At 48.2% G+C, this 924395-nt stretch overlaps 50 protein-coding genes, 1 long non-coding RNA gene, 3 other non-coding genes and 1 pseudogene across 76 annotated transcripts; 12 read left to right on the top strand and 43 right to left on the bottom strand.

The window, feature by feature from the left end:
• Nucleotides 1–4818: 4818 nt before the first annotated feature.
• KRT23 (keratin 23) lies at nt 4819–18225 on the bottom strand. The gene is made up of 8 exons (XM_012765813.2): nt 17771–18225; nt 12631–12713; nt 11841–11997; nt 10594–10755; nt 10386–10508; nt 7475–7695; nt 6613–6644; nt 4819–5207 (listed from the first exon to the last, which is right to left on the bottom strand). The coding sequence occupies exons 1-8, from the start codon at nt 18164–18166 to the stop codon at nt 5113–5115; spliced, it is 1269 nt and encodes a 422-aa protein (XP_012621267.2). The 5' UTR covers nt 18167–18225; the 3' UTR covers nt 4819–5112.
• A 14620-nt stretch (nt 18226–32845) lies between these two features.
• Nucleotides 32846–39862, bottom strand: KRT39 (keratin 39). The gene is made up of 7 exons (XM_012765812.2): nt 39302–39862; nt 38231–38313; nt 37453–37609; nt 36603–36764; nt 36364–36489; nt 34821–35041; nt 32846–33284 (listed from the first exon to the last, which is right to left on the bottom strand). The coding sequence occupies exons 1-7, from the start codon at nt 39611–39613 to the stop codon at nt 33026–33028; spliced, it is 1320 nt and encodes a 439-aa protein (XP_012621266.2). The 5' UTR covers nt 39614–39862; the 3' UTR covers nt 32846–33025.
• A 13985-nt stretch (nt 39863–53847) lies between these two features.
• On the bottom strand, nt 53848–54055 carry LOC142862210 (uncharacterized; annotated as a pseudogene).
• Nucleotides 54056–54553: 498 nt separating this feature from the next.
• KRT40 (keratin 40) lies at nt 54554–59601 on the bottom strand. The gene is made up of 7 exons (XM_012765810.2): nt 59155–59601; nt 58374–58456; nt 57973–58129; nt 56994–57155; nt 56789–56914; nt 55146–55366; nt 54554–54653 (listed from the first exon to the last, which is right to left on the bottom strand). The coding sequence occupies exons 1-7, from the start codon at nt 59599–59601 to the stop codon at nt 54554–54556; spliced, it is 1296 nt and encodes a 431-aa protein (XP_012621264.2).
• Nucleotides 59602–66985: 7384 nt separating this feature from the next.
• On the bottom strand, nt 66986–67282 carry LOC105872060 (keratin-associated protein 3-3-like). The gene has a single exon (XM_012765809.2). It carries the CDS (start codon nt 67280–67282, stop codon nt 66986–66988), a length of 297 nt encoding a protein of 98 aa, XP_012621263.1.
• Nucleotides 67283–72822: 5540 nt separating this feature from the next.
• Nucleotides 72823–73119, bottom strand: LOC105872059 (keratin-associated protein 3-3). The gene has a single exon (XM_012765808.2). It carries the CDS (start codon nt 73117–73119, stop codon nt 72823–72825), a length of 297 nt encoding a protein of 98 aa, XP_012621262.2.
• Nucleotides 73120–82450: 9331 nt separating this feature from the next.
• Nucleotides 82451–82747, bottom strand: KRTAP3-1 (keratin associated protein 3-1). The gene has a single exon (XM_012765807.2). It carries the CDS (start codon nt 82745–82747, stop codon nt 82451–82453), a length of 297 nt encoding a protein of 98 aa, XP_012621261.1.
• Nucleotides 82748–107647: 24900 nt separating this feature from the next.
• LOC105872057 (keratin, high-sulfur matrix protein, B2A-like) lies at nt 107648–108091 on the bottom strand. The gene has a single exon (XM_012765806.2). The coding sequence runs from the start codon at nt 108089–108091 to the stop codon at nt 107648–107650; it is 444 nt and encodes a 147-aa protein (XP_012621260.2).
• A 3334-nt stretch (nt 108092–111425) lies between these two features.
• On the bottom strand, nt 111426–111815 carry LOC105872211 (keratin, high-sulfur matrix protein, IIIA3A-like). Its single transcript, XM_075993911.1, has one exon. The coding sequence runs from the start codon at nt 111813–111815 to the stop codon at nt 111426–111428; it is 390 nt and encodes a 129-aa protein (XP_075850026.1).
• A 3091-nt stretch (nt 111816–114906) lies between these two features.
• On the bottom strand, nt 114907–115314 carry LOC105872210 (keratin, high-sulfur matrix protein, IIIA3A-like). The gene has a single exon (XM_020281085.2). It carries the CDS (start codon nt 115294–115296, stop codon nt 114907–114909), a length of 390 nt encoding a protein of 129 aa, XP_020136674.1. The 5' UTR covers nt 115297–115314.
• A 4904-nt stretch (nt 115315–120218) lies between these two features.
• On the bottom strand, nt 120219–120608 carry LOC105872209 (keratin, high-sulfur matrix protein, IIIA3A-like). Its single transcript, XM_012766061.3, has one exon. It carries the CDS (start codon nt 120606–120608, stop codon nt 120219–120221), a length of 390 nt encoding a protein of 129 aa, XP_012621515.1.
• A 5304-nt stretch (nt 120609–125912) lies between these two features.
• Nucleotides 125913–604704, top strand: EIF1 (eukaryotic translation initiation factor 1). The gene is made up of 5 exons (XM_012765768.3): nt 125913–125916; nt 602135–602198; nt 602901–603064; nt 603214–603315; nt 603845–604704. The coding sequence occupies exons 2-5, from the start codon at nt 602168–602170 to the stop codon at nt 603887–603889; spliced, it is 342 nt and encodes a 113-aa protein (XP_012621222.1). The 5' UTR covers nt 125913–125916; nt 602135–602167; the 3' UTR covers nt 603890–604704.
• Nucleotides 126907–127296, bottom strand: LOC105872208 (keratin, high-sulfur matrix protein, IIIA3A-like). The gene has a single exon (XM_075993912.1). The coding sequence runs from the start codon at nt 127294–127296 to the stop codon at nt 126907–126909; it is 390 nt and encodes a 129-aa protein (XP_075850027.1).
• LOC105872051 (uncharacterized) lies at nt 138555–146271 on the bottom strand. Of its 2 annotated transcripts, none has more exons than XM_075993951.1 (2): nt 145783–146271; nt 138555–139013 (listed from the first exon to the last, which is right to left on the bottom strand). In XM_075993951.1, the coding sequence occupies exons 1-2, from the start codon at nt 146269–146271 to the stop codon at nt 138555–138557; spliced, it is 948 nt and encodes a 315-aa protein (XP_075850066.1). The 2 variants fall into 2 exon arrangements, with proteins under 2 accessions (XP_075850066.1, XP_075850067.1); XM_075993952.1 differs by lacking the exon at nt 138555–139013 and having other exon boundaries at nt 145684–145815; nt 145879–146271.
• Nucleotides 207546–208088, bottom strand: LOC105872050 (uncharacterized). 2 transcript variants are annotated; one of them, XM_075994561.1, is made up of 2 exons: nt 207946–208088; nt 207546–207900 (listed from the first exon to the last, which is right to left on the bottom strand). In XM_075994561.1, the coding sequence occupies exons 1-2, from the start codon at nt 208086–208088 to the stop codon at nt 207546–207548; spliced, it is 498 nt and encodes a 165-aa protein (XP_075850676.1). The 2 variants fall into 2 exon arrangements, with proteins under 2 accessions (XP_075850676.1, XP_075850677.1); XM_075994562.1 differs by having other exon boundaries at nt 207546–207756; nt 207817–208088.
• On the top strand, nt 213271–214413 carry LOC105872047 (uncharacterized). 8 transcript variants are annotated; one of them, XM_075993956.1, is made up of 3 exons: nt 213271–213726; nt 214012–214091; nt 214284–214413. In XM_075993956.1, exons 1-3 carry the CDS (start codon nt 213271–213273, stop codon nt 214411–214413), a joined length of 666 nt encoding a protein of 221 aa, XP_075850071.1. The 8 variants fall into 8 exon arrangements, with proteins under 8 accessions (XP_075850071.1, XP_075850070.1, XP_075850073.1 ...); XM_075993955.1 differs by lacking the exon at nt 214012–214091 and having other exon boundaries at nt 213271–213426; nt 213502–213880; nt 214283–214413; XM_075993958.1 differs by lacking the exon at nt 214012–214091 and having other exon boundaries at nt 213271–213426; nt 213547–213865; nt 214283–214413.
• Nucleotides 226543–227163, bottom strand: LOC109729485 (uncharacterized). The gene has a single exon (XM_020281086.2). The coding sequence runs from the start codon at nt 227161–227163 to the stop codon at nt 226543–226545; it is 621 nt and encodes a 206-aa protein (XP_020136675.2).
• On the top strand, nt 230160–230322 carry LOC142862199 (U1 spliceosomal RNA). The gene has a single exon (XR_012913286.1). It is a non-coding gene; the product is annotated as a U1 spliceosomal RNA (small nuclear RNA).
• On the top strand, nt 254604–255293 carry LOC105872199 (uncharacterized). Its single transcript, XM_075993914.1, has one exon. It carries the CDS (start codon nt 254604–254606, stop codon nt 255291–255293), a length of 690 nt encoding a protein of 229 aa, XP_075850029.1.
• KRTAP29-1 (keratin associated like protein 29-1) lies at nt 282746–283828 on the bottom strand. The gene has a single exon (XM_012766054.2). It carries the CDS (start codon nt 283826–283828, stop codon nt 282746–282748), a length of 1083 nt encoding a protein of 360 aa, XP_012621508.2.
• On the bottom strand, nt 289868–291486 carry KRTAP16-1 (keratin associated protein 16-1). The gene has a single exon (XM_012766053.2). The coding sequence runs from the start codon at nt 291425–291427 to the stop codon at nt 289868–289870; it is 1560 nt and encodes a 519-aa protein (XP_012621507.2). The 5' UTR covers nt 291428–291486.
• Nucleotides 312323–317232, bottom strand: LOC105872044 (keratin, type I cuticular Ha3-I). The gene is made up of 7 exons (XM_012765787.2): nt 316885–317232; nt 315762–315844; nt 315051–315207; nt 313632–313793; nt 313412–313537; nt 313018–313238; nt 312323–312820 (listed from the first exon to the last, which is right to left on the bottom strand). The coding sequence occupies exons 1-7, from the start codon at nt 317230–317232 to the stop codon at nt 312703–312705; spliced, it is 1215 nt and encodes a 404-aa protein (XP_012621241.2). The 3' UTR covers nt 312323–312702.
• LOC105872194 (keratin, type I cuticular Ha3-I-like) lies at nt 324096–329674 on the bottom strand. The gene is made up of 7 exons (XM_012766052.3): nt 329264–329674; nt 327813–327895; nt 326683–326839; nt 325530–325691; nt 325310–325435; nt 324925–325145; nt 324096–324516 (listed from the first exon to the last, which is right to left on the bottom strand). The coding sequence occupies exons 1-7, from the start codon at nt 329609–329611 to the stop codon at nt 324399–324401; spliced, it is 1215 nt and encodes a 404-aa protein (XP_012621506.2). The 5' UTR covers nt 329612–329674; the 3' UTR covers nt 324096–324398.
• Nucleotides 336277–340109, bottom strand: LOC105872043 (keratin, type I cuticular Ha4). The gene is made up of 7 exons (XM_020280826.2): nt 339709–340109; nt 339525–339607; nt 338879–339035; nt 337858–338019; nt 337637–337762; nt 337242–337462; nt 336277–336750 (listed from the first exon to the last, which is right to left on the bottom strand). The coding sequence occupies exons 1-7, from the start codon at nt 340054–340056 to the stop codon at nt 336663–336665; spliced, it is 1185 nt and encodes a 394-aa protein (XP_020136415.2). The 5' UTR covers nt 340057–340109; the 3' UTR covers nt 336277–336662.
• On the bottom strand, nt 349960–353545 carry LOC105872042 (keratin, type I cuticular Ha1). Its single transcript, XM_012765785.3, has 7 exons — nt 353133–353545; nt 352850–352932; nt 352352–352508; nt 351405–351566; nt 351183–351308; nt 350790–351010; nt 349960–350113 (listed from the first exon to the last, which is right to left on the bottom strand). Exons 1-7 carry the CDS (start codon nt 353478–353480, stop codon nt 349960–349962), a joined length of 1251 nt encoding a protein of 416 aa, XP_012621239.3. The 5' UTR covers nt 353481–353545.
• Nucleotides 360979–366015, bottom strand: LOC105872193 (keratin, type I cuticular Ha7-like). The gene is made up of 7 exons (XM_012766051.2): nt 365587–366015; nt 364560–364642; nt 363424–363580; nt 362968–363129; nt 362756–362881; nt 361786–362006; nt 360979–361093 (listed from the first exon to the last, which is right to left on the bottom strand). The coding sequence occupies exons 1-7, from the start codon at nt 366013–366015 to the stop codon at nt 360979–360981; spliced, it is 1293 nt and encodes a 430-aa protein (XP_012621505.2).
• On the bottom strand, nt 373891–377590 carry LOC105872192 (keratin, type I cuticular Ha7-like). Its single transcript, XM_075993915.1, has 7 exons — nt 377049–377590; nt 376779–376861; nt 375786–375942; nt 375284–375445; nt 375073–375198; nt 374387–374607; nt 373891–374005 (listed from the first exon to the last, which is right to left on the bottom strand). The coding sequence occupies exons 1-7, from the start codon at nt 377526–377528 to the stop codon at nt 373891–373893; spliced, it is 1344 nt and encodes a 447-aa protein (XP_075850030.1). The 5' UTR covers nt 377529–377590.
• LOC105872035 (keratin, type I cytoskeletal 14) lies at nt 386677–520670 on the bottom strand. Of its 2 annotated transcripts, XM_075994559.1 has the most exons (14): nt 520029–520670; nt 518747–518829; nt 518044–518200; nt 517617–517778; nt 517407–517532; nt 517080–517300; nt 516942–516988; nt 390010–390488; nt 389739–389821; nt 388797–388953; nt 388289–388450; nt 388078–388203; nt 387380–387600; nt 386677–386809 (listed from the first exon to the last, which is right to left on the bottom strand). In XM_075994559.1, exons 1-14 carry the CDS (start codon nt 520578–520580, stop codon nt 386677–386679), a joined length of 2709 nt encoding a protein of 902 aa, XP_075850674.1. In that variant the 5' UTR covers nt 520581–520670. The 2 variants fall into 2 exon arrangements, with proteins under 2 accessions (XP_075850674.1, XP_012621230.2); XM_012765776.3 differs by lacking the exons at nt 386677–386809; nt 387380–387600; nt 388078–388203; ... (2 more) ...; nt 389739–389821; nt 390010–390488 and adding an exon at nt 516167–516421 and having other exon boundaries at nt 520029–520666.
• On the bottom strand, nt 405457–412073 carry KRT32 (keratin 32). The gene is made up of 7 exons (XM_012765784.2): nt 411600–412073; nt 410889–410971; nt 410568–410724; nt 409056–409217; nt 408849–408974; nt 407923–408143; nt 405457–405856 (listed from the first exon to the last, which is right to left on the bottom strand). The coding sequence occupies exons 1-7, from the start codon at nt 412071–412073 to the stop codon at nt 405727–405729; spliced, it is 1353 nt and encodes a 450-aa protein (XP_012621238.2). The 3' UTR covers nt 405457–405726.
• LOC142862208 (U2 spliceosomal RNA) lies at nt 412790–412980 on the top strand. Its single transcript, XR_012913295.1, has one exon. It is a non-coding gene; the product is annotated as a U2 spliceosomal RNA (small nuclear RNA).
• Nucleotides 416490–421004, bottom strand: KRT35 (keratin 35). The gene is made up of 7 exons (XM_012765783.2): nt 420483–421004; nt 419587–419669; nt 419236–419392; nt 418429–418590; nt 418008–418133; nt 417298–417518; nt 416490–416980 (listed from the first exon to the last, which is right to left on the bottom strand). The coding sequence occupies exons 1-7, from the start codon at nt 420951–420953 to the stop codon at nt 416833–416835; spliced, it is 1368 nt and encodes a 455-aa protein (XP_012621237.2). The 5' UTR covers nt 420954–421004; the 3' UTR covers nt 416490–416832.
• Nucleotides 426899–430602, bottom strand: KRT36 (keratin 36). Its single transcript, XM_012765782.2, has 7 exons — nt 430098–430602; nt 429375–429457; nt 428960–429116; nt 428335–428496; nt 428109–428234; nt 427714–427934; nt 426899–427327 (listed from the first exon to the last, which is right to left on the bottom strand). Exons 1-7 carry the CDS (start codon nt 430554–430556, stop codon nt 427132–427134), a joined length of 1404 nt encoding a protein of 467 aa, XP_012621236.2. The 5' UTR covers nt 430557–430602; the 3' UTR covers nt 426899–427131.
• KRT13 (keratin 13) lies at nt 440309–444423 on the bottom strand. Its single transcript, XM_075994560.1, has 8 exons — nt 443874–444423; nt 442758–442840; nt 442409–442565; nt 442060–442221; nt 441824–441949; nt 441513–441733; nt 440951–440976; nt 440309–440619 (listed from the first exon to the last, which is right to left on the bottom strand). The coding sequence occupies exons 1-8, from the start codon at nt 444357–444359 to the stop codon at nt 440558–440560; spliced, it is 1323 nt and encodes a 440-aa protein (XP_075850675.1). The 5' UTR covers nt 444360–444423; the 3' UTR covers nt 440309–440557.
• On the bottom strand, nt 452778–457297 carry KRT15 (keratin 15). Its single transcript, XM_012765775.2, has 8 exons — nt 456673–457297; nt 455670–455752; nt 455393–455549; nt 454778–454939; nt 454563–454688; nt 454156–454376; nt 453631–453656; nt 452778–453148 (listed from the first exon to the last, which is right to left on the bottom strand). Exons 1-8 carry the CDS (start codon nt 457177–457179, stop codon nt 453054–453056), a joined length of 1377 nt encoding a protein of 458 aa, XP_012621229.2. The 5' UTR covers nt 457180–457297; the 3' UTR covers nt 452778–453053.
• Nucleotides 461677–465723, bottom strand: KRT19 (keratin 19). The gene is made up of 6 exons (XM_012765778.3): nt 465216–465723; nt 463268–463350; nt 462885–463041; nt 462429–462590; nt 462193–462318; nt 461677–462048 (listed from the first exon to the last, which is right to left on the bottom strand). The coding sequence occupies exons 1-6, from the start codon at nt 465642–465644 to the stop codon at nt 461794–461796; spliced, it is 1212 nt and encodes a 403-aa protein (XP_012621232.2). The 5' UTR covers nt 465645–465723; the 3' UTR covers nt 461677–461793.
• Nucleotides 500950–506815, bottom strand: KRT9 (keratin 9). The gene is made up of 9 exons (XM_075993980.1): nt 506437–506815; nt 506114–506361; nt 504905–504987; nt 504628–504784; nt 504207–504368; nt 503464–503589; nt 503116–503339; nt 502068–502711; nt 500950–500969 (listed from the first exon to the last, which is right to left on the bottom strand). The coding sequence occupies exons 1-9, from the start codon at nt 506813–506815 to the stop codon at nt 500950–500952; spliced, it is 2043 nt and encodes a 680-aa protein (XP_075850095.1).
• KRT16 (keratin 16) lies at nt 540288–543242 on the bottom strand. The gene is made up of 8 exons (XM_012765771.3): nt 542649–543242; nt 542115–542197; nt 541828–541984; nt 541562–541723; nt 541345–541470; nt 540818–541038; nt 540687–540733; nt 540288–540534 (listed from the first exon to the last, which is right to left on the bottom strand). The coding sequence occupies exons 1-8, from the start codon at nt 543165–543167 to the stop codon at nt 540431–540433; spliced, it is 1419 nt and encodes a 472-aa protein (XP_012621225.2). The 5' UTR covers nt 543168–543242; the 3' UTR covers nt 540288–540430.
• KRT17 (keratin 17) lies at nt 549619–554663 on the bottom strand. The gene is made up of 8 exons (XM_012765777.3): nt 554143–554663; nt 553069–553151; nt 552462–552618; nt 551684–551845; nt 551105–551230; nt 550791–551011; nt 550666–550691; nt 549619–549871 (listed from the first exon to the last, which is right to left on the bottom strand). Exons 1-8 carry the CDS (start codon nt 554572–554574, stop codon nt 549777–549779), a joined length of 1302 nt encoding a protein of 433 aa, XP_012621231.1. The 5' UTR covers nt 554575–554663; the 3' UTR covers nt 549619–549776.
• A 4000-nt stretch (nt 604705–608704) lies between the features above and the next one.
• On the top strand, nt 608705–626684 carry GAST (gastrin). 2 transcript variants are annotated; one of them, XM_075994558.1, is made up of 3 exons: nt 608705–611630; nt 626144–626371; nt 626483–626684. In XM_075994558.1, exons 2-3 carry the CDS (start codon nt 626149–626151, stop codon nt 626584–626586), a joined length of 327 nt encoding a protein of 108 aa, XP_075850673.1. In that variant the 5' UTR covers nt 608705–611630; nt 626144–626148; the 3' UTR covers nt 626587–626684. The 2 variants fall into 2 exon arrangements, 1 of the variants encoding a protein (XP_075850673.1); XR_012913086.1 differs by lacking the exons at nt 626144–626371; nt 626483–626684 and adding an exon at nt 611717–617939.
• An 8832-nt stretch (nt 626685–635516) lies between these two features.
• Nucleotides 635517–645340, bottom strand: HAP1 (huntingtin associated protein 1). 3 transcript variants are annotated; one of them, XM_012765765.2, is made up of 13 exons: nt 644798–645309; nt 643685–643764; nt 643172–643288; nt 642909–643075; nt 642610–642718; nt 642454–642520; nt 640257–640387; nt 639813–639887; nt 639341–639475; nt 639093–639184; nt 638819–638857; nt 637665–638053; nt 635517–636373 (listed from the first exon to the last, which is right to left on the bottom strand). In XM_012765765.2, exons 1-13 carry the CDS (start codon nt 645252–645254, stop codon nt 636327–636329), a joined length of 1905 nt encoding a protein of 634 aa, XP_012621219.2. In that variant the 5' UTR covers nt 645255–645309; the 3' UTR covers nt 635517–636326. The 3 variants fall into 3 exon arrangements, with proteins under 3 accessions (XP_012621219.2, XP_012621216.2, XP_020136857.2); XM_012765762.2 differs by having other exon boundaries at nt 637597–638053; nt 644798–645305; XM_020281268.2 differs by having other exon boundaries at nt 635517–638053; nt 639093–639181; nt 644798–645340.
• A 17121-nt stretch (nt 645341–662461) lies between these two features.
• Nucleotides 662462–686116, bottom strand: JUP (junction plakoglobin). Of its 4 annotated transcripts, none has more exons than XM_012765758.3 (15): nt 685971–686116; nt 675632–675847; nt 673102–673361; nt 672664–672902; nt 671709–671910; nt 670076–670220; nt 669880–669983; nt 668445–668783; nt 666596–666751; nt 666241–666360; nt 665522–665672; nt 665317–665438; nt 664006–664045; nt 663578–663744; nt 662462–663257 (listed from the first exon to the last, which is right to left on the bottom strand). In XM_012765758.3, exons 2-14 carry the CDS (start codon nt 675837–675839, stop codon nt 663593–663595), a joined length of 2238 nt encoding a protein of 745 aa, XP_012621212.2. In that variant the 5' UTR covers nt 675840–675847; nt 685971–686116; the 3' UTR covers nt 662462–663257; nt 663578–663592. The 4 variants fall into 4 exon arrangements, with proteins under 4 accessions (XP_012621212.2, XP_012621210.2, XP_012621211.2 ...); XM_012765756.2 differs by having other exon boundaries at nt 685967–686116; XM_012765757.3 differs by having other exon boundaries at nt 685946–686116.
• Nucleotides 686117–696879: 10763 nt separating this feature from the next.
• Nucleotides 696880–703710, bottom strand: P3H4 (prolyl 3-hydroxylase family member 4 (inactive)). Its single transcript, XM_012765755.3, has 8 exons — nt 703171–703710; nt 702848–703000; nt 702596–702767; nt 701858–701986; nt 700820–700965; nt 699790–699873; nt 697585–697729; nt 696880–697294 (listed from the first exon to the last, which is right to left on the bottom strand). The coding sequence occupies exons 1-8, from the start codon at nt 703648–703650 to the stop codon at nt 697272–697274; spliced, it is 1332 nt and encodes a 443-aa protein (XP_012621209.1). The 5' UTR covers nt 703651–703710; the 3' UTR covers nt 696880–697271.
• An 869-nt stretch (nt 703711–704579) lies between these two features.
• Nucleotides 704580–711948, top strand: FKBP10 (FKBP prolyl isomerase 10). Its single transcript, XM_012765754.2, has 10 exons — nt 704580–704961; nt 707046–707191; nt 707533–707722; nt 707842–707987; nt 708343–708532; nt 708714–708859; nt 709485–709677; nt 710140–710282; nt 710451–710614; nt 710984–711948. Exons 1-10 carry the CDS (start codon nt 704717–704719, stop codon nt 711167–711169), a joined length of 1749 nt encoding a protein of 582 aa, XP_012621208.2. The 5' UTR covers nt 704580–704716; the 3' UTR covers nt 711170–711948.
• Nucleotides 711949–714150: 2202 nt separating this feature from the next.
• On the bottom strand, nt 714151–725630 carry NT5C3B (5'-nucleotidase, cytosolic IIIB). The gene is made up of 9 exons (XM_012765752.3): nt 725533–725630; nt 725262–725360; nt 724603–724672; nt 724471–724517; nt 719337–719422; nt 718342–718431; nt 716589–716751; nt 715587–715787; nt 714151–714648 (listed from the first exon to the last, which is right to left on the bottom strand). The coding sequence occupies exons 1-9, from the start codon at nt 725620–725622 to the stop codon at nt 714514–714516; spliced, it is 981 nt and encodes a 326-aa protein (XP_012621206.1). The 5' UTR covers nt 725623–725630; the 3' UTR covers nt 714151–714513.
• An 862-nt stretch (nt 725631–726492) lies between these two features.
• Nucleotides 726493–732811, top strand: KLHL10 (kelch like family member 10). Its single transcript, XM_012765751.3, has 5 exons — nt 726493–726795; nt 729570–730059; nt 731114–731731; nt 732024–732173; nt 732397–732811. The coding sequence occupies exons 1-5, from the start codon at nt 726602–726604 to the stop codon at nt 732769–732771; spliced, it is 1827 nt and encodes a 608-aa protein (XP_012621205.1). The 5' UTR covers nt 726493–726601; the 3' UTR covers nt 732772–732811.
• A 175-nt stretch (nt 732812–732986) lies between these two features.
• KLHL11 (kelch like family member 11) lies at nt 732987–745587 on the bottom strand. The gene is made up of 2 exons (XM_012765749.3): nt 744251–745587; nt 732987–738736 (listed from the first exon to the last, which is right to left on the bottom strand). The coding sequence occupies exons 1-2, from the start codon at nt 744793–744795 to the stop codon at nt 737155–737157; spliced, it is 2127 nt and encodes a 708-aa protein (XP_012621203.1). The 5' UTR covers nt 744796–745587; the 3' UTR covers nt 732987–737154.
• Nucleotides 745101–748249, top strand: LOC109729499 (uncharacterized). Its single transcript, XR_002221550.2, has 2 exons — nt 745101–745188; nt 748070–748249. It is a non-coding gene; the product is annotated as an uncharacterized LOC109729499 (long non-coding RNA).
• On the bottom strand, nt 745761–788308 carry ACLY (ATP citrate lyase). 2 transcript variants are annotated; one of them, XM_012765747.2, is made up of 29 exons: nt 788179–788308; nt 783673–783854; nt 782191–782313; nt 780147–780209; nt 779474–779664; nt 778978–779057; nt 777706–777836; nt 776806–776924; nt 775181–775317; nt 774425–774486; nt 772856–772973; nt 771777–771931; nt 771013–771103; nt 769428–769457; nt 766120–766261; nt 765680–765848; nt 762990–763094; nt 761995–762191; nt 759156–759237; nt 758376–758486; nt 755498–755625; nt 754752–754845; nt 752505–752659; nt 750779–750929; nt 750435–750578; nt 749062–749175; nt 748131–748213; nt 747772–747848; nt 745761–746744 (listed from the first exon to the last, which is right to left on the bottom strand). In XM_012765747.2, the coding sequence occupies exons 2-29, from the start codon at nt 783829–783831 to the stop codon at nt 746650–746652; spliced, it is 3306 nt and encodes a 1101-aa protein (XP_012621201.2). In that variant the 5' UTR covers nt 783832–783854; nt 788179–788308; the 3' UTR covers nt 745761–746649. The 2 variants fall into 2 exon arrangements, with proteins under 2 accessions (XP_012621201.2, XP_012621202.2); XM_012765748.2 differs by lacking the exon at nt 769428–769457.
• Nucleotides 752149–752253, bottom strand: LOC142862251 (U6 spliceosomal RNA). Its single transcript, XR_012913327.1, has one exon. It is a non-coding gene; the product is annotated as a U6 spliceosomal RNA (small nuclear RNA).
• Nucleotides 788309–799210: 10902 nt separating the features above from the next.
• On the top strand, nt 799211–821731 carry ODAD4 (outer dynein arm docking complex subunit 4). Of its 3 annotated transcripts, none has more exons than XM_012765742.3 (12): nt 799211–799440; nt 801180–801311; nt 801567–801717; nt 802415–802476; nt 802790–802955; nt 804291–804515; nt 804693–804900; nt 810255–810341; nt 813221–813417; nt 815059–815159; nt 818586–818670; nt 821072–821731. In XM_012765742.3, the coding sequence occupies exons 1-12, from the start codon at nt 799327–799329 to the stop codon at nt 821542–821544; spliced, it is 2001 nt and encodes a 666-aa protein (XP_012621196.1). In that variant the 5' UTR covers nt 799211–799326; the 3' UTR covers nt 821545–821731. The 3 variants fall into 3 exon arrangements, with proteins under 3 accessions (XP_012621196.1, XP_012621198.1, XP_075850679.1); XM_075994564.1 differs by having other exon boundaries at nt 799329–799799; XM_012765744.3 differs by lacking the exon at nt 802415–802476 and having other exon boundaries at nt 799318–799440.
• Nucleotides 821732–823236: 1505 nt separating this feature from the next.
• On the top strand, nt 823237–830613 carry CNP (2',3'-cyclic nucleotide 3' phosphodiesterase). Of its 2 annotated transcripts, XM_012765735.3 has the most exons (5): nt 823238–823370; nt 824393–824549; nt 824633–825305; nt 827572–827711; nt 829112–830613. In XM_012765735.3, the coding sequence occupies exons 3-5, from the start codon at nt 824690–824692 to the stop codon at nt 829559–829561; spliced, it is 1206 nt and encodes a 401-aa protein (XP_012621189.1). In that variant the 5' UTR covers nt 823238–823370; nt 824393–824549; nt 824633–824689; the 3' UTR covers nt 829562–830613. The 2 variants fall into 2 exon arrangements, with proteins under 2 accessions (XP_012621188.1, XP_012621189.1); XM_012765734.2 differs by lacking the exon at nt 824393–824549 and having other exon boundaries at nt 823237–823370.
• Nucleotides 829645–865348, bottom strand: DNAJC7 (DnaJ heat shock protein family (Hsp40) member C7). Of its 2 annotated transcripts, none has more exons than XM_020281161.2 (14): nt 865097–865348; nt 851016–851104; nt 850177–850301; nt 849689–849802; nt 848410–848484; nt 842502–842620; nt 841265–841418; nt 840241–840405; nt 839354–839445; nt 835609–835682; nt 835072–835218; nt 834671–834823; nt 832661–832723; nt 829645–832232 (listed from the first exon to the last, which is right to left on the bottom strand). In XM_020281161.2, exons 3-14 carry the CDS (start codon nt 850297–850299, stop codon nt 832195–832197), a joined length of 1317 nt encoding a protein of 438 aa, XP_020136750.1. In that variant the 5' UTR covers nt 850300–850301; nt 851016–851104; nt 865097–865348; the 3' UTR covers nt 829645–832194. The 2 variants fall into 2 exon arrangements, with proteins under 2 accessions (XP_020136750.1, XP_020136747.1); XM_020281158.2 differs by lacking the exon at nt 865097–865348 and adding an exon at nt 862437–862733.
• NKIRAS2 (NFKB inhibitor interacting Ras like 2) lies at nt 863238–870068 on the top strand. 2 transcript variants are annotated; one of them, XM_012765739.3, is made up of 4 exons: nt 863238–863259; nt 866574–866681; nt 867413–867654; nt 868296–870068. In XM_012765739.3, the coding sequence occupies exons 2-4, from the start codon at nt 866588–866590 to the stop codon at nt 868533–868535; spliced, it is 576 nt and encodes a 191-aa protein (XP_012621193.1). In that variant the 5' UTR covers nt 863238–863259; nt 866574–866587; the 3' UTR covers nt 868536–870068. The 2 variants fall into 2 exon arrangements, with proteins under 2 accessions (XP_012621193.1, XP_012621192.1); XM_012765738.3 differs by lacking the exon at nt 863238–863259 and adding an exon at nt 865466–865668.
• On the bottom strand, nt 870004–897347 carry ZNF385C (zinc finger protein 385C). The gene is made up of 8 exons (XM_020281154.2): nt 897098–897347; nt 877822–877970; nt 876145–876255; nt 874552–874726; nt 873037–873330; nt 872368–872564; nt 871927–872037; nt 870004–871456 (listed from the first exon to the last, which is right to left on the bottom strand). Exons 1-8 carry the CDS (start codon nt 897345–897347, stop codon nt 871220–871222), a joined length of 1524 nt encoding a protein of 507 aa, XP_020136743.2. The 3' UTR covers nt 870004–871219.
• C18H17orf113 (chromosome 18 C17orf113 homolog) lies at nt 879474–886853 on the bottom strand. The gene is made up of 2 exons (XM_012765731.3): nt 882820–886853; nt 879474–880958 (listed from the first exon to the last, which is right to left on the bottom strand). The coding sequence occupies exons 1-2, from the start codon at nt 883360–883362 to the stop codon at nt 879474–879476; spliced, it is 2028 nt and encodes a 675-aa protein (XP_012621185.2). The 5' UTR covers nt 883363–886853.
• Nucleotides 897348–924395: the final 27048 nt, after the last annotated feature.

Raw genomic sequence — 924395 nt, forward strand, 5'->3', positions numbered from 1 at the left:
AGGCAATGGCTTTACTCTCTACTGTCTTTGAAGAGCGTAGACCTTGGATTTCTCTTGCAAGCTTTGATGCTTCATCTATGGTTATTGGGCCAGGATGTCTGTGGAGGTCCATTTCAATGTTAAAATAATTGAAATCCTGGCAGAAAGTTTGGTAGCATACAAATGGACTAGTTCACCTTAAATCAGTGGTTGTCACTGAGAAAATAGTGTGAAATACTCTGGTTCGCTTATCCATTGCTGCATGAAAAGCCACCTCAAAACGTACCAGTTTAAAACAACAACTATTTTGTCTATTTGCAATTCTGTCGGTCAGCATTTTGGATTCAGGCCTGTCTTAGCTCTGTGATGTCTGGGAACTGGCTGGAAAGGCTTCACCTGAGTCATATGTCTGGAGCCTCAGTTAAGGCTGTTGGCTGGTTTCCTCAGCTTTCCTTTCTGTGGCCTACCCATGAGGATAGCTTAGTCTTCCTCACAGCATGGTGGTCTCAGGGGAACTGAACTGCTTGCATGGTAGTTGGCTTTCTAGAGGGGGCATCCCAAGAAGATAAACCCCAACATGCAAGCGTTTACTAAGCTGCTGCTTGTGGCATGCTTGCTGATGTTCTATTGGTCAAATGGAATCACAAACCACATTCAGAGCGAACGTGGAAGGCACTGCAGAAGGGCATGAGTGCTGGTGGTATAGACTCACTGGGGCCACCAATATCTACGGGATGCTCAGAAAATGATACCATTATTCAGTATACATTTGCTCTTGTGAAAGACTAAATAGGTGCATGTGTAACTAGGGTACCATATTGCTTAATGTTCATAAAAGGTATTGTTGGAATTATGTTATTGTTATCCCAAAGAAATGGCATGCTATGTTATTTCATACAGGGTAAACTTTTAAAAATATCTATGCTAAATATAATCTGTGTTATATAATTTGTAAAGAGAACCAAAAAAATCCAATCTTTGGTACCTGCCTCTGGCTTATTTTTTCCTTGCAATTATTGGCATTTTTATATGTATATTGGTTCCAACTTAAGAGTGCATATCTTAATTTGGCTTTTCCATAGTTTATATACTTAGAATTGTTATTTTAAATTTGCTATGAGTTTTAAAAAATATATGATGTTTTCTTTAATTCTGATGTTTCTGTACATCAGAGATGCTGGAATGAATAGGAACAAGACCTAAATCCTGGGAGGGCTCAGCTGATTTTTCTTGTCTTCAGCTTCCTCATCTCTCAAACAAGAACGTTCAATCAATAGATTTCCATGTTTTCATCTAATACTAATATCTTTTGATTTGAATTTATATGTAATGCCTTGATTAACCATTCGAGAAATATAATATTTGCATTTGGGAAATATTAAATTAATTCAATATTTTTTAAGGAAAAACTTGCTTATGTGTTTCCTAAATTGATTTTTTGGCTGGGAGTGGTGGCTCATGCCTATAATCCTAGCATTCTGGGAAGCTGAGGCAGGAGGATCCCTTGAGCTCAGGAGTTCAGTACCAGCCTGAGCAAGAGTAAGACCCTGTCTATACTAAAAATAGAAAAAACTAGCCAGGTGCGCCTACAGTCCCAGTTACTTGGGAGGCTGGGGCAGGAGGAATGCTTGAGCCCAGGAGTTTGAGGTTGCACTGAGCTGTGATAATGTCACTGCACTCTACCCAGGGTGACAGAGTGAGACTCTGTCTCAGTTTAGTCACTTGGATTAGAGATGTTTTCCCGATGATTCCCTTATTTGCATACATTACTATTTTACTTGGCTGAGAAAAAAATCTAAGAGGTAAAGGAAATGAGGAGGCTAAAATAACACGGCAAAGTTTCATCATGGAAACTTATTACAGGGGCGTAATACTTTGCCAAAATATTTGATTAGGCACCTGGAAGATAGCTTACTGAACTTAGGTGGAAGTATTAAATACGTATGCAGAGTTGTGTGAAATACTTTTTGACGTGAAGTATTCATCTTACTTCCAAGTTTTTATTCAGCTGCAGTTCCTGGAAGCAGTTCTCTACAGTTCTGCAAAATGAAACTCTGATCACGAGCACTTGGGAGTGACATGAAGGAGGTTCTTATTTTTGTATTAGTTGTCATGAATTTCTATGGAATGTATAAAAAATTAGTAATATGGGGAACATACAAACAAATAATAAAGTGCTCACCTGAAGCTACTGAAACAGTAGGTTCTCAGACTTGGCTGGACATTGTAGTTGCTTGAGAATATTTAAAATATATTGATGCCTGAGTTTCAGCCTTCAAAAATCTTGATTTAATTGGTCCAGAATGTGGCCTGGACATTAGAATTTTCATATCTCCCCAGGTGATCCCAAGGTGAGCCAAGTTTGAAAACCCTCCATGCTAAGTATGCTTTCTTGAGTCCCTTTCTCTTACCCACATTTTGCTGCCATAATTCAAGTCCTTGCTCCCATCTTGGCTTTATGACTTCTCCCCCACTGTACAGTTGCTACAATCCTTAATAATGGATGTTTATAAAGTTTAGATCCAAATTCCACACATCATCAACAAGGTGGGTGTGTAAAAATAGTAGCAGGCAAATGAGTCTAGAAAGGCGTGTATTTGATCGGATTGAGCAATATTAGCTGTGTCTATCCACTCTGCCCTTTTATGATACTGTGGGCAAATATGTTGACATAAATCTTAAATTACAAATTAATACTTTATACTTCTCTGGAAGAGCAGACTGTTTGCTTGGATTTGGGGCAATAGAATGATGATTGCTATTTATTCAAAGTGTTTCTGGAATGAAAACAGTAGAATTTATTACCACCTCCTTTATGTGGGTTGGGTGTGCGCCGGTCAAAACCAAATACAAACAAAAACTGCTTTGGGTGGTTACTCACCTGAACACACTAATCGATTTGTAATTTTGAAAGATTTTTGGGCTGATTTAAATGCGAGAGAAAGGTTATTCTGTTACCTAGAGCCCCAAATCATGGAATTGTCTCTTTATTGAGGTGAATGGTTTAATTCTCCCTACTTGCCTCTTCTTAGTGAAACAGAGGCAATTCCTTATTTATAGGGTAACCAGCCACTCCAGTTTGTCTGGGACTGAGCAGTTTCCTGGGCCAACTGGGATGAGCTGGTCACCTTCATTGATACTGTGAAAATTAATAAGACTTTAGAAGATTTTAGGTCCTTGGATAAAAAATTATTCATATGTTATGATTTACTATTACCAAATCATATGCAATCTATGATTATAAATGGAAGGCTTAGTGATTGTTTTCTGGGTCTGATGTTATAATTTTCTCTTCAGTTGGTCATTTTCTTCTTGAACATTCTTGAAAAGATTTTCTAGCAGTGCTCAAACTTCACCTTGAGAAAAATGTGTATTTTATGCACATTTTCTAGATTTTAAGAAAGAGGTAATAATGTCCAAAATAGCAGAATGTATTGGTGCTAAAATAGAGAAAAAAAATCCATGTTTTACATCTGCTTTGAGATTATAGTACCCTATTAACATGTGATTCTCTTTAGTAGAATGAAAGAGAAAAAGAGAATTAATAAAGTCTAATATGGATCTATCTTTGCCCAAAATAACATCAAAAGGTGCCACACACAAATACTGTGCAAGGAAAACTCATTGAAGATGGTTGTGTATTAATTGTTTTTGAGCCTCTCTGAAATAATCACACAGTAAAGATAAATTTATAATTTTACACCAGGTGATTCATATATTTCAGTCAAATCAATAATATGTTTTTGCAATGATGTGGTTGTTATCTTGGATTCTTTTTGCCTGATTTCAGATTGTTAGGGTCTGGTTTTCTATTCTTTGGGCATTAATGATCAGAAACACCAATTGTTGCCTTAAAGAGAAGATGAATCCAGTTTTAACAGATGACCAGTTCAGAAAATATCAAAATCAGTACTTTCCAAGAGAGTGTTAAAACACAGAGGCAATATGTGTGTGTGTGTGCGTGTGTGTGGCATTGCCAATGTGTTAGATGACAAGGGAATGAAATTACACCCACTTTTAGTTAAGTGACTGTTACAGGAGTCAGTAGACCTGGATCTAGATGCTGCTGCACCCAGTCAGTGAGTGTTTGAATAAAGGCTTTTGCTGCTCTGGCCCTCAGTTTATTTGTTTGTGAAATGGGAGGTTTTGACTATCCTATGCCCTTGGTCTCTTAAGTTGTTAACATCTTATAATTCCATGTACATCATACTGATGATGTCTTAATGGATACGTGGAGATTACTGTCCCCTTCTCCGGGGCAGCTCCTCTGCACCAGCCCCAGAACAATGACCCACACTCCTAGGATGTGAGAAAATGGCATGTTCTTCAGAGGGCAGAGGGACAGAGAAGGTTTAGGCACTGATGATAGCTCAACATAACACTCTGGATCTTAATATTTGCAATTTGGATCTTGGATGAATCACTTCCTCTTTTAGGGTCTTAATATTCCTCTGTAGTGAGGATTTTCATTTTTCTGACTCTCATTTTCTAGCTTTAAATCTCTTTTAAGCCCTTAAACTTTTTGTCTTTTTTTAAAGTGAGATGGAATAATTTTGGGTCATCTCATATTCCCAGTGAGGCTTTCTGAGCTTCCTTTTTCTCTGTTTCTTTCCTTCTCTTCCCTCTGGCAGAAGAGGGACTGGAGAGCCCCATGGACCACATCTCATGCTAAGGTTGCATGGCTTCGGGGTGACAATGATGCCCCGTGTTTGGCTGCCGTGGGTGTGTTTGAAGCATTAAGATCCCTCTGGAGCTTTCACCGACAATGCCCTGAGGAATCCTTGTTGGGATGAGACATTGGGGTGCTGTCTTGCCTAATGATATAAGAAAAAGACATGATGCAGCTGGTCTGGAGTTTTATTGGCTACAAAACTGATGCACAATGATGAGAATCTGAAGATTATAGTAGGAAAGTAGAGCTTTAAACTCATAGGCTCATACTTAGATTCAAAAAGTGCAATATATTAAGAGCATTATGGGAAATCTGGTGAGATTGTTAAAGAGAAAAAAAATGAAAGTTTCTGAGTTTGATACCTCCAAGGATACCTTTTAGGACTCACTCATTAGTATCTGGGTGGGGACTTTCCATTGGGGGAAAATAGTTTTTATAACAGGCAGAAACCCTCCTTGTCCTCATGCACACTTTTGGATCTCGTTCACTTGGGAAAGGATTATTCTTCCGTTGACGCTCTCCTGTGTGATGGCCTTGATCGTTGGAGCTGCAGACGCTGAGGGAAGGAGCACCAGAGAGGTCACTGACACGCTCCCTCCACCACGCGAACCGTACTCATTTTGGGCTCCCTGCCCTCAGCCCCTGAAGGCTCTGTGCCTTCCAAAATGATCACCAAACAGTGTGGTGGGCTCTGCTGCAATGACAAGGAATCTCCCCAAGAAGGGTTTTTTTCCTCCCACTCTCCAGGAAATGAGGGTCTCTGAACAGTATCACCTTCTGGAGGTCGAGACCTTCATCCTTGGTGCACCAGATTCAGAATCTAGTCTCTGACCACAAGCACTGGAGGAGTCCCTTCTGCATGTGTGGGCTTCGTAGCACTTGCACCACAGAGCCTATGAGCTTACAGAACACTAAATGCCATTTGGGTACCTCATTTTAAAATCTAGAAAGCGTGCCATGTGAGGGGTAGGCAATAAGGGAGGATGTTTATCATGGCTGTGTTCAAAGATAAGACTTACGCGAATAAGTGCCTTGTTGCCACATCAATAAACCAATTCTAGACCATAGGGAAGGATTGAAACCATTAACAGAGATACAAGGGAGGACTTCATTAAAATTCGAACCTCTCTAACAGAAGACTGGGCCATCTCATAGAGGAATGGGTCCCCATCCTTGGGCATGTATAAGGAGAGGCTCAAAGACTTTTCCGTCATTCCCGCAGAGGGATGGAGTTAGACCAGCTGTGATGATTCCTCCAACTTTGATTATTTGGATCTCTAATGCCTTAGAACTGGTTTACCACAAACTAATCAGAAAGTAACACCTGTCCCAGACTCTGTTCTGCTGGAATTTTCCAGTGAGATATTAAGGGTAATCTGAGAAAATAAGTTTCCCAGGTCAAAGATGTTTGGAAGTACTGGGTTAAACAAAGTAAAACTTTTGCCATTGTTACTTTCTCTGTCTTGTTCCTTTTCTTCCTCAAAGCAGTATTTATTCCATCTTTAACACTGAAATGCAACACACCTGCTCAAGAAGAGGGTAATGGTACCCAGTATTTCCAACCCTTTGTGGCCATAGAACTCATCTTCCGTGATACTCTATTCGCATCTCATGGAACACTAGTGCTCAACAGAATAGAGTTGGGAAAATGATGTGAAATCATTTCCACTTAATTTCCTAGAGGGGTTTAGGTAATAAAGATATAATACTATTAATTATCATTTGAATCTTCTTTATTGCTTGTAAAGAGCTTTCATATATATTGAGGACAATAATGAGAGCTCACTTCATTCTGTATTACCTAATTTGTTAACTGAAAATTCCTGACCATTTGGGAGTGAAATAAATCTTGAACACAGGACAATTGGGAGCACACTAAGGATTATGACTACTATAGAATGGCTAAACATGCCCATTCATTAAAAAAATAGATTCAAACAATGAAAGAAATTTTTTTTTACCTTTCATGCACGTCTTAGATTCTTCCATTGTCCTATAAAAGTGATAAAGATTAAAGCACACTTAGTATTAGCAACAATCCTAAAGACTCAGAATGAACTAGCTTCGTTTCCCTGCTTGTAAATTCTCAGCTCTTTAATGAGGATGATTATCTGAGCTTAGCAGTCTCGAGGTCATGAGTTAATGGGAGAAGCTCCCGGATCCAGAAAGGCAGTGAGTACCTCCTCTCACTAACCCCGGGGTCAGGGGAGGTCCCACCTAACCATGACCTCCTTTCAAAGCTGCAGGCTTTGCCTCCACTGGGACCTCTTCCAGGGTCCAGGTCTCAAGCTTGGGAACCCTGAGCTTCTCAGATTGTTCAAGGTTTGGTCTGATGACATTTTATTTATGTATTTTTTTAAAAACTTCTAACTAACCGTTCCTCTTGGGCCATAGAATGTATGTGCCCTTTATGTGGCCAAGGATTGTAATTTCCTTGGGTTGTCAGAAATATCATACTGAAAATGTAGACATGTCAATGTCTTAGGAATATTTTCTGCCGTTAAGCTAAAACCTTCCTCATCTTCTTTTTTGGGAGCCAAAATTGTGCTCATTCCCACGGGGAAACACAATAGCCAAAACCTTCTTAGTTATTTTCTTCCAGAGATTTTAATATACTAATTTTAACTGTTTTGACTGCAAATCTCAGTGTCCTAGGAGTGTTAGCTGATTGATTCACATTTGTTGCTTAATTAATACCACCTGATATAGGTATCTTCTGGAGAAATTCAACATAAATCTTTCTTTATTGCTAACAGAACCTAGCAGGGACAGAAACACACACCCGGGAGCCCTTTGCCTACTCTCGTGCCGACTTCGCCTTACCCTTCGCGTTCTCCCTCCAGGAGCTGGCGGTAGGTGGTGATTTCCTTCTCCAGGTGGGTTTTGATGCCCAGGAGCACCTTGTGTTCGATGTTCTGGCGCTCAAGGTCATGGCGCAGCTGCCTCAGTTCCTCCTCATAGTGGGAGATGATCTCTTGCATGTCCTGGAGCTGGCAGGAGTACCGAGACTGGGTCTCCGACAGCGTGTTTTCCAAAGCAGATTTCTGAAAGAAGAAATGTTACTGCTTTCGTTAACTGACTGATGGCTTGATTGATTCAATAACACGTGCTTGTTGAATGCTTAGCACATGCCGAGTACTCTTCTAGGTGTCCTGGTGGCTGCTGGGAACACCAAGATGACAGGTAGGCTGACTTATAGCTTGGGACTTTGGAAGCCCATTTTCTGCGCATAAAACCGTTGTATCAGGGTGCTCTTGGCAAGTCTGTGGCACTCCTGGGAATGAGGAATCTGCTGCCTTGTTCTGAACCGTTCTTCACTTCCTATGCTTACATTTCCTCTCTGGCTAGATCAAAGACTCCCAGAAGGAGATAGCAACTGGGACTGCTGTCTTCCTATCTTCAGAGAAGGGTCTCAAGTAGGGATGCCAGATAAAATAGAGGACATCGAGTTAAATTTGAATTTCAGATGAGCAATGAGTAATTTTTTGGTGTTATGCATGTCCCAAATATTGTTCCAATATTGCATGGGACATACTTATACTAAAAGAAATCTTTTCTGTTTATTTGAAATTCAAACTAAACTGAGTGTCCTATATTTTAATTGGGGAAATCTGGCAGCCCTAGTCTCTGGCAATGCATTTTGATTATGACAATGGTAACACATTGTCATTTTAAAAGAAATTCTAAAAGTTGCTCAATGAAGTTTCTGGGCTAGGATACAGAGGTCTGGGTTCAAGTCCTGGTTCTGTTTGGATTTGGCACCTGCTTTTCTGGAGCATTTAACTTGAATCTTAAAGAGAAACTCTTAACTGTGTCAGACACTCTCACTTTATCATGGCTGCTAGTTCAGGGGGCCCCTGACGCATTTAAACTGGCAGTTAGACCACATTTCCTGGTCTAGTCACTCTCCCATTCTCCCAGAGGGCTAAGTTATGCCTTATTCTCTGAAAGCAGTTACGACAGGACTCCCCCTAGCTCCCCCATTACTTCCACCCACATACTCGAATCGTGTCCAGGTACTCACTTCCCTCTGGTTATTACACATGAGCTGTCTGTGTTCTGGCCATTTCAGCAATTGCTACCCTTCTTGCATCATCAGTGTTCTCCTCTCTACTACATCATTCCCACCAGATGTCAAATAGAATAATTCCTCCCATCTTACAACTGTTCCCTCCTGAAGCCATATCTACGTTTGGCTATTGTCCAAGTGCTCTGCTCCCTTTCACCTACAGCAAAGCTCCTCTGAGGCTCGTCCAGACCTGCTGTTTCGAGTTCCTCTTGACCTCCCTCCAAAGTAGGCTAGGAAGCCCCACACAATCTGGCTCCACTGTGACCCCATGACCTCACCCTCCTCTCCCTCCCTTCTCCCAGCCACGTTCCTCTTCTCTGCTTTCTTCCTCCCTTTCTTCACTCACTGCAGCCCCACTGGCTTCCCTGCCGTCCCTCCAACTCACTGGCCACACTGATGCCTTGTAGCTTTTGCACTTGTTGTTCCCTCCTCCTGGACCCATCCATAGCCACAGAAGCACCTTCCCATCTCTGTTAGGTCTTTGCTCACTGTCACCCTGACAGTAAAACCTTTCCTGAATCTGGCAGCTCTTCACTCTGGCACATCTTACCTCCTCCCATCCCTCATTTCTTTGTAGCAGTTTTCTCCATCTAACATATATTTGGATGATTTGCACATTTACGATCTGTCACTCCCACTAGAATATAGACTCCTTCATTACCGAATCCTCCGTGCTAAGAATACTACCAGATAGCAGCATGCATGAAAATGGGCATACATGCCTTGCCCACCTCACAGGGTCATTGTGAAATAGTGTTATGTTAAAATACTTTGAAAGCTGCAAAGCACTATAATTATTTCTGTGCTCATTATCATTGCCTCTATAATGTACATTTTTAAAATAGACTCACAGCCAAGACACAGTGCACATTTTTAATGACAGTTCACCATCATTGATTCATGAAACGTAACAGTAATTTGCCATGTGCATCTGCAACAAAAATGAACAAATTGTTTCCTCTCAAGACCAAGGGTAGAGTAGCACTCAGGAATTATATTGATGAATGATTAGAAGATTCAATAGGCTATAAAGGGAATCAATGATAGACCTTATTTAATACATTTTAAATGCTTATGACACTCATACAGAGCATTTTCCTAAACCATGAGGATGATAGAAATGACTTGGACATAAGAACTTACTCACATGCATAATGAATAGAGCAGTACTTTGGAGGTAGCCAGAACTGGACTTGCCACCTACCATGTTGATACCAGAATTTCTTTATTTGGGGGGATGCAGGGGCAGCCTGGTTGTAAGTGGAGAGGGCACTGACAGAGATTATGAGGGTTCAGAATCCTCCCCGCAAAACACCACTGGTTTCACCATTGATCACTTATTAGCTGTGTGACCTTGGCCAATTGACTGTTGAAGCTTCGGTCTCCTCATCCCTAAAATGGGGACACTAAGACTTACCTGGAAAGTCAGTGTGAGAATTAATGATATTTAATACAATGAACCACTTCATACGACATTTGGCACCATGTGGACACTCAATACGGAGTAGCTCTTATTATCATTCTCATCATGAACAATTTGGATGGAAAGTAGAAAATGAGAGATTGTCTCAAGGAATCTGGAGTGTTGTGGCCTGGGAGAGAAATCAAGGAAGGCTTGTTGGAGGAGGTGATGTGGGACCCAGGATTTTCCTAGCCCCGACTCACCCTGTGGTACTGTGCCTGCAGGTCAATCTCTAGGGCCTGGAAAGTGCGCTTTAGTTCATGGATGTCACTTTGGCTTCTCTGAACAACTGCTGGACTGGCCACCTCCTGGGATATGGCTGCTGACTGTGGGAACAAGAGAGACAGAGGGGTCAGCATTGGGGCCACATGGCAATGGAACCTTTGGGAAGTTGGGCAACCTGTCTTTTACCTGCTCTTTATACCAAGTGTCCAAGTCTTGGTGCTTCTTCTTTATTATAAGCTCATATTCTTGCCTCATATCCTCCAGGATCTTAATCAGATCTTCCCCCGGAGTTGTATCCACCTTCACATTGACCTTGAAGCCATTTGGCACATGATGCTCCTCCATTTCCTGTTTAATAACAGAGAAAGCAAACGAATCTGCTGTGACGATCACAAGGCTGGATTGTTGTGTTGATTGGCAGCAGTTAATGGATCTCTCAAAAATTCAGCTTATGTGGTTGATACACTTTTGCTAGTTTGGTTTGGTTTCTCGGTTATTACTTTTTGATGACAAAACATCATATGCATTTTTTCCTCTAATAATTTTACAAAATAAAGAATAGCACAAGACAGGTAATTGAGTAGACTCTGTGATTACTGACTTTGTCCCTGCTTGAAAATATTTCAGAAAGAATTATGCTTGCACAGTGTGCAAAGTCCTCTTCAGCAAATGTTCATTGGTGAAGTGACTACACAATTAAGCAGCTGAACATTTCAGGTTATACACCACAGCTTTTAGGAAACAGTTCAGTACACAAAAGCCAGAAAGTGTAGTGGCTTTCAAAATCTTGTCAATGCCTTATGACTCTGCAGGGCTGACGCCCATAGGATTTCACGAAAACCAAGCAGCCACAGGAAAGGTTTAATTAACAATCATTGTCTAACCAGCTATTCAGAAACTAGGCTCTTTGATGTTCAGAGGCAATTTTGTTTGCCTAAAATGGGAATTGTTTTTCTATCATTTAATCAGAGTCTCAGGGACTTGAGATGGATGTCAACTTTTTAAAAGTCAGTTAAATGCTTCTGGAAATCAGAATTCTTAATTTTTGCCATGAATCTTATTTATCTTGGTCTGTAGCAGACTCTGTTTATTCTATTGTTCCCCAATTTGCTGCATATTAGCTCAATGAGGGAAGTTCATTCTCGCACATTTATTCTTACAGTATCGTATTAACAAATACATCTAAGTAAACATTGTGTAACAAAATTGTAGACCAACTCATCATTAATTATAATCATATTTTGGTTGTCATATTTGACATGTGAATAAACTTGACATTGGAAAAATTAAATATTTATTTTTTTATGATTATTTAGGTTGAAGGACACTAAGACTGGTATGCAGGTGGTGGTTTCTTCTACAGCTATTGAATTGTCTTGAAACGTGCAGGTGAAGAGCTGTGCTCATTACCAGGTCCCTGGGGAGGGTCCTACCTGCTCGTGGTGCTTCTTCATGAGGATGAGCTCTTTCCTCATTCCCTCCACCTCCTGTTCCAGGTCTGTTGTGATGATGGTCAGATTGTCTAAGGTCTTTCGGAGGCCCTCAAGTTCAATTTCCAAGTCTTTCTTAAAAGAGTGCTCATTTTCATACCTTTGGTGAGAAGGAAGAGTGCACCTGTTGTTGGAAGGCCATTGTCTTTGAAAGGATTCACCTTGATTTAGAGGTGAATCTCTTACTTTTTAGTTTAATGAGAAAAAATGAATACCTACAGGACACCTTTTCTATGTCTTTTTCATGCTATGCTTTTTTATGATGGTGACTCCATGTCAATTTTTACATCACGTAGGAAGAATAGAATAATAAACAGCCATATACCCATCATCTGGGTTTAGCAACCTTTAGTATTTTGCCATATTTGCTTCCTCTATATTCATTGCTGTAGTATTTCAAAGCAAATTATAGCTATGATGACATTGCATCACTAAATATCTCAGAATGTATTATTTAGGAAAAAGACATTTTTTCTAAACAAATATTATATTTATCATACCTAAAATTAATAATAGATTGTTTATATCATCTAATTCTTGACTCATATTGAAATTTCCCCATGCTGTATGTTTCATATCTGGTTTGTTTAAACTAGGGTCCACTCAAGTACCACACATTGCATTTGTTGTTGCTTTGCCTTTTAATTATAAGATTTTAGATGTGGGTAATGGGAAGATAAGTTTTCTAAAGCAAACAATCAAAAACCTGCACAACACTGAAGAAGAGACATACTTGAGGCTGAAGTCATCCACGGCCATCCTGGCATTGTCAATGAGAAGAATCATCTGAGCATTGCTCATCTTACCATCCACTATCTGTAAAACAGGCATTGAGAGTTATTTCAGGTGGACACGCCCACACAAAATGACTGCATTTCTGTTCTCTAGTTTCCTGGGTATTTGACTTGTCAGTATAGACAATTTCTTTTTGTGGCAGTGGAATGATGAATAATAACCAAATCAATAAATATTTATTGAGCACATACTAGATACAAAGTGCAGAATGATTTTATAATAAGAATATGATGTGTAGTCAATTTCACTGTCTGTGTTTTTTTTTTTTACATTGAGTTTTGACAGTGTGAGATGGCTATAACTGCTGAAAGAATGATGTAGGAAGGATTTGTAATTGTTCAAAATGTCTTCTACCTTTTTAGTGTTATGGACATGGCATAGCATTTTGCTTAAGCTCATTCACATCTGACAATATTAGGACTTTGGGTCCTGACTCTTTGCTTATTGTGACTATTAGTTCAGCTCTCTGAAAGCACAATAATAATTATTTTAGATGAACATAATTCTTATTAGTGATAGCATTCACATTTCCAATCAGTGTTACTGAGCAAAATTGACAAGCTAATTTTAAATGTATTTTATAATAGTCGTCACATAGCACAATTATTATTTTTTGCCCAAAGTGACTATAGCCATACACATAGCTTGTAGGTATGTGTATGTGTTTGTAACTTATTCTTTGATGAGAAGGTTCCAACTGTAGCTATTAAAATATTACTGAAATATTTCTTTATCATCTAATGAAGCTACTTAATAAGATGTAATGGTGATAAAGCCTCCCGTTAAAGACTTTTACTAGATGGTTATATAATTTTTTATCCTAAAAAGAAAAATATTGTTGAAAGTATTTACCGAGCAATTGTGTGTGTGTGTGTGTGTGTGTGTATGATTTGTAAATACTTCTAGGTATGTTATATGCAGAGAAATAGTGCACATGTGATGCATGTCACTGTCTTTCGGAAAATGGGGTAGAAGATGTCTCATTGTCAAAAGTATAATAATATTTTTGCACCAAGTATTGAGCTGAACTAGAAACTGGGAGCTTTTCTCTGTCTGACTCTGTTCCTGACCATCTGTGTGGATTGGAGCCAGTCAGTCCACTCCCTGGGCTTCAGTTTCATCACTTGTTAAATAAGGAGTTTGTACTAGAAACAGGTGACCTTAGAGGTCTTCGCTCTAAACTGTGATCTGGAGTCAGAGAATCCTGTGACATTCCCATTGTATTTATACAGTTGATTCCTTTATTTAGAAAGGATTTTCTTAGGACAAAGCTATAACTCAACACAAAGGCACCTTTTAAAAATCTGGTCCTATTTAAAGCTCCACTAATCACATGGAATTTGGTATCATGAATGCACAATGGCAGGATGCAGAGACGGCAGGAGCACTGGCCTGGGGTCCTGCCGGAGTGCTCACTAGCTGAGTGAGGTCGGCTGTGTTGCAGCTTCCACATCTATAAACTGGCGATAGGGGCCCAGACTGGTGGCTCACGCCTGTAAACCTAGCACTCTGGGAGGCCGAGGCGAGAGGATCGTTTGAGCTCAGGAGTTCGAGACCAGCTTGAGCGAGAGCAAGACCCTGTCTCTAACTATAAATAGAAATTATTTGGACAGCTACAAATATATAGAAAAAATTAGCTGGGCATGGTGGCGCATGCCTGTAGTCCCAGCTACTCGGGAGGCTGAGGCAGGAGGATCGCTTGAGTCCAGGAGTTTGAGGTTGCTGTGAGCTAGGCTGACGCCACGGCACTCTAGCTAGCCTGGGCAACAGAGTAAGACTCTGTCTCAAAAAAAAAAAAAAAAAAAAAAAAAAAAAGAAAATGGCGATTGGAATAGCCATTTCATCAAAGAGTTATGAGAGTTAGAAGAGATTAAATGAAATAATGTAAAACAGCATATTCTTGGCATATTATGCTCTGAAACATTAGTTGAAACTGAATTATTGTAGAAAAGTGTACATTATACAATTTTCTTTTTAAAAATCTAGCACTTTTGTAATTAGAGCCAATGACTGCATTGGATACATCCCCAGGTTTTATATGTTGAGATGCATCCTCAAACTTTTGCTATTTGTGGTGAGAAATAGCTAGGTTGGCTGCTCCAATTCCTTTTTCTCCTTATGGGATTTTCCAGATGGTATTATAACTTCTTCCTTTGCTCTCAAAAAGGATACTGTAGGTATTTCCTTGTCTTCCTATAATGCTGCTGGTGGGAATCCTTACTAATACTTTCCCCTCCAAATCCATTATTATTTGTATTATATAAGTACATTCAAAATGAAAGTAGCTCCATCCCAAAATGCCCAGGGGCCCCTGGAGTAAGCCTTATTCTCTTGTGCACTGAGTTATTGTATTTGACACATACTATGAGGTATTGATTGACATCCAGAGAAGCCTTGCCATATATACTCCACAGAATCAGAAAATAAAAAATACCATCTGTGGGCTTATTTGGCATTTCTAAGTTAAAGTGAGTTAAATTCATTGCAAAGCCCATATTAAACCAATGGTTTGGTTGATAGCATGTGAATGTGAGTTCTGAAATGTGCTTGATACAGACCACATTTAAAACCATTTCCCACTGTTCAGACTTACTTGATAACAGTATTATGATATAACCACTATTTCTGAGATAATCTTCATGGTAATAAATGGATAAAGATGGATTGAAAAATAATATATGAGGCATAGCATTTGCATTGAATGTTGTAATTAATCACCTGAATGCTCCCCAAGGCCCCCGAGTTCCTTCTTTTAAAATCTAGTTGATATATTAGCACAGTATTGTTGCCTCAGAGTGTATGATCTCCTACCATGGAGAGGAAAATAGAATTTCTGACTGTAAACCAAAATGCCAAATACAGTTCTACTGAGACTCATTCAAGGAGTTTTATTAATGATGGCCCTATGGCTATGTATGAGTCTGGATTTCAGAAGATTGGATTAATTTTGAACTCAATTTCTTACTGTCTTTTTGAGTAACATTTACTATCTCTAGTGTAAGAGCGGAAGAGAGCTGTGTCTACTCGGAGCACTTCATCAAGACCCGGGAAGGGGCAGCCCCAGGCAACTGTAGGATCTCTTTGGGCCTCTGTTTTCTCATCTACAAATGGGGGAGGTTGGGATAGATGGAAAATCTCAACTTCAAAGGGTTGCTTTCTTCAAATGCAAAGAAAATGCAACATCTGAAGTAAAAATCCAGAAAGGAGTGGAATTTGAAACTGAAGAAGCTTCCTATTTAATGTCAGACCCCAGAATCCCTGGCCACCTGGAGAGTGGGCAAGCTGCACGGCGCCCACTTCCCTGAATTGCACCCACTCACTTTCCTCAATTCTTTTCCCAAGACTATGGACAACCACTTGGCTTCAGTCTCCTTATCTGTAAATTGGGGATAAAAATATCTGCTGTGAGGATTAAATGAGATAATATGTATGAAATATATGTTGCATGATTAATAATGAAGATGTAATGCATTATCTTTATTGATAATGAGTATCAAATATTTTTGTATGAGGTAGGCTGGTCAGCACCACACTGTAGTGGGATTTACATGGCCACTGGAAACAGAGCTGGGTTAGAATCCTGCCTCTGCCTCTCACTAGTGGCTTTGAATGGCTATTGCAAGTTCCTGAGCTCCAGTTTCCTTCCAGGGTTGTTGTGGGAATTAAATTAGATGATATAGAACACTTCCATCATTGCAGAAAGCTCTTGGACAGCGTTGCTATGTGTATTAAATACCCAATATGATTCCTGGGGATATAATAAGTGTTCAACAAATGTTTCCCTCCCTTTCTCCCTTTCTTTTTTTTTCTTCCTTTCTTCTGCTAGCTCCTAAATTCTTTGACCAGATCTAACCTCTTATTTCTTTTGGAAGTCATGTTCTCAGCTCTCATTTGTCAAAATCTTCTATTCTATCCATTCTAAAACCAAAGCAACTTTATTAAACAAAAAACACGATGAGGACTGTTGAGTCACCTTGTTTTTTTCCTAAAGACAACCATGCACTATATAGTTAAGGTAATTACACAGTCAGTTATTAGGTTGATTATTCAATAATTAGGGTTCATTACAAGGACAGATTTATATTATCTTGATTGGTCCTTCCTACATTCAAACAAGGATGACTGAGTGTTGTGAAATAATATGGTCCAAATATTGGAAACCTGCGATGCCCTTTCTAGGTTAGGTTAAATCATGATCTTACAAAGAATTTTCTGGGAGTGCTTAAAATAAGAGGAAAGTTAGGTAGCTTTAAAAAATAACCCATGAGAGGACTGGATTCCCTCTACTTCTAGCTAATGTTATGAGATGGCCCAGGAGGGATGTGCTTAGCTTTTTTTGATATTGGGTTAAAAAGTTATTTCTTTTATGAAGAAGATCTCCATAGCCCATCCCAACTCTAAAAGTCTAAAAATTATGCTCATTTTATTATTATTTGTTCTATCAATATATCATTGCCAGAACTCTGAGCAATTCTATCTTCTAGCAGCCCCCAGACAGAAATATACGGGGATGGCACAATGATCGACCTGCTGGTGGAGTGAAAACTTCTAGGTTTAATCTCCAGAATGGTATAACTCAGCCTTTTGTTGATGGACAACCTCCCTGTCGCCAGGACTTTGAGGTGGAGCAGAACTGATGTAATGAGAAAGTAAACAGTCTCTTGGCCTTGTGCATGGAGCATGCAACACAAATACCAACCCCTAGCACTACTCTGGCATTGTTGGGTCATAAGTGATACTGAACAGCAGCTGGTTGCCTCACATGTCTTGGATTTTTTTTTTTTGCTGTATGAAAAATCAGGCAGTCTCATTTTAAAAATAATCTATAGTACTTTTGTAATTTTTGCTGCCTTCTTTTTCTACATAATTCACATATAGGAGATTCATTATACAAAACAGATTTTCCCAAGTCCAAATTTAAGGTGTAATAAAAAAATATCCTTAAAAACCTTTATGCACAATTACTTTAAGCTCTTCTGCTATTTTCCTGGAAACTGTCTTTTGTACTGATTTTCCCTCCTGGGGGTCCTCTGGCAATGCAGCCCCATCTCGAGCGCCAGGGTCACCCAGCATCTTACCTGCTCCTGCAGGCGGCTGACGTTTTCCTCGTATTGGGAGTAATCTTTCCTACTGCCAGGGTCTCTCTGCTGATGCCACTGCAGGATGCGGCTTTCAAGCTTCACGTTGGCCTCCTCCAGGGCGCGCACCTTGTCCAGGTAGGAGGCCAGGCGGTCGTTGAGGTTCTGCATGGTGGTCTTCCCGTTCCCACCCAGGAGGGAACTGCCTCTTCCAGGCCCCCAAGCCCCTCCATGGGGCCGGCAGCTTGGCGTGGTGTAGGAAAGGGAGATGCGGACACCCCCCGCACCGCCATGGACGCTGGGAGCCCGAGGGAAGCACCTGGCCTGACCCGAGCCACTGCCGGTTCCATGGAAGGAGGCCAAGGTGGTCTGCCTGAAGCTGTGGCTGGAGTTCATGGTCCCATCTGTGTTTGGGGCAGGGCTGGGCTCTGCTCCACTCCCGGGCACCACAGAACTGAGCCGCCTCAGACTGCCCTGATGGTTTTATGCCCTTTGCTGTGGGAGTTCCCTGCTCTGACAATTGTACCAACAAGATCATATCATTGTGCAACATGTGTTTCCTCTTGGTCAATGCCGAAGTGCCCCTGGGCCTTTACACACATTGTTGTTGTTTAGAACCACATCAATGTGACAGTTTGCTTCCTCCCTCCCAGTTGTAACCCGGAGGTGTGGCCCACGACATCAGGTGGGTATTAGTCTCAGGTGTCTTTCTAATCTTTCCGTGGAGTTTTTCCATTGTATATTTATCCGAAAAGGGTCAGATCAAAGTCCACAAAAAGATTACTTGGTATAGCGTAGATTATATTTTGGAAAACAGATATTAAAACCATAAATACACACATCCTCTCCCCACCCCGAGTAAACAAGCCCCAGCTTTAAAGCGAGGGTTCGGGAGACTCCTAAAGGAAGAGCCAGCTCAGAACAGGACCCACGTCCCGGAATAAAACTACTTGTGCTGAGGAAACAGAAGATTCTGAATATCTGATGTCTTTGTGGCAGTTGCTGTTTAATGGAAAGTAATTTCAAAGGACTTGCTCTTAAGAACAAACCCTCAATTAGAGTTATAATTAATTAATGAATGGCCGAGCCTTCTGCTGCCAGGGTGCCTTTCATCCCAGCACGCCTCAAAACCAAACAACTCTGGTCTGTGCTCAGGGGACGTCCCTTGGCTAGGGAGGAATGCGGCCGTGGTCGGCAGCCCGTCCCTGGCTGAGCTCCGCGATGGCCGGGCTCTGTGTCTGTGACCTGCAGAGGAACGGCGGAAACAGGAAATGTGCCATGGGTTGTCAAACGTGCTTGATGATCTTCCACTTTGTCTGCCAAGGTAAAGGTTAGAAGGAATAAAGAAGTAGTCTGGGGGCGGGGGCCGCGTGCTGGTTACTGGCAGCTAGATTTAAAGGGGACTTGGAAATAAAATGTCAGCGTAAGTTAAATGGAGGTGTACACTATATTTATGGATTGGAAGACTCAGTATTTAAAGAGGTACCTTCAGTCATTTACATCTTGAGGATGTTGAGCATACATTTAATGACATACGGTAGGTTTCAAGGTGGGATTTGAGTGGCAATACTATGTTGTACAGTAGTTTAGCACTTTGGCTGCGAAGTCAAGGCCTTTAGCCTTCCTGGGTCCAAGCCATTAATTTGACAGATGAGGAAACTGAGGCCTGTGAGGGCTGGGTATGGTGAGGACAGACTATGGGTTGGAGGGAGAGCTGGGGCAGGATACTTTCTGCCACATAGCGCTGTTATCTTGAGTTGATCTTGACAGGGTCCTCTGTGGAGCTTCTCTCTCACAATGACAATGGGACTCACCACTTGATGTAGCTCTTTGGTTTCTCTTTTTAATCCCTCAACAACTTGGTGTCGCTGGGCAAGGTTGTTGTCCCCATTCGGCAGATAGAGTCAGCAGCTCCTAGGGGCGAACGATTCAGAGCTGGTTTGTGTGCACAGTGTACTTGAGCTCATGAATTCTTAGCTGTCACTGCATGAGTCTGTACTGTCCCCTCTGCCTGCAAAGTCACTCACCCCTGCTTCTCCTGTAGTTCGAGAGTGACCTCTACCAACAATCGTTTCTGAGTCCTCCAGCATGTGTTGGGTGCCCCTTGTAGGGGGAAACTGCCTCTTCTGGATCCCAAGACCCTCGAGAGGGCAGACAGCGTGGTATCCCCACCCCAAGGTGGAAGCTGGGAGCCGCCGGCCAGGCCCAGCCACCTCCTGAGACTGGGATGACGTCCACCCTGTGCTTTCACCCACCCCTGCATTTGTCACATGCCTCTGAGGCTGCAGGCTTCTTGAAAGCAGGGATTATGCCTTCCATCTTTCAAGCACCAAAGTCTGGCTTCTTGTCAGCATTTTGTAAATGTGTGTTAACTCAGTAATAAACTTCATAGAGTCAGGGTTTTAACTTAGGTCCTCTGATGCCATCATCTCCTGTTCCTTTTTAGGATTGAGTTATAGAACCAGAGAGTAGGAAAAAGCCTCTTCTGAGAGTGGGCCCGCCATCCACAAAGATAGAACTATTTCTAATTACAAATAAAACCACCCAAAGCACACCAGCCCTGCTATTCCTGCTCTTTTTTTTTTTTTTTTTTTTTTTTTTTGAGACAGTGTCTCGCTTTGTTGCCTAGGCTAGAGTGAGTGCCGTGGCGTCAGCCTAGCTCACAGCAACCTCAAACTCCCAAGTAGCTGGGACTACAGGCATGTGCCACCATGCCCGGCTAATTTTTTCTATATATATTAGTTGGCCAATTAATTTCTTTCTATTTATAGTAGAGACGGGGTCTCGCTCTTGCTCAGGCTGGTTTCGAACTCCTGACCTTGAGCAATCCGCCCGCCTCGGCCTCCCAGAGTGGTAGGATTACAGGCGTGAGCCACCGCGCCCGGCCATATTCCTGCTCTTATGACAAACCTATGACTCCTATCAAGGAGAATCCTCTGGATTATTTTCATCTCTTCATGCACAAGCTGGAAAAATTTAGCCAAGACTCAAGAAAGCTTGGGGGAGTGCTTAGGAGTGCCCATGGTCACGTACACCTCCAACATGAGAAAAAGACAAAATGGAGACATGATATAAGGAGAACAAATGAGGGAGCCATAGAGACTTAGTTGGACATGTTGGGGCAAGCAGTGTTCTGATGCATGTGGATGGTTCTTGGTCATCAAGGTCATGGTCGGTTTTTGTTCACATGGCCAGCCTCATAAAGGAAGACAGCATCCACTGCTAGCACAGGCAAGGGCTGGGCTGCACACCCTTTCCCTATATTCTCCTACGAAAGTCCACGATGGAATTGATGTTTCCCTGCTCATTTCAGGTGTGTCTGAATGGCAGTGACTTAGCCCCGTAAATTTGGCCCATGTCTCATTGTATGTCAGTGTGTGGGAGTTTGATTTATAGGGGTTAACCTTGAGCAAAATATTTCTTGTATCATAGCAGGACCAGGGTAGGGAAAAACTGGTGGTGAGATTTGAGAGGAGTGGGGAGAAACAGTCTCTCCTAGTACTATCACACAATGATTGTCCTTATAACTTCTAATGTATGGCGTTCTACCAGATTTTAAAAGAACACGAAAGTACAAGAAAAAAGATTAAAAGAACACACACCAATTCCACCACATAGACACAACCATTGGTGACATTTTGTGAACATTTCAGACACTCTTTGTGTACATGTTGGAAGACTAGACTAATTTTAGAAAAAGGAGCTCATACAATTTATTCTATTTTAGAAAGAATTAAGTCAATTAAAATTTTTAAATTGGCAAATAAGAAACTAAAATGAATTCACATTAGTCATATGCTTTTTACAGGATTTTTAAACTTTCATCACATTCTTTTAAATTTTACATTTTTAAGAAGAGTAAAATGACCAATATTTGTGGAATCTCAGAACTAGGAAGAGGGACAATAAGAAGTCATTTGTTGCAGCTTTCTGCTTCTAGGGAGGTCAACAGCAGATGGCTGAATTTACTTCTAAACTATTTTTAAAGAACTAGAGGGATGAAGGCTACCACTGCTTTCTTAGTAAATGTCCAAGATTTATTTATTTTTTTGGTTAATGAGCATTTCACCTGCAATATGGTTTCATGACTTTTTTTTTGTATTTCTGTTGAGTTCAAATTGTTCAGAATCAGAATTATTCTCTTTTGTATGACCTTCTGGCTAAAGGATTTTTAAATTTTCACATTATTCACATTTGGTTCATCTTTCTGATGAACTGAGATGTCATTAAAAGGCAGTAGGTATTTTGTAGGAGAGGTTGGGTGGTGAGTGAATGAATGAGGTTGCATGCAGGGACTTCAGAGGTCAAAAGGGAGCCCTGACAACAGTTCGTGTCATTAGCTGGGAGCACAGTCTGTTTGTGCCTTTTAAAGATAATCACTCCATCACTGGATTGTTTTATAGGCACCTCTTCTTTATAGAGAGAGAGGAATGGCCAAAATGACTCCCAAATATATTTTTACTGTGCATGACATTTCAGAACAGATGAGCATTAGGTCTGCAGGCAACATTGCTATGTCCTATCCTGTGATTTGGAGGGTTACATAAAAAGATTAGGCACTCATAGAAATAACACTGCCTCTGCAGTGCCACCAGATTTGACATTTTATAACGACCTCAGTTTATCAAACTGTGGCCAAATACAACAGAAAAAACCAATTTTCTCATATTTCTATTTTTTCAGGAAAAAGGGGCCAACAGATAGAAGATTTGCATTACAAAGTAGTCAGGACAGTATTTAGAACCAGGAGGAAAACAAGAATCAACTTAATGTTGCTTCCAAATAGTATCTGTGTATGACATACAAGGAAAAATAATTTTAAAAACCATACATGAATAAAAAAGGTTTTAAGATCACAGAAGGAAGTTTTCTCAAAGGGTAGGTAATGAAACAACCATGGTAGGTACCTTTCTTAATTTGATTTTTAAAAGCAGGAAAGAATTAGCAAAGGATGCTGAGTTGTACAGGGTCTTGTAAGTGACCACCAAGGAAGAGTATTTGGGACCCTAAGAGAAGAGTTAGGAAATTCGAAGAGGCAAAAATATCAGAGTAAAGAAAGAACAAGCAGATTTCAATTAAATACGGTCTGTATTTATAGAAGCCAGACCAGCAGGTATTTATTAAGGTCCTAATCTGTATTAATATAGTTCTAAGCGATTTGCACACATGCACGAATGAAAGACGTTTGCTGCCCATGGTGTGTGGTGAACGACTGCCTAGTTATCCCACCTCGTAGCTGTCAGAAAGCTTAAAGGCAAAGGCTGTGACTGAGTCACCTTTTAATTCCCCAGTATTTCCAAGTTATGGCAGGCCCTTGGTAAATGTTTGCTGAACTTGGTCTTGGGAGGAATAGAAAGCAGTAGTGGATTGTGGGGAATAGACTTAGTGAGATGGAAATGAGAAGAAAAGAAAGCTGATTTTTGAAAGCGATAAGCTCTCCAAAGGTGTGGGTAGGAAGGCCAAAGACTGAAACAGGATTCTCATCATCTACCCTCAAACTATGAATTTCTCTCTAATTCCGGCGTTGGTTAAATTCCATGTCCACAAAACATTTGGAGTAAGATCCTCTAATTTAGTTCATTTAATTATTAATTTTATTGATGGTTGACTGTGGAGGTGCTCTGGTTTTGTAAATAGACTAACGAGACACAATTCTTACTTTTAAGGATCCTCCAGTCTCTGAACCTGAGGGTTTGGTTTGGTTTCATTATTTTGTGGATCCAGTATTTCGCCAAATGACGCAACCTGTTAGTGAGGATCTGCTCTGGGGTGCTTAGGAGCAGTTACCGATCTTTATGTATTTTTTCCTTGAATTCAGAGTGGCCAGTGCTCACTCAGGGAGATGCAGCAATTCATCCTCATCACCAACAGAGAAAGCCTTTTTTCCTGGTTGTCAAGATCTTTTCACCTGGTTGAGATGAAGTCATCATCATTTGAGGGACATATTTGTCATTCAACACCGTGGTGTAAGCCTGGGAAGAATGGGTTGACCTAGCCCATGATACTGAGAGTTGAGCCTCATTTATCATTTTCACTTTCAGGAAAGAAGGCCCACCCCTCCCTCCTTCCAGCTTCCTGTTCCGGCTGACACCAAACCTTTCTGAGGAGGCAAGAGATGATGTTGCAACTAGATAACTTCTTTGAAAGGAGCTCCAGGACACTCTGACTTAAGCCTGGCTTTAGAAAGATCCTTAAGTCCTTTTGTGCTACCTTTGGCGTGCCACCAGGCCTGCTGGGGTGATTTCATTCATTTAAGGCCACAGAAGAAAAACAGATCCCCACTAATGGGTGGGAAGTGCTAGTGCAAGTGAAATGATTTCACTCTTCTTTTTCTTCCTGTTATCATCTTAATCCAGAACATGATAGGTAGTCAAATAAATCCTTTACACAAAGAGTGTTGTCATTCATAATCCTTGAACTAACCTCGGTGTTCACTGGGCGTTACTTTCTCTTGCCGTATAAGGAGACATTTGGAGCAACTGTGGTTTGCTGAGGCGTCATCTCATGCAATTTGCTGAAATCTTGTCCATGTGGGTTTCACTTTGAGCCCAGTGTGGGTCATGTTGTGGCAGGGCCAGTGTCCGGAGGGCTGTGGGAAGGTCCTTGTCTAGCAGGATTCTTCCCCACTTGACAATTGTTAGTGTCTGAAATTCAAACATGTATTTGTTTGCTTCACCACAATGTTGCTTCTTAATTCAAAACCAAATCTTAATTGCATTGCTTGCCTTTTCATTCACTCATTCAACAAAATCTATTGAGTGCCTGAGTGAGTGGAGTAGACAGGGCGAGATGAAGCTGGTGACACATGCAGATGCTGGGACGCTCCAGGATTTCTCAGCACTGCTAAGGGTCTTGAACTTCAACACAAGAGACGAGGAAAACCACAGAAAGGTTTTAAGCAGGAGAGCATGGAGTCGGGGTCATACTGGTAATTCAAAAAGATCACTCTGGCTGTCTTGTGGAGAATGAATGAAAGTCTTGACTTAGTCTTACTTTTCTGAGCAGGAGAAAGTCATACTGAATACTTTCCATTAGGTCTCGCTCCCATCTTTCCCTTCCATCCTTCCGTCTTCCTCCTTTCCCCTGTGGACCCAGAGCTTTCTCTCTCCGTTTGTTCTCTTCTTTCTGTTTCGGAGTTACAGTGGCCAAAATTGGCTGGAAGAACAGAATCATTCCATTTAGTTGTCTTTTTTCTTTTGCCCTTAGATTGTAACAAGTCAATAAGGCCATAAATTTTTGCAAAGTGTATATTGATTTAAAGGGGGGAAAAATAAAGAGGAAGAGGCAGCTTTGTGTGGTCTGCAGTTCCACAGTCCCAGGTTTGAATCCAGGCTCTGACACTATCTGTGTGACCCTCTCCTGCCTCACGTGTGTCAGCTGCACAATGAGAACACTTAACACTTTGGCACGTTGTAAGTGCTCAGTAAATGTTAATTGCTATTATTAAAAGGTGACCCCCAGAAGGTTATGGAGTATGTTTACACCTTCAAACTGTCAGTTAACGCATAGCCTTAAACATATATCATCAATTGTGTTCCCCGAGGCTGGAAGTACAGCATGGAAACTTGAGTGGTTGGTGAATTTAAACACTTATGACTTCATTACTGTATACATCAATCTCCAGTTTTGGTCTTGGTGTTTTATAGATATGGTACATGAGTCAGTCTCTCTCTCTCTTTCTCTCTCTCTCTCTCTCTCTCTCTCTCTCTCTCTCTCTCTCTCTCTCTCCCTCCCTCCCTCCCTCCCTCTTTCTCTCTCTCTCTCCCTCTTTCTCTCTCTCTCTCTCCCTCTTTCTCTCTCTCTCCCCCCCTCTCTCTCTCTCGTCCTCTCCCTTCCTCCCTCTCTTGATTTTCTTTGGTTTAATTGTAAGTAAGAGTGGTAGGCAGAATAATGGCACCCCAAAGGTTTCCACATCCTAATACCTAAATCCTTGGCTGGGCTGTTACATGGCAAAAAGGAATTAAAGTTGTGAATAGAGTTAAGGTTGCCAATCAGCTGGCCTTAAAATAGGGAGACTGTCTTGAATTATTCAGGGGGGGTCCAATATAGTCATGAGTGTCTTTGAAAGTGGAAGAAAGAAGTAGACGACTCGGTGAGTGTTGGAGAAGGAGATGTTAAGGGCAATGGTAAGAGCGATGAGACTGCTGACTTTGAAGATGGAAGGGGACACGAGCCAAAAATTGTGGGCAGCCCCTGGAAGCTGGAAAAGGCAAGGAAACAAATTCTCCCCTAGGGCCTCCAGGAAGGAACACAGCCCTGCCCACACTTTGATTTTAGCACACTGAGAGCTGAGTTAGACTTCTAACATAGAGAACAGCAAGGTAATACATTTGTGTAGTTTTGAGCCACTAATTTGGGAGTAATTTGTTACATGTAGTGAAAGTAGAAAGTTAATACGGCAAGTGTGAGTTTGTTGTGGGGGAAGAGAATCAGGACTCCGGGGGATTGATTTTTGCTGAGGATTGAATCAAGGTGAATGAAATATTTTTTCCACATCATTCATAAATATTTTTTCAATATACATACTTAGTATAGATCTAGTGACTTTATTTCGTAAACCCTGAATTAGCCAAACATAGGCAGATATTTTTCTTACTTGCAAATTAATTTATATGATATAGCTCACAAAATTATAGAATTTAAATCTCATGTAATTCAACATGTCACAAATAACCTTTATTGAAAAGTGTAAAATGACACAAAATCAAGGCTGTTCCTGAAGACCCAGGACACATGGGTACCATAATCAGGCCAGATGTGAATATGGGTCTTTTATTTTCAACCCAGGCCCATCTCCCTCCTGCTCTCTTTCTCTGTCCCCAGCTCTGCAGATCCTCTGTGCCCCTTCCACTCAGGCAGAGCTCTGAACCATGGGTTTCTTCATTGCTAATTGTTGTTTACTACACAGGCTTCAGATTGTTTGTATGAAGGGACGGTGCTGTAACTGGGACACAGGACACGGTCCCTGCAACCTAGTCCCCTGTACATTCTGTGCCACTTGGATGAGCACCAAATGGCCTCTTGGTTCTTCTCATTCCGCAGTCACAGAGCATCCTGTTTTGCTCCTTCCTCCTCCTTATTTTGCCTGTTTCTCCCAGCACCTCCCCTGAATTCACAGACATATAATAACATCTTCCACTTCTATCTAAACCTAATACGTTTGATTTCACTTCTGATTACTATCCTCCTCCCAGCAATTTTTAGCCTTTCTTTAAAGGGATCCTGGAGATGGACTTAGGATATCTCATCCTATCTGTTTTGTGTCCTGTTAATCTTGGGATGGGTCAAAACCAGAAAGTCCTCTGCATCTTTGGCAACCCACAGCTGCTGATGAAGCCACAGGCTGTTGGACACGTGGGCATCTGGCAGCTGTTGTTTTGATCTTGTGTTTACCATGAATACAAGCAGGCTTAGAAGGGAGACCTGTTCTTTCCTGATGCTTCTCCAATCAAGACCTCTTGGTTTTATATCTAGTGGAGCAGAGCTATACTGTGCCAGTCTTCAACCAACAAACTTCACATGATCCCAACAACCTAACTGGCCCATCTTCTTCCTACTGGCTGCAAAGAGTGTGAAGGTTGATAAGTTGTGAGGGGTCCTTTATGACTGAGGTCCATAATATTCTGGAAAATGGAAGAGTTGTACCTGCATGTGGTTTTTACTTTGGGTCATTGTGTGACTCAGCTTTCTATGAAAAAAGGAAGGTTTCATCCTTAATCTAGGACTGTCGTTAGTTATCAGGATGGCTGTGCATGACTATGCCGTTGTCGGTTAGTGCAAGTGAGATAACTCATTAGCTCTAGTGTGGTTGTTTTGCCAATTGGATGTAAGCTTCTCTAAGCAGCCTAATGCAACACCACTAATGATGTCACTGGGTGCTAGGTGTGCTCTAAGAGCTTTGCATACATTAATTAATGCCATCATCTCAACCCTGTGAAGTAGATGCTATTAATAGCCCCATTTTAAAGATGAGGAAGTAGAAGTTAAGTAACTTGCTCAAGATCTCACAGGAGGTGACAGGGCTGGGAATCAGAACCAACTGGTCTAGATTCATGTATCTGTTCTTTTTTTTTTGATACTTTTTAATACAACTTTTTTTAAATTTCAGAATATTACAGGGGTACAGATGTTTAGTTTACATATATTGCCTTTGCCCCACCAGAGTCAGAGCTACAAGCATGTCCATCCGCCAAACAGTGCACGCTGTGCCCATTAGGTGTGACTATACCCATCCCCACCTCCCCCCCATCTGCTCGACACCCAATGAATGTTACTACTATATGTGCACATAAGTGTTGATCAATTAATACTAATTTGATGCTCTTAATCAGAGTGTAATTCTGCTTTTTAAAGAGAGATGGCCAAAGTTCTCTTCTTGCTTTTTCTACTGCCTTTGTAGTGGCTACTTGTTCTGGCTTTTCATCCTCATCTCCTTTTCCTCCTCCACTTACAGAGTCCTCTTAAGTGGGTTGTGGTTTTATTTGCCCTCTACCGTGAGACTTCTCTCTGCAACCACAGCGCTGTGCCGAGAGCTGGGTGGGGGAATTGCTTGGACAGTGGCAGTGAGAGAGGAGGGCACAGCTATGTTTTTCTGGTAGGTAAGTGGAAAATGAGCTGACAAACACTTGTCTTCTACTGAAGTGCAGAGAGACAACCTTTTTACTCTTACATATGGCTGGGGATAGGTAGCCCTCTACACCCAACTACACCGATTTAAAGAAATTCAGCCCAAAGTGACCAAAGTGTGGTCTCTTTCTAGCTCTTCTGGGTTGGTACAGTTAAGTGACTTCTCCAAGGGCCACAAATATTAATACCAAGTAGGTAGGTACAACCCTCTCTGGGCTAACTCTCAGCCACCTGCTGGGCCCACTGGGCCTCCATAAGGAGCTGTGATAGCAAAGATTTTTGCTCCTGGATTAGGAGAAAGGAGTTCTTGATTTTTTTTTGTTTCTGATTTTTAGAGAAAGAAACAGAGAAGGGAGCCCCCAAACTGCTTTCCTCCTGGAACATAGTAAGAGAACTTATTGCCGGTATTGTTTTCTCCAGATGCCACTGGTCTGTCCCCTTTGATTGTTATGTCATTCCAGAGAGCAAGGGGAGGAAAGATCCAGAAAACACATCCAGAAACTTTGCTACTCTCACACTTCTTTGGGACGTTTAGAAACACTGGCATATTACATATTTTTCTTATATGCACATAAGTGGTAGTCTACGACTTAAAAGCTTTGCCTAGGAAATCTCTCTGAATATGCTGCTCTACCTGAAAGGATAATTCCAATTAAAATAAACCTTTTCAGTGTTGCCATTTAGGGTTGTTCCCAGTTGGCCTGGGTGCGTGGGTTGTTCCTATGAAGTTTGTGAATCAGGCATGAACACACTGACCAGATATTTCTAGCCAGCCAAATAGCCAAAGGATTCATTTCCTATAAAAGACATTTGATGACGGTGTTGGAACAATGCATTCCAGCCTTGCTCACCCTGAGGCTGACCCATGGCTCTGGGTCATGAATGCTGATTGCCTCAGCCTAGAAATGCTTCCTAACATGGGTGATGCTATTCTCTTCTCTTCTGGGACACTTTTCTTTTCTCCTAAATTTTAATCTTTCCCCCTCTCTCTCATTTAGAGAGGGCATTTGCTTCTAAGACACTTTTTATTATAAAAAGTTTAATTTTAAATGACAACGGACAGAATTAGGATGAAGGTACTCAGGTAACTAGTTCATTTCTGTCTAAAGTAAGATATTTTTCTCCATTGTTCTCCATTATCAAACAATAAATGGAAATTACAGGAATTAATGTTAGCAATATAGAGTAATTAGCTTCCAAAGTACATAAGGATCTCTTTGATACCCTCCAATTGCCTTTAAAAGACATGAATGGGTGGGGGACATTATTTCTGGTATCATTTCCTATTTACAGACATAGAAAACTAGACATGGTCAGGGGAATGATATCAGAGCTTGTAAAAGAAACTAAGGATATTAGACATCAAATCTGAAGAGTCCATGGTGAGTGCCCAGAGTCCAAGCACAAAGAAGCCAAATGATGCTTCTGAAACTGGAGCCCAAGGTCACGGTCTTGTGGTCCAGCGTTGTCTTCATTAGATGTCATGCCACTGCTGTGCACTGTGAATGTGGTGGGGGGGTGACAGGCAGAGGGAAGAACACCAGATTCTCTCACTGACCTGTCCATTATAAAGCAGTAGCTTTTAACGCAGTGCAGACACCTTGGTGAGACTCCTGTTAAAATTTGGATTCCCAGGTCCCACTCCTGGAGATGCTAATGCAGGAGGTTGGTGATAGAACCCAGGGATCTGAATTTTACAAGCTCCCCAGGGGGTTTAGGGTTACAGGTGGCTTCTGGGTCACACCGAGAAATCCTGGTGGAGAGTCATGTAAGGGGTTACCTAGCACTAAATGAACTTTTGAGGACAAGTTTCTGGACAGCCTTTTCTGAGCAGCAGTTGCTGGCATTGACCTTGGGAAGTAAGGGTAGGAAGGCTGGGGGCTGTGGGCTGGGGTGGGTGATGGGGGCAGTTGAGGGGTGAGAAGCTAAGGGCAGGGGAAGCATGGTTACTCTCATATCTGGAAGGGTATAAACCAGCTATGACATTAAGTGGAGCCATCAAGAAGAAATTTTCAAAATTTTGGAAATAGGTATCTCAGGTATCTTGTTTGTTTAGAAATATAATCATGGACCCTCACAGTGACAGGCAGAGGAAGGATTTGAACTCAGGCTCTAGAGACCATGATTTTTCCTGATTCACGGTTGTCTTTCAAACTATGCTAAAATTATGTGCTTTTATGGAATCCTTTCTTTCCCTCCCCACAAGCCCCTTTTCTATTCCAGCTGCGGACCTTTGCAGAACTAGGTAACAAAACCTTGAACTCCCTCCTGTGGCTGTAGAGGATACTTATTTAGCTTCCTAATAAAAATCCAGACTTCTTATTCTCTTTAAAAGATTTGCCCACATGCATACAAGGTTCAGCAGATGGTTTTACATTCTCTTACACAAAGAAGACACTTTAAAAAAACGATAAGCCTTTGAGTGGCTAAATCCCCTCTTTACTGTGTAGCTTATATTTGCTTATTTATTTATTTATTACCGTGAAAGGCATGGAGGATACTTTGCTCTGAGTGGGAGGAAGTTGTCTTATTTCTGGCATAAATTGAGAATGCATTTCTGCATCACCCCAAGGTTACCTTGAGTCCCGTGAGGTTCCTAAAGCCTAGTTTTGTCGGGATCAGAAGCTCAGAGCAGATTTTCATGTTGATGGTATGTATCAAGGTCCACTCAGGCCTAGCACTGAACCAGACGGGAAGAAAGAAGGCATTGATGGAAACGACATATGTCTGTTTTTCAATTTAGGGAATAAGAACCCCCTTCTGCAAAGCGCCTTATACTTTACAAGATCCTTTCGTCATCACTATCCCCTTTAATCCTTCCAGTGTGTGGTAGGCGGGGCCTATGTTCTATCCTTTGACTCAAGGTCACACACACAGGCTGGGTTGAGACTCCGTCCCAAGTTTTCTGAGTCCGGTTCCATGCTCTTTCCACACTTCATCCTGCAGTCTGAGATGCATGCCGTTAAGTACTGACCAGAGGTACTCTGCCCATTCAGAGAAGAGAGAAATTATTGACAGAAAAGAGATCCTTCTGGGAGTTCTGCATTCCATTTGCTTAATGTAAGTTGCTACTTGTCAGGAGGAAGTAAATTGCTGAGCTGTGAGTTAAACAACGCGTGTGTCTTTGATGTGGGCATCAGGCGTTGACTGATATCTGATACATACCCTAAGAATTAAGAAATGCTTTATTGAGTAGAATTGTGGGCTTGATTACAGGAGATCTTGTTCTTTTTTTTTTTTTTTCTTTTCCAAACATCAAACATTATTAAAACTCCAAAATCATGACTGGATAACTAAATTCATGGAGAAAGAATCTTAAAATGAGATAATAATGACAAAATTAGATCTAGGTCTATAGCTAAAAGCAAAGCTTATATAAAAGTAACATGTGTATAGTGCTTTTCAGCATTCAAAGACAATTCATAAACAATTTCATTTGATCTTCACAACAACCCTGTGAAGTAGGCATGATCCTTATTCAACAAACAAGGAAATTAAATTTGATGGAGGCTAAATGTTTCCTTCCCAGGATCACAGTTGGCAGATGGCAAGTTTAGGACTTCAGGGCTTTTGACTCCACACTCTGCATTTGATTTGAAATTATTTACTAAAACCCCTGGAAATGTCCAACAATTTTTGTAGAAAATGACTTACACATTCTGTAACTCTACTTGACTGCCTTATCCTTGCGAGCAGCAGATATTCACTATTGCTTTTTTGTAATATTTGTGGATAAGTCCATTTTTCTCTGGTGAATAGACTCAAGCAGGAGTCTAAGCTATTTTTTCCTTGTCACCCATCACAGGGAGGGAGAGAGGCAGTGCTTATATCTTGAGAATTCCAGCTACATGTCCCTTGTCAAACAGTCAGGACAAACTTCCATTCCCTAAAGAACAGAAAGAGAAATAGCACACATTTAATGAAAAGACCCATGCTATTTCTTCAAAGTGCTCCAAATTCACTCCCCACAACTATATCTGATTCCCAAAGAAAATATTTGGAGAGTCCAATGGTTCACAAAGTTTTGGAGAACATGGACATCTTTAAAAATATCTTAGAGGAGGCCAACTATGTTATAGTAGAGGTAACTAATAATTGGGACAGCAGAGTTTAGTAGGATCCAGACTGGTGACTGTCTTTTCGAGGAAACTAAATATTAAAGATCTTTTCCCCTGTTCATACTGTTCCATGTAAGCTTCTTCCTGTATCCAAAAGAGTTTAGAAGGGAAGGTGATAGCTTTTCACCTTCATGCGCCAATGGCCAAGGACAATCCTAAACTTGTCTGACTGGCTCTAAGGAGGAACGTAAGTAAACAAGGGAGAAACCTTCTCAACAGTCACCTGTGGAGTCAAGCAATGTAGGCCATCATCCTGGGCGATTACAGATTCATTCCCATCCCTCAGATAAATGCAAGATGTCTTTCCAGTGAAGTGTAATTTATTATCTTATTGGCAGCAGCCAGTTAGGGAAGGAGCAGAATCAAAGCCATTCTACTTGGCCATGGGGACCCACTGTAGTAGTAAGAAACTAAGTACCTTAAGGGACTGGGGAGTTCTTAAACCTCTCTGGCAGGAGCATGTATTGGCCTCTCTTTCATGAGTGTGGGTCATTTTCATCACCTTGGGGTGTTAGACTTTGGCAGGTCTGGTGATGTAGCAAGGCTGCACGTGTTCATGAGAAGAAATGACCTTCCCATCCTTAATCTCCTTGGTGATGGTGAGTATTTTAACCAGTATCCGGGACAGGGGATCATAGGTACTGCAGGGCTTGCGTGTACCACGGGGGGCTGAGGCTGTGCAAACTGGAGCCGTGCATTCCGTGGCCCTGGCCTTACAGGGTGTGCAAGTGGAAAGCTCACATTTGGTGGCACACGCGTTACAGGGAAGCCTAAGAAAAAAACAGAATTTTAGCTGTGATTGACGGAAAGCAATAGTGGTAGTAGAGAAAAATGGCAGTGGCTACTTTTTTCAATATGTGTGACTCAAATCAAGTACTTCCAAATCCTTATGCATGCACTTTATACTGTAGTTGGTAGAAGAAAAACGATCAGATCAGATCCATTGGAAAACAGTGTCCTAGGTTTAGAAGTATGAGATTCTGTAAGTTTCCACTGCAGTCAAGACCCTAGCATGGTGGAAAGTCACAGACTAGGGTGGAGCCCAGCTGTGTCGTTTACCAGCTGGTGACCTCAGATAAGTCAGTTAACCTGCCTGAACTTTAGTTTTTCATCTACAGCATGCATATAATGGGAATTAAATTGGCAGGATTAACAGTGATAAGGAACAAGTTGAGAGGCTTACTATCTGAGGAATGGAAACTAATGAGATTTTCTTTTTTTGTTGTTGTTGGGGAGTCACACCACTAGTGGTGGCCTGAACCCCATCTACAGAAGAGTCCTCAACATGCCATCAGGAAGCTTCAAAGTGCCTTCTGGGTGTCTACAAATAGTTTTCAGGGAATTGGAGTAAGAAGCCATTAACAGCAAACACTCTTTTTATAAATATAAGCTTTCTTTGATAATCTGAGATACGTTGGTATATTATCATAACTCCTAAGTCATAGTACTGATTCACATTGTTCTAGTGTAATGTGGGTTTGTCAATTAAGAGACTGCTATGAACAGAGATCACCAATTATTTGGGGGAAGGAGTTCTCCTTTGTAATTGTAACTAAGTCTGTGTCTGGAGTGTTATTTTAGATTGGGTTCCTTATGGGTTGGTTAGCATTATAATTTAAAAAATTACAACTTTTATTTAAAAACAGAGGCTAATGCACTCTTTGTTTTGTCTGACTTCTTTTGCTTGATATGTTTGTGAGATTCAAGCATGTTATAGTGTGTAACAGTATTTAATTCTTTTCTATTGCTGTGAAATATTCCATTGAATAAGTATAGCACAATTGGTTTAAAAAAAAAAAAACAGAGGCTAAAACACACAGGTGCACATGCTACTTTTGGCATCAAGGACTAGTGGCTAGAGAGGGTTAGGGTTTCTACTTGAGCAGAGTGTTCCTCCAAAGGAACCAGTGTTGTTCCGTTCAATGTCATGACAATGTCCTGAAAGTCATATTTCAGTTCATCTGAGTGGGGAAAAATTTGTCGCCAGCTTTGTTCATCTTTGGGGAAACCATTTTTTCTTTGGTAATTTAAATACTCTAAGAATCTAAATAACCTATAAGGAATTAACTTGGTGCATGGATTCTTCAAAACAGCTCAGCTCAGCTAACACCTTCAACCTGGACTCAGTTACAATTGTGGGTCTCCCAACAGCACAGCTTGAGAGAGCGTGTGGACGCCTCTGTCCAAAGATCCCCATCCCTGGCAAGAAGATCAAACAAAACACTTGTCCACTCATTGCCAGTGGCAGTACATACATGTGTGCATTTGTGTGTCTATGTCATACTGGTCATTTTCGTTTTACGTACTTGCAGTCCAAGCCCTCCAGGAGGCTGCGGTACGTGGCAATCTCACACTCCAGCCGGGACTTGATGTCCAGCAGACTCTCGTATTCTTGGTTCTGCCTTTCCAGGGCACACCGGATCTCTGCCAGCTGACCCTCCAGGTTGTCAATCAGACACTGGATCTGGGTCAGCAGGGCAGTGTAGTGGGCCTCGATCTCCGTCAGGAAGCATTCCTGGGAATCTCTCTACCATGGGGAGGAAAGTAGGATTTATAAGGATATCTCCTTTGAGTTCATTGTATCATTTTAAACAGTGGTTTCCTTGTGTCAGTACTAATGGATCACCAAGCCCTTTTATTACCTTCTAACCAAATAAATCCCAAAGCAAAATTATTGATTACGCCAAAGTTTGCATTCCTTAGTCCCCTCTTACTTCTTTTCCTCTTTCTTGATTACCTGATAATCTCCCACCATATTCTCCTACTTAAGAGAGAAACAAATATCTCAACTTACTGCATACCCAGACATTAAAAAACATTATCATGGCACCTCATTCAATGACTGTTCCTACCTTAAAAGGGAAGTGAGCAAAATTGAACCATAAACAAGTCTCTCACCAAATCAGTTGCTTTATGTATAAAATATAAGTGTTTAAACTTTGATTAATAAAGTTCTTTCCTGTTCTTGCATTCTGTAAGTCTATGGGTAATGGTAACATTTTAGGTTTTAATAACCTATGATTTGCATGATTATCCCAATTTTTTCAGATGAGAAAACTGAGGTTCAAGAGGTTCAATGAGTTGTCCAAGGTCACATGAGAAGCTGGTGACAAAACCAGTTTGGGGCAAGGTCTTCCTAATGCCCACCTTCCTAACACCTTTCTTCTCAAAGCATTTAAGTGACTTCCTACTTCAGAGAGGCAGTATCATGAGGCGGAAGCAGTATTGGCTTTGGAATCTGGATTCTGGCTGAAACTCTTACTGCTTCTGTGACTTTGGACAAGTTACTTAATGCCCCAGAATCTCCACATCTCTATCTATAAAATAGGTGAGATGAAACTTATTTTGGATTTGGCTTGGGAAAATCACCTTAGCTCTTGGAGCCTCATCTGTAAATTGGTTAATAACCATGCCACCTCCCTCATAAGATTGTTTTATAAATCTAATACGATAGCTTGTAAAAATGCTTTGCATATAATAAAATGCTCTCTTAGTATTTCCCAAAGTGTACTCCATGAATCATTATCGCCATGAGATGCTCTATTAAAAAAGGGAGTCCAGAGTCAAATAAGCTTTGGAATGCTAAATACCATGGATTCCCTTCCTGGAGATTCATGGTTTATATCAGCTTATGAAAGGCTCACAGGAAGGTGCCCTGTTTAACCTTTGTTTAATCCAGCATTTTCCAGACTTATTTGACCACGAAGTCCTTTTTTTTGTCCATAGACCATTTTAACAAACGGAGGAACTGTTGTTCTGGGAGACACAGTTTGGGAAATACTGCAACACACAGGGGTTAGGGGCTGTTGCCGTCATCGCCGAGCTAGGCTCGGTCAGTCTGCTGGGTACCATTCGGTGCTGGGCCTGCAGTTCAACCTCCAGAGCATTCACGGTGCGTCTCAGTTCTACAATCTCCTTCTGGCAGCATTGCTGCTGCTCAGAGCTGGTCACCACTTGCTGATTCAGCTCCTCCATCTGAAACACAGCCCAAGACCATGGGTATTATGGGAGGAAAGCGTGACTTTGATTAAAGGGCCCTGGAAATGCAACATCAGCTTCTTGTTTTTGACTCTTATAACTCTCCCCACCTGCGTGTTGAACCATTGTTCCACATCTTTACGGTTTGTCTCCATGATGGACTCATATTGACATCTTGTTTCTTGTAGAACCTGGTTTAGGTCAACAGAAGAGGCAGCCGTCACTTCGATGTGAAGCCTGTCCCCAAGTTGGCTCTGTAAGGAATTGATTTCCTATGGGAGAGAAAAGGAACCTGAAGTTAGTTGGTAGACAGATGACCCCCTTAGGTTCCTGTTTCAGTCTGGCAGTAATAATTGAGCTTACTTGTGTCTGAAATACAGCCCGCAGTAAAGGAACACATGATTGATTTACAGGTGTTACTGAAATGCTATAAAATGATTTAACGCTACTTCATGTGGGCTCGTATGTTCAAATTTGTGCAAAATCAAAAGGAATTGAGTAGCAAGATCAGAATTCCAAAGAATTTAGATCATCTCTAGAGATGGGTAATGGGTGACGCCATGTCGAGATGGAATTTATAATTCGAGACCATAGTTTCTATGATGCCAACGTGGGCTTGTGCCAGTATGGACTTGTACCAACAGGAGGTGGCAGAAGTCTGTGCAGTGATGTCCACTCACATGGGAGGCCTGCGAGGACAGAAAAATGGGGTTCCTTCCTTCTCACAGAAAAGCTGGAGGGGATTATGGGGGCTTTCCTACCCCAGGTGACTTCAGATACTATGTTGTAGCCAATGGGTTTAAAATACTACTTGGAACCAGAGGTAGCAGCAGGAGGTGTTACCAGGACTAAAACCAGAGTAGTATCTAGTGGGGACACCCTTTGCCAAGTACAACTCTAAGGAATTGATGCTATTTTTAGAGGCTTAGCTTGTGGTGACCCTCTTGGTCTTTCTCTAACCTCTCTGTGGCTGTTCTTGAGGCAAAGCAGCTCCTCCTTCAGAGACTCCACTTGCGCCTCCAGGTCAGCCTTGCCCAGGGTCAGTGCGTTCAGGATCTGCTTCAGGCTGTTGGCATCTGCCTCCACCAGCTGGCGTAGGGACACCTCAGCTTCATACCTTTAAAAATCAGATGTGAAAAGGAAGGCATTAGAAAGAAATGGTGCAAACCACCCAAGCAGAGCTCCCTTCTGCATTTTTCTCTGGGCAGCTCATTTAGTGTATTTCTATCGAGGGTTTTATTCTCTTTTAGAGGTGAAACCACTTGATAAATATCCTGACTTAATCATCATTCCTAAATTAGTCTTCCAGGGTGATGCTACATTGCTATTCTTTGAGATGAGAGAATTTATCCTCCTTCCTTTGTCCCTAGAGGCAATGCGGTATAAGTGGGAAAAGCACTGGGTCCAAGTTTTGGCTCTGTCCTGTGCTAGTTATATACCTTTGGATAAGTAACCTCATTGAAGAACAGTTTTCTCACCTTAAATGGGGTAACAATATGTTAGCCCTACCTGTGTTACTGAACTATTATGCAGGTAATCAGATGGGTTCATGTGCTAGAATCCATAGGTACTATAGTTATCAATCGTCATCATTTATTGAATTTGAAAGTCTCTATGGGGCTAGTGCCAACATGGTATGGGGCAGGAGGGTTAGTAGGCTCGAGGATACTATAAAAGGAGTGTCTGGGTCAGACTCAGGGTGAGTTCTATCGTCAATGACAGTGTTGGGCGAGCTTACTTGGCTCTCAAGTCATCTGCAGCCAGTTTGGTGTTGTCAATTTGTGAGACCATTCTGGAATTCTCAGCCTTGGTACACAAGATCTGGAATTAAGAAATTGTACACACAAATGAGACAAACACCAGGATCTCCTTCTTTAAGAACCACGGGGCTTGTGTGTGTTTCAGTTGACAGGGGAAGGCTAGTTGGACTTTTTATTAATCTTCATAGCTATGCTCAGGAAGCTTGGAAATCTTTAGAAAGTCAGAGTTCTTGTTATTGTCCCAAAAGACCAGCAACAATTTACTTAAATAGAAACTTTCGTATATGTCTTTCTGTTAAAAATATATAATCCATCCTAAATTTGCATAACATATCACTATCTATTAGAATGTAAACTCTATGAGGTCAGAGACTTTTTAAAGTTCACCAACATTTTCCTGGAACCTAGAACAATGTTTGACACATTGTTGTTGGTACTCAGTAAATATTTGTTGAAAAAATACAACTGAATAAATCCAGATGTGTAGCAGCAGCATCTAACTCTGAATAAGAAACTTAGGTTTGGAAACATTGTTGTTGGTGCTCAGTAAATATTTGTTGAAAAAATGCAACTGAATAAATCCAGATGTGCAGCAGCAGCATCTAACTCTGAATAAGAAACTTAGGTTTGGTATAGAAACAAACTAAACAATTCGGAGATGATAAAATAAGCATACAAAGAGAAAAAGGTGGTGATAGTTACAAAATGGATAGAAATGAAACTGGTTAGGAACTTATTAAAACAAAATTCATTTTCTCAGATCCCTGTTTTCTTATTTTTATTTAAGAAATGGTAGCAACTTGTTGTTAACATGTTTTCATCATGAGTTATCTAGTTGTAAGGGTAGAGTGTATCTTTGGAAACAGGAAAAACTACAAAACTCTGAATGTTGCCTCAAGATGACAGTTTCACTCAAGAGATTTTCTTATTCTTAAAAAATAAAAAGCTTTTCAGCATAAAATGAACTAAAAATATTAGAGTTTAGCAATTAACTTTTGCTTGGAGACCATCAATCACAACTTGATTAAACAGGTTCCTAAGACTCTTACCTTCTGCTGGAGCTCCTCAATGGCTCTGTAGTAGGACTGGTAATCAGGGCAGAGGACCGGCAGCTCTTTGGTACACTCTTCCTGGATTTTGCACTCTAGTTCGGCGTTCTCTTTTTCCAGCATTCGCACCTTTTCCAGGTAGCTTGCGAGGCGCTCATTCAAGATTTGCATGGTCTCCTTCTCATGACTGTTGATGCCTTCGCCATACCAGCTGCAGTCGTCCGGAGAGAGACAGGCGTTGAGGTTTCTTATTATGTAGGTGGGCATGCGACAAAAGCAAGGAGTGGGTTGGCAGCCCTGGTCCTGGGGCATTCTCAGAACGTGGCCAGGTGGTTGGCAGCTGTTGGCTTCAAGACCACCGCGATGGCAGCTGTTGTTAGAAGAGACGGTCCTAAAATTTGTAATCCTGGAGCAGTTTTGGCATGGGGTTGAAGAAGCAATAGTTGTCGTACAGCCCTTGGTGTCCGTCGTGCGTGTCTGGCTTTAGTTCGTTTCAAAGTCTGTGGTCACCAGGATGAAAAGCTCAAGCAACCTCAGCTGAGTCTAAATTCCAAGCCTCTTGGCTTTTTCCTCTTTGAAGTGCTTATATAGCCTTCCCTCTAGGTGGTGTCACAACAGGTGGGATGTTTTCCTTTCTAATGTTTATATCACATCCTATAGGAACATCTCATTAGTCTGCTTTTTACTTGCCTGAGAAGAGTTACTTGTCTCATAAAAGTGTGGATGCAGGCTGTTACTAAGGTATTACCCATCGCAACTACTACTTGTCATTGGACCCAGAGCTTCACATTATGTCTTCAAAAGGAACTGTCATCACAGTCCTAGCAGCATCCGTGATTAAGCAGGTGTGAGTATATCAAGTCCATTAAGTTCCTGTTGACACCTCTGCCTGGCATGGAGCTTGAACAGGAACGAGTCCATCCTTCTTTTCGTTTCTTCCCTAGAAAAGAGCAACTATTAATGTCTAATAATTATTGGTGAATTTAGAAATCAGTATTCTATTATGTTCTGTCCAACTGATTTTCCCATTTTATTAATATGTTAGAACATCGTGAGTATGGATTAAAGTGTTAGTCTAAAGTAAGGCTCTTTTTAAAGATAATTACTAGACTCATGATTTAGCTTTCCATGGAAGGTCTCCGATTGCTAACAAGAAATTTCTTGAAAAAGTGACTGGTTACGTGTTGGTTTTCCAAAGCCCACATTTTATATCATTTTCAGTGCCTAGTGTTTGCTTTTGGTACAACATTTGCTAGAAATTTGTCATGGTGTTGGCTTCTATTGGATATTTAGATATGATCTGTTGAAAAGTATGCATATTTATTCTGAGGAATACTTACTTAGTATTTCCCTAAGAAAAGTTACTACTTGTTCCTGATCCTTTAAAGAGTCTCTAGGGGAGAACCTTTCTCTGGCCTTTTCCAGTTTCTAGAGGCTGTCTACGTCCTTGTCTTGTGACCTCCTTCTGTATTCAAAGCCAGCAAGGGCCACTTGGTCTTTCCCACTTCATATCACTCTGACATAGACTCTTTTGCCTCTCTCTTCCACATTTAAGGACTCTTGTCATTGCATTGGTTCCACTCAGATCATCCAGGATTATCTTCCTATTTTAAGATCAGCTGATCAGCAACCTTTCTTTGCCTTTGCCATGTAACCTAACATATTCCAGCTTGTGGGATTAGGACGTGGTCATCTTTGGGGGCCCATTATTCTGTGTACTATAGAATGGAAGGGAAAAATCCTACAAGTTAGGATAGCACCAACAAATGTAAAATATGCAGGAATAAATTTAGTTAGAAAGGTATAAGGTCTACATGAATAAAATCTTAAAATATACTGAAGGACAGGAAATGAGAATACATGGAAAGATATACCATGTTCTTGGATAGAAAAATAATATTCATCATTATAAAAATATCAAATTTCTCTATGTAATTTAATTAGATCCCAATGAATTTACTGAAATACTTCTATTTTTAAAATAGATATTTTTTTTCCAACTAGGAGAGATAATTCTGAAGATGTATGAGAAAAATTAAACAAATTGGAATAGCCAGGAAAATTCTGAAAAATAGTCCTTCTGGATACTAACATCTATTTTAAAGCTTCAATAATTAAAATGGTGTGTTATGGATGCAGAATAGTCAGCCCAATAAATTCTAGAAATATAATCCCAAACAGATTGGGATTTAGTATATGATAAACATGACATTTAAAATCAATGGGAAAGGGACATGATGAAACTAAAAAGCTTCTGCACAGTCAAAGAAACAGTCATGAAAGTAAACAGACAACCTACAGAATGGGAGAAAATTTTTGCATCCTACGTATCTGATAAAGGGCTGATAACTAGAATATACTTAGAACTCATGAAAATCAGCAAGAAAAAAAATCAAATAACCCTATTAAAAAGTGGGCAAAGGACTTGAACACAAACTTTTCTAGAGAAGACAGAAGAATGGCCAACAAACATATGAAAAAATGCTCATCATCTCTAATCATCAGGGAAATGCAAATCAAAACTACAATGTGATATCACTTAACTCCAGTGAGAATGGCCTTTATCAAAAAGTCTCCAAATAACAAATGCTGGCGTGGATACAGAGAGAGAGGAACACTCCTACATTGCTGGTGGGACTGCAAACTAGTTCAACCTCTGTGGAAAGCAATATGGAGATACCTTAAAGTGATACAAGTGAATCTACCATTTGATCCAGCAATCCCATTGCTGGGCATCTACCCAAAAGATCCAATGACACTCTACCAAAAAGACACCTGCACTCGAATGTTCATAGCAGCACAATTCATAATTGCAAGGCTGTGGAAACAGCCCAAATGCCCATCAATCCAAGAATGGATTAATAAAATGTGGTATATGTATACCATGGAGTACTATTCAGCTCTAAGAAACAATGGTGATATAGCACATTTATATTTTCCTGGTTAGAGCTGGAACCCATACTACTAAGTGAAGTATCCCAAGAATGGAAAAACAAGCACCACATATACTCACCAGCAAACTGGTATTAACTGAGTAGCACCTAAGTGGACACATAGGTACTACAGTAATAGGGTATTGGGCAGGGGAGAGGGGGGCGGGTATATACATACATAATGAGTGAGATGTGCACCATCTGGGGGATTGTCATGCTGGAAACTCAGACTTGTGGGGGGAGGAGGGAAAGGGCATTTATTGAAACCTTAAAGTCTGCACCCCCATAATATGCCGAAATAAAAAAAATAAAAAGAAAAAAAATAAAATCAATGGGAAAAAGTAGACCATTATATGTACTTTGTGGACAATTCTATATCACTCCCGGAGGCAGGGGTGGGCAAGGAATGTTGAAACCACACCTCATGCCTTACAGTAAGACAAATTATAAGTGGACTAAAGATTCAAATGTGAAAAAATGAAATAATAAATGTGCTGAAAGAACACATAGGATAATTCTTTTATAAATTTGTAGTCAGAAGGCCTTTCCAATAATGACTCAAATCAAGAAACCATTAAAAAACTGATAAATGTGACTATATAAAATAACAGTGTTTGAAACTTGTGCTCTGAAAAAAAACACAACCTATGAAACCAGAAGACACAATGACAAATTAGGAAAGAGTATTAACAATTATACCACAGACAGTGACCAGGAAGAAAATATGAAAAGCGCTTAAAGGCTGGGTGCTGTGGCTCATGCCTATAATCCTAGGATTATACTCTGGGAGGCTGAGGCGGGAGGATCACTCAAGGTCAGGAGTTAGAAACCAGCCTGAGCAAGGGTGAGACTATATCTCTACTAAAAATAGAAAGAAATTAATTGGCTAACTAAAATATATAGAAAAAAATTATCCAGGCATGGTGGCGCATGCCTGTAGTCCCAGCTATTCAGGAGGCTGAGATAGGAGGATTGCTTGAGCCCAGGAGTTTGAGGTTGCTGTGAGCTAGGCTGATGCCATGGCACTCACTCTAGCCTGGGCAACAGAGTGAGACTTTCTCTCAAAAAAAAAAGGCACTTAATTATTAAACATATGCATGCACAATTAAAAAAAAAAGGCACTTAAAATTAAAAAAGTGTTCAATGTCTCCCATAAAATAGGAGATGCTAATTTAAACTACATTGAGATATCATTTTATTTTTCCACTTATCAGACTGAAAAAAATATAAAAGTTTGGTGACAAACACATTATACTGTGTATAGTACTCTCATTCATTGCTTGTGGCAGTGTAAATTCATACAGGTTACTATTATATAATGTTACTATAATTAAGACAGTGTGATATTGGCATAAGGATTGGTAAATTGATCAATGAGAAAGAATATAGACTATAGAAATTGCCTCACTTATATGCGGTCAATTGATTTTTGACAAAGATCCCAAAGCAAGTCAATGAGGAAGGGAAAGCCTTTTCAATAAATGTTCCTAAATGAAATAGATAATTATATAGCAACAATTAATACATTTTGGATCTCTACATCACCCTATATATAAAAATTAATTCAAGATGGATCAAGCACTTAACTGTGAAGGTTACAGTATAAAGTTTTTTAGAAGAAAACAGAGGGTTATATTTATAACCTTGTGCTAGGTGAAGACTTCTTAGCCCATGGAGGACACTATAATTAACAGCTTTATCAATTAAGCTTCATCAAAATTATTCTCTTTCTCTACCTGTAGTCCCAGCTACTCAGGAGGCTGAGGCAGGAGGATCACTTGAGCCCAGGAGTTTGAGGTTGCTGTGAGCTAGGCTGATGCCACGGCACTCTAGCCCAGGTGACAGAGTGAGACTCTGTCTCAGAAAAAAAAATCTGAGTTGATAGTTTTTTTCTTTTAGCACTTGAAAAATGTTGTGCCACTTTCTATTGGGTTTATGGTACAAATCTGCCATCAATTAAATTGTTTTCTTGTATTGGTCAGGTGTCATTTCTCTCTCACTGCTTTCATGATTTTTTTTTCCATTGCCATATTCTTTTTTTTTTTTATTTTGGCATATTATAGGGGTACAGATTTTAAGGTTTCAATAAATGCCCTTTCCCCCCTCCCCCCACAAGTCTGATTTCATGATTTTTTTTTTTTAATTTTTAGATTTAAGAAGTTTGACTATGATGTATCTTGGTATGAATTCCTTTGGATTTATCCTTTTTGGGCTTTTCTTAGCTTCTTGAGACTGTAGGTTTTTATATTTTTGTCAAGTTTGGAAAACTTGTAGCCTTTATTTCTTCAGATATGTTTTCAACCCTGTTTTCTTTTCTTCTCCCATTACAGGACTCTGATGACATGAATGTTAGGTCTTTTGATGTTGTCCCAAAGTCCCCTGAGACTCTATGTTTTACACTATTTTTTTCTATTTTTCAGATTAGGTGATACCTAGTATTGTATCATCAAATTTACTGATTTTTACAGCTTGCCTGTTCTGCTGTTGAGTCCTGCCATTGAGGTTTATATTTTGGTTTCATGGTATTTTTCAGTTCTGAAATTTCCACTCAATTCTTTATATATTCTACTTCTTTACTGAGACTTTTTAAATAGTTTTTCATTTGTTATGAGAGTTCATCAAAACATGCTTGTTAAAGTATCTTTATGATGGCTGTTTTAAAATCCTTGTTAGATAATTCTAACGTCTTTATCATATCAGTGTTGAACTCTGTTGACTGTCTTTTCTCATTTAAGTTGAGATTTTTTTGGTTCTTAGTATTAAGAGTGATTTTTGATTGAAACCTGGATGTTGGGGTACCACGCTAGGAGACTTGGGATGTCATCTCACCCTTCCATGTTAGCAGGTCTCCTCTGACACTGCTGTGATGGTGGAAGGGGGATGCTGCCTCCTTACCGCCAGGTGGGAGCGGGAGTCCAGTTCATTACCGCCAGGTGGGAGCGGGAGTCCAGTTCATTACCGCCAGGTGGGAGCGGGAGTCCAGGCTCATTACTGCCAGGTGGGAGCGGGAGTCCAGTTCTTTACCGCCAGGTGGGAGCGGGAGTCCAGTTCATTACTGCCAGGTGGGAGTGGGAGTCCAGGCTCATTACTGCCAGGTGGGAGCGGGAGTCCAGTTCATTACCGCCAGGTGGGAGCGGGAGTCCAGTTCATTACCGCCAGGTGGGAGCGGGAGTCCAGTTCATTACCGCCAGGTGGGAGCGGGAGTCCAGTTCATTACCGCCAGGTGGGAGCGGGAGTCCAGGCTCATTACCGCCAGGTGGGAGCGGGAGTCCAGTTCATTACCGCCAGGTGGGAGCGGGAGTCCAGTTCATTACCGCCAGGTGGGAGCGGGAGTCCAGGCTCATTACCGCCAGGTGGGAGCGGGAGTCCAGTTCATTACCGCCAGGTGGGAGCGGGAGTCCAGTTCATTACCGCCAGGTGGGAGCGGGAGTCCAGTTCATTACCGCCAGGTGGGAGCGGGAGTCCAGGCTCATTACTGCCAGGTGGGAGCGGGAGTCCAGGCTCATTACTGCCAGGTGGGAGCGGGAGTCCAGTTCATTACCGCCAGGTGGGAGCGGGAGTCCAGTTCATTACTGCCAGGTGGGAGCGGGAGTCCAGGCTCATTACTGCCAGGTGGGAGCGGGAGTCCAGTTCTTTACCGCCAGGTGGGAGCGGGAGTCCAGTTCATTACTGCCAGGTGGGAGTGGGAGTCCAGGCTCATTACTGCCAGGTGGGAGCGGGAGTCCAGTTCATTACCGCCAGGTGGGAGCGGGAGTCCAGTTCATTACCGCCAGGTGGGAGCGGGAGTCCAGGCTCATTACTGCCAGGTGGGAGCGGGAGTCCAGTTCATTACTGCCAGGTGGGAGCGGGAGTCCAGGCTCATTACCGCCAGGTGGGAGCGGGAGTCCAGTTCATTACCGCCAGGTGGGAGTGGGAGTCCAGGTTCTCCACTTCGCCTCCACTGACCCCAGGGCGGTGCTCCTCATTACTACCGGGAGGTGGGACTTTGGGGTCCTCACCTGGCCCTGCTGATCCCACCCTGGCTGGGTGGGGGAGGGGCATCTTGTTGCTGCTCCCCTTGTGGCTTTCAGTGACGCCACATGGTGGTGGCTTTGCTACTGTCACATTGGGGTAAGAGTCCTGACTCTCTGGTAGGCCTCCCCTGACACCACGGCAGAGGAGAGAGGGAGAAACGCCTCTTTGCTGCCAGACGGTCTCCACTGACGCTGGGGCAGCGGTGGGGGCGCTTCAGTGTCTCATGGTGGGAACGAAAGCCCTGCAGCCCCCACCGGGCCTTCCCTGGCTGCACCGCAGTGGGGGGCTTTGAGTGCCTCATTACAGCTGGCATAGGGAAGTCCAGACTTTCCACTTGCCTTTCATGGTGGGGATGGAGGTGGGCAGAACGTTTTTGCCTGTGGTGTCGGGCGGAGTTGAGTGGCTATTGTGGAAAGCTTTTCTGTCTTGCTGGGCTGCCCCTTGTCTGGTTCTAGAGGGAGCAAGATCTTTTTTTTTTCTTTTTCCTTTGTCTGCACCTGTTGGTGTTTTGGGTTGTCGGCTGCTTTAGCTCCCACTCTGGGATAGATGAGATAAGAAGAAAATCCAGCTGACCCACCACAGGTGTCGCGCCCGCCTCGCCAGCAAGGAAGACGCGGCAACAGGAGTTCTTCTGACAGTGCTTTAATGGGGTTCCCTTTAGACTTACATGATGCGGAAGACCCAGCCCGGCAGCGTGCAGGCCGCTATATACCCCAGAAGTACAACCCCTAAGCTGTGATAGGCCGTTCAGCTGTCGAGCCACCTAAGCATTAGTCCATAGCAGGACCCTTTGTTTGGATTCTCGCGCCACAGGGCAACCGACAATTGCGCATGCGCTGAACTTGTTAGCTGCTCTAGGCAAAGCCGGAAACAGGCGCCAGCTTGTAATGGCGTTGACACCGCGCCCCACATCTCCCCCTGTTTTATTAATTTAATGAGAGCTGAGCAACCGTTCAGCACCATCCTTTGACCGTGCGATCAAGGTTGCAGAGCCTCACTTTCACCAGCAACCACCTATCCTCGTGCAATGAGCACAACTCGGAGGTGTGCAAAGGCTGGCTGTGGGATAGGAGACATGCCTTATTTGGTGCAATGGGAGAGACCCCTCAGAGTACAAAGGCCATGTCTGCTAAAATACCTGGGGGTAGGAGCGGGTGCAACCCAAAACTAGGCTAACCTTTTAGCATGGTCAACCACACCTGTGCAGACTGTCTCAGTTCAAGCGCAGCAAATGTCTGTGCCAATACCACATGGTCCGTGGCTGCAAGACCGAAACAAAGTCATAGAGCTAGGAGCTTCAACAGAAACAGGAATGTATCTAGGCAAGCAAGTAACAATGGCAGAGGGGTGAGACATGGCATTCCAACACAATGTATAATTGCACGTATTAGAGGAACAGTTCACATGTGTACCAGAGGGTTTTTCCGTGGATACCACCCAGATAAACGGGGACCAAACCCAGACAGGTATAGGGGCAAAGGTCGAGTTTTGCCCTCCCGCAATCACCCTCACAGAACCTTTAAAAGAGTCGCTAAGATTCCATGCGAAACTAGCATTCCTTGCCATACCCCCAGCCACCAATGGACAGGGGGGCCAAGTCTGTGCAGCTTCCGTTAACCCCACACAAAACACAAAGTCCTCTTCAAGGAGAAGGATCTATTTCCCTCCAGATTACTACTCTGCGTGTCCAACGGCATGTACGTAGTGTCCAAGGAAACATTAGTAGAAAAGAAGCGAGGGAAAATTGGTGAGTTATGTGTCACAGGCATCGGCAGAGGAAGCACTGACAGGATCCTCCAGCGTGGCTCCGCTGCCATCCTCGCGATCATCCATGCTGTCGTCAGGAGGAGTAGCCACTGGGTCCCCATGCTGCTCTGGAGGCTGCTGCACCGTTCTAGTCAGCCGCGTGGGCACCCAGATGGGATTGTCCTGGTCCTGTGGAAAAATACAAATAGCTCCCCTGGATCTCATTAACACTGGATCCGGGCCTTTCCATAGATTAGACAACACATCTTTCCACTTCACTAATTCTTTCTGTGGCTGAGCAGGCGTGACATGCCTGTCTGCTGCCGAACGTCCCTTGACATCTAAATTTAAAAAATTTAAAGTAAAGAGAGCAAAGGAGAGGCGTCCTTTGGGTGATAGCCCTAGCTGTAGGGCATCTCCCCCTTTTTGTTTTTGTAAGTACATTTTGAGCGTGCCGTGAGCACGTTCCACGATGCCTTGCGCTTGAGGGTTGTAGGGAAGACCGGTACGGTGCTCCACACCCAAGCGAGTGCAAAACTGCTGAAAAGATTTTGAGGTATAAGCTGGGCCATTATCTGTCTTAATAACCCGGGGCTTGCCCCAGGCTGCCCAAGCTTCTAGGCAGTGAATGATAACGTAACTTGCCTTTTCTCCAGCCAGAGGCGTGGCATGAAGGACGCCTGAGCACGTGTCAACAGACACGTGAACATATTGAAGCTTCTCAAAGGATGGGACATGAGTTACATCCATTTGCCACATATGTAGAGGACGCAAACCCCTAGGATTCACGCCCGTATGAACAACAGTGCGATAAGGAGCACAACTTGGACATTGCAGTACAATCTCACGAGCATCTGCACGTGTGATGCTGAACTTAAGTCGTAAGGTTTCAGCTGGCACATGATAAAGTTTATGAAAGTCTATGGCGGCGGCGTGGCCATCAGACACCCAGAGGGCGCGAGTGGCGCGATCTGCCATAGCATTTCTCGCAGCCATAGGTCCAGGTAACAAGGAATGAGCTCTGATATGCTGAATGGAAAATGGGTTTTTCCTATTTTGAATAGTATTCTTAATTTCTGTAAATAGAGAAAAGACAGTACTCTTGGCAAGAATGTGAAAGGAGTTCTTTAACTGTTTAACTGCGTTGACCACATAAAAGGAGTCTGAGATGATGTTGATAGGTTCAGTGATGGTACTGAGAACCAGACCGACTACGGCACACTCTACTAGCTGAGGAGAAGAATAGTTAAACTGTTTTGTATACACCTTGTCCTGAATGACATAGCTCCCAATACCTGTCTTAGAGCCATCGGTATACACATCCAAGGCATTAACCAAAGGTAACAATGAAGTTACTCTTGGGAAAATAAGCTCGTTTCTCATTGCAAACTGCAATAAGGCATGTCTGGGATAATGGTTATCAATGCTCCCTGGGAAGGTGCATCTTAATATGGCCCATGCATCAAGATTGGCACATAAGGTGTTTACCTGATTGGCAGTATATGGACAAATCAGGCTATCAGGGTGACGCCCAAAATGGGACACAGCCAAACTAATACCTTTTAAAGCTATCTCGGCCACACAGGTAGGATAATGGCCAATCACCTTTCCTGGAGAGGCTTGAGGATGCACCCATAAAAGGGGACCATCCTGCCAAAGCACTGCCGTAGGGAGCGTGGGAGAAGGGAGTACACAGAGGGAGAAAGGATCATGGTGTTGAATGCGCACTAGTTGCGCCTTTTGAATGGCTTCTTCTACCTTATGAAGAGCCTTTAGGGCCTCAGGAGTCAAAGTTCTAGGAGACGTGATGTGTGAGTCTCCCTCTAGAATCTGAAATAATGGCTTCAGTTCTGCTGTGGTAAGACATAAAAAAGGTCGAAGCCAATTAATATCCCCTAGCAGTTTTTGAAAATCGTTTAATGTTTTTAAGGCATTTCTTCGGATGGACAGTCTTTGAGGCACAATTTTGTCAGGGAGAATGCTACTACCAAGAAACGCGCCTACTTCTCCCTCTTGCACCTTTTCTGGAGCGACCAGCAAGCCTTTTTCCTTTAAGTGAGCCTGAAGGGACGCATAAGCTTGGCGAAGCATGCCATTATCACAATGACACAAGAGAATATCATCCATATAATGTATAATTCTTACCTTTGAAAACTTCTGCCTAACCGGCTGGATAGCTGAGGCCACATAAAGTTGGCACATAGTGGGACTGTTAGCCATGCCCTGAGGCAAAACCTGCCATTGATATCTTGCATCAGGCTGTTCATGGTTTATGGAAGGAAGCGTGAATGCAAATCTGCTTTTATCTTGAGGGTGCAAGGGAATAGAGAAAAAACAGTCTTTAATGTCCAAGATAATTAGACTCCAATGTTTAGGCAAAGCTGAGAGAAGGGGCAGTCCTCTTTGAACAGGCCCCATAAGCTGCATCTGGGCATTAATCGCTCTAAGGTCATGCAACAGTCTCCATTTACCAGACCTTTTCTTAATCACAAAAATAGGAGTATTCCAAGGAGAATGAGAGGGTTCAAGATGCCCAAGAGTAAGCTGCTCTTGCACTAGATTATGGGCCGCAAGTAACTTTTCAGAGGGTAAAGGCCACTGAGGTACCCACACTGGCTCCTCTGTATTCCAGGGTATGGGCAGAGGATCCCCAGCGGCCCCTAAGAAAAACCCAGCCCTTGCTTAGAAGGTCGTGGCACAGGCTCTATAGGTTCAGTTCTTCCCTGCAAGTTCCTCCCAAGCCCTTTACCTGGGACACAGCCCATGCCCTTCATCAGCTTTTGACTTTGAACAGAATAGTCATTGGTCAATTTGAAGTCCAATTGCCGTAGCAAGTCTCTACCCCAAAGATTCACAGGCAAAGGCAGAACATAAGGTTGAAAACTACCCTCTCTACCCTCATTATCCTTCCATTTCAGTGTCTGGGCGCTGATCACTGGAGAGGATGCATATCCCAATCCCTGCAGAGTCTGAGCTGAGGGGGCCAATGGCCACGTTTTTGGCCACCAGCGTTCAGAAATTATACTAGTGTCAGCTCCTGTATCTAGGAGGCCTGTAAATGTCTTTCCTTGTATGGTTAAGTCCATAGTAGGACGTTCATCTAAATTCAATGACAAATATGCACAGTTTCCTCCAGAGGAGCCAAAACCTTTTTCTCCTCTGATTTTTTGTTTACTAGGGAATAAAGAATGGAGGCTAGGTAAAATTAGCAACTGTGCTATCCGGTCTCCTGGATATATGGAAACTATGCCTCTAGTGGAAGAGCAAAGAATTTTTACTTGCCCTTCAAAATCTGAATCAATAACTCCTGGGTGAATTATTAATCCCTGCAGAGTTGATGAAGACCTGCCGAGGATGAGTCCTACCGTATTATTAGGTAACGGTCCCTTAAAATCAGATGGGACCGGTTGGCACCCCATGAGGGGGGTTAATACTGTTGTAGTGGTGGCACAGAGGTCCAATCCTGCAGAACCTTTAGTGGCTCTCCTTGGCTCCCCGGAGGCGCTAGGAGCAACCTCTCCTGGGTATTCCCCTGCATGGCCCCATATATTTGCGGGCCCTGGGGTCGGGGGCCCCACCATCCGTTTTTTTGCTTAGGTACAGGCTTTCCATTTTGATCCCAAACTATGGGATTTCCATCCTTATCCTTCATCGAGTGACATTCAGAAGCCCAATGTCGCCCCTTGCCACAGGTAGGGCAGATGCCTGGCTGTTTGTTAGAGGAGCTCCCTTGCTTAGGAGGTGCTCTACATTGCCTTTTAAGGTGCCCAGGTTTGCCACAATTGTAGCAATTGCGTTCCTGCTTTGCTTGAGCTGCTAAAACAGCGGCCGCCAGGCCACTATTGGTCAGGGGACCCCCTATCTCTCTGCATGCTTTTAGCCAGGCATTAAGGCCTTTGTTCTTCCAAGGGGCAATTGCATTACGGCATTCCGTAGTGCACTGCTCAAAGGCAAGCTGCTCAATGAGTGGCATGGCTGTGTCTAGATCCCCAAATACCCTTCCTGCTGCCTCTACTAGCCTAGCTACAAAGTCTGAGAATGGTTCAGCAGGGGCCTGGATAATTTTTGTCAAGTTACCCCTGACCTCCCCACGATTGGGCAAGCTCTTCCACGCCTTAATGGCTATGGAGTTGATCTGGGCATATACCTCCTCTGGGTAGGCGACCTGATTGTTGACCCACTGCCCCTGCCCTGTGAGCATGTCAAAATTCCATGCTGGTTGCCCACGCTGGGCGTTTCTCCGGGATTGCTCCATGCACTCTTCCTGGTTAATGGACTTCCAATCTAAATACTGACCTGTAGTCAGTACTGCCTTGACGAGCTGACTCCAATCTCTGGGCGTCATTGCTGAATTGCCCAGTCTCTCTACCAAAGATAAGGTGTAGGAGGCCCCATGTCCCCAGTTTCGGACAGCCTCCGCCAGCTCTTTTAATTGCTTGGCGTTTACTGGCTCCCAGCCCCTTTGATTATCATTCTCAAAGACAGGAAAGGTAAGAAACAGCTCTTTTCGCTCTTCAGGGTGAATGAATGAAGCACCCTGCAGTGCGCCTCTCTGCCTGGGGCTAACGCTTATTTCCTCATAAGGCGGGGCAGACGGAGATAGGCTATACCGCTCATAACCTGCCGCTTCCTGTTCCAAAGTAGCTTCCTCCTCTGAATCTAGCTCCTCCCCCGCCTCCTCCCCTGAACTTGAGGAAGTAAGAGAAGAGGAAGAAGAGGAATCATCCTCAGAAATATTTAATTTTTTAAATTCTGACAGAAAAAGGCTATCTCCTCTGTCTTCTGTCCTGTCCTTTCCTTTGTTATTTTTATTCCTGGTACTTTTACATTTCTTTCTCTCCCTTTTCTTCTTTCTCTCCCTTTGCAGGTCGGGCTGCGCTATCCCTCCCTGCATTTTCCTTTTTTGAGCTCTATATTCCTTTTTTCCACCTTTTACCGCGGTACCTCCCTTATTGCTTCTCTCTGAGCTTGCTTCTTGCAAGTCACTCAGTGCACTTTGGCTAGCTGCTACGCGAGGGCCTGAAGTCTCATCATACAGGCATTTTATGATAATAGGCCACAAAAAGCGCCGCAGCAGAATATTACCCATTTTTTGGAAGCAGGGGAGTTTTGGCCGTCCCACACGTCAGTTCTGAACTCACCTCTGTCGAGGTCGTCTCCGCTGGTGCTTCAAAGTTGCACGAGGTCCCGGGTTTCGGCACCACTTGTCGCGCCCGCCTCGCCAGCAAGGAAGACGCGGCAACAGGAGTTCTTCTGACAGTGCTTTAATGGGGTTCCCTTTAGACTTACATGATGCGGAAGACCCAGCCCGGCAGCGTGCAGGCCGCTATATACCCCAGAAGTACAACCCCTAAGCTGTGATAGGCCGTTCAGCTGTCGAGCCACCCAAGCATTAGTCCATAGCAGGACCCTTTGTTTGCATTCTCGCGCCACAGGGCAACCGACAATTGCGCATGCGCTGAACTTGTTAGCTGCTCTAGGCAAAGCCGGAAACAGGCGCCAACTTGTAATGGCGTTGACACCGCGCCCCACACACAGGGTCATCCTTGGTGATCCAGACCTGTAGCTGGTCATCTTCTGTTTGCTTTGTTATGTAATTTCTAGAGTCTTAGCTATCCTTAGGAGGAGGAAGAGGGGAATGCACATCTGTTTCATCTTTCTGGAAGTGGAACTTCTCTATTTTGCTTTTTAAATGTATGAGAATAATTAGTCTTATAATCTAACTGTCCAATAACTGACGAATGTGTCCTATGGTATAGGATGCAGTCTCTAAAATGATGGCCACAGGACAGTCCTATGTTTTTATTAGAATTATAAATGCTTAGATGACACAAATAAAAATAAAATATCACACAACTGTATGCATATATAAGTATGATCATAACTATGTGGAAAAACCTATCATAAGAGAAAAAAACTGGAAGAATGTTCTCCAAAGTATTAACAATGGATGGTTGGTGGATGGAATTATCAGTGATTTTTTTTTCTCTTTAACGAGACAAATTTAAACTGATAAGAACAGATACTACACTTGATCTTAGCCAAAAGGCCAAGAAGTGATAATGAGACAAATTTAGAAAAGGAACACCTACTACTTTTATAATTAAAAATGAAATAAATACAATTATATTCCTGTTCCCTCTCCAAAAAATACATACAATGATCTCCTATGATATAAGGCATTTTTCATGAATTAATTCATTTATTTGTGTTTGAGGAGTTAAAAAACATTTTTAGTACGGTTTATGCAAATTCAAGCTATAGTCATCAAATGAATATTATATCAACAGTAATAAGCCACAAAGCTATATTTCTCATGCTGGAAGAATGAAATACATTTTATTTGGAGATTAGCAAGAATGCTCTATAAGCTCCTAGAATACCACGAATGAACTGGAAAGAGAGAAATGTTCGAGTGGATATAGACTGAGGGTGCCGGGAGGACATGAAACCCTCTAGACTTGTCTTTCCAGTTTGGATGTCCCTGGTGGAAGCCCCATCTCCTTTCTAGGACACTGCTGGCCTTGATTTCTCCATCCGCTGTGCTGGTGACTAACATTCACGAACAGCAATTTTCAACTGTGCAAATGACATAGGCTGAACACGGCTCACAAGTGTTGCTTGACGTGCACGTCGTAGAACACGGGTTACAGGGAAGCCTGGGGAAAATCAATTGTAAACTAAGCTTAACAAGGGAATCACGATCAAATGTCAACTCAGAAAAACCATGTCAAGCTTTGCCCTACAAATTATGTTCTGAAAAAAACTCTTTGCAGAATAGCATTTTGGAACCAGAATTGTCACTTCATGTTCACTGAAACAGTGGTAGTTAAATAATATTTTATATATTTTCTGTGTTTTGCAAATGTTATCTTAAGGCTGTTCCAGATTTCCATTTAGTGGATAAAGGAGCAAAGAGAGATGCCCAGTATGAAATGTTATGCGTGGTCATTCTGCTTTAGAACTTCGAAATGTTTTAGAGCATTTCTATTGTCACGTGCTCAGCCTCAGCCACCCTTCCTCTCTCTTTTTAAGAAGATCCCTCAACACACTAGGGAGGTTCGACCTGGGCCAGGCCTGGGGGAAACAGGATTCTCCTGCATCAGCCTGTCTGTGGTCCCAGAGGGTTCCTGAGCAGCTGTGGGACTTGCCTGCTGTCCTCGCTCTCCAGCAGCCCCCGGTACGTGTTGATCTCGCACTCCAGCCGGGCCTTCACGTCCAGCAGCACCTGGTACTCCTGGTTCTGCCGCTCCAGGTCGCAGCGGATCTCGGCCAGCTGGTTCTCCACACTGTCGATCAGGCACTGAATCTGGGCCAGCTGGGAGCTGTACTGGGCCTCGGTCTCCGCCGCGGTACATTCCAGAGATTCTGTCTGCAAGAGGAAAACAATGTCCAAAGGACCATGGGGCCAGATTGCCTGTTTTCATATCCTTGCTCTACCTTTCTCTAGCTGTGTGACCTTGGGGAAATTACTTAGCTTCTCTGAACCTCAGTTTTATTCTATATAAAGTTTTATTCTATATAAACCTATCTCATAGGAAGGTTGTAAAGATTAAATGAGTTAATATCTGTAAATCACTTAGAACAGTGCCTGGAAAAAAATTTAAGGGCTGTATAAATGTCAGCTATTTTTACTACCACCTTTGACTACTGCGACCTGTGACATACCTGTGTAGCTTAAGAACAATCAATAGCATTTTGGAGGAAACATTGAGTTTGGGCTCCTGGTGGGGAGGGTGGTGGGAGGAAGAGAGTTTGGTTAATGGGTGCAAACATACTTTGCATAGAAGGAATAAGTTCTGATGTTTGATAGCAGAGTAAGGTGACTATAGTTAACAACAATGTGTTGTGCATTTCAAATAGCTGTAAGAGATGACTTGAAATGTTCCCAACACATAGAAATGACAAACACCCAAGATGATAGGTGCCCTAAATACCCTGCCTTGATCATTATACATTCTATGCATGCAACAAAATATCACATGTACCCCATAAATATGTACAGATATTATGTATCAATAAAAATAAATCACTTTTTTTTTTTTTTAAAAAGACAAGAGGCTTTGGGATCCAACTACCTGGATTCAGCTTTTGCCTCTTAGAATTGTACGACTCCTTGCAAGTTACTCAATCTGAGTCTAAGTTTTCCTCATCTGTGAAATGGGGTAAAGGTATCTACGCTATAAAGTTATTGTGAGGCTTAAATCAGCACGGCACCCCTCACAAGATGAATGCTCAGCTATCATTCATCTAGGTATTTGGCATGGGACTTCATGTAATGCACGCAATGATGCTTAACTGGAACTGGTTAATGTAGTCTTGAATGCATGGTATTCTCATTGCTTGGGTGAGGTGGGGTGCAGTGAAGGGTCAGGTTGAGGTGTGGATCCTGGGAAACTTTAGGATAGTTGTAGGCTGAAAAGTTTGACAACTATTCTTTGTTTTGAATATCATGGTGAGCTTGGAACATTGGTCTGAATCAAAAGAGAATTAAAGCCTGTTGGCATGCTTAAGTGCCTTTGGCTCAGGGGTCCTGCTCTTGCGCTGCCCCGGCCTTTCCCTCTCTCCCTGACTCTGGAAGGTGCTGCAAGAGGGTGCTGGGGCCCAGAAGGGAAGGTTAGACATCCTAGTGGGGTGATGCAAGCTGTTCACCTGTCTCTCCTGCTTCTAGCCGGCTAAACGGCAGTGCTTGGGGAAGGCGAGGAAATGTAATCCCTGGGTTATGGAAGAGGACGTAGCAGCCCAGGGCCTGACTTATGAAGGACACAACTGTCACCGCCTTTGCCTTACGCACCAGGCTTTGCTGTGCCTGGAGCTCGATTTCCAGAGCATTGGCTGTGCGTTTCAGTTCCAAGATCTCCATCTGGCAGCCCTGCAGCTGCTCCGCGCTGGACAGCTGCTGCCGATTGAGCTCTTCTATCTGAAACACAGGCACCGTTAGAGAATTCACACGAGGTACAGGTCCGGGAGCCTGACAGTTGACCGCTCCGGGCGCTGACCTGGACAGCGAACCATTGTTCCGCGTCTCTGCGGTTGTTGGCGAGCACCGTTTCGTACTGACAGCGCATCTCATCCAGCGCCCGGGTGAGGTCGATGGTGGGGGCCGTGTCCAGCTCCACGCTGAGTCGGTCACCCAGCTGTCCACGAAGCGAGTTGACTTCCTGAAAGCAGAGATCGAGTAAAGAATGTCACAGCGTGGTGGAGGGGACAAACATCAATCTGACACTCAATAGCATCTCATTCCTGCTTTTCTGGAGCAGTGGGCAAGAGTGTGGGATTTTGACGCAGATTGCCTGGGCTGAAGCTCTTTTCACCACTTATATGGGTCTCGGTTTCTTCATCTGCCAAATCGGTATAATAATTGTACCCTTTCCAGAAATTTATTGTGAAATATAGAAGAGTTAATATACGTAAGGAACTTATAAAAGCCCAGGAACATAGTAAGGTCTCATTAAATGTTCACTGTTATTTTCATCAACAAATGTTCAAAGAGCAAATATACCTTATTTTACGCGATTCAGCCTTTCATTTTCCAGCTTCATCAATGTACCATAACCAATTGCTTCTATAAATGCAGAATATTTAAGAAGCTGGTACAAATATTGCATCAGTCTTTATTCCCTTTTTGAAATGGACTTTGTAGTCTGTGTTCATCAGCCAAGCTTTCACATCCTGTAGCCTAGAGTCGGGGTGGCACGAAGCCTCCAAGAAAAGCCATTTGTGGGGTCACTCGTCTCCTCCACAAAAGCAATAGCAGTAGAAGAGTTTTTGGTTCCTTCATCTGGCACTTGCTGGGACTAATTCCCATCTACATGCAGGCACACACTGGGACCATCAGGCTGAATAGTAATAGGGCCTCGAGTAGTTGTATTCCAGCTTAAGCAGCATCTGCCCAAGTTCGATTTACACAAACATCAAAATCTATCTGTTTACCTTTCTTACTGTCGGAGTCCTTCAGCGGCATTGCCCCTTCCTTACCTCTTCATGGTTTTTCTTCAGGCAAAAGAGATCGTCCTTCAGAGACTCCACGTGGGCCTCCAGGTCAGATTTGCACAGGGTCAGCTCGTCCAGGATCCCACGCAGGCCGCTGATGTCAGCCTCTAGCAGCTGGCGAAGGGACAGCTCACTGTCGTACCTTTCGCAGAAAAGACATAAAGCCAGCGCTTACTCTGCTGGACACCGTGAGAAGTGAGGGAGCTACGCGGATGATCGACACAGAGGCTCAAGGAAACCACACGCCATTTCTTTTACATCCTAAATAATGATTCATTCCAGCTTTTAAACCATTCTTAACTTTCAAAATATTACACAGAAAAATCTGGGGGTAGAGAGAGAGACCAGACAACTATAAATTATTTTCAAATTCAAATTAAGCTTACTTTGACCTAAAGTCATCAGTGGCCAGTTTGCAGTTGTCCAGCTGCACAGCAAGTCTAGAATTCTCTGCCTTCTTGCACAAGATCTGGGAAGGAAGTCATGTAATATGAATGAATCTTTCTTTGAGAGAAACCTAAATATCTATTCATTTAACATCTAGGCCATTAGCTGCTGAATCCTTTGAAAGTTTTGAAAGTCTTTATAAGAAAATACAAACTTGTTTTCAGCCTGCTTTTCTTACTAACCATGCCACTTCATGAAGAAAAAATGCAGTGCCAATTTAGAAACAAAATAGAGAAATAAAAATATTTACCTTTTTAATGACCTAAGATATTTTGCAATACTCCTTGGCAGTTGAACACCATTAAAATTTCCTCTATAAGTAGTTTGTATTATGACTATTTCCCCATCCATAATAATAGAAATTCATCAGGGAGAGAAGAAAATGATTACTAAGCGAAATAATATATGGTCAAAAAGATGATATTTCAAGATCTGTGCAAATAATAATATAAATGTTCAGAAGTGATTTTAGATAAGACACAGTTTTTCCCCATTCTATAGGTGAGAAAGGCAAGATCTACAGGTACGTGACTTTATTATGGTCACTCAGTAATTAGGGGCAGCTCTGGGGCTGGTGCTGAGGTTTCCTCTGTGTCACATTAGCTCTCGGAATTCCTGTTTCCCTTGGTTTCCTTCCACAGACTAGCCACTTCTAGGATAAAGAGAAGGCAGATCACATAGGTTTGGATGGTGGAGCATTAGGGGAATGAGACACCGAACCTTTTGTTGGAGATCTTCAATGGTGTCGAAGTAACACTGGTAATCAGGGCACGCCAGCGGGATGCCCTGTTCGCATTGTCCTCGGATCCTGCATTCCAGCTCTGCGTTGGTCTCCTCGAGGCTGCGCACCTTGTCCAGATAGTTGGCGAGTCTGTCATTCAGGAACTGCATGGTCTCCTTCTCGTTGCTGGTGAACACCCCATCCTCACACCAGGCACAGGTCCCCACCAAGCAGGTGCTATTACAGCCCCCAGCAAGGTAGCATGGCGCGAGGCAGCCGGGCAGCAGGCGAGACCTGCAGAGGAAGCTGGGGGTCTGGCATCTGGATGCGGCACAGGCGCTGGGGAGACAAGTGGTTTCCGTGGAACAGGTTGAAGCAGGTGCACAACGGGGAGCCCCCCCACAGGACTCAGGAGGGCAGGGCGTAGGGGAGCAGTCAGATGTCATCCTTTCGGAAGAGAAGGGCAGAAACTCGCTGCAAAACTCCAGTTGCCTTGACTCCAAAACTGTCTTTCCTTCCTGAGACTTTTATATAGCCTCCCAAATGGGTACTTACAGACTGCACCGGATGTTTCCTTTATCACTGTTGTGCCAGTTTCCATATAAACATTTCATTAGAGTTGTTTATTTACTGAGGAACAGTTTTATGCCTCATAAAAGAGGGATAACTTCAGGTTACTAAATCAGGACTTATCCCATGTCCATGTGTCAGTAAGATAGAATATTTAATCTAGAAAATAGTCATAGAAAGCATTGCCCTTTTGGCAGAATAAGAAAAGAAAGAGAAAATTTGGCCAATTGGTAATTATAGCTACAACTTGTTACAAATAAGAAAAATGATATTCCCATAGATTTTGATTCCGTGCATTGATTGCTTGTGTCTCTTCTTAAAATTAATTTTACAACTCATTAAATGACATTTAATGCCACACCATAAAAAGGGTTAGTGTGATTAGGAACTTTGCAATGCTTTTTGTGATCTCAGAGCATGTGCTTAGGTGGTAGAAGAGGGAGGTATGTTTAAGAGGGAGCTGGGTTTAAAGTATGTGTGTGTGTGTGTGTGTGTGTGTGTGTGTGTGTTTGTTTACCACATCTCCCTGTGTACAAATGAAAAAGTCACTTTACATATCTAATGGGAATAACTTGTGCCCTGGAGGCGAAAATGTACATTGCTTATCAATAGCTAGAGTTGTGATCTTTGATCTCCTGAAACTTATCTTCTCCATATTTCCTATGTCTTATTTTTAGATCAGTTATGCTATTTTTTACCTGCATTTTTAATAGGAGTGAAATATGAATTCTAAATTATAATCTTTTAGTCTCTTGGGAAACTCTCAGAAGAGGAGCAAGAAAACCACAGAAGTATTTTCTTGTGAGATCTGTTTTTGCTTGTTTATATATTTGTTTATTTATTTATGAATTCCATGAAAATTAAAAATACTGGAACTTGGGAAATAAAATTCCATAATGTAGGTTCCAAATCTGCAATGCCATTGGTTGAAATCTTGTGTAGTACCTGGCAGGTGGGAACTTAAGATGTACCTCTCTTTAATTTCATCTCTATTATGAAGCATAACCTATGTCACTTTGCTTGGTTTTAATTGTGGTATATATTTCATTTCCAAAGGTGCACAGAGAAAATTACCTCTATAAAGTTTAAGACTTACAGGGAGAAAAAGCCCCATTAATCTGCCAAAGTTAAAAATTTTATGATCCAGAATAAACTTATTTTTTCTCCCTAAATCTGATTTTAAGGATTCAAAAGCACATTTGAAAATCACAAATCTCTGAAAGAAAATTATGATTTCACAGTAACCTAATGAGTCAAAAGAAAAATATCTTTGAAGAGAACCCATGTCTTGGTTGTCCATCATAGGTTCTGGTTAATTAAAAGGCAGCAATGTAATCGCAGGTAAAATAAGAAATATTTCCTTTTGAGCTAATTTCTAATTATAAAATGTTGGTCACTGATTATTGTATATATACAGAAGGTATGGCTATTAATTTTGGTCTTAATGAATTATATAGTGTTGTATGGTGATCTATAGCTATAGTTCCCATCTTAGAATATGGAAATAGCCCAGAATTTATTTCTATAGTGTATCATCCTCAGAAGAAAGGAACATTGTGAATACAGGGAAATAGATGCCATGAAAGGCCACGATAAAAAGATATGGTTGTTTTATTTGATAATTATATAGTCATTTAATATGCTCTTATCTCAGAACATCCACCTACGGCTGCTATATCTTTTCTAAAATACAAGCCTATTTTTTGTTTCTCTCCACTTATGAAGTCCACCCGTCCTACCTTGCCAAAACTGACCTTCCTTTATCTGGCACCAATCTACTTTTCTAGGCTCATTTCATGATGTTCTTTCTCACAAACCCCGGCTCCAGCCACCCCCCTAAGCTTCGTAGGTACTGTTTTCAGTGCTTTGTTGCCACCCTTTTCCTGGATGAACTCACCTGTCAAGACTCAGCTGAAATGTCACTCAACTGCCTCATGATGAGGTGGGAACTCTTCCCAAGCACTCTGCACATACTTCACCTATAGGGATTGTTGTATTGCTTCTAAAATTTGTATGCATTTTTATGTTTCTTGATTTTTTTGATAATGTCCCCTTTAAGACAAGTGTATCTTACTTGTCTTCTTGGCCCCAGCACATTGGATATAATATAATGTGAGAGGTCCTTAATAAATGTTTGCTAAAAATATGTCCACTTCACTTAATAGAAGCTTCTGTTTGGATACATGATTCTTTTTATTTTATTAATTTTTATTTCAGGATATTGTGGGGATATAAACATTTTGGTTACTTATATTGCCTTTGCTTCACCCAAGCCAGGGCTACAAGTGTGCCTTTCCCTCATACAGTGTGCGCTGCATCCATTAGTTGTGAGTTTACCCCCCACCACCCATACCTGACCAGCACCCAGTGAATATTACTACCATGTGAGCACCTTAGTGTTGATCAGTTTTGATAAATGCCATTTTCACTGGAGTTAAGTGATATCTCATTGTGGTTTCGATTTGCATTTCCCTAATGATCAGAGATGTTGAGCATTTTTTCATGTTTGTTGGCCATTAGTCTGTCTTCTTTTGAAAAGTTTCTGTTCATGTCCTTTGCCCACTTTTTAAAAATGAGGTTGTTTTATTTTTTTCTTGCTGATTTTCTTGAGTTCTATATAGATTCTATTTATTAGCCCTTTATCGGATGTGTAGCATGCAAATATTTTCTCTCATTCTGTAGGTTGTCTATTCACTCTATGGATTATTTCCTTGGATGTGCAGAAGCTTTTTAATTTGATCAGCTCCCATTTATTTATTTTTGTTGTTGCTGTGATTGCTTTTGAGATCTTCTTCATAAATTCTTTCCCCAGGACAATGTCTGTAAGTTTTTCTAACATTTTATTTTAGAATTTTTATAGTTTTATGCCTTAGGTTTAAGTCTAGCATCCATTGTGAGTTGATTTTTGTGAGAGGTGAAAGGTGCTGGTCCTGTTTCAGTCTTCTACGTGTGGCTATCCAGTTTTCCCAGCACCAGTTATTGAATAAGGATTCTTTTCCTCAATGTATGTTTTTGTCTGCTTTGTCGAAGATTAGATAGCTATATGAGGATGGTTTTATATCTGGGTTGTCAGTTCTGTTCCATTGGTCTATGTCTCTGTTCTTGCGCCATTACTGTGCTATTTTAGTTACTATAGCTTTGTAGTATAGCTTGAAGTCTGGTAAATTGATGCCTCCCAATTTGGTAGTTTTGGTTCATTTCTTTGTTCTTTCTCATTTTCTTTTGGGCTAATAAAATATGCTTTATATTCTACACTAGCTTTATATCTTTTAATAGTTTTTCTTGGGGGCAGAGGGAGTTCCGTCTGGATTACAATATGCATCCTTAAATTATTACAGTCCACTTGGAATTAATATTGTACTACTTTATGTAAAATATGAGAAGCCCATAACAGTAGAATTCTATTTACCTCTTTCTGTTCTTTGTGCTATTATTGTCAAATAGCTTACCGCTATATACCCTAACAATTGTTTTTGCTTTTGTCTTTTAGGGTATTAAGAAAAGGGTTATTTGTCTTTTAGGGTATTAAGAAAAGAAAAAAGAGAAAGTCTCATACTTTACTCATATATTTACTATTTTTCAGTGTTCTTTTTTTCCTTCCTAAAAGTCTGAGATTTCATTTGGTATAATTATACCTTTAAATATATTATTTTTTATTGTGGTAAACCCCACATAACATAAAATTTATCATCTTAACAATTTTTAAGTGTACAATTCAGTGGTATTAAATATATTCAAGTGCTGTGCAACCATCACCACCATCTGTCTTCATAACTCTTTCCATCTTGTAAAACTGAAACTCTGTACTATTTAAATAACTCCCTATCCCCTCCATCTCTTGGAAAGCACTGTTCTTTTTTCTCTCTTTATGATTTTGACTATGCTTTACTACCTTATATAAGTGGAAACATATAGAATTTGCCTTTTTGTGACTGGTTTATTTCACTTAGCATAATTCCTCAAGGCTCATCCATGTTGGGCCATATGCAGAATTTTCTTCCTTTTTAAGGTTGAATAATATTCCATTGTATGGATATATCACATTTGTTTGTCCATTCATCTGTCTATGAATGCTTGGGTTGTTTCCACATTTTAGCTACTGCAAATAATGCTGCTGTGAATACAAGTGTACAAATATCTTTCAGACATCCTGCTTTTATTCTTTTGGATATGTACTCAGAAGTAGAATTGCTAGATCATATGGTAATTCTATTTCTAATTTTTTGAGGAATGGTCATACTGTTTTCCACAGTAATGGCACCATTTTACCTTCCCACAAGCAATGCATGAGGGCCCCTATTTATTCACATTTTTTTAATGGTAGACATCCTAATGGGTGTGAAATGGTATCTTATTGTAGTTTTGTTTTGCATTTATCTAATAAGTTATGTTGAGCATCTTTTCATGTACTTCTTGGCCATTTGAATATCTTTTTGAAATACCTTTTTCAAGTTCTTTGCTCATTTTTGAACTGTGTTGTTTGTTTTTTGTTGTTGAGGTATAATTACTCTTAAACCAACAGAACTTCCTTTAGTGTGTCTTATAGTATAGGTACTTGGACAACACTTTTAAAAATCAGCTTTATTTAATCTAAATATGTTTTAATTTTTTCTTCAGTTTCAAAGGTTATTTTGCTGGCTGTAGAATCCAGTTTGATGCCTTTTCCCCCTTCCCTTCAAAACTTTAAGACTGAGGTTTGATTGACCTCCATTTTATCTGAATAGATGTCAGACATCCATTTTATCTTTGCTGCCTTATATTTGATGATGTGTGTTTTTTCTTATTATTTCTTTTTAAGATACTCTACTGATTTGAGGTATTCAGCAGTTTGACTATGTGTGTTTGTCTATGTGTGGTGTGTGCATGTGTGTATGTGTGTGTTTAGGTTGCATTTACTCTGCTTAGAATTTCTGGAAATTCTTGAATCTGCAGGTTAATAAAATATGTCACCAAATTTGGAAAATTTTCAACTCCCCAATTTTTCTTCCTCATTTTCTCATTCCTCTCATTCTGAGATTCCAATTTCATGTATATTGGACTACTTGGTACTTTCCCAAAGGCCTTTCAGCTTCTTTTCATTTTTTTGCAATCTTTTTCCCCCTTCTCTATGCTTTAGCTTTGATAATTTTGATTTATCTTAACATCACTTTGATGTATCTTTATTCACTAACCTCTGCTATAATTTGCAGTATCTAATTTTCTATTAAGCCCATCTATTAAATTCTTTATTTCAGATATTATACAGGCTAGTTCTAGGATTTTTATTTGTTTATCTCTAATTTAAATAATTTAAATTTAATTTATTTTAAATAAAATAAAAGTTTAAAATTTCACTTTTCTGGTGAGATGCCTTATCTTTTCCACTCTTTTTCTTTCACATCTTCTTAATCTTTTCCTTCAAATTCATGAAAATATTTATAACAACTGTTTAAAGATCCTTGTTTACTGATTCCAACATCTGTGTACCTCTAGAACTATTTTTATTGGCTGCTTTTCCTCTTGGTTATGGATAACATTTTCCTGCTTCTTCACATGTCTGGTAATTTTTTATTATATGCTCTTCATCTTGGATGGTATGTTTTAGGAAATCTTGGATTAGCTATCAGAGCTTTCAGTGTTCAGTTTTGGTCTGACTGGAAGTCAATGAGGGGCTCTCTTTATCATCTCAGGCTTGGTTTCAAACTCTGATAGGGTGGGAATAATTTGATGTGCTCCTCACTCCAGGTTGTGATGCTTCTTGTTTTGGTGTACCCTTTCTGGAATATCAGTTGAATGTGTGAAGTGCTCAATGAACCTTTCCCACTCTGATTGGGCTGGAAATTCAATGTCTCTTATTAGCAAATTTTAACGTTTAGGGTTTCTGTTCAGCTTCTAATCACCCCAGCAGCCAATCTCCACTATGCCTCATGGAATTTCATCCTGCATGCTTGCAACTCAGCCCTCCACAAGTGCTTAAGAAGAATTTTACACAGACTTCTGTACCTACCCACATACATTTTCTTCCTCTCTGGAACAGCTCTCCTAACTCCATTTAGAGATGCCACTGGTGCCTCAAACTTGGCATGTCTAGAGCAGAACATAGCATTTCCATCTCAAATTCTCTCCTTCTGCTCTGCTCCTGTGTTCTGTTGGTGACAAAACCCCATTGTCTAGTCTCTCTTCCATACTTTCTTCTCCTCCACATCCCCTTGATGACAAGCTCAAGTCAATTTTGTCTTTCACTATGTTTTCCCAATTCATCCCTATGGCAACAATCTTAATTGTTTTCAACTTTATGGTTCCACATCACTTTACTAATGCTGCTAGTAGAACACTTATTGTGTTTTTTAAATTATAATATAGAAACTGGCATTAAATAAATAATTGTGAACTGTATGAAGGAATGAATGGCTATTGTGTTTGTATCTTCCTCACCTGTCAGGTGGTCAGCTCATTTTCAGCAGAGACAATAAAACACAGGACACATAATAGATATTTAATAAATGTTAGTTCAATAAAGAATGACATTATGTTATACATTTTTTCATAAGCAGATCATATCATATGGATTAGTTTATATGTTTTTGGTCTATATGTTTTGGTTTATATGATATTTGGTCTTTCAGATATGTTAAGTATTTCCCAACCTATCTTAAGCCATTTTTTGGAGAACAAATCAGAAAAAGTCTACTTCCAAGTATGCTGATATATTGGACCATCTTATATACAAGGCCATTTAGTTTTCTTAAAACAGCAAAATAAACAAAAGCAGGAAATATTTGTACTGCTACCCTTTTCAGTTTTACTGATGTTCCAAGTTTTTCTAAAAATACCAACATTGAGAGTTGTGAAGCACATTTAATGAATTAACAGAAATAAACATAAGTAATAGTAGACATTTGTGCTATGCCAGAGATATGAAATTTATTAGGATGATCATGAAGAACTTCTTCAATTTCCAGAAAGATACCACCCAAGACTGGAAACAAAATTTCCAAAGCACCCGAAGACAGATACACTTTAATATGAAGGAATCAAACAACTTTGGGAAGCCTGCAGGCATCCACCTATTCAAACCACACTTGGTTACAGGTAAGCTACATTGTCAATGAAAGTCTATAGGCTTTTTTTTTTTTTAATGGGTGAGGGTTGCCAGTGATACTGCCACCCCATTCCAACTTCTAAAGCATAGTAAATTAGTTGCAGGTGCTAGGACAGGCGAATGCTAAGGCTTCTGGGTTGACTCTTCCGTTGTCAGGTGCTAGGCAAAGCAGCCATGGATCAGCAGCAACTTGGGACGCAGGGCTCACCGCAGGGCTGAGTGCAGGTGGTGAGGTTGAGGGTCTCCAGGCCTGGGGTTGGCTGGCAGGAGTTGAGCAGGAAGCAGGAGGGCACACAGGGCTGAGGGATGTAGCAGGGTGGGGGGCAGTTGTCACAGCAGGTGGGCTCCAGTAACCAAACTGTGTGTGGGCAGGTGCTGGGCAGGCAGACTCCGCACCTGCAGCACTTCTCAGAGGAGCAGATGGTGGTGGCGGGCGCGGTGGGGACGCTGCAGCAGCGGGTGACACAGCAAGCCATGGCGTGGGGAGACTGTGGTTTGTATTGGTTTGGTTGAAAAGAAAGAGGAGTCTTCTGAAGTGTGAATGTCTCTCCTTGCTCTGGGCTCTTATATACCCTCTCCAGTGGGTGTTGGAGCAGCCTGAAGGCTTCTTTCCTGGTTCTTGTTTATGTTAGTGTACCCATTATCCTTAATTGTTTTGACATTTAGATGCCTGTAAAGAGTCTCTATTTTCCTAATTAACTTTTATTTGAGTTCATTGCTAAATCAGAACTGATTACTCTTGCCATTTGTCACTGAAGCACAAACTTCATGAGGTCCCACCAAAGCCTTCTGCTATTATAATTCCAGCACCAGCCCTGCTGGGCACTATTGCACAACAGCAAATCTGTCATATGTGGGACTTCTCCCCACTGCGGGTCAGTTTTTATTCTCTTTATCTTTATCTGTACCTGTTTGTCTGATGAAGTATTTTTGTTTTAAGGAGTTGAACTTAATTTTAGTGACTTACTTTGAGCTCCGAGGCTTTTGAAGATCAAAATTACATTAATGTGGAGAAACAATGTTTGAGAAATATGGGTAAACTTTTAAAAAACACTTATTATTCTTGTTTTTACTATAAGATATTATATATTTATATTAAACATTTAGAAAAGAAAGAAAAGAACTCATCTATAATCTTACCACCAAGATAAATTCCCTGTTAATATTATATATATATATTTCCCTCTAGTAATTTTTGTATGCATTCATTTATTGTTTTATTACATTACTGGAATAATATTTTATGTAAGTTCTGTAACATACATTTTAACTTACACATATATATTTTCATTATTTTATATTCTTAAGTATATTTGATAATGTTACTTTTAATATTTCCTACTATTTATATCATTGCACTCCTGAGTCACTTAAAAATTCCATATTATTAAGCATTTTGGTTATTTTCAACTTTTCTCTATGATCATTGTGACAATAGACAGCACTAGTGTATATAAATCTTTGTACACATTTCTGATTATTTCAGAAACAGATATAGTTATTAGGTATAATTATAAGGCAAATGTCAATGTCCAATATTTTTAAGGTCTTTGACATTTATGGACATACTGATCTCCAGAATGGTTTTATTTACCTATTTTTTCTAATTATCTATTTCCTCCAGCTGTGTTTGATTGAGAATTCCCGTTTTCCCATACCTTTGATGCATATTTTATTTAAAGTATTTTCCAATTTGATGGGTATAAAACAAAAAAATTTCATTATTGTGTTTGCTTTTCTTTTATAACTAGTTAGGTTAAAATATTCTCTCATATGTGTATTGGACAATTATGTTTTTACTGAGAACAGGCTTGCTTTGTTTCCTTCACTGCTAATTGTGTACAAATTGAATTTTTAGCTTAGGTCTACATAGACTGAGTAAAGGAATAACCTAAGGCCACAATACTAAAAATCAAGTAAAATTGCTACCAAGGGAAAGTAAACTTGTGGGCCTATGATAGATTTATCTGTTGACATTTGATTTTATTCTCTCTCTCTCTCTCTCTCTCTCTGTTTTTTTACACTGCATTGCATTTTCCCCCCGAAATCAAATGTAGCCATGGTAGAAAAGACCTGGATCCTAGTTCCAGTATACCATTTAGACTTCAGGCATAATTTAGCACTCAAGAAAGTGCGCAGCGTGGGCTCCTAGCTAATATCCTTATATCTCCAACCATTTCCACTCAGCATGGCCTCATTCAGCCTGCAAGACGTGGATCTTCTCACAGTTGTCCCAATTCCTCCTTTAAGTTACCTACCAGTGCGTGATGGTGGGTGCATCTATATGTTTTGGGATGGAATCAAAAGGACTCCTTGAAGAGTCATAAGAGCTCTTTACTGCTCCCAGGGGTGCTGGTTACTTCCCTTACTAAAACAAGTAAGTCCATTTTGGGAGTCTTATCCTTCTTCTCTGCAAAATAAAGGTTATAATGTCTATATTCTTCCATTCAGAAGACTATTGTGAAGTTCGTGATCAAAAGAGTTAAAGCCCATGGATAACCATAAAGTTCTGTGCAAATATAAATTACTATCATTATTGAAGTAAGTTGCAGATCAAACTCAAGGCAAGGTAAAGATCAGAGGAAGGTAGTGAAAAGAATTAAAAAAAAAAAGAGCTGAAGGGTAAGTAAGAGTGCAGCCTTTTAGGAAATAGCAAACATTGGTCTTAGACATTCAGACCAATAAATACATATTAAGTTTGTACCTATAATTAGAGAAAGTGGCTGGTGCATAAATTAATAAATTTAAAAATTTGAAAAAGTTCTCAATGGCTCTACTTGAAAAAACAGGATTCATAACATCTGTTGGTGTTCCTGGAGGTTCCCCAGACTTATCTTGGCATGAATACCTGCCAAATAGTGCTCCCTGTTAGTTTGGATTCATTGATATCTCTCTCGTTATTTTATTTTTATTTTTTGTTCCTTTTTAATTTTTTCCCCATTTATTTTAACTCTTTATCACTCATTATTTTAAAAAACAATTCGACAGACATTTACTGAGCAGTCACCATGTGCCAGACACTGTCCTAAATGTTGAATATACAGCAGCAAACAAAACAGGCATCATCCTGCCCTCACGGACTTTATAGTCTAGTGGAAGGGTTTATCACACGCATGATATATTATACATTGCTGCTATTATTTATTGTAATGGGAAGGACAAAGACTAGATTCTAAGAGAAATAAATAAATAAATGGACATTGTTTTTGACATTTTAAGGAAACATAACAAATAAAAAATAGCCTGCAGACCCTACCCTCACAATTAGAATTTCATGGCAGAAAGATATCAATCCCTTATTTAGAATGCAGTATTACTTTCTCCCAGTTCACCTCAAAAGTTTAAAGAAATTGTTACTGTGTATGCAGGACATCATGTTTCTGTAATTATAAATAAGACCTGAGGTTACAGATTAGAAACAGGTATAAAGTTTATGGTAGTAAACTTTTCTCTTTTATTGACAAGGCTTACAGTACTTTATTAAAAGACATTTTCTGTGCAGTGATCTAAGAGACTTGGCGATTACTCTCCTTTGTTTACAATTGAAGATAGTCCAAGAGAGGTGAGATAATTTGCCTTAGCCAGCCTGGGGACTGATGCGTTAACAACTAAATATAGGACCTATTGGGACTGAGCTACCTTTTATGTGGTTAAAAATGGAAGTTCAAACTATGTGTCAGAGATCTAAACATTTTATTTTTAAATGCAAAGGATATTTTTTTTCCTTTAAGCCAATGCAGGAAAAACATGGTGATTCTTGATGAGATGGTAGATTTTCAAAGTGCTAAAAATCTAGACTCACATACACACACATGCATCCAAGGACTTGCCTGGCTTTAATTGCACCTTTTGGTAGCCTATGGGGGTATCTGGACTGGTGAAGATGTAAATCAAAGATTGATAATGAAAAGAAACATAAGCAAAATATGATGATGTTAGTCTCTTGCTTCAAATCTTTCATTGCTTTGAGGTTTTAGGCCCTTTGCTTTGGGGAGCTCCCACTTCAGGGTCTTTGTACGTCTCTCTTTTTCCCCTCACTCTCTTCTCCCCATCTTCAACGCATCCTCCACTCCTCCACTCATTCCCAAGTACTTCCTGTGGCTGACACAGGCCAAGCACTCCATGACTATTTCTCACCCCCGACACTGACTCACCCAATCTGGGTTTTAGTTACTCTTCCTGTGTGCTGGCATGGCCTGCTGCCCAACCCCCAGGCATAGCAGGAATCATGCCGCACCATAATTATTTCATACAACACATGTAATACACATATGTGGTGATGATAATAACCTGTCTGCCTCATTTGCCAGATTTGAGAGAGACTTGAGGGCACTTGAGGTCAGAACATTTCTTTTATCTTCATATCTCTAGCACAAATATGGTGCCTGGCACAGGGGAAACAGTCAAAAAAAATACTGGCCACATGATGAGTAAATGGACTAAATCTCCTGTCGACCATGTCCTGGGTTGTGTCCCACCTACCCCATGGTTGCTAAGTTCTGTTCATGCAAAGCTGAACTGCTAATAAGCCTGTGGGATCCTCGGAGAAATTTCTTTCTGGAGAGACTGACAGGTACATCGAGGAAATTTAAAAACATGTTTGTTTAAAAGCATTTGCTCCCCTCCTTCCTTGTCCTACTTTTTTTTCTTCACATGCACTCTTTTGGTTTTATTTCAGTGCTTTTTCAGATTTAGACTTGTATCTTTATGCATGTATTGTATGTGTATATATTTATGTGTTATATATGTATTGCATGTATAACATATATTACATATAATATTCTCTCTAGGCTTGGAAAGTTAATCTGCATGAGATAAAATTAAGTAGGCTGATAAGATTAAGTAAAATTAAGTAATGAATTAAGATGTTTAATCAGAGTTTTAGCTCTAGCTGTCAACCTGTCACCTGAAAAGCATTAGCATTCTGTTGATTCCTGGGATGGAACTTCGTGCTGAGTATGGTTCCCAGTAGAGATATGTTCCTAGTGCTTTGTTACTTGAGTTGACTGCTTTGATTTCTCTCTCAGGGAAAGTGAAGTCAAATTAGGTAGGCCCATTAAATGACCCAGATCTTAGAATTAAATATTAACAGCTGCCAATTTTCATCTAGGAGCCAATATACCCTTTTTTCTATTATAATCAGATGTGGATTTTGTTAGAAAATCTTGCACTTCTTATCTCTCTTGCATATTTGAAGTGAATGTATTAACTATGTTCATTCAGCTGTGGCTCTATTAGTGTAGGAGGCCCTGTGATGTGGTGGAAAGAACTGGGCTTTAGAGTGAGACATACAAGAGACTCAATTCTGGTTTTCTTAGTAACTTTAGGACTTTGAGAATGTTGAATAACTCTCAAAGCTTCATTTCTGTTCGTGCTATTTTAAGGATTTAATGAATGATTCACCTACAAAGAGTAGGTAAAGAAATGTCGGCTTGCTCCAGAATTGTATTTGTCTAAGGAAGAGGAGAGAAGAGAACATGAACATAAAAGATAATCAATGAAATGTTAGCAAGCCATGTCGTTAGCAAGAATGTTAGTCATTCCTCCAATAGATTCTCTTTTAAAAAATTAAAATAATCATCTTGTCTGTATCTTTTTAAAATGGATGACATATACCAAGAATGCTAACATAAACAGAGAACACATCTTGCCAGAGAAATAAAGTTTATTGTTAAACCCATCAAAGAATTCTTTTGCCTCTATGAAAATATCCAATACAAGAAATGAGATCCGGGAAGTAACATGACCAAGAAAATATAGTCTGAGACCTTAAAGACTTCAATAGTATTTTGATAATAGAAGACATGCACCTGGCCAAATGAACCAAATGGTTATTCAGCCAAATAACCATACAAAATGTCTTAGTTATTTTTCTCCACTGAAGTTAAGGGTAAATTTTTCATATCTGGGCCATCTGGTCTACCTTAACAGCTGATAAACTACTGAGGCAAGAGAATACTGAATAGTCATCTTCTCGGCTCTTCCGTTGTCAGGCACTGGGCAAAGCAGCCAGGGATCAGCAGCAACTTGGGACGCAGGGCTCACCGCAGGGCTGAGTGTAGGTGGTGAGGTTGAGGGTCTCCAGGCCTGGGGTTGGCTGGCAGGAGTTGAGCAGGAAGCAGGAGGGCACGCAGGGCTGAGGGATGTAGCAGGGTGGGGGGCAGTTGTCACAGCAGGTGGGCTCCAGTAACCAAACTGTGTGTGGGCAGGTGCTGGGCAGGCAGACTCCGCACCTGCAGCACTTCTCAGAGGAGCAGATGGTGGTGGCGGGCGCGGTGGGGACGCTGCAGCAGCGGGTGACACAGCAAGCCATGGTGTGGAGAGACTGGTTTGCTTTTGGTCTCTTAGAAAGATGAGGTTTCTGAGGTACAAATGTCTTCTCTCTCTTTGGGGCTCTTATATACCCTCCCCAGCAGGTGTTGGCCCAACCAGAAGGCTTCCTGTCTTTTTTTTGTTTATGGCATTCCTTTTCCACTAAGATTCTCTAATCAGTCTGGCATTTACTTGTCCATTAAGAGTTCCTGCTCTTATTAAATTCATCATGTTTTTGACTCATCGACTTCTCATTTTTGTCATAAGATCATCACATTTTATCTTCACAGGGTTTTGGCATGCCAAACCTTACATGAATTATGGGTAATAAGCCTGAAGGACAATTCAGCTATAATTTCAGAGGCTAAAATTGTCTTGTTTTTCCCCCTTAATTTTAAGTAATATGGATAAAAGGACGTGATTTCTAATTATTAATTTCAGAGTAAGCAACTCAAATAATTAACTGGAGTATTTTTAACTCAATATAGTCAACAAGGATATAGCTATTTACAGATGAATGCTTCATATGACTGTATACCTCTCAGATGTATATGCATTATTTATTGATGGTATAATTCAGGTTCTATTGAGCAAGCAAGGTGATAGAAGGGTATAGGATGAAACTCCTTTTCAATATATTTAAAAAGTATATAGGGAATTTACAGAGTTTGTATTACTCTATGAGTTTTTTTTCCTAAAAAAGTGTATTCCCAAAGTTATGCCAATCTTATAGTGAGTCAAAGTATAAATTCACTGGATAGAAAGATCCACCCAGTTGCTGTCCTTTGTTGAATGTATCATTGAAAGAAAATCACTTCAGCCTTCATTCATTTGCACATCTATGATATACATATTTTAAAATAAGACAAAGCGGGCATCGAAAGGAGAAATGAGAAGATTCACAGAATAACTGGATTTTGGAAGGGGATATTGTCCAGTGTAATTTAGAACTATGGCCATTTGTAGAAATCAGTTTTTTACTGACTTACTCCCTACTTTGCATGTCCATTTATTTTCATATCTTGGATGTTCAGATGGTTTGTAACTTCCTCTGAGGAATGCCTTATACAACTGTCTTCGCCTCAGTTGGCCTTGATTTGTAGTATTGTAAGTTGGCAGATGAGGATATTGAACTCGATAATCTCCAATGTGTAATCTTCTGTGATTCCAACATCTCTCCATACCACCCCATGGTTGGCACAAATCCATTCAGATGGAATTTGTTGATTATTGAATAAACACAAAGTACAGATTCCTTAGTGGTTTATTTCTGAGGAGACATTACCAAAAACCAATATGATCTGTTCAAAAGAGAAGAAAGCTGACTAAAACAAATCAGTGGAAAATAGTAAATGTCATTGGTAAGTAAACCTCATATATTATATATAAAAAGAACCTTCCACTTAATAACCTTAAAATAGGATAGTTTAATTTTTGCTTAAGTATTGATATTTACTTATTACTAGTAGTATATTTTTACAAATAACCTTTAAGTCATTTTTATTAGCAGGAATTTACAACAAATGCCAAGCGAGTCGACATATACCTACACCTGAATGTTGAAGAACTGAAAGAAGTAAATTCAAGTGACCTTCCTGCTATATTGTAAAATTCAAAGTTAATGAGCTAGTATCAAAATCATCAAGGAAATGTTTAATGTTTACTTACTTTTGACTTACAAATCTTATTGTCTGTGAGCCAGAGGTTTGGGAGGTGGACTATATGAAGAAGACCCTCTATCACATTCTCTGTATTCTCTTTGACTTCTCTTTAAAATTTATCTTGAAATGTTATAGTTCAAGAGATCTATTGTACATCATGGTGACTATAGTGAATAACAACATATTGTGTTCTTGAAAAATTCTAAGAGAGTGGATTAAGTATTTTTGTCACAAAAAGCATACGTTTGTGAGGTAATGCATAGGTTAATCATAAAGCACATCAAACAAAAATGAAGGTTAGAGTCTCCTAGGTTCTTTATCCCTCACTCGTATTATTTCTTTGGCTTAAAATGTCCTTCACCAATTCCCTGCTTCTCAAATACTCCTGATCCCTCCAGCTTCAGCCAAATATCTCCTTCATAAAGAAACATTAGGTGATTCTTCTAGATGTTTTCATTCTTTGCTCCCATAAAATGTGCTACCCGTCCTTTCATTTCAACTTCATTTCTTTCTGTTCCATATTGTATTATAGTTGGGTACTTACATTTGTTTTCCTCACTCCTGGAAATCCTTGCACGTGGGAATTGCATTTTAACCTCATTTGCCTCTTTCAAGCACCTAGGACAATGCCTGAAACATACTAGGCATTTGACAAATGTTTATTGAATTGGATTAAATTATAGGTTAGAATTAAAAGGTATATTTATTTATTTTTATAATGGCCTCTTATAATAGTAACTCTTTACATAAGCTGAGTGATTCCTTTTATTCGTGAAGTGCTTTGCAGTTGTCAAAACAGGTTTACATTTAAAGCTTTAACCTAATGAGTCAATGAAAACATATGGCTCAGCTCAATCTTTGGGGTTCTTTCTGTGTGTTTATCTCTGACTGCCAGCATCTCTACCTCTTTAAGGACACATACTGAGTTTAGTTGGAGGCAGGAAAAAAAGAAAAATTAAAAGTAGGTGCTGACCTTGAAGTCTAAAAGAATTTTAAGCCGAGAGCCTAATGTATTTTAGTGTCCACATGGTTTTCTTTAGGTATCTACATCTCCCTGTGAGGTCTCTTTTTGGCTATGAGGTTTACGTTGATGTCATCAGAAAGTGTAATTCTGCTGGATATATTTATAGGTTCGTGATGCCTGTGTCAAGAGTCGTTGGGTAATTATAGCATTAAACACTGACACAGTACATGCTTTGGGGAGTGGTGGTGTTTGTTTAGTTTTAAAGTAAAGAGATCCACGAAAACATTTTCCCGCTTCTAATTTGAAATCATTGATCAAAATAGGGAAAGGCTTCTGCAAAACTGAAGGCACAGGGTAGGTTAAAAGATTTTTCCAGAGCACCTAATTAAAGGCCATTTGCTAAGCAGCCCTTAATGACTATTGAAGGTCCCTAGAGTAATGTGGGCAAGCTCTTTGGGATGTCTTTGGGTAGCAGCGAGGTGGTTCACATGCATAAGGCTGGACACAGGTCGTGACAGAGATTCTGCTCAGTCTGAGAGTCAGGTGGCAAGGGTTGAACAGCCAGTTGGCATATAGGCATCAGGAGGGCTGGGGGTGGGCAGGTGTTGCAGCAGGTGGGCTGAAGGAAGCTGAGCTCATGCGAGCAAGTGCTGGGCAGGCAGACTCCATCTTGACGGCACATGTCAGAGGAGTGGACGGTGGTGGCCTGGCCAGTGGGGACACTGCAGCATCCTTGGAAACAGGGATCATAGCAAGACATGGCAACAGTGGATCAGGTAGATGTTTTGTTGCAAAGGAAGGTTTTTTTTTTTTTTTTTTTACAAAGTTGTCTTTTGTGGGTCTTTTGTATCCACCTATCTCAGGAAACATGGCTTCCATCTGTCACAATGTTGGACAGAACATCCCTGTTGTTCCCATAATCCTACACAAATAACTCACTAACCTTTTGCGTATCAGCCATGGGATGGGTTTTATTTGATGTGTTGCTATGTTCAAACTTGCTTCCTGTTGCAGTTTCAAGATGGTGTTGGTGTAGTTCTCCATTTGATCCTATGTAAACACATCCATATCTACCCTGGATTTCCCCTTTTCTACCAACCAGAATTTCTTCTTACAAGTGATCACTGCTGAGTGTGAAGAATAAAGAGTGATTTCCCTAAGAACTAAGAAATGATCCTTCTCAAATTGTGTGCCCTTGAAATATTTGGGAAGTCAAAACTAGTGGGACTTTTTTTTCCCTACCATATTCACCTTTGCATGGGTTTGATGGAATAAATAAATATTGAAGTTATACAACATAATCATGTTGAAGAAGTGCAGAGCCTGCTAGATGATTCTCTATGCGATTAACTACATTATTTAGATGTGTATTTATATAGAAATATAAATAAGCTCTTAATCTTACAAATGACTGGTTGTTTTAACTGCAAGTTGTGACAAATTAAAACACAGGTTCATGAGACAATATATGGGCTGAAAAATGAGCTTGCATCTCTTTGCAAGACAGCATGAAAAATTTTTTCTTTTCAGAAAACCCAAACTGCTGACTTGCCTATTCTATTTTTCAAAACCATTCACAAAGCTGATAATTGCCTCTTGTCAAACAGATACTTTTTCAAAATTCCTCCCACTTTAATTCAGTTGTATTGTTGACATGTCATGGCTAAAGCTAGTATGTGACTATAGTGAAGAATACTCATCAGCAAATCTATTCATTGTAAGTCACATATTTATTGAATCTCTAGTATATGCTGAAGAGTGTGGTAGAAGCACAGAAAAATAGAAGACATCATCCCTGTCCTCTGGGAGTATATGGTCCGATAGGAGAGGCTATAAATACTTTTGCATTTGATTTAAACGACATATAATGAATACTTGGTAATATAAGGTGTTTCAGAGGTTGGTTTGAATCCTGATTATAACTTACAAGTTGTAAGACATAGATCAAGTCATTTAACCTCTTTGAGCTTTAGTTTTCTCAACTACAAATTTGGAGAAAGTACTAACTACCAATTATAGTCCCATTGCAAGAGTTAAATAAATATTAAATGAAAATTACTTATGTAAATCATTCAGCCTTTGTGTGGTATAATATAGTTATTTAATAAGTGGCAGGTTCTACGATGGGCACTATAAGGATTCCCATAAAAGAAAATGCTGTGATAGAGGGCTGAATGATTGAAACCTTCGTGGAAGGTTTGGATTAAGTCATTTTCCATCAGGAATGCTTAGAAGACAAGAATGTGTATTTCAGGCAAGAAAAACAAAGGTGTCTTCTATGACGCTGTCCTGCTCCCACTCTCAGACCTGTCCCTAGTAGAGCTGGCCACTTGCCCGTCTGTTGAACCCTATATCCACCCGTAATGCGTAATGCTTTGCTGCATTTCTCTGTGCACGTGTTGGTTCTCTTTACTCAATTGCAGTCTCCTGTATGGCAGGAACATTGCTTCACTCATCTTGGTATCTCCAGCACCTAGCATAGTGCTTGGATTATGGGTGGAATCTGGAAACACATAGAATATTTAAGGAAGAAAGTTTGGAAAATAATGATAACCAGCACTTACTGGATAATTTTTGTGTCAAGTTCACTCAGGAAAACAAACAAGATAAGCTTCATGCAAGGTATTTCAATAGAGAGAATCTTAATACAGGTAATTTGTTGAACAGTTATGGGAGGACTGAAATAGCAATAAAGGGAAACCGAAGCAACATAGGAAGCAACTACCAGCTTGAGGTCTGGAGAATGAAGAGAAGGAGTTGGGGTTATTTGAACTAGAAACTTGGAAGAGTGATCCTGTGGAACAGGGCTCACTGAGACTCGTGGATACTGCCCAGCTGGTGCTCTTATTTCAAAAGCTCAGAGAGGCCCTTGGAGCCCTGTGGGGAGGGATCACCACTCTGTGGAGGCTGGTGCTTGTGGGGGGTGCAATGATGCTGAATTTTCAGATTGCTAAAAGAAGCTGGAGACTAGAACCTTCTGTTACTGCCACATAAAGTTCTATTTCTGGGGTAACAAGACCCTTCTTCATTCCTCAGGACTTAGTTTTTTTCTAGCACCCTCTATTGGTAGAACCTCGTAGAAAACCAGCCCAAAGAACCACGCATGTAGAGTCCTCATCCCAGCGTCACAAAGCAGAGTATAAAAAGGTGGACTTGGAGGTTGACAATCAGCACACATCATTCTAAGGGCTGTGCATGTTTTAATTAATTGAGTCTTCATGGCAATTTTAGGAGGGACATACTGTTTTTAATCTTATTTAGCAGTTGGCCACGTAACTAATAAGTGGTAGAGGAAGGATTTAAAGCAAGGCAGTCTTTCAGAGACGACTGTCTTGGCCATTATATAGGAGGCATTGTTATGACTTGAGTGTGAGCTACATGTTTCCCCAAGATTGATAGCAAGTAAGATTTGGTGAGAAAGACTGAACCAAGTCATTGAGGGTCTTGAGAACTACACTGATGAGTTTAGCCTTAATTCAGTAAAAGCAAAACTCTCTAGTGCTAGTGTTTTGAACAACTCAACCAATATTTTTAAAGGGCCAGAGGCTTGGTGTGACACAGGTATAGTTTGGGTGGAGGGAGGGACACAGCATATTTAACTGAAGGTCAACTAGGAGGCTGTGGCTGTGATCAGGGTCTAGATTAGATTAGAGTCAGTAAGGATGGGAAAAAGGCCTAGCTGTCGGGGACAGTTTGAAGAAAAACATGAAATACCTTGGTTTTCTATTATCAAGGATAAGTAATCATTAACTTCAATGGTATTTGTTTTATCTTAATTATTAAAGCTCATCCAGAAAATTAAAAATGTATTTGAGTTGCCAACCATTCTGCATTTCAATTCAAGGATAATGACTCAGCCAATATCTCTCCTGTGCTGACATTGCTAGTCAGTATTTAAAGACTGACTTAAAGACTTTGTTCTCACCTTAGGAATGTAAATATGTTTTCCTATACTCATTGTATATACTCATTTTGTCTTACACTATAATTGCCACAGAAAAATCTGGGTTGCTGTTTATAACCAAATATACAATTTAGAGGGATAATAGAGAATGTGTTGTCAAGTAGCATATATCTTCTCCTGAACAAATATAGATGTGTGTAGCCATGTTTCTTTTTGACATATTGCTGTCTGCAGAGGAGGAGGTGAGTGCTTTGGTGTAGTGGAAAGAGAAGGAATTGGGGTTCAGACAGTTTAGGGTTTCATTTCTGCTATCATTTATGATTTGTGTAACTTTTACAAGTCCCTTAATCTTTCTCAGCCTGTTTCCTCACCTATAAAATAGGGAGAATAATGGTAGCTACCTCTTAGTATTTTTGTTAGAAATAAATGAGATAATGCACATAAAGTGCCTATTAATATGTTCAGTAGATATTCACCAAATGCTACTTACTACTAATAAAAGCAGTAGAAGTAGTAAGGTGGAGTAAGGTTGGTTAGTGGCTTGGTGCACTTGTTACTTAGAATGCTTCTGGACAGCCTAGAACCATAAAATGTTAAACCTGAAAGTGACTTTAGAGATGACCTGGGGGACCAATCCATTTTACTAATTTAAGGCCTGAGACTTAGAGAACTTAAATGGCTTGCTTAGGGGCACAGAGGTAGCCCCGGGCAGAGCCAGGACTAAAACACACAGCTACCAGTTTCCAGATGGGGCTATTTAACTAGCCAAGGGCCCTTGAACATTAAAAGCCCATAGTGGTAGTAATGGAACACTTAGAGTTATTTTCAGTATTAAAAATAAACTCTAATTTTTTTATCCTTTAGTAGCATGTATGAAAACATGAAACTTATTTGTTTTTGACTAGAAAAGGGGTAGATTGGCATGGTAACAGGGTGACTAAGGAGATGAATTTGTGGTTATCATAAAAGGTTTGTTTTAAGAGGAATTGTATGTTTTCTTTCCTCTCAGAATTATGTGACTATTTTTGGCATATAGAGAATACCGCACTGTGGTCTGATATTTTAAGTATATTTCAATGACATGACGTTTTATGTCACTCAAACTAGTAAACTTGTAGGTATAGTCATTACTAATGTAAATCAATGTAAGCCTCTTTTGAGGGAGCAAAGAATACTCAATAAATGTATTTACCATCAAACTGGTATTAATTGATCAACATTTAAATGTACATATAGTAGTAATATTCATCAGGTGTCGGGCAGGTGGGGGGATGGGTATATGCACACCTATTGGGTGCGGTGCACACCATCTGGAGAATGGACACACTTGTAGCTGTGACTTGAGCAGGGCAAAGGCAATATACGTAACCTAATCATTTGTACCCCCATAAAATTCTGAAATAAAATAAATAAATAAATGGTAATATTCATTTAAACTTGATTTTTCTGGAAAATTGCATATATCAAGAAATGGACACAAATATTTTCTCCCATTCTGTAGGTTGCCTAAGAGCTAAAAATAGAAATACCATTCGATCCAGCAATAGCATTATTAGGCATCTACCCTAAAGAGCATAAGACATTCTATAATAAAGACATCTGCACCTGAATGTTTATGGCAGCACAATTCACTATTGCAAGGACATGGAAACAACCCAAGTGCCCGTCAATTCATGAGTGGATTATTAAAATTTGGTATATGTTTACAATGGAACATTACTTAATTCTAAGAAATGACAGTGAGCTAGCACCGCTTATATTATCCTGGATTGAGCTTCAGCCTATTATCCAAAGTGAGGTGACACAAGATCAGAAGAATGGGCTCCTCATGTACTCGCCATCAAATTGGTACTGACTGATTAACACTATGGTGCTCAAATGGTGGTGGTGTTCACCAGGGATTCAGGGGTTGGAGGGGTAGACCCACATCTGAAGGATGTGTGAGCATTGGGGAGGGCATACCTCGAACTCTTCATAGGGAGAGGCAAAGATATAAAATGCAACCAAAGTGTTTGTGCTCTCATATTTTCTTGAAATAAATAAAAAATGGACACAAATACTTCCTAAAATTGCTTTGCATTGGGAGCTTGGAATTTCACTGATGGCTATGACTAAGAGAGTCACATGACACCAGCACAATGCTCAGTTTGTTCAGCCAATTAAGGAAGAAAGAAAAACTGATGTTAGAATCAATGAAAACTAAAATTAAATCAAATATTTTTAAAATATTATATTAATCTTTAGACTCTAGCATAGTATTTGGCACAGTGGATGTCTTAAAAAAATCTATTGACTAAAAAGTTCCTAGTGTCTCAAAAAAATAAAAAATAAAAAGATCCTAAAAGTGATCAACCAAATATTTCACTTGGTTACCTATCATAAAGAACCAGTATCTAATTTTTCAGTGAATTCCACCATGAGAACTCTTCTTCTGCTGGGGTAAATCTTGGGTAGTATGATAACTTGCTGGTCAGGGTTAGATAGCCATTCCACTTTCACCAAGAAGCAAAATGGAAATAAATAATCATGAGGCCATATTTGCTAAGCCAGAATGAAGTTTATTAATAAATAGCCAAAACGGTTATTTCTCAAAGAGTAATGAAATAGCCTAAAAGACAGAAAGGAGGTCTCCAGCTGCACCTAAAGGAGCAAAGAATTAAGAAGTTGAGCAAATTCATGAACACACGGCCCCGGGGACTGGGTCAACTTCATCCTGGACGTGGGCAGTAGCGAGTGTCGAAGGCCAGGTGATGCGGGGCGAGTTGAGCAACCACATCGCCCACCTGCGGGGAGACTTGGCTGGTTAACAGCAGGGCTCACAGGGACCTTCACAGCCAGGCTGCACGTAGGTCGTCAGGTTGATGCCACACAGTCCGGGCGTTGGGTGGCAAGAGTTGAGCAGCCAGCACGATGGCACGTAGGCGTCAGGCTCGCAGCAGGGTGGGGGGCAGGTGTCACAGCAGGTGGGCTGGAGGAGGCTGATCTCATGCGGGCAGGTGCTGGGCAGGCAGACTCCGCACCTGCAGCACTTCTCAGAGGAGCAGATGGTGGTGGCAGGGGCGGTGGGGACGCTGCAGCAGCGGGGGACACAGCAAGCCATGGCCTCGGGAGTTGGGTTTGGGTTGGGTTGAGAGGAGAAGTGTCTTTGTGTCTCGATGCTTCTCTCCTCTGCCCCGGCTCTTATATACCCGTCTCCCTGGGCGTTGGCCTATTACCAAGATTTTTTTTCCCCATTTTTCAGTTTATAGCTATCTCCATAAAAACCATCTAATTACTTAAGTGTTTCTGACCTACGGCACACTGCTCACTTCATAAAAGGGATTTAGGTTGTTTTGTTGTCAAATTAGGACTCTTCACACTGCCCGTGTGTCACTGCACAGAGAGCTTCATTTCAGCCTTCAAAGGCACCGAGCCATTATCTGCCAATCATTACACATCATTAGTGATGCCTTGGTATGCCAGGTATCTGCGAGTTTCTGCAAGTCTTCCCCGCTTTGTTTACTTTTCAGATGAAGTGATAGGTAGGCTTTTTTGATTGCTGTTCTACCAGGGACTGAACATTGCTATGTGATCATTTAGGCCCCCTTGCCTGGCTGAAAAGTGATACAATTTTTAGATTTACTCTTTGTGGCTCCAAGAAGCTGCATTAAGACGAATGGATGGGATCTAGAGAGAAATAGATTTATTTTGGTTCTGTGTAAAGAAGCACTTTACACAGAACCAAAATCTATCAATGCAGCTCCATAATATGCTAAAATAAAAAAATAAATAAATAAAATTTAAAAAAATTAAAAAAAGAAGCACTGTATAACAGAGCTGTTAAAATCATTTGTTCTCCATCACCTTCAGACACACTTTGAACCATAACTTGGCAGGGACATGCAGATGGTAGTCAAGACCTGCATGGGCAAGAAGGCTGGATGCCTTTTAAAACTCCATGCAACCGTGTTAGGAATTAAGATTATTTATGACCCCAAAACCTAGTTGTATTGGGCCATTCAGAAGCTAAATGGTGCAGTATTTTCCAGAGTAAGTTCCATGAAGACCTGTTCCAAGGGGCTTGAAAGGGTTTTCTAATAAACAAGTTGGGGAAATATTGAGTTCTTCACTGGTAACGCTTTAAGAGATCTTATTAATAATATGCTAAGGTGCTCTGTGATTTTTCTTTTTTTTTAAATTTCAGAGTATTATAGGGGTACAAATGTTCAGGTTACATATATTGCCTTTCCCTTGCCTAAGTCAGACCTACAGGTGTGCCCATCCCCCAGACAGTGCACACCACACCCATTAGGTGTGAATATATCCATCCCCCTGCCACCTGCCCAATACTTGATGAATCTTACTACTGTATGTGCACATAAGTGTTGATCAATTACTACCAATATGATGGTGAGTACATGTGGTATTTTTTTTTCCATTCTTGTGATATTTCACTTAGCAGGATGAACTCCAGCTATATCTAGGATAATCAAGAGGTGCTATTTCATCATTGTTTTTCGTGGCTGAGTAGTACTTCATGGTATACATGTACCACATTTTATTAATCCACTCATGTATTGATGGGCACTTGAGTTGTTCCCACATCTTTGCAATTGTGAATTATGCTGCTATAAGCATTTGAGTGCAGATGTCTTTTTTCCCTTTGGATAGATGCCCAGTAATGGGATTATTGGCTCAAATGGACTTTTTAATACAAAAATATGGCATGTATTTTTCCCCAAACTCACTTGACCATAGACTCCTTTTTGTATGTTCACTTTCATAGATTAGCTTTATAGATTACTGTTCTATGGAACATACTTGGGGAAATTTAGCAGTGTCTTATAGGTTATGTTGTCTAGGAGAACAGAGACATTTCCAAGCTACATCTAAACCACTAAAATCTTAATAATAAGATTTTTAAAATAAGCAAAGGCATATAATTGAGTATGATGTTTTAGAATTACTTTAGAGTAGGAAAAATATTAAACTGGTAAAACCTTTAGAAAAAACTTACTTTGAAAGGCTTAAAAACATGTATATATTTTCTTGACTCATTTTTCAGATAAAATGGCTCAAGCTCTAAAGATAAGTAGAAAGTTGCATAACCTACAGAATCAGAAGCCAAATGAGATGCAAATCAGCAAGATGATGGATCAAAAAATGCTTAGCATGAGACGATGTTTATTTTAGCCATTTTCTTAATAGGTTGACTTTGTGGTTTGGAATCTCTGTACTAGAATTAGTTCAGTCAAACACTCACTGACTGAACAGCTATGGTAAGTTGGGCATCATGCAAAAGGAAGCAAATGGGCTTCTGCCTTTAAGAGGGTCAAAGAGAATAAAAGACACAGAAATAAACTGGCAAATGAAACACAGGATTGTATACACAGTTCCAGGTTATAATGTGGAAGTTTAGAGATAGGAGCCACTGACTTTACCTGGAAGATTTAGGAAGCCCTTCACAAAAAAGTAACATTTGTTTGGGTCTTGGGGGGCAAATATGAGCTTTGCAGGTAGAAAGGAAAAGGAAAGGGATTTAAGCAAGTAAAATAGTTTGAGAAGCAAAATGCCGTGATGTGCTCACGGGATGGTAAAAAGTGTGACTGGCTAAAGCATAGATTCTCAATCTGGACGTAGGGAGACTTCCCAGGGGAACAATGAGAAATGGCATTGGAAAGGTGGGTTAGTGCCATAGTAGGAAGAAATGGTACTGTGCTTAGTATCCTACACTTAGGGTTTTGAACTTTATCTTATAGGCAATGGACATTAACCAAGGTTGTTAAGTAGATATGTGACATGACTGGATTTGTATTTTGGAAAGACACTATAGTTTTTGAGTAGAGGCTCATCCAAGTCACCATTGTCACTTGCTAAGTATTAGGTATTGTGCCGAATGCTTTACGTGCACTACCTCATACAATTCTCACAACAACCTTATGATGTATGTAATGCTATTATCCTTGCCATTTTACAGATGGGAAAGCTGAGGCACAGGGAGGATAACTAGTGAGTGAGTAGCTGGCATTCAAAGCCAAGCAGTGTGGCTCCAGATTTCATGCTCCAAACCACTGTGCCAGGTTCTCTTTTGTTCTGACTCGAGTGAGGAAGACCCTCTAGTTCAGTTGAGTGTGAGATTGGTAGGAAGGATGAAACCAGGTCATTGACAGTCTTGAGGCCATAGGGAGTTGATTTTAAGACCTAGTTTCTTGAGCAAAATACTATGCTGTATACATTTGAAAACATGGACAATGGTTGACAAGGTATTTGGATGTTCTGGGGCAATGCGAAGGAAGGTATTATTTCTGTCTTGGAGGGTATCAGAGTTTGGTGGGAAAGGAGAAGAGGGATTTATCTGGGATTTCCCCTCATGTCATTCAGTTTTTGGGGACTACTGTCTGAATGGTATATCATTTTCCATAATACAACTAATATTCTTGTTTCTAAGATAACTGGAACACTAATACTCCATTAATATGTGGCATTTATTGAATGTGTACCATGTGCCAGGCATAGTGCTAAGTATTTTATGTGCATCTTCTTCTTGTCTTATAACCCTGTAAGATCAGGATGATTACTATACCCATTTCCCAGATGATAAGACTGAGAGTAAGGATATTAAGCAATGATTCAAATGTTACACAGATAGTGAATGATGGCTCATCTAACAGCAGTAGTTCACACAAATAACATCAATATCTTTGTGGAATTGATTTATATATAATTGTAGATGATGTTAATTCACTTTTTTCATTTATTAGTTCATTCAACAAATGCCCATCATCATACTAGGTGCTAAACATATAGCAATAGACAGGTCGGGTAAGATCCTTGATGTCAAGGTGTTTATTCTAGCGGAGGAAATAGACAATGAGAAAGTAAACAAATGAACAAATAAGAACTTCAGACAGTGCCAAGTGCCAAGGAGTGTGCCTACTTTGGTTAGAGGACGTCTTTGCCAGGATGGCTGGAGTATAACGAAGAGGAGTGTGATAGGAGATGAGGTCAAAGAAGTAGGCAGGTGGCAGGCCATGTGGAATTTTCCAGGTTGTTCCACAGAGTTTGGATTTTGTGCTCAGGGCATTCAGGACCCACTGGATGACTTAAATCAGAGAGTGATAAGATGTGATTTATGCTTTAAGGAAAATGAACTGCAGCAGAGCCAAAGTGGAAACAGGCAGGACTAGTAAGTGGTCCAGGTGAGAGGCTGGACAGTTGATGCTAGCAATTGATGAATGGGGAAGAGATGATAGAGTTTGGAAGACATTTTTGGGAGATCATGCTGATTGAGAGGATGTGTGGAGAGACAGGCCAAGGATCATGTCTAGGTGTCAGATTTACTCAGAGGTGAAGGTGAGAGGATATCTGAGCAGAAAAGCTATGGTCTGGGGTGATAGGGAAGGATCTTACCCGACCTGTCTAAGCAGAGTTCTTAAGTCAGAGTTATGGTTTTGGGGAAAAGTCGGTAATTGGCAAAGGGCTGTCTGCAGTCAGTTCTGCCTGGCACAGCCCAATTTCCATGGAAGGCTTTGATAGACATGGTGGCACTTTCTTAATTACAAAGCTAAATGGTGCTGAGCAGTCTTTATAGTTTCTCAACCAGATTTTATTAGGCCTAAAATGTTGTAATTCCCTCACCTCCAAAGCTCAGAGACTAAATTTTCAGCTATGCTGATTAGGGAGTAAGTGAAAAGTCTGAACAAATGGTTCACTATATAACCTGAATTTTAACAAACAATAAGAGGCTAACAATTAGGGTCCAGCCAGGGGACATGAACCACAACCATTATTTGGATTGAATACATTTTATATTAAGAATTGTCAACTAAATTGTTAGCTAGATAACTGAAGGGGTTAACAGAGGACCCTAAGATACCACACACACACACACACACACACACACACACACACACACACACACACCTGCAGAAAGCCCTAGTTTTGAAGGGAAGAAGGAAGGAATTAAAATTTAGGAACCTAGAAAGGGGGCTGCCCTGTGGAGCTGAAATTCAGATGTTTTAGGAGAGGACTGGCTGGTGCTGGTAACCCTCAGGGGGGCACAAAAAAGCTGGTTCTTCGAGTGTTGAGAAAACTGCAAACTGAATTCAGTACTGCCGTGGTCGCGCTCTGCACCTGCTGCAGCGAAGCGGCGCTACTGGGGCGGTAACCCTGGCATCTGTGCGCATACAGGAAGCCCCAGGGAAGCAGGAGGAAGGAACAAGTCCCTTCCGCCTCGTCCAGTTTTGCCGTTTTCCTCTATCACCCCCTAGTGGCAAAGCCTAACAGAGCCTTGCAGAGCACCTGCGGGAGCATGCCAAAGCCCAGCACAGAAAGGAGGGCGTGGAGCGGAGAAAGAGTAGCTTAACAGCTGGCACAAAGACTAGGTTATTCTGAAGGCCATAGCTTCCAAAATAGCCGTCTTTAGATTTACTGACTCTCACCATGTCATTTTTATTTCCAGTTCCTTAATTTCACTGTTTCTTCATTAGTTTTGGAGTCACAGTTGGGTTCATATTTCAGCTTTTACTTATGGGCTGCGTGACTGTAAGCAAACTATTTAACCCACAAACCAAGATAACAATCTCTATTTCATGAGATTGATATAAGTATTCAATGAAATGAGGTTCAGGTGAAGTTTATTTAGCCCATGGTACAGCACATGGTACTGTGCTGGGAGAAAAGGGAGAAAAGAGAAGAAAAACAAGCAAGGAAAAAATAGGTGTAGTTTCTACAATTGGTCACAAGGCTATAGTTGGTATTTATCACACTCTCTTTCTGATATCCTTTTCATGTTTCCTTTGCCCTCAGCCAGGACCTCAACTGGTTGGAGTTCTTCACCTGGTGGGTTAAACCCTCATTCCTGAAGGATCTGAATCCACAGTTATCCTGCCTTTTTTTGTTTTAGTAGTTTTTCATTAACTTTTACCAAGTACCAAGATAATACCCTGGGTTCCAGATATAGTCTTTTTTTCCTCCCATTGCGTAGCAGCCGCCCAAATTTCCTTTTGGGATACAGGATCAATTACAAAATCTAGTAGAGTAATCTCCTTTTTCTATCTGTGGTTCAGTGACATGAGGAGCCCAAAAGAGCCAGATGGTGGTCTCAACTTCCAATCCATTGTTTCACCTCCAAGTGGAAACATTTTTTTTCCTTAGGAATAAAGACCTCTAAACCAGCAGCAGAGCTCAAAGCTGCTGGCATAAGAAGCAAGAAAAAAAAATCTGCCAGTCTACAACTATATTATGAGGTTTAATAGTGAGAGAAGTTACTCTCACTCCTACCTTTTAATTCTAGCTGTGGGAGACACAGTCTCATGTATAAGTCTTGGAGTCAAAGCATATTCTGCAGCCTGTAAAGAACCATATCCTTCAGTGTGTCATCTCCCAATTAGTGGCAAAACAGTCTTCAGGCGACCATTCAACCTCTTTGTATGACCAACTGCTTTTGGGCAAGGACGTATGCATGGTAACACCTGATAATTCCACAGGTATGGACTTACTGCTGCTTTTCTTTTGCTGTGCTGATCAGAATTGGTGGTGAAATACCATGATGGCAAATAAAACATTCCTTAAGCCCAGGCAGAGTGGTGCATGGAATGCATATCCATATCCAGAATGCCTCCTTTGGGTAACTCAAATCTCTGCCTGCTCCATAATGGAAAGGGTTGAATGTAATCAGTGTACCACCTGCTGTGTAGCTGAGTCCCCCCAGGAGATGGTGCCAAATCAGGAGCTCATTACTGAAGTCTGCTTTTGGCAGGTTAAATACTCGTTACTAGAGGTATCCAGGTCAATGCTGGGGAAGGGGAGGTTATGTTGTTGAGTCCATATACAGCCCCTATTGCTGCCACCATAGACACTTTGTACATGGGCCCATTGAGCAAGCAGTGATATGGCTGGGAAGAGGCTGAATGACATACCTAGGACATGCCACTTTGTCCACCTGATTATTGAGAGCCTCCTCTGTCATGGCTGCCTTATACTTCTTTGCCTCCAACATTCTAATCCTGATCTTCCCAAGTCTTTGTCTATCCAGCCAAAACATTAGCAAGTGCCTATGATTACTGTGGATATGTACTTCCAGCTTGTTTTAGTCCTGACATGGAGCAGCTAGCAAAGCAGCAAGGTGGTTTGCAGAGAGCCATCACCAGTATTGCAAAGCTGAGCACACAAACAAGAGTGCAGACTTGTGAGACCATAACTTACCTAGCACAGAGTAAGTTAGTCTAAAGCCCACAGCTTCCAAAATAGCCATCTCTAAATCCTACAAACGTACCCACACCTTCCTTTACTTCTAGTTCCTTAACTTAGTTCTCTCTTCATGAATTTTGGAGTCAGACAGAGTTTGGTTCAGATTTCAGTTTTTTTTTTTAAAGCTCATTAGCTGTGTGACTATAAGCAAGCTATTTAACCTCTTTAGACTTATTTTCCCCATCTACAAGCCAAGACAACAATATCTATTTCACAAGATTGATACAAGTGTTAAACAAAGTGAAATTCACATGCAGTATATTAGCATGTGGTACTAACAAGGTCACTGCTGGTTTGCTCTTTCCCTATCTTGTGTGTCTTCCCCATCATCTTCCTCCTTTTCTTTCCTGTCTCTTATCCCTTCTCTTTTTCATTGTGTCTTCTCTATGTCTTTTCTCCTCTGTTTTGTTCTTTTCTCCCCCTTTTCATTCTTTCTTCCATCCTTTTATACATCAATCCACCCTTATCACTTTTGTTATCCACCTACCTTCACATGATCAATGGTCCTCCACAAAATAAAGGCCCCCACTTTTACCCTGGAATTTGAATTTTATGTCTTTTTCCCATCACTGAACTATTCAGTGCACCTCAAGTCTACTTAGGTGTCATAGATAGGACGTTGCCATTTTGAGAGCTTTCCGCAGTCTGTTGCATAGTGTAATGATTAGGAATATTCCAGGTTTTAAGTTTTGAAAACGCTGACAGATTTTGGCTTGATCAAGTAGGGCTTATTCTTTTCACAGGTAGGAAGTTGCTAGTGTTCATTCAGATGCTCAACTACATCAGGATCAGTGTCTCTTTCATTCTCTTGGGATTTTGCTACTCTGGGAATTATATGTGTTTCAAGTAAGAAGAAGAGTTAGGGTGAAGAGGACATGAGAGCACCAGCAATGCATGTCACTTTTACCAAGAAAGGAAAGCTTTCTCAAAGTCCATTTTATTGTATAGATGTACCACAGTTTATCTGTTCACCTATTTGAAGCATCTTGGTTGCTCTCGATTTTTGGTAACTACAAATAAAGCTGCTCTAAACACTCATGTGCAGGCCTTTGTGTAGAATAAATTTTCAGCTAATTTGGGTAAATACCCAGGAACACGATTGTTGGATTGTACAGTAAGCCTCTATTTAGCTTTGTAAGAAAGTTCTAAACTGTCTTCCGAGGTGGCCGTACTCTTTTGTGTTCCCAGCAGCTATGAATAAGAGTTCCTGTTGCTCCATACATTCCTTGCCAGCATTTGATGTTGTCCTTGCTTTTGGATTGAGCCATTCTAATAGGTTGTAGGTTGGGCTCATTTTTACTCCTTTTTTTCTCTCCATTTGGAATGACCTCCCAGGACCTTTAAAGTCGCCTTCTTGTGAAACTCCCTGGTGTTGCCCCACTGCATAGCCCCTGCTGGTCCCAAAGTGAAGCGATCTCTTCCTGTTGGAAATCCTCTTTCTGTCCCTCTGTTGTCTTCTTTGCAGTGTACACAACCAAGATATTCCTTCCCATAGCAGTGACAACCCAAAGCCTCTGCACAATTTCTGGAAGTTCCTGAGGCATCACTTTCTTGTGGTCTCCCTGCTCTGTTTGGCTCCTCGGCTGTTTCCGTTTTCCCATGAATCAATTCTGATGCAAAACTCAGCTCCGTCTTAGGTTTTCAGAGGAGCGTTGACCCACCCTAAGAATTGTGTTCTCTTTTCTCCTCACTCCCTTATTGGAGTAAAACTACTTCTCTGTCTCATGTGTAATCACTTCACATCCATCTCTTATGCTTTTGGGGCTGCCCACACGCATGTCCCATGGGAATATATGTTGTGGTCAGTTGGCCTATCAAGGCATATTGGCACACAGAAATCTATACCCGTAAGAGGAATTCTACCAACTGCTAAGACAATACAACTCATCTCATTACATTTGATGTAACTATTTTCATAATATCTTTTTTTTTCTGTCTGAATAGTAAGACACTCAAGGATAAGAATTAACTATGCATTTTTCTGATCTCTGTTGTTCTGCTTTAGAAGTGGCAGTCAATACATTTTTATTGAATGAATGAATGAATTCACTCTATATGACTTCACTCTCTGTGAAAAAGAAACAAATGAACTTCTTTCAAGTAGACATTCTGGAATTATAAGCAGTTAAATCATGTGATGTACAAGTAGCAACAGACCATGGTTTGTTTTCCCAGTATATAACATTTATTAAGAAATGACAGAAGGTGTTGTATCACAGATATAAGTGAAGTAGCCAACAGGCAAAATCATTCTGCTCCAAAAACCAAGGGAGGGGTCAGATATTAAAATGTGGAAAATCTAGCCTACTTCTTGGTTTAGAAGCTGAATGTTGGCTGGAGAGCTTCTATTCTCTCTTTTGACATCTGAGGAATGCCACTTGGCTATATGTTGGTGCCTTTGATCTTGGGAAAAAATGTAGGTAAACAGAAGATAAAAATAGGCCATAAATCAGGGAAAAATTTAGACTGGACAGCTCTCATGGATAAATTCCAGAACATGTCAGTGATTTTTAATCTTGCAGAAATAGCAGAAATTGTTTATCCATAGTAACTTGATGATCAGCAAGTGAGTGTACAGCGTTTCTGCATCCCCAGTGAAGGCTCAAGGTATTCATTGTAGAATGGAATCAGATAGAACTGTGAGGCTTGTATACTTGGTAGTCCCCACAACAGAAAATGAAAGAGAATTCTAAGAACTTGGTCCAGTGGTCAAGAGAAGAATAGTTCAGAGATACTGTGTCCTGGGAAATTGAAAATCAGCCACCTGGCTTTTAACAGGTGGGCTCACAGCAGATGGGCCCATAGCAGGTGGGCTCACAGCAGCAGAGTGGGCGGCAGCAGGACTGTCCACAGTAGGATGGGCGGCAGCAGGCGGCCTGGGCATGGTGCAGCTGGCAGCAGGTTGGGGGTGTGCAGCTCACCACGCAGGAGGGGGGCAGGCAGGTGCCCTCCACGCGGCAGTCAGGGCGGCACCACCTGGTGCGGGAGCTCAGGGCTCCACAGCCAACCTCCTGGCCACAGCAGGTTGGCTGGGAGCAGGTGGTCTGGCAGCAGGTGGTCTGGCAGCAGGTTGGCTGGCAGCAGGTGGGCTGGCAGCAGGTTGGCTGGCAGCAGCTGGAGCCACAGGAGAAGCGGGGAAATCCGCAGAAGCTGGTGGAGCAGCAGGCCATGGTGTCAGGAGTTGGGCTGAGAGTTGGGTTGCTTGGAGGAGTTTCTGAGTTTTGGCAGTGGCTTCCACATCAGCCCTTTTATATACCTGAGCCAGCTGCTGTTTACAAAATTCTTAACATATTTTCCTTGTTTTTATTTCAATTTGTTGCTTAGTGGTCTTCCAATTGGCTTACACTGAAATACTTATGACACATTATGAGCAGCAATTTGGAAATTACTTTGTTTTATAGTTTCACTGGGACTCCTCATGCTAGTCCTTTGCTCTTTGGAATATGTTTGTGGTTTCCCATGTTCAAAGAGTCCTCCCATTTTAGCCCAAATAAACACCCTCATTTTTCATGATAATTATTCCACGTGATAATCTATCCAGAGCACTAAGGTTAAAGGTAATTGTGCTGTTATTTTTTACTATTATGTTTCCCTCCTGGAGGAATTCTATTGAATTTAGGGCATCGGGACATTCAGTGAACTGAAGAAGTACCTTTGGTCACACATAATTCAAAACTGCCGTCTCATTTACTCCAAGATTCTAGCAAATTACCATTATAGTTCCTTTAATTTCAATAAATTTAAAATGTGTAAATATTATTTATGTTCCAGGCCAAAAATCTTTTCTTGTGATCCAAATGATAGAGTAGACAGGAAGGTATCCAGCAGAGTGCTTAGCTTATGGTAGAATCTTAATAAATGTTTATTGAATCTGATTCAATGAATGCTGATTGACTGGGTGGAGTAAAGAGCATGATTCACGAATGTCAGCGCCAGTCATAAATGATTAAACAGAGCATTCAAGCTGTAGTACGTCTCATGAAGAAGCCTTGTGATTTGCTGTAAAAAGAGACTGGGAAATGTTGAATTATTTTTTTCTGGATTTAATAGTTGAATCAAGGATCAGAAAAAACACATTTGACTTACGACATTTTGAAGACTATACCACCTAGCATCTACTGTATTCTCTGAAATGCACAATCTTGTGTCTGATCCACCATTGCTACCCATTAAACGATAGAGGTAAGTGCTGGGAGCTTATAAATAACTTGGAAAATATGTTTCTTATGTGACCTATCTTTCTGCATTTTGTATATCATACTCAAATGCTTAATGAATAATTTAAAAATTGAATGGTAAAGCTATTTTTTGTTGTTGTTGTTCTAGGTTTGTGTTAACTTCTAAAAAGATCATCTTTCAAGTTGGGTTGCAAAGTGTAAAATATAATACAGTGGTTTTAGATTTCTAAAGCATCTATCTGACAAATGATCATGGTAGAACTCACTGGTTGCTTTTCACAGGTGTTTGTTCTACTCTCATTCAGACCAGAAATACACCTTATCCAGTAAGTGAAGGTGAATATTTGGAGTTGAAGCTTAGAGGACAATTTGGGATCAGTGGGAAGAATGTGATAGGCTAAGGTATGGGAATGAAGTCTAAATGTTCTTGGAAAATAGTATCTGGTGGACATTTTTAAATCTATTTAGTAGGTAATACAATTTCTTTAGATGTTGGGCTTGAATGAAGGAGAACATCCGGAATAGTAAAAGGAAGGAGACTAAAGATGGTATAAGCACCTCTTGGTAGGAATCTAGAGCTGTGGCCAACCTGAAAATTTTAGCTAAAAGTGGCTTTATTGATCTAGACCTAATCATAATACATTAGAGCATTTAAGTATTTGAATAATTATAAATATTATTTAATTCACAGAACATTTTGTTAACACACGGATCCAAGCATAATTTAATTTGTATTTAATCTTTCTGGTTTACTTTATGTGTATGTCTTAGAATTATCAGCAAAATGCAAACATACTCTTCTTGGATTCCAGCTGTAGGAGGACATGCTTAAAGGTAGAAGGAGGACATAACTCAGTTTATTTTGCACATTAAAACATTTTATTTGACATTAACAGGGGACATTAAGGAGAAAGCAGGTCTGAAGATGCATGGGGATCAAGAAATAGGGAGGGGAGCAGAGATGTCACTGAAATGAAGAACAATTCCATCATGGTCCCCTGCTCAAGCAGCCCAGGGTATCAGAACAGCCACCGGCGTCCTGACTACAGAGTTTCATTATCTCTGAGCGGCTTAGCAGCACCATGAAACTTGGCATCCAAGTAAAAATTGAACACTTCTTCAGAGATCAGTGTAGTTTTCTTGTGCTTCCTTTTTCATTCTTAAGTAATCAGTAACACGGCTTTTAACAGGTGGGCTCACAGCAGATGGGCCCATAGCAGGTGGGCTCACAGCAGCAGAGTGGGCGGCAGCAGGACTGTCCACAGTAGGATGGGCGGCAGCAGGCGGCCTGGGCATGGTGCAGCTGGCAGCAGGTTGGGGGTGTGCAGCTCACCACGCAGGAGGGGGGCAGGCAGGTGCCCTCCACGCGGCAGTCAGGGCGGCACCACCTGGTGCGGGAGCTCAGGGCTCCACAGCCAACCTCCTGGCCACAGCAGGTGGTCTGGCAGCAGGTTGGCTGGGAGCAGGTGGTCTGGCAGCAGGTTGGCTGGCAGCAGGTTGGCTGGGAGCAGGTGGTCTGGCAGCAGGTTGGCTGGCAGCAGCTGGAGCCACAGGAGAAGCGGGGAAATCCGCAGAAGCTGGTGGAGCAGCAGGCCATGGTGTCAGGAGGTGGGTTGAGAGTTGTACTGTTAAGAGAGGTTTCTGAGTTTGGACTGTACCTTCTGTATCTGTCCTTTTATATATTCCGTAGACCTGCATATTTACTTAATGTCTTTCTTTGATGTCAAATGCAAAGTCTGTCTCTGATTGGCTAACACCTGAGTTGTTTAGAAAATTAAAAATAGCATTTCAATAGCCTGATTCGGCCACTTGTCAATTAAGTCTCATCATGTTTCTTTTTTGCCCTCAGGAGGCAAATGAGGGCTCATCATGGAAGCCAATCACAGTAGTGCCTCTTTGTGCAAGTCACATGACAGCCTACACTTGAGCAAAGTGTTGCCCTGGCTCACTTTGTCATACTTGTCCTTTAATAACCTATGCAGAGTTTGCCTAAACTGATTTTCTTCCTAAGTGGTCACTCAATCATGATCATAATTTTATAAACAATTTGTCCATACTTGGAAAGACTCATGTTAGTGTCATCAAAACATAAGCTATAACCTGATTTATCAACTTCCAGACCAAGTATGCCTTTCTGTGATTAGTGTGTGTACGTTATATACAATCCTTAGAGTTTTAACCAATATTCTTGCCTTCAGTCATCAATGTATGTATTACAAAATAAAACCTTTAATTAAACTTTTGCTTGTAGATTGTTTTTTGACTCGATTAAATTAAAAATACATGCTAATAATGAATATGCTTGTAACAGGTCAAATAGCACAGAGATATACAAAGAAAAATTAATATCTTTCTCCCTTCACAAACATACATGCAAAACTAGCACTCCAGACATGATCAATATTAACAGTTTGGTGCATTTTCTTTGACACCTCTATCTCTGTTTTTGCAAATATAAACTAGCCTATTTCAGTAAAATTTGGGTCCCCTACACATATTTATAATTAAAAAATTTTTAATTGTGGTGAAATATAACAACATAAAATCTATGTTAGCCATTTACACCATTTATGTTAACCATCTTAGCAATTTTTAAATGGTCTTGTCACCCTTAAAAATCATTTGACCATATTCACATATAGAAGAATGAAATTAGACTCTTATCTCACACTATGTATAAAAATCAACACAAACTAGATTAAAGACTGAACCATAAGACCCAAAATGATAAAACTGCTAGAAGAAAACACAGAGGGAAAGCACCATGACATTTATCTGCGCAATGAATTTTTGGACATGAATTCAAAAGCACTGGCAAAAAAAGCAAAAGTAGACAAATGGGATTACAAGAAACTAAGAAGCTTTTGCACAGCCAATAAAACAATCAACAGAGTGAAGAGACAACCTACAGAATGGGAGAAAATATTTGCAAACTATATATCTGATAAGGAGTTAATATCTAAATCATATATGAAACTCAAAAATTCAAAACCTATAGTAAGAAAACAAATAACCTAATTCAAAAATGAGCAATGGATCTGAAGAGACATTTCTCAAGAGAAGACATACAAATGGCCAACAGGTATATGGAAAATGCTCAAAATCACTAATCAAAATGTAGATTAAAACTACAATGAGATATAATCTCATACCTGTTAGAGTGGTTATTATCAAAAAGGAAAAAAATAACAAGTGTTGGGGAGGATGTGGAGAAAAGGGAATCCTGGCACACTGTTAGTGAAAATGTAAATTAGTACAGCCTTTATGGAAAACAATATGAAGGTTCCTCAAAAAATTAAAAATAGAAATGCCCTATAATCCAGAAATCCTACTTCTGTGTATATATCTGAAGGAAACTAAAGCAGTATTCTAAAGAGACATTTGCACTTCCATGTTCATTGTAGCATTATTCCCAATAACCAAGATATGGAAACAACTGAGTGTTCATCACTGAATAAATGGATAAAGAAAATGTAATACACACACATACACATAAACACACACAGAGCAATATTATTAGCCATAAAAAGAAGGAAATTCTCTCATGTGGGGAAACATTGATGAACCTTGAGGACATTATGCTAAGTGAAATGAGCCAGACAGAGAAAGATGAATATTGCACTATCTCACTTACATGAGGAATCTAAAAAAGTTGAACCCATAGAAGTAGAAAGTGGAATGGCGTTTAACAGGGGTTGGGAATGGTGAGAGGTTTGGGGGAGATATTGGCCAAAGGATATAAAATTTCAGTTAGGAGGAATAAGTTCAAGATATCTGCTGTATAACACAGTTATAATATATAGTAATAATAATGTACTGTATTCTTGAAAATTGCTGAGAGTAGATTTTGTGTTTTCACTTCAAAAAATAAGTATATGACATAATGCATATGTTAATTAGCTATTGCAAAAGGTATACATATTTCAAAACAAAGTGTTGTATACAATAAATATATACAATTTTTATTTGTCAATTTAAATGAATAAATGAATGAATGAATGAGAAAATAATTTGACCATATATGTGAGGGTTTATTTCTGGGCTTTCTGTTCTATTCCATTGAGCTTTATGTCTCTCTTTATGTCAGTACCTCACTGTAATGATTATCGTAGCATTGTAATAAATTTTGAAATCAAGAAGTATAAAACCAACTTTGTTCTTTTTCGAGTTTGTTTTGGCTATTTGGAACCCCCTCCTGATTCCCTATGAATTTTAGGATAAATTTTTCTATTTCTGCAAAAAATATCATTGAGATTTTGATAAGGGTTGCATTAAATTTGTATATTCTTTGGGTAGTGTTGATGTCTTAACAATATTAAGTTTTCCAATTCATGAGCCAGGGATGTCTTCTCATTTATTTGCATCTTCTTTAATTTCTTTAGCAGCATTTTGTAGTTTCTGATGTAAAAGTCTTTCCTCTCTTTGGTTAAGGTTATTTCTACTCATTTTATTCTCTTTGATGCTATTATAAGTGGAATTTTTTAAAAAAATTATTTTCAGATTGTTCATTGTTAGTGTATAGAAATGCAACCAATTTTTGTGTGTTGATTTTATATCTGCAACTTTGCCGAATTTGTTTATTAATTCTAACTGGGTTTTTTTTTTTTGCATGTAATCTTTAGGGGTTTTACATATAAGGTCATATCTGTGAACAGATATATTAAATAATTTGATTTTTCCTTTCCAATTAAGTTGGCTTTTAATTTTATTTCTTGCCTAATTGTTCTGGCTAGGACTTCCAGTACTATGATAAATAGAATGGGCAAAAGTGGGCATATTTGGCTTGTTCCTAATCTGGAAAAGCTTTCAGTCTTTCACTGCTGATTATGTTAGTTATGGGCTTTTCATCTATGACTTTTATTATGTTGAGGTATCTTCCTTCTATCCCTAGTTTGTTAAGGTTTTTTTATTATTATTAAAGTGTTTTGAATTTTGTCAAATGCTTTTTCTGCACTAATTGAGATGACCATGTGGTTTTTTTTCCTTTATTCTGTTAATGTAGTGTATTACATAGATTGATTTTTGTATGTTGAAGCATCCTTGCATTCCAGGATAAAATCTCACTGGGTCAGAGCATTTAATCCTTTTAATGTGGTGTTGAATTCTGTTTGCTAGTACTTTTTGAAGATTTTTATATGACTATTCATCAGGAATATTGGTCTGTAGTTTTCTTTCTTTTTTTTTTTTTTTTTTTTATTTTGGCATATTATGGGGGTACAGATTTTAAGGCTTCAATAAATGCCCATTCCCCCCTCCCCCCAAGGTCTGTAGTTTTCTTACAGTGGCTTTGTCTGGCTTTGGTATTATGATAATGCTGGCCTCATAGGATGGGCTTGGAAGTGCTTCCTCCTCTTTAATTTTTTGAAAGAGTTTGAAGAGGATTGGTGTTAATTTTTCTTTAAATGTTTGGTGTAGTTCACCAATGCAGTCATCTGGTTCTGAGCTTTTCTTTGTTAGGAGGTTTTGGATTACTGATTCAATATCCTTGTTAGTTATAGGTATGTTCAGATATTTTATTTCTTCATGATTTAGTTTTGGTAGGTTGTGTATTTCTAGGAATTTATCCATTTCATCTAGATTATACAATTTGTAAGTATATCCTATACATATTACTCATTCTTTTAATAGCTATATAATATTCCAAAGTATGATCATACCATAATTTATTCAGTCATCCCCTTATTAATAAAACCTTGATCACTTTTAGTTTATGCTTTTGTACACAATAAATGCACACAATTTCTAGGAATTTATCCATTTCATCTATATCATACAATTTGTAGGTATATCCTACAATCACAGACTTTTAAGCTGAAAGGGACTTTAAATGGATCCAGCTTTAGGTACCAGGGATGGTCGTATGGTATATGACACCAAGCTCTTAACTGAGAATTAAATAATATTAATTAAACAAAATGGGCTTCTCAAACTGGTTCTACCACTAAGCGACTGTGTGACCTCAGAAAAATCACTTAATTCATCTGGATATTGGTGTATTCATCTGTAAAATGAGAGGATTTCTCAGACACATCCCAGGGCTGACACTGTAATTGCTCTACTAGATTGTTCATTCCTTAAGGGCACAATCCAACCATGTCTAATTCACTTAGGTATTCTATGTAGTGCCTTCTGCACCATTTTGCATGTGGATCTCAGTAAATGCTTATTGAATAAAAGAGGGGAGGAATGATTCACAGTGTATGGTAATGATGAAAAGCCAAATTTGCAATTCACCTAAGTCACCTGTCATTTTATTTTTTCTCTCACAGGGAGCTGTTCAGGTAGTAATAACTGAAAGTGATTGGTTGGTAGTTAGAACCCAAGGGTTCTAACCCAGAAGGATAGAGCATGTTTCATTTCTGTTCTGTTGTTCCAGGGTGTTTTCTGGATTGGATTAGGTCTCTAGATAATATGTCAGGAAAATCAATTTTTTGCTTACATGTTACCCTTTATTCATGCCTTCTAATTTCTAGATTTTCAGTAGCCCTTGAATAATAAAGCATTGTAATTTTAACCTAAGTAAAAAAATACCTTCAGTACTCTACAGTTCTAAGTCTGAGGAACCATGAATAAATCCTGATTCTTATCCAGAAAACCACCTAAACTTATAAAGCATTTCCTAGTATCAGTGTTTCAATGTGTATAAGTTTATTGTGTACATATATTACATGTAAATACCTATGTATATATAATATGTGTGTATTTCTGCAAGTGAACATGTTAATCCAAAGTAGATGTGTTGAGTCTAAAAATAGAGTAAAACCTTTGTTATTCTCGCTTCCTGTGTAGAAACTGGAAAAAAAGATTTTGGAGTAAAAAACTCCCTTTAATTGAGAACACATGTTTCCTCAGAGAGGCTTCCCTACCTTCTGTTTCTCTTGCTCCACCTTGCAAGGCTCCACGTGATTTATTAGCATACATTGCCATGTTTGAAGATTGCCCCAAAGAGCATTCCTCTAACAGGAAAAATCAGCAATATTCTGGCTCTAGAGTGAGAGATCCTGGCTTCTATAATTTTCTGGGTGTGAAAGCACTGTGTGAAGTCAAGATACGGTCACAGAACCTGTGCCATTTCTGAGGCCCTGAGTAACTAACTGCCTTTCCTATATCTTTTTATGGGACTTAACCTCCACTGGACTTCATCAAATTTCCTATCATGTATCAGAAGAGCAGTGGAGGCTATCAAAAACAGATTAAAATCTTCGGTATGACTTTCTATGACGTATACATCATGAATACACTCAGTGGGGGAAAAAAGATGTTTGCTGCACCAATAGACACAATTTATTAGACCTTGGCATATTATTCCCCTTTTATAGTTAAGTACAATTTGCAGAGGGATAGAATAGAGGAGGTGAATGTATCTGAGAAAGACAGATAGTTCTTCCATGGCCTCGGCAGCACTGAGGCTCAGTGTGGGGTGGAATGCGTGCTGAAGGTCAATCCCCCAGTAAATTCGTTTTCTCATTTCTTGGGTCAAATTTGTATTTTGGCACCCTCAAAGAGAAGATCAAGGTCTCTCCACCGTTGAATCCGATAGGTCTGAGGACTCAATACCCACCATTAACAAAAGCCAAATAGAAGTTCAAGAATTTGTCAGTGGTCCAGGAGCGCTTGAAGAGATAATTAGTTCATGGATTGAGTTGAAAGTTGAAACTTCAAGGTGAAAATCAGCAACTTGGCTTTTAACAGGTGGGCTCGCAGCAGGTGGGCCCATAGCAGGTGGGCTCACAGCAGCAGAGTGGGCGGCAGCAGGACTGTCCACAGTAGGATGGGCGGCAGCAGGCGGCCTGGGCATGGTGCAGCTGGCAGCAGGTTGGGGGTGTGCAGCTCACCACGCAGGAGGGGGGCAGGCAGGTGCCCTCCACGCGGCAGTCAGGGCGGCACCACCTGGTGCGGGAGCTCAGGGCTCCACAGCCAACCTCCTGGCCACAGCAGGTGGGCTGGCAGCAGGTGGGCTGGCAGCAGGTTGGCTGGCAGCAGGTTGGCTGGGAGCAGGTGGTCTGGCAGCAGGTTGGCTGGCAGCAGGTTGGCTGGGAGCAGGTGGTCTGGCAGCAGGTTGGCTGGCAGCAGCTGGAGCCACAGGTGCCACTGGTGGAGAAGCTGGGAAATCCGCAGAAGCTGGTGGAGCAGCAGGCCATGGTGTCAGGAGGTGGTCTGAAGATTGGGTTGCTTGGACAAGTTTTTGACTTTTGATGGAGATTTCCACATTGGGCCTTTTATAAGCCTTGACCAGCTACTATTTACATAATTCCCAAAGTTTCTTCCTTGTTTGTGTTTAAATAATTTGCTTCTGAATGATAATTGTTCTGTTCCTGAGTTACTTGTTCAACCTTCTGAAAGCCTTTAAAAGTTGATTTTATTTGGTCTTCAATTAGGCTTCTTTACCATGGCTAAGTAGTCATTAGCACTCATTGGGAATGTAGCCCCTAAACCCCTATATTTAAAATTTTCTTATTGCCATGTCCAACTAACACTTCAGCTTTAAGGAATGTCAGTATCACTCGATGCTGTCCCTTACAGTTAGGCTCTTGGATCTCACATGACAGTTTAATTCCAACAAGGTGGCCTCCAGTTTTGACTGTGACTCCTTCTCTACCCTTCTCATCTTCACTTTGACTGTGAAGCAAGACTAGATTCAGCTGGCTAGAAAGGGATGATTTTTTGGGAGCCTGGAAAATGTGGGTGAATTGTTGTTGGTAATATTTTTGGAGCACTCATTCCATGCCTAAGTGGCTCTGAGTACTCACATGGGTCAATTCACTGCATTTTCACAGCAGTCCTCTGGGGTAGGTACATTGTCACTACCATAATCCATGTGAAGAAACTGAGCTACAGATTTAAGTAACATGCCCAAGTTCACACTTAAATGGTGAATCTGAAATTTGAACCCACACCATCTGACTCCAGACCAAATTCTTTTAACACTATAGTCAATTCTCTTTCTCTCTCTCAATGTAAGCAGTTGTTTTAGGGAAAATTAAAGGGTGAAAGCAAAGATGTAAAAATTTGTTCCCTATCTTACAGACTTCTTTGAGTAAAGGGAAGGAGGGCAGAGCCTAGGGTATATAATAATATATTTATTGAGACTTTTCTAGAGATTTTATTTCTTTATTTTTTAACAGCATAATAAGCACACTTTGAGAAAATCTCAAGTGCTAAAGAAGTTAACCTACCTGACTTGTGACTTCATCTAATCTTTTATTTTAGGATATTCTAGAGATGTAAATGTTCTTAATCACATAAAAATCATACTTTTAACATATTAATGCTAGAGCATGCGACGTACTCTAGTGTTTCGCATCTGCAGTATGTGGTTTATTGCAGATGTTAGAGATGACTCCAATTTGCTGGAAAGAGTGTATGATTTGGATGAGGCAACAGATGAAACTCAAGATGAAGGTTTTGTTTAGGCACAATGCAAGATGACCTGGCCTCCAGGGAGCGTGGACTCTATTATAGTGAAATCTAAATTAAAATGCTCCCTACTCATGGGTTTTGAACCAGAACACCAAGTGTTAGTAGTTCTGCTTCTCCAGAAATGATAGTTTTGAGTTTAACTCTTTCCAAATCAGAATTAATACATATTTTCAAATCCCACATCAAATTTGAATTAAAAGATGTGGTTCTTTGTGAATTTCTTGTCCCTTTTTAAACAAAGCTATATCACAGGTTCTTTGATTAGCTAATTTTTCCACCTCAGATGCTTGAAATATATGGATTTGTCATGGTTACAAACTCAGGAGTTACTTAATTCATATCTAAATTCTTCAATCTAATTCAAGCAGAATCTTGGATACTATGAAGATTTATCTCCCCTTGCAAAAAGCTCAGATATTTGAGGATTTGAAATACATTATTGATTGAGGTACTGAAGACAGTGGCGTTGCATATCACATCTCTGTTTCTGGCACTGTTTTCAACATCTTCCTCAGTGCAAAATTTAAGTTATGACAAATTATTTGAGAATCCGACTCCTCTTCCACAGAATGAAGACTAATCTGAGCATCTTACCCACCCCACTGAAGTAAATTAAGAAAATAAAATTTATTTTATTTCACTCAACACGATGTCCTCCAAGTTTATTCATGTTGTGGTATGTGACAAAATTCACTTCTTTTTAAAGACTGAATAGTATCCCATTGTGTATATATATCACATTTTCTTGTTACTGTACTTATTCTCTTTGGTTTTTATTACTTCATTTAGGTTATGGGGTCCAGATCATTCCAGTGGCATAAGAAGAAGGAATGTGTTGGTCTGTTATTTTTCAACACTTGACTTTTGTTTAACATAGATGTTCAGAATTGTTTTTCTTTAAAATGCCATTGCTCTGATTTTCTAGTTAAAAGTTTTGGGGGTTCTCCCAATTCATTCATCTTGCTACTCCATTTTACCAGTTCTCCAATCCAGTTGCAACTGCCTCAACTAGATTCCTAAGAGCTAAGACATAATTGATGTCCCAGTCAAATGAACACACCATTCTTGCCTAGGGATTCTGTGCTTCTGTTCTGGGCTCCCATCCTAGTGACCTCGACTGGACAACACATAAACTTCAAGGACTTCTTCTCACCTCCAACTTTTATCCTAAACCAAGTAGCAAGATCTAAGATCTATCTCTTCTCTCCTGATTGCCAACTTGGCTTTTTTTTTTTTTTTTTTTTTTTTTGTGTGTGTGTGTGTGTGTGTTTCAGAGCCTAAGCCATTCTAAGAAAAAGGTACACCCAACCTAAACCTTCTCATCCTGGTGGGAGACAAGAGAGCTCTGTATGAGGGGAATAGAATGTTGACCACGTTGTAGGGCTGCTGAGTACAGATGTGTAGGTTGTGCCCTGATATGGGTCTCTGTCCACTCAGAGGAAGAAGCACATTGTTCTTCACACCAAGATACTGCAGGCTCAACAAGCTGTGCCTGCATTTGCCCAAAGGCAGAAACTTTTCTAATTCTAGTAAAGTTGTGCTAGTGGAGGCCTTGCTCTTTTGATTTTCTTAAATTGAGGTGAAATTCACATAAAATATAATTAACCATTTTAAAGTATACAATTGAGTGACATTTAATGTATTCATAATGTTGTGCAACCATCACCTCTCTGCAGTTTCAAAACTTTTTCAACACCCCAGAAGAGAACCCCATAATCTTTAGGCAATCATTTCCCATATCCCTCTACCCAACTCCTTGGCTCACCACTTTGATTTCTTGACCAAATATTTTATCCCTTGTGATGGAAGCCTCCTTATGTGTCTTTTATTTAATCTTTGCTTTATTCCAGAACTCTCTCTGGAGATGAGATTAAGAATGGTGGTAGTGTGTAGCCAATGCCATGTTCATTTGAATCCATCCCCATAGTGAACATTTATGTTCTGCTTCACAATACATAAGTGTGTTGTACAGGCATTACAAAAACATCAGTTGATATTCCATTTTACCACTTTTCAAAGTACTTTTTGAGGAGCATTAGTGTTACAGGATGTTAACAGGTAACATAAGAATGATGGATTTTTCTGGCTAAATCAGTTTGGGAGTGATGATTATAGAGGTTTCTTTATTGCAGTACATCTCAGTTCCTTTAATATTCTAACATGCTTTATAAACCTTCAGGATGGTAATAATGCATACAACATTATTTGCCCACTGATATTTTTCTCCCTGTGGGCATCTGGAGGTATTAATTGTCAGTGTGCTACTTGTTTGGGAAATTATCTACTCTTCTATGCCTGGAAGGGACATTGTAAGTAATAAAATTCAATTATTTCATTTTCTAGATGAGAAGTGGGTGCCCAGGTAAAGGAAAGGACTTGCTCAAGTATTCATGGATTGTTAGTTACAAAGCTGGGACTAGAACTCAAGATGATTTTATCACTTATGCTATTGAGTGGAAAAACACTCAAAGTACTTTTTGTGTTCTCTCACTCAACAACAATCAACATGGAAGACTTCTGTGACCAAAAGTATGGGGATTTCTTCACCCAAACAAGCAAGCAATCGATTCTGCAGTGCATGCTAGCCGAGCATCCTCCAATCCGATTTGATTATGACGGTATTTACCTGGAGACAGCATCAGGTCCCTCAAGGCTGTTCCCACTTCCAGTGCCATGCACAAGCCCCAGGTTGTTTTACCTGTGTTTCTGACAGAACAACTGTAAATCAGGGCTCTAACTCCCTCCTTGGATTTGATTAATTTGCTAGAACGGCTCACAGAACTCAGGGAAACACTTACATTTACTGGTTTATAATAAAGGGTATTACAAAGGATACAGAGGAAGAGATGCATAGGGCGCGGTGCGGGGGAAGGGGCTCAGAGCTTCCATGCCCTCTCTGGGTGCACCTCCCTCCAGGAACTTGCCCGTGTTCAGCTACAGGAAGCTCTCCGAGAACCCTGTCCTCTTTGGCTTTTTATGGAGACTTCGCTGGATAGGCATGATTGACGACTGTGTAGAACTGTGACTGGACAAAAAGGGTATGATTTACTACTAACAGACTGAGCGGGGAAACCCAGCAAGGCCTGTCTGTTCAAATTCATCCTGGCCTTTCTGGGCAGCATTCCTTCCTCCAGGGTATGGGGCAGGAGCTCTTCTGAAATGGGGGTTTTATGGCCTAGAATCAGACAAGGTAGGTAGGTCTGAGAATTGTTTTATGGCCAGCTCCAAGAAAAAAAGGTTGGGGAAGATTTCTGCCTTGGGGAGAAAAAAAAGGCGATAAAAGGAGGACAGGAGAAAGTCAGAGAGAGATTCTGTTTTCTGATGCCTAACATACCCCAACATTATTACAAGGACTGTGGTGGTTATGAGCCAGGAACCATGGACAAAAGGATTATATATATATGATATTTAATATATATAATATGTCAGCTATTATTCTATAATATTGTGTTTATTGTCTTTCCCATTTTTGTATTATGCTTTGTCTACCTTTGATGATTGAGAGAATTATACACAGACACATACATGAATGATTAAATAGATCAGGCAATACCTCAAGGAGCTGAATTACATGAAATTCCTTTTTGTAAAGTTGATCTTTTGAAACACCTAGCATACCACATTGCACATGTGAGCACCTTGGGAAATAGTTCCTAAATGTTGACCTGTTCTTGTGATCATATATTTTTGCCACTAAATATTGAACTATTTAATGGCAAAACAAAGGAAAACCACCATTAAATATCATTATTAAAAAATAAAGAAAAACCATAGTGTCATGCCATATTGAGATTTTGAAAAATCTCAGTACCCCAACATTCTTAGCAAATTCCAAAGAAAAGAAAATTCTAACAACTTCATCATTGAAGGGATAAAAAATTTTTTATTAAATCCAAGTCCTAATGAACTGTTGGAATATTTCAGATGATATTTATAGTAAAATATAACACAACTCTTTTCACATCATAGGACTTCCACTGGTATCCAGATCCATGAAATATTTTTGGTCTTTCTTTGTAAACAAAGTTATATCCTAGGGAAACTGTGTAGTTGTGTGACAAGATGCTTGTGCAAGCTGGGTTATAGGTATTGGAGTTGAGAAGTTTGTTGGGGCTCTACATTGGTTATGGTTGAGGTGCCATCTTCTCAGGATTCCCATCAGAAGGAGGTTTTCAGCAGGTGGGCTCACAGCAGATGGGCCCATAGCAGGTGGGCTCACAGCAGCAGAGTGGGCGGCAGCAGGACTGTCCACAGTAGGATGGGCGGCAGCAAGCAGCCTGGGCATGGTGCAGCTGGCAGCAGGTTGGGGGTGTGCAGCTCACCACGCAGGAGGGGGGCAAGCAGGTGCCCTCCACGCGGCAGTCAGGGCGGCACCACCTGGTGCGGGAGCTCAGGGCTCCACAGCCAACCTCCTGGCCACAGCAGGTGGGCTGGCAGCAGGTGTTCTGGCAGCAGGTTGGCTGGGAGCAGGTGGTCTGGCAGCAGGTTGGCTGGCAGCAGGTTGGCTGGCAGCAGGTTGGCTGGGAGCAGGTGGTCTGGCAGCAGGTTGGCTGGCAGCAGCTGGAGCCACAGGAGAAGCGGGGAAATCCGCAGAAGCTGGTGGAGCAGCAGGCCATGGTGTCAGGAGGTGGGTTGGGTTGCTTGGAGGAGTTTCTGAGTTATGACTGCTTGTTCTACTTTGGTTGGGCCTTTTATAAGCCTTGGCCAGTTCCTCTGTTTGTGATGAACAACATTTTTAACCTGTTACTCTTTAAACTAGCTTTTTTAGGGCCTTCTGATTGTACAAATGCTGACTTATTTTAAACGTATCTTCAAATTGGTTTTTCCTTATTGCTCAGCTAATACTCACTGATGTTTGACCTTGGTAGAAATGTTAATGCTTTGTTTCCAAACAATGCTGTAATTTCCACTTGAGCCTCAGCCTTAGTTTTGTGCTGTGGTTGTATCACCTGACAGTGACTCTCACCCATAAGATGATGTGATTTTGGGGGTCATAGCCACCAAACTTCAAGTCTCTAGAAAAGAATGATTAATCATGGCTGTCCTTCATATAAGACTATCTTTATATTTTTTAGATTAATAAGATGATAGTCTCTACAATAAGCCAGATAGAACCTCTAATAAACTTCATATTCACAGAAATTCATGGGTCTCTCCAGAAATTGAATATGTCCAATTTCTGATTTATCCTGAAATTGGATGATAATATGATATGATAAGTTTCTGATTTATCCTGAACTTCAGACATTTATACTTGAGGACACATTTATCACTAAGGAGTATATATGAAACAAAATCTGTTCTATTCCAATTTATCTTACAAGAGAGGCTAAAATTCATACCTAGTAATTGGAAAAAATAACAAAATATTTTAAGTGAAATTTACAGTTGTCTATGAAAGATAAAAATCACTGCTATATGAATTATCTAGATAGCATTTAATTCCTCAAAGGCAGGATTTACCTTTAATTTATGTCATTTTATGTTACTATACCATGTCTTCTGTGAACTATTACATCAAAGAGCATGATAACTGAATTTAGGAAGAGGAACCAATAAAAGAAAAAGCAGGAGTTAGAAAATACTTTTATCTGCTTTATGAAGCAGGTTAGGAAATGGGTGATCAAATATGGTTCAATAGTTATAGTAAATGCAAAGCAATTAGGATAAATTTTTGCAAAATAAAAGTTAAAACAATTCCTGGTGATTGCCAAAAGAAACAATGTTTTTCCAATGGGAGTTTAGGGTTATATGAGATGAAATGAAAAAAAGTAGTGATCAAAAAACATGTGATTGCCACTTGTGGTAGGTTTATTCTTCCTCTCCAATCATGAGTAGAAATACACGGCTAGCTTTTTATGAGGTGGTAGTATTTGTTGCTACCGCAATAGAATTACATTAGAATGTGATTCACACTAGTTTTAGTAAAGATGTTCACATCATATGGTAACCATGACTGTAGGTATGAAATTGAAAAATGGTTGCATGTAATCATTGAATATTAGAGATCAAAAACTTAGTAAATCATCTTGTTCAGCCACTTAATTTTATAGGTGTAGAAACTGACATCATTCTTATTATGAATAGCACATATTTATTAAATGGATCCTACTATGCACAGAGTATTAAAGGCTTATACAGAAAGTAAAGACCCAGCCTGTCTGTCTCATATCTTGCTTCAATGCACAAACCAATGTAGTACCAATAGGAGAGTTTATTCAGGGAAAAGAGTTGAATATAGACTCATTCAGCCTCAAAGTTCTAAATTGAAACATTGATGTTGTAGCATGGACCACTTTTAATTTGCCCTCAGGATCAATTGATGAAAAAGTGGGCCACACTGGCTGAAAGTGGTCCAAACTGGCTGAAACTGAACCAAATCAGCTGAAACCAACTTGCTGCCACAAGTTTAAACCAGTTCAAACCAGCTGGAACTGGACTAAACCAGCCAAAACTAAGGACAAAAACAGCTGAAACCAGTGTAAACTGACTGAAACTGGTTGAAAGAGGCTCTAATAGGCCAAATCCTATCTAGACCAATTGAAATTGGCTTGAACCAGTCAAAACTGGTTGAAGCTTGTTGTAATCAGCAGAAACCAGCTGAAACCAGCTCTGGCTAGCTGAAACTGGCTCAGACCAGCTGAAACCAGTTGAAGCTGGCAGAAACCTGTTGACATCCATTCAATTCCATTTACAATAGATACAAAGAAATATCTAGGAAGGAATAAACTTAACCAAAGAAAGGAAAGATAGGTCTACAAGGAGTCCTATGCAACACTAATGAAAATGGCCAAGTGCAGTGGCTCACACCTGTAATCCCAGAACTTTGGGAGGCCCAGGTGGGAGGAGAGCAGAGCTTTAGGCCGAGAATTCAAGACCAGTCTGGACAACATAGTGAGAACCCAACTCTACAAAAAAGTTTTTAAAAAGTGACTGTAGTCCCAGCTACTTGGGAGGCTAAATCAGGAGGATTGCTTGAGCCCAGGAGTTCCAGGGTGTAATGAACTATGACTGCACCACTGCACCACAGAACCAGACACTGTCTCCATAAGAACACTGTCTCTATATGGGACAACCTAAATGTCCATCAACAGATGAATAAAGGAAGTGTAGTGTATATATAAACACACACACATAATAGAATATTATTGAAAAAATGAAATGGAGGACACTATGTTAAGTAAAATGAGCCAGACACAGAAAGACAAATACCTCCTATGTGAAATCTAAAGAAGTTGATCTCATGGAAGCAGAGAGTAGAATAGTGGTTATCAGAGGCTGAGAATAGGAGGGAGGAGGGAATAGGGAGAGATTAGTCTGTGGGAACAAAGTTATAGTTAGGTAGCAAGACTAAGTTCTGGTGTTGCAATGCACAGGAGGGTGACTATGGTTAACTATGCATATATATATATATATATATATATATATATATATATATATATATATAGCATATTTCAAAATAGCTAGAGAGGATTTTAAATTCTCTTTCCATAAAGAAATGATAAATGTATGAGGTGATGGATGCACTAGATACTCTGATTTGAACATTACACAGTGTGTACATGTACTGAAACATCACACTGTACCCCATGACTGTGTGCATTTATGTGTCAATTTTTCAAAAAATTAATAAAAAATGAAATTAATAGACTTAATTTAAAAACTCAGAAGGAGTAAATAAAACCAAAACTGTATTTGCAAGACCAAAGAAGAGAAGTTTATTAGAAAATAAACATGCCGCAAGACCTAAGCTCGAAGATGGGAAGAAGGAAATTACTTCTGTTACAGGGACTTGGGAATAGCCCAAGTCTTAACAGCTGGGCCTGGGTCTCCGTCCACAGTCTAGGTGATTAGGGTCTTGATGGCTGGGGCAGGAGGTGTGGGAGGTAGAAAAATGAGAGTGTCACTTTCTCAGAGGGTTGGCTGCTTGCTGCTGCAGGGAGTCGGCACTCAGCAGCAGGGGGAGGTCCTGCAGGTGGTGCGGCAGGGGGCCGGCTGGCAGCAGGGGGGCCGGCAGCAGGGGGACTGCACCAGGACAGGCTGGCAGCTGCTGGTGGCCCAGCAGCAGGGGCGGCAGACCACGGCCGTGCATGACGTGGGGCAGCAGGCGATGGGCCTGCAGCAGCCCTCCTGCAGGCCACAGGGGTCACAGCAGATGGGGCGGCGGCAGGGCTCACAGATGGGGCGCGTGCAGCGAGGCAGGAGGCTCACTGGGCGGCACACGGTGGTCTGGCAGGACACTGGGTGGCAGCAGCAGGGGTCGCGCCAGCAGCAGGGCTGGCAGCAGCCTCCTCCGCAGCTCAGGGAGGTGAAGCTGGGGCCGCAGCAGGAGCTGGTCATGGTGGAGTGTGGGGCTGGGCTGGGCTGGGCTGTTGAGAGGAGCTGGGTGTGCTCAGGTGTGATGTCCTCCTCCTGCTCTGGGCCCTTTATATGCCCTGGCCGGGTGTGATGACCCTTCTTGTTTATCTGTTGGCCAATTAAATAGAATTTTGTTTTGACTAATGGTTGCTTGTGACATACTCATTATCTCATTAAAGAACTCTCCTTGCATCTCTACGTATGGATGTATTCAATGTGTTCATCCTGAAAATCTAAGAGCTCATGGTTGAGGTGATAGCAGCTTTTGATGTTTATTTTGAATAGATAGCACTGGATTAAATCTGGGCAAAGTGACCCTAAAAGAACTTCAGTGTTTAAAAGCAATTAAACATAGAGGAGTATGATATGTTATATTGCTATGACTAGAGCCTCTTCTGACCCTTCTCCTGCAAGCGGCTCGTGTGAATCAGACAGGTGTTAGACATGTCCTTCCATGTGGCTCCCTTGGGAATACATTTGTCACTTGAAATAGTAGAACATATCGCCTTGGGTAGGACAGCAGCTCATCTACTTGTGTAGGGAAAGCAAACATTTATTCTTGAAAACCAGGTAAGTACTGGAATAAAACATCCAAGACTGCCTTGCATTTTTTCTTTTCTTTAGTTCAGGTTAACTCTGGCCTTTGTGGTTGCTGAATGCTGATTTTCATCTCTAAAACATGACATCTTTTTACACTTGCCTTTCTTGTGTCTGTAATGGAGAGTTGTGTAATGGGAAGTTTTTCTTAATATACCTTGGCATACGTGCGATGACTATCCAGTGACAAGATGTAGGGTTTTTTCAATCACCATGGCAAACACATACAGTACACTGTGTGGGGGAGGTGCTTTGGGAGGCGGCACAGTGGTCCTGCTGTAGCCTGGCTAAAAAATGTCATGGACGTGCTTCTCCAGGAAGTGTTGCCAGGGGCAATTTAGAAACTGAACAAGGGTGGTGGGTAGGGAACAGCCTCATTACTTTCCAGCTTTGCCCTCTATTATTCACCCTGCAGTGTTTGGAATCACTGTAGGAGCATTCCCATCATGCAAAAGAATGTGCCTTGGGCCCCAAGATCTAAAGCTCCCCAAATGGAATTTCAAACATAATTTCAAAACTTTAAAAGGAACATAGATTGACTGAGCAGGTAGTCACAGTTAGAGAAATAGAGGAGAGAGAAATCAGGCACAGTTTCTTCTCTAAACACCTTTGACTTGCTCATGTTTCACATTCATTCGTTTGTTCATAAACATGGGATGTTTTTCAAAGTGGTAACCAGAGCCTAGATTTAAAAAAATCGTGTGTTCTGCTCTTTTCAGTACATATCATCTCATAATTGGTTTTCATGCTGCTGTGGAGTCTTTGTGATGACCACATTTTGTACAATGGAAACCTCTCCAGAAGACACGTAAAAGATATAAAGTTACCAGGATTAATTTCTCTACTGCACTTCTGGCCCAAAGTCATTCCAAAGAGATTTGTCTCTTCCCTTTGTAAAGGTCCACAAAGATAAGTCTGCGAGTCACTCAGCAAACTCTTCTTGTGTCCATTCACTGTAACCCTCCTTCATTTTTGGGCAGAGCACATATGAGTCAGGCTTCAGTTATTCCTGCCACAGAGGTGTGAGACCACAGGTCTGCGGTGTGACACTGGGGGAAGTCACATCCTAGTGAATGATTCCACTTATCTTGAAACTGGACAACACTCATTGAAAGCTCAGCCACATACTGGCTGTGTGTCCTTGGGCCATAATAATAGCACATAATAGTATGCATCAGGGTTGCCGAGAGGATTAAACGAGCTAATATTTCTTAAGCACCAAGATCAGTGTCTGGCTTTTAGTGTCTTGTGTTTGTTAAATAAACAAATATATTTTAAAAGGTTATGTTATGTGGGTGCCTTGTAAATTCTAAATTTTTAAATTTAGAACAAAGACCAACATGTTTGACAGGGCAAATGGCCAGTTTTCTGCTCAGTCACCAAAGAACACACATTAAATAAAATTATGCAGTGGTGTGTTTCATTAATAGCATGAAATAAAATAAAAACCCTGGAAGGGAGATATAGAACTCCTTCTCATTGAGCACCAACTTCTGTTAAGGGCAGTCAGGCTGTCATTGAGCCTGTGGGAGGTGTATCTGTCAGGATTGGGAGTCATGGCATGAGCCCTACTGAGAACCCCACAGCCAGTCTCAGGTATTTTGTTATATTAATAGCAGCGCAAAACGGATGAAGACAGGCACAAAAGACAAAAGAACACTGAAAGGAAGTGTTTTACTTAGGGATCTATTGTCAGGAAACTTGTATTCTCTGGGGGTCTTTTCTGAATATCTGTGATTATAATTACCTTATATTAGTAAGTAATTATTTGATTGTCACTTGTTTTTCTCTGACTTCAAAAACAAGGTGATTGGCCAGAAGACACCTAAAGCTCCTTCCACCTCTGATGGATGTGCTGGGCTTTCTGTGAGGTGCTGACGAGTGTCAGAGTGGCAGATCTGCAAACACACCATCAGCCTGGGAGCAAAAGGTTCAACCCAGGGGCAACCTCTAATGTGTTCCTTGCTGTGGGACATTTCTCAGGAGTCTGACCTGTGCCTGGAATTCTGGGCACGAGAGACTCTAAAGTGATGAAGATACTGTCATGCCCATCTTCCTCACTCAGCTACTGTGATCCACAAAGGCCACTTACCATGATTATAAGAAGCTACTTAGACTGAGGTTATTTCAGAGAATGATTTAAGAGGATAATTATGCATCTTGCTTTGAATATCTCTGAGTGACAGAGAGAGACCATCTATCAAGAGGAAAGACCACAAAGACGATGGTATCTATGCTAGGACTATTAAGTTTATTGGAAAATAGACAACATGATATAGGAGTTGGACTGGGAACTCAAGAGGAGAGAAGATTCTTTGCCAGTAGTTGGTCTGTCTTCAATGCACAGTGTGAGCCAGTTTGAAGAAATAGGAAATGGGCTTCTCAAGAAAACACATGTCGTTCTGCCATGAAGCCCTGCAGGGAAGCAGAAGGGACTCTGCCATCCACTGGGGTAGTCTCAATGATAACCAGTTGCTCAGCAACAGGGGGAGGTCCTGCAGGTGGTGCGGCAGGGGGCCGGCTGGCAGCAGGGGGGCCGGCAGCAGGGGGACTGCACCAGGACAGGCTGGCAGCTGCTGGTGGCCCAGCAGCAGGGGCGGCAGACCACGGCCGTGCACGACGTGGGGCAGCAGGCAATGGGCCTGCAGCAGCCCTCCTGCAGGCCACAGGGGTCACAGCAGATGGGGCGGCGGCAGGGCTCACAGATGGGGCGCGTGCAGCGGGGCAGGAGGCTCACTGGGCGGCACACGGTGGTCTGGCAGGACACTGGGCGGCAGCAGCAGGGGTCGCGCCAGCAGCAGGGCTGGCAGCAGCCTCCCCCACAGCTCAGGGAGGTGAAGCTGGGGCCGCAGCAGGAGCTGGTCATGGTGGAGTGTGGGGCTGGGCTGGGCTGGGCTGTTGAGAGGAGCTGGGTGTGCTCAGGTGTGATGTCCTCCTCCTGCTCTGGGCCCTTTATATACCCAGCCAGGTGCAATGACCCCAAGGACACATGATCATTTCCTTGCTTTTGTTTATTCCTGAAAGAACTGGCAGGTTAGTAAGTTCTCTAGATGTCTTTTAGGTGCTCAGATACTCATAAGAGACTGTTTCCTTACTTAATGGAGATCCATTATATTTTGCTATTTATGGCTCAAACATGAACTTAATGACCCTAACTTCAAAGCCTCCAATTATCATTATAATTCAATGATGCTTTTGCCAGTTGTTTTGATAGCAGAAAGTGGCTGTCAGGCTCTTAGCTTACTCACTAGCAGTGGAAATGAATGCCTCAAGTTGTTAGTATCCTTTTCCATTGCTAAGCTTCCTGGGCAAAACAAGTTGAGCATAATGCTACTGGAATATTTTTAAAATCAGGATTTGTCAGTAAAGGGATTTTCCGTCTTTTTTTTTTTTTTTTTTTTTTTGAGCCATAGGAATGGATTTTAGTAGGCCTTCACCACCAGTGGTTTTTGTCTTAGATACATGGTCATAGATTTTCTTGGTTATCTCTTTCCAAACCAAGGTGAATTTCATTATTTATAATCTTCATGATAACCAGTATCACTGAGTTCTAACCATATTCCAAGCATCATGATATATGCATTAATTTTTTCTTCATAGCATTCCTATAATGTAGATATTGTTTATTCCTCATTTTACAGATAAGGAGGAATAACTGAATAGGCTGTACCATGTTCACTAAAATATCAATCGGTTTGTTCCCCACTGCCAGCTATACTTGGGTCTCTTGTGAGGAAATCTTAATTGGATGTCAGGGCTGTGTCTTATATCTGTTGTAATATCATTATCTGAGTGTTTTTATCCATAGTTTTAGAGCATCACCTTAATCCTTGTCTCACATGGCCTTATGTTCTTTATATGGTCACAAAATGTCCATTTTATCAGTCTTATGATCTCTATTTTAATATTAATGCTAAACTCTAAAAGAGCGAGGTTATAACAAGGCCTGTCTGACGGACATGGCCAGGAACTCAGTTTTAAGGTTTTTTTTTTCAAGATGTCTTTTTGGCCAACAGAGGGTCCATTTAGTTGGTGAAGGAGGGAAGTTAGAATCTTTGTTTAGTTTACATTTTCCCTCTTGTGGCCAAGATTAGTCTGAGGCAGCATTAATGGCCAAAACTTTGTTTTGTCTTATTGCTGTTGGGGTGGTGAGGCTACCTGCCCTGAGTTTGTCAGGTCTCTCAGTGGGACCCCTATGGCCACGGGACTTAAAGTCAAAAAACTTACAGCCAATTAAATGTTTTAGATCAGATGGGAATGGAGGTGGACAGGCATTTATTAATGCTTTAATAAGTTTTTTAAGTTTTTAAGCCACATAAGAGCAAAAAAAAAAAAAAAAAAAAAAAACCAAACACTGAAAATAAGGTTATGAAAGTAACTTATCTATAAGCAGTGAGCTAGTATAATCTTGGTTTTAGTTGTAGACTTGCAGGAATTTGCTATATGAAACATATGCATTATGTTAAAACTATTTGAGCTAAGGAATTTAGAGACTGTTGTATTGAAAAATTTTTATGGTTTCTTTAATAATTTGTCCTAAGGTGGCTGATGAATTTTTATCATATTTTTACTTCTATAAACCCCATAATTGGGAACAATAATAAAGAAGGCTCTGTCATCAGGTATCTTGGTATTCTCTTGGTAATTTTCTTTTAAGTCTATGGGAAGCAGGAAATCTTTTATGGTTGGGATGGAAAGGGGCCACCTAATGGCCCAGGAGGCAAAGTCTCTTAATGTGCCAGTTGTTTAGGTATCCGTGTGTCTGTCCTTGATTTGGAAGATCTGAACAAAATTTATCCATTGAAACCGGCCCTTACAATCTCACATGCTAACCTCTTCTGCAATAGTCCTTGGGCCTAGAGGGAGGCAGATTGTATAATTTTTGCAGCAGGGCAATGGAGAACAGGTTGGGTTCAGTGGGATTGCATAGGTTTTAAATTCTGGACATATCAGCTAAACACAGTTATTTATTTAATTTTTATCTTGACTCTAGAAAACAAAACATAAAGAATCAGTAATGTTTTAAACAAAAAGTCATAAAACATTTCAGTCTTTTTTATTATTTTTCTTAAAGAAGAAGCAAATTTTGGACTATACATGGTTATAAACTGCTTTTTAAGAAGAATTAAAGTAAAGCAATAATTGTTTGTGGATGACAAAAGTCTTAAGACTACCCACAGTTAAAGACACAAAGGAATTTGGTTATTTCTGTGTCCTACAACAATTTAACATAATAATCATAATAATTACTGATGACATATACTAAGACATTAAAATCTTAGGAATTTTGTATAATTTTAGAACACATATTAGTAATATATTTATATAAATATAGCCCAAAGAAAGTTAAACACCAATCAATATTTGATAATGCTTTCTGTATAATTTTAACATACTAAATAAGCCTAATATGTTTCTTTTGGACTTTTAGGGGTCCTAAGATCAAAAAATTAGTTTGAGGTAATTTGAAATTTTGATTTTGGGAAGTTTGTCAAGTATCAAAAGTTTAAAACACTTGTTCAAAATAGAATCATAGGTCACTGTAAAATAATAGCCATTTATTTAACCAAGAATGTCCATCATCAAAAGACTTTTAAAGGCAGTACAGAAAGTGACATGGCTGTATAAACCTTAACTTTTTAAATGCTCAGTTTTCCTAGGTAAATGAAAACCTAATAAAGACAACATAAAAATTACCTTGATAAAACATAAAATCTTTGCTTCTTAGACCAGTTATTGTAGGGTAAAGAAAAACATTCTGTAATGCAATTTCTTCTCCGTATGGGAAGCCCATTTAGACAACTTGGAAGTCAAACCTGATGAAAAGTGTACCTGAAATAATTAGACATAAGAAGAGTGTGTCCAGGGTCATGAGTGAACATTATATTACAAAATAAACAAGAAACTAGAAAACTAGTATTTTGAGTAGGTAAATACTCAGTAATCACATAGGAAGTTTTTTGACCACATTGAATAATTTAGACATATCAAGAAGCTAACAATGTAGAACCAAGTTATACTAGAGAAAAACATTGTTTTTTTAGACCTTTAAGGTAAACATTTCAATGTCAGGCCTTAACAGCAGACTTAGTGGGAGGGAGGAGGAAGGGATGGGTGGATTCACACCTAACGGGTACAGTGCACACTATCTGGGGGATGGGCACACTTACAACTTTGGCTCAAGCAGTACAAAAGCAGTTCATGTAACCAAAACATTTGTATCCCCAGAATATTCTGAAATTAAAACAAAACAAAACAATAACAACAACAACAAGACCCCAGCAGACTTAGAACCAGACGGGAGAAAAAGTTATAGGAGCCAACGAAAAGGTTGAAGGAGAGAGTTATCATCTCAGGCCTTCTCAAGGGGAGAAAAAACTGAAAGTAGATCAACTTCTAGATATAAATATGAGAAGTTTCAAAAGAAGCAGATTATAGAATTAGAATCAAAACTTTTAATAATTTCATTAAGAGCAAATTAATATTTTAAGAAAACATTGCTTTAATACAAAATTTTTCTTTTTTGATTATAACTAACTTGATCACATATAAAAGTTTTTCATAAATTTTTTTTCAAACCTTATCACAACTTATATAGACTATCTACAACATGCTTGGACTTTCTGTTTTGTCCTACATTTTCCCTTTCCTAAATACCCAGTCATTTTATTTCAGGACAAAAATATACCATGTAAGATTTTTTTTATACCATATTCTTTTCTTTTCTTTTTAACCTTCCTTATCAAAAATATGGCAAATTTAAAAGCTTAACATTTTATTGAATTAAATAATAGATGCTCATTAAATGTCCCAAAGAATGATCTTAAGGTAGTATAAACTTTAGGCTCATTTTTATGTTAAGGGAAGGAGAAGGAGGAGGAAGGTTGCAGAGGGGGCTCCACACGACTCCACTGGAAGTAGAATTGGCCTAGGTGGTGCTGGTGGGAGCCATAGGATATGGGATAGTGGTTCTTCCAGCATAGGGCACTCAGTGGTCAGAGATTCCCAGGTATTATTTGACATCAATCATTACAAGTTTTCTGCATTGCAGAACAAATGGGGCTGTAACTTAAGCTTCCTCCTCCTTATCTTGTGTGTGGGATTATTCATGAGTCAAGTTCATAACCAGAGACACCTGCTATAGTCTCAGTATTTCCTCAGTATCACCACAAAACTGTGGCTAGAAATACGATGGTGCATTGCATGAGATGGCCTGAATTATTTGAATTGCTATTAATATTACAGACCTTGCACCTGAATTTGTTCCTATTTTAAAGCTCAAAAAATGGCCCTTAGAAAATTCTTCCTTTCCTTCTTCTGATTCTGCATACTGTAATGTGGCTAAAAACAAGCTTTGAAGATTAATAAACAGACACATATTTGCTTCCCCAGAAATAAGATTTTATTTGTTTTCATGCAAAAAACACAGCATAAAAATAATAGTATCTTGGAAAAAAATATCCCATCTGAGGACCCTGAAACAGTAGAAAAAGGATAATGAGTCCCTGGGACAGAGCTCTTTTCAAGAGGAACTTTGATCTTTGTTCACTCGTTTTTTTTTTTTCAAGCCAGGAATTCAAATGATGAAAGCTGGAATTTTTCTAAAGATCATCAAAGAGGGCCAGGATTAGCTGCATAATTATGTGGGAGGATAGATAGGATGTTATTGTTGAATTAGTTGTTTAAGAACCCGCAGGTTGCAAAGGTGGAGTCTCTCATTTGATCCGGAAGGGGAGGGAAGAGTTTGCACAAGATTAGAAGCAGCTGGGAATGTTTCCTGTTGGGGGCTCAGCAGCAGGGGGAGGTCCTGCAGGTGGTGCGGCAGGGGGCCGGCTGGCAGCAGGGGGGCCGGCAGCAGGGGGACTGCACCAGGACAGGCTGGCAGCTGCTGGTGGCCCAGCAGCAGGGGCGGCAGACCACGGCCGTGCACGACGTGGGGCAGCAGGCGATGGGCCTGCAGCAGCCCTCCTGCAGGCCACAGGGGTCACAGCAGATGGGGCGGCGGCAGGGCTCACAGATGGGGCGCGTGCAGCGGGGCAGGAGGCTCACTGGGCGGCACACGGTGGTCTGGCAGGACACTGGGCGGCAGCAGCAGGGGTCGCGCCAGCAGCAGGGCTGGCAGCAGCCTCCCCCACAGCTCAGGGAGGTGAAGCTGGGGCCGCAGCAGGAGCTGGTCATGGTGGAGTGTGGGGCTGGGCTGGGCTGGGCTGTTGAGAAGAGCTGGGTGTGCTCAGGTGTGATGTCCTCCTCCTGCTCTGGGCCCTTTATATACCCTGGCCGGGTGTGATGACCCTCTGGGACACAAGGTCATTTCCTGGAGTTGTGGTTGCCCATTGAAATGATAACTCTAGATTCAAATGCTGATGCAGCAATTCCCAAATCACTTAAGGATGCTTTCCTTTGTGTCTGCTTTCTCCCTTGAAATGAATACTTGATGGTTTAGATCATCTGAAAAATCACTCATCCATCAGCCAGTCTAGACCATGCCATGTGACACGTTGACGGTTTGAAGAATCCATTATTGCCACGTCACACTTTTCCTCTTGTTCCCCTTCGGTGACTAGGCATGAGACTGTGATGTTTGTGAGTCATAGGCCTGGTTTCTGATTGGCTTTGAGATGAAGCAAGAATTTCTAAAAACCCAAAATGGCTCGTAAAAGATGTGTATCTATTCTGCTATGGAAAGAATGGCCCAGTGCTTCTGTAAACCAACACATTGCTTCACTTTGTTTTTGAGAGAATAATCACCAAAGCCACTCGAGTGATTTTATTTTAGTAATCTGAGTTGGTTTATAACTCATAAACACTTGGGAGACACTTACTATGCAAATGGTGTTATACTATTTAGAGGTGGAGCAGGAAAGGAAAGAAAAATAAGGTAAATTCTGAATAGTTTCCTATCACAGTAATTTTAGGAAGGCAAGATAAAGGTAAATAAAGCAATTAAAGGGAAAGGACTTTTCGGGAACAATAAGGTCAAACTAAATGAGGATTTTATATGGTGCCTTTTGCAATGCCCTTCCCTGGTTATGGCGTTGGAAATAAAATGGATATTGGGATATTTCTTGCCTTCTAGATGTGACATAAATACTTGGCATTAAATTCTTCAGAATCTGTTGAGAATATTTATGAAGGAATCAGTCATCTTTCTTTAGTGCTGGGGTCCTCAAACTTTTTAAACAGGGGGTCAGTTCACTGTCCCTCAGACCATTGGAGAGCATGCACTGTGGGCCTGGGACTAGTCGGCTGCTAAGCAGGACAGGCAGCGGCAGCAAAAACACCTGGAGGGCAGGATAAATGTCCTAGGTGGCCTGCATGTGACCCGCGGGCCATAGTTTGAGGACGCCTGCTTTAGTGGATGCTTTGGTTTGTTGGCTGAGGGTTTTGATTGTTTATGAGATGTGAAGGTGGGATTATGAAAAAGAGGAATTGAGCAAGCTGGTAAGTGATAAAATAGTTCTGTATTTTTCAGCCACATCTAAGAGGAGTGGGGATATAGAAAATAAATTCAAGATCATGGAAACAACCCAAGTGTCTGTCAACTCATGAATGGATAATTAAAATTTGGTATATGCTCACAATGGAATACTACTCAATTCTAAGAAATGACAGTGAGCTAGCACCGTTTATGCTATCCTGCATTAAGCTTAAGCCCGTTATCCAAAGTGAGGTGACACAAGATCAAGAAAGTGGGCTCCACATCTACTCACCATCAAATTGGTACTGACTGATTAAAACTATGGTGCTCAAATGGTGATAGTGCTCACCAGGGTTTGGGGGAGGGGGCGATACACATCTTAGGGTTGTGGTGAGCATTGTGTGGGGAGGGAGATAATACCTTTAACCCTTCATAGGGAAAGGCAAAGATATACAATGTAACCCAAAGGTCAAAATAATAAAAAGTAAAAATAAAAAAACTTTTATCGGGTGGTGGGCAGATGGAGGGGAGAGGAGGGAAAGAATTTATACTTACAAAATAGGTGCGATGCACACCACCTGGGGGTAGGACATGCTTGGTGTTTTGGTAAGGTGGAGGGGGGGGAGGAATGGCAGGGGCAATATATGTAACCCTAACAATATTTGTACCCTCATAATATGATAAAATAAAAGGGGGGAAAAAGGAATGCTCAAAAAAAAAGAAAAGAAATTCAGAGTTGGAAGGTAGGTTAAAGATAACATTGTTCAAGCATTGATGAAGGCCTTCAGATCAAATTTGCCTCTGAGTTGTGTTGTGTGTTGTTCGTTTATTTATTTTTTTTATACACTCTTTGGTCCACCATAGTCCTGATCCTTGAAGGCCTTTGAGTTTATGATCCATTATAGTCCATTATAGTTTTTGGTAGACCAGATTTATGAAATGATTTCTGCAAAGTCATATGGATAAAAGAGTGGCAAGGCTTTAAGAATGCCCCTGGTCTTTGCTTGACTATAAACACTGGTGAGTGACTTCTAGTCTTTTTCCATCTCTGAGTCACTCAAAATAGAGAACATGTGGCAGTAATTATTAATAATTCTATTCCATCTAGTGAAATAAAATAAGAGCTTACTTGATATATAGTTTAATATACTCTTCTTTGTTTTAGAACATATACAGTATGTATATATACATAGAAAACATGCCAGTATTAGGAATAGAAATATGTCTGTAAACTCACGGCTTTTGTTAATTAACAAAAGGACATAGTACTAAGACATCTTTGTTTTCTAAAATTACAGACGGTCAGAAACCTGCTTTTCCAAGTCACATCAATAAGAAGGGAACATCTCACTCTTGCCTAGGCAGGATCTAAGTTACTTTGACACAGAGAAAGAAGCAGCCTCAGTACCCAATCCAGGTGCAGAGTTTCAGACAAGAGACTTTCAGAAAACACCCCTCATTTGCCGTAACCAGGCAGTTTCCAATGAAAGAGAACCCCAAGTCTATGTCACAGCCCTGTGTGCAAAAGTGTTAATTCTTTTGCACACAGCCCTGTTTTGCTTTGATTGTACCCAAACACTACTTCACAGAATTTTGCCAGAACTCTACCATTCCTCAAAATCCTATAATAACATTTGTCTTCCTTTTGGTAGGATGCCCATGGTCCTCTGCTGTGTGGGCTTCCTTGCTGCCACACATTAATAAACCTAAGCTTGTTGGACAAGGGCTGCGTCCCTGGTCTTAACCACATGGGCATTTTTTTAGTCATATTATTCAAGTTCCACACATTCTGCAAGTGTGTAATCACCAGAGTGGAAACATGTAAATCTTAAGCACGGTGATAATAAATCGTGAGATTTTTGTGGTGGATTAAAAAACAATGTAGTGATGGTGACCTTTTGTGCCAGTGGGCCACATCCTCATCTGAAGAGTTTCATTAATTGTATTTTCTTAGGAAGGGACTTGGGGGCCACTGAATGTTGGGAAACCTTTTAAAATTCTGAAAACAAGAATATACATTCCCTGGGGAATTCATTCTCAGAAATAATCTTTAAAATATCTCCCAGTTATAAGAATCAGAAATGGGATGGGGAAGATTGAAGGGCAAGGGGCAGGAGGAGGATGGGGAAGACAAACAAGGGTTCAAATCCTTCCACCACTGGTTAGCAGTTGTCTAATTTAGAACAGATGACTTACACTCAGCTCTGTTTCCCCATCTATAAATCAGGCAGAGTCTTTGGTGCCTGCTCTTCTTCATAGGCTGGTTTTTCATAAAATCCATACAAACATGGAAGACAGAGGTGGATATAAGTAATTGAAAAGAGAAAATATTTTAGTTGGAAAAGACAGAAAAACTAAATCATCTGGGAACTGGTGGAATTTGTTTCTGGCATTAAAAAAAATAATTATCTCTTCTGCATAGTTTAGAATTAGATATTCGTCCGCCTAAAGTCAGGGAACACTAAGCCAGGTAATCTTTTGGGGGTCTACTGCAGCTTTTAGTTGTTTAATTCCCTTGAATGGTTTAGTGTGAAAGAATCTAACTATCAGATACATATATTTTGCCCAGCCCTTCTTTTCTCCTGAATGCTAAACTCCTATTCATAAACCCCATAATCCAGGATGCATTCCTACGGACTTGCAGGACCAATTTTTTAAAGATCCCTTCCATTCCAAGACAGCCTTAATCTGATGCCAAGTTGTTGTGTTTTTTGCCTTCTTTATTATTTGTTTCTGCCAGTGGATGTGGACTATCCTGAGAAAAAATTGCAGTTTAAGTGTGGTTAGTAAAGCCTTCCCCCAAATTCTTTCCCACTCGGGATGACTTGATATGACTTGACAGCCTATTTTCATACAGTGATGTTCAAATGCACTACAAGGAAGATAAATGAATGGTACTGGGCACTTACTAGAAGCCAGGCACTTTATACACATCAAAAGTCATAAAAGTCATCTAACTTTCCCAGCAATCTACATTGAGAAGTGTTAATTTTCCCATTTTGTAGGGAGGTTAATTTACGCTGATACTGAAATTTTTGCTTTAAATATCTACCTTTTAGAATTCTTGTTGGAAAGGCAATTACCTTCCAATTTAGTTAGATTCAATAAATAGAAATCAAGTGCCAACTATGCACTAAATATTGAGCTCAATTTGGGAGCTGAAATATATTAACTGTGGTCGCTTCCTTGGAGGCAGAACAATAGATAATTTCAGTACAATGCCTTATGGGGAGGGAAGTAAACTCAAGATGCTATTGGAACATGCTAGGGACATCTAACTTAGCCTGGTCTGTGTGTGCATTTGCATACATACATGCACGTTTGCATGCGTGTTGCAGGGGTTAGGACAGGACTACTGGAGAAGACTGAGACGAGTCTTGGAAAGGAATCAGAGTTAGATAGGTGAAGGAGGTGGAGGGAAAGGGTGGGTGAAAGAGTATTCCAGATATATGAAAGAACATGAGCAAAGACAAAGACATTTGGAACTGCAAACGTTCAATAACTATGAGAAGTTTAGGATTGCTTGAAGCAAAATTTAGTGGGGAGCGTTAGACATGGATCTGGAGAGATGTGCCAAGGACAGGCATCAGCGGGCCCAATGTGAACACATGTCCTACCCCCGTGGGCAATCTGAGGACTAGTCTAGCCCTACAGTGCCACCTTCAAATACTCATACTAGGATTGACAGCGCCTCTCTCTTTCCCTCTCCTATCTCCCTCATCATCTCCATTATCTTCCTCTTTGCTTCCTATTCATCGCCCTGGCTCCCCCTCCACATTTTCTTTAGTTTCCTGTCTCTTTCTTCTCATCTCTTTTATGCCGTTGTAATTTTATTCCACTCACGACAAACTCAAGGTGCTTTCTTTTTGCGCTTTCACTTAAAGGCATTTCTCCTATAAATCAATCCAGTCTAGCAGGTGCTGTTTCAATTTTATTACAGTATTCCCTCCCCCCCCTTTTTTTTTAATTTTTAGTGTTTTCATTATGGCTTGTTATGGTGCATATTCTTGGAAGGTTCCCAGGGCCACCCTTCTTAACCCCTCAAGGAGCTCAAATTTGGGTCTTCCTCTAAGATGATGGTCCTGAAATTCTGATGTGCATGAGAATCATATGGAAGTGATAATATGCACATTCTTGGACCCCATTCCCAGAGATTTTGATTTATTAGGCTTAAGTTGAGGCCTAAGAATGTGCATTTTAATAGGTATCCCAGGAGATTCTAATATGGGTGGTGTGTGGACCGTATTTTGGAAAACAGTACTATAGGGACTATGGTAAGAAGATACAATGTGCTGTGCTGTTGTGCCTACCGCCAGTGGCCATTCTGGGCTTGGCATGTGCTATTCCCATTCCTTCTACTCTTCTTCACCAATATAGTGTTTATTTTGTCTATCCCATCCAGGAGTGGGGAACCTGAGCCTTGGGGTCACATGCGACCCGCTGGATCCTTGAGTGCGGCCTTTGGACCGAATCCAAATTTTACAGGACAAATCCTTTAAAAGGGTCTGTGAAGTGTGGATTCAGTTGAGGGGCCACACTTGGGGATCTGAGGGCGACATGTGGCCTTGAGGCCGCAGGTTCCCCACGCCAGCATGGGATTTGTATGGATGAGGTTTTGCTTAGGTCTGGTTCCCTTATGTAGATTCTGAAATCCTACTCATGTGTGTACACTAACAAACATGCACTAACGAATGAATCGTGGAGCAGGGAAGTTTGCTATGCCAGGAAAAAGTAGTTTATTGACAACAGTATGCAACACATTGGAAAAGATACTGGGGAGGGTTTGAGTAGCCAAACCCATCAGAGCTCAGGATGGGTTTGCAAAGTCCACTCTGGGAATTTTTAAAGGTCCCAGATTTGCTACCTGTGATGACTTCTGCTGACTAGGCTGAGGGTGATGATGGCCAGCCGCTCATATCAGACTGCATCCACATGGTCAGATGTAAAAGTAACTATTGTCACCTTGTGAAAAAGAAAATCTATCCTTCTTTCAACCTGACCAAAACATCACATAAGTGTTTAGGCTCCAGTGTGTCGCTCTGGGGGACAGCGGGGGGCTCAGCAGCAGGGGGAGGTCCTGCAGGTGGTGCGGCAGGGGGCCGGCTGGCACCAGGGGGGCCGGCAGCAGGGAGACTGCACCAGGACAGGCTGGCAGCTGCTGGTGGCCCAGCAGCAGGGGCGGCAGACCACGGCCGTGCACGACGTGGGGCAGCAGGCGATGGGCCTGCAGCAGCCCTCCTGCAGGCCACAGGGGTCACAGCAGATGGGGCGGCGGCAGGGCTCACAGATGGGGCGCGTGCAGCGGGGCAGGAGGCTCACTGGGCGGCACACGGTGGTCTGGCAGGACACTGGGCGGCAGCAGCAGGGGTCGCGCCAGCAGCAGGGCTGGCAGCAGCCTCCCCCGCAGCTCAGGGAGGTGAAGCTGGGGCCGCAGCAGGAGCTGGTCATGGTGGAGTGTGGGGCTGGGCTGGGCTGGGCTGTTGAGAGGAGCTGGGTGTGCTCAGGTGTGATGTCCTCCTCCTGCTCTGGGCCCTTTATATACCCTGGCCGGGTGTGATGACCCTCTGGGACACAAGGTCATTTCCTTGTTAGTCCTCTGGCTAATTAAGTGAGAATTTAGCAATGAGTAATGGTAGTTTTGGTCACCCCTCACCTCATATCTATCCATGTGTGTACACCACAAATATTCTTCATTTTCTTTCATTGTTCATTCTTACCAAATTTAGACCTTGGATTCAATTCTGATGAATTTGCCTTTGAACTAATCTTTGCCTTTGCCTAACCCACAGGGGAGAAAAGAATGTGTTTTCTAAATTACATTAGTATCTCATCACTCTAAAGTTAGCATTTTATTCCTTGTCTTCAAAGACACAATTATCACCCAAACAGTGACTTGCCTTGTTAACACCCATGGGCATGACAGCAGCAGGTTAATAGCATCATTCTAGCACAGACCAGTAGCCATCTGCTTCCCAGGTATCTCCGTCTGTGACTCACTATAGGCAGGTGTGTGGATTTGCATGTAAGGAGGGACCACATGGAGCCCTGGATCCTGGTCACACTGGTCTAGTCACTCTCCCCTGAGTAGGACCTGGGCTTTGATGTCTCTGTTCACCTGGAATGCCCTCCTCATCCTTCCCACCCACACTCAACTTCCACCTGGATTGTAAAACCCTCTTCAAGGATCCATTGCAGTTTTTATCTTTGTAATTTATTGGGGATTGGTCGTGGCATGTGTAGAATCTGGGAAGGAGTTATGGAGAATATATAGGTCTATGCCCTGGTTTTACAGCTGAGGTGGTGAGGGTTTACCAAGGTCACAGATGAGGTCACAGAATGAGGTCTGAGGTCCAAGTCTCCTCATTCATCCCTACGTGGCTTCTACTATGGGTTTTATGCTTATTGGGTTCAGTAAACTGTGGTCTATGGATGGGGGAGAGAAGATGTATTAAAGTAGCAACATCCTTTTCTCATTTCAGCAGCAGCTTTAGAAGTGATATTGGAAGAGAATTAGGGAAATATTTTATCTCAATGACAGATACCCTGAAAGGGTCTCAGGACTTCTAGATGACTGTCCGTTCTGTGTTCCAGCCCCGTGGTTTCTCTCTGAGGATTGATAGAATTCACTTCTTGTTGACCTGCTTGTTTCTTTGATGTGAAGGTCAAGGTGTAGTCTGGTTTCCCTTGGTAACACATTGTGGAACTGTGAGATATGCCCTTGTCTAATTCCTCTGTGGTTATTTATTTGTACCTTCAGCATTACACATTACTCTTTATGATGAGTTCCATAAATGTACTTCTTACTTTTGAAGTAGATCTACATTTTTCCTTTGGATCTGGAAAAAAAATACTGTCCAATGGACCTCCACTAATTTTCTATGATCACTAAATGAAAACAGAGGACAAAAAGCTAGCAAAATACTACTCAGATGCTTTTTAGCTTTGATTTGTCCTGAAATTACCCCTCTCAAGTTGCAAGGGGCAAGTTTTTTGTTGTTGTCATGAGGTAATTAGTCCTGTTTTTCTTCAGAGGTACCATAGAAGATAGCGTAGATATGAATCATACCAAGCTCATTCTCTCTCTTTCCTCATGTCTAAGATTCCCTCTTGGTTCCTTTATAATATTAGTTTATTTTTTTACTGTACAAACTGAGTAATTTTCTGAGATAATTGGCTAGCATTACTTGTAATATTCTAGGCAAAATAATATGATTTGGTAGAAGAAGAATATTTTCTGATCCATTTAGAAATAACCTTTTCATTTATGAGGAACTTATGAAATTATCATTTACTGAGTACTTGGGATTTTCCAGAGACTGTAGCTAACAGACACTTTACATAACTTATCTGATTAATCATAATGATCAATTAAAGTAGTTATTATTATACCCACCTTATAGATGAGGGATCCAATGGTTAAAGGTTAATGATTTGCCCAAAGTCACACAGCTCTTAAATAAGAGAGTCTCAATTCAAATCCATGTATGTCTAACTTGTAAGCCTGTGGTTTAACAAATATGCCTACAGAAACCAATGAGATTCTCCTTCAATTTAACACAAATAGGTTTACTTCGTACTACCCATTAGAGCTTAATTTTATCTATAAAGCTAAAGATTTATTAACCTATCCCCTCCAGAAATTTATTAATATTTAAAATAAAATTAACCCTGTCATAAATCCTTGAGTGCTCCATATTTTTAATTTTCTTTGTAGGAAACTATGTGCTCATCTTTGCATACTGATTGGTGTATCCAGCTAGTTTCTCATTGTTTCATGGTTGGGTTAGGCAGCTATTGCTGCATAACAGGCAATCATAAACCCTCATAGCATACAACAAAAAGTATGTATTTCTTGGTCACATACTTGCAGGTCAGTTGGGGTTTTGCTGACTAAGAGTGGGCTTTCCTACCACCACAGTCCGTCTGACAACCAAGATAGCTATTAAGTGATTAATGCGTGAATAGGGTATACAACCTGGATACACTGGACAAAGAGATGTTTCTGGTCTTGGGTGGGACAGGGGAATGTGGCATGAAATTTTATCACTACTCAGAATGGCATGCAATTTAAAGTATATGCATTTTTATTTTTATTTATTTTTTTTTAATTTTAGCGTATTATGGGGGTACAAGTGTTAAGGTTACATATATTGCCCATGTCCCCCTTCCCCCTCGAGTAAGAGCTTCAAGTGTGTCTTATTTCTGGAATTTTCCATTTAATATTTACAGACTGCAGTTGACTGTGGGTAACTGAAACTGCGGAAAGTGAATCTGCAGATGAGGGGGCGACTGTTAAGGCAGATTCCAAATAAGTTATATAATGAGAGTATTTTATTATTTCAAGAAGACCTCATGACTGTGTGATTACAATCTGGGCAACATTTCTCTAAAGTCATCTGAAGAAACATGAAGCTTTCCAGTGATGTCTGAACAAATAATCTTAAACCTGATTGGTTCAATAATTTAGGGCCATTTCAGAGGCTGGTCATAGGCTAATCTCAATATAGGTAAAAAGATCAAGAGCAAGTGCGCCTACCAAAGGGCCATGTCATTTAAATTCAAATGCAGACACCAGTCTGGGAGATTCTAATTAAGATCTAACCCCAGCTGAGAACTACTCAGGGCTATGAACTGATTCCAATTTAAAAAATCCTTAAAAAGAGAAAATCAGTTTTGAAATTTCAGCTTTCCAGGGGTAATATATGTTAGAATGTTAAATGTGGAGACATTCGAATTATAAGGAAAATCTCAAGAGACCATACTCAGAAATATACTGTACCATCCAGGTGAAATACAATTCAATATGCGTTTCTTCTCAGACAAACTCAATGGGAAATAAAACCCACTTAGCGATGATAAATCCCAAAGTAGTATTTATCGAATGAAATGAATTGAGTACATTATAATTTTTATAAAATTTTCATAGGATATTTTTCTAGTTTCATTGATGTGAGCTTTTTATTTTAGAAATTTGGTTTTACCCTTTTTATTCCAAATCAAGGGCAATGGTATCAAAAGGTATAATGTGTTAAGGGTATGATGTGTTTTAATGAAGACATGCATTAAATCTGTCCTAGTTTAGGATATTAAGACAAATACATATGCATATGTGTGCACGCACACACACTTTTGTCTAATATCTTAAAATTACCTATAGTTGATATAGCATTTATTTTCAAAGTGATTTCAACATGGATTGCTCTTTCCTGTCTTAGTGTAAAATATAGTTGCCTAGTTACTGAGTAGAATGATTGTGAAAACAATAGCAAACAAAGCCAACAAATTTTTATGTGCAGAAAAGTTTATTAAAAAGCAGAGAAGTAACAAAACTTAAGAAATTCACTCTAGGAGAAAATATAAGACATAACTGGACCCCTGGTCTGACGGTTGAAATCAGTGCGAATGCAAGCCCTGCAGACAGTATCTACCTCTCTGGGAAGGATGATCTAGAGCCCCAAAGTGATAAGGAGAATGAGAATTTAGAGGATTGGAATAATTTCTTAGCTAGTGGATTACAGATTAATTTATATTTGGTGCCATCATTGGAAGGGAAAGAAAGCAAGAGAGGGACGTTAAGATGAACCAGAATGTTCTCACAGAGCCAGTGGGATGGTGATGGGCTCGTTGGAAACATGAGTCCATCCCATGGAGTGACGTCAACCAGACTCCATGTGTCCTAATGGTCGGCACAAAAGAAGGGTCTATGTCTGTGGGGACGGAGGTGAAGGAAGAGGTGGGCCTGGGGCGGCGGGCTCAGCAGCAAGAGGAGGCGCAGCACAGGGGGCGGGGGCAGGTGGAGATGACGCAGGTTGGGCGATAGCAAGAGGTGTGGCAGGAGACTTGGCCACAGACTGGACGCAGGCAGCAGCAGGGGCGGCAGCAAGGCTGGCGGCAGGTGAGCTGGCAGCAGGTGGGCTGGCAGCAGGTGGGCTGGCAGCACTGGGGCTGGCAGCAGTTGGGCACACAGCAGCTGGGGCGGCAGCAGCTAGAAATGCAGCAGCTGGGGCGGCAGCAGGTGGGCTGGCAGCACTGGGGCCTGCAGCAGCTGGACACACAGCAGCTGGGGCGGCAGCAGCTGGAGATGCAGCAGCTGGGGCGGCAGCAGGTGGGCTGGCAGCACACAGACTGGCAGCACTGGGGCCTGCAGCAGCTGGAGATGCAGCAGCTGGGGCGGCAGCAGGTAGTCCTGCAGCAGGTGGTCTGGCAACAGCTGGGTTGGCAGCAGGTCTCCTGGCCACAGCCCTGGTCAGAGCAGACAGAGCCACAAGAGTTAACCATGGTGTCAGAGGGTGGAGGTTCTGGGTAGATTTCTAGAAGAGTGAAGATCTTGAATTTGGAAGTCTTCTTGGCCATACCCCCTTTTATACCCTACTGAAGGACTGTTGTCACCACGTCATGATTTCCTTGTTATTATTTACCCTACTTGAAAACTTAATCATTTAATTATATAATTGTGTGTTTCTAGTTAAATACTCCAAAATAGAGAAAACAACACATTTCCTTTTCCTGGTGTGCTTCTGTGTTTCCAAGTGACACACTGTTACATTTCTTCCCTAGTGGGAGGCACCTTTGTCTCTGGCCTATGCCTGGTCTTTGACAAAGCACTGGTCACATGACTCTGACATATTGTTTTTGAGTATGATGTTTCCTCCATCTGTATGTTGCTCCCTACAAACCATGGAACACAGTTTTCACAATGCTAATGTATCTTTTGTTGTCAAAGAATGTTCTGGTCAGGTGAAACATTGGAAAGGAATTAGAAGGAAAAACTCATTTGAGGGAGGGTGTCCCATCTCTAGTGGGGCTGACTGTGATCCTGTGTGGGCATCTTGGATGGCCAGGGAGGTGGTCAGACCTCAAGGAGGTTTTATATTCTGTGTCAGATCTTATTCCATGGTCTGACGCACTTAGCAATATCTGATTGTTTCTAAATAGCAAAAAACACATTTTTCTGTATATCTTCCAAGATAGGCATTAAGAGTAGGAAGTTTTGATTTATCTTTTGATCACCAAAATCACACAATGGATATTTCACTTAAAGAAGCATTTGTTATATATAAACAAGATTTAAAATTACTAAGCCTTTGATAACTAATATGTATCCAAGATATTCCGTTGGGTACTCTAAGTGTAGAACAAATAAACCCTCTTCTCTTTCCTATAGGTAATTGAACAAAACAAATTTATAGGAAACACAGTTTAGTGAAAATTAAAGAAATTGTAATTATTTTTATTAAACAACCAAAATCAAAATGTATAGTATGTAGATAAATTCCATACACCCTCAGTGTATATGGTATCATTTATTAAGTGTTCACTATGTAGGAGGCATTGCACTCTTATATTTATTTTGTTTTGTATCTTTAATATAACCCTATGAAGTAGTGTGTATTCTTACTACTCTTTTAATGGAAGACTCAAAAGAAGCATGAAGAGCTTGGAACAAACAAACAAGCAAATAAACAAACAGCTTGTCCAAGATTAAAGAGAAAGTAAGCTTAATATGTCTTAATGTAGCCAAAGAAAACCGGTGGAAAATATAATTAGCAAGCCTTACCAAAGCTGTTCCCTCTTCTTGGAATGTTTCTTCTTTCTTGTTGGTTCTGCAAACTCCTACTCATTTGTCAAAACTCACTTAAAATACTTCCTCCTCAATGATAAGCTTCCCTGATAAATGACCCCATTTATGTATAATTATTTCTTGCATTGTGCTTGTAATTTGTCACATTCTACTGTATCATAGTTATTTACTTCTGTCATCCCCACCTGTGCAATGTAAATACCCCACCACTACCAGGCTATGATATTTATTTTGTTACCATGGTGCTCAGTACAGAGCAGGAGACAGAGGACACTGGTGATAAATGTTTGTGGAGTGAATGAAGGCTTTTGATGACATGGGGCATGTAATTATTCTATAAAAATATATGTCTTTTGACTTCTGGAGAAAAGAGAGGAAAACATTCCAAACAACGGATCATAGTTCCATTTGAGGACAACGACCTTTATTTATGTAACATGTCACCCGATAAATAACATATGTGGAAAGTTGCAGAAATTAAGATTCAATTTATAGAATTAGACTTGTTTACACATGAATACTGTGCTTAACATACATGCCTATCCTCATGCATGAAAAAGATAGGAAGAAGGTGAACACCAAATGATAACCCTGACTCTTCTTTATTTCCTGACTTCCAAGCTTTATTCTTATTGCTAGAAATAATTACTGTTACCAGTTTGATATCAATAAGCCAAAAATATTTGCTGAACATCCATTGTCTTAGCTTGAACTCTCCCCAGTGCAGACCCTGAGACAAGGACCAGATGGAGTGCAAATAGTTTACTTGGGTGGGTTGGGGTGATCCAAGGAAGCACAGGAATGGAAGAAAAACCCAACTATTTTTGTATTAACCATGGTGTTAGCACTGTGGGCAACTGAGGAACAACCATGAGGACATACCTCAGGCTGGAGGCATTTGGCCACCGTGATTGTATGCTTAGAAAACCGTAGAAAATCAACTGAATATTAGTTCTAACTGTGAGGTCAGATAAAAGATGAATTTATAGAAATCAATAGGTTTCTTATACACTAGCAGTAATCCTCTATAAACATAATGGAAAAAATGTGCTCACAATTCTCAACAATAAATATAAAATTATGTAAGTAAATCTGCCAAGCAATATACTTGGCCTGTATGGAGGAAAGGATTAAAGACATAAAATGATGTTTGAATACATGTCAGAACAAGAAATGTACAACTAATGCCAGGTTTGTGAAAAAATATATACATGTGTTACATATGCATTTAACAAGGATGTATCTCGACTTGTAACAATCAGTCTTGAACGAGATTGATAAAGATGAGTGATGGGGAGGGGCTATAGGCCGGGTTGGCTGGTGGAGGGGTGATTGGTAGTGGAAAGTATGGATGAAGAAGTAGTTGGTTTACCGCCACTCGTGTCAGCTCTTGTAGGCGGCGCTGGAGGAACCAGGCCAATTGGTCGACTGGCGTCCGGTGGAGGTCCTGGTCCGAGGTCTGGAAGACTCGAGGGGACGGCGTGACCAAGGCCCTGAGGCAGGCCGGCGCAGCCAAGACTCCCCTCCCGGGTTTCGGCACCAAATGTAAGGTTTTTCGGCGGTGGCGAAAAGAAAAGAGACACAGAAAGAGAAAGAGTGGGGGCCAAACCACGTAGCTTTATTATACACTCGTGGATGAGGTTCTGGGGCCCCAAGAGCGGGGGGCCCCAGAAGTCGCCTCAATTAATCACTTTTGATGTCTTTGTAAACTTTTGAGTTAGAGGAACCCCTTCCAGAATTGTTAATCAAAGGAAAGTAACTGGATATTTGTGCTAAACTTCTAATTGCTCAGAGGGAACAGATGAGGGGGAGCAGCCAAGATGACCAACTAGAGACATCGCTTGTCAGATCATCCCACTGGAAGGTAGAATATTGCACTCAGGAGAGCAAAACGGAGTTGCAGCCCAGGTGTGGATTACAGGGGGAGGCAACAGAGAAGCCTGAGGACCCAACACAAAAAACGGTGAAGCTGAGAAAGAAGATAGAAGACAGTGGCTGGACCAAAGCCAGCGAGGCTCAGAGCCCAGCGAAAGGGAACTACTCGATGATTCAGAAGGCTTTGGGGGATGATGCAATGAAGGAAGCACAAATAAGAGTGCAGCACAAATGCTTCAAAGAGGGTCGAGAATCTGTTGAAAGTGATCCACGTTCTGGAAGGCCTGCAACAAGCAGAACACCTGAGAATGTCGCATGTGTACAGGTTAGGTTAAGAGATGCTGGAAGAACTGCGGGAGGTCCCAAGGTGCCTACTTTGAAGGGAACTGAGGCGTCATTGTCCTATATACAATGTTTCTTGTATCTTGTATCATCTTCAATAAATGTCCTTATTTTTCCTGTTATATGGCTGGATACCTTCTGGACAGATCTCTTATGTTCCCATAGGGTAGTGAAATCTGTTACATATACCCAAGCTATTTACAAATGCAAACCGCATCTATTTCAACATATCTTCTATTTATTCCATAACAATCCAATAATCCATTTTAAGGGTAAACTATACATACCCATCCTTGTATATAATCTAAATCCTTTTAGCTGAAGGAAAATTCTTTTTTGCCTCAAGATCTCACTTAGATCATCTGAGTACTGAACTTTATGCAAACACAATAGCTACTGTGGACAGTTAATGTTTTAAATAAATAGGTCACCTTTACAAATGTCAAAGTGTTATTAATCATTTTGAGGCTAGGAACAATGTAAGAAAAGGTGATTGCTGTTAAGAATGTTTGAGTTGTAGGAGATCTCTGCTACCATAGAATTTACCATTTTTTATGGTCCCCAGAAGCTAAAACCTTTCCTGTATTTGTGGATTTCCCCAATCATAAAAGCTGAAAATTCAAATCATCCTGCATTCTTTGTAATTAGGGCCTGGACATAAGACCTATGCCCTGCTAGTCACACCTGATGGTACTGGATTTTCGTTGGCAAGAAGATGACATGAACAGGTGGAGAACAGAAAGAACGGTCTTGCTGTAATATTCCTGCAAGCTGAAGTTCCCTGCTCAACTTTGACAAGGGTTCTGGTAGCTGATGTTCCAGTTCTTGGATACTGGCTGTGCTTTTTCCTACCTGACCACATTTTTCTGGCTGTGTAAGTCTACCCCAAGTTTTCTACCTCTCTTGGAGCATCTGCAAACTATCCAATCTGCTTTTAATAAATTCTTTTTCTGTAACTTGCAGCAATAAACTCTGATTAATAAAAAAAAAAAAAGATGAGTGACAAGGAACTTGCCATTTGTCCCATATTCTTTTGTACTGTTTAAATTTTTAAAGAGCATGAATTTATTTATGACTGGTATAAAAATCCTGAAAAAAGAATAAATGTGATTTATATAAAATTCAGAATTTTCTCTGTGGATTATGTTAAACGTGTTTTCTGCTATTCCATTCTGTTACTGCTGCAATTCTGTCATGCACCAAAAGATTAAAAGTACATTTCAGTCCATCATTGCAGCTTTAATATTAGCTATCATGAATTTCAAATTGGTTTGGGGGACAAGTTGGAATCCCCAGGAAGCAGACACTTCAGGAGGTTTATCAAGGCATGCCCTAGGGTTTAACACTTGTGGAAGGGACGAGAAGGAAGCAGGATTGGACACTGGGAAAAATGAAACTGGAGGCAGTCTCAGTGGAGGTCTCAGCTGAACCTATAGGGAGTTCTGAAGATGGGATGATTCATTAAGGGCAGCCCTGGTGGGAGAAAGAAATGTGCATCTTTGTAGTTCTATCCTGAAAAGAGGGCATTACCTTGGGGAAAAAAACAGTCTTGAGCAATACCTCTGCACTTTCACCAGTTCTTCCTTCATTTGCATCACCTGCCTGGCCTGAAGGTAGCCCCTCTACATGGCAGTACGAGCTCTCTACTGCAGCTCTGCCAGTCGGGGTAAAGGGAGATCCACTGCATGTGGGGAGAAGATTTATTGCACACAACTGAGCAGAAAATACATAGATTTTGCTAAGACATCTACTAGCTACTTTTATTGGTGAAAAATATGAAATATGGTATTTTATTTTATTTTTATTTCAGAATATTACAGGGGTACCAATCTTTTGCTTACATAAATTGCTTTTGTACCATTGAGTCAAAGTTATAAGGGTTCCCATCACTTAGATAATGTGCATTGCACCTGTTAGGTGTGAATTTACCATCTTCTCTCCCCTCCCACCTGCTTGATTTCCAATGAATGGTATTTCCATATGTGCACATAAGTATTGATCATTTAGTTCCAATTTAGTATTGAGTACCTGTGGTGTTTGTTTTTCCATTCTTGTGATACCTCACTTAGAAGAATGGTCTCCAGTTCCATTCATGTTAATATAAGAGGTATTAGTTCACCCTTTTTATGGCTGAATAGTACTCCATGGTATACATATACTACATTTTATTAAACCACTCATGTATTGATGGACACTTGGTTACTGTGAAAGATAATCAATTGTGTTCAACAAAATTTTCTTGTAATTATATTCACAAAAACTCCATGACTTTGGTTTTACTCTTTTTTTTTCTAATGACTACAAAATGGTTAGCTAATTTGCCTAAGACTAAAAAGACTGTTCTAGAGAAAACTTGGCAGTGATCAATCTCAGTTGACTTCTGTTGGAAGATTGACTAATGTGTGCTGTCTGCCCGACAAGTATAGGCAAAATACAATTACCCAGGACTCAAATACAAAACCTTTTAAAAAGAGAGCAAAAGTCACCTTCAGTTTTCAGTGCCAATAGAACAGAGGTTTATTTTGGTACATGGAAATAACAAGGTACAAAAAAACTTTGCAAAGGACTATAAGGGAGAGACTTCATTGGACTTCACTGCCATAGGGGTTAAAATCTGTGATCCTACAGGTGATGGAGGCAATCTTCAAATTGCTTAAGCATGATGAATGGACGTCCTGAAGACAAAGGGAGAAATGTTTGGGGGAAATTTGTTAGTTTATTATGATATTTTCAATGAATTCATTTGAAAGGAGTTTGGGCAGAAGTTATAATGTGGACACTGAATTACTAGGAATAAGATTTGCTTATAGGACTCAGACCAATTCTCTAGTGTTGCACATTTTTAAAGAGAAGGTCTTCATCTGTGTGAAAGGCGGCAATAACGAAGTGGTGTGTTCAAAGCAGGGATTCAGCAGCAAGAGGAGGCGCAGCACAGGGGGCGGGGGAAGGTGGAGATGACACAGGTTGGGCGATAGCAAGAGGTGTGGCAGGAGACTTGGCCACAGACTGGACGCAGGCAGCAGCAGGGGCGGCAGCAAGGCTGGCGGCAGGTGAGCTGGCAGCAGGTGGGCTGGCAGCAGGTGGGCTGGCAGCACTGGGGCTGGCAGCAGTTGGACACACAGCAGCTGGGGCGGCAGCAGCTGGAGATGCAGCAGCTGGGGCGGCAGCAGGTGGGCTGGCAGCACTGGGGCCTGCAGCAGCTGGACACACAGCAGCTGGGGCGGCAGCAGCTGGAGATGCAGCAGCTGGGGCGGCAGCAGGTGGGCTGGCAGCACACAGACTGGCAACACGTGGGCCTGCAGCAGTTGGGGCGGCAGCAGGTGGTCCTGCAGCAGGTGGTCTGGCAGCAGCTGGGTTGGCAGCAGGTCTCCTGGCCACAGCCCTGGTCAGAGCAGACAGAGCCACAACAGGAATTGACCATGGTGTTGGAGGGTGGAGGTTCTGGGTGGGTTTCCAGAAGAATGAGTTTCCTGAGTTTGATCTCAGCTTGCTCTCTTTTGCCTTTTATACCCTGTGGAGGGCTCCTATGACATGTGAAGAGTCCTCTTGTTTAGACAGTACTAATAGGAAATCAGTTAGTTTTAGTAAATTAGATAATTGTGTTTATCTGATAAATTTTTCTATATATAGAAAAGGCATCACTTCCTTTTCCTGATCTATTATGAGCTGTCCAGTTTGGTTAAGCCACATGAATCAGCTCCCATTCATCTTCCTTGGTTTAGTGTATCTTCTAAAGTAGACCTATTACATGACATTGTTTCATTGGACTTCAGAGGTGTTAATTCTTCATTTACATATCTAATCTCAGGATACTATATAGAGAATAGATTTTATGATGACTAAATCTCCTCTGCTGTCAAAGAGGTTAAAAGTAAGTCATATGGAATGCTGGTAGAGAAATAGAGTGACAGACCTATCTTCTGGTGGTAGAGGGAGCAGACTTTTGTGTAATGAGGAATACTGTGATTCCTTTGGATTTTCCGGATGGCCAGTGAGATGCGAAAGATCCCAACAAAGTTCCTATCTGTTTTGTTTTTATCGAATCCATTCAATTTGAATCAGTCATAATGCAATGATTCATTACTTTTAAATAGTAAAGACACATTGGCATGATGCGTCCTTTTAGAATAAAATTATTGAATTATTATTGGCATGTTCTTCAGAGATAGAGTATCATAAGGGAGCATTTTGACCTGTATTTTTGTTAAGTACACCTACCCAATGAATATGCATAACTGAAGTGTTATTAAAAGTATATTTTCTCATTTTCATAGCTATTGTCTCTCAACAATGTATGTTGGAGATATTTTGCTTAATATCCCAAGGAGAAATAAAGGGTTAAACTTTACTCTCTGTCCAACAGACACTTAAACAAGACAGACAAGACAGGGATATAGGAAAGAGTTTGGCAACTATTTAGAGTATGGTGTGATTAGTGAACAAAATAACAATTATGTATTTAAATCTGTACACTTGCCATGAAAGATGAGGTAATAGTAACAGTTACAACTTATTGAATACCAACTGTTCGTCATGAATTTTTCTAAGTTCTCTATAACTGTTACCTTGCTTATACTTTACAAGGACTCTGTGAGGTAGACAACAATTTTTCTGAAATCTTTACACATGAGGTACTTGGGGCTTACATAGACTGAAGTCACACAGTCAAAAGGGGAGGTGGTTCTCTCCCAGAATGTTCTGGAAGGTGTGAAAAATGATCATCCCATGCCATTTATCATGTCATTCCATTTGCCTAGAATATTGTTTTCTCCTTTGTCAGCTCAGCAAACTCTTGCTCATATGTAAATGTCAGTCCAGATACCAACTCATTTCTAATATCCTTCTTGACATCCACTACATTCAAAATGAATCTTTCCCTCTCCTTTGCTCCAAGAAATGCCTCCGACCCAGGGTATCATACTTTGCCATAATTGTTTTATATCTCTTTTTTCCACTCCTTTTGTAAACCCCATGAAGTCAGAGACTATGATTTATTCATGTTTATGTATATGGTGTCCAGCAAATGCCCTGAGCATAGGTCAGTTGAATGAGTGAATGTGGGATTTACTGAAAACAGAGGGCATTTACTCACCCTTTAACATACTGTCGATATCCCTAGATGGATAGCGAAGAAAAGAAAGAGCATTCTGACAATGGGGACGTGGTTGAATGAGGATACGTTTTTGATGGGATAAATGACTGGTCTAGATGGCATGTGTAGGAGAGTAAGGAAAGATAATACTCAATGGGTAGAATGAGGGGAATTTAAGGATATTCTTGAATTATATAAAGATCCTGATATATCATCATACATTGGAAAGAAAGGTATGAGCAAACATCTTGCAAATATTATTTGGCTGGTGGGGGGCAATGACAGGAAGCAGGAAAAATGTTTAGGTGGTGGCTGTAGTCTGGGGTGAAAGGTGGATGCTTGTCTAGGGTGGTGACAGTGAGTATAGAAAGGAAGGTATTGAAGTAATAAACATTTCAGAGAAGTTCATGGGAGCCAGTTACAACATGCACAATAGACGTAATAAGGGACCTCATCATTAAAGATGATTCTTACTTTAGTGCTTTTTAATTTTATACAAGTACACACACATTTTACAATTAAATTTCTCCTGAGAGTTAAAAGACAATTATTTGTCATTTAAAAGATACATTAAAAAGAAACCATCATGAACAAAGTAAAAACACAAATGACTAAATAAAGAAAATACTCAATTTATATCACAAAGTATGAATGGTATATAAAGGACTTCTAAAAGTAGATTAGAAAAGAAACTAATATCCTAATAGGAAAATAAAATGAAAATATTTCCTCAACATGCAAAGATACCCAATACCATGCATAATAAAAGAAATGAGATTACCTGGGATAATACTTCTGACCTGTTACATTGTCAAAAATTCAAAATTTGACAACATTCTCTGATAGTGAGATGATGTAGAAACAGACATGCTCACACTCGTGAGGTTGTGGCAATAACTATTAATAGCAGCATTATTCTTTGACCCAGTTATCCCAACTCTATAAATTACCCCAAAGATACTTAGGTAAAAATATAAAAAGATGTTGCACAGGATTATTCATAGTGGGCCTATTTGTAAAAACAAAGCAAAATATCAACAGAAAAACCCAGACACACCCCAAGTGTCCTTTAACAGGATGCTGGTGAATAAACTATGGTGCATCCCATAATGGAGTATCTCAGCTGTAGAGGAGAAGAGGGAGCATCTCTGTACGCTATCGTGAAGTAACCTCCAGAATTCATTGTTAAGAGATGATAAAGCAGGAGGAGAAAAATGTGTATTGTGTTCAATATTTCTAAAAAACCCACGATACAAATATAGAAAGTATATTTGCTCACATTTTGAAAATGATGGAAGAAGATGTGAAAACAGGAAAGAGGGACTTCTGCTTCCAGCCAAGATGGAGAAACAGGAACTTGGTTCACCCTCCTGCCTGAAATAACTAAAAAAATCCAGACAATAAATGAAATAATGGTTTTTAGACATTTGCTGCCAGGCAGGACAGGGTACTTGTGTCTTAGAGAGAGGAAGCAAATGAGGCGATGATTAGGGTTGCTTTGGTTTGTTTCTTGAGGAGTGTTTATAGGGTGCAGTGTAGGGAGGGAGAACCAAGTGGAGTCTGGTCATCATCCTGACTGAGGGGGTGGAGCTGGATGGGGGAGTGAGAGAGCCTGAACTCACTGGGTGGAGAACTAGACAGGAGAGTTGCACAGACAGTCCCAGGAACTGCAGAAGGTCTGCCTTGAGTCCTCACTAGGTACTAATTAGTGCCTTAGTGTGAAGAAATTACCCAAGACAGGGGAAGATCCCTCTACCCCATAAAAGGCAGAAGAAACAACCTTGAATCTGACATAGGATTCCAAATAGTTCATATTCCCTTGAGCCAGAGTGAAAAACCTTGAAATTCACGGGTCATTGGTAGAATATTCAGGAGAGCATTGTCTTAGAAATAGGACAAATTTTGCCCTAGAGTAAACATCGTTCTGGTCCCACCTCACAAGTTAGAGTACACATTGCATGATTCCATTTATAAAAAATTCTAAAAATTGCAAACAAATTTATAGTAACAGCATATTGGTAGTTGCCTGGGAGTGGGGAGTGGGAAGGAATTGCAAAGGGGGTGAAGGACGTTCATTATCTTGTGATAGCGTTGGTTTCATGAGTACATACATATAGCAAAGCATCAAATTGTGCACTTTAATTATATGCAGTTTATTATATGCCAATTGTACCTTAATGAAGCAGAAAAAAAAGAATTTGAACCATAATTTGTTTTAGAAAAGTTTATCCATGGAGGTGGACGGAATGCAGTAGAGAAGACAGAGACAGGTGCTAGATTTCTCTGAATATACCTTATTCTGTAGTTTTGACTTTGGGCCCATGTGAGTATTTTACATAACTATAAAACAAAATTAAACCTTAAAAATCTCTCAAAATCATTAAAATCACCACCATAACAATGGAACCTAACTGTATTTCCAGGCATAACTTCAGATAATGTCATTATTCCAAGACCAAAAAGTTTCGTCCAAAACCTCGTAAACAGTCTAAGTTTGCTTTCAGTAGCCATGCTGTTGTTGTTAGTGCTGGCAAAGTTATTCCAAGATTGTTGTACAAACATTGCGTAATAAAGAAAATGAGTAATTACATTGAAGAACTGTTATTTTTGGCATGGGAGCAAGGAGATTTATAAGTAAGGTATATGAGGTTAAGTAAAAACCCTGGAGTTCTCACTAGAAAATCTGATGTAGTTTATCTTTTAAATAAATACTTTTTAGCTGTAAACACTGAAAAAGCAGAGAGACAATAAATGACTTAGTAGTAATGAACATTCTTACATTTCATTTTATAGTCTCAAATACCATTTTTCACTAAGAGGAACTGGAGTTCCTTGGAGAAATGGCAGATTATATAAGTCTGGGGAAGGAAATGTACAAAGGTGTCTGGAATATCTAGTTATATTGAAAAGCAAGGAAACTTTTAGAGACTATTAGATTCACATCAAGAAGACTCAAAGGCTAACTTGAAGATGCTTATTTGAGTGTCAACAGAGATATAATTGGAATGGACTGATAAGTATATTGAAATCCATGAGTTCATATTGACAGGAACTTTTAAAAGGAAAAAAAAAACATTTTGTTCACCTTTGGATGATGCAAACTGGTAAACAAAGGGAAAGGACCAAGCATGTGTTTTTGCTTTTCCTGTAATACTATTCCCAGGGTAACCAAACATTGATGAGGGGAAGTTTCTCTATGGAATTATTCCAGCTAATACATAGCAAAGGAATAATAGAATTGCAGTATCACAATTTTCCATCACTAATGAATTAGTGGTTCTAAGCAATGATGATCAACATCTGCTGACATTACACAAAGAGAGACAACTCGATAGTATGTGCCTCCCAGCGGAAAAGCTCACCCCTGCCTATGAAGTCATCTTTGAGTCCTGCAGCTTCCTTGGGGTATAGCCTCCCATGAGCAGGTTCAGCCATTCTCTGGGTGAAGTGTGTCGTAACTGAACTCTAGTTGTTGGTGTATGGCAAACAAAAGTATCGGGAAAAGATACTGAAGGCAGTCTGCATTGTCTTTTAAGACTGGGGCCCCTATGTGGTCCCCAAACTTTTGGCACCAGGGATCAATTTAGGGAAGACAAGTTTTCCACGGACCAGGGGTAGGGGGATGGTTTCAGGATGATTCGAGCACATTACATTTATTGTGCACTTTATTCCTATTATTATTACATTGTAATATATGATGAAATAATTACACAACTCACCATAGGTTGGGGACCCCTGCTCTACATCATCTTCAAGAAAAGGGGGGGAAAGGTATTAGACCTCAAGAGTGAGGACTAGACCACCTCTGCAAGCCCCACTCACAAAAACTTGGGGATCCAAGATCTTCAATTGCTTCCATTCAGACATTCCCATCCCATATATCGGGGTCCCATTCTTTTGCAATTAGGGCCTTGACCTTGGCCTGGCAGAATGGCTGAGGCTGAGAACATCCATCTCTGGAGTTCTGCTACTCTATTCCTAAGGCCTGGCCTTGGTCCTCGACTTTCTATGCCCTTTGGCTGCAGGAGATGAGAGTTTACAGGTTAGGTTGTCTTGAAACCTCTAGCTTTCACATCTTTTAATTTTGACTTATCATCTTTTATCGTCTTTTAATTTTGACTTATCATCTTTAACCTTTCATTACATTTTCCCAAATCATCAATTTCCCCCAGCTATAGACATCTAATTCCATTATCCTTATAATTACTATACATTGCTCTTGCAGATATACAATAACAAAAGATGTTGTTCAATAGAACATTGTTGACAGTTTTTCCAAAAAGTTTTTTTCCTTGAATTCTTTCAATTTTGTCAAATAACTAAAGAGACTCCTAATAAAAGCTGGACTGTGATAAATGTGGATAGACTTTTACTATAAAATTGAAAAAACCATGTTGTCTATCCTACAAGTATAGGTAAAATGTAATTATCCAGACTAAATATAAAATATTTTTTAAAAGTACATCACACTGAATTTCCTACATGGGAAAGTGGTGGTTTATTTTAGCATAGAATTATAACATAAGAAAATTGGGGAATAAGAATTATAAAAGAACTTTCATTAGACAATTAAGAGAGAGATAGACTATAAAAATCCAAAATGCAGAAATACTGAAATCAACCTGTGGTCCCTTGAGCTTAATAACCTGGTGCCTAAACATTAAGAAGGAGAATTTGGGAAGAATTGGCCAGGTCATCACAACAGTTGGTATGTGACGAACAAATCTGTAGTTGGATGGGAGGACAAGATCCACATGGAGAAACTGCACTGAGGCAGGATGTGCTGACAGAGTTACTGCGCCTGTCGTGGGCTCAGTAACATCACAAGCCCCAACTCAGTGGAGCAACATCAGCCCACTCCATGTGTCCTAATGGTTGGCACAAAAGAAGGGTCTATGTCTGTGGGGACGGAGGTGAAGGAAGAGGTGGGCCTAGGGCAGTGGGCTCAGCAGCAAGAGGAGGCGCAGCACAGGGGGCGGGGGCAGGTGGAGATGACGCAGGTTGGGCGATAACAAGAGGTGTGGCAGGAGACTTGGCCACAGACTGGACGCAGGCAGCAGCAGGGGCGGCAGCAAGGCTGGCGGCAGGTGAGCTGGCAGCAGGTGGGCTGGCAGCACTGGGGCTGGCAGCAGTTGGACACACAGCAGCTGGGGCGGCAGCAGCTGGAGATGCAGCAGCTGGGGCGGCAGCAGGTGGGCTGGCAGCACTGGGGCTGGCAGCAGTTGGACACACAGCAGCTGGGGCGGCAGCAGCTGGAGATGCAGCAGCTGGGGCGGCAGCAGGTGGGCTGGCAGCAGCTGGAGATGCAGCAGCTGGGGCGGCAGCAGGTGGGCTGGCAGCAGCTGGAGATGCAGCAGCTGGGGCGGCAGCAGGTGGGCTGGCAGCAGCTGGGGTGGCAGCAGCTAGAGATGCAGCAGCTGGGACGGCAGCAGGTGGTCCTGCAGCAGGTGGTCTGGCAGCAGCTGGGTTGGCAGCAGGTCTCCTGGCCACAGCCCTGGTCAGAGCAGATGGAGCCACAACAGGAGCTGACCATGGTGTCAATGGAAAGAGTGGAGCTCCACAAAAGGGTTTGATTTGGCTTCTAAGAGAGTGAGTTCTTGAGATTGAAAGCCTCCTTTCTCCTGTCCCCTTTTATACTCTTTTGGTGTTCCCATGAGCAACATTTTCATCTTGTTTTTTCCTACTGGGAAGTTAATTAGTAGCACTATGTTATAATTATGTTTCTCAGGTTAAATATGCCAATATCTAAGAAAAGCATCATTTCCTTTTTCTACAGTTTTATGATTCATAGAGTCTTGTGAAGCCATGTAAACTACTTTCTTGTTTATACCTCTGTCCAAGGTGTCTTCTAAATAGATAATCTCATATGATATTTGATTACTGAGCTTTTACACATGTCACTCTTCTTTTTTTGTGTGTGTCTCCGTGATGATACTTTGAGGATGGCTCTCACAATCTAAGTCTCTTTTTGTGTCAAAGTGAGTAAATGCATACCATTGTCAGGTAGAGTGCTGATAAGGAAACGGGGAAGGATTCCTCACTGGAATTGCTTGTCTACGACAGAGGAAGACAGCAATATTACATGTGTTTCCTGGTTGATTAGATGTTGCTCCATAGATTAATATTGCTATAAAGAGACAGAAATGATTTCAGTTTTGCAGGGCTTTGCCCTGAAGGAATATGTGAATGTGTTAGTTCATATACCAAAAGCTGCCTCGCCTCAGGAGGGCTTCTCACATGTCAGTGGCAGCTGCTTTCCAAGGTGACGCTGCAGGCTCAAACCTGTGGCTTTCCCCTGTTTTGTACGACAAATAGGTTTTCATGGAGCCATGGGATGAGAGCTGATCAAAGAGTGCCTGCCCGACAGACAGACAGACATCTGGGGCTAAAAGCAATTAGCCCAAGGGACAGTTCCTGCTTCACTCCTGACTATGTATCTCAATCCACAATAACTAGATAAAGAAATATAGAGCCACTATATCTCTGTTTAGCCTTTCTGCTAAATGATAGCTTTATCTTAGAAGTTTGTCTTAGAAAGATTTTGTAACCATTTGCTCATGTAGATATAATTAATTAAGGGATCTCTAGAAGCCTTTTGGGAGAGTTTTAGCCTAAAACGAACTACCTGCTATTATGTAAATCTGTTACCCCTGGCAACCAATCACTGTACCCATAAATAGTGATGTGAAACTTTGCTTGGGGCCTCACAGCTCACAGGAATGCTGTGGGGGTCTCCTGAGCCCCCACCTTTCATAAAATCTATACTTTATAAAACTGTACTTTCATCTCTGTGACTTTTTTTATTTCTCTATTCTATTATTTTTTATTATTTCCTTATCCTTTGAGATGACACCTGCCTAAGGGACCTGATTTTTTGTTGGGAGTGCAGCTAACTGCCTGCAATTGGAGAGACTTGCATTTGCCAAAGACCATCCAATTGCATTATCATGATTCTATCTGAAGACTTAGCTTTGAATCATTCCTTTTCAATAGTAAAAACTCACAGCTATATTTAATTGTGATGTATTAAAATCATACATATGTTAAAAAACAGAAAATGAATTCCCCCCCCAAGAATTTTTCCCAAATTTATGTGAAAAGTCAGTGGTTTAATCTTTTTTATGACAGACTAATGTGTGCAATAAATTCTGTATTTCATTTAAAGCATCCTTTTCTTGTATTCTTTCAATAATATGAGTTCAAGATATTCTGCTTAGATAAAGAGGATATAAACAGATAAGCCTTGCTCTTAAGCACCTATAGCCACTTAAACATGGTATAGTAAAAGAAAAGATTTTTGGCAAAATTTCAAGATTAGGGTTCAAAACAAGCATTATATATTTAAGTTCCATGTAATTTCAGTAAAAACTGAGATATTAATAATATAGACAGCTACTGTTTGTGTTTGCCATGTTCCAGATCTTCTGTTGAATGTTGTGTAATTTTTGTCTTAGTTTATCTTCTCAAAGGACCCATGAGGTACTCATTATTCTCTATGTGTTCCCATAGAAGTGAGTTAAGGTTGTTATATCCAGTAATAGTGTACAAAGAGTGGACAATATTTATTCCACATCTTTGTGCTGTTACATTTCATTGCCTTGGAACGTTCTTTCTTCCATGTCAACTGGGGGAATGGGGATTGCAGGGGGTGGCGGGTACAGCTAATTGAAATGGGGGTGGGGTGTAAACACACAGCTAATGGAAATGGGGCACACTGTATGAGGGAAGGACACGCTTGTAGCCCTGGTGTGGGTGAGGCAAATGTGTTTCATGTAAGCAAAATATTTGTACCCCCATAATATCCTGAAGTAAAAAGAATAAAAAGAAAAGAAAATTCTTATTCTTCCTTTAAGTTCCAGCCCAGATGCCCCTCCTCACTGATGCTTTCCATGGCATATGATTTTATCAAAACCTCATTTTTCTCCTCCTTTGCACTTGACATTATGCTGGTGAGCACTCTAATTTAGTGCATTCAGCTATCACCTGAATGTGTTTATCTATCTGTCTCCAGGTGAATCCCTGAGGTGCATACTAGATCCATATGTTGCTATCATCATGCTTGGGACCAAACACTGCATCAATGTTTTCTTTTTATTTCTAGAAATGATTTTTTAAAATTTAATTTTGTTTTGTAATTATGTCAGTTATTTACGACTCCAAAATAAATTTTACAACATGAGGCATATTCAAGGAAGTTTTGCTTTTATTTCTGTTCCTTCCATGTATTCCTTCCCTTTTCCATAAATAATCTTTTTTAAAATTTAAGGTTTTATTTCACACTGTTATTTTAAATATAAGTCTATCTGTATTTACATATTCACATATTCTTTGTTTCTTAGGTGAATGTTTGCATAGTATAAACACTTTGTTCCAACTTGCTTTCTTTCACGTGTAGTGATATAATGTTCACTTCACAGAAGTATGTGCAGGTGTTTCTCATCCCATTTTCAGCCACAAGGTCTTCCATCTGTGGGTATAATATAGCTCAGTGTCACAGATACCTGTATCTAAAGAGGTGCACCAAAGCTCAACCTCATTTATATAAATAAAAGCACAAACAAAAGTACTGTGTACAAACCTGAGCATATAAACATATAGAAAAGTATTTAAAAGGAAACACATCAGTGATTTTTGTCAACGAACCCCACTAGAACGTAGTCTCCATTAGTGCAGAGAATTTTGTACGTGTTGGTTCCCGCTGTCACCCCAGTACCTATAACAGGATCTACCACATAATGAATGCTCAGTAAATACTTTTTGAATGAATGAATAAAGAGATTGGCGTCTGGGAGGATCAATGCAATCCAACATGCTTTTCAGTAAGTCCGTATTTTCACACGGAAAGAATTGACAGAGCTCAGTAGTATTTTCTGATGCGGTCTTGCAGCCCGCGGTTTGCCGCTGTTCCCACCAAACCACATTATCTTCCCTGGGACCTGCCTCACTCATTTAGGTTGCTGTCTGTCCCCTGAGTGTATTTGGATTTGAAATATTTCTATTGAAAAGTAAGTCAGGGCTGAGGTCCTGTTGGAATTAGGGGCAGAATCAGTGCACTCTTGCTGTGGACACCTTTATTGTTGACTACGAGTCTGAACACCAAAAATGCAAGCTGTCTGATACGGTGCATGAAGCATGGATTGTGCTCTTTTTGCTTTTGTATTCACGGAGCCCTCCAAGCATTTCGTTTTCACCCTTTAGTTCCTTTCCTAGGACAGATTCATAGGGTCAGGTGAGTTGCCCAGCTGGACACACAGCAGCTGAAGCCACAGCAGCAGGTGGTCCTGCAGCAGGTGGTCCTGCAGCAGGTGGTCTGGCAGCAGCTGGGTTGGCAGCAGATCTCCTGGCCACAGCCCTGGTCAGAGCAGACGGAGCCACAAAAGGAGCTGACCATGGTGTCGGAGGATGGAGGTTCCAGGTGGGTTTCCAGCCAAGGTAGGTTTGGAGGGTTTGGAAGTCTCTTTACCCCAGGTTGCCTTTTATCCCCTACTAAGGGGCTGCTGTCATTAGATGCAGCACTCTTTCCTTGTTATTGTTTTTCCTGATAAACAGGCAGTTATCAAATTAGGTAAGTTTGTTTTCCTCATTAAATTTTCAACATGGATGGAAAACATTTCCTTTCCTGATGTGTTAGGTTTCCTCTGATCAGTTCTTCCTGAATCACATCTTGTATCTTTCTTGCTTTAGCTTCCTCAAAGAGAGCCACACATGACATTCTGCCTCTAGGTGCCATGTGCTTCAGTCTCATACTGCTGGTACCTCATGCCAGCCTGTGAGTGATGATGCTTCTGATAGTCCCATAATTCTTTTGGGTGACTCAGGAGGACAGAACTGTGTTGTATTCTGATGGCTCTTTCATTACGGCTTAAGTGGGCAGTGAGGATTTGAATATGAAACAGGTGACCACTGACATGAGACTTAGGTTGTTTTCTTTTTTATCTCAAGTCACTTTTTAAAAATTAAATACCAAATCAAGTTGGGATTTTCCTGAAGGTGAGAGCGGGAATTGGAAAGCTTCATTCAGTTGTGTTTTGAATATAAGTTCCCAGCAACTGAAGACAATCATTACAAAGCAACAGACGCAAGATCATTGCATTTCTAGGCTAGGAAATTGGAGTTTTATTCAGAAGCAGCAACAATAAGATACAGAAATATCACCGTAAAAGGAAATAGAGAGGGTCACATCCTTGCCCCACAAACCCTGCAGGAATTTCCATGTTTGGGACAGGAGGATCTGGCACCCAGAAATCAAAAGTTAGGGTGTAAAATTTGGGCAATTCTATTACTTTTTAAAAATATAAATGACACTTAATTTCATACTTTGGGTCAACATGGGGAAAAGTCAACAGGAGAGAGTTTGACCTAAGGCCAGCATATCAACACATAATTGGTAGGAATAGCCTCTCCTGAGTCATCTATAAGGTGCATAAGACTGCTTCTCTGATGAGTAAGAGGAAGGGGTGAGGGTGGGTCCAGGTAAGAGGCTCAGCAGCAAGAGGAGGCGCAGCACAGGGGGCGGGGGCAAGTGGAGACGACACAGGTTGGGCGATAGCAAGAGGTGTGGCAGGAGACTTGGCCACAGACTGGACGCAGGCAGCAGCAGGGGCGGCAGCAAGGCTGGCGGCAGGTGAGCTGGCAGCAGGTGGGCTGGCAGCAGGTGGGCTGGCAGCACTGGGGCTGGCAGCAGCTGGGGCGGCAACAGCTAGAAATGCAGCAGCTGGGGCGGCAGCAGGTGGGTTGGCAGCACTGGGGTTGGCAACAGCTGGACACACAGCAGCTGGGGCGGCAGCACTGGGGCCTGCAGCAGCTGGAGATGCAGCAGCTGGGGCGGCAGCAGGTGGGCTGGCAGCACACAGACTGGCAGCACTGGGGCCTGCAGCAGCTGGAGATGCAGCAGCTGGGGCGGCAGCAGGTGGGCTGGCAGCACACAGACTGGCAGCACTGGGGCCTGCAGCAGCTGGACATGCAGCAGCTGGGGCGGCAGCAGGTGGTCTGGCAGCAGCTGGGTTGGCAGCAGGTTTCCTGACCACAACCCTGGTCAGAGCAGACAGAGCCACAACAGGAGTTGACCATGGTGTCAGAGGGTGGAGGTTCTGGGTGGGTTTCCAGGAGAGTGAGTTTCCTGAGTTTGGGACTCTCCTCGCCCCAGGTCCCCTTTTATACCCAGCTGAGGAGCTTTCATGATTATGAAAAGACTATTTCCTTGTTTTTGTTTATATGACATAATTGCAATTAGTTGGTTATATCATTGTCTTTCTAGTAAAAAGTCCCAATATATAATTATTTCCCTTTTGTCAAGTTCCCCAATATTCTCACATGAATCACTTTATGTGTTTCTTCCCTTGGTTTCGTGGACATATGACATCAGTCCCTGGGTATTATGTGATATGGGAGAGCCACTGTCTCTTGTCTGTTTCTCATCTTGAAATGATTTCAGGAGGCTTACCAGGGGGCTAGGATCCTTAGTGGAGAAATGTATGTCTCAATCAGATGGAATGCTGATAAAAAAAAAAAGGAAAGTAAACACCCATTTTTGAGTGTGAGAAATGAGGAAGTTTATGATTCATTGTGTATATTCTGGGTGGTCATTGAGCTAACAAAATTCCCGGGACGTTCCAAGCTGTGTTAACTCTCATCATCTTAGTACACCTTGAAACAATTAGTAGCAGCTCAATGTGTTTGAGGAGCAAAGAGTCATCTGGGATTGATCTGTGTCTATCTTTAGAAATGTCCTCCAGGCTAAGATAATTTTTGGATGATAATTTTTGATCTGACTTTTGAAATATCAAACTTTGTCGTAATTATGCTTTATTGACATTTTATTGAAATCTTTTTTATATACTCTGAACTAAAAATCTAGCAGTTTTTGTAGTATCACTTATGCCTAAGTTGTGTTTTAGAAGCACTGAGGGAAATATAAAAGACATACTCCTCATCTTATATGTATGTACACAGAAATTGCATCCATAAAGAGTTTTTTTTTTTTTTTTATCAAAGCTTCTTGTGATTATCATTTTAAATAAAGGGCCTTCTTTAGTGCCATAGACTTTTAGGGGGAAAAAGTTATTCAAGGAAAGAAAAAATGATCTTTGTGATATTCTCTCTGCCTGGGAGACAGTGTGTCTTTTAGCATTCTTTTAATCATCTTTTACTGGTGAGTTCAAATGCCATTTTTTCCCATATCTTTCTTGGCTTCACACAAAGCAAATTCCTTCTTCCATTGATCTTCTGTTGTGCCTTATGTATGCATGGGCTCTACCATCTCATGTTCCATCAGAAATACATTTGCCTATTAGCTCCTTCTAGGATGCAAGCTCCACTAGGGCAGGGACTATGCTTTATTCATCTTTGTATAATTACGCCTGAAACAGAATGAGTTTTTGATAAAGGAGATTGTCTGTTTAATGGACGAAGATTTCAGTAAGGCTTTCAAGAGGCACACACTGACCTTTGAGAAAACAAACCATTGGAATGGGTGGAGAGAAAGAGGATGCAAATGAAGGAGCACACAGTTGAGACTGGTGATAACCCTGGCTTGTGAGGAGGAAGGGTCTTGCTGGAAGGTGTGTTTTGAGAAGCAGTGAGAGAGAAGTTGAGATTGATAAAATGCGGGAGAGATTGCCAGTAGCCTTGAATCCTGGAAGAAATGGTGGAGAGCTATGAAAAGCCTTCGGAGAGGAATGGAAGGCAATTTCTATGCTATCTATAATTTATTTTAATTTTTGATCAGCCTTTAGAAATTCCAAAATACTCTTGGATTTCTGGGGAGAGATGGTGTTTAAAAGATTGAAACGAGGCAGGGTAAGAGATGAACTCCCAGAATCATGTGATGGCAATGAGCATAATAAAGATAAGTTGTTATCTTTATTATGAAATAACAAATTTATTTATTGTGAAATAATGAAATTCTTTCTTTCAAAAAAAAAAAAAAGAATCAGCAGAGAGTTGTAACAAGTTGAAAACAGAGGTATACGAAGGGTCCTTGGTAGAAGTTATAGACGATATTCCGATTTAACTGTTTACATATTCTTCTAGTTTCAATGTGTATAATTTATGCCCCCTGTCTCCTTAAAGCCAGTAATTTAAAATTTTAAAGGATAAATAAATCAGAAAAGGTAAGTTAAGTCTAATAAAGAAGACCCTAAAAAGAAGAAGCCATTTAGAAATAAGGAAGAAATGTTTTCATTAAGAAACTAGAATGAGATATTTGGCATAATGATGCACTACTTATATTCATTCTCCCAGGAACTTAAGCAAAATAAAACACAATGGGTCATGGCATTTCTGTTCTTTCTTACCTTCTCCAAGCCTTGAGTGTTGTATGCTGAGCACTTAGCTGGATGCTGGAATAACAACATAACAACTGGCATGTTTACAATGGTTCTAGTGCTTTACACATAAGCTCATTTACTAGTCCCAACAACCCACTGTGGACATTTCCATTACAATCTCCACTTTACAGATGAGGAAACTGAGGCACAGGGCGGTTTACAGCTGGTAAGTAGGGGAACCATGATTTGATCTCAGCTAGCCAGCACTAAATCCAGGTTTTAACCACACTGCTTCTCTGCAAAATCAGATGGGAAAGAAATTTTCTTTACCCTCATGTCGCTTGTGATGCTGTCAAATTTATTATTTTTTTTTGCTTTTATGGCTTCCGAGGTCTGTGTCATATTTTGAAAGGCCTTTCCAGTCACATATTTACATAAATATCATCCCATAATTTCAAAGTTTCATGTTTTTTATTTTTAAATATTTGATCCATTAGGAATTTATACAGATAAAGATATGGAGTTTAAATGTTTTTTAATCAGATATGACCATAGCTCAACACCATTTATTAAACTATACATCTTTCCCCTGCTCATTTAAAGCATCACCTTTTCATATATCAAATTCCTTTATTTTCAATTCACTAATGATTTTTAATGCACTAGTACCACCATCATCAATGTGTGGTATTAGCATACTCTTAATGGTTATCAAGTCTAAGTCTGCCTCACGAGATTATGGCAACATGTTAGTGGAGTCAAACACCTCTGCAGCAAAATGGTGTATGTACCCTGGGTTCCTTACCAGGAAATGTAAGTTACATCTGACCAGACTCTGCAACCGGCATTGGGAAGAATGTACTAGCTGAGTCTTTAATGGCACATCAGTCTTGCTAGGTTTGTTGAGCTTCCTGTAAAGTTCTAACATATTAGGTACGCACAGGTGAAGCAGTCAGAGGAATCACTTTGTTTAATCACTGAGTCCACTGTTAACCTCCAGGAACTGTCTTCCTGGTATACTAGTCAGACAGGACTGTTAAAAGGGAGTTGATGGGAATTACAACTCCTGCTTCAGCTATTTCCTTCATCAGAACAGTCATCTTTTGTTGTCCTTCTGGAATTCTGTAATGCTTAGTATTTACTACCAAGAAGAGGTTGTAGAATTCCAAAGGTATATTTAGCATGGCCAAATGCAACTGTGTGAAGGGTAGACTTAGTCAATGTTTCATTCACTTAAAATCCATCCCCACTATGCACTTAGGTAGCTGCTGTGATGGCAGAATAATCACTCCAGTGACACTTTCCCGTTTATAACTTTATCTCAGCCTTAGTTTTCTCTACCACAAGGTGTCCAGGATCACTTTTGGACCTTTCAGAGCACCACAACTCTCTGTGAAGGCAGTCACTGTACCTGACTGCCTGTGTGTACTAATCCTAAGAAGTTTCCCAGGCCACCCTCTGGCCACTTCATCCAAATCACTGTCACTGCGTAGGTCTTTAGACCTGGGATACCTAATCCTTGTTATGAGCCCCGAGCCCTGAGGTTTTCCTGGTTGATTTCCCTAAACTCTATCTACACCCTTGTAAATAGTCCTTTTATTAAATATTACATAGATGCAGTGTGCCATCTCATTCCTGCTGTGGCCCAGTTCTTGTAAAAACAGGAAATTATAAACCTCGTCTACTTTAATACTAAAAAAACCCCACATAAAATCTATACTCTTTGATTTACTCTAGTTAATAAAGCATAATCTTAAAATGAGAGCCTGTATCCTGTAATTAGCAGTTGTCAAAGAAGAAAATATGAGAGGATAGAAGATTTGTTAATTCCAAGGTATGAAATGACAAGTCTGCACTCTGTAGAACAATTGAGAGAAAGTGGAAAAGGATGACGCTGAAAGTTTTTGCGAGATATTTCTATGTACACTAAGAATATAGCACCCAACCTATGCTGGGGTGAAGCCCACTTTATGTTAACTTCTATTCATGTTGTCCCTTGGCAACTTAAAACTTCTCTTTTTTAATTTTAGAAATAATAGTCAACTCTTAGTTATACTTGTTATTTGGAAATATAACAGTGCTGATAAATAGAACTGATGTATAGAAATTTTGGATTTAAAATATTTCAATGTATTTTGGATTATAGGCCAAACTTATAAGCTCTCACATTTGTATAAATATGATATATTGTACCTATTGTGACACATTTTCATAGCTAAATAGGATCATAATTCTTTGAGTTTTGGTAATGAGAAAACTGAGCCTCAAAGAAATGTCCTGTTCATGTTCTCATAAAACCAAGCAAAGTGATGAAAGAGCCCAAAATGGGAGAGTAAAACTATCAAGAAGATGGAGAAATCTCAATAATATGACAGGCTAAAATTATGAAGACATTTCAGTTTAGAAAAACTAAGATTTTGAGCATCTATTAATTAAAAGATTTAAAATGTTTGTGGGAAATTTACCATGGATGTCATAAATTTGCAGACATATTAACTTAGAAGGTACAGTTTGTATTCAGAAAGAGAATTTTGTGTGTAGAGAGGAGGGAAGGAAGGTAGGTAGGCAGGCAGGCAAGTGGGTTAGAAGGCAGGGAGGGAGGAAGGAAGGGAAGGGCACTTAGGTAGAACACTTAAAATTGACACAAATAATGATGAAACATCTTGAAAGTAGAAATATAATGAGGTGAAATTTAGATGATTTCATGATACTCAACTCACTGAAGTTTTTAAGGGACATTTGAGGCATTTACCAAAACTTAATTTTGAGTTATAGAGGACAATGAAACCATCATACAAATTTTCTGGCTGTTCTGGCAAAGAGAGCACTAGGCTAAGATATTTTTCTAGCCCAGGGTAGTGTTTCAATAATGATAACAATAAAAATTATATTTACTGAGAGCCTATACTATATTATGTGCTGTGCCCTGAGATAAGTATATGACATGGATTATGTCTTAAAACCTTAGAAGAACATAATGTATTATCCCTATTCACAGAAAAAACCCTGAGGCCTGAAGAAGTTAAATAACTTGCCTCATGCTGCACAACAAATGCTTAGTAAAGTCTTGATTCCAATAGAGATAACGTGACTCAAGAGCCCGGGCTGCGGTGTGCCCACCTGCATTTGAAGAAAGAAAGGCCTGGGTGTGAAGTGACAGGTAAAGACACAAAAACACACACACATACGCACAATCAAATCATTAACAAATCAGACAATTTCTGTGTCAGGGGAAATGGCCGTTTATTAATAACATGGAAACAACATTATATAGGATCATAATAATTAGCGTTCATATAGAATGAACAGATTGCTTGTTTAAAAACGGATGCATTGGGTTCTGGGAAAACATATTTTAATGAATGCGTTTTCATCTGCCATTTCCTAGAAGAACTGAATGCCAACTCTGAATGCCCCACAAGAAGAGAAGCTGGTGGGTTAGAGTTCAAGTCTTCAGTCACTGGTTGCCTGCAATGTTTTGTATGTCTAGTGAAGACATCCATAATGTGATGAAGATTATAGGCAGAGATTCAGCAGCAAGAGGAGGTGCAGCACAGGGGGTGGGGGCAGGTGGAGACAGTGCAGTTTGGGCAATATGGCAAGATGTGGCAGGAGACTCAGCCACAGACTGGACACAGGCAGCAGCAGGGGTTGCAGCAGGTGGGCTGGCAGTAGGTTGGCTGGCAGCAGCTGGACACATAGGCGGTGGGGCAGCAGCAGCTGGAGATGGAGCAGCTGGGATGGCAGCAGGTGGGCTGGCAGCACACAGACTGGCAGCACTGGGGCCTGCAGCAGCTGGACACACAGCAGCAGGGGTGGCAGCAGGTGGTCCTGCAGCAGGTGGTCTGGTAGCAGCTGGGGTGGCAGCAGGTAGGCTAGCAGCACACAGACTGGCAGCACTGGGGCCTGCAGCAGCTGGACACACAGAAGCTGGGGTGGCAGCAGGTGGTCCTGCAGCAGCTGGGTTGGCAGCAGGTTTCCTGGCCACAGCCCTGGTTAGAGCAGACAGAGCCACAACAGGAGTTGACCATGGTGTCAGAGGATGGAGGTTCTGGGTGGGTTTCCAGGAGAATCAGGTTCTGGAGTTTGGAAGTCTCCTTGGGCCACTGCCTCTGATATATACTGCTGTGTTTTACAGTTGCCAACACATTTTCCTTGTTTTTGTCTACTTAACAGCTAAGTAATTATCAGATTACACAATAATGTTTGTCCATTTAATGGCTTAAACTTGTTGGAAAGAGAGTTTTCTTGTCCAGGTGTAGTAAGTTCTCTTCCATCTGCCTGTCGTCCTGATTCAAACCTTGATGGCATCTTCTAGACCACATTTCCTTCATCTTCCTCCACAGAGGGCTCTCAAGTGACCCTCTGCATTTGGAATTACATCTGTCACTCTTCCCTCCTGCACCCCTTAACAGGATGGCTTTCCCTGGATGTTTCAAACTTTGGGTCATGTTCTATATCTGAAACCCTGGCAGGCAACTTACCTGTATAGTTGGGGTAACTATAAGATCCCCAGTTTCTTATGTTGCTACTTTGCTATCTTGCATGTTTGTATCATGATTCTCCATCTGGTCACTTACATTCTGCAAGACATAACTTCATTTGTATTCCTTATCTTCTTCTTTTTTGTGAATGTCTAAAACTGTCCATTAGAATAAGGCAGCTGTGTGTCTTTATTTTATTTTATTTTTTAATTTTGAGATAGTTATTGGTTTTCAAATAGTTGTAACAAGCCCAGGAGAATCTGTCTATACTTCATCCAGTCTCTGCACTAGTATTAGTAACATCTGTGTAATAATTTTAAGAATATATCTACCCCCTACTCTATCTTGACCAATGTTCTGAAGTTAGTGAGGGCTCAAGTTCAGTGAAATGTTTTTAAAATTTATTTATTTTTTTAGATCAATATATAATACTGTATGTATTTACCATGTACAGCACAATGTTTTCAAGTACATAAACATGTTGGAATGGTTAAATCTAGCTAATTAAGAAATACATTATCTCACATAGTTAGAATTTTTGTGGTGAGAATACTTAATAGCCATTCTCTTAGCATTTTTTCAGAATGGAATATATCATCTTTAACTTGCTGTACAACAGACCTCTTGAACTTCTTCCTCCTATGTAATCATGTATCTTTTGACCAATGTCATCGATATTTTGAAAGGGATTATGTTAAATCTGTAGATTACTTTGGGTAGTCGGACATGTAACCATATTAATTCTTGCAATTCATGAACACAGGGTATCTTTCTATTTATTTTTATCTCCTTCAATTTCTTTCATTAATGTTTTAAAGTTTCCAGTGTAGAGATCTTCCTTGGTTAAATTTGTTTCTAAGTATTTTATTTCTGTAAATGGTATGGTTTTCTTGATATCTTTTTCAGATACTTTGATAGTAGTATAGAGGAATACTACTAATTTTTGTATGTTGATTTTGTGTCCTGCAACTTTACTGAATTCATTTATTAGTTCTCACATACTCTTGATAGAGTCTTTAGGGTTTTCTATATATGAAAGATCATAAAGTCTGCAAACAATTTATCTTTCCAATTTGGATGCCTTTTATTTGTTTCTCTTGCTTAATTGCCCTGGCTAGGGGCTCTCCTACAATGTTAAATACGAGTGGTGAGAGTGGGCATCCTTGTCTTGTTCCAGATATTAAAGGAAAAGCTTTCAGCTTTTCCCCATTCAGTCTCATGTTAGCTGTGGGTTTGTTATACATGGCCCTTATTGTGTTGAGATATATTCCTCCTACACCTAATTTGCTCCGAGATTTTTATCATGAGAAGAGGTTGAAATTTATCAAATGCTTTTATTGCATCTACTGAAATGATCATATGCTTTTTGTACTTCATTATGTTAATATGATGTATCATTTATGTATGTTGAACCACCATCCTTGCATCCCGGGATGAATCCCATTTGATCATGATGAATGATGTTTTTAATGTGTTGTTGAATGAGATTTGCTAGGATCTTGTTGAGTATTTTTCCATTTATTCATTTGGGATATTGACTGGTAATTTTCTTTTCTATCAGTGTCCTTATCTGACTTTGGTAAAGGGTAATACTGGCATCATAAAATGAAGTTTGGAAGTGTTGCCTCCTCTTCAATGTTTCTGGAAGGGTTTGATAAGAATTGACATTAATTCTTCTGTAAATGTTTGGTAGTTACACCTGTGACACCATCTACTATTGGGCTTTTCTCTGTTGGGACATTTTGTATTGCTGCTTCAATCTAACTCATTATTGGTCTGTTCATATTTTCTATTTTCATGAGTCAGTCTTAGTAGGTTGTACGTTTCTAGGAATGATTCCATTCCTTCTAAGTATGCCAAACACAAAACACAAAACACACACACACACACACACACACACACACAGAGACAGAAGTGTATGTAAACTGGTAAAATCTGAACAAGTACTGTGGATTCTACCAATGTCAATTTCTGAGGTTCGACTTCAACCTCTACAGTTATATAAGATGTGACCACTGGGGGAAGCTGGGGGAATGGCACATGGGACTTTACTGTACTTTTTTTTCAACCTCCTGTGAATCTATAGTCATTTTCAAAAATACAAATGAGGCTATTGGAAGGTAAAAGAGGGCATGCTTTAATTTTTCTAAAGGCATCTTTATCTCATTGAATTTTTATGACAACCTTAATATATGAGTATTGTAATTCTTACTTTAGAGAAAAGTAATCCTTAGTTGAGAGGATTAAATAATGTGTCCAGGATCATAGTCGCTATGAAGCACAGTGAGAAATCAGCACCACTTCTATCTATTTCCAAGTCTCTGAGCTACTCTTTATACTGAGCTTCCTCTATTTATATTAATTTAAAGCAATTCCTGGAATGTAGTCTATAGAGTACTTTCTTCCAAGTGCCTCTTGTAATCCGTAGTCTTTATGTTGCATGTGTTAGGTCCAGAGATGCCTCTCTTTAGACATTTTCCTATTTCTGCTGTGGGATTGAATTCAGGTTTTGGTAAATATCTCATTGGAAAATGGCAATGTAATTTTAAATTATATGGTCTCCTGAAAACATGTGCTCCAGTGTTGTGCAGAAAAAGAGACAGAAATATGCATAGCCCATTTCATTAATAAGAAATGATGAGAGATGAACAATTTTTGGTGCCTTTGAATGCTAAAAAGTTTTATTGGGGAACATCAAAGAATTTCACATGGAAATAGATTAGACAGAAAAACATTGGGAAGAAAAAATCAAGAAGGGGAACATTTAAAGACTCCTGCAATTTGAATCAGAATTAGGAATTCTAAACAATATGACACAGAGTCTGACTATAAATTCTGATTCATTAATAATAAAACATATATAGAGAAAAGAATAAATTATAATAGAGAGACTGGGGTTTTCCAAATCAGGCCATGGTTCTGTTGGTAAATCCACATGATCCGGGAATAGATGATCTCTTCCTGGACAGAGGAAGAGGAAAGAATGTCCATGGATCCATAGCAGGACACTCAGCAGCAAGAACTGCTAGAACAGCTGGGGCGGCAGCAGGTTGTTCTACAGCAGGTGGTCTGGCAGCAGGTGGGGCGGCAGCAGCTGGAGATGCAGCAGCTGGGGCGGCAGCAGGTGGGCTGGCAGCACACAGACTGGCAGCAGGTGGGCCTGCAGCAGCTGGACACACAGCAGATGGGGCGGCAGCAGGTGGGACGGCAGCAGCTGGACACACAGCAGGTGGGGCGGCAGCAGGTGGGGCGGCAGCAGCTGGAGATGCAGCAAGAAGGCCTGCAGCAACTAGAAATGCAGCAGCTGGGGCGGCAGCATGTGGGCTGGCAGCACTGGGGCCTGCAAGAGATGGACACACAGCAACTGGGGCGGCAGCAGCTGGGGCGGCAGCAGGTGGGCTGGCAGCACACAGACTGGCAGCACTGGGGCCTGCAGCAGCTGGACACACAGCAGCTGGGGCGGCAGCAGGTGGTCCTGCAGCAGGTGGTCTGGCAACAGCTGGGTTGGCAGCAGGTCTCCTGGCCACAGCCCTGCTCAGAGCAGACGGAACCACAACAGGAGTTGACCATGGTGTTAGTGGGTGGAGGTTCTGGGTGGGTTTCCAGGAGAATCAGGTTCTGGAGTTTGGAAGTCTCCTCGGGCCACAGCCTCTTATATACTGCCCTGTTTTCCTGTTGCCAACACATTTTCCTTGTTTTTGTTTACTTAACAGCTAAGTAATTATCAGATTACACAATAATGTTTGTCCACTTAATGGCTTAAACTTGTTAGAAAGAGAATTTTCTTGTCCAGGTGTAGTAAGTTCTCTCCCATGTGCCTGTCATCCTGATTCACACCTTCATGGCATCTTCTAAACCACATTTCCTCCATCTTCCTCCACAGAGGGCTCTCATGTGACCCTCTGCATGTGGAATTACACCTGTCACTCTTCCCTCCTGGGCCCCCTACCAGGATGCCATTGGTCAGTCACACTTCTGGTTCTGCATTTCTTCAATGAGCATGGAAGGAAAACCCCTCTGCTCAGTGGGGCATCTGGCCTGGGACAAGAGGAAAGGGCCTTATTCTGTGGCTCATGTTTGAGCAATGAGGAATGAGTCAGCTCTGTGTAAGACCACGGTGACCTCTACACTCTTGTAATGGCTTTCCCTGGATGTTTCAAACTTTGGATCATGTTTTATATCCTGAAACCCTGGCAGGCAACTTACCTGTATAGTTGGGGTAACTATAAGATCCACGGTTTCTTATGCTGCTATTTTGCTATCGTGTATGTTTGTATCATGTTTCTCCATCTGTTCGCTTAGATTCTGCAAGACATCGCTTCACTTGTATTCTTTATCTCCTTCTATTATGTAAATGTCTAAAACTGTCCATTAAAATAAGGCAGTTGTGTGTATTGATTTTATTTTTTAAATTTTGAGATAGTTGTTGATTTACATGCAGTTGTAACAACAATCCCGGGAGAACCTGTCTATACCTCATCCAGTCTCCCCACTAGTATTGGTAACATCTGTGTAATAATTTCAAGAATACATTACCCCCTACTCTATCTTGTATAATGTTCTGAATTTAATGAGGGCTCAAGTTCAGTGAAATATTTTTAAAATATATTTTTTTAGATCGATATGTAATATTATATGTGCTTACCATGTACAACATAATGTTTTCAATTATATAAACAGGTTGGAATGCTTAAAACCAGCTAATTAAGAAATACATTATCGCACATAGTTAGAATTTTTGTGGTGAGAATACTTAATAGCCATTCTCTTAGCATTTTTCCAGAATATAATATATACGATATATCATCTTTAACCTGCTGTACAACACATCTCTTGAACATTTTCCTCCTGTATAATCATGTATGTTTTGACCAATGTCTCCCCAAGCCCCTCCCCTCTAACCACTCCATCCTCTGGCAATTTTCATTCTATGCTTAACTTCTACGATATCAGCTTTTTTAGATTCCACATAGGAGTGAGACCATGTGGTGTTTGTCTTTCTGTGCCTGACTTACATTACTTACATAATGTCCTTCAGGTTCATCTATGTTGTCCTAGTTTTCCTTATTTTTTATGGCCGAGCAGTATTCCATTGTGTGTACATACATACTACATTTTCTTCATCTACTCATCCACTGATGAAAACTTAGATCGTTTTCTTATCTTGGCTAGTTTGAATAGTGCTGCAATAAACATGGGAGTGTAGATAATCTCTTCACTGATTTCCATTTCCTTCCAATATATGCTGTACCCAAAAGTCGATGGCAGGACCATATGATAATTCTATTTTTAATTTTGTGAAGAATTTCCCTTTTGTTTTCCCTGATAACTATACTAGTTTACATTCCTGCCAACTATAGGTAAACATTCCTTTTTTCCCCACATCCTCACCAATGTTTGTTATCTTTTGTCTTTTTGACAATAGACATTCAAATAGGAATGAGGTAATATCTCCTTGTAGTTTTGATTTCCATTTCTCTGACGATTAGTGATGTTGAGCATTTGTTTCATATACCATTTGGTCATTCATATGTTGATAAATATATATTTAGGTGTTTCACCCATTTTTAAAATTGGACTATTAGTTTTCTTGCCATTGAGCTGTTTGAGTTCCTTATATATTTTGGATATTAATCCCTTATGAGATTTATACATGATAAATATTTTTCCCATTCTTTAGGTTGTCTCTTCATTCTTGATTGTTTCCTTAGCTGTGCAGAAGATTTTTAGTTTGATGCCATCCCACTTGTCTAGTTCTCCTTTTGTTGCCTGAGTTTTCAACATCGTATTTAAAAAGTCATTGCCAAGATCAATGTCATGAAACTCTTCCCCTAGGTTTTCTTCCAGTAGTTTTGTTGTTTTGGGTCTTACATTTAAGTCTTTAATACATTTTGAGGTGATTTTGTTATATGGTTGGAGAAAAGGGTCCAATTTTATTCTCCTGCATGTGTTCCTAACACCATTTGTTGAAGACACTATCCTTTCCCCATTGTGCATTATCGGCCCCTTTGTTGAAAAGCAATTGGCTATGAATGTGTGAATTTATTTCTGGGTCTCTATTCTATTCCATTCATCTTTATGTCTGACATAAAAGCCAGTGCCATGCTATTTTTTTTACTATAGCTTTGTTGTCTATTTGGAAGTCAGGTAGTATGATGTCTCTAGCTTTATTCTTAGTGCCCAAGATTGCCTTGCCTATTTGGGGTCTTTTGTGGTTTCATATAAATTTTATGATTTTTAAAAATTTTCTTGTAAAGAATATTGTGGATATTTTCAAATGGATTATATTAAATCTTTAGATTATGTTGGGTAGTCAGGACAGTTTAACCATATTAATTCTTCTAATTCATGAACACAGGGTATCTTTCCATTTATTTTTATCTTCTTCAGTTTCTTTCATCAATGTTTTAAAGTTTCCAGTGTAGAGAACTTTCTTGGTTGAACTCGTTTGTAAGTATTTTATTTCTGTAACAATTGTAAATGGTATGGTTTTCTTGACATCCTTTTCAGATAGTTTGATATTAGAGAGGGGAACTACACTGTTTTTTGTATGTTGATTTTGTATCCTGCCACTTTACTGAATTCATTTATTAGTTCTCATTATCTCTTGATGGAGTCTTTAGGGCTTTATATATATAAGATCATATTGTCTGCAAACAATTTATCTTTTCTTCTTTCCAATTTGGATGCCTTTTATCTGTTTGTCTTGCTTAATTGCCCTGGCTAGGTCCTCCCATACAATGTTAAATACAAATGGTGAAAGTAGGCATCCTTGCCTTGTTCCAGATATTAAAGTAAAAGCTTTCAGCTTTTCCCCATTCAGTCTCATGTTAGCTGTGGGTTTGTCATATGTGATCCTTATGGTGTTGAGATATATTCCTCCTATACCTAATTTGCCCCGAGATTTTTATCATGAGTATATTTTGAAATTTGTCAAATGCCTTTTCTGCATCTACTGAAATGATCATATGCTTTTTTTACTTCACTGTGTTAATGTGATGTATCATTTATGTATGTTGAACTACCATCCTTGCATCCCGGGATGAATCCCATTTGATCATGATGAATGATGTTTTTAATGTGTTGTTGAATGAGATTTGCTAGGATCTTGTTGAGTATTTTTCCATTTGGATTCTTAAGGGATATTGACTGGTAATTTTCTTTTCTATCAGTGTCCTTATCTGGCTTTGGTGAAGGGTAATACTGGCATCATAAAATGGAGTTCAGAAGTGTTGCCTCCTCTTCAATGTTTATGGAAGGGTTTGATAAGAATTGACATTAATTCTTCTGTAAATGTTTGGTAGTTTCACCTGTGACATCATCTACTATTGGGCTTTTCTCTGTTGGGAGGTTTTTTATTGCTGCTTCAATCTTCTAACTCATTGTTGGTCTGTTCATATTTTCTATTTTTCTTTCTTTATTTATTATTTTCCTCCTTTTATTTCATCATATTATGGGGGTACAAATATTGTTAGGGTTACATATATTGGCCCTGCCACCCCTCACCTCCCCCAGCTGTGCCAGAGCTTCAAGCATGTCCAACTCCCAGGTGGTGTGCACCATACCCATTATGTAAGTATACATCCTTCCCCCTTCCCTCCTCCCACCTGCCCACCACCAAATAAAAATGGAGTTTTTCTGACATTTTGGTTACATTGTATATCTTTGCCTCTCCGTAAGAAGGGTTAGAGGTATTCTCTTCCCCTCCACAATGCTCGCCATATCCCTAAGATGTGGGTCCACCCACCCCCAAATCCCTGCTTAACACTACCACCATTTGAGCACCATAGTTTTAGTCAGTCAGTACCAATTTGATGGCGAGTAGATGTGGAGCCCATTTTCTAGATCTTGTGTCACCTCACTTTGGATAATGGGCTTAAGCGTAATCCAGGATAGCATAAACGGTGCTAGCTCACTGTCGTTTCTTAGAATTGAGAAATACTCCATTGTGAGCATATCCCAAATTTTAATTATCCACTCATGAGTTGACGGGCACTTGGGTTGTTTCCATGACCATGCAATTGTGAATTTTGCTGACATAGACATTTGGGTACAGATGTTTTTGTAATAGAACGTCTTATGCTCTTTTGGGTAGATGCCCAACAATGCTATTGCTGGGTCGAATGGTATTTCTATTTCTAGCTGTTTGAGGTATCTCCATATTCTTTTCCACAAAGGTTGCACTAATTTGCAGTCCCACCAGCAGTAAGAGTGTTCCTGTCTCTCCACATCCTCACCAGCATTTGTCATTTTGGGTTTTCTTGATACAGGCCATTCTCACTGGGGTTAGGTGGTATCTCATTGTGGTTTTGATTTGCATTTCTCTGATGATTAGAGATGTTGAGCATTTTTTTTTATATGTTTGCAGGCGATTATTCTGTCTTCTTTGGAGAAGAAGTTTCTGTTCATTTCCTTTGCCCATTTCTTGATGGGGTTGTTTGATTTTTTCTTGTTAAATCTTTTAAGTTCTATATAGATTCTTGTTATTAGGCCTTTATCAGAAATGTAGGGAGCAAATATTTTCTCCCACTCTGTGTGTTGTCTATTCACTAATGATAATTTCCTTGGCTGTGCAGAAACTCTTTATTTGATCAGATCCCATTAGTTTTTTTTGATGCTGCGGCGATTGCCTTGGGAGTCTTCCTCAAGAATTCTTTGCCTAGACCAATGTCTGATAGGGTTTTCTCAACATCTTCTTCTAGGATTCCTAAGGTTTCATGCCTTAGGTTTCAGTCTGTTATCCATCTTGAGTGTATTTTTGTGAGAGGTAGGGATCCTGATTCATTCTTCTGCAGGTAGCTAACCAGTGTTCCCAGCACCACTTATTAAAGAGAGATTCTTTTCCCCATTGTATATTTTTGTCTGCTTTATCAAAGATTAGATTACCATATACTGATGATTTCATCTCTGATATCTCAGATCTATTCCAGATATCGATGCTTCTGTTCTTGTGCCAGTACAAAGCTGATTTAACTATTATTGCTTTATAATACAGCTGGAAGTCAGGAAGACTGATGCCTCCCAGTCAGTCCTAGTATATTGTGTGTTTCTAGGAATTATTCCATTCCTTCTAAGTTTTCCAACACAAAACACATACACAGAAGTATATATAAACTGAAAAAATCTGAACAAGTACTGTGGATTCTACCAATGCCAATCACTCAGGTTCGACTTCAACCTCTACAGGTTGAACATGTATAAGATGTGACCACTGGGGGAATGGCAAGGGGACTTTGTTGTAAACTCCTATGAATCTATAGTTATTTTCAAAAATACAAATGAGGCTATTGGAAGGTAAGAGAGGGCATGCTTTTATTTTTCTTAAGGCATCTTTATCTCACTGAATATTTATGACAACCTTAACAAATGGGTATTGTAATTTTTACTTTAGAGAATAGTAATCCTTGGTTGAGAGGATTAAATAATGTGTCCAGGATCATAGTCGCCATGAAGCACAGTGAGAAATCAGCACCACTTCTATCTATTTCCAAGTCTCTGAGCTACTCTTTATACTGAGCTTCCTCTATTTATATTAATTTAAAGCAATTCCTGGAATGTACTCTATAGAGTGCTTTCTTCCAAGTGCCTCTTGTAATCCGTAGTGTTTATGTTGCATGTGTTAGGTCCAGAGATGCCTCTCTTTAGACATTTTCCTATTTCTGCTGTGGGATTGAATTCAGGTTTTGGTAAATATCTCATTGGAAAATGCAATGTAATTTTTCAATTATATGGTCTCCTGAAAATAGGTGCTCCAGTGTTCTGCAGAAAAGGAGACAGAAATATGCATAGCCCATTTAATCAATAAGAAATGATGAGAGATGAACAATTTTCGGTGCCTTTGAATGCTAAAAAGTTTTATTGGGGAACATCAAAGAATTTCACATGGAAATAGATTAGACAGAAAAACATTGGGAAGAAAAAATCAAGAAGGGGAACATTTAAAGACTCCTGCAATTTGAATCAGAATTAGGAATTCTAAACAATATGACACAGAGTCTGACTGTAAATTCTGATTCATTAATAATAAAACATATATAGAGAAAAGGATAAATTATAATAGAGAGACTGGGGTTTTCCAAATCAGGCCATGGTTCTGTTGGTAAGTCCACATGATCCGGGAATAGATGATCTCTTCCTGGACAGAAGAAGAGGAAAGAACGTCCATGGATCCATAGCAGGACACTCAGCAGCAAGAACTGCTAGAACAGCTGGGGCGGCAGCAGGTTGTTCTACAGCAGGTGGTCTGGCAGCAGGTGGGGCGGCAGCAGCTGGAGATGCAGCAGCTGGGGCGGCAGCAGGTGGGCTGGCAGCACACAGACTGGCAGCAGGTGGGCCTGCAGCAGCTGGACACACAGCAGATGGGGCGGCAGCAGGTGGGACGGCAGCAGCTGGACACACAGCAGGTGGGGCGGCAGCAGGTGGGGCGGCAGCAGCTGGAGATGCAGCAAGAAGGCCTGCAGCAACTAGAAATGCAGCAGCTGGGGCGGCAGCATGTGGGCTGGCAGCACTGGGGCCTGCAAGAGATGGACACACAGCAACTGGGGCGGCAGCAGCTGGGGCGGCAGCAGGTGGGCTGGCAGCACACAGACTGGCAGCACTGGGGCCTGCAGCAGCTGGACACACAGCAGCTGGGGCGGCAGCAGGTGGTCCTGCAGCAGGTGGTCTGGCAGCAGCTGGGTTGGCAGCAGGTTTCCTGGCCACAGCCCTGCTCAGAGCAGACGGAGCCACAACAGGAGTTGACCATGGTGTCAGAGGATGGAGGTTCTGGGTGGGTTTCCAGGAGAATCAGGTTCTGGAGTTTGGAAGTCTCCTCGGGCCACAGCCTCTTATATACTGCCCTGTTTTCCTGTTGCCAACACATTTTCCTTGTTTTTGTTTACTTAACAGCTAAGTAATTATCAGATTACACAATAATGTTTGTCCACTTAATGGCTTAAACTTGTTAGAAAGAGAATTTTCTTGTCCAGGTGTAGTAAGTTCTCTCCCATGTGCCTGTCCTCCTGATTCACACCTTCATGGCATCTTCTAAACCACATTTCCTCCATCTTCCTCCACAGAGGGCTCTCATGTGACCCTCTGCATGTGGAATTACACCTGTCACTCTTCCCTCCTGGGCCCCCTACCAGGATGCCATTGGTCAGTCACACTTCTGGTTCTGCATTTCTTCAATGAGCATGGAAGGAAAACCCCTCTGCTCAGTGGGGCATCTGGCCTGGGACAAGAGGAAAGGGCCTTATTCTGTGGGTCATGTTTGAGCAATGAGGAATGAGTCAGCTCTGTGTAAGACCACGGTGACCTCTACACTCTTGTAATGGCTTTCCCTGGATGTTTCAAACTTTGGGTCATGTTTTATATCCTGAAACCCTGGCAGGCAACTTACCTGTATAGTTGGGGTAACTATAAGATCCACGGTTTCTTATGCTGCTATTTTGCTATCGTGTATGTTTGTATCATGTTTCTCCATCTGTTCGCTTAGATTCTGCAAGACATCGCTTCACTTGTATTCTTTATCTCCTTCTATTATGTAAATGTCTAAAACTGTCCATTAAAATAAGGCAGTTGTGTGTATTGATTTTATTTTTTAAATTTTGAGATAGTTGTTGATTTACATGCAGTTGTAACAACAATCCCGGGAGAACCTGTCTATACCTCATCCAGTCTCCCCACTAGTATTGGTAACATCTGTGTAATAATTTCAAGAATATATTACCCCCTACTCTATCTTGTATAATGTTCTGAATTTAGTGAGGGCTCAAGTTCAGTGAAATATTTTTAAAGTTTATTTTTTTAGATCGATATATGATATTGTGTGTGTTTATCATGTATAACATAATGTTTTCAAGTATATAAACTATTTCAAATAGTTAAAACTAGCTAATTAAGAAATACATTACCTCACATAGTTAGAACTTTTGTGGTGAGGATACTTAATAGCCATTCTCTTAGCATTTTTCCAGAATACAATATATACAATATATACAATATATCATCTTTAACCTGCTGTACAACAGACCTCTTGAACTTCTTCCACCAGTGTAATCATGTATCTTTTGACCAATGTCCCTCCAAGTCTCCTCCAATCTAACCACTCCATTCTCTGGCAATTTTCATTCTATGCTTAACTTCTATGATATTATTTTTTTTTAGATGCTACATAAGTATGGGATTATGAGGTGTTTGCCTTTCTGTGTCTGGCTTAATTCACTTACATAACGTCCTTAAAGTTCAGCTATGGTGTCCTAGTTTTCCTCCTTTTTTATGATCAAGTAGTATTCCCTTGTGTGTACATACTACATTTTCTTCATCTACTCATCCATTGATGAACATTTAGGTCATTTCCTTATCTTGGCTAATTTGAATAGTGCTACAATAAACATGGGAGTGCAGATAATCTCTTCAACATACTGATTCCATTTCCTTCGAATATATGCTGTACCCAAAAGTTGATTACAGTACCATATGATAATTCTATTTTTAATTTTGTGCAAAATTTCCTTTTTGTTTTCCCTGATAACTATACTAGTTTACATTCCTGCCAACTATAGGTAAACATTCCTTTTTTCCCCACATCCTCACCAATGTTTGTTATTTTTTGTCTTTTTGACAATAGACATTCAAATAGGAATGAGGTAATATCTCCTTGTAGTTTTGATTTGCATTTCTCTGATGATTAGTGATTTTGAGCATTTGTTTCATATACCCTTGGGCATTTGTATGTTGATAAATATATATTTAGGTGTTTCACCCATTTTTAAAATTGGACTATTAGTTTTCTTGCCATTGAGCTGTTTGAGTTCCTTATATATTTTGGATATTAATCCCTTATAAGATTTATACTTGATAAATATTTCTCCCATTCTTTAGGTTGTCTCTTCATTCTTGATTGTTTCCTTAGCTGTGCAGAAGATTTTTAGTTTGATGTCATCCCACTTGTCTAGTTCTCCTTTTGTTGCCTGAGTTTTCAACATCGTATTTAAAAAGTCATTGCCAAGATCAATGTCATGAAACTCTTCCCCTAGGTTTTCTTCCAGTAGTTTTGTTGTTTTGGGTCTTACATTTAAGTCTTTAATCCATTTTGAGGTGATTTTGTTATATGGTTGGAGAAAAGGGTCCAATTTTATTCTCCTGCATGTTTTCCTAACACCATTTGTTGAAGACACTATCCTTTCCCCACTGTGCATTATCGGCCCCTTTGTTGAAAAGCAATTGGCTATGAATGTGTGAATTTATTTCTGGGTCTCTATTCTATTCCATTCATCTTTATGTCTGACATAAAAGCCAGTGCCATGCTATTTTTTTTACTATAGCTTTGTTGTCTATTTGGAAGTCAGGTAGTATGATGTCTCTAGCTTTATTCTTAGTGCCCAAGATTGCCTTGCCTATTTGGGGTCTTTTGTGGTTTCATATAAATTTTATGATTTTTAAAAATTTTCTTGTAAAGAATATTGTGGATATTTTCAAATGGATTATATTAAATCTTTAGATTATGTTGGGTAGTCAGGACAGTTTAACCATATTAATTCTTCTAATTCATGAACACAGGGTATCTTTCCATTTATTTTTATCTTCTTCAATTTCTTTCATCAATGTTTTAAAGTTTCCAGTGTAGAGAACTTTCTTGGTTGAACTTGTTTGTAAGTATTTTATTTCTGTAACAATTGTAAATGGTATGGTTTTCTTGACATCCTTTTCAGATAGTTTGATATTAGAGGAGCACCACTGATTTTTGTATGTTGGTTTTGTGTCCTGCAACTTTACTGAGTTCATTTATTAGTTCTCACTGACTCTTGATAGAGTCTTTAGGGTTTTCTTTATATATATATATATATATATATATATATATATATATATATATATATATTAGCATATTTAGCATATTATGGGGGTACAAGTGTTAAGGTTACATATATTGCCCATACCCCCCCCCCGAGTCAGAGCTTCAAGAGTGTCCATCCCCCAAACGTTGCACATCTTACTCATTGTGTTTCTGTATACCCATCTCCTCCTCCCCCTCTCACCTGCCCAACATCCAATAAATGTTATTCCTATATATCCACTTAGGTGTTGATCTGTTAACACCAGTTTGCTGGTGAGTACATGTGGTGCTTATTTTTCCATTCTTGAGATACTTCACTTAGTGGAATGGGTTCCAGCTCTATCCAGGAATATACAAGAGGTGCTATATCACCACTGTTTCTTAAAGCTGAGTAGTACTCCATGGTATACATATACCACATTTTATTAATCCACTCATGAATTGATGGGCACTTGGGTTGTTTCCACAGCTTTGCAATTGTGAAATGTGCTGCTATAAACATTTGAGTGCAGACGTCTTTTTCATAAGGTGATGCTTGATCTTTTGGGTAGATGCCCAGTAGTGGAATTGCTGAATCAAATGGTAGATCTACTTGTATCACTTAGAGGTATCTCCATATTGGTTTCCACAGAGGTTGAACTAGTTTGCAGTCCCATCAGCTGTATAGGAGTGTTCCTCTCTCTCCGCATCCACGCCAGCATTTATTGTTTGGGGACTTTTTGATAAAGGCCATTCTCACTGGAGTTAAGTGATATCTCATTGTGGTTTTGATTTGCATTTCCCTGATGATTAGAGATGTTGAGCATCTTTTCATGTGTTTGTCGGCCATTATTCTGTCTTCTTTTGAACAGTTTCTGTTCATGTCCTTTGCCCATTTTTTGAGGGGGTTATTTGATTTTTTCTCGCTGATTTTCCTGAGTTCTAAATAGATTCTAGTTATCAGCCCTTTATCAGATGTGTGGCTTGCAAAAATTTTCTCCCATTCTGTGGGTTGTCTGTTTGCTCTCTTGACAGTTTCTTTGGCTGCACAGAAACTTTTTAATTTGATCAGGTCCCATTTTTTAATTTTTGTTGCTGTTGTGATTGCCTTTGGGGTCTTCTTCATAAATTCTTTGCCTAGGCCAATGTCTAGAAGAGTATTTCCAACATTTTCCTCTAGAATTCTAATAGTTTCACACCTAAGGTTCAAGTCTGTTACTCAGCGTGAGTTGATTTTTCTGAGAGGTGAAAGGTATGGGTCTTGTTTCAGTCTTCTACCTGTGGCTATCAAGTTTTCCCAGCACCATTTATTGAATAACGATTCTTTTCCCCAGTGTATGTTTTTCTCTGCTTTGTTGAAGATTAGTTGGCTATATGAGGATGGTTTTATATCTGGGTTCTCAGTTCTGTTTCACTGTTCAATGTCCCTGTTCTTGTGCCAGTACAAAGCTGTTTTAATGACTGTAGCCTTGTAGTATAGTTTGAAGTCTGTTAGATTGATACCTCCTATTTTGTTTTTATTGGCTAGGATTGATTTTGCTATGCGGGGTCTTCTCTGGTCCATATGAAGCGTAAAATTATTTTTTCTATATCTGTGAAATATGATGATGGTATTTTGATAGGGATTGCATTCACTCTGCAGGTCACTTTGGGTAGTATAGATATTTCAACAATGTTGATTCTGCCAACCCATAAGCATGGTGTATTCTTCCATCTGTTTACGTCCTCTGCTATTTCCTTCTTCAGTGTTTCATAGTTCTCCCTGTAGAGGTCTTTTACCTCCTTAAATATATTCCAAGGTACTTTATTTTCTTTGTTGCTATTTTGAAGGGAATTGAGTCTTTGATTTGGTTCTCTCTTGTACTGTTGTTGGCGTATATGAATGCCTCTGATAAGAAAAGTCCTGGAACAGATGGTTTCACACCTGAATTTTACCACACCTACAAGGAAGAACTGGTGCCTATCCTGCAGAAATTATTCCACACCATCAAGAAGGATGGAATTCTCCCCAATGCATTTTATGAAGCGAACATAACCCTGATACCAAAACCAGGAAAGGATGTAACAAAAAAAGAAAACTATAGACCAATATCTCTTATGAATATAGATGCAAAAATTCTCAATAAAATCCTAATCCAATCGAATCCAGGTGCTTGTCAAGAAAATAATCTATCATAACCAAGTGGGCTTCATTCCAGGGATGCAGGGATGGTTCAACATATGCAAATCTATAAATGGAATTCACCATATAAACAGAAGCAAAAACAAAGACCATATGATCCTCTCTATAGACGCAGAAAAAGCATTTGACAAATTTCAACACCCTTTTATGATACGAACGCTCAACAAAATAGGCATAGATGAGGCTTACCTAAAAATGATACAAGCCATATATGACAAACCCACAGCCAATATCATACTGAATGGGGAAAAATTGAAAGCATTCCCACTTAGAACTGGAACAAGATAAGGTTGCCCACTATCTCCACTTCTATTCAACATAGTGCTGGAAGTCCTTGCTAGAGCAATCAGACAAAAGAGCGGAATTAACAGCATCCAAATAGGAGCAGAAGAGATCAAACTCTCACTCTTCACTGATGACATGGTATTATACCTAGAAAACTCTAAGGATTCAACCAAAAGACTCCTTGAATTGACAAATGAATTTGGTAAAGTCTTAGGGTTTTCTATATATAAGATAATATTGTCTGCAAACAATTTATCTTTTCTTCTTTCCAATTTGGGTGCCTTTTATCTGTTTGTCTTGCTTCATTACCCTGGATAGGACCTACCATACAATGTTAAATACAAGTGGTGAGAGTGGGCATCCTTGTCTTGTTCCAGATATTAAAGGAAAAGCTTTCAGCTTTCCCCCATTCAGTCTCATGTTAGCTGTGGGTTTGTCATATGTGGCCCTTATTGTGTTGAGATATATTCCTCCTATACCTAATTTGCCCTGAGATTTTTATCATGAATAGATGGTGAAATTTATAAAATGCTTTTCTGCATCTACTGAAATGATCATATGCTTTTTGTACTTCACTGTGTTAATGTGATGTATCATTTATGTATCTTGAATCTCCATCCTTGCATCCCGGAATGAATCCCACTTAATCATGGTGAATGATCTTTTAATGTGTTGTTGAATGAGATTTGCTAGGATCTTGTTGAGTATTTTTCCATTTGGATTCTTAAGGGATATTGACTGGTAATTTTCTTTCAGTGTCCTTATCTGGCTTTGGTAAAGGGTAATACTGGCATCGTAAAATGGAGTTCGGAAGTGTTGCCTCCTCTTCAATGTTTCTGGAAGGGTTTGATAAGAATTGACATTAATTCTTCTGTAAATGTTTGGTAGTTTCACCTGTGACGCCATCTACTATTGGGCTTTTCTCTGTTGTGAGGTTTTGTATTGCTGCTTCAATCTTCTAATTCATTATTGGTCTGTTCATATTTTCTATTTTCATGAGTCAGTCTTAGTAGGTTGTATATTTCTAGGAATTATTTAATTCCTTCTAAGTTTTCCAAACAGAAACATGAAACACACACACACACACACACACACACAGAGACAGAAGTGTATGTAAACTGGTAAAATCTGAACAAGTACTGTGGATTCTACCAATGTCAATTTCTGAGGTTGGACTTCAACCTCTACAGTTATATAAGATGTGACCACTGGGGGAAGCTGGGGGAATAGCACATGGGACTTTATTGTTCTTTTTCTTGAACTTCCTATGAATCTATACTTATTTTCAAAAATACAAATGAAGCTATGGGAAGGTAAAAGAGAGCATGCTTTATTTTTCTAATGGCATCTTTATCTCACTGAATTTTTATGACAACCTCAATACATGGTATTGTAATTCTTACTTTAGAGAAAAATAATCTTTGGTTGAGAGGATTAAATAATGTGTCCAGGATCATAGTTGCTATGAAGCACAGTGAGAAATCAGCACGACTTCTGTCTATTTCCAAGTCCCTGAGCTACTCTTTATACTGAGCTTCTTCTATTTATATTAATTTAAAGCAACTCCTGGAATGTAGTCTATAGAGTGCTTTCTTCTAAGTGCCTCTTGTATTCCATAGTTTTTATGTTGCATGTGTTAAGTCCAGAGATGCCTCTCTTTAGGCATTTTCCTATTTCTGCTGTGGGGTTGAATTCAGGTTTTGGTAAATATCTCATTGGAAAATGCAATGTAATTTTTTAATTATATGGTCTCCTGAAAACGTGTGCTCCAGTGTTGTGCAGAAAAAGAAACAGAAATATGCATACACCATTTCATTAATAAGATAATGAGAGATGAACAATTTTTGGTGCCTTTGAATGCTAAAAAGGTTTATTAGGGAACATCAAGCAATTCCACATGGAAATGGATTTGACAGAGAAACATCAGAAATAAAAAATCTAGAAGGAGAACATTTAAAGACTCCTGTATTTTGAAACAGAATTAAGAATTCTAAACAATATGATGCAGTGTCTGACTGTAAATTCTGATTCATTTAATAATAAAACGTATATAGAGAAAATAATAAATTATAATATAGAGACTGGGGTTTTCCAAATCAGGCCATGGTTCTGTTGGTAAGTCCACATGATCCGGTAATAGATGATCTCTTCCTGGACAGAGGAAGAGGCAAGAAAGTTCCTGGATCCAGAGCAGGACACTCAGCAGCAAGAACTGCTAGAATAGCTGGGGCGGCAGCAGGTTGTTCTACAGCAGGTGGTCTGGCAGCAGGTGGGGCGGCAGCAGCTGGAGATGCAGCAGCTGGGGCGGCAGCAGGCGGGCTGGCAGCACACAGACTGGCAGCAGGTGGGCCTGCAGCAGCTGGACACACAGCAGGTGGGGCGGCAGCAGGTGGTTCTGCAACAGGTGGTCTGGCAGCAGGTGGGGCGGCAGCAGCTGGAGATGCAGCAAGAAGGCCTGCAGCAACCAGAAATGCAGCAGCTGGGGCGGCAGCAGCTGGAGATGCAGCAGCTGGGGCGGCAGCAGGTGGGCTGGCAGCACACAGACTGGCAGCACTGGGGCCTGCAGCAGCTGGACACACAGCAGCTGGGGCGGCAGCAGGTGGTCCTGCAGCAGGTGGTCTGGCAACAGCTGGGTTGGCAGCAGGTCTCCTGGCCACAGCCCTGCTCAGAGCAGACGGAGCCACAACAGGAGTTGACCATGGTGTCAGAGGATGTAGGTTCTGGTTTGGTTTCCAGGAGAATCAGGTTCTGGAGTTTGGAAGTCTCCTCGGGCCACAGCCTCTTTTATATTGCCCTGTTTTCCTGTTGCCAACACATTTTCCTTGTTTTTGTTTACTTAACAGCTAAGTAATTATCAGATTACACAATAATGTTTGTCCATTTAATGCCTTAAAGTTGTTGGAAAGAAAATTTTCTTGTCCATATGTAATAAGTTCTCTCTCATCTGCCTGTCCTCCTGAATCACACCTTGATGGCATCTTCTAGACCACATTTCCTTCATCTTCCTCCACAGAGGGCTCTCATGTGACTCTCTGCATTTGGAAATACATCTGTCACTCTTACCCTGTGCACGCCTTACCAGGATGCCATTGGTCAGTCACACTTCTGGTTCTGCATTTCTTCATTCAGCATGGGAGGAAAACCCCTCTGCTCAGTGGGACATCTGGCCTGGGACAAGAGGAAAGGGCCCTATTCTGTGGCTCATGTTTGAGCAATGAGGAAGGAGTCAGCTCTTTGTAAGACCATGGTGACCTCTACATTGTTGTAATGGCTTTTCCTGAGTGTTTCAAACTTTGGGTCATGTTTTATATCCTGAAACCCTGGCAGGCAACTTACCTGTACAGTTGGGGTAACTATAAGACCCCTCATTTCTTTCATGGCTACTTTGCTGTCTTGCATGTTTGTAGTATGTCTTTCCAGGTGTTACTTAGTTTCTGGGTGACATGGCCCCATTTGTAATCTTTATTACATTTTTAATTAAAAATATTCCATCAATAGAGCAAAGAATTTTGAAAAATTAGATTTTGCGTCTCTACTCCTTCCTTCTCATATCCATTAAAAAATCAGAATTTGGAGGAGAGGAGAAAATGGCGGAGTAGGGGTGCCCTCCTGGCTCTCTGCTCCCAGAGCAAATAGTGAAGAAAGCGGATAGCCACACTCCAGCGATCCACACTTCCACGAGACCAGCTTTGCCAGACTGAAGACACTCAACAGGAAATAGAAGGATAAGATCATCTACAGCCTAAAGCAAAGGTGAACCGATCATTCTCCCGCAAAACTCGGGGTTTCGGAGGCACACATCAGGGAGGGAGCGAGGCCCGGCTTAAGCCGCTGCCGGCGGGCAGTGGCGCCAGCCTCTAACCGGCGCTGAGAAACACCCCTTCCCACACCGAGCTCCACTCCCACGTAGGCCGGGAGGTGCCTGAAGCTGGTGAGAAGTGGCAGCGCGGGATTAAGCTGTGTGGAGAAGAGACTAGAGTAGGGAACGCGCTGAGTTCGCCAGAGCACACAACGGCCGGCCGCGGTTTAAGGCGGGGGGAGGGTCCGCGCGCAGCAACCGCTCTCCGCGCAGCAGGAACCAGAGCCTGCTCGGGCATTTCCCTGCCGAACACTCCCAGGTCAAGAGTAAGGGGAGTTTACACAGCAGGAGGCTTTGACTTTGGATTTGGAGGAGGTTTGGGATAGCACTGAGAGGTCAGAGTGCACAAAGTTAGACTCCTTGATCCATTAGGACCCCCCTCCCTCTGCCCCTCCGGCACCACCGCTCCGCCCCTGCATTCCAGCGCTGACTCGGCATTCCAGCGCGGACTTGCGCTCGGGGTTTGGAGAGGCTGCGCAGAGAAAGCGCCGGTACGCGCTGCTGCTCCACCAATTTGATATTGGACCATCACTTGCTGCACAAGCGGCACTGACTCTGTGCTCAGAGAGTAGACCCTGCCTGGATGGGGCAGAGCTACAGGGGAGATTGATTGCCCTCGGCGAATTTAAGGCAGAGAAAGGGTGCCTTCCACACTCTCCTGCGACCCGGTGCCCCGCCCTGGGCTCCAAAGTCTCTGCCCCAGCCTTGGGGGCGGAGCTGAGATAGAAACTGTTCTCATTCCTGCCGCTTATCTCCACCTGGGTAATTCAAGAGACAAAAGGCAGGGACAGGTGGGTCCCATTGACTGCCTGCCAGCTTTTGGTCAGTCTCACCCTGCACAGGTCTCCTGCACGCTGCGCCCAGAGTGTGGAGCGCTGGGCCTTGCAGGAGGCAGCCGTCAGTGGCTATAAGGCAGAGATATTTTACGGACCCCCACACCCGGGGATTTGGGGCTAGGCCTTTGGCTCCAAAGTTTGTATCCCCGCCTTGGGGGTGGAGCCGAGATAGAAACTGCTCCCATTCCTGCCGCTTATCTCCACCTGTGGAATTAAAGAGACAGAACAAGGGGCCTGGTGGGTCTGGCTTCAGGACAATCTCTCACTGCACAGGTCTCCTGCGCTCTGTGTCCAGAGTGCAGAACCTGCCTGGCAGGAGACACCCACGAAGGAAGTTACCCTTAGCTGCTATAAGGCAGAGCGTCTTTACATCTACCACCGTCCTGTTTCTTGTGGCTGAGCCTTGGCTCTAAAGTTTCTGTCCCTGCCTTGGGGGCAAAGCTGAGATAGGAACTGTTCCCATTCCTACCGCTTATCTCCACCCGTGCAATTAAAGAGACAGAAGACGGGGTTCCCAGGGTTTGGCTACGGGCCTGCCGGCTTCTGGCCAATCTCTGTCTGCACAGGTCTTCTGTGCTCGGTGTCCAGGCCCTGGAGTTTGCCTGAGCAGAGCCGAGCCTTGTAGGAAGCAGGCTTCAGCGAATACAAGACAGAGAGACATTACTACCCACACACTCTGGTGACTTGGAGCTGGGCCTTCGGTTCCAAAGTCTCTAGCCCCACCTTGGGGGTGGAGCTGAGAGAGGAACTGCTCCAGTTCCTGCCATCTATTCCCACCTGTGTAATTAAGGAGACCAGCAGGAGGGGTAGGGTAATTAGCTGTTTCCCCTCCTCTACATCTCGGACTGCTGGATCCCCAGCGGGTTGAGAGACCTGCAGACACCACCCCAGCGAAGGCTGCTGACAGAGAGCAACTCCACCTACCGGCTCAGAAAATAAATAAGACGTGTGAATACCCAAACGAAAACCTAAAGGAAAGAAACAACAACTGAGCAAAATGGGAAGAAATCAGCGAAGGAACTCCGGAAATATGAAGAAACAAACGGAAAACACACCCCCAAAGAGGAGCACCAGCCCCTTAGAAACAGACAACAACCAAAACCTGGCAACTAAAATGACAGAAGAGGAATTTCGAATGTGGATCATAAGAACACTCACTGACCTGCAACAACAACTCAATAACCAACACCAAGAAAACAGAAAAAACCTCCAGGAAATGGAACAAAGGTACAACAAAGAGATTGACACAGTGAAGAAAACTTTAACCGAAGTCCTGGAGATGAAGAATCAACTCAGGGAACTACAAAATACTGTGGAAAGTCTCAAGAACAGGGTGGATCAAGCAGAAGAAAGAATCTCAGAGCTTGAAGATAACACCTTCCAATTAAATAAATCAGTCACAGAAATACAGCAGAGAAACAAGACAAAAGAGCAAAGTCTACAAGAGCTGTGGGATTATGTGAAAAAACCTAACGTGAGGGTCATAGGGTTGGCCGAAGGGGAGGAAGACAACACTCAGGGGCTGGACAAGCTTTTTGAAGATATAATAGAGGAAAATTTCCCAGGCCTTGCTCAAAATCTCGATATACAAGTTCAAGAAGCCCAGAGGACCCCTGGGAGATTCAATGCAAACAGGAGGACGTCTCGTCATGCAGTCATCAGACTGACCAAAGTATCAACTAAAGAGGCCCTTCTAAAAGCTGTAAGACAAAAGAAGCAAGTAACATATAAAGGAAAGCCAATTCGAATAACATCAGACTTCTCTAATGAGACTTTACAAGCAAGGAGAGACTGGGGCCCCATTCTCACTCTTCTGAAACAAAACAATGCCCAGCCTAGAATCCTATTCCCTGCAAAACTAAGCTTCATATATGAAGGAGAAATAAAGACATTCCCAGACAAGCAAAGCCTCAGAGAATTCACCAAGACAAGACCAGCCCTACAAGAAGTTCTCAAAACAGTGTTACACATCGAACACCATAATAGAAACTCACGAATATAAAAAAAAAAAAAAAACAAACAACAAAAAAAAAACCAACACCCAATGATTAAAGGCCAGATATCTCTATGGCTCAACAGAGAAATCAAAGCAACAACATCCAACCCAAGAGAATGAACAGTAATTTACCTTACCTATCAGTTCTCTCAATAAATGTGAATGGCTTAAACTCTCCACTCAAGAGACATAGGCTGGCTGAATGGATAAGAAAATACAGGCCAAGTATATGCTGTCTTCAGGAAACACATCTAACCTGCAAGGATGCATATAGACTAAAAGTAAAAGGGTGGAGATCAGTATTCCAGGCAAGTGGAAGCCAAAAGAAGGCTGGTGTGGCTGTTCTAATTTCAGACGATTTAGTTTTTAAACCAACAAAAGTAGTGAAAGACAAAGAGGGTCATTACATAATGGTGAAGGGCACAGTTCAACAAGAAGAGATAACAATTTTAAATATTTATGCACCCAACTTAGGTGCACCCAGTTTCATAAAGCAAACCTTACTAGATCTAAGCAAATGGATTAATACCAACTCCATAATCACTGGAGATTTCAATACCCCACTGACGGCTCAAAACAGATCCTCCAAACAGAAAATTAATAAAGAAATAATGGACTTAAACAAAACTCTAGAACAATTGGGTCTGACTGACATCTACAGGACATTCTACTCCAAATCCACTGAATACACGTTCTTCTCATCAGCTCACGGGACATTCTCTAAGATTGACCATATCCTAGGACACAAAGTAAATCTCAAGAAATTTAAAAAAATAGAAATCATACCATGTATCTTCTCAGATCACAATGGAATAAAACTAGAAATCAACCCTAACAGAAACTCACATTTCTACACAAAAACGTGGAAATTAAACAACCTCCTACTAAATGATTACTTCGTAAATGAAGAAATCAAGACGGAAATAAAAAACTTCTATGAAGAAAACGACAATGGAGAGACAAGTTATCAACTCCTCTGGGACACAGCTAAAGCTGTTCTGAGAGGAAAGTTTATCTCCATAAATGCCTATAATCAAAAGTCAAAAAGATCACAAATAGACAATCTAATGAAACGACTCAAAGAGCTGGAAAAAGAAGAACAGACCAGCCCCAAACCCAGCAGAAGGAGTGAAATCAACAAGATCAAATCAGAACTAAATGAAATTGAAAACAGGAAAGCTATTCAGGAGATTAACAAAACAAAAAGTTGGTTCTTTGAAAAAATAAACAAAATTGACACGCCACTGGCTAAGCTAACGAAAAGCAGAAAAGAGAAATCTCTAATAAGCTCCATCAGGAATAAAAAAGGAGATATCACAACCGATCCCAAAGAGATACAAGATATAATTTATGAGTACTACAAAGATATTTATTCACACAAACTGGAAAATGTGGAGGAAATGGACAAATTTCTAGAAACACACAGCCTCCCTAGGCTCAACCAGGAAGAAATAGATTCCCTGAACAGACCAATCTCAACAGCTGAAATAGAAACAGCAATTAAAAATCTCCCTAAAAAGAAAAGTCCCGGTCCAGATGGCTTCACACCCGAATTTTACCACACTTACAAAGAAGAACTAATACCTATCTTGCAGAAACTATTCCATGACATCGAGAAGAATGGAAACCTCCCTGACACCTTTTATGAAGCGAATATTACTCTGATACCAAAACCCGGAAAGAATCCAACAAAAAAAGAAAACTACAGACCAATATCCCTAATGAATATAGATGCAAAAATTTTCAACAAAATCTTAGCTAACCGAATCCAGACGCTTATCAAAAAAATAATCCATCATGACCAAGTGGGCTTCATCCCAGGAATGCAGGGATGGTTCAACATACGCAAATCTATAAATGCAATTCACCACATAAACAGAAGCAAAAACAAAGACCACATGATTCTCTCAATAGATGCAGAAAAAGCTTTTGACAAAATTCAACACCCTTTCATGATACGAACACTCAAGAAAATAGGCATAGAAGGGACATATCTAAAAATGATACAAGCCATTTATGACAGACCCATAGCTAACATCATACTGAATGGGGAAAAACTGAAAGCATTCCCACTTAGAACCGGAACCAGACAAGGCTGCCCACTATCTCCACTTCTATTCAACATAGTACTGGAAGTCCTGGCTACAGCAATCAGACAGGAAAGTGGAATTAAAGGTATCCAAATAGGGGCAGAAGAGATCAAACTTTCACTGTTTGCTGATGATATGATATTATATCTAGAAAACCCCAAAGATTCAACCAGGAAACTTCTGGAACTGATCAATGAATTTAGCAAAGTCTCAGGATACAAAATCAATACACAGAAATCAGAGGCATTCGTATATGCCAACAACAATCAAATCGAAAACCAAATTAAAGACTCAATACCCTTCACAATAGCAACAAAGAAATTAAAGTACCTAGGAGTATACTTAACCAAGGAGGTAAAAGACCTCTACAGGGAGAACTATGAAACACTGAGGAAGGAAATAGCAGAGGATGTAAACAGATGGAAATCCATTCCATGCTCGTGGATCGGCAGACTCAACATCATTAAAATGTCTATACTACCCAAACTGATCTACAGATTCAATGCAATACCTATTAAAATCCCATCAGCATTCTTCACAGATATAGAAAAAATAATTTTACGCTTTGTATGGAACCAAAGAAGACCCCGAATATCAAGAGCAATTCTAGGCAACAAAAACAAATTGGGAGGCATTAATATGCCAGATATCAAACTATACTACAAAGCTGTAGTAATTAAAACAATCTGGTATTGGCACAAAAATAGGATTATTGACCAGTGGAACAGATGTGAGAATCCTGATATAAAACCATCCTCATATAGCCATCTCATCTTTGACAAAGCAGACAAAAACATACGCTGGGGAAAAGAATCCCTCTTCAATAAATGGTGCTGGGAAAACTGGATAGCCACTTGTAGAAGGTTAAAACAGGACCCACACCTTTCACCTCTCACAAAAATCAACTCACGCTGGATAACAGACTTAAATCTCAGGTATGAAACCATTAGAATTCTAGAGGAAAATGTTGGAAACACTCTCCTAGACATCGGCCTAGGCAAAGAGTTTATGAAGAAATCCCCAAAGGCAATCAAAGCAGCAACAAAAATAAATAAATGGGACATGATGAAACTACAAAGCTTCTGTACAGCCAAAGAAACAGTCATGAAAGTAAACAGACAACCTACAGAATGGGAGAAAATTTTTGCATCCTATGTATCCGATAAAGGACTGATAACTAGAATATACTTAGAACTCACGAAAATCAGCAAGAAAAAATCAAATAACCCTATTAAAAAGTGGGCAAAGGACATGAACAGAAACTTTTCTAAAGAAGACAGAAGAATGGCCAACAAACATATGAAAAAATGCTCACCATCCCTAATCATCAGGGAAATGCAAATCAAAACTACAATGAGATATCACTTAACTCCAGTGAGAATGGCCTTTATCAAAAAGTCTCCAAATAACAAATGCTGGCGTGGTTGTGGAGAGAGAGGAACACTCCTACACTGCTGGTGGAACTGCAAACTAGTTCAACCTCTGTGGAAAGCAATATGGAGATACCTTAAAGCGATACAAGTGAATATACCATTTGATCCAGCAATCCCATTGCTGGGCATCTACCCAAATGATCCAGTGACACTCTTCAAAAAAGACACCTGCACTCGAATGTTTATAGCAGCACAATTCATAATCGCAAGGCTATGGAAACAGCCCAAGTGCCCATCAATCCAAGAATGGATTAATAAAATGTGGTATATGTATACCATGGAGTACTATTCAGCTCTAAGAAACAACGGTGATATAGCACATCTTATATTTTCATGGTTAGAGCTGGAACCCATACTACTAAGTGAAGTATCCCAAGAATGGAAAAACAAGCACCAGATATATTCTCCAGCAAACTGGTATTAACTGAGTAGCATCTAAGTGGACACACAGGTGCTACAGTAATAGGGTATTGGGGAGGTGGGAGGGGGGAGGGGGGCGGGTATATACATACATAATGAGTGAGATGTGCACCATCTGGGGGATGGTCATGATGGAGACTCAGACTTTTGGGGGGAGGGGGGGAAATGGGCATTTATTGAAACCTTAAAATCTGTACCCCCATAATATGCCAAAATAAAAAAAAAAAAACAAAAAAACAAAAATCAGAATTTGTTCTCATCAGAAGCTACTTCCAGAGCTCACATATCTATGGCATTTGAAATGTCAGTAGATCTTAGTAAATTCTACCTTCCTGAATTACTATTTCTACTTATCCTCTTATGCTCTGTGTAGTGGTGGTCTAACTTAAGCGTGCATCACAATCACCTGCAGAGCTTATTAAAACCCAGATTGCTTGTCTCCTCCCAGAGTTTCTTGATTGCTGGGTTGAACCTCAATTCTAACTAGAGCCCTGATGATGCTGGTGCTAAAAGCTCAATGATCCCACTTGGAGACCTTCTGCTTCATTCTGTTAATTCAAGTTTTTCAGAAGCACCTACATGAAGGTCCTGCCTTGTTTATGAAACAGATTTGTTGAATGGATGCTGTGAGAGACACAGGTTGCCAGCCATTGGGATTACAACTATGGTTTAGAGTCTCCCCTGGGGAGTCACAATTTCCTGGGAGGACCACACACATGGAGCTACCGCACACACATAATTGTGATATAACATGGTAAAGTGACATCAAAGGAGCTCATATTATGTCATGTAATTGAACTAAGAGAATTGTGCTTGGAGCAAATTAGCTAACATGTTACATTGGTAGATTTATTAATAAAATTTTATTCAGTTTTTATTTACTATTTATGATGTAGTAAAATTTACTTACATTGAAATGTGCAAGTTTTGATAACTGGATACCTCCAAGGAACCCCCACACCCATCAAGATGAGGAACATTTTCACTAAACCAGAAAGGTCCCAAATGTCACTTCAGTAACATGAGGCAGGCACTGTCCAAATATTTCTTCACCATAGATTTGTTTTGATCTAGAATTTCAAATAAATTACATAAAATGTAATTTTTTTTTCTGTGTTGCATCTTTAGCTTGGCCTATGTCTGTGAGAGTCACTGATGTTGGTGCATGTATCTCTAGTCCATTCCAAGATATACTAATGAATGCCAATGGTTCATTTCAACTGTTACCAACCATGTCATGGCAGGGTGACCAACTGTCCCTGTTTGCCCAGGACTGAGGAAGTTCCCAGAACTCAGGACATTCATGGCTAGAACCAGGGAAGTCCCAGACAAACAGACTAGTTGGTCACCTTATGATGGCATCCTTAAAGGTCTGAATTAAAGTCATTTAAAGACCAAGCTCCTTTTTAAATATGCTTATCACATTGGCATGCTTAACAAACATTTGATTTACATGTTTTTATTTTTTTAGGCTATGTGTTTTCAGAGGCTGGAGAACATGAAAGATTTAAAGTCTTCTTTGGTGAGTGGATATGGTGTCCTGAGAGGGGAGATTTTCACTTGATATGCTGTGTAGGAGAGGCTAAGGAGAAAATGAAAACATAAAAGAAGAAGATTTTGATTTTGAGGGGAGAGGTTTCTATATAAATTTATGGAGAGTAAGAGAACCCTATTGCTACAGCTGCAAAGGCAGGGTACATTCTCTAGAGAAATGTATAGAGCATCATAGCGTCTAAAGAAGGAATTCTCAAAATTGGCTGCATGTTGAAATCACACGGGGAGTGTTAGAAACTATTGATGTCTGGCTCTTGCCCAGAAAAAATTCTGACTTAACTGGTCTGGGGGATGGCCTGGGCACTGGAATGTTTTGAAGCTCTTCAGGTAATTCTGATGGCCAGCCAAACTGAAGACCCACCTCCTTAAGCTGTCTGTATGATATTCATTCGTATAACACTAAATTGGGAACAGAAGTAGCTAAAATGATTAAAATACAATTGGTAGTATCTATATAATATAGAAAATGATCCTGGATTGGAAACATTGAACTTTGAGCATTGCAGAGTGAGACACTGATAATTCTCTTTACTATTTTAGTTCACTCCAATACCACAGCCAACAGTTCCATATGGATGAGAATGGAACGTTAGGGCAGGAACCACATGAGAAATTACTATAGATAGCACACTGGGTTTTTAAAAAACAAAACTCAAAAACAAAGGAGGCATCAATCTATGTATTTCTTGCTAAGTTTTACTCATAGTTTGGTGAAGTAGAATTGATAGGAGGACTATACACACAATTTATATAAAGTCTACCTAAATTGTACCTCTTTTATGACACAGAGTAGTAGTGTTGTTTTTTTTTTATGTACTTTTTTCTTTTTAAACTAATTGTGTTTGGGGTTTTTTTAAATTCAATTATATAAGACCTCAGTCAGGTAAGCATCAAGGAAATTTTTAAGAAGTGAACTCAATTAATATTTTTAATCACTATTAAGGTAACCTGGACTCATCATATTAATATGCCCTTTAAAGAATGGCATGAGAAAAAGGTTTTCTTGTTAAGTATTACATATATTATGTTAGTGCTCAATCATTTTAAAAATTAATATCTAGTATGCATTTTGTCTGGAGTTAAAAATTGACTACCATTAGGTGAATTATAATGACATAGTTAATATATCATTATCTAAATATAGATGCCCTGAATAGGCATGTCTAAGTGATGGGGAAATTAACATATTTCCAATTCAATTAAGTTCCTATTTATAATAAAAATCAAACTCTATTATAGTATTTAAGAATAGGTTGAGTGTGATGGCTCACACCTGTACTCCCAACACTTTGGGATTCCAAAGTGGTCAGATTGCTTGAGGCCAGGAGTTTGAAACCAGCCTGGGCAAGATAGCAAGACCCCATCTCTACAAAAAATTTAAAAATTAGCTGGTGTGGTGGTGTGTGCCTATAGTCTTAGCTGCTTGTGAGGCTAAGGCAGGAGGATGATTTGAGCCCAGGAGTTTGAGGTTACAGTGAGCTATGATTGTGCCACTGTACTCCAAACTGGGCAACAGAGATCCTATCTCTAAAAATTTGTTTTGAATCTTTAAAAATTATTTAAGAATAAGCATTAAGCGATATTACCAGACTTGATATGAAATGGTATATGTAATCAGAGCGGCATTTAAAGTAATCTAAATACCCATATACCATTGATGAAATATCTCCTTGCTCTAAATTTTCTTCAATCATTGCTTGCTCTAATCTTGTTTTCCCCACTTCCAGCCATAGAGTTCCAGGATATAATCTCAATTTTTAAATCTTAAATAAAGTAAGCCTTTCAGGTCACCTTGAATTTAAAAAAGAATTTTTTATAAAGGACACATGTATACTATAAAGTATATGAAATACATAGGTACAATATAATTAATAATTATTAAGCCAATCTTAACAGCCACCTATGTACCTAAAGCCTTTGCCAAGAAACAGAAGACTGTCATCACCAAGAAGTGTTCCTACATGTTGTCTTTTTTTTTTTATTCTGGCATATGATGAGGGTACAGATTTTAAGGTTTCAATAAATGCCCTTCCTCCCTCCCCCCACAAGTCTAAGTCTCCAGCACGACCATCCCCCAGACAGTGCATATCTCACTCATCACCCTACATGTTGTCTTTTCCTGACTATATCCCCCTCCCTCCAGCCTAGAGGTAATCACGATTCTAATTTTAAAGTAATCTTTTCGCTGTATTCCATGATAGTTTTACCACCTAGATATGCATCCCTAAACAATGCAGTTTACTTTTACATATTTTTGAATTTTCTATAAATGGAATCCTACTACATGTATTTTGTATGTTGATTCTTTTGCCCAATATTGTGTAGTATCTGGGAAAGGCAGCCTCTAAGGTGCCCCTTATTATTCCCAGCTCCTAGTGTTCATGGTCTCATGTAGCTCACACCCCTTGAGTAATTTATTTCTTCCCAATACCATATGGCAACAGTGAGTGACTAAGTACACTCTCATCTTGTTAGCAAACACACACACTCTCTCTCTTTTTTCTCTGGGTTTGATGAAGCCAGTTGCTATGAGAAAAAGATCCACGTGGCAAAAAATTTGAGGACAGCCTCCATTTGACAGCCAACACAGAACTGAGGCTCTAACTCAGATGGACCTTGAGAAATTGAATCTTGTCCACAACCATATAAGTGGACTTGGATGCAGATCCTTTCTGATGGATACATTAGATAAGACTCCAATGACAGCTAACACCTAATTGCAGCCTTGTGAAAAACTCTGAAGTAGAAAAGGAAGCTAAGGCATATTTGAATTCCTGATCCTCAGAAGCTGTGATATAATAAATGTGTGTTGCTTCAGCTGCTAAACTATGAGGTAATATAACGTAACAGTAGATAACTAGTGTAGTTTACACAACCTGCAGTTGAGGAGGAAGAAGTGGAAATGCTGGAGCAGTTCCAGTCTTAAGGCCAGGAAACCCACATGGATGACTATGTCGCCTGGGGGGCTGGGAGACACCCTATTTACTAAGGTAGCAGGGAACCGACAGGTAAGAGGGGCAGGGAACTGACAGGTAAGAGGGCACTAGCATCACTAAGACATCCAGCAGCAACTACTCTATAAAAGTCGATGTTTTGGGTAAGGAATATTTTTACATCACTGAGTTCCCCAGAAGTAATGGGGATGAAAAGATCCTAGGACAGCAAGGTCTGGAGGCAGCATTTAACTGTAGGAATTGACATTGGTGTAATTATGTGCTACACATCAGGTACAGAATGGCACGCAAGGCAGAGTGGGCTCTATGGATGCAGATAACAAAACATCCTGCTCCTCAGAACAGGATAAAGGCAGCCAGTAAGGATAGAGCTGTAAGTGTAGGCTCTGTGGCTCTACATCTATGTCTATACCTGTGTCTGTATCTACCGCTGACCCTTGAACAACACAGGTTTCAACTACACGGGTCCATGTATGTGGATTTTCTTCTGCTTCTGCCTTTCCGGAGACAAAAAGACCAAACCCTCTTCTTCCTCCCCCTCCTCAGCCTGCTCTGTGTGAGGATGAACATGATGAAGACCTTTATGATGATCTGCTTCCATTTAATGAATAGTAAATATATTTTCTCTTCCTTGTGAAGTTCTTAATAACATTTTCATTGTCTCCAGCTTGCTTTATTGTAAGAATAAAGTATATAATATATATTACATGGAAATATGTGTTCATTGTGTATGTTATCAGTAAGGATTCCGATCAACACTGTTCAGTATTTAAGTGTTGGAGTAATCAAAAGTTATACTCGCATTTTTGACTCTGCAGGGCATTGGTGCCAGTAACACTCCTGTTGTACAAGGGTCAATTGTATATCTGCATCTCCATCTGTGTATATGTGTGTGTATATGTATAAGTATATTTAAAGAGCTTAAAATTAAATGAACAGAAAATGCTGAAATAAGTTGCTCCACTGGGAAGCCTAATCCCTCATCCAGTTCCAGACTTGAGAAAATTCTCAGATCTAGAACCAACCAAGTGAAGGAGAGGCCAGGTCTCTAGGAGAAAGGACCACAGCAAGTATACATAGTAGTGGAGTCACTGGTCCGTTTTTACTCAGAGGAAAGTGGAATATGCATATATTTGGATGCTGTTGGATACCAGATCAGAGTTGACACTGACAGTTGAATACCCAAAATGTGAAAATGGCCCCCATTTGAATATGGCAATGATGATCCAAGAATAAATGAAGTTTTGGCCCAGGTCAGTCTCACTGTGCATTCACAGGGCCACAGACCCACCTGTAAGTCTACGCAGTCCCCAAATGCAGAATTCACCAATATCATTCCTTGACCAGTGAAATAAGAGCCATTACAATAGAACAGGCCCAGTGGGAGCCCCTGAAACTGCCTGCCACCCTTACATTCTCCAGGCAAGCTAATAAATAAAAATTGGACATCACAGCCATATTCAAAGATTTAAGAAAAATACAGGAGAAGATGATACTTGCAGGGGTCATTTCTATAATTCTTTACTAGAGAACTTCCTCTGAGAAGGAAGGAAAGCACCACTTGCCCTCAAATCATGGTGGTTCACTCTGGAAATTTGTAGTCTTAATATTGCATCATTGTGCTGAGAAACATCTTGAATCTATTTTGCTTGCACCTTTTGTTGCACATCAGGCAGCTGCATTTTGTGTTCTTTGCGCTGTTTTAGTTATGAGAACCGTGAGCCATTTACAAGGTTAAATTGTTCTTAAGAAACATCTTTACTATTGGTATAAAAACAGAGATTTTAACAGCTTAGCCTCTAGAGAGTTACCAAACATTGTTGCCTTGAGAATGTAATAGAACTGCAAGTTAAAATCACTGGTTACTTCAATCCAGTGAGGGAAACAGCTGCTATAAAGCTTCGTGAATATATCTCCATCTTGAAAAAATGCAGGGGAGGTGAATATCGTCTTCATCTAATTAACTAGTTCAGACCCCATAAAACCCAGCTAGATCATGGCAGATGACAGTGCATGAATGCAAACCCTAGCAAATAATTGTGGTTGGTGTGATGGGCACAGAATCTTGCTGGAGCACACAAACACAGGCTCTGGTACAGGGTATGTAACAACTGAACTGGCGAATTCATCCTCTTCAATACCTATCAGGAAGGACAACCAGAAATGAACCCAGTTCCTTCAAGAAGGAAAAATAATGAGACATGATGCCCGTACATTTGTATGCCCAGAAATTAAGATTTATTGAAGATGTAGGTATATCTCCATATGAGAAATTACAGCAGAAAGCAAATATTTCAACTGGGGTGACATGGTAGTTGGCAGATTTCAGGAAAAAAACAAACTTGTGTTCATTTGGTAGAGTAATAGGAACAGGGTCAGTGGGGGGAGTATATTTGGAGGCCAAATTGAATCTAAAAATTAATTGGAACTGAAATTTTGCAATTGGCCTCACAGGATTTATCTCACAAATGCACTACATGAAGAGTGTTGGTTGATGAGGAATAGGTGAGTACAGGTCAGAGTCCTCAGCAGCAAGAACCACTAGAGCAGTTTGGGCAGCATTGGGTAGTCTAGCAGCAGCTGGGGCGGCAGCAGGTGGTCTGGCAGCAGCTGGGGCGGCAGCAGGTGGGCTGGCAGCACACAGACTGGCAGCACTGGGGCCTGCAGCAGTTGGACACACAGCAGCTGGGGCGGCAGCAGCTGGAGGTGCAGCAGCTGGGGCGGCAGCAGCTGGAGATGCAGCAGCTGGGGCGGCAGCAGGTGGGCTGGCAGCACACAGACTGGCAGCACTGGGGCCTGCAGCAGCTGGAGATGCAGCAGCTGGGGCGGCAGCAGGTGGTCCTGCAGCAGGTGGTCTGGCAGCAGCTGGGGCGGCAGCAGGTGGGCTGGCAGCACACAGACTGGCAGCACTGGGGCCTGCAGCAGCTGGACACACAGCAGCTGGGGCGGCAGCAGGTGGTCCTGCAGCAGGTGGTCTGGCAGCAGCTAGGTTGGCAGCAGCTGGGTTGGCAGCAGGTCTCCTGGCCACAGCCCTGGTCAGAGCAGACAGAGCCACAAGAGTTAACCATGGTGTCAGAGGGTGGAGGTTTCAGGTGGGTTTCCAGCAAGGTAGGTTTGGAAGGTTTGGAAGTCTCCTTACCCCAGGTTGCCTTTTATACCCTGCTAAGGGGCTGCTGTCATTAGTTGCAGCACTTTTTCCTTATTATTGTTTTTCTTGATAAATAGGCAATTATCAAATTAGGTAAGTTTGTTTTCCTCATTAAATTTTCAACATGGACGGAAAACATTTCCTTTTCTGATGTGTTAGTTTTCCTCTACACAGCTCTTCCTGAATCACATCTTGTGTCCTTCTTGCTTTTGCTTCCTCAAAGAGAGCCACACATGACATTCTGCCTCTAGGTGCCACGTGCATCTGTGGGTACCTAATGCCAGCCGTTGGGTGATGATGCTTCTGATAGTCCCATAATTCTTTCTGGTGACTCAGGAGAACAGAGCTGTGTTTTATTCTGATGGCTCTTTCATTATGGCTTAAGTGGGCAGGGAGGATTTGAATGTGAAAGAGGTGACTACTGGCATGAGACCAAGAAGACCCTTAGGGCGTACCCCCTTCTCTACTTTCTTCACTGTGAATCATGACCCATTTTTTAGACTTTTTAATGGGAGAAATGGGACTGTTTAAAGTTGGACAGCTAATCATGGAATTTTGATGTTTCTTTTTCTCCCGAGTCAAACTCCCAGCACTCAGTTTTAGGGCCTCGTGGGAATGTTGGCTGCAGAGATCAGGTGTTCTAAAAGGTTAAAATCCGTCAAATCTCTTCTCTGTGGGGCTGATTTTCCTTCTGACTTTGCCCTATTGTCTATCTGGTTTTAATAGGGCACGCTGACTCATCCTCTGTGTTTCGAAAATTTACTTTCCAACCTAAGGTAGATGACCCAGTGTCCTTGCCATATACATTTCCCTGAACCTGGAGGTTAAGAAAACCCATGGAAGGAGGTAGTAACATTCTGTGTTTGTGCCATTTTCTCCCAAATAGGCATCACTTTCCACTTTAGGATAGTCTTGGGGTAGCAGTTTCTGTGTAGACTCTTTAGCTGTCTGATAGCTGTGAACATGTCAACTTTGTTAAGAGTCTTTCCATAAAATATGTTCATCAAAATATTTAGGGCCATGAAGTCATGGAAGAGTGAATATGCTGAGTTGCAGAATCATGGTTCCATATGTTTTAGATGTGATTGCACAAGGAGACCAAATCTAACAGGATAAAATATTAGAGCCAATATTAGATCTATAGGAGTGGTTATCAACACAGCATGGCACATGAGATTGAACAGGAGTACATATATCTACATTTCTTGGGAGAATTTATATAAACTACTCATATTCCCTAAGCTTATATCCACTCTAAGTATTCCTTCACCAGGTATAATATTGCAGGTTGAGTATCCCTTATCTGAAAATCCAAAATCCCATACTTTTTGACTACTGACATGATACCCAAAGGAAATGTTCAATGGAGGATTTTGGGATTAGGATTAGGATTACTTAACCAGTATAATGTAAATATTCCAAAATCTGGGGGAAAAAATGAAATTTGAGACACTTCTGGTACCAAGCACTTCAGATAAGGGTTACTCAACCTGTGTCATCACCATGAGCCTGTTATTCTGGGTGTCTGGAAGAAAGACAGGTTGAGAACTGCTGGTCTACAAACAACCTGTGTATGTTTATAAGGAAAGATCAAAGCAGTTTGTAATGAAGAAGACTTAGGTGTGTCACACTCTAGTAACCTCAGTATTAGTCCACATTTACTGCCCTTACTCCTGAGTTAAGCTCTCCATGCAAATTTTGATGCATTAGTCAAAGTGTGCGGTATTTCCTAAGGAACAGGAGGCAGTTCTACTCCTTTCTGAATGTTCAGAGCACATTTGGAAAATGCAGTTCATGTCAGGCTACATAAAAAGAATAGAGATAAATTGGGTTTTGTGAAAAGCAAAGTGGCTATGATGGCTACATCATGATCAAGGAGAAAGAAACAAGTGGAAAAGCTTTGGAATTTTAGCCTAAAAAGGAGAAAACAGAAGCAAAGCAATGGTGGTGTAGCCTGAAGTGGCTCAGGGTGGGAGCTCAGACTTGCCCCGATGCTGCAATGGGTTAACACAGGATGCCTGGGCAGCTCACAGAGAGAAGCAAATCTGACTCACCATGGGGAAGGCGGTTTATGGAATGGGTCCCCTTCTGAGATGATCCAGGAAGTGTTTAAGTGTGAGCTGGTGTTGCTGAGGCACATTCAAGAAGCCTGTGGAGGGGACTGGCAGAAATGACTTTGAGACTCCCCTTCTGCTCTCAGACACTTGTAAGACTGATACATGGAATTATGGTGCTCTTATCATGCTCTTTGGTTCCTAGCCAATTTCTACTCCTTCCCTGGCCCAATTTCTAGGTTTATACACTCAGGATGACAACAACCTGGGCTCCTGACTGGGCCCCTGCTTGGAGCTTTGGCTGGTATTCTGAGCCTGCCTTATAGGCTGACTCTGATGTACTTAGATTTAGCATTTTGTTGAGTTCCCGAGTTTTTCCCTTAGTCAAAGGGAATGAAAGCAGCTTCCAAGTTGTTATGGGGCAAAGACCCTGGTGAAACCCATTATGGTGTATGAGAACAACTCTAAGATGTCTAGAAGACCTTGTATTCTGGGAAAAGAATGATGTCCATGAGGAGCCCTGATGGCTGGTGCCTACTGATGGCTCAGTAGAGATCACTTTTATTCATATTAATTGACTATTTTTTTCTTCTTGATGTGAGTGCATGTGTTTGTGTGTGTTGCCCAGGATATGTCTAGATTATGTTGATAAATTTCTCATAATTTCTTCTAGTATGTTAACACTTTTATTTCTTTCCAGATTTATTGAGGTATAATTGACAAATCAAATCACGTGTATCTTAGGCGTACAACATGATGCTTTGTTATATATTATGAAATGATTACCAGATTCAAGTTAGTTAACACCTCTATCACTTCACATAGTTACTATTTGTGTGTGTGTGTGGTGAGAACATTGAAGATCTACTCCTTTAGCAAATTTGAAGTATAAAATATAGTATTATTAACTACATCCTTCATGTTATGCATTGGATCCCTGGAACTTATTCATCTTAGAATTGAAAGTTTATACACTTTGACAAACTTCTCCCTGTTTCCTCTACCCTTGACCTTTGGCAACCATTATTATAACCCCTGTTTCTGTGTGTTCAACTTTTTTAGATTCCACATATAAGTGAGATATACAGTATTTTTTTTCTCTGCTTGACTTATTTCGCTTAGCATAATATCCTCAAGGTTTATCCATATTGTCCTAAATGACAAGAATGTCTTCATTTCATGGCTAATAATATTTCATTGTGTATTTGTGTGTGTGTATGTGTGTGTTTGCATGATCCTTGCAACCTTGCAATTTGTCTGTGTGTCTGTGGGGATGAAGTCACCTCCTTCTGACTTTACAGGTGTGCTTCATCAGGGAAAGACTTTCATGGGTCAGCCCAGCCTCTAGACAGGGTAGCTGGCAGCATCTGTGGATGGGTGGGTCTTATTGTTGGGGTCTCTAGCATGGGTAAAACGTCTGCCCATGCTCTGAAGCCAGTGGGGCTGCTGCCTGGGCTGTGTGTTCAGGTGTGGCTGGAATCCACAGTCCAGTACAGCAACTGAACAGTTTCATTTTTATATTGAAGTTTTTATGTAGATGAAATTTGGTTTGATTTAATGAAGTTCTCTCTCTCCTTTCTGTCCTTCCCTCCTTCCTTCTTTCATTTTATTCTTCCTTTTTATTTTCCTTTCTTTATTTCTGAAGTTAGCTAGCTGTACTATATCAATTTAAAACTAATCTTTCCTTTCCATACTACTTTTACACCAGCACTTTTATACTATAATTAATTCCTATAGGCTGTTAGGTCTATTTCTGGACTCTATCAGTGGAAAACTTTACTGTCTGAAAATCTCTGGGTTAGAAGTCTTAAATGAGTGATATAGAACTCTTAGAAATGTATTTTTCCCTACAGCTGTGCTCCCTGGTGAGTGCTAAATCCTCCAACATCCCCTAAGTATTGGAAATAATTAGTTGGGTCACAGATATAAATGCAACATGCAGTTTATATTTCTAGCAACGTGTTTTACCTTTTTTGTGCCTGTCTGCCTTTCAAAATTTAACTGAGATGTAAACTGATGAGTATCCCAAAAAGTGTTTTTAGATTCTCATAAGAAGAGTGATACCCTTGGAAGTAAAGACTAGAAGATTAGAACTCTTTAGTCCAGAAGAAAATAGTTAGGTTTGTTATGAAACTTTTAAAAGGCTTAAAACAAAGAGATAAAGAAAGTAAAGACAAATTCGCTAAACCCAAGAGTATTACAATTCAACAGTGTGCCTTGCAACTGAAAAGTGACAAATTTCACCTGCAAGTAGAAAGCTCTAATACATTTTAATAAATAAGTGAAGATATAAATCTGACTTGAAACAGCCAAGATGTCCTTCAAGAGGTGAATGGTGGAACAAACCAAACTGTGGGGCATCCACGTCACAGAATACTCAGCAAACTAATGATGCACTCATAACTTGCATGATATCAGCTTCTTTTTTTTTTTTTTTTTTTTTTTTTTGAGACAGAGTCTCGCTTTGTTGCCCAGGCTAGAGTGAGTGCCATGGCGTCAGCCTAGCTCACAGCAACCTCAAACTCCTGGCTCAAGCAATCCTCCTGCCTCAGCCTCCCGAGTAGCTGGGACTACAGGCATTCACCACCATGCCCGGCTAATTTTTTGTATATATATTAATTGGCCAATTAATTTCTTTCTATTTTATAGTAGAGACGGGGTCTCGCTCTTGCTCAGGCTGGTTTCGAACTCCTGACCTCGAGCAATCCGCCCGCCTCGGCCTCCCAGAGAGCTAGGATTACAGGCGTGAGCCACCGCGCCCGGCGATATCAGCTTCTTTATGCTGAGCATAAGAAGCCAATAACCAAAATGGCATAATATATGATTCCTTATATAGAACATTTTTGAAATAGAATTACAGAGGTGGAGAACATCTCTGGTTGCCAGACATTGGGGGTGACGAGTGGGAGGCAGTGGTGTGGCCTTTCAGAGACAGAATGGTTCTGTGTCTTGATCATGACGATGGTTACACAAATCTATGCACGTGAGAAAATTGTGTAGAACAACACACACACAAACACACACACACACACAAGCGCATGTGATGCTGGTAAAATCTGGACAGGTGTAGTGACTCACACCTGTAATCCTAGCACTTTGTGAAGTCATGGTAGAAGGATTGCTTGAGACCAGGAGTTCAAGACCAGCCTGAGCAACATACACTTCATCTCTCTCTCTCTCTCTACATATATATATATATATATATTTTTTTTTTTAACTGGCAAAATATGAACAAGTTCTATGGATTTTGCCAACGTCAATTTCTGGGATTTGACATGTATTATAGTTATGTAAGCTGTAACCATTGGAGGAAATTGAGTGAAGGGTACATGGGACTTTGTCATATTTTTTTTCAACTTTCTGTTAATCTATATTAAGTTCAAAATAAGGAGGAAAAAACTAAGGCTAATTGAAGGTAAAAGGGAGTATGCTTTTATTTGTCTACCAGGCACTTTTGTCTCACTGAATTTTTATGACCTTAACAGGTGGATATTATGATCCTTTCTTCAGCGCAAAGCCATCCTAGGTCAAGAGAGCTTAAGTGATGTGCCCTCGATCACAGCTAGTGTGCAGCACAGTCAGAATTCAGCCTGGACTCTGTCTAATTCCCAAGTCCATGTTCTATACTCTACACTGAGCTTCCTCTATCTAAATAGGTTTATCAGTTCAGGGAATATAGTTTATTGAGCACTTTTGTTTTAAAAAAAATTGGCAGTTAAAACAGGTGGCAGTTGCAATCTATAACTTTCATGTTACAGGTGTTAGGTTCAATGTTGCCTCTCCTTAGACATTTTCCTATATCTGCTAGGAGATAGAATTCGGGTTTTGATAAAAATCACATTGAAGAATGCCAATTTAATTTTTCAATTTCATGGTCCCCTGATAACGTCTACTTCAGTATTGTGCAGAAAAAGAGACAGAAATATGCATAGACAATTTCATTAATAAGAAATGATGAGAGATGAGCAATTTTGATGTCTTTGAATGCTAAGAAGTTTTATTGAGGAACATCAAGCAAAATCCACATGGAAATGGATTCCACAGAAAAATGTTATAAAGAAAAAATCTAGAAAGGGAACATTTGGAGACTCCTACGTATTGAATCAGAATTAGGAATTCTAAAGTAATTTGATGCAGAATCTGACTGCAAATGCTGACTCACTAATAATTAAATGTATCTATAGAAGAGAGTAAATAATAACACAGAGACTGGGGTTTTCCAAATCAGGCCATGGTTCTGTTGGTAAGTCCATAACTTCAGGAAGTTCACATATTCTGGGAATAGATGCTCTCTTCTTGGGCCGAGGAAGGAGCAAGAAGGTTCATGGACCCAGAGCAGGACACTCAGCAGCAAGAACTGCCACAGCAGCTGGGGCGGCAGCAGGTGGTTCTGCAGCAGGTGGTCTGGCAGCAAGTGGGGCGGCAGCAACTGGAGATACAGCAAGAAGGCCTGTAGCAGCTGGAGATGCAGCAGCTGGGGCGGCAGCAGGTGGGCTGGCAGCACACAGACTGGCAGCACTGGGGCCTGCAGCAGCTGGACGCACAGCAGCTGGGGCGGCAGCAGCTGGAACCACAGCAGGAGGGACGGCAGCAGCTGGAGATACAGCAAGAAGGCCTGCAGCAGTTGGACACACAACAGCTAGGGCGGCAGCAGGTGGTCCTGCAGCAGGTGGTCTGGCAGCAGGTGGGCTGGCAGCACTGGGGCCTGCAGCAGCTGGACACACAGCAGCTGGGTTGGCAACAAGCCTCCTGGCCACAGCCCTGGTCAGAGCAGACGGAGCCACAGCAGGAACTGACCATGGTGTTAGAGGGTGGAGGTTCTGAGTGGATTTCCAGGAGAATGAAGTTCTGGAGTTTGGAAGTCTCCTTGGGCCACAGCCTCTTATATACTGCCCTGTTTTCCTGATGTCAACACATTTTCCTTGTTTTTGTTTACTTAACAGCTAAATAATCATTAGATTACATAATAATGTTTGTCCATTTAGTCGTTTAAACTTGTTGGAAACAAAATGTACTTACCAAGTTGTAATAAGTTCTCTCCCATCTGCCTTTCCTCCTGATTCACACCTTGATGGCATCTTCTAGACCACATTTCCTTCATCCTCCTCCACAGAGGACTCTCATGTGACCCTCTGCATTTGGAATTACATCTGTCACTCTTCCCTCCTGTGCCCTTTACCACAATGGGGTTGGTTGGTCAGTTACATTTCTGGTTATATTAATACTTTTCTTCCAATGGGCATGGGAGGGGAACCCCTCTGCTCAGTGGGGCATCTGGCCTGAGACAAGAGGAAAGGGCCTCTTCTGCAGGTCCTTTTTGAGCAATGAGGAAGGACTCAGCTCTTTGTAGGACTGTGGTGACCTCTACACTGTTGTAATGGCTTTCCCTGGATGTTTCAAACTTTGGGTCATGTTTTATATCCTGAAATCAATTTATCTGTCTAGTTGGCATGACTAGATGGTCATAGTTTTTAAGTTGCTACTTTCCTGTTTTGTATGTTTGTGTCATGTCTCCCCAGGTTGTCTTTTAAGATTCTTGAAGACATAACCTCATTTTTACTCTTTATCTCATTCTTAACGAAAACCATTTCTTCACTTGCAACAACATGGATGGACCTGAAGGACATTATGTTAGGTGAATTAAACCAGGCACAGAAAGACAAATACCACCTGTTATCATTCATATGTGGAATCTAAAACAGTTGATCTCATAGAAGTGAAGTGCAGAGAGGTGGTACTAGAAGGTGGGGTGGGTAGGAGGGAGGCAGGGTGGGAAGACGTTGGTCAAAGGATACATAATTCCACTTAGAAGGAAGAAGTTCCAGAGATTTTTTTTACAGCATGATGAATGTAGCTAATGATGATACATCACATGCATTGTGTTCTTGAAAAGTGCTGAGAGAGTGAATATTAAATGTTTTCACCACAAAAAGTAATGCTGTGTGAGGTAATTCAATTATTAATTAGTTAGATTTAACCATTCCTTGATGTATATAGACTTCAAAACATTGTGTTGCACATGATAAACACATGTAATTTTATGTCGATTTAAAAAATTATTTTTAAATTTCTTCAGTGAAGCAAAAATTGTTGAATAATTAGAATTTGCTTCTCATCATAACCTACTTCCAGAGCTGGGATATCTATAGCATACCTTTTTTTTTTTTTTTTTTTTTTTTTTTTAATTATTTTTTTTTATTTTGGTATATTATGGGGGTACAGATTTTAAGGTTTCAATAAATGCCCATTTCCCCCCCCCCAAAAGTCTGAGTCTCCATCATGACCATCCCCCAGATGGTGCACATCTCACTCACTATGTATGTATATACCCGCCCCCCTCCTTTTTTTTTTTTTTTTTTTTTTTTTTTTTATTGGCACAAGTTTTTGGATGAGCTGAAATGTCAGCAGATCTTAGTAAATTCCACCTTACTGAACTATGTTTCTACTTATTCTCTGTGTGGTGGTCTAACTTAAGCGTGCATCAGAATCACCTGCAGGACTCACCAATTGCTACATCTACTCCCAGAGTTTCTGCTTGCTGGGTTGAATCTCAGTTCTAACTAGAGCCCTGATGATGTTGATGCTAAAGGTTCAATGGCCCCACTTAGAGACCTCCTGCTTCGTTCTGTTAATTCAAACTTTGCAGAAGCACCTACATGAAGGTCCTGCCTTATTTAAATAAAACAGATTTGTTGAATGGATGCTGTGAGAGACACAGGGTGCCAGCCACTGGGATTACAACTATGATTTAGAGTCTCCCCTGGGGAGTCACAGTTTCCTGGGAGGACCACACACATGGAGCTACCACACACACATAATTGTGATATAGCATGGTAAAGTGACATCAAAGGAGACCATACTATGTCATGTAATTGAGCTAAAAGAATTGTGCTCGGAGCAAATTAGCTAATATGACATGTTGGTGGATTTATTAATAAATATTTTAGTCAGTTTTAATTTACTTTTTATGATACAGTAAAATTTACATACATTAAGCTGTACAAATCTTACCTGTACTATTTGATGAACTTCCATAAATGGATACCTCTATGTAACTCCCACACCTATCAAGGAAGAGCACATTTTCATTATACCAGAAAGTTCCCGATTGTCATTTCAGTAAACTCCCCACTTCCATAAAGCAGCCTTGTTCTAATAATTTTCCACCATAGATTAATTTTGATCTGAAAATTCAAACAAATGGTATATAATATAACTTTCTTTTCTGTCTGGCATCTTTTTGGCTTGGCTTATGTCTGTGTGAGTCACTGACGTTGGTGCATGTATCCAGTTCATTCAGAGCTTTCCTAACAAACGCCAAGGCTCCATCTCAACTATTACACCAATGTCAGGGCAGGGTGACCAATAGTCCCTGTTTGCCAAGGACCAAGGGAGTTTCCAGAACTCAGAGTTGTCATCACAAGAACCAGGGAAGTCCCAGACAGAGGCGAGTTTGTCACTCCATCATGACATCCTGAAATGTCTTAAAAAAGGTCATTTAAAGATCAAGGCCCTGGGAATATTTTTATCATATTAATGGTACTAAGCAAACACTTGACTTACATGTTTTTATTTTATAGGCTCGTGTTTGCAGAGCTGGAGAACATGAAAGGCTTGGCAAAACCTATTGTGAGGCAATGTGGTGTCCTGAAGGGGGAGATTTTTACTTGATCTGCCGTATAGGAGAGGCCAAGAATAAAATAAAAACATTTAAGAGAAAGTTTCTGATTATGAGGGAAGAGGTTTCTATATAAATTTATGGAGATTAAGAAAACCCTATTGCCATAGCTACAAAGCAGGGTACATTCTCTTGTAGAGAAATGTACAGAGAATCACAGCTTCTAAACAAGGGGTTCTCAAAGATGGCTGAATACTGGAATCACCTGGGGAGTGTTAGAAACTACTGATGCCTGGCTCTTGCCTGGAAAACTTCTGACTTAACTGGTCTGGGGTATGGCCTGGGAACTGGGATTTATTAACACTCCTTCATTCATCCTAATGGGCAGCCAAGCTTGAGATCAACCTCCTTAAACTGTATTACATGCATTTGTATAATATTAATTTGGGAACAGAAGTAGCTAAAATATCTGAAGTACAATTGGTAGTATATATATAGAGGAGAAGATATCCTGAATTTTAAACACTGAAATATGAATATTGAAGACTGAAACACTGATAATTCTTTTTTTTTGAGATAATCAAAGTTTAATATTTTATTAGACTATAAGCATTTTAGGGACAGAAAAGGTGTCTTTTTTTTCTTTTTTTTTTCTTTTAGCATATTATGGGGGTACAAGTGTTAAGGTTGCTTATATTGCCCATGCCCCCCTCCCCCCTCGAGTAAGAGCTTCTAGCATATCCATCCCCCAAACATTGCACATCTTACTCGTTGTGGTTCCATATGGATGAGAATGGAACATTAGGGTAAGAACCACAATGGGAAATCACTACAGACAACACACTAGGTTTTTTAAGAAAATAAAACTCAAAAGCAGGAGAGATGTTGCTCTATGTACTCCCTGTTAAATTTTACCCATAGTCTGGTGAAGTATAATTGATAATTAACATGAGCACTATGTACCCAGGTTATAAATGGTTTACTTAAACTGTGCCTTTCTTATTACACAGAGTAATAGATGCAGTGTAAGTTATTTTTTTCTTTAATGTACTTTTAAACATTTTTATTATTTATTTCTCTCTCTCTCTCTTTGAGATAGAGTCTGGCTCTGTCATGCAGACTGGAGTGCAGTGAGCTCAGAGCTCACTTGTAGCCTTGAACTCCTGGGCTCAAGTAATCCTTGTGCCTCGGCTTCCCCAGTAGCTGAGACTACAGGCATACACAACCATGTGTGGGAGCTTTTAAAAAATTTTGAAACCAATCATTTTGTTGCCTCTTTAGAAGTCCATGATAAAGACCTTGTTAAGTAAACACAAAGAAATTTTAATGATTCAATCAACATTGAGGAAACTGTGTTGTCCCTCCTTTAAAGAATGGCATGGGAAAAGGTTTTTTTGGTCAAGTATCACACATATTATGTTAGTACTCAACCATTTTTTATAAATGCCTGTTATGTATTTTGTCTGTACCTGAAATGTACTACCATTGGGTGAATTACGGTGAATCAATTATAATATCATGATCTAAATAAAGAAAGGTACAATAGACATGTGTAATTAATAGGTAAGTTAATACATTTCCAGTTCAATTAAGTCCTTGTCTGATAAAAATCAAACCCCATTAAAATATTTAAGAATAAATACTAATAATTCTACCATTCTTGATATGAAATGGTATATATACTCAGAGCAATATTTAAAGTAATCTAAATCCCTACAGGCCATTGGTTGAATTTTTTTTTGTTCTTTAACTATCTTCAATCATTTCTTGCCTTCTTGATCTTAAATAGAATAAGCATTTTGTTCACCTTGAATTTCAAAAAACTTTTCTTATGAAGAGCACAGACACTGTGTACCTTAGACATATGCAATAAAATTTATTTAAAAACAAAAAAACAATTTCTGTGCTTGATATTGATCTGTTCAGGAATTCTATTTCCTCCTGGGTAAACTTAGGGAGGCTGTATGTTTCCAGGAATTTGTCCATTTCCTCCACGTTATGTAGTTTTTGAGTATATAAGTTTTTATAGTATTCAAAGATAATGTTTTGTATTTCCATGGTATCTGTTGTGACCTCTCCATTTTCATTTCTAATTGAGTTTATTAGAGTCCTTTCCCTTCAAGTTCTTGTCAATCTGGCAAGAAGGCTGTCAATTGTGTTTATCTTTTCGAAAAACCACCTTTTGGTTTTGTTGGATCTTCTGTATAGTTCTTTTATTATCAATTTCACTTAGTTCTGCTTTGATCTTTTTCTTTTCTTCTGCTAGGTTTGGAATTGATTTGCTCTTCCTTTTCCAATTCCTTGAAACTGTTTATTAGGTTGTTGATTTTTGAGCTTTCTGTTTTTTGGATGTGAGCATTTAATGCTATTAGTTTTCCTCTCAGGGATGCTTTTGCTGTATCCCACAGATTTCGATAACTTGTGTCCCTGTTATCATTTAGTTCAAAGAATCTTTTGATTTCTCTCTGTATTTCCTCATTGACCCAATAGTTATTCAACAATAGATTGTTTAATTTTCATGACATTGTGATATGGTGAATATTTCTGTTGGAATTGAACTCTAATTTTTACCACTATGATCTGAGAAGATACATGGTAAAATTTCTATTGTTTTAAATTTTTTGAGGTCTGATTTGTGGCCTACTATGTGATCAATTTTAGAGAAAGTTCCATGAGCTGATGAGAACAATGTTTATTCAGCTTTATCTGGGTGGAATGTTCTGTGGAGTTCTGTCAGATCCTTTTGTTCTAGAGCTCTGTTTAAGTCCATTATTTCTTTCCTTATTTTCTCTTTGGAAGATCTGTCCAGTTCATTCAGTGGGGTGCTGAAGTCCCCAGCTACTATGGCATTATTGTTTATCATGCTATTTAGATCAGACAGGGTTTGTTTTATGTATCTGGGTGCTCCTGAGTTGGGTGCATAAATATTAAGAATTATTAATTGTTCTTGTTATATCTTCCTTTTCACCATTATATAGTGGCCGTCTTTGTCCTATCTTACTTTTGCTATTTTAAAGCTTATTTTATCTGAGATAAGAATAGCTATCCCTGCTTTCTTTTGACTTCCATTTGCCCAGAGGATTGTTTTCCATCCCTTGACTTTGAGCCTGAAAGCATCTTTGTGGGTTAGATGTGTTTCCTGTAGACATCTGATACTAGGCTTGGGGATTTTTATCCACTCTGCCAGTCTATGTTTCTTCAGAGGACAATTTAAGATCCCTTTCACCAGAAAGGTGCCCCCACCCCACACTAGTGTGAGTACTGACTGCCAGTGGCTCACACTCTTCACCTGCACAGTATCCAGGTAGTTGTCCTCAGCTCATAGAAGCCACCACATCTGGAGCTTTCTACCCTCTCTACACCCTATTCTATTCCCACAGGGTAGCCCACACCTACTGATAACTGATGTTGGAGTACAAAGGTCCAAGCACCTTGCCTCCCAGAGTGGCAGGTACCATGTATACTCTAGAGCTTGCTGTGGAGTCAGATTAGCATAAAAGTCAACCGAAATCACATTTTGGCTTAGTTTCCCTATCACACTATACTGCTCCCCACAGTTTCTAACGGATTTCACCTGAAAGCATTATCTTATGAATCACTTATACAAAAATCCCTATTTCAGGACCTGATTTTTGTGGAGCCAACTTAGCACACATGGCTTAGGGTGCAACCTTTCTAATCACAGCCTCCACTAGGATGTGTTACTAACATGGCTATTTTACCCTATCCCTCAGGTATAATGCTGTGGAAGAAAAATGATTGAAGACAATTAGTAAAACAAACAAAAAGTACAAAAATTAAAAGGAAGAAATACCTAAATGTTCAGCAGATAGACCAGTTCAGTTGACAGTATACCCAAGAGTTGACCATAACACTGTGGTAACCGTTCATATTGTACAAAAAAATGTTTTGAATATTACTGAAACTGAAAATAGGGACTCTGGTGTCTTAAACTGGGTTCCCTCCAGAGCAGACCCAGAAACAGGAATTTGAGATCAAGTGTGTACATTTGGGAGATGAGCCCCAGAAGTGTTTCAAGGAAATTGGAAGACGGTCCGTGGAAGAAAGGAAAGTCAATATTGGGTGAGTTAATGAGCAGAATAGTCCTGTAGGCAGCTGCGGTTCACTCCCACTGAGCTCTGGAAGACAGGTATGATATAGCCCCCACTATCTGAAAAATAAGCTAGGCTGCTAGGGCATTTGCCCACGAACTCCATTCATTGGGTGAGTGCTATGCCTAGAGGCTTAAACTCTCCAGCCCAGAGGTTGCTCTGTTATCCAGAGAAAGTCCTCAGGCAGAGAGCTCCAGGTGCTTGCTCTAAGAAATCATCTTCCTATATCAGAATGAAGAGTGCTGGGGAATGGAGGTGGAGCCCCTGAACTTATCTGCTATACTCTTCTCCCTCTTCAGAGAAGAACAGAGAAATGGACAAGTGGGTGACAATTAAAGAAGGAAAAATAATGAGACATGATGCCCGTACATTTGTATGCCCAGAAAATTAAGATTTATTGAAGATGTAGGAATATCTCCACATAAGAAATTATAGCAGAAAGCAAATATTTAAATTGGGGTGACATGGTAGTTGGCAGATTTCAGAAAAGAATCAAACTGGTTTTCATCTGGTAGAGTAATAGTAAAACGGTGGGAGGGAAAGTATATTTGGAAGACAAATTGAATCTAAAAATTAGTTGGAACTGAACTTTTGGCCTCACAGGATTTATCTCACAAATGCACTACATCAAGAGTGTTGGTTGATGAGGAATAGGTGAGTGCAGGCCAGAGTCCTCAGCAGAAAGAACCACTAGAGCAGGTTGCCCAGCAGCAGGTGGTCTAGCAGCAGCTGGGGCGGCAGCAGGTGGTTCTGCAGCAGGTGGTCTGGCAGCAGGTTGGGCGGCAGCAACTGGAGATGCAGCAAGAAGGCCTGTTGCAACTGGAGATGCAGCAGCTGGGGCGGCAGCAGGTGGGCTGGCAGCACACAGACTGGCAGCACTGGGGTCTGCAGCAGCTGGAGATGCAGCAGCTAGGGCGGCAGCAGGTGGTCCTGCAGCAGGTGGTCTGGCAGCAGCTGGGGCGGCAGCAGGTGGGCTGGCAACACACAGACTGGCAGCACTGGGGTCTGCAGCAGCTGGAGATGCAGCAGCTGGGGCGGCAGCAGGTGGTCCTGCAGCAGGTGGTCTGGCAGCAGCTGGGGCGGCAGCAGGTGGGCTGGCAGCACACAGACTGGCAGCACTGGGGCCTGCAGCAGCTGGACGCACAGCAGCTGGGCCGGCAGCAGGTGGTCCTGCAGCAGGTGGTCTGGCAGCAGCTGGGTTGGCAGCAGGTCTCCTGGCCACAGCCCTGGTCAGAGCAGACAGAGCCACAAGAGTTAACCATGGTGTCAGAGGGTGGAGGTTTCAGGTGGGTTTCCAGCAAGGTAGGTTTGGAAGGTTTGGAAGTCTCCTTACCCCAGGTTGCCTTTTATACCCTGCTAAGGGGCTGCTGTCATTAGTTGCAGCACTTTTTCCTTGTTATTGTTTTTCATAATAAATAGGCAATTATCAAATTAGGCAAGTTTGTTTTCCTAGTTGAGTTTATTAACATGGATGGAAAACATTTCCTTTACTGATGTGTTAGAATTCTTCTGGTCAGCTCTTCCTGAATCACCTCTTGTATCTCTCTTGGCTTTGCTCCCTCAAAGAGAGCCGCCACATGACATTCTGTCTCTAGGTACTATGTGCTTCAGTCTCATACTGCTGGCACCTCATGTCAACCCTTAGGTGATGATGCTACTGATAGACCTATAATTCTTTCTGGTGACTCAGGAGGGTAAAGGTGTGTTGTATTCTGATGGCTCTTTCATTATGGGTCTGATAGTTAAATCTATTCCTCAGTATTTTATTCCTTTGGATACTATTGTAAATGGGATTGTTTTCTTTCCTGTTTTACCAAATAGTTTGCTGTTAGTGAAAATTTCCTGAATTTATTTATTACTTTTATGACTTTTAATTATAGTCTTTAAGGTTTTTGTTTCATATAATGAAGTCATCTGTAAATATAGACTATTTTACTTCTTCCTTTTTGGTTTGGATGCTTTTTTTCTTTTTCCTGTCTAGTTGCTTTGGCTAGGACATACAGTACTATGTTGAATAAAAGTTGTGAAAGTGGGAAGCTTCTTTCTTCTTGATTTTAGGGAAAATAGGACAACTGCTAAGAAGTTTTATTGGGGAACATCAAACAATTCCACACGAAAATTGATTCCACAGGAAAACATTAGAAAGAAAAAATCTAGAAGGAGAACATTTGAGGACTCCTCTATTTTGATTCCAAATCAAGAATTCTAAAACTATTTGAGACATAATATTGACTGTAAATTCTCATTCAATAGTAAAAAAAGTTTCTATAAAAGAGAATAAATAATATAGAGACTGGGGTTTCCAAATCAGGCCATGGGTCTATTTGTAAGTTCATGTCATCAGGAAGTCCACATGTTCTATGAAGAGATGCTCTCTGACTGAACCGAAGGATGAGAACAAGAAGGTTCATGGATCCAGAGCAGGACACTCAGCAGCAAGAACTGCCGCAGCAGCAGGGTGGCACCTATAGCAGGTGGTCTGCCAGCAGGCAGGGTGACAAGAGCTGAACACACAGCAGCTAGGGTGGCAGCAAGTGGTCTGGCAGCAGGTGGTCTGGCAATAGATGTAACTAATTGTTTTCAATGGATATATAATATAAGTAGGTATACATTGGGACATCAATAGCATATACAGTGGTAGAATAAGAGGTAAAAGCCAAGAGTTCTTGTATGCAAGTGAAGTTAAGTTGTTATGTTTAACATAGACTGTTATAACTATATTTTATGTGACCTCCCCAGGTAACTACAAAGAACATATCTAAGAAGTTATGTGAAAGTAAAAGAGGAACCAAAGCCTATGAAGACAAAAAGAAAAACAAGACAAAATATGAAACACAAAGGAATACATCAAGGAAAAAAAGAGGAAAATATAACTACAAGACAAACAGAAAACAATTAACAAAATGACAGTAGTAAATCCTTTCCTATCAATATTTATTTTAGAAAACCCCAGAGATTCTGCCAAGAGACTTCTGGAATTGATAAGTAAACTCAGCAAAGTCTCAGGTTACAAAATCAATGTACACAAATCAGTAACATTCCTATACACCAACAACAGTCAATCAGAGATTCAAATCAAAGACTCAATACCTTTCACAATAGCTACAAAGAGAATAAAATACCTAGGAATATATTTAATCAAGGAGGTGAAAGATTTCTATAAAGAGAACTACAAAGCACTAAGGAAAGAAACAGCAGATCAATTAAACAAATGGAGAAACATATTGTGTGCTCATGGATTGGCAGAAGAAACATTGTTAAAATGTCCATACTACCCAAAGTGATTTACAAATTCCCTGCAATTTCCATCAAAATACCAACATCATTTTTCACAGAATTAGAAAAAATAATTCTATGCTTAATTTGGAACCAGAAAAGAGCCCAAATAGCCAAAGCAAACTTAAGCAAAAGAACAAATCTAGAGGTATCAATTTATCAGACTTTAAACTATACTACAAAACTGTAGCAATGAAAATATCATGGTATTGGCACAATAACAGAGACATAGACCAATAGATCAGAACAGAGAACCCAGATATAAAACCATCCACATATTGCCATCTGATTTTTGACAAAGTAGACAGCAATATACATTGGGGAAAGGAACCTTATTCAATAAAAGGTGCTGGGAAAATTGAATAGCCACATGTAGAAGATCGAAACAGGACCCATATCTTTTACCATTCACAAAAATTAATTCAATATGGATAACAGACTTAATCTAAGACATGAAATCATAAGAATTCTAGAAGAAAATGTTGAGAAAACTCTTTTAGATATCGGCCTAGGCAAACAACTTATGAAGAAGACCCAAGGGCAATCATAGAACAACAAAAATAAATAAATGGGACTTGATTAAATTAAAAGGCTTCTGCACAGCCAAGGAAACAATCAATAGGGAAAATAGACAACCTAGAGAATGGGAGAAAATATTTACATGCTACACATCTGATACAGGGCTAATAACCAGAATCTACAAAGAACCCAAGCAAATCAGCAAGAAAACATCAAACAACCCCATTAAAAAAATGGGCAAAAGACATAAACGGAAGCTTTTCAAAAGAAGATAGGCTAATGGCCAATAAACATATGAAAAAATGCGCAACATTACTAATCATAAAAGAAATGCAAACCAAAACCAAAATGAGATATCACCTACCTCCAGTGAGAATGGCTTTTATCAAAAAGCCCCAAAATAAAAGATGCTGGTGTGGATGTGAAGAGAAAGAACACTTATACACTGTTGGTAGGACTGTAAACTAGTGTAACCTCTATGGAAAATAGTTTTAAGATTTTTCAAAGAACTAAAAGTAGACCTACCATTTAATCCAGCAACCCCACTACTGGGTATTTACCCAAAGGAAAAAAAAAAGTCATTTTATCAAAAAGACACTTGCACTACAATGTTTATTGCAGAACAATTTACAATTGCAAAGATGTGGAAACAACCCAAATGCCCACCAATACATGAGTAGATTAATAAAATGTGGTATATGTATACCATGAAATACTACTCAACTACAAACAATGGTGATCTAGCAACTCTTATATTATCCTGGATAGAGATTGAACCCATCCTTTGAAGTGTGGTGGAAAGTGTGATGGAAAAACATACACCACATGTACTCACCATCAAACTGGTACTAATTGATCAATACTATGGTGCTCACATGGTAGTAATACTCACTGGGTGCCCGTCAGGTGGGGTGTTGGGAGGTGGGGGTAGAGAAAGTAGGGTAGGTAAACCCACAGCTAATGGTGCACTGTATGGGGGAAGGACACGCTTGTAGCCCTGGCTTGAGCAAGGGAAATGCATTTCATGTAACAAAACTGTTTGTACCCTCATAATATCCTGAATTAAAACACACACACACACACACACACACACACACACACAATATTGGATACCTTTAAATATTAAATAATAATAATAAAAGATACTTGAGGGAAAAAAAAGAAAGAAAATGCAACCTAAAGCAGTCAAATACTATTTCCTCTGATGGGCAAAAATAAAAATTAATAAGACTGATCATTAGCCTGAGCTAATGACTATGTGTAGAAATTAGAAGGTTTATACTAGTGGAATGTATAGTGAGAGTATAAACTAATGGTACTCCTTGGGGGATGAGTTGACAGTAGTTAAGATTATAAAGGCAAATCTGTGACCCAGTAATCCTGCTGGCAGATTCTAAAGGCTGCTCTTACTCATTCTCCTTTGCTGCACCTTTTCCTCTCTTGATCTTTGTTTAAATGTTGAGGTAGCCCCATAACTCTACACATTGGCCTCTTTACCTACACACCCCTCTAGTGTGTTTCACCCAGCCCCATGATGACCAAGAATACCATGCTCATCACTCTGTTCCATCCCTGTTTTTTCCACTGAGCCACAGACTTTCTACTTGATATCTTCATTTAAAGTGAATAATATCCACCTTCAAGTTGACATGGTAAGAACAGAACTATTGGTCTCCCTCTTCCCCATATTTATTTCTTTATTTCTTTTTCATATCAGTAAATGGCACTACAATAGGCTCAGCTGTTAATCTAAAATTCTAAGTGACCCATGATCAATCACTTTCTCTACTGCTTCATGTCTAGGCCATGGATTAGGCTCCACTGTGTCTCCACTGCCTGCTATGTCTCCAAAAAATTTCTCAACACATTCACTTCTCTCTGTCTTCATTGACGCTATCTTTGTCTAGCAACTATGTTCTCTCACTTATACTAATGTGTTTTTTTTCTATTTAAAAGCAGTGAGTCATACTAATGTGTTTTTTTTCTATTTAAAAGCAGTGAGTCATTGCTAAGTGCTTCAGCTTGAGACCATGGAATGAGATCTGACACCAAGTTTAGAACCTCCTTGGGCTCTGTCCACCTCCCTGGCCATCCAAGATGCCCATACAGGATCAAGCCATCCCCATTATAGATGAGACATCCTCCCACATATAACTCTTTCCTTCTAATTCCTTTCCAATGTTTCACCGGACCAGAACATTCTTTGACAACAAAAGATACATTAGCATTGTGAAAACCATATCCCCTAAATGGCAGGGAGCAATGTACAGATAGGAGGAAATGTCATAATAAAAAACAATATGTCAGACACACATGTGACTGGTGTTTTGTCAAAGACCAGGCATAGGCCAGAGACAAAGGTGTTTCCCACTAAGGAAAAAATGTAACAGTGTGTCACTTGGAAACACAGGAGCACACCAGGAAAAGAAAATGTGTTGTTTTCTCTATTATGGAGTATTTAACTAGAAACAGACAATTATGTAATCAAATGATTAAATTTTCCAGTAGGATAAATAATAACAAGGAAATAATGATGTGGTGACAACAGTCCTTCAGCAGGGTATAAAAGGGGGTATGGTCAAGAAGACTTCCAAACCCAAGATCTACACTCTCCTAGAATTCCACCCAGAACCTCCACCCTCCAACACCATGGTCAGTTCCTGTTGTGGTTCCATCTGCTCTAACGAGGGCTGTGGCCAGGAGACCTGCTGCCAACCCAGCTGCTGCCAGACCACCTGCTGCAGGACCACCTGCTGCCGCCCCAGCTGCTGCATCTCCAGCTGCTGCCGCCCCAGCTGCTGCCAGCCCACCTGCTGCCGCCCCAGCTGCTGCATCTCCAGCTGCTGCCAGCCCACCTGCTGCCGCCCCAGCTGCTGCATCTCCAGCTGCTGCCAGCCCACCTGCTGCCGCCCCAGCTGCTGCATCTCCAGCTGCTGCCAGCCCACCTGCTGCCGCCCCAGCTGCTGCATTTCCAGCTGCTGCCGCCCCAGCTGCTGCCAGCCCACCTGCTGCCGCCCCAGCTGCTGCATCTCCAGCTGCTGCCAGCCCACCTGCTGCCGCCCCAGCTGCTGCATTTCCAGCTGCTGCCGCCCCAGCTGCTGCCAGCCCACCTGCTGCCGCCCCAGCTGCTGCATTTCCAGCTGCTGCCGCCCCAGCTGCTGCATCTCCAGCTGCTGCCAGCCCACCTGCTGCCACCCCAGCTGCTGCATTTCCAGCTGCTGCCGCCCCAGCTGCTGCCAGCCCACCTGCTGCCGCCCCAGCTGCTGCATTTCCAGCTGCTGCCGCCCCAGCTGCTGCATCTCCAGCTGCTGCCAGCCCACCTGCTGCCGCCCCAGCTGCTGCATCTCTAGCTGCTGCCAGCCCACCTGCTGCCGCCCCAGCTGCTGCATCTCTAGCTGCTGCCAGCCCACCTGCTGCCGCCCCAGCTGCTGCATCTCCAGCTGCTGCTGCCCCAGCTGCTGCATCTCTAGCTGCTGCCAGCCCACCTGCTGCCGCCCCAGCTGCTGCATCTCCAGCTGCTGCCAGCCCACCTGCTGCCGCCCCAGCTGCTGCATCTCCAGCTGCTGCCGCCCCAGCTGCTGTGTGTCCAACTGCTGCCAGCCCCAGTGCTGCCAGCCCACCTGCTGCCAGCCCACCTGCTGCCAGCTCACCTGCCGCCAGCCTTGCTGCCGCCCCTGCTGCTGCCTGCGTCCAGTCTGTGGCCAAGTCTCCTGCCACACCTCTTGCTATCGCCCAACCTGCGTCATCTCCACCTGCCCCCGCCCCCTGTGCTGCGCCTCCTCTTGCTGCTGAGCCCGCCGCCCCAGGCCCACCTCTTCCTTCACCTCTGTCCCCACAGACATAGACCCTTCTTTTGTGCCGACCATTAGGACACATGGAGTCTGGTTGACGTCACTCCATGGGATGGACTCATGTTTCCAATGAGCCCATCACCATCCCACTGGCTCTGTGAGAACATTCTGGTTCATCTTAACGTCCCTCTCTTGCTTTCTTTCCCTTCCAATGATGGCACCAAATATAAATTAATCTGTAATCCACTAGCTAAGAAATTATTCCAATCCTCTAAATTCTCATTCTCCTTATCACTTTGGGGCTCTAGATCATCCTTCCCAGAGAGGTAGATACTGTCTGCAGGGCTTGCATTCGCACTGATTTCAACCCTCAGACCAGGGGTCCAGTTATGTCTTATATTTTCTCCTAGAGTGAATTTCTTAAGTTTTATTATTTCTCTGCTTCTTAATAAACTTTTCTGCACATAAATATTTTTTGGCATTGTTCCCTATTGTTTTCACAATCATTCTACACAATAACTAGGCAATTATATTTTACACAAAGATAGGAAAAAGCAATCCATGTTGAAATCGCTTTGAAAATAAATGCTATGTCAAATATAGATAAGATATTAGAGCAAAAGTTCTTTGTGTGTGTGCATATGTATGTCTTAATATCTTAAATTTTAAAATATTTAATTCATTGTTAGCTCTTAATTAAAACACATTATACCCTTAACACATCATACATCTTAATACCATTGACTTTATTTTGGAGAAAAGGATAAACTGAATTTCTAACAATAAGTATATACCAATGAAAGACAAAAAAATCTCCTATAAAGAATTTAAGGCACTCTAGCCTGGACAACAAAGTGAGACTCTGTCTCAAAAAAAAAAAAAAAAAAAAAAAAAAAAAAGAATTTAAGGTACTCAATTCATTTAATTCAATAAGTAATATTTCAGAATTTAGCACCACAATGTAGGTTTTATTTCCTATTGAGTTCTACTGAGAAGAAAAACATATTGAATTGTATTTCACCTGAATGGTATGGTATATTTCTCAGTGTGGGCTCTTAGAATTTTCCTTATAATTCAAACATCTCCACATTTAACATTCTAACATATATAGACCCTGGAAGGCTGAAATTTCAAAACTCATTTTCTATTTTTAAGGATTTTAAAATTGAAATTAGTTCATAGCCTTGAGTAGTTCTCAGCTGGGGTGAATACCTTCATTAGAATCTCCAGGACTGATGGCTGCATTTGAATTTTAAAATATGCTACAATTGTGACATGGCACTTGCTCTTGATATTTTGACCTATATTGAGATTAGCCTTTTTCTAGACTCTAAAATAGCACTAAACCATTGAACCCATCAGGTTTAAGATTATTTGTGCTGACATCACTGATAGATAAGCTTCATGTTTCTTCAGATGCATTTAAAGAAATGTTGTCCAGATCTTAATCATAGATTATGATGCCTTCTTGAAATAATAATAAAATATCCTTATGATAACCATTTGGAATCTGCCTTAACCGATTTGAATCAAGACGGAACACAGTAACATGAAATATACTTTAAATTAGACATGGAAGAGTTAGGAGTATTATCATGATATCATAAGTTCTGAGTAGTGATCCTGGCAACTCGAATATGCTGAAGAGAAGCTGCAAAGTGCTTACTTTAAGTGAAAAGGTGAAAAGTTCTTGACATCATAAGAAAAAAACTGTATGCTGAGGTTGCTAATGTCCGTGGTAAGAAATAATCTTCTATCCTTGAAGTGTGAAGGAGGAAAAATAAATTCACTCGAGTTTTGCTGTCACACCTCAAACTTTACCATAGGTGCATATGTATAGGAAGAAAACATAGTATATATAGGTTTTGGTACTATTCATGGTTTCAGGCATCAGTTGGGGGTCTTGCAACACATCTCCTGCAAAAAAAGGGAGGACTACTGTATAAGAAGACTTCACAAATTCAAAAAACAAGAAGGCAGGCTAGACTCATTTGGTTGGCTAGAACCTTAAAAAATAACACCACTTGGCTTTTTCCCAATATATTTAAACATAATGAAGAATGGGAGCTGAAGAATGCTTCCCAGGGATGAGGTTCAAGGCTCAGGGACAGAATGACATGACTCGCTTGTGATTAGCACTAGGGAGATCCACGCTGAGTTAACTATATCTTCTGTAAGTGTATCTACCTTCTCAATTTGCCTTACAAACAACTATTTTTTCAAAGATGCTAAATTTCACATGGGTGCAGGCCAGAGAAAAGTAGCCTTCACATGTCCCTAATGCAATATGTTCAAATTAATGAGATTTTGTTGTATGGTTATCAATCATAACAAGAGGTTAGTAGGAAATAGTAGACATTCAAGACATTGTCCTAATCCTTTTCTGGTTACGAGCTTCCCTGATTATCAGAATTTCAGGTAATTTGTCATCCAAGTAATGAATTAATCCCCTGATAGCACTCCTAGGAATGCATAATGCTCTTAGAATAAAATCACTTTCCTGAGAGCCTAAGTGAGTCACTGATCCCACAGTCTTTAATGTTCAGGGTATTTCCAGGGTCATGTAAGGATAGAGTTGGGACCTAAAAGAGCCCAGTGACTCACAGTTGAGATCACAATAGAAGGCCCTTGTTTGCAGATGAGCTTTAGGTTGGTCAGAAACGTTCTTCTTGGAAGGTCTTTGTTGGGTTTGATATAATCATAAAATCAGAGTCCTGTGAAGCTGTAGATTATTATTCATTCATCTATTCTACAGTGGCTGAGACCTCCCTTGTTCTCTTCCAGACATTATGCATGAACCTCCCTACTGCTTGTTCTATAAGACTTAGATGTTAACACCTCCTCCACCAAACCCTTCCTGTTACTCTCCACCCAAAGTGTCCTCTTAAATCACCCTTTTCTAAGATCCTGCTAGTATGTTTCTTAAGTGTTTCATACTTTTGTTTCCTTTTTTAGCTTTTTTGGGTATAATTAACAAATACAAATTGTATAAATTCAAGATGTATAGCATTATGTTTTGATAGAGGTATACATTGTGAAATGATTACCATAATCAAGCTAATTACATATACATCACCTCACATAGCTACTTGTGTGTGTGTGTGTGTGTGTGTGTGTGTATAAGTGTGGTGAGAATACTTATTAGCAAATTTCAAATATGCTATACAATATTGCTAACTATAGTTGCATTACTGTACATTAGGTTTCCAGAATTTACTAATCTTGCATAACCGAAGGGATATACTCTTTGACCAGCATCTCCCTATTTGCCCCGGACTCCAGCCCCAGGCAACCACTGATCTATTCTCTTTCTGCTTCCATGAGTTTGATTATGTTAGATTGCACACACAAGTGAGATCCTGCAGTATTTATCTTTTAGTCAGACTTATTTCACTTACCATAATGTTCTCCATATCAATCCATGTTGTCACAAGTGACAGGATTTTAAGGCTGAATAATATTTCAACACACACACACACACACACACACACACGCACACACACACACTCACCACATTTTCTTTATTCATTCATCTTTAGATGGACACTTAGGCTGTTTCCATATCTTGGCTATTGTGAATAATGCTGCAACGACCATGGGAGTGCAGACATCTCTTCAAGATAGTGATTTCATTTACTTCAGATATATACCCAGAAGTGGTATTGGTGGATCATATAACAGTTCTATTTTTAATTTTTTAAGGAGCCTCCATACTGTTTTCCATGATAACTGCATTAGTTTATAATCTCACCAAAGTATAAGGGTTCTCTTTTCCCACTTCCTTCTCAACACATGTTATCTTTTGACCAGGTGTGAGGTAATGTCTTCCTGTGGTTTTGATTTGCATTTCCCTGATGATTAGTGATGTTGAGTACTTTTTCATGCACCTTGCTTGGCAGCAGTTTAGAATTCCCAGATCAATGGAGGGGTTGAAATGCAGGGGAGAGGAGGGAGGGATGGTGGCAGGTGGTGGGAGCGAGATGTAAGAGCTAAATTCTCATCTCACTTGACAGTGGGTGAGCAGATAACATCTAAGCTTTAGCAATCAAGGAGTGGTAGTATGAGCACATCATTTCAGAATATTTTCCTGGCGCTCTCCCTCCAAAGGCTCCATCTCCCTGCTCTCCTCTGCTCTGAGTGCTTTCTAGGTGTGCTGCACAGCTACCCCCTTGGACTTCCCTTCAATGCAGTTCCTATTTCCTGACATGAAATTCCTATTTCCTAATCTGTGTTCTCCTCTGTGTTGGTTCCTTCTTCGTTTTGCTGGTGCACATCCTCCAGATATTACTTTAGAAGGGTGCAAGGATAGTAGGTTATTTCAAGACTTAGCATATTTGAAAATGTTACTCTTTATTTTTATCTGTTTGATAGTATGGCATGGAATTCTAGGCTGAACAACGTTTTACTGAGAAATTTTAAGGCATTTCTCATTGTTTTCTGGCTTCTAGTGTTGATGAGAAGTCTGGTGCCATTGGCTTCTCATAGGACCCACTATAATTAGTCCCAGTTCCTGAATTAATATTGATATACCCCTCCTCCTGAAAAGGACTATAACAGTTTCTTGATACCTTTTTCATACAAATTCCCTTTATAAGAATATAAACATTCAGCTGTCATCAGACTCTCCTTCACTTTGTTTTGTCTTATGTGATTGTGAGCTATACATATTCCCCTGAATTTTTACACTTGACACATTTTGTTTCTATGAATCTATCCTTATGTATTTGTTACTCTTCTCTAATAGAATAGATTCCTCTTTCTCACTAATATTACCAACATACTCAACATGACATATGCCTTCCTGTTAAATCCAAGATTTCACTGTGAGTTACCTGAGGGACAGAAACTGGGTCTCATTCATTGTATGTGCTTCCCAGTGCTTGATGCTTGCTAGTTGGTCCTTAATTCAATTGTAGTAAAAAGGAAATTCCTGTTTTGTCTCAATGAACTTGGTCACAGGTAAGGTGGGCAATCTGGTTTGAGGGAAAATGGATTATTTAGGATTTTCTCTAACATAGGCTTTAATTGATGTATGCAAAATCAGTTTTCTTTGTCCACATGATAGAAACCCAAGCTTTTCTCCAAATAAATACTCAATATTAAAAAATATTTAAGGGCCTCAAATGGTTTTGATACCAAGAGAGTAAGTACTTACTAAGACATAGTCACTCTATCAGACATAATTCATTGCAAAGTGCAGACCATCAACAGCAATTATAAGATTAGGATTCTGTTTCAAGAAAGCAGTGTGAGACAGCTGGTCATCTAACATCAGCCACGGTAATAGGCATAGAACTTGGAGGTCTTGTGTGGTATGAGTTTAAATTGTTGCACTTTAAATAGCATCTTGGGGGCATGACCAATGGTATGCATCGATATAGTAGCAGATCAGAACAAGGCCAGGTGTGGTGGGCAAAGGAAATAGAAAGACTGATACACTGGCAACACGGTGGTTGACTCAAGGCTGATGGTCAGGAATGAAGTTCAATAGCAAGAGGATTCACAGGAGATTTGACAGCAGCAGGTGGGGTGGCGGTACACGGACTGCCAGCGATGGTGCCTGCAGCAGCTGGGGAGGCATCAGGTGGTCTGGAAGCAGCTGGGGTGGCAGCAGATCTACTGGCAGAGGCTTTGGCCACAGCCCTGGTCAGAGCAGGTGGAGCCACAACAGGAGCTGACCGTGGTGTCAGAGGCTGGAGATTCTGGGTGAGTTTCCAGAAGAATGAGTTTTCTGAATTTGGGAATCTCTTTGCCCCAACTTCTTTTTACACCCTGTTGAGAGAGTTTCTTCCTTGTTATTGCTTAACATAATAGATAAGCAATTATTAAATTAGAAAATTGTAGACATTTTTCCCTCACAGACATAATGCATTTTCCCCTTCTATAGTATATTTTAGTCTAATCTTTTTTCTTTCCAAATCAATTCTTGTGTTCCTTCCTTGTGTGTATCACCTAATTTTCAAGCCTCTAATTGGCTGTCCTGGGACTGACAACTTGTTACTAGGTGTCCATACATTCCTCTTTCAACTATGACTCAACCTAAGCCTATGCTGTAAGTCTCGTGAGTCTAGGACACACAGCACATAGGGCAGCAGCTGAGAGAAGTAAATGGAAATGAAATAGCTCCCACTTTACAATGCTGGCATGAGGGCTGATAAAGAGAAGGAGAAGGTCCCCCACTGTGAGTCACTTTGAACAATGAGGAAGAGTATGGCTCCAGGAGCACGCTGGAGATGAGCAAGTTGGGGAAAGGACTTCCAAGCAATGCATTTGGCATGTATCCTCATGCCATTAACTTGCTCTAATAGGCAGTACCACTCTATCTAGGAATCAAAGTTGCAAACAAAATTATCCTATGTTTTTTTCTGAAATAACCAAGTGGCACTAAATACCCAGTGGTGCAGCCTAGAACTCTATATTTTTAGAGAGCTGCCTGGAAAGTTCTGGGAAAAATGGTCGGGAGAGTCCAGGGCCATGGCCATCTCTTCAACTCCTTGCTGATGTAAATCTATCTATAAGAATATGGCCTAAAGTCAGGTACATCTAAGACTTTGTCTTCTCAAGAAGATGGATCAAGAATAGGGCTTTGTACAGCATGACATAAAAGACCATACTTTTCACAACAAGGTGAGAAAGACCAAGGACTTAGTGACTTCAGAGAAAAATCAGGATTTCTGTTGCAGCTTGTGTGGCTCAAAGACCACTTGCCTTGCTGTTGGTTGAGGATGGCTACGTCCCTAAGCCATATGGAGACCCAGCATGTGGGAGGAAGTGTCTCTGTCTACTTGTTATCCGCTGGAAAGCTCACTGATTAAGAGTACCCTTGAAGGGAGGTGCACTGCTTCCCTTCCACTCAATTAAATGACTAAGCCTCCCTGATCACACTAAGTCAAACTTTGTTGTTCTCTGTGGAGCAAAGTCTCATCACCTCTATCCCATCTTGCTCATAGAAAGGATGTTCCATATCACGAAGGGGCAAACTGAGAAGATAAGATCTGGGGACCCATCTGTGTGTCCACTAGTAGAGTTGAGGGGTCACTTTGGAATAAGTGGGTTCTCACCCTAGTGCCATTGCAGTAGCACAAGGACCTGCCCAGGGGGAAAGGCAGACCATAAACACTAAGGGGTTACTTCTTCCTGTAGAGATTGACTGTATTTGGAGCAGAGCAAGGAAAACACTATGTCTAGGGGCATTGTCAAAAACAATGGAGATTATGAGGCTGGTAGCTCTGTGATAGAAGCATGATATGAGCAGAGGATCCATAAACTTAATAGAGACAACCAGGGAATGGTAGCCACAGATCTTTTGTGGGATGGTAGTCAACTCTACCAAATATAAAATTGTATATATTTGCATATTTCTTCTCCTTTCTTCTCTTAACTGCTTTTAAAAGCTATTGCAGGCCGGGCGTGGTGGCTCACGCCTGTAATCCTAGCACTTTGGGAGGCCGAGGCGGGCGGATTGCTCAAGGTCAGGAGTTCGAAACCAGCCTGAGCGAGACCCTGTCTCTACCAAAAGTAGAAATAAATTAATTGACCAACTAAAAATATATATACAAAAAATTAGCCGGGCATGGTGGCGAATGCCTGTAGTCCCAGCTACTCGGGAGGCTGAGGCAGTAGGATCGCTGAGCCCTGGAGATTGAGGTTGCTGTGAGCCAGGCTGACGCCATGGCACTCACTCTAGCCTGGGCAACAAAGTGAGACTCTGTCTCAAAAAAAAAAAAAAAAAAAAAAAAGCTATTGCATAAAAACAATATGGTGGTATAGCACCTCTTGTGTTTTCCTGGGTAGAGCTGGAACCCATTCTACTAAGTATCTCAAGAATGGAAAAACAAGCACCACGTGTCCTCACCAGCCAATTGGTATTAACAGATCAACACCTCAGTGGACATATAGGAATGACATTTATCGGTGTCAGGCAGGTGGGAGTGGGGAGAAGGGGATGGGTATATACAAACACAATGAGCAAGATGTACAACGTTGGGAGGATGGTCACGCTTGAAGCTCTGACTCAAGGGGGGAAGGAGGCATGGGCAATATACATAACCTTAACACTTGGACCTTGTACCCCCATAATGCACTAAAATTTTTTTAAAAAGTATAGAAACAATTGTATCATTGGGTGTATAACACCTGGAGATGTAAACACAAAGGAAACAGGTGGGAACGAAACTATTGGGGTAAGGTGATTACATGAGGTAGCAATGAATGTATTGGAAGAAGTGAAGAAAACCAGAAAGGTTAAATCAAAGGTTGATATAACTCTACAATATATGCCTGTTCTTCATTCTTTGCTCAGCTTGTTTAAAAGACATATGATTACATAAAGTAATAATTACAATGTATTGTTAGATTTTTACATATATAGACATAATATATATGTGATAGTAGTAGCACAGAAATATGGAGGGACTGGAGCTACATAAGAGTAAAGTTTCTATATTTCACTGGAACTCAGTATAAATCTGAAATATATTCTGATAAATTAAGGTTTGTATCTTATGCCATATAATACACACACACACACACACACACACACACTCAAAGGAATTACTACATTACACTGTAAAATATCCATTTAATTCAATAGAAAGAAATAGAGAAGAAATAAGGATAAGGGACATATGTGCAGAATATGTAAAGAGCTCTTATGACTCAATAACAAAAGACAACCCCAAAGAAATTAAAGTATAAAGTTGTAGCAGATGTTCATAGCAGCATTATTATAATAGCCCAAAAGTCAAAACAATCCAAGTGCTCATCAGTTAATGAATGGATAAATAAAATTTGTTATATCCATATAATGGAATATTACATATTATTCATCAATAAAGAGGAATGAAGTACCACTACATGCAACAGTATGGATGAACCTTGAAAATAATATTCAAATGAAAGAAGTCAGACACAAAAACACATATATTGTGTGATTATGGCCTCATTTATGTGGAATGTCCAGAAAGGAAATTTATAGAGACAGAAAGTAGATTAGTGGTTACCTACAGCTGGGGTGGAGACAGGAGGGGCTGAGAGTGGGACTGCTAATGACTATGAAGTTTCTCGGGGGAAGATGAAAATGTTGTAACCTTCAGTTGCCCGCCACCCGATAAAAGATTTTTTTTGACATTTTGGTTACATTCCAACTGATATTTTGACAAATGTGAAAAAGAAATTCAATAAAGGAATACAATCTTTTCAACAAATGGTACTGGAGCAATTGGTCATTCATTGACCAAAAACCAAAAAAAAAGAAAGAAAAAAATAGAAGTTCTTGCCTTATTAAAAAAAAATTAACTGAAAATGCACCATGGACTTAAATGTAAAACATAAAACTATAGTTTTATAAAAACTTTTGAAACAAAACACGGAGGAGAACATCTTTGGGACATAGGGCTAGGCAAAGAGTTCTTACTCTTGACACTAGAAGTGTGTGTGGTTATAAACAGACAACATGAGAGATATTGGTTGTGATGAAAATGTTCTGTATTTTGATTGATTCAATAAGCATAAGGAGTAATGGAACAAAAATAAAAGTAAGCAAAACAAATGGGGACTTTTTTATATACTCCAAAACCATTAGTGATAAAGAAACAACATCACAACGTACTTGGTTTGCTTCCACAGATTTCTCAGTCCTTGCCACGTTACACAGATGTGTGTGCACTCATGTATGTATTAATGAGAGAAAAGTGCTGCAATGAGAATCACAATCTGACAGCAGTTACTATCTTAACTGACTAAAAATATTAGGTTTAAGGGCATGATTTTCTTTATCCTACGAATGCCATATTGCTCTACAGATAGCTGACGGTGTTGTTTACTTTTTGCTTTTTATTTTTCAACTAAATTTTGCTTCTAACTAAAGTCCTTGACTCTTAGGCGTATTGCTATTATTTGGCTATGGGATGGAAATTCTCTTAAAGACATGAGAAGTTATGATAAACTTGTACTTCCAAAACGAAAGGTAGCTGCTAAAGAACAGAGGCAAAGCAATCTGATGGCTGCCTTGGTGCCAGGCTGTGTTGGGTGAGACCATGAGTCTTAGATCCACTTGTCATTGTGAGAAGACCAGTCTAACCACTGCAGCACGAGCTGAGTGGAGCCAGAATGGATGATAGTTCTTGACTATGTGCATTGCTCATCACGAACAAATGTGGACAGTAATTAGTATTTAACCATAAATGCATTGCCATGGCAACCAAGTCCCTCAAAATGAAAAGGCTGTCAGTCTTCCTAGCTGTAACTTCCTACCACCCTATCCATAAACTCTGTGGCTCCCAGCCATTCTCAGCAGTTTTCTGCCACATCTGGGCTTCAACTTGAAATGCTAGCATCACTGCTTATGGCACTCCTATCAATATCTTATGATCCCTCATAATTATTATTATTGCTAAAAAAAAAAGGTAGGATTTCTTCATCTTAAAATATCTACAGGAAGAAGGCCGGGCGCTGTGGCTCACGCCTGTAATCCTAGCTCTTGGGAGGCCGAGGCGGGTGGATTGCTCAAGGTCAGGAGTTCAAAACCAGCCTGAGCAAGAGCGAGACCCCGTCTCTACTATAAATAGAAAGAAATTAATTGGCCAACTGATATATATATAAAAAAATTAGCTGGGCATAGTGGCGCATGCCTGTAGTCCCAGCTACTCGGGAGGCTGAGGCAGAAGGATCACTCGAGCCCAGGAGTTTGAGGTTGCTGTGAGCTAGGCTGACGCCACGGCACTCACTCTAGCCTGGACAACAAAGTGAGACTCTGTCTCAAAAAAAAAAAAAAAAAAAAAAAAAAAAATATCTACAGGAAGGACCAAGAAAACATAAAAGCAATTTCTTTGTTCTATTGACCGCTATATTTTGCTTGAGTAGCTGTCTTCATGTGTTAAGTGGCATCAAGCAGGACAAGTAAAGCCAAGTGGCTGCCGGAGACATTTGGTTTGCTTTCTGGAATATGTCCAAGTCTGTGCAGTATCTAGGGATACCCCAAGGATGCAGGCTCAGCATGCAGCTTACAAGCACAGCCTGAGTCCCTTCCCCTGTACAACCTCACCCTTGCCTACCATTCCAACCCTTCCCCAACTCCTTCCCGCACCTTCCCCAAAGGGAGTCTTTCCTTGCCTACGTTTGATTCCACCCGTGACTAAGAGCTTCCTCATTTGCTTATGGCTGTTTTAGTATAGTATCATTCACATGAAGGGCATGGGGTGAGGCCAGCAAGGTTTAGAGTCTGCCACAGTTGGTCGACAGCAACTGATTTCTCAGCTCATCTCACTCTTGTCACCACAAGAATGCAAACACTTCCCTATCTCCTCCTCCCCTTCATCTCATGCAGGTTTGGGACCTGCACATTTTTCCTAAATGTACTGACTTGACTTGTTCTATTATAAAAATTATTCCTTCTGTCTCACCTGTCTCCAAGACAAAAACTCTGCCCTCTGATCAATCCTACCTGATGTATTCCACCTACATTGATTGGTCCTTCCTCTTATCCCCAAGATTAGATTGTGAGCTCCCTGCAGGAAGCCCCTGCACCTCACATATCTTGATATCATCCCCAGAGCCCAACAGTGCAATGAACATGCCAGGTGATCAGTCATTGTATTGATTGAATAAGAAAACTATTGTTAGTTAAATAAAATGAGTTATCTTATTTTTAAAAAATATATTTCAAAAGTCCTTTCTATAACACAAGCATTAGATAATATTTGCAAAAATTAGTTTTCTTTTCTAGCCATGGAAACCCAAACTTTCTCTTCATTTTGAGAAAAAATATGCTAAAAAATAAACTGATAATCAACTCTCAAAAATAACTGAAGAATGACAAAGAATTTCTGATGTCAAGATAATATTTATTGAAGAACAGTTAACAGGTAATTTTGAAGGTCAAGGCAACCATAACAGAGACTCAGGGGTTTGGTCTAATTGCATCCTGTATCTGGGGTCTGAATGCAGGGAAGAGATCCATGGGAGATATGAGTGGTATTTAATGTAGACTGGTGCCCTTTCCCAGTTGCTTAGTGGGATAATTAGGATAATAAAGGTGGTGGCTATTTAACACATAGATAAGTTGATATGAATGACATTTTCACATTGATGTAATGGTGGATCGGTCGTAGTTGGTAGTCAGATATGAGGCTCAACAAGAGGTTTCACAGCAGCTTGGGCGACTGCAAGTTGTACCACAGCAGGTGGTCTGATAGACTGGGCAGCAGCAGCTGGACACATCACAGCTGGGGCGACAGGTGGTCTGACAGCAGACTGGGCGGCAGCAGCTGGACACACCACAGCTGGGGCGGCAGGTGGTCTGACAGCAGACTGGGCGGCAGCAGCTGGACACACCACAGCTGGGGCGGCAGGTGGTCTGACAGCAGACTGGACGGCAGCAGCTGGACACACCACAGCTGGGGCGGCAGGTGGTCTGACAGCAGACTGGGCGGCAGCAGCTGGACACACCACAGCTGGGGCGGCAGGTGGTCTGACAGCAGACTGGGCGGCAGCAGCTGGACACACCACAGCTGGGGCGGCAGGTGGTCTGACAGCAGACTGGGCGGCAGCAGCTGGACACACCACAGCTGGGGCGGCAGGTGGTCTGACAGCAGACTGGGCGGCAGCAGGTGGGGCGGCAGCAAGAGGTCTGGCAGCAGGTAGTCTGACAGCAGGATGGGGGGCAGCAGCTGGACGCAGAGCAGCTGGGTTGGCAGCAGGTCTCTTGGCCACAGCCCTGGTCAGAGCAGACGGAGCCACAAGAGTTGACCATGGTGTCAGAGGATGGAGGTTCTGGATGAGTTTCTAAGAGAGTGAGTTTCCCAAATGTGTGAGTCCCCTTATCCCATGCCCACTTTTATACCCAGCTTAGGAGCTGCTGTCACCATGTTAAGGACTATTTCCTTGTTATTGTTTATCTTAATTGATGAACAATTATCAAATTAGTTAATTGTGGGACAATCTGTGTAAAAGATAGAATGCATTTTTTCTTTCTTTTTGTTAGGGTTTATCCAATCCAGTCTTTCTTCCTGAGTCTCCTCTTGTCTTATTTCTTATGTGTATCATCAATTTCAAAGACTCTTAAGATTACTCATGCAATTGATTGTCATGTGATTGATCATTTGAAACTCAACATTCTATGTGTCATTCTGAAAGCTTGGTGTCTCATGCCAGTCCTCAAGTGGGACCGTGTTTCTTGTTTTCTAAAGACTCTTTAGGGAAAAATAAACTGTGAAAGTACTAGAAGAAAACTTGGAAGAAATTTTCTTAAAATATTTGAGGTGGAGTGGCTTTTCTAAGACAGGAAACTTAATAGCACTAAAGAAAAAGATTGAAAAAATTTACAACAGAAAAAATTTAAATGCTTGATTTAAAAAAAAGCCTTAAAAGCTAAAGGGGAATCTGGGGATATATAATAAACATATTAACCAATCTAACAAAGAGTAACTAATTTATTTAATATAAATGCTTCTTACAACCTAATAAGAAAAAAAAAGGCTAATAGCCAAATAGAAAATTGAGTAAAGGATAATAATGGTCATTTTGCTCAAAAAAACTTGCATGCCTTTTGAACTTTTTGAAGTGTTCAGTCTTATTCATAAATTAAAACATTTTAGTTGAACAATTTATTCATTCAGCAAACCATCTACTGAACACCTAATGTGTGCTCTGGAGATACACCAGTGAATAGTTGCTATTTATAATGACAAATATAAAATATTTAAAGACTTTAATAAATTAGTGAAGTTATAAGAAAACATATTTTCACATACAGATGGCAGAGTTTTACATTTAAGTAACTTCTTTAGATGGTAATTTAGCAGTATCTTAAATTTGATAATATTAATAGTATCAAATGAAATTTACTAATATCAAATTAATTTGTCAGCTGTGGAAAAATGCACATGCCTTTTCATTGAGCAATTTCACTTCTAGAAACATATTCAATGGAGACACATACACATGTGCTGCAAGGTGTAATTCCAGGATGTTCCTTGCAGCATTGTTTGCAAGAGTAAAAGCCTGGTTTTGAATGCCACTGTGGTTATGGAGGAGAATGCATGCCCTTCATGTAGGAAACACACACTGATGTTTAGAGGTGATGAAACATCATTTTGTCATAAAGGAAAAAAATTCTGTGAACCATTTTTTAATTTGTTCTATAAGTTTAAGATTATTTCAATTTTTTAAAAGAAGAAATGAAGTATGCTATTTCTTTAGACCACCCCTATCCCATGCACACATTCACTTTCTATTTAGGCTAAATCATTCAGAAAAGAGGGAAGAAGGGATGGAAAGAAGGCTACAAGAACATGTTTAGACCATATTTTTATTAAGATATTTTGTAAATATTCTGAGTTACATATGAAAATAATAGGAACAATTTTGGGGGCATAAGATGGCATATAAATGTAAATATAAATATCCATTGTTCTCTGCCAGGTTACTAAACTTTCCAACAGAGAATGTATGGGTGAATTGCTAACATTTACTGAGAGCCTGCTCTGTACTAAGTATTGAGCTCGTTGCCTCATCTACGCTCTCTCTCATTCTCATACAATCCTGAAAGGTGAATATTACTGCCCCATATTAGAGCTGAGGAAATCAGTGTTGAGGGAGGCAAAGTAAGTTGCATGAAGTTGCATGAATAGTACAACATTTTTCTGGCTTCAAAATCAAAGCTGTTTGGGGGAGTACTGGGGAAATGATAGAGATACAGACAAATGGGACAAAATTGAGAGTCTAGAAATAGATTCACACATGTATCATCCATTGATTTTTGAAAAAGATGTCAAATTAATATGCAGAGAAAGTGTGGTCTTTGGAACAAATGGTGCTGGAACAATTAAACACCCACGTGCAAAAAAAATGAACTTCAACTCCTACTTCACATCATATACAAAAATCAACTCAAAATGGATCATAGACCTACTAAATGTAAAACCTAAAGCTACAAAATTTCTAGAAGGAAACATAGGAGAAAGCTTTTGACCATAGGTTAGGCAAATATTTCTTAGAGGAATACAAAAGCCATGAATAACAAAATGCAAAAAAATGATAAAGTGAACTTATCAAAATTTTAAACTTTTGGTTTTTGAAAGACAGTGTTTAAAAAAATGAAAAGAAATGGCCCAGTCTGGGAGAAAATATTTGCAAAACACGTACCTGATAAAGATATTATATACAGAACATATAAAGAACCCTTGCAGGACAATAATAAGAAGACAGATAACCCAATTTTTTTAATGGACAAAAGAATTAATCAGAAATTTCACCTAAGAAATTACATGATATTATGAGGGTATAAACAGAACTGGCAAAAAATAAATTTCTCTTGTTTAAGGCAAGAAAAAAAAAGAAATTACATGAAAGGCAAATCACATGCAGACTGTGCTCGTCAGCTCTGTGTCACAGGTGCAAACCCACCCTCTACGCTCTGCCCTACGGTGCTGAGACTGGAATCCTGCAAACCACATCTCTCTTAGTCGACCGCTCACTGTTAGGCTCTGCCATGGGACGGGGGCTAGAAGACAACTGGGGCACTTCTCATTTGCTGCCTTTTGCTGCTACTTTCTCCCAGCAATAGTTCTTCATCAGCAGACCCAGTGACTGTTGGGTCCGGTAAGCAGAAGTGAGTCACAGTTTGCAGTTGTTTTTCATACTTGGAGCATCAATTTTGCCACGCCCTTCATTCATGAAGTATGTTTTCACTGGGGAAAGGATTCTGGGCTGACAGTTCTTTCTTTCATCACTTAAAAAATATTGTGCATACTCACCTGGCAGGGGAGATACCATGATCATGAAGGTGGTTTTGCCAGGGAGAGGATTGGCCATTGCACTCCAGATGTTCTGACCCTGTGATTTCCCCAAATGTGAGAAACTCAACTACATAATCTTTGGGAGTGGGGGACTGTGCTCGTGCTCTCCCCTGATACTATACACACACACACACACACACACACATACACACACGTATATACATACTGATATTATATTTATACTATATATAATATATATTTTATATATGAATTATATATATATATACTTTCTTCTTCTTGCCTCCATGGTTTATAATGAGAAATCCACTGTAATCTTAATTGTTTTCCCCTATGAGTAATGTATTGTTTTTCTCTGGCTGCACTCATAATTACTCATAATTTTTTCTCTGTCTTTAGTTTTCAGAAGTTTAGCTACTATGTGTCTTGGTAGAGATTTCTTGGCACAGATTTCTTTGAGTTTACCCTGATTGGGATTCATTCACTTTCTTGAATTTTTGTAGGTTTATTTCTCTTGCCAAATTGGGGGAATTTACAGCTATAATTTTTTTCGTACTTTTTCAGCCCTGCCCTCTTTATTCTCTCTTTAGGATTCTGTTAATAGGAATTTGAGATATTTTTGTTTTAGTCCACATGTCCCTTAAGCTCTGTTATTTTTATTTTTATTTATTTATTTATTTTTGAGACAGAGTCTCACTCTGTTTCCCAGGCTACAGTGCCATGGTGTCAGCCTAGCTCACAGCAACCTCAAACTCCTGGGCTCAAGCGATCCTTCTGCCTCAGCCTCCCAGGTAGCTGGAACTACAGGCATGTGCCACCATGCCCGGCTAATTTTTTCTATATATTTTTAGTTGTCCAGCTAATTTCTTTCCATTTTTTTTTTTTTTTTTTTTTTTTAGTAGAGACGGGGTCTCACTCTAGCTCAGGCTGGTCTCGGACTTCTGACCTCAAACGATCCTCCCACATTGGCCTCCCAGAGTGCTAAGATTACAGGCGTGAGCCACCACGCTCGACCAGTTATGTTTTTTTTCCCAGCCTATTTTCACTACCGTTCAGGCTGAGTAATTTCTACTCTTGTATCTTCCAGTTCACTGATACTTTCATTGTCACTTCAATTCTGCTTTTGAACCATCCACTGAGCTTTTTATTTTAGTTATTGTATTTTTCAGTTCCAAAATGTACATTTAGTTCTTTGTTATAGCTTCTATTTCTTCGCTGGTACTTTCTGTATTTTCATTTGTTTAAAGTGTATTTGTAATTGCTCACTGAATTATTATTATCATGACTGCTTCAAAATCTTTCTCAGGTAATTCTAACATCTCTAGCATCTTAGCACGGGCATTTATTGTCTTTTTTCATCCAGTTACAGATTTTCCTGGTTCTTGTATTTTGAGTGATTTTGTCATTGTCGTTGTTGTTGTTGTTAGTACCAGGACATGCTTGTATTATATTATGAGACTCTGGATCTTATATAAATCTTCTGTTTTGGATGGATTTCTCTGGCATTGTTCTAGCAGGAAAACGGGGCGGGGTGGGGGCTGCCCCATGACTGTCACGTGAAGGTAGAAGTCCAGTTCCCCTGTTCAGGCTGTGTTGACTCCCATGTGGGGAAACTCCTCGTCACTGCTGAGCAGAGGTGGGAGCTCTGGCTCCCACACCGTCTCCACTGACCCTGTGCAGGGTGGGGGCTTATTACTGGCTGGCAGAGGTGAGAGCTTCAAGGGTCTACTTGGCCTTCTCTGACACCATCCCAGTGGGGTGTTAGAGCAACTCCTTACCACTTCTCAGGGATAGAAGTCTAGGCTCCTTCCTTGACTTTTGCTGGTGCGGTTGGCAGCGAAGTCCCAGTTTTTTATGGAGCAGAGCAGTTATCACCTAAAATTTTTTTCTTCTTGCTATACCATCACTTCTCTGATTCTTCATGTAATGACAGAAAGCTTTTACTGAGACTTTTTGTGTGTGTGTTCATTCATTGGAGTTTCAGAGTTGCAGGATTCTTAGGCTCCAAGTCTGGCACTTAAGTCTGGGGCACATGCAGCAAAAAGAAAACTTAGGGAACTCCACCTTATTGTTCCTAACCTGCCAGCCTTCTGCTCTCCACCTTTCAGAGTCCTCTTGTGTCTGCTTTATATATAATATTCAGAGCTCTTGGTTATATTTAGCATGAAGAATATAGAAAATTATGTCCAATCCATCTTCTAGGAAGTATTCAACTGGATTTTAACTAAACATAATAAATACATATAAAGAGATAAGGGAAGCTATTAGCAACATGAACAAATACAAGAAAACATTAATAAGAACCAAGCAGAGATAATATCCTGTATAAGTGTTAATATCTTGGTTTCGATCATTGGGCTATTTGATTAAAGAAATACACACTGAAGTTCTTAGAGATAAAGGAGTATTTAGTAATAAAGGGAAATTAACACCTGCAACATAAGTTAAATGGTTCAAGAAAAACCAACAATAGTTTTATACACACACACACATATACATACAATCACACATTATATATGTATTTTTATAGGTATATAATGTTAAAGAAAACATAGTAAAGTGTTAACACATGCTGAAATAAATAAAAAAAATAAAGGAGAAAAAAAGAATTCAAGTGAAGGCATATGGGAAGCCTTTGTATCATTTTTGCAACTTTCTCTAAGTCTGAATTTATTTCAAAATGAAAAATTAATAAAAATAAGCATGTTTAATGGGGGGAGGTGATTGAACCAAGCATAACATTAGTTACAAAACAAACAATAGAACATATAGTCATTAAAGTACACAACAGATGAGATAAATTGCAGAAGATATACTGAGTTGGAAGAACAAAACTTAAGAATTTACAATGTAAGGGAAAGAATGTGTAACTGAGTTATAATGAAAGTATTACATATTAAAACTTGTGGGGTGCTGTAAAAATGGTGATTTAACCAATTTTATAGCCTTCAATGCTTGCATTAGACAAGAAGAAAACCTCAAAATAAATAAATTAAGTGTTCATCTTAGTGAATAAGAAAAAGAAAAATAGAATTAGCTTAAAAAGCATAAATTAAAATGTAAAGTCATAAAATTGGCCGGGCGCTGTGGCTCACGCCTGTAATCCTAGCTCTTGGGAGGCCGAGGCGGGCGGATTGCTCAAGGTCAGGAGTTCAAAACCAGCCTGAGCAAGAGCGAGACCCCGTCTCTACTATAAACAGAAAGAAATTAATTGGCCAACTGATATATATATATATATAAAATTAGCCGGGCATAGTGGCGCATGCCTGTAGTCCCAGCTACTCGGGAGGCTGAGACAGCAGGATTGCTTGAGCCCAGGAGTTTGAGGTTGCTGTGAGCTAGGCTGACGCCACGGCACTCACTCTAGCCTGGACAACAAAGTGAGACTCTGTCTCAAAAAAAAAAAAAAAAAAAAAAATGTAAAGTCATAAAATAGTTACCAAAGATACAATGGAGAAGATCAACAAAGCCAAAATTTGGTTTTTTTAAAAAAAATACTAAGAAATGATAAACCACTGTCAAGATTGATCAAGAAAAAGAAAGAAAACACTAATATAATATTCTTGATGAAAATGGGGACGTATTTAGCAATAAAACAGAGAATGTTCCTTAATTAAAGCTGGAAAAAAGTGTCTACATGGAAGAGATGAACTTGGATTCCAATCACTCATCATTTACCAAGAAAAAACAATTACAGGTATATTAATAGCTTGAAGCTCAAAAAATCTTAAAACCCTTCCTGCATAATTTATGTTAATAATTTTTGCATCATAAAGTAGATAATACCTCCTGAACAAGACAACAATAGTATTATTTTAAAAGAAATGATTGATAATTTCAACTAGATCAAACTTAGGAAAATTTAGTCATCAAAAATCACATTTCGAGCTGAGCGAATGAACTGTAATAAACCCCTCCAGCCCCTGTCTCTCTCTTCTCTACTCTCTGCTTGGACTCTATTGCTCCTGGCACTGCAGTTTGGGAAGAACATAAGGGGAGAAACCTGGGATAAATTGGGCCTCACACCATGTTTCTCTCCTTTAATATTATAGCCCAAAGTTGATTGCGGTTCAATATCTGCCAACAGTTGTTTTACATATTTACCTACCGCTTGTCATTGTTTACAGCAGGAAGATCAATCTTATACTAGCTTCTATGTTACAGGAGGTATCAGAGGCCTCCCTAAACTTCATTTTAACTCACCATGATGACTCAACATCACTCTTCCTTCAGAAATACTTGGCAAAATAAATATCACCCAGGAAAATAGAAGACTGGCAACTGTCCTGACCTCTCACCAGGCTAAGCTGGACCTGTTAGATGAGCAAATATTGTACTCAACTATAAAAATGAGGATTAGTGCTTAATTGATTTGGAGAATGATGACTTATTTCTCATTTCAGGAAAATAGCTCTGATTGTTTATTTGTCAATTAGAAGAGCAAACAAATCAACTACCCAAAGAAAATTCATAACATTTGAAAAACAGCTTCCTCACTAGGGCATTTCCCAATGGCCTAGAGAAATTAACATAAACAATGTCAAAGACAAGTTCTACTCATTGGTCCAAACTTTGAGGTACCAGGTATAAAAGATCCAGATTGGAAAGACTCATCAGATTCTAGGAAACTCACCTCTGAACAGGAGCCCACCCTCTACCCCCAAACCATGACCCACTGCTGCTCCTCATGCTGCCAGCCCACCTGCTGCAGGACCACCTGCTGCCAGCCCAGCTGCTGTGAGTCCAGCTGCTGCCAGCCTTGCTGCCGCCCAACCTGCTGTCCAACTACCTGCTGCAGGACCACTTGCTGGCAACCTACCTGTGAGACAACCTGCTGCAGCACACCCTGCTGCCAGCCCAGCTGCTGTGAGCCCAGCTGCTGCCAGCCTTGCTGCCGCCCAACCTGCTGTCCAACCACCTGCTGCCAGCCCAGCTGCTGTGAGTCCAGCTGCCGCCCAGCTTGCTGTCCAACCACCTGCTGCAGGACCACCTGCTGGAAACCCACCTCTATGACCACCTGCTGCACCACACCCTGCTGCCAGCCCAGCTGCTGTGTGTCCAGCTGCTGCCAGCCTTGCTGCCAACCCACTTGCTGCAGCACACCCTGCTGCCAGCCCAGCAGCTGTGCACCCGTCTACTGCACCAGGACCTGCTACCACCCCACCAGCGTCTGCCTGCCTGGTTGCCTAAACCAGAGCTGCGGATCCAGCTGCTGCCAGCCTTCCTGCTGCTGATCCTCTTGCCAAAGACCCACCACCTGTCACATTCCAACTTTGTATCAGCCAACCCAGATCCTGCAACGGAATCATTCTCCAGGCTTTGCCATCATCAAACTACCCATCGGTTGTCTTGTTATAAAGGGAGTTTATAAAAAGAGTGTCTGCTTGATGGAGTACAACCTACTTTATCCACTTTTCTCCTCTTAATCTGTTCAGGGGGAGCTCCAGCTCCTGGTCTACTTTATCTGTTCTTGCTCTTGTTCGAGTCATGTTCTCAAGATGTGGAAGAGTCATCCTCATCCTTTCATTCTAAGCAATCCAAAAAAATCAGCAAACAACCAAAAACCTATGTCTTTTTTCTTAACTCTTACCAATGATAAATGATATTTTCTCAATGTATTCCTTATTCTTGTGACCTATTCTTTCCCCTTTCATGCCCATTTTCTATCGTCTCCTAGTTATAGGGAGTCTCCCCTGGTTATTTCCTAATAAATCTGTATTTCCTTGCATATTTCTTGTATGTGTTTTTATTTCTATAGCATTTCCTTACATTCAGACTGCATTTCACTTCCATCATTCCTTCACAGCCTCACAAAAACCTCACAAGGCAGTCAGAGTCAAGAGCATCTTTGACAAACCATAGATGGGAAAAGTTACTTTCTTAACGTGAATTGTCCCAGTGCCTGCGCTCTCCTATCATATCTCATGGGTACTTTGATCACATCTCACTGCAGGTGGAAATAACTGAGCACTGGGGAGCTGGCTCTTGGCTTCTGTAGCAGGGAGTATCTTCACACTTACACATTCGGGCACTTTTCTGTGCACAAGTAATGTGAGCAACAAAACAAATGCAGAATCCATAATAGGTATGAGGATGACGGTAGAAAAGGAGGACATGGGTCTTTTGAAGAACTGAACACCAAAGAGCATACATGAGCATTTGGGCTTTTCTAGGCTGTTGCTGCCTCTAAGAGAAAACAAGGTTTCAGGACCAGAGTGTCCCCTCAGCCAAGCTAACAGAGGTGAGCAGACATGGAAAGCTCCAGGCCTCCGAAGAGCCTGCCAAGCAATCCAACTTGCTAACCACTAGCACTCCTGGTGTTTCATAGCACAGGAGCCCTTGAAGTTACTTATTAATATTTCCCAAGCATCTAGTAGATGCTGAGATGCATGCTCTCCATGCAGTGTCTCATTCTCACACAAGCCTGCAAAGGAAATCTCGCTGCACACATTTGAAAGCAGAGTACACGGAGCTCAGGGAGGTGATAGGACACGCACCAGCCTGCACAGCTGCTCAGCTGGAAAACAGCTTGATTGGCTTCTAAAAACAATCTGTTTCCACCAAACTGTCTTATTTCCAATGCACCAGAAGAGGTTAAAGTGGCTACTCTGTGTTCAAGAAAGTCTTGCACATGAAAATGAGTAACTTGGTGTTTTCACATTTATTTCATTTTATGAGGTTTGGAGATGGGGTGGGCAGTAAAAAGTGACAGGTTTGCAATCTATGGATTCAAAAGGCCCTTTTCCTTCCATAACTAGGTACTGTTCACCTACTGTGTGGCACTCACTGTGCTTATGCAGGGAGTAGAGAGGCCCTAGATTGCAAGATTCCAAGGCTCCAAGGAAGAGCATAAAAAGAAACGACAGTCTCCTGGGAGTGAAGAAGACAAACCAGGTTTGTGCTCATAGTATGATGCTGGAGAGAGGGCAAAAATGCAGAAAAATCTTCCAGATTAACCTCAGTGATCCAGTTATCATGCAAAACAGCCAGTATAAAATAAACAGAGGGAAGCCAAATATTTATTTAAAAAGCAACCGACTAGAAGAAGGGCTTGATATGTTAAATAATCTGCCCAAGAACTACCTGTGCAAGGCAGAACTGGAGGGGAATATTCAGCAACCAGACTCTGATTCCCAAGTCCCAGAGGCAGACACGACTGTCTGTCACCTCTGCAATGGACAGCACATGGGTGGAAATCAAAGCAGAGAGGACTAGGTGGGCTGTAACTGACCGAGGTTACTGGAGAAAATGGGTACTGACCTCGAAGCAGCAGACAAAATGATACAAATACAAATGAGAGGGGATGGGAATGAAAACACGGCATAGTCCATGGGATTTCATTCTGTTCAAACAGCACACAGGAAGGTCTGACACATTTAGGAAACTACTCTGAACTTGGTTATAACAAGAAGGATGAGGTGGTTGGCAAGGCCAGTGAAAAGGAACTTGGAGAAAGGTGACAATGACAGCCAGGCAGGGGCCTGCTGTGCGTGGGGCAGAAGAGAACACCCCACCCGGTGGGGAGGCAGGTGCCTGAGTTTAGAGGGCGATGAGTGTGATTTACTGTGGGTGGGCAGTGGGAATCAAATGGTTAATGAGGTGGGGAACCTAGCAAAAATGCCATTCTGACTGTATAATCACAAGTGAGCCCCACGAGGAAAAAAACATGGGAGGCTTAGAGTGGATGATATTTAGCATAAGAAAGTAATCTTTAATATACCTAAATAGAATAGGCTACTCTGAGGTTATGAATTCAGATATTCAAGGTAACTGGAGGACCCCCTCGCAGGATATTGCATCAAGGATCCACAACTTTAGGTAAATGATTATTATTGTTGGACATGTAGAGTTTCTTCTGTTCGGAGATAATTCTCCATGGGTTCTCACATTTCCGTGCTTCTGTTGAGTAGAGTTGGTTCTATGAAAAAAAAAATAACAAAATTAGTGAACTATGGGAATACTATTCAAGAAATAAAAAATTTAAAAATTAAAACAAAAAGAGAGAGTAGTATCTATAACTGACACCACAACTGATAATGAGGCATACCTATTGATTCTAAAATGTTGAAAGTGTAATAAAATGATATGAGAATTTTATGCCAAAATTTTAATTTACATAAAATAGGTAATTTCACAGAAAAAAAGTATTGAAACTGACATGAGAAGTAGAAACTCTAACATTTTATGTAAACTCAAGAAATTTAATAAATAATTATAAGTGTTATTCTTTTCCTTTACTCACCCCCAGCACACATCCACAAACAATAATGACTTCCACCAGAATATTTTACCAAACACAAACTATTCAAGGGAGAAATAATACAATCTTAAATGTTTCTAGAGACTACAAAAAGAGGGAATAATGTCCAGCTTGTTTTATGGGTCTGGTATAAATTTGATACCAAAACTCATCATGGATATGTCAAGAAAGGAATGTCAAAGGAAAACATACTTATGCAACATACAGAGATGCAAAATTTCTAAGCAAGATTTTAAAACGAAGAATCTTCATATATTTACAAAGATTAATACATGAAAACTATAAAAGAAAATAAATATTCCTCCAACTCCATATGCAAAAGGGAAAGTAAAGGCCTCAGGCATCTGCGCAGGACTGGTCCACAGGTAATTTGTTGCTGGCCTCCCATAAGTAAGGACATGTGAATTGTATCTGCAGGCTACTGTAGCTCCTAAAACTAAAGTCCCTTTGATTCCACACTTATAAGAAATTACAAATCTATCTTTACAGATGCATAACGGAAACATGACAGGATCAGATATTCTTCCACCTACCCAGAGACATCTACTCCCTTTTTCCCTTCTAACAGTCACCTTATCTTATGTAAACAGCAATAGCAAAAAGCCCAGGGAAGAATCCAATTCCCAGAGATCCACGTTATATGATTTTAAATGTCTAATTTTCAACTAAAAAAAAATAAGATATGCAAAGAAACAAGGGAGCAATAGGAACACACGGGGAACAATAGGATATCCACCCGGGAAAAAAATAAAGCATATAAAATCAATTAAAGCTGTATTTTTGGATGTAAATATTAAAGGTAAACAATAAAGCTTTTAGAAGATAATAGAGGAGAATGTCATAATATTGGGCTACTTAATGATTTGTTAAGTAAGACTCTAAATGCACCAAAGTAAGGAAAGGTCAATGTATTGGGCTATTACAAGTAAGGTAAGAACTTATCAAAAGACAACATAAAGAGAGCAAAAAGGCAGACATAACACAGAATGGGATAAAATATTTGAACATATATAATTGATAGATGATAGAGATAGAAATAGAGCTCACATATATCTTATGTATATATATATAAATTACTATGTATTAGAAAATATATATATTAACATTTAGTTATCTATACACACATATACACACACTATGCTGATTATATATTCAGAAAATATATTCACAATCTATAAAACAATAAGAAATTGACAACCAAAAAGAAATATAGGTAGAACACTTGGACAAGCCACTCATGAAAAAGAAAATAAAAAGCAACAAATGTCTAATATACATTAGTCATCAAAGAGATGCAAATCTAACATGTAAATACATACTAGTAAAACTCAAAAGGCTCACAATACTAAGGTCAAATAGGAGTCACTACTGGATGTAAAAAATTGAAACACTATTTTTTTCTTTCTACTAATGTTGATTATATGCTTTTCCCATGACATGGCAAATCCACTCCTACATTTATTCCCAGAGAGAAGAAAAAAATTTAAGAAATAGTGGCTGACAATTTCCCACATGGATTGAAACATAACTTTAAAGATTCAGACATATTTTGGGCATCACCTCTTCTACCTATTTCCCTCAATAAAAAAAGCAAGTATGTGCAAATTGAGAAAACTCACCTGAGGTCACTTACCCAATTAGAAATGGGGATGGGTATACTTACATAATGTGTGCGGTGCGCACCACCAGGGCATTGGACACACTTGAATCTCTGGCACATTGGGGGGAGGGAGGGAGGCAGAGGCAATATTTGTAACCCTAACAATATTTGTACCCCCATAATATGATGAAATAAAAGGAAGAAGAAAAAAAAAGAAATGGGGATGGAACATTAATGAATTGACACTTTCTGAATCCCAGCATTCTGCCTCTGCCTCTATCTTCCTGTTTTGGTGCTGATGTGCCTATAAAAAAATCTTGTGCTAATCTTGTGCTAATCTTGTGCCCAAGCATCTTTGATAGTACTAGAATATATGTACAGAGTAGGTTACCAGAGATACAGATACCTGTTGTAACCTTAGATCAAAATTATCTGCATGATCAGACTTGGACACAAGCAAGTTTTCAATTAAACAAGAATGAACGTATCAGAATTCTGAACTTCTCACTGTCACTTCCCAATGCACATACAGCAAAAGGAAAAGCCTTCAGGAAGGACAAGTGTTCTGACCCTCCAAAGCCAGCGAGAACTATCCCATAATCAGATGATATCACATGGGCACGTATTATACTAATGACCATTCCTGCATTTCTCAGTTCTGGAAAATGTTCTAAAAGAGTATTCCCAATTAAGAAAAAGATTAAAACCCCTATCTTCAGAAATTTCAAAACACAAAGGGAACAACTTCCTCCTTGACAATTCCCCAGTGACAACAAAAACAGTAACAACATAAAACCAAGGAAACATCCTGCTTATTGATCTCAGACACCAGGAGTCCAGTATATAAAAGCCTCAGTCGGAACAGATGATCTCAGAATCTGGGATACTCACCTCTGAAAAGACATCTACATTCTAGCCCTGACACAATGACTGACTGCTGCTCCCCTTGCTGCCAGCCCACCTGCTGCAGGACAACATGCTGTAGGACCACCTGCTGGCAACCCAGCTGTGAGACCACCTGCTGCAGCACACCCTGCTGCCAGCCCAGCTGCTGTGAGTCCAGCTGCTGCCAGCCCTGCTGCCAACCAGCTTGCTGTCCAACCACCTGCTGCAGGACCACCTGCTGGAAACCTACCTCTGTGACCACCTGCTGCACCACACCCTGCTGCCAGCCCAGCTGCTGTGTGTCCAGCTGCTGCCAGCCTTGCTGCCAACCCACTTGCTGCAGCACACCCTGCTGCCAGCCCAGCAGCTGTGCACCCGTCTACTGCACCAGGACCTGCTACCACCCCACCAGCGTCTGCCTGCCTGGTTGCCTAAACCAGAGCTGCGGACCCAGCTGCTGCCAGCCTTCCTGCTGCTGATCCTCTCCCCAAAGGACCATCATCATCACAAAACAGTTTTTCGTCAACTGACTTATCTTTTCAGGGACAATGTCACTTCCAAACTTTGCTGAAGACCATCATGCTCTAACCAAAATTTGTTACTTGTGTGCATTTCACAACCCTGTGAATCAGGTTGAGCAACTGCAGAGTACTCCACTTTGATGCTCTTCTTCCTTATGCCTATGTACAAGCTTCATGTACCCTTGGTTTGGAGTTATGGTCTTCATTTTGACTCTAACATCAATATTTTCACTCTCTCCCACTTTGGGACATAAAAAAAAAACAAATCCTCTCAGCTTTTCATAGGTTTCTGCAACTGATCAATAGTTGTCATAATCATGCTTTCCTTTCCAATTTAATCACATCTGTAGCACCCTGCTTTCCTCTGTCATGATCAGGAATTCTTACCTAAGTATTTCTTAATAAATTCTGAACTCTTATTCATCCAATGTTGTGTTTTGTTCTCTTGTGCAGAATTCCTTACACATGGACTTGTATACATATTGAACACCATATGTAATATCTAATTTTTTCTTAAAACAGACACCAGTGTATTACTACCTCCATTTTTCAAATGGGAAAACTTCATAGTATAATGTCATGTAGGTAGCTAATTATGGACACACTGACACCCAGGACTGGGTCTTCAGTGCCTGCCAAAGGGCACATGCATGTACATCCCAAGGCAGGTAGAAATGCTGTCGGAGACTGAGAATTACCAAGCTGTGCTCTTGGGCAAAATGGAGAAAATAGACTAGCGGGACTCCATTGAATTGAAAAGCTTCTGTTCAGCAAAGGAATCAATGAAGAAAATGGAAAGGATATGTGTGGAATGGGAGAAAATATTTGCAAAGCATATACCTAATAAGGAATTAATTCCCAATATGTATATAAAGAACAGCTACAATTCTATAGCCAAAAACCCCCAAATAACCTGATTAAAAATAAGAAAGGACCTGAATAAACATTTTTCAAAGAAGACATAGGAATGGCCAAAGGTATAAAAAAGATGCTCAACATCACTAATCATCAGGAAAATACAAATCAAAACCACAGTGAGCTATCACTTCATACCTGTTGAGTGGCTGGCTATTAATACAAAGACCAAAAGTAATCAGCTCTAACAAGGACATGGAGAAAAGGAACTTCTTGCACACCGCTGGTGGGAATGTAAATTGGTACATTTTACAAAAAACAGTACGGAGGTTCCTCAAAAAATTAAACATGGAATGTCCCATAATCCAGCACTCCCTCTTCTAAGAATATATCCCAAGGAAATGAAAGTAGAATCTCAAAGAGATATCTGTACTCCCATGTATATGATAACACTATTCACAATAGCCAAGACAGGGAAAGTCGATCAATGGGTGAGTAGATACAGAAAATGTTTCACATGTGTGCAATGAAATAGTATTTAGATTTTACAAAGAAGGAAACCCTGTCATTGAGACCTTAAGGGAAATCCTCAAGGGCATTGTATCTAGTGAAATAACCACTCAGAGAAAGACAAATACTCCATGATCATACTTCTATGTGGAATCTAAAATAGTCGATTTTATAGAATCAGGAAGTAGAATGGTGGTTGCCAGGGGCTGGGATGAATAACTGGGGAGATCCTGGTCAAACGGTACAGAAGTCCAATCATGACAGATGAATCTGTTTTGGATATCTAACGTACAACAGCGTGACTTGCTAGCGATGCTAAATTGTGTGGTGGAAAATCCTACGTGGGTAGATCTGAGGTGTCATCACCACACACGAAAATAATAGTGACTGTGTGAAGTGATGGATGTGGTGATTAGCTTGATTGTGGTGGTTATTTCACAATACATGTGCATATGTACGTCAAAACATCAAGTTGTACACCTTACATATATGTAATTTTTATTTGTCAATCATGTCTCAACACAACTGGGGAAAAAAACAAAGTGTTTTTCTACTAAAAATAAGGATGGTTCATTGTTTCTGTGATATCTCCTGAAAATATAGGAATTGTGATCTCTTAAAGAAGGTACCTGGCTGTAGATTGGCCACCAATTAAGGCAGGGAAATAAGAAATGAAAACTTCCAGATTTGCCCAGATCAGCATGCTATCTAGGATGAAAATGGAAAATACAAATATATGCCAAGGAGGATGACACAGCATATATGAGAAATGATCCCTAAGATGGCATGAACATATTCTACCTTTGCCCCAACACTCAGCTACTGATTAGCATAACCGGAAATCAAATGCATTTCCATGTGATTTGAATTCCCATAATCAAGATCTATGGTCTTCCACTTCTACAGGAGAGAACATACTGTATAAGACAGAAAAGAATAGATGCACTATTTTTGAGGAAGCTTAGTAGAGAAAATGACAATGCAAATGAGAGGACTCTTACAAAATTGGTACAGACACAAAGAATGAGGAATAATAACAAACATCCATATATTTCACGGAAGTTCACTCTACTGAAAGAGACTACAGTAACAACAAGAATATTTAGAAAAACACTTAGTCTGAACTTAGCAATAAAGGCATATGTGTCATTATGATTCATGAAAGCCTTTGGTGGGGGGTTAGAGTGAGCTTCTTAAAGTTCATGTAGCTGGACAAGGAAATGCAAAGAATTTAATTCCTTCATGGAAAAGAGAAAGAGATAAAGAGATGGACAGGGAGAGAGAGAGAGAAAATGAAAGAAATAGAGACAAGAGAAAGAAAGAAAAAAGAAAAGAAAAGGAGGGAAGGAAAATATGAGACAGAGAGAGAGAAAGAAAGAGAGAAAGAATGAAAGAAGAAAGAAGAGAAGAGAGGAGAAAAGAAAAGAAAAGAAAAGAAAAGAAAAGAAAAGAAAAGAAAAGAAAAGAAAAGAAAAGAAAAGAAAAGAAAAGATAGAGAAAAATGTTCAGTCAGTGACCAAAAACACTATCTGTCCTGGTAATCAGGCTTACAGTTAGCATGCCCAGCTAATCCTGGTTTGCGTGGATCTGTGGTAGTCATATCACAGAAACTCCCACATTCTCATTTTTTAAGCCTTCAGTCCTGGCAAATCAAGATGAATGTCACCCATAAACTAATACTCTCTAAATTGTGCTGTACTGCTTCTCCATCTACCCTCCTGCTTTGGTTCCGATCTGCCATGTGGAAAACAATATACCAAACATCCTTTTCCCAGGTGTCCCTGATACAACGGGAGACACAGGTGGAGTAGATAGTACAGAGAGAGAGAGAGATGCCTGTTACTCTTGAGTTTGGCTTTTGTGAGTGAACAGACTTGGAACCAAGGTTGGGTTCAATCGATGACTGGAAACATATTAGCACCACACCCAACGCACAGACGCTTCCCAATCTACACAGAGCCAAAGGAACCGGCTGGGCACCGAGAACTTCCTGACTTTCCCAGGCCAGCAGGAACTATCACATGACCAGATGGTGACCAGAGCAGGAACAATGCTCATGACCTGAACTTTTATCTGAGAAAAAGTTTCTATGAGTTATTCTTAATTAAGAAACAGATTAAACACTTACTTTTAAAAGATTCTTAACACTTAGGAAACAACTTCCTCCTTTATAATTCACCAGTGACTCTAGACAACAATGTAAACAACAAGGAAAAGTTCAGCTCATTGGTCCACACTTTGGAGGCCCAGTGTATAAAAGGTCCAGGTTGGAAGGACTCACCAGATTCTGGGAAACTCGCCTGTGAACAGGAGCCCACCCTCCACCCAACACCATGACCGACTGCTGCTCCCCTTGCTGCCAGCCCACCTGCTGCAGGACAACATGCTGCCAGCCCAGCTGCTGTGAGCCCAGCTGCTGCCAGCCTTGCTGCCAGCCCACCTGCTACAGGACCACCTGCTGCAGGACCACCTGCTGGCAACCCAGCTGTGAGACCACCTGCTGCAGCACACCCTGCTGCCAGCCCAGCTGCTGTGGGTCCAGCTGCTGCCAGCCTTGCTGCCAACCAACTTGCTGTCCAACCACCTGCTGCAGGACCACCTGCTGGAAACCTACCTCTGTGACCACCTGCTGCACCACACCCTGCTGCCAGCCCAGCTGCTGTGTGTCCAGCTGCTGCCAGCCTTGCTGCCAACCCACTTGCTGCAGCACACCCTGCTGCCAGCCCAGCAGCTGTGCACCCGTCTACTGCACCAGGACCTGCTACCACCCCACCAGCGTCTGCCTGCCTGGTTGCCTAAACCAGAGCTGTGGATCCAGCTGCTGCCAGCCTTCCTGCTGCTGATCCTCTCCCCAAAGGACCATCATCATCACACAACAATCTTTCATCAACTGACTTATCTTTTCAGGGACAATGTCACTTCCAAACTTTGCTGAAGACCACCATGCTCTAACCAAAATTTGTTACCTGCCTGCATGTCTGCAACCCTGTGAATCAGCCTGAGCAACTGCAGAGTACTCCACTTTGATGCTCTTCTTCCTTAAGCCTTATGGGTCCTCTGCAGGCTACATGTGCCCTCATGTATGTTTGGAGTCATGATCTTGACTTCTACTCCAACATCAATGTCTTCACCCCTCCCTCTTCAGAATGTAGAAAAATATATCCTCTTGGCTTTTCATAAATTTCTGCAAATGATCAATAATCATCATAATCATGCATTCCTTTCCAATTTGCTCACGTCTCTAGTATCCTGCTTTCCTCTGTCATGATCAGAGATTCTTACTTAATTATTTCTTAATAAATTCTTAACCCTTATTTATCCCATGTTGTGTTTTGTTCTATTGTGCAGAATTCCTGATATAGGGACAAGTACACACATTGCCCGCCATATGTGATATGCACTTTTGTTCTTAAAACAGACACCAATGTATTACTACCTCCATTTTTCAAATGAGAGAACTTCATAGTATAATGTCATGAGGCTAACAATGGACACACTGACACCCAGGACTGAGTCTTCAGTGCCTGCTCAAGGGCACCTGCACGTACATCCCAATGTATGGTGGAAAATGATATTGGAGGTGGAAATGATATTAGAGACTAAGAGTTAGCAAGCTGTGCTCTTGGGCAAACTAGAGAAAATAAACTAACGAGACTCCATCGAACTGAAAAGCTTCTGTGCAGCAAAGGAATCAATGAAGAAAATGAAAAGGAAACCTATGGAATCAGAGAAAATATTTGTAAGCCATATATCAAATAAGGAGTTAATTCTAAAAATATATAAGGAACAGCTACAATTCAATAGTCAAAAAAAAAAAACCTCAAATAACCTGATTTAGAAAAAAAAAGGACCTGCATAGACATTTTTCAAAGAAGACATATGAATCGCCAAAGGTATAAAAAAGATGCTCAACATCACTAATTATCTAGGAAATACAAATCAAAACCACAGTGAGCTATCACCTCATACCTGTTGAATGGCTATTGATATAAACACCAAATGTAACCAGCATTAACAAGGATGTGGACAAAAGGAAATTCTTGCACACCACTGGTGGAAATGTAAATTGGTACAGCCATTACAGAAAACAGTATGGAGGTTCCTCAAGAATTTAAAAATGGAACTATCCCATAACCCAGCACTCCCTCTTCTAAGAATATATCCCAAGGGAATGAAAGCAGAATCCCAAGGAGATATCTGCATTCCCATGTTCATTTAATCACTATTCACAATAGTCAAGACATGGAAAGTCCATCAGTGGATGAGTGCATACAGAAAATGTTTCACATGTGTGCAATGAAATAGTATTTAGCCTTTACAAAGAAGGAAACCCTGACATTGAGACCTTAAGGGAAATCCTCAAGGACACTGTACTAGGTAAAATAAACAATCACAGAAAGATAAATACTGCATGATCTTATTTCTATCTGGAATCTACAATAGTCAACTTCACAGATGCAGAAAGTAGAATGGTGGTTGCCAGGGCTGGGACGGATAACTGGAGAGATCCTGCTCAAAGGGTACACAGGCTCAATCATGCAAGGTGAATCTGTTTTGGACATCTAATGTACACCAGCGTGACTTGCTAGCAATGCTGGATGGCGTAGTGGAAATTCCTATTTGGGTAGATCTTAAGTGTCATCACCACACATGAAAATAATAGTGACTATGTGAGGTGATGGATGTGCTGATTAGCTTGATTGTGGTGATTATTACACAATACACATTCATATGTATATCAAAACATCAAGTTGCATACCTTACATATATGTAATTTTTATTTGTCAATCATGTCTCAATACAACTTGGGGAAAAAACAAAGTGTTTTCTACTAAAAATAAGGATGGTTCATTGTTTCTGTGATTTCTGCTGAAAATATAAGAATCGTGATCTCTTAAAGAAGGTACCTGACTGTAGATTGGCCACCAATTAAGGCAGGGAAATAAGAAATGAAAACTTCCAGATTTGCCCAGATCAGCATACTCTCTAGGATGAAAATGGAAAATACAAAGGAATATATGCCAAGGAGGATGACACAGCATATATGAGAAATGATCCCTAAGATGACATGAACATATTCTACCTTTGCCCCAACACTCAGCTACTGATTAGCATAACCGGAAATCACATGCTTTTCTATGTGATTTAAATTCCCATAACCAAGATCAATGGTCTTCCACTTCCACAGAAGAGAACATAACATAGAAGACAGAGATAAGTAGATGCATTATTTTTGGAGGGAGCTTAGTAGAGAAAATGAGGATGCAAATGAGAAGCCTCTTACAAAATTGGTACAGACACAAAGAATGAGGAATGATAACAAAAGTCCACAAATTTCACAGAGGTTCACTCCACTGAAAAAGACCATAGTAACAAGGAGAATATTTAGAAAAACTAGTCTCAACTTAACAATAGAGATACAGGTGTCATTATCCTTCATGAGAGCCTTTGGTGGGGAGTAAGAATGAGCTTCTTAAAGTTCGTGTACCTGGACAAGGAAATGCAATGAATTTAATTCCCTCATTGAAAAGAGAGAAAAAGACATGGAGGGAGAGAGAGAGAGAGAGAGAGAGAGAGAGAACAATAAAACAAATAGAGAAGAAAGAGAAAAATGAAGACAAAAGAAAAGAAGGAACAAAGGAAGGAACAAATGAAGGAAGAAGGAGAAAAGAAAAGAAGACAAGAGGAGAAAAAAGAAGAAAAAAGGAAAGAAAAGATCAAAACAACAAATGCTGGCGAGAATGTGGAGAGACAAAACACTCCTACATTCCTGGTAGGACTGCAAATTAGTGCAACCTCTGTGGAAAAGAATTTGGAAATACCTCAAACAGCTAGATATAGAAATATCATTCGACCCAGCAATAGCATTGTTGGGCATCTACCCAAAAGAGCATAAGACATTCTATATAGACTTCTACATCATCTATAAAGACATCTGCACTCGAATGTTTATGGCAGCACAATTCACTATTGCAAGATCATGGAAACAACCCAAATGTCCATCAATTCATGAATGGATAACTAAAATTTGGTATATGCTCACAATGTAATACTACTCAATTCTAAGAAATGACAGTGAGCTAGCACTGTTTATGCTATCCTGCATTAAGCTTAAGCCTATTATCCAAAGTGAGGTGACACAAGATCAAGAAAGCGGGATCCACATCTACTCACTATCAAATTGGTACTGACTGACTAAAACTATGGTGCTCAAATGGTGATAGTGCCCACCAGGGTTTTGGGGAGGGGGAGATACACATCTTAGGGTTGTGGCGAGCATTGTGTGGGGTGGGGAGGGAATACCTCTAACCCGTCCTAGGGAAAGACAAAGGTATACAATGTAACCCAAAGGTAAAAAAAAAAAAAAAAAAGAAAAAACAAACTTTTATCGGGTAGTGGCAGATGGGAGGGGGAATTAGGGGAAGAATTTATACTTACAAAATAGGTGCGATGCACACCACCTGAGGGTAGGACATGCTTGATGTTTTGGTAAGGCAGGGGGTGGGGGGAGGAATGGCAGAGGCAATATATGTAACCCTAACAATATTTGTACCCCCATAATATGATAAAATAAAATTAAATTAATATTAAAATATAAAATAATAATGATAATAGAAAAAGAAAAGATCAAAGGAATAAAAGAAAAAACAGAGAGAAAGAAAGAAAGGAAGAAAAACAGAGGAGAAAACTGTTTAGTTGGTGACCAAAGACACTAATTCTCCTGGTAACCAGGCTTAAGGTTAGAATCATCAGCTCATCCAGCTTTGCCTGTATCTATGGTAGTCATATCACAGAAACTCCCACATTCTCATTTTTGTAAGGCTTCAGTCCAGGCAAATCAAGTTGAATGTCACCCATAAACTGATACTTTCTGCGTCCTGGTGTACTGCTTCTCCACCTACCCACCTGCTTGCTCTGATCTGCCACATGGAAAACAATATGCCAAACATCCTTTTCCCAGGTGTCCTTGATACACATAGGAGACACAGGTGGAGTAGGTTGTCCAGAGAGAGATGCCTGTTAGTCCTGAGTCAGGCTTTTGTGGATGAACATACTTTAACCCAAGCATGAGTTGAATTTATCACTGTGAACATCTCAGCACCATGCCCCTACCACAGACGCTTCCCAATCTACACAGAGCCAAAGGAACCGGCTGTTCGCCAAGAACTTCCTGACTTTCTCAGGCCAGCAGGAACTATCACATGACCAGATGGTGTCCAAGCAGGAACAATACTCATAAGGTGATCTTTTATCTGAATATGAGTTTCTATGAGTTATTCTCAATTAAGAAACAGATTAAACACTTCTAAAAGATTCTTAACACTTAGGAAACAACTTCCTTCTTTATAATTCACCAGTGACTCTAGACAACAATGTAAACAACAACAAGGAAAACTTCAGCCAATTGGTCCACACTTTGTAGGCCCAGTGTATAAAAGTTCCAGGTTGGAAGGACTCATCAGATTCCGGGGAACTCACCTGTGAACAGGAGCCCACCCTCCACCCCAACACCATGACTGACTGCTGCTCCCCTTGCTGCCAGCCCACCTGCTGCCAGCCCACCTGCTGCCAGCCCACCTGCTGCAGGACCACCTGCTGCAGGACCACCTGCTGGCAACCCAGCTGTGAGACCACCTGCTGCAGCACACCCTGCTGCCAGCCCAGCTGCTGTGGGTCCAGCTGCTGCCAGCCCTGCTGCCAACCAACTTGCTGTCCAACCACCTGCTGCAGGACCACCTGCTGGAAACCTACCTCTGTGACCACCTGCTGCACCACACCCTGCTGCCAGCCCAGCTGCTGTGTGTCCAGCTGCTGCCAGCCTTGCTGCCAACCCACTTGCTGCAGCACACCCTGCTGCCAGCCCAGCAGCTGTGCACCTGTCTACTGCACCAGGACCTGCTATCACCCCACCAGCGTCTGCCTGCCTGGTTGCCTAAACCAGAGCTGCGGATCCAGCTGCTGCCAGCCTTCCTGCTGCTGATCCTCTCCCCAAAGGACCATCATCATTACATGACAACATTCTGTCAACTGACCTATCTTTTCAGGGATAAAGTCACTTCCAAACTTTGTTGAAGACCATCATGCTCTAACCAAAATGTGTTACTTGTCTGCATGTTCGCAATCCTGTGAATCAGCTTGAGCAACTGCAGAGTACTCCACTTTGATGCTCTTCTCCCTTATGCCTTATGGATCATGTACAAGCTTCACGTACCCTTGGTTTTGAGTTATGGTCTTGACTTTGACTCTAACATCAATATTTTCACTCTCTCCCACTTTGGGACATAGAAAAACAAATCCTTTCAGCTTTTCATAGGTTTCTGCATCTGATCAATAATTATCATTATCATCCTTTCCAATTTACTCATGTTTCTAGTATCCTGCTTTCCTCTGTCATAATCAGGGATTTTTACCTAATTATTTCTTAATAAATTCTGAACCCTTATTCATTCAATGTTCTGTTTTATTCTATTGCGCAGAATTTCTGATACAGGGACTTGTATATACATTGCATGACATACGTAATATCCAATTTTGCTCTTAAAACAGACACTTGTGTATTACTGCCTCCATTTTTCAAATGAGAAAACTTCATAGTATAATGTCATGTACCTAATTATGGACACACTGACACCCAGGACTGGGTCTTTAGTGCCTGCCAAAGGGCACCTGCATGTACATCCCAAGGCAGGTAGAAATGCTGCTAGAGACTGAGAATTAGCAAGCTGTGCTGTTGGGCAAAATAGAGAAAATAGACTAGCAGGACTCCATCGAACTGAAATGCTTCTGTTCAGCAAAGGAATCCATGAATCAAATGAAAAGTTAATCTACGGAATGGGAGAAAATATTTGCAAACCATATACCCAATAAGAAGTTAATTCCCAAAATATATAAGGAAGAGCTACAATTCAATACCCAAAAAAATAAAACCCAAATAAGGTGATTAAAAAATAAGAAAGGACCTGCATACATATTTTTCAAAGAAAATGTAGGAATGGTCAAAGGTATAAAAAAAATACTCAACATTATTAATCATCAGGGAGATACAAATTAAAACCACAATTGCTATCACCTCATACCTGCTGAATAGCTATTCATAGAAAGACAAAACAGGGATTAACAAGGATGTGAAGGAAAGGAAATTCTTGTACACTACTGATGGGAATGTAAAATGGTACAGCCATTACAGAAAACAATATGGAACTTCTTCAAAAATTTAAAAATGTAACTATCCCATAACCCAGCACTCCCTCCTGTAAGAATATATCCCAAGGAAAATGAAAGCAGAATACGAAAGAAATATCTGCATTCCTATGTTCATCCAAACTTTGCTGCTTCTGTTCAAAGTAGAATACAAATTCTGCAATTTGACTGTATGTTTCTCCTTGGAATTCCCACCATGGTTTGTGTGTTAGAAAGGGACCCATGGAATGTTTTAGTGTAGTTATTGAAAAGAGAACAGTTGCTCCCCAAGCCCCACACCATGCAATAACTCTGCTAGTGTATTTTATGGGGCATGAAAAAGGATTCAGAAATACTAATATAGATAATAATATCAAGGCCCAATTGGGCACAGGAGGGTGGAAATCTTGGGGTATTCAGAACTTACTTATTTACAGAAGGTAGAGGACATAGAGCAAGGACAGGAGCATAAATCTGTGGAATGCAATGACAGCATCTATCCTGACCAAGGTATTAACACAAGAAATCAAATCCATTGCTATATACATATGATCATAACCACATGAATTGTTTTCAGAAATGCAAAGTCATTTAACATTTGAACATGAATCAAATCTTTAAATCACATTTACTGACAATCATAACATTATCTCAATTCATAAAGAAAAAGCATCTTATAAATTTCAACACATTTTCAATTTTCTATTCCTAAGCTAATAAGGAATAGAAAAGGCTTCACTACTCTGATGAAAAGAATCTGCAAAGCAGACTGAATCATATTTAACCGAGAAATATTGAGAGTTCTCCCTCCTATATGTAGAATATGAAAAATTATGTACTATACCATTCTATTCCACATTGTAATGGAGGGTTTACCAGTGAACAAAAAGAAGAAAATAATGCTAGATAAAAAGACTGTCCCATCTCTCTTCAGTAAAGTGCCTGGTATTTAATAAGCACTCCCTTAATGCTCATAATCTGAATTGTGCTACTGTTACTATTGTTGTTATTGCCCAGAGAATAAACAATGAACTATAAAAAAAGGACTGTTATCAAATTAATAAAACTGGTATTATTTTTATGTGGCATAACTGTACATCCAGAATCCCTTTCCCCACCCAGAGATATCATACACTATTAGAGTTAACAAGTAGTTAGATAAAGATCAATATACAAAAAGAATTTTTTTCTGTAGTTCAGAAACAGCAAAAATTTGTTTTAATTTATAACATATAAAAGCGTAAAAAATAAAATATCTAAGAATAAATCTAACAAAAGATGAGCAAAACTTCAAAAGAGCATGGAATAAAATCTTTGCCAGGCAATTCTATGAACAAATCTACTCCAACTTGTACATCCAACAGAAATGTTTGTATACATTTCCCAAAGGTGCTGTCCCTAAATTTTCACAGCAGCATTGTTTTTATGAGTTTCAAACTGGAAGACAATCAACAAATAAATTGGGTCATATTCATTCAGCTGAAGATTATACAACAACAAGAATGAATAAACTACAAATGATGACTCAAAATTTGATGAGTCTCAAAATTGCAATGTAAAGATAGAGAAGACAATTATAAGTTTTTTAACTTCCGTAGATGTCAAAGACTCCAAAAAATATACCTATGGGGTTACAAAGCAATTGAGTGATTAGCTACCTATGGCAATGAGTGAGAGGATATATTTGGAAGGAAAGGAATTAACTTCTATATCTTAGCCTGGGTATAGTGACATGGATGAATACCACTTTGTGGTATTCTCTCAAGTTGGAAATTAACAATTTGCATTTCTTTTAAAAGGGTGGTATACCCACTCCCCTAAAAATGTTAACATGTTAGACCCCAAAGATAAATCAGGTATCACTGCAAATAATCTAATTCCATCATTGAAGAGGGTGGGGAGAGAGAGAAAGCAAGAAAGAAATGGAGATAGAGAAAAAGAAAGAAAAAGAGAAAAGGAGAAAATTTTTCAGTTGGTGACTAAAAACACTAATTCTGCCGGTCTCCAGGGTTAGGGCTAGAAACACCAGCTGATCCTGGTTTCCCTGGATCTATGGAAGTCATAACACAGATGGTCCCATATTCTCATCTTTCCAAGCCTCTCAGTCCAGGCAAATCAAGATGAATGTCCCCCATGAAACGGTATCTTCTTAGTCCTGGTGCACTGCTTCTCCTTCTGCCCACCCGCTTTGGCTTTGCTCTGCCACAGGAAACACATTATGCCAAATATCCTCTTCCCAGGTGTCTTTGATACAACTGGGAGACACAGGTGGAGTAGGTTATCCAGAGAGATGCCTGTTCGTCTTGGGTCAGGCTTCTGTGGGTGAACAGACTTGGACCCAAGCATATATTCAGTTCATCACTGTGAACATATCAACACCAAGCCCCTCCCTACAGATGCTTCCCAGTCTACATACAGCCAAGGAACAGGCTGGGCAGGGAGAACTTCCTCACCTTCCCAGGCCAGCAGGAACTATTATTCACATGACCAAGATGGTGACCAGAGCAGGAACAATGCTGATGATGTGACCACCTTCCTTTTATCTTAAGAAAAGGCTTCCGTGAGTTATCTCAATTAAGAAACAGATTAAACACTTACTTTTAAAGGTTCTTAACACTTGGAAACATGTCCTCCTTTATAATTCACCCAGTCACTGTGGAAAACAATGTAAACAACAACAAGGAAAACTTCAGCCAATTGGTCCAAACATTGGAGACCCAGTGTATAAAAGGTCCAGGTTGGAAGGACTCATCAGATTCTGGGAATTTCACCTCTGAACAGAAGCCCACCCTCTGCCCTGACACCATGGCCGACTGCTGCTCCCCTTGCTGCCAGCCCACCTGCTGCAGGACCACCTGCTGCCAGCCCAGCTGCTGTGAGCCCAGCTGCTGCCAGCCTTGCTGCCGCCCAACATGCTGTCCAACCCCCTGTTGCAGGACCACCTGCTGCAGGACCACCTGCTGGCAACCTAGCTGTGAGACCACCTGCTGCAGCACACCCTGCTGCCAGCCCAGCTGCTGCCAGCCCTGCTGCCAGCCAGCTTGCTGTCCAACCACCTGCTGCAGGACCACCTGCTGGAAACCTACCTCTGTGACCACCTGCTGCACCACACCCTGCTGCCAGCCCAGCTGCTGTGTGTCCAGCTGCTGCCAGCCTTGCTGCCAACCCACTTGCTGCAGCACACCCTGCTGCCAGCCCAGCAGCTGTGCACCTGTCTACTGCACCAGGACCTGCTACCACCCCACCAGCGTCTGCCTGCCTGGTTGCCTAAACCAGAGCTGTGGATCCAGCTGCTGCCAGCCTTCGTGCTGTTGATCCACTCTCCAAAGAACCATCATCATCACACAATAGTTTTTCATCAACTGACTTATCTTCTCAGGGACAATGTCACTTCCAAACTTTGCTGAAGACCACCATGCTCTAACCAAAATTTGTTACTTGTCTGCATGTTTGCAACCCTGTGAATCAGCTTGAGCAAGTGCAGAGTACTTCATCCTGATTATCTTCATCCTTATGCCTTGTGGATTATGTGCCTGTTTCATGTATTCTTTATTTGGAATCATGGTCTTGGCCTTGACTCTAAACTCAAGTTCTTCACTTTCTTTCTCTAATGAACTTAGGTGTCCTCAACTCATCAATAATCTTTAAAATCATGTTTTATTTTTCAGTGTACTCATGGTTCTTGTATCCTGCTTCCTTCTTTTTGTGATCACTTTGAGATGTCTCCCTAGGAGCAGGGATTCTTATCTATGTAGTTCTTAATAAATTCTGAACCATTGTTCATCCAATATTGTATTTTGTTTTATTTTACAGCATTCCTCATGTGGGATTTACATACATATTGCATACCATATGTATTACCTAACTTTTTCTCAAAATATACACTCATATATTATTACCTCTATTTTTCAGATGACAGAAATATAAGGGGTGATATTACATAGCTAATAATAGACAGACTTGCATCCAGACTGAGGTCTTTCTGCTCGATGGCATGTATATTTACCTCTCCAGATGAGTAGAAATGACATTAGAACCCATCGTCAGCAAGATACACATTTGAGTTTACTTGACAATGGAAAGAATCTTCTCTTGTATCTGCAGATAACATTTCTGTTTACAAAGTTCTTCCCAAATTAGTTTCCCACACCTCAGTGAGCAGCAGCTATATGGTATGGCAGTAGGGACTGCATTTAATCACTCTCCTAAATGCAGGAGATTCCTTTTTGTGACACCCTCTGACCAGCCATTCATTCAATTCATCTGCATCAAAAATTTTTGAGAATCAATGTATCCTCATGGGAGAGAGTCTCATCTAAAGGGATTTGTTCCTTGGTATCATTTAAATCAAATTCTTTTCTTCTCTTTTTTTTAAATTTTTTTTGGACAAGTTCACATCTCCAGTTTTATTTTTGACAAGTTTACATATTCAATTTAAATTTTCATTTGTGTAAATTTATGGGGTACATGCATAATTATATTACCTGTATAGATTGGACAGTGGTGAGGTCAGGACTTTCAGGGTATCCATCACCAGAATAGCATACACTGTACTCATTAAGTAATTTCTCATTATCCACCACTGTCGCCTCCCTTTATCCTGCTGAGTCTCCATTTTCTACCATTCCACTCTCTACGTCCATGTGCGGCTCTCATTTATAACTTGTATTTCTGTATCTGACTTGTTTCCTTTAAGATCATGGTCTTCAGTTCCATCTGTGTTACTGCGAAAGACATGATTTCATTCTTTTTTTTATGGCTGAATGCTATTCTACTATGTGTGTGTGTGTGTGTGTGTGTGTGTATGTGTGTGTGTCACATTTTCTTTATCCAGTCATCCATGGATGGACACTTGGGTTGATTCCATGTCTTTGGTATTGTGAATAGCACTGCAATAAATGCCCTACCTCTCCTGAACACCTATTAACAGAGCAAAAAGGAATTAAGTAATTCTTTATAAAATACAGACCATACATTGTGCCACATTAAGGCAATGTGTCCCCCTGATCAAAACATTATTAAGAAAATTAAGTAAGGACAAAATTAGGGAATGACAAAGTATGCAATAGTTATGTGTGACTTTGAACAATCCACAATGCCTGAGCCATCCAAGGGAATAAAACAACCTTCTGTGTTTTGTGCAGCAAATATGAAGAATTTGAAGGAAACAAAAACTTGTGTCTCCAGGGAAACCAGAAGAATGTAAAAAAGAAAAGTAGAAGAACTTGTGCATTCATAGGAGCCAGGATAGACAGAAGGCTGGTACTTTTGGTCCTGAGCTAATGATGCAACCTAAGCATTCATTGATGTAAAGGTTGACACCAGCTCTCAGAGGAATAGACAAGTTTATGACCTGGACTACCTTCTTGGGACCTTATACCAGCCTGGAAGTGATAGAAGTAGTTCTGAAGGCCTAACAACATAGATGTCCAGGACAGACGCCAACTTCTGAATGTAAGTATCTGGAATGTTCTGAAGAGACTGCTAAGAGATAAAACCTGCTGACTGTGGTTCTTGTTGAGTGGTGGGGTCAGTAAGATGAAGAACTAACATGTGGCCGGGCACGGTGGCTCATGCCTGTAATCCTAGCACTCTGGGAGGCCGAGACGGGCAGATAGCTCGAGGTTGGGAGTTCGAAACCAGCCTGAGCAAGAGCAAGACCCCATCTCTACTATAAATAGAAAGAAATTAATTGGCCAACTAATATATATAGAAAAAATTAGCCGGGCATGGTGGCACATGCCTGTAGTCCCAGCTACTTGGGAGGCTGAGGCAGAAGGCAACTCCTTGAGCCTAGGAGTTTGAGGTTGCTGTGAGCTAGGCTGATGCCACAGCACTCACTCTAGCCTGGGAAACAAAGAGAGATTCTGTCTCAAACAAACAAACAAACAAAAAAAAAGAACTAACATGTTCTCTTTGACCAACATCAGTTACACAAGATGAGTAAGTTCTGCAGATCTAATGTACAGCAACATGACTATGTTAAAAATACTTTATTGTTTGCTAAGACAGTAGATCTTGTGTTCACACCACAAAAAAAAACAAAAGAAAATCGTAACTATGGGAGCTGTTGCATATCTTAATTAGCTCAATTGCAGTGATTATTTCACAATGAATATGTATATCAAAACATCGATTTATATATCTTAAATGCATATAATTTTTATTTGTCAATCATGCCTCAAGAAATCTAAGAAAGAATTTAGTAGATCTAGTTAATTATTATAAATACATTCTTATCTTCAACATTAAAATTAAAATTCTGAGAAAAACAGAACTAATATGTCCTGTGTTGCCTTCTATTTGATAGATACTGACTAAATGTTTCAATTTAATTCTTGAAGAAACTTACAAAGTAGGTATTGGTATTTTCATTTTAGGGATGAGGAAATTGAGGTTGAGAGAGGTATTATAACATTATAGTTTGCTTTCTACCAGAAGAGACACTGAGAAAAAGATTTAAGCGGAAGTAGTTTATCGGGCAGATCACACAGTAGGGAATTATGGAAGTGATGCAGGGATGGACATGCTATTAAACTGGTATCACAATCACCAAGTGAAGCTGAAAGCTCAGGGAAAGCTATCAGAAATAATGAAAAGCACACATTTTAGAATTATTCAACTTCAGGAATGAGGAACTTAGAAATCAACTCTCAAGACAGTATATTTAACTTAAACATCTGTACTCCCATAATATGCTGAAATTAAAAAAAAATTTCAAATCAACTCTCAATATGGCATACACAGGCAACATGACTTTCTGCAGTTGCAATAAAAGAGCCCCTGGGCTCAGAGATGCAGACTGTGGCAGATGAAAATTGGTCTGAGCACACGAAGATACAAGGTATGTGGATGAGATAATGAAAACCGAATCTACAATCCACCATCTGCTTCACTAAGATCTGATAGTTGCTTCTTAAATATGGGGCACAGGCACAAATTCTAGGAGGAGGAAGAAGATGAGGAGGAGAAGGAAGATGATGAGAAGGAGGAAGAAGAAGGACAAAAGAGAGGGAAGGAAGGAAGGAAAGAAGGGAGGGAAGGAGGGAGGAAGGGAAGAGAAGGAGAAAGAAAGAAAAAAGAAACGAGGGAGGGAGGAGGGTCTGGTCTGCTAACATAAAGAATACAAAATAACCTGGTGGTAATTGTTACTTTCAATTATGCCTAAAAGAGAATCCAATATTATAATTTTTAATGTACAGAAAATTTTTTAAAAAGCCAAAACCGACCTACAGGGTTGCAAAGGCAATAGCCAATAGTGGTTAGCTACCTATGGGGATGAGTAAGAGGATATAATTTGAAAGGAGCTGGATTAATTTCTATTTCCTAATCTGTTAATAAGGGCATCGATGTATTTACGTTGTGATATTATATTAAGTTGAAAATAAACAATTTTCGTTTTAAATGAATGATATACCTTTAAAAAGTTATAAGCATATTAGACCTCAAAGAGGAAACAGGTATCATCTCAACTAATGCAATACTTTATTGAAAAGACAGAAAGAGAAAAAATGGGCTATTCTGGAATCCAGGGTTAGGGCTAGAGTGACCACCTCAAACTGGTTTGCCTGGATCTATCTCAATGTTATTACAGAAAGTTCCACGTGCTCATCTTGGTAAGCATCTCAGTCCAGGAAAATCAGGATGAATGGTCACAATAAACTGATTGATACCTTCTTACTCCTGGTGTACACTTCTCCTTCTACCCACTTGCTTTGGTTCTGCTTTGTCATATGGAATTTATTATACCAAACATCCTTTTCCCAGCTGTCTTTGATAGAACTGAGAGACACAGGTGGAGTAGGTTGTACAAAGAAAGAGATGACTTTTAGTATTGAGTCACTCTTTTATGAGTAAAGAGCTTTAGATCTAGGCATAGATTCAGTTCATCACTGTGAACATATCAGCACCACGCCCTTCCACAGACACTTCCAAATCTACATACAACCAAAAAAAAAAAAAGGCTGGGAAGGGAGAACTTCCTCACCTTCCCAGGCCAGCAGGAACTATTATATCACATGACCAAGATGGTGACCAGAGCAGGAACGATGCTGATGATGTGACCACCTTCCTTTTATCTGAAAAAAGGTTTCCGTGAGTTATCTCAATTAAGGAACAGATTAAACACTTACTTTTAAAGGTTCTTAACACTCAGGAAACAACGTCATCCTCTATAATTCACCCAGTGACTGGAAAATAATGTAAACAACAACAAGGAAAACTTCAGCCAATTGGTCCAAACATTGGAGACCCAGTGTATAAAAGGTCCAGATTGGAAGGACTCATCAGATTCTGGGAATTTCACCTCTGAACAGAAGCCCACCTCCACCCCAACACCATGACCAACTGCTGCTCCCCTTGCTGCCAGCCCACCTGCTGCAGGACCACCTGCTGCCAGCCCAGCTGCTGTGAGCCCAGCTGCTGCCAGCCTTGCTGCCGCCCAACATGCTGTCCAACCCCCTGTTGCAGGACCACCTGCTGCAGGACCACCTGCTGGCAACCCAGCTGTGAGACCACCTGCTGCAGCACACCCTGCTGCCAGCCCAGCTGCTGTGGGTCCAGCTGCTGCCAGCCCTGCTGCCAACCAGCTTGCTGTCCAACCACCTGCTGCAGGACCACCTGCTGGAAACCTACCTCTGTGACCACCTGCTGCACCACACCCTGCTGCCAGCCCAGCTGCTGTGTGTCCAGCTGCTGCCAGCCTTGCTGCCAACCCACTTGCTGCAGCACACCCTGCTGCCAGCCCAGCAGCTGTGCACCCGTCTACTGCACCAGGACCTGCTATCACCCCACCAGCGTCTGCCTGCCTGGTTGCCTAAACCAGAGCTGCGGATCCAGCTGCTGCCAGCCTTCCTGCTGCTGATGAACTCCCCAAAGAACCATCATCATCACACGACTACCTTTTGTCAATTGACTTGCCATGCCAGAACAAATTCACTTCCTACCTTTCCTGGAAAACATCAGGCTATCACTGAAAAATCTGTTACTCATCTAGTTTTTTTAAACTTGTGAATCAGCTTGTGGTAGTGCAGAGAACTCCAATCTCATTCTTTCCATCCTATGCCTTGTGTATCCTGTCCCAGCTCCACATGATCTTGACATGGGGTTAAGGTTGCAGTTTTCATTCTGAAGCCAAAATCTTCACCTCTAAATACCTGAAGACAACACATCTTCATAAAAATTTCCATTTGTAAACCAATTTCCTAAAAATCATATTCTTCAACTGATCAATAATCTTTATAATCATGTTTTCTTTTATGGTGTATTCGGAATTCTTGTACTTTTTCTTTCATGATCGCTTTCAGTTGTCTGACTGACATAGGTAGCCTTAATAAATTCTGTACCATTATTCATCTCAGATTGCCTTTATTTTATTACGGACAAAAACTTGACATGAGATCTATCTGCTCAAGAGATTTTTAAGTGCGCCACACGTTATCTTTGTATCACATACAGTAGGCACAATGTCATACAGCAGATTCCTGGAACTTATTCATTTTGCATGACTGAAATTTTGTACCCATTGATTAGCAACTCCCTATTGCCTCCTATGCCCACACTCTGGAAATCACCATCCCATTCTTTGCCTATATGAGTTTCACGGTTGTAGAGACTTCATATTCATGAAATCACATAGTATGTGTCCTTTTGTGGCTGGATTACTTCACTTAGCATAATGTCCTTAAGGTTCATCCATCTTATTGCAGATGACAGGATTTCCTTCTTTTTCAAGGCTGAATAAAATTTCATTGCATGTTTGTGCCACTATTGTTTATCCATTCATTCATTTATGGACATTTGGGCTGCTTCCACATCTCAGCTACTATGAATAGTGCTGCCATGAACATAGGAGTGCTAGTATCTCTTCAAGATCCTGTTTCTAATTTTTTTGGATAAATACCCCAAAGAGGGATTGCTGGATCATTGGTAGTACTATTTTTAATTCTTTGAGGAACCTCCATACTGTTTCCCATAGTGCTACACAATTTTACATTCCCACCAGTGCACAAGGGTTCCAATTTCTCCACTTTTCTCAATGCCTTTTCTCTGTTGGTTTTTTAAAAATAATAACCAGACTCAATATTCCAATATTTCAATACTCCACCATTGGAGTACTACTCCAATATTTAGTGACATCTGATGCATTCAGGAAAACAATAAATGGTCTTGCCGAAGGAACCGGAAGACTCAAGAACAACGTCCCTCTCCCCTGTGCTATGCTTGGTTGGGCACTGCCAGCGATTACATGCCTGCCTCCCCTAAGTCCAAACATCCAAGGCTGACCACCCCACTCCCTTTTAGGAAATACACGTTCATTTTCACAAAACCATCAGCCAGATGTAAATTCTGCTCATCTTGAAGCCATTCTTCTCTTTAAGTTGCCTTTGCATAAATGGGCTCTGCCCCTAATTATGTCACTTTTAAGTTCCACTTTTCAAGGGCAACTTTCTCTCTGGTTTTGCTGATTTATAGCACTTGCATTATAGCATCCAAATTGTGATAGTTCCCATATGTTAACGTTAACTTTCATCTGGTTTTTTTCTGCCTTAAAATTTAGGAGCCAATTATGAAATTATATGTAATAGAATCTAATTACATTTCTAGGTAACTCAGAGTTTCTTCTCCAACGCCTTTCAATGGCTAAATGGAGAACTTAGTAGAGCAGGTCTGTCTTTAGAAAGTTACCAGAGCTCTCATGTTTCACGTGTTTGCTGATCAGGTGATGATCAGTTATTACCAGCTTGTTATTAGTGATTCACCCACCATACTTTCCCCCAGTTCTCTTCAATGAGTTTAGTAGGTACTTATCTATCCTGGAGCAATTTGCTTTTTGTATAATTTGAGCTGAAGGTTAAAGACAGTGACTCAGTTATGTTCTCTGGGTTAATACAATGCTGTTGTAGAAATGGCCCAGCATGACTTTCAGAAAATTGGTCTAGACTTTGTTGTCTTTGTTCAAAGTAGATAAAAAATATATATACGCAATTTGGCTACAGGTTTCTCTTTCAGATTCCCACCATGGTGTGTGTTAGAATGGGAACTGTGGGACATTTTAGTACCTATTGAAAAGAGAACTGTTGCTCCCAAGCCCACAATCTGCAATAGCTCTGCTAGTGTATTTGACGGGACATAAAGATATCTTTACAAACACCAATACAAGCAGCCACATCAACGTCAAACTGGGTACAGGAAGGTAGAAATGCTGCCACAGTCAAAACTTGCTTATTTAGCGGAGAATATAGAGAAAGAATGGGAAGATACATTTGTGGAATGCAATGACAGCATCTATTCTAATCAAGATATGAGCAAATGAGATCCACTGGCACTGGATATCATAACCACAGTGAATGGAGAGGAGAGCAGAGGAGAGGAGAAGAAAGGAGAGGAAAGAAAGGAAGGAAGAAACAAAGGAAGGGAGAGTGAGAACATACCTGAAAGCTCTGATTCTGATGGTAAACAGGTTAGGATTAGAGTCATCAGCTCATCTCATTTCACCCATGCTGCTCTAATAAATCACTGAATTTCCCACATGCTGGGAAATCCCTCAGTCCTGGACAAACCAGAATTAATGTTCACCCCAAGAAAAATATTGTTTGATGCTTTCTAAGTCCCAATGTACTCCTCTTTCTACTCACTTGCTTTGGTTCTGTTCTGCCATGTGGAACACATTATGCCAAACATCCTCTTCCCAGGTGTCTTTGATACAACTGGGAGACGCAGGTGGAGTAGGTTGTACAGAGAGAGATGCCTGTTAGTCTAGAGTCAGGATTTTGTGGGAAAACAGACTTGGACCCAGGCATGGATTCAGTACATCACTGTGAACATATCAACACCAAGCCCCACCCACAGACGCTTCCCTACCTACATACAGCCAAAGGAACAGGCTGGGCAGGGAGAACTTCCTCACCTTCCCAGGCCAGCAGGAACTATTATATCACATGACCAAGATGGTGACCAGAGCAGGAACGATGCTGATGATGTGGCCACCTTCCTTTTATCTGAAAAAAGGTTTCCATGAGTTATCTCAATTAAGAAAAAGATTAAACACTTACTTTTAAAGGTTCTTAACACGCAGGAAACACGTCCTCCTTTATAATTCAGCAGTGACTATGGAAAACAATGTAAACAACAACAAGGAAAACTTCAGCCAATTGGTCCAAACATTGGAGACCCAGTGTATAAAAGGTCCAGGTTGGAAGGACTCATAAGACTCTAGGAAATTCACCTCTGAACAAGAGCCCACTCTCTGCCCTGACACCATGGCCGACTGCTGCTCCCCTTGCTGCCAGCCCACCTGCTGCAGGACCACCTGCTGCCAGCCCAGCTGCTGTGAGCCCAGCTGCTGCCAGCCTTGCTGCCGCCCAACATGCTGTCCAACCCCCTGTTGCAGGACCACCTGCTGCAGGACCACCTGCTGGCAACCCAGCTGTGAGACCACCTGCTGCAGCACACCCTGCTGCCAGCCCAGCTGCTGCCAGCCAGCTTGCTGTCCAACCACCTGCTGCAGGACCACCTGCTGGAAACCTACCTCTGTGACCACCTGCTGCACCACACCCTGCTGCCAGCCCAGCTGCTGTGTGTCCAGCTGCTGCCAGCCTTGCTGCCAACCCACTTGCTGCAGCATACCCTGCTGCCAGCCCAGCAGCTGTGCACCCTTCTACTGCACCAGGACCTGCTACCACCCCACCAGCGTCTGCCTGCCTGGTTGCCTAAACCAGAGTTGTGGATCCAGCTGCTGCCAGCCTTCCTGCTGCTGATCTTCTCACCATAGAATCATTTGGCACAGCCAACCTCCTAACAACCGAACCGCCAGTTCCGCAGTTCCTGCCACAATCCTCATCACCAGACTTTGCTGACATCCAGCGTGACATCCAGCTCCGATCTTTCTATCAGTTTCTTGATTAACAGGGTTCGTGACTTGGCTTGGTAAGATGCAGTCAACTTCACCCGGATCTTCTGTGTCTTTATTTGCTGTTGATCTCTGTGATAGGCACAGCCCTTCGTCAGGTCTCCTTGTCCTATCGCCATTGTCCCAGCCTTGGATAACTGATTATCACATTCCCTCTAAGTAACCTAAAACAGAAATCCTTATGGTAGTTTTCTTACATTTATTCCATGTTTATTATTTCGTTCTAATCATGTTTCCCCTAATGGACTCCTTATCTCTGTCTTACTTTTCTCTTTTCATGATCACTTTGCAATTGTCCTCCCAGGAAAGCTTCCCTTATTCCTTGCCAATAAAGTCTTTGCTGATTTCTGGCCTTTATTGTGATTTTATTTTTTTGTATGGGAATTACTTTTAAGGCCTTACCTTCATATTTTATTTCACAATTATTATCTATGTTACACCTGACAATGATCCCTAAGCTCATAGAGCCGAGATGATTATCTATCTCCCTCTTTCCGCATGAATAAAGTGCTTCCATAATAAGGTTTTGTGCCTTGTTATGGACAGAATTTGGTCAAGCAACTGGAGCCTCTGATTCTAGCTCCAGGGCACTTACATTTACATCTTCCTACAAGTACACACCAATACAACAGTGATCTGCGCACTGAGCACTGGACTGGAGCGATGTCTACTTTGGGTTGCCTGTGTGAAAATGAACATTTCCATATGCAGATAATCTGTCTGTTTACAAATGTATTCTCTCATCTGTTTCCAAAACCTCGGTGGCCAGCAGGCTGGTTTTAATAGCCACCCAGTAGGTTTGAGCATCCATTCCTGGCTCTGTGCCGGCACATTTAAGCCAGTGGCTCACTGAAAGACCCTTGTACTTTGATGTCAGGGGTTGACATTCTCCAGTAGTCTCTTTCCTCTGACCATGTACAGCGTGGAATATAAAAATGGAATCAAGCGAAACACGTAGCTTCAGGCCATATTTCATGTGCCCGCATGCTTTGAGTCAATTTTTTGTCTTGACCAGACATTATTAAGGAAATTAAGTATGGACAAAGTCCTGGGCATTGGGTAACCACATCAAGGAGATTTACCTTGGAGCCACCCACAATCCCTACAAAGCTTCATCCTGCATTTTACAAGACGAAGCTAAAGCACAAGTCCAACCCAGATGTATCTGGGGTTCTATGAAGAGACCCCTTAGTTTATAACAGGGAAGGGAGGTAAGTCGAAGTAACAATACTTGTTACTTATATTTGGATATAGATCTAAATCAGTGTCCCCCATCCTGGGCACTGTTGACGTTTGGGCAATATAATTCTTTGTTGGGGGTGGAGGGGTGCAGCTCTGTGAGCTGAAGCCTGCCGAGCAGCACCCCTGGCCTCCACCTGCTAGATGCTGGTTGCCCCTCCCAGTTGCACCATATAGAGCCACGATGGTGGGGAAAGTTGATAAATGGTAAAACCATAAATGAGGAATCTACAGAGGAATTGTCTAAATGCATAGAATTAAATGATAAAACATTTATAGCAGCATAATTCAAGATCACAAAGAAGTGGAAACAACCCAAGTGCCCATCAATAACATGAGTGGATTAATAAAATGTGGTATATGTATACCGTGGAGTATTACTCAACCATAGAAAAACATACGGTGAACTGATACCTTTTGTAGCAACCTGGATGGAACTGGAGACCCTCCTCCTAAGTGAAGTATCGCAAGAATGGAAAAACAAACACCACATGTACTCACTATTAAATTGGAACTAAATGATCAACACCGATGTGCACATATGGTGGTAAAACTCAATGGAAATCAAGCAGGTGGAAGGTGGGAGGAGGGAATGGGTAAATTCACACCTAATGGGTACAATGCACACTATCTGGGCGATGGACACACTTATAACTTTGACTCAAACTGTACAAAAGTAATTTATGTAACCAAAACATTTGTAATTTGTAACTGTACAAAAGTAATTTATGTAACCAAAACATTTGCCCCCATAATGTTCTGAAATAAAAATATTTAAAAATAAAATAAAATAAGATAAAGAAATGATAAAACATGGCATATCATTAACTCATGGCATGCAACAATAGTAGTGTTCTGACTATAATTTATAACTTTAAATCTTTATATTAAAAGAGATGAAAAACCTTGAAATTAACTAAGTGTCCCATCTTAAGAAACTAGGATAAAAGCAACGGCATTGCCCGCAGACTACATAGAAGACAAATACTAAAGATAAGAGTGGGAAATGAATAAAACGGAAAATGTAAGACAGAAATAAATAATATTACTTAAAAGGGTGGACATAAAATATGGTTAAAACAGATTTTCAAGATAAGAAAAAAGATTATTTCAATTATCTGTTACTGTGTTACAAACAACTAATAATAATTTACTACTTTTTGTGATTGTATGGGCTCACTGAGCCCAATTCCTTTGCCCCACATGCTGTGGACTAGGAGAAGGTATTCACGATACACACAGGGGCAGAGGGTTGTGACTCCCACGAGTCATAGAAGACTGGGCATGACACTAGCCACCTTTGCTCTGCTCTGCATGGTAAATCGAGACTGTGACAACTGGCTTTGCAAAAGAGAAAAGATTCCTTCACAAGACAGCCCAGTTAAGGAGGTGAGAGAACAGCTCTCAAATCCGCCTCCTGGGAGGTAAAGCTTAGGATATTCACAGGCGGGCGAGGGAGGCGGGGTCTACAGATGGGGGGAGCGGTGACAGGAAGTGGGGAACATGGAAGCAAAGGGTCCGCTCTGCCAAGCGTAGTCGGGGCTCACGACATTTCACAGGACACCTGCTCAGTTATCAGCGGCGTTAGCGTGACCTGAGGGTGGAATTTGGGACCCTATGATGTCAAAAGGGCACCTCTCAGGCATTCGCACCGTCTCAGTTCAAGGGTCAACTGGTTTGAAGTGGACAGGAGCTGCCCCAAGTTCCTGAAAACAACTTAGGCGACTGTTACCATGATGACATATAAATGCTGTCTATAAGGAAGCCAGTGAAGGTCAAGTTACGGTGTTCAGCAGCACGTTTTTCAGCTTCATGGGGAAGAAAAATTACAAAGAGCAAGCAGGGCAGGCTAAGTTTGGTTGACCTAATTAGATTAACCTCTCGATTTCAGGTAAAAAAAAAAATGTGGACAGGAATTTCACATCAGAGGAAACACATATAGCCAATAAACATGTGAACAGCTACTCAGCACCTTAAGTAACCATGAAAATAGAAACCGAAACCTCAGCAGGATTCCAATTCCCACCATTGTATCGGGAAATAATTTAAAGGTCTGCCAATGCCAAGAGTCAGGGAGGATGAGGATGCCCAGATTCTCTTGTACATTGGAGGAGGGAGGAGAGTGGTATACATTTGTACAGCCACTTTGGGAAACAAATTAGCGTTTTCTCCTAAACGACTGATTAAGCTTCTGTCAATCAAACTTGACAATAAACTCACTCCCCTGGCTTTGTTGGCTACCAACCCGATGTTGCCAGATGTTCTGTTGAACTGTAAGGCTGTTCGGTGAAGGGGAGCCCGCTTCTCTTTGAGTTTTCTCTTCCTTATGTGCTGTGGGTGAGTTTTCCAGCTGCTGGTCAGCTTCATCTGTCCTTGACATGAAGCCAAGATCTCAGCCTTAGAAAAGTGATCATCCTTTTTTTCCTCTAAGAACTCTGAAAAAAAAAAAATCCTTAGGACTGTTCTCTTAAGTCTCTGCAACTGATCAACATCACTGCAAGTGATCAATATGACCATCTTATCTCAATGTACTCCTGATTCCTGTGTCCTGCTTCTCACTTTCATGATCACTTAGAATTATATTCCTGAAGTCTTTCCTAGCATGGACCATATAGTGGGGGTTTGTTTTGCACACCTATTCCGGTAAAAGGTCTTGCACGTGTATTGCATTTTATATTATCTCTTCTAACCTCAGAGTAAGCTCTCAAGGTGGGCAGAGCCAAGATGATCATTTCCGTATTACAGATGGGAAGAGTTGCTTGTTTTATGTCATACAGCTAGTCATTTATAGAATTGGGTTCAGTCTCCAGATGGGCTGACTTCTGCTCCAGGGCATTATTACTTAGATTTTAATGCAAGTAGAAATAACTCTGGTAACTGAGTTTTTGAAAGGTGAACAATTTAAGTTGCTTATCTACCAATGAAAATAATAATGCCTTGCACACGTAGGCCACTTTTCTACCTAAAAAATGCAGAATAATTGGACAAAAAGACTAAGAAACACCCTTCAGTGCGCACAAGATACATTTTCTTTGCCTCCAAACTCTGGATCAACTTAACTTCCCTATCAGAGCACTATAAGGGTAGTACATACTTAGCAGAATCCTAGGAATTGAAGTAGCTGAGCAATGAGTGTAGAACTCTTTGATCCAACCATTCTCTGGATGTTGAAAAGCAAAGTTGAAAGCTGAGGAGATTCAACACCAAAGTGTTAGCATAAAACAGAAGGATTTCAGAAAGAAAATAAATATATCATCGATGCATGAGTCGATTAATAAAATGTGGGATATATATATACCATGGAGTACTATTCAGCAAAAAAAGAAAAGAAATTGGGCACTCTTAGAAGCCATGGTGGATATAATAGATATGAATTTAGTTCCCCAAAGTGGGAGCCTGAGTTTCTGAAGAACTGAACAGTACAGAAGATACCAAGAGTTTTGCTAGGAAAAGACCTGATATCGACTGTAGGAGGAAAAGAATATTTTGTAGCCAGAACCATCTCCTTGTGGTTAGATCTTAGAAAACTTAACAGGGCAGAGGGATCCTCTGAAGAGGGTTGCATATTGTCTGACTTGCTAAGTGCCTGCTCTCCCGATTGAGGATGGGGAGAGGTATGAGCTGAGGGACTATAATTTACTGAGTATCTACAGATATTAGCCTATATTTTCTCATCATTTCTAATTCATAATCCAGTGAGGTTTTTATTATTCCCATTATACAGATGAGAAAACAGAGGCTAAGGGAGATGAAGCAACTTGCTCAAAGTTACACAGCTAACCTACGGTCTACCTGGCTTCAAACATCAGGCTGTTTGCATTACACCCGCTGTGTGCCCTATGCTCCCTGTCTAGAGAGGGAACTTGGGTCTATGAAGCCTTGAATATGACAGCAAATCACTTGGTGCTTCCACACAGCTTCATAAAGTTCAGGGGGCCTGGAGTGAGAAGACACGTGGAAACTCCGTAAAAGCTCTTTAAAAGAGCTTCCCAAGTTTGGAATAGTAATTTTCAATTACTAGACATTCAAGTATCAAATCTGGCAACACTTGGCAAGAGTTTATCAGGATTCCTTCCATGCCTGAGATGCTTCGAGTTTCCCTAAACACTCTCTGTTGTGCCCCATCATTATTTGATTGATTAATTGCGGACAGGTTCCCATCATTCTCTGAAGTCCCTGAGCATTCAAATACACAATGCTTTAAAGAAAACTTACACACTATCATGATAATTGGCATTCACTTGGAGAGGAAAAAAAAAAAAAAAAAAGCCTGTCTTCCAAAAAGCATTTGTGGCAGAATTCACAACCTTGATAAATTTATCAGGGTCCAGGCTTTAGCCTTGCAGACTCAGAGACATGATAATGTTTACATTCCAAGGGTGAAGCCACCTCTTGGAGCAGACTCAAGTTAGCCAAGCCCATAAAGCAAGGATACCTATTTATTAACTTACAGGGGAATTAATTAACAGGAACTTCTTAACCACCACATGAGCAAGGAATCATCAGCACAGGAAGTTAAAGGAACTAAATGTTGGATGCCGTTTGACACATTCATTTCATAACAGGTCTCACCAATGGAACTTGAACTCACAGTCCCAGAACTAACTCTCCCTCTCCTGTTGGCAGGACACTGCCAACATTGGCCTCCACATTGGTATGACACTCTCACATAAGTTTCACATTTGTATATTTTCAGTCAGATCTGAATTAATTCCTCAGAGTTTGAAGATGTCCTTCTCTTTAAGGTGACTTTACCTAATTTGATTTTGACACTTTTTAATTCCAAGTCTTGGATGGTATCTAACTATAATCCCAAACTTGCAATTAATCATTCACACCATTGCATTGTGAGCATCCATGATGAAGTTTACGTTTTAGTTTAGTTCATTTCGACCATAATATTTGCTGACTAATTATGATATTTCTAATTGTATTTTAGGACAACTTGGTGGGGGAGTTATTTATCTTTCTTTTATCTCCCAACAACTGAAAAAAAAATATCCAGTAATGTAGAATTATCATCACAATAATATGGAATTATCATCAGAATGTTGCACTAGCTTTTATTGTTTGTGTCCTCGTTTAGCAAGTTATAATCTAATATCACCAACTTGATATGAATGACACACCCACATACTCCTCTCCTGCTGTGAGTTATACTGGTGATTGCACTATGGTTAATTTACTCTTCTTATGATTTGAATCAAACCTAAAAGACAATCCCTATGTTAGGCCCTGTAAAAAGAAATCACAGACAACACAAACAAACAGAAAAACCTACTATGCTCATGGATCTGTAGAATCAACATTGTTAAATTGTTCATACTACCTAGAATAATTTACAGATTCAATGCAATCTCCATCAAAATACCAATGTCACAGATCCAGAAAAAAGTAATTCTACACTTTGCTGGAAACCAGAAAAGAGCCTGAATATCCAAAACAATCTTAAGCAAAAAGAACAATTCTGGAGGCATCATCAGACCTCAAGGTATACTACAAGCCTATAGTACCAACACAGCATGGTATTGGCACAAAAATAGAGACATAGACCAATGAAATAGAACAGAGAACCCAGATATAAAACCATGCACATACAACCAATTGATCTTTGACAAAGCAAACAACAAGATACCCTGGGTTAAGGAAACCTATTCAACAAATAGTGCTGGAAAAATTGGATAGCCACATGCAGAAAAATGAAAGAGGATCCATATCTCTCACCATTCACAAAAAATGATTCAAGATGGATAAAAGACTTAAATGTAAGGCATGGTACCATAAGAATTCTAGAAGAAGAGGTTGGAAAAACTCTTATAGATATTGGCCTAGGCAAAAAACTTATGAAGAAGACCCTAATGGCAATCACAGCAACAACAAAAATAAATAAATGGGACTTGATTAAATTAAAAAATGTCTGCACAGCCAAGGAAATAATCAACAATGCAAATTGACAACCTACAGATTGGGAGAAAATATTCACAAACTATACATCCAATAAAGGCTAATAATCAGAATCTAGAAATAACTCAAGCAAATCAGCAAGAAAAAAACAAACAATCCCATTAAAAAGTGGGCAAAAGACATGAACAGCTTTTCAAAAGAAGATAGACAAATGGCCAATAAACATATGAAAAAATGTTCAATATCACTAATCATCAGGGAAATGCAAATCAAAACCACAATGAGATATCACCTTACCCTGGTTGAATGGCTTTTATAAAAAAGTTCAAAAACAATAGATGTTGGCATGGATGCAGGGAGAAAGGAGCACTATATACTGTTGGTGGAGCTGCAAATTAGTACAACCTCTATGGTAAATAGTACAGAGATTCCTCAAAGAACTAAAAGTTGATCTACCATTTGATCCAGCAATCCCACTATTGGGTTTTCCCCAGAGAAAAAGAAATCATTGTATCAAAAAGACACCTGCACTTGGATGTTTACTACAGCACAATTCGCAATTGCAAAGATGTGGAATTAATTCAAGTGTCCATCAATTCATGAGTGGATTAACAAAATGTGATATATTTATACCATGGAGTACTACTCAGCCATGAAGAATGGTGCATTAAGGCCTTTTGCAACAATTTGGATGGAACTGGAGACCATTATCCTAAGTGAAGTATCTCGAAAATGGGAAAACAAACACCACATGTACTTGCTATGAAATTGGAACTAACCGATGAGCATACATGTGCACAGAGGGAATTAAAACTCAGCGAATTCAAGCAGGGGAGAGGAGGCAGGGAGAGAAGGGGATAGGTTACAGGTACAATGAAAACTATCTGAGTGATGAGCACACTTATAACCCTGACTCAAGCGTAACAAAATCGATACTTTACCAAAAACATTTGCACCCACATAATATTTTGAAATTAAAAAAAAATACTTTCCAGTATACTATCAAGATACCAGAGAGAATTTCAGGGGACTGTGTACTGGGATTTGATTCAAAAGGCCAAATGGAGAATATTAGGTTGGGTCAACATATGAAATTTCCATTTTCGTAAAGTGATAATAACTGCATATCTGCAATTTCAATGGAAAGAAAGAAAATTTTTCTTTCTTAGAAAGAAAAATTCATAAATTAGGTACTAAATAGGGATGGTAGGAGCCCATGCCGTGAGAAGAATAAAGGAAGTTCCAAATGTTCTGATGTTGGCAAACACACACACACACACACACACACACACACACACACGATTAAAAAAAAAACAGTAGAAACATGTTTTTTAATAAAATGGTTGTAAACAATGTAAGGATGTTATCAAAGAGGATAAAGGCCTCTTACTTCGTGTTGGTAATTTCATACTGTGCTTTAGTATAGAAATCAATGCTCCTTTTATTTTTCTTTCATCTTTCTAATGGGGAAAATAACCAACCATCAATAAAGGGAAAGGGTAACCCAAGATTAGGGCATAATAGGTAGTATCCAGTAGTTTGCCCCTATGGAGGGGGATGCAGGTGGGGTGGTGGGGAAGAGGGGCTTTCCATTTTTTGTTCATACATTGTTTTCCCCCTCAAGCATGGTTTACTTTTATATTAAAAGAAAAATGAAACACTGAAATGTTTCCTTCTGAACTGAAGTGGGAAAACTTGCAACAGAGAGAATGCACACACATATGATTGAGATTTTAATTCCTTTTAATCTGTATAAAAAGAGTAGTTTTCACCAAAAGTACTTAACTACCAAAAGTAGTTAAATATGAAGTAAACTCCTCAGTATGATGTTGCAATTTTTTTTTTTTTGCATGATGCCTTTGTATCCACCCCTCATCCAACTTATGATGCATGAACTATAAACATGTCAGTATCTGGCAAAGAAAACCCAGGCTCACAAAAGGAGTTTGGCCTCCTTAATTCATGCTAATAGCAGGGATTGAGATAATATCTGAGATCTCCCTGTGGAATGTAGAAGAAACAATGTGAAGATTATGGTAGAAATACTCTTATTTGGTGCCTACCTTTTCAGACAATAGGGAATAATTGAGTTAGAAAAACAATTTAAAAAAAGAAAAACAAATATTTATAAGGACAAATGAATTTCGCAAATGCTTAGATTCTCTAAATAAATCCATGTCACTGTTATGTGCACATTATGCCCCAGAGCAGTTAAAGACTAGAAGTAAACTACATGTTGATATTTGAGGAATCTTAGAGAATGAGAGCTACTCAACACGTTGAGACAAGCAAATACCATTCCAATATTTCAAATCGCTGCAAACCATATACCTATCAGCTTGATCTTGTCTCAGAAAAGATTCTAGAATAGATTGTTCAAAGAATCTTTGTGAATACCTAGGAAAAGATAAACATTGGACCTCTTAGACCAAGTCATGTCAAATAGTTTAATTTTTAATTTTTGCTAGATTAGTTGATAAATGAAATTCAATAGAAAATGAATCTGGATTTCAGCAGGATGATTGAAAAGGATTCTCATGATATTAATGTCTTATGAAAAGATTTCAGAAATATGGATTGAATTTAATGGCGATTTGCCAAGATATGGTTTATGCCCAGTGTCAGTCTCCAATAATAATAAGTACTTGGCCCCACATTCAAGCTGAGACCCTGGAAGGCGATGTATTAGAGGGGCAGTTAGGCAGACAGCTTGGGGCAGATCCACTGGATAGTCTTTTCTGCAGGTCCTCAGAGGATCTGGAGGTTGCTAGAAGGAGACACTATACCTAACTGGGATTCAAACTAAAGAGCCATCTATCTGTACTTGATGTTAAACCTGAACCTGGAGAACTCTGTCTTCCAAGCAGTGACAGTCAGAACACCATTATGGAGTAGGAATCCGAACTCAGCAACAGGCACACAAAGGCAGGAACAGGGCTATCAACAGAGGGACCAGAAAACCATTCAAGCAGTAACCGAGGTGGCCCCTACAGGAGAACAAATGCCACCTCACTAAATAGAGACTTAGTCATTCAAATCCCAGAACATTTCCTGGGGAGAGATGGATACTGAGATCCCTAACTTAAAGAACAGTCCTTGATTGTATCATCAGACATACAAGACTTGGGACAATATGGACTATACTCAAAGGAGGAGGACTGGTTAAAAAATAGTTAGATATTGAGGTAGGCACTGATCAGGCCCCTTCTAAAGGAATATTGAATAATTAGAAAGTGCTCTGAGTAGAGTGACTATCCAGGGGATAGAACTGGAATTCAGACCACGTAATGAAGAATGGAGGTATTTGGTGATAATTATTTCAGAGAAAACAAGACCTCTGTAGGAAGAGAATGACTCAGTGTCTCCAAATATGGGAAGATCTGTCTGCAGAAGATGGATTAGAGGGAGCCTGTGTGGCCTTCTGGGCTCAAGGAACAAGACCAATCATGGGATCTGTGGATACTGACTTAGACAAAAATACATGAGAACTCATTCCTGGAGTTTCCATGAGCTAGTCCCTTCTTCCATCCCAGTCATTCACTACCAGGATAGTTTCCCTAATCTCATCATCACAAAGATGGAACCAAATTAACCAGACTAATTATTTTAGTAAGATGTATCACATTTAGTCAACAACTTCCTGCTAAACCATCCTTCCTAGTCATAGGGAATATAATATAAACTCTTCTCAATGATACAAATTTTTGCAAAACCAATATATTAAAAACCCCAAGGAAGAATGTATTCTCAGATTTGGGGAAATGTGTCCCTACATAGAAAGCCACCCTTCACACCTGACACCATGACCCACTTGTGTTATTTCATTTGCTTACCACCTACCTGCCGCAGAGCCACCTGCTGCCAGCCCGTCAAATGTGGGTCCAGCTGCTGTGGCCAAGCCCACAGTAGGTCCACTTGCTGCCATCCTTGCTGCAGACCCAGCTGGTGCTGCTCACAGCTGTTCTTGAGCTTTCCTCTATGAAACGAGTCATTATGCTGTAAGGAATCCAGGCCACACAGAAATGCTGGACCTTGAGCGTATGCCGTAGTACGATGAGATTTGGGGGGAACTTAGGAGTAAGTGGATTGAACATGTGAATCATTAGGAGCCCAAAAGGCAGACTATAGTACACAGCCTCTTAGATGGCTTTCAATGATCCCACCTCCTGGTGTTCATGCCCTTGTAAGTTCCTTCCCCTTAGTGTAGACTAAATTTACTAACTTGCTTCTAATGAATAGAGTATAGTGGGAGTGGTAGGATGTAAAGGGACTACGACTTCCATATTATATGTTCATATTCTCTCTCTCCCCCTACTCTCACCTGCTCTTGGAGAATCCAGCTGCTATCCATAAGGACAACCAGTTGGAATACAGAGAAGCCCGTGCAGTGAGGGAATAACACTGCCGGCTAACAGCTAGCAAGAACCTGCCAACGGCTGCGTGAGTGAGCTTGGAAGTAAATCCTTCCCCAGCCAAGCCATGAGATGACTGTAGCCCCAGCCGACACTCAACAGTCATCTCATAAGAGACCCTGAGCTAGAGGTACCCACCAAATCTAGATTTCTAACCCACAGAAACAGTGAAATAATAAATGTTTGCTGTTTTCAGCCACTAATTTTGGGCAATTTGTTACTTAGTGATAGATAACTAATAGAACGAAACAGATCCATGTATCAAAATGCATGCTTCTTAAAAGCAATAATGAAATTAAAAATAAATGGCATAATTTAACATTACACGTGTAAATTCTTAAATTTGCAAACTCTCATGCTAGATATCATTTACATACTCTATACATATTATATATTGTTTATATTTTTACACAAATTAACAGTGACTGGGAGTGTATTAATAAGATCATAATAGACATTGTATCTGAGAAGGGGACTTGGGGGGTACAAACAGGACTTTACCTTTATGAATAATGTTTTATTTCAATTATATGTTTTTAAAGATCCAAAGCAGATATAAGAAAATGTCCATTCTGATTGGTAGGTGTTTGTAATATTTTTCTCAAAACACCTGTATTCTGAAAATTGTTCTCCTGCCAGGAATGTAAGTCTAAGTAAAGATTTAGTTAGAAGCATGTTCAGGCTCGACAAAATATTGTTTACAAGAGAAGGTTCACATGTTTTATGGACAAGTTCTAGCAAACCTAAAAGGAGCAAATTAATGATATGTTATTTAAACTGTTGCCAAGCCTGGGAAAAGACACAAAGCTTCCCAACCCACGTTTTACACTTGACATGTTTAGAATGTGAAGTTTGCGTGTTGGCAGATAGCCAGTAAAAACATTTGCCTGTAAAGCCGAGAAGTACATAACTGGAACAATAGCAAAAAATAATATGGACTGAGATGGGTCAAAAAACTATTACAAAATGAAATTTGAAATTCTAGGTATGTGGAGAATTCTGGTATCGATAAACAAGTTAGAGATACATTAATAACTCCGTAAGCTATGCCTGCATCCTCTTACAATGTAGGCAACATTGTTGAGAACTCCATGCAGTCCCGAGGCTGGATGCGTCCCGGCTCCCAGGGCCTCATTCCTCCTCTCGCATGGCTGAACTCTCCATGGAAGAGCCGGAGAGAGAATCTGAACAGGGAGGGTGTCCATCAAAATGTCATTTCTGGAAGACATTCCATCATGGTAATTCCTTTATGATGTCAAGGTCCCTCTCTCCTCTTCTTCCTTTTCTTTAACTTTTCTTTTTGGACCTCAATTGCAAATCATCAAGTCAATCATATTCCTTATTTTATGACACATTATCATCTTTATTCCTTGCAAGGGCCATGTTTGGACCTCCATTATCTATTTTTATGTACTTTTATGTCAATGAATTAAATTCTTATTGTCCCCATGCCCTATTCTCTGCCAGAAGCTATTCTATTCTGTTTAATGCATTTATTTACATATATTCTTATAAAGTGTATATTGTTGTTTAGTACATGTATATTTTATGTAGATAACAATGTGCAATGTATCTCATTTTGTTTTGTCACTAAGCATAATGTTTTAAAATTCATATATGTAGTGATGTGTATATATAACCTATTATTTCTAATTCCAGCATAATATTAATACTCCATGGTGAGAATCACCAGGTGTTGCCTATTCACTTGCCCAGTGGTAAACACCAGATTTCCTTTAAAGTCCATGTCGCTATAGAAATGCCACAGTGGACATCCTCATACATGTCCCCGTATGAAGTTGTAAGATAATTTTCTGGGAGTATACACTCAGGAGCAGGACTGCTGGATTAGGGGCATGCATTTATATAATTTACATAAGTAGGTTTAGGTTGTCTTTAAAATGGCCAAACAAGCTAACAATCTTACCAGCAATGCAGAAAGATTCTACAAATTCACACTCCCACCAACACTTGGCATTATATAACACAAGAGTCAGAAAACTATGGCCCAAGAACCAAATACAGCCCATAGCCTGCTTTTATAAATAAAGTTTTATTAGAACTCAGCCACACTCATTTGTTTACATATTGTCTGTGATGCTTTCCTGATTCAATAGCAAAATTCGGCCAGGCGCAGTGGCCCACGCCTATAATCCTAGCACTCTGGGAGGCCGAGGTGGGCGGATCGCTCAAGGTCAGGAGTTCGAAACCAGCCTGAGCAGGAGCAAGACCCCATCTCTACTAAAAATAGACAGACATTAATTGGCCAACTAAAAATATATAGAAAAATTAGCCAGGCATTGTGGCGCATGCCTATAGTCCCAGCTACTCAGGAGGCTGAGGCAGCAGGATTGCTTGAGCTCAGGAGTTTGAGGTTGCTGTGAGGTAGGCTGATGCCACAGCACTCTAGCCTGGGCAACAAAGTGAGCGTCTGTCTCAAAAAAAAAAAAAATAGCAAAATTCATTAGTTGCGACAACAACCATATGCCCCACAAAGCCCACAATATGTACTATCCGTCCCTTTACAGAATAAGTTTGCTGGGCTCTGATAGCATCATTCTAATTTTTGCCAATCTAATACCTGTAAAGCAATATGTAATTGTTTTTTAATTTGTATTTCTCTGAAAAAAATATATTTTTGAGAATCCTTTCACAGGCTTACAATATTAAGGGTTCATTTTCTGTGACGTTCTATTCATATCTCAAGTTTGGATATGAGGATAACTAAAACTTCATAGAACACATTAATAGACTCACAAGATAATGCAAATTAATAAGTTCTCAGAGGTAAAATTCATCTAACTTCTTTGTTTTGTAGATCAGGACCCTGGTCTTATGTAAGGTCATACAGTGACTAAGTGACCAGGCTGGGAACTCAAGCCTTCTCCTCTGAACCACGATCCAGCGCTCTTTTCTCACCACTGCCGTGGAAGGCCTTCTTTGAGTTGTGTTTTCGAGCAGGCCATAAAGCAAACATTCATGCTCTTATTCCTCAATGAGCAGTGAGACCATGCTATGAAGTTTCTACCTAGAGACAGAAATGTCTCCTGCACCCTTTGATCAATACTTTTCTCAGTGACAAGTTGGTTGAACTCAGCAGGCACCTAGCCCACCAGCAAGTCCTAGTCTTCCTGCAAAGGAATTGCCATAACGGAAAAGTCCACATGAAATGATGATTCATCTCTATCTTATTCCTAATTTACCTTTTCATAGGATATGCATTGACATAAATGCTAATGGTTAAGGCACTGATTATTTTTTGCTCCTTTGCAAATAAACTTTATAACTACCAATTTAGAGAGAGAGAGAGAGAGAGAAGGAGGAGGAGGAAGGGGTTGGATGAGTCCCATATCCCATAAAGGATCAAATAAGTAATTTCTTCTAATAAGACCCATAACACTTCATCAAAAACTTCTCCTGTGGGACAGGGCAAAACATCATAAACACAAACAAAGAAAAGGTCACATTCATTATTGTAAAAGACATGGCTTTAGTATATAAAGGCACAGAATAGGAAAACCTCCCAGTTTCTGGGGGTGTTATATCTATGCAGAAGCCCACCCCCCACACCTGACAGCATGCCTCTCCCTTCCACTGAGGTCCCAGCTCAGCCTGGACATACACAGTATGGATCTTGATGTCCCATTGATTCGGGATTTTTTGGTGAATTTCCTTCATCCTTAATGTTTTTCTCAGAATGTCCCACACATATTGGCAGGATGTATTTGACTACTGAAAACCACAGACACAGGGACTGAAGGGCTGAAACCGGTGAATGCTCAGCCCATGAGCATCAGTAAGTTTCTGAGCAGATCCCAGGGTCACTGTCCCTGGGTTGGGGAGAAGGATCATTCTGGGAGCACGTCAGAGCTCTAGTCCTAGACAGCATAAGGAGAGAGGCCCAACCATTTAAAATGGGACAGTTGTACAAAGTGGGACGGGAGAAGAAAAAGGTAGTATCAGCTGGGCCAATCAGCTGCTGAAGGCCAAAGTACTAAAACCAAACGGTTACTGCTCTTCACTCAGATTTGGTTAGGCATGTTTTATAGGCATCTGGTTCAAGGCAATTGTAAATTGTGGAACAAATAAATTAACCTTAAGTAAAGCCATAGAGCTAAATCGAAATGTGGTGTGTACATGTGTGTGCACACGTGTGTGTATTTGTGCATGTGTGTGTGAGTACGTGTATGGAGACAAGGTACTGAAGACAATGTCAATATACAAAAATAAAAGGAAAATACCCATCAGAAGACTAGAACAGAATGACATACCTGGATCATCTAAATGACAATCCCACCTATATCTTGAGATCAGAGAAGCAGAATTGCCAATTCTGACATTAGTCAATTCAACTACCAGTAGACCATCAAGCCCCTTCCATGTCTAGGTGCTCAGTTTTGCCCTGATTGCCGTCCCACTTTTTTCTGACCCAGAACCTTATTTCTTGACCTTGACTCATGTGATCCTAAAACCAAGGATGCACCCATTAATACTTTCTCTACAGCTAGAAAGTACACATCACCAACAGAAAAATAAGAACCATGAAGATGTGTGTTCCAGTTATCAATTTATTGTTGCTCACTTGCAGATACATCCAGCATTGCTTGCTCTATTATACTACAGATGGAGCCTGTGAGTATTTCTCCTTTGCCAACTGACACAGTGTTACGCTTTGTCAATAGAAGGGACTAGAGAGACACTGGAGTGAGAAAGTGTTTCTTTTCCTGCCTTCCCTGTGCCCCACCAGTCACAGGCAGCACATGTGGATTCCTCTGTGTTCACCTCTTGCAATGCATGTGGCTTCCACTGTAGGAAGCTCCTAGAGCCTGCAGCTTCTGTAGACCTGATTCCTGCAGCTCGTGGCTTGTTCAGTGCCCGGGTCCTGCAGCAGGAAGTGGCCAGCAGTGTCCTGCAGCCCAGCAGCACATGGCATCTCCCCATGGGCGGCTTCCCCCAGCACCTCAGAGAGCAAATTTCCAGCAAATGTACCAGTGTGGCGTCTCGGCAAACCTCTCCACCATCCAGTGAGCCACAGCTGAGCCCTGTCCAGCTAAGTCTGGGTTTTAGCCAGGGGGTGAGGGTGGGGAATCCTCTTCCTACCTCAGACCTCATAGTTGTAACTGCTCCTAATTCTGCTATTCCTGTATTTTTTTAGATTTCTGTTTACCTCCTACCAGCCAGGAGCAGTGATAACCTTAACCTCATTCCATGTAATAGTTAATAATTATTTATATGAAACATCCCCTGTACAAATTAATACGTGGTTTTTGCCTCTCTCCTGATTAGACTCTGACTGAGAAAGAATTGGTACTGGGAATGGTCCCAGGAAATAGATCCACAAAGCTGGGACATGGGGATTGATTGGGTCATGCCCTTGGCCTGAGCACAGTGCTAGATTTCTGGCAACGGGAAACAGGGTGAAAGTAATCCATGGTGTGTACTAGGATCACAGTTCAGCGAGCTATCACCTACAGTGGCACCTGTGATGAGGCGCCAACCACATCAAGTGCCACGGGAGCGCAGTGGTCGCTTGGCCATTACGGCCATGATGATGGCCCTAAGGGCTATGGTGTGGGGCTGATCCTTCTGCGTGCACTTAAAGTGCTTACAGAAAGGGAATCTCAAGCTCAGGTCATTTAAACCTCAGCTTAAGTCACTGTCTAGAGTGTCTATGACAGCCCTAAAAGAATCACTTATTTCTTGTAGCCACAGGACTGAGACTGCTAAAAATCAAATACAACATATAATTGTGTGGGAGTCACTCTGAGCCTCCTTACTCCCTTCCAACTTGAGCCTCTATCATTCTAGAGACCAGCAGACCAATGCAGACCCACTGACTTAGAGGGCCTCAGGTCACTGTGTTCAAATGTGACCTGCAGGAAATCTATGCAGGGTTGTATATAAGAATGAAAGCACTCCAAGAGTCTTATTCATTATACTTAACCACTCACATTTTTATTAGCAGTTGGCAGCAAAAGAGTCTTCTAAAGACCAGGCAGCATCAAAAGAAAAAAAAAAAAAGACACGAGAAGATTTTGCTGAAATGACATGAATTGACTTCAGGAAATGCAAGCTACAGGGTGGACCATGCTTACTGAAAGGTTATCCTTGGTTAAGAGGGATCTCTTAGTGGCCGGACAAGTTCCATGGTCAGTACCTGAAGAGAAAGTGCGGCTGGACTTGGGGTAAAGTTAGAAATCAGGCATTGCTTGTGCTCAGCTAGAGGCAGTCAGGCACCCATGGGGTGGCTATGCACTTATAGACAGTGACAAACCATCTGAGGAGGTGTGAAGAGTGCTCCATCAACAAAGTGTCGTCTTACAGAAGTTGGACTCACAGCTGGGTCGGCAGGAAGTCACCAAGCGGGTGCTTCCCTTGCAGAGATTTGGGGAAGTTGGTTGGAAGCAATTGGAGCTACAACCAGATGATATGCCTAAACCTGTCACACAGCAAGCTGATTGGCGGGAAGAAGATTTGTAGCCATTTTGGTTATAGGAAGTGGGTCCACCACAGGTTGGTTGGCCAGAAAGCACAGTGCCACAGGAAGCTGGTTTGCAGGAGTTCTTTGCAGCACAAGAGGACTGGCTGTTACCCACCGGCTGGCAGATGAAGGACCTGGAAGGAGCCGGTTGGCAGAGAAGTGGCTGGCAAAAGGAGGGCACACGGCAGGTAGGATTGCAAGAACTGAACACGTAAGTTGAAGGCTGGCAGGGAACGGGCACACAGGGAAGTTGTTGGCAAGTCTTGAGAATGTAGCAGACAGGTTGGTAATACATTGATGTACAGAGCTGGCCTTCATCACTGATGGGTTGACAGGAACCTCCTTGGCAGCAAGTGGGTTGGCATGGACTAGCTGCACAGATGATTGGTGGGCAAGATGTTTCAGGACAGGAAGTCACTTCAGAGCAAGACGGCTGGCAGGATCCATCGTCGCAGCAGACTGACTGGGCACAGGCTGTCTGACACAATCCGGACAGGCAGACAGGTTCCTGGCAGGAGCTTTGCTGGCAGGGATTGGCATCACAGCACTTTACCTGACAACCAGTGGATTCCAAGCAGGATGGCTGGCATGTGCTAACCAGACAAGGCGACTGACCAGCCCCAGACTGATAGCAGGCCGTGCGGGAGCACATGGGTTGGCAAATAAAACTCACGCAAGAAGTAGCTGGAAGGCAGGTGGGTTGACACGAAACAGGCTCACAGCCACTTGAGGCACTGCTGGACAGCTGACAGTTTTCTTGGCATGTAACCAATTGCCACGTCCTGCTCTGGCAGGAACTGGGCAAACAGATAGCATATCGGAAGCTGCCACCAGTTGGGCGGATGGCAATGGTGGGCACAGCTGGAATGGCGGTGGCGTTTCCAGGACAACAGCTGTCTGCCATGGTGCTGTGCTGATCTTGCTGGCAAGTTGCAAACTCCGTGCACCTGAGTTTGAAAGACATCCAATACATAGGGGCTTTTATAGTTCTTCACTGCCAGTGTGGCATGACCTAGAGCATCTTTCCTTATTATTGTTTTTACTCATTTGTGTGCAAACATCTGATTAGCAGGCTTCAGGAGCCTGGGAGATGTTGTCCCAACTTTAAATAAGTATCTGTTGAGTTGAGAGTTTTCTTTGCTGACTTTGGATTGGTGGACGCTGCTCCTGCTCTGGGATGAGCTGTCTCTTTTACAGGTTGTTCCCCAGCCTCACTGAGGCAGGCTTTTCCCGGCACTAACCTCTCATCAGGAGGCCTGCACCAAGCCCAAGCAGCCGTGCTCTCCGCCAGGAATGCGGCCCTGCGCCACTCAGACAACCAGGAAACGAAGCTCTGACCCCATTGGAGCAGGGGGTGAGAGAGACAGCAACAGAAAAATTATTCAAGGGTTAGAGGTATTCCCTTCCCCTCCACAATGCTCACCACATCCTTCAGATGTGGTGGCCTCCCCACCCCAAAACCCTGGTGCACACTACCACCATTTGAGCAACATAGTTTTAGTCAGTCAGTACCAATTTGATGGCGAGTAGATGTGGAGCCCATTTTCCAGATCTTGTGTCGCCTCACTTTGGATAATGGGCTTAAGCTTAATCCAGTATAGCATAAACGGTGCAAGCTCACCGTCATTTCTTAGAATTGAGTAATATTACATTATGAACATATACCAAATTGTAATTATCCACTGGTGAATTGATGGGCACTTGGGCTGTTTCCATGACCGTGCAATCGTGAATTGTGCTGCCATAAACATTCGGGTGCAGATGTCTTTGTAATAAAATGTCTTATGCTCTTTTGGGTAGATGCCCAACAATGCTATTGCTGGGTCGAATGGCAAGTGGGAGGGGGGAGGAGGGGAAGGGGATATACTTACATACTTACATAATGGGTGTGGTGTGCACCAACTGGGGTTTGGACACGCTTGAAGCCCTGGCACAGAGGGGAGGTGGGGTGGCAGGGGCAATATATGTAACCCCAACAATATTTGTACCCACATAATATAATGAAATAAAAGGAGGAAAAAAAATTATTCAAGGGAACCCAAGGACACTCAAGTGCCTCTCTACCTCTTTCTAGAACCTTCCCACTCTGCTTTCCTGAAACCTAACTTTACTAGTACTATTACTAATAGCAACAATAGTGTTGGCTTTCATGAACTGCATGTTCACTGTAGACCAAGCCCTTGACTGCATTTTTCGTTGAATCCTCTCAATGACCTAGTTTACTAATTGCAATTGTCATTGCTGTGTTAGAAGTGGCAAAACTAAAAAAAACCTTTAGTTTATTATTAACTTTAAAACAAAGTTAAGATTAAAATGTAAAACTTCATTGGCCTTTTGGGGAAGCTTAAAATCTCCCCAAATTGGCTGTTCTCAAGACTATAAAAAGAAAGAAAGAGCAGAAATCAGAAGTGTCAAAACTAACTCAGAGAGTTTAAATCATGTTCCCAAAATTGTGCAAGTAATAAGCGGTAGAAACCAGATTCAAACCTAGCTCCAGCTGAGCCCCCAACCCCTGTCCTCAACCACCTGTCAGACCTCCTGGCGTTGGGAGCGTGGCAGGGGGCTTTGCTATGGCGATTGAAGGCTCAGGAGCAGGTCGCCCAGGCGCCCACTAGGGATCATCTGCCCCCTCCAGTGACTGCATCATCAGCCAGATCAAACTGGTGTGAGTACTCACCTCCCCTTATCAGTCCTCTGAAAGGCAATCTTTCAATTTGGAAATTTTAAAAGCTGCAAAATATTTCATCAAGAAGGATTAAACTAGCCCTATGGCGTCAACAGTGTATGCATTCTCTATGTATGAAAACATCCTCCAAGAGTGATAGAAGGACATCACTGAAAAGTGGTTGTAGTGTTAAGTCAACCCTTCCAAGAGGAATTCACGGCAGGTTTTCCTGACCTTCTGCTTGCCCCGGCCCTGCCCCACCTGCTAAGTCCAGCGTCCTCCATCGGTCCATGTTCCCGCCTGGTTCACGCTGGAGGTGCGTGACGCAGGGGAAAGATCACAGTGTGGGGAGCCGGGCAGGACTGGTCTTGATTTCTGCCTCTGCCTCTAACTCATGCTGTTGGACATGTTGGCTAGTTACCCAAGTCTTCAAAGTTCCGAGATTTCATCAACTGCACCATTGTTTCTCAGATTATTTTTGCTCTGCTTTGGCTGTGCCACAAATTATCAAAAATGTTGGAAATTCTGGGGTGTAACTTTGCAAAGTGCCAGCTACAAAATGCTTTTTCCTTGGCACCCTCCTCACCCTCATGTTAAAAAGAAGAGAAACTTTTCTGATCGGAACAATGTCTGTAAGTCCTTTATCCTTGTCATTAAAATGCTTTTTTCCCCGGCCATTGATTTTTATGTCACACCACGGGTCACAGCTTTTGCCTGCCTTCCTGTCTCTGTTCATTTTGTCATCTTCCAAAGCAGGGATCCCTGCGCCACGTTTTAGTCCCCGATACACACACACCAAAGCTCTTCATCTCCCAAGAGGAAACACTTTTGGTCATCAAATAGGTCAATCAAAATGGGAACATGAATACATTTGAGAAACTTATCACCTTCAATCTGAAAAAGGTATCAATATCCTACACTACTTTAACAGTTGTAGAGCAATCCATTTTGACATCTACTTTCTCTAAGTCATTCTGCTCTTGTTTCCTTTCCTCTTAAAGAGCTTCCCAGTAGAAGGAACATCCATTTTGCTGTGGTTCAAGGCACTAAAGGCATCTAGCGAATCTACCAGAGATGTCTTGTGACCACGTCAAGAAATACAGTGATTCGTAAAAAACATAGACTTTGGACAAAACTAGGTTTTTAGTCACTTGTATGTTACTAGCTGTGACTATTCTGAATTTTGTTTATCACTCCAAATGTGTGTGTGTGTGTGTGTGTGTGTGTGTATGCATACATACCCATACATATGTGTGTGTGGTTTTTGAACTTTACATATATATATGTATATACACAGAGACAGAGAGGTGGTCTTCCGAAGTTTGTTTATGTCAATCCACGTCACGCTAGTCAGGTTGACCTATGCTGTTTCAAGGAGCCATTCTCCAGTCACTCTCACCGCATGTAATATTCCATCGTGTGACTATGCCACAGTTTACTTGTCTGTTGACAGGCACTTGGATTGCTCGTCCTTCAGATTCTTCATTTTACATAATAGGGGAGAAAAAAATACTACTTCACAAAAGGGCTGTGATTTATGTGAAACACTAAATCCAGTGCTTGGCACAGAGGTTTAAAACCGTGGTCAGCTCCCCTCTTGACTCTGGAAGGAGACAGAAACAAATCCCAATGGCCTGATGTGACAGTGACTCCAACCAATATACAGGATATGCTTTGCTCTTGACTTTCTTCCTCGGCTATTGTCTAACACAGTGGTTCTCAAACAGGGGTAAATTTTGCGATGTCTGGAGACATTTATGGTCATCACACTCAAGGGATGCTATGGGCATCTAGTTGGTAGAGGCCAGGGATGCTACTTAACATCCTACGATGCCCAGGACAGCACCCGCGACAGAGAATTATCCAGCCCAAATGTCAATAGTGCCCAAGCCGAGAAGCCCTGGTCTGCCCCCCCACACACTATGCTTGTGATGACTAAGCTGCACCTGAGGATGAGGGTCGCCCTCCATTCTGTGTACTAAGTGCAAAAAGGTGACTGAAGAGACTCTGTTCTTAGAGATTTTAAGAGGATATGTATGGAGTTTATCCACAGAGTGTCAGGTAGGGACTAGGAGAACATAAGGAAAATTCTTTCACAGGAAATCCAGGTTACCCGACCTTCCTTATTGTGTGATCCCCACATGCTGTTTCCATCCCACTGTGGACCCCAAAGCCATTGGCTTCCTCCCCAGTCTCTCTCTGTTCAGGACCATGTTCCTCCACTGAGTTCTTCACACCAAGGCCAGAGGGATGTTCCAAAACCCAGGGCTTTTCACGTCCCTGCCCTGCAAACAGCTCTGCCCAAAACCCAAACCCAAACGCCTCTGTCTAGCATGCAAGGCCCGACATGGGCAGGTCACTGTCTGCTCTCTGACCTCAGAGCTCACCACTCCCCTAAGGACAACTCTGCACAAGCCTTGCCTAACGAACAGTTTGCTCTCAAGCCCCATTCATTTGTCCATGTTTCCTCTGCCTGGAAAGCTCCTCCTTCCCTATTTATAACTGGTTAACTCCTACTTGTTCTGAAAGACTCAGCTCCAGCATCACATTCCCCAAGAATTCTTTCCTGGTTCCCCCTATGCCCTGCTAAGTTCACGGTGTCCTGTGTTTACCTCTATCCTAGTGCAAAGGAATGTAAAAATTGTCTCCCTGTCTGTCTCTCTCCCCAACAAAGAGTGAGATCCTTGGGGGTGGGGACTGAGATTTTTCTCTTTTTATTCCTAACACAGTCTCTGGTACCTAACAGCTGTTTAATAATGCTGAAGGCATGGATGGATGGCTGAGTGGATGGACGGCTGTGTAGATGAATGGTTGTATGGATGAATGGCTGAGTGGATGAATGACTGTGTAGATGGATAGATGGATGGCTGTGTGGATGGATGGCTATGTGGATGGATAGCTGTGTGGATGGATAGACAGAGGGATGGATGACTGTGTGAATGGATGGCTGAGTGGATGGATGGCTGTGTGGATAGATGGCTGAGTAGATGGATGGCTGCATGGATGGATGGATGGATAGATGGATGGTTTTGTGGATGGATGGCTGTGTGGATGGATGGCTGTGTGGATGGATTGTTGTATGGATGGATAGACAGAGGGATAGATGGCTGTGTGAATGGATGGCTGAGTGGATGAATGTCTGAGTGGATGGATGGATGCATGGATGGATGGCTACATGTATGGTTGTGTGAATGGATGGCTGTGTGGATGGATGGCTGCGTGGATGGATGGATGGATGGATGGATGGCTGAGTGGATGGATGGCTGAGTGGATGGATGGCTGAGTGGATGGATGGCTGAGTGGATGGATGGCTGCATGGATGGTTGTGTGAATGGAAGGCTGTGTGGATAGATGGATGGATGGCTGAGTGGATGGAGGCTGTGTGGATGGGTAACTGTGTGGATGGCTGGCTGCATAGATGGATGAATGGATGGATGGCTGCATGAATGATGGATGGATGTCTGAGTGGATGAATGGCTGTGTGGATGGATAGACAGATGGCTGGTTGAGTGGATGAATGGCTGTGTGGATGGATGGATGGATGGATGAGTGGATGGAGGCTGCATGGATGGGTGGCTGTGTGCATGGCTGGCTGCAAAGATGGATGAATGGATGGATGGCTGCATGAATGATGGATGGATGTCTGAGTGGATGAATGGCTGTGTGGATGGATAGACAGATGGCTGGTTGAGTGGATGAATGGCTGTGTGGATGGATAGATGGATGGATGGCTGTGTGGATGGACAGTTGTGTGGATGGATAGACAGATGGATGAATGGCTGTATAGATGGATAGATGGATGAATGGATGGATGGAACTGCTCTCAAAATGAAGCAAGTCACTAATACAACTATGGCATTAACAGAAGTGCAATGAAAATAGCATGTCACTTCAACTAAGCCATTTTTATTAGATAAATATTTTACCTCATTAGAGAAGTCCCCAAGGAACACAAGTATGCACAGCAAGGGAGCACACGCATGAGGACAGAAAAAATTTTATGTCAGGAAAGAGATTTGAGATGGCACGCCTCTTCTCAGCTTAACAGCAGCAGGAAACAGAGACTAGGAGCATCCCACTGTCAGTGCCCAGGTGGCCTTCACTTGGACCACTGGAATATTGACATTTCTGATGGGCTCTTTGAAGCATAAGCAGATGGCAAGTAGCAGTGCAGAAAGGAAAAATCCTGGCTAAGTCATAATGAGCTTCAGGGAGGGCAGTTGAGTATTCTCTCCAGGTGGTGGCTTGCTTTGCAGGAATTGCTGGGCGGGGGCTGGCTCAGCAGTTGGCAGGCTTGCTGGCAGAAGGCTGAGTGGCTGTAGCCTCACGGGTAATTGGGGTGGTGGGTTTGGCCTCAGTGGGCTGGCAGGGACCCTCCTCTGTGGCCTCTGCCTTGCAGGGGGACGAGTCGGCACAATCAGGCTGGCTGGAAGTGAACTTCTTGCAATCTCGTTTACAGGTGTCTGACTCAGCACAAGGCTGGTGGGCACAGACAGGGCGGTAAGAGTAGGAAGTGAGGTAGGCCGGGCGGCGCTGGATGGAGTAGCAGGGGCGGTAGCAGGCAGGACGGTAGGAGACGGATGTCACGTAGGGCTGCCTGTAGGAGATGAGTCCGGAGCAGATCGGGCGGCAAACTGGGCGGCAGATTGGGCGGCAAATAGGTCGGTAGGAAACTGCAGGACTGCAAGGCCGTTTGCAGGAACTGGGTATGTAGAAAGTCCGAGGGCAAGTTGGTTGGCAGATGGCAGATGCAGAAGACCCCGGCCGGCAACACAAAGGTTGGCAAGAGGTAGATGGGCAGGAAACAGGCTCACAGCTAACCGAACTACAGCGCTTGACCACGTAGCAGGTAGGCTGGCACGGGCTGGGCACACAGACAGCTGGTGAGCAGGGGCTGGGCTCAGAGCAGATGGGTTGGCAGACACTGGAGACGCAACAAGAAGGCTCCTGGCAAGTGCTGGAGATACAAGGTGGCTCGCAGGGGCTCGGAACACAGCAGACAGGGCGGAGGCAGACGGGCTCACAGACCAGAGCCACGCAGGGAGCCGGCTGGCAGATGCTGGGTTCTGAGCAGGATGGCTCACAAGGACTGGGGTCACAGCAGACAGCCTGGCAGCTGCTGGCCACAGAGCAGATAGAGGGACCACAGCTAGGCGTCGGGCACACTGGCTGACAGCAAACGGGCTCACAGACCATGGGTTGGCAGGAACTAGGCACGGCACACACAGCTGAACAGCAGCTGGGTTCACAGATGACCGGCTGGCAACAGCTGGGTTTGCAGAGCACAGGCTGGCAAGATGTGGGCACACAGAGGACCGGCTGGCAGGAAGTGGCCTCACAGCACACTGGTTGGGCACAGCTGCTCTCGGGACAAGTAGGCTCACAAACGGTGGCCTCGCAGCACAGGGGTTGGGCACAGCTGCTCACGGAGCAAGAAGGTTCACAAACGGTGGCCTCGCAGCACAGGGGTTGGCAGCAGCTGCTCACGGGACAGGAGGGCTGACAGCATTGTGGATTGCAGCTGGGTGACCCGCAGCTATCTTGACAAGTCACCAGCTGCCATGTCTGACTCCGGCAAGAACTGGGCAAGCAGACGGGCACCCCACAGCTCACCTCGGTGGAGCACAGCGAGATGGCCGGCACGGACGGGCATTTCCTGGAACAGCAGCTGCCAGACATGGTGGAGGTCCTGTGCTTCCTTGTGAGTCCCAAGAGGTGGCTGCCTGACTGTGACAGCTCTCTGAGACCCTCACTTTTATACGCCCTCGTTGGCCCATGCTGTTTTGGGCTCCTGCATCTTTTCCTCATTGCTGTTTGGGCCAGTGTGTGGAGGAACATCTTATTATACCAATGTTTGTTGATCTGCAAGCTGTTTGTCTACTCATAAAGCAGCGTTTATTTATTGACTTGCTAAATCTGGAGTCCTCAGAGCTACAGGTAGCCTTAGAATAAGCACTGACCCCTCCAAGCTAGATGATCTATATTTCTGAGCATCAGGAACAGGGAAAGAAGAATGAAACTGATCATTTAGCCACCTTCTAGTCTTCTGTATACCACATGAATAAGACCTACTCACCCATTTTCATGGGTCCCTCTGTCCAGTAGGCAGACAAGCTGCAGACAAATTCCCTGCAACACAATGGTAAGTGTTGCACACTTACCAACAGACACACAACAGACACACGCAACAGACACACAAGGATTAGTAAAGAAGAGCAGTGGTGACCTTGGTCAGGAGGGGCTCACCTGGCTGCATTTTAAACACTTGCACCTTACAACAATGATCATACTTACAACCATCAGCAATCCCACAAGGCAGAGATTCTTCTCCTCCATTATAGATGGAGAAATGGGGCAGAGGGTGAGATATTTCAGTCACTTTCTGAAGAGCACAAACAGCCACCCCCTATCCAGGGCTGCTGTCTTTCCTTCTCACCAGCCTGTCTAAATCGACCTTTCTCAGTAGACTTCATCAAAGTCACACATCACGGGATCAGCCCCCTGCCATCCTCCATCCCATCCCAGGAGCAGCCCTACCCCAGGACATTTGCTCCACTTGTCCCTGGAAAGCATCTGACCCATACTCTCTGCTCCTCCTCGAGCATTCAGGAGACCTCCAGGGTCCTCCTTGCCTTCGAAGATCTTGACAGCTCCTAAAAGGAGATGCCTCCAAGAGCCAAAGATAACAAAGAAAAATCAGAGGTTACGGGTGTCTTCCCACGTTTGTCTCTCAAAGACACTGTGAACAAGACATTCATCTCAGCCACTGCTTGAGACAGAGGAGGAGAGACATGAACCAGAGGTTTCCAAACACCACAGTCTGACATCCTGGCTCAGTAAAGGAATGCCCTCACCTCCACCACACATTTTTATCACCAATGCAAAAAGTAGGATCTCCCTAGGAATAGCTGAGCCATTGTGCCACCCATTCATCCCCCCTTCACTCATTAATTCATGCAATCATTGATTCAATTTCTCTTTTATTCATCCATTCAACTCAGCCAACACTGGGTTCTATATGACAGATACAAAGCAAATGGGCTGTAATTCTGGCCACAAGGAGCCCAAGTGTAGAAGAGAAATAGACACATCCATAAATAATTATGGTACAGCATTCAAGTGCTATGAAAGGGGGATGCATGGGTTGCTCTGGGAGTTTGGGGAAGTTAAGGAAGCCTTCTTAAGCAACATGATGGCTCTAGGAAGAAGGCTGGAAAGGGGTGGTAAGGGCAAGTAAAGAATGAGCTGTAGAAACCAAAGACACAAGACCATAATACATCTGGGAAGCCCCAAATGGTCCAACATAGCCAAGATGACAAGCTCAAGGGAACAGGAAGGGATGGCAATGGGAGTAGAGGGGTTACTAGGCACCCAATCATGAAAGGCCTTGCAGACCATGATTAAGAAGTTGGATTTTATAGTGATTCCTGCAGGTTCAAGCAGGGGTATAACTTGACCAGGCTTGCCCTTTGGAAAGTTCTTTCTGGCTGTGGAGAAAGGGGGAATGAGGGCAAGTCTGGAGACAGGAAGACCATTGGGCGTCTGGGGCAATTATCCAAAAGTTTCATGGTGACAACCTGAACAGGACAGTGCCTTGGGGCTGGAGCAATAGGAGAGGCTTCAAAGTAAAGAGGGAGCATCTACAGGTCTTAGTGGTTGAACATGGAAGATTGGGATCAGCAGGTGCTATTCTTTTCAACGTGGTTCTCAGGCAACAGGCAAAGGGGACTTTTGAACAGCGCTGCTGAAGGGAAGGTAGGTCAGGATCTCCCAAGACCCTGCTCCCTGCCCCTTGACATCACATAAGTACCTCGAGGGCAAGGACCTTGTCTGTTCACTGATGTATACCCAGCACCCAGAGCAGTGTTGGATACCTAGGAGGTGCACAATTAATACTTATTGAGTGAATAAATGAGAACCTCTGTGGGTGGCTAAGAAGGGCAACGCCTTATCAGCAATTCAAAGAAATCACTACCTCCACTCATGCATCCAGGAGACATGACCATGAGCAATAGGGTAATCAGATGCTCTGAATCACAACTACTTGATGCAGACCTGCTGGCCTCCGGGCAAGTGTGTCCTCTTGGCAGCTCCTGCTCTGGCTGTGGCATTGTCCTGGGGTTCAACAGCCAGCTCCTAGGAGGCCAATTTCAGCCAGAGCAAAAACAATTTAAATAGTAGAGTCCCAAACTAAACCAGGGCAGTTGAATCTTAAATTCTCTCCAAAAGAAGACATACTAATACTGCTGGATTTGTAAATGAAAACAAATAAAAAAAATTAAAACACAATGAGCTACTACTATACACCTGCTAGAATGGCTAGGAATAAAAAGGTTGATGATACCAAGTGTTAGCAAAGACATGGAGCCTTGCAACTGTCAGACATTGCTGGTTGAAATACAAAATGGTACAGCCACTTGGCAAAATGATTTTGGTAGTTTCTTTTAAAGTTAAATAGTCACTGACCATTTGCCCAGCAATCTAACTCCTATGCATTTATCCAAAATAAATGAAGCATACGTTCACACAAAAACTTCTACGTGAATGTTCATAGCAGCTTTATTCATAATAGCCAAAAAACTTAAAACAACCCAAATGCCCATGAGTAGGTGAATGTATTTTTTAATGTAGTTCATCCATACAACAAAACATTAGTCAATAAGGAGGAATAAATTACTGATACCTGCAACAACATGGATAAAGAAAAAAATACTATGTTAAGTGAAAAAGAGTTCACACTATAGGATTTCTTCTGTATGAAATTGTAGAAATAGTGAAATTTGTGGTAACATAAAGAGCAGATTGATGGTTGCAAGGGGGTGAAAAGGAGGGAATTGACTAAAAGGGGAAACTAGGAAATGTGTAGGGTTGCAGAAAGTTCTACATCTTGAGTGTAGTGGTGGATACATAAGTATATACAATTGTCAAATCACATCACACTATACACTAAAAATGGGAGCATATTATTATATGTAAATCATATTTCAAAGTTGACATAAAAAAGCCAGAATTTTCAAAAGGCAAAAAAGTAAAAGCAGCATCATCCCGGTTTTATTTATAAATATGCTTAGAAAGGAGCCTGGAAAGATATATATCAGTGATAAATTCTGAGTGGTGAGTGTTCCAGGAGCTGTTATTTATTCCTTATATTTTGTGTGTTTTTTCATATTTTTAGGGACCGTTCTTACACTTATAATCAGAAAAAAATTTATCTGTTTTTCAAATGAAACATCGCTTTGGAGGAGTAAAACTAAATATTGTTCTTCCAGGGCAAGAGCAGAATTAGTTTTATTCCACATGTAACTTATGATCATTTTTATCCCGAGGCTGAATGGACAATCTTGAATTGTAACCTCTCAGGTGGGCCCACACACCTTGGTCAGGGATCACTCTGTTGGGACCCAATTTGAACTGGCAGATGTGCACTCGCTCCCTCCTCCTTGGGACTCAGGTAGAAGAAATGCATCTGGTTCTGGGACAAGACAACCTAACACAGAAAAATGAGACGGGGCAAAGCATGGGACTGAAGGAACTGCCCAGAACATTCTTAGAAACTGCGTTCACAAGCTTTGCCACAGGAATCCCAGAATCAATAGAGCCTCCTCCCCTACCTGTGCCAGGAGGTTCCGACCGAGCCCGACGCCCTCCTGCAGAGTCAGGCTAGGAGAACCATGGCACAGAAGGAAGCCATGCCCCCGATCAGGATCAAATTTGGCCAGCTTCAGCCCCCCACACAGAAGCTTAAAAAAATGCAGGTCCCAGGGCACCCTAGGCCCTGGAGCTAATGGATCAAATCTCTAATGTGAAGCCCAGGGGTCTGTAGTTTTAAAAGCCTCCCGAGTTAATCTCATGCAGAAGATGGGAGCTTCAGTCTACATGTATGTTTCTCAAACTTCAGTGCATAAGAATTATTCTGACGTTCTTGCTAAAAACACAGATTTCAGGCCATGCCCCTGTGGATTCGGATTCTGTGTGTCTGAGGGGGGGCCCAGAATCTCCAGTTTTAACTAGCCCCTGGGCGATGAATCCCTTGCAGGCAATCCACAAACCACATTTAAAAAACCCTAGTGTGGATGCCAGAGAAAATGTGGTCAAAGAAGAGGCAAGAGAACTAATTAGGTTATGCCAGCATGCTCCAATTTATTAAGAGGCTAACAAAAACTGTGGGTTTTGGCATCTCAAAAGCAGTAGAATTCCAGGCAGGAGGTCAGTCCCAAAGACACCTTGAAGAAGAGAGTGGCTTATAGTACGAGACATTTAACTTCTTGCCAACAAGGCACTGGACATTCATCCTTTGAGCTCAGAGAGCACTTCGTTGGGGCCCAGTTTTAATTTCTCGCCAGGGCATGGCTCTTGTTCTCGGCGCCTTGAAACTCCGGGGCAGGCGTTGGAGAACAAGCCCTCCTCTACAAATAACAGCAGAGCCAGGACACTGTCCTGCAGATGTGGAAAGTTCCGGAAATGAGGGGCCCTCCCTCGGGGGCAGATGGAGGCTCTCGGTGGGACCGCTGCGTCTTCACTTCGTGTCGCACACCGGCGAGGGCTGGCAGCACACAGGGCCACAGCACGAAGAGCCACAGCACGAAGAGCCACAGCAGCCGCCCCCGCAGCCGCCCCCGCAGCCAGAGCCACAGCAAGAAGAGCCACAGCAGCCGCCCCCGCAGCCCGAGCCTCCGCAGCCCGAGCCTCCGCACCCCGAGCCTCCGCAGCCGCAGCAGGAGCTGCAGCAGGCGGCGCAGCAGCCGCAGCAGGAGCCGCAGCAGGCGGGCTGGCAGCAGCACTCTTCACAGCAGTTCTGGTCCTGGGCGCAGCAGGTGAAGCAGTCCCCCGGGCAGCACCCCATGGTCCTGGCTGGTCAGGTCGCAGGTCAGTCTCGCGGCCCGGGTTCCCCTACACTGACCGTGGCCAGCTGGACCACAGCTTTTATATCCCCTCACCCAAGGGTGTTGGCACGAGGGACAGGATATTTTCTTTGTTGTTATTTATGCCAGTTCCTGTAAGAACATCTCATTAACAGGCTGTTTATTTTCCGGCCCTGAGTACCTCAACTCATAAAAAGAGCCCGACTCATTCCAACTGCTGTTTGTCCAGAGGGTAAAAATACATCTTGGGAAAGACGTGGCATCACGGCCAAACATCAGCCGGACGTCATCAGCCCAGGAACGAGAGAGGGAGGGGAAGGCCCTGGAACGGGGGGCTCGTTTCCCACGTCGTCTCGGGTGGCAAATGGCAGACGACCCTGTTCTCCGTGGATGCTATGCCTGGAAAACCAGAACGGTGACATCTGCAAGCCCTGTTCCTTCCGCCCCAGGCCGAGGCTGCTGCAGAAGGTCTGGCCGTGTGACCCCTCCCAGGTGCAAATGGCATCCTCCTCGCAAATATTTGTGCCTGCGTGTGGTATGTGCAGTGTGCCACACATTCGTTTGGGCTTGGTCGGTGAGTGTCAATCACGGGTAATGACTGGCCCGGGAAACGAAGAGAGACTCATCATAAAACTGCGGGAGGCCGGAGAGCCACAGTTCTCTCTCCGGGCACAGTGAACTGAACGCTCTAAACACGTGGGAAGAGCTGTGGCCAGAACCTACGACCCCCATCCCCACCCCAGGCCTTTCCTCCATGCAAGAAGGAAGAGATGCAGGAGGAGGAAGAGGAGGGTAAGGAAAGGAGGGAGGAAGGGATGGAGGAAGGAGATCACTAAATATCCAAAATACTGCATTAAAATAGGAATCACGTGCACTTTTTTGTAAGAGCTCCAACCTTATAGGCCACCTGGCAGAATGAGGAAGTAGCATGCAAAATACCCACAGTGTCATCCTAGGGGATAAAGTGGCTTTGGAAAGAGACTAGAATCCACAAAGGATTCAGGTTCCTGTGTACATTCTGAGATGGGTCAAAATTTCTGTGTCCATTTTGGGCTTTAGCACTTTGTCATCCTCTTGGAATGACAGCAGCCCTGGAGCCTGCAGGCTCAGCACCCTGGAATACATTACTAGTTGGGGTGGGGCAGGGGGTCGAAAAGTGGGGATCGGGGTGAGGATCTGGACCAAGGGACACAGGCTTTCCCTTGCATTTCCCTTTCCTTTTTAGATGGGGAGGCCTGGAAGCCAGGCAGCCCCCAGGGAGGGCTGGGAGGACTGTGGATGGGGCAAGGGTGGGGGGAGCGGTGGTGAATGGCAAGTGGGGAACTTGGATCTGATGTGACACTCAGTACTGCACAGAAGGTGGAATTTTAGAGCTTGGAGGAGCCCCTGAAAAATCATCTGGTCCAGGGTTTCTAAGCCCTGTTTTGTATCATAATTGCCTAGGGTGGGGGATCCCTAAAAATACAGATCCCCAAACTACCTCCCAGTCCTTACGCTAAATCAAAGTATGTGCTCCTGGGAGCATGAGAAGCTATACATTTTTTAAGTTTCTAAGGTGACTCAGATTATCAGATAGATTAGGAAACACTGGTATAATTGAATATGACCGTGACCATCACCCCCAAGCACTTGTATTTTACGGAAAATGATACCAAGGCCCAGAAGAGACACATCAGTGATAGATTGGACCCATAACCCAGATGTCTTGCTTCCTGGTCCATGGTTTCTCAAGCCAGACCATGTCCACAGATGACACCTCTGGGTGAATATAACACAGCAATGTCCATGGCAGACGCATCCTTCTACTTATTTATGTATGTATTTAAATAATAGATCACACATTCACAGGGTAAAAGACACAAAAGAGTATGCAGTGAAAAGTCTCCTTCATCTTCCAACGTCTCACCATTCAGTTATCCTGCCTCTCAACCCACCCTCTTCTCTGCTCCCACAATCACTTAACCCCTCTGTGCCCTAATTTCCTCATCTATAAAACAGAAATTAAGATAATAATGGTGCCAATCTCATAGGGCTGCTGTGATTAAAAGAATGAATATACATACATTTAGAACACTTGGAACAATGGCCACATATCATTTGGTAAACATTCACTATTATTACTATATTATACATATACAAGGAAATAGATGTATAGATAAATAGATATAGATATATAGAGTATTTTTGTTCATTACATGAATGATATATGTGTTCATTACACAAATAATATACATACTGGGGTTTGGGTTTTTTCTCAGAAAAGGATTTTTTTTTTATTCAAGTAACTGCAAATAGGAAACCAGATGAGGAGCCCCAGGTTGGGACAAATGATGGCTTCCCCATCCCTGATAGAATGGGGGTGGGGGAGAAGGTGACCCCTACACTCTCCACAGTCAACGTGGAGCCCCCTCCTGACTCCGCTGCAGCACCCCAGGGACAGGGCCCCACCTGCGACATTTCATCTGCTCAAATGTTGTTCATGTTCCCTCTTCTGTGAATTATCTTTTCATCTCCACTGTCATTTTTCCATTGGGGTGTGGGTCTTTTTCTTTGATGGATGGGAATCCTTTGCGAAACAGAAAATCAAAGCTATGTCTGTATTATAAGTTAGAAATATTTTTCCCAGGTTTTCATCAGCCTTGGAAACTATATTCAAATGATAATAATAAAATGTTTGCATTGTACATTTCATACCTGCATACTGTGAATTTCTGAAAAATACAAAAAAATTAAAGAGAGAAAATAAAAATCCTCTATAATCCCACAACAAAGATATTTACTGCTAATATTCTAGTTTCCTTTTAGTGTTTTTTTCCTAAAGATATGCTATATTGATATGAATGTAGATAAATATATATACATATAAATATATATATAAACATATATTAGATACAAATTTCTAAATCCATGTTCTAAGGTATGTTAAAAATATGTAACTTAATTTTTCTCTAAGACTGTTTAAATTTATTTCTCTGTAAACTCAGAAATTATTCAGGCTTTCTCTCCCCAGCACCATCCTGCATCTGGAGGTGCTAAGGTTGGGAGAGCTTGGACAGTCTTGTAGCATTCAAGAGGGTGACAACAGGTTCACAGTGGGCATCTGCTGAAATATCCACGGTCCTCTTCAACTCTCCCCATCATTCCACTATGGCATCAGCTGAGATATTGGGGTTCTCCCTGCTCCCCAGTTCATGAATTCTGCATCCTCCCATCACCCCATCCAGGAGGCTGGCAGGTCCTGGCCATCTGATCACCACTCTCCTCCACCACAAAGGTCTACTCTGAATTGCATAAGCTAACCATTGACGTAAGTCATTCTTTCTGCATTTCCACAGTAACAAGCCTACGCTAAGGGCAGTGAATATAGAGTCCCCACTGCTGCCCAAGACATGAGCAAAGACCAGCAGTGGAAGAAATTGCAGAAGAAAAATAACACCAGTGAATACTTAAAGTTCTCATACTGACACATATCTTTGCACAATTGAAACCCTAGCATACAATTTGAGTTGTCCACTCAATATCATACTTAACCGAAAATTTTCATGAGTATATTAATTATCGAATATTATAAAAATTTGAGAACTTATATTTTCAAGTCAATGTGAACCTTCCCGATTATTGAAGATCTAAGTTGGTTCCAGTTTTCCAATATTAAAAACAAAACACTAAAAAAATAAATAAAAAGCAAAACACTGAGGTGAATCTCCTTAAAATATAAATTTTTGTGCATCCTTCTTTTTCTTTCTAAAATAAATTCCTAGAAATGTAATTACTGAGTCTTCAGCATGTTAATAATCATAAGGTTATTAATAAATACTTAAAAATCACTCTGCAGAAAAATTCTCTTCATCATTATCCATTTCATAGTGCCCTCATCAATACCAGTTATTTTTTTAAAACTCTTTGTTAACTAGGTAGTCCAGTCATGAAATCTCATTGCAGAATTTATTTGTATTTATTTAATTATTTTACAGGCCACTGTTATTTCCTCTTTGGGAAATTATCAGCTACGCTGATTTTTCTATTAAGCTACCCATCTTTCATAATTTATTTATGAATCATTTCATGCTCAGTATATTAGCTTTCCTTTGTGTCACTCACATATGTTGCAAAATTTGTCCCAGGGTGTCATTTCCTTTTAATTGTATCTATGGTATTTTTATACACAGAATTTCCTTTCTATGTGGACAAATCTTTTTTTTTTTCCTGATGGTTTTATGTTTTCAAAGTTCTTCCCCATCCTCAAATCAGACAACTGTTCACTTTATTTTCTTCTAGTTTTTCATGTTTGCATTTTTTACACTTAATGCTATTATCCATCAGGAATTTATTTTGGCAGATACCTACCTCAAGACGCAGATACTGCTTTATAAAAACATCCTGGCTTTCCTAATTGGGGCGCTTGAGTGCCTGTGCAAAGGTTTACTGTGTTAGAAAGAACAGGATGCAGAGGTCATCAAAAGCCTGTTCTGGCGGCCTCTAGTGTTCCTCTCGTGGCACTGCACATGAGAAGCGCTCGCAAGACCCGCTGAGACGCGGGCTCCAGCAAGTCCGCAAAAACTCGGTTTGATGGGAGCAGCTCATTATATTTATGTGGAACTGATTTAAATCGTTTGTTCATTAGCCATCTTTTGGCAAAGGAGATACATTGTCAGTGCCTCCCGTGTGCCAGGCCCTGCAGCAGGCATTTTATATGTGTTTTCTCAGTTAATGCTCAAGATAACCAAATATATAGCAGCACAATTCATAATTGCAAGGCTGTGGAAACAGCCCAAGTGCCCAGCAATCCAAGAATGGATTAATAAAATGTGGTATATGTATACCATGGAGTACTATTCAGCTCTAAGAAACAACAGTGATATAGCACATCTTATATTTTCCTGGTTAGAGCTGGAACCCATACTACTAAGTGAAGTATCCCAAGAATGGAAAAACAAGCACCACATGTACTCACCAGCAAACTGGTATTAACTGAGCAGCACCTAAGTGGACACATAGGTACTGCAGTAATAGGGTATTGGGCGGGGTGGGGCGGGTATATACATACATAATGGGTGAGATGTGCACCATCTGGGGGATGGTCATGCTGGAAACTCAGACTTGTGGGGGGAGGGGAGAAAGGGCATTTATTGAAACCTTAAAATTTGTACCCCCATAATATACAGAAATAAAAAAAAGTATTAGCATCCCTGTTTTGTACATGAGGAAACTGAAGCTCATGGACATCAATTACCTTAACTAGGAGATGCAGAGCTTGGATTTGAACCCAGATCTGTCTCCTTCTGACTAGCCCATCCTCCGTCCTCTATGCCTGGCTCTCCTGAGGGAATCACAGAAAAAAATGCTTCTTTGTCTTCAGGTAATATCATAATATCTTCAAGTGATTGTGAGTTTCACAACCACAGAGACACAACATATCTCCAGTGACTACTGTATGGTGGGCAATCAATAAGTAACTGTTAAGTAAATAAAATTACAAACGAGTGTGCAATGCAGTGCAGATAAAAATGTGAACTAGCAGAGAGTGGGATCCCTGTCACCCTTCCTCACTCACCATCCTTGTTACCAGCACAGCTTCACTCCATCATGGATCTGGCAGCTGTGCTGTGCAATAGAACGTTCTGAGACCACAGAAATATTCTGTGTTTGTACCGCCCAATATGGTAGCCACTAGCTGCATGTGGCCATTGAGCACTTCCAAAGTGGCTAACGTGATGGAGAAATTGGACTTTTAATTTTACTTAATGTTAATACATTTGCATTGAAATAGGCACATAAAGCCAGTGGCTTCTGTATTGGACAATACAGCTCCAGAGGTTCTGTTTCAGATGAAGGAACAGACTGGGATATTTGGATTAACCCACATGATGAAAACAACTAAAGATGCAGTATTTTTTTAAGTTTGAAACTTCTTAAGAGCATAAAGGAGCTGAGAAGATAGTATGAGCTACCAAATAATTACCAAAGAACTAAGTAAAAGTAATACTCAGAGAGGTGAACTAAGCACTGAAGCTGCTTCTCCCCCAAGGGCATTTGCTGAACTTGTTAAACTTGAATTGCAATTTTCATTACCTCCCAGGGAGATGGAAACAGAAGATAAAGTCCAAGATCCACCCAAGGTAGAGGCTCCTCTGATAGATCTTCCTCTTCCTAAAGCTAGAACCCCAAAGGGTTACACTCTCAGTGTAATGGTGACCCCAAAATAAACTCAGCCCGCCCACTCCTGTCACCAGGGCACCATAAGGAAGGTTGTCTTGCACATTACCTGGGTGGTTCAAAAAAACTTCAGGCCGTGCACATAAAGAAGACAAAGACACTGACTGGTAGTGTCCCAGGGCACTAGCAGAAATCAGTGTAAATACACCATCCTCCTACTTCAACAAAGTCCCACAAATAATATTCCAAACAAACGAGTGTGGTTACCATTAGAGCTATTTGCCATATAGCTCTGTCTCTCTGTCTTTCGGAAACATGGCAGCAACACACCTCTCTACCTCTTTTGAAATTAGGCACTACCAAGTGACTTGCTTTGGCTAATAACGTGAATGAGAGTGACGTGTGTCACTTCCAGACCAAAGCTTGATGAGCCAGTACACTTTTTCTTCACTCTCCCAAGCAGATTCATGGAAGTAAATCTAGGGTTCGAGCTACCATCAGCCTGAGTTCTTGAGTGAGCACTTTGGGAGGCCGATTGCTTGAGACCAGGAGCTTGAAACCAGCCTGAGCAACATAACATAGACCCTGTCTCCACACAAAAAAATTCTTTATACAAAAAAATTAAAATAAATTAGCCATGTATGTTAGTATACACCTGCAGTCCTAGCTACTCAGGTAGCTAAGATGGGAAGATTGCATGAACCCAGGAATTTGAGGCTGCCATGAGCTATAAGCATGCCACTATACTCCAGCCTGGGTGACAAAATGAGATCTCATGTCTAAAAAAAAAAGCAAAAGAAAACAAAACTAAACTGGAACTAATCTATCAACACTTATGTGCACATATGGAAGTAAAACTCAAGGGAAACCAAGTAGGTGGTGGGTGGAGGGGATGGGTAAATTCATACCTAATGGGTACAGTGCACACTAACTGGGTGAAGGGCACACTAATAACATTGATTCAAACTGTACAAAAGCAAACTGTAACAAAAGCATGTGTATCCCCATAAAACTCTGAAATAAAAAATAAAAATTTGTAGAAAGCAATATGGAGATACCTCAAAGAGATACAAGTAGATCTACCATTTGATCCAGCAATTCCACTACTGGGCATCTACCCAAAAGATCATAAGTCACTTTATGAAAAAGACACCTGCACTCGAATGTTTATAGCAGCACAATTCACAATTACAAAGCTGTGGAAACAACCCAAGTGCCCATCAATTCGTGAGTGGATTAATAAAATGTGGTATATGTATACCATGGAGTACTACTCAGCTTTAAGAAACAATGGTGATATAGCACCTCTTGTATATTCCTGGATACAGCTGGAACCCATTCATTCTACTAAGTGAAGTATCTCAAGAATAGAAAAACAAGCACCACATGTACTCACCAGCAAATTGGTATTAACAGATCAACACCTAAGTGGACATATAGGAGTAACATTTATCGGGTGTCGGGGGGGGGGGGTGAGAGGGGGGAGGAGGGGATGGGTATATACACCCAAATGAGTAAGATGTGCAATGTTTGGGGGATGGACATGCTTGAAGCTCTTACTTGAGGGGGGAGAGGGGGCATGGGCAATATATATAACCTTAACACTTGTACCCCCATAATACGCTAAAATAAAAATAAAATAAAATAAGCAGGAAAAAAAGTATGATTAGAGTTCCCATATGACTTAAGTTGGACATAGAACATGAGCAAGAAACAAACTCTCATGATAAGATTTGGGAAATCTGGGAGTTGTTTGTACTGCAGTGACCATCACCTAGCCTACCTTGAGTGAGATGATGAACAACTCAGAGTCACGCATAACTAAGCACACAAGTAAACAAGGCACCATGAGTGAGAACCACTGGAACTAACAGAGCATAAAGAGACCTGCAGAGACTTTAGATACTGAAATCATCAAACACAGATTATTATAACAAAGTATGTTATTATCTTTAAAGGAGTAAAAGACTAGCCAGAGAATGCCTACAGGTGTGGTCTTTGGAAATATGCTGACAAAAGAAAGCCAGCCCTGTTTAGACTCCCATAGAATTTCACGGATGCTATGAAGGGAAGATGTAACTAGCTGATGCCTTCTTTTGGTTCCCACTCAAGCTAAAGACAAACCACAGGCCCCAGAGAAAGTTCTTGTTCCAGTCCCTACTGCTGCATATAAATGAACGAACATTTTATTATGTTCATGGGTTCTGTGGGGCAATGATTCTGAAAAGGCACGGCAGGATGGCTTGTCTCAGGTCTAGGATGACTGGAGTCTCATCTGGAAAGACTAGAGAGCTGGGGGTGACCTGAAGGCGGCCTGGGCTTCGTCATGGCCCAGGGTCTGGTTCTCAGCAGCCACGAGGACCAGGCAGAAGCCTTTATGACCTATCCTCAGAAGTCATGTATCGTCATTTCCACTGTAGTCACAACCTCGCCCAGGTCCAAGGGCAGAGTCTGTGTCAATGGGAGGACTGGCAAACGCGTTGTGAGAACTGCATGCTCTTAGCTTATATGGCTGCAGAGTCCTCTTTCCATAGTCTTTCTGCCCTCCCAGGTGATCCTTTCTCTCCCTTGTGTGATGCTAACACTGTGGTCATTGTGCTCTGCCTCTTCCCTCTCCTTTCTCCTGGACAATGAAACCAAGAGGTCACTGGCATTGGCCATTTCCTCAGGTTTGTTAATAACCTTCCAACAAAACCACAGACTCCATCACCTGGCATCTTGGAACTCTCCCTCTACAAACTCCATTTTTCTTTCTGCTTCTGATGTAAAATTTCTGACAAAGAAGGATGCCACTGGACAATATTCTCAATAAAAATCAAGAATTTTATTTTGAAAAGGGAAACTACCCTCAGCAGAAAAATGTCCTAAGACAATGAGTCAACTAGACAGGTCTCGCAGAGCAGTGCACCTGCCCAAATGCTGTCTCCATAGGTGACCATGCACTGGTGTCATTGATGCTTCTACTCGAGCGTCACTGTGCTCCTCTTTAGATGTGGTGCTCCCAGTCCATCATAGAGGAGGACATACTCACTGTGTTTAAATCTTGCATGGTGCTTCCAGGAGAACCCCAAATTCTTGTGCTAAAGCAGTTAGATTTTTTATCAAGTGGTGTTTGACTCCCTTGATTTTTGTTGTCCTTATCATAGTATGAAATTTACAGATACACTTTACACAGATACCTTATTGGAGGGACCTGGACAAAGGCCATTTGCCATTACTTTGTGGCTGTGACTGTGAGTGTCCAGGACCAAACACAAGAACTTGCATCCTCCAGCCTGCTCCAAGCATCATAAGTGTCCACCGGGTAACAGCGATGCTATTAAGACTTCAAGGTCTAACACAGGCTGACCACAGCTTTCACTGGCTGCAATAAGGGATCAGCTTGCTTTTCCACTCTATTCTTTTGGTTGTGTTTTGTTTTAATAGCAATAAAATACTTTTAAAAAAACAGCTAGTCAAACAAAAGAAAAAAGGGACAGAGAAAATATATTTTTAAACCTGTGCTTCCCCAAGATTAGTGACTGTTCATATTTTTTCATATTCGCTCTCAGTGGGCTTAAAATCAAGTCAAGATAGCATTAAAGATAATATTGAGAACTTCCTTGACTTTCACACTCATTCTTGTCCCCATCTTTTCTCATCAGAGACAATTACAATCATGAATTTAATATATATACACATCATTCTAGCATTTTATGGTTTTATAAATGCATATACAAGTTCAAGGGTTTTTTTTTTAAATCTAGGCATACACATGAACTGGTATTTTTTTTTTCAGTCGACTGATTTAATTGGATATGCAATTCGTGTGAGTTTGAGAGAACTCCTTAGTCCCACTCAGTCCCTCCTTGGTTCACTCATACACCAGGTCTTCACTTGCTGTTAGTCACAGCTTGAGCCAATGCTCCTTAACAGGGGGGAAATGTAGACACACCCTGACTCTCTCAGTTGGAATCCAAAACTTTCTAGAATGTATGCCTTATGTTGTTACATTTGATCAGCTGTGATTCCCAAGCCCCTGAGCTTTATGTCCTGCAAGGGGTGCCCAGTCCTCTGTGGACAGACAACAGGACCAGACCAGAGTATGCTAGTCTCTGCTCCTCGCCGAGCTGGGCTGTGACCCAAGCACATCAGGGCACTTTCTGGTCTACGCTTAAGCACCTCTGAGAAGAACTGGAAAAATTCTTGGCATGAGTTCTGTCTTTGTGCGGTCAAACCACTTAAGTTCTTTACTTAATTTCTGTTTTCCATTGAGCTTGTTTCAAAAGTTGCACTCTGTACCCCTTCCTGTTCATGTCACCAAAGTCCTTTCACAATGTAGTTTCGTGTCTCATCCTGTGAGTGTCATGGTTGTTAATGTAGGAACAACATACTCCTTCAAAGAACATAGTGTCAAGGATAAAAGGAGAAGGAATCACTCCCTTCTCATTAGAGAAAGACACTCGTGTACCTACACGTTTCCTGCTCTTCTCAGAGCCACCTACGTGCATCTTCTGCAGGTGAATAAAAACATTTCTGCTGCATAACATTGCTCAAGCAACCCCTCTGTGCTCCGTTTCTTCGTCTGACCTAAAGGGGTTATTAATTTGGGGCAGGCAGGTGCTTAATTATTTGTTGAGCACCTATTATGTGCCTACTTTGTGTCTACCATAAAGGTGCTACAAAGATAGGTCTTAAAATGTGAAAATTTTTCAAAATTATTTAAACTGTCTGAGTTGAGGGCCAATCTGGCAGGGACAGTGGCCAGGCTGGAGTCCGGGGGCCAGGCTCCGAGCAGGCTGCACAGCTGCCCCCAGGCTGCCACTTGCAGTTGTGTGCTGCGCCAGGCACAAGAGCACCCGGCTGTGGGGGCGACCAGCTGCCTGCCACGACAGGTGCCTGCCGCAGGGCCACGTCCGCCAGAGAGGGAGCCTTGCTCTAACGCACTCTGGGAGGCCAAGAGCAGGCAGAGCCAGAGAACAGGGCAAGTAGTGTCCTGGGGCACCCAAGGCCAGAACCTGAAAAAGTGGAACCACCCTTAAATCCAAGGGGCAAACATGGGACTAGAGGTGGAGACAAAGGCAAAGGAGTGGCAGAAATGGTGCAAACAAAGGCCAAGTTAAGTGACAATTCACTAACTGCCTAGAATAACAGCTATAGATGATTTCTTTCTTTCTATCTTTCTTTGTTTCTTTCTTTTCTTTTCTTTCTTTGTCTTTTCTGTGTTTCCTTTCTGTTTCTTTCTTCCTTCCTTCCTTCTTTCCTTTCTTCCTGTATTTCTTCCTTCTTCCTTCTTCCTTCCTTCCTCCCACCTGCTCCCTACTTCCCTCTCTTCCTCCCACTCCTCTCCCTCTCCTTCCTTTCTCCTTTTCCCTGCCCCCCATCTTTAAGTACCAACTCAGGGCAGGAATGCAAACCCTCAGTTAAACACAGAGCAATAAGGCAGACATCCACCTTTCTAAAATCCTTGACATCCAAATGTCCAACAGAGCTCACCACATCTCAGCTGCAAGATTCTGGACACTTCCCCACCCCACCTCCCACCCTTGGAATATCGTCCTTCCCACCAGCCAACCTGAAGGTCTTTGCATTTCAGTCCAAGATGTGCTGCCTTGGGGAGCCAATCTAATGGAGCATTTATCAAGAACAGACTTGAAACCGTCTCACCTAAGCCCTCTCCCCATCCCCCAGGGCGCACCGTTCTGTGTCCCTGGGCACTTGGCGTTACTGCACACAGCCTGCGGGTGCACTTCCCACTGCGACCCCTGCCCCCTTCACACTCTGCCCCGGGCTCTGGGTGTGCCCTCACACTGCTCTCCTGGTCAGCAGTCAGCCAGGCTCCATAGCCAACCAACGACAAAGTCGACACGTGCACATATGAAATTACTATTCAAACAACAACAAAAAAATACACTAATTTCACCCAGGTCCTTAATAATAAACTGCAGGTTTATCACATATGCACACAGGCACATGGACGTGCACACAAACATGGGCATGCGCACACCCCCGTGCACATGTGAAGTCATTCTCTCTGATTCTCAGATTCCAGATCCCTCGCCTTCTTGCCCCAGCCAGCCAGACTCCTACAGCCCTCAACTTGAGGAACCTTGAAGCCAGGTTCCCACCTGGGTACCAGAGGGCTCAGGTCAGCAAAACCTTTGAATGTCCAGGCTGTGGAGTCCCCGTCCTGAGCAGTGGGAAGGGGTCAGGATACAGGGACACAATGTCCTTGGGGCCCCTAAGGAAGCGAACACCTAGTATCTATTTACTGGGCACCTAGTATCTATCAGACACTGGGTTAAGCACCTTTACCACAATAATCACCTTTTATCCTTCTAAAAGTAAAATCAACGAGGTGGTTATTAGTCTCTCCATTTTATAGCTTAAGAAACTGAGGCCAAGAGAGGCCAAGTAACTCACTGAGGGCTGAGATCCAGACAGAGGTTACGATTCAGTCATTTCCAAACCCAAGATTTTTCTGGGGCTTGGTTTCCAGCCTTTCTTTTTTTCTTCTTTTAACCATTTTTAAAACTTTAAACACACACACACACTGCAATGTGCCACACCCACGCTTTACTTCACTGGGGTGGCCAATAGCTTCACTCGAGCTGCCACACGAAGTCACCTTGTGTAGATGCCAAGACGTCCCGGCCACCGCGGAGAAACAGGCTTAGTTTCTTGTAAATACGTCTGTGACGGGGAAAGCTGTAAATCTTCCCAGCTCTTTAAATGTCAGCCCGGAGCTTGTCCCCACATGTAAAACGAGTGAGAGTGAGGGAGGGCGGCCTCCGCACACCTGCTCTCAGACAGGAGCCTGGCAGGGCCCGGCCATCCACCTGGCGCCCGCCTCCAGGTGCCGGCCTGAGTCTCACAATGGCAAGGGGCAGGCCACGTCATGACTGAATCTTTTTACAGTTTGAGCCATTCTTGCGATTCGGCGCACTTCTCGTCTGATTCTCCTGTTTTTGATGAGGAATGTGAGCAGCTGTGAAATGTCAGTGACTCTTCTTTGAAACGAAACAAAACAATGCATCTGACTTGTAACTGTCATCGCCTACCAAAGCTCTCAAAAGTGTGTTCAGTAAACCTACTCCCCACTCAGCCGCCAAAGCGCTCCTGTTAACAAAGGTGTCAATCAAACCCATCCTTTTAACTCTCCTTTAGCTTCTCTCTTTACTCAAAATAAAATCGGGCCAGACGCAGTGGGTCGAGCCTGTAAACCTAGCACTCTGGGAGGCTGAGGCGGGAGGATCATTTGAGCTCAGGAGTTAAAGACCAGCCTGAGCAAGAGCAAGACCCCATCTCCACTAAAAATAGAAAAAATAATTAGCCAGGCAGCTAAAAATAGAAAATATTAGCCAGGCATGGTGGTACATGCCTGTAGTCCCAGCTACTCAGGAGGCTGAGGCAGGAAGATTGCTTGGGCCCGGGAGTTTGAGGTTGCTGTGAGCTGTGATGACGCCACGGCACTCCAGCCAGGGCAACAGAGTGAGATTCTGTCTCCAAAAAAATAAATAAATAAAAAATAAATAAAATGGGATCCCTCCCCACCAACCGAGCTGGTGAACCCCACACACCCCACGCCTACCCCAAGGCACTGGCCTGCCTTCCTCCTAAGGATCCACCTCCCCCCATCCTTCCCTTACTGGCTGGTCCCTCTCCCTGGAATGCTCTTTCCTCTGATCTGTTTCTTCTCAGTTTTCAGGTCTCAACTCAAATATCACCTCCTGGAGAGACCAGCCCTGACCATGGTAACCAACGTTGCCCAGACCCACATCAATCTCTGCTTCGTTTACTTCTTAGTGCTTGCTGCTATTCGAAGCCCTCTTCCTGCTGTGCCTGTCCTTTCTTGCTCCAATTTTCTGCGTCTCATCTACTGGCCTGCACACCCCAAGAGAGGCTGATCCTGTCCGTCTTCTCCATTGAGGTATTTGGGGGCCGAGAACAAGACCCAACCCAAAGTAACTGCTTAGTAAATACTCACTGAACAGACAAATGAATCCAAACAGCCTCATTCATCCCATGGATGGAATTTTTAAGTAAATGTTATAAATATTTCCTAAAATTTAAGATAAGCTAATAAGACATTGCTTTTCTTCTATATTCCTTTAAGTTTTTATTTGGAAAAAGAAATTATTTCTTTTAAAAAGGGTTTGAAATCCTCAGCATCCTGCTTGGAAGGTTTCAGGGTAAAGGAGAGAGGAGGGACAGCCTCCTCCCAGTTACACCAAGGATTTTTGAAAATAAAATTGCTTAAAGAAAACTACCTTCCAGGCCAGCCACTAGCACACACGCTTTCCTGGCCTAGAAGAAGCCTCTCCCTCACCCAGTCATCCCCAAACTCCAAAACCTCTCTACCGTCTCCAAGGTGTTGGCTGGCATTCCTTTCCAAGAGGAGGGGGACTGAGTTCCAAGTAGGCTTTCAACACACACATCCAGGAGGCCTGGCACAGCGGGCTGGGCAAGGGTCAGTTCAGTTAAAGTGATATCAGCTCCCCTGTGCATGGAGGGAAGGTGCCAGAGAGCTGGAAGGCGTTGGCAGTGAAGCCAGCCTTGCCGAGCCCAAGACCCGCTGCCCAGCGCCGTCCTTGTGTGTTCGCGTGGAGGGGCAGAGCAGGGATCAGGAGACGTTCCCCAGGGGCTGCTTTCCCGGCTTCCTTGCATGTGAGCCTCTGCCCCGAGAGCACCGTTTTTGGAGAGGGCCTCGCCCCAGGGGCTGATGGCCTCAGCGATTGTGGACCAGGGACCCTGCAGAAAGGAGAAATAAAGCTTAAACCAGGAAGAGCTCAGGGTTGAATATCAGCCCCTTACCTTTGAGAGTTCTTGTATTATTTTTTTCTTTGTCTGCCTCTGTGTTGTTGTTGAAAGAGAAAGAGAGAGAAAGAGAAAGAGAGAGAGTTCCACACCCGTTTATTTATCTCCTCATTCCAAGCAAGCCGCAGACATTCATGATTAACGATAATGTGACTTCCACATTGATTTAATTGAAATCTGTATCATATCCACATTATTTATTTTTAAAGTGGATGAAAATATGTCCCACTGATTCTTCTCTACCAAACCCAAATAAAGAAGCGTTCTGTATGTGTGGTCCTCAACTGGTGTTTCAGGCAGTTGTCCAAGTTGGGCAGTTCCTCCAGTGAAGAGGGGCGCAGGCTCTGCAATCTTCAGGACCATCCACTCTCCGTTCTGTAGGATTCTGCTCCCGAAGGCAACTAGAGCAGTGAGGGTCAGCTCAGCATTGCTGGGGCCCTGGCACAGGGAGAGGTTGGCCTGGAGACAGCCGGTGAGGAAGGGAGCTATGAACAAGTTTTGGGGCCTGTCTCCTTACCTGTCCACATACCCAGTGCACGGGTATGTGTATGTGTCTATGAGATATAGATATATATGTATGTATACACACACACTAGGATAGATTCACATTACCTTAATGCAATTTTTTCTTTATTTCTTTATTTCCAAATGTTTACACGTCCCTATACTTCATGTTTCAGAATGAATAGTTTCTGCACGTCTAGACGCTGTCATTGTGGTTGGCTTTACCATTCTCTTTCCCACATCATTCTTCCCAAACATGAAATCCAGCCCCATGGGTGATAGCTAGTGGAGACTTTTCCTTTGAAGGAAGCCACAGACCATATATTGGAGTGAATAACCCCTCCATCTTGTTATCTTTTATTCATACAAGACATCTAATTTTGGAATTAATGAGTGAAACATTTACAGTTTTTAATGCCAGAATAAGAGTTTATTAGGAGGTAAACAAAGGGTTTTTATTGCATCTCCAAAGACCAAAAGAGTGACAAGGAAGATTTATTCCAATTATGTCCTGTTCCGTAGCATGCCCATCAGCTCTGCCATGCTCCATGTAATTATTTTTAAATCACATCCTGCTGTAGGTTTCTCTGCATGATGCAGAAGACAGATCTTGCAGTCTCTTATGCTGAAGGATCAAGCTAAGAACACAGGGGAAAGGTAGAGCTGGCCGCCAGAGACCGAGGCTGATAGGAAGATTTCTGCCTCTGTCCAAAGCATGGTCCCTGCTGGAGATGTTGGGATGAAGTTGAGTGGGGTGTGACCAATGCCCTTCTCCTCCTCCTGGCGGTGGGGCTTCTAGCGCCCAAAGGTGTTGCAGGGCCCACACCAGGTACGTGAGGCACAGGGATTGGGGACACAGGGCCCAATGGGCTTGTCACACGCATTGGTTGTAGCACAGGGGTTGCAAGGGAGCCTGTGGACAGAAAACCATAGAGCAACGTGAGCTCAAGAGTTAGGAAGATGCTAAAAGTGCTTTGTGTAAGAATATCCTTCTTTGGACTGTCTCCAACAAAAAGCTTGGAATTATAAATTCATTTCCATCAAGAACACTATTCAGCCCCACAACAACTTCATGTGTCCCAAGGAAACAATTGCCAGCCCCAAACTCACTTGCAGTCTTCACCCTCCAGCAGGCCCCGGTACGTGTTGATCTCGCACTCCAGCCGGGCCCGCACGTCCAGCAGCACCTGGTACTCCTGGTTCTGCCGCTCCAGGTCGCAGCGGATCTCGGCCAGCTGGGACTCCACGTTGGTGATCATGCACTGCACCTGGGACAGCTGGGAGCTGTAGCGGGCCTCGCTCTCCGTCAGCGTGTTTTCCAGAGAGTTTCTCTGTCAGGGGGACATAAAGCGTGTCAGACAGCTGCTCCTTAAAGGGTGTCTCCATGGTAGTCCAAAGACTTCACAAGATCCAAGACTAAGGAGAGCCTGTGGCCCAAAGGGCATCCCCGTGACCCCGCCTCCCTGGCTGCCCCGGCTCCCCAGCAGGGCTGAGCAGCACACACCAGGTTGTGCTGGGCCTGCAGCTCGATCTCCAGGGCGTTGACCGTGCGGCGCAGCTCGATGATCTCCGCCTGGCAGGACTGCAGCTGCTCCGAGCTGGACACCACCTGCTTGCTCAGCTCCTCGGTCTGAAACACGCAAGGGGAGGACGCAGGATCACACCCTGCCTCGAGGGCCCTGAGGGGTCTGGGGTCGAGTGGCCACATGCTGAGAGACACCCACCTGCCTGGTGAACCATTCCTCCACTTCCCTGCGGTTGGTCTCCACCAGGGCCTCGTACTGGCTCCTGGTCTCGTTCAGCACCTGGTTCAGGTCCACGGTGGGGGCAGCGTCCACCTCCACGTTGAGGCGGTCTCCGATCTGGCAGCGCAGGGTGTTGACTTCCTGATGGAGAAAGAGCAAAAGTTAAAATTTCACAGAGGACACCAGTGCTCTCTCTCCTTGAGAGAATGCAGCCAGCTTCTGTTCATTCTTAAGTGTTCAGCAAGCTTCGTTTCCTCTGATCCTCTCGTTAACCAGGTTCTATATTCGGTGACTAATCCGAGTAGTCCACTTTACAAAGTGCTTTCAAGTCTGTGACCTCCATCTGCCCTCGTGCTCAAGGGACCACCCATCATCTAGAGAGAGGCAGGTTTGGTCTCAGCACTGAGACGTGGTCACCCCAGTGTAAATCTGGTCCCCCGATGCCCACTCCAGAGCTTTTGCTGCACACCGCATAGCGCCTGTGTTTGATTCTCAAGCGTGGGTGACGAAAGGACAGAGTCTGGCTAGAGAAGGAAGGAAGAATGCTTGCTTCAAAATCTGCCCTCCTGGGACAGCACAGACTTAACTGGTGATCTGTTGGTTCCACCAGTGTGGACTTTGCCGAAGGCAATAGGCTTCTACTCACCTTACTGCTAAGCACAGCTTGGGACTTGGGTTTAAGTGGATGTTAGACAAATTTGAATTGGTTTTTGTCTCTACCACGTACTTTATAGCTTCTGGAAGCTTCTTGAAGCCTCAATTTCTTAATCCTAAAATGAGAACTGCCTCCGGAGTCCTAAAGCACTTAGCACAATGTTTGGTGCATGATAAGCCCTAAATGAATACGAACTGTCACCATGTACATTGTTCTGGGATTGGAGGTTTGCGTAAAACATCTGCCTTCTTCCCCGTGCAGCTGACTGAGCCATGATGATGAGTGAGCGCTTTGCTCAGTGTTGCTGGAAAGCGACACTGAATAGCAGAAAGAGCTCTGGACGGGAGCCAGGAGGGTTTAATCCAGCTCTGCCCGCTCTACCATGTGCGCTCCGGGACAGACTGCTGCTCTCTCCAGGCACAAGATGGAGAGCTGGGGTCGAAGGTCGCCGCAGCGAGCTCTCCAACCAGGCCACGGAAGAGGCCGCAGCTGCTGCCTTGGCACTGACCTTTCCTCACTGCCGGGCTTGCCAGCTTCCTTCACTCTCAATGCTGCCTCTGGCAGAAAAACCCTAATCTCGTATCACTGAATCTTAGATTACTCATTCTCTGCAGATCCCTTTGTGTTTGCAGAATAGCTTCCTTGGCTAATTGAGCTTCCCCTGACAGCCTGGCCCCGTCTCTATGCAGGTTGGGAAACAGGCCCTGGCGAGTCTGATCCTGTCGCTCTTTGGGGAACTTCACCTGCTCGTGGTTCTGCTTGAGGCAGAGCAGCTCCTCCTTCAGGGACTCCACCTGGGCCTCCAGGTCAGACCTGCACAGGGTCAGCTCGTCCAGGATCCTGCGCAGGCCGTTGATGTCCGACTCCACCAGCTGCCGCAGGGACAGCTCTGTCTCGTACCTGTGATCACAGCAGGATCAGGGACAAGCTAGGCGGAGACAGGCCTGGCCTTGACTCCGCTTTGCTTTGGTTTGTCAAACAACTGGGAGTTACGATTGGTAGGTTTTATAGCCTTCTTGTTTGTTTAGGTTTTCAACATTGAGCAGTAGCTCCTAGAGGAAAATGGACCGGTCATTATCATTTTTTTAAATAAACCAGGGGATTTGGAGGCTCAAAGCTCAGAAATTGTGAGATTTCCAAAAGTAATATACTTCCCTTATTCTCATGATTAAGCTCTGTGCATAGTAGAATATCAGGGGCCCAGATGTCCACACTGACTCGCAGTGTGATTGGAGCTGTCACTTTACAAAGGAGAAGCAGCAGGAAGAAGCGTTTGGGGACAGGAGAAGGGAGCTCTGAGCTCTGGTGGGAAATGGCTCTGTGGAGCTTGGGGAAAGTGTCTGGAAAAAGCTCCATTGTTGTTTGTCAATGTTGGCAAAATAGACTGACAAACAGGAGAAGGAGACAGGAGAGAGATTTGCCATGCCCCTCCCCCCCCCACCTTGCTCACTCACTTGGTCCTGAAGTCGTCGGAGGCCAGCTTGGCATTGTCGATCTGCACCACCAGCCTGGCGTTCTCAGACTTGCTGCACAGGATCTAGAAGACCCAAAACACTCCAGAGTGAGCAAGGACTTGGTTATTTCTCACCAACAACAATCCCTGCTAATGTGCTTGTTTGGTAGGTCCAGGATGAGAAATCATAGAGTATCTTATTTAAGACTAATAATAAATGTTGTCTATGTATAATAGGTGCTTAACGAGTATTTGAGAAATTAAATTGGAAAAAAGGAAAACCAAAATACACAAGAAAAGTATGAATATGTATGAAAAGTATGAAAAAGTATGAAGAAAAAAATATTTTTTCTTCCCTAACACATAATACCGAGAAGCTGATAATAATAATAACTAATACTTATTCAAAACATCTACTGTGTGCCTGGCACGGTTATAGAAGCTGAGGATACAAAATGAGTAAGCACTGGATCCTGCCCAAGAAACTTTCAATCAAGTGGATAAAATAAAGATGTAAACTAGAAATGGCAGGGGACTGTGTCAGGAAGCAGTTACATTCTCCCAGATACCCTGCATGGCTTGGTGCTATTTCCTTCTAGGTCGTTTCCAATCTTTCTGATTTGAGACAAATAGTTTCAGTCCTCACTGGACACTGCATAGTAGGAGAAGCCCAGAGGCATGAAGATCAGGACAATGATGTCAGGATAATGAGGTCCTCAGAAGAGGAAGGCCATCAATATCATAAGCAGCCACAAGCTCAGACGAGGGAGAGAGAAAATGGTCCAATCCTTACTAAAGGTCCCATTTCCTCAGCTTCTCTGCCTGAGCTCAGTCCTTTTCTCTCACCTCAGGGTAATAATTCCGGAGCTTAGAAATGCATGGACGCATTCAGAGGCAGCTTTTAATTACAGCTTATTTATGCAAAGTGCTGCTACCGCCGCCTAGACTAACCCTATGCAAATTCTGAGACCTAACAGTCCCAAGTCTGAAATGAGATGGGCCGTCAAGAAAACAAGATGGAAAGGCCAGACTTTAACCTGTCAATCACAGCAAGGGCTCATATCAGAGTTCAGATTCTCTTCCTACAACTTCCTGCTAAATGCAGCCTGGTGCCCAGCCCTCACCTTCTGCTGGAGCTCCTCGATGGTCCGGAAGTAGGACTGGTAGTTGGCACACACCAAGGGGTCCTGCTCCTGGCACCGCTGCTGGATGAGGCTCTCCAGCTCCGCGTTCTCCCGCTCCAGCCGACGCACCTTCTCCAGGTAGCTGGCCAGGCGGTCGTTCAGGAACTGCATGGTCTCCTTCTCCCTGCCATTGAAGGAGCCCTCGCAGAACCAGTTGCAGCTGCCCACGTTGGCGGGGATGTTGCAGGCCCCGGGCAGGGTGCAGCTGTGGCAGCTGGGGGCCACGCAGGGCCGGGAGGAGCAGCTGGTGCGGCAGCTGAAGCTGGGCAGGAAGCAGGTGTAGGACATGGTGCTGGGAGGGAGCGCGTGCCCGGCTGAAGACAAGGTCTGAGTTCTCCAAGCTGCAGAGCTGTGAGTCTCCTTCCTCTGCCCAGCATTTATACCCCCTGTGGAGGGTGTGGACATGTGAGGCACCCCCCCCCTTTTTTTTGCTCATCTGTTGATTATCAAAGCCCTTCCCCTCCGTTTGTCTCCTCAGAAGAGTCCCTACCCTCATAAAAGACTCCACTCGGGCTTCTCGCTAAGTCAGGACTCCTTTGTCCATGCTGCGTGTCATGACGTAAGAGCTTCATGGTGCGGCTTCAAAGAGCTGGACTCATGAAAGCCCTGGGCTCGTTAGTAGGGTGTGGTGGGCACCGGACAGTGTCGCTCTGCTTTCTGGCTTGAGGACTCCAACCCCTTGCTGAAATGGAGAAGCAGAGCTCTTGCCCATGTATCTTTCACTATGCCAAATTTCCAATCGCCGAATTCCAAATTTGTATGGTTCTAAGAAAAAGGAATAGATCCTTTCTGCAACAGTTCAAACAACCTAGTCCCTGGTGGCCCTGTTTCCTGGGATGGTGGATAATGAAAATGTCAATCCATGAAACGATAGATATCCACCAGGATCGTGGTCAGTCCAGGGCAGCGAACTAGACACTGTGAGGCAAGGAAGGTGGGACCAGTGCAGTGGTCAGAGCAGCTCGTGCCTGTCCAGCACCTCCTGGGTGGTGCTAGACACTTTTCACAAACATGATCTCATTCGCTCCTCAACACATCCCCTCAAGGTAAATGATATAATTCCCATTTTACAGGTGGGCAAACTGAGGCATAGAGGGTAGAGGATAATAAGTTCTTCAGCCAAAATTACAACTCAGATTGCTGTTCTTTCCACCATATCGTGCTGTTTAAATAGAATTGGCCTACCTTCTTCCCTATCTTCTTCCCAGGTGGGGTCATCCCTTCCTTCTCTCTGGGCTCTCATTTGACCTTAAGCATGACATCGCTTAGCTTGCTGTCTATCTGAGTTTCCTGAAGGCAAGAGCGGGGTCTATTTCAACTTTGAACCGCTCGCTCTAGGCCCCTGGTACACAGCAGGCAGTGTTGAACAGGTGTGTGTCGAGTGATGACGGGATGAATGGGACATCATAATCTGAGGCAGGAGGTGACAGGTGGCAAGCAGGTGGCTTATACACTGGGGAAAGCAAGTTCCTGCAGGACTGGAGGTCTCCAGAATGGATTTGTGCTGGGGTGGGAGGGTGTCTAGGAAGCAGAGAGGGGGAAAGTCGGAACAGCAGGTGGGGAGGTTCCTGTGTTCCTGCACACAGGAGCAGGGCAGGAGAGCCCCTGGCATGGCTGGGGGGGCAGGTAAGTCTGGGCAGCTGGGAGGGGAGAGTTATAAAGGGAAGTCGTGGAAAATAAAGCTGTGGGGGGGAGTCATGGTCCTGCGTGGATGTCTCAATGGCAAACGGAGGACCCTGGGCTTCCCTGAAAGGGAAGTGTAAGCTTTTGAGCCTGCATGTAGAGTGACAAAAGCTGTTTTAGGATATGTTTTAGCAAACACATATCTGTTTTAGGAAAATGAAGGAAAGGTTGGAGGCAGACAGAACAGCAAGAAGGTTGCTACACCAGTCCAAAAAGACTAGAGTTTATGGCCAGGATTGTAAATGCCATGCGATGTTTTAGGACAAGCGCAAACATTACACAAACAAGCCAACCAAGAGCACGAGAAAAGAAGAGCAACTCCCGGCTGAGACCAGACTTTGGAGGATTTCTCAACCAGAGATCAGGAGAAGGAAAAAGAAACAGGTATAAATGGAGAAATGGTGAGAAAAAGATGAAGAGAACGAGTTTATGGTATAACAGAAGGGCAGGGAGGAGAACAAAGAGGCCACATGCAATCAGGACCATGGAGAGGGTCCTGGCTTCGGACGTTTCCAGGGTCACACAGGTGCGCCTGCTCTATGCACATTCTTAAAGTAATGCCCAGGCTGGACCTTGGTAAACTGAGACTTCAAACACATGGAGCCGAGATGTTCATTACTTGGAGAAGTTCTGCCACATCCATGTGTGGCACCTGATTACAAAGCTTGTGAGCGTTGGTCTTCCCAGTACAGACTTTCATACGATAATTGGAGTGTGCTTTAAGCAGTTCAGAGATGCCAGGCTTGTTTGAACTTGATGATTCACAGTAGTTTGTGATTTAGGAACAATTATCCAAGAAGCATAAGTAATGAACTGCCCATGCATATGACACCACTTCTGTTTTGTCTTCTGTTGTGACCCCTATCTGGTATCCTAAAGAGAGACGATGAGGAAAAAATTCAATTATGTGCCTAGAAGCCATCCATTGCCCAGGAAGAGGAGGGGCTCCTTATGTCCTTGCTGGCAGAGGACAAAGCAGAGCACTGAGAAGGGTGCTCACCACCTAGCACATTCCAGCTACAGCTGCGGATTGAAAACCAGACTGCTTTGCACTGGTTCCTCCCCTGTCTCCCACCACCTAATGTAGATTCCAAATGGCAAAGAGGTCAAAGGAGAGAGGGAAAATCTCAGAACAAGAAAGATATAGGAGATCTTAATGGTCATCTCACCCAAACCTCTCATATTACAAATGGGGAAACTGAGGATCGGGATGGGGAAATGGCTTGCTTGGTATCATTTAGTTAGGACTCAAATCTTCCAATTCCCACTGCATGCCCAGCCCATAGCCATGCTACAGAAACACTGACTAATTTCACAACCACTCTGATCTGTCGTTGCCTCAGTACAGAAACCAAAGGCAGGGAGAAAAAAGATATAAAGAAAGAAAATGGAAAGAAAGAAAATGGAAAGAAAGAAAGAAAGAAAGAAAGAAAGAAAGAAAGAAAGAAAGAAAGAAAGAAAGAAAGAAAGAAAGAAAGAAAGAAAGAAAGAAAGAAAGAAAGAAAGAAAGAAAGAAAATAGGAAACAAAATTATGTTATCCATAGGTATGCTCTGTTGAAGAAGAAATAAGGTGAATGTAGAAATAAAGATAGAATTCAGCAGTACTGAGATTCCTCGTTGCCTCTCTGATTTCAATTGTTATTTCTAGGTTGATGAAACAATTATATCCCAATGACTTGAGTAATTTAGATACAACTGTATCCCATCAGATATAGAATCATATCCCATCAGTTTGGGGCAACTTAGAACAATCAGTCAAACAATGATGACTCTACTTCAGAGTAATACACTGATCCAAAATAAGGTACACAAATATTATCATAGCAAAATTAAAAATTATATTTAAAATGAGAATGATTAAGAGATTAAAAAACAACCACACTGCCATGATGACACTGAATGTTTTTAAATGGTGGGATTATGACTGCTTTTTTTGTCTTCTCTATGCTTTTTTGCTCTCCAAATTTTCTTCTGCACAAGAAGCAAAATAAAATTTACCTTAGAAATTCCAAAAGGAAATTCTTACAAGTCTTCTAATGAAACAGTAGGTTGTAAAAGGAGCTGATAAGCTTTCTACCTAGACATAATCACTGAATTGCACTTTGAGCTTTTTATCCTAGAAATAAAGCCTTCCTCATGATTGGCTTTTACACCCTTGTGAGAATTGCTGACTTCACTAATTCCAAAGGTGAGCTATTAAGAAGTGATGAAGGCAAACCAGGCTCTTTGTAGGTCTTGAATTGACGCGTGTGGTCTGAGCTTCAGGCAAAGGAAAGGCCAAAGGGGAAGAACTTCGGAAGCAACGTTCTGCCATTGACTGCTGGCCCACAATCCCAGATCGAGTGTTAGCATGACCTCATCCTGACCCACTTCCTTAGAATGGACTTCCCACATACAGATAAAGGATAATGGAATCTCTTTTCTGGAAATAGTAGCTAAGTCAGGTGAAGCCTAGAACCTTAGCATGTTGGAGCTGCCAAAGATCTAACTGGTCATTTCACCCAACTCTCTCATTTTACAAATGGGATAACTTTGACCCAAAAGGGGAAGTGACCTGCCCAAACTCACACGGAGAGTTTGTGAAAGAGTCCCAGTTGGAAAAGGACATATTAGACCAGAAAGATGAGGAAGGGGCACAAGGCTTTGATCTTTATGAGAGTTAGAACTAAGACCACTGAAAAATGCAAGTCCCTCAAAATACTGCACCCTTAGTAAAAAGGTGAACTAGAAAAATAAAACATGCTCATTGTCATAGGAAGACTTTAAAAAAATGACCTATCTCTTACTGGATTCTAAATTAAAAATAATAATAGTGCAAGTCTCCTCTGAGATAGTTAAGCCACAGACCTGTTTATCACCGTGGTTTGGGGTTGCATCTACACTACCCATATGATTCAGGAACCTCCATGCTGGTAAATTAACAAAACACACAAGGAAATAATTCACAATGAGCAAGTAGGAGAAGACACAAGAAATAGGAGATTAAAGCATAGGATATTAAACAACTATGTTTAAAGAGACTATAGTAGAAAATAAGGAATTGAACCCCTAAAAAATGGTAGCCACTGTGCAAAAAGAACAGACATGTTTTTTCAAAAATCAAGCAGAGGGCCGGGCGCGGTGGCTCACGCCTGTAATCCTAGCTCTCTGGGAGGCCGAGGCGGGCGGATTGCTCAAGGTCAGGAGTTCAAAACCAGCCTGAGCAAGAGCGAGACCCCGTCTCTACTATAAATAGAAAGAAATTAATTGGCCAACTAATATATACAAAAAATTAGCCGGGCATGGTAGCGAATGCCTGTAGTCCCAGCTACTTGGGAGGCTGAGGCAGGAGGATTGCTTGAGCCCAGGAGTTTCAGGTTGCTGTGAGCTAGGCTGATGCCACGGCACTCACTCTAGCCTGGGCAACAAAGCGAGACTCTGTCTCAAAAAAAAAAAAAAAAAAAAAAAAAAAAAATCAAGCAGAACTTCTAGAAATTAAAAATATAATTATTAATATAAATGTTAAAAGTAAATTTTTAGTCACTAGATCTCTTGTAGCTTCAAAAAGTCAAGATTTTCTTTTGACATCAGTGATATTATTCAAAGTACTAAGCTTTCTCTCAACTGGTTAACTAACAAAATTATAATTGAAAGCCAAGTTCTGGCTCTTATAATCCTATTGGACATTTTTAGATATTAATATTTAATACCTCTCCCGTTGATTAAGTCACAGCAGTTGTTTAATTGTCATATTTCGTTTGTCAGCTTAATTATATTAATATTCTATATCCTTTGACAGAGTTCTAGGAGTCAATACATTTTGTTTTTTTTTTTTACTTTTTTTTATCAAATGACAAATTTATTTTTATAGAATTAAGTAGACTTCCTAATAGTGTTTTGTCTGGGGACTGATGTTATTTTGTTGATTTTCAAATGGAATATCACATTTATTCATTTATATTAAGATAAAAATATACATTTCTGCTTCATTATTCTCTTTATGTACTTTTATGTGTACAATTACATTTTATGTATCAAATTATTGTTAGCTTTAATAACTGAAAGATCCCTTTCTTACAAAGCCAGTGTATTATCTCTGTTAGAATTGCATTTATTAAAGTTAAATCATTACAAATTAATTAAAAAGCCTTTATTTTCTAAAAAAAATAAAATAAATTTGAAAACTCAATTGATAGGTTAAACATCAGATTAGACAAAGATGGAAAAAAAACAAGTCAGCTGAGAAGGATAGCTAAGGAAATTTACCAGAATATGTCACACAGAGATTTGGACAGTGATCGACAAGCTAGCACATGAAAGTCCAAAAGTTTGGTTCTTTGAAAAGATAAACAAAATCAACAGGCCTCTTGCTGGGTTGACCAGAAGCGGAAAGGAAAAGACTATAATAAGCTCAATTAGTAATGAAAAATGAGAAGTCACAACTGATATCATAGAAATACAAAACATCATCTTTGAATACTATAAAAATCTCTATGCCCCAAAACTTGAAAACATGGAAGAAATGGAAAAATTCTTAGAAACACACAACCTCCCTAGGCTTAATTGGGACGAAATAGAATTCTTGACCAGACCAATATCAGGCATCGAAATTGAAGCAGCAATGAACAAATCTTCCAACAAAAAAAAGTCCTGGACCAGATGGGCTCACACCCGAATTTTACCAAACCTACAAAGAAGAACTGGTACCTATACTGCAGAAATTATTCAACAAGATTGAGAAGGAAGGAATCCTTAATATCCTAGTTTGGTTCTAAATAACTTTTAGCGGGGAGGGTCCCAAAATTCAAATGTAGTTCCAGTGGTTAAAAATTGCAAATGAGAAGAGAAACACTTTAAAAATCTGTTGGGTATTACTCAAACATGAAAGATGACCCTTTTTACTATTAATGAGTTTTTTCAGTATTTCCCGAAGGAGAGTTTCAGAGGTGTTTTGGGCGCTGACAGCATCTTGTCTCCCCAGGAGGGTGTGTGAGCTCCGGGTGTTCGTCTGCAATCAGTTTTCTTCTCCCCTAGTCTCACCTCACACGTAACTGGCGTGCAGAGTGAACTCTGGATTCAGCCCTGTCATTGCTACTTCCTCACTATATATTAATAAGAGTAAAAATTAGTAGCAGGGTTCCTGGTGATCAGTAAATACTAGCTTCTGTCCTCTTTGGGTAGGGACTTGGAAAAGAAAAAGTGGAACTTTCCAGAAATGCTAACCGTTGCGTTTTACTGAGTAGGTCCCATAACGAGTGTGTTTATCATATTCAGATGAGGCTCCTGCCCTAGGGATCCTGCTGGTTTTACCTGCTGACCTGAGTGGATGCTGGGGCTCACCGTGCCTAATGAATGTTAATGAATGGTGATGAAGACCATTTAGGAGAGGGTTAAACTATAAAGTCCTCTTGGGCTTTCAAGTGGCTTTATAAGCAGCACACACCGAGTGAACACTTTGAATAGAATGAATACAAATGAGAATTATGTCTGCTTTGCAAGAGGAAAGTTTATTAGGAGGTTTGGGGAACTGCAAGGAAGACAATTCGTACGACACCTTCACAGCTCAAACCCCTCGGACCATCAGAACACAGACTGACTCAGAGAGAGGCCGTGGCTGGAGAGGATCGGATGGGCCTGGGCTCAGAGCCAGGCCATGACGCTGGGCGTTTGTTCTCCTTCCAGGCCATGACCGAGGCGGGTGGGGTGGGGTTCTGTGGCCGTCAGAGAGGCAGAGCAGGTCCCTGGATGGTGTTTCTGCCTTCACGCCATCCTCCTGCTGGCCCCGGGGTATCTAGCACACAAAGCTGTTGCAGGGCCCGCAGCGGGCGCGAGGCCCACAAGGATTGGAGACGCAGGGTCCGATGGGCTTGTCGCACGCATTGGTTGTGGCGCAGGGGTTGCAGGGCAGCCTGGGACACAGAATTATTAGATCGTCAGCATAAGGAGGGGAATTTCAAAAATAGGGGCTCAACCCAAGGAGACACAGGAACAAGCAGAACCTGTGATTGTTACAGTTTTGTTTTCACTTTTGCTGCCCCAAGCCACCCTAAATGTGTCAGCCATCCTTTGCCCATCAGCGCGGAAAGGATCACCAGGGGGAGAAGCAGTTTTAACCTCGTGACTATCTTTTGGAACAGAAAATATCTTTAGCCCAGGTAATGTAAGCAACAAATAACCTACGCTTCTCATCATCATAAAGCTCTGGTCTCTGCAGACAGATCAGCATCTGACACCTGATCTGCAAAGTCCCCGTTTTATCCTTTAGTAGAACTGTGCATGTCTGTGCCTTGCAGAGGTGCCGCCTGCCAGGTACTCACTTGCAGTCTTCACCCTCCAGCAGGCCCCGGTACGTGTTGATCTCGCACTCCAGCCGGGCCCGCACGTCCAGCAGCACCTGGTACTCCTGGTTCTGCCGCTCCAGGTCGCAGCGGATCTCGGCCAGCTGGGCCTCCACGTTGGTGATCATGCACTGCACCTGGGACAGCTGGGAGCTGTAGCGGGCCTCGCTCTCCGTCAGCGTGTTTTCCAGAGAGTTTCTCTGTCAGGGGGACATAAAGCGTGTCAGACAGCTGCTCCTTTAAAGGGTGGCTCCATGGGGTTCCTGAGAAGTACCAAGATCAGAGCATGTGACCCCAAGGCCATCCCTGTGACCCCACCTCCCTGGCTGCCCCCGGCTCCCCAGCAGGGCTGAGCAGCACACACCAGGTTGTGCTGGGCCTGCAGCTCGATCTCCATGGCGTTGACCGTGCGGCGCAGCTCGATGATCTCCGCCTGGCAGGACTGCAGCTGCTCCGAGCTGGACACCACCTGCTTGCTCAGCTCCTCAGTCTGAAACACGCAAGGGGAGGACGCAGGATCACACCCTGCCTCGAGGGCCCTGGGGGGTCTGGGGTCGAGTGGCCACGTGCTGAGAGACACCCACCTGCCTGGTGAACCATTCCTCCACTTCCCTGCGGTTGGTCTCCACCAGGGCCTCGTACTGGCTCCTGGTCTCGTTCAGCACCTGGTTCAGGTCCACGGTGGGGGCAGCGTCCACCTCCACGTTGAGGCGGTCTCCGATCTGGCAGCGCAGCATGTTGACTTCCTGATGGAGAAAAGGGAAGGAATAAATCCACAGGGGAAAAAATGTCTATAAATAACCTCTTTATGGGAGTCCAACGGAGAGGGAAGAAGATTGCATTGGAATTTAGGAAACATGAGTTGAAGCCAGTTGAAGTCACCCAGCTAAGTTACCCCTGGAGATTCAGGTCCCTTCTGAGTCTCTGTCCTCATCTGAATAATGAGCTGCTTGACTAAATGACTGCTAATTTTTCTTCCCATGCTAGAGTTCTATCATTTCTTTCTGATTTCCCCTTTGCTCAGTAATAAGCCTGGTGTGAAAATTGGTTTATAAGTGTTGCTACTTAACTATAAGAAACCAAGTTTAACTTCCCTCATTCATTTCACATCTTCTTTTATATACTGTCTATTAAAGGTATGAAAACATCTAATATTTGAAACACATATCTGATTTTCTAGTACTGCATTCAACCACAAGAGCTGAATCAACCACTATTTGAGTTCTTTCATTTCTCCCATTTTTCCCATCCATCCATCTGTCCATCCATCCATCAATCCATCCATCCATCCACCAATCCATCCATCAATCCACCAGTCCATCCATCCATCCACCAGTCCATCCATCTGTCCACCCGTTTATCCAGCCTGGACTCTAGTGATCTAGTTGAAACAGAGTATGTGGATGTTTGCTCCCGCCTTCCAGTCTTGGTTGTTAATTTGGTTCCTATTCAGAAAACAATAGATCTTATCAAACAGCAAAAGATATTTTAAAGATCTTTGTGTGGCCTTTTGGCCACACATATCTAGCCCCCAGTGGAAATAGTTTGGCTGACCACATTCGTTTGTGTAGAAGAGACAAGCTGTAACACATTCCTCAGCAAGAAGCCCCGAAGTATGCTTTGATCAACCAGCAAAATGTTGCCTAAACACCGGGGAAGTCAAGACTAGGTGCTCACCTACTCAGGGGAGTCCTGGAGCTCTTAGTATCGAGGTGTTGGGTGCTGGAACCCTCTTACCTGCTCGTGGTTCTGCTTGAGGCAGAGCAGCTCCTCCTTCAGGGACTCCACCTGGGCCTCCAGGTCAGACCTGCACAGGGTCAGCTCGTCCAGGATCCTGCGCAGGCCGTTGATGTCCGACTCCACCAGCTGCCGCAGGGACAGCTCCGTCTGATGCCTTCGCACACAGCCAGAGGTCAAAAGAAGGGGGTCAAAGAAGGAGACTGTTTCCTGGGCTCTGCTCAACTGACCTAGCCACATTCATTATATTTTGAAATGTTTTGATTTTTTTTAAAAGTTGTTTTAAAGGGAAAACAGTGCCACTGTGCTAAGTGAGAAGGCCTATTTCGCCCCTGAGACCCACACAGAAGGTGTTGGTGCGATGCCTGTGTATCGTTTCATCTAGCTTCAACTACGTTTGCTCTGAGAGGCCCATTCACAAGGTGCTGTCGCTGAGCCCTGCCTTTTCTGCTGTCTTAAGCGAGCTGGCACTCTTTGTAAGCCTGCCGCAGACTACCTTGCTGTCCTTGGTGACCACGCCAAGAAGCAATCCAGTGAAAGAAGCACAAAGTAGATGTCACTCAGATCCAGCCTTGCCATTAACTGGCTGTGGACAGACTCCTAAATCTCTCTGAGCCTTGGTTTCCTCGTGTGTAAAATAAAGAGAAACAACACTTCACAGGATTGGGCTGAAGACGAAGAAATGAATACAGGTACAATTACACTGTAAACTGAAAAGTTTCGAAAAATGCAAAGGATTCTCGCTATTGCAATAGTCATCTCTAAAAATATTAATTCATTCTCTGAAACCAATGGATTTTGCCTCCTATTTTTGTGTTTTAATAACGTGTTTTGATGGGCTCATAGTGGCTGCTGCAGACTAAGAGATCAGTGTGCAATTCACTTTTAAACTTGGTCCAGACGTTGAGTTGAAAAGGAGAAGGAATGGGTGGTTTCTTACAACCAAACTTCAAGAATCTTAGCACCCAGGAAGGAAACACTGACATTTCACCTAACTCTAAACCAATACAAGAATCCTCCCAATATCATCCGGAAGCTTCTCCTTGCACACTCCCAGGATAGGAAGTTCATCACCTTGTGGTTCCACCTGTCTTGTTACTAGACCGCTCTGATCATTAGAAAACTCTTACTTGGTCCTGAAGTCATCGGCGGCCAGCTTGGCGTTGTCGATCTGCACCACCAGCCTGGCGTTCTCGGACTTGCTGCACAGGATCTGGGGACAGGACGAATTGTGAAATGCGTCATACCAAGAAGGATTGCCCTGTGCCTCAAAGCAAAAAGCTATTTTCTTCCAGCCATATTCCTTCCAAATAGCTTTGAGTCCTTTTAGATTTTCAGTTTGGGGATAAAAGGAAGATGCATTCATAGAACTGATTGTTTCAAAACCAGGACATCAAGGTGAACTGGGCCCTTCATCATGAATTCGACTCCTCTTGGTCTGCCTCTGGCTTCCTGCTGGGACTGAGTTCTCAGCTTGCTTAGGACTGAGGCGGTTCCTAAACCGGAAGAGTTCCAGGCAAACCGGGACAAGCCTACCTTCATATTCCCCTCGCCCATGCTTTTGCACAAAGCCTCTCCTTCCACCTAGAAGGACCTTGAACACCCCCGTACCTAGCAGGCCCCCGTGGGTAACCCATGGAGTTTACACTTATCCCGTGACACTTCTGTGACCTTCGTGTGGTGTGTGGTCAGTTGTTTCCACATCTATCTACCTGTTAGACTGTGAGCTCCTGAAGGAAAGAGATCGCCTTACTCAGTGCTTTGTCCTCCGCCCTCGCGCTCTCCAATACTCTCCAACTACGGGTAAATGAGTGAGTGATACTCTAGTAGCACAGCTCCTTTCTGGCATTCACTTTGTCAGAACTACAGAACACACAGCAGCCAATTCCCTCTAAGAACCAGGGGCTTGTCCAATTGTGTATAAACTACTCATCCTTCAAACTCCACTCAGGTATTGCCTCTTCCAGGGAGCCCTCCCTCACCTTCCCCAAGTAGGAAGTCCCACCTCTATGTGGACTCTATACTTCTAGCCACCGCTGCCCCTCCTGGCATGGCCCTGTGCTGTCATCTGTGTACATGTCTGCTCTGGAGGATGGGACATGGGTCCACACATGGTAGCTAGCTTTCTGGAGTCAACGGCTCTCTTGCCTACCTGTAGACACCGTCTTTTGCTACAGCTTCGAAAGGCTTTAAACATTTGAAGATTCACTCAGGAAATCCCTAACATAGAGAAATAATTTGGGTGCATATTATTTTTTCAAAGTGCCATAATGCTCTGAAAACAAAACCAGGATATCATAATTAAACTAAAGAATCTGATATTCTGGTTGTGGGTAAGAAGCAACGTACGACTGCTGACTGATTCATTCTAACGCCTCACTCAGTGCCCAGCCTGTACCCTTCCTTCGTGGCTCCAAAATATATTTTCTAAGACTACCTGATGTCATACCTAAGCCAATGAATTCCAGACCTTTATCATTCTCAACATTAGCTGTGAACAGCCTTAGATCCATGCAGAAGTGGGTATGCTAAATTTGGATAAACAGGTCATTAAAGTGGCAGCGTGGTGCCCAGCCCTCACCTTCTGCTGGAGCTCCTCGATGGTCCGGAAGTAGGACTGGTAGTTGGCACACACCAAGGGGTCCTGCTCCTGGCACCGCTGCTGGATGAGGCTCTCCAGCTCCGCGTTCTCCCGCTCCAGCCGACGCACCTTCTCCAGGTAGCTGGCCAGGCGGTCGTTCAGGAACTGCATGGTCTCCTTCTCCCTGCCATTGAAGGAGCCTTCACAGAACCAGTTGCAGCTGCCCACGTTGGCGGGGATGTTGCAGGCCCCGGGCAGGGTGCAGCTGTGGCAGCTGGGGGCCACGCAGGGCCGGGAGGAGCAGCTGGTGCGGCAGCTGAAGCTGGGCAGGAAGCAGGTGTAGGACATGGTGCTGGGAGGGAGCGGAGCTCTGAAGGTCAGTTTCAAAGCCTGATTCCTCTCCTCTGGGATAAGCCCTAGTCCTCTCCAGGGCTTTATATCCTGGCAACTGGGGGTGTGGCGACTGCATGAAGCATTCCTCCTTTTACCTTCTTTACTGATTTTTCCATTTGTGATTTAGCCACCTCACATGAGTCCTTTAGCTCATAAAATGTTTTACTCTGGCTTCTTGCTAAGTTAGGACTCCTCACCAATCACGCCAGTTGGTTAAGGAAGAGCTTCATGGTTTGGCTTCAAAGTGGCCAAACTTGCCTGCAGCAGTGCTTATTCATGGGGCATTGAGTTAGAGTGACAGCTGTGCCCTGTCCCCAAGAGTTGGGGGCACTTCTGTACTTCTGTCTCCTAAAGAAGGAAAGGTTTGTGCTTCATCCAGCTCATACGCGGTTAGGAGCCTGTGAGAAAAACCATGCACAGAAGCCCATCCAGAAACCAGACTGTTTGGTTGGGGATGCTGGAAGCTAAGATCAGAAAGGACTTGCAAGACCATCCAGTTCAAAGTCCCTTTGCCGTCCCATCCGGGCAGACAGAGGCAACTCTCTCCTCTTCCTACGGGGCTGCAGGAAGCCTCCATTTCTACTATTGTTCAGTGTTCACAAGAATGTTAAGAAAACTAAAATTTTTGGAGCACCTACTATGCATGAAGCACTGTACTATATACCCACACACAGTGTGACTCTGTTACCAGTCCAGAGCTCCTGCTCACAGAGCTCCCACTGTGTGCCAGGCACTGTGCTGGGAACCTCATTATGTCCTTCAGTCCTCACAAAACCCTGAAAGGACTTATAGATGAGGACACCGAGCCCTTGAGAGGTTGCCCAGGGTCACAGTTTCTACATGGTGGAGCCTGGACTCAAACGCAGGTCTCCCTCATTCCAGTGGCCATAGTCTCTCCATCACACTGCACTGCCTCTCTCTCCCAGTTGTCTCTCACTACTGAGATGCAGAATGGAGTGAGCTCGATGGAGCTCAATCAGTACTAGACAATATCCCTTCCTGAGTTAGAACGGGCCAAGAGATAACAAGCTTGTTCTTTATTTATCAAAGAACCAAAAGTCATTTCTATTTTCATGGAAGAACGTTCACTAAGTAAGAATGCATAATACCCACTAGACGTTCTAAAAAACAAAACCCTCAGCTGATCTGATGTGGAGATACCTGCTCCTAGTTCTCCAAAGGAGGTGACCTTGCAAAGCCACCACATCGGCATTTGCTTCAGTGGCATCGTGTGACCATCAGCACATTTTGGCAAACAGATGTTTTACCCTCATGCTATTCCAGATGGAGCTATCAACTATGAGGATTTTAAGTTTAATCTCTTAGTACTCAAAATATGGAAGATACTTCTCAAAGTTGTTCCTTTTGGAGCTACATGTGAAATTCCCGCTGTGCAGCCATTGCTCTGATCACCCTTTCTTCACACTTGCCCTTGCAACCTGAGACACATTCTTTTGGCCATCCTGACTGAAGGCAAATCTTCATCTTCTAAGGGTGTGTTTATTTTTTGGACCAGCCAGATGTCATTTGAAACCACGCCTGGTGAGTCGGGCACACGATCAAGCTGAGTAACATCTTTAATGGGTCAGAAACAAGTTGTGATTGCAAAATAATAATATGCCTTTTGGTGGATGGTTCTAAAAGTCATTTCCAAGGAGGAGCTTCAAATATGCTTTTATAAAGAATAGCAGCTTTGAAGCAATGTGTGGTCTTGCAGAGCAAATGCACTGAAGGTACCTACCTCCTCCCCCTCATTCGAGATCCACAACTGTCTGCCCCTCCAGCCTGAATCTCTACCTTTAAAATGATCCCACCATCTGTGAGATGTGAAATGGGGGTGTTGGTTTAAAATCAGTACTAAACCGATTAAAGTCTTATTGGCTGAGATCAAATAACATAAAGCAAATAGCTAAATTCATTAGCTCTTCTAGAATTGCCTCCTGTCCTTTTCCCCTCCTTCTATGCTCCAAGCTTCAAAAAAGAAAAATCTAGATAATGGTGCTTTTTAACAAAGAGGAAAGAAATAGAGTGTTGTTGATTACATGTCCATGGGGATCCACATCACCATTTCTATACCCTCTATTCAGTCAGAGTAAAATAATCTAGAGAGAAGTATCCTTGTGTCTTTGAAGGCGGTGGGCAGAGTTTAGAAAACACTACCATTCCCACATCTTGAGTAGAAGTAACCGTGATTTCTGCGCAGCTACGTGGCCATCAGATAACAATGGTTGAGAGGACTTGGGTCTATTAAGAAAAGAGCCAAGTTTCAGTTAGCTTCCCAGGCAGTCTAGAAGGCAATTGCTTTTTATTTATTCCACTTACTGTGCAGTGTGAATTCTTACCTTTACATAAGTAATGTTATTGTCTCTAGTCAATAAACATGATGAGCAAATCCAACCCTAACAAACAGAAAGGTTTTAATACCTACCCATGTAATTGTGGCAGACGCTGTGGTTGAGGCTTTTGGTCTTAAGATGTGAGCAAATTGCAGTTGAGGTTTAAGGATACTATTTATTATGGAAGCCAAGGCTGTTTCTGTGGAAAGAGATCACATGCAAACTCACCAGTGCTACTCAACCATGGAGTGGAGCTAGGACAGGTCTTCTGCTAAGGCCACCCTCCCTGGGGCAGGACTTTAAAGGTACTAGGAGGCCTCCCTCCTTCCCAAACCATCTTCCCTGATGGCCAGGTCCTGGTGCCTGAAATTCTCACCAGGAAAAGTGGAAAACGTACTCTTTTAGAATTGCAAAGTAACATATTGAGTCACTTGTAGATTAAGTATATTTTAATGTGTCTAATTAGCAAGGAGAGGCCAGGAGTAGTATCGTTGGTTGCACACAGAGCAAGAAGACTGATATTATGCCAAAGAGGGATCCCAGAGGTGAATTAGAAAAGCAGAAACTCTGTCCAATATCAACCCCAGCCCATGGTGCTGGGCCAGCCCATTAGAACATGAGATACAGCTTCCACAAGCTGTTCCATAAAGGCAACTGTGGCCAACTGGGCAATCCTCCAGCCTCACTACATTTTCTGGTGGAAATCCAGGAACTAAGCCAACAGGCTTGGCTCTGGTCAACAGGGCTTCTGATGAGGGACAAGCAGGAGAGACCTAGAGAATCACCCATGTCAGCTGTAAGCCAGACTGAGCAAAGACAGCTACAGACACCTCCAATCGGGATTCAGGGGCTAGTTCCACAAACTCTCCCCCAAGCTGTCGTTGCTTCTCTTACTCTCCATCCTGGTCTCCCAGTGGGAATGGAGCTTGAGCTCTTCAGGGACCAAGCCAAGTCAGAAAAACACAAAGTCCATCCGTGCTATGTTTTCAACTCTACCCAGTCTAGAAGACAGAAGAACATAAAACAATCCAGGACAATGTAATTTAATTGTGCTGGACTTCCTGGGCAAGCTGGATTGGCCGCTCAGAGAAGGAGTGAAAAGCATGTTTATGTAGACTGCTCTGTAGATCAAGGGGAACAACAGGTGATAAAACATTTTAAGCAGTACACAGAGGATAAAGTGAGCTTCATGCTTACTATGCATGTGTCATGTTGAACTTTTGCATTAAGTTCACTATCAAGTTGGTGATTTGAGACAGACTTGAAAAAAAACTGTTGCAATATGGCTTCTTTCCCTCTTTATAGTCACCAGTGATCTCCCCATTGCTGGACCCAGTAGATTTGTCTGATTCTCACTGTTGTTGCCATGGTTGCTGTTGGCCACCCCCTCACTGCAACTCTTCCCTTGGCTTCTGTGTCACTTCAGCTGCTTTTCCATGTCCCTCTCCAACTGTTCATACCCAGATGTCATCTCTATCCTCGAGTCCTGGCAAAACCAGGGCTCAACCTCGTGTCAGGGACTTTGGAGAGCCCTGGGTCAGCTCTGCCATTCCTATCAGTGGTCCCCAAGGTTCTTCTACACTCTACCTTCTTCCCCTCAGCAGCCTTAACAACTTCTACAGCTCTAATGATCACCTTTATGTAGCTCTCTGATATCTCTCTCAAATCTAGTCATTCTTTTCCAGCTCTCTCCATGGAGACCCACTGTTGTTTCATTTCCTCAGGCTCCAAAACTTCAGACCCACAGTAGGTGTTTGTGACAGTGAATTTTAGGTGTCAACTTGACTGGGCTAGAGGATGCCCAGACATCTGGAAAACATTATTCCTGCATGCGTCTGTGAAGGTGTTTCTGGAAGAGATCAGCATTTGCATCAGTAGACTGAGTAAAGAAGATCATTCTCCCCGACGTGGGTAGACACCATCCAATCTGCTGAGGGCCCAGATAGAACAAAAATGCAGAAGAAGGGGAAATTCTTTCTCTCTTACTGAGCTGGGATATACATCTTCTCCTGCCCTCTGGCATCATTGCTCCTGGTTCTTGGGACTTCGGACTTGGGCCAGGACTTACTCCGGCTGCCCTCCTGATCCCTGGTCCTTTGGGCCTGTATTAGAACCAAGTCACCAGCTTTCCTGGGCCTTTCTCTTAAAGATAGTACATTGTGAGAGCCCTCAGCCTCCATAATCACATGAGCCAATTCCTCATCATAAAACTCTTTCTATATATCTGCTATTGGCTGTGTTTCTCTGGAGAGCCCTGACTAATCACATTTGATCAGTACTAGTTTCCTTCCTTCTCTCTCCATTGTTCCTCTACTTCTAGTCAGCTTCCATATCCTAAGTCATGCTTCTAAAATCCACACATCTTCTGCCCCGCCCAGCTCCTGAGATGTCAGTCCTGTTGTCACTCACTTTCTAATTGATCTTCTTTCTATTTCACCCAACCCCACCAACTTAGAGGCCCCTCACAAAGCAGCCTATACAAGGCTGCCAAATACACCCTACAGCACCTTCCTTGCAAGAACATCTCAGGAACCATTCACAGCACAGCCAGATACGGTCCTAACTACCTACCTTGCAGTTTCGTCTTCTAGCACCACATTTACCCTCCATTCTAGGCTAGGAATTGGGCTGTTGATGTCTAAACACACCTAATGATTCCTCATCTCCTTACCAGGCAAAGTTCATGCTCAGAAAAACTTTCCCTCTTCTCAGGCCTACACATACTCATCTGTGCAAATGCATCTCAGCAAACTTTATTTCAGAATTATGCTAATATCATAGAGTAATAGCTGATTGAAGTTGAAACTGTGGGAAGTATATAAAGTTTTAATAACCTTCCCATGAATTCTCATTAGTGACATTCTTCCTTACTTATTCCACTGCCAGTATTCCATGGTACACACTAGGCTCTAATTAGGTGGTGATATTGTCTCTGTTGAAGGCCCTGCAGTCAACCTGACAGGCAGATAAAGTTTGCATGAACAGAACACTTGGGTTTTCAAAGCCCTGTGCGAGTGCTACCTCCTTCTTGGAGCCTCTTCTTACCATTCTCTTACACCTCACAGTTTTTTACTTATGCCTTTCTCGATCCACACTGATGTGTGTGGCCACCTCTTTGTCTCATCCACTCTGGACTATAAACATGCGGTGGGCCAGGACTGGGGTTCACTTATTTGTGCTTCTCAGGACCCCACACAGTACCTGGCACACACAAAAGATGATCAATGGCAGTTGTGTCAATTGGATAGAATTAATTTGAATGCATAATTGAGATTATGGCATACAGACTTAAGAGCTTTAAAAATTCAGAGATGAGGCAAGTAGGGGTGCAATAAAATTGATGGGTTTTTTTGGGGGGTGCTTAATGAACATCAGCCTTTCTTAGAATTATAGGAAATGAAATGACAAGGAGGCTATGGAAGAACATTGTAGATAAGGGCAAAGAAGGGGAAAGAAGAAACTTTAAGAGAGAAAGGTAAGGAGAGAGGGTTGACTGCACTTAAAGGGTCCTTTCAGAGGACATTTCAGGTATGACAAGTGGGTAGCAAGATGAACCAGTTTGTCAAAGATAAGTTTTAGTCCAATTAAACATGATGTAAAGGTCTGGTGCCCAGTGAAATTGTCTTATGGGCAACTGAAAACCTGGAGCATAAGCTGAGATGAGAGTCATCAGGGTAGAGGTGCTGGTTCTCCATAAACAGGGATATAGAAGGAGAAAAACAGAGGGCTGGGGATCTGGGTGTTTCCTCCATTTGGGACACAAAAGGGAAGACAGATAATCTGAGCTGTTACCAAAGGAGCTAGAGTGTACAGGGTTATGGAAATCGACGGAGGTGCATGTCGAGGGAGGAGCAGGTATCTATTGTCAATGCAGGTGCAACAGAGAGGTTGAGAGAAGAGGTTCACTGCTCTTGGAGCATTTTCTACAGAACCTGGTCTTCAGGCAGTTAAGGAGAAAGGGGAGCAGAAAATTCCATTCTGATGAGGGTGACCGTGGGAGATAGCAGTGAGGTTTGGGGAAGATTCTCAAAATTGCCAAAGGTCCTGCAGTCAAGGCAAGATGGGCATGGCTGGTGAAGGCCAGGTTTGGTTTTCTGTGTGGCCCACCCTTGGTGGGAGCCTCTCAGGAGGGCATCACTCCCTCTTCATCAGTGTTTCTGGTGGTGCCTAATGGCTGAGCACAGTCATTCAATCCATTTTATTCTCCTAATGAAGGGGTATTTTTTTGAAACAGCCATCATGAGTAATTTACAATGCATGAATATGGATGAGAAGCACATTTACTATGCCAAAGAAATAAAGTTTATTGGGAAGTAAATGAAGTAACCTCCTTGCATTCCAGAGAATGCCAAAGAAGAAAGGAAAGCAGGAAATGCAGTAGGTACAGGAAACACCCTAAACTAATAACTGGAGCTCAGATGACAGCGAGCTGAACATTTTCACAAAGAGGCTCAACTCTCAACCCGAAGGCATGTTCCAGACATTGGAAGTTGATGATATGTGTCTTTGCATGTTAGACCGGGAAGGCATTTCAGTGTCTAGAAGTATCACAGTTGGCATGACGTGGTTTCTTGATGTCAGCTGGGCCCCAGCAAAGGCAGAACCTGAGGACTTTTCCTGTGCTTGATCTAAATGGTTTTGTTGATGTCTTCAAAGAGGATATAAGGTTTTCAATTACAGCCACACTTTTGAGAGCAGCCGCAGGGTCCACAGAGGTTGCCACTGGCATTGGTGGTGGCACATGGGTTGCAGGGGAGCCTGGGGGATAGGGAGGATTAGAACAGATTGGGGAGTGTAGAGAGCCCTCAGGTGCACAGACTTCCTCGTGCTTAATGAGACAACCTATGAATTCCCAGTGGTTGGAGTTAGTTGGAATCAAATTTTGATTGTCACCAAATCCTTCTCTCTTTCCCGGAATACCATGCCCACAGGTGGGAAATTGTCCTTTTGAAAAATATTATTTCATGCCCTTGAACTCTCATGGAACGTCACACAATCTGACCTACCCAACAGTTATGCTATGACGGGCCAGCGCCCTACCGCCTCTCTAGGGCTAGCCCCCAGAGGCAGGGGCTGTTCCCTTCACTTTTGTCCTTCCATGTTTGCTCAGCTATCACAGATCTCTGAGCACATAGCAGATGCTCAGTTAAAGGGTGTGGTTTGGCAAGTTGAAAATACAGCCACCGTGTGTGTGCCCACAATGTCCCACTATATATACTCTTCCGCGAAATCCTTCACCCAATACTCACTTGCAGTCCTCCCCGTCCAGCAGCGCCCGGTACGTGTTGATCTCGCACTCCAGCCGGGCCCGCACGTCCAGCAGCACCTGGTACTCCTGGTTCTGCCGCTCCAGGTCGCAGCGGATCTCGGCCAGCTGGGACTCCACGTTGGTGATCATGCACTGCACCTGGGACAGCTGGGAGCTGTAGCGGGCCTCGCTCTCCGTCAGCGTGTTTTCCAGAGAGTTTCTCTGTCAGGGGGACATAAAGCGTGTCAGACAGCTGCTCCTTTAAAGGATTTCTCCATGGGGTCCCAAGAACTCACAAGATCCAACACTAAGGAGAGCCTGTGGCCCAAAGGGCATCCCCGTGACCCCACCTCCCCGGCTGCCCCCGGCTCCCCAGCAGGGCTGAGCAGCACACACCAGGTTGTGCTGGGCCTGCAGCTCGATCTCCAGGGCGTTGACCATGCGGCGCAGCTCGATGATCTCCGCCTGGCAGGACTGCAGCTGCTCCGAGCTGGACACCACCTGCTTGCTCAGCTCCTCGGTCTGAAACACGCAAGGGGAGGACGCAGGATCACACCCTGCCTCGAGGGCCCTGGGGGGTCTGGGGGCCGAGTGGCCACATGCTGAGAGACACCCACCTGCCTGGTGAACCATTCCTCCACTTCCCTGCGGTTGGTCTCCACCAGGGCCTCGTACTGGCTCCTGGTCTCGTTCAGCACCTGGTTCAGGTCCACGGTGGGGGCAGCGTCCACCTCCACGTTGAGGCGGTCTCCAATCTGGCAGCGCAGGGTGTTGACTTCCTGATGGAGAAAGGGACAAGAATGAACCCACAGCAGTGGCTCTGCTATCTTCCTGCTCTGGGAAAGTGAGCACAACCCTGCCATGAAGGCACTAAAAGGCATATCCTGCTCAGTCCCGAAGATGAACACATCACGTGGAGGAGCAGTAAACTCAAATAGGAATCACAGCAGTACCTGTCCCCAAAAAGCTGAAACAGCTTCACATGTCCTAGAAGACTAAGTGCAAACCGCTCGGCATGTGCGAGTCCTCCCCCACCCCCATCACATCCCGAGGTGCCATATGCCCCCAGCCGTCCTCCAACGAGCCCCGCTTTGCCCCTCCTGCGCCTTTGCTCCGCCTCTTCCCTCAGACTGAAACACCCAGGACTGAGAGGCTCCTCCTGGCACCTGAGCAGAGTCCCCCGTGTCCCCTCAGGCAGGCGGGGTTATTGCTAGACCACTCGCTGGTACCTCTCACACATGCTCACTGCACTCTGCCTCATATTGTACGCTGTGTTTACGTGGCTGTCTCTCCACACTAGACTCTGAGCTCTTTGAAGGGAGGGGCCGTGTCTTATTCTCTTTTTTTTCTCCACCTCTCCCACCAAATTCGGGACCTAACAGTGACCAGCAGAGAGCAGGGCTCTGTAAATGATGTGCTTCCTCCACGAGTCCAACACCTGCCAAAGCCTCGCGCAGCCGCTTGAGAATTAGCAGGCCACCTCCCTTCTCAATATGGGTCTAGCATCATCAGCCTCTTAGCTAATTTTGTGTTCCCCAGGAAGGGGTCCCAGGCCAGGCAGCCTAACAGTTACTGCCTCCTGGCTCCCCAAGGGACCGCTTGGCTCTGGGAAGCCTGCATTTTTCACTTTCTTCTCACCTCCTCGTGGTTCTTCTTGAGGCAGAGCAGCTCCTCCCTCAGGGACTCCACCTGGGCCTCCAGGTCAGACCTGCACAGGGTCAGCTCGTCCAGGACCCTGCGCAGGCTGTTGATGTCCGACTCCACCAGCTGCCGCAGGGACAGCTCTGTCTCGTACCTGCACACACAGATCGGAGGATGAGCTAGGAAGGAAGCCCACCTTCCTCTCTAGTGTCTTGCTTGCCCTGGATCTTTTTGAACTTGCACCGATTTCTGCCTCTTCCCTTCCATATGTTTCCCTCAAGCTATGCACAGATAGGTTGGAGAAGTCCCCTGCCTCACCCCAACACCCAAGCACTCATGAGATGTCTCTCACTCTGCTCTCAATTTTGCTGGTTAATATACCACTGAATCAATCTATTCCTAAAAAAGAACTAATTCCAATCTCTGAATTTAAGAAGCCCCTCCAGAAAGACCCATGTGGACTAAAGAGCAGGCCATACATGAGCGTGGATCCCTGTTTGAAACTGACGTTCCTTAGCCAGCCTTAAGAGGAGAAATCAAAAGAGAGAATGGCTTCCTCCTCCCTTCCAGGCAGCGTTAGGCCCGTATGGCCATGGAAGAGCCATAGGGGGCTTGCTCATCTGGCCCAAAGGAGTCAACATACTTGGTTCTGAAGTCATCAGAGGCCAGCTTGGCATTGTCTACCTTCGTCACTATCCTGGCATTCTCAGATTTGGCACACAGAATCTGAAAAGAAATGTCTCTCATGAGGTCCACTTGAACTTGAGAATGTCTTATTGATCAAAGAGAGCCAGTGGCTGCTGGGCTCCCATGGGCCCAGCCCTCACCTTCTGCTGGAGCTCCTCGATGGTCCGGAAGTAGGACTGGTAGTTGGCACACACCAAGGGGTCCTGCTCCTGGCACCGCTGCTGGATGAGGCTCTCCAGCTCCGCGTTCTCCCGCTCCAGCCGACGCACCTTCTCCAGGTAGCTGGCCAGGCGGTCGTTCAGGAACTGCATGGTCTCCTTCTCGCTGCCATTGAAGGAGCCTTCACAGAACCAGTTGCAGTTGCCCACATTGGCGGGGATGTTGCAGGCCCCGGGCAGGGTGCAGCTGTGGCAGCTGGGGGCCACGCAGGGCCGGGAGGAGCAACTGGTGCGGCAGCTGAAGCTGGGCTGACAGCAGGTGAGAGACATGGTGCTGGGACAGGTAATGGGAGAGCAGGTGACTTCTAGACGTGGACGTAGGTGCTGTTTGAGGCTCTCCTTTCTCTATGATCCTTTTATACCCTTAATGGTGGGTGGGGGCTTGGCATACAGCATAGTTTCATTTCCTAATGCTTTAGCTAATTTTTCACCAAAATATGCTAGTTAGATGCTTCCAAAGAGTCCCCCCTCATCCCATAAAATTATTCCATTCAGCTTGTGTCACACCAGGCTCTTCCTGAGTGCCGGTGGTTGGTGAAATCAGAGTTTCATCAGATAGCTTCAAAGGAGGTGGAATTATTACAGCCCCAAAGTCTCTCCCCATTACTCAGAGGGGAGGACAGCCAGGGACATGGGGTGGAGCCGTCTGGGAATCAGGAACTCCTCACCTACAAGATTCTGCCACTGTACTCCCTGGAAAGAGAGCTTTGGGGGAACACTATTCCAAGTGCCCTCTCCTCCCAAGTCTACCCATGTTTCAGTGTTCAGTTCAACTTGTCCTCACACCAGAAACTCGTCCTGTGTTAGTTGTAAGGATCCTGAGCATTGCTCTTGGTTGGGATTTAGGGAATTTGCCAACACATGGAGAGACTGAGAACAAGTGTATATTCCTGGTTGGGAAATGAGAAAGCAATATGGAAACTGAGGGGATGAAAGGGAATAGCACTAATGTGGGAGACTTGCAAACTACAGTCCCTGGCCAAGTTTGGGCCGCTGCATTTTTTATAAATGAAGTTTTAACAGAACACAGCCATACCCATTTGTTTAGGTATTGCATGTGACTGCTTTTGCACTACACTGGCAGAGTTGAGTAGTTGCAACAGAGACTATAGGGCCTGCAAAGCCTAAAATAAAAAAGTTTGCCAACCTGCAATGTAGCAACAGTCTCTCTGAAGGTGAGAAGGAGAAGAAAGATCCAGAAGGAACATTTGCTGGGAATAGTCCAAAAGTGTGCTAGCCCAGCTGGAAGTGTTAAGCACATATACGAAGCATAATGCCTTTGACTTGCCAAGAGAGGAAAACCAGAATGAGGTGTTCAGTATCCATGGTGACCTTATTTGAAGGGCTCTCCCCACTACTCAGAGGAATTATTTTGTATCTTTGTTTGGGACATGTCTCCCTGTTTCTTCATTTTCCTTGACTCTTTGTGCCAGTATCTGTGCCTTAAACATAACAGCCACCTGTCCCATTCTTCATGGGCTGGCCTCATGCAGGAGTAGACCTCTCCGATCTGCCTTGCCAGAGACTTGGGGGCCTCTCCAGTCTTTGTGCTGGTCTAAAACACCATATTGGTTCATTGCAGCCTCCAAGCATCTTGAATATGCCCAGTTCCATTAGCATGTTGACAAAGGTGAGACAGAAGCCCATCCCTCAGGCAGTCCCCAGAAAATTCAGAATATAGACACACAGTCCAACTCATTCTCTCCCCAGGAGGAACCTGGGATCTAGAGTTTTTCACTGCCTCACTGCATTGGGCCAGGGAAGGAGGTGTGGTGGGAGTGTCATTGTGCTAGTTCAAATCACCATCCTTGTTCTCAGTGGCTCCTGTGTCTAGTGTTTGCTGGCTCCCATCCGCACTCTACGATAGGCAAGTTAGAAGCTAGTGCCTTAGCATCCCCCAGAAAAATCTGAATGTTGGACATATGGTCTAGTCATTTTCTTCCCTCCCACAGAGGAGCTGGGAGCTTGGGGTTTCCTCCTGATCATATGACATGAGACTGGGAGGTATGGATTATCCTGAGAGGGTGTCTAAAGTCTTTCTACTGGCTCTGATTGGCTGCTTTGGCACTCACTCAGGTACAAGAACCTCTCAGGTAGCTACTGAATTTCTCACAAAGGCACTCAATCTGCATATGCTTGTTGAACCAGTGTGTCCATGGGATCTTCTGATTCTATCATCTTGCTGATGTCACTCCCAACAAAACCACACACTTGAAGTTAAATGACTTGGATTTACATCCTTACCCACGAGATCAGCTCAGAGAAGTCAATTTCCTTGTTTTCAGTCTTGTTTTTCTCATCTCTTAAGTTGAAATCATAATAATGCTGCCTACCTCATAGTTTTTTGTGTTCAAGTTGAGTAATAGACTGTGTGTGAACATGGTTATGCAAGGGAGTGATGATGACTATTTCTGTAAACTTTATCCTTCCTACTGTTGGTCCTGATTACCCAGATGAAGTATTTTGTGAAAATTTGACTTTGTTAAGTAGATACCTGGGCACATTGCCCATGCTAACCCGGTGGTGAGCAAACCTCACTCACACACCTTGTAAGCACTAGAGACACAGAACCCTACTCATAAATCAGTCAACAAAAATGCAGATTTTCACATTAACTTAGTGACTGGAATAGGAAGTTGGTTGACGACCATTGTCCCCTACCTTCTCTGTTAAGTGCCTAATCTTGTCAGGTTGGTTATTTGGGGTGGTTCTTGAGGAGGACCATGGAATTGTATTATCACCAAAGCCTCCTTTCTGGTCTGGCATTGAAACAGGCCCTACTCATCCTCTGGGAATCTTCCAGCCTGACTGTTCTGGGCAAGCATCTATAATAATGATGATGATGGCAGTGTTGTTATTGTTGTTGGTGATGATGATGGTGATGATTGTACCATTTCATGAATACTTACCAGGTGCCAAACTAGGTGCTAAGCACTTTGGCACATTTCTCACTTTATCCTCCCAACAGCCCTATAAGTTTGGCCTATTATTTCCATTGTACAGAATGAGAAACAAATTGCAAAAGGCTCAAAATTTGCCCAAGATATAGCCAATAAGGGATGGAGCAGAGATTTGAGCAACTAAAGTGTCTGACTCCAATCTGTGTTATATTTAACACAAAGACTTCTCTAGTTTTGTGAGGGAAAGGAAATCTTAGATTCATTGCTTCCCATTGCCCCTTGCTTTGTAGTTTTTCTTTCTGGTCCCTTTTGGGGCCCTGTTCCCCACCTCCTTCATACCCCATCAGTCCTCCAAAGGCCTCTCTGCCCAAGACGCTGGGCACATGGAGCTACTCTCCATGGCACCTTCCTGAACTAAAACCAAGAGTTTCACTCATTTACCTTCTTCCACGGGGAAACAACTATCCTTTTGCATAGTTGGCTGACATGAAATTAGATCAAATTAGATCATAGTTGGTCTAGTTGTGAAATTAGATCACCTTTTATGAACATCTAAGCAAGGAAGATGCACAATCACATGACCTAAGGTGATTTAGAACCTAGGAGAAAGCCTACCTTCCTAACTCCAAACTTTTAACCCTGTAAAAGTTTACTGCAGAAGTTCTGTTTCCCAGAATCAAAGAAGTCTAAAGAATTAACAAATTCTAAAGCTAGAAGGAGCTGAATTTATGGAGGATAAAACTAGTGCCCAGACAGTGAGATAGTATGGCAATGAATATCAATAGATCACTTTCTAGATTGACAGTCTGCTGAGTATCTTCGCACACAGTATTTCAGCCTCACCCCAAACCCTGGGTGTTCAGATTCCATTGTTGTCACCATGTACCAGAGATGAAGAATCTGAGACATTGGGTAGAAATTTAACTTGTCTGAATTGATGTAAGTAAAGAGACTCAAGTCTGCCTGGCCCATCACTGACTGTGAGTTAGAGAGATGAGACTCTGGCCTAGGCTAGGGTGGGAGAAAACACAAGAAATGGGAGAAAATGCAGAAAAGAGATCGGGGCTTCCAACATCCGCTATGATCAGGCAAGAAGACACCTAGGCTTCCTGCATATGGCTCTGCTCCTTAGTAAACTAGGAGTTAAAAAGTAACAAATTCTACAGGCTTGTCATGAACCATGACTCCCGGAAGTGATAGGATGGGCTTTCACAGAAAAAACTAAGCTTTTCTGGGCTCTCCTGGGCAGCCCTGCTGCTCTTTCCATAGATGCCGACAGCAACCTCAGGCCACAGGGAACTCAAATGATAGCTTTGACACCAGGTATGAGCCGAAATAAAAAATAATAATAATAAAATAAAATAAATAAAAAATCAATAAATAAAAGTGCCTTATTTCTATCCCATAGCAAATATAAGACTTGAGGTGGGGGAAGGGAAAATAATCAGAAAAAGTATTCCGGAGGTAAGCTCAGGGAAAAGTCAAATATCCAAGAATGATATGCACAGCAGACTAAGAGTTTAGACCAGGACAGCCCAGGAACCCGTAAAATAGGTCACCAAAGACCGATAGACATGCCAAATAGCCCAGCCAACCGAGAAGGAACCTGGGCCCACTGGGCCCCCATCGCAAGATGGGTCTGGGGCCAACAAATGTCAAATAATGTCATACACTCCTGGTGCGGAGCTAGATTTAAAGAATTGGTGGTGTGAAAGACAACGAGACAGTATATAAATTCTACTGTTGGTTATAAAACCGAAAAATAAAAAGATAACTGTACTTTTCTACCCCTAAGAAGCTTAGCTATGGGCCGGGCACGGTGGCTCACACCTGTAATCCTAGCACTCTGGGAGACGGAGGTGGGTGAATCAAGGTCAGGAGTTCGAAACCAGCCTGAGCAAGAGCGAGACCCCGTCTCTACTAAAAAATAGAAAGAAATTAATTGGCCAACTAAAAATATATAGAAAAAATTAGCCGGGCATGGTGGTGCATGCCTGTAGTCCCAGCTACTCCGGAGGCTGAGGCAGAAGGACTGCTCAAGCCTAGGAGTTTGAGGTTGTTGTGAACTAGGCTGATGCCAGGGCACTCTGGTCCAGGGAACAGAGTGACACTCTGTCTCAAAAAAAAAAAAAAAAAAAAAAAAACAAAAAAACAGAAGCTTAACTATGTGTTGGGACCAGCAATAACCAAAATGATTAACAATCCTAATAACAATACCTGGCGTACAAAGTGTTTCCATAAACACAACTTTCCATGCTCCTCCTGGCAAGTATAGTAGTAAGTAGGAAGGGACGGTTATCTCCACTTTACCTGTGGGGAAAGTAAAGCTCAGAGAAGCCGTGTGTCTTGTTCAAAGACAGAGCTGTCAAGGGGCAAGGCAGAACCAGAACCCAGGTTCTGCTAAGTGGCTCTCAACCTGGCTCACGGAAGCCTCAGCGCCTTTGGAGCTTCTGAAACTCCCAGTGGCCAGGCTGAGTCCCGGACCAATTAAATCCGACCCTCGGAGGGCCGACACAATCCTCAAAATTTGTGTCTGTTCCCTGGGTGATTCCAAAGCACAGCCAGGGTTGAGAACCACTGCCATGCTGTGTGCTTGATGATGTTGGCAGAGCACCTAGAAATAGTTTAAAAGCCACGTGGAAGTGAACAGGAGAGGTAGAACACATTTATTTACAAAATTAAGAGAAGCTACAGACATTGAGATTTTTCTGTTTAAGAAAACATGCAAATTTACAAATCCTGTAAGTTTTGCCTCTGGCCAGAATTTTTCTTTATTCCGGAATGCTATCTCTATTCAAAGAATGTTTTGAGATTTTTGTTTTGGTAATGTTTGTATCTTTTTAATACCCAATTTATTGATAGCAAATCTTTTGTACTTTGAGGATGGGTTTGACTTGTTTGAAGCCATTCAAAGAGACACCTTGTAAATGAGGTAGACAATCAAATTAGGTAATTTAAAAAACAAACAAGAAAAAAAAAACCTGCTTATGATTGTGACTCATAATTGACGCTAACACCAATACCTAAAGAGAGTTGCCAAAAATTAGTTGGATTTTGTGCGTAGGGGACAATTTTGAAGAATGTCATTGATCTGTATCTGTTCATTCTATTCTGATTTGTAAAAATCATTCTCCGTACTTTATAGTGGTGTCATATGTGCAACTACAGATAGAACCTGGTTCAAATCCTTCAACTGCTAATAACCAACCATGATGTTAAACAAGTTTCCAAAGCTCAGTTCCCTAATCTGTAAAATGGGTTTAATTTCCAGCATTGTTATGAAGATTAACTAAGATTAAGTTCCTATTATTTTGCCTAACCCATAGTAGATGTTCAATAGATGAGAGCTGTATTAGTTTCCCATGGCTGCTATCATAAATTACCACAAAGTTAGTGGCTTAAAACAATACAATTTATTACCTTAAAGTTCTGTAGGTCAGAAGTTTAAAATGCATCTAAAATCAAGGTCATATGCTATGTTAAAGTTAAGGCATCAAGTCACATTTATGTACACTAGCAATGAACAATCTGAAAAGGAAATTAAGAAAAAAAAATTACATTTACAATAGCATCAAAAGAAATAGAATACTTAGGGATAAACTTAGCCAAGGAAGCAAAAGACATGTATACTCATAGCATTGCTGAAAGAAATTAAAGAAGACATAAATAAATGGAAAGACAGTCATGTTCGTGGATTAGATTTACTATTGTTAAGATGACAATACTAGCCAAAGCTATCTAATCAACAGTTCAATGCAATCCCTATCAAAATCCCAATGACATTTTTTTCAGAAATAAAAAAAACATCCTAAAATTTATATGGGACCTCAAATAGCCAAACAATCTTTAAAAAGAACAACAAAGTTGGGGAACTCACACTTCCTATTTCAAAACTTAATGTGAAGCCACAATAATCAAAAGAGTGTGGTTCTGGCATGAAGACAGACTTATAAACCAATGGAATAGAATAGGAGGCCCAGAAACCAACCCTTACATTTATGATCAAATGATTTTTTGTCAAGGATGTCATGATCATTCAATGAAGGAAGAATAGTTTTTTCAACAAATGGTGTTGAGAAAACTGGATATGCACAAGCAAAAGAAAGAAAGTGGACCCATACCTTCTACTATATGCAAAAATTAGCTCAAGAAAGGATTAAAGACCTAAACACAAGAGCTAAAACTTATAAAACTCCTTGAAAGAAAACATAGAGGAAAAGCTTCATAATATTGGATTTGGCAATGATTTCTTGGATATGGAATCAAAATCACAAACAACAAAAGAAAAATAGATAAAATGAACTTCATCAAAATTAATTAAAAATTTTTGTGCATCAAAGGATACTGTCAAGAGAGTAAAAAGGCAACTCATGGACTGGGATAAAATATTCACAAATCATACAACTATTGGGGATTAATATCCAGAATTTATAAAGAACTTTTACAGCTCAACAATAACAAAAAAACATGCCCAATTAAAAAATGGGCGAAGGTCTTGAATAGACATTTCTCCAAAAAAGATATATAAATGGCCAATAAGCATGTAAAAAGATGCTCAACATCATTAATCATCAGGGAAATACAAATCAAAATCACAATGAGACACCACTGCATTATGATGGTTACTATCCAAAAAAAAATAAAAAAAAACATAAAGTAACAAAGATTTTATTGTTGGCAAGGATGTGGAGAAGTGGGACTCTTGTGCATTGCTGGAAAGAATGTTCAATGGTGTAGCCACTGTAGAAAACAGTATGATGGTTTCTCAAAAAATTAAATACAGAATTGCTATATGATCCAGCAATTTGACTTTTAGGTATATATACAAAAGAATTGAAAGTAGGGACTTGAATTGATCTACATACACCAATGTTCATAGTAGTATTATTCACAATAGCCAAAGGTATAAATGACCCAAATATCCATTAACAGATGAATAGATAAACAAAATGTGGCACATACATACAATGGGTTATTATTTAGTCCTTAAAAGGAATGAAATTTTGATATATGCTACAACATGGATGAACCTTGAAAACATCATGCAAAGTGAAATAAACCAGGCACAAAATGGCAAATATTGTCTGATTCTACTTATACGAGTTCCCTAGAACAATCAAATTCATAGAGACAGAAAGTAGAATAGAGGTTACCAGGGGCTGAGGGGAAGGGGGGTTTATTGTTTAATGAGTACAGACTTTCAGTTTGGGATTATGAAAGTTCTGGACATAGATAATGGTACTGGTTGCACAATAATGTGAATGTACTTAATGCCTCTGAACTGTGCATAAAATGGCTAAAATGGTAAATTTTATGTGACGTATATTTTATCACAATAAAAAAGAAAATCGAGGTGTAGGCAGGGCTGTGTCCCAGGGGAGAGTCGATTTCCTTGCCTCCCCCAGCGTCTGGAGACTGCCTGCTCTGCTTAGCTCCTGGGACCTTCCTCCGTCTTCAAATCCACCTTCAAATCTTCACATCTTGCAAGGACGGAGCAAGTTCTTCTCACATCACATCACTCTGACCTTTGTCCCTAGTCATGCATCCCTCTCACTCTCTCCTGCCTCCCCCTCCTGCTTTTGAGAACCTCTGTGATGCCATTGGGCCCACCCGATAATCCAGGATAAATTCCTATCATAAAGTCAGCGGATGAACAGCTTGAATGCCATCTGCAACCTTAATTTCCTTTTGTGTGCAATCTAACACATTCTCAGATTCCAGGAATTAGAACATGGACATCTTTGGTGGCAGTTGGGGTGGGGGACAATTATTCTACTTAGCACAGGAGCTATTAGCATGACTTTTGTATTATTGTAAAATAAGATACTCACACGCAGGATGTGGAATAAAGAAACAAGCAAAATTACAGAGGGCCTCTAGACAGAGTTTGACCTTGGACATGCAGGAAATCACAGGCAAGGAGTGAATCATAGCAGAGAACTCCCAGGTCAGAGGCTTCTCACAAGCCAAGTGGCACAGTGTGCAAATCTGAATCCATCCTGGAACTTCAGTTTTAAAAATAAGACTCAAGGGAGAAATTGTGATAGAAAGAATAGCTGCTTTATCAATATATTTTAGAACACAAGATTATGTTTCACCCAAGTGGAGTCTGACACCTGCCTGGGAAAGCCTCGTGTGTAGGAAGGTTAGTGGGAAAAGTGAGCGTCCCTGAGGTTTCCTGAAGTCTGTGCTTCCCACACATGTGGGTCATCATTGGAGTTAAAGATGCCCTTTCTGGACAAACTCTGATGCCATCAGGCCCCGGTGCTGTCCCCTCTAGCACCACCCTAGCTGTTCACAGTGCCAGGGGACAGGGACTTCCATCGATACTACTTGGGGACTGATTTTATCCCTTTTAACAAATGGGGAATTCGTCACAGATGGGAACTATGTCTTTCTTCACGTGTCTCTCCCCACCCCACCACCCAGTGCCGGCACGGAATAGGTATCAACAGGTACTGGCAGGACTGAACTGAGAAAGACCAAGGTTTCAAAGGAAGAGTTGATGGGGTCTCTAAGACCCAGAGTTGGGAAGGGGCAGAAAGCGCCGAATAGTCCAGGCTGGTAATGATCCAGCACACAGGCAGGGAGGAAGTCCTGGCCATGGCAGGGCAAGCCAGAGGGCCCGTTCGCTGGGACTGCCTGGACCAACAATAGCCCGGAATGATACGGCACTGGACCCAAAGCTCCTTCTGGAAAAAGATGTGTTTTCCAGAGCCTCTCGCCAGCCCCCGGCTCACTCAGGCCTCCTGCGTTCCGATTTGGGTACAAGCAGCTCTGGAAGATGTCCAGGTCAAGGGAAAACTGCAGGACTGGCCAAGGGGAGATAGGGACCGCAGCCCTGCAGAGACGCCACCCTGCTTCCCGCCGGCCTGCCTGCCTCACCCCCGGGGCCGGGGCGCCAGGCCCGCCGTCTGCCCGCCAGGCATGGAACGGCTCCTGTATCCAAGAGTCACACCATTATATGGTCTGTCTTTCAAGTGGCTTTTTATAGAGTACCCGAGTGATGAGCACCTTGAAACAAATGAATACCAATGAGAAAAGCGCCTGCTTTGCCAGGGCAATCACATTTATTAGGAGGTTCCAGGGAGGGCCGCTGGCACATCAGAGAACTCTCTGGGCAGGCAGAGGGAGACTCCGTGAAGGAAAGGGCGAGGCTGGAGCTTCAGGTGAGTTCCTTGGCTGCCTTACTGGGGCCGCTCCAGCAAACCGTGTTTCTCTGTTCTCTGGGACCCTGGGCCTGCGTCCGCACTCCTCCGGCATCCCCTGGGTTCTAGCGCACGAAGGAGTTGCAGGGCCCACAGCGGGGGCGTGGGACACAGGGGGTGCAGGGGACAGGAGGGGCACAGGGGGTGCAGGGATTGGAGACGCAGGGCCCGATGGGCTTGCCGCACGCGTTGGTCGTGGCGCAGGGGTTGCAGGGCAGCCTGGAGACAGAGAATGATGTGGAGAGGTGAGTGGAAGGAGACTTAAAACCCTATACCAGAGAGCCCCCGAGAGTGGAGAGCCTGTCCGGACTTGGCCTGGCCTAGGACAGAGAGGGCGCAGGCTCCCTGCTGTAAAGCCGACTACCAAGTTATTAATGGTCTGCGCATCACAGAGCTCCAAGGTGCTAGACAGAGACTCTGAAACCCCAACTTCTACGCTCAGAACTGGCCATTCCTAGCTGGTGACCGCGGACAAGTTTGCCTTCTCCAAGCCCCAGTTCCTCCTTCACCTATAGAATGAGGGAAATACTACCTCAAGCTACCTGGTGGTAATTATAAGGTCAAATAAGGTAGCGTATGGAAACGCACCCTCTGCACAATGCAGTATTGTAAAAAGTAAGATATTCATCACATATCATGTAATCATACACGTCATCATAGTAGACTGCAAAGACTTGGCTGTACAATTTCAGTTTATGTATCAAATAATTCCTGCTACCAAACCATTTTATGTTTTAAATGATGCCCATATTATGTTTTCTGGGCCCTGTTTAAGCATGTCTTGTGTGAAGGCATAATTTCCTTTCCCAGCTGTGCAATCTTTGCACAGTGCCCAACTGAGCAATAGATTCACATGTGCACAAGCTTCATCAGCAACCTCTGGCTGTGTACTCACTTGCAGTCTTCACCCTCCAGCAGGCTCCGGTACGTGTTGATCTCGCACTCCAGCCGGGCCCGCACGTCCAGCAGCACCTGGTACTCCTGGTTCTGCCGCTCCAGGTCGCAGCGGATCTCGGCCAGCTGGGACTCCACGTTGGTGATCATGCACTGCACCTGGGACAGCTGGGAGCTGTAGCGGGCCTCGCTCTCCGTCAGCGTGTTTTCCAGAGAGTTTCTCTGTCGGGGGACATAAAGCGTGTCAGACAGCTGCTCCTTTAAAGGATTTCTCCATGGGGTCCCAAGAACTCACAAGATCCAACACTAAGGAGAGCCTGTGGCCCAAAGGGAATCCCCGTGACCCCGCCTCCCCAGCTGCCCCGGCTCCCCAGCAGGGCTGAGCAGCACACACCAGGTTGTGCTGGGCCTGCAGCTCGATCTCCAGGGCGTTGACCGTGCGGCGCAGCTCGATGATCTCCGCCTGGCAGGACTGCAGCTGCTCCGAGCTGGACACCACCTGCTTGCTCAGCTCCTCGGTCTGAAACACGCAAGGGGAGGACGCAGGATCACACCCTGCCTCGAGGGCCCTGGGGGGTCTGGGGGGCCGAGTGGCCACGTGTTGAGAGACACCCACCTGCCTGGTGAACCATTCCTCCACTTCCCTGCAGTTGGTCTCCACCAGGGCCTCGTACTGGCTCCTGGTCTCGTTCAGCACCTGGTTCAGGTCCACGGTGGGGGCAGCGTCCACCTCCACGTTGAGGCGGTCTCCAATCTGGCAGCGCAGGGTGTTGACTTCCTGTGAATGCAGAAAATACAAGAGTAACTCTCTTCAACAAAGAATGGACTCTAAGAAATGACATTGTGTGTAGAAGCGCTGTTAGTCTATCTCCTGCAAAAGAAACTTTGAGTGGAGAAGTCTGTAACAGCTCAAGGCAAAATGGCCTGCAATCCACATGGCACGGACCCCTTCTCACCATTGCTGTGCCAGGGCACTTGGCTTCAAAAAGAATTCCCAAGGTTATGCCTGGATGCCACTGAAGGATGAACCAGATGCACAATTTTCACAGTGTGTAGATTGGCTATGAAGACCTCAGAATGCACAATATTGCCTATACAATTTCAGATTGTATATCAAACAACTCTTACTATCAAGTGAGAGGTAGGAGCATGGAGTGGTTCCTCCCTGGAGAGAGAAGGATCCCCAAATACTCTTCACCAAGACTCTGAATGGGCAGAGACTCACATTCATTGGGCTTCACTAAAGGATGTTGCACAGCCATAACTCAGCAACGCCGGGACTCATTCTACCACTCGGTGACCAATGACAAGCAGATGGAGGTGGTCTGGGAAACTCAAATGATGCACCAGTTTTGAGTAAAATATACATCCTATCTGGGAACATGGATGAGTTTTATGTCTCTCCAGTTTTTCTTTCATCGTGATGTATTAGTGTTTTTAAAGGAAATTTATAAAGACATCCTCAGCCTGTATCACACTCTGGATTCTGCTCTTCCAAGTCCCTAAAGCTGCCCTCAGCCCCAGGCTGCATCAGGTTTCTTCATTTCTCATTTCCAGACTCACCTGCTCGTGGTTGCTCTTGAGGCAGAGCAGCTCCTCCTTCAGGGACTCCACCTGGGCCTCCAGGTCAGACTTGCACAGGGTCAGCTCGTCCAGGATCCTGCGCAGGCCGTTGATGTCCGACTCCACCAGCTGCCGCAGGGACAGCTCTGTCTCGTACCTGCACAAGGACAGGGTCAGAGCAGTGCCTGGCAGATCTTCAAGACTCATAGGAACATCTGATAACCTCATTGACCTTCTTTTCCCACTTTCTGCAACGAGTAGACCCAGGAGACAGAGATTTCTGGAGCCTCAATCAAAACCCAATGTTTGCCTCAAACAGATTGATTTGAGTTCTCATCTACTTTTGCGATTCCTTTGCTAGGTTCTTCACAATCCTCTGCGGAATTCTTCACAATTGATGGGTTGATCTGTTCTTCAGCAAAGTTGAAGAAATCCCTTTTTTAAAACTAGAGGTTAAACAAGAGGAACAGACACCAGTGCGAATTCCAAACAACTCACTTGGTCCTGAAGTCGTCAGCGGCCAGCTTGGCGTTGTCAATCTGCACCACCAGCCTGGCGTTCTCAGACTTGGTGCACAGGATCTGGGGAGCAAGAGGTTTCTTAGTGAGGATTGAAAATAAATGTGAAGTCACCAATTTCTTTTAAATGACTTATAAAGCCATTTTGAAGGTAGAAAGGGCAAGAATTATAACAGCATAGGAGCAAGAAACACACTTGTCTATTACAGATTGAGAATCACAGCGAACTCCCCTTGCTTGGAGATGGCAGCAAGGCCCCTCACCTTCTGCTGGAGCTCCTCGATGGTCCGGAAGTAGGACTGGTAGTTGGCACACACCAAGGGGTCCTGCTCCTGGCACCGCTGCTGGATGAGGCTCTCCAGCTCCGCGTTCTCCCGCTCCAGCCGACGCACCTTCTCCAGGTAGCTGGCCAGGCGGTCATTCAGGAACTGCATGGTCTCCTTCTCCCTGCCATTGAAGGAGCCCTCGCAGAACCAGTTGCAGCTGCCAACGTTGGCGGGGATGTTGCAGGCCCCGGGCAGGGTGCAGCTGTGGCAGCTGGGGGCCACGCAGGGCCGGGAGGAGCAGCTGGTGCGGCAGCTGAAGCTGGGCAGGAAGCAGGTGTAGGACATGGTGCTGGGAGGGAGCGCGTGCCCGGCTGAAGACAAGGTCCGAGTTCTCCAAGCCGCAGAGCTGTGGGTCTCCTTCCTCTGCCCAGCATTTATACCCCCTGTGGAGGGTGTGGACACAGTATGTAATGTCTTTTTTCTTTTTATTTCTTCACTGGTTTTCAAACGCCCTTTCCTTCAGTCTGTTATTTGCCTTCCTCAGAAGAGTCCCTTGTCCCATAAAATTCTTTACTTGGGCTTCTTGCTAAGTCAGGACTCCTCTTCAGGCAGTACACCCATGCAATCAGAGCTCTGCGGTATACCTTCAAAGGGGCCACCCAGGCCAGCCCAAGGATCTACCCTCATTAATTGGGTGTTGGTCCATCCAGTGACATTCTTTTGTGTCCCATGACCCTGCAGGCCCATAATCATGCTCACGTCCTGGCCCACCTGGCATTTCTAAGGAGAAACCTAGATCGGTTCAAGGAAGAAGTTTCATTAAGCAGCAGCAGTGGACACTCTTCCCCTGGGCATTAAGAGAAGAATCTCTAAATGTTGTAGCATCCAAAGCCCTGGAACCCTGGGGGTGGATGATTAGGATTGATGTGGGCTGTGGCTGAAAAGACTGGACAGCTATTTTCATTTTCAGGGGCCGTGTAATGCCCCTGTGTCACTTACAGGAGTTGTAGAGGAGAGAATTGTAAAGGTAGAAGCATCAATAATTAGTTTGGGAATAAGTAAGTTTCTGGAGGAAGAGATCATTTTGAAGAGGGCTGGAAAATGATGGGAGATCCTTATAAATGCATTTAAATGATCTGGGAAAAGTATCTGGAGGCAGATGTGGGAGAAAGGAACAGGAAGTGTTTGTCGAACTTTTCCACTGGCTGTCCGCAGCGTCAGAACAGAGAGAGCGTGTACATTGGGAAAGTCAGGAGACAGCCCAAAGAGGCCCCACACGCACGAAATCACTTGAAATTGACTTAGACCTTCATGCGAATTGGCCTTATATTCCATAATATATCCATGTTGTCTTTAACATTAAAAATCCCTTTTAAATTTCCACTTAAACTTTCTGACAGTTTGCCCGGGGTTCCCTATGTGAAATGGATACACCAGGGGGATGAGACATATTCTGTCCCGGGCGTCCTGTCCCTACTGATTTACCTGCCACCTGCTTTAAGAACCAAAGGTATAAAGGGACCAAAGGAGGGCTTTGTGGTCGTGTGATTGAATCCAAAGACCCAGGCACTGGGAAGGAACACGCTGAGCACAGCATAAACAGGGGGGTCGCGAGGCAAGCAGCAGTCATTTGGGGTTGACTTGGGAGGTGAAGGAAGGCACTGGAAGATCTAAAGAAGAGGTGGCCAAAGTTCTGATATACAAAAGCTGCGTAATTACAGGCACCGCCAGGTACCACCTGCATCTCAGGAGGCAGCACCCTCAGCTCCACTGTGGCTTTGGCTGCCGGCCAGAGCTGCAGTTTTATTGACAACTCCCTGGAGTCCTTCCCTCCGTTGAGCTTTCATGCTAGTATTCTCCTGGCGCTCTGCGTGAGTCTCAGATAAAAGGTCCCTCCTCTCCACCCTGCAAGACCATTATCACCACTTATTAGAATGCCATTCTGATGAAAAGCCCCACCGCACTACAAAGAAGCCCTACACTTATTAATATAATAAAACCAAAATTTCTTTGTTTTCCTCCAAGGCAATTAAAGAGGGAGAAATAGGTGGGCCCAGCGGCAGGTACTTCTGAGACTGCCCAGTGGAAGGACGCAGGCTAGGCAGCAGCTGTCAGCGTCGTCGGCTTCTGTCTCGTTTCACCCGGGCTTGGGATGGAGGGAAGAGCTCGTGCACCCAGCTGGTGAGCGCTCACTTGGAGGGACCAGCACAGGCCTCCTGCAGCTACCTCATGTCAGCCTGCTCCGAAGCACTGGCCTTCCAGCAAGGAGCTATTTCCTCAGCCCTTTCTTCCCCACCCAGGGAGGTTTCGCCCTGCGCACAGACTACCTGCCTGCAGTGCTCTCCAAGCGCTTTGGTCTTATCTACTGATTGGCTGGCGTAGCCCCATGGAGGCTTTGGTGAGAGGAGAACATTTAGGTTTTAAGTATGAGAAGATTCAAGGATCTGATTGACAAAAAAGCAAAAAAAAAAAAGAATTTTTATGCAATGCAGAGAGATCAGAGAAATGGAAAGAGATGAAGACAAGGCGAGATAAAAGCAAGAAGAGGAGGCAAGGAGGAGACCTGGAAGAAAGCCTCAGAACCACGCAGGGCCGCAGGGATCAGACAAAGCTAGCCCATCTTCAAATGGGCTAACCTGGGCAACGCAAAGCTGAGAAGTACCCAACACAAACTGAACCAACGGGCAGAAGAGTGGCCCACCCTGCAGAGTGTCCTGCAAGACTTGAATGGAGATGACTCATGAAAGATCTGCAGACTCAGGGCCACAGCTTCCGAGGCCTCCGAAAGAAGCGACATTGTTCCAAGGTGTCCAGACCAGAGCATCACCTCTGTGATCCAGTCTGAGATTTGTCTGTGACTGAGAAACACACTGCTGTCCACACCGAGGCAGTGTGGACTCAAAAAGGAGCGACACTACATGTTCCTGGATGAATAAGGAGTGTGGAGAGGAGAAACGAAAAAGGGAGCAGGGATCGTTAGACCTACACTGGCTGCAGGTCATGGCCAATCGGCAGCCACGTGGAAGATGCAGGAGAGAACAGGTTATCCCTGTTACCTGCCGGAGATTCCTTTTTCCCTGCTGGCTGCCCTGCAGAAGGTAAAATGGCACAAGGATTCAGGATGGAGCCTGCAGACAGATTGGCTGGTGAGTGAACGCAATGCTGCTGCCCCTCGTCAATCTAGCCTCTTTCTTGCAATGTTTGCAAAATCTCAATAGGCTTGAGTGAATTTGCTTCTCGAATTCGTGGAGTAAATGGGATTCCCCCCCCCCCCACCCAGGACTGTAAGGTCCCTGTGACCACACACAGGTCGGGAGTAGACTTCATGTATTCTCCTGATTTACTCGTTGGAATATTTGCAAATTTTATTCATTGAAAGAGAAATTGAGCAGTCACTGGCTTGTCAAACCAACATTCTTCAGTGGGCTCAATTTAATTCAAAATTCATTTGTTAGGCAGCTTCTCTATGCAGCGCAGGACTAAACTGAAACAGAGAAGTCATAGTTCTGGTAAAGGATTATATATTTATGAAAAATTCAGGCCACTATGGGTCCCCAAAATATAAGAGAAATACCACAAGGTAAGAATATGAGATATTTAGAAGGTGTGAGATGGACAGTTGGAAATATGTTTGTATTCAATGTAATTAGAAAACTAGACACAAGACATGAAGACAGCAATTGTTGCAACATGCTGTGGGTGTGGCCCAGTCTCAGGGGCAGGGGACATGGTGGGGAGGACAATGTGACATGCCCCTGCCCTCCAGGAGCTCTTAGACCTGCTAAGCAGACAGGTCCACAGCTAGCATAATGTAACATAATTGGGACCTGTATCCCCCAAAATGCCTTCTCCTCTCCCCCTCCTCCACTTCTTCCCACACCTGAACTCCTGCCCCAAACTGCAGTTGGGCCATGTCAATCCAGGCCATGATTCTCAGCCACGAGGGGAAGGGATGAAGCCATTTCTGACTATTTACCCGTGTCCTGAAGGAGATTTATTTGTGACTAGGTGACTCATGGCAGGATTCAAAGAAGTGATCTCATTAGAATCCTAATCCCTTTAAGAATCTTTTCTTCAACCAGGCCTAGAGATTAGTTATTTCAATATTTGGTTCTTGTTGCTTTGGAGACCACAGGATGGGCGGTGGGCACAGCCTGTCGCTTCGGCCCTCGGGCATCCCGCGGGATCCGTAGGTGTGGAGGTCCGTCAGAGCGAGGGGAAGGGGCTTTGGGCAGGTGCAATGTGAGAAACCATTCCAGGGATGTGGTGTGGGGCAGAAAGAAAAAAAAGAGACAATGGTAACTCAAGCAAATTGGGAAGGGGACACGGGGAAGGGAGACGTGGAGGTGGCGCGTGCACCTGCTGCTGGGCAGGCACGGCTAGGCCGCCCTCAAGACCAGAGACGCCTCCCGGGGGGTGGAGGGCTTTGGGGGCCAATGGGAATGCTGAGGCAGGGTGTACAGGATGTCCAAGAACCAGGAGCATGAGGGCAAAGGGAGGCAAGGGACGTTTGGGTATATAACCAGCATAAAGGGGGAGTTTCCCCTGACGGAGGTCAGGAGACGGCCACAGGCCACATGCTCGGCCTGAAATGTTGAGGTTGGCTGGGGAGGAAGCGGGAAGACTGGGCTTGAGCGGCTAGAGCTGCCTGGCTCCTGTGGACAGGCCATGGAGGGGTCTTTCCACCTCCCTATGCCTGAACCCTGCCCATGGCACATGGGGACTGGGATGCCCAGTCTGCCCCTGTCCAGGTTGTGTGGGGCTCACACTGGATAACACGTATGAAGTGCTCCGTCAGTGGTGAACGAGGAACGCCTATAATGGAGTCTGTTTCTCTCCTCGTCTTCCTTGGTAGGAAAGTCGCTTTAGCAATGGCAGGGGGTGGATGGAGCCACTTCCCTGACCCCCAGTCATTAACATTGCCAGGGGCCTTGCACTTCAAGTTACTGTGAGATCCCACAGAACTGTCATGCCTGGCACCATTCTTTGTGGCATAAATTCTCGGAAATGGTTCCTCTAACATAAGCATTCTCATTTCCTTCAAGGAAAGGAATCAAAACAATGGAGTCATTATGACTCTGCCATCCTGCTGATGACAAAATCTGAGGCTTGGCCTCTGTAAAGCACAGTAGTTAAGAGCAGAGTTGCCGGAGGCAGACTGCCAGGGTCTAAATCCTGGCTTCACCACCTAGTCTCTGTGTGACCTTGTGTGTGTTACTTAACCTCTCTGAGCCTTGGCTCCTCTTCTGCAAAATAGGGAAACAATAGCATTGACTTTCTGGGATTACTGTGAGGATTAAATGAGTTTATACATATAAATGTATCTATAATTTAGATCAGTGCCTGGCTCATAGCAAGAGCTCAATGGGTGTGCACTTCTATGACAATGATGATGATGATGACAATGGTAATGATTCTGGTGGTGGTGGTGGTGATGGTGGTAATGGTGACAATGATGGGCTGTTTGGTTTCCAGGAAAGCTCCTCACACACATGCACATGCTTTCACGTGCACACACACACCCCAAGCACAATAATCTCCTCTGCCCGGCATTTTTTCCCAGGAGCCCAAACCACTTCACACATACACACACATATACACAGCGTCTCATCAAAGCTGATCTTTTCATTATAAATGACAGCCAGGACATTGGACATGAACTTATGAAACACAGGTCAACCACCCTGGGGCCCCATGACTCACTTCATGTCCCCAGAAGAAACCCTCAAGCACTGAATGACTCACCTTCTCTCTCTCTCCCTGAAACGGGAAGAACAATGCTTGCCCACGCTGTCATGGTGCAAGAATAAATGGGTTTATTTTGTTAGACAGCTTTGAACTTGTTGGATGAAGGAAGCTATTTAAGTACAAAGGAGGAGGTGAGGGTGACTGGGCCAGGTGCTAAATTAAGACTAACCAAGATCACTCTTTCTTAGTGAGACCTACTCCTGGGTAGGTGCCTACGGGGTGTGTCTCCTGTGCCCAGCACCTCCACCACTTGGGAAAAAGAGCACAGCAGAGAGGAGGGGAGGGTGCGGCAGCCTCTGACCCTTCCTGAGCTCCCTGTGATGGAAGTCCTGATGCCACCCAAGCACATCAGTCCTGTCCACATGGACAGTGGCCAACAGGTAGGATTCTGGGCTCAAGAGCAGTTGGAGACAGAGAAACGAGATTCTTGCCCAAGCCCTCTGCATCCTTGGGGCTGGGGACTCTGGTCACTCCTGCACCACAGCCCCATACAGGATGGGCTGGATTAAACCACCCTCAAATGCACTTGTAAATTTCTCAGCAAGCTACTGAAGTTCAGAGGGTGCACAGAGCAGAGAGGAAAAACAAACACCAGCTCCTAGAGTAGGTTTAGTGGCTCCACTTTAACACTTGCGGTTTCACTGACAAATAACAGCTAGAATGCAGGGAGCCACACAGTTTGGGGGCTGGAAGACCCTCTAAAGCCATCACAACCAGCCCCATCAGATGCCTGAGAGCTCCTCTCAACATTCCCACCAGGTGGATGTGCATTCAAGCCTCTGCTTGAATGTCTCCAGTGATGGGGAGCTCTCTGCTCCTCACCTCTGGCCATCTGTGATGCTGAATTCTGGAGATGTGCCGGTCCTCAGCCATGGCTGGCTTATGTGTCTATTGTCTGCAAATTCCAAGCTGGGCAGCGGCCAGAAGGACTCACTGGTGGAGCTTGTCTCGCAGTTTGGGTGGGTCAGCTTCTTTGGGCCTTTCTAGACTGATAGTCTGACAGGCACAGCAAGTAACATCATTTAACATTGTCAGAGTTTTGCAACATGCCAGAAAAAGGCACTGTCTCAATGGTAGGAGGGATCCTTACCCATGGGACCCTTCTGTAGAGTGTCTGGCCTGTCAGGGACTCATTCCCCAAATATACCTCCAACCCACTCATTCTCAAACTTGAGCCTACATCAGAATCACCTGGAAGCCTCGAGAACACAGAACACTGATTCAGAAAGGCTAGGGTGGCACTCAAGAACTGCATTGCCAACAAGTTCCCAGGTGAGGACCACACTTTGAGAACCACTGCCATAAACCTTCTCATATTTAATGGTTTCCCCTTCAAAGCTTCCCAAGAATGGGCTTTGGATCTGATTCAAGGAGGCTGCGGCTTCAAGTCTTGACTCAGCCACCAGCTGAAAATATTAACAGCCACTCCCTCTCTGCCGGGTTCTTGTGGGGACCTGTGTCACACGTCTGCAGAGCCCAGAACAGGGCTATGCTCATGATGGCCCATCACAAAGGCTTAAATAGGGTCCTCTGCGATTGGGGGCCAGCAGACCGCTGACTTGAGCTTTTCCTTTGCACAAGGACCAGGTGGCTTCATCCAGACAAAAGGGAAGTTTGGCTTGGCATCTGTATTTTGAAAGCTCTGTGAACCTGGGCCTCCAAATAGGCTTGGTCAGGTCAAGGACTGGGTGTCTATCCTGTGCCACGTTGCTGCAGTCTCCTGTTTAACCCGGTCTCCACTGGCTTCTCCATCTCTCAGAACCCCTCTGGGGACAGTCCCTGCTTGCGCAGGAGCAGCTGGCTCGGGAGCACCCAGCAGGGCTCTCGCATGAGATGGAGAAACTAACTGACACCCGCAGGCCCTGGGCTCCTCGTGCTGCAGAAGCGAAGTTTATTAGCAAAATAAAAACAGGACTGCCTGCCGCATCTCAGGGCAGGAGGCAATGGAAGAGGAGAAGGAGCACTCAAGACACTGAAGGGAGTATGCACAAATCCAGGAGCAGGGGCTGCGCCGCAGAGCTCAGAATCCCATCCACAGAGAGGCGCTGCCTCTCTGGGTCTCCCGCCCGGCCTGCAAAGGGGGCCGAGAAGCCGGTCAGCAGCCGGTCAACGAGCAGGGCCCACAGGAGGCCCGAGAGCAGGGGGTACAGGCTGCAGGGGCTGGACAGGGGGCGCTGAAGGCTGGGGTCGCGCACGGGTTGCAGGGAAGTCTGCGGAGAGAAAAACAGTGTTTGAAATGCTGGCACGAGATGTGCGTGAAAGAAATATATGGACACTTTAGAATCTGAGAGCAAAAGAGAATTTTAGACCTTAGATATCTCTCTAAGCCTAAAAGAAGCAGTGACTTGCCCGGAGCTGGGCCAGAACTCAGGATACCTGCGTGCAAGGCCAGGGCCCACTCTCCTATGGAAGGAACATGGCAGAGAGAAAGGCAGAATGCGAGCCAGCCAGGCCTCTGCCACTCTCTTAATTTAAACAAAGTCCCTAATCGTGTTCCTTATTGCTTAAAGGGATTTTATCCCATTACCCTTTTACAGGGCTACTGTGGAACTAAGATGGAAAAGTGGGTGTACTGCAACACTTCTTCCAGACAGAACTCAGTGAATGCACTAGTGCACTAAATGCCCTGAAAGTCAGTATTTTAGCTCCCCAAGGGAGTGACCAGCAGTTGGGGTGCAACATGATCAGCAAAACAAACGCCATGAGCTGAAAACTCCTGCACATCCTCATCTGTGTCTGGGCAGATGTAAGCTCACCAGACTACTGGGTAGCAAGTTTGTCCCCAAAGATGGGTTCTGCAATGCCACCCCCAGCTGGCCTCAGGGCTCCATTTAGGTCATTCCCAAACAAAGGTCTCTGCTTTTGCACATGGTGTTGATACAGACAGCAAGAAGGTACGTACTTGCAGTCCTCGCTCTCTAGAAGTTTCCGATACGTGTTGATCTCACACTCCAGCCGGGCCTTGACGTCCAGCAGCACCTGGTACTCCTGGTTCTGCCGCTCCAGGTCTGCCCGGATCTCGGACAGCTGCTCCTCCACGTTGCCGATGAGGCTCTGCATCTGGGCCAGCTCCGTGCCGTAGCGGGCCTCGGCCTCGCACAGGGAGTTCTGCAGGCAGTCCTTCTGTGGTACCAAAGAAAGGCAGAGCAGGCTAAAAATCATGGGTCCTATGTCATAAGGATCTGAGGACAAAAAAAAAAAAAATCGTGGATCCCTGTCTTCAACTTCTTCAGTGAGGCCATGACACCCCAAGACATTGCTGGGTCCAGAGAACAATGAACTCCCTTTACCAGTCTTCAACTGAAAGAACTAACACTGTGCTCTTGCTGTTCATCGTAGACCTTTAGGATAAGCTTGCATGCAAAGGCTGCAGGCATGTGGCTCACACCTGTAATCCTAGAACTCTGGGAGGCCAAGGCAGGAGGATCACTTCAGGTCAGGAGTTCAAGACCAGCATGAGCAAGAGCGAGACCCCATCTCTACTAAAAATAGAAAAAATTAGCTGGGTGTGGTGGCATGCGCCTGTAGACCCAGCTACTCAGGAGGCTGAGACAGGAGGATCCTTGAGCCCAGGAGTCTGAGGTTGCTGTGAGCTAGGCTGACGCCACTACACTCTAGCCAGAGTGACAGAGTAAGACCCTGTCTCAAAAAAAAAAAAAAAAAAAAAAGATAAGCTTGCAGAGCCCCCTCACTCTGGTTAGTGTTCATTCACTCGGCACCCATATCTATGAGAAAGTTCTTCCAAAGGAGACAAAGCCAAGGCTTAAGTTGTGTCCCTGGTGGGTGTTTAAGTGAGACCTGTACTGACCCCAGGGACCTGCTCACGGGAAATGGAGCCCAGCTGAGTCCCCCACGCATGCACAGGGACTCACCAGCGCGTGCTGCGCCTGCAGCTCCACCTCCAGGGCGTTCACTGAGCGTCTCAGCTCCAGGATCTCCGACTGGCAGCACTGCAGCTCCTCAGAGCAGGATGTGGCCTGCAGGCTGATGCCTTCGGACTGGGGCACAGTGGGGTAAACGACATGGTCAGCTCCCTGACCCAGAACAGAAGCTGGGTGCCCCCGCTGGGCAGCCCTCCCCTCACCTGGGCTTGGAACCACTGCTCCACGTCCTGGCGGTTGGTCTCCACCATGGCCTCGTACTGGCACCGCATCTCCCCCAGCTCCCTGCTCAGGTCCAGGTGGGGTTCCGTGTCCAGCTCAATCCGGAGCTTGTCCTCCAGCTGGCACTTCAGAATCTGGGCTTCCTGTGGGCAGAGGAGGAGGAGGAAGCCCTCATGGAGCCCCCACTGTCCTGCACCCGAGCCTCAGCTCCCGCAGCCTGCCCTCCCCAGCCACTTCCCTGTGCTCCTCTGAAGATGAGCCGCGGCCTGCACCGGCCCAGCAGTATCCAGAGGCTTAACATGAAGAACAAGCCCCCCTGGATGCCAGAGCTCACCCCACAGCTTCCACCTGGAGCAGGAGGAAGCCTCATTTCTCCCCCCAAAGGAGCCTGAGTTCACCCTGGAATGTCTCATGGCATCACACCAAGTGTCCTCTACCTGCTCATGGTTCTTCTTGAGACAGAGCAGCTCTTCCTTCAGGGACTCCAGCTGGGCCTCCAGGTCACACTTGGCCAGGGTGAGGTTGTCCAGCACTTTGCGCAGGCCACAGACATCGGCCTCCACCAGCTGGTGCAGAGAGCGCTCCGTCTCATACCTGTAACGAGCAAGTGCAGGAGGCAGCGTGAGAGAGCAGGGAGGGGCCCCGGCACTTGCTCAGCCATAATCCCACTGCCTGCCCTTCGCAGTCTGGGTCCCAGTTGGCTTCCCCTGTGTGGTGTGCTCAGGGCCCAGAAAGCAGCAGGACATTCCCCACTCAGTCTACACTGAGCACCTAAGACACACCAGGCAGAGTAGCTGGTACCATGATGGACACACGGCCAGCACCCGCCCTTGCAGGCTGATGGCCGGAAAGGGAGGTGATCAGGCAATGGCAACACTGTGTGATCACTGCAGACCCTCCTCTCCCAAGGCCCCTACTGAGAGGGTCCCTGGATTCTCTCTTAGAGTAGAAGCCATGTTGCCAGAGTGAGAGGAAGGAAATGTTCTCTTCACTCTAGATAGCGAGGCTTCCACAGTGCCCTGAAGAAGAGCAATAAAACACAGCGCCCTTTCCTGCACCCAGGTGTAGACCCTTTGGCCTTCGGGCTGTGGGGCACGATCTCCGCCAGGCATCAGTAGCGCTCACAGATTAGTCGAGCTGCAGCATGGAAACCGAACCTTTTTGAGGCAACAGAGTTTTGTAGGAAGTGGCCTCACATAGGAAAATTTGGTACAGAATTTGGGCCAAGTCCCAGTTCTGGCACATAGTCACGTGGCTTGTAGCAAGTCACTTCTGCACACTGAGCCACAGTGTCCTCATCTGCAAAGGAGATGCTGTCCCTGCCTGCCTGCCGCACAAGTTCTTACAATAGCATCAGGTGGATAAAGCCGCCTAGAGTATGTCGTAAACTATAAAAGCTAAACAACTGGAGAGCAAATATTTTTTCAAGATCTTGGGCTAAATTCCCTTTGTTTCCTCCTGTTGTTACTACTGTCGGGTGGGGGGTCTTGGTCGATACATCCTGATGCCGCACAAGAGAGAAGACACCCAGGTGGGCATCCCTGCCCAACCTCCCTGCCCAACCCCAACTCACTTGGTCCTGAAGTCGTCTGCAGCCAGCTTGGCATTGTCTATGTGCACGACCAGCCTGTTGTTCTCAGATTTGATGCACAGGATCTGGGGAAGAAAGTAGGCTCAGGGGGTGATGTACTGTCCCCAGAGCCACCTGTGGCCTTGGCTCAGAGGAAGTTCCATTGGCTGAGATTCAAATTACAACATCCCCTCAGACAACACAAACTCACAGACGTGCATGAGATGCTTTCGTGGTGCAGAAGGAGGATGTGCAAGAGGGCTCTTGGCAAAAGGTGAAGGCATGGAGTCGGAGGAACCGGGAGATGGAAGGTAGAACCAACTGGACATATAAGAAAGATTTGATTCGATTTCGCCAGATGTGATGCTTAGCCCAATATAAACAAGAAGATCTGGAATCTAGGCCACAGAACAATGGACTGACTATGAATGCCTTAGATGAAGTGCAACCCATTCTAAATAAGAACTTCCTTACTCTGGTTGCTCAACCTCCCCAAAGGTCTTCTCTGCATCTAGCCAGGTTTCTATGGCCCCCATTTTGACATTCTCTGTCTTCCTGACCCCAAAACTAAGACATCAGCTCTTTAGAAGCATTGACTGGATACTCAAAAGGGAATGCAGGAGGCTGGCACTGCTGGACCGATGGACACTGGCTCATCAAGGACATCATAAAAGACTTCCCTCCCCCTGTGTACTTCATGGAAGTTAGGGTGTTTTCCTGAAATTAGCACTATTTTTTAACTGCAATTTAGGACTTATAAGTGCTCAAACTAACTAAGCATGAACTCAGCATCCTGGGAGACAAATCCTACAGCTCATCCTCTGCACGTTCCCATCTGTCCGCACTCAAAAGATTCTCTTCCCACAGTTCAAAAAAAAAATCTACTGCTGATCCAGCAGTAATATTTTTCTATAAAAGGTCAGATAGGAAATATTTCCGGCTTTGCAAACCACACATATGGTCTGCCGTAGACAAAACATAAATGAGTGAGCATGGCCACAAACCACTGAAACTCTATTTACAGCCTCACCTTCTGCTGGAACTCCTCGATGGTGCGGAAGTAGGACTGGTAGTCCTGGCACACGCTCGACTCGTGGCATCTGGTCCACTCGCGGAGCTTGGCCTCCAGGTCCGCGTTGTCCCGCTCCAGCTGACGCACCTTCTCCAGGTAGTTGGCCAGGCGGTCGTTCAGGAACCGCATGGTCTCCTTCTCGTGGCCATTCAGGCTGCCTTCCCAGTAGGCCCCACAGATTCCGATGTTGCCGGGAATGTCGCAGGTCCCCGGCAAGGCACAAGCAGCCTGGCAGGTGGGGGGCAGACAGAGGCTGGGGCGGCCCAGAGGGGTGGACCCCACGCGCACTCGGTTGGCGTGTGCCAGGTTGGCCGAGAGGCACAGGGAAGCAGCCTTGGCCTCAGGAACCTTCCCAGCCCGGAGGGAGCCGCAGCGGTCAGAAGTCATGGCGCTAAGAGGCAATGACTCCTGCTTTGCCCACAGTTGAATTTGCTAGAAGCCAAAACCTTCCTTCTCCTGTAGACCTTATATAGGCTTTAGTGGGTGTTGATGCAAGAAAACTGGCATTTTCCTCATGAATATTTATGTCTATTGCTATACAATCGCTCTATTAGTCAGTGATTTTTGTTTCCTATAAAGAGTTAATGAGCTCGTGAAAGAGGCCTTCACTCATACACAATGCTTCCGGTCACTGCAGGGTCCTAGAAAACAGAAGCGAAGTCTTCTTCACGCAGCCCACCTTCTGTGGCTGTGACTTCTTTCCCCTTCTGTCAGCTTGTGTCTGTGAAACAATCAAGAACCAGGGACTCCTAAAATTTCCTCAAAGATGTCTCACTCCTGTATTCTTTTCCTACCTCGAAATGTTCCCACTGCGGCAAAGTCTAAAATATTAATCAATCAGGCACAGGGAGGAAAGGGAAAAATCAGGATTTATTTGTTTCAGTAGATATTTATGAAATGCCCAGTGTGGCACAAACACGGAGCTAGACCTCCTCGTGAGGGGTGGGGTTTACATATTAAAAAGAGAGATAAGAAAGCAAGTGACCTAAATATTATAAAGCCAATAAGAGAGGGTATTTTTTAGAAAGAGAGAGAGAGCTGTGAAGATTTCAAGGTAGAGGAAAACAACACTGATAGGCCAGAAAAGGACTCCACGGAGTAGGGGATTTTTAAAATGTGTCCTGAATGATATTTTCCATAAGAGGTTAGGGGAGAGAATGCCTCTCCTGGAGAACCAAGTAAACACAATCAAACATGTTTGGGAAATGGAAAATAGTTTAGCTGTGTTGGCGCTTGTGATGGAGACATGTCCGCGAGCTCTGGAAAGTTGTGTTCAGTCCAGGTTCTGGGAAGCCTTGAATGCCAGGACCAGGAGTCTGCCCTGGCAGCTGACTCTCCTCGAACAGGAGGAAAAATAAGTAGCCATGTTCCTTTTGAAGGAAAGTACCAGGAGATGGAATTTTCCTTTATAAATATTGGCAGAAAACACCAAGAAAAACAATGAAAAGGAAACCAAGTTGATTTTGGTGTTTGAAAACTAACACACTTTTCAATAATCCTTGAGTCAAAGAAAAAATCAAACGAGAAATTTAAAAGGTATTTTGAATTAAAATGAAAATTCAACATATCAAACTGATTTTGACAATTAAGACTTTCCCTGCTCAAAAGTGAAACAGATAAGCAGTTTTGGGTGTGGGGGAAAGGCTCATGAATAAAACTGAGTGATTTGTGATTTTGGGGAAATAAAATTACGTTGCTGTGTATTGGAGCCTCGAGGGTAATTAGGGCGGGCAGTGATTAACACTTTATGGTGTCTGTTCCCAGGCCTCGCCTGCCTTTCCCGGCATCTTTCCTTCCTACTGACCCTCTCACCAGCCTGAGTCCCTCCTCATCCTTGTTTACAGAAGATGCACACTCGAGAACTTTGATCTTTGGTCTTTCGAAATGTTCTCACATTTTCTTTGAAATGCACCTACCTTGATTGTCCATTGCTTGGGAGACTCTAGAACAAAATTTAAATTTCCTTAATCTTCAGACACACTCAGAGCATCAGAAGTTTTATGGCCTCCTCTATTTCTCAAACAAATGAGCAGGTGGCCAGCTGTTCAATGAACTCTGGAAGAGGGCAGCTGGCCAGCTTCCCGTCTATGCTAACGAAGATGCTAGCCTGGCCCCATCGCTGAGACGAATGAATTCACCAGGAGGGCCCGTGAGGCAGGAACACACGTTTCAGCTGGCCCTAAATCACAGAACCTCCAGGATGAAAGGGATCACAATGTCTCTAGTCTCAGACCCTTTGGCACTCAGTCCCTTCTGATAATTTCCAGTTAGTTGTCCAGTTCCATCATTTCCCAGGACAGCTCATACCAGCTCAGCCCGTGAGTCTCACAAACAGCTTCCCAGGCTTTGAGCAAGACACGGAAATCCAGAAATAAACAGCAGCCAGCTCTGTCTTAAGGCACTCACAATCTAGAGAATTGTTGGAAAGTCTTCATGCAGACATAAGTCTACCTCCCTGTTACTTCTGCCTTTCATTCATTCATTCAGTGCACGTTTACTGAGAACCTACTCTGTGCCAGGCAGGTGCTGGTGCCGGAGGCTGGTGATACGTTAGCAAGTAAGTCAGAGAGTTTGTCCTTTAGTTAATTTACTTTCCAGTTGTCCCCCATTGGGTCCCACAGAGGATAAATCCAATCATTCCGCCACATGGCAGACGTGAGGCCATTGGTGACAGATGTGAGGTGGCTCACTCCTGGTTCCTCATTTAGCATAGTCTAAGCCCCCGCCATCCTGGGAATGGTCCTCTGGATATACTACGTCATATAAGAAAGAGTCCCTTATATCGTTAAGTATCACTCTTAAGTGGGGGCCCTAGAATGGAATTTCAGATGAGTTTAGGTTAAGAGGCTGCCAGTAGGTGGCCCAGAAAACCTTCTTGCCCAGGACTTTTGTGTGAACCATGCTGGTGCCACCAGCAGTTCAGCATGACAGCCACCCAGCCACTAGCTGGTCCTGTACGCAGTCAATGAGACCCATGGGGACACTTCCTTGTAACCACCCTGTGTACAGATGTGGGCAGTATTCACCCATGCAGGGCACCTACTCCAGATGTGCAATATTCCTGAGCTCCTGCCACAGCAAAGCCCTTCTCAAGGCACTGCAGGGGGTGCAGAGATGAATAAGAGAGATCCCACCTCTCTAAAAGCTGAGAGCAGAGGGAGAACTAGTTCACGTCACTCAGAGGAAGTGGGTGACTGGGCCTCAGAGACACAAGGGAGGCATCCAAGGTTTTCTCTGGAGCTTGAGATTGAGGAGACTTGGATGGGCAGAAAGGGAGCGTTTGTAAAAAGAAAGGTGAGCACAGACAAGCACTCAGGAGCAGAAGTGGGTTCAGGAGAAGCAGGTGCAACCTCAGAAACCCAGGTACGCAGCCTACAAGAGGCTGGCCCATGAGCCAGACCCCCAAAGAAACGAGTGTAAATGACACCAAAATGTCAACTGAAAGAGCCACAATAGCATTTTTAAAGCCTATAAAACTGAAGTTTAAGCGCATCTATGCTAAAAATGTAGTCTGCTTGTATTTTTGTAACATCTCCATCGGTGGTTCTCAAACTTAAGCAAGTGTCAGGATCACCTGGAAGGGCTTGCAAAATGCAGATTGCCCGGCCCTGTGCCCAGGTTCAGTAGGTCTGGGGTCAGGCCCGGAGTCTGCATTTCTACCCCCTTCCCAGATGCTGTTGGTGCCGCCAGTCTGGGGACCACACTTGGAGGACAGAACCACGGCTCTATAGCAATAGGTGAGCTCTGTGGTGACTGTCATCCTGTGTAAATGAAGCACCAGGTAACAAAAAGGTGTTCAGCGAGTTCAAGAGGAGCCAACATTTGAATGACCATGTCTAAAACCAGTTAGACTCAGGTGATAGGTACATGTCACAGAATTCAACTTCTACCCCCTTAAACCTATTAAAACAACAGTTTAAAGATAAAAGAAATTAAAAAGCTAATCTCATAGAAAAAATAGATAAGTAAAATCAATTGACATGCATTTTCTTCTGTGTATCTTCCTAGTTCACTCCTCTTCACTGGGGTTTGTTTTAGGAGAACATCTAAGCTAGAAGGAGAGAGAAGGGACAAGAAGAAAAATGCACACAGTGTGTATGAAGCCTTTGAGGAAAAGGCCAGTTCATGTGAAAAGCGATGTTTGTAGAGGACAAGGGGCAACTAAAGCAATAATTGTTGACATCTGTTACATACTGGGCATCAGGCATGGCACTCACCATGCGGTATTCTATTGCATTCATTCTCTCTCTCTCTCTCTTTCTCTCTCTCTCTCTCTCTCACACACACACACACATCCCTATACACTCACAGTACATATACACCACCATGTTTGACCATCTACTACATGCCACCAAGTATCATACCACATGCTTATAACCACACTACAAAGTAGTTCCGAGTATCCCATTGTTGAATAAAGAAAAGGAAGTTCAGAGCAGTTACATAATTTGTCTGAGCTCACAAAGCTGGAAAGAAAAGCACAGTCCTGGAATGTCACCCTGAACCTGCCTGACTCTCCAGCCCAAGTCCCTTTTGCTCTACCAGACAGCCCAGAAGGGACCAGATAGAGGGGTCCAGACTGAACACCAAGCTGAGGCCCCTAGACAGCCATCAAACAGGCATCCATTGGATTCATTCAACAACGAGGACTGGGTCCCTGCTCTAGAACACACCCTCATCTAAACAGCTAGAAATGATACAGCAGAAGACAGATCAGAGTTGTCTGGAGGTTTTTGAGCAGATGAGAGAGATTCACAAAGGAGCAGTTTAGGAAATTAATCTAGTGCCCAATATACACCCTAACATGGGAACACTGAACCTCCATTTCATATGCTCTCTGGTACATAATGCAGTGCCTTGCACATAATATATGCTCAATAAATGTAACAGGAAAGACTGATGGGGGGTGGTCTGGGCAGGTGGACTTGACACAGAAGAAACAGGGGCAGGAGCAGGCTGGTGCTGGTGACTGACGGACACCAAAACCAGCCACCAGCAGTGCCGATGGAAAGGAAGGCACAGAGGACAGACATGTGACAAAAGGGCTCTCCAAGGCTGGGTGATTTACTGTACGTGGGAGTCAAAGGAGGGAGAGAAACTGAAAGTGGCCCTGAGGCCACCCTGGGTTGCTAGAACAATCATGTACTTCAGGGCAGCTGGGAAATCAAGGGACAGAGCATGCTGGAGGGGAAGAAGCTGCATTCAAGTCCTAGACGATGAGTGTGAAATGTAGCTACCTAGGACTGGCCACTAGGGGGTCAGAGACAAAGGCCTGGGGCAGGAGAGGCAGCCTGTGTTGTTTGGACTCACTGAGAAACGCTCCTCCTCAGGTACTAAGAGTTATGGCACCTGGCAGGCAGGTAAGCAGGTTGGCTTGGTGCCGGGGCTCATCCCTGGACAGGAACAGGGATTCTAAATGGAAACGTCTCTGTCCCCCCACCCCAGCCCCCAGAGGGGAGGTGATGTTTGGAATTTCCCAAACAGGTGGCTGGGATGATATCTAGAGTAGAGGCAGTGTCGTTGGAAAACAAGCATAACCTATATTCTAAATAAGCCGTCTTTTAGTCGTGATGTGAGTTTGGCATTTATATTTTTGGAAGTTAAGACAAGGTTAAGTGAGAAGGCAAGGTGTCTTTTACATTTATTGAGGGGGACAGCGTGGCTGAGAAACACTGAATTAGATGGAAAAAAAGAAAAATGGTGCAACAAGCTGAGCTCATGAAGATTATCACAAGTGGCCATGAGAAGGACGGATTTGATTCCGTGCACGATCAGGAAGATGAACGGAAGATGCTGAGGGCAGGGAGGGCATGTGGTGCCACCATCCACGTTAAGTGTCACACTTTGGGGACCACACACACCAAAATAATGCTCTTATTCAAGAAATTCCAGAATTGCACTGTGATTGTGCTGGCTTCCCAGTGCAGGCAGGGCGGGAACAGTAGAGGATCTTTCCCCAGAGCTCGCCCAGGCACATGGCGTCCACCCCAGGGGCCTGCAGCCAGCCACCGTCTCTCTTTCCATTCTGCTGGGCCTGGTGGGAAACGGCATTTGGAGTTTCAAAAGCGCATGAGCGCAGGGGCCCACAGAGGCCTGACAGGTGTCATCATGTGAAGCCTGGAAGGAAAGATCACAGATCAGCCCCCGGCCGTGCCGGCTCAGCACGAAGTGGCTCCAAACCGTATGTGGTCCTCCACCAGGGCGCCAGAGTCTCCGGGGAAGGAAACTGAGAACCACCCGAAAACAGCCTGGTTGCAATTATTTAGCCAAACAACACCAGGTAGCACATGCGGGGCTGCATCAATACAGTCCATGAGGAGGGGCGGGTGCAGGGAGGCCAGAGACAGGCATGTGACGCACAGCTGGGAGACTCTGCCTGCAGGAAGAGGTGCCTGGGATCGGGGGGCAGAGGACGCCTGAGCCTCAGGATGCAATAACGTCCATGTCCCTGGCCAGGCTGGGTACCCACCTGTCAGCTCTACCCTGTGTCCTCCAGGTGGCCCTTCCTGCCACCCCTAGCCATGGGGCCTTACAGGTGGAGCTCACCCAGGCTGCGACCTGGCCAGGAAAGGTGAGACAGGCCAGATCTCCACAACCCTGTCACACGGAGGGATGGTGGCTACTCCTTCAAACATGACTGTCACAGGTTACTTGTTAGGAGGAAACTCACAAGAGCCCACAGGACAGTCTCGTCCTCTGACAGCCCAAAGAATGCTTCCCTGGTTTCAGTGAGGCCACTCGGAGTGAGAGACTGAGCTCTGATGACAGCGCGGGGTGGTTTTTGTTACGGCACACAAGTGAACAAGGAGTATGGCCAAGCTTCCAGGCTGCCCACGTGGGAGCCTGGGCTCTGGATGCTGCTGGGGGTCCTGCTGCCACCTCTTTAGCTCCTCTGTCCTTCTGAGGAGGGAACGCTGTGCCTGCTGCTTCCCAGGGAGCCCCAGCAGACCAGTATCCACGGAGCACCCCCAGATGCCAGGAACATTATGCACATGATCCTTCAACCGCAGTGACAGGGAAACACAACTGTCCTACTTTTACAAATGAGAAATAGGTCTTGAGAGAATGGAGTGACCTGGCCAACTGCATTCAGCTAGAGCCACCCAGGTGGACTTGAAGCCAGGCCTGCTGGACCCTAGAGCAGATTCACTTCCCATCACCCTATCCTACCACAAAGAAGGACCCACTGTGCATTGCTCTTCGCACCAGGGCACGTGGGTGAGTTTCATTCTTCCCAACACGCTTGGTGCTTTCCAAAACCTAAACTGCCCCGCACAGCTCGGAAGGCAGCACAGCTTCTCGGGTCCCCCTCTCTCCACTCTTAGCTGTGTCTGGCTGTGTCTGGCTGTGTCGCCTTGGTCCCACCAGAGCCATGTTCGAGAGGTAGGCAGGGACCAGGAGTGTCCTGATGGCAGCCGCACCCTCCGCACCAGCATCTCTCTAGAGAACGCTACAGCCGGGAGGTGAGCCAGGACCAAGACCACTGTCCCCGAGGGCCCCACGCCTAAGAGAGCGGGCAGGAAAGGGGCCCATGTGTGTGAGAGAAAGAGCTTGGCAACTTGGCCCAGGCAGCTCTCAACATGACCTCCGTTTGGCTAGATTGGAACGCTACATGGTGTGTGATTTTGCTCTTGGACAAAATACCAAGAGGCTGAAGATGCCAAAAGCATGGTAGGGACATGTTAGTTCTGAGCTGTTCTGAAAGAATGCACACTTGGCAGCTGCCATCGCCACTTCCTTTCAGCAGTCCTCAGGGATCCCGGGGCAAGGTAGCCGCACGTCCACCGTCAGGTAAGGGCTTAGACCCAGCACCCTGAGAGCTCCTGGTGGCGATGTGCCAGTACCAGCGAGGACATGGGGACCTGCGGCCGGGACTCCAGCAACTCACACAGCCACACCAGGGACACACTCGATACAGGAAGGAGGTTTATTGACCATCGAATACAGGAGCCAAGTGACATTTTAGAAGATTCTGAAACACTGAAATAGAACCAAAAGAACCCAGAAGTGACACTGGGAAAAACAGTACCTTTAGTGGAAGATAATGACAACATAGAAAAAAAAAAGTGCAGCTAAAAGACAAAGTGCAGCTAAAAGACACAGACAGGAAGCCAGCCACTCCTTGGAAGTTCCTGCTACCCGGTGATGTGGGGAAAATGCCTCCAGTGAGCCTGGTCTCCCGGGAAGGAAGACACAGCGAGGTGACAGCACTCCTGACTCCAGCGCAAGTGGCCTTCACCCCCGGCACAGGACCGCGGGCCTTCAGCATCGGCTCCAGGTGCCAGCTCCACTGGCAGAGGGAGGCCCGCAGGTGTTGGGAGCACGGCCAGGACAAAGGCCACAGGGGGCAGGCGTGGCGCACGGGTTGCAGGGGAGTCTGCAGGGAGAGAGAGAAGAAGTGTTAGGCACAGGACATAAAAAGATGTCTCCGTGGTTGACAATGCAAATTAAGACCAAAAGGACGAAGGCCAAGCCTGCCTCCAACAAGGCTCACAGAGCGGAAGACATGCTCCAACAGTTCTGCTCTCATCTGTGTCTTTCCACATCCCGGAGTGCTTGGGGTGGGGGGGACTTGGCTTAGGGACCTGACCACCCTTTATGTAGCATTCTATAACAATCTAATCTGCACAGCCGGGAGGGGTTGGTGAGTGACTGTGTGAAGGTGCACAGGAAGATGGCATGAGATGAGACCTCCTGCAAGCACTTCAGTTATCTCTGAGGAATGAACTTAACGAGGAATTGTCCAGATCACACATACTTGCAGTCCTCGCACTCCAGAAGTTTCCGGTACGTGTTGATCTCGTCCTCCAGCCTGGCCTTCACGTCCAGCAGCACCTGGTACTCCTGGTTCTGCCGCTCCAGGTCGGCCCGGATCTCGGACAGCTGCTCCTCCACGTTGCCGATGAGGCTCTGCATCTGGGCCAGCTCCGTGCCGTAGCGGGCCTCGGCCTCGCACAGGGAGTTCTGCAGGCAGTCCTTCTGCGGGGGGGAATGGGGGCGTCAGAGACCCGGGTGCCCCAAAACTCAGCAAGGAAAATCCTGGCCAAACTCATTAGGCATAGGGACATTCCAAGAGCTCTGAAGAAATCACTGTCATAACCATGACTTTTCATACACAAAATAAAATCTAACGTAAGGAACTATGTCACAGTGGTCCCTGTATCCCCAATGCCTGACAAAAAGTTGACACCCAGTAAAATCTTGTGAGATGAGTGCTCGAACTTCCACGCTATATTCTGAAGGAAGTGGAGTGGACTTCTTATAGAAACCGTTGTCTCTGGGTCAAACTGGTTTTGACAGCAAGGCACCTCCACCAGGCAGACAGGGACCCGGGTCAAGTGCTGACTTAATGTTACAGGAGCTGATCAGAGACTCCCAGAGCTGCTACTACCTGTCCAAGGAGTGAGGTGACTGCAGTGCAGTGAGGGTGAAGGGGACACGTACCAGGGTGTGCTGGGCTTGGCGCTCCACCTCCAGGGCGTTCACCGTGCATCTCAGCTCCAGGATCTCAGACTGGCAGCACTGCAGCTCCTCGGAGCAGGACATGGCCTGCAAGCTGATGCCTTCGGACTGGAGCACAAGTGCACAGACAGACACGGTCACCTCCCTGCCCAGATGGAACCCAGTCCCCTCTGCTGGGCAGCCCCGCCCTCACCTGGGCTTGGAACCACTGCTCCACGTCCTGGCGGTTGGTCTCCACCATGGCCTCGTACTGGCACCTCATCTCCCCCAGCACCCTGCTGAAGTCCACCGTGGGCTCCGTGTCCAGCTCAATCCGGATCTTGTCTCCCAGCTGACTCCTCAGAATCTTCACTTCCTGAGGGACAGAAGGGACAGACACCTGAGTGCGGGAAGGGCCTTTGGCAGAGCAGACAGCACCCGGCCCCCGCCCCTGACGAGCAGCAGGAGGGGAGCCCCACATGCAAGCACACGCCAAAGTCTCGCCCAGGGCCCCGTGGGAAGAGCCCTCGTGGAGACCTTCCTCATGCACGAGGCACGTGCTCCACGTTCCACAGAGGCCGGCTGGACCCTCAGGCCCACACCAGCCTCATGCTGCAGCCAGCTGGCCCAGGCTCCCATCTGAGAGCCACAGGTCGGTACCCCTTGTCTGCCCAGCCCCCCACCCCCGCCATGAGTCTGTGTGCTGGGGACCGCACCTGCTCGTGGTTGCTCTTGAGGGCGAGCTGCTCCTCCTTCAGGGACTCCTGCTGGGCCTCCAGGTCGGCCTTGGCTAGGGTGGCATCGTCCAGGAGCTTCTGCATCCCACACATGTCCGCCTCCACCAGCTGGCGCAGGGCGCGCTCGCTCTCGTGCCTTCCGTCACGGGAGGAGCCAGGTCAACAAGCTCGCCCGTGACCGCCCCGCCGGCTGCCCTGGTCCCCACCTCCCTCACCACCTGGGAGCCTCACTCATTCACTGGATCGACATTCTGTATGTTCGACCCTCTAGCTATAGGGCTTATGGTTGGGACGAGAATCATTCTGCCCACTGACTCAAGGGGAAACTGAGCCTCAGAAAGGACAAGTGCACCATCCAGATGACTCACCTGGTTAGTAGCAAACGCATGGACTCAACCTAAGTGTTCCCACTTCAAATGCAGTATTGACTCTGCCATACAGAAGTCAGCAGCCAGAAAAAGGGATGACAAAAACCAGGCCTCTGGGGCTTCCGTAGTTGCTCATCCTGAGGGCCAATTGTTTCCCATTGCCTTTCCACCCGTCTCATTTTATGCAATTGCAATTCTTGATACCAATGAGCTCCAAAATGGGTTTTGCTAAAGATCAGTGAATCTGTCAACGACCTGTGCTCTGAGAGTTTATTCTTGCAATGACTGAATTTTGCTCCTGTTTAAAGGCAAAACCCTCTTATTTTCTAGATATGGGGCAGGGGCTAGAGAATTATGTAAGTCCTAATCAATCTAGACTATATCTTCTCTTTTGTTTTAATGCTTTTATTCTCTTCCATCCTATATAATGACTATTTCTAGTGAAGGCTAATTTAAGATTTAGAGAGAAAGGAAATGGACACTTATTCATTCGTTCTACTAATCAAAATATTTTTGAGCACCTACATTAGGTCAAGTATGTGACAGGAACTTGGAAATAGAGCAGGAAAGAGAAGTCACCCTGGCCCTCCGCGGCCTTACTCACTTGATCCTGAAGTCATCAGCAGCCAGCTTGGCGTTGTCAATTTGTACAATCAGCCTGGTGTTCTCAGCCTTGCTGCACAGGATCTGAGGAACACCAAGAAGACAGTTCACCACAAAGCATCACACCTTGGGCTCCAGCTCGTGTGGGGTGTCTACACCCATGCCTCAAAAGAATCCAAGATCCAGAGCTCTTTGGGGCTCACGTGGACGTTTCCTGCTGCGCCCTTCCGCCTTCTCAGCCCCAGCTCGCCCTGGTGACCCCAAGCCTCACCTTCTGCTGGAACTCCTCGATGGTGCGGAAGTAGGACTGGTAGTCCGGGCACACGCTCGACTCGTGACATCTGGTCCACTCGCGGAGCTTGGCCTCCAGGTCCGCGTTGTCCCGCTCCAGCTGGCGCACCTTCTCCAGGTAGTTGGCCAGGCGGTCGTTCAGGAACCGCATGGTCTCCTTCTCGTGGCCATTCAGGCTGCCTTCGCAGTAGGACCCACAGATTCCAATGTTGCCGGGGATGTCGCAGGTCCCCGGCAAGGCACAAGCAGCCTGGCAGGTCGGGGGCAGACAGAGGCTGGGGCGGCCCAGAGGGGTGGACCCCACGCGCACTCGGTTGGCATGTGCCAGGTTGGCCAGGAGACACTCTGGTCTGGTCGGGCACTCAACCTCAACCACAGGGACGGGGTTGGGGACGCTTCTTGCACCCAGAGGCTTGGGGCAGCCCAGAGAGCAAGGTAAGCTGATGCAGGAGGAAGTCATGGCGTTGGGCTGAGGCTGCACAGGAGTTTCAGAAGAGCGGGGAAGGCTGAGCCTCGGAGTCTGAGAACCTCCTCTCCTCCCGGCCCTTTTATACCCATCCCGGGTGGGTGTTGGTACAAACGCTTTGACCTCACTGTTGTGGTGCCATCAGCCTGTTACTCAGCTATCGGGTTTACCACTAAAAGTTGCTCACCTCGTTAAAGGAATGTTGATGAATCTGAGGTGGCTCTTGACTCTTTGATATCAGGTTGGCTGTGGTGGGAAGTCAGAGATTCATTATTTCTACTCGGCAAACACCAGCAGTTAATCCTGGCCCCACATGTCCTCTCTGTCGACTGGGCTGGTCTCCCTGGATGCAGCCACAGTGAAGAATCAAATCTTTCCATCAATGATTTGTGTGGCAGGAGAGACAGAAAACCCCTGGGACCCACTGGCCCAATCACCTGTGCAGGACTCAACCAGCCTTTGCTCCAAAGAGAAAATATGATTTCATAAAACTAGTGGGTCTACTGATATTTGATTACTGAGAGACCCCATTTCTTCTTTCTTCTGTCTGTTGTATCACATACACCCCTTGAAGAGCAATAAAGCATCAAAAATGCATCCAGAAACATCCGTGCTAATCATCTGTTCATTCTGTCATTCATGCATTGGTTCAGTATGTCTCCTGAACACCCCCCGCAACTCAGACAGTGGACAGGTTCCTGGACGTGAAATGTTTGCTGTTCATTAGGAGGAAACAGTGCCACAGAAATCTTGGGGTGGTTTATATCGACTTGGATGAGAACCATAGATCAGTGAGGGTTCGTGAAAGATAAGGGACTATAGTCCTGACCAAAGAAGTATTTAGAGAGAAGCTGCTAGCAAACGAATAAACAAACCAAAAAAAAAAAAAAAAAAAAATCCTTGTTTGAATCAGGAAAGGAAAATTGGGCATACAGCTCAAGCAGTATTGAAATGAAAGGTTGAGAACTAATATGTATTGGGTGTTCTGCTATGTCCTGTCCTATTTAATCCTTACCACCTATGAGGTAGTTCCAGCCTGGCTGTGCAGATGAGGAAACTAGAGTAAAGTATGTTTTTTGATTGACAGAATTAATGAACTGGCAAAGGCTTGATTCAGTCTCATGTCTGCAGAATTCATTCTTTTGTGTGTGTGTGTGATGGGATCTCACTGTCACCCAGGCTGGAGTGCAGTGGCATCGTCCTAGCTCACTGTAACTTCAAATTCCCTGGCTCAAGCAATCTTCCTGCCTCAGCCTCCCAAGTAGCTGGGACTACAGGTGTGTGCCACCACAACCAGCTTATTTTTTCATTTTTTGTAGAAATGGGGTCTCGCTGTGCTGCTCATTTGGGTCTCAAACTCCTGGCCTCAAGTGATCCTCCCACCTCAGCCTCCGAAAGTGGTAGGATAACAGGTGTGAGCCACCTGGCCCAAGAGCCCATTCTCTTTCTACTTCACCAGTGAGAACAGCCTATGTCATTGCCTCTGTCACTGCTGGGCCTGGGGAGAGGGCAAAATGTTTAGTTATTAGGTCAGAAATTGAAGTGAAAAGAAATAAAATTACTGAAGGTCCTTGTGTTCTAGCAAGGCAGGTATTTGAATACTGAGGCAATGAGGACAATAAAATGTACATAGAAAAGTTACACTCAAAGATGAGAGTTTGGACTATAGTCTTGCATTGCTTAACAATGGAGATACATTCTGAGAAATGTGTTATTAGGCAATTTTGTTGTGCAAACATCATAGAGGATACTCACACAAACCTAGATGGTACAGCTTTCCACACACCTAGACTATATGGTGTAGCCTACTGCTCCTAGGCTGCAAACTGGTACAGCATATTACTGTTCTGAATACTGTAAGCAACTGTAGCACAGTGGTAAGTATTTGTGTATCTAAACATAGAAAAGGTAATGTGTTGTGCTGCAATGTTACAATAGCTATAACATCTCTAGATGGTTGGAGTTTTTCAGCTCTATTGTTATCTTATGGGACCATCATGGCATATGTGGTCTGTTGTTGGCAGAAGCATCATTCCACCATGCCTGACTGTATACCCCAAGTCCCAGAGATTTTCAGTAGAGCAGGGGAACAAGCCAACCAATGGCTATGGGGCCAGGAGTCATCCCTCCAAAGTGGTAGAAGGAAAATGGAGGGACCTAAAGACAGATCCAATGGGATAAGACTCTAAAAGAGCATGAATAGATCTTTGCTCTGAGAAAAGTTCAAGAACAAGCATCCCCATGAAAATCAATGGGGGTCAGGGAATGTGAATGTTGGTGAAACCTGGGCTCTTGGAATTCTCTCAAGAAGAAATAAAGGGGTCTGGAATTCTTCCCAAGAGGAAAACTCACTCTGGGTCAGCTGTGGCTCTACCAGTGGCCCCGAGGTCCGCGATGAATAATTCTTTGCTGGGGCAAACCTTAAAGGACCTCTCCCCGCCAGGCCACCCTTCAGAGGCATCCAGGTAAAATCTGCATGTGTTCCATCTTCAAAGACCCGTTTGTGTCTCTCTTCCACCTTGTCATGTAGCATCACTATAATCTAGAGAATTGGGCCATTAAAATAGTTACCTTTGATTTGCTAAATAGGATCCCTCTTCTGACCCCATCCTCTGGCAGGATTTGTCCCATTGGCTGAAATCATGGTTCTTTCTAACTCAGAACATGTGACGCTTGTTACCTCTTAAGCATCACTGCTGAAGCTCTGCATTTTTTGGCTGACACCCCTCTCTAAAGCTTGGTTTGTGGGCCTGGCTTGGGCTCTGCGTGGTCCATTTTGCATAATGACACTGACGCTGCCTACGCCTTTGTAAAGCAGTGGGCTCTGTTGATTTTCTTTTGTCTCAAAGGAACTGGCAGTAAGTGGAAGGCAAGTGGCAGGTGTCTGAGAGGCACTCAGCTGGGGGGGGGGGGGAGGCCATCCCTCACATCCCAGACCGCTTCCTCCTGCTCCCATTTAAAAGGAGTTCCTGGTCTCTGAGAACAACATATGAGCCAAGCTGCATGAAGGGTAGGACTGGAGACAAAGAGAGAGGAGAGAGGTAGCCCTGCAGCCCCCTTCATTCGCAGGGGCCACCTCTTCTCTCTCAGGAGCACAGGTTTTCAACTGCAATCTCCTGCAGGGGGAGGGAGGATACTGGGTCCAGAACAGCATCATTCAATGTCATGGCGTTGGAAGGTACTGAGGCATCTCTGAGTGAGAGGAAGCAGAGGCATTGGAGCAGCCCACAGGGTGTCAGTCTAATCTGCAGCGACCCCAGCTAGCTGCAGGGGACAAATTCTGAAGATACCTAAGGAACCAGGTGCTGCCCACTCACAGCATCCACTAAGTGACTTATACCACGAAAACATTTGCACACTATGAGAAGGGGTCCATCCTGGTCAGCTGGGCCCACAGGGCTCTCAAACATGCTGGGCAAGGAGAGCAGAGTGTGAGGAAGGACACCCTGAAAAATCTTTATGATTTCAAAATCCACCACAATAGGCTTTGAAAAAAAAGTCACCATTTTCTCTTCTATTAAATAAGAGTTTGAATTCTAGTTACTTGAGAAACTTTGGTTTGATTTTAAGTATTTTTAAATTATTATTCTGTTTTATTCTTGTCCCAAGTCTCAAGGTCATCAGAGACTAAATGATTAAAAACAATTCTCTTCACTCCCTCGCCCCTTTGTTCCCAGATCCTAGAGTTTCTTTATATTCTTAGGGCAGGACATTTCCCCTTATTTATCTCATAATAGGACCTATTACAAAATCATTTTAAGCTGCATAGTAGAGTGGTTAAGACCACAAACTTTGGAGCCAGCCTGCCTGGGCTCAGATTCTGGTTCTACCAAATAAAATCACAATGAGATATCAAAAAAATAAATTCCGGTGTAAAAAATATATAACTTTGTTTCTTAGACTTAAACTAAATTGTACTTTTATCTCAATCCCCCATTACACCAAGTAACAGAAAGTTAATCTAGGTCATCTTGAGGACTCCTTTTCCAAAGGGTTTCCCCAAGTCCAGAGGGAGCTGGGGAAGGGGGCTGGGTACGATCTGCCCTTGGCATTCATCTATTCTCTCTGCAGCTGCTGAAGCCTGCGTGGGTCTTCTGCCTAGTTCTTGGTCGTCAGAACACCCAGGAGTCGCCAGTTCATCCTCATTCTCATCCACAGACCTTTTTAGCTCTCAGGACCCCTTCCTCATGGTCCTGCTTCTCTCTGATGCACAAGGTCACTCTTCAGCTTCGGCACCGCTGTGGGGTTCAGAATTCTCTATCACGGTTTCTCAAGCCATTCTGCCCGGACGTTCCATGACCCATTTCCCCTCTGGGGCCTTTGTGCTTCTCCAGAATCTACCTGGGGAAGGGAGACGGGTCCCCTCTGCTCATCAATCCCACAACCTATCTGGGGTTTCTTTTTTTCTCTTGCTCTTGACTCTACACCTCAGCTTGGGAGAGGCAGTAGGACAAGCAGAGAACCCCTTCTCAGGGACCTGCTAACATCTGAAGTCTCTGCACTTCCCTCCTCTTCATCCCCTGATCCTATGTGCCTTCATCTAACTAAAGGGCAGGGACACTGGACGCTATTCGTTTCATACAAGTCTATGTTCTTCTTCATTCAGGGGCTTAGGATTTTGAGACTCAAAATGCCCTTCCCTGCCTCCTGTCTGCCATCCCTTCCCTGAACCACTGGGTGCTCCTCTGTCTACAGCTACAATTAATAGAAGGGCACTGGGCAGGGCCAGAAGATTTAGTACAAATCTTACATTAATGCATCAAAATATCCCCCACCTCACTTGTGTATATACAGAAACTAACTTGTAGAGGAGGACTATTTGCATGATGTAGGCTTTTATTTTGTTCCAAGCTTTTACAATATGCTTGCTCTATTTTTATGATTTTTGTAAGCTAGTTATTTTAAGAGGCCTTTTTATGAACAACACCAAAAAAAAAAACAAAAAAAAAAACACTGGTATTTTGTGAGAGTTTGGACTCCCTTGGGCTCCACTTCCCCTCACAGGAGTCCATGACTTTTGTGTTGAGCAGTGTGGTTGAAAGATGTCATTCTGGCCCCAGGACTCAGAAGTCCCATTGCCCTCTGTACCCTCATCTTTGAGTGTTGCTTCTGGCAGATGAGGTCCTTGGGGCGTCAGGCCAGGAGCCGTTTCCACTGATCTGTGCCCCATTGGCCTGTGGGTTTCCCTTGATGTTATCAGTCCATTTCTCTGAGCTTCTCAGGAGACCATTTCCAGGAGGGGTTAGGCTCATAAAACTCTCACTGACCTGGATGGCAATGGTCATGGACCAAAGGAGCCTTAAATACAAAGGAGAAAAGTACACGTTTGGGAACTTCAAAGTGAGTGATTTAGGAATCTGGGGAAATATGACATTCTGAATAAGTCATGGTAGGACTATTTATTTGGCCTACTTCCTGGATTTTGTGCAGTAAAATAGGGAAATGTTGACAATGCTGTTCCATTTTGCTCATAAAAAACCTAATGGTATTCAATGCCCTGATTATGAAACATTCTGAAGGTCAAGTCTATCTCCGAGTATTTGTATTTCTCAGCTCAAGTGTTGCCTACAGCCGGGCGCGGTGGCCCACGCCTGTAATCCAAGCACTCCGGGAGGCTGAGGTGGGAGGATTGCTTGAGGTCAGGAGTTCAAGACCCTACCGCTACTGAAAATAGAAAAAATTAGCCAGGCAACTAAAAGTAGAAACAAAAAATTAGCCAGGCATGGTGGCCAGCACGTGTAGCCCCAGCTACTTGGGAGGCTGAGGCAGGAGGATCACTTGAGCCCAGGAGTTTGAGGTTGCTGTGAGCTAGGCTAATGCCATGGCACTCTAGCCTGGGCAACAGAACAAGACTCTGTCTCAAAAAATAAAAATCATGATAATAATAAGAATTGCCTTTGAGTGAAAGCTTTCTCCACCTTCACTGGGCATTCAGTCGTTCCTCCACTCCACTCACATTGAAACTTAGTGTATCTCGAATGCAGCCCTCTTTGTAAATGTACTCTGTTGTCAGTATAGTCGGAAGCCCCTTGGAAGCAGAGATTTTGTTTTATTGCTTTTGTCTTGTTCATCTCTGTAATGCCCAATTGCACCTGACATGAAGGAAGCATTTGATCAATAAAAACAGGAAAGAAATAACCAAATGAGCTTGGCTATGGAGCAAATCACACTCATTATTGTCCTCCATGGCTGTAGTCCCCAACCCTCAGGCCACGGACCGGTACTCGTCCATCATCTGTTAGTAACTGGGTGAGCAAGCAAAGCTTCATCTGTATTTACAGCTGCTCCCCACCACTTGCACCACTGCCTGAGCTCCACCTCCCATCAGATTAGCAGTGGCATTAGATTCTCATAGGAGCATGAACCCCACTGCAAACTGCGCATGTGAGGGACCTAGGTTGCATGCTCCTTGCAAGAATCTAATCCCTGATGATATGAGGTGGAGCTGAGGTGGTGATGTTAGCGCTAGGGAGTGGCTGTGAATGTAATAAATGTAATGTGCTTGAGTCATTCCAGAACCATCCCCCCAGCTAGTCCATGGAAAAGTTGTCTTCCATGAAACCAGTCCCTGGTGCCAGAAAAGATTAGGGACCACTGCTCCCTGGTATCTGGTGCATAGTGATGCTCAGTCAATGTGTGCTGAATGAATGAATGCGTGTGTGCATGAATGAATAGCCATGGTACGAAGCCAAAACATAGCATGTTGTGCCAATGACACAAAATCCTTGACTTCTAAACCCTATGGTCCTAAATCAGCTCAAAATTAGGGTAAGATTTGTTTTCATTTGAGAATATATTAATATTTATATGAAAAGTCCTACAGAGCATTCAAAAGTAGATATCATTTAATTCTGCATTTAATCCGTGTCTTTGATGAAAGACTAGAATTATTTAAGATGGTTAACTGGTCACCTTGTAGCCCGCTACTGCTTCACCCCTCAGGAAGCCTCCAGAAACAGCAGAGCCAGCTGGTTTGGATTTACAGCACTGGCAAGAACTCTTCTCTGCTGAGACATATGCTCCCCTCCAGAGTCGCTCTTTGCCCCTTCTCAGATACTGAGATTGGCCCAAGAAATGTTCAACTCAGATGAGGCATTTAGCAAGAGGAAGGCAGCAATGAGCTAGGGGTAGAGTAGCTGAGCTATTTTTCCACTGAGCCAGTAACCACAATCAGAAATCAGGATACCAAATGGACATAATCTGCATTCCCTCCAAGTCTCCAAAATGAAGATCTGCAGAAATCGTAATGCCCTTGGAATTACTCAGTGCTCTGCAGGGCTGAGAGGTGTTCTCCCATCCCTTTATCCCTGGTGAACCCAAAGGGGAAAAAGGAAACAAGACCACCATGAAATTCGGTTCCCTCTCCTTGGATGGACTCAAGGTCAGGGAGTTGCTAAGAAGGCTTGGCCCCTCCAAGCCAAGTTCTCTTGTCCTTTGGACTCACACAGATACTCAAATACAGTTTGCTCTGGGAATCAAGTGATTAAGGGCTCCATATTGTTTCTGATTGAATTTAGTTGCTGGAGGAAATTAATTTGCCGACCTAGAGGAAGAAGTCTGAGGTCATGGGTGGTCCTTGAACCTGGCCAGTGTCGCTCAACCCCTGCTCTCCTAACTAACCATTATACAATATTAGCTCCAGATGAGGGGGGTTGGTTCTTTCTCCTTCTCAGAGTTTTTTCATTTGTTATCTCACTTAGCATCCATGTCAGATCTGGGATGTCAGTAGGAAAGATAACACTATCCCCATTTTATAGCAGAAAAAAATACTGAGTCTTAGACATATGATGATTCTAAAGTCCCACGAGTCAGAGATAAAGTCAAGACTAGAAGCATTTGTTCTTTCAACAGATATTTATTAAGCATCTGCTCTGTACCAAGCAGGGGGCTAGGCTCTTGGGGATACAGCAACAAACAATCGCTAATCTTGAGTAAGCATTTCAATTGAGGAAATAATGTATACATAAGCAAATTTCAGCTGTTGGGAGATTCCAATGAATAAGACAGAGTATGCCGGGGTGTCTGATGGTCAAGCCAGAGCTCTCAGGGGATGGGACATTTCTATTGACCTGAATAGCCACAAGGAGGGAGGAGGAGCAGGGCCGGGCTCCTGGCATGTGCAAGGAACAGAAAGGCCAGCTTGGCCGGATTGTGGTAAGGAAGGCAGAGAGTGGGAAGAGAAGAGGTGGAAGCGCAGAGGGTATGCAAGCATAGAGATTTTTAAAACATTGTAATGACATCTTTTCCATTGCCTTAAATCATCATGCCCTGTAGCTCTCCACCCATTGAATAGATGGTTCCAAAACTTCCAGAGAAAATACTAGAAAGAATGAAGTCATTGTTCAAATTTTACTGTAAAAGTGGATAAAGAGAAGGGTTATTCATCTGCAAAATGGAAAGTAAAAAAAAAAAAAAAAAAAGAGAAGGGTTATAGCCAAATAAGTCTTGAGAGTCCGAATTTACAGAGTAAAAAAGAGATATTTCTAAATACGAAAGTTTTCTTCACTTAGCAAGCATCCGTGTAAGCCATATTTAAGAGGCTAGGTTGTCGTAGAAGAAGCAAGATTGGTCCTTTGCCAAAGATAGGAGCCCTGAGTAGACAGAACTCAGAATTTGGTACAAGAGAAGTTTCCATTTAACCAACTTCCAAGGCAGAGAGGCAGGAGGAAAGGCGAAGGGAGGCAGAAGAGGAATGGTTATGTGTTTGACTCTGGTTCTATTTCCCCCTGAGATATTATAAACTATCCAATGAATTTGGGAATTCCAGACAGTAAAGTTTCTTCCTCACCTCCCTTGTCACAAACTATAAAATTTTCAAGTTAAAATCAGTGTCCTTGATATGCAAATGCAGCGTTAAGACTAAAATGCATCTTCAACCTAACTCCCATCCTTAAGTCTCTCCAGTGTAGACATTCTGAGCTACCACAGGCGGTTGAAATACAGCCACCGAGAGCACGGAGCTCCTCTGGGAAGGCCAGGAGCTGGGAAGGGAGGATTCCCATGGAGATTCCAAATGCCTTTCAACAGTCCTGTGCATTCAGAAAGTCAGCGATAGTCAGAAGCCGGATTTTCTAAACGTGTAACAAGCATTTCTCTTTGGGTACCACCTAGCCTTAACCAGCCCCTGCCGGTCCACGGGTGTTCAGAATCGGCTCCCGGTGCCGGCTCCACAGACGGATGCGGGCCCACACACGGTACGGGGGGCGCAGCTCGGACGAGGGGCACAAGCCGCAGGCACACAGGAGGGTGGGGTGGAGCACGGATTGCAGGGCAGCCTGCAGAGAGGTAGCAAGGTGAGCAGAGTTAGGGGAGGGAAGTGAACGGAGCCTCGGTGATATGGGGGGCATGAGGAGGAGTCCCCCCTCCAAAACAGCAGGGCATGGACCCAGCTGACGCCCACAGCCACAAGCACCTACTGAGCACCTCTAGGGTTAGGCAAGGTGCTCTCTAAAATGCCTTCCAGAATTAAAGTTTTCTAGATGAGAGCCAGGTTCCATCTCATAGGATAGAAATTACTAGGAAGAATTTAAGAAAGGAAAAGCAAGTTCAAAAACCTGCGTGATCTATTGTCACATCTCCTGTTTGAGGAACAACCACATTTCTGCTCTCATCAGCCAATGGCTATGCCAAGCAGCCCCAGTAGAGACCTGGCAAATGTCCTCTAAGTGGACAGTCATTCCCCTCACATTCTGTCAATCACACAGAGGTGCACAGTAGGGCAGGGCAGTGACTCGCTGCAAAGGAGTAACCAGAGCCTGTTCTATGCAGAGACAGCTCTTACGATGCGCTGACCTCATGAGCACTGGGTAAATGATTTAGCCAGGAACTGCCCAGATCACACGTACTTGCAGTCCTCGCACTCCAGAAGTTTCCGGTACGTGTTGATCTCGTCCTCCAGCCGGGCCTTCACGTCCAGCAGCACCTGGTACTCCTGGTTCTGCCGCTCCAGGTCTGCCCGGATCTCGGACAGCTGCTCCTCCACGTTGCCGATGAGGCTCTGCATCTGGGCCAGCTCCGTGCCGTAGCGGGCCTCGGCCTCGCACAGGGAGTTCTGCAGGCAGTCCTTCTGCAGGGGGGAATGAGGGTGTAAGAGACCCACGGCCTCCAGGGAAATTGCTACATGCACCACATCGTAATGGTGCTAACAATGGCCACCATTGCTGCAATCTGAAAACTCACCCAGCCCTGGGCAAATTCCAGGAACTCATACTGCAGAGCTCTCAGTAAGCCAAGTTGAACGTGAACAAGACTTTTCCCAGACTAGCACTGCACCAAAGCTTAACTGGCTGCATATCATCCATTCCTATACATCCAACACCTAACAGGTACATTTTTGTACACTGAATGCCTATCCCAAACTATATTTGATTTCTTAGGATATGTTTCTGAGTTTGACCTGATCTTGACAATAATACAGAAAAGAACTTCACAATCAATGGGTTTGCAGGTGGGAGGACCCAGGGACTCAAACCTCCAAATATAAATACTACCTGTCCAGGGAGTGAGATGACTGCAATGCAGTGAGGGTGAAGGGGACACGTACCAGGGTGTGCTGGGCTTGGCGCTCCACCTCCAGGGCATTCACCGTGCATCTCAGCTCCAGGATCTCAGACTGGCAGCACTGCAGCTCCTCGGAGCAGGACATGGCCTGCAGGCTGATGCCTTCGGACTAGAGCACAAGTGCACAGACAGACACGGTCACCTCCCTGCCCAGATGGAACCCAGTCCCCCCTGCTGGGCAGCCCCGCCCTCACCTGGGCTTGGAACCACTGCTCCACGTCCTGGCGGTTGGTCTCCACCATGGCCTCGTACTGGCACCTCATCTCCCCCAGCACCCTGCTGAAGTCCACCGTGGGCTCTGTGTCCAGCTCAATCCGGATCTTGTCTCCCAGCTGACTCCTCAGAATCTTCACTTCCTGAGGGACAGAAGGGACAGACACCTGAGTGCGGGAAGGGCCTTTGGCAGAGCAGACAGCACCCGGCCCCCACCTCTGATGAGCAGCAGGAGGGGAGCCCCACATGCAAGCACATGCCAAAGTCTCGCCCAGGGCCCCGTGGGAAGAGCCCTCGTGGAGACCTTCCTCGTGCACGAGGCACGTGCTCCACATTCCACAGAGGCCGGCTGGACCCTCAGGCCCACACCAGCCTCATGCTGCAGCCAGCTGACCCAGGCTCCCATCTGAGAGCCACAGGTCGGTGCCCCTTGTCTGCCCAGCCCCCCCGCCCCCCCCCCGCCATGAGTCTGTGTGCTGGGGACCGCACCTGCTCGTGGTTGCTCTTGAGGGCGAGCTGCTCCTCCTTCAGGGACTCCTGCTGGGCCTCCAGGTCGGCCTTGGCCAGGGTGGCGTCGTCCAGGAGCTTCTGCATCCCACACATGTCCGCCTCCACCAGCTGGCGCAGGGCGCGCTCGCTCTCGTGCCTTCCGTCACGGGAGAAGCCAGGTCAACAAGCTCGCCCGTGACCGCCCCTGCCGGCTTCCCTGGTCCCCACCTCCCTCACCACCTGGGAGCTTCACTCATTCTCTCTGCTTAGCTCTCTGGCCTCAAAGTCGAATTAGACACAGTTCCCCTTCTAAAAGAGCACCTGGTCCAGTGACGCATGCACAGCAGTGCCTTGCACAATACAAGGTCACCATTGTATATTGAGGCCACTGAAAGATCAACTCACTTGCCTAAAATCACATATCTTAGGACCCAGTGCAGCGCTCATGCCAATGCCAGAGCTGCCACTCAGCCAGGACAGCAACAGCCCAGTGCACGGTCATTGATTTGCGGCTCCTGTGTTCCTTGTTTTCAGTTGTTTTTCCATCTTTCATTTTTGTCCAGTGGAAAGACCTGGTCCTTAGGGCTCCACAGGTAAATGTGGACAATGACTTATCTGCAAGTTCTCCCCTGACTCACACATGAAATTCACTGCTGTCCTGCTCAGTTCATCCTCAAAGTCACCTTATTTTCTCCTGGTTAATGGAACTTAAGTGCCTTATCCACCATTTCAGGGAAATACATAAAGGAAGACTAACATACATGCTTGATTTAATGATGGTTTTTCTCTTCCACCTTCTGTTAGCTTTGGTAGGAACAAAAATTTTAATTTGGTGAATTTAGCAAGGAAGAAAAAAGATAACAATCCATTCAGTCAATAAGTATTGGGACACTGGACGTGGGGAGAAGGAGGGGTCCCCTGGCCCTCCGCGGCCTTACTCACTTGATCCTGAAGTCATCGGCAGCCAGCTTGGCATTGTCAATTTGTACAATCAGCCTGGTGTTCTCAGCCTTGCTGCACAGGATCTGAGGAACACCAAGAAGACAGTTCACCACAAAGCATCACACCCTGGGCTCCAGCTCGTGTGGGGTGTCTACACCCATGCCTCAAAAGAATCCAAGATCCAGAGCTCTTTGGGGCTCATGTGGACGTTTCCTGCTGCGCCCTTCCGCCTTCTCAGTCCCAGCTCACCCCAAGAGAGCCCAAGCCTCACCTTCTGCTGGAACTCCTCGATGGTGCGGAAGTAGGACTGGTAGTCCGGGCACACGCTGGACTCATGGCATCTGGTCCACTCACGGAGCTTGGCCTCCAGGTCCGCGTTGTCCCGCTCCAGCTGACGCACCTTCTCCAGGTAGTTGGCCAGGCGGTCGTTCAGGAACCGCATGGTCTCCTTCTCGTGGCCATTCAGGCTGCCTTCACAGTAGGACCCACAGATTCCAATATTGCCGGGAATGTGGCGGGTCCCCGGCAAGGTACAAGCAGCCTGGCAGGTGGGGGGCAGACAGAGGCTGGGGCGGCCCAGAGGGGTGGACCCTACGCGCACTCGGTTGGCGTGTGCCAGGTTGGCCAGGAGACACTCTGGTCTGGTCGGGCACTCAACCTCAACCACAGGGACGGGGACGGGGACGCTTCTTGCACCCAGAGGTTTGGGGCAGCCCAGAGAGCAGGGTAAGCTGATGCAGGAGGAAGTCATGGCGTTGGGCTGAGGCTGCACAGGAGTTTCAGAAGAGCGGGGAAGGCTGAGCCTCGGAGTCTGAGAACCTCCTCTCCTCCCGGCCCTTTTATACCCATCCCGGGTGGGTGTTGGTACAAACGCTTTGACCTCACTGTTGTGGTGCCATCAGCCTGTTACTCAGCTATCAAGTTCACTATTAAAAATTGCTCACCTCGTTAAAGGAATGTTGATGAATCTGAGGTGGCTCTTGACTCTTTGATATCAGGTTGGCTGTGGTGGGAAGTCAGAAGATTCTTATTATTTTTCAAAGAATCAAAGTTCTTTTAGCTACCAGATACATGTCCCTTGACTGAGTGTTGGCCTGGCTATGCATGGGCCCATGCTGCAGGGGTGGACATTCCTGCTGGTCCACGGTTCTGAGGAGGATTGGCCCCGTGACAACAGTGGTGCTCACCTGGTTAAGGCTCAACCGGCCTTCCCTACACAAGGAAGAAACTGATTCTTGTTATTGGGGGATGTTACAGTGTGTGGTTATCAATAAGTTCTACATTTCTTCTGTCTTCAGTTATCTACCCTTCAAACTCACTTTGGGGAGCTATAAGACTTAGATAAATCCACATGTAAGTGACTTCCTACATACCAGGCACTGTGCCACATGCTTGCCATACACTTGGTTAAGCAGGAACAGTCCCTGCCGTCAGGAAACAACCATAACTTGGGTAGACGTGATGTTGTAAACAAGGTGACTCTGAAAACCACCACTTCTCTGGACCAAGAAGGGTGAGCTCAAGAAGCCAGAAACAATAACAACAACCAAAAAAAAAAGTGAACAATAGTCCCAAATAAGAACTTGGCCATGAAGGTCAAAGGACATTGAGAGATCAGAGTCTCCGTCTTCATGCCTTGCTTCCCTGATTCTAAAGGCAGTTATTAGGCACCCATTGTATGCGTTAGCCATTGAGGACCAGAGGTGTGAGGTCATTTTTCTAAGATCAACCCCATTATAAGGTAAAAAGCCTGCTCTGAACATCCGTGTCTTTCAACACCAGAGACCGATGACCACCATGTGCCCCACCCCCAAGTAGAACAACTGTCGTTGCTAGAACGAAGAAGGGCTAAAAGGCTTAGAAACTGGCCAAGAAGTTGAAATCAAGATATAAAACGAAAATCTGGCCTTGTGTGTTATTCGTTTTGTGTCTCAGAAAATGCAAATGTTTGGGTACCCTGCAATAGAACAGGGTTTCTCCAAAAGCTAAGTAAGAAAATGCCCAGAGGAAAGCCCTGTCTCTAAAATGGTTATAATATACGTCCACATTCTGAGAACTGTTGGTACCAGGCACTCAAGACAACTGACTGCTGAGACACCAAAAGTTTTCTCTCCAAATTTGTGGCAGTGGATAAATTGGCCCCTAGGACTAAGAAATACCTAATGTGGAACAAGCCCACCAAAGTGCTTGTAACTAGGTGTTTAAGAAAATGATTATTTCCAATATCCTGAGCACAGAGCAAAAGCTGAGCATGTACCTCTGTAGGGACCAGATATGTACATATGAAACACAGGCTAGTGGAGTTCTATCAAGAAGAAACAGAATTTGAGGATTCTGTCCAGATTGGGTTTCCCAGGAAAGTAACTCGTGGTCAGCTCTAACCCCAGGGTTAGTCAGAGCTCCCCGATGAATAACCCTTTACAGACACCAAGCATTAGGAGACTTCACCAGGCCAGGCCATCCCACCCTTCAGGGGCCACTGGGTGCAATCTGCATACATTACATCTTCAAACACCCCTTTGTTACTCTCCTCCACCTCATCACAGAGCAGCAAGCTCCTCTATAAACCAGAGAACTAGACTTTTAAAGTCGTCTCCTTTGATTTGCTAAATAGAATCCATCTCTTGACTTTATCCCTCTGCCAGGATTCATTCCATGGGCTAAAAGCCATGATTTCTTCTAATCATGATACATGATGCTTGTTAATTTATAGCATCACTGCTGAAGCTTCATATATCCGGATGACAACCCTCTCTACTAAAGCTTGATCTCGTGGTCCTGTCTGGGGCTTTTACTGAGTGTGCTGCTTTGCATAATGACACTAGTGTAGCATGTGGCGTGTCCCTTTGTAAAGTCGCTTGGTTCCACTTATTTGCATTTTTCTCAAAGGAGGCCAATGTAGGGTGGGAATCCTAAGATCATCTTCCTTCCCAACCCTTTAAAAAGAGTCCCCTTGGCTCCTGATGACCAAGTATGAGCCAGGTTGATTGATGAGAAGTGGTGAAGACAGAGCGTGAGAGATGGGAGCCTGTAGCCCCTCTTCCTTCATTCGCCTGTGAGCACAAAGTTCTCTGCACGGATTCTGACTTTAGACACACCAGCATCTAGAGGCATGAAGTCTACCGCAGATACAGGTAAGAGTTGTGGTCTGGGGTTGCTACTTTCAAACATAGTGTTGGTATATATGGTGTATCTCACCCAGTGGGAGAGACAGGTGTGGAATTGTAGGCTGGCACCTGGAGATGGTGCCTAACGCAGAGCTTACCTTGTCCACATCCCGGCTCCTACTGCAGGAAGATGTCAGGGGACACCCATGGAATTGTGCTCTGCATGGGAGTATAACCCATCACACACTGTAGTGCATGCAAAGGTTTAAGACAACTGCCATATATAGATCCTAGTACTGCCACATCTCCTAGGAGTTAGGAAGTGGGGTCCCAAACAATTGTAGGTCAAGGAAGTCATGAAGACTTGAGAAAAGAGACTGAACATATCAATTTACTATTCTAGGCATCCTCATTCATCTCCACGTCCCCAGAGCCCAGTGCAGAGTCTGAGAGCAGAGCAGGTCCTCCACCAGTAGGTGTTCAATTAAGTAAGCAGGTAATGAGCAACACGAGATAACCAAGCAAAGAAAGATACTCGTACAAGTAGTGTACATCCAGCCTCATAATATGTTCTCATTATATGAACAAGGGCTGGATACTTTCAAGACAACCCTCATATGTTGAATCAGTGAAGCAATATCATGGATTCTTAAGCAGTGTATAAAAAATAAATATGTAATCTGAAGTATGCTTATTCTTGAAGGATAAAACTGCTTCATCATCTCACCAGCCACTGAGATGCTCCTGTTCCCTCTAGAGGTCCAAGGTCCCAGCTGGATCCTGGGGGTCTCAGCAAACTCAGGCAACCCCCGGAAAGGGCAGAAGCAACTGGTTTGTTCATACACCCCCGGAAACAACACTTCTCTGCTGAAACTGCATTCTCCCCTCAAGAGTCACTTGTGACCTCTCTCACATCCTGACAGTGACCCAGGAAAGGGACAACCCAAGCAAGGCATTTAGCCTCATTTAGCTCATCAGGCAGGGATGAGCCAGCACAGAGGAGATGCCTTTTGATGAAGAAAATTGTATGTTTGGTTGTCTACACTGTGCTGAAATAAAATCAGCATCTGGACATTCTCCTAGGCTGGCCGTGTCAGCCTTCGGGACAGGGGTTCTCAAAGTTTGGTTCTTTAGCCAACGGCATCTGCAACTCCTGGGAACTCATTAGAAAAACACACTCTCAGATCCCACCCCAGACCCACTGAGTTCAGAAACTGGGGTTGAGGCCCAGCAATCTGCGGTTTAATGAGCCCTCCGAGTGTCTGATGAACACTCGAGCTTGATAGCCACTGCTCTGAGGGGCCAGTCCCGATCACAGTGAGTAGAAACATCCGGTGTGAACATGTCCCATCTGGTGTGAACACGCTCTGCTCACCCTGAAAACCCATTGAGGGCAGCGCCTCACCTTGCCCGCACACTAGAGCCCCTGGGGAACTTTCAGAGAGTCTAATGTCCCCGCCACACCAAGACCAACGACATCAGACTCCCTGGAGCTGGGACCCAGGATCAGTACTTTTTAAAGCTCTCCAGGTGGTCCCAATGTGCAGCAAGGGTCAAGAAGCAGTGACCTAGAAGAGCAAGAAAAAGATAGAATGGGAAAGATGGTGTGGTTAAAAAAAAAAGCAGCATTTTGAAGTCAGACAGAAGTACAGATTTTAGCTTTACTATGTCCTTTTAAGCCATGGAGCTTTTATTTTCCCTTTTTGGAAATAGAGGCTATAAAACTGCTGTGGAAATTACTTGGGAGGATTCATATTCCAGAAAGTGGTCATCAGGTGCTAATGAAACTACTTTGAATAAAGCAGTGCAAGGCTGCACGACCTTATCTGCAATTCTCAAATCCAAAAAATTCTGAAAACCAAGTTTTCTTGAAATTCGTTAGTCTTTGTGTAGGGCTTATTTATCTCACTTGGTATGAGTATCTGTGCACGTCTCAGCAGAATTAGCAATGTGTTTGCTTACCAGGGCTTCCCTGTACCCATCGGAGGTCTAGATGGGAGCCCAGACACTAGGGCCATGTGAAGAGCGACCCTCTCGCTGCTGTTCGTGTCTCTTTCATGTGGGTGCCTGGGTTGGAGTGCTGATGTGTGGTTGAGGTCTGTGAGGGTGGAGCCACACCCATCCAACACATCAGTCACCTGCAGAGCACAGGTACTCCCAAAAGGGAAAGAAGCACATCGAGGGCTAACTCCTCCTTGGTCTAGATGCCCAGGAATCTAGTGTCTGGTGTGGGGCCCCTGGGAGCACGGGGCTGGATATGATGTCAAGCAAGCAGAGGGAAACAGGAGCTACAAAGAGAGGCTCCAGGATAAGGTCATTTTCCCCCTAGAGCCATGAGATTGACAGGTCTGCATGTCCCACGAGCAGGCTGTGAGCCAAACATCTAGACTCACGATCCACAGACCCCTTGTGAGCTCTCAGCCTGGAGCTGAGTGTCCTCTAGAGCATCCCCTCCACCCAGCAACAGGGAGCCGAGATTAGTGAGAGGAGACTCCCCAGTCCTGGCCATGGAACTTGGTGACAGACAGCAAGGGCAGGCGACCCAGGCAGGCAGGACTGAATTAGTTGACCCATCCTCCCCCACCCCCCACCCCCACCCCCAGTGTCCTTCTAGGCTAACAAAATGGGATAAAGGTTTTGTTCTCATTCAAATGGCGGGGAGGGGGAGGAGTTTCTATACAGGCTCTGCTCCCAGCATTGCCACCCATGAGCTGTGTGGCCCGAAATAAGTCAGCTTGCTCTGGGTACCCGGTTCCCCAGCTGAAATATGTTTGAACTATTGTGAGCACAGTCCAATTAGAATCACATTGTATGTTGCAACCCAAGTCACACATATGTGCTGAGACCCCAGTTCCACATAAAAATGTTTCATTTTTCTATTGTTTCATTTCATTCCATATTTATGTGCTCTTTCCTGCTCACTCACTCTCTCTCCCCCTCTCTCTCTCTCTGTCTCTCTCATGCTGATCAAAATCCACTAAAATGACTTCACAGATGGTTAATGGGCCACAGCCATAGTCTAAAAAACACCAAAGGATAGAAAGCGGCAGATATGGAAGATGAACAAGTCTAATGTACAACATGAGGACTATAGTTAATAAAATTGTATAGTATTAGGGATTTTTGCTAAACAAGTAGATTATAGCTGCTCTAGCCATGGGGGGGGGGAAATGGGAGACTATGTGAGATAGTGGGTATGTTCATTTGTTTCACTGTAATAACCATTCTAATATATATATATATATACACACACACACATATATATATATCATAGCATTGTATGCTTTAAATATACACAATAAAATTTATTTTAAAAAGAACACTAGACCAGATACTCCCTGTGACTCAGTGAAATAAACTGGCCACAGTAGACTCACTCTCACTACGCAACTTCATTTAATTTATTGGCCAGGAAACCAGAAGAGAGATGCAGTTTCCCAAGCGCCAAAGGAGGAAAGTGGCCCCACCGTGCACCTCCTTGAAAATCACCGCACAGGTGAAAGGTTCCGGAGAAGCTGCAGAGCTGCAGGGCACCCGCCCCACCTGGTGAGCAGCCTTTTGTAAGGTGGGCCACAGCCACAGGTGAGTCTCTCATTTTTGCCTCCCTCTCATCAGCGGTGACAGGTGACCCCGTGTGCAGAATCTGCTGCTGCCCCAGCAGCCTCAGGTGGACGCACAGGATGGGCTCAAGGAGGGGCTGCCACAAGGGGTGCAGGTCACACGGGTACCCTTGCATGTGGCCCCAGGGAGTGGCGTGTGGATAGCATGGCATCCGCAGCACAGACACACGTGGACACGGTCCATCCACAGCCCCGGCCTCAGTGTCTGTCCCTCTCGCCTTACCAGCTCTCTGATTAGGGACAAACTGGTTAAGTTCTCCGAGCCTCATGTCGTGGGAAATGGAGCCAAGCTTAGTCTCCCACGCATGCACAGGGACTCACCAGCGCGTGCTGTGCCTGCGGCTCCACCTCCAGGGCGTTCACTGAGCGTCTCAGCTCCAGGATCTCCGACTGGCAGCGCTGCAGCTCCTCAGAGCAGGATGTGGCCTGCAGGCTGATGCTTTCGGACTGGGGCACAGTGGGGTAAACGACATGGTCACCTACCTGACCCAGAACAGAAGCCAGGTACCCCACCCCGCTGGGCAGCCCCGCCCTCACCTGGGCTTGGAACCACTGCTCCATGTCCTGGCGGTTGGTCTCCACCATGGCCTTGTACCTGCACTGCATCTCCCCCAGCTCCCTGCTCAGGTCCAGGTGGGGCTCCGTGTCCAGCTCAATCCAGAGCTTGTCCCCCAGCAGGCACTTCAGAATCCGGGCTTCCTGTGGATTCACCCCGCCCCCCATCAAGTTTCCTCCCCACCTGAGACCCCAGCATGGTGAGTGCTGAAGACCTGCACCCCAGGGAGCAGCATGGCACTGTGGCAGCCCCCTTGTCCACATCTGTCTGCGTGTCTGAAACGGCCTCATGATTATCTCTACTTTCACTTTATCAGAAAGAGCAACACCCATACAGAGTTGTCTTTCTCCTTTTTCAATCATTACCTATTGAAAAAATTTGAGCCGTTGCAGCATGAAAGAAAGAAAAGAGCATCAAAGAGGCATGAGTTCTAATCCCGGCTCTGCCGATTAGCAACGTGGCTTGTGCTCAGTCCCTTCCCTTCTCTGACCCTCCACATCTAATCCTGCTCTGAGTCCTTGAATCGGCCATCTGAATCATTTCCCACAGAAAGCAAGAGACGAGCCTCTAAAACACTTTCTCTACATCTTCTTTTCTGTATCTACTGCAGTTTCCTCTCTCTCTTGGCCTTGGTTTCCTCATCCCTAAAAGGGGAGCGTTGGACTAGAGACCCCTGTGTGGCCTTTGCCAGCACTGCCTTTCCAAGATCCTGGGTCCAAGGGTCTTTAATTCCCAACCCAAGGACAAGGCCTGTCGCTCTTCCTGGTCAAGCTCCTCAAATTGGCCTTGCCGTTTCTTGGCTGCTTACACCTGCTCAGGTTCTTTTCCAAACACAGCGGCTCCTCCCTTGGGGACTCCTGGGGGGCCCTCAGCTCGCCCTGGCGCAGACTCCCAGCACCCAGGAGCCTGTGCAGGCTGTCGGCCTCCCCCAGCCGGCCAGGCCGAGATCACGGCAGCACTGTCACAGCAGAGGCACATGAGCCTCCAAGCCAGCGGCCCTCCGCTCAGCGGCCCTCTCCTTTTGTTCTTCTCTGGTCAGGGGCACCTGTATGTCAGCTTTGACGGGGGGGAGCTTTCTATACTAAATAAAATAAGAAAATACTTATTGGCCGTTTGCTGTGCACCAGACACTTTCACGCACAAAAACAGCAGTTAAGATCGCACGTGGGAGGCGGGGGGACTGTGGTTGGGATCTCAGCGCCATCGCATGCCAGGTGGACCTTTGAGCAAGTGTCTTTCTCTGAGCCTCAATGTCCTCCCCTGTAAAATGGGGTAACAATTCTTAGCTCACAGGTTGTTGCGAAGATGGAATAATCTATGTTCAGCACTTGGGTGGAGCCTGACGCATCATAAACACTCAACAAGTGCAACTGGGACTGTTGAGACCCAACCCTGTCTTGCTGACTTAATTTTTGATTAGGACTTGATTTTTAACCAAACACATATCAAATTATCCCAAAATTTTGGGAGGACTGGATTGTTTTACTTCCTAGGTCAGTGGAAACATTTTCTTGGGTGAGTTCTTTTGAAAGGCTGGGTCTCCTTCCTCCCCCCACAGAAGCTCCTGTACCTGATGCCAAAGAGGCGGAGAGAAGGGACTCTGGGAGCAGCGGTTCCCAGCTTCCAGTGACCCCTCTGGGCTCTAACGTCATCGCAGCCTTTTGCACGTTGTCCTCCTGGACGGCCCAGCCAGCCTTCCCCACCCTCCTGCTTAGGATCTGGGAACGAGAGACGCCACGCCATGAGGATGTGATCATGGCAATGAACAAAATGTGACCAGGGCCATAACAGGGCCGTTTCCATCACTTTCCTTCTGATGTATTTTTAAGCATGAGGTATCTGAGGTTATGGGGCAGGCTGAGCCTGGGACTGTGTGCACACACAGGTGGGGTTTCACGTCTTGCTCCACTGTGGGTCCCCACGAAGAGGGAAGTGATGGAACACCACTAGCTGGGTTTCGGCAGCAGTGAAGCAGTCACAGGGACAGCCCCTCGGACTGGAACCCCAGCTCTGCACAGCTGTGACCCTGCACCAGGGTCACCTGACACCCCCTTTTTCTCCTCATCTATCTCGTCCAGACACCAATGCAGGGGTTGCATGACCCCATATCACAGCTCAGCAGTTTACCAGCTCTGTGGCTTTAGAGCTGCTAAAATAAAATAGAAATATTAATATCCACCTTATTGGGGTGTTAAAAGGGTTCAAAGAAACCCTTTGAGGTATGTGAAAATTCCCAGCTCAGCCTTGACATCTAGTAGAAACAAGGGTGATTTCAGGAATATCATAATCACTGTTTCATTGTTGGCAGCAACAAAACAGGAGACTAGTGGAAACAACCACACACAAACTGGCACAACCCAGTGAATATCAGCACTTAATAGAAAATACTAAGTGGTTAATGTGGTTAATGTTTTTTCTTAAATAAAGCTAGGTATTTCTTCCTTCCCACCGTCTTGTATAGAGTGGGAACTTCGGGGCAGAATAGAAAGATGAAACACCTCAAGAGATGTTTGAACACGGGGCTGTGGGTTATTCAAAAGAAGCTGAGACCCACCCCGGTGGGGTGAGCCCCCAGAAAGGCTTCCAGGGAGCAGGGATCTCACCTGGACTTCGAAGCCCAGCTAGAATGTGGATATGCAAAGACGAGAAGAGCGTCACACATGCGAACGAACAGATGTTTTGTGGGTGACCTACTGGCTTGGCAGAAGCACAGGATGTCTGGAGAATGTTAGAGTCAGGGGAGCCACAAAGCGAACTGTGAGGCTCAGAACACGGCAGCCTCGGAGACCAGCTAAGACTTGAGGCTTCATTCCACGGGCGGCGCCTGCCCCACAGCGCCCCGCACGGCAGCTGCGGGCACTGATGCTCCGTAGCTGGTGAGTGCACGGCAGCATTCCTCAAATAAGGCAGGCTCTGGACCGCAAAGAAAGTAATCCACTTCCCAGCCAGCGTCCTCTCATCACGGTCGACGGCGGCAGCAGCGGTGCCTGCTCAGTGGAGCTGGATGTACAGCCAAGTTGTTGGCCCCTGACGGCACCAACGTTTGTTTCTGGTGTCTTCAATTCATCAGCGTGGATGTTAAGGGAATTTCATCCCCCAGGGAGCCCCTCCAAGCCTCCCAGCACCCTGCTCAGCCGTCTTTCCCCACCGTCAATGCCAGAGCTCCAAGCCTCGGCTTACCTTCTGCTGAAGCTCTTCGATGGTCTCAAAGCGCGAGCTGTACGGCAGCCAGGTACACAGTTCCCAGGGCGGCCACCTGCCACAGCCCACCCGGAGCAAGGACCTTCAAACTGCTCTCCCCAGAGCTTGAGGGGCAGGGCTTTCCGTTATAGCGAGAAGCTGTGGTCCTGGAACGCTGAGTAGCAGATTGGCTACAAGGACCGAGCACCCAGGTGTGAGAATGTTCTCTTGCCCAGAGCTTTTATTCACCCACCGTGGGAACAGATGGAATACACGAGCTTTCCCAGGACTCTTCAATTCTTCTGCCATTGGCACAACCATTAGCAGCTATTCAGCCCTCGTGGGTAGCTTCCTGCTTTGTAAAAAGAAAGGGTAACTGCCTTCGGACCCCTTGTTACTGCCCTCTGTTACTAAAAGAAATGTTCTGTGTTATTGCTTTAAGGATGCCCATTGAGAATTTAGGTTCTTCCCCCTGAGGGACCCTCTGGCATCTCTATAGGCGTGGCATTGCCTTTCAGATGAAGCTGTCCTCTCCACCAGCCCTCAATAAACAAAAAGGTAGAGTCCCTGAGCATAGGGACCAAGCCATGGAGCAGGGGCTACTAAGTTACTAGAACTAAAAGAAACCCAGAGAACTAAATGAGCCTTCCTGCTTCAGAGACCAGAGAGGGGCTATTAGTTCCTCGGGAGTGCAGAGCAGGTCAGTGATGGAGCCGGGCCTTGGACCCAGGACCCCGGCACATTCTATTTCCTCCACACCAAGATGGGCAAATCTTTTCTGTTCCAGAGCCACAAAGTGCTATCTTAGGCTTTGCAGGCCACACATCTCTTTGCACCACAGCCACTCAACTCCACTGGCGCAGCACGAAGCAGACACGGACAACACGGAAACAGATGGCTGTGGCCATGTTCCAGTAAAACTTGATTTACCCAAACAGGCAGCAGCTGGATTTGACCTGTGGGCTGTAGTTGCTGTCCCTGCTCTACCCAGCTCTAGGAAATGAGGGCTAAAAATTGGATGCCTCTGAGCACACAGGAGGCCTTCAGCCTGCTCTGAAGCCAGAGGGCTGGGCAGAGGGCAGGCACCTGGAAATGAACCAGGCGGACCCCAGAACTGGACACTGGGCCTCGGGCACAAGGGCCTCCACCCTACCAGGACCTCTACAACAAAGACTGGAAGTTTGTCCAGTGCTCTCAGAGCAAACAAAGCCGCCAGTGTGTTGCTGCTGCTGTTGTGTCTGAAACTTGGGCTTCAGAAAGGCTCCTGACAGTGACTCGGCTGCCGTTGTCAATGGCGAAAGCCACAAAAGGGGGACATTCGTTGCCAAAGCAGGTTTCCCTCTAACCAACATTATCGAGCACTTATAATATGCCAGGCATGGTGACAGGCACTCCCATGTGCCTTATATCCCGACAACTCTGTGAAAGAGGCAGAATGACCCCCACTTCTGAAAGGGAGAAGCAGACGGAGGTGCATAGAGATGAAGAGATGCATGTCAGTAGCAGAACTGGGACCTGGCCCAAGCCTTCCAAAGCCAAAACCACTGATCTTCTCCATGATGCCAAGATGCACCTTTGAGAGTTTGTTTACATGCAGTGGTTAAGGGAGACTGCTATTATTAGAGATAAATTTACCTGGACCAATTGTTCAAAAAGACAGGCATCAAATGATCTCGGGAACTTTCTGTTTAGCCCAATTGAGATGGTTGCATTCAAGTATTAAAACTAACCAAACACAAAAAGAGAATTATTTTATTATTCATGATTTTCCCAGTTACGGCCTGGAAGAGGCATATTCTTTTTTTGATTCTATTGTAAAAGTTGTTCTAATATAATGGGGAGAGAAAGATTCATCCGGTGCAATTAAGAGTGCGTAACCCGCCCACGCGACGCCCGACTGCTGGGCCTTCCGGGCAGCAGGGCCCTCTAGCTGGGCGTCCCTGAGGGGCAGTTCTGCCCCGCGGCTGTCACCCAGAAGAGGGGCTTTGCTCTGGGCAGTGAGCAGCAGGCGCAGGGCCCAGACTCTTGAATGGCCTTGGGGAGAGTTGCGTCTTTGAAAAATCACTTCCTTTCGTTTCCAGTCCCGCTCAGGGAAGACCCTGGGACCCATGGGAGTTTCTCCCGAACATCAAATATGGCAGAGAGTTTATTGCTTTGCTGTGGCCCTGCCTACGTCTCCCTATAAACCAGAGTTAATTAGATCAGATGCTTTGGTATGAGGAGAGAGTTCCTCTGAGAATCTCCGTGTGTGGCACACTGGGCCCCGTTTCCAGGGGCTCCTGGTGCTGGGGCATAAATGCTTCCCAAAGGCTATGCCCATGGCGTCTCCACCATCCAGCAAGGGAGACGGGCTAGGCAGCAGGGTGGCTGGCAATGACTCTATCTTGGAAGAACCGTCCAGACGTGGAAGCCGGTGGTGACCATTTTCAGTAGAGGGGTGGCACGCTTGGCCCTGGGCTGTGGTGCTTGGTTTCATATAAAAACTTTTAACAGGCATTTGAGAGTCAGACAGGTCTTGACAAGTTGGAATGACACACAGGTGTGGAAATAGAGACCAGGTTGGATTGGACGATACGCGCTGGGGAAAGGGGAGCCTGTGGAAGTCCCCCAAAACATCCAGGGCCTGACGCTGGGCTGCAACCCCTGTGTGACGGCCCCTGTTGCGGCGCTGGCCACAGCGTGAGGTCTGTGCCCTCGCTGAGCCGAATGCCCAAAGGGTAAGGAGATTCTGAGTTCAGTGGTTGCTAGTTATTTGTTTTTAAAGGGAACTATCTGCCCAGGAAAGAGTTTCAGCATCTCAGGAACTCAGAGAAAATGTCCCCATTCTTAGGGAAATGAAAGAAGCAAAACGGGGACATATTTATTAGCCTAAATAACAATAAACCTTGGGTAGTTGGAGAAAGCGTAAAGAGCTTGGAAGATCTGCTAGTCTTGGCATCAGAACACTCAGCTTCCGTTCCCACCTATTGATTGTGTGTCGTGAGCACATTTTTCTTGCATCCTAGACTCTGTAGAGTGGGGGAGGCTGGGCCAGCTCATCTGGAAGGCTCCTTCTGGTTCTGACTATCTAGGACAGCTCTGTCCAACAGGACTTCCTGAATGTCAGACATATTCTGTATCTGTGTAGTCCTATTTGCTAACACTTAGCCACGTGTGGCTAGTGGGACTAAGGAACTGAATTTTTCAATTTTATTTAATTTTATTTAGTTCAAAATTAAGTAGTCATATGTGGTTAGTGGCCAGCATATTGGACATAAGAGGTCTAGGATTCTAAAGTCAAAGATTTGGTCTGTTCAGTCTATGATATCAAGATGAGAACATTCTAGAAAAGTTTTGTGCAGGGATTGACATTAAGAAGGATAACAAGAAGGTTTGCACACAGTTATGAGAAAAGCCAGCTAGCCAGAAGACCCTCTCCCTTGGCATCTCAGCGCACTGAAACTTCACCGCCTATCCGCCCGGAGCCACCGCCTGCCGAGCGGTGTGTTTACGTCCCTGCTGTCAGCCTGACGACCCGGTCTGCCAGGCATGCGTGTGGGATCCTGTCTGGGGAGCCTACAGGCAGCTTTGGGATCCAATTCCTTTTTCATCACTTCTTCGCAAGGCCAGAGGGCAGATGCTTAATAGAATCATCATCTCAGCTCATTAAGGAAAAACTGTGTGTTTGGAGGGTGAGGTTCAGAAAGGTGTTCAAAGATTCCTGTTCCCATCTTCCTCCTCTCTACCTGCCACAGCCGATCCATTGCCAAGTCAGATCTGTCACCACGTCCCTCAAACTGACCCCTTATTTGTCCATTTCCCCTGATGTAGTCTTAGCTGAGACCCTGTTAGCTTCTCCCTTCCCCTCAGCCATCCTGTCTACACTCCGTGGTGAAACTTTCTAAACTGGGACTCCAATCATGTCATCCTCGGGTTCAAATCCGGCAGCACCCCCACCCACTGCCTTCAGGATAGAGACCAGGCTCTTTGTGGGATACTGGAGGTCCCCCATAGTCTGATGCCTTCCTGCCATTTGAGCTTCACTCCCACTGTCTCTCACAGGCAGTGAGAGAGGCCCTTGAGTCCCCCAGCCATGCCCCCAGCTCTCCTGCAGGCCCACACGCTGGCCTGCCTGGCCCATGCTCCGTAGACAGCCCTTCCAACCTTCAAGGCCCATCTCAAATGCCACCAGCTACAAAAAGCCTTTACAGATTCCTCTCAAACATTTTTCCCCAATCTTTGTTAGCACATACTCTTTCTGGGAGGAATTAGACAGGGTAGCAGATTGGTTAGAATAATGCTGCTGTGCAGCTAGACTTGAGTTTAAATCTTTGTCCTGGCATGTGACCTTGGACAACTAACTTAACCACTCTGTGCCTCAGTTTCCCACGTCTAGAATGGTTACAATGCCTACCTTACAAGGAGGTCATGAAAACTGCTTAAGTTAATTTATGTAACATGCTCAACATAGTACTTGGTGCATTATAAGTACTAAATAAGTGGTAGCAATTGCTGTTACTGTTATTATTATTATTATTATATGGCCTTTACTGAGGATGGAGTAGGGCCTCACTGGTCTTAGCTCCCCGCTAATTATAAACGTCTGGATGGTGGTGATCATGTGCATGTCTTGGTGTCCTGAGTGCCCAGCTGTAGTTGGCAAACAGCGAGGACGCTGAATATGAATTGGTTGAGTGTCTCTAGACACTGAAAGCCTCGATTTGAGTCCTGGGTCCACCACTTACTAGCTGTGTGACTTTGGGAAAGTTTCTTAACCTCTCTGGGCCTCAGTTTCCTAATTTATAAAGTGGATAAAACAACGGGTTATTTTTTTTCATAGATTGTTGCAAGGTGTCTGGGTACTCTCACCCAGGTAAGCCAACCTCTGATGCAGAACCTGCACCTAGTAGCTGCTCAGTGAAAATTTTCTGAATGAATGAATGGTCCCATTGTACCAGCTGTGATGAGATTTAGGGGTGGGTTTATTACAGTATTACTCTCAGTTACAGTAGCTTGGCCTTGGTTTCTGGCATAACCATCTCCCTCCTCTCTTTACTCTTTTGTTATAATCCTTGGCTCTGGCCCCATTGCTTGATTTTAACTGGTTTATGGCATATGGTCCTGTTTAGTGAACACCCCTCAAGCTCTATGGAAGCAGAAGAGGCATAAAAATAAGTACAGGACTTGGCCACATTCCTCCCGAGCCCACGTGAGGAGAAGTGGCTTGTGGGTGCAGCAGCATGAGCGACAGAGACGGACTTGTTTGCAGGGCCATTGCGAGGCTTTATTTGCCGGGTAAGGAAGAGCACATGCTCTCTGAGGCAGCACAGACGACCAGAAACGTCACCCAAGAGAACAGTTTGCCCTTGGAAACGGAAGAGGCAGTTTCGAAGCAACAAGAGTGCCCCTGTGGTGTCAGAACTCGTTGCGGATGGTCCACCGCCGGGTCCTGCTCAGGGTTTCCTCCCTGGCCGGGGCTGGCCCTGCTCTGTTAATGGCCACGGAACAGCTCCGGTCCCTCCAGGATCCACTGGCGCTGAGGGACGTCAGTAGCGGCCCGGGGGGCAGGGCGAACAAGGAACGCAGACGGTGCGGGGCACACAGACGGTGCGCGGCAGGCAGGGGGCGGGCGCGCAGGGGGCACAGGCAGGAGTGTCGCATGGGTTCGGGGGCAGCCTGCGGGAGAAATCCCGGTGGGGCAGGATTAGTAGAAGAGGCCACCTCGGCCACAGGTCCTGCCAATTCCACCCCTCGGACGCCTCTCAAACCCTTCCGTCCCTGTGCCTTCTCCACCGGCCTCCCTGGTCCCAACCTCTGCCACCTGTGCCTGTGTCACCACATGGCCTTTTAGCTGATCTCCCCGGCCCTGCTCAGACCCCTCCTAACCAAATCCACTTAGTGCCCAGAGTGATCATCTACAGACACAAATCTAATCATGTCCCTCCCCTGCCTAAAACCTTCAGTGGCTCCCACTTGTGCTGCAGATGGAAAGCAGCTTCCTTAATAGGACCTGCGCCCACCACTCGCCATAGCCTCACTCCTAGCCCCTTGCTCCCTGAGCCCCAGGTACACTGACCTTCTTCCAGCTCCTCCACGGACCATGCTGCTCCGCGCACAGGCCTGGTGCCCTATTTCCTACTTCTAGAAGACTCTCCTCTCCCCACTCACCTAATCAATTTCTTCTCTTCCTTAAGAGCTCAACTCAACTGTCACATCCTCCTTGAAGCCCTCCCTGATTGTTCCATGCCATCCCCCTGTGGTACCCTGTACCTCGTTCCACAGTGATTAATAATGACTCTATTATGGTCTGTCTCCCCTGCTAGGCAGTGACATCAGCAGCCCTCCCTGTATACCTGGCATAGGATAGAATTGGCACTTAATAAGAATGTGTTGAGTAAGATGAAATGATGAATGGATATAGGAAGAATACATGGTGAAAGGAAGGAGAATGATCTCAGAGACTGACAGGCGTGGGCTCAAAACCAGAAACAACACACCGGACCTTGGACGGAGACCAAAGAGCTCAGAAACCCAGAAGGCAGCCTGAGGACCACATACAGCTCAAAATGTGTTTAATTTGGCCAGCACTGTATTTTCTTTAATTTGTCAGAAATATTTTAAAATCAGAAGCATTGAATAGTTTTTCAAAAATTGAGACTCCCAGCTTCCCTTGAGTCATTAGAGGCTCCAGCAGTACTGGACCTGCACCTCCCACGGTAGCAATGGCCCCAAGGCCACTGTCCTGCCTGCCTGGGACATGGCACAAGCTCCCTGCAGTTCCACAGTCTCCATGTAACCTTGTCACTCATGCATGTCCACGGCCTGGACCTTGCAAACGTTTGACTTTGCAACACTTGTCCTGAAGGATAAGATTCTGAATGACAGAGAAAGCTAAATGTAGAATGAGAAACCACTGTAACAGTAATGAGTCCAGACAGCCGCCTCCTGCCGATTCTACCAGCCCTGACTCAGACCCTGCCCTGCCCACCTGGACCACGGCCAGGCCTCCTGGGCAGTTTCCCCACCTGGTCCCCCTCCCTCTGCTCAGTTCTTCCTGCTGCCATCAGGGCCATCTCCCCAAAGAGCAGCTTTGAGCTTTCATTGACTTGACCAAGAAACATTTACTAAGAACCTACGACGTGCCAAGCGCAGGGAATAAAAACGTATTATTTTGTCTCTGCACTCTGGATGTTTACCATCTAGCAGGAAAGATAGGCAGTTAAGGAAATTCTATCATATCCTCCTCAAAATAAAATAAGACCTCCAACTTGCCAATGCAGTAAAGCCCACCCTCGCCACGTGATCTCCAGGGCTCTCTGTGGATGGGCCCCAGCTGACCGTTCCTGTCCTGCGTCCACCACAGCTCGGTCACACGACCGAGCTACCTCCTGTCCTCCCAATATGCCAAAAACTTCTCCCCGAATGGGGATCTCTAGTTGTTCACCTGCCTGTCTCCCTAAACCATCTATGTCAGCATCCTCCATAGCACCTGGCCCACAGCAGGCCCCTGGAGAAGTTTGTCACCTTGGGATGGAACAGGATGGTCCCCAAAAGGCCAGGCTTGGGACAGCAGCACGAACACCAGGGCCTGACTTTCTCCCGAGCACACCAGCTTCCTGATGCCTTCCCATCATGACAGGGTTCTAAGCTGATGGGCCCTCAGGGTAGATCCAGCTGCTTCCTTCCACCTCCCCCAACCCTCGCCCACATCTCTGCGTGGCCCCGCGGCTGGGCCTGCGTACTTGCAGTCCTCGCTCTCCAGCAGCCCCCGGTACGTGTTGATCTCGCACTCCAGCCGGGCCTTCACGTCCAGCAGCACCTTGTACTCCTGGTTCTGCCGCTCCAGGTCGCAGCGGATCTCGGCCAGCTGGGCCTCCACGTTGCCGATCATGCCCTGCATCTGGGCCAGCTGGGAGCCGTAGCGGGCCTCCGTCTCCGCCAGCGTGTTTTCCAGAGAGCCCCTCTAAGGCAAAGGAGAGACACAACCATGAGGAGGGGGGCTGTCTTCCATGCATGGTTCAGAGCCGAGTCTCTCCTTGGCTCTCAATGAACTCGAGACGGTTCTGAAGCCCAGAAAGGTCGAGTGACTTGTTCAAGGTTAAATAGCCGGTATGTGATGGAACCATGGTTTGAACCCAAACCAAGTCCTAAATCTGATCCTAAATCCCATCTTCCTTCTACAAACATTGTCTAGTTTTACGCTTAGGATCTGAGCTTCCCCAAGTTCACCCCCCCGTAGCATCGTTTAGAACAGTAGCTTACAACCCCAGCTGCCCATTAGAATCACATGGGAGTCCTTTAAAAATATCCATGGCCAGACCCCTCCTCCAGGACGCCAGTTCATTTACTCCAGGGTAGAACCTGGGCACCAGGACTTTGAAAATATCTACAGGTGATATTGAGAACCACAGCTCTGGAAGGGCAGGCTGAGCAGAAAACCAGCTTTCTTGGGCAGTTGCGTTTGACAGCATCTACCTAATCCATGTCTGATTTGAAACGTGCCCCTTTTCTGTCTGAGCTGGATCGTAGAGAAAGCTCCTGCAGGCAAGGTCAGCTGGGCAGGCATCCACGGTGGCTGAAGTCTGGGCCTCCTCTTCCTGCCCCTGGATGCCTGCACCTGTGCTTGGTGCAGATCCAGAGGGTGAGGCACCCGCCCACCGGCACTCACCAGGCTGTGCTGGGCCTGCAGCTCAATCTCCAGTGTGTTGACCGTCCGTCTCAGATCGATGATGTCCGACTGGTAGCTCTGAAGCTGCTCAGAGCTTGTGGCCACCTGCTGGTTAAGCTCCTCCATCTACAGTGGGGGGAGGGAAGAGAAGGCTGGGCATCCTTTCCCAGGGACGCTGGGAGGCCAGCCCACCTGTGAGAGGCCCACCTGCACGTTGAACCATTCCTCCACGTCCCTGCGGTTGGTCTCCACCATGGTCTCGTACTGACACCGCATGTCCTCCAGCACCCTGGTCAGGTCCACGGGGGGTGCCGCATCCACCTCGATGTTGAGGCGGTCCCCAAGCTGGCATCGGAGGGCACTGACTTCCTGAAAAGGCAAAAGAATCCCAGGCAAGTGTGAAAAAAAATCACAGGATCCCAGCTCATCTTCCCAGGGAGACATGAAAGATGCAGAACAAGATGCTAAAGATCGCAGCGTTAGAGGGGCCTTTGAGGATTGCAGTCCACTCTGCGGCTTCTCAGTGGTCCTGCGGCTCTAGCTGGACACCCCTGTGGGGAAGCTTCCCATCACCCTTGTGATGGGAAGCTCATTCCAATGCCGCACCCCCTGTCAGTTTGGCAGAAGCCAAGAGCAGCCTCAGGCTTAGTTTGATCCATCCGGGCTAAAATGGGAAACCCACGTCCCCAGTATTTCCAGTCACCCTCCGGACCCATGTTCATCCCAGAAGGAGGGCAGCAGGAGCCTGGCTTGACTAGTTCAAGGCCCGAGTTGGAGTGGGCGCCTCCCAGGCTTGGCTGCCAAAGAGAGAAAGTTGTCACTGGGGCTGCCAGAGTGTGCGATAACTCCTCATTAGTGGCTTTTTGGTACAGCTCCCAGTTCTCTGACTTAAGTGGGGTGAGTCAGGAGCCCTGGGGTGCTCAGTGAGTACGTGGTGACTAATTGTTACTTCGCACTGAAGCCCAAGGAAAGCCAGCCAGGATTCGGAGGCACTTGTTCATTCAAATCCCAAGTCAAGAGGTTGAGAGTCAACCAGGGAAGGAGGGGAAAACCCCATGGCTCAGGTGGGCTTTGCGGGCACATGGGTGCCCAGGATGGAGGCCGTTCCCTCCCAGGACCTGCAGAAGATGAGAAAAAGTCAGAAAGTAAAGGATGTTCCTGTGGCTTCAGCTTAAGTATGTTATATGCAAGCAGAAGACAGGGCGTGGAAGGAAGATGAGGACAGAAAGAAAGAAACCTCTGCAGTTCGACTCTCCCTCGGGGAGACAGGGCTGCCCCTAGCGGTCTAGCCTGCAGAGATGGACAGGCCATGGGATACGAGTTCTGGAATATAACCCACCCAGCCCTGCTGGTACGTGGCTCTCCTGAGAAAGCACAAGCAGCGACCACAAGCAAGCCTTTGGCCATTGCACGAGTCCAGGAAGGGCAGAAGAGAAGGGAGCTACATTTCTGAACGCCCACCAAGCCAAGTGTTTCTTATCCACAACCTGGATCATGTCTGTGATCCACATCATATCCATTAAATTCCACCGTGGCCCTGCATGATATGTTTTCCCTGTCTTACAAATGAAGAGGCTCAGGAAGCTCCCATAGATGGGGCAAAGTCACAGAGACAATGTGTGGCAGGCTTGGGAATCTCACCCACGTCTGTCCAGCCCCAAACCCACATCCTTCCTCCTGTGCTGCCCAGGGCCACCTCGGCTTGACTTCTTGGCTCACCTGCTCATGGTTCTTCTTGAGGCAGAGCAGCTCCTCCTTCAGGGACTCCACCTGGGCCTCCAGGTCGGCCTTGCACAGGGTCAGGTCGTCCAGGATCCTGCGCAGGCCGCTGATGTCAGCTTCCACCAGCTGCCGCATGGCCAGCTCCGCCTCATACCTGCACGAGGACAGGGCCAGCAATCAAGGAGGGGAAGTGAGCACAGAGCTCCAGGAAGGCCTTGGACAGCCAGCACTTTCCAGCCCCCTGTAAAACTGATGGAAAGCTGCCCCAAGAGTGTGCAGGGACAGTACCCCCCCTCCCAGTCCCCTGGCCAAGCTCACTTGGTCCTGAAGTCATCAGCAGCCAGCTTGGCGTTATCAATGTGCACGACCATCCTGGCGTTCTCCGCCTTGGTGCACAGAACCTGGGGGCCAAGGCGCAGGGAAGGGGTTAGTCCCGGATGAGAAGGAGGAAAAGAACCCCACCCCTGCGGAAGCCCCTCCCCTGGAACTCTGGGGGGTGTCTAGTGAACCGCTAGTCCTCGGAGAACCTGAGATATAAGCACCTGGGACCTCATAAATCCAAATTCCCCATTTTGGATACACTTCCACACTAGTGGAAGGAAAGAATGTCGCTATGTCTGAAGTCATTCATGTCACAGTTAGAAGGGTCCTCGGCATTTACTGAAAACTCATCATGTACCTGGGCTGTTCCAAGCACTTTACCTGCTTCTCATTGTATCCTCTTGACAACCCCATTAGATAAGGACCATTATCATCCCCACTTTACAGATGAGGAAACTGAGGCCTGTGGAAGGAAAGGGACCTCCCAAAGGCATGCAATAAGGCAATGGTAGATCTGAGACTTGATGCCAGGTCTCTTCCCACATTAAGGGATCTGGCTGAGTGTTCAAATTATGAGATAACCCTCTGCCCTAAGGAGGTCTGTTTTCCCTGCATATAGCTTAATAAGCTAACGAGATTCACATCTGAAATGCCAGCTAGTCTGGGTGCCTTCCCGGGGAGTCCGTTCACCCCACCGCTCACCCTCACCTTCTGCTGAAGCTCCTCAATGGTCCTGAAATAAGACTGGTAGTCAGGACACAGGGTGACCACCTGGGACTGGCAGGCCTCTTGGATCTTGCTCTCCAGGCTGGCGTTCTCCTGCTCCAGCTGGCGCACCTTCTCCAGGTAGCAGGCCAGGCGGTCGTTCAGGGACTGCATGATCTCCTTTTCGTTGCCACTGAAGGCCCCTTCGTAGTACCAGCCACAGGTGCCCATGGTGGTGGCGACGCCACTGGCCGGCCAGCAGCTGCTGGGCCGGCAGGAGCTGGACAGGTAGGTCTTGGAGAGGCAGCTGGCCGGCCGGAAGGTGGTGGGCACACAGACGGAGGGCAAGCATGCCATGGGCTGGCAGACATAGCCCAGGCACAGCTCCGGCCGGCAGCTAACGCTGCCAGAGCAGGCAGAGGAAGTCTGGGGACAGTTCTTGACTGAGCTATTGGTGACACAGCAGGTGGAAGTCATGGTGGGAGGCCCTCTCTCCTCAGCTGCAGCTACGGGGATGTCTACAGACCCCTTCCTGCTGGGCTGTTTTATACCCTTGGAGTGAGGGGCTCACACTGGAAAGCCATCGTGGGCTGGTGTCATTAACACGTAGCCCCAGAGGAAGCTGCTAATTAATTTGTAATTGGGTTTCCAATAAAGAGTTCCTCTCCTCATAAAAGAGGCCAAACTTGTCATTTGGCTAGAGCAGGACTCTGGGCTTCCTGTCATTGATCACCAGGGGAGAGCTTCCAGACATATCTTCAAAGCGTCAGCCCCAGGCCTGGGCCCTCATTACCAGGGCGGGCCTGCAGGCAACCGGAGCCTGCCTGGGCCCACTGCGCCCCGCCTGTACCCACTGCACCCCGCCTATATGCCCTGTGCCCTGCCTGGGCCCACTGCACCTCTCCTGGGCCCAGCCCACTGCACCTCTCCTGGGCCCACTGCACCCCACTTGCTCCAGCCCTGAAAAAGCCATAGGGCTGGGGGCAGCCGCTGTTGTAAAGACAGCATTCCCCGTGGGAAGAGGCCTGGCCACTTAATGAGGAAATGTGTGGGTGACAGAAGCTGCTCTGATCATAAATCCAGGGAGAAATGAAAAGCAACCTCAGAGGCTTTCTGACATACATCACCACCCACCAAGGAGAAGAAAATAATTATAAGGGAGGGAGGACAGAATGAACTGAAGACACAGACAGATTGCCTCTCGGCTGTTTGGCTAAGATCAAGTGTAGTATCTGTTCTTATCAGTTTAATATCTGATACGTCCTCTATCCGAGGACAATATATTAAATGGATTTTTGGAGCAGGGAGATGGAATAGGAGCTTGCTCCACCCACTCCACGCATCGACCTGGTATTGCAGTACTTTCAGGGACGGTGCACCCCTCCCAAAGAAAATTTAGAAGACAGACAGAAAGCCTAAGAATCAGGAATATCTCTCCAGCTGGACCTTCCTCTTGGAAAAGCAGATTTGTACCATGAACATTTCCAGGAGGCAGATGCTCTGTCTTGACCTCCCCGGATCCTCCACTGATTGTCGCTGCGCCATGTACAGAGATGCTGAGTGCTCCATTATTGTTTGGGACCAGACAGACATGGAACAGTTGGAACAGGCTCTATTTTTACTCTCTGCAGTGGCAGACAGGGAGGGCTCACTTCAGGACCTCCCAGCATGGAAGCCATGTGAATCCACTCCCTTGGGAAGGGCCACTGCAGCCCTAAGAGGAGCTAAGCCAGGAGATCGGGGGACAGGGGTCCCCAATTATAGAAGCCTTGGGCAGTGACCTAAGAAAGCAACATTCAAAAGCAGTGGTTTTCAGTCCTGGCTGCAAACACTGTGAGCTCGCACCCTTCGTGTGTAATGTGTGTGTGTTTTATAGCCACTATTTGTTCACTAATCTTCTCAATATAATGTTGGCATATAAGTACTTATCTCAAATTTCATATAATTCCCAGAAGTGTTGATAAAGGAGCAGGAAATGGAAAATGCCACCCAGCCCTTTCATTGCTTAAAAAATGTCAGGATATAGATGCTGCCTGTGAATTTGCCATGTGGCCTTGGGAAAGTCACTTTGCCTCTCTGGGCCTCGGTTTCCTCGTGCAGATTGAAAGGGTTGGATGAAATAATCTCACAATTTGCTCCTCTGCAACAACCGTAGATCCTTGTACCTTGTCTGGACTGCCCGTTTAGGGAAGACAACAGCATCAGATGGATGGAGGCTGACGGCAATACCAGCTGCACAGAATGAGACTCTTCAGGACACCCTCTAAATCACAGCCAGCACCTACTGAATGTATAGAAGTGCCAGACGCAGTGCCGGGTGCTTGGCATGAATTTGCCCATTTAGTTCTTTCCTCCAAAACACTGTAAGATAATTACTATTGTATTAATAATAAGGCGTATCGGTGGTTTTCACAGTGTGTTTCCCAGACAAGCAGCATCCACATCACTCAGGAACATGTTAGAAAGGCAACTTTTCAGACTCATCCCAGACCTGCTCGAGCAAAAACTCTGAGGGTGGGGCCCAGCAATCTGTGTTTAGCACGTCCTAAAGTGGCTTTGAGAACCATAGAGGTAGAGGAGGATATAGGGTTCAGTTCCAGACCACCACGATAAAGCAAATATTGCAATAAAGCAAATAACACAAAGCTTTTTGTTTCCTAGTGCATATAAAAGTTATGTGTACACCATACTGCAGTCTGTTAAGTGTGCAATAGCACTATGTCTAAAGAAACAATGACATGACCTTAATTTAAAAATACTTTATTGCTAAAAAATGCTAACGATCATCTGAGTCTCCAACAAGTTGTAATCTTTTTGCTGGTGGAGGGTCTTGACTCAGTGTTGATGGCTGCTGACTGGTCAGGGTGGTGATTGTTGGAAGTTGGGATGGCTACAGCAATTTCTTAAAATAAGAAAACATTGAAGTTTGCCACATCAATTGGTTCTTCCTTTCACAAAAGATTTCTCTGTAGCACATGATGCCATTAGGTAGCCTTTTACCCACGGAAGGACTTCTTTCAAAATTGGAGTCAATCCTCTCAAACCCTGCCACTGTTTTATCAACTAAGTTTATATAATATTTAAGCCCTTTGTTGTCATTTCAACAATGCTCACAGCATCTTCACCAGCAGTAGTTTCCAATTCAAGAAACCACTTTCTTTGCTTCCGTAAGAAGCAACTCCTCATGCATTCAAGCTTTATCATGAGATTGCAGCAATGTAGTCACATCTTCAGATTCCACTTCTAATTCTACTTCTCATACTATTTCTATCATATCTGAAGTTACTTCCTCCACTAAAGTTTTGAACCCCTCAAAGTCATCCATGAGAGTTGGAATCAACTTCTTCCAGACTCCTGTTAATGTTGATATTTTAACCTCCTCCCGTGAATCATGAATATTCTTAATGGCATCTACCATTCTAGGTGCCATTCAAAGTATTTACTTTGATCCTTTCAAAGTAAATAGAAAATATATTTGCCCAGATCCATCAGAAGAATCACTGTCTGTGTCAGCTATACCCTTACAAAATTTATTTCTTAAATAATGCTTGAAATTCAAAATTATTTCTTGATCCATGGGCTGCAGAATGGATGTTGTATCAGCAGGCATGAAAACAACATTAATTTCCTTGTACATCTCCATCAGAGCTCTTGGGTGACCAGATGCATTGTCACTCAGTGGGCAGCAGTGTTTTGAAAGGAATCTTTTTTTCTGAGCAGTAGGTCTCAACACTAGGCTTAAAATATTCATTAAACCATGCTGTAAGCAGATGTGCTTTCCTCCTGGCTTGATTGTCCCATTTATAGAGCACAGGGAGAGTAGATTTATCATGATTCTTAAGAGCCCTAGGATTCTTGGAATGGTAAATGAGCACTGGCTTCAACTTTAAGTCACCAGCTACATTAGCCCCTAACAAGACAGCCTGTCCTTTGAAGCTTTGAAGCCTGCCACTGACTTCTTTCTAGCTATGAAAGTCATAGGTGGCATCTTTTTCTAATAGAAGGCTGTTTCATCTGCTTTGAAAATATGTTGTTTAGTGTAGCCACCTTTATCAATGATCTTAGTTAGAACTTCTGGGTAACTTGCTGTAGCTTCTACATCAGCACTTCCTGTTTCACTTTGCACTTTTATGTCAAGAAGAGATGTCTTCTTTTCTTAAACCTCATGAACCAACCTCCGCTAGCTCCAAACTTTTCTTCTACAGCTTTCTCACCTCTCTTGAAGAGAGTTAGGGCCTTGCTCTGGATTCAGCTTTTGCTTAAGGGAATGTTGTTGCTGGTTTGATCTTCTATCCAGCCCACTAAAACATTCTCCATGTTAGCAATAAGGTCAAGAATTGCTTTCCTATCATTCCTGTATACACTGGAATAGCACTTTTAATTTCCTTTAAGAACTTTTCTTTTGCATTAACAACTTGGCTACTTGTTTGGCACAAGAGGCCTAGCTCTCGGTCTATCTTAGCTTTCACTGTGCTTTCCTCATTAAGCTTAGTCACATCTAGCTTTTGATTTAAAGGGAGAGATATGTGACTCTTCCTTTCACTCAAATATTAATATTTAGAAGCCATTGTAGGCTTATTAACTGGCCCAATTTCAATATTGTGTCTCAGGGAATAGGGAAACCCAAGGAGAGGCAGAGAGATGGAGGAATGGCTGGTCAGTAGAATAGTCAGGACACACAACCCTTATCGATTAAGTTCACCATCTTTTATGGGCACTGTTCATGACACCCCAAAACGATTACATTAGTAACATCAAAGATGTTGACCCTGTTATCCCAAGGGTCACACTTGGGCAAGCATCCCCCAAGCATCCCCTATCTACCCAAGAGTCACCCTCTGAACTCTGCAGAGACACAAACCAACAACACCAGAAGTAAGTGAGGTATCAGGAGCCAGAGCTAATGCGTTTTATTGTTCCACCAACAGGAGCCCTCTATTGCATTTCAGAACCTACTGGAACAGCACCCAGAAGGAATACCTGGCCCAGGAGGCAGTCTAAACACAGAGACCCTGGCACTCATTGAAATGATGAGGAGTGGAGGCCTTCGGGGCAGCCAGCCTTAGTGAGGGCTCTGAGAAATGTAAGGTGTGTTTGCAGTGAGCCCTCCCAGGGCCAGAATCTGGGCCTGAGCTCTGTGCCAAGAGAAGGGATTAGGCTATGAGGGTTAGGGTTCAGTAGAGGCCAGGTCCACCTCATCCGGAGATGATGGCCGTGGCCTTCTGGGTCAGCATTCTCAGAACCGGCCCCCTGGGCAGGGCACACAGATAGGGCGGGGGCTGCAGGTTGTGCGGATGGCGCTGGGACCACAGGAGGCCGCAGGAAGACAGGGGAGGCACGACTTGGAGGGCGAACTGTCAGGGGCACACGGGTTACAGGGCAGCCTAGGAGAAAAAAAGACACAGAATGCTATGGTTTTCCAGTTGCTGTTTTCAACAACTCAGAGCAGATCCCAGAATATGCAAACAGAAAGTCACCTTAAAAATCACCCCATTCTGTCCTTTGTTTTACCAAAGGGGAAACAGAGACCCAGAGAGGGAAAGGGGGCTTGCTGGAGTCACGTGATGAGTTTGTAACAAGACCAGAACTGAAACCCAGAGCTCCTGATTCCAAATGCCTGGCTCTTCCCAGGCTCCCTGCTGTCTGTCCCCAGAACTCTGCAGATGGCGTTCAGAAGAAGAGAACACGCCGTGATACTCACTTGCTGTCCTCACCCTCCAGCAGGCCCCGGTACGTGTTGATCTCGCACTCCAGCCGGGCCCGCACGTCCAGCAGCACCTGGTACTCCTGGTTCTGCCGCTCCAGGTCGGCCCGGATCTCGGCCAGCTGGGCCTCCACACTGGTGATCATGCACTGCACCTGGGACAGCTGGGTGCCGTAGCGGCCCTCTGTCTCCGCCAGGGTGGATTCCAAAGCGTCTCTCTGTGAGGACACAGGTGATGTAGGCAGGAAGAAGGTTAGAGGTCAGACAGGGAGCAAGGAAGATCCATCTGGCTCTCAGCGAGGCCTCAAAATCTAGGAAGAGAGGCTCAGAGAATCACTTCAAGCTAGGATGATCACAATCAGACATCTCATCTGATATGAGCCAATTAGCCTTTGCAAGCTTTCCTGGCCTAGAGAGTATCTTCCTATTAATGTCATCTCTGAGTAATTGATAATTACTCAGAAGACACATCTGCTTACGCATATACAGGAACCACTGCCAAAACATGCCAGCTGCTGCAGGCCTCTTGCCTTTCTCTGCTGGGGCATCTGTGATAGGGGCTGAGCCCTCATTCCCTCTTCTCTGCCCTGATGCTCAAGAACTTGAACCCTGGAGCCTGCCTGTGTGGTCAGAGCATGGAATCTGGGGTCTCATGTGCTTCTAGGCTTGGTCCAGCAGCAGCTCCCCAACCCCCCCTCGAGGCTCACCATGCTGTGCTGGGCCTGCAGCTCGATCTCCAGGGCGTTGACCGTGCGTCTCAGCTCGACAATCTCCGCCTGGCAGGACTGCAGCTGCTCTGAGCTGGACACCACCTGCTTGTTCAGCTCCTCGGTCTGAAACACACACACACAGGCCCTCCTCAGGAGCACTAGGAACTCAGACTCAGAGATCTACAGAGGCCAGTGAGAACCTCAAGCCCAGAAGGACCTTCCAGATCACCCAGTCCAACCCATTCATTTCACACCAGAGGACATTGTCGCTTCGAGAACAGCAACCTGCCCAACATTGCACAGCAAAGTTGAAACAGGACAAGGACTCAAACTCAGGTTTCTCAATTCAGAGCCCCAGGGTCACTTCCCTGTGACCCACAGTGTTGCACTGTTGCTCCGACTGTTTGCAGGTGCCTACCTGGGTGTCAAACCAGTCTTCAGCATCCCGGCGGTTATTCTCCACCAAGGTCTCATATTGGCACCTCATCTCATCCAGGACTCGGTTCAGGTCAACAGGTGGGGCAGCGTCCACCTCCACGTTGAGCCGGTCACCAAGCTGGCAGCGCAGTGAGTTCACTTCCTGTGGTACAGACCAGGGTCAGCACTCGCTTCCCCAGATGCTGCCTCCCCCTGCTCCCCTCCTCCCCATGCTCACCTGCTCCCCTAGGCTCACCTGCTCCCCATGCTCACCTGCTCCCCCAGGCTCACCTGCTCCCCCATGCTCACCTCCTCCCCATGCTCACCTGCCCCCCCAGGCTCACCTGCTCCCCCAGGCTCACCTGCTCCCCATGTTCACCTGCTCCCCCAGGCGCACCAGCTCCCCCAGGCTCACCTGCTCCCCCAGGCTCACCTGCTCCCCCAGGCTCACCTGCTCCCCATGCTCACCTGCTCCCTCAGGCACACCAGCTCCCCCAGGCTCACCTGCTCCCCCAGGCTCACCTGCTCCCCATGCTCACCTGCTCCCCCAGGCACACCAGCTCACCCATGCTCACCTGCTCCCCCAGCCTCACCTGCTCCCCCAGCCTCACCTGCTCCCCCAGCCTCACCTGCTCCCCCAAGGACACCTGCTCCCCCAGCCTCACTGTTCCCCAAGGCACACATGCTCCCCCCTGCTCACCTGCTCCCCCAGGCACACCTGCTCCCCCAGGCTCACCTGCTCCCCCAGGCACACCTGCTCCCCCAGGCTCGCCTGCTCCCCCAGGCATGCCTGCTCTCCCAGGCTCACCTCTTCGTGGTTCTTCTTGAGGCAGAGCAGCTCCTCCTTCAGGGACTCCACCTGGGCCTCCAGGTCAGACTTGCACAGGGTCAGGTCATCCAGGATCCTGCGCAGGCCGTTGATGTCTGACTCCACCAGCTGCCGCAGTGAGACCTCCATCTCATACCTGCAGGCACAGAACAGGGAACCTGCATCTGCATTTCCTTTTTGTATCTAAGTCAGCTCTGTGCCCAGAGTGGCCAGGTGCTATGGGTCCTGCCTTCACACCTCAGTCACAGAGTGCACGAGTCACAGAGTACAGCCAAAACCCGGTGTCCAGTTCTACCGGCCCCCAACCGTAGGGCAAGCAAGGCCACTCACTTGGTCCTGAAGTCGTCTGCAGCCAGCTTGGCATTGTCGATCTGCACCACCAGCCTGGCGTTCTCTGCCTTGCTGCACAGGGTCTGGGGACATAAAGAAGTGATTTCAGTGCAAAAAAGGACATCTGCTGATTGGAGCTCCCCAGAACTGGCAGGGGCTGCTTCTGGAGGGAAGGGAGTCACCCGTCCTGGACACCGAGGGTTCCAGGAGGGCTGGTGGGCATGCTGCAGGGATCAACTATGGAACCTTTAGAGTCCCCTCCAATGCAGCACATCTGTGACCCGAGACCCAGGATCAGAAGATAGGCACGGATGTGCCAGAAGAACAGCCTGGTGTGGCAAGAATGAGGCTTCTTCCTGCCTTTCTGTCTCCCTGTTTCACCAGCCTACTATGGGCTCTGGGCATGTCATTGCCAGCAGTGTCCCCTGTGATTCTCTGCTCATAAAAGGTCCCTCTCAAGAACCAGCTGTGACTTCAGGAATGTGGGTTGGGCAAGGAGGAAACTTCTCTGACAGGTGTTTTTTTCCTAAGTCATTTATGGGAAACCTGATCTACACCAAATACATAAAATCTAAATCCCATCACCTTAAAAAAATGGGGAAATGAAAGCTCAAAGAGATGTGCAATGGTACCAAAAGTCACACAACCAGTTCGTTCATAGAGCCTATGTTCTGGCTCCACTAACTGCCATCTGGGTCACTTAACCAGCCTAAGCCTCATTGTTCTCATCGGTATAATGGGCTGATGAACCCTCCTTCATAAGGTTATTGGGAGGAACAAATGAGGCCACAGGTGGGAACATGCTTTGTGACCTCCAAAGTGCCCCATGGGAACAGAACTACCAATGCTGGTGACCCCAAGCTCCTGGGCACCCGAAGCCACTCTGTACCTCTTACCTTCTTCTGGAGCTCCTCGATGGTCCGGAAATAGGACTGGTAGTCAGGGCACATGTAGGGGACCTGCTTGTCACACCACTCCCGGATGCGGCTCTCCAGGCTGGCGTTCTCCTGCTCCAGCTGGCGCACCTTCTCCAGGTAGCTGGCCAGGCGGTCGTTCAGGGACTGCATGGTCTCCTTCTCGTGGCCGGTGAGGATGCCCTCCCCAAACCAGCCCCCACCCACGCTGTAGCTGGTGGCAAAGCCTCCGGCGGGGAGGCAGAGCGCAGGGAGGCAGCTGGCCACCCTGTAGCTGCTTCTGCCCAGCCCAGCTGAGCACGCAGAGAAACTTCGGGACCCACGGGAGAGACTCGGGAGCTGGCAAGAGCTGCTGGAGTACATCGTGGACACGCGAGAGCAGGCCCCGCCAGCCCCTCCCGGGCTCTTGAGAGACCCAGAAGAGAAGCCGGCCTTGAGGCACTTGGAAGCCATGAGCTCAGCAGCCCCAGACACAAGGAATCGGTCTCCGCAGCCAGACACCCCCGGAAGCAGAGAAGCAGCTCCACGCTCCAGTTTATATCTCTGCCCCAGTGGGCGTTAGTTGGCCTTTACAAAGTGTTTTCTCCTCATTAAAGTTAATACCACTTTCTATCAAAACCCTTCATTAACCTGTTATTTAGCTGCCCGTGAACATTTCCTGGGCTCGTAAAACAGCAGCCCCATGGGACTGGCAGCTCTGTCAAGACCTCCAGCACCCACGTCGCCGGGAAGACCAGGTCTCCCTCAGTTCTTCAAACGGGCCTGTCATCTGAGCCCAGACCTCAGCCCCTCGTTAACAGGCGTGGGAGTCCAGTCCTGACTTTCCCAGCTTTCTCTCCTTTTATGGGCCAAGGGAGGAGAGGAGGCCTCTGGGCTGGCTCCCGGGAGACGGAAGAGTGAGCCTGGTGGTCGCAGGAAAAAAGGGGTCTTTTCTAGTTTTAGTTCTGAAAGTCCCATATGCCAGGGAACCCTCAGTCCTGGGCAAGAGGGGACAGCTGGTCACCCTAAACAGAGCAGAGCCCTGATGGACACATCCCTACTCCCTCCCTTGCCAGGAAATCTGTTCTGGCTGTGCACAGCCTCAGCTCTGGCCACAGCGGCTAGAGGTCAGTTAATTGGGCACCTGCCCATGATGACACCTACAGCCACGTGCGGGAGGGCAGGTCTGCCCCTGCCCTGCCCATGGAGTAGCCCTTCCTTCTGGTGTCCTGACTGGGATTGGGGGGTCTTGATCTACAGGCCTTCTCTGGAAGCACAAGGAGCCTGACCCTCATGGTTTCATCTCTGCTGCAGGATTTGACTGAGCTGATGCCTGGGGAGCCCGACATGGCATCTCACAAATCCCATCTGCCAAGCAAGGGAGGCTGGGAAAAGGGGCTGGGGGCTGGGCGAGAGGGAGGATGGAGCTGGGGCTGGGGCCCCAGGTGGAACCCCAGGTGGCCCATCAAGTGGAACCTGTGCTACTTGCCCTCTGTCCTGCCCTGTGGTTTGGGGTCCTGTGCACTCTTTTAGTGACATTGATTATCTTCCCATAAACAGAACAACCATGAGCAGAGCACCAGCAGTAACCCAGTCACAGTGCTGGGCAGTTCCCACATGTGGGCTCACTTACTCCGCAGAACTGTTCTGCGAGCCTGAGCTAATTACCTCCACCTTGAAGCTGGATAAATCAAGACTCAGAGATGATAAGAAATCACCAGAGTGCCCCTGGCTGGTGACTGGCAGAGCCAAGGTGCTACCCTCACCTGGCCCTCTCCACTAACTGCCCCCCTCCCCCACTCCTGCTCCACAATCCCATCCTGTGCTGCTGGGTATGACTGGGGTCTATGGGAGATGGAAAGAGAATCGGGGTGGGCTCCACAAGGGCATGGCCAACACCCTCTGGTGTCCCAGGAGAAGCAGCACAGCTTCATGGTCACATGTGAATTTGTGGGTCCAAATCCCAGCCCCACCAGAAGCCAACTGTGTACCTTAACCTCCCTGGCTGTCTCTCTGTTTCCCCTTCTGTAAAATGAAAAGGGAATAATAGTACCTACTCGCTTAGGCTGCCGCAAGGATTAAAGGAGCCTGGAGCATCGAGGACGGCACCTGCTCATGGCGAGTGCTCGGTAACAGCAGCTGCTGTGATTGCCGGTCCCCGGGCAAGTGGAATGCTGTTCAACTGAGACTGGGGATGCTAAGCGGCTGTCACTACGGAGTGTGGACCGGCTCTGAGCACACAGGCCACCATCCCACGGGCCAGGTCAATATTTTGGGGCCCTCAGCTATAGAGCTCCCATGAGTCACCATGCCCTTCCCACACCCAGGGGCCTGGTGTGGCTGGCACCCACCTGCACCATCCCAGGGTCCCATTGGCTGCCTCAGCCTCTCCACCCTGGGCATCCATGCCCGGTGCAAAGGACGCAGCTGAGCTGACAGCCTGGCTGAGCCTCCCTGTATTTCCCACCCATGTGGATACAGGGCTTTGCCCAGCCCTGCCGCCACCTCCTGGAGACACCTCTGGGGTCAGCAAGGGCCACCCTAGAGCCACAGGCCCAGAGCAGCCCTTGTGAGAGCCCCCAGCTGTTTGCATTGCCCCAGGGGCCACATGGGTCCCCAGGAGGGCGCCACGCCTGCGCTGCCCTGCGCAGAGGGGGATTCCAGGGCTGTTCAGCTTTGCTCTCTCCACGCAACCCTATTAATAACGAGGCTATCAGTGCAAGCCACCATTCTCGGAGCACTCAGTACCCGCCAGGCCCCACGCGGAGCTCTCTCCATGCATTCTCTCTTTTAGTCCTCACGCAACCCCATGACACTGCCCTCACCAACAGCCCCACTTAATAGATGAGTAAACTGAGGCTTGGAACATTTCAGGAGCCGTCCTGGGGTCACAGCAGAGCTGGCGTTTGTACTGCCATTCAAGGTGCACTGCCTTCTTTAAGTCCCTCACACACCCTGCAAAACAAATGTGGATGGAAAGATACTGGCCCCCACGGGAGGACCCAAAGGTCAAGGTGGAGAATGGCTTAGCCAAGTCCACACGGGCTTCCCAGGGAAGCTGAAGCCCAGGACTTCCAGCTCCAACCCTCACGCCTGCCCCACCGCCTGTGGGACCATCCCAGCCAGGCCTTCTCCCTGCAGCCGTGCCCGACTCTGAGTGCACCCCACAGTGACTGTGCTGGATTCATTGGCCCTGCATTAACGGATGCCCCCCAATTGTCTCGCATTCCAGCCCTGTCTTCCCAGGTAGATGGCATGCTGGGGGGCTTGACCCTGAGGATCGACCTCATACTTTTCTTGAAGTCTCTGCAGCGTCAGGCCCAGTGCTGGCCTTCTGATATCTCTGGATGAATGAAGGAATGAATGAATGATTTGCCCATGGTGAATGATGTTCAGTAAGGAAACAAAGAAATGAAATGATTTTAAGAAGAAGGCAGCAAAGAAAGGGAGGAGAAGATGAATGGAAGGAAAGAAAGAGTGAGTGTGGGTGGGGAGAAACACTGGCAAAGTCGGCCTTACTGATCCTACTCTTAGAGACGAGGAAGGTGAGGCCGGCGACGGAAGGGGCAGGCATCGCTGCGTAGGTGAGCACCTGCCCAGACTAGGCAGCCCCTTTGGCAGGGAACGAGGTGTTTTCCGGACCCTAAGCCATTCTGCCCATGGGAGACAGATCCTATAAGCCAATTCAGTGCTACAGGTGTGGCTTAAAAATTTCTGATAAGATTTTTAGATAACTTTATAAAGCACATAAGTAATGTTTTGAAAGCTATGGAGTAAACATTCGATTGCTCTGGTCTATTTCCTTTCTTTTTGAAAAGAATGAAATAATTACCTAGAACCCCTTATCAGCCAGAGCTATCATTATTTAGCCAGTATCATAATAACTTTCTTTACAGGATCTTAGCACTGTGCTCATATGGGGTCCACACTGTCCCCAGAACAATGCCACGAATACCTTTAGCAGTGCCCAGAAATACCCTTTGCCCTCCTTCCTCCCTTTCTGCCCATCCTTAAAGGTTTCTGTCTAATCCGAATCTGCCCTAAAGCTTTCCTGGTCACCCCAGCTCCCAGTCTCTCCCCCTCCTGCCCCACACCCACTCTTGCCGTCCCTGGTGCTGTCGCTGGGAGTGTGGGGGTGGGGGAGCGTCTCCACCTGGACGCCAGCACCTTGGGCACTGCGCCTGTCCTGTTATCCTCTCTCTGTTCCAGCCGCTTCCGCCACCCCTGCTTCTCCCTGTGTGAGCCCTGGCACGAGGACCGGGTCTGCTGCCCACGTGGTGTTCTGCCCATTATCTCTTAACTGATTAATTGACGTGTGAGTATGTGCAAAGGAGAAAGACAGCCAGATGTCATATCTGGGAAGTACAAAAGATCAGACTGCGTTGAAATAAAATATCATGTTCACTCTGGGGCAATTTTATAAAATGTATCGTTTTATATCATCTCTTTCTTGATATCAGTGAACTAGGAGTCCAAAGACCTGAGAAGGTGCCCTAAGGCTGCCACTTGCTGTGTGAGTTTGCACAGTCGGTTCCTCCTCCACGACAGCGCTGCGTGCTGGTTTGCTCGTGGGTCAGTGACTTCAACTGCACCTCAGCTAAGGGTGTGTGAGGTTGAGAGCAGGAGGGGTCCGTTGTAACTAACACAGATGCTCTGGACAATTTCATCAAGAGCCAAGCAAAGATGCATAAATAAAGCGCCCACTACCACCCAGGGCTGTTTCTGTGCATGAGATGAGGCTGCTGAGTGTCCGCTGTAGACTGTAGAGTGATCATAAAAAAGGGAACGTGCTGTACAGTGGGAGGCGTCGCCATGATTACCTGTCAGGTCATAGCCCTAGGTGGGTCCCTCTGCTCTAACGCAGTGACGAGGCTGCTTCCCCCGATCGGAAGGTTCGGTCCATTCCCTGAGCCCTGGCTGTTTCCACGCAGCGATGTGACGCTCTCTGCACACCCAGACACCCGGCTCTCATCTCCTGGGCCTCAGGCCAGAGCCAGGGGTGCAGACCTCAGGTCCCAGAGCAGACGTGGAGCAGAGAAGGGGACATGGCAGGGCGGGGTGAGAACCAGGTGGGCTGGCCCTCCTACTGAAAGCCGAGCGGGTCCTTTGAGGCCAAGGCCTCGAGTTCACTCTCCAGCTCCAAGGACACTGCTGACAGCACAGCCCCGCCCCACCCCAGCATCCCGCCACTTCCAAAGCAAAGAGCTTGGCCCACCCAGTGACATTTCCCATTCCCCACTCTGAGCCCAAGACTCTTCATTTTTATTAACACCAACACTGATAGCTACCACTCTTTGGATGCTGTCCACACATTGTCCCATTGGAGCATCCCTGCAGCCCCATTTCACAGATGAACCCGCTGAGACCAGAGCGGTCACATGACCTGGACTGGGCACGAACCACCCAGCAATAGCTTTCCGTGGGGCATAATCTAATTCTGCCTGGGCACACCTTCTCCCGAGGTCTGAGATGTGTGCGCTGCACCTCTGGCTGGCCCAGCTGGTGGTTGAAGGGATTCGTGTTCGGCACCTGGTGACGTAGGTCAGGGCCAGGTCTCTCTCTTAACGAGGGTCTTGGCCTCAGTAAGAGCCAAAGTGGGGCATGGGTGGGGGCTGCGTGCTGGGGAGAGCTCCAGAGTCGGGGTCAGAGCAGCTGAGTAATGGCCAAGGCTCTGCCACTCACCACTGTGTGGCTGGGGCAAATCACTGCCCTCGCTGGGCCTATGTTCTCAGCTGACGACTGCGGCAGGGGACAGAGCCGCCAGCGTGGGCCCCCAGACTTCTCCCAGGCCATGCTTCTCTGATCAGAGGGGGGTGCTGGGGCCTGGCACGTTCAGGCCACCCAACCAGGCCCACATGACTCAGACAGTGGAATTCGGGGCACTCTGGACTCTGCTCCACAGTGTGCCTGTGTCCCCCACCCCCAAGTGTCCCTGGCACCTTTCACTTCAGCTCTATGTCCCTGGTTGGGGACTTGGATTCGCTGGCCCTCCATTTTCACCTCTAGCTCCCCAGCTCCCCTGTCTGCTGTGGTTGGCTCAAGCTGGCTGCCCAGACCTCAGCCCTGGTCCCCCTCTCCTGAACTGTCCCCAGTGTCAGGCAGCAGGGTGACAGGCATTGGGCGAGGGAGAAGAAGCTGAAAGGAAAAGAGAGGTAGCCACCCGACCCACCAAGCAAGGCTATCGAAGAGGATGGCACCCACCAGCAGGGCTGAGCATGGCCAGCACCCATCCAGATTGGGACAGTGTCCTCGATGGCCAGGGCTGAGGTGTCCCCGTTCTTAACCATTTCAGGTCACCCTGCCACTTCTACCACTGAGAAGACAGACCTAAAACCAAAACCCTCAACTTTACTGCAAGCCCAGACCAAACACCTTCACGAACTAACCACATGGGAATGAACAGAAGCAGCCAGGGTCACGTTTGCTATGCCAAGAGGACACACTTTATTGGGTAAATTTCCAGGAAACCTGGTTTTGCATGGCGTAAAAGCATAGTGAAGTTCAGAAACACAATTCGAGAAGTATTTTGGTAGAAAAACCTGCCAAGCGGGAGGGTGGGGGTCCCCTCTAGGGGAGGGTGTGGTCATGTATCAGCCAGGAACCACAGGGGTGTCCTCCTCCCCATGGCGCAGGCCCTGCTCTCGCCAGGCGCTCACAGCGGCCGGGGCTGCAGGTGCTCCCTGGAGCAGATGACCTTCCCGTCCCTGATCTCCTCAGTGATGGTGCGGATCTGAGCGCTGAGCTGGGGGGCCGGAGTGCAGGGAACAGCCGGGGCGCAGGGCACGGAGGGGACATAAGGAACTCTAGCGGCAGGCTTGCACTCCGTGGCACAGGGGTGGGCAGGAAGCCTGTGGAAATGAAACCATGCAGGGTGCACTTGGCATCAGGGTGCTGGACTCAGATTCGTGATAAACAGATTTAGGGGACCAAAGAGACTGATGGCCTCAGACCTTTTCGGTGCCTTTGAACTCCCCAAGGGTGGGAGGATCGGGCTACAGGAATGAAGACCAGAAACTAACAATCAAAAGCAGTGGTTGCAGAAGAGTTGGGGGGGGGGTTGGCTCTACCCCTGTGCATTACCAAAGCCTGGGGCCAGAAGGAATCTGGAGGGGCTTTGGCTCAACCCCCTCCATCTGTGCGAAAACCACTTGTGGGACTGGCACCCTCCATGCGGCACCCAGGCTTGAGTCACCCCCCTCCCACAGCCTGGCTCTCAAGGCCCGGGGCCACTCACTTGCAGTCCTCGCCCTCCAGCAGCACCCGGTACGTGTTGATCTCGCACTCCAGCCGGGCCTTCACGTCCAGCAGCACCTGGTACTCCTGGTTCTGCCGCTCCAGGTCGCAGCGGATCTCGGCCAGCTGGGCCTCCACGTTGCTGATCAGGCACTGCATCTGGGCCAGCTGGGAGCCGTAGCGGGCCTCCGTCTCCGCCAGCGTGTTTTCCAGGGAATTCCGCTGCAATGAGAAAGAGGAGAAGCTGACAATGGGAAGGAATCCCACCCCAAGAACATCAGCCCTGAGAGTCTGTGTATGGCCTGTAATCTCGCCCCGTGAGAGCCCGCACGCTGAGGCCAGTGGCGCAGGGGCCTGCCCCGAGTGTGGCCAGCCACCAAGGCAGAGGCCACTCACCATGCTGTGCTGGGCCTGCAGCTCGATCTCCAGGGCGTTGACCGTGCGTCTCAGCTCGATGATCTCCGTCTGGCAGCACTGCAGCTGCTCCGAGCTGGACACCACCTGCTGGTTCAGCTCCTCGGTCTAAAATACAAGGGGACACAGAGCACGGTCAGACCAGGGCAGCTATGTACAGGGTCACCCCACCCCAGGAGCGTGTGGTCCCAGGCAGCCCCAGCCCCACCTGGGTGTTGAACCAGGCCTCCACGTCTCTGTGGTTGTTCTCCACCAGGGCCTCGTACTGACATCTCATCTCATCCAGGACCTTGTTGAGATCCACAGGTGGGGCAGCGTCCACCTCCACATTCAGTCGGTCCCCAAGTTGGCCACGCAGTGCACTGACTTCCTGCAGAGAAGACGCAAGATGGCATGAGGTTATGGAATGGATGCTGGATTGAGGGTTCAACTGACCTGGGTGCAAACCCTCCTCCCTCCGTTGCCAGCTGTGTAACATTAGACAGGACACTTAACCTCTCTGAGAGAGACAAGTGAACTAACACAAGCACCAAGCAAATAGAATCGCTGCTACCAGGCACTATATAGCCCAGATGGAGATTTAGTGTCACGAGTAGGAGTGTGAGCTCTGTATGAACTTAGGCAAGTGATAACCTCTTTGTGCCTCAGTTTTTTCATCTATAAAATGGAGCAAGTAATAGTTTATACCTCCTGGGACTATTGTAAGGACAAAATGAAACAAAAATGACATTCAAAGGGCTTTGTGTAATTCCTGGCACACAGGAGGCCCAGGGCCAGCTGTGGGTCTCTAAGCTGGATGGCAATCGTCGGGAGGTCATGTGCACCAGCCTCACCTCCTCGTGGTTCTTCTTCAGGCACATCAGCTCCTCCTTCAGGGACTCCACCTGAGCCTCCAGGTCGGCCTTGCACAGGGTCAGCTCGTCCAGGATCCTGCGCAGGCCGTTGATGTCGGCCTCCACCAGTTGCCGTAGAGACAGCTCAGTCTCGTACCTGCAAACATGGAGACCTGCCAAGTCTGCGGCAAGGGAAGCCGCCCACAGGCGGGGCCCCTACTGTCCAGCTGCAGGGGCTGACTCAGGGTCGGGAACGTGGTGGACTTTGCCCTTAACCTGGGAGGGATCCAGGACCTGTGCCACACTTTCCCATTTATAGCCCCATCTGGCCACATTCCCACCTCCCCAGCTCCCAAAGGCAGGGGACAGAGCAAGGGAATGTCACAGCAAACCTCCCCTGATCAGGCCCACTCACTTGGTCCGGAAGTCGTCGGCCGCCAGCTTGGCATTGTCAATCTGCAGGACCAGCCTGGTGTTCTCAGCCTTGGTCAGCAGGATCTGGGGGACAGGGGGCTTCACATGAGCTGGGGAAGGCTGGGCAGTGTGGGGGCCATGCTCCTAGGTACCACCAGCACCTTCAGCCCAGACCCCAGGTGTGGTGGGAGGATCGACCCCAGGAAGGCCATCGCAACAAAGTCAGTGGCCGTGGTCCTGGCATGTGTAGCCCCAGAGAGGCACAGCAGGATAGACCAGGGTGGGGCAGACCTGGATTCAGGCTCTGCATCTAACACTCGGGCTGTGTAATCTTGGGCAAGTTGCTGAACCTCTCAAAAGTCAACTTCCACATCTGTTAAATGGGCCCAGTAATACTCATCTCTCCAAGGTGAGGAATAAGTAAGCCAGTGGATAGGAAAGTTCCAGGCACAGGGCTGTACCCACTAGGGGATTGGGGCATGTCCCTTCCCTCCCCACAGCTGAGACAGCCCAGGGAGGAGAGGAATGGCTGGCAACAAGGTACAGGCAAGAGACCAGCAGAAAAGCCTGCGTCCCCCAGGAAACCAATGCCCTAGAGAGAAAAGCTTACCCCACCAGGAGGATTCCCTAAAAGCTACAGTCTCATCTGGGAAGGCCTTGGAATGAGACAGACCCCTCCCAGGAGTTGGGCTGCTCAGCTGGAAAGGGGCCAGGGTGCCATTACCTTCTGCTGGAAGTCCTCGATGGTCTTGAAGTAGGACTGGTAGTCTGGGCAGATGTAGGGGATCTGGGACTCGTACCACTCCCGGATGCGGCGCTCCAGCTCCGCGTTCTCCCGCTCCAGCTGGCGCACCTTCTCCAGGTAGTTGGCCAGGCGGTCGTTCAGGAACTGCATGGTCTCCTTCTCGTTGCTGTTGAAGGAGCCCTCGCAGAACCAGCCCCCACTTCCAACAAAGCCAGAGGGGTGGCACCCAGAGGACAGGTAGGAGCCAGGTAAGCAGCTCCCGAGGCCAGAGAGGCCCAGCCTAGCAGAAGAGACGGACCCCGCAGCACCTCCAAAACTAGGGACCCTGCAGGAGCCCACAGAGCGGATGGAGGACACCCGAGAGATGCCACCTGCCGTGCCACAGAGGCCCTTGACGGACCCAGTGGAGAAGGTCGGGGTGCAGATCTGGGTGGCCATGATGCTAGCACAGGAAGGTCGCAGCTTAGCAAGGAGCTGGGGTTCTAACTCTCGAGGCCTCTCTGGAACATTTATATACCCTCTCCACGGGGTGTTGGCATCTTACACACCTGTTACTCTTGGGAAAGCCTAGTCCTAGCCCAGAAAGCTAATCTCATTAGAATGTGATTTTTGCTACCCATCCAGAATTCTTTGCCTTGTAAAAAATTGTTGAATTTGCTGCTAAGTCAGGACTCTCAGCTATTGTCATTTCCTAGCAGAATATGAATTTTATTGCCCCTTCAAAGAGTCTTTGCACCGCATCCCATAAATCGGGAGTGGCCTCGCAAATGACATTTGATTCCTGCCTTCCCTGCCTACCTTTCCCTGAGGAGCCCAGTCTGTCCACTGTCACCTCCGTTCACTCCGCCCCCTCACAGCTGCTCCTGCCCTTGCCTGGGCCACCCCGTGGCCAAAGGGAACGAAGGGAACTCAAAGTCAGAGAGCACCTGCTGTATCCCACGTGCACAGTGGTTTAATTTACACCCCGTAACAATCCTGGGGGGAGGCCGATACTATTCTCATTTTACTCACGTGGAAACCGGGGCTTAGAATGGTTTAGAAACTTGCTCGCGGTGAACAGGAAGCGAGTGGCAGAGCTCGGATCTGAAGCCAGGGCTCTCAGACTCCAAACCCTATGTCCCTGTCCCACTGCTTCCCCACACAACTGAGGTCAAGCCTGGGCACCCAGACTAGACAGACAAGAGATCTCAGTTCAAGTCCTGGCTCTGCCGATAATGTGCCCTGTGGTGCTGAGCACGTCACTTCGTCCCTGGGATCCTCAGTGTCCTCCTAGGAACAGCAGAGATGTCACCCTGCCCTGCCTGCTTCCCACCGCTATGACAAGGACCAAACAAGAAGAGAAGTAAAAGTATTTTGAAGCCACTGGGTACTGTAGAAGTTCTGGTTAGGCTCAGGGGACAGTCTTTGATGATGGTTTATGGCTGTGGATCACAGGCACGAGCCCTCGAATGGGGCCGTGAGGAGGAGGCCTGCCTGCCCACCTCATGCTGGCCATGGGGCATGAGGGAGTGCCCCGTCACCAACCCCCCAAACAGTCAATGGCCATATTGCTATGGAGCGTCTCCTGCCATTGTGCATGCTTGGCTCCACGGGTGGGGCTGGGGGCAGTTCCCTCCGATGCCTCAGCTTCTTAAACCTGTGACAGTAGAATCAGGAGCCCAGGGCAGCCCACTCTGACCCTCCTGGTCCCTGAACAGGTCACAGGGATGGCCGATGGCAGAGTCTTTGAACAAGGAGGAATAAGAAGAACAAAGCTAAATATCACCAGTAAGTCGAGAGAGGAGAACCAGAGAATTAAGAACCAAAAATAAACCCTGGCCCTTCTGCCTGGAAACGTGGGCTTTGCCAAGGCTTGGGCAACCTGCTCTTGCTGCTCCCACATGGATTTGGTTTGCAAGGCTGGCATTTATGGAAGCATTTATGTGCTTCTAAAGTTGTAATTTGCCAACCTCTTAAAACGCTTTATGAGCTTCTCTCTGAAATTATTCAAGGAGGATTGGTGGTGGTGAACACGCCTAGCCCAGTGCAGTGGGCACCTCGGCAAGATGCCCAAGAGCAGCTGGTGACAGTCTCCCAGGGGGTCACCTCCATGCAGCCCCTCCTGGTGTGAAAGCAGGGCCTTAGCCCTCCGGAGCAGCAGCTGCCCTGGCAACGGTTTCCTCACGCCTCCCCATCTCCCCTGCTCTCCCGCAGGGCCTGGGGTGGGAGTGTCACAGGGTTTCCCAGTCTCAGCACTACTGACACCGTGGCCGGTCATTCTTTGTTGTTTGCACTGTAAAATGTCTGACAGTATCCCCGGACTCTGCCACCCAATGCCAGTGGCAAACCCCTGCCCCAGCTGTGACAACCAAAAATTTCTACAGATATTGCCAAATGTCCCAGGGTGTCAAATGAACAGTGCCAGTTGAGAACCACTGGCCTGTCAGGACAGTGGGGTCTCTGACCTAATTTCCCCCCACTTTGTTTTCTATGACAACTAATACAGAGTCAGGCTGTCTCTGTTGGGCCCATGCGGGCACATCCTCAATACACCTGTGCCTCAACTTACCTCATTTGTGATATGGAGAGCTTGCTCTGTGACATGGGCTTTGAGGGAGGCCCTTACCAGCCCTTTGCACAGCTCTCTGTTTGGGGTCTCTGGCTGGGGGCCTTCTGACATAAATATTCTCACTTTCTACTTTTTAATTCCTGTACTGTGCGATCTGTATCTGAAGCTGACTCTAGGTTTCTCCCAGGACAACTGAATGAGTGGGGACCTGCCACTGCAGGTGGTCCCATCACTTTCACCTGAGCATCAGGAGGGCTGCTGTGGGCCAGAGAGGTTTCTCCAGGGGAAGGAATGTCCCTCCCCTGGAGCAGGTGACAAGCTAGTCAACAGGGAAGGCTTCCAGCTACCCTCAGTGCCCTGCTTTTGTCCACATCGTAGACTGCACGGCCTACAAGAGGCTTGCAGGAGGCGCAAGTGTGTGACATGATTGGAGTCTCTTTGCCTTCTAAACACCTGTGGATCTGGGGGTCTCCCTTTGCCTCCAGCACCTGCATAACCCAAGAACCCCCTTTCCCGCCACAGGCCGAGTGACAGTACTAACCCACGTCCCAGGGCTGTTCCCCAAAAGACCCCATTCAGAAGGGCAGTGTCCCAGTGACACTAGGCAGGCATCCCAGCATGTCCAGACTGAAATGGCATCACTGGCCAAGATGACCAATGACAACGGAGCCAGGGACTTGGTTTTGCAGAAGAAGGGACTGAGAGAACACAGGGCTGGCCAGCAGGACAAGGGCCCTAAGCCTGGACTCAGCCAGCCCTGGTTGAAGCTACTCAATCTCTCTGAGCTTCGTTTCCCCGAAGGTCATAATACTGTGATCACAGGATTTTGAGAGCCAAATCAAATGTGCTTGATAAATAGGACATCATTTCATAGATTTAAAGGATCAAAACTGCTCTCCGAGCCCATATCATCTGAGTCCCAGTCAAATGCTGTTCCAAGGGACAAACCACCAACCCTGGTTTAATGGGATGTTGATTCAGAAGCCAAATCCAGCTGCCCAAGAAAACACAACCCCGCAAAGAGGCAGCAGCTGGGACTGTGTTCAGAGCTGCACCAGTCCCCTCAGCTGGGATTCTCTTTCTGGCCTTTGACCCTTACTCTAAAAGCTCCCAAAAGCCTACACGCCACCTGCAAGCTGCAGTGCTGACCCCAGCTTTGAAGGACAGGGGGAGGATAGGAGATACTGCTGCAGGAACAGAAAACACCCTCAACTTTCCCAAGCCCCTGTTGAAAAGCCACCAAGTTCAAGATCAATGACTGAGTTCATGGCTCCTTCTTTGGTAAAAAGAAGTCTACACCTTCAAATGAGCTTCCATCTGAAAGACAAGGTTTTCCATGAGCAAAGACCCAAAATATCAAACCTGCATTGCCTTCCCAACTCTGAACAGTCCATTCAATGCACAAGGCACAGCCTTCCACAGTGTGCCCAAGGAGGAAATGGGTTCTCCAAGCAGGGTCTCTCCTTCCCTGCCTCTCTGGGCTTGGTTAGAATATGCCCCCCACCGCCACCACCAGCACAGGGCTCCAAAGGCAGCAGAGGAAGCAGGCTAAACGGTAGCCCTGGGGTTGCCAGAACACCTACAAATGGGCACCATAAGGTCATTCCAGAAGTCCAATGGCTCTTTCTTGGAGCAGCCTGCTGGGGTAGGCTCCATCTTTCTGGTTTTCCCCTACTTACTGCCTAATTCCTCCTTGAGGTCCATACACACAGGTTCCAGAGAATTTCCCACCCTCAGAGGCACCTAAGAAACGCTGCTCCTGAAGACCCGACCAGCACCCACCCAGGACACTGGGAGACCCACAACTGATTCTCATTTCCTCCATGCAACTGCTTTTTCCTTGTAACAAAAAATTCGTTCAAGTGAAAAAGCACTTGGGACCCCCCGGCTCCTCCCCTGAAAAGCGTGGTGCTATACATTCTGTGTTAGATAACCACATCTGTAGCTGGTGACGAAGCTCTTGCCAGCTTAGGTTGGATTCTAGCACAGACATGCAGTAACAGGTACACAGGGTTGAAGAGGGTATTACAGAAGGTAAACGAACTTATAATTAAGACATTTCTAACCACCAAAGAATCCAGGAAAGATCTTGCTCCTTCAGCTTTGATGGTGGAAGACTGAGGGCCATTCACAGACCTGGTAAGGGGAGCGTTGCCAGATTTAGCCAGTAAAACTACATGTGATATTTGGGACACATTTGTACTAAAAAGAAATTATTCGTTGTTTTATCTAGGGTTCCAATTTTACTGGTGTCCTGTGTGTTACCTGGCAGCTCTCAGTAAGGAAGCAGGGCTGGAAGAGAGCCTTGGCCAAACAAGATGCAGCCATTCCTCCCCTCTTCCCCTGGTGGACTGTCACCATGGCGGGCTCTTCTTGGGGAAAGGCATATGGGGCTTCCCTTGGAACATGGAGCCTTTCTGTAGCCTGACACTCTGCTCTCAGTGGCGGCCATTTTTGCCCTTCCAGGCCCAGAGAGCCGGACTTGGAGGCACATGGGCCAAATTGTCCTGCCTCCCATCCTGGCCACCTCAGGGACATTCCAGCCTGATTGTAGTTGCCTGCAGTAGAGTGACTCAGACCTTCCTGGACAAGATTCCGCAAGTCTTTCTCTGCTCCATTTCCAACCCCCAGCCCCAGCCCATGCCCCAAGCCTCCACCCGCCCCCTGCTGTCACTCGGCCTCGCCAGGCTGAGGACAGCCTGAACACGCATGCAGCGACCAAGGAGGCCTTGTCCCCGCTCCCTGGCTGCCCCTCCACAGTAATGGCCTGGCCCTGAGCAGTGGCTCCTCCGGAGACTCTGCGGCCCAACGAGGCTCGCAGGCCAGGATTTCTGACGCGCTGCTCTGCCCTGTCCCGAATGCCCATTAGGCCTCCACTTACCCTGATGAAGCCGTGACACCCCCACTTTACAGGGCCCGGAGTTTCTCTAGAAATCTCATCTCTCCCAAAATATAAAAACATTTTCTCTACGCCAGGGTGTGGTTCTGGCAACTGCTTGGGGCTTCAGGATCCTGCTCCAAGCTGCTTATGCTGCAGTGGATACCCAGAGAGCCACCCTGACCCCAGTCCTGAGCCGTACCTGGCAGGATACACGGAGAAGTCCAAGCTCTGCCTCCGCATCTCAGCGCCCACTGCCTCCTCGCCCGGGGCCAGCTCTCCCTGCACGGCCGCACTGACCGCCAGCTCCCATATAGAAGAGTCCACACACAGCCTCCTGTTCAGATCCACTGAGGCCCTACCTCCCCCCAACCCAGCTTTTATGGCCTGGAGCATTCCAGAGTGTCATTTCTCTCCCTGGTGTGCTTTGAGAAGCTGTGGTTTATGGAGCTGCATGGCCAGGCCCACTGAGAGAAAAGAGCCTCAGTGTCCCGTGTCCCCTGGTTCCAGTGTCATTTAACTGGACCACAAAGCCCATTTCCCAAACACCCTGTTTGGTTGGACTCAGCATCTGCATTTCCAGGGGCGGCGTGCCGTACACCTGACTCTTCCCACCGGCGACAGTGTGTCCTTAGCCATGCTCGCCCCTGCGGGTTTTACTTTCAAACTGGTCTGAGATCCTGGGATGAAAGAAGCCACAGAATCATTATGACTGTTCATAAAAACAGGCCAAAAGAGTGAATAAATACCAGCTCTGTGCCGACTTCCCCAAATGCCCACCGCCCACAGGTACCTGTGCAGGTCTCGGCAGCACCCACCCCTCCACCTGTCCCCTCCACCTGTCCCCTCCACCTGTCCCCTCCCAAACTCTGCAGGGGGGTGGAGGGATGGAGTGTGCCCAGCTCTTGCAGAGCCCCCCAGAGGAGCTGCTCAAAGGGACATGGCCTACACACCCTGCTCCACTCCAGCCACCAGCAGCCCCAGGAGCAACATCCAGAAGAGGGCAGGTCCCCAGGCGGCTCCTGAGATGCACCGACCCCATCAGGGAGGAAGGAAGGGCCCCGGCAGCTGAATGAGAGAAGCTGGAACGGTCCAAGATCAGACCCCAAAGACACACAGCCCTCCCAGGACTTTGCTTCCTAATCCTCCCGCAGGCTTCCCTTGGCTGGTCCGGTGAGAGTCCCCTTGCTAGGAAGGCCTGGCCACCCTCGTCTCATACTCTCGGTCTTCTGTGGGTCCTCAAAGGAGGACCAGAGCAGAGGGCAACAGACACCAAAGGGGCCTCAGGCCTGGAACTCTGCCCCTAGCCATGCCCTGCTGGCCAAATGCCCAGCTGCCCAACACAACGCGGGGGACTGGAGAGGGCCTGATGCTGGGGCCAGGCCTGGGCAGGACTGGGTCTGGGGACCTGCCCCCCAACCCAGTGTCCCAGCAGGTGGCCAGAGAAGCACGCATGGACCTGCTTTCTGGAGTGAGCCTGCCCCCTGCAGGACCCGGGCAGGACAGACACCCATGGAGGAGGGCAGAGCGCACTCCCCATTCACCAGGGCGGGGCCTGGCAGAGAGGGAGGGGCCTGCTGCTCAGGGCGAGGACCAGGGTGGCAGAAGCAGCCAGGACTCACACAGAGCAGCATCTCACCACCTGCGTGGAGCACCTGCTGTGTGCCAGGCTCCTCCCTCTGGGACCTGACCTGGCTCTGAGGCGCCAGGACAGCACAGGATCGTCTCATGGTTTATTCCTTTGTCCCCTGGGCACAGGGGCTGGGAGAGAGCCTCGTTTCTTCCCCACATTCCTGGAGCTGAATGCTTAACCCTTGACCAAGGGCCAGCTGCAGTCCTGGAAAGCATGTTGGAACCACAGATCCCAGATGTCCTTCAAGGTGGGTCATTCAACCAGTCTGGGCCTCAGTCTTTCCACGTGTAAAATGGGCCCAAGGATGCCAACTCATGGGATTGTAAAGATGAAATGAAATAAAAGATGAAAAGAGCTTTGTCGAGCAGGAAATGCTGGGTGCATCACTACGTTCCCTTTCCTACTGTCCCTTTATTCCGGGGTCTCTTGCACTAACACACGCTCATTCACAGACTATCGTGGGCATGGAGGTGACCCACATGCCATCGGGACAGGGCTGTTTCCTCACAGCTGCAGCGTGCAGAAGCAGCGACTCGAGCCTGGGGCGGGCGTGGCACCTAGGCCACCCCCAGGGAGGAGCAATATTTATACGTCTGCCCCCCTCTAAGGGCGGCCCCACGCAGATGATTAAGATAAAGCTGCGGCTTGTATCTGCCCTCCCCCACTCCTCCATTCAGTGCGTGGACTGGGCCCCTGTAACATCCTAGGCATGAGGATGAGGGTGACTATGAAACCATCCCTGCCCTGAAGGAACTCACAGGTCATGACCACAGGTATGGGTTACGGAGCACGCACTACATGCCAGGGACTGTTCTGAGCACTTGACTTTTATTAACCCACGAGGGAAGTAGCACTTAGCACATGAGGAAGGAGGCTCAGGAAGGCTAAGTAACTCGCCCAGGGTGCAAACAGAGTAGGTGGCAGAGCCAGGATGCAAATCAGGTCATGATGGCTCTAGAGCCTGCAGTGTGCACCTGGAGCTCTGGCAATTGCTGGGATGGCTGTCAGCACAGGGGCCCCGCTGGGAGCAGGAGGAACACCAGAGAAGGATGTTCCCTGAGCGGAGCTCTGGGGATTATCATAGTTTATCGTGGTAGGTGTCTCCTCCGTGGACTCCCTGAAGACACAGGCTGCCTTCTGTTTGCCTCCTCTTCCCCAGGATTCCATACAGCACCTGGTACACAGTGTGCACTCAGCAAACAGTTGCTGAATAAACAGGTTAACACACAAGGTTAAGAGGTGTCAGGAGTGGGAGCCAGTCCTGTTTCTCTGTGATGCCTTAGCAACCAGCACCATTCTGGGCAAGTGAACTTGAACTGAGCCCCACCTTGTTCTGCAGTGGGGGTGGGCGGGGCCTGGGGTGGTATCTGGAATGGGTGGAGGGTGGACACCTTCCTTCTGGCTTAGCAAGCTGGGCTGGGCAGGTATGAGTGACCCCCGTGTGAATAAGCCAAACACACGTAGCCCACAAATGGGCGTGGGAAAGAGAAGAAGGTAGACAGTGAATGAGGACAGTAAACCACACAGGGGGCTGCAGGGGCTACAGAGGGGAGGCCAGGGGAATGGTAAGAGTGACAGAGGAGGAGAGAGATGGCCAGGGTGCCAGAGCTCCACCTACCCTCTGGCCTCAAAGATGATGACAAAAATCCATTGGCACCTGACAGGCATTTCCCCAGTTCATTCATTCATCTCAGCCTTTATCCCCTGTGCTCCAGCCGGATGCCAGGCCCGAGAGGAAGAAGGCACCACCCTGCCCCCTTGGAGCACACCGTCAATGTGTGAGCACCTAAGTGTGCCCCATGCCAGCCAGGTGCTGTGGAAGAGGAGGTGTTCACCCCAGCCTGAACTTCGGATAAAAACCTGGTGGTCTCCAATCCAATAAACATAGGGGTGAGAGGGGGAGGAGGAAGGTCAGATCAAACTGAGGTCACTTGTTGAACAAGGGCCTCAGGGTGCCTATCCACATGGCCGGCTGCCTCCCGGAGAGCAGTTTGGATGACAAGACTTTGGGGTGGGCTGGGGAGGCCAGTGCAGGAGCCGGAGCTGGAGTTCCCAGCAATCGCCCCTGCTGAAATGCAAAACTTGGGGGCGGGGAGGGAGGCCAAGAAGGAGGCTGTGGCCACACATCCAGAGTTAGGACCAGAGAGGACATTACAGCTAAAGGAACATCCACAGTAAGGACTCGTGCAAGGGGTGAGGGAGAGAGGAGGCCAGAATGATTCCAGGGCTCCTGGCTCCAGTTTCTCGGTCCTCAAGGATGGGGACAAGGAAGGAGCTGATCTGGGAGGAGGACGGAAGCTCCTTTGCACATGGGGATTGCAGGAGGCGGGGTCTGGTGCACAGTCGGGCTCGGGGGTCTGAAGCTGAGCAGGGCGCCGCTGGAGATTCAGGTTTGGGAGTCAACGGAACAGACAGGTAATTGTAACGCTGGACAGATCCAGGATGGTCCAAGGGGACCGTGAAGAGGAAAGGGAGGAGAGGCCTATGCCAAAGTCCAGGGCATGTTGACGTAGGGAGTGAGCAGGGCACGAGGAGGCTGTACGCAAGAGCTGAGGCTCCCCAAGGGGCAGGGGACCATGCAGAGGGAACTAGGCAGAGGACAGCAGGCCATGGAGCCTGCTGATGAGCAGTTCGGAGTGGCAGGACTTTGGAGCAGGCTGGGAGGACAGCAGGACGGGATGCCTCAGGCCAAAGTGGAGCCACCAGCCTGAGGGAAGCAGGGAGGCAGCAGGTTGGAGCTGGGCCTCCTTCTCCCCAAGTCGTCACTTGACTGCCCCTTGCAGCCTCTGTACCTGTCCCCACATTTCCCACCACGTGGCTTACCTACATCCCTGCTGCTGCCTTGTCACTAGACGTCCCGCGGGACTCCTGAGCTGGCTCATGTGTTCCTGCACTGTCCTGGTGTGTTCCCTTAGTCCATGTTTGCTGGGCACCATCATCTGCCAGCTACCTGTGTCCTCCGTGTTTGTCATTGTTGCACCCATGTGCCTTGCATCCTTCTTAGATGTGCAGCTCCCCAGGCCTGTCCTTGGCTGGGTTAGCGGCTCAGCCCAACTGTGCCCACCTCTCCCCCAGCCCTAAATCAGGGCCTTAGCAGGGGCCACGCTCAGAAACCAGGCCAGAACCAAAAATACGTTTGCAAAAAGGCAGGAAACTTTATTGAATTGTCTTTTCTTTTTAGTAGAGAAGTTGAGAAACCAAGAGTAGCCATGTGGGGGAGGGAAGAGAGGGGCAGGGAGGGTCCACCAGGTGGGGCATCAGGATGGCCCTGGGAGCAAAGAGCCTGAGGCCCCCATCCTTCAGCCCCTCCCTCTCTTCTGCAGGGACATCAGCTCTCTCCTCTGGGTGCTGCAGACAGAGGGAGGGGGCGCCAGGCAGATTTAAGGCCTACGGACTTCGGAGGTGCGGACAGTCGAGCCATTAGTAGAGGTGCTGACGCTTCCTGGGAAACAGAGGAGAAAAGATGCTCAGGCTAGAGAAGACCCAGCTCAGGCCAGGTCAGGGCCCCCAGGAGGGCTCACAAACTCCTGCTTAGTCGGGTGTTATGTTGATGGGGACTCTATTGTCCCTAAAGGTGGCTCTCTCCAACACAGCCCAGTGGCTTTATGGGACAGGGCCATCTACTTAGGAAAATTGATGAGCAAATGACCACCTCCACTGCAGCCCCCTCCCTCCCTACCCCTGGGAGCCCAGCACTGCCTCCCTCCTGGCCCCACCCCTACCCCCAGGAGCGGTGAGCCCAGCCCCGCCTCCCCATGGGGCTATTTCCTTACCTCCTGCAGAGGCGAAGCCGACCATCCTAGGAGAGATGAGAGAAGCAACTGTGAGCAGAGGGTAAGCGAGAGCAGGAGCCCCTGAGTTGGACTCTCACTGAGCTGTGCCCCAGTTCAAGGGCAGCAGCACGGACTACCTGCCAGGCTGTCTGTCTGCCTGTCTCTCTGTCTGAGAGGCCTCAAGAGAAGAGATCATTGGAGCATTTGCCAGAAGCTCTGTCCTCCCTCTGGTTCACTCAGCCCCGCCCCTGAGCCCACAAGGAAGGTGCAGTCTCTGCAAATAGCCGGAAGGCAGTTAAACCACCATAGTCATAGTTTTGTTTGGCTTAGCTGAATCCAAGCTCAGTTTTTTCCAATATTAGATGTTCCCTCCACAGTCCCTATTCCTGCCCGTCCACTTCAGGGGCCTGAAACAGCAAGTTTTTAAATGTCCCCACAGCCTGATTCAAGAGATCGTCTTCAGGCTCAGACAGGGGACAGCCCCCTCTCTGACACCAGCAGTGGCTGACCTCTGAGGCCCTGCCTGCTCTGCGCTCCGCAGAGGGAGGCTGGAGCGACCTACTTGGCGTCCTGGCCCTCGAGCAGGCTGCGGTAGGTGGCGATCTCCTGCTCCAGCCGCGTCTTGATGTCCAGCAGCACCTTGTACTCCTGGTTCTGGCACTCCATCTCACTGCGCAGCTCGCTCAGCTGGGCCTCGATGCTGCTGATGAGCCCCTGGATCTGCTGCAGCTGCAGGGCGTAGCGGCACTCCGTCTCCGCCACCGAGTTCTCCAGCCCGGCTTTCTGGTGGGGCGAGAGAGGACGTTACGGGGCCAGCCAGGCCACAGGGAGACCTGGAGGGGGTGGCCACCGGGCAGGGGGCTGCAGGTGTACCATGCTCAGCTGGGACTGCAGCTCGATCTCCAGGCCCTGCAGCGTGCGCCTGAGCTCCGTGATCTCTGTCTTGCTGGTCTGGATCATGGCGGTGCTGGAAGTGACCTCCTTGGTCAGCTCTGCACTCTGGAATTCAAGCAGGAAGGAGGTGACGGAAGAGCTCAGCTAGAAGAGATGGACCAAGAGACCGTGTCTGCCTGGCACCACCTGGCTACATGGGGTGAGAGGGCCGGCACCTTGCTCTGGAACCACTCCTCCGCGTCCCGGCGGTTCTTCTCCGCCAGGGTCTCGTACTGCGCCCTCATCTCCGCCAGCACGCGGGTCAGGTCGATGCCTGGGGTGGCGTCCATCTCCACGTTGACCTGGCCGACCACCTGGTTGCTGAACTCCTTCATCTCCTGTGGGGGTGGGAAAGGAAGTGGCGTGAAGCTCCTCGTCCTCCCCCTCCTTGGCTCTGAAAGCTGGTGGAATGTTCTGGAAAGCACTCCCAGATCCTGCAGTGGGTGCTCAGCCCAGCTGCAGCAGAGGGCCCCCTTTCTCCCTGGAGGTGCCTTGGCCGATGGCAGGCCCGCGATCCCCCCTCACCTCCTCGTGGTTCTTCTTCATGTAGGCCAGCTCCTCATTCAGGCTCTCGATCTGCATCTCCAGGTCGGTCTTGGACAGGGTCAGCTCGTCCAGCACGCGGCGCAGGCCGTTGATGTCGGCCTCCACGCTCTGGCGCAGGGTCAGCTCGTTCTCATACCTGAAGTGTAAAGAAAAAAATTTTTGCAAAAGCAAAACATGAGTGACATTAGACACTTCCCCTACCTCTGCATGGGACTCCGCTACTTCTCCAAGACCTTCACTCTCGGGATGCTCCAATTCTATTGACCAGAGGAGCATTTGTCTAAGCTAAAAGCCTACTGGAAAGGGAGAATGAGGGAAACAAACTCACTTCAGCCTGAAGTCATCTGCAGCCAACCGGGCATTGTCAATCTCCAGGATGACCCGGTTGTTGTCAATGGTGGCAGCCAGGATCTACAAAATACAGAAGAAGGTGACCTCTTGTGGGGGTCCACACACCTGGGCATGAGGACTGAAAAAAACATGGCAGAACTGGTTCTCATGAGCCCCTGCCTCCTCCCTGGCCTGTGAGCTGGGACAAGGTACTTCCCTCTTCTATGCAGTGAGAGTGGGGTTGACCAGCCTGTCCCATTGCCCCAACATTCAATGTGTGGTCCTGGCAGGGAAGATCCAGGACGTGCCTTCCAGGGGAATGATGGCCAAGAACATCTTGGGTTAGTCATGTCTCGGCAGCATCAGGCCAGCAACCTCTGGGGGCCCCTGCTTGAGAGCCTCCCCCTGGAAGTCAGAAGGGACTCAGCTTGGCTGCACGTTCCATAGCAACGTCACTGGAGCAGGTGTCCCAGCTGAGCACAGGGGGAATCCAACAGCTATTCCCATCCATCCAAATCTCTTGTCCCAACTTTTATATCCCAAAGCACTTGAGCCCCACGGGACTCAACCCCAGCTGGTGGATTTCTGCTCCAACAGGCTGGTACAGAGCATGGGGGACATGCCTCTGTGGAAAGGAGCCAGGCTCAGGGCCACCCGAGACTCTGCCCCCCTCCCTCTGCCACAGTCAAGTAGGAATTACAGTTTCAATGGGTGCCCTACAAAATAAAGTTATTCCCAGAACAATGAATGAACATGTCTCCCTTTCTCTGTTGATTTTAGTCATTCTTCATAGCTTTTAAAACTGTCGTGTTTCCAAATAACTCAGAGGGTTAGGATTATAGAGATCGAGTCACTAATAACATAACTGTTTGGAAAGCAGTAAAGCTTTTTGACATGATTAATAACAACGAAAGTAAACAGTGGGACAACACGCATCTGGGAAGCTGTGGCATGAGAAAGCCCACTAAGCAGAGACTCTGCAGTAAAATATTAGAATTTTCCCTGCAAGAAGGGTGTGAATTCCATCCATGCCTGCTCCCTGGGAAGTTGCATTTCCTGGCCTCCCAGTCTCTGCCCTGCCCTAAGGACCCCTGCTTAGCTTCCAATGGCTCACCTTCTCCCGGAGCTCTTCGATGGTCTTGTAGTAGTGGCTGTAGTTGCGCTCAGGGCTGGTCGGGGCCTGCTTCTGGTACCAGTCGCGGATCTTCACCTCCAGCTCGGTGTTGGCCTCTTCCAGGGCGCGCACCTTGTCCAGGTAGGAGGCCAGGCGCTCGTTGAGGTTCTGCATGGTGATCTTCTCATTGCCGGAGAGGAGACCGCCATCGCCACCACCAAAACCCCCACCAAAGCTACCACCAAAACCTCCACCAAAGCTACCACCAAAACTCCCACCAACGCCACCTCCAAAGCCTCCACCAAAACCGCTACCAGCCCCTCCACCAAAGCCACAGCTCACGCCACCCCCATATCCCCCAGCTGAGCCCCCAGAGACAAACCGGCTTGAACAGGAAGAGACACCGCGGCCTCCTCCCAGCTGGCAAGAGCCACCCCCAAAACCACCTCCATAGCTGGCGGAGGAACTCTGCAGGCGAACGCTCATGGCGAGAGGGAGATTGAGAGCAGGTGCAGAGAGAAGCTTGGCTTGGCCTGGGCCGAGGACTGTGGCTCTTCCCTGGAGTGGATGCCTTTTATACACCCTCCGTGGGGGCTGGACGTCTTCTCTCCTCCCTTCCCCACCCTCTGACCTGGTGCCAACTGCACTTCTGATTCCCACAGCCCAGTTACCTCTGCACTCCAGGGTGGGTTGTGCCTTTTGGGGGTGGCTTTTTTCTAATCCTCAACAAAAGAGATGATTCAGAGGGGACAGCGTTCTGCCCACAATTGCCCTTTTGACAGCTGCATTCTGTTCTACCTCTCCGCTTAAGGAGCTCACTCTGCAGGCTCTCAGCCCCACCCAGTATTAGGATGGGGACCGAGCTGCGAAGGTCTGCCAAGGAGCCTCCACCAAGGGAAGGGTGGCTGCAAGGTGGCCCTGTGCTTTGCAAGCTCACCGCAGCCCTTGACCTCCCCTTTTCTCTCCTAAAACTGCTGATGATGTTCTGGATCCTCCCTAGCTCTTCATCCACTTCAGCACTCCCAACAACTCTGGTGACAGACTGCCTGGTCTTGTGGAACAAACAGCCTTGAAAGTGTTTAGCCCAAGAAAGAAACAGCTCCAAGACTATCAGAAAAATTCACAGTGACAGGGACCTTAGAGAGTCTTCAGGACACTCAAGCACAGATGGGCAAACTGAGGCATAAAAGAAGCTGCTTTGCACATTATAATAGCTGATATTCTCAGGGCTCTTACCATAGGCAGGCTCTGGGCTGAGTCCTTCACACTCACTGTCCCATTTAATCTTTGCAACAGCCCCATGCGGTGGGTCCTACTATTGTCTCTATTTCACACATGAGGAAAATGAGCCTTAAGGGTTTTAGGGCTGAAACCCACATCTGGTTGCTCATTTTAAGTATATTTTTCACACTATAGAATGTATACTGGTGTCTTTTGGCCCATGCATGGCCTGTGTAACCACCACCCAGCACATTTCCAACACTCCATAAAGCTCCTTGCACCTTTCCCAGCCAACTACCCACACCCCACCCCCTGATGTAACCACTGCCACCTCTGTCACCATAGCCCAGCTCAGAGGTTCTCAGCCAGGGTCTACTTTGCTCCCCAGGGGACATTTGACAATGTCTGAAGACATTTTGGTTGTCCAGGCATGGGGCTAAACACCCTACCAGGCACAGGACAGTCCCCACAACAAAGAATTATCAGGCCCAAAATGTCAGTAGCGTCAAGGTTGAGCTGCCCTAGATCAGTGTGACCCGTGGTTTCATCACTCCATCATGCTAACCACCTTCGCCTCACAGCGGCGTCCAGAAGGAAGGTCTTGTAATAACCTGCACGGGTCCTCGTGCCCCAGTCATGTGAGGTCTGTCTCAGCGTGTGAGAGATTGACTAAGAGGCCACATGGGAGGATGTGTCCCAGGGCCTGGAGCCAGGGTCCCTTGGGATGTGACTGAGAAACTCAAGGACTGTGTAGTGACCCTGCCAAAGAAGGCCTCACCATTTGGGCTGGAAGAAAAGGCCTTGAGGGTGCCCCTCAGAGCCCGGGGTAGAAGAAGCTTCCAGGGCTGAGATGGGAGGACCCTGGCCTGGGGCTCCCAACTCCCACTCACTGAGGGGACTGGGGTTGCTGCGATGGCTTCTCAGGAGCCGCTTTCTGGCCCACGGCAGCCACGAGGGTCTGGGGGGACCAGGCCAGGGGCTGGGGTGGCACAGACACGAGGTTATCCTGGAACCCCCTTCGCTGATTCAGCAAGACCAGAAATGAGAGGCCTGAGTCAGGGCTCTCCTGCCCTTTGTCTTCTGGGGTAGGGAGGCGGGCTGTGTCTCACCAGCGGCATCTGCAACAGGGAGAGCGAGGGGCGTCTGCCCATGCTCAACACTCCCCGCACCCACGGCAGGGCTGGGGATTCAGGCTGACCTCTGACCCTGCCCAGCCCTCCTGGCTGACCTGATGGCTCAGCTCTCTCTCTGAAAGGGGGTGATTCAGCCCAAAGCAGGAGTGCTCACGCTCTAGGCAGAGGATCAAAACTGACAGCAAGGTGATTAGTGGAACCTGCCAGGCCTGGGGTGACAATGCCCCAGTCCTCCCAGGGCTGATGAGCAGGTTCAGGCCAACGCCTCTTAGAGTAACAAAGCCGCAGATCCTCCAAAGCCCCAGTAGGACAAACATGGGTGGCCCATGTCATGCCTCCCCTCTCGGGGTCAGGGCACGGCCCTGCCCCTCTGCACAAGGACTCGTGGTGCCTTGACATAGGAAAGCCAGGGCCCACCGGGCTGGGGACCCAGGGCCCACAGGGCTAGGGGACACATGCCAGGCCCTCCTGGAGGAAGTGGGCAGAGACCCATCCAGGGACACAGCTCCCCTCCCCCATCCCCGGTCCTAGTGGAGGCAGGACAGCTGGAGCCAGGCTTGGCTTGGGCTTGGGCTTTCTGCTTTGCTTTTTGGCAAAATATCACCAAATGACGGCAATCTCTCCCCAGTAACATTTCAAGGAAGGCAATGGGAAGCCTGCAAACCAAGCAGTGCTTACCACATTGTCCTTGAGTCTCGCAACCACAGGAGTGGTTTTTATTAGCCCCATTTTATAGATGAGGCAGCTGAGGTTCAGGGAGGGCAAGTCACTTGCCCGAGGACACCATGAAGTCAAGATGTGCATCTGGCCTTTGGATCTCTCTACCCCGATGGTATCTTGGCAGCCTTGCCAAGAACTCAGACGTATGATCTCTGAATGTTCCTAAAACCCTTGGAATTTCCTTGAGTAACAGGGATGCTAGGAGCATCTTTTGTTCTAACCCTTGTTCTTTGAGCCCAGTTTCTGACACAGAACTTTCTATCTCTCGGAATCCCCTGGTGATTGGAGCATCTCCTGTTCTAATGAGGTGATGCTTGGTGGGGTCCAGGTGGGGAGCTGGTCACCAGAAATACTGTCAGCCACAGCCCCCTCCTACAGGAAGGGGAGAGGGGCTGGACACGGAGTTAATAATTGATTAACATGCTTATGTGATGAAGCCTCCATTCAAGTCCCTGAACTAGGGTGTTCAGAGAGCCTTGTGTTGGTGAACGAGAACACATCCATGTGCCAGGAGGGTGGCGCACCCCAGCACCACGGGAATAGAAGCCCCTACACTCGGGACCCTTCTTGCCCTGTGCATCTCTTCATCTGCCTGTCATCTGCATTCTTTAAAATACCCTTTGTAATAAATTGGTAACAGTAAGTACCCTGCTCTCCTGGGTTCTGTAAGCTGCTCTATCAAATCATCAAATGCAAAAAGGGAGTCATGGGAACCTGTGGTTTGTAGCCAAGTCAGACAGAAACGGCTGGTAACCTGGGGACCTGCTACTTGTGACAGGCATCCCAAGTGAGGGGCAGTCTTGTGGGACTGAGCCCTTCGTCTGTGGGGTCTGTGCTAACTCCAGGTAGTGTCAGAAGTGAATTGACTTGTAGGATACACAGCTGGTGTCGGAGAATTGCTTGGTGCCGGGTCACAGAAATGGTCTGTGTTGAGTATGAGCGTAGGTAAGAAGGAAAAGCAGTTTCTTTCTCCTATATTCACATTCTGAACATGTTAAGAGATAGCAAAGATAACACTAGCTAACGTTTATTGAAGACTATGTTAAACACTCCACATGCATGAGCTCAACTGGTCCTCAAAACAACTCCACTGTTTTTGTCATACTCTTTTTTCAGGTGAGGAAACTGAGGCCCAGAGAGGTTAAACACATTGCCCAAACCAGGAAGTGCGATTGTGTCCATGGTGAACCCCTTTCGGGCCAGCGTGAGCACCACCCCAGGCAAGCAAGGACACCCTCCGGCCTCTCCCTTTCTCAGGCCAACCTATTACCCCCAGCGGGGCCAGCGCATGGTCCTGCCAGCTGCAGCGGTGAAACCTGCTCAGCCGTGCCATGACAGGGCAGCTGGTCTACCGTCTGTCCCTGGTCTGAGCTCCAAGGCTCAGGGGCCTGTGGAAGTGCTTGCTCAGCACAGAATTATTGCAGAAACTTTTCCATCCAACTACCATCACATGTGTGGAAACTGAGGCCCAGAATGCTGAGGCCCAGGACAGTGGGAACTGAAAGAAAAAATTGCATGGATTTCCAGCTCTGCTGCCAAATCACCGTGGGCCTCACACTGACCTGCTTTCTAAGTTTCCTCCAGCAAGCTGCCTTTCTGAGCCTCTGGTTCATCTGCAGAGCTCAGGCCTAAACCCCGTGCCCCAGATCCTCACCCAGAACTCCTTGCTTGAATCAGACACCGCCCTTTCTCCCTCTCTCTTGGGACTCCAATGGCCCCGAGCCCAGGACGGCTGACTCACCACCCAAAGGGTCTCGAGGCTCCCCCACAGGGGAGGGGCCTCTCCTCAAAGGCAACCTGTCCCCAGACAGTCACCCCAGGCCCTCTGGGCAGCTCCCCCATCCTCGGAGATGCCTGCTTGGCATTACTCAGAAGTCCTTGCAGACATGCCTCAGTGCCTCAGGCCCTTGTATTTCTATAGCGCCCAGCTTTCTAAAGTCCCTTTGATACCACCCGGACTTCCCAGAAACTCAGCTAAGTCAGCAAAGCCTTCGGACAAGGTAGACCAGAGTTTCAACCCTCTATCTGCAACCGACTAGCTGTGTGACCTCAGGAAAGTCACTCAACCTCTCAGTGCCTCTTTGGCCAACACTGGAGAATGGGCATGAGGTGAGTTAGTATTTGAGGCTTCTCGAATCCCTGAGATGTGGGAGGCGCTGGGCAGGCGGAAGGTTGCCATGGACTCCCTTCTACAAATGAGGAAATGAAGTCACGCATGGCGAGTGACCTGTCTGAGAATTCTTCCGAGCCTCCACCCAGCACTGACACGTTTCTTTGCTCACAGCAACCGAACAAATGGCAGTTGGTGGCATTCCTATTTTATTTCTCCCACTCCATCTCAGGGTCCCTGAGGATGGGATCTTTGTCAAATATATCTCTAGACACTGCTCCTGGCATAGGAAAGCCCTTGACACATGCCTGAGAAGCTGTTTCGGGAATACTTTGGGTGGGAAGGAAGGGCAAATGAGAGTGGAGTCACCCCAGCTCCAAATCTCATTGTCTCCTGTGCTGCCAGCTGTCACCAGGTGGGCACACTCCCAAGATGCTGATGAACATCCAAAGCCATGTCCAAGCAGGGGAAAGCAAAGGAGAGGCAAGTTCATGCTTTAATTTTACAAATACATATTCAGCGCCCACGCTGAGGGTTCAGCAGTGAATATAGTGAACACAGTCCCTGTTGTCACAGATCTTACAGTCCAGCCTCCCCCTGAAGTCCCGAATACAGAGCATCTCATAGAGATCTTAGAATCCTCTCATCCAGCCGGACTCCCAATTTAGGGATGGAGAAACTGAGACCCAGAGAGAGGCAGGGACCAGCCACTGTCCTCAGGGAGACAGTGGCAGGCATATCCCATGCCTACTCTGGGAAGCCCAGCCTGAGCACAGGACACACCCAAGGTCCTAATCTCTAATCCCAAGGCCACCTCTCTCTGTGGGGAGCAGGGTGGGGACATCACCTGCTGCCTACTTCCCCATTGGCTGACAATCAAGCCTGAGCTCAGCCCAGAGCAGTCGGAAGGTGCACCGCCTCTGCCCCTAGACTACTTAAGGGCTTAGCGGGGCATAAGCCATCCCTGGGGACAGATGCCTCACTCCAGGTTCAGGCTGGGGACAGGATTTGGCAAGTTCCAAGGATTTCTCTGACATCCCCTCCTTGAATCCCAGGAAAGCAGAAATAGGCACTCCAGGGAGACAGAAACAGATGGCCCTGCTACCCCCCAACGCAGGGTCTGGCCCCAAGAGACGGCACACTGGATGTGGCTCATGGGCTGAGTGTCACCTTGCCTCTCTGCTCCTTTTACAAAGGTTACTATTTTTGGAAACTAAAAGCTGAGAAAACCCTTTGCTGGCTGCTTGGAAGGCCTGAGACCTCTCGACAGAGTCCCAAAGGCCAGAAGCAGCAGCCGGGCCACTAGCTGCAACTGCCAGGGGCCAAAGGGGGCTTGGGAATGAGCCTGCGTGTTCCCAGGGGGACAAGGCAGCTGGCAATAGGGGCTTCAGTGTGAGCTTAAGCCACAGCCAGTTTAGAGGCGAGGACAATCTTTCTGGCACTAGTGGCTGTATTACATCTGAAGAGGCTGCCCACGGAGGAGAAGACATGGGCTTTACATTAGTGCACACTCTTTTTTTTTTTTTTTTTTGAGACAGAGTCTCACTTTTGTTGCCCTGGCTAGAGTGAGTGCCATGGCATCAGCCTAGCTCACAGCAACCTCAAACTCCTGGGCTCAAGCGATCCTCCTGCCTCAGCCTCCCAAGTAGCTGGGACTACAGGCATGCACCACCATGCCTGGCTAATTTTTTGTATATATATTTTTAGTTGGTCAATTAATTTCTTTCCATTTTTAGTAGAGACAGGGTCTCGCTCAGGATGTTTTCGAACTCCCAACCTCGAGCAATCCGCCCGCCTCGGCCTCCCAGAGTGCTAGGATTACAGGCGTGAGCCACCGCGCCCGGCCTTTAGCGCACACTCTTAAGAACAGTGTCTCTGCTTCTGTCACCTCATGATGTCGGGGGAAAGCAAGGGCCTGGGATCAGAGAGACCAGCCCCATTCCCTGGCTTATGACCTCATTCAAGTCACTTAACTTCCCTGGGCCTCAGTTTCCTCTTCTGGAACTGACGTCACAGAGCTGTGGGGAGTCAGTGAAGTGCAGCCAGGGAAGGCCCTGTCCATCTCCTTCCTCCAGCCCCCGGGAAGCCCAGCCTCCCTGTGTTGTCAGGATTCTTGATTAAATCTGTCCCAGGAAGAGCAGGCATCACCTTCTCTCCAGCCCAGGCTGGTGGGGAGGGACTGTGCCCAGCAAGACACCTGAGGACCCTCTCGGAGGCTTGGCTCTTCCCTCAAAAGATCTGTCCGAAGAACAGAGACACCTCCAGCCTGCCCGCCCTTCCCAGTGGGACTAAGAAACCAGTTTTCCCTCCCTGCCCCGATCCTCACCCCAGGGCCTGCGCCAGCCCAGCCTCCGCCAGCCCAGCCTCCGCACCCCACCCAGAGTTCGCTTCCTCTTCCTCATTTCCTCCTTCTGCTCAGGGCAATAAATCCCAGAGCTCGGATAAACCAGCCCCAGACCAGAGGCAACAAACCAGGTGTGCTCCGGACGCTGCTGCTCTAACAGGCCTGGGGGGGGGGGGGTGGACACACGGAGAGCAGGGGTGGGATTTGGGTCGAGGAGGGCCAGAGGGGGTGGCATTGCTTTGAACTTAAACTTGGGAAAATCGGGGAGGGTGGCTTCAGGGGCATGGGACCAGCTTTGCAGGGGATAGAGGTGGAAGTCGAGAGTGCCCGGCTGGAAAGGAGGGAAAGCCAAGAAGCACCTGTGGTGAGGGCCAGAAGTAAGGAGGGTCCTGGCAACAGGCTGTGAACTGGGGTCCCAGAGCAAGCTCCAGTCTTGGGGTCCCCAGGCCCAGCCCTGCCTGGAACCATCCACCCATGAGGCCCAAGCAAGTCATTCCTCTCTCTGACTTCAGTGTCCTCATCTCTAAGATGGGAACAATAAATCCTGACCGCCTACAGTGGTGAGGATTAAATGAGACACATGGGTGAGTGTGCCTAACGCCGTGCCAGCCTCACAGTGTGGAGCCAATGCAATCAGCGCAGTCGGTCACTTAGGAATGATCACTAGAAGCATCGAGTGTTGTGCTGGGTGCACTAACTGCCCTGGGGAGTCCCCCACTCCCACTTCCCCGGTCACCCCATGGGACAGCCAGAAGAGCAGTCACCTGAGCAGCACCGGGTTTGTTTCAGGCACCGGCACCCTGAGCACCCCGAAGAATGAATTATGGCCATGCAGGGAAGAGGCCAAAGTGGAGGGACATGTCAGCACGTGGACCCTGGGGCTCCTCAGAGGTCAGAGGCCAACCTGGACCCCCCCATCAAGAAAAAAGAGACACACTACCAAAAGATATTTACAAAAACAAAGGCAATTCCTTGTTGTTGTTGTTTTGTTTTGGTTTTTTTTTGAGGCAAAGGAAAAAGAAGTTTATCACTTTGCTAGAGAAGTAGAAGGACGGTGACTTCTGTCTGAAAAATGCTGTCATCCTAATAATAAGCAGAACTACAGCGTTTTTAAAGGGTGGGCTCTCGGCATCAGGCAATTGCTGTTCTTCTGCAGCTGATGACCCTGATCATCCCATCTTTGCTGTCCCACCTCTGCTGAAGACAGTCCTGTGACCTCCACCTGGGACCTCCCTCCCCAGGTCCTGGCTAAGCCATCTCCTGTAACACAAATAACAGAAGACTCACCCTGCCTCTCCCAACCGCTGGCCTGAGGCAGGGATGCAGGTTTTCGCTCTCAAAAAGGAATGGAGGATGGTTCAAAGAAACAGGAAATATTTTTGAGGAAAGGCAATTTTTTATTGCATGAACCGACACCACACAAATGAACTGGTTACACAATTCAGCTGCTTCTGCTGGGAAAGGGTAGAGGGGAGGAAGGGCGAGCATGCAAAGCCCCCAACGAGGAGAGGGAGGGACTCTCTTCAGCTGGTCACTCTCTGAAGGCACAAACTGGAGTCTCCTTGTCCAGCCCCTCTGGCTGGTCCTCCTCTCAGCCTCGGTAGGGTGAGGGTGGCAAGGGACGTTTCCCCTGCCCTGGGCACTTAGATTTCTCACTGGTGGGAAGAAAACTTCTTTCCATCCACCGTCTCCTCTATTTTGATGTGCAAATTGCCGCTGCTGCTGCTGCCACCACTTCCCAAAGCAGCTACGGAAAAAAAGGGCAAGCTATAGCGTGGGGGAACCACCCCTTCCTTAGCTGGGCTCTGGCAAAACTGGCCAGCACCCCTGAGAATGGCCACTGCTCAGTCCTTCAAGAGCTGCCAGGGGGTCTGGTATTGAATTACTCATCAAAGAGATGGGCAGTGGCCACGGCAGGCATGCCCGGCAGGGAGCGAGAACAAGGAGTAGCCATGGGCATCTTACCAGAAGTGCACGCAGATCGGGCCTGGGGGAGAGACATGCCCTGCACAGAGCCTGCTCAGCCTGGAAGTTTCCTAATAAATCTCCAACCCCAACCTACCCGGGGCCAATAGAGTGTCCCACTGGGGAAGGGATATCGACTGGAATGGGAGTGTCCCTGCCTCACTGGGAAGTTTGATCTCTTTCTCCTTCCCCATCTCCAAGGGGAGTGGTGGCTCCAACAGCTCCCCACCGCCACCCCACACCAGAAGAGTGAAGCTGTCCTACCTGCTGAGATGCCAACGCCAGCCATCCTGAAAGAGACGGGGAAGCAGATGTTGGCAAAGGGCACAAGCTCAGGTGTCCCTAGGAGCTCACATGGAAGTGAAGCAGCCCTCTCCCACCCACTCCAACACCACCCCCACATCCCGCCCTAACCCCACACTCTGGAAGCTGGGACACCCTGCTACCCTGACACCCATCCAGGCCTGCTACGCCCGAGTAGAAAGATTCTGATCTACAAGAACGCACAATCTACTTCATGCAGAGAATGGAACGAGCATTAGATCTTACAGGCCACTAGCCCAACCCCGGCCATCACAGAAGCAACGCAGGACCAGACAGGTGAAGTGACCTGCCCAAGGCAAGAGCCAAAGACCAGAGCACAGAGTCCAGACCCTCACTCCTTGTTCAGTTCTCTTTTTCTTGTCCCTCAAAGACACTTGGGGACACCCTGCAATCCCCTTAGGGTGACCTTGTGCCCCAGCCACACCAAGACCGTCCTCTTCCCTCCCCCTGTGCCCATGCGCCTACTTGGCGTCCTGGCCCTCGAGCAGGCTGCGGTAGGTGGCGATTTCCTGCTCCAGGCGGGTCTTGATGTCCAGCAGCACCTTGTACTCCTGGTTCTGAGCCTCCATCTCGCAGCGCAGCTCGCTCAGCTGGGCCTCCAGGCCGCCGATGAGCCCCTGGATCTGCTGCAGCTGCGTGGCATAGCGGCACTCCGTCTCCGCCAGCGAGGTCTCCAGCCCGGCTTTCTGGTGGGGCGACAGATGCACAGACACATCAGGCTGGAGAGGACCCCGCCGAGGCCATGGGGGGAGGAGGGATTGAACGGAGGTCAGGGAACCACCCCTGAGGGGGCTTGAGAACTCCAAAGTGTAACCAGCTGCGGATGGCTGGAGCATCGTCACCCGCGAGGCTGGGGTGGGGCGGGGCCGTACCATGCTGAGCTGGGACTGCAGCTCGATCTCCAGCCCCTGCAGGGTGCGTCTCAGGTCTGTGATCTCCGTCTTGCTGGTCTGGATCATTTCCGTGCTGGAGGCCACCTCCTTGTTCAGCTCCTCGGTCTGCAGGTCCCACACAAGAGTAATGAGCCCTGACCTCCTCGCACACTCAGGGGGTGGGGCAGGCGGGGCGGGCAGGAGGTCAGGACAACCTTGCTGAAGAACCAGGCCTCTGCTTCGCGGCGGTTCTTCTCGGCCATGGCCTCGTACTGCTCCCTCATCTCCGCCAGCGCGCGGGTCAGGTCCACACCCGGTGCTGCGTCCATCTCCACGTTGACCTGGCCAGCCAGCTGGCTGCCGAACTCCTTCATCTCCTGCAGTGTGGGAGGAACCGTTTGGAGACAGAGAGCAGAAGACAGCCCAGAGTGGGGCCCTGAGTGTGAATCCTGTCTCTGTCCCTAACTCATACAGTGAACTTGGCACACACACCCCCAGCCAACCTGTGCTCCCCATTGCACATGGAAAGCTCTGATCACACGGGTGCCTCAGCTCCGGGACCTTTCGTCTGCTCCAGGTCCTGCCAAGGAAAGACCCGAGACAGCCAGGCCCTGGCGTGAGCTCACCAAACTGATCAGGAAGGCCGCAGTTCACACTGGCCACCTGGCTTGGCTGTGGGTCTCGCCTCCAGAGGACAGTGTCCCTTCCTCTCCACGGGACCCCTGGTTTTGGTGGTGATGCATTTCTGAACCACCAGCTCCTAGCCAGCCATGAGGAGGCACCAGCAGCCCCATGGCCTCCCACCAGCCCCAGCGCCTCCCCGCCCTCACCTCCTCGTGGTTCTTCTTCAGGTAGGCCAGCTCCTCGTTCAGGCTCTCGATCTGCATCTCCAGGTCGGTCCTGGCCAGGGTCAGCTCGTCCAGCACGCGGCGCAGGCCGTTGATGTCGGCCTCCACGCTCTGGCGCAGGGCCAGCTCGTTCTCATACCTGGGAAGAAAGAGGGAGCCCAAAGTGAGGGGGGTGAGGGGCCTGGGCTGCCTGAGTCCAGGGAGAGCACAGCCAGGGAAGGGGCCAACACAGGAAGGGGAGAGGGAGGAGGGCACGCACTTGAGCCTAAAGTCATCCGCAGCCAGCCTGGCGTTGTCAATCTCCAGGATGACTCGAGAGTTGTCGATGGTGGCCGCCAGGATCTGCAGGAGACTGGGAGTTGGTGCCAGGAAGACTCCTCCCTCTGCCCCGCCACTCTCTGCTCTGCACCCAAGGCGGGCCCCTCAGCAACAATCTCCCCTCTGACACTGCCCGCAGGGCCGAGGGCAGGCAGAGCCCAGCTCACCTGGCGTGCCCATTACTTGCTCTGCCCCCATGCCATGGTCCCTGGGTCACCTGAGGGGTTGCCCTGCCTGTCTGCAGGGCATGAAGGGCCAGGGAGGCAGCACTGGCTGGAATCTCCTGTGGGGACTGGCTGCCCCAGTGTGGGATGGGGCACATTTGGCTGTGACAATAGACCCCTCGGGATGCTCTACCAGCCCTAGCTCTGGACTACTTGGTGGCTGCCTCCTGCACACCTCGGACACAGCTATGGATCTACAGAATGTCCCAGCCAGTGGGAACCCGAAGGGCAGCTAAAAAGGCATTTTACAGATGAAGAACCCAGTCCTGGGGAGGAAAATGGTGAGTGAGTGGGGAGCAGAAGCTGTAATGAGCGCACAGATCTCCTAAGCCCCAACAGTGCTTTTGGCACTAAAGACACCCTCATAGGGCAAGGCAAGAGGTCCTGGCACTTCAGGCTCTTGCCAGAGAGGTAAAGAAGCACTTTACGCAGAGCCCTGCACTGGGTGAGGAGGGCAGATGGCTCTTTGCATGTGCCCCACCTGTGCCCTGTTGGTCCTAAGATTCCCAACACCCCTCCCCTGGCACTGCCAAGTTGAGCAGATTTGCGCCACAGCTGCACCTGGAAAGCAGGTGCATTCCAAGTTTGCCGGGGTTACACACCAGACAGTCACTGCCTGGGCAGGAAAGCATTTCCCCGACTCGGCAGTAGCACTGCCCTTAGAGATGTCCGCAGGGCGTCAGCCACCTGCTCCCCTGTCTCCGATGTCGGAGGACTTACCTTGTCCCGGAGCTCTTCCATGGTCTTGAAGTAGTGGCTGTAGTCGCGCTCGGGGCTGGTTGGGGCCTGCTTCTGGTACCAGTCGCGGATCTTCACCTCCAGCTCGGTGTTGGCCTCCTCCAGGGCACGCACCTTGTCCAGGTAGGAGGCCAGGCGGTCGTTGAGGTTCTGCATGGTGGCCTTCTCGTTGCCGGAGAGGAGACCGCCATCGCCACCACCAAAACCCCCACCAAAGCTACCACCAAAACCCCCACCAACACCACCCCCAAAGCCTCCACCAAAACCACTACCAGCCCCTCCACCAAAGCCACAGCTCATGCCACCCCCGTAGCCCCCTCCTGACCCCGAAGAGACAAACCTAGCAGAAGAAGCTGAGATACTTCGGCTTCCACCTCCCCCATAGAGATTCCCGCCACCAAAGCCGCCTCCCCCAGCCCAGAGGGAACCCCCTCTGTGAGAGCCCCCACCAAAGGTGGAGGAAGAAGATTGCAGAAATGTGGTGGTCATGGCCAGGTAGCCGGCGTCTGAGTTCTCAGCAAGCACAAGAGACGCTGGCAGGGAGGTGCCGGGCTGGGCTGAAACAGAGAGCAGCGCCTGTCACCCCCTAGCTGGGGCTCCTTATATACCCCTCCGAGGGGCCCGTGGGACCTCGTCTCCTCCCACAAAGTGAAGCCAACTCCTCTACCTTCCTGACAAACACAGCTGCCTGCACACCTCAACGTGGCTCGTGTGAAGTTTTTCTTTTATTTTTTTTCTAATGCAACAAAAGAGATGATTCAGAATTAATGGTGCTTTGCCCCGGGCCATAGTTTTAACACTTGGATTACAGGTTCATCTCTCCACTCCAGGAGAAAAGAGGGAGTAGCAGGGAGCAAACCCTATTCACAGCACGGCCACCAAACCTTTGCCTGAACAGTTAGAACAGCCCGGCCATCCAGACCTCCCCCTGCCCCCAGTCTAGGACCCTTGCCCATGGGCTCGATTATTGCTTTGTGTCTCCAGCTCAAATTGCCTGTGTGTGAGCCTGCAGGGCTTGGAATGCACGTCCCACAGGGACAGGCTGGGGACAGGAGAGGGGGTCTTGAATCAAGTTCCAGCTAAGGTGACCAGAGGTGCCAGCATCTGTCCCTTCCCTGGTGCCACAGATGGCCTCTCCTCCTCTCACCTCTGCTCCACCCCACCACCCAAACCCCCTCCTGTTTCTCTAGCCCGTGGCCCTGGCACCCTCACAAAAGCCCAGCGGGCTCAGCACTGACAAGGGGCTGATTGATGATCCTGCCACCTGCCAACTGCACATGTCGCTGAACCCTTGCTTGCTCCTGGGACACGTTGGGGCAGACCTCTGCCGATAAGGCTGGGGCAGGTTCCAGAAAGCCCCTGCCTTCTCCAGGGAGAGACAAGTCGCTGCTTAGCAGGACCAGATTAACCCCCATTTGTCCTGTCGAGTGCTGCACGCTGGGGAGGGGCAGATCCAGAAGGCTCTATGTGCCTGAACGTTGGGAGAAAGGAGGAGCGTTGTGGAAAGGGAGGAGATAGGAGGCCTGGCCACCAGGCTGGAAGCCACCAGAGGTCTTGAAGGCCAGGGCACCACTTCCCACCGAGGCCAGAGAGGGGTGTCGCACACTAAGAAGAGCCCTTTCCTCTGCCCCGCCAGCTCAGGGGCCCCACTCTCCAGGGACATCTGATACCTGCGGGCAGTGACACTTGGAGGCCTGGCCCAGCCCTCTGGACCTGGCTCCAGCGCTTACAGAAAGCCAAGGGCCGGAGAGTCAGGAGGAAGCTTCCTGGTTGTGGCACAGTGAAGTGGACAGGACTCGGGGCTCCCTCAGGCCTGGGTTCTAAATCCTGACTCTGTCAATAATGCTGTGAGATCTTGGACGTTTTGCTTTTCAAGCCTGTTTCCTTGCAGCCAAGAGCACTCTCAGTTCTCAGCTCCAGGGAAGCCCTGAAGCCCAGGAGCCCCCATCTTCTGAGGGGCCCAGTGAGAGTCCACACATCCCGCACCCGGGCCTCCTGAGCGCCCTCACCAGGAGGACTCTGTCCTTGGGCATCAGAACACGCCCTGTGAGCCTGACATGTTCCTGGGCTTCGCAGTGCTGCTGTTCTGTGCCAGCTCCTGTGGGACAATGTGGCTTCTTACGTTCGCTGTGATACCATGATCCTTTACTTCCACTGCACACTTCCTGTTTACAAAGCACTTTTGCACCCATCACCTCTAATCCTCACGGCACAGAGGGTGACCCCCCACCCAAGTTTCAGAAGGAATGAAACAGGGACTCAGAGAGGTGAAATGATTTGTGCAAGGTGGCACAGCTGCCGAGGGGCATCACCAGCACTCAACCAGGTCCTTGGCAGCCCCTAACAAAACAGGGGACATGAAAAGAGGGTCCTCCATCAGACCCCAAATTCCTGTATCTGAGCTCAGGTGGTAGGTAGGGAACCACAGGCCTTGGGGGGGGTCCCCCACAGTGAGACTTCACAGCGAGCCCGGCGTCCAAGCACTGGGCGCAGACAGTGTGGTATTGTCTCACCGGTAGGAGGATATTGTCTTTTCCTCTGAAAGAAAAATAATCAAACTCAGATCAGCCAGAGCTCATTAAAGCCTCTGCAGACATTGCGGCCCCAGCAATTAACCAGGAACAATTCCTCACCAGCCACCCAGGTAAGGACAGCTGGATCCCAGCCAGCCCCCGTTCTGCACCCTGACCCGCCTCCAGCAGCCCCTCGAGGTGGCGTTCCCCACACTCGCAGGCCCAGCTGCCCCCTCGCTGCCCCAGTCTCCACTGCCTGGTTTCGGTCCACGTAGCTATTGCAAGCTAAGATCCCGGTGGCCCTGGGGACTCCTCATTAGCACTGGGTGGGACGGCTTGCAGGAGGGCACTGCACGCAGACCGCAGCCCCAGGCCCGGCCCCAGGCAGCCCAGCCGGACGCTGTACCAGTTTCCCACCTTCCCCGCTGTAGCCAGACAGGCCGTCTCGGGAGGGAGCGAGCGGCCCTCCTTGGTGGGGCAGTGCGGCCCCATGGAAAGAGCCTGGGCTGGCTGCCACCTCTGGGTGTGACTCAGCCCCTCTGGACTGATTCCTGATTTAAAATGGGGCCATTAATAGGGACCCCAGTGAGCATTTGAGAGCACCTGGGGAGGGAGGTCTCCATAAACCCGAGAGCCCCCCCACCTGCCCGTTCCCCAGGGAGATGCCAGGAACGGAGTGTACCTCCTGCGGCCTGGAGATGTCCCTTGGAATCCCTCCTTTCCCCTTCGCTAGGTGTGCGGCTTTGGGGACCGTTGCTTCCTCTCTCTCAGCCTCAGTCTACCAGTCAGGACCAATGGAAACAACTCCAGCCCCGCCTGACTCACGGACCGACAGGAAATGCTTTCCAGACTGCAGTGGCCCTGATGACCAGCAGTGACAGAAGATCTTGCTCCCCTCTCTCCTATCCCAGGTCTCCTGGGACGCAGCTCCCACACTGAGGCAGAAGAGAGTCCCGCCTAGCCCCTCCCCCACCGTGCACACACAAAGGCCTGACACCCAGGCCAAGACCGGGGCACCTGCCCCACCTGTGGGCCCAGACCAGCCCGCAGCCACATTCCAGGGGCCCAAGGCAGGGGGAGGGTTCAGCTGTGACAACAAGGGAAGCTTTCTTGGGCAGGGACAGGTATTTCTGGGCAGCCCCAGGCTGGGGGGGGGGGCGGGGAGGGGGAGGGCGAGGCCTCTGCCTCCGGGAGAATTTGGGGTGCTGGAGGCCAGGGCAGAACAGCCAGGTGGGGGCTGACGAGGCCTCTGTCCAGGGCTGCAGCCAGGAGAGGGAAGAGCTGGGCTCCAGGGTCACGTGTTGCAAGCTACCCAACCTGAGACCCACAGGAAAATAGGGGAAATAGCGCCTCCCTCAGGGTTACAGTGGCTGTGACAGGGTCATGGGCCTCCTTAGCAGGGTGCTAGGCAAGGATGCTGTCCCTCCAGGGCCAGCCAGCTGTCACAGAGCTGTGTGGCACTCAGCCTGAACCTCTCAGCTGCGGAGAAGTGAGGCTTCTTGGCACCTTGGATCCGCCTCAGTTCTCGGCAGCTGAGCTGTAAACCACAGGGGCAGGGCCACGCCCCCGCAAACAGCAGAGTCCTACCAGGAAGCTGGGACGTTATTCCTTTGCTGGCCCAGGGTAGGCCCCAGGCAAGCCAGGTTGGGGGTCCATGTGGGAGGTCTGGGTCACAGCTGGGTCTCATTCCAGGCTCTGGGCCCAGGTATGGGCTGGTGGGCGTAAGGGGCTTATGCAGGGCACCCCAAAACAAATGTGTTAGTGCACGCACACACACACCCTCACCAGCCTTGCTCCAAGTAGAATGCCTGACCCCAAAGGCCCACTATCAGTTGGGTGGAGAAATGTGTCAGAAGGAACTGCCCCTGGGGATCCCAGTCCTGAGCCATCATATGGAGCACAGCTGGAATGCCAGCAAGATGTGTATCGACTCTAGAGGGCCACCTGGATTAGGCAATTTAGATTCTAGTCTTGGCTCTGCCATGCAGTTGCTGTGCAGCCTCGAACAAGTTACTTAACCTCTCTTAGCCTATTTCCTGATCAATAAGATGCAGCTCATTCTATCTCTTAAAGTTGTTTTGATCAACGGCACATTGTAGGCGTTCGGTGAACATTAATTTCACACAGACACTCCAACACTCAGGGGAGACGAGTGGAAAGAAAACTAAATCTGGAAACAAAAACCACAGTTTCAAATTTCACCTTTGCCATGTATTAGAGCAGTTGCACCTACAACAAACCACTTTAGCTCTCTGAGCCTTAGTTTACCTCTCTGTAAAATGGAAGCAATGCTTATTTCACAGGGTTCTTGTAAAAGGAACAGGAATTACCATTCCAATCTAAGTATGTGAGTGCCCTCCGTTCCCTCTCCTAGAGCAGGGTGGACTTTGGTTCAAATAAAACCTAAACAGGGCCCAGGCCTGACCCATCTCTCCATGGGCTGAAAGAACAAACGAACCATCCTTCCTCCCTCGGGGCCATAAAATTTTATTGGCAGGTCAGGAGAAGGGCCAGGGGTAAGGGTCCCTCCCTGCCCATGGCCTCCTACCCAGGGAATCCCTCTGCAGGAAGGCAGAAGCCCAGGAGCCTTTTAGACGACCTTGGAGGTGGGCAGGTCGTTGTAGTGGGCCTCCTGGCCCTCAAGCAGGCTGCGGTAGGTGGCGATCTCCTGCTCCAGCCGCGACTTGATGTCCATGAGCCGCTGGTAGTCCTGGTTCTGCCGCTCGCTGTCGGCACGCAGGTCAGCCAGCTGGCCTTCAATAGCGCTGATCAGCCCCTGGATCTGCGCCAGCTGGGCTCCAAAGTGGGCCTCTGTCTCCGCCAGAGTGCCTTCCAGGGCGGCTTTCTGAGGGGAGGGAGAGGGGAGGTGACTCAGCGGAGCCTGGTTCCTGGACAGGGCATGGGCGCAGCCACCAGCCAGCCTCCCGAGGATGCAAGGGCACAAGGGTGCAACCCATGGGGCAGGGCAGGGGGGTGGAGGGGCACGAACCATGCTGAGCTGTGACTGGAGCTCTATCTCAAGACCCTGCAGGGTACGCCGCAGGTCGGTGACCTCGGACTTGCTGATCTGGAGCTGCTCCTTGTTGCTGGTGACCTCTTTGTTCAGTATGTCAATCTGGGATGAGAGAGGAGGAGGGAATGAGCACTGAGGCAGACCTTTGGGTGGGGAGGATCCAACCCTCCTTCCGTGCCACCCCCCAAGGGTGCCTGCTTCCCCCTACGTACCTGGCCTGTGTACCAGGTTTCCACGTCCTTCCGGTTCTGCTCAGCCAAGACTTCATATTGGCTTCGCATGTCACTCAGGATCTTGGCAAGATCGATGCCCGGAGCAGAATCCACCTCCACATTGACCTGACCACCCACCTGGCCCCTCAGGACACTGATTTCCTGGAAAGACACAGCAGAGATGGGCATGTCAGAGCCCAGAGCCTCCTGGGCCTGGGCCAGGTCACTCTCCCACCCCCCCAGGCCAAAGGGGGTTGGTTTGCAACTGCACACCTAGGAGCCAGCACTGGGGGTCACCACTGTCCCATGCTGGAATCCTGGGATCCATGGTCCACACCCCAGGCCATGCTGAGGGTGCAACAAGTATGACCACCATCCGAGGAGATATATTAAAAGAGTGTTCTGAGCCCTGGGAAGCTGGAGAAGGATGGAAGGGAAGCCCAGCTTGAAACCCACCTCCTCGTGGTTCTTCTTCATGTAGGCCAGCTCCTCCTTGAGGTTCTCGATCTGCATCTCCAGGTCGGTTCTGGCCAGAGTCAGCTCGTCCAGAACGCGGCGCAGGCCGTTGATGTCAGCCTCCACGCTCATGCGCAGGGCCTGCTCCGTCTCAAACCTTTCAGAGGAAGTACCTGCAGTCAGGCCAGAGTTTCCTCTGCACCCCTGAAGACTTCCCTATCTCCCCAGTGCTCAGGAGTCCACGGTGGTGGAGGGGGTTGCTTCAGGCCAGCTGGGGTAGGTGAGAACAGAGTCCAGTCCACCCCTTGCACTGAGCACGGCAAAGACCTGGGATTTCCGCTCCACCCACCCTGGCTTCTGCAGCCCCCAGGGCAGACCCTCACTTGGTTCGGAAGTCATCTGCGGCCAGACGGGCGTTGTCAATCTGCAGGACAACCCTGGAGTTCTCAATGGTGGCACCAAGAATCTGGAAGGCAGAGGCAGGAGTTTGGCACCAGTTCAGCACACGGGCACCACCCACCCACTTTATTCCCAGAAGAGAGACGGGAGCAAATGAATATGCCCCCGCTCCCTAGAGACCAAAGCCCCAGCCACCCATCCGCTGCCCCCTGGCCTGCTCTCTGGGAGGCCTTGGAATCCAGCCATGCCCAGGAGGAAACACTGGGGCCAGGAAGGCAGGGGCATGGGCGGAGGAGGGCAGGCAGTCTCTGAGGCCTGTGCCCAGTGAAACTCTAAGTGGCCTGAGGGAATCTACACACCAGATACAGAGAAGTGTGGGGAAATGAAGAGAAGCACAGAGAAAACCTTACCCTATCCTCTACACCCCCATTCAAAGCACATTCTGCCTTCAGAAAAGAGAATCCCATTTATTGAGTATCTATTATGTGCCAGGCACTTTGTACCTATTCTTTTACAGCCTCTAGAACCTCACTGCCAGGCGAGTGGGTGCTCCTATTTTACAGCGGTGGAAAGTAACGTTCAGGATGCCTGGACCAAGTCCACCCCAACCTGAGGTCTCTCTGACCTAAGGGGCATACTCACATCACCCAGCTTACCGCTGATTCAGTACTTGGGGCCAGTGTTTTCCAAAGAGCAGGTCCTAACTCATTACTCAATGCCCCAGATGGTGGTTTGAAACAGAACAGAATATAAATTATCGCCCCACAGTAGGGCAAGAATTGTTTCAAAAAACTTTTGCCTCTATTTTACATGAGTGTGTGCACACAGGCAGGAAAAAGAGAGAGAGAGAATGTGCGAAGGTGCCCAGTAAAATGTATTTCTCATTATAGGTCAGGATTTAACAAGCGTGAAAAGCACTGTTGTAGCTGGCTGTTGGCATCTCCAGCTGTCCCTCTTTGCCTGTGAGTCTGGGTCTACACCCCCAGCACCCGGCACCATGCCAGGCGCATGGCAGACATTGGATAATGTTTTGGTGGGCTGCGTTTTGGGAGACCCAGCCTGTGGGGCTGTCAAATGTCCCGCTGATCCATTTCTTCAGGACCAAGCTCTTCCCTGTGGGCCCGTCAGAGCCTCCCTAAGAGCGTGTGGCTCAGACCCCACCCCCCACATCCCCGCCAGGGTCTCCAGTCCCTGACCCTCCACCCACAGGGAGCTGCCGCTATACCTGGTCGTCCCCAGCAGAGGTCTGTGCCAGTGTCCCTCCTCTACCCAGCCCAGGGGTCACAGCCCGCCTCTCCCATTCTTCCTAGAACGCCTCTAAGTCCTGGGTGGGCTCCTGAGTGGCCACCAGGGCGGGAGAGGAATGGAAGGAGCCTGAGCTCTGTGATGGAACCCAGACCTGCCCGGCCAGAGGAAAGGAATGCAGGGGGCCCCACGCTGGGGTCGCGGGGACCAGGTCCAGGCCCGGATCCTCCCAGGCCAAACCCCAGCATCTCCTGCAGCGGGCTGCGGCTCCTGGCCTAGACCGCTGGGCACTCCACAGCAGTGTCCCATCTCCTCCCTCCCTCCGCCCCCCTTTTCTCCAGGCCTTGCGGACCCGCCCCCTCCTCTCCTGCCCTCCAACCCCACCCCCGGCACCTCTAGAGGCCCCGCCCGCTCACCCGCCCCGCCCCGTTCCCCTCCCCCCTGTCCCCACCCGGGCGGCCACTTCTCTCCCCATGGCCCTGCCCGTCCTGCCCCTCGTCTCTGCCCCGCTTCTCTCAGCCCCACCCTGCGGGCCCTCCCACGTCCTAACGGGCTCACATCCGGCCCCCACCAGGCGGTGACCCCGGCGCCACCGCCCCCGCTCGACCTGCCGGCACGCCCGGCAGGTTTCCGCGGCCCCCGCCCCGCCGCGGCAGGTGCACTTCCTGCGGCCGGGCAGCTGCCCACCTTTTCCCGCAGGTCCTCGATGGTCTTGAAGTAGTGGCTGTAGTCGCGGAAGGGCCCGGGCCCCTGCTTCTGGTACCAGTCGCGGATCTTCACCTCCAGCTCGCCGTTGGCCGTCTCCAGGGCGCGCACCTTGTCCAGGTAGGAGGCCAGGCGGTCGTTGAGGTTCTGCATGGTGGCCTTCTCGTTGCCCGCCAGCAGCCCGTCGGACCCGGCCAGGGCACTGGCAAAACCGCCGCCGTAGCCCCCGCCATAGCCCGCGGAGGACGAGGACACGAAGCGGGCGGAGGACACGGACACGCCGCGGCCGCCCGATCCCCCGTGGATGCTGGGCGCGCGGAAGGCGCCCCCCGCCCCAAAGCGCACGGAGCCGCCGCCCAGGCCCCCGAAGGACGAGGTGGACGACGACTGGCGATAGCTGTATGAAGTCATGGCAAGGCAGAGAAGAGAACGGAGTGACACGGGCCAGAGGAGCTGCGATTGCAGGAGGAGTGGCAAGGCCCTCACCTGGCGCCTTTTATGCCTGGGGCGGAGGGGGGAAGGGAGGAATGGTGTCAGGGGCGGATATCTGAGCCCGGGGGAATTCTCTGGCTCCAGAGTGCAAATATGGGCACTCTCCCCATTGGTCAATTCCTGGAGGCTCTGCCCCAACTGTCCCCTCCCAGAGACCAGAGGCCCCTGCCAGCCCAGCGCTGCCCACTCAGAAGCTCCTATTCACACTCCCCTGTGCTCCCCCTTCGGGACACTTATTCTGGATCTTCGCCCCACCGTACTTAGACACCCCCATCCCTGGAAGTCACATCCTGACCCTCACCCTTTAAAATCACCCAGAGTTTTACACACAGAATTGCAGCCCCTCTGAGATTACACTCCTGCACACCCCCACCAAGAAACTTCTCGCTCAGAGCGCCTTCTGTGGAGTCATGGTAGGAGCCTCCCCTTCTTGTGATGGTAATCAACACCCTCTGCCAGGTACATTCACCAGATTCCTACCTCCACTGGAAATTACAACCTTCCAGAACCCACTGCCTTGGGGGACCACCCACACCCTAACTCCCCTTTAGTCCTTTCTGACAAAGGCACTGCTTCCGGAGGAGGGTGCTGGGAGCTGCACGCACTGGGCTGCCAGAGACAAAGCTGCCCCACCCTGCTGTGGCCATACAATGCCCCAGGTGACAATAGGCTCCAGGGAACAGCTGCAGGGAGCGGTTCTGGCAGCTGGATTGACACTTTTACAACTCCCCAGCTCAACCCTGACCCCCACCCTGGAATTCTCAAAGCCCACCCCCCACCAGGATAATCTCCTGCCTTCCAGCCCCCAAAGTAGGCATTTGTTGGGCAGCTTTAATGTTCCCATGATGAGGAAGCTGAGCCTGGGGGAGGCGAGTAACTTGCCCAAGAGGCATTTAGCGCCTCCCACCCAAAGGCAAAAATAGGATGGGATCCTGCCCTCCTGAGCATCTCGAAGGAGGGTGTCAGGATGCCAAATCCGTGTGCCTAACAGAGTCCTCACCCTAGCATGAGGACGAGCGAGTGGACAGACTAGGGAGAGCAACACAAAGGAGCCTGTGTGCAAAGTGAAGGGCTTTGATGATAGAGGCAGAGCCCTCACCGCCTGCAGCCCTGGCTCTTCCCCCAGTTCAGCAATTCCACCCGCCTCTTTTGATCTCTTTGGAGGGCCAGGCCCCCCACCAAACACTGCAGGACACTGCAACAACCCCACCCCGATTCCTCTCCCTAGTGACCCCACCTGTCCCCAGAATTGTCCCCAGGGCTCCTTCTCGTCCTTGTGGCAGAGCAGCCACCCAGGCTCAGGACAGAGGCCCTGTGCCCTCCTGAGAGCATGTTACAGGGATGGGAAAGTCACTCCCCATCTCTAGGCCTCAGTTTCTCCCCGTGAAATGAGAAGAGTCCCAGCTGAGCCCTCTCTCTGCATATTATCACCTGGGTCTCTTGTGACCAGTGAAGATTTGTCCCTGGCCTCTGAAACCTAAATCCCAGCAGACTGTCTTCAAGCCACCAACTTCCCCTGGAAGAGAGGCAGGAAACTCCCACAAACACACACCCCTGAACCCCCAGAGCAGCTGTCAGCTGCTCAGGAGGGCCACTCCGGGGCTGTTGAAACTAATGGCTCAGTCGCAGGAAGACTGAAGGTCTTTGGGGAGCCCTGAGGGGGAAGGAGGGGGGCCTAAAGCCAGCTGTAAAAGCAGGGTGCGGCTGGACCTCACAAAGGTTGTAGCTGCCAGGACGCCAGGACGGGTCTGATGTGAGTCATTCTCCTTATCTGGCCATGAGAAGGCCTGATCCTTGTGGGGGGTGGGGGGAGATTGGCCAGATAGTTGCCATGCACACCAAGCCCTAGCTGGCGTCTCTGGCTTTCTGTGCTGATAGGAGGGTCTGGAGAGGGACTTTGTATTAGGAAACAGAGAATAGGACCAACAGCTCTAAGATAAGGTGTTCTGAGCTCCCTAAACTTCAGAGAAGCTTAGAGTCCCAGCCCCCTACCCCAGGGCCATAACCGTAGTCCATAGGGTAGCACAGTTGACGGATCGCATTGCCTCACAGCAGCCCGGTGGAGAGGGTAATCTTACACCCATTTTACAGAGGAGGAAGCAGAGGCTCAGAGAGAGCAGTGACTTGCTGGTGGTCCATAGCCAGGAGTATCAGATTCCAGCTTCCAGCGTCTCTCCCCTCACCCCATGGCCCGGGATCCTGAGTGTGACAGAGGCTCTGCTGTCCCTTCCAAGGAAGTCTCAGCTCCAAAACGACTCCTTCGGGTCCCTTCCCCCAAAATCTTATCATGCCAATTCCAATAGCAGTCAACTCCAGACTGAACAGTAGGCTGGGGCCAGGAAGAATACTTGCTCCCTCGCTCTGGCCAGAAACAGTGCCCAGCCATGAGCTTCCTGGTTTTTGCACTTCTCTGGTACATCAAGAACTCAGGGATGTAACAGCCTGGACAGGCCGCCCTCCCTGGAGATGGAACTGGGGGTCCGAACTGTTGCTCCCATTCGAGGAACCGGCTTCATGACAAGGAGTCTCCAGGCGACCCCTGGCTTCCAGAGGGCAGCGCCTGACCTAAAATGCCCCGTCCAGAGTCCCCCAGCTTGATTCTACAGACCCCTCGCACCCTGTGAGCCCTGTGGGAAAAGAGATCCCTGCCAAACTCTGCGCTCTCTGACGCCCCTCCGGAGTTCCACAATAGCCAGTATGGCGACACCTATTTCGTAGGATTGTTTCAAGGAATAAATGTGACGGAGCTTGTAAAAGTTTTATCACAGTGCCTGGCAAATAGCACTCGAGCAGCAGTCTTATTATTTTATTATGTAATGTTATTGTTTTATAATATATTGTGATTATGATTATAAGTATTATTATTTTAACTTTGTTTAACCAACATTTCCTAAATGTACTGGACTATGGGATCTTTTGTGTGGTAATAACTATTAACAAGCCACAAATTACAGAGAAGGCCCATCTGGTCCAAGGGTGCTCAGAGAGGTGGCGTGACCTGCCTGAGGTCTCATGAGTGATTCCACTGACTTAACCCAGGCAGAGCTGGGATCAGTTTCCAAGTCTTGACTCTGAGGCTGAGCCTCTCTCTGCATCTCTTGGATATATGCTAGAAGCTTCTTACGCTTGAGCAGGTGCAGACGGTTCCCAGAGGGGAGAGGTTAAAGGTCAGGGAGTTTCCATCATCCCTGAGGAGATGGGATAGTGGTTTGGGAACTACTAGAGTTGAGGGTGAGAGTCCTAGTCCTTGTGTAGAATGATATGATAATGACAACAATAATGATGACGAAGGTGATAATGATACAGTAGATGGTCATGGCCAACATCTACTGTGACAGCCACTATACTAAGCACTTAATATATATATTATTTCAATGAAATATGTCAGTCAAGTATTGTTCTCCCCATTTTACAATCAGGAATACTGAGGCTCAGAAAAGTTAATACCTTGACCAAGGTCACACAAGCAAGTAGTCAACCCAGGATTCATGCTAAAATCTTTCAGTCCATCAAGTCCCAGCCACTAATGCTGTCCAACATCACCACCACCCCTCCGCGCACACACACACAGGATAGGGGTCAAGGTGCCTTCCTCTAATGGCCCAGAGAGAGAGTCACCAAGTTGGGGAAAACATAGTGTCTCCTGCCAAGGTCCTAACTTGTCCTTTCTGCTCCAGTGCACAATTATTTGGTTAGTCAGTAGGCCATCCAAGTAAGTTTCCTCAAAGTTGAGCCTAGCAGAGGGGACAGACTGGTGTCTATGTTCAAAAGCTAGAGGGGAGAAAGGTAAAGGCATGCAGACTTCATGAGCTTGTCTGTCGTGTGATTAGCAACCCCTTACCTGGACGCTGTCCCCTTGCTCAGGGGCCATCAGCACCAGACACTCTCTCGCCCACTCCCCCATTCAGTGGCCACGCATCAGGCCTTTCTTGTTTGCCAGACACATGCCAGGCTGGGACACAGTCATGAATACAAACTTTTCCTGCCTCTAAACCACCGGCAGTCTGGTAGGGGGATTCTAGGGATGTATTCGTCTTGATGAAATGTGGTAAATTGAATACTCACGTTAATTTTCTCTCCTTCCTAAAACCCTGCTAAAATGGCAGTTAAGAAAAATATTTCAAGAGACTAAAAGAAGAGACAACACAAGATGAGAAATGTCAACAAAAACTTTAAAGCTCAAAAATGATAACATATTATAGCAGCACAATTCACAATTGCAAAGTTGTGGAAACAACCCAAGTGCCCATCAATTCATGAGTGGATTAATAAAATGTGGTATATGTATACCATGGAGTACTACTCAGCTTTAAGAAACAATGGTGATATAGCACCTCTTGTATTTTCCTGGATAGAGCTGGAACCCATTCTACTAAGTGAAGTATCCCAAGAATGGAAAAACAAGCACCACATGTACTCACCAGCAAACTGGTATTAACGGATCAACACCTCAGTGGACATATAGAAATAACATTTATTGGGTGTTGGGCCAGTGGGAGGGGGTGGAGGGGATGGATATGTACAAACATAATGAGTGAGATGTGCACCGTCTGGGGGATGGTCATGCTCGAAGCTCTGACTTAAGGGGGGTTGGGGACATGGGCAATACACATAACCTTAACATTTGTACCCCCATAATATGCTAAAATAAAAAAACAAAAGCCATAAAAAAATGATAACATAGCAGATGAAAGCTGAATTCTAGGGTTGGGGGGAACAGGGAGGGGGCAAGAGAAGGGAGGGCAGGAAGCCCATGAATAATAAGCAAATTCTTAAAACACACCCCAGGGAAGCTCGGGGATAGAGGGGGGGATGCCAGGAAACTTGAGAGGAGAAGTGGGAGACAGGACGGTGAACAGGGCTCCTAGAAGTTTCCATGAACAGCACCAGGCCGCCCTCCTAGATCACCTACCCAACCGAGGCATCTGGGACTACCTCTCCCCAGCCCAGGAGGAGGCAGATTTATTTTTCCCGTTAGATTGGCCAAATCACAAAGTTTGACAATGTCAAGTGTAAGGAAAGCTTTGGGCAAATGAACCCCCTCCAACGTGTTAGTGGGAAGTGAGTTGTAGCAGCCACTTTGCAGGGCAATTTGGCAGTGTCACCTTTAAAAAAATTCACACACCCTATGAGCCATCAGGCCCCCTCACCCCAGAACCCCCTGGCCCATGTATTCAGGAAGACGTACAAAAAGGACGCTCTTTGAAGCATTGCTTGTAGTAGTGGAAATACAGAAACAACCCCTGGGGTGGGGGCGGGGAGGTCAGTAAATGGTGCAACATCCCCGCTTTGGACTAGAGACAGAAATTAAGCAGAATGAGTAATGGCAATGAACGGTGACAAGGAAAACCCTAAAGAGACAGCTGTTGGGTACAGTGAATTCAGTGAGAGAGCAGCACTCTTAGTGTGATGACTTCCTGTTGACACACACTTAAAAGATGACTTATTTGGGTAGGTCTGTGTGAACAGTATGTGAGCACGCAGAGGAGGGAGGAAATGCAGCGGCCGACCAGGGAGATTTCCTCTGGGGAGAAGTGACTGGGGAACAGCAGCCCAAGGGAACCTAACCGTGCTCTCTATGGTTTTCTTTTCTGCAAGACGTATTTATGTGTCACTTCTTAATTAAAAATAAGTCATTGCTTAGAAACACTCTATGATGGGCATTTAGAATGAGCCAGATTTAATGCATTGATAGTGAATACCCTCTTGCCCTCCCTACACGGACAGGGGGCATTGCTGCTTCTGCTCACCCACCCCCACGCTATGGCCTTGAGCTGGGAAAGGAGAGAGGATGTCGTGGAAGGTGGAGAAGCAGATGTGGGGAGAAGAGACCCCAGAAAAGGTTCCTATGCTGCTGACCCCACTCCCGGGTCCTTTGGGCTGGTTTTACTTCATGAAGCCAGAGCACGAAAGGGACAAGAAGAACTTGGAAAGAGTCTGAGGACAAGGAGGGCTCCTTTGAGCACAATGACTTAGACCCAGGAGGGCCCCACTCAGAAGTTTGGGGAGCATCTGGAGCCGGCCCCACTGGCTGTTCCCACAAGGGGCAGCAAGGCTGTCCCCGGTGGCACACAGGGATTTGTGGGGCTGGAGCCAGTGGCAGAGCAAAGGGCACCACGTGCGGGCCAGCAGGCACCTTGTTGGCACATGGGCACATTCCTCTGGGGGACTTTCTGAAATAACTGGGGGATCTTCCTGGGTGCTGCAGCAGGAAGCCACACTGTGGGCCGTCTGCCGCAACTATTGAGCCAGTAGGCCAGTAGGCCTAGGACCAATCAACACGGAGCCAAGTCACTGGGGCCAGCTTGGGGGCCACTGGCCGTCCAGCGTGACTGGGACACGGGGGCTGGGAGGAGGAGCTGGGCTTGCTCCTGCAGACAAGGGAGTCATTGTAATCACATGTGACCTGGCCAGCCTGAGTCTCGCCTGGCAAATGGGCTGGTGGGACGAGGGGAGCAGGCGTGACCAGGGGTAATGAGCCAGTTATGGCCTGCTGAAATAGCCAGTGTTAGCGACGAAGGGTCTGAACCTTGTCACGGTGGCAGGACGGAGAGTACAGGACAGAGACAAGAAATACTGCTGTGACTTGATGACAAACTGGAGAGATGAAGGGGAGAGACACCGCATACAGCACTGCCACGGGCCACATCCTGGGGAGCCTGAGATGAGCAGGACTCTGCCTCTATCGCCTGCCAATCCCCCCAGGCCTTCTCTTGGGGAGCCCCGCTCTTCCTCACACTGGGCAGAATCCAATCCGCTGGCTCCAAGAGCAGGGGGCAGGACGGGGCAGAGCTGGCCGTGCTGTGAGCAGCCTTGCTGGGGCCCGGGTCTGGCCCCACAGCCCGGGTCTGGCCCCTTCTGCGGCAGCCTAGCTCACGCGGGGCTCTGTGAGGATGGCCCTGGTGTTCTTCAAGTCCTCAGGGGAGGAAAAACCAGCCTGACCGGAACCAGGCAGATGGGGGAGGGGAGGGAGAGCCAGTCCCTTGTCCAGGCGGGTGGGGGAAAGGGGAGGATCTGCCTCTCCCAGGTGCCACATTCCACACCCTGGAGAGACTGTGGACTGGCCTCTCCCTCCCCAGTCCGCTGGCCCAGGACGAGTACGTGAGGAGGTTCAGGCCCCTCTTCACAGGGGGGCCAACTGACCTCAGCCTGGGAGTCTCAGCCTTTGCCCTGCCCTGGTCTATTTGGGCCCCATTTAGAACCTCTACCCTGCCCCAGGCCGTGGCCCATTCCATCTGAACTAGAGTGTGCTAGACACAGGACAGAGAGAGAGACGTCCCAGTGCCTGCCCGACTTCATAGAGCCCAGAAGGAGGCACCTGGGTGGTTTCTGTGCCCTTCCTGGCCGGCTAACGTCCCTCCCATCAGAAAACAACACTGTCACCCTCGGGGGCAAAGACTCTGGGACTCCATATGCAAGATGTCCCCATTCCAACGTGTAAATAATCCTATGAATACTGGGGAATGCTCCAGAGCTTTCACTAACTCAACCTGGGAAGGTTCCCGGCTTCCTCTGCAGCAGGTTTCACTGCTCACCTGCCCCCCAAGAGGGGCCTGGGTGTGGAAGGTCCTCAAATCTCCTCCCTGCACCTGGATGGCAGCCCCTCAATTCCGTCCACCTCCCTCCACTCATGCTGGGCAGGAGTCCCACCCCTCCTCAAACTGGGCAGAATCGGATCCACTGGCTTGAAGACTGCCCTGGACAGGGAAGTCCCTGGACTCCCTGTCACACACCTCTGCTCCGTCTCTCCCGTGGTCTCCTGGCTGCCCCCAGCACTACAGGTGTCTCGGGATTATTTGAGGAAACAGAGGAAGAAAGGAGAGAAACCCTTTTTTTTTTCCATTTAACACATGATTACAGACCACCCTCTCAAGCCCCCTGCCCTCTGGAGCTTTCGTTCCGGGGAGTGAGCGATGTATAGGGTGGGGTTTGCAAGGGAGGGGGTGAAGGGCGGTCAGTGGGGAAGACCACTGAGGGGTGGGCAGGGAAGGCCTCTCTGAGAAGGCGATACACTAGTGGAGACAGGAATGATGCACAGGAACCTTGGGGTCCCCACGGAAGAGCATTCCTGGCTAAGGGCACAGCAAAGGCAAAACCCCTAAGGAAGAAGCTTGGAGGGTTCCAAGCGGGCTGGGCAGTTAAGAGGGTGAGGGGAGGGAGGGGGATCCAGGAGAGAAGCCAAAGGAAGCCAGGCGAGCACAGGGGGTCCTGCAGTCTAACCGAGGAGCTGGGTTTTGTCCTGGAGTGACAGGGCTCTGAGTCATCACCCCCAGCCAGTCTCTGGGGAGAGAAAGCATAGGGCCAACGGATGCTGAGGGCTTCTGGGGAGACATGAGAGGACTTGGGGTGCAGTGGCCTGGTATGACAGCGTCTCAAGGGCAGAGCCAGCAGGTCGAGCTGACGGATCCACGTGAAGCACAAGGGAAGGAGAGAGTACTGGGTGGTTCCCAGTTGAGGCCTGAGCCTGCATTTGCACCGCAGTCAGGAAACCAGTCTTGGCAGTGGTTTATCCGATCAGCCCCAGGAGGAGGACAGGGGTCGCCCCGGCGTCCTCCTGGATCTGCGCAGGAAGGAATCCTGGCAGAATTAAGTTCCACTAACCAAGCCCTGGCTGTGCCCCTCTCTCTGCCAGCGCGATGGTGGAGGAAGGGGGAAGGACAAAGGCTGTGCCCGCCCAGGCCCTGCCTCACGGACAGAACCCACGGTCAGGGGCAGGAGTGGGGAGGTGACTTCTGGGTAGGACCTGTGTTTTCCAGATTTTCAACAAAGCAACAAGGAACACTGGTCACCTCTATGATTGGGTTGAGGGGAGTATTCCTATGTTTTCAGTTCTGACTCATCCGGCTGGCCTCAGGCTGGCAGGTGGGGCCTTGCAGACCTGGGGGAGGGGTGGTCAGGTTGGCTGAATTTCTGGACCAGCAGAGCAGAGCAGGGTGGGGGAGAGGGGACATTCCTAAGTGCAGCTGGAAGGAGCTTCAGAGCCGCTCTGGAGACAGAGTGCTGAGCCCCAGCCCCTCCGGGCTCCTCCTGGCTCCAGCAGGCTGCAGGATAAACATTCATCAGGCCACAGAGAATCCCATAGCTAGGGGTCTGCCAGGAGCTCGGAACACCCAGAGTGCTCAGGTCTGGGGGCCGAGGGGGATGGTGCCCTTTGCCCTGAGAAAGAGCAGCTGAGGCCAGACCCTGGTATCCAGCGTCATTTTGATCAGTGGACAGTCAATTGGGAGGGAACACACACCCCACCCCAAAGACACAGAGCATTCATGGGGACAAAACTCCACTAGCTCCCTAGGGCACATCACTTCCATTCCAGGCAGGACCCATCCAGTGCCAGTACCCGTCCTCCCCAGGGTGCCTGGGCACCAGCCTGGGCCCTACCAGCCCAGCCAGCACCAGCGAGGGGCTACAGTGCTGGGAAGCACCTCCTGCCCACCCGGCCCAGTCCTGCAGAGACCCTGCCCCCTCCCGTGGAATATGCTAGAGTTGGGGGCAGGGGGGTGCTTCCCTGGTGGTGGCAGTGGTGGCCTTGCCTGGGATCAGGGCTGAGGCCTGTGCAGACGAGAAGATCCACCAAAGATATTAGTCCCAGCTCAGTAAACATGCGGCTCCAGCCCTGGCACACACAAACCAAACAAATTACCTTCCAACAGAGATCTGTATCTGGGGCTGCAGGGGAAGGGCTGGAGCTTCCAGGGGGAGGGGAGCTTCTGGGAGCCCTAAACCTCCCATTCCTGCTGTGTTCACTTCACCTCGTCCTCACCCTCACCTTGACCACTAAGAAACACATTAAACATCTCCTATAAGCCTAGCGACATGAATTAGACAAAACTGCTACCCTCACAGGGTGACATGTAGAATCCTTCCAGCCCAGAGGTTTTCAAGCCTTGCCTGGGGAGCTCCAAGCAGAGAGGTGGGACCGGAGCAGATCTACCGCTGACCACCCACACTCACACGCCCCCTGCACACCCACATACATGCTCTTACATGTGCTTACACACTCACACACATGCTCACACGCCTTACACATGCACACATTCATATGCATGCTCGGACACATGCACACACCTCAAACACTCACACTTGCACACTCACACACTCACAAACACACATGTGTACATACACTTTTTCACCCAAAGCAGCCCTCCCTGGTTTTACACTCCCAGCTTTCTGTAAGATTTTGCAAATGTATCTTCACTTTTTTTTTTTTTATTTCGGCATATTATGAGGGTACAGATTTTAAGGTTTCAATAAATGCCCATTCCCCCCCTCCCCCCACAAGTCTGAGTCTCCAGCATGACCATCCCCCAGATGGTGCACATCTCACTCATTATATATATACCAGCTCCCCTCCCACTTGCCCAATACTCTATTACTGTAGTACCTATGTGTCCACTTAGGTGCTGCTCAGTTAATACCAATTTGCTGGTGAGTATATGTGGTGCTTGTTTTCCCATTCTTGGGAAACTTCACTTAATAGTATGGGTTCCAGCTCTAACCAGGAAAATATAAGATGTGCTATATCACCGTTGTTTCTTAGAGCTGAATAGTACTCCATGGTATACATATACCACATTTTATTAATCCATTCTTGGATTGATGGGCACTTGGGCTGTTTCCACAGCCTTGCAATTATGAATTGTGCTATAAACATTCGAGTGCAGGTGTCTTTTTTGTAGAGTGTCATTGGATCTTTTGGGTAGATGCCCAGCAATGGGATTGCTGGATCAAATGGTAGATTCAGTTGTATTGCTTTAAGGTATCTCCATATTGCTTTCCACAGAGGTTGAACTAGGTATCTTCACTTTTAAAGCTCCAAAACTGGTGCATTAGCCCATTAGCCCAATTCTGCTAGATTATAGGTCAGAAAACTGACACAGAGCGGGGTCTCAGCATGCCTGAGGTCTTGCAGCTTGTGTCCTGCTGAGCAGAGACCAGCAGGCAGGTGCACTGGATCCAGGCTGCCTGCCCCCAGGGGACAATCTGGGCTCAGGGAAGAGAAAGAGGTAAACACTGCAGGTCTCAACAAGAGCAGGTGGCAGGCCAGGGCGGGAGAGAAATGAGGACTCTGGGTCTCAGGGCAGGAGAGCACCCTGAGACAAGAAGAGTGGCCTGGGGTGAGCAGGGAGGGCCTCCTGGAGGAGGGGTCTGAGAAGCCCCCGGGTGAGCAACAGTAAGTGGTGCAGGGAGTGAGGACATGGAGGTGGCAGATTGCAGAAAGTTCTAGTAAAAAAGAAGGATCTTATAAAACAGGCCAAATGTATTGAGCCCTTCCCATACACCTGACATCGTATAGGAAGGAACCTATATGGTGGCAGCCTGTTCTCTGACTGAGTGTGTGGCATGCATGAACTTGTAGAAATCATCAAAGCTCTCCTACGCTGTAGGTAACTGTCATCATTCTCATTTTACTGATTCAAAAACCGAGGGCCACTTGCCTAAACTTAGTTTAGTAAGGTACAAAGCTGGGATTTGAACCCAGGACGTCTGGCCCTATACCGTGCAGTCTAACCACTGTGCCAAAGGAAACTAGGAGCAGAGGCTACAGAACTGGTTAGACCCAGATCCGAAGGGCCTTGCAGGTCAGACCACCAGATCTGATTTTTTTTTTTCCCCTGCAGAAGCCAACAGTGATTTTTGAGCCAGGAGATGACACATGCAAAGTGTCAGATGAGTCAGCCAGCTCAGGAGCCCTGAGCTGGGAACACAGGGGGAAGGCCCACCTGGGGTGCCTCAGCACTTGTCACTCCTCCCCTCCGCTGCCCCAACCATCCTCACCTTATCACTTCAAGACTAAAGACCCCAGCAATCTCCCCTAGAGCTGACCTCTGGTGTCTCTCCCCCACACCCCACCCCCCTGGCAGTAGGCCCATCTGTCCCAAGCCAGCTTCAATCACACCACTCCCTGCTTACAAACCCTCCATGGCAGCCTGTGCTCTGCAGTAGCAGCTCTCAGCACGTGGTCCTTCGGCCACCTTAGGACAGAACCCCTGGCGAGGGGAGCTTGTTTAAAACAAGCCAGGGTTACTGAATCGCTTCTCTGTGGGTGCACCTGCGTTTTTAACAAGTTTGAATGTTTAATAAGCATCCGAGTGATTCTGAAGCTCGCTCAAGTGTGAGAACCCCTGGCCCAAAGCATGAGATCCATGAAATTTCACCTGCTATAAGAGAGACTCAAAGATAAAGCAGCTAGAAGCAGCCTAGCCGTGGGCAGTGTGCTTGCTCCCAGAGGAAGGCCGTGTTAGCACGAACAAAACTTGGAGTGTGGGGTAAGAGACCCGGTTCCAGACCCAGCTCTGCTGCTTTCTATCTAGGTGACCTTGGGTTCAGGAGCCAAAGCCTCACTCTGCCCAGCTGCTAAATTGTCAGGAACTATAAAGGTCTGAGATTTATTCTTTTTGCAAGCTAACAAGTTGTCCTGCTGCAGTTTTATGGAAACTGGCAGAAGACAGAAGATCCTGGCTCAGAGACAAAGAACTTTTTTATTCGCAGCACAGCAAGTTGCGTGAGTTTCATGTTTGCATTGACTCCTCTTACTCTCTAAGTACCCTGAGGACACCACAAAGCTTGACCCTGCTAGATGCTGCATGTGCAATGACTTTTGCATCACAGCTAAGGAACCCCAAGCTTGGGAAAATCAAATCTTTTATCATGGGCTGCAAGAAACCTGTTTGATCTTTGTTCCAAAGAGAAATAATATTATTATTACACAGAACAGTGAAAAACCTGCCTCTTTTCCAGATGGAGATGCTCTCTCTGTCTTCCAAGGATATTCACTACTAAAATATCTTTGAAAAGACAGACCAGAACAAAAACTGTCAGTGCCTCCAATTGCAAGACATGCAGAAATGCCAGGGAACCATGGAGATTCCTCTCCCTACACAAATGGAATTTCCACATTCATCTTGCATGGAGGTAACAAGCTTTAAGCCAGATAAGGTGAGTGAAAGTTCCTGGAAATGTGAGGAATAATTATAGAGGAGATAAGACAAGGAGGCAAGAAAATATTCACGACCTTTATCATGGACCAAAGGCTAATATCCTTAAGACATATAAAGGATTCCTACAAATTAACTAAGTAAGAGACCGAAAACTCTGGAGGAGAAAAAGGCAAAGCACATGGGCAAACAGTTCCCAGGAAAGGATATATGCATTGCATTCAGATAAACTCGAATGTTCCATCCCACTCACAAGAAGAGAAATCCAAATTTAGACTACCATGAAATCCCACTTTTACATGTCAGATTGGAAAAGATGAAAAGGTCTAATAATTTACTATGTGTTGGGAATATGGGGCACATGGACCCTCCACACATTGCTGATAGTAGAAACTCTATGGACAGTAATTTCGAATAAGCATCAAAATTTTAAATATAATTCTTTGACACTTCACTATCTCTCACGGCTGGTTGTCTTTCAGACGTACTTCTGCACGTGTGCCAAATGACACGATGCGCTAGGGTGTTTGCTGCAGTGCAACGTGTGGCAGCAAAAGACTGGAAATGCCCAAAATGTTCACTATATGATACATGTGATAAAGGCATGTATGCAAGGGATTACTGCATACATGCCTTTATCTATGCAAGGGAATACTGTGGAGCTATCAAAAAGAATCAGCCACTAGAAGCTCTGGCATGGGGGGGTGGGGGGACAGGGGCAAGATATGTAACCCTAACAATGTCTGTACCCCCATAATATGAAGTAATAAAAAAACAAATAATAAATAAATAAATAAAAAAGAATCAGGCAGCTCTATAAAGTACTGTAGTGGGGTTGTTCCAAGGAAAAGAGAAGGTGTCACCATAGCAAAAAGGCACCTGCACACAAATGCTTATCGCAGCACAATTCATGATCATAAAGATATGGAAGCAACCTGAGTGCCCATCAGCTGATGAGTGGATAAAGAAAATATGGCATATCTACACAATGGAGTGCTAGTTGGCCATAAAAAGAATGAAATAATGTCTTTTGCAGCAACTTGAATGGATCTGGAGAACATTATCATAAGTAAAGTAACTCAGGAACGGAAAACCAAATACTGCATGTTGTCACTTAGAAGTGAGAGGCAAGCTGCGGCTACGGTGGTCATACAGAGTGGCATAATGGACATTGGAGACTCGAAGGGGGAAAAGAGGGTATAAAACTACCTGGTGGGTACAATGCACACTAGTTGGTGATGGGTACACTAACAGCCCAGGTTTCAGCACTGTACAATACATACATGCAACAAAGCTCGTGCCCCCTAAATCTATTGAAATTTTAAAAATAAATGTGCATCTCCTCCACTCATCGGAAAAAAATAAATAAATAAATAAATAAATAAAAATAAATGTGCAAACAGCAGTATTATGCAAAGCGAAAGAAAAAGAAAGAGCAAGATGGCAGAGCAATGTATATAGTTTGCTGCTATTTATATGTGTGGTCCAGGGAAGAACAGGTGCGCGTATATGTTTGTAAGTGCATGGGTGTCTTTAGAAGGCTCCGCAAAAAAGTGATAGCTGGGGATGCTTCTGGGAGGGGAGCTGGATGACTGGATTCAAAGGATGGAGAGAGACCAACGTTTTGCCATATATCCTTTGTACATTTGAAATTTTATACTGTATTGTGCATGTATTACTTCTTCACATATATATAAAATAGTATGTACTTATAAAACAAAAACAAACTTGGGCATTCAGATCTGCCAAGAAGTTGGGAGTGGGGAGGCCCCCAAGCCTGAGCCCCTCTGCAGCTGTTGGCTGCAGATGGCCTCCCTGCTTTGTCTGAAGCCACGCCAGGAAACGTCATTCATTCTGTCATTCACGCAACTGCCGGGCACGCGCTCTGAGCCAGGCCCTGTGCCACACACAGAGCACAGGATGGAAGAGACTCGGGCCCAGCCCCCAGTGAGCTCCCTGAAGAGTGGCAGAGGTGGGGATGGCAGAGGGAAAGGGCTATGCAAATAACTACAAAATAGAGGCTAAGCATTACAGTGCAGCAGTTAAGATTAATGAGTGACCGTGTAGCAAGGCAGTGCCAAGCCAGGACTCTGAAATGAGCCACACCTTGGTTTGAGAGCCACTCATTAGCCAGGCCCAGTTATTTAATCTCCCTGAGCTTCAGTTTCCTCCTCTATAAAATGTGGACCATAGTCATCCCAAGTGTAGCACCGGCCTTGGAGCCGGGGGGCCTGGGTTTGATTCTCACACCCACCATTTATTTATTTACTTATTTATTTATTTATTGAAACAGAGTCTCATTTTGTTGTCCAGGCTAGAGTGAGTGCCATGGCGCAGCCTAGCTCACAGCAACCTCAAACTCCTGGGCTCAGGCCATCCTACTGTGTCAGCCTCCCGAGTAGCTGGGACTACAGGCATGCACCACCATGCCTGGCTAATATTTTCTATATATTTTTTTAGTTGTCCAGCTAATTTCTTTCTACTTTTAGTACGGACGGGGTCTCACTCTTGCTGAGGCTGGTTTCGAACTCCTAACCTGGAGCGATCCTCCCACCTCAGCCTCCCAGAGTGCTAGGATTACAGGGGTGAGCCACCGCGTCCAGCCACCACCATTTATTTTAAAGCTGTGTCCTGAAAGGCCAGTTACCACACCTCGGAGCCTCATCTCTGAATGAGGCTAATACCAGCACCCTTGGAGAGTTTATGGGGGATGAATGAGAAATCATGTGTGGAGCACAGTGCCTGGCACATGGTGAGCTCTCGAGCATTGATGGCTATTATCACCAACATGGGGACTGAATGTCATGTGTCCATCAGCCCTGCATGGGACAGCCACTCATCGGGTGTGGGGCTTTATGAAAGGTCTTGTGGGGGCCACTCTCTGCTCTGAGCACCAGGGGGAGGATGGAAGGGGAAGGTGCTCATCCAAAGAGCGAAGCTTGGCCGGGCGCTGTGGCTCACGCCTGTAATCCTAGCTCTTGGGAGGCCGAGGCGGGCGGATTGCTCAAGGTCAGGAGTTCAAAACCAGCCTGAGTAAGAGCGAGACCCCGTCTCTACTATAAATAGAAAGAAATTAATTGGCCAACTGATATATATATAAAAAATTAGCCGGGCATGGTGGCACATGCCTGTAGTCCCAGCTACTTGGGAGGCTGAGGCAGAAGGATCACTCGAGCCCAGGAGTTTGAGGTTGCTGTGAGCTAGGCTGACGCCACGGCACTCACTCTAGCCTGGACAACAAAGCGAGACTCTGTCTCAAAAAAAAAAAAAAAAAAAAAAAAAAAAAAAAAACAAAGAGCGAAGCTTGAAGGGTGCGCAGTGGGAAGAGGTCTTGCAGGAGGGCATGTCTGGCACAAGGAAAGCTACTGAAGTGACTTGGCTGCGTGGAAAAATGTGGGGAGTTCAGAGAGCAGCTCGGTGTGTCAGGGACATAAAACTGGGAGAGTCAGAGGCCTTGAGGCAGGGAGGGGCGTGGTGCTGCCTCCGGGCCTGTCGGCAATGGGGGTGTGTAGGTGGTGGAAGATTGGCCGACTGGAAGACACCACTGCGGGGACAATTGCAAGGGTCTGAGCTGCCATGCAGGGCCTGGAGAAGAGGGGGCCCACGTGAGGGGGATGGACACCAAACACGGAGGCTCACCTCCCATCCAGGAGGCCCGCCCCAGCCTGCCACCCCTCAGGGGCCAACATTTGCCTGTCATCCTCGGATGCATTTATTAGAATGCATTTATTAGAAAATGGAGCAAGGCACTGGCCGTGTGCAGGTGGGTGTTCCAGCCCTGCTCCCCAAAGCCACACCTGCAACCACACACAGGTGCTGGTAGGTGCTGCTTGTGTCCTCGTACTCTGCCTCTGCTCAGGCTGTCCCTCCACCTGTAGGGCCCCTCCCTGCAGCCATCGCATGTCTAAGCACAGGCAGAATAACAGCCCTCCAAAGACGCACCTGTGCTGCTAATCCCTGCTACCTGCACCGCACGTATGTTCCTTACATGGCAAAAAGGGAATTTGCAGATGGGATTAAATGAAGGGTCTCGAAATGGGGAGGTATATTACCCTGAATTATCCGGTTGAGACCCAAGTAATCACAAGGGTCCTTATAAGAGGGAGGCAAGATGGTCACGGTCAGAGAGAGGAGATGTGGCCATGGAAACAGAGATCAGAGTGATGCACTTTGAAGGAAGAAGGGGCCACCAGCCAGGAATGCAGGCAGCCTCCAGGAGCCGGGAAGGCGAGAAACAGATTCTTCCCAGAGCCTCCAGAAGGAACGCATTTCTGCCAACACCTTGATTTTAGCCTGTAAGACCCCGTCCAGATCCGTTCTCCACTCTTCTGTGCCCTGTTCCGTGCCTGGACGCAGTGACCTCCGCGTCACTTGGCTCACTGGCCTCCCGCTGCCCTAGAATCTGCTGGAATCAGCCATCAGAGGCAGCAGCGGGGGATGAAGGACAGGAAGAGAGGGGCCTGGGTCTCTGTTCCCCTGCTGTTTCCCTGCCAGGCCAGGGTTCAGGTAGCACACGCTTGCTCTGCAGCTGTGGTCACCACTCTTGTAGGGCAGCCTGCCCCTGGCCACAGCCCTCACTGGCCCCTGCCACGCTGCTCCCTCCTCCCCATCCCTCTGGGTTCCCACTGCTCCTCCACGAGCAGGTCCAACCCCTGCTACTCCTGTCCACACCTCCGGCAATAGTCCCTCTCTACAGTCCATTGGGTGGATCCTGAGAGTCCTACGTATCCTGTAGGGACCCTGGGGATGCAGGCGTGGCTGAAGGTCTGTATGGACAGCCAGCTGCATCGTGCCTGATGGACGTGTGGACAACTGCCTCCGTCTGTTTGTCTTGGACGATGGGCCGGCTGGGAGAGGCCCACGGAGCATTCTCTCCCACCCCAGCATAAGGGCAGGAGGAAAGGCCGTGGCGCTGGGAGGAGAGCAGGGCAGGAAGCAGCCAGACCCTCCGCTCAGCTCTGCACAGGTTCTCAGGAGCCCACTTCCCACACAGACCCACACGTTGACAGGTCCCAGGCCACATTCCTCCTTCAGTCCACCCCCAGTCCTGAGGCGCGGGGCAGGACAGAGGCCAGCTGTGTGGGGCTGGCGGGTGCCACGCCCTCGCCTCCCTGCGGGGCTGCTCCCTGCCTGGTAGGTCCGTGCCTGGTGCCGCCAGACCCGGCCCAGCTCCACACTCCTTGCCCTCCACACCGCAATCGGAGCTGGTGAGTGACTCATCCCACATCCCTCCTGCCCTGCCCTGCCCTGCCCAGCTGGAACCCACCAGACCCTGGCCGCTCTCAGCCCCATCCCTGCACTGGCTCCCGGCACCCCCACGCTCTGCACCCCCACATTCTGCACCCCCACGCTCTGCACCCCGACGCTGTGCGCCACGATCTGGGGCAGCCCACCCTGTCTCAAGCAGGGACAGCAGGGCTCTGACTTTCCCAGCCCGGGTCTCCAGGGAGGCGGCTGCGGAGAGCACAGGGTCCAGAGCCCCCACGTTTACACCGCTGGCTCCCGTAGATCGGACACCCTGCTGTCTCTTGACGTCCGTTGTGCCCATTCCTTACAACCTTCCAGAGGAGATGGCTGCCACCCACTCTACAGATGGGCGGGGAGTGGCGGGGCTGACTCCAACGCCCTCCGTCCTGCCGCAGCACTCCTTCCCGGCCATCCCGAGTGGAACTCGGGCAGCCGAGCTGAGCAGGGAAGGGCGCTGGGCTGGCGGTCCGAAGCCTGCGAGGAGCCTGCCTGGGCTCTGGACAGGGCGGGCGCGGGCACAGGGCTGCCTCTGCAAGCTCCCCAGGCCGGCGGCAGCGCCGGGTGGCCTCAGCCAGCACAGTTCCCTCGGCCGGTGCAGGAGGGAACCACCAACCCAGAGCCACAGCGCCCCCTGGAGGCCGCACGGGGCCTCGCCACCTGCCGCCAAATGGGCTCCCTCCTCCTCTCGCAGCCTCCTGCACCCCTGCCCCTGCTCAATGCTGTGTGGAGAGGAGCGGTCAGAGGGAGCCCGTCTCGGCAAGGGCAGGCCCCTCACTCCACACTGCTCCCCGGCTGCCACAGAGCAGCAAAGGGCCACTGCGCTGAGAGCAGTACAAGAGAAAGGCCTGGGGAAGGCTAGTAAAGTCCAAACACCTGGATTCTACCTGTGTAGCCTTGGACATGTGTCTTTCCCTCTCTGAGCACAAAGGGGTGGAGGAGCCCACCTCTCTAAAGAAAGAAAACTCCTCTCCCAGCGCTGGTATTGTAGTTCATCTGATGCTCAAATTCCTGGTTTGTAAAATGGCCAGAAGGGGTCGCTGCAGCCACAGCTGTGAAGGAAGCAGGTCACACCTGCGGAGCTCAACTACCTGCCCCCACCACGCCTCTGTGGCGGTGCCATCAGCCCAGCCTCCTGCCTCCAGCACCAGACCTGCTGGAATCACAGTGTAACCCAAAGGTTTAAACTTCTCAGAATACGACAGTCCCTTTAATTCACAGTTCTGTTAAGGGTGGAGTTTAGCAGGATCCTCAGGAGATAAGGCTATGGACAGCCCAGCAAACTAGGAGCATGTATCCAGTGAGGAATATATGCAACGAACCGGGGACAGGGTGCCTAAAGGAAATGCACCAGCCTTGGAATTCCATGCATGCGGGTTCAAATCCAGACTCTATCCATCCCCCCGCCCCCACCTTGATGTTTGTCCTTGTCAAGTTACTGAACCTCTCTGAACCTTGGCTTCTCCCAGGACCACCTGATGGAGGGGACATTCTGGAGAAGAGGTCAGTTTCAGTCTGGGGGGCCCTCCACCAAGCCCTACCCCCTCCCAGCAGTTGCCATCCACAGATAGGCAATGTGGGCAAGGCAAGAGGGCTGGCCATGGCAGCTCTGAGCTGCCTCCAGAGTCATTCTAGAAATTTTACATTAGAAGGTTCCACAGCCAGGGACCTTGATGGGTCCCACATCCCCAGCATGGCTTTCAAAACCCTTCAGATCAGCCCCGCTGACCTCTGCAGCCTCAACCCTCTGCACTCTCCCCCTACCTCCCCCACTCCAAACTTCTTTTGGTCTTTTGAGTGTGCCAGACTTGCTCTGACCTCCAGGGCTCTGCAAATTCATCCCCCCCATCCCACCCCCACCAGCACCTTCACTTTTTCTCTATCCCACCTGCTTCTCCTTACCCTTCTCCCCAGCCCTCCCCTAAGCCCAGATGTGTGCCCCAGCTCTGTAGCTCTACCCCATCGCAGCCCTAGCCTCATGGGACGTGGTTTCTGTTCACTGTGTGTCCCCTGGTGGGTGGTGAGGCCGGTGAGGACAGGGACCACGTGCTCACCGAGTATTCGTCAACTGCAAGAGTGACCCGGGAAATGGGGCTAAGGGCCACGTGGACACTGCAGAGACAGCCCCTCTTATCTTCCCTGACCCTTAGTTCCATGAGCTCAACTCTGCTGTAAAACCCTAAATTCAGGCTCAAGTACCTGATGCAGCTAAAGCCAAACACTGTGACTCCTGGTGCTTGGAGATAAAGAAAAGTTTATTTGCTTGGCCAAAGCAAGAAGACAGGAGAGCAATCTCTCTGATCTGCCTTGTCACTGAGATGAGGCCTGGAGCTTTCATGCAGGGCAGGGGCCTGGGGGGGGGGGGGGGTTGGTGGTGTCTGTTGCTTTTAGTGTCAGATAACAGGTTGAGTATCCAGACTTCTGGGCGTCAGCAGCTGGGGCAACGCTTTCAGGGGCATTCATTCCTTCTGCAAAACAAACTCATGGATTTTACTTAAGAGTTTATCTCTCTGCTTGTCAAAGAAATGGTGCATCTGCAATTAATAATTGCTGTGAGAACAAGAGGTGCTGCAAGCAGTTAAGGTGTGATTAATGCATGCAAACAACCAAGGGCCTTGTCCAATTTTACCTTATTTCAGTCATTAAACATATCAGGGTACTCAAATTTCAAGGGACCCAGCTACAACTCCATCTCAGCCCTCGCCCCAGTCCTTCATCAGTCACACTTGGACACGACTGTTCAGCAAGCACTGGCCTCTGCCTCCGCACAGAAAAGTGACTTGTTTAGAGTTAGTACAGCTAGTTCCTGCCTATCTGAACCATTGTCATCTGAGAATTGAGGGTTAGGGTCAGGTCTTCTCTGAATTCAGGAGGTGCCTGGCCAGGTGGGGTATTGCAAAGAGCACCCACTTTGGAGCCAAGCCAGCCTCAGTCTTGAATCCAGGCCCTGTCACCTGTAAGCTAAGTGACCTTGGGCAAGTCATTGAACCTAAGACTCAGGCTCCTGAGACAGAAAGACCTTCCTCAAATCATAGTGGTGCAAATGAATGAAGTAACTTCTCTAACGTGCCTGGGGCCCAGCAGAAGCTCCAATCAATGGAGTCACTAAATTTTATTTCTTTATTATTAGCGATATGGTGCTTGTAACACATTGCAGAGGAGGTACCCAGCTCAGGGACACAATGTGCGTGATTGCGAGGACATCAGAGGAAGCGGGGTGTGATGAACTGGCGTGGGCATTCGTTGGAACAATGACAAGGCCCTGCCCGATCGGTTGCTGGGGGTAAGGAGAGGCTGGGAGGTGGAGCTGGAGGGGGGTTCTCCCCACCACTCCCCGCGCTGAACTTCTGCAGTCCGGAATAGAAACACAATTGTTTCCCCTTGTCCCATTCTGCCCTCACGCTGGAGTCTCTCAGAATCCCTGAGAGGACATGTGTCCATCTTCACTAGGGATCCTCCCCCTCCTAGAAGCCCCCTGCCAGGCTGGGGAAGGCAGGTCGGGGGACAGAAGCCAGCCACCCCCGGCAGCATCCAGCAGCGATCACCAGCGTTTCCCACCATGGATTCAGCGGCGCATCTTGTGGCCAAATCAGTCAGGGAATTTCTGGGTTCTATAACCTCCTCTTAGAAACTGACAAAGCACTTTAAGAAAACAAAGGCTTTTTAAAGGCCTGCAAATAAAGAAAACAGTTTGGCTTGTTTACTTCCATGTTTCCCACTGGATTTGGTCATAGTCTTGTTTTGTTTCAGATTATTTTATGCTTTTAAACACCTCAGGGAATATACACTAGAAAATCCAGAGTTCGTGGCCAGGTGCGGTGGCTCACGCCTGTAATCCTAGCACTCTGGGAGGCCGAGGCGGGCGGATTGCTCAAGATCAGGAGTTCGAAACCAGCCTGAACAAGAGTGAGACCCCGTCTCTACTATAAATAGAAAGCAATTAATTGGCTAACTAATATATATAGAAAAAATTAGCCAGGCATGGTGGCACTTGCCTGTAGTCCCAGCTACTCGGGAGGCTGAAGCAGGAGGATTGCTTAAGCCCAGGAGTCTGAAGTTGCTGTGAGCTAGGCTGACGCCACAGCACTCACTCTAGCCTGGGCAACAAAGCGAGACTCTGTCTCAAAAAAAAAAAAAGAAAGAAAGAAAGAAAATCCAGAGTCCCGAGGAACTTAGAAAGGGGCTCCAGCTAAGAACTGTTATGAAAGGGATGTTTTGAACGAGTGTCTCCCATCCCAACTTTTTGCACCTCAAACGTGACTATTTCCTATGGATTTTTTTAGTATTTTATTTTATTTTACTTTATAGATGAGGTTTCGCTCTGTCACCCAGGCTGGAGTGCTATGGCATGATGATAGCTCACTGCAACCTCCAACTCCTGGGCTCGAATGATCCTCCTGCCTCAGCCTCCCGGGTCATTGACATTATAATTGCACGCCACCACACCTGGTTCTGCTATAGATTTTGAATTTTCTTTGTTTCCTGTGTATTTATCGGAGGTTGCCATTAGGGCTGACATAGTTCCTTTGGAAAATCCCAGCATGTACTAGCCATGCCAAGGGAAATGGAGGGAAGGAACTTGTTTTGTTCACATTTGGGCCTGACGTGGGGGAACAGCATGGCCCTGGGGCAGGGGGGGCAGTGACAGCAGAGATGGATGTGAGACCCCGGGGGCAGAGAAAATGCCAGGAGATTATGAACCATGATCCCTCAGCTCAGAAAGTCAGTGGGGACCACCCTACCTAGTGCCCTCATTCCTTCATTGCCACTTCATTACTTCCCCACCCTGAGGACCTTTGCCAAGAAACTGAGGCCCAGAGATGACAAATAACTGGGACAAGGATCCATTGGTCACATGCTTGTTTCCCAAGAAGAGAATTTCCAGGGCTTTCCTGCTTGAGGCAAGTGTTCATCTCTGCACTCAGCAGGTGGTCTATGATTATCCTACATAGTATGAAATGACAAGGGTGAGCTTAGGGGTCAGACCAATCCAAATCCTTTGTCAGCTGAGTTATGTCATCTCTCTGAGCCTCAGTTTCCCATCTGTGAAGCTGGGAAGTTGCCACAGTCGCAGCACAGAAGCCGTCCAGCAGCAGCATGGATGAGATTGGTGTGGAGGCAGAGGTCGACGGTGACAATGACACCCACAGTTGTTGTCAATAGAGTACACTTCTGGAGAGAGGAGGGACCCAACTCAGGGCAGCTGGTTCAGCTGGGGGGCAGGGGCCCCGCAGTGACGGGGCATGATGGGCACACATGGTGACATGCCCCAGCCTGCCGGTTCGACAGAGAGAGAAAGTGGCAGGCGGGAGTTTGACAAGTGCACGCCGCAACCCCAGTACATTCTGATTCTGCAGACGAGAGTGGAGACCACACACCTTCTTGCTCTCCACTTGGGTTTATCCAGAACGAAGGTGCTGGGTTGTTCCTGGCCAACAGGTCCCCGTCCTGCTCCCCCCACAGGGCTGGAGAAAGGTGAGTATGAAGAGGACATGACTTATCTGCCACTTAGTGTCCTCCCTGCAAGCAAGTCCACCCTGACCCTGGGCCTCACCTCCCTCCAGCCCTCCTCACTCTGCACAAGAGCCCCCAAACAAGTTCCAGTTCCCCAGCCCAGAACTCCCCACCCACAGCACACACACTCCACCTGCACCAAGCATCACCTACACAAATCCAACATCTTTCTCTGTGAAATGTTCCCTGGCTCCCTGAAGACTAGGTTAGGCACTCCTGCTGTGTGCCCCAGAAGCCCCTGGACGTCCCCATAATGGAATTCAGCACGCTGTATTAAGGGTGCAGTTACTTGTTGCCCCCCCATAGGACTCTGCAGGAGCAGAGCCTGTGTCCGCCTGGGGCACCGTTGTCACCCCAGCAAACAGCACCCTGCCTGGCACAGAGCAGGTCCCCGTGAGTGCCTGGCGAATGAATGAAGGGTCACTGACTCAACTCGATGGAGGTAGACAGGGGATCCATGTGAAGCCAGGAGGGGCCGACCTTCCTCCCACGCCCACCCCACCTTTGGAACTCAAACTTGACTCCCGAGGGTTTGGTGTTTTCTTGATCCACTCCCCTGAGGTTTCCCCCTGTCTCGACACAAGTCCCTTCTGCCACTCCCTGGTGTGTCTTAGTCACGCTGAGGGGAACAGACTACTGAAGACTGGGTTTGGCCTGTGTTAAGGGGGAATGGCCTGTCCCTCAGGCAGAGGGTGCCTGGGGCATCAACGACAGATGGAGGGATTCCTGCGGGAGGAGGAAGGAGAAAGTTCAGGAAGATCAAAGGAGTGGGAAGAGGCATGTGTCAGACGTGGGGAGTGAGGGTGCACAGGGGTCCTGAGGGACTGCCTGGTCCTTGCCTAGGTGTTCACTAACAGCTTTAACAAGCTCAGACAAAGTGCCTTCTGGGGGCAACTGAGGCCAGAGCTCTGATCTTAGAAACTGCTAGAAATTGTTGGAGGAAGATAGGACTGGACCCAGGTCAGCCTTGGTATGGGAGACTTGCGCAAGTCACTTTCCTTCTCTGAGCCTCAGTTTCCTCACTTGTAAATGGAGGCAACAACAGCTACCTCACACAGCTGTTGTAAGAAATGAATGAAGTGACATATGGAAGGTCCCTGTCCCATCTCTATCATAGGAAGCCTCCCCACCTGCCATGGTATGGTCAGGAGAACACACCCGCTTTCACAGGCCTGTCCCCAGAACTACATGACACCTGCCGATCTACTTATCTGCCTCCAGGACTGGACTGTGAGTCCATAAGGGCAGAGGTCGCCTCTGTTTTGTTGACAGCTCATTTGTTCCCAACCCCCGACACAAGACAGGTACCTAATAAATACCTGTTGAATGAATGACCCGAGGTCAGGATTAAAATAGGTGAGAGCTCTGATCTGACATTTTCCCAAAGAGGCAGCTTTGAGGACCCAGCCCCGCCTGACCTGTCCTCACTATCTTTTAAGTTCCCACCATGCCATTCCTCCTGGGTTTTACTTTTTGTTGTTGTTGGCTCATTTCTTGAACTTCCCTTTGATTTCACAAGAATTCCCTCAGACGTCCCAGTGGTTCTCAGCCTTGTAAGAGGAGCAAGAAGGGAGTTGATGTTGTTCCTGTTTGGGCCTGAGATGGGGAGAGAATCCAGGCCTGAGGCCAAGAGAGCCAGCAGGAGCCTGCAAGGGGAGGGGACTCAGAGATCAAAGCTGTCCCATTGATGAGTGTCATAATGACAGGCTGTTGGAGCCAACAGGATTTGCAGAGACCATCAGCTGTCACCCTCATCCCCCCACTATGCCCTCTTGCACCCATTCCTCCCTTACCAAGCACAGACCCGGGGCCTTCCAGGGGAACTGAGGTCCCAGGAAAGAATCTACATGTGTGAGGTCACCCGTCTCACTCTCAGAGCTTTGCACAGTCATTGCTTCCCACGTAAGGCATTTTTGACAAGCCCTGCTTACAGAAGTCACTTTTTCCTGTATTCATTGGGGACTCAATAATTGTTTGAGGCCACAGAGTGCAGGAAAAAGAGCGCTAGCTTTGGAGCCAGGCCAAACTGGATTTAAATCTTTGCTTGATCACTTTTAAGCTATGTGACCTCAGACAACTTACTTGACCTCTCTGAGCTAGAGTTTCCTCTTCTGTAATGCCGGCTTCATCATCTAGGTCAGAGTTCCTAGATGCAAGTCCTGGCACCACTCTTTAGGAACTGTATGATCTTTTTGGCAAGTCTTTAATCCCTCTGAACAAGTTTCCTCATGTTCAAAATGAAAATAGGAACAGTATCAGGAGGTTGCTGTGATGATTAAATAAGATTATGCACATACAGGGCTCAGCACAGCACCTGGCCCATTATTGGCTGCTCAGTGAATGTTAGTCCCTGCCCTTTCCTCTTGGAAGTAATTGTTCTTATTCTTGGCCACCCAGATCCTTTGAAAAGCAATCCCCCATCTGGTGTCTGTGCCTCCCCACTATAGAAGCCAGAAATTAGCCTTCCAGCCTCCATTGCAGCTGGAGCACAGACACGTGACCAGCCAAACACACCATATAAGACTGTAGCCAGGACCAGGCGCTGTGGCTCACGCCTGTAATCCTAGCACTCTGGGAGGCTGAGGTGGGAGGCTTGCTCAAGATCAGGAGTTCAAAACCAGCCTGAGCAAGAGTGAGACCCCCATCTCTACTAAAATAGAAAGAAATTAATTGGCCAACTAAACATATATAGAAAAAATTAGCCGGGCATGGTGGCGCATGCCTGTAGTCCCAGCTGCTTACTTGGGAGGCTGAGGCAGAAGGATCACTTGAGCCCAGGAGTTTGCTGTGAGCTACGGTGACGCCACAGCACTCTAGCCCTGCAACAGAGTGAGACTGTCTCAAAAATAAAAAAAATAAAAAAAAAAATAAAAAAAAAAAAACGCAGCCAAGGAGCTAACATCCTGTAGAAGGAGGCACACAGTGAAATCCATGCCGGCAGGAACAACTGCAGAGATATCCAGCTTCTAGAAGCAGCAATGCCGGAAGTTTGGGGGTGGCATCAAGTGGAACATGCTACCAGATCTGTGCCTGCAGATGGTGGCATGAATGGGCTTCCTCCGGACTGCGCTGCCTTCAAGCTTGTTCTCTGGGAGTTCTTCCTGGAGATACTGTGACTTCCCTAGCATCCCTTAACAAACTGGCTTTCCGAATGGGGCTTCTGATCTTTGCAGGCAAACACCCTGATGGATACAGAATTTGATATCAAGAGTGATTGCTGGCCAAAAGACTTCTAAGGGAGCGAGGCGAGGGTATCTAACAGGCAATATCAGTGTATCCAAAACCGACTCCTCTCCCATGCCAACCCGCTGTACCACAGCCCTCCCATCTTGATGGGTGACAACTCCTCTCATTTGCTCAGACAAAAGACTGAGAAGCCTCATTGACTTCTCTTTCATTTACAACATAAAGTCCTTTGGGAAATCCTAACAGTCTATGTTCAGAATCCAGCCAACTCCAACCATCTCTGCTCTGAGCGCCCTGGTCTCCTATCTGGATCTGCCTCCACAGCCCAAACACCTCCCTCCAGGCCCTGCCTCCAACATTAGGGATCAAATTATGGCCCCTCCCCACTGTACCATAGCACTCCATCCCCCTTACCCATCCCTGCTTCTTTTCACACTTACCACCTTCACATATATTATCACTTATTTCTTTTTTGCAATGTACTGCTTTTCCCCTCCCCTTACCTATAATGTAAGCTCTATACAGGCAGGAATCTTCGTCTCTTTTCTACATTGAAATATCCCAAACGCCTAGAACAGTGTCTGGTGTAGAAGGAGCTTAATACATATTTATCCAACAAAGATTGTTAAATGAATGGCCTGAGAATTAGACTGATTATCTGGCCTAGATGGGCCTAAAGCCAGTGAAAATCTGGTTGTGATTAGAATATGAGACTGTAGAAGCCCAGGGCACCCGAATAAAACAGGAGTTGGCTATTTTCTTCCAACTGTGCTGGAGAGCTTAGAGGAAGAGTACCATACTCCAAGTTCTAAGTTCTTGACTCTATGGGCAGTCAGAGGACCAGGCACTTTCCATGATTATGCTAAAAAAAAGATCTCTTATTTCTGGTAGTTACAAAGCTGAAGTAGCTAATAAACTCCAGGTTGAATTTTCCAAGTCATACCACAAGTTGAAGTCACAACCTTGCCAAGTCCTTATATAAAAGAGCACTGGCCAGGGAAGAGGGGTACCCATAGACTTGAAACAGGAATATATTAGAGAATTTAATTGACTCACAGCACCTCAAACTCCAAATTACCTTCATGCACCACCCCACCACCCTGTATTGCCTCCTAAATTATGAATAAGCCAGATGCCAGCATACCTGGGGGAAGAGATCAATGACAAAGTCGAAGCTCAGAGGAGAAGGTTTACACACCAGGAGAATTTCAAGACGTTGCTAATCTATAATCAGCAAAAATCCGAAGACTGAGTTTGGGAATGGATTTTTGATCAGGCTGAATTAATCGATATGGAAGCATTCACCAGAGGTTGAAAGTTCAGCTGCTAACTTGAACATCTAGGAGTGGATCTAAATGGTTGCTCAGTTGGGCGACAGAAACTGAAGTCAACAGTGGCCTATTCAAAATAAAGTTGTTACCAGGAAATGGTTATTGTAATAAAGAGCAAGGAATCTGGCCACCTGGGGAGACAGGAATGTGGAATGGAACTTATTCATTATTGTGTGGAACTCATTCACCAACCATGAGAGCCCAGAAGACACCGCCTAGACTCTGGCTATTTAGAAACACAAAGACAAGGAGGAACACAGCATCTTTGAAAAACGTGGTAGGCTAATTCTCTAGGATGTGGGTAAGAGATACTACAGTCGAATTAGACTCCCTGATTTCAACAGAGATGGGATCCCACATGACAGAGGACAAGTAGGAACACTTCAAAGCCGAAAGGCTGGAATAGCAAGCAGAATGATAAAATCTGTAGGAATTTGTGATGATGGTCGATTGATCATGGGTCTCTAGGACCCAAATACAGGAGCAGTCCACCAAGATCCTGATTCAATCAGCGTTCAGTTTTAAGTAGCAGAAACCAATCACACTTTCTCTCTCTCTCTTATGTTTTTTTTTGTTTGTTTGTTTGTTTGTTTGTTTTTTGAGACAGAGTCTCGCTTTGTTGTCCAGGCTAGAGTGAGTGCCATGGCGTCAGGCTAGCTCACAGCAACCTCAAACTCCTGGGCTCGAGTGATCCTTCTGCCTCAGCCTCCCGAGTAGCTGGGACTACAGGCATGTGCCACCATGCCTGGCTAATTTTTTATATACATATCAGTTGGCCAATTAATTTCTTTCTATTTATAGTAGAGACGGGGTCTCGCTCTTGCTCAGGCTGGTTTTGAACTCCTGACCTTGAGCAATCCGCCCGCCTCGGCCTCCCAGAGAGCTAGGATTACAGGCGTGAGCCACCACGCCCGGCCTCTCTTATGTTTTTATTATTATTTTTTTAGATGAATCTTGCTCTGTCATCCAGGCTAGAGTGCACTATATCATGCAATATATAATGCAATATATAGTGCAATATATAATGATATATGGTATCATTATAGCTCACTGCAACCTCAAACTTCTGGGCTCAAGTGATCTTTTTGCCTCAGCTTCCAGAATAGCTGGGACTACAGGTGCACACCACCACACCTGGCTAATTTTTCTATTTTTTGTAGAGATAGGTCTTGCTCTTGCTCAGGCTAGTCCCAAACTCCTGGCCTCAAGCAATCCTCCCACCTCAACCTCCCAGAGTACTAGGATTACAGGCATGAGCCATTTTGCCCAGACCAGTCTCACTTTCTTAATGGAAGGGAATTTAATACAGGGCATAGGGTGCTTGCAAAATCATTAGAAGTCTGGAAGAACAGACTCTATGTGGGGCCTCTGGGAATGGCTTTCACCACAGAACTGGCCCCCAAGGGAACTCTTGGTCTGCCACAATCAGAAAGCTTGGGAATCAGGAAGCCACTACCAGATTTGTTGGCCTCAGGGCCATACAGTATCTGGTAGAGCCACACAAACAAAAATACATATAATCTGTTCCTCCTTCAGGTCTCTCCCCACTCAACTCATGAACCACAGAGTGCATCTCATTGGAAAAACCTAAATTGCACCTAGAGCCGTAGCTTTCTGGAGTCTGGAAAAAGGTGGGTTTAAGATAACCAGCCTAGAGAGTTTCACTCTGTTGTCTGGGCTAGAATGCCCTGGCGTCGGCCTAGCTCACAGCAACCTCAAACTCCTGGGCTCGGGCAATCCTCCTGCCTCAGCCTCACCAGTAGCTGGGACTGCAGGCATGTGCCGCCACGCTCGGCTGATTTTTTCTATATATTTTTGGTTGGCCAATTAATTTCTTTCTGTTCATAGTAGAGACAGTCTGGCTCTTGCTCAGGTTGGTTTTGAGCTCCTGACCTCAAGCAATCCACCTGCCTCGGCCTCCCAGAGTGCTAGGATTACTGGCGTGAGCCACCACGCCTGGTCCAGAAATGGGTTTAGAATCTGGGTTCTCTTGTTCCTAAGTAAATGCTTTTCCTCCTCATCACCCTACTGCCCCTTATTAGTAAACCCAGGTCAACTAGTTACACTTCACTTTTCTTTTTGCTGAGTCCAAATCTGAACCTACCTCGTTTTGGGTTTCGTTTTTTTGTTTTAAATTGAGACAGGGTTTGCTCTGTTGCCCCAGCTAGAGTGCAATGGCATCATCATAGCTCACAGCAAACTCAAACTCCTGAGCTCGGTTACTTTTTCTGCTCCTACCCCCAGAGCAGCATTCAGCTTACACTCATAGTGAGTGTACTGGAATTTCCTCTTGAAAGCAACTTGGCAGTATGTATAAAAATATTGATCTTTTCCAGTAATTACATTTCTACAAAACTAATCCATAAAAAAATAAAAAGATAATAAAAAAAAAAAAAGATAACCAGCCTCTTGAGTATGGGACACTCACTAGAAGAATGTTGAAATTGATATGATCGAGTCGGCCTTCCAGATATGCCACATTCACTACCCACCCCCACCAAAAAAGTAAAACGTTATGTCAGGAAGAGTCCTCTCTTGAGAATGACAGCCTCTTATCCAATTCCAAAACCAGAGAACGCTGAATGGAGGGAAGGCCAGACGCCCTTGAGGAAGGGCCCTGCAGTAGCATCACAAGCACATGCTGTACATCTACCTCCCAGCCTTCCCCATCGGAACCTATGGACATTGACAAGAGCAGCTGTGTACCGGGGGGAGGAAAATATCTAGACCTTTGGGGATTATTGGACACTGGCTCCAAACCAACTATAATTTCTAAAAACACAGAACAACGCTGTTACATCGGAAGGTTATGTGTAGGTTATATCTGTTATTTTGGTCACTATTGTCTTCCTGGTAGATCTAAAAACTACATTTCCCAGCCTCCTTTGCCACTGAGTTGAGCCATGTGATTCAGGTTCTACCAGCCAAGTCCCACCTACGTGGGACTTGATTTAGAAAAGAAGTGTGTGGGGAAATGGGCTCCCCTGGGGGCATCTAGTTTACTGGCAGATGACAAGTCAGCACGATTCTGAACCCAGGTTGTGGAGGCTCTGTCTCAGTTCGGAGGCTCCATCCTGGCTTGGCAGTTTCATGGTCTTGGCAGAGGCAGCAGCTCCCTTGGCAGACCCACTCTGCTGTGTCACTTTGGGAGTTCTTGGAAATTCAGCCTAAATTCTGTTTTTCCAGCCCTCCTAATGATTCTTTGAGCTATCTAGAGCTCTTGGAAATCCCTTACTTGTTAAATAGCCAGAGTAGATTCTGTTGGTTGCAATGGAGAACCCGACCAATACAGAGGATCAGATGGCAAATGAGCCCAATACTACCCTGGCCCAATCCTGTGGTCATCACCCAATGTCTGAAATGAAATAGATGTAGTCATTAAATGGCTCCCTGATCCACGCAGTAAGGGTTATTATGGTAAGAAGGGCCAACAATGCTACATCTCTAAGGGAATGACAGAGATTAGTGCCACATAAGACATTTGATAAATTTAGGGTTGGAGGCTATGATCACTTCCCCATTAACCTGCCTATTTTTCCTGTGCAGAATATGAACAAATGTTAGAGAATGACAGTAAATTATTTTATAATTATCACGTGATTGTTCCAATAGCAATCATTGATCCAGATTGTGTCTATTTACCAGAACAGAACACCATAGTCTCTAGTACCTGCTATGGGAAATTCTTTTTCCTCTATCCCAATAGACAAAGAATGCCAGAATAAGTTTGCTGTCACCTGCAGAGAAAGCAGTACAAGAGTCTTTCCTTATCCGCACTCGGTTCCCATGGTTCCAATTGCCAGTGGTCACCCACAATCTGAAAGTCTTAAACGAAAAATTCCACAAGTAAACAATGTATCAATTTTAAATTGTACACCATACTGAGCAATGTGATGTCCCACTCCATCCTGCCCAGGATGTGAATCACCCCTTTGTCCAGAGTGTCCACATGTGCATACAACCTACCCACTAGTCACCTAGTAGCCATTTGGGTTATCAGATCAACCGTCCCAGTTTTGCAATGCTTGTGTTCAAGTAACCCTTATTTTATTAATAACAGCCCCAAAGTGCAAGAGTAGCGAAGCTGGCAATTTGGATATGTCAAAGAGAAGCCACTAAGTGCTGCCCTTAAGTAAAAAGGTGAAAGTTCTCGACTTAGTAATGACATAAAAAGATCATATGCTGCCCCAATAGACTATGTGTGTCTGCCTGGCCTTGTCCCTGCCATCATGGATCCCACTCAGCGTCTCCTTTACACCCTAGTCAGTCCTGTGTGGGTCCCCTGCTTGGCAGAGTTGTCACATGCCCATGTCCTAGTGCAAGGGCGGTGGGAAAGCAAGTTCTGGCTTCTCTCTTAGAAAGGCTCAGCCTCATAATGAATAAATAAAGTTAAAGAAATAGAGAAAAGATATACAATGGTAGGTGAGGAAGACAGCAGGTAGCAGGAAAAGAACCAGAGAAGTCAGTTGTCAGTCACACATTCCCAGCTGAGCACCAGAGAAAAGTCACAGACTCACTGCTCAGGCATCTTGCTAGAAACATCTTAGACCCAGAGACACCATCCTGCACCTATCTCCATATGTTCCAGGATCTCAAATCTTCCTGAGCTTCTGTGTCACTTGTTATCCTATGTACACCCTTATACAACCCCTCTCCCAGTGATTCGAGCCAACCTGTAGAAATCTGTGTTTTCCAAAAATGACCCCATTAATATCCCATTGCACATGCTATTCTTCAATGTGACAGGCACATGCCCACCTCCATCTAGATATGAGATCTGTATTTGTTTTCTATTTCTGCTTAACAAATTACTGCAAACTTAGCAGCTTAAAGCAGCCCATTAGCTGACAGTCTTGCTGGTGTGACTGGGCTCTCTGTGCAAGATGTCACAAGGCTGAAATCCAGATGTCCGGCCAGGCTGGGTTCTCATCTGGATGCTCGGAGGAAGTCCACTTCCAAACTCCTTCTTGATCTTAAAAAAATTCAGGTCCTTGCAGCTGGAGGACTGCGATCCTCTGTTCCTTGCTGTTAGCTCCTTGAGCCCACATTCCTTGCCACATGGCCCCCTCCATCTTCAGCCAGAAAGAACACATTGAAATCTTTTCATATTATACTTGAGACAAGATAAGGCACGTTCAGGGTGATATAGCCATCGATAGACATCTTCTCATACTTCAAATCTCTGACTTCTTCTTTGACCAGCCACACAAAACTCTGGGATTTGAAAGGGCTCATGTGATTAGGGCAGCCCCACCAGATAATCTCCTTATCTTAAGAGCAACATATTTGAGACCTTAATTACCAAAATCCCTTCATTGCAGCACCTAGATTAGTGCTTGATGGAATAACTGGGAGAAGGTGTAGGTGCACCAGGGCCTGGAATTTTGGGGGATCATCTTGGAATGCTGCCTAGTGCAAGGTCTTTTTTCCCTTCGCTTGAATCTAGGCAGGCCTGTGACTACAGCAAACGTGACAATGTGTGACTTCCAAGTAAAATAGCTTCTTCCTGGCAGTATCTCACTTAGGACATATGTTTTGGGAGCCCTGAACCAGCATGTAAGAATTTGGCTACCCTGAAGCTGTCCTGCAGGAGGGATCACTGTGAGACCGTGTCAGCTATGGAGGGAAACAGAGAGACAGGGTAAGCTGCCCTAGAGCTGCCCGAGGAACCCCAGCTGGGCCAGACATGTGAGTGAGCAAGACTTCAGATGACTCCAGCCCCCAGCCTGTGAGCCACAATGACACCAACAGGAGCAGAGATGTCAAAATTGCAGATTTCATGAGCAAAATAAATATTGTTGTTTCACACCTCTAAGCTTTGGGGTGGCTTGCTATGTAGCTACAGTACCTGCTACATAGGCTGAGGGGGGCTGTCTGTCCCTAGCTATGAATAAGAGTTTTGACTATCAGAATCCTTGGAGACTACTACTGGCTGCAGTCTTGTCTTATGGAATGTTTCTTATTCTGCCTCAGAGCACCTCATTTTTGCCTATATTTTTCACCATCTACTAAATCTTCCAAAGAAAAACCGCATCATTGTTGTCTTGCTTCCCTACATAGCTAACACACCACCTGCTAATAGATTATGGTAGATTGTTGGCCAAAAAATGGCCTCAATTATTGCCCCCCACCTACACCCATCCCCTTTGCCATATGACTTTGCATCTCCTCTCATCAAGAGAAGTCTATTTCCCCTACTTTTGGTCTGGGTTGCATCATCACTAATATAATAGTGCATATTAGTGCATCACTAATATATAGTGCATCACTAATATCATAGTGCATATAGGCCAATATAATGCAGCCAAAGTGACTGCTCTGAGCCTAAGCCCCAACAGGCCTTATACGCTTCCACTATCTTGGAAGCAGCTCAAGGTAGCCGGCTGGAGGGTGACAGTCAAACAGCTCATTCATCCCCATCACCCCAGCCAGCATCCAGCCAACCTCTGGAGGCACAGCCACCTGGCTGACTTGCAATTGACCACAGACGCATAAAGGAAAACAGAACTACCCAGTCTAAATTGCCAACTGCAAAGTTCTAAGCTGAATGAATGGTTGTTATTTTTAGGCACTAAATTGTGGGTTGCTTTGGAACAAGCAAAAGTTAACTGGTAGGAAAACTAACCAACACTTTTTATAGTGGATTCACTTGGCTGTCCCTTCACCTCCATTCAGTCCCTTCTTATCTCAAAGAACAAATGGGTCCACAGGGAAGTTTGATTTGCAGTGGGAAAGCTTTATTAGGAACTCAGGATCAGGCAGGGAGTGAGGTCACCCCAGGCCCGAGAAAGGAAGGAAGGTCTCCCCAACCCTGAAGCCATCAAAGCCGAGCAGAGCAGGGGGCCGGTGGACAGCCAGAGGAGGCACCCTCGCCAAGTCAGTCCCGTCCCACGCGGGCACCAGGGCTCGTTGCCAGCTATTCCTGACGGCAGGACGCATAAGCAGGCTTCGTCCGGGGTCTGCGCGTCGAGGGGAAGCGCCCCTGTGGCTGGGCAGGGGAAGTTGGCGGAGGCTCTAGTATCGCACGTGGTAGCCTGTGGAGAGATGGAAGGGAGGTGAGGGTGAGAAGAGAGGACTGCGAGAGGCTGGGACTTAGTAAAAACCGGGGAAACTGGGAACAAGGATGCCGGAGCTCTAAGAGCTATGAAGTCCTGAGAAGGAAGGACCCAGGGGTCACCCAACCTAGCGCCCCCGTGTGTTTCCTGAGTCTCTTGCAGCAACCCTGGCGGACTCTCCCCGTGAGGCAGCCCTCTGCACTCAACAGCTCTGTTTGTGAATTTTCTGCATATCGAGGCAAAGATGGTTCCAGCCTCACCCCTAGATACTCATTCATGGCCCTGCAGTGTCACCAGACACACAAAACCACACCAGACGCCCTGCCAAAGGATGGCCCCTAGGCACCACTTCTCTGAGCTAAACATCCCCAGCCACGTCACCCACCTTTTGCCATGTCATCTCATATTAAGTTTTTATTTTATAAAATTCAATGTGTAGATAAGGAAATTTTCCCTGACTTAGAGACCACCTCACTTCTGCGACTCCTTCTTACATTTAGGGTATCACATTCATTACATATTCCTTTTGGCCGTTGCATCGTCTAATACTTGTGCAAGCAAATCACCAACTAAAACCCCCGACTCTCTCTTCCACCAGGACCGCTGCTAATCCAGGTCTCCCACCCTCATGCTGGTCGAATGTACTGGCCGTGGAGCCCTACGCAGCTGAGTCCCTCATCTATGAACTGTATGACCTTGAGCAAATTACTTATTTTCTCAGGACCTCATTTTTTTAAAAAAATTGGGATAATAATAAAACCAATCTCAAAAAGTGTGGTAGGAAATATATAAGCTAATGCACAATTTTCAACCCATCTCCTAACCTACTGAGACTCGGGCCCTATGTCTATTTGGTCAGAGCCTCAACCAAAGCTTTGTCAAAAATAATGATCAATTCAGAACCAAGGGCAGGTCTATGGAATCTCACTAGAGACCTAAAATCTAGTTCTGCTCAGAATATGTATTCCCCAGAGAAGTTCAAAGATACTTAAAAAGGGGTGATACCTTGCGTCTTCCTCTACCCTACAACCTAGAGTTGTGCCTCCCCCCACCCAAAAACATAGAATTGTCCCTTACCTTTGGATTCGTCATAGTCACCAGATTTTGAGGAGGAGGACTGGGACTGGGATGACCTTCCACCGCTTCCTCCTTTGGATGCACCACTTCCTCCGCCGTAGCTGCCTCCACCTTCACCTCCAGCACCACTTCCTCCACCATAGCTGCCTCCACTTCCTCCTCCAGAACCACTTCCTCCACCATAGCTGCCTCCACTTCCTCCTCCAGAACCACTTCCTCCACCATGGCTGCCTCCTTTTCCTCCTCCTGAACCACTTCCTCCACCATAGCTGCCTCCACTTCCTCCTCCAGAACCACTTCCTCCACCATAGCTGCCTCCACTTCCTCCTGCTGAACCACTTCCTCCACCATAGCTGCCTCCACTTCCTCCTCCAGAACCACTTCCTCCACCATGGCTGCCTCCACTTCCTCCTCCTGAACCACTTCCTCCACCATAACTGCCTCCACTTCCTCCTCCAGAACCGCTTCCTCCACCATGGCTGCCTCCACTTCCTCCTCCAGAACCACTTCCTCCACCATGGCCGCCTCCACTTCCTCCCCTAGATCCTCTTCCAGAACTGCCTCCACTTCCACCTCGAGATCCACTTCCTCCTCGACCTCCTTGGCCACCTCCAAAACCAATTTCTTGAGCTCCAGAAGATTCACTGAGAAAGAAAGAAAACACAGAGATAAAATGTATGGCCCTCACATACACATACGAGGATGGACCTGGACAGAGTCAAGACGCAAACATGAATCTTTCTGTTTTCTTTCCCAGGAGGCAGAGGACAGAGACTGGGCCGGTACTGCAGCGGGGAGGCGAGGGCCTCCAGCTGGCCATGGGAAGCCTTCCCCTCCCTGGAGCAGTGATGCGGCTCCTTCTCGCAGTGTCGCCATTCTCCTTTCCCAAAGTCCAAATGCCCTGAGGTCCCCCCACAGGATGAAGAAGTCCTCAACCCATCAGACCCTGTGTACAAGAGCTGCCCCAGATAACCCTATCCAAAGGAACAGAAGTAGTATCAGAGGTCTAGGCACTCCTAGAAGTTCGACAGAATCCTGGGGGACTTACAAGTCTTCCTGGCCACCCTCAAGGAGGCTGCGGTAGGTCTGAATTTCCTGCTCCAGCCGCATTTTGATGCTGAGCAGAAGGCTGTATTCCTGATTCTGGCTCTCAATCTCTTGCCGAGTGTCAGTGAGCTGGGCCTCCAGGTCACAGATCTGCGCCTGGATCTGCTGCAGCTGGCCACAGTAGCGGTTCTTCGTTTCTTCCAAGGAATTCTCCAGGGCTGCTTTCTACAGGGCAGGAGGAGGCTTTAAGAGGGATGTCACCTCATAGCTCCTCTATTCCCACTCCTGGGGATTATGCAAAGCCTCCTGTGCCCCATCCTGCCAGAGGGTCTAGAGAGGGACTACCAACCTTGCTGAGCAGAGACTGCAGCTCAATCTCCACCTCCTGGACACTATGCCGAAGCTGGGTCACCTCCTTGGTGTTGGACTCCATCTCCTGGCTACTAGACGTCACTTCCTGCTCAATCTGGGTCATCTGCAAACCCAAAGGCTCAGTAAGGACCAGGCTAGGCCAGGACCTTCAGTGGACAAGGTTCTTCACCTTCAGGGCCAAGGCTGAACCAAAGCCAAGGACAAGTTGTTCTGAGTTCTGGGTCCCTCCAGCCATGCAGGGTTGTCCAGTTCTCTCAACATGACATTCCCTCTCAGCAAGGTTTCAAGGCCCTTCGCATTTTGTCCCCAAACCAGCTTTCTAACCTTAAACTGTCTCCACCTTCCAAACAACCTCCCCACCAACACACAAACACACACTACAGACCCATGCCTTATGTGCCAGGCTCCATGCAAGGCTCTGGAGACCCAGGGAGGAAGGGAGCCATCAAGGAGCTCAGAGAGTATTGGAGGCACACTGCATCTTACTGGGCTTATCTCTGAGACATCAGGACTTCACATCAAACCCAACACTGTGAAGCTCCTCTGCAATTATGTTTGTGTACAGTGAAGAAAGATGGAAAATGACATCCATTGGAGGATGTGTGACAGCTGCACTGAGACAGAGAAGTGTGTGGGGGGGTGAAGGGACAGAAGAGAGGGATAGGGTGGAGGAATGGAGAGCTACATAGACCAAAGGAGTGGGCAGCCCACTCTGCTCACCTGGCTCTCGTATTGTTGCTCGATTTCCTTTCGGTTCTTAGCAATGAGCTGCTCATAGTCCTGGCGCATGTCATTGAGGGCCTTGGTGAGATCTTTGCTGGGAGCAACATTGATCTCCACATTCACATCCCCATCGTTCTGCCCAGTCAGCTGGCTCATCTCCTGCCAGGGAAGAAGGGGATATAAGGTCAGGTCAAGGGGGGATCCTCTTCATCACGCTTTGTTCCTCTGATCCTCCCAGGGTACAGTCGTGAAATCAAAGGCCAACCACCACGCTAGGCAGGGCTACAGAGGAGCTGAAAGTGTCCTTCTTGGGAGCAAGGGGGAGGGTGTCTCCCAGGCAGTGCCCCACAGCACGCATGCTGACTCTGCACTCCAGCCCCTCCCTCTGCCCAGTAGACTGTAAGGAGCCAGCACCCACCTCCTGATGATTCTTCTTGAGGGCCATCAGCTCCTCCTGTAGGGTCTCATACTGCATCTCCAGGTCAGACTTCTCCATGGTCAGGTTGTCCAGCACCTGCCGCAGGCCATTGATGTCGGCCTCCACCCCTTGCCGCAGGCTTTGCTCCATCTCAAACCTGCAGACCAAACAGGGATAGAGAGTGATCAAAAGGGCACCAGACCCTACAGGGACATCCAGAGCACTGGAGGTGAGGTAAGAATTGACAACAGGAGAGGCAGAAAAGAGCAGGACTCACTTTATCCTGAAGTCATCCAGCGTCATGCGAGTGTTATCAATGTCCAGGAGAGTTTTGTTGTTGCCCACTGTCAGGTCCACAATCTGAAAGAGAGGAGACAGCATGGAATCATGCCCCCCTGCTATGACCCACCACTGGGAGAATGAGAGACCAGCCAAAGCCATTGGAGGTGGAGGATCCCATCCAGGAAGACTCTCAAGAGGCAAGAGGAGCTTCCAACAGCTGGTGCACAATCCAGACCCTTCCCAGCCTTCAGCAAGGATGTTCAGTGTGGCCTTCGTGCATTCATTCAACAAACATTTGAAGATCTACTGCAAAGGTCACTGTGGGGTTTAGAGATCACTGACATATTGTTCCTCAAGGAGCCCACCATCGACTACAAAGTCCAAGGTATCCTAAAAGACTTCAAGGAAAGGAGAGGTGGCTTATGGTTATGGGAGTCAAGAAAGACTTCAAGAGAGAGGTGGCAATTGAATTGGGCCCTGAAGGATGACTAATATTGAACATGAATAGATGGAAGAGGCTTGGATAGAAGAAACAACACATCCAGAGGCAGCATGTGTGAAAGCAAGGGGAATGAGTGACAGCACGGAAAAGCCAGACTGCCAGCTTCTCCAGGCCAGAGGCTAAGCCTAGTACATCACTTCTTCCTAGAGCAACACTGAGGGTAGTCGCTCACTAAACTGGATAGATAGATGGACATGTGGATGGATGGATGGATGGATGGATGGATGGATGGATGGATGGATGGACGGACAGTTTCCATTCCCAGAGTTCTAGATCCTCTCCACCACTTGAAAAACCAGCATGTATAACTGGGTCCACAATACCTTAAAAGTTCGAGACAGGGCCCTACAGAGCCCAGGAGAAGTAGGAAGGGAGAGAGAAGATTGACTTGGCCCAGACCAAAAGAAGGCTCCACATCCTGTCCCAGCCTTGCCCATGTCAACCCGGGCCTCCTCTCTGCTCTGCCCAAGCTCTGAAAGTTGAGGAAGTAGAGATGAAATCCCAGAGCACAGGCCAAAGTCCCAGTCTTGGGGACCCTCAGGAATGAAACATGAGTTTGTTTCTGATGAAAGTTTAAAGTTTCCAAAAGATAGATTCCCTGGCTATTGTCTAAGCTTAAAGTCTAACATTTCACCTTTTTGGAAGATAAAGAATGTAAGAAAGAGAGACAGATAGAGACAGATTGGAGTTTCCTGTACCTACCTGGTTCTTGAGATCATCAATAGTGTCATAGTAAGAAGAGTAGTCCTTTTGGGACAAACTGGGTCCCTTTGTGTCATACCAATCTTGGATCTTACTCTCCAGGTCACGGTTAGCCTCCTCTAGAGCCTGCACTTTATCCAAGTAGGAGGCCAGGCGGGTATTGAGTTCCTGCATGACGGTTTTCTCATTGGAAGTAAGAATGCCACCATCACTGCCACCATAACCACCTCCAGAGCCCCCAGACCCACCTCCAAAGCCCCCAGACCCACCACCAAAGCCCCCAGAACCACCACCGAAGCCCCCAGATCCACCACCAATGCCACCTCCGTAGCCCCCAGATCCACCACCAAAGCCCCCAATTCCACCACCAATGCCACCTCCAAAGCCCCCAGACCCACCACAAGCTCCTCCAGAACCGCCACCAAAACCTCTGGAACCACCCCCAAAGCCACCGCCATAACTACCAGCACTAAAGCCACCACCAATTCCTCCGCCATAGCTGGAGCCAAAACTGCTGCCACCTCCCCTCCCGCAGGCACGAGAGCTCCCCCCACCATAACCACTGGAGGAGCTGAAACGGCCCCCTCCTCCGCCACCCCCTGAGGAGCTGAAGCGGCTGCCCCCACCACCGCCACACTTGCTGCCCCCGCCGCCGCCAACGCTACTGCGGCTCCAGTAGGAGGAGAACTGTCTGATGCTCATGGCACTGCTTGTAGCTCTTGGGATAGGAAGCAGTCTCCGGAGTGCTGCTGGCTCCCGAGTGCAAGGTAGACGAGCTGCTGGAGTGCAAGGTACACAGCTGTCCCCGGGGCTGCCTACTTATACCCCCGGCTGATGGTGGCACGCCTGGGTGTGCCCTCCGTCTGTGCCAGCCTCCCCCCACAGACTCGAAGGTCTGGGATACAGGAGGCAGCAGCTGCCCCAGGCTCAGCGTCCTTTGGTGACTGCCTGGAGGCAGCCCAGCCTCTCTCCATTGTGTAGGGTAATTGGCTGATATTAGCCTGTCAGGGGCACCATAAATCAGCTCTGCTGCCACAGGGGTGACCTAGATCCTGGAGTTTGGTCTCCAGCTGGTCCCAACAGTAGATCTGAGACTTAGCCCCTTTGGGATAGAAACTCCCAGGAGCAGAGTCACCCCCTACCCCAGTCGATGGTTATTACTGCCCGAACCTGCCCTGCTCCCACCTGTGCCCACCATGGGTTGTGCTGGGACCAGGGTGCCAGGGAATTATATAGAGGACAGGGGTGGCACAGCCCCTGCCCTCATGGAACCCTAGTTGGACGGGAAACCAGTTCTGCTCTCAGGATCCCCAAGGCTTTCTGGGGAGACCGAGGCTCTGCCCTCCGGAGACTCCAGTTTGGTGAGGAGACTCGTGACATGGCCAAGAGATGGAGACAGACACAGAGCAATGTGGCCGCCGGCCCCCAAGGACAGTGCCCAGGGTTCACATGAAGGACTGGGAGCAGAAAGTAGACCAAATAAATAAAGTGCTGCTACCGCCAGCTGACCTTTTTGCAGGAATGCAAGTGGCCTGACTGTCCTGGTCCTTCTGCAGGGCCCCACACTGGGGATGGAATTGAACTTGGTTGAGCGCCTGCCCCATACCCTGCCCTGGGGGAGACAGCAATGTGTGACTTAGCCTCAGATGCATCTTCTGGCCACCAAGGCTGGAAGAAAGTGGAAAAGAAGGCCGTGGGCTGCAGGGCACCTGCTGGAGCTCCACCCACCGCTCTGTGCCTTGGTTCCCTTCTCTGTAAAATGATCATATTAATGGTTTGCCCATCTCCTAGTAAAAGACTCATGAGAAATGCTCAAGACATGCTAGATGCCTCTGATTGTTCAGCCCCTCACTCCCTCTCGCCTCTGCCCTCACCCAGGCCTTAACTGTCAGCTCTCCCTGCCTCTCCCGTGTCCCTCTGACTGCTCCGCACGGCCGCCGGAACGATCTTTCTAACCGCTGTCTGAGGGGATGTGTCACCCCACTGACTTCCCTCCACCCCCAAGATAAGGTCCACATTCCTGGCACCCAAGGCCCAGCCCCATCTTTCTATTCCTGCCCCATCTCCCACTGGCCCCCCGCCCCCCACCAAATCACAAGGTGCTCCCCAGATGCCCCGCCTACCTCGGAGAATGCTCAGCACTTGCAGTTCTCTCTGATGGAAATGGCCCTCTCCATCTTTTCTATGCAGCAAACCCCTACTCAGCTTTGGGGACCCCTCCACGTGCTGCCTCCTCCATGAAGCCTCCCTGTGCTCCCCCCAGGTCTGCACTTTGTCACAGTGTCCTGCCCTGACCTCCATGCTCTCCCGCAGCAGGAGCCCCTCTGAGCCTGCGACTGCTCATCCTGCGCTTGCCCCCCGTGCCCGGAACCGTGTCTGGGCCGGACAGGATCCCGACACGTGCAAGAAGAAGGGAGAATGCGGGTGGCTCCAGAGAGATGCTGAGGGCCAGGAGAGCTAAAGGGAGAAGAGAGACGCCAGGACAGCCCGCAAGGACCTGGAAGAGGCAATGGCCTCTGGGCAGAGGCCATAAAGGACCAGTGTCTCTTGAGATCCTTGTAAATGAGGCTCACAGACTGTGTTAAATAACACCAAAGCCCTTGGTGGCAAGAGTATTTCATTTTCCTGTTTTTCAGTCTTCTGATTAGTCAAGGAGAAACTCTCAGTTGGACACGATGGCCTCCTTAACACCCCTCCACGCTGTCAGTCACTCTGTTCACTACAACCAGGGCCTTGGCCTCGGGGCCTTTAGAAAGTAACAGCATCTAGTTAGTGAAGTATTTCTTTATATCATTTCCTTCTATTCCTGATGAGTGATTCTGATTTTCGTTTTTTTTTTTTTTTTTGGTAGTAATATAAGATTTCCTTTATAAATATACTTGTTGAAATGAAAGGTGAGCTAACCTACCAAAATGTGTTAAACAAATACTCAAATGGGTGGTACAACATATGTTACATTAAAAATTAGGGCCAGGCACAGTGGCTCACACCTGTAATCGTAGCACTTTGGAAAGCCAAGGCAGCAGGATTGCTTAAACCCAGGAGTTCGAGACCAGCCTGGGCAACATAGCAAGACCTCGTCTCTATGGGGGGAAAGTGAGCCTGGCTTGGTGGTGTGCACCTGTAGTCCCAGCTACCCGGGAGACTGACGCAGGAGGATTGCTTGAGCCCAGTAGTTTGAGGTTGCAGTGAGCTATGATGACATCGCTGTCCTCTAGCCTAGGCAAGAGAACAAGATCCTATCTCAAAAAGAAAAGAGCAAAAACAAAAAATAAGCATGTAGCATAGGGAATATTGAAGGCTTTCTGTGAATGCCTAACACATGGGAGACTCAAGGTTAGTAGGGATGTGCTGATTCCCTTTCTACTTTCTTGAATGGTTCTAAACCACTCTAGGTGCCTGCCAAGCTCTGCCAGGAAGCCCAGAATCTGCCTGCAGTGTAGTCTGAGGCCTGGGAACTTACCCTCTTCCACACCCCCACGCTGATACCACTGCTCTGGTTGGGATGTAAACCCCATGTCCTGGGTGCCTGAGCTGGAGAGGGGAGAGTTGGGGCAGAGCTGAGGGTGGGCAGCTGGGGAGCTTCTGGAACCCTGCTCTGCTGCCTGCGAGTGCATCCATGTCAGGGATCCTAAGAGCAGTTGAGACCTGCCCGAATGACCAGAGCTCCCAGCTGGGGCAGCCCTGACCAGTGGCTCTCTTGAGAGATGACCCTGGTGTGACCCAGCCCTGGTGTGAAACCCGATGACCCCTACCCTCACCCCCTCCTCAACTTCCCACCCTCAGCCCTGCCCTAAGCCTCACTCAGCAGGGCTCAGAATTCCTCCCAGCTGCCCAGGAAAGTGAGCTGCCCCTGGGGACCACCGCAGAGTGGAAAGAGCAGCAGCTTTCCAGTCAGACAGAGCTGGGCCACCTGCCAGCCCCACCCTCCCTTCCCCTGTGGCTGTGGCCTCAGTTTCCCCATGAGGAGCCCTTTCACGCAGTGCTGCCAAGAGCCATAAAGATGAGGGGTCTCTAGATGAAGACCAAAGTCCTGCCTGCATCTGCCCTCCACATCCGGCCTTGCCTCCAACACGAAGAGGCGCTTGCTGCGCTGGACAGCTCCCGTGGTTGAGCTAGGAGGTCGTGCTCACTCACAACCGGGCACCATCATTTCTCTTCTCCCAAGCTCTCTGCCTGGCACTGGGAGCCAGACTGGGCATGATGGGGCCAGAGATGAGGGAGGTCAACAGCCCTGACCTGCATGAGTATGACATGGCCGTGTGACATGGCTCACTCTTCCACCTTCTCAGGGCTGGGGGTCTGCCCTCTGAGCCCCACCGCCAACACTTCCCATGGGAACCCTCCAAAGAGCGAGCCAGGAATGGAGCCCCCGTAGCTCAGGGCAGCCCCACACATGAGACCAGCAAGCACCAGCACCACCCCTCTGCAGCCCACGTGAAGACCACAGCCTGGACCCACAGTGCCGGCAGCCCCGGCACCGGCCCTGCCCCTGGCAGGTGGATGGGGTGGGAGGGAAGGGGCTGTGAGGACCCAGACAGGCAGAGAGGGACAGAGAGGAACCCAAGCAGAGATCCCATCTGCAAGGTGGCCCCATAGGGGAAGGGGTCCTCCACTAGGGGTGTGGGAACTTGGTGGCAGAATAAGGACAGCTTGCTCTGGCCATGAGAGCCCTGCTGCCTGCCTGTAGGCAGCTGCCACACCCCTTACTAGCTCCTCACTGCTGTCTGTCATTGAGACAAGGTGGGGCCCAGGGAGGGACCTGAGTCATCATGTGGCGGCTGCTGGGAGAGGGAGCACAGGTGAGTCATGGCTCCTCCCCTCCCTCCGTGAACCATCCAGGCAGGTGGCACCAACCACTGGCACAGGGCTGAGGTGCCTGCACCTGTCTGTCAACGCATCTTCCTCACACTGCAGACACTTGCCACCACCCCACCTCACCAGACCCCACCAGATCAAGGAGAGGGGCCAGGGAGGGCCCCCAGCAGGTGCCTCCACCTGAGTCTAGACACCCCAGGCTGTGTCTGCCTGGACACGCCTAGCAGAGAGCTGAGAGCCCTGAACAGATCTGAGGCTAAAACCAAATTCTTCCACTTACTGGGGGGATCTCCAGTTCCTGAGCACCCCGTGTGCCGGGCACTGTACTGAGAGCCAGGGTAGAGTGAAGAGCAAGCCTCCACCTTCTCAGACAGTTACTGCATAAAATAGACCCTCAAGAATAAACGTATATGGCCGGGCGCAGTGGCTCACGCCTGTAATCCTAGCACTCTGGGAGGCCAAGGCGGGAGGATTGCTTGAGCTCAGGAGTTCGAGACCAGCCTGAGCAAGAGTGAGACCCTGTCTTCTCTACTATAAATAGAAAGAAATTAGCCAAACAACTAAAAATAGAAAAAATTAGCTGGGCATGGTGGCAAGTGCCTGTAAACCAGCTACTTGGGAGGCTGAGGCAGGAGGATCGCTTAAGCCCAGGAGTTGGAGATTGCTGTGAGCTAAGCTGATGCCACGGCACTCTAGCCCAGGCAAGAGAGTGAGACTCTGTCAAAAATAAAAAAAGAAAGAAAGAAAAAGAATAAACGTATAATTCACAACCGAGATGAGTGCTATTGGTGGAAAAACAGGGAACACAGAATAAGGGGCGTGGCAGTGGGCTGGGGGAGCAGGGACAGTCTCCCTGAGAACATACCCTGGAGTGGAGGGTGGGGAGGGGTGAGCGAGGAGGAGGAGAACAAGAAGATCATTGAGGGAAGGGACAAACCGCTGTGCAAATGTCCTGAGGTGGGCAGGAGCAAAGCAACTGTAAGGACAGAAGTCCAGTGTGGCTAAAGGGCAGACGTCAAGTCAGGCAAAGGATTTGGGAGCAAAAAACAAAAAAAAGTTCCAACCTCATGAGGTCGTCGAAAGACTTAAAAGAGCTAATATTGTAAAATTGCTGGTGTGGGTATGACACACGGCGGGACATCTTCCTGTCAGTGGCGCTGTCTGCTCCCTGATTCCCCATGGACTGTCTAGACCACTGGGTTCTCGGCTCTCTCCTGTATTATTAGTCCCTCCCCCTAGTCTACTGAGCCCCTAGGGTCCAGGACCCGTGCGGGCAGGGGCTGGGGAGGACATGCAAATGCTGGAGGATGGCAGTTCCTTCCGTCAAGGAGTCGCCGGTGTTGCAGGCAAGACCCTCGTTGCTTTGCCTGCACGGTTGTATTTACGCTTTGCCAGCTATTTTACAAGGTAGGTACTAATTTCAAAATTGTTGTACCAATGACAAAATTGAGGCTCAGAGAGGGCAAGTGTCTTGGCCACAGTCACAGGGCTGAGCAAGAGGGAGTGGAGCCAGGGTTTGCCCTCCAGTGAGGGGGAGTGACAATGGGCACGGGCCCAAGGCGCCTCCTCTCTGCCCCAAGCCCCACACACTTTCTGGGTCCCTCTCTGCCTTCCTCCTCCTGTCGTCTCTCTCTTTGTTCACCCTGTCTCCCCTACACCTGCAAACAGTAAGCTTCGATAACCATATGTGAATGAATGAATGAATGAATGCTCGCCCTGCCCAGTCCTAGGCCCAGTCACTATGCTCTCTTTCCCTGACATTCTCTCTCTCTCTCAGGTCTGTGTGCATTTCTGTCTCTCTCTTTCTATGTCTCTTTTTGCCCTTTCTCCCACACCAAGTCACCCCCCAGTTCACCAGAGGGCTTCAGAGGACAAAGGCTTCCTTTCCCAGGCCTGGCTGGCCGCATCACAGAGGGAGGCCCCGCAGGGAAGCCCTGGCTCAGCACATGGCAGTGGAGGCAGAGCTGCTGCCTGCCCTGTGTCTGCCTGAGGCCGGGCCGTCGCCCTGGAAGTCACTAACATGCCCTTGTTCCCTTTGTGGCAGCATCCACGCTCAGTGAAGTGGGCCAGGGACCCTCCTGCAGACCAGCCAGGACACCAGGGCCCCTGGCCCCGGCACCAGGCCTCCCTGGGGCTCCCTCCCCTAACAGCTTCTTGTAGGAATAGTTGAGTTGGCCTCATCACCCAAACCAGGTCATCTGTGGCCTTGGAAAAGATCCACTTGCCTTTCAGGTAACCACAGGGACATATGCTACTTGCTGCCTATAAAGTTCCCGTGCTGCCTGTCGCATTTGAGATAATTTCACAAGAAAAAGATCCCCCAAAACTAACGGGGATTGAGAATTCTATCCCACAAAACAAAAACCTTAGAGTAAGCGAGGAAAAATACACACTGATCCAGGGGACTGTCAGCTTCATCTCATCCCTGAGCAAGAACAGAACAGGAATGAAGCCACCCCAGGTGTGGAAAAGGCAGAGCACAGGCTGGGCTGGCGACTCTCAGTCTGTAGGACCTGGCGCAGGCCAGGCTCCCTGGGAAGACGAGGTTGGAGGCGTCACCTGGGCGGCTCACCTAGCACCGCCTGGTCCTGCCTTCTGGGAGGGCCGAGAGAGGATCACGCCTCCCAGATGACACTGGGGGTGGCCGAGGCAGGGAGGTCACCTGACCGGCCTCAGGACTCAGAGAGGCAACCCCTCCTGCACCCACTAGGAGGTGCTGTCGAGTCGCTTTGCTGCTCTATTGTTTAGATGGGGGGGTGGGGGCAGCCTCACCATTGTCAGAGCTGGTGCCCAGGTCTGGAGTCTGGTGCTTAAGGCTGCCAGGCCCTGGGGACAAGAGCCCTGATCATTGGCAGGACCCAAATGTTGGCTCTACGCCTCCCAGTGAGGCATGGTGGGGGGGCTCCCAGAGGAGGGGAGTCCATGTGAGACTCGGGGGAAGCTGCCCCGTCTGCCCTACTCCTCTGGGCCTGAGAGTACAGGGTGCGACCACCTCCAACCCACCTGCCTGACTCCCTTCCCAGTTCTGAGCCAGCCAAGTTGCCCCCAGCCACCCTCTCTACCCTCCAGCAAGCCCAACTCGCCCTCGCCTTCCTTCCAAACAGTGACAGCAGCCACTCGGGCAGAGAGGAAGCTCACTCACTGCACCCAAGTCTCAGAAATCTCACATTTCTCCATTTCTCTAAAGCAGATCCCCTTTGGGGATGGAAACTTTGAACGGGTACCACCTCCAAGGTACAGAGAGGTGTGTGGGGATTCTTGTGACGTCCAGAGCACGGCAGGCTTCAGTCCCCACTGGTGACCGTTGCTATGCTCTGCTCTCTGTCCAGGTCCATGTGACCTCTGACATGTGGACCAGTCCCCAGGTTCTACGCCACCCTTGAGCAAGAGGCTTGTTGCCCAGCTGGGAACCCTGGGACCAGGGTCCAGCCCCCCGAGGGCAATCACAAGTCCCTCCCCACTAGGGTCCTATCACCTGCAGAGCCCACAAACCTGTCACCTCCCAGTCTCTGAGGAAACCCCCTCAAGCCTTCCTCCTCCCTCATGTGGCCCCCTTTCCTCTGAAACCCCAGCACTGCACCCGCAGGAAGCCCGCGCTCACCCAGGCACCACCCAGAGCAACCCTTCTTGATGACAAATCTTAGGGAAAAAGACATCCCAGAGTCTCAGGAACACAAAGCCGTCCTCTCTTTACTGGGGTGGAGGCATGGAAAACAGAAACCAGCAAGCCCTCATTCCTTTTCCTAATAACTCACTCTCTTACGCTACCATTTATAGAGCGCTGACTGTGTGTCACGCACAATACCAAACTCATTGCCGGCATGATGAGATCATTCAATCCTGCAACAGCCGCGTGTGGGAAAGGTGCTCATCCCCCACCCTGTAAAAGAAGCACCAGGGCTCAGTGTCTTGCCCAAACTCTTCAAGGCTGTTTAGCGTACGAGCCAGGACTCCTGCCTGAGTTGACTGCTTCCAAAGCCTAGGCTTTTAGACCCCTTGCCCAAACCAAGTCCTTCTTCAATCAGAACCCAACCCTTGATGCCCCCTAGAAGTTTCCTCCCCGCAGCCAAATGAATGAGCTAGTAAAACTGACACAGGACTATCCAACTCTTTCCTAGCTTGGGGCAGTGAGCCCCACCCAACTCTGGCATCCTCACCACTCACTCAGGTGAGGCTCCTCCCCTTCCCATGCCTTTTCCAGCACCCCAAAAGGAGGAAAAGACACTCCCCACCAAGGGGACGCCCCTACAACGCTGGTTCTTAAGGTTCGTTTGCTCATTGGATTCTCATATCAACCCCAAGAAGCAAGAAGGTTCATCCTCCTTACTATACAAGTGAGGAAACAGACTCAGATTCTCCAAGGTCAGAGCTGATACAAAGCAGAGCCTGGGTGAGAAACCAGTCTATTTCCAGAGCCTCCCAAAATGCCATCATCATGGACAGTTAGTCACCACACACAAGGGGCAGTTCACCCAGTATCACTAACCCTGCCTGAGCTGGCACTATGCCAGGCACTGTGCTAGAGTCCTTGCATGCATTCTCCCAGCAAATCCTCACAAGCCCACAAGGTTGGTACTATCACTATTGCCCATTTTACAGAAGTGGAAACTGGGGCTGGGAGATGGTAATCAACTTGTCCTAGATGAACTAAGTTATAGGAATTATTAGACCCAGCCCTGGACACAAGAGTAGGTGAGATGGAGGGAGACAAGACTGTCAGTAAGGCTTGAACACAATGTAAGTTTCAGTTCTTATCTTGGGATCGTGGACCTCCATGGAGGAGCTTTAGGGACCCATAAACTCCATGAAATTACATTACATGCAAATGTGCGTGTGCTTATCTGGAAGTAGGGGGGCAGGGGAGAAGATCTATATCCTTCAATATACTCTCCAAGAAACCCCTCATCACAAAATGTTAAGAGTGCTCAACCTAGCACAGTGCCTGACACATAAAGACACTCGATATCTGGTGAATGAATGAATAAACATATGAATGAGTGAGTGAATGAATGAATGTTCCCCCTTGACCTAGAGACACCACTTGTGACCTGGTACACACATCTACCTGTGTCTTCTGAGATGGTGAAATCCATCGAGACCTGAGCCCAAGCCGCCCCCAAGCCCTTTCTCCCAGTCCCAGCGGCCACAGCCAGGTGCTCGGACGAGCTCCAAAGAGTTGCTTCTCCCGCCTCCTCCCCACCCCCACTCCTAACAATGACCAGGCAGAGGCAAGAATTGTGCAACTCAGATCATGAAGCTGTATTCATTGCCAGGAGGGAGAAAGGGCGAAGCAGGGTCCAGGTGTGACGTGCTTGGGGGCAGGAGAGGGGATCCCCGGTGAGATCTGTGTCCATGCAGGGGGCCTCCTAGGCCTGAGCAGTGCTGGGTAGCCTCAGTTCTTGGTGCGGAGGACCTGCTCGTGGGTGGACACCACCTTGCCATCGTGCACATCCACGACCTTGGTGCGGATCTGGCGACTGGAGGAGGTCACTGGGGAAAAGAGGAGAGAGAATGTTACCAGAGGTGGGCAGATGATGGAGTAACCAGGAGTGGGGAGGCCAAGAAGTTAAGAAAACTTGAACTGTCTCCATGCTGCTGTCTCCCCTGATTATGGCTTCACCCTGCTGTTGCCCAACTACTGATACTATCAACACATTTCTTTCCAGCTAGGGTCTCCAAAGGCCAGAGACAGACTGAGCGGACCTGCAAGCTCAGTCCAGATCAATCCAATAGACTAGTCTTGGTGGGACGAGCCATGCAGGGCCCTGTCCTTGGTGCTGACACATACCCATAGGGTCTGCCGCAGACATCAGGGAGAAGGTAAAGGTGGAGGCCCCTGCTCCTAGCCCTAAGGAGTGTTTAGAAATTGGCTTCTTCTACCCAAGGAGGTTCACAGGGGACACTGGGTAAGAACACTATAGCTCAAGCCCTCAAGAAGCCCCTAGCCAAGGCCCTAGACCAGCTGGGGTACACATCCTCAGCCCAGCTGAGCTGAGGATGAAGGTCTTACCATCTCTGGATGACTGAGAGCCAGAGGAGAACTGGGAGGAGGAGAGGCTGTGAAGACAGAAAGGGGCAGCACCGTTAGACTCAGGGCAGGGCAGCAGGCATGCAGTGGGACGTGGACTGGGCAGGGCTGGGCACTCACTGGGCGTCCTCGCCCTCCAGCAGGCGGCGGTAGGTGGCGATCTCCTGCTCCAGCCGCGTCTTCACGTCCAGCAGGATCTTGTACTCCTGGTTCTGCTGCTCCATCTCGCAGCGCAGCTGCGCCAGCTGCTCCTCCACGTTGCTGATCAGCTCCTGGATCTGAGCCAGCTGCATGCAGTAGCGGCCTTTGGTCTCCTCCAGGCTGTTCTCCAGGGATGCTTTCTGCGAGGGAAGGAACAAGGATCAAGCATCAGTGAGTGTGGTCATTCTCTCCCTGCTGGTCCCAGACCCACCCTGTGCCTGGCAGTGCTCCTGACAATGCTCCTACCATGCTCAGCTGCGACTGCAGCTCGATCTCCAGGTTCTGCACCGTGCGCCGGAGCTCAGAGATCTCGCTCTTGCCACTCTGCACCAGCTCGCTGTTGGTGGCCACCTCGCGGTTCAGCTCCTCTGTCTGCAAAAAGAGAGGACATCATTCACACCAAATGGCCCCAGAAGGCAGGTAGTCTGGGTCTCTTCTACCCCAAACGACACTCACCTTGGTGAAGAACCAGTCCTCGGCATCCTTGCGGTTCTTCTCTGCCATCTTCTCGTATTGGTCACGCATCTCGTTCAGGATGCGGCTCAGGTCCACGCCGGGTGCAGCATCCATCTCCACGTTGACATCTCCGCCCACCTGGCCTCTCAGGGAGTTCATCTCCTGTGCAGCCAGAGAACAGTCCACAGTCAGGAGCCTCACTGTGGCAGCTGACTGGGGTTCCCGCTCCCAATTCCATTTCTTCTCTCTGCTATTTTTCTTTTTTTTAGAGATGGGGTCTCACTATGCTGCCCAAGCTGGTCTCGAACTCCCAGGCTGAAGTGATCCTCCCACCTCTGCCTCCTGACTAGCTGGAACCACAGGCATGTGCCACCACACCCAGCCTCCCTGCTATTCTTCTAAGCTAGCATTTTCACGTAGCCCTCACCTCTTCATGGTTCTTCTTCATGTAGGCCAGCTCCTCCTTCAGGCTCTCGATCTGCATCTCCAGGTCGGCTCTGGCCAGGGTCAGCTCGTCCAGCACGCGGCGCAGGCCGTTGATGTCGGCCTCCACACTCATGCGCAGGTTCAACTCTGTCTCATACCTGGAATGACCCAGGAGAAAAGGAATGAGACACCCATCCTGGCCACACTGAAGGCTTTGTTCTCTTCCCCCTGCAGTTTCTTCCCAGAGCTGGCACCCAGTGGGTGGGTTAGGGAGCCAATCTTGGAAATGATGTGGTTGGACACAGTGCCCATTGATGGCTCAGATATGAATATTCCTGGGGGCAGTTCATCAGGCTGCAGAATGCAGGAGTGGGTGCACGTCTAGCTTCAGCCAACCTAGAATGTGTACGGCCTCCAAATATGACTACCTCCTGCACTTAAAGGGCAGGTGGGCAAGCGGGAGGCACCTCTCCCTAAAGCGGTTGTTCCCAGACCTGGCTGTGGATCAGAATCACCCAGGGAACCCGCTACAAATAACTGAATCCAAACTCCAAGGGTGGAGCCCGAGATTCTTGTCTTTTTACAAGCACCCCAGGGAGTTTTCATGTAGCTATCCTGGCTCCAGCTCTATTTGGAAAACACTGCTTCAAAAATGCTCCACTCTGGTGAGACTGAATGTTCTGAGCCACCCACTGCAAACTCACTTGGTGCGGAAGTCATCAGCAGCCAGACGGGCATTGTCAATCTGCAGGACGACATTGGCATTGTCCACGGTGGCCGTGAGGATCTGCAGGATGGAAAGGGCATGGGTCATTTGTCAAAGGGACACCATGAGCTGGACTTCACTGCAACCTGCCTCAGGCTTCTTCTTTCCCACAACCGTGGCCACAGTAGCCTGCAGGAAAACTCCAGGCAGTCCAGGTTTGACCGGGACTTTCCTAATTCATGATCAGCAAAGGGGATCGAAGCAGCCCTGGACTTAGAATCAAAAGCTCCGGAGTTCTGGCCCCAGTGCTGCCTATTGACTTGTTGCAAAACCTAAGACAGTCTCGGGGCTTCCAGGTTCCCGCCTACAGCGAGAGGAATGGCCTAAGGCTCCCTAGCCCCATTCCTGATCGGGACTGTCCTCTCTGCATCAGCCAGGGCTGCAGACACGCACATTCCTTTCCAAGGCCACGGGCATGGGATCTTGGCGGGACTTTCCCAAGAGATGAGATCCAACTGGCACGGGGGATTGGGAAGGAGGACACAGGGGGAGAATAAGAAGATAAGAGAAGAATAAGGACCCTGAGCCTGTCTTCCTTTCCTCATCGTCGAGTTTCCTGAATCCATACAAGGCATCGGAGCCACGCGGGCTCTGCAGGGAGGGCTCCTGGTGACTTGGGAGCAGGGAGAAGGCACAAGTCCAAGGGCACAAGCCCACCAGGCTCCTTCTGTGCAGGCTGCACGGGGAGCCATGCAGATGGTCTCTGTGGGTTTTCCATGCCCACCTGGCTGTGGGGAAGGGCCAGCCAGTGCCAAGCCTCATGGGCGGCGGCAGCCACAGCCCAGACTCCTGAGCTAATGAGCAGTTTGGGTGTCTAGCCTAGTCCCGTTACAGCCTCGCTCCTCCCCTGCGCAGGAGAACGGGTAGCTGGAAGGAGGGGCGCAAGGGCTCTTGCCTCAGCTCTGCCATGAATTTGCTCTGTGACCTTCAGCAGGTCACAGCACCTCCCAAAGCTTCAACTCCTTCCTCTGTAAAAGTAAGAGTAGGAATCACTGGTCTCACGTGGTCAGAGGACTAGAGACCAGAGGGCATGAGAAGGCAGGGAAGGCAGACTATTTTCCCACTGGCCAGCTCTGCTGGGGGCATCTAAGGCCTCAGAAGAAGAAATCTGGGTGGAGTCTGCCCTGCTTGGAAATCTAAAGCTGCCAGTGGCCTGAGGCTTCTAGTGTTCCCAGAGTTAGGTGGGTGGAATGGCACCTCCCGCTGCCCAGTCCACCCACCTTGTTCCTCAGGTCCTCAATGGTCTTGAAGTAGGGGCTGTAGTCTTTCATCTCGGTGGGCCGCTGCCTCTGGTACCAGTCGCGGATCTTCACCTCCAGGTCAGTGTTGGCCTCCTCCAGGGCGCGCACCTTGTCCAGGTAGGAGGCCAGGCGGTCGTTGAGGTTCTGCATGGTGACCTTCTCATTGCCCACCAGGAGCCCGTCACCACCGCCAAAGCCACTACCCAAGCCACCACCGAAGCCACCACCGAAGCCACCACCAAAGCCACCACCAAAGCCACCACCAAAGCCACCACCATACCCTCCACCGATGCCGCTACCCAGGGCACCCCCAAAGCTGCTGCTGCTGAAGCCGCCACCATAGCCGCCCCCCAGCCCGCAGGCTCCCCCGGAGGAGTAGCGGGAGGAGGAGACAGACAGGCCCCCGTAGCCGCTGGGGGCCCGGCAGGACCCTCCAGTCAGGACGGAGGAGATGCGGCTGGAGCCACCACCAATGCCACAAGAGCCCTTCATGGAGCTGGAGGAGGTGAACTGGCGGCTGCAGGTGGTCATGGTGCCGAGAGGTGAGTGAGCGAGCGAGCTGGCAGAGAGAAGAGAAAGGTGCTCAGGTAAGTGGCAAAAGGATGCGAGCGCTTTATACTCATGAGTAGGGGCGGGCCTGGCACTTTCCATTCCCCTTGGCTCTCCTCACCCGCAGGCTGGTGCCAACTCCCAGCCAGATCCCGCCCCTCCTCCGCCTCGTCATGTCTGTCATATTTTACTGGAAACTCATTGTTTGGGGTGTTTGGGGCTTTCTTGTCCCGCCAGGCGTGATTCACGCAGGGAGGTGCGGGCCTGCAGGCTACACTTTCCCGTCGGGCCCTGGGAGCCGCAGCCCTCGGGAGCCCGCTCAGGCCGGGTGACAGAGAGCAGGGGCTCTGCACCATACACCTGGCGACCTGAGTTCCCCGCTGCCTGGATGGGCCCTTCACCCCTACTCAGAGGCAGCCCACCACTGCAGGGGCTGACAGCAGGCTGGAGGAGCACCTGCATGGCAAGGTCACCTGGGCACAGACACGACACTCTCAGCACTGCCATCTATTAAAGGAGACAAGAAGGTGTCGGGGACCCTCCCAGGGCTGACCTGCTGGGCTGTGCTAAGGGGCCTGTCACATCCCTGCCACATACCCAGCCAGTCAGGTGGCTCAGACTTCCACTGTGACACCCGCATTAAAGGCAAATCCAGGCAGCTCTCCCCAGCCCTGGGCATAGACCCTAACTAATACCCTCCCTAAGAGGAGACTCTCACACCTACCACACGCCTGTGGCACTGGCTGCTCAGGCTGGCCGAGGGCAGGTGACCTCACGGGCCCAGCCAGAGACGTCAGGAAAGAGCATGGAGCCAGGTGAGTCCTGGCTCTGCCATTCATACCTGTGTGACTTAGTTCTTAGACTTAGTACTTCTCTGAGCCTCAGTTTGCTCATCTGCAAAGTGGGAGTAAGTACCAAGCACTCTACTGCTGCAGTCAGCTCTGAGGATCCGACACGACAACGCATGTGAAAGGTTTTATAAACCGAGTATGGCACCAAGTCTGGTCAGCATCGTTGCAGTCCAGCATCTTGGCCCCAAAGGGAGCAGAGCATCATCCCTGGAACAGACCTAGAGGGGCCTTTTTCCTTCCAGCCACAGGTGACTTCTCAGACCCCCAGGGCAGCCCCAGCATGGGGAAAAGACCGGCCCAGGTACACTCATTTGAGCCCCTTGTGGAGCTGGCCCAAGGGACGGTCTGGGAGGAGTTCAGGCTCCCGGGGGTGGAGCAGGGCTGTGCCCAGGGTGTAGCCAGAGTGGACATGAGGGTCCCTGACACTTGGGGCCCCACAGGTCAGGGGACATTTCCAGGAGTCCATTTGGTCCTGCTTTAGAGGTTTGTGTATCAAGACCTCAGCTACCTCACCCTCCCTGACAACCTCCAAAAGCCACCCCTCCCGGCCCCTGCCGCACCCCACCATCCCGTCAGCCCTCCGCTCCTCAGACCCCGGCAGGCATGTCGGGAGGAATGTGGTCCTGTCTGGGGCTGCCTGACACATCCTATCTCCCCAGACAGGCCCCAACAGCCCCTGCTGGAGGCTCCAACGCACGTCCTAGGATCAACTGCTCCCGGAGGGAAGCAGCGCCCTCCCCCAGCCCCACCCCCAGCTTGGCGGTCACCAAAGCAGAAGTCAGGGAGCCTCTGCCCCGCCAGTCATGGCTCAGGAGTTGAGAAGACAATGCTGAGATAGACATTGGAGGCTGTGGGCTCCCCAAATCTGCCGCGGCAAGGACTCTCGAGGATGTGAGTAAGCCAGGGCCCCACCCACTGCCCCCGCCCCTGACAGACACTCCTAATCTCCTTCTAGAGAATGGTCCCCCCACCCTGGCCCAGCCCTGCAATTTCCCCAGCGAGAGGCAGCAGGGATTTTGGCTGAGGGACAGATGCTTTTGTTGGGAGGCATGTTGCTGTTGGCTGTGGGCAGGTGCGGGGCGGGAGCGGGGGTGGGAGGGACAGCCGCGGCCCAGGGGTTGCTCACTGGAGAAAAGTGCAGCGTCCAGAGGGAGTCGGAGCAGGAGTGGGGTGTAGAGCCCAGAGCCAGCTTCCTCTGTGCCCCCAGCCCCTGTCTCCCTCCTCTGCCGGGACAAAGGGTAGGTTCAAGGGAAGCCAAAAGACTCTCCTTCCTCCCCCCACCCCCAACAAAGGGAATCCAGAAGGTAAAGATGGCAGGGAACCGAGGACAGACAAACCCATGCACACAATTTAAAAAGAGACCTTCCGGCCTCTGGCCACTCCCCACCCCACCCCTCACAGACTCTGGCATCCCAGCGTGGAATATAAGTCTGACCTTCTCCCCCAGCCAGGATTAGGACTCTGACCCGAACTGGAGCCTGAGGCCAAGGTCTGTCTCCTGCAGAAATAGACTCAGTGACCAAGGAGCTACACATGGCCCGGCCAGACAGGGAGCAGAGACCCAGAGGACACACACTCCTGTCCCCTCCCTGGTGCGGGGCAGGCCTGCTACTCCTGACATTTCAAGGGGACAGCTCTCTGGGGCAGCAGGGGTTAATGGGTTGGGGGGTATCTGACTGCTGGGTACGGAGCACCCATACCCCTGGCAGGGGCTTTGTGTAGGGCCATCACCTGACCCTCCCTCCAGCCTGCCCCAGTGGTCAGGGGACAGGGAGGAGCCCAGGCGGGGCCCCTGTGGTCAACGCACCTCTCTGCTCCGCCCAGCAGTGGGCAGACCTGTGCCAACCCACACAGGTGACGCAGGCAGGGCCAGGCAGCCCCTCACAGAGCCTGCATTGTGTGCCAACGACCAGCCGGGCACTACGGGGTGGCATCCTATGGCAGGAGGGGACTCGGGACAGCCCAGTGTCAAGAGGGAGGATGGCCCTGCTCTCAGAGCCCAGTCTCCTGGGAGAGACTGTCCCTGCCTTTAGGGAGCCTCCAGACTGAAAGGGAAGAGGGGACAGACGTCTGAATTACTTAAGACGTGAACAAACATAAGAAAAGTGCAGACCATGTATATGAGTTTCCTGGGGCTGCCGTAACACAAATCAGTGTTACCACAAATCAGTGGCTTAAAACAACAGAAATGTATTCTGTCACCATTCTGGAGGCTATGACCCCAGATCGAGGGGTTGGCAGGGCCAGAGTCCCTCTGAGGACTCTAGGGGAGACTGCTTCATTGTCTCCACCAGAGTCTAGGAGCCCCCTGAGTCCCTTGGCTTGTGGCAGCAACACTCCAACCTCTGACCTTGCATTCACGCAGCCTTCATCTCTGTGTCTCTGTGTGTCCTTTCCTGTCTCTTAGAAGAACAAACCCTGGATTTAGTGCCCATCTCCAATCCGGCGTGATCTCATCTCGAACCTTACCTTACTTACGTCTGCAAAGACCCTATTTCCAAATACGGTCACATTCTAAGGTCCCAGGTGGACATGAGTTTGGGGGGACGCTATCAACCCACTGCACTGTTTAGCAGGTTGGAGCCATCCGCATTGCAGAGGCGGTAGCCAAGTCTTGGTGGGGAGATGGTTGAGATAAGACGTGGCGGCCTCATCTGCAAGGCTTCTGGGAACAGGTTTAGCTCAGCACCTAAGGGTGCCGGGACTGGGCGGCAGGGAGGCCGAGAATTCTCAGGTCTTGGGTCCATACTTTCCGCCACCCGATTTCTCTGGCTTCTTCAAAAATATCAAGCTGCTCCGGAAGACAGCTTTTATTTTTTAACTTTTTATTTTTAAATAATTGTAGATTTCCCAAAAACGTTACAAAATAGTACAGAGAGTTCACATGTACCCTTCATTCAGCTTCCCCTAATATGAACATAAATGGTGTATAATTCTCAAAACCAATAAATTAACACTGACACAATGGTATTAATTAGCTACAGGCTTTATTGGACTTCCTGCCAGTTTTTCCACAAACTTTCCTTTTCTGTTGTGAGATCCAACTCAGGTTTCCACATTGCATTTAGCTGTCACATCACCTTGGAGACGCCAACCTGCGTCAGCTCCTCAGTCTTTCCTTGTCTTTCACAATCTTGACATTTTTGAAGAGTGGTGATCAATTATTTTGTAGAATATCGCTCAGTTAGGGATTTTCTCGTGATCAGATTGAGGTTATGCATTTTGGCAAGGAAACCACAGGAATGTTGTGTGTCCCATCAGGCATATAGGACAGGTATGTTGATGTGTCTATTGCAGGTGACGTTACCCTTGTCCACTTGGCTGAGGTGGTGTTTGCTGGATTCTCTGCTGTAAGGTTTCTATCTCTCCCATTGAAATTAATAAATACCTTAAGGATGATGTTTAGAGACTATGCAAAAATCCTGCTTCTCCTTGAACTCTGACCCACTAATTTGTGCACCCATCAGTAGAGGGAAAGAGTCCTTGTTGCCCACTGGGTCCAAGACCCTCCATTTGCTCTGGCCTCCTTGAGGGACTGTGGCTTTCAGGAGAGACTTTGTAGGGTCTGGGCCAGGAGAAAGGACTCTTTCTTGCTCCTCATCTGGCCCCAAAGCCGATTTGGCCCTCCTTAAACCTGCTCTGTGCCCCAAGACACTCCCATGCTGGCTTCCCTTGGAGAAATATCCACTGTTTCCCTGATTGTTGTCTGGGGTCTTTTCCTAGGCCCCGCCAGCCCTGGGGAAAGAAGGGGTAAGGCAGGTCCTCCACATGTCACAGGTGGGAAGTCGGAGGTCCAGAAAGGCTCACAGTCCAGTGACAAGTTGGGGCCCCCCTGTGATTCCTGCACGCCCAGGGTCTTCCCTGGGCTGGGCTCCTCTCTCCTCCTGGCAGAGGCCTGTGCCCCCCTCCTTCTCTGCTCCTCCGCACCCTCCCCTGCCCCCTTCACCTTGCCCATCCGTCTGCCCACTAAGTCCTAGCTCTGTGTGTGGAGAAGGTAAAGTCCCCCAGAGCTCAGGGCTGTCACTTGCAGGGACAGTGGCCTGGGGACTGAGCAGCCTCTGCTGCCAGAGGGCAGGGCTGGAGTGGGGGCTGGGAGTAGGCTAGCAGGCAGGATTGCAGCAGGAGGCAATCAGGAGCCTACGGTACCTCCCAAGGCCCTGGGGCCCCCTTTCCCCCAGAGAGCCCTGCCACCCGCTGGTTTCCCAGGCCAGCCTGCCTGACTGGGCTAAGCGTCCTCGAGAGCCTGGGCTGACACAACAGATGGGCTGAACAAAGCATTTCAGTGTCCACGGCGTGTCTGAGCCTCCTAGCTTGCTGCAAAGCTATAGACCGACAGTGACCATCCACATTATAGACAGAGATGCTTCAGAGGTTCAGAAGGTTCAGACCTTCCCAAGGTCCAAGGAAGCTGCTTGGTCAGGGTTCCACCCCAGCTCTGCTGGCTGCAGGCCTCACTTTTCAATGACAGGTCCCCTTCTGCTAGAAAGTCCCCAAAAGTCAGAGCCTAAAAGGGCCTCAGCAGTCACCTAGACCAGCCCCTTAACTTTACAGGTAGAAAGCATGAGGCCCAGCTAGGGAAAGGAACCTGTCCAAAGTCACACAGCAGAGCCTGCTTCAAAAATGCAAAATGTGGCTGAGCATGATATCTCATGCCTACAACCACAGCACTATGGAAGGCTGAGGTGGGACGATCACTTGAGGCCAGGAGTTCGAGACCCACTTGGGCAACATAGTAAGACCCCATCTCTACAAAAAAAATAAAATAAAAATTAGCCAGGTGTGGTGGTGCATGCCTGTAGTCCGAGCTACTCAAGAGGCTGAGATAAGTGGATCACTTGAGCCCAGGAGTTGAAGGCTGCAGTGAGCTATGACAACAACACCACACTCCAGCCTGGGCAACACGCAAGACCTATCTCTAAAAAAAAAAAAAAAAATGTTTAAATGTCACCCAGAGTTCTGAGTTGGGCATGGTAAGAATATGTGTAGGGTGAAAAGGGCTGTCCCTACACCCTAGAATCATGTCCAAATTGTTAAAACATGGACAATCAGGTGGCCAAGGCCAAGCAATAGATGGGTTTGCAAATCTCACAAACCCCCGTCAACTCCCAGTTCAGGGAAAGTACAACTGAAATTCTCCAGCCCCTGAGCCGTGAGCCCCCACTGCACACCAGGTCTTGTCCCCAGCAGCCCAGCCCCCCTGCTGATCCCACGACCCCATTCATTTCCAACCTCTGCCTGAACTTCCACATCTATCCTCCCCTCTTCCCGGATCCCTCACATCCTTTAAGGCCAAGCCTCAGTTGAACACAGTTTTAAGTTATGATTCCTCCAAACTGTGTGGCATAGAGTAGCTGCTCAATGAAGAAAGAAGGAGGAAGGGAGGGAGGAGGAGGGGAAAGGGGAGAGGGAAGAGGCCAAGGGAATGCAGAAGAGAGGATGGATGGATGGACGGTGGGCAGGTGGACAGACAGACAGTTGAGTGGGAGGAAGGTGAGAAGGAAGAGGAGGGAAAGGGGAGGGATGGGTGGATGGATGGGGTGGGCCGGCAGGGAAATAGAAGAAGGGATGAATGGAAGGAAGAAATGACAATGGTTTGGTTGGTGGACAGGGATGAGTGGCAGGTGGGGGAAGGTGGATGGGGCAGGCAGCCCACGCTGGGGGCAGGAGGGCAAGCGTCCCAGAGGAGCTCTTACCTCATTTGCATAGGAAGTGAGGAAGGACAGCCCATTCACCAGGGAAGCTCCTAGCAAAAAAGCAGAGGTGTGCAATGCTGGTCTGATGGAAACTGCAAGAGGTTAAGCCCTGCTGGAGCTCCCAGCTCAAGGCTGGACCTGCTGGACTTTATCCTGACCACACTAGGGCCACCGAAGTGTTCCAAGCTGGGGAGTGATGCTGCCAGCTGCGTTTCCAAGGCCACTCTGATGTCCACATGGAACACACTTTGGCGGGGTTTGTGGGGGGAGGAAAACCTGGGGGGAAGATTAGCCATTATCCAGGTAAGGGACGGTGTTGGCTCAGACCTCTCCTGTCCCAGGAAGTCCCACCTGTCACCTGAGGTCACCTGGCTTTCTCCCCTTCTCTGCCCTCCCCCTGCCTCTGTGATCAGTGCCCCCATTCTAGCTTGCTATAGTGCCTTAGGGGGCCACAGCGTTTTTCACTTAGGGCTCAGGGAGCAATCTACTGCAATTACTCTGGTCTGGGGTGGGATAGGGGGGAGGACACATTCCTTGCCCTTGGGCTGCCCAGTCTGATGGAAGAGGGCAGTCAGGCCCAGAGTTTTCTGTCCCTTAGACTGAGAGGAGCTGAGAGCTGAGGAGCCACCAGGTGGGGTGGGTCAGCACATAGCTTCTTGGAAAGGGTGCGCTTCCACACAGGTTTTGAAAGAGGAAGAGCCCCGGAGGGTGGAGCGGGGAGAGGGCATTCCCAGCCAGGGGTGTGGCTGTGGGAACTCCGGCTGCCAGCGGTGAGTGGAGGAGTCAGCACCTGGGAGTCGCATTGGCTGTGTCAGGAGGCCTGAGTGCCGGGGCAGCAGATTGGGGGGAAGGGAAAGAGGGGGCATGGGGTCCCCAGGTGTTCCACCCTCACAGGGAGAAAGAAGAGGAGTCGTTTTCGCCAGTGAGAGGTCCAGGGAAGGGTCGGCCTCTTGCAGCCCACCCCACGCCTGCAGACTGGGATAGTGAGTGGGATCGGGGAAGGAGCAGGGCCTCCGCAGTGAAAAAGATGGGGACTCAAGTCTGGGTGCCACCACTGACCGGCCATGTGACCCTGGACAGGCCACTGCAGCCCTCCCAGCCTCGGTTCCCTCTCAAGTGGGAGGAACAGTTCCTACCCAGTGGGCTTACTGAGAGGAGTAGCTAGTCCTGGCAAGCGGCCAGCATGGTGCCTGGCACAGAGGAGACACTTGGCTAAAATTCCTTTCAGTTGAGCCCTAGAGTTAGACCAAAGGGGACTGGGGAGCACAAATGGAGAACAGGTGTCATCATCCAGCCAAAGACCTTAAAGCAGAGAACAAAGAGGCCCCAGGACCGTGCTGGAGCTCAGAGCGCGGGGCCAGGAGCGAGCAGGGAGCAGCGGGCAGGCGGGCTGCTGAGGCCAGCAGGGTGACAGGCTGGTGAGTCTGCCAGGGCCTGGCCGGGTGGAGATTGCGGGAACAGGGCAAGCCTGGACACCTGGTAAGGAAGAGTCAGCAGGATGTTTGGGTGTGAGGGGAGAAGGCACGGGAGCTGCTGGTGGGACCTGGGGACCGTAGGCCCCGCGCTGGCCTTGCCCAGCCCTGGAGTGAGGGAGATGTGGAAGTGGCCCCCCAGATGCCAATGCCATCCTGAAGCTGGGGAGGCCCCACAGGCCACTCAGCATCATCCCCGACCTGGTGCTTCTCCTCCCAGCCCTGCCTGTCAGAGCAATGGGGGCAGCACCTGCAAAAACATAGACTGTTTCTATGTCCCCTGGTTCCAAAAGATGGCTTGGATGGCTTACGATAAAAGACACATGCATAATAAAACTGAAAATATCCAGCATGGGTAGAAGAAAAATAAATCAAGCATTGGGTAACAGGGTATATTGACAAGCACATTGTCGTTGCAAGAGACAGAAACCCAGCTCGCATTCGCTTTAAAAAGAGGCAGTTTGCTGGCTCAGAGCTCACATCACCAAAACAAGGCGGAAGAGGCACAGAGGGCCTCGGGAGAAGGCTGGACCTTGGTGGAGGCAGCTCTGAACTCATCCTTCAGCCCATGGCCAGAGAGGATCAGCTCAAACCTGAAAGATCGTAGGGAAAGCTTCTGCATGGCCCGATGTGGCCAGTGGCTGGAATCCAATGATAAACCCAGAGGGTACATGTGCCCCCAGCCCATGACCCAGGAGGAAGGTGTCAGAACAAAGGGCACACAGATTTGGCCCCAACCCTTAGGAGCTATGCAGTTTGTGACTACTGCAAAAGGAGGGGTCATCACAGGGAAGAAGGAGGTAAGAGACCTGTCACTTAGCTCTGGCTTTCCCGGCAGCCCAGACAAGGAGAAAATGTGATGGAATTTGAAACTCTCCCCAACTCCCAAGGAGGCCCATCTGACTGTCAAAGGAGACAAACATCCTCTAAGTCTACAACAGAGAGGTGAAGACAAGGAAACCTCCCTGGGCCTCTGTCCCCAAGGGCTGATGCCTTCAGCGTTCCCACCTCCTGGCATCCCCCTCCCAGCTGCTGCTGAATGTACGGGTACCCCAAAAGTACCATGGGGCTCCATAAAACCAGGTACTCATCTGGGCACGGTGGCTCCCACCTGTCATCCTAGCGTTTTGGGAGGCCAAGGCAGGAGGATCACTTGAGCCCAGGAGTTCAAGACCAGCCTGAGCAACATAACAAGACCTTGTCTCTACAAAAAACAGAAATATTAGCCAGGTGTGGCGGCGTGTGCCTGTGATCCCAGGTACTCAGGAGGCTGAGGTGGGAGGATCGATCACTTGAGCCCAGGAGTTTGAGGTTGCTGTGAGCTAAGATGACACCACTGCAGTCTAGCCCAGGCAATGTCTCAAAAAAAAAAAAAGCCAGGTGCCCCACTCCCGGCAGCATCATGGCCTGGCCCCTGCCACTCTTCCTGGGCATGTACTGGTTGGACTTACAACTGTCAGCACCAGAGACCTTTGCCCAAGGGCCTTCTCTGGCCACCAGAGCCTCTTCTGCCTGCTCATGGGGCAGATCCGAGTGCTGGTTAGCTAACACCACTGCCCCTGCCTGACAGCAGCCCTCACCCAGTAACTGATGGGTTTTGCAGGATAAACACCTGACTCCCTCATCCTTTGGGAGTAACTCTTAGGTGCATGTTCTTTATTGTCTCTCAGAGTTCCCAGCAGAATTGAGCTGCAGTTATCCACACTGACAGCTGGCTTGCTAACACACCCTTATTAACTTCCCTCTCTTCTCTGCCTCACTTATCCTCTCTGTTTCAGGAGACACCATCCAAAAACCCGCTTAAACCTTTGCCTCAAGGTCTGCTTCTGGGTAACCCAAACAACAGCACCTGAGTTTTTGAGTTTAATTAAGCCAATGACATGCTGACAAATGTTTAGCAACCAGCTATCCAAGAGGGAAAGGGAATGTATATGTTTGTGTGTGTGTGTGTGTGTGTGCACATGTATAAAATCATAAATTTTACTAATATAAGAAATATGTAGCAGTCAATTTACAAATTCATAAGTGCTCTTTATTATAAATTCTGTGTAGTCAATTGATTCTCATAGGATGCTTTTGTTGATTTTTGCCAAACTCTTGTGCCTTGTCTCTTGCAAAACTCTTGCAATTTATGGTTGTAATTGACAACAGCAGTTCTGACATGAGTGCTCATTGAAATGTCTGTTTACATTAAAGAGTAAGATAAAAATGAAACCACAAAGACAAATGCCCTCATTTCATTCATTCCTCAATGATGTGAGTGACTTCTTTGCTGAATCAGATAATAGGTTTCAAATACTGAAAGACTATTGTCTTAACTTTTTTATATAGTTTTTGTTTTGTTTTGTTTTGTTTTTGAGACAGAGTCTCACCCTGTTGTGGAGGCTAGAGTGCCGTGGCGTCAGCCTAGCTCACAGCAACCTCCAACTCCTGGGCTCAAGTGATCCTCCTGCCTCAGCCTCCTGAGTAGCTGGGACTATGTGCCACCATGCCCAGCTAATTTTTATATATATACATATATACTCTGAGTTGTCCAGCTAATTTATTTCTATTTTTTTTTAGTAGAGACGGGGTCTTGCTCTTGCTCAGGTTGGTCTCCAACTCCTGAGCTCAAACAATCCACCCATCTAGGCCTCCCAGAGTGCTAGGATTACAGGAGTGAGCCACCAGGCCCAGCCATGTCTTAACTTTTTGATATTCCCAATAAAATAACTACAGACATGATACACTTTTAAAATTAATTTGCATTATTGACATTTTTCATCAGTTTTTTAAGTCTAGACAATCAAGAAAACAATAAATGGAGCTCCAGTTTGCAGTGTTTGTTATTTTCTTGGTGTAAATTCTCCTACCACCACCAGTTTCAAGCAACCAACGTGAAGTCACTTAACAGGGACTTGGGAAGAGAAGAGAAGCAAAACACTGTTATATAGTGTGTCCACCACACAGATAAAATAGACACAGATAACCTCAAGGCATAGATATTAGTAGAATATAGTAAAATAAGTAGTTTTAAGCATGTATTACCTTTCTTTTCAATATAATTTACTTAATTTTAAGTGTATATAGTTTAATTGTTAATACTGGCTGTGTTTAACAATCAGCTTGCAAAATTCCTGAAATTGACATCCATCTCTGCAGAGCCAGTGGGAGCCAGTTCCAGCACGCCAGGAGCCTTGAGGTATAGGCCATGAACAATAGACGGGAAGGAGCAAATGAAAAGCAACTCTGCTTCCAGGCAGAACAAGCGAAAGAGGAAACACCAGACTGGGAAGGGATGGTGGTGAGGGAAGGGGGAAGAGGTGGTGGTAGACCCGGTGATCAGGGAGCAGCCTAGGTGGACAGGAGTGGAGGCAGCATCCAGAAGCCTTGACCAGACAAACCAAGCACTGTCTGTCCCCCTGGGAGCCCTGGTGGGGGGTCCAAGTCTGTGCTGCCTCATTAACTGGTCTTTATTCAAGCAGCCCTGACGTCAGTGTTCTGTTAATTGTCTTCTCTGTCAGCCTCCAGTGAGGATCCCACCACTGTAGCACCGGGGTGTGTCTGTCCTTTGTCCCAACTTGAGTGATGTCTTTGTGTCCCAAGACTTTGTTTGTTCCCTATCCAACTTAACCCATATGGACAACACCCCCTTCAAAGAACTAGAGGAGTGGTGGGGGAAAGGTGATGGTGCTAGGGTTGTTGGAGTGACTGGAGGTGATGGGCATGGCAGTGATGATGGGGATGATGGGGATGATGGTGGTGGTGCTGCTGCGGGTGATGATGATGGTGGTGGTGACGGTGATGGTGGTGATGGTGGTGGTGGTGGCAGTGGTGGAGATCTTGGTGGTGGAGGTGGTGATGGTGTTGGTGGTGGTGATGCTGGTGGTGATGATGATGGTAGTGATGGTCAAGGTGGTAGTGGTGGAAGTGGTGGTGGTGGTGATGGTGATGATGATGATTGCAGTAGTGGTAGAGATGATGGTGGTGGTGGTGATTGTGGTAGTTGGGGTGGTGGTAGTGGTAATGGTGGTGGTGACTGTGGTAGTTGGGATGGTGGTAGTGGTAATGGTGGTGGTGATTGTGGTAGTTGGGGTGGTGGTAGTGGTAATGGTGGTGGTGACTGTGGTAGTTGGGATGGTGGTAGTGGTAATGGTGGTGGTGATTGTAGTAGTTGGGGTGGTGGTAGTGGTAATGGTGGTGGTGACTGTGGTAGTTGGGGTGGTGGTAGTGGTAATGGTGGTGGTGATTGTGGTAGTTGGGGTGGTGGTAGTGGTAATGGTGGTGGTGATTGTGGTAGTTGGGGTGGTGGTAGTGGTAATGGTGGTGGTGACTGTGGTAGTTGGGGTGGTGGTAGTGGTAATGGTGGTGGTGATTGTAGTAGTTGGGGTGGTGGTAGTGGTAATGGTGGTGGTGACTGTGGTAGTTGGGGTGGTGGTAGTGGTAATGGTGGTGGTGATTGTGGTAGTTGGGGTGGTGGTAGTGGTAATGGTGGTGGTGATTGTAGTAGTTGGGGTCGTGGTAGTGGTAATGGTGGTGGTGACTGTGGTAGTTGGGATGGTGGTAGTGGTAATGGTGGTGGTGATTGTGGTAGTTGGGGTGGTGGTAGTGGTAATGGTGGTGGTGATTGTGGTAGTTGGGGTGGTGGTAGTGGTAATGGTGGTGGTGATTGTGGTAGTTGGGGTGGTGGTAGTGGTAATGGTGGTGGTGATTGTGGTAGTTGGGGTGGTGGTAGTGGTAATGGTGGTGGTGATTGTGGTAGTTGGGGTGGTGGTAGTGGTAATGGTGGTGGTGATTGTGGTAGTTGGGATGGTGGTAGTGGTAATGGTGGTGGTGACTGTGGTAGTTGGGATGGTGGTAGTGGTAATGGTGGTGGTGATTGTAGTAGTTGGGGTGGTGGTAGTGGTAATGGTGGTGGTGATTGTGGTAGTTGGGGTGGTGGTAGTGGTAATGGTGGTGGTGATTGTAGTAGTTGGGGTGGTGGTAGTGGTAATGGTGGTGGTGATTGTAGTAGTTGGGGTGGTGGTAGTGGTAATGGTGGTGGTGACTGTGGTAGTTGGGGTGGTGGTAGTGGTAATGGTGGTGGTGATTGTGGTAGTTGGGGTGGTGGTAGTGGTAATGGTGGTGGTGATTGTGGTAGTTGGGGTGGTGGTAGTGGTAATGGTGGTGGTAATTGTGGTAGTTGGGGTGGTGGTAGTGGTAATGGTGGTGGTGATTGTGGTAGTTGGGGTGGTGGTAGTGGTAATAGTGGTGGTGATTGTAGTAGTTGGGGTGGTGGTAGTGGTAATGGTGGTGGTGACTGTGGTAGTTGGGATGGTGGTAGTGGTAATGGTGGTGGTGATTGTAGTAGTTGGGGTGGTGGTAGTGGTAATGGTGGTGGTGACTGTGGTAGTTGGGATGGTGGTAGTGGTAATGGTGGTGGTGATTGTGGTAGTTGGGCTGGTGGAGGTGGTGATGGTGGTGGTGACTGTGGTAGTGTGGAGGTGGTGGCAGTTTTAGTGATAATGATGGTGGTAGTGGTAGAGAATGGAAATATGAAAATGGAACCCCTGAGTCAAGCCTTTTGGTGGAACAGAACAGAACTAGCTTAAGCTGCTCTCCCGTAGGGAGAACTTAGGGGCAAAACACACCCTCTTACACTTCCTCCTTCCAAAAGGCTGACATGTATTGAGGGCTTACCATGGGCCAGGTCTTAGTGTCATCATATCTTCTAATCCTCAGAATCACACTACAAGGCAGGGCAAATACTAGCCACTATTTAGGCCTTTGTAAGTCCAGAGCCCAGTCCTCACCACCCTACCTAGCAGAGGAGGAGAGAAAGGAGAGACATCAGCCAAGGCCCCGTGTTGAGAAAGCCCTCAGCCACCGCGGGACTGCCCACTCCCACACACTGGAGGCACCTCCAGGAGAAGGAGAACAAAGAACGCCATCCTCTGCATAGGAGCTGTGAGTGAGGATCTTATTTAGGGCCAGGGCGGCTGCTGGTGTATTGCTGTAGCCCACCCTGCACCCACCCAAAGCCCAGCACAGCACCTGGCCCAGAGCAGCCTCTAAGTGGACATGGGCTGACTTCACTGGGCTGCTGCTAAAACTCACCTTCTCTGCAAACCTGGTCAAGTCAAATGAGGCCAGAGATCCACCCACCTGCAAGACTATGCACAGGTGGCACTGTGGGCGGGAGGATTCTGACACCCCACCTACTAGTCATGCACCCTTGGGTAAGTCGTTCAACCTTCCTGGGCCTTAATTTCCTCACCTGTAAAATGGGCTGAGCAGGTGCATGGAGACAGCGAGGAAGCCTGGCAGAGAGAGGGCAGGAGGAGGCATTTCCTCTAGCTCAGCCTTAGGAAACAACACAGGTTCTGCCTGTCTGCAGCCTCGCCGCTGGGATCAAATGAAGCAATCATAAGGTGCAGCATTAAAAACTGTCAACAGGGAGAGGGAAGGAGTGAGAAACATTTATTGAGTACCTACTATGTGCTTTGTCCACCCTTAATCTCCTTTAATCCTCGCATGTACCCCTTTAGGGAGATACTACTACCCTAAATTTACAGATGAGGAGACTGAGACCCAAAGAGATGGGGGGATCCACCCAAGTTCACACCAGAGTTCATCCCCAGGTTGGCCTCTACCCTCCTCCCCCTCTCCCACACTGCCTCCTGCAAGGGACTCCGACCAGACTTTAGGTTTATTTCTTTTCTTCCGGTTATCACTTTTAATTTGTATAGTCATATTATCAGCTAAGCCACAAAGTGAATTAAAAATCTATTTTATGGCAATATAAAATTGACAGGCCAGGATGTGAGTGTGCGCGATCTGGTTTCAATTAGGAGGTTGATATGATATTCAACAAATTAATTAACTGATCCTTTGGTTCTTAAATTTTTGCTTAATATCTTTATTCCTATATACAACTTTATGTATCTGCATAAAAATGTGTGCACTTCTTTTTCTTTTCCTGTTTTTCTTGGATCCCTTCTTCCCCTCTGTCCCACCCCCACCCAGATCAACCTCCCACCCCACCCCAAGGGAGTCTGTGTTAATAACCTCATATGTGTCCTTTGGTATTTTTGGTGCTCACGTAACCATATGCACACATACCTGCGTTTACATAAAGGAGGGAAGAGAGACGGTTATTGTTTATTTCACACAGTGAGATCAATTCACTTCTGTGCTTCTCTGCATCATACATTTCTCTCTCCCGATACCTTGAGGAGTCCCCGCTTGCCATCTGACACAGCTGCGATGTATTGATCGTGACCGCTGCTTAATACTCCACGGGAGGAGTGGGCCGTTATTTATTCAGCCCTTCCACTACCAACAGAAAAGTTGCTTTCTGTTTTCTGCCACTACAAATAATGAAGCAGTAACTATCCTCGCACATATGCCCTTTCAGACCGATCTTTTATTTCCATTAATTTAACATCAAAGGACGCCCCTTAAATAATTGGAAAACCATCTTTGCTGTATACTCGGCTGGAACAGAGTCTGGGGAAATAAAAATTTTGAGGACAGAACAATGGATGAATGTTTTCATTTTCTATATTTTCTTTTACATTGTCACACTATTTGTGTGGTAGATAAAAGGTGGAAAGAACAAGACATACGTGTTTTATGTGTCACTACCCTATCACTGTAGGAGAAAGAGGGACCCTTGCAACCCGAAAGTGTGTCAACAGGGGGTGACGTCAGAAAAAGGGTCTCTCTCTGAATAGCTGCCACTGTTGCTTGAACACTCCTCGATCTGCTCAAAGCCCTTCAGGGGTCTTAGACTGTTGGGGAAGGGGACACGCAGAGCTGTATCTGCCTGGGGTGGAGACCCAGACAGCACATCAGAGGAAGAGCCAGGTGAGCAGCTCCACCTGCTTGGTGCCCCAGCTCTCTGATGGGGCTCTGTCCCTCCGGGGCTCTGTCCCTCCAGGGCTCAGGAAGATATTTGCTTTCTCTTCCGTGATAGCGAGTCAATATACCTACCCACAGAGGCTGTCGTATGCTAACAGGACAAGAGGCACATGGAACCCAAAGAAACCTGCCCTCAAGAAACCTGCTTCTAAGAAGGTTCCATGCAAACCTGAACACAAAGAGACGTCTACAGCAGACCTCCGAGTCTTGACTCTACAAGTCTTCACTAAGTGTCCCTCGGGCGCTGGGTACTGTCTAAGGGGACAAGCAAAACAAACAGTTTCATCGTGTTTATCTTTCAGGGAGCAGTGAGAAAGTCTGAAACAACAAGCCACAGCAGTGGGAAGATGAGCCTAAGAAATTGCTTATCTCAGACTTTAGGAGGGACACTGGGCTTCTTCTTGCTCTCAGAAACAATGGGCCCAAAGAAAGCAAAATTTACAAGCTCGCCACTCATTCATTGACATCAGCAGACAGGGTTTATGGGCCATCATTAATTCTCACTCTAGTCATTGTTTTAGCACTTTATGTAATTATCTAAAACAATATTTCACAAACTTTGAAGTAACTCAAGCATAAGGAATGTGAAGGTGTGTTCAAAATGGGCAAGTTACAAAGAACACTGGGAGTGCTCCATCCGACTCCTGTCTCCGGCGTCAGCATCTTAGGAAGTGGGGGACACCAGCCGTGAGCAAAACACAGTCTGATCGGGGACTTGAATCTCAGCTGGCAAAATGCAGGCAGCAAGCCATTTCCAGATGCAAAAAACCTGGTACCCTTATTGAAGCAAAAACTCCCATTTCTGCATAACACTATTTTTCTATTTAAAAGGGGCTCGTGTTTTGTTTCCACATGCTACAGCAATGAACAGGAGAAACATGATTCCTGCTCTCAGAGAATTTTACTAACTGGCTGGGAGACCCCAAGAAAGGTTTTTTTTTTTCCCTTAATTTCTCTAAACTTCAGTTTCCTCATCTGTCAAGTAGAGGCTTTTCTTGTGGTGCTTCCCGAGGGTGCACTGATTGGAGGTATGCACTCAGAAGACACCGGGACAGACACCTTCTTTAAAACAGCTCCCTCGCCCAGGTAGATGGTGTTCTATGTCCTCGGTTCTGACATCTCATTAATGAACAACTCATGAAAGTGTGTGCACCAGCCCAGGAGTTGTTTAGTAATCCAGAACGGAATTATGTCTCTATATGAGGGTCCTTTCATAACATCAGCTTTAACAGTGACAGACAGGCTGGGCGCTGTGGCTCGCGCTTGTAATCCTAGCACTCTGGGAGGCCGAGGCGGGAGGATCGCTCAAGGTCAGGAGTTCGAAACCAGCCTGAGCAAGAGCGAGACCTGGACTCTACTAAAAATAGAAAGAAATTAATTAGCGAACTAAAAATATATAGAAAAAAGTTAGCCAGGCATGGTGGCACATGCCTGTAGTCCCAGCTACTCAGGAGGCTGAGGCAGGAGGATTGCTTGAGCCCAGGAGTTTGAGGTTGCTGTGAGCTAGGCTGATGCCACGGCACTCTAGCCTGGGCAAAAAGTGAGACTCTGTCTCAAGGAAAAAAAAAGTGACAGATGAATCAATTTACCAAAGAAGTTTTAAAAGATATTACTCAAAGTTAGTGAGCATGTTTTGAAATAGGCACTCCCATTCCCTGCTGGCAATATATGCAAATTGACACAACTTCTCTATAAATCAATTTAGCCATATAAATCAAGCACCTTAAAACATTTGTATCTTCTCACTTAACAATTATACTTCTGGGAATCTTGCCTAAGGAAATAATCCAAAATACTTGTAAGAGCTTTATGCAGAACGATGATGCTCATTTCAGCATTATTTTCAAGGGCAACCGAAAAAGAAAGGAACAGTAGAAACAGCATTTAAAAAATGCGTAACACTTTTAATAGCACAGGAAAGTGTTTCTCTTATAACATTAATAAAAAATTGAATGCCAAATGGTATAGACATTAGGTGTCATTGTAACTTGTAGTATGTATCAATATATTTCATTTATATACATTAATGACAGGGACATGTTCTGATAAATGTGTCATTAGGAGATTTTGTCGCTGTGTGAACATGAAAGTGTATTCACACTAACCTAGATGCTATAACCTACAACACACCTCTGCTACATGGTGAAGCCTATGGCTCCCAGGCTACAGATCAGTACAGCACTGAGCACTGAAGGTGATTGTAACACAGTGACAAGTATTCGTGTACTAAATACATTTAAACATAGAAAAGGTACAGCAAAAATACAATATTGTAATCTTATGGGACCATCATCGTATTTATAGCCCATAGTTATGCAGCGAGTGACAGTATATATTCGATATACACTATACGAGAAAGAAACTCTCAAAAATGTTACCAGTGGTTACCTTTGGGTATCGGAATTTAGGGTTCGGTCTGATTCATTGGCTCACCCTCTGGCCCCGGGGACAGGGTTGGTGGCCAGCAATAGGGAGACGTTTGCTGAACAACCAACAGTGATTGTTCTTTGAGACGTGAACACTGGAGCAATGAATCAGGCTCGGCAACCTGGAAACACGAATATGATTTTACCATGTAAAGCAGGGGCTTTGGGTCAATCTGGCAGGGAAAATATGCATTTTATCTCCACCTTCTAAACACAACTAAAATTACTGTAAATGGATAAAAAATCCATTTTGACAAAGAGAGCAGGAGATTAGATTACAGCAACAACATTTTGGAAGGTGGGAAATACACACAAAGAAAACTCAGTGCTTGCCCAGAGAGAAGCCACGACACAAGCAGATTCACACATCAAAAGCCTGAAAAGCTCTGGACTGGGAGGCACCAGGTACCTCTGAAAGTCGGGGCAAGTGAGCTAGAAACAGGAGGACAGGTTAGAAGCAGGGACGGGACAGGGGCAGTGGCTCACGCCTGTCATCCCAGCACTTTGGGAGGCCGAGGCTGCAGGAGGATTGCTTGAGGCCAGGAGTTCAAGACCAGCCTGGGCAACATAATAAGACCCTGTCTCTCTAAAAAATTAAAAAGAAAAAAAAAAAAAAAGCTAGAAGCCTCCATAGTTTCTCTCTCTCCCCACCTGCCTGATGCCAATCACTCCTTCACCCCAGAGAAACTAGAGGTTTACGCTGGAGAATTCACCCAGAGGGACTAGATACTGTCCCCCCAATGAAACAGCTTATCCTCCACCAGATAATTCCACATGAGACCTACCGAAGAGCGAGACCCCTGCCATACACACACTGTCCCCAAGGCGGACAGCGCTCCCTCCCACCCTCCGCCACGGAGCCGTCCTGCGCAGCTGTGGGAGCCGAGGGGCGGAGTTAAGAGCTCATGCGCCGGAATCTTTGTTAAAATGTCTAATAAGGCAGAGTGGCAGTAGAAGAAAAGCACTGACTCTGTGGCAGACAGAGCTCCGCTTGCACTCCAGTCACGCCACTTCCTGTCTGCGTGGTTTTATGCAAGTGACTTACCCTCCCTCAATCCCAGGAGCTCTCTCCAAAACGGGCCTGACCACTCCCACCTCACAGAGTTGCAAGGGAAGTGTCACCAAAAGACCCCTGCAGAATGCTAGACGGTGACTGCCAGCATGCGGGAACGCTCCCCTCCCTCAGTCCCACCTCCCACTCCCATACGGCCTGCAGGTCTTCCAGGGGGACCCTTCCAGGTCTCCTGAGGTTTGTTTCGTTTCCTGCGTGTCTCAGACTATGGGACCCAGGAGGGTTCCTGGGAGGCCCCTTCACCTCCCCTCCCACCAGTTCACGAACGAACGGAGATGACACCGGTTTGCATCAACCAGAAGTCAGCTTTATTAGCCCGCCACCAGCGGAGGGGAGGGGGGACAGCTGGGAGCCGCGCAGGGAGAGCAGGGTCCTGACTCGGGGGGCCTTCAGGAGGTGAGGCCGGCGGGAGGGCAGGAGGCTCTGGTAGAGGCAGCTCAGTGCTTGGAGCTCTGGCTCTGGCTGAAGCTGGACGAGCCCTGCTCCTTGAGGATGGGCCGGGTCTGGTGGCCGGAAGAGGACGAGGAGGAGGAGGTGAAGACTGTGGGAGAGAGAGGAGGTGAGAAGGGCTGTGGGAGCTAAGAGGCTCCAGGGCAGGGGAAAGGGAGGGCCGGGGACTCCGGGGAGTGGCCTGGCCCCCACCCCCGGGAACGGGCAGAGGGGCTGCAGCGCTGGGGGCCTTGGGAGCCTTACCTTCGCGGGAAGAATACGACTGGCCGGACGAGTGCTGGGACTGGTAGCTGTAGGAGGGAAAGGTGGGGCGGTTAGATGTGCTGGGAAGAGTGGGTGCTGAGAGTCTGGGAGGTAGGACTGGCCCCACTCACTGGGCGTCCTCGCCCTCCAGCAGGCGGCGGTAGGTGGCGATCTCCTGCTCCAGCCGCGTCTTCACGTCCAGCAGGATCTTGTACTCCTGGTTCTGCTGCTCCATCTCGCAGCGCAGCTGCGCCAGCTGCTCCTCCACGCTGCCGATCAGCCCCTGGATCTGGGACAGCTGCATGCAGTAGCGGCCTTTGGTCTCCTCCAGGCTGTTCTCCAGGGATGCTTTCTGCAGGTGAGAAAGAGAGAAAAAGAGTCAATGAAGGTGGTCACTCCTGTCCCTCCGGGTCTCTGGGCATGTTTCCTGAGAGGTGCGTGGATTTTTGACCCCAGCTGGGGTATTGATGGGTCAGACAATATGGAAGAAATTTAGTCCACCATTCTGAACCTTAATTTCTCCATCTATATAATGGGTACAATGAGACCTCCAGGCCCACTCCTAGGAAAAGAAAGGTGCAGCTGGATTGGGGCAGTGTTGGGGGCTGGTGGCCATTCCTGAGAGGCAGGGGCTGCAGCTGGGCTGAGTCCTCCGTACCATGCTGAGCTGGGACTGCAGCTCGATCTCCAGGCTCTGGAACACCCTCCGGAGCTCGGCCACCTCGCTGCGGCCGCTTTGTATCAGTTCGCTGTTAGAGGCCACTTCTTTGTTCAGCTCCTCGGTCTGAGATAGGACAGAAATGCAGAAGGTGTGAGGCACTCCGGCGGCCCCCGGCTGGGAAGTCCTGCGGGAGGGCTGCGGGCCCCAGCCCCACCTTGCTCAGGAACCAGGCCTCAGCGTCTCTGCGGTTCTTCTCCGCCATCTGCTCGTACTGGTCGCGCATCTCGTTCAGGATGCGGCTCAGGTCCACGCCGGGCGCTGCGTCCATCTCCACGTTGATATCCCCGCCGGTCTGACCCCGCAGGGCAAGCATCTCCTAGGAAGGGACAGCAGGAAGCAGTCAGCTCAGCTGATTCCTCTCCCGGCTCTGGATGGATATGCCAAGCCGGTCTCCCACCCCAAAGCCAGCCGCCCGCTCACCTCCTCATGGTTCTTCTTCATGTAGGCCAGCTCCTCCTTCAGGCTCTCGATCTGCATCTCCAGGTCGGTCCTGGCCAGGGTCAGCTCGTCCAGCACGCGGCGCAGGCCGTTGATGTCGGCCTCCACGCTCTGGCGCAGGGCCAGCTCGTGCTCGTACCTGGCAGGACAGAGGTCAGAGCCTCAGGCTCCATCCCTGAAGATTCTGGGCTCCAAGGTCTGCTGGCCCTGCTGGACAGACAGCCCCACCCCCTGCCCTCTGCCCTCAGCCCAGCGTGCTGGCTGCTCACTTGGTCCTGAAGTCATCGGCCGCCAGCCTGGCATTGTCGATCTGCAGAATGGGCTGTGCGTTCTCGATGGTGGCTGCAATGATCTGGATGGGGAGGGAGGACAGTGACGTGGTCAGCCAACGTCCCTGCCGCTCCAGGATGGAGGGCAGAGAGGGGCAAAAGGAATCTCCCCAAACATGGGGGTCTCCCGTTGGCAGGCCGGTCCCCCAGCCAGGCTGGAATGTCTTCTCCCAGCTCAGGATGTGGGGTGGCTCCCATGTCCCCGACCACCCCTAACTCGGGGCCCAAGGCTAAGAAGCTGAGCACACAACGCAAAGAACCCTTGCAGGGAGCAGGAGATTCAGGGTTCCAGCCCCAGCTCAGACACAGAGATGCTGAAAAGGAACCTTCTGCCCGCTTCTCTGGGCAACCTTGGCCACTCCCCCAAGGTGCCTCAGTCTCCCTAATGACAAAATGCAATTGCTGGAAAGAGGTTTCCTAAGGGCCACTGCAGTCCTGGCTTCTCTCAATATTCCAGATACTGGTGCCACCAACCTTGTTCCTCAGGTCCTCAATGGTCCTGAAGTAGGGGCTGTAGTCTTTGACCTCACTGGGCCGCTGCCTCTGGTACCAGTCACGGATCTTCACCTCCAGGTCAGTGTTGGCCTCCTCCAGGGCGCGCACCTTGTCCAGGTAGGAGGCCAGGCGGTCGTTGAGGTTCTGCATGGTGACCTTCTCATTGCCGGAGAGGAGACCGCCATCGGCACCACCGAAACCACCACCGAAGCCACCACCGAAGCCACCACCAAAGCCACCACCATACCCTCCACCGAAGCCGCTACCCAGGGCACCCCCAAAGCTGCTGCTGCTGAAGCCGCCACCATAGCCGCCCCCCAGCCCGCAGGCTCCCCCGGAGGAGTAGCGGGAGGAGGAGACAGACAGGCCCCCGTAGCCGCTGGGGGCCCGGCAGGACCCTCCGGTCAGGACGGAGGAGATGCGGCTGGAGCCACCACCAATGCCACAGGAGCCCTTCATGGAGCTGGAGGAGGTGAACTGGCGGCTGCAGGTGGTCATGGTGCCGAGAGGTGAGCGAGCGAGCGAGCTGGCAGAGAGAAGAGAAAGGTGCTCGGGGAGGCTGAGAGAGCTGTGGCTGCCTCACTCGCCAGCAGCATTTATATGCATCTGGGGAAGGTGGGGCCCTCGGATTTCGTCACCCCGGGTCCTGCCCGGCTCCCCACTCTGGGTTGTTCAGCCCAGGGTCGACTCACTCCCTGGGTGCTGGCTCAGGGTTCCCACCCAGCTCTGGGGGTGTGGGGCCCCGAGAAAAACACACAAACGCGAGTCGTCGTGACTCAGGCTGAATGCTGGGAATCCGACTCCCGTTCCCGGAGCCCGAGGGGCCAGCCAGGCCTTGGCGAGGGCGGCTTTGTGGCGGCTGCGTCCCCAGGCAGTGAGTCAGCCCATCGGAAGGACTCCCTGCCCCACGGTGACAGCCTTGGCTGAAAGAGACCTCAGGGATGCCATCCCGGCCGTCTGGGGATGCAGCTTTGGGGATCCTTCGGTCCCGGCTCTGGGCAGGAGCTGGGTTCATGGCTCCACTCTGCCTTGTGGCTGTGTGGCCCCAGGGCCGTCACCTCTGCTCTCTAGGCCTGTAACCCCTCAGTAATGACAAGGCTGGACGGGGTGACTTCAGAGTCCTTTCTAGTTCCAAAAGTCCTATGACCCTCTTTCCCCTGTCAGATCTAATCCCAGTTCCAGAGACAGCCTTGAGGTAGCAGGATTCCAGAAGTCTGTGCACCCTGGAAACAGCAGATGCCATGGAGACAGGTGGCAGCCGGCCCCTGCTCTGCCTCTCACAGCTGCACAGCACAGGCAGGCCCTTTAGCCCCCGTGGTCTTTGGTGTTCTCATCTGTAAAAGGGACAACACACCACCAGCCACAAAGAGACATGCAAGAAGGACCCCACTGGCCCTTGACCCATGGCCAACCCTGCCCCTCGGCCTCCCCTCCTTCCCTTCCAGACACCTGCTGCTCATGCCCTCCCCACACCCTCACACCCCCATGCCCACACTCCCACCTGAGAGGCACCCAGCCCACACCGGCTCCTCCTCTCCCTGCTGCCCTCTCCTAATCACAGGCACCCACCTGTATGCCCATGGAGGGAGCCCCATCCTGCCACTACTGCCACGTGTGACCCCTGACCCTGCCAGGGGCCTCAGAGTCCCTGCATGGAAACGGTCCTATCTGGGGATCAGTTTCTAGCAGTTTCCTCTCATGTGTCCACAGATTCTGGGTAGGTCCTGGCAGCTTCACTCGTGCAGTTGTCAGGGCCACAAGACTGGTCACCTGCCCACTCAGGCACAGCACGGAGTACCTGACTCATGTCACTTGGTTCTGTGAGGGGAGTGTGAGAGGCATTATTCCTCCCGCCAGTCCCCAGAGGAGGGAGCTGGGACGGGTAAGTGGGCTCCCCAAGACAGTGGTCCACCGGGAGGTGGGATGTGCACCCCACCTCCTGCTGCCCCAGCCCCTCCCCTTCCACCAATGCACTACTCTCTCTGCACATCTCAAATTTACAACATTTTCTTGATCCTAAAGTTAACCCTGTAGGTGAGGAGGACAAAGGGGGAAGCAGAGAGAGGCTGTGATTCACCCCAAGTCACTCGGCTCTAAGCTGCTGAGCCGGGGCTAGAACCAGCCGTCCCGGGCGCCCGCATTGCCTCATAGGCAGGCCGGTATCCTGGCCCCCACCCGCCTCCCGCAGCAGCCTGCACGGGCCTGCCCACGGCGGGCGTGGCCGGGACCTGAGGGCTTGGTCCAGCACCCAGGGCTGGAGGGGGGATCGAGGGGTCTGGGCACCCAGACAGAGGCCTCCTCGGGGTGCTGGGGTGACCACGGCACTGGCCACTGTCCGTGGTCCATACTGTCTCTGCAGAGGTGTGGGGAGCCCAGGGAGGGCTGGCCTCGGCCTGAGCTGCGCTGGGGCGGGAAATTCCTTGTCTCAGCAGAACCAGGGCTTTGTTACACATCTCCGTCCGTCACTCTCGGCCCAGGGGTGAGAGCAGAGCGGATGTGCGCACCCTCGGGCCCTGACCCGAGAGAGGGAACCGATACTCCCCACTATGACCCCGAAGTGGGCAAAGGGGACCCCGGAATCTTGGACACCCAAGTGTCAGGGTGGGCCTGAAGTTCAATCACAGACCCATTACCCTCAGAACCTAAAATGGCCTTCAAGGCCACCCAGCCCTAACCAGAGAGTGTGAGCGCCTTGCCCCAGGTGAAACAGCACAGCGGTGAAGAGCAGAGACTGGGCCTGGCTCCAGCTCCCAAGCCAAGGTTTGCACTGGCTCTCGCAGTGGAGGCTCCGAACCCTTCACTCCCTGCCCCCAGCGCACGCGCACACACACACACACTCACACACAGACATACACGTCTCATTTCCACTGTCCACCACTCTGGGACCACACACAGGCCCAGCACTGAAGATCCGGGGGCCTGCGTGGGCTGAGAAGCTGCTGGAAGTTGCCGACCAGCTCATCAAACTGCTCAGCCGGCTCCATGGATCACACGCCCACCGCATGCCCCGCTGTCAGGGCTGGGGCAGGGAAGGGAGATGATGACATAGCCTCTCACCTTAAAAGAACTTATCATTTGACCCTGGAGAGAAAATGGGGACCGTAGAACACAGCTCCTTGCAGCAGGAAGCCCTAAGGAGCTGGGTCCATGTCACACCCCACAGCAGGAGGCAGCTAAGCTACCGTCGCCCCTTTGAGCCTCGGCAGGAGAGGAGGGGGCTGCCCTCCTAGCCCAGCCCTCTGAAGGGTCCTAGCAGGGCCTTGGAGTATCTGAGTTGGCAGAGAAGAAGCCAGGGCGTTTGCTCCATGCCAGCAATGTACACCTGCCCCCAGGTCAGGACTGCGAAGCCTGGTGGGCACAGAGCATGGGCCCCCTCCAGGCAGTGATTCCTCCCCCACCTGCCTCCTTCCGCCCTTCTCAGCCTACCCATGTCAGGCATGAGGTCATGTCACACCTGAGGCAGCCGGGAAGCTCCATTGGCCAATGCCACGCCTCGGCTTGCAGGGATTTGCAAGCTGGCTGGTCATCAGAGTCCCCATGTAGCTCCCAGCCCTGCTCCAACTGTACATCAGCACGGCCCGGGACATGCCTGCTCGTGGGGCTGATTTATAATATAAGCTCCACAGCAGATGCCCAGGCTGGGAAGGCAGGAGGCAGCCCAGGGTGCTGGGGTGGGTTGCAGGGAGACTGAGGGGGCTGCTGCAGGGCCTCTGACCCCAGGGGGCAGGCCAGAGCCACAGGCTTCAGGACAGCAGGAAAGAGTAGAGCCCCATTAAGCCAGGACAGAGCAGCCTAGAGTCAGGCGAGCAGGGGTGAGACCTTGGGCAAGCCGTTCAGCCTCTCTGAGCCTCAGTTTCCAGGAACTGGGAACAGCATCACTACCTCCCAGGCATATTAGAGGATTCAAGATGAGATAAATAAAGCACCTGGCACAGAGGGGTAGCTATCCTTACATTTATTCGGCAGTGTTTATAAAGCACCTACCATGCACCAGGCACTATGCTGGGCACTCAGACTCAAAGAACAAGACAACAAGCCCTCAAAACATACAATCTGGTGGGAGACAGGATGGGAAAAGCCATCCCCACACCGTGTGGTCAGGCTGTAACGGGCAAAGGGCCGCAGGGAAACAGAAGAGGCGGGTCCCCGGCAGGGAACAAACATCCCAGTCCAGGCTCTGGCCCTGTGACCAGTCCCAGAGTTTGGGGAATCTGTGAGTGTCGGGCCTGCCTTAGAGGGTCCTCTCCCCTCTAGCATTTTTGAGGTACACGTCATCCCCTCTGAGCCTCAGCAGGAGAGGAAGGGGCTGCCCTCCCAGCCCAGCCCTCTGAAGGGTCCCGGCAGGGCCTTGGGGTATTGAAGTACCTGTCACAGCCCTTCACAGTGGTCTGCACAAACAACGAGCCCTGCAGGGGCACCGTGGCTCTGCCAAGCTCGATTACAGCCTCCACCCTGTGCCTGGGGCCAGACCGCCTGGCTCTGGTCCCTCTGTGGCCCTCAACTCCCCAAAGCCTGGGACAGCACAAGAGACCCACACTGCAGAAGGGCTGAGGGAGTATTGTCCAAGCTGCCACTGTGCCCTGCTCACCACCCTAGACTGGGGGCTCCCTCAGGTCCCCTTGGGGCCGGCGCTGTCCCTCTGGGTCAGGGCCGGTGTCTCCTCCCTCCCTGGACTCAGCGCAGACCCAGGCACAGAGCGATGCAACACTGTGGACCGAGTGTCACCCCCACATCCGTCTCCCTGTGGGAAATGCTGCCAGGCCAGTGCTGCCAGGATGTCCCAGGGACCGGCCATTCCTGGGACATTCCTGGGACGGGCCTGGCCTGGGAATCAGGCTTGTGTGTCCATCATATGACAGCAGTGTGGTGGCCCAAGGACAGCCACAGACCCGCAGCTTCTGCCTCACTGATGGAGGGGGGTGTGAAACCTTCTTTGCAGGGGGCAGAGTGGGCGGGATGAACCATGAGTACCTCCATGGAGTCCCAGAGCCGGGCCCCCAATCCGGCGCCAGGAGCAAGTCCCCAGCAGCCTGGGCCTGCGTGGGGTGCCTGGACAAAGCAGCCAAAGTCCTCACGCCATCCCCAGGGGACCCCACCAGCAGGGCAGCCACTGCCCCTACCTGCTTACTCCCATCACACCTGGGTGCTCTCCACACACCTAGTGGGGAGGGGCTTCTTCCCCAGCAGGGGGCACAGTCCGGGGCAGTCTCTGGTCCTCCCCTCACTCGCCCCATCAGAGAGAGGAGACCCGAGACTACTACGGAAGGGCTGGGGCGGGGCAGGGGTGGGGCTCGGCTCCTCTCTCCAGCGAGTGGGGTCCACCCCTCCCACGCCTTGCCCCACTGCTGACACGCCAGGCTCCGACAAGGGCTGAGTCACACTCCTCACGGAGCCTCAGTGTCCCCATCCACACACACACAATGGGGGCCTCTCCCCAGACCCTCCCGCTTCCTGGACTGTTGTTCAGGTGAGATCACCCTCCGGGATGAGCCAACCGCAGCCCAGGGCTGGTTCTTCTGGTTGTGGCCGGAAGTGCGGCGGGGCTGGTGGGAACCGAGCCTCCCTCCCGCCCTCCATCCGTGTCTGCGCCGTCTTGGCTGCCAGGCAGCTGGGAGACGCCAGCCTCCGGGGGAGCAGAGCCTGCCCTTGTTGCAGTCCTGCAGTTGCCACTGTGCCTCGAGCCCCGACCCCAGGCAGTCCTGAGACTCACCGTCATCATCATCGGGGTGCCTAGCTGGGGCCCCTCTCACCTGTTTAACCTGAAGCTCTGCGGTCCCGTGACCTGCCCAAAGTCCCCACATCCCAGCATCAGTACCATTCATCCCCAGCACCCACCACGCCAGGCTCAGGGGGCTATGGCCACTCCTGCCCCGGTGCCACCAGGACCTGTCCCCAGCCTCCAGGCACCAGGAGAAAGAGCGAGTGGGCGCCCTGGGCCGGGTCTGCAGCAGCAGAGACACCCTGGCCAGCAGTGAAGGGGTGGGGACACCATCCTCTCCTTAACCCCTTCCGCCCACCCCCTCCTTAAAGAAAACCCAGAAGGCAGCTCACTACGCCGCTCAGTGATTTCCGGATTTACTCGAAGGAAGACTTCCAGGTGTGGGAACAGCGTCCCAACTCACTGTTCCCCACAGCTCCCCTTGCCCGCCACTAGAATGAACTGGGCTGGCGCTCGGAGGGTCCTGGGAGTGGCTGGGCATGGGCAGACTGCCGCCCTCCCCTCCCCAGGATGCACTGCTCCTTGGAACCCCCACCTGCCCCATCCTGGGCTGTAGTTGACCATTTGAGGGAATATTCCTGAGAGAGGCCCCCCTTTCTCCCACGCCTGCCTGGGGTCCCCAGCCTTCCCCGGGAGCAGAGCCCCCTGCTCCTGTTCCTGGGTGGGGACAATGAGAGCCCCGCCTCGGGGTTTCCTGAGGCTCACACAGGATTCCAGGCCCTAACCACCCACCTGGGTCCCCACCACCCCTCCCTGTGTGCCTATCCTAGCCCCTGTCCACCCCCTGCCCCTCTGGGGGGAAGGCCCCGCCCACAGGACCAGAATTGCCTGGGTGAGTCATTCCTTGGGATTCAGGCACCTGAAATCCTAGATCTTCTCATCCATTTATGGATAAGAAAGTGAGGCTCAGGAAGGGGAAGCGGCTGCCTGCCTGTCTGCAGTGATGGAGATACTTACAAGGCAAGCAGAGACCACCCAGGACCAGCCTAAGCCAGCTCCACCTGGGTCTGCACAGCCTGGACCACCCTGCAGGACCACCAGCCCTTGGGAGATGCAAACACACCCCCCCGACAAGTTCTCCCCACACTTGCTCTTTACCTTGGTCTAAGCTGACCCCTGACTTCCAAGCCAATGACAGTGGGTGTCCAAGCCCCATTACCCCTCCCCCCACTCTTTCCCAGTCCACCCATTGGTCACTAGCACCCATTCAGTGGCCAGGACAAGGACATGTTTCACATCTGAGTCAAGAAGCTTTATTGGTGTAAGGCAGGGGAGTGTAAGGAAAGGACTGAAGCAGGAGGCTGGGGCTGGAGAGGCTAGAGGCTGCAGGACAGACGGGGTGGCTGCCCCCCTGCCTCCTAGGGGGCTGGCCAGGAGGAGCTGAGTCCCTAGCGGGGGCTCTGGTGGACCTCCTCCCGGGAGGAGATGACCCTGCCGTCCTGGACCTCTTCCACAATGGTGCGCACCTGGCGGGTGGTCACGGCTGCAGGAGAAACAGACACTTGGAGGTGGGCATGGGCCAAGACATCCCTGCTCAGCCCCCAGCACCTTGGAGGAAGAGCTGGCTCTCTTTCTAGTCTGCCCCCAGCTGCTGTGAATGCCTCTGCTGGCCCCTCAGATCACACTGCACACGCGTCCCTCCTGCCCTTGCCACTGCCTCCCTTCTATCCCATCCCGCTGCCAGTGTCCTCGCATGATGGGTTATTTGATTCTGACCCACTGTGTCCTTCCACAAGAAAGGAGCCATGTAGATCAGGTGAAATCTATATGAAATCTGTCGCCATTCCTCTGAAGTCTCCGGGGCATGGACAATGCTCCCATCTCCCTATCTGAGGGGATCTCCAAGACAAATCCAGGTCCCCATCACCCCCACTAGACTAGGAACCCCATGGCTAGGATCACATCTTCCCCTCTGGGATCTGACCACGTCAGGCTAGAGTCCCCAGAGATAGGACTGCTTTTGCTCACCCAAAGGGTCTCAAGAGCCAAGATCAGGAGACCATGGCCCTATCTCCCCACCAGATGAGGCCCAGAGCTGGGACCCTGCCTCCTGTCAGACTAGGATCTCCAAGGTAAGGACCAGTTCTCTGCCCTGCCCCATCAGACCAGACGGATCCCTCTCATTCGAGCCTTCCCCTGAATGTGTCCCTTCCCTTGGCCCTGCTGAAGGACAGCCGTCATGCCCTGGAGCTCCCTGGGGCCCGTGCCCAGCAGTGTGCAGACGGGTCGTCTGTCTTATGCACCCCACCCCAGCCAGGCCTCAGCCGAGATGCTTACGTTCTTTTGGCTTGTACTGAGTCAGGCTGCAAACAAACAGACAGAGAGGAGATTAGACGTGGGTCTGAGAGCCCCGTCCCGACCCAGAGGCCCCCTGGCCCCGGCCCCGGGCGCCCCCCACTCACTGGGCGTCCTCGCCCTCCAGCAGGCGGCGGTAGGTGGCGATCTCCTGCTCCAGCCGCGTCTTCACGTCCAGCAGGATCTTGTACTCCTGGTTCTGCTGCTCCATCTCGCAGCGCAGCTGCGCCAGCTGCTCCTCCACGCTGCCGATCAGCCCCTGGATCTGGGACAGCTGCACGCAGTAGCGGTTCTCTGTCTCCGCCAGGCTGCCCTCCAGGGATGCTTTCTGCAGGAAGGCGGGAGGACAGGGGCTCAGTGAGGGTGGTCAATGCCCCCTTCCCAGCCCTGGGCGCACCCCCGTGCCTGGCAGTGCTCCTACCATGCTGAGCTGCGACTGCAGCTCAATCTCCAAGGCCTGCACCGTGCGCCGGAGCTCGGAGATCTCGCTCTTGCCGCTCTGCAGCAGCTCGCTGTTGGTGGCCACCTCGCGGTTCAGCTCCTCTGTCTGCAGAAAGGACACAGCAGCATGAGCCTGGATCCCTTCCCCACGTCAGGCCTCCTCCCAAATCCGACTGTGGGAAGGGATGCCTTCTCACCAGCTTCCCACTTTCCAGAGCCCAGAAACACGCCCTTTGAAATGCTACATTGGCGTGGTTAACCCCTGCAAATGGGAGGCGCAGAACAGGAAACCTAGGAACCAGCAGGGCCCTGGTGCTAGTTCCCGACTTCGTGAGGGACAGATGGGGACTCCCAGGTCTTTACTCTCTCCCCACCTCCACACCCCACCCCAGTCCCAGTGTTAGCTAAGATGCAATGGGTGACCCTGATGCCCCGGGGTCCATGCAACTTGCTGAGGATGGGCCCCCCAGGACACCAGGCGGTGGGCTTACTATCAGGGCTCAGGCCCCTGAACCCCAGCCCCTAAAAGAGGCCGCCTCTGGCCTGCCACAGCCTTTACCTTGCTGAAGAACCAGTCCTCAGCATCCTTGCGGTTCTTCTCTGCCATCTTTTCGTATTGGTCGCGCATCTCAGACAGGATGCGGCTCAGGTCCACGCCGGGGGCGGCGTCCATCTCCACGTTGATCTCGCCGCCCACCTGGCCTCGCAGGGTGTTCATCTCCTGTGGAAGAGGGGGATGGGGTGTGGGCATCTGGGCCCGTCCTGGCCTCCCATGCCCAAGCTTTCCCACACAGGGGTCCCCCACCCCTCCCAAGCACCCCTTCTTTGTTCTGCCTGTGCTCTACTCTCTGACACTCCCAGTGACTTTTGATCATCTGCTCTGTGCAGGCCCTGCCCCCACCATCACACTGTGTCACCCCATTAGACTGAGGGCTCTCCAAAGAGAAATTGTGATTCCTAGGCCTATGCCCCCAAAATTTCCCCTCTTATTTCCAAACTTCTATATGGGCTCCAGATTTGAGGGTTGAACTGGGGCAAAGAAGGGACTGCCTCATTTATCCCCTGTCCTTGTGAGGCAGGCCAGGGCAGGCAGGGGAAGACTCTGTGGGCCCCCAGGAGGTTCCCTGGTGCAGGGAAGCAGTGAGGTACAAGGACGAGGTTGCCCTGACTGCTGGCTCCGGACCCCAGGGACCAGGGCTCTGCAGCCAGGGCCGCCCTGCAAGGTGACTGACCCGGCACACCTGCTCTGCAATCTCCCATGGCCTCGGTCGTGACCCAGCCCTGGGCTCTGCTACCCACTCCTCAGCCTCGTTGGCCTACTGCCCCAGCCACCTCACCTCTTCATGGTTCTTCCGGAGGTAGAGCAGCTCCTCCTTGAGGTTCTCGATCTGCATCTCCAGGTCGGCTCTGGCCAGGGTCAGCTCGTCCAGCACGCGGCGCAGGCCGTTGATGTCAGCCTCCACGCTCATGCGCAGGGCCTGCTCCGTCTCAAACCTGCCGCGGGAAGCAGGGCTTTCAGTCCAGGCTCCTTGGACTTGTAGCTCCAGGTCCCAGCCCCTCCCCCACCCTCACTTTGCCAGGCTCTAAGGACTTGGGAGGGATGATGAAGGCTGGAGTGGAAACACATGCCAGCTCTGGGGGCCTGGGGCCATCGCAGGGCAAGACTCCAGGCTGACCCGGCTTCCTTACTTCTGTCCTCTCTGCCTCCTGCCTCCCTCCCTCTCCTCTGCCACCTGCCGAGCCCAGAGCCCTGTGACCTTCAGAATTTGCTGGGTTTGCTGCATCCTAGACTAAGGAGTGGGCTCCCAGCGGCTCCTAGAACTGCCCCTCCTCCAGCTCCTGGGTCTTGGCACAAGCAACCCGAGGAGTTCTGGGGTGGGGAGGGGAGCCCCAGGCTCCTCCACCACCTTGCCCAGGCCACCCCAGCCGCTGGCCAGGACTCACTTGGTGCGGAAGTCATCAGCAGCCAGACGGGCATTGTCGATCTGCAGCACGATGTTAGCGTTGTCCACGGAGGCTGTGAGGATCTGGGGACATGGAAGGGTAACCCGGTCATGCATCGGGGTGACTCAGCTGAGATCAGGGTTAGGAGGGAGACATCCCTCCCTGCCTGGGGCCATGATGTGTTGCCTTCTCTGGAAGCCTCTCTTCCCCCCAGCCTCTCCCCTGCACTGTGCTGTGCTGTAGGCAGAGGCAGGGCGAGCAGGAGTCTGATGGGCTGAAACTCGCCTCCCCCCACAGACCCCCACGCCAGGCTCAGCCTTGAAGGGGAGGAGGCAGCCGGCTAGGATTGTGAGAGAGCCAGGGAGGGATGGGGAGATGTCACCCGGGCAGAAGCTGTCCTAGAACTCCAGGAAGAGGGGATGTGGGCAACCCCCTCATTTTACAGTGGACAAGAGGGTGCCCCTGAGAGGCTCCCCCAAAGGAGGCTAAAGGAGCCCTCGCCAACTCAGAAGTCACAGCCACTCCTAGGCCTTAAGCCCTGACTCCACTGGCAGCCCTGCCCCTGGGCCTGCTGAGCCCACCTTGAGGGGCAGCAGGAGGGAAGTGGAAGCCAGACACATCCCCAAATAAGGCGCACAGGAGGCCTTCCCCTCCTGAGGTCTCACCCCTCCTCCTGCCTCCTCCCCAGCAGGTGCCATCGGGCGCTCACTCAGGCCCCTGCCCCACCGTCACCCAGACCCCTCCTGCTGACACCTGCTCCTCGGGCCCAGCCTGCCACACTCATCCTCTCCTATCCCACAGACACACAAGGTGGTGAGAAGCTCCATGATGAAGAAACTGAGGCTCCAAGGGGCTCCACAGGCCTGTTTGTCCCTGGCCTGACCTGCTGCCCCCCAAAAAGGACATGGGCCCCATAGAGATCTCAAGACAGGCTCCCAGAAGTCAAGCCAGAGCCAAGCTGCCCGGGGCTCCCTGAGGCCCCCTGGCAGGCCCACACTAGACTCCAGGCCTTCGTCCAGGATAGGAGATGGGGGAGGAAAAGTCTGGTCCCCCAAGAGTTTCCCCCCATCCTACCTTGTTCTGCAGGTCCTCGATGGTCTTGTAGTACTGGCTGTAGTCCCGGGCGGGCCCAGGGGCCTGCTTCTTGTACCAGTCGCGGATCTTCACCTCCAGCTCAGTGTTGGCCTCCTCCAGGGCGCGCACCTTGTCCAGGTAGGAGGCCAGGCGGTCATTGAGGTTCTGCATGGTGGCCTTCTCGTTGCCCGCCAGCAGCCCGTCAGATCCCCCAAAGCTGCCACCATAGCCACCACCAGAGCCGAAGCTGTAGCAGCTGGAGTAGCCGCTGCCCCCGAGGGCACTGCCCAGGCCGCTGGCCGAGCCCAGCCTGCAGGAGCCGGCGCCCAGGCCGCCAGACAGCCGGCAGGAGGTGCGGGACGAGCCGCCCCCCAGGCCAGAGGAGCCCTTGATGGAGCTGGAGGAGGTGAACTGGCGGATGGTGGTGGTCATGGTGGCGGCAGTGGGCAGCGGGCACAAGCAAGAGGGCTCGAGAGGAGGAGAGAGGCCCCAAGGTGCGTGTGGCTGCCGGGGCTCGCCCGCCGCTTTTATAGGCGAGCAAGTGGGTGTAGCGATTACGACAGGCTCAGGGCTCTGTTTCCATTCCCCTGGGCTTTCATCACCGCTGGCCGCCCGCCAGCACCCAGGTGGCGGGGGCCCCCTCCCCTCCCATCATCGGGGCTCTGCCTCATTTCTCCGAACCCCCGAGCCGGTGTCTGCGTCTGCGTGTGCGTGTCTCTGGTCTCAGGCCCGTCACCTGTGATTCAGGCGGGCCCTCCAGCTACGCTTTCCCATGACCTAATAGGGAGAAGAGGAGAAGGCAGGATGTCACCGTCACCGGGCCCTCCCAGGCAGCTGCCACCCCAGCCCGCCCATCTCGACCCTGTGTCTGGTGGGGAAAAGGGTCGGGGAGTCAGACGGCCCCTCGGGGTTGCTGTGCTGCCCACACACTACTCCACCCGCAGGGCTGGGGAGCAAGAGGACCAAGAGCTGCCCCGCCTTGGGAACAAACCAGCCTGAGCCCACCGGGCCCACCTCACAGCTCAGGAGCGCTGGCAAACTCAGACTGCCAGCCCACGTCACAGACAAGGAAACTGGGACTCAGATGGGATGCAGGGTCCACACTGCCCTGCCTAGCGCCAGGGCTGGCTGGCAGAGCCACGTCCTTCCCCCTCACTGTGCCACAGCAGCCATCCCCCGGGAACCTGGCCACACGGGCCCCCTTCTGCGGAGCCCAACACCCAGGGATGTACCTCAGGGGCCATGGGTCCAGCTGGCCAGCGTCTGACCCTGCCCCACCCCTAGGGGCCGGTGGTGGCCCAGCTGCCTCCTCTAAGCCTTTCCCTTCCTCTCTCTCCAGGTGGGGGTCCTGGGCTGGGGGGCAAGGAGCTCAGCTGTAGGGTGGAGAAGCAGCAGGCTGTAGGGGAGCACCGTGCTAGGAGGGGATCTAAACCAACAACGAGGGAGACACCCCCTTCCCTCACCCACACTCCTCTCTGCCCCCAGAGGCCTCAGGGTGAGGGGAGCGGCATCTGTCTCAGGTCCCAGCCCACTGGGAACCTGAGGTACTTTGCCCCAGAAGAGGCTCTTCCTGAGACCCCAGCCAGCCCCTGCCCCCAGGGACCCTGAGATAGACTCCACAGGTGGCCCCACCCTGCCCTGGGTCCCAGGGTCCCAGCAGGCCAGCCGGAAGGAATGTGGTCATGTTACAGACTACCGATGGCTTCCACCTCCCAGACAGGCCCAGACAGCTGCCAGCAGCCGGGGAGATTCCTCAATAGCCCAGAAGCTGCCAAGCCACCAAAGCAAACAGGACGCCCCCCACGCGCAAACACACAGCGGCCACCCCACCCCACACACACCCCGGGCCGGGCAGAGCCGGTCTGGCTTCCTGGGCTGGCGGTGGCGCTGCCGCCCCCTCTCACCCATCAATGCCCAGGCAGTTCCTTCACAAAGCCCCCCCAGCCCTCTCAGTCTGCTCCGGACCTGTCCTGGGCTGAGGCAGAGAGCGCTCATAACAGGCGTGGTCCCCAGCAAGTCGGTGGAGCCCTCCTGGGAACCGGCCCCAGGTAACAGGGACCCTGGGGCTGATTCTTAGAAACTTTCCCAGCATGGGTTGCCCCTCCCTGCACCCTTCATCCTTCCACCTCCTTCCCTCTCCTTCCGGAGCCCCAGGCTTGGATGGAGTGGGCAGGACAGGTTGGCAGGTGACAAGTCGATACCCAAACACTCAGTAAATTCTCCTCTTCTCCCAATCCCTCGGCCCACACTGCCCCAAGCCAATGACCAGACCAGAGCACACAAGGCATTGAACTTCAGGCAAAGCTTTAATAGCAGTCACTGGGGCAAACCCAGGAGGGTAGGGTGTGGGGGGCTGCAGGAAGCAGACACAGAAAGGCAGCAGCTCATGGGCGGGGCTACTCGGGCATGGCAGTAGTGTGCTGGGGGCTGAGCGGATGGCTGCCCCCAGCCCTCAAGGCCGAACTGTCACATGCAGAAAGGGGCCTCGGAGGGTGGAGTGGGGAGCCTTCTCTTGGGAGGAGACCACCTATCTGTCCTGGACCTCCTCCATAATGGTGCGCACCTGGCGGCTGGTCACCAGGGCTGCAGGAGGTGGAGGAGAGGGCACAGGGAACCTCAGGCAGGAGCCACCCAGCCTGTGGGTGGGTCCTGTCCTGTGGAGTCCCCTCCCACACAGAAAGGTCCCCTCCTTTGGAGTTCACACAGCCCCTCCTTTGGGCAGGACAGGGCAGTGCTTACCTTCCCAGGGAGGCCAGGGACAAGGAGTACTACGTGGCCAGGCTGCAGGGTGAGGAGGACCCATCGGCCCGGGGATGCTGGCCGGCCCAGCCCCTGGGAGCACAGCTGGGGGGGCCCCGGGCAGAGGGGAGAGAGGGTCTCGCAAACTGGCAGGAAAGCACAGCTGGGAGAGCAGTGCATGGAAACTAGGGCAGGCCCGAGGACCAAGGGCACCAGCTCAGTGCGGCAGGAAAGGGGAGCACCACAGAAAGCCCCGTGGCACTTTGTGGCTGCTAACCAGGGAGTTTACAAGGAGAAGCTGAGCAAGTGGTTTTTCCATATCCCAAAGGGCCCAGCAAATAGACTTAATTAAAGCAGGAGAGGCTGTGGTTAGACTATAAATGGACTTCGCCACTATCAGGGAGCAAAAAGCTGGAGTGTGTGACTAAGAGACGCCAGGACACTCTCATCCAGGGGCCTGATCAACCTTCCCAACTCCAAACCAGACCACCACCCACCTCGCTCCTCGGCCCATCCTGGCATCACCAGCCACAGAGTCATCGCAACCAGAAACCAGGGTCATCGTTATCCACTCCTTCCCCTGTTCACTCCACATTTGCTGAGTCCTGACTGTGAGCCACGCTCGCCCCCATGCTCAGGCATCCAGTCTGCTGCTTAGCTACAACCTCTCTCCCACCTACACCACTTCCTTTCCCTGCCCTCTGACCCGTACAGCAGGATTTCTCTGGCCTGACCCCCTGTTCCAGCCCCCTGCTGGGGCTCTCCAGCCCCACCCTGACCCCTCTGATCCATTTCTCCCCTCTGCAGCCAGAGTGAATGTTCTAACATAGCTTGATGATCACTCCCCTCCTCTGCTCCAAATCCCTCCATGGCTCCCCATTGCCTACATGATCTAGTCCAGATGCTTTAATTTGGCATTCGAGGCTCCTCAGCCCAACCCCAGCCTGCATTCTCAGTTTTACCTCCTGCCACCTCCACAGATTCCTACATTCACACCTCCTGGCCTTTGCCAGCGCCCAGATGCCACTGCCTGGGTGGCCAGGACCCACCCCTGCAGGTGTCTGGGTGTCCACTCGCCCACTCGCTGGGCACCCTCGCCCTCCAGCAGGCGGCGGCAGGTACGATCTCCTGCTCCAGCCTGGTCCAGCAGCACCTGGTACTCGTGGCTCTGGTGGGCGCTCCCGTCACAGCGGAGCTGGCACAGCTGATGAGCCCCTGCAGCTGGGCCAGCTGAGCCCCGTAGCGTGTCTCCGTCTCTGCCAGACTGCCCAGCAGGGACGCTTTCTGTGGACCAAGGGGTCGGTGGCACAGTGAGAGGGCGCTGGGACCTTCCCCGCAGCGGAGCACCAGCCAGGCCCCTCCTGTGTGGGGTGGCGGTGCTGCCAGCACAGTGGGGAGGCGACGATGGGGCCAGTCACTGGGTATGAAGAGACAGGCTGGCTGGGGAGCCTCTGGTTCTCCAAGTGGGGAGGGGGAGGCGGTCTACGAGGTTGGGCCTGCCCGAGAGTGACAGTACAGGGCAGAGAGGGGACACAGGCCCTACCACGCTGAGCTCAGTCTGCAGCTCAGTCTCCAGGCTCCGCATGGAGCAGGGGAGCTCCACAATCTCTGCCCTGCCTCTCTGCAGGGCCTCAGTGTTGGTGGTCACCTCACGGCTCAGCTCCTCTGTCTAGAAGGAAGGGGGGCCACAGGGGCTGTCTGGAAGGGGGGGCCACAGGGGCTGTCTGGAAGGGAGGGGGGCCACAGGGGCTTAAGGAGGCTTTCAGAGGCAGGGCAGAGGACAGGGGCTGCCCCTGAGCATCTGCCTCCCTGAACTACCCCTCCAGCCCCTCCTGGCCTCTGCAGGGCCCCAGAGGCACACAGAGACACTGCACCTATGGAACTTGGCGGAATTCACCTTGCTCTGCAGTCATTTGCATTCATTACTCCCACCGAACTACAACAGCTCAATGAAAGGCACTGAGTTTTATTTTTGTACCTGTTACTGTCACTGGGACACTATGGATGCTCAGTATGTGTTTGCAAGGGTGTGGCTGTGGATTCAGATACACACATCTGCGAGCACCTGTGGCGGGAGAAGCCCCAGACCAGTCTGGTGGAGACCTGGATCATTCCCCAGGCCGCGGTGGAGGGTTGTGTGAGCCTCAGCCCTCTCTGAGCTCACATGTTACATCTAAAGCACAAGGGGCTGGTCCAACTGGTTCCCAGAGGTCCTTCCAGCTGGGACAGTGTTCCAGCCTGCACCAGCACACAGCACATGTGCCCACACGTGTGCACAGCCGCTCGCACACGGCCACCCACCTTGCTGGAGAACCAGTCCTCGCGTCCTTGCAGTTTTTCTCCGACGACTTCTCGCACTGGTCACGCGTCTCATTCAGGATGCGGCTCAGGCCCACACCAGGAGTGGCGTCCACTGCCATGTCGAAGTCCCCACCCACGTGGCTTCTCAGCCCATTCATTTCCTAGGCAGAGAGGATAGCAGAAGCTCACCCAGGGCCATCCTGGAGGGAGACCCGGGGGCTTGCCTTCTCTGCCTCTGGGAGACAGGTGCAGATGACAGACAGACAGACAGGCCAACAGCTCCTCACCCTGAAGGTGGAGGCAGATGTGGTCATGTCCCAGATGTGCAGGACTACGGATATCCATTCTCCCAGCACACGCTGTGACATGGGGGTGGGCTCCACCCATCCCCAGCGTGTGCTGAGGCCAGAGGGGGATGGCAGCCTCACCCACGCGCGAGCCCACAGCAGGAGCCGGGGGAGAGCACCCCTGTGTCGGCATCGCTGAGCCAGACCTCTTAGGAAGTGCTAATCTGCTGGGGGAAGCAATCGTATGACCAGCCTCAAAGCCAAGGGGAAGCACTCTCTGGCGCCCTGCCACTAGGCCCCCAAGCACAGGCCAGAGCGGAGGTCAGCTGAGAAGGAAGCCACAAGGACAGGGCACTAGAGGCCTCATGAGTCCCCAGTGGGGCCCTGGATCTTATCCATGGGTTGAACCTTGGGATCCCCTGGACCCAGCACTATCTGGGAAAGGGAGGCAGGAGAGGAGGCAGAGAGGTGGAGTCAGACCTGGACGTGGACATGAGTCAGATAGACCCGAGGGATGGTCCCTGTGCAGCCTTGGGTAAATCCAGTAACCTCTCTAAGCCTCAGAATATCTCTCCCAGCGATGTTGTCGGTATCAGCTGAGATCATTGCTATGAATCACTGGTAATGCGCTGGGCAGATAGTCCTTGTTGTTATGACTATCATTATTAAAATTAATTATAATAATTAGCATTGTGTGTTCTTACACCGATTCACTCATTAGTTAGTTAACTGCAAGGGGCTGAGCCTCAAGGGACAAGGGAAGACTCCTTGGGAAGCGGGGCCCCTGCAGGTGTCAGCCAGGGCCCTCTGCACGTCAGGGCCAGGGACCCACCAGAGATGGGAGCTGGACTGCAAGCATGGCCCCAGCCCGGGGACATCCTGGGGTCCCAGGCCTGCTCCTGGGCGAGTTTCTGCTGCGGTCCCTGAGCTGGCCCTACCTCCTAGGGCTCCTTCCAGAGGTGAGCAGCTCCTCCCTGAGGTTCTCGACCTGCATCTCCAGGTCGACTCTGGCCAGTGTCCACTCGCCCAGCACCCAGCGTCGGCCTCCACGCTCGTGTGCAAGTTCAACTCTGTCTCGTACCTGGGCAGGCTGGAGGCCTGAGCCCTGGAGTCCTCGTGGAGCCACAGGGACACCCCCTCGTGCACACACAGAGTGCTCCATGGTGTGGAGAGTCCCGGACAGCCCTGGAGACCCAGACCCACTTGGTCCTCAGCTGCCAGGCGGGCATTGTCGACCTGCAGCACGAAGTCTGCGTTGTCAATCGTAGCCACCAGGATCTGGGAGAGATGCGGGCTCAGTGGGCAGACACGCTCGGCAGCCCCAGGGAGGCCCTGCAGCACCCATGCAGCCTTTTCGAGGGTCATGAGAGTGGTGGTCTCCTCCTCCAAGCACCCTGCTGGGAATTTCAGGGGCCCAGCCAAGGCCCTCAGGGGGCTCACAGAGTAGCAGGGGCAGGATGCCCAGGCAGTGGCAAACATGGATGCCTGGCGAGAGACCCTTATGCAGCCTTCTCCCACCATAGGGTCATGGCCTCTGCCTAGTCCTCACTCTCTCTTCCCAGCCAAATTCATCTCTAGGCTCAGTGCCACCTCCTCCAGAAAGCCCTCCTGGATTTCCTGCCTGGAGCTCCTGTCCCTGCCATTCCTCCTGCCTGCCCATCTCTCTTCCTCAGCACTTCTCTAGGTTGTGATTTTATACCTATTTCTATAACTTTTTTGGTTATTTCCTCCTCTGCTGGACTCTGAGCTCCAGGGGGACAAGACCATATCTATCTTATTCTCTTTGGAACCCCCAGCCCTGGGCACAGTGCCCTGGCCCAGAGTCAGCCCCCAGGATACGTTTGTTTAATTAAGTGACTAATTAACTAATTAATGAGGTTATGATTGGCCCCACCTCAAACCTAGGGCTAAGTTTTCTTTTCCCACAAGGTCAAATGGGTGGTTTAAATGCGAACAGGAAAGGGAGGGGCCCTGGAAGAGCGGAGGGCTGGGGACGATTGTGGCCGCTGTCGCTGGCACCATCGGAAATGCCCAAGCAAGGCTCCAATGGAGGCCATGGGGTGCAGAAGACAGCACGGCCCCTCCACACCTCCCAGAGGGGGCAGAGAAGAGCTTGGCAAAGGTGGCTTGTGCACTGGGCCGATTTGGGATTTACGAAGGCTAAGGGCTGGACCATGTGAGACCTGAGAGCTGAGAGGGAGAAGTCCCCGCAGACAAAAGCAGCTCCGTGGGCTCCTCGTGTGCAGCCCTCCCAGACCCCACTCGAGGACCTCAGTGAAATGCCCAAGGATCTGGGGCACTACCTGAACCTGCATCAGTTCATTGCCTGCACCCCGCCTCAGCTGGCCCATCCGTAGCCCGCCCCCCACCCACCTCTGTGCTCAGGAGGCAGATCGGGCACAGGGAGGGTTGGTTGTGAAACCCCGGGGGGAGGGGTGTGCAGGGTGACTCAGAGGGGCAGAGGCCTGGCACGTGCTGCACGGGGGGGAGGGGGGAGCTGCTGGCTGACCCCGAAGCTCAGGACCGTTGACTCAGCAGGGCTCCCCTGGGTTCCCCACCGCCAGGACGGAGCCTGGTATCTGATCTGGCACTGCCGGTAGCTCTGCTTGCAGGAATTCCCTGCCTGGTGGAGGTCCCGGCAGGAGCAGGCAAAGCCCCCTGGAGGGCAGCGGCAGGCCGGCTCTCCACCCAGGAAACTGGGCAGGCCCCACCGCCCGGGGCCGCCTGCCTCACACTCCTCTTTAGCCCCTCACTGCCTCTGGGGGTTGCACACCGTGGGACAGCTTTTGTACAGAAGACACAAGTGGCCATGTTTACAGAATGCCAAGGCCACGTTCTCAGAGGTCATGAGAGTGTGGAAGTGTGTGTGTGTGTGTGTGCATGTGTGTGGTGCCAATTCCTCCACCAGACGAACTTAAAGAAACTCCTCCCTTAAGAGTGTCCAAACAGGGCTTCTGTCCTCAGGAAACCTCAACGTGACTGTCGTGGAGGGAGTGAGGAAGACCCACAGCAAGAGCAGCCACGAGAATACCCCAGACTCAGCAACATCAGCACAAGGAACAGGGCAAAGACTGAACCTCACAGTGTCGAACAGACCCCAACATCTGAGGATAGAAGACAAGTGCCACCCATCCAGGAGGACTGCCTGGAGGAGGTTAGGCAGGCAGGAGGGCAGCCCCAGAGGGGAATGGGATAGCAAGAAATAGACATCCAGCTTCATCTCCCAGCAGCCACACCGAACTCCCCAGCTCTGCGCCTCTGCCCGCGCCATTCTCCACCTGGGAACACAACTCCTCCCTTCAAGGCTCTGGCGGCTCCCCTGGCCACTCCTCCGTCACCCACCCCAAACATGTTCCCCCGAGGAAGGGAGGAGTCCTCTGTCCCCCTGGAGAACTCCCAACGACCCCACAGCACAGGATGTTTTCTAGGCCTGGGACCAGAGGACACAGGGCTGGGTCCAGAGCAAGTGAGTGAATGAATGAATGAATGAATGATGGAGGCATAGGACAGGGGAGAATTGTTTGCAAAGACCCAACATTGAGATGGAGTGCATTAGAAGCAAGGACCAAGGGCAGAGGACAGAGGGCAGAGTCCTCAGTGGTCTTGAAGCAGTGGCCGTAGTCCCGCTCTGGGCAGGGCGGGTCCCACTTCTTGTACTGCTCGCGGAGCTTCACCTCCAGCTCGGCGCTGGCCTCCTCCAGAGCATGCCCCTTGCCCAGGTAGGAGGCCAGGCGGTCACTGAGGTTCTGCACGGTGGCCTTCTCGCCACCCCCAGCAGAGCACACAGCACACCAAAGCTGGAGCCGAGGCCCCCACCCAGGCGTGTGGCCACTGCTGTAGCCTCCCCACAAGCGCACCGAGAAGAGGGACGAGGTGACCAATATGTTGCCATAGCTGCCGGCTCCCAGGAGGCTGGCGCCCCGACACGGAAGGAGATCTGAGAGAAGCACGCACAGGCCCTTGCTAGAGCCGGAGGTCGAGAACCGGCAGATGCTGCTGGTGGTGGCAGCCACAGTGTCCACGGGTCAGATGCAGGGTCCGGTCTGGATGGGGACACTGGTCAGCCCTTTATAGCCAGGCTGAAGGGGGCTGGGCCCTGGCCCTTGAAGTCTGAGCCAAAACCCCAGGAATTTGCCACTGTCCCAGCTGCCCAGGGCCAGGGGTTCAGGCTGGACACACTGAGTTCCCCCCCAGCCCCCTCCTAAGCTGGAGCCCAGGAGCCCAGCCTGGGTGCCCTGGCCTCTCAGCATCCCATTGTCCATTCAGGAACAAAGGTGGTGTTGGAGCTGCGCCCCAGGCTTGGGTGATCCTCCACCCTCAGCCGCGATTAGGAGGCTGAGCTCATTCTGGGGGGCAGTGGGAGAACCCAGGCCCAGGAGCAGGCCAGCACAGAGCAAGGCTTCCCAGGAAAGGCCGGGCTGGCCCCACCCCGCATTCCAGGGCAAGAGTGGAGAGGTGTGGGGCCTGACGTCCTCCCCCAGGTACAATGTGGCTCTAAGGGAGCCTCAGCCAGAGGAGGAGAGTTAGCCTCAGACCCAAGGGAGCCCCCGGCTCTCCTGGGATTATTCCAAGTCTGCAAAGGAGACGCAGGGGACAGACTTGGCGCTGAACTGACGGAATTTTGGGCCTGAACCTTTCAGGAAGCCGACTCAAGAGCCTCCATTTCCTCATTTGTAAAAGGGGGATCATTCCTGTCTCCCAAGATCTCTGAGGGAATCTAGGCAGATAGGGACATCAGCCAAGCTCTGACGGAACAGAAGCAGCGGGGTGGGCGGGGGCCAGGGTCTGAGACCAGAGGGATAAGGTGACCTCCCTGCCCACTCCCCCTGCACCTGAGGGACGTCAGGCCAGAGGGGCTCCCACAGGAGGTTCCCAGGAAAGGTGGAGGCCACAGGGGAGCGGGTTTGTGCAGGAGCCCGCGTGCCCTGAGGACAGCCCGCCAGGGAGCAGCGATCCCACATCCTGGGGCTGGCGCCGCTCCACCCAGAGAGATTAGCAGCCTAATCTCCACGGCACTAATGATTTAGGCGCTGCCAGGACACCAGAGTCTGCACCGGGCCTGTCTGAATGCGGAGCTTCCTGGGGTGGCCAGGGCCCCAGGGACAGGGCCAGGGAGGCAAGTGCATGGGTGGCCTGGGCTCTCTGCCTGCTCACAGGGACAAGGAGGGAGTCAGGTTTTCCATGTAGCCCAGAGCTCCTCTGACAAGGCTATGCTGCTGCAAGGACTTCCCGCTTAGAAAGTGGGTGGCCTTTCACAGAAAGTACCAGCTGGGAAGAGCAGGAGCCATCAGGGATAGAGGCTGAGCCCTGACTTTATCCTCCTTCCGCCCAGCTGTGAAGGGTGCTGGGGGGAGGAGGCAAGCACAAAGCCAAGGCTAGAGAGCAAGTTCAGAACGCCCGAGGTTAGACTTCAGGAAGGACTTCCTGGCAACCCAGAACTGTCTTGAAGGAGGAGAGAGGCACAATAGAACCTGGGTTCATCTGAGTGGGCCACAGCCGGGCCCTGCACCAGCTGGTCACCCTCACATGGAAGGACGTGCAGTGAAGACCCTTCTCATCCCCTGCCAGAGCCACACTGCTGCAAGGCCCTTCCCAGGAGCTAACTGCCCTCACCCCCACCCTGGGCTCAGAGGAGGGACTGCTCTGCCTTCTGGCACCAAATCTGGAGCAGAGCCAGGAGTGGGGGGGGGCATGAGTGCCACCTCCCCACAGTGCCTCTCCCTAGAGCCTGCGACCCCCGCCCTCAGCCTGCCTGGGAACCACCTCCAAAGCCCCCAGACTAGCCTTGAAGCCCAGTTTGAAGAGGCAGAGAGTTTATTAACCGTCCTCCGTCCAAATTCACCAAGGCTTCACCCCCTACTACCGCCATTTGGCCACCACAGGGTCCCCACCACCACCAATCAGGCTGCCAGCTGTGGGCCTACTCATCCTCCCCTCTGGGCCTCCGTTTCCCCAGGCCAGGGATCTGGGGCGCCTTTGCCCCTGCTGTCTGCAGGCCCCGCCGATGGTGAAACCCCGTTGGATTCTGCAGCCCAGAGAGGCCTCAAGTGCGGAAGGACCGGCCAGCGCGGCCTCCTCTGCCCGGGCGAGCGGCCACTGTCAGACCACAGCGGGGACGGAAGCAGGACCCCAGGAAGGCCTCTGGGGCCTCTGGAGGGTGTGGCCAACCCTGGCCTGGGCTGAGAAGACCTCAGAGCCTCAGTTTCCCGTGCCTGAGGAAACTGAGTCACAAGGCGCAAGAGCGGTGGGCAGCCCAGTGCTGGCGTCAGGGCCTGAGCCAGGGCCCCAGCAGCTCCCCCTCGCCCTGCTGGAGAGGGAGGCCTGGCGGGAGCCGCCACAGTGGGCCCTCTGGGGCATGACTCCTCCTGCCCGGGCCTGCCCTCCGCCCCCACAGGAGAGGTCCTAGAGGGGCAGCGCCGGCCCATGGCCCGAAGCAGCAGCAGCTTGGCCCATATGGAGGAGGAAGAGGAACGTGAGGGGGCGACCCAGACAGCTGCTTCACTCCACCCCAGGCTGCCTGAGCCCAGCACAGGTGGGTGGGAGGACACGAAGGCGCCCTGGGTGCCTGCCCGGCCTCACGACCCTCACAGGCCCTGGGTCTCCCCTGCAGAGTGCTGAAAAGGCAGCGTGCTCGAGTGCGGAGCAGGACCGGGGTGTGGGGGAGGCGTCCCGGGACACCGCCCCACTCTGCCGATGGGAGGCAGACGGTGTAGAAGGCTCTGGGCCCTGTGTGCAGGGGATGTGCAGTAGATGCACACTGGTGTTGACGAGAGTCATGCCACTCTGCCCAGCTGACCCTGGCTCCTACAGGCCTCCCAAGCATTAGCTGTCAACCCCTAGGACTGTGCCCAACCCCGCACACCTGCCCAGAGCCAGAGCAGGGCTGCGTGCCGCCGGAACTCTATAAGTGCTTGTTGAATTGCTGGGGTCATGGAGCCTGGGCAGCGACAGGGTCCCAGGAAGAGAACATGCTACTGACCCTTTTCCTTGCGGGTGAGGGTCAGTGGCATGTTCTCTTCCTGGGACCCTGTCGCTGCCCAGGCTTCATGACCCTAGCAATGGGTCACCCCTCACCCCCAAGGAAAAGGGTCAGTAGCAAGCGGTCAGGGGAGGTGAGAGGCCTACGAGTCCCAGGTGGGCGCCGGCTGGGATCCTGGCTTGGCTGGCAAGCCACCGTAGACACCGAGGTCCCCTGCCACTAGGGCCCCCTCAGCTCCTTTCCATTTACCCCACAGGCACTGAGCCCCTCACCAGCAGGCACCTTGCCCAGGACAGCACCCCTGCCCACTGCCTGCTCCCAGGCGGAACCCCATCTTCCTCTGATCCATTTCCTGCTCAGATCCGCCCACTAACAATTTGTGTCTGGCTCCAAAGGTGCCCTACCCTGCTCCTCCCTGGACCACGGGCTCCCTCGGGCCTCCTCCCAGCTTGGAGAGATGGGGTGGGGGGATCCCCCACTGTCCCTGCTCACTCTTAGGCTGAGCCAGGGACAAGGGACTCAGCCTTTCTTTCCCTCTGCCCCACCCAGCCACTTCTGACTGGCTTCCAGGAACCATTGCCCCGGGGGACCCAAGACGTAGGATAGGGACACCCAGGGACACCCCACCTTTCCAGGCTGAGCTGCAGCAGCAGCCCAGGGCCCCTTCCCAAGAAAGGACCCAGAGGCCCGAATGCCCTGGAGGAGGCCCAGAGCAGGAGGACAGGCCAGGGAAGGAGAAAGGGCTGGGAGCCTTCGGGAAGGGGTGGGGAGGAAGTCTCGAAGTCTCGAAAGAGGAAGCCACGTGTGGGAAATCCTCCCACTTCCCACAGGCAAAAATTCAAGCTTGGCCAGCCCAACTTCTTCCCTCTGCCCTTTCATCCTCTCTCTCCTCCCCTCCCCTCCCTCCCTCTCCTCCCCTCTCCCTTCCTTGGCATGAGAGACCATGGGGGAGGGGCAGAGGCAGCAATTCTGGGGGGCTCACACTCCTCCCCACTTTGCCCTGCAGACTGGCCCAGGGGCCCTGAGGGGCTGGGAACTGGAAATCAGAGACTCCTTCAATCCTCCCAGCCCCACCTCCCTCCTCTCCCTGTGCCCTGCGAGGTTGGTTGCTCCCTACTGACTGGCACTCAGATGCCCGGGGCTGCAATGCCCTTGCGTGGCTTCCCCCTGGGGCAGGTGGGGCCAGGCTCCCCGAAAGAGAGGCCATGTCTCTCCCCTCGGATTGGACGCTGCCTCTGGGCAGCACTGTGGCCCCTCCCATGCGAGCTCCCTTGACACGGGGCTGTTTCTCCCCCATGCCAGCCTCGGGGTGCTGTGGGAGGAGGATCAAAGGAGGAGGGTCAGGGAGGAGGACCTGAGGAGGACTAAGGTGGGCCGTCCTTCCTTTCCAAGGGAAAAACAGGAGGACAAGACAGGAACATTCCTTTGCAGAGGCCTGGGCTCCATGGAATACTCTGCCCCGCCCATCTCTAGAGCTGAGTTGCCCCCACCGGCCAGCCAGGAGCCAGTTCCCCCCCACTACACTTGTGCAGCCCTGTTGTCCCTGCTGTCCCTTCCTCAGAACCAGGGGCCCTGGGAGCCTTGCTGTTGTACATTTCGGGTCGCTACACCTTCCTCAGCAAGGTTCTACTGGGGAGGAACCAGAGCTCCCAATCTTCACAGCCCCCAGAGCTATGATGATGCCACAGCACTCTCCCCAGGGTGACAGAGTAAGACTCTATCTCAAAACAAAAAAGAAAAAGAAAACCAATACGTTCACTCCCCTGGACCATTCTAATAGCATGAGTGGTAGCCACTCTCATTTGTGTTAGAATTAATGGGAGCTAGCTTTGTTCACACTCTAGAATGCAATCCTTTACCACCAAAAGATGGCTTTCTGTTCATCTTCGGACCCACTACAAGGTCTAAATCAGTGCTTTGTACACAGTAGGTGCCCTGTGGATGCTTGCTGAATGGACACAAGCAGTATGAGCCCAAAGTTGGATTTCATTCAGCATCTACTCATCGCATTCATTGGGCGGCAGTCACTGGGCTGGGTGCTCAGAATTCAGTACTGAGTCAACCGAACACTGCCCTTAATGAGAGCAGGCCCGTGAGCAAGAGACGGACAGACGCACGGATGGTTCATTACAGCGCAATGTTATTTGTGTGCTGAGAAAGGTATGTGTGTACAAGCCCCTCGGGAGGACCAGGGAGAGAGTGACTCAATCAGTCCAGGCCACCGAGGACAGTTTCACTGGGAGGGACAGTGAAGTTGGGTTTCGAAGCCAGGGCAGCACTTTGCCACGCTGAGATGACCAGGTGGGAACTCGCCCAGGCAGAGGTGGGAAGGCGCCCGGTGGGGGCGGGGTGCCCGGTGTAGGGGGGAGCACCCGGAGACTCATGCTGGACCAGCATCTCTGGGGATACAGCAGGGGGGTGTGGAAACTGGGCTTATAAAGAAACGCATTTCTTCAGGCACTACTAGCCGGGCCCCTACCCTGTGCTGGGCACCCTCCCAGGCTCTGGGAATTTGGTGACCCAACAGACAACATCTGTGCTCTTGGGGAGGAGACATTCTAGCAGGGGAGAGGGACAACCAACAAACCAGTGAATGACACATTCTCCGAGGACACGCAAGGGGGCTATGAGTGCTTTGGAGGTTGGGGAAGGCCACTCCTAGGTGACAGTTAACAGGGGAGACGAATTAAGGAAGGAGCCAGCCATGTGCAGGGAAGAGCACTCCAGGCCGAGGAAACAGCAAGAGCTGGGCCAAGGGTTCCTCTTCGGGGATCAGAAAGTGGGGCCAGTGTGGCTGGAGTGGCGTGAGCGAGGTTGAGAGTCAGACTACGTAGGACCAGAAAGGGGCAGGGCCGGCCCTGCAGAACGGAGGCGCTCGGCCCTGCTGTACCAGAGCTGGGCCCTGGGCTGCTCTGGAGAGCCAGGGCTGAGAACCCGACCCACAGCCTGGTGGGCCAGGGCAAGGCACCTCCTGGACAAATGGCTTTTGTTCACAGGTTTCACAGCAGACTTCCAGAGCCTTCAGCAAGCTAACGCACATTGTTGACTCTCCACGGTGCTAGTTTCCCAAACTCAGTTGGACATGGAGCCACTTCCAGGAGGAGCTTGTGGAGCTAGAGTTCCTTGGAACCCCTTTTGGGAATCTCTGGGCCAATTCATAGGACATACAAGTGGGGGAAATGACTGGAACAAGGGTGAGAAAGGAAGACCACCAGGAAAGGCTGCAGAGTATGGACTTTATCTTGCAGCAACAGAGTCATCCAAGCACTGCTGTGCTCTGTTTTGTTTCTAAAGAGTCTATTTATATAGATTTTAATTAAACAAAAGGGATATTATTGATGTCTCCAATGCCTCAATTTCCCAGTGAACAATATCTCTTGGAGAGCCACCTCATACCCTTTAATCTATCAGGCCCATGAGTAGGTTTTTTGTGTGTTCTGTTTTCAGACATGGTCTCACTCTGTCACCCAGGCTAGACTGCAGTGGAGTCATGATAGCTCACAGCAACCTCCAACTCCTGGACCCAAGTGATCTTCCTGCCTCTGCCTCCCCAGTAGCTGGGACTACAGGTGTGCACCACGACACCCAGCTAATTTTTCTATTTTTAGTAAAGATGGGATCTCACTCTTGCTGAGGTTGGTCTTGAACTCCTGAGCTCAAAGGATCCTCCTGCTTCAGCCTGCCAGAGTGCTGGGATTACAGGTGTGAGCCACTGTGCCTGGCTGGCCCTACCCATGACTTTTCATTTATTTACACCGTCCCTACTGATCACCTCTCTGGTCTCCAGCTTTTTTGCTTTTACAAACAAAGGCTTAATAAACCTCCCTGAATATAGAGCATGGTGAACCTTTGCAAATATATCCTCGGAGGAAATGTTAGCAGTAGGCTTACTGGGTTAAAGGGTAAATCCATTTTTTACTTTGACGGCTATTGCCAAATTTTCTTCCAGAGTAAAATCAAATGATATCTAGAGTTTGCTTTAACATATTCTATCTTCCCCCACAAAAGCTGGTAGGAGGAAAGAGAAGAAACAAGAGTGGCAACATGTTGTCAGTTCTCAAAATCTGACACAGAATACAGGAGTGCATTTTGCTACTTCCCTCTACTTTTGGATATATTTGAAATTTTCCACAATTAAAAAAAAAAAGCCTCCTTAAAAAGTTCCACAAATTTTCACTCCCACTAACCATGAATGAGAATAACGTTTCCCCCATAATTCTAATTCAGCACTGGTATCATCAAGGTTTGTTTGTTGTTATTTTCCATTTTTTGTCTTTCTTGATAGTTGAAAAAGGCCTCTCTTAACATTCCTTTGATTGTGAGTGAAATTGAACATCTGGTGTGATTTGAACGTGTCCCACGCAGTTCACGTGTCAGAAACACAATCCCAATGCATCAGTGTTGGGAGGTGGCATCTTTAAAAGGTGATGAGGTCACGAGGGCTCTGCCCTAATCAATGGATTAGTGCTGTTATCTCGAGAGTGGGGTCTTGAAAAAACAATGAGTTTGGCCTCCTTGTCCCTTTCCTCTTTCTCTCTCTCACACGCGCTCTTGCCCTCCGCCTACTGCCATGGGACGACACAGCACAAAGGCGCTCGCCAACGTGAGGACTCGATCTTGGACTTCAAAGCATCCAGAACTGCAAGAAATAAATCTCTGTTCTTTATATATTACCGAGTCTCAGGTATTCCGTTAGAGCAGACTAGGACAACATCTTTCCTGTATTTTTTGGTCTCTTCCTGATTTCCTTCTTGTTTCTTAGGAACTGGTTCTTCCTACCCTTTGCCTATTTTTCTCCGTGGTTTTGTCTTTACCAGCTTGAGTAAGCTTTCCATGAACACGGGAATGATGACTTGGCACAGGTGTTGTGAATGTATTTTCCCAGTTGCTCTCTGGTTTTCCTACTTTGCTTACGGGCCTTTTCTAAAGAAAAGACCGCCCTCAGCCGGGCCTGGTGGCTCACACCTGTAATCCTAGCACTCTGGGAGACCAAGGCAGGCGGATTGCTCAAGGTCAGGAGTTCGAAACCAGCCTGAGCAAGAGTGAGACTTTGTCTCTACTATAAATAAAAAAGAAATTAATTGGCCAAATAATATACATAGAAAAAATTAGCCGGGCATGGCGGTGCATGCCTGTAGTCCCAGCTACTCGGGAGGCTGAGGCAGGAGGATCACTTGAGCCCAGGAGTTTGAGGTTTCTGTGAGCTAGGCTGACGCCATGGCACTCATACTCTACCCTGGGCAACAAAGTGAGACTCTGTCTCAAAAAAAAAAAAAAAAAAAAAGACCGCCCTGAAGCCACGCGTGTTAATCCCTCTTTTTCTGTGTGCGGGCAGTTTGCAGAAGGGGCTCACTTCCCTGGCGATGTGAAAGCCAGATGGGGGCAGAGCCACCTCAGGCCTGGGAGACAGACGCCAGGGGAGGACGGGACATGGTGGCCAAGGCGGAAGGCAGCAGGATGACTCTGCATTTTCTGTGGGCGGGCAGCGGTGCCGCTGGGTGGGATGGAGACGCCAGAAGGAAAAGCAGAGCTCACAGGAAAACAGCACTTCACCTCTGAGCATGTATCACCGGTTCCGTCACACCTGCCCGTACACCTGTCTCCTCCCCTAGACATGGGGTGGGGACCCGCCCCCTTCTTCTCTGTCTCCAGAAATGGACACAGCAAACTGCGCCCAGTAGCTGTGGACAGGAATAAGTGAACAAATGAACAAGTAAATGACTTGAGCTCAAGATGCCTCTGCCCAGGCGGAGACGGTGTCAGGAGGTGGAAGGAGGGTCACTTTCTCCTCCCTGATCGCGCCCCCAGTAGTGGATGGACGCTGCCGCACCTCACGCGGAGCCCGGGGCAGCCCAAGGCCCCCGCGGGGTAGGGGACACTCGGCTCCCGCGGCAGGTCCGGGCCGAGGAAGTCTTCCTCCTAGAGGCCAGGGGAGGCGCGGGAGGCAGAACCCCGGGCTAGAACACAGAGAACTTTCTGGAAAGGCCACTGGCCCAGGCCAAACCGGAGGCCCAAGGGAAGACCTCCAGGGCAGGACGGGGAGTCACATTCCTGGGGGGTGACGTCAAGGCCACCACCTGGTGACAAAAGGATGGAAACATTGTCCAGACAGATGCCCGACCAGAGAGCGGCGGAAAGGGAGAAACGGGACACCGTGGGGCTCCCACCTCGCGAGCCCGTCTCTTCTCGCCTCCATGCTTGGTGGCCCCCAAGGGCAAGCCCCAGCGCCTCCCACGGGGACCCCAGGCCCGGCGCCTTCCCAGACTGGCGCCGCGTTAAGCAGGGACACGCCCCGGCCGCCACTGGAACCCCAACTCTGTGGCAGGAGCGCCCTCTGCTGGCCGCCCCGGGTCGCGCCTGTGCGGCAGTGCGGGGAGGGGCCGCCGGGGCGGGGCAGCACGCGGGGACCGGGAGACCCAAGCTCCGCCTGCGCTCTGCAACCCGCCCCTGGTCCTCCAGGCCTGGCTCCTCCGCTCCATCTTCGGCTCCCTCTCTAGTCCCAAGACCGCCATAGACCCCCCCATGACGGGCAGTGTGTCCATCCCCTGCCTCCAGGCCCGTGGACACGAAATTCCCTTCTGGAGCTGGCCTGCGCATTGCGTCATTGTGACATGCCCCTCGACCCCCGTCCTCTGTCTCAAGAAAACCCTTCCCTGCCTCTGGCACATTTCCCTCCTCCCCGCCCACCTCCTGCATTAATCTACAGGCTCCAAAGCCAGGCTGCCCACCCAGCCGAGTCCGAGGGTCCCTGCTCGGGGTGGGGGGGCACGCTCCCCCGCGCGGGGAGCGCCCCGTTCCCACGGCGCACCCCTTAGGCATAGCGGCTGCTGTGGGAACTGCGCGCACGGGGTGTGGCACCTGCTGGGGACACAACACAGACGAGCGCTGGAAGAGTCTCCGCACACCTCCGTGCGTGCCCGTGTGCGGGTCGGTGTGCACGCGTGCCCTGCATGTGCGTGTGCACGGCGACTGCGCCCGCCTCTGGGCGAGCCGGGCGGGCTCCCTCTCACCCCGCTGGGGCTGGGCCAAGGAAGCCGGCGTCCGTCGCCCGCAGAGGGCAGCACTGAGCCGCGCCACCTGACGCGGGCGCACACAGGGGCGGCGAGAACGCCTGGGCTCTATGGCAAGGGACAACCACCCAAAATCCGGGCTGCTGGTTCCACGGCGGCCCAGAGCGGGAAGGCACATGTCAAAGGCACATGTCACGTGTCTAAAACTGGATGTTGGAGTCACAGGTGTCTGTTGTATCTTAATTCCTAAATCCTGCACATATTTTGTAGATATTAGTTTGAATCTATTCCGCATTACTTTTTTAAAAATAAAACATGGCCTCTGAGCTCTCTCTGGAATGTGGAAAGACCGCCACCCCTCTGAGTTAACCCTCCTGGGGCAAAATTGGGCCTTCGAGGTTCCTGGATCTCCCCCAGAACTCTCCAGAATAGGGGCTGGGGGCTCTGGGTTTCCCTGTGCTTGACCATGGCTTCAGGGAAGGGGAGAGCCTGCACCCAAGCCTCGCAGGGCCACACTCCTGCGGGAGAGGCCACACACTGACACACAGCCCACATGCACACGCTCACAGGCTGACACGAACTTGCACACTCATAGACCCACGCACATGCACACACCCCCAGACTCCCACATTTACACAGCTAACCCACAGCTCACACACAGTCACACACAATTATGAACTCACACATTCATGCCCAGGCTTACGCTGCACACACTTATAGATTCGTACACGCTCACACACATGCCTGTGCTCATCCACACCCACACCCACGCTTACACACACTCACACACATTCACACTTACGGATCCGTGCAGTCACACTCACAGACGCACAGGCTCCCACATACCCACACCCACCCTCATGAGCTCACACCCACACAAACTGGCACAGCCTCACACCAACACACATTCACACCCACACACGCACACTTGCACATATGCATGGACACGCTTGTGCACGCTTCACACTCTCGTGGCCTCCTGTGTGTTCACACCTCACACACTCGTTCATACATTCACACAAAGCTGCCACTATCACTCTAGCCCATTAGCTTTGCATCCTCATGGGGGAGAGAAGGAGCTTGTGCCCTGCCTGATCCCAATAGATATTTCTGGAATCTTCCCCAGCAGACCCTAATCCCAAGGCAGAAGGATGTTTCTGCTCACACTGGAGGAAGCAGAATGGTGGCCAGGGTTGTGCAACGGCGCTTTGCAAATCGGCAGTCCTCACAGGAATTCCCCAAACTTCCTGCACCCCTGCCCTGCGTGAGGCAGGGCTTGGCCTGAGGACATGGCAGGGGACACACAGTGGGCCCTGATCTTGGGGATGTCTGAGCAGGCTAGGCTTTGGGGGCACCCAAGAGGGGTCCCTGGCACAGCCCAAGAGGCAGGATGGGGGGAAGGAGTCTGAGCAGGGTCCAGTTCAGCAGGAGTCACAGGGAGACACTGGCCTTCCCGGCAGGGTGACCGGCACATGCAAAGGCCAGGGAGCATGGCACACAGGGGCCTGGCACCCTCATGGAAGAGTGAGATGTCCCGCATGAGGGGAGTTGGCGGGGGAGGTGGAGGTGGGAGCTGAGCCTGGAGAGGTGGCCTGTGACAGTCCCTCTGTGCCTCGCTGGGGAGTGTGGCCTTGCTCCTGAAGGCCAGGGGGGACATGATCAACTGCACAGGACAGGAGAGGACAAAGCCACTCTGCAGAGGCCCATACTTTGTGCCCAGAACCTCCAGCGCTGGCAGGCTGCCCTCGGCCCCCATCCCAGGAGCAGAGCTGGCCTAGGAAACCCACCCACCCCCGTGCAGGGAAGCCCCTCACAGGCGTAGCCATGCTCTTCCCTAGCTCATCAGAAGGAGCCCCAGTAAGTGACAAAGGGTCTGTCTGTGTACACAGCCAGAAACACACAGCACCAAGAATCTGGGAGTCTTCGGGAAGAGTTGCCAGCTTCTCCCAAACAGCCCACCCCAGCTGGCCCCCACTGGCTCTAGCCCAGCAAAGAGTGAGGGGTGTGCAGGGGCTGAGGAGGCCGGCAGGGCAGAGCTGGGGACAGCTGGGGCAGGGGCTGGTCCTGGCTCCACAGTGAGGGCCCATTCCTGGGTGAGGGAGGGTGGGGCTACTCCAGCCCACACATTCCAGCTGCTGCCGCACCCTTCCAGCTGGTTCCAGCCTGTTCTCACCTGTTCCCACGATTTCCCAGGGCCTGGCTCTCAGTGCCAGTTCCCAGAATCCTTCAGTGTTCAAAATCCAACCATGGGGACCCAGGTCTGAATGTCTAGAAGCCCACCTCCAGCAGGACAGCTGCCTCCCCGCCAATACACATGCGTGCACACGTACACACATGTACACACACACTCACACACACTCTCACACACACTCTCTCACACACACACACACACTGAACCGTCCTCAGCCTCAGGACACCAGCACACAGAGCAGGACTTTCAGGGGGCTGAGGCACTTCCATCCACTGCAAGCAGCACCCTCCCCAGGACAAAGTCCTGCCCTCTTGCCACCAGGTCCCAGACAGGAGAGGAGGGAGGGCAGCCAAAGTCCCTAGAGATCCCCTGGAGATAGAGTCACCGCAGACACCAGCTCCAGACCTCAGCCAAAGGAGGGCTGGGAAGAGGGGTGCTGGCCCCAGAGGGGGTCCCTGCCCCAGCCTGGGACATCTCCAGCCAGGCCTGCCCACCACTGCTCAGCGATGGACTAGGTGGGGCCGGGGGCTGCGCCAGTCTGCTCCTGCTCCCCCTCCCACAGTCCCAGCCCATCCCTCAGCCTCTGTCCCCACAGCCCTGCTGTCCCCCTTCTTCACCTCCCTGCAGGACAGAATTCCCATGCCCACCTTGGGCCCAGGGCCAGGACCTGGTGGTTCACCAAGGCCTGCAGAGTGATTTCTGCAGTCCAGGCCACCTGGGCCAGCCCTAGGCCTGCAGCAGGGTTCCCAGGAAAGAGTCGGCCCTGCCTGTTTCACATATGTGACAGAGGGGACGAGCCCAGGCCCCACAACCTGTGCTCATAACTGCTGAGGCCTCAGAACTGGGTGATGGAAAGATAAGGGGCCCCCACAGCCGGTCGTTGGTGTGATTGAAACGCTGGCTCTACCAGCAGCCCTCCAGGAGGGGGTTGGACAGTGGGCAGGGTCCCCAAATCCCAGACTTGAGGTTGCCTGCCCCTCCCCAAGCCAGGAGCCTGGCCTGATGGGAAGCTGCAGAGCTAACTTGGGGGGGGGGTCCCATGGTGGGGAAGGGGTGAGGTCCCAGCATAGCCCACCTTGGGTCCCAAAGCATATCCTCAGTCACAAAATCATTCTATCCACCAAGAACACAGGGACATTAGCAGGGTAAGGAGGTTCCTGTCTCCATTTTATAGGTGAGGAAACTGAGGCCCAGAGAGAGGAGGTGGATTGTGGGAAGAATTTCACTGCAAGTAAATGGTGAGGACTGACCCTGACCAACCCCCACAGAGATACCTCCTGGACCCAGATGCCCAGCTGGGGCGGGGGTAGGGCCAGGGTGGCAAGGTGCTGGCATCACCCCCAGAGCTGGATCCCCCACAGCACAGGGCCCCCCAAGGAGCCTCTGCCCCAGGACCCCACCTGGCACCCAGAGCTCCAAGATTAGGACAAAGGTCTCCCTGAGAGACCCAGACAACAAACAGAACATGCTCCCTGCTGCTTCCCAGCCACTGTGGGGGCCTCACCACCACCCCAGACACCCTCCGTCCTGCCAGCAGCTTTCACTGAGCCATGAGTGAGACCAAGGCCCCAGCCCGCAGACTGTCCAGGCCCAGCCTCCAGCTCTGCAGCTGCAGGGGCAAGGGGAGTGTGAGTAGGGGGTGAGGAGTGGGCACCCCACTTGCCCATACTGTTGTGGGATCTGGGGCTCCAGCAGGCTGCACCCCCCACCAGCCTGCACCCCACCCAGCAAGGACATGCAAGGCAAGCAGTTCCCACACCCATTCCAGGCGGCTGCCAGAAGCTTCCTTACAAGGCGAGCGCTGAGCTGGCTCCGGAGCCGTGGGCAGGTGGGGGCCTGGGCAGGTGGGGGCCTGGGCGGGGCACAGCACACCTGGCTTGGCCAAGCCGGGACGCACCCTGCTCATGAGGAATGTGGACGCCGCCTGGACTGGCCCTGGGAAAGCTGCCGCGCCCGGCTGCTGCCCGGCCCTGACTCAGCCTGGGTGGGCCGGGAGGCTGCAGCCTCAGCAGAACCTTGTCTCTCCCGCCCCGCCCTCCCCACAGGCCTGCCCGGGATTGAACCTGGAGAGCCTGAGAGCCCGGCTGAGAGTGGGGACGCACCCACCGGGCCTCAGCACTTGCGGGACCAGCAGGGACTGTCAGACTCACCCCTCTCCTGCACTGGCAGGGGGCTGCCCGCCGCACGATCCCCCAGGTGTCAGGAGAGCTGGGTGCCCCAAGCACAGTGGGCCTCCCCTTAAGCCCTGAGCCACCCAGCACGAAACCTGTCACTTCACTGATACCGCTCTGAGCCTCAGTGTCCTCATCTGCAAAAGGGGGCTAGTGCTGGTTCCTGCCCACAGAGCAGGCCGAGGTGGTGGAGGGGCGTGTGGGAAGCTACGGCTTGGCTGGGGAAGAGTGACAAGCGGTGGCTATCTCTGACCAGGCCTGGTAACTTGGGGAAGGTCTGCCAGCTCTGGGAAGGGGCCTCCCCCACCCCAGGGCAGAGAAGCATGAAGACCCCTGAGCCCTGCTGTCCCCAGAAGCAGAAGCGTTTGCCAAGCCCCGTGAGGCCTAGGGAGCCCCTGCTCCAGGCAGAGCAGAGTGATTCCTTCGTCCTCTGTTGCTGTCACCGAGAAGGGACATTAAAGACTCCCCAGGACAGGGACTGTGTCTGCCCCTCAGACCAGGTGCTCCCTGAAGGCTGGGCCTGTTTCCCTCAGACAGAAGGCTCCCCAGGGATGGAGACCCCGTCCGCCTGGCTCCGTCTTCCCACAGTCCCACGCCCTGGACCACAGAGACCACAGGCCAGCCAAGGCCAGAAAAGTTGCCCTGCCCTGCCTGGTGCCATCCCTCCCCTCTCTCCCCAAGCTGTGACATCCTCTCCTTGCCCACCCGTGTCTGGCCAGCCCCCACCCCACCCAATCATGGTGCTGGTGGGCCTCATGGTGCCCACTAGGACGGACCCTGACGACCAGGAAGCAGAGCCCTCCGGGGCTGGGGCTGGCTGAGTCCCCATCCCTCCCTTGCAAAGAAAGGACCACAGGCCTCCCTCCCTTGAGCCCTTCTCAAAGCCCAGCTGGCCCGGGAGGACTTTCTCCCTCTGCCCTGCGCTGCGCTGCTGTGGTTCACACATGGCCCTCTCAGCTGGGCCCTTCTCCTCCTCCTGGGCCCTACGAGGTCTCAGGGCCTGGGGTTGGGGACCTCAGAGCCAAAGGTGCTGAGAGGACAGCCCTGGCTTGTGCTTAGAAGCCCCTGGGGAGCTGGCGTGGAGGGGAAGGGTCCCCAGGCTCGTGGGGCCCTGTGGCCCCTGCTCGCCTCCCCCACCCCCAGCCAGGCTTCTCCCACCAGCTGGGACACGCAGGCCGGGTTGGGGTGCGGCGTTGGCAGGACAAACAGTCTCCAGTGTTGGGTGTTGTGCCTCGGTTACCAGGGAGGGAGGGTTTGGGGCCTGGCTCCCTGCCATGTTTGGGCCCCGGGCTGAAGGTGTGGGTGGGGAGGGGAGGCAGGAGGATTTGGGGTGTGGAGCTTCTCTTCCCTCTCCCAGGGCCCGAGGGCAGGAGGGCCGGCAGGGACTCGCAGCTGCCAGGGCCGATTGGGACTTGCTCCCGCCCTGCCTTTCTGCTGGCTCTGGGAAACTCAGCCGGGCCAGGGGAGCACGCCAGGGGCAGGGCAGGCTCCCTGCTGCCCAAATGGGCCCGGGGTCTGGGGGCCCAGCAAGGCAGGTGCTGCAGTGAGTGGCTCAGGCCACCCAGGAGAGGACCCTAGGACCCTAGGCCTAGGCTCATGACTTTGAGCAAGTCATGCCCCTCTCTGGGCCTCAGTTTCCCTATCTGTAAAGTGTCAGGGGCCGGTCTGCATAGACCGTGTCCCAAGCTGAGCAGGCTTGTGCTGGGAGGTGGAGGAGTTGGGCTCTGTGCAGGGAACCAGGACCCGGCCTTGGAGCCCCGGCTAGAAGGCTTGGCACCCATCTCAGCAGCCCCGCTGCCCTGCCTGGGGCTGGCACCCAGTGACAGCCACCAAGGAATGCGTGCAGAAGCCCAGGGCTGTGAGCAGGAATGGCTGGCAGACAGTGTGTTAGAGGGAAGGGCCTCCCGCCCCACTGGCCCTGAGGGCAGGGGCCCCTGTCCCAGCCGTGGTGGGCAGTAGCCCAAGGAATCCCCTGGTGACTCCTTCTCCTGGCAGCCTGAACCCCAGGCCCAGGGGCCGCTCATGCTCTGCTATGGGCCTCTCTGAGGCCCAGAGAGGGCCAGTGACTTTCTCAAAGTCATGAGCCCAGGCCTGGGGTCCTGGGATCCTCTCCTGGGTGGCCTGAGCCAGGCTGTGGTGTGAAGTCAGTCAGGACACTCACTGCAGCACCTGCCTTGCTGGGGTCCCAGACCCCCGGGCCCCCATTTGAGCAGCAGGGAGCCTGCCCTGCCCCTGGCGTGCTTCCCTGGCCCGGCTGAGTTTCCCGGAGCCAGCAGAAAGGCAGGGCGGGAGCAAGTCTCAGTGGGCCCTGGGAGCTGCGAGCCCCTGTCCCAGCCTCAGCCCCCTGCCCCTCAGACAGCAGCCAGCCTTCCTGCAATAGAGCACTTGGCAGCCCCGGTGGCCTGGAGTGTGCGGGGGTGGGGAGGCAGGACAGAGGCCCATCAGGTGGTAGGGGACACACAGCCTGGCGCAGGGGGCTGATCAGGCAGGGAAGCCTTGTGGGGTATAGAGAAGCTGAGGCTTGAATGAGGGGGACAGGGAAGAAAGGGAGGGGACTTAGGTTGTGGCCAGGCAGTGCCACACCACAAAGAACACGAGGAGGGTGGGCATTCTGGGGCAGGGGGGAGGGGAAGCCCAACAGACGGCAGACCCACAGCTCCAAGGACTTTGTGGTCAGGCCGGGACACTGGGAACGGGGCTCATCACAAGGGGCCCGTCCTCCCACAGGCAGACACTGTCTCTGGACCCTGACCCAGGCTCCAGACACCCCCGGAAAGGCCAGTCCTGGTTCTCCGCTAGGGTAAGCACGTGAGCTAATGCCCGTCCAGACGGATCCAGACCTGCCCTCCGAGGCCTCCAGCTGGCAGAGCGAAAGAGAAGAATCCTGCCCGAGCACGTGCGACAGCCAGGAGCAGAGGGTCCCGGCCAGGGACACACTCCAACGCCTGCAAGGCTGGGCCTGCAGGGTGCGGGCGCTGGGGAGGGACACGGGAAGCCCCTTCCCCAGCAGCTGTGCCATTCGCTGCCTGCAAACGTGGAATCCCAGAAGGGCCAGGGCTTCTCGTTTTCCTCTCCGGAAGCTAGAACTCGGCATTTGTGGGGGAAGCCTCCGATGATTACAATTTAGAAACAAATTCTAAAATGATACCCTGCGCAGGCCAAGCAAAGCATGGCATGGAGACAGCCTGAGAGCTCACGGGGCCTGAGGGACAATCTAACCCAATGGCCCCTTTGACAAAAGGGTAAAGTGAGGCAAGGGGAGAATGGACCTGCAGCCAGTTAGGATCCAGTTGGGCCAAAACCCAGGCCCTGACCGTCCCGTGCTCTCCCCAGCACTGTTCCTGTCCCCTCACCTGTCCCCACCAGGCAAACCCCAGCCCAACTGAAGGGGAGGCCTGCGTGTGGCCCCTCAGTAACTGTCCCCCACCCCCACAGGCCTTTGCTCTGCACAATTCCAGGTCCCAAGGCCCCCACACCCTCCAACTTCTCCAACCTCACAGCCACCAGAATTGTTTCTCCCTGCTTTACAGAAAAGGGACACCAAGGCCAGAGAGGCCAGCCCATTGCCCAAAGTCCTCCTGGGACAAGCTCCAGATGGTGGGGAGGGGGCTGTGCTTGTGCTTGTGGGCCCCTGCAACTCGGGCAGCAGGGAGGCCCCAAGGTGCAGGGCAGGGAGGGGCAGGGGTGAGTCAGGCACCGGGCCGGGCAGGTCCAGAGCGGCCCCAACACACAGGGCCGAGTCCAGAGAAGCCAGGCCTCTGCCTCCCCTGTCCCCAAGTGTGAAGAGGGAGTCAGTAGGAACCCAGGTGGTCCCAAGGTCGGGGATGAACACACAAGAGGAGGTGCCACCGGGTTAGAGAGTGGTGGTGAGAGGCCAGTGCACCAGCTCAGGGAGGGCAGGGTGATCACACATCAGAGGCAACCATGGCCTTCACTGCAAAGGGCAGGCAAGAGGGAGAGGGCACCGGAAGTGCCAACCAGTGGAGTTCTCCCAACCAGTGGACTCTGGTTGCACAGGACTCTTCCTGAAAGTCAAGTCGGGTGTTTCTGCAACTTTTTATTTTTATACAGAAGATGCACATGTAACCACTGTACAACGCAATGAATTTTCAGAGTGAACCCACCCATGGAACCAGCACCCAGATCACAGGATTGTGATGGGGACACAGGGGGAAAGGCATTCCAGGCAGGGGACAGCCCAGCCACAGCCAGTGCCCAGAGCTAGGAGGATCTAGAAGACCCCCTTCTCGCCCAAGGAGGGTGGGCACTGACACTCCAGACCTGCTCCAGGATGGGCATCTGCAGCCCTAGAGCCCCCCAACACCCCCAGCCCTCTGTCCTGTCCACCCTCCCTGCAAACCCAGCCTGCCCCACCCAGTGCTCCAGAGATATGCTAAGCACATGTAAATAGTATGCAAATGAACCCAGGCTCCCTGCATCATCTTGGGCCACAGTGAGTGGAGAACCAGACCTCCAAACTCCAAGCGTCTGGACCACTCCCTGCCCGCTGGCCTCACTGTCCCCACCAGCCCCTGAAATACACAGCCCCACACCCTAAACCCTCACCCCCAAAGCTCTGACCTGCCGCCCTTCCCCTCACCTACGAATTCAACTTTGATTCATGGGGGCTGGAGGGTGAGGCCCTGAAGTGAGCACCAGAGTGTTCAGCCCCTGCCCCCAGGAGTTCACAGTCGAGCCACAGAGGGGACACAGACACAGCCACCACTGCCCAGGAAGAGACAGCCTCGGCCTGGCCACGGGACCGAACTTCTCAGCCTTGAAATTACGGTGCTGACTCCGCAGTTGTGGGAGTGGCCTGAGATCTGCATTTCTGAGCGGCTCCCAGGGGATGCCGAGGTCGCTGGTCACAGGCCACACTTGGAGCAGCTGGGACTGGCCGAGGTGTGTGCAAACTGGCCCTGAGCGCTTGAAGGGCGCTGGGGAAAGGCAGGGAGGGCAGCAGTCAAGGGAGGCGCCCAGATTCACATCCCAGCTCTGCCCCACCCATGGCAAGTGCTGCCTCCCATCCCACAGCCTCGGAGTGCTCAGCCCCAAGGCCCCCACCTGTGACAATTGTTCCCACCTCTCCACGTTCCCCAAACTCCTCAAGGGCCTCTCTGGAGCCCTTGATGTTTGGTGAATTTTACTTTATGTAACACATACCTCAATAAAGTTGAATTTTTTAAACGAGACCAACAAGGTGGGCCTTGAGAGATGACAAGGACAAGGGGATTCACCAGGACAAGGGAACTGCAAGAGCAGAGGCCAGCAGGTGTGGACATGCAAGTCCCCTGTCGGGGCGGAGAGAGACAGCTGACCCTCACCGAGCGCTTTCTGCGAAGTGGGAGAGAGCCAGGGGCCAAAATCGGAAGGATGGGGCCCCCACCCCACCGCAGGAGCTGCAGGAGAACTGCAGAGACTCCCAGACTTGGGCTGAGTGCTCCCAGGTGGCTAGCAGCCCCTACCCTTGACTGAGCACCCACCACGTGCCAGGCACCCATTGGAGACTTTACTGAGTCAGGGTCACCCTGCCTGTTTTCTCATGGCAAGAGCTAAGAATGATTTTTACGTTTTTAGGTATCCTGTTAAAAATCAAAAGAACAATACAGTCGGCCCCCTCACCTGCTCACCTGGCAGAGCAGCAGCGCCCCCTGCCGGCGGTCTGACGCTGGCAGGTGAGCGGTGAGCCCTGACTCTTAGCATCTGGCGCCACCTGGTGGCATTTGGGGAAGTGCCGCTAGGAGCCCAGATGGGGTGGATTCAACCAACCATGGATGGAAAATATTCCCCCAAAATCTGGGTCTGTACTAAACAAGTACAGACTTTTTTTTTTGAGGAGAGTCTCACTCTGTCGCTTGGGCTAGAGTGCACTGGCATCAGGCTAGCTCACAGCAACCTCAAACTAGGCTCAAGCAATCCTCCTGCCTCAGCCTCCCAAGTAGCTGGGACCACAGGCATGTGCTCCCATGCCCGGCTAATTTTTTTTTTTCTATTTTAATTGCCCAGCTAATTTCTTCTATTTTTAGTAGAAAATCGCTCTTGCTGAGGCTGGTCTTGAACTCCTGACCTCAAGCTATCCTCCTGCCTCAGCCTCCCTGGGTGCTAGGATTACAGGCATGAGCCACCTCACCCTACCAGACTTTTTTTTCTTATTCCCTAAACAATATGATATAACTATTTACATAGCGTTTACATTGTATTAGGTATTACTAGTAACCTAGAAACGATTAAAGTATACAGGAGGATGTGTGTAGGTTATATGCAAATATTACTCCACTTTACATCAGGGCCTGAGTATCTGTGGATTTTGGTATCCGAGGGAGGTTCTGGAACCAATGCCCCGTAGCTATAGAGGAACAATTGCATTTTGTGACACTCGAAGATTGTGTGGAATTCAAACTTCGGTGCCCATAAATAAAGATTTATTGGAACACAGCCAGGCCCACTCATCCATGGGTTGTTTCACACTACAAGGGCAAAGTTGAGTGGTTGTGGCAGAGGCCTATGGCCTTTCACAATTTGCCTATAAATCTACAAAGTAGACGCTAAGTCTTCATGTACAAATGAGGAAGAGTAAGGGGGCCACACAGCCTTCCTTCCCTGCTGCTGTTAGTACCTCTCCCCCCGACTCCTGGTGGGTCAGACCCAGCCTCCCTTAGCCCAGCAGGTGCACCTGGCCGACCTCTGCCTGCCGGCCTCACCCGCTCACCTGGCGGCGGGGCAGCAGCGCCCCCTGCTGGCGGCCTGGCGCTGGCAGGTTAGCGGTGAGCCCCGACTCTTAGCATCTGCCGCCACCTGGTGGCATTTTGGGAAACGCAGCTAGGAGCCCAGATAGAGTAGGCAAAAGCTCACCTGGGTTCTGAGAGAGGGTCGGCTGGTACAGGCAGCTGTTGGCAATGACCAACGCACAAAGTATTCTAGGCAGGGCTTGAAGGCTCCAAGCTAGTGTCCACTAAAGCAGTTTCACTTCACCCAAGCTTGTTGGATTTTTTTGTTTGGGGTTTTTTTTTTGAGACAGGGTCATGTCTGTCGCCCTGGGTAGAGTGCAGTGGCATCATCATAGCTCACTGCAACCTCAAACTCCGGAGCTCAAGCGATTCTCTTGCCTCAGCCTCCCAAGTAGCTGGGACTACAGGCACTTGCCAACACACCCAGCTAACTTTTCAATTGTTAGTAGAGACAGGGGTCTCACTCTTGCTCAGGCTGATCTTGAACTCCTGAGCTCAAGCAATCCTCCCACCTCGGCTTCCCGGAGTGCTAGGATCACAGGCATGAGCCACCACAGCTGGCCCCAGCTTATTATTTGATCAGTGAGAAAATATCCGATTGCCAACAGGGAGCTTAAATGCTTGCTAACTGTGGCTTTGAATCTCTAATTCCTGGGGAATTGATCAAAGACCATGAACAAAGGGTGATTGGAGGAGACTTGAAGGTCAGCTAACCTAAGTCCCTCCCTGCATGCATTTGGCCTTGTGTCCTTTCTTCCTTCTTTCTGATCTTCATTCATTATTCATTCTTTCAACAAACTTCTAGAACACCAGGCCAGGCGCTGTGCCAGATGCTGGAGAAACACCTGAGAACAAGACAATGTGGTTCCTGCCCTCAAGGAGCTGACAGTCTGGTGCGAGAGACTGTAATTTAATAACTTCCTGAAGGTGTGCTGAGACACATTTAGGGGGCGCAGAGGAGCCGGTGTGAGCAGTACATATGGTGACTCGACCTTGTCGGGTGTCATGGAAGGCTTCCAGTGGCCTGAAGAATGGTGAGCTAGCCAGACAGGAAGGAAGAACCACATGTGCAAAGGCCCAGAGGTGAGGCGTGTGCCCGGGAAGGTGCTGCAAGGACTGAGCAGCAGGAGCACAGAGCACGACAGGGAGAGGGGACTACGCAAGCCTTGAGTGAGAAGGGGACTAAACCCGGCAGAGCTGGGTGACTCTGCAAGGTTAAAGCATCTGCTCTCACTCTAGGGACAACAGGGAGCCACTGCGTGTTCTGGGAAGAGGCAGAGCACGTTCTAGTCCTTGGTAGAACCCATTCTGTGCTGGGCAGCTCTGGCGGCTGGAAAGTTCCTCCTGACATGAAGTCAGCACCTGCCCTGCCCACAGGCTTCTGTGGAATATGCACCGGCGGGGTCGCCTCCCTGTCCCCAGGACAGCCCCTCACCCTGTGACAGCCTCACCGCTGCTCCTTAGCAAGAGCAGCCACACGGGGCAGGCAAGAGGGAACTCTGGAAGCAGGTCTGGATGTGAACCCCAGTTCACTCCCTTACCAGCTGTGTGGCCTTGGGTCTGTCATTTAACCTCTCTGAACCTCCATCGTCTCCTCCTTAAAAGAGCGACAGTGACCCTGCTGACTGTGGGGTCATGCGTGTGAGAGGGACGGTGTTGGGAAGTGCTCAGCACCCAGCAGGTACCCGGTGATGACAAAGGTGATGCTGACAATGGGGTGGTTTATCCCCAACTGGCCCTTTCCAGACAAGCTCCCCTCAATCAGTGTTCTTCATCTTAAAATATGCCACCAAGAACTGAACTGTCTTGGGGGAGGAGCCCTCCCTTCCCTTCTCCGTGCCTCAGTTTCCCCGTATGTAAGAGAAGAGAATCAGATAAGATGGCCTGACAGGTCCCAACCAGGTCTAATGCCCTAAGGTCCTGCGTTCCAACCTGCCCAGGACACAGAGGACCATCATCACCTCCCTGATCAAGGCACCCTTCTCCTCATAATGGAACCAAGATACCCCTCACTTTATTCTTCTTCCTCACTGCCCCTGTCCTCACTGCCCTCTGTGTGGCTTGTGCCAACATCGCCTGAGTTAACTGAGGCTCAGAGGCTCCAAGCAGGCTTTGCCACCTCTGCACTGTCCTGCCCCACACTTCTCTCTCCCACCGGCCCCTCTGCTCCATCCCCAAGCCCATGGCTCTCACCTGGGGCCTGGCAAAGCCTCCCAGCTGCCACTGCAGCTCCCACCCCAGCCCTGTGTCCAACCCCACTCACGTGCCTGGCCCATCCTGCCCCACGCAGTCCACCTACCTGCACAAGGGGGGGTGGAGACACCCCTATTGGGCCACGAGGGCTGAGATCCTAGGACTCTACTTGTTCCAGCTCTGGTGTCTGCCTACCCCCACCACACACTCACACACACACAAACTCACTCACACACTCACACATTCCTAACCTTATGGACACACGCTCTGTCTGCTGCCCCTTAGCCCTGGATACAGCGATGTTGACACATCGCTGGCCTGGGCCACTGTTTGAGAAGAATGGCCCCAAGTAGTTCTCATTCCTTCAACTCCCCACCCTGCCAAGCTGCGGCAGGCTCCCCATGCCCTCCTGCCCTCCTGCCCTCCTGTCCTCTCCTCTCCTCCCGGCTCCCCAGAGCCCTGGGCTGACCTGCCTCACGGGGACCGTGCATGCTGGTCCTCAGGGCGCCCCTCGTGTGCCTCTTTACCTCCAGCGCAGTGCCCGACACTTGGTGGGTGCCTGGTAATGCCAGGTGAATGAATGAATGAATGAATGAATGTTTATTGCAGTGATCACAGGCAAACCCACAACTGCCACACAGGACACTGGCCAACAACTGCAGACGGTGGCAACACCCACATCTCCCCAGCTGAACCCTCGCCCCCATCGCAGCCAGGCGAACGTGCAGAGGCCCCGCCCTCCCAGGCAAGGCCCACAGTGACACGCTCAGGAAACCCAGGCCGGGCCCGCGTGCTCGCTGCGCCCTCTGCTGGCCGGGCCCGCGGCCTCCTCCTGCGCACGCGCAGCCCGCCTGGTCCCCGCTACCGACCCCCACCCCCACCCCCGCTACCCACCCCTAGCCCGGGGAAGCCCCAGGCCTAGCCCCTGCGCCTTCACGGACATCTTCGTCCTTCGTCTGCCCTGATCCCCTGGCAAACGTATTTTAGGCGTCACCGCCCTCCCTCCCCGGCTCCCTCCGGAGGTCCCCGGGGGAATTAGGATGCTCAAATGTTGGAGCAGGAAGGGCCCTTGTAATAACTGCAATGACGATGGTGGCAGCTGCCGCTGAGTGGCTCTTGGAACTCGCAGGCCCCGTCCCCTGAGCAACCTCCCACCGCCAGGGAGCGGCCCCTGTCTACAGGTGGGCAGCTGCAGCCAGGCCTGGAGGAACTTTCCCAAGGTCGCGGGTCACGCAGGTGTTTTTCATGCGCCCAGACGGGGCTAGTCCTGCCTCAGTATAAATGGGTCTTGAGATGGAAACAGACCCCCTGGGGCCCCAGAAACCCCGCTTGGCCCCACAGAATCCAGAGAGGGAGAACGTGGCTGGACATCAGCCCAGGCCCGCATTTCGCCTTTGGGAAAACTGCAGGGCGGGGTGGGGACAGGGAGACGAACGTTATACCTCGAGCACGTTGGCCACAGCTCTGTGACAGGCCCCTTCCTGGTACACGGAGGACACTTGCCCAAGGCCGCAGCGCAGAACCAGGACCCAAACCTGACTCCCTGCGCAGTGCTCCTGGCTCCCCACCAGGGTCTTTCTTGGAAAAGGGACCGCGGGGGAGGGGAAGAGGCGGGGAGGAGACACACACACACGACGGGACATCAAGCGGAGTCCAGAGGTTCTGCCCCGGTGCCCCCACCCCGGCCCCAAAGCCACCAGCCCTAGAGAGGGGACCCTCCCGCACACACCTCCAGGGGACCGGGTTACCCGGATAGGTCTGAGAAACGCGGAGCGGCGCTGAGGGTGCGGAAACCCGGTCTGCGCTGCCACCCTGTGGCCATTGCGGGAAGTGCGCCTGCCCTGCCATTCTGCCTCGGGCCTGAAATTCTAAGAAGCTCGCAGTTGAGCTAAACCAGTGCCTAAGCTGGGGCTACAAGGGATATTTTAGAAAGGGACAAGCCCAGACCCTAAAGAAGCTCATCGTCCTGCAGCGTGGCCTTCAAATGACATGATCCAAAACTCCATTCAGCTCCAGATACCCCTCAGAGTAGAAAGTCATGCCAAAGGTTCCAAAAGACAGAGACAGTGTGCCCTGGAGGCGCGCGGGGACAGCCGCAGGCGGCAGGTGATGTCAGGCTGGGCCTTCCAGGGCAGGTGGGGTCTGGAGCGAGCAGAGACGAAGACAGGCACTGCAGGTGGAGGGACCAGCCTGAGCAAAATATGGAGGCAGGAAAGCGTGAATTCTGGAACAAGTCGAGGGGAAAGTCGTTTGGGAGCAGCATGGGCAAGTCCCTGCACGCCAGTGTGGAAGTTTTACTAAACCCTTAGGCAGTGGGGCCAGCAAAGGTCTTTGAGCAAAGGAGCAGGCTGCCCAGAGGTCTCTCCAGGAACGGGCCATGAGAGCTGGGGGCCGCGGAGTGAACAGGGCTCTTGGGAGAAGTTTCAGGGCAACGGGAAGGGGAAGGGGAAGGGAATGGTGGGAGGCACTCGGGGTGCTGATGGGGGTGCCACTGGCAGGGCCAGGGAAGTCAGCGCCAAGCAGACTGGGGTTTGAGTTCCTGGCAGGATATTCCAGTGAAGACGTCCTTAGGGCAACTAGAAATAATAAATACATTAATCAACATGGAGGTAATAGTAATTGTTCGCATGTGTACAGACTTTATAGTAAATAAAGAACTTTAATTCAACCATGCATTTTTTTTTTTTTGAGACAGAGTCTCGCTTTGTTGCCTAGGCTAGGGTGAGTGCCGTGGCGTTAGCCTAGCTCACAGCAACCTCGAACTCCTGGGCTCAAGCAATCCTTCTGCCTCAGCCTGCCAAGTGGCTGGGACTACAGGCATGTGCCACCATGCCCGGCTAATTTTTTCTATATATATTAGTTGGCCAATTAATTTCTATTTATAGTAGAGATGGGGGGTCTCGCTCTTGCCCAGGCTGGTTTCGAACTCCTGACCTCAAGCAATCCGCCCGCCTCGGCCTCCCAGAGAGCTAGAATTACAGGCGTGAGCCACCGCGCCTGGCCCAGCCAGGCATTTAATGAATATTTATAGATCCCTTACTATGTGCCAGACCCTGTGCTAAATGGTTTGGGGTGCAGGGGATTAGGAGATCCCCTCCACCCCCTACCCTTATGTGGGCTCTTTGGCCATTTTAACCATTTTTAAGTGTACAACTCAGTGGCATTAAGTATATTTGTGTGTGCTACCATAACCACCATCACCACCATCCACCTCCAGAAGGTTTTCATCATCCCCAAATGAACTCCAAGCCCATTAAACAGTATGGGATTGCACTCCACATTCCTGCCTCCTCTAGCCCCTGTATCCACCATTTTACTTTCTGTCTCTACAAATTTGACTATTCAATGTACCTCATATAGTGGAATCATAACAATATGTGTCCTTTTGTATCTGCCTTATTTCATGTTGCATAATGTTTTTGAGGTTTATCCACATTGCAACATATGTCAGAATTTCCTTCATGTTCAAGGCTGAGTAATATTCCATTGTATGTATATACCACATTCGTCTGTTAATGGACATTTGGGTGTTTCCACCTTTTGGCTATTGTGAATAATGCTCCTGTGAACATTGGTGTGTTACACAAGCATCTGTTCAAGTCTCTGCTTTCAATTCTTTGGGTTATACACCCAGACATGGAATTGCTGGATCACATGGTAATTCTGTGCTTAATTTCTTTTTTTTTTTTTTTGAGACAGTGTCTTAATTACCTGTGTTAAAATAATCAATTGGGATACCTGTAATCCTAGCACTTTGGGAGGCAGAGGCAGGAGGACTCCTTGAAGTAGTTCAAGACCAGCCTGAGTGAGAGCGAGACTCCCATCTCTACAAAAAATAGAAAACTTAGCTGGACATGGTGGCACACACCTGTAGTCCCAGCTACTCGGGAGGCTGAGGCAGAGGATCACTTGAGCCCAGGAGTTTGAGGTTGCTGTGAGCTAGGCTGATGCCACAGCACTCTAGCCTGGGCAACACAGTGAGACTGTCTCAAAAAAAAAAAAAAAAAATCGTACAGATACAGGCTGCTGTCAAAAAAAAAAAAAAAATCAGCAATGGCCAATGATTTAATCAATGGTGCTTATGTAATGGAGCCACCATAAAAACCCTAAAGGACACATTGCGGTTCCGGGAAGGTACACCAGGAATGGACATGAAAGCTCCCTACAGCCCTCCGCACCTCACCCTACGAACCTCTTCCATCTGGCTGTTGTTGAGTTACATCCTTGTATAATAAGCCAGCAACCCAGTAGGTAAACTGTCTTCCTGAGTTCTGTGAGCCATTCTAGCAAACTATCAAACCCAACGAGAGGGTTGTGGGAACCCCCAATTCATAGCTGTTGGTCAGAAGCACTCGAGGCCCAGACTGGTGACTGGCATGTGTAAGTGGGAGCCGTCCCGTGGGATTGAGCCCTGAACCTGTGGAGTCTGGTGCCAACTCCAGGTACACAGAGTCAGAATTACATTGAATTATAGGGCACCCGGTGGGTACCCAGAGAATTGGAGAATTGATTTTTGGTGTGGAAAAAAACCCACACATTCTGTGTCATAAGTGAAGTATTAAGAGACTAGAGTATCCACAACTTTGCAATTGTGAATTGTGCTGCTATAAACATTGGAGTGCAGGTGTCTTTTTCATGAGGTGACTTTGCTCTTTTGGGTAGATGCCCAGCAGTGGAATTGCTGGATCAAATGGTAGATCTACTTGTATCACTTTAAGGCATCTCCATATTGCTTTCCACAGAGATTGAACTAGTTTGCAGTCCTACCAGCAGTGTAGGAGTGTTCTCTCTCTCCGCATCCACGCCAGCATTTGTTGTTTGGGGACTTTTGAATAAAGGCCATTCTCACTGGAGTTAAGTGATATCTCATTGTGGTTTTGATTTGCATTTCCCTGATGATTAAAGACATTGAGCATTTTTCATGTTTGTTGGCCATTATTCTGTCTTCTTTTGAGAAGTTTCTGTTCATGTCCTTTGCCCATTTTTTGATAGGGTTGTTTGATTTTTTTCTTGCTGATTTTCCTGAGTTCTTAATAGATTCTAGTTATCAGCCCTTTGTTGGATGTGTAGCTTGTGAAAATTTTCTCCCACTCTGTGGGTTGTCTGTTTGCTCTCTTGACAGTTTCCTAGGCTGTGCAGAAGCTTTTTAATTTGATCATGTCCCATTTATTTATTTTTGGTGCTGCTGTGATTGCCTTTGGGGTCTTCTTCATAAATTCTCTGCCTAGGCCAATGTCTAGAAGAGTATTTACAACCCAAGTGCCCATCAATTCATGAGTGGATTAATAAAATGTGGTATATGTATTCCATGGAGTACTATTCAGCTTTAAGAAACAATGGTGATATAGCACCTCTTGTATTTTCCTGGATAGAGCTGGAACCCATTCTACTAAGTGAAGTATCTCAAGAATGAAAAAACAAGTACCACATATACTCACCAGCAAATTGGTATTAACGATCAACACCTCAGTGGACATATAGGAATAACATTTATTGGGTGTCGGGCAGGTGGGATGGGGTGGAGGGGATGGGTATATACAAACACAATGAGTGAGATGTGCAACGTTTGGGGGATGGTCACGCTTGAGGCTCTGACTCAAGGGGGGTTGGGGACATGGGCAATATACATAACCTTAACACTTGTACCCCCATTATACGCTAAAATAAAAAAAATTCTTTTAAAGAGAGTAGAGTATAAGGAAAAACAGTTTGTTTGTTTTTTTCTATTAAGACCATGTTATAGGGCTGGGCCTATAAAATATAGGCCGGGCCTATATGGCTCAGGCCTGTAATCCTAACACTCTGGAAGGCCAAGGTAGGAGGATCGTTTGAGCTCAGGAATTCGAGACCAGCCTGAGCAAGAGCAAGACTCTGTCTCTACTAAAAATATAAAGATATTAGACAGACAACTAAAAATATATAGAAAAGGTTAGCTGGGCATGGTGGTACATGCCTGTAGTTCCAGCTACATGGGAGGCTGAGGCAGAAGGATTGCTTGGGTCCAGGAGTTTGAGGTTGCTGTAAGCTAGGCTGATGCCACTCGGCACTCAAGCCTAGGTGACAGAGTAAGACTCTATCTCAAAAAAAGAAAAAACGCCATGTTATTTTTTAAATGGGGGAAATATAACCATCATTTTAAAATAAAATAAAACATAGGCTGGTCCAATGATAGTGGGTTATCAGAACTTATTAACATTAGTGTCACTAAAGTTGGTATTCAAGCCCCCACTGCTAAATTTGACTGGCTTTAACAAAAAATTAAAATAAAATAAAATAAAACATAACGATGCTAAAAGAACCAAAAGAATTGCGTTCACTCTCTGGGGCCACTGACAAAGACTCTCTCCTTGACCTAATTCTGGTCGGGCTCCTCCGTGTCCTATTTCTGACTAAGCCCCACCCTGGGCTCCGCCTCGGCCCACTTACTCCAGTTTTACCAAGAATTCTGCTGAGTCCGCTTGGTGGAAATCCCCCGTCTTATCACCCTGGCCTGCCTTCAGAAAGAATCATGTCAGGTCCGTTTAGCAAAGAATTACCCTCCCTATTAGTCATTTTCCATCCACCCCCTACCCTGCTCCTTGGCCGTAAGTCCCCACTTTTCCTTTCCACACTCAGAGTAGAGCCCGATCTCTAATCCCTCTCCCCTACCACAAAACCCCACTGCAGCAGCTCCCAGCTGAACAAAGTCTACCTTCCCACCTTTAACAAGTGCCGTGAACAATTTCTTCTGTGACACCACGCTGCGCTGAGCAGGGAGCTCGGTGTCGTCCCCGTTCAGCAGCCGTGGGCCAAGCACGGAAACCTTCCAAGTTAAGGGCACAGCTTGGGCTTGAATCCAGCCCTGCAACTCACTAGCTGTGATCTTGCAAAAATATTCCACCTGTCCGTGATTCAGTATCCTTCTCTGTAGAAGAGAATAATAATTCCCACTTCGTCGGGAGGAACAATCAAGGGACAATAAATATAAGTGTGCCACACTGTGCCTGGCGTTGGTAAGCGGACAGTATTTACGAAGAGCCACGGATGCCTGCAAACTAACTAAGGTGTCCCAGGGCCCCCGAGGGCAGCCCGTGCTTCTACTCCAGGCTAGCCCTGAAGTAGAACTCAAACCTCACCCTGTCCCCCGAAAGCACTAGCGAGAGATTGATGTTTTGCCAAAGATTCCACAGAAGCAGCGCAGAGGGGGCAGATATAACACCGCACAGGTTTCCTTCCCCAAAGCCCTGGAGATCTCCCATCCCCAGCGACTAGGGTCTACGTTCAGGGCTCCGGCCTCACCCTGCCCTCCTGTCTCCCCCGCAGTCCTCCCCCTCCTGTCTCCACCATCTGCTGGGCACCTGAGCTCCATCCAGCCTCCTGCATCTGCCCGCTAACGCCCCTCTGGCCACCTGGAGCCACTTGCCTTGAAAGCTGTACTGGGGACTATGAATGAGGCCAGTGGGTTTTTTCCTGATACACACAGGAAAGGAAACTGAGACTCAGAGAGATTGTTCAAGTCGCCTGAGGACAAGTAGCAGGACAGCATCTCAGCAGGTCCCTTGTCTCCAACCCCACGCAGGGCCCCTGTAGGCTCCCGTGGGGACTGGCGTCATCCCCCTGGGCCTGGGCTGATAAACAGGAGGCTCTCGGAGCCCACAAGCATCCGGGAAGGAAAAGGGGTCACACAGCTGTGCACACTCACGCTCGCTCAGACGTCCGCACTCACACACATCCCAGGGCCTGGTCTGTCCCTGCACTGGCCACTCTGTCATGACTGATCTCTGTCCATCTGCCCCGGGCCCCCAAGCTCCTCGGGGCAGGGTGCACCCATCTTAGCACCAGGCAATGGGACATCAGCCATTGTTTGTTTAAACAGAGGAATTAAGGATTAAATTCTTTTCCAATCAATCCTATGCCATGTGTTGCAACAGCTGCCCTGTCCACACAGCACCGGCCTCCCCGCTCATTCTCCAAACGTGTGTGACATGCTCCCCAGCTCTGGCAGAAAATTGGGGTGCACTTGGAATTTTGGCCTCCATCAAGAAAATAGCTAATCCTCCTAAGAGGGCGGAATCAGCCCCCAGGGTGGCCGGCAGCCCAGCAGGAAGAAGGCCACCACTGCCACCCAGCCGGATCTCTCCCTCCGCAGAGGGGCTGAGGACAGTGTCAGGATCCCAGGACAGAGTGAAACTCTCAGCATGGTGCCTATCACACAGCAGGTGCTCAACAAGTGTTAATTTGGCAAAATAAAAAACATATTGTGGCCAGGCGGGGTGGCTCACACCTGTGATCCTAGCACTCTGGGAAGCCGAGGCAGGAGGATAGCTTGAGCTCAGGAGTTCAAGACTACCCTGAGCAAAAGCAAGACTCAGTCTCTACTAAAAATAGAAAAAATTAGTCAGGCGTGGTGGCGCATGCCTGTAGTCCCAGCTACTCTGAAAGCTGAGATAGGAGAATTGCTTGAGCACAGGAGTTTGGGGCTGCTGTGAGCTATAATGATGCCACTGCACTCTAGCCCAAGCGACAGAGTGAGACTCTGTCTCAAAAAAAAACCCCACAAGTGATAGCAGGTGCAGTGACTCACGCCTATAGTCCCAAGAGGCTGAGGCAGCAGGCTTGCTTGAGCCCCAGAGTTTGAGGCCAGCCAGGGCAACATAGGGAGACCCTATCTCAAGAAAGAAAAAGAAAGGAAGAAGGGAGGGGGGACGAAAAGAAAGAAACAGGTGAAGTTCACTTTAATAATCTATTTTATTTAACCCAATATATCCAAAATATTATTGCTTCAATGAGCAATCTACATAAAAAGTACTGCAACATTTTACAATTTTTGTCATGCGCAGTCTCCGGGACCCTGCGTATTTGCACTTGCAGCCCATCCCCATTCAAATTAGCCCCATTTCCAGGGCTCGGTGGCCATATGTGGCCAGTGGCTGCCTCGGCCCTTTGAGACTTGGATGTCATCTGGGGAAGATGGATGGGTGCAGGGGAAAGTAGAGGCTGCCCAGAGAGCCCCAGTCACCTCCAGGTGACACAGGCTTGGGGCCAGAACTGCACGTTGGGGACAGCTGAGTGCTGGGGGTGAAGTGCAGAGGTGTGGCTGAAAGGGGAGCAGCAGTGGTGTCCCGACTGGTGCGGGCTGTCACCACGTGTCCTCCCTGCTCCCACAGTCAGCAGGAGAGGGCTCTTCACGACAAAGGGGAGGACGTGACAAGTCTTGCTGCACATGTGCCACTGGATGGACACAGAGCCCTCCCTGGAGATAGCCCTTCGGTGAGCTGCATTGGCTTTAAAAAGTATAATAAAATAAAATAAAAGGAGCGCCGGAGGAGCTGTGGTCTCAGTCCAAGGTAGTTTGCTCTACCCAGACACACCTGTGAGCCTCTCCCGGGAGAGGAGCCAGGTCTGAACTGATAAAACATGTCCCATAGTCTTCCCTGCATCTGAAATGACCACTGCCCCCAGCTAGGGGACTCCTCCTCCAATGCCTGGTCAGAATGCAGGACCTATGGCATGGTGTGTTCATAGGAAAAAAAGAAAAGGAATGCAGGACCCCTCTGCGTACCTGTGCCTGGGCTCCTGGGTCACTGGAGCAGCGTCTGAGCCCTGGCTGGGCTGCGAGCTCCTGAGGCCAGAGGCAGGGCCTGGCCCTCCTCTGCCTCCTCTCCCGGTGGCCCTGCCCAGGAAAGAGGAACCAAGGGCTCGGGCCTTTACTGCCCTTCCTAAGTGAGGCTGCCAGCCCACTCCCACCATCCCATCTTTAAGGGCTCCTGCAGGACTCCCTGAAAGAAGAGGGAGGAGGGGAGGGGAAGGGTGGGGAAACAGAGCTCTGCCAGCAAAGAGGCAAGAGGAACTGAGCTGAGTTCCTGCCATGTTGGGCAGAAGTGAGCCCCTGGCAAGGGGAGAGGAATTCTTGAGAACAAGAAGCAAGCCTGCTGCATGGAGGAGGGAAAGCTATCACTGACACACAGACGAGACATGCACTAGCTACAAGGGTACAGCTCCATGAACTTTTACCACCGGGATCAAGAGGGAGATCATTTCCAGCAGCCCAGAAGTTTCCCTTGTGTCCCTTCCCAGTGTCTCCCCTGGGCAGGTTTGAAGAGGTGATGTACTGTCGGCAGAACCCCAGCCGAGGCCAGACTGGCACATCTCACAGTAACCCCATGCAGATTGTGCAGATCTGGGTCAAGCTGCTGCAGGCCCAGGTCTCCCTCCTTTCCAAGCAGTAAGAAGAACAAGAAGGGCAGCCTTCATTCCCTGGGAACGTCTATGTGCGGGGTGGGAGGCGCGCTATTCCAGTCATTTACATATGTGGGTGGTAGATCCCAAATAAGGAATGTAAGAAATACGGCATTAATTGTACTTTCTTTAAATCAAGTGGAATCCTCGCCAATTGACATCCGGCCAGGCTGCTCAGAAATCCAATCTTGGATGCGACAGGAGCTCCACCCCTCCCCAGGATCCTCCCAGTCACAAGGTTTTCTGGAGCACGGAGCTACGGGGAGGCCCCTCGGCCAGATCATCCATCTGCCCTGGTTACCATGGAGATGCGGATTTCCCCAGAGGCTGCAACCCCTTCCTGGCGGGAGATTCTGCTGCTTCCATGCCACGTTTAGGGCCCAGGGGGGGTGTTATCGAGGCCGAGGGTCCCAGGGTGTCCCCCTCAGCTGTGCCCTTGGCACATCCCAAGGAGATCGCCATGGAGAGGTGCCTGCCTCTGTCCCATCCCCATTCTGAGGGGATCACTCCCGTCCCCTGCTGCTCTCAGAGGCTCTCTTACCCCCTTCCCCTCTCGGAAACCGGCATAATCTATTTAGTGATTTCATAACCTTACATTTTTATCCTGCCGCACACGTTCTCTTTAAATCCCCTCAACAGCCTAAGAGAAGGGTATTATTGTCCCTGCTGTACAGAGGAGAAAATGAAGACTGGATGGGCCTGCATCACCTAGGCAGGAAGAGATAGAGGTGACACTCAGATTCGGACACTCCAAAGCCTGTGCTTTGTACCCTGCCCTTGGCTACCCAGGGGATGGCACCTCAGAACCAGGAGCAGTGACGAAGAAGCCAGTGTTACCAGCAGGCATACATGTCACTTTCAGACAAATTAATCCTGGCTCCATCATTGCTCCACAAGCTCCCAAGGCTGGGACAACCTTCCACACCGGAAGGCAGACTCTAATAAACACTTCCTGGAAATGCTCCCAACCTGGAAGCACAGAGCTTTAGACTTTAAACCTGGGAAGAAATCACCTACTCCTCCTTTTATGGGGGATAAAACTGAAGCCCTGAGAGGTGAACCAGGCCACCTAGGAATCTGGTGACAACTTGAGACCTGGGTGTCCTGCTTCCCTAGCCACCCACCACAGACCTGCCCTCTCACCTGCATCTCACACGGGGCAAAGTGTGTGTGTGTGTGTGTGTGTGTGTGTGTGTGTGTGTGTGTGTCAATAACTGTTTACAATACACTGAGGTCAGGTCTGGCACCAGGCAGCAGGCATGCACCGCGGCCTGGGCTCTGCAGGAGGAGCTGTGCAATGTGGCTTAACCACAGCCCCCCTCCCTGCCCTGCACCAGGAGGCCACAGTGCCCTTTGGAGCCCAGAGGCAGATCTCTGAGATTTTTCTAAACCCTCTGCCCCAAGACTGTCTAAGAGGGTGGCAGAGGTTACAGCCTGGAGCCAGGGGTCAGCCATTCCTAGTAACTGAGTACCTACAAAAATGGATGTCCACATGTTCATTCACCTACCTCGCCTACAGAGTAGAGGAGGCAGGCGTGCACCCTGCTCTTTGAGCTTACAGCCTAGCACGGGAGACAAAAAGGGGCAGGGGCAGAGTCAAGGGCACGCAACCTGTGCAAGTCACACTGCACTTAGAAGGTGCTTGGTTTAATGCTCTGCTGTCATAGTCTTGAAATTCTTAGCCATTTTTGAACAAAGAACCTCACAAATTATGTAGCCTGTCCAAAGAACAGGCAAGCCATAGGCAGTGTATGATAAGTGCAAAAAGAGAAATGGGGACCCAGAGAAAGGTTCCCAGCACAGTCTTCCCAGAAGAATGGATAATCCCAGCTGAGCACTGAAGGATGAGTGGGAGATCCAAATGAAGAGGAGGGAAGAATATATTCCAAGGGCCGGGCGCTGTGGCTCACGCCTGTAATCCTAGCTCTTGGGAGGCCGAGGCGGGCGGATTGCTCAAGGTCAGGAGTTCGAAACCAGCCTGAGCAAGAGCGAGACCCCGTCTCTACTATAAAATAGAAAGAAATTAATTGGCCAACTGATATATATATATAAAAAATTAGCCGGGCATGGTGGTGCATGCCTGTAGTCCCAGCTACCCGGGAGGCTGAGGCAGAAGGATCACTCGAGCCCAGGAGTTTGAGGTTGCTGTGAGCTAGGCTGACGCCACGGCACTCACTCTAGCCTGGGCAACAAAGCGAGACTCTGTCTCAAAAAAAAAAAAAAAAAAAAAAAAAAAAAGAATATATTCCAAGCTAAGGGAGCAGCATGTACAAATGCCCTGGGATGAGACAGTCTGGGGTGCTTCATAGACCTGCTATGGCATAGACTGTGGGGAGGGTAATATGCTACAAGGCTGAAAAGTGAACTAGGACCAACAACAGCCAAGATAATTTTGAAGAACAAAGTGGAGGGACTCATTCTACAGGACATCAAGACTTTTTATAAAGTTCTTAAAATAAGAGAGTGCGACTCAGAGATAAACAGACCAGTGGAACAGAACAGAGACTCCAGAAATAAACCCACACATATATAAAAGCACCATTATGGTAGAGGAGGCACTATGGTGACTATGTACAGAAAAGATGTATTATTCAATAAGTGGTTCAGGGACAACTGGCTAGCCATATAGGGGAAAAAATCAGACCCCTGTCTTACACAACACACAAAAATAAATTACAGGCGGCTTAAAGACCTAAATGTGAAAAGCAAAGCTTTAAAACTTTTAAAGGAAAATACAGAATATTAAAGGCCTGGCACAGCTGCTCACAGCTGTAATCCTAGCATTTTGGGAGGCGGAGGCAAGAAGATCACTTGAGGTCAGAAGTTCAAGACCAGCCTGAGCAAGAGCAACACCCTGTCTCTACTAAAAATAGAAAAAATTAGCTGGGCGTGGTGGTGTGTGCCTGTAGTCCCAGCTACTGGGGAGGCTAAGGCAGGAAGATCACTCCCTTGAGCCCAGGAGTCTGAGGTTGCACTGAACTAGGATGATGCCACTGCACTCTAGCCCAGGCAACAGAGTGAGACTCTGTCTCAAAAAAGAAAAACAGAAGGAAAGAAAATACAGAATATCTTGATAAACTCAGGGCAGAAAAAGCAGTTCTTTTTTTTTTTCTTTTTTTTAGACTGAGCCTCATTCTGTTGCCCTGTCTATAGTGCTGTGGCATCAGCCTAGCTCACAGCAACCTTTCTCCTGCCTCAGCCTCCTAAGTAGCTGGGACTATAGGCACACACCACCACACCCAGCTAATTTTTTCTATATTTCATAGGGACAGGATCTCACTTTTGCTCAGGCTAGTCTTGAACTCCTGACCTCAAGTGATCCTCCCTTCTCAACCTTCCAGAGTGCTGGGATTAAAGGCGTGAGCCACCTTGCCTGACCAGGATTTCTTTAATGACACAGAAAAGATTGTTTCCTAAAAGGAAAGGTTAAGTTGTCCACCTTGAGATTTTAAAATTTCATCTAACAAAATATTGTGTGTGCACTGGGAAAGACAGCTCTGACTCATATTACGATCTCCCCAAACCCCATCCAGCAGAACCATGTCTGTGAGTGTAAAGGTTCCCAGGTTGGCAGGATGAGTCTTCAGCTTCCCAAACTAGGATGACCATGATTTCTAGGCACGGTTTCCCTTTTCTGATGTGAAGGAAGCCAAATTGTTCATCAACAGATTATTTAGTAAATATAGTATCCAAACTAACTATTGGGTACACCTAGCTTTTCCTCCTTAGGGCTTTTCCTTCTGGTGGGCTCTGCCCTGCCCCACGGTGGACTCCTTCCCACCCTCTAATTGTCATCTTGGATATTATCTCCTCAGAGGCCTTCCTTGACCACACCATCTGAAGAAGGAGCCTGGCCCAGTCACTGCCACATCTCCCTGTTTATCTCATTCTCAACACCTATCACGATATGTCATTATCTTGTTATTCGTGTATTGGCTCTCTTTCCCACTAGCCTTCAACTCCAGGAGGGCAGTGACCCTGCCTGTGGGAGGCATAAACCAGCAGTCCACGGGGCACACATTTTGTTTGTTTGGCTTGCACAGTGTTTTTCCAAAAATTCAATTTATTGACAATATTTAAACATCAAGAGATTCTATATAAACATATGGATTTCCAGGCTCTCTTGAAAAACAAGATCTTGCACAGTTCGATGGATGTGAGTAACCAAAGCAACCTCTAGTTCTCACCAAGCCCCCACCTCACCCTATTCCAGCACACTTGGCTGTCTGTACTTATTGATCTCACCTGCCTGGCCTTGGAGGCTTTTGAGTCTAAAGCCCTTGGTCTCTTGTCACACCCTATTTACCTCTGCAGCAAGTGTTGCAGTAAGTACACTGAAATTGAGAAAAATTAACTGTTGTGAAGGAAATACTTCCCCTCTGGTGCCTGAATTCTTCTCAGGCCTCCAGAACCAGTTACCGTCCCTTGAACTCATGCTAATGAGATGGGGACATTCCTTCCTTAAATGGATTAATTTACTCCAAATGAGAATTTTAGATTAGATTAACCCATTTCCAGAATAGATTAAATTATAATCTAGATGATGGGGTTATGGTTTTGATATTATTGTACGTTGATTAATCAAAGTGCTGCCCTAAATCCTGTGACTGAGTGGGTAAATGGGTGGATAGGTAAGTATGACATAACAGGGATTTGTCGTCTTTGGGAGGCTAAGCCTCTAAATCCAACCTACCCCATGAAAAACCCCTTTCCAAGCAGGTAGGGTTGCAACAGGGGGAAATGTGCCAAAGGGCATAGTGCGCAGGCGCGTTCGAAACCGTTGCCAGTTTCTCGGCGGCCCAGACTCCTTCCACCCGCACTGCGCAGGCGCCCAGTCGGACCAAGCTTTCCCTCCCCCTCCCATCTCTCCCCGTGTCAAGAGGACGCACTCTCGCAGCAAGAGTTCTTGCGCAAGCGCAGTCCTGTGTCTCCGCCCCTGGACCAATTGGAAGAGGCGGCGCCTGGGCGCTGGAGGCACGACGCCGTGGGTGGGGCCGGGACGTGGGGGCAGCGCGCTGGCGTCACAGGGGCGGCTATATAAGTGAATACAGGCGCCGCCCCTCCGCCCCAGTCACTGAGCCGCCGCCGAGGACTCAGCAGCCTCCCCCTTGAGCCCCCTCGCTTCCCGACGCTCCGTCCCCCCCGCCCGCCTTCTCCCGCCGCCGCCTTCCGCAGGCCGTTTCCACCGAGGAAAAGGAATCGTATCGTATGTCCGCTATCCAGAACCTCCACTCTTTCGGTAAGCCACGGGAAAGGTCGCGGGCCCGGTTAGGGCGGCGGGGCGCTCCAGGCCAGGAGACGGGGCCCAGGGAGCTGCCGAGAGCTCCGGGCCTTCGTAAGTTCAGGCGGAGGAGAGGTGTCCGGGTTGGCGGGCCCAGACACTGGGGTCGGACCCTAAGCGCGACCGGAAGGAGCGGGCGGGAGGTCAGCCTTAGGGCGGGCCTGGTGTTTCGGGTGGCGCATTTACTAATGGCTCCCAGGCCTCCTTGAGCCACACCCGCCCCCTCCCGCCACCCCTGCGTCACGTCCGTTACGTCACTCGCCCTTGTCACGGAGTTGGAGGGAAAGGCGGTGCCAACCCTAAGTGACAAACGCGAGCACCAATGGGGGTGGGAGGTTTGGCCCCGCCTCGGGAGCTCGGGTTCCGGCGGGTTGCATCAGCCGGGTGGGGCGCCGCCTGCCAGCCCTGGCTCCCCCGACACGTGATCAACTTCCGAGGGAGGGCGGGAGGCCCAGGTTTCTCCGTGCCTGGAGCAGCCGGCCGTCCCGGACTGACCTGTTAGGGGAGAACCAACAAGGGCGCATCCGACTTGACCCAAGCCCTGACGATTTCAGCATTGGTTTCTGCACTCGCAAAAGATCCAGTGGGGGGAGCAGGGGAAGGGGTGGTAGTAGCATCCGACCCGTGACAGCTCTTAACGAGCTTAACCTTTCTTCCCAGACCCCTTTGCTGATGCAAGTAAGGGTGATGACCTGCTTCCTGCTGGCACTGAGGATTATATCCATATAAGAATTCAACAGAGAAACGGCAGGAAGACCCTTACTACTGTCCAAGGGATCGCTGATGATTACGATAAAAAGAAATTAGTGAAGGCGTTTAAGAAGGTAAGTCTTCGATCAGATTGTAGGGTAGTTACATTTGGTTTGTCCACAAGGGGGTGCTAACTATGTTGTATGGCTTACCAGAAAGGACGATTAGGTGCGTTGGTGCTGTTGCTTGGCCTCATTTGTTTTTGCTTGCTTCCTGCTTGCAGAAATTTGCCTGCAATGGTACTGTAATTGAGCATCCAGAATATGGAGAAGTAATTCAGCTACAGGGTGACCAGCGCAAGAACATATGCCAGTTCCTTGTAGAGGTGAGTTCAGTGGCTTCTTAATTCCGTTTGTGCCTCTTTACTGTCGGATATCAGATCTTACCTAGTCTATTCAATTTCTGCTGACATGGAAGTTTGATTTGTAAGGCTAAGCAAAACAGTTGTTGAGTTTTAGAGTACATTTCTACAAATAGAAAGGGACTTGTCTGCCTTAAGTTTACTGTCTATGTGGACCTGCTTTACAGATGCAAATTTACGTAGTGCACAGACATGCTAAAATAAGCCAGATGCTGGGTGGTTCCTGTATTTTAAGTGAATTTTTTAAGAACTAGAGTTCTGTTAACATCGTTGGTTCCTGATATAATTAAAGAGATTTCTGATACCTGATCTCCATCCTGTTGCACCCTAATTCAGAATCTTGGAAGGCACCGTATGTTTCAAAAAGTAGTTCTTGGCTGAGTGTCCTAAGTGTTGGGCCAGTGTAGGAGCAGGAAGACAGGATTGTTGCTGCCAGAAATGGGGACTTTGAATCTCCGTCTCCCATTTCAACTTTGCCCTTTTCTCTTTGCAGATTGGACTGGCTAAGGACGATCAGCTGAAGGTTCATGGGTTTTAAGTGCTTGTGGCTCACGGAAGCTTAAGTGAGGATTTCCTTGCAATGAGTAGAATTTCCCCTCTGTCCCTTGTCACAAGTTTAAAAACCTCACAGCTTGTATAATGTAACCATTTGGGGTCTGCTTTTAACTTGGACTAGTGTAACTCCTTCATGCAATAAACTGAAAAGAGCCATGCTGTCTAGTCTTGAAGTCCCTCATTTACACAGAGGTCAAGCAGGAGGCGCCTGGCAATGTCAACCCTGAAACAAAGCAATAACGTGGTGTTTCAGCCAAGCCCACAGCCCTAAGATCACAGACAGCTATGTCTGGCCAGAAGCTCCTCGCCTCTCCCTCTGCAGAGTTCCTGCCCTAAGAGAATGTCACCACCTGGACAACCCACCGTGAATGTGAGAGGATGGGGTAAGGCAGCAACAGCAGCTGTGCCACTAGAGGGAGCCTTTGGTAGTAACAGAAAGATCCCCTGGTATTTCCAGGTGGGCAGAGCTTAGAGAGGCCACCTTCCCTCTGGTGGGGTGATAGGACATCTGGCTTTCCACCAAGGTCTTTTTGACCAGACATATCTTAGCTAAGGGATGTCCAAACATCAGAATGTGAGGCCAACCTTCTATCAGAGTTAAACTTTTGACAAGGGAACAAATCTCAAAACGGATGTATCAGTTATGTAGCTAGCTGTAGAGCTTGCAACTTAACTAGCAACAGCTGCCCGATGCCATGTGAAGTAACAAACTGGTTTTTGGTTTTTTTTCCTTTCAGTTTTAATGTTATGTGTAATGTATTTAAACCCTTATTTAAATAAAACTTGTTTTCAGAAACACCTGACTTGCAGATTCTGCTTTTTATATATAGTCAATCCTGTGCATATGAAGGAATCCTAGAAATGGGCAGTGGAGGATATGTCTACATCCACAGCTTCTCAACAGGGGCCTGAACTTTTGGGCCAAGAAAACCTTTATGACCTTGACCCTTCCAGGTCAACTGTTTTGCAAGCATTTAGCCAGAGTCATGCTGTCCCATTAATCAGTGTCCTGGAAGGAGTTCTGCATGGCTGAGATACTTGGCCAGCATCCCAAGGGATGCAGTGGTCACTGGGCTTTCACTCTTAGTAGCTGTGGAGGAGGAACTTGCCTTGAGATGACAGCAGGTTGGTCGATGATCCTTTGAGCTCCCTAAGTGATGATTTGGCTTAAGGACAGTGGAGAAAAGACCTGGCAGAAAAGGACAGTCATGGTATAGGGCTTAATCTAAGATCCACAGATTCCTAGGGATGATACAGAAAAGGATAATTTTCTAGGCAATGGGGTTGTATATTAAAAGTTCCGTGACTATAAAGTATTTGAGGAACTGGAATTAAATGTTGGAAGCCATCCCTGACAAAGGACAATGAATAGCAAATATAATGTTTCAGAGAAGAGAATGGTTACTGTGTGTGTTGCCTGTAGCATTCAGTAGAGTAACAGTAGTTACGGTCTGTAGCCTGAGAGCAATAGGCTGTACTACACAGCTTTGGTGTGTTATACCGTGTAGGTTTGTCTGAGTATACTCAATATTGCCCAACAAAATCACCTAGTGACTGCATTTCTCAGAACACCCCCATTGTGAGAAGCAACACAAAATTAGTAAATTTACTACCAATCGGGCAGGTGAGGAGTGTGGAGGGCTGGTGGAACGCTGAGCCAGTGGCAGCTGCCCTAGAACTGGGAGGTTGTGTTAATCTATTTTCTGCAGTCAGAGTGCCACAAACTGCATAATTTATTTTAAAAAGGAGATGTGGCTCATGGTTCTGGAGGCCCAGAAGTCCAAAGGCTGGTGCCTGCATCTCACAAGGGCCTTTTGCTGTGTCATTACATGGTGGGAGGGTAGAGAGCAAGTGGGGGCCAAACTTACTTTTATCAGGAGCCTGTTGATGGGTGTGAGCAACCATACCCCGTCTGGGTGATACTTTTAAATCATTAAGATTTGACTGTGAAGCAAAAGGGCTTTTCTTAGAGAAGCATGGAGGTGAAGCCTACAGTCAGAGATGGGATAAAACAGCAAGAGGAAAAGAACTATGTGGCCAGGTCCTGCGTGAGGCTGTTACTTATCATGTTTTGTTTTTTTCCTAGAGAGTCCCACTCTTGCCCAGGCTAGAGTGCTATGGCATCAGCCTAGCTCACAGCAATCTCAGACTGGGCTTAAGCGATCCTTCTGCCTCAGCCTCCCGAGTAGCTGAGACTACTGGCATGAGCCACCATGCCTGGCTAATTTTTTCTATATATTTTTAGTTGTCCAGCTAATTTTTCTGTTTTTAGTAGAGACGGGGTCTCACTCTTGCTCAGGCTGGCCTTGAACTCCTGAGCTCAAGTGATCCACCTGCCTCGGCCTCCCAGAGTGCTAGGATTACTTGCAGGTGTGAGCCACTGCACCATCCAGCCTTATGCTTTTTAAGGCTCTCCATTCTCTAGGATGGGATTATTCCAAGTTAAACTACCAATGTCTGCCTTAAATCAGCTGTCTGTGGAGCCAACCAAAACAAATACCTGAAAGTATAACTGAGGAAGTTTGTGAGCACCCTAATCCAAATGATGTGACTTGGGTGTATATCAGGACTGAATTAAGAAAGTATAATTATGGCCAGGCACAGGGGCTCATGCCTGTAATCCTAGAAGGCCAAGGTGTGAGGATCACTGGAGACCAGGAGTTCAAGACCAGCCTGAGCAAGAGTGAGACCTGTCTTTACTAATAATAGAAAAATTAGCTCGGTGTGGTGGTTCATGCCTGGAGTCCCAGCTACTCAGGAGGCTAAGGTAGGATTGCTTGATTCCAGGAGTTTGAGATTGTGATGAGTTATGGTGACACCACTGTATTGCACTGTAGCCCATGTGATAAAATGAGACTCTGTCTCAAAAAAAAATCATCTCCATTGAAGTTGAGAAAAATGTGGAAGTGTCCAAGGTTAATAAGAGGTAGAGCCTCATCTAGAACCCAGGACTCCCTGTGTACTGACTGCTCTTTCCACCAGATGTCCTGGACATTCACAATTTAAAGAACTCATTGCACAGAGATTGTTGGGTGCTTGGTTATGTAGTGCACTGTGCTGGGAACCAAGGGCACACACAGATAAGCCAGGCAGACACCCTGTGCTCAGGATATGATGGCCTTTTAGGGGTGTCAGACCAGCACACAGCCTTGACACAGGACAGGGGCCCATGCAGCTACTGCCTTGGCCAAAGAGCCACAGGATCTCCAAGGATCAGGAAATCCCCCCACTGCCATCTTCAGCTGGGCCAGGGAGGCCCCTTAAAGGAGTGCCACCTGAAGCAGGCAAAAGGAGTCAGACCCAGAGGTGAGAGACACCTAGTGGGTATAAGGAATCTAAAGCAGGACTATTTGGCTGGAACAAAGGCCCCATTATAGAGTAGAAATAACACAGTACTGTCTCGCTACTATATGCCCGGGCCTATGCTAAGTGCTTAAGTATACGTCAGCTCATTGTTTACCAGTAGGGATTCATTAGTCCCTTGGAAGAACAGATACAGCAAGGTAATGTAACTTCACCAGCAAGTAGGAGAGAAGGGAGTAGAGGACAGTGAGTACTGGAAAGTCTGTGAGGTGGGAGAGGACTGAGCCACAAGCTAAGACATTGAGATGTTACTATGCAAACGAATCACAGGGAAGGATTGATTATGGTGAAAGACATCTCCTAGCTCTGCTCCTTAGCCCCCCTTCCTACCCTTGGACGCCCAACCCTCCTGCCCCCCACCCCCGCCCCATGTGACAGCAAAACGTGGGAACAAACTGCTTTTTTTTTTTTTTTTTTTTTGAGACAGAGTCTCGCTTTCTTGCCTAGGCTAGAGTGAGTGCCATGGCGTCAGCCTAGCTCACAGCAACCTCAAACTCCTGGGCTCAAGCAATCCTCCTGCCTCAGCCTCCCGAGTAGCTGGGACTACAGGCACGAGCCACCATGCCCGGCTGATTTTTTATATTATATATATTAGTTGGCCAATTAATTTCTTTCTATTTTTATGGTAGAGACGAGGTCTCGCTCAGGCTGGTTTTGAACTCCTGACCTTGAGCAATCCGCCCGCCTCGGCCTCCCAGAGTGCTAGGATTACAGGCGCGAGCCACCGCGCCCGGCCAAACTGCTTCTTAAAGTGGTGTTATGAAGACAAAATGAAAACTGGTCGGCTACAACTGCGCAAGAATCTACTGAAACAACTTGACAATCTAATCAAATTGCTATAAACTCTACAAATAGGCCAAAAAAAACAAGCAGTGTATTTGGAGAACTGAGCATGCAAACCAAGTAGCTTAAGGAACATAGATCCCGTTCCTTGTTTACCAATCTCGCTGGTGCCCCCTTGTGGCAGTAATATAGAAACACAGGTTACTATTCACAAGGCTTTGCAATTAAGAGCTCCTTGCCTAATGTTTAAATTTTTAGGAGATATCCATAATTCCAAAGTTAGCACATAATGTGAAGCTTTAGTAATTTCTTTTCTTGTATGCTGTTAATTCCTCCAAGTTCAAATATTTGTAAAATGCACTGTTCTTGGGGATCTAATTAAAAATTCAGATTTTATGTAATCCTAGCACTCTGGGAGGCCAAGGCAGGCGGATTGCTCAAGATCAGGAGTTCGAAACCATCTTGAGCAAGAGCGAGACCCCGTCTCTACTATAAATAGAAATTAATTGGCCAACTAATATATAAAGAAAAAATTAGCCGGGCACGGTGGCGCATGCCTATAGTTCCAGCTACTCAGGAGGCTGAGGCCGTAGGAACACTTGAGCCCAGTAGTTTGAGGTTGCTGTGAGCTAGGCTGATGCTATGGCACTCACTCTAGCCTGGGCAACAAAGGGAGACTCTGTCTCAAAAAAAAAAAAAAAATTAGATTTTAGGCCCCACTTACAACAACTTGCCTCTATTGGGTATTAGCTGAACAATGCCCAGGTCCCACATACTTTTCAAGGGTCTATGAAAATGTTTCAGAACTTGAACTTTCATCTCCAAAATTTGACCAAAAACTGCAAAATCCAAAGCCAATGAATAAATGTTTAACATTACAAACTGTAACATTGGCAATAACTGCAATGTAATTCTTATATAGCTATATGTAAACATAGTAAGAGTTCTAGAGAAACTTTTTCTTTTTGAGACAAAGTCTAACTCTTTTGCCTGGGATAGACCGCCATGGCATCAGCCTAGCTCACAGCAACCTCAAACTCCTGGGTTCAAGCAATCCTGCCTCAGCCTCCTGGGTAGTTGGGACTATAGGCATGCGCCACCATGCCCGGCTAATGTTTTTCCATTTTTACTTGTTTGGCTAATTTATTTCTATTTATAGTAGAGACTGGGTCTCACTCTTGGTCAGGCTGGTCTCAAACTCCTGAGTTCAAGCAATCCTCCACCTGGGCCTCCCAGAGTGCTAGGATTACAGGCGTGAGCCACCATGCCCGGCCAGAAAATTAATTTTTTAATAAAACTCAAACATGTAGAATTTATAAACATCCTTTCAAAAAAGTTACAGAAAACCGATGTTTATTTTGCCTATAGGTTCTATTTTTTTGGAGACAAGATCTCACTCTGTTGTCCAAGCTAGAGTGCAGTGCAGTGATGTCATCATTGCTCACTGCAGCTTTGAAGTGGTTGGTGAGCTCAAGCAATCCTCCTGCCTCAGCCTCCCAGATAGCTGGGAATACAAGCACGCACCACCACATCCAGCTAATGCTCAGGCCAGTCTCAAACTCCTGACCTCAAGCAATCCTCCCACCTCGGCCTCCCAGAGTGCTAGGATTACAGGTGTGAGCCACCGTGCCTGGCCATATGGGTTCGTTTTATTCACCTGACATCAAGTGTGATGGGGCTTCTGAGGTTAGAATGCCTGGCCCAAAAAGATCTAGGAAATGGCTCCCCTTACAGCCATAGTTTCTGGTGCAGAAGCTCTGGTGTGGAGTCCAGAAATCTGCATTTCTAACCAGCATCAGCCAATTCCTTGGGAGCCATTACCCACACTTGGGGAAACACTGCCTTGGCCAATGGGGAACTATTAAGGACACGTGGACAGGAGGGAAGCAGCATCCGAGCTCAACTTCAGAAAGGTAATCAGGAGTATTCTATTTAAGATAGTTTGAACAGGTAATGGCTCAAGGTCAGAACTTGGTCACCAGCATCTGAGAAACCAACCCTTGAGAGCTTGTGTGTAATATACGTGTGTGCATTTTCTTGGGAGATTATTCATACCTTTCATCAGAATCTTAAGAGCCCACAACCCAAAGCAGTCCATCACTGGTCCATGTTTCCTATCCAGTGGTTTATCAAACCCTCAGGATTAAGTCAGGTTTTCCAGGTACATCATTACAAGTAGTAACAGTGCCTATTTCAATATCCATTGTTAAAATGAATGAATATTTAAAAGATTTTAAAACCTCTCCTTGAAAACAGAGTGTGTTGGGGGCAGGAGGCACACATGCAGCAGTTGGGACCCCACACTCAGTGGCCCGTGCACTGACTCCCTCCTCCACGGCCACTGTCACCAGCCATCACCCGCTGCAGCAGCCCGGATGGTTGCACAGTTAAAATTGTCTTTAATCATAATCCTTTATGGTTCATTTATACAGACAATGGACAATTGGTTAAAAACAGGAAGCACAGGGAGCTTTTCAACAGAGGTTGAAAAATAAGGTAAAGTGGAGCATAAACATGAGAGTCACTCTGTATGTGTCAAGTTATTGATTCTCACTCCATTTCTGTGAAATAGGAGGAAACAATCACAAGAGAAAGTCCGGTGCAAAGAGATTAGGACTTACGTAGGTTCCGTGGTCCATCTCAGAGACAGAACTAGAGACTTCTGCTGTTCAGCATCACCTGGGAGCTTGACAGGCAGACGTGCAAAATTTCAAGCCCCACCCCAGATCTGCTGAATCGATGTTCATTTTAACAACCTTCATTTAACAAAGTTTGAGATGCACCGGTTTAGACCATAAGATCAGCAGACGTCATATTGTGATCTGCAAACTGGTTATTAAATAAAAAGAGATAATGACATTGTTTAGCTTTTATAAATGCATGTTCCATTGCAGTTTAGATCTGCATTGAAACACACAAAATAGCTGAAACATGGAAAGCAACAGTTATGAACTGAGTGTGCATTGAACACTATTGCATTAGGTGAGAAATGTGGATGTCTGGCCAGTAGAAGAGTCAGTGGTACCAAGCCTGGGCTCAGGCCTGAGAGCCTCAGGCCAAAACTGCAGGGGGTAGCCCAGGAGTAGTGGTCTACCCATCCCCACCCACTCCAGCCTCACCAGACCTGAAGGTTGACCAATTAAGAGGTCAAAAACAATGTAGACAGAGCAAATCTAGTGACAGTTATTTTTATTTTTAATTTGGCTTTTCATTTATTGAGACCAAAGACAGCCTACATCTTTCACGTACTATTTGCAAACTGCTTGCTTATAAGTATCCAGAAACTCTCTTATAACATTTTGGTTATAAATTGAAATTTTAATGTACCAAATATAAGGGCATTGCGATGAAATTTCATTTTAAAAAACACACATAATGGAATTTAAATCTGCATTTTAATATGTATGTGTTCTCATAACTAAACATGATATGATATCGTTTTGTTTTGTTTTTTGAGACAGAGTATTGCTCCATTGCCCAGGCTAGAGTGCCATGGTATCATCATAGCTCACTGCAACCTCAAACTCCTGGCTTCAAGCAGTCCTCCTGCTTCAGTCTCCCAAGTAGTGGGACTACAGGTGCGTGCCACCATGGCTGGTTTGTTTGTTTGTTTATTTATTTATTTATTTATTTATTTATTTATTTATTTATTTATTTTGCTCAGGCTGCTCTTGAACTCCTGGCTTCAAACAATCCTCCTGCCTTGGCCTCCCGGAGTGCTAGGATTACAGGTGTGAGCCACCGCTCCCAGCCCATTATCACTTTTTAATCTGTCTAAAATTATGCTTTTTCTTCCAATTAAATATACATTGTGTTTTGTCACTTTTTAGATGGGGAAAGTCAAACTGGTCTTTGAATGGTATGACCACTACAAATTGTATTTTAAATGAACTTTTAGAGAAAGAAAAACCTATCATAATTCACCAGCCTCAAATAAATTACTTTTTACTTCAAATTCCTGGCATATACCTGGCATATAATGAAAAAGATCTAAAATTCTCTAGTTGGTCTTCTAGAATATTGAAATAATGGGGAAAAGGATAATTGAGTCCTCAAAGTGTTGAAACTCACTGAAAGAGAAGACAGCTGCTTAGCTGCTGAACACAGGACAGAAGACACGTGGATGACACTATGACAAGCTTGCCCAGGCTTGTGACAGTTCGCAGTGGTTCGTGTAACACTGGTTTCCCAGCCCCAGCACTATTGATATTTTAGGCCAGCTCGTTTTCTTGTTGAGGGTAAGGGGCTGTCTTGTGTATCACAGGATGGTCAGCAGCATCTCTCACCCCTTCCCACTGGATGCCAACAGCACCCCCTTCCCACCCGGGCAACTCACATTGTCTCCAGACATTGCCAGATGCCCCTGGGGGTAGAACTACCCCACCTGAGAACCACTGGTTTCACTCCAGCCTTTCCCCCGGGTCTACCACACAGGAGTACAAAGCAGGAACAAGAAGTCACATTATTACAGGGGATAAGCTTGCCCATTTTTTTTTTTTTTTGAGACAGAGTCTTGCTTTCTTGCCCAGGCTAGAGTGCCGTGGCGTCAGCCTAGCTCACAGCAACCTCAAACTCCTGAGCTAAAGCAATCCTGCTGCCTGTCTCCCGAGTAGTTGGGACTACAGGCATGTGCCACCATGCTCGGCTAATTTTTTCTATATATATTATTTGGCCAATTAATTTCTTTCTACTTATAGTAGAGACGGGGGTCTCGCTCTTGTCCAGGTTGGTTTTGAACCCCTGACCTTGAGCAATCCGCCCACCTCGGCCTCCCAGAGTGCTAGGATGACAGGTGTGAGCCACCGCGCCCGGCCAGGCTTGCCCATTTTAAACTTCTTGTTTATTTACCACCTACTATGTGCCAGACGCTGTTGGAGGCAATGGGGAGACAGCACTGAGCAAAGATTCCTGCCCACGTGGGGCCTCCGTTCCAGTGGGGGAAGACGGGCAAAATCAAACAAACAAATATGAAATATATAGGCGTCCCTGTAGCGATAAGTGCTACGGGGAAAAAGAGAGCAGGAAGGGGAGACGTTGTGCCTCCCCTGTCACACGCCAGAACGCGGCCCCTTGCCCTAAACACAGTTGAAACTATTTAGGGATTGATACCACGGTGGGTTTAGCACCTGACTCCCCGACTAGAGCAGTAACCTCCGCGAGGAGGCGGCGGGGCTTGGCGCTCGGGTGACGGGTGACGGCGCCCACGCCTGGCCTGGCGCCCTGTCTGCCGCGGAGTTAAGAGCTCCATCGATGGCCACGGATGAATGAACGCAGCCAAGAGCTGGCAGTGGGGTCTGGACTTGGAAGAGAGGTCATGCTGGACACAGAGACTTAGGACCATGAACACTGAGCAAAGCCGTGTCGTAGGCGGGGCCACCAGGGCAGAGGGAAGGAGGTCAAGACAGTCCCTAAGGAGCCCCTAGGTTCCGAGAGTGGGAGGGGTGAGAGGCCGGGGCAGCAGTGCTGGGAGCGAGGGTGGGGGTGCCCAGCGGGAGACCTCGCCAGAGAAGCCGAGAGGGCTGGTCTCCAGTGACAAATCCTGCAGGAAATGACTGCAGAAAACCAGAAGAGCTCCAAGGCCTTGGGGTTGGTGACTAGGAGAAGGGCTGGAAACTGCCCCACCCCCACCCCCAGGAACAGTGAATGGGGTCTGTGGGTGCACACTACTCTTCCTTGTTTCTTTAAAAAAAAGGTTTTACTGGACAATGAAAACAATGCACGCTCCCTGAAAAGAAATTGGAAAACAAAGCAAAGAGCAGGAAAAAATAAAATAGAAATGACCATAATTCACTATATGAGAATTTCCTTAAGTCCTTAACTACTCTTTGAAAACACCATTTTTAATGGTTAAATTATATTCCAGGCCGGGCGGGGTGGCTCACGCCTGTAATCCTAGCACTCTGGGAGGCCGAGGAGGACAGATTGCTCGAGGTCAGGAGTTCGAAACCAGCCTGAGCAAGAGCGAGACCCCGTCTCTACTATAAATAGAAAGAAATTAATTGACCAACTAAAAATATATATACAAAAAAATTAGCCAGGCATGGTGGTACATGCCTATAGTCCCAGCTACTCGGGAGACTGAGGCAGTAGGATCGCTTGAGCCCAAGAGATTGAGGTTGCTGTGAGCTAGGCTGATGCCACGGCACTCTAGCCTGGGCAACAAAGCGAGACTCTGTCTCAAAATAAATAAATAAATAGATTATATTTCATCATTAAAATCTTCTTGACGTGGGATTGTTATTAGAGGTCATTCTTTGACAACCTCTTTGATTTCATTCATAATTTTGGAATATTTGAGTTTTCTTCTTGGTTTTGGAACTATGTATTTTTCCAGAAAATTGTTCCCTTTGTTGAGATTATCGTGTTTATTAGCATGTAAGTATACATAATATTTTTTATAATTTTAAAAACATTCTATTTTTTATCTTAAATCCTCTTTCTCCCATCTAACCCCATTGACTTCCCTTTTCTGAATGAACTGGACGAGCCAGATGCTTCCCTGCCTTCCTGGTTCCTTAAAATAGAATCCATTCTTAATCTTACTAACTCTATCATGTTTCTCTGTTTTTCTCAATTATTAATTTGCACTTTTATCCTTTTTATTTCCCCCTTATTTTCCTTGATCTTGATTTGTGGTAACTTCTTCAGTTTAAAGATTACATATTTATACTAATTCCTTTGTTGAATTCTGAATGCTTTTTCATGCTCTAAATGGGATTAAATTAACTTAATGAATTAAATTGGGTGGTGATCTCTTGGTTTTCTCCTGGTCTTTCATATTCTAAGTACTCTGTGGTTTTCATTTCCTTTCTGAGTGCTATTTAAGAAAGTGGTACTTTTTCTGGCCCTGTGTGGTAGCTCACACCTGTAATCCTAGCACTCTGGGAGGCCGAGGCCCATGGATAGCTTGGCTCAAGAGTTGGAGACCAGCCTGAGCAAGAGCAAGACCCCATCTCTACTAAAAATAGAAAGAAATTAATTGGCCAGTCTGGGCGAGGTGGCTCACACCTGTAATCCTAGCACTCTGGGAGGCTGAGGTGGGCGGATTGCTCAAGGTCAGGGGTTCAAAACCAGCCTGGGCAAGAGCGAGACCCCTGTCTCTACTATAAGTAGAAAGAAATTAATTGGCCAAATAATATATATAGAAAAAATTAGCCGGGCATGGTGGCACATGCCTGTAGTCCCAGCTACTCAGGAGACAGGCAGCAGGATTGCTTTAGCTCAGGAGTTTGAGGTTGCTGTGAGCTACGCTGACGCCACGGCACTCTAGCCCGGGCAACAAAGCAAGACTCTGTCTCAAAAAAAAAAAAAAGAAAGAAAGAAAAGAAATTAATTGGCCAACTAAAAATATATAGAAAAAATTAGCCAAGCACATGCCTGTAGACCCAGGTGGCACATGCCTGTAGTCCCAGGTACTTGGGAGGCTGAAGCAGGAGGATCCTTTGAGCCCAGGAGTTTGAGGTTGCTGTGAGCGGGTTAGAGAAAGAATTCTCACACTGGGAGTAGAATAGTTTTAGGAAAAAAGGTTTATTTTACTTTCCCAAGAAAGAAAGAAAGAGAAAGAATGTGACCACAGCACTGAAGAAAAAGTAGAGGCCAGTGCCAGGCAGCTAAGGAAAGTTGCTTGGAGTTTTAACACATTGACTGCCACACTAGAAAAAAATTTTTCCTGGGGCCATAGTATTTTATTAAATCAAAATTGTCTTTTCTAATTTGTTATTTTTTATTGTTTTCTGTGCATGAGTTATACACAACACAATCCACGTTTTTAGAATTAAATTGTCAATATTCTTATAACAATAAGAACATCAACAAGTAAGATTTTCAAGAACAACTGCAAAGTTTTGCCTCACGAGGCACCAGGCTCAAAACTGGCCTGAGTTAAATACAACTCACATGGCAGTCAATGTGTTAAATGGTAAAAATGGCTTTTTTCCCTATGCTTCAGCAGACTGATAACAGAAGCAGCAGTGAGGTAGTTGCAGGTACTCTTTATTTATTTATTCATTTATTTTCTCTGCAAAGCTGACTTTATCTGAGTCCTTGGAATGTGGAGCTGGCGAGAACTGAAGTAGGGAGTTCGAACACCTGCTGTCTGGTTAGGGCTCTTCAAGGCTGAGAAAGAACTCTTAGAGATGACAAGTTAGGCCACAGGTGTTTTAATTAAAACAAAACAAGAGGGGTAGTTGTGAGTTTTTCTTCAAAGGGGCAATAATGTGCCGTGAGTTTGTTTCTCTTACTTTCTCTTTGATAGTTTATTTTTCCTCTGTTAGATAAGTTGTTAGTAAGGCCACCGAAGGCCTATATACCTTTGGTATATACCAAAGATAACCGAAAACATGTTCACCCAAAATCCGGTACACAAATGTTCATAGCAGCATTGTTCATAATAGCCAAAAAGTAGAAACAACCCATCAACTGATGAATGATGAGTGTCCATCAACTGATGCATAGATAAAATGTGGTCTATCCACGCAATGGAATATTATTGGGACGTAAAAAAGAGTGAAGTTCTGATATAGACTACAACATGAATGAATCATGAAGACATTATGCTAGGTCAAAGAAGGCACACACAAAAGGCCATATGTTGTATGATTCCATTTATATGAAAGGCCCAGTCTAGAAAAACCCACAGAGACAGAAAGTAGATTAGTGGCTGCCAGGGAAAAGGGGAAGTGAGGAGTGACTGCAAATGGGTGTGGGGTTTCCTTTTGGGGTAACAAAAGTGTTCCAAACTAGATCACTGTGTTGAGTGCACAGATTTGCAAACATTCTAAAAGACACTGAATCGTTTACTATAAAAAAGTGAGTGGTATGGTATGTGAATGATATCTCAATAAATAAGTTATAATTTTTTAAAAATAAGAATTGTATCATTTCAAAGCTGGTTGTGTGGGCAAATTACAATCAGGGTTTTGCCATCACATGGCAGCATCACTTTGGCTGGTGAACAGAAATGTCACTCGCTCCAACCCCACTCTTGGGCTCAATAGATAACAAAGTGAAGCAAAGAGAAAGATCATGATAGAGAAAGCAGGAAAACAACAAGGAAAGGAAGACTTTTTTAAAAACCTATGGGTCTTTCTTGGTAAAAATCTCTAATGAAAAAAAATTAAAAAAAAAACACCTATGAGTCGCTGCCATGCTTGCCAGCAGAGCCCCCAAAAAAGAAAAAAAAAAAAAAACCTATGGAGCTGGCTCTGGAATCAAACTGTCTGGGTTCAAGTCCCAACTGCATGTCTGATGTGCACTGTGTTCTGGGCAAATCACTGGGTTGAACTGGGGATTTGGCTTGACCCTACTTGCAAGCTAATAAGTCACCCTATTAGTGTTTCACCAATGCTGACAGGAGATACAAGACTCCTGGGGCCGAGACAGTAACTTTATTGCTCACAACACAGCCAGCAGCGTGATTTGCATGAAGCCCCCTTACCCCCAGCATGGACGCAGATGGACACCATGCAGGCAGTAGATGCATCAAAGCTGAGGACTACAGAGCTCAGGGAATGCACAGCTTTCACAGGAAGCAGGAAGCAAGCCTGCCCTTTATCCCTTAGCTCAATAATCACCTCATCCCTCAAGGTGGCTCACTGCAAATACAACCCTGAGAAATGATTCAGGTAAAGGGTGGTCATGACCTTGCATTCTTGGCAAGCTCAGCAAGGACGTTCAGGGATGCTCAGGGCCCACGGCGGGTTGCTTCATTGCTTCGTCCAACACTCACCAACCCCTCTGTGCCTCAGTTTCCTCAGCTGTAAACCTGGGTCCATAGAATTAACCTCCTCAGGGGGTTGTGGTGAGCATCAGAGGACATGATGCCTGTAGAGTGCTTGGTATGGGGACCTGACCACGAAAGTGATCTTTAAATTTTCATCACCATTACTGTGCAGAGGGGGAGGTGAAGATTTGTGACAGTCATCGGAAGGACTTGCCTGAAGGAGAGAGAGGTTCAAGGTCCAAGTGGAAGGAGAAGGCATCCCTGCTCACTTCCCCGCCACCCTCCACGGCACTGTAAGCTCATATCATACTGTCTCCCCTCCAAGAGAAGAGAAACAAAGACCCTCTTGATGGACACTGTGTCCCCAGGGTCAGCACAGTGCCTAGCACAAAGTGGACACTTAGACAATTTGTGTTGAATAAATAGACAAATGAATGAATGAATGAAAAAGTGAAGGCACATGGTCTGTAAGCAGGCAGGAGGATCTGGGATGAAGGGCCCTGGTGGCGGGACTGACCTTGAACAGACCTTCCAGTGATGGAGGAAAGGAGAAAAGGACAGAAGGTGGACACAGGCAGCTGTGTTCACAGCGAGGAAAAGGTGGCTGACGTCAGATGACCTTGGGAGTGAAGGAGAGATGATTCACAGGGTTGCCAGGCAACAACCCAGCTGCAGAATATTAATTTGAAATTGAATCAACTGACCACTTTTCGGGAACTTTCCTGTTGGCTTTTGCAGGGAGTGGTAGACAGGAGCTGAAGGTAGGGTTGGGGTGGCACCTGCGGGGCACTGGGGACCGCCTGGCAGGCTCTGAACCAGGACAGGGGCAGAAATCTAGGTGCATCACACACAACTGAAATGACAAGTCTTGGGGCTGGGCAGGGGAGGAGAGAAGTGAGACCAGGAGGGGTCGGTGGGCTGGGAGCAGCCAGCAGGGAGAGGGGCTGGGGTTGCAGCAAAGACAGATTCAGCAGGAGCTGCGCTTCTAGAAATGGTGAGACAGGAGGCTGGGCCTGAGGACAGGCAGCAGTTCGGGGTGTCCAAGCCCCACCAGTCCCAGCTCAGCCCCGTCACCTCCGACCCAGGGCAGGGGAAGGCCACTCCTCCTCCCACAGAGGAGCTTTTTCCAAATTAAAACCACTATTTTAAATCACTAAACAGGCCGGGCATGGTGGCTCACTCCTGTAATCCTAGCACTCTGGGAGGCCGAGGCAGGTGGATTGCTCAAGGTCAGGAGTTCAAAGCCAGCCTGAGCGAGACCTCATCTCTACTATAAAAATAGAAAGAAATTAATTGGCCAACTAATATATATATTAAAAAAAAATTAGCCGGGCATGGTGGCGCATGCCTGTAGTCCCAGCTACTCAGGAGGCTGACACAGGAGGATTGCTTGAGCCCAGGAGTTTGAGGTTGCTGTGAGCTAGGCTGATGCCACGGCACTCACTCTAGCCTGGGCAACAAAGAAAGACTCTATCTCAATAAAAAATAAAAATAATAAAAAATCACTAAACAAAATCTTTTCAAATATATTAAAACACACAACAAAGCTGAAAGAATTTTAATGTGAACACTCATATACCTACCACCTAGATTCTGTAATTTACATTTTATGATTCTTGATCTTATATCCATCCATCTGTCCATCTTACCTTTTTTATGCATTTCAAAATGAGTCACAGGCTGGTCCCAAGGCAGTGGTGTTTACAACCAATTGATCGCAACCAGTTATGGCTTTTTTTGTTCCTCCTCCACTCCCACTGCTTCACTTGACTAGCCTTAAATAAATAAATAAATAAATAATAAATTACAGGCACAGAACACTTTGCCCTAAACACTTCATTAGAGCTTAACAATTGTTTACAATTCTGTTTTGGGATAAAATTATATATATAGGGCCTGGTGTGGTGGCACATGCTTGTAGTCCCAGCTACTCGGGAGGCTGAGGCAGGAGGATTGCTTGAACCCAGGAGTTTGAGGTTACAGTGAGCTATGATGACACCACAGCACTCTAGCCTGGGCAACAGAGCAAGACTCTATCTCAAAAAATAAATAAATAAATAAATAAATAAATAAATAAATAAATAAATAAATAAATAAATAAATAACACAGGATATGCAAATCCTAAGTGTGTATTCAACAAGTTTAACAGTCTGCAGCCAGGGGTCCAGGCTTGGAGTTAAGTAAGGTAATAAACTCCATGAGGATTCATTCAACAGTGAAAGGTCTTATTGTTAGGGTATGGGGGCAAAACAGCCCCAAGGGTGGCGGCCAGGATGTGACAGAAGATGGACAGGCCCAAGGAGGTAGTACAAGGCCTGCAAGGAGGAGGGGGCATTCACCCACAGGGAAAGGTGGAAGGGCAGAGAAGAAAATAATCAAGGAAAGCAGGAGAATATTCTGGAAACCAGCAGGATGCAGCAGCATGGATAAGGTGCAGGAGGGCTATGGAAAATACCAATAATCATAGCAGACCATTCCTTAGAACTTACCATGTTTCAGAGACCAAGTGAATGCTGCAGGCACCTCATTTAACCCACACAGTAAGTACAAGTATCATCCTCATTTTACAGATAAAGAAACTCAGACCCAGAATGTCTAAGTGACTTGCTTTGGATTGCACAGTCAGGATTCGAACCCAGGATCCTGAAGCCTCTGTCCTTTCATATGCACAAACGCCTGTCCTGCACACAAACCCCAGCTGACCCCTGGGTCTCACGCCCAGATTCTGATTTGAGAGGACTGGGGTGCAGCCTGGGGCTGGGGGTGGTTAGAGCTCCCTGGTGATCCGAATGCAAAACCCGGCTGAGAACCAACCATCACTTGGAAGGCACAGGTGGGCCTCAGATGGGAAGGGGCGGGGAAAGTCAGGAGAGAAGAAGCCAGGGGGGCGCCCTTGCTTTCTCTCCCAGGCAGCGGGAGACCTGCACCTGGACGCCTGGCCTGACGGTGCTGGTGGCGTCTGCAGCTCAGTCTGAGAGCCGTGTGCAGGCTGCCTCTCCTCCCCAGCCACAGGCAAGGCCAGAACCTGTGAACGCAATCACCCCTACCCAGCCCCCCGCCCCAGGAGGGACCATGGACGCCCACATTGACATGAACACCTCCCAGGTGTCTCTGTTTGTCCATAGTACCAGCACACTCTCCAAGGCCCTGGTTGCCTGGGCCGGGGTTGCGTCATCATCAACCTCTCCCTATCAATAACCAGTTAGGAAGCTGAGGCACTGCCTCGCTGACAGCCATTTGCAGCTCATCAATAGTGACTGGTCTCCCAAAGCCACCTGGCAGGCAGGAGCGGGCTCAGGTGTGCAGAGTTCCCGCTGGAGCCCTCCCTCCCCCCATCCGTTCTCCCCTCCACAGGGTACCTTGTTAATGTGCTTCGTTTTTTTGTCTGCCTAGAATCTAAACTCCATCAAAGCTATGAAAGGACCTATCATAGTCACCTCTTGTCCCTAAGTGGCTTCGTGAGACCCTGGCTCACAGCAGGTGCTCAGTAACTAGAATGAATTTGGAACATTCTGAAGGTCAGATACCCTAAAGAACATTTCCCTTAATTGTATTTGACAAATAACATGCAAATTCATGCAGGGCCAGTTTTTACTAAACAGAAACCTTCACGAGGCTGTAATCCCGTGTATTCATTTTCTATTGTTGCCGTAATAAATTATCACAAGTTAGAAGCTTGAAACAACACAAATTTATCCCCTCATGGTTCTGTAGGTCAGAAATTCAGGTACAGAGTAGCTCACGGAGTGCTCTGCGAGGGTCTCACGAGGCCAAAATCAAGGTGTCAGGCTGTGCTCCTTCCTGGAGGCTCTGGGGATAAATCCATGTTCAAGTTCATCCAGGTCATTGGCTAAATTTAATTCTTTGTGGTTTGGGGCCGGTGTCCCTGTTTCCTGGCTGTCTGCAGAGGGCCCCTCTCAGCTCCTTAAGGCCACCTGCATTCCTCATCCTGTGACCCTCTCCCCACCAACTTCAGGCCAGCAACTGCTCCTGGAGTCAGTCCCTCTCCTAGCTCTGATCTCTAAGCTGTCCTTCAGCCACACCTCTTCCACATGTAGCTGAAGAAAGTTTTCTGTTTTTAAGGGTTGTGTGATTAAATTGGGACCAGTCAGATAATCCAGCATAAACTCCCTATTTTAAAGTCTATAAACTTAATCACATCCAAAAAGCCCCTTTTGCCATATAACATCATATATTTACCGGTTCTAGGGATTGGGTCAAGGACATCTTTAGGGGCACCATCATTCTGCCTACCATAGCCCTCCTGGGAGGACAGAGACCTAAGTTTCAGACCCAGTTCTCCTTTTTGGTGTGTGGACCCAGAACAGAAATTGCTTCACTTGTATAAAGCTCAGTTTCTTCATCTGAAGAATGGGTTCATAATAGCACTTATGTCCTTGCATCACGGAGAGTAACTGCCTCTGTTCATGCAAAGGGCTTCTCAGTGCCTGACACATGGCATTGTCATTATGATGACAGGGGCAGGGTCCACACACCTGCCCTCTAAGGGATATGGGGTTTGGGCCCAGGGTCTAGGATCTGGTCTCCAACTTGGTAGGTCCAAAAGTTGGATTTTCTGGTCACCTGACTAGTCAGTGTTAGAGCCAAGATTCAAACCCTGGTCTTACCAGTTCCAAACCCCATGCACACCAATAGGTCCCGCCTCCGTAGACTCCATTGCCTCTTTCTGTAGCAAGCATGCAGGTGTCCCTCTCAGTCATGGCTGGTGAGAGGAAAAACCTGGGATTCACAGAGCCATGATTTTTAGAGAATTACCCTTTTTTAAGTCTTGTCAGGAGAAAAAGCTCCCCAAGTATACAACGCGTGTGTGTGTGTAGACTTTGTCACATTTCCCTTCACTGCAGCCCTATGAGGTGGGAATGAAGGATTCCCATTGCACAGATGAGGCTAACTGAGACCCAGAGAAGACAAGGGGGAGAAGGTGCAAAACGAATTAAATACCGGTGATGCTCTGGGCCCTCTGTGGAATGCTTTACGTACATACATACCTTCACAGGACCAAACTCCCCCCAACCACCAAGTTATTTCCTGGAGGAGAAAATAGCTCAGAGAGGGAGAAAGATTTGCCCAAAGCTCAACAGCCAGGAAAAGACCAGGAAAGCTTTCCCTTTCCAGCAAACAAGGTCCCCTTGTGAGGAGAACTGCAGTTTCCATGATCGCAAGCTCCTTAGGGCCAAGGCTGTCTCTCCCCTCTCTGAAGAGACCCCTCTCCCGCGTGCCTGGCAGTGTGTGCAAACACTGACACCCACCATCGCCTGTAGAGTGGGAGCCACGCTTTTCTTTGGTGAAATTGCCATCCCCCTCACAACCAGCCCGGAGAAGAAGAGTCGAGGGGCCTGCACCCCCTTCCACGGGCACAAAGCAAGTCTTGGGCTCTGGTGCAACTGGGGCTGTGCCGCAAGCTTATAATTTCCCGTTACCATAGCAACGCTAACACCTCCATTCCCCTGGAGTGTGAGCAGAGCTGCTCCCACCCCATCCTTTCCCCCAAACCCTCTCAGAGTCCTTCCACCTCTGAGATTCTATGATTCAATTAATTATTGCCAACGCCTGCGCGGTTTCTGTTGTTTTCAATGTATTCCTTCTGCTGAGTCACTGCGTCCTGCTCTGGATGAGACTGGTTATTCACCAGAACATTTGGCCACTGGTTGCCATGGATACTACGCCTACTTCCTTCATCACCTGTTAATTCGCAGCAAGGCTGGCTGAGAGCGTGGGTACCACTGCCCTCATCCAAGACCCAAGGGGCATCACAGCTCCCCCAGACACGGCGGGGGCCCTGATGACGCATGAACAACAGCAGAGTCTCTAGTCTCGACTGTGGAAAAATCAAAAACAGCCTAGAGCTCATTATATCCATCCAGACGATGTCGAGGCAGCAATTTAAAAAATAAGTCAACAGGCGTACCATTTTGTTTTCCGGTTCATCTTTGGCAAATGCTTTCGTCCATTTGCTAACCATTTAAAGATGTATTTTTATAGAGTAAAGCTGTGAATGCTTTATGCAGATTACTAACTCACCTTGAAAGCAAAATGAGGGAGCCTTGAAACTCAGGACCCTCAAGGAATTGGCTCTGGGGCGGGGTTGCAGGTGGGGGGGATGGGTGGCCACCGAGGGAGGTGTCGAGGGAGACACAAGCCAGCACAGAGATACCAAGGGCTCTCCAGGTTAGTGGAGGGTGAAGGGGTTCGGAGGTGACCAGGACGTGAGCCACTAGGCAGGGAGAGCACGGCCATCAGCCCACGGCCCATTGCCCCTGATAACTATAGCACGTCATGTTTGCAGAGCCCGACGTAGGGGACCAGGGATCAATACCTCACCCCCACCCACACACTCATCAAACGTATGATGAAAAATGCTTCCTCTGAATCTAAGGTTGTTGGGTTCCTTCCCCTCACCTGCCCCCCCACCCCCACCCATAGGACGTGGTCCAAGGGGGAGAGCACCAGACGTCCGACCTGAAGGATGGGGAGGGGGCACGCAGTTCCCGACCCAGGGGGCTTGTCTCCTCTTGGCCCCTCATAGCCCAGCTGAAGAGCTGTCCCCACCCCTGCTCTAGCCCCTCACCATGGAGGCCAACTCCCTCCCCTCCCCCACCTCCTAGGTCACAGGGTGTGGTAGGGGTGATGGGCTGTACCTGCGCCCCACCCCCTTCCTGTCCCTGGGGGGAGCCTGGTCTCATGGTGGGGGCTTGGGAGGGACTTTGAGGGCTTTATAAGGCAGGCCTGGCACACTGAGCACAGCAGAGACCTGTGAAGCACCAGACTGCCATTCCCCCTCTGTCCCAGCTCTGCAGGTGAGAAACCCAGGAGGGGAGGGTGGACGGGTGCCCCCATCAAGGGAGCGTGGAGGGTGCCCCCATCAAGGCACCAGGCCATGGGCCAGAGTCTGCTCTCGCTGTCTCCAGAGCTGAGACCCTTCCCTCAGTCCAGGCTCTAGGCATTCCCAGCCCCTGCCCCTCTGCCCAGCTGGGGCCCTGCCCTGACCCCTCCCTCTACGCTTATCCCAGCCCTGGAGGATGGGAGGACCAGGGCTCCTCTCCCCTCCCCCAGATGAGAAGACTGAGGCCCAGAGGGGAGATGTCACTTGCCCAAAACCTCACAAATTACTGGGCAAGCCTGGAACTGGAACCCATGAGGGACTCCTGGATCCCATCTCAAGCTTCTTCCCAGACCAGAGCTGTCCCAAAGAACTTTCCATGGTGACGGAAATGCTCTATATCTACACTGTCCAACACGGTAGCCACCAGCCACATGTGCACTTGAAGCGTGGTTAGTGAGAGGGAGTAAATTTGTATTTTAATTAATTTAAATGTGAAGAGCCACCTGTGCCTGGTGGCTACCACCTTGGACAACACCCATGGTTAGTGTCGGATGGCACAGCCCTCGGTCATGGATCTTTCAACTGCTTCCTTAGCAGCAAAATTATTTTCCTCCCAAAGGAAACCTAAAAGAGAACCTCGTTATGCAAAACGGTTAAAAGCAGCATTTTATTAACATAGCCTTACAAGGGAAAATTTTTATCATTTACTTATGATAAAGCCAATCAGAACAACGAGGCTACAAGAACACAAAAATCGTGAATCCAGAGAATGAATGAGCTTCTGAATTTTATGTTTGTTTGAGCCTCGAGTTTGCTTCTGTAGCATGGTTTCCCCAAACTTGGTTCACCCTCGTACACAGCTGCAAATGGTGGCAGTTTAATTTTTTCTTAACCGCTTAATTACAACCACAGGCTATTCCTCAGTCAAGGAAACCAGCAGGAGAACGTTTCCTCTGAGGGCTGCACCAACATAGTGTGACCCAGCCACACGTTGAATGTGCTAGTGGTCTCCAAAATGACAACATGGGGTCTGTAGGCAGTGGAGTGTGTATGTTCCTTTGGTCTTAACTATTTAAAGTTCACTGTAAATTACAAGACTTGCTGGGCACAGTGGCATGTGCCTGCAGTCCCAGCTACATGGGAGGCTGAGGAGGACGGATGGCTTTGAGGCCAGGAGACCAGCCTGGGCAACATAGCAAGACCCTTTCTCAAAAAAAAAAAATTACAAGACTTAAACAGCTACAGAGCTCTTGACATGGCCTCAAATTCTGCAGAACAGTTTGGAAATTACTCCTCTAGGTTTTGAATTTCTCCAGAAGTGGCTGTCATTGGGGTAAGTAAGGAGGAAAGAGGCGTGGCTTGGGGGCCAGGGTGGAGCTGGCAGGAACCAGCGACCCAAACTGAAGAAAGAGTCACAACCCCACGCAGAACTGCAGACCTGTCAGCAGGTCTGGTCCAGCCCCCTGCCTCTGGGCCTGCGAGGGGACAACCCCACCTTCACGCTAGGCCCCTGTCCCCTTCGCAGACAAGATGCAGCGACTGTGTGTGTACGTGCTGATCTTTGCGCTGGCCCTGGCCGCCTTCTCTGAAGCTTCTTGGAAGGCGCACCCTCGGCACCCTGGCTTCTTGCCAGGTGCACCCTCGGCTCCAGTGGCCAACAGGGACCTGGAGCAGCACTGGCGGGACCAGCCGAGTGCAGCCTCTCAGCACCAAAGGCAGCTGGGGCCCCAGGGGCCCCCACACCTCGTGGCAGGTAGGAGCTGCTCACTGCCCTCCCTGCTCGACTCCCCCAGCCAGGTCTGGCCAAGGTCCCCCAGACTGGCGCTGACCTCAGTTCCTATTCGCACCTCTCTCACCTCCTCAGACCTGTCCAAGAAGCAGGGGCCATGGCTGGAGGAGGAAGAGGAAGCTTACGGATGGATGGACTTCGGCCGCCGCAGTGCCGAGGAAGGGGACCAACGTCCCTAGAACTGGACTTCAGAGCCCAGACACCTCTCACCCACCCCAGCCCTTTCCAGTGAAAATCAAATAAAAAATAAACCAGTTTCCAGTGGATCTATGGATTGTGTCATGTGCCATGGGAAAGTGAGGGAAGGGAGACTGGGCTGGGTGGGGTTGAGACGGGGACCGTGGCTAATTCTCCTCGGGGTCCCCAGAGCCCCAGACTGAGCAAGAACCCACAGGTGTGGGTGGGAAATAGGTGGTGGGGTCCACGGACAGAGCAAGGTTTCTAAAAGATAAATCATGTCACTCTTGGTTTTAACCTTCCAGCACTCCCCATTGCACTTAGAACACAACCTCGACTCCCTGCCCAAGCTTGAAGAGCTCGCGCTGTGTCCTCCTCCTCTTCCTTCCCCTTTCACCATGTTCTTTCCTGCTCAGAACCTTTGTCTCTGATGTTCCCTGTGCCTGGAATGCTCTTCCCCAGGCACAAGTGTGGGGGCTCCCCTTTTTCTGCTCAGGATCTTGGTTGAAATGCCTCTTCTTGAGACACCTACCCTTTCTACCCCTCACACAGAACCCCACTATTCTTTCTTTTTTTTTTTTTTTTGAGACAGGGTCTTGCTCTGTTGCCTGGGCTTGTGTGCCATGGTGTCAGCCTAGCCACAGCAACCTCAAACTCCTGAGCTCAAGCAATCCTCCTCGCTCAGCCTCCCAAATAGCTGGGACTACAGGTGCACCACCATGACCAGCTAATTTTTTCTATTTTTAGTTGTCCGGCTAATTTTTTTTTTCTATTTTTTAGTAAAGACAGGGTCTCACTCTTGCTCAGGCTGGTCTCAAACTCCTGAGCTCAAGCAATCCTCCCGCATCAGCCTCCCAGAGTGCTAGGATCATAGGCATGAGCCACTGCACCCAGTCCCCACTATTCTCTGTCACAGTATCAACTAAAGAAAAAACATCAAGCTTTTTTTTTTTTAATTTTAGTTGGCCAATTATTTCTTTCTATTTTTGTTAAAGACGGGGGTCTCGCTCTTGCTCAGGCTGGTTTTGAACTCCTGACCTCAAGTAATCCGCCCACCTCTGCCTCCCAGAGTGCTAGGATTACAGGCGTGAGCCACCATGCCCGGCCAAAATCAAGCTTTTTTTTTTTCCTGCAAAACAATGTTTCTTATATGAGAAGTCAAGCTTTTTTTTTTTTTTTTTTTTTTTTGAGACAGAGTCTCGCTTTGTTGCCCAGGCTAGAGTGAGTGCCGTGGCGTCAGCCTAGCTCACAGCAACCTCAATCTCCTGGGCTCAAGCGATCCTGCTGCCTCAGCCTCCGGAGTGGCTGGGACTACAGACATGTGCCACCATGCCTGGCTAATTTTTTCTATATATATTAGTTGGCCAATTAATTTCTTTCTATTTATAGTAGAGACGGGATCTTGCTCTTGCTCAGGCTGGTTTCGAACTCCTGACCTGGAGCAATCAGAAGTCAAGCTTTTTAAAGAATTAAAGTTGGTTTTCTTCAGAAGTCTTACTGAGAACTAGAGACCGAGACCTACAGGCTGGGGACAGGTGCCACACAGCGTCTCAGCCGCTGCTTGCATGCAGGTGTGGATGTTCAGTTCGTGGAAAATCACATCAAACCTGCTCAGAAGTGGCACTGAAACAGAGCCACACCACGTTTGGGTGTCGGAGCACATCTGGTTATAAATCACAGGGCATAATCACTAGCCCTGGCAGACGTTATCGGATGTGTAGAAAAAGACAAGGACTAGGATCATTTATCTTTTAAGAAATATAGTGACTCAGGCAATAGACTGGGGGGGGGGGCATGTGCTCTATCCTGTCGTGGGGGCTTTGTGAAATTGTGCTGGCAGGCAGAACTGAGCAAACATGCTTCCGAGCGTTTGTTACTTTGTCTCACAGGAGCATAATATTTTCTTCAGAGCACATTTCACAATCTGTAGTTGTTTTGTTTGCAGTTTATTGTCTGCCTCTCAGGCTAAACAGGAAACTCTGCGAGAGTGGGGACCGCATGTCCTCCCTCCCTGCTATATCCCCAGTGAGAAGAACAGGAGGAACCCAATAAATTACCCGTCAAGTGGACAGGGAAGTGGCTGGCACTGGCACCTGTGGGCGTCTCACCCACGTTCCCGCGTTGTTTTGTGTCTGCCCACACCACTGCCGCAGGCAACTCTCCACCTTGGGGCTGTAGGAGAGGAAAATTTTTCTCTACCCACCTTAGGTTCGTGGTGGGGCTCTGTAATAAAAGACAGATGACAAGAGATAAGCAAACACGTGTATTCATGTGTATATCACACATTTAGCACATGGGGTACACAGAGATGAGCAAGTCAGAGAGGCCGCTTAGAATTCAGGCTCATATGTAGTAGCATCTTTGGCAAAGAACAATACATGTGCAGAGAAGTGACAGGATAAAGAAAAGCAGTTTGAAATTTCCAAGGCTGGCTCACCGTGGGAGAGCAAATATAAAGATACACTCTGCTGTCTCCCAGCGTTCCCCATTCCCCAGCAGGACTGAGCCGCAGCCAGCCACAGCAGTAACCTGCTCAAGGACATTCTTGCTTTCCTTTTTCAGAGACAAGGTCTCGCTTTGTAGCCCAGGCAGGTCCCGAGCTCCTGGGCTCAAGCGGTCCTCCTGTCTCAGCCTCCCACATGGCTGGGACTACAGGCTTGTACTGCCATGTCCACCTAATGACATTCTTTATTGGCTCCCTTTCCTTCCCTGTCTCACATTCTCACTCTCCTGTTGTTCCTTGGGGTCACCACCCAAATAAACCACCTACACTCAAAAAAAACCCATCTCCAAGTGTTGCGGCAACGTGTACAGGTAGTGTTACAGCTCTTGACCAGGGAAAGAACGAGCAGCACACGAAGAGTTGGAGAACAGTCTTTATTCTTCCAGCAGGCTCAACCCAGCAAGTGTTTTACACCTCTCTTCGTGTCTTCTGATCTTCTGACCCCCCCCCCTTTTTTTGTGCTCCTCCTGCCTTTATACCCTTGGTAGGACTCCAAAGGCGTCTAATCAACTACAAGCTTTAACATCCAATCAGCAACAGTGGGATTCAAAAATTACCCAATCAGGATGACACAAACAGCGCTACGGGGAGGCTCGCAGGCCCAGGGGCATTCCAGCACCGGGCTCCACTGTCAGGCAGGGTCCCTGGCGGCTCCCTGCCTCAGGGCCGGCCCCAGCAGCGTGCCCTCCAACTGGCCACACGCAGCGCTGGCCCACAGAGATGCGGAGCGACAGGGAGGCGGCAAGCGGCTGCGTCCCAGCACCCGACATTTTCCTTGTCACAAGCCTGCCTCTGGGGGAACTCCAGATAGTTGGTACCAGAGAGGGTTGTAGGAAGTGGACCGGCATGACGGGATTCTGGCCAGACCCCATTGCGGGTGTTAAGTGGGGTGCTGATAAGCCCAGGAGTGCTTTAGCATTGCAATTACTAGGACTCTCCTCTGTGGGGAATTAGGATGGGAAGCAGGTATAAGAGGAGGCACAGGCTCATGCAGTTGCTTCAGCATTTGAAAATGAAGAGCAATGATAATTATAAGGATCATGGAGCCGGGCGCGGTGGCTCACGCCTGTAATCCTAGCACTCTGGGAGGCCGAGGTAGGAAGATCGCTCAAGGTCAGGAGTTGGAAACCAGCCTGAGCAAGAGCGAGAGCCCATCTCTACCAAAAATAGAAAAAATTAGCTGGGCATGGTGGCACAGGCCTGTAGTTGCAGCTACTCGAGAGGCTGAGGCAGAAAGATTGCTTGAGCCCAGGAGTTTGAGGTTGCTGTGAGCTAGGCTGATGCCATGGCACTCTAGCCCAGGCAACAGAGTGAAACTCTGTCTCAAAAAAAAAAAAAAAAAAAAATACGACCATGGAGCTGGTTGGCTATTCTTCATCCTCAGAGAATCCCTGAAGGAAGAACGTTATGCTCAGGGCAGTTACCTATCAACTCAAGACACGGCCTGCACGCCAAACAGCTTCCACCGCATCAAGGGAAGACTGTGCTGAAAATCGAGTGCAAGATCTGATTGTAAGAGCGCAAAGTGACAAAAGATGCTGGAATCAGAACCGCAGCAAGTCTCCTCTGTTAAAGTTCTAGAACAAAAGGAGTGGGACCGAGAAACCTTGGGTGGGACATTTGAGGAGTTACTCTTTTTTTTTTTTTTTTTTTTTTTATTCAGGGGTATATCAGCATGCTTGAGAGGAGATACTCTTATGCTTCTTCAACTCCCAGGTTTCTCTGAATCCTCCAGGCTGGAAGAAGAGCCTCGGTCTTGCCAGAAGAGAGCAGCTTCCCCGTATCTGGAGACTCTGCAAAGACCCCCTTGAGGCAGATGCTCCACAAGATGGTGCTTCTCCTTAAGATGTGACCCTGTCCCCCTTCAGGAGTTCCTCACCAAAAACTAGCATCAAGTCTTAGCAGGTGGAGAAGCACTATCCCACGTATGGGAAAAAGGGATTACTCACTTCAAAATGCTGCAGGACTTGAGTGACCTGGGTAACGTGGACCAGCAGGAGCCAGGAGAGCAGAGGTGGGAATGGATTTTGAGGCTGACGGACCAGGGAGGGTGGGCTGGAGAACTGTAGAATGGCTGGACAGGGAGTTTATGGATACAGGGAGCAGTCTCCCATGACTCAGGATTTAACGTCCTGGAGCCAGTACTAATGTCTTGCTGGGATGGCTCCTTGAAGTTTGGACAAAGCAATGGCCTGCAGCAATTGCACTGAAGATGCTCAGACTGTCTCCGCAGAGTATCAAGGAAAGGGTCAAAAGGCTGGGAGTGGGGCACGAAGAATGGAATTACTATGTAAAACAAGAGAACCCATGAGAGGACTTATGTCCCCTGGAAGGATCCCAAACCCACTCCTTTCCCGGAGGATACAAGGAATGCACTAGTCAGGAAACGTAAAGCCTTGTTGAGAATCCATCTTCCATATTAATTTGCTAAGGCTGCCATAACAAAGTACCACAAACTGGGTGGCTTCAACCCAGAAATGTATTGTCTCCACGGTTCTGGAGTTTGGAAGTCTGAGATCCAGTGTTGGCAGTACTGGTTTCTCCGCAAGGTCATGACGAAGAATCTGTCCATGTCCCTCCCCCAGGTCGTGGTGGCTTGCTGGCAACCTTTGGTGTTCTCTGGCTTGTAGATCTCTGCCCTCATCTTCTCATGGCATTCTCCCCATGTGAGTGTCTGCATCCAAGTGTCCCCTTTGTATAAGGACACCAGTCACATTGGATTAGGGCCCACCCTAATGACCTCATCTTAATGACATCCGCAATGACCCTAGTGCCAAGTAAGGTCACATTCTGAGGTACTGGGGGTTTGAACTTCAACATATAAACTGCAGGGAGGATTCACAATTCAACCCACAAACATCCAGGCCAGCGGTGATGTAGGGAATGCTACTGTGGACCTGGGCTACCTAGTGGCAGCAGGGATGACAGGAGCACAGAACAGGGGAAGGCAGGTGGCAGCACTTAACCATCAGTGGCAAGGTGGGCAAGATCAAAATGGCAACCAGGAGGCCTCAAGCCCCAGGATTTGCAGTGGTGACTTATGCCACCATGTTGCTAGGAGTGAGACATGAGGGGGGCCAGTGAGGGTATTGTTCAACTCACAACTAAAACAGGTCAAGAGCAGATGAGCCAAAGGCTGATGTCAGCTGCCAGAATGGAAAATCATGATCCCTTGCCTGGTTTCCAAATCTGCATCAGGTCTCAGAGCCAGCCACTCATCAGTGTCATTGTACACTGGGGGAAGAAACACATCCAGATATTTCAAAAGCTCTTGTATGCAGGGCCTGAGCTGATGCACCAGACTCCAAAATGCCATCCTTCCTCGGCTCATCTTAGAGAGGGAGTGTTCAAAGGCCAGGTAACAGGTGGAGTCCTATGTCTGTCTCACGGTAGGTCCAGTGGGTCCTTGGACATGCCTTGTGGTCATTTCCCTGAGCTGTGAGTGCATAATTTGGATGGGTATACTTGACAGCCAGCAGAACTCTCACATTAATTCCCTGTCATTTGGACTAAGAGGTGTCATGGTGGGAAGGGCCAAGTGCAAGTTCGGGGAGCCGCCCTAGCACCTGCAGTACCACATCCCACCAGCCAAGTGGTGGAGACAAGCACTGTCCTTAAAGACTTAAAGAATGCAGGGGTGTGGCCAGTAACGGTGGCTCACGCCTGTAATCCTACCACTCTGGGAGGCCAAGCAGGGAGGATCACTTGAGGTCAGGAGTTTGAGACCAGCCTGAGAAAGAGTGAGACACTGTCTCTACTAAAACAGAAAAAGAAAATTAACCAGACAACTAAAAATAGAAAAAACTAGCCAGGCATGGTGGCACGTGCCTGTAGTCCCAGCTACTCTGGAGGCTGAGGCAGGAGGATCTCTGGAGCCCAGGAGTTTGAGATTGCTGTGAGCTAGGCTGATGCCACGGCACTCTAACCTGGGCAACAGAGGGAGACTCAGTCTCAAAAATAAAAACAAAAGCAAAACAAAAACAATTCTAGCTTGTATGCCATATTAAAAAAGACGATGGGCTAGATTATTCTAGAGCAAGTTCATGCCATGTGAAGAAGGCAATCATTTACTGTTCAAGAAGTCACTCCTGGAATGGTACTGGGCCTAGCAGGGAATGAGCATTTGACCGCTGGACAAGTTACTATGCAACTAGAGTCGCTCGTCACAAGCTGGGCATTCCAGACCCGCCATGTCCTAAGGTTGGGTGAACCAATCAGCAATCCACTGCAGGGTGGAAATGGTACGTTTAAGATTGAGCCTGAGAAGGTCCGAAGGGCACGGTTACCCACACCCACAGGTCATCTGCATGTACTGCACCTGTGTCTCTCCCACAGCACCCCTGTGGCCTCATGGGAGGCTTCCTTATGACCAGCTCATATAGGGGAAAGACCCAGTCCTGGTTTACAAAAAGGCAGGCTTGACATGTCTGTAAAACCTGAAAACTGACTGCTGCTAAACCCTGGCCTCACTCACAGGTGACCCTGAACGTGGTGAGGGGCCGTCCTTCTGGTGGGTGAAGTTTCGAAGTTCTGAGCAGTACACCTGGTCATCAGTGTGGTGTGGAGGGGAAAGTGGCCTCAGGGAAGGAGGCACACGGGCTCCTGGGCAGTGGCACATGGCTTGCCTGAGTGGTCAGGGCACTGGTAAGAGCAAGGATAGAAAATCAAAGGCAAAGACTTCTGGGGAAGAGGGAGTAAGTGGATCTTTAAGGAGCACAAAGCATGGGAAATTTATTTATTTATTTTGAGACAGGGTCTCACTCTGTTGCCCAGGCTGGAGTGCAGTGGCATCATCACAGCTCACTGCAACATCAAACTCTTGGGCTCCAGAGATCCTCCTTCCTCAGCCTCCTGAGCAGCTGGAACTCCAGATGCACACCACCATGCCTGGCTAATTCTTCTATTTTTTGTAGAGATGGGGTCTCGCTCTTGCTTGGGCTGGTCTCGAGCACCTGACCTATAACAGCCTATAACATTCACCCTCCAACCGTCTTTTTTTAAGATACTGAGCCCAGCCACTATCCTAAAGAAGCAATGCCAGGCCAGAGTGAACTCCACGTGGAGCTTGAGTTCATCTGAGTCTTGCCCCACTCGTACGGCACAAGGGGAGGACTGCGGCAGACGGTGCCGGTGCCTGCCCACGTCCTCAGCATTCACCGCCGCACATGCTGACCGCATCCTGCTATGAGTGCCAGCTACTCTCTGCCCGAGGGCTTTTCCTCTGGCCCCTGAATGGCCAGAAGTGCCCATGAGCCAGTGCCCCGAGCAGCCCCCAGCCGCTGCCAAGTAAGACTTGGAGAATGCATGCCCCAGCTTCGCCAGCCCTCGGTGGGCTAACTGAGACATGTGTCTCAAACTCTAACAGGCAGGTGAGTTACTGGGCACCGTGTTAACATGCAGAGTCTGATTCCATAGGTCTGGGGTGGGACCTGAGATTCTGCATTTCTGATAATCTCCCAGGACAGGTAACAGAGTTGGTCCACAGCCCATATGGACAGTTGCAAAGACCTACACTTCCTCCCAGAGCTCGCCAGCGGGACTGAGCCTCAGTTGCCTAAAACATCCTTTCATTAGCTACCTTCCATTCCCACTTCCCCTCACCCCCTCTGAGTGCTTCCTGGGATCACCTTCCAACTAAACTAGTCATCTCCTGGTATCCGAAGGAGATCAGTTCCAAACTCTCCCTTTGATAACAAAATCTGTGGACGCTCAAGTCCCTGACATAAAACGGTGTAGTATTTGCATGTAACTTACACACATACTCCTGTACACTTTAAATCATCCCTGGATTATCTATAATGCCTGATACTATGTAAATGCTACATAAACAGCTGTTATGCTGGATTGTTTTTGTCTGTATTATGTTGTTGTTATTTTTTAATTGTTTCTTTTTCCCAAATATTTTTGATCTGTGGTTGAATGAACCCACGGAGGGAGATCTGTGGTTGGTTGAATCCACAGAGGCAGAACCCTCAGATGCAGAGGTCAACTGTACTTGTTCTCAAACCCTGTTCCAGGTCTGCTTCTGGAAGACCTCAGCTTGGGACAGTGGGTGACCCTCACTCCTGCGTTTCTCCTCACAGCCAAGGTCAGCGTCCTGGGGGCAGACAGGGTCAGGAACGAGAGCCTGCACGGGCCCCGAGGACTTGCGTTGGAACCCCAATTCCGCGACAGCTGGCAGACCCGTAGCAGGGTCACTTGGCCTGCCCGGGCCTCCGCTTCGCCATCTGACAAATGCTGGTCTTGTCACTCACCACCCCACAGGGGTTGTGGACATGCCGAAATGGCATATTGAATGCAAGTCCTTGGTGTGTCACTCAATATCAGGGTCCATCCTTTCTCCACCGCGTTGCCCGGCAGAGTGTGCACCTACACACACACGCACACGCACGCACATGCTCCCTGGGAAAGACGCTGGAGGCGGGCCCGTTAGCGCACAGATCCTTTATTTCCCGAGCGGGCACGAACACGGTTGACAAGCAAGAGGAGACTGAGAAGCGCTGTGAGGAGTGCATCAGGCACCAACGGGAGGCCTGAGCACAAGACCTCAGCTATTCATGAGCAAAGCAGAGGAAAAGGGCAGAACATCTAGAACAAGGAAACAAGGGCCGTGAGGGAGGACAGTGGGAGGGAGCGGCTGGGCCGCTGGGGAGCCTGGACACTCTCAGGCCACCAGTGGCGGGGAAGGAGGTGAGGCACACCACTAGACAGAGGGACCCCTCACCCACCCACACGCAGAGACACTGTGGCTACAAACAGTGGTCAGGGACTGGGAAGAAAGGACGAAGAACAGGGCAGAGGGCCAGGTCCCTAAAGTCAACAAGGACTTGGGAGCCGCTTTTCATGTAGGGTCAAGGGGTGAGGAGTGTGTCACTAGAGGGTGCTCACAGCTTCCTACACCTGGGACCCGAGCCCCCACCCCAGCTCAGGCTGGCCCCGCCTCAGAGCCAGGACTGGTAGCCAGCCCCCCACCCGCACCCCCTACCCCCCGCTTCTGCTCCAGGGCCACCATGTGATCCAGGCCCAGCAGCCACAACTTGTGTACCAGCTGCAGAATGAGGGCCGGGGCTCCTTCAGCCTGTCCCAGAAGAGGATCGAAGCTTGGGCCCTTAAGCTCATCAGGACAGAGATTCATCAGGACAGAGGCTGGGCTGGTGACAGACATGGGGTCTCATTTCAGAGGAAAGGAAGGAGGGTCTGGGGTGGGTGGGACTTGGCCAGGCAGCGGAAGGAGGGGCCTCAAGCTGTCTGTGGGGCCTCTGCAGGCTGCTGGGAAATAGCAAAGCCTGGAAGAGAAGGGGGTGGATGTGAACAGGGAGCCTGATGACCACAGGCCTGGCCTGGGCAGCGGGCAGGGGTCTGGTCAGCCACATCAGAAGGGGACAGAAAGCCACCATTGACAGTTACGCAGGTTGCCCACTGCCATAAAGCTCAGTTTACAACCTGCACGTTACAGAGCGGCCCTGATGAGGCCAGTGTTACTCCACCCAGCAGTGACCAAAGGGCCATAAAAATGGGGACAGGCCAGTATAATGCAGGGTGCCAACAAGTTATAAACTTCAGGGCTGACCCAGCAGGCCAGGTGGGGCACCAGGACAGCATCAGAGAGGAGGGATGGGCCAGGGAAGGAGATATGACACGGTAGCGAAGAGGACAGGCTCAGCTCTCCTCCTCGCTGTGTGCCCTTGCACAAGTCACTTAGCTCTCTGAACCTGTTTCCTCAACTAAGAAAAGGGGATGATAATAACTACTCATAGGGCACGAGGATTAAAGGCGCTAATGCAAGTGCAAAGGGTCCGACTTGCACGAGCATCACTAGATCATCTCTGATGTCACTGTGAGCTCCACAATGGCAGGGCTCACAAGGCCTGCACTCAGCAGGTGATGTGCGCAAGCCCTGGGGTTTCTAGCTGGGGAGAAGTGCCCTGATCCACCCCCACCCTGCAGGAGACCCCAGCCAACTTTCAGACTCACCCAGGGGACTGGTCCAACTGTGGCCCTTGCTGGCGGAAGCCTTTGTCCCAGCGGCCTGGGTGGCCCCAGAAGGCCCCTCTTCCTCCCAGGCCCAGGGAGGGTGGCCAGCCCTGTCCTCCTCCAGCCTCTGAAAGTCCTGGGTTGGCACCCTGGGCCACTGCCCCACGAGCCCACCCCCCACGTTTGTTTCGGCCTGCTGCTGCCACTGCTGCAGGGTTGGGGAGCCTTGGGGACAGGGAAGGTGGAGGTGGAGGGCAGAGGAAGGGGGCAGCAGAGACAGGAAGCTGAGGTGCAGGGGGATCGTGGGGAGGGGGAATAGTCCCAGCCCTCACCCCCAGCCCAGTCCCCAGGAGAAAAGTGGATGGAGATCTGGAATCCTAAGCAAATTCCACAAAAACAAGCACTGGGGCCACAGTTCCCGCTGAAGGGGACCTGAGGTGCCTATGCAAATGATAAGCAAAGTTCATGCAAATCAGCACACTGCTTGGGGCCAGGCTGGGGCAAGTGAGCATGTAGGGGGCTCACCCACCCTCACCTTTCATCGGCTTGACGATCTGCAGCTTGGCTGGCTGGCTGGAGGGAGGCCCCTGCGGGAGCACTCACCTTTCTGGGGCACCTTCTGCTTTAGCTGCCTCCTGTAGTGGGCATCCTGCCAGTCGGCCAGTTGCTGGAGCACACACTTCATGTCGAGGCGCGAAGGGCCCAAGCCGCTGGCCTCCAGGGCTGAGGTCACCACGTTCATCCGAGTGGCCTCATCCACTTCTGGCTCCACCTCTTCCCAGGCCTCTGTCTCCTCGGACACCAGCTCTCCCTCGTCCGTTACCCCTTCTTCAGCCAGCACCTCTTCTGTGGCCCCCAGCTCTTCCTCGGGCACCAGCTCCTCCGCAGGCTCGAAATCTTCCACCGGCTCAACATCCTTTGCCGCTATCGACCCCTCCTTGGCCTGGAACCTCTGTTTCTGCTTCTTCTCCTCACTGTAGCGAAGATCGTATCTGGGCAGGGAAACAGAAAAGCCTTTCCATCCCTCTGTGAGCTGACACCAGCTGGAGCACCCAGCCACCCTCTGCTTCTGCCCCTAGGACAGCTCCTGTCCATGGGGCTAAAGAGGAAAGTCCAACCACCAGGCCTGCCCTTCCCCAAGTCTGCACCCAGACCCTGACAGTTCCTCCCAGTTCTGTTCCAGCCAGGGGCGAGGGTGAGCTGGGTGCCAGCCCATGCCCCTGGTGGGAGGGAGGAAGAATGGTCACCAACACCACATAGGCCCTGCCTACCCCTCTGTCCCCCACCCTGCTGCACAGAAGAGTCCAGTAGGGACAATGCCCCCTCTGCCTCCCTCCTTCATCCTTTAACTATCACAGCCCATCCCACATCTAGTTGCCACAGGAACAAATCCATTTTCAGTAAGGCTCAGACAGGTCAAGTGACTTGCCCGAGGACACACAGCCAATTAAGGGACTAAGCTGGGACTTAGTCTCAGATGTTCCCAGCTCCTGGGCCAGCGCTCATTTGCCTCTCAGCCCCTGCTCAGGTGAAGGAAAAGCTTTGGTCCCCACTTGAGGCAGCCTTAAATCAGACAACCACCTAGGGGGAAAGATCTGAAGGAAAAAGGGACTACTCCTTCCCAGAACAACTCTCCACCCAGCCAGCCCAGACAGTGGGCCTTCTCTGGGGTTGCGGGGTGGCACAACCAGTGGCACGTGGCTATATGGCTGCCGAAAGGTAAGGGCAGGTGATGAGGGAGCCCCTGGCCAGCTTACCTCGGCTTTGGCGTGTCCCCTCTGGGCCTCCCATAATTCCTTCAATAGAGAAAAGGACATTTAGTATCCAAGGCCCGGCGCCCGGTCATGAGGAGGAATCTCAGGAAGAAGTGATAGGTCGGAGATTGTGTAAACAGAGAAGAGTGACAATGCAAGGGGCCAGGACAGCCACCGAGGTGGGTGTAGGGAAGCAGAGGAGGGGGCGCCATGTTAGCACGGAGGTCAGAGTGGGAGGCGACGCCCCTCCCCCCATGGCAAGGCCCCAGCCGCGAACCTCTCGGTGTAGTACACAGGGTCTGAGATGATCCTCCGCAGCGACGTCCTGAGCTCCTCAGCCAGGGTGTGCTGGAAACTAGGAAGTGCCTGCTACAGTGGAGATGGGGGACATTACAAGAGGACCCCGCAGAAGCGGGGACCCACAGTCCCAGGCACAGAAGGGGACTGAGGATCCCCATCAGCCAGCAGGGCTGGGACACGGGCACACAGAGGTTAAGAGGTGGGCGGCCAGGGGAGGGTCCTCACCAGAGGCACGCCGTACGCGTAGTGGGTGACAGACCCAGTGGACACCCGGGGTTGCTGGCGGAGGGTCTTCGCCTTCTCCTGTGTCTCAATCAGCATGCTCCCACCATCCGTGTGCTTCTCCCGCAGGTCCTGCAGCTGGGAACCCGCCCGCAGGCTCTGTTGGGACCCAGGCCCACCCAGCCCCCCTCTCCTGCCTACCCTTCCTCCAGGCCAAAGGACAAGAGGCCTCAGCCCTACACCCAAAGAGTGTCATGCAGGGGCACGTGGGCAGGTCCCTGGACTCCACTGCACTCACTTCAACTGAACTTCCACCTGCTGGGCTGTGCTCTTGGAGGGAGCAGAAAGAGACAGACCCAGTCCCTGCCTGCAAGCTGCTTGTCCTCTCCAGAGTCAGGCGGCTGCCAAGGGCCTGAGGAGCCCGCTCTGGGCCAGGGGCTCGCAAGGGCGGGGCAGGAGCCCGGGGGAGCCTCACCTCTTCTTGGAGCTGCATCTGGATTTCTTTCTCCGAAGCCAGCTGCTTCTGCAACTTCTCAGTCTCCATCCCATACTGGAAGGACCCAACACCAGTGAACCCCCATCAGTGGCCCCCCGCAATCCCAGGCACCCCTGCCTCCCTCGAGTTTCCCCAGGCTCATCAGTGAGGCTTTGGCAGCCGTGGAAGTAAGAAGTCACGTGGAATGAGGGCAAATAAGGCAAGGAGTCACATGGCCTGGGTTCTAGAAGACTCTGGGACCCTCTCTGGGCCTTGGTCCCCTCCTTGGGACAAGTGGGTGGGATAGGGGGCTCTCTGAGGTCTCCTCCAACTCTGACTCTGACACAGAAAAGGGCCTTGGACCTGGCAGAGCTGTGAGGTAGGGGCAGGAGAAGGACACCTGGGGCCTGCAGGGCCAGGAGGGTCCCGCCCACGCCGTCTCACCGACTGGCAGCGCTGCTGCAGCTTTGAGACCTGGGCCTGCAGCTGAGAGACCTCCTTCTGCTGCCGTTCATAGTTTTCCAGCCTGAGCACCAGCACCTCCGACAGCTCGGCCATCTGCTGGCTGGCCTCCGCTGGGGGCGGGAGAGGGAGGTCAGCCCTGGCTCCCCTGGCCTCCAGGGACCCATCTGGCCGTCCCCAGAGGCCTCCGCCTGCCCCACCCTCGGCTGCTGTGGATCCCAGCAGGCCCCACAGGACTTAGCATTCCTCACTCAGGGATTCTTTTCAAGAAATGTTTATTGATTGCACTGAGCAGGGCACTGGGGCGAGTGGCCAACAAGACCTGATCCCACCCATGCTGTGCTCCAGTCTAATGGGGAGACAGATCACAAGACAGAACAACACGGGCTATAAGGGAGCAAGTGTCAAGGGCATATGGGAGCAAGGGGCCACAGCTGCGGTAGCCAACCCAGCCTTGCAAGGTCTAGGAAGGAATTCTGGACAAAGGAGCCACCCACTAAGCTGAGACCACAGGGCAAGTGAGGGAAGCCAAGCAAAGAAGGGAAGACACAGGCCCCAGCTGAGTGCAGGAAGGGCCAGAGGTGACCTAAACCACCAGGGAGTGCTGGAGCGGTGGGCAGGCCCAGAGCACACAGGCTAGGTATAGGGTTACGGGTTATCCCTTAGCCAATAGGAAGTTATCTGGAGGTTTTTGGGGTTTCTTTGTTTTTTGTTTTTTGTTTTTTTGAGACAGAATCTCACTTCTGTTGTCCGGACTAGAGTGCCATGGTATCAGCCTAGCTCACAGCAACCTCAAACTCCTGGGCTCAAGCGATCCTCCTGCCTCAGCCTCCCAAGTAGCTGGGACTACAGGCATGCGCCACCATGCCTGGCTAATTTTTTCTATACACTTTTAGTTTGCCAATTAATTTCTTTCTATTTTTTCAGTAGAGACGGGGTCTCACTCTTGCTCAGGCTGGTCTCGAACTCCTGAGCTCAAACGATCCACCCGCTTTGGCCTCCCAGATTGCTAGGATTACAGGCGTGAGCCACCACGCCTGGCCTATTTGGAGGTTTTAGGCAGAGGAGAAACATGGTCAGATTTTATTTTATACTATTTTTTTTTGGGAGATGGGGTTTTGTTATGTTGCCAAGGCTGGAGTGTGGTGGCTGTTCACAGGCACGATCCCACTACTGATCACCATGGGAGTTTTGACCTGCTCTATTTCTGACCTGGGCCAGTTCACCCCTCCTTAGGCAACCTGGTGGTCCCTTGCTCCTGGGAGGCCACCATATTGATGGCAAACTTAGTATGGACACCTGATTCACATAGCACATTCTAGCCCAGAACTCCTGAGCTCAAGTGATCCTCCTGCCTCAGCCTCCCAAGTAGCTGAGACTACAGATGCGTACTGCCACACCCAGCCATATTTGGTTTTAGAAACTCATTTGGGCTGTGTGCAGAAGGCCTAGAAGGGCACAAGTAGGGGCAAGGAGGCCAGTTAAGAAGTGTCCAGGCTAGAGGCAGCCAGAGTCAGGAGGAAAGAGACTTGAGCCATTCCTAGGAGGTAGAAGCAACAGAACTTGGAGACTGGCTCCTAATCCAGTGGCCTGGTGACCAGTGGGGCCATTCAGGGAGCTGCAGAACGCAGAGGGAAGCAAGGTCAAAGGTGGGGAGAGGGGAACAGCATGAGTTCAGGTGTTGCCACTTTGAGTCTGCAACTCACCAGCTACACTTGAACTCCTTGGAGACCATCGCTATGGCTCACTCATCACTCTCCCCACCCACGGTGCCTAGGATGGCGCCAGGCACTGCCACTGCCCAATACGTGACTCTAAACTGCCCCAGCCCTGGATGCCTGGTCTCTGGCAGCTTACGGCTCCCTCCTAACTACCCCAAATAACAAGAGACAGGCTTAAAGGAGACCCGTGGCTTCTGTAGAGCTCTTTACAGTTTGCACAAAGCACTTCCCCAGCTGTTGCCTCTTTTGATCCTAGTAATCCCAGGAGAGATCAGTGGGGTGAGCTCATTCATCCCTAGCCTAAAGATGAAGGATCAGAGAGGTCAAGGAACTTGTCTGAGCTTACACAGCTAGGAAGTACCAGAGCTGGGCCTTGAACTCAGACCAGACCCCAAATCCTGAGTTCTTCCCTGCACTCCTCAGGACAGCCCTCTACCCAGAGTTACAACATTACGTACAAAACTGCTCCACACATTCCAGAATGAGCATCTGCTCCTCATCCTCCATGGTGTCGAGTTGAGAGGCCTGGAAAGAGGGAGAGAGGAAGGGGCAGGGGAGTCAATGTCTCCTGCTCCTGGGCGCCCCTCCCCCCACGCCCCCTCCCCCTTCCTCACCTCCTCTCTCAGCTGGTCGTTCTCCTGCTCCAGCAGCTTGAGCCTCCGTTGCATGGCTTCCAGCTGTGGGCAGCGGTGCTTCACCTTCCCCTTCCCCTTTCTGGGAGTCCTGGGAGGGAATAATGGAGTTGGGGTGTAGGGAGTGGGCTTCCCCCCAGGGCTAAGGGTTAAGGGTGGTCGTGTCAATTAGTCCCAGCAACCCTCCAGCAGCCCAGCCACCTATGTCCCTCTTTACAAAGGGGGACACTGAGGATCGTTTCAGAAAAGGGGCCAGCCAGGTGCAAAGGCAGGACACTCACGGCTTAGGGGCATCATAGGCGTGATCACGCTGCTGTTCCTCCTGCTGCTGCTCCTGTTTCTCCTCTTCCTCTTCCTCCTCCTCTTCTTCATCCTCATCCTCATCAGAGTCTGAGTAGAGCTGAAGGAGGTCATCTCGAAGGTTCACCTGGTGTCTGAGGTGTAAAATCTGGCCGGAAGAGAGAGGAGTGTGGCCTGGCCAGGAGTGGCCAGGGAGACGATGTAGGTTGGTCCCTCCCCACCCCTCCCCTCCCCTGGCAGTTACCTCCTCCCGGGCTGAGCCCAGCATGGCTTCCAGCTTGCTGTTCTCCTCCATCAAAACGCTGTTCTGTTTCACCAGGGACTGGCCAATGCGAGCTGCTGTGTTCAGGTCCCGCTCTCTCTGCAGAGGGACCACCACCCATGGGTAATGCTTTCCCGGTTTCTGGGACCCCCCAGAAAGGTGGGAGAAGCTAGGGGGGACGCAGGGGTCAGAGTGAGGCTAGGCCCCTGGGAGAAACCTTCCCTGTCCCCTAGTGTCCAGGGTACTAGACCAGAGTCTGCCATGAACACACTGTGGAAAGTAACTCAGTTTCCCCTTATGGAAAAAGAGCAGATCAGACCAGAGGGGCTCTGAGAGCCCCTCTGGTCTGAACATCCCACATCTGCCCGCCTTACATAAGAGGGAAGCCCAGCTTGGCCCCCCAGAGAGGTCGCCAGGCAGGAAACAGACAAGACACCTACCCATACAGGACAGAATTAAAAGGGGGCCTGTCGGAGTTCAGAAGGCAGTACCCACCTCCTCCAGCAAATATAACATCACTTTGATATCATCTGGAGTGATCTTCTTGGAGGGCGGAGGTAGGTTAGGGCACAGCGCTGCAGGAAGAGGCAGGTGGGGAGAAAAGGCCCAGTCAGGTCAGGAAAAGGGGGGCGTATTCTACCTGGCAACCCACTGTTTCCAGCCCTATCCCCAGTTCTCCTACAGGGGTCGTCAGGAGAAGAGCCGGGGCTCCCTCCCCACCCCCAACATCCTCCATACCGCCAGCACCCAGCGCTCCCTGCCCTGCTCCCAGGGCCAATGGGACTGGGCTTTTTTTAAAATTTTTTTCCTGAAGGGGCCTGGGTGAAGTAAGGGGATCACAGTCCCCTGGACTCGGGAACTGGGCTCTCAGGACACCTGGGTCCCTGGCACCTAGGAGAGCGGAGGCAGCTGGGAGTAAGAGGAAGGACAGCCGCAGACTGACTCATCACCCCTCACCCAGCGGGCAGCTTAGCCAGCTCCGTGGAGCCTCGTGGGTCATAAAAACAGACGCAGTCACCCACCCTGCACCTGTTGCGTATGGAGAAGACCGCAGGAAGACTTCTCCCGCACCGAACTGGGGGGGCACCGGAGCCTCTAGACCCCATCCAGAGATCTCCCCCGACCCAGAAGAGGATGGGCGAGGAGAGGAGGCGGAGGGAGAGGGACCCTGACTCCCGCAGCCAAAGGGGAGGAAAACCTCCCCGTCTGCCCACCCCCACCGCCCTGTCGCTGGCGAGCCGGGCCCAGCGCAGGCTCAGAGCGCAGCGGGCAGCGCTCTCCCGCAGCCCCCCGCCCCTCTCCTGGCACTGCGGTAGACCGGGGAGGGGGGCGCCGAGAGTGCGCAGATCTGTCGCAGCAACAGGCGCGCAGAGAGGGCGGGGGAGCGCGGGCCCTGGACCTGACGCACCGTCAGAAACCAGGGATCGGCCGGGGGGAGGAGGGGGGTGGGGAAGGGGCATCAAACAGGCACCGCAGTGACATCGCGGAGGTGGTGGAGGGGTAGCACTGGGGGCCAGAGCGGGCGGGGCGCCTGGACCCCACGAGGCCCCCTCCTCCCTGGAGCTGCCCTAGTCCCACTCGCCCCGGGATCCCTGGGACCCGGTTTACCTTCCTCCAGCTCCCGAATAAAGGCGGCGCGCTCAGGACCCGACACCCCCGGCCGCCGGCCAATGTAGGCGGCTGGCGTCTTCCAGATGCCCGCTGCCTTTCCAGTCCCCAGGCCAGTGGCCCGGGGACCAAAGGGCCCTTGGAATACGAAGCGAGTCCACGGCGCGTCCGAGTTGTCGGGCACGGACTGCGCATTCCGCTTGGCTCCAGCCTCGGAGGCCGGGCGAGCTCCGGCAGGGGCTTCCGAGGCGGATTGGGATCCGGAGGCTGCTCTGGATCCCGCTCCCTGTCCAACCCGCGGTGCCTGCGCGGGAGCGGGTCCGGGCTCGGCCGAGGGCTCTGGAGCCGGACTGGCTGCGGGCGGGGGAGCAGGGGTGACCGCTGCGGGGTCCCCGGGTCCGCGTCCGGGGCCCGGCCGGTCCCCGGCGCAGCTCTGCCCAAGCTCCTTCGGGCGCATCTCGAGTCCGCAGTCCGCTGCCGCAGCCGGACCTTTATAACCTGCGCCGAGCGGGCGCCCGCCGGGCCGCACCACGCGTGGAGACAGGGGTGGCCGAGGGCAACGAGTGGCCCGGGACTCAGGGCCGCGAGCGAGGGTTGCTAGTGGTGGTGCTACAGGGCACAAAAAGAAAAGAAGAGCAAGAAGAGCCGAGTGCAAGTCCTAGTGGTTCCGCGTTGGGGTCGGAGTGAAGGATTTCTCCTCCCCTCTCCATCTAGGGAGAATGGTTCTGCCCAAAGCCAGCGCTCTGGGGGACTCGGTAGAGGGACTCGCAGGTCCCCAGCTATGAGCACCTCCTCTCCCGCTCCCGCCGCGGGATTTCTGGCTGCCTTCCCTGGTGTCGCACCAGCGCACCCAACGTTGTCAGTATGGTCCGGAGCGACCCAAGACTTAGGGCAGCATTGTGTCTTTCCCGGGTGACGGGGAGATAAACCAAACTACAGCTCGGCGTCCAGCGTGCTGCCCAGCCTGGCGCGTCGTACCCTGACCCTCGCCTCACAGCCCCCGTGCTCGGCCACTCGACGCCTCCCATCACACTGCGTTTCCTCGTTCTTTACTTCCAACCCAAATTCGCTTTGCCCACCTCTCGCCATCCTCTTGCAAACCCCTGTTCTTCTGCGGAGACACCGCTTAAACGTCTCCCTGCGACAGTTCCTCCGACTTCATCCCCCACGGCCCAGGGCACCCTCTATCCCCTGGCCTGCAGTGACCAGGCGTCCGGCTCAAGACCGGGCCCGCGCCCTCTCTGCTTGGGGACGTGTCCCTCAAGCGCAACACAGAACCGGCATCTGTAGGTCCTGAATGCGCTGTGGGAACGCACAGGAGCCCAGTGGCTGTTTGTGCCCTTCGACTAGGGAAAACTGCAGGCCACAAAGACGTGGCTGTCGCACTGATTGATTCTCTTCAAGCCTTGGGACCATTCTTGGTGCCCTCATTCCTTTCTCCTCAATACCCAGTCACCAAGCCCTGCTGAATTTGCCTCTTAAATATTTATCAAACCTCTGTCTCCTCTTCTCTCTTCTGCTGTTTTCCGAGTTCAGACCCAATCCTCTGTTCTCGGGTTATTGTGTTATTGTGCTAAGCCTCCCACCCCCACCCTGCACGCCCACACCCCAGCCTGGTCTCCCTGGGTCCGTGTGGGTGAATCCATTGCTCTTCCACCGCTCTCATTCACACTCCCATCTAAGCTGAGGAATTCTAGGTGCACCCTCCCCACAGCCCCAGACAGGGACTACTGCCCAAGGTCTGTGCCTGAGACACAAGCTCCTAGTGCCTTTGGGGCCAGGTGTCCATGACATAGCATGGAACAAGAGGCACAGCCAGGAAGGATCAGCGTGCCTCCTCCACCAGCCCCCCTGTCAGGAAGCTTTATCATCAGAATGTTTCCCCGTATCTGGGTTCATTTATTCATTCAACAAACATTTCTTGGGTACCTTCTATAAACGCCAGGCACTGTGCTAGACTCTTGGACTAGAGCAGGAAACAAGAGAAACTAGATCCCTGCTCTGCTGGCATTTACGGTCTAGAAGGGGAGGCAGAGAAACACTATTTTCTTGCCCCAACACCCCTCGGGCCCCCACCTGCCGCACAGGGAGACACAATGATATTCAAATTAGGCCGATTATTAATGCTAACCCTACAACGGCCTCTAAGTGTTCAAGTGGAAGGAAGAGTCCACGTCTGTCACTTTATTTTTTATTTATTTTTTTTTTTGAGACAGAGTCTCACTCTGTTGCCCAGGCTAGAGTGAATGCCGTGGCGTCAGCCTAGCTCACAGCAACCTCAAACTCCTGGGGTCAGGCGATCCTCCTGCCTCAGCTTCCCGAGTGGCTAGGACTACAGGCATGTGCCACCATGCCCAGCTAATTTTTTTCTATATATATTAGTTGGCCAATTAATTTATTTCTATTGATAGTAGAGACAGGGTCTCGCTCTTGCTCAGGCTGGTTTCGAACTCCTGACCTCGAGCAATCCGCCCGCCTCGGCCTCCCAGAGTGCTAGGATTACAGGCATGAGCCACCGTGCCCGGCCCACGTCTGTCACTTTAAATCAAAAGCTAGAAGCCAGGCACAGTGGCTCTCGCCTGTAATCCTAGCACTCTGGGAGGCAGAGGCGGGCAGATTGCTCAAGGTGAGGAGTTCAAAACCAGCCTGAGCAAGAGCGAGACCCTGTCTCTACTAAAAATAGAAAGAAATTAATTGGCCAACTAATATATAGAGAAAAAATTAGCCGGGCATGGTGGCACATGCCTGTGGTCCCAGCTACTCAGGAGGCTGAGGCAGGAGGATTGCTTGAGCCCAGGAGTTTGAGGTTGCTGTGAGCTAGGCTGACGCCACGGCACTCACTCTAGCCTGGGCAACAGAGTGAGACTCTGTCTCAAATAAATAAATAAATAAATCAAAAGCTAGACACAATAAGCTTAGTGAGGGAGGCATATTGAAAGCCAAGATAGGCCAAAAGCTAGGCCTCTTATGCCAAACATTAACAGGAGTCTGGAACAAGTTATCCAGGTTGTGAATGAGAAAGAAAAGGTCTTGAAAGAAATTACAAGTGCTGCTCCAGTGAACACACAAATGATAAAAGAGCTAAACAGCCTTATTGCTGATATGGGGAAAGTTTTAGAGGTCTAGATAAAAGATCAAATGAGCCACAACATGTCCCTTAAGCCAAAGCCCAATCCAGAGCAAGGCCCTAACTCTCTTTAATTCCATGGAGGCTGAGAGGTGAGGAATCTGCAGAAGAAAGGGTGGAAGCCAGCAGACGTTGGCTGGTTCATGAGGTTTAAGGAAAGAAGCAGTCTCCATGATATGAAAGTGCAAGGTGAAGCAGCAAGTGCTGATGTAGAAGCTGCAGCAAGTTATCAGAAGATCTAGCTGAGATCGTCAATGAAGGCAGCTACACTAAACAACGGATTTTCAATGTAGATGAAACAGCCTTATATTGGAAAAAGATGCTACCTGGGACTTTCATAGCTAGAGAGGAGAAGTCAATGCCTGGCTTCAAAAGACAGGCTGACTCTCTTGTTAGGGCCTAATAGGGAAATAGCATAAGAACTAGAATTAGAAGCAGAGCCTGAAGCTGTGACTGAATTGCTGCAATCTCATGATCAAACTTGCATGGATGAGGAGTTGCTTCTTAGGGGTGAGCAAAGAAAATGGTTTCTTAAGCTGGAAGCTACTCCTGATGAGGGTACTGCGAACAGTAATGAAATGACGACCAAGGGGTGGGAGGAGTGGAAGAAAAAAAAAAGAAATGACCACCAAGGCTTCAGAATAAACTTGGTTGGTAAAGCAGTGGCAGCGTTTGAGAGGATTGACTCCACTTTGAAAGAAGTTCTACTGCAGTAGAACCGGGCTACCAAACAACATTGCATGCTACAGAGAAATCTTTCATGAAAGAAAGACACAATCGATGCAACAAACTTCATTGTTGTCTTTTTTTTTTTTTTTTTTTTGAGACAGAGTCTCACTTTGTTGCCCAGGCTAGAGTGAGTGCCATGGCATCAGCCTAGCTCACAGCAACCTCAAACTCCTGGGCTCAAGCAATCCTCCTGCCTCAGCCTCCCAAGTAGCTGGGACTACAGGCATGCGCCAACATGTCCGGCTAAGTTTTTCTATATATATTAGTTGGCCAATTAATTTCTTTCTATTTATAGTAGAGACGGGGTCTCGGTCTTGCTCAGGCTGGTTTAGAACTCCTGACCTTGAGCAATCCTCCCGCCTCTGCCTCCCAGAGTGCTAGGATTACAGGCCTGAGCCACCGCGCCCGGCCTCATTGTTGTCTTATTTTAAGAAATTGCCGGCCGGGCGCGGTGGCTCACGCCTGTAATCCTAGCACTTTGGGAGGCCGAGGCGGGCCGATCGCTCAAGGTCAGGAGTTTGAAACCAGCCTGAGCGAGACCCCGTCTCTACCAAAAATAGAAAGAAATTAATTGATCAACTAAAAATATATATACAAAAAAAATTAGCTGGGCATGGTGGCGCATGCCTGTAGTCTACTCGGGAGGCTGAGGCAGTAAGATCGCTGAGCCCAGGAGATTGAGGTCGCTGTGAACCAGGCTGACGCCACGGCACTCACTCTAGCCTGGGCAACAAAGTGAGACTCTGTCTCAAAAAAAAAAAAAAAAGAAATTGCCAGGCCGGGCACAGTGGCTCACACCTGTAATCCTAGCACTCTGGAGGATCGTTTGAGCTCAGGAGTTCGAGACCAGCCTGAGCAAGAGTAAGACGCCATCTCTACTAAAATAAAATGAAAGTAAGTTAGCTGGACAACTAAAAATATATAGAAAAAAATTAGCTGGGCATTGTGGCACATGCCTGTAGTCCCAGCTACTCGGGAGGATGACACAGGAGGATGGCCTGAGCCCAGGAGTTTGAGGTTGCTGTGAGCTAGGCTGATGCCACGGCACTCCAGCCTGGGCAACACAGTGAGACTCTGTCTCAAAAAAAAATAAAATAAATTGCCACAGCCACCCCAACGTGTAGCAACCACCTCCCTGATTAGTCAGCCCCCATCAACATTGAGGAAGAACCCTCCAGCAGCAAAAAGATTACCACTTGCTAATGACTTGGATAATCATTAGCATTTCCTAGCAATAAAGTATTTTTAAATTAAGATATGTACATTTTTTAGATATAATGCTATTGAACACATAATAGACTACAGGTGATATAAACATAGCTTTTATTTTTTTATTTTTTTATTTTTTTTGAGACAGAGTCTCACTTTGTTGCCCAGGCTAGAGTGAGTGCCGTGGCGTCAGCCTAACTCACAGCAACCTCAAACTCCTGGGCTCAAGCAATCCTGCTGCCTCAGCCTCCCAAGTAGCTGGGACTATAGGCATGCGCCACCATGCCCAGCTAATTTTTTCCATATATATATTAGTTGGCCAATTAACTTCTTTCTATTTAAGTAGAGATGGGGTCTCGCTCTTGCTTAGGCTGGTTTCAAACTCCTGACCTCGAGCAATCCGCCTGCCTCGGCCTCCCAGAGTGCTAGGATTACAGGCATGAGCTACCGCACCCGGCCTAAACATAGCTTTTATTGCACTAAGAAACCAAAAAATTTCTGTGACTCACTTTATTGCAATATTTCCTTTATTTCAGCCATCTGTAACCACACCTGCAATATCTCCAAGGTATGCCTATATATTATTTTTGAGATAGATCCATGTTTTGTATATATCAGTAGTTTGTTCCTTGATATTTCTGAGTACTATCTCCTCGTATGGATATACCACAATTTATTTATCCATTCTCCTGTTGGTAGATATCTGGGTTTTTCCGAGTTGGGGCTATTATGAATAAAACTACTACGAACATTCTTTTTGGGGTTTTTTTTTTTTTTGGTTTTTTTTGAGACAGGGTCTTACTCTGTAGCCCAGACTAGAGTGCAGTAGTGTCATAATAGCTCACTGCAACCTCAAACTCCTGGCCTCAAGCGATCCTCCTGCCTTGGCCTCCCCCAAATGCTAGGATCACAGGCATAAGCCACCACACCCAGCTGAGAAAGCCTTTTAAAGGTGGGAGATAAGACAACGTGTACGTACTGATGGAGATGTTCCCACAGGGAGGAGAAAACTGACTCAGAGAAGAGAACTCATCTCCAGGGAATAATTCTGGGAATGGAGGAACCCTTGTAACCAAATCCATTCTCCTCGGTGTTCAGAGTGTGCCTGTTTTCTATGCTTTCTTTGAAGGGGACGCACCCCCAAGGTTTGCTATGACAGCGAGGTGGAAGAGCTTGAGGAGGTGGCTGTGCGGCCGTCAGCACAGCCCAGACTTGGTGAGGCCGCAGCTCCATGGTCTCTGCCCAGTGGCTCCCCAGCAGCCTCCGGCTTCCTGGGCAGTCGGGAGTCTTTGTGTCTCAGACATCTCTGCAGCCCCAACACCAAGCACAGAACGGGGCATCCAGTAGGAGCCCATTAAATTCCTGCTGAATGGATGCTTGCTGAATTGAATTGCTTCTGGCCCATGAGGGAGCAGTCCCTAGGCCCCTGGGAAGTTTGGAGGGAAGAAGGCCTTGCTGGGTGGGAGATGAAGTTTGGGGTTGCACCCTCTGGTCAGAGCACCAGCACCCGGCAACTCTGGAAGCAGCCACCAGAGGGCAGTGCCTGCCCATGTACCACCCCACCCAGCTTCCTCACCTGCAGGCGCACTCAGCAGGAGGGTGACTCCATTTTGCACACGAAGAAACCAGGGCTCAGACCCCTGTCGCTCCTCTCTAAGGCCCAGGGCTGCCCAGAAGACGCAGGGGCATCTCCGATCCAGGCCTCTCAGGCGTATCCTGCCTGCTGCCCACCTTCTCTGCTGCTCTGCAGGGAGCCCAAGTAGAGCAGAGGCCCTAGGCTTCCTGCCCTCCTCTCAATGCATGCCCTCTGACCCTGCTGGACCAGAGAGAAGACAGGAGGGAGCAGATTGCCAGGCTGCAAATCCAGGCCCACACCCACCTAATTAGGGCATGCCCCATTAACCTGGGGCACGTTGCTAAGAGGCCCAGCCCCCGGCAGCCCGCACCAGGCCCACCCCCTGCCTCCTCCACCGGAGGAGCCCTGAGTGTCCAGACCTCCTCCCCACCACCCCTTCCTGCTGTCCCCTGCAGGCCTTGGGGACCCTCCTTCCTCTCCTGTCCCCTCTTCTCCACCAGAACCAGGCAGCGGCCACCACAGTCCCCGCCCCCACCCCAGCACCCAGGCGCAACCCCTCCTCACATCCCTGGCAGAGAACGGGGAACTGAGGGCCCAAGCCCCTCCCCATTTGGGGTCCCCCTTTCCCTTATTTCCCCCCTAACCAGGCCTGACACCTGGCTCACTGGCTCCTGGTCTGGGGCGAGGAGGTGGGTGGCTGTGCTGGGGCCCCAGGCCAGGGCTCCTGCTGTCCTCAAGTTTCTAGGGCCCCTGCTGGCCAGGACAGAGGGACAAAAGCAAGGAGAGGACAGAGAGCAAGGTTAGGAGGGGGCGTGGGCCCTGTTCCCCCACTTCCCCACAGCCTGCAGGTTCACTCCGCATTGTCAGGTCTGACTCCTCCTCTGAGAAGGAGGAGTCACCCCTCCTTAGGGTGGGGCACACTCCTCCCTGCGCCCCAGACCCCCAGACAGGACTCTCTGTGTTCTCCCCTCTCCCAGCATCCCTCCCACCTCTGGCTGGTCGTGGTGTGAGATTATGTCCTTTATGAGATGATCTATTTAATAACAATGAGAGCAGAGTCTGTTTGGCTCGCTTTTGTATTCTTAGGACGTTAATTAGGCATCCAATAAATATTTGTTGAATGAACACATGGATGGATTCTCTGGGTGTGGTGTCAGGGCTGGCAGTCATCCTGGGGGAAGCTCCAGAGGGGACCGACTTGCCCAGTCAGGGTGAGAGCCTAGGACTCTGGACTCTCAGACCAGTGCTCCCCATCCCATAGCACAGGTGACCTGACACAGGTGAGCCCCACCAGGAAACCGCCAGGGTGCCTGTTGGGAGAGGGTGAAGCCTGGCAAGGATGAGAGCCACAGATCCCTGCAGGTGACCCTGAGCTCAGTCACATCCCCCACTTCTCCCCTAGAGCCCCTCAGCCCAGCCCCCACTCGCCTGTCCCCCAGGAACCAGAGCTGGAGGCCCGGGCTCGGCCTGGTGTGCAGTGTGTCCAGCAGGTCGCTGCTCCCTGACCTGGGGGGCTCCGCGGGAAGCGGTTGGGAGTGGGGCGCCCACAGCACCCCTATGAGGAAGGGCAGCGCAGTCAGCCATGTCCAGCCTGCCGGGCAGGCAATGCCAGGGTGGGCGGCAAGCCTGGGAGGACGTTCTCGGGCCCTTCATCCTCTCTGAGCTGCCTCCAGGCTCAGGGAGAGCAGCAAGGAGCCCTGCACTCCCTGACTTCTGTACTCAGAGTCAACAATCCCTCTGATCCTTGTGTCCCGTCCAGGCTCTGAACACTTCCCAGAACAATTCATGGGACTGGAGACAGAGACAGAGGGAGAAGCACCCATCCACTGAGCCCCAGCTAGGTGCCATGATTTGGATGTATTTCATTTTATCGTCACTGGAAGGAAAAAATATTATTATTTTACAGATGAGAAACTGAGGCCCAGAGAGGTCAAGCAACTTATCCAAGGCCACACAGCCAAGAAGTATCAGGGAGGTAGGATCACAAAGGTTTATCTTTACCAAGAGACCAGGTGCTCTCTACTGCTTTCCAGATCAGGGAGGGAGCTGGGGAGCGGGCTAGAGACCCTGTACCCTCCCGCTCTGGGGCTGGCTATGCTCATGGGACTTCCTCCTACAAAATAGTAGTTATGAATCCTGTTGCTAGATATTACAATTGATGGTATTAACAAAGACATTCAAACATCACTGTCACAAATTTCAAAACACGTTGATAACTATATTTCACTAAATAGGTTTCCTTTACAATCTTAAGTATTTTGTCTTAGGCCTTTAAAAACATTTGAAGATAAGCAAGACTTGCAAAAGGAAAAATAAAAAAAATAAAAATAAAAATAAAAACATTTGAAGAAGGGGTCTGTGGGCTTCACCAGACTGCAACGGGATCCTGTGGCACAAACATGGTTAAAGACCCCTGGGCTGGAGAAACATAAGGAAGCGTTTATGGGTAAAATGATACAAAGCCTGATGTTAGCTCAGAGACCAAAAACTGAGCGTGGTAGAAGAAAGGAGACCATAGAACATTAATAGCTCTGATGGTGAGTGATGGGCACATGGAATCCATTGTTCTGTTCTACTTTTATGTATGCTTGAAATTTTTCCTAATAAAAACTTTCTTTAGGCCGGGCGTGGTGGCTCATGCCTGTAATCCTAGCACTTTGGGAGGCCGAGGCGGGCGGATTGCTTAAGGTCAGGAGTTCGAAACCAGCCTGAGCAAGACCCCGTCTCTACCAAAAATAGAAAGAAATTAATTGACCAACTAAAAATATATATATATATATATATAAAATTAGCCGGGCATGGTGGCGCATGCCTGTAGTCCCAGCCACTCGGGAGGTTGAGGCAGCAGGATTGCTTGAGCCCAGGAGTTTGAGGTTGCTGTGAGCCAGGCTGACGCCACGGCACTCACTCTAGCCTGGGCAACAAAGCGAGACTATGTCTCAAAAAAAACAAAAAAAACTTTCTTTAAATGTTTTTAAACAGTTGTATATGAAAAGGTAATATGTCTTAAATACAGATAAGCAAAAGATTTTTGTTGTTGTTGTTTTGAGACAGAGTCTCACTCCGTTGCCTGGGCTAGAGTGCCGTGGTATCAGCCTAACTCACAGCAACCTCAAACTCCTGGGCTCAGGCGATCCTCCTGCCTCAGCCTCCCAAGTAGCTGGGACTACAGGCATGCACCACGCCACCCAACTAATGTTTCTATTTTTAGTAGAGATGGAGTCTCGCTCCTGCTCAGGTTGGTTTTTGGGCTACTGAGCTCAAGCAATCCTCCCGCCTCGGCCTCGCAGAGTGCTAGGATTACAGGCGTGAGCCACCACACCCGGCCAAGCAAAAGATTTTTAAAGCACCTGTAATTCTGTGGTTACTCAGGGGAACCACTGTTGACTTTGTGGTGCAAATATCAGCATACACTTAGTCGTCTTTTGTTCGTCACATGTGTGTCAGTGTGTCCACGTTGACAAATGAGGACCTCTAGCCTCGCTTCAGGGCCTCCCAGTAAGTATATAAATAAGTAAATAAATAAGTCAACAACACCTTGGCTGCCCTGCCCTCACTGACAGATCCCACAGAAGGAGGCTTGGTCCCAGAGACACCTGCCCTCCAGGTAGCTCTAGGATTGTTCTTGCCTGTGGGTTCATTTCTCCCTTTTAGCAACAGAAGCATCCACCCTCTGAAAGCCAGGACCCCAAACAGCCCTGATGACCCCCACCCTGCCTAAGTCCTGCAGCTCAGGCCTGGAGGAGGAGGTGGGGGGGGCCCTGGGTCTGGGTGGAACGGAGTGTCCCCTCTGAGTGTCCACGCTGACCGTGTGAGGCCAGGCAGAGCCTCAGCCCTCCCTAGCACACCCCTCCATACCCTGACAGCTTGGAGGGTCCCAAGCCCGACATCCCTCAGTCCCTGGGGACAGGCCTACCCCGCCAGCAAGCATTGCCCCCACTGCCCCCTGGAGGAATCCCACCAGAGGCCAGAGGTGAAGGAGAAATGCCTCGTGCCTTTGCAGACACTATGCCCATTCTTCCTTCTTCAAGCCTCAGCTCAGGTGCCACCGTCTCTGGGGAGCCTTCCCTGATCCAACCTGGCCGGATCCGGGGCCCTGCCCTCAATGTGCTGGTGCAAAAGCAAGACAGGCCTCTGTGTCCACCTCCCAATATTTCCAAGCTTATTTCTGAACTAGGTCATAGGCTTCGTGAATAAGGCATGTGGAATAGTTACCCTTCCTCCCACAGAATCTGTAGTGTTCAGGGTTTAAACCCTTGCTGTGTTCTCTATCTGCCAAGCTGGTCCTTCTGAAAACACGCCCCCTGTACTCCTCACAAGTTAACCTTCCTTTCCTTTCCTCTGTGCTTCTGTCTCGAGTTTCCTCTGACCTGGGCTGTAACTGATTTCCCCGCCTGTGGGCCCCGTGCAAGGCAGGACTTGGTCATCTTCGTCTCTGTATTCCAGAGCCTGGTGCAGGCTAGCGTGCTTGAGCACTCAATAAACGCTTGATGAATAACTCAGTAAATGAGGAAAGCAGGCCAGTGGACAGGCCCCAGAACACTCTGACCCCAGGCTCTTCCTCAGGGCTCAGCTCTCTCCAAACCTTCCCCCAGGAAAGCCAGAACATCCTTTGCCTTCTCCAAGCGTATCACAATCACTGGGCTGCCTGCGGGGAGGACCTTGGGCCACCTCTTGGGTGGCTCTTTAACTTTCCCTGCCTGTAGAGGTCTCAGCTTGACCAAAAGCTACCACACCAAGGGCACAGGCAGCTCTATGCACACTTGTGGTCACCCCACTGGGACACCTTGCATCTAGCAGGGGCTCCAGAAATGTATGCTGATTCCTTGGTCCTGATGATGGGCTGTGATGGTGCGCGTGGGGGCAAGGTGGCACCTGGGGCACCCTCAGGGCCTGGCTGGGCCTGTGCATGGCTGCAGGTAGCCTCCAAAGTAAGAGGTGTTTTGTCCACTCCTGCCCTAAGCGTTCAGCTCCCACTGAAAGAAAGATATCACAGAGAGCCTTTGCAGAGTCCTCTGTAAGATCTCTCTGAACCTCAGTTTCCCTCATCTGTAAAATGGGGATAATGAATCGTAGGTCCTGCTTAGCAGAGATTTTCTGGACATTCAGTGGGATAAGGAAAGTAAAGCACTTAGCTGCTACATGGCAGGTGCTCAGCAAGTGGCTACAAGGGTCACTGCTCAGAGGCTCAGAACCAGATGGCTCTGGGGAGTCGGAGGGGAAATGGATTCTCACCCCCTTCTCTCCAGGAGTGGAGAGCAAACGGCAGTAACAAGGGTGAAGCAGCCAGAGGCAGGGCAGGCCCAGCAGGCAGAGCCTAGAGGTCCCTTCCATCCCGGGCCATCGAGGTGCCAGGGCAGAGCCAGGAACAGCCAGGCAGGGGGACCCCGAGGAGGTGTGCTGCGGAGCAGGTGCTCTCCCCTGCCTGCCCTGCAACCCTCAGCTCCCTGTGGCCAGCTGGAGTTGGGCATAACGGGAAAGTTGGGGACTGGGCTGGGCCTGGGCTGGCCCCCCAGCCTGCCGCAGCCCTCCCAGCAAGGGGTCTACAGAGTGCTGCCTGCAGGCTGGTGGTGGGGAGGAGAGAGGGCTGAGCTGGCCCCTGAGGGCTGTTAGTTAGTTAGCACCGTGGTCCACTGAGTGGGAATTCCAGGCATTGCAGCCATTCCAGGCTGAGGAGTAGCCCCTGAAGTCCCCTTATTGCAGGTGCCTCATTGCCACACCTTGTCCCCAGAGGTCTGAAGACCTGATGACTTCTAGGAGATTAGGGTGATTTTTCACCAGGCCCTTCCAAGAGTCCTTTCGCCAGTGGTTGCAGAATCTCTCCCACAACCTTCCCGCCAGGCAGCCCTCCAGCCCTTCCCTGAAAACCTCTGGTGACAGGGAGCTTAGTCATGTGGTCCTCGAACTTCTAGACAGCCTGCATTCTACAAAAGTCTGTGCTGTCTTTGACACATTTTCTAACATCTCTGAGTCTCAGGGATCCCATCTTGCATAATGGTCCCTTAGTTTACACACCTGGCAAGGCTGCGAGTAACTGAGATTATGCACTAAATCACGTAGCACCCCATGAGGGCTCAACAAATGACAATAGCCATTGTTAATATTATTTAATATTATTATTAAAAACAATAGAGTCTCTAGGCAGGTCGCTTGAACTTTTTTGGCCTCCACAGTAAAATGAGAGGTGAAACATCTCCAGCTTCAGAGTTGTTACAGGGAAAGTGTCTAGCACAGGGTTAGGCGCAGAGAGCTCTGTCAGTAACTTCCAAGTCCTGGTTCTCCAAGAGCAACCCACAACAGACCCTCACCCTCCAGGAGGGGGCGCTGCTGCCTTTCAGTTAGAACCTTGGGGGGATCCCCACCCCATCCCCTCCAGGATCAAATGCACAGACTGCGGCCACACGCACAAGGTCCTCGCTACCACCTCTCGCCTCATTTTCCAGCCTTAGCAGCCAGGAATGCCAGTGCCTCCCTGGGGTCCAGCAAACAACAACTCCTCCTCCTCCTCTTCCTCCTCTTCCTCCTCCTCCTCCTCCTGGAAGGTCACCACCCCTCCCTGGATGGGGACGACACTCCCACCCTCCCCTGCTGGTGCTGGCAGATTGTCCATCTCCTGCTGGAGGACAAGAATGTTGGGCATCTCTACTCCCAGAGCCTTCTACAGTCTGGCAGAGCAGTGGAAGGAAACATTTGGTGAACGAATGAACACATGACCCAGGAATCCAGCCAATGTAGAGTGGCTGTCGCTTTCCTGGGGGGTTGGGACATCATACTTCTGTCACTACAGAGTAGGTGTGAGGGTTGATTTTATGCACCAGATTGACTGACCATGGGGCGCCCAGATTAAACACAGTTTCTGGGTGTGTCTGGGAGGGTGTTTGGGGATGAGATTAGCGTTTGCTTCGGTGGACTCAGAGAAGCAGGTCGCTCTGCCCAAGGTGGGCGGGCATCCCCCCATGAAGCAGAGGGCCTGAGAGGAACATAAGGCAGAGGAAGAAGAAATTTACCCCTTTTCTCCTGCCTCCCAGCTTGAGCTGGGACATTTCATCTCATCTCCTCCTGCCCCTAAACTGGGATTTATGCCACTGGCTCCCCCAGCTCAGGCCTTGGGACCTGGGCTGAATTGACACCTCTACCCTGAACTCAAGGGATCCTCCCACCTAGGCCTCCCAGGGTGCTAGGATTACTGGTATGAGCCAGCTCGGCAGCCCATAATCAACTCTTCGTAATAAATGAACCAATTCCTCACTGTAAATCTCCTTTTATATACACATGTATCCTATTGGTTCCATTTCTCTAGAAACCCTGACACACTGGGACTGTATTTTTGAGGTGTCCTCCATAGCTTTGTTGTATTAGTTATTTATTATGAACTTGGGAATCAACTGAATTTCTCAAATCTTTCCCACATGTCCTGGGTATAGCAGAATGTTCCCATATTTTCTGTTTTTAGATCAAAGATTAGGATTTAGGATTCCATTTAATTATATCCTACCTATGTATTTATTTATTTATTTTGAGACAGGGTCTCTGTCGCTGCAGCTAGAGTGCAGTGGCATCATCATAGCTCACAGCAACCTCAAACTCTTAGGTTCCAGGGATCCTCCTGCCTCGGCCTCCAGAGTAGTTGGGACTACACATGCACCCCACCATGCTCAGCTAATTTGTGTACTTTTTATAGAGATGGGGTCTCCCTATGTTGCTCAGGCTGGTCTCAAACCCAGGACTTCAGGCAATCCTTCCCACCTCCGCCTCCCAAAGTCCTAGCATTACATTCGTGAGCCATCTTGGCTGGTCTGATTTTATTTATTTTTTTTATTTATTTATTTATTTTTTTTGGAGACAGAGTCTCGCTTTGTTGCCCTGGCTAGAGTGAGTGCCATGGCTCAGCCTAGCTCACAGCAACCTCAATCTCCTGGGATCAAGCGATCCTGCTGCCTCAGCCTCCCAAGTAGCTGGGACTACAGGCATGCGCCACCATGCCCGGCTAATTTTTTATATATATATATCAGTTGGCCAATTAATTTATTTCTATTTATAGTAGAGACGGGGTCTCGCTCTTGCTCAGGCTGGTTTTGAACTCCTGACCTTGAGCAATCCGCCCGCCTCGGCTGATTTTATTTTTTTGATTGCCATCTTCTAAGCCAAGTTATTATCCTTTGGGGATGAGATTGTGTAGATATGTTTTAAATTTTTTTGGTATGACTCTAATAATTTATTTTTTCATAACTTTAAAAGAAATTAACACATTTTCTTTTTTTTTTTTTTTTAACTTTTTTTTTTTTTGGATGGGGTATCACTATGTTGCCTGAGCTGTCCTCGAACTCGTGGGCTCAAGCGATCCTCCTGTCTCAGCATTCCAAGTAGCTGGGACCACAGGCACCAGCCACTGCACCCAGCTGAATACATTTAATTTTTAAGAGAAGTTTCAGTTATTATTTTGCATGACATGTACCATTTTGATAGGTCTGTCTCTGTCTCCATTGGTATCATCGACCATGGCAGGTGGCAGACAGAGACTTTCCAGACAGACAGGGCCAGGTCCCCTCCTCCCTGGGGACAGCTGCTCCATCAAGTCTGCTCACGTGGCCTAGGCCTGCATCTCTCCTCTGGTCTTGCTGAAACCCGGACACCCAGCGCTCTTCTGCTGCCTCCCTGACCAAGCCTACCAGAAAGGAAGGTTAGTCCGGGACACTGGCTCCTAGCTGCAGCAGAGCCCAGTGGTGATCTCCTCAACGTCCTCTCCATCCCTTTCTCACTGTCAGAACCACTGTGTGCAGCTGAAACATTCTCAATCCTCAGCTCCCTTTGCAGCAAAGGATGGCCACGTGACACAGTTCCAGCCACTATCCAGATAAATCCCCCGGGGTGAATGTCCCTTCTGGAGATTAAAAAAAAAAAAGGCAAAAGATTTTGGGAAATAGCTTTATGCCCTTTTCCCCTTTTTCCTGCCTGGAATCCCCGTGCTTTCCCATTTCATCCTCACATGCAGTAGACGGAGAAGGCATGATCCTCATTTTGCAGATGAGGAAATCAAGGTTCAGAGAAATGAATTGATTTGTCAAGGCTCAGGTGGCTCCATGAAAACTGAAAAAGTGGCCGATTCACTGCATTGAAATCAGCCAGTCTTAAGTGTCTGTTTTTACCAGACTGCCGGGAAGCTCAGAGGCTAATGTGAAGCTCAGTTAAGTTCCAACCCTTGGCATGGGGGCGTTGCTGCCTCCTCCTTTCCCTGTCCTCAATCCTGTGGCTTGAGGAGCGATTCCTTCTTGTGAGCTGCCTCCCGTCCTCTTTGGGAAGGGGGAAGGGTTAGTGCCGGTGTCTTCCTTGGCTTTTCCAGATCTTCCTATGTGAACAGGCTCTGTGGGCTGGGGTTTGGCCAACAGAGAGCATGGGTAGGAGGGAGTGAGGTCATAGCATTCCCCACTCCCCCATCTCCCCAAGGATCTTCTCTCTTCCCACCTCAGGCTAGAGGTGGCAATCACTGTAATTAGGCCAGGGCATTGGCCTCTCCTTTGCTGTTTCTTATACCTGCCCACACCTTTGTAAATTGTCCCCAACTTGAGTGTTTCCTGCCAGAGCCCCGAAGAAAGGGCACAGATAAAGTGCGTGGATAAAAACCCTCCTTGAGGGCTAGGCACAGTGGCTCATGCCTGTAATCCTAGCACTCTGGGAGGCCGAGGCGGGTGGATTGCTCGAGGTCAGGAGTTTGAAACCAGCCTGAGCAAGAGTGAGACCCCGTCTCTACTATAAATAGAAAGAAATTAATTGGCCAACTAATATATATAGAAAAAATTAGCCAGGAATGGTGGCGCATGCCTGTAGTCCCAGCTACTCGGGAGGCTGAGGCAGAAGGATTGCTTGAGCCCAGGAGTTCGAGGTTGCTGTGAGCTAGGCTGATGCCATGGCACTCACTCTAGCCTGGGCAACAAAGCGAGATTGTCTCAAAAAAAAAAAAAAATTAGCTGGGTATGGCGACACATGCCTGTAGTCCCAGCTACTCTAAAGGCTGAGACAGAAGGATTGCTTGAGCCTAAGAGTTGGAGGTTGCTGTGAGCTAGGCTAATGCCATGGCACTCTAGCACAGGCAACAGAGTGAGACAGACTCTATCTCTCAAAAACAAAAAAAGCCCTCCTTGAGCACCTGTCGGCAGAGCTCACCTCAACTCTTGCCTGGGCTTTACAGCCACTTCCTACCTGGGCTACCTGCCTCCGGCCCCAGCCAGAGCCCCACATCCCACTGACCCTCCATGACTGAGGCCGCAGCCCCCCCACCACCACCCTGAGCTCCCGGCAGGCATGGAAAGCAGGTGTGGGACCCCGAGAGAGCAGGGGCACAGATGCCACATGTCGACAGGTCTGCCAGGTGCATCGTAACCAGCCCAGCTCAGACAGAGTTTGGGGTTGTGGGTGGGGAACTGTCACAGACCAATGTGATGGATGAAATGACAGATCCCACTGGATGAACAGTGAAGTCAGTCCAGGCAGGGGGCAGCATGAACAAAGATCAGGTGGCAGTGTGGAGGTTGCTAGCTGTCACTGGCATTGCTGAGGGCACACTGGGGAGGCGTGGCGCAGAGGGGAGGTGGGCAGGGGCAGGGGTGGGAGGGGATCACTGCAGACCAACAGGGGGCCTGGACTCCAAGCCGCAAACGACGGCCGTTACACACAGGAGACACCTGCCAAATGTACACTAAGGCCATTCGGGAGCAGAGCATTGCTGGAAATTGAGGGACCAGCAAGGAGGTCGCCTGTTTGAGGACAGAATAGGCCCAGTGTCCCTGAGCATCCTAGTTTCCTGAAGGGGGGACTCACCCAGTTACCCCTGCACCCTACACGTGAGTACTGGATTAAATCAACTCCAGCTCCTCAAACGCTTTCTCCCCAGCTCCCCTCTCCCTGTCTCTCCCTGGACACGACACGGCCACCCCAGGACACACAGGATCCAGCCGAGGAGGGCGCCAGGCTGCCAGGGGAGCCCCTTGCCTCTCCCGCCCCTCGCCCCTGAACGGCCTCCATTGGATCTCTGTGTAAGTTTTATTTTCTTTGCTTTGGTCTATACAAAAACTCCAATAACCAAAAACATAAAGCGATAATAATAAAACTCTCTGCTGGGACCGCCCCATCCCCCCACGCCGTGTGCAGGAGGTGGCGGGGGGAGTCTGAAACAGGAAGGGGAAGAGAAAGCCCCTCACCGCACACCAGAGGGGTCAGCCAAGAGCACTTCTTGGGGGCAGCCAGGGCAGCTGTATGGGGGGGACAGGGTGTGTGGGAGCTGTCCCCAAAGCTCCCTGGCGCTAGGCAAAGCCAATTTAGCATCCCAGAGAGAGAAGTGGGCTGTGTCCTGGAGCGGGGACTCACTCTCCACACCTCCGCCCCATCTCCCCTGGACGGTTCCTGAACTTTTCAAGAGAAACTTTGGATTTGGGGGGTTCAGGCCTTGAACCTGGGTCCTGGAGACCCCAAGAATTCAGAGCAGTTGTCAGTGGAGTTCGGTGAGAAAATCAGACCCAGAGAAGGAACCAAAACCCTGCGGGGCCCAGGCAGCTGGAGACAGGCCAGGGGTGGGGTTCAGCGAGGGGAACACAGTGGCCACCTTGTGTCTGAAGCTTTAAGTGGCCAGGGCCACAGGGGTGGGGAGGGGGTGTCAGGCTCAGGACAGAAAAGAAGGAGCAGAACACCATCCCAAGAAAGACCCTACGGAGGACCCCTGGGGACACAGGGCTCAGCAGGAGGTCGCAGCCCCAGTCCCCAGCTCAGGCACTTTTCTGTCTCGCCCCATCGCCTGCACGGAGAGCCTCCCGGATGAGGGACCGCACCTGGTGGGGTGAGCAGAGACACAGAGAGGTCAGGGGCTCGGCAGACCTGTGTCCCCAGAAGCTCATGCCACTCGAGTGTCACCTGCCCACCACCCCTGGAAGGAAGGGGCTGGTATGAGCAGGGCCCCCCTGCCCCAAGCAAAGACACGGGAATAAGGCCGGGCAGGGCGCGCCTTGCCCGGGGAAGCTCTGCAGCGCCGCACCCCCACCCCGAAAAGGAGCCAGAGTTTCCATGGAGAAATGGAGGGCCTCCAGCCGGAGGAGGTTCTAGAGAGACGCAAGAGCAGGTGCCCCGGCAGCCCGCAGCGAGGGTGCTGTACCAGGGGCCGAGGCGCCTAGGCCAGCATGTGGTCGGCAGTGGGGTACGGGGGCCTGAGGCCGTCGCTGTAGGTGTCGATGGGGTAGTCCCCGTCCATGTCCATGTGCATCTCCAGGGGGTCGAGGGGCACGTCGCTCGAGTACATGGGGCGGTAGGTGGCATCCATGTCTGGGGACGAGAAGGGCGCTGGGTCCAGGGGTCGGCAGGCCACCATGCAGGGTGCTCTGGGCAGCCCTCAGCCCCCTCCTCTAGCCCCGCCCACCCCCAGCAGCCGGCCTGACCCCTTCTGCAGACTCCCGCCTCAGGCGGGCGTGGTGGATGCCACACAGTGGCTGCCACAGGTCCTCTAGTCCTGGAGACACATGTCCCCTGGCACACACCCGCACATGACCCAGGCTCCCGGGGTCCCAGAGCGCTCCGCACACTCACCATCTACGTAAGGCTCGTTGATGGGGATCATGCTCTGCGCCTGCGCAGGGGGAGAGAGAGACACTGCTGGGGGCGAGGTCTGAAAATGCAGCCTCTGAGCTGGACGTTAGCTGGGGGCAAGGAGAGATGCTTCTAGAATAGGGGTCTAGGGGAAAGCAAAGACCCCTTGGAGGAACAAAGGATGATGAAATGGGGTTACCCAGTGCCCTGATGAGCTCATGGCCTCGGTGCCACCCCAGGGGGGAGGGTCTCACCAGTCGCGCTGGGGTTCCCACAGAAGGGGAGGGGAGTGGAGGGAAGAGGACTCAAGGACCGTGCAGGGCCCTGCCCCAGCCAGGCCCAGGCTGCTGCTAGCCTACACAGCGCCTTCCTGCAAGTTAGGAAAGGGCACCCTTTCCATAAATACTTTACATTCATTAGGACAAAATAAAATTGCCATTTTTGTAGGTCAAAAACAGACATATGGTTCAACCTACTACTTCCATCTGCTAGAAATTGTCATCAGTGATCCAGTGATAAAATAAAAATCTATGGGCCAGACGCAGTGGCTTACAAAATGTAATCCTAGCACTCTGGGAGGCCGAGGCAGGAGGATTGCTTGAGCTCAGGAGTTTGAGACCAGTCTGAGCAAGAGTGAGAGCCCATGTCTACAAAAACTAGAAAAATTAGCTGGGCGTAGTGGCACATGCCTGTAGTCCCAGCTACCTGGGAGGCTGAGGCAGGAGGATCGCTTGAGCCCAGAAGTTTGAGGTTGCTGTGAGGTAGGCTGATGCCAGGGCACTCTAGTTCAAGCAACAGAGTGAGACTCTGTCTCAAAAATAAATAAATAAAAATAAAAATAAAAATAAAAATCTGGCTGGGTGCGGTGGCTCACGCCTGTAATCCTAGCACTCTGGGAGGTAGAGGCGGGCGGATTGCTTGAGGTCAAGAGTTCGAAACCAGCCTGAGCTAGAGCGAGACCCCATCTCTACTACAAATAGAAATTAATTGGCCAACTAATACATATAGAAAAAATTAGCCGGGCATGGTGGTGCATGCCTGTAGTCCCAGCTACCTGGGAGGCTGAGGCAGCAGGATCGCTTGAGCCCAGGAGTTTGAGGTTGCTGTGAGCTAGGCTGACGCCACGGCACTCACTCTAGCCTGGGCAACAAAGTGAGACTCTGTCTCAAAAAAAATAAAAATAAAAAAAATAAAAATCTATGAAGTTGACAGTATGTTGCCCTTGTGCAACTTGTACAACCCTAAAGTGTTGCCCTTGTGTAGTGTGCAACTTGCACAACCATGCATTGCAGTCCGACCCAGGGCACTCACAGCCTCCCAGGCAGCCGGGTCATGCTTGAAGAGGGAGTTGGTGAGCTCCACGGACACACGCTTCCGGTAATCTGGGTTCTTGTCCTCGGAGATGCGGAACAGGACAGCAGCGGCATAGGTGGCTGAGCAGAGAGGAAAGGAAAGGTTAAGTCAGACGCCTGCCCCCACCACCCTCTGCCCGCTCGCCCACCGCACAGCCCCTCACCTGTGCCCTCGTTGCGGGAGTGCAGCAGCTCCATGAGGGGCGCAGAGGCCCCCTCAGCATCGATGGCCTCGGCCGCCTCCTTGTCCTGGGCCAGCTCGCACAGTACGCCGGCGGCCACGCGCTGAATGTTCTCCACTGACGAGTACAAGAGCTGGGGAGAGGGGACGCGGGTGGGGGGTGAGGCAGGCGGGCAGCGCACCCACAGCCCCCCCCGACTCTCCCCTGACATGACACTGGGGCTGTCATGTCTTCAAACCCCTGGGGCCGAGTGTCACTTGCATATGACCCACTGGGAATTACTCGTCGCCTCCGCCTGAATCTAACTGCTGGGATGGAGTATTAATGAGCTCTTTTACACGAAGGATATTAAACTCTCGTCTGTTATGGCGCCTGCACATATTTTCCCAGTCTGCTGATTACATTTTTTAATGCTTTTTTAGGTTGTTTCTGACACACAGATGGTTTTAATGTTTATGTGGTTGAATCTCAAGATGTTTTTTTTTTTTTTTTTTCCCATCTGTGATCTCATCCTTTGCTTTTGAGCTTGGAAAGCCATTCCCATCAGGGGTCTGCTAAGGAGTCACTCCTCGTGTGGCCTCTTTCCTCCAAAGACCTCTCCATGTCTGGCCCAGACCTTTCATACCTGTCACTCCCAACCTTCCCCTTTCATCAGTGTGGGGCTGGGGGGAACCTCACCTGCCCACCTGCCCCAGACTCACCTGTACGAACAGGGGGATGGTGTTGAGCCGGAAGATCTCCATGCGGTTCATGGGGTCCCGGGCGAGGATGTGCAGGGCTCCAGTGCAGCCCTCCACGATCTCCTCCATCCTCACGCCGTCCTGCACAAGAGGAGGCAGGGGCATGGGGACAGGTGGCCCTCGGACACAGCCACAGCCCCTCCCCCACCACGACACCCTGACAAACGTCAATGGCCGTTGGAGTTGGCATCAATTGCAACTCACCTCCTCATTTACACACACACACACACACGCACACACACGCACACTCACATGTGTGCACAGAGGACCCCTGGCCCCCCGGGAGGGGTGTCACAGGCACCACCAGAGCACTTACCGTGTAGGGCTGCTGTGTGCCTGCAGCCACGTGGCGCTGGGCATCCTGGTGCGCCTTGACCAGCAGCTGCACGAGGCGGGGAATGACCGCGGCCTCCTGTAGCGGGGCGTGGTTGGCTGGGCACAGCGCCAGATTCCTGATCAGGCCAATGGTTGCCTGGCAAGAAAAGGGACAGTGATCAGGGACATTTCTTGGGCAGCTGGAGGATCCCAGTTTCCCAGCTTTGGGCATCTCTTCCCACCCCTGTCACCTCTTCTGTCCCCCCAGTCAGATACAGACACGCTGGAAGATCTGCAGAGAATGAAAACACCCCCAGCCCCTGTCCCTTATTCCATAGGATCCGTGGGTCTTCATGGCTACCTCTAATAGCACCTGCTAAAACAACGCCCCATTCCAGAACATTCCACCATGTCCTGACCTTCACCCAGTCTCCTCTCTCTTAAACCACCCATAGACACCAGGGCCCTGCTTGCTTCTCTGACAGCTCCCAACCCTGGTTATCGGGAAGTCTTCCCTATGGTTGACCTCAAAGTCTTCGGCTCGGGTGACGCTCACATTGTAATCACTCCCCAGCAGGGCTCCGAGAAGAGGTCTCCCTGGGGTCCTTGACTCACAGGAGCCACTCGGCCTCCCAGAGTCCCTCGGGGTCTTGCAAAGCAATTTCTCATCTCATTTGATCCTCAAAACAAGAAGCCAGAGCCGGCGCAGATGAAATCATGTGAGGTGAGGATGTGAGCACAGGCTGGATGACTTGCCAGGGTTACTTGTCACTTGTCACCTAGCTGCTGGCTCAGTCGTGCACGTGCTCCCCCCACCTGGGACTTACAGCCAAGACCAAGCACCAAGGAGGAGTCATACACTGCCTTTTTTTCTTACTATGAATTTTTAAAAAATTCAATGTATACAATCACTCAGAGTCATTCTTTTCTGTTAAATTGTCTAAAATTTAGCTAGTGGAGGCCCCTGCCAGCTGGCTCCTATGCCCGTTGACAAAACCCTAGTCAATGGCAGCTTCCCACTCTCCAGGAGCAGACGTCACCTTGCCTTTGGCTCTTTCCCTTGTTTCTACACATAGAGACACACACAGACCCTCCTGGATAAGTAGTCCCCTGGGCCTGCCACCACCTGGCCCACCCTCATGCCCCCTGCTGGACAGGGAAGTGACACACATCTCTCTCCTACCCAAGTAGCCTCCCAAGGAGAGGGCCCCCCCTTCACACCCCTGACTCCCCACGGCAGAAACTAAGTGTCCCCCAGAATCCTCTCTTTAGTAGCCTTGCTGAGTTTCAGCAGGACACACGTCCTTCTAGCTGGTGATCACACTTCCTAACCTCCTGCCATCTCCAAATGACCAAGTTCCAGGGTGTGAGCTGAAATCTATGAGTCCTACTTCCTGGTGGCCAGCGGCCCTCCCCACTTCTCCTGGGCCAGAAACTAGATAGGGGATGTGCTCAGCCCAGCCATCACGTCAGGACAACACTCTCATCTAGACCCTCTGCCCTGAGAAACGTGCTCCATGGACCAGAGAGCTTGCCAGAAAGGCAGACTCTCAGACCCTCTGCAGGGCTCCTGCATCGGGACCTGCAGTTTAATGAGACTGCCCAGGGTGCCACGCGCACACGAAGCTTTGAGAAGCTCTGCTCCAGGGGGTGGCGGAGCCACAGATGGAAAGAATCTGGGTCTCTGGAGCAGAGCCAATGTCAAAGTCTAAACTGTTACATGGGAGAGAAAGAAACTTCTATCTCATTTGAGCCACTGTATTTAGGGCGTCTTTGTGGCAGCAACTTCGCCCGTACTGCCACGCGCCTGGCCCCGCAGCAGGGAGCTCCTGCTGGCCCAGCCCCAGTACCTTGACCAGCGGCCACTGGTTGGGCTGGTTGAGCAGCTTCACGATGGCAGGGATGCCATAGTTGAGACGCACAGAGTTCTGGGCCATCTCGGCCTCGGGGTGGCGGCTGGTGAGGTGGCGCAGGGCGCAGACGGCGGGCTCTGTGATGTCATCCTTGTCGCCAGCACGCTGGATGGCGTGAATGAGGGCCTCCACGCCACTGTTCTGAGTCACCAGCGTCTTGTTCTTGCTGTTGTTGCACGTCAGGTTGGAGAGAGTGCCCGTGGCGCAGGTGAGCACGTTGACGTCGTCCACGCTCAGCTGGTTGACCAGGATCTTCAGCACGCTCTCCAGGCCCTCCTGGGCGAGGAAGGCAGTGGGGAGTGAGGGGGCAGCCAGCTCCAGGAAGCTTCCCAGATATGGCCGAGGGGAGCGGGGTAGCCAGAAGGGGTCAGCCCTGCCTGTTCGTACCCCTTTCACTCCCACATGTTTATGCCCTGGGAGAGAGTGTTCCTATCCCTCCCAGAAAGGGAGGCAGTGAGGCTCAGAGAGGCTGGGGGACTGGCCCACAGACACACAGCGAGTGGCTGGATCTGAACCCAGGGCAGCCCCTAAGCCCATGCTCTTCCCTCCATCCCACCTGCCTCTCTCCAGGGCCTCAGACCCAGGCAGAGCCCTACTCAGGCTGAGGGTACGGTGGCCAAGGGAGGGCTCTAGGCCAGGAGGAAACTGCTATGGGCCACATGCTTCAGTGGCTCAGCTGAGCCACTTTTTTACATACTTCTCACCTTTCTGGGCCTTCCCTGCTGCCCCCAAAGGGGCCCTAAGCCAAACACACTTTCAGGATAAATCTGTAATGCGGAAGTCTCACTTCTCCCAGGGAGAGCCATGTGGGCCTTGTAGGGGAGCAGGAAGACCTCAGCTTTGGGGAGAGACAGTCCTGGGTTCAAATCTCAGCTCTGTCATTTACTAGCCGTGACCACGGGCCACTACTTAACTCCCTGAGCCTGTTTCATCATCTAACCAAGAGGGTCCCAGAGTCTACCTCCAGGATTCGGAAAGGGTTAAATGAACTGACATCCACAAGCCCAAGCAGAGCGAGGGACCAGGGGCTTGTCCTAGAGATGCAGTTTTCCTTTAATTGTATTTTTAGCGACCCGGGCCTCAAAGATATCTCTTGGAGCACTATTCCTCCCCACCCTAGAGTCCAGGTCAAAACTGTTCCTTTGCCACCAGCTGAAGCCCAGCTTAAAACATCAGCCTGCACCCGCTTCTCTTCCCTTCCCAAACCTGCAATAGGGATTGGAGCCTGTGGCTGGTGGGATGACAGTCTTCAGCCACGAGGGCGGGGATTTAGAGGCACAGTCCTCCCACAGCACGTAAGGTCCCACACCCAGACAGGAGGCTGGAGGAGGCAGCTGCAGAAGTCGACCCCAGACCTGGACGCCTCCCTCACCTGCTTGGTGGCCACGTCCGAGAGGTTGCGCAGGGTCCACAGGCAGTTCTGCACCAGGCGGGGGCTGTTGCTTGTCAGGTGCTTGCCCAGGGCCTGCATCCCACCTGGGGTGGGGGACAGGGGTCCCGTCAGCCACAGGGGAGCGTGGTCCTGGGCAGAGCCCCCACCCAGCCACCCTCAAGGCCATAACACTCACCAGCCTCCACAATGGCAGGCTTGTTGCTGGGACACACAGACAGCACCTTGAGCACCCGGCTGGTGGTCCAGAGCAGTTTCTCGTAACTGTAGTTACGCATGATCTGCACAAGTGCCTGGGGTCCTGAATTGGCCAGGATGATCAGCTGTGGGGGAAGGGGGGAGTGAGATGGATGGGGAATATGACAAGGACAAGGAAGGAAGGGGGGCAGGTGACAGAACTGTCATTACTGAGTTTCAGCTAAAACCCAAATAGCGTTTGTGGCTATTATATAAATCAAAAATCTGAAAAAAGATAATACCCAATGGTGGCAAGAATGTGGTAAAACTGTACCCATACCCATTACCACCTATGGCACTGGAAATTAGTCCAGTCCTTTTGGAAAGCAGTCTGGCCATCTGGGTAAAATCCTAGAAGTGTTAAAAATATTTAATCCCACTGATAAAAATTCTTTCTAATCTTTGGGAAAAGCTATATGCTCAAAGATGTTCATTACAGCATTGTTTATAAAGGTAAGCAATTGGGAGCAATCTGACTGCCCTCCCTCAGAAGAAAGTCTGGGCCTTCCACTTAATGAAATGCCATCGGCCATAATACAGGGTGATTTTGAGGACAATACTGCAAAAGAAAGATTTTAAAAACATCATGTAGGCCGGGCGCTGTGGCTCACGCCTGTAATCCTAGCTCTTGGGAGGCCGAGGCGGGCGGATTGCTCGAGGTCAGGAGTTCAAAACCAGCCTGAGCGAGACCCCGTCTCTACTATAAATAGAAAGAAATTAATTGGCCAACTGATATATATATATATAAAAAAATTAGCCGGGCATGGTGGCTCATGCCTGTAGTCCCAGCTACCCGGGAGGCTGAGGCAGAAGGATCACTCGAGCCCAGGAGTTTGAGGTTGCTGTGAGCTAGGCTGACGCCACGGCACTCACTCTAGCCTGGGCAACAAAGTGAGACTCTGTCTCAAAAAAAAAAAAAAAAAAAAAAAAAAACATCATGTAGAAAATTGATGTAAAGTTGCAGGTTCCTATGACTAGAACTATGTGTACATATTTATAAACATGCCCACCCCACAGAACAACATGGAAGGAAGCACATCAAAATGACAACTGTGTCTGTATGAGAACGATGAGTGATTTTTTTTTCCTTTTCCTTATACTCAAAATATTAATAATAATTTTGAGTAACTCAGGAATATGAGGAAGCACGTGTATCTGCATATACATATATATCTCATCTAAAGGGAGTTAGGAGGCCAGGCACAGGGGCTCAAGCCTGTAATCCCAGCACTTTGGGAGGCCGAGGTGGGAGGATTGCTTGAGGCCACAAGTACGTGACCAACTGGGCAACATAGTAAGACCTCATCTCTATAAACGATTACCCAGGTGTGGTGGCACACGCCTATAGTCGCAGCCATTCAGGAGGCTGAGATAGGAGGATGACTTGAGCCCAGGAGTTGGAAGCTGCAGTGAGCTATGATGCTATGATGACACTATTGCACTCCAGTCTGGGCAACAGAGCAAGACCCTGTCTCTAAATAAATAAATATATAGAGTGAGGGGGCAGACAAGTGAGCCTAGGGCAAGATGGAAGGATGGGCTTCAGGACATGGGAGGACCAGGGAAGGGCCCACCTTGCTCTCCTGGTTGCCGTAGGCCAGGAGCTGTAGGCAGTCAGTAGTGATGGCCAAGAACTTGGGGTTGTTCTTGTTGAGCAAGGGCACCATCTTCTGCAGCCCGTCCGCCAGGCGCACTGCCATCTTAGCGCCCTCCTGGTAGAGCAGCAGGTTGTGCAGCGTGGTGATGGCGTAGAACAGGACCGACTCCACGGGGGAGCTGCGAGGGTGGGCAGGGGGTTAGCACCAGTCAGGTCCCAGGGGCCTGGCATGGGTGTCCGCCTCCCCCAGGAAGCCTTCCCCCCACACCGACGCCCCCTGGAAATACCCCGTTGCTAAAATCTCACTGTCCCTTGAGCCCAGCCCAACTCTTGTGCACAAAGCACACGGCACTCTCCTATCCCCACTGGGACTCTGGCTCCTGCGCCTGAGCCCCCAGCCTGGTGCTGAGCACATAGCAGGTCCCCTCGACAGCTATCCCTACTGAGTGACCGTGTGGAAGGCACGTGCTAGACAAGCCCCGAGTGGCATTCAGAAGGGAGTGAAATCTCTCTCACCCTCAGGGAGCACCTAGCCTGGTATGGGGACAAGGAATGAGCCCAAACAACATTGGCCAGGAAAGAGAAAGTTTGCAAGGGACTTTGTACATACCCCTCTGCCTGAACACTGTTCCCTTCTACATTGACCAAACTCCACTCACCCATCATCCCCCTTCGCTTAGCCCTTAGTGCAATTCTACCTCTGAGAGACCGTGACACTCTTCTGCCACAGCCTATGCGGTATCTCCATAATTAACCTGCTGTTTATGTGCCTGTCTCCCCTGTTGGGCTGCGAGCCACTGAGTGCCAGGACAGGCGTAGTTCTGCACCCGGCACATAGTAGGGGCAAAAGACGCTTATGGAAGCCCAGGGGAGGGAGGGGGAAGCCCGAGTGAGGGGGAGTCCTGGGCTCCCACAGCAAGCACGGCCGGTACCTGAGCATGCGAACCAGAGCGGGGATGCCGCCCGACTTGAAGATGGCGAGCAGCCCCTCTCGGTGGTGGGACAGGTTGTGCAGGATACTGGTGGTGCAGCGGGCCGTGTCCAGGTCGCTGGTGTTCTGCATGGTGCGCACGACGGCCGCCACCAGCTGGGGCGAGCCCATCAAGGCCCGGCGAGACGCCTCCTTCTTTGACAGCTGGTTCACGATCATGGCCGCCTTGGTCACCACCACCTGGAGGATGGACGTGAGCAGTGAGGAGGGGCCGAGAGACAGACCCTACCCCAGAGCTCGGGTGGACCCAAGTCAGACTCCTCACACGCACGGGGGCCTGGGTCATGGTCTCTCTCCACCTCCACATGGTCCCTCCCCTGCGGACACCTGACCTCCCCCCTCCCCGCCCAGCCCCCACCCGGCCAGGCCTCTCACGGACCGGGTCCTCATCATTGAGCAGCTTGGTGAGCTCGGGCAGGGCCCGGGTGGCCAGCTCGGCATCGTCCTGGTAGTTGATGAGATGGACGATGGCCGACTTTAGCAGCTGGGATGGCTCGGCCAGGCGCTGCAGGTTGGTGGTCTGCCCCTCCACCTGGGTGGTCAGCAGCAGAGAGCTGTCCTCGCCCGACACGCCAGGACACATGGCCTCCCGCACCCGCTTGGCTCTGGCCGTCGTGGACATCTGGTACTCCAGGTCACCTGGGGGCCAGCGGGACGGGACTGAGTGCAGGAGGCAGGCAGGGGCCAGGACCAGGGAGTAGGACAGGGTGCACAGACAGCCCCACCTAGGCTCCCTGGGCTGTCCGCACGCTGACCAAGGCCCCAGCACACCACTCACAGCTCTGCCTCTCGCCAGGGACCTGGGGGAGGTCACCATCGGCTCAGTCACCTCATCTGTAAAATGGTTCTATCCACCACAGGGAATTCTTATGACGATTAAATGAGAAAATAGTCATAAATTGCTCTGAAACGATTCATCTGCCTGGTACTTATCACTACAAAAATATTAGCCATACTTATTTTTAATAAGAATAGCTGGCCAGGCGAGGTGGCTCACGCCTGTAATCCTAGCACTCTGGGAGGTGGAGGCGGGCAGATCGCTCAAGGTCAGGAGTTTGAAACCAGCCTGAGCAAGAGCAAGACCCCATCTCTACTAAAAATAGAAACAAATTAATTAGCCAACTAAAAATATATAGAAAAAATTAGCCAGGCATGGTGGCACATGCCTGTAGTCCCAGCTACTCGGGAGGCTGAGGCAGCAGGATTGCTTGAACCCAGGAGTTTGAGGTTGCTGTGAGCTAGGCTGATGCCACGGCACTCTAGCCTGGGCAACAAAGTGAGACTCTGTCTCAAAAAAAAAAAAAAGAATAGCTAACATATTTTGAGGACTTATACAGTGCCTGGCAGTGAACTAAGTGCTTTTCTTTTTTCTTTTGGAGACAGGGTCTTGCTCTGTCACCTGGGCTAGAGTGCAGTGGCATCATCATAGCTCACAGCATCCTCAAACTCCTGGCCTCAAGCAATCCGCCTGCCTCAGCCTCCTGAGTAGCCGGGACTACAGGCACATGCCACCACGCCTGGCTAATGTTTCTATGTTTTATAGAGATGCGGTCTTGCTCTTGCTCAGGCTGGTCTTGAACTCCTGACTTCAAGCAATCCACCCACCTGGCCTCCCAGAGTGCTGGGATTACAGGCATGAGCCACTACATCTGCCCAAGTGCTTTTCTTTTATTTTCTTATTTAATCTGACGATAATCCTACAAAGTAAGTATAATTATTCCCTCTACTTTATACAGATGGAAGAACTGGGCACAGCAGCCTGACTCGGGGGCCCATGCCCCTCTTCTGTTCTCCTCCCTCAACCATCAGGTAGGGGACAGATTAGACATCTAGGCCTCTTTTCAACTCTGAAATCTCAGAATTCTACCTATACCCTCATCACGGCCAAAGGCAGCAACTCTCCCACTACACAGGCATGCGAGTGGAGGCCCAGCAAGGCGCCCGAATCATGCAGCAGCAGATCAAAGGCAACATCAGGCCTGGCTTTCAGAGAGCAGGAACTGGGTCCTCAGCTGGGACTGTAGCTTCCCCTCCAGCTTCCATTCCCTGGGAGCCTGCGGGGGAGGGCCCGGGAGTCCCACAAATAGGTGCCCAGGTAACCTGGCCCTGGCAACCGTCCGGATGCCCCCAGGGAAAGGGAGGCAGAGGCTGTGCCTTCTAATGATTCAGGAAGGGGAAGACATCTACATGGCTTTCCCACCTGGATGCTGTACTCTTAGCTACCAACAAATTCATTTTCCTGCCAACCCGAGAGGCCCCTGCCTGCTGTCAGCAGGGAGACCAGCGTGCAGGGGCCGAGCTCGGCAGAGCCCCGATGGCCACAGTCCACCTGCACCTCTTCCCAGCGGGAACACTCAGGGCCCTGGAGGCACCTGTGGACAATAGTCCTAGGATACTCCTCTCCCCCCACATTCATAGGCCCCTCTCCCCCCACGAGGAGGCCTCAGGCTTGAGAACCGTGCCCCATCTACAGTGGTGCCTGGGGGCTCTCTGAGGGCTGGAGGCCTGACTCACCCCTCGACCTTGAGGCTTCTGGAGCCAAAGGGATATGTCTGGAAGTCCAGGGGCTCCCTGAGGGCAGCGGTGACACCTCCCCACCAATGACTGAGCCTCTTCCTTCAGACTGGGGCACCCTGAGGATGGGGTCTATGCCTTCCCTCCATACTGAGGGTTCATGGAAGAGAAGTCCAGTCCTTCCCACACGGGGTACCCTGAACCCCCGTGCCTCCTCTGCAGCCTGGGTGGGCCCTGTGAGCACGAGCCGCACCTCCCGGCTTCCACTGCGCTCTCCCTAAGAGTGGGCCTCTCTGCTCAGAACAGGCCCCTACAATCTGCCTCCTTCTACCTGGACCTGTCTCAGCACCCAGCCAGGTTTTCTGCCCCATGGAACAGTCCCTGGGGGTCCTGACCTTGGCTCGGGGGTGCACCCTGTGTGTACGTGGTGGTCTTCTTGATCGTGTACTGGCGCCCGCAGCTGTCGTCGTCCTCCATGACGCCCTTGCCGGTGACTGAGGGCACGCAGGTGTTGGCGCCTGAGTGGATGCCTGAGTCGTAGGTGTACGTCTGCTGCCACTCGGTCACCTTGATGGGCTGCTCGATCAGGTTCATCACCTCCATTGTGGCTGCTGGCAGCACAAAGAAGGAAGTCAGGAAGCAGGAAGTCAGCTTCCCCCCTCCAGGGGCACCCCAACACCTGGCCCAGCCCCCAGCTTCAGCCCTTTCCCAGACCCTGTGGGGGAGGGGGTGGGAGGTCTCTCCTCACCCCACCAGGGCTCCAAGGGCCCCAGTGGGCTACAGGATGGGTGTGGGGGGATGTAGAAGGGCCCCAGGCCCAGGGAGGGGCAGACCATGACGGATGCCAGCTGTGTGAGTCCTGGCCTTGCACCTCTGCCCTCCAGTGGGGGGTGAACCCCTGGGGGCTGAGGCAGTGAAGGGCCAGACGCCCCAGCAGCCCTAGGCTCACTTGCTGTCTGGACCCAACACTCCCAGGAGCCTCCAGCAGCCCCTGGGGTCTGTGGACCCACCCTTGTCCCCCGGGGCTCCCTGGGAAAGGCTGCAGAGGCGAGGCCACACCCAGCCATTGGACAGGAGACTGGGTGGGGCAGGAAGCAGTCTGACAGGTTTCTCTGGAGTGCCCCAGGCTCCCTGGGAGACTCTAGGCTCTCACTGTCCTGTGGGTGGGGCCAAATCACAAGTGGCCCCAGAGGCCCAGGCCTTAAGGCCCATCTCTCCCAGCGCCCCAGAAGTCCCTTCTAGGATTCAGAGAACCACAGACAGTTCAAATCTCAACTACTTACTACCAGGGCAGTTCCCCTCTCTGCTGAGCATCAGTGTCCCTTCTGTCAAATGGGGTTACACCACCTCCCTGGTTGTGAGGACCATATTGCAAAGGGCCCAGCACAGTGCCTGGCACAAGGCAGGTGCCCAGTGTCGGGGGCCATGGCCGTTTCTCTCAGTCCTGCCTGCTCTCACCTCTGGTCTCCCCAAACCCAAGCTAGGGATCTGCGGTGGGGCCGGCCTCTGTCTGGGCAGCCACTGGCTCTCAGGAACTCCTCCCTCTGCAGACTCAGGGGCATTTGAAGGTTGGTGAATAGCTGGGCCCTACTTTGTACTGGGAAGGTGACCTTCCCACCTGGTCTGCGTTTGGCTCCACTGTCTTGGGAACCGACCTCCCAAGGTCAGCGACTGGTGGGACAGGCGAGGGACGCTGAGATCCTGTGAGGGGTGCTATGGGCCAGACCCCCACACATGCCACCATGTCCACAGGTGGGTTTCACAGCGCACGCTCTGTCCACCCATTCACAGATGTGGAAACTGAGGCTAGAAGTTGCAGAGCCGGGACCAGGCACAGGCGTGAGTGACACGGAAGAATGTGGCCACTGCACATCCCAGTGCGGCCTCAGAGGGCAAGCAGACCCCAGGCTGCTCCACCCATGACGCCGGGCAGCACCCAGCAGCTCAAACCGGTTGTCCCACTGTGATGGGGGACTGGGGGAGGGCGAGGGTAGGGTGGCTGGTGCAACTTGGCCCCACCCCAGGAACAGAGAGCATCAGGGACGTGTCTTCTGTGTGACAGCCCCAGTGCTACCCTCAAGGAGGATGACGAATGACCCTTCAGGTCTTGCTGCCTTTTATGGCGACGCAAGGTGGCCCATGAGCACACCTGCAACAGGCAGAGGCAGGGGCCAGACCGGCTCTCAACTGCCTCCTTCTCTTCCTGCCATCCCGAGTGACTCAGAGTTTCGTGCTGATAAATAGAAGCAGGCCCTGAGTGCCAGACAGCAGGCTCTGTGCCGCCAGATGTGCGCAGTTGCTTCCCAGGCCTGGGCCAGGGCGGCTATTTCAGGAGGAGCCCCGCCCCTCCCCACACCCCTCCCCCGCAGTGCCGGGCGGGCCACAGGCAGGAAAGGGGGGCTTGGGGAAGGCAGACTCAGGAAAATCCTGCCGGGCTTCCTCCTGCCTTCCCCATCCGTCATCCAGCCACCAGGGCGTGTCCCAAGAGAAAATGGAGGAGACACAGACGCCGCCCCAGGGAGAAGAGAGCAAACTGGACTTGCAAGCACTTGAGAAGGACGGTGCCACCGCACATCAGGAAAGACGGTGGACTAACTCGACATCTCCAACCCTGGTCCATAAACACACCCCATCCTAACCGGAGAAGAGACATAGAGACGGTGCCTAACCCCAAACCACAGGGACCACCTCCTTGCCAGCCCCATGTTGAAAGGGACCACCAAGGTCAGGGTTGGCCCCCAGGTGAGGAGGAGCTTCCTTGGCTGGCCCCTCAGCACCCCTACCAGCCCAAGCCTGCAGCCAAGAGACCCTGAGTGCAGGACAGCTGCCCAGGGACACAGAGAGGCCACGCAGAGGTGAAAGGATGCCATTGGGCATGGGGTGCAGTGGCCTTTATTATCAAATCTCACTCTTCCCTCAAAGCAACCCTGGCAGGCATTTTTCTAGTCCCAATTTTGAGGTAAGGAAGCTGGCTCCACACTGAGAAAATGGTAACACCTGCTCAAATCCAGGTGAGCCTCCCAGTGGGACCAGCACCCAGGCCACTAGACAAGACTGGGTGGAGCTGAGCCCTCTTGCCAAGGGTAGGGGGGCTGACAAGGCCAAAGGTGCTCACAGATGGGGGGAAAGCACCCAGTTGCAAATCAAGAATCCCAGGTTCTAGTCTCAGCTCTGCCACAAACTTGCTGGGTGTCCTTGAGCAATGACTTTCCCTCTTCATCTACAGAAAGGGTGGCCCAGGTGATGGCAAAGGAACATTGATGTCTAAGATTCTAGGGAAAGGAACCAGGATTCCCATGGCAGACACGAGAAGGCTGATGGTGGGCCAGGTCAGAGCTGGAAAGAGGCTCAGAGAGAGGGCAGACACCAGGACTCTTCTTGAGGAAAGGACCGTGGGGAGAGCTATTCCTGCAACAGGAAGGCTGAAGTCAGACCTCAGGCAGGACTGCCAACCAGCCCCACCTTTCTCCTTACCTACTCCCCAGGAGAACCACGGAAATTCTCCCACAAGAAACAAAAGTGCTTGTTTCACAGCTCCCAGGGTGGAAGGAACCGCACCCAGTTTGGTCTCATCCCTCTCCACCCCAGACCTGGAGTCAGACCTTCCGCAGCCCCCCTGGACAGAGCTCGGGTGGAAGCGGGAGAAACAGACACAGGCCCTGCCCACACGCCCCAGCCAGGGACAGACAGGGACAGAGACAGGGCGGGTTTCTGAGTTGAATGGGGGGCCTTTGTTTAGCAGTGCGCTCTATTGTTGGCAGCACAGGAGGAAGAAGCCAGCTCTGAGATCACAGGGTGGAGCGAGGGAGAGCTCAAGGACAGGAAGACAGCAGATGGGCCCTGGAGAGGGGTGCAGGGGACCCTTCCACTGCAGGCCATACCAGCTGAGTCTGCAAGCAGGCAAGGAGGCTGCTTGGGGTGAACCCTGCCCCTCCTTCCTGCCTCCTCCTCCGCACCAGGCACCCTAAATCCAAGACTGTCCTAGCAGAGTGCAGCCCAGCCCTGACATTAAAAATAACCCCAGCAGAGCTACCTCTGGCTCCTGCCCCAGCCAGCACCTGCCGGGGACAGTCAGTAACGGGCACAGTGGGCTGGGCTACAGGGTGGCAAATGTCAATAAGACACCTGAAGACACAACAAGGACAGGCTGCCCACAGAACTGAAGAGCAAGGTGGGGCTGGACCCCCCAGAGGTTTCCCAGGCCAGAGACCAGCATCCTGTGCAGACACAGACCCTGGGGCTCAGGCAACGACAGAGAGCGGGCAGAAGAGCGTGGGATTCAGAGTGGGGAGAGGGGTTCCATCCAGCCCCACCACTCACGACTGTGTGCCGTTGGGCAAGTTACTGGATTTCCTTAAGCCTCATTTTCTTCATCTGTAAAATGGAGACAATCAAGCTACTTTTTTCACTAGGACTCTGTCCACAGGCAAGGCTCGGGCAAGCATCCTTGTATCAGAGAACAAAGAGATGGCAGAGGAGAAGGCTGGCACAGACAGGTGGCTGGCAAGGTGGCTGGCAAGGTGGCTGGCAGCCTGCTTTGGGGGCAAGACCCAGGCTTCTTTCTCTGACCTCTCAGATGAAGGCTAGGTGGTAAGCTGCTTCCCAGCCCCAGGCCAGAGCCCCTGGGGAGGGTGGGGGGCAGTGCTGGGGGGAGGAATGAAGTTTGGGTGCTGGCAGAGGAGCAGAGACACTGAGCTGTCCCCCTTGTGGCCAGAGCTGTCTCCTGCAGCCAGCCAGGCAGGGACAGTCCCCACACAGCAGCCCCGGGGAGGCTGGGCTCAGCAGGCTCCTGCTATGATCTAGCCAGCAGTCCCAAGCACAGACACAAGCAGGCTCTAGAAAGTGCAGAGACAGACAGGACCGCTTCCTTAGAGAGCCTGTCCAGCCCACAGGCTGGGGCTTCCCAGCAGGTCTCTCTCCTCTGGCTGGCGGCCCCCGAGGGACCCTCTCGCAGACTGGAGATTCTCTGTCAGACATCGTGGTCTCCGTTGGCAGACTGGCCACTCCAAGAGGGCAGAGATGGAAGCAGGAGACAGGACAGAGAAGCTGGTCTTAAGCTTCCGGAGGAAACCCTCACTTCCAGTCTGGGGCACAGCCTGCACTGTCGCCTGAGGACAGGCCAGGCCAGCCGGGCCTGGGGGAGGCTCAGACCTGCAGGCCCCAGAGACTGTTTGCTTTCTTCCCTCTGGGCTCCTTCCCAAAACAAACAAACCCGGGTGGGAAAATGAAGGGGGTTTGTAGGAGAGGGAAATGCCCTGGACAAGTAGCTCCACCTCGGGAACCCCTGTGCTCCCTGGAGAGGGCTCCAGCTAGAATGCCATTCCCTGCCGGTGACCCTGGGCAGGCCAGACCCCAAACCAGCAGATGACCCCAACCAGGACTCCTGGGAATGGAAAAACACTTCACCCGCATCAGGAAACAACAGCAGAGGGCCGGCGGTGTCAGATCCTTGCCCGACCCCCTCTTGGAAGAGCAGGAAAAACCCGCCTGTTTATTTTCACTAGATCCCTGTACAACACATGCTGGAGAACATCACGATTTAAATAAAGATTTGCTTAAAATTTGCTACTGTATACAGAGCATGAGCTCATCAAGACACAGGCTAAAGAACAAAAGGATGCTAATAGAAGGGAAAAAAATCTTAGAGAAAATTGCCTTACAGAGTTGGGACGATGAGCAATTTTTTTCTTCTCTCAAACTTTTCTAAACTTCCCAACTTTTTATTTTTTTAATTTTTAAAAATTTAAAAATTATTTTTACTTTATTTATTTATATTTGTTTGTTTTTGAGACAGAGTCTCACTCTGTTGCCCGGGCTAGAATGCCGTGACATCAGCCTAGCTCACAGCAACCTCAAACTCCTGGGCTCAAGCAATCCTTCTGCCTCAGCCTCCCGAGTAGCTGGGACTACAGGCATGTAACACCATGCCCGGCTAATTCTTTCTATATATTTTTAGGTGTCCAAGTAATTTCTTTCTATTCTTTTAGTAGACACAGGGTCTCGCTCTTGCTCAGGCTGGTCTCGAACTCCTGAGCTCAAACGATCCGCACCCCCCTACACCCACCCACACCCCCGCTACCGCCTCCCAGAGTGCTAGGATTACAGGTGTCAGACACCTTACCAGTGCCTGGCCTATTTATTTTTTTTGAAACAGAGTCTTGCTCTGTCACCCCAGGTAGAGTGCAGTGACATCATCGTAGCTCACTGTAACCTCAAACTCCTGGGCTCAAGCAATCTTCCTGCCTCAGCATCCCCAGTAGCTGGGACTATAGGTGCACACCACCATGCCTGGCTAATTTTTCTAATTTTTCTATGTTTAGCAGAGACGGGGTTTTGCTCTTGCTCAGGCTGGTCTAAAACTTCTGAGCTCAAGCAATCCTCCCATGTCGGCCTCCCAGAGTGTTAGAATTACAGGTGTGAGCCACTGCACCTGGCATAAACTTCCGAATTTTTTTTTACAATGATCAGATATTACTTTTTCAATCAAGGGAGAGGGGAGAGTCACCCCTAGATAAGCAGCTTATTGATTGCCCAGCCACTGTCCCAACTCTGCCCCCCTCCCTGCTACTGTCTCCATAGTGGGGAAAGACAGAAAGCTGAGTGAGCTTCCTGTCCTGAGCTTTCTCTTCAGGCCTGGCCAAGGAATTGGTTGGAAAATGGGACAGTCCATGTCCCTAGACCTCCACCAGATCCAACCATGTCCCAAGAGAGAGGTCTCACAGTGTCACTCACAGTGACTCAAGCTCCGATACCTAGCCAACCACACTGCTTTTCCTCTTCACAGGGGTTGGGCCAGCCTGCTCACAGATATCTCTCCCTCTCACTGTTATGTCGCTCTTCTCTCAAAAGACGCAAGATGAAGTCTCCCTAAGGACCCCAGTAGGTCTCAGATTCACCCCAAAAGGTAGTGAGTACTGCCTGCCTCTGTCCTGGACCCCCACCCCTCTCTCTTACTCTTCTTCAACTCAAGATCTCATCTCTAGCAGACAAGAAGTCCTTCCCCCTGTCTCGCCTCCATTCCTTCTATAAGAGCATCAGTCCCAATCGATCCTGTGTCCTCTGGGGTGACAGAAACTGCAAGCCCATCCCCCTCTTTGTAGCAGTCAGCTGGGATTGAGCTCATTCTCTTTCCTACTGTCTCGACCTCAAGTCCCCTTAGCTTTCTCCAGGATCAATAATCCCCATGCCTAGGGTCCCCTCCTGCTGTCAAGGGATGTGTAAGCCTGGTGACAGGCTCGGGGCTCAGGCTGCACCATCACGTATGGGGAAGCCATTCCCCAAGCCCCATTTCCAAGCCCATTCTGGTGTCAGCTGCCCAGTTGGCAGAGGTGCCAGAGCCAGGCAGGTCTGAGAGGACAATCTGACACCAGCTCCTCCCTCAAGGGCAAAGGCTCAGGCTGACAGACAGCACCCATGACCCCCACCCTGTCACCAGAAAGGCCCTCCCAGCAAGCGACCTACCCCTGGTCTCCTGGGCTCCAAAGCATGGGGACAGCCAGTTCCCCACGAAGAGCAACCTGGCAGCAGTGACTGGTGGAACCCAGCAGGGCATTAGCCTAAGCCTAAATCTGACTCTCATTTCTCTCCACTCCCCAGGGAGCAGCCCCCCCCTTATCCTGGCACAGCCCCAGCCCCAGCAAAGCAGGCAACTCCCACTTCCTATATAGGGACAAGCCCAGAACAGCCATGGTTTTACCCAGCTCAAACCAGGAGGCAGCAGGGCTTTGACCTTTCCCCTCCTCTTTCCCTCCCAACCTCCCCCAAACAACTGCCACAGCCCCTAGACTCAGGGACAAAGCCCCCTCCACCAGGAACTAAAAACCAAGCCATTGGGGAGGCTTCAGAGGGCAGTGGCTAGGACTGAGTCACTCCCACCTTCACCACCCACACCTACTTTTATGGGCACTTCTGAATTCTCTACTCCCCCATCAAGCAGAGACTCTCAAAATTGGATGGCAGAAAAGTCCTTTCTAGAACTTCAGTGGGGCAATGCAGCAGGATGGGCTCTAGGCTTGCAGCCCCAGAGAACTCAAATGCCAGTCCTGGCTCTGCTCAGCATCTAGCTGTGCAACCCTGGGCAAGTGACTTAACTTCCCTGAGTTTCAATTTCCTCATCTGTAGAAAAGAGATAATGATACCAGCTTCCAGAGACAGCCATGAGGAATAAGTGAGAACAGTTCATGAAGGTGCTTGGTGTCTAAAGTCTTTCCTTGATCTTAAGTTAAGGCTACACAGGCAATGAGAAGCAGAGCTGGGACCCAGCTCAGCCCCCTATACCATCTCTCCAGATAAACAGCCCTCTGTAGGCTAGTCAATTTCCCATCTCTTTCTAAGGTGGCTCCTCGAAGAGAGAAACCTCGGTCTTAGGTACCCACCCCATGGGCCTCCAGGAAGGGAAAAAGCTGCCAGCCTTGGCCTGCCCTTGGCTCCCACACACTGCATTCTCAGAACCCAGCTGTGGCAGCCCCAGCCCCAATGGAGGCTCCAGAGGGAATGGGTGGAGCTGGGGTGCGAGGGAGGGTCGGAGTGGGGAGAAGAGGCCTCATGTCACCCAAGCTGGGGCTTGATCTTAGCAAGAAATGACTAATTGGATCCTACCTTCTTCCCCTCCCCCTCGAGTCCAGTCAGTGGCCAGTTTCACCAGGCACCTCCTAGCAATACTTCCTCAGTATTATCTTTTCATCACAGCCACAAACCAGATTAGCTAAACTAATCATTTAGCCAGGGTAATTACAAGGTCTTCCCCTCCTCCACATTGGCTCGAAGAGGAGGGAAAACAGGTTATTTTTGCCCAAACTCCATGCCCCTGTAGTTCCCCAGGGGTGCAGGCCCCTTCCCCTCCCCCCAGGGCCTGGGTTCCTACCTCAGCGGCCCCCTAGCCCAGGGCTGAACCTGACCCCTACTCAGGACACTCCAAGGGAGTGGGTCTGGTGCTCTCCCACTCTCCCATCTACAACCAAAGGAGGTGGTAGGCTCTCCACCCCCGCCCCAGCTGGGCTGATCCCCCTCCCATCTTCCTTCCACACCCAGGACTTGAAGGAGAAACTGGCTCTCACAGTCCCCCAAGGGGGCTGGGCTCCAAGTCCTACGAAAAGACCACACTCTGGTTTGTACAAATTGGTATAGAAAGCCTGGCTATTTCTGGCAGGGAGTCGGATAGGGCTCTTAGAAAATTGGGGGCAGAGGAGTTGGAAGCCTGATTCACCTCTGCCCGAAGGAGTCTAGTGTTGACGGAACCTCCCCCAAAAAAGCCATCCTCCTGTCCCACTTTCGCCGTCAAAGTCTCTCAGAAAAGGGGGTGGCGAAAGGTCTAGGAAGGCTCCAGAAAGCACGCACCTTTCTAATTCAGAAATCAGAAGGCAAGCAAGCCCCACAGCCTCAATTACCAGCTGGCTAAGTAAGGAGGGGGTGGGGTAGAGAAAAGAACAACCACTCCCTCCACCTTCCACAGTTTGGCCGGGCCCCGCCCCCCCATTCCTGGGGAGGGGGCAGAGCTTGGGAGAGAGAGCCACTAGCAGGCAGGCCTCCTCCGAGGGGGTGTGGTGGTCCCTGGAGGCAGGAAGAGACGGAAGAAGCAGCTTCCCCTCTCGGCCCTCCCCCCCCAACCCCGGCCCCCACCTCAGGTCCCAGGGGCCCAGCAAACGGGATGCAGGTGGGGGCAGGGAGGACCGGGTCAGAGCGCAGACACTGGCCCAGGTTCAGCCTGGGGCCGGCTGGGGGAGGGGGCTTTGCACTAAGAGGGACCCCTAAGCCTAGAGGAAGCTCTGGACTAGGAGACAGGAAAACCCCAAGAGAAAGCTGTCGTGAGTACTTCCTTCTGCAAAGTTTGTTTTGGGTGATTTTTCCAACAATAAGAGGTTAGGGAAGAAGGGTAGTCCTGTTCCCACACCAACACTCTGGAAGCCACAGCTACTGGAAACTGGGCCAGGTGGCCCTGAATTCTCCACCCATGCACAGACACCTCCTCCCAGACCCCAGTCCGAGCCACGGATGCCAGGCACCAGCTGGGCACTGAGCCGGGCCCTGCACCAACCCCACTGTCACCCCATCCCACATCCGCTGAAGGAGCCATAGCCCAGCACCCACGCGAGGCGAGGGAGGCGCCGCAGGTAATATCAACCAGCCTCTGGGAGCTGGCCTCTGGACTCCGTGCACTCACCTGCTCGGCAGGTGAGGCCAGCGTCGCTGGGAAAATGTGTGCTCAGCCCCCACAGTTGGGCAAGCTGGGTGCAGACAATAGGGCCCCACCCAGGCCTGGGGGAGTAGGGAGGGAGGGAAAGCGAGGATGACGCGTGGGATGGGGTGAGGGTGGCCCCAAAGAGATCAGCGGAAGCAAGTTTCCCAAACGGTAAATCCCCGACTGCAGAGTGAGCCCTGGGACGCAGACAGAGCCGGTCAAAGTGTCCCCTGCCAGCTCAAGGCGAGAATCTGGGACACGGCGTTGGGCGGGCTCCGCGGGTCCGGGAGAGGGGCGACCCCGGAGGTACCTGATCTGATCGCTCTCCGCTCTTCTCGGATCTCCCGCTCCCGGAGCCCCGCGGCGGGCTCTCCCGAACCGCGCGCCCCCTTAGTCGCAGCGCCCAGGACCCCAGCGCGCCCCCTGCCGCCGGTGCAGGCTGGCGCTCCCTGGCACCCGCCCTCACCTGCCGGGAGACCGCTGGGACCGGCCTCTCGGCCGCTCGCCGCCCGCTCCCTCTCCCCAGTGATACCTGCCCCCTGGTCGTCCGCACCTACGTGTGGAGCCTGGCCGGGCCGGATCGGGGTCGGGCCGGGTGGGAGCCGGCGCGGGCAGCGAACTGAGCTCGGCGCGCTCGGGCGGCGGCTGCTCCGGACTCTGGCCTAGGCAGCAACTCAGTAACCGAACAAAAGGCAAAGGGACCTGACAGCCAAGCCACGCCCCTCGCCCCTCTGAAGCTCCGCCCCTGAAGGAGACGCCCACCCGCTGATGCGAACTCACAGGCTGCCTCGCCTGGCTGTCCCATCGAGGGGCGGAGCCTCGTGCCCAGTCCTCTTTCACGGTCGCCTATGTTTATCCGCTCGCCATTGGCCCCAGGGACTGCCAGTCGGCTCTGGGGATGGACTCCAACTTGAGGTCCCATCCTAACGCTGCACCTATTGGCAAATAGAAAGTTACTTCCTCCTGATTGGACAAGGGGCTGTCAGTAAGACTAAGGAAAGAACCAATGGAAAGGATGGGGTGTGTCTTGCCCCACCCCAGCTCTGAGCAGGTAAGACTCATTACTCTCCCTTCCCCCTACCTGTCCAACAGGTGAGTCAGGGGCCACCATGGGAAAGGACAGACGCCTTCACCAGCCAGCCGACTCAGCGTCGTCAGGCATGATGCTTCTTTGGACTTATTCAGCCTTGCCCCAAAGTAGTAATAACATATTTGTGTAGCACTTCACAGGCTTTGTGCTGTGTTGGGATTTTTTCCCCCAAAGATACTCCTTTTATAATTAAAAGGCTTGGGTTTGGGTTCTGCCACTTAGTAGTAGCTTTATGATCTCAGGCAAGTCACTTGACCCTTCACTCTGTTTCTTCTCATCTGTAAATTGGGCAATTAGCCCATATTATCTCACTGGAATGTGTGGGGATTAAATGAAATAAGGTTTGTAAAAGCACTTGGACAACTGCAAAAGGTTAGAAGTTAAATTAATGGTATGGGATTTTAAAATTCTCATGACGGTTCTGAAAATTTGCCAGGACAAGAAAACAATCCTCATTTTAGATGAGGAAACTGAAGTTTGGAGAAGTCACAAAACTAAAAAGAGGCACACTCCAAAATAGAACCCCTTTTTTCTAATTTCAAGATCCACCAAACCACATGTTCTCCTCGTATAGACATAAAGTGTCAAAGCGGCACGGAAGGGTCAGGGAAAAGGCACAAACAAATACTCCAAGGAGAGACACAAGAGCAATAATTTAATACAAAGATAAAGTGTTGGCATAAGGAGGCTTTGGTGGGTTTGGAAAACCTGGGGCAGCAGATCCATAGGAAATCAAGCACTGGCATGAGAGAAATGGGGCAACTCGCCCCTCCGCAGGGGAAGAGCCTGGGTTAGAGATCAGAAAGAACTTCCCAAAGGCAGCTTAAAAAAACAAGGGTATCTCCGCTCTGTGGTTGATGGCATGAATGCTGCTGATGGCTGTACAGTGTGCCAAGGGGCCTACAGAAATTCATTCATTCAACATGAGCATTAAGCACCAACTGTATGCTAGGCGCTGGGTTTGAACCAGATGACACAGAAAATAATAATAATAATCCCAACCCATTTGAGTGCTGGTGTAGAAAAGGATCTCCCCTCAGCTGGGCGTGGTGGCGCGCACCTGTACTCCCAGCTACTTGGGAGGCCGAGGTGGGAGGCTTACTTTAGCCCAGGAGGCTGTGGTGAGCTATGATCGCACCACTGCACTCCAGCCTGGGTCACAGAGTGAGACCCTGCATCTGAAAAAAAGAAAAGGAAAAGAAAGAAAAGGGTCCTCCCTCAAAAAAGCTGTCTAGCCCAAAGCTAGCACATGGGATGGGCTGGGTGGAGCCACCCCTGCAACATCCTTGACTACTTTTCCCACCAGAGAAAGGAACGATGGTTGAACATTCTCCCTTCTGAAGTTGTGCCATCCAAGAAGTCTTCCTGGAGGGGGCCGGGAGATAATTGACATTCCTGAGCCAGTTGCCATCCACATGCCAGGGCCACTGCCCTTCACTTTCTTTCTTTCTTTTTTTTTTTTTTACACAACAATCTCATTTTATCTGTCCAAGTTGCAAACAGAATCCATTCAAGCCAGTTTACACAGTGCTCTTCACTTTCTTCCCTGACTTCTGTCCCCCAGCTTACTTCTGTATCTTACTGCTACCTACCCCTGCCCCCCACCCCCACACTGCCACACAGAGCAGTGGCCAGTGGGCCCATGCACAGCTTGGGAGAGAAAGAGCTCGAAGTCCTAGACCTGCCGTTGCCCTGCCAGTTTCCCTGCAGGGGTTTCATTCCCTCCCCCTCCCGCCCACCTCCACACACACACACACACACACACACACACACACACTTCCCAGCCCCACGCCTGGCTTAGCGCCCTCTCCTTTCTCCTGACTTCAGCAAACAGGCAGGGTAGGGCTGGTGGACTGCAGCGAGGGGTGGAGGAGCCTGAGTGTGGGTGGAGGGGCAGAAATAAGGCTTTGGAATAAAGTGTGTGTGTGTGTGTGTGTGTGTGTGTGTGTGTGTGTGTGTGTCCCCAGAATGCCCCTGCATGTCTTAGCCCAGAACTCGTTGCAACACGCTAACCCCAAAGCTGAGCACACAGGCTGGGACTGGTGGAGGCACCACGAGATCAGAGCTGTGTCCCAGATGAAGGGATTGTCTGCACATTTATTAAGCACCTACTATGTGCTTGCCTGGCACTGAGAATTCACCTGTGTCTGAGCATACGGAAAAGAAACAGAAAATGCTGTTTCCTGGAATCAGCTGTCTGTATGGGTGATATGGTCCCATAGGAGAAGGAGGTACCTACAGATCAGGATGAGAGTGGCTGTGACCACAGCCTCCCCTATAGCCCGATCTTGAAGGAAAAGCCACAAAGCCATCTTATCCAGTCCCCTGCCTCCAAACCTTTAAAGGCAGGAATTCTCCATTTGACAAATCTCCAGGAAGGAGACTCTCCCTCCTTAGAATGAACGCCCCTGTCCCCTTATTCCGTCAGTGGTGAGTGCCTTCTGATGTCCCCCCCAATGCACATTCCTGCACCTTAAATAAGTCCTTTCTGTGACCTGGAGCTCAGTGGAAGCAGAGCCCTGGGGACTGGCAACAACATAGGGCTAACACAACCTTGCAGCTTTCTGGGGCCTCAGAGTGAAGACTGAAAGGAAACCCGTGGCCTGGCCCAAGCTGCCCCACAGACAGAGTAACTGGTGGAGAGGGATCCTGCCAGGGGCTGTTGGGAGGCAGGGGCCTGGTAGGGGAGGGGCGGCACTATCCCAGGGAAGGTGCACATGTGAGCCAGTGTCCAGGACTGGAGGGTCCCCCTCCCCACTCAGCTCACCCCCTCCCTCATCCTGCGTGAGTCCTCTAGGCCATATAAGGAGCAGGAGAGTTTCTGTTCTCTATTCGGATGTAGTCCTTATTCTGCGGGGGCCTCTTCCCCAGAGACACCAGAGATTTAGATCCACATGAGCTATATATACACACACACACCCTTCTATACTCACACCTCAGGGATAGACACTCATGGGTGCAGATGCAGACACACAAACACCAGATGCATCAGCTTTCACTGCCCAACACACACACACACACACACACACACACACACACACACACACACAGACAATAAGAAGTTCTTCCTGGGTAGCAGACTTGAAACAAAGGCAATGTAGAATCCTGGAGGCGTCTTGGGCACGAGCCACCTCTCAGCCCAGGGGCAGAGCCATCCCTAGACCTTGGAAAGAGGCGTCTGTGCTGGGTCCTGCCCTCCCCACGTCGCCCACCTCCACACAGGGCAAAGGGGATGAGCCCACACAGAATCCACACCCCTTCCGTCCACGTCCAGGTGCCAGTGCCAGAAACTCCGGGGTTCCTGCCCAGCACGGCCCCTGCCTTCTAGGCCTGCAGGCCTCTGACGCCGGTCCTTCCTCCCCAGAAGCACGGTAGCACCACGGTGGCACGTGCACACTCAGGCCGAAGCAGTGACCAGGGGCAGTTGTGGTGGGGGTGGGGGGCGGGACACAGCAAGGACGTGGGGGCTGGGGGATCTCCATGTGTATGCTGGAGGCCCTTTGGGGTATGGGCAGGGCCAGAGGTGTAAGGAAGGGAAGGTGAGATGGCCCAGGGACTGGGGACCAGGAAGCAGTTCTCCCAGGGCTGCCATGTCCTGACAAGGACTGAAGATGCTAAATCCCATGCTGTCCTGTCAGGTCACTGTGGAGGCGTTTGTGTCGCTATAGCTGATGTGCAGTTTGCTGGCTGGCTCTGTAACTTGTTTACCTCTGTGGTATGTGGCCTCCACTGGTACTCCTGCCCCTGCCAACTAGCCGTAGGGGGCAGGACTTGCTCAGGATGACCCCTCAGGGCTGGGGAGAGGACACAGCACAGGAGAGCCTCAGTCTCCCCCAGTGTGCTGGCTGGAGTGGGCCCCAGCGTCTCATCTCGGAGGAGAGCTGGGTACACAGCAGGATGGTGGGAGGCCCTGGAGGGACAGGGCAGTGGGGGGATGGCAGACTCCTGCCCCTTTTGCTGCCCTTTGTCCAGGAGAGGAGCCTGAGACCAGAGGCTACCCACAGCTGGGTCCTGCGGGCGTGTGCCCAGCCAGGGAGGGCTCTTAATTATAGAGGTAGCTGCAGCGACACTTCACTGCAAGGCGTGTGGGCGGGGATGGGAATGTCAAAAGGAAAACAGGAGACAAGAAAACAGAGATAGGACAGGCCAGAAATAGTACAGGCGAGGGCGAGATACCAGCAGCCAGTGGTGGTGGAGGGGGAGGCTGGAGGAGGGTCAGGACCTCTTCAGAGAATGTCTGTCCCCAGGTCGCCCCCCTTACTCGCCCCACGCCCCCCAAGGTACAATTCCAGGGCTTCTGGAGCCCAACAGGACAGGCTCCTACCATTAGGACAGTGTCCTGGAGCCGGTCTCACTTGCCCGTAAGCAGCCCCCCTCCCTCCTGAGAGGTTTTGGCGGGGAGGGGAGCGAGGGAGTGAGCCCTTGCCACCTGAGTCACCCCGCCTCCTGCTCCTGGCCTGGGCGACTCCACAGGCTGACACAGCTGGGGCCCCACCCGCCCTGCCAGCCTGCCTGCCCCTCCCTCGCTGCACAAGCCGGGAGTGATACCTGCCCTGACAAGGCGCCCTTCCCACGGAGAGGCCGCCCCTCCCGCACGAGGGCACACACAGAATTTCCCCCCACCTGTGGAGAGTCCTTGGGAAGAGGAAGAAGGAGTAGTCTGAGCAGAGCTCCCTTTTCCCCCTTGTCCACAGGAGGAAACTGAGGCTGGAGCCAGAAGAGGATCCTCCCTAGAGTTCACACAAGCAAATTCCTGGCAGTGCTGGGACTTGAACCTTTGTCTCAAGCCTGCCAGCCCACTTCCCCCACCAACTTAGGTCTCTATCCACCCAAAGTAGGCAGGGCGCAGTGGGGGAAAACATGAGAACTAATTTTGCAGGCTTGATTTGTCAGCCAGAGGTAGGACTTCGGGAAAACCTCGGGATTAGAGAGCCAGGGCTGGGGGAGGGGTGGGGCAGCAGCTCTGGGTGGTCGGTAACCCAGGCCCCACTCCTCTCAGCCAAGCTGATGACACCGCCCAGAACCCCAGCAGTCAATTATGCAAAAAGACCCCTCCCACCCCCACCCTCCCCACCCTCTCTGCCTCCAGGGCTCCCAGCCCTGGACTCCACCTGGGTGAGAACTGGGGCAGGACATGGCAGCCCCTGGCCTTATACTTTAATCCCCTCTTCCCCAGTCCACATCCCAGGGCCCCCAAGGAATCTGAGAGTTGAGATCCTTGAATATTTCATCAGCACTTCAGCCTCCTGTGGAAGCAGCAGCCAGCTTACAGCTCATGGATAATTTATGGCCCCAACAGAGAACCTGGAAGTAGCGAGGAGGAGGGGCAGGCGGTGGGGAAGGGCGGGGCCTGGACCCAGCTGTGGACAAGAGTGTTGGAGAGAAGCCAGCTGGGTCCAAAGTGTGTGTGAGGTTGGGGAAGGGGCTCCAAGGACAGGGACGGTCTCCGTTTCTGAGGAGACTGCGTTGAAAAAATAAACAAACAAAATAGGGTTATCAAAATAATCATGCTAAAGGGTAAAGCCATATGACAAGCAGCTTCAGACTCCAGTCCTGCTCCTGTCTCTCTGTCTGACCATATAACCTCATTTGGAGATAACATGAACAATTTTAATGGGAGGGTTTGTTTTACAGCTGTGAGGCCCTCAAATGACCCCCTACTCCCCACACCCACCCAAGACCTGGAAGAAAAGCCAGATTCCCCATTTAGATAGGCTGAACCCTGCCCCTTCCCAGCCTACTCCTCCAGGAAGGCCAGGAGGATTTAGCTAGGGGGTCTAGGGAAAAGGAGAGAATCTAGCAACTCCTTAAGTCACCCCAGGAATATAGCATCACACTTTCCTTCTGGAAGGGAAGATGGAAAATGTGACCCAAAATGGAAAGTGTCAAGTTCTCTTGGTCTCTTCTTTACATGTGATCTAGTGACCTAACTTAGTGAGTTCTTCTAGGGAGTCAGATGATCAAGTATAGAGGCTCCTCAATTTACGAAGGAATTGTGTCCTGATAAACCCATTGTAAGTTGAAAATGTATTTAATACATCAAGCCAGCCTGGCTCAGGCTCAGTGGCTCACACCTATAATCCTAGCACTCTCGGAGGCCGAGGTGGGAGGATTGCTCAAGGTCAGGAGTTCAAAACCAGCCTGAGCAAGAGCGAGAGACCCCGTTTCTACTAAAAAATAGAAAGAAGCTAATTGGCCAACTGAAAATATATAGAAAAAATTAGCCAGGCATGGTGGCGCATGCCTGAAGTCCCAGCTACTTGGGAGGCTGAGGCAGGTCACTTGAGCTCAGGAGTTTGAGGTTGCTGTGAGCTAGGCTGACGCCACAGCACTCTAGAGTCCAGGCAACAGAGTGAGACTCTGTCTCAGAAAAACAAAAAAAAATACTTCTAACCTACAGAACATCATAGCTTAGCCGAGCCTACCTTAAATGGGCTCAGAACACTTACGTTAGCCAACAGTTGGGCAAAATCATCTAACACAAAGCCTGTTTTATGATAAAGTATTGAATATCTCATGCAATTTATTGAATACTGTGCTGAAAGTGAAAAACAGAATGGTTGTGTGATACTGCAAGTAGGATTTCTACTGAATGGGTATCACTGTCACACCATGGTAAAGTCTAGTGATGGTAAGTTGAACCACTGTAGGTCAGGGACTGTATGTGCATATGGAGGGAGGGGTAAACAAGGAAGCCTATCTTCCCCTTTACCTCAGTTTCCCCACCTGAGTCATGGGCATGAGAAGTACTCCCCTCCCAAGGGCCATTTGGGGGACAGAAGAGATGCTATCCAGGCACCTCTGGCGCCAGCTGAGACCCAGGCAGGCAGTGATTATGGGGTGATGTGTCCACAGGTTGGGCCTGGAGTTTGGGCTGGGGCTGGTCTCCGTGACCTGTCCCAGCCCCCAGCACACCCCCATCTAATCCCCAAATCATCTTGGAACTTGCTCATGAAGGGGGCTGGGAAGGGCTGTGCCCGCCTGGCTTAGAGTGAGCCCCAGCCCGGGTACCCAACCCAATTCTCTGGGCCTCAGTTTCCCCATCCATACAGTTGAGGCCATCCCCCAGGGCTGACCTTGGATAGGACAAGAGAAGACCTGGAGCAGAGCCCCAGAGTGAGGAAACCAACCATGGTGGAGCTTGAGTCCTGTGACAGCCAGGACGGCTCCCCCCCCCACCCCCGGGCACCAACTGGACACTGGACACAACCTTCTGACATAGGGAAGGGGCCACTCTGTCCCAAGGGGAGACCTTGTTCTCCCAGAGATGGGAAGCACCGAGGTGAAACCTCAAGAACTACTATTTATTTTTATTTTTATTTATTTTGAGACAGTTTTGCTCTGTCGCCCAGGCTAGATTGCCGTGGTGGTGTCAGCCTAGCTCACAGCAACCTCAAACTCCTGGGCTCAAGCAGTCCTCCTGCCTCAGCCTCCTGAGTAGCTGGGACTCCAGGCGTGCACCACCATGCCTGGCTAATTTTTTCTATTTTTTTTTTTTTCAACAGTCCCACAGATGTGTATTCTATTTTTTTTTTTTTTTAGTTGCCCAGCTAATTTCTTTCTATTTTTAGTAGAGACCAGGCCTCAGCTCTTGCTCAGGCTGGTCTCAAACTCCTGAGCCCAAGTGATCCTCCTACTTTGGCCTCCCAGAGTGCTAGAATTACAGGCGTGAGCCACCTTGCCCAGCCAAGAACTGCTTTTTAGATCTAAGAGGGGAATATCTTCCATCGGAACTTACTGGATTTGGGGGGAGTCCAATGTACTCCCTCCCCTGACCATTACTCTCAGGATTCAGGAAGTCACTGGTCTAAGCAGGCCCCTACATCAGGGCTAATCCCAGGAGCTGACAATGGGACAGGGGCAGGGGTGGGGGGAGGATGGTTCCTGAACCAAGCCTGAAGGGGCGCTGGCCTGCTGGCTCCCATCCCATCACAGGGGCTTTATCTCCACATCCTGCAGCCCTCACCTTCCTCTCCCTGGCCCCAGCTGACAGCTAAAGGGACAAGGCCAACACCTGAGACCAGGTATTTTCCCTCCCCTCCCTTCTGTAAGTAGCCCTGATTTAGTGAGAAAAGGTCCAAACCCAGCCTGAGGAACCTGCTGCTTCTTATCTCACAGTATCGCCTGAGCAGAGGGGACCGATAACTGCATTGCAAGACTGTGTTGACGGTTGTACTTAATTTGTCAAGTGCCTGGCACACAGTAGGCACTCAATACATTGTAGTAGCTAGGATTTCCCTAGGATGGGGTCTTTCTGGGCCCAGGGGCCTCTATGGCATCTGACTGTGGCCCTACTGTGTAGGGTCGGCCTCCCCAGCACCCTTTGGCCTTTTGTCCCTAACCCCCTGCCCACTGCACTGCAGATTCTAGGACCGGGAGGTGCTGGGTGGGTGTGGGGGCGGGGTGCAGAGGTGGACCCAGTGAGACATAGCCCTGGAGGAGGCATAGGCGTCTGTGCTGGGTGGGGCTGGGAGACTGGGCTGGAGGGCCCCAGGCTGGGACCGGTTTGGGGAGCTGGCAGCAGGGATGAGTGGGAGGAGCCGGCAGCTCCCAGGGACAGGGGAGCTGAATAAAGCAGACCAGACTGGGTGGCTGGGGTCAAAGGCCCAGATTGGGGGTGCCTAGAAGGGCTGGCCTTGCTCCCAGGGGTACCCCACACATATACTGCTTCCCCATCACTCATTCAGATGCACACACGGACAGACCTCCCAACACACTGCAACTGCAGCCCCAGCTCCCTAAGCCCTTACCTGGCTCTATTTCCCATCTCCCGCATCCAACACACCTACCGAATTTCTATCCTAACATTGACTGTTTACTGCCCGTCTCCTCGCTGAATATAAGCACTGCAAGGGCAGGGCGTTTGGACTGCTTTGTTCACTATTGTATGCCCATCACTTACTGCATGCCTGGCACATAGTAGGAGCTCAATAAATATGTGCTGAATGAGTGAATGAACCCCCTAAACATACATTCATATCACACATGCACACTCACAGACACACACACGCAGAGACTCCTTCGCAGGCACCCAGGAGGCTACGGTAGACATTCTAGACCTGTGTACCCGGGCGCACGCTCACACCCAGATCCACACATCCATGCAACGCACACGCACACAAGCACTCAGACCCACGCCCAGCCGTCCAGATTCCAAAGCTGGTACTCACGCCAGGCGCCAAGTCTGCGCAGACACGCTCCAGCACATCCCACTCCCACCCTCTCCAGTGCCAGCCCTGCAGGGCAGCCCCTCCCAGAAACAGGAGTGGAGCCTCATTGGAGCTGACAACACAGTAGCTTGAAAGGGGTGGGGTGGCGCAGGGCCACCCTGGCACCTGGGAGCTGTCAGGAAACGCTAGCAGGGCAGACGTGTCTCCCTGGCAGACCCACCTATGGGAGGGAGGAGGCAGGAGTGAAGCGCCCAGCCTGGACCCAACCCTTGCTCCAGACTCAGACTCTGCCCTGCCAGCCCTCATCGTGACCAAAGGCCTAGGGGAGGGGTTTGGGGGGGTGGATAGACAGTTCTCCTGGGCACAGAGGTGTCACCTGGCACATCTAGGGGGAGGGCAGGGGTGTGGCAGTGAGAACTCAGCTTCTCAGCTTTGACTCCACCCTCCAGCAGAAAGACACCTTTACCACCCTACACCCTGGGAGGCTAGAAATGTGGGACAGCATTGTCACCTGGCTGGCCTTGGTCCTGGGTCTCTCCCAGAGAGGCCCCTTTTGCCCCCACCTCCCTGCTGTGAGTCACAGTGCTGGGTGGTAGCTAACAGGCACCATCCTTGCCCCCACACCTCTGGACTCTCTGCCCCCTGGAGCCAATGTAAGTTGGGCAAGAGGGGTCTGGCTGTGCCACTGCACCCCAAGAAGTGCCAGGTAATCAAACTACATTATAGGGTTCCCCTGGCTGCTAAGCTAGGTCCCCAACCTGGCTCTGGAATGGAGGAATGGCCACAGGGGGAAGGGCAGGACACATCTGCTCCGACTCTAAGGAACCTGGGCCAGTAAATGCCGGGAAAGTAAACAGCAGGAGTAAACGTCCTGGGCCCCCTCCGCACACTTGCCACATTCCCCAGGGAAGCGATGCTGAACAGGGAAAATGCAGACATCCCACCTTAGAAATCTGAATCCACCATTTTCCCGAGCCTGGGGCGGGCGCTGTGTCCTCACGCCCCCTGGCGGCGGGTCTGCAGTCGCACGCTGCACGCGCTGCTCACACAACGTCCCCCGCCCCAGCGGACGGAGGACCAGCCTGGGCGCTGGACTGGACTGTGCCCCTCGCCCCACTCTACAGATGAGAGGAGATGGGCGCAGAAGCAGGGAGGGCAGAACCTGTGTCCTCGCAGGCGAGCCCTGGGGAGACTGGACCCAGGTGCTGTGTTTATTGCAAACATTTATTGAGCACCTGCTGTCAGGGAACCGGAACCGCTGGACTGCTGGTCCAGAGCTCTTCACGACCCTGCCCGACCCTCTGCAATTCCAACTGAGACTCCCGCCAGCAGCTGGAAGCTTCTCCTCCAGGTGGGGGAGCAGCAGGGAGGAGGACGGAGCCCCGTGAGCCCACCTGCCGCCTTGTGGTCCAGACACAGAAGGCACAGACAGGATGGGGTGTGGGCGGCAGTGCTCACGGTAGGGCAGGACAGGGGCCCAGTCAGCTGTGTCCGTTTCAAGTTTTTAATAAATAGTTCTTGCTGCCGCCTGGGCTGACGAGGGTGGTGCCATCGGGCTCAGGCTTTCCAAGCTCCTGAGGGGCGTGGGTGCCCCCTTCTCATGCCAGGTCAGGCTCTGGCTCTAAAAGCAAAGGAGAAAGCACTGTCCAGGTGCCGTCCTGGCAGGAGGTGGGGTGGACAGGAGTGAGGGTCTCCAGGAACAGGTCTCTGCTGGTCCCAGTTCCAGAGAAGACACTGCACCTCCCCCCTCCCCCAAGCGGGACAGGGCTTGCTGGAAGCTCCGAGAGGAGGGGTCCCGGCACCCACACACATATTCTGGGCTCCGAAGTGCAGTGGGTGGATCCATCTGTCCCCAGCCTCCATCCCAAGCTGTGTCCCTCCCCCACCCCATCCAGGACCCACGTCACTGACCAGCCTCAGCCTCGTCACCCTTGGCATCTGGCTCCTGCCACCAGTCGGCATAGATGCTCTCCTCATAGTCACCTTCCCCCTCAAACTCGGCATCAGATGGGGCATCCTTGGAGTGCGTGGGCAGTTCTGTCTCCTCTACCTCCATCTAGAACAGCCCCATTGGTGAGTGAGAGACTAGGGCAGGGCAGGCCCAAGCCCAGAAGGGCTCCCTTCCTGGCCAAGGGGACCTCCTACCCACTTCTCAGTCCCCAAAGCCTCTCCTTCCCTAGTCTGAAGGTCTAAGGAGACTGTTTTGAGGATTTCTCCTGCCAAACTGCCCCCTCCCTGAACGGATGCGCGGGCTTCACCTGCAGAGATCTAGTGTGAGCACGAACACTGCCCCTCCACAGTCCCGCCCCATAGGCACAAATGCCCTGGTGACTATACTGCTGCTCCACACATAGCACTTGCTCATACTGTTGCCCCTCCAGGAACCGCCCACCGGTAGCTGGTTGTGTCTCCCTCCCTAGATGGTGAGCTGCTTGGGAAAGAGATTGTGCCTTTCAACAACTAACCCCAGCCCCAAGCCTGGTGTCTGGCAAACACCAGGCCACAGTGACAGGCATCAAAATGGCTACACTCACTGAGTACCTACTATGTGCTGGCTGTAGAGAAAGTGCTTTACATACATGATGTCATTTAATTCTCACCACAAGGGTGTAAGATGGGCATGATTCTCCCCATTCGATGGGGAGAGATGATGGATTAAGAAACAGACGTTTGAGGCCGGGCACGGTGGCTCACGCCTGTAATCCTAGCACTCTGGGAGGCCGAGGCAGGCGGATTGCTCGAGGTCAGGAGTTCGAAACCAGCCTGAGCAAGAGCGAGACCCCCGTCTCTACTATAAATAGAAAGAAATTAATTGGCCAACTAATATATATATATATATAGAGAAAAAATTAGCCGGACATGGTGGCGAATGCCTGTAGTCCCAGCTACTTGGGAGGCTGAAGCAGGAGGATTGCTTGAGCCCAGGAGTTTGAGGTTGCTGTGAGCTAGGCTGACGCCACGGCACTCACTCTAGCCTGGGCAACAAAGTGAGACTCTGTCTCAAAAAAAAAAAAAAAAAAAAAAAAGAAACAGACGTTTGAGAGGCCATCTAAGGCTTGCCTGGAGGCTACCCAACCAGTAAGTGGTGAGGCCAGGTCTGGCTAGCACCTAAGCCTGGGTGCGGACAGTGTGGACCCTGCCCCTGTGTTTGATGAGCAGGGGCGTGGTGGTGTGAGCTAAGGAGGTGATGAATAAATAACCACTGAGCAAAGCACCACGGAGACGTTCAGGCTGTCAAACCCTCATTTGAAATCAATGTAATGCACTATGGTCCTTCCTTCCTGGCATCCAGTATTCGTTCAATCATTTATTTGCTGGTTCATTCAAACTCAGTTCTGAGCAGGGAGCAGGAGCTCAGTGCAGGTGCCGTGCTGAGAGCTGGGAGTAAGCTGGTCCCCTGACTTAGACTGCAATCCTCCAGGAGACTGGCTGGAGAAGGGGCTCAAGGGTGAGATGGACCAGGGCTGCAAACAACCCCAGGTCCAGGCCACAGGTGGCCAGGGATGCACGGAGGATCAGAGTTGGCATTGGGAGCTCAGAAGACAGAGGCAGAGCAGGCAGCGAGGGCTTCCTGGAGGAGGCACCATCTGAACTGGCCTGGGGGAAGCAGAACTGGGACACGTACAGAACAACGAGGTGGGGGAGAAAAGGGAACACTGTAGAAAAGGTACAAGGACAGGCCGGGTATGGTGGCTCACACCTGTAATCCTAGCACTCTGGGAGGCAGAGGCAGGAGGATTGCTTCAGCCCAGAAGTTCGAGAGCAGCCTGAGCAAGAGCAAGAGGCTGTCACTATAAAAAATAGAAAAATTAGCTGGGCATGGTGGTGGCACCTGTAGGCTCAGCTACCCAGGAGGCTGAGGCAGGAGGATCGCTTGAGCCCAGGAGTTGGAGGTTGCAATGAGCTGTGATGACACCATTGCACTCTAGCCTGGGTGACAGAGTGAGACCCTGTCCCCCCTAAAAAAAGTGGGGGCAGGGGGGAACTAGGACAACCTCTCCTGCTCACTGCAGCTGACTCCTGGGGACTGGGACTGAACTCTGGCATGTGTAGTGGCCCCAGGAAAAGGCCCAAGGACCCCATCACAGCCGGGCCCTGGAGGCAGGGGCCACTCACCTCGTCGTCTGACTGCAGGTACATGCGGGTGAACTCCAGTAGCTCCCGCAGCTCGGAGGTCTGGTTGTGGTAGAGTGTGGCCTCCTGGAAGGAGATGGGGGTCAGTGTGACTCAGCTGGACTCTGCTGCCAGATGGCAGGGAGCCAGGGCTCCTAGGATCTGGGCCCACTGGCCCTCTTCCAGCTCAAGGACCAAGGAACAGGTATCAGCTCACATGCTGATCGAATAATCATAGCTGCTGGGAGCGCTGGGTTAAGGAAGATTCTGAGGGTTCAGTGGGAAACAGTGCCTCAATCGATTAGCAATGTCTGCCACTGACAAGGAAAGTGGGAGTGGCACCATGTGCCCGTATTTGTCAGACTACAAGGGGTTTCCTCAGCTGGTCAGGCTAAGGGGGCCCTGGGGAAGAGGGGCAAAGGTCAGCAGTGAGGGTGATGAAGGTGTGCAGGAGGGAAGGCTGGAATAGACACATATTTTGGTACCTCCCACAGCCAGATGTCTCCATTTTGCAGGTAGGGCAACAGATTTGGCAGAGGACATAATGCTCCCAGGACTACATAGCTGTGGGGCTGGGCTTTAAACTCAGGACTCTAAACGTGACCCACTATTTTTTTTTTTTTTTGAGACAGAGTCTCACTTTGTTGCCCTGGCTAGAGTGCTGTGGCATCAGCCTAACTCACAGCAACCTCAAACTCTTGGGCTCAAGCGATCCTCCTGCCTTAGCCTCCCGAGTAGCTGGGACTACAGGCATGTGCCACCATGCCCGGCTAATTTTTTCTATGTATTTTTAGTTGGCCAATTAATTTCTTTCTATTTATAGTAGAGACGAGGTCTCGCTCTTGCTCAGGCTGGTTTTGAACTCCTGACCTTGAGCAATCCACCCGCCTCGGCCTCCCAAAGTGCTAGAATTATGGGCATGAGCCACCGTGCCTGGCCTGCAACCTACTTTCTTTCTTTCCACTTCCCCTCCTGTCTTCCGAGGAAGCCATGAGATATTTTTACAAACTGCATGCCAGCAAGGGGTACCTACCTCCCGGGGCTGGAAGTCCTCCTCCTCCAAGCCCCAGCGAGCCCGGTGGAAGCGGTAATACACCAGGTTCTGCTGCATGACGCTGTCCTTGGGGTCAAAGAGCATGTAGCTGGCGGCGCTGCGGGCAGCCTGGCGCACGTCGTTCACTGCAGCAGGGCAGGGTGAGGAGCAGTCCCTTCAGAGTCCACCCCACCTAGGCCACCCCAACCCCAGCCTGCAGCTCAGCCCAGTGCCCCTGCTGCCAGCTGCCTCCCAGAATGTCTGCTGGGCTCTATACCCCACCCAAGAATAATGCAAACTTGCACGAGATGGGTACTTACTGTGTCAGGTCCTGTGCAACTCATTTATATCATAACCATTTTACAGACAAGAAATCTGAGGCATGGAGAGGTTACATAAATTGCTCCAACTTCCGCAGCAGAAGCATGGTGGCACTGAGGAGTTGGAGGACCTCAGCCTCTCTACTCTCTGCTTACACCCATGAGGGGTCTCCCAGCCCCTTGGTTCTTGGCCCTACACTCCAGCTTAGGTCCTGTCTGCATCTCGGCATCTCTGCGTTGCCAGAACCCTGGAGGTTGTCCACCCAGCCCCAGTTGCTGCCAGGATCTCTCGCAAGTAAGGATAGCCACAAGTCCTGGTGCTTTTTATTAGTCCTGTGACCAAATGGCTCTTTCCCCTCTGTGAGTCTCAGTTTCCTCATCTGAAAAATGAGTTGGGGAATGTCAGCTGCATGGTGTTGTGAGAAGATCTAGTGAGAAAAAGGGCCTCGTAACCTGGTAAGTGCTTTGCAGCTGCTGGCTGTCCAGTCATTTGCCCGAAATGCTCTGATTCTCTGAGACCACCCTCTGTTCCCACTCATAAGCCTCTTACCTGCCCCAGACCCCCAGGGGTCCTTTCCCAACTGCCCACCACCCCTGGTGTTTCCTCCCACCACCCAAGTCCTCGGTTCTCAGGGCTGGCTCCCCACACTCTGGGAGGCTCCCAACCCAGCCCTCTCCCTCACCCCTTCATCCCCTGCCCAAGCCCATCCAGGCTCACGCTTATAGTAGGCAAACTGCAGGTAGTGATACATGGTGGCCACAAACTTGTCCACGAAGTAGCCGCCCACATTGGGGGTCAGATTGGTCTCACAGTCCACCTTGCACTGCAGGGACTCTGCAAAGAGATCTGGGGGTGGGGGCAGCAGTGAGGAGCTCGCCGTGTGGCTGAACAGCTCCATCCACCATCGGACTCCAAATTCCAGCTCTGCCTCCTGGGCCCCTTGTCTTGTCCAGAAAATGCGTTGCTGTTGCAATCACAGGAGAGATAATGTGTGTTTAGGACATACGATCTGTGATGCTGAGGTAGATTACTGTGAGCTGGGCTCACTTACTACCCTACCCCACCACTCAACCTCAAACCCAAGCCAGAGGGAGCCAGAGCCCTCAGGGAGAACAGCAGGTGGGGTTGGGGAGCAAGACAGAAGCCCAAACACAGAAGCAAAAGACAGCCCTTTCCTCCCCCCAGGGGGGGCACCGTTGCCCCTGCAGTGTTCTCTGCCTGGAAGCCTGTGAATCTAAGCTTCCCAGACCCTCTTGGATGTCACCGCCTCTCTGCACAGATGCCCAGCACATTGGACACTCCTGACTGTAGCGCTCTGCACCCAGCAGATTCTCTGGGCAGACTGGAGGCTCCGTGAGGGCTGAGACAACACATCACTCCGCAGCACTTCCTCGTGTTCCATGCGCGGGGGATGTGTATCTGTGTCAAGTGGCCTTAGGAAGCAGGGCCGGCTACCTGCTATGGCTGGGTAGAAGTCCTTGAAGTCCACCTGCTCGTGGGCCCCTTCGCAGCCGGCCAGACACCGGGCAAAGACCGCCAGGTATTCGGCCAGGGCCCGCTCCATGTCCTCAGTGCTGCTGCGGAAATCCCCGCTGTTGTAGAGCTTCACAGCCCGGAGGAACACGGCCTGGAGGAGGGCAGGGCAGGGGGAGTCAGAGGGACCCCAACACCTCCCTCTTCTACAAGCCATGTCTCTCCCGCCCCCACCTCATAGGGCTGGGCCTCTAGGTCCGTGAGGGCGTCGTCGGCGATGTCCAGCATCCCCCGGTAGTAGCTGAGATACTTGGCGGTCAGCTCGTGCTTAGGGTTCCTCTGCAGGAAGGTGTAGGCCGCGGCCACCGCCTTCTCCAGCCGGTTAGCCTGGTGGGGGCGTGCGGGGAGCGGGTCAGGAGGGCCAGAGCCCGCAGCCCTGAGTGCACAGCGGGCTTCGTGCTCTGGGGGAGGGCAACGCTCCCAGTCCGGCCGGTGCGGAAACCCGACGCTGCGCCCGAGACGGGCCCGGGGCGGGTGGCGCCGGGCGCAGCGCCCACCTTGAACAGCGCGTAGTGCAGGTACTGGTAGGGCAAGCGGCTCTGGAAGTCGCGCAGCAGCTGGCGCGGCGGGTAGGGCACCTGGAAGGCGGGCAGCGTGCGCTTGCAGCGTCGCAGGCAGGCGGCGCGCTCCAGGACGTGGCCGAAGAGCCACAGCTCGCGGGCCCACTCGTCGTCGCCGCCGCCGTCGGGGCCGGGCGCGGGCGCGGCGCTGGAGGCGGCGGGCGGCGCGGGGCCGCTGCAGTTGGCGTGGCAGAAGGCCTCGCTGTCGCGCAGCAGCCGGTGCAGCCGCAGCGCCGCCTCGAGGTAGCGCGCGCTCTCGCGCCAGCTCTCGCCCTCGTACAGCTCCAGCGCGTGCCCGTAGGCCGCGGCCAGCGGCATCAGGTCCTCGGGCGGGAAGCCGCGGAAGCTGTACTTCTCGTACTGCGCGCCGGCGCTGCCCAGCAGCAGCCACAGCAGCCCCCAAGCCGCGCGACCCATGCCCCCGCCGGCCGGCTCCACGGAGCAGAGGGCGGCCCGGCCCGAGGGGCGGGCGGGGGCCGGGGCTGGTGGCGCGCCCGCTGGGTCTTAGCGCCGGGCACTCAGGGCCGGACGGCGGGGGAGGGGCCTAGGTCGCGTCTCCCCTCTTTTTCAGAGGGTCCAGTAATGTCCTAGGTCCCCTACGTTGGCCTGACTTCCTGCCCTTGGAGGGGTCTAACCCTTGGCAGATAGTGGGTAGATAGGGGAACGCTTCACGCCAAAGATGGGCTACCCAGAAAGCGCCTCCCCAAAGATAGCGTCCCACGTTAAGATCAAGTCGCTGAGGGACGTGCCGCCTCCCTCAACCCTGCCTGAGAGGGTGAAGCCAGGGAACCCCGTCTTCCATCCCCGCGCCCCGCTGCACACTCCAGGTGTCTCCCCCGCCCACGTCGGGTAGCACACACCTGATTGCAGCCTGCACGCCTTCCTCCGTCACCTCCACCTACTCGGTCCCATCCCCGTGTCACAGAGTCCTTGCAGTCTAGCTTTTGCGGGACAAAGCTGCTCTTTCCTGGAGAGACCTTCCCTTGGAGGACAGTTGGGAGAGGGGAGCAAACACTGACATACCCCCTCAGATTCTGGGGTCTCACCACCCACTTGGAGGGGCCTAGATTTGGGGGTGCCAGCAGCAAGGGATGCCTTAGCCCGGCTTTAGGACCCGGGGACTCCGGAAAAAGAGGCTGAACTTTTTTTTTTTTTTGGAGTCCACTCAGACTACTCATCTTTCCCGAACCTCCCTCCCCGGCCAGGCCCCAGGTCTCAGCCCCGGTGGAGATGGGGGAGGGGAATCCGGAGCTCTTTGCGGCCCGTTACTCCCACTCCACCACCCTCAGCCTGGCCCCCTCCTCCCATCCCACCCCGACCCCACACACCCCGCCCGGCCAGCTCAGTCTCCCCAGCCCCCATTCCACGTGGACCAGCCCGGGGCGGGCTGGGAAGGGGGACAGGAAGGGGGGGAGCCACCTCCGGGAGGAGGGGAAAGGAGGCTCCCTCGGCCTCACTGCCTGAAGTCCCAACTCCAGGCACCATGTTCCCCGCCGGGCCCCCCAGCTACACCCTCCTCCGGCTCCCCCTGCTGCAGTTGCTGCTGCTGCTTGTGCAGGCCGTGGGGAGGGGGCTGGGGCGCGCCAGCCCGGCTGGGGGCCCCCTGGAGGATGTGGTCATCGAGAGGTACCACATCCCCAGGGCCTGTCCCCGGGAAGTGCAGATGGGGGACTTTGTGCGCTACCACTACAATGGCACTTTCGAGGATGGCAAGAAGTTTGACTCCAGGTAATGCGTTGGTCGCCCCCAGACTCGCCACTGCCCTTCCCTGAACCCCGGATCTGGGTCCTGTGGTTACTTTGTTGCCTCTTTTAAGCCCTGTATCCCAGTACTCACTCGGTGATCCCCTAACCCCAGACAGCACCTTCAGGGGCTCCTAGACATCCATCTCCCCAAGGATAGCCCCCTGCACCAATTCCGAACCTTCACCTCTCAAAGGACCCCAATTTCTTTCACAGAAGCTCCACATGTCCCTCAACTTACTTGATAATCAAGGTGCCCTGTTTACTTACCATTGCTGTGTTTAAGGACAAGGTGGAGGGGGCTGTTCTGGCCTACAGTGGTGGGGGAAGGGGTGGTCCCTGCTATGTGGGAACCCTGGGTCGTCTGTCATCAGCCTGGGACCCTCTTCCTTTCCACCTACCCTGACTCCCTTCCTGGTTCCATCTCCAGTTTTCAGTGCTTTTGTGTTTAGAGAACGAGGAATAGAACATTTTTTGGAGGGGGTGGGAATTTTCAGCAGCCGCTGGGTGGGCATAAAGCTGGTGGACATTATAATAAGACAGTTGGATGGACCTGGGGGATAGGGCATGGCTTGGTCAGAGGCCCCATCTGTCTACGTGTCACCCACTGAGACTGCCACTCTGGGCTCCTCTGAGGGTTTTGTGCCTCCCTCTGCGGTTCTCCACACCCCCACCTCCCACGCTTCCAGCTGCACCAGGCCAGTGCCCCGGCTGCCCGTCCTGCCAGCCTTTGGTTTGCACTGTTGTTGGCAGGGGCAGGGCAGGGCAGGGCTGTGCGCCAGCCTCAGGGGTAAACCTTGGGTCTCTGAGTTCATATTCCTTAGACCCTTCCCCAAACAACACACAACTCGGCCGACAGCAGGTACTATATACTGGGTGAGAATACAAACTTCAGAATTCAAAGGGTCCAAATCCAGGCTATGACTGCAGACAAAGATTTTTGTCTCTTTAAGCTTCACTTTCCTTATCTAAAAAATGGAGATAAAAACAGCACCCACTGGCTAAGGCTGCTGTTAGGACTCAAACAAGATGAATGAAAGTAGATTCTTCACAGTGCCTGGCGTCCTTGAGCAGGTTCCATACATATTAACCTTGACTGTTATGAGAACCATATGCCCTGTTGGAGTTTAACTTATAGAAACTTCTGCAGAGCTTGGGCCTTCCTAGCAGCACTATGAAGGAAACAGGCCAGACCTGAAACCCATGTCATGGGCAAAGCCAAGTGCAGGCAGTAACCAGGAGTACAGCCCTCGTGGGGACTCTGGGAGCCTGGCTGGGGCCCAGCTCATCAGTGTTGAGCTTCGAAAACTTTCTTAACCCATGGCCCACTTCCATCACAATAAAAAATTTCTGAAAACTGAAAATAAATGAGAAGCATATAACTAAAAACAAATAAAAGCCATGGCAATTTTAAAATAGGCCTTTTCACAATTTGAAACCGCTGTCCGTCCCCACCTCTGCCAGCTCTGCTTCCCCTTCCTTTTCTTGGAGAAGTGACAATGCAGTGACAAAAACAAGGGCTTTGGGATTCAGCTGACCACATATCAGCTATGTGACCTTGAGCCAGGCACTTAGTCTTTCATGTCTCAATTTTTCTCATAAGAAAAGCAAAAACAATAATGCCCACCACACAGGGGGGATGATTAAGTAAGATAATGAATGTAAAATGACAAGCATTTCATCTGGCATGTATTAAGTGCTCAGTAAATGTTCCTTTGCCCCTCTGTGCTGTACTCATTTGAAGTCTGCAAACAGTAGCAGTGGCCAGGCCTGTCCACCCCACCCGACCCCCATCCCAGGGCAATAGAAGGCCCTGGCCTCCTGGAAGGGGTCCCCTTTTGTATCGGCCCATCCTCTTAAGGGGGCATCACGGCTGACCTAGGAGGGAGACTTGAAAGACAGGAGAGGAGCGTGTGTATGCGTCTCACCTGTGTACGGGCAGGGGATCCTGTGTGCTCCTGTGCATGATGTGACCATGGGAGGGACAGACTGCATGACACAGACCATGGCTGTGTGAGTCCTCCCCTCTGCACCCCTAAAGTCTCCATATCCCATCTGTCCCTCTCTCAGCTATGACCGCAGCACCTTGGTGGCCATCGTGGTGGGCGTGGGGCGCCTTATCACCGGCATGGACCGGGGCCTCATGGGCATGTGTGTCAACGAGCGGCGCCGCCTCATCGTGCCTCCGCACTTGGGCTATGGCAGCATCGGCGTGGGTGAGAAGGGCAGGCACAGGCTGGGGGTGGGCGGAGGAGACCAGCAGGTAGAATCAGGGATCCCAGGGCCAGAACACTGAAGTGCAGAGACAGGGAGCAACTTGTCCAGGGTCATGCTGCACATGCAGTATGAACAGTGGCAGCTCTGGGACTAGAGTGTCAATCTCCTGCCACTGGGATGAGAGGAAAGGGGAGTGACAGGGCCCTGGGTGGGATCTTGGCTTGGCTGGGAAGGAGAGGAGCTGGGGTGGGGGAGGAGGGGAGCAGGACTCTCAGACCCCACTCCAACCCCACCCTGGGGTCTGCGCCAAACACAAGCCCCTGCTGCTCTGCCCTCACAGCGGGGCTCATTCCACCCGATGCCACCCTCTACTTCGACGTGGTCCTGCTGGATGTGTGGAACAAGGCGGACACCGTGCAGGTGAGCATCCTGCTGCGCCCGCCCCACTGCCCCCGCATGGTCCAGGACAGCGACTTTGTCCGCTACCACTACAACGGCACTCTGCTGGACGGCACCTCCTTCGACACCAGGTAATAAGGGGCCGGAGGGGAGCCCTGGGGCACGAGGGGCGGTGGCATAGGGAGGGAAGTCCTGGGCCCACCTGCCTCTCCCGCCCCCCGCAGCAGCACCTCCACCTCATTCTCTGCAGCTACAGTCGGGGCGGCACTTACGACACCTACATTGGCTCTGGCTGGCTGATCAAGGGCATGGACCAGGGGCTGCTGGGCATGTGTCCTGGAGAGAGAAGGAAGATCATCATCCCTCCATTCCTGGCCTATGGAGAGAAAGGCTATGGTGAGGGCAGGCGGGGACTCAATGAGGAATTCTCCAGAAGAGGGAAACCAGGCTCCGCATACACTTGTTCAGGTTGTGTACTGCACAAGCGCATCCATCCAGGGAGGCAAGTCAGGATGAAATCTAGCCCTTGGTGATCGTCTCACTAAGAAGGGATGCTTTACTCTGATTCACACAAAGGCTCAGTGTGTGCTAGTGGTGGCCCTGGGGGAACCCAGCTCAGGCCCCACGAGAAGGGCAAGAAACCAGGCTGCGGATGGGAGGGAAAGGGCACGGTGCCCACCTAGGCCTTCCTGGGTCAAGGAGCCCCAGGTCGCTGCTCAACTGTGTGGCTCAAGCCCTATCCCTTCCCCAGGGACTGTGATCCCCCCGCAGGCCTCCCTGGTCTTTCACGTCCTGCTCGTTGATGTCCACAACCCGAAGGACACTGTCCAGCTAGTGACACTGGAGCAACCCCCGGGCTGTGTCCGGAAAGCCGTGGCTGGAGACTTCATGCGATACCACTACAACGGCTCGCTGATGGATGGCACCCTCTTTGACTCCAGGTCAGGATGGTCCTGGGGAGGGGGGGTGGCAGCTGGGGAAAGGTGGAGGAAGAAGCTGAGGCAGGAAGGAAAACTCCAGGTGCTAGGGTCGCCCTGGGCAGCAGGTGGGGGTTCACTCGGAGTTGCCTGGAAGAGGAGGGGCTCCTTTGACTCCCTCCCTGGCCTCCACCTTGTGTTACAGCTACTCCCGCAACCACACCTACAATACCTATGTCGGGCAGGGTTACATCATCCAGGGCATGGACCAGGGGCTGCAAGGCGCGTGCGTAGGGGAGCGCCGGAGAATCACCATCCCGCCCCACCTCGCCTACGGGGAGAACGGAACTGGTAGGGCTGCTCCCTGCTCCTGCTCCCGTCGCCACCCCTGAGGTCACCCCTGTACCTGCAGCTCCTTCCCTGAACTGCCCATTGCGGCCACCCACCCCCAGTGGTGGAATTCCAGCCACCACTCTGCCCTTCTCATCTGAGAAATGAGAAACGTGTGCAGTTTACATCCGGTCACCCCTCTAATTCCTGCCACACGGACTCCATCCATTTTCTCCAGGGCAGTGCCCCACTGCCCCCTTCCATGGTGGAGAAGGACAGCCACCTCCTGGGTTTGGGGAGGGAGGGTGGTTGGAAGAATAGGACCAACATAGCCCTACAACCCAGCTGTGCTGGGATCCTCGGTGTCCTGACCTGTAAAATGGGACAAGTCATATTGCCCGCAGGGTGAGTCACTGCGTGTGCAAGGTGATGTGTGGAAAAGGCTTTCTAACTGGAGTGCCCCCTCCCTCGCCCTACCCCAACAAGAGGGTATTAGAAGAGTTGATTCTGTGGACAAACATCCCATCCATCCTCCTGTGGATCCCTGTGGCGGGCAAGGGGTGTCAGGTCTAGGGGCCTCTGCGGAGACCTCAAGCAGCCTCTCCCAGAGCTCCCAGCTGACCCCACTGCTCCATTCTGGCCTCAGGAGACAAGATCCCTGGCTCTGCTGTGCTGATCTTCGACGTCCACGTCATTGACTTCCACAACCCTGCAGATCCGGTGGAAATCAAGATACTGTCCCGGCCCCCTGAGGGCTGCAATGAGACGGCCAAGCCTGGGGACTTTATTCGATACCACTACAACTGCTCTCTGCTGGATGGCACCAAGCTCTTCTCCTCGTGGGTCCAGGGTGGGGCCGGGGCTGGGCAGCTGGGTGGGCACAGGTGTGGGGAGTCCTCCTAAGGGTCCCCCAGACTCCAGCTCCTCCCTCTCCATCTCTGAGCCTCGGGGGGCAGTCTCTTGCTCCCCTAAGTCCCCATCTCAGAGAGCGTCAGGAAGCCATGAGGACTTGGGATTCTTTACTCTGGAGGGGAAGGGACAGAGAGGAAGGGACTGTGAAGCCAGCAGCAGAGGAGAGTTGTTGTTTCTGTTTTATGGAGGGGACACCAAAGCAGGGAGAGATGAGCCCATGAGGCCGCACTTAGGGGCAGTGGCACACTGAAAAGGGAAGCCCATGTCTGCACCACTGGGCCCCTGTGCCCTACTGCGTGACAGGGCATTGGGGAGGACTGGAACTCAGGGCTGGTGCTGGCTCAGCTTGGGGAGAGCGGGCTGTGAACTGGCCATCTGCTCTTCCTCAGGCACGACTACGGGGCACCGCAGGAGGCGACTCTGGGGGCCAACAAGGTGATCGAAGGCCTGGACACAGGCCTGCAGGGCATGTGCGTGGGGGAGAGGCGGCAGCTCATCGTGCCCCCGCACCTGGCCCATGGGGAGAGCGGAGGTGAGGGGCCTTGATGGCTGGTGGGGGCAGCCAGGGAAGCCTTCAGGATCCTTCTGTACTCATCCCACACCCCACTCTCCAGCCCCCAAAAGGGGAAACTGAGGCCCATGGGCTGGAGAGCACATTGTGAAGCCAGGTCCCCTGATGGGGACCCTTCCCTCCCTCCAGCCCGGGGGGTCCCTGGCAGTGCCGTGCTGCTGTTTGAGGTGGAGCTGGTGTCCCGGGAGGACGGGCTGCCCACAGGCTACCTGTTTGTGTGGCATGAGGACCCTCCTGCCAGCCTGTTTGAAGACATGGACCTCAACAAGGATGGAGAGGTCCCCCCGGAGGAGGTGGGTGAGGCTCAATCCTTATACCCACGCCCACGCACTCACCCCACCCGGGAAGCCTGCTGGCATGTCCCGCATCCTGCCTGACCACCCCGCCCCTGTGCTGAGTGACATGCCTCAGGCCCCCTGTCCCTGCCTTTTCCTTGGCACACAAGCAGTCTGTTCTCCTACTGGGGCCATTACTGACTGTCCCCTGCCACGCCCTCCACCCTGGCCCCATCCAGGACCCCAGCACCAGCACCTGTCCTCTCCCAGTCCTTAATGAATTGGGGGTGGAGGGCAGCCTGGAGGAAAAAAAGAAACCTCCACCCAGGGCCCCTCCCAAGGCTCAGCCTCGACTCTCACTGCCCACCCTCCTCTCCCCTCCCCCAGTTCTCCACCTTCATCAAGGCTCAAGTGAATGAGGGCAAAGGCCGCCTTATGCCTGGGCAGGAGCCCGAGAAAACCATAGGGGACATGTTCCAGAACCAGGACCGAAACCAGGACGGCAAGATCACGCTCGAGGAACTCAAGCTGAAGTCAGACGAAGACCAGGAGCGGGTACATGAGGAGCTCTGAAGCGCAGGGGCCTGGGCCTGGCCTCAGACACAAAGGCCCACTGCTAGGGGGACATGGCAGTGGGATCGACCTGCTGACAGTCACCCTCCCTCTGCTGGGATGACGTGTAGGAGCCAGACGTCTAAAAACTTGTCAGAGGAAACTTCTCTAGTCTTCCCACAGCACAGATCTCTGTTCCATTTTCCTCTTCCAATCCCAGAGTCCTTCTTTAAAAGGAGTTACACAGGCAGTTTGGGGACAGTGGGGTCCGATGTTGGATAGGGCCATTGCTGGCCCCTGCCCCACACCACACATCCCTAGACAGCAGGGCTGAGCTCACTTCTTTATTTCCCCATATTTCCCCTTTATTTGTGCTTCTTCTCGCCATCCGCACCTCCCCAGGAGCATGGATCTGGGCTGGGGGACCCTCTGGGCCTCCTCCCTAGCCTGACCGGCTGCCAGGGAAGGGCGGCTCCCGGAGGGCAGCCCTACCTCACCTGTCCCGTCCACCCTCCTTGATTCACTTGCCTCTGGCCGGTGCTGAGCTGTCCCTGGGGTGCTGGAGGTCAGGGCGGGGCTTTCAGTCACCCTTTTTCCCTAAAGAGGCTCCCTTCTCTAAGGCACCAGAAGAAGAAAGCACAGGGTGTGAGGGAGGTAATCTGCTTAGGTGGGTTTTAGGGCTGAGATCTTTGGGTTTGGGGCTGAGGGGTGGGACAGGGGCTGGCAGAGCTCTGCACACTCAAAAGGCTAAACTGGTGTCAGATCCCTCTCATTCGTGCGAAATAAAAGGTAAAACTGAAGGCCTCAGGATGTGGTCTTTTGGAATGGGGTGGACTCAAAGATGGGTGAAGAAAGAGGAGGCAACCTGTTGCCCTGGCCTCATGAGGTGAGCACTGGACAGTGAGTCCCAGGATCAAGGGCTTCCTCCCCCCCCCCCCCGGGGGGTTCCTGCCTCCCCCAGGCCTTTCATGTGGAGAGGGAGCCCTGGTGTCTCCCAGGGAGGGTGGATGTCCAGAGAGAGGTCTGTGGAGAGTCATGGAGAGATGATCCCTGTCTCCAGCTGTCCCAGTGGAATGGGAAAGACAAGGACCCTGGCTTCGAACACAACCTACAAAGCTCAAGTTAAACTGCACAGATCAGATAACACTTTTTCAGTAGATCATTTCCAACGCTGTGCTATTCCCACATCTCCCGCTCCTGGCTGTCGGCCATTCCCACCTGCCCATCCTCCCTCTTGCCAGAGGAAAGGTAATTGGGTTCCAATATCCACTGTCTTGGGGCAGGACTTGCTTCAGTGCCAGCCAGGCCATCTGCCCTCACTTGCCCGATTGGACTCCAGCTGCCGTGACTGAGATGACATGACCTGAACCTTCTGAGGACGGGGTGGGGACTTGGGAGAGAAAATCAGGGGACTGGCCCTCCTCACTGAACTGCCCTACAAACACCGATTTCTTGCCCAGGATCGCCTGAGAGAGATGATTGCTTCTAACGGCCAGTGCCTGACACTCCCTGGCCCCAAAGCATCTAGAAATCTCTTCAATTAAGGTCTGAACATGGTTACCAACCTAGCTTCACATGGTAACCACTTCCTCCTCCCAAAATCTAACCAACAGCCCTGAACTGAAGCAGAGAAATGCAGCTTGATGCAGAAGAAATTGCCCAGGCTTTGGTCAGAAACAATCAAATCCCGGCTCTGGTTCCTACCTGAGGAGTTGGGGCAAGTTATTCATCCTGCCCGAGCCATCTGCAAGCAGGAAGACACTACTTGTAGTACTTGTAGTACACCTACATCCTACTTGTAGGATCAACCGGCCGGCATTTAGGTGCCCAGAGCGGCGCTTGGCGCACACAGGCACTCAGTAACATTTGTATTGCTCCTACTTCCGATCTGCACATACACACAACTGCCCAACCACCAGCCATCCTCTGCAGGGGGTGTGCAAGTGCTTTTCTCTAAGGGTGGACAGGTTAAGAAAACATCAAGCCAGGTGTGGTGGCTCATGCTTATAATCCCAGCACTTTGGGAGGCCAAGGCAGGAGGCTCTCTTGAGGCCACAAGTTCAAGACCAGCCTGAGCAACACAGCAAGATGCTCTCTCCAAAAACTAGCCAGGCGTGGTGGTGAGAGCTTATAGTCAGTCTCAGCTACTCAGGATGCTGAGGAGGAATATTATGAGCCCAGGAACTCGAGGGTTATAGTGAGCTGTGAGGACATCATTGTACTCTAGCCTCGATGACAGAGCAAGACTGTCTCACACACACACACACACAAAAGAAACACGGGGTGAACTGGCTGTTTTATTATTTTTTCTTCTTCAAAAGGCACCTTAGGGCTGGGCGCGGTGGCTCACACCTGTAATCCTAGCACTCTGGGAGGCTGAGGCGGGCAGATAGCTTGAAGTCAGGAGTTCGAAACCAGCCTGAGCAAGAGCGAGACCCGGTAAAAAAAAAAAAAGACACCTTAGAATTCAGCTAGTTCTTGACCATGCAAGTCAACAGGGAGGGAGGGAAGGAAAGAAACCGTGAAGACGCCAGCAACGCCAGGCAGTAGTGCACATATCATTGATACTGTGGCACACAGTTTCCCTCAGGTCCCTGCTCTCAGCACTCCCTTGTGGGTCATTATCCATTTTAGTGGCCCCGGACCCACGACAGGTGGAAAAAGAGGAAGAAGGAGAGCCAAGATTGCTGGAAAAACCCATACCCAAATGGATTCCCCTGGGAGCCCCTAAAGAGGGGGCTCTCAGACAGGGCCACCCCAGCTCAACTAATCCCAACTGAATTCCAAGTTTGATGGCTTCATCAGAATAAAGTCAAACCCTTCCAGGTCAGGATTCTTCCAACCACCCCTCAACCCTGAATTGAATTTAGGCTGTGCTTGGACAGGCCCCCAGGCTAATTTATGGTGGTTTGCAAACTGCATTCCATGGAGCCCTAGAGGCTTCTCAGAGATTCCTCTGCAGGCTCTGCTCTGCCCTCCCACATCCCCTGAATCAGAATAGCTGTTTTTTCGGTTTTCTTTATTTTGATCTGTTTCACACATTATATTTGTTTGAAGAATAGCATCCCATGTTTACAAATGTTTTAAAAAAAGAATCATTAGACTAGACAATCCTTAGAGCACGAACATGCTGTGGTCCATGGTTCATCGGGATCAGCGCCTGTACCCCACCCCTGGCAGGGCCTCCCTCAAGCCTCCGGTGATGAAGGCACCAGGAGAGGGGGGAGGGAGGGGCGGGAGGGGCATGGAAGGGCCCAGTCTTGGCGGCCCTGGACTTTTCCCTGTGCTCATGGAGGAATGGCCTCCCGGGAGGCGTCCCCTCCTTGTCTTGGCCTGCAGGGCCTGGCCCGCGCCCGCGCCTGCCCTCAGGAGCCCTGGATCTCCACTCGGTCCCCCTGGTGCAGTATGTGCTGCAGCAGCCCATTGACCACGTCCAGCGTCTCGTCCTTCTCCAGCACGATGTCATAGGAGTCCATGTAGCGCTCCCGCCGCTCCTCCACCTGCCCGGGGTGAGGGAAGGAGCCAGAGAGTCCCCAAAATGCCCAACCACCCATGCTTACTCTCAAGCACCTGGGGCTGGGGAGGAGGGCATTCGAGCAGCAACTCCCAGCTCCCTCTAGAGAGCCTCAGGGTTCAAGGTTACGGGAAGCTGCCCTTGGGAGACACAGATGGGTGATGGGCAGGGCTGCCACCATTAACCCTTGGGTCAATGTCAAAGACAATAACAAGGATCAAAACAAAACAAAAACCAAAAAACCAGATGCTGCCTCTAATCCCCTTGGACTGAGTTTCATACAGCTCAAGCACCCTCGTGGGCTCTGGCACCTGCTGGCTGAGGAGGAAGTGCACTGGTGGCTGCCCAGCTTGTCCTCTTACATTGTGTATCTTTATAACCACGCTGTTTTCACCCGTCAGTCTCCAGCCTGTTATTTTTTTCCTCTAAATTATAAGCCCATGTCCCAAATACCAACATCTCCCATTTCAATCATGCCTTCCAGATACGATTTAGATGAACGGACAATCAGCCTCAGTTTCCTAAACTCTACCACCTTGGACAAGTTACTTCACCTCCTTGCCTCAGTTTCCATATCTGTAAAATGGGGATAACTACATCCAAGAGTTGTTGTAAGACTTCAATCAATGAATATCTGTGACATACTGAGAATAAGGCCTGGCATAGGTAGCACTCAGTAACTTTAGGCTGGGATCAAGTGCCTGGCATAATCCTCTCTCTGAACTCCTATGTCAGGCCACGTGGTGAGCACGTAGCTATCATCACTGCGTGTCTCTGTTTCCCATGAGATTATGCGCTCCGAGAGAATGTGGCTTATGTCTTACCTCTGAACCCGTAACACTCTACAGTGTGCAGCACATAGGTGGTGTTCAAATGCACTGGCAACAGGAATGCAAAGAGAAGAAAGCCCTGGTTCCTCCATACCTTGTCATTTAGGAAGCCGATCTTGAGAATGTTCTGCACACCGGGAACCCCATCAGCCATAGTGAGGTCCCCCATGGAGTCTCCAAGCAGGATGATGTTGGTTTTGCCCTTCAGCTGCTGGAAGTAACCGGAGTTCTCGCACACGGAGCTGTTCTTGTTGTACGTGTGTATGAGCTGGCCCTTAAAGCCCTGTAGGAAACCCTAAGGAATCAAGACAAGAGACAGACAGAAGGGCTACAGGGACACATGTGGCACCAGTTTTCCTGTCTCCCTCACAGAGGAAAGAGAACTTGGAAAGCCATAGATAATGCCAAAACTTGACTGTTGCCTAAATTAGGGCCAATGGGCCAGATCTTGCCTGTTTTTGGAAATAAAGTTTTCCAGGGACACAGCTATACTCATTTGTCTTCATATTGCCTATGGCTGCTTTTCTGTGCCATGATGGCAAAGTTGAGCAGTTGTAACAGAGACTGCTCACAAAGCTTAAAATATCTACTTTCTGGCCTTTTACAGGAAAAGTTTGTAACTCTTGGTCTAAACTAACAGGAGCCATCAAATAGTATTGATTATCTGTTTTGGTGGAACCATAAGGTTCCTGACATAAATGCTGTTCAGGTCACATGTGTGCTAATGCTCAACTGTGGGCCACATCCTAATCACAGGTCAATGTGATGAAAATTCCAGTTATTGGTTTTATGGAGAAGAAGTCGGAATGTGAGTGAGTTGGAATAGCCCACTCTGGCTCTAGAAAAACAAGTCAAAGTCTAAGCCCTTTAGGACCCAGGATGGCACATGACCCATGACAGTGACATGGGGTCAGCTGACCCATAAACTAGGTACCCCATGGCACTGTCGGTCAAACACCAAGAAGACGGTCCTTTGAAATTAACCCATAAATAACTGCAACTGCCTGAGGGCAAAGGGTTCGTGTACAGGGTCAAGTGCCCTGGCTGGTGATCCCCACCCTACTTCCTTCCCCAGCCCAAGTGAGAGTGAGCTCACATCTTCATTAAAATCCATGTAGTTAGACACAATGTGGATGTTGGGGTGGAATACTTTCATCTGTCGGATAATTTCCTCCAGGATATCACCAATGCCCGCCGAAAAGATGAAAAGGGGAATGTTGTTATGGTAGAGTGTGTTGAAGAACGTCTTGTATCCCTCCCTGAAAAGAGATGAAGGAATTTTGAAGTGGCACTGCCTCTGCTCCTGCTCATTGCTTTCTACTTGGGCTATATGTTTTAGAATTTGGCCGGGTGTGGTGGCTCATGCCTGTAATCCCAACACTCTGGGAAGCCGAGCAGGAAAGATCCCTTGAGGCCAGGAGTTCGAGGCTGTAGTGAGCTATGATTGCGCCACTGCGCTCCAGCCTGAGAGACAGAGTGAGACCCCATCTCTAAAAATAAATAAATAAAATAAAATATTTATTTTAAAAAATATTTTTAATTGAGTACACAACATATTCAGTGAGTGATTAAAGTGTACAAATCCTGAGTTCAGCTCAGTTAATTCTGCAGTATGTATACACCCAAGTAACTAACTAACCAGCTCAAGCTTCCCTCATGGTCCTTCCCAGTCAATACCATCCCTCCCTATTTTGACTTCCTATTGCCACTGACTAGCTTTGCCTGTCCTTGAACTTCATATAAATGGACTCATACAAAATGTACTCTTTTGTGTCTGGCTTGTTTTGTTCAATATAATGTCTGTGTAGTTTATCTATTATTTTGCATTCAATGAGCAGTTCATTCTTTGTCACTGCTACATTCCATCAGTATCATTTCACCATATAAATATGCCACAATTTATCTATCCACTTGCCTCTTGATAGACAATTTGGATGCTTCCAGATTTTAGCTATTTATGCTGCCAAGAAAACCTTGCCCATGTCTTAGATGGTGGCTATATGCATTCATTTCTCTTTGATATACAACTAGGAGAGGGATAGAAGGTAGGCGTATGTTTTCTGCTACTGTTCATACAACCAGGCAGCTATCCTGGGCACCTTCATTGGGGACCACCCCCACCCCAGCACTTACTGGGCCAGCACAGGTCTCTTCTCTCTTGGCTTTTCTGGAGCCAGCAAAGCAATCTAACAAATTAGGATACACAATCCTTCTTTTTGTTGTTTTTTTTAGAGACAGAGTCTCACTCGGTTGCCTGAGCTAGAGTGCTGTGACATTAGCCTATTTCACAGCAACCTCAAACTCCTCAGCTCAAGCGATCCTCCCACCTCGGCCCCCCAGAGTGCCAGGATTACAGGTGTGAGCCACCTTGCCCAGCCAGGATGCACAAACATGAGGGCAGTCACCTGTCGGCTCCTTCCTTTCTGAGTCCCCACCCTTCCTCCAGGAAAGAAAGCCCCAGTAGACAGGGCAGCTCGGTGAAGGCCACCAATGACCGAGGGTCCCAGCCTAGCCAACTCCCATGTCTGGATAAAAAACATCAGTCACCAGAGGGACCCAAAAGTCTTTCACCATTGTGCAAATGAGCTAGACTCTGTGACTCTGTTCTAGGCAACGAAGCCTCAGTCATTTCACACTGTATCCACTAACAGCCAACTGTTTCCTGGCAAGGGTAGGAAATCCTTTAATTGTAAAAAGAGAGTAAAAACAAGACCTTCTTCCTTTCAGTTGCTCGTGTTGCCATGTCTCTCCAAGCAACTAACTTCTCTCCACCCTCCCCCAGCCTCCTTTTTGTGAGTAAAACAGTTTCAAATGGTCATCACAAATGTTTTCCAGAGCAAGCAACTTACCTGAGCATTGCATTGGACTCTCTGACCACCTGGGCTATCTGAAACTTCTGAATCTTCTGCTGACACAGGAGATTGTGCGCTTTGGTCCACCTAGAAACAGACACCCACAAAACCCCAAATTCAAATGGCTCAGGTGAGCAAAGTGTCCTTTCCCTTTACAGAACAAAGTCCCCTTTGACAGCATGGATGACGAAGGCCTCATCTTTCTCCACAGAGCCATTTCCTAAAGGACACTGGCAGTCCTTAAAAGGAAGAGGTGAGAAAGCGACACCAGAGAGGCAAGCGTGGACTGCTGGAGTCGAAGCTCTCCTGAATCCTTTCCTCTGTGACTCCACACGCTGCAGAGATGGGGCTCTGCCAGTGATGCTGGTTTCTACAGGAGGTTGCTAAGATTTGAACGTGTCCCCCAAAGTTCATGGGTTGGAAACTTGATCCCCAATGCAGAAGTGTGGGGAGGTGGGACCTAATGGGAGGTGTCCGGGTCATGGGGGCACTGCCCTTATGAATGCTATTATCGTGGGAGTAGGTTCCTTAGAAAAGAAAAAGTCCAGCCACCCCCATCCACCTCTGCCTTTCCACAATAGGGTAATGCAGCAAGAAGGCCATTACTAAATGCCAGCCTTTTGATATTGGACTTCTCAGCTTCCAGAACCGTAAGCCAATGAATTCTGTTCATTATATATTACCCAGGCTGAAGTAGTCTATTACAGTAGCAAAAAACTCTCAACATTAAATGACAAGGGTCATTTCCCTACAGCACTTATCCCCCAAACCAAGGGGTTTCTAACTGACCCCAGGGATTCTTGAAGGGACTCGACTCTAGCAGCAGCCACGGCAGCCCCACGTGTATCTGCACAGTTTGTTCTAGCAGCTGGGCTCACAGCATCAGGCTAAACCCTCAGGGAGGTAAGGGGAGCCTGTCATCTGCTCAAAGCCCTGGGAAAACCCACCCCTCCTGTCCACCCTGTCTCAAGCGTTTCTGCACTGCCACTTACCACTCCACCATGTGAGGCAACTTCTCCTTGATGGTCCGCTGGGGGTCAATCTCAATGGGGTAATAGTGGTGAAGGAGCGCCGAGAGCTGGGACGTCCACATGAGGGGAAAAGCTGTTAGTCCCCATCAACTTTTCCCCAGCAAAGTCCTACAACTTAGTGCACGAAAAAAATCACACAGAAGATGCACCTTCACGTAAAATTGTTAGTTTTCTCAAAGTTTGGATTTGGGGATGCATCATTTACAACAATGGTCCCCAACCTTTTTGGCACCAGGGACCAGTTTCATGGAATAAAATTTTTCCACGGCCCTTGGTGATGCAAGCAATGATGAGTAGCTGCAGCGGCTATAAAAACAGACGAGGCCGGGCGCGGTGGCTCACACCTGTAATCCTAGCACTCTGGGAGGCCGAGGCAGGCGGATTGCTAGAGGTCAGGAGTTCGAAACCAGCCTGAGCAAGAGCGAGACCCTGTCTCTACTATAAATAGAAAGAAATTAATTGGCCAACTAATATATATAGGAAAAATTAGCCGGGCATGGTGGTGCATGCCTGTAATCCCAGTTACTTGGGAGGCTGAGGCAGCAGGATTGCTTGAGCCCAGGAGTTTGAGGTTGCTGTGAGCTAAGCTGATGCCACGGCACTCACTCTAGCCTGGGCATCAAAGTGTGACTGTCTCAAACAAAACAAAACAAAACAAAAAACAAAAACAGACAAAGCACCACTCACTCACCTGCCACTCACCTCCTGTTGTATGCCCGGCTCCTAATTTCATGGAACACAATTTTTCTAGGGGCTCAGGTGTGGTATTTCTCAGCCCAGTTCCAAGGTTGGGAACCACAGACCACAAATTTACAGGACTCTGGCTTCTTCTCTCTTATCATCTTCCAACATAATTACTCAAGACACTTGCATTTAGCTATTTGGTAAAGTCTGGGAGCACTTAGAGTCACAGAGCTGGTCATTCCTTTGCACTCACCCTGAGAGAGTGAGGTCAAGGACTGAACAATATAACAAGCTTTCACTTTCAGGTAAAAGGGAACTAAGTTGTTTTGTTTTTTTTTATAATTAAAAATTTTTAGTACTCAGTTGTCTTTTTGTTGTTGTTGTTGAGATAAAGTCTCACTCTGTAACCCTGGGTAGAGTGCGTTGGCGTCATTACAGTTCACTGCAAGCTCCAACTCCTGGGCTCTCAGCCATCCTTCTGCCTCAGCCTCCCAGGTAGCTTGGACTATAGGCATGCGCCACCAGACCTGGCTAATTTTTCTATTTTTTTTTTGTAGAGACAAATTGTTGAGCAATTTTCCCACCTTGGCCTCCCAGAGTGTCAGGATTACAGGCGCAAGCCACCAAGCCCAGCTGTATGTTTTGTTTGTTTTTCCTTTTTTTTTTTTTTTTTTTTTTTTGAGACAGAGTCTCGCTTTGTTGCCCAGGCTAGTGAGTGCTGTGGCATCAGCCTAGCTCACAGCTACCTCAAACTCCTGGGCTCAAGCAATCCTTCTGCCTCAGCCTCCCGAGTAGCTGGGACTACACGCATGCGCCACCATGCCCGGCTAATTTTTTCTATATATATTAGTTGGCCAATTAATTTCTTTCTATTTATAGTAGAGACAGGGTCTCGCTCTTGTTCAGGCTGGATTCGAACTCCTAACCTCAAGCAATCTGCCCGCCTTAGCCTCCCAGAGTGCTAGGATTTCAGGAGTGAGCCACCGTGCCTGGCCTTGTTTTTCCATTATTAATTAGCTTAGTCATCAGAGCTTCACCAGTAAGAACTGATTAATGCTGTATTTCCCAAAATGTGGTATACTTTCTCAAGGTGGTAGGCAAAATGATTTTAGGGCATATATGGATAAACACTTTTCACTTCAGTAGTTTCAGATTCATTTCATCGTACGTTAGAAGAAAACTAGCACATCAAACTCATGCTTTCATAAAGATTGTTTCTTTGTAAGTTAATTACATTCAGATTTTTAAAAACAGACCAATCTAAAGAAAGATAGATAATAAAAGTGATGCAGAGGTCAGGCATGGTGATTCATGCCTGTAATCCTAGCATTCTGGGAGGCCAAGATGGGAGGATTGCTTGAAGTCAGGAGTTAGAGACCAGCCAGAGCAAGAGCAAGACCCTGTCTCTACAAAAAATAGAAAAATTAGCCAGGTCTTGTGGTGCATGCCTGTAGTCCCAGCTACCTGGGAGGCTGAGGCAGCAGGATCACTTGAACTCAGAAGTTCAAGACCAGCCTAAGCAGGAACAAGACCCCATCTCTACCAAAAATAGAAAAATTAGCCTGGGCCAGGCGAGGTGGCTCACGTCTGTAATCCTAGCTCTCTGGGAGGCCGAGGCGGGCAGATTGTTTGAGCTCAGGAGTTCGAAACCAACCTGAGCAAGAGCGAGACCCCATCTCTACCATAAATAGAAAGAAATTAATTGGCCAACTAATATATATATAAAAATTAGCCGGGCATGGTGGCGCATGCCTGTAGTCCCAGCTACTCGGAAGGCTGAGGCAGAAGGATTACTTGAGCCTAGGAGTCTGAGGTTCCTATGACCCAGACTGATGCCACGGCACTCACTCTAGCCTCGGCAACAAAGTGAGACTCTGTCTCCAAAAAAAAAAAAAAGAAAGAAAGAAAAATTAGCCTGGCAAGGTGGTACATGCCTGTTGTGCCAGCTACTCAGAAGACTGAGGCAGGAGGATAGCCTAAGCCTAGGAGTTTTAGGTTGCTGTGAGCTATGATGATGCCACTGCACTCTAACTGGGGTGACAAAGCAAGACTCTATCTCAAAAATAAATATATAAATAATTAAAAATAGGGCCAGCACGGTGGCTCACAACTATAATCCTAGCACTCTGGGAGGCCGAGGAGGGAAGATCACTCGACGTCAAGAGTTCAAGACCAGCCTGAGCAAGAGCAAGACCCCGTCTCTACTAAAAATAGAAAAAAAATTAGCTGGACAACTAAAAATATATAGAAAAAATTAGCCAGGCATGGTGGCACATGCCTGTAGTCCCAGCTACTTGAGAGGCTGAGGCAGGAGGATCGCTGGAGCCCAGGAGTTTGAGGTTGCTATGAGCTAGGCTAATGCCACGACACCCTATCCTGAGCGACAGAGTGAGACTCTGACTCTAAATAAATAAATAAATGACTGACACACAGATCATAAAAATAGAAGATCGTACTTTGGGACACAGCATGTGTGGTCAATTCCATCAAAGTGTCAACATCAGGCAAATTCACAGCATCTACACGTGTCATCCCTGGCTGAGGTTTGTGTACATGCCAGGACACTCCAGGGTGGCTGTTTCAGAGATCATGTATCATAAAGAGCCAGTCAGTAACACTGCCCAGTATAAATGAGAATGGACTGAGTAAAGAATTTTGTAGATGAGTTTAATGTGATTAAAAAATCTACAGAATAAATAAAAATTCAATTTTCAACAAAAAGGAAGAAAATAATATTATTAAAAAAATAAATAAATACAGGAATTTTAATATTTGTATGGTCTCAGGAATATGACGAGATCAAATGGAATCCCTGTCCCTCTGTCCAAAAGAGGATTAAATGCAAAGATTACATAATTACAAAGGCAGAAAGCTCCTGAAATGTACTAAGATTCTCAATGTGTGTGTTTTTTGGAGTGTGAGGACATGTTTCTAAAAGTGTACTGGAACTCAAGAGAAGAATATAATCTTGAAAAAAGCAAAAACCTGTCTTGTGTAAACTTTGCTCCCCCACCAAACCCATCGATACCAAGAATTTTAGTTTCTCTAGCTTCTTTATCCATGAGAGAGCATCCAATTATCTTATTTGTGCACACAGCTTTCTATAGGTTCATAAGATCAAGGATGCTGATGACCCGAAAAAGTAACTTGACAAAGGCAATCAGTGGTGAAGCCAGAGCTACCTTGAACTAAAAGTGGCATCTTTAGAGGGTCAGGTTTTACAAATGTAAGGGTTATCTATAATTCGCTGCCTATTTTAATAACAAGTAATCATAACAGAGTCTTGGAAGAGCTGACCAACATGAGAGACCAACAGACCAGTTAGCATGCAATTAAGTGAATAATTAAATGGAACTAAACGATACAGTTATTCAGCAGAAACAGCTCAGCAACCTGCAGAGCAAAGTGCAGCTATGCAGCATGGCTCTGCTCTGGCAAAGCTATCCTGAGGGAGGAGTGTGGAGCAAGGTAAACCAACAGTGAAGGCTACAGAGATCGCTTTCTGGTATTTGTATACATCTTACAGAAATGGGATGGGAGCTATCATATATTGACATTAACTCAGAAGTTGTTCTTGATATCTGTTGCCTTATCAAGAAATGTATATTATTGGCCGCCTGCGGTGGCTCACACCTGTAATCCTAGTACTCTGGGAGGCAGAGGCAGGCGGATTGCTCAAGGTCAAGAGTTCGAAACCAGCCTGAGCAAGAGCGAGACCCCGTCTCTACTATAAATAGAAATAAATTAATTGGCCAACTAATATATATAGAAAAAATTAGCCGAGTATGGTGGTGCATGCTTGTAGTCCCAGCTACTTGGGAGGCTGAGGCAGAAGGATTGCTTGAGCCCAGGAGTTTGAGGTTGCTGTGAGCTAGGCTGACGGCACGGCACTCACTCTAGCCTGGGCAACAAAGCAAGACTCTGTCTCAAAAAAAAAAAAAAAAAAGAAACGTATATTATCGATGAAAGAATATAATGTAGTGGGAAGAGTCTAGGATACAATCACATCTATGCAAAAACCAAGCTCTGCGACTTGACTGTATAACCCTAGGTAAACTGCTGAATCTCTCTAAGCCTCTGTTTTCTCATTCGTTAAATGGAGACAAAAATAGTCCTATCCACCTTTTGGAGTTATAGGAGGATTAAATAATGATGTTCAAGTCTCTTGTAAACTCTATAGCTAACAGTAAACCTAATGTCCATATTCCAACCATTAATCATCATATGACCTGGCCAATAAGGAAAAGCTGTCCTAAAGTATTAAGTAAGACTAGATCCACCCAAGCATAACAACAATTTCTTTACAAATTAATTTTACAAGGTTTCTCTCCTGGAATCTTTGGTTCTAACCAGGAACCATTTGAAGTAGCATATGACAGCCATTTCTGAGCAAAGAAGTGGAGCAACCCACCTCTTTCTGACATTCCTCACTGATGATCTTGCTGTTGTCCAGAATATCTGGAAAAACACAAAAGTCCTTTTACTTGCCCCTTAGAAGTCATCACCTTGTTAAGCTCAACAAGATAGCTAGTGTGTGACTTACTGTGAGAAGAAGGGCATCGCTTTCCATTATATGCAAACCTGCTCAAGGTCATGTCAAAATCAGAAATCACCTACAAAGTAAAAGAGAGATGAGGTCTAAATAGGTACTTTCTCATGTGGCTCTGCCTCAGCCTGGGGGATGATTATGGAAGTCAAAACAGCTTAGTGGTCAGGCTGTAGGCAAAGCCTTGGGGGAGTTAGGGAAGGATGGAGGGGGGACAGGGAAGAAGTGATCCTAATTAGTACATGTTAACCCTGAGGAAAACCCAGCTGGGGGAGGGGGGCCTGAAGCCTCAGGACCCCTCTAGCTCTTTCAACAGCACCCATCTCAATGCCATGTCATCTTTCCTATGGGGTATCCACCTTTATGGCCCATCTCCACATCTTCGACTTCTCGGCGAGCCCGCTGGCCTGGGGTGTTTTCTGTCTAATTAGAGGAAGCACCATAAACATACTGACAAATATGAAATCTAGGTTTTAGGACAGCTGGGATCTCCTTCAAGGTAAAACAGGAGACCCAACCTGCTTCGGGCCCTGGCCATTTCTTGAGGCGGAGGACTTGCAGGTACTCGCTGTAGAGCAAAGCGGGAAGGCCCAACGGGCAGGAAACCTCCCCAGCCGCCCCCAGACCCGGCTGGCCCAATCTCAGCCCAGCGGTACCTGTAACCGGTCTCCCCCGCCCCTGCGGAGGGCGCCCACGATCTCCTGCACCCGCCCGGGCTGCCGCATCAGGACCGAGGCCTTCATCAGGGTGCTCACCTGTCCCGAGACCCGAGAGAACCGCTGACCCCGGCGCCGAGGCGGGGCCGGGGTGCGCGAGGGGGTGGTACTGGCTGGGGTGGCGCGGCAGGGCCTCGGCGGCCCGCTGGGAGCCTCGGAGCGCCCCAGGGGTCGGGGCCCGCCCCACGCCAGACGCTTCCTCCCGTCTCACCTCCTCAGCCATGGCGCTCGGGACCAGATGGCGGCGCCAGGGACAACGACCGCCCCAGAGGCCGCACTGCGCAGGCGTCGCCTTCCGCATGGGGGGGCGGGGCGGACAGCAAAGCAGGGCGGGGCGGAGCCGGGACAGGGAGGGGGCGGGGCTGGCGGAGTCCGGGGCGGGGCTGGCCGGGGAAGGGCGGGGCTGGCGGGGTCCGGGGCGGGGCAGGGCAGGGCCGGGCACTGGGTGTGCAGGGAGACTCGCGCGGCCTGGGTAGGGTGGAGCTGTACGCTAGGTAGAGAAACTGCAGGTGGGTTCTGTTGTGAGGAGGGTGAGAGTCCCAAGATGTTTACGTGGATGGGTGAGCTCCTGCCACTCTTTCTGGAGCAAAAACCCTGGCAAGAGTGGGCATGTTCAGGCTTAAAAGTGGTGTGACAAAAGCACCCATGACTGGATGGGAGAGATATGAGGGAGCCGGGAGTGAATTCTGGTAAACATCCAGAAGGTGCTTCATTAACTGGGCCCACTCCTCATTCCAGAGGAAACTGAGTGACTAACACATCCAAGGGGCTGGAAGACCCTGGACTGCTGGGCCAGGATGACATTTAATCAGCTTTACTTCTCCCTTCTGCCTCCTCTGCTGTGGATTTCCTGGAACTCAGTGTCTGAGGAGCAAGTGTGAAGCCATGGAAGGTAGTTGGATGCTCCAGCAATATGCACCTGGGCAACCTGAAGCTGGCAACGGGAATTTGAATCAATAAAAACTCTTATTTGGTGTTGGTGGTCACAGTTCTGTTTCGGGTTTGAGGATGAGGAAGGAGGTGTGGGGTGGCCTTTAGCCTAGGTGAGCTGGTGGAGGAGGAGAGAAGGAAGGGGGAGGGTCAGGAGGGAGTTCCAGAACATGAGGGCACAATCCTGAGTGATCTCACTGCCGGCCCAGGATTCTGGAACTTGGGCTGCCTGATGGGCCCTATATGAAAGATGTAGTAGGGAAAAGGAGCGACAGCTGGCTAAAGGGGCCCCCCACAACCCTCCCCGACACCCTAGGAGAGCGGCCTCTCTCCGCTGGTCCCAGGGTGCTATGGAGATGGAGAGCACGGCGGCCTCCACACGTTTCCACCAGCCTCACATGGAGAGGAAGATGAGTGCGATGACCTGTGAGATCTTCAACGAGCTTAGGCTAGAGGGCAAGCTCTGCGACGTGGTCATCAAGGTCAATGGCTTTGAGTTCAATGCCCACAAGAACATCCTCTGTAGCTGCAGTTCCTACTTTAGGTATAACAGGGTTGCCAAACCAAGCCAAAGGGGGAATTGGGCCCATTTTGAGACCTTTTATCCATTTTCTGGTTACACCACCATTTAGGGACACTGTCAAAGCTCTGAGCTATCTTAGGCTGGCTCCTTTGTCTTCTGAAGAGGTACAACTGAGGATCAGAGCCTCTTTCTCTTTGATCTTTTAACTGGATTTCAACCAACTGTTGGTGGGCCCGATGCTTTCCTCTTTGATTCTCACCCAAACCAAACTTTGGGAAGGTTGGACACTCCTACTGAATTTCTTGCTTAAACCCAGATGACAATGCTACTCCAGGCACCCCTTATACTCCCATCCCACTAGAGACTTTAGACAGGGCGATACATTAACAAGGATTGAAGGGATGGGAAGGGGGAATGAGGAGGAAGTACTCAGGAAATAGTTTATCAGAAGAAAAAGGGAGTTTGGGCCAAAACCAGAGATGAAAGGGCTATTTTGTTCATGAGGTGAAAATGTTTGAGTAAATAATTCCAACAAAGATTTGATAAATATGTCCCACCAGTTGCTAAAAACTCTCATTCATCCTAGAGCAGGGTCCATAAGAAGACCAGCTAGTAAATTTTTTTTTTTGAGACAGGTTCTTGCTTTGTTGCCAGGCTAGAGTGCAGCGGCATCATCATAACTCACTGCAACCTCAAACTCCTGGGCTCAAGCAATCCTCCTGCCTCAGCCTCCCAAGTAGCTGGGACTGTAGGCACTCGTAATCACGCACAGCTAATTTTTCTAATTTTTTGTAGAGATGGGGTCTCACTCTTACTCAGGGTGGTCTCAAACTCCTGACATCAAGTAATTCTCTTACCTCAGCCTCCCAGAGTGCTAGGATTACAGCTGTGAGCCCCACCCAGCCCATATAGTAAATATTTTAAGCTTTGCAGGCCATACAATCTCTTGCAACTACTTAACTCTGCCTTTATACTGCAAAAGCAGCCATAGACAATACTAAATGAATGGGCATGGCTGTATTCAAATAAAATTATTTATGGACACTGAAATTTGAATTTATTATAACTTTCGGATGTCACAAAATATTCTTTTGCTTTTTTCCACCAACCATTTAAAAATAAAAAAAGAAACATTTTTAACCTGTGGGCAGTATGAAAGCAAGAAGTGGGCTGAATTTGGCCCAGAGGCTGTAGGTTTGCAGACCCCTTTTCTGGAGAAAGAATTTGATCTCTAAGCCCATATTTCCTTAAACCTCTTAAAAAAAGAAAACAAAATATATAAGGGCAGGGACTTTGTCTTGTTCTACACCTAGAAAAGTACCTTGCTATCTAGTAAAAGTCCAGTAAATAGTTGTGGCATGATAGTCATTTATTCATTCAAGATTTATTTATTGAGTGCCTATTTGGTGACAGGCAGTATTCTGGGTACTGGAAAGAAAACATGAATAAAGGGATGAACATTCCTGTTCTCATGGACCTTACCTTCCAGTAGGGGGAACAGGCATTAAATGAGTCAAATATATACCAGATCATCGTAAATGCTAGGGAAAATAAGGAAGATAGGGAGTGGTGGGTGGCAATTTTAAACAGGATTATCAGAGGAGGCCTTGCTGACAAAGTGACATTTGAGCAAAGACTTCAAGGGGATGAGGGAGTGAGAAATATGGAGATCTGGGGCAGCCTTTCAGGCAGAGGGAACAGCAAGCACAAAAAATCACAGGTGGAAGCACCTCTGGTATGTTCATGGAAGGGAAAGGAGGGAAGGGAGGCCAGAGTGAGGGGAAGGTGAGAGAAAATAGAGAGGTATTAGTGGTCCAGATGTCAGAGGGCTTTTGCAGTTCCTGGTAAGGACTTTATATTTTACTCTAAGTAGAGAAGTCGCTGGAAAGTTTTAAGTGGAAGAGGAACATAACTCTTAAAAAGATCACTCTGGGCCAGGAGCAGTGGCTCACACCTGTAGTCCTAGCACTTTGGGAAGCTGAAGTGGGAGGACTGCTTGGTCCCAGGAGTTCAGGACCAGTCTGGGCAATATCAAGACACTCCCCACCGACCTGTCTCTACAAAAAAATTAGCCAGCATGGTGGTGCACACTGGTAGTCCCAGCTACTTGAGAGGCTGAGGCAGGAGGATCACCGGAGCCCAGGAGTTGGCTGCAGTGAGCTATAATGACTGCACTCTAGCTGGGGTAATGGAGACCCTGTCTCAAACAAAACAAAACAAAACAGCCCAAATCATTCTTGCTGCTGGGTTAAGACTATAAACTTTGGAGGTATCAAAGGCAGAAAGAGGAAGATCAGTTAGGAGGTTACGTTGGGTAATCTAGGCAAGAAAGGGTAGTAGCCTGAACCAAAGTGAGAAGTGATTAGATTCTGCGTATGCATTGATTGAATGAAACTTATTTTATAAGTGTAGTGCAAATTTAATTTCCTTAAGCAAGGTAGAATTTGGTGGGCCATGAGTTGATACAGAAGAGATCTGGGTTTTACTCCCAAATCTAACTCTTCATTTCTCCATCCACAAAATGGAAAAAAAAACCTAGTTATCATGAGGATAAGGTTAACAGCAACCAAATTTGAAGTTCTGGGAAAGGTTCTCTTCTTGCCCACTGTATAAAGCATATGCGTGCACCTCACTTTCTCAGGCAAATTATTTCCAACACGATCACCACGAACTAACTGGAAAATGTCCAAACTTTCCTAAAGAAGAAAAGGTGGGGCAGGGGGAGGGGGAGGCACATGGAAAACAAGAGAGAAATGTTTCAGTGGCTGCTAGTTTCTTTTGTTTTTTTTTTCCAGAGCTTTATTTACAAGTGGCTGGAACAACACTGAAAAGAAGGTATACAACATTCCTGGCATTTCCCCCGATATGATGAAGCTAATCATTGAGTACGCATACACCCGGACTGTGCCAATCACACCGGACAACGTGGAGAAGCTGCTGGCTGCTGCAGACCAATTTAACATCATGGGTATTGTCAGGGGTTGCTGCGAGTTCCTCAAGTCGGAGCTGTGTTTGGATAATTGTATCGGCATCTGCAAGTTCACGGACTACTACTACTGCCCTGAGCTGAGGCAGAAGGCTTACATGTTCATACTGCACAACTTCGAGGAGATGGTGAAAGTCTCAGCAGAGTTTTTAGAGCTCTCAGTCACTGAACTTAAGGATATCATTGAGAAAGATGAGCTCAACGTCAAACAGGAAGATGCTGTATTTGAGGCCATCTTAAAGTGGATTTCTCATGACCCCCAAAATAGAAAGCAGCACATTTCAGTTTTGCTTCCTAAGGTTAAGTTTGGTTATTTTTGTGAATTTGTATTTGTTCACTCTTGATTCATTTATCCTAGTGGGATTGTCCTAAAAAGCCACATTCAGACCTATGACAGATTCCAGAGCTGTATTTACATGTGCTTATATAGAAGGCATTTCCTACTATTCTCTGGCATTTTACAACTTTCTTTCCCCTTGGCATTGTTAGTTTCTGTTTACCCCAGCTGTATTCTTTGACCAAAATTCTCCCTGGTGGTGGGGAAAGAGGAAGGCCTTCGAAAGAATTCTAGAGTCTTCCTTTCACCCTTACCTACTCTGTGAGTTTCTCCATACTCAAGGTAGAAGTTGGACTAGGAACCAAATCATAAGTATTGCACACAATTGTGGCCAGTTGGTGCTAATTAGTGTTATTTTACATACAGAGCCAGAGATATTCAATTACTGAACAATGACTACAGCTTTTTCTGGTTTAATAGTTCTGTCCAGTGGCTGAGGAATGGGCTCATTCTGTGACCACGTAAGGTGCCTTCTATCTAGCTCATTCTCAACATCCAAAAGTATACCACTTCCCAAAAGCAAATATTTTATTTATTTATTTTTGAGACAGAGTGTTGGTCTGTTGCCCGGGCTAGAGTGCCCTGGCATCAGCCTAGCTCACAGCAACCTCAAACTCCTGGGCTCAGGCAATCCTCTTGCTTCAGCCTCCCAAGTAGCTGGGACTACAGGCATGCGCCACTGTGCTCAGCTAATTTTTTCTATATATATTGTTAGTTGTCCAGCTAATTTCTTTCTATTTTTAGTAGAGACGGGGTCTTGCTCTTGCTCAGGCTGGTCTTGAACTCCTGAGCTCAAACGATCCACCCGCCTTGGCCTCCCAGAGTGCTAGGATTACATAGGCGTGAGCCACTGCGCTCGGCCCCAAAAGCAAATATTTAAACTGGGAGTTATACATTTTGAAACAAGCCAAAATATTTTCAGCAATTCAAAGGCAGACTGTTAAGTTGGAGTTAAGCATATGGTATTTCCAGGCACCCTCACCTCAGTTGAACGACTTTCTGTGTTTCTTTCTTAGGTTCGCCTGGCTCTAATGCATGCTGAGTACTTCATGAACAATGTTAAGATGAATGACTATGTCAAAGACAGCGAGGAATGCAAGCCAGTCATCATTAATGCCCTAAAAGCCATGTATGACCTAAACATGAACGGACCCTCTAATTCTGACTTCACCAACCCACTCACCAGGCCCCGCTTGCCCTATGCCATCCTATTTGCGATTGGTGGCTGGAGCGGTGGGAGCCCCACTAATGCCATTGAGGCATATGATGCTCGGGCAGACAGATGGGTGAATGTCACTTGTGAGGAAGAGAGTCCCCGTGCCTACCACGGGGCAGCCTATTTGAAAGGCTATGTTTATATCATTGGGGGGTTTGATAGTGTAGACTATTTCAATAGTGTTAAGCGTTTTGACCCAGTCAAGAAAACTTGGCACCAGGTGGCCCCGATGCACTCTAGACGTTGCTATGTCAGTGTGACAGTCCTCAGCAATTTCATTTACGCCATGGGAGGATTTGATGGCTACGTGCGTCTCAACACTGCTGAACGTTATGAGCCAGAGACCAATCAATGGACACTCATTGCTCCCATGCACGAACAGAGGAGTGATGCAAGTGCCACAACACTCTACGGGAAGGTAAAGAACCGGGGCAAGAAGGAAAGGTGTGCGAACAAAGACTAGGCCCAGAAATGATGCTGTTCTTCCTTTCTGGGGGTGGATGGAAGACAGAAAGTGGCAGTATCTTTGCAGTACTCACTCCTTCCTCAAATGACTAAGTGGCTATTTGTAATTATCTTTTATTTTACTTATTAAAAAGCAATGCATGCACACATGGAAAAAAGAAATTCAGAATATGAGACTGAAACAGCCTTTTTTCCTACTCCCCAGAGGTAACAATGTTAATGATCTTGGAACTCTCTTCATACAGGTCTACATATGTGGTGGGTTTAATGGAAATGAATGCCTGTTTACAGCAGAAGTGTACAACACCGAGAGTAACCAGTGGACAGTCATAGCACCCATGAGAAGCAGGAGGAGTGGGATAGGTGTGATTGCTTATGGAGAACATGTATATGCGGTAAGTTTATCTTGTACTACAACAAAAACCGTGTCCCCTAGATTTTCTATTAGCAAACAGGTTTACACTACCATTGGTAAGGATTTGAAAAACTTTTTTCATGGAAGATAATGGAAGAGGGAGGTATGAAATCAGTTTCCCCGCCGCCTCCCACCCAGCTTCCACAGTGAACAGAGACAATGGTTAGCAGTCAACCCTGTTGCATTTCTTTTGCTATTCACAGGTAGGCGGCTTTGATGGAGCGAATCGACTTAGGAGTGCAGAAGCCTACAGCCCAGTGGCTAATACTTGGCGTACGATCCCCACTATGTTTAATCCTCGTAGCAATTTTGGTATTGAGGTGGTAGACGACCTCTTGTTTGTGGTGGGTGGCTTTAATGGCTTTACCACCACCTTTAATGTTGAGTGTTATGATGAAAAGACCGATGAGTGGTATGACGCTCATGACATGAGTATATACCGCAGTGCTCTGAGCTGCTGTGTGGTTCCTGGGCTGGCCAATGTTGGGGAATACGCAGCTAGACGGGACAACTTCACAGGATTGGCACTGCGAGATGAAGTAAAGTATTCTGCTTCGACAAGTACCCTACCTGTATGAGCCTCTTCATTTAGCTAATAAAAAGTCTAAGCAGTAAGAATTAATTCTTTTTTTAAATAAATGCAGTGTTAAAACTTCTAAGAGTACTGGAAAATGTTCAACTTAAGGGAGCCCAGGGCTGGATGAATGAGGGTGTAGGAGGGAAGGAAGAAGGCAATTATATTCAACAGTGCATAATTAAAGAAGGAAAAAAATCACACAGTACGAACTAGCTCTAAAGAAATATGTTTATTTAAAACTTACATTGAGACAATTAGTAGCTTTAACACAGAACAAGATAGCTTCAGGAACATAAACAAGCTATTTTATAATGCCATGTCTCAAAGTGTTCTAAATACTACATCTCCTCTAACTTAAAGGCAGACAATCAACGTTATACTTTTAGTAGAGTAGGGCCCTAGATACTGCTAGCCCAAAAAACTCACTGTATCAATTCAAACTAAGTATTTTTTACAAAAATTCAAGGAGCCCTAGCACATGGATCATAAAATCTTCAAATATCTAGAGCAAGTACTACTTTTCACCAGTGCATTATGCAGGAGGATTAAGTTACAAGTGCTCTATAGTATGTGCTTCAATGTAAGACATTTGTAGTGATGGTCATATAGAGTAAGACAGAAGCCCTACAAAGTGACAAAGAGCAGTCATTTGGCTAATTAAATTCCTTGAAGCAAAATGACTACCATGTTGTGTTGTTGTTATTGTACTACATCACTCAACTATGAGCTGTTTTGTTTCTAATGACCAGAAGGTATGTTATTATGAAAGCATTGTAACAAAACCCAAAATGGACTATTTTCAAGAAAGTGACAAACCAGAGTGATGAACTGTGCCAAAATATTTGACAGTTAAGGAGAGACTGAATTGTTTCTCAAATATTCTACAGATAAAGCACCCTATTTTTCTAGTGTAGGCAGAGTACTTGCTTCACAGTACTGTATACTTTCAAAGACATGAAATGTGGCCAATATACCCTTCTTATTTAAGCTTAATTTGAGGAAAATACCAAAAAAGTCCCTTTAGTTATATCTGATTAGACCAAGTAACTAAAATATACAATTCAGCTCACCTGTATTACAGTATAGGGTTGATATTAGAATTATGAAGCAGAAAATGAAATATTTTAAACATACCACATGCTACACTAGTCAAGAGATAAAGAGGAAAAAAGTGTGCCCCAGGAACTGCCTTACTAGCAGCCTGAAGTATTTAAAAAACAAAAGCACACAAATCTTCCATAAATATTATCTTTCTAGCTTCAAATTTCTGTTCTACATTAAAAGGTATTTAATTTTTGGTCCCAGAAATACTATACAAAACTAGGTGATCAAAACAAAACTGATGTCAATGAATTTTAAGAGTTTTTGGCAAAAATGTTATGTTTGAACTGGCACAGCAAAAGCAATGTTGAATATCAAGGTACACAAGACTAATCATGCAAACAACTGCAAGTGTGATGTATTACTTAAACACTAAGCTCATGACTGACATTCTCAATATATATACCATTGATTTTTTTTTTAAACCATGGTGGGATAGGTATAGTTAAAGGATACCCATTCTAAGATATAAGTAGCCTCCCTCAAAATTATATATAGTTATCACTTTTTGGTATAATTCTCTCTCCCACCAAACAAAAGCAAAAGAAACAAAGGTTTGTTTGAATACACATTAAGCTGTCTTCTAAAGCCATGTGTTTAACTGCTTAAATCACCAAACACAATCTTTGAGTTTTCATATAAAAGGAAATTTCTTTCCCAAGAAGCCATTTTTAGGCCTGGTCTTCATAATTAGAACCTTTCCAAATACCATGGGAAGTTATTTCCAGCTTAGAATTTTAGAATGTCAGCCTTGAACAGATTTAAGCAAATCTGGTTTCTTTCCTTATTAACAAGTTAGTTAGACTATTTCAGAAACACAAGTTATTGATGTGAAATCACAAATGTGAATTCAAATATAAAAATTAGAAATCCAGTAGTCAGGAAAACCTGCACACATCATCATGCAACGACGGACTTACCCCTTCTTTTCAGCCATGGCCTAGGCTGCCTGCTGAGTTAAAAAACAACAGTTTCAATCAAGTTTTAAAAACCAGATTATACCTAAATATTATGAATTATAATTTCTGCCACATCATGTGGAAAAAGACGCCCCCACAAATAACTTGGTAATGATTGTCTCAGAAGACAACTCTGAGACCAAAAGACAAAAAACACATCACACCCTTCTGGAGAAAAATTGGCATCCTAGTGAGATACTAAATTATTTTAATACAACCAAGAAAAGGAAGTTTGCTAGCATAGTCTATCAGAGAGAAATGAGAACTTCATTCAATGAGCTTCATTCAATGTATGTCTTGTTTGCATATATCTCTTATAACTAAGAATTAGTGCTTCTCAGAATTTGAATGGCTTTTATTAAAGTAACTGCAAAGAAATGGAAATTACAGTTTCCTAACCCCCACTCAGTCAAAATTAAATGGATTTAAAGCAGATTTCCAACACATTTATTAAAAACCTTTGTCCTAGGCAGGGATACTAATTTAGTAATTTCAGAAAAGTTCTCAGTATACAGCCCAAGAACTAAAATATTAATAGTCTTGCAGCAAATAGAAAGCCAAAATTTCTGGTTGTGCTTTTTTCTTTTTTTCCCCAGAGACAGGGTCTCACTTTGCTGTCTGGGCATCATGAGGGCAGTGGCATCATCGTAGCTCACTGCAACCTCAAACTCCTAGGCTCAAGTGATTCTCCTGGCTCAGCCTCCTGAGTAGCTGGGACTACAGGACCACCCTATTACCCCCGGCAAATTTTTCTATTTTTTGTAGAGATGAGGTCTCACTCTTGCTCAGGCTGGTCTTGAACTCCTGACCTCCAGCAAATCTACTGCTTCAGCCTCCCAAAGTACTAGGATTACAGGTATAAGCCACCACGCCTGGCATTTTTTCTGTTAATATTTGATCACACAACTAACAAGAAGATTAACTATAGTAGACTAAGGAGAAAAAAAATCACTGAGCTTGTAATCTGACTTCTAGAATAGTATTCTGGAATGTCTAAGAAGGTAAAGACACTCTTTAAGAGAAAAGAAAAGTATACTGGACCAACATTACAAACCGTTAGAACAGGAGTCCTTTATGTTAACCAAATGCTAAGAGTCAACCTGAGTGCTAACTTTATAAAGCTTGGGAGTGTGTAAAAGAATTAGAATAATGCATAAAAATCAATAAAAGATAACTGTAGTGATAAATTTTTAAGAGCCAAACCCAAATTTGGTATTCTAGTCCCAGGCAACCTTCCAATAAAAGTCTAGGGCAACTGGATAGAATATAACAATCAGGGCCAGAAATAACAAGCTTCTCTTTAGCAACATTTCTCTAAAATTGTTAATTCCTTCCCATTTTGAAAAAAATAACAAAAAAAATTTTATTATAGAAAGGAATGATGAAGACTACGAAATATACATTAGAGCAAAAATTAAAACTGAAGGCATTGAGTATCGATTGTCATAGGCATTATTTATACTCATTAACATATCCTCAAAGAAGCCTGCAACTCTTGGAAAGAGTGTTTTAAAATTTTTAAATGCCTTTGATTTCTCAGTCTACACTAATAATACTTTTCTTCTTAAAGAAACAAATTTCACATATGTAACTCCCTCTGTATTCAGTCAATCAGCGAAAGATCTATACTACTTTTGCCAACTATCATCATCTCAGAGTGATGGCTTGAAGTCTATAAATGGCTGCTAAAGAAATGAAAAATATTCAAAAAATGCATGAGCCAATCACAAATTTCTCATCAGTCACCTCTTCTAGAAATGAAAATATCACATCTAGATAAATACAACAAAATATCAATGCAAACATTCTGAAATCAGCTTGCTGAAATTTTGTGCATTTTCCTTCAAATTTCAGTCTCACTATTGCACATGCCTCCTGCAGATAAGCGCTCAATGCATAAATGCTGACCTTGTCAAAAGCCACCATTCTTGAAAAAGAGAAAAATATTAAAGTAAATGTGCAAATAAAATTGGTGCTTAAAGCATGTTCGAAACCTAAGTCCCCAAGACAAAGAAGTTACACCTTGTTGGCAGAAAGACAGCCAAGTAACTACACCTGATTTTTCCACTTGTCTTTAATAAGATCTTATTTAGCTAGCACATACACACAAACCAAAGACAGATAAACATTGCAAGCTAACAAAAATTACCACGTATTGAACTGAGTTTCCCATTCTTCAGTTTTGAACTGTACTTCCTTGTTGAGGGGCAATAATCAGTTCAGGTAGAAAATAAGTTATCGACATACTTTTTCAAGTAACAGTCTGTTTATCTTCAGCTTCACGAAACAGGTATGACAGTCTTAGGCTGCATGTATTAGAGAACCTAGCATTCAATCTGAGAGCTTGGCACTCGCCGCATGTTTAGGGCATGCCGATGTATTTCCTGCATCTGTCTGATGCGGTCCTTCTGCCACATTAGGTTTTGAGGCATAGGATATCGCTGTGTGCCATGCAAGTACCGGTATGGGATCCTCACATGACAAGCAGTGGCTCTACAACGAGGTTGTGGCATGGGAGGAAGAAGCATCCACCTCTTTCTCTCAGCACAGTATCGGTAGGCTTCTTTCCGATACTGTTTGTCAATATCATCACTGTTCTTCCAGCCTCCGATAATGAAAACGTCATCTTTGTAATAGCAAATGGCTGCTCCTTCAATGCTTAGCACTTCTGGAGGCAGGCTTTCAAGGATCTCATCAGACACTTGGCTGGCAATTTTTCTTACTGCCTCTTCATTTTCTAAAGAGTAACTCTTGGGACAGCATGATGCTGTCTGATAAAAGTTTGAATTGACCACAGACATTTGGAAAAAGCAGTAATTGTCAATAAGTGGCAAAGACTCCACATCTTGCCACTGTCGAGTCTCTGTATCATAGCAAGTAATTACAGCCCTTAATCCATCTTCAGTGTCCCGGTCCACGGGAGTGCGGGCAGCAATGTACACAAAGCGGTCTTCAATGGCTAGCGCTTTCACATCTCGAAGAATCTTTGGTGCCGATTCCAAGTTGTGCCATTTATCAAGCTCAGGATTATAAACAGTCACATCTTTAAAGCCAGGACTAAAGTTGCCATGTCCTCCAATGCTATAGAGCTTCCCTTTGACTTCCGTCAGCCCAAAAGAATGCTTTCTTGTCATCAGACTACAAACATGTTCCCACGTATTCAAATTTGGGTTATACCTTTCTACCGTCTTAGCAAACCCTGGTTCCATTGATCCAGCAACATACACATAGGACTCTGTTACTGCAACAGCATGTCCATCAAGATGATTATGAATATGCGGCAGGTTTACCCATCTGTCCTCATCAACAAAATAACCCACACATTCACTTAAATAGTCCCCTCCTTCCGACACACCTCCAATAACCATGATCACATCCATGTTTTGCCCATAACGAGGTAATAATGAGACATGAGAAGCAGGGTGCTGGAAGGTGCCAGACTGTATATTCTCGGCTCTCAGGGCATGCCTCTCCACTGCATCGGCCACCAACTTGACACAAACTTCATTATTGGCCACCAGCCTCTCTGGTTTGACATGCCGAGTAAGATAGGTAGGTTTCATCTGGGACAACCGGAGCAATTTAAAAAGTTCTTCAAAGTATCTCTCTCTCTCTTCAGCATTTCTCTGAACCCACTTCAAAACCGTTTCAAAGAGAACCTCTTCAGAATCAACTGTAATTTCCAAGTCTGATAGCCAGTCTCGAATGAGATGGAAAGGTAAAGTATAAAATTCTTCATCCTGAATTACTTTGTGGAAATTTCTCCGTATCATATCAGCAGCTTTCAGAGCAAGCTGGCTCAGAGTGTACATGTGAGCTAAGCTATGAATGGCCACACAATTTGAGAGATGAAGCTTTTTCTTAAGAAATTCTCCACAAAATTCTTTCAAACGAATTAATAGGAACCTGAAATCCAGAAAAAAAGATTACTTTTCAAATATGCATGCTTTATGTGGTTACATTTTGAGAGTAGCCGAATTATACAAATTGAAATGGTGAGATTAGTCTCATTTTATATATTAATACAACATCTGAAAAAAGAAAATCCCCCCAAATTAGAAAATAGTGTGCTAGAAAAAGTATGTTTAAAAGCACATATAAATGTCCCCCCACTCAGCCTCCCAAGTAGTTGGGGCTACAGGCAGGTGACACTGCACCTGGCTGGAGTTTTTAATTATGCAAGGTTCCCTGGAACATAGCATTTAATAAAGTACAATAGTCTCAAACTTTATTTTCACTTTAATTTGTCCTTGGCAAAGGCAAATTCCAATACAAACTTTCTCTGCCATCTTTTCCTAATCTCTTGCCAGCCACCAGCCTCTTCTTCAATGAAGCAGGGTCTCAGTGAAGAGACCTCATCAAGCATCGACTATATGGTATAAAGTAAAAGCCAGGCAGGAACTGTGACTTCTTGAAGGCTTTGTTTGGTCAGACATCAGAAGGAACAGCAAGGAGTCTAGGCTTTGTGTCAGAAGTGTTAATTTCTTCCTCACCAGAACTTTCTCCTTGGGTAGTCAGATGGAGTGAGGTGCTTAGGGGAACCCAGCCCTGAGCTGGGTTCTCATTAAAGAAGGGATGGCAAGGCAAACTCAAACATCTGAAGAAGTCAGGAAACAAAAGAAAAACAACAAAAAAAACATGTGTAGGACAGTCTAGGTTAAAAAACAAAAGAGACAAGAGACTGGTTTGGCATGTACCTGACTAGATGTCTACCCAACTAAATCACTTAAAGTTAAATTAAAAAAAAAAAATCCACAATAGTTACAGCCAAATTCATAAATCTGGCAGCATTCAGCCTGAGGGTAGCTATTGTTTTACAAAGAGTAAATTCCCAGAACTGAGAACCTTAAACAATATAAGGGTGACCTCATCAGTCTGACCTCTCTCTCAATTCAGTAACCATTTGGTACTATGGTTATTGTGTTTAATAACTACCTTAACTATGATATAGAGATGAATAGGACAGGCTTCCTTCACCCTCTTAAGGGGAGACTGTCTTAGAGATAAAACAAACACAAGGAAGAGTGGTAAGGACTTTAGCGGCTCCCAGACATGTCTGGGTGCCGGGGTCACCTAGTTCTCAGACTGCCCTGAGCTCCTATTTTTAGCAGGCACTCCAGATAATTCTGAGATATATTCCCCTAGATGGGTGTTTGTAAACACTGCTCTCTGCAAACAATAGCTATCATGTACGAGGCATCTGTCATGTGAAGGGCATCGTGCTGGGCACATTCTATTATTTCTGATCCTTGTAAGTAAGTGCCCTGTAAGGTAGGCATGATCACCAACAGACAGAATATAGTGGGGGGGGGGGTCCCGCCTCAGAACTGATGGGAAGATTAAATGTTATGATTACAGGGCACTTTGAACAGTGCCTGACACAAGACAGCTGCTTAGCAGCTGACAGATGGAGAGAAGTTAAGAGTTTTAAGTAAATTGCCTAAATATGCTCTCCTCACCTGGAACTCCCAATAAAGCAGGGCAAATCTGACAGTAATAAGATCACATGATAGAAGCAAACACAGCTTTAATGAGTGTGATAACACTTCTCCATCCATTTTCTTTCTTTTCCCTCAAACGGACGTTGACAGAGCTCCATCCATTCATTGAAGAAACCTCCCTCCCTCAGACCTATACCCATCCCACTCTACCTTCTAATTGATGACCCGGGCCTCATACTTTGAGAAACAGAAACAATCAGATAGGAACTTCATTTTCCTACCACCCAATCTACCTGCTGCTGTACCCTTCCTTTGACTTCCAGGTCCAACTTTTCCAATTTTATTTTTATTTTTTTGAGACAGAGTCTTGCTCTGTTGCCTGGGCTAGAGTGCCATGGCATCATTATAGCTCTGTGCAACCTCTAACTCCTGGGCTCAAGCGATCCTCCTGTCTCAGCCTCCCTAGTAGCTGGGACTACAGGTACAGGCCAGGACGCCCAGCTGATTTTTTTCTATTTTTGGTAGAGACTGGGTCTCACCCTTGCTCAGGCTGGTCTCGAACTCCTGACCTCAGCTTCCTAAAGTGCTAGGATTACAGGCGTGAGCCACCACAACTGGCTCACCTTTCCAATTTTAATATGGATTCTATACCAAAGGAAATCAGAATATTTCACCCCAAATATACTTCTTCAGCATATTTCACTATGACTACTCAAAGGAGCTACAAACCACAGGAATAGTTCTGAAAAGCTGTCTTTTGTGGGGGAGATTTGCATCTCTAGAGAAAATCTACATTGGTGAGGTAAATAGCAAGGTAGACACTGATAAAAGAGGCTTTCTCTGAGGCCTCTCCTTTTCTGAAACTTTTACCACAGGCTACATCTATTCTTTCTTTCTTTTATTTTTTTTTAAGAGACAAGGTCTCCCGGGCAAGGTGGCTCACGCCTGTAATCCTAGCACTCTGGGAGGCAGAGGCAGGCGGATAGCTCGAGGTCAGGAGTTCAAAACCAGCCTGAGCAAGAGTGAGACCCCGTCTCTACTATAAATAGAAAGAAATTAGTTGGCCAACTAATATATATAGAAAAAAAAAATTAGCCGAGCATGGTGGCACATGCCTGTAGTCCCAGCTACTTGGGAGGCTGAGGCAGCAGGATCGCTTGAGCCCAGGAGTTTGAGGTTGCTGTGAGCTAGGCTGATGCCACGGCACTCACTCTAGCCTGGGCAACAAAGCGGGACTCTGTCTCAAAAAAAAAAAGAGACAAGGTCTCATTCTATCACCCAGGCTGGAGTGCAGTGGTATGATCATAGCTCACTGTAACCTCCAACTCCTGGGCTCAAGCAATCTTCCCACCTCAGCCTCCCCAGTAGCTGGGACTACAGGTGCCCCGGCTTATTTTTCTGTACAGAAAAGGTCTCACTATTGCCTCAAAGCTGGTCTAGAGCTCCAGATCTCAAGCAATCCTCCTGTCTTGGCCTTCCAAAGCACTGGCATGAGCCAACACACCTGGCCTTTTCTTATTGACCTGTCTTTTGTTGACAGGAAGAAAAGGATCACCCCATTCTTGGTTGCAGGGATTTTATTCCTGCAATTATTCTCCTGCTCCTAAAACATCAATTTCTCCTCTTCCACTGAATAAATTTCATTTGCACACAAACATCCTCTAGTATCTCCTCCCTTGACCACACCCCAAAACATTTCCACATGTGTACTATTTTTCTGATCCTCCTTATAAAGCATGAGTTAACTAGCTCTTGTCAATACCACCATGGACCTCCAATGATTTATGGGTTGAGACTGGCAACTCTCTCCTTGACATCCTTCCTTCCTAGGTTTCCATGGTATCAGTCTCCTCTGCTGGCTCCCCTATAACATTCTAGAGAACCCCATGGGTCCTTGCCACCCTCTCTCCCTGCCCCTTTTCCATCTACCCTCCCTAAGTAACTTCATCCGGTCCCACGGCTTTATTTAACATCTATATGCTAATTCCAGCCCCATCGCCACTGTATCTCTAGCTCCCAATGCTCCTCTTTATTTTTTTTTTTTTTTTTGAGACAGAGTCTCATTCTGTTGCCTGGGCTAGAGTGCAGTCGCGTCAGTCTAGCTCACAGCAACCTCAAACTCCTGGGCACAAGTGATCCTCCTGCCTCAGCCTCCCAAGTAGCTGGGACTACTGGTGCACATTACTATACCTGACTAATTTTTTACATTTTTAGTAGAGACGAGGTCTTGCTCTTGGCTTTTGCTGGTCTTGAATTCTTGACCTCAAGTGATCCTCCTGCCTTGGCCTTCCAGAGTGCTAGTATTACAAGTGTGAGCCACCGCTCCACCACTCCCAGTGCTCTTATATCCAGCAGCCTATCCAGATATCATCTTAACCAAAACCAAACTCCTAATCTTCCTCCCAAACCTGCTCTTATTGCAATCGTCCACATCTTAATTAACTCCATCTTTCCAATTGTTTGGGTAAAAAAACTAGCAGTCTTTTCCCTTACACTCATCAAATCCATCAACAAATCCATCTACCCTACCTTCAAAATCTATCTAGAACCAGAACACTTATTACCTTCACTTCTGCCTCCTCAATCCAAGCCTCCACCACCACTACAACAACCTCCTATGCTAGACTCTCAGCTTCTGTCCTTGCCACTCTCTCCCCAAGGCTCCATCCTTTTTACAACACAGCAGAATTCATCAAATCAGACTGCGTCATTTTTCTGCCCCACACCTTCCCATTTCATTCAGAGTAAAAGCTCATGTCCTTCCTCACGCCAACAAGGCCCTGTGGGATCTAGATCCATCACCATTACCTTCCTGAGGCTTCTGCTCCTCTCACTCTCCATTCCCTTGATACAGCCACACTGGCTCCCTGCTGTTCTCTAACACCTAGACAAGCTCTATCTCAGGGCCTTTGCACCTGTGTTCCCTACCTGAAACACTCTTTACCTTGCTCCTTTCAGTTCTTTGCAAAATGTCGTCTTCGGGAGGTATTCTCTATCCAACCAATTTAAACAACAGTTCCTCTCCACCAGCACTTTCTATGTGCCTCTGCCATCATGCTTTACTTTTCATTACAATGATAACAATCATTTAAACCCTATATAGTCTACTTATTGTCTGTCTACCAACGGTAAATGCAGTAAGAAAAGGGACTTTTGTCTGTTTTGTTCACTGCTGAATCCCAGCACCGGGGTGTGTGATCTGACGCATAATAGGCACTCAATAGGTATTTGTTAAAATAACGAACCTGTAAGATGATACTGCCAAAACAGACTCCTCCCCACCTATAAACAGTATGCATCTCTATAAACAGTATGCATCTGCCAGCTAACCAGTCTCTAGAGCATCCATTCCTATTCCCTACAATCCGTTTACCACAGTAGCAGAATAATCTTTTAAAATATTTAAGTCAGATAATTTCTTTACCCAGCTCCTCATCATACTCAGTCAAACCCAAACTCCTTATTCCAATGCATCTCACACACGCTTCTCCTATTCACCCACTAGATCCAGCCTCACTGGATTTTTAAGTTCCTTCTCCAAGCCAAACTGGATCCTGCCTGAGGGCCTTTGCGCTATCAGCCTGGAATGTTCATCCCCCATCTTTGCACCGCCAGTTTTTTCTTGCCATTTAGCGATCGGTTTAAGTGTCACCTCCTTAGAAAGGTCTTTCCTCTACTCAATCACTATCCTTTCATTCCATTTGAACCTCAACACAGCACTCATCACATACTTTCCTTTTCATTGCCTTTGTCCCTCTACCTAGAATCTGCGCTCCCTCGCCGGACCTGCGGCTGCAACCCCCGAGCCCAGCGTGCTGGCTGCCCCACAGCGGTCGCTCCCCGGCGAGAATGAACCGAATGCATCCACTGAGGGCCAGCTGGCTGCGGTCCCCAGACTCTGCTCTACCCCCTCCGCCAGCCAGCATCTAGCCTTCTCCGCGCCGCGCCCTCCCTCTGCGCTCCCGCCTCCCTCGCCTACCTGTCGGCCAACTCCAGCACCTCGTGCACACTGCCCGTGCTGACGCGGATGCGCCCGGTGTACATGTATTCGATAACGGCTTCCACTGTGTCGGGTTCGGGCCCTGGCTCGGAGCTCCACTTGCGCATCTCCACCCGGCCCGAGCGGGACTCGGAAAACTGGCCTGAGAGCAGGGGCGTGAAGTATTCGGTGGCGGCAGCCAGCACCGAGCGGTGGGCCCGAAACTCGCGGCCTCCGGCCCCACCGAAGCACAGGGTAATGTCACAGAAGAGGCCCTGGCGCCGCTGCTCGTTCTGCCGCCAGGACAGCTCCGAGCAGTGAGAGCTGCACTCGAAATCCTCGGCCTCTGGGCCAGGATCGCCCCCGCTCGCCTCCATTGCAGAGATCCCGGGCCCGGGCCCGAAGTCAACCGTGCCGCTGCCTCGGACCTCGGCAGCCAGCCCCGCCGAGCCGGCAGCGGCCGTCTCCATGCTCTCCATCTCCAGCACCTGAAGAGATGCAGCCGCCGCCGCTGCCGCCGCCGCTGCAACAGCCGCTGCCGCCATCTTGACGCCGCCGCGCCCGAGCTCCGCAGTCTCGGAACGACGCCGCCGTTCTGGTGCGACACAGAGGGATTCTGGGATTAAATAGTGCGCGCGGGGCGGAGCCGGGCCTCCCGCCGGCCGCGCGCCGCGCCTCCCGCAATCCGCCCAGCCTTGATGGGGTTTGACTGCAATCCTCTCTCCCAGTGGTGACGACTTCGCCCGGGGCCTCCCACCTGGGCTTGGTGGGAGGATGGATGCTCTCGGCAGTCACTTTGTAAAGTAAAAGCCACCTTAGACCACCACACGTGGTTAAAGCCTTGATATACAGAAAAAATATAGGATTTTTATTTTAAATGGCTTTGGAGTAAACATTTTAGAAGATAAAAAGACCAAGCCCCGGCTAAGTGGATGAGGGTGAGCAAGTTACTTATTGTCTCTGAACTAATTTATCTTCTAAAAAACGGGGATATTGTCTGCCTTGGAAGATCACTGCAAGGGTTAGATGAGATAATGCTCGTCACGTGTTTTGCATAGAGCTTAGACCGTAGTCACTGTTGAAGATGAATAAAAACCACTTTGGGGTTTTAAGAGAGCGGGCCAGTTCAATGGGTTTTTAAAAGTATCACTGGTGGCTGTATGAAGAATGGAGCCTACAGGGACAAAAGGGGAAACAGAGGCACCAGTTAGAAGATCAGATGTGGACAGATGAGAGGGAGAGTTAAGGGGTAAATCAACAGAACATGGCAACCAGAGTAGAGGAAAGGGTGACTCCCAAGCTTTTGGCCTGAGTATCTTTGTTTACCATTCACTGAGACAAAGCAGGAGGTACAGATTTAGGGGAGAGGATAATGGGGGGGGTTCATATTTTTTGATGCTAGTGTTTTAATTCTTTTTTTAAAGAGGTGGATGAGCATTTTTAACTATGAGTACTAAAACCATCAGAAAGTACAGTTCAAAGAGAATACAGATGACAGGAGACAGCAGTATGCCTTCATTGTTACTATATAGTTTATTTAAACCAAACTATGATAATACAGAGAAGAGACTGAGGTGGCAGCTGCCTAAAATCTTTGTGGATGACAGATGCAAAGCAGCTGGAGACGAGCCCTTGGACCCACACTTCAGTTACAGACAAGTCAGCTGCATAAATACAGAGAACATAAGACACAAGACAGTTCACAGCTTTTTTCTTTGCGTTTCCATTTTAAACATATGTATGTTACAACTTTACATTTTAAATTACTACTCCACATATTCTGTGACAGTGGTTAAGGATGCAATGGTCCCATCCCCTCCACGTAAGCAGACTTTGATCTGCAACACATAACGTTTCAGCGGGATACCAAACAAACCCTTAACACATAACATACAAAAAGATCCTTAAAAATCAGATTAATACAATGTTCTTCATGTTATGTAAGGAGAAAGAAAGGGAAGTGGAAAAACAAGACATCAGGGGTGCTTTAAATGTATGGTATCTTGAGGTCTTAAAAATTTCATTCCCTTCCTCCAAGGGAAAAAAAATTGTTGTAACTAATGAAAAAAGAAAGCAACATCATAACACCCTACAATGAGGAAGAACACTATCCTGACAGTGCTTATATGCTTCCATATAATAAATACAGCAGGTAGCAGAGCAAATGTCGCAAGTATTGGCTTGGTTTTTATTTCTATGCTTATAAAAAAAATATTACGCTTCTTTGTGTGGACTGAACAAGTGTTAGCCTCTGGGTGTTGGCCTTCAGTGCCTGTACACCAGTGGCTGTTTACATTCCAGGCCATCTTATGGCAGGCTTCACTGCCAGCTGTCTGCACCCTTTTCCCAGGGGGAAGAGTTCTTGTCTTCAGTTTACTGCAACAGGGTTCCTGACTCAGTTACATGCTCATGTGTTCTGGAAGAACATATGAAATATCATCCCATGGATGACGATACAGCCCCTGCTTCAGCCTCTTCTGGTCAAGATAATGTCCTAAAATGAAGCAAATGCATCCTTTCATTAGAGTTCTGTAAGCCTAGTGAGGGGGGAAGGATAATGAAGGGATATCTTTCTGACACAAAACAAGCAGATATAAAGCAGTGGGGGCTGGGCGTGGTGGCTCACGCCTGTAATCCTAGCTCTCTGGGAGGCCAAGGCGGGCGGATTGCTCGAGGTCAGGAGTTCGAAACCAGCCTGAGCAAGAGCGAGACCCCGTCTCTACTATAAATAGAAAGAAATTAATTGACCAACTAATATATATAGAAAAAATCAGCCGGGCATGGTGGCACATGCCTGTAGTCCCAGCTACTAGGGAGGCTGAGGCAGTAGGATCGCTTGATCCCAGGAGTTTGAGGTTGCTGTGAGCTAGGCTGACGCCACGGCACTCATTCTAGCCTGGGCAACAAAGCAAGACTCTGCCTCAAAAATAAATAAATAAATAAAGCAGTGGGGAAGTGGATCCAGATCTATTCCATAGGGAGATAGGAAACATCTGGTAAAAGGGAACATTTGATAAAAGGGAACCACTGGATTTAATTTTATTTCCCTGGGCTAGGAATTGTTTCTAAGAACAAAGGATAAAGATAAGGGGGAAGTTACAGTAAGAAAGGAAGGATTAAGAACAATGATTAAGGGCTGGGCATAGTAACAAGAGCGAGACCCCATCTCTACAACAAAAAAATAGAAAAATTAGCCAGCCTTGGTGGCAGGAGCCTGTAGTCCCAGCTACTTGGGAGGCTAAGGCAGGAGAATTGTTTGAGCCCAAGAGTTTGAGGCTGCAGTGAGCTATAATGATGCCACTACACTCTAGCCTAGGAGACAGAGCAAGACCCTGTCTCAAAAAGACAAAACAAAAAAAACCAAAACCAACCAAACAAAAAAACAATGATTAAAAAAATATAATGACTCTTGTGTAGAAACTCACCACATGGGCAAGTGGTGTAGCTGAACTGTGAGGGTTAAAAAAAACAAAACAAAACAAAAAAACAACCAACCCTTAAAACAACAGCAGGGAACTTACCAATGAAGCCCATACTCCTTCCCAGCACAAAGATGCCATTGAGGGCTCCAATGTCAATATATTCATCAGCTTCCTCCCTGCAACACACAATCAACTTGTAGTTTTAAAATGGCTCACATGACTGTCCTCCTCCTGAGAGACAGCACTATTTCTACCCAGGAATGAGAAGCTCTCTTTGGTTTCTAAGTAGAAAAGATGAGTGTTCTGGGTGGTAGGATAACAGGCAATTTTTGTTTTATTCTTTATAGCTCTGTTTATTTTCTAAATCCTCTATAATAAGCATGCATCATTTTTATAGATGAAAGGAAACAACAAAAACAAGCCAGTGTTACAAAGAAGAAAATGGCCGTGATGCTTACCGAGTGAAAGACCCACAGTGTCTAAGCATGTCTACAAATGCAACTCCAATGAAACCATCTACGTTGAGGATAAGATTTGGTTTCTGGAAAGGCAAAAAAATTCAAAGTGTTTATCATTATTTCTCATTTTTTCTTTGTAATTTTCCACTGTTACCAATACCACTATTACTATGAATTTTGATGACCATTCAAAACCTCCCACCAACCCAGTTACTCGGGAGGCTGAGGTGGGAAAATGGCTTAAGCCCAGGAGTTCGACACCAGCCTAGAAATACAGCTAAGACTCCATCTCAAAAAAAAAAAAAAAAAGGCCGGGCGCGGTGGCTCACGCCTGTAATCCTAGCTCTCTGGGAGGCCGAGGCGGGCGGATTGCTCAAGGTCAGGAGTTCAAAACCAGCCTGAGCAAGAGCGAGACCCCGTCTCTACTATAAATAGAAAGAAATTAATTGGCCAACTGATATATATATAAAAAAAAAATTAGCCGGGCATGGTGGCGCATGCCTGTAGTCCCAGCTACTCGGGAGGCTGAGGCAGAAGGATCGCTCGAGCCCAGGAGTTTGAGGTTGCTGTGAGCTAGGCTGACGCCACGGCACTCACTCTAGCCTGGGCAACAAAGCGAGACTCTGTCTCAAAAAAAAAAAAAAAAAAAAAAAAAAATCCCCAAAACAAACAAAAACCTCCCACCAAATATCCCCATTGGTTAAAACTGTATCTCACTCAGTTCAATTCCCAGCACCTTGCAATGGACCCAACACCTCGTTGACATTTAATATATGTCTGCTGAATTTAGTTATGCAACAGAATTAAAAATTTCTAGAAAACCAGATTTGATTTTAGCTGCATAATCAAAATGTAACCTGGCTTTCATTTCCCCCCAAAAATTCATCTAACATATGATTAAGGGAATTAGAGAAGTTTTTTTCTTTGTTACCTTTGAGGTGGTAATCTTCTCCACTTCCAGTGCATAATCGAGCAGAGGGGTGGCAGGGAAATGCTGTTTGACATAATCTTTGAGGATCTGCACTCGCATATCTGGGTTGTTTATCTACAAATAGACCCAAAATTACAGAGGAACCACCCACACGCTGCTGTTAAGGGATGTGTTTGAATTTGTGTCACAGGTGATCAGAACCATACGTGTCTTATCCCAGAGGTGATTCAGGGACTTATGATCCACATGTGTGATTTCATGTGGCACCCACTGTGACACTGCTGTGGGGCTGAAGGTTGGTGAAGTCCTCTCGTATCTCATTTGGGACACAAAACCACCTTTGTAAGTTCTCTTATGTTACAGCTGAGCCCTGGAGATGTTCAGGGAGCTGGCCAGGTCCCACAGTGTGACACCCTGGGGCTGGGACTCCCCACTCTCCAACCCAGAGTCTCAGGTTCTAGCCACCAGCCACGCTGCCCACCAGCTCTGTGGCCTAGTCATGCTGGAATGAAGTTCTACACCAAACAAGCACATGTTGGAATAGGACAGTAAAGTATCCTCCAAATTTTAGGAAAAACTCCAGACCTGCAATGAATGAAACCAGGACACACAGAGGACATAGGCCCTATGTGAGACTATATTAACTGTGTCAAATATTTACTGCCCTTCCCCACTGTCTCTCCCAATCAGGCTTGGTTTGACATTATTTACTGTCTGATATTATTTACTATTTGATATTGTTTACAGACAATATTTACTGTCTCTCCCAATCAGGCTTGGTTTGATATTATCACTCTTCCTGCTCCAGTGACATCAGGCTTAACCCTTTGACTTGGTTGGCCAATGAAATGTGAGCACAAGTGAACCCCATAACTCCAGGCAGAAGCTTTAAGAACCTTCCTGTGGTCTTACCATTGCTCTTTTCGTGCCGACATGAGGCAGGCACATCCCACATAGAGGTTGCTCGTTCAGCAAAGACGTTTGTAGCGTGACTAAGAAATAAACCTTTCTATTGTAAGCCTCTGAGATTTTTGGAGTTGTCACCATAACATTAAATATTATCTAGCGTATGGTGACCCTTATGTCTCCTCAACTCTGGCCTTAGTCCTTTCTCCTATAAGATTCATTTGGGAAGCCAAAGTTACCAAGTTTCCTTTTCATCATATTTTCATGCCACAACTAAATGAGATTTAAATTGTTAAAAAGAAATCTGTATGATAAAAAGGATAAAATTGCTGCCTTCTATTCAGCCTGTCAACACATCCAAAGTTTTGCATGTTGCAGTCGAGGGCTTGAGTGCTCCCAGCTAAATTGATGCCCTCCCATCACCACCCCCCTGTACTCCATCCCCCTCCTCCAGGAGAGCAACTCACTGATTTCACTCGGTGACCAATGCCCATGATCAGTTTCCCTTCCTTCTTCATCTTGTTCACAAACTCCATGGGGATAATGCCACTATCAAAGGCTTTACTGAACATCTTGGCTGCTGCATCCAAGGCACCTCCAAACCGATCCCCCTGGAGGAGAAACACGCATACAGTTGCCTCGAGCCTTAAGAGTTTTCTTCAGCTTTGCAAACCAACCCAGCATGTCCCGGACAGCCCTCAGCACAAGGTTTCACACTCAGGGGCTCCTTCTAAGGACCCTGCTGCAGCAGAGCAGCATGGTGCTGAAGCCCAGGGTCCCCCTGTTCACCTCCTAGGATGACAGAACTTACAATGGTGAGCAGCCCTGAGGTGAGGCTGGAGACCAGGTCCTTCCCAGCCCGGGCACAGATGATGGTGTTGTGAGCCCCAGAGACTGCTGGCCCGTGATCAGCTGTCACCATCAGACACATCTCAATGAACTGGCAAGAGTACTTGGGCAACCTAGAGGAAGGTGAGTGAGGGGTGAGGAGAGGTTAACAAGACCACGCTCCTACTTTCTCCCATCTCCCTGAACAAGTCACTCAAATTCAGGAAGAGTAGCAACCTCCCAATCCAAGTCTAAGACTATTGCACAACTGTAAGGCAAAATCTCCTAATTCTTCAGTGGCTCTGGGTTGTGCTGTTATCAAATGCTGCTTTTAAAATAGAATTTGCAACCAGGGTTTGAAATCTCTTCTTTGGGAAGCAGTTTTCCGTGTGAGTTGCTACACTTGGATTTGACCTGTACTTGTGGCTACTCTGCCAGACAAAGGTGAGACTCCTGTCTCTTCACAGTGTAAGAGGCCCCAAGCCTCCTTCCTGCAGTGTTCAACCTCCCAATAATGATCAAGAACAAAGTCTGGAGACGTGGGAAGCAAGAGCAGAGAGAGAGAGAGACCTACTCAGGTATTACAAGCTGTGAACGTTTCCCAGGAAGGGCCCAAAGCAGGACCAAGACCCATCTCTCTGCAGGTGAGGGCAAGACACAACCAAGACTTTGATCTAGCCTCTATCCAGTGCCACCTCAAGCCAGGGCTCTGCAAATCGCATGCTCACTGGCTCCCCTGCCCACCTGTCAGTTCTAGAGGAGGACTAAACTTGGGAGTTGCAGAGAAAACCAATTTTCTCTAACATGCAGGTTTGATGAGATGCAAATTTGCAAAGAGAACATGATACAAGGTACTTCATATCTGTTTAGCAACTCTACCAGGCCTTGAGACCTTTCCAGTTCTTCTCCTTTAAACCCTACCTTTCTGTCACAAGGTCTGCATTTACTCTGTCTTCTTTCTTTATAAATATTTTTTTTTTACTTTATTGTATTTTTGTTTTTTAAAAAAATATGGACTGGGCCGGGAGCAGTGGCTCACGCCTGTAATCCTAGCTCTCTGGGAGGCCGAGGCGGGCGGATTGCTCGAGGTCAGGAGTTCGAAACCAGCCTGAGCAAGAGCGAGACCCCGTCTCTACTATAAATAGAAAGAAATTAATTGGCCAACTAATATATATAGAAAAAATTAGCCGGGCATGGTGGCGCATGCCTGTAGTCCCAGCCACTTGGGAGGCTGAGGCAGAAGGATTGCTTGAGCCCAGGAGTTTGAGGTTGCTGTGAGCTAGGCTGATGCCACGGCACTCACTCTAGCCTGGGCAACAAAGTGAGACTCTGTCTCAAAAAAAAAAAAAAAAAAAAAAAATGGACTGCTTCACGAATTTGCCTATCATCCTTGCGCAGGGGCCATGCTAATCTTCTCTGTATTGTTCTAATTTTAGTATATGTGCTGCTGAAGTGAACAATGTCCTGTTTCTTTAAAAGTTCCCAAGGGAAAGGGGCTATTCTAAGACTTCTGATAAGGTCATTGCTTTAGGCTTCTCTTAGTATAGACTGGTCTTTCTACCCTTGGGAGACTTAGGAATAGCTTGTGTCCCTTTCCTCTGGCCTTTCAGTTGACCTGTGGCCCTTAAGACTGACCTTGGAATATACCCCAAGCCTCCCCGCCCCTCTTTCGTCAGGGGAAATGGTTAACTCTGCCCTCTGTGCCTTACCTTTTCTGGAACCAGAGGAGGCCGAGGACCCCACCGATGCCCATCTCTTCCTTGAAGACCTCGGTGATGGGCATGCCTGCATAGATGAGCTCCTGTCCTCGCTCGTCACAGATGCTGGTCATGAACGAGGCAGGTTTGCGGATCAAACCCAGCTCCTAGGCAGAGGGAAGCAGGACCATAGATATTTCCAGGATTGCCCCACTTTGTGTACCCTGCAAGTGTCTTAAAACTCTGGCAGCCAAGCAACAACTCTCAGACAAATTCCTCCCAAGAAAGATATGTAAAAGCCCTTGTATTGATCATTGAAGGCATAGAAAACAGGAACACCATGCCCAGGTACCCACTTGACATCAGCACTCTTTCGGTCCTTCACTGAGCGTTTGCTGGGCCAGGCAGTACACTAAGCAGTTTACGCCCATTGCTTCATTTGAACTTTACCAAGGAGAATCACTCCTTATGTGCAAAAATGAAGCTTAGAGAGGCTCAGTAACGAAACCGAGGTCACTTGGCTAAGAAGTGGTAAAATGAACCCAAAGGAAAATCTTAAAACATTTCACATACAGCTGCCAACCCCCACCAAAATGTGAAGAGGTAGTGCTGTGGAAATGGGGGTCCCCTCAGCATGTGCTTTACCCGGGGCAGGGACACTGAGCTTCTGCATCCCCCATTTCCAGTGTTGTGGCACAATGAGGTATCATCGACCAATTCTGTCCAAACCCATTTCTTCAATTATCTCCTTTGACATTTTAAAAAATGTTTGTTACATTTTTATTACAAAAGTAACATGAATATATTCTTCTTTTTAAAATTTTAAAGCAGGCTGGGTGCAGTGACTCACACCTGTAATCCTAGCACTCTGGGAGGACGAGGTGGGAGGATCGCTTAAGGCCAGGAGTTCGAAACCAGCCTGAGCAAGAGTGAGACCCTGTCTCTACTAAGAATAGAAAGAAATTAGCTGGACAATTAAAATTAGCCGGGCATGGTGGCGCATGCCTGTAGTCCCAACTACTCAGGAGGCTGAGGCAGAAGGACTGCTTGAGCCCAGGAGTTTGAGGTTGCTGTGAGCTAGGCTGACGCCACGGCACTCTAGCTGGGGCAACAAGAGTGAGACTCTGTCTCCAAAAAAAAAATTTAAAACAGAAAAATATAGTTATGTCCCCTCTGACCTACACCCCAATTGTGGTCTTATAGTCCAGTGTTAGTTTAGTGGACATCTTTCTGGACCTTTCTTTCCCCACTTTTATTTACATATACACATAGACACACAGAGAATATACAATGTTGTTTTGTGTGCATGTTTTTCATAATTATAACAGAGACACCATTCCATAATGTGCTCAATGAATCTGAGCTCTATAAATGTCGATGCATACACAGACCTACTTAATTACTTTTAACGCTATATGGCATCCTATTTTATGATAAAACCATAGCAGTCTACTGATAACTATCAACTAAAAAAATATTCTGGATGTGTTTCTTTGGGTGTTACATGAAAGCATTTCTCTGAAGTCGCATTCTAGATATGGAATTGCTGGGCCATAACGTATAAGCATTTTCCAATTTCACTGGTGTTACCCAACTGCCATTCAGAAAGGTTGTCCCAACTTCCACTCCCGCTAACAATGAATAAATGCACTAGGTTCCTCAAACCCATACAAACACATCATCAAATTTTATCTTTGCCGATAAAAATTGGTATCATAGCTTTTACTTTGATTCGTTATAATGAGTTAGGTTGAGCATTTTTTTCATGTTAAAATGCCATTTCCTACCCATTTTCTAGTGAGTTCTTGGTATTTTAAACATTGATTTCAAAGAGTCCTCGTGTATTAAGAAAATTAGCTCTTCATCTATGCCCCATAATGGATACTTCGCCCCTGAACTCCCTCAGAAAGTATGAAATACCCCTAGGGGACAGACATTGTCTGAGGTCTCCAGGCCAGGCGATACAGATGTGAGAGACACACAGCGCCCCTGGCCCTCCTGGGCTCTGCATGTGTTCCACCCGACGGTCAGAAAGGCCCCTTCACAAGCTCCGGCACACAAGTAATGGGTGGATTTCTTTGGATGTCCCTGGAGAAGTCTCCTTTGGGGACATGGTTTAGAGCACAAAGAAGTGACTACGTGGTTGCTTCCACTAGTTAGGAGGGCCTGGCCTCCAGGAGTTGGAGCAAAAAGCCCACCACCTTACCCCCCCAGCCAGGCTCCCCTGCCCACGCTGTTAGGAACCCGCAAGGCACGTACTCTGGCCCAGGAGTAGTCCATGGGCACTGTCGGGGGCGGCACCTCCTGAGCAGGCACAATGGCTCCTTTGGCCACGAGATCTTCATACACAGACCTGGGAGAGAGGCGGGAGAAAAGATCCACATGGATTTTTTTATTCTGGGCTCTTCTAAGCCATCCCCAAAACACTCCTCCATCTATCTAACCCAGCATTGTATACATCTTCCGCTCTGAACCCTTTCCTGTCAGTGGCTTATTCTCACCAGCTGGATTCCGAGAACTAAATGAAAACAAGTTCTGGCCAAGACTGCACTCACTCCCTCCTCCTGGCCAGCTTGCATCCCCTTCTCTGGATGGGACTTTATTGAAAGCTGAATCTGGAGGCCAAGGAAGGACAGTGGGGAGCAGCTGGGCGGGTTTAAGAGGTAGACACGGGAAGAGACCACAGGATATGCAATAACTTTTTCAGACAGAGGTGACGCTCTCTAAATACTTCCATGCTCATCTCCCATATAAAGTTGCCAACTCCCAACCGCGTGGGTAGGCTCAGAAACTCAATGCATTTTAACTACAGCTTGAATGGCCTGTACATGCTGCTTCTACAAACAAAATGAAAGGAAGGCCAAAGAGAAAGAGGAATTTAAACCACCCACACAACTGTACTAGACACAGGAATCTCAGCCACCCTACGCTGGAGAGACTGCTGACCCCAGGAAGGACTTGGAAAGGAAGGGGGCTGCTGGTGTCGTTTCCCACAGTCCACTTACTGGATGATTTCTCCAAGCTCATCAAAGCTCCGGGGCACAAACACTCCTGCTTCCTTCAAAGCCTGGTTCTTGGCTACTGCGGTTTCAGAAGCCTGGTTGGCACAAGCTCCAGCATGGCCAAACTGGACCTGGAAGGCAAAGGAGAGCAACTTGTTAATGCTCCGAGAGAGGACAAAGGACCTGGGAAACCCCAGCACTGGTCATAGATGAGCACTGTGCTATGCTTCACATGAATCACGTCATTCCAGCCTCAAGCAAGCTCACTAAATAGGCACGAAGGGGCTGGATGCGGTGGCTCATGCCTGTAATCCTAACACTTTGGGAGGCCGAGGCAGAAGGATTGCTTGAGAAAGGAGTTCAAGACCAGCCTGAGCATGACAGTGAGATCCCTGTCTCCACAAAAAATAGAAAAATCAGCTGTGTGGTGGTGCATGCCTATAGATCTAGCTACTCAGGAGGCTGAGGCAGGAGGATTGCTTGAGCCCAGGAGTTTGAGGCTGAAGTGAGCTATGATGATGCCACTGTACTCTAGCCTGAGCAAAAGAGACCTTGCCCTAATAATAATGCAACAGAATATGTAAGTGACTAGGAGGAAGAGAAAGCCAATCAGAAGACCTAAGTGGGTTGGGCGCAGTAGCTCACGCCTGTAATCCTAGCACTCTGGGAGGCTGAGGTGGGAGGATGGATCAAGGTCAAGAGTTCAAAACCAGCCAGCCTGAGCAAGAGAGAGACCCTGTCTCTACTAAAAATAGAAAGAAATTAATTGGCCATCTAAAAATATACAGAAAAAATACTGAGGACCTGGCCCACCCATGGCATGACAAGGTCCCAGCCAGACACGGAGGAGCCAGGTCCCTGTCCTCGTGGAGGTGTTCTCAGCATGGGGGAGGGAAGGTGCAGGGACTGGCAACGTAAGGCAGGTTAAGAGAAACAATGGACAAAAAGGAATAATTTTTGGCTACTGGGGGACCTGTGGCAAGGGGAGGAAAGCAATCAAGAAGAAAGATAATCAGGAACAGCTTCACAGAATACGCAGACTGAAGAAGAACAGACACTAATAGCTGCTAAGACCTAAACAATTATTTTCTCATTAAGTTATATAATAACCCCATAGCTTCCCATTTTACAGCTCAGGAAACTAAGGCACAAGAGGGCTAAATGACGTGCTCAGGTTGTACAGTCCACCAAGATATGCTTTTCTTTTCCTTTTTTGAGACAGAGTCTTACTCTGTTGCCCTGAGTAGAGTAATGTGGCATCAGTCTGGCTCACAGCAACCTCAAACTCCTGGGGTCAAGCGATCCTCCTGCCTCAGCCTCCCGAGTAGCTGGGACTCCGGGTGTACGCCACAGGCATAAGCCATGACGCCTGGATAATTTTTCTATTTTTAGTAGAGACCGAGTCTTGTTCTTGCTCAGGCTGGTCTCAAACTCCTGACCTCAAGTGGTCCTCCCACCTCAGCCTGCCAGAGTGCTAGGATTATAGGCATGAACCACCATGCCTGACCCACCAAGATCTGATTTTAAAGATTATGCAAGTAGAGCTCATCCTTGAAGGATGGGCAGGATTCCGTGACTCCTCCTTCCTTTTCTTACATGGAAAGACAAAAAAAAAAAAACTCCACATGTACTGTTTATTTTTAAACAAAATGGATCATATTATAAGCATTTACTGTACCCTGCCCTTTCTTAGATTTAACAAGTCTTAAACTCTTTCTAGATTGACATATCAGGATCCACCTCATTGTCGTGTCTGCCGAGTTTTCCATTAGTAAGTGGATGTGCCCTGGTGACACTGTCCCCTGATAAGTGTTGACATAATTGCCATTTTTGGCCATTATGTTGTAGCGAGTATCCTTGTACACACACTTTGAAATATTTTTGCATGCATACCCATAGGGCAAATCTGCAGAAATGGAATTGCTCATTCCAAGCAGATGTACATTGTACAATGGGACAAAGATTGTCACTTTGAGGTGGGTAGGAAACCCAAAGGGGAAAGGCTACCTTTCTAAGTAGTAAGAGCAGGGTGAAAAAGGCTGACAAAGGCTGACAAAGGCTTACTGGTAGGAAAAATTTAGGGTTTTAGCTTAAGGATCATCAATGTTGCAGGAAGCCTTGAAAGACAAGTTTGACCTATTTATACACACAGCACTAAGATAAGGCCTTGTGCTCGCAGGCTGTTCAACAACTACTGATGAACTATTATAATTGGGTGACAGTGGTTGTTTCCTTTAGTTTCATCATCACTGTAAGAGCCATCTGCAAGGCACAGGATTCTGAGGCTGGAGTACAGGGGCTGAAGTCTGGCTGCCAATGCCCCAGCAGAAGACAGCTCAGCAGCTTGGCAGACAGCAGATGCTCCAACAGCGTTTATATTCAACACCCATTATACGCCACTGGGCACGTTCACATACATTTTATCACTTTAACACATCAAGAACAAACCTTTCCTTCTACCACCTCTCCTCACACAGAACTTCTCTCAAGACCCACCCAGCTCTGAGCTCAGGCCATGCCCTCCCCTCCTCGGCCTCCCTTTCTCAGCAAAGCCCTTCTCATCCCCTGAGCTGCGGTTCCAGCATCAGCCTCTCTGCTGAAGCCTTCTCAACTCCTCCAGGCAGCAGGCTGCTCCCTGCGCCAAGCAGGGACACAGAGCCTTGTCCTGGCCTCAATCTGCTGATGGGTTTGTCTCCTCCAACTGCATGTGGATGTAAGCTCCTGGCGAGCAAGGCCCTAGCTGCACTTTGTAGTAACCAAGCAAGTAATAAATGCTCAGTGAAGAAATTAGCTGCTCAGTAAGATGACCAAATAGTTCACCGCAAATGCCCCTTCTTGCCACTCCCACTCCCCGCCCTGGAACGACCGGTCCCAGCCATACCTCGGAGGAGAACATGGTGGCACAGGTCCCAATGCACCAGCAGACCACAGGCTTTGTGATGCGGCCCTCCTTGACGCCCCGGCAAATCTTATATTCCTCAGTGCCCCCTATCTGCCAAGGAACGGGGAATGAGAAAAAGCCCTCAAGTTAGTGGAGCCCATATACAGATACAAAGTGATTAGAAAATGAGGGGCATGAGCTCTGGACAGATAACAGAAAGGGAGTATAGTTTCAGCCTGGATGATTCAGACTGGATGCAAGAAGGAATTCTAAAGGGACAACAGGTCTCCACTTCCTGATCCAACAGCAGAAGGTTGTTATCAAATTCTTGGCACAGTGAAAAAAAAAAATCCCAAAACAAAAGCCAAACAAACAGAAGCAGCAGAAGGTAATTTAGCATCAGACCTGCTCAGAGGTACAAGCAAGGGATGAGGTTATGAGACTCTCCTAAATTTTTAAAAATGCACTTTTTATTCCAGCTGTCCCTTGCCCACCAGGTGGAGCTGACGGCCAGCCAGAACAGAGCTTCTCCTTTACTGGCACGAACATCTTGGGCTACTGGGAGGTAACAACTCCTTTTCCAGGATCACACATGGCAGTGTTAACAGTGACAACCTCCAGGCCCCAGAGTCCAGGGGGTGGGATTACCAGAGGCTGTCACTTTAAGTTTTATATAACCAAAATACATGAATTTTTTAAAAACTGAGATCATGCATTACTTTTACAATCATATATATATATATATATATATATATATTTTTTTTTTTTTTAATAACTCACCTCTCCAAGAACCACAATCATTTTGACTCCTGGCGTGTCCTGGTAACGTAGCACGTGGTCCATGAATGTTGAGCCGGGGTACCTGTCAAGAGCAGGGGGAACACACAGGATCAGGAGGTGGCTTGGGGAGCTGTGGACAGGTGTGGGAAGTACACTTATACTGGGAACACTGGCAGAAGCGATTCTATGACACTGACTTCCAAGGCTGGGTTTTAAGAGTGTCTGGCACTTTGTCTCAAATGGCTTGTCCTGGGGAACCAGCTGCCATGTCCTCTATGTCCTCAGGACACTCAAGCAGCCTGTGGGGAAGCCCACAGAGAAAAGCCAACTTGCTGGCCATGTGAATGAGCCACCTCCAGTGCCAGGCAAGCCGTCAACTAACCACAGCCGTGCTGGCATCTAACTGCAACCTCCTGAGACACCCCCACCCCCACAGGCCAGAATTGTCCAATTGAGCCTCTCCAGAATCCTGACCCATAGAAACCTTGAGTTTCTTTACACAGCAATAAATAATTAATACAATATGCCAACCTAAGTCCCAGGATGGCAGGTTGTTGCAAGAAGTTCTACACATTTTTCCTACTGCCACGTCAATTTGCAAAAGGACTGCTTAAGGCCAAGCAAGTTTCTCTAAGATCTTCATGTATCAAAGGGCAAGCAGTCTAACAAGCAGCATTTTCTAGACTTATCTGACCTGGATTCTTTGGTCAGGGAGTACCCAGGGACCCCAGTTCCCCAGGCCATATCCCTGAAAAACTGGTGTGAATCCTGGTAGAGCCAAGGAGACAGACAAGGTGACTCACTCTCCCAACAGCTTTTGGTTTCTCTGCCCCAAAGTAGTAGTAATAATAACAAATAGTAATGACTAACAATTATTATGGATTTACTAAGTGTCAGACATTACACCACTGATGACCTACTGAATGATCATAGTTCCTACTGACAAAAATAATGAGGATACAGCCGGGCGCGGTGGCTCACGCCTGTAATCCTAGCACTCTGGGAGGCTGAGGCGGGCGGATTGCTCGAGGTCAGGAGTTCGAAACCAGCCTGAGCAAGAGCGAGACCCTGTCTCTACTATAAATAGAAAGAAATTAATTGGCCAACTAATATATATAGAAAATTAGCCGGGCATGGTGGCGCATGCCTGTAGTCCCAGCTACTCAGGAGGCTGAGGCAGCAGGATTGCTTGAGCCCAGGAGTTTGAGGTTGCTGTGAGCTAGGCTGATGCCACGGCACTCACTCTAGCCTGGGCAACAAGCGAGACTCTGTCTCAAAAAAAAAAAAAATAATGAGGATACTATTATTAACTACAATGAACACTTACTGAGCACTCACTAAGTGCCAGGCCCTGTGTTAGACACTTACATATATTACCTCATTTAGTCTTCCCATACACCCCATGAGGTGGGGGCTAGGACTTTACTCATTGGATATGTAGGGAATGGCAGTCAAGGGAGGTTAAGTAACCTGCCCAGGCCCCCTGCCCATAAATAGGGAAATTGGAATTTGAACACCTTTAGTCTAATTTCAGAACTGGCCCTCCTAACAACTGCACTCTGCTGCCTCCCTATGGCCAACAAACAAGAAAGTAACCCCCAAAGCTCAAACACCTTTTTTATTTTTTTTTATTTTTTGAGACAGAGTCTCGCTTTGTTGCCTAGGCTAGAGTGAGTGCCATGGCGTCAGCCTCGCTCACAGCAACCTCAATCTCCTGGCTCAAGCAATCCTTCTGCCTCAGCCTCCCAAGTAGCTGGGACTACAGGCATGCGCCACCATGCCCGGCTAATTTTTATATATATATATATATATATTAGTTGGCCAATTAATTTCTTTCTATTTATAGTAGAGACGGGGTCTTGCTCAAGCTGGTTTCGAACTCCTGACCTCGAGCAATCCACCCGCCTCGGCCTCCCAGAGAGCTAGGATTACAGGCGTGAGCCACCACGCCCGGCCTCAAACACCTTTTTATTTGTTTAGGGATGGGGTTCCCCTCTGTCGCCCAGGCTGGAGTACAGTGGCATAATCATAGCTTACTGCAGCCTTGAACTCCTGGCCTCAAGGGATCCTCCTGCCTCAGCCTCTCAAGTAGACAGGACTGCAGGCACATGCCACCATACCCCACTAATTTTTATAGAGACAGGGTCTCACTATGTTGCTCAGGCTGGTCTCTAATTCCTGGCCTCAAGTGATCCTCCCACCTCAGCCTCCCAAAGTGGTGGGATTATAGGTGTGAGCCATGCAATGGGTCCCAAACATTTATTTATTTATTTTTGAGATAGAGTCTCACTCTATTGCCTGGGCTACAGAGCCATGGTGTCAACCTAGTTCACAGCAACCTCAAACTACTGGGCTCAAGCAATCCTGCCTCAGCCTCCCAAGTAGCTGGGACCACAGGCATGTGCCACTATGCCTCGCTAATTTGTTCTATATATTTTTAGTTGGCCAATTTCTTTCTATTTTTAGTAGAGACAGAGTCTCGCTCTTGCTCAGGCTGGTTTCGAACTCCCGACCTTAAGTGATCCACCCGCCTCTGCCTCCCAGAATGCTAGGATTACAGGCGTGAGCCACCGCGTCCGGCCGGGTCCCAAACATTTATTAAAAACACATTTGCCCTTAGGCCAGACTGATGATAAAACAATCAAACAAACAAACACACACAAAAAACATTTCCCTGCACTGTGTTTTCTGATTTCATACTCTGTCGGTCCAGAGACAAGAGTAGAAATGCCCCATTTTATGGGCTTCAGCAACATCCAGTGTGGCAGCAAGGAGCCCATAGGACCTAAGGTCTAGTCTCTCAATGTGGCAGGTCCGTCTTCGACTCCCAGCTGATTACCTGTCCCCACCAATGGCCACGCCCTCATAGACGCCATCTGTGGTGCGAGAGATGATGTTGTTGAGCTCGTTGGACATGCCTCCGGAACGGGACACGTAGGCCACGCTGCCTGGGCGGTACAGCTTGGAGGCCAGGATGTTGTCCAGCATCCCACCAGTATTCCCAATCTTAAAGCACCCAGGCTTGATGCCTCCAACCTGTGGGGCAGACACATCAGTCGGGGAGGAAATGACTTCCTGATTCACCACAGGGCTCAGAGGAATCATAAAGCCCTGTGTTACCTGCCCAGGCCCTCTGGCCAGGTTGGGACAGATGGCCATGAAAACCTACCCATTGGATTTCCTGCATAGAAAGGATCTCCTCTCTCTCAAAAGACATTCCACAGGAAAAAAGAGAGCCTTATTTGTAAAACGTGGCTCACTACTTATACAGGTAAGTATACTGAAAGGTAAGTCCCTTTCCTTGCTCCAGAGGGGCTGCAGCATCCAGCAAAGGCAACAGACCTGTGCCTCTCTGCTCAAAATCACCCCTTCCCTGCCAGATGAAAGGTCCTTTGCTTAGTTTAAAAATCCTAGCTTCAACTTTTTAATGCAATAGCTAAGAAAAAACAAATAACAAAAACATTCAGAGCTTATGAGTTTTATATGAAGACCTTCTGGTCAAAAGCAAGGCCTCCAGGCAGCTTATTCTTTGGTTTATAGTTAAAGGAATAATCAAAGAATGTGCTATGGTTATATGAAGGTAGACAAACACTAAAGAAACCAAAAACCAAAACCAACTTCTCATTAGCCCCTTGAAACTATAAAGGTGATACTGACCAACGAGACAGCCCTTTAGAAAAGTAACTGGAAATTGACAGACTGACTTTCAACAGGGATTCCCTAAATCTTTCAACCTAGGAGGGAAGCAGAAGAGTCAAAAAGTCAGCTTTCTAAGGGTCCTGAACTTAAGATAGCCTCGCACTCTAAAGGCTTTCTGGGGGAGGGGATGCTCACAGTGGCTGGTCCGATGATGGTCACTCCCTTCTGGTCTGCCTTCTTGATCAGCTTCCTGGTGAGGGCCTCGGGGATGCCTTCGGCTATGATGGCGATGGTCCGGATCTGCAGGATGAGAACAGTCCCTTCCTGTTAACTGTCTCCGTCAGGACAATGAGACAGCGCTGTTCAAGGGCTCACTTCCCATGTCCCATGTCCCTTTTCAGGGTCTAAGGACAAAGTAACGTTAACAATATGCATCTCCTTCTTCCCACAGGCCCCTGTTCCTACCTTGATCACTCTAACTCTCTCCCAAAAAGAGAGGATGTGGACACCTGAAACTGATCTCCACTGGCCACCACCACAGTGATTTAGTACGCAAGCAGGACCAAATGCTTCTGAGACCCTCCAAAAATCACAGCAGCTACATTCTCTCTCACCCGAAAACTCAGACCTACCTGTTCACTACGTGTCCCTATGCCATCTCATAAGTCAGGTATTGTGGCTTTTCTCCACAGTACCTTCCGTCTTGACGACATCCCCACAGCGCAGGGCCGCCGAGTAGGAGAAATGAGTTGCTTCCACACTCAGCCCAGAGAATGGGCAAGAGGGGGACAGAAATGACCCAAGAATCATCTCTGTTTGGCTACAAACCATGGCCAGTGAACTTCTGCAAAGAGTTGACGTAGTATTTTAGGTTTTTTGTGTTATATGGTCTCTGGCAGTTTTATTTTTTAAAAGATGGGGTCTCATTCTGTCACTCAAACCAGAGTGCAGTGGTTCAATCACAGCTCACTGCAGCCTTGAACTTCTGGGCTGAAGGGATCCTTTGCCTCAGCCTCCCAAGTAGCTGGGAATATAGGTGTGTGCCAACCACACCCAGTTCATTTTTCTTATTTTTTTGTAGAGACAGGGTCTTGCTATGTTGCCCAGGTTGGTCTCTAACTCCTGGCCTCAAGGGATTGTCCTGCCTTGGCCTCCCCAAGTGCTGGGATTACAGGCATGGGTTTTAAGTGTGAAAGTAACCACGGATAATATCTAAATGAGAGCATGGCTGTGTTTTAATAAAACTTTATAGAAACAGAGGGTGGGCTAGGTTTTGCTTTGGCCTGTAGTCTGCCAACCTCTGCTCTAAAGAAGGTCATTTTTAGCAGATGTGCTTCCCTTTTCACTTCCTCTAGATAGCAGAACAATTTTATATTCTCCAACCAGAAACTGAAATGAGCCAACCTGGGTTCAGAAGGTAATTTTGAACAAATAATCAATACCCTAATTTATAAGTGGCTTTTACAAGTCAATAACAACAACAACAAAAAGACAAACACCCCAGTAGAAAAAACGGGGAGGGAAAGCCAATAACAGAATACAAATGGGCCATGTTTTCTAAAGGTCATCTTAGTAAATAACCAAAAGATATGCAAATTAAATGGAATGGGGGGGGGGGGTTGTTTTTTTTTTTTTGAGACAGATTCTCACTCTGTTGCCCAAGCTAGAGTGCCCATGGCGTCAGCCTAGCTCACAGCAACCTCAAACTCCTGGGCTCAAGCAATCCTTCTGCCTCAGCCTCCTGAGTAGCTGGGACTACAGGCATGCGCCACCATGTCCGGCTAATTTTTTCTATATATTTTTAGTTGGCCAATTAATTTCTTTCTATTTATAGTAGAGACGGGGTCTTGTTCTTGCTCAGGCTGGTTTCGAACTCCTGACCTTGAGTGATCCGCCCACCTCGGCCTCCCAGAGTGCTAGGATTACAGGCATGAGCCACTATGCCTGGCCTGGAATGCCTATTAATTCGGCAAACATTTAATGTTGACAAGGGGATTGAGACACAAGGCACAAACTACCAATGGGAGTTTATGTCAGTACCTTACTGGGTCTGGATGGATCAAAGCCTTTTGAACCTGCACATTCTCATGCAGTAGTTCAACTCATAGAAATTTATGTTAGGGGAGTAATTAAGGATATTTGCAAATGTTAGTTCAAGATGCTCATCATAAGATCTGAAAAAGCAAACACAACGTTGCTAATACCTATTTATTGATATGAAAAGAGTAACTGAAGAAAGCAGAATATATAATTGTTCCACACAGTATTATCCCACTTGTTCAAATCTAGAAAAAGGTGTGGATAAGGATATACTGAAATGACAGCAGCCAGATTTCTGGGAAATGGGACTTGAAGTATTTATTTTCTTCAAAAGAAATATTTATCAGTATTTTTGAAGTTTTTCTATAATAAATGTGTTAATACTTTTATAAGAAAATGCTTTGGGCCGGGCGCGGTGGCTCACGCCTGTAATCCTAGCACTCTGGGAAGCCGAGGTGGGAGGATTGCTTCAGCTCAGGAGTTTGAGACCAAGCCTGAGCAAGAGAGAGACCCTATCTATATTTTAAAAATAAAATAAATAAATAAAAAGTTTTCAATCCTGTTTCTCAAGTCAGTGCTGAATAGCAGAGAGCAGAGCTGGTGGGCAGCGGAGCCTGACCTGACTCTTTGTAAGCCCAGGAAAGCAGCCTCTGCCCAGTCTGGTCTGACCTGTCCTCAGTCACTATCCTGACTTCTGAAGATGACGTGTGTGCAACCACTTTCACCCAAACCACTGGCTACTCCAAATGCCCAGCCTTTTGTCCCAGGTGGCAGTGACTGCTGACACCATCCAGAAGCCTCTCCTGCTCCCTCACCCCTACACCCCCGAAAGCCCAGGGACCTACCTGAGCATAATTCATGGTCTCCATGGTACTGTCATAAGCGGAGCGGAGAGAGGCGAAGTTGATCAACACATCGACCTCTGGGTGCTTCCTCATGGCATCAGCCATATTTTTGAAGACAGGGATCAGGATCTCCTTGTGTCCCCAGTAAAACTTCTGCTTGTGGTCCCCACTATGAGAAGGCAGAGGAAGGGTTAGAACAGCCTCAGTCTGTTAGGGCTGGGGAGGAAGCTGAGTGGAGGAACATCACCTAGAAGATAGAAAAGGCAAGTCTCTGTCCTCAAAGAATTTCCATCTAAGGGAAAAAGATCCCCCAGGAATATCTCTTGCCTCCATCTCTTTTGCTGGGCAGAGCCTTCTCCAGCAAAAGGGATGAGCTAACCGAGTCCCCAAGCTTTGTCTTAGAGGAGGGAGGAGATGCTTCCTGCTGTGCCGTGACTCACGTGAAAGGGTAGACCATGGCAGCCACCGAGGGCTCGTCACGGGAGCAGACGTAGTCAAAGTCCAGCATGCCTTGCACTGCCCGGGTCTGCATGCCCCACACGATGGCCTTGGTGTGGCGGCTGAAGAGGGTGGCGCTCTTTCCTGGTGGGCAAAGACACAGCGAGTGCACCCAGAATACATACTCCAGGGAGACCCACGGGGGCAGGAGCTGCCTGCCAGACCCCTCCACCTGCCAAGTCCAGCATGGTGGCTTACCAAAACCACAAAGAAATGTCAAGAGGACAAAATTCTGAGGCCTTGGGGAGAAGGTGCCTCAATTTTTCCAGAAGGAGGCAGCAGAGAGAGCAATTGAGCTAAGAGGACCTGGCTGGTCAATAGCTCAGTGATGAAGACAGAAAAGACTCCCCATACAGAGAAAGGCCCCCTAGCAGGAGACGGCCAGGAGGAGAATCCCTGCAGGACCTGCTTCATTTCACAGGCAAGGCATGCAACCAGCTTATAAGCAAATGAGGTCTTGATAAATTATTTTCAAAGCCATCGGAAAAAAATGTTATACTTTCCCCCTTTTGCTGACTTCAGGACTTAAAAACAATATCCCAACAATGCTTACCACCCTGTGAATCTGGACATAAAACCAGCCCCAGTCAGGACTTGAATATTGCTGAGTCCTAGGTCAGCGTAGGCCCAACGAAGAGGTTTGTGGCAGCTGGGGCTGAGGACAGGGTAGCCTTATCTCTACCTGAGGTTCTGACCAGAGCTCTGGCACAAGGCAGGAGAAGCGAGTGGTGGCACAGAGCCAGTGCCCCTAACCTTCCCTCTCCTGCTCCTCCCTTCCACCAGGTGGCTCTTTCCCATTGCTCAGAACATGTTCTCGGAGGCTTTCCAGCAGGCAGTGAAGAGGTGAGGGGCAAAAGAAGGGAACAAAAGGAGCTGGTAGAAGTGCAGTCCTCTAGCAGGCACAGTGTGGTGTGTGCCTGTAGTCACAGTTACTCAGGAGTTCGAGACTAGACATAGTGCGACCCAGTCTCTTTAAAAAAAAAAAAAAAAGTACAGTCCTCAGGCTGAAGGGAAAGGACCCTTCACCACCCCACAGGCAGGTAACCCTCCCTTTCGGCTCCTTGCAAGTCCAGGAGGAGGAAAGCAGCCCTCAGGGCAGGTTCTGAGTTCCCCCAGTGAGAACATCTCATCTAGCCCAGTAGCATCTGGTATTGATTAACCTACTGTACTAGTGCAGGCTTGGCTAATCAAGTTGAAAGTCTGGTAAATCCCTGTGCAGGCCTGTCACTGCCACTGCAGCAGTGAGCTTCTCATGACAGAGGCTCCCGACGCTGCAAATACCAGGGATTTACTGTCACCTGCACCCATCTGGGTTCCGATGAGACACCAGATCACGGAACAAGGGAAGCCACCTAATCCAGTTCTCCCACTTTTCTGTCCCAGGAAACTGAAACCCAGAGATGCCAAATGACAGAGGTCCTAGGTCATCTAGCACCAGAGCCAGATTGCACAATGATTGAGATGCAGCTCAATTGTGCAACTGAGCAGGGAGACTGTAAGTCAGTTCAACTTCACCACTGTCATTTTCAGGAGAGCCCACACCCGAGCCAGCGTGTGCACATGCGCACGTGCACACATGCATCGGTCTGCCCGAGAAGCTCCAGGAATCAGGACAAAGCCTGGAATCTACAAACCAAACCTCCAGCAGGAAAGGGCAGAGCCAAAGTGCCCACCTTCTCAAGCACAGAGAATCCAAGCAGAAGGGGGTGATCTCCAGACCCCCAGCAGCAGGGGGCCCCAGAGAGAACCTCTGCTCTGGGGGCTCAGCTCCTGCACCAGACTCCTTCTCCGGCCCCCCCATTATCTGCTCCCAGCCCTCCCCACCCTTTTTCCTCTCCCACTTCCCAGCACAGCTCAGGGACTGGGAATAACAAGAATAAAACCCACTTCTGGGCCGGGCGCGGTGGCTCACGCCTGTAATCCTAGCACTCTGGGAGGCCGAGGCGGGCGGATTGCTCAAGATCAGGAGTTCAAAACCAGCCTGAGCAAGAGTGAGACACCCCGTCTCTACTAAAAATAGAAAGAAATTAATTGGCCAACTAAAAATATATAGAAAAAATTAGCCGGGCACAGTGGCACATGCCTGTAGTCCCAGCTACTTGGGAGGCTGAGGCAGGAGGATCGCTTGAGCACAGGAGTTTGAGGTTGCTGTGAGCTAGGCTGACGCCAAGGCACTCACTCTAGCCTAGGCAACAAAGTGAGACTGTTTCAAAAAAAAAAAAAAACTGCTCCTCACCACCCTCCTCCTCGAGGACAGAAGAGCTCTGAGAACCAGAGTTCCCCTGTTTTTTTGGCACGGGGCTCAGACTCTGGTTTAGACTTTTTAGGTAACCATGGATCTTGCCAGAGGCAGGAAATGCAGGGATTAAAGGCAGGTGGTCAGAAGGCTGCATTGCTAGCCTTTCCAGCTAGTTACCAATAATCTACCCAGGTACTCCTTCCCCTCCCCTGAGCAAGGGGACAAAGTCCCTGCCCCAATAGCTGTGAATCCTAAAGTTACATGGAAGCCTTAATGCTTTGAACTAATTAATCTAAGTTCAACACAGGCAAAGGTGTGTGTTTGTACACATGCTTGGACAATGTCCATCGTAAAATATGACCTCATACACCAGACAGAGCTTGAATCCCTTCCAATTACCCGGTCTATAGATGGACTGCACACCTGTCTGGCTTTCTGTCTACCTCCTCTATCTATCTTGTTCTTCCAACATAACCCTGGAGAAACCTAAACCTGGCCCTAGGATCAGGAGCTCTGGGATGAAGCTGGCAGAGGTGAAGCCGGGGCCGGAAAGGTGAGAAAATAATAATGACATGATGAAATGTGAGGATCAGACTCAGGGTGACCTGTGGCTCCCTCCTGCATGCCAGCAGTAACAATGACCACAGCTTTCTGCCATTCCCTCTTCAGTTGGACGGCTCCCTCCTTCCCAGGCGATACCCCCTCCCTGACACCACTCCGCTCTCCAGAGCTGTCAGCCTGGCTCTCACCCCTTCCAAAGCATCCGCCCACCTCCCAGGCTCGGAGCCCCAGACAGCCACACAGTGAGGAGGGCACCGAGTGGAGGCGCATACTAAGCAGGGGAGGAAGTGCAAAGACTAGGACTTGGGGCAGGCCACACTGAGGCAGGGACAGAAAATAGACCAGACAACACTGCAACCCACCAGGGGAGAGGGAAACACAGCACACAGTAAAACTGTGACCCACTAACAAAGCCACAGGCAGAGCTGGGGCAGGGTGGGGGCTTCCTACCTTGCAGGGATCTTGGACTTGGGACTGAATCTGTCAAAGAAAATGACCAAGGCAACTGAGTGACCACTGATGGCCGGAGGCTTTGGAAGGAGAGGTTGAGAACAGGGCAGGGTCCCATGGACAAGCCTTTTAAGGCTAATGCCCTCACCATCGCTTGACTATTCCACAAGGGACGGGAGGAGTACAGTCAACAGAAGAGCTGAACGCACCAAGGTGCAGAACGGAAACAAGAAAGACCAAAGGCTGAAGGGGGCAGAGAGAGGGGCAGGAGGACGAAGACTCGCAGGTGTGGGTGTGCTCAACACCGACGCCTCCCCCTGGTCCGGGGGTAAAGCTGGGGACTCGTACTCCTATCTAGGCTCCCTAACCGGCCCAGTCCCACCCTATTAATGCCCAATCCCTTTCTGTCCCCATGTGACAGTGAGATGATTAGAGCAGCATGAGCTGACCTGTGCCCACAGCATAGTCATTCTGTGCTTTGGGCAAGGCTGCTGGTTTGGGAATCACAGGGCAGGGGCTTCAAAACTCCAGCCCCCGGCCGGGCGCTGTGGCTCACGCCTGTAATCCTAGCTCTTGGGAGGCCAAGGCGGGCGGATTGCTCAAGGTCAGGAGTTCGAAACCAGCCTGAGCAAGAGCGAGACCCCGTCTCTACTATAAATAGAAAGAAATTAATTGGCCAACTGATATATATATAAAAAATTAGCCGGGCATGGTGGCGCATGCCTGTAGTCCCAGCTACCCGGGAGGCTGAGGCAGAAGGATCACTCGAGCCCAGGAGTTTGAGGTTGCTGTGAGCTAGGCTGACGCCACGGCACTCACTCTAGCCTGGGCAACAAAGCGAGACTCTGTCTCAAAAAAAATAAAAAAACAATAAAAAAATTAAAAAAAACCAAAAAAACTCCAGCCCCTGGAGCGAGTGTCACTATTTCCCAAAATGCCTTAAGCAAAGTCTGTACCAGGAAAAAGCTGCACAGGCTGCCTCAGCGCAGTGGTAGCTAGCACTGCTTGTCTAATGCTGGTTGCAAAGCCTGGCCGGCTGGGACGTGATGTATCAGAGGATGGAGAGCTGAACTGGGTGAAATACAGATGGGCTGGGCCGGTGGACAGGGCTTTCCTTACAGTGGCCTCACAGAGCAGGGAATGACTTTGTAAGAGCCCAGAGACAGCGGGGTGGGAACTGCTGTGTCGGAGCTTGCTCTGCCGTCCTGAGCTCCTGGCTCCTGCCCTCCACTCAGGAGGAGAGTGAGTCTCCAGCAACTTTCTGCCTCCTGGTGTTCCTGTAGTCCTGTCTCCTCTGCACCTCGGTGCCCAGCTCACACCCCCACAAGAACGGGGTTAGATGAAAAGAGGGTGAGGAGGGAGGTGACCCAGGCACGGCATGCGTCCTCAGCCTCAGGAGGGTGCATGGGGAAGGCTCGAGTCATATCCTCACATCCCACTCCCACGCCCCACGCCCGAGCCCACTGCAAAGCTCAAAGCACATTTCATCTGCCCCTGCCAGCCCGAGTGGGACGGGGAAAGGAAAGAGACAGGGAGAGCACTGAAGGGCCGTTCCCTGCAGTGTGCTGGAACCCCTGGCAGTTACCTTGTGGCACGGCAGGCTTGGCCTTCTTTGCAGGTGCCACCTCGTCAGCCCTGGACTCAGAAAAAGACGCTGTCCTGCTGGGGGCTGGAGTCTAGGGTGGGACAAGGGAAGAGAGTGAGAGGGAAGTCACAGGTAACAGCTGGGGAATAGCCACTAGTCCTTAAAGCCCTCAAAGAAATCAGGTAATATAAATTAGGTGCATGGCCAGGCATGGTGGCGCACACTGGTAGTCCCAGCTACTTGGGAGGCTGAGGCAGGAGGATCACTTGAGCCCAGCAGTGTGAGGCTGCAGTGAGCTATGAAGACACCACTGCACTCTAACCTGGGCAACAGAGTGAGACTCTGTCTCAAAAAAAAAAAAAAAAAATTAGGTACAGCATTGTTCTTTATAAGCTGCTTCCAAAAGTACTATTCTAATAATCGTCTGAGATAGGAGTCAATATTGTTCCATGTTACAGATGAACAAACCGAGCCTCCAAGTGGGTGAGATACCTGCCAAGGTCCCTCCCGCAGCAAAATGTAAGAGAATCACAATTTGAACTTGGATCTGATTTGAAAAACCTTGGTCTTTCCATTGTACTACCTTGACTGGGGCAGAAAAAAAATTGGCACAGAGATCCAGAAACCAATCATGTACTAACTTCTCCCTGTATTATCCCCATGGCCCCCAATGGCAGAGGAGGGGGACTGTCCCCTGGATTTGGGGATGGGTGGAAGAGATGAGAAGGTTCCCTCCAGTAAGGTGGGAGGAAGGTGGCACCTACCGATGTGCTCCCGCTAGCGTTGAGAAGGAAGTTTGCAGTGTGGGCCGCTGTGGGTGGCTGATTAGGGATGGGCCGGTGGCCGAGGGCCATGCCCACAATGGCTGTCATGTGAGTCTCCGTGCCGAAGACGTGGATGGGGATTCCAGTAGTCTTCCCTATTACGGAAAAAAGGAACCCATCATTCAAGTCTTCAAATAAGCAGCCAAGTCCACGTGACTCTCCATGTCTAGCACATTCAGCACAAGACCAATTATCCAGGACAAAGCACCATCATAATGTCACCACCAGACAAATCTTTCTAAAGACCACCTGCTGATAAGAGCAAGAAACAGCTTCAATGGCAGACTCAAGTGACCAAAAGCACTGGCAGAGTCTGTACACCTCCTGTTCCTGGCCTGGACCCCGGCCCTCCAACCCTCCACACCCCTCACCACCTGGGTCCCCACACCCCAGCCTCCCTGGCCTGGCCTCTGCTCCGGAACACCCTGAGCTGGTTCCCCAGGGCCCTGGCCCTGCTCCTCCCTCTGCACGGAGCTCTCTTGCCTCAGAGCTTCACCTGGCTGCTGTCAAGTCCCTCAGCTCAACTTCAGTGCCACCTCCTGACAAAGGCCTTCCCTGTCCTCAGCAGGGACAAAACTCCCCTGCACCACCCAGCCCTCTTCATCCTACAGACTCCCTCGCTGCCCCATCCCCTCCACACATGCTCTCCCTGTCTCGGCTTTGCCCTTCACAGCACTCGGCACTCCCTGTCACTCCTGTCCGTGTCCTAAGCTGCAGGAAGGCTTGCTGTCTGTCACGTTTGTGGCTATACCCCAGTGATGAGCACAGTACCTAGCACAGAGCAGGCAGTCTGTAAATATTAGCTAAGTGCAGAGCTGAAGGGCACTGCTTTCCTACACCTTCTGTAGTTCAGGACAGGCGCTATGTGTGGAGGACAGAGAATGGAAGCAGAAGAGAGCTGTGTATCTGCATAGAGGAGCAAAAAGCATGAAAGAGCCCAACGCCTGGCTTTTAGGAGCCCTAAGTGGGTAGGCTACTGACATCCCGAGTGTGAAGGAGAGGAAGGTCCCCAACCTTACCAACTTCTCCCATCACCCGCAAGCCCTCCTGATAGTTGGGGCCACCTCTTCGGACAAAGATCGTGACCTCGTGCTCCTTCAGGGGGCCCTGGTAATCTCGAATCGCTCTCACGATGCCCTAGAAGCCCAAAGGGAGAACAGAGACATGTGACTAAAAACAAGGCAGCCACAAATCGATTATCATAACCACAATAAACAAACATAACAGGTGTATGTGACAAGGGCAGATTCTCAGGAAGCGCCGCCCCGGCAGGCAAGGACCGTACGTGTGTCAAGTGGACTATGTACAAGTAGCCTAGGATGTTGGTCACTCGACAGTTTGCTGAGGAACAAACACGGGGTACCAGGAGACACTCCTTGATGCACTGGTGCGCAGGGCCTCATCAGCAGGGCTTTGCTGTCTCTCTTTTGTCCCATCTACAATCATTCTCACCTCTTACTACAGCATGGCAGGGAATCTGTGTTGGGCCCTGCACCAGGGTTTTCAGAGGTACCAAGATGTAGTCTTCTTCAATGTCAATGTCAAGGTCCTACAAAAGCTTCTAAGTGATCTGGGGGGACAGATCTTACCATGGACACCCACTGTAGAAAAACAGGAGGCTGGAAAAGTGTGTACCAGTTCTGTATCTCCAAACTGAGGGCTAGTTTTTGAGCTAGGACTGATTTCTGTCACCCCAGGCGTTTCACACAAAGCTCCATGCTCAGTTCCTGCTCCTGACCTAACAGTCCTGACCATGGGTGCCACCTCTACCATGGGGCTGCTTCGGAGTGAAGACAAAGCCACCAAGGCTCAGTAGTCTCAGATTTGTCTGTTGAATCAGGTCCAGTTAGGGAGACCATGTTTCAGGCCTGGTCCCTCACTTGAGAGCTCAGACTTTCAAGACTGACACTTATTTATTCATTACTCTCAACACTTACATGGCACTAGCAGACATGGCATGCTCTGAATAGCCTCACTGAGCACCTGACAGTGTGGAATACTAAATGGTCTCCTGAAGTGGCTGTGTTAGAAGGGACATGTCAGCTTGAGTCATCTTAGCTGTCATCTTTGTTGGCCAGCAGTCCCACGTTCTTTAAAGCACGCACAAATGGCCTTGACCCGTGCACTGGAACCTCAACTGACGGGATCCTGGCTGGGTCAGCAGGAGCCCCAGGTCATCAAAACGCCTTCCTCATTCTGATCTTTTAGAAAGGGGGTTGTTGACCGAGAGAGGAAAGACCGGGAGTTGCAGAGAACCCAGAGAGCCTTACAGTGGAGTGTTGAAAATGAGCCCATTCTCCAACTGATCCTGAAAGGAGGGGGAAAGCAAAAATTCCCATTCCTCCCACACTTCAGATGGGAGAACTACGGTCCAGTGTGTCGGCTGCCTGCCTAGAGACACACGGCTTCTGATGCACATCTCCCGTCCCAGTGTCTTCTGCTCCTCCAAAGAGACACCCTGAGGCAAGAGCTCCTTCCCAGACTAGGTAACTCGTGAACCTGCCTCTGTTCAAACCTTGCAAGACTCCCTTCCCTGCTCTCTCCAAACCCACTGTCCCCAAAAACTGTACCATAGCTGCGCTGGTTACCTTGAACGTGGCGGCCACATTGGTGAAGTTTGCGATGCTGCCTCCAATAATGAGGATCTTGCCTGGGTTTGGGGAAAGAGAAAAGTCAAAAAATGGTTAGAGAGGTGGACTTGAGCATCTTCCCAGAAATCCAACTCAGGGAGCGCTCTCTCCTCTGCGTGCGGGGCCTCCAACTGCTAGGACGTATCTCCTGACACTCAGCCTCATCAGCTCAACCCTCCACTCCCTAAGCCATGGGGCAGTGTCAATCCAAACCTGCAGGATCTCTCAGCATTCCTACTTAGCACCCAGAAATCCAGCTCGGTTCTGGATAGCTCTGGTGGGAATCTCTCTCTGTTTGGCTCACGGTACGGGGAACTGGTATGTACAGCTTCAAAGCACTGAAAAGTGGTAAAGCGGTGATACTGGGAATCACACAGCCTGGGTAACACATAAGCGGGTCACTAGAACTGAGTTTTCATAGCAATCAGAGCTAGAGCACGTTGCAGTGCCCTCCTTCTCACACCTGTTTATAGAGCATTACCACATGTGACCTCCTTGCCCTCTGGGAAACCACCCCCACCCTGACTCCCATCTGATAGATGTGGTCACTGCCCACAGAGAAACCGAGGTCCAGAAGTTAAATGACTAGCCCCAAGTTGCAAAGGACCAGAACCCACAGCCTGAGTGACTCCTAGTACAAAGCTGTCTCTACTGCAGCGTGCTGGGCTATTTTGGGAGAAGGGGTGTGTGTGTTCATGCACGTGGGCATCTCACCATCTGGGTGCTTTTCTCGGGTCATAAGGGAGAGGATCGTCTTGGCATAATCATAGGTTTGCTGCTCACTGGGGGCACCCGAGTACTCTCCATAGTTCGCCAGCTCATCAACACCCCCAAGATCACAGATGGTATCACTGCAAGGGAGACACGGAAGTCAGTGCTGGCTCTAGGGCCAGACAGTGGACATACAGGTGCCCCGAAGCACTGCGGTCAGCCTGTAGACCTCCAACCCTCAACTGTGCTATGTCACACTCTTCTGGACAGAGCACTCTGCCAGCCCCGGGGCCCTGGACAGACAGTGGTAGGTAAAATGAACAATGAGATAAGAAAAATTGCATATGGCCGGGCGCCGTGGCTCACTCCTGTAATCCTAGCACTCTGGGAGGCCGAGGCAGGAGGATCGCTCAAGGTCAGGAGTTCAAAACCAGCCTGAGCAAGAGCGAGACCCCGTCTCTACTATAAATAGAAAGAAATTAATTGGCCAACTAATACATATAGAAAAAATTAGTTGGGCATGGTGGCGCATGCCTGTAGTCCCAGCTACCTGGGAGGCTGAGGCAGCAGGATTACTTGAACCCAGGAGTTTGAGGTTGCTGTGAGCTAGGCTGATGCCATGGCACTCACTCTAACCTGGGCGACAAAAGTGAAACTCTGTCTCAAAAAAAAAAAAAAAAAGAGAAAAGAAAAGAAAAATTCCACAGTGCACAACAGCCTGCCCAGTAGAGAAAACTGTGCTGCAGCCAGAGGAAGGAGCCCCAGCCAGCCACACAATGTCGCAGAGCACACATCTAGACAAGATCGGACACATTCAAGGTGGTATGGCCGTAGACAGATCACACATCTAGAAACGAGCAGATGTCTACTGTGCTTCAAATGAAAAAATTGCTGATTATCACAAAGGGTAACATTTCTTTTTAAAAAAAAAAAAAAAAAAACAGAGTCTCGTTCTGTTGCACTGGGTAGAATGCAGTGGCGTCAGCATAGCTCACTCTAACCTCCAACTCCTGGGTTCAGGAGATCCTCCTGCCTGAGCCTCCTCAGTAGCTGGGACTACAGGCTCCCAACACCATGCCTGGCGAATTTTAGTATTTTTTATAAAGGTGGAGTCATGCTCTTGCTCAGGCTGGTCTCGAACTCCTGATGAGCTTAAGCAATCCTCCCACCTCGGCCTCTCAAGAGTGCTAGAATTACAGGTGTGAGCCACCACACTCGGCCTCAAAGGGTAATATTTCTATAAAACAAAAAGTATAAACATTTACACAATCATTAAAACAGCTGGGAGGATGAACAGTTATGTGCTTGCTGGGTGACCTGGTCAGGGAGAGGGTGGGGAAGTGGCCAGGCAACTTTCACTTTCTAGTTCACTGTCTGCATTTGCTGTACGTTTGAATGGGGCACATAGCACTTTGCTGTAAGAACTAAAACTCATAAAAGTAACTTAATTTTGAAGCAAACGAGGATGCAGGAGACACTGTACAGGGCAGTCCCTCGAAGCCCTCTGGAATGCCACAGTGTTTGTCCCCCCCATGAGTTCCTGCCCCACACCAAGGTGAGAAACTGGAGACCCCCAGGCTACACACTCATGGACATTGGGTAGACCTTCAGCAGTCCCCTTCAGTCACCTGTACACGACGGAGGCGCCACCCCCAGCCACCATGGTCCAGATCCTCCCCTTGGGGTTCAGCAAGGTCAGCTTCAGGCTTGCCCCGCTTTTGGCATCCAGGTCTGCAATGTAGGCTTCCTAGGGACCAGACAGCAACAGGTGGGCCCTGGGGGCACCCTCCTCAATGGGTCCCAAATCCTAGGACCCTTTCCCTTTCCTGGAGGCACATGGAGAGGCCACTGATCACCTTAATGGGGCCTGTGCAGGGCCATACATGCCTGGGACAAAACATGATGGTATCTCTATGTACTATACCACCCACAGCCACAGTCACCAACTGTGGACAAACTTCACAGCTCGCTCCTCTGATGTCAAGTCCTTAGCCTTCTGCCTAAGTCCTGGGCCTCACCACATCATCCTGCTCAACCCCCACCCCCAGTATCTGCCTGCCCTGCCCATCACACACCCCTCTTTCCCTCCCCAGCCCCAACCCGCCTCCCTGCCCAGTCTCTTCCCCTGGCCTGGGCTATTTTGCAGAAGGCCTGATCCTGCTGTGTGGACCTCTCCAAGGACAGGGTGGGAAAGAGCAATTAAAATTCTCTCAGCAAGTGGCCAAGAGAACTACCTTCCGACAGGATTAGGGGGAGCCACTTGGAATTATCAAGAAGCAACAAATCAAGCTAAGAGCAGAGGGAGGTTGATTGAGAGAGAAGTCTAAAAGGATTTCTGGCTGGGATTCAGAGGCTTGGCTGACTCCCGCCCCCAACCCCGTTGGGATTTTAAGAAAATTAAATGGTTCTCGGTCTTCCTTTCCCTGCCAAATGGACAGCTTCTGAGGGGGGCCAAATGCATGTCTGAGATTAGTCACTTTCTCCCCCAGCCCCCATCGCTCTTCCTCTCCTCTCCAAACCAGCCTTACCTCAGGATACGCCTCCCGCCCGAAGGGGGGAGGGAACTCTATGTCACCCCACTTCACTTTGCAGATGTAGTCAGCAGTGGCGTCCACCTTGGCTGCCAAGTCAAGGACATAGACGCCATCTTTGGTCACAACTGAGAAAAGAGAAGTAATTAGAAACTGGCTCCAGGCAAAGGTGACTGCCACCCTCCAAACCCCCAAACACCACCCCCATGGGGTCCCACGCAGGCCTTATAACTTCCTAAGCTCGACAAGAAATAGAATGGCCCTTACGAGACACAACTTTCCCCCATTAAAGGAAAAACAAATTCTAGAAGGCCATTTCTCTGTCCCTGACTAACAGGTAAAGGGACAGGAAGGTCTGTGTTAGTTGCCAGGGCAATTTTCAAACATCTTTGTAAAACGCCACACTCCCTGCTTTAAATAACTAACTATGTGGGCATAACTGTATGCCCACCTGTGGCTCAGTCATTTAACAAAAGTGTTTAAAGTGTACATTGCTGTCAAAGACCCCCTAGGTGTGTCCATCTGGGTTTCCCGGGCCAGGCCAGGGGAAGCCCCAGTGGCAGGTGGGTACACTGGGCCCCCAGCCAGCGGGATTCATTTCCTGCCACCTCACTGGACATCCATCTTCCTTTCCTCCCAGGGTCATTTAACTGATTAAGTTAGCACAAGGCCATCTGGTCCATTAACGGGCTTGCACCTTCAGCTGGAATCTGATTTGATTTCTCAGCTTCCTGGACCTTGCCCTGACAGCCTTGGCCAGAGCCAGCCCCTGCTGCTCTCCCCCAACACCACCTGCCTCCTTCGAAGCCTAGGAGGCTTGGACCAAGCTCTTGCCTGGACTGGGGGTCAATAATTGACTAACTCCCGGAGAGGGAAGGGAGGGTGGGGCTGCCCAGTGCATCCAGAGGAAAGAAGGGCTAGAAGGGTCAGACAGAGGTGGCCCAACTCCTGGTAGGGCACCTAACCCAGTGCCAGACATAGCAACAGGACAAGTATCAACACCAGGACTTCCTCACCTCAAAACAAGTTATGACCAAAGAGAAGTCAGGGTTGGTTAAAAGAGGAAAAACTACAGCCTCCTGCGAGATCAGAAACAGGAACTGGCACTGAATGAGCGTGGAGACGCCTCTGCTCCCGCACACCTGTCTCACATTGCCCTCTGGCAATCGAGGGTCTGGTTCTTTGAACGCCAAGGCCAGGGTTACCGCAGGCACTGCAACCCTGCTGTAGCTGACCCTTGCCCCATCCCACCCCTGCAGGGACAGTTACCGAGGGGGTTGATCTCAAGGTAGGTGAAGTACAGGTCCTCATAGAAATTGAAGAGGCCGGAGATAAAACTGGCCAGAATTCTAAATGGGGAGGGAGAGAGGGACAGTCATTTGTTGGGAAGTGGACTCAGCGGCAACCCAGCTGCCCGCAACAATCTTTCACTGCCACCGACAGCTCCGCTTCCCGACACGCGCCCTGCTGGCCCCTCGCTCTCCTCTGCAAACCTCGTTCCCTGGACATCACTCTTCAGCCACCGAGGCGGAAAGGAACTGTCAGGCATGATGCCAGAGGAGGAGGCCCCAGACAGACGGGGGCAAGGAGGTGAGGGACGCTGGTGGCATATATCACTTCTGATTCCAAGCCAGGCCCTGCTCTGCACTCAGCTCTCTTCCTCAGGACAAAGGCTATGCCTACACCTGACTCCCCCTACACGGGAGACCACTGTGCCCTCTGTGCCCATTCCCACTGCCACCGCCTTCCACCCCTCTCACTCAACTCTTTCTTATCTTCAGGGGCGTGGGCCAGCAGGTGTTTCTTGATGTTCTCAGGATTCAGCTTCTCATCCACACCAACAAGCAACTTCTGGGCTTTGGCATCCACGTCACCCACATCCACGCCCCCTTCGTGGTGGAACAGGACATAGTCCCCTTCGCGGGTGGCATAGATGCAGACATAGAACTCTTCCGCCTTGCAGGTAAAGAGAGCATGAAGCCAGTGAGGGGAAGACAGGCTGCCGCCTCAGACCAGGAAGAGGAACCCAACCCCTGTGGTCTCATTTCTAAAACCTAATAAAAAAACATCCACCCAGGGGAGACCCACTCACCATCTTCCCCCCAGGGACAAGGAGAAGAGAAGGGGCCACTACCCTACTAGTCCAGAGGGAGCTAGGGTACCCTGACCTGGAGGAGGGGGCCTGCCTTCAAGTCTTTCTCATGCCAGCACCGGGAAGTCCCCTGTTATCAGCCCTAATTCCTCCCTGTTGTAAACTAAGCCATTTCTTTCATCTGTGGACTCCCTACTCTGCAGTACCCTCAGATCCTCAGTACGGCTTCAGAGACCACAGTCCTTGTGACTTTTCTCCACCAGCTGGTTGTCTTTCATCATTTTAATGTGGACAAATACAAAGCTCCCAGAGGAAGAAGGCCAGCTTGGAGCCACCTCACACGTACCTGTCTGTGGGGGACGAAGGGTTCGATCAGAAAGTTCTTGAGGAAGCCTTTGGCCTTGCCAACCTACAGACAAATTGAAGGAGATGAAACTCAGGTAGAGGGCACCATCCAGAGGCGGGGTCCAAGCACATCACAACACCCAGCAAAGAGATATTTTTCCACAAAAAATGAGGTCACAGATCCCTACGTTCAAGAAGTCCTCATGAGATACCCTCTCTTGCCCCCTTGCCCTTGTGCCAGCCATACTTCGACATGCACTGACCTTGCATGTTCCTTTTTGGCCTCGTCTAGAGGGTGATATATGAGCTGCATAAATGAAAGAGCTCAAATCAAGGCTATCCCAGAGCTGGGGCAGTGAGATGGGAGCTCGGGTGAGGGGGGAGGTGACGATTCTGCTTTGTCTACCCTCAGGTAGGCACAGAGACCCAGCCTGAGGACATGGGTCCAGGCCTGGGGAATGGAGGGGGAGGAGGGGAGAGCCAGAGCTTGATGGGGAAATTTTTCCAGATTCTCTCGGCTGAGGACAACAGGCCTGCAGAGCTAATCAGTTTGAGTGAGTCCCTGGCGGCAGAGGCCAGACAGCCCTCATCCCGGTACGTCCCGAACCCCCCACCCGCCCTGTGCGTCACTGCTGAGTCAGGGACCAGACAGCAATCCATCTGAGGTAATGAGCCGCTCCTGCTGGCCCCACGCTGCTGCCAGCTCAGACGTCGCTGACATCCCCCTCCCAACGACCAGCTGAGGAGCAGAGAGCATGACGTGCTCCCATGCTCAGCGCCAACCCTACCATCCTCTCTGCAAAGGCCTGGAACTCAAAGGTCAGGTCCCTCCACCCTGGAACCATGTGCAACTGCAAGGATCCCTCTTTAACCCAGAGGGCCAGAAATCGGAAATTAACATTAAGAGCTGCTTTGAGGAAGCCCAACAATGGAGGAAGACATCTCCATCACCACCTTTATTCCTACTTCCGAGGCAGCCAAGGAACGTAATGGCTCGTCCTTGGTCCAGGTTCACCCCAGATGAGCACCAGTCCCTTCAGAACCAAGCACATGATGCCAGGTGTAGACAGTGCATCCTTCCCAGACTGAGCCAAGCCTCAACCCCACTCCCTCCCTCAGTCCTCCAGCTCCCCTGGGAAATGAGGAGAAGAAACACAATTTCATTTCTGGCATCTTCTAGCCTTCCTAAACCATATTTCACTTGAGCCCTCTCATTTACACAGTTGAGATTAATCACTAAGCCAGGAAAAGTCAAGAATTGAATTTAGGCCAGGAGCAGTGGCTCATACCTATAATCCTAGCACTCTGGGAGGCCAAGCCAGGATGATCGCTTGAGCTCAGGAGTCTGAGGCCAACCTGAGCAAGAGCAAGACCCTGTCTCTATTAAAAATAGAAAAATTGGCCAACCATGATGGCTCATGCTTGTAGTTCCAGCTACTTAGGAGGATGAGACAAAAAGAACACTTGAGCCCAGGAGTTTAAGACTGCAGTTAGCTACGATGACGCCACTGCACTCTACCCAGGGGAAAAGAGCGAGACTATCTCAAAAAAAAAAAAAAAAGTTGAATTTTATTAACAATCTCATATTAGGTTCTTGCCCCTATGTCTTTCCACCTATATGATTGTATATCCCTTTTTTCATCTTTTTTTAATCCTCCCTCTTAGGTATATGTATCATCACAAGCTACCATAAGCTTTGGAAACTAGAAAAAAAGGTGTTCCCAGAATGGGTCTGAATCCCATCTCCATAATCAGACCATTTCCACCTGGCTCTTGAACTGCACTAGGGTTACTTTTGCAGCATTTTGCCCAAACCTGTAACAAAAGGAGTTTGGATTCCCTAGGACTGAGACTGGACTTCGTGCCTAAGGCCACTTGGCTGGGGGGAGGGGAAAGGGCAGTGGTGTCACCTCCACAGGACTGTCACCTTCCCTAGACTATAGTGTGACTGCCTGAGGGCATGATCCAGAGCTGCTGGTCTGGAGGTGACCACATCTGCTTCAGTTACCATGGCACGCATAGCCCAATCCTACACCCAGACTCACTGTGGCCTCCTGTCCCAGCCGTGGCTTCAGCCAGGACTTGACTCCGTCTAGAGTGAGGTTGACTCCGACTAGGCCAAGCTTTCCACGCCTCTTGATCAGCTGGTCTGGCTTGACTACCAAGCTCTGGAATGAGAGGGGGTTTGTATTTAGAGCTAGAAAGGAGAAAAAAAGAACAAGAGGTGACAATGTGGGGACCCAAAGCAGAGGGCAGCCAGGATGACTTCCAATTCACCAGGCTCCAAAGCCAACCCCACCCACCCTTCAGGGTCAACTCTAGGAAGCTTCCCTCACCCACCCCAGCCTACATCTTGTTTTTGGCAACCAAGAATCTAGAGCCACCCATGCCTAGGATGGGGCCTAGCATGGAGGAGATGAAGAGCAGGTACTCAGCAAATACACACTGAGTGAATAAGTGATTCTCTACTTATTTGGGATGTGATGTATTAGCTTCTTCATTTAACAGAGAACTCCTAAGAATATGGACCAGACCCTGTGTCCCCAAAGGGAAAACAGAGAGACAGAGCCTTGGAATGTCAAAGAACCTCAGAGTTCTGGTCAACCCCATCACTGTGCTAGAACCCTGTCGACAACAGGCCCAGCAAAGCAGCCCCTAGCCACTGCTCACACATCTCTAGTGCCGGGCAATTCCCTGCCTCCCTCTGTGGCTGGGCTGCCTCACAGTGGCAGGAACCCCACCACTGGTCCTCGTCTTGCTCTCTAGACCCTGCCAAAGAAGTATTTTTTTTTAATACTCGTCAAGTGAGTAGTGAGAAGGTGGGAAAGTGTAGAACAAGGAGTTGCATTGGTAACTGCCTATGAACAATCAAGGTAACTCACTACCTTGTAGGCATGGGGAACCTGTCACCACCTGTCACCTTGGGGCCACATATGGCCTTCTGGAACCTTGAGTGCAGCTTTTTGACTGAATCCAAATTTTATAGAACAAATCCTTTTAATCAAAGTAAGCCTTACCAAAGAAGTCGGAAAGCTTTCTAACAACGGCCCTGCAGGGATCCCAGACAGAAGCCTCCACTCCAACCTGGTTGCCCAGGGTCAGGGCCATTCTTCACAGAGTGAAAGGTCGACACTTCCTAATTGCCCTGATACGCTCCGCTTAGGGGAGGGCAGGACACACACCTGCTTTTTATTGAGCATCTACCCAGTGCCAGGCAGCCACTAAATGCTTTTCAGAGTGTTATCCCCATGTGACAGATGGGGAATCTAAACTCAAAGAGGTGAAATGGCTGGCCTCGGGCCACATGGTTAATAAACAGAGAGCTGTGATTTGAATACCAGTTTGTCCAGTTCCAAGCCCATGCCAGAGTACCCCAACATGCAGGGCCTACAGGGAACAGAAAACCCTGCTCAGCCCATTCCCCACTGATGTGACCTTGTGACACCCCCCCAGCACCCCAGTATGGCCAATAGCTTTCTCCAGACCCTGGGCCTGAAAAAAGAGCCCAGGGTGGGGGCAGGACTCACCTGGCTGAGCAGCCACGGGTGGTCCTGCAGCAGGCGGGCCCAGTCTGTGTCAGGGGTGACCCGAGCATACTTGAACCGATTCTGGATGGCTGAGGTGGTGCAGATGTACTTGTAAAGGAGTTCTTTGCCCGTCTGCTCTGAAATTGCCTTGGCAGACATGGCTGCAGAGGGACCTGCTCTACCTGTCGGGGAGAGAAGAGGTGGTCAGGAGGGAGCAGGGCTGTGGAGGCGCTATCTTGCCCTGCAGGGCAGACCCACTCCCAGCTGCCCCCAGACAATAAAACCAGACCTCAGCTTTTCTCAAGAGGGAGAAAAAGGGCTGCCCCAGAGCTTGATGGGGAGGGATGGAAGGGAGAATGGCGGAGGAAAACAAAGGTGGCACTTGCCCTGGGACTCTTGCTGCAACCCTGCCCCTACTCCCTCCAGGCAAACTAGCTTACTCCTGACCACATTCATCCTGGAGCAAAAGGCAGCTTGTCAGGAGACCAACACCAGCACACAGACACTGAAATGCACCCATAGGTTCTCTGATCTGTGTGGAGCACAAAGGAAACTGCAAAAGGCTGGCCTTATTCTCCCTATAGCTTTCATCTCCCCCACGCCCAGACTCGCCCACCCCACACACCCCACCAGGCCAGGCCAGCAAGTTTACTTAGCCTCAAGAGGGAATCATGCCCCTAGACCCTCGTTAGGTGGGGAGGACGATGTGGGAGGGGAAACTGTGACCTTTAGTACATCCCACCCATCCCACTGAGTCATCCAGCTGCTAATTTAGAGAAAATCCACAAAGCAAAACACACCCCTCTCTGGGGACCACCCTGTACTGGTCACTTCTAACTGAGCCAGAGCAGGAGGCAGAAACCACCCTAGGTCACATGTACAAAGAAACTTATTGCATATGAGCCCTGTGAGGTTCACTGAGATTCATAACCCCATCTCTCAGATGAGGAATAAAAGCTCAGAGGACTAAGATAATTTGCCCAGGCAGGGCACGGTGGCTCACGCCTATAATCCTAGCACTCTGGGAGGCCAAGGCTGGAGGATCACTTGAGGTCAGGAGTTCAAGACCAGCCTGAGCTAGAGCAACACCCTATATCTACTTTAAAAAAAAAAAAGAAGGAACATTTGCTGGATGTGGTGGTGCACACCTGTAGTCCCAGCTACTCGGGAGGCTGAGGCAGGAGGCTCACTTGAACCCAGGAGTTTGAGGTCGCAGTAAGCTACAATGACAACATTGCACTCCAGCCCAGGTTATAGAGCTAGATTCTGTCTCAAAAGAAAACAAAAGATAACTTGCCCAAGAAACCTGACTGATAATATGCAGAGTTGAGACCCAGGACTTGAAGCTGGGTCCCCAGGAAAATCCACACCAGGCTGAGAAAAGACCATTTCTCCAAGAACCAGGTCCACATGTCCCTTTCACTTCAAAGAGTCTGTGTTGAGAATTTCTTCACCCTTCCTTCCTTAACACCTTGTCCTGACACATCCATTTTCCCCATGATGGAAAGGTGTCAGGAGTCAGCTGGGGAGAGGAAAAAGGGAGGGGGAGATAGGAAAAGAAACCGAGTCATTCAGGCTAAGAGCTTGGCCAGATCAGGAAAGGTCACTCCTGTCTCTCCCACAAATGCCCAGAAGCAAAGCTGCTGAATTAGCTGGGGGAGGAAAAAAAGTTAAATGTAAATACAGGAAGGTAAAGTTAGGAGCTGGCTGGTTTTACAGGTACAGGAAAGGTGGCCTCCACTCACAGCTCAGGAAAAGCCAAAGCTCCAGGGGCCACTTTGCACCCCCTTCCCAACTGGCCAGGCTGGTGGGACTTCAGGTTCTAATCCTGGGCTTGGCTGGCTCCTTCAGCCTCCCAACTAGTCTCCAGCTGGGTGCAATGGGTGTATTCAGCCTGGTGTCTGGCCCAAAGTTGGGTAGCTCGGAAAGGGCTCAGAAGAGATGTTCCCTTTTCTGGCCTTCCCCTGAGATGACTTGTGACTCCTTCTCTGTATGAATTTCCAAAGGAGACACCTCGACCAGCCCCAATGCCCTACAGTCCTCCACCCCCCACCCACTCCCACTCCATTTCCCAACCTTCTAGACTCAGACCAGAAAAACTGGTCCTGAAATAGAATGGGCACACCCCCCTCCCCCTCCCAAACATAGTGTAACCCAGGGCAGATTGAGCAGAGAGAGGAGGGGGCAGCAGCTGACCACCTCCAGCAGTTCAGACAGCCTCAGCAAGAGTGATCAGAAATTCCAGGAAAAAGGAAGCCCCTTGGCTAAGTCTCTCTAGACGAAAGAAGTCTGATACTTACTCCCAGTACAACAATCTCCTGAACCTGGCACCTCCCAAAACAGACACAAGACCAAACTTCAGAAAGGACAAGGGAGAGAAAAATGACCTTCTGCAGCCAAAGAAAATCACAATTTTCTTAAGCCTCAGATACAAGAGCCCATCTCCATAGGGACTTTGGAAGGGGGATGATACAGGATAGAGAACAAGATTTCCCAATTTACCAAACCAAGAGATTTGCCACTCAAGCACTTTGGCTTAGGGGAGGTTGAGACAAATAATTTATACAATAGAATAAAAAGGCAGAGAGTCTGGTCCCTGCATATTCACCAATGCAGGATAAGACGGCAACTGGCTCACAAACAGAGAGTGGACTCAGTGGAGATAAATCGCACAACTTTAACTGATCAGTCTTGAAGCCTCCTAAAGAGACTCTCTTAATCTTTTTGAGGTCTCAGACTCTTGAGACTCTGAAGAAAAGCCCAGAAAAATGTGCACATATCCAATTGTGCCTATCATTTCGGGGTGATCACCTGTGACTACAATCTGATGGCCCACAGATGGAAACATTTGCTCTAGTGACAATGGGACTTAAGGTATACACCAATCTGCACTGCATTCTAGCCCGACCAACAGTGAGACCCTGCCTCTAAATAGATAAATAAATAATTAAAAGGTAAATAAAGTATATACCAATCTTGGCTTGGGGAACCTCCCCCAAAGTCTTAGGCTGCCTTGCCAGTAGCTCAATGTGCTGTCGAACTGGTGATATACAGTTGGGGAGACCTTGGACTCCAGGAACTGTTACCTGGTAACGGGTAAATTTATAAGCCGTTTGGAGGAATCACATCAAGGAACCTAAAAACACACACACTCTCTAAGGGAGGGACCTTAAGAGCTGAATGGGGTCTTTTCTGCAGACTGAGTGAGTGACCAGGATTGAGTTCAGCCACTGAGAGAAACAGCAGCCCACAAGGAAGGCTGACTGAAAGGAGACTGTTCCCCAGGATGTACCCCGGAACACAGCCAGCGGAAAGGAATCTCTGAGGATGCTACTTAGGGTCTCTCTATGGGAAGGACAAAAGCACTCATTTTAAGATTAGTATCTGCAGGACTGGGATTTGAGAGGACAATCCCTGGCTTAAATCAGAGAGGGAGAATTCTGCGAGTGCCACCTACTACAATTAGAATAGTGTCAGGATGGGGATGGAGAACCAGCTGCCCGGAGTCTGAGGGTTCTTGCCATTACCGCCCCTCAAGCTGTTTAGAGTTTTTGAAGAGGTGAAAATTATCCCTCTAGGCAGCCAGGGTCTACCAGCTGTTCTCCACTCAACATTTCAGAAATCCAAAGAGCTGAGCCAGCAAAGTTAAACGGTAGAGGGGAAGAGCAGGCTAGCAGACCCCTAATGGCATAACTCTTCAGTACTGCATGGTATCTGCCAAGGTTGGAGAGGGCAGAAGGCGCTGGGCCTGGCCCCGTGCCAGGCTCGACAGGAGGGCGGTGGCGGCATCCTCCAGCCCCCTGAGAATCTTGCCTTGGTCAGGCTCCGCGTCAGCTCAGGGGTGGGTGGGGGAGGGAGATGGGCACCCTGGCCATCTGTCGCTTAGGGGCTGGGCCCGACGGCACCTCGAAGAGTGGGGAGGGTCTTCCCTGCGCCACCGCTCCAGGCCAAGTCCTCGCGCGGCAAGGCAAGGCCTCGGGCAGCCTGGCCCCGCGTGGCCCGCCCCAGTGGCGCGCCCAGCTCGCTCCCTCCACTTCGGCGTCCAGCTCAATGCATTCGCCACAGAACTAAGAGAAAGGGCCTGAGCCCAGCTTGTGAGAGGTCGGAGTGGGGCCAGTTGCCACTGCTTTCTCTACTTCCCGCCCCGGCATGCGGTGAGGGGGCCCGAAAAAGCCCAAGGAGGCTCGAAAGCTGTCCCCGGGTGGGGGAGACGGGCGCCAGGACGGGGCAAATGCAATTTGGCGGAGAGAAGGAGGGTGGCAAGCCCTGTGCAAACTCCCAAGAACTGGAATGTGAGAGGATGGGGGGGGGGCTCAACACGCGGCCACCGGCCGGGGTCCCGGGCGAAAGCTAACCTAAAGCTGAGACCCCCCAAAACTTCCAAGCAGGTGCAGGGAGGGTGCGCGAGTACCCAGCCAGCGCCGGCGGTTCCGGGTTGGGGGAGGGAGGCAGGAAGCTCTCAGGGTGAGCTGGGGTCCCGCCTGTAAAAACAGTCACCGCACTCACCTCCTTGCGAAAGTCTGTGTGCACCGCTCCCTCCGCAGGTCCAACTCACCCCACTACCCGGAGCGCTCCAGCCGCCGGCAGCCGCCCGGGATCCGGCTTTTGTTCCGGCCCAGGCGGCCTTCTCCCCGCCCCCATCGGCTCACGGCGGGAGCGGCCCCGCCATTGGTCACACGCGTTCCCTAGCCTGAGCACCAGAGCTCCTCCCAATTCGCTGCCGGCGTGACCCCGCCCCCGGGGGCTGGCTCGGGGCTTCTGGGACTTGTAGTCCCACCAGCCCGTCCGCCGGAGACGGCCTTCGGGAGCCGCCTCTAGGGGGCTGGCGGGGCCGGGGCGGGGCCTCGGGTGGGGAGATGGGCCGGGCTACGCTGGGAGGAGAGCGTACGGTGCTGGGGGCCGTGGCCTGATCGCTTTCGGGGCTGGGCCGACTGCCACTCTGGTAGGGGAGCTTCGGGAGGGAGAGGGGGTTGTTAGCTCAACTGGCTGTAGCGCAGCTTTGGGACCTGGAGTCCCTTTCCTCCGTCCCTTGGGAGAAACTGACGTCCCCATCCAGGCCGCTTGTAATCTGCTACTCCAAACCTGGTTGCTTAGACCCTCTGCTTTCCCTTACGCACATGGCGCCTCTCCCCTGCCTACAGCCTCCCCATTGAGCTGGCTGGGCGAGGCTGAGAGTCCAGGTTACCGCAGCCTACTTCCCCATATGGGATAGGGCGGGGGACGTCAATGAGCAAAGCGTCTAGCAGGGCGCCAGTCACAGCGAACTCCGTCCCACTCACCTGCTCGCCTCAGCGCGGAAGGGGCGGAGCTGAGAATTCAATGGGAGCTTCTAGCACACTGGGCTGGGGCCATTTCTGCTAGTCTCTTGCTCCCATGTAACCAACGTCTTAGACACTAGAATGAACCAACTGCCTCCTCCCCTTCTCCATTACCTGTGAGACAGACCGTATTTTCCGAACCAAAAACTGGGACACCCAGTCTGACAAGTGCTGGCGAACTTGTGGGGCAGAATATGTGAAATCAGACAGTCCTGGAAATCAGGACATATATTTACTGCTCTGACATTCCGGAGCCTCCGTACCTGCACCCCAATCCTGTAGGTCTCTCTGAAGCTGCTCCCTGAATCTAACAGCTGTCTAGCTCCAAAAAGGAGGCCAGAATCATCCACTGACCAGCGCAGGTGAAGAGGTCAGCCCAGGATGCAGTGAATCAGCAAGCCTATGCCTCTGCCAAGCACTTAGGGTCATACTCACACTGCAACAATGTTGCGACACTTGTGGACAAAAACTTCCCCAAGCCCCTCTCCCCTCAGTGCTGTTGCCAGGAGTTGGTAGTTGAACTTGCTATCCACGCCTGAACCAAGTGTTCCCAGATGATGTCACTTTCTGGTCCCTTACCATACATTCATTTTTTTCAAAATAGCAGCTCCCCACCTCTTCTCTCCTCTTGGTCCTAAAATAAAGGAGAGGCCATAGAGAATCTTCTATCCCTCCATGAGTTGAGCTCCATCTCTCCCAAGAGCCTCCTCAAATAGCACAAATATCAGTGAAGAGTGCCTTCTCTCTAGGTAAAGAAAATATCTCCTATGAAGGTACTTCATTTCTGGGCTTGGGGAATAGCAACTCAGGTTCTTCATGGGCTAGGCAGAACATAGTCAGGAGGAATCACCTGGCCACAGCAATTATCCTCCTGCAATTATCTCAATCTCTGGAGTGGCTGAGACTACAGGTGCCTGTCACCACACCCAGCTAATTTTTATATTTTTTGTGGAGACGGAGTCTCACTCTTGCTCAGGCTGGTCTCGAACTCCTTAACTCAAGTGATCCTCCCACTTCAGCCTCCCACAGTGCTAGGATTACAGGCATGAGCCACCCACACCTGGCCTGTTTGTTTTTCAGAGACAGGGTCTCATTCTGTTGCCCAGGCTGAAGTGCAGTGGCACGATCACTGCAGCCTCAAACTCCTGGGCTTAGGCAATACTTCCACCCCAGCCTCCAGCATAGCTAAGACTATAGGCATGCACCACCACACCAAGCTAATTTTTAAATATTTTGTACAGACGGGGTCTCACTATGTTGCTCAGGCTGGTCTCAAACTCCTGGCCTCAAGAGATCCTCCCACCTCAATTTCCCAAAATGCTAGGATTACAGATATGAGCCATCGCGCCCCAGCAACAAACACTTTTTATGTCAATTTGACAATATCAATAAAAATTTTAAATGCAGTTGCCCCTTGCTCCAGCAATTCCATTTCTATCATTTTATCCTTCCACTATATTTGCATGTATACATGAAAATAAGGATTTTTTGTGTGTGTTTTCTTCACTGCTGTATTTCCAGCAGTTTAGAGACCAGTACATAGTAAGTGCTCAGTAAATACTTGCTGAACAATTAAGTCCTCCATCTAGGTGTTGCTGGGATCAAGTTTTACTATTCCTAGGCAAGGACAGTTAAGAAAATAACTGTCGAGGGTGTGAGGGAGGAGAGGTGCTGGCCAGAGGTCCATGAGACAACACTGAGGTTTTCCAGTTCTCTCTGTGGTCCCAGCCCAGGCCTCTGCCCAACCCTCAGCCTCCCCAGGGAAGACTTTCCCCATCCTGCCCCCACAGAGATTCATCTGCCCTGAATAAATCAATCTGGGCCCCATTTTCTCATCTTTCTGTTCTGCTTTAAAAGCTCTAACCCCTTTTGATGTTCCCATTTGAGTCACTTCCCTCCTCTTCTAATCTGGGCTAGAAGACAGGTCCATGTCGCTGGATACGGAGGGTGATAGGTACCACCTCCATGCCCAGGCTGTGGGCATTCTACCTCAGTTCCAGAAACCTGAGACTGGCTAATGACTCCCTCCTAGATTTGAATCCATTTTAGCTAATATGTATTGAGTTTCTATTATATGTAAGGCATCCTCCTCACAGCAGCTGCTTGATCTAAGTGTTATCATCATTTGGAGATGATCAACCAGCCATCATATTGATGCTCTGACCCCAACTCCCTGGCCCTGGCCCTCGCCAGCTGCTGCAGGTGAGGAAGGTAAGAAGATTCCATCCAGTGGGTCTCCCTTATTTGACTGCAAGCAACCAAAGACCCAGGAGTGTGCTTTGTTCATTTTATCATCCCCAATGCCTAGCATGGGGATTTGGCACATATTAAGCACTCACAGTATGCATGACTGAATAAATGCTAGAATGAATACATGAATGAAAGAAAGCAATTGTAGGGGAATGGTAGGGAGAGGAGGGAGGAGATACAGCCAGGAGGAGGATCTACCTGAGTGTCCAGTTCTGAATCCACTTCTCTCCTTGCAACATCACAAGATGGGTGCTTCCAGCAGAGCCTCATCACGATCCATCCTGTGGAGAACCAGGGGGTCTTCACCCCCTGCACCTAGCGCTTTTGCCCAGTACTGACCAGCCTCCCATTGGAGGCAAGGGCCCATGTGTCCAGGGGAGGCTCCCCAGGGAGGTGCAGGCAGAGCCCCTCCTTCTAATGTGACAGAGGCTGCCAGCCTCCAGGGAAGCTGGAGGGATGGCCAGATCAGCTCCCTGGGCAGCAGCTATCCCTCTGGATGGCAGCATCTGTGCTCAAGGAATAAAGATTGTCTAAGCAGCCCTCCTGGCTCCAGACTGGCCCCTTCCCAGAGTCACCATCCCCCACTCTGTTCTGCCCCTTTCTCTAAAACTGCCACTGCCTCCTCTCCACCAGGTATGTCTCTGTAAAATTCCCTCCTTTTCCTGGAAGAATCTGTGCAGCCCTCCCCGCATACACAGATCACTTACCCCTGACTTTTCCATATGACACGTTTGACCTTGTCTTTGAATGAATTTATTATTTTTGCCTCTTGTCTCTCTTTGCCATGTTTTGTGTTTGGGAATTCTCTCAAGCTTGGGAAGGAGCAGACATCATGGTGTACAAATAAGAGTTGCCAACCTCTGTCAAGGCCTGAGTCTCTACCCAATACCAGTCTTGAGAGTTTAGGACAGTGCCTCACCCTAATGTTGGGAGTCCTCATCCCAAGCAAGGTTATCTCCTCTCTCCCTTGTAGGTTAGGTGCTCCCTAAAGGTGGCTCAACTCCAAGTGCTGCTGCTTCAGGGCTTCTTGATCACATATTCATAGAACATCAGAACCAAAAGAAATCTCAGAAATTGGCGGGGCACAGTGGCTCGCGCCTGTAACCCTAGCACTCTGAGAGGCTGAGGCGGGTGGATTGCTCAAGGTCAGGAGTTGGAAACCAGCCTGAGCAAGAGCAAGACCCTGTCTCTACTAAAGATAAAAAGAAATTAATTGGCCAATTAATACATATATATGAAAAATTAGCCGGGCATGGTGGTAGTCCCAGCTACATGCCTGTAGTCCCAGCTACTCCAGAGGGTGAGGCAGAAGGATCGCTTAAGCCCAGGAATTTGAGGTTGCTGTAAGCTAGGCTGATGCTACGGCACTCTAGCCCAGGCAGCAGAGTGAGACTCTGTCTCAAAAAGAAAAAAAAAAAGAAAAGAAACCTCAGAAATCTAACCCTCCAATCCTCTTATTTTACAAAGGGCACAGGGGAAACTGAGGCCAAAAGAGGTGACCTTACTACAGATGGGAGGGTAGACTGATGCAACCACTTTGGAAACCATTTGGGATTATCTAGTAAAACTGAAGAGTAATGTACACTGAGCCCTGAGGTTGCACTCCTAGTTATATACCCCAGATAACCTCATACACACATGTAACAGGAGATGCATTCGAGTTTGCCCTAACAGAACTGTTTGATGTGACCAAAAACTGGAAGGAGCTCCCAGATGTCCTTCAACAGCTCAATAGACAGATGGGTTGTGGTATATTCATACATCGGCAAACTTGACCTCAGGGGAAAATGAAGGAACTGCAGTTATATGCAACAATGTGGATGAATCTCAAAAAACACAATGTTGAGCAAAAGAAAGTGGGACATAAGAGAATAAATACAGTATGATTCAAACAAATACAGTGTAGAGTTAAATGGGCCAGACTAAATTGTATTATTTGGAATGGGTATGTGGGGCTGGGGGCCAGTACAAAGAAAAGCAAGGAAATGATTATCACAAAAGACCAGATAGTGGTTCTTCCATTCAACACATATTTACTGTGTACCCTCAATGTGCCAGGTATTATTCTGGGCACTGGAGAAACACCAGTGAATGAAAGAAGCAAAAATGCTTCTTTCATTGGTACCCTGTGTACCATACCTGGGGAAACAGGCAACAAACAATCTATAAAATAAAAAAAGAAGTTATATAGTATATCAGAAAGTGGTGCTATGAAACAAAACAGAATAGAACAGAGTGAGGGGATCAGGAATTCCCAAACGGGAGGTGGAAGGTTGCAGTATTTAGGAGGGTGGTCAGGGTAAGCCTTCTTGGAAAGGAGCAATTTGAGCAAATGCATGAAAGAAGGGAGAGGTTGAGTAAGGAGTATTCCAGGCAGAGGGAACCGTCAGAGCAAAGGCCCTAAGGAAGGAGCATGTCTAGTGTGTTCTAGTTGAAGGAGGAGTAAGGACATCTGGAGGCTGGAGCATAGGGGTGAGGGGGCAAGCAGCTTCCATGCTGAGTAAAATGGAGAACTATGGCAGGGTTTTGAACAGAGGAGTGACATGCTCTGCCTTGCATTTTTTGTTTTGTTTTGTTTTGTTTTGTTTTTGAGACAGAGTCTCACTCTGTTGCCCAGGTTAGAGTGCCGTGCATCAGCCTAGCTCACCCCAACCTCAAACTCCTAGGCTCAAGTGATCCTTCTGCCTCAGCCTCCCGAGTAGTTGGGACTACAGGCATGCGCCACCATGCCCAGCTAATATATATATATATATATATATATATATATATATATATATAATTATTATTTTTTAGTTGTCCAGCTAATTTCTTTCTATATATTTTTTTAGGAGAGACAGGGGTCTCGCTCTTGCTCAGGCTGGTCTGGAACTCCTGAGCTCAAACAATCCACCTGCCTCAGCCTCCCAGATTGCTAGGATTACAGATGTGAGCCACCATGCCCAGCCTCTGCCTTGCATTTTCAAAAGGAATCTTATGACTATTGTGTTGAGAAGGAAGGGGGCAAGGGTAGACCAAGGAGACCCAGTAAGAGGGCTATTGCAGTAATCCAGGAGGGAGGTGATGTGGGCTTGTACCAGGGTGCTAACAGGTGCTAACAGGTACCCTGAGGAGGGAGCTGTCACTGAGGGGAGATCTTGCAGGGAGGCCCCTGCTGGCAATATGTGTCTTGATTTACCTGTGTGATGATTACATGGGTATTCACTTTATAATTATTTATCAAACTGCACATGTATGTTTCATGTATGTCTCTGTATCTATGTTCTATTTCATAATAAAAGAAAAAATAAAGAGGTAACATGAGGAGCTATAAATGATGGAGACAGGCTGGAATCCAGTTCTGGTACTCTTTACCCTGCTAATCCAACCCAAGGCATGGGTCCCAGCCCGGCTTACCTATATCCTGGTGCTGTGGACTGGGACCCCCTCTCAGCCTCAGTGTTTTTTCTGTGAAACCAGGAAAATACTGCCTGGCTTCTCCCTTACTGGGGTGTTAGGAAGATCAAAAAGTGCTTTAGAAACTGCCCAAAACTACACGTTATGATTGCCATTTTATTGTGTTTTAAAAATAACTTTATGCAAATATATCTAATACAATAAACTGCACATATTTGAAGTGTACAGTTTGATGAGTTTGGAGGCAATGAACATATCCTTCACCCTTAAGAGTTTCATTATACTCCTTGTAATCTATCCCTCCCTTTCCTACTGCCATGTTCCCAGAAAACAGCTGCTGTTTTACTTTCAGACAACATAGATTAGTTTGCATTGTCTAGAATTTAATATCAATGGAATCAAATAGTCATTTTTTGTCTGGCTTCTTTCACTCAGTGTAATTATATTGAGATTTGATCATATTATGTATTTATCAATAGTTCATTCCTTTTTATTGCTGAGTAGTATCCTATCATATGGACAAACTACCATTTGTTTATCCACTCATCTGTTGGTGGATATGTTTACAGTTTGGGGCTATTACAAATAAAGCCATTATGAATGTTCATGTACAAGTCTTTATGTAGACATATGCTTTGGTTTCTCTTGGGTACATTCCCAGGAATGGAATGGCTGGATCATATGATAAGTGCATGTTTAACTTTCTTCTTTTTTTTTTTTTTAACTTTTTAAGAGACTGCCAAAGTGGTTATATCATTTTACATTCCCACCAGCAGTATATGAGAGTTCCAGTTGCTTAACTGCTTGGCAAACACCTAGTGAAGTCAAGGTTGGTCTTTTTAATTTTAACCATTCTGATGGGTATATAGTGGTATCTTTTTGTGGTTTTTAATTTGTATTTGACTAATGATGTTAGGCACCATTATCATGTGCCAATTTGCAATCCCTATATCTTCTTTGTTTGAGTAATTTTTAAAATCTTTGGTAATTTTTTTTTTTTTTTTGAAACAGAGTCTCACTTTGTTGCCCAGGCTAGAGTGAGTGCCGTGGCGTCAGCCTGGCTCACAGCAACCTCAATGTCCGGGGCTCAGCGATCCTACTGCCTCAGCCTCCCGAGTAGCTGGGACTACAGGCATGCACCACCATGCCCGGCTAATTTTTTGTATATATATTTTTAGTTGGTCAATTAATTTATTTCTATTTTTGGTAGAGACGGGGTCTCACTCAGGCTGGTTTCGAACTCCTGACCTTGAGCAATCCGCCCGCCTCGGCCTCCCTAAGTGCTAGGATTACAGGCGTGAGCCACCACGCCCGGCCTTTGGTCATTTTTTATTTGGGTTATTTTTCTTCTTAAAGAGTTGAAAGATCTCATTGTGTACTTTTTTCTTTTTTAAAAAAATTTGTTTTGATAGTTGGAGATCCTAACTATCTATCTGTTAGGTAGATAGGCTCTCCAGTCTTGTTGTGTATTTTAGATACAAGTTCTTTGTCAGATATTTGTTTTGCAAATATTCTATTCCAGTTTGTGGCTTGCCTTTTAATTTTATACTTAACAGTGTCTTTTGAAGAGCAAAGGATTTCAATCTTATGAAGTCAAATTTATTTTTTTCTTTTTCATGCTTTTTGTGCCCTATTATTTCTCTTTTTTTTTTCTTTTACACCTTGCATTTTATTCATTACATGTAAATATTTCTAGTTAATTTTTGTATATGGGGTAGGGTAAGGGTCAAGGTTTTTTGTTTGAGACAGCCTCTCACTCTGTTTCCCAGGCTAGAGTGCAGTGGTGTCATCATCGCTCACAGCAACCTCAAACTCCTGGGCTCAGGCAACTCTCCTGCCTCAGTTCCTGATTAGCTCTGACTATAGGTGGGTGCCACCACATCCGGCTAAACTTTTAGTTTTTCTGTAAAAAACAGGGGTCTCATTGTGTTGCTCAGGCTGGTCTTGAACTATTGGTCTCAAGCAATCCTCCTGCCTCAGCCTCCCTGCTAGGATTGCAAGTGTGAGCTACCGTCCTCGGCCTGTTTGTTTATTTGTTTTTGTTTTTTACATTTGGCTATTCAATTGTGCCAGCACCATTTATGGAAAAAATTATCCTTTCTTTCCCCATTGAATTTCCTTGGCAATTTCACTGAACACTGAGAATCAATTGACCATATATGTGCAGATCTATTTTGACTCTATTCTGTTCCATTCATCCATATATCTATCTTTATGCTAATACCATTACTGTAGTTTTTAAATAAGCCTTGAAATCATAGAGTGTAAGTTCTCTTTTTGTTCTTTTTCAAAATTCTTTTGGCTATTCTAGGTTTTTCAAATTAGTTCATTAATTGCTAAAAAAAAAAAAAAGTATGCTGGGATTTTGATTGGGATCGCATGGAATCTACAGATCTCTTTTCTGAATTAACTCCTGGTTGCTTCAGCAGTGGTCCTCAACTCGCCTATGAGCCCACCTCAATAACCTAGAACAGAACTGGTTTCACTCCAGTGTACTGGGTTGCTGCTCCTTAAACACCCTGTGAACTTACATACCTCCAGCCTTTGCTCATTTCCTTCCCTACTTAGGTCTCCTGGGCACCATCTTACTTGCCCTCAGCTCAAACGTTATCCCTCTGCGAAGCTCTCTCTAACCCACCCCAGACCCAGACTGAATCATTCACTTGTTTGGGCCTCACGCCACCTGTCCTCACCTCCCTCACAGGCACACAGAACTCTGAGTTACTACTCAATACTACTTTGAGTGGTCATTACTTGTTCATTCATCTTTCTCCCCAATTTGACAAAACTCTTCTAGGCAAGGGCCATATCATTATTATTATTATTTCATTCTTTTAGAGATAGAGGTCTCACTGTTGCCCAGGCTGGAGTGCAGTGGCACGATGATAGCTCACTGTAACCTCAAACTCCTGGTCTCAAGGGACCCTCCCACCTCAACCTCCAGAGCAGCTAGGACTACAGGCTCCTGTCACCATGCCTGGCTAATTTTTATTTTTTGTAGTGATGAGGTCTCATTATGTTGCCCTTGTGGGTCTTGAAATTCTGGCCTCAAGGGATCCTCCCGCCTCGGCCTCCCAAAGTGCTGGGATAACAGGTGTGAGCCACTGCGCCTGGTCTAGGTCCATATTATTTTTTACTTTGATATTAAAGGCATCCTTTCTTGAATTAAACTTTTTGAGATAATTATAGATTCACATGCAGTTCTAAGAAATACAATAGAGATCCCACCATACCCTTTACCCAGTTTCCCTCAATAGTAATATCTTTAAAAACTTTAGGCCCGGCGTGGTGGCTCACGCCTGTAATCCTAGCACTCTGGGAGGCCGAGGTGGGCGGATTGCTCGAGGTCAGGAATTCGAAACCAGCCTGAGCAAGAGTGAGACCCTGTCTCTACTATAAATAGAAAGAAATTAATTGGCCAACTAATATATATAGAAAAAATTAGCTGGGCATGGTGGCACATGCCTGTAGTCCCAGCTACTCGGGAGGCTGAGGCAGGAGGATGGCTTGAGCCCAGGAGTTAGAGGTTGCTGTGAGCTAGGCTGATGCCATGGCACTCACTCTAGCCTGGGCAACAAAGCGAGACTCTGTCTCAAAAAACAACAACAACAAAAAAAACAAACCTTTAGTACATACCATCTTAAACTCTACGCTCTGCAGGAAAAATTAAAAAATAAAAAAGTAAAAAATAAAACAAAAACAAAAAAACTTTAGTACAATAACATAACCAGAAAATCAACACTGATAACAATCCACTGGTATTTCTCAGATTTCCCAGTTTTGCATGCAACTTATCGGTGTATATGTGTGTGCATGTGTGTAGTTAAGGGTATCTTTTTACTACTTAAACTTTTACAATGTCTTATTTAGCTCCAACTATATTCCAGAGAGCTGAATGCTAGAAATATAAGACAAGATCTGTTTTCAAAGTAACTTAGTAAAAGCAGTTATTTGAGTTACTCAGGGTGTTGTGGGAGCCCGGAAGCACCTGATAGTTCACTTTTTTGGGTGGTGGCAGTGAGGGAATAGGGAAGGACGTCAGGATAGGCCTTGGTGAAGGCCTGCTTCTAGCAGGTGCTCAATAAATGTGTTAAATTATGTCGAACCCAACATATTCCATGTAGTCTCATGCAAATCCTCACATCCCTGAGAGTTCTACTATTTTCACATTCATTTGGCAGGTGGAACATTAGGGGCTCAGAGCCCTTACGTGCCTCTCACAGGGTCACGCAGTAAGGACGTGACAGGAGTGAAAACAACCCATGAATTCTGACTCCAAGCCCAGTGCTCTCTCCCCCAATGGCGGTAAGTGGGGCACATCCCCTTGCCACGTATGCCTTCTCTCTATTTGGAACTTTGCCTCCAACCCCTTCCTATTTTCTTGGCTGCCTTTGCACCTGGCAACTCCGGGGAGAGCCGAGGGAGCGAGCAACAGCAAACACCAGAGAGCTCGGTTCCCCGGCAGGCACAAACCACGCGCCGATCACTACCTTCACCAGTGCGCCGCCGCACGGGCGCATGCGCACACCGGACGGATGTACCCAAGGTCCCAGCCCACTGGAGCCAGGGGCGGGACCGGAAGTCACTCTGCATTTCTCGGTTGCCAAGAGACGGAGCTTCCACAAGCATAAGGGAAGTTCTCTAGCTTCTTTTCCTCTGTTTCTCTGCTTTCGCGTTTCCAAATCTGGTCACCATGTCGGACCCTGAAGTCGAGGTCTTACGAAGCACCTTTCCCTCTTACATGGCGGAGGGCGAGCGGCTCTACCTGTGTGGTGAATTCTCTAAAGCCATCCAGAGCTTCAGCAACGTGAGTCGCGCTTTGAACCGATCCACCACCCGTCACCACTTTCGATTACAGTTAACACTGAGGCCCTGATGATGCCTGGAGGACCCTATTGTTTCTATTATTCACTGATTCCTGATTGATACAGCACTGTCACAGATAAGCCCCGTGCTTGGTCATTCCTACCAGTTCCTTCTTGCGTTCTCCATTCTCTGCATTAACAGTGACCTCTTCCTGTACTTTTACTTAAATGTTTCGTGATAAACTGGCCTCCTTTCCACAGAGCAGCCTCAATTTCCCATCATTGACCGGGAGATTGGCTGGGAGGTTGCATGTAGAAGCCACGATGTCTGCGGCACAGAGTTGCTTATAAAAGGTGGTCAGTAAGTAACTAACATTATTATAATAACCTTAGCTTAAATTGCACCGCCCCACCCTAAGGGTATCGGGTACTGTTTGATGATATCAGGCACACTGCTGAGCATAGCACAATCCTATGAGGAAGGTACTATTATCACTGCATTTTATAAATGAGGAAACTGATAGTGAAGTTGAGCAATATGCCCAAGGTCACTGAACTAGCAAGTGGCAGAGGAAGGATTCAAAGCCAGGCACTTAGACTCCCATGCTGAGTTGCTAACCATCATACTATACATCCTCACAGGTAAACTAAAAGATATTCTTATGACAATTTCTTTTGCTACAAATAGCCCACTTCTTATTCCAAAGGGAGTGGTAGGATAGCCCTCTAACCAGTCCTGAGAGTCTGTCTGAAGTCAAGCTTCTCAACTGCTACTCAGAGTCTTTTGTCCATTTCAATCACCAGCTATACCCAGAAATGATGCACCGCCCCACCTAAAACCCACCTAAAACCAGAAATGATGACCAGATGGGTGAACAATTGAGTTCAGGAGCCCTGCCCCCACTCATTTTCCTCTTGCTAAACTGTCTTTCATCCTGGAGAAGCCCAGGCAGAGAAAAAAGAACACCCCAAGGAAGGGAGCTTTGGATGAGAAGTTGTCTGTTTCCAGGAGAGACAGTAGTTACTTCCTCTTCTTAGAAAAATAGGAAGGTCCTAGAAGGGATGGGTACAGTTTGATACCTCAGGAAGGACAGTACAGTACAGACTATGGTAATAATCTCTAACAGAAGAAGAGGGCATGGGGAATGTGGGAATCACCCACCCCCATTTTAGAACCAAAAATCACAACTTGAGTTTTCCTGTCATTTTCATGGTAATCCCCTGAAATAGTGATTAGCTCTCACTTAGCAATGTAAAAAGAGAAGGCTAGTGGAATGCAGCCTTCTTGCATATTGCATTTTGTCCTAAAATCCATTTTGTCTATCTTAAAAATGCTTAGCCTTTGAAATTCATCTTGAGTGTATTATGCAGCCATTTCAGGTTTGTGGTTGAATTTGATGTGCATAAAACATCCTTTGGTTCTATTGCAAGCATGGATTGGGGGGATCTTAGGCATTGGCAGAAAGTCAGTGTATCCACAAAGTAGCATATTCTTGCATCTCAACCAGTAGCTTCTACAATAGCTGTAATTCAACCTTGTTCAAGATGAGCTATGTGCAGATAATCAAGTTGACTGTGCAAAGATCAGGGTTATGCTGCTTTTGTCAGATAAGATCCAGAGCAATGTTTGTTGGCCAGAAGAGTCCCCTTGAAACTGCAGGAGGGTCTGGGCTGCCCTTTCCAGTTGAGCTTCTACTTTGTTCTTCATGGTGCGTGTCAACCTGAGTGGTTCCTTTCTCAGGCTCTTCATCTTCAGAATGGAGACAAGAACTGCCTGGTTGCCCGCTCCAAGTGCTTCCTAAAGATGGGAGACTTGGAGAGATCCCTGAAGGATGCTGAGGCTTCACTCCAGAGTGACCCAACTTTCTGCAAGGTGACTGTATGGGTGGGAGGACTCAATCTTGCTTTCACCACTGTTATTGCTTGTAGCAGCCTCTGGTTACAAGTACTTGAAGAACTGGCCAGACTGCCTAGTGTTTGATGCCATTTTCTCTCCATAGGTCACTTGCCTAGCTCCCTGCCCCTGTATCCCAGCCTTGAGCCTCAACCCAGGACCCTTCTGTTCTGCCATACCTGAGTCCTGTAAGGCCTTATCTGTCCACATTGATTTGACTTCCTCTCATTCCAGGGGATTTTACAAAAGGCTGAGACATTGTACACCATGGGAGACTTTGAGTTTGCCTTGGTGTTCTATCATCGAGGCTATAAGCTGCGGCCTGATCGGGAATTCAAAGTTGGAATTCAGAAAGCCCAGGAAGCCATCAACAATTCAGTGGGAAGTGAGTGATCACAGGGTATATATCCTTATCCAGGAAGGCTCTTAGGATCCTTAGGTTTAGAGGAAGGCCTGAGGTGCAGTGGGTAAGCAACTGCTGTCAGGCCTACAGGGAGTCCCACGCTTGGATTTAGCTACTGCTAACACTGTTGAGGATTATGAACTGTCCACTGGGAGGATGAGTCCCTAATCCACTGTACTGAGTGCTGCAGCACCTGGATTTCCTAAAGGCCAGGTTAGAATGGCTGTTTCAAAGTAGGCCTACCTTCAGCCTGGTATCATAAGACAGAATGGAGTCCAGCCTTCCTAGTCCCTGGCTTCCTCCCTCACCACCTGTGTACTAAGGGGCTGGCCTTACCAGTTAGCTCAATGGAAGGAGGAGGGAGGCAGGTGAGAGTTTGCCACTGTGGGTGGCAGAGTGTGGAAATGGCAATGGCACATGAAAGGGAGTGCCCCTGTGCCCAGGGCCTCCCTTTGTTTGGAAATCTGGTCACCATGACTGTGGGCTAGTTGGGACTGTCCAGCTCCTAGAAGAGTGTTACGCCCAACAGCCTGCACCATTTGCCTGCTAGGCTGGCTCCAGACCCCTCTGCCACAGCCTCCACCATCCCCCTGCCAAAGGCAGCCATTTTCACATCAAACTGTGATAGGTTGTGCCTGGGGAGCCTGGCCACCCTGAGCCCCAGCTTCTGTCCTTGTAGGTCCTTCTTCAATTAAGCTGGAAAACAAAGGGGACCTTTCCTTCTTAAGCAAGCAGGCTGAGGTAAGGGCCCTGGTTCTGTGGTTGTGTCCTTCTAAGGGATGAGGCCATGTGTGCCTGAGAAGCACAGGTCTTAGTGGCCCTCTTGCCTGGGAACTATTAGCTGCTGCCCATCATGGGTAGCCATGGGATTCTGCCCCAGCTCCAGAGAGGTCTTGGGAGTCTAGCTGTTGCCCAACCAGGCATACTCCATGGTTCTCAGCCCACAGAGAAGTCCTGGAGTTGGAGAAATGTGGAATCATAGACTCTGGGGCCATGGCTGGGTACACTGTGCAACTTGTTGAAGCTCTCTTGGATGTTGCTCCATTTTCCCCAGAATATGAAAGCCCAGCAGAAGCCTCATCCAATGAAACACTCCTCATACTACACCAAGACAGAGTCCAAGCGGAGGGGCTCACCCAAGAGTGAGAAGATTGTCCGCCAGCTTCTGGGGGAGCTCTACGTAGACAAAGAATATCTAGAGAAGCTCCTATTGGATGAAGGTTTCTGACAGTTTGTTGGCATGGGGACTTGGGGCAAAGGAAATCTGGGTGGATGCTTAATGCATGAGCCAGAGGCAGAGCCCTTCTTGTAATATTAGCTGACACATACCTATGGACAGGTTTTATTAGCAGTCTCATTTTACAGATGAGGAAACTAAGGCGCACACCTGTGGAAACTAAGTACACACATAGGGAGGCAATGACATGGCTTGTATTTGAATCCAGGAAGTCTGATTAAAGAGCCAGTGCTCTTAAGCTCTGCGGTACCCTGGGAGGGAACAACAGAGATTTGGGCTCCTTTACCACTGTCATCCCTGAAGGTCCCCTGGGCCTTCAGTCTGTACAGTGGGCAAGGAATCTGGCAGACAGGTGTTCAAATCCAAGGATATTAGTGCTAGAATTTTCTGAAACCTCATCTGTTCCAACCTCTTCTTTCGTAGATTAGGAAATAGGGAACCTTAATGGAAAGTAACTTTTCCAAGGTGATGAGCAAGTTAATGTCAGAATCAACACTGGAACCCAGGCCTCCTGACCTCTAGTCCAGTACTCTTTCTACCACACTGTGCTGCCAGTGACAGGACATAGGACAGAGCCCTAAAATGAATGTCTCACATAAACATGGGGGTGGCAGTATTGCCATTAGCTGATAAGGCTGAGCAGGGGTCACCCTTGAAACAAATGCCTTTTTTCCAGAACTGGCTTTTCCAGAACCCTTCATGTGCAGGGTTTCCTGCAGGGCTGTGACACAGGGACAGCTTCATTGCTGGCACATCTCCTGGGTAATAGGTTTGAATGCTTCCTATTCTCCAGAGGACCTGCCATGGAGGGAAGGGGTGGCCTGAACATTACCCCAGGTGGCCTTGCGGCTTTGCTACCAGCTCTAACCTCTGGCCAGGCAGTGGGAAGGGCTTGGGCACACACTGTCCTCCAGCTCCCAGCACACACTGGCCCACTTGGCACCTGGGGAATCACTGGGCACTGGCAGCGTGGGCCAGCCAGGTCATGCATTTAAACTCAGTCTGCTCTGAGGACACAGCTTGAAATGGGGGAGCCTTGAGGGCTGGAGGCTTCTCAGTGAGCTACCACTGTTCCTTCTAGCTCCTCAGATCTTGCCATGAGGGGCCTATACTGTGGAAATTCCTGAAAGGAGTCTCTGGCCTCATCCTGGCCTGGGTAAATGCACTCTGCCACCATCGCACTCACTTTCCTCACCGTTTCCGCAATTCCAGGCAGAGCTCCTCACAGAGGTCCCTGCCACAAGGAGTGGAGCCAAGAGAAGGTGACACTCTCAGAGACCTGTTCACCTTGGCGCCTCCTCATACCCCTTCCCCGCAGACCTGATCAGAGGCACCATGAAGGGCGGCCTGACCGTGGAGGACCTCATCATGACGGGCATCAACTACCTGGACACCCGCAGTGACTTCTGGAGGCAGCAGAAGCCTATCTACGCCAGGGAGCGGGACCGGAAGCTGATGCAAGAGAAATGGCTGCGGGACCGCAAACGCAGTCCCTCACAGACAGCCCATTACATCCTCAAGAGCCTGGAGGACATCGACATGTGTGGGTGATGTTCTCAGAGGGCAGATGCTTGCAGTCCCTTGCCAGGCGGGGAGGGAGCAGTAGTCGCCTGAGCCCCAGGGCTGTCTGACCTGCTGATGGTATCTTGGGGGAGAGGAGTTACCCCATCAACCAAGGGGAGGCCACCGTCACCTCCGCATCTCCCCTTTCCCTTCCCAGTGCTGACCAGCGGCAGTGCCGAAGGGAGCCTTCAGAAAGCTGAGAAAGTGCTGAAGAAGGTACTGGAATGGAACAAAGAAGAGGTACCCAACAAGGATGAACTGGTTGGAAACTTGTACAGCTGCATAGGGAATGCCCAGATCGAGCTGGGGCAGATGGCGGCAGCCCTGCATAGCCACAGAAAGGACCTGGAGATCGCCAAGGAATAGTGAGTGCCCTGGGGTAGGCCAAGGCCATGGGCCTACAGAGGAGTGGGGCCTGGAGCTCCTTGTGGCCTTTGCCAGGGCTGCTAGTGGCTTAGCACCCATTTTCTGTCCTGCATAACCTGGGGTAGATTCCTCCAGAGGTAGCGACCACCTGCCCAGGCCTGGGGGTAGGGAGCACATCTAGGCTTTAGCTTTTTTGCCACAAAGAGGGTAGCGGCTCAAAATTCCAAAAACTCCTAATGATCTGGCTCTTAGGGATCTGGCTCTTATTCTTACATCACCTCAACAGGCACGCAGCAAGCCCCAGACATGCCGGAGGCTGTTCCCGTTGGGAACACAGCAGTGAGCAAACACAAGGGCCATTTCCTTGCATATGTCAAAAAGGGGCATAGCTTATTTGCAACCATGATAAGTGCCCTGGGGGAAAAGTACAGGATCCAGTGGTGTAAGAAAGGAGGACTTGAGTGGACACTGGGGACACACAGGGGAGGCTCTGAGGCAGGAGGAAGCCTGAGGCTGGAGAGCACCCAGCACTGCCCGGGAAGAGTGGGCGGGGCTCGGATCATGTGGTGCTGACCAAGAGCAGCGTGGCACCCAACCCTTGGCTGCCACGGCTGCCCTCCCTGCCTCTGCCTTCTCTCTCCAGCTCCTCCTACGAATCTCCTCCAGAGACAAATACTTTTCCTCCATCAACTCTCCTTCCCCTGCTGACAGGCAGGCCTGGGCCCCTTTCTGCCTACAGGTTAAAAACCAAATGCCTTCTCCGGCTCTCAAGGCCCTCTCTAAACCCACCTCTGCACCACCCTCCTATAGCAATCTTCCGCTGGGGTCATGCTTCCCTGAACACTCCTGTCCCCTGCCCTTTTCACTGATGTAGGCCCCACATGCTGTCCATTCCCAGTTCATTTCTCACCTGCCCCCACCATGCTGAGCGGTGGGGTCATTCCAGAAGTAGGAAAAAAACAGCTCTAAAAACAGATTCATTTTCACATCTGGGCTCTGCCACTTAGAAGCTATGTGGATTCGATTAAGTTGTTCTTTGCCTCAGTTTCTTCATCTCTAATGAAGGTATAATAATAGCAACCCGGAGAGACTGTGAGGATTAAATAAGATGTGGAGCCAACCATCTCCAATGCACAAATGACTTAAAAATCTTTACTTCTTACCAGACTTCTCTCCCCCAGCCCCAGACCTGTGTGTCCAGCTGATTGTAAGGCATTTGCATTTGAATGTCCTGCAGCAATCCCAGACTTCTTACATTCAAATCAGAATCCCTTCTCTTCCACACTTCTTGTCCAGGATTCCTTATGCCTGTGGATGGGACTGTTGGCCACTCAGTCCCCAAGCCAGAAGCCCGAGAGGCTTCCCAGATACCTCCCTTCCCTCACTGTTCACACCCAGCCCAGGCCATGTCCTCTGCACTCTTCTCTGTCTCCTCCTCTGTGCTATCCCGGCCTTCTGTTTCCCTCCCACAACACAGTCCCGACACTTCTCACTCTTTGCCTGTTTCTTGTGACCTGGGCTTCCTGCAGCTCAGCTGGCCCTTCTGTAAAAAACCAGTCCTGTGGTCAGGATGAAGTTCCAGCACCCTGCTCAACACAGGCTGCCCCTCCTGACTTGACCTCAGCTGGCCTCCCTTGACCTGGCTTTCCTCAGGGCCTGGGGGCATCCTGGGCCCAGCCAGCACAGAGCTTTGTGCACACACTGGAGCCAGGCCTAGGCTGCCAGCCTGCACTCAGTTCCAGCCAGTCCCCGGAACAGCACTGCCTCTCCTTTCCCCAGCGCCTGCAGTCTCAGGTTCCGCCCACTCATTCTGCAACATTTGGATAAGGAGCCCCCTTCAGGAAAGCCTTCCTAGTGCCCCAGTGGTGATATGAAAATCCTTCATGGGCTGTGTGCAGTGGCTCATGCTTGTAGTCTTAGCACTCTGGGAGGCCGAGGCAGGAGGATTGCTGAGCCGAGGAGTTCTAGACCAGCCTGAGCAAGAGCAAGAGCGAAACCTTGTCTCCACAAAAAATAGAAAAATTAGCCAGGCGTGGTGGTGCACACCTGTAGTCCCAGCTACTTAGGCGGTTGTGGCAGGAGGATCCTTGAGCCCAGGAGTTTGAGGTTGCTGTGAGCTATGATGATACCACTGCGCTCTAGGCAGGGCAACAGAGCGAGACCCTGTTTCAGAAAAAAAAAAAAAAAAAAGTCCCTTTCCTGAGCCCCTTCTCCACAGGTACCCTGTCTGCCCTGTTGCACTTGGACTTCGGAAAGGGCTATGTTGTATTCCCAGCACCTGCCACATTATGGGCAGGTAATAAATGAGTGCTAAGTGACTAAGTAAACAGGTGTTCCTTAGTAATGTTAGTTTCTTTTTAACTTCTACAAAAGGACCTCACTCAGACAGAGCTCCACACTTACCTGTGAGTCCTGAGTACTCTGCAGTCCCTCATTTTAATCAGCCACTTGCTGGGCTAAGTAGCTCCTCCAGCGCCCTCAGCCCTGGTTTATTTCTCTGAATACTCTATACAGGGTTTGATTGCATGCTTTCTCATTGCTATTGTGATTTCTTTTCTTTCTTTCTTTCTTTTTTTTTTTTTTTGGAGAATAGCAGGGGAGACTGACTCAGAGGAGCTATGAGAGCAGCAGGTGCAAAGTGTGGCCCAGGGTCCAGGGAGAGAGGCAGGCAGGAGCATGGCACAGGCTCAGAAGGACAGCAGGGTCAGGGTGGCAAGGTGGATAAGAGGGAGGGAAGGGGATCTCGGCAGAGAGATGTGGCAGGGGTGGAGGATGCGGGGCACTGCAGGTCGTGGGGCGGGGCTGGGGACCCATGGGCACTGAGGCCGGGCAAGGAGTTTATTTATACTCCAGCACTGCGCTGTGGGCCTTCGTCAGAGCAAAACTTGGAACTCTGCCACCCACCTTCCTACATACTTCCCTGAGATCTTGTTGGAATGTGTCTTTCTGGCCCCTTTCAACGTATTTACCTGCATACTTATGTACACATAAACACGTAGGATTTTAAAAACAAAAGCAATTTGTTATGCTTTTTTTTACAAAAGAGAACATGGCTTGGAAAGGGTCTAATTCTTTGACTTTGCAGAAAGGCATTTCACCACACTCAGTGATGTATTTACCTCTCTGTGGCAGACACTTAGGTTGTTCCACTTTTGCCAGTACAAACTGCTCCCGTGAAGCTCTGCAGGTATTTGTGTTTCTGTGGGATATGACGAAGGACTTAGGTAGAGGAATGGCTTGGTCGTATTTGCATTTTGAAAGACAGGCCTGGCACCAGTGGGGAGGATGGCACAGCAGAGGACACTCCATGGAAGCCATGCTAAGGAGGGGTGAAGCAGGGTAAGGGTGGAGGCTCTCCCTGGGGTTCAGTGGTGCTGGGGGCAGAGCCTTGCTTGGGAAAGGAGGGGGGAGACAGGGTGCTGTTTGGAGGGGAGCTAGGATTGGGGAGTGAGTTACTGTTTCATTTGTTGTGGGCAGGTACTTTTTAACAGAGAAATCAGAACATTCATATGGTGACTGTAAAGAACTGAAGTAGAGGGAGCAATTGTCTTTCTTTTCTTTTTTTTTCAAGAGACAGGGCCTTGCTCTGTCACCCAGGCTGAAGTGCAGTGGCACCATCATACCTCACTGTAGCCTGGAGCTTCTGGGCTCAAGCGATGCTCGTGCCTCAGTCTTCTGAGTAGCTAGGACTATAGCCATGTGCCACTATGCCCAACTAATTTTTTAATTTATTGTAGAGATAGGATCTCACAATGTTTCCCTGGCTGGTCTCAAACTCCTGGCTTCAAGTGATCTTCCTGCCCAGGCCTCTCAAAGTGCTGGGAATACAAGCATGAGCCACCACACCCAGTCGCAGTTGTCTTTTTTTATGGAAATATCTTAATTTTTTTGATGACACATGAGTACTGTGAAAAATTAAATTTATATGGATATAATTGAAAGTGTCCCTCATAATTTCATTTTCTCTGGGTGATTGTTGTTAATAGTTAGCCTTATATTCTCTACTTCCTTAAAAATACCTACATTTTTTGGTGGCTTAAAATGATACACATTTATTTTTTTATAGCTCTCGAAGTTAGAAGTCTGAAATCATTTTCACTGGACTAAAATCAAGGTATATGTAGGGCTGTACTCTCCCCAGAGGCTCGAGGGGACAATTTGTTTCCTTGCCTTTTCCAACGTCTAGAGCTGCATTCACTGCACTCCTTGCTTGTGGTTCCTTTCTCATCTTCAAAGCCAGGAGCATAACATCTTGCTTCAGGCCCACATATGTATTTTGTAACACAATTGAGACAATGTATTAGTACATAGTATACTCCCCTATAATTTGACTTTTTTTTTTTTTTTTTTTGAGACAGAGTCTCGCTTTGTTGCCCAGGCTAGAGTGAGTGCCGTGGGGTCAGCCTAGCTCACAGCAACCTCAAACTCCTGGGCTCAAGCGATCCTGCTGCCTCAGCCTCCCAAGTAGCTGGGACTACAGGCATGCACCACCATGCCCGGCTAATTTTTTGTATATATGTTAGTTGGCCAATTAATTTCTTTCTATTTATAGTAGAAACAGGGTCTCGCTCTTGCTCAGGCTGGTTTCGAACTCCTGACCTCGAGCAATCCTCCCGCCTCGGCCTCCCAGAGAGCTAGGATTACAGGCGTGAGCCACCACGCCCGGCCTTAATTTGACTTTTTTTGAGACAAAGTCTCACTCTATTGCCTGGGCTAGAGTGCTGTGGCGTCAGCCTAGCTCACAGCAACCTCAAACTCTTGGGCTCAAGGGATCCTCCTGCCTCAGCCTCCCGAGTAGCTGGGACTACAGGCATGCACCATCATGCCCGGCTAATTTATATGTATGTATATATATATATAATTTTTTTTTTTAGTTGTCAAGCTGATTTCTTTCTATTTTTTTAGTGGAGACAGGGTCTCGCTCTTGTTCAGGCTGGCGTCTAACTCCTGTGCTCAACTGGTCCTCCCACCTTGGCATCTCAGAGTGCTAGGATTATAGGCATGAGCTACCACCCCTGGCCTCAAATTATCTTCTTAAAGTAGATTCCTAGAAGGGGAATTGATGAAGCAAAGAAGCATCTTGATTTTGCTGGCAAATCAATAAACTTCTCTTTCCTTCTCCTCAAAAATAAATAAATAAATACAGGAGCATTTTTTTGAGCTGTTGACTGATTACCCTCCAGAAAAGGCAGGAGAGGGCCTGTGGGCCACAGGCTGGCCAGCCTGGGAATCATTCCTCCAAATGGAACCCTGAAGCCAGGGCCCCTGCTTTGCTTTCTTTTTTATTAATATTTCCACAGTGCCTAGAATGACCAATTTCTAGTGAATGGCTTATTTTGCTTCTGCTCCACAGTGACCTTCCTGATGCAAAATCAAGAGCCCTTGACAACATTGGCAGGGTTTTTGCCAGAGTTGGGAAATTCCAGCAAGCCATTGACACGTGAGTGACCAAGAACTGCCCCTCTGGGGGCTGGGATATCCCACCTTACCACTGGAATCTCAGTTTGGGGCCAGATCGCCAGGCAAAGAGGTATTAGAACACCTGGGTTTGGCTTCTGGTTCTGCTACATGACTACTGGCAAGTCACTTACCGTTTTTTTTTTCCTGAGATGAGGTCTCGCTATATTGCCCAAGCTGGTCTTGAACTCCTGGGCTCAAGCAATCCTGCTGCCTTAGCCTTCCATGTAACTGGGATTAGAGGCACTGCGGCCAACTTGGCAAGCCACTTTCAAAACTCTGGGATTCATCAGATAAATGAATTAATGGAATGGAATCACCATTTTTCAAAATTTCCCAGTGATAAGCATCACCTGTAATACTTGTTGGGCCTATGAATTACTGGGCCTCTTCTTACTCTACAGGTGCCAGTTGGAACTCATGAAACCATTATTAACAACACTCCAGGTGATTCTTACCTTTGGTCAAGTTCAGATACTGGTGGACCAGTTGACCTCTGAGACCTCTTTTTGAGGCTATTCTGTGACTCTTTATGGTTGTGTGGGGACCTTGGGAACAGTGTCTAAGCTCTTCAGATGGCCCAATTGCCTGACTTTTGATGTCTAACCCTGGGGCTGGTTATCTGCTCAGTGTGATGGGCTCAGCTCCAACAAGATGTGGAGGAGGCCCAGGCTTGGAGACCAGCCCATATCAGGAGAGCCAGCTCATTGGGTGCCCTCACTTAGCATGGAGAGAAATTGTCCTTCATGCTCTCATTGCTTTACCAAAATAGACTTGTTCACCAGCAGCCTCCTGCACTACATAATTTGGATTCCTGAATGGCCTTTGGTGTCTGTTTGCTGAAAGACAGAGAAATATCAAAGTTTACTCGCCTGCTATTATCTTTCTGTAATAAATTGTTTTATAATAAATATGTTCTTATTAAAATATTAATTTGGAAAATAAAGAAAAGTAGAAGAAAAAATTATTCAGTCCCACCACCCAAAGACAAATACTAATTCTAATCCTGTTCTTTTTTTCTTTTATTTTGAGACAGAGTCTCACTTTGTTGCCCAGGCTAGAGTGAGTGCCATGGCGTCAGCCTCGCTCACAGCAACCTCAATCTCCTGGGCTCAAGCGATCCTGCTGCCTTAGCCTCCCAAGTAGCTGGGACTACAGGCATGCGCCACCATGCCCAGCTAATTTTTTCTATATGTATTAGTTGGCCAATTAATTTCTTTCTATTTATAGTAGAGGCGGGGGTCTCACTCTTGCTCAGGCTGGTTTCGAACTCGTGACCTCGAGCAATCCACCCGCCTCGGCCTCCCAGAGTGCTAGGATTACAGGCATGAGCCACTGCGCCCGGCCCATTCCAATCTTTTTAATGTTGATTTTCCCATATACACTTAATAATTTTCTTAAACGTTATTTTTATGTTATTTCAAGTGCTATTTTTAAACATTATTTTCAACTGTTGTATCAAATTCAACATCCCATAGGCTGGGTGTGGTGGCTCACACCTGTAATCCTAGCTCTCTGGGAGGCCGAGGCGGGCGGATTGCTCGAGGTCAGGAGTTCGAAACCAGCCTGAGCAAGAGCTAGACCCCGTCTCTACTATAAATAGAAAGAAATTAATTGGCCAACTAATATATATATGTATATAAAAAAAAATTAGCCGGGCATGGTGCCGCATGCCTGTAGTCCCAGCTACTTGGGAGGCTGAGGCAGAAGGATTGCTTGAGCCAGGAGATTGAGGTTGCTGTGAGCTAGGCTGACGCCATGGCACTCACTCTAGTCTAGGCAACAAAGTGAGACTCTGTCTCAGGAAAAAAAAAAAAAAAATAGAACAAGTTAGCCGGGCATGGTGGCGCATGCTTGTAGTACCAGCTACTCAGGAGGCTGAGGCAGGAGGATCGCTTGAGACCAGGAGTTTGAGGTTGCTGTTAGCTAGGCTGATGCCATGGCACTCTAGCTCAGGCAACAGAGCAAGACTCTGTCTTAAAAAAAAATAGGCCGGGCGCGGTGGCTCACGCCTGTAATCCTAGCTCTCTGGGAGGCCGAGGCGGGCGGATTGCTCGAGGTCAGGAGTTCGAAACCAGCCTGAGCAAGAGCGAGACCCCGTCTCTACTATAAATAGAAAGAAATTAATTGGCCAACTAATATATATACAAAAAATTAGCCGGGCATGGTGGTGCATGCCTGTAGTCCCAGCTACTTGGGAGGCTGAGGCAGGAGGATCCCTTGAGCCCAGGAGATTGAGGTTGCTGTGAGCGAGGCTGACACCCCGGCACTCACTCTAGCCTGGGCAACAAAGCGAGACTCTGTCTCAAAAAAAAAAATAAATAAATAAAAAAAAATAAAACAACAACAAAAATAAAAAAAATAATTCAACATTCCATAGATGTCACCAAAATAACTTTAGTAGTTTTAAACAATCTTAGTGATTATTAGCTCCACCCTTGTATCTAAAAGAACAGGCCGGGTTTGGTGGCTCACACCTGTGATCCTGACACTTTAGGCGGGAGGATTGCTTAAGGCCAGGAGTTCAAGACTGGCCTGGACAATATCAAGACCACATTTCTGCAAAAAATAGAAAAATTAGTTTGGCATGGTGGCAGGCACCTGTAGTCCCAGCTACTTTAGAGGTTGAGGCAGGAGAATCACTTGAGCCCAGGAATTTGAGATTGCAATGAGCTGTGATGATGATACCACTGCACTCTACCCAGGGCAATCGAGTGAGACACTGTCTCCAAAGAAAAAAAGAACTGGTAGTTGTAGAACAAGTTTTATTCTATTCTGCCACCCAGGAGGAAGCCTTGGCTTCCTATGGCACTGTGCACAATTTGAGGCGAAGGCATTTATTCTAGTTCTTCCTGTTTCCAGGTGGGAAGAGAAGATCCCTCTGGCAAAAACCACTCTGGAGAAGACCTGGCTGTTCCATGAGATTGGCCGCTGTTACCTGGAGCTGGACCAGGCCTGGCAGGCCCAGAATTATGGCGAGAAGTCCCAGCAGTGTGCTGAGGAGGAAGGGGACATTGAGTGGCAGTTGAATGCCAGCGTTCTGGTGGCTCAGGCACAAGGTATGGGCTCAGAGATGACCACCCTACATTTCTCAGCCTTCAGGCCCAGTTGTCACCCCAGGGGTGGGAATCCTATGGGCTGAGTTTACCATCCCAGTATTTCCCTGCCCCTCAGATTAATTCTGAGAGTTGGGATAAGTCATTCCATACTGGCCAGCATGTGGTAAGTGCCTACTTTCAGCAAAGCCTGGCTACCCCTGCCCTTGAGCTCAGCTGCAGAACATTACAGCATGGTGTCATCCTTAAAACAGTGTTCATGTATGGGGCTACTTCCTCCTGCTTTGGTGCTTCTTACACAAGCATTCTTTTATTTTTTGAGACAGAGTCTCACTCTGTTGCCCGGGCTAGAGTGCAGTGGCGTCAGCCTAGCTCACACCAACCTCAAACACCTGGGCCCAAGCGATCCTCTTGCTTCAGTCTCCCAAGCAGCTGGGACTACAGGTGCTCACCACCACACCTGGCTAATTTTTTTCTATTTTTAGTAGAGATGGGGTCTTGCTCTTGCTCAGGCTGGTCTTGAGCTCTAACTCCTGAGCTCAAGCAATCCTTCCCCCTCAGCCTCCTGAGAAGCTGGGACTACAGGCACAGGCTACATTCTGTTCTTTGAATTTTCTTTTGTAGAGACAGAGTCTCGCTATTGCCCAGGTTGGTCTCAAACTCCTGGGCTCAAGTGATCCCACTGCAGCTATCCAAAGTGCTAGGATTGGCCAGGCGTGGTGGCTCACGCCGTAATCCTAGCACTCTGGGAGGCCGAGGTGGGCGGATTGCTTCAGGTCAGAAGTTTGAAACCAGCCTGAGCAAGAGCGAGACCCTGTCTCTACTATAAATAGAAAGAAATTAATAGGCCAACTAATATATACAAAAAAAATTAGCTGGGCATGGTGGCACATGCCTGTAGTCCCAGCTACTCAGGAGGCTGAGGCAGAAGGATTGCTTGAGCCCAGGAGTTAGAGGTTGCTGTGAGCTAGGTTGACACCATGGCTAGGTGCTAGCCTGGATAACAAAGCGAAACTCTGTCTCAAAAAAAACAAAAAACAAAACAAAACAAAAACAGAGTGTTAGGATTACAGGCATGAGTGAAGCTCCTTTAAAGGGCACAAATCAATCAATCAGTCACCCAATCACTCCAATCCCAGCACCAACCAGTGCTGGTGCTAACTGTCTGGGTGACCTTGGGGTGGGAGCTGGACTCAAGAGAGCTGAGTTCCAGCAGCTGGCCTACAGGTCATGTCCAAACCTCCACATTTTGTTTGGTCTGCACAGTGTTTTTGAAAGATTGAGTTACTGTTTAAAAAATGTGAATTTCCTCTTCTGGAACAATCTAAAGATGGGGCAAGATGGGGTTGTCTCCTCTGCCCTGGAGACAGACGATGTATGCACTGGCTCATACCACAGGTCCCTTTCCCTCACTGACACTTTAGAACGGCCTGACAGCCAAGGCTTTGGTCCTCAGTGGTGAGACGGCCCAGGACAGTGACTGAAAGGGGGTGCCGAGCAGCTTAGTGATGCTGCAGGGGCTGAGTCCAGCTCGTGCTAACTGCTAACAGGCACGGAGCACGACCAGGCAGGCCAGGGGCTCCATTGTGCAACACAACAGTGTCACAATCTACGTTTGCTGTGCCTTCTCCACTTGCCCTGCAGTGAAGCTGAGAAACTTCGAGGCGGCTGTGAACAACTTTGAGAAGGCCCTGGAGAGGGCGAAGCTTGTGCACAACAGCGAGGCGCAGCAGGCCATCATCAGTGTGAGCCTTGTCACCCGCTGGGCCCTGGGTGTGGGGACAGGGCTCGGTGGCTGGGCCCTCAGCTCCCCCTCCACCTCCGGTGGCCGCTCTGCTGCCACTCATTCTCCACCAACTGCAGGACACACCCCGTGCAGGGCAATGGCTCCGAAGCATTTGCTGTTGCCTTCAGTTTGTGTAGTGACCCACCACACATAGTACTATTTGAAACAAAGAAAAAACAAACAGGCTGGGCAAAGGTGGCTCACACCTGTAATCCTAGCACTCTGGGAGGCTGAGGCGAGTGGATCGCTCAAGGTCAGTTGAGTTCGAAACCAGCCTGAGCAAGAGTGAGACCCGGTCTCTACTAAAAAATAGAAAAGAAATTAATTGGCCAACTAAAAATATATACAGAAAAAAATTAGCCGGGCATGGTGGCGCATGCCTATAGTCCCAGCTACCCAGGAGGCTGAGGCAGAAGGATTACTTGAGCCCAGGAGTTTGAGGTTGCTGTGAGCTAGGTTGATGCCACGGCACTCTAGCCTGGGCAACAGAGTGAGACTTTGTCTCAAAACAAAAACAAAAACAAAAAAAACCCCAGAAACAAAATTTTAAAAAGACATATTTACCTCTACTATGTACTATGCATGCCAATATTTTCTATTGTATTCTATTTTCTTTATCATTTTCTTTTATGTAATGCTAGTTCAGACCTTCTAAACTGATTTTAGGACTTGCAGTTTAAAAAATACTGCCTTTTCCAGGAGACTCCAAGATATACAGTATGATTTCCTTGTTCTCTTGCTCACACCCTTTGTTGGTTCCTGGGTGTCTCTGTTCTTAGCTTTTTTTGGCCATTGGCTGGGAAGGCCCCTGGTAACTTCTCCCCTGTGGGTGCCCCAGCCTTCCTGCTGGTCAGTACCCACCCCCACCACCCTGCATGCCAGCTCCAGCCAGCGTTCTGCCTTTTCCTGAACAGGCTTTCTTATGCCTCTCAGCATACCCTGTTACCTCTGCCTGGAATATTCTATACCCTCCCTTCCCATCTCCTTCACCTGACTACTCCCACTCAACCTTTAGGTTTCAGCTTAGAAGTCCCATCTTCCAGAAAACCTTCTGTAGCTCCTCAGTCTGGGTGAGGTGCCCACCCCTCCTGGCTTCCACAGGCCCCCGGGTGCCCCCTCAGTGTCCACGTGGCTCACTTGGAAATGCCTGGACCCATACTGCTTAGTGAGGCAGCCGCTAGCCACATGTGGCTATTTAAAGTTAATTAAAAGTAAGTAAAATGAAAAATTCAATTTCTTAGTCACACTAGCTACATTTCATTTTTCTTTTTTCTTATTTTTTTTTCCTTTTTCACATACCCATTATTTTATTCTCAAAACATTTCAGATCTTCAATATTCACATGTACCCCATGGGTACTACATAGTACAATCTAGAATATTCCCATTGTCACAGAAATTTCTGTTGGACAGTGCTGGCCTGGATTGTGCCAGGAGTCAGAGACCAAAGGTGAAGCCCAAAGGGAACATGCAAGTGCCCAGGGCTCCCTCACCCACACCCCGCCCAGAGCCACTGCAGGCAGGCACACAGGAAAGGCTGCATGGCGACCTCACAGGCACATAGGCAGTTGGAGAGGAATCCCGTAAACATTCCACCTCCCACTGCCAACCAGGCTGCTGTCCCTAAGCCGTTCCCACATTGAAATTCCAAACCACCACCGGCACATGGCTGAACCTTGGTAAGCATCTGCCAGAGTGAACTAAATGAGGCCTCTGTCCTTGGGAGCTTGCGCCATGGTTGACAGTGGCCAGATTGCATAAGTCGTGGGCAGCACAAGAGGCATGGCCTCCCTCAGGGACCAGACTGGGGATGGAGCAGGCACTTGGGAGAGGAAGCAGTGACACCTGAGGATACTCCCAGCTGGAGGTGGGCCTCATGCCAGGCTCTGAAGGACAGGACAGCAGTGTTTGGCCCAGCTGAGAAGAGGCAAGAACACTGAAGATGTGGGAGGCTGGGGGCACCAAGGGCCCACGGCAGGCAGAAGAGTGACCTTGGGCCTGGGTTCAAGGGCCAGTGGGGTTCACGATGGCAGGGGGTTGGGGTTATAGGACCCCAGAGAGTCGGTACACCAGCCTGGACTTGAAGGGCTGTAGATGGGAGAGAAGCAGCCTACACCTTCAGTCTTTTGGGAGGGAAGTTCATGGGGAGCTGTTTGCGAGGACCATAGTGAAGCTGACACTTCCCTCTTGTGGTGGAGAAATCACACCCAAGAGACTGCAGGCACAATCCCGGGGCAGCTTAGGCCTATCACATTGCTGTCCTCTTCATTCTGTGTAGGGGACATGGCTCCCAGTATGTCTGCCCTGCCCCTAGCTTTAGCCTCCAGAGGAAGAGCTCCCACCTTCACTAAAGCCCGCCATGTGCTGCATGACTTACATGTGTGGTCTCCCATTTAGTTCTCTTCCATGTGATCACCCTGCAAATAGGGAGCGTGGCAATTCAATTCAGTAAATATTTACTGAGCGTGAGTTGGCTCTGGGCTGTGAAGCCCAAAGGTATATGACCATGGTCCTGGCCCCCAAGAAGCTTGGTGTCAACAAGAAGATTAAAACAAAAGCACAAACCCTAGTTCATGACCAGTACCATAAGGGACCAGGGGAATTCAGAGTGACAGAGCCCCATTTGGGAGGCAGGGCTGGAGATTTTCCCAGCAAGGAGGGTTTGAGGTTGTCTTGAAGGCTGGGCAGCCATTGAAGGGTTAAGAGGCAGAGAGAAGGTGCCTGTTGGCCCTCAGTGACTCCTCGTGGGACCAGGTCCTGGACTAGCATGTCCAAGCAGCAGGGCACATGGGGGCAGACCAACACTGCGAGGGCGCGTGAGCATCCAGGCCCAGGGCTGCTCAGCACATGCTTCTGAGTGCTGCTGGGCTCTGCCTGGTGCTCGCCCTGGGGATACTGTGAGCTCTCAAGGTCCCCACAGGCTTGGCCCAGGCCCCTGTGGAATGGGGACTTGGAGTTGGAGAAACTGCAGATACCTTTGAAGTCTCTTCTGAAGGCAAGCCAGGCCCCCCGGCCTGTCCCCTCGGTGTATTTCTGGGTCCCTTCCTCAGCTTGCTGTCTTGCTTAGAAGCTTGGATTGTCTTTTTGCATTGACTGAAGTCAGAAGCTGCTTTAGGTAAAAATTTGTACACAGACACTTGTCTCAAATACATGCCTAAGCCCAAGAGAAATTACTTTGGACTTGCAGTGTGTATCTCTCATACCATTTATTGCGGATAATTCCAGATATAGAGTAACCTGAGGGCAGGCATCTTCAGAGGAGCCAGAAGGAAGCTGAGGATGGCAGAGTTACCCCAGAGCCCCGCCTTCTGGGCCTGGGGCTTAGGTGAGGAAAGGAAAAGGTGCAAACAGGGTTAAGAGCTCACCATGCCCTCTACCATCTACAGGCCTTGGACGATGCCAACAAGGGCATCATCGATGAACTGAAGAAAACCAACTACAGAGAGACTCTCAAAGAAAAGAAAGAGAAAGGTGAGTTCCTGGAACCGTGAAGAAGGCAGCTTGAGCATTCCCCATCTGCTTTCTCTTCCTTTGGGCCTATCCACGTGTCCCAGCAGCTCCCCTGGTCTGGGGGCTTGACACTGCCCACTGCATGTACTGATTTCAGTGCCACCAGCAGCCCCAGCCTGTCCCTGGGGCAGGAGAGGGTTCAGCTCACCTGAGAGCCCATTCATCTGTTTCTTCAATTATTTCACTGAGTACTTGTTGAGCACTTGTCATGTGCCAGGAAAGGGTTAGATTCTGGGGAGACGGAGGCCAGTGCACAGACGCAGGGGCAGGGAGGACCGGTGGAGCTTTCAGCTGCCGGGCGCCCGCTGGCAGGTGCTGCCCTGAGAGCACCCGTGGCGTGCGCCTGGGGGGAGGCAGGTGAGGCTGCGACAAGGAGGAATCATCTACCACTGGCTCCAAAAGATGTGCAGGAGTTTTCCAGGACAGAGGTGGAAGGAGGGAATTTCTGGTAGGAAGAGCAGGAGCAAAGTCACAGAGGCAGAGTGACAACAGTTACCCTTCCGGGGCTGTCACCTGCGTGCCAGGCACTGGGCACCTGCCAGGAATTACTGTGCTGGCTCTCTCCACCCTATGAGGCAAGGGCTGTGTGGGGGAAAGGAGCTGAGTGAGATGAGCCACCTGCCCAGCCTCACAGCTAGGGAGGGATGACTCGGAGCCTGACTCTCCCCTGCTGTGTGGCACTGCTCCTGCGCCAGCAGTGGAAGGGCAGGTGCCAGAGGGGCACCAGGTTGAGCTGAGGTGCAAAGGCTGCCTAACAGCTGGCCATCCGGCCTTGTCACATTCTTTCTCCCAAGGTCTTGAGGGAGTAGAGAGGCCTTTGGCCCCCTGCCCTCAGGCTCTCCTTGCCTGTGGGGAAGGAGAAGCAGAAGGTGGCTGGGAGCCTGGCTCCCGGGGCCAGCAGCAGGTGATAAGAGCAGCAGTTGGTGGTGAGCTGCCTGTGGTCCCAGCCACCTAAAAAATTACAAAGAAGAAAAGCAGTAGCTGATGGCCATTCACGCCTCCCATGAGCCAGACATTCTTCTAAAGGCTGACTTACCAGATCCTTCCTGAACACCATGAAAGAAGTATTGTTTGGGTGATTTTATGGATGAGGACATGGAGGCAGGGGGTGACAGTTGCACATTGGTTTTGTCTTGGGCAGTATGGCTCTAGAACCCATGCTTCTGTGGTGGCGCGACACTGTTTCTGGTGACGAAGACAGCCTCTGCCCCTCCCCGCCAGGTGGTGCCTTCACTCCAGGCAGATTGCAGCCAAGGGAAGCCAGGGCTGGGGGCCCAGGAGGATGGAGCCCGGTGCAGATTCCTGGCTGCAGCCCCTGGGCTCCAAGGCTGAAGTCCTCTCTGGTCCAGGCTCTGCAGCAGGAGGTTTCTGGGCACCTGAGCAGCCAGATGACAGCCCTTTATTATGCAGCACCTGCCATGTGGTAGCCAAACTCCTCAGATAGGGGCTCTGTCTCTGCCCCCACATGCCTTGGGAGCTGCTGTCAGAAGCCAAAGGGGAGGCAGATGTGGAGAGAGACAGCAGGGAAGCAGATGCTCCATGTAGCCTTCAATGACGGCCTCCCCTCGCCAGGCTGAGTCCTCCCAAAATCCCATCTGGAAGGCTCTGCGCGGGTGGAGCTGCCGGCACTTCCCTCTCAGGACAGCAGGTGGCAGCATCGCACGTGTGTTCACCTCCGGAGGGCGGGGAACCCCGAGGCGGGAGAGGCTGGGCAGGCGCCTTGTCGTAGGCACCGGCGCCTTTCAGGAAGAGAATGTGAGGGAGAAGCAAGCGGGATGGGTCACTTATCTCTGTAACTGGTAAACACTAGGAGCAAGCCCCCTCCCCCCCCAGGCTGTAAGATAGCTCTCCACCCAAACTTCCTGCTGGCAGCCTGCTCCTACTTTGATAGGAACAAACAATGAATGTGCTTCCCAGGGACAAAGAAAAAGTGGCAGAATGAGGATGCTGGAGAAAAGAACCCTCTGTCGTTTCCCAGCACCTGTACCTTTCTTTTACTGCAGAGAAAAGAGAATGTGCTCTGGGGTCAGACCGTCCTAGGCTCAAACTCTGACTCTGCCATTTACTTGTTTGCAGCGTGACCACTGTGCGTTGCTGTTCGCACAGCGCTCTCAGGTACCTTGATTCAAATCAATGACAGTTTCATGACCACCAGATGGTATAATCTCTATAGCACCTCATGATGCCCAGAGCTGGGCTGGCACCCAGTAAATGATGGTTCCCCTCCTCTCCTTCTGGAAAGGTGTGCTGTCCTCACCAATTTAAAGAGCTCGTGAAAACAGTCCTTCTCGGGACCTTTCTCAGAAGCACAGGCATGCATAAAGATGAACTTTCATCTTCTCTCCTTTCTCTTGTTTTTCAGAAGAGGGTGCTTTGTTTGAAGATGAAATAATAGCAAAGGAGAAGGAAAGGAGCAGAATGAAAGACGAGCCTGAGAAGGTGATGAAGGAGTGGGAAAGAGAGCAGATTGAGAGCGACAAAGAGACAGATGACTACGAGGGGTTCAGGAAGGCCCTGGACACCACATTAAGTGCACAGCAGAGAGTGGAAGCAGGAAAAGCCAGAAGAGGTTCGGGAGAAGTTGCCAAGGGCGTGTCAGAGTTGAGCACAGGAAGATTAGGAGATGAAGACAGGAAACAACCAGAAGTGGGCAGGAGAGGATCAAGGGAAATTTACAGGCGGCCTTCAGGAGAATTAAGCAGAAAGGAATCAGAAGGACTAAAGACATTTTCAGAAGTAGGCAGCACAGAGTTGGAAGAACAGGGAAAAACAGAATTGGGAGAAAAAGGAGAAATGAAAAAACTAGAAAATGTAAAAACAGAAGAACTTGAATGAAGCTATGGTCAGTAGGCATTAGGATCAGGAGGGTGGTGTTCAGAGGGGTCTTGGGATCTTACTAAACTTGTCCTTCAAGATGAGATTTGTCTTTAATAGGAAAAATGGGAGACTGGGTCCTACAGATCACCTCTGCCTCTTTCTGTCACTATTTTACCATTAAATAGATACCTTTCACTCCTACAAACCCAAAGTCTGTCATTTTGCCTCCTCACCCCCCCCCCTCACATTCTCAGAATAGCGTCAGAGAAGAAATGAGAAAAATGCTAAGAAGAAAGAGTTTCAGGGCTGGGCACTGTGGCTCACACCTGTAATCCTAGCACTCTGGGAGGCTGAGGCGAGTGGATCACTCAAGGTCAGGAGTTGGAAACCAGCCTGAGCAAAAGCCAGACCCCATCTCTACTAAAAGTAGAATGAAATTAATTGGTCGACTAAAAATATATAGAAAAAATTAGCCGGGTATGGTGGTGCATGCCTGTAAACCCAGCTACTTGGGAGGCTGAGGCAGAAGGATCACTTGAGCCCAGGAGTTTGAGGTTGCTGTGAGCTAGGCTGATGCCATGGCACTCTAGCCTGGGCAACAAAGTGAGACTCTGTCTCAAAAAAACAAACAAAAAAGAAAGAGTTTCAGGAAGGTGAAGAAACAGGGCTTGGGGAGGGTGCCTCTGGCTCCAGGGTACCCAGCAAGGTTAAAGGGAGGAGGAGAGAGGCCCGGAGTGGGGGTGTGTCTGCCCAGCCATGGGCTGTTGGTTATTGTGCTGAGGCCCATAGTGTGTAGGACACCCTGGGAAGCTCTGTGGAAGAAACAATGGTGGGGCAATAGTGGGAAGGCCTCAGCTCTCACATGGTGAGAAATGCCCTAAACCTGGAGTGGCCAATGCTGGGACTGATAAGAGACGTTGTGCTCTAGTGCCCAGAAGAAAATAGCTCCTGCCAAAGAACAGGGGAGTAGCCTGGGAGTGGGGCGGCAGGTATACTCTATCTCTGCCACCTTGAGGTGCTACCATCAAGTAAGAAGCTTGTTTCCTCCTGTGTGTAACGCAGTATCTGCCTCAGGAGTTGGTGTGACGCTTACGAGTACAGCACTTGGTACGTAGGAAACTCGAAAACTCAACCGAACTTTCGAGGCCTCACAGAGGAGGTGGCAGCTGAGCAGCTGGCCTCAGAGGCTGAGTTAGGATTTCACTCCGTTATTCATCTGTCCCTTTGGCCATTGCCATCCTGGTCTCATCTCGCAATTCCTAGAAGGAAGGGTCTGGGCTGAGTCTGACTTTAGGATTGCACAGGGCGGGACTGAGCTGAAGTCAGTGGGGTGTTTCCCCCCTGGTAAATGCAAAATTTACCAGGGTGCCAATAAACTTAGCAAGATAAAAATATTTTTATGTAGTATTGTAAAAACAACTCTGCAAAAAGTCCATGATGAATTAAATGTCAAAATTTAAATAAAGACAGGATCCCACATTGCACTTGCACGATCCTCCCTAACTCGCTTAACCACCAGCGCGGGCCGGAGAAGCGTGCGGGTCCCCATTTCAAGAGTTCGTCGTAGACGCGAACAAGAAAGCAGCCGACCAGCTTGCGGGCGCCGGCGGGCAGGGAGGCGTCCCAGGTGTGCCGCGCGGCGCTGGGGGCCCAGCTGGCGCGAGTTTCGGGTTTCGATTCGCGGCGCCTGCGCGCGGAGGGGCCCGCCCCGCCCCGGCCCGCCCCCAAGCTATGTAAGCGGCTCGGCTTGGGGTCGCGCCACCGCCAGACTCCCGTGTCCCTCCGCGCAGGCGGGCGGCCCGGAGAGCTCGTGCACGCGCAGCCGGCGCCCCCTCCTCATCATGGTGAGCGCACGCGTGGAGGCCGGGAGGGGAGGGGAGGGGAGGGGAGGGGAGGGGAGGGGAGGGGAGGGGAGGGGAGGGAGGTCCGGGCCGGCACGGGGGTAGCACCATAACGGAAAACAAGAGTATTTGGGGACTCTCGGGGGAAGTGGCATGCAAACGAGGACCCGAGGTTCCGGGTTTGAGTTCAAGCTGTTTTGGGATCCCAGTGCAGCACCAAGGTAGGGGGAAAGAGGGGGGACTTGGGGGAGGAAAACGGTGACATTTATGAGGAAGGGACCCCGGAATTGCAGAAGATGCTGCTCCCTGGGGAGACCCGGCTGGCGGGCGGGCCTGGGGGAGCGAGCGGGCGCACCCCAAGCCGCTTCGGAGCCCGCGCTGGGGCAGCCAGTCCTTGCCCTCCCCTGCGCATGCCCACGGGCCTGTGTGATTAAACCACATGCCAGCTAAGCTCCGCGGAGGCTGGCGAGAGGTGGGGCCCGTTTAGAGGAGGAGACGGTTTACGGTAAAGACTTGTTACAGACAGGAAAACGGGTGGCTCAGAGAAGAGCTGCTGACACACAGCGAAGTGGTGGGTAGAGCTAGACCCTGAAGGCAGGTGCCCTGTGCCGCCCAGTCCTGGGGCAGGCACAAAGACCACGACTTTGGGGGGGGCCGGGAGAGGGCAGAAGAGGAGGTGGCAGCTTGGTGAATGAGGCCCTTTGTCCAGTGCTCGCCTGCCCTGCCCCCAGCCACCCCTTCTGTGGGACCATTGTCCCCTCATCCCAGACAAGAGAGTATTATCTGTTGCTGCCATTGTTGGGGGAAGGGAGGCAGTCTTGGGGTAATCCTTCTTTGCCCCCACCCTTCTCTGTGCACTCAGAGCCAGGGCAGCTGTGGCTTGGCCCAGACACGGAGACCCCCACCCACAAAGAGGACGTCCTTCATAGGTGCCAAGAATATAAAAGTTAGGGCCAGTCCCAGAACTGCAGACTCCGGGCCTGCCCTGCATGCACTCCAGCACGTCTTCCACGTTTTCCTTTTAGAGGTGGCAGCAATGGGTGATCTTGAGACGAGGACAGTAAGAGTGTAGGAGAGCTTCAGACAAGCCTCCCTCCTTCCTCCACGACCAGAAGCAGACAGGTACTCAAGGACGGAAAAGGAGAAAGTCCAGTACTGCACCACCTGGGAAGGTGCCCACAAGTAGGCCAGGGACAGGGGGCAAGGCTGGCAGGGTGCCCAAGACCGACCTCCAACTGACACCTCCTTTTCCCCTCCTTACACAGAACAGAGGCTTCTCCCGAAAGAGCCACACGTTCCTGCCCAAGATCTTCTTCCGAAAAATGTCATCCTCAGGGGCCAAGGACAAGCCTGAGCTGCAGTTTCCCTTCCTTCAGGATGAGGATACGGTGGCCACACTGCAAGAGTGCAAGACACTCTTCATCCTGCGCGGCCTGCCAGGAAGCGGCAAGTCCACGCTGGCACGGGTCATCGTAGACAAGTACCGTGATGGCACCAAGATAGTGTCTGCTGATGCTTACAAGATCACCCCTGGCGCTCGAGGAGCCTTCTCCAATGAGTACAAGCGGCTTGATGAGGAACTGGCTGCCTACTGCCGACGCCGGGACATCAGAATTCTTGTGCTAGATGACACCAACCATGAGCGGGAACGGCTGGAGCAGCTCTTTGAAATGGCTGACCAGTACCAGTACCAGGTGGTGCTGGTGGAGCCCAAGACAGCCTGGCGGCTGGACTGTGCCCAGCTCAAGGAGAAGAACCAGTGGCAGCTGTCGGCCGATGACCTGAAGAAGCTGAAGCCTGGGCTGGAGAAGGACTTCCTGCCACTCTACTTCGGCTGGTTCCTGACCAAGAAGAGCTCTGAGGCCCTGCGCAAGGCTGGCCAGGTCTTCCTGGAGGAGCTGGGGAACCACAAGGCATTCAAGAAGGAGCTTCCACACTGTAGGTGGCGAGGCGGGGACAGGGGGGAGGGACACTCAACCCCTGCACTGGTTGCCTCATTTGTCAGCCCACCTTGCTGGGCTTAGGTGCTGTGTGCGTTAGGTCCCACCTTGTACTCAAAGGACTGGGCGCTGGCTGGGGGGGCAGATGAGGCCTGCCTGGAGGAGGCGGAAGCAAGTTGGCGCTTCAGAGGCAGCCCTGGGTAGTGGAAGCACGGCGGGAGCACAGGTGGAGCTGCTTCCCAGAGCACCTTCCCTCCACGGCACCTTCCCTCCAGGGCTCTTTTCCCCAACTCCCCTCTCCCAGCCTGGCTGTAGACCACTGGCCCAGTCTCGGAAGACGGAAAAACAACTTCCTCTATCATATCAGGAAATACGTCACCATATGATGCCACCTTTCAGGGAGAATCTGACCTACTGTTTGCAAAGTCATTTCCAGCAGCGGAACCATGTTCCCAAACAAAATATTACATAGGATCCTAAGCTGCAAAAAAAATTACAACTAGTACTGTTGTTCCTAATCTGGTGAAGAGTTCCCAGGCATTGGGCTAGTTGGGGTACTCATGGGTAATGAACGTGGCATCCCATGGTTTCAGAGAACATGAGTTTCATACGTAGTCTAAGATCCCTTGCTTTCCAGATGGGAAAACAGAGCCAGCAGCAATGTGGGATTTGCAGGCTGGAGCCCTGGGCTGTCCCCTCCTAGCAGGGTCTGTCCTGCCAAGGGCTCTTTGTTCCAGTGACAGGGTAGGTTAAGGATAAGGGAGGGTCCTGGTGGCTCTCATTCTCCTGCAGTGGCCTACTGGGGAAACGTCACTCTATCTATGCCATTAGGCCATTTCTGGTTCTCCCCAAGTTTAAATTATCTTCATACTTGAAATAGTCCGCTCATGTTTCTTTCTTAGCTCGTGTTGCTCAGAAGCAGGTAATTTGTCTGCGTTAGTTCTCAGGGAATTTTTTTCTTGGCTCCTAAAGCTCAAATTCTCAGTAAAGCTTCCGAGAGGCAGGGCTCCTGGTCCCAGCTGGTGGCTCTGCTCTGGAGTTACTGCCACTCAAAGTTGTTTTTACCATGCGTGAAAAACTGGACTCCTTTTCTAGCCTGGGTTACAGCAGGAGAAACGTAATGGGCCACGAACAAGGCTCAAGAGTAGAGGTTTCCCTCTCGTGTGGAGGGTAAGAGACAACCTCGCAGGATTCAACTCTGGGAATAAACGGGAAAGAGCTAGTGACTCCAAAGACAGTCACGGGCATAGAGTCTGGAATTTGGAATCACAGACACTCCACACCACTTCATGGCTGTCACATAATGTCATCCCATCATAGCCTGAGAACCTTCCTACACCTGGCCCTCCAGAGTCTGTCATCCTCCAAACAGGCCTGCAAGGCGTGTATTAGGATGGTGACATTGTAGCTTCCCCAGATGGGTCCCTGAGTGAAATGAGGCGTTAGTAAGTTGCCCAGGTGGTCTTGTGAAAATTGAGGTATGTGGTCACCCTCATTGCCGTACTGGGGTTGATAGATAAGGGTCAGCCACTTGTCCCAGGCTACTTGGCTAGTAAGCAGGACTGAGATGTTAACTGTGTTCTTTCTGGTTCTTTCTGTCATACTACATTGTTCCCAGTCCTCTTTTTTCTTTCCACCCCACTTTTCATGACTTGCCTTCCCCTTTCAGAGGTGATGCTGGTAAATCTTGGATTCTCCTGGCAGGTACCGCCTATTTCTGGGTTGCACATGCCTTAAGAGTTTGGGGACGAGATGTAAAAGGTCTACACAATGTAGAGCCAGGGAATGTAAATGCTTTTTTTTCTTGAGACAGGGTCTCGCTCTGTCACATGGGCTAGAGTGCAGTGCCATCATCATAGCTCACTGCAACCTTGAACTCCTGAGCTCCAGCAATCATCCTGCCTCAGCCTCCTGAGTAGCTGGGACTATAGGCACGTGCCACTATGCCCAGCTAACTTTTTCTCTTTTTTTTGTGGAGACAAGATCATTGTTCCCCAGGCTGGTCTTGAACGTCCGGCCTCAAACAATCCTCCCACCTCAGCCTCCCAAAGTGCTGGGATTATAGGTGTGAACTTCCTCGCCTGGCCTAAACACTTTTTATAGCTCTTAAATTGCCATTAGTTTAATCAACTAATGAATGAGTGAATTGATCAAGAATTTTTGCTTAATGTCTGAGTTTTTTCCTCTGGGCTTGCAGGGTCTTGGTGGTGGATGTTGGTGTGCCCTGCTCCTCTGCCCTGACTGCACCCTCTTTCTCCTTGCAGTTATCTCTGGGGATGAGCCCAGGGAGAAGATTGACCTGGTCACCTATTTTGGGAAGAGACCTCCAGGCGTGCTGCACTGCACAACCAAGTTCTGTGACTATGGGAAGGCCACCGGGGCAGAGGAGTATGCTCAGCAGGATGTGAGTTTTACCCAGGGACACCCAGCTGAGGTGGGGAGGGCAAGGGGGCTGTAGGTGGAGATGGGTGCCGGTGCCAGGCGGGGACCAGAAACCAGACAGCAGCTCAAGAAAAATGGCATCTCTTCCTCCAGCTCTCCCATCCCAGGCTCAGTGGCACAGACCTCGGTTGCCCATTCTAAAGAGCCTGCCCTGGCAGTACCGCCTGCCTGTGCGTTCACCCCCAAGGCCTGCCCACGAGTGCCTCTACCTTCTGCAGATTCAAGGGGAATGCTGGTCGGCAGCGGGTTCCTGCTCTGGCCCGTCTGAGCCTGTGTTAAGTTCCAAAGGTTAGGAGTCCCTTGCTCCCAGGAAGCCTAGTGCACTGAGGTTCCTGTCCCCAGGTCTGAGGCCTAGTCTTGCCCCAGAGTGAGGGAGTGAGAGCTTACTGGCTTATGGGTACTGGATCCTTCTGCACCACACAGCCTGCACCCCATGCCCATAGCCACTGACCTTAAACACCGGGCAGTCGTGCAGTCACATAACTCAGTCTCCAGCCTCCTTCAGTGTCGCCTTCTTAGGGGGCCTTCCCTGACCCCGATCCCATCTCCCCCTCCTCTGCCTAGGCTAATACAACCATGTTACTTGTTTGTTCATTGGTCTCCTTCCACTCAAATGGAAGCTTCCCAAGAGAAAGGAGTTTTTAGCTTTGTTTGCCCAGTGTTCCCAGCACCCTAGGCATAGTTGAATGAATGAATACTAACATTTGCCACCACCATTTCTACCCACATTCCTTCATTTGTCTTATTAAGCACCTATTACATGCCAGGCACTGTTGGGACAATGAATTGTGAGCAAAAATAGGAGCTTTTATGGTCAGATGGGAGAGATGGGCTTTTTCAAAGAATCAGATGTAAACCAAAGTATTCAGAGTGTGTTTCGATCAAGGGCATGTCAAAGTCCCAAGGGTGTTGCCTGGGTCCCAGCGTGAGCTGAGCAGTGATATTAGCACCTGCTGTGTATGCCTGGACGCTCACTTTCACCTTCACATTAACTCTGAGGTAGGCTCTGGTATTATCCCTGGTTTATAGGTGAATAAACCAAGGCACTGAGAGGTGGAACAGCTTGCTCGGAGCCCTGAAGCTCAGTTGGGGAGCTAGGCTCTGAACGAGCAGGTCAGGCCTCACCTCTGCTGCCCTGTCTCTCTGAGTGCATGCGCTTTTCACTCTAGCCCGAGCCGTGCCCAGGGGCAGGCTGCATGCTGCAGATGCTCGTGGATGTGGGCCTTTAACAAAGACCTCCGCTCAGCTGTGCGCACTCGTTAGCCTTCGCCTTTTCTCCCCCAGGAGTAACCCACCCTTGGTCAGCCGCCTCTCCTGAGGCCACCACCTGTAGCTTGGGCCCCTCTTTCTCACTCTCCCCAGGTGGTGAGGAAATCTTACTGCAAGGCCTTCACGCTGTCCATCTCTGCCCTCTTTGTGACACCCAAGACGACTGGGGCTCGGGTGGAGCTGAGTGAGCAGGAGCTGCAGTTGTGGCCAAGTGACGTGGACAAGCAGACCCCCTCTGACAACCTGCCCCGGGGGAGCCGTGCCCACATCACTCTCGGCTGCGCAGCTGATGTGGAGGCTGTGCAGACGGGCCTTGACCTCTTAGAGATTGTGCGGCAGGAGAAGGGGGGCAACCGAGGCGAGGAGGTGGGTGAGATAAGCCGGGGCAAGCTCTACTCCCTGGGCAATGGGCGCTGGATGCTGAACCTGGCCAAGAAGATGGAGCTCAGGGCCATCTTCACGGGATACTATGGGAAGGGCAAACCTGTGCCCACACAAGGTAGCCGGAAGGGGGGTGCCATGCAGTCCTGCACCATCATATGAGTGTCCTCACCACTGTAGGCCCCTTGCGCTTTAGAAGGGAAGGGGAGGAGAGGGAAACAAGCCCTCTGCTTGATTTTTGAGTCTTTTTTTCTTTTTTTTTTTTTTTACTCAAAGTTAACCTACAACTTTTTAAAAACTTGTAAAATAACTCACCCCCCCCCCCAGCTCCCCCAGTGCTCAAGCTCTCAACACAAAGTGGGTGGGTAGGTACCACTCAGGAACCTGGACCAAAACTGTTGGGGCGGGGCTGGGCTGGGCCTAGAGCTGCAACCAGAACCCTGAGCCCAGCCCCTAGCCCAGGCCCGCTGCTCTGACCAGAGCTGGGCTCGTGGGGTCAGACACCTCAGCTGCATAAACCCCACTGACCGGAGGCAAAAGGCAGTGGGTCTGCGGGGAGTTTTCTACCGCCATGGCAAACTAGTGGTGGCTTTGATCCCATTTCTTAACCAGTATAGGCCCAGGAAGGCTGGGGCTATTTAGCAGGGTAGAAAAAAGGGGTTTACCTCCCACCTTTTGTCCTAAGTCCGTCCCTTCCTTCACACTGTAACTAGGTAATAGTTTGATAAGCAGGGAAGAAAATGGAACAAGCAGCAGCAGCCACATCCCAGGCTGGCTGCTGGTCTCACCCAGGAAGATGGGCTGGCCATCCTTCCCAGTGGCGTGGTTCTGTTGTGTGGATGGGGAGATTGTGGCCAGAGGCAGCATGTCGGTGAGGAAGCTCCAGTCTGTCTGCCCAGCCCATCCTGCCTCCGTGGTGCCTGTGGAGGCTTCTGGCCTCTCCTCTAAAGGGGGCTGGTGGGTACCAAGAGCCAATGGAGTGGACCCCTAGCTGGTAAGGGCCAAGGCCCACCTGTTGCCTCTGGGGGAGGGGTGTTTAACATTGCTACATGTGCTGTGGTTCCTGAGGTGCCTTCCACTGTCTTCTGCTCAGTAACAGGGCCTTGCTAATCAATCTGTCACTTGAAAGTGCTTTGGATTTAAGTTACTATCCTGGCTTTGCCCAACCTCAGCGACTTGTAAGACTGATAATGAAATAAATCATGTTAATCCTAGCTGTGTGCAGTCTCTCTCAACCTTCTGTGCCCAGCTCAGTCTTTCCTGGGGCTAGGGCTGGGTGTGTTAGCACTGGCTTTGTCCCTCAGCTTGGGGCCATCGGTCCTGTCTCCCCTCTGCTGGCTGGGCACAGCTGTGGTGAGGCTGGGCAGCTGAACAGTGTTGGCTTTCATGAGGAGGCAGAAAAGAGCGAGCCTGGCCTTAGACTCATGCAGAAGGTGGGGGTTGGCAGGGTAAGAGGGATGTGGAGCACAAAGCCTCGTCCCCCATTAACTAGGGCACCCGGCCCACAGGTGCCCCCAGCCCAATCCGATCAGGAAGGTTTCTCAGCAAGACCCAAAGTTCCTAGTACAGGTTTTTCCCAGTTCACTAGGGAAGGCCACTCTCAAGTCAGTGCTATTTCAAGTGCAAGAAAAGACCTAACATTTAAGAGGTCCAGGCTAGCACAGGTCTAGACGGCCACATGGGGACTTCCCAGGCCTGACCAGACATATCATTTCACTATGGCCTAGGCACCAAGGAGGGAAGACTGGAAAGAAATGGGTAGAAGCTCAGGAAAAAGAGAACCCATAAGTTATCCGTCTGGTTCAAGGCCTTTCCCTGGCCATCCCTACCACCAAAGGGCAAAAATCTAAGCTTCAGGCAAAGCCTCAAGGGTTTCTGCCTAGAATTCCAAATGTTACTCACTTTGAGCACCAAGCTTGGCTGGAAAGCATGATGTCTGCCACTGCCTCCTTGTGTGGCTTGCCTCCCATGCAGAAAGGGAAACCAGTGGAGAAGGCCAAGGGTGTGTGCCAGGAATGGCATTTCTACTCATGTGGGCCTAACATAGGTGACCAGACTAGGGCTCTAGAGCTGCCCGTCCCACTGTGAAAGGGTCTGGGGGCCGCATTTCATCCCCCTCTCCACCTCCCTCGAGCCCACAATGGTAACAAGAGCTGCTGTGTTAACAGCCCTAGCTAGGTGAGCACTTGCGTGTGAACTTTGGACACACAGCTTCTAGTGAACTCTAGGGCCCCAACTGCTTTCTGAACTCACTCTCCCTATGACTGACGAAGGCTGGGCCCAGCAGCACACCAGCTGAGTGCCTATTCAGCACTCACATGCTGGACAGGTCAGGGGAGGCAGCAGCACCCCAACTGCCACCAGGCCAGATGTGCCCACAGCCCTGTGTGGCAGCGTGCTGAACCTCAGAGAGCCTGTGTTAGGATCAGTTTCGTGCTGGGGGCTCAGGTCTGGTCCACTGACTCTGGAGTGACACAAAGCGGCTGCCAGAGCAAAGGGGCCAGAAAGGGTCAAAACATTTTATTCTTTTTTTTTTTCTTTTTTAATAAAGTTAAACAGTAAAACAAAAATTCACAAGCTGCCTCCCTGTCCACCCCCCGCCTCCCTCCCCTACCCGCAGTCTTCGGCACTGGCTCCCTTTCCTTCACCCCACTCACATGGACACAGGGTATCCAACCAAGAAAATGAAACTGCTCTAAGTACACGGAGACATGATGAAGGGAGGAGGTGAATTGTGTCCACATTCAAGGTTAAACAGTGACTACATTGTCTGGATTCTGGGTGGTTGCCCTTCATTAGCCAAATTGAAAAAAGAAATTCCCTGGACCAGATGCTGAAAGGGAAAAGAAGGGCTTGTTAGTTGGCTCTGGGTTTTCCAGGGAAGATCACTTTGCTCTGATCGTGGAAGGCTGCTTCAAACTCATACAGAGAAACTCTAAGGGTATCAAACAGTCTGGGCCCTGGGGTGCAAGCGGAGCATGTGACTGCATTGTGTGTGCAGCTTCTGAACAACTTCACTCTCACAGAAAAGCCTCAGTACCAGGCCGCTTAGAGACACCTCCCTGCAGAGAGATGTGGAGCTAATGGTCCCAAGGCAGGGTGTGCCTGGGAACCTCCCTTTCTTCATCCTTGGCAACAGCTGAATGGATCTGCTAGGTGAGAATTCAGCTGTCCCCACCTATGGGTCCCTCTGACTCCCAAAGAGCTGCCTCAGTATTGGCTTGTGATCTGGGAACTCTCAAGAACAGCAAGCATACCCACCTTCAAAGCTGAAGCCCCCAGGACCGCCAAAGAATGCCTTGAAGATATTGTTTGCATCAAAATCTGTGGAGCAGGGTAAGTAACACAGAAGGGACAAAAAGGTGAAAAAAATGAAGTGTTTGAAGAAGAAATGATGACACTGAGAATGGGTCTCCAAAGCTTTCCCAGATAGTCTCACTTTCCTCCTTTCCCAATACTTCAAATCTGCCTGCCTATGCAAAACAGGCTACCTGGTCTCACTGCTAGGACATGTTCCCTCTTCCAAGTGTGATCCAAAAGGAAAGCCTTCTCTGCCTCAGCCCACGTGGCTGGGCCATTTGCACTTACTAACACAAAACCTTCCCCACATGGTCGTTCTAGAATGCTGAAGCTGCTACCCAAAAGGTTAAAGCTTATCACTTAAATGCTACCAAAAGTAAATATAAGAACAAGATCTATGATTTAGTGTATTTGATTTCATGTCTATTACTCTGTCTAGACTGCATGCCAGAAAAAAAATTAGGATTTATTAAGTACCTAATTAGGTTCTATTCATAGTGCTTGAATATATTATAACATTTAATCCTATTAACAATTTGTCAGAGTATTAATCCCAATTTATACTAAACAAAATATATGCAGGGAGTTCAAGTAACTTGCCCAAGATCACAAGGCCAGTGAAAGCAGCAGGACTGGAAATTCCAACTCCTGGCTCTAGCGCTGCGCTCTTTCCCCCAGGTCCCATCAGGTTTGATGGCTCAGCCCCAACTGACTTCCTAAGCTGCACAGGACTGATCACCAGGTGATCCCATGGCCACAGTGTGTCCAAAATTTAATTTCTCTGCCTGCACATCTGCTCATCTTCCTGGGATCCCTGGCTCAGCGAATGACCCAATCAGTAAATTATGCCAGAGTCTCTCTCTACTGAGTCCTTGCTCTCTCCCCAACATATCTGAGCAGCAAGTCGCTCCTGCTGAGCCTACCCTACACCTCCCGATTATACCCTCCAATCCTTACCTACCTATTTGTCTTCCTCCTTCACCCCTCTCTCACCTCCATCACAAATATATTTCTAAATCCAAGTGGGTCCATAGCACCTCTACTTAAAACTCTTCAATAGCTTTTACCTGCTTATAGCTCTTCTCAACTGCTAGGCAGAGCAACATGTTTATTACTGGTGAACTTAGGTTTATTAAACACAAACACCCCCCTCACCCCTACCCTGAAGATTCAGGATTATTTATAGACTATTGCCATTATTTTAAATTCCAATAGATTTTCTTGGTGGAAGAGAAAGGGCTGGCATTAGAGATGGTCTGCACAATGTGCACAGTTCAGGGCCTCTACTACCCCTGGTTGAGTCCACAATGAGCAATGACAGTGACAACAGCTATGCTTTTCTTTTTGGGAAAGTAGAATCTGTGAGGGTTTACAGGAATGCACGACACACATAAATATCAGTTGGTGTATACTTTGTGGTGGGTAAAAAACTTGCAGCTAACAGGAAAAGGTCCACATTCCTTACACACACAGCCCTTATGGCCTTCTGAGGTCTGATCCAGCTACCCGCAGCCTCACCTCTCACCACCGCCTGCCTCTAGCACCCCCCGCCCCCATCTTTCCAGTCCAAGCCCCTTGCAGACCTCCAAAGGGGCCAAGCTTTTCTGCACTTCCAAGCCTTCCCTTGCTGGTGCTCACCCTGGAGCCCATTCTACACACTGAACCTGCTACATTTAATTGCATGTGTCTGACTCCATGCCTATTAGTCTGTTTAGAGCAGGGAACAGATTTGGCCCATGGGCCAAAGTTTGCAAACCCCTAGATACTGGGTTCTTGGAGGTCAGGGAACCTACTTGATTCATCTTTGTTGTCTCCAACACCCAACACAGTGCCTCATATCAAGGGAATATTTTGTAAATTCCTGCATATCACTACTGATTATGTACAGGCTCTCCCTCTGGAGTGTCTTTAGAAAAAATTCTAACATTCCGTAGCTGTCAGATTCACCCCAGGCTGCCCCAACCAACTTACCACCCATATTCATGCCCTCCTCATCCAGGTCCTGTCCACTGTCATAGCGAGTCTTTTTCTTGGGATCAGAGAGGATGGTAAAGGCCTCTCCGACTTCCTTGAACTTTTTCTCTTCCTCCTTCTGAACCTCAGCACTGGCTCCACTGTGCCGATCTAAATAAAGGAGGAGTACAAGAACTCAGATGAAATCAGAGTCCCAAGGAAACAAAGTCTGAGAGAAAAATCACTTTACATCTGATTTTGGAATTTGGTACCCCCCAAAATCTGGAGGGCACAGAATTCTGCAATACATTATTCCAAGCTGAAGAAGCTCTCCAAGGCTTCCCCGCTCTGCACTGATTTTTGCAGTGGGCCTGCCCCGGAGGTTCTTCCCACTAAGCCCCTGCCCCCACCAGCTCTACCTGGATGATGCATCAAGGCCCGTTTCCGATAAGCTTTCTTGATCTCATCCTCAGAGGCATTTTTGTCCACTCCCAGAATCTTGTAATAATCTTTCCTCTTACTCCTCTTCAGTTCCAGCTGTGCATTTTTTAGGAGCTGTTTGTGTTCTAGAGGGAGACATCTGGCATCAATGGACAAATCTGATTCTGGTTTCCCTTGCCGAGTCCCAGCCCCCTGCCTGGGACTTAGAAGCCCTGTTAACCATGCCAGGGGCTTTTATGGTACTTTCTTCTGGAGATTAGAAAAAAATTTAGTCACACTTAGGTTCCTCACATTAGTCTCATCACACAAAAAGAGAAGTGAAAGAGAGGATCTGGGACCAGGAAATAGGTGCCTCTTGTTCTCCCACAGGATCTCTGCTCACTTGTTCCTAACTAGTGATCAGACAGGCTCTAGGTAGGTCCCTGATCCCCGAATTAAACCACATTGTGTCCAGTTTCAGGGCCTACAAGTAAGACCACACAGTTCCCTGAGAAAATGCTCCCCAATTCCTTTACCTTTTGTTTTCTCCGTCTGATACACTTTTTCATAGTCCCGCACTGCTTCTTCATACTGTTCTGTGTCCATGTAACTGAGAAGGAAATACAGTGCAATACAGTGCTCAGACATAAATAGCAATGGTCTTCAGGATCACTTTTGGACAAGAGGCATGGTTCAAACAAGACACACACTTTTTGTAAGAAGCTTCATGAAACAGGTGCCCTTAATTTAGCAGTGAGAGAAAATTAGCTATCAGTTCCTCAAGAAAAAAAAAAAGAGGCCCCAAGGCACTTGCACCCAACCAGCAAAGTACTCAGCTCTGAGCAGAAAGTAATCAAGGAGGGAAAAGTTCCTTCTGACACAGCCACCCAAGAGGTATCTGGACCACCTTAGGAAAGGCAATGTGAAGGCGCCTACTTGATTACTCAAGATTAAAACACAAGAAAAGTGAGATAAATAGGTATGAAAGAGCTTTGAAACTTACACAGCCATAAACATGCAGGGCTAGCTCTAATCCTGAGTAGAAGTGGGATTAGTGAGCCACTAGAAAGATAAAGTTCACGGTGGTAGCTGCTGACAAATGCTTCCATTAAGACCAATCAATTTAGGAAATGTTGGTAAATGAGAATGAAAAAAAGAGACTCTAAACACAGGTTTGCTTCTATTTTGGCAGCAAAAAAAGGAGGGGCCCCTGGCTCAAGATGGGAGGAATCTAGCTTGACAGGCTAATTGCCAGACCTTTTAAGTGTCTCTTGCATAGAAGCAAATGGCATTTTCCATGTCTTGACAAGATCACTGGCACCAAGAGTGGCCTACTAATTAAACAGACTGTGGCAGGAGTTTCATCATCAGCTGGGGAATGGGAAGTGATCATGTAATGCAGCTAGATGCTATACAACAGATTCAACTTTTACACTGCTATCCAACAAGTCTATCTTTACAAACATCACAGACCCCCTCCAGCCTTGGAGGCTAGGGCAGGAGAGTACTACCAAAGTGGCTAGCAAAAGTGAAGCCCAACATCATAGGTGTATCTGATTTTCTGGCAACATTTTAATTTATGACTTTAAAAAACCAAAGCCCTGCAAATATAGGACACAAATGCTACTAGAGCTCAGGGAACCAATTTACAGAATGAAATGTAATATAATTTGAAGTAAAAAAAAAAAATTTGAAGTAAAAAAAAAAAACAAAACTGATAGCCCTGGGTGTACAGTGATCTGACAAATGATTAACCCTGATAAACTTTCTAGGTCCACATGTAATGTATTAAACAAGGCATACTACAGTGATTTATGCTTTTACTTCATACTTTTTAAAATTCAAGGATATCCTAACATTTTAAATTTTTTAAAAAGTTGAAGGAAAAGTAAGCTGGGCTTTTTTTTTTTTTTTTGAGACAGAGTCTCACTCTGTTGTCCGGGCTAGAGTGCCGTGGCGTTAGCCTAACTCACAGTAACCTCAAACTCCTGGACTCAAGCAATCCTTCTGCCTCAGCCTCCTGAGTAGCTGGGACTACAGGCATACTCCATCATGCCTGGCTAATTTTTTCTCTATATTTTTAGTTGACCAATTAATTTCTTTCTATTTTTAGTAGAGATGGGGTCTCACTCTTGCTCAGGGTGGTTTTGAACTCCTGACCTTGAGCGATCCTCCCACCTTGGCCTCCCAGAGTGTTAGGATTACAGGTGTGAGCCACCATGCCCGGCTGTAAACTGGGCTTTAAGGAAAAAGGGAGAACTCTAGCTCACCATAGGAGATGCCACAAACACTTGGCATCTCCCCAACTTTAGGGATAAGTCAAGGCACATGGGGGACAGTGGGCAGGCCTTTGTTAAGGCTATTGCCCGAGCTCATCTCCAGTGCTTCTTGCCAATCCCAGCTGCTTAAGGGGACTGTTGCGAAAAAGCCAATTGCACTAAACGGTGCACACTGTCCTCATGTGGTGGCATTTCAGAGGAAGAGCCACTCCAACAATAGTTCTGTTTCTACCACGAAGAAGCTGATTTCAAAGCAATTCTTGATTTTTGTTTATTATACATACAGGAAGAAAATAATTCTCTATTCAATTATTCTCCTAGGAAATCAAGAATTGTCTGGTCTCCTTCTATTCCTTGTTCAAACACTACAGAGCATTCCCCTGAGCTAATATAGTAATATCAGGTATCTAGCTGCTCCTTCCACTAGAGATTTAGGAGATTATTATAAATAAAATTACAGCAAACACATTTATTTATATAGCATTTTGCATCTGTTAAAAATAGGCTTTAGCTGGGTCAAAGGGTGCTCTTTTGTCTTCTAAAGCTTCCACTTTTGTCTGCCAGGGGCAAAGATGGAATGACTGATGGTTGGTCTCACAGAATCTCTATGCATGTTTCTGTTGGACAGACTGAATTATCTACTTAGAAATTCACTTAAAAACACACACACACATAGCAGTTTTCCTATTTTAAGTGAGGTAATTTTGGGAAAACTAAATAGGAGTTAGTCTACAAGATATTCTACAACACTGATGAGATGGGGTAACTTAAAACTACCAGCTCACCAGGCATCAATAATTGCACCTGCTTTTTGTTTTTGAGTCAGAGTCTTGCTCTGTCACCCTGGGTAGAGTGCAGTGGTATCATCATAACTCACAGCAACTTCAAACTCCTGGGCTAAAGTGATCCTCCTGCCTCAGCCTTCCAAGTAGCTGGGACTACAGGCACCCGCCATGACGGCTGGCTAATTTTTCTATTTTTAGTAGAAATGGGGTCTCGCTCTTGCTCAGGCTCAAACTCCTGATCTCAAGCAATCTTCCCGCCTCAGCTTCCCAGAATGCTAGGATTATAGGTGTGAGCCACACCGTACTTGGATTAGCACCTGTTCTTTAGAGATGACATTTCATAATAAGGAATGGAGCAGGTGTTGGAGGATTGCTATACAACAAATACGTCTTCCTTTGGGAACTTTAAAGACAGGAATGTTTTCTCTGCTAGGAGAATTATGTGAAATAAGAAGAGATGGATTTCTGAAAGACCTCCTGGCCCTTGCTAATATTCCTATACAGAGAAAATTGTCTGGTGAGTCCAAGAGTAAGATGAACAACTCTGCTGGGGAGCACCCTGCCTCTGGGGCAAATCTGGGCATTGGGAGTAGCGTATTTTGGCTCATGAATCACCTTGTTAGACAGGGCAATCCCTCCACTCAAAACACCCAAGCACAGACTACCCATCCAGGATATTTCTAAAAGAGGGTCCTTATACTGCTGGGAGGCTGAGCTGGATTAAATCCATTCCAACCGTAAGATTGTCTTCCCTTGTCAGAACAGACAGGATAGGTACAACTCTCAACTGTCTCTAAGAGATACTTCATTTCTTCCTTTTCCAAGCACCTTACATTCATTCAACAGAACATTTATTGAGTGAGCACCTATGTGCCAAGCACTGTGCCAAGTTAGAGCAAAAGTGTACAACACAAAATAAAATCTCCAAAGGAAATGGATTTAAACTTTAACAAAAGGAATTTGGGTCAGGCATCAGAGGAAACTTACTGACCGTGAGGGGCGTTAGACACAGGCATGGGAGACTGAGGGAGCTTGTGCAATCTCCTCCGCTGGAGGTCTATAAAGATAGTCTAGGGCTGGAACAATCCCACCTAGAGGCAGGGGGAAGGACCAAATGACCTCACAACATCCCTGGGTCTGCTTTGTCATCCACAATGCAATTCCCCTTGTAGGCCAGTGGCAACTCCCTCTTGCCCCCACCCACCAGAGGCACTTACCACTGAGCTCTTCTCAAGTAGGCTTTTATATACGTGTCATCAAGCTTCACTGCATTTGTGCAGTCTTCTATTGCATCATCTAGTTTCCTAAGCTTCAGGAAAGAGAGAGCAGTCATACTTCACATCTTTGGTGACTGAGGGTGCCCAGAAACTGTGAGCATGGCTTCAAAATTCTAACAGGATCAGTCATGCTGGCCCCTAACAGTTATACTAGGTTCTTGTTCTTTGCCACTACGGGATAGGGACAAAAAAATTAAAAACTGGTTTTTTTTTTTTCTATGTGATGCAAGCCAAACATACTTATCTGCAAGGATAAACCACCTCAACCACTCCATGTTAGTGCCCAACCAGCTTTCCATTCTTCCAGAGGCCAACCAGAAGGATCAGAATTACTGTGGTTTTAAACTACTAGAACTCTATAAGGGCAAGGAGCCTACTGTTCCTTATGCTAGGTAGGGCCACAGGGAAACTCAGGCCATTTCCAACCATGCACAGTGACCATGAGTTACACTGGAGAAAAAAACTAAGCCTGTATCATACTCTTCCTCTACATTGCTCCTAAGAATTAAATGAGCATTTGCTGAAGCAAAAAGCAGCAATAATACTTGCTTAAAATTATCCTTAAGCCCCTAGCCATTCTCTTATTGCCAAAAGGGACCTTGAAGAACAGATGAGAATATCATTCCAAATTGCCCAAGTACTCCCCAAATTCCACAGAAATGATAAACGCTTGCCACTCAGAAGGTAGTTCCAAACAAGCTGATATATTAACCAAAACAACTCTTCCTCTTTCATCTGGCTTACCCTCGCTGGGCAGATTTCCCAAGACCTGTTTGATGTCCCTTAAAAATATCTCTATAGGCCCCAAAACAAGACCAAGTGCTTACCTTGGAATTAACCGTACCCCGATTACAGTAGAGTTTAGCATTTGTTTTTATATTGTTGGGGTCTATCCCCAGGGCTTCTGTGTACAGTTCATATGCTAGCTTGTAATTTCCTTCCTTAAATGCTTTATTCCCATCTTCTTTCTTTGCTTTAAGTGCTTTGGCATTCTACAGAAAAAAGTAACGGAGGTCAGTTCACACCCAGACAACCTCAGACCACTGCACAGAGAGGCCAGAGTCTGTTTTCAAGTTCTTCAATTCCAATAGTTTAGCATTAACACAGCACTCTGCCCCCCACCCCCCCACACACACACACACTACCTGGGCCATTTGTGCTTCCTATGGAGTGTACGGGGAAAACCAAGAGTTCCAAAAATATCAATGAGACCTATGTCTCACTGCCTATCAGGGCAATGCTTATCATATGCCTATCCAGGGCTTGCCTGCACTCCCCAGGGCAAGTATTACTATTTTTCTTCACTGAAGAGCAAAAAAGAAAAAAAAAAAAAAGAATCCCATTTAGATATTATAAGGATCTGATCCTGTATGAGTACATTTACCTTTAGGTAAATAAAAGTACTCCTGAAATCAATCATCCCCCTCTCTTTCTTTCTTTCTTTTTTTTTTTTTTGAGAGATGAATGCCTGGCATCAGCCTCGCTCACTGCAACCTCAAACTTCCAGGCTCAAGTGATCCTCCTGCCTCAGCCTCCCACTGTGACTACAGGTGCATACCACTACACCCAGCTAATTTTTCTATTTTTGATAGAGACAGGGTCTTGCTCGTGCTGGTCTCCAACTCCTGAGCTCAAGTAATTCTCCTGCCTCGGCCTCCCACAGTGCTAGGATTATAGGCATGAGCAAAAGCACCCAGCATTGAAATCATTTCTAATGAAGACCAAGTGTCCTTGCAAAGTGAGACAAGAAGCTTTTGTTCCTTGTGAATCTAAAACCTTCCACTCTAACCATCTTAAAAGGCCCCGAAAGGAAGTTTTCTTTACCACACAGATTTGGTCCCTAGAACTTACTCTGCAAGCAATGCAGGCCTTCTCATGGTCAGGAGCCATCCTCAGAGCCTGTACAAAAAACTGAACTGCCTTCTCAATACAATCTTCATAATAAAGGCAAAGACCTCGTACATACAGAGCATCCGCATTGGTGGAATCCATTCGTAAAATGTCACTGCAATAGCCAGAAATGGGCATATTCAGCTGCGGTTTAAAATGTCCTCACCATTACTACCATTTGTGGCCAGTTTTTTCCTTGACCATGTGTTTAGCATTAAAAGTAACCAAAGGTAGGTAGACAGATTTTCCCAAGAACTCTTCCCAAACCTTCCCAAATAATATTTATCTTTAATATAGTTGTATCTCACAATCCTTATTATACTAAAACAGGGTTGGCAAACTACAGCCCACAGGGTCAAATCCTTTCTACCATTGGTTTTTTTTCTTTTTTTTTCTTTTTTTTTGAGACAGAGTCTCACTTTGTTGCCCAGGCTAGAGTGAGTGCCATGGCGTCAGCCTGGCTCACAGCAACCTCAATCTCTGGAGCTCAGCGATCCTACTGCCTCAGCCTCCCAAGTAGCTGGGACTACAGGCATGCGCCACCATGCCCGGCTAATTTTTTGTATATATATTTTTAGTTGGTCAATTAATTTATTTCAATTTTTGGTAGAGATGGGGTCTCGCTCAGGCTGGTTTCGAACTCCTGACCTTGAGTAATCCGCCCGCCTCAGCCTCCCAAAGTGCTAGGATTACAGGCGTGAGCCACCACGCCCGGCCTCTGTCATTGGTTTTTGTAACTATAGTTTTATTGAAACACAGCCACACCCATTTGTTCAACTATTATTCACCACAGCTTTTGCACACTATACAATGGCAGAATTGAGTAATACCAACAGAGACCCTGTGGCCTGCAAAAGCTAAAATATTTACTATCTGGTCCTTTTCAGAAAGTTTGCCAACCCATGGAGGAGAAGGAAAAGGACCACTTAAAAAAACAAACAAAACTACCCAAAACTAACATAACACAAGCTGTTCTTTCATATGCATACAGCTCAAATACCCAATATGCTACTATACTCTTATATACCCTGTGGGTTTTTAAATCCGTTTTAACCTTTGGCTTTAAGTCCCAAGAAGGTCTGATCAGTCTTAGCTGGCCCCATGGGACCATATGGTAGCTCCCATTGTAGAACGCTGCCAGATAGCATCACTCCAATAGTATCTGGCATTTCAACGATGAACTGGCCTGACTGCTTACCTAGCCACAGACTGTGCTTCTGGATAACGACCCAGCATTGTTAAACATTCTGCTTTGAGGATTTTGAAGCGATGGCAGGCAGGGGCAAATTCTAGGGCTCTGTCCATGCAGAAAACAACCTATAGGGAAGAAGAGAGCAAATAAGGCTCTTCATCCTGGACTCCAGAAATGTCTCACTTGGTCATAGGCAACAAGCAGATTCAAATCTTAAAGTGGGTCCACCGTTGAGAAAGAAATATCAAAATTTATAAACATACCTGATTGACTAAAGTACTACAATAAGGAAAGCAGACGTTCCAAATGATAATGATGACAGTAAACATTTATAGAGTACTTTATGTATTAACCCATTTAATTCTCTTGACAATTTTATGTAACAGGTAATATTACCACCTTTATTTTACTGATGAGACAACTAAGGCACAGAGAACTAAGGTTTGAGACTGCCAAAGCTAAGTGATATAAATAGAATTTGATCTTAAACACTAAGGCAGGCATGGTGGCTCACACCTATAACCCTAGCACTCTGGAAGGCTGAGGAGGGAGGATTGCTTGAGCTCAGCGGTTCGAGACCAGCCTTAGTAAGAGTGAGACCCCATCCCTATTAAAAATAGAAAAATTAGCTGGGTGTCCTGGCAGGTGCCTGTAGTCCTAGTTACTTGGGAGGCTGGGGAAGGAGGATCACTTACTTGAGCCCAGGAGTTTGACGTTATAGTGAGCTACAGTGATGCCACTGCACTCTACCAGGGGTGACAGAGTGAGACTTTGTCTCAAAAATAAAAAAATAAATAAAAAAGGAAATTGATCTTAGACACTAAGACTCCAGAGCCTATACTCCCACGATCCTATTTTATTTTATTTCGAGACAGAGTCTTGTTATGTCACTCAGGCTGGAGTTTGCAGTGGTGTGATAATAGCTCACTGCAGCCTCAAACTCCTGGTGTCAAGTGATCCTCCTGCCTCGGCCTCCTAAGTAGCTGGGAAAACAGTCATGCATCACCATGCCTGGCTAATTTTTTAAAACTTTTTTTTGGTAAAGACCGGATCTCGATATGTTGCCTAGGCTGGTCTGGAACTATTGGGCTCATGCAATCCACCTGCCTTAGTCTCCCAAGGTACTGGGATTATAGGTGTGAGCCACCAGGCCTGGCTAAGAGCCTGTAACCTTAATCGCCATGCTAAGCTGCCTCTACAGTGAATCATATCCAAAATGACTATGATCAAAACTCACATTCTCACAAATACTGTTATTTGTTACTTTGCATAATTCATCATGTTTAGCCTGTTAAGCAAGACAAGGAATAGCAAAAACAACTTGGTACAGAATCACCGTTCCTTTTTTTTTGAGACAGAGTCTCACTCCATCACCCTGGGGAAAGTACAATGACATCATCATAGCTTACTGCAACCTCAACCTCCAGGGCTCAAGCAATCCTCTTGCCTCACTCAGCCTTCCAAATAGTTGGGACTACAGGTGCACACCATGATGCCCGGCTAATTTTTCTATTTTTTTTTGTAGAGAGAGAGAGTCTTGCTCTTGCTCAGGCTAGTCTCCAAGCTCAAGAAATTCTCCACATCAGCCTCCCAGAGTGCTAGGATTACAGGTGTAGCCACCATGCCCGGCTTGTTTTCTATGTTATTAAAATTGTTCAGTTTCTTCCTTCTCTGTGCCTCACATTTCACTGAGTACTGCAGTGGCCCTTCTTCGGTCTATTTTTTTTAGTATAGAAATACACCAAGAAAATAGTCTATTTTAAACAGCTTAGATAGAACTATATCATATTACTATTATCAACATGCTGCTAAGCCATAAGCCAAGTATCTCACACACACATAACAAAATTGGGATTAGTTCACTCTTTCAGCCATATATTCCATTTTTCTCTTTTCAAAAGTTTGTTCTCGGCCGGGCGCGGTGGCTCACGCCTGTAATCCTAGCACTCTGGGAGGCCGAGGCGGGTGGATTGCTCGAGGTCAGGAGTTCAAAATCAGCCTGAGCAAGAGCGAGACCCTGTTTCTACTATAAATAGAAAGAAATCAATTGGCCAACTAATATAGAAAAACATTAGCTGGGCATGGTGGCGCATGCCTGTAGTTCCAGCTACTTAGGAGGCTGAGGCAGAAGGATTGCTTGAGCCCAGGAGTTTGAGGTTGCTGTGAGCTAGGCTGATGCCATGGTACTCGCTCTAGCCTGGGCAACAAAGCGAGACTCTGTCTCAAAAAAAAAAAAGTTTGTTCTCTGAGTTCTCACTTTCAGTTTAGCTGCTATTCCTGGAAGACCCTTGATGACTCATATTTACCCCAAGAATAAATGAACCAAAAGAGGAACCTGGAATGGACACCCATTCCCTCATACAATCTGGCTGTGAGGATCAGGAAGAGATAAAGTCTGAAAACTTGCCGGCAGAAATAACTCAAATCCCATCAACAGGAGACTGGTTAGGTAACACAGACATTCATATAATGGAATACTACGTACTAATATTGAAAAGACTTGCAAAATCTATTCAGTGAAAAAAAGGGTACAGAACTGTGTAAAGTACACTAATTTCATACAAAAAAAAAAAAAGAAGAAAATTAAGGATCTACATTTTATATATACACAACAAAACTGTAGAAGGAAACAAAAGACATAACAACAGTCATTAACTTAGGGGAGTGAGACCTGGGCAGACAGAGGATGTTTGAAGGGATGCTCATTGCTAAATATTTTTTCATACTTTTTAGCTTTTGAAACATGAATAGAACCTATTCAAAAAATGAAATTAAAAAATCTGGGCAAGTAGGTAAACACCACGAGCTGTTACACAGAGAAGACTTTCTGCAGTGTCACACAGCAGTGATGGGGATACCTCTCCTTCAGTAGCACAAGTTACTGTTCTGGAAGTTCTAAGGACGATATGAAAACTTAGGTACTATGTAGATAGAAGTGTAATGCTAATTTCCTCCCTCAAATGGAAAAGGAATGAGCAAGGAGGAAAGAAGTCAGGCAAAATTCAGTGGCCACACCCTGCTGCCTTCACAAGGACAACATTCCCTGCGAAGCTGGTTCTGCTCATCGTGGGGAGCATCAGTTAAGGGCTCAGTGCTTCACTTCCCACCCCCAGCTCTCCATGACTAGGGACAGCTGCAGGCAAAGAAGATCTTTGTTTCTTCCAAGTTGATCTGTTTCCCCTGCCAGGATCATAATTCTTCATTTGTGACATCACCATGAGCTACAGTGGGGGTGGGGGGAGCTGGGATGTCACAAACAGAGGATTCTGTCACAAACTCGGGATTCTGGCTCCAGAGTGAGCAAGAGAGAAAAGAAACCCAAAAGACTGCCTTTCGAGACAAAGCTTTTGCCTATGTAAATCTCAGAAAACGTGACAGTAGGCAGAACTGCCTTCCAAATGCACACACAAAAACAAACAAAACAAACTTATGTAGCACACTACAAAGGCACTGTGGTTATTAAAACCAATGGACAAAAGAGGGATGCTAATAAGTTAATGCTGGGACTCTGCATAAGCTAATACGATATATTCATTAACAAATAAAAGACCTTCAGAGTCTGAGTTAAGAATGATTTTGGTTTTTTTGAGAGACGGGGTCTTGCTCTTGCTCAGGCTAGTCTCACAAACTCCTGAGCTTGGCCCGGTGCGGTGGCTCACGCCTGTAATCCTAGCACTCTGGGAGGCCGAGGTGGGCGGATTGCTCCAGGTCAGAAGTTCAAAATCAGCCTGAGCAAGAGCAAGACCCTGTCTCTACTATAAATAGAAAGAAATTAATTGGCCAACTAATATAGAAAAACATTAGCCGGGCATGGTGGTGCATGCCTGTAGTCCCAGCTACTCGGGAGGCTGAGGCAGAAGGATTGCTTGAGCCCAGGAGTTTGAGGTTGCTGTGAGCTAGGCTGACGCCATGGCACTCACAAAGTGAGACACTGTCTCTCAAAAAAAAAAACAAACAAAAAAAACAAACAAAAAAAACCTCCGTAGGACAAACTAGGATGGAAAAAGAAGAAAACAAACAAACAAACAAAAAAAACCAAAAACCTCCTGAGCTCAATCGATCCTCCCAGCTTGGCCTCCCAGAGTGCTAGGATTACAGGCAGAGTCACAGTGCCCCGGCCAAGAATGATTCTTAATGTACCCTTTATCAAGTATTTACAGAGTACCTGCTACAGATAGCACTGAACAAATTCCTACATATGAAGTGATAATTTCCTTGCTTAGATAGTACTCACAAACTTAAGTAATCTTAAAAATCTTTCCTGATCAGGGTTTTTTTTGAATTTTATTTTTTGTAGAGATGAGTTCTTGCTATGTTGCCCAGGCTGGTCTTGAACTCTTGTCCTCAAGCGATCCTTCTGCCTTGGTCTCCCAAAGTGCTGGGATTGCAGGTGTGAGCCACTGTGGCTGTCCCTGATCAGTGGTTTTTAATCTTTTTGGAGCCATCTATCTCCCCTTTTGAAACTGTAGTGAAACTTTCTAAGTACCATCTAACAAAAGGAGTTAGGAATTAGAGATCAGACATAACTACAAGATCTCGGCAAGGAAAGGTGGCTCCTGCCTGTAATCCTAGCACGTTGGGAGGCTGAGGCAGGAGGATCACTGAGGTCAGGAGATACAGACCAGCCTGGGCGACATAGAGAAACCCCATCTCTACAAAACAAAGTTAACAAAAATAGCCAGGCATGGTGGCGCATGACTGTCGTCCCTGCTGCTTGGGAGGCTGAGGCAGAAGGATGGCTTGAGCCCAGGAATTCAAGGTTACAGTGAGCTATGATTGCACCACTGCACTCCAGCCTGCATGACAGAGTAGAAACACCTGTCTCTAACTTAAAAAAAAAAAAAGTAAAAAGGGCCTCTTTCCCACTCCCCACCCATTTTTGTTTTAAAGATAAGACAGTCTTACTATGTTGCCAAGGCTGGAGTACAGTGGCTATTCACAGGCATGAGCAGTTTTGAACTGCTCCACTTCTGACCTGGGCTGGTTCACTCCTCCTTAAGAAACCTGGTGGTCCCCTACTCCTGGGAGGTCATCATACTAATACCAAACTTTGTGCTGACACCTGTTAGCACAGCACATTACAGCCCAGAACTTCTGGACTCAGGGGCCCCTCCTGGCTTAACCTCCCAAGTAGCTGAGACTATATGCATGCCACCACACCCAGCTGTCTATTTTTGATAAACAGCTCCCAGTTCACATAAAGTAGGAGTTGAAGCCAGCTCTCATTATAATATATATTATATATATATAAATAAAAATGGAATGCTCAAACCCTATATTTAATTCCAACTGGTTTTTCCGTTAGCCAGCACACTTTTAGTCCATGACCTTACATCAACAATAGAAACAAATTTAAGTAACAAACTAATTTTGCTTTTTATCAAAAAGCCAAATGTTGGCCGGGCGCGGTGGCTCACGCCTGTAATCCTAGCACTCTGAGAGGCCGAGGCGGGCGGATTGCTCGAGGTCAGGAGTTCGAAACCAGCCTGAGCAAAAGCAAGACCCCATCTCTACTATAAATAGAAAGAAATTAATTGGCCAACTAATATATATATATATAAAATTAGCCGGGCATGGTGGCTCGTGCCTGTAGTCCCAGCTACTCGGGAGGCTGAGGCAGGAGGATCGCTTGAGCCCAGGAGTTTGAGGTTGCTGTGAGCTAGGCTGACATCACGGCACTCATTCTAGCCTAGGCAAGAAAGCGAGACTCTGTCTCAAAAAAAATAAAAAATAAAAAAAATAAAAATAAAAATAAATTAAGAGGGAAAGAAAAGAAAAAACCAAAAGCTTAATTTAAATAATTTACTATTCTAGATTTTTTGTACCATACTACTTCTCTTAATTATTACACACACACACACACACAAACTTTGTGACAAACAGTAGACGAAATTATCTCATAGCTGTACTTTACCTTCCGAAAATCCCGCTTCTCAAAATCCGTTTCTGCTATTTTCTCATATTCCATGACGGCATTAGCGTTTTTGAACTACATTGGAAAATCAGATATAGGAAATTTTAATGAAGTTGTACATTCAACAATCACAAAAACCTACAAGGACTTGATGAATCTGAATTTCAAATGAGTAAATATATCTCCTCCCAAGTATACAAGACTACCTCTTTTGACACAGACAAGATCAGACTCATACCTCCTATTGTGCTTGAGCATTTTTATGATCTAATTCTAGAGCTCTCTTGAAACTGACACATGTTGCCATGGCATTCCCTAGAGAGAGGTAGCACCTGTCCTCTCCTAGATGCCCCTAGAAGATTTTCTTTAAGAAAATCAGAACCACAGACATTTCACAAATCAAACTGATGAAGACACAGTCATGACTCCTTTAACAGAAATGCTAAGACTCAAACTTCACCCCTAGTTTAAACTTTAAGCCAGGAACACAAGATTCATGCCTTAATATACATATAATAAATGCAATGTATTACCAGGGATTGAGCATAAGTTTTGAGATTCTCACTAAAATGCATCCAGGTGTAAACTGTATATATAGTCATGTGCTGCATGACATTTGGTCAACAACAGACCACTTATATGTCATATATGGCAGTGGTCCCATGAGATTATAATATTGTATTTTTACTGTACCTTTTTCTATGTTGAAATATGCAAATACTATTGTGTCACACTGCCTCCAGTATTCAGTACAGTAACATGCTATACAGGTTTGTAGCACAGAAGCAATAGGCTATACCATATATATAGCCTACCTGTGTAGTAGACTGTACCATCTAGGTTTGTGTAAGTACATCCTATGTTTGCACAATGACAAAATCATCTAACAGAATGTATTTCTGTCATTAAATGATGAAAGACTGGAGATGGAACTAAAACATGTTTTAGCTGCTACCAATTTAATCAGGTTTTGAACTTACCCAAATTCTTTAACTTCACTCAAATCAGTCCCTTAAAAGTATTTGCCTATTCCTCTGGCCATCTCAGAAACCCTCTAATTTTCACAGATTTTTTTTTTTTAAAGCTGTAAATCATATTCAAAACTCATTTTACAGGTAAGGAAGCCAAGGCTTAGAGAGACTATGAGACTTGTCTAAAGTCACCCAGGTGTAACTGATGACAAAAGTGGGACTAGACTTTTGACTAGTCTGACTTTCAAGTCACTACTCTTTCCAAATATACCACACTGCCTTTGATATAAACAGGATCAGACCCATACCTCCTGTTGTGCCTGAGTATTTTTATGATCCAATTCTAGGGCTCTCTGGAAACTGCGACAAGCCGCCATGGCGTTCCCTAGAGAGAGGTGGCATTTGCCCTCTCGTAGATGTCCCTAGAAGAAGAAACACAAAGAAGCATGATTGGCCAAGCACAGAGAAATAAACAGCATAACAAACACCCACACAAAACCAAGAGGCAATGAAAATGGCTGAGCAGTAGTTCTCAACCAGGGCAATTTGCCCTTTGGGGGACATTTAGCAATGTTAGGAAAAATTTTTGATTATTACAACTGGGGACGGGGGTGTTACTGATACTTAGTGATTAAAGGCCAGAGATATTGCTAAACAGTCTACAATGCACAGGATAGCCCCCCACAACAATGAATAATCTGGCCCACAGTATCAATGGTGTCAAGACTGAGAAGCCCTGGGCTAGAGTAGCTCAACTGTAGCAACTCAGCCTTCCCCAAACAGCCCCATTACATACCCGGACAAAACTGTCATCCAACCTCACTGACTGTTGTGCATCTCCAAGAGCTTCCCGGAACCTTCCAAGCATCATCAACGTGGCTGCTCGATTACCATAATAGCTAGCATTCTTAGGACACATATCTACAGGAATGGCAGAAGAATATAAAACAAACTTTATCACAGATCACTGCTTCAAAAACTTATGGGGCATCTCCCTCGGAATGATGTCAAGGGAACTGACCTATAGGAATGTTCACACATTCTCTTTAAAAGGCCACAGCCCAATTTTTGATTACCTGTGCAAATAGCAATGATACAACCAATTTTAAAATAAAACAAGTTGCAGCTTTAAAGTGCACTGATTATCTTTTAATGGGGAGTGGCAGCCCATTAATCCCCTTAATGAACTGTGTTTTGTGTAATGAGATATTAAAGTGAATGGGCATACTTACTGTAGTAAGCACGTTAGGTGAGGAGAATGCTGACATGGGATTGACATAAGCTAGCAACTTAAGCATAGAGATAACTAAGACTTTATTTCATCTACAAAGGTCATTTTCTAAGATGGTATATGATAGGCAATGACTGAGATACACTGGCAAAGACTGAGATACATAGGTGGGTGGGTATTTTTTTGCCATAACATTCAGTATTTCTGGGATTGCCTTTGATTCACCAAGAGAAAATCTACTTGCTCCAGCTAGAAAGTTATCATTCATGAGATCATTAAGTCCAAAGGCCACACAGTAACAGTTATCAACCCAATAAGCAAAAAGTTACTTCTTAGAGAGAAGCTATTTATAATAGTATTTGGCAAATAAGTATTTTCTAGCAAAAGTATCAGGTCCTTCTCACCTATGGCTTTTGTATAATAGTTGTAAGCTTCGTTGTAATCTTTCTTGGCATAGTATGCATTTCCTTGTTCCTTGAAAGACTCTGCTTCTCTGAAAAGGAAAGAGAAAATCATGTTACCATGTAAGGAATAACCCCTGTAATCTCATAGGAGCAATCTTTGGTCTGTAGCCTCTGGCATATTGAGCTGAAAGTTAGTGTGATACTTGAAGGAATTTATAGATTTATTCAATAGGCTGATAGACCAAAAGGAGGTGCTAATAAAAGAATGCAAGTTCTTCAGATGCTATTTTTTATCACTTAGATACATTCAAACTAAATCAAGAAAACTCCTCATGTTGCCTGCCCTGCTTTGCCATTGCTGCCTGTAGTCATCCTTCTGCAGGACAGGCAAATTTAGACATTCCCTCACAGCAACTGAATTTTTGTATCTATTTCCTTTCCACTGTGTCACGACTGCTGCCTTTTCTGCAAACTTACAGTAAATTTGGTTATAGGTAATTCCATTCAGGGGCAACTGATTTCTCCATGTGAAATGGGTCACATCCTTGAGAGTTTTAATGATTTAGTCTCCTGAAGTGGCTAATGTGTTTGTCACTGGAAGGACAAGTAGAGCAAAAGCAGGTGGTCAAGGAGTTAAAAGCATAGCGTATTGGTGTTTAAGATGGGGATGGGTTGAGTGACAGCAGAGATTAAGAAGTTGGATGACAGGGACATATGGAGGTATATAGGCTGCTAGTGCCATGCTAGATGAAGTACCCATCTACTGGTGTTCCCTCTGCCCATCATGTCCATGTGGGTACTTAATGCCTCCTTTACCATCATCCCTCCAGTACCTTGTATATTCAGCGAGTTATATGAAAACATTTTCCCCTACCCCAAAGATTCCCCCCCCTTTTTTTTTTGAGACAGGGTCTCATTTTGTCACCCAGGCTGAAGTGCAGCGGTGCAATCCTCCTGTCTCAGCCTCTTGAGTCACTGGGACTACACTCAGCTAATTTTTCTTATTTTTTGTAGAGACAGGGTCTCACTATGTTGACTAGACTCGAAGATCGATTTATTTGAAACTATGCCATTAGACAAAAATGTACTTTCCTAAAGGAATGATGTTATATAATTGGTTATTATATTCTTGACCAAGTAAATGGAATCAAATCAGACGTGACCAACAGTGTTTTAAAAGAACCAGTTACCTCTATCAAAGATACCCAAAATCATTCTACTGCCCAACCCGAGTGATGAAATGAAATGACTTCTGTAACATAACTAAATATCTGAACATTTTTGTTATAAGGAAGAATCCTTGTTTCTTTTCCTGTCCTTCACACATACACACACAAAAGAACTCAATTCAGGGTTGTCTGAAGTGGGGACGAAAGTCATAGTTCTTAACCTTAGTGACGGTATAGGAGTTTACAGCTTGGTTCTAAGGACACTGGCATTGGGGAGATTTGTGATTTATTTACTTATGTATTTTAAACTACAAAACTGGCAAAGTCACCCTCCTTTTATTGAGGTGATCCTCTCCCCCCTTCCATTCTTCTCCATCACTGTCCTGGCAAGCCCTACTAATATGAAAAGGCTGCTTGCTAGAAGAAAGGAGGAAATGGGAAGGACCTATAAACGTGAACAGATTTGAACTGTGATGGGCATAAATCTGCTTGATTAATTTTATTATGCCAACTGTCACAATGCTGTAAAGAGGCCGTCTGCCATTAAAAGTCTTCAAGAAGGATCCCCCAACTACAAGACTTAAAGGACCAACTGAAATCTTACTAAATTGTATATACCATCCTGTAACTCTAAATGAAGCAAAGTACTAGAAAAACTCTGAGGAGCCTGTCTTTTAAGAGCATACATGCCAAGAGATTTGAAGAAAGAGCTTCCCCCAAACTGGATTTCAGAAATTGAGTCAAAATGTTGTGAAGAAATGGAGTAGTAAACTCTAAAGTAGATGCTAGGCCCAAACTGTATCTGAGAAGATCTAGCCTCCTCTTCAGTCAGCTAGTGGCTAAGAATAGACATCTAGAGGCACTTGGACAGACAATATGTCAGCAGTATAAAGCTTGTTAGTCAAAAGTGAAACAATCTCTTGAACTACTGAAAGGTGCCCCTCCCTTCCTGAAACACTACTCCCATGGTGGTGAGTTCTGGTAAAAATATCAAGGATGATTTCTGTGGAATGTTACTAATAATTATTGAGGCCAGGTAGTTTCCATACATTATCCTCTCTAACAACTAGTCAAGTGAGCTTCATCATTCTCATTTTTCAAAGGAGGAAATTTAAGCTTGGAGGTTAAATAACTTGCCTAAGGTCAGGATGTGACCCACAGTTGTCAGATTCCAAAGCTTATACACTTTCTACTGTGCTAAGCTTTCTTTCTGATGCTCACCTCCACCTACTGCTAAAAACTTTGAAAATTAATCTGTACCACTGGGAATAAAACAAGGACAATAAATATAAATTTCTTTAAGACACAAAATAGCCCCAGCATATAAAATTCAACCTCAGAACTCAAATCTGGATTTAAACGAGCTAAATGACATTCCTAACAATTAGTCACAGAGGGAGCAGGGCTCCTTTCTCTTTAAGATGCAAGATCTAGTGAACTGGACTTTGCCTCCCCCGAGAAATGCATTTTATTTTAGTAAATGGTGAGTAGATTCCATTCTAGAGCAAACAAAGCAAGTAATGTAGAGTCAGCCCACAGCAAAAAGAACAAGAATTGTGTTGTGACAAGTTACCATGTTTTTAACCTCATACTGCATAGCATCAGGCCAGAATTAGCTATTCCCACACAACTGCCTCATGTAAAGGACTTATTTTCATAGAAACGTGGCTGATTAACAGCTGCCTAAACAATAAGCACTTAGTGCTTTTAGACTGAATGCTTATTTTTTGCCTCCAGGTCCAATACCCAAAGTGGAATCCCCCTTTCATTTTGACCTCCCTACAAAATAAGAAACAAGCCTTAACAGATGGCCCTGACCCTAAGAGACCAGGTGAGGAAAGAATGGATCTTTGGAATCCAGCAAGGCAGCCGCAAGAACTGAACAGGCTGCATCAGGGACAACTCCAGGGTTAAATCCATTAAAGTCCTGCCCTGGGAGTCTGAGAAAGGCCGGAAGCTTGTTCAAGTTGTCCTCATAGCAAAGGGGCTGAAGGATGAGATGTCAAAGGTGTGGGACTGGAAAAGAAGAAGAGCTGGTTAAGAGTGGAATTGAGGGCACTGTGGTAGCATCTGTCACTCCACTCACTGCCAGGGTCAATTCATTTGGTAACCAAGTGAAGTTACAACATGTACCTACTAAAACACATCAGTACTCAGAAAGAAGAATTAGGATTAATTAGGTTCACCTGGACCAATTAAAAAAAAAAAAGGGAGAGAGGAAAGGATTCCTGAGGGAGTAAACTAACTGACAGATTATTTTCTGTGGCTACAAAATTAAATTCAGACCAAACCCTGTAATATAGTACCACGGCAAATATACCTCTAGTGCGTTTTAAGATTTTTCAAGGCGTTTCCAATGAAGATTTTCAAATGGCCTTCAGGAGTGGTGATGGCAATAATTTCACCTGTCCTCTAGCTGAGGCACCCAAGGTAACTGCACAGGTTTCCTAACTCCTAGAAGCCTGTTTTTTTTTCCCTTAGATCTTGTCAGTGTCAAGGTTTTTAAATTAAAACTAATTTATCCAGTTTCTCACCCAACCCTTGGGTCAAGTCTAAGCAGAATAATGTTCACAGTGCTGATTCACCAAGAGATGCTGGAAATGACTGTACCTCCACCAATCCAGTTCTTTCACTTTAATTGATAGCAACAAATTCTTACGAAAACAACCATTGAAAGAAAGGCTTTCAAAAAAATCTGTCTGCTCTGGATGTATGATAGGAGGATCTCCCATAAGAGGATCAGCACTGGAGGGCCTGGCCTTTGGAGAATATATCCCATTTTTGTTTTGCTTTGCCATTGTAAAATGTTTCCATCAGCCCCCTTTACCAGCAAGAAAATTTCAGCTTTGAAACCTGCTCTTCTACATTATATGTGGGTTAAAATCCTTTGAACATGCATTGGGAGTTACATTCTCTCTCTCCCAAGTCAGCATTCATTCATTGCTGATGCTAATTACTCTAACACACTGCCAAGGGAATCATTCGGCATCACACAGGTCTTAGCAGGGCCCAGTATCATGTGATGAAATCAGACAACTTGGGCCTATGATTGGCAGCCACCTTTGCACTAAGCTAAATTAAAAACACATTAAAACACCACAGTTGATGCTGCAATGTGCCCCAAATCCGATGCCTTATAAAATTTTCCATTTTCTCTCTAAATACTTCCAAGTTGAACATTTAAGCAAGATCTCTACCGTAGGCCAACTAGTCTAACTTTTAGCAATTAAATAGGCACTCAGAAACTTTCGGGCCTCCACTAATGCAGGCTTAATCAGGTGATAGTTTTTTAAATGTCCTTAACATGGCAGGGTTCTCTCTGGAACTGTTTGACATACCATGTATTTGTAGATTATTAAAACTATGAGATTCTTCATCATTTGTACCATATAATTTTAAGATTTATTCTACCCCATTGCATGAAAAATAAGGACCAGCACGGTTTCACTACTCTGCAACATTGTGTAACCTAGGAAATGGATTGGATTTTTGTATGACAAAAAATATGCTACACTGCTTTTATTTCAAGTATTTGGCTAGAATAATATTTTTAATAAAGTTAAGCTCTTCCAATAGTATTAATAGTTTAAATCAAAACAGATGCAGTAGCTTGAATGAATTTTTTGTTTGTGGGTTTTTGGGGTTTTTTTGGGGGGGGTTGTTTGCATTTTCTTGATGTATTCTGCTATTCCTGAAGTCGAAGGAAAAAAAATCTAGTTTTGCTAAAATTACAACTGAGGACAAAATGATTTTTTTCATTAGAGTAGAGGATTAGTAGCTTTTGACTTTTTTTTTTTTTTTAGCTTTTGAGTTTTGAAAATATTTTACTGGCAGTAAGAACTTTAGAAGATGTCTTTTTCTTCCTTCTTTTCCCCTTCAGGCTATTAACAATAATACTTTATACAGCCAATGAGTCAAATATCCTTTATGCATTATATTATACTCACTACTTCCAAAATGTCACCTTACTCTATGATTGTTGTGCTCCATTTTTTTTTAGTCAAATTTACTAGTTGCCCGTTCATCTAGAAATGTCCTCCACCCTTCAGAATTTATGGGATCTTGGCCAGTCTCAGAGTAGAAATTCCTTCCTCCATCCCACAGTCCGAGACCTCTTGTCCCCAAGGGCATGTCACAGGGCCTGTTTCATGTTGTACTCTCTCTGACCTTCATGAGAGAATAAAGTAAAAGCAGCCCAGGAGTCTGACTTCTACTCCATCTTAGCAAAAGCAAGTTATTTCATTTCTTTCTTTCTTTTAAATCTTCTAATCTAGGAGTGAAATGTCAATGTAAGTCTCACACAGATAAGTGGAAGCCATATACAAGTTGGAACAATTTCACAAATACTGCAAGGTACACTCTGTTGGGTTCTTCGTAACTGTCCAGCTAAAACAGATGGGGGCTCTATCCCAACTGCTACCTGTTAGCAAAGCTATCTGCTATGCAGCTTACTTTACCCAATTTCCTACAGAATAGACAACTTCTGCTTTCACTTTAAAGCACAATTAAAACAATCTCCTATACCCTTCCCCACAAAAAAGAGGAAAGGTGGAAGACAAAGATGAAGAAAATTCCTTAACACACCAGTTCAAATTGTTCTGTGTGTGGACATTCAAGGGGAAGCCTCAACAGGCAGAGCCAGGAGGGACCCAAGATGCACCAAGAGGAGTCACAGATCAAGCCTCTAAGCAGTAGCACTCTCTACTGCTCGAGCAGGGAAGGACACCAGGCAGTGCGCTGGAGTCGACTGTTTTATTTAGTGGGGGAAAAAGCAATCGACCAATTCAATCCTGTCAGAAATTCTACCACTGTAGGCAGAAGGATGTACAATTAAGAAAACTTGTAAAAATTTTTCTGAGTTTTTTTTTTTTTTTTGCAGGGGGGAGGGTAGAGTGGGAACCAGAGTGGGGATCCCGCACTGTCAACTGGTATTTTGTTTCTCTAAGTTCTCCTGATTCCTTAGTTCAACAGGTAGTTTCAGAGCAAACTGTCCAAGGAAGAACTCTCAGGACAGAAACCCAAAATCAAGAGAGGGTCCTGTTTGCCCCTCACACAGGATGCCTCCAAATAGATGCCTCCAATCGTGAATTTTAAACTTGACTAGTTCTTAAATGAGAGGTGTCACAATCTATGGCATCTACCTAACCTTCTTTTACCCCTGGGGAGAGGAGATTCAACCATAAAACTACTTCTGAGAAACAAGCTTCTCTGAAGCTGCTCTGAGGACACAAGTCATTGATTTTTCAGCATTAGCCAGAGGCTTGTTTTCATAACATATCCCCAAACCCACCACTTTCCCTCCCTTGGTTCCCCATTCTGTGACATTTCTCAATACACTTATGGAGACACCAGTAACCATCAAAAATCTAGAACTGAGGGAGTACAATTAAGAAAACTTGTAGGCCGGGCGCGGTGGCTCACGCCTGTAATCCTAGCTCTCTGGGAGGCCGAGGCGGGTGGATTGCTCGAGGTCGGGAGTTCAAAACCAGCCTGAGCAAGAGCGAGACCCCGTCTCTACTATAAATAGAAAGAAACTAATTGGCCAACTAATATATATAGAAAAAAATTAGCCGGGCATGGTGGCGCATGCCTGTAGTCCCAGCTACTCGGGAGGCTGAGACAGAAGGATCGCTTGAGCCCAGGAGTCTGAGGTTGCTGTGAGCTAGGCTGACGCCACGGCACTCACTCTAGCCTAGGCAACAAAGTGAGACTCTGTCTCAAAAAAAAAAAAAAAAAAAAAAAGAAAACTTGTAAAAATTTTTCTGATTTTTTTTTTTTTTGCAGGGGGGAGGGTAAAGTGGGAACCAGAGTGGGGAGCCTGGACTGTCAACTGGTATTTTGTTTCTCTAAGTTCTCCTGATTCCTTAGTTCAACAGGTAGTTTCAGAGCAAACTATCATAGGAAGAACTCTCAGGACAGAAACCCAAAATCAAGAGAGGGTCCTGTTTGCCCCTCACACCCTCGCCAAAAATAATATAAGAATCAGAGAGATGGTTAACACAGCTTATCTGAAAATCTAGCCTCCCCACAAAAACTGTAAGTCACATGCCAATAGAATATTAGGTCTCAGAGTCAGGCTTTGAAAGTCATATATTTCTCTTATTAGCATTCTCAAAAGCCTCAACCATTCACACTCCTGCCAACAGTGGGGTAAAACACAGGAACTGCCATTTTGATCTGGCTGGGGGAAGGAAAAAACTGTCACTCCAATAAAATGAATAGCCTACTGTATTAACTACACTCTGAATCCTGCTCTTACTGCTGAAATTCACACAGTTTAAAAGAATACCTGGAACGACCTCTAAGTAACTTCCACATCACTCAGCACTGAAGGGGACCAAACATGAATGGAGCAAGGAAAAATGGGTTCTCAGAGGGACTTTGCATCAGGCCACAAGGCACCTAGGCAGCTGCTGACCATTGTTCTCCAATCTTCCAAAGTCCTAGAGAAAGAAGGCAAAGGCAAGTGCCCAGTACTCGGCTTTTAAAAACTTTTATTTAATAAAATATTAGCCTCAATGACTAAACTAATCCCTGATTGGCTGGAATGTACAATAAGGCTGGGCTTCCAGCCAATCAGAGTTCTGGTCGTTGGGACTAGACTAGACTCTAGAGCAACTGCCACTCACTTAGCCTAACATTTTCTCAAAATTGGTCAGTTTCCCTGGCACTGGCTAATATGTAGATCTAACTAAGGGAATAAGAGAGAACTTTCCTCTGTATACTACCTTTGCTTCAGTTATGCTTATCTAACAAATCTGCTACTTATTAGTATCAGTGTTCAATTAATTTGCCCATATTCAGGATTCTGTATTCCTAGGGTTTATCCCTTCCTTGACCATGACTCATTTTTCCCATCTCCCATTTCTTCATCTTTGACCACACTTAAAGCATACCAAAATGAAAATGAAGTGTTTCTCACTGATTTGGGTTCAAGGTCAAAGATAAATTCCCATTTCGCTTGCAGGTTTCCTGAAATGTCTAGCTGCCTGCCCTGAAACTTCTAGAAGAAGATTAGGACAACAAATTCCTGAGAATTTAAAACATGGTAAGGAAGAAGCTGGGTGGGGAGGAAAGGCATGCCCACAGGTCTTCAGTTGAGTAAGGCTAGGAACTCCAGAATGCCCTGAGAAGCTGCAGCAAACAAACAGCAACTACAGCAGACCCTGGGATGGGGATTCAAGGTTTAGTTCTTCCCACTAGTAGTATGGATAGAAAAATAAAAGGCAAAATCCTAATCCACAAAAAGTTTACAATATCTATATACTAAGAAGGGCCTATGAATAATTGCTCTTATTTGATCCACCAGGAAGACAGATACAGAGAAGTTAATATTATCAGCTCAAGGAATCAGGAAAGGATGGCCCCATTCCTAAGGGTATGGCTTCCTTGATTCTTTTAGACCTCACTGTCCAGTCACACAAGGTACACACTGAGACACTTGAAATCCCTCACGTTTCCCATAATAAAAGGCTACCTATAGAGACCAAACTGCTCCCCAGCCCAGAAAACTTTAAGGTATTCACATTTTAGGTAAAGCAGCCAGCAACTTCCCAAGAAAGTTAGTTGAAATGCAAAACTTCTGAAATTTAACCTTCTGGCTCCTAAGTAGCTTTATCTGTTCTGGTGGGCAAAGGGAAACAAATAATCTTCATGATTTTGAAGTGCCAGCTAACACATCTTTTATTTCAGCCTCTTAGCTGCTATAACTTTGTCATAATGACAGGCAAAAAAAAAAAAAGAAATCTATTTTCTTTCTTCTCTAGAGACACTAAAGCTAAGGAAATAAAACATATAGCCATTTAAAATACCGCAACTATGACGTCCAATGTCTTAAAAGCTCCTCTGATTTTGCCCCCTGTGGGATTGTGACAGTTTAGCAGCAGCAGCAGGATGCACTTGAGCTAAGACGTAAGGAAGAAAAGGACTCCTTGTTGTACCTCACAACAACCACCCAAGAGACTCATCAACTCTTGTGTCCTTAAGTGAACTAGTAGTAGGACTGTAACGAGAGAGACAGGAACTTGGCCAAATAACTCTAACCAAGCCAGAGGGTAAAAGGGAACTTGTAAGGGATGTCCCTCCCATTGCCCTCTGCTATGCCTACACAGGAGGGTTCCAGAAAACATGAAAAACATAAAACCACCTCCCTCCAAAGCTTCTAAATCTCCACTCCATTTTCAGCACTGGAAAATCATAAACAAGGCCTTTTCATACTAGCAGAGCCTAATGTTTACCCTGCTAAGGATGCCTTATATGACAAAAAGTCAAACTAATTTTTTTATTTCACCTATTTTCATTTGTGCACAGAAGTGATATATAATAAACATCTATGGTTTTTAATGTCTAACAGAGCTCTGTATAAATATATGAAATGTATGTCTATTTGGTAAGAATGCATTTTTGATACTTTGTTTTCTTACTGATATAACTGTGTATTTTACAGTCAATGACATTTTAAATTCCATGAAATATAGACCAGCAGTTACTTGTTAAAAAAAAAAAAAAAAAAACAAATAAATTCCATGAAATAACGTGGTTAACATAAGTCAACACCCTCCATTATTTTGGTGTACTGCTACCAAACAGTATATTTTGTGAGATGTGGTCACATTACAGTATTACCTATATTATGTTTCTTAATATATCTTAGCTTACTACAATTTTATAATAGAATATCCTCTAAGGCTGTGATTTTTTTAAGAAAAATGATTTGCTTTACACAGAGGCCTTTGAAATAAAACCCAAATTAGGGACTCTCTATATCAGAGGTTTACATTGAGTAGGATGAGTTTTTAAAACTACCTATGGTCAAGTTCCTATTTACTGCACAAAAAACTACCGAACTCTTTCCAAATACAAATACATTCCTACTCTTCATTTAAGCTCTGTCTATGTTGGGAGGAGTTTTGTTTCCCATTTTGTAATTCCTTAATGATGTAAATGAGCTAATGATGCTTAACTTTAAATATCTGGAAAGCAGTAGGAAACAACATGAAAACTCAAAACTAAGAAAAGAGACAGACTGGACTCTGGTGTTCTGGCTTCTCTGGTATCTCTAACTTATTACACTTTGTTAAGCCTCTCAGCTCCCAACAGGTCAGGAACGTGAGATACTGACTAGCTTGAAAACTATTCACTGTGCATGAGTACTTCTTATATTTCTAATTTGGATAGTAAAAATCTCAGAATCCTGATTTTAGATCTCATGAAAGAATTCTACATCACCACTTTAAATTACCCAGACTGAAGACATAAGGGGCTTGGCATAAAGAAATAAAATATATGAGAAGAGACTAAGGATATTGTAATTGATCCTGAACAAAAGGATCAAATTAACCTGCAGGTGATAAGGAAGGGTTTCAAAACTTCCAGAACCTTTTCATTAATTCTGCTTTAGGATTAGAACAAGTATGATGACCCACAACTGTGTTCCACCCCCACTTCCACTAACCTGGTTTAGCTGCTGCCAGAATCCAGAGTGTTCTCGAAAACCACTCACTCAGCAGCTGCCTTGGCTAGTCCCGACTGGCAATCTCGAGCCACTGCGGCTACCTAGGAGTGCCAACAGCGCCCAAGCAGTTGCCCTTCTTCTTGCTGCTTAACTTAAGAAAGAACAGTCCTGGGAGGGATAAGGATCTCATCCAGGAGGGATGGGGGAAGAGGACGTGTAGAACATGAGATAAACCCTTCACTCTCCTTTTTCTATCATCTTCGACTTCTGGGGTAACTTGGGGGCAACCAGGTCAATAATTGAGACACACAATCACCTTGGACCCAGACTAGCGGTAGCTGGGGTATAATAACCAGGGGAAATGGGAATAAGGGAACAAGGGCTTTAGACATGGAAAGTGCAGACAGACAACAATGCACACAAGTTAACAAGAGAAGGCGGGGGTCGAGGACGATGCAAGAAGTCATCAACGCCGCGCCGCCTCCCCCACTTCACAACAAATCTCTGAGGTACCGTACCCTCAGAGACCCGGCCTCCACAAAAAGAACGACCTTCCCCTCAGCTGGAGAACAAGGCCGTACTTCTGCTCCCCAGACAAGTGGAAGCGGGAGGGGAAGGCCGACCCCGACGAGTGCCCCTTCAGGGGTTCCACCTGGACTTGATCTCAGATGGGGGGGGGGGTTCGCGGAGGGCGGGGCATCGCCTCAATTGCTGAGAGGCTGCAGCCTGGCAGGGACGGGCTTCCCTGAACAACGGAGCTGAAGCTCGTCCCCCCTCAGTACCCTGCCACCCGGTTACCTCTTCGCTTCTTCGTCGTCTAGCAGCTCTGGCTCGGTCGCCGCCATTACCACATCGCACTCCGCGGCAGCCGCCATCTTACCGCCGGGACCAGAGAGCCAGGTGGGAGGCAGGCGGTGAAGAGCACTTCCGGTTGGAGCATCGAGCAGTTCAGCGGCGCCGCGCCCAGAGGGGCTCCCTCGGGCCCGTCTACCAGCGAGAGGCTCCGCTTGGGGCCAGAGCGGCCTCCCGCCCCCGGAGGTCCACGGCGGTCTCCGCGCCGGAGCGGAGGCCCAGGGACGGTTTCTGTGCGTAGGGGGCGCCACCTTACCCGTGGGTAGGAAAGGGGGATTACAACAGGGTGTAGCCTCTCTAGGGCTTGGCTTTTTTCAGTATTCCAAAAGCCTTGTTGCCATAGCAATTTCCAATCCTAGAGAGTCCGCTGTAAAGCTCAGGGGATTCTGGGTTAAGTAGGGACTAGGTGACCAAAAACTCTGGAGGGAAAGAGTCCCCACTGCTCCCTTCCCAACCTTGGAGCTTGTCCACAGCTTCCTCCCGGGAACGGCAAGAAGAGACACTTTGAGCCCAGTTCCCCTAGCTTTCATCGTTCCCTGGAAGCCCTGCCCAGCCAAGCTAGGGGAACGCAGGGCGTCTTCTCCCGGCGCCTTTCATCCCCCCGGATCTCCAAGCACCAACTGGTTCATCACCCTAATGACGCTGACCCTTTTATGAGGCTGCTTTCATGTCAGCCGCCTGGGAGTGCCATCTCAGCATTAAGCCTAAGGAGGCTGGCATGACATGACGCCCCAGATCGTGCCCTGGAGTTTATAAGGAAGCTCACGGGGTGAGGTCCCTGCTCTTCATTGTCCCCCGTACTCCACCTATCCTATAAATTCCCTGCCCAGCACGCTTGTCTTGCAGAATGCAGTCGGGATTAGGAACTCAGGGGGCGAGGATTCAGTTCAATCATCTTTGTTGTTCTTTCCTCACCCAAACTAGTATTTATGGAGTTGGATTAAATTGGGATTTTCTGAGGTTAAGTTGCGGAAGTTTGCAGTTATAATTTAACGCCAATGAGAACTAAAATAAGGGGGCAAGGGAATTTAAAAAGGATCTACCTGCTTCCTCCAGTTAAACAGTATTTGCCAATGTCCCTACCGTTTGCATGGCTCCGGTTTATCAGTGTTGAGGGAGCTGAAACCACCTGGACCACTGACTAGGGAAGGATAGGAGAAGCTCACTAGGTTGGAGTGGGTGGGGTCATTCGTCCAGCCAATCATTCAATGGCCCTTTCCAAAACGCCTGCTCTGCTAGGTTGGGAGAACACAAGAATCCCAGACCACCTGCTCGCCTGCCAATGGCTCACAGTATACAGTCTAAATCTAGCAGACCTGTCTTTGACCATCTTCCCACTTTGTGTTCTCTATCTCTACGCCAACTCATTTTGCTCCCACAGCTTTAATTTTATCTGTTGATGACTTTCAACTCTTGATATCTCCAACCGAGACCTTTCTTCCAAGTTCTAGACCAGTATTTTCAACTATCTACTAGCTATCTTTTGGATGTTTCATAAACCCCCAAGGCTTAACATATTTAAATTGAATTTTTCTTTCTCTCCCCTCCCCTCAACAACCGAAAAAAAATTGCTACATATCCTTGATTCACTTTCCTGAATTCCTTATCTTGTTGAATGTATTCAACCATGTATCAAATGAGAAAGATGGAAGATAGGAACTCCTCTTTCTCTTGACTTCCAATTCATCAACAAGTTTTGTTGATTGGCCAACCAAATTATCTTTCAAATGTATCTCCTCCTTTCCATCCCAATTCAGGCTCTCATCATTTTTTTTTTAACTTGGAATACACGGGGCGCAGTGGTGCATGCCTGTAGTCCCAGCTACTTGGGAGGCTGAGATGGGAGGATCACTTGAGCCCAGGAGTTGAAATCCAGCCTGGGCAACATAGTAAGACCCTAATTTCTTAAAAAATAAAACACAACTGGGCACGATGGCTCATGCCTGTAAGCCAAGCACTTTGGGAGGCAGGAGGATTGCTTGAGGCAAGGAGCTCAAAACCAGCCTGAGCAAGAGTGAGACCCTGCCTCTACTAAAAATAGAAAAATCTGTCAGCTGGTGGCATACACTTGTAGTCCCAGCTACTCGGGAGGCTGAGGCAGGATTGCTTGAGCCCAAAAGTTTGGGGTTGCAGTGAGCTAATATGATGCTGCTGCACTCTAGCCCAGGTGACAGAGCGAGACCCGGTCTCAAAAAAAGAAAAAAAAATGCAACAAAACTTGAAATCCTACAATTATCTCCTAATTGGCCTAGTCTCATCTCTGTCCAATCTTCCCTCTTCTGCCAGAGTGACCTTCTCACAGGCAAAACTGATCATGTCGCTTCATTGGCAGTGGCTTTTCATTGCCATCAGTTCGACCTTTTTGGCCTAACACTTTCATTATTTGGCTCCTTTCTACCACCAATATTGAACCCAAGTACTTATAGTTCCAGAAAATGTCATGACTCTTGCATCTTTCCTCCATCCTAGAACACACTTTCCCTTCAATCCCTTCAAATCTCAACACAGACGTGACCACCCCCGGAAATTTCTCCTTAATGCCCGCTGTCCAAAAGTTAAATGCCCCTTTGCTGTGCCCCCATAAGCAACTCTGTAATATTACTCACCATGGTGTACTGTAACTGTTGGGTTATCATCTAGCTCCTCCCGTCGGTGAAGTTCTGATGGGCAGCCACGGTGTCTAACTTGTGGGGTTTTTCTCAGCATGGGGCCCTGCACCTGGTACAGGGTAGGTGCTCAGAAAGCATTTGATGAGTAAATGAGTAAACGAAACGTTATAGCACTACAATAGTCTTCAGAGAGTGAACATTTGGGCGTCTGAGACACCAGAAGAGCAACCCACGTCCACGGAGCCTAGAACTTGATGCTCCCGTGCACAACAGGCCGGGTCCTGGCCGTCATTCCCCCTCCGGCCTCCGGGAGCGCTGTGCGGCGACGCCGGTTCTCCGCCGCCGGAATTCGTCCTGCCGGACGGAAGCTGGGAGGCGGGCACGCGGCGGGGGCGGGGCCCGACGGAGCCAGCTGACCCGGGAGTTAGAGGGGTGCGCTTGCGGCCGCGCTGCCCCGCCCCTGGTCCCCGCGCGCTGCAAGGGGCCCGGCTGGCGCTGCAGGGCCCCGGGAGGTGCGGAGCTGGGAGGCGAGGCTCGTCCAGCGCCGGAGTCAGCCTCCGCTTCTAAAGGTGGCGAGTCTCTGCCTCTTACTCCCTCTGACTCCTGGTAGCCTCTCTTGGGGTATCCCTTAACTGCGGGGCTCACTATATGAAGAGGGGGCCTGTGTCAGGAGCTTCCTATGGAGAGGTTTCTGTCTGGGACCCTCTTGGGAAGTGGTCTCTATCTCTGCTTTTTGGGGGGGAATCTTTTCCCGGAGTTCTTGGGGTGCTTGTGTTTGAAAGTTTGCCTTTGGGGAGATTTCTGGGGCCTCTTCAGAAATCGGGTTTCTGTGTCTGGAATTTCTTTTCTGTGTCTTTCAGTCCAAGGGCAGCAAAAACTGTCTCCTTTCCTAAGCCTTTTTTGTTTAGATTCTTTCACTCTTTTCTCTCTTCTCTGATGTTCTTCATCTTAGCCATGGACTTGACTGGGGGTTAGAGGGAGTTGATTGATTGTCCACGTAAGTCATAGAGAAAAGCAAATTATCCTTTCTATTTGCTCCCTCTCCCCAGATGAGGTGGTTTAAGACAGCCACACAAAATACTATTCTGGCTTCTTTCTCGATGGGGTCATGGTTGAAGAGAAGAACTCGGGCTGAGCTTCCTTAACTAATTGGTCCTCTCCACATCTTGTGTGCAGAAAGGAACCTGGCTAGTGTTTTCTTTAAACCAGTGACTCTCCTCTCCATTTATAGTAACATTAACTGAGCACCTATATTGTGCAGATACTGGCTATATACTGAGAATAACAAAGATGAATAAAATACAGCTCCCTGTCCAGAAATGGACAGATCAGTTCAGTACCCTCTGCTGGATTAGGAGGTACTAAATCTCTGAGGCTACACAGTGCAGAACCTGGGTTCTCAGTTACTGGAGATCTGCCTTCTGTTTTGATCCTCTCTTCCCTCACCTCACTCAGTGTGCTTCTGTTCCCCAAGGTTGAAGGCCAAGCATGGGGAAGAGCTGCAAGGTGGTCGTGTGTGGCCAGGCATCTGTGGGCAAAACTTCAATCCTGGAGCAGCTTCTGTATGGGAACCATGTAGTGGGTGAGTGTTGGTGGTGGTAAGGGAGTGGTGGAAGAAACTGAAGAATAAAGAGTAGAATTGGTTTTTTTTTTTTGGCGGGGGTGGGGGGGTGGGGGGAAGGTCTTGCTCTGTTGCCCGGGCTAGAGTGCCATGGTATCAGTGTAGCTCACAGCAACCTCAAACTCCTGGACTCAGGTGATCCTCCTGCCTCAGCCTCCTGAGTAGCTGGGACTACAGGCATGCACTACCATGCCCAGCTAATTTTTCTATTTTTAGTAGAGACGGGGTCTCGCTCAGGCTAGTCTCTAACTCCTGACCTCAAGCGATCCTCCTGCCTCGGCCTCCCAGAGTGCTAGGGTTATAGGCACGAGCCACCGCACCTGGCCCAGGGAGTAGGATTTGATCACAATATGCAAAGACTAAGAGCTGCTCCTGGTGGTTTTTGCACCCTGAAGAGTAAAACATCGTAAACTCCAACCCTACAACTTACATAAATCTCAGGGAGGAAACCCAATATCCAAGATAGGGAGGACAAGCTCCTGTGTCGCACTTTGTTTAGCATGGTATTAGTGTGAAATTAATGTCTGTTTCTCCAAATCATTTTGGTCCTGGCCAGACTCAATACTCTGGCCTCTACTCCTCAGCCCTCACATTACTTTCTCTCTCTATCTGGTGAGCTTGTTCGGATGTCCTCTTCACTCACATTTCCTATTTCTCTCCCCACTTCAAACAGTCTTCTCATTTTATCCCAGGTTCTGAGATGATCGAGACACAGGAGGACATCTATGTGGGCTCCATTGAGACGGACCGGGGGGTGCGGGAGCAGGTGCGTTTCTACGACACCCGGGGGCTCCGAGATGGGGCTGAACTGCCCCGGCACTGCTTCTCCTGCACTGATGGCTACGTCCTGGTCTACAGCACAGACAGCCGAGAGTCCTTTCAGCGTGTAGAGCTGCTCAAGAAGGAGATTGACAAATCGAAGGACAAGAAGGAGGTGTGTGTCCTAGGTTCCTTGGGAGTTTTAGTGGTGAGAGAGTGGTGAGGGCCCTGGGCTGGCTTTGTGGGGCGTGGCATGGCTCCATTCTTCACTTATTTGCCAGGCGGTGGGTTAGGGGCTAAAGATGGAGTAGAGGCCACTGAGGGTGTCTTCACCCCAGAGGTGGCCATGTGTTGAGGCTGCTCAACCAAAGAGGCTTCTCTTTAGTTTATGGGGTCCCTGACCTAACACATGAAGCCCCCCTAATCTTTCTTCTTTACAGTTCTGGGTTCTTAACTATGAAGGCTCATCTGTTCTCCAAAATCCTCCTCTAAGCTACAGGTATTCTGGGTGTGCTTCCTCACCAATTGTTTAGCCAGAACTAGTCACTGCTGGCAATGAGCATGTTTGGGTGACAATCAGGCTTGTGATGGAACTCCTTGGGGGAGGGCCAGATGGAGGCCAAAATTTGAACAGAGGAAGAAGAAAAAACAATTATTTCCTTCCCCTCTATCAATGGTTTCTAATATAGAAAGAAATGAGGCATCAGTGCCATTGAGACTTTTCTCTCACAGAATTCCTAGGTGGCTACCAGCCCCTATACCTGTTCCTGGGTCCATGCTATATCCACAGGCCTTTACTCTGTCCCTCTTCCCCAGGTCACCATTGTGGTCCTTGGCAACAAGTGTGATCTCCAGGAGCAGCGGCGTGTAGATCCAGATGTGGCTCAGCATTGGGCCAAGTCGGAGAAGGTGAAGCTGTGGGAGGTGTCGGTGGCTGACCGCCGCTCCCTCCTGGAGCCCTTTGTTTACCTGGCCAGCAAGATGACCCAGCCCCAGAGCAAGTCGGCCTTCCCCCTCAGCCGGAAGAACAAGGGCAGCGGCTCCTTGGATGGCTGAAGAGCTGCCATTCCTTCTTTACTCTCCCAGCCCCATTCTAGCTTCTGGGGCTCTGGAAAATGGGCTGAGGGCAAAGGGGGGGGGCAGGCAAGCTGTCCCTCCCAGTCAGCAGGGGAGCTCCCCACTAGGCAGGCCCAGGCCACTTTTGCTCCCTCTCAACTCCAGGAAGTGCAAAGAATCTTAGTGCAAAGAATCCCCTCAAACTTCCAGCCTCTTCGCCACCCCCATCTGCAGCTTTCATCCTGTCTGCCCCGCTATTACCTGGGGCAGTTGTGGGTCAGTGTCCCTTCCATCTGCTCTGGATAGGAAGCAGAGCTACTGTGTGGAGGTGGCCATTCTAGGGTCTGGTTCCTATTATAGGGGTCCCACCTTCTGGGCTTCCTGCCAGTAAAACACACACACACACACACACACCCCCCACCTTCTGGGCTTCCTGCCAGTAAAACACACACACACACACACCTTCTGGGCTTCCTGCCAGTAAAACACACACACACACACATCCCACCCCACACCCCCCCCCCTTGAATTCTAGAGAAAGAGTGTCCAGGCACACCCACACACCTGGATTCTAGAGAAAGAGTGTCCAGGCGTTGTGTGTGTATGCTGGCATTAGGGGTGTTTCCTCATCCCTCACCCTGACCTTTCTCCTGTCCTTTCCCTGGCTGGAAGAAGCTAGCCTCCTGGGAGTGTAATTTTCTGTTCTAAACACCCCTTCCACCCCCAATTGTTTCACTTCCTCTTCCTGCTCAGGGAGCAGATGGGCCTCATTGGTCAAGGTGGAGTGATGATGACCAGCTGACTTTGTGACCTAGCAAGACCTTCCCCTCTCGGCGCCTGCCCCTCTTGGTGCCAGATCTTGCTTAGCCAGATCTCTCAGATCCTCTCCAGCACTATGGTTTTATAAAGCTGTGGCCTCTCCCTCTTTAAGGTGCTAAGCCCACCAGCCCTAGAGGCTGGGACAACGCTCCCTCCAACCACCAGGGGGCGTGAGTGCTCTTTCCACTCGGTTGCCAGAGTGGCTGCTCAGTGCCCAACCTGCAGACCTCTCGCTGTGGGGCTGGTCTTCATCCCTTCCTGTGGTGGTTTTCAGCTCATGGCTGGACTTTTATTTAAAAGTGACCTGTATTTACCTGCCTGCTGCTGTGGTGAAGGCTGGCCAAGGTGCTCCTCCAAAGCCCTTCTTACCTCAGATGCCTGAACAGAACAAGGCAAACCAGTAGCAGCTGCTCAGGAGCTGGCAGGTCTTCTGTCGGGGCTCAGAGGGTGGCTACACGCTCAGACCGGCTGTACAGCCAGCTCATAACACAACTTCTGTGCCCACCTCGTGCTTCTAGTGCACACACCTAGCCTGGGCAAGACCCTGCAGCCAGGCAGCCTACAGTACTCGCCCCTTCTCCCCAGGACAGGAGAGGTGAGCAGAGCGGGTGCCCAGGGCTGGGCAAGTAGGATTAGGACATGTACAAGCTTGGGCTTCAAGTTAATTTATTGATGCTTTGGACACAATAAAACCACAACTGCTGTTATCAAAAAGTTTCCCTCCCCTCCCCCATTTTTCTTGTTCTCCCATTGGAAATATCTTTAAAAAAACAAGATACAAGGTGGATACTGGCAAAGTCCCATATTGTGGGGTAGGGGGTGGGATGGAGTTTGTGACATTGACTTTGACAGCATGAGGATGGGTCCTGCGAGTGGGTGTCAGACTGCATCCCAGCACTCTGCTTCACAGTGGGGCGCCGGTCCAGTTGAGAAGAGGGAAAGCTGATTTTAGTGCTGGGGACCAGGAGTGGGGAGTTGGAAGGGAAGCTCTAACTTTGGGACCCCCAGGGGGATTTGGTGTTAGCAGAGTCCATAGTCTGAGGGAGACCCAGTGACAATCCCCTCGAGAGCTAGGGTTCAGGAGGACTCAGTGAAAGGCTAAGAAGGGAGAGATTTTATGGGATCAGTCAGTCCCTCTGTTGAAATTGGGCCCAGTCAGAACATCACTGTCACCTGCTCCATTCTAGCTGCGTCCTGTTAGAACAGATGAGGTTCCTAAAAGCTTTCAGAGCCAGCCCTCACCCTACTTCCTTGGCTCTGTCCTGCCTTAGCGACGTTTGATCAAGAGACTCTTGGGGTCCCCCTTTCTTTTCCATTGTCCTCTGCCACACCCCCATGGTCACCTTGGCCTGATAGCCTTGAGCCCAACTCCAGCTCAAGACCCCATCTCCTATCTCCATTGACGCCAGGGAATCCAGTGAGGCCCTGAGCCTGACTGTGTGGGTCATGGGCTTGTCCTGGGCTGGGAGAGGCTGGCTTGTGGAAGCCAAGATTCCTAGAGTCTGGCCATGTGGGTGTAGGTCTTGGGTCCACGAAAATGAGAACACCACATGGCTGGGGCTGGGCTTTTGCATAGATCTTTGGGATTTATCAGGCTGGGAAGTGCAGGGTAGCCTAGGACTAGCCCAGAAGGCCTGGGAAAGGAGGGCGGGGATGGTCCCTGGACTAGGAGGCTACTGGTTGAATTCCCCATCCAGACAGGGAAGGGCAGCTGCCCTTAAAACTAGCCCAGCCCTTCGTAGGCAGGACCCCCTAAACTGGAAGGCAGTCCCTGTGGGATGCAGGAAATGGAAGCATCTTGGGGACAGGAGGAGATGGCACGGCGAGTGGCTGTTGGGAACTCAGCCCTGGCCTCCCCATGAGGGCTAATAGGGGGCAAAGACGATGGGTCCCGTGGCAGGGCGGACGGCTCCCGCTGGGGTGCGAAACAGAGCTGGGCCCAGGAGTGGAGCTGGAAATAGGGTGGTGGCTGCTGTGGGGGCAGGCCGGAGCGCCAGGGGCCCAGGCAGGGCACAGATGGCAGCAGCTGTGGTGGGCAGTGGGCTGGGTAGGAAGCGGGCTGCCAGCGTCTTGGTGAGTTGCTTCTGCAAGGCCAGTTTAGACTACACAGAAAAAAAAGGAACAGTCTTTAACCCAGAAAATCCAGCCTCCTCCCTGGGCCCCATCCTCGGTGTTTTGCTGCAGGAAAAACGTGCCTTTTAGAGTTCCAAACCTAAATCCTCCTCCCTTTCCACCCCCAAACATTCATTCCAAAGGGCTTTCTCCACCACCTGTCTTCCTGCCCAGAGGGAGGAAAATCTCAGGGTGGGAGAAAGGAGGAGGGTGCGGGTGGGGTGGAGATGGTCTCTAGGAGATGCACGCCCACCCCTCACTCTGGACCCTAAGGTTCCTACCCAAGCCCGCCTCCCCGGAAATTCTGGGCAGATCCCTGGACAGCCAACAACCTAACCCCAGCTCCTTCCCTGCCTCTGAGCTGGGCAGCTTCCTTCCTGCCCCACCCCCAGCTGGCCCCCCCTGCCAGCCCACCCACTCCCCTCCCCACCGGTCCGCTCTGTTGCCTGGAGACAGATACCTTGAGGATACTCACGGCCAGGGCTGCGTGCTTCTGCAGCTTGCTGTGCTGGCTGGAGGGCTTGGGGGGCTTCCCCGCCAGGCGGTCTTTGTGCCTCCTGCTGCTCATGTGCTATTGAACACACAGATATACTGGGGACAAGACTAGGAAGCCCAAGGACCCCAAGACTACTGTGTCGTCCTCAATGGTCTCGCCCTTCCTCTACCCACTACTCACGTTCAAAGCACTATTGCCTGGGGTAGGCCTTGTGAAGGGGAGGTAGGACTTGGCCTTCACCCCGCAAGGAGCCCACAGCCAGCTGTCCTTGCTCCTGCCCCCCTCCCCAACCCTTCCTACTCTACTCTACCCATCCTCTCTCTCCAGGCTCCCTCTTTTCCTGCCTTGCCCTGCCCGGGCCACCACCCCCAGCTCCAACGCCAATTCTGGCCCCACTTTTCCCACCTGCTTGAGCTGAGTCTCTGAATTGACCTGGAGCTGACAGAGAGCACAGTGGAAAGGGGGGCTGGGCCCCTGCCGGCCACCCCGGCCCCCTGTCACTCTCTTGGCCTTGTGTCCAGCCCCTCCCCGGGGCACCTGGCGGCCCCGGCCCCTGCGGGGAGCCCCTCGCTGACCTTCCACCATCCACCGGTGCTTGGCTCCTGCAGGGAGGGAAGAAAGCGTGTCAGCGCGGAGGCAGGGCTGCAAGGGCCCCTCAGCCTCATGACTGCTCTGCACGTACATTGTCCTCCAGCCACATCAGATTTCTCCTCCCAGCTTTTCTCTTTTCATGCCAACCTCCCCAAGGAAGGCCTTCTCGCAGTGCAAGCAGTCGGCTTCCCTTTTGCTCTAATTTCAATCCCTTCTGGTTCTGATCTAAGGAGAAAGGGAGGAAGTATCTCCTGTTTTCTCTGGAGGGACCTTTCAGAAATGTAGTGACCTTCAGTTCTTAGTGCCCCAGACTCTCCATCCCAATTCTCCCTCCCCAGGGATGGACGGGGGGGGCCCAGCAATGCCTGCCCAATAACAGCTGCGTACAACACGTCTGCTACCCAGTTGCTGAGTGAAGCACCCAGGAGCGCAGGCCTGCCTGTCCCTCACCTCCCCCAGGCTCCAGCTCCTGGGGGCACTGACCTGTGTTGTGAGCCTGAAGTTGGGAGGCCGAGTTCACAGTCACCTTACACGTGGGGCAGTAGAGGCGCCCCTTCTCGCTCCTGCCTTCCCCACTCCCACTGCTTTCCACAGCCACCGCTGCCGGCTCAGGCCCTGGTGCCTCTCTCCCAGGCTCTGGGGAGCAAGGTGGGCAGGAGGAAGAAGAGGAAGAGGAGGCAGCATCCAAGAGGTCTGCATGGGCTGGCTCCCCAGGTGCGGGGTCTGGAGTCGGTGGTGGCTGGAGCGGAGGGCCGAGAGGAGGAGCTGCAGGAACTGCTGGGGGATGGAGGGCATCAGTGGGAGAGTGTGAGGCCCGAGATGACCCTCTGGACCATGATTCCAAGGCCTGATGATGGAGGTGGCATGGTTGGGTGGAGGGGTGACCAGCACTGGATCCCAGGCCCCTACTCTCCCACTAACTCACTGGGCAGACTTGGGCCTCAGTTTTCCCAGCTGAAATTATAATGTCGGACAGAGTAGTCTCAGAAAGCCTTTGAAGCCCCGCTATTCTAGTTTATTTGCTAACCATTAAATAAGCAGAAATCACTAAAAAGATGCACTAGAATGTTTATAGAGCACTATTCATAATAGCATAAAACTGGAAACTGTCCAAATGGCCATCAACGAAAGAATAACTTTTTTGAAAACAGTGGTATGGTCATGTCGTGGAGTACTAATAGCAATGAAAAATTACAAACTGCAGCTACATGCAGCAACATGGATGAATCTTACAAAGCACAATGTCAATGAACATGAGAGGAACAAGACCCACACACAAAACCCTACATATTCTGATTCATCAAAACCAAGTGAAACTGATGTATGCAGAGAAAAATCAGGATCTGTAGTTGGTCAAATAGTGTCTCCCCCTGCCAAAATTCATGTCCATCTGGAACCTCAGAATGTGACCTTATTTGGACACAGGGTCTTTACAGATAAAATTAGTTAAGCTGAGGTCATGCTGGATTAGGGTGGGACTAATCCAGTGACTGGTGTCCCTATAAGGAGAGCATGTGGACACAGAGACACACACGGGAGAACGTGGTGGAAGATGGAGGCAGACATCATAGATGCATCTATAAGCCAGGGAACGCAGAGGACTGCCACGGCCACCAGAGGCTGGGAGACAGGCACGGAGCAGTTTCTCCCTCTGAGGCCCCAAGAAGGAGCCAACCCTGTCAACACCTTCATTTCAGACTTGTGAACTCCAGAACTGTGGGAAAAAACATTTCTGTTGTTTTCAGCCACCCAGTTTGTAGTCACTGTGATGGCAACGCTAGGAATCTAATACAGTCAGGCTTCTGGGTGCTGGGAACATGTTTCCTGATCAGGGTATATTCAGACTGGGAAAATTCATCGAGCTGTTGATGCACGTGTGTATGTATGGAATGCGCCAGCACAAGCAAAATTAATAAGCAGAAATCTCTCAACCCCTTTTCAGAAACCAGATTTCAGAGTGGAGTAGGGAGAGGTGGAGAAGAAGAGTTCAGGACTGACCTTTGTTCTGTGGCTCTCCGGGGGCTCCACTGGCCAGCGTCGGGATTGGGGTCACCACGCTGGATGGGGGCCCATCCTGGGCCAGGGTTTGTGGCCTGTGCTTGCTCTTGGCAGCTTCGACAGCCTTGAGTTTTCTGGCGTGTTTGTGGCCTTTGTAATGTGCTTCAGCCTGGTTCTGGGGAGGGGAGGGCATGAGGTCACCATTCATTCACTGAGTCCACATGCCCCATCCAAAGCAGGAGCTGAGCAGGGGGACAGGCCCAAGTGAGGCAGGACTTGGCTCTCACAAGGGGCAAATCTTTGTCATAGTCTTCATCATCACAGCATGTGTGTGGCCCCGAGGTTTACAGAATGTGTTCTTTTACTTGAGATCCAAAGCAAGCAGCCTCTGTCTTCAAATTCTAACTCAGCCACTTAGTAGCTGTGCATCTTTAGGCAAGTCACCTCACCTCTCTGAGCCTGAATTTCCCCACCCATAAACTTTGTGATAATACTGACCTGACAGGATTGTCAGAATTAAATGGGAATATGAATTATAAGGGCCTAGTATATATAATAGATGCTCGATGAATGTTAGTTACCAAGTTTATAAATGTACAAATGGAGAAAACAGCAGTCTTCACACTTAGGAGTTTGTGCACCCCAAACATTCATCCCTTTGTTATTTTTAAACAGGTAGTTATTGAGCCTGCTATTTCCCAGGCACCATGCCAGGGGCCAGCATGAAGAAGACATGGCCCTGCCCTCAGTGCAGATTCTCTTTCTCTCGTGGGACTCATGTAAAGCCTGGAGAGAACCCCCAAATCTAGGCTGTCAATGCCATCCCTCTAAGGGTCCCCCATTGTTGCTTCCCGGCCCACCACTCCCCAATATAGGACAGACAGGCCCCCGTGGCCCTCCCTAGACCCTTCACTACAGCAGTCCTGCTGACGTCTAGCCTAAACCCCAGATTGCCTGGACAGGAGGTAAACCTTCCCTAGGTTTACCTTCAAAAGGCCAAAATGAGGCTCCTCCTCTAGCTAGGGGGAGACAATAATAAAAAGTATGCAGGCCTTAAGGTCAGCCAGTCCTGGGTTCAAATCCCTGCTTTGCTACTTACCAGCTGTGTGGCCTTAGGCAAGTCACTTAACCTCTCTGAGGCTCAGTTTCCCCATCTGAAAAGCAGGGATGATAATAGTGCCTCTGTCCATCTCACAGGTGTGTCATAAGAGCTATTAAATAATTCAGATGTTGGGCACGAACACATTCTGTAAACTCTCAGGTGCTTTAGGAACTCAGCTCCAGACCAGGAGCTAATGGGGTGGCCACTGGGACCCAGAGTGGGGGAAGGATCCAGGAGAGAGGCCTGCTTGCAGGAGGGGGGGAGGGGGGACTGGGGACGGGGATGGAGTCCCAGGGGGCTGGAGCTGAGCAGTGAAGGGTTGAGGGAAGGGGCAGAGGAATCTGGAAAGAGGAGGAGAGGAGAGGATGGGATGGAAAAGACAGACCACAGCTCCTTTGCCACCTGTATTCCTCCTGGGAAGACCCTGGGAGCCCAGTCTCCAGCCCTCCCTCCTGCCCCTCCCCAGGCCTGCTTCTCCTACTCCCTCTCACCGCTGAGTTGAACCTCAGGTGACAGATGTTACAGGAAATGAAGAGCTTCTTCTTCAGAGGGGAGGGGACCCCAAACGTGTGGCTGATGACAGCTTTCTGCACTGGGTCCATCTGTCAAGAGGGTGGAACGGCACAATAACCCTGGGTTGGCTCAGGAGGTGGGGGCAGTACAAAATGCCCCAAAGTCAGGACTACTGGAGAGGGCTGAGGTCAGACTCTAGGAAGAACTTCCCCATCCTCGTGGATGTAAGACATAGAAAAAGGAACAGCCTCGTTCCTGGCTGACTTTATCTGTCAGCCCTGGCTTCTGTTTGGAGGCAGGGGGATGGCCTGAGTGACCTACAGGATTTTGGGAAATAGAACCATGTCCTGGTGATCACCCTGGCATTTCTTCCTGCCCCTCTGGTCAGTTTTTTTTTCTCTCTCCTTTGCAAGAATTACAACACTCAGACAGAGAGTTGGGCACAAGGAGAGGCAGGAAGGGGACAAAGAATCCTTCTATTGGTATTTCCTCCCCCACAACCCCGGCTTTTGGGCTGGACCTGTGGGCTGGGGGATGCCACTTCTTATCAGGTCTGCCACAGTCACAGGGCCTGAGGCTTCTGGCAAGCTCTCCTGAGAGAGTGGGGCCAGGCGGGGGAAACTGGGGGGCAAATCGGGGTCAGGCAGCAGAAAGTGAAGGTCTGAGGGTTCCCTGAGTAGTAGGATCATTTATTTGGAATATTATTAATAATTTGGTGTTTTTTCTTTTCCTTATTTTAAGTCATTTTTTTTCCCTATCAAACCAAGCCTTTATGCTCCCTTTTCTCAGGGGCTAGCTAGGCGGTTGGGCCAAAAGCAGTTTTCTGAACTTGTCAACTTTCCAAACCTTCCCAAGGAAGCAAACAGAGCTTTTAGAGAAGCGCATGGGTGCAGAAACTTCGCTGAGAAGAGAAAGAGGTTCCAACCCTCACAGCGCCCAAGGCCGGTGAGGTGACATAAAATTCATACCTCACTTGTCATTCACACACTTACACACGTGGAAATGCACGGACTAGTGCACAAGACAAACAGCACGTAAGCTCACAAGCAGTGATGAACGATACACACTCACATGCATACAAATGGCACATGACCACAGACAAACCACACAAAAACACATGTGCCCACAGGTCAGACATACACCAAACATATATATAAGACACAAAGACACAAAAACCCCTCAGATACATAGGCACACATATTAATCACATACAATTACCCAGGCACAGAGAGTTGTTTACAGACACACACACTGAATACCAACATACAAACTCATGTCCGCATATAACACACAAAGACCTATAGAGACACACCCTACAGCAGACAGGCACACCTCAATTGCACACAGACACACACAGGTCTTCCACAAAAGTCTCTATACAAAAACCCAAGTGGAACCTAGGGTCTACAGGCCCTGTGGGCCCAGTAGTTGTGATGGCAGGGGTAGGGAGAGGGGTGACACCATCTTATTCCCCAGCCTAGGAGAGGGCAGTGCCCAGGGTTCCTATTTGGGGAGCACCTAATCCTACTGGGGAACGTAGGAGGAGAATGAGCTCTTGATTAGACCCAGCAGCAGAGAGCTGGCCCCTCTGAGTCCACCTTCTGCCCACCCGCAAGCTTGGCTGCATGCCCCCACCCACCGGCCCGGCCCCGTACCGTGCTGAAGTTGGGGAAGAGACTGAGCGGGGCGGCGCCATTGAAGTGGAAGGCGAGCAAGTGCTTGAAGTCCAGCGGGGGCTGCAGAGGCCGGGCGGGCAGGGGCAGGGAGGCCAGCAGGGGGCTGGGGGCACTGGAGGCTGGGCCTGCTGCAGGAGGAAGAAGGGCAGGGTCTGAAACAGGGAGCAGCCACAGGGCCTCTCCTACCTCTGCAGCCACAACAAGAGGCTGGTGGGCTTCTCGGGTGTGGAGCCAGGGCAGACTCCTGTCCCTCTTCACAAAGTGTCACCAGCCAAACCCAGGGCAATTACAGGCCCCATTTCTGTGCCCCTCCTCCCCACAGTTGGGAAGCAGAGTCCACAGCTCCAGGCTCCCAGCCCAGAAGGACAACCTTCCCACCCCTACACAGAGAGCATAACAGCCCACCGAACCCCTAAGGGGAGTCCAGCCAGGAGAGGGGACAGAGGGCTCAGGGTGGGCCCCTGACATACACACCACCATGGAGACTTCATGATGCTCTGGGTTTCCACTTTATTGCAGATTAAACTCAAACCCCGGGGGTCTAGGGAAAAGGGCAGGCCCTTCCCCTCCCCTCTCACTCTAACTATCCTCCCCTCCCTCCGGATCCCCACACATTCACAGCAAGGGTGGATGGGAGGGAACGGGAACCCCATGGGAGGATGTGATCCCCAGCTCTGGTGAGGCCCAAACCGCTTCCCTAGGAGACAAATAAACATGGATCCCTGGGTCAGGCCCGAGGCTGGGCCCCAGAGGCAGCAGGTACAGCACTGTGGTTCTGCAGTCTTTGGTCTTAGAGGTCTGAGGCATGGGCAGAGAAGGGCTAGGAACTTGCAGAGCAAGCAGATTTTGAGGAAGAAAAAATTAGCAAAAAATTCAGCCCATTTGGGACTTTTTTGGCCCTTGTCATTGCAAAACCAAAAGAAGTCCTTTTAGATTTTTGTGTGTTAACGCTATGAAAGATAGGATAGATTTATTTTACATTTATAGATTTATGGGTCTATATACACTGTCACATATAGAAAAGCCCTAAGGCAGCCTATTGGTGAGGAGGGGAGGGAGGGCACCACTACCGCTCTTGAACCATTGTGCCCTTGAACCACTAGCTTGTGCACAGAGAGGGTGCTGTGCTGTGTGTCAAAACAAGTATGGTGCTCCCCAGTCACATCTGAAAAGAAGAGCTACTGTCAGGAGCGGGTCCAGGACACAGGGAAGGGCCAATTCTCCTTTTCCTCACCTCTCAATTCCCGAGGCCCAGGTTTCTTCCCTTCAAGCAAGAACCCCCATCTTTTTTTCTAGGGCCAAAACTTGGGCTGTGTCCAGAAGAGTAAAGGGTGAGCTACTCCTCACCAACTCTGCAAATGACAGGAGTAACTTAGGGTGCCCCAGACCCTAACACCTCCTGCTCACGTGACCAGGCCCCTCTGGAGCCAGTCCCTTCCTCCGCAGTCCACAAGGCAGGGCTAGTGCTCTGCTAGCAAAGGAAGCACGGGGAAGGCAGGTGGGCGGCCTCAAGACCTGGGGAGTCCATAGCTAGCTACTAAGTTAGCTTGGGGGCAGCACGGTCAGGCCCAGCTTGGCCTTTGGAGTGCCCAGGGCCCCAGGCTGGCTGGGCAGAGAGAAGGAGGCCACCTTTAGGTGAGCTGCGACCCCAGGAGCCCCTCCCCCCACCCACTCTCTAAGAACTCCACGGCCAGCGCAAAGTCAAAGTCGTGCAGCGGGGGCCCATCCACTGCGATCTTCACCACGTGGCCGCCCCGGCCTTCCCCGGCCCCACTCTGCCCCCACCACCGCAGCTCCCGGCTGCGGCCGACCTTGTCCAGGAGGCCAGCGCCCGCGGGCAGCGCCAAAGCCAAGGCAGCGAGGGCAGCGAAGTCGGGAAAGAGCTCGTGCAGCTCCGAGTGCTCGCAGGCCAGCTGGGCGCACAGGGCCCGCGGGCCAAGCCGCCCCAGGCTGAACACCACGCGCTTAAAGAGCGCGAAGTCGCCCAGCGCCCGCTGGCGCACCACGGCGGGCGCGAAGCCGCGCAGCAGCACCCGCAGCGCGCCCTCGCCGTGCGCGCCCAGCTCCTCCGGCGCCTGCGGGTAGCGGCGGGGGTCGAAGATCGCCGCGAACGAGGCCACGGCGTCCAGCGAGGGCCCTGGGTAGGAGTCCCGCAGCCCCTTCCGCATGGAGTCCAGGAGAGCCCCCCGGAGCTGCTCCAAGCCCCGGACCGCAGCCTCGGAGTAGCCGAGCAGCTCCACGCCGCGGTAGGTGCAGCGCCCGCTGCCCGCGTCAGGGTCTGAGGATGCCAGTTCCTGCAGGAAGCCCTGGAGACGGGCCCCACCTGAGCCGCGCTGAGCTTGTAGGGAGGCTGTAGCCGTCATCACCAGGGGCTGCAGCAAGGCCAAGTCCGGCTCTTCTGGCTGCAGGACAAGGGCCAGCTTCTGCACAGAGGGCAGAGCGTCCAGCAGCAGGTGTGTGAAGGCCACAAAGGTGAACTGGCGCAGGGCCAGGGCCAGTGCCCCAGCCGTAGGCGACGCTGGGGCTGCAGACTCCAGAGTGTGCACCAGGCAAGGCCAGGCTTCAGCCACAGCTTCTATGACAGGCAGCAGGGAGGCCCAGGGCACTGGCCGGGGCCCTGCCAAGTCAATAGCTGCAAGGTCTAATGCTGCCCGGAGCTCAGGGACCATATGGGAACTGGGGCCACCGTGGAGGCGGAATAGGGCATCCAGTATGCTCTCATATTCACCCAGGTAGGGAGGGGGCTCTGGGTCTGTCCGACCAGGGAGGCAGTGCAGCTCCGTGAGGAGTGGGCAAGTGGCCCGCAGCTGGGGGCCTACACTCCTCAGGCGGCCACTGGGGAGGCTTGAGCTGAGCCAGGCCAGCTTAGGTGCAGATACGCCAAAGGCCTGCAGGATGTCCAGGAGTTGGCCAGCAGTGGCCTCACCCTCCTGTAGCTCCACACTGCCCAGGAAGGTGGTGGCAGGCTGGCCATCGCAGGGGGACACCGAAGTGGCAAACAGGGCCAGACTGTGGGACTCGGGCCAGTCCCTGGTCTCATCCAACACCAGCCCCACATAGGGGGAGGCCTTCAGGCGCTGGCAGGCCTCTGTGTGCAGGACGTTGGCAATGGCCACCTGGGATAGCCAGAGAGAGAAAGAGAGAGAGGACAGAGTTAGTTTGTCCTGAGGAGGGGAGGCAGTGCCAGATGGTGGAAAGAGCATGGGCCTTGGGGTCAGACAGACCTAGGGACCAATCCTGGCTTTGCCAGTTACTGGTGGTGCTACCTTGTGCCAGTCACTCCACCTCTCTGAACTTCAGTTTTCTCAGCTCTATTTTTTTTCTTCTTTTCTTTTTTGAGTGAGGGTCTTGCTGTGTCACTCAGGGTGGAGTACAGTGGCATCATCATAGCTCATTGCAACCTCAAACTCCTGGGCTCAGGCAATCCTCCTGCCTCAGCCTCCTAAGCAGCTGGGACTACAAGAGCCTGCCAACACCTGGCGAACTGTTCGATTTTTTGTAGAGAAGAAGTCTCACTATGTTGCCTAGGCTGGTCTTGAACTCCTGGCTTTAAGCAATTCTCCCACCTCAACTTCCCAAAGTGCTGGGATTACAGGCATGAGCCACTGTACCCCAGTGTTCTCAGCTTTAATACCTGCTCTGAGCTAGCACCTGCCCTAAATCTTCTGAAAGGGTTGTTGTGAATTATAAATAGTAAAAGTGCTTTATGAACCATAAAGAGCTCTAGGAAGGCTAGTTTTTTCACTGTGTTCTCCTACATCATCGCCCCAGTCTGCCTTGTTCCTGGGGGTCTCCCTTCATCACCTTGCTTAGGGATTAACCAACAGCTCACTCCCAACTCCCGACCAGTTACACAAGGTCCCAGCTGTGTGCTCTGTTTGCCTATTTGTCATTTCTCTGTAGGATGAGATCCAATTCCCTGCACCCAGCCCCCCAGGACATACCCAGTTAGTACCTAGGACAGAGCTGCAACTTGCATGCCTCCAGGGGCCATGCAGGTGCTATTGAACTTGAAGTGGGCCAGGGATAAACCAGAGAGAATGGGGAAGACCACCACAAGTCCATGCCCTCCTCTCCAGCTCCAGCACATCCTGCCCTAACAGCATGGAGCCCTCACTTTTCAATAGAGCCACAAATCCAGACTTTATATGTAATCTGATTTTTGTTTTTTAGAGATGAGGTCTACTATGTTGTGCAGGATGGTCTCAAACTCCTGGCCTCAAGTGATCCTCCCGCCTCAGTCTCCCTAAGTGCTAGGATTACAGGTGTGAGCTACCACACCTAGCTTCTCCTGACTTTTTAAAGTTGGAAACTAAAAACACCGTGAAAGCCGGGCGCGGTGGCTCACGCCTGTAATCCTAGCTCTCTGGGAGGCCAAGGCGGGCGGATTGCTCGAGGTCAGGAGTTCGAAACCAGCCTGAGCAAGAGCGAGACCCTGTCTCTACTATAAATAGAAAGAAATTAATTGGCCAACTAATATATATAGAAAAAAAAAATTAGCCGGGCATGGTGGCGCATGCCTGTAGTCCCAGCCACTTGGGAGGCTGAGGCAGAAGGAGCTCAGGAGTTTGAGGTTGCTGTGAGCTAGGCTGATGCCACGGCACTCATTCTAGCCTAGGCAACAAAGCGAGACTCTGTCTCAAAAAAAAAAAAAAAAAAAACACTGTGAAAACCAATAAAACACATCTGTGGGCCAAGCGAGCCCCCAGGCCCCAGTTTGCAACCTCTGGCCTAGGTAGTAAGAAGTGCCCATGTGTCCCACAAGGACAGGGCCTGGTCTGGCCTCTTCACAGTTGTACCCCCAGCAGCTGGCCCAGCGCCAGGCACATAGTAGGCCCTCAGTGAAGGTTCTGAAGGGTGAAGGTAAGAATGAAGTGCTGTGGCTGCTGCCTAGGGGCCTGAGATGCTGGGGCCGTTCCCACGTGGCTCTGTGTCTCCCTCCCCAAGCCTTCCTCCGTACCTCTGGCTGCCACCCACCTGCATGTCCCTCACCCTCCTGGGGCTGTAGTAATCGCCATGCTCTGTGCCCAGCAGCGCCTGGCACAGGTTGAACCTCTGCAGCTCGAGCAGGGCAGAGCAGCGGTCGTCGGGCACATCCTCCTTGGCCATGCAGTACACAGTCGTCAGCACAGCCACTTTGGCTGGGTCCACCTCCACCTTGACGCCCCTGGAGGTAGGCGTGGTAGCCAGGCCTGGGCAGGCCCCTCCTCCCTCAGCCTGGCCCTCCAAAGGGGGCTGGCCCTGGTTGACGGCCAGAGCCTGGCGGTGGGCTCCTGAGGTGACGTGGCGCAGCAGGGCATGACGCTGGAAGTTGTCGGTGCCCACCGTGAAGGCGTTCTCGGCCTTGCCGTGCTTGTTCCGCACCAGGGCCTGGCGGCACTCGAGGCAGAACATCAGCTTCCGCTCATAGTCAAAGTCCAGCCAGGTAAACTCCTGTTTCCAGTGCTCGTTGAAGTAACGCTTGCACTTTTTGTTGGAGTTGGAGGCCTCTCCCGCTGGTTTCTTCCCAGGGGGCACCATTCTTGCTCTTGGGGCAGGGAACCCCCAGCCCCCACCCAAATGCTCTTAGCCCCCTGCCTCCCCCCCACGCACAGGCAGCTCCCTTGACGAGGGAGCGGGCGGGGAGGCAGGAGGCCGGCAGCCCGTCAGGCTAATGGGGACCATCTATCTAACTTAGCCTGGAAAGTTTATTCCTGCTCCGCCGGCGGGAGACTGGAGATGAAAGAGACAGGGAGAGGTGTTAGGGGTCCATCGTGAAGGGGGCGGTTTAGGTGGGGCAGTAGGGTTCATGCTGCCCACAGAGCCCTCCCCAGTGAGGGGCTATTGGAAGTGGACGGGGTCATGCAAAGGGCCCTGCAGTGTTATGCAAAGCAGGGAGGTGTGGGAACCCCACCCGCCTCGGAGGTCTCCTTCTACCCAGGACAAGGCATTGATTAGCTTTGAGTGCTGAAGCTTCTTAGAACTCAGCTGGAAAGACTCGTGCCATCTATGCAACCACGTTTTACAGCTGGGAAATTGAGTCTGGAGACAGATAGTGGTTCTCAGGGCTCATGAGCGATTGGTGGCTAAGCCAGGACTAAAATGTGACATCCTGACTCCCAGCCCAAAGGATGACTGGTCCTTCCAGCCGACGGTCGTCGATTTCATGGGAAGGAAGTCAGCACAAGGCTGAGCTCTGCAAGCCATGGGATTGAAGAACGGGATTTGCTTTCTCTACAGCGCCCTTCCCTACGCCCACAGGTGCACACTCATGCGTGCACACGCGTGACACTGGTAGTGTGCTTCTGGGAAGGGTAGCCCAGACCCGGGGCTGCTCCAGGGGCTGGGCCCCAGATTAAGGGCACCTAGCTGGTTGCTTCTGCCTCCCTCACTCCACCATCTCCCCAGGCCAGGTTGAGCAGTTGAGGACCAGAAGGCCATCTCAGGCCGTTGGCCAAAACCTGCCAACTCTACCTCTTAATTATCCCTCCACCCTGTCCCCTCCTCTCCATGCCTCCTGGAAACAGCAGTGGTACCATTTGGTACGAGTGTGAACTGAGTCAGGCCCCATGCTAGTACTTTACAATGACCATGAGGAGACCAAGGTGGGTGTTATTATTCTCATTTTGGAGAAGAGGGAACCGAGGCTCTGTGACTTTAACTTGCCCAAGGTTCCAAAAGCAGTAAATGGCTGAGGCAGAATGAGAGCCCACATCCTCCTGACCCCGGAGGCCACGCTGAGCCCCTGGGCTCCACCACCTCTCTCCCTAGCTGCCCAGCCTTGGTCCAGTTCGGGCTCTCACTGTGTCTCTGCACGGCCACTTCCCTCACGTCCCCCAGCAGCCAGTGAGAGCAAGCTCACACACAGATCCATCTGTGTCACCCCCTTGCTTCCACCTCTTCAGCCATACCCCACTGCCGAAGTCTACACACTCACCATGCACCAAAAAGACCCCTCCTGGCCTCAGAACACATCCAGAGCTTCCTGCCACTCCTGTCTGCCTGACCAACCCCAAAGGCTCACCATTCCCTCCGTATACCACACTGTTGCTTTTGTCCCTGCCTTCATCCCCAGAGCCCGGAATTCCCCATCCCTCCTCTTCCCCTGGCTAATTCCCACTCATTCCTTGACAGCACCTCAGGCATCCCCTCTGCCACCCTGATCCCCCCAACCTGGGCTGGTACCTGTCCTCTAGTCCCACAGTTCCCTGCGCACACATCATTGCAATTCAGTATGGTGAACGCAGACATCCTGTATGTATCTCTGCACTTGGTTCCTGGAAGGCCGAGACCACGTTTGTTCATTGTCACAGCTCTAAGTCCCTGTACTGGCTGGGCATTAAGATGCTTCTCAGTAAAAGTCAGTTGTTTAACAGAAGGAAAGGATTTATTTTGGCTACATGGAGGAATGTCCTGTTTCTGAGACTGTTGATTAGACGATTCTGAGCTCTGAGACAACAGTGACTCTGTCTTGTCCACTTGATGTGGATGCCCAGTGCCCTGTGTGGGACTGGCACATAGTGGGTAGGTAAAAAAAAAAAAAAACAAGGGTAGATGAAGAGAATTCCAGGGCCAGCTTGTTCAATATAAGGAAAGGCCCTTTGTCCTGCCAGATGCAGGCAAAACTCATTGGTACTCTTCCCCTGGACTCTGTGTGACACATGGTGCCACTCACCACACCCTCCTTGAAACACTTTTCTCTTGGCTTCCAAGACCCCACATCCCTTGGTTTCCCGTCCCTCTGTCAGCCACTCCCCGGCCTCTGGAGGTCTTCTCCTCCTCCTCTTCTCAACCACAAACTGTCCCCAAATTTTCAAACCATCTCTGCAGACCACTCTGAAATACACAACCCCAGCCTGGGCGCCACATGGCCCCATGCGGCTGCCTTCTGGCCTGTCTAGCTGGAACTCCAGACAGGATGGAACTCTAGATGGACAATATGCTCCTCTCCCAGTCATCCTCATCTCCAGAAATGAGACCCATCCTCCTTCCCAGTGGCTCTGGCCAGAAACCCACCCTTCTGACCTCTGCTCTCACCACGTTCAGCACCTGGTCCATCCACAGGACCTGTTGATTCCACTCCACAACACACTTCTAACTCGTCCCTTCTCTCCACACTGCTGCCTGGTGGCTTTGTCCAGGCCACCTTTATCTTTTGCCTGGACTTATGCAGTTGCTTCCAAATGGCACCCTGGGTTTCCAATCTTGCCCACCTTTGAGCCAGAGCAGGCTTTTCAAAAACACTGCTTAAAATCCCTCCACCACCCCCCCTTCCTCTAAGGCCAGTGCCAGAACCCCTTTGAGGTCCGCCAAGTGCCAGGGTTGCTGACTTCTCTGGTGGCCACTCATGTCTCCCTCCCCCTCTAGCAATGCTAGCCTTCTCACAGTTCCTCCAGAGTGCCAGGTTCCCATCCCTAGGGCCCTTGCATGTGCTGTCCTTCTTCTAGAATGTCCCCAACTGCCCTCCCAGTGCTTTACTTGGCCTATCCCATTTTCCTTCTGGCCTTAGCTTAATCATCCCTTCCTCAGAGGAGGCTTCCCTGATCGTCCTTTGCCAGGAAGTCTCCTTCTTTTCTGCCACTGCCCCAGTCTGTTCCCTCCATTGCAAGCCCCACAGCTTACGAATCTCTGCTTATGTCTGTTAGTTCTGCTGCTTCATCCCCTCTCTGCCTCACCCCCCATGCAAATTCCCTGAGGGCGGGAAAGGTAACTAACTTCTTCATGTCTGGACTCCAGAGAGGGAACAGTACCAGACACCCAGCAGGTGCTCCACAAAGCTGGGGCAGTGAGTGACTAAGGGAAAGCAAGGGAGCACCTGTTGGGTGGTTAAACAGCTGCTGTTGGCGTCCTTTCCTCCCAAGATCCTGTGATCCTATGACCTGGTTCAGCCCACTATCCAAAGGGTCTTAGAATGGGCAGGGGCACAGGACCAAGGTGATACCTTTCTGGAAGTTTGTCAGTTCCCTTCCATTTACCTAGAAGCTGGCTACCCTGCCCCATTCTGCAGAACAAAAGAGTAGGTAGGCAGAACACTGGACGGTGGAGATTCTAAACGAGCACTGTCCAAGGCAGCCGCCACTAGCCACAGGTGGCTGTTTAAATTAATTCGGATTAAATAAGAATTTTAAAATTCAACTCACACTAGCGACTTTTCAAGTCCTCAATAGCCACCTGTGGCTAGCGGCTATTGTGTTGGACAGTGCAGACAGAGCCCATTTCATCCCAGAAAGTTCTATTGGACAGAGCTGCTCTAAAACAGGTCAGAATCCATGACACTCCCCCCACCTCAACCTGAAGGAACCCAGCGTGGTGGGGTGAGGTGTGGCTAAAACATGACTAGGTAGGTTCAGTTGTGACCCAGGCTGACCAGGAAGGCACACTTGTCTCAGACAAGGTGGCTCGGGTCTGTCACACCCTGGACAGCTAGATGGGAGTCTGGCACAACTTGAGGGCCCCTGGGTCGTTGTGTGTTGGTCTGTCCCCCCCTCCTCCCTTCCGCCTCGGCAGCTGAGTCTAGAACACTATTGATGTGGCCCCAGTACGCGGGTCCACAACCTTCTCCCCAGGCTCCTTTGGGCCCCTTCCTTGGGGACCCCACTAACAGGAGTCCATGCTCTGGGCGGAGTAGGCGCCCTATCCTCTGGTCGCCCGGGTGAGATGGGGCTCCCCTGTGCCCCCTCACCCATCCTCCCAGGGGCTGGGACGGGGAGGGCTGGGGAACTTCCTCTGGGGGGCGTGTGGGGACGGAGCCCTCGGCTGGCTCCGGCAGACGCACGCGGCCTCCGCCCGCCCGGCCCGCCCGCTCCGGGAGGGGGCGCCCCGCCCGGCCCGCGCGCCCGCCCCGCCCGCACACTCACGGAGACGCGGGAGCCACCATCTTGGCCGGTAGACGCTCTGGCCGCGGTCTCCTTGGGCTCCACTGAGCGACAGCAGCCACTAGTGGTAACGGGGGCGAAGAGGCGCCGGCAGCCCGCGCAGGCCGGGGTCGCGGGCAGGGCAGGCGGCGCCCCGGGCTCACCTGGCCGCGCCCACCTGCCGCGACTCCCGCCTGCCCCGCCCTCAGCCTCCGCCACGGCACGCTGCAGCAGGAGCGACTCAGGCTAGACCGCAGGAGTTCATTCGGTGCTCACATTCACCCGCGGTTCCTAGAGGCGCTCACAGTCGTGAGAGACAGACGGGGTGGCGGCTACAGGCGGCCAAGTGCTCTGAGACTTAGGAAGCAGGTGATTTGGGGTCACCCAGGAGGGGGAGGCAAGCTAACCTTGTGCAGGGCGAGTCAGTTAAGTTTCACAGCAGGATAAGTGACATTTTACCAAGGGCAGGGCATTCCAGGTGGTGGGATGGCAAAGCAAAGATCCATTGGGAAGTTGAAAGTGCACTGTGGGTTCAAAAAGGTCCAGGTGGAGCTGAAGCGGGCAGTGCCAGGTGCTGGAAGGCTCTGCAGGGATGCTGGGAGCTTTGACCTTCCCGCCTAGTGGAGAGCCTCCCGAGGAGTTCAAGTCCAGCGTTTTAGTCTAATGAGTTATTTGTAATGGGGATGACAGAAATGGGGAAAAGAGGGAGGGAGGGCGGGAGGGAGGCTGGAGAGACCTCTTGCTAGAACTCTCATCTCAGGGGCACAGGCAATCCTTGCCCCGGTCTGGGTTCCCCACAGAGATGAAGAGAAGGGGTGGGTTCCCTGCAGGAGGCATGTGGGGTGTAAGCACCTGGACCCTCCTAGACCTGAGGGCTTGGAGTCCAGAGGTCTAGGGTGGAACTTCAGTTATATTTCACTCCAAGGCCTTGGACTGGACACGTAGCTATGGCCTCAGTTTCCTCATCTGGGAAGTGGGAATTACAGCCAGGGAGGAAGACAGGGCAGGACAGGAATGGGTCTGAGGATCAAATGAGGTGCTGGGTGTGGGGCCATTTGCAGAGAGGGTAGGCCTGCCACTGTGGATCAGGGGGGATGCCAGGGCACTTGGTGACCCAGTCTCCCCTTCCAGGAAGCACAAAGTCACCTGGAAATGCCTTCCAGCCCCCTCACAACTGGGGACACTGCTTTCCTGCACAAGGCCTAGGGTGCACATTGATTTGAGGTCCCAGCAGCCTCTGCAGGGGAACTCCTTCTCAGCGTCCTTCACACAGCACTGCTCTGGGCCACCCACTGTCTGCGTCTGACATTCACCGTGAACCCTGGCCCCAGGGCTGCTGGGATGCTGCATGAGTCACGGCACATGCACACACACGTGTGGCCTGGCTCCTGGCTACGCTAGAATGAAGGGTGACGATGCAGCCCCCACACCTGCCCCAGAATGGCACCATACAGCCTGCCAGGTCTAGAATTCTACACCCCTGAGAGAGTCTAGTGGTGGGTAGGTCTTCTTTGATGGCATTTTGCAGCAGAACAGCCACCCTAAGTGTCTTGGAGCAGTTTCTCCACAACTGAGCCGGGGGCCACAGCCAGGATCCTCAGCTCATTGGACTGCTGCCTCAAGAGGATGGGTTCTTGGTTCTGGCCAAACATATGAACAAATCAGACTGAGTACAGGAAAAGAGGCTGACCCCGGGGGTCCAACCAAGGCTGGGTCGGGGGCACACAGCAGGCATCCTATGACATAACACCACCCTGGCTGCCACACAACAGAGAGGATCTGAGGAAACCATAACCTGCTGTTTGCCACAACTGGAAAAGACACACACACACACACACACACACACACACACAACACTGGGACAGGCTGGGCGCAGTGGCTTACGCCTGTAATCCTAGCACTCTGGGAGGCCGAGGCGGGCGGATTGCTCGAGGTCAGGAGTTTGAAACCAGCCTGAGCAAGAGCGAGACCCCGTCTCTACTATAAATAGAAAGAAATTAATTGGCCAACTAATATATATAGAAAAAATCAGCCGGGCATGGTGGCGCATGCCTGTAGTCCCAGCTACTCGGGAGGCTGAGGCAGCAGGATTGCTTGAGCCCAGGAGTGTGAGGTTGCTGTGAGCTAGGCTGATACCACGGCACTCACTCTAGCCTGGACAACAAAGCGAGACTGTCTGGAAAAAAAAAAAAAAAAGAACACTGGAACACACACCCTGAGGCCCATAGGCACCCACAGATAGTGACAGGCACAGACACCAAAGCACATACATACATCTCCCCAGCTAGACCTTGTATTCTATTCCACATACACTGATGTGTGCACATATGGAGGCAGTATCCAGGCCAAGACAGACTGATACCCACACTGGCCACGCATGAGCATGCACGTATACACAGATGGGCACGATCAACAAAGACATACTGTACACACACATACCCAGAGGGACAGACGCACATGGACATGCAGACCCCTGCAGATGCCTGTATAGACTGTATGAAGCAATAGGCCTGCAGCAGCACACACCTTTACAAAGACAGATACGTGTACACAAAGATCCATACACAGATACAGAGATAGGTGTGTGCACACACTCCCCTTACAAAATTAAATGCATCCGATTTAAAAGCATATAGCCAAATGCAATCCTTCTCTCCCTCCCCCACTCCCTCTCCCCACCTGACCCGGAGTCATGGGCAGACCGGCGGTAGGGTGCATACATGTACACAGCATACCTCAAATAATGACACTGCCGTTTCTATCACAGATAAAACCAAACTCTGCCAAAAAAATGGCAGTCCAAGGGAGAGAGCAAGCCAAAGGCAGGGAGTGGGGCTTGACCTGAGACTCACTGTTTGCCCACTCCCCTGTAGGATTCCGAGCACAGCCAGGGGGTTCCTCCCCACATTCTCCAGAGCCCCCAACCCACTTCTGGGTCATCCAGCACTCGGGATGTGTTCATGTTCCAGATCCCCCCAAGATGGAGGAAAACCCCAAAGTCTGGTCACAAGAGAAACTCTGCCCCCAGCCTCACTGCCTCCAGGCCCTTGCCCCCCGTGAAGGGTGATGGCTGTCTCCCTCCCAAAAGGCCAGGCAAGCCCTGTGTGAAGAGGTGAGCGGGAGACCACGGATAAAGTGGATGTATCCATGCAGACCCCATGCGGTGGCTGGGTCTCCGGGAGGAGCCCACCCTGATTTCTGTCTGTCTCCCTCTGTCTGCCTTTCTCCCCGCTGCAGTAACAGCCCCTCTTCAGCCCCTTCAGCCTTCTCCCCCTCCCCTGGCCCCTTAGCAGCCCTTGAAGGTGTGATCTGATACAAGGCACCTTCGACTCAGGCTCCCTGGACGCAAATTTGCCCAGATGTGCAACACACCTGGTTCCTGCAGGGTGGACCCCCAGCTCCCCTCCCTTCCACCATTCCTTCCCCTCCCTCCACCTCTGTCCTCAGCCAGAGTGGAGGCTTCCCTGTCCAGTCCTGGACCCAGGAAAAGGTACAAGAGTCACCTGGCTACTGGCAGACAACTTTTAGGAGCCAAAAAGAGCAGGAAAAGGACAGGGCTGGGGAGAGGGGAGAGGACCAAGCTTGGCTGAGCCCACTCCCACTCCCCAGCCCAGGCGTCCTCAGCACTCACCCAAGAGCATTCTCTGTCTTTGGAGGCACGCGGAGCGCAGAGCTAGGAGCAAATGATGAAACCCAGCCAGAGTGACAGAGGGAAGGGGGGATGTGAGGGACAGGAGGGGAGGGCGAGAGGGAGGGACTCCTGGTCCTGCCTGGAAAGCAGCATGGCTACTGTGCCCTGTCTCCTCCTGCCAGGAAGGAGCTGCCATTCCTCCCTGGTTTCCCCACGCCAGTCACAGGTGGAACAGCCCGAGCACGTCCTTCCCCACGGGCACAGGGACCAAGGAGCGTATCAGGGAGCATCCGCTGACCCCCTGCTCCTCGAGGGTCCCTGCCTAGTGCCTCTTACACTGAAGTGAAGGGTTGACTTCGTCCCCAGAGACCTCCAGGGAAGGAGGTGCTGCTGGCCCCTTCTCTGCCTGTGGGAAGGTTCTTGCTTCTCTCTTGCCCCAGGGCTTGTTGCTGCAAGCCTTACTCATTCTTTCCTTGCCATCCATCCCCTTATCTTTACCTGCTTTTGCTGAAGGGGAAACTGAGGCTCAGAGAGGTATTACCACTTCATCACAGAGCGTTGGCCATGAGGATGGGGGAAGGGAGTCCAGGTGTCATGCCACTCTTAGTCCAGTACCTGGACCCCCAATGCCAGGAAGCTGGGTATTCATCTGATCAGCTAGAACTTCTGACACCCCTCCCTGACCCACCCCAGCCTCCCAGTCCTTCTCTCCTCCATTTGTTCCTTCCTCCCCCTCTTCTTCCTAAAAGCTGGCTGTCTACTCACCTGAGCACCTGGTGGCGGGGAGGGGGCAGGCTGGGGGAAGGAGACAGCCGACCCACAGCTGGATCCAGTCTCGCATTCCAAGCCCCCACCCAGTCAGCATCCTGTCTCCACCAGACAATAACCTGTAATCTCCGGAGCAGCCAATACCCCGACCACAAAGAAGGTCTGGGAGGGCTGGCAGCCTCAGCTCCTGAAAACAGGTTTGTTAGGAAGGGGCTCTGGGGGGAAGGAGTTGTTTGTGTGGGGAGAGGAAGGAAACTCAAGCCCAGAGCTAATTAACCCACCCAGAGACACAGACGGAATCTTTGTCTTCTGAGAGGGCAGCGATCTGAACTAAGCCCCCTAATTCTCTACCCAGACAGCCTTGCTCTTCCTGGTGGGTCCCGGGGGAGGGGGTACTGATGGTCAGGGTCATGCCTGGGGGAGGGGAGTGATGGGCATCCAGGGTGAGCATGGGGCACTTCCATCACCTGCCACCAAAGGAGAGTAGCAGCAGGAGTCACTGGTTAGACTGTAAGAAGAACTTCTCAGTGGCTTGGGGGACACAGTTTCTTTGAAACACATACCCAAAAGCCTCAGGATGGGTGTGGGAGGGGGTGAATGAGGAGGAACCAGCAACCCAGGGCGATGCTGAAGGATGGGGACAGGCTAGAGGGCTTCCGGGCATCCTGATGGGACTGAAATTAATCCATCTGCGGGTAGTAGGGGGGTGAGGCGCTCATCAAGCCAGTGACTCAGGCGTGACCTGAGCTCAAGGTCTTTGATCTCCAGGGCCCAGAGTGCAGCCAGAGGCTTCCACAGTCAAAGACCAGGAGAGATGGGGGACTGATTCCAATGTGAGCTATAGGGTGCAGAGTAGGGAGGCCTCGACCTGCCACTCTGACCACTACCCTCCTTCCTGCTGATAGGCACAGGGACATCTGGTACAGCCGCAGCTGTCCCCATAGTGTCTACCTTGCATTCCCCACCCAAGGTCCCTCTGGCCATTTCAGCAAGCCAGAGCTTAAGTCATTTCCCAAAACTGCTTCTCTCCCCTCTGATGGGTGTTCAGTGCCGTGTTGCATTGGATGCTGGGGGCAGGGAATGGGCCACTCTGCACTGATGGCTGGGTTGGTCCTGCCCAGAGACAAGGGAGAGACTGGTTGGCTTTAGAAAGCCCTCCCCCCACCACCTCCCAGCCAGCCTAGGGGCACAGGACATGGCTGGCATCTCCCCATTTTTCAGTTGAGGACACCAGGGCCCAGGGCAGAGGAGTGGCCGTGGGCCCAAGCATTTGTGGAATGCTTTTGCTGGGAAGTGGCCTGTCTTCTCTGGGCCATCCTCCTGCCCACTCCAAAACGTGATGGCTCAATCTCTCCTACTATCTACTGCTGTCCTCGGCAGGGTGTGGGGGTGGGTGGTGTGAGACAAGATTTAGAGTCAGAAACCTGGAGGTTTCTGACTCTAAAGCCAGCTATGTGGCCTTGGGTATGTTACTTCATCCCTATGAGCGCCAGTATCCCAATTTGTAAAGTGAGGACTGATGCCGTCATCACTCCTAGGATGGCTGGGGGGAGGGATGCCACCCCACATGTGCAAATGCTTTGTAGACAGCTCAGCTCCTAAGCAGGTGCTCCACATGGGACTGGGGGCGGGGGTTGTGGCTCGTCGCCAAGCTGTCCCTCCACGCCCTGTGCTGGCCCAGCATCCTCTTCAGAGGTTAGAGCTGGGAGGGTCCAGGTAGCAAACCTTTCTCTCTTTGCAGGTGTTGGACAACCATGCAACGTTGTTTAGGGGTGTGTGTGTGAGCTGATCAATAGGTCATTGAGTTTGGCCTTATTGCGGGGAGGTTCCTATACCCCCCTTGGGAGGAGGGGTTGGGAGCTGAGAGATGGCTCAGGACACATTCCTGAAGAATGAATGGGCCTCCTGTGTGGGAGACAGACATGGGGAAGTACCTGGAGGAGGGGACATGGGGAAGCGTGGGGTACCTGCTGTTTCCCCATCCCATGCCACCACGGTACTCCAGGCTCAGTCAGTGCTAGGAGTGAGAATTCAAGGAGCCTGGCGTGGCTGAGGAAGGGGCCTCAGGCATTGGTGAGGAGGCAGGAGAGGAAGAGTGACCCCCACCTCTGTATCTCCCTCCCGCAGACAGCCTCAGGGACGTGGGCAGGAGAGGGTCCCTGCCTCACTGCTTGTGACCGCCTGTCACTGTGGAAGTCTCCAGCCCCATGGGCCCCTAATCAAAGTGACAGCTCTCAGGGAACAAGTGCCCCTCCTGGCTGCCACAGGACTGAGACCTCGTGTCTCAGCGTGGCATACAGCCTGGACAGCGAGTGTCTGGGAACAAAGCAGTGTGTCAAGGGCTCCTCACATGTAGCCTAAGCCTCCCCACAGTAGGTGTGGCTCCCTCCACATTGCCCCAGGGAGCTCTGCTCAGCTCAGCCACGCCCTAAGGGGGTCTCTGCTCTTTGTGGAGAGAGGCGCACCCGCCCGGTCCCCACCATGGGCAAAGCTGGAAGAGGCGTTCAGGACGCTGACAACCCTGCAGTGCCTCCCCTCACCCCACCCCCACCTCAGGGGCAGTTGCTAGCACCTTCTTGCTTGTTCCATGTCTGCCTCCCCGTCTAGATTGTGAGCGCCAAAGGCAGGCCCTGGGGACTCAGTGGGTATCCCAGCGTCCTGCACAGGCGGCACAGGGCTGGATGGGGAGGTGATGGACAGACAGATAACGGGATGGACAGTGACCTAACAGGGCTGACTTAACAATTTAGACTGGAGCACCCAGCCTCTCCTGCAGACCCAAACCAACCCAGTACTCATGAAGCCAGGTGGGCGGGAGGTCCCCATCCCTCTGGGCAGCCTGTCCCTTGTTCTGGAGCTGTGGTCTCTTCTCACCCCACAGAGACTCTTTCTACCTTGGCATGGCGGGGTGGGCAAGGGGGGGGTGTTGCCACAGGGCCGAGTGCCCAGGAAGTAAGGCCTGAAGACCCTGCGTTCTGCAGAGAGCAAGGGCCGGACAGCTCCCTTGGGCCGCAGGCCTGGCCTTCCCCGCCCAACACCGGCCTCCGGTCCCACTTCCCTCTCGGCACGGCACCCACTTTCTGATAACAGCTGCCGTCCACAGCATGGCCCCAGCCAGAGCCATCCAGGCCACCACCCTCCCCCAAAGCCCCCACGTCCCATCAGTCACCACGTCTTGACTGTTCTGCGGCAGAAAAGGCTCCAGAATCTGTTTCTCCCTCCCATCCCCTTTTCCTTCTCACATACCCCCAAGTCTCACCCTTCCCCCGCACCAGAGACGTCTAGAAACACTAACTACTGCTCAGACCGCTTCGGTGATGCCCATCACCTTCAGAACAAAGGCCAAGGCCAGTGTGGTGGCAAGGCTCTCGCAGGTGGCTCTTGTTGTCCCCCCAACTCCCCCATGCCCCCCGAATGCCCAGAGACTGCTCACCACTCCTGGAGAGCCACACACCTTCAGGCCCCGTGTCTGCTGTAGGGGCTTCCCTGCCTGGGATTCCTGTCCGTCTCCAATATCCACCGTCACCGTCACTTCTCTGAGGCTCTCCCTGACTTCTTGTGTCAATTCACCTCTCCCTCCTCTGACTTCTCGAAGCACCCTGTACCCACCTCTAGGAAGCCTGTTATTATCTTAGAACGAACTTGTCTCCATGTGTAGTTATTCTGACAGCTCTTTCCCGACAGGCAGATATGACGCCTTTTAAAAACATGACTCCCCCAAACAGCAGCTTGCACCTAGTAGGTTAATAAATATTTGATGAATTAATGAGTGAGTCTTGAACCCACACACACACATACACCCTCCAGAAACATCCACCAACCAGTCAGATGTACTCTTGCTCAGAGTCACAGCCTCAGTGTCCAGCCCGAAATACTTGGGTGGAGGAGTTGGTCCCAGCCACCAGGGCATTCCCCATCTTTGCTTAAGCTGTGACCCCTGCCTAGAATGTCCCTTCTCCTGTCATTTATGTTCCAGGCTCAGCTCCCTTTCCTTCAGGAGGACTTTCCTGGTGACCCCAGGTAGAACTGCCCTTTTGCCTTTGTGCTTTTGGGGGGTATGTCCCATGTGACACCACATCCCCCCCCCACCCTGTTCTTTTCACATCTGTCTCCACCCAAAAGACAGACTCAGTCTTGGGGCAGATGCTGAATGGGGAGACTAGATCTTATTTTTCTCCACCTTCTGGAGCGGAGGAGGCAGTGGGTGTCCCATGACTATCACCAAAAGAAGAGGCAGCCTGCAGGAGGGTGTCTGAGTTCAGAGCACAGCCTCTGGCAAAGCTACCGACCTGGGCTGCAAGGTAGGTTTCCAGTGGGCACCCCAGAAACGGGTAAGTTCCTACGATTCCCACCTCCCAATGCCAAGCCTATGAACTGTTTCCCCTGCAGCCAGAGCCCGAGCTGTTTCTATCTCCCCACGGCCCCTCCGTGCCTGTCAGCCACAATCACCCTCATGGATGCACTCACCCATTTCCCTGGAAGTCCGCCTTGCAGCCAGCTGCCCCTTCGGTGCTCACAGCCAAACCTCTGCAAAGTCACCCAGAGAGGGAGAGGCAGAAGTCCTGGCCAGGAGTCCAGTAGCAAAGGGAGAGGGGCCTCCTGCTGTCCCTCAGTGGCAGTTCATTGCACCTTGCTGACCTTGGCCTTCAGAGACCAGAGCAAGAACCTGGCACACCCGAAGGCAAGGCCCTTGTCTGAAAGACTGTCCCTGCCAGGGGGCTCCAGACTGGAGAAATGCTACTTAGGAGTCCTGATCCCAAAAGACCCCAGAGGGAAGGCCCCAGAACCAGACCTGCAGATCCCAAGAGACCCCCATAGGAGGGTTGTCCAGGTGCGAAACAAAACCTGATGGCATCAGGAGAGCCTCAGACCCAAAGACCCCCTTGAGGGCATCTCAGACCCAAAAGACCCCACAGAGGGAGGCCACAGACCTAGAGTGCCTCAGAGGGGCCCAGACAGAAAGATCCTGCCCTGGGATCAAGCCCAGACCAAGTTCGGGGGAGCACTGCCCCTCCACACTGACCTGGCCCGGAGGGGGTCTTTCCCAAGCTGAGCTGCCGGAGCCGCCTCTGGTGGGCCCGCCCCCCGCAGTGCACCTGGGCCTGCGCCGCCGAGTTCAGCTGGATGTTGCAGACGTCGCAGAGCGTGTACGACGGCCGTTTTCTTTCCCGCTTGGGCTTAGGCGGTTCTGGGGGCCTAGGGGGGCATTCAGCAGCTCCAGATGTGGAGGGCTCCTTCTCAACTGGGGGAGATGGGCTCAGTGGCCGCTTCATACCTGAGCAGAGAGAGAGGGAAATGTAAGGCTCAATGGTTGTGAATATACATAGAAGGAGCAGAAGGGGTTCACGTCCTGAAGATGTCTGAGCTCTGTATTCCAGCTGAGACTCCCCAGCTTGTGGAGCCCCCCCCCCCCCGCCTGAGGATGGCAAAGGGAGCATAATAGGGTCTATTTCAACAAAAGCAGCATGAAAATATGGGACTATCTGGAAGGGCATCAGAAATGTCTACACACTGGAGGCCAAGACACCCGGGTACTCAGAGGGCCACAGAGCAAAGCTCAGAGAGGGAGACTAGGGTCCTGGAGGTGAAGTGGGAGTGGAGGGAGAGACACAGCAGGGCAGTGGAGTCACATCTGGGAAGCCAGAATCCTGTTCTCAGCTCCGCAGCAAGCACTAACAATCCTGTGACAGGCAGGCATGTGGCGCTTACTGGAGACTCGGCAGCCGCTGGCCAGAAACCCAACCTTCCCGTGCCTTGTGCCCAGCAGGGTGACATTTACAAATGGTGACAGTGTGCAAAGCTATCCCAACCCCTGCCCTGTGCAGCTCCAGATGCCCTTGCTGTCCTGGCCACTGAGGCTGAGGCAACAGTTGGTGGTTTGGGTAGAGACCTGGGCCCTGCTGACTGGGTCTGCTGTACACAGCCAGCGCACACGTGTGCGCACACACACACACACACACACACACTCCTGGGACCTCATGTCACCCCTCCATACCCCCCATCTTCCACAGACACTGTTTCCTTTCCAACTCACTTCTCTGGAACTTTCTCTATCTGGCTTATCTCTCTCTATTTCTATTCCGAGGCTGCCCAACTCCCTTTCTCAGACTGAACTGCGTTCATTTTCACTTCCTTCCTGATTCTGCGTGCGCTTCCTGCCTCTGCTGCAGATGGGGGCTTCCTGAGAGCAGGGTCTGTGTCTCTCCCTCACACTGGGGCAACCCCATGCCTAGGGCCTGGGCAAGGCATGACAGCCCATCTCTCTGTTACTAACTGAATTGTATGCCCTCCAAAATGCATATGTTGAAGCCCTCACCCCCAGGACCTCAGAATGTGACTATATTTGGAATAGGGTCTATATCGAGGTAATTAAGTTAAAATGAGGTCATATGGGTGGGTCCTAATTCATATGACCAGTTTCCTTACAAGAAGAGGAAATTTGGACACAGTTACAGAGGGAAGACCATCTTCAAGCCAAGGAGAGAGGCCTTTCGAGAAAGCAACCCCACTGACACCTTGATCTCAGACCTCAGTCTCCAGAACTCTGAGAAAATACATTTCTGTTGTTTAAGCCACTGGGACTACGGTACTTTGCTATGGCAGCCCAAGCAGACTAATACATCTCCCCAAAAGGCATTTCCTATGTCTGATGGCCCACACTCACTTTGCAAGTCAGACAAGCCAAGTGATGCCGTGATGTCCTCGCAAGACCACACATCCAGTGTGGAGCCCACGTGCGAACAAGGAAAATTAATTTCACAGGTCCACGGCCAAGAACCTGCCTGCAGTCCCTGGATGCCACCACATTCTCAGTAAGCCGCTTGTCATTTTGTGGGCAGTGGTCCCACGTAACATGTGTCTGTTGTTATGTGCATGGGGCCTGTGTGTGGAGGGGACACAGGGGCACAGCCATGAAGGGCAGGAGCTCTGTGCTGCTTCATACCTGGGTTCAAATCTCAGCTCTGTGGCCGACTGCTGGGTGACCCAAGCCCAGTTCCCTCACTGTACATCTATAAAATGGGAGTGATCGTGACAGTTCCTCAGGCATACACACACCGTGGGGATTAGATGAGCCAATCTCTACAGAATGCTTCTCTGTGTCCTACAGAATCAGCGATTATTAATCTGCAACTTGCGAGTAGAGTCACCTCGTCCGTTGCCCTGTGTGCCTGTCAGGAAGTACCTTGGTCACAGTAAGTGTCTCTGTCATGCCGTTGTTTGTTGAGATGAACTTGTGTCACTCAGTGTGCATGTCACATTGTAGCTGTGCCATGGCATAGGTGTCATTGTGCCCATACCATGGAATGAGACCGTCATTGAACGTTTAAGACCCTGTGTGCTGGACGTTGAACTGTGCTCCCCACTCAAAATTCAACTTGTTGAAGTCCTTACCCCCAGCACTTCAAAATGTGACTGTATTTGGAAATAGAGTCATTGAAGATGCTGTTTGTTAAGATGAAGCCATACTGGTCTAGGGTGTGCCCCTCATACAATACATATGACTAGTCCTTATAAAAAGAGGAAATTTGTACACAAACATGTACACAGGAAAGACTCACATAACATGAAGATAGAGATTGGGGTGATGCATCTATCAAGGAACACCAAAGATTGCCAGCGACCCACCAGAAGCTAGGGGAGAGGTGGAGAACAGATTCTCTCCCTCACTGTCCTCAGAAGAACCAACCTTGCTGACACCTTGATCTTGGACTTCTTGCATCCAGAACTGTGAGACAATAAACTTCGGGTGTTTAAGTACCACCCAGTTTGGGACACTTTTTTATGGCGGCCCTAACAAACTAATTCACCCTGGGTCTGACCCTTGCGTGGTCATAGGTGCCTGGCGATTTGAGGGTCCCATCCCGCCTGTGGGATGCAGTCTCAGAGATAGCCTCCAGGTGGCGCAGTGAGCCTCCAGCGGGAAGATAAGAGGCGAAGACCCAGCACCCTTTGGGCAGGGCTCACCCTTGTCCTCCACACTCAAGCGGCAATTAGGCTGTCCTGTGAGAAGGCCCCCCAGTGCACATAGAGCCCCCCAGCGATGGTCTGCACCCTCTCACCTCTAGATGGCGGTCATCACAGCTGCTCTGCCTTTCCAAGTCTTGCCCCCTCCCCAGCAGGGAGAGAGAGGCAGGAAGGAGGCCCCAGGTGCAAGTGTTCGGGGTAGGGGGTCCGACTCCCCAGGGCAGAGGCTTCAGAGGAATGAGATTTTCGGGGCCATGCCAAGGAGCACTGCCTGCCCTGCCAGCACGGGGACAGGGGTATTTTGAAATCTCAGGGCAATTTATGACATGCGGGCCGAGGACATGGCCCAAGAGAGCAGACAAATATCTGCCACGCAGCTGATTAAACCTCCGTGATATACAACCTCTGGGCTCGCAGGGCCGCCTGGATTCCGGGGCTAATTGTGTCCCCCCAGCAGGCTGAGCAGGGCCTGCCGCGGCCTGCCCTGCCTGACCAGCCTTCCCAGCTGTCCCCTCGGAGCCACACGGGTCCAGCTGAGCCAGTCGGAAAACTCAGAGGTGTGGGCGACTGCTAGGGCACACACAGGCACAGGCATGAGCGTTAGCAGGTCAGCCCCCCCATCCTGGCCGCTGTTGAAAGCCAGCATGCCTCACCCTGGCTGCACCTACCCTCGGACAGGACCTAGTCCACACACAGCCTTTAACAGGTGAGGAAACTGAGTCCCAGAGCAGCGTGGCAATAAACCCAGTTTATTGAGGGCTTACCGTGTGCCTGGTGCTTTATGCATAGGATCTCTTTTAAACTTCACTATTATTAACCTGTTATTCCACTTCGAAGATTAGAAGACAGGTTTTGAGAGGTTTTGCGGCTGGACCTGAACGTACACTTGTCTGACTCAGCCCAAATCCTTTCCCACTGGCCTATTCCACCTCTCCTTAAAGCCTGCCAAGCCCTGATGTGAACGGCTGGGTGGGGAGGGGTTCACAGACTCTGAGAAAGGCCCCTGGGAGGCTCAGGGCTGTGTAGCCCCTTGCAGCCTCCAGGGCCAGGCAGGGAGGTGCCACAGCCTGGGCAGGAGGGAGTGGGGCCAGAGCCAAAGAGGCAGGGAAGAAGGACAAGGTGAAAGCAGAGGAAAAGAGCATACATGTACCCATCTGTCTGTCTGTCTGTCTGGTGGGGATTTTTACAGGAAGTGGGATAAATCTCCCTCTGTTCCCCACCTTCCCTGAGAGATGGGCTGAGGCTACAGCAGGAAGGGTGGCGGTTGGACTATGGCAGGGACCCCCTTCCCACTTGAAGGCAGGCTCACACTGAGCCAGGGAGCTGATGGAGGCCAGGGTTCTGTCTGCCTGTCTTGCCTGTGCTGCCAGCACAATGGAGCTGGGGGTGAGGTGGTGGGAACACTCAGGCAAGACCCTGGGGTCCCTTCCCACCACTCTGGCTGAGTGACAAATGCACTTCAGAGCCCTGGGTTTCAGTGGGGTCCTCGGCCACTGTAGGATGGTAAGATCCCCTGCCTACCCATCCAAAGAGGGTCGGTGGGGAAGGACTTTGGAGGCATAAAGTGGGGAGCAGAGGGTTGTCTCAGCTGCAGCCTGGGGATGGGGGTCCTCAGGAAAAGGCTGATTGTCCCAAAGGGGTAACTGGAGAAGAAGGTTCTAGGCCTGTCCCTAACCTTTGGCAGAGCATGAAGGGCTCCCTCACCAAACCCTTAATGAGCCCAATTACATTCTGGCATTTTCTCCCATGTCACCCTCTTCCCCGGCCAGGTCTCAGGCCCTGCTTATGAGAAGGGAGCCTGGCTGGCTGGCCAACCTTGGGCCAGTCCCTGCCCCTCTGGGCTTTGGTTTCCCTTCTTTAAAGAGAAGGGATTGGACTGAGCTAATCTCTTAGGTCCTTTGCAGGCGGAGCTGCAGTGCAACCCAGCAGCTGCTTCTAAGGTGGAAGGGGGTGGAGGCCAAGTGACTGTGCCTTAGCCTGGGAGAAAGGCAGGGTCAGGAGTGCCTGGTAACTTCTACCTACTGTAGAAACATCACCTCTGCTGATCCTCAGGACTATCCTTGGAGGCTTTACAAATGAGTCAACTGAGGCTCCAAGTCAAAAGGAGAGGCAGTGAGTAGGGCCAGGTCTCCCCATTCTGTGAGGCAGGGACAGAGGGCAAGGACCCAGGCAGCCCATCCCAGTCACTCATGGGGTCTTAGGTAGGAGTATGGGATCCTGCCCCTCCCACCAACCCAGCTGTAGAGAGAAGCATCTGGAAGAAGAGAAGCCTCATCTGTTCTTATCTAGGCAGAGTGTGAGCCCTCTGGGCCTGGATACTCTGGAGTGGCCCTGAGGAGCCACCACGGAGCATCTTGGCTTCTCCACTCTGCCACCTCCCCACTGCCCTGTCCCAGTGCTGACAGCTTCCCAGGGCAAGGAAGGGGAACAGCATGGCCACCAAAGAATGGCACCCACCCTAGCTATCCCATAGGCCCAAGAGCTGGGGTCACCTAGGGTTACATCCTGACATTCCCCCCAAAGGAACCAAAAGAGTGAGGTGGACTGAGTGGGGTCAGCTGTCCCAACCCCCTGCCCACACACCCCTGCTTTGCCAGAGGAGGAAGCCCTGGGGCTGGACAACAGCTGGTCCAAGTGACAAGGGCCAGGTGAGGGGTTCCACTGGGCAAACCCAAGGCAGCCATGGCTGTCTTCCCATCCCAATTGGTGACAGAGGAAGCCTGTTACCTTCCTCTGGGGACTTCTGGGTGCTGGGGATTTCAGGAGTGAGCTGGCTAAGAGCTGGTGAAAGTCAACACTCCAGCTCCAAGGAAGGGAGAAAGAGGGCACAGGAGGTGAGGGAGTGTGACGGTCCAGAGGCCAGGTCACCATCTCCACCATCTCTCCTTCCTTGTCTGCTCCGTCTGTCCCCATCCTCTGTTGTCTGGGTGCTCCAGAGGGCCTCATTTCCTCCTGATACCCCAAAGATAGGGGCTGCCTCTCCTGGCCAGTGGGACTCCCCCAAAGGCCCTCAACCCACCCTTAGGAAGGGAGTCCCTCTCCCTATCTAACCTGCATCTCTCCTTGCACAGTCCACAGTGGCACACAGAACAGCCGCCTCTAAGGTTGTAGGAATGGGGGGCAGTGTTGGCCTCAGTACCCCCTTTTCTTGCCTATGCTGCCTAGGAAACCTGATTGTTGCCCTGATAACCTCAGTTTGCAAAGGAGACACCCCTGCCCCAAGTCCCGACCAGGCACACCAGGGCCCAGGGTGCCGGCACAGCCTGCCCCATCCCCAGCCGGCTCTCCCAGCCCAGCCCCCAGGACCAAGAAGGGGGCTCCTTCACACCCCACTCCCTGCCTCTGGCAGCCTCTGACAGCCCCGCCAGTCAGCACTCCCAAGTCAGGGCTGGGGGACTAGTCCTGGGAGCCAGAGGGAGGAGGCTGGGGGTTGGGAGGTCCTGGGACAGGTTCGGAATTGTGGGTGGGGGCCGCCGCGTGGGGGTGGGTGGGGGACAGGAAGACCTCCAACGACTGTGAATGACTGAAGTAGAGGGGTAGCGGTGACAGGAGGCTCTCCCCTCCCCCACGGCTTCCGTTCCTTTCCATCCCAGGGTGGATAGGTGCGGATTGACTTTTGGATTTTCTAAACTCTTTAGGAAAAGAAGGTGGGTTATTTAGCTGAGCCCCTTCTCTCCTGTGAATGATCCCCTTCTTGGGGTGGGCATGGGGGGGCTCACCCTCTCTGCCCCCTCCCTCTAATGAGAGCTGGAAGTTCTTGCCATCACCCGTGCTGGCCCGCTCCTGATCTCCGTTTCCGGTTAAGTTGCGGTCCTTGTCTCCCCACCTCCCCCGAATGCCAAGCAGGGCAGGGTCCTCGCCGCTGCCGTCAACCCTACAGAGCCGCCCTCGCCCGACCGGCCAGCGGCCCCTCCGCCCGCTCGGTGCCCGGCGCGCGGTCGGGGATGGGGAGCGGGAGAGCGGCCCCCAGTCGGGCCCGCGCCTACCTGAAAAGCGCTCCCGACCCAGCGCGGCTGCGTCCGGCCGCCCGGGGCGGTCCGGGGTCGCGGCTCCCGGAGGTGCGCGCCGGCCAGTCCCGGACCCCGCGCGTCCCGGGACAGCCGCCGCGTCTCCGAGCCCGCCCCCCGCGGCCCTGCGCAGAGCAGGTGCCAGGAGCCGCCGCCCAGAGCGCGCCCAGCGGAGCCGGCGGGCGCCGGGACAGAGGCTCGGCGGAGGGACTCCCTGGGTGGAAGAGAGGGGAGGCCCGGGGCCCCGTGGCTGAAGAACTGGGCCCACTGGTGAGTATCCTCCCTCCCCTGGCCCTCCAGGTCCTGAGCACTCGCGGGCTCCCAGAGCTCAAGGAAGGGGACCCCAAACTGGCTGCCACCTCCACCCCCCTGCCCGCCTACTGCTACCTACCCTAAAACTGACCCCCTTTTGAGAGGAAGCTCAGGGAGAAGGAGGAAGTTGATATTCATGGAGCACCTACTGGGTGCCAGGAGGGGATCACATTCAAGCTCTATAACCACTCTGCCTAGACAGGTTTGACCCCATTTTATGGACCAGAAAACTTCTTTGGGGACCTTGAGTGGTCCAGAGTCACACAGGAATTGGGCACCAAATGGGAGACCCCAGACTGCTCCTAGGCACCATCTCTGGAGGCCAGGAGAGAGAGCCAGAATCTGCTGGGGAGAAGTCACCCATGTGTGGGCTGGAGGTCATTTCTGATCCTCCCAGGAAACCAATGCACAGGGCCCGGCACACACAGGGGCATGAAGCCAGCCAGGCAGGGCAGGGGGCAGGGGTTGGTAGCATAACCTCCTAAGATTCCTGCCATCTTTCTGTTATTGGGAAAGCAATAACAGGGTAAGAGAGCAGAAGCTGAGGAAAGGGGACAGAGATGGCTCTTGCAGCCAAAGAAGTGTCAGTGCTGCTTACCCCACCTTGAGCTGGGGCAGGCCTTGTGGGGACCAGGCCATGCAGAGAGCAGGCCATGCCTTGCCCACTGCTGCCACCCAGGCTCCCAGCACCTCCTGGTCCTTGCACCCACCAACCCACTCCTGCCTGGGGACCTTGACCTTCCTGTTCCCTCAGCACGGAACACCCCCTGGACCTTCAACGTTGTAAGTGTTTTGGTTGAACACTTACCTGTCTCCCCCATGAGGGCAGGGCCTTTATTTCCCAGCTATTTGAAACACCAGCACAAAGGTTGATGCTAGTTGATGAATGAATGAAATCATTTCCACTTTAAAAGGAAATCTACATGAAATTGTACACTTTAAATGAGTGACTTATATGGTATGTGAATGATATCTAATAAAGCAGTTACCAAACATTTTTTTCGAAGTAAATCCAGGGTAGGGGTGACAGTCATGGTACCCCACGTGTACGTCACCATCCCACAGCACACTCATCCTCTAATTTGATCCTGTCACACTGCTCTCCGACACAGCCCACATCCTGCGGCTGTCCATGGAGAACTGCAGTTGCTCAGGCTTGAAAGGGATCTTAGAGGTCATCCTGTCTCTTCTGTAGCAGCCTTGACAAGTTACTCTCTGGCCTCTGCTTGAATGTGCCAATGACGGGGAGCTCACTACTTCACAAGATGGCCCATTCCATCATCAGTTAGCTCATTAACATGGGGAGCTGGAATCTGTTTGCCTATAATGCCCGTGTGCTGGTCCTTGATCTGTTCCTTGGTAACACAGAAAAAATGCACTCCACTTTCCACAGCCAACTAAACACGGCTGGCAGCTTCCTCCCAACGGGGTCTCTTCTCCCAGCTAAAGAGACCCATTTCCCTCAACTATTCTTTCCCTAACGTGGCCAGGAAGGCTTTGAGGATGTGGCTCCCTTTCTTGTGTGCTCCCAAGGCAGCTGGTGTGGGTCCCTAACACTGCATTTATCACACTGTATTAAACTATCTCCCCTAAACACTGTCTCAGTTACCCCCCTATACTAAGCACCTCCCAGGGGAGTTCTGGGCCTTTATTAATTCTTTCTGTCCAGTGTCTTGCATGGTGACCAACCAACCCAAACTAAACAACTTAATAATGGTTTAAATGGTTTTCAGGTATTTTATTATCCTGGGTGTATCCTCTGAACTTATTTAGGCTTTCAATGACCTCCTTAGAACAGAACAAGGGTGAACATAACCCCTCCCCTGCCTCTGCCCTGTTCTCTATTAATGCTGCCCACCCCTTAACTTTTATGCAGTCTTGAATTAGCTCTACAGAGAGCTGAGGGTCTGTTTTCATGTGATGCACTGGTGACTTTAGCATTCCTATCCCAGTTCCTGAGTGAGTGATTTCTTCAACTCTGAGCACCACATCGTATGTTTAGGCTTGCTGGCTCTCCTCTTCTGCCCAGCCTGTTGAAATCATTTAGCAGAACCACAGGTGCCAGCTTAGTGCCACCCACAAAGACGTGGCTTCACCTAGATACCTAGCAATAACACACCCCTAAACTCCGGACCTGCGCAGACAAAACCCTGCCATCTGTGGTGGGCTTTCTGTATGCCAAATCCTTCCCGGGACTTGGTCAACTCATTTCGTCCTCCCCAGAACCCTGCAAGGTTGGGATTACTCTCCTCATTTTGAAGATAAAGAGAGGGAGGCTCTGAGAGGTCAATTAACCTGCTCAAGGTAACACAGCTAGATAGGGGCAGAGCTGGGATTTGAACCCCATTGGTTGATTCCAAAGTCTAGACTCTCTTTCCTCTTTGCTATGGTGCCTCTAAAGGCCTGATCCCAACATGCCCAGTGGCTTTTTTTTCCTGTAAAGGTGGGGTGAGGAGGCAGAAAAAAACAGAAAATCTCTTCCTAGTACCCGAAAGCTGGAGGTGCCAGGTGGTGCTGGCCCACCTACCACTTGCCCAGTGAGGGATTCAGGCCCCCTAGTTACTGCCCTCCCCCCAGCCAGAAAATGACCCTTAGTCTAAATAAAGCTGCTGAGTCTCCAGTTTGGCCATCCCAGTTCTCACTGCTGCCAGTCTCATCCCGTTATCTCCTCTTCCTCTGTTTCGTCTGTGGCTGAATCCTCAGCCCTAGAACTGTGCCTGGCAAACAGAAGGCAACTGACACATACTGCCAGATTTGAGGAACGAACCAACACTCCCTGTGGGTGCGAGAGCTCTTGCTTTGGCTGTGTGAGCTTAGGCAAGTTACTTCCCCTCTCTGAGCTTCAGTTTCCTTACCTGTAAAATAAGGCAATTAAAACATACCAGTGTAGAGAGTAAAGTGAGATCATCCGTGCAGAGTGTCCCCTGACTTAACATGTGCACAACTAATAACATGGGCATCATCGATTAGGTGTTACTGGCCCCGGTTTAGGGGGAGGGACACTGAGGTTCAGAGAAGTGAAAAACTTAGGCAGCCCATCGTTACCCAGCTTGGAAGAGGCCCATGCAGGACAGGGGCTGGGGTGCCTGGCTTGAAGGCTGTGTCCTTTTTCCTGTTTCAGGGGCCTTCCCTGAGCGCTCAATAAATATCATTTGTACTACAAAGATATGAGATGGTTAAAATAATTGTTCGTGATAGTAGCACCGAGGGCCCCAGACGAAGCAAAGCCCATGGCAGAGGAGCCCCAGCAGGGGCCACAGACCCCTGCCCCGAAAGCAGCTTCTCCACTCTGCTCACAGCCCAGACGGGGGTGGAGACGTAGGGCACAATTCTGGGCTCCAGGATTCCAGGAGGCAGGAGAAGACCCAACCTTCAGTGGGCCTGCCCCGCCCCATCCATCATGGGTCCTTTCTGCTCCCACTGAAAGGGCAGACTCACCATGCCTTGACCAAGTCCACTGTGACCCCACCCCCCCGCCGACCTTTTGCCTCCTAAAATAGCCCAGAGCCACCATGTGCCCAGGGCGGCTCCCCACCGGTTGCAAATCCCCCTGAAATCAAATCCCCGTCCTGCCCCAAGCAGAACGGCACCACCTCCTGCCACCGCTGGGCTCTGGCGCTGGCCAGGCTCCCCCCAATGGAAACCCGGACAGTTGTCCTTCACAGTGACCGGAACATAAATCCCCAAATAATGAGACAGGCGCTGGGAACACAGAACCAGACACGGTGCTAATTGGTTTGCTTCTGGGCAGAGGTGACATGGAGACAACAGCAACGGGCCTCGGTTTCCCAGCCAGTAAATCGGGTGGGGGGATATGACGACTTCCTGGGTCCCAGGCTGGGCTGACTTTCTGTGCCCTCTGACCGGCCTCACGACCAGACTAACCAGCAACACCTTTTGGAAGATTCAATTCCCAGGTGTGAAAAGGAAGGGTTGGGGTCCCCCGTCAAGGTCTTGAAGCAGGGAAGCCGGGATCATCCCTACCACTATCCAGAAATACTTTCTTTCCACTAAGAAAAAACAAACAAACAAGGCTCCCGCCCCTCCCAGCAAGCACGAGGATGGGGGGCGGGAGCACCGGGAGACCAGCGCAGCCTCCCAGAGGTCGGAATGGATTCTTGGACAAGGCCAAGGTCCTCAGTTTGCAGTAATCAGGATGAGATTATCACATTAAACTTTCAAAGTCTTTGCTCAAAAAGAAGTGGCAGCAGCTGACACCCTTGACTGCCCCGACTCCCCCTCCAGCACCCTCTCCCGGACCACGGCCAGATGAGCTCCAGATACAGGCCACACAGAGGCTCTCCTACCCTGGGCTAGAGGCAGGGGCTGGGCTAGAGGCAGGGGCGTGGACAGGATGACCTCTCTGGGCCCACTGCCTCTGAGTGGTGGTAAGATGGAAGGGGAGGAGGCAGGGGAGAGGGCTGAGCTAGTGTACCTGAGCAGGTGCACTTTGGAGGGACTCAGGGACACTAGAGTAACCTGGAATCAGCCAAATGTGTTGTCACAACTCTGCCACTCACTAACTGTGTAACTGGAAACATGTCCCTTCTCACCACACCTCAGTTTCCTTGTCTGTAAAATGGGGATAATGAGAACAATACCTAATAACTCCCCTGACACAAGGCTAACATCTGAGAAGATTAAATAATATATAGAAAATACCCGACATCTGGGACATTGTCAAGAACATGAAAGAGGCCGGGCGTGGTGGCTCATGCCTGTAATCCTAGCACTCTGGGAGGCCGAGGTGGATTGCTCAAGGTCAGGAGTTCAAAACCAGCCTGAGTGAGACCCCATCTCTACTAAAAATAGAAAGAAACTAATTGACCAACTAAAAATATATATACAAACAATTAGCCGGGCATGGTGGCACATGCCTGTATTCTCAGCTACTCGGAAGGCTGAGGCAGGAGGATTGCTTGAGCCCAGGAGATTGAGGTTGCTGTGAGCTAGGCTGATGCCGCGGCACTCACTCTAGCCTGAGTAAAAAAGTGAGACTGTCTCAAAAAAAAAAAAAAGAACATGAAAGAAATTTAAAAAAATTTTAAAAGAGTAATAAGCAAATGCCCTACAAACTGTAAAGGCCCATTGTGACGTGAGACATGATGTCATTTGTTACAGCAGGAGGAACAGTGATAAGACTGTAGGAAGAACTTCCTCGCAACTGTGCATTGGAAACGAATGGGACAAAATGAGAAGGAAGACAAACAGACTTGGGTAAAATGCCCAAAATATCATTCACCATCTCCTCTCCCACAGGACAGGGGGTGCCTGTCCTGTGTCCAGGCTGAGCCCCTCCGCTTCTGCCCCCTCCTCTTGCCTCCCAAGGCTGCCAGGCTGTGCCCAATCTCTCCCAGCCCAGAGCTGTATCCAGCTTGTGTTTGTTGCCAACATGACGGAAATTATTCCAGCCTCCTCACCCAGCGTGACAGGGCTGCCTGGGCTGCGTAAGGGAGGCCGGGGCTGGAGGAAAGGCTGGGAATTGGAGCAGCCCCCTCTCCAGAATCTCAGCTGCAAGAGCAGCGGTCTAGAAGGTAGTCAGCTTGCTGGGAGGACTTCTTCATACTGGCCCACGGAAGGGAAGGTACAGGCTGGACGCAGGGGTCCTCACTGGGACCTTGGCTACCTGCCCTCTCGCTTAAAGAGCTGCATTCAGAGGTGCTGGGAGAGGCCCTGACTACCAGCCAGGATCAACCCTGCGGAAATTAAGATCTTCGAGTCTCCTTGACCCACCCTTCGTTTCCTGAAGCTTTTAGTTAGTCTGTCCAGCAGGATCCTCCCACCCCGGCCCACCACACCAGGCCTTGGGGTCCTCTCCCCTTCCTCAGTATGAGAAACGGATCCCAACCCCTCCTGACCTCAGCAGCTCGGAGGCAGGGGGAAGCTGGGATGACCCTGAGAATCCAGGGTTGCCTGGGGCCAGAGGGCAGGGAGCGCCTCCAAGCCCACTGGCTGAGGTGGACGGTGGGGCGGCCTCGGCCCACCTTGTTGGCCCGGAGCAGCCACTGCCCACATCAAGGGCCCGGTGGGTGGAGCGCGCAGCCATTGCAGGCTGGGAAGAAGGAGGCTTTTCAAAACTGGTCAAGAGCTTCCAAGAAACACCCTGAGGATGGGCCGTGTCCACACATCCTGTGCCCCCCAGGCCCTCTGCGCTTCAGGCGGCGTCTCACAAGAAGGCCGCTTGAAGGCCTTGGCCGGGGCAGTGCAGGGCAGAGGACGGAGCTGGGGGCAATCGCTTCACTTCTCTGGATGGTAAAATGGGCCCCATAGTATACACCTCGTGGGGTTGCTGGGAGCAGTGATATAGGGGTAGTGTCTCCCTTTGTGCCTGGCCCAGAGTATGGCTCAGTGAATTCGCTCAATAAACGCTTATTGGATCCAGCTTCAAACAAAAGTCCCGAGGGGCCCATATGGCACTTGCAGTCTGGGTGGGGAGGAAGGACAGCACAGACAAAAGCAGATAAACATATGAGATCAGGGAGGACGAGGGCTCTCCTGGAGGCTGACGTGAGGGACGGGCCTGCCCAGGTTCCTCAACCACGGCCACACACTGGACTCACCTGGGCAGCCCTGAAAACTTCTGCAGCCCGAGCTCCTCCCCAGGGCGTTCTGATGGGCTTGGTCTGGGGTGCAGCCTGCACATTGGGACTTTTGATTTCTGCCCAGGAAATTCTGATGTGCGGCCAAGGGTGAGAACCCCGTGCCCAGCAGGCTTCCCAAGTACCTGGGGAAATGGCATCACCTGGGGAGCTCGTCAGTTACCCTGGGCCGGGCCCCACCCCCAGGGGCATGGATTCAGGAGCCCGGGGAGAGACCCAGTGTCTGCCTTTTTAAAAAGCACCCAGGTTTGCTGCGTGACATATTTTGAAAAAATAAAAAAAAAAAAAAATAAATAAAAATAAAAAAAAAAAAAAATAAAAAAATAAAAAGCACCCAGGTGATTCTAAAGGGCAAATAGATCTCGAGATGCATTTAGGAGAGCAAGTGCAAGCTCCAGAGCTTGGGCCTCAGAGCCCTCCACATGCTGCCCCTGGCCACACTGTGTCACAGGGCCACCTGCTGCTCCTGTTAGCACTGTCCCATTGCCTTGTCCTCAGCCTAGGAAGTGCCCCCAACCCCAGGCAAGTCCTGCGCATGCTCCTAGGCTCACCATGAAGCCTGAAGCTTCCCACTGCCCTCAGTCCCTTGGCCACAGCCCCCATGCCATTCCCTTCCATGTCACACTTCGTGTCTTGCTGGACCTTGGGCTCCTGGGGTAGGGCTGGCTCATCCACAGCATGTGGCACCAAGCCCGGCACCCCACAGGGTATGACTCCATCTTGTGGAAGGAATAATAAATCTACCACAGCCTCGAATGTTCCCACAACTGGGCCAAAGTGGCAGGGCTGTGACCTGCTCCTCAAGGTCCCTGCTCCACCCTGTACCCTGGGTCTCTGGATCCCAGGAGTCCTCTGGTGGAGTCTGACATCTCTGCCTCCCACTGCACCCTTGGCCAACCCTGGGATGGGAGACAAGGTACAGTTATGTTCCCTGAGCAGAGTTGCTCCAGGACACCCCTTCGCTCCCCCCTCCGGGTGCCTGGACTTCCCCTTCCTTTGCACAAGTGGGACAGTGCAGCCATATTGCCTGGGTTCAAATCCTTCTTCTGCCACTTCCTAGCTGTGTGATCATGGCCACCTCAGTGCCTCAGTTTCTTCATCTGTAAAATAAGGATTAATACAGTACCTCTTGTGAGACAAGGTAGCAAGCATAAGAAGCCATGTTTGCCCATTTTTGCTTGCTAACATAAGTTCACAAGGTCCCTGACTCTCTGACAACATGCAGCTCTCCAGACAGATAAAACCAAAACCAAAACAAAAACCAGTTACTACAAGAGGGTTTCTTTGCCTTTTGGTAACTGGCCTAAAAATCAAAGATTTTATGTTTTATCAAGATAATTTGTGTTGCCTTTTTTTTTTTTTTTTTTGAGACAGGGGCTCGCTCTGTTGCCCTGGTTAGACTGCAGTGGCATCATCATAGCTCACTGCAACCTCAAACACCTGGGCTCAAGTGATCCTCCTGCCTCACCTCAGCCTCCCCAGTAGCTGGAACTGCAGGTGCACACGACCATGTCCAGATAATTTTTTAATTGTTTGTAAAGATGGGGTCTCGCTCTTGCTCAGGATGGTCTTGAACTCCTTGCCTTAAGTAATCCTTCAGCCTTGGCCTCCCAAAGTGCTAAGATTACAGGTGTGAGACACCATGTCATGTGTCTAGCCTGTGTTGTCTTTATTAAGTTTTTAGTTACTTACAAAAAACTTTTAAAAATCTAAAATTTTTACATCTAAGAAACTTTCTATATTGCTTTTAAAGTCTTTTGATTATCATTCTGGTTAAATAAATATTACTTTACAATGACCTGTTTTGATCAAATGTTTTTAACATTTTGACATCTTTGGCAAGTTTCTCCAAGATCAAAATCCTAAATTAAGTCTTTTAAATTAAATAATTAGACTTATTTAATTATATAAAAGACTGTCAATGGGCCAGGCGCGGTGGCTCACGCTTGTAATCCTAGCACTCTGGGAGGCCGAGGAGGGCGGATTGCTTGAGGTCAGGAGTTCAAAACCAGCCTGAGCGAGGTCCCATCTCTACTATAAAAACAGAAATTAATTGGCCAACTAATATATATATATACATATATATATATACTGGCCGGACATGGTGGCGGCCTCCCTGTAGTCCCAGCTACTCGGGAGGCTGAGGCAGCAGGATTGCTTGAGCCCAGGAGTTTGAGGTTGCTGTGAGCTACGCTGAGGCCACGGCACTCACTCTAGCCTGGGCAAGAAAGCGAGACTCTGTCTCAAAAAAAAAGACTGTCAAATAATGAATAATACCAGATCTTCTTTCAGTTACATTTATGAGTTGGTTATTAATATAAATATTTCAAAAATTACATAGATTCACAAAATCTAGTCATAATTTTAATTATGTTAAATCTTCTCTACTTATATTAAATAGATGTTACTAATATATTCTAAAAATTATATAAAATGTATAAAAGACTGGAGGTCTGAAGGTGGCACTGTCAGTTGTAATTTTAATTGTTATCTAAAATACTACATATAATAAAAATAATGAAATTTTCTTGTAAAACTCATCAGATTTTTTTTAAACGTGACAGATTTTAATCATGGCTATTATAAGTTTTTGTCATCCACATCTCTTGCTTTAAATTCTTCTCTAAAAACATTTACAATCAGCTGTAATCCAAAATTGCTGTCCATAAAAAACTTAATATACATACAAAAAGAAAAACTAGTACAATTAATAAAAAAATACAAATGTATATTCCAATTTTATTAGTTACATTTTTTCCATCTATAACTCACTTTAATGCTATTAAATATATACTGCCAAGTATAATCTATAATATCCTGGTAATAGTACTGGTAAAGTGTTAAGTACCAAAAAAAGACAACATCAAAATAAAAAACCAACCCAGATCATGCTAATTAAAAAATAAATGCAGGCCGGGCGCGGTGGCTCACGCCTGTAATCCTAGCACTCTGGGAGGCCGAGGCGGGCGGATTGCTCCAGGTCAGGAGTTCGAAACCAGCCTGAGCAAGAGCAAGACCTCGTCTCTACTATAAATAAAAAAGAAATTAATTGGCCAACTAATATACATAGAAAAAATTAGCCGGGCATGGTGGTGCATGCCTGTAGTCCCAGCTACTCAGGAGGCTGAGGCAGGAGGATCACTTGAGCCCAGGAGTTTGAGGTTGCTGTGAGCTACGCTGACGCCATGGCACTCACTCTAGCCTGGGCAACAAAGTGAGACTCTGTCTCAAAAAAAATAGTAATAAAATAAAATAAATAAATGCAGTCCAATCTGTTGTGTTTTCTAACAGACAGATATGCATGCTGGGCTGATGCTCATTCCTTACAGTACAACTAAAAACTATCAACTTGCCTAAAAAAGAGCCTTCCTAGCTACTGAGACAAGCAGCTTTAGTCTTATAAATTCAACCAAATTGTTGATTTGTGATCAAAAGAAAAAACTTACGAGACAAAGTAGCAAACATCAGAAGCCATGATCGCTCCCTCATCCCTGCTCCGTGCATAGTCTCACAAAGCCCTCGACTCTGTAATAATATACCCCTCTCTAAAAGACACTTTTAAAACAAAATGCACTTTGGGAGGCCGAGGCAGGAGTATCACTTGAGGCCAGGAGTACGAGACCAGCCTGAGCAAGAGTGAGATCTCATCTCTACCAAAAATAAAAAATTAGGCAGGTATGGTGGCACACACCTGTAGTCCCAGCTGCTCAGGAGGCTGAGGCAGGAGGATTGCTTGAGCCCAGGAGTTTGAGGCTGCAGTGAGCTATGATGACACCACTGTACTCTAGCCCAGGAGACAGGGTGAGACCCTGTCTCATAAACAAATAAATAAATAAAAACAAAAACGATACATTGCACACCCCTCCCCACACTTCTTGCCTAAATCACTTTATTCCTTAAAAGATAAATAACCCCAGTCCTTGCCTTTTCCTGCCCATAAGGTAACATCTGACAGCGCTAGTGATTACGCCTATGTGATTTAAAACCAAGTCTACTCTGACACCCCAACTTTGATGTCTTTTGCACATCCTGAACCCCCACTACCCGCAATATAAACTATAAGCTAAAACACTGGTTTAAACCAGTCTGACAAAACTGCTCCCAGGCCATAGGCCTCAGTCTATAGTTCTCAATAAGACTTCTAAATACAGCTTACTTTTAATTTTTTGAAAGCTTACGCTTTTTTTCTTTAATCAACACTCTCTGAGAGGGTTGTTATGGGGATGAAATGAGTCAACATTTGCGAAGTGTTTAGCAAGCAAGCACATGGGAGTCACTCCATGTGTCTGTTAAATAACGCTTAGTCAGTCAATCAACAAAGTAGGTCCTGCTGACGTGCAGGGTCTGGGAGGCTGGGATTGAGATCTCTCTTTACAGGTGAGGAGACAGGGTCAGGAGAGGAAGCGACTTGTCCCAGCTGACACTCAGGTCTGTGTCACTTCAAGGCTTCTCCCTAGCAGCACGCCCAAGCCACCTCCTTCACTCCTCAGGCGCCTGGCCTGGCTCAGGTGGGCTCAGTGCCCCGCGCAGACAGAAGCCCCTTTGTTCCTTGCCCAGGGTCACACCCCGAGCGTGGGGCCCGGCCGGCCGGACAAGCGCCCTGTGTCTGGGTCTGTCTCCGGCCAGGGCCGCGCCCCCGGGGCGGCTCCGCCACGTGACTGTAGGTGGGCGGGGCTGAGGGGCTGTTCCCAGCCCTCCACCCTCACCCCAACCTCAGCCGGGCATCCCTGACCCTCCCTCGGCGCATTCTGCCTGGAGACAAAGGAGAAGGGAACCCCAAGGAAAACACCCCAGTTCCTGGTCCCCACGCTGTGCAAACTCTGAGTGGCCAGACTCAGGGGTGTCAGGGCTGTGTGCAGCTGCCTTGAATACCAGGAGGGGCGAGGCTAAGTGTGCGGGAATGGCAGCGAGGTCACTCTGGGTGACCCTTCCCCAAACCCTGCTCTCCCTGTCCACCCCTTCCACCTGGTCCCGCCCACAGATTAACTGAGATATAAATACAACTCTCCACCTAAAAATATTACTGGTAGAAGTAACACTGAGGTCGGCTAGAACTGGCTATAACGAAACTCCTTATTGACTAAAATGCCCACAGAAGAATCAAATCTTGACCACAAATCTTTCTTTGTTTTAATTTAAATCTTCCCAAACCGGATGAAATTACCCAATCACACAATGGCAGAGACTAGTATCAAGAGCCTGCAGCCCCCAAAGAGATGAACGCATCAAATCCCAGCAGCAAAATCTGGACGAATGATGCTGATGAAAATAGTTTCAGGAAAATTAAAATGGAAGGAAAAACATAGAAAGCTGTTTAGCTGTACCAGAGGGGGAAAATTGAAACATTTGAGCAAGGAATGAAGTTGGATGCATAGATTTCAGGCTGGAAAACACCTAAAAATGTCTTCAGTGTTGGCATGCTTTGGTTTAAAAATGTTTGCATTCAAAACATCCTTGGCTTAGAAATGTCCGGGTCAAAATAGCCTCTGCCCCTCCGATCTGTTTTCTTAGGAATCCCCTCCTTGCTTACAGACTCCAGCCACACTGGGCTCTTTCTCTCCCTGGAGCACAGCAAGTTCTCCCTCACCTGGGAACCTTCTCAAAGCCTGTTCTCTCTGCCTTGAGCACTCTTCCTCCTGGTCCTCCGTCCTCCTACGGTTGCTGCTTACATATAACCTCCATGGAGGCCTCCACTCCCTCCATTCCTCCATTCCCTCCCTGAGATAGATTTCCTTCCTACCCCCTCTTCTCTCTTATTCACCTTGTCTTGCTGCTCTTTGAATACCCAGGACAGGCTCAGCAAGTATAACACATAGTAGGTGCTCAATAAATATGTGTTGAATGAATGAATAAAATCAGTGTCACTGGGATGAGGGGCAGGGGAGTGGGCTGGAGCTAATGGGGTCCCCTGGAAGAGAAGAGGGACAGGGTGGAGACACACCCCCTTACTCACGACACCAAGTTCCAGTGTAGCCCATTTCACTGGGAGAGAAAAGAGGAGACAAAACCAGTCCTGCTTCATTTTTGCCCCTTGTCCAGCTTGCCAAGGTACAGGCCCGTACGCCAACTGGCCAGCTGCACCCCCAGCTGGGCCTCCCCCCTGGGGCCCGGCTCCCACATTTGGCTGCTGGCCAGGCTATTTGGGGAAACTTCCTGATCCCCCCTCTGGCCTCTCCACCCCCACATCTCATCCTGGAGACCCGGAATAGCTGTCCCTAGTCTCAACCTAGGGATGGATCATTTCATTCCCAATTAGCACCCAGATGGTTGAAACCATCTCTAAAAGCTTCTTGTGTCCCTCTCCCCTCTGGAGGCTGCTAACTAGGACAGCAAATCTCAGAATAAGGTCACAAGAAAGCTACCTGCCCCGACATTCCCTTCCCAGCCAGGGACACAGGGACTAGCAGTCTCCATTTGTGAAAGTACAGAAGACCTGGCTGAGGGCGAGATTCAGGGAGAGCCAGAGGTGACTGCAGCCGATGGTTCTTTCTGCCCAAGGAGCAATACCAGCACAGTCCTGGGAGGAGCCCTGGCTGTGGAGAGTGAGGAGCCCTGGGTTCGAGTCCAGATTCTGCTGGAAGATCAACTCTGGCCAAGTCACTTTGCCCTCTGAGCTTTTGTCACCTACAAAAAGAACTTTTATCTCTGCAGGTGCTCATGAGATGGGGTGAGGAGGTTCTGTACACAGTTAGGTTCTATACAAAATCAAGAGCTAGCAGGACCCTCAGGGTCCCAGGGAGGTTGTTCTGGAGATGGATTCACACTCATCGGAGAATTCTTCCTCTACCAGTGTCTCACTGGATCTCTGGCTCAAGCCTCTGCAACAGGGAAGGGTAGGCAGGTGGGCAGACTTCTCCCACATTCCAAAGACCACACCCCATGTGTCCCTCTTTGGGAACCCCTAGAAAACCCAAGGGTTCCAGTTTCCAACACCTCCTGGCATTTCCTCTTTTCTCAGTGGAGGGGGAGGACAGGGGAGTGTCCCACACCTCCCCATTCTGCCCCCCCAAGGCCAGAGCTCTCAATTTGGGGTGGGGGAGGGGGTCAGCTGGCATCAGCTGTAGGACCCAGCAGAGCTGAGATCAGGAGGTACAGAAGTCTGGGGCCGGGTAGGAGAGGCGCCTGGGGTCCAGGGAAGGCAGGGAGGGCAGTGGGGGCCTGGCCTGTCGCCTTGGCATCTGCAGCGGGGAGGAGAAGCTGTGGCGTCGGGCCTGGCCCCACCCAAGGAAACCCGAGTCAAACAAGCAAACAGCCAACACAGCAGCTCCTGTGCGAGAAGCCATGGGAGCACCAGGGAGGCCAGCAGGGGTGGGGAGGCCTGGGGAGGGCAAGGATGCTGTTTAAACAGACCCCAAGGCCTGGGGCTGTTGGCAGAAATGTTCGGAACAGGGTGGGAGCACAGTGGTGGTTTGGAACCGGAAGCTGGGGGCTGGGATGGGTGCGTTGAGCTTGGTTTCTTCGAGGAAAAAGAAAAGTGTCAATTCAGCCCCACTCTGGCCAACACCTCTTCTGAGGGAGACTCCAAGTCCCAACACCCTTCCCTCGGCTCCAGGTCAACCATGTAGCCAGACAGACACGGGGCTCTCTCCCTGCCCACTCTGAACCCCAGCCCTGCGCCCAGGCCTATGACCCCGGGCCTCGATGGTGAAGAACAACATTTTGGAGTCCAGAGGCAAAGCTCCCAAGTTCTCAACTGCGGAGCTGGGGGAGATGAGGTGACACCTGTGTTCCTCGGGACCTGAGATCCTCCTCCTGCTTCCTTGCCTGTCAGTGGAGGGGCCTGGAAGTGACTGTGGCCCCCAGCTACTTTGCCACCTTCTTCTACGACTCACAGACACTTGGCTGTCCTGTTCCCCTGGGACTCTTCAAGGGCGCAAGAAAGACAGAGCGAGTCAGCGAGACACACGCCAGGCTTAGGGGCAGGGGTGGAGAGGGGTAAAGATAGAAACAGACGCAGAAAGACTGACCTAGAGAGACAGCCACACAGTCAGAGAGACCGGCAGTGACAAGGTGTGCGTGTGCGAGGGACAGAGGAAAAGACAGAGAGAAAGACCCACACAGAGAAAGAGCTAGACTGGTGGAAGAGGAGAGACAGAGACAGAAGAGGAAGGCACAGGAGCAGGGAAGGGCAGAGACAGGGAGCAGCAGGGGGCACAGGGACAGACACACTCACAGGCTAGGAGGCTCACAGGAACCACACAAGGACAGCCAGTGCTCTCCTGGGAGACGTGGGGGAGCGCCGTGGGGGGCAGTCCCAGGAGGGCAGTGCTGCTGCCTTTTGTCCTCAGCCAACCACTGCCAGCGCCTGGCCCCTAGCCACCCCCGAGTAAGCCAGCCCTTGGCCACTGGAGCTGGCAGGTCACCCAAGGTGAATGAAGAGTCACTGATGAGGGAGAGTGGGAGTGCGAGGGAGTGGGGATCTGTGAGCTGCGTGTGTCAGGGCGGGTCTGAAGGGCAGCACACCCGAGATGGCACCCGAGGCGGTGTTTAGGAGCAGGCAGCGTATCCGGAGATGTCTGTGACTTCGTGCTGGCAGGCGCGCATACCTGGGTGAGTTTGCAAGAGCGTGAGGGTGTGCGCACGTGTGAGCGTGCATGCCTGCGTGCGTCCAGTTCCGTCAAACACCCCGCAGTGCTAATGAGGCCAGAGTAGCAGGTTGGCCCCCAAACAACCCAATCAGAATCAATGAGTGAGCAGAGATGGCCGCAAAAAAGGCTGTGTGCCTCTCTCTTCTGAACAGACGGCATGTCCAGGTGCCGCAGGGCACTTGACTACAGTCGAGACCAACGTGCCATTCATTCCCACCAGGGATGACCCCTGCCGCCTGGCCAGCTGGCCCTCACGCTCTGTCCCATCCAAAGCCCCAAATCCAGACTCCCAGGAGAATGTGCATTACAGACACAGGCCCCCGTCCTGGCTGCAGGTGCAGGTCCCTCTGCAAAGAGTGGCTGGAAGGATGATGGGGTCCAGTCTGGTCTTCCTGCAGTCTAGCTTCCATCCCACCTGCTGCTGCAGCCCCATTTAGCTTCCTTCTTGTTGCTGGGGTGCAGTGAGTGCCCACCCCCTCGCCACACACCGGAGATAAGCAATCTCTCCTCCTCTCCCCTTTTCTCTCAAGCATCACAGGACATTTTTAAAAACTGTCCCAGTTTTGGGGTGGAGAATGAGGTCAGGAGGCCCATGGGGGGACCGCTTGTTGGTGACAACTGACTATCTTCATTTCACCTTGAAATTCCTTCCTGGTCCAGGTACGCATGTCCTAAGCCCAGATTTACAGGGGCGCTGCTATATTGGGGGACAGGGAGGGAATTAACCAAATGGCAGTAGCAGTCACAGGCCCACCTGGAACATTTGCAGGGCCTGGGGCAAGAGGACAAATGGTGGCCCACAGACATATGTCTAAATATTTAAAAGTTATAAATCAAGCCACCAAACTGTTCAACATGCTCTAATTTCCTACCTTGACAAATACCTTCACAACACAGAAGACCAGGCTCCCATTTAGATTTCTCTGCCCCCTGAGAATTATGCACCAAAATGACACTGTGCAGAGGAGAGACCTCCATCGTCACCCTGGCCCCAGTCACCCCCTTCCTGCTGCTAGGTCCTTTTTGCACTGCAAGGGACTCCCATGCGTGCATGAGGACAACAAGACTCATGTCCTAGTTCCATCCACACCCCCTGCTAACAGCTGCCCTGTCGCTGTTCCTCAGGCCTAGGGGTGCACGCACTAGTGGTGTAATCTTTCCTGAGAACAGACCCAGGGAAAAGGCTGGCATGGGCTGGGAGCCAGCTGGTGACCATCTGGGCAGTTACTGCCAGTCACAGGTATGGAGAATGTGGTTTTGAAGGGGACTCACAGTCTCATCCCCTTGGCCCTGCTGACTCCTCACCCCCCAGGGAAAGGGCTGGTGGGAAGAGGCCAGAGTGGAGCCCTTGAAAGCACCCAGCTTAAGGCATGGGCACCCCCTCCCTTGCCCAGGTTTAAGGGTGCTACTGAACCCAGCCTTCCCTGGCAGCCTCCAGAGCTCAGGCCAGGGACTGAAGCTGTCTTTCCATTGGAAGGTAGCTTGGACAATCACCAAAGAGGACTGCCAGTCACTTGTGCTATTTATCTTCCCGGAAAAATTTAGTGCGGCTTGAACCCAACTTGTAGATTTCTGGAGGTGGGGAGGGCAGGGAGATGATGACAACAGGGCATTTTTTTCAGGTTGAGTCTCCAAGCCAGAGCTTGTTCCACTGAGGCACAGCCCCACATGGGCTCCTGCTGCTACTGGTCCCTGCCCTAGTGGGGCCTCTCTCCCTGCCCTGGAGACAAAAGGCAACACAAACAGGGCAACTATGATAAGAGAGGTGAGAGGACCGGCAGCCTAGACAGGTCCAGAGATCCAGGGACCAGCAGGGAGCAGGGGCTAGTGGTGCAGGCAGAGAAGGCCATCGCTCTCTCTGGCCAAGCTTTAAAAAAAAGCTTCCACTACCCTGTCCTCCCCCCTCCCCGCCCCTCGCAATCACCCCCCGCAGATCGGCTTTGCTGTCCTACACATGAGGGGACACTTATACTCCTTGAGCCCTTGCCAGGCGCCAGCACTGTGCAACGTGCCCTACATGCGTATTCTCATTTAATCCCTGCAGCCAGTGTATGAGGTGGGTTCTATTATTATCCCCATTTTACAGGTGAGGGAGCAGACTCAAAGAGGTTAAGTAACTTATCCAAGGTCACACAGTAGGTAGAGGTTTAAAAGTTATAAATCAAGCCACCAAACTGTTCAACATGCTCTAATTTCCTACCTTGACAAATACCTTCACAACACAGAAGACCAGGCTCAAGATAGAAGGCTTGATAGAACTCAAGTCTAACTCAAGTCTATCAACCAGGCTTGATAGAACTCAAGTCTAACTGGCCCCAAAGCCCCCACTCTTTCCACTGTAGCACATTGCCTCCCAGAAGCAAGAAGCTGGCACAGAAGCAGACAGGATGAAGGTCAGATATGAGAAAGAACTTCCTGATAATGATGGTTTGTGTGATGGAAGGAGGCAATGGAACGGGGACTCTAAATAGACAAGGAAGCCCTCCTCCCCCAATTGTCACCTGTGTCTGTCCAAAGGCTTGTGATGATCTCAGGAAGGTCCCTGGGGTCTCCAGATGGGAGCATCCTGACCTCCCTCTGTTCTACAATGCAGGGTCCGCTGCTCTACCCAAACCCAGCACAAAGGCTCAAAGGCTACCTCTCTTTTGTGACTCAGACCTGTCAGCCCAGATCCTCCTCTTCCGGGAAGGCTTCCTTGAGGTGCTGGGGGACAGAACCCCTTTCCTACAGTCCCAATCTCAACACCGAGTGTGCAAACGCATCCCATGTCTACAATAAGGCCCACTTCTGCGATCATGTCCTCCCTTCTCCCTGGGCTTTAACACATGGACACAGAAAAGATGGTCCCCAGGCCATCGGGGTGATTCCCTGCTCACCCTCCTCATCCAAGCACATCTGTACCCAGTTGTAAATAAACGATGCAGGTGCCCCGGAGGTTCACCAGGAACCCCAGGCCCCAGCTCAGCCGCTCTTACCTCATTTGCCCATAGAACAGAAGCCCGGTGGGTCACCACATCGCTCCGTGCCACTGGGAAAGATGCTGTACTTGGACGAGGCACAGAGCACTCTGAGGTTCCTTACGCCAGAGTCACCGTGGCCAACCTGCTCTCCTCCTGTGTGCCTAATGCCCAGCTCTGTTCTTTCCCACCCCTCGGAGCCCGCCTGGCCTCAGGCATAATCAGCCGGCACCTTCTAACTTCCCCAGAGTTTAGTCGCACCCAATAGATACCCAACGTTCGCGCGCAAAGCCGAGATAGGGACGTTCTCACTGTCCCTTGGGGTCCCCAAATTTTGAGACAAGGGGACTGAACAGGTGGAAGGGGCTGCCTTGTTCTCCCGCGCTGCCCTTGAGGTCCTCAGCGTGGACCAGCCCGCGTCGCTGTCTTACCTGCGGGGCAGAGACGGAGCCCGCCGCGGCCACCTGCTCTCGCCTCGCTCGGAGCGCGCCTGCTGCAGGCCGGCCGCGGAGGGGGCGGGGCCCGGCCGGGGGCGGGGCTGGAGCGGGGGCCGCGGCCCCGCCCCTCCTCGAGTCTCCGGCGGGTGGGGTGGGCTGGCTCACCCAGGTGGGGAGTACGGGGCAGGAGGAGCATCCGGGCCACTACGGAGGGCCAGGAAGTTAGGACACCTGGGTCCCCAGTACCTCCGTGAATCCCCTCCTTCAGGCAGCCTTGCCCAGATGCCCTGGAGCTAGTGACTTCATATGAAGACCCCTCACCGAAGAACAAGCCCAAAACCTCTCCCTGCTCGAGTTCCCCCTTCCATCTAAACTCAAGAAAGCTCTCCAGGCCTGGCAGGCTGGGTGGGAGATGGGACACCTCCTCTAAAGGTAGGGTTCCCCCTCCGGTGGTCAGCTACGTAAGGGCTTAGGCCACTGAGGGGGCCGTTAGGCGCCCAGGGCATCTTTATCCTCAGCCCATTTCTCTCCCTGCAGCACAGCTCCCTCTCTGTCGCCAATGCCAGCTCAGGTCGCTCAGCTGTCACTGTTTAGCCCTGGAATGACAGGCGTCCGGACTCCGTGAGTCTAGCCACATTCAAGGCCATTGAGCTTAACACCCCTGAGCCCCTGCCTCCCCCCTCTGCCTGCAGTCGCTAATTTTATTGACACGTAAAAGGCATGTTGCTGGCAGAGGTGATAATAACTGAGGGCAAAGTGGGGAGCAGATGGGCAGAGGGGGCCTCAGGAGGGAGGTGGAGATGGGACAGGAGGGGGACTCCTGGAGCCAGGGCCAAGGACACCTGGAGAGGAAGGGGAAGAAAGGCCCTGGGAAAGGCTGGGGATGGAGGCCAGAAAGATTGGAACTGGAATGTCAGCCTTCAATCGGACAAGAGGCCTACTGGAAAAACAAAATGCTGGGAGAAGGGAGGGTGTGTTATTTCATACCTACCCCAAGGCAGGACCAAGAATGTAGCAGGAGGGAAGGAAGTTAGATGGCAGAAAGGACTGGCATCCCGCTCTCCCATCTCTGCCCTAGCCCCCTTCCTTCCTCTTGAAGGTGACTCCTGCCTGCTGGGCCTTTTTACTACAGAAATAGCCCTTTCCCTGAAGAATCAACCTAGATCTTGCTTTTCTCTTTATTTTTTTCTTGTTAAAATGAGAACAGAAAATGTAGGCCTTTGTAATTCTCCCCACCCCCCTGCCTACCTGAGCCCACCCCTCAAATCCCGGATCTCAGCCTCTCTCCAGTCCAAGGGAGATGACCTGAGGGTTAAGTGAGGATGGAGAGGGGTACACTGGGGTTGGAACCTATTATGGGGTGGCAGGACAGGAAGGCCTTACATTCTTGATGGGCCTCAAATTTAGACGGCTGGTGCTTTCTGAATAAGGCTATAGGATAGCCATTGTAGTGAGT

This window comes from Microcebus murinus, chromosome 18 (assembly GCF_040939455.1).
Source record: "Microcebus murinus isolate Inina chromosome 18, M.murinus_Inina_mat1.0, whole genome shotgun sequence".
NCBI lineage: Eukaryota > Metazoa > Chordata > Mammalia > Primates > Cheirogaleidae > Microcebus > Microcebus murinus.

Coding starts and splice junctions, on each gene's coding strand:
- KRT16 (XM_012765771.3), bottom strand. CDS start 543,167: ATGACCACCTGCAGCCGCCAGTTCACCTCCTCCAGCTCCATGAAGGGC. Junction 541,724..541,827: donor TGAAGAAGAACCATGAGGAG/GTGAGCGGGCGG, acceptor GTCCCTTCCTAG/GAGATGCTTGCCCTGCGGGG. Junction 540,535..540,686: donor GTCGTATTCTTCCCGCGAAG/GTAAGGCTCCCA, acceptor TCTCTCCCACAG/TCTTCACCTCCTCCTCCTCG.
- KLHL11 (XM_012765749.3), bottom strand. CDS start 744,795: ATGGCGGCAGCGGCTGTTGCAGCGGCGGCGGCAGCGGCGGCGGCTGCA. Junction 738,737..744,250: donor GTGCTGGAGTTGGCCGACAG/GTAGGCGAGGGA, acceptor TCTGGATTTCAG/GTTCCTATTAATTCGTTTGA.
- KRT32 (XM_012765784.2), bottom strand. CDS start 412,073: ATGACTTCCACCTGCTGTGTCACCAATAGCTCAGTCAAGAACTGTCCC. Junction 410,725..410,888: donor GCTGATGACTTCAGGACCAA/GTGAGCTTGGCC, acceptor GTCCTCGTGCAG/GTATGAGGCGGAGCTGGCCA. Junction 405,857..407,922: donor CTGGAGAGCGAGGACTGCAA/GTACGCAGGCCC, acceptor TTTCTCCCGCAG/GCTGCCCCCGAACCCATGCG.
- LOC105872043 (XM_020280826.2), bottom strand. CDS start 340,056: ATGTCTCTCACCTGCTGTCAGCCCAGCTTCAGCTGCCGCACCAGTTGC. Junction 339,608..339,708: donor TCGAGGAGCTCCAGCAGAAG/GTGAGGGCTGGG, acceptor ATTTCTTTTCAG/ATTCTGTGTGCCAAATCTGA. Junction 336,751..337,241: donor CTGGACGGGGAGGACTGCAA/GTGAGTATTGGG, acceptor CCTATCCCCCAG/GCTCCCCTGCAACCCATGTG.
- C18H17orf113 (XM_012765731.3), bottom strand. CDS start 883,362: ATGGTGCCCCCTGGGAAGAAACCAGCGGGAGAGGCCTCCAACTCCAAC. Junction 880,959..882,819: donor GGAGGGTGAGGGACATGCAG/GTGGGTGGCAGC, acceptor TGGCTATCCCAG/GTGGCCATTGCCAACGTCCT.
- LOC105872060 (XM_012765809.2), bottom strand. CDS start 67,282: ATGGCTTGCTGTGTCACCCGCTGCTGCAGCGTCCCCACCGCGCCCGCC.
- KLHL10 (XM_012765751.3), top strand. CDS start 726,602: ATGGAGATGGAGAGCACGGCGGCCTCCACACGTTTCCACCAGCCTCAC. Junction 730,060..731,113: donor TTTCAGTTTTGCTTCCTAAG/GTTAAGTTTGGT, acceptor TTTCTTTCTTAG/GTTCGCCTGGCTCTAATGCA. Junction 732,174..732,396: donor ATGGAGAACATGTATATGCG/GTAAGTTTATCT, acceptor TGCTATTCACAG/GTAGGCGGCTTTGATGGAGC.
- LOC105872057 (XM_012765806.2), bottom strand. CDS start 108,091: ATGGCCTGCTGCTCCACCAGCTTCTGCGGATTTCCCCGCTTCTCCTGT.
- LOC105872050 (XM_075994561.1), bottom strand. CDS start 208,088: ATGGTTAACTCTTGTGGCTCTGTCTGCTCTGACCAGGGCTGTGGCCAG. Junction 207,901..207,945: donor TCCAGCTGCTGCAGGCCCCA/GTGCTGCCAGTC, acceptor CTGCCGCCCCAG/CTGCTGCCAGACCACCTGCT.
- LOC105872209 (XM_012766061.3), bottom strand. CDS start 120,608: ATGACCAGCTCCTGCTGCGGCCCCAGCTTCACCTCCCTGAGCTGTGGG.
- KRT39 (XM_012765812.2), bottom strand. CDS start 39,613: ATGCCCCAGGACCAGGGCTGCCAACCCACTCCTTGCTTTTGTCGCATG. Junction 36,490..36,602: donor AACAATGGTTCAACACGCAG/GTGGGGAGAGTT, acceptor GCTGTGTTTCAG/ATGGAGGAGCTGAATCAGCA. Junction 35,042..36,363: donor TGCAGGCCCAGCACCGAATG/GTACCCAGCAGA, acceptor TCCCCATGGTAG/AGAGATTCCCAGGAATGCTT.
- LOC105872199 (XM_075993914.1), top strand. CDS start 254,604: ATGTCCTCCTTTATAATTCACCCAGTCACTGTGGAAAACAATGTAAAC.
- ODAD4 (XM_012765742.3), top strand. CDS start 799,327: ATGTCGGACCCTGAAGTCGAGGTCTTACGAAGCACCTTTCCCTCTTAC. Junction 802,477..802,789: donor TCTTAAGCAAGCAGGCTGAG/GTAAGGGCCCTG, acceptor CATTTTCCCCAG/AATATGAAAGCCCAGCAGAA. Junction 815,160..818,585: donor CGCAGCAGGCCATCATCAGT/GTGAGCCTTGTC, acceptor TACCATCTACAG/GCCTTGGACGATGCCAACAA.
- NKIRAS2 (XM_012765739.3), top strand. CDS start 866,588: ATGGGGAAGAGCTGCAAGGTGGTCGTGTGTGGCCAGGCATCTGTGGGC. Junction 866,682..867,412: donor GTATGGGAACCATGTAGTGG/GTGAGTGTTGGT, acceptor ATTTTATCCCAG/GTTCTGAGATGATCGAGACA. Junction 867,655..868,295: donor AATCGAAGGACAAGAAGGAG/GTGTGTGTCCTA, acceptor CCTCTTCCCCAG/GTCACCATTGTGGTCCTTGG.
- KRT36 (XM_012765782.2), bottom strand. CDS start 430,556: ATGGCCACCCAGATCTGCACCCCGACCTTCTCCACTGGGTCCGTCAAG. Junction 429,458..430,097: donor TCGAGGACTTCCAGCAGAAG/GTAATGGCACCC, acceptor CCTGTCCCCCAG/ATCCTGCTGACCAAGGCTGA. Junction 428,497..428,959: donor TGAAGAAGAACCACGAGGAG/GTGAGGCTGGTG, acceptor TCTTCTCTGCAG/GAAGTCAGTGCACTGCGTGG.
- LOC105872051 (XM_075993951.1), bottom strand. CDS start 146,271: ATGGTCAGCTCCTGTTGTGGCTCCATCTGCTCTGACCAGGGCTGTGGC. Junction 139,014..145,782: donor CCTGCTGCTGCCTGCGTCCA/GTCTGTGGCCAA, acceptor TGTGGCCAGGAG/ACCTGCTGCCAACCCAGCTG.
- LOC105872208 (XM_075993912.1), bottom strand. CDS start 127,296: ATGACCAGCTCCTGCTGCGGCCCCAGCTTCACCTCCCTGAGCTGCGGG.
- KRT40 (XM_012765810.2), bottom strand. CDS start 59,601: ATGACATCTGACTGCTCCCCTACGCCCTGCCCTCCTGAGTCCTGTGGG. Junction 58,130..58,373: donor ACTGATGACTTTAGGTCAAA/GTAAGCTTAATT, acceptor TTTCTGCGAAAG/GTACGACAGTGAGCTGTCCC. Junction 54,654..55,145: donor CTGGAGAGCGAGGACAGCAG/GCAAGTCCCACA, acceptor GATTTTCCCCAG/GCTTCCCTGTAACCCGTGTT.
- ACLY (XM_012765747.2), bottom strand. CDS start 783,831: ATGTCTGCCAAGGCAATTTCAGAGCAGACGGGCAAAGAACTCCTTTAC. Junction 777,837..778,977: donor CCTTGAGATCAACCCCCTCG/GTAACTGTCCCT, acceptor CTCTTTTCTCAG/TTGTGACCAAAGATGGCGTC. Junction 771,932..772,855: donor GCGGGTGATGGGAGAAGTTG/GTAAGGTTGGGG, acceptor TTTCCGTAATAG/GGAAGACTACTGGAATCCCC.
- ZNF385C (XM_020281154.2), bottom strand. CDS start 897,347: ATGAAGCGGCCACTGAGCCCATCTCCCCCAGTTGAGAAGGAGCCCTCC. Junction 872,565..873,036: donor ACTTCAGGCTCACAACACAG/GTCAGTGCCCCC, acceptor CCCTCCCTGCAG/GAGCCAAGCACCGGTGGATG. Junction 871,457..871,926: donor TGGCCGTGAGTATCCTCAAG/GTATCTGTCTCC, acceptor TTTTCTGTGTAG/TCTAAACTGGCCTTGCAGAA.
- KRT15 (XM_012765775.2), bottom strand. CDS start 457,179: ATGACCACCACATTTCTGCAATCTTCTTCCTCCACCTTTGGTGGGGGC. Junction 455,550..455,669: donor GCGGATGACTTTAGGCTCAA/GTGCGTGCCCTC, acceptor CTTTCTTCCCAG/GTATGAGAACGAGCTGGCCC. Junction 453,149..453,630: donor TGGCGTTGGCATCTCAGCAG/GTAGGACAGCTT, acceptor TTTTTTCCGTAG/CTGCTTTGGGAAGTGGTGGC.
- CNP (XM_012765734.2), top strand. Junction 825,306..827,571: donor CAAGAAGGAGCTTCCACACT/GTAGGTGGCGAG, acceptor TTCTCCTTGCAG/TTATCTCTGGGGATGAGCCC. Junction 827,712..829,111: donor AGGAGTATGCTCAGCAGGAT/GTGAGTTTTACC, acceptor CACTCTCCCCAG/GTGGTGAGGAAATCTTACTG.
- LOC105872211 (XM_075993911.1), bottom strand. CDS start 111,815: ATGACCAGCTCCTGCTGCGGCCCCAGCTTCACCTCCCTGAGCTGCGGA.
- LOC109729485 (XM_020281086.2), bottom strand. CDS start 227,163: ATGGTCAACTCTTGTGGCTCCGTCTGCTCTGACCAGGGCTGTGGCCAA.
- LOC105872042 (XM_012765785.3), bottom strand. CDS start 353,480: ATGTCCTACACCTGCTTCCTGCCCAGCTTCAGCTGCCGCACCAGCTGC. Junction 352,933..353,132: donor TCGAGGAGCTCCAGCAGAAG/GTGAGGGGCCTT, acceptor CTTGCTCCCCAG/ATCCTGTGCACCAAGTCTGA. Junction 351,567..352,351: donor TCAAGAGCAACCACGAGCAG/GTGAGTCTGGAA, acceptor CTGCATTCACAG/GAAGTCAACACCCTGCGCTG.
- KRT9 (XM_075993980.1), bottom strand. CDS start 506,815: ATGAGCATCAGACAGTTCTCCTCCTACTGGAGCCGCAGTAGCGTTGGC. Junction 506,362..506,436: donor TGGATCTGGGGGCTACGGAG/GTGGCATTGGTG, acceptor GGGGCTTTGGAG/GTGGGTCTGGGGGCTCTGGA. Junction 504,988..506,113: donor TTGATGATCTCAAGAACCAG/GTAGGTACAGGA, acceptor CCTCTCTTTCAG/ATTGTGGACCTGACAGTGGG.
- KRTAP3-1 (XM_012765807.2), bottom strand. CDS start 82,747: ATGGCTTGCTGTGTCCCCCGCTGCTGCAGCGTCCCCACCGCCCCTGCC.
- NT5C3B (XM_012765752.3), bottom strand. CDS start 725,622: ATGCGGAAGGCGACGCCTGCGCAGTGCGGCCTCTGGGGCGGTCGTTGT. Junction 724,673..725,261: donor GCGGGGGAGACCGGTTACAG/GTACCGCTGGGC, acceptor TTTACTTTGTAG/GTGATTTCTGATTTTGACAT. Junction 724,518..724,602: donor GCGATGCCCTTCTTCTCACA/GTAAGTCACACA, acceptor GTGTTTTTCCAG/ATATTCTGGACAACAGCAAG.
- KRT19 (XM_012765778.3), bottom strand. CDS start 465,644: ATGACTTCATACAGCTATCGCCAGTCGTCGTCCACCTCGTCCTTCGGG. Junction 462,591..462,884: donor TGAAGAAGAACCACGAGGAG/GTGGGTTTCAAG, acceptor GTGTCTTTCCAG/GAAATCAGTGTCCTGAGGGG. Junction 462,319..462,428: donor AAACCTGGTACACAGGCCAG/GTACGTAGGGGG, acceptor CTCTCATCCCAG/ATTGACATACTGAACAAAGA.
- GAST (XM_075994558.1), top strand. CDS start 626,149: ATGCAGCGACTGTGTGTGTACGTGCTGATCTTTGCGCTGGCCCTGGCC. Junction 626,372..626,482: donor GCCCCCACACCTCGTGGCAG/GTAGGAGCTGCT, acceptor TCACCTCCTCAG/ACCTGTCCAAGAAGCAGGGG.
- DNAJC7 (XM_020281158.2), bottom strand. CDS start 862,513: ATGGCGGCTGCCGCGGAGTGCGATGTGGTAATGGCGGCGACCGAGCCA. Junction 850,302..851,015: donor CTATTATACAAAAGCCATAG/GTGAGAAGGACC, acceptor CCATTCCTGTAG/ATATGTGTCCTAAGAATGCT. Junction 849,803..850,176: donor TGGATGACAGTTTTGTCCGG/GTATGTAATGGG, acceptor TTCTTCTTCTAG/GGACATCTACGAGAGGGCAA.
- LOC105872035 (XM_075994559.1), bottom strand. CDS start 520,580: ATGACCACCTGCAGCCGCCAGTTCACCTCCTCCAGCTCCATGAAGGGC. Junction 518,830..520,028: donor TTGAGGACCTGAGGAACAAG/GTGGGTGGACTG, acceptor TCCATCCTGCAG/ATCCTCACGGCCACCGTGGA. Junction 390,489..516,941: donor CTCTCAGTCATCCAGAGATG/GTAAGACCTTCA, acceptor AGCCCAACGCCA/TGACTTCCTCCTGCATCAGC.
- EIF1 (XM_012765768.3), top strand. CDS start 602,168: ATGTCCGCTATCCAGAACCTCCACTCTTTCG. Junction 602,199..602,900: donor CCAGAACCTCCACTCTTTCG/GTAAGCCACGGG, acceptor CTTTCTTCCCAG/ACCCCTTTGCTGATGCAAGT. Junction 603,065..603,213: donor TAGTGAAGGCGTTTAAGAAG/GTAAGTCTTCGA, acceptor TCCTGCTTGCAG/AAATTTGCCTGCAATGGTAC.
- KRTAP16-1 (XM_012766053.2), bottom strand. CDS start 291,427: ATGTTCCTCCACACACTGGCCCAAACAGCAATGAGGAAAAGATGCAGG.
- LOC105872194 (XM_012766052.3), bottom strand. CDS start 329,611: ATGTCCTACACCTGCTTCCTGCCCAGCTTCAGCTGCCGCACCAGCTGC. Junction 325,692..326,682: donor TCAAGCAGAACCACGAGCAG/GTAAGAGGGTTC, acceptor TTTCTCCATCAG/GAAGTCAACATGCTGCGCTG. Junction 325,146..325,309: donor TGCAGGCCCAGCACAACCTG/GTGTGTGCTGCT, acceptor TCCCCCTGACAG/AGAAACTCTCTGGAAAACAC.
- JUP (XM_012765758.3), bottom strand. CDS start 675,839: ATGGAGGTGATGAACCTGATCGAGCAGCCCATCAAGGTGACCGAGTGG. Junction 666,361..666,595: donor GCACACAGCAGCCCTACACG/GTAAGTGCTCTG, acceptor CCTCTTGTGCAG/GACGGCGTGAGGATGGAGGA. Junction 665,439..665,521: donor CTCCCGCAACGAGGGCACAG/GTGAGGGGCTGT, acceptor CTCTCTGCTCAG/CCACCTATGCCGCTGCTGTC.
- LOC105872047 (XM_075993953.1), top strand. CDS start 213,271: ATGGTCAGTTCCTGTTGTGGTTCCATCTGCTCTAACGAGGGCTGTGGC. Junction 214,002..214,283: donor CCCACCTGCTGCCGCCCCAG/CTGCTGCATCTC, acceptor CTGCCGCCAGCC/TTGCTGCCGCCCCTGCTGCT.
- LOC105872059 (XM_012765808.2), bottom strand. CDS start 73,119: ATGGCTTGCTGTGTCACCCGCTGCTGCAGCGTCCCCACCGCGCCCGCC.
- KRT13 (XM_075994560.1), bottom strand. CDS start 444,359: ATGAGCGTTCGCCTGCAGAGTTCCTCCGCCAGCTATGGAGGTGGTTTT. Junction 441,734..441,823: donor TGCAGTCCCAGCTGAGCATG/GTACACCTGCAG, acceptor TCGCCCCACCAG/AAAGCCGGGCTGGAGAACTC. Junction 440,977..441,512: donor CTCGAGGGCCAGGACGCCAA/GTAGGTCGCTCC, acceptor CATCTCTCCTAG/GATGGTCGGCTTCGCCTCTG.
- KRTAP29-1 (XM_012766054.2), bottom strand. CDS start 283,828: ATGGCAGACAGCTGTTGTCCTGGAAACGCCACCGCCATTCCAGCTGTG.
- LOC105872210 (XM_020281085.2), bottom strand. CDS start 115,296: ATGACCAGCTCCTGCTGCGGCCCCAGCTTCACCTCCCTGAGCTGTGGG.
- LOC105872192 (XM_075993915.1), bottom strand. CDS start 377,528: ATGACTTCCTCCTGCATCAGCTTACCTTGCTCTCTGGGCTGCCCCAAG. Junction 375,943..376,778: donor GCTGATGACTTCAGGATCAA/GTGAGTAAGGCC, acceptor CCGTGACGGAAG/GCACGAGAGCGAGCGCGCCC. Junction 375,199..375,283: donor AGCAGTGGTTCCAAGCCCAG/GTGAGGGCGGGG, acceptor CTTGTGCTCCAG/TCCGAAGGCATCAGCTTGCA.
- KRT17 (XM_012765777.3), bottom strand. CDS start 554,574: ATGACCACCACCATCCGCCAGTTCACCTCCTCCAGCTCCATCAAGGGC. Junction 551,231..551,683: donor AGGACTGGTTCTTCAGCAAG/GTAAAGGCTGTG, acceptor TCCTTTCTGCAG/ACAGAGGAGCTGAACCGCGA. Junction 549,872..550,665: donor TCAGTACAAGCCAAAAGAAC/GTAAGCATCTCG, acceptor TTTCTCCTGCAG/CCGTGACCACCCGCCAGGTG.
- FKBP10 (XM_012765754.2), top strand. CDS start 704,717: ATGTTCCCCGCCGGGCCCCCCAGCTACACCCTCCTCCGGCTCCCCCTG. Junction 704,962..707,045: donor GGCAAGAAGTTTGACTCCAG/GTAATGCGTTGG, acceptor TCCCTCTCTCAG/CTATGACCGCAGCACCTTGG. Junction 708,860..709,484: donor CTACGGGGAGAACGGAACTG/GTAGGGCTGCTC, acceptor TTCTGGCCTCAG/GAGACAAGATCCCTGGCTCT.
- P3H4 (XM_012765755.3), bottom strand. CDS start 703,650: ATGGGTCGCGCGGCTTGGGGGCTGCTGTGGCTGCTGCTGGGCAGCGCC. Junction 700,966..701,857: donor GCAGTTTGCCTACTATAAGC/GTGAGCCTGGAT, acceptor GCCCTGCTGCAG/TGAACGACGTGCGCCAGGCT. Junction 697,730..699,789: donor ACCTGCAGTCAGACGACGAG/GTGAGTGGCCCC, acceptor GGGCTGTTCTAG/ATGGAGGTAGAGGAGACAGA.
- KRT23 (XM_012765813.2), bottom strand. CDS start 18,166: ATGAACTCCAGCCACAGCTTCAGGCAGACCACCTTGGCCTCCTTCCAT. Junction 12,714..17,770: donor TCAGCCGCCTGCAGGAGCAG/GTAAGATGCTGG, acceptor CCTGTTTTACAG/ATAGTGGATGGTAAGATGAG. Junction 6,645..7,474: donor CTGGAGGGAGAACGCGAAGG/GTAAGGCGAAGT, acceptor TCACTTTTATAG/GACAATGGAAGAATCTAAGA.
- LOC105872193 (XM_012766051.2), bottom strand. CDS start 366,015: ATGACTTCTGACCGCTGCGGCTCCCTCCGGGCTGGGAAGGTTCCTGAG. Junction 363,130..363,423: donor TCAAGAAGAACCATGAGCAG/GTAGAGGACACT, acceptor CTCTGCCCACAG/GAAGCCCAGATTCTGAAGTG. Junction 362,882..362,967: donor AGCAGTGGTTCCAAGCCCAG/GTGAGGGGAGGG, acceptor ACTGTGCCCCAG/TCCGAAGGCATCAGCCTGCA.
- LOC105872044 (XM_012765787.2), bottom strand. CDS start 317,232: ATGTCCTACACCTGCTTCCTGCCCAGCTTCAGCTGCCGCACCAGCTGC. Junction 315,208..315,761: donor TCCGACGACTTCAGGACCAA/GTGAGTGAGCAA, acceptor CTGTGATCACAG/GTACGAGACAGAGCTGTCCC. Junction 313,538..313,631: donor AGGAATGGTTCACCAGGCAG/GTGGGTGTCTCT, acceptor TGCGTGTTTCAG/ACCGAGGAGCTGAGCAAGCA.
- KRT35 (XM_012765783.2), bottom strand. CDS start 420,953: ATGGCTTCCAAGTGCCTCAAGGCCGGCTTCTCTTCTGGGTCTCTCAAG. Junction 418,134..418,428: donor AAGACTGGTTTGACACCCAG/GTAGGCACCTGC, acceptor TGTGTGTTTCAG/ACCGAGGAGCTGAACAAGCA. Junction 417,519..418,007: donor TGCAGGCCCAGCACAGCATG/GTGAGCCTCGAG, acceptor GTGTCCTCACAG/AGAGACGCTTTGGAATCCAC.
- HAP1 (XM_012765762.2), bottom strand. CDS start 645,254: ATGCGCCCGAAGGAGCTTGGGCAGAGCTGCGCCGGGGACCGGCCGGGC. Junction 643,076..643,171: donor TGGGCTCAGCCCGGGAGGAG/GTAACTGCCAGG, acceptor TCTTCCGGCCAG/ATTTTACACCTCAGACACCA. Junction 642,521..642,609: donor ACGACCAGCTGAGAGAGGAG/GTGAGGAAGGGG, acceptor CCCTCTTTCCAG/GCCTCTCAACTCGACACCAT.